Source organism: Onychomys torridus, chromosome 21 (assembly GCF_903995425.1).
Source record: "Onychomys torridus chromosome 21, mOncTor1.1, whole genome shotgun sequence".
Classification (NCBI taxonomy): Eukaryota; Metazoa; Chordata; class Mammalia; order Rodentia; family Cricetidae; genus Onychomys; species Onychomys torridus.
Genome location: NC_050463.1, coordinates 32,213,420 through 33,227,378, shown reverse-complemented (window position 1 = coordinate 33,227,378; position 1,013,959 = coordinate 32,213,420). Strand labels below are relative to the sequence as shown.

Genomic DNA, 1,013,959 nt, shown 5'->3' with positions numbered 1-1,013,959 from the left:
GGGGGCTCTACCATCCTGGAAGAAGGCCCTCCCTCTCACTCTAGACCCCACTTGGTGCCCACCCCACACTGGGACATACAGCATATTGGCACAGACAGCGATGCTCGCGGTCAGTAGCATGGCGCCCGCCTCGATGTGGTAGTCACTGTGCAGCAGACGGTTGAAGGCCAGGTACAGCAGGACGCCAGTGACCATCCAGAGGGAGATCACAGAGGCCAAAGCCCCCAGAGTCTCTGCAGGGGGAGACAAGCTGTCAGGTCAGGGCCCTAAGGCACGGGCAGGGCTGGGGGGGGGGGGTGGGCACTGAGTCATGCGGGGGCTTTACCGGAGCGGAGCCAGCCAAAGGTCATGGTTCGGGTGGCTGGCCGAGTGGAGAGCCAAAGGGAGAAGAGGCTGGCTACCATGCTGCCTACATCTGCCAGCAAGTGAGCGGCATCGGTCATGATGGCCAGGCTGTGTGCCAGATACCCACCTAGGAAATGTGCAGTATGTGAGCATAGGTATGGAAAAGAAAGTGGGTGTGTGGGGTGTGTGTGTGTGTGTGGGGACACACATGGATACACACACCAAAAAGAGACCGGGGTTTTCTCGGGTGATAAGACTACAAGTATTTATTTTATTTTATTTTATTTATTTTTTTGGTTTTTCGAGACAAGGTTTCTTTGTGTAGCCCTGGCTGGCCTCGAACTCACAGAGATCCGCCTGCCTCTGCCTCACAAGTGCTGGGATTAAAGGCGTGCGCCACCACCCATCTAATTACAGGTAATTTTTTTTCTACTCTTTCCATAGTAATATATTTGATTTTCTGATGTGTTTTGTTTTTGTTTTTGTTTTTTCCTATTTTTTGGAGCAGAGGATCGAACCCAGGGCCTTGCGCTTGTTAGGCAACCACTGAGCTAAATCCCCAACAAGAGAATTGGGTTCTTAAAATGCCAGTTCACACAGAGCCTGGCCCACAAACGCCATGCTGGTTCATCCTGAAGCCCCCCACCCCGTGCCCCCCACCCCATGCTCAGTCCTTGCTAATCCCTCCCAGCCCTCTCTTCCCCTGCTTGCTTCTCCACCCAGGAAACCAGGGAGAGTGGCTAGAAGTACTGAATATGGCCTGGAGGGGTGTCCCCCAACTTACCAACCACCTCCCCAGCCATGAAGATCAAGCACACAGCACAGGCGGCATACAGTTGCCTCCGGGCCTGCAGCCTCTCAGGAGAGAGGCCTGACAGTGCCTGGGAGTTCTTATGGCAATGATGGTGGGCCATCCCCTCGAGCTTGGGCTCCTCAGGAAGGGGCTCCGAGGGCTCTGTAAAAAGACTGAGGCAGGCAGGAGACATGTTTACCCATGAGCTTGACCACAGAACTGACCTGGTCACTCCCTGGCTGACAGACCTGGTGCCTGCCTGAGCAGATGGGCCCATCTCTGCCCCTTTGCTAGACCCAATCATGCCTGAAGCTTTGCGCGCATGTGGGGGCTCAAATGAACACTCAAACCCAGGCTCTCTCTCCTTCCATACACAGGGCCATAGACTGCCATATCTGAAAAGTAAAGTCTAATGTTTTAACGGATGGATGTGAAATGTAAGGCTCAGAAGGGAGAGACCCGGTGGGAGCCGCACAGCTGGCAGGTGGTGGAGCTGGGACTAGATACTGACCAAATTCCTATACTACGAGAGGCACCCAGGAACGGAAAACCAACGGCCACTCTTCCTGAATGACGTGAGTTCTTGGTGAATGGAACAAATGTGGACTAGACACGATGATACACAGCAGAAGGCAGATGTTGCTGCTGGAGGAATTCTGGCGCTCTCAAATGAGTTCTAGTGGGGAGATCACAGAAACCACATGAGAAAGGCCTTGAAAAATGGGGGGGGGGGTTGACAGAGACAGTCAAAGCGCCAGAGGAACATTGAAAGAAAGTTGGTATGAGAGCATGATGGTACCCACAAACCCGCTTCATGCATCTCCCTCTTAGCTTTGCTCCAAGGCCTTGGCCCCCAAATCCTATCTGTCCTTTCCTCTCAAGCCAGGAGATACAAGTGAGGTGCTTTGAAAGGGGAGTGGAAACTGGCGTGTTGACTCAGGTCTGCAGTCCCAGCACATGGGAAGCTGAGGCAGGAGGATCAAGAGTTAAAGGTTAGCCCTGAACACAGACCAGGGGAGCAAGCAGGGCTGTCACAGGAGCGGGGGTTTCCTGCCAGCTACATCTGGGGCGGTAGTGACAGCAATGGACTGGGAGTCCAGCCCATGTCACCTGAAGCCCAGTATGCCCACACATCCCTTGACAACAGGGATGGGGCCTTACCCAGGGATGCCACAGGTAGGACTCCAACTGACTGTGATTTGGATCTGCTCTAGCCCAATTCTCATGGCCCCCACTGTCCTTCTGGCACCCCAGCAAGTTAAGGACAAATTAAAGGACCTGGACACAGAGGACAGTCCTGAAATACAGGAGTAACATTATCCCTGCGGGGAAATGATCTCAGCAGGAGAAGAGTGCTGAAGGGGTGAGCCGAGGTGGGGGGCATCCAGCAGTTATGGGGGAAACTCGGGAGTGGAAAGGTAGGTTTATTTCGTAAATGAAAAGCCCCTTCCTAGCCTGAGAATGAGTGTGCATAATTCTGGTGTCCCCAGAAGAGACAGGCAGGGAGATGACAGTGCCTTTGGAGACCCTCCCTGTGCATCGCATGAGGAATGGCAAGGGGTAGCCCACACAAGGCGCCCCAGACAAATGCATGACTTCTACCAGGAAGAGGCTGTGGGTGTGGGGGTGTTCCAAACAAATCACTTTGGGGCACAGGGGAGGGAGTGACTGACTTAAATGGGGATCAGAGGAAGACACACGCCATAGAAGATGCTGCTGACCGGTGGAATTATGACAAGGGAGGCAGCTTGGAGTGTAAGTGCGGTGCTCGGTGAAGGGCCGAGAAGGGGCTCGGGGAAGGGTCCACTGGTGGACCGTGCAAATATCTTCATGTTGAAATGACCTTGATGGTGGAGTGCGGGAAGGAGGGCATAGAAGAGTCTAGAATGGGTCTGCCCGGATGCTCTGCCAGGCACACTATCAGAGGAGGGTCAGGTAAACAGGCAGAGCCTCGGAAAATCCCGCAGGATCTGGTGACTAATGGTCATATGAGGATGAAAATGGTCTACGGGATGAAGATGCAATCTGAAGAGGAAACAGATGCTGGGCAGTTCCGAGTCTGTAGCCAGCCGCCTTCCTCGGGCTTGTAAGACGCAACACGACCAGCCATGGCTGTAGCCACCCATCAACAGGCTGCCCTTTTGTTTGGTATCAAGTGGGCACTAAAGGGGCCTCTCTGCTGGGCTGTGGAGGGTGGCTACATTTTGTCCAGGCCTGGAGGCCATTTCCCTCCCTGGCCTTCTGAAATCCCCCAACAAACAACAAAACGATACAGCGTGGGGCAAGCAGTGGGGCCTGGAGTATTCCTTAGGCAAGTAAGAGCGGCTGCTGCAAAGCCAAAGGGTATCGGAAGCGATGCCAGGGCCCCAGCTGGAGCCCCACAGCTGCCCACCACTGCGGTCCCCTGCAGAAAGAATCCTTCCTTCGTTCTGACCCCATGCCCCCACCCACTCAGGTTCAAGGCCCCCCTGCCAAGGAAAGAACTGGAAACACGCAGAAGATCACAACAGAGACAAAAGGAGAGGGCTGGGAAGACGTAGATGGAGGGAGATGGAAGAACAGAAAGCCAGAGACCCTGTCGAATTCCAGAGACAAACGGACGGTCAGACAAAATGGCTAGCGGAGGTGGCCAGGCAGGGCCTGTCGCGGTGGCCGCTCGAGATGGCAGGGCAGACGGAGCCGGCCGCGGCGGGCGGGCGGGCGGGCGCGGGAGGCCCGCAGGGCGCGGGGGAGGTTCTGCCGCCGCCCCCGGCCCGCTGTCCCGGCCGCTCGGCGCCTCATTTCACACCTCGCCGCCCCCGGCCCCGTCTGTGCGGAGCCGGGAATACCCCCCGCCGCCCAGCCCGCACCTGCTCCTTCCTCGCCGCCCCCTCGCTTCCTCGCGGCCGCCGGCTGAGCCCGAGCCGATCCCCGGAGCCGGGGCCCACCACTGGCCGCCGCTGGATGGGGCGCCCCGAGCCCGAGGCCTAAAGCCGGGGTTCCGAGGCCGGGAGGCAATGCGGACATCGCCGTAGCTGGCCCGCTCCCGTCCGACGGAGCGGCGGAGGCGGCGCAGGGGTCGGGCGGCTTGGGGCGCCGCGGCAGGGGACCTGCTGCACCGGGCCTCGGGAAAACGGGGTGTGGGACGGAGGCGAGGCGGGGACCGGGGCGGGCTGCGGCCGGCCGCTCCGGCTCGCCAAGCCTGGGGACCCCGGGGCGCTGGGGAGGCGGGCCGGGCCCGCGCTGGGGGAGACAACGGAAGGGACGGGTGGCATGAGTCCCGTGGCCCCGGGCTGAGCGCCAGCCCAGGTCTGTCCTACCTCTTCAGTCGCAGGCCGCCGCCGCCGCCGCCGCCGCCCGCGCTGCCACGGTCTCCCGCACTCACGAGGCGGGTGGTCTCCGAGCCTCCGGTGGCCGGAGAAGGCTCCATGTCCCCGCTGCCCCGGCCGTCTAGGCCGCACCGAGGGGGAGAGGCGGGGCCGGCCTTGTGCCAAATCCGAGCGGCCCGAGGACCACCCGGACTCCCCGCAGGGCCGTGGGGCCACCAGAGTGGAGGGAACTGCGGCGGCGACCGTGGCGCTCCCGGTCCCAACTGCAGAGCCCGCGGCAGCGGGAGCCCCGCCCCACGTGGGGCGAGCTCCCCAAACCCCGCCTCCAGGCTCCGGAGTCTCCCTCTCTCCTTCTCTCTCCCCGACACTTAAGACCCGCCTCCAGGACCCGCCCCTAAACCCAGAGACCCCATCCACCCCGTCCCCCCCCCCGCGCGCGCGCCAAATCGTGGGGTGGGGTGGGGGAGCCACCACGGTGCCCTGACCCTGGGGTTCTAGCGAGCCTCCGTCTCCCCAGCCCCGCCCTCCAGTTCCTGGCCTGGCTCTTCTCACCTAGGGACCCCTCTGGCACCAAACTTTTGGAAGGGACTCTACCCTATGCGTGAGGGCTTAGGGGCGTCGACCCACCACCCCATCACTTTGTGGCTCTGGCCCCCACGCGGAGGCAGAAACAGGTGCCAAATCGATCTGGAGAGAAACAGAGAGAATCTGGGGTGAGCGGTGACACATTCCCAAACAACTCCAAGGACTCCAGCCAGAAATCCCACTGTGGAGGCTCTGGAATAGGAATTCATGAGCAAAATCTGCTCCCAAGCACTGTACCGCTAATTACCATTTATTTTTATACGGCGACTTTCTGCTGTCCTTCAACCCATATATTATCCCCACTTTCCAGATAATGTAAACTAAGTCCTAGACCCACTGCAAGGTCATGTGACCTGGAACAAATGCCCCATCCTTTCCCATCTGGATTAGATACCGAGCCGCCGCCGGGCTAGCAACTGGCGAGAGTGGGTTCCGATCCCCTCACAGAGGCTGGGGCAGCCCGAGGTTCACTGTCACCTCTCAGGGTCACCAGCCACTGTTCACTGAGGGGGGCTGCTTGTTCAGCCTGTCAGCCCCGGACTCCTGCCTTGCCCACGTACTGTAACACCGACTGCTGTGCTCATTTGGGGGAAGACTGAGCCCAGGGAAAGGAGTGACTTACAGCCGTCGGCCAAAGCTCCAGTCGAAACTGCAAACGTTCAGTGCTCTCTACTCCTCACACCTGCCGCCACTGTGGAATGAAAAGAGGAGAGGAACTGGGTTGTGCATTCTCAGCTGTGGGGTCGTTAGCCCAGGCAATAAACCCACCGACCGCGTCCTTTGCAAAGAGCACAGCGAGCCTTCTGAATTCAAGGTCCTGGGGATTGACACCTGCCCTCAATATGCTTGTTCCAAACAACGAGATCGCGTGTGCATTTCCAAAAAGCAAACCAAACCAAACCAAAATGAAAGAAACCGTGGTGAGCACGCCAGGGTCTGGAAGTGAGGGGGTTAACCCGGGAGAGCTTCGCGGAGGAGGTGAGGCTTAAAACGGATTAGGCAAAACGGGCCGGGCAGCGGGCTGGCTGTTCCGGCGGGGGAGAGTGCGGCTAGGCTGGCGCCAGGTTTGCGGGGTGGCATGCGCAAAGGGATGGTAGTGAGTGGCGAAGCCGAGCAGAAAAGGGTCTGGTCTGCGCGCCTTTGGTGCGGGCCTCCTCCCACGCGCGCCCGAGGCCACTGTGGGACTTTCCTCTGCACCGGTGCCTGGGCCAAAGCGGGCTCTCGCCTCCCCATCTCCCCTACAGTCAGGAGGGCCTCAGCTCTCGGCTCAGGACAAACAGAGGGGAAGCCCCGGGCCAAGGTCACCTTGCTGGCCCATGTCAGAGCTAGGGTGGAAATCTTGTCCCTGTTCGCTAAGCCAGCGCCCGGGGCTCATGCTCAGCGCCGTCGGTTTTCTAAACTCTCTGCCTGCCCTGGTGTTCCCCTGATTCCAATTGCGCTGGTGCTGGGGGGTTGGAGGTGGGGGGTGGAGGGGCGGGCAAAGAGCCATCCTGCACTCCAGAGACCCGTGTCGCCCCCAGTGGCCAGGGCGAGCTCCAGAATGGGGAACCGGCTCCTAGGCACGCCTAGGCCGGTGACGACAACAGGGGACGTGACAACAATGGCTTCCTCTGGGATTTCCCTTCCTGGGCAGCCCGCAGCGCGCAGAGCATCCCCGACTGCCCAGGAGGGGGCGCGGATATTGGCACGTGCCCGACCCGCCACCGGGTGGGAAGCCGCAGGCCTGGGAGTGAAAGGAACGTCGGAGAGGATGGATGACAGCCTCTCTGTGTGTCTGGCTGCGGAACGCGCCGCCTCCAGAAGCCCAGAGTGCCGGCAGTGGGAAGACCAACAGTTGCCTACGTAAGGAAAGGTTGGCAGTAAACCCGGTGTTTATGCCTGCTTCTCCGGGAGTCACCAAGAGGCCCTACCGCAATTTTGCACAGGGTCCTTAGGAACGACAGACCTGGGGGAAATCGTGCTGCACCTGGAGAGGATGTGGGAAGGCCAGTCTAAGGCTGGTGTCCCTGATGGAACTGTCAATTTTACTCAACACAACATTTCCCACCACCACCTCCGCGCCACCCTTGCTAGGGATTGGTGCTGAAGGAGATAGACAAGGTTCCTCTCCTAATGATGTCTAGAATTCTTTTCTATGGTCCTTTGCTAAATCAGTGCGATATCGACTCATCCACATGTCCTACTACCTGGCTGTGCTTTGCCTCTAGCAATCTTCCCTAAGGTGACTCACTGGTCATCTCTTAGTCCCAAAGGCTTGTCCTGAGGGACGATTCAAGGCCAGATTCCAGAGGGCCTCTGCCTGGAAGAAGCTGCAGGGGTATCCAGGCTAAAAATCCACCCTGCACCAGCTCCCATTGGGAGAGGAGGCAATGAAGTCAGGATTAAAGCTGGGAGCAGGCAAATTGGCAATCTAAGCATGCTGTGCCCCAGCACCCCACTAGCGGCTGCCACATGGCTCTCAATTAAAGCCATTCCAAACAGAAGTGGGTTGTGAGAATGGCAGCCGGGCAGAGGAGGCGGGCTTCTAGTGGGTAATAAAGAGAAGGAGGAGAGCCTGCAGCTGAAATGTCTCCTCTGCCCCAGGGACTCTTCCCTGGCTCTTAACGAGGTCAGGTCTCACCCTCAACACTCTCCTGGCATGCTACTTTTTCTTCCTTACTGCCCACCCTGAACTGTAATTGTCATTGGACAACGGTTTGATTCTTCTTCACCTGGCTCCCAGGACATCATTCTCTTTTTACCTTTTTTTTTTTTTTTTTTTTTGTGGAGCTGAGGATCGAACCCAGAGCCTTGTGCTTGTTAGGCAAGCGCTCTACCACTGAGCTAAATCCCCAACCCCCAACAGAGTTTCTCTGTATAACAGTCCTGGCTGTCCTGGAACTCACTCTGTAGACCAGGCTGGCCTCGAAGTCACAGAGCTCCACCTGCTCCTGCCTCTGCCTCCTGAGTGCTGGGATTAAAGGAGTGTGTCACCACTGCCTGGCTAGTCATTTTCTCTCTTAGACTGAGTACAGGTCAAAATCCTTCGGCTGGCCTACAAGCCCCTACACTGATCTCATGTACCCACTCCCCTGCTCCACTTCCCCAACTGCTCTGGCCTTGTGTGAGTCCCACAAGGCTACAACACCCGTGCCACAGGGCATTTGCACCTGTCCGCATCTCTAACATTAGTGGGCGATGTCAGATGTGCCAATGACCTATTTCCTCCTCCCTTTCTATTGCAGCCATAGGGACTAGACCCAGGGCCTGTGCGTGCTGGAAAGTACTCTACCATCACTATGGAGCTACAAGACTGGCTGACCAGCCTACACCCTTTTACTTATTTTCCCCCCATTTTTGCCCATTGGAAGGTAAGCTCCAAGCTAGATGTGTGGCCTTTGCATGTCATCTTAGCACTCTGGAGGCTGAGGCAGGAGGATTAAGAATTTGAGGACAGCCTGGGCTACACAGTGAGTTCAAGGCCACACTGGGCTGCAGATAACAATCCTGTCTCATTTAAAAGTCAGACAAAACAGGACCAGAGTATTGGCTCAGCCGGTAAAAGTACTTGCTCCCAAACTGGACACCATGAATCCAATCCCTGACCTACATGGCCAAAGGAGAAAACCAAATGTTACCAGTTGTCCCCACCTCCACACCAACACAGAGGTGCACGCACACATGTACACACATGCACACATGTACACACGGGCACACATGTACACACACGCACACAGAGTAAATAAACATAAAAATGGCTTTTAGCTCCAGAAACCAAAGCAAAAGAAAAAGGTTTTTTTAGCTAGATATAGTGGCGCACACCTTTAATCCCAGCACTCTGGAGGCAGAGACAAGCAGATCTCTGTGAGTTTAAGACAAGCCTGGCCTATATAGTGAGTTCCAGGATAGCCAGGGTTATATAGTGAGATCCTGTTCCAAAAACTAAAACTAAAAAACAAAAGAAAACAAAACAAAACCCAGTGCTTTTTTGCCTTTAATCCCAGTACTTAGATGGATCTCTACAAGTTCAAAAACACAGTGAGACCTTGTTTAAAAAAATGGGGGCTGGGGTGATGAGGAGGTGGCCCCATGGTTAATGCTTGCTGCTCTTCCAGAGGACCTGAGTTCAGTCCAGCACCCACATCAGGCAGCTCACAGCTTCTGTAACTCTATTTCCAGTGGGTCTGGTACCTCCTTTTGGCCTCTTGGGACACTGTGTTCACTCATGTGCACATACCCACACAGATACACACACATATACATGAATAAAAATTTAAAGTAAATCTTAAAGAGTTAAACAAAATGCTTCAGAGAAGAACATGAGCTTTGGAGCATATATGTGTTTACACATATATGTTAAATGTGTATATTTATTTTTTGTGTGTATGTATGTGGACACACGTGTACCACTGTGCACAGGTGGAGGGTAGAGTGTGTATAGGAATCAGCTCTATCCTTTCTCCATGTGGGCGCCCAGAATTGAACCCAGGTCATCAGGCTTGGCACCTTAACCCACTGAGCCACCCTGAGGGGGCATAAGAGTTTTGTCTTTATCCCTGGCATCTAGACCAGCCAGACATAATAGCACTCAATAAATTTGTGTTAAAGGAGCTAATGGATGTCTCTCGAGGCTGAGACTAGTCAATGAGACAAGGACTTTGGGGGCTGGAGAGACGGTCCCTGGTGAGAACATCTATTGCTCTTGCAGAAGGCCAGAGCTTGATTCCCAACACCCATGTCAGGCTGCTCACAATCACCTGTAACTCCAGCTCCAGGGGGTCCAATGCCCTTTGTGGCATCCTCAGGCATCCATATACATGTAAAAAAAAAAATCGATCAAAAAGGACTTTGGAGGACTGAAGGGATGGTACAGTGGTTAAGAACACTTGTCACTCCTGCAGAGGACCCAGGTTTGATTCCCAGCACCCATGTAACGATTCACAACCATCTGTAACTCCAGTTTCTGGGGATCTATGCCCTCTCTGACCTCCCTGGGCATCAAGCACACATGTGGCACACATACGTACATGCAGGCAAAGCACTCACACATAAAAGAAAATGAATAAATCTTTTTTAAACATTTAAAAAACTTTGGCCACTTATCAATGTACCTAAGCTCCCAGGTATATCGGCAGTACTTAGTGGATACTTCTTGAATAAGTGAGTTGATGATAATTAAATAGACATCTTATAGGGTACATGGAACGAAGGCAGCAAACAGCTGAGGAACAGCTGGAATATGGTAGAGACTAGTCAGATGAGTGTGGGAGGGTTATGTTAGGGAAATGAAGACACTGAGTTTGGAGAGGGTAAGCTGGTCTTGAGGTGCAGAATTCACTGCCAGCCTGAAGCACTCTGGCAGGGGAGTAAGAAACGGGGTTCTACAGACCTGGGAGAAGGATGCATAAGTAGGTAGAAAGACACCAGGGACAATAAGCAAATCTCAGAGAAGAATCTTTGATATCTCTCTCTCTCTCTCTCTCTCTCTCTCTCTCTCTCTCTCAACAAGATGGAAAGCAACTTCTTTGTTTTTGAAGTCGGGAGGAGACAGGACCAAATCATTACAAGGATAGTAACAATAATAATTAAAAAATAATAAGCCGGGCGGTGGTGGCGCACGCCGTTAGTCCCAGCACTTGGGAGGCAGAGCCAGGCAGATCTCTGTGAGTTCCAGGCCAGCCTGGGCTACAGAATGAGATCCAGGACAGGCACCAAAACTACACAGAGAAACTTAGTCTCAGAAAAAAACGAACAAACAAAAAACCAACCAACCAACCAACAACAACAAGAATTCAGCCAAAACAACAACCCAAAGAGGTAGAAGCTGTCATCCCCTTGAGAAGAAGCAGGCATGCTGTTACCCATGCCTCAGATATACCATGGCTGGGGTCACAGAGGGCAGAGAGTTGAAGCGGTTACTCTGATGGGAAACCCTCTGCCTCCTAGCCTGAGATGTCTGGCTTTGGGAGGACAGAGAGACAAAGCTGAGCTGATGGGATTTCCTGTCCCCTGGAGTACACATGCCTTCTGGGAGTGAGAAGGGGAAGACAGACATCATCACCCACGAGAGAACAGGATTTTGTATTTTATTTGTGTGTGTGTGTGTGTGTGTGTGTGTGTGTGTGTGTGTGTGTACACACCACATGTATGCAGGTGGCCACGGAGGCCGGAAGAGGGTGTGAGAGTCTGTGGAGCTGGACTTACAAGGGGTCATGAATTTCCCAACAGAACTGCCGAGACTCAGGACTCTGGAAGAGCAGCACTCTTAAGCACTGAGCGTCTCTCTAGCCACTAGACGTTGAGTTTTTCATTGGGATATGTGGCAGCTATTCTCATTTGTCAACTTGATCACATCTAGAACTCACTAAAACCCAAGCTGCTGGGTACCCCACCTGTGAGGAATTTTTCTTTTTCTTTTCTTCTTCTTGGTTTTTATTTACTTATTTTTAATTTTCTTCCAGACAGAGGAGGAATTTTCCTTGATTGAATCATTTGAAGTGAGAAAGACCCACTCTAAATCTGGATCTCTTGAGATGGGAAGATCCGTCTTAAACCTGGACCAAACCTTTTAGTAGCTGCCTATAAGATGACATGGAAGACGGAAGCTCTTGCTCATTGCCTGCTTGCCCTCACTCTCTCTGGCAAGTCCACTCCTTCACTGGCATTAGAACCTATTTTTTGGGGATTCTGGTGTATACTGAAGACGAGCTGAGACGTCCAGCCTCCTGGTCTCAACTGGATTCTTAGACTGCATCTGGAGACAGCCAATGTTAGGATAGTGGTGAAGTAGAATAAAGTAGAAAAAACAATTACTGGATACTGATTAATTAGTGCTTCACTCTCAGCACTGCTTGGACTACCCATTCATCAAGCCTGGTTCACTTGGTACCTGAAACAGAATGGCCTGGAGGAACATCTGAAACAATGGGGGTTGCCCTTAGCAACCCAATGGCTGCCATTCTGTGAAATCTTGCTTGCTTGGCCACCCCACCTTGTGCTTTTAGAGTATAAAATGAGAATACAAACTGCACTGGGTATCAAAGATTTTGAGTATCTTGTTTGTTTGTTTTTCAAGACAGAGTTCTGTGTAACAGCCCTGGCTGGCCTCAAACTCACTCTGTAGCCCAGGCTGGCCTTGAACTTGAACTCACAGAGATCCAACTGCTTCTACCTCCTGAGTGCTGGGATTAAAGGAGTGCGCCACACTTCCCAGCTCTCAGAATCTGTCTACCCATGACATCTTTCTCTTTCTCTCTTTCTTTCTTTCTTTCTTTCTTTCTCTCTCTCTCTCTTTCTTTCTTTCTTTCTTCTCTCTGTCTCTCTCTCTCTTTCTTTCTTTTGTTTGTTTGAGACAGGGTTTCTCTGTGTAGTTTTGGCGCCTGTCCTGGATCTCGCTCTGTAGCCCAGGCTAGCCTCGAACTCACAGAGATCCTCCTGCCTTTGCCTCCCGAGTGCTGGGACTAAAGGTGTGCGCCACCACCGCCCAGCCAACATCTTTTTCTTCCAGATCTCATTGGTGTCCGAGTGCTTATTACAGAAACAGTTGGACCCAAACCTGTAAGCCGCTCAAAGATTTCTCACATATCAGTCTGTCTCTCTAGAGCAGCGTTTCACAACCTTCCCAGTGCTGCAGCCCTTAAATAGTTCCTCACGTTGTGCTGACCCTAACCATAAAATTATTTTCATTGCTACTTCATGACTGTCATTTTGCCACTGTTATGAATCACAGTGTAACTATTTGACATTTCCAATGGATTTAGCTGACCCCTGTGAAAAGGTCAGTCAACCCCCATCCCCAAAGGGGTCATGACCCACAGGTTGAGAACCACTGCTCTAGAGAAAGCATCCTGACTAACATAGGACAGAAACCATAATGGGCAGTCACCGCATAGCCCCGAACTTGGGGTCAGGAGACTGAGTTTGGACACCACTGGGTGACCCTCAGCAGCTCAGTCCTTCTCTTGGGGAAATAACTGCTTCAGTTAGGAAATGAGATGAACAGGTTGGGGTTAAATCTCTGTAGTCCTTTCCAGCTCTAAACTGTAATTCTAGAACCTGCTTGTTAGATGTGACAAATTATGATCTCTCTCTCTCTCCAATTACATATGTTCCAGAGCATGGTGTTGTAGGTATAAATATGCCAGTGTTTGCTGTCTTGTGTATGTGTGTATTCTAGCTCTATGACTAGTGGTTTTTTGTTTGTGGGTAAACAAGGGATGCTTCACGGTTCCTTCAGACAGGACCAAATGGCTGTGGGGATACAGTAAGCTCACTGACTCAAGGCATTATGGGAAGACAAAGAACCCAAGAAATTTTAACCTGTAATCATTAATTGACAAGGTTATTTTGTTGTTTCTTTTCTTCTTCTCCTCCTCCTCCTCCTCATTATTATTATTATTATTATTATCATCATCATCATCATCATTAATATTTAGGTTTTTCAAGACAGAGTTTCTCTGTGTATCCCTGGCTGTTCTGGAATTTGCTCTGTAGACCAGGCTGGCCTCAGAGATCTGCCTGCCTCTGCCTCAGAGGTGCTGGGATTAAAGGTATACATTACCATGCCTGGCTTCTAAAAAAAATTTTTTTTTTTTTGCAACTAGATTTAATTAAAGTTTTGGAATCAGTCCTTCGGGGTAGCTCAGGTTTTTATAGAAGAAGAAAAAGAAATTTAGAGGCAAAGGAATCTGTTCACACAGCTTGTTAAAATCAGAGCCAGAATGGAGATCCTGAGATCTAACGCCTGACTTGCACGCTCAACCTGCTACAGAGATGGGGTGAGGAAAAAAAACCTGCTCGTGAGAAACCATCAAAAGAGCTGTGTTTTCTGGAAAGCAGAGCCTAGAAGCCTCAGATCATAGCATGCCAGGCCCTCTGGCCTGCTCTATCCCAATGTTCTTCAGCTGCCTATCTGCAGCATCTTCTCATTCAGAGCAGGGCTTCACAGGAAGGAAAGGCTCTTTCAAGGGCAACAGACTGATGAACTTGAATGTCAGAGGGCATGATGGATAAGAAGTAACATTCTGGCCAGGCTGCGGTGGCACACGCTTTTGATCCCAGCACTAGGGAGGCAGAGCCAGGCGGATCTCTGTGAGTTTGAGGTCAGCCTGGTCTACAGAGCGAGATCCAGGACAGGCTCAAAAGCAACACAGAGGAACCCTGTCTATCTGTCATCTCCGTTCCTTTCTATGCATCTTTGTCTCTAGAACCATATGAGGGAAGATACTGTCTGTCATCTTGTCCAGTTCTCCAGCTCCTATCCCAGGGAATTTTTGCTGGCCAATCTCCAAGCTTCCATTCCACTGCAAGAGGGAGCCTTTAGCTTTAGCTCATTTAACAAATCATTAATTCACTTGCTGTGTGCCAGGCATAGCTGTAGGTGCCGGTGATACAAACCAACACGGTTCCTGCCCTGTGGGCACTGTCAACCGAGAAAGTCAGACATTAAAGAGATGGAAATAATGATGCATATACATGACCTGGCTGGTTTTGTGGGTCAGCTTGACACAAGCTAGAGTCATCAGAGGAAGGAGCCTCAGCTGAGGAGATGCCTCCTTGAGATCAGCTGTCAGGCATTCTCTCAATAAGTGATCAATGGGGGAGGGTCCAACCCATGGTGGGTGGTGCCATCGCTGGGCTGCTGGTCCTGGGTTCTATAAGAAAGCAGGCTGAGCAAGCCAGTGGGCAGCACCCTCCATGGCTTCTGCATCAGCTCCTGCCTCTGGGATCCTGCCCCGTTTGAGTTCCTGTCCTGCCTTCCCTCAGTGATGAACAGCAATGCTGAAGTGTAAGCCTAATAAAGCCTTTCCTCTCCAACTTGCCTTTTGGTCACGGTGTTTTGTTGCAGCGATAGAGACCCTGACTAAGACAATAAACAGATTATGGCGAAGGTTATGAAGTAAAGAGGGAGAAAAACCCAGTTTAACAGCCTGTCTGAGGAAGCTTGCACCTGAGACCTTTGGAGGATGAGATGTCAAGCATGGGAACCCTCCAGACAGAGGAAACATGGCATCTTCACAAAGAAGAGACAGGAAAGAACTGGAATAAATCCCAGAGCAATCAGGACCATGGTTCCCAATGATAACGGAGGAAGAGGCAGGGGCAGAGCCAGACTGGCCTGGGAAACTGAGGTAAGAAATCCATTGTAAGTTCACTCTGCTTCTAGTGCCTGGTGCCCCACCCCCCCCCCCACCCCCACCCCACACACCCCGTGCAGTGCAGGAATGATCTGGTTTGTTCCACTGGGTCTATGGCCCCTGGGTGCTGTTGAAATTGAGGTTAGAAAACCCAACGTGGCACAAACCACGAATGTGGTTGGCTTCGGCCTTTCCTGTTTGGTTGGGTAACCTCAAAACTCATGTGGCCCAATCCCACAGGCTTGGTGAGTGTGTTTTTTTACATATAGACTCAGTTTGCCTAGATGACTGGCATTTCAGGGGTGAGTATTGGCTTAGCACTTAAACCCTAGGAGAGACAGTAAACTGCAGCAACCGCCATAATAAAGACTAAAAGAGTGGCGGACAGGGATTACTGAAGAAAGCTCACTCAGTTACATGTTCCGGGAGGCACTGAGAGCTCTCCTCAGCATAGGAAGCCAACACCACAAACATTGCCTCCTGTGAGGGAGGACAAGAAGTCCCTCCAGCTAGACACAAGCGCCCCTTCCCATGTCTACAGTTGGGAGTGGAAAATGGTACCTTCGGAACCCCTCGGATAAGAAAGCTAATGACATGGACTGAGAGCTTCCAAAATAGTCCATTTGGGGCCAGCAAGATAACACAGTGGATCAAACATTGCCACAGCCAGGCAGCGGTTACGCACACCTTTCATCTAAGTGGAGGCAGGCGGAACTCTGTGGGTTCGAGGCCAGCCTGGTCTTAGAGCAAGTTCCGTGTCTCAAAAAAAAAAAAAAAAACCACAAAAAAAAAAAAACCTAAAAACTAAAAAACAAAACAAAATACTTACTACAAAAAAAAAAATGCCCGATGTGCTGAGTTTAATCCTGGAACCTACGTAAAGGTACACAGACATACGTGCAGGCAAAGCACCCATACACACAAAATAAATAAATCTTTTTTTTTTTTAAATCTGTTTCTCTGTTTCTTCTCTCTCTCTCTCTCTCTCTCTCTCTCTCTCTCTCTCTCTCTCTCTCTCTCTCTCTCTCTCTCTCTCCCTCCCTCCCTCCCTCCCTTTCTCTTCCAATAAAGCTCTAAAAGAAAAAGAAAAAAAAGCGGAGTTGGAAAAATATGTATATTCAGGGTCAGTCAGATGGCTGACTGGCTGAAGGTGCCTGTCACCAAGCATGGTCACCTGGGTTCAATCCCTGGGACCTGCCTAGCAGAAGGAGGGCACTGACTCTCACAAGCCAGTCACTGCGGGCACCCACACAACGTGCCTGTTCCCACACGCGCACACCCCACCTAAACGTTTAAATTTTTTTTCCCTTTCAGCTAGCTCCATTTCCACTATGCTGTCCTCAGACGAAAACCAGAAGTCTGTTCAAGGCCGCTTGGAAGCCTTTTCATGAAAAGGGTTAATATACTGCCCAGTCTAGATGATACCATGACACTGCGGTATCTCCTTATCCCGGAAGCGCGGTAGCGAGGGGCTTTCGGGCAGGATCGTTTTTAAGGGAGGTGCCCACGATCTGTTTCAGTTGGACGGGGGTAGGTGCCTTGATGAGGCTCCCGGGGGGCGGAGGCCTGATTCTTCCCCAGATTTGACATTTGAGGTGAGTCTCAACGTTCGTGGGCAAGCTTCTCGAGGGAAGGGGAATCAAACGGACTCCCGAGGACAACCCCTGCCATACCTCTCATCCGCCGGGTCACCAAGCCCACCCTGGTTTTTCCCTGAGGGAGCTGAAGAGCCATGACGGTGATCGGGGTGATCATGGACTCTCCCTGGAGAAGAGGGATGATGTGGAAGGCTGTGCCTCTGCCCTGGGGGCTGGAAGTAACTGCCCAGCCCGGGGCCTGAGGGTCAGGCTTCTGGTGCGAAATAAGTCCCAGGCCCGGGTTCGAGCCCTCCACCGGGTTCTGCTGCGCGGCACCAAAAAACGACTCCGCTGCGCCTACAGAAGTGCGCGAGCGCAATTGGCCCCAGCACCAGCGGCAAAAAAAAAATGGAGCTTGGCACCCCCCAGGACCAAGGAAACTTGCGTGAGGTCTACCTGGCTTAATAGACCAATTCCGAGGTAAAGAGCCAGGTGGGGGAGTCGAACAACCGAGGTTGTCTCAACACACCCGGAGTGCCCATGTGGTTGCCCCGGTTCCTCCTGGGGCCCAGGGGCCTCCCAGGCCTCAGTCCCACTCCTCTGGGACCTGATCCCACCGAGTGTAATCCCCTGCAGCGGCTCCTGTAGGCTTCTGTCTGTCCGGGGAGTCCTCCGGCCCTCACCGCTGTGGGCTCTGAGGGGTAGAGGTGAGATGGTTAGGGGCTGAGGGGAAAGCAAGTCTTTGGCCTCGGGCCCTGCTGGGGTCCTGAATCTGCACCCCACCGCTCTCCCGCCCCCACCTCACCCCCACAGGTGGGCTTTGGTCTGGCTGGTGCTTCTCCCCCGGCTGCTGTGACTTTTCTCGATTTCTGATCACCCCCTATTGAATGGCTGGGTTACCCTGGTCTTTCAAACCCAGCCACCAGCTTGGGCAGGTGTAAGGCTGTTTGTTCACTTCAGGTAAAGGAGCTTCGGACAAAATCAGCCTTTTTGTCATCTTAGACCTACCTCCTCTAGCCTGTGAGGTCCATGGAGGACACCGGGGAATGTGAGGGGGGATGTAGCCTCTTTCACATGTGTGTTCTTCTGCATCCTTTCGATTCCAAGTCACAGGAGCCACAGACTACTGGCTTGTATTTTTGTCCTCTTGGCCCAGAGCATGCCTCACGAAGATGACACAGCCCGGCGACTATCCCAGACTGGAACCAGCCTCTATGCAGTATTAGAACTAAAGAAAGGTGCCCAGCCTGAAGAGATCAAAAGAGCCTACAGGTTCAGACTCACCTTTATTCAACCCTGGCATTTCTCCCCAACCCCTTGACCATTATTGGACCCTCTTTTTTTTTTTTAATCCTAAGAAGCTTTTATTTGGCCAAAGGTGGCCACCCCTTCTTCACTGACACTGGAAGAAATGTAGACCTTGCCTCCATCCCTTGTACCTACCTCATCTCCTGTACCCCTTGCATCATCTAAAGACCTAGCTCTGCCATCCATCCTAACTCTCTCACCCCAGTCACTCCTACCCTCCCCCACTGTCCTTTGGGTATTGCCTGGATAGGAAACTGGCCTTGAAATATCATCCAGACAAGAATCCAGGGGACACTCAAGCAGGAGAATTCTTCAAAGAGATCAACACAGCCCATGCTGTACTCAGTGACCCTACCAAGAAGAAAATCTACGACCAACATGGCTCATTAGGAATATACCTGCTTGATCATTTTGGTGAAGAAGGCGTCAAATACTATTTTATAGCAAACAGTTGTTGGTTCAAGGTACACCATTCTTCCTATCCCCTCAAAAAGGAAGGAAAGAGTAGGAGGGGGACTAGAGAGATGGCTCACAGTTGTGTTTTGGTTGTTTTTACTCTTTGGGGAGGCCTGTCACCCAGCTCTCAAATAAATACATGGAGGCTTATTCTTTCTTATAAATGCCCAGCCTTAGCTTGGCTTGTTTCTTGCCAGCTTTTCTTAAATTATCCCATCTATCTTTTGCCTCTGGCTTTTACCTTTTTCTATTTCTGTTTATCTTACTTTCTTACTCTGTTGCTGGCTGTGTAGCTGGGTGGGTGGCCCCTGATATCCTCCTCTTCTTGTTCCTTGATCCCTCCTTCCAGATTTCCCTCCTCTTTATTCTCTCTGCCTGGCAGCCCCGCCTCTCCTTTCTCCAGCCTTGCTATTGGCCATTCAGCTCTCTATTAGACCAATCAGGTGTTTCAGACAGGCACAGTAACACAGCTTCACAGAGTTAAACAAATGCAACATAAAAGGCAACACATCTTTGCATCACTAAAACAAATGTTCCACAGCATCAACACATGTAACACACCTTAAAATAATATTCCACAACACAGTTGGAAGCATTTTATGCTCTTTTAGAGGACCTGGGTTTGATTCCCAGCACTCGTGGTGGCTCACATTCCATAACTCCCGGGATCCAGAGCCATTGTCTGGCCTCTGCAGGCACCAGGCAAGCACATGGTGCACAGACATACACGAAGACAGAACACCCACACATAAAATAAGATCAAGCCAGCTGTGGTAGCACACACTTCCGAGCCCAGCCCTTGGGAGGCACTGGGTAGCCTGGGCTACACAGTAAGATCCTGACTGTGTCAATAGAGGAAGGAAGGGAGGGCTGCCTTCTTCTCAAGACACATGCTTCCGTTGTGTGAGGATGGAGGGGACCTGCATGGAATTGCAAAAGGAGCCGGGAGACCACGGCCTCTCTCCTGTCTCGTAGACACTCATCATCCTTTGCTGCCTTCTGACTTGCTGCTGCTGCTGCTGCTGCTGCTGCTTTTGCTGTGGGGCTCTTAGTCCACCTCCCGAGGAAGTTACCAAGAAGCAGCAGAAGAATGTCTATTCCCAGCCAAAGAGATCAGGTAGGGAGCAGGGGCAGGGATTAGGGGAAGGCGTAGCAGAGCCCTGAAATGTGACTGTTTCAAGTCTCGCAGCGGGGTCAAGAGAGACTGAGAAGGCAGCCGGTGTCCCTGACACTTGCAGATTGACAGTGGAACTGGGGGAAACAGGCCTTGGAAAGGAAAGAGTTTGAAGACAAGTTCGCAGATGTGGTTTTTATTGCAACTAGAAGGATGAGCTAGGGATGGGGCACTTGCCTAGCGCGGGGAAGGCCCTGGCTTCCATCTCCAGCCTTGGGGGTGGGGGGAATACATTGTTTGAGGTGGTCCCCACCCCCGAGAGTTAAAAGTCTAAAATGGTACGTTGGCTGAAGTTCACACCTTGCCACCTGGTGATTGCCAACGAGGAACTGCGAGGTTACTTTGCTCATCTGTACACTAAAGAGATGGAGGCGGTTGTTACTACAGATGTGCAAGCGTGTTATAATTCCACCCCAGGAGCACCCCAGAAAGTTGAGATGGAAGATGAAGACAGTGAGGATTAGTAAGGACATGGAAAGACCAGTGAGGTATGTAAATGGAGAAGCAGCAGTGCTTGCAGGATTCGAGAAGCCGGAGTGAGATGGCTCAGTCGGTAAAGGCGATGGCCACCAAGCCTGACTACCTGACTTTCACCTCTGGGACCCACGTGGTGGAAAGTAAAGACCGGCCTTTACAGAGTGTCCTCTGATCTCTGCACACATGCCATGGCGCAAGAGCCTACCCTCGTATACACACACACACACACACACATATATATATACATGTGTTATATATATACTTAAGGCATATATAGTACTTCAGATGGGTCATTATTGGGAAGTCTCCTCATAGCATCAACCACAGCTACTTACACTCTTACACAGAGGCAGTGTGCTTTCAATTACCGGTGGTTATTCCTAATAAGGTTCCAACTGCAACTGTTTGTACCATCAGGTGCTAACACAGTGACAGTCACCTGTCACGCAGCCCACCGGACACATTGAAGAGAGAAGCAAGTAGCCCCGTCCTGACTTTGATCCTGCCTTGACTCCTGTTCTTAAAAACAATCCCTGCTTCAGAAGCGATATGACAACATCCATCCTAGAAAGGGCAGCATCTCCGCCCTGGGTATGCCACTGAGCCTGTCCACACAGAACCTTCCACTGATCTTCTGTTTGCCTCTAGCTCCCTTCCCATCTTTATCCACGTGAGGTCTCAGGCCGTGGCAACAGGCGTTTCCTGAGATCTTTTTCCAGTACGTGCCTGGGTACTTGCCCAGGTAGGTCCCTGAGCACTTGCTGATGAACTTTACCAAGACCCTGATCACTAAGCAAGGTGGCTCCTGTCCCAAGAGCTGGGGGGCCAGTTAGTCCTCCTTTGTTGCAACTTTGTGTACCAGGAACCTCTAGCACCAGTGTGTGATTGTGGTCCATGACTACATTAGTGAAGCAATATACCTTTGGGAGGCTGGTCTCACCGTCTTCTGGTACCACCACCACTGGCATTGACACCTATTCTAAGCCAGCTTGGGAAAGGTGTGAGTGCATTCGAGGTTTGTGGGTTCCCCCTGGACGTCAGCCCCATCCCCACAGCCGTTCTCAGCCGTGGTCCAGGCACCAGTGCCTGCTACCTCCATTCTTCATGACACCTCATGCAGGCCGACCCCCATGTATTTGTTCTTAACACAGGGCCATGAAATGTACTGGGGACAGACTGTACTGGAAGACTTCACTGCAGCCTTGGTGTGTGGTGGGCTTGGCATCCTCTCTGTATCCTCTTTACCATTTCTGCACTCGTGTGGGGTCGGGGCCTAGGGACCCTCAAACCTTCCAGCCCTCATTGGAAGAAGGGCTGAAGAATGTCAATAATAAAAAAAAAAGATCTGTCCAATTCCAGTGTATGTTGGACCTCAATAATAAACAAAAGATCTGTCCAATTCCAGTGTATGTTGGACCTCAAAAAGACAAGTTGTGTGTGGGGTAGAGAAAAAAGACCAACTACTGTTGCTCACGTCCGGGATGAGGCTGGCATGGTCATTTGCTCACTGTGGAGTTGGGGGTCAAAGATGCCTAATGGTGGTGACTTTGTCAGTACCCTAAGATTTCTCTGCAGACTAGTTCACTGGCATTCCAAATTACTGCGGCATGTGGATTCTTGCTAGACACATCTGTTTCTCACAACTTTTCCCCTTTTTTATTTATGTGTGTTTGTGTGTGCATCTGCATGCATGTGTCTGTGTGAATGTTCTGCACATGTGTGCCTGTGGAGGCCAGAAGAGTTGGGCTGACAGATGGTTGTGAGTGTTGGGATCTGAACTCCAGTCCAACCACTGGGATTTCCCCAGTCCACACTTGTCTCAGTTTCTAACCAAATTTAGCATCCTTGAAATGGTTTCACTAGTGTAGTCGTGGACCAGAATCACGCACTCTCATGTCCTAACCCTAAGGCAGGCCTGGGCCTGGCACAGCGGCCATCTCTCACCTCTTCAATGGCTCTCCATGGGTGACATAGTTCAGTTAGTATAGAGCTTAGCACACATGAGACCCTGAGTTGACCCCGGCACCTCATAAACTTGGAATGGTGGTGCTCTTCCCTAATCTCAGCACTTTGGATGTACAGGCAAGAGTGTCAGGAGTTTAAGGTCATCATTGATGACAGGGAATTTGAGGCTAGCCTAGTGTACATGAGGGCCTGTCTTTAACAAGGGAGAGGGAGATGTGTGGCTAGATTGCTCAGTAGGTAAAGGTATTGACCAAGTCTAATGACCTGAGTTCACTTTCTTGAACCCACACACTGGAGAAAAAGACCTGACTCCTCTCATTTGACCTGTGACCTCCACATATGCCCCATATCATATCCACCCCCCCCCAAAGTAAATAAATGTTTTTTAAGGCTGAGCAAGAACAAATATAGGCCAGACATATAGGACCAGAAGTTCTCTCTCTAGGGTCTGGTGTTCCACCTTTGACTCCTGAGTCTCTAGAAGGAGCACCAGGGTCACTGCTAAGCCACAGAGGAAGAGACGACACTGTCTGTACATCTGCCCAGACCTCCCCTCCCACCCTGAGCCATGTGTGGTGTCTCTCCCGCATGCTGGTTTAGAGACTAGATCACTATCTGGAAGGAGGTCTCAAGCCAGAACACGAAGAGCAGGGTTTGCAGGGACCTTCCTAGTGACAAGCGAGCCCCACGCCTTCACTGACCCACCCTCCCTGAAAGCAGTGACCCCCTGCTCTTCTTGCTCGAGAAATCCACCGGTTCCTGAGTGAGTCAGGGTCACTCAGTCCGGGACAGCTGTGGCTCGCCTTACAGGAGCTAAATCGGGAGCTGGAATGTCACACAGATGCTCCCCACCCCCACAGTAATATTAACCTCTCTAGGGAGGAAGGGACACACAGTGCTGCCCCATGAGAGAACAAGAGGGTGGTTTGGGGGAACGAGAGAATTTCACAGGGGGAGCTAAAGTTCAAGTGTCTGGAGAGGGTTCTGAGCAAGGAGTGCAGACGAAGAGTCTGGAAAGAGCCAGGGGTGAGAGGAGCTAGCTGTTAGAGGAACAGACAGGAAGCACCACTCTCTCAAGAGCGAGCAGCATCAGGGATCCTCAGACTCCACAGACAGCCTAAAGTTCCCGAGGAAGGGTGCACCGGGCAGCGAGAGGAGGCCAGGAACAGGGCCAGGGCCACAGCCACGGCCGGCACCAGAGCGCCGAGGGATGAACTTCACCGTGGGTTTCAAGCCGCTGCTTGGGGATGCGCACAACATGGACAATCTGGAGAAGCAGCTCATCTGCCCCATCTGCCTGGAGATGTTCTCCAAGCCCGTGGTGATCCTGCCCTGCCAGCACAACCTGTGCCGCAAGTGTGCCAACGACGTCTTCCAGGTGGGTGGGCTCGGGGACAGGTGGGTTAGGTCAAGGAGTGGGCGGGTGTGGGAGAGCCCCCCCACCCCCACCCCGTGGGAGGTGCTGAAACTGCCCTGACTGGAGTTGGGGTCCGAGGATCCCAGAGTGAGCATGAGTCAGCAGTTGCCCTGAGGCTGGAGCACAGCCTGTGTCCACAGCAGCTAGGAAGCGTGATCCCAGGGGGACAAGCAAAAGCTGGCATGGAAGAGAGCTCTTGCCTGGGCTCGTGGGAGCTTTGTACTAGGTTTTGTCTACTTGGAGGCTTTGAGTTTTTCCTTTTTTTTTTTTTAGATCAATGAAATATTGAGGTACTGAAAAATAATAGGACAGTTAGTGGGTGAAGGTACTTGCTACCAAACCTGACAACCTAAATTTGATCCCCAAAACATAACATGGTGAAGTATGGGACTTCTGGAAGTTTTCCTCTGACCTCCACTTACATGCACACACACACACACACACACACACCCTTTAAAATAATAACTGGGTATGAGTGGTATACACCTATAATTCCAGCACTTGGGAGAATTGTCATTATTTTGTTTTGTTTTTGAGACAGGGTCTGTCTATGTAGTCCTGCCTGTCCTGGATCTTGCTCTGTAGACCAGGCTGTCCTCGAATTCACAGAGATCCTCCTGCCTCTGCCTCCTGAGTGCTGGGATTAGAGAGACATCACCACCGTGCTTGGCGATCGATCAATTGTCACGATTTTTAGGCTAACCTGGTTTACAGAGTGAATTCTGGACCAACTTGGGCTACATAACAAGACTCTTTCTCAAACAGAAAACAAGAAAAAAATCTAAAATTAAAAATTGATGCCGGGCGGTGGTGGTGGCAGCGGCACACGCCTTTAATCCCAGCACTTGGGAGGCAGAGCCAGGCGGATCTCTGTCTACAGAGTGAGATCTAGTACAGGCACCAAAACTACACAGAGAAACCCTGTCTTGAAAACAACAAAAACGGTTGATGGTAAAACCATGAGAAGCCTACTGTGCCAACAGAGCTGAGTGAGACAGAGCTCCTCCTCTGTTCATGAGGGAGCTGGTTGGACACAGCAGGCCAGGGAAGCAGGAATTCTCCCCAGTTTCACACCTGTGAGCCTTCCTGACCTGGTAAAGAGGCCCATGGCCTGATATTCAGGTGACTGACAGAAGGCTGAAGCAAAATTGTACTTCCCAGAAATGCCTGTGTATCTGTGCTCAGGAGCCAAGTGCAACTAAGTGAAGTCACTGATACCATTCTGTCGACACATTTCAAAAATAAAAACAGAAGAGCTGGGCACGGTGATGCATGGCTGCTTGCTGTCCCAGCCCTGGGGACGTGGTAGCAGGAGAATGAGTTTAGAGTTTAAGGCTGGCTTGGGTGATATGAGACCCTGTCTAACCAACTAAATAAATGCATGCCCCAGAAGTCTTTACACATTCATAGGCTCGCTCGCTTTCTTGCTGCATCATTCATGGAAGTTCAGGTAGGCTGTGGTACTGGGTCAGAGGTCAGGGAGAGTACAGAGACGGGACACATGAGACCTCGCAGATGAAGTAAAACTGAATACGTCAGAGCTGGCTGGCTCAGTGTACAAATCCATGGCAGGAACATCAGGAATACCGTTCTGACCAGGAGCCAGGCTCTATGACAGGTCTGTGGTTACAGGGCCTGGGAGGAGCACCACAAGCTAGAGGCTAGCCTGGTCTATGTAACCACAAGCTAGAGGCTAGCCTGGTCTATGTAGCCACAAACTAGAGGCTAGCCTGGTCTATGTAACCACAAACTAGAGGCTAGCCTGGTCTATGTAGCCACAAACTAGAGGCTAGCCTGGTCTATGTAGCCACAAACTAGAGGCTAGCCTGGTCTATGGAACAAATATACCCATATAGCCAGGGGCTAGATATAGCAAGACCCTGTCTCAAAAAGAAAAAAAAAAGTGTCTGGGGCTGGAGAGATGGCTCAGCGGCTAAGAGTACTTGTTACCCTCCCAAACAACTCAGGTTCAGTTCCCGCATCCACAAGGTGGCTCACGCCCATCTGTAGCTCTAGTTCCAGGAGATCTGAGGCTCCCCTTCTGAACCCTCCCTGCATGGGCACCATGCATGCATGCGGGCAGGCAAAATACATGCACATAAAATAAATCTTTAAAAATTGAAATAATTATTCCTACTATGAGGAGAAGGGTTGAGCAGAGATTTTTCACAGCCCTTCCCCCCATCTCTCTTTGGTGCTGTGCTTAACCCAAGGCATTGTGTGTGTTAAACATGCATCCTACCAATGATCTACCCCACAAGCCCCAACACAAGCTGTTTTTTAAAATATTTGTTGGGCACTGGTGGCACACACCTTCAATCCCAGCACTTGGGAGGCAGAGGCAGGCGGATCTCTGTGAGTTCGAGGCCAGCCTGGGCTACCAAGTGAGTTCCAGGAAAAAGGCCCAAAGCTACACAGAGAAACCCTGTCTTGAAAAAAAAAATGTTATTGTGTGTGTGTGTGTGTGTGTGTGTGTGTGTGTGACCATATGTGTGTGCATACGGGTGCCCACAGAAGCCAGAAGAGGGTGTCAGATCCCCTGGAGCTGGAGCTGCAGTGTTTGTGATGTGGGAGCTGAGGACCAAACTCTGCTGCTCAGAAAGAGCACGTGTTCGAAAGGGCTGGGCTGTCTCTGCAGCCTCGACATAAGCCGGTCTTAGCTTCGTTGAGAATGGGCTTTTAGGCTCCTTGGTGTAGCAGGCTTTCTCGGACCATCAGCCCCAAATCGTGACACAGATATTTATGAATTATAAATGTTTGGCCTTATCTTAGGCTTGCTCCACCAGCTCTTATAACTTAATTTAACCTGTTTCTCTTCATCTACATTCCGCCTTGGGGCTTCTTACCTTCTTTCCTTCTGGATGTCCCACTTTTCCCGTTGCTTCTATGGCTGGCTGGCTGGCAACTGCCTAGCTGGCTAGCCCTGGGCATCTCCCTCGTTCTCTCTGGAGCCTAGATTCCTCCTACTTGTTCTCTCAGCCGCCAGCCCCACCTATCCCTCTCCTGCCTAGCTATTGGCCGTTCAGCTTTTTATTAGACCAGTCAGGTGCCTCAGTCAGGCAAGCTGAGACAACACATCTTTACATAGTTAAACAAATGTAGCATAAAGAAATGTAACACACCTTTACATAAAGTAATTTCCCACAACACCTTGAGATAGTTGTTTGAAGGCAATGAATGAGCTAAGTTAGGCCATCACAGCACATCTACATTCCCTGTCTTCTACCCTCTCCACTGGGTAGCCAACACCCCAAAATCTCTCCTGCCACTGTCCCCTTGAGTCCTGCTCAGATTTCCCTTTATTCTGGGTATCCAAACCCGCCATTATTTGGCTGTAGAGACCTGGATTTCCCTGTCTAGGGGCCTAGACTGCATGTTGTCCTGATGCAGTCTCAAACCAACAAATAAAACCAAAAATCTTTGTCAAACTGTGGTGGTACACCCCTGTAATCCTGGAAGCAGGAGGACTGTCACGAGTTTGAGGCCAGCCTGGGCTACTCAGCCAGTTCTGTGGTGTGTGACTATGCCTTTTCTACCATCTTGGCTTTTCCCCTGCTCTGAAAAACTGACACCTTTTAAGCTGAAATATCCAGAAAGGACATCTTTTCCATGTATTTATACAGAAACATCTACTGCTTTCTTCCGTGTGTGTGTGTGTGTGTGTGTGTGTGTGTGTGTGTGTGTGTGTCCCTTCCTCCCTCCCCCTCTCCCTCTCTCTGCACATCGCCATGGCACATGTGTGGAGTAGGATTTCTCCATCCACAACAGTCAGGCTTGACAGGCAACTTTACCCACTGAGCCGTCTCTGGCCCTGAGGTATCCCATTATTAGAACTTAAAATATGTGAGGTCAAAGAAATGTTGGAATGCTAAGGAAAGTATTTGGTAAAAAGTAGCCCAGGGGCCGAGTGTGGTGGCACATACCTTTAACACCTGCACTCAAAAGTCAGAGTCAGGTGGATCTCTCCTGAGTTCGAGGCCAGCCTAGTCCATACAGTGAGCTCCAGGCCAGCCAAGGTTATATAGTGAGACCCTGTCTAAAAGACAAACAAATGGGAGAATGTTGGTTTGTAAATGGTAAGGTGTGTAGCACAGAGACTAGGAATAGCCATATAGAGAGACTGCAGAGTGAGTGTATGACCTTCCTTCTTCAAGGCAGAATTCCTGAAGCTCAAGAATATATATCTCAGCCCAGAGAGATCTAGGAAGGTTTGGGGACACACCCTGTGCAAAAGCAGATTCAATGGCACACCTGTTGGTACAGCTCAGGAGGCTGAGATGAGTGGGTCACTTGAGCCCCTGAGTTTTGAGATAGCCCAGGCTAGTCTGCCAAGATCCTGTCTCCAAAAGTGAAAAGTTGGGGATGTTCTCAGTGCTTCCTGGTATTCACAGAGCTTACTCTCACACCTGTAATCCCATACTCAGGAGGTGGAGGCATGGTCAGTTTGAGGCTAGCCTGGGCTACATGCGACCTTGTCTCAAGAACAAACAAGACCCAAGCCTGTGTAGATTACTTGAGAAGTAACATGACCGGCAGGGCTCTGAGATGGTTCTGTAGGTCTGGTGCAGAGCGCTCAGCTCTGCTCAGGGAACAGAGTGGACAACTCAGTCCTCGATGCTTTATTTGGGAAGGCCTGGGGGAGGCTGACCCAGTTACCCAGCTGCACCCATGTCTATACATCACAGCTCCATCTGAAAGATGAGCATACTTCGCTTTTCACACACTGCCTCCACATTTTGACAACTCCAGGCATAATCACAGTGTCTGTTTTCTAAGTATGGCGACAAGAATAGGACTTTCAGTTCCTCCATCTTCAAATCACTAAGGAAGAAAACCTTCAGAACATTGCCTAGAAAGTTAACAGTTATAAACACGACAACAGTATATCACATTTAAATTTTTATGTGTACATTTTTTTCAAACACCTTAGACGTTCATAGCATGAAAAAAAAATGAATCTGCTACTAACTTCAGACCTTTAATTCCCTTTACCAAATACAAATGATTACCAGCTTCCCTGAGAATCTTTCTAGAAATTTCCATGCTTAGGTACATGTTTGCACGGATAGACACACTTACAGTAGAACAACCACCTTTGTTCAAGTTTTTGTTTTTTTGAGACAGAGTTTCTCTGTGTAGCACTGGCTATCCAGGAACTAGCTCTGCAGACCCGGCTGGCCTTGAACTCAGAGGGATCCACCTGCCTCTGCCTCCCTAGTGCTGGGATTAAAGACTTGGACCACCACCACCCGTTTTTTTTTTTTTTGTTTGTTTTTGTTTTTGTTTAAATTTGTTCCTTATTCACACGTAGAAGAATGTCTTCTGTTTTGTTATTGCTGTATTTTAGCTTGTATTACGTATTCTTTTGGTTGGGGCACGTGTGTAGAAGTCAGAGGACAACACTTCTTTATGATGTCAGTTTTCTCCTACCCTTCCTCAGGTTCTGGGAATCAAACTAGAGCCACAAGGGTTATGAAGCAAACGACTTTGCCCTCTGGTCCTGCTGGTTCCATTTTGAGACAAGGTCTTACGATGTAGCCCAGGCTGACCTTGAATTCAAGATCCTAACTTAGCCTCCCAAGTGCCTAATCACAGATGTGAGTCACCACACCCAGCCTCGTTTTCTGTTTCAAATACCATCACGGTGTCCATTATTATGACCAGGCCGCAGTTTATTTAATCCACCTGCTAAAATGTTTATCTGCATCCGGCAGTTGTTCAGTGTTTGCTGGGGGACTGTGGCTGTGGTGTTAGCCTGGGGCCACAGTTCAGGTGATAAAGTGCTCACTTAGTACACACAGAGCTCCAGGCTTAATCCCTAACACCACATAAAACTTGTGTGGTGGTACACATCTATAATCCCAACACACAGGAGACAGAAGCAGGAGGATCCGAAGTTCAAGGTCATTTTCAGCCACACAGTGATTTGGATGAGAGCCTGGGCTACATGAGACACTTTTGTTTCAAAAGAAATTACTGATCAAGATTAAGGACTTGAGAAAACCATCTATAATCTAATCCTGATTCCCGAACACAATTATCATTTTTGCCTAATTTATCATTGTTTGAAATAGAGGTTTTTTTTTTTTTGTTTTTTTTTTTTTGGGGGGGAGCTGAGGATTGAACCCCAGGCCTTGCATTTGCTAAGCAAGCACTCTACCACTGAGCTAAATTCCCAAACCCGAGATAGAATCTTACAGTAGCATTAGCTAACCTAGTACTCACTATGTAGATGAAGCTGGTCTTGAACTGATGACACTTTTCCTGTCTCAGTTTCCCCATATTGGGATTACAGGTGTTTACATGATGCCCAGTTTATGTTGACATGTTACTTGATTACCTTCAAGCCCTTGTCTCATTATTTCACTTAGTTGCTGTCATAATTCTATTTAAAGCTATAATCCTTTTTCTCTGATATGAAACAGAAAACTTCAAAATATGACATAAGCCCCCTCTAATCCTCCCCTTCCCCACACTTGCACCCACTCAGCTACCAAAAATTTGGAGGAGCGCAAAGCTGTTGGTGTGGGAATCTGACATAAACATCTTCCCATGTGTTTCTTTCTGTATTTGTAAACTCTAATCACGTCCAAACCACTTTAAAGTCTTTGGTGTATTTTTGTATCGGCCTCCGCTCTGCTGTGGGCACTTGTTTCTGAGAAGCAACCTGTTGTCATTTAGTAGACAACCAGAAGGTACTGGAAGGAGGTTGCTGGATGAGCCATCTTCTTGGAGGAAGTCCAGCCAGGGAGGGCTTTACAGAGGGAACTGTCAAACGCGGAGGCCTTCTGGACTGATGGAGAGTGCTCGGCTGCTGTGCATTGCAGAAACCAGGCAGGGCGGTGGGTGGTTTGTGTCTCAATCCCAGCACTTGAGATGTGGAGGCAGGGGGATGAGAAATGTCACAAGTCACCCTTAGCTCTACATAGTGAGTTCAAGGCCAGCCTGGGCTATGTCAGTGTGTGTGTGTGTGTGTGTGTGTGTGTGTGTGTGTGTGTGTGTGAGAGAGAGAGAGAGAGAGAGAGAGTGGGGGGGGGAGAGAGAGGGAGAGGGAGAGGGAGGGAGGAAGGGAAGGAGAGAGAGAGGGAAGGAGAGAGGGGAGAGAGAGAGGGAAGGAGAGAGGGGAGGGAGAGAGAAGACAGATTTCTCTAGTGAAAAGGAGTCTGGGAAAGATGAGTTTAGCACAGACCGCCACTGAAAGTCCCAGCAGCCTGCTGTATTTTGGGTTTTTGAGGCAGTGTTTTGCTATGTATTTCTGGCTGGGTTTGCCTGATATGTTCTATATAGCTGAGGCTGGTCTAGAACTCACTGCAATCCTCCTGCCTCAGCCTCCTAAGTGCTGTGCCTCAACCCCTGGCTGGACATTGGGGCTTCTCCAGCCCACCTTGACCAAGTCTCCTTTTTGAGAATCTCATCTGTTAAAATGCTGAGTCACAGTGACCTTGCTTGGGTTTGGGATTTTAATTCCCCAGGGAACAGAACCCTCCACGGCCGAGTCCTCCTACCATCTCACTATTTTCTCACATCTTTAGAAGTGTGTGTGTGTGTGTGTGTGTGTGTGTGTGTGTGTGTGTGTGTGTGCATGTTGTGCTGGTGTGTGCCCATGCATGCTCATACAGAGCACAGAGGTTGCCATCACATGTCCTCCATCTGTGGCTCTCCATCCCTGCCCAGCACTGGGGTTACATATCCAGTACCATGGTTATCTTTTACGTGGTTACTGAGGATCTGAACTCATGTCCTCATGCTTGAGTGGCAAGCTATTTATCTGGGGACTTAGCTCCTTAGTCCCAAGGGCTGTTTGAACTAATACGAACATCTCTTGTAATTTTAATAATCTGCTTTCAAAAAATTCAAAAAAATAAGCCCGGCAGTGGTGGCCCATACATTTAACTTCAGCATTCAAGAGGGAGAGCCAGGCAGGATCTCTGAGTTCAAGGCCTGCCTGGTCTACAGAGTGAGTGCCAGGACAGCCTAGGATACACAAAGAGAAACCCTGTTTTGAACTCTCCCCACCAAATATTTTAAATGACTATGGATGATCGTCTGTCTCTGTCTCTGTCTCTGTGTCTGTCTCTGTGTCTGTCTCTGTGTCTGTCTCTGTGTCTGTCTCTGTGTCTGTCTCTGTGTCTGTCTCTGTGTCTGTCTCTGTCTCTCTCTGTCTCTGTGTGTGTCTCTGTGTCTCTCTGTCTCTGTCTCACACACACACACACACACACACACACACACACACACACATACACTCATGTACCCCAGGCTAGCCTCAAACTTGCTATGCAGCTGAGTCTGGCTTTGAACTCTTGACTCTCCTTCCTTCATCTCCCAGATTTGAATTACAAGCATGAGTTACCATGCTTGGTGTGGATGATCACTTTTAAGGCCTTCCTATTCTACATCCTCACTCGACCCATTCCTCTCTGCCTCTGCGTCCCTGCTTCAACAGAGGGGCTTGTTTCTCAGCAGTCCCCAGACTCTCAGCCAGCATTTTTAGCTTGTGGTAAAACCTGGATTCTTCTTTAGCTGAGCCACTTCTCATCAGATGTCTTCTGCCCATTGTGTTCCTGTACTTCCTCCAGTGTGACTTAGGGTCTGGCTCACAAAATCCAAGGCCATTAGGTCAGAGGTGGTAGCCTCCAATGATGTGCCTCACACCCATGTCCCATATTAACATTCCCTGGATAGCCAGGGCAGAGGACAAACACTGAGATATGTACACACGTGCCAGAGTGACCTCATTTACAGAGCCTCTCTAGATAGATCACAGAGGGACTAGAAGGCATCGTGCAGCCCTCTAGAGAAAGGTTCTGAAAGACCAAGTTCTGAGCATGGTTGTTGCACCAAAGTCATAAAGCCTAGAATTGAACTCCCTTTATTTGTTTGACACAGGGTCTCCTGTGTTTCAGGATGACCTTGAACACAATATGTAGCCGAGGATGAACATCTCATCCTTTTGCCTCCACCTCCCAAGGGCTGGTACAGGCACCCGCCTGCCACCACACCCAATGCATACGATGCTGGGGATCAAACCTTCCAACTTGGTTTATTTCCACCTCCACAGTGAAAACCAGAACAGTTACTTCATGCCTCGTGGCTCTGGGCAGTCATGTGCTTTACCATAGAGACTAAGATGGCAGGTGTCTCCTTCATGTTCATGTAGAGCTTTATAGTGGACTGGCATCTTCACAAACATGACTCCGCAGAGCGGGGGCGTGGCTGTCCCACGAGAAGAACACTGACTACAGGTTACAGTCACACAAGATACAGGGTAGGGACATCCACCAAGGTGTTTCCTAGAGCGGTGGAATTCCCTCCACACGGCACATGCTTGGCACATGAAGTTGTGCTTTATGGGGCTGACTCCAGGCATGACATTTAAGGGAAGGATAAGACAGTCATGGTACATGACAGAGCCCATCAGCTTCCTGAAGTAGCAAGAAAAACAGAAGAGCACATCTGGCTAACTGAATGTTAATTAGGTGGAGGGTCTTTAGCCCAGAATAGACATAGCCATTTTTTTTGAAGACTTCTTAAGGTTTCCACCAATACCCTAGAATCTAAAATTCCTATTTGTGAGGAGAAAATTTAGAGACCTACACTCAGGGCAGAATAATTTCTTTTTCTTTTCTTTCTTTCTTTCTTTTCTTTTTTTTTTTTTTTTTGTTGTTTTTTTCAAGACAGGGTTTCTCTGTGTAGCTTTGCGCCTTTCCTGGAACTCACTTGGTAGCCTCGGCTGGCCTTGAACTCACCGAGACCCGCCTGGCTCTGCCTCCCAAGTGCTGGGATTAAAGGCATGTGCCACCACCGGCTGAATAATTTATTTTTTGTCCTATGGTTCCAACTGTAAAGCCCATGAACCCTTCTGTCCTTGATCTTAAATAAGAGATCAAGAAGCAATTCAATGTTTTTTGTTTGTTTTTGAGAGAGAGTCTTGTCACATAGCCTTGCCTGGCTTGGAATTCACTCTGTAGCCCAGGTTGGCCTCAGACTCACAGAGATCCTCCTGCCTCTGACTCCAAAGTGCTGGGATTTACTAGGTTTTGTTTTGTTTTTTGGAGATAGGGTTTACTCTGTGTAGTTTTGGTGCCTGTCCTGGATCTCGCTCTGTAGACCAGGCTGGCCTCAAACTAGAGATCTGCCCAGCTCTGCCTCCTGAGTGCTGGGATTTAAAGGCGTGCGCCATCACACTAGCTATGGTTCCATCTAAAAATCAATGTTGTGTCAGGTGAGGTGCTCTACACTTTTGATCCCTAGCATAGGGGTGGCAGAGGCAGGTGGATCTGTGAGTTTGAGGCTAGCCTGGTCTACAGAGTGAGTCTCAGCACAGCCTAGGTTACATAGAGCAACCCCATCTCAAAATCACCCAAACAAACAAATCATGAAATCAGCAGAGGGTCTAATAACATGATGAGAAGTGATCCCAAGGGTGATGTGATATGAAAACAACTATTTCTTTGGGTGAAGCCACGGGTGCTGTGTAAACTACTGTGGTTTGTGGCATGCCTTTGTTGTTCAGACCTTGGGTTCCTCTAGAGGTCAGTGAAAGTGAAGGTGCCATCATGCCCCATCTGAGTTCAGACTCCCTGAACTCTCTTCATGGGTCTTGCTGGGTCTGTGACCCTTGGGTCAGTCCTCCTACGCTGGAGATGCGGCATCTTCCCAGGCACCCAAGCCTGCAGCCTCAGAATCTCCCCACCTTTCTCCTCTCCCCATGCCCAAGACACTAGTCAGTCCAAATCCCACCTCTCGGTCACGACTGTCTTCAGAATTGCGGCCACCAGCATCCCGTGACCTGGCATTGACTGTAGCACTTACTTCCTATCTGGCCCTTGCCTTTAGCCTCTCCCTTCTGTCTGTCCGTCTGTCCATCTGTCCATGTTAATGCTGTAAGTTCAAATCTACTCCCCTGTCTACTCCCAGTTTAGAAACCCAGCCTACAAAATCAAGTTTAGATCCTCAGATTTAAAAGCCTTCTAGGATGAGACCCGCCTTTCCAGCTTCTCCCCGCCCCCATCACCTCCCAATTTAAAATAAGCTCCCATCACCCCAACTACTCCTTCCTGGCTCCCTCTACCCTGACTCCAAGCCTTACTCAAGTGGCAGCTTCCATATCAGGCCCTGAAAAGGTCAGTTCTCTGCCGGCCTCTCAAACCTTTTGTTGGTTTTATTATGGCACTCCGGCGCCCCCTTTTGTTCTGTTTGATCCATTTTTCCAAACTCCGGAGTTCTTGTAAGAACTTTGGAAATTATATAAAGAAGTTGAGTGTGGTGGCACACACCAGTAATCCCAGCACGTGGGAGTTGGAGGCAGGAGGATCAGAATTCAGGGTCATCTTCAGCTACACACCAGAGTTTGAGGCCGGTCTGGGTTACTCAGTCTTTAAAAAAAGAAAGAAAAAAAAAAGAAAAAGGAAAACTAGTTGCTGTGGCAACCTTTAACCTCAGAGAAAAAAGAAAAAGAAAAAGACAGGCAGAGGTGGTGCACACCTTTTATCTCAGCACTCTGGAAACAGAGCCAGGGGGATCTCAGTGAGTTTGAGGGTAGCCTGGTCTACTGAGTGAGTTCCAGGACAACCAGGGCTGCACAGAGAAACCCTGTCTCAGGAAAAGAGAGAGAGAGAGAGACAGAGAGACAGAGACAGAGGCAGGGAGAGACAGGGAGAGACAGAGGGAGGAAGGGAAGGAAGGGAGGAGAGGGAGAGCAAAGGCAGGAAGTACTGTCACCCAGATTGCATTGATGTTGCCTGGGGAATACTGGGGGGATTACAAGGTAGTGCCACCATGCCCAGCTCTTTCAAGGGGTCTGGGTTTTAAACTCAGGTCCTCATGCTTGTGAGACAAGCATTTTACTAACTGGGCTATCTCAGAGCACACACACACACACACACACACACACACACACACACACACACACACCTTTTTCAGGTCTCTTATAGTCCAGGCTGACCTTGAACTCCTGATCCTCCTGCCTCACAAATCAGGTGTGCCGCAACATGCCCAGGTTTCTCTACTGTCTTCACCAAAAGCTCTTGAGGATTAGATTAGATTCAACATCTGGGAAGCCTATAGTGCCTGTACTTGGCCACAGCAGGCCCTCAGAACCTAGGTAGACTGCCAACAGTGAGTCTCCTGTCTTTGAATGTCGAGAAGAAGGACATGGGGGAGGGGGTAGCGAGCTTTTTTTGTTGGCTGCCCCTGGAACATAGCTGCTCTGTGCTCTCAGGAAACACCTCCTAGAAGATTTTCTTTCGGTGATGCCGGTCTCTTCCTAATCATGGCTAATTTCTTAGCTCCAGCCGACCAGCATCAAGTACCCCAGCAAAACAAGTTTTGCTTTAGTAGTTCTGGAGTCTTGTCAATCACAGCTGGTCCTTCAGCCCCAGTTAACCAGAACCACAGGATCGTAATTCAAAATAACAAAAGGCCCCAGGAGAGTCTTTAAACTTCCCAAGCCAGGCCTCCATCTTCTGCACCGCCCTCAACACTCTTACCTCAGAGCATCTCACTGACCTCTCAACACTCAAAGGTTCTTCTAGTCCAGAGTTTCAAAGTCCTTCCACAGTCCTCCCCAAAACATGGTCAGGTCTGTCGCAGCCATACCTCACTGTGCTGGTACCAACCTGTCTTAGGGTTTCTGTCGCTGCAACAAAACGCCATCGCCTAAAGCAAGTTGGGGAGGAAAGGGTTTATTTGGCTTGTGCTTCCACATTGCTGTTCGAAGGAAGTCAGGACAGGAACTCAAGCAGGACAGGAACCTGGAGGCAGGAGCTGATGCAGATGGAGGAGTGCTGCTTACTGGCTTGCTCCCCATGGCTTGCTCAGCCTGCTTTTTCTTATAGAACCCAGGACCACCAGCCCAGGGATGGCACCATTTTCAATGGGCCCAGCCCTCCCCCATGGATCACTAAATGAGAAAATGCCTGACAGCTGGATCTCAAGGAGGCATCTCCTCAGCTGAGGCTCCTTCCTCTGATGACTCTAACTTGTGTCAAGTTGACACACAAAACCAGCCAGCACAACTGAACAGAACACTGTATACATAATAAATAAATAAATCTTAAAAAAAAATCACACACACACCCCCAAAAAAGAAAAGAAATTCTGTTGTCTTGTTACCTGTCCTCACAGGCCTCTAACCCTCTGTGGCAATCCCGGGGCTCCACAACTGTGTCTTCAGGAGGTCGGTTCCGCTGCCCGTCCTGCAGGCATGAGGTTGTCCTGGACCGGCATGGGGTCTACGGCCTGCAGAGAAACCTGCTAGTGGAGAACATTATTGACATCTACAAGCAAGAATCCTCCCGGTGAGATGCCTGGCTGCTGGCCTCTCGGAGGGAAGAGCCTGCACCATCAGGGATAGAGGGGTTGTCTTAGTCAGGGTACCATTGCTGTGATGAAACACCGTGACCAGAAACAACGTGGGAAGGAAGCCATTTATTAGGCTTCCGCTTCCGCATCATAATCTCTTACTGAAGGCAGTCAGGACAGGAACTCACACAGGGCAGGAACCTGGAGGCAGGAGCTGATGCAGAGGCCATGGAGGGTGATGCTTACTGGCTTGCTTCTCATGGCTTGCTCAGCCAGCTTTCTTATAGAACCCAGGACCACCAGCCCAGGGATGGCACTACCCACAATGGGCTGGACCTTCCCCCATCAATCACTATTTAAGAAAATGCCCTGCAGGCCTGCCTACAGCCCCATTTTACAAAAACATTATTTTCTTTTCTCTTTTTTTAAAAAAAATCTTACTTAATTGCCGGGCAGTGGTGGCGCACGCCTTTAATCCCAGCACTCGGGAGGCAGAGCCAGGTGGATCTCTGTGAGTTCGAGGCCAGCCTGGACTACCAAGTGAGTTCCAGGAAAGGCGCAAAGCTACAGAGAGACCCTGTCTTGAAAACAAAACAAAACAAAAAAATCTTACTGAATTAACATTTGTTTCATTTATTTTACATACCAACCACAGTACCCCTCCCTCCCCTCCTCCTGTTCCCTCTCCTACCCCCTCTGTCCCCCATCTCTGACTCCCATCTACCCCCCTCCCCATCCATTCCTCTGGCTCCATTCAGAAAGGGACAGACCTCCATGCTTGAACAAAGCATGGGACAGACATCGAGTTGAGGTAGGACCAATCTCCACTGGACTACCTCACCCAGCCTTTATGCTGGGAAACACAAGGTTCCCTCCTCACTGATGACTTTAGCTGGCATCAGGTTGACATAAAATTATCCAGTGTGGGGGAGGGGCACACACAATGGGGAAGGGAGTGGACCCCGGGAGGAGGGGATTGGCTTCCTCCCCAGGGAGGCCTGACTTTGCTTCTGGAGCCAGTGTTCAGTCTTATTCCTTCGTGGTCTGCGACCAAAGTCCACCGCAGTGTCCTAGACCTCACCAGCTCCCATGACTTCCTGTGGGACATCTTTGCCCCCCCACCCCAGTGGTCCAGCCTTCCCTGGAGCATCCCTTCTTCCGGTGTAAGCTGCTCACCACTAGTCACCACAGCCTGGTGCCTTGACTGCTGCTACCTTGTCCTCAGGCCACTGCACTCCAAGGCTGAACAGCACCTCATGTGTGAGGAACACGAGGACGAGAAGATCAACATCTACTGCCTGAGCTGCGAGGTGCCCACCTGCTCTCTTTGCAAGGTCTTCGGTGCCCACAAGGACTGCGAGGTGGCCCCGCTGCCCACCATTTACAAACGCCAGAAGGTATCCCGTCAGGGAGGGATTCGGGAAGGGGAGGGTAGTTCTCACTTGACTTAGGTAAGGCGTAGCAGATCGGGGGCCAACACCCTGGGTTGGTTCTTGACTCTGCACACATCCTTGGGGAAGTTACCTGACCTCTCTGTCCCCTCTGTCCCCGGCTTTCTTCACCTGTCGGACAAGGTGGAGGTGGTGGCTGCTGTCACCACGGCATTAGACAACACATGGCGGCAGCAGCTTCACCACAGCGGCTGAGACCCCTTGAGGGTCTTTCGTCACGCAGCTTCTCCATGTGCTGCCGTTTTAAGATCAGATTGGTTGGGACATGACAAGAAAGGGGGGTCCTAGGAGGGGTGAGGAGGACAGGGTCAGAGAGCCTCTGCACACAGCTTAGATATTTCTCTGACAACGGGGGACAGCTGGCTAGAGAGAGGCAGCTAAACCACAGAACCTGCGAAGGTGTGTGGGTAGGGGTGCATCTAAGACTCCCAGACCTCGGCTCATGTCGGAATCCCTGGATAGTAAAGCAAGCAATGGTGTCTCCTGACTTTTGACAGAAACAAACGCAAATTCTAAGCTGCAGGAAAATCCCTTCAATGTAGACCTGTAGGCTGACCTTGGATTGCTATCAACAGAACAGTCATCCACAGCTGAAGATGTACAGAGTGCAGTTAGCAGGAACAATCACAGTTTAGATCCTTGGGGAATTCAGATGTTGGAACTATTGAAGGACAGAAACTCACTATGTACAAAGTGTTTTTCGAAGATGGAGTAATGCCAGGCATGGTTGAGCACTCTGAAGTTCTAGCACTCAGGATCCTGAAGCAGGAGGATCGCTAGTATGAGGCCAGCCTAGGCTACATAAGGAGTTCCAAGCTGGCCTGGGCTGTTATATAAGGAGACCCTGTTTTAAAGAAAAATAGAGATGAAATAAAACTAAAAGTAGGATTGGAAATATAGTGCACTTGCCTAGCACAAGACCCTGGGGAGATTCCCAGAACTGAAAACATATGAAAAATGGCCATGCAGCAGTCTGCTGTGATGGTGTGGACTGTCATCTCAGCTACTAGGGAGGCTGGGGCTGGAGGGTAACAAGTTCAAAGCCAGTTTAGACAATACAGAGAGACCCCATCCAAGAAAAACCAAACCAAAACCAGACAGAGAAACAGACTCGTCAAAGAACCAAGCAGAGCTTTTAGAAATTAATAACTGTTGAAAAACCATCAAGTGATGGATTTCTCAGAAGAAACAATTACTGAACACAGAAGAGCGCCAACAACCAACAGACCCAGAATGCACCGGGGAGTGGGAGGTTGAGGATGGGAAGGTCTAACATAAGTCCTACTTGACTCCCGGAATCACAAGAATAGAAGGAAGAAATGCTGTCTGAATGGGTAGCCCTAAGGATTTTCCAGAACCCGTGGAAGACGATACTACTGATAAATCACCTAGGCCGAGTCTGGTGCATAGTGGGTGATTAGAGAATGTCACTTCCCTTCACATTTGGGGGTGGAGGGTTCCTAAGAATCCACAGGATGTGTTCCCATGCTTTTTGAAGTATCCCAAGCCTTCTAGATCTTTGTAGATGTCCCTGAATGGGCGAGGTGGGGACAGTCCCGGTGGGATGAGAGGGCAGCGGAAGCAGGCTGGGGCTTCCAGCTCTAACAGCTGGCCCATGTGTGTGTGACAGAGTGAGCTGAGTGACGGCATCGCCATGCTGGTGGCAGGCAATGACCGTGTGCAAGCTGTGATCACGCAGATGGAGGAGGTGTGCCAGACCATTGAGGTGAGCATGGGCTGGGAGGACAAAGGGACGGAACCGTCAATAGTCTGTCTGGAGACCCTGACATTCAAAGAGAACTGTTTCTCTTTGACTTCTGGCCAGACTGCCCAGAAAGTTTCTCGACTCTAGATCGTGGTGGGTTGTTTTTAGCCAGGTCGCTCCCAGCACTCACCCACCTGCTCTGCAATGCTGGTCAAGCTACTGGAATCTTCTCTGCTTTGGTTTTGTTTATTTTTGACTATATAAAACAGTGATGACCAGAGGGGTGGATGTAGGATAATCCAAGTTCCAGGCCAGCCTAGGCAACTTATGGAGAGCCCACCACTAAAAAATCTAAATAAATAAATAAGCAAGCAGAGACAATCATGCCAGCACTCTGGAGGCTGAGGCAGGAGGATTTCTCATTTAAGGCCCATTGGACTCATCTCAAAAATAAATGAGTGGGGCTGGAGAGATGACCCGGGGTTAAGAGAAGGTACTGCTATTGTGGAGGACCAGAGTTCAATTCCCAGCATCCACATTGCCTGGCTCAAAACTGCCTGTAACTCCAGCTCCAGGGGAATTCACTTCCTCTGGCCTCCATGGGCACCCACACACCAAGTACATATACTTGAATTGAAAATAATATAAATAAAATTGTAGAAATAGCCAGGCGGTGGTGGCGCACGCCTTTAATCCCAGCACTCGGGAGGCAGAGGCAGGCGGATCTCTGTGAGCTCGAGGCCAGCCTGGGCTACAGAGTGAGTTCCAGGACAGGCGCAAAGCTACACGGAGAAACCCTGTCTCGAAAAACCAAAAAACAAAATGACAACAACAAAAAAGAAATTAAAGCCAAGCCAGGGCCAGTGACATACATGGCCCCCAGGAGCAACTTCGAAATGTGTTGTCCTCCTTGTTAATTGAAAAAGATCTGAGCTGAATTCTGTGCTTCTAACTCAAGGTGTGACCCTAGACACACCTTCCTTCTTGGCTCCCCTTTGAGAAGGGGAGAGGGGTAAAATACCCCGCTCTGGCAGCGCTGGGGGCGCTCGGCCACCACCTCCTTCAGACTTGCTCTGACCCTTCAGGACAACAGCCGCAGGCAGAAGCAGCTGTTGAACCAGAGGTTCGAGACCCTGTGCGCGGTGCTGGAGGAGCGCAAGGGCGAGCTGCTGCTAGCGCTGGCCCGGGAGCAGGAGGAGAAGCTGCAGCGTGTGCGCGGCCTCATCCGTCAGTACGGAGACCACTTGGAGCTTTCCTCCAAGCTGGTGGAGTCGGCCATCCAGTCCATGGAGGAGCCGCAGATGGCTCTCTACCTCCAGGTGGGCAGAGAGGGAGGGCGGCAGGCACCCCGGGTGCCGGGAATCAGGGCCCGGGGAGCCGGGTCAAGTCTTCCCTGCGGCAATTTCTTGTCACCGTGACCTGGGAAAAGTCACCCTTCTCTCTCTCTCTCTGTCTCTGTCTCTCTCTCTCTCTCTGTCTCTCTCTGTTTCTGTCTCTCTCTCTCCGTCTCTCTCTCTCTCTCTCTCTCTCTGTCTCTCTCTGTCTCTCTGTTTCTGTCTCTCTCTGTCTCTCTGTTTCTGTCTCTCTCTCTGTCTCTCTGTGTCTCTCTGTGTCTCTCTGTGTCTCTCTGTGTCTCTCTGTCTCTGTCTCTGTCTCTCTGTCTCTCTCTCTCTCTCTCTCTCTCTCTGTCTTTCTCTTTCTCTCTCTCTCCTTAGCGAATTGGGATATACGCCCCCACCTTGTCACCTGGATAGTCACCCCCCCCTCTGTCTCTGTCTCTGTCTCTCTGTCTCTGTCTCTCTCTGTCTCTCTCTCTGTCTCTCTGTCTCTGTCTCTCTCTCTGTCTCTCTTTCTGTCTCTGTCTCTCTCTGTCTCTCTCTGTCTCTCTCTGTTTCTGTCTCTCTCTCTCCGTCTCTCTCTCTCTCTCTCTCTCTGTCTCTCTCTGTCTCTCTGTTTCTGTCTCTCTCTCTGTCTCTCTCTGTCTCTCTGTTTCTGTCTCTCTCTCTGTCTCTCTGTGTCTCTCTGTGTCTCTCTGTGTCTCTCTGTGTCTCTCTGTCTCTGTCTCTGTCTCTCTGTCTCTCTCTCTCTCTCTGTCTTTCTCTCTCTCTCTCCTTAACGAATTGGGATATACGCCCCCACCTTGTCACCTGGATAGTCACCCCCCTCTCTGTCTCTGTCTCTGTCTCTCTGTCTCTGTCTCTCTCTCTGTCTCTCTGTCTCTGTCTCTCTCTGTCTCTGTCTCTCTCTCTGTCTCTCTCTGTCTCTCTGTTTCTGTCTCTCTCTCTGTCTCTCTGTGTCTCTCTGTGTCTCTCTGTGTCTCTCTGTCTCTGTCTCTCTGTCTCTCTCTCTCTCTCTCTCTCTCTCTGTCTTTCTCTCTCTCTCTCCCTCCTTAACAAATTGGGGTATACGCCCCCACCTACCCCGCAGGACTGGTGAGAATCAGAAACGGGGCCTTTTGCCGGGGCTGGCCCAGCGCTCACCTTCTCCCCCCTTTTCTCCCCTGCAGCAGGCCAAGGAGCTGATCAACAAGTGAGTAGTCTGCGCGGTGGGAAAAGGAAGGGGCCCCGTGGATTCTTCCCTTCTGATCTGGGCATGGGCTTGGGCGAGCGGAGGAGTCAGTCCCCTGCTGAGCCCCGGTGGCCATCACAGGGTCGGGGCGATGTCGAAGGTGGAGCTGGCTGGACGGCCGGAGCCAGGCTATGAGAGCATGGAGCAATTCTCTGTGAGCGTGGAGCACGTGGCCGAAATGCTGCGGACCATCGACTTCCAGCCGGGTGAGGGAGCCGAGGGAGGGACTGTTTAGACCGGCCGAAAGCGCATGAGGGAGGGGATGCTCCAGCCGGAGGAGCAGGGGCTCCACTTCACCGGGCCTGCCTTCCCCCTAGGCGCCGCGGGAGAAGAAGAGGATGACGAGGTGGCTTTGGACGGGGACGAGAGCAACGCTGGGCTGGAGGAGGAGCGGCTGGACGGGCCAGAAGGTAGGACTCGGGCTTCGGGGTGAGACTGGTTAGCCGGCCTTGGGAGATTGCTTTTTCCAGCGGCACCAGGACTTGCTGGTAGCCCCGACTCGCTAAGTGTCACTCAACGGGAGCCGCAAAAGCGCGCCCTCTAGCGCGCGCGCGGAAAAGCGCACTCACTTCCCACAGTTGGTTCCGCGCGGGCTTTGGGGACTAGGTGGGAGTAGGGAACGCTGGCCGTCGGGGACTGGGGGGCTTGTTCTTCTGGATCACCCGCCCACCAAGCTGTCTTTCCCGGGAACAGGCCTGCACTGACCAGACCCTGATCCAGAGCGCGCGCCTGCAGCGGGAGGCAAGGGATGCTGAGCATCTCTGCTCGGAGACCACCGCGCCACCCAGCTCGGCGTCCCGCCCCCGGGAAGGGTCTCAATAAAGGACTCTTGCGTCCCACGTCCTCGGCTCCTTTCGCTGCCCACTCCTAGAAGCAACCTCGACACCATTCTGCCCTTTCACAACCCGAGATCGTTTGAAGGGGAGGAGGTGAAATAATAAGCCCCCTCCCCGTGGACAACTCCTTTACATTAGAGGTGGACCCCTGAGCCTGAGACCTCGGAAAGGCGTCTGGGGTGGGATCTCAGGACCTCTGAGTTCCGGGATTTGGACGTGCTGGGGGAGGGGCGATGAGCCCCCAGGGACTTAACTGACAGACAGCCTTCCTCTCCCACCCCACTTAGCATGCTGTGTCTCCTACTGGTCTGGGGAGCACCAATCCCCCCAAATTTCCCACCCTTCTATACTTGCCGGTGCGCCCCCCACCCCCACGACAAAAGATAGAGGCTAAGCTCTTGGGCAGTTTTATTATTTTTTTTTAAAAAAAATAGCCACGCAGAGTGCTCAGGGTGACTCTGGGCAGCGCTGCACCACGGGACTGAGCCAGCTTCGGTCGTGCGCGCTCCAGCCCCGCGGTAGGTAAGGGAAAGGGTCGAGCCTTTCGGGGTGTGTGGGGGGTGACCCCACACCGGGCGGATCACTTGCCCACCGAGTCGAGTATGATGCGGTTCTGCTCTGCGCGCTCGCGCTGACTCTGTGTCCGGGCCAGCTCCAGCAGGGTCCTCAGCAGGTGGAAAGTGAGGTCAATGGACAGCGGAGGGTCGTCCCGTCGCTGCCGCTCGCCCGCGGACCCCGATCCTCCGGCGAGGCGCGGGAAGCGCTCGGCTAAGAGCAAGAGGAGCGCGCGGGCGCCGCCGCCCTGATTCCGCGCCCCGGGGCTCCATCGCAGATTCGGATCCTGGACCCCGGTCGCCGCAGTCGCAGGGCTCCACTGGCTGCTCCCGGGGCGCAGCTGTGCCAGGAGCAGCAGAGCCACTAGGAGCGCAGCGCGTCCCCTCTGCCTCATGGTGCCACCTGCCCTGGACACACAGGGGCAGCAGAGGGTGAGGTGCGCTTGGAGCAGCCTCAGGTGACACGAGCCCCTTCGCGCGCACGCCCAGTGCCCCCGCTGGGACCCTCCAGCTGTTGCCTGGTGTCCACAGCCTGCCCACCAGCCCCAGCCGCTGCACCGGTCCAGTTCCCCCGCCCCTCTCCCTCCTTCCCTCCCGGCGGGTCGCATTGGGTGGGCTGAGTGCAGAGTCTTGGTGCTAAGGGAGTCTGGATCGTTGCTCCGAGCCACTCACAGGTTGTCGGAGTGTCTGCCCGGTGTAAGATGGAGCTCCAGTCTCTGTCCCCCGGGACGGGCTGAAGACGCCTTGGGGAGCACGGGGTCTGTCCCGGGACCGCCGCCAGCCTTATATAGCACCAGGACAGCTCCGACTGACGTCAGCGAAGAACACGAACTGATTGTAGAAGCAATGACAGCGGCAGCTTCGAGTCCAGCAGCTTCCAGCCCCCAGAGGGGCGCGCATCCTGACAATAGGCTCCGTGTCCCTGGAGCTAGTTTTGGAAGCACCCTGGCTGTAGAGGAGGGAGAAGCCGGCTGAGGCATAAAGATTGCTCTTTCCGGATGCAGAGTTCTTCCCTCACACAGAATAGAGTGTGTCTCCAGAACAGGCTAGTCCGAGGTTTTCCCTTCTCCAGGAACAAGAAGTGGGCAGGACCGTGGAGCTGTCCGTGGTACTGAATTTATCCGCAGCCGAGAATCTAGCCAGAAGCTCTGGGGAGAGTGCTGTGCTGCTTAGACACAGTCCCCAGGCCGGCTACCGGGTCCCCAAACTGAGATCAGGGATGCTCTGCCAGCAGGGACTCGACCGACACAGTGCCACCCAAAGGCCCGCCGCCTCAATTGGTCTGTCAGGATTCTTGACCATCTTACAGAGGCAGAATCTAAAATCTACAGGTGTCAGATTGTGAATGACAGAACAGGGTGTTTGGCTGTCAGAACTTAACGCACCAATCTATCCTGAGTTTGACAAAGTTAGCTTTTTTCCTGGGAGCCACAGAAACAGTGCTATTATACCTTTTTTACCTTCTAGTTAAGATCACTAGGTAGGAAGTGAGATTTGGGCCCAAATCTCTGCTTTGCCATCAACTCATGGTGTGATTGGGTTCCTCACTTCTGGAACCGTTAGTGTCTATCTTTGTAGATGAAGGCCAGGCTTGATCAGACTCTGCTTCTTTCCAGTTATAGACATGTCTGTAGTCTTCCGAAGGGTTTTATCCATGACTTCTGCAGACTCCAGATAATAATGTATTTGTGCCAGGCGGTGCCTTTAATCCCAGCACTCGGGAGGCAGAGGCAGGTGGATCTCTGTGAGTTCGAGGCCAGCCTGGTCTACCAAGTGAGTTCCAGGACAGGCACAAAGCTACACAGAGAAACCCTGTCTCGAAAAACCAACAACAACAAAAAATGTATTTGTTCCTGTGCCCGTAAAGACACCAAGAGGGTCTCAAAGGGTACTAGGACCCAGAAAAGTTAGAATGACAGACGTTCTAGGCTAGGGATGTCACTCAGTGTTAAGAGTACCTGACTAGCATGCACAAAGCTGCGTTCAATCCTGAACACTGGACAGAAAGATGTACCTATAGGAAGTGGGGATGAGCCGGGCAGTGGTGGTGAACACCTTTAATCCCAGCACTCGGGAGGCAGAGACAGGTGGATCTCTATGACTTAGAGGCCAGCTTGGTCTACAGAAGAAGTTCCAGGACAGCCAGGGCTACACACTGAAATATTGTCTCAACAAACTAACTAACAACAAAGTGGGGATGAGTACTAATTGTTGGGCTATGGGTGTAAAGTTGGCAAGGTCATACAAGTATTTGTGGAATACATGCAATGTGGTAGGAATAAGCATAGTCATGCTATATAATAACCTTTTAGTCAATGATGACAACTTTTTTTTCCTTCTGAGACAGGGTTTCTCTGTGTAGCTTTGCACCTTTCCTGGAACTCACTTTGGAGACCAGGCTGGCCTCTAACTCACAGAGATCCGCCTGGCTCTGCCTCCCGAATGCTGGGATTAAAGGCAATGATGACAATTTTTACAATGGTGGCTTCATATAATTACAACAGAGCTGAAACATTGCTACCACCTAGCAACATTAGCTGTCATGACATTTTAGTTCATTATTCATGTATTTGGGATGATGCTGGTGGAGACAATCTATGCTGGCAGTAACATGGAAGTATAGCTTGTGCCATTATGTACAGTATGTGCAACTTAATGATAAATGAAATGTTGCTGATTTATGAATTTGCTATATCTATCATTACTTTAGAATGTTCTACATATGAAAAAAAAGCTCCCTGTAAAACAGTATGCCATGTCACAGTGGCAGCAGGAAGATACATCTCATGTTTTCTGCATCTCACTGCACTCAGAGGCCATGTTAAGCACCTGACTGTTGCTATCTGTGCAAGTACATTCTATGATGTGTACACAAGGACAACATTGTTAAAGGACATAATTATCACAGTGTGTGCCCATCAGTAAGTGCCAGAGTGAGAGACAATGGTTTTTTGTTTTTGTTTCTTTTTTTTAATTAAGAATTTTTTTCATTCATTTTACATACCAATCAAAGATCCCCCTCTTCTCTCCTCCAGGCCCCCAGCCTCCACTCACAATGCATCCCCACTCCCTCCCACAAGAAGGCAAGGCCTCCCATGTGAAGGCACATTCAGTAGAGGCAAGTCCAAGCCCTTCCCCTGACTCAAGGCTGCTCGGACTAGAGATGGATTCTGACCCTACCACCAGGGGGCCTCCCTCAAAGAGAGAGAAGAGGGATTCTATGAGCGAGTGCATTAGGATCATGATGGGGAAACATGCAAAGAAGACCAAACCAATCTAGAGGGAATTCATGAAAGTTGGATCAGTGGCTGTGGAGCCTGCATGGGACTGGACTAGGCCCCCTGCATGGTGAGAGAGACAATGTTTTAAAGGTCTTAGTGATTTCAAAAGCAGTTACATTTTTAGAGTGAAATGTGCCATTTCAGAGTGGTGATTCTATCCTGATCAGCAACTCCATACCATGGAAACAGACTGTTTTTGTAAGAAAGCCTTTATTTTATGCTTTGTTATGAGTAAGTAATTGGTGTGTATGTGCGTACAAGTGCAGGTACTTCAGAGACCAGAAGACATCAGATCTCCTGGGACTTGGGTCACAGGTGGTTGTGAGCCACCTAATGTGGCTGCTGGGAACCAAACTTGGGTCCTCTGTAGAGCAGTCTGTGCTCTGAATAGGTGAGCCACCTCTCCAGTCCTGGTGTACTCTCTTTGAGGATACTGTCCAAGCATTCCAGGGTGAGGGTGCATTAGTATAAGATGCAAGCCATGAAACCAGGCAGGCTTAGAGCTGATGTGCCTTCCAGGATAGGTAGGAGTTCCAGATGATGGCAACACACTGGACAACGGCCAACCTAGGGAACAGGACACTGGCATGAAGAGGAGAATGGGCAGGATAGGAAAAGGATTTAGTCAGAAGTTGCAGGTTCGGGCCTCCTTCCATTGAGCCCCATGGAGGAGGGACTGTATAGTTTGGACCAGGGGACTACCAGTCCTGCTCGGAGCTCTGCCTCTCAGATGAAGGCCTCAAAGCTTAAATAACCCCACAGCTCACTCCTTTACTTATTAGTTTTGCATGTGTGTGTACGCATGCACATGGAATCCAGAGGACAACTTTGGGTCCACCATGTGGGTTCCAAGGAATGAGCTCAGGTCATCAGGTTGGCAGGAAAGGATCTTACCCACTGAGTCATCTCACTGGTCCACAAATGACTCGTCATCTGTGCTCTAGCTAGACCTTTCCAAATATATCTGTACACCTTATACCAGCCAAGATTTCACTTCCAAAAATAATGCACTACCTGTCATATAAAGTAGCCACATTCATTCATTCATTCATATCTATACACATCTGTCTATCTATCTATCTATCTATCTATCTATCTATCTATCTATCTATCTATCTATGTGATTTATTTATTCAATCTCAGGCTCTCATATAGTCCAGGCTAGTCTAGACCAAAGACAGTCTTGAACTCCTGATCCTCCTGCCTCTAGCTCTTTAGTGTTCTGGTAATAAGTATGCACCCTCATGCCTGGCCTTTTCAAAAGAAATTTATGTGCATTGGTGTTTTGTCTGCATATGTCTGTGTGAGAGTGTCAGAACATGGAGTTATAGACAGTTGTGAGCTACCATGTGGGTGCTGGGAATTGAACCCAGGTCCTCTGGAAGAACAGTTGGTACTCTATTTTTTTTAAGATTCATTTGTTTATTTTTTAATTTTTTCTGTTTTTTTTGTTTTGTTTTGTTTTGTTTTTTTGTTTTTTTTAGAGCTGAGGACTGAACCCAGGGCCTTGTGCTTGCTAAGCAAGCGCTCTACCATTGAGCTAAATCCCCAACCCTTCATTTGTTTATTATATACACAACATTCTGCCTGCAGGTGAGAAGAGAGTGCCAGATCTCATTACAGATGGTTGTGAGCCACCATGTGGTTGCTGGGAATTGAACTGAGGTCCTCTGGAAGAGCAGCCAGTGCTCTTAACCGTGAGCCATCTCTCCAGCCCCCAGTTGGTACTCTTAATCTTAACCACTGAGCCATGCCTGGCCTTTTACAGAAGACTCAAGTCTGGTTCCCAACACCCACAACTGACAGCTCACAACGGTCTGTGACTCCAGCTCCAGGGAATCCAATGCTGTCTTCTGGTGTTTGTACACCAGAAGTGGGTTTTTGTCTGTTTGTTGTTTGAGGCACGGTCTCACTATGTAGCCTTGGTTAGCCTGGAAACTCACAATACAGATCAGGTTGGCCTTGAATTCATAGAAAGCCAACAACTGTCTTTACCTCTGAGTGCTGGAACTAAAAAGGCATGTGCCACCCAGCAAAAAAAAATTTAAATCTTAAAAATAAATAAATAAATAAAAATCTTAAAATTTGTACTTATTTCGGGTGGTGGTGGCGCATGCCTGTAATCCCAGCACTTGGGAGGCAGAGGCAGGCAGATCTCTGTGAGTTCAAAGCCAGCCTGGTCTACAGAGCTAGATCCAGGACAGGCTCCAAAACTACACAGAGAAATCTTGTCTCAAAAAAACAAAAAACAAACAAACAAAAATTGTGCTTATTTTTAATTTATGCTATTTTATCTATTTCAATATATTTTATTTTTAAAATGGTTTTTGAAGAGCTGGAGAGATGGCTCATTGATTGAGAGACTTATCACTCTTTCAGAGGACCTGGGTTTAGTTCTTGGCACGAACATGGTGGCTCACAATGGTCTGTAAATTCAGTTCCAGGGTATCTGATGCCCTCTTCTGACCTCCCCGGGGCACCAGGCATACATGGGGTACACTTATACTTATGCGGGCAAGATATTCATATACAAATAAGTAAAAGTCTTTTTGAGACAGGACCTAGTGTGTCTCAGGAGGGTCCTGGACTCCTAATCTGCTTCTATCTCCTAAGTGCTGAGATACCAGCATGAGTTACTATGACTGGCCTAGAAAGGCCTACTTTGAAATAACCTTGCTCAAGCGTGGCGATATGTCTGTAATACCAGCATTCAGGTGACTGAGGTAGGACTGTAAATTTGAGCTTATCCTGGCTATTAAAACCTTGCATGAAAAAATTCACTAACTTTGTAGGTATACCTAATTGTACTATACTGTATCTTTGCTCAGATATTAAATCTAATTCATCCATGCAATAAATAGACCCAGTTTGTACTCATTCTGAACTTACTAGGAGTGAATAAGAATAAATCTAGGCTCTTTTATCTACTTGAAAAAAAACAAACAAAAAAACCTTGGTTTAGTTTTTTTTTTTGTTTGTTTTGTTTTTGTTTTTCAAGACAGGGTTTCTCAGTAGCTTTGTGCCTTTCCTGGAACTCACTCTGTAGACCAGGCTGGCCTCGAACTTACAGAGATCCGCCTGGCTCTGCCTCCCGAGTGCTGGGATTGAAGGTGTGCGTCACCACCGCCCCGGCTTTTGTTTGTTTTTTTAAGACAGGGTCTCTCTATGTATCGGCTGTCCTGGATCTCACTCTGCCTTCCTTTTTGTTTTTTTTTGTTTTTGTTTTTTTGTTTTCTTTTGAGCTGAGGATTGAACCCAGGGCCTTGCGCTTGCTAGGCAAGCACTCTACCACTGAGCTAAATCCCCAACCTGGATCTCACTCTGTAGACCAGGCTGGCCTCAAACTCACAGAGATCCACCTGCCTCTGCCTCCCGAGTGCTGGGGTTAAAAGCATGTGCCAAGATGACCTTGTTTTAGTGCTACCGAAGACTGATGTTTAGGATTTAGCTCACAAGTCTGTATTCTTTTTAGTTAGGCTATTTGTGTAACTGTCAAGCACATTACCTCTGAACAGTTGCATAATTTCCTGTGTTCTCAAGATCCCTAATTTTTCCAGCCTCCTTTGAATGCCACTCTTAAATTTTTTAATTTTAGATTTACTTATTTTTATGTTATATTTATGGGCATTTTATCTGCATGTATGTGTGTACAGTGTCCATGGAGGCCAGAATAGGGTGTCGAATCCTCTGGAATTAGAGTTACATACAGTAGTGAGCCACCATGTGGGTGCTGGGAATTGAACCTGGGTCCTCTGAAAGAGCAGCAAATCTCTTAATCACTGAACCATCCCTCCAGAAATTCTTTTTATTTATTATTATTATCATCATTATCATCATCATCATCATTATTATTTTGGTTCTTTAAGACAGGGTTTCACTATGTAACCTCGGCTGTCCTGGAATTCACTCAAACTCAGAGATCCACCTGCCTCTGCCTCCCAAGAGCTGGGATTAAAGGTGTGTGCCACCGCCACCTGGCTTTTTTTTTTTTTAATTGCAGTTTAGCAACAAGCTTTATTACTAGGACAAAATAATCTCCAAGGTGAACTAATGAGATAATGCTCCTACTTAGCATCTGAGTCTACCTTTCTGTCTAACGTAGGCCTCCTTGTTCCACCTCCAGGCACTGTCCCTGCAGACGAGCCACCTAACACGGAACTCAGGTGGGATGGAAAAAGCATTGTGGGAGCCAAAGCCTTCCAGGGGAGCTGACAGGTCAGCCAGGGGCACTCTAAGATGGTCTCTATAAAGGATCAAAGGTTTTAAATGAAATGCTGGAGACCGTGAGGAGGCCGGACCAGGACACAGTGAGATGACTGATGTCCTAAAGTAAGCCAAGGATGAGATGTCTCCAACTGGGAAATGGAGATCTTCCTTCAAGGGTGGGGTAGGAAATCTGTCATACCTGTAATGCAGGGGGACCAGGTAGAAGTTGGCTAACTGCACAGCAGGCCAGAGCTATAAGGAGAAAATGTGAAGGTCAGTGGGTGCCCAGATTCCCCATCCAGCCTGGCCCCACTCCACACAAGAAAAGGCTGAAGGTGGGTGTTTCAAGGTACCCATGTGGGGAACGGGAGAGTGATCCTAATAGAGAGATTCCTATGCTATGAGGGCCCCAACCTCAGGGCACTTCTGGACTAAAGGACGCAGAACGGCTGGTGAGGGGTCAACTCTTACGTAGTAGTTGGTGATGAGAGCATCAGGGTAGTCCTGCAAAGACGGAGGAAACAGTTAACACTCACATATCGAAGTAGCTGCCACATGCCTGCATGAAATCACACACAGACACTGTTCCGAGAATACACTCCTGCCCCAATGCCCCTCAGCTCCTTTCCTCGAACCCTTAACATCATTTACACCGGCCTCCTCCCTTGGGGCAGCCAGCCTGCTAGCCAGAGAGCCACTTACCCGCTTTAGTTTGGCCCAATTGTCCTGGGCTGACATTCCGTTGAGTACCCCTACCAGGGGGAGGAAACAGCCTAGAAAACACGGGGCAAAGATGCCCTAGAGAAGAGGAACCAAGTGAGAGCTGAGTGCCAGAGCTCCAGCCAGGCTCTCCTCCCCGACTCCCACTTCCCTAGCTCACCTGATCTAACAACATCTTCTTCAGTGCGCCCACCTTGGTGGTGCCGGGGATAAGGCGGTCCAAAACCCTATACCAGCCTCCGACTACAGGGCCCTAGGATCAAAAAATAGGGCAGCAGGGTACAGTGACGGACCCTTGGCTTCTGTGGCACCAAGCTCCTCCCCAAGACAGCAGAAACCAAATCCAGAGGAAGGCAGACTCTAAGAGGAACAGAGGGCGCAGGCTGGCCTCGGTGTGAGTGACCGATGGGCACTCCAGGGTGGCAGAGAATGATTTCCACTGCCCAAGGCCCCGTGGTCCCACTGTAAAAGAACTTACCACAAAGCCACAGCCCATGGACACCATGGTCAGGGTCCGGCCTGTCTGGTGTTCCTGGAGACCCCGCCTCTCCACCAGCTGCTGTGAGATAATGTCACCTAGGCCCATCAGTGACCCTGTGCAGGGTACACAGGTGTTATCAGGACATCTCCCAAAAGGTAAGTCTGTTGACCAAATGAGGCTCGGCACTCTGAGACCTGGGACTTCGTTCTGGCAAATGGCTAGCCCCTTCTTGCTGCCTTGAAGCCCTCTCCTCAAGGACGGGGTGACATCTCTCATGTATCCTACCAAAAACTGGCAGGGCATGTCTGGCATCCCAGCACTTGGGAGGCAGAGGTAGGAATGTTATGAGTTTGAGGCCAGCCTGGGCTGCATAGGGAGTCCCAGGCCAGTCAAGGGTACACAGTGAGACCACATCTTAAAACAAACAAACCAGGAAGGAAGAGGGGGCAGAGAAAGAGAGAGAGGGAGGGGGGGCACACAGAAAAACTCAGGAGGTGAGCAGGCCAGGATCTGTGAACATACAGTTAAGTTGTAAGGGAACCAGGGCTGAAACCCAGATTGAAGAAAGGAAATCTAAATCTATGGCTAAGACCTGCAGAGACCAGAATTGAAAGGGCCTCCCAGAACATTCCATCTAAACTTTTATTCTAGAGGTGTGGGAATGAAGGTCCATGATTTCATATAGCTGGTAACAGAGAACCAGGTAGCTTGACTCCTAGACACCATTCTTTTGAGGACCCCCAAAGACTAACAGACTCTGTGTGGGAGAATAAAAAAAATAGTCTCTACTTCCTGCAAGCTCAAAGCTAGACTCTAACCAATGTCTTTTGCTTTGGTCTTAGGGGGTCTTTATTGACAGATAATAGTATGGATAACTTTCTAAAATGTGCTCAAACAGTGCCAGAGAAGACGTTGACTTGTTTTGATAATAAGAGCCTCCTCCCCAAGGCAGAGCCCTGGCCACCGATTACACACACAGGAAGACAAGCCCAGACTCTCCTTTCACACCGTGAGTTGGCTATTAGACTTAGAGCCATTTCCCCTCAGACCTCTGCCCCTGCTTCTCCTCCCCTAACTGCATAGACGCCCACTCCTAGAAGCCAAGACAGAATTGGAATCATCACTATTTAAAGCTTCCAGCTTGTCATGACGGCGTGATGATTTCTAATAAACAGTCACAGGGACGCTTGGGAGTGACCGGATGATCTCCAGCTCTCCCATCCACCTCACTGAGTAATGAGAGTCCCCTCTAGCCCCGGAGCCACCACTGTCCCCATGCCCTCAATTAGCACTGGGCAAACACATCCTTCAACCCCATTCCTTGGTCTAGAGCTGGCTCTGACGTCCATGCTGGCTGCACATACAGCTCTGTTCTCCCCCACAGCCTCTCCTACAGCACTTCCTCAGACCAACCTAGTCAGAGGCGGCTGGGGAAAGCTAGGAGCTAGAACTGGTGATGGGCAACCCTAGGTCACCCAGATGGCTGGCCATCAGGCAGTTCTTCCTCTGAGCATCCCATCAAGTCTGTGCTGCCTTTCCCACGCCCACCAATCACCCCCAAACAGTCAGGACTGGTCTTCCCAAGGGCAAGGTCAGAATTCCTAGAGGTTGGGGGTAGGTGGCCAGAGTAGACTCCTAGACATGTTTGTTGTCATCCCCACACATAACCAAGCCCCAAATAGGTGCTCAGGAAATGGTCAAACAAAAACCTACAGCCCCAAACAACCAGATTGCCTGGGGGAAAGGAACAAAGAACTCTAAGATCAACCTGAAGAATTGTGTCAGGCACCATGTGTTAGGGTGTTAGGGAACCCAGAGTGTGCTCCCTGTCAGTTACACTTCCCTCAGCCCCACTGCCTCCCAGTGTGTGGCCATCAGCTGTGTGCTCGGGGCTCTCTTCAGGACTATGCATAAAGGGGAAAAATGACCCTAAGAAGGCTGAAGGCATTTGGGAAATGAAGGAACAAACGTCCACTTTGATAAGATGGTGACAATTCACAAAGGACTCAATTAGTCCTCACAAAAGGCCTGGGAAGTAGGTAGCCACAGGTCCATCTAACTAAGGAGTCTTTGAAAGATGGAGTGACCTAGTAAGGAGCAGAGTTTGGATCAACTCAGGCCAGGGGAGCAAGGCCAGAGCATAGGCAGAAGCAGGCTCAGAGACCACAGGCTACCCTATCCAAGTAATGTCTAAAAGATCCACATAGGGAAGAAGTGTCCTGAGCAGGCACAGTGGCACATGCCTGTAACCTCAGCTCTTGGGAGGCAGAGGCACAAGGATTGTTTCAAGCTCAAAGAGAGCATGGTCTACATGATGAGTTCTAGGCCTGACAGGGCTATGTGGTAAGACCTTGTCTCAAGCAAAACCAAATAAAAAAAATAGAAAAACAAATCAGAGGCTGGAGAGATGGCTCGGTGGTTAGTTATTAGCATTTGTTGCTCTTGCAGAGGAGCTGGGTTTCATTCCCACATGGCAGCTGATGACCATTTGTTTTTGTTTTTTTTTTGAGCTGAGGATCGAACTCAAGGCCTTGTGCTTGTTAGGCAAGCACTCTATCACTGAGCTAAATCCCCAACCCATGACGACAAATTTCTAAGTCCAGTTTCAGATGATCTATTGGCCTCTTCTGGTCTCTAGGGACATTAGGCACAGTTTTGATGGACACACATACATGTAGGCGCATCCACACTTAGGAACACGAAAAAGCTTACTATGTACTCATGCACTTCTGTATTATCCCCAGACTATTCCCTCTGTTCCTTGTTACCCATAGGGAGGGCAGGCAGCAATATTCTGAGAAAATTGAGATGTGTGTATTTCCTCTCTTCATGACTTATCAATAGTTATACAAACTAAAGGCAGAACTGTAATGAAAACCAATTTCCCAATGCCATGGGCCTGGAAGCCTTCAGCCATTGAAAAAGGGCTGCCTATGGTGTCCTGGTGTCCACAAGAGTGAGTGGAAGTCCCCTCTCATAGGTTGTTTGGAGGGGTGAGTCCCTGGCATATTGATGATGGGTAGCCCATATGTGTTTGTACTTAGACCATCTGATTCCGGGGTGGCAGGGATGGGGAAGGACTCACCCTTTCGTTAAAGTGTGTCCATTATATGATGCATGTGGACTGCAGCTCCTGATTGCTTAGGGTACTTGGATAAACTTCCTTTGGGGAGGTGGAAGGAACCTGTACAGGACTCTCAGACAGTCATTGTATGGGGCTTGTGACTTCTTTCGCAGTAAGAGTAGGGAGCAAAGCTGGTGTGTGTGAGCACTGTCTGAGTATCCCTGAGCCTGATCCTTTGAGTCTAGGTCCCAGACTACAACTATTAAGTCTGAGGCTGAACTAGGTGACATGCCATCTTCAGAGCAATGAAGTGAGGAGGGACTCTGTAGGCCCACCCAGGTCTGTTCATTTCTGACATTAACAGTATCCTGAAGCTTGTCTTCTGTTCATAGGAGATTGTGGCCACTGGACCTGCAACAACTCCAGGAGAGCCGAAGACTTTGGTCCACGCCAAGAGCAAGGCCTGCATTCCTGGCCCAAGTGAGCCTTCATCAGGAAGGACTCAAACATCCAAACCCTTTCCTGCTGTCTCCAGCTCAGAACCCAAACACCCGATATCTGGTTAGCCGGGGTGGCATAGTGATCTGGCTCCTCTCTCCTTGGATTTCAGAGTCGGAGTGGGAAGTCTCAAAACACATCATGTCCAGAGTCCTGGTGGGCCAGGGTGAGAGGCTGCTGGGCAGTGGTGTCCCAAAACCAAGCTGGGCACAGAGCCTAGTGAGTAGACACTGGTTCTGAGTATGACATCATGCCTCTGGGCAGACGCCAGTTCTCATTCGTCACTCCCCACTGGGTGGGGGAGGATGTTTGGCTCTGGACACTAATCTACTTGAGACCATCCCCTGCCCATCAACGGAAAAGCCCCAACCTGCTCACCCTCTTCCAAGGCATGAGTAGAGCCAAATCTCCTGCTTCCCTTTGTTCCTACACTTGCTTTTGGAAAGAGTCTCATGTGCAAAAAATGAAGTGTTGACGGAAGATGAGATGCAGATGGGCAGGAAGTGGCTTCCTGGAATGAGAGGAAGCCTCCCTCTAAATATAGGAGGTGGGGTCTGCAGGGAAAGCTATTCCCGGCACTGAACCAGAAGTGCTGCTGACTAAGTAAGGGGCCTCCTCGCTGGTGCAGGAGCTTGACCTGAGCCAGATCCTGGGGCAGCTGAAGCTCCATTGAGAAGGGAAGCATATTCCCTGGCATGGGTCTAAGTGCTCAGCTCACTCCTGTCCACAAGTATCCTGTTGAAGAAAATGAGACAAAATGCCCAGTCCTGCGGCTTCTCATGGTTAAATTCAGCTGGGTTGATACTCAGTGTCCTGAGACCCCAGTAACTCAAGTACAGGGCTCGAGTACAGGAAGCAATGCCCAGATTCTAATGCCAGGTCTAGAACTGTGCGTGTGACACCTAAACACACGTCATACCCTGCTTATGCCTCTGTTTCCCTTTCTGCAGCACCAAGGTCCCTGAGACTCACATTCTGGCTTAATTCAGGTCCCAAGGAAATCTGCCTGCAGTTTAGCTGCTCGGGTGGCCTGCAGTAGATGGACCTGGGCCCTGGGCTCTGGGCCCACTGGAGACTGGAACAGCCCTCCAGAAAGGAAGGGGTGAAGCTGACTCAGACTGCAGAACACACAGTCAACCTTTCCCCCAGGCTGCCCTGGTCGTGACTCTGGCTTGGCCCAAAAGTGGTGCATTGGCCACTTCCGCTGAACCACTGCAGATCTTGATTCCCCTGCCTCCTGCTCTAGTCATGACTGCAGCTGAAACAGATGGCTTCCTTCAGGCCCATCATACCCAGGGTCTCACTGTTAATGTCTTTGGGACCCACCACACATGTGAAAAGGAAGTAGAGGAGCTGAGTGTTCCCTGGGGTAAAATGCTGACCAGTGTGGGAGGGAAGCCAGTGGATTAAGGCCTCTTCTCCAGAAATAACTATTCATCCCATAAGGCAATTCAATTTGCTTTTTAGTCAGTTCCAAGGTATGGAGCCCAAGAAGCCCTGAAGGGCAGCTGATTTAATAATGCACCTTCATACTCACTCTCTCTTTTGCCCTCAGGAGGGATTGCATTCTAACCTGTACATAAGCTTCAGGCTCTGCTGCTCGGAAGCCCAAGGCTAAAATAATTATCCATAAGCTGGGCATGGTGCACATCTATGATCTAGGCACTTAAAAGGCTGAAGTAGGACTGATGAGTTCAAGGCTAGCCTTAGCAACACAGTAAGTTTAAGGCAAGACTGAGCTTCACAGTGAGATTTTGTTGAAAATAAACAGCCTTGGGCTGGAGAGATGGTTCAGAGGTTAAGAGCACTGGTTGCTCTTCCAGAGATCATGAGTTCAATCCCCAGCAACCACATGGTGGCTCACAACCATCTAAAATGAGATCTGGTGCCCTGATCTCATATATGCAGGCATACATGTATGTATAACGAATAAATAAATAACCAGCCCTGGCAACACTTGGGAGGCAAAGACAGGTGGATCTCTGTGAGTCCCAGACCAGCCTGGTCTACACAGTGAGTTCCAGGACAACCAGGGCTACACAGTGAGACCCTGCCTCAAAATAAACAAACAAATAAATATATAAATGGGGAATAACTAAAAGATACTTTAACATGTTCAGATTTAGGGAAATTGGAACAAACCCAGCCCAAACCCCTCTATAAAAAGAGAGGAGTCTGCTATACATGGGGCTGCCAATAATCATAATAAGGGCCAGGTCCTTGAACCTTCAAGTTTACTGTATGTTAAAAAAAGTTCCGGGGTTGGGGATTTAGCTCAGTGGCAGATTGCTTGCCTAGCAAGTGTAAGGTCCTGGGTTCTATCCTCAGCTCAGAAAAAAAAAGTTCCAAGTTGGGCGGTGGTGGCGCACACCTGTAATCTCAGCACTCGGGAGGCAGAAGCAGGCGGATCTCTGTGAGTTCGAGGCCAGCCTGGTCTACAGAGTGAGTTCCAGGACAGGCACAAAACTACACAGAGAAAAACCTGTCTCAAAACAAACAAGTTCCAATCAGTTCCAGGAGAGAACTGATTTCATACATGTAACCCATGTGCTCAAACACACACACTATACATAATACAAAAAACAATAAAAGGCACAGGAGGACAGGCACATCGTCCAGAGAGCGCGTGCGTGCTAGCGTGTGTGAGAGGTGGTAGCTTCCATCTTCAGTACTGTGAGTAAACAAATAAATGACACTTTCTTAGCTGCTTCTCAGAGATAATTCCCCTAACTGACCTTTTAAGTTCTAATTGAGGAAACTGAGGCCCAGAAGTTTATTGACGTGGACTCTAATTAGGCAGCTACTAAGTGCTATGCTCTGAGATTCAGATCTTGGCCTTCTAGTTCCAAGTCTGAAATCTCTGTTGTGTTTCCCGGTGTGAGGGATCCCATGGGACCTCTGGAGCCACTGTGCTCAGAAAACAGTCCAAAATGGTGAGGTGAGCCAAGCCCACCCCTCTTATTTGTAGGTTGGTCCAAAGAGCCTGAGCAGTAAGGAAGGAAGTCTGGGAGAAATGTTAGCAGGCTACAGGGCCTCGGGACCAACAAGGATGCAGCAGTGTCAGGAGAAACAGACATATGAGGGGCTGGGGATTTAGCTCAGTGGTAGAGCGCTTGCCTAGCAAGCACAAGGCCCTGGGTTCGATCCCCAGCTCCAGAAAAAAAAAAAAAAAGACAGAAATAGACATATGAGGCCATGTAAAGAGCCTAGTACAGACACAGCAGATGCCCCAGTTAGCCCCACTTCTGCACCTGCACCCCTTGAAGCTTTAGTTCCTGTCTTTGTTGGCTACAGATCATCTAGGTAGGGAAACATGACTGTCCTTCCCTCTCTATTCTTGATGGCCGAAAGGGGGGACCTTTCTATCTGGCAGTCAGGGCCCCTGAGGGAATCTGAGGCTGGGCAAAGGGCCCAGAGTGTCAGTTCCCATCACAGCTACAGAGTCCAGTATGAGTCACCACACACGCAGCCAGGTGAGTCATGCGGGCTGGACACTCTGAGGACAAGAGGTGGATGGGCACAGGATGCTATCGAGGGGCTAGGGAGGAGTACAGGGGTCCACCTCCCGCCCAGTCATGTAGTGAGTGTAGTTTCTGATGCTCATGAAGGGCTATGCTGCTAACAGGACCGCCGAAGCCCACAGCCCTCCTTAGAATATGGGGTCTTTCTCCAAACACAGGCAAGGCATGTTTGTGACCCGATCCCCCGCTGCACTTCTCTGATGGTCAGAGGACTGATGATACTTCCCTGTCCTGGCCCCTCGTCCCAGCTAACCAGTGAAGGTGGGGACAGCTGCCACTTCATCACTTGGTGTGGAGTAAGAAGGCCCTGCTCAGTCCACTGTCTGATGACATGAATGAAGAAAAGCAAGACAATGACGTGGGCCAAGCTCAGCACAGTGCTCATCCAGGAGGCCGAGATGGGACTGCTGCAAGTTCAAGGTCGGCCTGGCTACATAGTGAATGCCAGGTCAGCCTGGGCTAGGGTGTGACTCTTGTCTTGAAATAAAAATGAAACAAAGAAGTGAAATATATGAACTGAGGAGAGGGACTCAAAGAGTCCGAAAGCTGAGTACTGACTCAGAAGCACTCAGTTTTAATACTATTTAAACTTCAGATACACGACTGCTTTGCACATTTCACAATAAAAAAATACTAAGGAAAATAAACTGGAGTAAGTTACTTCAGCACTTAGGAGTGCGATCGACTAACGTGGACTCCAGTAATCTAACTAACAGACCTTTGTGGGCCCCTATGACACAGTGTGTGTATGAATATGCTGGGCACACCATGCAATGTAAGAGGAAAACATTTAGCTTCTTAAAGTGGGCGGTTTCCTGGGGCAATGCTTTTAAGAATGGACTATTTATGCCAGGCAGTGGTAGCACACCCCTTTAGTCCCAATATTTGGGAGGGAGAGGCAAGTGGATCTCTAAGTTGAAGGCCAGCCTGATCTACAGAGTTCCAGGACAGCCAGGGTTACTCAGAGAAACCCCTGTCTTGAAAAACCAAAACCAAAAAAATAAAAAAAATTTTAAAAAAAGAAAAGAAAAGAAAGACTACTTAGGTACTTAGGTTTGTAGGGACTTTAAGGATTACTGGACAGAACCACGTGTCTCTCTCTCTTTTCACTTTTAAATTTTAAATTATGTGTGTGTGGAGTGGGTGTGCAAGTGAGTGTAGGTGCCCCAAGTGGCTGGAGGGGACAGATCTCCCTGGAGCTGGACGGAGTTACAGGTGGCTCTGAGCCACAGCAGGATGTGCTGATAAATTCTGCGCCATCTCTCTAGCGCCCTAGTGTGTTTATTTTAGGAATAGCTTTGGGACCTCGCCCTCCAAAACAGACTAATTCGAGGTGAGAGGAAGTCAACCCCTCCAGGGGGGCTAAAAGGAGGAAGTGGGTGCCGTAATGTGGGCCTCTTCCTCCTCAAATCCCAGAGACACTCACCAGCTGTCAGAACCTGGACTTTCCACGGATGTGCAGCCAGGGCCCTCTGGTATGCCCGCCAGAGTGCCATGCCTCCTGTCAAACAAGAGGACAAGTCACTCTCACTGGCCCTCCTCGCAGCAAAGAACACGCCCGCCGGTCTAACTCTACTTTCAGAACCCGCAAGCGACGGAGACCTCAGCAAGGCTGCTAACTGGGCGGTGTCCTGCCTCGCCACCTCTTTAGACAGCTGGAGAAGGGGCAGTCGGGCAACTTTAGAATTCCCGGAGGCTGCCCCTGCCACCCACCCGAACCCGGTCCTGAAGCGAGGCTGCCTGGGGCCTCCAGACCTGATCCGGGCACTCACGAGGTCAGGCTTACTCTGGCTCCATCCACAGTCTAGGTCCTCCCCCTACCCCAAGCAAACACGCTAAGTCCCCAAATCCAGACTCAGCTGGAACTAAACTGCATTCCGAGTGCAATTCCACACCGGAAATACACCATGATCTGGGGCTGGAGGTCACATGACTTGCAAGAGCTCGTAGCCCTCAGTGCTTCATACTGACGACCAAAAATCCTCCACTCACCTGAATGCTAGCAAAGCCTAGAACCCTCTCCCACGTGACAGGAGTTGGCCGAGACTTCCGTGCCGAGCCCCGCCCCTTCCGCCCGCACGCTGCTGTCGTTTGGACACTTGTAGTCCAGGAGGAATGACTGGGACCCTTGACACCCGTTGGAAGGTGGCTCAGCCGGCCACCCAGCGGGCAGCCCTTTTCGTAGACTACACCAAAGACCGGTGTGGGACCTGGTCTGTGCCTCCCTATACCTCGTCTGGTCCCGGGCTCCCAGGCTGTCAGAGGTCTGCACTGCCCCAGTCTCCCCGAGCTAGCTAGTCTGGACTCCCTTGTTTGAAAACTTCAATGTTGGACTCAGACTTGGTCTATTTTTGTGCTCCATACCAAAATGTTTTGTCTGAAATATCTTTTCCCACATGCAGGCGGTTTCCACAAGAACCACCCGCATAGCAGAACAGAGAGCCCAGTGCTAGCTCTCTAACAGGTGCTCAGCCTGTCATGAGTTTGTAAAATGATGGGCTTGCAGTGTGCCTCTCAGGACTCCCAAATTCTAGAGATAGGCAAGAGGGGACCCAATGGAGTTTTTTGTTTTAAATGTGTTTCTAGAGTTATTTTAAGCAAAGAGGCACACAACTGTATGAAAACCAGTTTAGGGAATCTAAGTCTCCTTCCAACCTTAACACCTTAAAAATGTATCCATTCTCACTCAGGTCTTTGAGAAAGCTCAACCTTTCTGTTCTCCATGTAGCTACTCCCAGCTCATTTACTCAATTTCTATCCGATTCCTGGAGGGTGGATCCTATTAGCTACTAGAGAATAAGGACTGAGTGCAATTCAGATTTCTGTGTACAGAACATGCTAAAGGAATTTACAGCAGATGCAGTAAGAGACCAAATGTGCAAGATTGAAGTGTTTTTGATCCAAATCTCAGTGCCAGTTTTTGGTAGTTATGTGACCTTATTCAGATTGCTTAACCTCTCAAAATTTAATGACTAAATAAAGGTCTATATCCCACAGAGCTCAGTAATGTATGAAAAGCACTCAAAACAGAGCAAATCTATCCATCCAGCCTTCTCCTCTGAAGCACATGGAGTCCCCGTCCTTGTCCACCCCCAACACTGAATAAATGCAAAAAGTTCCCTGGTGAAAACTGATCCGTTTTTGTTTTTTTTTGTTTGGAGGGGAGGGGATATGGGGGGTGGGACTGAATCAAGGGACTTGTACATGCTAAGCACACACTGTTCCACTGAGCTCTAAGCCCAGCCCTGAGATGGGACCTTGAAGGACGAACAGGGTTTAGGGGATGCTGAGAATTGACAACTGGAGAAGACAGCTAAGACACAGGGGAGAGCGAGCAGGAACAAGGGGTATAAAGCAGGTAACTGGGAAGGAAGGAAGAAAAGTGGGAAAAGCTTCACGGAAAAGGAAAAGGACAGGCAGGAAACATGGTCTACATTTCCTTCCGAGTTCAAGATGAGGGCTGACTCAACACAGGAGCAGGGCTCCCGGCACCAGCCTTTAGTGCCCACACCCCACCTCCTCCACCACTGAAGTAGGAAACATGGGTGTGCTGTGTCAAGGGGTTGCTCTGCAGGATGAGCCAGGCTTCTCTGCAATGGAAGGCACTTCTTTATTAGTTCAAAAGCAAGCCTGACACAGCCTGGGCTGGATCACAACAGAGTGGTACAATACTTGGCTCCGTCACCAACGTGGGCTGTGGTCCTTCTGCTGCATAAGGACCGGAGTTTCCTACAGGCCTGCTTCCTCTTCTGTACAGGAAGGGGACTGAACTACTGATGCTCTTCTGAGAGATTTTCTGGCATTTGACAAATCTTCTATACTACTCAGGCAGAAAGCTGTTCCCAGATATGACAGACCAGTGCTCTAAAGTCTAGATTTTGTTTCAGGCAATACTAATGTAGACTGCATCCCTTCCAAGAGGAAGCAGTGACCTGTTTGTTTCTATTTCCTAAGATGGTCTAACTACTTCCTCCCAAACCCCAGCCTGTACTGCGTGTCCCATGGCTGTGCTCTGGTGATCTCACATCACTGGGGCTGCCGGTGCTTTTGAGGCAGGATGGGTCATGTGAGGTGCAGCTACCCCCAAGAGGACTCTATCCAGATGACAATACATTATTGGGTTCTAAATACTTTCTATACAGAGTTTAAACATGTTTAATACGTCAACAATGTGACCATATCATGAAGATCAAAAATCATGACTTGTAAAAGAATGATTGAAATAACTAAAGATATTTAATCTAGAGAAAAAAAAGACTTGGGAAACACATGATAGCTACTGGTAAGTACTGAAAAGGGCGCTCACAGGGACGAATGATTAGATCTCCTAACACCCACTAGTAAATTAAGAGGTATACTCTTGACTTGATAGAAAGGAAGATTTTTTTTCTTACTTTTTGGTTTTATGAGATAGCCCAGACTGAATGCAAAATTGTGAACCTCCTGCCTCGGCCTCCCAAGTGCTGGGATTACAGGTGTGCACCATTATACCCAGCTTCAAAAATTTTAAAAACACTACTATCCAGGAGTGTTCAGTAGTGTCAAATGATCAATGATTGGGAATATTTCATAAGCAGGAGCAAGTAAGAGCTGGCTGCTGTCCTCCTGGTAGGGAGTTTAAGGTGTTCCTCAGTTAAAGTATTACGAGCAGCTTCAGTCCAATAAGTTACTGTCACCCCCATTGGGCCTGTGTGTTGGTTACTCTAAAGAGGAAGATTGGAAGGCAATAACATCAAATCCTGGAAATCCACAGGAGCCTTCATGAAGATATCCTTTCCGACTCTCCAAACACCCACTCACAAGTGGTCTCAAAAACACCCAGTACCTTTACTTAGCTTTACCTCCTTCACAATATGCTCAATATGAGCAATTTGACTCCCAAGCCTAGGTCAGGCCTGAGTGTTTCTTGTGAGCCACGGTTTTAGGCATAGGAATTGTTATGGAGGGGGAGCCCCCCTACCTGCAGGGAGCTGTGACCATAGAAGTCTGTGGAAGGAGAGGGATTTAAGGAATTCTGGGCAGGTAGGCCTAAAGATCTAGGCCTGGCACCATCACTGTCCAGGAAGGGCCCAGGTCCTATGCTCTGTGCATGGGAGCAATTTGATCTTGGCAGACTTCAATCCAAGAGTTCTGTGTGGACCAGACTAGGGATTGGGGGGAAGGCAATGGCTGGTTGGAGAGAAACCAGGCCCTTCCATTGAAAAGGATGTTTGGAACATAGCATTGAAGTGGGCTCGGCTTTCAAGCTGTACACGGTGAGCCAGTGGGGATGTGAGTCCACGGACAAAATGGATCCGAACCAGCCCTGACTGCCCCCCAGATACCAGCCATCCATAGGAGTCCAGGTTTGGGCTGAAACGTACCTGTGAAGAGAACAGGAAACCAAAAAGGGCCTCAGAGGTTGTATCTTAGGATAACCCCTAACTGTGTAAGCTTTAAAAACAGGTCACCACACCTTTAACCCCAGTACCCAGAAGGCAGAGGCAGATATATACCTATATCTCTGAGTCTGAGGCCAACTTGATCTACAAACTAAGCTCCAGGATAGCCAGGGCTACATACAGAGACCCTGTCTCAAAAACACCCAAAAACCAACCAACCAAATAGATAAAAATAAGTCACTATCAGGAGGACTAGAGCATGAAAGCCTGTCAATGAATGAGCTCTAGGACCCGGGACCCAGGAGAGGTTGTCAAGGCTCTTCTCCTGCAGCCATCTCTGCTGACTTTTAGTTGCTCATTCCACTGGTCACAGGCAGATGGAGGGTGGGAAAGATGCAAGACAAGGCTCTCACCTTGTGAATAGCTTCAAGTTGCAGCCTGTCCAGGCAAAGCTGAGAATGTCCCTCTCCTTCCTGCATGCGAAGCATGGGTTCTCTACGGAGCAGGTTGTGGAAGGAACTCTGGGGAACACAAGTGCAATTCCTTAGAAACTCTGCTGTCTAAGGTTTCTCTCTTCTAATGCCACACTGATTTGTAACCGCAACTTACCAGATCTGTATCTTGAAAGAGCAAGTAGTGGTGATTGATGGTCTCAGTGTACGTTCTCGCTTTGGGAGGATTGGGGGTCTCAGGGGAGGTCGAGGAGTCTTGGTCTTCGGGGCTATCCTGGTACGCTATCAGATCTGCTTTATATATAGGCTAGGAGAAGAGCACAAGATTAGCATCTTACATTTTAATTTTTTTATCTACAACTGCGTGCATTCACACATGCCGTGGGGTACACAGGGAGGTCAAAGAACAACTCTTGGGAGTCCATTTTCTCTTCTATCCAGTGGTCCCAGGGACTGAACTCAGCACACAGGCTTAGCAGCCAGTGTCTTTATATACTGACCTATCTCTCTAGCCTGAGATTAGATTTATTTTATTTATTCATTTATTTTGGTTTTTCAAGGCAGGGTTTCTCCATGTAGCCCTGGCTGTCCTAGAACTAGCTTTGTAGACTAGGCTGGCCTCTGCCTTCTGAGTGATGAGATTAAAGGCGTGTACCACAACCTGCGATTAGATTTTAAAATACTGAACACAAAAGCAAAAAGTAAACTGGCTTACTGTGACAAAGTCTCAAAAGTAGGGAGAATAAAAATACGCCGGGCAGTGGTGACGCACGTCATTAATCCCAGCACTCAGGAGGCAGAGGCAGTTGGATCTCTGCAAATTTGAGGCCAGCGTGGTCTACAAAGCGAGTTCCAGGCTAGGGCTGTCACAGAGAAACCCTGTCTTGAACAAACAAAAGAAAAAAACAAAGGAAAACCCCCAGGCTAGCACAGTGGCTGTGGGTAAAGGCTCTGGCAGCTAACTCTGGTACCCTGAGTTTAATCTCCAGGATCTAGAGGGTAGAGAGAGAGAACTGACTCTCAAAAGTTGCTCTCTGGCCACATATGCACCGTGGCATGCACACCACCTCCCATAGACACACAAAATAAATATAATGATAGTAACAATCCTTAAAAACATGCTCCATTCCAATAGGGTAGAGAAGACTATACCTAACTCCTTGCCACAGCAAGGACAGTATCAGAGCTTGGAGACCAAGCACTAGTTTGCATCTCACCAGGAGTAGACAAGGCAAGTAGAGTATGACCTAATGGATGGATGTCCGCACACTTACAAATCTCCTTTCTGCAGGTTTCTTGACATTGATTGGGTTTGATGCCATGTCAGGTAAAATGGCTGCGATGAGCTCCCCAGATATGTCTCCTGCAGCTACTGTCCCAAGCCAGTCTGACCCTGAAAGACTCTAATAGGAAGAGACGTGTTCATTTCACCCATCCACCATTCACTCCTGCGATAGTGACTTACAGCCTGAGGCCGACACACAGAAACAACTCATGTCTCTAACACTGGTTATCACATACAGCCCCTCCTCATGCCCTGAGTCGCTGTTTGCCCCCGACTACTGCAGTGAGCAAACGGCATCTCCTGCATACTAAAGCTCGGGGAAGGAGAGGCTCACCCAGACGGTGCCTTTTCGTGGAGCAGTAAAGTAGGCCTTAAAACCAAGGTAACCAGCATCGATGTAATGAATTCCACAGAGCCCATAACTACGAGAGAGAGAGAGAAAATAACCATCCCTCTTCTCAGACTGTTCTTTTCCTAGAGAATTCAAAACCACCCAGAACAAGCCCAACCCTCCTGTCCCCGGCATGTGTCCCAACCCCTAGGGCCTGTCCCACAACTCATATCCTCATCTTGCCGTACGAGGCATAGCAGTTGTCCTGAGCCACCGTGACACCATTGTAGGGAAGCAGCCAGGAAAGCTCTGTACTCAAGAAGCGCTTGATGCAGTTTATTGGCTCATAAGGTCGTCGAAGATCCCAGAATTTGATTTTCCGGTCACTCCCCGCAGAAACCAGGAAATGACTGCCAAGATGGGAGATCAAATCAGAGCCAGTGTGGAAGAGTCAGCCCACTGCAGTCTTCCCTCCCACAGACTTTTTAATTAAATTTTGTTAAAGTTTATTTTACATACCAACCAGTTTCCCCTCCCTGCTCTCCTCTTGTACCCTTCCCCCATCCACTCCTCAGAAGGGTAAGGCCTCCTTCCATGGGCATCAACAAAGCATGGCACACCATGCCCCCACCCCCCCACCCCCACCCCACATCAAGGGTGAGCGAGGCATCCCACCATAGGGAACAGGTTCCAAAAAGCCAGCTCACACACCAGGGACAGATCCTGGTCGCACTGCTAGGGGCCCCACAAACAGACCACAGTACACAACTGTCACCCACATGCAGGCAGCCTAGCATGGGTCCCCAGCCCTCTTATTCTGTACCTGTTAGCTTTGCACCACTGAATTGTACGAACAGCCTGGTCATGGGCTAGGAAACACTGGAAGGGGTATAGCTTTAAGGAGCCATCAGAGAGACGTATCCGTTGGAGGGGTGAATTAGTGGGAAGATTCCAGAAAACCACCATGCCTAAAGTAGGGACAGAATATGTAGGCATTGAAGCAGTGGTTCTCAACCTGTGGGGTCATGACCCCCATGACAAACCTCCAAAAACATTTGCGTTAGGATTCACAATGCAGGAAGATGACAGTTATGAAGTAGTAACAAAATAACCATGGCTGGGTCAGCACACTTGAGGAGCTGTTAAAGGGCTGCGGCTTTCTAACAAGGCTTTTGAGTCTGTGTCCTCATTTCTTTCTCTGGGACCCCAGACTGTGAGTTCTCCCTCCCAAGCTCAAAGACCCAACACGACATCAGCTGAATGTAACAGCTCAGTCCTGGGCCTGCACCACAAGTTTCAGTTTGAGTGTATATGACGGCTGCTAAATAAAAGGTTTTTAAAATTTTTAATTATGCATATGTGTATTTGTCTATGTGTGGGTATGGGCCTATGTGAGTGTATGGATGCCAGAAGAAAGTTTTGGATCTCCTAGAGCAGGAATTACAAGTGGCTGTGAGCTGCCCGATGTGGGTGCAAGAAATGAATTCAAGTCCTCTGCAAGAGCAGTACATGCTCTTAACTACGGAGCCATCTTCTGGGCCTCAAAGTAAGAGTTTCAAAATAGTGCATATCTGCTGCCAGCACGTGCTTATAACCTCCGTATTCGGGCTGAGGCAGGATGATCTGCCTGGGACACACCATGAGAGCCCTTTAGAACAGCAGTTGGCAACCAACAACCAACAACCCGACAGGCAGTGTTGCCTTTTGTGTTTGGTACTTGGGACTGAACTTGTCTCATGCATGTCAGGCAGGTGCTGCACTACATGGAACTGGAGTTCTATCCCACTGTCACTCTTTAGCATGCCGCCTAGGTTGGCCCAACTCCCAGCATCCTTCTGTCTCCATCTCTAATGTGTTGGGACAGTAGTTATCAGTCACAATCCTTGGCTTAGGCTGCCTGTTTGGTAAGTTATACTGAAACACCTTCACACCTATTCATTTATGCAACATCTGGAGTTGATTGCATATCCAAAAAGCAGAATTTAGCACCAACAATGGCAAATTAGCTCATAAAACCTAAAATCACTACTGTTTGGTTCATTACAAAAAATTTCTAGTTCTGCTCTACAAAATGCAGAGGAAAAGACAACAAATGTACATTCAGAAAACAACTTGACTTAAAACAAGGCTGGCAAAGGAGAGGTACTCAGAAATGTAACTCAGATGAAAATGAAAGATAAAGGGCATTAAAAACCTTATATACCTAATTTAGGGAGTGTAGCATTTATGAACCTTTTTCAAAGAACAAAACAAATACGGTAAATTGAGGGTAAACAATGAAAACAACCCAGCAATGGAGGCAGGAGACTGGGCTGAGAGACCTGGGAGACAGCCATTTGGTCACTCCAGCTACAGCAACTTATCTCACACATGCAAGGACTGACTTCAATCACAGGGACCGGGCGGGGGAGGGGTAACAACAGTAGTAAAGCAGGAAGACACAGATTCTGACAAAATTATAGTGACATTTCTTCTTTGTGTATCCTTTTTTACAATGCTTAAATTTTTATGAAGATTTGTTTTCTGTTTTGTTTTGTTTCTCTGTGTAGCTTTGCACCTTTCCTGGAACTCACTCTGGTCCAGGCTGGCCTCAAACTCACAGAGATCCACCTGCCTCTGCCTCCGGAGTGCTGGGATTAAATGTGTGCGCCACCCCCGCCTGGCTAAGATTTGTTTTATTTTATGCGTGTGAGTATTTTGCTTGCGTGTCTGTCTGTGCACCATGTGCATGTCTAGTGCCCAGAGACCAGAGGAAGGCTTTGGATCCCTGGAACTGGAGCTACAGATAGTTGTGAGCTGTCAGGTAGGTGCTAGAAACCAAACCCAGGTCCTCTCTCTGTAAGAGCAGCAAATGCATGTAACTGCTGAGCCATCTCTCCAGCTCTGCTTGAATATCTTCAACTATAATATAATACTATGCTTAACCAAAGAAGGATACAATCCAAACCCAAGCACATATAAAAAGCTTCAAGAGCAACAACAGGTCTTGATTTTTACCATTATAGTATCCTGCAGCCAGATGGTGGTGGGGCCTGGTAGGCATCCAAGCCAGGCTAAGGCACTGACCACATTCAGAGGGGTCTGAAGCTTGCACAGACCCCACCTGAAGGGTTGCCAAACACTGAACCTGTAAGGATAGAAGAGGTAAGATTAGGATTAGGGGTTCTTATCGTTTGAAATAAAACTCTAATCAGTTTTATTTTTAAGATTTATGTGTCATGGTGGTGGTGGTGGTGGTGGTGGTGGTGGTGGTGGTGGTGGTGTGTGTGTGTGTGTGTGTGTGTGTGTGTGTGTGTGTGTAGAAGCATGTGTACCACATAACTGTCTGGTCCCATGGAATTCAGAAGATTCGAGGTCAGATATCATGGAACCAGAGTTTGGATGGTTGTGAGCCACCATGTAGGTGCTGGGATTCAAACCTAGGTCCTCTGCAAGAGGAGAAATTGTCTCCAGCCCCTTAAATCAGTTCTTTTTTATTTTATTTTTTGTTTTGTTTTTTGAGACAGGGTTTCTCTGTATAGCCCTGGCTGTCTTGGAACTCACTCTGTAGCCCAGGCTGGCCTCAAACTCACAGAGATCCGCCTGCCTCTACCTCCGGAGTGCTGGGATTAAAGGCGTGCGCCACTGCCGCCCAGCTTGATCAGTTCTTAATCTAGACAAGGGATGCTTTTCAGAAGTGAAAGACTCACTGTGGAATCTGTAAAGTAAGGCTCTAGGCAGATGAAGCCCCCACTAAGAGAACAGGTTCCTCACTCACCTTGTAGATGGCAGGCTTCATAGCATCTGTGTGAGAAGAAAGACAAACAGCTGACGCTCTGGACCCCAGGACCGAGCTCCTCTTCGGGCCCTGCTGTTCCAGCAGGAGCTCTTGCCTGGGCCATGCTTTCCTTCCTTCTTTCTCACCTCTCCACCTGCCCCACTGTCTTCCCGACACGAGCTCTCCTTCTCTGAGAACCACTAACTCCTCCACACAGCCTTCTCTCCTTTCTGTGTCTAGACCTCTACTCATTTGCTCAGGACTTCGTTGTCATTATCCACTTGCTCTCTCCTTCCTGACTTGCTCCTCCATTTCTATGTAAACACACTCTACCAGCTCCTCTACAAGGGTGAATTAAACATGGGAAGTCAGGTGTGGTAGTGTAGACCTGTAATCCCAGAACATGGTAAGTGGAAGGAGGAGGAAGAGAAATTCAATTATCCTCAGCTATGCGGTAAGTTCAAGGCTAGCCTGGGCCACATGAGAGACACTGCTTCAGAAAACAAACTAAAAGAAACACACAAAACCTCCTTTTGGCCCATGGTCACCAGCCACCACACTCATTTATTTGCCTACCTTTATATCCAAATCTTTTATTTTTTTTCTTTATGTTTTTTCAGACAAGTCTATCTATAGAGCCCTACCTGTCCTAGAACTCACTCTTTAGACCAGGCTGGCCTTGAACTCACAAAGATCTACCTGCCTGCCTGTTATCAGGTTCCCTGTTATCTCCAAAGTTTCTGAAGAAATTATCTGTGAGGCTTGTCCAATCTTTAAGCTGCATGCAGCTAGAATAGCTAAGAATGTGGCTCAACATGAAATAGTAACTCTACTTAACACATTACCAGACTTTTCATTTCTTGGCAATTCAACTGTGGAAATGAACTCTGTAGGTGACATCATCCCACAATGTCAAAGGGCTGGACATGCCTGATTCCCTATTTCTGCCTCAACCTACTCCCCTACAGACTACCAAACACAGAACATCCTAGGGCTTACCCCCCGATTCCCTGAAATACTCAATACCGTTGGAGGGAAACAAGATCTGCCTTTCTAGACTCTTCTTAAAAGATCTGTCTAAACATAGGTGAGGAGGAGGGGCCGAGACCAGCATCAGGGAAAGATGGAAGCTAGAGAGGGTGAGTCCCACTGGTCAGCCTCAACCCTTAGCAACTCTTTACATTGTCAATTATGAGGGCACAGAACGTGAAGGGGGGTGACTAGTAAAATGCTGAAAGAGCCCAGTTAGTCTGGAAAAGAGTGTAAGCTCAAGAATGAACAACTGACGTCACAGTATCGTCACAAAAGCCTGACCGATATGCTTTTACGTTTGAGACTGTAGGTCCTGGGAGGCAGACAGGCCTGAGAGCTCCCCACCACTGCGTCTGTGTTACTTACCTGGAGGCTGCTGAGCCAGGAGGGCCTCAGGATGCGGCAGACTGAACAGCAGCACCTTCCCATCCGAGCAGGCCAGGGCCAAGAGACCCAGGCGAGGCAGGAGAGGAGCCTGGAGGGTGAGAGCAGATCTGCGCTGAGGTCTGCTGCTTTCAGGTGCCTCTCAGAACTCCTGAGGCATGGGATGCTAGGAAAGCCCACCCACCACACTCTAACCTTCCTTCCTCCAACCCTAAGAACACCCAGAGCTAGCCCGCAGTCCACTAGAAGTACCTTCCGAGGAGTTTCTGGATGTTCCCATGCCCCACTGGGGCAAAACTTGAGGTCCCAGATACAGCCACTGTCACAAGCAATCCCATAGACAAAGTGGGCCCTGTTGCCAGGACTGGAGAAAGAAACACGGGAGACAGTAGGTAGGAAGAGCCCAGGACTAACAGCACTCCGTCACTTCCCTGTCTTGTCTCAGCCCAATGCAAGCCCTTCCTTCCCGGCCTGTTTCTCCCTCACCCCTGCCTGTGCCAGTACCCCAGCCCCACCTCACCAGCTTTCCTGCTGCAATGTCCCAAGGCCCCAGAGCTGCAGCAGCCCAGGGCCTGAGTGAAGCTGGCTCAGTGGGTGTGTCTCATTCATGTCTGGGCTGGAGAAAAGGGCCACATACTGTGAGGCTGCTGACCCTTCAGGCACTGGGCACCAGTCCAGAGCCCAGAGTGGTCCTCCTGTGAAGAAGGACACATCCCAGCGTTCTGGATGTGCTGTGATCGAGCTAAATCTAGAGAAAGGTCAGAGAGTAACATAGATATTAGGAAACTAAGGACAAGATGGAAGTTCTCACTGGAACAGGTATGAAAATCAGTCTATGGCTGGAGCAGGCCTCTGCCACGATTCACATCTCCTTCCCTTCCCTCTCAGAAATGAACTCCAGCTCATCTTCGAAGATGAGAGGCTGTTGGTTCATGCTCAATGCGTGTCATCTTGTGAACTGGTCTTCTTCCCAAGTCCCGGCTTGCAGAGAAAGCTGGACACTGTCCGTTAGAGGGCAGGGCCAATCCGCTAACCCTCGCAGTGCTCCTTCTTCCTAGCCCTCTGACAAGCAGAGGGAAGGGCCGAGCGGCTCTCACCGGTTTATTCTGTAGATCGTGCCGTCCTCGGGAATCCCCTCACGGTGCACCGAGAACAGGGGGGACTTCTCCTCCTGGGGCAGGTAGGGGGCCGCTTCCCTGTGGGAAGAGAACACCAGCTCGACCCCGGAAGAGCTTCGCCACACAGAATTCCCACTGTGCACTCGATTCTTTGTCCCCAGTCTGTCCTCTCCTTCAAGGCTGCTTTGGTAGTTACATTGTCACTTGACAGGACCTACCATCGCCCACTGGGGGGCAAGCCTATGGGCACACTTTGAAGGGGTACCTAGATAAGTTGTCTCTGGGTAAGTTTGTGAGCAATTTTCTTTTTTTTCCTTTTTTCCTTTTTTTGGTTTTTCAAGACAGGGTTTCTCTGTGTAGCTTTGGTGCCTGTCCTGGACTAGCTCTGTAGACCAGGCTGGCCTCGAACTCACAGAGCTCCACCTGCCTCTGCCTCCCAAGTACTGGGATTACAGGCATGCGCCACCCCCCCACTCCCCCCCCCCCCCCCCCCCCCCCCCCGGCGTGAGCAACTTTCTTTTATTCGGTTAATTGAAATGGGACAATTCACCCTAAATGCCCATGGGTTTGGGTCCTGGACTACATACAATAGAAGCTAGCTGAGCACCAGCACCCACTGATCTCCACTTCCCAACTGCAGATAAAGAGCAACCAGCTGCCTCACGGTTCTGCCAAGACTTCCCACCATGACACACTGGCGCCTTTGACTGTGAGCCAAAATAAATGCTTTCTCCTTTAAGTTGCCTTTGCCAGAGTATTCCATCACAGCAATAGAAAAGTACATCAGCTTCAGAGATGTCAGTTCACTTACAGCTCAGATAACAACTGCCACTTCCAGGCTACTGGAATCCATTCAGCAAACTCCCAGAATGAATGCTGCTGTTCTCGGCTAGAGACAGAAGAACATTGATGGAAAAGGAGAGAACACTAGAACAGCACTGTCTAAGACCGTTTTCTGTGAGGGCTAGAGTCACCAGCACTTGAAATGTGCTCAAGAATTACAGAGAGAGCCGGGCAGTAGTGGCGCACGCCTTTAATCCCAGCACCTGGGAGGCAGAGGCAGGGGGATCTCTGTGAGTTCGAGGCCAGCCTGGTCTCCAAAGTGAGTTCCAGGAAAGGCACAAAGCTACACAGAGAAACCCTGTCTCAAAAAACAAACAACAAAAAAAGAAAAAAAGAATTACAGAGAGATCTTGCCCTTAACAGTGTCACTCAGTAATGAGCTAATGAACGACACCACACTCCACACATAAGCAGGCTCCTCCTCCACCCCCTTGCCCACAGGTGGTCCTTAGGCTCCTCCTCCACCCCCCTTGCCCGCAGCCCTCACTCACAGGTCCTTGGTGAGATGCAGGCACTTCCAAACAGGAGCCATGATGTAATTGGGTAAGCCATTGGGAGCCATGCCCCGGCAGTGCGGTTTCTGCTTCTGAGGATCAAATTGAAGAAAATCTAAACATTCTAGGTTGGAGAAAATCCCAGAAGATAGCTTTCTTTCTCAGTTTTTACCTTTCCTTGGTTTTTACACATCCTCCCAACTGCCCTACCAGCATCATCTCAACAGACATGTGGTGCAATGACTATCTATCAAAGCATTCTCTGTTCGCCTTTCTCCAGTCCTTCGGAGGACTGTCATACACTTCCTGAAACTCCTGCCCTGGGGGACACCAGCACTCCTTTAGTGACCCTCCCCCAGGTCAAGGAGGGCATTCTTTAGATACATAGTCCTGGAATCTCACCCATAGCCCAGGATGACCATTATCTTTAAGCCCAATTCTAAAGCTTACATCATAATAAACTTGGCTCAGTCACAACTTTTCTACAAGCTGTAGGCCTACAGAGCCACATTAAAGACTAAGGCAAAAAGAAAAATCAGAACTCAATTAAATTAATAAATAAATAAATAGGGGCTGGAGAGACGGCTCAGAGGTTAAGAGCACTGACCGCTCTTCCAGAGGTCCTGAGTTCAATTCCCAGCAACCACATGGTGGCTCACAACCATCTGTAATGAGATCTGGCGCCCTCTTCTGTATACATAATAAATAAATAAATTTAGAAAGAAAGAAAGAAAGAAAGAAAGAAAGAAAGAAAGAAAGAAAGAAAGAAAGAAATAGGGGCTAGAGAGATGGCTCAGCAGTTAAAAGCATTGGCTGCTCTTCTAGAGGAACCAGGTTCAATTCCCAGCACCCACATGCAACTCCTAACTGCCTATAACTCCAGTTTCAGGGGATCTGACACCTTCACAGAGACAAAACATGAAATAAAAATAAGTAAGTTATTAAAAAAAAAGGGGGGCGCTGGGGATTTAGCTCAGTGGTAGAGCACTTGCCTAGTAAGCACAAGGCCCTGGGTTCGATCCTCAGCTCAAAAAAGAAGGAGGAGAAAAAGAAAGAAAAGTTAAGTATGGTGGCTCACGCCTCTAACCCCAGCATTTAGGGGAGAAAAGAGACCCAATCTAAAAAAAAAAAAAAATACATCGGAGAGCGATAGTGATAGAGGGGGACATTCAAGTCTACCTCTAGCCTCCACACACATGTACACACATATGGGTAAGTACACACACTTACACACACGTGTACCTACCCAACAAAGCTCCTGTCTATGCTGGTTGTGGCGGTGCACACCTGTAAAGCTAGTGCTAACACAACTGTGGCCGGAGGGTCAGTGCTGAGACCAGTCTGAACTACTCAGAGGTAAAGCCCAGCTTGAAGCATAATAAGAACATGTCTAAAAATATTAAAAGTTGTAGGGCTGGCAAGATGGCTGAGCAGGCTGAGCTTGCTGCCACGTCTGACGACCTAAGTTAGATCCCTGGGCCACACAATGGTGGGAAGAGCAGACTCTCGAGTTGTCTACTCCATATTCACTCCAGCACACAAGTACCCAGACACTATTTGGATGACAGTCTTTATATATATATATATATTATATACACACATATATAATATATATATTATATACACAGACATATATACACTCTTTAATATTTTGGATTTGTTGCATTTTTATTTTCAAAAACTAAAACTGATCTCAAAGAATCACTTGATTACTGAGGGTCTTAGAGCTACCTTAACTGCACACTCAAGGCACACACTGGAGACCAGATAACTACACTGCGGGCTCGTGGCCACAGACACCTCCCACTCCACATCCTGACACCTACTGGCAGGATGCCCCACAGCCGGATCACCTCCCTGGTGGGTTCTCATCTCTGCTTTCCTCATTGGCTGACTAGGACTCTGTAACTTTCATCTGCATAAATGAAAGCTGTCTTCTGGGTGTCAACTGAAGCTTGTCCTACTTTCTACCCACGTTCTTTTTTGACTTAAAAAGATTCTGCAGCTTTAGCTGGAATGTTAAAAGCAGTCGGGCCTGGCGGCCCAGGCTGATAATCCTAACTGCTCAAGAGGCTGAGGCACTAGGATTGTGAGCCCAAGGCCTGCCTGGCTACAGAGTGAGGTTAGGGCCACCCTAGAAACTTCGTGAAACTGTGTCTCAAACTTTAAAATAGAAAAGTGAAAGATGTTAAAAAAAAAAAAAGAGCTGGGTATGTAGGTCAGCAAGAGCACTTCCTAACATGCATGAGGACTCAGGTTCAATCCTCAGGACCACAAGAAAAGAAAAAAATTCCAGACATGAATGGTAATGCTGCACAATAGTATAGATTTCTTTTTTTGGTATAATAAAGCCACAGAACTGCACATTTTTAAACGGTAAGCTTATGTTATGAATATTCACGACAGTCCAAACCAAACAAACCAGCACGTGTTGGCTGACCAGTGTAAATCCTGTCATCCTCTACCGATCCCCTATGACACTACTACCCAGACCCTGCTCTCTGCTGCAGTCCATGCCCCTCTGGGGACACACCACCCTGGAGAACTGCACCTGCCCTTCAAGGCCCAGCTCAAATGCCACCCCTCTGTAAAATGTGAGCAGTTAGTACCCTCCACCAATCTAAGTCATTTTGTAGCACTCAGTAGAGGCAGGATCCTTGTCCAGACGTGTGCTTTCTAGAAGAAAACACTCTGGAGTGAGCCATTTTATTCACGGTGTTCCTCCCCTATAACCTCTCCAATACATCACATTCCTGAAGTTTTCCCTTTTCTTGGTACTAGTTTTGGCTATGAGAGGTCAAAGTCATCCTTCTGGGTACTCAGGTGCTTCCTAAAATTCCCATCTTCCCACCCTTTTTCGTCAACTCAAGTTACCCCTGCAGCGGGTCCTCGTGGGGTGCTTCGGGGTGCAACAGGCTCAGGATCAGAGGAGTTCTCACTCGGGGCCTCACTTTCCTCCTCATCTTCACCCTCGACCTGAAGAACAAAGTCTTCATCCCGAGCACCTCCATCTTCGTCACCCTGAGAGGCTGCTGGCCGCGTCTTCTTCGGCTTCGTGGGGCTGCTCACCTTGGGACTCTTAGGGCCGGACAGCGGAGCAGGCAGGGCTGTTGAGAGCTCTTCAGCCAGTTCCTGGAGGTACAGCAGTGCCCTGTGGGACAAGGTGGAGTCAGAGCCATGCTCGCAAGCACTGAACGGAGCCCACATTTCCAGACTTATTGTTTTACTATCTCAGCAATGCTGTGAAGCAGATGCCAGTTTCCCCTTCCCTCCAATAGATACATAAAGAGAAGTCCAGGAGAATTAAGTGACCTGGCATAGGCAAGGCAGGTACCAAGGATCTGAGTCCCAGCTTTCTAACTCTAGGCCAATGCACTCTTTACTCTAACACACAGAACATAAAGGGCAGGGGAAGAAGGGGAGGCACAGAAACATTGAAATATATTGAGTGGTAAAAGCAATGAAGACCTGGGGGAAGTCTGTGAAAAATGTGATGGAGAGCCAGGTGTGGTGGCGCACGCCTGCAATCCCAGCACTCGGGAGGCTGAGGTGGGAGGATCGCAAGTTCGAGGCCAACCTGGGTTAGGCAGCGACACCCTGTCTCAAAACAAAAACAAAACAAACAAAAAATGTGATGGAGTATGAGGTACAGAAAGAAATCATTTAGATACAAAAGTTAGCAACACATACCCACCACAGTGGCTTTAAGAGCTACAGGGCTGACCCCACCCAGCACCCAGACACCACCCCTACTTACCTGATACCTCACCAGTCTTCCCATCTCTCCAACATCTGCCCCACCTTCCCCCCTCTACCACCACCCTCCACCAGGCTGTGTCCCACAATCCTTACACTTGCGCAGCCCTTCGGCGGGGTCGTTCCCCAGAAGGGGTCTCAAAGTCCTCAGGGGGCCTCTTTGGATGTGGAGACTCTGGCTGATCTAGGCCTTTGGACAACTTCAGAAGTAGCAGGTCTCCCTTGGACTTTTGACTTCGTTTCTTAGGCATAGGGGTGGACAGAGGGTTGGCCTGATCTAAGAGACCAGGAACCAGAGGGGTGGATGGAGGTTTACGTTGCTGAGGCCTTTTAGGGCCTCTTGGTGTCCTACCACCTCTCTTCCCGGGAGGCTTTGAAGCCCTAGGGTTTGAGATCTTGGACATCTCTGAAGAAAGATCTGTAGAGAAGAATATGGTCTATGAGATCGGATCAGAGCTCAAGGTTCTTTGGGGTACAGTATACAGTACCAAGTTCGTAAGAATCCATGAGCTCAACATGCTCTCTCTTTCATCTCAAGCTAAGTAAGCATGGAGAGACAAGAAGAGCTAGGGCAAAGCACATACCTTGCTGCTCCAACCTGGTGAGGCTTTCCTGCTCTGGAGGAAGCCTCCTCTTGTCAGAAGAATCCTCAAAGCCAGACAAAGGGGTAGGCAGTGGCATCTCAATGGAGGCCTCCACACTGGAGGCCTTGACATCCAGCTGGCTCAGGTCTTCTTGTCCAGGAGAGTCTACCACAATCATGTTCCCCACGGGGTCGGCCTCCCCCAGGGCAACATAGCCGACCCCGCAGGTATCCATCAGCACCCCCCCAAAATGGCTGCCCTGCACACAGAGATATAGCAATGAGTGGAACACTGAAGCTATTTGTAGAGGCTCAGAGTTTTCTCTTTTTCCCTTCATCCCACAACAAGAAACCCAAGCATCCTGATTGATCGTTCATTCATTTATTCATTCAAGTAACTACTGGGGTGGTAACATGGCTTAGTAGGTTAAGATGCTTGCTGCCAAGTCTGGAGACTTGAGTTCAATCCCCCTGGTCCACACAGCATGCTGCAAGGAGAAAACCAACTTCTACAAGGTGTGCTCCGACTTCGACATGCTCACGTGTACCCCCCCCTCATTCCCCCGCCCCACACCACGTTATTATGTCAGGAACTAGCAAACGATAAGACAAACAGGAGCTGAACATAGTAGTGCACACCTGTAATCCCAGCTCCCGGGAAGCTGAGGCAGGAGAGAGGCTGTGATTTTGAGACTAGCCTGGGCTACACACAAGCCCCTGTTTCAGAAAAGAAAACAAAAACAACAAAAAAAGACAAGCAAGATGCTACCTTCTTGAGATTTACATTCTCATGTAGCACAGTAAATAAGTAATCAGATAATAAGCTACTGTCTATTCACTGCTTACTACATACCAAACATAATACTAAATGCTTTATGAATATTTCTTAAACCTCATATATCTTCATAAGGATATGGAAGTGAATATACAATTAACTTAATTCTTACTAAAAAACAATAAGTCGAATCATACTCAGATCCCTCCCACAAGGGAAAAGGAGATAAACTTATGCGCCTCTAGGAAAGAATTGTAACTTCCTAAAAACAGACTAAACAACAGCTGCCAGGCAGGTGTGACGGTGTGGTGGCAAAGTCCTAGTTACTATGGAAACAGGAGCAAAAGGGTAATTGGAGCCCAGGAATTTGAGGCCAGCTTGGGGTATAATACAGCAAGCCTCTTACTAGTAAATATACAGGGTTGCCAGATACTATAAAACCTAGGCCAAGCTAAAGTAGGGTACTCAGAGGCAACCTCCAGTTCTGTGTATGTTAGTAAAGGAGCAGATTCCCTAGAGAATAAGAGCTGAGCTGGACTAAGTAGGGTAGCACACTTTGAAATCTTAGCACCTGGGAGTTCAAAGCTAGCCTGGACTACATGAGATCAGGAAGGAAGGAAGGCAGGGAGGAAGGAAGGAGGAAGGGGGGAGGGAGGGAGGGAGGGAGGAAGGGAGGGAGGGTAGAAACAAGAGTAAGAGTTTTCTAGAACCTAGCCATCGACGTTACATTTGAATTGGGGAGAGGGGTGCCTATTGGCTACAATACAATTAAAGACCATCCTATCACATTAAGAGAACTTTCTCATATCAAATAATGGACTAAAGTACCCCAAATCTTAATGAACCCAGAAAAATCAGATCTATAACCACAGACAAAGGGCTGGCAGAAGGGCTGACCACAAACCAAAACTTTGAGCAAATACAACTCCGTAAGGGTCCAGATTCTGGTCAGGACAACCCGTTTGCCTTTGACAAGGGGCAACTCCCAGGAGGGAACACTCCATAGACTGAGACATAACTAAAGATAAAGAACTCACCAAGCTCAATGGAAGAGTGTGCTCACATGAATTCTAAAAGAAATGCACAAGCTAAAGCCCCCACCTACCTCTCTTCTTGTAAGTAGCTCTAGTCCTATTGTAAATGGCAGCAATAAACCTCTACCCCAAGTGGTGAGGCTAAACGCAACCCCATATGCTAAAGATACTGTGTACGGTATCATTGCTCTTTGGTAAAGAGAAGACCTGCATCCCATTCAAAACCAGTAATAAGCAAAAAAGGATCCAATGTGGGGCCTATGCTCAGACAGGACAGGAAGAAAAAAAGTTGAAAAGTACCTTTCAAAAGAACTATTCCAGAAAACAGAAGGGAATTTTCAGCAAACACAAAAACTACAGGACCTAGGGAACAAGAGGAACAACGGCAAGGCAGTTTAAGTAGATTGCAGCCACAGGGAAGGAAGTAAGTGAAAACATAAATTCTTAGAGATTAATCTGCAGAAAGAAAAACAGCAAATTCAAACTATACTGCTAAAAAGTGAGACTAAGGGGCGAGTTTGAGAGAAGCCACAGGCCGCAAGGAGGAAAGGGGCCAGTGACAGAAAAATGACAGGACGGAGAAGCTGAGCGGCGGGCTAACAACTCAGGGGCTTTGCTGCCGTTTTAAAGACAGGGTTTCTCTGTGCTGCCCAGGCTGGCTTTGACCTGACAGAAATTTGCCTGCCTCTGCTGGGATTAGAAGTGTGCTCCACCTTCCTGGTTAAAGTACTTTATGGTTTAAAAAAGAAAGCAAGTGTGATGGCACACACTTGTAATCCTAGGAGGCGATGTGAAGAGGTCAGGAGTTCAAGACTAGCCTGTGTGAAACATAAGAGATCTTGTCTCACAAATAAAGAAGAAATGAGAAGAGAAAAAAACAAAACTTCAAAAAATTTAGTAGAAGAGGTTTGGGGGTGTTGGCACATGCCTTTAACCTCTGTGAGTTCAAGGCCAGCTTGGTCTACATCAACTTGCCTAGAACACAGTTAAGACTCTGTTTTAACCAAAACAAAAAGTTGTAATAGAAGAGGGGAGGAGTGGGTGGTTGGCGCCTGTAACCCAGCAGAAGGCAGCAGAGGCAAGAAGATGGAGACTTCCAGACAGCAGAGATACAGGAAGACCCCGTCTTCTCTCACACTCCCCCTCCTCCAAATACTGAAACAAGGAAGACCTCAATTTATAGATCAAGGCAGCTTGGGGGAGGGGTGTCCCCTGCTGGAGAGATGGCTCAGCAGTTAGGAGAACTTGCTGCTCCTGCAGAGGACCTGGATTTGGTTCCCAGCACCCACATAGTGGCTCACAATCAACCAGAACTACAGTGGTGCACAGACAGACATACATGCAGGCAAAATACCCATATTCATTAAATAAATAAATAAATAAATAAATAAATAAATAAATGGCTTATTGTGGGGGGGGGTCAATAAAGTTTTTTGTTTTTTTTTCCTGTTTGTTTTTCGAGACAGGGTTTGTCTGTGTAGTTTTGGTGCCTGTCCTGGAACTCACTCTGTAGACCAGGCTGGCCTCGAACTCACAGAGATCCGCCTGGCTCTGCCTCCTGAGTGCTGGGATTAAAGGTGTGCGTTGCCACCTGGCTTTCTTATTTCAAATTTAAAGGTTTCAGTTGGCCATGATGGTGAATTCTTGTAGTCTCAGCCCTTGGGAGTTGAAGCTAAAGGATCTGGAGTTCAATGCCAACCCCGAGTAAAGAACTGTCTAAAATAAAGGCCTTGCAAAATAAACAACAACAAAACAATATTCTGACTGTAGTGAAGACGAAAATCTATCTTGTTTGGGAGTTTGTAAGATTCTGCCTATCTGACTTACTACAGTATTCAAATTTGATTCATGGTAAATACATCTGTTAGCCCATAACTTTTTTCAGAGTGACTCAACACACACACACAAAATCCTTTTGAAGATTCACTTCTGGTGAAAGGCAGTGGCAGTGAGTGGTTTACTTTCTTTTTTTGTTTGTTTTTGTTTTCCAGACAGAGTTTTTCTGTGAGTCCCTGACTGTCTGGAACTAGTTCTATTGACCAGGCTGGTCTTGAACTCACAGAGTGCTGGAATTAAAGGCATCCGCCACCAATGCCAGCTGAGTGATGTCATTTCTACTTAAGAGTTTACAAATTTTGGATAGTAAAGGAAGAAGTTTAGTAAATTCTAATTAGAGTTTTACATCTCAAACGGTTTGATTCCCTTGCTGCTTCAGGTTGCTAACCTGACTACTTGGGCAAAAGAAAAACCAATTAGATAACACTACATCATAAACATGGGCTCACTTCACACACACTGGTTTAACACTGTTCCCCAAGGCATTCCTATCATCCAACTGGTGACTTATCAGATATTTTTACTGGCACAAAATGAACATTTTCATTTGGCTGTATTTTTATTTTAATTTGCACCGAAGCCTGCAACTCACATTTTCAGTTTATACTGCTAGAGACCAAGGAGTGTAAACTTGAAAAGTAAAACAACTTGAAACGATTATGAAAATGGCACAACAGTTGATAACGGTAAAAGGTAACGTTAGCGAAGGATTAGCTTATATAACAATACGCTCCCAAAGGCAAACATATCTGATCATATCCTAAACCTCTCCAGTAAAGTGAATTGCCTCCTGTGGGGGTGAAGTCGCCATCTCTGTCTTGCCCAGCCGACGGCCAACTTGCCGCGGAATAAAAAGACCAAACAAGGAAACATAACTGGCCCTTGGCTGCGCCAATGGGGTTGCAGCGCGCGGGGCACAACCCCCGGGGTTAGAGCCACTTGGAGGAAAAGGCTGAGACACACTAAGAGGGAACCGAGCACAAGGAGAGGGACAGACTGCCATCAGTCTAGACATCACCACCTGCCATTCCCCAATCCTGGCCGTGGGGGCAGCTTTCTCCACTAGCCTGTGCAGCAGGCGTGCCCCGATCTCCCTAAGCCTGAGGACAACTGCAGGTTCACCGAGTCCACGGGGAGCACCGCAAACAGCGCGGAAGCCTGGCCCCGGGTCCCTGCGTTACACACACCGCGTGGGGGAAGAGGGTAAGACAGGCTGGCAGAGATGGGGGATGCCCAGTGGCCACAGTGGGGACTGAGGCGGGAGCGCGACGGTTTTCTGGAGTCGCGCAAAGGCTGGGAGGCGCGCTGCCTTGCGCGGGGGTAAGAGCGGAATCGGGAGTCGGTTCCCAGTGCCTTAGCGCTACGGCGAAAGAAGGGGAGGAGTAATTCTGGGTCCCCCGCACACCCCGTTGCGGTACACTCACCCGCGCCAAAGTCCTTCCGGAAGTCCAAGTTCGAAGATGGCGCCGCCTGTCGGGTCGCGGTTTTATGACGAAATCTCGAGCGGCTCTCCCTTGCCCCGCCCCCGGCACAAGGTAAACGCCAGCTTGGGTCGGGAGTGCGTTCCCCGCCGAGTTTTCTATTAAACTCTGTGTTCCATAATGCAGCGCGGCGCGGCGCGGCGCGGCGCGGATCGGCGCTGAGCCCTCCGACGCCCGCGAGCTGGAGCTCGGCTTCCGCGGCCCTGGGACACTGCAGGGCCTTCTGGGAATTTCAGCAACCGGAAGGGGAGGTCGGCGCCTGCGCGGCACGGTGGCTTCCCCAAGCGGGCCTTGCTTTAAAAGCTTTGAGGTTGCTGTTGTCGCGCTGTGCCCGTCGCCCAGCGTTCGGGCCTGCAGTGCCACTCGGGCACGCGGGCCTGGTGGCGAACAGAGCCAGACCACACTGATTGCTAACTGCAACCCCGAGCTTCGACGGACTAGGAGACAAACCCTCGCCGCCGACTGCCAGAGAGGATCTACTGAATGAGCAAAAGACTGGAAGAAAATAGCAAGGAGGGTTTGGAAAGAGGCCGAGGAAGGGAAGAACCGGGGGCACGGGGGCGGGCTAGGCTAGCCTGGGTGATCGTCAGCCCTACCGCCAGGCCCCGCGCCACCCCGTCTCTGGGAGTGCCTGTGATGGAGCAAACAGATGCAGCAAGTTTGTCTGAGCCATTTCAAACCATATATATATCTATATTTTACAGGGCTGCCCACACCCAGGAGGAGGGAGAATAAAATGAACAGGAAAGGGTGGAACGAGCCAGCCTTTCCTTTTCCAAATAGTCGTGTCCATTAATTCCGTCGGTGAAACGTTGAGGAAAAGTGTAGAAGTCGGGCATAATGGCGCACACTTATAATGCCAGCATTTGGGAAGTGGGGGCAAGAGGATCAGCAGTTCAAGGTCAACCCCGACTACTTGGAAGTTGGAAGCAGCCTGGACTATATGAGACGTCTGAGAAAAAAAATGAAAATGAAAAAGAAGTAAGGGAAAAGCGGGGTATGTCCGCTCCCTCCAATAGTCCTTAAGTTCTCAAGGCTGAAGCAGGACGATCTCTTGAGTCCAGGACTTAAGGCCCTACTTGGGTAACCCAGACCCTTTAAAAAGAAAAAAAGTATGAAATTTAGGCAAAACCTATAGGAGGAAAGGAAGGAGAAAACCAGAACTGGTTTCTCATATCCCTTATGTCCAAAGGCAGCACTTTGAATGGATATCTTCCTCTAGGTATTGGCTCCTCAACATTGTAGAGGGAGTCACAGATGTACTTCTGTAATGAACAAAATATCTTAAAATCTTCCTGCCTCTGATTAAGTTCCCTTTGATTTTTATCATAAAATTAATGGCTTTATTTTTGAAAAAGATGCCCTGTAGCCCAAAGTTCAAGATACAACGTGTAGTTGGTTGTTTGGGTTTTTTGAGTGCTTACCACCTAGCTCCCAAATAAATCACACAGGGAGGCTTAGTCTTTCTTATAAATGCCTGACCTTAGCTTGGCTTGTTGCTAGCCAGCTTTTCTTAAATTGTTCCATCTACCTTTTGCCTCTGGACTTTTACCTTTCTCTATTTCTGTGTGTGTGTGTGTGTGTGTGTGTGTGTGTGTGTGTGTGTGTGTATATATATATATATATATTTTTTTTTTTTTTTGAGGTGAGGCTCAAACCCAGGGCCTTGCACTTGCTAGGCAAGCGCTCTACCACTGAACTAAATCCCCAATCCTTTTTTTTTTTTTTTTTTTTCATTTTATTTCTGTATATCTTACTTCCACTCTTACTCCATGGCTAGCTGGGTGGCTGGCCCATGGTGCCTTCCTCTCCTAGTTTTCTTGCTCCTTCTCCCATATTTCTCCCCCTATTTATCCTCTCTCCTGCCTTGCTATTGACCCTTCAGCTCTTTATTAGACCAATCAGGTGTTTTAGACAGGCAAAGTAACACAGCTTCACAAAGTTAAACAAATGCAACATAAAAGAATGCCACACATCTTTGCATCATTAAAACAAATACTCCACAGCATAAACAAATGTAATATATCTTAAAATAATATTCCAAAACACAAAGGCATCAAGTGAAGATTTTTCAAACTTCACTAACCCTGTGAGCAATTAATTCATTTCTCAATGTTGATATAACACATTTGATGTATTTATGCTCAAATTCCCTTCTTTCTCAATTCCATCCCTTACCCTAGGAGCTAATCATTGACCTACTTCAGCCTCCTAAGTATTCTCATTATAAGCACAAACCTCCATGCCTAGTTTGTCTTTTTGTTTATTTATTCTGTTTTTGCTTTTTGAGACGAGTTTTCCTCTGTGTAATGGTCCTGGCTGTCCTGGAACTTGCTTTGTAGACCAGGCTGGCATTGAAATCACTGAGATCCGCCTGCCTCTGCCTCCCAAGTGCTGGGACTAAAGGCGTGCACCACCACTGCCCGGATTGAGTTTGGTTTTTTTGTTTGTTTGTTTTGTTTTTTGATATTTTTGGCCAGCCCTGCTTTTTGAGCTATAACAATCAATTGTATGGATTTGTTTGGACTCTGATTCAAAGTAACCTACTGTAAAAAGCCAATTTTGAGACAACCATGAACATTTGATTATGAGTTAGATAATTCTAAAGAAACGTTATTATGTGTGAACTTCTGTTTTGTAGCTGAAGACCGAACCCAGGGCCTAGAACCTAAAAACTTCTGTATTTTTAAGAGACACAGGGTTGGGGATTTAGCTCAGTGGTAGAGTGCTCGCCTAGCAAGCACAAGGCCCTGGGTTCGATCCTCAGCTCTAAAAAAAGAGAGAGAGAGAGAGAGAGACATTGAAGTCTGCCAGCATGAAAATGATTGTCTGGGATTTGCTGTAACTTCAGCAAAGGAGAAGAGAAAGAAGAGCTGCCACCCTTGTGTACCCCCCCCCCAATTAAACGTAATAAAATCAAAAGTGTAAGTGAAACCCAACAACTTGGAGGTGTTGCTCAGACTACCCTGCTCAGCTGAAATCCATCCAGGAGAGAATTCAGAATCCTACAGTCTGCAATCTGAGGAAACAAGAGCAGCTGAGGAGTTGACAAAGGAGCAAAATGTGACCTGAGAACACAAAAGAAGGCACCGCCCAGCCACCGAACCAGATCACCAGAATAAGTATACATCTTAAGTAAGTTCCCATCTCCAGACTGGCACATCAGGTCTCTAGCTCCTAGTCCCTACCCATCAGAGTCCCAGCTACCAGGCAGTTACCTTTCCCTGCTCCCGCACCAAAACAAACAAACAAAACAAAACAAAACAGTAACAACAACAAAAAAACCTAAAAGTGTGGCATATTTCAGCACGTGGGAAGTGGCAGTGGGAGGAGCCGAAGGTCAAGGCCAACACCAGCTACACAGTTCAAGGCTGTGAGTCCTTGTGTCGAAGGATACAAAAAGCGGCAAGTTTTGATAACTGTTGCATCTAATGATGAGTATTCTCACACAATTCACTCTCCCTTTGTCCTATATGGAAATTAAAAAAAACAAACCAAAAACAACTGGGCAGTGGTGGTGCACGCCTTTAATCCCGGCACTCTGGGAGGCAGAGGCAGGTGGATCTCTGTGAGTTAGAGGCCCGCCTGGTCTACAGAGTGAGCTCCAGGACAGCCAGAGCTACACAGTGAGACCCCTGTCTCAAAGACAAACAAACATCTTTACAGACAACATAGATGATTTCCATTCCAAAGCTTATGGTAGCTTGACTCTCAATTCAGGTCCAGTTTACCTACCTTGGTAGCTTTATCTCTCAGTGTTAAGCTTCTGTCTTAGCATCAACAATACTTAAATCTGCAACTGGCCATTTCTGCTATGAACCATTTTTTTAAGACTTACTTATTCATTATATTTACAGCATTCTGTCTGGATGTTTGCCTGCAGGCCAGAAGAGGGCACCAGATCTCATTACAGGTGGTTGTGAGCCACCATGTGGTTGCTGGGAATTGAATACAGGACCTTTGGAAGAACAGTCAGTGCTCTTAACCTCTGAGCCATCTCTCCAGCCCAAGAACCATTTTTTCACATTAAGCTATATCCTTTGCTGATCTACCTCCCAATTCTTTTACTGAGTCCTTTTCCAAGGACTCCCATCAGGTGTTACCCAGTGAAGAGAACCATGCTAGCTTGACCCAGTCACCACATTCAAGGATCCTGTTTGTGTTGCCTTTGGCTCACAGTGAAGATAGTTTGTGTATCTTCCCATATTATCCACTAACCCGAAGACCATAAAGGCAGAGCCAGGCATTGTGGCTCATGCCTACCAATCCCCAGCACTTGGGAGGCGTGAATTAAGCCAACCCTTTTTGTTGTAGAATATTAAGAAGTGATAGATTTGTTTTAGTGTTGCATTATTTTGTTTTGTTTTGTTTTTCAAGACAGGAATTCTCTGTGTGGCTTTGCACCTTTCCTGGAACTTGCATTGGAGACCAGGCTGGCCTCGAACTCACAGAGATCCGCCTGCCTCTGCCTCCCGAGTGCTGGGATTACAGGCATGCGCCACTAATGCCTGGCTAGTGTTGCATTCTTTTATGTTGCATTTGTTTAACTCTGTGAAGCCGTGTTACCTTGCCTGTCAAAACACCTGGCTGGAGAGATGGCTCAGAGGTTAAGAGCACCAACTGCTCTTCCAGAGGTCCTGAGTTCAATTCCCAGCACCCACATGGTGGCTTACAGCCATCTGTAATAAGATCTGGCACCCTCTTCTGTATACATAATAAATAAAATAAATCTTAAAAAACAACAACAACAACAACACCTGATTGGTTAATAAAGAGCTGAATGGCCAAGGAGAAAGGATGGGCGGGGCTGGCAGGCAGAGAGAATAAAACAGGAAGAGAAATCTGGGAAGAGGAGGACTTCAGGAGCGAGCCAGCCACACAGCCACACAGCCAGACATGGAATGAGAAGGAAAGAAAAGAAATATAGAAATAGAGAAAGGAGGCCTGGAGAGATGGCTCAGCAGGATCCAGGTTCAAATCCCAGCACCCACATAGCAGCTCGCAACTGTCTGTAACTCCAAGATCTGACATCCTCACACAGACATACATGCAGGCAAAACACCAATGAACATAAATAAATGTTAAAAAGGAAAAGAGAGAAAGGTAAAAGTGTTATGAATTGACAAGCAGGAGGCCTTGGCGGGTTGGGCCAAAGTGCCCCTGTAGGTGAGGGAGACATGCCATGCAGACAAGTTGGCAGGCTGCAGACATAGAGCTGTGGAAAGTTACATCATGCAAATACATGTCCACATGGAAAGTTTATTAAGTGGGGAGGGATTTTTTCTTAAAGGGGACTTTATATAAGATGACCTCAGGACACTGGGCAGGTCCTCAAGGAGTGGTTCAGAATATACAAAAAGCCCAGAAGCAAAAGGTAGACGGGATAATTTAAGAAAAGCTGGCTAGAAACAAGCTAAGCTAAGGCCAGGCCATTATAAGTAATAATAAGACTCCATGTGAATTTATTTGGGAGCTTGGTGGTAGGCCCCCCAGAAAACCAAAAGAGTAAAACCAACAATTTTTTAAAAATTATTTTTATGTGTATGTATGCCTGAGTGAGTTTATTTTCCCACATGTGTGCAGGTGCCTGTGGGGGTCCAAGGGCATCAGATCCCCTGAAACTGCAAGTCGACACTTGTGAGCCACCATTCCCAGCAACATAGCCAACGATTCAAAAAGAGAAAACCAAGAACCCCCAATTGGCCGGGAACATGGCTGAGTCAGGCGAATGCTTGCCTGACATTCATGAAGCTCTGGGTCAGTCCACAGTATCTCATAAACTGGTGTTTGTACACATCTGTATCCCCAGGACTTGGGGGACTATGTAGCCCAGGCTGGCCTCAGACTCAGATCTACCTCTGCTTCCTGATTGATGGGATTAAAGGTGTCACTTCAGGTTCAAGGCCATCCTTGTCCACAACCCTAGGTTCCATAAAACCCTGCCTTGCCTAAAAAGCCAAAATCTTAAGGATTTGAGTTCAGACTGCTGTGACCATATCCTGATTCAAGTTCTGATGAACTGTGTTGGTTTTATTGTTGTTTTGTTTTTTGTTTTTGTTTTCCAGACAGGGTTTCTGTGTATCAGTCCTGGTTGTCCTGGAATTCGGATTTGTCCACCAGGGTGGTCTGGAACTCACAGAGATCCGCCTGCCTCTGCTTTTCAAGGGCTGGGATTAAAGGCGTGCGCCACCACCATCTGGCTGAACTGTGTTATTTTAAGTAAATGACTTTTCTATGTCTCAGCTGTGTTGCCTTGGCTAAGTAACTTAACCTCTCTGTGACTCCATTTCCTCATCTATAAGGTTCATAAAGATGTATTAACCTTTTTTGTTTTGTTTTGTTTTAGAGACAGGGTTTCTCTGCATAGCCTTGGCTGTCCTAGAACTTACTCTGTAGACGAGACTGGCCTCGAACTCAAAGATCAGCCTGCCTCTGCCTCTCCAGTGCTGGGTAAATGCATAGTGCAGGCTGGCCTTGAACTCATGATCCTAGCTCCACCTCCTGCAGCAAATCCTACCAGCGTCACCACCACAACTAGCCTATTAACAGTATAAAGGGCTGATCTGTTTCTGACAGATAGAAAGTACTCAAAATATGCCAATTTAGAGCTGGGAGTGGTGGTCACACCTTTAATCCCAGCACTTGGGAGGCAGAGGCAGGTGGATCTTTGTGAGTTTGAGGCCAGCCTGGTCTACAGAGCTAGTCCAGGACAGGCTCCAAAGCTTCAGAGAAACCCCTATCTTGAAAAAACAAACAAAAATTACATTTAGGTTTTTGTGACAGTTTCTCTATGTAGCCCTGGAACTTGCATTGTAGACCAGGCTGGTCTCAAACTCAGAGATCTTGCCTCTGCCTCCTGAATGCTGGGATTACAGGTGTGCCACCATGTAATCCAGCCATTATTTTATGTGTATGTTCATTGTGTTTGCGTGTATGTGCACCGCATGCATGCCTGGTGCCTGAGCTCACAAGAGGGCAATGAATATTCTGGAATTAGAGTTATAGATGGGTGTGAGGCAACATATGGGTGCTGGGAATTGAATGCAAGTGCCCTGGGAATTAGCCAATGAGCTACCTTCTCCTGCACCAGTAGTTGTGTCTGAAACTAGCTCTTACTCTGTAGCCCAGGCTGGCCTGTGACTCACTCTGTAGCCCAGGCTGGCCTTTAATCTTACAGAGACTGGCTACCCTAGCTGGGATGAAAGGAGAGCTCTGGGAGGGCCACCACGCCTGGCCTAGGCATATCTTTGATGCCTACACAAAACATCTTACTCCAAAGTCCTGGCCTGGAGCTAACCACCCAAGAAGGGTTTCCACAGACAGGTTCACAGTGGGTGATGAGGGGGCTGCAGAGTGTGGGCTCCTGACCTAGGAGGTAGAGATACTCTAAGAGACACAAAGACAGCAGAGTTGTGGGGGTAGGGAGTATGTTTTTATTGACCCTCGATCCCTTTCACTGATCACTGCTCTTGACTCGAAGGACAACAGGCACTGAACTACAAGGGATCATGCCCAATTCTGTGATCACCAGATCCACGAGTTCAGGGGGAGTCACATCATAGACCAGATTCAACAACCTGAGCGATGAGTGGTCCTGCCAGTGAGCCAGGGCCACCTGCTCTCCCCGCTTACACTGCAGGTCGTCAGGGTCGTCTGCAATGAGAAGCGGGCCGTTGACATCCTTTTAGAGAGGAAGTCGTGGTTTAATTACCCTTCCCCGTCAAGTCTTCCCAGGTCCCCGAAGCCTCAGCTCGGCTCTGCTCACCCAGCTCGTTAGAGACAAAGGCATCGGTCTGCACGCGCTCACAGAACTTGTATGTCTCACAGCAGACCAGTACTGGGACATTATGTGCTCGGGCTACGAGGGCTAGCTGTGCTGTTCCTACCCGTGACATCACAGAGCCGTTGGCCAGGAGTGCATGGGCTCCCAGCAGCACCTTAGAAACCTGTTTGTTTAGACAATGTGGAACGGGAAGAAAAAAAAAGTCATGTTCTATAAGTACGCAACGAGGTCCCCTGCTTCTGTCCAGCACAGCAACACTCAGCAACACACCATGTTGACTGCTCTTAGAAAACACCTGGCCATCTTGTATCATCTCAGAACAGGGAAACTGCCTGTTCCTTTTAGGGGCTGATACTTTAATATAATCTTCTTGTCATGACTAAACTGTGCTACCACATGTAGCAGTTGCTTTCTTCCTTTCTTTCGTTTTTTGTTTTTCAGACACGGTTTCACTGTGTAGCCCAGGCTGTCCTGGAACTTGTTCTGTAGACCAGGCTGGATTTGAACTCAGATCCACCTGCCTCTGCCTCCTGAGTGCTGGGATTACCAGGTTACAGGGTAACTGGTTGCTTCTTTTACTATTAAGGATAAAAGGTGTTGGGTGTGGTGGTTTATAGCTTTAATCCTAGTACTTGGGAGGCAAAGGCAAGCAGATCTCTGTGAGTCCAGGCCAGCCAGGACTACATGAGACCCTGTCTCCCCAAAATAAAAATAACCTCAAAGAAAAATTTTAATAATATACTAATATATCATTATTGTTATTATAAACAATATAGTAATAATATTATTATTATAAAGGTAAGGGCCAGTGAGGTGGCTCAGTGGGTGAAATCACTGCCAAGCTCGACAGTCTGAGTTCCACCCTCAAGATGTAAACGTGGAAATAAAGAACTGACTCTTCCCAAAGGCGTTCTCTGACTCCACATGGGAGCCAGGGCACACTGCCTTTGTCTACCCCACCCCTCACCCCGCTCACTTCCCTATACCTGCCACAGTGAATAAATAAATGTAAAACCAAAGAATAGAAGGTAAGATTATGCCTGTGTGACTAGACCCTTGCCCTTCACCTTTTTCTTGTGAGAGCCCTCACCTCTGGGAGCACATAGGAGGCCGCAGGGATCAGAAGGTAGGAGGAGGGGATCCCAGCACGGACCAGAGAACGGAGCATATGCCTTCCCTCCAGTCGGGGCCGACTGTCCACCACCACCACCCGAAACCGCTTGCCCTCCGCCCAAGCTTCCCGGAGAATTCGTGACACCAGAGATGAGCTAGATATGGATGGAGAAGAGATGTCAGAAAAGTGACTAACTGCTGGCCTGCCTGTTTGCAAAGGCAAGGGGCAGACTTTTCTCCTGACCGCCCCTCCCCAGTTTTCTCAGTCAGGCGTTGACCATACCATCCATATACCAGGATCACATCTCTATCACTGATCTTCTTAGAGGCAAATCGTGAGATTGCCTGAGCTGCAAGCACAATCTTCTCTTGCACATACCGATCAATGGCTTCTTTAAGTTCTGACTTGGCCTAAATGTTGAGAGAACATGGATATAACTCACACTCGGGTTGTCACGCTATATGTGCCAGGCATGGTGGCGCACACCTTTGACACCAGCACCCAGGAAGCAGGAGGATCTCTGAGTTAGGTCTATATAGCAAGCTCCAGGACAATCAAGACTACATAGACTGTCTCAAAACAAAACAAAACAAAAAATAAATAAATAAATAAAAAGCAAAAATCGGGTTGGGGATTTAGCTCAGTGGTAGAGCGTTTGCCTAGCAAGCGCAAGGCCCTGGGTTCAGTCCTCAGCTCAAAAAAAAAAAAAAAAAAAAAAAAAAATCATCATGCCATATGCTTGAATATAACAATGAGCCTGGACTGGGCCCCAAAACACCAAGAGCACAAGTCACTTCCCTAAGCAGTGACTAGTGACGGCAGAGTGGCGTGTCCACACATGTCTTCTGGGAGTTCAGAATGTGCTGCCTATCTTAACCACAGGCAGGTGTCTTTCCCATTCCCAGAATCCTTCATCACCTCCTCTTCCCGCTTGGAGCTGCTCATGCCAGTGATTTCCTTGTTAAGGAACTTGATGGCGTTGCACATGCTTGCCGACAGGGGGCGGCACTGGGTCAGGAAGCTGAAACAACAATATGGCTGTTTGTGCTAGGTTAGGACTTAAAGAGAGAACAGCAGGCTGAAAAGGGTGAAGGGCGTAAGAAAGGACCAAGTAAGGTGCAAAGGGACCTGAATAGCCATGCTCACCTGATGTAGGGTTTGAGTTTATTTACAAGATCCCTGGAGAGTTCCTCGTTGGGAGGTGTTGTGTAATCCTGAATCACCTATAGAATACACAATCAGATCAGCAAAATGCTCCCTAAATAAGGTCTCCAAAACGGGACAGAGGCAAGCTTCATTAGCAAAGCGTTCAGAACGTGAGAGTCATTCCTTCCTTGTCCCAGTGGCCTCTGTGGGGAGGCATGCTGGGATAGTCTTGCGGAGTGGGGCAGAGTCACAGAGAATACAGGACATACCTGCTGCAAGGCACGGAGCAGTGCGATACACCGGGCATTGGAGCCACTGAGGAGGCCCTGGGAATACTGCAGACCGAGTCGTACCATGGCTGGGTGGATCACAGAGGATGGGATGCTGACGGGATGGTGGTGTCACATACTTTTTAAGGGAACTTGAGTACCTCTTGCCCCATGCCCCTGATAAAAAGGAACTTCCTTCACTAGTACAGAGCCCACCCCTTGTCCTGCAGTTTTGCCTTGAGTTTACTCCACTCCGACACGCCACATCTCATCTCAAATTTCCAACCACTTTTAACACTGAGTTCCTCAATCTAGACTTAGAAGTTAGAACAATTTCCCTAAGATCCTACCTCATGTACTGCGTCAAGGAGTTTTGTCTGCTGTACTGGGGTAGGTGGGAGAAGAGACTGACTTTGGATCCATAATCCTTTCGTGTAGGAACCTTAACAAACCAAAGGAAAGTGATCAATAATTCAGAGTTCAAAACTTATGGGACAAAGCTGGAAAAAAAAGAAAGCCAACTCACTTCTCTGACCCCACCAGTCAGTGCGGTTCCAGACCTTTGATTGCCCAGGGCAATTCTCTAAGTACCAAACCTACTTCTTACCTGTTGTCGCTCTGGTTTTCTAATAAGCCTCCTCAGAAGTGTGGGGTCATCGACCTGGGCGTGCTCAGGGAGATGCTTCACTCCTGAAAGTTAATGAGATGTTTTCGAGACGCTCGGATGTCTCAACATGTGTTTTTGGTGCAGTATGGGGGCAGCAGGAAATTAGGAAGTTGGGAAGATGGAGCAGGGGGAGTCCACAGGAAAAATTTAAACTCTTGTTTAAATGGGAGCCAGGCGGTGGTGGTGAACGCCTGTAATCCCAGCACTCGGGAAGTAGAGGCAGGCGGATCTCTGTGAGTTTGAGGCCAGCCTGGTCTACAGAGTGAGATCCAGGACAGGCTCTGAAGCTACACAGAGAAACCCTGTCTCAAAAAAACAACAAACAAACAAACAAACAAACAAATGGGAAGCCACTTGGGCACAAGAATTTGGAGTCAGTGGAGTTTTAACACAAAGAGAAGATACCTGCGGTGGCTTCTCCAGCTGTGCTGGGGCAGGCCTGAGGAGGGGGTCCTCCTTGTTCCCCCTTTTTTGCCTGTTTCAGGGCCCGTTCTGCCTCCTGCTTGGCTCTCCTTTCTGCACGAAGTTGGGCCTTGCTCCGGCCAGCTGGAACTTTCTCCCCGGCAGGACCCGGCTCACTACCCGGTCCTGGGAGTTCTCTGGTTGGGGCTCCTAAAGACAGAGGGAAGAAGTGCCCAGGCCCGAGAGAGACTGGTGATCTCTCGGTTCCAACCAAAGTTTCCCTTTTCGTTTATCTAAACTATTTTTTGTCTTTATAGGTCACTGGCTGGCCTGGAATTCACTGTGTAGACCAGGCTGGCCCGGTTCGCCTCTGCCTTTGTCTCCCAAGTAACCTCTTCTGTCCTTGCTCGAATCAACTTTATTCTGTCTCCCCCCACGAAAGCCCTCAACCAGCATCCTACTCCAGTCCTTTAAAACCTCCGCGCACCTTGACATTGAGCTGCAGATACAGAAGAGCCAACGTCTGGGTCTGCCCCCCTTTCCTCCTTCCGTTTCTTCTTCTGCTGTTTCTTTTCTTTCCGAAGCTGAAGCTTTTCTTCTTGGGTCATCTCCCGCCCCGCTGCCTGGGACACAGACACCGTGACTGCTCTTCCCCAGGCGATTCGAAAAGCGTATCAACACTACTGGATGCGTACTAGGTTCCCGCAGGGTTAAGTCCCTGATCCTCTCTGACTTCTGTTACAAGTCTACACCTCATAAGGACAGAAACTTCTTCGGAGCCAGAGTCCCATGCTGTTAAGCTCTGTAAAAATCCCGGCTCTACTGAGAAATGAACTGAACGGGGACGGGAGATGGGGCCGAATGAAGAAGGTGACCCAGCTTTCCGCGCAGCGCTTGACAGGCGACTTGAGAGGTCTCCCTCACTTACCCCTGGCCGAGGAGACAGTTCTGCCGCCTTCATCTCGGATCTCGACTCTGCATCAGAAAACAGGGCACAGAGTGAACCAGAGAGGCTCCGGGAGGGCTTGGGGAGACCCGTCCGCGCAGCAGGCTGCTGGGTTGGCATGACCACAGACAGCTCGGCTGCCGGGCGCGAGGCGCTCGGGGATCCGCGTGGGGACGCCCTGCGCGGCAGGATCAAAGGACAGGCGGGGGAGGAAAAGGGTCAGCCACCCTTCTGGGAACAGCCGGCAAGCAGCACCGAGCTGCGCCCTGGATCCTGTAAACCAGAGCCCCGGCGACGCGCAGAAACCGGGAGGCAGGGCCCGGAGGCGCTCGGGGCTGGGCACCTGCGACCGAAGCTCATCTGCTCCTGTACCAGTTGGTGCATCCAGCCTTCCACTCACCTTCGCGAACGGCCACCGCCACCGCAGCCATGACTGTCGGCCCTAGGCTCCTCCCGCCGAGGTCACTCAGACGACAGCGCCACCTGGGCTGTAGGGTCCCCTGCCGCCGGCCAACGGAGTTAGCCCCGGGCGGACTACAACTTCCGGCGTGCACCGGGTCCCGCCCCGGACTACGGGTGGTGGTGAGGACCACGGGACGTTGGGCTGCCAATGAGGAGCGTCTCTGGCCCTCGACTACAGCTCCCAGCATGCCGAGGCGGCTGCTCGCAGAGCCGACGTCCGAACAGCCGTCCCACCTCGGAGTTCAGGCCCCCCAAAATGGCGAGCTGGGCTGCGGGGACGCGCTGAGTGGCGGAGTCGAGCGAACAGAGCCGCCACGGCCCTGGTAGTCCGGAGCTCTGCCTTAGGGGAACATGCACTTTTCCATTCCTGAAACCGAGTCCCGCAGCGGGGACAGCGGCGGCTCCGCCTACGTGGTGAGGAGCTGCTGGAGCTGGGCCGGGGCGGGGATAACGGGCCGGAGCCCTCGGAGCGGCCTCCAGCCTTCGAACCTCCCTGCAAGCCGTCTCCCGTCTCAGCTTCGTACAGAAGTCATCCCAAGCTCCAATAGGTTCTTTGGGCGATTGCTTCTCCCCGCCCCAACCCCCGGCCGGGCCGCCATCGGTGGTGGACATGACTGTCATCTCCGGGAAGGAGGCTGCCGCACAAGCGTCCGAGTTTCCCCTGAACTGGGCCTTCTGCTTGGAACTTGGCCCCGGGGGCGTGTGCGTGGGGGGTGGGGGGTGGGAGAACAGGCTAAATCCCGGGAAGTCTGGGCACGTTCCACGGACGGACCTGTCAAGCAACTTCCGGCCAGGTTTCTGGGGGCGGCGGGGGGCAAGAGGTGGTTCGGACTTGGACCCTGAGATGTTTGCCTGCTTTTGTGTCCTCAGGCCTATAACATTCACGTGAATGGAGTCCTGCACTGTCGGGTGCGCTACAGCCAGCTCCTGGGGCTGCACGAGCAGGTGGGAGGAAAGCCCCTCTCCAGATGCAGCTTCCAGCCCGCCCCCCTCCACCCCCATGCACATTAATCCCCTTTCATTGCATTCCCCTTTCATCACAACAGCCACGGTGGAAGGTGTGCCTTGTTATCGTGACATTTCCGGAACTCCCCAAGCAGCCTGTCTGTCTCTCACAGTACCTGCTCCTCCCTAGAATCACGTCCGCCTTTCCTTCTTTTCTGACCTAACTGCCTTTTCATCCTTTGCCCCTGCATGGACAAAACGCGAACCCTATTAGCTCAAGCATATTCCTTTCGTCACCTAAACTTCAACCTAGAAACTCGTTTCTAATACAAACCATTCACTGATTTCCTCGTTCGTTCTTGGCTCCTTTCAGTGTAGAACTGCTCCAATAGCCACGTATCTGTGATACAGTGTTTCTCTTCCTCACCAGATGGTGAGCTCTGTATTTAACTTTGTACAGAGCCCTGGTTCCACTGACGGCTCGTTGTCGATCCTGAGCAAGTTACCCCATTTCTGCAGGTCTCAGTTTCTCCCAATGGAAAATAGATTGTTTAATCAGCAAAGTCCCTTCAACCCACTGTCTGAGCATATTGTGACTTTATTAGTTGTGCATATGAGTGTTCCCTATAAATGTTTTCCTGTGAGGGTTCAGTGAACAGTCCCGCTGGATAAATCAGAGGGTTCCTGGACCCTGTGGAAACCCACCCTACAGTATGAAGGTGCTTATGCACATTAACACATGAAAGAATTTATACTCAAGATCCACGAGGTCCCGACTCTGCCCAAGTCATCTTTTTCTCAGATGACCACTGAGAGTAGTTAGGGGAACCCAGGAGGACGAGGTGAGTCTCATTTTCCACCTCTCAGTCCCTGTGTTTACGGGAAGAATTCTCTCTCTCTCCACATAGCTTCGGAAGGAGTATGGGGCCAACGTGCTTCCTGCCTTCCCCCCAAAGAAGCTTTTCTCTCTGACGCCTGCAGAGATAGAGCAGAGGCGAGAGCAGTTAGAGAAGTACATGCAAGCTGGTGAGTGGAAGGATGAACTCTAGGCTGTTGGAGGACCTCTGGGGACAGAGAAAGTCGGATGACCCTGTCATATGCCCCGTAATTACAGCGTTTGGAAAGCCTCCTGGCTCATGTTACCTAGTTAGCAGCGTGAATGGCCAGCATGGATTTGAAACTCCAGAGCAGTAAAAACCACCAGGAAATACTAGGATAACACCAGTTGTAAGGGTAATTTAGATCGGCGGGGAGAACTTGTATCTGCTGTGCTTTAGATTAACATCGTCGTTATCTCCCGAGTTCTGGAGACTGGACTCAACATAGATGGCAGCCAAGGGTGCAAACAGTGTGTGAGCTGAGGCCAGCCGGGGGATGTGGCAGGCCACCGTCAGCCTAGGAAATGGGGTGGGGGACCTACGAAAGAGGAGGACTCGGGGAGCCAAGAGTGAGCCCTGAGTTACTAGAATATCATTCTCTTGACCCCACAGTTCGGCAAGACCCATTGCTTGGGAGCAGCGAGACCTTTAATAGTTTTCTACGTCGGGCCCAACAGGTAACCCATATTTAAGAGAAAGACCTGATGGGGGAACCATGTAATTTTAATTACAGTTATTACGTGGCATTTTTTTTTTTTAATGGAACAAAGCTTCTGTTGCACCACGGAAGTTAAGGGAAGCCCAGCTTGAATTTCAGAATGATACCAGAGGGGTTAGGAAGTTAGAGTGCGTCTGAGCTGGACCCTAGATCTATATAACAGGGTGGTGCCTCCCGTCCTTATTTGTCCATACAGGAGACGCAGCAAGTCCCCACAGAGGAGGTTTCCTTGGAAGTCCTGCTCAGCAATGGACAGAAAGTTCTGGTCAATGTGCTGACTTCCGATCAGACCGAAGATGTCCTGGAGGTGAGGTGCATGTTGGGCACAGCCCCTCTGCCCGGTGGACACCAAGTCCTGCACTAGAACTGGCTGGTTGGATAAGCTGTACTTCCTGTTCCCAGGCTGTGGCTGCAAAGCTGGATCTTCCAGATGACTTGATCGGGTATTTTAGTCTCTTCCTTGTTCGAGAAAAAGAGGATGGAGCCTTTTCTTGTGAGTGCCTCTGGCCTTTACTGCTTCCGCCAGTGAGTTCCGTCTGCCTCTTGCCAGAACGGGACGGTTCCTCCGAGCACTTCCATTGGTTTCCCTTCCTCTTTGGTCTGACCACACTCTTCTTTTTTCGTCCCTAGTTGTACGGAAGCTGCAGGAGTTTGAGCTGCCTTACGTGTCTGTCACTAGTCTTCGGAGTCATGAGTACAAGATTGTGCTCAGAAAGAGGTCAGGGCTGGGCCTGAGTGGGAGAGGGCCTGGGTTGGATTGCTGGGCCACCACACGCTGAGGGAGCTTCATCTGGCCAAGGGAGGAATGCTGGATGTTTTCCTCCCACCTCCCACCCTTCTGCCGTTGGTCCACCATTAATTAGCCCATAGTTGGACTTGCTTCTGCTTGTCCATTTCCCATCCTACCTTTGCCTTAGCCCAGGTTAGCCCTATCATCACTCATTTCGGTCCCTTGGCCTCACAGTTATTGGGACTCTGCCTATGATGACGATGTCATGGAGAACCGGGTTGGCCTGAACCTGCTTTATGCTCAGGTGAGCTTGCAGCTACCTCTGAACCCTTGCCCTGGATACTCCACTTAACCAAGAAGACTCTTTCCATGTCTCTGGTTCTTGGGGAGGTGCCCGGAATCACACTATCTATCAGAGCCCCTGACACAGTCTGGCCTCTCTAAACTGATAAGGTCAAGGCCTCACTGCAGATGGCCCTCAAAGTGTGGTCAGGCTGACAGAGCTCGTTTTGATCACATCATTGGAACCACTAACTGGGAGCCCCAACCTCCCATTCCTTGTCTCCGCTGTCTGTAGACTGTGTCAGATATCGAGCATGGGTGGATCCTGGTCACCAAAGAGCAGCACCGGCAGCTCAAATCTCTGCAAGAGAAAGTCTCCAAGAAGGAGGTGAGCTTTTTGCCTTGTCTCCCTGCAAGGGTAAGTCTGAGCTACCCCGCTCTGTAACTGACCACACTTGGTGACTGTCTTTGCAGTTCTTGCGGCTGGCCCAGACTCTGCGGCACTATGGTTACCTGCGCTTCGATGCCTGCGTGGCTGACTTTCCAGAGAAGGACTGCCCTGTGGTGGTCAGCGCAGGCAACAGCGAGCTCAGTCTCCAGCTGCGGCTGCCTGGCCAGCAACTCCGCGAAGGCTCTTTCCGGGTCACCCGTATGCGATGCTGGCGGGTCACCTCCTCTGTGAGTTGTTCTCTAGTCTTTTGAGACAACGTCTAGTCATGTTCCTATTACTGACCTGGAACTATGTGGCTAAGGCATCCATGACCCTCCTGCCTCAGCTTCCCAAGGGCTTGGGTGAGCACTCCTGGCTTTCTGCTGTGAGTTGGGATGAGAAGGGAGACGTTCTGAGATGGGACCTGGCAAGCCTTGAGATCCCAGGCTGCAGAGATCCACAACTTGGCCACAATGAACTCAGCTCGAGCCCTGTTCCTCTTCTAGGTGCCGCTTCCCAGTGGAGGTACAAGCAGTCCAAGCCGGGGCCGGGGTGAGGTCCGTCTGGAACTGGCTTTTGAATACCTCATGAGCAAGGACCGTCTACAGTGGGTCACCATCACCAGCCCACAGGTGTGAGCTCGTAGGTCCCCAGGTCTAGGCTTCCAGGACTCCATGTGAGTGGGAGTCCTTGTATCAGGAGATCCGGCTAGGGATGACGTCTCCAATCAGACTGAGCGAGCTCTCTCCTTCCCCTCAGGCCATTATGATGAGCATCTGCTTACAGTCCATGGTGGATGAGCTGATGGTGAAGAAGTCTGGGGGCAGTATCAGGAAGGTAAACGGCGGCATCCAAGACCAGGCAGTTGCCTGGTTTTGTGCTCTCCTGTTGTCTTCAGGGAATAAGGTTTCTCTCGGGAGGGAGGCAAATGGCTGGGCTCTGAGGAGAGTGTTCCTGCCATTATTAGCGCTTCGGGTCTGTCCTCAGATGCTGCGTCGGCGAGTGGGGGGCACCCTGAGACGTTCAGACAGCCAGCAAGCAGTGAAGTCCCCACCATTGCTCGTAAGTGAATGTCAGTCAGTGCCTTGGCTCCCAGCCCTGCCTTGCCTCCGCTCCTCAATCTAACTCCTCTACCTCCTTGTTCTCAGGAGTCACCAGATGCCAGCCGGGAGTCCGTGGTCAAACTCTCAGTGAGTTCCGGGGTTGAGGTTTGACTACGGGGCTCACAGGGGGCTACTCTCTGACCTTCCTCCCCCCTCTGTTACAGAGTAAGCTGAGTGCTGTGAGCTTGCGGGGGATTGGCAGTCCCAGCACAGATGCCGGTGCCGTCCACGGCAATTTCGCCTTCGAGGGCATTGGAGATGAGGATCTGTAATGTCAGCTGACTGGATGTCTGCCCTCTGCCCCAGAGGAGAGTTACACAGACTTGCCCTGTGCCTATGCTCCCAAGTTAGGGGAGTCCTTTCCTAGTCCCTTCCCACTTCTCCCTTTTTTTGGTCCTCTTGGCCAGGGGTCTCCTAACCCACCTTCCCTTTCCTGGGCCGGCTACACAAAAGATCTGTTTCTCAAGAGCTGGCCCTTGATGCCAAATTAGCATTTAGTATTTTGCACAAAGTCCAAGGGACCATGGCTACCTGCCTTGGGGAGGAACTGTTGCTCCCTGTGGGCTGCTTCTGGCTTCTTAGGGCCAGGTCATGGGCAAAGGGTGGGCAGAGGTCTGTGAACGCTCTGACCAGCTCCCTGTCATTAAACTCAGCCTGACTGCTGCCTACCTCTGGTTCCCTCTCACTGCCCCCTATCTCAGCAAGGGCTGTGCTCAGGGTGAGGCTTGTTGCCACTGCCAATCCAGCACAGACATGGCTTTGTTAGTGTTTCCTTTATTATAAAGCACTGAAATAAGTTAAACAGGTGAGAGGCTGGGCGGTCCCCCAGCCAGTTCATCCATGGCCCCTGGGAGCAGTGGCGGTGAATCCAAGGGCCTGATCACTGAGCTCATTAAGAACATGAGCCAAGACCAGGCCCCCTGGTCCATATGGCCCCCTGCCCATGGGATTCAGGCCGGTCCGTATAGTGCCTAGGTTAGTCTGTGTGGAGCCCCTGGCCAGCGGGGGAGAAAGGGGAAGGTGATTTCTAGTCCATTTGTATAAAATGCAGGAGAGGCGGGGCTAATTCCTAGGGCCCCAGGTAAAAGAACCTAGTTCAAGGTGAGTCTGTATGGAGAGCCCTGCTACCAGTAGCACCGAGGGCTGCCGGACCCCGAGTGCTCAGAACCGAGGGTGGGCTATGAGGTGGGGCCCAGCCCTCGGGGGCAGAGAGACCAGGCCCTCCTGCCCCCCCATGGCCATGCACCTTCTGATGGCGCTTGTAATTGTCCCAGTGGCCTGTGGTGTAGGCGCAGGTGGCACAGCGGAAGGGCTTCTCGCCCGTATGGCGCAGCATGTGACGTTTGAGGTTCATACTCTGGTTGCAGCTGTAGTTGCAAAGGCTACACCGGAAAGGTTTGTCACCAGAGTGGATGCGGCCATGACGCTTGAGGTTGGCCAAGTTGCCACAGGCGTACGGACAGAGGGGGCACTTGTAGGGCTTTTCTCCTGTGTGGACACGCTGGTGCCGTTTCAGGTTATCCAGATGAGCAGAGGCATACGGACAGCGGGCACAGCGGAAGGGTTTCTCACCACTGTGAGTCTTCATGTGCCGAGCCAGGTGGTTGGGATAGTGAGTGGCAAAGGGGCAGAGGCTACAGGCGAAGCCTTTGTCACTGGGGCCCTGGGGTCCCCCGCTGGCACCTCCTCCAGCCTCTCCTCGCATGCAGCGCCCACACATGGCAGTTCCCAACCGGCTCCCCTCACCCTCCTCCAGTTCTTGACCACAACCCCGACAGGTCCAAGGGAACAGCAGCTCCGGCAGAGGTTCTGATCCAGTCCCACACAAACCCTCCCCTTCACCCCGCAGCTGCCCACAGTCTGGCAGGAAACTGGCACCACCCGGTGGCACATGGAGGCTCAGGTCTGGAAGGAGCAGAGCATCTGTGGGGACAATGAGACAGGGGCTGTTAATCCCAGTATCTCACTCCCCACCCACGCCCCGGGATCTCCGGTGGTCTGCCTTTTTTTTTTTTTTTACCTTCCGCTCGCCGGGGCATTGTCCCCTCCTGCTCGGCGGGACTGGGAGGCCGGGCTGGTCGTGGAGCACAGCATCGGAAGCCACAGGTCGGGCAGGGAGGAGTGGGAGGCCCTGTGTGGGTGCGCTGATGCCGCCTCAGGTTGCCCAGGCTGCTGCAGGCAAAGGGGCAGTGGGGACAGCGGTAGGGCTTCTCGCCAGTATGGGTGCGGGTGTGTCGCGTCAGGTTGACGAGCTGGGCTGAGGCGTAGGGGCAGCGGCCGCAGCGGAAGGGCTTCTCCCCGCTGTGCGTCTGCATGTGCCGCTTCAGGTGACTCGAGTAGTGGGACACGAAGGCGCAGAGGCGGCATGAGTACAGCAGCCGTGGGGGCGCCGGGGGCCCCCCACCCGGCCCTCCTGCCCCGCAGCACGGCCCCTCACCTGTCGGCCCCCCACACAGCTGACAGGCTGGGCCTGGCCTCTCACCCCTGGCCTCCCCGGGACCCCTGGCTGGCTCCTCCACTTCGCTCTCCGCACTCAGTGCCCGGCCGCCCCCAGACTCGTCGTCGCTCAGCCCGTAGGGAAGTCCAGGTCTGGCCCCCTGAGAGTCTCCTGGGGAGACAGAAATAAGGGCGAAAAGCCATGGTTCAAGACCAAGTTCCAAATTCTCGTTCCTGGCCCCACTTATCAGCGCCCCCCTCGTTTGAAAAACAAAACAAGACCCTTTAGATCTCTCCCAGGAACCTGGGTCTCCCCACAGTGACTTCAGAACTTTCTGCCCACCTCTCAGCCTAACGACTGACAGGGCCGACCTACACCATTTCCACACCATTTCCACACCATTTCCGCCGAATGGGAAAGATCAAGGGCTTCAAGAGGGGTGTAGACTGATGTGAAGGTTAGATCTTGATAAGAAAAGTATAAATACAAAAGACCCTGAGATCTTTTTAGTAAGCACTGGTTTTTGTGTAAGACCGGTTACAAAATGAAACCCATCTCAAGCACGATTAGGAGAGAGTGGCAACAATGTAATGCAACTTAACACAGAAAGGGCAGGTCCTTTTCCCTTCCACGAACCTCTTGAGGTACACACACCAGGCATGGGCTAGGGGCAAGGTTACTAAAGGGCATCGACCCATGTATCCGTGCCACCCCAGCCATGCTGCTGGAGGACCCCTAAAGCAAACCAAGTAATCAAGTGGAGAGCCAAGCCGGTCCCAGGCTGCAGCAGGAAGTGGTGTTTTGGTCACTGACACTGGCTTCTAAAAGGCTCAAGTCACCACCAATAGCCACTAATCCTTAACCACGACCCCTAAACACACCTTCGGAGTCTCTCTCAAAACCCATGAGCTGGTCGTTGTGGCCGTCACCTTCCTCCTCCTCTTCTTCCTCCTCAAACTCCAGATCTTGGCCTAGTAGCAAATCACTCTCCAACACCAGGGCCCCGGGTCCTTCGTCGAAGGAATCTTCAGTGTCCACTAGAGAGAGGAGGGTGCTTGTGGAACCTCCCTCCCGAGCCGTGCCCAGAATCCCAAGCAGGGAGCGAGCCATTGTGAGCTGCACTTCCCGCACTCGGTGACCCTCTGGGTTCCCTGAATACTTGGTGGGTAGCTAAGAGCCCAGATCACCCGCCCCCAAACCTCAGGAGTACCCCTCCACCCTGACCTGAGCCCACTGGACTGACCCCACCCCGGTTCCTCCCCGCTCAAGGCCCCTGACCCCTGACCTTTGACCCCCTCGCATTTCACGGGCTGCGGGTGGCTTTGCTTCCTCCGGGGCATCGTGACCGGCTCCAGCCCGACGCGCCTCCGGCCCGAGGCCGCCCGGCCCCGCCCCTCCCAGCTGGGCCCCGCCGCCGGCCCTCGCTCTCAGGGTCCTCCAGCCGCCCCCATACACCGGTGCGGGCCCTGGGCAGCCCCCGGCCCTGGCCCCGGAGCCCAGCTCAGGTCGCTCCCGTCGCCGCCGCCGCTTCCATTCATGGAGCCCCCTATCCCCCTCCGGAGACCAGCTGGTACCTCCGTACCCGCTTCCGCTTCCGCCGCCGCACAGCCGCACGGGACGCGTAGTCTGTGGGATGCACAGCGGGAGCGCGGCCGCGGCGTGACCGGGAAGTGATTGTGCCGCTCCGCTAGCCGACCAATCGGAGGCTGCAGGAGGAAACGGGCCGGCCAGCCGGGCAGGAGGTGCCCTGCCCCCTCTGCGTACGCACCAGGAAGCCGAGCCGAGCGCGAGAGGCGCCAGGACGGCCTCCAGCCGGCAGCCCGCTCAGTTAACCACTAGCTCCCGCTCCCCACTGCTGCCCCCGCCAAAGCGGGCACTGACTCGCAGGAACACACCACCAGCTCCCGAAGTGCTCCCCCGTAGGGCCCGGTTTGGGGTCAAGGTAGGAGAGTAAAAAAGGACACTGTGGGCACGATTAGGTTTTGTTTGGCCTTTAGTCTGAAAAAGTGTTGCTCGAAAGTGTACAACAGAGAGCAGGTGCAAGCGGCCAGGGGTCACAGAGCCGCCAATAAAAAAGAATGTCCTTAAATAAAGTGTTCACAGAGTAAAAATCAGAACTACTAGTCCTTCCCTCCAACACAACAGAGCACAGGCACAGACCCGACCGTCGATGAGCAAAGAGGAGACTGGAGAGGACAGCAGAGGCTCCCAGGCTGCCAGAGGGAGAGTCCTCTTTGGAAGGGGCTGAGGAAAGCCACCCAGCTCCCCCGCACACCTCATACCCACTGCTAAGGCTAAAAGAAAAAAGACAAAATTCAGTCTCGGGTCCAAGGGCTGAGAACACAGTCCAGGTGGGCAGGTCAGTCCCGCTTGGCCTTCTTCCTGTCGCTGCTGCCCTTCTCTTCCGCCCCCTCCGCCGCCCAGAGCGCATCCTCCAGTTTCCTCTTGCCGCTCTCGGGCTGCAGCTCTACTGTGTTTCGGGGCTTGAAGCAAATGATGATGCACGTCATGTTGTCACACCCTGTACCGTCCCCAGAAGTGTCTGGCGCCAGGCACTGATCCAGCAGCTACAAAAAGGTTGAGGCAGTTTAGCCACGGGGTTTGAACACCGTCCTGGGAACCTAGAGCACAAGAAGGCTTGGCCTTGCTAACACAGGGTTGCAGAAGGGAAGGAATGGATGGATGGGCAGCAGGCAACACAAAACCCACGCTTGGGAACTTCGGATGCCTAAGCTACATCGGGGCATGAGGAAAGATGCAACTTTTTAATCAGGGTCTTCCAGTGTGTCTGGGGGTGACTAATACTACTCCCAGCCTCAGGTGGGTCTCAGCTCCAGTGGAGAGAAGAACGTTGCGGCTGTGTAGACTAGGTGCCCTCCTCCAGCTTCAGACTCACCTCTTCCACAATGGACGACAGTAACCGAAGCTCCCCATTTTCATCACGTTGGCTGATTTTTGATTGAATAAAGTCTACAACCTCCTGGCTGCTCATCACATTCCTGGGGTCAAAAAATGACAGAATCCTTAGTCCCACCAAGACAGCAGAGAGTCATGTAGGCAGCAGTACTGACGCAGGCCAATGTCACCTCCTGAAGCAAGGCTCCTCAGCTCTGCCCTAGGCTTTAATTCACCGAGAAGCCAACCTTGAAGCTACTTCTACCGTAGCTCCAGGCCTTACAGAAGTGCATTTCAGGGTATTCACCAGTGCTCACCAGATGCCATCGCAAGCAATGACCATGAATTCATGGTCATCAGTGAGAGTCAGCACCTTGATGTCAGGAAGGGCAGAAATCATCTGTTCCTCGGGTGGCAAGTTTTTGTTCCTCTTGTAGAAGTGGTCTCCTGAAAGGTAAGAGCGGTCAGCAGTTTGAATACTTTCCAGATGTGTATCAGAGGCAGTCCCATGACTTCGTGGAATGAAGAACTCAACTCTAACTTTTCTAGTTTCAGATCTGCTATTAAATCTGCCTTTTTTATAACCAGGACACAGTGAGAACTATAACTTCACTACTTCACAAAGATTTTTAACATTATTCCGAAAGCCACGGGGCTTAGAATATTAAACTTTGCTACTAGGTAATCTGGGACAGAGGACAAGATTGCAAGATCTCCCTAAGGCCATTTCTTGGTCCTTACCGATGGCCCTGGAGAGGTTGAGGCCTCCGTTGACCCGTCCGTCCATGGTGACCTTGCCACCGGCGTTCTTGATGCGTGCCAGCTCCACCTCATCCTCTGGCTTGTGGTCGTAAGACATATCTAAGGCTTTGCCGGCTTCTGACACCACACAGCGAGAATCCCCAGCATTGGCCACAATCAGCTGCTTCCCCCGGATCAGAGCCACCACCGCTGTGGTGCCACTGTCAGAGCCAGGCTGAAGAGGAAGAGAGGGAGCCTTGTGGGAGTGTCGTCCAGGCTAGAGAACTTTAATAAATGGGAAGGGCCGTCTGGAAACAGCGGCATGCTCCCTCGCGGGTTTTTGTTTTTTCTTTTTAATTTTTTTATTTTCTGGAGCTGAGGATTGAACCCAGGGCCTTGTGCTTGCCAGGCAAGTGCTCTACCACTGAGCTAAATCCCCAACCCTCTCCTTTGCCTTTTAAAAGGCAACTCTATCCAGATTGCCCTTGCAGTTCCCAATGTAGAATTAATACTCCTGATCATGAATTAAAGACCAAAAAATATCAAGGGATTTATTTCTTAAAATCAGGAGATTCACACTTGTTTCTTGTTCTTTCCAAAATCCCTTATCTCCTTCTCCACACACCTCTTCTTTGCCTTCCATTCCAGGTACCATCATCTCTTCTTCTTCTTCTTCGTCATCCTCTTCGGCCTCCTCGGTGTCGTCCTCCTCTTCCTCGTTCTCTGCCTCCTCACTGCTGTAGCCATCCTCTTCCTCACTGCATTCCTACCAGGAGAGTCCAAGCTATTGAGACTGGAGCACTGAGATACCCTCTGCCCACCTTCTTCAGCAGAGACTCAAAATACAGACCCTGACAATAGTCAAAGATACAACTAATAGGTCATGAAAATCTGGGGCAGGGGAGAAGCTAGGATAAGCATGACAAACTGACATTCTGAACTGGACACAGATGTCATCAGCAAAAAAAGCCCTGGGGAGGGTCAAAGCAGCCAGTCAAAACACCTTATGGAGAACAAATTGTTCTCTATACCCAAAGAATAAAAACTGCCTTCCTGCTCTCTCTCTAGGAGACAGATCCCGAGAGGTCAGAACTAAACCACTCTACTGTGCCAGAGAGCTGGCTCTGGGTAAAGCTAGTAACCTAGGCTCACTCCTCACAACTCCCATGGGAGAAGAAAGCCAACCTTCAAGTTGTCCTATAACCTCCACAAGCATACACTTGCACTTGGGTACACACATGTATACAACACAAAATTAAATAAATACTTTATTTTTAAATCTTCTGAATATAAATCAACAAAAGAAAAGGTAAGGGGTTAAAGGTATAAGACTGCACTCAGAGGCAACTTAGAATGCAGTGGGTCTTGGGGGAGGATGTTAAAGAACAGGAAGAAGGGGTCGGAAAGACCCAGAGGGTAAATTAGGTGCTTGCTGGCAAGCCTGATCACCCGATATTGTGATCAATATCAGTATTATCCCCCAGGACTTACATGACAGAAATAGAGAACTGACTCATGCACGTTATATATCCTCTGACCTCAACAAACAAGTTATGGAACAACCCCCCCCAATACAGTAAAAACGTTCAAAGAGTGCAGAAGCTAGGCACAGCCCCACACGCCTCCCAGCGACTTCAGTACCCGCCTGCCCTCACAAGCCTTTACCTCACTGTCGTCCTCTTCCTCCTCCGCCTCATCTGATTCATCCTCACTGTCCTCAAAGAACTTGGACTTAGCAACTCGAGGCAGCTTGTCAGAGGCTGAAGAGCAGGAAGGTCCAGCCTCACCAGTAGCAGTACCAGGCTCCCCAACTTGGCCTGCCTCAGTCCCATGTTCCGAGTTGGAGGAAAGGCCTGTGTGGCCTTTGGCTGTGGGGCCATTTTCCTGGGAAGGAGGTTCCCTAGCGGGGTCCTCGGGTCCAGCCTCCCCGTTGAGGCCCTGAGGCCCTGGTTCGTCACCTGTCCCAGGTCCAGATTTGGTGTGGGGAGGGCCCTTCTGACAGTTCTGCCCGTATCGCGTCAGCAGCTCTTCAATAGTCATGGTGGCCTCCTCATGGAGCAGTGTGGCTTCTTCATTGTCCACTGCAGGGAGGAGACCAGATCAGAGCCCCAGGCCACTCCTCAGGACGGTCCCTTTCACTAGTCAACACTTCCTGTCACCTGGGATGCACTCCCAATTACCTCCGGAGTCTAAGGCTCCACTCACTGATCAACGCTCAGAAAAACGGTCCACGAATTCTCCTCAATAGCATGCTGGGCTTTCTTGGTCCAAGGACACCAGTTATACTTCCCCACTGTACCTTTCATTTGTATTAAGTTGAAAACTTAACTCTGGCTGAGGACCCAGAAAGCCCGAGTACTAGATTAAAGGAAGGGCTAAGTTACAATATCTGGCTATCAAGGCTAATAACTGCCCCAGTCTTAGGGAAAAAAAAGGTCAGAGCGCGCACACACACACACACACACACACACACACACACATTTGAATGAACCAGGAAAAACACATCAAAATATCAAAACATAATATATGCAAAAATGCTTAGAGCTCTGCACTAGACAAAGGTTAATTCTCTTTGTTATAAACACATATAATGTAGAACACCATATAGGGCTCTTAATGTGAGAATTTCCTAGGTCCTTAGGAAGACGACATTTCTTGGGACTGATAACAAATTGTTCATTTCTTTCTAATTCAGGATGCCACACTCACCATCATCTTCATCTGCTACTTTTTCTTTATCATCCTCATCTTCAGTGGGTCTCCCTGCAATCTGTGCCAATTCCTTAATGACTTCCTCTGTGGTTAACTTGGCATCAATAGCCAAGAAGGCATCTTCTAAAGCCTGAATACAAGCAAAGCAGTGTAAGATAACCACATGGGTACAAGTCAGCTGCCTAATATACACAATTGTAGGTACACAGTTGGGATGCAAATTCACGAGTAGTCAATCACACTAAGACACACACAAATAGATAAAATGGTTTAGAAACCCAAGAATATGGGAAGAAGCTTATTTTGGTCACTGGACTCTTTAGAAGAAGACAAAGGTTGGAAAACTAGGGAGAACCCTCCAAGAATTAATGTGGAGAATTAACAGTGCAGGAAGACAGACCTTCTGTAGCTTGCCTTCCTTGTAGGCCTTCTGATCTTTGATAATATCAGGAAGATATTTGGCACAATACAAGGCAACTTCCTCCCCTAGAAGAAAGGTCTTATTAACAAAACCGCTTCCCACATGCAAGGACACAGGTGATAAACACTTTAGCAAACCTGAGACCTAGCTGTAAAACAATGGCAAAGTCTGACTCTGAAAACACATTTCAATATCACTTCTCTGAGGAATATATTAACATATCCCTTGAGTTTTTCTTACCTATTATACTTAGATCAACCCTGGAAAGTAAAAGAACAAAGGATCCTTTCTCTTGCCCGTTAAAGTCTGGGGTTGGGGTCTCAGACTGTTACCAATATGATCTGCAAAAATTACCTCCATGTCCATCATAGACAGAAAACATGGCTGTCTCATTGTCCAGCTCAGGAATACAGTTGTGAGCATCCTAGAAGAAGAAAGAACATAATCAACATGTCTCAAGTTCAAACATTACTTCTCCTATATTTCAGGTCACAAGGTACTTTCATATCTTCATAGCACCATCCTCTGGCTGGCCAAACATGGACTAGAAATGAGAAAAGGGAGGTTGATAAAAGAATACAGGAGAGGAAGGCAAAGAAGGGGTCAAGAAGGAGTAAGAAGAGCAGACTCCGACCTCCACCCCTCTAATATAGCATCCTCTTCTCTAGGAGATCCTGGTCCACCAGAGAAGAATATTTGGTTATTAGCTGTTGACCTTCCAGCTATAGCATCAGAATACAGGCACTGTGAAGTTACTTTTGGGCTCATGTGATGGCTCAGAGCATAAAGGTGCTTGCTGCCAAGCCTGTCTACTTCAGCTTGATCACCAGGACCCACATGCATGGTGGAAGGAAAGAACAAATTCCCAGGAGTTGTTCTCTGACCACACATGTTATCATGGCACAGGAACACCTTCCCTCCAAACTAAACAATACGCGAGCTTTAAAAATGCAGTTACCTGTGGAGGCATTCTGAGTAACCAGTGGCATTCAAGGAAGAAAAGGCGGAAGAGAGTAAATAACAAGAAGACCTCACACTCCTGAGAACCAGGGGACTCTGCAGAAGACTGCAGCAGCACTGGACAACACTGTGCTAACACGCTTTGAAAAAGAGCCACTGTAGCATCTTAACAAATTCTTCCCAAAGCTTAACTCAAGAAGTCCTCAGCTTAAAGGATTTACAAAGGAATTCTCTTCACAGCAAATTAAGTTATTAAAAACACCATATATAGTACTTGCTAATTAGAATTTACAGCTCCATCAGGCTCCCTACCTCCTACCACCAGGTGGAATTTAAACACCACTCCATTCCAATGAACTGAATCTGAAGTGGAGCTGGAAAAGGCCCTGGCCACACTACCATTTCTTCATTAAAAGGACAAGCTTGATCAAATTCTTCTAACAAATTTCTATGTATGCCTCAAACTAATGTTCCAGGCAGGGCAAAGTTCAAGCAAGGCTGTCAGTCAGTCTGTGGTAAGAGTGTGTTGCAGCTTATTGTATAATAACCTGAAAACAACCAAAACTTCCTTCAGCTACTCTCTTCAGACAGAAGGGATAAATGCTAATTAGCACAGTACTTACCTTGGGTGAGTTAATTCCTTTCTTTCTTTTTTTTTTTTTTTTTTTTTTTTTTTTTTTGGTGGGGGCATGTTCAAGACAGAGTTTCTCTGTGTAGCCCTGGCTGCCTTGGAACTCATTCTGTAGACCAGGCTGGCCTTGAACTGAGAGATCCCCCTGCCTCTGCCTCCTGAGTGTTGAGATTAAAGGTGTGCACCATCACCGCCAGGCAGGTGAGTTAATTTCAATCATATTTCTCCTTCCTCATTAAGGCATCAGCATTTAAAAATTTATATCAATATTGAAAAAATCTGAATGTAGTAAATTCTCTTATTGGAGCTGAACTAAAACTATGGCATTGTTCTTAGCTAAGAAAATGAAATATGGGTTGGGGATTTAGCTCAGTGGTAGAGCGCTTGCCATGACTCCACTATGGACCACAATAGCTAGCCTTCCTTCCATCTAAGCCAGTGTTGACCTTCTTAGACCTTCTCCTCTCCTCTCCCGACCACGCAAGAACATTCTCATTTGTACTTAGGACTGCTTATTGCCCGGCATCATCTCAACGTCAATGTTCCTAAGAATGCATTCACTAATCAAATATTTGAGAATCTGTTATGTGCCAGTGTGTGCTATATGCTTGGGCTAAATCAACCATCAAAAGGGAGACTAGGTCAAGTGATTCATGAAAATTTTCCAGTGAGACATAATACACAGGAAGCACTATTGAAATGGGGGAAATGGCCTTGTAAGATGGCTTGTGTTGGAACCCAGCACTTGGGGAGGGTAAAGAGGACTGCAGTAAGTTCAAGACCAGTCTGGACTAGAGTGAGACCCTGTCCCACATACTCTACACCTCAAAGGAGAACTAGTGTGAATTACAGAAAAGCAGCAAAAGTGAACTGAACACAGGGTAAGGGTGTGCACGCTAACCCCCAAGAGCTTCTACCTCAGGAGCACCACTAATCCCTGAGGAGCGGCTTTGACAAGAACAACTGTATCTTTTTAATGCTGGCTTTATAATCTGCTAATTTTATTTGTAGTTTTGTTACCATAAAATTTTTGTACACATTTGTTTTGTTTTGTTTTGAAGACAGGGTTTCTCTGTGTAGCCCTGGCTATCCTGGAATCCCCTCTAGAGACCAAACTGGCGTCTAACTCAGAGATCTGCCTGCCTCTGCCTCCCAAGTGCTGGGATAAGGCCGTGCCTCACCATGCCCAGATCTGTCTGTTCACATTTAAATAACATTAAAATCAGTTTAATGACACTGGAGTCAGTCTAAACACTAATGCTGAAACATCCTTTTGTACAAAATTAGAATTAGAAGGAAGTAGTAATATACAGTATCAATAAGAGTGAAGCAGAAACACATTCTTATAGCCCAAACAACCAGGTTATAAACTAGGTTTCCTGGAGAACAACTTGCTACCATGTATCAAAATTTGTAAATTGAGGGCTGGAGAGATCGAGTTAAAGCACACTTGCTGCTCTTACACAGTACCAGGGTTCATTTCCTAGTACCCGCTAAGATTCAAAATTACCTGTAACTCCAACTCCAGGGGATCCAATGCCTATTTCTGGCCTCCATAGGTACACTCACACACGACAAATACTCACACAGACATAGACATATATACATACATACAAATCTTTAAACATTTTTCTAAAGTGATCTATGAATTTGACAACTTTTTTTTTTTTTTTTTTTTTTTTTAAAGATAGGGTTTCTGTGTAGTTTTGGAGCCTGTCCTGGATCTCGCTCTGTACACCAGGCTGGCCTCGAACTCACAGAGATCCGCCTGCCTCTGCCTCCCAAAGGCATGCGCCACCGCCGCCTGGCCGACAATTGCTTGTTTGATGACAGTAATTAGACAAGGATAAGGATAAGGATATTATATGCTGAGTATGGTGGTATACGCCTATAATCCTAGCACCTGGGAGGCTAAAGTGGTAGGCTTGCCGTGAACTTGAGGCCAGTCAGGGATACATAGCAAGAAGTTCACAAGAGAAAACAAAACAACTTATTCTAGCAATACTGAGTAACAAAAGCAATTTTAAGCTGTGTTTGGGGGCATACACCTTTGATTCCAGCACTCAGGAAGTAGAGACAGGCAAATCACGGAAGGCCTGCCTGGTCTACACAGTGATACCCTGCTAAAAACAAAAGCAACTAAGTATCAACCACTTAAACTTCTACTAATGATTACAAATGCAACTTCTCCAATAGACTATAAATAGCTATTAGAAATGGTTAAGTACCAAGTCAGGCATTTTGGCTTACAACTGTAATTGCAGCACTATGGAGGCTGAGGCAGGAGGATCATTACTTTGAGACCAGCTTGTGCTATACAGTTAAACCTTCTCTCGATCAAAGTAAATAAAACAAATATTTAAGGCATGTTTGTGTACACAAAAATGATGAATATGTTAGAGAAATGGGTTCACAATATATTAAATGAATAAGAAGAAAAATGTTAAAGGTATATTTAGTGCCTGGAATTAATTAATTATTAAACTTATAAGTGAGGGGTGAAATAATATTTTTTTCTGTTTTTCAACATCTACTTAAATTTCTACAGAATATGGCCACCACCATGCCCAGTCCTATCTGTATACTTTAAATCACTTCTAGATCACTCACATTATTTAATTCAATGTAAATGCTATAAAAATAAGTATTCTTTTTTCCCCTTGTTTTGTTTGGTTTTTCTCCAATTCTATGCTGCATTTTTTTTTTTTTTAAGATTTATTTATTTATTATGTATACAGTGTTCTGCCTGCATGTGTCCCCGCAGGGCAGAAGATGGCACCAGATCTCATTACAGATAGTTGTGAGCCACCATGTGGTTGCTGGGAATTGAACTCAGGACCTTTGGAAGAACAAGCAGTGCTCTTAAACTCTGAGCCATCTCACAGGCAGCCCCTATGCTGTCTGTATTCTTTAAAGAATAACACCAAGAAGTATAAGGCTGGGCGGTGGTGGCGCTAGCCTTTAATCCCAGCACTCGGGAGGCAGAGCCAGGTGGATCTCTGTGAGTTTGAGGCCAGAGTGAGATACAGGACAGGCACCAAAACTACACAGAGAAACCCTGTCTCAAAAACAAACAAACAAAAAAACCCAAACAAACAAACAAAAAGAATTAAGTATATTTGGTTCAATTGGGTGAGGGTTAATACATTTTCAACATAGCCATGTTTTTTCCCCAGATTTTTTTATTTGCTCTGGTTTTTGTTTTGTTTTCATAGTTGGCTGGTTGGTTTTTCAAGACACTGTCTTTCCATATAGCCCTGGCTGTCTTCAAACTCAACAATTTGCCTCTGCCTCCCAAGTGCTGGGATTAAAGGCCAGCTTTGTTCTGTTTTTGAGACAGGGTCCCACTACATGGCTATCCTCAAACTCATGATTCTCCTGTCTCATCCCTGAAAGCACTGGATAATAGGATGAGTCACTATAGTTAACCTTTTCCAAATATTTCTGATATACAGTTGACAGGATTAGCTGATACAGAGGAAAGGGTGGACTATACTAAATGATCTTTTGGCAACTACCTTGTGTCAATTCTTACCCTCTTTTATAATATGGAATCACAATAGTTTAACCATTTTGTCAGAGGATAGTCACCAGGACGACACAAAACTGTAAACTGCCATTTGCTATACAGACATTCTGCTCTGAAATCTGGCTCTTGGTTCACACTTTTCTTAGAATGATCCCACATTACTTCCACTTTTTGGTGAGATTACAGATCTAACGATATTATTTGGAATTGTTCCACCTTCTCTAAGAACTTGAATTTCACTTACATCTTTACTCAGAACCTTTACCTTTGGAGTTTTTGTCCTTTTCTGAGCCACAGCCAAGTATTTCAACATCATCTCCTACAATCTAGAAAAACTCATCCAACCTTGTTTGACTGCCAACTGCTTTCTTTAGTCAGTCCTAAATCAGAAACACTAAGTACTGTTGGTCACAAAATGCATGAGATCATGTTGACTGTGGCCATACTTTCATTCAGCATTTTTGTATGTGTACTCTTGTGTGCCAGCTAGTCAAGTCTTCCCACACTGTTCAAGTTCTCAGTGTGTTCTCTCTCTCTCCTGAGTTCCCCCCTACCTTCATCTAAACTTTCCTTTACCTCTGGGTCTAGTCTAAACCTAGACTAACATTTTCTTCTTTAAGTCCTAATCTCAAATCCTTCTCTATCAACATCTTATTTACAGCAAAAATATATGAGAGCAATCCAAACAACTTTTTTTGCAGGCTTCATTCTCAGGTACTTCGAAGAATTAACTTGTACAAACCATATCACCGTTTCAGGTTTTCTTGAACTTAGTGAAGAACTATACTTCTGTACCTTCAACTGATTGTTCTTAGAGGCTGTCCATCCCACTTCAATACTCTTATAATAGGAACACAGACCTCTCCATTAAAAAATATAATGAGCTGGGCGGTGGTGGCACACGTCTTTACTCCCAGTACTCAGGAGGCAGAAGCAGGCAGATCTCTATGAGTTCAAGACCAGCTTGATCTACAAAGCAAGTTCCAGGACAGCCAGAGCTGTTATAGAGAGAAACCCTGTATTGAGGGAAGGAAGGAAGGAAGGAAGGGAGGAAGGAGATTGAACTGTTTTCCATCTTTTTAATATTGTATTTATTAGGTTTACTCAGTTTACTTTTTGTGTGGGCGTTTTGTGTGCATGTTTGATGTGCACCATGTGTATGCTTGATGCTCACAGAGGGCAGAAGGGGCATTTGATCCCCTGAACGAGGGTTACAGACAGTTGCAAATCATGTGAGTACTGGGAATCAAATTCAGGTCCTTTGCCAGAGCAACAAGTGCCCTTAATCACTAAGATTATTTCTTTGGTTTTACTTCTTTCTGTGGAATTTTAACTTCCCCAGCCAACACCCAGTAGCGGTCCATCCTTAAATTCCTAGCTGTCAGTCATCTATTAGAGGACTGCTGAGTTATTCTTGGTAGCTTTCATCACATTGTTCCTGCCTTGCTTGAAAGCAGTCACCCCTACCCATGTGTATAAACGAATCTCCTAATTCTAATGCCATTCTCCAATGACTCCACTCTTCACAGATACTCTTCCACTACCCAGCAAAGCACATATGTACTCAGTCTTTTCTCCTCGCCTTCTTCTTAATACTACCTCCCCTACTTATTCCTCTGTCAGGTAGACTCTACATCTTAATGACTCTAAGACACCTTTCCCAACTATACCAATGCTCGAAACTTACAGTAGTTCTTGCCTTTACTAATAATCAGGCACAGAATAGACACTACCTCACATTGTCATCCAATGTTCCAAGGGAGAAAGGAGTCCTATGTCCAAAGCCAGATTTTAAACCAGTATGCAAAAGCAAAGCCTGTTTTAAATTGTTTTACTACTCTGGGATCTAATGCAGATCCTCCATGTCCACTTATAGGATGGTGCTATGATTTAGATATGGTTTGCTGTCTAGAGATGTGTATGCTCTATAGAGGCCAGGCCCCCAGTGTAGTAGTGTTGAGTTAGTAATGGTACCCAGAATCAGGTAGAGGCTCCAGCCTTATGGAAGAGTAAAGTTGGTTTGCAGGAATGATTCAAGTCTGGTAGAGTATATTACTCCCACAAGACTGCTTATCATGAAGAGAGCCGGAATTATCCCAGGTCTCTTGCTTCCTAAGTCTTAACTACAAATGATCTCTTCTACAGGTTCTCCTAAGATCTGCCACAAGGTTCTCACCAGAGTGGAGCAGATTCTAGCATCATGCTTGAACGTCCAAATTGTGAACTAAAATTTTTCTTTACAAAGGATATAGTTTCCATGGGTGTTGGTGGTGCACCCACCCATCACTCAGGAGGCAGAAGCAGCTGGATCTATGAGTTGGAGGCCAGCCTAGTCTACAGAGTGAGTTCCAGAACAGCCAGGGTTACACAAAGAAACCCTGCAGGGGGCAGGAGGGTAGGATAGGACAGATCTTCTCTCTCACTTGCAACATGAAACCCAGAAATGTATTATTGTGATGTCTAGAAGAGATGATTCAGAATACACACAACATGAGTCACCAGAGAGTAAGGCCTTGGTCTTCCTAAGTCATATATTCCACAGCCCTTTTGACCTTCTAAGCAATGTATGCATCCATATTAATAAAGGGCTAGGGGGCTGGAGAGATGGCTCAGTGGTTAAGAGCACTGTCTACTCTTCCAGAGGCCCTGAGTTCAGTTCCCAGCAACCACATGGTGGCTCACATCCATCCATAATTCGATCCGGTGCCCTCTTCTGGCCTATAAACATACATGCAGACAGAATACTATATATACAATAAATATTTTTTTTAAAATAAAGGGTTAGGGGTTAGTTAATACACACACACACACACACACATTCATCTAAATCCCTTCACTGATTCCAATCTCCTGATAGCTATCCTGTCTCTAAATCAACCATTGAGATTTATGAGACAGACAGACAGACAGACAGACACACACACACACACACACACACATCTAAATCATTGTAAGTCAAGATAAAAGATTCAATGGCAGTTAGGAAGGGAATTATCTTCTAATTTTAAAAGCCAGTTATGGTGGTATATGCCTATAATTCCAGCACATGGGAAGTAAAAGCTGGAGGATCAAGAATTTGAGACCAGTCTATATATACCAGACCCTGTTTCAAATAACCAAATAAAAGGGCCACTGAGATGGCTCAGCAGGTAAAGGTGTTTGCCACCAAGTCGGATGCCCTGATAATCGGTTCATGGGTCCCACATGGAGGAAGGAGAAAACTAACATCCACAAGTTATACTCAGACCCTCACGTGTACCCTGTGGCATGTGCATGGCTCTCAATATACACACATTAAGAAATACGAAGTAAATCTAATAATAAACCAACAGCCCTAAAAGATAACATAGTATCATACAACTTTAAAAATTAGGTATATTCAGCCTGGAAAGATGGCTCAGTTGGTAAAATGATACCATGCAACTCAGTTCTGATTTCCATCACCCACATAAAAGCCAGCCAGTACAGGGCTACATAGTGAGAACCTGTCTCAGAAAACAAAGCAGCTGGGCAGCAACACCTATCTGTGATCTCAGCCCTGGGTGTATGGGGATGGGAGGCTGAGATAGGTAGATCCCTGGAGCTCACGAGCCTGCCAGTCTAGTCGATTGGCTGATCTCAGGGTTCAGTGAGCAACGTCTCAAAAAATAAGATGGCAAGGAGATTCAAGGAGACATAGGAAACTATCTGATGCCAATTTGTCTGCTACTCAAACACGTGCACCCATGCGCACAACCACATTGAATAGGGAGATCCATCTCTCTCTCTCTCTCTCTCTCTCTCTCTCTCTCACACACACACACACACACACACACACACACACACACACACACGTATTTGATGAAAAATAAAAATTAAACCAGGCATGGTGGTACACATCTGTAATCCTAACACTGGGAAGGCAGAGGCACAAAGATTATGGCAAGTACAAGAACCTGATACAAGTAGATAATTTGAGGCACCTAGGGCTACATAATGAGACAGTGCCTCAATTTCCCTACCATTAAAAAAAAAAAAAAAAGGTCATACAGAGTATAAAATAGTGGTTTCTAGGGACTGAGGAACTATCTTCTGAGTACAGAGTTCCAGTTTTCCAAAATAAAGAGTTCTGAAAATGCATAATGTGAATATACTGAATATTGCAAAATGCATTCTCCTTTTCTTTTTGAAATAGGGTTTTGTGTAGCATGGACAATCCTTGAATTCCTGCCCTGACTTCTCAAGTGCTGGGATTACAGACATACAATATCACATTTAGCTTTAAATTGTACACGTGAATAACATGTAAATTTCCTTGTGTATTTTACACAATTAAAACACTTAGCCAGAGCCTAGTGGTGGTGTCTTGTGCCTTTAATCCCAGTACTTGGAAGCAGAGGCAGGTGGATCTCACTGAGTTAGAGGCCAGCCTGGTCTACAGAGTGAGTTCCAGGGCAGCCAGGGCTACACAGAGACAACCTGTCTCAAAAAACCAAATACCACCACCACCACCACACTTAGCCAGACGTGATGGCATACACCTATTTTAATCCCAGTATATGGGAGGAGGCATGAGGACTGCTGTGAGTTAGAGGCCAATTTGGGCTAACCAGTGAGTACAGTCTCAAAAGGATCTGGAAACAAACAAACAGCACAACTTCTTACACCAAAAGTCCAACCTAAGATGGCTTCATTGGTGAATTTTACCAAACAGAAATATTAGTATAGGCCGGGGTAGTGGTGGTGGTGGCACATGCTTTGAATTCCAGTACTTGGGAGGCGGAAGCAGTTCAGGACCTCTGAGTTCAAATCCAGTCTGATCTACAGAGTGAGGTCCAAGATAGCCAGGGCTACACAGAGAAACCCTGTCTCTCCCCCACACTCCCCAAAAAAGCAGTTGAGCAGTTGATAGGGATGGAGAAATGACTCAGCCATTAAGAGCACTTACTACTCTATTGGGACCAGAGTTCAAATCCTAGAACACATATTAGGCAGCTCACAAATTCCTGAAACTTTACCTCTATGTGATTCTTTCTTTTTTAATAAATTTAACTTATTTTATGTGCATTGCTGTGAAGGTGTCAGATCCCCTGGAACTGGAGCTATAGTCAGTTGTGAGCTGCTATGTGGGTGCTGGGAATTGAACCTGGGTCTCTGGAAGAACAGCCAGTGTTCTTAACTGAACCATCCCTCCAGCCCCGCTCCAAGCAATTCTACACCCCCTCCTGGACTCTGTGGGCACCTGCGCGCACACACACAGCATACATACCAACATAAACAAACAAACAAACAAACAAAGACATTATTTGACAAAACTTAAAAGTCCATTCATGACAGAAAACCTCAACCAAACTAGAAAGGAAGAAACCTCCTTACCCTGGTAAGGGCTTATCTATAAGGGATGGGGATAGAGCTCAGTGGTAGTATTCTCACAATATACTTCTGTGACCTCAAGGTTTTTCCTCACATGTCAAATAAATAGTCCTAAAGCAGTAGACATTCCTTCAACTCCTTCCCAAGGTTCAATTAGTTTGCTAGTGCAAACCACAAAATTCAGGGAAACATTTAGTGAGTGCAGGACTGGGCGTTGCTGAACCATCTCAACAGACTGAGTGAGAGGCTCGCTTTCTTGCCCTCTGGTGATCTCCACACATTCAGCTACTTTAAGTTCCCTGGACTCGTTTGGTGTTACACAGGCACTGATTAATCAAATCATTGGCCACTGGTCATTAACCCAGCATCCTCTCTACCATCCTCGGAAGTTAAGGATGTGTGCTGAAAGCCCCAACTATCTACCATACCTCAGTTTTTCTTGTGACAATCCCTCATTCCTAAAGATACATAGGACCTATCAGCTATCGCCCAGGTCATTAGCATACAAGAAACTACTTTGATGAGTCCAAGGATTTTACTAGACTAGATACAAAGGGCAAATATACATTTCCTAATATCACTCCTAGCAATTCCATTCTTAGATATATTTCCACACAAAAAGTTGTACACGCATCATTATTCACAATAGGCAACTGTGCAAATCTAAACATCTATCAGCAATAAAGAAACAAAATGAAGGGGAAATATTACTGAGCTATTAAAAAATAAAGGAGTAGGGGGCTGGAGAGATGGATCAGTGGTTAAGAGCTGGCTATTCTTCCAGAGATCCTGAGTTCAATTCCCAGCAACCAGATGGCAGCTCACAACCATCTGTAATGAGATCTGGCGCCCTCTTCTGGCCTGTAGGTATACAGACAGAACACTACATACATAATAAATAAATAAATCTAAGGGGAAAGTAAAAGGACCAAGTCACAATACATTAATAACATTTAAAAATATACATGGAGGGTTGGGGGTTTAGCTCAGTGGTAGAGCACTTGGAAGCGCAAGGCTCTGGGTTTGATCCTCAGCTCCAAAAAAAAAAAAGGAAAGAAAGAAAAAGAAAAATATACATGGGAGTTGGAGGAGACAGCTCACTGGTTAAGAGCATTTGTTATTCTTGCAGAAGACTAAGATTTGGGTTCCAGCACCAACATGGCGGCTCATAACTATTTGTATCTCCAGTTCCAGAGTATCCAACACCCTCTTCTGACTTCTATGAAAACCAGATAAGACACATGGTGCACATACAAATACATATGCAAAACACTCATACACATAAAAATAAAAATTATAAGTCTTTTTAAAAAATTAATTTAGGGCCAGCAAGATGACTTAGCCAAGCCTGACAATCTGAATTTGATCCCTGGGATCAACATCACAGAAAGACAGAACTACTTCTTGCAAATGTCCTCTGATGTCCAGACTAGCACTGTGGCACAGGCATGTAGACACATACATACATGAATAAAGAGATGTAATAAAAAACATGAAAAAGTTACACCAGGTAAAAGCATCCTGATGCTAAAGGTAACATACTGGCCACCAACTCACAGTCCTCTGTTTCCTCTGGTAAATGGCACTTTCTTCTCTTGCAGATTCCCCTGAGCCAGAGACCAACTCCATCAGTATTCTAAGATGACAGGGCTCAGTTGTCCCGTTTTTAAATAAAACTGATAAACTCACAGGGCTGGCAAGATGGCTCAGTGACTAAAAGCATTTGCTGCTCTTCCAGAGGACCCCAGTATAATGATACCCAGCATTCACATGGGAGCTCCCAACCATCTGGAACTTCAGTTCCAGAAGATCTGATACCCTCTTCTGATCTCCATGGGCACCATGTATGCAGGCTTATACACAGTATACAAACATGCATTTGAGCAAAAAACCTATACACATAAAATAAAAACTGAGCCAAGCGGTGGTGGTGCACACCTGTAATCCCAGCACTCGGAAGGCAGAGCCAGGCGGATCTCTGTGAGTTCGAGGCCAGCCTGGTCTACAGAGCTAGTCCAGGACAGGCTCCAAAGCTACAGAGAAACCCAATCTTGAAAAACCTAAATAAATAAATTAATTAATTAAATAAAAATAAAAACTGATTAACTCAAAGAAAAAAAGGTCAACTCAATTCACATAAAATGTTCAGAAGAGGCAAACCAACAGAAACAATATAAATTAATGTAAGATAAGGTGACATCATGTAGTGGTGGTGTACAATTTTAATCGCAGCATTTGGGAGGTAGAGGTAGGTGGATCTGAGTTCATGGCCAGCCTGGTCTACAGAGTGAATTCCAGTACAGTCAGGGCTACACAAAGAAACTCTGTCGCGAAAAGCAAAAAAAAAAAAAAAAAAAAAAGAAGTCTGACTTAGGTCCTAGACAACCTGAGGGTTGTTACCCCTTCAAGAAACCTTTATCTCCAAAAATGTTACAGTTTGTAACAGTAGCAAAATTATAGTTATGAAGTAGCAATGAAAATAATTTTATGGTTGTGGTAGCATTAGGAGAGTTGTCTAGACAAAGAAATTTTGATCTGGTTCAGTAAATTGAAGGTGCTTTAAAATATGTGTAATAAATGCTCCTTAACCGGAGATTCTCCCTGAAACAGAACTCCATGGCATGCTTGTGACATCCCATCCATCTTCTCCATCAAGAAGACTAAGGCTTTACATAGTTGTACTCGACTATCTCAGCACCTGTGAGGGGTTCAAGGTCATCTTCAGCTACACATAAAATTTAAGCCTACATGAGACCATCCTAAAACAGTCATGCAAGTCTCTTAAGACTTTTCTATTCATCATTACATTCAATTCTAGATGTTCTCTAAAATTCTTTTTTAAAGATATATTGCTGTGGAATAATCCTTCTGTACGCTGTGAATATGTATTACTCCCATTGGTTAATAAAAAAACTGACAGGCCAGGCTGGAGATGGCTCAGAGGTTAAGAGCACTGACTGCTCTTCCAGAGGTCCCGAGTTCAATTCTCAGCAACCACATGGTGGCTCACAACCAACTGTAATGAGATCTGGCCTCTTCTGGTCTGCAGGCATATATGAAGACAGAACACTGTATACATAAATAAATAAATCTTAAAAAAAAGAAAAAAAAAAAAAAAGCTGACAGGCCGGTAGCCAGACAGGAAGTATAGGTGGAACATGCAGACACAGAGGACTCTGGGAGGAGGAAGGAAGGGCAGAGCCAAGAGATGAGCCAGAGCTGAGCAAGCAGGACATGTAAAACATGAGGTAACAAGGCATAAGCCATGTGGCAAAGCATAAATAGAAATGTGTTAATTTAAGTGTAAGAGTTATCTAGAAACAAGCCTGAGCTATTGACTGAACATTTACAATTAATATAAGCCTCTGTATGGTAGCTTGGAAGTGGCTCCCGGGATGGGAAAACTTCCTACATATGGTGTTCCAACATGGCACAACTACATCCACATAAAACCTAAGAGAACTTGGAGCTCATTGGTTAATTAAAAAGCTGACAGGCCAGCAGCCAGACAGGAAGTTTAGGAGGGACATGCAGACACAAAGGACTCTGGGAGGAAGAAGGGCAGAGTCAGATGCCAGCCAGCCACTGAGCAAGAAGGACATGTATTTATAAGTAATAGTAAGCCTCTGAGTGGTTACTTGGGAATTGATGAGTGGTAGAAAAACATCTGATTACAACATATACATATTTTTATTTTGCCTGAATGTCTATCTGTACATTATACGTGTACCTGGTACCCCAGGAGGCTTGGAAAAGGTGTTAGATCTCCTGGAACTGAAGTTACAAGTGTCTGTAGGCCACCACATGGGTGCTGGGAACAAAACCAGGGTCCTCTGGACAAGCATCAAGTGCTCTTACCTGCTATCAACCTCTTCAGATCTTTGATAATTTTTTATGACTACTACTCAAAATTAGACTCAAAACATATCAATACTAAATAGGACGTGGCAATGTATACCTGTAATCCTAACAGTCAGGAGACAGAGACGGGAGGATACCAGCAATTCCAGAACTGACAGGGCTATATAGTAAGATCCTATCTTCTCCCCTCAGTTCCCCCAAAAGGCTGCAGAGGTGACAGTAGGTAAAGGCACTTGCCACCAAGTCTGGCAACCTGGGCTTAGTCTCTAGGACCAACAGGGAGAAGTAGAGATGAAATGTCCACAAGCTGTCCTTTGAACTTCACATGTGTGCTATGGCACACGCATACATCAACACAAAAAATAAATGTAAAACAACTTAAGACACTGACATCGCTTTTTAACAAGGGGAAATCATTTATTGAATTTTGTAAAATCCTAACTCTCTATAGAAAACTGTTCTACTTCTTTCAGAGGAGCCTCAAATTCCCTTTTCCTTTTTAGCAATACATTGCCTTTAGGCTGGACTTCTCATCAGCAACCAAAGCCTCACAATGTTCTATGTCTCTCAGAACCCCTTCTAATCTTGACCCACAGCACACAGCTCAACCAGCTGGATTTTCCCTCCAACCATGAAGAAGGGAACATTGCGATGGTATTTCGACACACATGACCCCCCCTCAAAAAAAGAAAATTCTGGTTCCACACCAAGAGGTTAGAAAGAGGCAGTAAGTATAAAATGTCAGCTTTTGATGACCACCATCCACCTTTGCTTCAAGAGAGGGAGTAAAACAAGTCTAAGGCTAAAATCTATTTGTCAGAATTTTAGCAACCCATATAAGGTATACAATTAACCTTACCTGAACTCAGTCATTAGAACCAAGCCAACAAAGTAAACGGGCTTCATTAATAGGTGGAATCAAGCCATTCCTTAGGAAAAGAGGGACAAAGATATACCATAACCCTTCCCCATCTTTCTGGACCATTGAGCTATATATACTGCTAGGTCAAGAGCTTATTTTCTGAAAAGATTCATTTAAGAGACTAGAAACCATAGTATCTTAGTTCTTTTCTTTTTTCTTTTTTTAAAGATTTATTTATTTATTATGTATACAATGTTCTGTCTGCACATATCCCCGCAGGCCAGAAGAGGGCACCAGTTCTCATTACAAATGGTTGGGAGCCACCATGTGGTTGCTGGGAATTGAACTCAGGACCTTTGGAAGAGCAGTCAGTGCTCTAAACCTCTGAGCCATCTCTCCAGCCCTTAGTTCTTTTCTTACAATAGCAAAGACACTATATAATACCCAGAGGGAGGAAACAAACCTAGAAAGAAAAATATCTATGAAGCAGAAAAGAATCTGAACTAGCTGGGTGGTGGTAGTACTGGCCTTTAATCCCAGCACTCGGGAGGCAGTCAGGCGGATCTCTGTGAGTTCCAGGCCAGCCTGGTCTACAGAGTGAGATCCAGGACAGGCACCAAAACTACACAGGGAAACCCTGTCTCAAGGGGGAAAAAAAAAACTGATCTAGTACTCCAAGAAGATAAGTAACTCAAACAAGAAGAAATTCAGGAATAGCACAGCAGGAAGGCTTTAATGCTCAAGTAGATTGCCTCTTAAAATAAAGATTAGGATCTCAAGAACAGTGGAGCAAAATTTTTCACACCAAACAGCCCTAAACTAAAAATGAAGTAGTTCTCTAATCACTAGTGGACAAAGCAAAAAACAAAGGGAAAAGCTTAGCAGATAAGAAAAAACACAGAATTCCTGGGTTTGAAAACACCCGAACAACTCAATTCACAAAAATCTAGAAAGAGTTCCCCATAAAGTGGGAAAAAACTCTTTCATTCCACAGCAGTGGAAATCAGGGGTGAGAATCTTGAAAAGCCTGAGATAAACAGTCACTAAAGAAAACACGACAGTCTAACCCAAACACCAGGCAGACTAACACAATGTCCCCTCCATTTTGAGAGAATGAACGAATGAATGAATCAATGAGAGAATGAGGTATCTATCAGCAGAGGCCAGGAGAGGACACTGGGTTTGTGGAGCTGGAAGATAGAGGTGTTTGGGAGCCGTTTGACATAGGTGCTGAGAATCAAACTCTGGTCTTCTGCAAGAACAGCAGCCACTGAGCCATCCCCAAGGCTTTCCTCCTGAAGGAAAGGAAAACACTCCGGTGTCTCTAACTACAGCCAGTTAGTTGTGCAGTGTCACCGAGACATATGAAAGCTGTGCTTTAGTCTGCCGCCTTCTGTCTCCAACAACTTAATCCACACTGATTCTTTCTATCTAGATACAAGTGTGCTAACCTTTTCCGCCTCAATTCCCAAGCTGTCAAATATGGGCACTAAGCCAGATGAGACGGATGGACAGGACCCTCTCCTCTTTCTAGCTCAAACTGTTTATCTAGATGCTATAGATAATGCTAGAACCATTATCAAAGGCTGCTGAGAGAATAAACTTTGAGTCTGAGAACAAATCATTTACGTTCACACTGTCATTCCAGAGCTAACCACAGGGAGGAGCGAGGGATTTGAGAAAAATCCCCAAGGGAGACAGTATTTGGCTGCTACCTGAAGCCCACCTACTAAGTGGATAAACCCTCAATTCCAGATATAATTAGAGCATTTACCTAGTCCCTCTACCTAAAGCTCGCAAAATTTCTCAAAGACATTTATTGTCCATCTTTCCCATTTCCATCCTACCACCCAGTTTTTCCTGTTCATTGTAGTCTCCCATCCATTTGCTCAACGCTGTCAACGGTTGTTTTCCCTTGCATCCAAAGTGGATTTGTCTTTTTTTTTTTCTAAGTTACCCATAGATTGTGACGGGAAAAAAAAAATGTGCTGAAATGACTGAAAATCGAGTAAACTAAATTATAAGCACAGGCGAATGACAACTTACTAAGTTTTAAAGAAATCCAGTGAGGAAAAAAAAAATTGTAAGCATCATTTTTTTTTTTTTAAAGCAAGCCTAGTGACGGACACAATTCTTTCCCTAAAGGTCGTAAAAGGTTTCGGAAACAATACAAACGAGTGACAATTCGCGAAGGTCAAGCAGAGCCTCCGAAATGAACACGAGGTGTCTGGAGGCTGAAGCAGCGAAGGGGTAAAGCATGGGAAACACATTATTCGCCCGGGCTCCTTTTTTTCCCCCCCGCCATCAAGTTTCCAGCCCCAAGAGGCCTGCCACATCACACATTTGAAGAATAAAAAGCGAACCGGCCATTCACATCTATTCCGCCAAGAAGCCTCTCGGCTCTGACAACTACCACCCCACGCCGCCTGGGGAGCCTGGAGGGCCGGGCTGGCAGCAGAGGATGGCGCGAAGGCACCGGGAGACCGCGGACAGTGGGCGGAAGGTGCCTCTCCCCACATGGCAGGGCTCTCGGCGCCCCCCGGCCATCGCGCCGCGGCCCCCAAGCCCAAGCAGCTCCCTCTCCGCCCGGATCCCGCGCTCGCCGCCGCCTCCCGCACCGCGGCCGCAGCCTCCGGCCAGGGGACCCTTGCCCGCGGAGCACCCCCTCCCCTCCCCCGCTCCCTTTCTCTTGTCAGGCTCTTTGCCGTGCAGTGGCCGGCCTCTGGGGCCCTGTCGCCTCACCTCCATGGAGACGCGCCAGCCTTGCATGGCGGAGAAGCCGTAGGGCAGCGGGAGGCGCGGGGCGCCAACCCCGTCCCCGGAGCACTTCACCGTGTTGGGCTGGGAGAGGTAGGCACCCATGGCGGCGGCGGCGGCGGCGGCTGGCTGGCCGGCGGCCTGTGGGGCAGGCGAGCGGGACGCGACCCTTGCCGGCGCCGGAGCCGGGGCCCCGGGGGCGCGCGTGGCAGGGAGCGGGCCCGGCTGCGCAGCCGACGCAAGGTGCCGGCGAAAGGCGCGAGGCCGGCCAGGAGGCGGTAACGGGACGGGGAGCGGGGAAGAGAGCGGAAGCGGAAACGCGCGGCTCCAGACCCCGCCCCGCTGGCGCCGGAGAGCCGCGGCGGGCGGTCATTTCCTTAGCAACTCGCCCCGCCCACGGGGGGCAACGGCCCGCCCAACCGCCGCTCCCGCGAGACTCGTCGCCACGCCCACCAACGGCCGCGGCCCCAGGGAGCGGCGGGGACGTGCGGCCATCTCCCTGCTGACCCTGCTCTGCTCCGCGCCTCCGTCCCCGGCATTTCTTTTTTTTTTTTTTTTTTTTGCCCGAAGTCTCCTTTGTGTGGGGCCCGGAGCTTCCGTTCGTGTCCTGCGGTGTCGTCAGCCCCGTCCCTCCCTCTCTTCCCTCCACACGCCCTCTGCTGAGTCCGACGAACCCCGCCGGGGTTCGGTTCAATTAAAGATGACGAGCGTTTGAGCTGCGCGCTGTCCGCGGTGTTTAGCCGGGGCTCTGCGGGGGGAGAAACCGAATGATGGGAGTTGATGCAGGGTGGAGACGCTGGGTGAGCCGAGCGAGAGCATGCAAGGCTGGAGGGCCGAGGAAAGGGTAAACTGCAGTGGGGAGGCTCATTGAGGAAGCCGGTTGGCTAAGTGGGAACAGATCTCGCCGTGGCCATGAAAGCATCCGGAGGGGGTGATGCGGACGTCATTGTACCGGTGCAGCCTGTTTCTGCGGAGGTTAGTCTGATCCTGGACGCGGCAGGGGGAGTCTGGGTCCTGTGGCTGCTGATAGAAGGCCCTTCACCCGAACGGGCTGGGGCTGGGACGGGGAGGCTGGCCACGGGCAGCGGGAACAGAGGCACAAAGACCATCCGGATTTATTTGGTAGGCAGATAGGATGTAAGGGAAAGGAGAAATCCCCCAACGTAGAGGAAAATCAACTCATTGAACACACCGAACCGGGGGCTGAAGGGACGGCTCAGAGGTTACCAGCACTGGCGGTTCTTCCCTATCAGCCGGGTGCTAATTCCATTCCTGCACCCGCCTGGCAGTTGAGTTGCAGGGGATCGGACGCCCTCTTCTGGCAGCCGGCATGCAAGTGGTGCACAGACGTACACTCAGGCAAAACACACATCAATTTTAAATTAAAAACAAAAAGCCCAGCAAGATGGCTCTTAGCAGTTATCCCAGCACTTGAGAGGCTTCGGCAAGAAGATCACAAATTCCAGGTTTCAGGCCAGCCTGGGCTACAGAGTGAGACTCTCAATAAGCAAATCCCAGAATTAGTTATGGCTCTCCAGTCCAAAATTAATCATAAGGAATCACTAGAATTGGCCGGGCGGTGGTAGCGCACGCCATTAATCCCAGCACTCGGGAGGCAGAGTCAGAGGCAGGTGGATCTCTGTGAGTTCGAGGCCTGCCTGGTCTACAGAGGGAGTTCCAGGAAAGGCACAAAACTACACAGAGAAACCCTGTCTCGAAACAACCCCCCCCCAAAAAAAAAGGAAATCACTAGAATTGGTCCCCTCCACAACTCTTTCCATGAAAGGGTTCTAGAATGTCTCTCTGTCCCTTCATTTCCCCGATAACTCATTGGTTCAGCATTTAGCCTTGTGCCTCCAAAGCCATGCTTTCTCTTCCTGTGTTTTCACCCACAAAATACACCTTTCCACCCACCCTACGTGGCCAGAGTATACTTCTTCAGGTTCTCTAATATCTCTTACATTAGTTTGGATCCCCATATATCCCTCCTGTGACCCCATTGGCCCCAGCACACTATAGCCGGGTGGTGGTGCACACCTTTAATGCCAGCAGAGAGGCAGAGGCAGGCAGATCTCTGAGTTCTAGGCCAGCCTGGTCTACACAGTGAGTTCCAGGACAACCAAGGCTACACAGAGAAACCCTGTCTGAAAAAAAAAAAAATCAAAAATTTCAGTGTGTTGTTGAATTCATACATAGCACCAAAGCTTTGGCCTCAGGTGCATCAATAGAAGATGGTGCAGTTTGGATATGTGCACTAGTTGGGGAGAAACTGTCCCATTTAAGGTGATAGTTCCATATAAAAATAGTAAAAATTCCAGCCATGAGATTTGAATGAGGCTTTCAGGTTGTCATGACCCTCAGACCTCTGAAAAGTCAATACTGGGGACAATGAAATTACTCTGCTGTTATTGTTGCTGTTTGTTCTTAGGTTTTGTTTTGTTCCCTAAAATGTCACCCCGTAAAGAGAGCAGTGTGGCTTGTAGCTAGCCTTGGAAGGTACAGACAGGAGGGTCAGGAGCTCAAGGTCATCCTTGGCTGCATAGCAAGTTCCGGTCTTGCCTGGGCTACATGAGACCCTGTATGAAAATAATAAAATACAAAACAAGAAGATCAAAGACATGTGAAAGCGTGGTTTTGTCATGTACTACCTACAGTTTCTTTTACAAGTTACTTCTTCAGGTTGATTTCTTCAGCTGTAAGAGACAGGACATTTGATCTTCAAGATTGGCTTTAAAATAAAAAAGCTGAATATACCCCAGTACACCAGAAGTGGAGGTAGAAAGGTTGCAGGGCCAGCTTGGGTTACTTACATAGGACTTGCAGAGTTCTAGATCAAGCCTGAGCTACACAGTAAGACTGTCTCAAAATCAAGACCAAACCCTAAGAGTAGAGTATCAACTTCTCTGCACAAATATTAACAATAACCAAAAAACCCTACATCTATTAAGTATCCCTATAAATGCTAAGTATGGAATTTAAAAATCCCATTAAATTATGCATTATGCCTACAAAAATTGGATAGCCTGAAAAAAAATGGGAGAAAGGCAAAGCAAATGTGGCTAATAAATTAATGATGGGAGGAACAATGAGGCCCTGGGAAGACAAAGTCACAGAGAGGAAATAGACACACGAAGGGGTACCAGTAAACTGGGGGACAGTGAGGATATTATCTGTTCCCTACCATTAATTCCCATTCCTCCCTAACCAGAATAATACACTTCTAAGGACTAACACATTAGGCTTACACATTCATTGTCTCTCTTTTGACTCCTACTGTTTTTTATTTCTATTTTGCTTTGAGAGTCTCTCGTATCCCGGGCTGGCCTTGAATGCTCTTTAGAACAGAGATGACCTTGAATTTCTGATCCTCCTTTCTGTGTTTCCCAAGTGCTGGGATCACTGATTTGAATCACCAACCCCGTCTTCGACTCTAAAGAAAGTGTAAACTGCAAAAGCCTGGCTCATCAAACATAGTGATAGAACCAGTTCAAGTGTGTGGACTTGAGGGGCTGGCCTAAAAAGGTAGTCTCAATGGTATGCAGCATAAATGTTCAATAGCAAAGGATTAAGAAGACATGGGAGCAGCAAAGAATAAAGACATGGGATTGGGTGGTTGTGAATAAAAATAACTGTGGGGAAGCACTGAGCAAGCAGTTCCTACAACAGATCCCAGGATCACTAGGTTGCTTAGATTTACTTGTGGCATTTTTCCCCCCAGATTGGTCGAATACTAAGGAAAACTAATCCTTTTTTTTTTTTTTTCAAATTTTGTTTGTTGTTTTGTTTTTCGAGACAGGGTTCCTCTGTGTAGATTTAGTGCCTGTCCTGGCTCTCACTCTGTAGACCAGGCTGGCTTCGAACTCACAGAGATCCACCTGGCTCTGCCTCCCAAGTGCTAAGATTAAAGGCGTACACCACCACTGCCCAGCTATAATCATTGTATTAGTAAAAAACAAAACCAAAAAACCAAAAAAAAAAAACAAAAACAAAAACAAAAAACCCAGAGCCCAGCGGTGGTGGCACACGCCTTTAATCCCAGCACATGGGAGGCAGAGACAAGTGGATCTCTGAGAGATCAAGGCCAGCCTGGTTTACAGCGTGAGTTCCAGGGCAGGCTCCAAAGCTACAGAGAAACCCTATTTCGGAAAACAAACATAAAAATTCTAAAGGTGCCTTAGAAATCCAAGACCTTCAAAAGGCAACAGACTGCAGATTGAGAAAACAGTTTGAATAGGAAAGATGTTAAGGGAATGCAGAGTAGGAAAACGGTGAGCATTGGCAAGCAGGTCTTCTCAACCCTTCATCTTTCAGGCTTCTCTCGGGGCTCTGAAGAATTCTGGTTGTTGACCCTTTTTGTGTATTTCATGGCTGAAGACACAGCAGTACTCATAAAGTGTTCCTGTGGAAACCTAGCAATGTTGTGTCCAGTTTTGGGGATTGAACTGACTGCTATACATGCAAAGCACATGACCTGTCACTGATCATGTTAAACATGATCTTAAAAAAAAATACCTGCTTCTCGAGAGAATAGCAGTTTTGATAGTATGTTCCTTCCTGGAGCGAATAAAACTGATAAATCAATAAGATCGATCCAGGGAGGAACTTCTCAGTGACAAGATATCAGTAGCGTGTTTCCATGAGATGTACAAAGCCTTGGCAAACAAACCTGGGCATGGTGGTGAAGGCCGACCATCCCAGCACTAAGAAGCTGGAAACAGGGTGACCAGAACGTTAGGGTCCGCCTCAGCCACCTACAACAAGTCGAGTCTGAAATACATGCCATCCTGTCTCAGGAAAGGATTTGGGCCTGAGGGGAACAGTCAGTAAAGCGCTTGCCTCACAAGCATCAGGCCCTAAGTACAGATAGGTAGACTCTCCATAAATAAAAACCAGACACAGTGGTGGGAGTGTCCGATCCCAGCCATGGTGGGATGGGAGGTGGAAAGAGCCTGGAGGCTGGTTGACTAGCTGACCTAGCCTACTTGGTGTCTGAAGAATGACACGTGAGGTTGTCCCTGACCTCCACGCATGTAAACACACACACACACACACACACACACACACACACACACACACACACACAGAGAGAGAGAGAGACAGACAGACAGACAGACAGACAGATAGACAGAGACAGAGAGACAGAGAGAAAGCCAGAGATAGAGAGACAGACAGGTTTAGAGCTAAGAAGGAATGCAAAATTTTGACGTTAGTAGAAGGGCAAGGCAAGAGTCTGTGTCTGAGGCTCTGGGCTAGGTCTATCTTCCTCTTTGTACTCATAAGTTTATATACATACTTCAAATTTCCATGTATTACGATGTTTCAGCAGCTGCAAAGACTGTTGAGATAGGCAGCCCCACCCAGGACTAGCCAGTTGTTAGAGATAGCAAAGGACTCAGTCCAGAGCATGCCCTTTCAGATCCAAATTGACCCATCGGGAGCTGAACCTCTTCTACCAGTTCCTTACAGGGTAGGAGGCAATTACTTCTCCTCCCTTGCCATCCCAGACGCCAAGGGACCACCCCCGAAGCTAGAGCCTCTCCTACAAACCCTGCCTGCCTTGTCTTTCCCCTGGAACTCCAGTAAAGCTTTAGGGCTATACTTTGTGTTGCTACAGTTCTCTCATCTGCCCCGAACGGGTACTTCCTTGCCCCATGAGACCGCAAGGCCAGCAGGACCGCTCTCCAGAACCCGTGAGTACAAAATGGTCTGATTTTCTTTTTCTTTGTTGTTGTTGTTTACAGGTCTCATCGAGCCCTTGCTGTAGGACTTACCACAAAGCTTAGACTGGTCTTTCAAGCCTGGTCCTCCTTCCTCTACCTCCCAAGAGCTATGGTCACCAGTGTGCACCACCACCTTTAGTATAGACTTTTGTTTTCTCATGCCTCATTCATCTTGGTCTCTTACAGCTGCACCTGGCTTACCAACCCAACCTAAAAACACAGGACAGGACAGATACCCAAAGTGAAACTATTTGTTTGTTTGTTTTTATTTGTGTGTGTGTGTGTGTGTGTGTGTGTGTGTGTGTGTGTGTGTGTGTGTGTTTTGAGACAGGGTCTCTACACAGCCCTGGCTAGCCTGGAACTCACTATGGAGATCAGGCTAGCCTCAAATTCACAGAGATACCCCTGCCTCTATCTCCCAGGTGCTGGGATTAAAAATATATGCCGTATGCCACCATCCCCGGCCTGTTTTGGCTTTGAGACATAGTCTTGTCATGGAACCCAGACTGGCTTCAAACTCTCAAACCTCCTGCCTCAGCCTCACAAGTGTGAGAAGTACAAGCAAGTGCCACCAAACTCAGTTTCCCAACATGAAACTTTCAAGCCAGAGAGGTATTTTATTCAAAGTTGTATTTTTCTGTTTCTAGAAGGTGAGCTATCCATCTTGATGTGATCTGATTTTACATAACGCAATCACTGCTAAAATGGGTCCTCTACACATTCATGCAGGAGGTACATGTGTCCTAAAGAAAACATAAAATGACCACTTATCAAAATTCAAATGTATTTCCTTGAAATGCTGAGGCTTTTCTATTGATTCGTAGTAGAAAAGATGCCTGTAGCAAGACTGTACCCCTGAAAGAGGAAAAGATAATTTTCTCCCTCCCAAATAAGAATAGACATGGAAGTATCTTGTAAAATCTGTATTTTTTTTTCCTTAGGTGATCTATGGATGTTTTGTCCAAGGGTTTGCTCACAGGAGATCCCAAACCTGGATGACACTGAAAGGGTAGGAACCTCATCCTCACACTTCCTTCAGAAAGCCAGAGAGGCCCGAACCCTGCTATCTCACAGATTGTACTATTGAAAGGCAGACCCTCCAAATTCTGGATATTGATGGACACTCCTGATACGGATTTGCAGGAGGCAAGTGTTTCTTTCCCTCCAAGGAAAAGTACACTTCTTCTGGAGACATTCCTGAGTGGAAATAAGCAGAAAAGGGGAAAGATCTTTCAATACCTTTGCCTGCCCTTGGCATTAGGATTTTAAGGTATGGCACAGTTTGAAGATTGCTGGGGTGGGGTGGGGGAGCCTGCAATATTAGGAATCCAAGCGGCCACTTCTAGTGGCTGCTGTGTCTTGTTAAACTGAAGAGGCTGGACAAAGGTTGTATCCTTGAGAGTAAGAAGGTGGGAGCTCCGTGGTGGAGTGTGTGTGTGATTAACATATTCAACGCCCCAATTCAATCTCTCGTACCCCACCCACAAACAAAGAAATGTATGTCCATTGGGATGAGGCACGTGAAGAGTTTGGAAGAAGGGATGTGAGGGCCCAGGACAGAGCAGTGGTCTAGACCAAGAATGGATGCAAAAATGAGAGTAACATCCAGAGGGGATGCAGTTAACCAGTCTTTAGGAGAACCCATGAAAACCCTGGTAAGTGCACTCCTTCACCACGCTCACTACTGAGAATGGAGGGCTCTTTTACTGAGTCTGATGGACTGACCCAAGAGGACCAGGTCCATGGTGTGTTTCTTAGAAAAGGCCTGTTGCTATTTGTGCTCACCACTTGGGCAAAATATCTTAAAACGGAGGCTCATGGTCACAGTAACAAAGGACCTCACAAACCAATAGCCCGGCCCTACGTTTTACACATTTATTTAACTTAATGTATTGTTATTAGTGAGCGGGCCCTTTCGGGACTTCGCTCTTCCTGCCACCTTGTTGAGGCAGGGTCTTGACCTTGCAGGCAATCCTCCAGTCTCTACTTTCCAAGTCATCACAGGAGTGCTGGGATTGTACCTGGCTTCTGATGTGGGTTCCAGGGGATGAATTCAGGTCCTAGGCTTATGCTAAAAGTTCTCACTGCCGCTGAGACAGCGTGCCAGCTCTGGTGCTATTTCAGTATGAAGTAATAGCAGCAGTGATAGGAAAGCTGTCAGCTGGCATCCTGTGCCATCTGCCAAGATGGCTTCCTCACCACTGCTGCAGATGCCTGTCTCCTGGCTGGCTTGCCACTGCTGTATTTTTAACTTAACTGGATCGTATTTTTAATTACTATAGTTCTATTTGTTCATTTTGGGAACCATGCTGGTTGTCAACTCATGAGCCTCTTGCCAAGGGCTAAGACTACAGGTGTGTACCGCCAGACTGAATCATACTTTAGAAATTATTTTATCCAATGTGCAAACTGGACTTTCAGAAAATCCAAACTGAAAATTTCTTTCTTTTAATAAGTGAAATGGAGCCAGGCGTGGTGACGTACGCCTTTAATCCCAGCACTTGAGAGGCAGAGGCAGGTGGATCTCTGTGAGTTCGAGGCCAGCCTGGGCTACAGAATGAGATCCAGGACAGGCACCAAAATGACACGGAGAAACCTTGTCTCGAAAAACAAAAAAAAAAAAAAAAAAAAGCAAAATGGGTGTTTTAATGTTTGTGTTGATTACTGGCCTATTCCAGCCCATTCCTGCCATCTTACTGTTTTTTTTCTTCTTACAATTTTTTTTCTTTTCCTCCCTTCTCATTTCTTGCCTTCCGTTGGAGTGGATCAATGTTTCCTGAATTCCCCATTTGCTTTCCTTTGCCAGTTGGAGCTTTGGGTTTCTGTATGGTAGTCATTGTCCTTAATGTCTTGACATTTAAACCTACTATAAATATTTATTATAAAATCTAAAACTGGGCATGGTAACTCACACTTGTAATCTCAGCACTAGGGAGGCTGAGGCAGGGGGATCATCATGAGTTTGAGGCCAGCCTGGGCTACATAGTGAATTATAGACCATCATGAGCTATAGAGTGAGATTCTTTCTCAACAAACAAACAACAGAAAGGGCTGGTGATTGGTAGATTGCTTGCCTAGCATGCTCAAAGCCCAGGGTTTGATCTTCAGCACCACAGGGTGCTTGGCAATGTTTTCAAGCCAAGCGCTCTGGAGCTGGAAACAAGAGGATTGGAAGTTCAAAGTCACCCTCAGCCACACACCTAAGTTTCAAGCCAGCTCTGGATACATGAGCCTCAAAACAGAAAGGGGGCTGGGGAGATGGCTCTGTGAGAAGGGCTTGAGTTCTGATTCCCAGAATCCACCTCAAAAACCATGTGAGGTCACATGGACCTGTATCCCCAGCACCGGGACTGGGCAGAGATGGGAGGATCATTAGTGCTTTCTGGCTGCTAGTCTAGCTAGAAAATAGTGAGCTACATGTTTAGGGAGAGACCCCGTCTCAAAGGAATAAGGCAGGGAGCAATAGAGGACACCTGACATCTTCCTTAGCTTCGGTACAGGTGTGCACACACCACAAATAATAAACTCGGGTTATTTAGCATTTCTAACCTCATTTTTAGAAAGATAGAAGCAAGTTTTAACTACCTAGTGAGCACCACCAATGTTATGATGATCTACAGTTGCAGTTTCAACTTATTCTTTAAATTTTTTAAAAATATGTGTGTGTGTGTGTGTGTGTGTGTGTGTGTGTGTGTGCATGCGTGCATCACAAGTGTGGAAGTCAAAGGACAATGTAAGGGAGTCCGTTCTCTCCCCTTACTGAACAGCTGGGGCCTGGAAGGAGCTCAGGTCATTACGCTTGATGGCAAGAGCCTTAGCCTGCTGAGCCATCCTGCAGGCTCCTCAACTCACTCTTTTTTGAAAAAAAAAAAAAAAAAATTACTGTGGTAAAGTACACATAGCATATGTACATCTTAGTCATTTGAGCTCACAGCTCAGACACAAAAGGTACACCTCACAGCGTAATCGGCCATCGCTGCCATCCATCCTAATGTATTTGTCATCTCAAGCTGAATTCTCTACTCAGAACTTTTGTTTCTTCCACTTTAAAACTATTCCTACTAGCCAGGCATAGTGGCGCATGCCTCTAATCCCAGCACTCGGGAGGCAGACTCAGGCAGATCTCTGTGAGTTCAAGGCCAGCCTGGTCTACAGAGCGAGATCCAGGACAGCCAGGGCGGTTACACAAAGAAAGTCTGTCTCGAAAAACCAAAAATGAAAACAAAAAACAAAACAAAACAAAACAACCAAATAACCCTACTACTACCATGTGGTTTCTGTTATTTTTGATTCACTTTTCTCTTTTGTAGTGCCAGGGACTGAGCCCAGGGCGTTGCCTCATGGGGACTGAGCAAATACTCTGCTATTAAACTACTTTCCAGTTCAGTGTATTTTCAGTCTCTGTGCATTTGACAACTCTGGGTTCCTCATGTAAGTGGAATTATATAGAGTTTATCCTTCTGTGTCTACCTAATGTCACTTAACATATACCTCCAGGAGAATTTCATTCCTTTTTTAAGGCTGAAATTTTTTATTTTTTTTTTGTTTGTTTTTCTTTTTTTAAAGATGTATTTATTTATTGTACACAGTATTCTATTTGCATGTATGTCTGCAGGTCAGAAGAGGGCACCAGATCTCATTATAGATGGTTGTGAGCTGCCATGTGGTTGCTGGGAATTGAACTCAGGACTTTGGAAGAGCAGTTGGTGCTCTTAACCTCTGAGCCATCTCTCTAGCCCCTGTTTGTTTTTCAAAACAAGGTTTCTCTGTGTAAGAACCCTGGCTATTCTGGAACTCATTCTGTAGACCAGGCTGGCTGGGATTAAAGGTGTGTACCACCACCACCACCACCACCACCACCACCACCACCACCACCACCACCACCACCACCAGGCTAGGCTGAATAACATTCTAATGTGAGCTCTCTCTGTCTCCCTTTTCCTCCCTCTCCCCCCCTCTCCCTTCCTTCCTTCCTCCCTTGTGTTTACACATCTACTTATATATATTTTGTTTATCTTTTTTGTTTTGTTTAGTTTTGAGAGTGTTGGGATGTGGCCCAGGATGGCCTTCAGTTCACTATGTGGCCTCTCTCTTGTAATATTTCTGCCTCAGCCTCCAAAGTACTATGATTTCAGGTATGAACTATCATGCTTGGCTCTGTTTATCCATTAATACCACATTTTGTCTGTCGAGTCATTTAAAAAGAATTTTGCACACGTATAGTATGCACGCATGTGTGTTTGCATGTGTATGGGTACACTTGTATGTGTAGATGTACATGCATGTGTGTGTACATGTGAAGGCCAGAGGTTCATGTAGGGAGTCTTCCTCTATCACTCTCCACCTGTATTTTGAGGCAGGGTCTCTCACTTGGGCCTAGAGCTCACCCATTTGACTAGTCTAGCTAGCCAGTTTGCTTTGGAGAGCTCCTGTCTCTACCTCCAGAGCTCAGGGATGGCAGGTGGACCACTGCACCTGCCAGCATTCACATAAGAGTCTTGGCATCTGAACTGTGGTCCTCACACTTGTGTGCAAAGGCTTTACCCATGGGCCATCTCCCTACCCCTACCTACTCACCTTGCAATGGTCATTTGGGATATTTGTACTTTGGACCATTATGAATAATGCTAGTGGTGTACAGTTTGAGTTCCTGCTTTCAAGTTGTTTGAGGTACATACTAGAGTAGAAATACCTAGATCATATATTAACCCTGTGTTTAATTTTTGTAAGAACTTGCTTTTCAAGTCAGGCATGGCGGTCCACACCTTTAATCCCAGCACTCAGGAGGATGAGGCAGGCAGATTTCTGTGACTTCAAGGCCAGCCAGGGCTAAATAATGAGACACTGCCTCAAAACAAAAAAGAACTTGTTTTTCCCATGTTTATGATCTATATTTGCTAATGTAGTTTATCAGCCTCTATACTCACACTCCTTTTTAAGAAAGATTTTTATTTATTATTTTTAACTATGTGTACGCGTAGGCAGTTTTTCTGTGTCCTGGGAGTCACTCCTAAATAACCACACAGAGACTTATTTTTTTTCATTCAATAACTATATTTATAATATTCATTAATTATATTAATTGTACTGATTTATTACATTTATGATACTTTTTTGCATTATGAATTTTCTCTTTTCTTATTTTTTTACAGTGTAACAAAATTAACTTTAATTTTTTTTCAATTATAACCGTTTTTAAGTTCATGATTCAATGGCATGAATTACATTAAGATAGTAATCATACTCATGATATTCATTAATTACATTTACAATATTAATTACATTTGTGGTATTCATTGATTATATTCTCAGTATTCATTCAATAAATGTATTTATGATATTCATTAATTACATAAATTGTATTGATTTATTACATTCATGACATTATGTCCTGATACTCCTGTCCATTTGTGGGGCTTTTCCATCACACAAAACAGAGATCCTGTACTTAGGAAATCATTGCTCTATATTTCTTTCTTCTCCATCTTGAGATAACATCTAATCCTTCTGTCTCTAGGAATTTGTATGTTCTATAGTAATATAATTCTATAGTATTTGTCCTTTTTTTGAATGTAAAAACATTTTATGTACAACTGCAGGAGAAATAATACACAGGTAGCTTGAACATAAAAAAAGGTTATAATTAAAAATCCAGGGCTATTTGAAACAGGAAAATACTTTCTCTGTAGAAAATAGTAAAAATGATAACATTTCCCAATAAGCCCTTTTAAGCCAAATAATAGCTGAATTATACATATAAATATTGATTAGATTCTGGGATACAGGAGAACCCTATCTTCATCTGTTCAGAGAGCTATGTTTTACTTAAGTTGTGTAAGTGAGATTCCTATTCATCTTCCCCTTCACTGTTTGATTAACAGCAGACATTTTTCTATAGGCTAGTCCATAATCTGAAAAGATTTTAGCCTCCCCTCCTGAAAGTACAGCCAGAATATTCTTTCATCAGCTTGATACAGTACAAATTCTTATCCCAATAGTGAAATGTTTCACTAAAGCTTGCCCAGTGATTGGGCAAACACAGACTTATTATTAATTATAAATGTTTGGCTGCTAGCTTAGGCTTGTCTCCAACCATCTCTTAGCACTTAAATTAATCCATTTCTGTCCAACTATGTGCTCGTTTACCTCGTCTATGAATTTCCCATGTTGCTTCTTCCAAGACTTGGCCAATCAGCTTTTTTTTTGGTTTTTCGAGACAGGGTTTCTCTGTAGCTTTGGAGGCTGTCCTGGAACTCGCTTTGTAGACCAGGCTGGCCTCGAACTCACAGAGATCCACCTGCCTCTGCCTCCTGAGTGCTGATATTACAGGCGTGCACCACCGCTGCCCTGCTGCCAATCAGCTTTTTATTAACATTGAGAGCAACACATTTTCACAGTGTACAGAAAGATTACTCCACAGCATGTATGTATGTATATCTGTGTATGAGGTATGTGTACAAGAGTGCAGGTACCCATGGAGGCCAGAGGCGTCGGATCCCTATGGAGCCAAAGTTACAGGTTGCTGTGAGTCATCTGATGTGGCAAAAGCAATAACATACTCTCAACTGCCAAGTCAGCTCTCTAGCCCCCACTTACACTTGTTTTTAATTTTACATCTTCGTTCACACCTTCTTTTTTTGGAGCTGAGGATCAAACCCAGGGCCTTGCACTTGCTAGGCAAGTGCTCTACCACTGAGCTAAATCTCCAACCCCCATTCACACCTTCTAATTGATTTCTTTTGTTGGGTGGGGCAAGTTGGTGTTTTGAGCCAGAGGCTCCTGTATCTCAGGCTAGTCTAGCACTTGCTATGTAGCCAAGGATGAGCTTGAACTTCTGATCCTCCTGTTCTGACATGCTGGGGTTACATGAGAGCACCCACATGCCTGGTTTATGTGCTGCTAGGGACTGAACCTAGGGCTTTGTGTATGCTGAGAAAGCACTCTGCTGAGTTATATCCCCAGCCCCCTAGTCACCTCTTAAAGGTCCCTCATAGTCCCACCTCTTTTTCTTTACATTTTATTTATTTATTCTGGTGTGTGTGTGTGTGTGTGTGTGTGTGTTGGGGGGGGTGCATGCACACCCCCACATGCATTCACACATGTGCCACGGTATGTGTGTGGAAATCAGGACAACTTGTGGACTGTGGTCTCTTTTTCTACCATTTGGGGCCTGGTGATTGAATTCAGGTTGTCAGACTTGATGGCAAGTGCCTTTACCCACTGAGCCATTTTGCTGTCCAGAAAATGCAGTTAATACACTTACCTACCAAACACAATGTGTGGTGGGGTACCAGTTGCCTGTCCAGTGATTACATGTCTCTGTAGGGAAGATGGCTCACTAGTGACACTTAGCATTCTGAGTATCATGCAACATTTTTCTTTCCCAGGAAAGATCACAGTTCAAAACTTAAAGTATGTCATAGTTGGAATATGAAGTCTTTCCCATGGACTTTGGAGCCTGTCCTGGAACTTACAGTATAGACTAGGCTGGCCTCAAAATCACAGAGATCCACCTGGCTCTGCCTCCCAAGTGCTGGAATTAAAGGCGTGTGCCACCACTGAATGGCCAGGCTTATATTTTGACCACTTAATCTCCAGCTTGTGGCACTATTACTCTCCTCTGTGTGTGTGTGTGTGTGTGTGTGTGTGTGTGTGTGTGTGTGTGTGTGTAGGCTGGGAGTTAGGAGCTGTTCACCTTGTTGTTGTTGTTGTTGTTGTTTTTTGAGACAAGATCTCTCATTGTGCCATCACACTTGGCTTTTGTTTGTTTGTTTGTTTGTTTGTTTGTTTTACATGGGGTTCTGGAGATCAAACTCGGGTCCTCAGAGGTAAGAATAAATGTTAAGAGAAGAAATTCCAGCACAATTCTTTACAGATCTTGACAGACAATTCTCAACTTCATATGAAAAACAAAACAAAGCAAAACAAAACAAAAAGCCAGAAAAACAAAATAAAACAAAACAAACATGTTACTAAAACAATCCTGAACAATAAAAGAACTTCAGGAGGTCTCGCCATCCCTGATTTCAAGTTGTAGTACAGAGCTATAGTAATCAAAACCTCATGGTATTGTCATAAAAAACAGACACATTGATCAATGGAATAGAACTGAAGACCCTGACATAAATCCACACACATATGAATACCTGGTTTTTGATTAAGAAGCCAGAAATAACACACTGGAAAAATGACTGCATCTTCAACAAATGGTGCTGGTCAAACTGGGTGTTGGCATGTAGAAGAATGCAAACAGATCTATACTTATCATCCTGCACAAACTCAAATCCAAGTGGATCAAAGACCTTAACATAAAACCAGATATATTGAACCTGATGGAAGAGAAAGTGGGAAGTAGCCTTGAACTAACTGGCACAAGAGAAGACTTCTTAAACAGAACACCATTAACACAGGCTCTAAGATCAACAGTTAACAAATGGGACCTCATGGAAGTTTCTAGAAGGCAAAGGACACCATCAATTGGACAAAGAGGCAGCCTACAGAATGGGAAAGGATTTTTTTTTTTTTTTTTACCAACTAACATCCTAGAGGACTCATATCCAAAATATATAAAGAACTCAAGAAACTAGATATTTAAAAAATCTAATTTAAAGATGGAGTACAGATCTAAACAGAGAATTCTCAATAGAAGAACTCAAATGGATGAGAAACACTTAAAAAAATATGTTCACTGGGCAGTGGTGGCACAAGGGAGGCAGAGGCAGGCAGATCTCTGTGAGTTCGAGGCTAGCCTGGTCTATAGAGCTAGTCCTGAATAGCCAGGGCTACACAAAGAAGCCTTGTCTCAAAAACAAAAACAAAAAAGCAAAAACAAAAAATGTTCAACATCCTTAGCAATCAGGAAAATGCAAATCAAAACTACTTTGAGAGTTCATCTTAAGTGTGTTAGAATGGTTAACAAGGGACACTCGTGTTGGTCAGGATATGGAGCAAGGGGGACACTCCTCCATTGCTGGTGGGAGTACAAACTTGTACAGCCACTATGGAAATTAGTATGGAAGTTTCCCAGAAAGTTGGGAATTGATCTACCTCAGGATCCAGGTATACCATTCTTGGGCTTATGCACAAAAGACACTCCATCCTACCACAAAGACACTTGCTCAACCATATTCATTGTGACTTTATTCATAATAGCCAGAAACTGGAAACAATCTAAAAGTCCCTCAACAGAAGAATGGATAAAGAAAATGTGATACATTTACACAATGGAGTATTACCCAGTTATTAAAAAATGACATCATGAAATTTGCAGGCAAATGGGTGGAACTAGAAAAAAATCATCCTGAATGAGGTAACCCAGATCCAGAAAGACAAATATGGCATGTACTCATTTGTAAGTGAATATTAGCCATTAAGTAAATGATAACCAAGCTACAATCCATAGACCCAGAGATGTTAGGTAAAGAGGAAGGTTTGTTTTATTTTTGAGGGGGGACACATGGATCTCCCTGAGAGGGGAAACAGAACAGATTTTTATGAGCAAAAAGTCCACTAGGAACTGGTAGGGATGAGAGGGAATATCAGGTTGGGGGTAGATGAGGTGGAGGGAGCGAGTGCAGGTAGAGATGGCTGGAACGGGGTTTGGGGGGCAGTGTGGAGACCTAGTGCAGGGGAAACTGCCTGGAATCTATGAAGGGGATCCTAATGAGGGGTACGGAGTCTCAACTGTCCGACTTTTGTTGGGTTGCATCCAATTGAGTTGTTGACCTAGGGGGTCCCATGGAAATCCCCAAACAACCCAGGCTGTTGCTAAGACAAAGGATCGCTCTCTGCAAACTGACAGTTGGGGCTCCATTGTTGAGGACAACACCCACACAACTCATTGAATATGGAGAAGTCAAACAGGTGCCTACATGGAGCCTTCACCCTACATCCTAGTCTCTTTGGTGTGGGAATGTACTCTGCAGAGAAATGTGGACACCAACCCAGCCACAAAACCCTTAACTTACAATCTGTCCTGCCTACAAAATATGCTAGGGCAATAGTGGCACAGAACTTGTGGGAGTAGCCAACCAATGTCTGGTTTGACCTAAGACCTACTCCCCAAGAAGGAACCCACACCCAACACTGCTTGAACCCAAGAACCCGAGACTTACCAAGAATGATGGCACAAGCTTTTTTTTTTTTTTTTTTTTTTTTTTTTTGAGACAGGGTTTCTCTGTGTAGCTTTGCGCCTTTCTTGGAACTTGCTTTGGAGACCAGGCTGGCCTTGAACTCACAGAGATACGCCTGGTTCTGCCTCCCGAGTGCTGGGATTAAAGGCATGTGCCATCACCAGGTGGTGATGGCACAAGCTTTTAAACCCAGCATTCGGGAGGTAGAGGCAGACTGATCTCTAAGTTTGAGGCTAACCTGGTCTACAGAGTGAGTTCCAGAGTTCCAAGATAGCCAGGGCTACATAGAGAAACTCAGTCTTGAAAAACAAAAACAAGCCGGGCAGAGCTACAGAGCAAGTTCCAGGAAAGGCTCCAAAGCTACATAGAGAAAAATCCTGCCTCGAAAAACCGAAAAAAAAGTATCAATGAAATCATTCCACTCCTAATAATATTCTGCTGTACTCATAGATCACTGCCTTATTCAGTCATCATCTGAGAGGCTTCCTCTGGCAGCAGGGAACAGATGCAGAGACCCACAGCAGAGAGAGTAAAAATGAGAGATCTCCATGAAATCCTTCCCCTGAGAACTCAGGGAATCCTGAGGAGGTTTTAAGAGTCAGAGGGAATGGAGGATATCCAGAGAACAAGGCCCCCTGAATCAACTAAGCAAGGTGCATATGAACTCACAGGGACTGAAGCAGAAAGTACAGGCCCTACGTGGGTCTGCACCAGGTCCTCTGCATAGATATTCTAGCTATCAGCTTAGTGTTTTCGTGGGGCTCCTGACTGTGAGAACGAGTGGGTCTCTGACTCCTGTGCCTGCTCTTGGGGCTCTTTTCCTCCTGTTAGGTTGCTGTGTCCAACTTCTATATGACAGTTTCTGCTTTACTATACTTTGTTTTGTTATATTTGGTTATTTAACCATTTTCATATATTTTGATCATATTCTTTCCTCTCCTCCAACTCCTCCCAGATGCTGTCTGCCTCCCTACCCACCCAATAGGAGTGGATTTTCAGAACACACTCTCTCTCTCTCTCTCTCTCTCTCTCTCTCTCTCTCTCTCTCTCTCTCTCACAGACACACACACACACACACTCACATGATAAGTATATAAGGTGCCAGATACCTTGATTGTGGCAATCAATATATACATAACATATATCAGAACATCAAGTTGAGGCTGGAGTGGGCTAGTATGCCAGCAACTGGGACACTGAAGTGTGATAATGTTAAGTCCCGCCTTGGCATGGTGACATCTTTCATCCTAGCTCTTGGGAGGAATAGGCAGGCAGATCACTGGGTCCCAGAACAGCCTGGTCTACATAGTAACTACTGAGCCAGCCAGGACTACATAGTGAGACTCTTGTCTAAAAAAGAAAAAGAAACAAACAAGTGTGTTGTACACATAACATTTTTCTTTTTTCCTGGGAATGCAACCCAGGGTTTTGAGCATGCTAGGAAAACACGTTACCTCTGAGCCACTCTGCAACCTCAAATCACTCAGAAAAGTATTCATTTGGTTTGTTGTTTTTTCCGAGACAAGGTTTCTCTAGCTTTGGAGGCTGTCCTGGAACTAGCTCTGTAGCCCAGGCTGGCCTCGAACTCACAGAGATCCACCTGCCTCTGCCTCCCGAGTGCTGGGACTAAAGGTGTGCACCACCTCCGCCCGGCAGAAAGAACACTGTCTTAATAAAGCTTCTATATAAAAATCTAACATATCAATTTAATACCTGATTTTCCCCAAAATAATCATCTCATGAACAGGCAAGATACAACAGAATATTATCTGCAAACTAATATTTATAATAGCTAATGTTGGAAATCACTCCATTGTCCGATGGTAGTTATTAATTAAATATGGGTATATTTGGGAAATGTAATGCTTTATTGTGTAGGGACTAGAGAGAGAATTCAGTAAGACTTCATCCTGCCCCAGGGTGTGGTGGTACCGGTGGAGGCCAAAAGAGGGCGCCAGATTTTCTCAAACTGGAGTTACAGACACCTGTGAGTTGCCACTTAGGTGCTAGCAACCAAACCAGGGTTATCTGCAAGAGCAGAAAGTGCTCCTGACTGCTGAGCCCACTCTCCAAGTCAACTTCTGAGGTTTTACGGTAAGCATTTATTACTTTTATAAGCAGGATGTATCTATTACTTTTGTAAGCAGGAAACATCAGTGAAGTGGTATACATGTAGGCAGCAGTTGACCATCTTCAGTATGAATGAGAGAATGATGGAAAGTGAGGTTGCTGGAAGATCTGCTCTGCATATTTGGAATAGCTAGTTGAAATGCAAAGGCCGGTGGTGCTGACATAAAATAATGGGGAACTAAAGTAGCATGAACAGATATTTAATGAATGCTCGCCACGGTTCAGGAGTTCCAATTGCCTTGGTGCCCACAAGGAGAAAAGGTTAATCCGCAGAGGATGAGCATCCTTCCCCTTGAGACTAAAACAAACTTCAAAACTGTGCATTTTAGGTGCATGCATATTTTAACCCCAAAGAAGTTTGCTAGTACACATCAGAATTTTATTTTGAGAGAGGGTCTCATTATTGCCCTGGCTGACCTTAAAACTCATGACATTAATTTACTGAATGATGGGATTATAGGTATATATACCACTATGCTGGGTGAAAAAAAAAAGCTTGGTTTTTGAGACAGGGTCTTACTATGTAGCTCTGATCAGCCTCAAACTCACAGAGATTCACCTTACATGCCTGTTGAAAATTTAGTTTTTCGGGTTTTGTTTTGTTTGTCAAGACAGGGTTTATCTGTGTAGCCCTAGCTGTCCTGGAGGATCTTTCTGCCTTCTGAGTGCTAGGATTAAAAGTGCAAACCACCACACCACCGCCCAGAGAAAATTTAGTTTTTTGTTCTTTATTTTTTCTATAGTCAATTTGATACAGTACAATTCTTTTTTTTTTTTTTTTTTTCCTTCGAGACAGGGTTTCCCTGTGTAGCTTTGCGCCTTTCCTGGAACTCATTCTGTAGCCCAGGCTGGCCTCGAACTCAGAGATCCGCCTGCCTCTGCCTCCCAAGTGCTGGGATTAAAGGTGTGTGCCACCACCGCCTGGCTCAGTACAAAATCTTATCCTAATAGTGAAATGTTTCACTGATGCTTGCCCAGTGATTGAGTAAACCCAAAACTTATTATTATAAGCCACAGTCATCCTAGGGTTCCCCCTGCTATGTAGCCTCCCTGGTTCTGTGGGTTGCAGTCTGATTGTTCTTTGCTTTATATCCAGTATCCACTTATGAGTGAGTACATACCATGTTTGTCCTTCTGGGTCTGGGTTACCTCACTCAGGATGATACTTTCTAGTTCCATCCATTTGCCTGCAAATTTCATGATGTCATTGTTTTTCTCTGCTGAGTAGTACTCCATTGTGTATATGTACCACATTTTCTTAATTAATTCTTCAGTTGATGGGCATCTAGGTTGTTTCCAGGTTCTGGCTATTATGAATAATGCTGCTATGAACATAGTTGAACATGTATCTTTGTGGTATGATTGAGCATTCCTTGGGTATATGCCCAAGAGTAGTATGGCTGGGTCTTGAGGTAGACTGATTCCCAATTTTCTGAGAAACTGCCATACTGATTTGCACAGTGGTTGTACAAGTTTGCACTCCCACCAACAGTGGAGGAGTGTTCCCTTTGCTCTGCTACTACTACGGCCCAGAAAAAACTTAGCTTTTAAAACAAGTCTTTTAGCTGGGCATGGGCGGGGGGGGGGGGGGGGTGGGGGTGGTGCACACCTTTAATCCCAGCACTTGGGAGGCAGAGCCAGGCCGATCTCTGAGTTCCAGGCCAGCTTGGCCTCCAGAGACAACCAGAGCTACACAAAGAAACCCTGTCTTGAAAAACAAACAAAATGAGTTTCTCCAGGATTTCTTTTTTTTTCCCTCCCTCTTTTTTTTTTTCCCTCCAGTCTCCAGGATTTCTTAAATGACCCCATGAAGTAGAATTAAATAGTACGTTGAAGGCAGGTGAAATTGGTGATTATGACATTCTCAGGTCAGATGGTTGCTCCTTCTCCCTTGATAATACATGTATAATGGCAGAATGAATTTCCATCCCTTACATTCTTGCCGTTAGTCTTCCAAGATGAACGGCTCACCCAGAGTCTATTGTACTTTACACTAACTCGAAGCCAATCTAAATCCTTTCCAAATACCTTTTCAAGGGCAGTTTTGATGAATCTTCTTACTTCAGATTCTTCATTGGGCTCGCATCAACTTAAATTTGGGTAACTTTTTTTGTGTCATTTTCGCATGCGTTAACTATCACTGGATAATTTCCATGAGTTCTTTATGAGGGTCAAATCGGGTGTGTTTGGGTAAACAGTGTTATGCAAATCAGCAACTATTAATTTTCACGTTAAACGATCAAAACAACAAAAAGCTTTCTGGAAAAAAAACCAAAACAAAACTGGTGCCCGGAGCACCGTCTCCTTCCCAAACGGGAAATGTGGGCGGGTTCGTCCCTGGGACTGAGGCTGCGTCTCTCGTTCCTTTTGTCTTTCCGGACGATCAGGACTGTCATGGCGCTTTCAAGGAGAGAGAGGGAGAAGGCCTTTGCCTTCGTCCGGCAGAATTACTCGGGGCACCTCGGCAGGGCGGAGGGTGGACCGCGAGACCAGGAGACAACGCTGGCGAGCTGTCTGCCGGAGCCCCGCCAGGGGGAGGAGACCCGGCGGGAGGCCGCCCGGAGAGCGCCCGTCTGCGGGAACCGCCCCCCGCCGGCCTGTCCAATGGAAACCTGGCGGCGGTGCGGCACCGCCCATCTGTTGGTCCGGGACGCCGCGAGGGCGGGGCCCGCAGTTCGGTTGCGCTGCGGAGCGCAGCTGTGAGGGAGTCGCTGGCGATCGGAGGCCCCGGAACCCGAGCTGGAGCTGAAGCGCAGGCTGCGGGCGCCGAGTCGGGAGGTGAGCGCCGGAGAAGGAGGCCCTGGAGGGAGGGGCTCGCGGAAGGGCGCCGGGATCGCCCCGAGCCCGCGGGGCCGGCGGGACACGGCCGGCGGGTGCTGTCGGGCGGCCCTGCTCCCTCCGGGAGTCAGGCCCGACCCGGCCCGGGCCGTCGCAGCTGATGGGGCCACCTCGGCCCCCAGGGCGCCGCCCGCCTTCCTTGGTGTGTCCGGCGTGGCCGCGGCGGCCCGGAATTCTGCGGGCGCGGGTCGGGGGGGCCCCGGCGTTCTCTTGGAACTCTGGCCGCGAGAGGCGGGGCCGGCGGCGCGGGCGCGGGCGGGGCGGGGCGGGGGCCCGGGCCCCGGGGCCTGCGGCAGGAAGCGCGGCGTCCCCGGGCCCGGCCTGCTCTGCTCGCGGGGCGGCGGGGCGGCGCGCCGAGCGCGGGGGCGTGGCCTGCGGCCTGACGGCGCGGCGGGGCCGGCCTTTGATGAGGTGGCTGCGGTGCAGCGGGCTCCGGGCTGGGGCGGGGGGGGGGGGTGGGGGCACTCGGCGCCCGCCGCCGCTTCCTTCCCGATTCTGGCCGGGCGACCTGTTGGAGTGTTGAGACGCTGAGGGCCTCGTGTCCCTTCGCCCGCTTCCTTTCCGACTGTGCACGTGTGCTGCTGACCTCCGAGCGGCCTGCGGCTGCGAGCTTATGTGGGGTGACGCGCAAGTGGGCTCTCCACTCCTCGCGGAAGCCCGGCGAGCGACTTTGCAAGATAACAAGACGATGCCCCGGGGGGGAACATGTGCTATGCGCCCTCGGGGGTAGCTAGAGGCTGCGGCGGTGAGCCGGCCCTCGCCGACGTCGGGGAGCCTTTCCAAAGCGTGTGATCCCTGGTCAACCTGCCAGCAGCCCCGAGGCGGAACCCCCAGGGGTGCCGAAGTTTCTGCATCCCGAGTGGGAGATCTTTAGGCACTGCTCTCATTTTTACCCACCAGGACGGGACTGGGGAGGGAAGACACAGGCGTGTACCTTCCGGGACATTTGTCTCTAACTGATGACAGCCTTCTCTTCGAGGGACCTAACTGCGAAGTGGCTGTGTCCTTGGTCCAGTAGGTTTGGATTCCATAGGCCACAGCTTCCTACATCGACATTCTACTCGTATCTTCTGTTGTAATGTCGCTAGAAGTTTAATTTAGCGGTTCAGATTTTAGGCACATCGCGTGAACGTAGCTGCTGGAGGAACTAACTGAAACAGACTGCTATTTCCTTAGCCTAACTCATCTTTTCTGTTAGACTACTAAGACGTGCACATAACTTTCTTGGCAGACTAAGGAGAATTTCTAGGGTAGGCAAGGATTTTTCTTTTCTTTTCCTTTTTTCTTTTTTCTTTTTTCTTTTTTTTCTCAAGACAGGGTTTCTCTGTGTAGCTTTGCGCCTGTCCTGGAACTCTTTGTAGACCATGCTGTCCTCGAACCCACAGAGATCCGCCTGCCTCTGCCTTCCAAGTGCTGGGATTAAAAGCATGCACCACCACCGCCCGGCCTGCAAGGACTTTTCTTAGAAATTAAATCGGGGAAATATTCTACCAGATTTTTTTTTTCCCCCTGTGGTGTGGTGTTGCTCTTTGAGTTTACTGGAACGTTGTTTATCTCTTGATTCGGGTAAAACAGTATAGACTGGGGAGAGATGTGCAGAAAGGGGCGTCGGATTGGTGTCGATTGCAGGTTTCTAGAATTTTGAACTAACTTTGGAGTGCAGGTTTACATTCAGGGTGTCACCTTCCTACTAGACAGCACTCACCCCCTTGAGCCTAAGCACACACAGGTTGCAGTTCCTTTACAGCCTTTGTTTGTTTGGTTGCCCATTTATTTTTTGCATGCGTTAATGAAAAATTTCGCATTTTCTTCAAGCAACTCTGCCCTGGTAGAAATGTTACTGTTGAACATTTTCCCCATGAAAGCTATAGCTTGCATTATTTGTACCTGAAGGAAGTAACCGGTGTCAGATGTAGTGCTTCAGAGAATGGAAAAGTCACAGCCTTTGAGCAATGTGAATGAAAGGAAAGTTGGAAACTTAAAGTCTTTGATTTTTTTTTTCTAATTTGTGCTAATTAAGTGCAGGCATTTCATTTAATTCACTGATGTATTTCAAGCACCCACCCAGTGTGTGACCTACTAACCTACAAATGTTCTGAAGGTTTCAGTGAGTAAATGAAAAGAAATGCTGTTAAACAATACCGTTTGCCACAGTCACACATCATAAGGAAGGTGAGGCTATTAGGGATGGAAGTCACCAATCCTGCCAGTCACCTGGCCCAAAGGCAGCTTCAATCTGTGTGGGAAGGATGGCTAATGTCACAGTTGGTTCTAGTAGGATAAATCAGTTGGGCATTTCAGCTCGTTGGCGAAGGATGGTATAGTCCTATAGAGTTGTCTCAGTGGAAGACATTTCAATAGAGTCTGGAGTCATCTGTTCTAAGTAATGCCTGTGTACCCTAGTTTTTGAGCACAGTGGAAATTGAGGCACATATGGAGAGTCAGTGGGGAACATATTAATTGCATCACTATTTGCTGAGAAGGAATGGGGAACCCGATTTGATTGTCTATTTTGGTTTGACCAAAGTGGGTTGTCATTAGCCTTGTGTTTGGCATCTCTGGGTGGTCTTTAGCTGAGGTAACTAACTCCTCTTCTCCAGAAGCAGGAGAGTCATTCACATTTCAGTAGTATCAGGTGAGAGTAATTCTGATTTTAGATTTAAAGGAAACAAGGGGAATGTATTTTTGAATCTGGAGATGAAGTTAATTAAGACCATTGAAGTTTTTTTTCTTTTTGGTTTTTAGAGACAGGGTTTCTCAGTGTAGGCTTGGCTGTCCTGGAACTCACTCTGTAGCCCAGGCTGGCCTTGAACTCACAGAGATCTGCCTGACTCTGCTTCCTGGGTGCTGGAATTAAAGACATGCGCCGCCACCACCACCGCCTGGCAAGACTGTTCAAGTTTTATAGATGTATTTTTGACCTCCGGCTCATGTGTTTGCCCAACCAGTGCAGGCCCGAGTGTTCATCCCAGCATGTCGGAAGGGGAGTCCCAGACGGTAGTCAGCAGCGGCTCAGACCCAAAGGTAGAATCCTCTTCCTCAGCTCCTGGCCTGACTTCAGTGTCACCTCCTGTGACCTCTACGACCTCAGCTGCTTCCCCCGAGGAGGAAGAAGAAAGCGAGGATGAGTCTGAGATCTTGGAAGAGTCTCCCTGTGGACGCTGGCAGAAGAGGAGAGAAGAGGTGAGTGATGGAGCTCTGGGGAGAGTCGGCTGTAAAAGTGAGACCGAGTGTAGCTGTCCGGAAGAGCAGACGATTGGGTAGGGCAGAGCTGGAAGATGTCATGTGGAGTACTGAAATGATGGCAGGTTCGTGAGGTGACTTCATCCTCTTGAATTGCTTCTCAGGTGAATCAGCGTAATGTACCAGGTATTGACAGTGCATACCTGGCCATGGATACGGAGGAGGGTGTGGAGGTTGTGTGGAATGAGGTACAGTTCTCGGAACGCAAGAACTACAAACTGCAGGAGGTAGGTGATGAGGCCTGGGGCATTCGAACCTATTTAAACAGCTGGTGTTGGTGGGGGGACTGGGAGGAGAACTTCGTGGTTGGATCATCTGTGGGGAGGGGTAGGGAATGGCTTTCATAGTGTTACAGTGATTTGTGAACTGTTTTCTCCGTCTCCCTTGCCAGGAAAAGGTCCGTGCAGTGTTTGATAATCTGATTCAGTTGGAACATCTTAACATTGTTAAGTTTCACAAGTATTGGGCTGATGTTAAAGAGAACAAGGCTAGGGTAAGACTTTTTGCCTACTGTTTCCTGAACCCTCTGCCAGACAGCAGCTGCATTTACTGTCCTCCTCACATTCAGAGGTTGAAAGAGGTGATTCTGAGACAAGAACTGAAATGCGCAGCCGCAGCAGGGACAGCAGGGCTTCACCTGCCGTCTACAGCGTCTCCCAGCTCAAGATGGGAGGAATCAGTGAACATTTGCTTGCTTAGCCTAACAAAGTGATATTAAAGAAAAGGAAAGTTGGGGGCTGGAGAGATGGCTCAGTGCTTAAGAGCACTGACTGCTCTTCTAGAGGACCTGGGTTCAGTGCCCAGCGCCCACATGGCGGCTCACAACAGTCTGCAACTCCAGTTCCAGGGGACCCTCATACAGACATACATTGCAGGCAAAACACCAGTGCACATAAAGTAAACTATTAAAAGAAAAGGAAAGTTTAACAAACACAGTTTAATATGTATTTGGTGTAAATGTCACCAGGTGAGAGATAATGTCTAGATTATAGCCATAACAGGAAGTGCTTTGCTTCCCTAGGTGATTTTCATCACAGAGTACATGTCATCTGGAAGCCTTAAACAGTTTCTGAAGAAGACCAAAAAGAACCACAAGACCATGAATGAAAAGGTATGGAGCGAGGCTAGACAGTTTTAGTGGAAGCAGAGGAAGGAGTGTGACCTACATAGTCTCAGGACAGCTAGGCAATATAGTGAGACCCTGGAGGAGGGTGGGTAGAGAGGGGAGAAGTGGGGGGGGGGGATGTTACCTGCTGATCCTTGGACTAAACTCTTTTCCAGGCTTGGAAACGCTGGTGCACACAGATTTTGTCTGCCCTAAGGTAAGTAATATCTGGTTAGTTTTTTTACCCCAGTGTCTCCTGGTTTATTTCCTTAAACAGACTGCAAGGCACTACTCTGCTTTTCTATTCTGCCTCTCCCCAATTTCTTTGAGTCGTGTGCTGACGGGATCAGCTCCCCTTATGGGGTCCTCCTAATATCCTAACCGCTGCAGTGACCTGCCTCCTCCTCCTAGTGTTCATCCTAAGTAAGGCACCTGGCATGAGAGTACAGGGATTATCATTATGGTGTCCAGGAGGAGACCTGGCCCTTGCTCCTCTTAACCCTTGGTCCCCCTGCCCCTAATTTCCTAGTGGCCCTCTAACAGCCCAGTGCCCCCACAGCTACCTGCACTCCTGTGACCCTCCCATCATCCATGGGAACCTGACCTGTGACACCATCTTCATCCAGCACAACGGACTCATCAAGATTGGCTCTGGTGAGGGAGGGAGAGATTCTGGGCAGGGGAGCCTCGGGAATTTGGGAACCATGGGGGTAAGGTAAAAGGCATGGGGAGACCAGCGAATTTTGAGGTGTGGGCTGGTGATAGAGAGAGGCTTTTAGTAGAGAGAATTCATAGGGAGAGACCGGTGAGTGGAAATGGGGTAGGGTATACAATCTTGTACTTCTTGGCGAGAAACTTGGACTAATGAAGAGAAATTGATAGGCGGCTGGGAAAGGGCAAGAGATGGATCTGAGGTCTGACTTGAGCCCTTGGGCCAAACTCTACCAAAGAGGTTCCAGACTGTGCCTGCTGTGAGTGCTTCCATTTGCCGTGTATCTGTGTGCAGTGACATTTCGTGTGCCGTGTCTGTGTGGTGTTCCATTTGTCTGGGGCTTGGCTGCTCCATCGCTCACAACTTTTCTCTGTTTTCCTCCCTCCCGCTTACGGGCTGCTCTGTTCCCAACAGTCTTTCATAGGATTTTTGCTAATGGTGAGAGCTCCCTCTGCCCCACCTGGGGCTGTCTGTGCTCCTGCTGCTCCCTCTGCGGCTGCCCAGTGCATGCAGTCCTGGGAGCGAGGCCTGTTCCCCGCTCCCCTGCCTAGTTCTGCCTGCCAAGCTTCTGCCCCGCCAGCCCTCCGCCTGCTTGTCCCTTTGTGACCTGCTTGTTTCCCGTGGATTCTGCCTGGCTGGACACTTCCTCTTAGACTCCCCCCATCATCCGGCTGGCTCCCTAAATCATACTGTGCTCCTAGATTCTCTGTGGTGTGTAGTCATTGTTACCATCAGAGTGAGTCCAGCCTGGCCCTGGTTCCTCGTTCAGTCCTGTGGTAGGTGATGTTGAGGAATAAGGTTTTGGACAAGAGTCTGACGTTTTGGTGGATTAAAAGTGAAACTGGTTTCAGGGTATTGGTTCACTTTTGAGGTGTTTTTTTGTTTCAGTCAGCACAGACGGGTAAGGAAGAGGCTAGCTCCTTGGTTGTATGTTAAAGCTGCTTTGCCTTTATCCGGGTTCATGAGGTCTCCAGTTGTCCCATAGTAGGAAAGGCCGCCTGTGTTTTTATGTTCATTGCAAGGCGAATGAATCAAATACAACCTAGCATTTTCATGGGCCTATGAATTTGATAGACGGGACTTTGGAAAGATGAGCAGGTCATAAATGAAAGCTTTTCCTTTGACTGTGTTACTTGATGAGCCTAAAGCCTCAGGGTCTGTCTGTACAGTGTGTAGACTTCGTTGTTCCTGAGTTAGGGACCTTGGGCTGCAGAAAGGGGACACAGGTGGTGTTTGTATGTAGTCTATGGCTCAGAATTGGAATAGTGGTAGGTTTGTGTCCATTGAGTATTAGAAAGGACACTTCAGGAGAAACATGGCTTTTGCAGCCTCTCTCTAGAGTAAGATCATGCTTTAGTGGTGGTCAGATTGTGGGTGTCTCCCTACTCCCTAGTGGCTCCTGACACTATCAACAATCATGTGAAGACTTGCCGGGAAGAGCAGAAGAACCTGCACTTCTTTGCACCAGAGTATGGAGGTGAGAAACCTTGCCTCTCTGCCCTGGTCTCAGACCCCGCTTTAAAAAAAAAAAACTTTCAGTCCCTCAGACTGTGCCCCTCCACCCACTCCCTCCCTGATAGAGCCACCCCTGAGATACAGGGGTATTACAACCCAAACTTCATCTCTCTGTACTTGCATACATTTTAGAAGTATGCTGGCCACTTCTCACTAAGACGTGTGTTCTCTTTAGAAGTCACGAATGTGACAACAGCGGTGGACATCTACTCCTTTGGCATGTGTGCACTGGAGGTGAGAGGCTTGTGGGAAGTGCTGGGAGGGATTGTGGGAACATGGGTTTGGTTCTTAGACCTCATGTTCCCTTTGGGTTCCTCCTGTGCAGATGGCTGTGCTGGAGATTCAGGGCAATGGAGAGTCCTCCTATGTGCCACAGGAAGCTATCAGCAGTGCCATCCAGCTCCTGGAAGACTCACTACAGAGGGTAAGCTCTGTCATTGGGATCAGTTCTGTCCTTAGTGGGTTTTCAAATGCTTTCAGGCTTGTTGTACCTCTTGGGAATATGTTCTAAGAGAAAAAGAAGCCAGGTGGTGGTGGTGCACGCCTTTAATCCTAGCACTCAGGATGCAGAGCCAGGCAGATCTTTGTGAGTTCGAGGCCAGCCTGGTCTACAGAGAAACCCTGTCTTGAAAAAACCAAAAAAAAAAAAAAAAAAAAAAAAAAAAAAGTGTTTCCTAGTTAAGTGTATCTACATAGAGGTGAGCTGATTTGATGGTTACCTCAGTCAGTTGCTATACGCTCTTACACAATAATCTTGGCATTCTAAAGTAAATTTAAATATCAAACCAGTCATTTTGGATTTTATATTTAATGAGCTAAGATTTAAAGGATGAAGGAATTACGAATCAGTATGTAGATTAACTATAGTGAATCAGGACAGTCTGAACAAGAACAGTTAATTCAGGTCAGGCATAGAGGCATACACTTTATAATCCCAGCACTTGGGAGGTGGAGGTAGGAAGATCAGGAGTTCAAGGCCAGCCTGGGCTACATTACAGCCTGCCTCAAAAACAAAAAAACAGCCAAGGCGGTGGTGCACACCTTTAATCCCAGCACTTGGGATGCAGAGGCAGGTGGATCTCTGTGAGTTTGAGACCAGCCTGGGAACAAAAGGAGTTCTAGGACAGCCAGAACTACACACAGAGAATCCCTGTCTCCAAAAACCAAACCAAAACCAAGGAAGGAACAGTTAACAGAGATAATAACGGGGAGCAAGAAAGAAGCATCGGTCCAGTGGAAGAGAACAGAGTGGGATCAGGTTCCAGTTCACATTAGGATGGGACAGTTGGGTAAAAGATCAGGTCTGTGACTTCATTGGCCTTTAAAACTGAAAGTAAGAAAGCATGTTGCCATGGAATTTGATCAAAGGCAGAAAAGGGGGTGGATTGGTTAGAGAAAGCACGAAAAAGGGCTGGAGAGATGGCTCAGGTTCAGAGAGCATGGGAAATAGAGTGGATAAAGGAGGTTGTGATAATAGTCTAGTGAGACAAAAAATATGGTGAATATTACTGAGTTTAATAGTTTGCCAACTTTGGGAAGGGAAAAACTAAGTTTGGCAAAGATCCAAAAACAAGTTGGCCATGAATGAGCTAATATAATAAAACAAAATATAATTTTTAAAAAAAAAGGAAATACCAAGACTCCACATTAAAGAAAAAGTACTGTGCTTGGAGAGTAGCAAAGTAGTGACCAAGCCAGGCGTGGCGGTCACGCCTGTAATCCCAGCACTCCAAAGGCTGAGGCAGGAGAATTGTGAGTTCAAAGCTAGCCTGAGTTATATAGTGAGTTCCAGACCAGCTTAAGCCACTTAATGAGACCATGTCCCCGAAAAATAAAAGTCTAAAATGAAAAACAAACCAGAAAGATAGTGAATGATCATTGTTTTTCATTACCATATATATATATATATATTTAAAGCTCTTTCAGGAAATAGGTCAATGTTTCCCCAACAGTGTTGACTTCCAGGCATGTACGAGACCTCTTGCTAGGTCTACTGAAAGTTACAGAGTGTGAGAGGCTTGTCAGATGCCTGTTCCAGTTTCTTGTTCCCTCACAGGAGTTTATTCAAAAGTGCCTGCAGTCTGAGCCTGCCCGCAGACCGACAGCCAGAGAGCTTCTCTTCCATCCAGCTCTGTTTGAAGTGCCCTCACTCAAACTGCTCGCCGCCCACTGTATTGTGGGACACCAACGTGAGTTCCCCGGACCCTACTAGAAATTGGTACTGGGACTGCATCCCTGCTAAACAGATTACTGGGATTTTCTTCCAACCTGGGGCTTCTATCCCTGGCATGGCGTCTTTATTCTGTTACCAAAGGGATTCTTTTCTGCTCCTGTGCCTCTAAGCCTTGAGTAAGCAATTCTGTCTTTGTATAATGTTCCACCCCATTATACCCACCAGACATGATCCCAGAGAACGCTCTGGAGGAGATCACCAAAAACATGGATACCAGTGCTGTACTAGCTGAAATCCCTGCTGGGCCAGGACGAGACTCAGTTCAGACTTTGTAAGTAACCAGCTGAGAGGGTCCGAAGGGATAGATTGCTCACTCTCCCTCTGAGGCTGTGTAGAATACAGTGCTCATGCCGTTTCCTCCTTTCAGGTACTCTCAGTCACCGGCCCTGGAGTTAGACAAATTCCTTGAAGATGTCAGGTGAGAGGAGATGGTGGACTTGTATGAGGAAGCAGGGGCAGGGGCCTGAGACCTTGAGTTTATGTGACTCACATCATCTCCCCCAGGAATGGGATCTACCCTCTGACAGCCTTTGGCCTACCTCGGCCTCAGCAGCCACAGCAGGAGGAGGTGACGTCACCTGTCGTGCCCCCGTCTGTCAAAACTCCAACTCCTGAGCCAGCTGAGGTGGAGACACGCAAGGTGGGGACCCTGGGGAGACTGTGTCTTGGCCATGGGGGCAGAGACATTCAACTAAGGCACTGCCCTGTATGGCCACCATGTTCTTGTGTGGGCTGCAAAGGCTTCCTGGAATTGCTGTTCCTGACTGCTCTCTAGTGGCCGGCCTCTCTCTGTTCCAGGTGGTGCTGATGCAGTGTAACATTGAGTCAGTGGAGGAGGGGGTCAGACACCATGTAAGTCGGGGCTGGGGGGGCTGCGGGGGGCTGCGGGGCCGCAGGGGAGAGGAGCCTTATTCTCCTCTGATTGTCCAACTGTCCTCTAGCTAACACTTCTGCTGAAGCTGGAGGACAAGCTGAACCGGCACCTGAGCTGTGACCTGATGCCAAGTGAGGCCCCCTTTCTTTTGGAGGCGGGAGGGAGGCCCTGTCCTTTGAGGGGACGTGTCAGGGAGACAGGAAGGGGTTCACAGAGCGTGACTGGTGGGCTGAGGAGGGCTCCGAGGGCTCCCGGTCCTCCCGCCGTGCTCATCCACCCCTCCCGTCTTGCTGTCAGATGAGAACATCCCGGACCTGGCGGCTGAGCTGGTGCAGCTAGGCTTCATTAGTGAGGTGAGTGAGGAGCCTGCCCTCTGCGCCCTGGGCCTCCCTGCCCTCTCTCAGCCCCGTCTCACTGAGCTGCTTCCTCAGGCCGATCAGAGCCGCCTGACCTCTCTGCTCGAGGAGACCCTCAACAAGTTCAATTTTGCCAGGAACAGCACCCTCAACCCAGCCGCGGTCACCGTCTCCTCATAGAGCTCTCTTGAGCAGACCCCTGCGTGTGGCTGCCCCTTCTCCCCAGTCAGTATTACCCCGTGAAGCCCCTTCTCCCCCTTATTGTTCAGGAGGGCTTAGGGGCGCCCTGGTTGAGCATCATCCAGCCCCTCGCCCTCTCCTCCCCTCTGCACTTTGTTTACTTGTTTTGCACAGACGTGGGCCTGGGCCTTCTCAGCAGCCACCTTGTAGCTGGGGCTAGTGGCTGACCTGCTGGCCCCTGCCCTGCCTGTGTGGACAGGAGGCCCACGGGCACTGGGGGAGCTGACTTCTACAATCCCGCTGGGGCGGATGGGCGGGACAGAAAGGTGGTGCTGCAGGGGTGGCCCCGGGGGCCATTCGAATCGCCTCAGTTGCTGCTGTAATAAAGTCTACTTTTTGCTAAAAGCGTGCTTGGTGTTTGGCGGCTCATTGGGTGGCACGGCCGCCCGGCTGGGGGCGGGGCGGGGCCTCGGCGGGCGGGGCGGGCTCAGGTGGGGCGGCCCTGGGGGCGGGGCCTCGGCGGGCGGGGCGGGCTCAGGTGGAGCTGCCTTGCGGCGGCGCGGAAGCTGGACTCCAGGTTGGCGGCCGGGCCAGGTAGGGCGGCCGGGTGGTGGCGGGGGCAGAGCGGCCCGCGATGAGGTGCTGCCGCCTCTGCGTCTTCGGTAAGTTGCACGACCCCACTCACCTGTAGCTGCTCGGGCCCCAGGCGCCGGGGCTGGCCCGGGCCCCGCCCTGCACGGCTAACACCTGCCCCTCCCCCTACGTCTCAGACGCCGCCCGCGGGCCCAGGCGGCTGATGCGCGTGGGCCTCGCGCTGCTCCTGGTGGGCCACGTGAACCTTCTGGTGGGAGCTGTGCTGCACGGTACTGTCCTGCGGCACGTGGCCAACCCCCGTGGCGCCGTCACTCCGGAGTACACCACGGCCAATGTCATCTCCGTGGGTTCGGGGCTGCTGGTGAGCGTGGCGGGCGGATGGACCGGCAGGCGGGTGGAATGGGCGCAGAGAGACAGTGAACCGTCGGCTCGTTGCTTCCGCAGAGCGTTTCCGTGGGACTTGTGGCCCTCGTGGCATCCAGGAACCTTCTTCGCCCACGACTGGTGAGAGGGGTGGAGGTGTCCCAGCTCTGCCTCAAATAGAGAAACTCGTGCCTCCGTCCCTGGCAAACGTGAGCGGGCTGTTCACCCGGGTCTTCTACCCCACTAGCACTGGGCCCTTCTGGGGCTGGCCCTAGTGAACCTGCTTTTGTCTGCTGCCTGCTCCATGGGCCTCCTCCTGGCCGTGTCGCTCACGATTGCCAATGGCGGCCGCCGCCTTATTGCTGACTGCCACCCAGGACTGCTGGATCCTTCCATACCTCTGGACCAGGGGCCTGGACACACCGACTGCCCCTTTGATCCCACCAGGATTTATGTGAGCTTATTCTTGTTCCCAAACTTTGGCGGTCCTCACCTTGGCCCTGTGTGCTCTCCTGCCCCACTCCAAGCCTAGCCTAGCCCTCTGTTCCTTTTTGGTTTTAGGACACAGCCTTGGCTCTCTGGATCCCCTCTCTGTTCATGTCTGCAGCCGAGGCTGCGCTGTCTGGTTACTGCTGTGTCGCCGCACTCACCCTACGGGGAATCGGGCCCTGCAGGAAGGAAGGGTTGCAGGAACAGGTAAGGAAGTGGAACTGGAAGGGTTGTGTAGAAAGGAGCCGTGTGCCATTGAAGGCCCAGTTACTGAATCCACCCTCTCCTGCAGCTGGAGGAACTGACAGAGCTTGAACCTCCTGAGTGTAGAAGGCAGGAAAACGTGAGGCTACTCCACCATCATCAGGATTCCCAGGCTTCCCAGAGAACCTGGGTTTAGGACAGGTAAGAGGCCCGGGGTGGGATGCATTCTTGGGACTGGGGCCAGTTTTTGCTACGTTGATTGCTCTCTGATTCAGGTCGGCTCTTTCTTTATCGGGCAGGTGCTCTTCTGAGGCGCAATCCACAGGTGTTTTCTACTACACCAGGGGCCCTGACCCTAGGGTGATATAAATAATTGTAATAAAAGAACTTGTTTTTTGTCTTCTGCCTGGTTACAATTACTTTTAGAGCATAGGGCGCTGAGCTGTGCTGGGGAGATGTAGATCAAAGAATACAGCAGTCTCAACTACTTACAGAACTTTAATGAGGGGCAGAGCTAAATCCCTGCTGCACCCGTCACTGAAAAGAAAAGCTGGTGCTGGGGAGGCCGCCACACCACTGGCTGATGAATTTGAGCACATCCTGGCACACTGGGCTGTGGGAGGTCTGTGAGCAAAGGGAGACCGTGAGCAGACTCCCCAGAGCCAGCGTAGGAGCCACTAGCTCCCGGGTGTTAGGAGGAGCAGGCTCTGTGCCTGCCTTGTGGACAATCTTGCTTGTTGTGCTGCCACCCTGCACCCCACTCCGCCACCCTGCACCCCACTCTGCCACCCTGCACCCCACTCCCAGCTGGTCTCTTTGCCCTCCTCCTTAAGACCGGCTCCCCCTCTAACCTTGATGGCCATAAGAAACTTGTTCCAGTTGTCTTTGTTAGCAGCCTTCCCTGGCCGCTTGAATTCAATTTTGTTCCTCAGAATGGGGTAACCTGTGGTGGAAGGTAAGATGATGGAGCTGGGTTGGGGGGGGCGGTGCCCGCCTTTAATCCCAGCACTCGGGAGGCAGAGCCAGGTGGATCTCTGTGAGTTCGAGGCCAGCCTGGGCTACAGAGTGAGATCCAGGACAGCTAGGGCTGTTAACACAGAGAGACCCTGTCTCAAAAATCAGTTAAAAAAAAAAGGTGCTGGCGTCTGCAAGAGAATGAGAAGGGTAAACAGGGGCCTGGGAGTAGAGAGGGATGGGTGGATGGTCCTGTCACTGAAGTGCATTTTCAGGCTGGCCTCGCACTCACTGAGATCCGCCTGCCTCTGCCTCCCCAGTGCTGGGATCACAGGCCACCACGGCCTGGATGAAATGCATTTTCGAAGCTGTTGCTTTTCCCTCCTTTTTGCTTGGATGGGATATGGGGTGATGTGGGGTTCAGTACCTGTAATGAGGCAGGGCAGTGCTCGAACTCCAGTGCTCGCTGCTACTAGGGAAGCCTCATAGACACCACGCTCATCCCGGGGCAGAACCTGTTCCAGCCGCTGATCCATTGAGACTGTGAGCACCCAGTCTCGAACCTCTTCTCTCTGGGCCTCCTGGGAAAGATACTTGGTAGCACCAGCTCCCATGGGGCTGGGGTGCTTGGCAGTGGTGACGACAGGGCCTTCCTGAGCCTGGCCATACATCAGCTTTAGCTACAGTAGTCCACCTTGGATCTGAGGGACATCCTCACTACTTTCCCTGAGCGATAGTGAAGGCTGACGTCACTGACAGTCAGCAACCCAAAGCCATCTTTCTTCCCTTCTCAGTGCCAGCCTGCTGGTGCCTCCTCACCGGCACGTGTTGCTTGGCCGGGAGTGGCACCTCAAAGGGGATGTCTGTGTCCTGGAAATCCGAGTGGTCAAGGGCGTCCAGAGTCCCTTCTTCGATTGCCTGGGGCAGAACAGTCAACCAGGAGATAGCCAGGCATGACCAGGGACAGGCAAGGCATCCCCATCTCTAGACAGTTTCCTACTTACGTCAGTCAGATCCAAAAATCGGTTGAGGAAAATGAAAGCCATGTTTTCCCAGCCAACTTCCTAGAAGAGAAAAGTTGCAAGTGGGTATGAGGTTGAGTACCTTGGGGGTCAGGGGGGCTGCTCCAGGAAGAGGCCGACTGTCCTCAACATCAGCCCCTCCGCTCAGCTTTGCTCAGCCTTGCCTGGGGCGGTCTCCATCTTCCACTTTAGACTTCCTCCTTTCTTCGGCCCCACCCTTCCCTCGTCCCAGCTCACCTTGGCAGCCGTGCCTGCTTCATAAAAGGCCTTGTCTGCGGGTAACAGCTGGGTGTGGCGCAAGAGCGAAACAGAAAGCCTGGCAGCTACGGTTTCCTGTGGATTAAAGGCAAGCTTGACCGTCCTGGTCCTTCGGTGGTTGAGCTACCAGACCAGTGAGCCTGTAACCAAGACAGCCATGGAGCTGGGAAACCAGCAAGCAGTTCTGAACCCCTCTGGATCTCAGGCTATCCCGGCCGGCCTTAGTTCTTTGCATCAGTATAACATAACCAACTCAGGTTATGTATAGGGTTCTTTTACTTCTAGGAGTTGACCGAGTACATGAAATGTATGCATAGTTATTACCAAATAAGTCAAAAGTGTACTTCCAGGAGGCACATAAAAACTATCATATCTGGTCTGGAGAGGTGGCTCAGCCGTTAAGAGCACTGGCTACTTTTCCAGAGGTCCTGAGTTCAATTCCCAGCACCCACATGGTGGCTCACAACCATCTGTAATGAGATCTGGTGCCCTCTTCTGGCCTGCAGGCACACATGCAGACAGAACACTGTATACATAATAAATCTTTAAAAAAAAAAAAAGCTTTGGCTGTGTGGTGGTGGTGCACGCCTGTAATCACAACACTCAGGAGGCAGAGGCAGGTGGATCTCTGAGTTCGAGGCCAGCCTGGTCTACAAAGCGAGTTCCAGGACAGGCTCCAAAGCTACAGAGAAACCCTGTCTGGGGGGGAGGGACACCAAAACAAAACAAAAAAAGCTTTAAAAAAAAGTCTATCATATGTGAGCGTTTCAACATAATGAGACTGGTAGAACTGTGGGCACAGAGCCCTACGGTCAGAACGGTATAGGAAAAAACCTCATCTCAGCAAGTGTTAAGGACAGGTTAGAAAGGAGACGGGCAAAGGAACCATGGCGGTCGAGGAGCCTAAGCTCGAAGATCCAGAACTTGGATTTGTTTGGCTTCCTAGGCCTGCGGGCTCTGCATTGGATCTCTCCGGTTGCATCTTACCAGCTGCTTGATGCTCTGGGCTGCAGACCGTGTAGCGTAGTAATGAGCAATCAGCAGCATCACCTCAAACTCCTCATGAGCGGCGGAGTTTGCTTCGCTGGACTTCACCAGGTTCTCACACTAGAAGAGGGGGAGAGAGCACAGCCAGTCTCGGGGGTGGGGGACAAGGAGGGCTGTGGAGTGGTCACTGCTGGCCATTTGCCCTGGTAAGGGAAAGGCCTGTGTCCACGTGGGAGACCAGGACAGAGGGACTTCTTGTTTCACCGTTGACCCTTACCAGGTTGAAGAGGACATCCCGGAGGTCAGCCCAGCTATGGTAGGCCTCGGCATTGTTGGTCCCAGGAGAGCTAACCATGTCAGTGAAGATCCTTTTGTAGATGTTGAAGTTCTAGAAGTTGAGGGGAAGGAGACCCGAGTGAGGGAGCTGTGTGTGGAGGAGCTAAGAGACTGATGTGGGAAGAGGAGGCATAGGGGAAAAGAAAAACCATTTTGGCAGGAGGACCAGGATTTCGAGGTCATCCTAGGCTCCGTTGTGAGTTCCAGGCTGTCCTGGCCTGCAGAAGGTCCTGACTCAAAACAGACAAAACTCAACAAAAAACCATCATATTAACTGGTGTTGAGTGAGTGTGGGCGAATATATAAATGTAATAGTCTAGAAAACTCTGATTCTCCATAGAACAGTGTCAGTTCTAGAGGAAGTCAGTGAAGACCCTGCAGGGTGTCCATGATTCCCTCTTGGACAGACAGGGCCATGTATGTTTACTAAGGACATGGGCAACTGCGTGGTTTCTTCAAAGGATAAATCCTCCAGAGAGTCTGCGTTTCAGCACAGGACTCAGACAGCTGAAGGGACGGCCGCTTTAGAGGAGGAAGAATGATGTCCTTAGTGGAAACGTTCATCCCAGAAGGCGGCGGGTACCTGTGGGTTAGCAGGGGCTCCGTGTTGCACATAGAGGGCCAGGGCCTGGGTATAGCCACCTTCTCGGATCAGATGAGTTGCATACAAAGCCACGTACTTGTGCAGGATCTTGTAGTTCTGTTTGGGAGTGGAGGAACAGCATGGACAGCCAGCAGTGACCAGAGTCCATGGGTTGGTTCAGGAGGTAAAGGGCACGGGCGACTCTGATCAGAGTGTCAGAGGACGGAAGCCCCCTGCCGTGCTCAGTAGGGCCTCGGCAGATTGGGCATTGGTGGGGTTAAGGGTGGGGTGCTCAGAAGCAGGTAGATTGGAGAGGAGATGGGTGGGGGGAGGGCAGCCGTACCTGCTTGGTAGCTGTTTCAATGCACTTGTCCCACTGACCCTGCTCCACGTACAGGTCCAAAGCGGCCACCACGTCCACGCCCACCAGCTGTGGAGCAATTAAATGGGAGGGTCTCTAGAACCTCTTCAGGAATTGGGCTTTTACTCTTGTTTGGGTGGTGCTGGGGACTGAACCCAGGGCCTTATCCATGCTAGGCAAGAGCTCAAGCACCTAGTTAGCCCCTCTGGCTTCTCCCTGCATTCTGCCTCCTGACACTTGAGAGCCTTACCGAATCCACTTTGCCCTGGTTCTTAAGGAATTCCTTATAGTGCTGGTCCACATAGTCTTCATACCTGGGAAGATGTAGAGATTGCCAACTCCGTGGTCCCGTGACACCACACCCTCCCTCTAAGAACGTCTCCGGTGTTTACAAAGAAACTAAAAAGACAGACTCTAGCCCTTACCGGGGGTCTAACTCTTTGGCCACGCGTTTGGCCTTGTTCCACTCTTCCCCCTCAATGAAAGCATCGATTGCTTCTTTGACAAGGTCCAGGTTCAGATAGAGTTCTGCAGCCTGCACGGTGGGAAAGCAGAGTGAAACCTCTTCCCATCTGACCCGACACGGCCTCCCACTTGGTGAACACTCTCTCCCCAGAACACCACCGCACCTGCCAGAGGGGTCCGCCCAACACACACGGGGGTCCCTACCCCACCCAGGTACATGGGATTGTTGCCCCCAGCACCGTACTCACGGCGCTGTGCTTTCCGATTCCGATGAGCTGGGGACCTACAGCCCGAACTACTTCCAGACTGCGCTGCGGAGGCAGGAACTTGATGGACAGCTCAGCCGCCTGAGTGGTCGGACACAAGGTGGACGGGTAGAAGTCGGCCCGACGAGGGCTTCTGGGCCTCCTGTCTTCCTCCTCCAGCTTCCACCTTTGTGGTGAGCCTTCCTCACCTCCCACCCTCCCAGGCTAAGCCTGGCCCGCGGGTCTTCTGGCTGACCACCAGGGAACCTGTCTCCTGTCCCCACTCGGCTCACTGCAGCTCTGCCCACTTCATTCGCTGTATGAGCTCACTGCATTTTCTTTGTCACAGATAGGATCTTAGCATAGTGTAGTGAAGACGAAATGAGAATTGAGGGAACGCTGTGGCTATTTGTGAGCCTCAGACTATTCATGTTCACTGGACTTTGAAGACAGTACAAAAGAATGACAAATACCAGTAATATTAAGTCCAATGATTATTATGGTGAAATGTCAATAATTTAAAGATTTTGCATATTTTATGTTATGTGTATGGGTATTTTGCCTGCATCTTTTTCTGTGTCTGGTGCCTGTGGAGGCTAGAAGAGGGTGTTGGACTCTCCAAAGCTGGAGTTCTAGATGGTTGTGAGCTGCCATGTGGGTGATGGGAACATAACCTGGGTCGTCTGGAAGAACAGCAACTGCTCTTAACCACTGAGCCATCTCTCCAGTCCAAAATGTCAACATCTAAATGTTCGGTTAAGTATATTCCAATTATTTTTAATTCTCTTTTTAAACCTTACTCAAAAAGAGGCATTGAAAACTGAAATGACACACTTGTAGCTTGTCTAGTGCCCCAGCGACAGTGCTGGTCCGGATGATTGACAGCTCTGTTGAACTGTTTCCACTGGGGTGCCAACATCCTCACTTATTTCAATTTCCATGTGACCCAATTTAGCTACCGTATAGACTTTCCCTGCTCTCTCCTTGCCTGCCAAATCCTTTAAGCAAGGCTCAAAGCATGCTTTCCCCCATCCAGAGAGCCATCCTGTGACCAACCTGAAGATACAGCCCCGCACAGACTTTAGTGAACAGCGTACCCTTGTACCAGGTGCTTAGTGCTTGATTAGCGCCTGCTCAGACCTCACAACCAAACATCTGCCCCTCGACTTCCTTTATTCCACCTTCCGGGACCTATTCAGTGACCCCAGAACTTAGGGCACCTTACATGGCATCAACACAACAGTATTTAGAGAGCCAGTTACCCCTCAGCCCCAGGGCTCCCAATCCTGCTTTCCCTGTACCCATGTACACCTCTCAACTACACACGCATGCCTCATCACAAAGATAATGAATGGGGTTGGCTTATCGGGTAGTTTTGTGTGATGACTGGAAGACACGGGATGTGGGCACTGTTCAAACAGTACTCTGGGTGTTTCTGTAGGATGTACTTGGATGAGGTTAACGTTTAAATTGTACAGCAGATTGGCCTTCCTAATGTAGATGGGATTCATCCAATCAGCTGAAAGCTTGGACTGAACAAAAAGGCTTACTTTACCCTGAGTAAAGGAAAACTCTCCCTGCCCAAATGTTGTCTGAACTGGGGGGGACACTGGCTTTTTCCTGCCCTCACTCTGGAACTGAAATGCTGGCTCTTCCTGGGTCTCCAGCCTGCCAGTCTGCAGACAGGAACCACTTTCTCTCCTGGCCTTCCTGCTTGCCAGTCTCCATGCAGACCTTGGGACTTGCCCACTTTGATAACTGTGTGAGCCAGCTTCTTATCTCGGTCAGATACATGCGCCTATCAGTTTTGTTCCTCTGACTAATAGTTTGTCTTTGGCTTGGGGAGGAGTGTTGGTTGGCTCGGTCTGCTGGAGGGGAGCTGTTGGGCGGAGGTGCAGAAGGAGGAGCCATGCTGTTGGCATGGCCTTCAGCTAAGCCCCTGGGTCTGGAGTTGCCCTTCTGGCTCCCATTTGAGTCCTCCTTCCTTCCTCAGAGAACTCTGGACTGCTGCAGCCCACAGAGAGCTCAGGTGTCTCTGAACTCCACCTCATACACCTCAGTCTTTCACTCCGAGCTGGTATAATTAAGTCCCCTAACTTCGGGCTGACTGGGGTGTCTGTCTTACATCTCTTACGGTCTTCAGATGTTGTGGCACTCAGTAGACATCTGTTACTCGACATAACAGGAGGGTCAAGATGAAGGCCTGTGAAAGCCGCTGAGTGGGAATGGACCTCTGGGAATCAGGACCAGGAATGTCTGGAGCCTCACCTTCATCCAGCACTTCTCCATCAGGCCGCTGCTGCCTGCCTCTCGAACTTTGAGGTAGCAGTCCACGGCACGGCCATACTCGCCAGCCTGTTCCCACTGCCGTGCCTGCTCCACAAGTCCCTCCACACCTCTGTGGGGTGAGAGTGTTTAGTGGTCAGGATTGGGGAGGGGTAGTGTGGGCCGGTGTGTGCATACCTTGAGTCCCATCTCCACCAGGTCCTGCCAGGACGCATGGCTTCTTACCTTCCCCCCTTCTTGGTGGCTTCCCGCTCATACTCTTCCTGAAGGGCCTCTAGCTGGCCAGGCACATAGTCCTTGCAGATGCGCAGAGCGTCGCTCCAGAGTCCAGCCTCCTGCTCAGGTTTGCAGGTGTCAGAAGGGCAGAGCTGGGGGCTCTGAGGCTTCCTACTGCTACACAGGCCCCTCTGGCCTGGGTCCTGACTTGTTAGACTCCTCCCCTCCCTTCTCTGGCCTGTCCTTTCTCTCTCTTGCCTTCTGCAGCACCAGGGGTCAGTGTGGCTCTGTGGTCTCTCACTGTCCCATCCTTCCTTTGTGGCCCAAATAGAGTGACTCACCTTATAATAATTGAGAGCCAGGCCTGGTCTCTGGGCCCGAAGCAGCAACCCTTCTGCCTTCTGGAAGTCCTTCTCCTCTAGGGCCCCACGAGCCTGACCTACAAGGACCTCAGCAACACTGTCAGGGTCGTGGGCCTCAGCCACGCGCTGAGCTGCCTCCCAGTCCTGGTTGTGGACAAACCTGCCCGAGATGGGGGACATGGGAGACAGACAGTCGTCTAACTTGTAAGGTTTGAAAGTAAAGATGACCAGGAGAGATCCTGGGGCAGTGACTTTGTCCTATCCCAGGGCAGGATAAAGAATCTGCAGTGCGGGGCTGGGGAGACGGCTTAGTGGGTAAGGTGCTCGCCACAAAAACCCAATGACCCGAGTTCAAATCCTGGAACCCGCATGGTAGGAGGAGAAAACTATCGCCTGCAAGGTGTCTTTTGACCCCCACACCTGTGTGGTACATGCATTTCCAGACCCAGAAGTAAACAGAAAAAGGAAGGGTGTGAGGAAACTCACATGAGGACAGCCTCTTTGGGTTTGCCAGCTCTGATGAACTCGGCTTCAGCCTCTTCAAATTTGCCCTGGACAGAGAGACAGTCACACGGGGTGAGGAGGAGCCTGGTATCACAGGCAACTAGACAGGACTGCAAGGGTCACAGTGGTTAGGGGTATGGGGGAACAAAATGACATCCATACCTCATCCTCCAGGTACATGGCGTACCGGAGATGAATCTCCGGGGTTTTGTGTTTAAGGGCTAGCCGAGAGAGTTCAAAGGCAAATTCAAAGGAGCTGAAATGGAAGACGTAGACAGTTTGTATGTAATGCTTACAGAAGGTGAGAAATGGAGAACAGACAAGCATGGGGAAGATAGGGCAGGTTTAAAGGTAACAGAAGTGACAGGACAATCCCCAGCCTTGCTGAAGCCAGCAAGAGGGCTCCCGCAGCCCCCCCACCCCCCAGCCCTACCGAGTCCCAGCCTGGGACTCTGCTCCCAGCTTGTGACATTTGTTAAGAAATGCAGACATCTGCCCTGATCAGTTGTGTGTGCTGTGGTAGACGACCCCCTCCCACGGTCACACAGGCAATCCTAATTAAACACAGTGGGTCACAGACAGACAGACAAAGACACCCCAGTAGGAGGGAGGCAGACTAGCTGGGAGCCAGCAGACGGGGGTGATGAGACAGGGTGATGGGCATGGGGTGACTACAATGCATTGTAGGTACTTAGGAAACTGTCTAAAAAGATAAAAGAGAAAAATACACATTTTTCATTTAACAGAACTACACTCTGATAACCCAGAAATGTTACTTAGTATAGTTCTAGCTTTTCTTGCTGTTCCTGCCCCACCCTTCTCTTTAGAACCACTGATAAAACATCTCTCTTCTGAAGACTTCTCTCTCTCTCTCCCTCCTCTCTCAACAAGGTTTCACTATGTGACCTTGGCTGGCTGGCCTGAGACTCTATGTAGACCAGGCCAGCCTTGAACTCACAGAGCTCTACTTGCCTCGGTCTCCCAGGCAGTGTAACTAAAAGTGTGCATTATTATGCCTAGCCAATTTTTCACTCGTTTTTGTTGAAACATGGTATCGTATAGCTGAGCGTAGGCCGGCCTCAAACTCACTATGTGTTGGAGCTGGTCTTGAACCTCTGCTCCTTCTGCCTCCACCCCCGAATGGCAGGATTACACATGGCAGCGCCATGCCTGGCTCACGTCTTTACTTTTGCCTCAGCTTTTGGAATTCTTTTTCAGTGGCATGTCCGATGTCTTTCTCTATGTGCGGGCTGCAGTCAGGGGAGAGGAGGCTTCCCCCAGACCCACCAGTTGTCTGCAGCATGGTCAATGGCGGCCTCCAGAAGCCCCAGCTTGTTAAGCAGTCTGACGGCAGCCTCTCCTCCCAGGCTCTTCGCCCACAGATAGGCCACGTGTTTGTGGGCGTTGGCTCCTCCGTGGGCTTTGGCCACCTGTAAAGCAAACTTGCAGGAGCGCTGCCCACTGCAGAGCTGCCCCCTTGTTGTCTCTGGCCTCCTGCCTCAGCTGCAATGACAAGGCAGCACGGAAGAGGGCCAGGTTCCAGGTCTCTTAACAGAGGTCACAGTGTTTAGGGACAGAGAATGGACTTCAGGAAAGCCAGAAACCCTTAAAATTGTAAGTAAAATGTTGTATATACAGGCGTGGCTGTGCTTCTGACAACAATACTCAGGTCTTTGTGACATTCATCAAAATCAGTCATGCGAGAACAGAAAAGAGGGTTACATGGACTCCTTACCCGATAGGCCTCCTCCCACAGCCCACTGGACCGGTACATGTTCACAGTGGCCTTCCATTCCTGGGCCTCAAGGTAGTGATACTCGGCCTCTTGCAGCCGGCCTTCGGCCTCCAGCTCCTGTAGGGGAGTTCGTCAGGATGGAAGGGGTGCTGGGAACTGGCTGGGAGGGCTGGGCAGGGATGGAAGGGCTCACCTTGCCCAGGTGGAGGTGTGTGTCACTGAGCAGATCTGGGTGGTGCTTCCCTACCAGGCGGATCATGTCGTCATACAGCTTGTGCTTTTTGAACATGGTGATGGCAAGATCGGGCTCCTCCACCGTCACATACAGCCTGAGGACAGGGGATGCAGCTGGAGCCTCCTACAGCTAGATCCCTGCTGCCACTGCTTCTGGGAGGAGGCGGCCACGCATCCTCAGACCCATCCCTCCTCCACGCTCCTCACCTTTCAGCCTCCCGGTACTTGCCCTGCTTCTCCATCTCCTGGGCCTGCGTGATGTACAGCACTGACACGTCTTCTGGCCGCATGCACTTCATTGCCAGCTGTGGACATGGAAGCCGGGGGCTTCGGTGCCAGGCCACAAGGAGGCTCATCTGCTCTTGAGCTCTGAGTTCTCCCCCAACACTGACTGGCATTTAGTTATTGCCACTCTACTGGTCAGTTCAGGCCATGCCAGGTCTGCCAGGAGCCTGTGAAGAGCTATACTCTGCTGAGGCATGAGAGACTGTGGTATGTAGCACACACTGCATTACTACACGTCTACTTGCTCTACGGAACTCTGTGATGTAGGGAGAGGACAGTCATCAAGAGACCAGGGGCTGTGGAGTGCTAGTTCCGAATGCCTGGCTCCCACGTCTGTCAGCTGTCTTTAGAACTGCAGGCTTAGGGACAGGGACCTCTGATTTTTCCCCCCCATTGCTAGGGATCCAAGCTGTCCATGCTGTATTTTAGCAATCTTTCTTCGCCTTCAGGGAACCAGTAAAGGAGAGGGATCAGAGGTAAAGGAGCGAGGCAACATGGCCACTAATGCAGAGTTCTGTCCTCACAGACACTGCTCCTTCTCTACCTTGTGGGCTTGCTCCCAGCGGCCAGCCTGCGTGTACATGTCTATAGCATCTTTGGTCCGGTCTCCTTTGGTGTAGAGCTCCTCAGCAATCTAAAATCGAAAGGATGTCAACGGGGGGATAGCGGAGAGCCTGGCACACCACTTTGTAGTAATACTGAAGAAAAGAAGAGAGCAAGGAGAATGTGCCTCTAGGAAGAAGCGAGATTGAAGCGGAGCAGAGACAATCGTGTGTGTGTGTGTGTGTGTGTGTGTGTGTGTGTGTGTGTGTGTGTGATGCACGTGTGTGAAGTATGGGCATGTATGTGTGTGTGATGCATGTGTGTGGTGTACGCACGTGTGTTGTATATGTGCATGTGTTAGGCACACACATAAACATGAAACAAGAGGTGAGAGTGTCTGTCTTGTTTCTTTGAGGCAGGGTCTCTCTCTCTCTAAAGCTGGACCATGTGATGTTTAGCTAGGCTGGTGGCCAGCAAGCCCCAGGCAGGGAATCCTCTTGTCTTCACCCCCCACAGCTCTGGGGCTCCAGGTATGTGTAGGACCACGTGGGTGCTGGTATCTGAACGTAGGTTCTCTCCGTGGTATAGCAAGTGAGACCTTGACCACTGAGCCATCTATTCACATTTCTGCCCTGCAGGACAATCTACTCTAGCTATGCTGAAGTCATTCATGAAGAATCACTTGAGCTGGCACAGGAAGAGAGCTGGAGCTCACTCTGTCTGGGGAATGAGGCAGCATCTGGGTCATGCTGGGACGGTAGAGAAGTGAGCCTCCTCATTCATAGTGACGTTGTCTGAGCCCCAGCTAGAACAGCTTGGTGAGCTGCCCCACATCTTGATCTAGGGGACGTCCTTACTACCCTGCACTGCATTGCCTCAATGCTGCAGAAGGGGACTTCTTACCTCATACTCCTGCAGAGATGCATAGTGCTGGGCCACCCGAGGGTAGTATTTAGATGCAGTGTTCCGATCCTGGAGGTCTAATATATAAATTGCCTTCTTCCACTGGCGGGCACCCAGGGCAGCCTCGATGGCTTTAATGGAGCACCTGGCAGAGTCAGGCAGAACATTCACTATGTGAGGTGGGAGGAGGAGGAAAGGAGTGGGGACCCTACACACATTCTAGCCCACATTTTGAGATCTCTCCCTTTAGGCTGCAGCTGCCATCCCCTTCACCACAGTTTCTCACTTCATGCCCAAATCCCTGTGCCCTGTGCCCCCATACCTGGCTTCAATGTAGTGGTTGATGGCCGCGTCCAGCTGCTTCTGCTGCACCAAGTAGTCCCCCCAGGCCTCCTCCAGCCTCACAACCTCCACGGGGAAGGCCAGCCGAGCCAGCTCAACCGCTACCAGGGAAGCAAGAGGCACTTGGCTCAGAGTTCCAGGGATGGGACCCAGGGAAACAGGGCAGGGAGATGAAGTTTGGAAGAACAGGGGAGAAGCGGAAGAATTGAAGCCAGTCAACCGGAAGGGATGCCCCCAAGGAGGTGCTGGGGTACTGGATGGGCAGGAGTGTACAATGGCAAAAGACAGCTTAGGAGCAGCTCGTACCTTTCATGAACGCATTGCCTTTACAGTAGCACTCAAGGGCCCGCTGTGGGTTTCGGATCTTCTCAAAGAGATCACCTGCCTGTCAACACATACAAGACTACAGTGAGAGAAGCCCACTGAACTTCCCTAAGAAGGAACGCTGGCAGTCAGGGAGAGCTGTGTGGCCTCAAGGGCCAAGCAAAGGCAGTCCACATACCCTTTCATAGAGCTCCCCCTTGATGAGGGCCGTGGTGATGTGGTCCACCAGCTCCGTGTTGGCCAGAAGCTCCTCACGGGTCAGCACCAGGCGCGCAGCTTTGGCAGGGAGCCCTGCTTTGAGGTAGAGGCTGATGGCTGCCAGCCCATCCCCTTGACTCTCCTGCAGCTCACCTGCTCGTTCCTCTTGCTGTGTGTCCATTAACCACTGATAGTAATCCCTGCGCAGCTTCTCCAAGGCTGGGTGTCCCTGGGTGTGCACAGAGGGAGCGAGGAATGCCATATCTCTCCTGCTCCTGTGTGACAGTGTGGCTCCTCCCAGGGCACCAGTATGTTAATTCCTCACCATATCAGCCAGCCCCAACCCCATTCCAGATCCTATGGCTTCCTTGGAAAGGTTTCTCAAATTGGTGACAGCAAACTGTGAAAACAGAAACAATACCTTGGCCTCAGCCACAGCGATGCACTCGTCCCAACGATGCAGCTCCTGGTACATGTCCATGGCCTCCTCAACAGCATTCTAAGGGTACCACATGGAAGAAAGAACACACCAGGAAGGCAGGGGGTCAGTAAGTCCTGCTCAGCATGACTAAGATGCCAGGCACAAACTGTTCTCTGTGTGTGCACTGAAATCTGAACTGAGTGCCTTGCACATGTTAAGCCCATGCTCAACCACTGAGCTATGCACCTGGCTCCAAGGATGGATTTACTATCAACTACAAGAAGCTTAAGATTCTGGGCTCCTTGTTTGCACAAGTACCCAAGGCAATTTATCTTAAAGAAGGCTCCTCAGACTGTATAAGTTTTGGGCTCCACAAAAACTTGGATCTGCCGGGTAGCAGTGGTGCATACCTTTAATCCCAGCACTTGGGAGGTAGAGGCAGGCGGATCTCTGTGAGTTCCAGGCCAGCCTGGTCTACAGAGTGAGTTCCAGGACAGGCTCCAAAGCTACACAGAGAAACCTTATCTCAAAAAACCAAAAACCAAACCAAAACAAAACAAAAAAAACACTAAACAACAACAACAAAACTTGGATCTACCCTGTGCACAAGAATTGCAAAGACTTATAAATAAACAAATAAATAAAATAAAATGTTGCAAAGGCAGGTTCTGGAGTAGAGAGGAGCTAAGACACTGTTTTTGGGAGGAAGAAGAAATTAAAGACCAAAGGTGAATGCTTGCCTAGATAAAGACTAACTAACACAGAGGAGGAACCTAAGGAAGGCATGGGGTGAATGCCCCAAACCTGAAAGTTCTCTCCAAACTTTTGGAAGATGGTCTTTCATTTTTTCTCTCTTCCCCAAATCCTCTCTTCCATTCTGTCCCTCTGCTCCCATTACCTGTTCCAAGAAGATCATCTCTGCCAGTTTGTAGTTCTTTTCCAGCATGGCTAGCCGCGCTCGGACCTGATAGAAGTCGGTTCCTTCTCCTCCCTACAGGGAAAAGGAGGTTTGGCCATTCAGCGCAGGCAGACACAGTGTGGCCGGGAGGTTAACAGATGGGAGAAGCTAGCCATCTTTAAGGGACTCAGAAGCCTGAGGTTTCACAGGCAATTCCAAAGTGGTCCAACTTTAGGGATGAGGGCTGGGCAGGGTAGAAGCTAGAGAGGCTGGAAAACTAGGAATCACAAACCAAAACTAACAGAAACTTCAGCTTGGGAGACTGAATGAGTCAAGAGGATGATACTTGCATATTCCCTGGACACCTGATCTGCGATCTCATTGGTCTCATGCAGGAATCGAGCTTTCGCCACGTGACCCAGAGCAGAAAAGCACCTGTAGCACGGAGGCAATAATACCAAGAGTTACATTACTACAGGACTGTCATTGAGTCACTGGTTCAACACACATGGAGTGGCATCTAGTGTGTGCCCCGCACTGCGGTCACAGAAAGCCCACGAGGAACAAGAGGATGAAAGCCTTGCTCTTGGGATTTTCCATTCCTGTGGAGACAGACAGAAGGAGAGGATGAGAAGTAAAAGGAGCGTGGTGATACTGTCATCAGTGGCTGAGGAGGCCAATACAATTGCCTGGGACCTGACTACAAGAAGCAGCTAGTCACTGGCCAGGCAAAAATATGCTTGTGGCTACAAAGTGGCAAATCTGTTAAGGGGTAACCAAGAATTCTGTCATTGGATTTCAGGCCTGCCCCACAGGAGGGAATTCACATCTGGTGCTGTAAAACTGGTCCAAAATCCATGACTGGGGAATCACAGGCCTGGTCAGGAAGCAACCGCTGTTATTTTTTTGCTAAATGTACATGATGTGCCTGTCAGGTTGCCTTTTAAGTAATTACGTTTTGCCCATGGACCAGTGCTGTCTGTGGTCAGTGTTGGTCAGGGGAGCTTCTGTGTGCAGTGGGCACATGTAACTGCCGGGACATAACTGGTCAGGGTGATGACAATAAGTGACTGTTGAGTGCTCTGCCATACACGGGACGTACGTAAGGCATGGAAGGCTCAGGGAACGTCATGGAAGAGGGGGTGGGAAGAACGTAAGAAAGAAAGGGTGGGATGCTGTCTTCCAGGCATGACATGACTATGCCATGTGGGGACCAATATATCCTGTTATGGGGATAGAGACACTCACGGGGTCCCACCCTCCCTCAGGAGCTATGTGCAGTGAATGGTTGGTGTGGGAGGGAGAGACACTTTCTTTAGTGGTGTGGCCACTGGTAAGGTGCCCACGCTCCTGCAAACAACCCCTCACCCAGAATCCTGTAAACAACTCTAAAGAAACTCACTGAATCATTAAAAGCAAAAGGTACGAGGGGAGATAGCTGGGAAGACAGGGACCAGAGAAGGGACAAGAGAGGGTAATGGGTAAATATAAAAATACATTACAACACCATAAGGAAACCCATTAGTATGTATGGTTAATATCTGCTAGCAGAAAAATTTTAAGAGAGTTAGTCATGGCAAGATGGGGCAGAGGGAATGGCTATGCCACACTCCCAGCAAGGATGCGTAGGGCATGCTCAGAGCCAAAGGGTGCAATGTGGTAGAAACTGATGGGTAACTAGCTGACCAGAGCAGGGAAGACGCAGACGTAAACACTTGCAGGGCTACTGGCCACAGCAAGCGGTCTAGCTTTTACATGGAGTAGAACAGTAAACTATTGGAAAATTCTAGGCAAAAACCAATTTTACAGCATAATGGGTTTTTGTTTTATTGACAGGGTCTCACATAGGCCAGGCTGGTCTTGAACTCATTATATGGTCAAGGAACTTCTGATCCTCCTGTCTCCACCTCCCAAATGCTGAAATTCCAGGCATGTGCTATGATGCCTGGTATACGTGGTGCTGGAGACCTAAGCCAGGGCTCACACATGCTAGGCAAGCACTCTATCAACTGAGCTCCTGCCCCAGCCCTCTAACAGATGGTTTTTTAAAATTTAGTTAGTATTTGTTTGTGTATGTGTATTGCATATGTGTGGATGCAGGCATGCTATGTTGTGCATGTGGGGGTCACAGACTAACATAGAGGAGTTGGTCCCCTCCTTCAACTATGGGTTCTGGGGATTGAACCCTGGTCAACAGGCTTGTGCAGCAAAACCTGCTAACCACTGAGCCACCTTGCTGGTGCTACAGTTGATGGTTTTAGAAAAGTATTTGCTGGGCGGTGGTGGCAAACGCATTTAATCCCAGCATGCGGGAGGCAGAGCCAGTGGATCTTTGTGAGTTCGAGGTCAGCCTGGGCTACAGAGTGAGATCCAGGGCAGGCTCCAAAGCTACACAGAGAAACCCTGTCTCAGAAAAACATATATATATATATATATAGTGTATGGGTGTTTTATCTGCATGTGGTCTGTATACCATGTGCATGCGTGATGTTCCCTGAGGCCAGAAGAGGTCATTGGATCCCATGGATCTGGAGTGACAGAACTGTAAACTGCTGTGTGGTTGCTGGGAATCAGACTCTGAACCTCCGGAAGAGCAACAAGTGCTCTGAACTGCTGAGCCATCTCCAGCCCTATGGTGATATTTTATTTGTACTGAAATGTGATTTTATTGGTATGTTAATAAATAAAGTTGCCTGGGGGTCAGAGCTAATAGCCAGCCATAGCAGAAGCTTTGCGGTGGTGGCACACACCTTTAATCCAGTACACATGACAGGCAGATCTCTGTGCATTCAAGGACACAGCCAGCATGGAGACACACGCCTTTAATCTCAATACCAACCATACAAGACCTGGAGGTCTGTACAGTCAGGCAGTGGTGAGGAGGTCATGTGGTTGGGTTTACAACCAATGAGAAGGCAGAACAGAAAGTCTATAAAAAAGACACACAGGAAGTTAGCTCTCTTGCGGAGGGAAGGACAGCAGCGGCAGTGAAGGGTAAGGTTTTCAGCTCTTAGCTATTACTCTGACCTCTCGGGCTTTCATCTGTGCACTGGCTCTGTGTTTCTTAATGTAACAAGATGGTTACATCTACACAGCCCTGACTGAAAACAAAAAAGGACAGGTGTAGTGGCACATTTTTTTTGTTTGTTTGTTTTGTTTTTCGAGACAGGGTTTCTCTGTGTAGCTTTGCGCCTGTCCTGGATCTCACTCTGTAGCCCAGGCTGGCCTCAAACTCACAGAGATCCACCTGGCTCTGCCTCCCGAGTGCTGGGGTTAAAGGCGTGTGCCACCCCCGCCCGGCTGGCACATGTTTTTAACCTCAGCACTGGGAAGTGAAGCATGTAACTGAGTCCCTGCTGTGTGGTGAACAGATTGTGCAGCACAAGGCTAATATCAGTGAGGCTAACGAAGAGGCTTTCGTGTGACTGAGGGTAGGAGTCGGTGGTGGTCTGCACTAGTGGTAGTATGGCTAGGCCAGATATCAGACGTGGAATGTGTGTGGAAGACTAAGCCCGAGGCTGGGATGGAGCTCAGCTGGTAGAGCACTTGTCTAGTGCTCACTGAGCCCTGGGTTCGATCCCCACCACTGTATAAACTAGGCGAGGCAGTGCAAGCCTGTCATCTTTGCACAGAGAGGTAGAGGCAGGAGGATTGGAATTCCGAGATCATCCTTGGCTACAAATGAAATTTGAGGCCAGTCTGGGCTATACAAGACTTTGCTTAAAAACAAATCGGGCTGGAACAATGGCTTAGCAGTTAAAGCATTGGTTGCCCCTGTAGAAGACTAGAGTTTAACGCCCAGCACCTACAGGTGGTTCACAACCATCTGTAACTCCAGTTTCAGGGGAGCTGATGCCCTCGTCTGGCCTCCATGGGTGCCTGGCACACATGGTGCCCAGATATATATGCAAGCAAAACAGGCATATACATAAAAGTAAAATAAATACACCTTAAGTAAAAAGTAGATAGATATATTGATGGACGGACGGACAGACAGAGCATACATACATACACACACACGTAGGCAGGTAGGTGGATAAGATGGAGGCTTTAGGACTTGCTGATGGTCGACATCGGCCAAGGGAGGAGGGTAGATATGAAAAAGCTCAAGGACGCTTCCCAGGAGCAGCTGGTGTTGACTGAGCACTTCCATCATGAGCCTCTGCACAGCCCCCGCTCCTCACCACCATTCCTACCATCACCACCGCCACCAACGCTCCTCACCATCATTCCTACCATCACCGCCATCGCTCCTCACCACCATTCCTACCATCACCGCCACCACCAACGCTCCTCACCACCATTCCTACCATCACCACCAACGCTCCTCACCACCATTCCTACCATCACCACCAACGCTCCTCACCACCATTCCTACCATCACCACCAACGCTCCTCACCACCATTCCTACCATCACCGCCACCACCAACGCTCCTCACCATCATTCCTACCATCACCGCCATCGCTCCTCACCACCATTCCTACCATCACCGCCACCACCAACGCTCCTCACCGCCATTCCTACCATCACCACCAACGCTCCTCACCACCATTCCTACCATCACCACCAACGCTCCTCACCACCATTCCTACCACCACCGCCATCACCAACGCTCCTCACCACCATTCCTACCATCACCACCACCACCAACGCTCCTCACCACCATTCCTACCATCACCACCAACGCTCCTCACCACCATTCCTACCATCACCGCCACCACCAACGCTCCTCACCACCATTCCTACCATCACCACCAACGCTCCTCACCACCATTCCTACCATCACCGCCACCACCACCAACGCTCCTCACCGCCATTCCTACCATCACCACATCACTCTTGTTTGTAACATGTGTGGTCAACACTATCATGAGTGTCCCGTTTTTTATGGAGAAAACCAAAGCCCCGGGTCGGCAAGGGTGAGCAACCTCCCTCAGTTTGTACATTTGGAGAGCTGACCAAGGTTTGAACTGAAGGAATCTGAGATCCCAACTGTGTCTGTTACCTCTGTACCACACCCAGGACAGACACAGAAGGCATGTTAAAAACTTGTGGGCAGGCTGGAGAGGTGGCTTAGTGGTTAAGAGTGCACTGCTCTTGCAGAGGACCTGAGTTCAACTCCCCGTACCTACTACATAAGGAGACGCAGGACTGCCTGGAGCTCTAGCTCCAGGGGATCCTACACCTCTGGCCTCTGCAGGAACCACACTTACGTGGAGATATCCACACACAGACGCACACATACACATTGTGGTGGTCTGGATGAGAATGCCTCCCGCAGGCTCAGATGTTTGAAGACTTGGTCCCCAGTTGGTGGAATGTTTGGGAAGGATCAGGAGGTGTGGCCTAACAAGGAGTGGCTGTGTCACTAGGGGTGGGCTCTGAAGTTTCAAAAGCTTTCTGCCATCTCCAATGCTGTCTGTTTGCTGGTTCCAAGACACGACTCTCAGCTGTCCAGGCCACTGTGCTTCCCCTAAACCATCGTAGACTCTAACCCCATGGAACTGTACGCCCATTTTGTGCTTTCTTTTGTAGGCTGCTTTGGTTATGGTGTCTTATCACAACAGTAGTAAAGTGACTGATACACACCCACTTAAAAATAACTAAATCTTAAAAAATTAAAAACTTGAAGAAAATCTCTTGGGCTGGGATTGCTGCTCCGTGGCAAAGGGCTTGCCTGGTAAGCATATAGTCCTGGCTAGATTTTCCACATCATAAAACAGAAGAAAACGAATATGTGAACAGCAACAGTGCAAATAAGAAACAAAGTCTTAAGGGAGACGCTCACAAAGAAGGGGAAGCAAAACTGTGAGGGCGTATTCGGAGCCAGAGGGGTGGCTCTGCAGTTAGGAGCGTGCACTGCTCTTTAGAGACTGGAGTTTGAGTCCAGCACCTCCAGCAAGGTGGCTCACAGCTGCCCGAAACTCCAGCGCCAGGGGACGGGACACTACTCTCTCTGACCTGGGCGGGCACCTGCGCACATACCACACACTGACATTCTTATACACAGAATTTAAAACTATTTTTTAAAAGATATATTCTTCAAATGTAAGATGGGAGGGAGTTTGGAGTAAGTGCACCAGGGAGGGCTCAGACTGTTGGTGGTGTGTGTGTGTGTGTGTGTGTGTGTGTGTGTGTGTGTAGAAGCAGTGCCTCCACACAGGACAGGAGCAACCCAGAGGTGAGCCCCACTCCCTGGCCCCTGGTTCCCCGCGGCTCTCACCTCTCGGCAGTGTGGAGCTGCTTTGCCTCCAGGGCCAGTTTGCTCAAGGTTTTCCACATTGCCTCTGTTTCTGGGGTCATCTCCAGGGTCTCCAAGAAGGCCGTCGCCCTGGAGGGGGAGGGAAACAGAGCACAGGAGTCAAGTAGGGTCTGGAGAGGCTGAGGGACGCTGGCGCTGGGGCATGAGGAGGGAGGAGAAAGGCCAGAAGTATTTGCCCGTTTTATCTAGGCTCCTCCCATGACTGCAGGGCCCCAGGGAGCGATGGCAGCTAGGGGGTCACTGCAGGTGTCCCTAGACACCGCCACACTGGTTGTGCGCGTGCAGCCTCTCACCGGGCGTAGTTGCCGTCATCGATGGCTGTTCCAAACTCAATAAGGCCCTCGTCCAGGGTGTAGGCAACTGTGGTCACACCTTCGGTCACCATCACTTCGGTTTTCCCTCCGCCTCGCTCCAGACCTACAACGTCACCCTGCACAGGCCCCCCCACCGCCCAACGCCAGGTCAGCGCTTCTGCCCATGGAGCCGCAGAGCCGGCCTGCCCCCACCAAACCCAGGGTTCACCCCCAGGGAAGTACAGTGGTCTTGTTTCTTATCGCTGTTTCTCTCAGGCTGATAAAAATGCCCGAGCTGTGGCAATAAACAGAGGTCAGCTCCAGTGCCTGGAGGGATACCAACAAAGAGCGGCATCCAGTTCTTCAGTAGTATTACCAAGACACGTGTGTGTGTGTGTGTGTGTGTGTGTGTGTGTGTGTGTGTGTGCGTGTGTGTGTGTGTACACCTGTAATGTCTGTACTTGTGTGTCTGCTTGTAGACATGTGGGAAGGCCAGAAGACAAGCTCAGGTGTCGTTCCTGGAGGCTACCACCTTCTCTTTCATAAGCTAGGATCTCGGCTTGGCCCTGGGACTTACCAAGTAAGCAGTGCTGAGCCCCAGGGGTCTGCCTGTCTCTGCCTCTCCAGCTCTGGGATTGTAAGTGTGTACCGTCAGGCCTCCCAACTCCTTTTTTTTTTTTTTTTTTTTTTTTTTTTTTTTTTTTGGAGACAGGGTTTCTCTGTGTAGCCCTGGCTGTCCTGGAACTCACTCTGTAGCCCAGGCTGACCTCGAACTCACAGAGATCCGCCTGCCTCTGCCTCCCGAGTGCTGGGATTAAAGGCGTGCGCCACCAGCGCCCGGCAATTTTAGATTTCTAAAAAGTTTAGATATTAAAGACAGCAGTTATAGATTATGCACTGTAATAAAATTACACAGGACTTATTTAAAGATATAAAGATGACATGGAAAATGAAGTAAGGAAAGACTATGGCGTGGCCGGGCATACTAGAAAAACGCAATCGAAATTTTATGAAGTGAAACCTGTGACATTGAACATGGACAAGTTCCCCGCCCAAATTTAACTCTGGGGTGGGGGGATATCTGAAGACGTTCTCCAGAATGTTCAGGGGGCAAGAAGGAGGAACAGAGAAGACGCTGAAAAGGCAAACGAGACAGAACAAGACATGTAGCATTTGCTTTGTTAGAATTCCTGGGAGAAGGGCGGCTGAGAAGTCCCCAAGACTGAGGAAGATATGTGTGTTCGTAACTAAGGGAAACACAACAGACGCTGAGCGGAATAACATTCCAATCCATATATAAAGGCTGGGTACAGCTCAGTACTAGCACCCACATTAGACAGCTCACAGCAGCCTGTAACTCCAGCTCCCGGGGATCTGGTGCCCTCTTCTGGCCTCAGCAGGCGCCTGCACTCATTTGCACACAACATGCAAGTTAATTATCGGGATAACATGTTACAAAAAGCTAAAGCCAGGTGGTCTGTAATCCCAGCACTCGGGAGGCAGAGCCAGGTGGATCTCTGTGAGTTCGAGGCCAGCCTGGGCTACCAAGTGAGTTCCAGGAAAAGGCGCAAAGCTACATGGGAGAAACCCTGTCTCGAAAAACCAAAACAAAAAACTAACAAACAAAAAACCCAAAAAGCTAAGAAGAGTTAGGTGTCAGTCAGATACTGAGTCCAAAGGTGTTTTTAGAACAAAAGCTAAACAGAACCACTTTCGGATCGTCAAAAACCAAGAGATTATAATCTTCCACTAAAGGACATTCACCACAGGAATTTCTAAATGATAGTCTCCAGGAAGAAAAGTCCCGAGGGGAGACATCGCAGGCAGACAGAGAAAGAAATCGCCGGAAGCAAGTCTAAACTCCACACAAGATGATGATGTCATGAGCCATGTGTGGCGGCCCATGCTTGTGATACTAGCACTTGGGAAGGCAGAGGCAGGAGGGTCCAGGCCATTCAGGAAGGAGGGAGAGAAGGAATGAGAAAATGAAAATGAATGATGACTATTGGAGGAGGAGGAAAAGCTGAGCCAGGCTTGGTGGCACAGGTCTGTAATTCCAGCCCTCAGGTACTTAAGAGGTGAAGACAGGACTATAGAAAGCTCAAGACTAGCATGGGCTATGTAACCCGACTATATACCAAATGACTTTTGAGCTGGAGAGATGGCTCAGTGGTTGGCTCTTACAGAGGATTTGGGATTGGTTCCCAGCACCCACATAGCAGTTCCATGGAACCTGATACTCTCTTCTAGTCTCCATAGGCACCAGGCTTGCATGTGGTACACAGACATAAATGTAGGCAAAACAAACACATAACATAAAAATAAATATTTTCTAAAAAAGAACCCCCCAAAACCAAAAACCAAAAAAAAGAACCCAACAAAAAACAAACAAACAAACCAAAAAACCCATCGAAACTAAAGGTCTACTGGAAACCCATTGCATGTAGTTTAAAGTGCGTGGTAAATACTTGTATAGTGTGCCTGAAGCATGCTGGGTCTGATCCCAGCACAGAAGCAACAATGAAGACCGGAACTAGGAGCTGGAGAGAAGGCTCAGCAGGCAGAGGCACTCACTGGCCTGTATTCAATCCCAGGACCCACATGGTGGAGGGAGAGGACCGCCTCCCACAAGCTGTCCTCTGACCTCCACATATATGCCATGGTATTTGTGAATGTGTGCATATACCTACACACAACATAAATAAATGTAATTTGAAAATCTAAAGGTAGCATTAAAATACTGGACCACCAAAGGAAAAGGGCGGTAATCAAAGTCAGAGTCTTTCAAGGTCCTTATGAGATGGTTACATGCTGGCTAACTTGAGCCTTCAAGTGCCTGTTAAGGTTTCAAGGATATCTCGAACAGATTTTGGTGTGTGTGTGTGTGTGTGTGTGTGTGTGTGTGTGTGTGAGAGAGAGAGAGAGAGAGAGAGAGAGAGAGAGAGAGAGAGAGAACAGTGGAGAGTGTTTTATGTGTAATTTGAGAAAGGAGAGATTCCAAATGGCCTATAACAGTGAGCCAGCACAAGGATGAAGGCATGGAACCATCCCTCCTACTGGGGTCTATCTTCTAGACTAGAAAGAACTCCCTATGGTGACTCCACACAGTCCCAGGGCCACTGGAACCCACGTGGGCTCATCTCTGGGAATGTAATACGAGGTCAGGAAACCCAGGCCAGGACAATCCGGGGCCAGGCCACTATGGGGAGGGAGTGAAAGCTCTGCTTGCCAGTTTCATCATGGAGATTATGGGTGGTGGGCAGAGAAAATCAAGCAGCCTTCACAGACTCCTCCACGGGGCTCTGACTAATTAGATGAACACATCTGGGGTCTCCTGGTGTCAACATACCCTGATGGAGGACATGGTGACTCTCTCAGGTGCCTCAATGTTGTACCATACACACAGGCTGTTGCGGTTCTGAGCTACCAGCACATCACTCCCGGGAACCCACTGCACGTAGGAGCAGAAGTTGAGGATCATTGTCTTAGAGCAGCTTTCAATATCATACAGATGCAGCTGGAGGAGGAGACAGCACAGTTAGGAGGCGGTGTGGTGATGTCATCGATTCTGTCCATTCCCCTGTGGTAAACGACCCACCAGTTAGTGATATACTGAGGTGCCACCCTCGAGTCGATGCTAAGTTGGTATATCCTGACTCTGGTCAAGTATGAGATGACCAAGCAAGCTAACACCTTCATTCAAGGTGTGGTTAGGTGAAGGCCAGACTTTCGTTCTTAGAGTAACCCTGGGCCAGATTAACAGGCAAGGCTCCCAAATAAAACTAAATGAGCCGAAGGTCTGCAATGCAGTGTGGCTCTCACCGAAATGACCAATCGAAAGAGAGGCCCCCTCTGGTGATGCCACACTGAGAAGAGAATATGGAAGTGCGGGGAGGGGCTACTCAAGCCAGTGCCACACCTTCAGCGAAGTGTGGCTGAGGCACACTGGTGGAGTGGGACTGGGCCCAGGTCAGCCAGACCCGAGGAGAGGGCACAGCTTCGTGAGGACAGATTGGTGAGCAGTCAGAGAAGCCAACTCTGGAGCGCCCTCCCTGACTCTGTCCCCGTCAGAAGACAATCTCCTGCAGGGTACCTCAGACAGGCTGTGACAGGGTACAGACTACTCTTTGTCCCCTTCTGCTATGCCCATGGCATCTGGAACCAAGGACTCATTTCCTGCCTTGCCCCCACAGTCCCTGATAACAGTTTCTGTCATGCCCTTTATGGACCAGCCCAGGCCTGAGGTCCTCCTAATCCCTCTCACACGAAGTTTCCGGTCCCTGAAGAGAAGCTTGTGTCCAGTCTCATTAAGTTCCAGCCAATCCACACGGCTCTCGTGACTGATCGTACCAATGTTGTAGCCGCCAATCAGATCCACTGCAAAGAAGAGAGGGTAAGAAGGGTGATCCCAGCCATGTCTAGGGCTGCACTTATCTGTAGAATGCTGGCCTTATAATCATGTTAGGCTTTAAGAACATTTTATTGGGCTGGAGAGATGGCTCAGAGGTTAAGAGCACTGACTGCTTTTCCAAAGGTCCTGAGTTCAATTCCCAGCAACGACATGGTGGCTTACAACCATCTGTAATGAGATCTGGTGTCCTCTTCTGGCTACAGTCATACATGCTGTATACATAATAAATAAATAAGTTTTTTTTTTTTTTTTTAAAAAAAAATTGGGGTACCAACAGGGAATGCAAATGATAAATACTGCACAATTTTTCTAGGATGCTTAAAAAACTGGTTTTCGTCAAGCATGGTGGTACATGCCTTTAATCCCAGCACTCAGGAGGCAGAGGCAAGTGGATCTCTGTGAGTTCAAGGCCAGCCTGCTCTACAGAGAGAGTTCCAGGACAGCCAAGAACAGCTAAGGCTACACAGAGAAACCCTGTCAAGGAACTTGTCTGGAATTATAGATGTTTTACTTTGACTTTGTAGGCAATTAAAAGATCTAATGGAGAAATGGTGGTACACTGCAATAACCCCCAGCCTTCAGAAATCTGAGGCAGAGAGAGTGGGAGTGGGCGGCCAGGCCCTTCTATGTCGGCCAGCTCCTGCTACCTAGTTTGACCCTGTCTTGAATAAACAAATAAAAAAGGGTGAGTGTGTCACTGGGTACCAGAGAAAGCTGATGAATGAAATGACCTTGGTGACGTCACACTGGCTCCAAGGAGTGCACAAGCTGAGACGGACAGAAGGGAGCCTCTGAGCAAAGCCAGGCTCAGTGCAGCTGAGTGGCTCACACCCACAGTTCGAGCACAGGGCAGAAAGGCCGAGTCAGGAAGATGGCCAACTGGAGACCAGCCAGTACACAGGCTGGTAACTTGGAGACATAGAAATTATGACAGCAGGCATGGTGACTCCTATCTACAATCCCAGTACTCAAGGGTAAAGCCAATCTGGGTAACTGGAGACCCTGTCTCCAAACACTGAAAAAGAAAACAGCAACCAAAATCGAGCCAGAGCAAGCCATGTTAGAGCTGCAAGGATTCCTGGGAACACTGAAATTGTATGCAAAATTTGACGTTCATGCATTTTTTTCTGGAAAATGTCTATACTTTTCATTACATGAAAAGGAACTGGTGACTCAGAAAATTGAAGAACTATGTCATTTTACATATATTGAAAATGCCCCCTGAGGAGTGAATGGCCTTGTCTGAAGTCTCATAGTTTACCATTGCCACTAGAAACTTAGGCCTCCTGGCCTACATATCATTCCCACTGCAGATACCTGCATTTCTGAGCTCAGATGTAAAATGTAATATTCATGAAACTATCTTAAGAAGAGGCCCATATGTATATGAAAGTTTGATTTATGACAGGGATGGCATAACAAACTAGTGGGATTTCAATAAATGGTTAAACAGATGGAGAAAATAAAGTTAAAAACCCTACCCACATCACATACAAAAATAAATTCCAGGTGGAAAGCAAGATTTAAGAATGTTGAAATATGGGAGGGAGTAAGGGGAAAAGTTGTTAGATGAGACCTCAAAAATCAGCAATTATTTTTACTATGATTTTGGCACTTCTGGTGATTGAACGCAGGCCTGCCATGCAGTCTACCACCAAGTTATATCCCTAGACTCAAATTTTTTTTAACTAAAAATCTATTGGTTACATTTTTATTTGTTTGTTTTTATTTTGCAAGGAGCACATGTGGATGTCAGCAGACAACTTACAGGAGTCAGTTCCCTCTTGAAGGAACTGACGTCAAGTCATCAGGCAGGGTGGCAAGTACCTTTAGATGCTGAGTCATCTCATTAGCCCCCTAAATTAATTTTTTTTTTTTTTTACCTTTCTAGAGCTTTATTGAGAGAGAGAGGGAGAGAGGGAGAAAGAGGGAGAGAGGAAGAAAGAGAGGGGAGAGAGGGAGAGAGGAGGAGAGAGAAAGAAAAAGAGAAAGAGAGAGACCGCGGAGAGAAGAGAGAAGGGCCCTAAATTAATTTTTAAAGTGCTTGCTGCAGGGCTGGAGTTTGATCCCTTAGAGCCACATGGTGGAAGGAAAGGACCCACTGCGCCTCAGGTTGTCTTTTGACTCCCAACTGAATGCCATGGCACATATGTCCCCAAACCAGTTCCGTGACATAAATAAGTATAACCAATTCTTTAAATGTCTCAATAATAAAGATACCTAAAAGAGAGAAAAGTCAAGCCACACAGAGTGGGAAAAAAAACTACAATGTAAGTACCCATCAGAGGCTACATACATACGCAAAAAATTTCCCATCTTCAACAAAACACTTGGCTTTCACAATGCATTTGGGATAAGAACTGGCAGGTCACAGAAGGGGAAATCCAAGTGATTAATAATAAATGCAATAGCATTTCACACACGCCAGGCATTTCAGGTCCTGGAGAGGATGTGGAAGAGGAGGAATTCTAACTGGGAGAGGAACTGAGGTTGGTCAACCTCTCTGGAGAGCAACGGGAAACACTTAGTGAAGTTGAAGACACAGCCCCTCTGTGATTCAGCAGTTCTGCCCTGAGCACAGACCTCAGCAAGAAGCATTGCTATGATTAAAAAACAAAACAAAACAAACAATGAAAACCCCCAAACAACTAGGGGTTAGAGAGATGGCTCAGTGGTTAAAAGTATTGACTGCAGGGTTGGGGATTTAGCTCAGTGGTAGAGCAATTGCCTAGCAAGCACAAGGCCCTGGGTTCGATCCTCAGCTCAAAAAAAAAAAAAAAAAAAAATTACTGGCTGCTCTTCCAGAAGGCCCAGGTTCAATTCCCAGCAACCACAGGGCAGCTCACACTTACCTATAAGTCAAGTTCCAGGGGTCCCAATGCCCTCTTCTGACCTCCAAGGGCATAAAGCATGTACATGGTACACAGACATACATGCAGGCAAAATAGCCATACACATAAAATAAATAAACCTTAAAAAAAATTAACACTCAGCAGGGTGTGATAGCACACACCTTTTGTCCCAGTACTTAGGAGGCAGAGGAAGTAGTCTCTGAATTCAAAGCCAGCCTGGTCTATAGAGTGAGTTCCAGGACAGCCAGGGCTACACAGAGAAACCCTGTCTCAAAAAAAAATAAAACAAAACAACTAAAAAGAAAAAAAAAAATTAACACTCTAAATGCCCATGAGTAAGAGATGAGGGAAAAGACCCAATGTAAATGCATCGAAATGTTAGGACTCCACAGACCTAGGCATGGGTAAGCACATATTAACGACATGCCATGACGATCAGCAGCTCGTTTATTAAACGAGTGTGGCAGGCAGGGGTCTAAGTGCTCCCTCTCTGGGAGTGAAGAAACGAAGAAAGACTAACTATGGGAGGCTCACACTGTAGCAAGTACAGCCAGGGAGCTGGTGCCAGAGTCCCATTGGCACAGCTATGCTGTGTATGCACGCCCGTCTCTACACTTTCTGGAGGATACTACGCTATTCTCCATCCTTTCTTCCATGCTTGTAGCATTTGGTGATACAAATTACAAAGTTAATATTTATAAATGAAACACTTTTGAAATGCAAATTAAGTTTCTATTGTTATTAGTTACTAATAAAAGATATAAAAATACAGCCCTTCCAGTTCTAAAGAGTCTATGATTTGATGATGCCTACACAGGAAAATTCCTAAATTTGCTGATAATTCTTCTCTACTGTTCACTACTTGCTGACCCTATGATATATAATTAGAGAACATGGAAATTAAATATATAGGCCTAGCTGATAGGCCTGTGCATTTATATATCCATAGCTAGATGCTTACATAAAGACATACCCACAGGGACTTAAATATTTCCTATAACTACTGTAAAAATGAGGTTATGTGTACCTGGTACCTTTCAGATTCCTGGACTTGTCAGTGAATGTGATCCTATGATACTGAAGTGCAATACAGGTATCTGTTTCCGTATTAAAGTGATAAGAGCATCTTACCTATAGCAATAGTCTTAATATCAACAAGATAAGCCAATTTCTTGTTATCTTCCATTCCTCGCTGGCACCTCTCATTGATACGGACGCTGCGACAAGAACAAGCCGAGGTAAGATGGACTCAGCCTGGGGGCTTCTGGACGGTTCTGAAGCACCACGCGGGATGACATTTTTAGACTGATCTGGGGGCATACAGTTCAGAGGTTCAAAAGGAGTCCTTCTGGATTGCAAGGGTTCAGAGAACCTTGTGAGGTTACCTGATGAGGTGAGGGTTCATGAATTCAGTGCGCACCGAACCCAAGGAGTCATTACTCCCATACTCTACCAGGGTCAGCTCGCCGGCATTGAAGATCATGCACACCTGGGGAGGACCGGGAAGGAGGCGTGGAGAAGAATGGAGGAAGGGGCACTGCGGTTCAGGACGGCTTCTCCCTCACCTCTCCCTTTGCCGGCAGTCTCCCCATGCCCTGCCACCCACCCCTCTGACTAGGAGCCGGAATGAGGCTTAGGAAATGGTGGGGGGAGTCAAGTTCTACTCACATTCTCATTTTCAAAGAAGTACTTTTCATTGCCACCAGATCCCTGCCAGGCTATCTGCAGAGTGAGGAGAAAGCATCAGAGGCAGTGTGGACAAGTGCCCAGGACAAGGCTGGAAGGATGTCAGTGGGGAGGAAGAGGGACGGCGGTCCAGAAGGCGCTGACGTTACACAAAAGATGCGCTCATCAGATTCTTGCCCTGGTCCCCACATTTCTGAGAGATGGCGGCAAAAAAAAAACCAGTCCAGCTATGGAAAGTGATACTCCAGGAGTCTATACCTCTCACTATCGAAACGAGGTCACCAGCATCAGAACGGTTTCCTTTGGGGATCCTACCCCTTGGGGCCCCCGTGTCTCCAGAATTAGCAAGCCAAGACATCCCATTACCCACCTTACCATTCTCGGTTCCTACCTCGCTGAGGCGGTTAGTGTTCAAGTCTCCGAGCAGCAGCGTGTCTGACGTGTGAGCTACCAAGTACCGTTCCTTGCCCAGGATCTTCACCTCCTCTACCTCATAGCCATAGTGGGACTTGAGCACCACCCTGGTCCCTGAAGACAGGTTCTTCACTATCACCTGGTAAGGGACAAGGCCAAGATTAGATTCTCTTTCTTTTTCTTCCTCTTCTACTTCTGATTTTTTTTTTTTTTTTTTGAGACATGTAGCCCTGGTTGGCCTGGAACTTGCTATGTAGTTCAGGCTGGCCTCAAACTCACTGGCCACATGCCAGAACCCAGTATCTCTCTCTCTCTCTTTTTTTTTTTTTTTTTTTTTTTAAGATTTTTAATTATGTATGTAGGTGTGTACAAGGGTGAGTGCAGAAGAGGGTACTGGATCCCCTAGGGCTGAAGGTACATGTGATTGTTGTGAACCACTTAACACGGGTGCTGGGAACTGAACTCATGTCCTCTTCGAGAAGAATAAGAGCCATATCTCTGGCCCTGGTACAGTGTCTTCCAGATAAATCACCTCCGTATTCTGAGTCCTTAGCAGCACTAACAACAGCAGAGAAAGGATAAATGTTTCTGGAGCGAACGGAAAGATAAGGAACACACCAATAACGGATGCAGGGAAGGACAGGGGGAGAGTGAAAGTTTGTCTCTAAGACGACAGAGTCCTGGAGCTTTCTGGTACCTTGTGATCCTGCTCATCGACTCCTCTAGTGGGCAGTGCTGGGGAGACAGCTTTACACGGGACTCTTGAGCCTGGTGCTTAAACCTTTTCTTACAATGGGCCAGAACAACTCTACGCCAGGAAGTCACCCTGACACTTTCTGTTCCCTAGGCCAGCTCTGCCAGGGGCGATGAAGGTTGAATTTGCCTGTGGCTGTGGCCAGCAGGTGGGGAAATGTTACAAGGACGGGTGGGCCATGAGCGATCTCAGCATGCCAGGCCATCGGCTGCTCACCTGGCTGGGTCCCACATACGTCAGCTCGAACTTGTTCTTGTAAATACTCCTCCGGAGGCAACAGTCAAACTGCTCCACCCCGCCACAGAGTGTGCCCTGAGAGAGAAAGGACGGTGTGGAAGGCGGGGCACGGGTGTGCTGGCACAGGACGGTGTCTAGATACACCCTCGGGACCTCAATCCTCAGGCTCACAGTGGCCAGGCTTTGGACATATCCGAAGAGGACTTACAGGCATCACATGTGGATTGGATAATGAGGGAGAAATCGGGGTCCCCTGGACAAGTGTGTCCCTTGAGGTCTCCAGGAAAGTGTAAGTCTCCCTTTCCTGCCTTTAACAGCAGCTTTTTAGGTTGAAGTCACAAGGCAGCTGAAGCAGCTCTTGTGTCACAGTGGTGCCTTGGCACAGGGAGCATTTTAGTCGAGTTTGGAGACAATCGCCACTACAGAAAGGAGCGAGAACAACACACCGCACAGAGTCGTGAGCCGTCCCGCTTCCAGGCCAAGGCAGTGACGGTGTATAAGTTGGCAATCTCCTTGGGCTTGGCCTCTTCCCAGATGCTTCTTCGAGGACTCCAGTTGAACACCCGGAGTCTAGAGAGGTAAAGAGTGAAAATAAGCTGGTAATGAAAGGGAACCGACTCACTCCATAAGAAGGGGAAGCAGACGCAAAAGGGGTGAGCAAGGCAGCCCAGCGGGGAGGGTAGAACGGTGCAGAGGAAGTCAAGGCAAAGGGAACGGGGCAAGAAGATGGATGCCAGGTGTGGTGGCATACACCTGTAATGCCAGCACTCGGGAGGCAGAGGCAGGAGGATCACTGCAAGTTTGAGGCCAACCTGGTCTACCGAGTGAGTTCCAGGCTAGATGGGCCACAGAATGAGAGCCTGTCTCAAAAATCAAAGACAACACAAAGGCCGGAAGAAGAGAAAGCAGGACAGCAGGACAAGTGAGACAAACAGACTGCCAGGAGAGGGAAGGAGGAAAAACAAAGTGTAGCAGGTGAAGAAGAAAGGCACGTAATAAGACACACAGGACTGAAAGGCCACAAAGGCAGACAGACAGGGAAGAGGGGACCTGACCCCAGCTGCTTAGCTGCTGCTTTGTTATTCATTCATTCATTCATTCATTCATTCATTCATTCACCCAACAGTGGCTATACGTTACATGCCAGATGCCAATGCAGGCACTGGAGAGAAAAAGATGGCTACTCAGAGTTCTTCTGAAGAACCCCTCAAAACAGAAGCAGTGGGGTGAACTCAAGTCTGAAATGGGGACACGGAGGATGTGATGGATTCTGCTGTGGGATCCCAGGCTGTGGCAGCAGCACAGTGCATTTTTAAGCCGCCAGCATGCCAACGGACGGCAATCTGAGAATCCCTTTGCACATGGCTTCTGTCCATGCTTCTGCTGTGATTCAGGACAACTTGGCTAGTGCAGAGAGTCCACAGAGAAAGATGGTGCAGCTGGACGGGGGACCTACCTGTCATAACTGCCCAGCACGACAGACTGGCCTCCAGGACTTGCTGCGGCTGTGGTGAATTCCCGTTCCTGAGGGTCACGGCTATAGTCGAAAGTCTGCAGCACGTGGCCTTCCTTCCCATAGGCCACGATCCTCCGATCACAGCCCGCAGCCACAATGCTGTTGGTTGCCCAGGCCAAGGCATAGGGTGGGCATGGATGGCTAACCAGCTTCCCCTGAGACAGAACATTTCAATTGTACTTTGCAGATGCCACCCTAGAAACTCCTCAACCTCCCAGCTGATCCACACACTCTTGACCATCTCACCCTGAAAAAAAAAAAAAAAAAAAAAAAAAATCTTCCTGCCAACATTTCCCAACACACGCTAATTCTGAAGACTTCACAAATTGTCCTTGGGCCATGAGCACACACATGCCATATGTATATACTTGTTGACCTTGTACCCACAGTGGTGTTGGAGATCTCTGGTATGTACCAGTAAAGCCACCCAAAGGGAGCCAACACACAGTAACCTATACTGTCTAGGTCCAAGATAGCACATGGCTTCAAGGAGGGCTAAATACAATTAATTACACAGTTAACTCACAATGTAAACAGTTCAATAGTACTGAAATATACAGAGCAAAACATAAACACTTCCCTTTATGTCTATCTTTCTTTTTCCAAGAAAATAGTTACCTCTTTCATATTTTATTGATTTGTGTGTGTGTGTGTGTGTGTGTGTGTGTGTGTGTGTGCATTTGCATGTGTGTGCACATCTGTGCTTGTGTACACATGGTTGAAGGGCACAGGATATCTTGCAGAAGTCACATCTGTCCTTGCACCTCGTGGGTCCTGACAGGTTTGGCATCGGGCAGCTTTACCTGCTCAGCCAGCTTGCTGGCCTGTTAACTAACTTCCTTCGGATGTCTGTGTGTTACGTAAACATGTATATATATACACACACGCATTTGTGTATATGTGTCTATTTACATAAGTGGAAATCATTTTCACTTTCTGCCCCCCAGAGTCTTTCTCCCCCTCTCTCAAGGTCCCTTCCACCCACTCCTCCCTATAAATAGTGAGCTCTAGCCTCCTGAACGCAGAGCTCTGTGGCGGCACCCAAATGCTTCTCTCCAAGATCGCACTCTCCCAGCCTCCTCCCCCAATACCTCAGCCTCTCCCCCTACCCCGCCCCGGAGGGCTCCTGGAATGTCCACCCCACCCCAGAGTTTTTGTGGTGCACACCTGTGACTCTCCAGAGCCTTCATCGTCGAAGAAATACCTGACGATGGTGCCGTCTGCGTGGCCCGAGAGGATCCCTTTCCCAGAGCAACTGAAGGGCAAAGGTGGAGAGGTGGACACAGAGGGAGAGACTCCACACTCACACCCACCCACACACCCACACCCACATACCCACACCCACACACCCACACACACACACACACACTCGCGCACACACACGCCATGAAAGACCCCTTTCTGTCAAATGCAGCTTTTCCCTGACATTCCCAAGTCTTATTTTTAATACTCACTTGGTTGTCAGCGCCACCACGTAAGAGTCTGTCCCGTAGATGGTAGACGACTTGTTAGTTTTAGTGTTTGCTAAGCGAACCTGAAACACAAAGAACATGCAGAAGTCTGGCTAGGCTACTGTCAATTTCGCCTGGGGGACTGAGATGAAGTCCGCACTTGAGCTCCAGGGGAAAAGAGGAACCATATTCTCCCCCACCTCCCCAGGACCATTATCCCCCCCACATACACACACACCTACTCTGGGTTTCCTCCCCATCCTTTACCTTGCCTTCAGCCAGTCCAAAGACAATAATGTACTCTGCAGGCCACTGCAGACAAGTTACGGCACTCTATGAAAAAGGGTGACAGGTAACCCCGCCTGTGTGGATTCGCACATGGATAACAACCTGACACCCACCACACCACCACACCCCGCCACCCTAGTCTTCTATGGGGGAGCAGGAGAGGAGGGCACACAACAAGGCTCCTCTGTAGGTGACAATGAGCAGCCAGTCAACACCATCCCTCAGCAGGTCAAATCAGGGCTAGACATTGGAAGAAGCAAGTCCAGTGACATTTCCAAGCAGATAAACAGGTGTTTGCTCATCTGTGAACTTTACCGTCTGGATGAACTTGTTGCAGATCACCTTCTTGTCACCCCTGTCAAACAAAGACAAGGACGCATACTTAAAAATCACGTCCGCAGATAAACTGCCCGACCTGATGGGGATGAAAAGCGGCAAGACCGGAAACCTTTCCTGGCCGGCTAGCGCTTCCTGTCCCTCTGTGGGAGGTCTGATGGAGATGTGAGTGAGTGCCCAAGAAGCCCTGGAGCTACATCAAAGACACAGTGTCGCACTGGCTGTCGGGACCCTTCCGCTGGCCTTATACTCATCCCTCCAGAGACAGGACTGCAGGACACACAGGGCAGGCACAGGATGGCCACCACAGCATCAGGCTCTAGGGTGTTCCTTCCACGCCTGACCCCCATCCCTATCCCAGCAAAGCATTTCTCATGCCCAACTCTTCTTCTGTGGGCCACAACCCACCTCCCCCCTCATCCTCACCAATCTTCTCCAATCTTGTAGACATAGATGATGTTGTCAGTCTGTCCTATGGCAATTTTAGTGGAATCAGGAGAGAAAGCCATGCCTTTTACCATGTAGCTCTTCCTGCCGTACTAGGGGTAAAAACAAAAATAATGAGTATAAATGAAAGAGGAAAGAAAACACACACATGTCCCAAAAGACCAGGAGGTTTATACTGAGAAAAAGCGTAGACCATTTCCCATGTCTGCGGCTGGAAGGCAGATTACCAAGTTGTCTAGGATAACATGTTAGAGCACACATGAGTTCACTCCACCTTCATGTCGGCTGGCTTGGTGGAGAACTTGTCTCTCCGCTCCCCATGTTCATCATACAGCAGTACCACGCGGTCCACCGTGCAGACAGCAAATTTAGCATTGTTCTGGGACCAGGCCATGCAGGTCACCTTTGCAGCTCCATCCTGCAGAGGCAAAGGGGTAGTATAGCCAGTGCTGGTTTGCGGGGCACAAAGTATCTCCAGGCTCCTCAGTCTTAGTGTGGCTTTGCTCTACATCTCAAAACTAAACAAAATACGACAGAGTGCTTGGACACTTGAATTGTAAGAACAATAGTTTCCAGAGCCTCGTGTGGCCTAGACTGGCTTCAAATTCACTCTATGGCACGGATGACTTGAACTTCTGATCCTCCTGAGTGCTAGGATTCAACGCATGCTCCATCATGTCTAGTTTTTGCCATGCTGGGGATAGGACCCAGGGCTTCATTCAGGGTAAGCAAACACTGTCCCTATCAAGGCCTCTCCTCAGCCCCTAATGTGCTTTCTGAGACTCATGGTATAAATAATGCATCAACTGTTCCAAAAGCAATGGCCTGCTTGTTCCCTCATCTTTCAGGTCTGCTACTGGGGGAAAAAAATCAATTATTATGATAAAGTTTAGTCTTTATAGCTACTCATTCAATTAATGTTTTCAAGCACTTTACCCAGAAAGGCACTTGGCCAGGAGCTGACAGAGAGACAAAGACGAAGCACAGATCCAGCCCCAGAACCTAATTGGATGCTACAAAATTGGAAATGCCCCATAAGAATAATATGTCCTGAGTGCAGGAATAATTTAGAGAAGCTCAGGACAATTTTATGCTTAAATGGTCAAAATTAAACTTTGAAGAATGGACTCCAGTGAATGGCAAATTACTTCAGATGTAATGAGCAGCATGAACGGACTCAAGCTCTGGCCGAGGACCAGCAATTTAAGGAAGCTGAGGCTTTGCAAACGAGAGAGGAGGTAGGGCAGGAAGCACAGACTGGGCTAGCTCAGGAAGGGCTTTGGAGGCAAGCTAATCATCTGGATTTATTGGGTAGGAGCAGGAGAGACAGGGGACGATTGGAGACCAGGAGTAACATAATTAGAAAATTATAAACAATGTCACTGTCCCCTGCTAACTGCCCGCTTTGTCAGTCTCGAGTTAAAAGTGACCACTGCAAAAACTGAGATACGGCCCAGTCAATGGAGTATTTGCCTTGCACTCACCAGTCCCCAAGTTTGATCCTTGGCACCTCAGAAGAGTAAGTTAAGAAATGAAAAGAATGTGGGAATGACAGGTATGGTGGCTCACCCCTGGGAGGTGGATCAGATATTCAAAATCCTCCTCAGCTACACAGCAAGTTTGAAGCCTGCCGGGCTATAGGAGAGCTGTCCTTTTAAAAAAAAAAAAAAAAAGTAAAAAAGAGAACAGGGTGTGGTGGCACATACCTTTAATCCCAGCACTTGGGAGGCAGAGGCAGGCGGATCTCTGTGAGTTCGAGGCCAGCCTGGGCTACAGAGTGAGTTCTAGGACAGGCTCCAAAGCTACACAGAGAAACCTTGTCTTGAAAAACCAAAATAAATAAATAAAAAGAAAAAAGAAAGTAAGTGATCACCCACAGTGAATTATTCTGTCTGTCTGTCCCTCACTGTACCAGCTGTGGTCCTCTAAGGCTCTACCACTAAAGGTTTTCGTTCTTGAGATGAAATTTAGCTCCTGCTCCAAATGTTTGATTAACCATTTGGGGCTACTAGAGGTCTGGCTTAAAACACTTTTACTTTCTACATCTAACCCAAATGCTTCCAGCGCCAGAAGGGGAAGGGGTCATTGCACCAAAATCCTCAAACCACAGCCAGAAAAATAGCCAGCCGCACCATCACCATGGTCATGATCCAACCATTCACTACCGTAGATTAGAAGTGAGTGCAGGCACTTCACCAACTTTGGCTGATCACCCTCCTTCATGGCTGAGTCCATCCTGGGCATCTGGCCCAGCTGCACCATGACATCATCTTTTTTTTAGGGACCAAGGGGTTCTATTTCCAATTTTTCCATTAGGGTATTTTGAAATTACAGATTACAGCACCAGTTTACTGAGCAAGGAGTACAACTTTTTATTGTTCTACCACGGAGCCAGGGCTGCATCCCCTACAACTCTCCTGTCTTCTAATGTACTTCTCTGCTTTCCACACACCCTGCAAACATCTCAAGTCCCATAATTGATGGATTCTCCTTTCTCTGTATTAAGTGCCTGTCTGTCTTGACAACTGAGTGGAACAGGGTGACAGACATTTTCATAAATGCTTTATACCCTGTAAGTACCTGACCTCAGATCTCTGAGGTAGAAGCTATTATTATTATTCCCATTTTACATATGGGAAACTGAGGCACTGAAAATTAAAAAAGTAAATTACATATATAGTTTTTTGATGACAGATGGAATATTTGAAACCACGTATGTTTGATTCCAAAAACTATAACTGTAATGTCTTTAATTATGCTGCTGTAGTATATGTATTAGTAACTTAATTTCACCATATGCTCTTATTTATTGTCATCATTATCATTATTATTTTGGCTTTTTTTTTTTTGAGACAGGGGCTCTCTATGGAACTCAATTTGTGAGACCAGACAGGGATTGAATTCACAGATAGCCGCCTGCCTCCAGGCATGAGGCATCATGCCTAGCTATTCTTTTTAAAAATTTTTTATTAATTAAATTTATTCATTTATTTTACATCCTGACTGCAGTTCCCCTGCCCCCCCCCCTCCGATCCCTTCCTCCTACTTCCCCCACCCCCGCCCCCAATCCTCTGCTCCTGTTTCTGTTCAGAAAGGGACAGGCCTCTCATGGGAGTCAACAAAGCATGGCACATCAAGTTGAGGTAGGACTACACCCGACTTCTTGAGGAGACTCTAAAAGCCACACATTTTATTCTTAGTTGTAAAAAGAAGGTCTTGCTGTGTATTCAGGCTGGCTTTGAGCATATAGCAAGCCCCCTTCCTGCCTCAGTCTCACAAATTCTGAGATTATAGGCACACAGCACCATGATCGGATAAGGGATTTCCTTTTGTAGGGCTAGGGACAAATGCAGGGTCACACATGCCAAGCATATGCTCTACCACTATGCAACATCCTCTGCAAATAGCATACTCTTTCCGTATGTAGGTGTGTGGATGTTGGGGGTTCTATGTGCCTGTTTGTGTGTGCACGTAGAGGCCAGAGGTCAGGATCAAGTGTCTTCCTTAATTGCACCCCACCTTATTTTTTGAGACAGGATCTCTCACGGAACCTGGAGCTCATAAATTTGACAAGGCTGGCTGGTCAATGAGCTCTCGGGACCCACCTGACTCTGCCTCCCCAGTACTGAGATTACAGGTGTGTGCCTGGCATTTAAGTGGATGCTGGAGATCTGAATTCAGTGTCTCCTGCTTATGAAGAGCCATCTCCCCCACAGCCAACCTTATGTGTGCTGCGTTAGCCTGTCTTTTCCGTTTGGATGCCTTTCCCTGTGGTCTATCAGTCTTCACACAGCTTTTCAGTTTACAATGCTGTCTAAAACTTTTTCCTTACATCTCCACTCACAGGGCAGCAAAGGGATGTCCAGGAAGAGCCCCGGTGAGGACCTGGTGTTGATAGTGTAGCAAAGACCAGGGGCCTCGAACCAGACCAATAATTCTTTGCAATGAACGCCTGTGTGGCAAGACGTATGGATAAAGGTGTTTACTGCCCGGCAGTGGTGGCGCACGCCTTTAATCCCAGCACTCGGGAGGCAGAGCCAGGCGGATCTCTGTGAGTTCGAGGCCAGCCTGGGCTACAGAGTGAGTTCCAGGACAGGCTCCAAAAAGCTACACAGAGAAATCCTGTCTTGTAAAACAAACAAACAAACAAAAAAAACAAAAAAAAAGAAAAAAAAAGAAAAAAAGAAAAAAGGTGTTTACTTCGTGACTCACTGTGTCACACTGTAGCTTCCATGAGAAGATTTTGCCTTTCTTCCTTTTTCTTTTTTATCTTAAACTTTATCTTGTTTTATTTTATGGGGGGGGTAGGTTGCAGGGCAGAGGGCAGATGTGAGGGGACAGGAGATGGGTGTGATCGGGATCTATGATGTGAAAGACACAAAGAATCAATAAAAAAAAAAGGCTAAGATTTTTTTCCTTACATTTATTTATTGTGTATGGTGGGGTGGTGCGTGTGTGGTGGGGGTGGTGGGGGTGTGTGGTGGGGTGGTGGGGGTGTGTGGTGGGGGTGGTGGGGGTGGTGGGGGTGTGTGGTGGGGGTGCATGTGGACGACTTGCATGAGTTGGTTCTTTCCACCGTGTGGGTCTCAGGGATCAAACTCAGGCAGTCAGGCTAAGTGGGGTAAGTGCCTTTATCCACTGAGCCTTCTCACTGGCCCAATTATTATTTTTTTCTTTTTTCAAGATAAAGAGTCTCATGCAGCCCAGGATGGCCTTGAGCTCTCTTAAGTAGCCAAGAATGACCTTGCACTCCTAATCCTCCTGCCTCCACTTCCCAACTGCTGGGATTTCTGGCCTTCAGCACCACCAAACCAGTTTATGGTGCGTGTGTGTGTGTGTGTGTGTGTGTGTGTGTGTGTGTGTGTGTAAAACATCATTTAACTCTCTCCTAAGTCTCTTAGAAGAAGCTAGTGATAGTGTGTGTGTATATGTGTGTGTGTGTGTGTGTGTGTAAAACATCATTTAACTCTCTCCTAAGTCTCTTAGAAGAAGCTAGTGATAGAAAGACCAGGTAAGATGAGGCTTAAAGCCAGAGATACCATTTGGACAACAAATCAGTGCGAGACCTGAACTCCGTTCCCTTCACTCCCAAACCTATGCTGACTTCCTTTCTGTTCCTGGGCTCCTCCCCTAGGGCCCAGCCTCTTCTGAATCTGAGATACACTTCCACAACCCAAACGAAGGTTCAGCCTGAGACTCATTTCATCCTGTGCAGATGCAGATGCATGATCCTTGTCTATACGTGCGCCTCTCCTTCACAGCCTGTGACGTAACTCCATCCCTCGGAGCCTAAGCTTGGGGCCTGACCCTCAGCTCATGTGCGTGATGCCATGAAAGTCGTTCGCGATGCCTGTCGCCTACCGAAAGAGCTTTTGCAATCTCCTGCACACAGTAGGCACTCCACATAAACTTCTGCTCCCCCGTTTGTTGGTTTGGTTTTTTTTTGGAACGCCCGGCGGCCGGGGCGGGGGAGAGGCACGCGATTCCTCACCTGAGGGCTCAGCAGGGTCCTCAGGTGCTTCAACTGCATGACGCACACGGGTCTCGGAGGCTCGCTGACCGAGACAACTCCCGCGGTTACCCGGACAACCCGCCAAGCGGCGGCGGCGGCAGCGGCGGCGCTAGCCGCTGACGCACAGGCGACGTGGCGCAACACACGTCATGAGGTCACGCAGCGGGTCCGCGGCGCCGCCGGCAGGCACGTGCGCAGGCGCAGTGAGTCCTAGGGCGGGACCACAAGAAGAGGGGGGGTGGTCGAATTCTCTCCTCGACCAATCCCGTAACGGTATGCAAACCCGCGGCCAAGCCCCACCCACAAGTCTTCCTCTCTCTCCCCTCCCCACCCCCTGCTCCCGGCGTCACTTTAACCCTGGTGTCTCTCACTGCTGTGTCCGGCCAAGTGCGCTTTCAGGTGCTTAAACTCTGGAGAAGAGCAAAGCAGGTGCTACGAGAGGCGAAAGCCCATTCGCAGGACTGCAGCCTCCGCCCGCCCCCGCCACAAGTTCTGTGGCTTTGCCCGAGGCCACCCAGTGCCGATGGGGCACAGTGAATGCTCCAGGAGAGAACCTGTTTGCAGTGGGCAGAGGTACAGTCCCGTTTCACACAACAGGAGGGGGTCACGCACCGAAGTTAAAACAGCTAGTAAACGGTGGAACCGAGACTCAACCCAGAGCTGATAACCTTTTCGTTCCCGCCAGACCATTCGATTCAAGTCTTCTTAACCCATTGTCTCTGTGTTCAACTTCTCGATCTGGGGTCTGAGGGCTGTGTTGGAAGCATTGGCTAGGGAAAGGCCAGGCACCCTGTTTGGTCATTGGGTAAACGGTGAGTTCAAAGCTGCTTACTGGTGTCTTTAGGGGGTCAGTGCAGGGGACAGACCGAGCTTGAATGCCCTCCTAGCTTAGAGCTAGGGGTTGAGGATCGGTGAAGAAAAGATACTATCGTCTTTATTTTGTTTGACTGGGATCCTTTCAAGAATTTTCGTTCTAATTTCTTGTAGCGTATCAGAGAGAGCGAATGGCAAGCAGGAAAGGAGCTACCCGTAGGCCCTCTCTAAACGGTCCCAGGTTGACAAGACCTGGACCCCCCTAAAAGCAGAGCATGTGCTCTCCAGACAGAAGCTGGGTTCCCAAAGCCTTCCATGCACAGCGGTTGCCAACGGCAGCGAATGTTTCTCTCCCCATCACCTACCTCCCGCTTGAAAAATTAAGAACGGGTAGAGGGCAGTTCCCAAAAATTTTCACAGGTAACACAAATAGGTCCCGGAACCCAAATTATAACTTTTTTCGATAGGGGCATCCAAACCCCTTTCTTTTATTTCTAGAATCCTCTGGATATGTTACAGAGTATAAATATAAACTCCTTTATGGGTTACAATTATTATTAAGTTTGAGTGAACAGAGACATAGATGAGAGAGGGAACCAAGAGGCACTGGTGTGCACAGGGTGAGAATACATGGCACCAAAGGACAGTCCGTGGTAGCTGCTCTTGTTAGCCCCCAAGACACTGCTCAGTCCTTCTGACCATTTTTCCCAGAGTGAACGGTGGAATAAAAAGGATGGAGAGAGGGGATTAGTTATATAACTCAGTGGTAGAGCATTTGCCTAGTATGCCCAAGGTCCTGGACAAAGGTTTAAAAAAGAAAAATCTACTGGCCCTTTTATGTGACATGGCCTGGTTTCCACTGGTGCAAAAACTTCTGTGTCTTCTCATCCGCCTTCCCCCGTTCAACAGAGCCAAAGAAAGGAGGCTTCTAGCTTTCTGTACCTTTCCTCCTTGTCCTTTCTCCGCCCATCTTAGACGAGAACACTGAGACAAACATCTTATGGGTCTGTTCCTTAAGTTGGTGGTGGCGTGAGGGGCCCTTGGAGAGCTGACAGGGTGTAGAGACGTCTTCAGCATACCATACCGTATACCTTACAGCCAGTTCCAGTTTGTCCAAGAACCTTTATTGGAAAAATGTCCCAGGGGTGAGATCACCCGCAGCTGGAGGGGCTGCCAGGTGAGGGGGGAGCACCTGAGGCTCCGTGGAAGACATTGGAGTAGTATAGTGTGACATCTGCCTCTAGGCCCAGATGCTTCCTCTTCCTCCCTGGAGGAGGGCAATACAGACAGAAACACCCCTCTCTCAGGCCCAGAGGCAAGCTTGTAGGGGCAGCTAGTGGATGCCAAGAGTCCTGATGCACGTGAAATGGGCCCCTATTTGGGACCTAGTGGGATAGGGTTGAATAAATGACTCTCCCCTGGACCTGGGGGATAGAAGATGTTTCACTGATATCCATTCCCAGGTCCAGGGATTACAGATTCTAACAGACCTACCTTCTGGCCCTGCTCACAGTGGAAAGAGGATGGGTACCAGCCTGGGATTCTGGGAGTGCATTGCCATGTGGGAGTCTGAAGCAGATCAGCATCTTAGGCTTTCCCTGACCCCCCCACCCCCCCACATTATTAGTGCATCTCTCTTCTGGTTCTGGTTCTTGGTTCACCCAGTTCACTCAAACGTCGATGGTGTTGATGGATGGAGACTTTTTCTGTGAAAGAAAATCACCCAAATCTCAAATTCCAGAAAAGGACCGGTGCCACACCTGCCTTCTGGACCCCTCCCTCCCAGACATTCCTTTCCCACCCCACCGCCCTTTTCTACCTATTCCGCCCTTCCCTGAATACTCCACATCACCTGTCTTGTCCCCACTGGCCTTCCCTGAGGACTCTGTTCGGGCCCCTTCCCCTTCTCCTTGGGGTTGTTGTTGGAGTCATTGTCCTTGATGATGTCGTACTGACGGCAGAAGAGCCCGATTACAGCTGAAACACAACAGGACCATCTGAGCCGTGCAGGGTCTTGACCTCTCCAGTCACAGCCTGGAGGGTACAGAGATAGCCGCACAACTCCTAGGAAATCCTTCAATCCCTGGTGCCCGTGCAACCCTGGCCTTGCAAACCTGTCCTGATTACCTCCCTCCACTGCCCGTTCTCTCCCTTTTCTCCTGACAGGTAGACAACCTTCACCACTCCCCACTATCACAGACCCAAGTCCCTGGTTCCCCATCCAGGACTCACCAGCCCACATGAGCAATACCACCACAATGATGACCACTTCCCCTGTCTGCAGTGGCCGCTCTCCATCCAGACCCTCCACTGTAATGTCACCTAGGAAGAGAGCCATCCTCTGCGTTACAAAGGACCCACTGGAGAGCTCTGTTCCGTACAGAAGGGAGACGTTGGGGGTTAGAGTCAGCGGGGTCCATCGCTGCGCTGAACCTGGAGTTGTGGGCTAGGCCCTCTCAGGAAGAAGCCCTTGGTGGGCAGTGTTTAGACATCGAAGGGTGATCATAGAACTTGCTCCGTGCAGGCTGTGGCAGATGCGATTTGAGTCTGGGCGAAAGGAAGCTTAAAGGCCCTTCCCCCAAAAGGATTCATTAGCAGCGTCTCTATAGCTGGTCCCCTGCCCACCTGTTTTTCTTCCCTTCCCTGGCAGTAGAAAGAATTAAATCATTCTATTCATCTGAGCTCGACTGTTGTTAGCAAGTGAACGGGAGGTTAAAAGCCAGGTAAAAAGCCTGAGAACCTACTAACACAGGCTCTCACCTGGGCTGGAGCTGTTGGAGGGCAGCCTGTCAGAACCCTTGAGAGTACGGAAGTGCACACGGGGCCCAGGGGGACTCTCTCCCCGGAGGCCGATGCTCCTGACCTGCACCGTATAGTCACTGTCTTCGGCCAGGCCCCAAAGAGCACAGGCCCTGGTGGTGGTGTTCACCTCCCTGATTACACGCTGCCCAGGGCCGTTCTGTCGCTGCAAGGAGATGCAGAGAAAGGAGAGCAACCTAGCCCCAGTCCCTGACCATCAATCAGGCTTAACTCGGGGACTTGGTAACATCCAAGCACTCCAAAGGAGTAGTGTGGAGGTGACTGGCGGGGTGTTCAGAGATCCAAGGGCACAGGTTGGGGAAACAGGGTGATTCATACTTGCTGGGAAATGGAGTAGCCAATGACGATGTTGCCTTCTGGGACGTCCCAGGACACAGTGGCCGAGTTGGCTCTGAGGTGAGTGACCGTCACATTCACAGGAGAGGGAGGTCGGTCTGGTGGGGGGGGGGGTGCCAGGGTGTTGACAGGTTAAGAGGTTTCACCTCCACACTAGCTCTGACGGACCCCCACTGCGGGCGTCCTCTTCACTCACCTGCTCGTACAAAGCCCAGGTCACAGCTGACCAGCAGGAGGACCGTGGGACTCAGATACGGGGAAAGGGGCATCAAAGAAGCCATGGTTTCCACCGAGTTCGCCCAGGGGCCCGGAGGCATCCGCTTGACATCCAGGCGGGGATCCTGGAGGAGGCACGAGTCGAGGGGATCAGGAGCTGCCCAGAACGCAAGCGGGATGCAGCAGCTCTCCCAGGCTTCCCACAGCTCACAAAGCCCATTTGCCCCGCGGCTTTCCCGCCTCCGCATAACCCCGGTGCCCACCCCAGCCCCCACCCGCGCAGTCGGATCAGCCCACACCCACCTCCCGGGTCCTCGTGGTCCGTCAGGCCTCGGGGGGCTGTTCGGTGCCCAGGGGGCGGCCCATCGCCGAACTGGCGCTGGCCCTACCCCATCCCGACCCGGGCCCGCCGAGGCGGGCAGCGCCGGGCGAGCTGCGGGCAGAGAGGGCAGAGGCGGAGTGGCCGCGGGCCGCGGGTCTGCGGGGGCCCCCAGCGTTCCCAAGGGCCGCGCGACGTCTGTCTCGGAGCAGGGGGCGTTGCCGGCGGCGAGGCCTGGCAGCTGGCCTGCGTCCCCGGTGCAGAGGACAGTGCGGCGGCCGAAACTGGCCCCCTGCAGCGGGATGTGATCGTCCCGGCCAGCCAGCCAGCCAGCCAGCCAGCCAGCCAGCCAGCCGCCGCCTTCTGCAGAGCTGGCCCCGCGCGCTCCGCTGCAGCCGGGCTGGGACGCGCGGGCCCGCCCCGCCCCGCTGGGGTTCTCGCCGCCGTCATCCTCCCCCCCCCCCCCTCCAGCCTGGTTCTCTCGGGGCTCCTCCCACGACCCTCCCAATGGCGGCCTGCTGGGCCCCTCTCCCTTCCTCCTCTCTCCTAGTAGATGCACTGACTAGGGTACCCGGACAGGCGCAGGTGCCAGGGTCTCGGGCACCTGAGAGAGCCCCTCCTTCCCGGCATGACATTAGCCAAGTTGGGAGGAGGCATTCCATCTCCGAATGCAGGAGGGGAGCTAAGAGGAGAGGAGACCGAGAGGTGGAGATGATAGTTGTTTTAACAGTCTCTGGGAGGCTGCGTCAGCCTTTTAAGTCGCTTTCCCATTCATGATCTGATTTGATTCCGTTCTCTTTTTCATTCATTCTTTCATTTATTCAGCAAATATTTACTGATCATCTTCTGTGTGCCTGGCTTTATAAGAGCTGGAGACGACTTCAAAAGAATGCTGGGAGACTAGGAACTATTAAAAAGCACCTCTCTCTCTCTCTCTCTCTCTCTCTCTCTCTCTCTCTCGTGTGTGTGTGTGTGTGTGTGTGTGTGTGTGTGTGTGTGTCTAACTCATTCGTTTTAGAGAAATCCATTAACCTGCGCCTCAGGTTTCCCACCTGTGAAGCATAGAAACCTGGAACAGTTGTTAGATTGTCAAATGGAACACACTGGACAAGGTTCTTTAGAAACCTTCTGCTACTGTATGGAAGAGAGTTATTAATTTGCACCAACTTATTAGTTGTTGCAAAGTTCATTCAGGAAACATGGAAGTCCTTAAATGATTCCACATTTTAGCTGAGTGTGAACTCTGTGGGATACTAAATAACAGACCACTTCTCTGAGCCTGTTTCCTCACCTAAAAGGCAGGCTGTCAACAATGACTTCTAAGTGTCTGGGGATCCAGTGACACCTGCCATCTATAGGAGAAAGACACCGGCTGTATTTAGGGCAGGTTCTTCTTCGGTCCTCATTCTTCTGACGGTATTTCTATTTCTGTGACTTCTCTGTGATATCCAGTTCGGTGCAGGTACACCCAGGGCCCAGCAGCTTCTGATGCTTTTCTTTCTGAGAGGAGAGGATTAAATGGGCCAGTGGGGCAGGGAAAGACTGCAGGCTGACATGTGATCAAGCCATGGCCCAGGTCCTCCCACTCCTCCGACCCTATCTCTGGCTTTCAGAGGCATTTGGGCCCCGGAGCTCTCTTGTGCAGGGATTCTTTCTGGCCTGGGTGGTGTTCTGCATGTCCAGGCTCCCAGCCTTCCAGAGCACACTGTGCCTGAAGGGCAAGAGCAAGACCCTCTCCTCTTCTTCAAGAGTAAAGCAGAGGCAGGCAAGACAGAGGCTATGGGAAGAGGACCCCCAGGAGCGCCCATGGAGGGCTGGGAAGCTAGTGACAGGAAAGGGTGGGGAAGAGGGGGGTGTAGGGGTGGGGTTTAGTGACACAGGGTTAATCATCTCCATGGCTCTCAGGTAAGACCCTGCCAGCTGGAAGCAAAGTTATTGTCACCAGAAAGTTTTGTGTGACTGCAGAGGCAGGCAGGACAGAGTGTCCACAGTGTGGGACCGTGTCAGGCACAAAACAACATCAGCATGTGATCGAGACCCCTGAGCCTGGCGAATGGGAGGTGAGGTCCTTTCTCAATTTCAGCCTTCTACCCTGATTCCTAGAATAGTTTTAAACTTGGACTGGCCTCAACCCTAAGCTTCTGTTCCCTGCCTCCTCTTCTTCCTCCTCCTCTTCTTTTTTTTTGGCTTTTGAGACAGGGTCTAGCCCAGGCTGGCCTCAAACCTGCTGCCTATCTGAGGAAAGCCTTGAACTCCTGACCCCTGCTGCCACTTTCCAGATGCTGGGATTGAAGGCACGCACCCATCATAGGCATCCTTTTTTCTTGTCTTCTCTTGTGATCTTCTGTCCCTAATAGACTCAGAACATCACATGAAGACTAAGTTCTTGTTATTTGACTCTCTCTGTGTGTGTGTGTGTGTGTGTGTGTGTGTGTGTGTGTGTGTGTACACACAAGTGAAGTATGTGCCTGCTTCCACTCCCACGTCCAGTCCAGCAGGCAGAAAACAGACTTTGGCTTCCTGTTCCTGCCCTTGTACCCACTTCTGTCTAGTTGTCAGGATAGGAAGCAGCTGTGCCAATCACAGAGAAGTCCAACCCACTGACCTGGAACTCGGACAAAGCAGATGCGGAGAAACTTGTTCAACTGCTGGGTGGGGCAGTGTGATGCTGAGATCTTCCAGGAGCAGGGGCAAATCATGCCCACCTACCAGGTGACCCAGAGTCAAACCTCGGACACTGCAAAAGAGATGTCAAGCCAACCACATCTCAACCTCTACCCTCCCAGACTATGACTCCTGATTTTGGAAATCCTGAGCCCTCTCCTCCATCCCAAGCCACCATCCTCCGTTTTTTGCCCTTTCCCTTCACTCCCCCTTTTTCCATGTATTTATGTATATGGTGGGGGGATTTATTCCAAGGGGAAATGTATGGATGTCAGAGGACAACTCTTGGGAATCAGTCTGTTCTGTCATCTTGAGGGTCCCAGGGATCGAACTCAGATCATCAGGCTTGGTGGCAATCCCCTTACCCACTGAGCCATCTCACCGCCTCCCTCCTATCCTCTGTTTCTTCCTGCCGATGCCTGTCCACGCTCCACAGCGGCTGCACAGCGAGGCAGTTCTGACCACCATGCTGCAAGTGGGCTGGGAAAGTCCAGGAAGTCCTGAAGGTGTGAGCTTTCTATCTGCGTCTCATCCAAACACTTTTGTTCCCTATAACGTCCTCTTTCTTGGGTCTCCATTTCTTATTTTTATAAATCTTAACTCTTTATTATCTTGGTCTTCCCTTTGGATATTTATTGTAATCTTGGTCATCATAATAGTTATAATTATTAGATGAATTATAATTTATCGTCAGCAGTACATTTTCTAATTTTGTTTTGGTTTTGGTTTTGGTTTTGGTTTCTCAAGACAAAGTTTCTCCATGTAGTCCTGGCTGTCCCGGAACTCATTCTGTAGACCAGGCTAGCCTCGAACTCACAGAGATCTGCCTGCCTCTGCCTCCCGAGTGCTGGGATTAAAGGCGTGCACTACCACTGCCCAACATACATTTTCTTTTAAAAATTATTATTATTATTATTATTATTATTATTATTATTATTATTATTATTATCATGTATGGCTGTTTTGTCTGCATGTATGTCTGTGTACTATGTGAGTACCTGGTGCCCATGGAGAGCAGAAGAAGGTGTTGGATCATCAGGAACTGGAGTTACAGATGGTTGTGAGCTGCCGTGTGGGTGTGGACAATCAAACCTGGCTCCTCAGGAAGGATAGCCAGTGTCTTCATGGCTGAGCCACCTCTCTGGGCCCAGCCATGCACTTTCACACTCAATACCTTCACAGAAACCTGTGAAGTTGGTATTATTGTCTTTTTTTTTTTCTCTTTCCAGACCAGAAAACATAGAAAGGGGGATCCCAGTAGCTTGCTCGAATGTACCCAGCTAATAATTGCTGGATGCTTCTGCTTTGAGTATTTATTTTTATTTAATTGACAAAGCTGCTCCCGAGTCCCTGCTGGAATAAGTGGGAATTTTAATGAATAGCTCAGTCAGGGAGGAGAGCCAGGAGGACTTCTGTCTCCAAATCATTGTTCTTGTTTGCTGCCTAGGTTCTGCTCAATTTTATGATGAGGGGAAGAATAAGTGATTCTAAGTCTTCCTCTGTTACTGACAAAGGGAAAAAAAAAAGTATGCTTCTCCCCTGTGCTGGGCCTGGGCTGCTCTCCTTCCTCAGGAGCCTGACGGAGGCCTGGTCATGCTGAGTGGGGGAGGAACCTCTGGCCGGATGGCATTCCTCATGTCTGTGAGTGCCCTCATTCCCTGTTTTCTCTCTTCCTTCTGGGGAAGTCACCCAGAACCACAAAGCTCGCCAGAGGTAAATTCTCCCAATGGACATCTTCTCTCCCCACCTCCTTTCCAAAAGCTGGAGCCCAGGATAGAGTCTGATTTCTCTGACCCCACTAGAGTGCCACCTTCCTCTTGTTACTCCCGCCACATCTCCACATCTCATGTATTGCTAACCAATCATCCCCAAGTTGCATCTTTAAGTGGGAGATTACAAATAAGTCAGGGTTAACTATTGGTCTAAAAGACCATTCTGCATCCTCAGTCCTCTAGAAGTTGAGAATCCACAATACATTGTCTTTATCATTCCCTCTTCGTACCCTCTCCTCCTGGACAGGTCTCTTTTAACCAGTTGATGACAGGTCTAGGCCAAAAGCTTCTTTACACATACCTCATTGCAGGAGGTGACAGGTAAGTTACCTTGCCCTGTGCATGTGGCCCGAATTTTTTTTTAATTAATTAATTTATTTATTATGTATACAGAAGAGGGTGCCAGATCTCATTACAGATGGTTGTGAGCCACCATGTGGGTGCTGGGGCCTGAATTCAGGACCTCTGGAAGAGCAGTCCTTGCTCTTAACCTCTGAGCCATCTCTCCAGCCCCTTTGTTTTTTTTTGTTTTTTTTTTAAACTGAATTTGAATGACTTTAGTCAAAGATTATATTGAGCCTCAGTCTCCACCATTCCGCATTGCCTTATATCTGGCCCTTCACAGACTTTTATTGCCTACCTGGCCTTGTAGGTATTTGAGTTTTTTCAATAACTGTGTGGTATATCTGCCTCAGTCCCCGCTAAATAGGAGGTGCCCATTCAATGACGGCTTCCCTCCACTCTGTTCTTTCAATGTGCCCTTTCCTAATAAACTATAGGTTTCTGTACAATCAGCCAGTGCCACCGGCCTGATTTGAGTGTGCACCCTTAGGCCTGTCGTGGCCTCTCGGGAACAGACAGAAGATAGCGCCCTTCACGGGACAAGGAGCTGAAGAGGGTCTGTGCTTTCCTATACTACTCAACCAGAGACACCTGTAGGTCCCTTTTCATAGGGCTAGAAAAGCGCCAACCCCAGCCAAGGCCTGGCCCCTCCTCAGGCACCGACTTTCTCACACAGTAGATTTGTACCCTGGAGACCTCCCTATCACCCGGACTCGGTCCTCCTCCAGGAGATCTTCCTGCTCCCAGGCACCCTCACTCACACCCCCTCCACTCCTAGGTGGCTGCTGGGAAGAAGAGAGTGGTTGTCAAAGGCATTTCTGTGGGACTCTTGGTAAGTGTGAGGGCAGGCTGATGGGGCCATTTGACAGAGGAAGGGGGTGGGGCTAGAACAGCATGGAAGGTCGATTGATAAGCTGGGTGCTAGGAAAGAGAAAACCAACACAAGGACTTTTAAGTTTCACCAACTTCGATCTGTTGGTTTTTTTTTTGTTTTTTTTTTATAGATATGAAAAGAGGGGGAGGCAATTCCATCCCAGAATAACTGTGCATTGATTCATCAACAGCCAAGATGGACAGACTAGTCTGGCAAACTATGCTGGCAGTCCGTGTAGCCAGCTGCTTGAACTTGTGGACCGTTTTTCAGGCATGCAGACTTCCTGTTTACTTATCTTCATGGCCTCTTTTGTGCTAGGCTTAAGTGGTTGGACAGAGATCATAGGGCCCACAAAGCCTGCAGTATCTACTCTCTGGCTCTTCGCAGAAGAGTCTGGCCCCTGGCTTCCATCCCCACCGGCAACAGCAGCATCCATGGGGACTTGTTAGAAATACTGGATCTCAGGCTCCAGCTCGGGTCAATCTGCGTTTTAACAAGATTCTCAGGATGTTTGTATGAGAACCACTGGATGAGGTTTCCTGTCAACCCACAGCAGTCTTGATTCTAAGAGTTGAGGGTGCAGAGCGCTAGATCTCATCAGTTGTATGATGAGGAAGAAGAGGACAGTGTCCTCAAGGAGGTCATTTCAATTACAGTTGTGATCGGCAGTTTCCCAGCTTCACCATTTTTTGGAGGATTTCTGTGGAGGAACTTAAGAAAAATGCAGCACTAGCTGGGTGATTCTTGCCTGTAATCCGAGCACTCAGGAGGGAGAGGCAGAAGGATGGTTGTGTGTTCAAGGCCAGCATCAACTATACAAGGAAATCATAGCTCAGAGAAAAAGTAGATCTGGCCGGCGGTGGTGGCACGCACCTTTAATCCCAGCACTTGGGAGGCAGAGCCAGGCAGATCTCTGTGAGTTTGGGGCCAGCCTGGTCTACAGAGTGAGTTCCAGGACAGTCACCAAAATTACGCACAGAGAAACCTTGTCTCAAAAAAACTAAAAAAAAAAAAAAAAAAGGGCTGAGAGATGGCTCAGAGGTTAAGAGCACTGACTGCTCTTCCTGAGGTCCTGAGTTCAATTCCCAGCACCCACATGGTGGCTCACAACCATCTGTAATGAGATCTGGCGCCCTCTTCTGTGTACATAATAAATAAATAAATCTTAAAAAAAAAAACAAAAAACAAAATCAAAACCCAAAAAGAAAAAAGACAAAGTAGATCTGCTACTTTTGGGGTACTTATAAAAAGCAGGTTCCCCCACATAAAATTTGGGCTCAAGTCTTAACTTGACTCCAGCATCTGTACTTCTAGCAAGCATGCCGGGGCAGGTTCCATGGGGACCCTGGGACACACTGAGTAGCCTCTTTAATGTGTCTTCCTCTCTTGCTCCCTTTGTGGCAGGCCAGATGGACTACTGCATGGATAACACAGCTGTCTTCTTGCCAGTCCTGGTTGGCTTCAATCCGGTGAGCATGGCCAGGTGAGGCTTCTGTTAGGACTGGCCAGGCCTTGGGGGAGCCTGGGAAAGGGGCATGTCAAGGTCCACAGTATGATCAGCAGGAGGCGGCAGATGGCTCTACAGTCTTGCTTGCCAAGTCTTAGAATGTCAAAGTAAATATGGAGTGGCCCCGAAGCTTTTGAAGTTTTTGTTGGTCGCTTCATTTCCAATGGTCTCCTTGTTTCAGAAAGGGTGGAAGGCAGTTTACAAAAGCCACATAAGCTAGGTGGTGGTGGTGGTGGTGGTGGTGGTGGCACACGCCTTTAATCCCAGCACTTGGGAGGCAGAGGCAGGCAGATCTGTGAGTTCGAGACCAGGCTGGTTTACAGAGTGAGTTCCAGGACAGCCAGGGCTACACAGAGAAACTCTGTCTTGAAAAAACAAGCAAACAAACAAAAACAAAACAAAAAAACAAAAGGTACATAAAACAAATTCAAAGCAGGAATTGAAGAAGTAAAAAGGTAAGAACTAGAAGGGAAAAGCAGGGTCAGGAAAGGGTATACCCCAAAGGTCTACGCTTTTATCTGGGGTGACCCCCACGCATCTTCTCAGAGTAGCAGTGGTCCCAAGTGGCCACCCATTCCTCTTTCCATCTCCTTTATTTCACGCTCTTTCTTTCATGATCCCAGGAGCCCTTTGGCTCCTCGTTGGCTGCTCACATCCGCCCCTCCTCCCCTCTCGAAGCCCGGTGCTACAGAACCACCTTCTTTGGAGGGAGAGGGACAAGGTCTTGCTGCTATGTAGCCCAAGCTTCCCTATCCAAACGGCCCCTTGGTCTGATCTAACACTCCATGTCGCTGGCTAAGACTGTGCAGGTGTTGTTCTTTATCCATTCTGGGTAAGGCCATGAAATGTCTGTTTTGTTAAAGCATCCTTGGTGATTCTAATGCAGAGCCAAGTTGGGGGAACCCTGCTAAATAAACCATTGGGTCAGATCACCCTATGGTACTGAGGGCTTCCTGTCCATGAGGGATTGCAGTGAGAGAGCCTGGTTCTTTTGGAAGTTCTCCTCCAAGTCCCAGCTTCCAGGCTTGTAGTGTAACTCATACTAAGGTGTAAATGAGTCTGTGATACTCTTAACCCTGATCCTTTTCTCGTGGAGGACGCTTCTTCACCCAAAATATATCTGCAGCAGCGGGTGCTAATTTCAGGCCCTGTGACTAAGTGAAATGAAGAATTTCAAACAATGTAGGCGTGGAGACCTTCCAGTTGTTCCTTAAAGCGGTGGCTCCCTGTCTTGGCTCATCTTCAGAACTGTCTCTATAAAAACATGGTTTAGGGCTCTGTGCACGCCCTAACTTCAGGGTAGGTGTGGTATCCAGAACTGGATGGTTACTGCAGAACAGAGGCCCTCCCCCTGGGGGTTGTTGATGTTCAACGAAGTCTGGGAATCCTAATTTTTACTGCACAATGTTGGTGCTTTTTCTGTTCCCTCCTCAGGTCTCCCCTCCCTCAGGTCTCTAGAAAATGCTAGAAATTAACTTGGGGACAGTGATAGAAGGCCCTTTACACAATGGAGATGAAATAGGTGAAACTTGTCTGCCTCAGGATTCACACAGAATATATATATATAGTTCAAGCCAGGTGGCGGCACACACCTTTAATCCCAGCACTTGGGAGGCAGAGGCAGGTGGATCTCTGTGAGTTCAAGACCAGCCTGGTCTACAGAGCGAGTTCCAGGACAGGCTCCAAAGTACACAGAGAAACCTTGTCTCAAAAAACCAAAAAAAGTTCAAGAAGGGGCTGGTGTGGGCCTATAATCCCAGTGCTGGGGAAGCAGAGGCAGGAGGATCCCTGGGCATGCTGGCCAGTCAGTCTAGGTTTAGTGTCTCAAAAAATAAGATGGAGATTAATTATAGAAGATAGCTGGGGTCGGCCTCTGACCTCCACACACAAGTGCATATGGAGCCATACACACGTGCACACACACACATGAACACATACACCACATAAACAGACACACATAGACACACATACACACACACACACACAAATCAAAGAAGCAGTTCAAAAAATATGCAATCTTGCTGGGGATGTGATGATAAGGGACAGTTAGGGATGTCGTGTGCAGGGATAGCTCAGTCTTTAAGGTCCTGCCATACTGAGAAATTCACAAATTATCCCCCACTTCAGAAAACCCTAGTTTTTTTGATGTTCCAGTTTGAGGCTGAGCACATAGACTGTACCAGCTCTCTTGTCTCATTAATGCATTGCTTTGTTCCTGATTAATTGATTGTGGAATATTCACTAACAGATGCTACAGTTAACAGCATAACTTTATACCTCACTAGGGACCAACATTCTCCCTCAGGTAGTAAGGGTTCATTCCTTGGAGAGATTTTTCAGATGTATTTCCAAGAAAGGGAAGGGTCTCAAAGGAGTCTAAGATGGAATATGAGGTGGTAATTTTTTTTAAAGATTGATTTATTTTGTGTACAGTGCTCTGTCTGCATGTGTGCCTACAGGCTAGAAGAGGGCACCAGATCTCATTATAGATGATTGTGAGCCACCATGTGGATGCTGGGAATTGAACTCAGGACCTCTGGAAGAGCAGCCAGTGCTCTTAACCTCTGAGCCATCTCTCCAGCCCAAGGTGGTAGTTTTGAATTTGGCTTCCAGCTAGAACTTGAAACTTGAACGTTGGCTTTGTTGCTGGCTTGTTGTTGTTGTTAACCCAATCCTTGGGGTTCGGGGACACACTACCCCATGCGCTCCAGAGCATGTTTCCCTGTGAAGTAGTTGACCTCTGGCCCCACTGTCTCACGGATCCTCTCTACCAGCTGAGGCCTCCCTTCAGAATCTCATAGGCAGTCCTTTTCTTACTTGTTTTTCTGGACCTCAGAAATGACCCCATTGAACACTGGAGATCGACATTCCAGCAAGCAGCCGAGCGGATGCAGAAGATGCAAGAGAAACAGGAAGCTTTTGTGCTCAATCCTGCCGTTGGGGTAGGGCCCGGCTTTCTTTCCTCTATGCACCTCTTCAGGCATGTGGGAATGGCTTGCTACTTACTGGGAACCTTGGATCTTATAGTCCCTGTTCATAAATCCCCAAGGCATTTCACGTCAATGCACATGGTTTCAATGGAGTCCTATTTTCTCTTTACCTCAAGATGCTTTTTTAAAAATCTTTCTTTCAACCCTGCTTATCGTTATCAGTAACCAGTAGGCACTTCTAGGATTTAGAATAGTCGAGAAGAGCTAGAACAGTTTAGAGAGTCTAGAACAGTCGAGAAGAGCCAGGACAGTTTAGAGAGTCTAGAACAGTCGAGAAGAGCCAGGACAGTTTAGGGAGTCTAGAACAGTCGAGAAGAGCCAGGACAGTTTAGGGAGTCTAGAACAGTCGAGAAGAGCCAGGACAGTTTAGAGAGTCTAGAACAGTCGAGAAGAGCCAGGACAGTTTACAGAGTCTAGAACAGTCGAGAAGAGCCAGGACAGTTTAGGGAGTCTAGAACAGTCGAGAAGAGCCCTTTGCCTTCTATGCATAGACAGCCTTCACCAACCAACCACTGCTAAGTCTCATTCAGTCTCTTTTACAGCTTCAAGTGTCATATATGGCTTTAAAAACCAGGATGTAGTTTCATTCTTTGTTTTTGTTTTTTGTTTTTTTTTCCAGATGGGGTTTCTCTGGGTAGCTCTGGCTGTCCTGGATCTCACTCTGTAGACCAGGCTGGCCTCGAACTCACAGAGATCCACCTGCCTCTGCCTCCCAGGTGTTGGGATTAAAGGCGTGCGCCACCACTGCCCGGCTCCGACTTTTTTAACTAAACCTTTTGCTCCCTATCTCCCTTTGTCAGTGGTGGGCACACCTGAGACCTTCCTTTTGATCTTCACGTGAGATAGGAAGGGAAATTCCATGGTGTACATAGCTTGTTCGTCTCTCCCGTTTGTTTGTTTGTTTGTTTGTTTGTTTTTTGTCTCATCCTCACTTTACTCATTGGTTTTCTGGTTTTGTTGTTGTTGTTGTTGTTGATGTTCTTGTTTTTTGTTTTGTTTTTTCAAGACAGGGTTTCTCTGAGTAGCTTTACACCTTTCCTGGAACTCACTTTGTAGACCAGGCTGGCCTCGAACTCACAGAGATCCGCCTGGCTCTGCCTCCTGAGTGCTGAGGTTATAGGTGTGTGCCACCACCGCCTGGCCTGCTTTTTTTTTTTTTTTTTTTCCTTTAAACATTTATTTTAAAATTTATTTTTAGGTTTGTGTGTGTGTGTGTGTGTGTAGGTGACCATGGAGGCCAGAAGAGGGAATCAGTTCCCTTGGAGCCTCATACAGGCAGTAGTGAGCTTCCCAGTGTGCCGGGAACTGAACTCAGGTCCTCTGCAAGAACAGTAAGCACTGGTAACCACTGGGCCATCCTTCCAGCCCTTAGTCTTCTGCCTTTTTTTTTTTTTTTTCAGAGCTGAGGACCGAACCCAGGGCCTTGTGCTTGCTAGGCAAGCACTCTACCACTGAGCTAAATCCCCAACCCCAGTCCTCTGGTCATGCCATTCTCTTTGCTGTGATCTTTGTGATGTACGGTGTTGCAAATCTTTCCCATCGGGTGCCTGCTCCATGTGTCTGTCCAAAGCATGGGGAACTTGGCACTGGGGAATGGCAAACTGCTGTAAGACACATTGGGAAGGTTCTCAGGAAGAAAAGTATTCTCTGAAAATGCTGGACCCAGCCGACAAGAGACACACTCACTGTGGCTTCCTCCCGAGAGTCCTGGATCCACCATAGAGACGGCCAGAAGTGGTCCTTTCCTTCTTGTCTCCTTCTGTTAAGCACTCTCCAGCACCCGTTCTCATAAAACAGTCAAGGCCACCAGGAAAAGATGGGCTCAGGGATCACTGATCAGAGTGAACATCTAGTGGGGACCACCAACCACACGCATGCCCAGGGGTCACCAATCTCATTCCATGTCAGTGGTCACCAACACCACTCCGTGCTCAGGGGTCATGAACTGGAGAACTGGTAGAACCCTGGCTTGTTCTCTTTCTCCCAGTTCCTCTTAGTGTCTTTGCCTCCTTAGCCCGAGGGGCTCAGTGGCTCCTCCCAGATGACAGGTGCCACCAAGATCCTGCTGGAAACTCTGCTACTTGCGGCCCATAAGACTGTGGACCAGGGTGTTGCGGTCTCTCAAAGGTATGGAGGAAACAGACAAGTTGGGGATCAGATCCATGCAGTGGTGATGTGGGGGAGGAGGTGGGAGGTTCGGAATCCAGAGGCCAGCTCCCAAGATGCATGCAGGCTAGAAGCCACTCTGCTATGACATCTTTCCCTGACCAGAGTCTCTGGCCCAGGTTCAGAATGTTCAAGCCCACCCTCTTCTTGGCTTTGTTTTTTCCACTTCAGCTCTTTTTTTAAAATAGGATCCTTTCTGCTCTCATCAAAGGGGATCTTTCTCCCTCCTTCTTCCCCCAGCTTCCCTCCAGCAGGGATTAGCAAAACTCTTTTGAAAAATGGGAATTGTGTCTTCCCTTAGGTGTGGGTAGGGATACCTAGGTCTTTTTGGGGGGATACCAGGCCCACTCTGGGAGCTAATGAATTTTCTTCCAGATGCCTTCTGGAAATCCTGAGGACGTTTGAGTGGGCTCATCCGGTGACCTACAGTCAGAATTCCAAAATTGCCACCCTGATGAAACAAGTCAGCACCAGGTGTGTGGCTGTGTGTTTGTAGAGGACATCTTGAGATCAGGGCACAGTCTGCGAGATGTAACAAGAGTGATGGGTCCACGTGTTGGAAGGCCTTGGGTGTTTCCTCTTGGTTTATTCATGGTGATCATGTGTGTCCTGGCCTCTGACTCATTCTCAGCCTGGAGAAGAAAGGCGAGTATACCTAATTGGCTGGCAGACCCTTGGCATCGTTGCCATCATGGATGGAGTGGAGTGCATCCACACCTTGGGTGCTGGTAGGCCCTAATCCTGATGCTTTTCAAAGTATCCCAGCCAACTGGTCTGCTATCAAAGTGTTTTCCTGCAGACCCCTGAGGTTCTCCTGTGCCTGTTCTGTTCTCCATAAAGAGACATTTCAGTCAAATGCTTTTTCTATTTGAGGCACCAAATTCCACCTCGTCCTTGACCTCTCAGCTCCCACCTCAGTGCTTTGACTATAGTTTCCCACCAGATTACCGCTCACCCTGCATCCCACTTTCCCACCCCATGTCAGCCCTTACAGTAGAGCCTTCCTATTTTCTAAAGCCTGCCATTCTTTTCTCTCTGATCTTAAATGTCCCAGATTTCCAAGACGTCCGTGGCTTTCTCATTGGTGATCACAATGACATGTTTAACCAGGTTGGAAGAGGACAGGACTTGGGAAGTTTTTGGAACTAACTGGTGTGCAGAGGGCAGTAGAGGAGTGGAGCCTGGGGGTAAGGGAGGATGAGGGGATAGATAGTCCCTGAGAACGAATGTAGGTATAGGTCAAAGGTCATAGAGCCTCAAAGCAGTGAGTATGGAAGGCTCTGGATTGACCCTCTACCACTTGGCTTTAGTTCACCTTTGGTAAAATGCTACCATTTTGAACACTGATTTTTCTTTTCAAGTGAAGTCATTAGATGTCCCCTAATGTCCCCTTCAGTCAAGTCTGTGCTCTTGAGTGCCCTGGTGGGAGGAACCCTCCTATCTTCTTCTGTCCCAGGGTGCCCAGTTCACCTTCTCCCAGGATGACTTCCTGACTTCCATCTTGCCATCTCTCATGGAAACTGGCACTGTGGTCTTCATTTTTACCCTGATGGTGAGAGGGAAGATGGGAATAGTGGGGTTGGAAGCGACGGTGGTTTAGAGGAGCAGCCATTTTGAGTGTCAGGGTGCCTTGTCAGAGGAGGATGCCTTAGTTAGGGATTCTATTGTTGTGATTAAACACAGTGACCAAATGCAACTTGGGTAGGGAAGGGTTTTCTCTTTTTTTAACCTTACAGTTTATAAGTCTATCACTGAGGGACTTCAGGGTGGGAACCTAGAGACAGGAACCAGAGCAGAAGCCAAGGATGAATGCTAATTTTTTTTTTTTTTTTTTTTGCCAGAGCTGGGGACTGAACCCAGGGCCTTGTGCTTGCTAGGCAAGCGCTCTACCACTGAGCTAAATCCCCAACCCCGAATGCTACTTTCTGTCTTGCTCCTCATAACTTGCCCAATCTGCTTTCTTCTGGCACTCAGGACCACCAGCCCAGGGTTAGCACCGTCCATAGTGAGCTGGACCCATCAAGAATCAAGAAAATGCACCACAGGTTTGCCCACAGGCCAATCTGGTGGGGACATTTTCTCAATAGAATTCCCTTTTCCCACATGGTTCTGGCTTGGGTCAGGTTGACACAAAACTATCCAACACAGAGGGACAGAGTGAGTGTCCCGGCAGGACCCCAGGGTGGTAGGAAGAACAGCTTCATAGCCCAGCCTTTTAACTCTGGTGCCTTCTGTCCCATCCAGATATCCTCACAGAGGTCCAGGCGTTGGTGGAGCAGGTGAGAGAGAAGACCACAAGCATCCAGGCCCTGGTGCACGGGACAGTCCTGGCCAGTGAGTGTCCAGCAATGGGGAGAAGATCTGGGAGTGGTCCAGCCAGGCCTTCTGGAACACACCACCCATTTATCTCTCCCTCCGCAGGCCCCTCTAAAGAGGATCTTTCCCTCCATCGTCGGCATCACGTGGCCGCTTCTTTTCTTTGATTACGAAGGGAGCTACATCCAGGCAGGTGGGGATGAGACCGCAATGCCAGCAGAAGTGGGGTCCAGAAAACCCCCAAGGCTAGACGGGAAAGAGGCTAAATATCCGTTTGTCTTCTTTCCTCCCCAAGCCGGGCAAACTCTTACATTATCTAGTCTCTAAACAGAGTTGCCAAGGCAACAGAGTTCAGTTCTTCTAGGAGTATACAGAAAGGGTGAGACAGGCCACCAGTCACCACAGGCTCATTTGTTCTCTGGGACAGGTTGGTTGTTGATGTTGAAGTCATTACCACCACCCAAAAGCGTTTTTTTTGCACAGCACACTATGTGGAACATAACACAGGTATGACCCCATGGAGTCCTTGTGTAGTCGTGAAATGACAATCCAGGAGACACACTGGGATATGAACCTGGGTCCTCTGGAAGAGCAGTCAGTGCTCTTAACTGATGAGCCATCTCTCCAGCCCCTTTATTTTTTTGTTTTTGTTTTTGTTTTTTGTTTTTTTGGCGAGACAGGGTTCCTATGTGTAGTTTTGTTGCCTGTCCAGGCTGGCCTTGGACTCACAGAGATCCAACTGGCTCTGCCTCCCAAGTGCTGGGATCAAAGGCATGCACCACCACAGCCCGGCTGGTCTTCATTTTTAATATGACACATTTTACCCTACTTACCAACCCTTTGCCACATTTACTTCATCTATTTCTTTTCCCTAGCTCATCTGAAAGACAAGTGAAGCCACATTATACTTCAGTGTGCCAGGCAGAGTGGCATACGCCTGTAACCCTAGCATTTGGGGGGGGGGGCAGAATCAGAATCAGGAAGAGATCAAGGCCATCCCCAGCTACATAAGAAGTTTGAGGTCAGCCGGGCGGTGGTGGCCCATGCCTTTAATCCCAGCACTCAGGAGGCAGAGCCAGGAGGATCTCTGTGAGTTTGAGGCCAGCCTGGTCTCCAAAGCGAGTTCCAGGAAAGGTGTAAAGCTACACAGAGAAACCCTGTCTCGAAAAACCAAAAAAAAAAAAAGAAGTTTGAGGTCACCCTGAGTTACATGAAACCTTGTCTCAAAACAAAAAAACCCCCAAACTTCACACCAGTCACTTGAGAATACATCCATTCCGGGCAAGGGCATTTGCTGCTGAAAGTATGATATAATTACCCACTCTGAGAATGACAGTTCATCTGGTACCATTACCTAAATTCAGATTTCCTGAGATATCCCTGGGAAGTTGTTATTCTCCAGATCTAGAGTCCGATCAAGGATAATCTACTGACTTTAATCAGTAGGTCTCTTTGCCTTCCCTTAACAATCTTTAGTCTTTTGTTTTATTTTCTTTTTCTTTCTTGTCTCTCATTGACATTGCTATTTTTAGAAGTCTAGGCAAATCTGTTTCCAGAATGTACTTCACATTTCCAAAATGTACAAACAACTTCTGTATTGTTGCTCCATCATATTCAGGTTTCTGTTTTGTTTTTGTTCTTGCTTTTTTTTTTTCCTTTTGGAGGAGACTAGCACATCACATCAGAAGTCAGCTGGCATCTGTCTCTTCCTTGGCGAGGCTGTGGTGACTTACTCAGTGACGGTGACGGCTGCTATGTTCCTTTGCATTCTGTCACCCAGCTGGCCTGACCCACTGTGTTCGAATCTGCTGCTGATTTCTCCTTGACTCAGTTATTCCCGTGGTGACTCTCAACTGGTGATTTTCTATTTCTAGCCTCTTCCTCTTATCTATATTCATTAATTGGCTTCCTTCTCCCAGGAACTTCCTATTCATGCCCCGCCCCATCTGTATTTGTTTAATGTCATTATGGACTCATGAATTTTCTGTTGTTAAATGTTTAGTTGTTTTTTGTTTTGTTTTGTTTTGTTTTTTAAGACAGGCTTTCTATGTAGCCAAACCTAGACTAGAACTCATTATATATCCCAGACTGGCCTTGAACTCATGACCCTCCTACCTCAACCTCCTGACTGCTAGGATGATAGACATCCACCACCATGCATGACTTAGATGTATTTTAATATATTCTATTCTATTTTATTTTATTTTTTTTATATGTATGTGTCTGTGCCTGCTTGTCTGTATGTGTGCCATGTGTGTGCAATGCCATGGGACAGAAGAGGGCATCAGATCTCCTGGAACTCAAGTTACAGTGACTTGTGAACTTCCCAGTGTGGGTGCTGGGAATAGAGCTCGATCCAAAGCAAGAGCGGCAAGTGCTCTTCATATGGGCCATCTCTCCAGCTCCTTAGTGCTTTCTCTCTCTCTCTCTCTCTCTCTCTCTCTCTCTCTCTCTCTCTCTGTGTGTGTGTGTGTGTGTGTGTGTGTGTGTGTGAGTGTGTGTGTCTCAATCTCTCTGTCTCTCTCATTTTGTAAGACAAGATTTATATGTGTAACAGCCCAGGCTGTCCTGGAACTCACTTTGTAGATCAGGCTGGCCTCGGACTCACAGAGATCTGCCTATCTCTGTCTCTTGAGCACTGGGATTAAAGGTGTGTACCATGCATGGCTTCCCTTACTACATTCTCTTAATACTTGTTTTTCATTTTAATCCTCAGTACGAAAGCTTGTTCAAGATGACTTCCTCAGGCCTATTCATAGCCATATTTAAACACACTTTGCATGTTTCTTTTTGAAAAAACAAAATGGAAAACAAACCAAATTAAAAAAAAAACTCTCTTATTTCTAGGCAAAGGGTGACATACATTTTACATCTCATGTGCTTTGATTAACTTTTCTGAATGTTACTCAGTGGCAGTATACAGATCTCTTCTTCACTTATAGCTGTGCATGTACATGTATGATAATTGACCTGACCCATCCCTTATTTGGGGCATCAGCTTGTTTTCAACATTTTGCTATTGCCAGTAACGAAGCAATGATTGTGCACGTATCTAAGTGTTTCTTTGAGATAAATATCTAGAAATGTTAGATAGCTGTCAAAGGTTACATGCAAATAGAATTTTGTTCGATGTTGTAAGCTTTTCTTCCATAGGCTTTGTGCTGCTCACTTTTCGCAGTTGGAGCTTATATTAATGCAGGCTCCATACAGCCTCCCAGAGAGTTTTGTCAGGCTTCATTCAATTTCTGTGTAATTTTCATTTTTATTATATTATTTATTGACATTTTGAAGTAGGTGGATGGTACCCAGGGCCTGACACAAGCTAGGCCAGTGCTCTGCAACTGAGCCACACCCTGCCTGTATCTCTAGGATGTCAGAGGTGGAGCATCTTCCCTCTGCTCCCCTTTATTCTCCTCCACACCCTCCCCACTCTCTTTTGCTCTCTTACCCCACTTTTCATTTGTCCTGGACCCCCCCTCCATGTAAATCGACTAGCCTCAAGTCCATGATGATCCCTTCCTGCCTGCTTCAGCATGCTGGGATTACAGAGGGCCACCACCGTGCCCAGCCTTTACTTCTTTTTTTTCTAACAGGCTTTTAAAACTTTTCTGACTCCCTTGGCCTTGAGTTCTTTATAAAGCCATTAGTGTTCTATTTCTGATACATGTTGTAAATATTTTCTCTTGGCTGTAGTCTGCAAAGAGTCTGCTTCAGTTTTTCTGAGGTTGGATGTGTCAATCTTGCTATTACCATGTGGGGCTTGGAGCCCAGAAAGCTCCTCCCATACCCAGGCTGGTAGGGCACCTCTGTGTGTCTTCTTGCAGTTCTTAGGACTTTTGTTTATTCTTGTGGAAGCAGTAAGGCATGAACTCATTTATATCTACCCAAGCGATTACCCAATTGTCTTACTTTTCTGTTGCTGTGACTAGGCACCATGACCAAGGCAACTTACAAGAGAAAGCATTTAATTTGGAGGCCCTGCTCACAGTTTCAGAGGGCGAGTCTGTGGCCATTAGAGCAGGGAGCATGGCAGCAGGCAGGTGGGCATGGCGTTGGAGCAGAAGCTGAGAACTTACAACTTGAGACACTAAGCAGGAAACAGAGAGCGTTAACTGGGAATGGTGTGGGCTTTTGAAACCTCAAAGTCTACCCCCAGTGATACACCTCCTCCAACAAGGCCACACCTCCTAATTCTTTCCAAAGGGTTCCACTAACTGTGGAAGAAGCATTCAAATATGAGCCTGTTGGGGCCATTCTCGTCCAAACTACCACACCAACTGTCTCAGTTTAATTGTTAAGCACAGCTTCTCTTGAGTGATGCAGGATGTTACATGTGCCATATATTCAAGTTCCATGTGCACTGGTCCAATAACAATGCAGTGAGTTTGCATGTGTTTTTACAATGTTAGAAGCATTCTGGATTTTCTATTTGTTCCACTGGCCTGTCGGTTGACGCCCTGGTGCCATGAGGTCAATGACAGAGGATTTGTGGCATGTTTAATATTTGGAAGTATTATCCCCCTTCATTAAATATTAAGGACATTCCTAGCTATAATTGCACATTTATTTTTCCATTTGAACTTTAAAGTCAATCATGTAAATTTTAAGATAACTTTGTTAGTGATACTTAATGGGATAGACGGCTAACAATAGAACTCAGATTGAACTGGCTTCTTTCCCACAGGCAGTGTGATAAATGGTATACAGCATCTGTCTCAGGCTTTCTATTGCTGTGATAAAACATCATGACCAAAAGTCGCATGGGAAGAGAAGGCTTTATTCCATTTAGTAACTGTCAAGTCAAATGCTGCCTTCACTGAGGGACGTCAAGGCACAGCCAAAGCAGAAGCAGAAGCCACAGGAGGCGCTGCTCACTGGCTTGCTCTCATGGCCTGCTCAGCTGGCTTTCAGTCCCCATCATTTGTTGTGCAATACCGACAAACAGAACAGCTTTAAAAAGTGAACAGGACAGTTCCTAGTCCACGCTCTTCCAAGGGTTTATGTGACAGTCTCATACTGTCAGAAGGACAGAGACGCTGGAGCAGAATTAGACTCCACCTTAGCAAGACTGTAGCTCGTGGGTTAAGTCCCAGTACTTAGCTCCTCCTACATTTATGGGATCTATGGATTTAGGGATCCTTCAAGGGTCAAATAAAGCATCTGGAGGCTGGAGAGATGCCCTAGCAGCTAAGAGGGAAGCGACACCAGCCCACTCGAGCATGTGGCTCTGGCAGGCCCTGCCCTTCCCCCCATTCTCTCTGCCTTGCTAAAAACTGTTAGATTACATTCCTAAAGCAAAACCATGAAGGCCTTTTCTTTATTTGGACACTTCCCTATGCCATACTCCCTGAGGATGAGTACCAAAGTCCAGCGACCAAAAGCTCTCTTTGGTTCACCTAATTAACATGCCCAATCAAAATATCCCACTACCACCTAGCCCATTCTAACACAGACCTTCCCTTCTCCTCTTCTTAAAAATTATACCTGCAAGGTCGTTTGCTGCTGGTTTCTGCCTGAGTCAGAAAGTAGCCACTTTACCAACCCCCCACCACAGCTAATAAAGAATCTCTAGGGCTAGGCGGTGGTGGCTCACGCCCTTGATCCCAGCACTTGGGAGGCAGAGGCAGGAGGATCTCTGTTTGTTCGAGGCCAGCCTGGTCTACAGAGTGAGATCCAGGACAGGCACCAAACCTACACAGAGAAACCCTGTCCCTAAACAACCAAACAAACACCCCCCCCCAAAAAAAAACAAACTCCAAAAGAATCACTCTGTGAAAAAAGGTCTTTGGGTGTGGTTTGTGCCTAATTGGGGGTCCCGGAAACCCCCCACTGTTTGATCTCTTTCAAAGAGCACTTGTTGCTCTTCCAAGGGACCAGGTTCAATTCCCAGCACCCACACAGCAGCTAATAACTGTCAGTAACTCTAGTTCCAGATGCCCTCTGCTGGCCTCCGAGTTCACTGAACACATGTGGTACACAGACACATGCCAGCAAAACACCCATACATGTTAAAAATACAAGTAAATAAATCTTTTTAAAAATGAAGTAGAATGTTACACCTGAAAATTGCGAGGAGAAAGGCCAAACTCACCATCGCCTCATTAAAGCAAACTTTAATAAATATTGACAAGAAAGATGGACGCTGGCCAGGTCGATACCCGGGATTCCCAGGTTGATCAGGTAGGTTGATCAGGTGCTTATAAAGGCAAAACCCACAAGGCTACTACTTACTTCCTGCCTTCATCCAATCAGGGGCAAGCATACATCCTGAGTACATCTTGCCCATGTACCTCCTGCCTACCTTGCGATCAAGCACATCCTGTGTAGTTGGGGCAACCAGTTTTGTTTACTGAAAACTCTTGGCTTGTTATCTGACATGAACAACAGCCCCCAGTGATCCAGGAAGTTATCTGTCCTTGGGCAAGTGGAGCTTACAGGTTAACTTTGGCCCTCACGATCCTAGAATTAAAAGTAAAGAAGACTGTTAAAGCTTGTTCTCATCAAAGGGTCTGCGTCTCGGTATCTGGTTTCTTAGCACAGGTTTTCTGTGTTATCATATGGCTCTCTCACCCTGCTGCTCTCCCAGTGTCTTAACTTCTGGCGTTCCCGTGTGTTTGCATTTTAGAAGTTCCAGCATGAGCTAAGTACCAAGTGGGTGTTGAATACAGTGAGTACCGGGGCTCACGTGTTGCTGGGGAAGCTCCTGCAGAACCACATGCTGGACCTCCGCATCGTCAACTCCAAGCTCTTTTGGTGGGCACTGGCCATGTTGCAGGTGGGAGCTTAATGAGAGGGCCCCAACCTAGATTGCCACATAAGGTGTGTTTTTACAAAGTCGGGGAGGGGTATAGGGTTAAGAGCTAGTTTTTCACAGGTGTATCTTTCTCGGGCATATCCTCCGGTCTGTATTGCATGGGCACAAAGGTACATAAGTGTGAAACGACATTCTTTAAGTTTCAAGGGTGCAAGAGAAACCCAACTTGTACCCAAGCAGCGGTGGCACACGCCTTTAATCCCAGCACTCGTGAGGCAGAGGCAGGCGGATCTCTGTGAGTTTGAGACCAGCCTGGGCTACAGAGTGAGTTCCAGGACAACCAGGACTGTCACACAGAGAAACCTTGTCTCAGAAAAAGAACTAACAAACCAACTCTATTGTTCTAAGCCAAAGCCAGTGAGTTTTTCTGTAACAGGACGGATGAATGCTCTTGTGACAGGACCTAGAAACTTCCGTCTCCAGCTCTGTTTTCCTCTGAGTTGTTCTCGATCTCAGGTCTATTCTCTTCACTAGGGGCCACAATCCTGACAATCAGTGGGAAGGAGTCTTTCTGATCCTCCTGACTTCACCAGTGCCTGGTGGAGGGCTCTTATTGGCTTGTCTTGGGTCATGTGCACAACTTTGAACCAATCGCTGTCCTCCAGGAAGAATGGGCTCCCTGCTCATCTGCTTTGGGTACTTACAAGACACTGGTGGGGCAGGATGGGAGATGAGCCTGATTATATCTTACGCCTCAGAATGGGGATCACCGGTTATCCAGGAAAAGAAAGGGGCCAGTCCCAGAAAGGAGAGCGAATGGATGCTGACCAGGGAGCATGATGGGCGGCCTTGAAGGTTGCCACCTTCGGATCACAGTTCTAAATCTCACCAATTTCCCATTCGTGATGGGCCAACGATAGTTCACCACCAACTCCTTTAACTCAGTTTTTCTTTATACCTCGTGATCATGGGATTGTCGGAGGGGACAAATTCTCCAGTGTCTTCTGCCAATCTTCAGGAGCTCAACACCCTTACCCTCACCCCCCACACTGACCCCACCTTCTCAAATCTCTTCCTTTCTCCTTGGCATCTGACACGGACCTTACTTCTTTTACAACGGTTCTCAGGACAGTCCAAGGCTTGCTGCATCGAGAGCCGCCTCCAAGCAATCCATTTTCCCTAAGCACTGTCGGATGATGTCCGGGCTGCTCCCATCTCCGGCCAGGTCCAGGTTGCCCACGAGAAGGAAAAGGTATCTTCCCCCCTTGCCGGCCATTCAACCAACACTTTCTGAGGATCTTAAACATCTTGGGGACTTGGTGTGACACTGGATTCACAAAGCTCAGAGATCCGTGCCACATGGAGCTCCCATTTGGAGGGGTAGGTGGATGGGGTAGGGGTGGGGTGGGGAGGCGTGACTGTGCCAGAAACTTCAGAGGCAAAAAAGATACCAACAAAGGGGTTTCTGTTCTGCCTTGGAGGGGCATCAAGAAGGACTGAGAGGCTTTTGCACAGGACTTCTTTCTAGTCTTGGTAACAGCTTCCTATTCTTGCAGCCACCTTACCTCCTGTGCCCGATTCTCTGCCTCTCCCAGGGTTCTTTCTCACAGAACCCATTCTCCAGCCGCCCTGCCCCTTCCCACAGCTGATCCCCACAGCCTTGCTGAGTCTGTTACTTCCGTGCTCCACCACGGAGGCTAAGGCAAGTCTGATGCAGCTCCTTCCGTCCGTGACGCTGTCAGGAGCGCCCTCTCTGGGCCGGGTCAGAAACCCACCACCGGAGCCCTTGGAGACCCCACAGCCTGTAGTGCAGTGAACTGATGTTTCTGGGACCACGAAGGAGGCAGAGCCGAGGTCCACTCCCACGAGGACTTGTGCCAACAATACACGTGGTGGTGGGACAAATCCAGTTGCGGGGAGGGGGGAGGGGGGAGCACTAACAGCCCAGGATCAGGGAAGAGTCCTGCTCAGCCAGTTCATTTCCACTGGCATCTTCTGATCTCAGAAATAAAACTAATGTCTTGCTTTGGAAACTAACCTTGTAAAAAGTCAGTTATCAGAAACAAGGAAAATGGGGGCACCAGGTAATGTCGGGCAAGAGAGAAGATACTGTTCACTAGAGAAAGAAAATCCCAATGAGACAAGATCCTTGTGACTAGAATGAATGCCACATCCACTTAGAGACCAGTGAGCAGAGGGCTTTGACTGCACACTCTCCTTGTGTTTGAAGAAAGAGCAAAGGAACTCTGGATGTGCTGGGGACCCTTTGGTTGTGGGATCCAAAGAACACTAGAAACTTTCTGCACAGCCTTAGACTTCAGTTACCATGGGTTTTCATAAATAAAGGCACCTGGATTGAGTACCTGCAGCCAAGACTCTTACGATAGAGATCTGGCTCCCCCTTGTGGCAGAGAAATGGCCAATTAATTGATACCCCAGGAGCAGGGCGGTGGTGGCTCATGCAGAGCCAGGTGCATCTCTGTGAGTTCGAGGCCAGCCTGGGCTACCAAGTGAGTTCCAGGAAAGGTGCAAAGGTACACAGAGAAACCCTGTCTCGAAACCCCCCCCCAAAAAAAAAAGAGGGAGACACCCCAGGAGCTTCCCTATAGAGAGTGTTAAGGAACCTTCATTACCAGTCTTATTTTGGGACATTAGAGGGGAAGTCAAGAATCAAGGAATGTTTTGGAACAAATGAGGTTAAAACGAGGCAAATAAAACCTGAGAATGATTAAAGGCTTACAGTGGTTCTGTGGAGTGAACAACAGGGGTTAGGTCCTAGTTAGGGGATTCTGGGCTCTAGGCAGAGCTAAAATAGTTGAGAAATTTGTTAGAATTGGGTAAGGCACGGTGGTGCATGACTGTAATCCCTTCATTTGCGAGGATGCAGTAGGAGATCATGAATTGGAGGCTACATGTCAAGAGCTCTCTCTCTGCCTCCCAAAGAATTATCCAGAGAGGAATGGTCTACAACTTGCCTCCAAATAGCTAGCACTCTTTGGAGAAAGCAGACATCTGAGGAGATGAAAACAGCTAGAGCAGGCAGCCATGATGCCGAAATGTTCACGGGGGTGGGGAGGGGTGGGGTGGGGGAGTGGGCAGTGGGGGCTGACCACTGGGTTGAAGAAGATAGAGACACATGGTCTCTTGGGTACCCATTTGCTGGATCAAAACCAGGAGGGTTTAGGGTAGGAGACAGTTGGATACTGAACACATTGGAGTCTAATATACTGAAAATGGAGCTCACGACCGTTCTTCTAGGTCAGCTAGCTGTTATTTTCACCACTTGGGTGGAACTGGGATTAGACAGGCTAGCATGGGTCTTGAATATGTTAAAGAGTCAGTAAAAACCGGGCAGCCTTTAATCCCAGCACTCAAGAGGCAGAGTCAGGCAGATCTCTGGAGTTTGAGAAGAGCCTGGTCTACACAGAGAGTTACAGAACAGCCAGAGCTGTTACACAGAGAAACCCTGTCTCAAACAACAACAAAAACAAAAACAACAACAAAAATCAAAATGAGAAAACAAACAGAAACAAAGCAAAAAGAGTGGGGTTTGGGAGATGGCTCAGTGGTTAAGATCACTGGCTGCTCTTGCAGAGGACCTGGGTTGAGTACCAGCACCTACATGGTGGCTCACAACTGTCTGTAACTCCAGTTTCAGGGGATCTGATGCTCTCTTCTGACTCTCTTGGGCACACAAGTGGTACACAGACATTCATGCAGACAAAATATCTATACACATAAAATAACTTTTAAAAAGATGCTAAGGATAGAGGAGAAAGGGTAAATGGGGTTTAGTTACTACTATTACAGCTCTGTTTACTACGAAATAAAAAAGTGTATTAAAAAATAGAATTCCTACCAGACAGTGGTGGTGCATGCTTTTAATCCCAGATCTTGGGATGCAGAGGCAGGTGGACCACTGAGTTCCAAGTCAGTCTACAGAGTGAGTTCCAGGATGGCCAGGGCTATGCAGAGAAACTTTGTGTCAAAAAAACAAAACAAGCTGGGTGGTGGTGGTGGCACACACCTTTAATCCCAGCACTCGGGAGGCAGAGGCAGGTGGATCTCTGTGAGTTCAAGGCCAGCCTGGGCTACCAAGTGAGTTCCAGGAAAGGTGCAAAGGTACACAGAGAAACCCTGTCTCGAAACCCCCCCCCCAAAAGAGAGAGACACCCCAGGAGCTCCCCTATAGAGAGTGTTAAGGAACCTTCATTACCAGTCTTATTTTGGGACATTAGAGGGGAAGTCAAGAATCAAGGAAAGTTTTGGAACAAATGAGGTTAAAACGAGGCAAATGAGACCTGAGAATGTTTTGAAGGCTTACAGTGGTTCTGTGGAGTGAACAACAGGGGATTAGGTCCTAGTTAGGGGATTCTGGGCTCTAGGCAGAGCTAAAATAGTTGAGAAATTTGTTAGAATTGGGTAAGGCACAGTGGTGCATGACTGTAATCCCTTCATTTGCGAGGATGCAGTAGGAGATCGTGAATTGGAGGCTACATGTCAAGAGCTCTCTCTCTGCCTCCCAAAGAATTATCCAGAGAGGAATGGTCTACAACTTGCCTCCAAATAGCTAGCACTCTTTGGAGAAAGCAGACATCTGAGGAGATGAAAACAGCTAGAGCAGGCAGCCATGATGCCGAAATGTTCACGGGGGGGGGGGGGGGGGGGGTGGGGGTGGGTGGGGAGGGCTGGGGTGGGGGAGTGGGCAGTGGGGGCTGACCACTGGGTTGAAGAAGAGACACATGGTCTCTTGGGTACCCATTTGCTGGATCAAAACCAGGAGGATTTAGGGTAGGAGACAGTTGGATACTGAACACATTGGAGTCTAATATACTGAAAATGGAGCTCACGACCATTCTTCCAGGTCAGCTAGCTGTTATTTTCACCACTTAGGTGGAACTGGGTTTAGACAGGCTAGCATGGGTCTTGAATATGTTAAAGAGTCTGTAAGGTTGAAGAAGGGAATTTGAACCAGGTAGGGGATGAAAGTACCAACCTGGTTCTGTATATGGGCTCAACAAACACAACATGCCCAGTATCCCATGTAAACTCAAGGCAGGGTTTACACTTTGAATTAGTTTCTAGGTTGTGAGGACAGACATATATGTAGTGTTGCATAGAGAAGCTAGATGGTGTAAAGCATTCCCTTCATGGGAGAGGGAAGAACTGGGTCTCTTTAGTTGGTGACAGGGCTACAGACTGAGAGAAAGACACAGGAAGGTGAATTCTATTTTATAGGGTCCCCAAACTCCAGAACGATGGTATATACTGAAGACAAACAGGCAGAAGAGCTTCTAACAGCTAAAGCTGGAAAAATTGAGCAACAAAATGAATAACAACAGTATTGAGCCGTAACACAAGGTACAAAAGAATATATACACGAGTCCATACTAATAAATGTAAGTGAATCAAATATGGTGAGAGGGAGACAAATCTTTCTTACTCAAAAATTTCAAATAATACGTGTTATGTTACAGTATTCCTCCAGGAGATGGAACTTGACCACCCCAGCCCCCGTACCTCCGGTAGGAGTTAGATTTATAGATTGGCCACTTCCGGAAGCAAAGTATGAACAAAAGAAAATAACTTCAAGTAGAGAAATATGTCATGCACTCCCCTACAAAGTACTTGAGACTAGCTAGCATCACAAGTTGATAATGGGTCCCTCTTGGTATGCTGGAATAGGGAGAACGTGCCAATGCTGTGTATTTTACATTCCCACCCCACCATACACACATAATTGCAGTCTAAGCATAAAGAGAACATCACAGAGACTCAAATTCAGGGACTTTTTTTTTCTTTTCAAGTATATTTTTTAGATTTAGATCTTTCTATGTGTACAAGTATTTTGTCTGTATGTGTGTGTTTGTGTACCACACTCCTGCCTGGTGCCCAAGGAGGTCAGAAGAGGGCATCAGAATCCCTGGTACTGGAGTTAGAGACGGTGAGCTGCAGAGAACTGAGCCTCGGTCCTCTGCAAGAGCAAGAGCTCACAACCATCTATAATGAGATCTGGTGCTCACTTCTGGCATGCAGGCAAAACACTGTATACATATTAAATAAATAAATCTTAAGAAAAAACAGACAAATAATAAATGAAATTTGTAAAAAGGCATTTAGTAGGTGTAGCTTAATAGTAGGATGCTTGGCCAGCATGTATGAGACCATGGGTTTAAAACTCTCAGCACTGGGGGGAAAGCTATTTACAAAAGGCATATATATGGTTTACTATGCTGCCTTCTATTCCTTTAGCACAGCTTCTTAACTGTGACACAGTGACATGAAATCAGCCACAGACACTAGGCAAGTGGACCAAATGGACCTATGGACTCTGTATTTATATCACTTGTACAGTGTGTCTTGTTTTTGAGCACATGCAGACTGTTTTAACTCTTCTAACTTTTCTATGTAATGCTGTGGATTAAACTCAACTGCATGCATGCTAGGGACTTGTACTACTGATGAGCTGTGTGAGGAGGCCTAATTTAACATTAGTGCAGCCATGAGAGGCTGCAGACTAACAATACTGGGACAAGGCCTCACCAATTCAATAACCAGGAAAAACCACAAACTGTACCCTGCGGGGACCAATCAGAATTAAGACAAACAAGTACTAAGTGCTCTAGAACATAAAGGACAGCTTACATCACTTGTATATAGATTGCTGATTTCCTTGCAGCAACACCAGTACCAATCACTGTTTGACAAAATTTGTTACCTCACTCATGGCCAACCCCCATCCTAATCCGGAATTCCCCTACACCCCATCCTTTACTCCTTAAAAATCCTGCCATAATGCAGCTCAGTCCTCTCCCTGATCCAACCACTGTGTTGGAATGGATGGGAAGCTCAAGCTTGAGCTTGCAATAAAGGCTCTTTGCTTTCGCATATGAACTCGAACTCCTGATGGTCTCTGGGGGCTCATGACTCAGGCAGAACACTGTGCATCCCCAGGAAGGTGGTTAAATGTCAAAGACACAAAGAATATCTTTTCTGGACATACTGGGCCACTTGATCAAGAAAAGAACTTTATTTTGGCTGTGAATTGAAGCCGTGTTGACAGGTCACATCTGCTGACAGACCCTTTGCTGGTAAGAGTCCAGATGTGGAACAGGGAGGAAGTCACATGGCAAGCGACAGGGAGTTTATCTGTATGGATTTCCATTGCTATCTCTTCTTCTAAGGCTACCAGCCTTCAACCACGGGGGCTTTGCTTGCATAATTTTCTGCCTAATCGCCCCTGAAAGGCCCCACTTTTAAACACTGTAGTTGAAGTCAGGCTAGTGGTGCTCATGTGTCCTCCTAGCATTTGGATGGTGGAGGCAATAGGATTAAGAAGTTCAAGACCAGCTTTGGCTACATAGCAAATTCAAGGCCATACTGGGCTACATGAGACCTGCCTCGAAAATATGAAATAAAATGATAAACACTGTAGTTCAATTAAGTTCCTACTCTCCTGATGCTTCACCATGGGATGAAATTTCACCCCATGAACCCTGAAGGGACACACTGACATCATTTCTAAATGACAGGGCCTATAAAGGTCCTTGTCAGGGCTGGAGGCAGCACAATCTTGAAAGATTTGTGTTAAAGTGCACATAAATGTTTTAAGAACCCGAAGGGATATCTCATTCCTAATTCTTCACCGGGACTCCAGGCTGGTATACAGCTAGCACATGCCACATAGCATGCACTCAATGTACAAGTCAGAGTTCTTTATAATTAAAATCCTTGTAAAATTGCATAGTTCTTTGTAAAGCACGCACACCGTATTTATTTAACTATTTCTTTTTTAGTGGGCTTCCCAAGAATATTAATTACACTGACCCTATAGACAGAAAATAACTGTGGTGGGGTGGGGAGGGGGTGGGGGGTGAGACTTTGTCTTCTGAAATGGTGCCTACCAGTCAGTGGTTCATTAGTGTTCCTATATGAAAAGAATGATTTCTCTCTCTCTCTCTCTCTCTCTCTCTCTCTCTCTCTCTCTCTCTCTCTCTCTTTTGAGCTAAGGATAGAACCCGGGGCCTTGCACTTGCTAGGCAAGTGCTCTACCACTGAGCTAAATGCCCAACCCTAAAAGAATAATTTTTATCACATGAATTGATCACATCAATGTTGTTGGCACTGTGTTGACTTGATGAGATGGTGTGGTCATACATGACTACTCTAAATTTGGCAGTAAGACTGTAGATCCTCTAAGGCCACTACTTAGTGTGATGTGTATCAGTTCAACAGCAACCTGTGAACTTAGAAAACCAGGCACCTCAAAGTCCCTGAGAGTTCCCACTTCAATGATCCCAACTCTCTTAGATTCCACTTGACTCTGGGTTCTAAACCTGCAGTTTGAAATTTATAGCCATAGACCCAATCCAAATTTATGACCGTGACCAGCTCAAAAGAAAATGTGAGTCAGAACAGGTCATTTTGGAAGACTTTTGAAACTTTACATCACTACTCCTTCATTAGTGACGAGTTTGTCTAGCTGGACCCTAGAAGATTCATAGATGGATTCTTCTCTGACCTTTGGCTGTTAGAGCTCAGAGCCAAGGTCAGCCACAGGGAAGGGCATCAGCTGGGACCTGAGTGTGCACTGGCTTTACCTGGCACTGTCTATTGTGATGTCATGGAATCTCAGTCTAGAGACAGAAACTGTAGTTGAGAGGGGCACAGGCTTGAGAAATGTCCCTAATATGGGGGCTGGCTTTCCCGCTGCCGACACATCTCAGCCTTATGCTACTTGGTTTCTTGGTTTATGGAGTATGGGTGTTGTTTTCTAGGTATCAGAGCCAGACACAGGTGGCAGCCAAGACAGAGGTACGTGACAGCCACTCTCTTGAAACGCCCTTCTCTCCATGCTGGAACTCTCTAGGTTGTCTAAATGCCTGTCCTCTGGGCCTTAGGAAGAACTGAATGGAGGGGAGAGGGGGCTTGGGACAGCATGGATAGATGGCTTCCTCTTTTTTTTTTTCTTCCTTGTTTTGATTTTCAGAGACAAGATTCCTCTGTGTATCCCTGGCTCTCCTTGGTCACTCTGTAGACCAAGCTGGTCTTGAACTCACAGAGATCTGCCTGCCTCTGCCTCCCAAGTGCTGGGATTAAGGGCATGAGCCACCGCTACCCAGCTTGTTTTTCTCTTAATTAGCTTTAAGAAGTCCTAGGATGGGCATGGTGGTGAACAGCTTTAACCCCAACACATTTTGTCGATCAAATACCCATGCTGGGTGGCCATGCACATATAGGCAACACTAATTGGACTTAGTGGGTTATAAAAAAGAAGAGCATGAAGTTGGAAGGTGGATACATTATGGGGTATATATGGGGAAGTTGGAGTGGGGAGGGGTGGGTATGATTATATTTTATTGTACATATGTATATAATATTCTTAGATTAGGAATAATTATAACACCCCTCCATGTTGTCAGTTGACACACTGCTGCCTCTTGTACTTCATGTAAGTGAGTTGAGATTTATCCAGAACTCCTGTAGAAATGCATTTGCCAGGGGAGCAGGGTTGGAATTGTATGACCTTCAAGTGGGTTTAATGCCGATCTTTCTAGATTGAGTAAGGTCTCACAGGCATGGCTTCTCACTCTCTAAGGACTGGGTTCGCTGCCACAGGAGTCGGGACCCCTTTTGTCTTTCACACACATCCATTTGCTCCTCTGCCCCTGTCTGCTGTGAGTTGAAGCTACGTAAAGACGTCATGCTAAGCTAAGGACATGCTAGCACTAGGCTCTTAGACATCCTCATGCACAGCTAAGGACATGCTAGCACTAGGCTCTTAGACATCCTCATGCACAACTAAGGACATGCTAGCACTAGGCTCTTAGACATCCTCATGCAAAGCTTAGGACATGCTAGCACGAGGCTCTTAGACATCCTCATGCATAGCTAAGGACATGCTAGCACTAGGCTCTTAGACATCCAGAACCATGAAGCCAACTAAACCCCTCTCCCTCATAAATGAGCTGATCATAAGTATTCTATTTCAGCAGCTCAACATGAACTAGAACCATGAGGAAGTTGGTTCTAAGATTTATCAGAATTCGTTTTCTAGTGGGGAGAGGTGACATAGTTCATAAGTTATGATAATCATCAGAGGGCATATAATGTGTGATTTGGCATGGCATGGCATTTTATTTTTTAGTTATCTATCACCATCATCTCTATCTGTCTATCTATCTAACATCATCATCTCTATCTTTCTGTCTATTGTCTGTCTATCTATCATCTGTCTATCTATATCTATCTATCTATCTATCTATCTATCTATCATCTATATCTACCTATTTACTTATTCTTAGTGCTAAGGATCAAATCCAGGGTCTGTGCTCTTGGCAAGCAGTCCACCACTGAACTACATCTTCAAGCTTGGTGTAATATTGTAAATAACATTGTAAATACTGTTTTCTTCCTTTTTTATTTTTTTGGTTTTTTTGAGACAGGGTTTTCCTGTGTAGCCCTGGCTGCCCTGGATCCCACTTTGTAGACAAGGCTGACCTTGAACTCACAGAGATCCACTTGCCTCTGCCTCCCAAGGGCTGGGATTAAAGATGTGTACTACCACCACCCCTTGTAAGTGCCATTTTATATAAATGATGCAGAAACCTGAGAATACAACAGATTTTTGTATCACTTTGACTGTATTCTCCTGTAGAATATTCTCTAAATCATGTCATGTGTAAATAACAATAGTTTCATTACCTCTCTTTTCCAATCTTATGTTTTGGTTCTCCTTGACTTCATTTATGATCATGACTTCCAGTACAATATTCAGTAGCAATGTGTTGTGGGCATCTGTCTCTTTATTAAGTCAAAGAAATTTTTCAATAATTCACGAGTTATGTATAATGTTTGTTTGTTTGTTTGTTTGTTTTGAGCTGAGGATCCAACCCAGGGCCTTGCGCTTGCTAGGCAAGCACTCTACCACTGAGCTAAATCCCCAACCCCCAGTTATGTATAATGCTTTCTGTGGTTTTTCAAATATTCTCTTCCAAATTAAGGAACTTTTAGCAAGAATTGGTGTTAATTAAAAAAAGAAACATCTTCTAAAATTTTAAATTAAATCTCTTTATACTGGGTGATAAATATTAAGTATATTTCCTGCCTCTATTTAGATGGTCATATATTTTTTCTTGTTCATTCAATCAATGTACTGAGTTGCATGAGAATGTAAGATAATAAACCAGCTGTGAATTCCTAGGATACATATAACACATTTGTAATGTTGGTTTCAATACTTTAAGTAGATTTATTAGATTCAGTTTGCTGATATTTTGTTTGGGATTTATGCATCTATGCATAAATATATTGACTGGTCAGGTCTTAATTAGATGATTGTTCCAGCTTCCTCAATTAAAAATAGAAGCAAATCCAAATTTCCATCTCATTAATGTAACAGACACCCTCAACACTCATTGAATTGCAAGGGTTTTTGGAGTTCTGTACTAAGAGTCTGGAACAAAGACCAGGTTGTTATTTATCACACACACAACACACAACACACAACACACATATACATACCACACACAACACATGCACACACCACAAACAAACACACACACACACACACACACACACACACACACACACACACACAAACAGACACACAGACACACACACAAAAGGAGGAGATACTGAAGTTAAGAAACAGGCTCTCATAGCTCCTCTGAAATTCATAGACACAGTTGGGTTAGAGTTAACGTCATTGTCCCAAGCCCAAACTCTGCATGACAGGACAGGCTTAGAGAAATGGGTATAATTTTGTGTGCTTCAGTCTCGTGGAAGGATTCTTTCCTCTTCAGGGAGATGTGGTCTCTGCTCTTAAATCCTTCAGCTGATTGGGTGATGCCCACTCACAGTATGGAAGGCAATCTGCTTTAAAGTATACTGATTTTAAATGTTAATCACATGTAAAATTACTGTCAAAGAAATGTTCTAGACTAATATATGGCCAAAGAACTGGGCTCCATAGCCTAGCCAAGTTGGCATAAATTAACCATTACACTCCTTTCTCTTGCTTAGATTTATTATTATTATTTTTAAAAAGGGGTGTGTGTGTGTGTGTGTGTGTGTGTGTGTGTGTGTGTAAAATTGAGTGTTCATGTAATTGTGAGTGTGAGCAGAAGCCAGAGGTGCTGGATCCCCCTGGAGCAGGAGTTATAGGGGATTGTGATGCGTCTGATATGGATGCTAGGAATCAAACTTGGGTCCTCTGCAAGAGCAGTATGTGCTGTTGTTAACCACTGAACCATCTCCCCAAGCTTAATTCTTCGCCTCTTAGTTATCTGGAAAGAGTTTCATAACTTAAATAGTTCTTACATTTAGGCTTTTACTCCAACTCAAGTTCATTTTTAAATATGATATGAAGTAAAAGGCCCAGCTTCATTTCTTTACATGTGGTTATCCAGTTGCCTCAGCACCATTGGCTGAAAATTATTCTTTTTGCATTGAATGGTCATAGTGCCTATGTAGAGAATCAGTTGACTTTTAATATTAGATTCCTTTGATCTTAAAAGTCTACTTTTTAAAATAATTTTTGTTTTTTGTTTTGTTGGGTCAGGGTTTCTCTGTGTTAATATTCATGGCTGTCGTCATCATGTTCCAAGTGGTGTATGCTTCCATCCAGAGCCAGGATGTCATTTGAGTCCAAGCTCCTGCTGAGGGCAATGTCTGGGTCTCTGGTTCTCCTGTAGCAGGGCTCTGTGTGGATTCCTGTGTCATGTGTCACCATAGGAACCATTTGTCATGAAATCAGAAGGCCATACTGAGCCATCCCTGCCCTTGGCTAGCCTCAAGATATCTGCTCCTGCCCCTCATTGGGCATTGGAAGAGAGCTGGCCCCCACCTTTGCACTCTGGGGAGATGGCCACACCCCACACCATGGGCAAGGGAGGATTTACCCTGATGACTTGGGCATAAGAGAGTTGGCTCTAACCGCTCTTTGCCTAAGGGAAGAAACCCCAGTTCCCTAGACTGACCAGCTCAACAACCATGCAGACCTACAGCCAGGCCTGGGGTTGGCCCACTCTAATACTCTAACATGGAATCATCTGGGACCTACTGGAGCTCCTGAAGGGATTGGTTATGTGGAACAATACCCTGAGAATCTCCATGACTTGGGGCATCTGCTGAATATCCAAGAGGAGTTTCTGTGAGGATCCAGGGATAAAGTTATACCAGAAACAAGAGACCTTGAATAAAACTCATTGCAATGGTCATTTGCAAGTAAAGCTGATTGTCCAAAAGGGTATAGTGTGTGAACACCAAGGATATCAATGCCACCAGGCCAAATGAAGAGGTGTTGGAAAGGTGGGGAAGATAGACAAATTGTGGTGTGGTTTGTTTGTTTGGTTGGTTTGGTTTGGTTTTTTTAAATAATTTTCTTTTGGTTGGGGGTGCTGCAGGGATGAAGTGAGGATATGGCTGGACTGGAAGTTGAGTGGAATTGGTGTGCATGATGAGAAATTCCCAAGGATTCAATAAGGAAGTTATGTTATATTAACAAAAACAGAAATACTGGAGAGAAACCCTATGAATATAAGCAATGTGATAAAACTTTTGCATGTCACAGTTATCCTCAAAGTCATGGAAGAATTCATGTTGGAGAGTAACTCTATGAATGTAATCAGTGTTGTAAAGTCTTTGTCCATCACCTTAGTCTTTGAAACCCTGAAAGAAATAATCCAAAAGTAAATCCTGCACCTAGTAATTAATTTAAGCCTTTGTATATCACAGTAGAATTTGATCATACTAAAGAACTCTAACGATAAAAAAAAATATTCGTGGCTGTCCTAGAACTCACTATATAGACCAGGTTGGACTCAAACTCACAGAGATCCACCTGCCTCTGCCTCCCGAGTGCTGGGATTAAAGGCATGCACCAACACCACCACCCGGCATGAGTACTGTAGTTTTATACACTGTTTTTCTTTTTCTTTTTCTGGTTTTTCAGAACAGGGTTTCTCTGTGTAGCCCTGACTATCCTGGAACTCACTCTGTAGACCAGGCTGATCTCAAACTTACAGAGATCCACCTGTCTCTGCCTCCAGAGTGCTGGGATTAAGGTGTGTACCCCCACCAAGCAGCTCTGTACAAAGTTTTAAGATCAGAAAGTATGGGTCTTCTGACTGTTCTTATTTATTTATTTTTATCTATCTATGTATCTATGTATCTATCTATCCATCCATCCATCCATCCATCCATCCATCCATCTATCTATCTATCTATCTATCTATCTATCTATCATGCATAAAATGTTCTCTTTTCATGTATCCCTGCCTGCCAGAATAGGGAACCAGATTGATATATATATATGTGTATATATCAATGATTATATGTATGTATGTATGTATGTATCTATCTATCATTATAGATGGTTATGAGCCACCAAGTGGTTGCTGAGAACTCAGCTGAGGACCTCTTAACTGCTGAGCTATCTCTCTAGCCCTGACTGTTCTTTTTCAAGATTGTTTTGGCTCCTGAGGGATCTCTGTAATTCCATAGGGATTTTTAGGACACAGTTTTCATTTATGCAAAAAAGGCCATTGGGGCTTGGGTAGGGATTACATAGCATCCCTAAAGAATCTATAGATTGTGTTGGTAATGTCATTTTACTATCAAACCTTCTGATCATGAACAAAGGATGTCTTCTTTATATTTACTCTCTACAACAACGTTTTGTAGTTTCCCATCTTGTGACGTAGCCAACTCCCAAACACCCATCTACTAATAACACTACCTTGGGGGTTAGGATTTCAACATCTCAAGTTGGAGGATAACAATGGACGCAATGTATGTCGGGGGAAATTCCCAGGTATTTCTACTTTGTTGAGTGTCTTAAAAAACAAAACAAAACAAAAAACCAACATGAGTACATGTTTGGTTTTTTTCTGTGCCATTGCTATGACCATGACAATTCTCCACTTTGTGTTATTAGTATGGAATACTGTATTGGTCATTGTGCTATGTTTACATAGTCCTGCATAATTTAATCATCATTTCACTGTGTGTATCTACTGTATCTGGTACTGTTACATTGCACAGAGTCCCCTCATTCCCCACTCTCCTTCACTGTCTCCCCACAGTGTCATTAACTCCTCTAGTCATTTCTACTTTCATGGCATGTTTACATCTGTGAGGTTATGTACTCTATGAAATTAGGAACCAAAAAGGAGAAAAATCATTTGATGTTGGTCTTTCTGAGGCTGGCTCAGCTGCTTTATAGGAGTCCCAGTTGCATCCCGTTTCCTGAAAAAACTATGTAACCTTGTTCTTTGTGAAAGAAAAAATATCCATTGGGTATACTCACACATTTAACATCCATTCCTCCACTCTTGCATACATAGGTTGGTTCCATAACTCAGTTATTATGGATAGTGCTGCAGGAAACACTGATGGGCACGTTTCTCTGTCACATTAAACCTCCATACATTCTTTGGATAAACTCCAAATACTCAGATTCATCATCATTCTGTAAGTTCTGGTCAGGGCAGAAGGTATTCTAGGTCATGTTTATGAACACATTTCTGCACTCTATCTCACATTTTTGAGTAGTTCCACTAAGGACAAGTCTAGATATGCATTCGTTTTCCTATAGCACATGCAAGAATTTATCCTGTTGTTTTCTCATGCCCAGTATTTCTAACAACACGGCAGTTCTTCCCCTTACTGCTCATGTGGATATGCTAACCCTTGTATTCGGGGGGCCAGGTATTTAGAATCTTCTTCTGTTTTCAGCATTTTTGAATCTCCTTAATTCAGCTGTTTTTCGGCTTCTGCTGTCCTAACACTTACATATCAATGCTTCTCAGTTCTCACGAGTTTCTAGTTATTAAGTCAAAGAACAGAATGCTTTGAAGCAGTTTTTCGGGATGAGGAGATCTGTCAGTCAGTAAAGTACTTGCTTTGCAAGCCCGAGCACCTGACTTCTATCCCTAGAATTATGTAAGAGATCTGTGCTCAGTGGCACACACACTCTTGTAATACCAGCACTGGGGGTGGGGGGTAGAAATAGGGGTATCCTTGGGGCTCCCTGCCTGGATAGTTCGGACTTCTTGACAAGCTTCAGGCCAATGAGAGACCTTGTCTCAAAATTCAAGGTGGATGGCACCTGAGGAATGACGCCTGAGGCTGACTTCTGGCCTGCCTCCGTGTGCACAAGCCACATAAGCAGGCACACCCCTGCACACTTGTGTACCCACATGCAAATGCATATGCACACACAAACATACATACAAACAAAGCAGGTTTTAGACTCTTGGAAAATGAAGCTGAGAGTACAGGGTTTCTATATTCTTCAGTGTTGATAATCCTCAAGTAATGTCTTGCTACACTCTCGCTGCCCTTGCCTTCTGGGCTCTTCTTACGGTAGCTCCTGTGTTTCTTGGATCGATTCTATCCCTGCTGCATGCACATAGGTACCTTCTTCAGATCCTTCATCACATGGAAATTTCAATTGAATAGGAGAGATTTTTTCATATATATTTCATATACATCACTGGTATTAAAGGCATTCACCACCCAAGTTCAGATGTTTTGTTTTGAGATGGGATTTCATTCTGTAGCCCAGGCTAGCGGGAAACTTACTAGACATCCTAAGATGGCCTCTAACTCATGGTAATTCTTTTATGTCAGCCTCCAGTGTGGAGAGTTTACAGGCATGAGCCACCATAGCCTGGCTTTACAGTCGGTTTGGAAGCCTAGGAATTCACTCAAAGCGTTTCATCTGCCTTTAATGATGGCACCATCAATCCAGAAACAATTTAAAATTCATGGTTTGAGGGTGTTTGGAGGACCACTCCGTTCATGTGAACACGATGCTATCTCCAGTTTTCTATGAGACACACTTGCAGGCATGCCTGTGAGGGAGTTTATGCATGGGCTGTGGTCTCGAATAAAATCGAGGAAGTGAGCTGAGTGAATACCACCAGTCATCTCTCTCTGACTGTGACTAGAATATGAGCAGCTAATGCCTGCCTTCTCCACCATGATGCTCTGCACCCTCAGACTGTGGGCCAAACTAAACTGTTCCTTCCTCAGCCTGCTTTTGGGACAGCAATACAAGTAACTGATGTAGACTGTGGACCACACAAGTGGCCTGTGGCTAAAGGTTTCTGGGGACTCCATTTCAGGCCTTATACTTTTCAGTGTGAAGCCAAGTTTGCTGGCAGTCCCCAGGTCCTAGGAATAAGTGGTAAACCTGTCACTTAGAACTTGTAAATGAGCATGTGAGGGTGTTTTCTGCTGGATTAAAATGATATTAATTGGTGAGACTGCTTAGTGGTTAAGAGCACTTGCTGCTCTTGCAGAGGACCCAGGTTCAATTCCCAGAATCTACACGGTGCGTCACAACCATCTGCAACTCTAGTTCCAGGGGATCTGACACCATCTTCTGGACTCAGAGGGGCACCAGGCATACGTGTGGTTCACTTTCATACAAGTAAACATTCATATGCATAGAAATGAATAATGTTATCAACAAATACCTATTTATGAAACATAATAAGTTTTGCTTCATGCATTGCATAATTAAATCAAGCTAGTTAATACATTTTCACTTCAGACTTTTTTTCATGCGTATGATGAGAAATTTAAGATCTATTTTAGCAATTACAGTTTTTAAAAACTTTTGTTTAATTAGTTCATTGTCCAAGGTGGCAGGGATTTTTTTTTTTTTTTTTTGAGCTGAGGATCGAACCCAGGGCCTTGCGCTTGCTAGGCAAGCACTCTACCACTGAGCTAAATCCCCAACCAATTTTTTAATGTATTTATTTTCTCTGTTCCAGTCTTTCACGTTTGAATTCTGTAAAATTCACATTCCTAGCCAGGAGTGGGAGGATGGGGTGGTAAAGAGGTGGTGCACGCCTTTAATCCCAGCACTAAGGAAGCAGAGGTAGGCAGATCTCTGAGTCTGAGGCCATCCTGGTCTACAGAGTTAGTTCCAGGGTAGTCAGATCTACACAGAGAGACCCTCCTGTCTTGAAAAATGAAAAACAACAACAAAAAAAATCCACATTTTTCTTACTTGGATTCTTTCATAAAAATTGAGATTTTTAAAGATTTTATGTATATGAGGATTTTGCCTACAAGTAAGTGTACATGTATACTACATGTTGCATGGTACTTCCAGGGGTCATAAGAGATCAGATCCTCTGAAACTGGAGTTAGTTATAAGCCACCTTGTGGGTGCTGGGAACCGAACCTAGGTCCTCTGTAAGAGGAGCCAGTGCTCTTATCGGTTGAACCGTCTCTCCAGGCCCTCAACATTTGAATTCTCAACCCACTTAGGGTCCGTCTCTGAATTCCATGTTGAGAAATGACCCACTTTTATTTTTCTCATTGTTTGCCACAGTCGTAGTTTCTGCTCTGTGGCTGTGACAGGATGCCCTAACAACAGGGCCTTAACAGGGGGAAGGGTTCACTTCAGCTCACCATCACCCAAGGTTATGGTCCATTGGTCCATCGTGGTAGAGGAAGTCACAGGTGCAGGGGCTTAGGCTCGTGAGTCCCGTTGCATCTGCAGTAAAGGAGTGGAGATGAGTAATGAGTCCAAACTGTAGCTCACTTCTCTTTCCCCACTGACACAGTCTAGGACCCCAGTCAGAGAATGGCATCCCCCAGGTATGCTTATCAAGAAGGTTCTCCATGGGCATGCTCAGAGGCACAGCGCCACATGATTCTAGATTTTGGCATGTTGACAGCACTTAGCACAAATACGGAATCATTTCTTGTCACTATGTGGAGCTCTCTTCAATTAAGCTGCCTTATGTAAGTGAATCTATTTCAGAGCTGGGTTTGAGGTTTTTTGTTTGTTTGTTTTGAGACAGGTTTCTCTATAGAGCCCTGGCTGCCTTGGAACTCACTATTTAGACAAGGCTGGCCTCAAACGCACAGAAATCCTTCTGCCTCTGCCTCTGTCTCCTGATTACTTCAGAACTTTTTTGTTTTTAAATCCCACCTGCCTGCTCCTGTTCTTATGAACTTGTTTTGTGGTATGTCTGAATTTTTGGTCCAGTAAATTGCTCCCTTACACTTCTGTTTGTGGTTACTTTAGGCAATTAGCAGACCTTACTTTTCATTTATTTGTTAATTAATTAATAAATTTATATTCATGGTAATCATTAATTACATTCATTATATTGATTACATTCGTGGTATTCAATAACTGTATTTGTGATATTCATTAATTACATTAATTGTATTCATTCATGCCGGGTGGTGGTGGCACATGCCTTTAATCCCAGCACTTGGGAGGCAGAGTTAGGCGGATCTCTGTTAGTTTTGAGGCCAACCTGGCTACTAAGTGAGTTCCAGGAAAGGCACAAAGCTACACAGAGAAACCCTGTCTCAAAAAACTAAAAAAGGAAAAAAATTGTATTCATTCATTACATTCATGATATTATGTCCTGATATTCCTGTCCCTTTGTGGGGCTTTTCCATCACACAAAACAGAGATTCTGTACTTAGGAAATAATCATTTGTCTATATTCCATTCTCCATCTTGAGATAACATCTAATCTCTCTGTCTCTATGAATTTGTATATTCTATGTATTTCATGTAATACAATTCTATAGTATTTGTCCATTTTTTGGATGTCAAAACATTTTAAGTACACCTGCAGGAGAAATAATACACAGATAGCTTGAACATCAAAACAGGTTATACAATTCAAGTCCAGAGTATTTTAAACAAGTCAGTTTTTTTAATCTACCATAGTGGGCACAGGGATTGAACATAGGTTGCCAACGCTTGGCCACCGGTGCCTTCAGTCACTGAGCCATTTTGCTGGCTCCCACATGGCATCTTTCCTGTGTAGTTGGCTGTTTTCCTTACTAATGCAAGTCTCTACAACACAGGACTCATATGTACCTCTAGAGTCTCAGGACTACACACAATAGTCTAGGACTTAGGTTTTTTAAACACTTACTAATTTGCATGTGGGTGCATGCATGGACAGATGGCATGCACGTGGAGGTGAGCATAACTTGGGCAAATTGCTTTTCTCCTTTTACTATGTGGGCTCCAGAGATGGGACTCATGTCATCGGAATTGGTGTCAAACACCTGTGCCCACAGAGCCATCTTGCTGGTCTCTTAGGATATTTAATCCATTATTCACAAATAAATAAATGAGATGGTAATTAATGGTATGGTTGTGGACCACAACTGTGTTGATATCTGGTATAAAACATATCGATATCCCCTAGATAAGATGAAATGTGCTGTCAATAAAATCCCCAAACTAGAACGAAAACCTGACTTGGTTTCTCTTTGTGTGTTTCTCTAGGCTTCCAAGAAACAAAACAGATCTCTAAAACAGATCCGGAAACTCACAGGTCAGAATGACTCTATCCTTATCAGCTCAACGCTGATGACTGATGAACTGTGGACCTGCTTTAGGACTCTTTCCACTTGAAGTGGAAGAAAGCTGAAAAAGAGGGTGTGCCTGGAGAGTACGCCCATCTCTCTGACATCTTTCCTTCCAAAGTCAGTCAGACAGCTCCATCCTCCATTGTCTCCTTTCCTCAGGCTTCTCTGTCCTACATCTTCATGTAAAGCCCAAAGTATGGGAGAGGAGAATGGACAAAGATCAACTACCAAGAGTTTGGTGCAGGAGGTCCATTACCTTTACTCCTCTACCACAGATGTGGATGTGGGATAGACATCTTTGAAGGGAAAGATGTATCAGGATCTCTGTGTTCGCCCAGTGCTAGGTTCCCATTCTGGGGCTTCTCATGGGTGACTTCTAGTACATGACGAAGACAGGATGGTAAGCTGAAAAAGCAAAGCAAAGGGTTGGAAGCACAAAGCCATGGGTTCCAGTTCCATCCTCAGCTCTGCTAAAAAAAAAAAAAAAAAAAAAAAAAAAAAAAGCAAAGCAAAGCAAAGCAAAGCAAAGCAAAGCAAAACTGGATAGCTGGGCTGTACCACTCATCAGCTTCACAAGGGGTGTGACTTCATCTTTGCTCCCCTAACTGTTAACTGAAGGGGGTTCTATTAGATGACATCAGCAGGCACTATGCTAACAGTTTCTTTGCTTCTGTTACAGTGTCACACTTGGAAGAAACAGAGATGAATGTCAGTGCATCTGATCTGACACGGTGAGCAGAATCTGTCTACAGACTGTCCTGTGACAAATACCTTTGCTGACTAGTTTCCTGTCAACTTGATACAAGCTGCCATCATTTTGGAAGAGGGAACCTTAATTGCTTCCCACCCCCCTACCCCAGATTGCCTTTGGGCAAGCCTGTGGTATATTGTCTTTCTTATTTTTCTTTTCTTTCTTTCTTTTTTTTCAAGACAGAGTTTCTCTATGTAGCCCTGGCTGTCCTGGAACTCTCTCTGGAGACCAGGCTGGCCTTGAACTCAGAGATCCTCTTGGCTCTGCCTCCCGAGTGCTGGGATTAAAGGCATGTGCCACCACGCCTGGATGCATTTTCTTAATTGATGATTGATGAGGGAAGGTCCAGCTCACTGTGGGTGGTACCATGCATGAGCCAGTGGTCTCAGGTGGTACAAGAAGGCAGGGTGAGCAAACCATGAAAGCAAGCCAGTAAGCAGCTCCACGGCCTCTGCATCAGCTCCTGCCTCTTGGATCCATCTTGCCCTGAGTTCCTACCCTGACTTCCCTCAGCAATGGAATAGGTCCTGAGTGTTGTAAGCTGAAACAAACCCTGTCCCCTGCAACTTGTTTATGTTCATTGGGGTTCACTACAGGAATAGAAATCCTTCTGTGATACCATCTTCATTGTAAACGCTGTACGTAAAATACCTGGCACTCTGACTTCACTTACTCTGAGAGCAATTGCCTCCTTCCTAAATTAACTTTCTATTCCTACTGTAAAGTCACTTCAGTTCCACTGACATACTCTGCTGTGTCCAGTATTTCAGGACTTCCTACCGATTGGACCCAGGAATACGTATTCTGGTCAATAGACAGGAGTCTTCGACAGATCTTCCAACATCTGGATAATGCAAGGTCAGGAAACAGTTACTAGGCAGGAGAGAGAGAGAGAGAGAGAGAGAGAGAGAGAGAGAGAGAGAGAGAGAGAGAGAGAGGAGAGAGAGAGAGGAGAGAGAGAGAGGAGAGAGAGAGAGGAAAGAAGGAAAGGAAAAAGTTAGTTTGAGGAGCAGTGGAGAACTATTTTTTGAGCTTTATTCATTTTATGTTTTATGTGTATGGATATTTTTCCACAGGTAAGTATGTGCACCACATACATGCCTGGTGCTCACAGAGAGCAAAAGAGGTCATATGATCCCGTGGTAGTGGAGTTACAGATGTTTGTGGCCTACCATGTGGGTGTTGGGACTCAAACTTGGGTCCTCTGGAAGAGAAGTCACTCAGTCACTGCTCTTAACTGCTGAGCTCTCTCTCTAGGCCCCACTGTGTGTGTGTGTGTGTGTGTGTGTATGTGTGTATAATGTTATTCATTGGTATTTTTGTGCATGTGGGCACATGGGCACCACATCTCTCCTTCCAACATGTGAGTCTTAGGGATCAAACTCAGGTCATGCCAAGCACAGGTGTGTGTGTGTGTGTGTGTGTGTGTGTGTGTGTGTGTGTGTGTTGTGTAAAACTTGGGTGTCATTTCTGGGGAGCCATCCACCTTGTTTTGTGAGATCAAGTCACTCCCTGGGACTCATTACTTATTCCTGGCTGTCCAGTGAGGCCCAGGGCATCTACTTGTCTCTGCTTGCCCAGTACTGGGGCACTATGTTCTTTTATTTTCCTGTGGGTTCTAGGGATGGAACTCAGTTTCTCTATTTGTACAGCATATACTTAACTGACAGACTTGTCTACTTTGCTCTTGGTGGAGGAATTCTGTACATAAATGATGTTTGTGAATGCAACCCCTCTTTTCCCTCATCTCTCCTTAAGACCAAAAATACTTTGGATTTGAAATAACCACTGTCTTCCTTCTCTCTAATTTCCCCCTACTGATTCCAAAGAAAATGAAAACATTTCTCTTTGTTTCTCAGATCAACACTTATGGAGCTGAATGTTTCAGAATCCCAAGATGTGACTTCTTCCTCTGTCTCTGACATTGTGGTTCAGGAGGCTGTCCTACCCAGCTGTTCATGTAAAAAGGGAAAGCCTTCTACTGACTACAGCATGTCCTCTGCATCATCCAATAACAGCTCGAGCCTGTCTTATCTTCCAACGTTTCCTGAAGGAACATCTTGGCAATTCCAGAGCGATAGTGTACCTGTTTGCTCCCCAAAGGAACCATCTATGCCCAGGAGCCATGGCACATCCCTGCCTACTTCTCAGCTGACAGATCCTGAGAAATCAGATCTTTCTCTGAATTTGGCAGTTCTTCCTCCCTTCCTTCCCCTCCAGCTCTCTCCTTTGATCAGAGGAGAACTGGAAAGACATATGTCTCAGCAGGTTTCTACTTTGCAGCAAGAAGTGGTGCCTCTGCCTGTGAAGAAATCCTGGGACATACTCAATCATTTGATGGATGTACAAGGAGTCCCTGAAGAAGAGCTCCCGAAAACTCAGTTACCTATGCTCATTCCTCAGAGTGCGGAGCAAAATACCAGCACAACTCCAGATCCTCCACCATTGCATCTTCACATGAACGTTGGGGTGAATTCTGAAGTCCATAGGACGGAAGCAGTCATGTCACAACCATTTCCCTCAAACAGGGATGAGCACCAAGAACTTAGACATAATCCTTTGGTTATATCAACGGGCCCTCCATCTCCCAGAAATTTAGGGGTTAACATAATTCAGGAAGAAAAGGCTTTAGTGAAAAAGGATTCAAAGCATGTGTTAGAGCTGAATATAGAGCAGAGGGTCATAGAAAAAAAGATACAGACACATGAGGCGCAACTAACTAATGTGGAGCTGACACCCAAGATACCATGTTGTGCCACAGACAGTATAAAGGTAGTCACTCCATTGGCCTTGCTTCAGGTTATGGACTTAATGGGAATAATCCCAGAATCACAGTCAGAGGTGATAGACTCTGAGGGGTTTTCCACACAGCTGCCAGATCAAGCAGAAACCGTGAGTATAACCCCTCAGCCAATGAATCAAGTAATTGAACCAATAAAAGTAACCCGTCCTCAGCATCAAACCACGGAATTAAAAAGCATGGCCTCAAGACTGAGTCAAGTCACAGATAGCCAGGAGGTAACTCCTGTGGCATTGTTTCACGCCATGGATTCCATGGGGATGATTGACAAATTAAGTCCACATGTCATAGAACCAGTAGGAATAGCCCCAAAGCCACAATGCCAAGTCATGGAATCAGTGAAGACAGACACACTGCATAACTATCAAACCTTAAGACCAGGGAGTATGAGTCTAGGGCCACAGCAGACAGTTGTGGAAGCTGTGGAAATGATTCCCCAGCCTCAGCATGAAGACATGGGAACACTGACCATGACCTTGGGTTCACAGAATCAAGCCACAAAACACATCAGGATTACTCCCAGTCCAGTACATCAAAATGCAATGGAAATTAGCTCAAGTGCACTGCCTGAAGCCATTGAAGATACAAAAGCCACGGATTTCATGCAGATAACTCCACTAAGACAGCTACACGTTACAAAATCTAGGGCTTTGATCCGAGGCTCACAGTCTCCAGCTGAAAATTTGACCCCAGTGTCGGCTCAACCAGATGTTCCAACTACTACTGACCCAGTAGGAACTGTAGAATCTAGACGCGTACCCCCACAGCCACCATCTAAAGTCCTGGAACCATCAGGAATGACTGATGACCTACTACCGCCATGTCAATCCCTGCATGCTCCAAAGGTGAGCCAGCTAGTCCAGGCATCTCCCACAAGAACGATCACACCACTACAGCTTGTAGAGCCTCAAGTCAAAGAGTCTCTGCAATTGCCATCTGGGTTACAGGGTCAAGTTGGAGACTCCGTGGGGACTATGCCACCACCTCAAGGCACAGAGTGTGTGTCACTGACTCCAGGACTGTCTCATCAGGTCATAGACCCTTCGGAGTTCACCCCATGGCACCAAGGCTTAAACTGTTCAGATGTGAGCCCAAGACAAAGTCACAACATGACAGAAACTCTGGGGTTGAACTGTCCACAAGTGAAGGATCCTGTAGAGATGCCACAGACACATCATCAAATAATGGAATCCACGAGAACAATCCCAGCAGCACCAGGTCACGGTACAGGACCTATAGGAAGGGGCCAAAAGCATCAAGTTCCAGATGCTGAAGTAGTGCCAGTCATACCACTGCTTCAGGAAATGGAATATTTGGGGCGGAGCACAATCCCAGAGCCTAAGGTCATGGATTCAACAGACTTACCCCCAACACTACAGAATGTAAAATCTGAGCACCTAATCCCAGATCCAAGTTTGCAAAGTATGAAATCTGTGGACATGACCACAGATTTAGTCCCAGAAATGGAAAAATATGGATCACCAATCTCAACAGTGGTATGTATAGATGTGGCCCCAGAACTGCATCAGCAGAATACACAATATGAGGAATTAACCCCCATACCACAACTGAAAAGTGAGACATCTGTGCCATCAGACCCCGAGTCTCGGTTTCAAGATGTGAAATCTGGTCAACTGACAGTTGAGCCACAATCCCAAAACCAAAAGTCTGCAGGGTTGGCCCCAAGTCCACAGCTGCAAAGAAATAAATCAGTGCATTTGATACCTGATTCTCAGTCTCAAGATATGGAAGAAGCTCTTTCAGCCCTATCACAGGAGTTACAAGGAGATATAAAAATGGTGGAGTTGACTCTAAGACGATCACTTGAAGATATGAAATCTATGAACTTGGCCCCAGAACCATGTTCACAAAGCACTGGCTCTGGTAAGATAGTACCTGTACCATTGCTTGAGGATACAAAGACTCCATTGGTAGAAGGTAGGAGTCTAATTCCTGAGGCACTGGTAGAGAGTATGGAAGTTGGTGAACTGATCCCAAGCACACACTTTAATAAAACAAAATCTTTAGAAGCGAGCCCCAAACCAAGTTATCATTTCCTAGAACCTGAAGGACTGACCCTACAGCATCCAGCCTCAGAAGCAAGAGTGACCTCTGAACGTTGCTGTCAGGTGGAAGAATGTGCTCCATTGCCAAAATCATCATTAGGCATGACTCCAGCACCACTGAGCCAGACCTCAGAATCTGTGGAGACCTTACCACCACTCCAAGATACCCTTGATACTGGGACCCAGGTGGTACAAGAGATGGAAGAGACTCCAGAATCAGGAAATGCAATTAAAGATACTCTGGATTTGCTACTAGAATCAGAAGTGCAAAATATGAACTCAGGAGTGGTGGCCCCAGAGCCACAGCCCCCAGATGTGAAGTTTGTTCAGGTGACTCTAGACCCGTGTTCAGATGTTACTAACCCAGCGGAAATAACTCAGAAATCAGAATATGAAGACACAGAGACCTTCAGATTGACATTCTCTAAAGCTGATGATACCCAGGGGACCACTGTAGACCTACATTCAGAAGTAAGATCTGTGGAATTTAGTCTAGAACCAGGAGTGCAAGGTGAGAAATCAGAGTCCTTTGCCCCAAATTTGAAATCTGCAGAAGTGATCCCTGAACCACCTGTGCAAGTTGTAGAACCTACAGAACTAACTACAGGACCCAAACCACATATTAAAGATGTGATCCCAGGGCCACAGCTCCACCAAGTAAAGTCTAAGCAAATGGATAGAAAATCACAGTTGCAAAATGAGAACTCTGCAAATGTAATACAATCATCTGTAGATCCTGAAAAGACAAAACCAGAGCCACATCTACAAAGTTTATCACCAAAGGAACTGATTGAGGGGACACAGCCCCCAAATGTGAAATCTGTGGATTTAAATCTAGGCCCACAGCAGTTAAGTGTCAAATTGGAATTGATTCCAGGGCCAAAATTGCAAAGTGTCCAATTTCCAATGTTATATCAAGGGCTACTTCTTCAAGGGGAAAACGCATGTTCCCTGGGGCCAGAAACCAGATCATCAGATTTTATCCTAGGGCCAAAGCTTCTAGAACCACAACCACAACCACAACCTGCAAAGTCGGTGGACGTAAAGGTAAGACCATGCTTGCAACATGTGAGATTCTCTGATCCCATCCCAGAGCCTAAGCACCGGGGTTTCAAATGTGGAAAGTTCATGCCAGGTATTTAGCTTCAAGATAGGAAGCTTCAGGAATTGATGCCAGAGTTGTTTTTGCCATTAAGCCAAGAGACACAGGTTGAAGATAACAAGCTTGTGCTGCCTCCAGAAGTATCAAAGTTTTGCAGCATGAAACACTCAGTCCTGGCCTCTGAACTACAATATCCAAGCATGATAGCTAAGCAGGTCAATCCAGGACTGTGGCACCAAGATACCAAATTTTCTGAGTTGGCTTCTAGGTGGAAATATCAAGGAATCAAATTTGGGGAGCAAACTCCAGGATCATTGTCTCATGGAATGAGTCCTATGGCTCCAGAGTTAGGGATACATGATCCCAAATCAGCAAAGGTGACTCCAGGGCTACAAGATACAAGGCAGGTGAGTTTTAACTCAGGGCCATGGCTGCAAGATGTCAAATTTTTTGATGGAATTCCAGGAACTCAACCTCAAGGTGTAATGACTTCAGAGTTAAACCCAGGGCCAAAGTTAGAGTGTGTAAAAATATTTGAGTTGACCACACAGCCAGAGAGGCAAGGGGTGAAGCCAGAGTTAATAGTACAAGAGCCACTCTTTCAAGATATAAAATATGTCACAGGGAATCAAGTACCAAAATTTGAAGGCAAAATGTCTTATAACCCAGCATCTGAGCCACAGATACCAAAAGCAGAATCAAAGACATTGACTCCTGGGAAACACTTAGCTGGGGCAGATCATTCTGAGTTGATCAGAAGAGCACAGGCACAAGGTGTAGAATCTTCTAAATTGATCCACAGACAGCATTCGGGACATATAGAACCTACAGAGAAGACCACAGCCTCAAAGCAAGAAGAGTTAACACCAGGGCCACATTTGAAAGACATGAAGTCTATGAAGTTAAGGTCAAAGTCAGAGCTGGGGAAAGTCAAATCTATGCTGCCAACTCTGGAGATACAAGCAGGAGATAAGGAACGTGAGGAGCTGCCTCTGGGCTCCAACTTGAAAGGTTTAAAATCCAAGTTACCCCCTTCAGGACCACAGTTAGAAGACAGGAAATCTGTAGTCTTAACTCTAGGACAATGTCTAGAGAGGATAAAATCTACAGTGATATCCCCAAGTAGTTCCCAGTCAGATGGTATGAAATCTGTGAAGTTGATCCCAGGTTCAAGAATTCAAGATTTGAAAACTGTGGGGCTGGTTGAACCAAAGAAGCAAGGGGAGAGTCTCGTGACTTTTGTACCAGGGATGCTGTTTCAAGATAAGCCTATGGAGGTGTTGCAAGGGCCTCATCAACAAAATGTAAAGCCCAAGGACCTGACTTCATGGCCACAAACAAAAGATAGCAAACATGTGATTATCTCATGTCTGAAGCAGCAAAGTCTAAAACCTGTGAATAAAGCGCAAACACAAGGGATCCAAGGAGTAAAATTCATGGATTTAGTCTCAACACAACAGTATCAAGGGAGGGCACCCACGGATTTAACTCTTGAGCCCGGACAGGATGAGCACATAAGCTCAGCAGAGTGGAAAGGTGGGATGTTCGGCCAGCTGAACAAACAGTTGGAGTCGGAAGATATGTTGTCTATGGGGTCCGATCAAGAACCCAAACCTGCAGGTAGAAAACCCATAGAGTTCATCTCTAAAGTACAATGTAAAGATACACCCTCATTTGAATTGGCTCCTGAACCAGTTGTTCATAACGTAGAAGCTCAAGAGGTCCAATATGGGCCCCAGGTGCCAAGTATGAAACCTTGTCCAGTGACTCCAGAATCACAGGTGCACCAAGTGAAAGCCTTGGAGCCAATGTTAGAGCCACCAATTCAGGATGGGAAAACTATGGCTCTAAATACAGAACCACAAAGTGCAAGTACAAAATTTGTTCAGTGGATACCAGTATCTGAGTTTCAAAGGGAGCAATGTATAGGGTCAAACATTAGGTTACCATCTCAAAGTGCCAGCCCTACAGAATTGAAGCCGTCTACACAACAGAGAGGTGTGAGTTCATCTCAATTGACGGTCAGGTCAAAAATTCAAGGAGAAAAATCCAGAGAGTTTCATCTTGAGTCACAGTTACAGCAAGTAAAAACCTCTCCGTTAGCAGTAGGGCTGCAGAAAAGAAAAACTTTTAACTTAACTTCGGAGCCACAGCCTCAAGGGATCAAAGCTGATCAGCTAAACAAAGAGACACAGGTAGAAAGTGTAAGATCCATCCAGTGGATACCAAGACCTGAATTCCACGGAGTGACATTTTTAAGAGTAAACAGTGGGTCACCATGTCCAGGTGTCAACTCTAAGGAATGCAAACCATCCACACAGCTGGGAGGTATGAAGACATCAGAGATGGCCCTAGGGCCAAAACCTCAAGGGAAAAAATCTGTGGATTTTAACCTTGGGCCACAAGCACAGTGTGTGAAGACCCCTGAGTTGTCCCCAGGACCAGAGCTACAAGAAGGGGAAAACATCACATCAACCTCAGAGCTACAGTCTCAGTGTGTGAAAAGTGTGGCATTACATCAGGGACCACAGCCTGAAAATACAAAATCTGTTCTTTGGATTCCACTGTCTGACTATCAAGTTAAGAAATCTACACTGAATCTTAGGTTACCACCTCAAGATGTCACAACTAAAGAGTTAAAACCTTCAGTACAACTAGATGTGAAGACATCTGGTGAGTCACAAGGTAAACAACCTTCAGGGTCAACCCAGGAACATCAGTCTCATAGGTCCAAAACTATTGATTTTAAATCTGAGCAACCATTTAGAAATATGAAAGCATGTGACCCAACCTTAAGGTCAAAGATCAATAATATAGGGTCATCCCCAGGAACACAGCCTCGAGCTGTGACACCTTCAGTGTTTAAACAAGAGTCACAGTCCTCAGAAGTGAAATATGGAGCAATAAGCCAAAGGTCACAATCTCAAAACAATGTAGAGTTGAAATGTGGAAAATCTTCTGAGTTGGCACTTCAGACAAAGCCTCGAGGTATGAAATCTGAGAACAGCTCTGGGCCCCAGTGGCAACGTGCAAAACGCTCTGGCTTGACACCTGAAACAGAGTCCCAAAATATGAAATGTACTAAGTTAAGTCCCAGCTCACAGTTGAAAGGTAAACCATTTATTGAGTTCGCAACAGGTAACAAAACTCGACGTGTCAAACTATGCTGTAAACCTGGGCCACAGTGGCAAGGTATAAAATCTAACTCATTTCTGAGGACAAAGCCTCAAGAAATGGAAATGGAAGACTGGGAATCAGGCCCACAGTTACAAGATCTGAAATCTTCAAGGACGATCATGGGTATAAAGGTCCATGATGCCATATCTGTGGACTTTGGTCCTGGACCACACTTACAATGTATGACATCTGAAGTCATTACAGGGAAGAGGTCTCATGGTATGAAATCTGTAGAAATCAAACCTAGTTCAAAGTTACAATGTAAGAAACATGATTTCTCCCCGAGGAAGATGTTCTTAGGTACAAAATCTGTAGAGCTGGACTCAGGCCCCCCTTTACAAGATTTGAAATATCCTGAGCTGATCATGGGTATGAAACTTCAAGGTGTGAACTCTATGGGACAACATGTTACAAGTATAAAATCTTCTGAGGTGGTAACACAGATAAAATCCCAAGGTGTAAAAGCGGTGGACCTCAATTCTGGACCACAGACACAAAATAAAAAGCCGTCTGAGTTGGCTCAAGGGAAAAGGCTCCTAGCTAAGGAGTCTGTAGAGTTTAATCAAGGTCCAAAGTTACAAGGTGTGACAGTGGAGTCCAAGCCCCCAAATTGGGACTCTGGGAAGTTAAACTCAGACCCTCAGTTACACGATAAGACAAAGCTTCAATATGGAAGATCTAGGGAGTTCAGTCCTGGCCTATGCTCACAGGGTATGAAGTCTTCCAAAGTGATTTCAGAGGACAGACTTCAAAAAGAGAAACCCATGGGCTTTGTAGATCAGCCCCTGTGGCAAGATGTAAAATCTTTAAATTGGATATACGGTAAGGCACTTGACAGGGAACCTTTGCGGTTGGAAACCGCTCATTCACAGGACAGGAAATTAACTATGTTCACACCAGAATTACATCTTCAAGGTATGAAACCTGAGTTGGTCAACTGTGGATCAAAGTTGAAAGGTGTGAAGTCTGAGTCCACATATGTCCAGACAATGAAGGATACAGGGATCAATCATGGTGCTGAATCACAGTTTGTGGGATTCTCTAAGCAGGCCTCGGACTCAAAGGTTTGTAGCATGGTGCCTTCTGAACTCAATGCCAGAAACCAGAAGCAAGATCAGAAGTCTCATAAGTTAAGTCAAAAGCAACTACTTCAAAACATAAAACCGATAGCTTTCAGTCAGGAGCCACATTTGCAACAAATCAAGTCATCAGAATTATGTACAAAGCTTCAAGACCTGGAATCTATGGAATTCAACTCAGAACAACAGTTGCAAGATGTGATGTCCTCTGAGTTGGGCCTGGGAACAAGTCCTCAGTCTTTAGAGTTCAACCCTGGGCCACAGTTGCAAGAGATAAAACCTTCCGAGGGGTGCACAGAAACCAAGCTGCCAAATGAGCCATCTCCGGAATTCAAGCATAAGCCTAGACTGCAAGGTTGGGCGTCCTGTGACCCAAGTGCAGGGCCACAGATTCACTGTCAAAATATGGCATCCAACACCGGAAAACAAAATGTAGAATTATCTGAGTTGCACCCTGGTCCAGATCTTCAAAATACAAGATCTAAGGTGTTTTGCCTGGGGCAGCTCTTGGAAGATGTGAATTCTGCATGCTCTCCCAATGCAAATTCTCAACATATAAACTCCAGTAGGTGTAAACATGGGCCATATTTGCAAGATATAAATTCCTCTGCATGCATTCCAGAGCCAGACCCTCAATGTACAAAGTCTGTGTGCAATCCTGGGCCACATTTGCATGGAATGAGTTCTTCTGCATGCATTTTAGGACCAAAATTGCAATGTGTAGATTCTACTGGGTGCATCAATGAACCAAACTGGCAAGATGTGAATTCTTCTATATGCACCCCAGGGCCAAGTCCTCAGTGTGTGAATTCTTCTGTATGCACCCCAGGGCCAAGTCCTCATTGTATGAATTCTTCTGTATGCACCCCAGGACCAAGTCCTCAGTGTGTGAATTCCGCATGCACCCCAGGACCAAGTCCTCAGTGTGTGAATTCTTCTATATGCACCCCAGGGCCAAATTTTCAGTGTGTGAATTCTTCTGTAATCACCCCAGGGCCAAGTCCTCCATGTGTAAATTCTACTGAGTGTCATCATGAAGCACATTTGCAAGGTGTGAATCAATGGACATCAATTCTAGGGCCACACATTCAGTGTGTAGATCCTACTGGGTTCAATCCTAAATCACATTTGCAAGATGTTAATCCTTCCTCACACACTCCAGGGCAAAACCCTCAGTGTGAACATTCCAATAGGTGTAGTCTTGAGCCACTTCCTGATATTACTCATGGTACAACATTTCCAGCACCACAAATTATGTGTGTAAATCCTGTTTGGTGCAATACCAAAATACATTTGCAAGATGTGGATTCTCCTGCCTGTACTCAAAGACAAGAGTCACAGTCTGTAAATTCTACCGGATACAACCCTGGGCAACATTTACAAGCTCCAAAACTTAAAGGTATGAAGTTTTCTGAGTTGAACCCAGGAACAGGAATTCAAAGAGAGATGTCTGTAAAAGTTAACCAGGGACGACACTTGCAGGATTTGAAGCTTGAATCAACTCCAGGGTCATCTCACTTAATGGAAGGGACAAAGTTTCAAGAATTCCCATTTTCGAAGAACCAACTTGGGTCGTGCCAGCAAACTACACAACCTACGTTTACTTTGAGGCCTCCAACAAATGGTGTGAAATCCGTGGGAGTTTCACTAACCCCACTGCCTGAAGATAGAATGTCTCCAGAGATGAGCAAACAGCCATTGCTTTGTTTTACAAATTCTGTAAAACTGACACCTGGCTGCAGTGTGCAGGACTTGAGAAGTAAGGAATTTTCACTAGAACCTTGTTTTGAAAAAGTTAAATCTGTGAAGTTGAAGCCAGGTTCACTGTCTCAAAGTGTGAACCCTTTAGAGTTCGCTCCATGCCACGGTTCTCAAAGTACTAAGACTTCCTTTGCACCGGAGCCATGTTTTCATGAAAGAAAGCCTATGCAGCTGAGACTAGGCTCCCAACAGCAAAGCATGGATTGCCAACAGGTTCTTTTAGATGAGAAACCAATGGTATCAACACCAGAGTCCACAGGGAACTACTTAGCCGGACCAGCACTGACTAGTGTCAAATCTTCAAATTGGATTCCGAAATCACAACAACAATGTATGAAAAGTGTAAACCATGTGACATTGTCATCAGTGTCTCTGCCACAAACTGGAACCTCTGTGGGGCTGTCACCAAGACCATTCCTTCAAAATGTGACACCTGGGAACCAAAATCCTCAAACATGTGATCAAATCATAGAATCCTCTCAAGTGATAAACAGACCAGGGCACCGGTTGGCAGATTATGCTGAGAAGATGAGTCACCAAGTCTCTAAATTGGTGGATTTTATTTCACTACCAGTTTATCAAGATGCGGGATCTTCAGAAATGACAAAAGGGTTGGGACATAAAAGCCCAGAAACAATAGAGAAATCTGTGAGGTTGACCCGCAAACCAACAGATAAAGTCATAGACTCGTTAGGGATGCCTCAGCAGCTAGATCTTCAAGGACCAGAATCTGTTGATCTGACTCCCACACTAAGTGATCCAGATTCAAAGTCCTCAGAACTAACCCCACAGAAAAGCTACTGGAGCCCAGAAACTCTGCAGTTGCTGTCTTGTTCGTGGCCTCAATTTAAAGATTACAAGGAGTTACCAACAGAACAAGCCACAGAGTCTGATAGAATGACCCTCGACCTTAAGAATCATGTTGCAGAAGTAAGGATGCTAACTTGTGAGATAAGACCAGAGAAAGAATTTCTTAGTGTGACTTCAAAACCAGTAAATAGAGAGCCTGGACATGTAGAAAAATCTCCAAGGCCATGTCCTCAAGATCTGGGACCTGTGGTGGTGTGCTCTGGGAAAAGACCCCAAAGGGAACAATTTGTAGCATCGCCACCAAGCCCATCCTATCATGTTCCAGATTCTGTTTCAGGGATAACAACAGGGCAAGGACCTCAGATTCCTGAATCTGTAAGTTTGACCTCTAAGCCATGGCTGAAAATAGAAGAGTTTTTAGAGTTGTCAACCCATCAAACTAGTCAAGTTGTGGAAGATACAGACTGTGAGGAGCTCACTTTTGAGTCATGGCAGCCAGGGGAGGTAGCAGGTAGGCTAACAAAGCCCCAGGATGCAAGCATGGGAACTTTAAACATAACTCCAATTGAATCACTGGATCAAATGATAAACTTTATAACCATCAGTCCAAAGCCACTAGGTCAAGTGACAGATTCCGCAAAGACACGGCTTCACGTGTCTCAGTCAGCTGCTCTCCCCAAGGTTTCCGAATCTGTGGAAGTTATCCCTGGACCTCCGTTTCAAGTTATAGAATCTGTGGTGATACCAGAGCCAACCTCTCAAGGGTCAAAACAGGCTGATTTGACTCCCAAACTGCACGATGTGATAATGTCAGAATTTGCCTCAAGCCTTTGGTTACAAAATGTGCAATCTAAGAAACTAATCTCAGCACCAACACATCAAATTTTAGAAACAATACAGTTGTCGGGCTTTCAAGTTGTAAAGACTATATTGGTTCCCAAACCACTGCTTCTGATGGTAAAATCTGAAGAGCTGGCTCCAGGACCAAATCCTCAGGCTATAGAACCAATAGGAGTTGCCACAAAACCTAGCATTAAAGTAATGGATGGTTTGAATTTATTCCCAAGACCACATCTTCAAGACACAGTAAAGCCTATGGAACGAACTCCAAGGGCAACTATTCAAGAGAATTTTGCAGAAGTAATCTTACAGGAAACATCTCCACTTGAGGAACCTCCAGTATTAACTCACCAGCAAAGGCTTCAGGCTGAAAAACCTCCAGGGATCAAAACAGAATCTCCTAAAGTAATGGAAATTGAGGATTTGAACCAAAGACCGGTGTGTGAGGATAGATACACAGAAATGATAACATCAGAAAAGTTACAAACACAGAATTACTTCTCTAGGTTCATACACAGCCCTTCAATCCCATTTATTTCAAGTTCTGTCAAAACAACTGACTTAGGACCCCTTCAAGGTTCTGGAATGCAGGAGGTATCAAGAGCCTTGGCGATGAAGAATTTTGCTGTTGGTATTTTGCCGTCACCAGAGTCCTATACAGACACTATTATGTTCCATTCATCAGCCCTTCCCTTGGTTCTTCCCTCTGATATTGGGAACACTGTGGGAACCCTATATCCTGACATCTGGGAAGTGGATGTCCTATCCAAGGAAGCAACCGAAAAGAAACAAATGGAGGAATTTGTGGATTCTTTCCAGAGCTATTCTCCGTATCCACTGAGATTACTACCCTCAGAGTTTCAGGCAGGATTAGGGGCTCGAAGGAATTCTTTCCGATCTTTCCTGGGCAGACAACAGAATGTCTGGGAAAGTCATGTCTGTAGGCAGCGACTCCCTAGGAAATATCTCTCCAATATGCTGATGCTGGGAAATGTTCTGGGAACCACTATGGAAAGGAAGCTTTGTTCTGAGCCGTTTTTAACAGAAGGAGCCACAATGGATATCTGTCAATTTATTCAAAATTTATTTGGGGTTCCAGCTGAACTGATGGCATTTTCCCAGAGCCTACTAGAGAGGGGTCCTAGGACATTTTCACAGACTTCCATGGTCAAAAACTATATTCAGAGACATATTTTATGCCATGATCACGAGAAAAGAATGCCCTTAAAGATGTGGACACGTGGATCCACATCTTCCATAATACAGCAATACTCTGGTACTAGATTGGGGGTAAAGAAAACAAGCTCAAAACTCGGTGACATATTCCAGGAAGTCACTCAGAACGTGTCTGTCTCCTGTTCAAGGGCCCAGTTTCCTGCCTTAATGAAGCCGGAGTCTTCTCTCGAGATACTTTACAACAGGGAAGACCCTGTTTCCAGTGACCAGAGTGAATACTCAAGGAGTGATTCACCAACAAGGACTTTTGACTCTCACCATTCCCTCAAGGCAAGTTGTCTTTCCCAGGCCAAGAGGGATATCTCGGAACAGCTCCATCTGCTAAAAGATCTACAGCTAAAAGTAGCAGCAAAACTCTTAGAGAGTCAAGTACCGCACAATGTCCCTCCACCTTTCTCGTCAGGTCTCGTCCTGAAATATCCCATCTGCTTGCAGTGTGGCCGATGTTCAGGGATTAACTGCTGTCATAAGTTACAGTCTGCTTTTGGTCCATATCTTCTTGTCTACCCACAGATCCACCTTTTAAGTACCCCTGAAGGCCATGGTGAGATTCGGTTGCATCTTGGATTTAGACTGAAAACTAGGAAAAGACCTCAAGTCTCAAAGCATCGTGGAAGAAAAAGAGCGGATACACGGAAGAGCAATACATCACCATCACGAAGGAAAGCTAAACTCTATCCTCCAGCTTCCAAGAGTCCAACTACTCCAAGAGATTTCCAGTCCCGATCTTCCCAGGCTCCGGCTTCTGTAAAAGTGCACATTAGAAAAAAGCAATGGAGCAGCCATGGTGTGGTAAGCAAGACAGACTCCAAAGACTCTGAGCACCATGAATTTTGTCAGCTTCACTCTGTATCAGAGAGTGGCTTTGAAAGTAATCAGGATGAAAAATGGGCTAAATCAAGCCTCAAAAATACCTTTGGCTTAAAATATTCTAAGAAGGAAACCACTAACGAATTTAAAACACAAAACACAAAGTTCTACAAAGATAATGGAACCCCAGAAGAGAGTCCTTTTAGAATTATGTGTCCATCAAGAAGCAAGACTGTTGAAACCAATCAAACAAGCTCTGTTTCTTCAAAGACACAAACTAAGAAATCCTCCCATCCCAAGGTCTACCAGCTGCTTTTCCAGGGCCTAAGTCAGGCATTGCAAAGAGCACACAGATTTGTGGCATATAGTGGACAGAAGCCCGAGGACTGGACAAGGTCAGGCAATTTGTGGTCAACCAAATACTTGCACACCAAACAAAAAGCCAAGAATTATTTCACAGGAGATAGCCAAGGGCCCATCACAACAGTTGCCCAGCAGAGGCCAGCAAGTCTGAACTTTAATCCTGAGGACAGATTACAAGGAATAGGTGACCAATGTAGACAAACTCAACAGCCAAAACAAGTGAGCTCTCTCCAACCCAGACCTTTGCAATTGGAGACCACGGCTTCTGAGAGAGATGCCACTATCCAAGTTACTTCAATCATCCAACCTTTGAGTATAGTTCAAAATGTCAATGGCAGAGCAGAGAAAAACTATGGTGATGAAATCCCCTGTCCGGAGTCTAAGACCTGTTCTCAAGCAGGAGCCAAATTTCAGGCCCAAGAGAGAATGGAACCTGACTCCCATTGGAAGAGATCCCTGCAGAGTCACTTTATAGAGAAACACATAGCCAAGAAAGAAGAACATGGCTTCTCCAGGGACCGGGCCCTCCATAATAAGCCTTTCGAAAGGACCAATCACATACTTTGAGAGAGAACACATGGAAGTCTTACTGAGAGGAGATACCACAGTCCATCTCAGAGAAGACATAGCAGCCCCTCTGGCAGAACCTTTAGACATCTCTCTGAGAAGGAGTCAGCGCAGTCCCTCCCAGAGACAGGATAGTAATCCCTCTATGAAAACCCTTCAAAGTCTCTCTGCCAGGAGCCATTTAAGTCTCTTTAAGGTGAGAGGTTACAGTCCCTTATGGAGGAGCCCACCCACTCCTGGGAGACACCCTCTGAGTCCGTCTAGGAGGTCTCTTAGTCCTAGAGAGAGAAAAAGACAAGAAGGAAGAGGACACAGTCCCACACAAAGGAGCCATCTCAGTCCCATCCAGAGGTCACAGTGCAGTCCTTCAGAAAGGAGCCTTGGTAGTCTCTCTGAGAGCAACCTTGTTAGTCCCTTTGGCAGGAAAAGGCATAATTTTTATGGGAGAGTCCACCACCGTCCCTCAGATTCCAGGCTCTACAGGACTTCTTCCAGACTCCACCAGAGTCATCCTGAGAGAACTCTCTACAGTCCCTCTGAGAACAGACACAGTTATCCTGAGAGGAGCAGGCAAGGTCACAACGAGGGACCCCAACACAGTACCAAGGAGAGGCTCAGGGGTAAGGAGAAGCCCAGGGTTAGCTTGTTTATGAACACTTCAAGACTTATAAACTAGGGACTTATGCCTCCTAGGGACCACACCAAAAAATCCAAAAGCTGGACAAGTTTGGAGACATGAAGTTAGTAGATAAGGAGAGACCTGCCCCTGTTAATAATAGCCTGCAAATCTTCATCTAGGTGCTGCCCCTTCCTGCTCAGCCACTGCCTGCACCCTCAGCAGTGAAAGAGCTATCTGGAGGGGAGTGAGAATGGATCTGTAATTTACGATCAATAAAGGGGCAATAATCGAACTCTATCTGCATCCATAAGATCACTGGTGGGGTGGGTGGCACTAGGTATGCAAAAGGCCGGAACTCAAGGGTTGGGGTTCAGGGGAGACCCCTTACTTAAATCTCCAGACTCCGCCTACTCGCTCCAATCCTCCTGCGGATGGCCTCCCTAATCCTCCAGTCGCCAAGGGGGCTTGGTCTCCAAGGAAGCAGGAGACGAGTTGTCACGTGACACCCCCCCCCCAGCCCCCTCGGAAGCTGCTAGGCGGAAGTAGATTTTCAGAACAGGGCCAGTCTCCGCCGAGACCACATCCGGGAGAGGCGAGGAGAGCGGAAGTGGCGTTGGTCTGGCCGGAGCCCCTGGGTGAAATTGTTAGGCGTGGAGGGGGAGTGATGTCTTCCAGACTCGGTGCAGTCACCGCCGTGAGTTTCTTGGTGTGACTATTATACTTTAGAGATAGAACTGTCGAGCCGAGAACACGAGGGCCCTTGCTTTCGTCCCAAACTCGGAGTTGGTTTTACCAGAGCCCACCGTAGGCCCCACCCTTTTATACCAGAGCCACTTGCCCCCCTTTTCTCTCCCACTTTGATTTTTGCCTGTTCCCCGTATCCTCAGACTCAGTTCCTCGACGGATTGTAATTAGTTTATCTTCCTTCAGCATCCCCAGCGCCTCCCGTTTCCTTATTTTTCGCCCCCGTCTCCTTTTTCCATCCTTCCTCTAGGATAGGGCTTTGAGAATGGGCAAAGACGAAAGCTCCGGTATTGTCAGCCCGCCTTCACACTGTAGAAAAATAGGATGGCACACGTTTCCTAAGAAGTGTCACCCACCTTCCTTCCATTGGAAGTAGTTGCCCGCCAGAGCTTCCCGTCTAGGCACAAGGGGGAGTCATCTCTTTGTGGATGAGGTTCAAAGGTCCCTGGCACTCACTCGTGTGCTTGTGATTTGCTAGACCCCAGGACCCACAGCCTTTAAGCCACAGAGGAGCACCCGGATCGTGGGAGCTAAGAAGTAAGTGAGGTTTTCTGGGGACATTTTTGAAATTGTGTAGACAGTGCTGATAAAGATGTTCTGTGTCTGCACTTGGGAGCGTCACAGCCACCAGCCAGGTATCGTTTTTTTCTGGGCGCTTGAGAGATGTGGCTAGTGCAACTGAAAAACCGAATTATAAATTTAATTTCATTTAAATTGACTTAAATTTCAGTAGCCGTACGTAGCTAGTGGCTCCTGGTTTGGACAGTGCAGGTATAATCCTAGTGTGGGGAAGGAAAACCTGGCTTGCAATAAAAATGCACACTATAGTAAAAATGGAATCCAGTTAGTGGTAGTCCTGCAAACCCCCCTCCCTCCACATCAGATATGTGCTCAATTAATTTGATGAACTTGGGAAGGAAAAGAAAAATATTTGTAAGGAACCTTTATGTTTTCAAGCTACTCAATTGTGGCACCGATTTATTGTTTTGTGTAGTGAATGTACTGTTTTTCCATGGCTAATACAAAAGAAAGGATTCCTGTTCACCTCAGACTTCCCTGATGAATTCATTCATTTAGATAACATTTCTTAAATGTACGCTCTGTGGTAGCTGTGTAGTAGGTTGGGCATACAGGCTTGGGCAACAGAATGAGACAGGCAAGCACGGCAACACAGTCCAGTGTACTAGGAAAAAATACAGTTTTGAGGTAGGGTCTCACTATCTGGAAACTCACTGTGAAGCCTGGGCTGGCCTCTAACTTGCAACTGTCCTGCATCTACCTCCTGAGTGCTGGGATTGCATGCCTGTGTCACCACACACTTGGTTTTTGTTTGAGACAGGGTTTCACTCTATGGCTTATGCTGATTAGAACTGACTGTGTAGCCCAGAATAGGCCACTTGTAGATTGAGGTTTGAAAGTCAAAGAATAATGTCTTTAGCTAGCTAGGAGACTCAACCCTCCTGTCCCAAGAGAAGAGCATTTGAACAGGTAAAAGAAGTTGATACTAACTAGTTCTGTATCATTGGCGTGGAGGATGGCGGTGGGTGGAGGGTATTACAGGGACATCCTTTAGAGAAGTTAGCAGGAGCCATGTCATGGGGCATTATGGCATGCTAAGGTGTTGGAATTGTAATTATCCTGTAGGGGAAAGGTCACTTTTGAAGAGATGGATTGAGAGGTGAGTGGAGATTGGTACCAAGACAATTATAATAACCTAAGAAAGAAAATGAAGCATGGTGCATGATAGATTAGGGATGTGTATGATGGTTGGAGGGGAGAGGCAAGAGGGCAGAACATAGGGTGTCTACAGGTTTCTGTCTTTGGCAACAGTTGGCTTTGGATTCATAAACTAAACAATTTTTGAACAAGAGGTAACATTAGCAAAATGAATGGATTTGGACTTCATTTGAAGAGTTGATCTAAAGTGCAGACTTGAGAATTATCTTCTGTAAAAGAAATTGGAAACATGTTATTTTCCTCCCCAAGATGAGTGTATTCATAAGCTCGTCTAGGGATTATGGTAAAAGCAGTGTTTCTTAGTGTGTATGTACCTTAGTTTGCCTGGAGAAACTTGTTAACTAATATGAAGGCAAATGGCCCACCCATCTCTTAACTAGGACTGGACTCATTGGGAGTACTTAAAAACCTTTACAGATTTATGCATTTATTTGATATGTTTATTGTTTTGCTCACATGGATGTCTGTGCACCACAGACCTGTGGAGGTAAGGTCATAGGATCTCCTGAAACTGGAGTTATGGATGATTGTGAATCACCATATAGGACTGAGAATCAAATCTGGGTCCTCTGCACCACAAGTGCTCTTAACCACAGAGCCCTGGCAATACTCAGTCTTCGAGATTGCAAAGTTTGAGAGCTGATGGTCTGGAGTGAGACCTGAAGAGACATGAAGGCATGGGGGAATACCAGTCTTTAAGATAAATAGACTACCGAAAGATTACAGACGATGCTGAGGTGAATCAAAATGCTTTTTTTAAAAAATGAAAGCTAAATATTCGTACCTAAAAGAATAGGCTAGCGGCTCTTAAAAATGCTTACTCCAAAAAGAGTCGAAAATAGGCTAACTTTATCATTTGTGTGATTAGGAGCTGAGACTTGTTACACCAGTGATAAATTATAAAGTCACTAATCACGATAGGCATTGCATCATAACAAAGCATTTTCTTGGTATAGGGTTGTCATTTGTGAAAGTTTGACATAAGTATCATTTTTAATAAATAAAACTGCCTTGGGACGTGTTTCTGTTGAGTATTTTAAAAACAAGAAAGACAGTAACCTAGGGGAGAGCGTTTCTTAGCCATCTTGACTTAATCCACCATATATTAAGCATGCTGATCCTGTGAACTACTGATTTTTCCATGCTTATGCTTATTCATGAGATAGAAGATGGAGGTTTCTGGGTCCCCCATTGACAGTAAAACAATTCTCCATGAGACTTTTCTAACAGGAATCACATGGGATTTGTCTCTTAATGGTCTGTTGGTGATGAGAAGTCTTTACTGAATAGAGATTGCTCCTATTGTTAGGAATGCTGAGTTTCACTCCTAGACATCTGTCAGTACCCATTATTAAGGTATAATTGACATACAGTAGATGCATTTGCTTCATATGTATACTATGAACAATTTTGAAAGGAATTGAATTGATAAGAACAAATCTATAAAACAGCAATCACAAAGACAGACATTTAGTCTACCCCCCCCCCCCCGTTTTTCTATGTTTATGTTTAATTTTATGTGTGTGTTTTGCTTGCTCATATGTCTGTACCACGTGTGTGCCTGGTGCCTGCCAAGGCCAGAAGAGGGCATTGGATCCCTGGAACTGGAGTTACAGACAGTTGGGAGCTGACATGTGGGTGCTGGGAATTGAACCTGGGTCCTCTGGAAGAGCAGCCAATGCTCTTAACTGCTAAGACGTCTCCCCATTTTTTCTTTTTTGAGACAGGTTTTTTTCCTGTGTGGCCCTGGTCATCCTGGAACTCACTCTGTAGACCAGGCTGACCTCCAACTCACAGAGATCCACCTGCCTCTGTCTCCCAAGCACTTGGTGTTAAAGGCGTGTGCCACCACCACCTGGTTTTGGTTTTTTTGGTTTTTTTTTTTTAATTATTTTTATTATTTTAAATTACGTTGATGCATTTGTATCTGTGTAGGTGTTAAGCATGAATGTTGTGTCCACAGAGGCCAGGAGGGTTGGATCTCCTGGAGCTGGAGTTACAGGCAGTTGTGAGCCTCCCGGCTTGTGTGCTGGAAACTGAACTTGGGGCCTCTTGTAGAGCAACAAATGCCCTGAACTGCTGAGCCATCTTTCCAGCACCTCCCAAAAGTCTCTTGTGTTCTTTTGCAGTTTGTTACTCCTTCACTCTTGTCCAAAGGCCACTGGTTTGCAGCCTGTGGGCCCTGGCCCTTTCTGGAGTCACATCTCAGTTATCCTACATATCAGATACTTACACTACGATTCCTAACCGTGGCAAAATGACAGTCATGAAGTAGCAATGAAAATCATTTTATGGTTGGGGGTCAGCACAACGTGAGGAACTCTATTAAGGATCGCAGCCTTAGGAAGGCTGAGCACCCCTGCTCTAGACACTAATAACTCTAACTGTACAGTGGTTTACATGTTCTACAATTTTACATAAGTCGCATCTCACTCCCCTGTCTTTGAAAAATGCTGTTTCTTAATAGAACAATAATTTTGATGTGTAAATAGTTATGCATTGCCAAGTAGAATTCCATTACAGGTACATCACGATTTGTATAGCTATCTACCTTTATGGAAATTTGGGTTGTTGGGTTATGTTTCATGTGAGGAATTACAGTAAAGTTGTCTGAGATTCATGTGTCAATCTTGTGTAGACAAGTGTTTTCATTTCAGTTGGTAAATATCTAAAATAGCATTTACCATCCTATTGATTAGGTCATATGACAGCCTTGTGTTTAGTTTTTGTTATTTAAAAATTATTTCCATACCATATATTTTGATCATACTTTCCCCTTCCCAACTCCTACCAGACCCTTCCCTCTTCCATCCCCACCCAACTTCATGTTCTTTCTTTCTCTTCCGCTCTCTCAAAACAAAATAAGAAAATAGGAAAAACAAAAAGAACATGACTTGGCTTCCAGTGTAGTACACATGTGTATGTATGTGTGTCTGTATGTGTGCGTGTGTATGTATGTGTGTGTATAGATCTATATCTGTCTTTGTTAATAGTTGCATAGGGGTGCTCCTGTGGTTCACTTTTATTATAAGTAACATGGGGCATCTTGCTCAGTATGCTTACTGACCACTTTATCGTTTTCTGTAAAGAATCTATTTATGTTCTTCATTTTTAGGTTTTTTTTTTTTCTCCCTTTTGGTATCCCTCTCATTTTGAGAGTTAGAGATCAGACTCAGGCCTGAAGTATTCTTGGTAAGTGTTCCATCACTCTACTACATCCTAGGCCTAATTAAAAAAAAAAAATCAAGATGTCTTATTTCTGATTTGTAGTGTATTTCTTGCCGGCTGTGATTTATTCTCTCTCTCTCTCTCTCTCTCTCTTTTAAGACGCCCTTGCTATCTTAGAACTCAAGATGTAGACCAGGCTGGCTTCAAATTCACAGAGATCCATCTGCCTCTGCCTCTGCCTCTGCCTCCCAAGTGCTATGATTAAAGGCGTGCAACACCATGCTTGGCTTTTTCATATTCCCAATGATGGTGTGTTTTGAAGAACAAAAGTTTAAAATTCATCATTAAAAATGATTCCATGTGTTGGAGTGGTAAGATGGTTCAGCATGTCTCTTACCTGTTACCACCAAGCCTGACAACCTGAGTTCCAACCCCAGGACCTACATGGAAGAAAGAGAATGGGTTCCTGAAAGGTGACCTCTGACCTTCAAAACACACATGCCTCTCCCCAAATAAATACAAAAATGTAACTTTTAAAAATTGGAGAAGGCCTTTTTAAAATTAATTTTTGGACTGCAAAATTTATTTTTTAAAGAAAAATGATAAAAGATAAAAACTAAAACATTGGAATGGGACAAAAAAAGAAAAAGAGCCCAAGAGAAGGCACGAGAAACAGACCCACTTGTTCACACACTCGGGAAGCCCATAAAAGCACTCAACTGGAAGCCGTAATGTGTACACAGAGGACCTGGGTAGACTCTTGCAGGCCCTGCGCATGCTGCTTCAGTCTCTGAGTTCATAGGAGCATTGCTCATGTTATTCAGAGGGCCTTGTTTTCTTCGTATCCATCATCCCCTCTGGCTCTTAGACTCTTTCTGCCTCCTCTTCAAGGTTCCGAGTCCTGAGAGGAGGGATTCATGTAGCCATCTCCTTTAGGGCTGAGTGTTCCAAGGTCTCACTGCATAATGTCTGGCTGTGGGTCTCTGAATGTGTTCCCGTCTGGTGCAGGAGGAAACGTCTCTGCTGATGGTTGAGCAAGGCACTGATCTATGAGTATAGCAGAATGCCATTAGGAGTCATTATTTTATTGTTTTTCCTTTTTTTAGAACAGTAGTATTGGTTTTCCCCTAGGTTCCTGGGCTCTCTTGTCTCAGGTCCTTGGTCACCTAAGCAGTGTCGGATATGGGTTCCATCTTGTGGAATAGGCCTTAGGTCAAATCAGCTACTGGTTGGTCACTTCCACAAGCTTTGTGCCACCATTGTAGTACTTGTATACCTTACAGACAGGACTCACTGTCAGTCAGAGGGTGTGAGGCTGGCTTGGTGTTTATGTTCCTCTTTTGAGAGTGCAGAGGACCTTCCTGTACCAAAGATGCTAGAACAGAGGGGTGAAGGCTCTCGCAGCTCAACTTCTCCATGTTCAATACATTGTGGAGATCTTGCCTTCAGCTTGTAGAGAGAAATCTATAGTCGTGGCAACAGCCTGGATTTTTGGGGGATTCCCATGGGATCCCTTTGGTCAACAACTCAATTACATGTAACTCAATCACGCGACTAGAAGCTTCATTTGGTGACATACGGCCAGTTGGGACTGTGTCTCCTATTATTTGGCAGTTTCAGTTAGATGGCCTTCATATATATATATATAATTTTAGGAAGCTTTTACTGTATTGGGTTTCCAGACTATCCCTCAAATGGTTCTTAAATTAGTTCTCTCTCCCTGGTCCCCCTCCTCCCCATTTGATTCCCCCATTCAAGCTTCTTGACTCCACCCATCCATAACTACTTTACTTTCCTAGCGAGATCTGTCTGTCCTCTCTAGTCCCTTACTCAATACCTAACTTCTGTGGTTCTACAGTTTGTAGCTTGCTTAACAGCTAATGTCCACATGTAAATGAATACATACCAAATTTCTCATTCTGGGTCTAGGATACCTCACTGAGGATGACATTTTTCTAGTTCCATTCATTTACTTGTGAATTTCATGATTTCATTTTTATTTATTTATTTTAGTGGCTGAGTAATACTCCACTATGTAAATGTACCATTCTTTATCCATGCTTCTGTTGAGGGACATGTAGCTTGTTTCTGACTTCTGGCTGTTGTGACTAGAGCAGCAGTGAACATGGTTGAGCAGATGTCTCTAGGGTAGGGTGAAGCATCCTTTGGGGATATGTCCAGGAGTGGTGTAGCTGGATCGTGAGGTAGATTGATCCCCATCTTCCTGAGGTACTTACTGCCACACTGATTTCCATAGTGGCCCTACAAGTTTGCACTCCCACCAGCCATGCATGAGTGTTCCTCTTAGTCCACATCCTTGCCAGCCTGGCCTGTCAGTTGTTTGATTGAGCTCAGACATTCTAACAGGTGTAAGATGGAGTCAGAGTCATTTTGATTTGAATTTCCCTGATGGCTCAAGATGTGGAACATTTCTTTAAATGTTTCTCAGCTGTTTGAGATTCCTCTTTTGAGAATTCTCTGTTTAGATCTGTACACTATTTTTAAATTGGATTATTTGGTGTTTAATATCTAGTTTCTTGAATTCTTTATATATTTTGGTTAATAGCCCTCTATCAGATGTGTTGTTGTAAAAATCTTTTCCATTCTTTAGGCTGCTGCTTTGTCCAAATGACAGTGGCCTTTGCTGTTCCAAATGACAGTGGCCTTTACTGTGGCAGACCTTTACAGTTTCATGAGGTCCCAATTTTAATTGTTGTTCTTAGTGCATGCACTATCGGTGTTCTGTTCAGGAAGTTGTCTCTTGTGTCAACGAGTTCAAGGCTATTCCCCACTTTCTCTTGTATTAGGTTCAGTGTACCTGGTTTTATGTTGAGGTCTTTGCTCCATTTGGAGTTGAGTTTTGTGCAGGGTGATAAATATGGAATATAGTTGGATTGTTCTACATGCAGCCATCCAGTTTGACAAGCACCATTTATTGAAGATGCTGTCTGTTTTCCCAGTGTGTATTTCTGGCGTCTTCATCAAAAATCAGACCTCCATAGGTGTGTGTATTTGTGTTTGGGTCTTCAATTAGATTCCATTTATCAACGTCTGTTTTTGTTATCATGCTGTTTTTATTTCTATAGTTCTATAGACTTAAAATTGGGGGTGCTGATACCTCCAGCAGTTCTTTTATTATTCAGGATTGTTTTACTACTCTAGGGTTTGTGTGTGTGTGTGTGTGTGTGTGTGTGTGTGTGTGTGTGTATTTCCATATGAAGCTGAGAATTGTGCTTTCAAAATCTGTGAAGAATTGTATTAGAATTTTGAATCTGTAGATTGCTTTTGGTAGGGTGGCCATTTTTACTCTGTTAATCCTACTGATACATGAGCATGGGATTCATGCTGATATCTTCTTCAGTGTCTTAAAGGTTTTTATCATGCAAGTCTTTCACTTGTGTGGTTAGAGTTACCCCCAAGATATTTTATATTATTTGAGGCTATTGTGAAAGGTGTTGTTTCAGTCTGTTGGACGTTTGTATATAGAATGACTACTGATTTTTGTGGTTAATTTTGTATCTAGCTACTGTGCTGAAAGTGTTTGTCAGCTGTAGGAGCTTCCTGGTGGAATATTTAGGTTCACTGATATATACTCTCACATCATCTGCAAATAACAATACTTTGACTGCTTCTTTTCCAATTTGTATCCCCTTGATCTCTTTCTGTTGTCTTATTGCTCCAGTGAGACCTCAAGTATTATATTGAATAAGTGTGGAGAGAGTGGACAACCTTGTCTTGTTCCTGATTTTAGTGAAATTACTTTGAGTTTCTGCCCATTTAAGTTGATGTTGGCTCTAAAGTTGCTGTAAACTGCCTTTATTGTGCTGAGGTATGTCTCTTGTATCCCTCATCTCTCCAGGACTTTTATCATGAAGGGTGTTGTATTTTGTGAAAGGCCTTTCCTGCATTTAATGAGATGATCATGTGTTTTTTTTCTTTCAGTTTGTTTATATGGTGGCTTACATTTATTAATTTATATTTGTTGAATCATTGCTGCATCTCTGGGATGAAGCCTACTTGTTCATGGTGAATGATCTTTTTGATGTATTCATTTCTGTTTACAAGTATTTTTTTTTCCCCGCTTTCCTTCTGCTTCTAGATTTCTCCTCTTTTTATCCTCTCTCCTGCCAGCCCCACCTATCCTTTCTCCTGCCTCGCTATTGGCCATTTAGTTTTGTTTTTTTGGTTTTTTTTAAGGATTTATTTATTTATTTATTATGCATACAGTGTTCTGTCTGTATGTATCCCTGCATGCCAGAAGAGAGTGCCAGATCTCATTACAGATGGTTGTGAGCCACCATGTGGTTGCTGGGAATTGAACTCAGGACCTCTGGAAGAGCAGTTGGTGCTCTTAACCTCTGAGCCATCTCTCCAGCCCTGTTTACAAGTATTTTATTAAATATTTTTGCATCATGTTCATAAGGGAAATTGGTCTGTAATTCTCTTTTTGTGTTGGGTCTTTATGTGGTTTGAATCAGGATAACTACGGCCTTGTGAAATGAATTGGGCAATGTTCCTTTTGTTTCTATTTTTTAATAATTTGAGGAATATTAACTCTTCTTTGAAAATCTGATAGAATTCTTTTGGTTGGGAGTCTTTTAATTACTGCTTTTATTTCATTAGGGTTTATAAGTCTGCTTAAATTCTTATCTGATCTTGATTTAACTTTGGTAAGTGGTAGTATTGAGAAAATTGTCCATTTCTTTAAGATTTTCCAGTTTGGTGGAGTACAGGTTTTTAAAGTATGTCTATATGATTCTCTGAATTTCTTCGGGGTCTGTTGTTATGTCTCCTTTTTCATTTCTAATTTTGTTAATTTGGATATTCTCTCTGCCTTTTAGTTAATTTGGATAAAGGTTTGTCAATCTTAGTGATTTTTCTCAAAGAACTAACTCTTTGTTTCATTAATTCTTTGTATTGTTTTTGTTTCTGTTTTATTGATTTCAGCCTTGAGTTCGATTATTTCTTATTGTCTACTCCTTTTGGATGTGATTTCTTCTTTTTGTTGTAGAGCTTTTAGGCTTAATGTTAAGTTACTAGTATGAGATCCCTACATTTTTTTTTAAATTTTATCTAGGCACTTGTGCTATACTTACCTCTCAGAACTGCCTTCATTGTGTACCATAACTTTGGGGATGTTGTGTATTCATTTTCATTTTCATTGTATTCTAGAAAGTCTTTAATTTCTTTCTTAATTTCTGTCCTGACCCATTTTTCATTCAGTAGTGAGTTGTTCAGTTTCCATGAGTTTTAAAGCTTTCTGTTGTTTCTGTTGATATCCAGCTCTACTCTGTGGTGGTCAGAAAGGATACAAGAGGTTATCTCAGGCATCTTGTATCTGTTGAGACTTACTTTGTGCCCAAGTATGTAGTCAGTTTTGGAGAAAGTTACATGAGGTGCTGAGAAGAAGGTATGTTCTTTTGTGTCTGGACAAAATGTTCTGTGAATAAACATATGTTAGGTACATTCATTTATAACGTTCCTTGGCTCCAGCATTTCTCTTTAGTTTTTGACTGGATGACCTGTCTGTTGTTGAGAGTAGGGTACTGAAGTCTCCTTCCATCAGTGTGTGAATGGCAATATGTGATTTAAGCTATAGTAATATTTATTTTGGGTGCTCTTGCACATGGTGCATAGTTGTTAAGAATTTTAATGTCCTTTGAATTTTTCCTTTGATGAGTATGTGGTATCCTTCTTTATCTCTTCTGAATAGTTTTAGTTTGAAGTCTGTTTGTCAGATATTAAAATAGCTACCTCAGCTTGCTTCTTAGGTCCATTTGCTTGTAATATCCTTTTCTATCATTTTATCCTGAGGTGATGTCTGTCCTTGATCTTAAGGTGTGTTTCTTGGATGCAGCAGAAAGATGGATCCTGTTTTCTTATCCATTCTATTAGTCTGTATCTTTCTATTGGGGAATTGAGACCATTGATGTTGACAGATATCAATGAGCAGTGTTTGTTGATTCCTGTTGTTTTGTTTGGTGTGTGTGTGTGTGTGTGTGTGTGTGTGTGTGTGTGTGTGTTTTCCTTCTTTTGATTTGCTTGTTTGGGATTATTCCTTGTGTTTTCTCAGGTTGGAGTTTTCCTTCTAGCACCCACTGTAAGGCTGGATTTGTAGACAGATAGTTCTTAAATTTGGTTTTATCATGGAATGTCTTATTTCCTCCATCTATTGTGTTTGAAAGTTGTTGGATATAGTAGTCTGGACTGATATCTGTGGTCTCTTACAGTCTGTAGACCATCTGCCTAGGTCCTTCTGGCTTTTAGAGTCTCCACTGAGAAGTCAGTTGTTATTCTACTAGGTCTGCCTTTATATGTCTTTTTTCCCTTGCAGATTTTGATATTCTTTCTTTATTCTGTATGTTCAGTGTTTTGATTGTTATGTGCTCGGGAGACTTTCTTTTGGTCCACTCTACTTGGTGTTCTGTATGCTTCTTATACCCTTGATAGTTAGGGAAATTTTCTTTTATGGTTTTGTTGAAAATATTTTCTGTGCCTTTGACTTAGGTTTCTTCTCCTTCTATTCCTATTATTCTTAAATGTAGTCTTTTGATAGTGTTCTGGATTTCCCGGATGTTTTGTGGCGGCATGTCTTTAAATTTAACATTTTCTTTGACTGAGGTATCCATTTATACCGTCACGTCTTCAGTGCCTGAGACTCTCTTCCACCTCTTATATTCTATTGGTGAAGCTTGCCTCTGAGTTTCCTGAATTTTTTTTTTTTTTTTTTTGAGCTGAGGATTGAACCCAGGGCCTTGTGCTTGCTAGGCAAGTGCTCTACCACTGAGCTAGATCCCCAACCAAGTTCCCGAATTTTTAATTTCCAGATTTTCCACAGTTTAGATTTCGTTGATTCTATTTCCACTTTCAGGTCTTGAACTGTTTTATTTGTTTCTTTCCACTGTTTGTGTTTTCATAGATTTCTTTAAGGGAGACACTTGTTTCCTCTTCAAAGACCTCTATCATGTTTTAAGGTCTTTTTCTTGTGTTTCAGCTATTTTGCAATCCTCAGGGCCTGCTTTGGTAGGCTTGCTGGACTCTGGTGAAGACATATTGTCCTGGCTGTTTGATTGTGTTTTTAGACTGGTGTCTAGGCATCTGGGCTGGGGAAGATTATAATTCTAGGTGCTAATAGCTGCTCTTATCTTTGTTGGGTGGGTGTTTTGTTCCTTGCTTTCTGTTGCCCTCTCTGGTTCTTAGGAGTGTGGTGGCTGTGTAGGAAATTCTCCTGGGATCCTGCTAGATGTGGCCACCAGGGTTCTAGGTTAAATATGTTTCTAGGAGCCGGGCAGTGGTGGCACACGCCTGTAATCCCAGCACTCAGGAAGCAGAGGCAGGTGGATCTCTGTGAGTTCGAGGCCAGCCTGGTCTACAGAGCTAGTCCAGGACAAGCTCCAAAGCTACAAAGAAACCCTGTCTTGAAAAACAAAAGCAAAAACAAACAACAACAACAACAAAATGTTTCTATTGGGAACTGGCTCTTAGGAATGAGGGTGGGCAGGTGGGGGCTGAGGAGGTCCACAGGAGGGAGGAAAGCAGGGTGTTCCACCAGGATCTGCTGAGTTCCCTGGGAATGGGTGGGGGCATAGAGTGAGGAGGGGTTGCAGCAGGCATTCTGCTACAAAGCTGGGGATGAAACTGGGGGATTGGACTTGGAAGTAAGAAGGAGAGGTGAGAACCTGTATTCAGCCTGCCTTCTCTGGCCAGAGTGGCCTGCAGGTTTGTTGGAGTTAGGGACTGGGATAAAGCAGTGAATGGGGGGGGGGGTTAGGAGGGAAAGATCTGTGTGATCCACTGGAGATAGGGACAGTGGGGGTGGGGGGAATGATACTACAGCAGGTGGTTGTTACAAGCTGGGAATAAGACAGGGATTGGTTTTGGTGGAGCTGAGGGAGAGATGAGGATCTGCCATCAGCTGCCTGTTTCCCTGGTTGGAGTTTGGAGGCCTTTGTAAAAATATCCAACTGGGCTGGAGAGATGGCTCAGAGGTTAAAAGCACTGGCTGCTCTTCCAGAGGTCCTGAGTTCAATTCCCAGCAACCACATGGTGGCTCACAACCATCTGTAATAAGATCTGGTGCCCTCTTCAGGCCTGCAGTCACACATGCTGTATACATAATAAATAAATAAATCTTAAAAAAAAAATATCCAACTGTGTTTCTTTGCATGTGTGTTGAATGAGTGCAGGTGTCTGTGTCTGTATGTATCTATGGAAGCTAAAGGTCCAAGGCAGGTCCCCTCCTTTAGTGCTGTCCACTTTAGTTTTTGAGACAGGGTCTCTCACTGAGCCTAGAGCTCACTGAGGTTTAGACGGTCCGGCCAGTGAACTCTTAGGAACCAGTTGACTTCTGCAGGGTTAGAGTAATGGTACATACCTCCACAGCTGGCTTTTATGTGTGTGCTGGGATCTATGTGTGTGCTGGGATTTGAACTCAGGTCCTCATGCTTGTATAGCACTTTAGCCACTAAGCCAGCTTCCGAGACTGCATCTGTGTTTCTTACTTTTAAGGATCCTATTTAAGCCTGTGGGTGTGAGTCGGTGCCACACGCCTTTAATCTCAGCAGAGACAGGCAGATCTCTCTGAGTTCCAGGCCAGGTGAATCTCTATGAGTTCCAGGCCAGCCTGGTCTACAGAGTGAGTTCCAGGATAGTCAGGACTACACAGAGAAACCCTGTCTCGAAAAACAAACAAACAAAAAACAAAACAAGAAACCTTTGTCTCCCATGCTTGCAAAGATTTTTCTTCTTTCATCTAGAGGTGTTTTGTTATTGTTGTTGTTTGTTTTTTGGGTGGGGGTGGAGGTTGAGATAGATTTGGTCAGGAACTTGCTATGTAGACCCGGCTACCCTCAAACTCATAGAGATTAGACTCAGGGTCTTGTGCATGCTAAGGAAGCACTGGGCTGTATCCTTAGCCAAGGTTCTTAATTTAACTTCTCATTTCAAAGAATCAAGAGTTTTTCTCCTAGTTTGGGCATTAAATTTTTTTCCTTCTTTGGTTAAGTTTGCTTTTCTTTTTAAGATATCTTTAACTGAAACCTTTTGTCTGTGATTTGGGGTCATCCTGAAGTGAGCAGTTAAGAGTCTTGCGTTCCCTCCCAAGTGCTATGTTATTTGTAACCACAGCCAAGGATAAACACATCTGTTTTTTTCTTTTTTCTTTTTCCCCAGACGGAGTTTCTCTGTGTAGTTTTGGTGCCTGTCCTGGATCTTGCTCTGTAGACTAGGCTGGCCTCGAACTCACAGAGATCAGCCTGCCTCTGCCTCCTAAGTGCTGGGATTAAAGTCGTGCATCACTGCTGCCCCACCAATAAATGCATCTTAGTTGCTCACAATACAACATTTCCAGTTTCCTTTATGGTATCATTTTCACCTGCAAATTATTTAGGAGCAGGTTATTAAATTCCTAAATGCTTGAATATTTTTGTGTTTTGTTTTAGAATAGTCTACTACTCTTGTTTTCTAAATTGATTCTGATATGGTCAAAAAACACAGGGTGATTTTCCTGCCTTCAGTAAAAATGTAAGTTTGAGACCCAAAATGTTCTACCATGACCATTTTTTCCCCCAGTTTTTCAAGACAGGATTTCTCTGTATAATACTGGCTGTCCCGGAAGTTTCTCTGTAGACCAGGCTGGGCTTGAACTCACAGAGATCCACCTGCCTCTACCTCCCGAGTGCTGGGATTAAAGGAGTGTGCCACCACCGCCCGGCGACTATAATTTTTTAAATTTATGGAATTGTCTTCTTTTCTCTAATTCTGTCAGTTTTCAGTATGTGTATTTTGAGACTATAATTAGATGTTGCAACAGATTATTATGTCTTCTGAATAATTTGACATTTTGTCATTAGGAAGCTTGTCTTTTTATATCTGGCAATACTCTTTGTCCCTAAGTCTGTTTTATCTGAAATTAAAATAGCTATCACATGTTTGCCGATTACATAGTACAATTGCATTGATTCACTATTTTAAGATTTATTGTATTTAATTATGTGTACATGTGTGCTGTGTATTAGTATGTGCATGTGAGTACAGGTACCTGCGAAGAGCAGAGGCATCAGATCCTCAAGAGCTGGTGGTTGTGAGCCACCTGATGTGGGTACTGGGAACCAAACTCGGTCCTCTAGAAGGCAGTGCATACTTTTAAATCCTGAGCTGTCTCTCCAGCCCCTATTTAATTTTGACCTATGTATTTATATTTATAGGTCACAGGCCATAGGTAGCATATGCAAGTAGACTATCTTTGTAGTGCATCTGTTGGAGTATTTAGCCCAAAAGCATTTGAATCAGTATCAACGGGGTTGGATTTGGGTCACCTTTCTATTCTTCGTTCCCTGTCCTATGCTTTGTTCTTGTTCTTCTTTTGGGTCATTGAATGCTTAGGGCCCCATTCACAGTGACTGCTGTTGGTGGCTGGAGAGAGATGATTCAGTGGTTAAGAGTGTGTACTGCTGTTGTGGAGGACTGGAGTTCAATTCCCAGCACCCACATCCGGTGGCTCTACTGCCTCTAACTCCAGCCCCGGGGGAATCCAGTGCCTCTGGCTTTCACAGGCACATTGCATTCTCATGTACATCCCACACAGAGGAGCACACCCATACATACACAATTGAAAATAAATAAAATTAGTAAGAATCTTTACATTTTCTACGGTATTAGGAGTTTGGCTGAGGCTCTACATTAAAAGTTGAATTCATTGTTTCCTCTAGGTATTATAACTCATGTACATCCTTTCCCAGTCTATTTAGATTAATATCTGCTCCCCTTTGCTTAAATGTAGAAACCTCCCAAATGCGTAGATGCCTTCCATCACCTGCCATCTGGCTCTTAACGTTGTAGCCTTTGGATGTATTGTCTGTACAATCTTCAGAAAACTTACCAAACAATGTTAACATTTTGCTTTAAATGATTTTTTTTAGAAATGTTACCGAAGCTATTTGTACAAGCACACATTCTCTGCCTCTCTGAGATGGTTTGCTTATTAGTCTACCCGGCCTTGAACTTTCCATCCCCCTGCCTCAGTCTTCCTAGTGATGGGAATACAAGATGTATACCATCATGTCTGTCTGTTGATTCTTTGTTCTTTTTTTCTCTTCTTCTTTTTTTTTCCCAGACAGGGTCTCACCTTGTAGCCCACGGTGGACTTGAACTTGAGGCAATTCTCCTGCCACCCTAAGTACTGGGGTTATAGGTGTGAGCTACCACGCCTGGCTGTCTGCCGCCTCTTCCTTCTCCCTTAACGACTCTTATTTTATTTAATTCATCTAGGGCCATCAAGATAGCCCAGTGGACAAAAGCCAAGCCTGTAGATATGAGTTCAGTTCCTGGGATCCATATGGTGGGAGGAGAGAACCAACTTTATACATTCACAGTTAGCTTTCTCCTTTTTTTGTTGTCCAGGACCCAAGCCCAAGAAATAGTGTCCCCTTCTAGGGTGGGTCTTCCTGTCTCAATTAACCCAGTGAAGAGAACTACTCACAGGCCTGCCCAGAGGCTAACCCTGTGTCAACTTGAAACCCAAACACATCACATTTATTTTTTATTACATCTTTATTTTGTATGTATATGTGTATGCATGTGTGGGGGTCAAGGTACATATGTGGAGGTCAGAGGACAGCTTGTAAGAGTCAGTTTTCTCTACCATGTGGATCCTGAAATCAAACTCAGATAGTCAGGGTTGACAGTAGGCACCTTTACCTGCTGAGCCGTCTTGCTGGCCCCCAAACACATCAATTTATTCTACACCCTTCTGCTCTTTGTCTCCATAGGTTAATGGCTAACTCACAATGCAAACATGTATTCAGTCCAACTTCAAAAGTGTTCATGGTCTAACAATTCCAATACAATTTAAAACTTCTCAGTCTCTTCTGTCATTGCCGGCAGTATGATTAAAAACAATTACATACTTAAAACAAAGCTGCACAAAGTAAACATTCCTAGTCCAAAGAGAAGACTAGTACCATAGACCAAGATAAGACTGGAATCCAGCAGGACAAACACCAAATCCTGCAGCTCTGTGTCCAGCATCTGGGGCTCTTGATGGAATCATCTGGGTTCCAGAGGGCTTGAGTGACCTCGTCCCTCCAGGTCTGCCATCTGTATTATACACAGCCTTTAACTGGAGCAAGCTCCATGCTGGGCCTCTGGCTTTCCTCATGGGAAGTCCTGTGGTCCTGGCATCTTCAGCATCCTGTGGTCTCCATTACTTCACTTTCACACAGAGGCTTCTCAGGGCCTCTTTTCAGGAAGTCTGACCCTACCTACCACTTATTTAACTTAATCAATGTAATCCCTCACAGGTGTGCCCTCACAGGAGGTCCTGTTAAGTTGACAGTATTACCTATCACATGTAACATGAATTGCTAAGTGCTCTTATTAATAAAACACCCAGAGCCAGATTATTAGGGTGAAAGCTGAAAGATCAGAGGAATAAACAAGCCAGCCACAAGTTCTTACCACTAGGAAATCCTCAGCCCAAGAGAGCTACTTCCTTCATGTATATTCACTCCTTATATACTTTTCTGTGCCCTGTCATTGTACTTCCTCTCTCCACGCAGCTACATCACTTCCTCTTTCTGCCCATCTCTATCACTTTCTGTCTGTCTATACAGACCTCTACAGTTAACTACTGCTGGGCTTAAAGGCATGTGCTACCATACCTGGCTCTGTTCCTAGTGTGGCCTTGAACTCCGAGATCAGGATGAATCTCTGCCTCCTGAATGCTAGGATTTAAGGTGTGTGCTACCATTGCCTGACCTATGTTTAATATAGCGGCTGGCTTTGTCCTCAGATCCTCAGGCAAGTTTTATTTGTTAGACCTCAAATAAAATATCACAACATTTCCCCTTTTCCTTTTCCTAAAATAAAAAAGTTATAGCTAATATAAAAAAAAACTATATACAATAAATACAATAATTATATGTAATATATAGGCAATAAATACATCAACAATGTCTAGTCCAGTTGCATTTGACAAATTAAGCAAAAATATTCCATTATCTATCCTATTTTGGTGAGTCCAAAATGTACCTAATTCACTTTCTATCCTAACTTGTATTACCAACCAAAAACTATCTTTTGATGTCTTTCAAACACACTTTACACTTCTTTAGTTTCTTTTCTCAATTTGTTAACAAGGAAAACTATAACTATCTAATCTTAAACTCTCTCAGAGACATGAGAAGGAAATAATAGTTACCTAGTTCAACAGGAAGTGCAAACAAGTGGCTTCCAAAAATGTGAGGAGTGACAGAAACAGCTGACTGCCTGGACAGTCACCTGAGGTTCCTCTGCAACGTTGGGGCATCCATCTTTGGCCTACAAGCCTAGCATATCTGACAGACTCATCTGTGAAGCAGGATTTTCTAAAGGGCTGTCCTACCTTGTCTTGACAAGGATCAGCAATCCTTCCTTTTGTGTCCTGCTTGTCCATTTTGGACAGCATACTGTCAGCAGTTGAGGCAAGGGCCCTTTCTTGTCCAGTGGCTAACTTTTGCCACAGTGAAAGGACTCTATAAGGAGTTTCTTTCTTTCTTTTTTTTTTTAAAGATTGATTTATTATGTATACAGTGTTTTGTTTGCATGTATCCCTGCAGGCCAGAAGAGGGCGCCAGATCTCATTAAGATGGTTGTGAGCCACCATATGGGTGCTGGGAATTAAACTCAGGACCTCCGGAGGAACAGCCAGTATTCTTAACCTCTGAGCCATCTCTCCAGCCCCTATAAGGAGTTTTTTCAATGCCCATCATCTTCTCTGAAGTAGATTGGTGCTACCAGGAGCAGACATGTCTTACTGTCAAAAAAAAAGTATAGAGATGACTAGCCAAACTAGTGGAAATGCACGAACTGTGGACCAATAGCTGAGGAACCCCCATGGTACTAGACTAGGCCCTCTGGATAGGTGAGACAGTTGTTTAGCTTGAACTGTTTGGAGGGTCTCCTGGCAGTGTGATCAGGACCGTCCCTAGTGCATGAGCCAGCTTTTTGGAACCTAGTGCTATGATGAGACACTGTGCAGCCTTGGTGCAGGGAGGAAGGGCTTGGACCTGCCTCAACTGAATGTACCAGGCTTTGCTGACTCCCTATGGGAGATGTTGTCTTGGAGGAGGTGGGAATAGAGGGTAGGTTGAGGGGGAGGGCTTGGGCATGGGATAAGGGAAGAGAGGGAAATCTGTGGTTGAAATGTAGAATGAATAGTAGAAAAGTCTCTTAATAATAATTAAAAAAAGAAAAATCTGTGTTATTAAAACATCTTAAATGTCATATTCTGTAGATCTCTGAAGTGTTTGAAGATAACCTGTATACCTAAGATACATTTTTTGCTTGACCTTGAAAACATGCCTAATATGACTACAAGTTCAATTGTAATGACTACTAACTTTCATTTCTTTATATCCTTACAGTTACTAATAATAACTTTCAAGGATTAACAATTTGCATTACATTGCTAAATGAACTGTTTAAGTATAATACCTTGGACAAGATTAGAAATATATGTATAATATTTTCTAACAAAATAATCTCAAATTTGTATCAATATATATAATTTGTATACAATATACAAAAATCCAATCCAATGTAAAATATTTAAAACTAGTAGTTGCCTTTTAAAAGTAGGTTCAATAATCTACTTTTTTATTTTAACATGTCTGCATCCTCTCTTTATTTTCAGAGTAGATTCAATAATCTACCTCTTATCTATGTCCTCTTTTTCTTTTTCTTTCTTTCTTTCTTTTTTTTTTTGCAAACAAAAATCCTGAATCTAATCTCCTTGTTTTAGCTTTTTTTCCCTGACAATTATCAATTAACAACTTGTAACCAACCATCCCAAGCAATGACAATTATTCATAACCCATTGAATGACCAAAAACCACCTGCCCCACTTCTTAGGAATATGGGCCTCGTATTCTTAAAATTACTTCCTGTTGTCTGGGGATGAAGGCATCTGTAAGGGATCCTGAAAAGGAAAAAATTGGGTTAATTGTCAAGTCCTGGGAGAGGCAGCTACATTATTTGTTGTCCATTCTCTGCATAATGGGAAAGTGCAGGGCTTGTCTCAAGTCCTTGCTCAAGTAGTCTTTGAGACTGAATTATTTCAGCTAGCCACTTTGAAATTTTCCTGAGTAGTTTGTAGTACAAAGCCAATTTTGGGATGGTGTTTGTCAGCTTAGTAGTATTATCATCATCCTGATGGAATTGTTGTGGGGCCCCATCATCTTTTTGGAGACTTCAAAGTCTCTGTTAGGTGTGATCATGGTTCCCTGCAGAAAACTGACTCAAATCTGAAATCAAGTACAGGAAGCTAGCTAGGTAAAGCCTTTTTTCTAGTATTAATTAGTATTCTATATGACCATTAATATCATGACAAAAGTTTAAATGTATATATTAATCTTATAAATTTTGATATAAAATTCATACCTTATGAAAAGTTTTAAAGAGTCAAAATAGAACCAAATAATTATGAGATTAGTGGCAATAGAATAGTTCCTTAGTTTTAGTTTTTCTTCTGTCCCATATCAGGTGGCTCTTCTGATATGATACAGAGGTTTTGGATTTTCCTTTTAACAAGCTTTCTTGGGTTTAGAGAAGGAGAGAGCCATGCTCCAATTCCAAAGCCAGCTTTATACTTTAATTGTGTTATGTATCTGTAGAGAACAGCAGAAGCAAACATTTAGGAAGACTTAATGAAATTTTATCCTGTTTTAGATAGGTAATATACCAATAGGCCAATTTACTCTTTTTCTTGGGAATGATTTGTCCTTTCTCTTCAGATATCTTATTTGTCCAGTGTTCTTCAGATTCCTTAGCCTTCATTTTACTGAAAGACAAAAACAAAGACCTTTTCCCAGCCCTAACTTTCGGGAGGTTCCCTTTTGGCAAGCTATATCTGATTCAATGAAAAGCATTTGTTAGTGGTATAAGTTAGTTTAAATTGGCGGGTGGTGGTGGCACACACCTTTAATCCCAGCACTTGGGAGGCTGAGCCAGGCAGATCTCTGTGAGTTCGAGGCCAGCCTGGGCTACAAAGCGAGTTCCAGGAAAGGCACAAAGCTCCACAGGGAAACCCTGTCTCAAAAAACCAAAACAAAAACAAAAACAAAAACAAAAAAGTTTAAATTGAATGGTCATACTGGTTGATGAACTATCACCTCTTCTTTTGTTTTTTTTTTGTTTTTGTTTTGTTTGTTTGTTTGTTTGTTTCGAGACAGGATTTCTCTACGTTGTTTTGGTGCCTGTCCTGGATCTCATTCTGTAGCCCAGGCTGGCCTCGAACTCACAGAGATCCACCTGGCTCTACCTCCCAAGTGCTGTCACCACTGCCCGGCACTCACCTCTTCTAATTAAGAGGTCTCTCTCTCTCTCTCTCTTGTTCAAATTGAACCTTTATCAATTTTGATGCTATCTATGGCTTTTCTTCTCCTGTAAAAAAAAAAGCAAAATGTTGTCCCCAATGTAATACATATCCTGGTTTCCATTCTGAGGTCAGCACATCCTTGAAGTATATAGGCTGATTTAATTCTGTAGTTTTTTCTATTATTCAATGTCTTTCTGCAGCTGTTATTTCTTTCTCATTAACACCGAGAAAATTCAAAGTTAATAAAGCATTATGCAGTCTATTCTGGGGGGTTTTGTTATCCCTTTCTGTTTATTTAGCATATCCTTTAGAGTTCTATTTGATCTTTCTATGACTGCCTGGCCTGTAGGATTCTGTGGTATACCTGTAATGTACTTTATATTGTAATAAAGCAAAAAAACTGTTTCATTTTACCAGAGACATATGCTGGAGCATTGTCAGTTTTAATTTGTACAGGTATACCCATGATGGCCATAATTTCTAGCAAATGCGTGATTACAGAATCAGCTTTTTCAGAACTCAAAGCAGTTGCCCACTGATATTCTGAATAAGTGTCAATGGTGTGGTATACATATTTGAGTTTTCCAAATTCTGCAAAATGAAACACATCTGTCTGCCAATTTCATTCCTCTGAGTACCCTTTGGGTTACATCCTGCTGATAGTGGAGTCTGATTGTAAAAAGAACAAGTAGGACATTTCCTTATAATTTCCTTGGCTTGTGTCCAGGTTATGGAAAAATCCTTTTTTAAACCCTTATATTGACATGATGTTTTTAATGAAATTCTGAGGCCTCCAGCACATTTCCTATCGATAATTTATCAATCTTGTCATTACCTTGTGCTAGAGAGGCTGGCAGACCCGTATGGGATGTAACTTATATATAAGGGACGTTTCCTATTCCTGATTATATCTTGTAACTGAATAAATAACAAAGTTAATTTTGACTCATCAGGGATAAATTCTGCAGTCTCAATATGTAAGATCACTCTTTCAATATACTGAAAGTCAATAACTATGTTGAGAGGTTTTGTAAAATCCATTAATACCATCAGAATAGCATATAATTCCAATTTTTGAACCAAATTATAAGGACTTTGAACCACTTTACTTAAATTTTCTGATTTGTAACCTGCCTTTCCTTGTTTGTTTGTGTTGATATAAAATGTAGGGGCTCCAGATATTGGTGTTTCCTGTACAATACGAGGCAAGAGCCAGTTAGCTCTCTTTTTTATAAGTTTAATTCTATCGCTTTGGGGATATTTGTTGTTAATCTCTTAAAAAATTACTGCAAGCTCTTTGCCAAGGCTCACTTTCTGCTCATAATTTGTCAATTTCATCATTAGTTAAAGGTACTACGATTTCTGCTGGGTCTATTCCTGCTAATTGACAAAGTCTCAGTTTTCCTTTTAAAATCATGTCAGAGATCTTTTCCACATAAGTTTTTAATTTTTTACTCTCTTTATTTGTAGAAATATCCATTCCAATATAATATCTTCCCTCTGCATTAAAATTCCAGTAGGAGAACACTTAGAGGGTAAAAGCAACCAGAATGCAATCAAGCTTTGGATCCACACGATCCACATGTGCATCCTGTATTTTCTTCTCCACCAAGGCTGATTCTCTCTCAGCTTCAGCTGATAATTCTCTTGGATTATTTAAGTCCTTATCACCCTCTAAGATTTTGAACAAATTACTCAGTTCATCATTTTTTACCCCAATAGCAGTCCATAGACTCAAAATGCCTCCGAATAATCTTTGAAAGTCTTTAAGAGTCTGTAGTCGATCTCTTCTGATTTACACCTTTTGGAGTCTAATTTTTTGTAGACCTATTTTATATCCTAAATAATTAATAGAATCTCCTCTTTGTATTTTTTCAGGAGCAATTTGTAATCCCCAACAAGGCAAAAATTTTCTTTACTACATCAAACATTCGAAAGTATCTGCATTTGAACCAGCTAGTAAAATATCATCCATGTAATGATACATTATAGGTTTAGTAAATTGTTTATGAATTACTTCCAACGGCTGTTGTTTAAAATATTGACTTAGGATTGGGCTGTTTAACATTCCTGTGTGAGAACCTTCCATTGATATCTCTTGACTGGCTGGGAATTATAAGTAGGTACCGTGGAGGCAAATTTTTCTCTGTCTTTTTCTTGTAAGGGTATTGAGAAGAAAGAGTCTTTTAAATCAATAACCATAAGAGGCCGTCCTTTAGGTAATAGAAAAGGCAAAGGAATTCCAGATTGTAGAGAAGCCATTGGCTGAATTATCTTGTTAATAGCGCTTAGATGTTACCATTCTTCACTTACCAGATTTCTTTCTTTCTTTCTTTTTTTTTTTTTATAACAAATATAGGAAAATTCCAACGGCTGGTTGACTCTTCAATATGCTGAGCATTTAACTGCTCTTGTACCAGCTGTTCTAAGACCTGTAGTTTCTCTGTTGTTAAAGGCCATTGCTGAACCCATATAGACTTGTCTGTTAGTCATTTTAAAGGTAGGGCTGTTGGTGTCTTTGAAAGATCAACAGCTGTTGTACCCTGCTCTTGTACAATCTGGATGGTCAGTGACTGTTAATTATAATACCTTCTAATATTTTTTTCAGAAATGTGTTAGTTTATGGTTTGTGTCTGAGACTGGAGGAATGTTAAGCTGGGTATTCCATTGTTGTAATAAATCAGGATCCCAAAGATTCATAGCTATATTAGCCACATACGGCTTTAATTTTCCTCTGTCCTCTGGCCCTACACATTCAACCCATCTTTCACTCTGTTTCACTTGAGATAATGTTCCAATCCTTAACAGCTGAACATGTACCTCCTGAAGAGGTCAATTTGGATGCCAAGATTCTGGTGCAATTATTGTAATGTCTACACCTGTGTCTAAAAGACCTTCAATGAGAATGACATTTATTCATATTTTTAATTTTGGTCTTTGTTCATTTATAGAAGTTTGCCAAAAAAATTTGCCTTAGGGTTTCTCCTGAACTTTCGTTCTCTCTTCTGTATCTGTTCTATCACCCTGAGGAGTATGGGTTTTTTTTTATAGTAGGCATTTGGTTATTTAATTGCTCTGAGAAGGGGTTTCTCCTATGATGGCAGGAAAGGAATGAATTGGATTTGCCATGGGGACCTGCAAGAGGCCCCTCATGGAGTTTCCTGATGGCAAAGGAAAAGTATTACCTTGTCTGCCCCTTGTTGATCTACATTTGTTAGTCCAGTGTTTACCTTTACCACACCTTCTACATAATCCAGAAGGCAGGGCGTTCTGTTGCCATTGTTCCTTGAAAAAACATAGTCCCTTTTTAGGTGACCTTGTTTACCACAATTAAAGCATTGGACATTATTATTTTTCTTCAAACCTCTGGAAGTCACCTCTCCTATCCAAGTATCATCATGGTCATTTCTCACAGAGCAGATCTACTGAAGACAGATCTTAGTTTTTCTTCATCTGAATAAATATCACTGTAGGAACTTCTCACTGAAGCTAGAATTCTGAGTTGACAAATCTCCTTCAGGACTTTAAAAACAGCATTGCATGGCCCTGATTTCCTTGGTTTCTCTTCAGCATCCATGATCCTGTGAGTCACTGTCCCTATAATGTAAAACACTACCTTTCTGGAGCTACGCTCTGCTTGCTTGCTTGCTTGCTTGCTTGCTTCCTTCCTTCCTTCCTTCCTTCCTTCCTTCCTTCCTTCCTTCCTTCCTCTCTACCTTCCTTTCTTTCTTTTAAAGACTGTCTTTAATAGTTTCATTAAGATGTACATAGTTATGTCTTTCTTTGAGTGATCTGTTAAGCTTCTTAAATCTTTCAATTTATTTTGTCACCAACTTTAGGGGGGGTTTAACCAATTTTTATTTTTTCCAAATGTGTTTGTGTGTGTGTGTGTGTGTTTGTGTGTGTGTGTGTGTGTGTGTGTGTGTGTGTGTCTTTGTGGGTACAGGAGTGTGTGTGTAAGCCAGAGGCTGATGTTGATTCTTCCTCAATCACTCTCCACCTTATTTTAAAAAAAATGTTGCATGCTAGTGGTGGTGCACACCTTTAATCCCAACACTCGGTGAGTTTGAGGCCAGCTTGGTTTACAGAAGGAATTCTGGGACAGTCAGGACTACACAGAGAAACCTAGTCTTGAGTGGGGCAGGGGAGACACAGCGGGAGGAGGTCTGGAGAGAAGACTGAGCTGTTAAAAGCACTTGTTGCTCTTAGCAGAGGACCTGGGTTCAATTCCCGGCGCCCCAGGGTGGCTCACAGCCATCTGTAACTCCAGTTGCAGGGGATCTGAAGCCCTCTTCTGACTCATATAGGTACCATGAATACACTGGTGCACATACATGCATGCAGGCAAAACAGTCAGACATACAAAATAAAAACCTAGAAAATTTGTTGACCTTTTTATTTATTATATTGGGGTGCTCATTTATGGCACTTGTGCAGATGTTGGAGCAAAACTTGCAGGAGTTGGTTCCTTTTGCTGCTCAAGTCTTGGGGATCAGACTCAGGCAATCGGGCTTGGAGGCAAGCCCCTCTACCTTCTGAGCCCTCTCATGGACTATTTCCCAGGCTGACTGAGAAATCTGAATCCAGCTATTGACCCAGCTTCTCTGGGTAGCTTCACTAAGACAAGACAGTGTTGTTTTTAAGCTGTGAAAGCTAAGAGTTATCTTGCATGCGTAGGCCAGCGCCCCATATCAGTGCTGGGAAGGGAGGCTGAGGGGGAGGGTGGCTCACACCAGAAACCACAGACTGTTCTTTTCCTCTGTGCTCAGAAGCCTTTTGATTATGGTCCTTCCAGACAGGGCAGATGGGATACATGTGGCTATGTATCCAAGGAGCATGTGATCAGTCACGCTGCACCCTATCACTTTGCCTGCTTTCTTTTCTCAGAGTATTCTGGGAAGGCACGCCTTCCTGGGCTGCAGAGGGGTCATTTGTGTTGTCTGCTTACTCCGACTGCACTGAGTGTAAGAAGTGTGTATGCCGTGTTAAATTGACTTGGAGTTGTTAAGTATTATAACCAGGGTTGTGTTTTGGTGTGTGCGTGTTTTCTTTTCCTTTTTTGGTTTTTTGAGACAGGGTTTCTCTGTGGAGCTTTGGAGCCTGTCCTGGAACTCACTCTGTAGCCCAGGCTGATCTTGAACTCATAGAGATGCGCCTGCCTCTGCCCCCCCCCCCGAGTGCTGGGATTAAAGGTGTGCACCATCACCGCCCAGCTTTTTTTTTTTTTTTTTTTTTGGTAAACAAAACCAAACCAATCTTAATAGTTTTGTACAAGTTATTAACCTGGTTGTAATTTTACAATATAAGAAGAATTAATAGGCGATCTCTCCAGCCTCCTCTGTGGTACATACTTTCTGTCTTGTGTCAGCAGCAGGACCCAGTGCTCCATAAAGGATAATAGCTTCCAGTACACTATCCCTCATGATGACTCCTTAAGTGGCTCGTCCTCCGCCTCCTCATGTGAACCAGTGAGTGATTTCCCAGCATCCTTCCGAAAGTCCACCTACTGGATGAAGATGAGACGGACCAAGCCTGCTGCCTCCTCACAGGTGGAAGGTATCCATTTCAGAGTCTCGGTTCTAAGACGGGAACGTGTTGCGGAATTGTGTCCACACCACGTGGTTGTTCGGCATTAGTGATTAGACACAGTTTTGTTTGAGACAGGCTTTTACTGTGTGGCTCCAGCTGGCTTCAGGTTTAGTGTTGAGCTCAAGCTAGCATCAATCTTAGGATACTTCTGCATCAGCTTCCAGAGTGTTGGATTTATGCTGCAACCAACTTGATTAGACCAATGTTAAGGAGTTAGTCTGCCATGTGCTGTTAACTTCATGACCATCCTTTGTCAATGGAGTGAGTTTCTACCAATCCTACTTCCTGGTAGCCTTCCTCTTCATGGGATTTGACCTTCTTTTTCTCCTTCTTCTGTTGCCCTCTGCTTTTGGGAATGTGGGAGCTGAGCAATAGATTATCATGGTACTGTATGCTAGAGGGTCACAGTCAGTGATTCATAGGGTCTTTATTGAGCTCTGCTTCTGTAGTTCTAAGTCACAGTCAAGAGCGACGTAATAGGCCATTAAGCCAAGGAAGAGCGGATGGTTTCTGAGGAAAGACAGTCTAAAAGGAATAGGGAGCCTCTGTTGCACCAGGTTTCCCCAGGCTGTTCTGTGAGGCTGTTTCCTGGTGCCCCATGCCTTTGGTGCTATTGTGGTAAGTTTTTGGAGGCCGGCCCAGGAGTTCACTGACAGACTTTTGTTGTGCGATGTGTCAGGTGCAGGTGCACAGGAAAAGGAGAAGGCCAAAGGAAAAAGGAAAATCAAGCAGGAAGAAGATGAAGACTACCGTGAGCTTCCTCAGAAGAAGCACAAGCTTTATGGTAGGGGGCCCCTGCGCTGTCTGTCCTTCTATGGGACACCGAGCTGTCTGTCCTTCTACGGGACACCGAGCATCGTCCCTTAAGGCCTGAGGGAGAACGCCTTTGTTTGGGGGCTTGATTGGCCTTGGAGTCCCTAGAATTGGAGTGAGGGAATGGCCTTCACCTGCCTTCCTGTACTGTTCCACTCAGTTTCGAGGGAGGGGGACCTAGTCTGCTGAAGAGAAGGGGAAGCGGTTTGTCAAGTCGACATGTCAGACTTCAGATTTCTGAGTTTCTGTCTTATGTCAGGGAGGAAGCAGCGGCCGAAAGCCCAGCCTCACCCAAAACCCCAGGCTCGTCGGGTCCGGAAGGAACCACCAGTTTACGCGGCAGGTATGGTTTCTCTTTGGATGTGTGTTGTTTCTGTGAGGAATGATGTGCCAGAGGAGGCTCTCACTTCTCCCTCCCTCCGTCCTTCTCCTTCTGTCTGTGTGAGGAATTGAACCCAGCACTTCATCTGTGCTAGGCGTACACTCTACCACGCCTCACTGCAGTTCTCTGAAGCAGCAGCTGCTGGTTTGGGGGTCATGCAGACTTTTAAGTTTTGGCATATTATGCCTTCTGCCCTTTCTCAGTCTATTTCCCTTGTACAGCCCTGGTTTCCTTGTATGTAAGTAGACAAAAAGCATGAGAATTCTAAAATTTAAATGACATAAAAAACATTTAGCACGGTCTCAGGCACTTAGGGGAACCATCTCAGACATGTTTTACATGTCTCATTATCTTTTTCTTAAATCAGTCTGAAAAGTGGTGTCCAGTTGTGTGTGTCTCCAGGCTTTGGAGTGAGCCTCAGATGGGTTTTTATCATGGGGAACTGGGTAGAAGTTTCTGGAACTCTACAGTGAACGGAAACAAGTTATGTGTAGACATTAAATACCTCAAGACAAGCCATTTTATAGTACGTTTCCTCAATTGTAGCCTTAAGCTTTCTGTTTCTGGAGAATGCTACAGATCACAGTGTCCTGTTCTTTCCTTTGCAGGCAGTATGGAGGAAAAATGGTACTTAGAAATCATGGATAAAGGCAGTGTGTCCTGTCCTACCTGCCAGGCGGTGGGAAGGAAGACTATAGAGGGTCTGAAGAAGCACATGGAAAACTGCAAACAGGTTAGCTGTTTTGTGCATTTCCTGACTGTTGGGATGGCTTTGTTGTTGTTTGTTGTTTGTTTTTTTACCTAAACTGTAGACTTCTGGTAGTGTGTATGCAGTCTGTTATAGTTAACTAAGGGGCAGCATTGTGCCATAGAGAAAACACAGATTTTGCATGTTTGTTTAATTGTATTACTCGTTGCTGTTTTAATGTGCGGACCTCAGTTTCCTCTCATCGAGTGCAGAAGGGATGACAACAGCCTTGATGGGTTTGTTGTTTTGTGCCCCTGTGACCAGATGCCTGACTAAACAGTTAGAGGGGAGAGTTTGCTTTGGCTCATGGTCTGAGAGAGGGCATAAGGCATACGCCCGATGGTGGCCGGGAAGGTGTGACGGCTGCAGAGACTCATCTGTAGGTGCCAGGAACTTGTGTTTTCCCGTGGCAGTTGAATCAGGACGAAAAAACAGGAGGAAGCAGGCAACTCCTAAGCCACCCTCCTCCAGCCAGACCCCACCTCCTGAACCACCACCACCACCACCACCACCACCACCACCACCACCCCCCGCCCCAGCAATGGCACCAGCTGGGGATCAGGTGTTCCACACATGGGCCTATGGGCAACATCAGATTCAACCCATAACGTGGGATGAGAAAGAAGTGACAGAGGCTGCCTGGCCCCACTGGTGGCGTTTCGTGACCTTCCGTGTCTCCCCTGGGCATCTGGCACTGACCTTTTCTAACTTTTCTCCCTTCAGGAAATGTTCACCTGCCATCATTGCGGGAAACAGCTTCATTCCCTGGCAGGGATGAAGTACCACGTCATGGCCAATCATAACAGCTTGGTAAGAGTTTCCTGTGTTCTTTGTGAGCCTGTGTGATGGTCGTATACACACGCACACACGCATACATACATATACATACATATATATATATATATATACACATATACACACATGTATACATATATACACACACATACATATATATATGTACATATGCCTGCATGTATACATATCTATACGCATGCATACGTTCATATACATACACATAAATATTTGTTTTAAGTTTCTTAAGTTTAATTTTTTTGAAATACAAGGTATGGAAGAAAGGAATCTTTATCCACCGCTGGTGGTAATATAAATCAATGTAAGCCGGGCGGTGGTGGCACACGTCTTTAATCCCAGCACTCGGGAGGCAGAGGCAGGCAGATCTTTGTGAGTTCGAGGCCAGCCTGGGCTACAGAGTGAGTTCCAGGAAAGGTACAAAGCTACACAGAGAAACTGTCTCGAAAAACAAAACAAAACAAACAAACAAAAAACAAAACAAAACAAAATAAATAAGTAAATTGATGTAGCCACCATGTGAGTGAATATGGAGGTCCCTCAAACAGCCCAGAATAGAACTACTTATGGTCACTTCCACCATACCTGTGCATAGACCTAAAGGACTGTAAGACACCATACCACAGATACTTCACACCCATCTTTATTGCTGTGTAATTCATGAACACCAAGAAACTGATGTGGAACACCTCCCTCACTCCCTCCCTCCCTCCCTCCCTCCCTCCCTCCCTCCCTCCCTCCCCTCTTCGTTCCTCAGGTAGCACCCTATAGTTAGTCTGGCTTGGAACTCACAAATCCACCAATTTGCAGCAGTCCTTCTGCCTCAGTTTCCCTATAGGCATGGTCCTGGTTTAGTTGGTGTTTGTTTTGTTTTGAGACAGGATCTAATGTACCCCTGGCTGGCCTCTAATGGGATAAATCCATGGAGTCTATTTGATGGTCAGAGGAATGTTTTCGGGGGTTAACTCACAACCAGAATTAAGGAGTTGGTCGTGGAATCCTGGAGGGGTAGGTCAGGGTCCAACACGGTTCTCAGGAGAGCTCTGCCTTGATCTGCACCAGCATCCAAGACAACGAGGTAGCGAAGAGAAGAGAGCACATGTATGTACGTGCATCCCAGGTCTTAAGGATCCCTGGTGGCCATGTTCAAGGGGCAGACACCTAGCAGATACCTGCTGCCTCACTCGGGGTGGTGCTTCAGGGCAAGGCACCAACAACCACCCACTACATTTCCTCCTTTTGTCTAAGGAAGAAAGTTCTGACCTAACACAAAACTATATACAATAGGAATAATATCAAGGAGAAATAAAGGGTGATGACATAAACAAATGGAACTACAACCAACAAGAACAACATCAAACAGGAGACACATATTAACATCCAGAGAAGTCTGGAGCATAGGTAAATAGCACATTACAGAGATCATTCCAAAAGCTGTCCTGTCCTGAAGAACCTGAATGCAATACCTAATATGTTCTTGCTAAGATACAAGAAGATTTAACTGTAACTGTTAGTCTTCAGTCTCATCAAAGACCTGAGAAGGAATATAATAATACCTGAGAAAAACGGGAGATGGACACAAGCAACTTTCGGAAATCTTTCAAGAATAGACAGAGACAGCTGACAGCCCGGACAGTCATCTAATGTTTCTTAGCACCATTGGGGCATCCAAACTGGCTACAGGCCTAGAATATCTGACAGACCATTTTCAGAAGCAAGAACTTTGAAAGACCATCTTAGCCTGTCTTGGCAGAGTTCAGTAGTCGCTTTCCTTGTGTCCTGCTCATTCAGAAGGGACAGCATTCGTACTGTCAGCAGTCGAGGCAAGGGCAGGTCTTTGCCCAGCAGGACATTTTGTGCCAAGAAGACAAACTTCCAAACAGGAATGTCTGGAAGCCCAACATTCTCTCGGGATTAGATCAGTCCTGCCAGGAGCAATTGTGTCTCACATCAACAGAATTCTAAGTTATTTAAATGCATATTCTCTAGGTCTATGAAGTGTTTGAAGATTACCTGTCTATCTGACCTATGCATCTGTAAATCTGGACAACCTAACTAACAGCTATAGAGATGACAAGCATGGGTGACTATATATCTGTAAGTCTTACCTACTTGAATAACCTAATGACTAAGGCTTCATATAAACAAAATAAACAGTCTGTAAACAAATGTACAGTAAAAGGACAATGACCTCAAAATTGTGACAATACACAAAATATCTTAAACAGAGGTAGAAATGTATAGTGCAGGGGGCTGGAGAGATGGCTCAGTGGTTAAGAGCATTGGCTGCTCTTCCAGAAGACCTGAGTTCAATTCCCAGCAACCACATGGTGGCTCACAACCACCTATAATGAGAGCTGGTGCCCTCTTCTGGCCTATAGTCATAAATGCTGTATACATAATAAATAAATAAATCTTAAACAAAAAAGAAATGTATAGTGCAATATACAATATGACAACAATCCTAAATATGTATCAGTATATTAAATATCCTAAACAGGTAGAACATAATACAGTATGACAAATATAATTTTATATTTGTATCATTATACAAAATATTTCAAATAAGAGTAGAAATATATGTACATTACAATAAATATAGTTCTGTATGTATCAATATACAAATTTTCTTAAATAAGAATATAAAAAATAGTTTACATTTGTATCAATATACAAGAATACATAACAGCGCAAATTATCTAAGGCTGATATTTTACTAAATTAGTTTACTAGTATATACAATAATCTACCTTAATATCCTATACCTATCAATTCCCTTTTTTCTTTTTTTAATGAGAATACTGAGTCTAATATTTTCTTCCACCCCCAACCCTAGAACCATCATCCACAACCCTGAGAAACATGAGACCTTAGGGAGAAAGGGCGCCATTTTCTTAGAACTGCTCCCTGCTGTTCAGGGGGTGACAGTATCTCTGTGGGGTCCTATAAGAAAGCTTAGATAGGTCTCAGTTGGACTAATTAGATTCTGTAGCTAGTCTCAGAGTAATGGGTAAGGTTGTCTGAGATTCTGGCTAGAAGTGTAGTGTGATGGACCATCTCACCTTGGAACTGTTCTGGAGAGTTTTCAGTCCAAGATTGATGATTGGCTGATGTTCATGGGTGTCATGGCATCATTCTGGACTGGGTAGAGTCATTGTTGTGGACCCCCATCTTCCTTCTTCAGACTTCAGAGATTGCTATTGGAAAGACTTATTTTTTACTGTGGAAAACTTGAACATTTTTGATATCAAGATGGAAAGTTTTGGATTTATTCAGGATAGAGAAAGATATCTTTGAAAGCAAGGACAAGCATGGAAAGAAATGGAATCTAGACAACAATGGTCCCTAAATGATTGATTTTCTTCTGTTTCATACCAGGCAGCTCTTCCAATATGAAACAGAATCTCCTGATTTTTCTTTTAGCAATATGTTCAGAGAAGGGGAGAGAGCCACATTCTAACTCCAAAGCCAGCTTGATTTATAATTGAATTGGGATCACAACTTTTCTAGAGTTACAGAGATATAGATGTTAGGCAGTGAGATATTACCCTGTGTAGGTTGGTACCAAGAGATTTTTTTTTTTTCTGCTGCTGTAGACACCTGGATATCCACAGCCTTATGACTTCTGGAAGATGGGTATTCCTATTATCCTTTAAAGACAGAAAACAGAACCCTGCCCCAACCTTTGTTGAGGTTTTCTTACAACTTGTAGAGATGTAACATTAGTGGATAAGCTTTTACTTCTTCTCATCAAGGGGTTTCTCTGGTTCGAATCAATTTTTTATTAATTTTGTTGGTATCTATAGCTTTTCTTCTCCTGCAGAAACAAAAGCAAAACCTCTTTCCCAACATAGGACGTATCTTGGTTTCCATTCTGAGGACAACACATCTTTGAAATAAACCAGTTGGTTTAGCTCAGGAGTTTTTTCTGTTGTCCAATGTCTCTCCACAGCTTTTGTCCCTTTCTCATCAGCATTGAGAAAATTCAAGGCTAATAGTGCATTATGCAGTCTATTTCTAGGGGTCATTATTACCTTTTCCTGTTTATTTAGGGTCTCCTTTCAAAGTTTGGTTAACTCTTTCTATGACTGCTTGGCCTGTAGGATTGTGTGGTATATCTGTAATATGCTTTATATTGTAATATGAAAAAAAAAAAACCCTGTCTCATTTTATTTTATTTATTTATTTAATTTGGTTTTTCGAGACAGGGTTTCTCTGTGTAGCTTTGAGCCTTTCCTAGAACTCACTTGGTAGTCCAGGCTGGCCTCGAAACTCACAGAGATCCACCTGGCTCTGCCTCCCAAGTGCTGGGATTAAAGGCGTGCGTTACCACCACCACCACCCGGTTTGAAACTGTCTCATTTTATTTGAGACATATGCTGGGGCATTGTCAGTCTTAATTTGTACAGGTATTCCCATAATGGCCATAACTTCTAATAGGTGTGTAATCACAGAATCAGCCTTTTCAGTACTCATAGGAGTTGCCCATTGAAATCTTGAATAGGTGTCAATGGTATGGTGTACATATTTTAGTCTTCCAAATTCTGTGAAATGGAACACATCCAGCTGCCGAATTTCATTGCTTCATATACCTTTTGGATTGCTTCCTGCAGGTAATGGAGTTTGGTTATAGAAGGAATAAGTACAACTTTTTTTTTTTTAACAATTTCCTTGGCTTATTGCCAAGTGATGGAGAAATCCTTTTTCAAACCCTCGTTATTCCTGGGCAGTGGTGGTGCACGCCTTTAATCCCAGCACTCGGGAGGCAGAGGCATGCGGAGAGTTCAAGGCCAGCCTGGTCTACAGAGCTTTGTACCAGGAAAAATGCAAAGCTACACAGAGAAACCCTGTCTGGAAAAAACCAAAAGAAGAAGAAGAAGAAGAAGAAGAAGAGGAGGAGGAGGAGGAGGAGGAGGAGGAGGAGGAGGAGGAGGACGGAGGGAGGGAGGGAAGGAAGGAAGGAAGGAAGGAAGGAAGGAAGGAAAGGAAGGAAGGAAGAAAAAGAAAGAAAACAAAAAACACTTGTTATTTCAGGGTGTTTCTTATGTAATTCTGAGGTTTCTAGCACAGTACCTATTAGTAACTGATCAATCTCATCATTACCTGTGCTATAATGACCTGGCAGACCCATATGGGATCTGATGTATGTTTTTATATATATAATGTTCCCTATTTCTGATAATTTCCTGCAATTGTATAAATAGTGAAGTTAATTCTGTATTATCAGGAATAAATTCAGCAGTGTCAATATGTAAAGCATATTGAGAGTCATTGACGATACTGAGGGGTTTCATGAAGTCCGTTAGTACTGTAAGAATGGCATACAGTTCTGCCTTTTGTACAGAATTATTTGGGCTTTGAACCACTTTACTTAAGTCTCCTGATTTGTATCCTGCTTTCCCTGATTTATTTGCATCAGTATAGAATGTGGGGACTCCAGAAATTGGCTTTTGCTGTACAATGTAAGGAAGGACCCACTCAGTTCTTTTTATGAATTCTATTCTCTTGCTTTGGGGATAACAGTTATTAATCTCTCCCCCCAAAAATTACTGCAGGCTCTTTGTCAGTATTCATTATCTTTCCATAAAGAGGAAATCTCCTCATTAGTTAAAGGTACTACAATTTCTGCTGGGTCCATGCCTGTCAGCTGACAAAGTCTTAATTTTCCTTTTAGAATCAAATCAGAGATTATTTCTACATAAAATTTTAATTTCTTACTCGGTTTACATGGTAGAAATATCCATTCCAATATAATATCTTCCCTCTGCATCAAGTCCCTGTGGGGAGTGTCTGGAGGGGAGTGTGATCAGAACGCAGTTAAGTTCTGGATCCACAGGATCCACGTGTGCCTCTCATATTGTCTTTTCTACTACCAATTTCCTCTTGGCTCCATCTGATAATTCACTTGGACTATTTAAGCCCTTGTCCCCTTTTAAGGTATTGGCCAAATTTACTAGACCATCTTTAGGTATTCTAGTGATGTTCTGTAAGTTAGAATTGCTTCCTAACAATTTTTGAAAATCATTAAGAGTCTGCAGTTGATATCTCCTGAGTTGTACCTTTTGGAAATCTAGCTGATATCTAAGTAATTAATAGAATGTCCTGTTTGTATCCTTTCTGAAGCAATTTGTAGTCTCCAGTGAGGCAAACTTTTCTTTACTTCTTCAAACATGCTCTCTAAGGTACCTGACTTTGGATCAACTAATAAGATATCTATATAATGATAAATTATAGATTGTGGAAATTTCACATGAATTATTACAATGGTTTTTGCACAAAATATTGGCACAGAGTATGGCTATTTAACATTCCCTGTGGGAGGATCTTCCATTGATATCTCTTGACTGACTGGGAATTATTATAATTAGGTACTGTGAAGCCAAATTTTTCTCTAACTTTTCTTGTAAAGGTATGGTAAAGAAACAGTCTTTTGCCAGGTGGTGGTGGCACATGCCTTTAATCCCAGTACTCAGGAGGCAGAGGCAGGCAGATCTCTGTGAGTTCGAGGCCAGCCTGGTCTACAGAGTGAGATCCAGGAAAGGCACAAAGCTACACAGAGAAACCCTGTCTCAAAAAAACCAAAAAAAGAAAGGAAGAAAAAGAAAAGAAACAGTCTTTTGGGGTAGAAGAGAGGGCAAGGGCATCTCATTCTGTAGGGACCCCATAGGCTGAATTACTTTATGAATGGCTCTCAAATCAGTCAGCATCCTGCAATTACCAGACTTTTTTTTTTTTCTCATAACAAATACAGGAGAATTCCGAGGGCTGGTAGATTCTTCAGTGTGTTGAGCATTTAACTGCTCTTGAACCAGCTGTTGTGAGCTTGTAGTTTCTCATTTTGTCAGAGGCCATTGTCCCACCTAGACAGGTTTATCGGTTAGCCATTTTAAAGGTAGGGCCGTTGGTACTTCTGAGAGTTCAACAGCAGTTGTGCTCTGTTTATGTACAGCATTAATGGTTGGTGGCTGTTTGTTATAATATTTTAATGTTCTTTCTAGACACATGAATTGGTCTGTATTCCATTTCTGAGATTGTAGGAAATTTAATCTGGGTATTCCACTGCTATAACAGATCTCAGCCCCAAAGATTCACTGCTACATTTGCCACATATGGCTTCAGCTTTCCTCTCTGTCCTTCTGGACCTATGCATTCAACCCATCTAGAACTTTGTTTTACCTGAGATAGGGTTCAACCCCTAGAAATTGGATGTTTATTTCGGGATACCTTGATTTTGGTGTAATTATAGTCACATCTACACCTATGTCTACCAGGCCCTCCAGAACAACTCCATTAATTCATACTCTAAGCTTTGGTCTTTGTTTATTTATGGAAGTCTGCCAAAATATTCATTTTATGGTGTTTTTTGGAACTTTTGATTCATCTCTCAGAGCAGTTCTATCATCCAGTGCAGTATTATTCTTTACATTAGACACTGGGTTCTTTAATTGTCCTGGAGAGTAATTTCCTCCACAGTGGCTGGAAATGTTTGGACTGTGTTCAGGTTGGGGGCCTGCAAGAGGCCCCCCAAGGCATTTCCCACCAGTGAAGGTTGCCTTACATATCTATTGTTGATCTACATTCATTGGTCAGTGTTAGCCTTTGCCACACCTTCTGCATAATCCAGAAGGTTGGGTTCTCCCATTTGGGTTATTTCTAGGAGAACCCTGTGTACAATTTCTTCTCATATGACCTATTGTACCACAGTTAAAACATTTGGTACCTCGAGGCCTCCTTCCACCTCTGGAAATTGCCTCTCATACAAGTCTCACTACCATAGTTAAGAGACTCAACAATGTTTATATATTGAATCCATTCCTCCAAAGGTGTTGACCTGACCTTTAATGGTATAAGTATTCTTTTGCATTCTGCACTAGAGTTGTTAAACGCCAAGGTCAGTTAATACTTATCTTAGTTCTTTATCTGACACTGCCTTTTTTATAGCTGTGGTCAGCCTTTGTTAAAAAAAAAAAATCAGTAAACAGTTCTGTGGGCCTTGGAAATTTTTTGTGTATAGCTCAGTTGGTTTTCCTGATTCTGGAATTTTTCCCCAAGCATTTAGAGCTATGGTGTGGCATAGGGATAATGTATGCTCATCAAAAGTAGCTTGTACATTTCTATCAATGAAATGCCCCTCACCAATAATTTGATCTTGGAAGATCTCAAAACCTCTGGTCTTACCTTGCCGTTCCAGGATCCTAGCTTCCTCTCTCAACCAGCTTTTCCCTTATAACTGCTGTCTATATTTTAGAACAGCTGAGATTAACTGATTCCAATCATCTGGTATGATTCTATTTGGAAGACCACATATTTAACACCTGTTTTACATATGTTGAGTGTGTACCATAGGTGGCCAGCGCTTCCTTAACGTTTTCTAAATCTCTCATAGGAATAGGTTGTAACATATATTCCACATATGGCTCAGGATGTCTATCATCTGCTGGCTTCTTATGGATTGTAACAGGATAAGCCATTGTATATGTGCTATCTGGCAATGTTATGACTTGTATGGCCTTGCCTTTCTGCCTATTGTCATTTGTCATTTTTACTGAGAGATTCTTCCAGAACTTGCAGCTGAGTAACTATGGTCTGTTGCAGCATTTGAACCTCCTCTGTTGTAAAGGATTCTAGAGATTCCACGGAATCATGCAATCTTTTATGTTCTTATGTTTTATGTGATTCCATAGACCTTAGTTTATCAGTGAGCGATAATCTTTCTTCCCTATAAATTATCAGAGTAGGGTGGGTTGGGGGGTGAAGGCTGGGGGCGGGAAGAAGGAGGAGGGAGGAATCTGTAGTTGGTATGTAAAATGAATAGAAAATTTCTTGATAATAATAATGAATATTATCTGAGTAGTGGTAACATTGCTCTGGAGAGTCATTGTTTTATCCATTAAGTATTCATACTTATTATCAATAGAATCAAATCTGGTTGTACATTTATTATTAATGGACTGAAGTTCTTGTAGTAAATTGGCAGATGCCAAAGAAAGAATCCTTTTACTTAAGTCCTTCATTACTATCTTGTAAAGCTTATATCAGTCCCATTAATGCCTTATTTTTGTTATCATTATTAAGCCAATTCTCCAGTTATAGGATATGAATTATTATGCTAAACACCATAATAGTGAATACTAGATACATCTCAGGAAGTTTGTATATGTCCTGTAAAAATTCATTCACCATACAAGCAAAAAAATTTTTTTAATTTTTGTGATATAACATTTTCCACAATTTTTTGAGAACTATTCAAAATTTGTAAAGAAAGTTTTATTAATTTGTTTAGTTACTAATCAGTTTTAAGGTGTAAAATCATCAAGTACTTTTACCTTGGACGAAATCCTTGATTGCTGGTGTTTCAGTTCTTGAGGTGGTTTTTTTTGGTGTAGTAACGCTGGTCAGCCAGAAAGTGTCGCACTGAAGCCGGTGCTGCCGAAGACCCTGACCTGTTTTGCCCTTGAAGACCTATTGAACAAGTTTAGCGATTTCCAGCGGTAGCTGCGGGCAGGGCAGGAATGGGGAAGTCGGGTGGGCGGGCAGCCACCTCTTCTCACGCTCCCACACACTAAGTGTACTCAGAGGCTATACAGGACCCGGCTTGTGGGGAGGAACGCAAGGTGCAGCTAGTAACTCAAAATAGGGAACTGATGCCCACGACTGGGCCAAATGGGTAAGCGCTGAGTCCCCAGGAGCAGCGGGGAGTTTAAAAGAGACAAGGAAGCGTGGGAAGTGTGCCACTGCAGCCACGGAGGCTGAGAGCAGCGGCCACCCGGGCATTTGGAGTTTGCCCCACATGAGCACCAAATAATGGGAGAAATCCAGTCTATTTGATGGTCAGAGGAGTTGGTCTCGGAATCCTGGAGGGGTGGGGCACGGTCCAGTGGGGTTCTCAGGAAAGCTCTGCCTTGATCTGCACCAGCATCCAAGACCACGAGGTAGCGAAGAGAAGAGAGCACACGAATGTACGTGCATCCCAGGTCTTAAGGATCCCTGGCGGCCATGCTCAAGAAGCAACAGGTACCTAGCAGCTACCTGTTGCCTCACTCGGGGTGGTGCTTCAAGGCAAGACACCAACAGCCACCCACTACAGGCCTCCAACTCCCAGTGTTGCTGAGAATGACCTTGAACTCCTGACCCTACTATCTCTACCTCTCAAACGCTGGTATTGCCATCACACCTAGCTGCATGTGAGCATTTCAGATATTCAGGTGACATGTCAGTATGTCCAATGCAATGATCATCAGGGAAATGAATATTAAAACTTTGGCAAGAAGGGAAGAAAATCTTCAAAAGTTTCATAGTGCACAGGGACAACAGCCTGGCCCCCCAGAGAGCTTGTGGGCAGTTTTCCATTGAAGGAAATGCACTCATAAGCAACAACTCCACTTCTAGACTAGAAACCCACAGATGACAGGATGAGGCTGTGGGGACATTAACAGTAGTTTGGGGTCAGCTCAGTGAAAGAGGCCTATCTCTAGCAATTTAGAGGGACAGAGCGTATAAGACACAGAAATTGCTCAACAGGAAGGCCTCGCTGGGATCTACAAGATCCCCTGAAGGGTCAGAAACATCCTGGGTTGAGGAGGCTCACTGGTTAAGAGTATGGAGTGTTCTTGCAGAAGACCTGAGTTCTGTTCCCAGCACCCACATTGGGCAGCTCACAACTGTCTTACTCCAGTTCTCGGGTGATATGACACCTCTGACATCCACAGATACTGTCACTACGTTTACATACTCCCACACAAATATATGCACATAATCAAAAATAAAATAAATCACCCGGTGTTGTGGTACACGCCTTTAATCCCAGCACTTGGGGGCAGAGACAGGTGGATCTGTGTGAAATCAAGGTCAGTTTAGTCTACAGAGCAAGTTCCAGGACAGCCAGGGGTACACAGAGAAACCCTGTCTCAAAAAACAAACAAATGAGTAGTGAATAGATAAATGATTAAAATAAATCTTTAAAAAAGAAAACAAAAGAATTATCCTAAGCATGGTTTTTCCATGTCTGCAATGCCACCTTCATCTGATGTCAAGCGAGAGACCAGGAATCTCTGGAAGGCTGAGAAGAGCTCTGTGGGACCTGGGGAGGATGCAGTATCTGCTGGAAGGCTGGGCATACTGGAGACCTAAGGCCAGGCTGCCACTATGCAACTGGGAAGTCCTCCTGGGTGCTGAAGCCCAGGATACAGTAAGAGAAGCTGGCCTCTGTGGGTCCAATTCTCAGGGTAGAGCACACCACCACTGGGGACTTCTCTGATGCAGAGAAGCATCTTGTAGGTTTTCAGCCGGATAGTGAGGAGAATTTACAGCCCAGCTCCTGTGGCTGCATTCAGACCATTTGTTGCTGCTGCAGCAGAGTATATGCAGGCTGCTGCATGTACTCAGTATATGCACACCTGGTGCTTCCTCGGGTTGCTTGGGAGCCAGGATCACACAAGCCTTATAGCCAGGGCAGCGGTCCGTCCTGAAATATTTCCCCACTTGATGCTGCCGATCCTTGCTATGAAGATGCAGGGACAAGGAGTTCAGTAAATCACTAGCTTCCTCCATCTTGGCTGGCCTGCTGTTGTGATGTTTTGTGTGTTTCTTAGTGAGTATAGACAGCTCAATGAAGCTGGATCTGGCTCTTGTACCTCATAATAGAGGAGATAAGACTTCATTGCTGGAATTGCATAGGATGAAATCTTTGCACTGGACCACAGGTGTTTAGGTTCATCCTCTACTGGGAGGTAGAGATGAGAACTTGTGTGTCCATGGTACTTACTTCCTGCCATCTGGAAGTTGGGGTGCTGTTATGTTTTTGTTCCGTAAATCATGTTTAATCTTTTTTTTTTTTTCCAGCCAATTTTGAAGGCAGGAGATGAAGTAGATGAGCCAAGCGAGAGGGAGCGGCTGCGAACAGTTCTAAAGAGAATGGGAAAGCTCAGGTGCATGCGTGAGGTAAGAGCAGGGGCAGCAGACCCTTCTGTGTCTGTCTGTTGTTCTTTCCCATCTGTCCTCTTCCCTTGCAGAATTCCTCCTCTGCCATCCGATGGCGTCGGGGTGGTACCTACTTTCCCAGATCTCTTGTAGTCATTGATAGTTCTTTATTTTTTCTCCTCTCCACAAGTATATTCCCCCTCTTCCCCCTCATCCTCCTTGGTTGAAAGGGCTGCTGCTGCTTCCTCTTCTTCCTCGTTTTCTTCCTCTTCCTTTTCTTCTTCAGTTACTTTTATGTGCATTGTTTTTTTTGTTTTGTTTTGTTTTTTGTTTGTTTTTGTTTTGTCTTGTTTTTTTTTTTTTTTTTTTTGCCTGCAGGTATGTCTATGTGAGGGTGTCAGATCTGGGAGTTACAGATCTGTGAGCTAGCTGCATGTGGGTCCTGGGAATTGAACCCGGGTCCTCTGGAAGAGCAGTCAGTGGCCTTAACCATTTAGCCACCTCTCCAGCCCCCCAGAGGGGCTTCTTTACTACTCTTCCTTTAGGGTGATGAAGATGATTCCCATGAGCCCATACTCTGATGAACTGGGTGTGGCTGGGTAGTTGATACTGGGGTGGGACTGGGTCACAATCCAAGAAGGAAGCTCTGACACAGAGTAGGTGGGTGGTTATACTTTCTCAATGATCACTGCACTGATTGACAATATGGCTCATAGACAGGGTTGCCTACTAGAAGGAGGGTTGTACCGATGGGAACTGCAGGTGAGCGTCTTGTAGTCTCACTGTCTTTTTGTGGTTTGTGGTGCGTGATGACTTCTGAGAAATTTAGGGATTATGTGAAACATGTATGAATCTAACATAGGCTTCTTCCCTGTGCTCAGAGTTGCTCCAGTACCTTCACCAGCATCATGGGATATCTGTACCATGTTAAAAAATGTGGCAAAGAGGCAGCAGAGCTGGAGAAGTTGACCCTGAAATGTCACCACTGTGGAAAACCGTACAGGTCAAAGGCTGGGCTTGCGTATCACATGAGGTCAGAGCACGGGCCTGTGAGTATTGATTCTTTTCAAGACATTGAGGATGTGTGCTATGCCTGGCACTCCCCCTTGTGTCTTCTGTGGATCCTGCTTCCTCATTTGTGTCCTGTTTACTCTTTGAAGGCTTTTGTTGTCTCTTCGTGGAGGGGCGGGAGAGCCAGTTACCAAGGCAACTTACAAGCAAGTGTTTAATTGGGCTCATGGTTCCGGAGGGTCAGAGTTCATCATGGTAGGGCAGCTGAGAGCTCACATCTTGATCTACAAGTAGCAGGCAGAGAGAGAGAGAGTACACTGGGAATGGCAAGAATCCTTTCAGATTTCAAAGCCCACCCCAGTGACACACCTCCTCCAACAAGGCCACACCTCGTAATCCTTTCCAAACAGTTCCATCAACTGGGAACCAAGTGTTCAAACATCAGAGATCATGGGGGTCATTCTCATCCAAACCACCACAACATATATGTGTTTGCCTGTGTATAGGCACACATGTATTTGCAGGTGCACATGTATGTATGTGTGCTTGTGTGAAGGTCTTAAGTCAACCTTGATGACTGTCTTCCTTCATCAAGTATTTATTTATCGAGGTAGGTTCTCTTGCTAAATGAGCCCAGAGCTCAGCAGTTCTGGATAGTCTAGCTAGTCCTTGTCTCTGCCTCCTAAGTGCTGGGGTTACCAGTGGCTGCTGTGCCTACCCAGCTTTTCTGGGGTGCTAGGGGTACAAACTCCAATCCTCATGCTTGCATGACAAGAACTTTATCCGTCAACCATCTCCCCAAACCCTACTTATTGTATTTATTTTATTATATATTATTTTTTATTATGCATGAATATTTTCCCTGCATGTGTGTCTATGCACCCTGCACATGCCTAGTGCCCATGAAAGTCAGAAGAGGGCGTCATACCCCTGGAACTGGAGTTACAGATGATTGTGAGCCACCATGTGGGCGCTGGGAACCAAATCCAGGTCCTATGCAAGAAACAAATGCTTTTAACTGCTGAGCTGTCTCTCCAACCCCCATTACTATATTTTTAAAACTAAAACATTCCCTCCTATTTAGATTTTTTTTTTTTGTAGGAATGTCTCTGTTCTTCATTTTTTCTTTTTGTCTTGACTCCGTTTTTATATTACATTTTCACATTTGTCTGTGTGCTTGTGCATGTGTGTACATGTACATATTTGTGTGCAGGTGCATGTGGGTGTGAGGATATGAAGGCCAGAGGGCAACCTCAGATGTCATTTCTCGGTAGCTGTCCCCCTGTTTTATTGAGACATTGGCCTAGGGTCTGCCGGTCTGCTAGGCTTGCCAGCCAGCCAGAAAGCCCCGGAGGTCCTCCAGTCTGGCTCCTCCAGTGGTGTGATTATGATGAGGATGGGCGTGCACCACCACAGCTGTCTTTTTAATGTGGCTTTGGGGGACAACCTTAACAGACTGAGTTATCTCCTCCTCTGCCTTACCCTTTGTGTGTGGCAGGGGAATATGTGTGTGGATGTGTTTGTGTGTGTACACATACATGTGTAGGTGTGCATGCACATGTGTGAATATGCATGTTGAAGTCAGAGGTCTGCGTTGAGTATCTTCCTCAGTTTCGCTCCACCTTATTTTAAAGGTGGAGTCTCGCAAAGACTCTGGGACTTGCCCTGTTAGCTAGACTGGCTGGCCAGTGAACTCCGAGGCTCTGCCTGTCTTTACCCCAGTGTGCTAGTGTCATAGACTTTATCCTGCCAAGAAGAGCATCATGTGTAATCCCTGGCTGTGACTGAAGCCCCTCTGTTTGCACTGCTCACTCTTGCAGGTCTTCTTCCCAGAATCAGGACAGACAGACTGTTTGAAGGAGATGAGTCTGGAAGCAAAGGGTGGAGGCCGAGTTCAGCGGCGTTCTGCCAAGATAGCTGTGTACCATCTGCAGGAGCTGGCCTCTGCTGAGCTGACCAAGGAATGGCCAAAGAGGAAGGTGCTCCAGGACCTGGTACCCGATGATCGGAAGGTAAAGTCACGTGTCGCTGCTACTCGATATTTTATAGATGTTTCCCTGTATGGATTTGTGTGGCATTCTCTCAAGCTTAGATTGAAGGCCATGTGGTTTCCATGGAAATACCACCTGGGCAATGTTGGACCTTCTTGATGCATCAAGTCAGAAAGTACATGGTACTGATATGATCAGCAACAAGTTACTGTGATGCTAACTGATCAGTTGGTAAGGGTGTGTCTTCTACGTAACTCTGATAAAAATTACACTGGTCCCTTAATTAGTGCATAGTTGGAGTAGAGGCCAAGCCTGCACAAAGATCTTCTACTGTCTTATACTCTACCCACTTTAGTCAGCATTTATTGATGAACCTTTCCTGCAGCAAGTGTAACTATGATGCTACTTAATGACCCACTTTCACTTATTTCATAGATTTTGTAGTTATTCATTGAAACTGTACTGTGAGAAAAATTTATTACTATCAGCAAAACCTTCCCTCGTGATTCATGAGGAATTAGTTATAGAAAAACCTCACAAATGATGGTATTCTATGGACGATCAAACATCTTATAGATGCTCAAACACCTTATACCAGATGGTATGGTATTTGCCTAGAATCTGTGCACACTTCCTGTCTACTTTAAATCGTTTCTAGATTAACTAGCTGATACTAAGTAAATGGTTTTTTGTTGGTTTTTTTTTTGTTGTTGTTGTTGGGTTTTGTTTTTTTGTTTTTCTTCGAGACAGGGTTTCTCTGTGTAGCTTTGCGCCTTTCCTGGATCTCGCTTTGTAGACCAGGCTGGCCTCAAACTCACAGAGATCCGCCTGCCTCTGCCTCCCAAGTGCTGGGATTAAAAGCGTTCCCCACCAACGCCCGGCCTAAGTAAATATTTTACAAGTGTTATTGAACCATGTGTGGTGGTGGACTGAGCACTGGGGAGACAAAGGGGGAGAGCATGCATGTTAAAGACCAGCCTTGGCTACATAGTAAGACCCTGTGCTAGAAAAAGTGATTGTTATACTGTATTAGTTAGGAAACAGTGACAAGAATAGTGTCTGGAAATTACATCACACACACACACACACACACACACACACACACACACACACACGTTCTTTACATAGTTTTAAAATTCTGTTTTATTTCTGGGGAGGGGTGTATACAGGTGTCAGAGGACAACATGAAGAAGGGCCGTTCTTTCCTTCCATCACGTGAATCCTGTGGATTAAGCTCAGGTTGTCAGGAAAGTGCCTTTCCTTAGCCATCTGGCCAGCCCCACACACAATCTTCATGAGTTGAAGTTGGTTGACTCAGCAAATGTGGAGTCTTTAGCTCTGGATAGAGACTTGCTCTATTAGATACTTATTTTATGCTATAGGTTCTAAATCATTACTAGTAGTGTTTAGGTTTCTGCTCCAATTGACCCAGATTGGAGTATCAGGTATATCAAGTAGACTCCTGAGTCTTCTGATGTGCCTAAACACTTCTTTACTTTTAAAAAACATGTTTATTATTGGGTGTGGTGGTGCACACCTTTAATCCCAGTGCTCTGGAGGCAGAGGCAAGTGGATATCTGAGTTTGAAGCCAGGCTGGTCTACAGTGAGTTCCAGGATAGCCAGGGCTACACAGAGAAACCCTGTATTAATAAACAAAAAACAGGGCTGGAGAGATGGCTCAGAGGTTAAGAGCACCGACTGCTCTTCCAGAGGTCCTGAGTTCAATTCCCAGCAACCACATGGTGGCTCACAACCATCTGTAATGTGATCTGGTGCCCTCTTCTGGCCTGCAAGCATACATGCAGACAGAACATTGTATACATAATAAATAAATGAATGAATGAATGAATGAATGAATGAATAAAAAAAAAACAAAAACCAACAAAACAAAAACTTATTTATGTGTATGAGTGTTTGTCTACATGTATATACATGCATTGCATGCATGCCTGGTATCTACAGGGGTCAGAAAACATCAGATCCCCTAAGATTTGAGTTAACAGATGATTGTAAATTGTATGTGCTGGGAACTGAACCCAAGTCCTCTGGAAAAGCAGCCAGTGCTCTTAACTTCTGAGCCATCTCTCCAACCCCCACACTTGTTTTGTTTTGTTCTGTTTTAACACCATAAGATACTGAAAGATTAGCTTGTGTTTTCCCTGTCCCACTCCTGAAATTAACCATTTGTATAAGCTATGCTGGTTCCTATTAAGAGAATGTATTTAGACTATACAGTAGAAGATAGGAGTGTTGTGTTCATTCCTACTTGGCTTTCATTGCTTCTGGGTCCTGCCAGTGCAGAGCTATGCTGTATATATGTAGGTATCCATGTGCCCATATTTAATCATATATAGATATACACACACACACACACACACACACACACACACACAGAGAGAGAGAGAGAGAGAGAGAGAGGCGGTGGAGGGGGTTGAGAGAGAGGTTGAGATTATGAGTTACTTTTCTGTAGCTGTAATATAACACCATGACTAAGGTAACTTAAAGAAGAAGTAGTTTCTTTGGGGCTTACAGTTCCAAAGGGTAGGAGTCCTCACTATCGTGGCATGGCGGATCAGGGAGGCATGGCGTCAGGAACAGCTGGAGTGATTTCAAAGAACCATTCTCATGCAAATCACCACTGTGTTTGTGTATGTGATGTTGCCATGGCGCTAAGGCAAACTTACACAAACAGTTACATTGAGAAGGGCAATGCCACTTGCTGAATTATTCTATTTGCATTTTCCTTTTTAATTTATTCATTTTTATTTTATGTACATTGGTGTTTTACCTGCAGGTATGTCTGTATGAGGGCATTAGATCCCCTGGAAAAGGAGTTATAGACAGTTGTATGTAGCACAAATCTTAAAAGTTCTTATTAATAAAAACAAACTTGGAGCCAGGTACTGGGGTCAATGCTGGAAGATCAGAGAAGCAGAACAAGCCACAGCTTCCTCACCTCGACAATTCCTCAGCTGATTCTGTTTCCTCAGACTGGAAGCCTCTGAGTCCTCATCCGGAATGGATCTCAGCTGTACTGTGCTGCTAAAAGCTTAAATGCTTAACCAGCTTAGTTCCTGGTTTTCACACCTTATAAACTTTTCTGCTTTCTGCCATCACTTCCTGGAATTGAAGGCGTGAGTCACCATGCCTGGCTGTTTCCAGTGTGGCTTTGAACTCACAGAAATCCAGGTGGATCTCTGCCTCTGGAATGCTAGGATTAAAGGCATGTGTGCCACCATTTTCTGACCTCAGATAAGTTTATTAGGATGTACAGTATATTGGGGGAGACAATATATCCCCACATTTCCCATTCTTTGTCTAAAATAAAAGAAGGTTACAGTCAAGAATTATATTAACAATGTCTAGTCCATTATCATTAGAAAGATTCAGACAAAAAACTCCATTATATATATTAACAATGTCCAGTCCAGTAACGTTTGATAACCTCAGACAAAAAATTTCATTACTTATCCTGTTTAAAACAAGTAGTTCCTTTTTAAAAGTAGATTCAGTAATTGACCTTTTTATCTTATCATATCCATATTCTCTTTTTTCTCTTTATAATAGATTCAATAATCTACCTTTTGTCATTTTTATATCTTCCCCTTTTTCTTTTTAGAGTAGATTCAATGATCTACCCATTTATCCTATTATTTCTTTATCTTTTTTCTCAGAGTAGATTCAATGATCTACCTCATATCTATATTCTCTTTGTTTTTTTTTAAACAAAAACTCTGAATCTAATCTACTTGTTTAGCTTTTTTCCTAATCATTAACAATTAACAACTTGTAACCAGCCATCATAAACAATGACAATTATCCATAAGTCATTGAATGACCAAAAAACTAACCACGCCAGTTGTGAGCTGCCATGTGGGTACTGGGAATTGAACCCTGGTCCTATGGACGAGCAGTCAGAAGTGATAGCTCTGTAGCTAAGGACATGTGCTGCTCTTGAAGAAGACCCCTGTTTTGTTCCTGGCACCCACATTTGGCAGCTCACAGCAGCCTGTAACTGCAGCTCCAGCAGCCCCATAGCCTTTCCCTGGCCTCTGCATTCATGTTCACATACCCACACACAGGCATGCGTGGTGGAAATAACTATCCGTTTCTTACCATAGGCACGAAGTTTGGGGGTGATACAATTGGGGATTGCATTCTCGAAATGTTTCTTGTCTTCTAGTTAAAATATACTCGCCCTGGGTTACCTACATTCAGCCAGGAAGTACTGCACAAGTGGAAGACAGATATCAAGAAGTATCATCGCATCCAGTGTCCTAACCAGGTGATTCTTCCTCTTTCATTATGTCCATAAATGCTTCTGGATAATCTGCTGCTTTAGTTACTGATGGATTCGTGATGAAGTCCTTGAACTGTAGTGGATATGTGCAACAATTAATTAGTTTGTTCAGATTTGGGGACCTCCATAGTTCTGTTGAGATCATCAGGACAGCCCTGCTGCTATATGCAGCATCATTTGAGATCACTCATGGGGGCCATGACCTGGAATGTCCCATGCAGCTGCATTCAGCTGAGCAGATGGCTCTCCATATGGCGACTCTCTCTTCGGTAGGGAATGTAAATGACTAACTTCAGACACAGAAGTAAAAGATGCAGGTCTTTGAAGGTCCCACTGCATAATTTGTGCAGCCTCACTTCCATAGCATCCTATTAGTCAAAGGTATCACAGGCATGTTAGTTCCCTTTCTGTTGCTGTGACACCGTGGCCAAAGCAGCTCACAGGAGGAAGTCTGTTTGGGCTCATGGTTTAAAGGGACAAGAGTCCATCACAGTGGGGAAGCATAGCAGCATAGACGCGGGTGGCAGGTGTGGTGGCAGGAACAGAAAGCTGAAAGTCCATATCCTCAAAAGCAAGCTTAAAGCAGAGTGCAGACAGAAGATTGAGTGGGACTAATGCTTAAATCCCACCCCCAGTGATGTACTTCCTCCCGTAAGGCTCCACTTCGCCAACAGTACCACCAAGTGAGACCACGGTCAAATGGGAGCTGTGGTGGTTTGAATGGGAGTACCCCTTACAGGCTCATATATTTGAATGCTTAGTTCCTAGTTGGCAGAACTATTTGGGAAGGATTAGGAGCTGCGGCTTTGTTGGAGGAGGTGTGTCTCTGGGGACAGGCAGGCTTGGAGGTTTCAAAAGTCCAGGCCATTCCCAGCTAGCTTCAGCTCTGCTTCCAACTTGTGGGTAATGTAAGCTCTCAGCTACTGCTCCAGCCCCAGGCTTGCCTGCCTGTTGCCATCCTTCCTACCATGATGGTCATGGACTAACCCTCTGAAACTGTAAGCAATTCCTCAATTAAATGCTTTCTTTTATAAGTTGCCTTAGTCAATGGTATCTCTTCATGGCAATCGAGGTAACTAAGACAGAAGTCTGTGGGGCAATACTCCTTAATTCAGACCATCACAGTAGGGTTAACCCAGACTCAGGAAATGTAACAGAAACTTTGGGTATGCTGTTAAATGTCCGAGAGAGGACCAGGGAAAGGAACGGCTCAAGCTTACTTGCTCACCCTCCTTAGCGGCTTCCCTTTGGGTTTCCTTCTTGCCGCTGTCCGCTCGTGTGTGGTTTTAGTGTTCGGTTTGTGGCACTGGTGACTGATGTGGAACTGGCCAGTGTAAATGCCCGAATTGCTCAGAGGGGGTCCTGGGTGGTACGGCACTCACCCGTCACTTCTCTTTTGCAGGGATGTGAGGCTGTCTACAGCAGTGTCTCTGGCCTCAAAGCTCACCTGGGCTCTTGCACACTGGTTTGTAACATTTTCAACTTACTATCTTAATGTGTCCTCTCCAGTAGTCTGGCGTGGAAGAGAACTCTGTCTAGGTGAACAGCTAGTCATTCTGTTGGTCACCATCTCCAGAGGCTGCCTTTCGGGCTCAGTATCATGGATATTCTTGGTCTCATATTAGATGGAATAGCAGGGGTGCATCTAGGATGCAGGAAAGGTTGGCAAAGTCATGCCATGCTCATGTAGGGAACGGAAGAAAACCCTATGAATTTGGAATCGCAACCAGAGACTGCCTCCTCCCTGGCCTCACACACTGGGCTTCCCTTGCCTTATTTTGCCATAATTTTCCTGAAAACTTGTTTGGACTGGTGAAGATTCTCCAAACCCATCTAGACTCTACTGGCCCCATGGGATGGGAGGCAGGACAGGGACTCAGGCAAACAACCACTCTTCTCTCTGAATCGTTTCCACAGTGACCTAGGTGTCCACTTTCCAGTCCCATTAAAGTATCTCCTCACACAACATGAGCAGCACTGAACTGTGCGGCTTCAGGAGGGCAGAGGGATCTCAGTTCAAGGCCCTGAGGGAGTTGTGGGCATGTCAGCCAGATCTGTGTAGCAGTGCGTAGGAGAGTGTTATTTTGACCCTAGTTTTTGAGTCCTTAGGCTAGGTACTATGGATGGTATTCGTCTTATTTGGGATTTCCAAAGCACAGCTTCCGCCATGGTTCACAGGGGGAAGGACAGAGCCTAATGCCTCTGGTGAACTTGGGGAGTTTGATTATTGGTGGAGAGGAATCAAGGAAAGCCAAATATGAAGCAAAAAGGAGCCAAGAAGGTAGAAACAGTGGCCTGGAACATATCGGAAGCAGGAGAATGCCAGTTGTGTCGCAGGGCAGTGGGTGTCAGTGTAGAACGGCATCAGGACAGGTGTGTAGTGGTGAGAGTTTGTCTCAGCTGGTTTTCATAAACTATATCGCCATTTTGGACCATTCCCTATGGTTTCTGATTAAGAAGACCCCCCATTTCATCTCTCACAATCCCTGCACAGCACCCAGGTATGTTTTCCTGAATTTACCCCTAATTCTCTCTTCTTTCTGTCTTGGAAACAGGGCACCTTTGTGGCTGGAAAATACAAGTGTCTTCTGTGTCAGAAAGAATTTGTGTCAGAGAGTGGCGTCAAGTATCACATCAACTCTGTCCATGCTGAGGTGCGGGCTCCGCTTCCCCTAATGTCCGTGTAACCCTGTGTGCCCCGTCTGCAAGCTGAGGTGTGGCCTCCGCTTCCCCTGGGTCTGTGTAACCCTGTGTGCCCTGTCTGCAAGCTGAGGTGCGGGCTCCACTTTCCCCTAATGTCTGTGTAACCCTGTGTGCCCCGTCTTCAAGCTGAGGTGCGGGCTCCGCTTTCCCTGGGTCTGTGTAGCCCTGTGTGTCCTGTCTGCAAGCTGAGGTGTGGGCTCCGCTTCCCCCTAATGTTTGTGTAACCCTGTGTGTCCCATCTGCAAGCTGAGGTGTGGGCTTCACTTCCCCCTAATGTCCGTGTAACCCTGTGTGTCCCGTCTGCAAGCTGAGGTGCAGGCTCCGCTTCCCCCTAATGTCTGTGTAGCCCTGTGTGTCCTGTCTTCAAGCTGAGGTGCGGGCTCCGCTTCCCCCTAATGTCTGTGTAACCCTGTGTGTCCCGTCTGCAAGCTGAGGTGTGGGCTCCACTTCCCCCTAATGTCCGTGTAACCCTGTGTGTCCCGTCTGCAAGCTGAGGTGCAGGCTCCGCTTCCCCCTAATGTCTGTGTAGCCCTGTGTGTCCTGTCTTCAAGCTGAGGTGCGGGCTCCGCTTCCCCCTAATGTCTGTGTAACCCTGTGTGTCCCGTCTGCAAGCTGAGGTGCGGGCTCCGCTTCCCCTGGGTCTGTGTAACCCTGTGTGTCCCGTCTTTCAAGCTGTAAGGAGTGGACCTTGTCCCTGGCTTCATGTACTAGGACTAGCAAAGTAATTGAGGTTGAGAACTTGCCAGAGTTAAAATGCTCTCAGAAATTAGAAGGGTGTAAATGTATTTTTCTTTGAAGATATTTGAGCCCACTATGGCTGGACATCTTTGAGCCCCTATAATTCTCTTAACTGTGATTAAATGAAGCAAATTGGAAGCCAGGTTGGACTTACATGTTGGATCTTGTTTTATAGCATTTTCTTCTTTTTAAAAATTTTTATTTTATGTGCGTTGGTGTTTTTGCCTGCAAGTATGACTGTGTGAGGGTGTCAGATCCTCTGGAACTGGAGTTACAGACAGTTGTGAGCTGTCATGGGGGTGTTGGGAATTGAACCTGGGTCCTCTGGAAGAGCAGCTAGTGCTCTTAACCACTGTGCCATCTCTCCAGCCCCATTTTACAGCATTTTCTTCTGATAAAAATTCAGATGTTCTAATGTTTTCTAATAATCTTGGAGTATTATTATTATTATTATTAATTCTATGCACGTGGTTGTTTTGCCTTCATGTTTTGTCTGTACCGTGTGGTGCCTGGTTCCCTTGGTGGCCAGAAGAGGCCCGCAGCTCCCCGGAACCTGAGTTACAGGTGATTGTGACTCACCATGTGGGTGCTGGGTCCTCTGCAAGAGCAGCCAGTGTTCCTAACCACTGAGCAATCTCTCCAGCCCACCAACAACTAGTTTTGGATGCTCTATATATTACTGCATAATACAACTGAATCAGAGATGCGTTCATCCTGGCCTCATCAGGCCCTGTCTGAGAAAAGAAATAAATAGTAGTGGGGTATTGACATGTTCTGCTACCAAGTCCCTGTGTGTGTTTCCACTGAAAGCGTATCAGTTTGGACTCCGCTGTTTCAAGAGCTCATTAGGCACAGGTGGCCAGTGACTGTCACTGCTCATCCTGTGGTTGGGAGGCTTCGCTTTGCCCATTTGGGACTGTGCTGATCTGTCCTGAGGTAGTGCTCCTCTTCCCTAGCTATTTCCAGTGAGTTGATAGTCTCACCTGGGAGACTTAATTGGATTACTTAGATTCAGGCTTATGCATTTCCAGAAGAATATAATAAATTTCCTCTACCCCATGATTTTCATGTTTTGGGTTGGTTTTTTGTTTGTTGGTTGGTTTTGGTTTTGGTTTTGGTTGTTGTTTTGGTTTGGTTTTGGTTTTTGGATGTTTTGTTTTGGTTTGGTTTTGGTTTTTTGTTTTTGAGACAAGGTTTCTCTGTGTAGCTTTGGTTCCTGTCCTGGATCTCACTCTGTAGCCCAGGCTGGCCTCGAACTCACAGAGATCCTCCTGGCTCTGCCTCTCGAGTGCTGGGATTAAAAGTGTGCACCACCACTCCGTGATTTTCTAAATGAGGCTCAAAGAGATGATGAAGTGCCTTACAGGAAGCCAGAGGAGAGGAGAACTGCACTCCGTATCTGATGGGAAATTCACACTCCTGTCACTCTAGTGCCGTGACATGAGCGTCCCTGTGAGCCAGCGCTTCCATCCCAGGGTGTTACACAGCAGGAGGTGACAGATGACATGACACCCACTTCATGATCACAACCTTTTCCTTTCCTTTTACTGTGTAAAATTGTGTGCCTGCCCGGATGTGTCCACCTTGTGCTGGTGCCTGCCACTGTCAGGTCCCCTGGAGCTGTAGTTACCGGTGGTCGTGGCATGTCCGTTGTTAGGCTGGGAACAGAACCGGGGTCTTCTGGTGCTCTTAATTGCTGGGCCATCTCTCCAGCCCAGGTTTTGGATTTTTGAGACAAGGTCTTACTTAATGCAGCCAGGCTGCACGCACGCAGAGTTCCTGTGTGTCCAGAAATGATCCTAAGTGCTAAGAGTCCAGACGTGGTGGATCACGTATTAAATTACCCAGAATCATGCATTCATCACACAGTACTCACTGAAGAGAACGGATGCATATTGGATTTCTCCAGTTTAAAACGGAGCTCTAAGGTCCCGTGTGCCCCCCTCATTCCTATGTCTACCTAACACTACCGTCTCTCCGTTCTTCCTCTCCCTTCCTGTTTCCTTCATGGTGTTTCTAAGTGTTCCCCGTTTCGGCTTTGCCCTTTTAGGATTGGTTCATTGTAAACCCGACCACCACCAAGAGCTTCGAGAAGCTGATGAAGATAAAGCAGCGGCAGCAGGAAGAGGAGAAGCAGCGGCAGCAGCGTGGCAGCCGGCGCTCTCTGAGACGGCGGCAGCAGCAGCCTCGCCCCGAGCCTCCCGAGAGCCAGCCGGAGCCGAGGGCAGGGAAGGGGCAGGGCGGCAACGAGGAACTGGTGCTGTCCGCTTTATGTAAGGGATCAGAGCAGGAGCCGGTGCCAGCACAGTCCCAGAAAGCAGAGCCCGCCAAGACCACTCACAAACGAGGGAGGAAGTAGGCGCTGGTCTTGCTCCTAGGAGAGTGGGTGTGATGCTGTTGTCATGGAGACGTGCAGGGGAGGCCTGAGTCCTGGGGCTGGGTGAAGATGCTGTCAGATGTTGCTGTTGGGCCATGGCTCTCAGCTCCTCTGTGTACATTTCACGGTCTTCCTGACTAGTCCACTCCCCCCCACCCCCTAGTAAATTCATATTCCCATTAGAGTCCCTTTGCTTTTTCTGTTGTCCAAAGAGGTCCCCCTGGAAAAGCATCTGCAGGCCCCCAGGCCCTGCGCAAGGTGAAGAGACCTTTGGCTGGCTTTCTCTCTTCTTTCCTGCCTGGGTTATGAATGTTCTTGGAGTCTTTGTTGACTTAGTGGTGACTCCATCATCTAGCTCATAAAACGGAGCCAAACTAAATTTTTTTAAAGCCGTGACGGGTTTTATCTTTCTGCATTTGTGACATAGAGGACTAGAAAGGAGAGCCGCCGCTTCTGTTATAGTGTGACCCCCGGGCCCCGGGAAGCAGAATCTGTTGGGGGATATTTGTCTGTAATTTGATTTTACTGTTGAGGAAAGAAAATGATTTAGCATGAGAAAGCTAGACACTCCCTATGCTTGGAGCAGGGACTAAGTGGACCCACAGGCATGAAAACACAGCCTTCGGAGTCTGCCCCAACACTAAGGTGAGAAGGAAGGGCAGGGGCCAGTAAACGCTGCCTCACTTGCCTGGGTTGCCAGGTTCAGTGGCCCGGAAGCTCGACTTCGCTCCTTGGTTTTAAGGGTTGGGAAATGACTCAGTCCCCGCTGGGGTGACTCGGTGCCCTGGCCTCTGGAAGCCCACTGGGGTTGCAAAGCTCTCCCTCTCCCTGCACTTACCTCGTTAGGCCACACCCACGTATGTCCTCCGCCAGGGCATCGGCTGCCTCTGTCCCGGGTGTTCTGAGAATACTGTCCTACTGTTTTGTATATGGAGTTCTATCCACTTTATATCGTGAGCTTTGGACACCAGATGTAGATACTTCTCTGGAGCCGGAAAGAATGGTCTCTCTGTACCTCATGCCTGTCTGGTGGTGTTGCGTGGGCTCTCTCCCTGTGAGGGTGGGTATCTTTGGAACATGGGTTAGAGTATGTAGCCTTGTTGTCGTGTTCCTGGTTCCTCTTCCTCCTCCTGTGTAAATACTGTTCTCCTCTATTCCTGCCTGTTGTGGGCATACGCCACTCACAACGTTAACCTTGATGTGGACAAATACTACCTTTTCAAACTCGGAAAGGCTGTTGGCCACCCTCAAGTCTCTGTTCTCTGTGCTCCTCTAAATAGCTTTATCATGTGTGCTTTGTGAAGACCACTTTTCAATAACGGGGCATTAAAACTTGAATTGGGCACTGCCAGAAGGGGTCGTTTTGAAACAAGTTGAGGAAGTGGTGTCTTTGTGCTGTTTTTATTCCTGCTTACACCCGTGAAGCTCCTGTAGTAGGTGAGGGTTGTCGAGGAGGAGAAATGAGAAGCTGTGGTAAGTTCTGCTGACAAGGACTTGGATAATATTTGACAATGGCAAATAAAATGACTCACTTAGAAAGTTTGTGGCTCTGTCTGCTGCCTCTCTGCTGTCAAACTCCTTGCTGACACCACATGGGACTCAGAAGATGGCTGAGACCTGGGGGTGGAGTTCCAAGTTATTCCATAATTCCTTAGCTCCTGAAATCTGCTGTTCACAACGATGGCAGCAAAGGGGAGTGGGTGCAGGGGACATGGCCTGTTTCCTGTGAGCCTCCTGTAGCAGGCCAGGAATCAACAAGACTGGAATAGCCTGGCCACTGTAGTCAGCTTTTAAAACTCATTAGAATAATACAAACAAGGGCATCAGTATGTGGTACTTATAGGATGTTGAGCAATGTGAACTGTGTGTGTGTGTGTGTGTGTGTGTGTGTGTGTGTAATGGAAACTGGTACAATTACTTTGAAAATGATTTGGCAATATCTAATAAAGCTGAACGTGTACCAGAAGAATACGATCTAGTCCCAGGTATGTGCAGATGGACTCCTCTTGCCCACCTGTGTGGGAGAGTTGTATCAGAACGACAAGATGCGAGAGAGTGTGGTTAGAATTCAGAGCTGTCCAACATGCTGATCAGGTACTATACCACCTGTCCACCAAAATCTCTTCTCATCTTCTAAAACCACAGGCAGTAGGAAACATCACTAGACTGTTTCTTGTTGCCTCCTCTGCCGTCTACGTGGTAAATGAGTGGCCAGCTAATGTCTCTCTGTTGGAATCTGTAGAAGGAACATGTGTGCTTTGAAGACTATGTAAGTGAGGGATAAAGCGCTGTGGTTAATGGGTGACTAGCGCGTACATGGGCCTGTTTGGTCCCTAGCATCAGGGAGAAAGTTCTCATCTACAGTCACTCCTCCCTGCTTCCTGGTGCCAAGACGCGGGCTTTTCTGGTCTGTCACACCCTGCATAGACCAATACCTCTAAGAGTGTGACTAGAATTCCTCTTTTAAAGGGAAAGAAAGTGTACCACGCACTTCTTCCTACTTTGCCAGTTAGATGCAATTGAGATGATGCCTCACAGGATAGAAGTGTGCAAGATGGAAGGTAGTGGACTGAGTCAGCCCTTGAAGGAGAGCCATATGCCAAGCAAGAACTTCTGAGACTATTATGTGTTTTTACTTCTTCTCCCACCCCCCCCCCCCCCCCCCCCCCCCCGAGCTGAGGACCAAATCCAGGGCCTTGTGCTTGCTAGGCAAGCGTTCTACCATTGAGCTAAATCCCCAACCCCTTATATCTTTTTTAAAAGCCTACTCTGATATATTATCTTTTCCATCTGGAAGGATGGATAAAGTGGGATAGCCACACGGTGGGATACTGGCCTAGTTTGGTTCGGGTTGTTCTGATAAACACCATAAGCAAAAGCAGTTTGAGGAGGAAAAGGTTTATTGTATTCTACAGCTTACTGAAGGGAAGCAGGGACAGGAGTTTAAGACAGGAACCAGGAGGCAGGAACTGAATCATGGAGGAGTTCTGCTTCTGGTTTATTCATCATGTTTGCTCAGCTTGGTTTTTGCTGTAATCCAGGCACCACCCACAGTGAGTCAGACCCTCACACATCAGTCATCCATTAAGAAAATGCCCCCAAGACATGCCTAGAGGCCAGTCTGATGGAAGTATTTTCTCATTTGAGGTTCCCTCTTCCCAGACGCCCCAAGCTTGTATCAAGTTGACAAAAACCTAACCAGCACAAATAGTAATTGTGTGTGTGTGTGTGTGTGTATTACTAAGTCTCCATCAGACATGCAAGCAGAAAATAAAGTCATTACCAAAAAAAAAAAAAAAAAAACCAAAAACCCAACATTCCTATACAACTCAGGATTTCTTCTATTAACAGCAAGTGACATTTCTAGTCCTATTAAAAGAGACACATGGATGGACAAGTGGTGGTAGCATACAACTTTAATCCCAGGACTTGGGAGGAAGAGGTAGGCTGATCTCTTGAGTTTGAGCCCAGCCTGGCCTACAAGAGTGAGTTACAGAACAGCTGGGGCTATATAGAGAAACCCTGTTTCAAAAAGCTGAAAGAGAGAGAGAGAGAGAGAAAGATGGATTCTGGCATGGTGATCCATATAATATAGATAATATGGATTGAGTGTGTGTGTGTTTGAGTGACACAGTGTACATGTGGGAGTCAGAAGACAACTCATGGGAATCAGTTCTCATCTTACACCACGTGGATTCCAGGGATCAAACTCAGGTCATCTCATGAAGAAGATTCAAGAACACTCCCCAGGGCCTTGGTGATGATTTTCCCAGAGCTGACCAGGTGAATACTTCAGTCTGTCCGGGTGTGTCAATCAAGACATATTTGGCTCCAGAAAACCACTAGAGAAGTGTTATACTTGTGCAGTGCTGAAAGATGGTCCATCAGAGTATACTAAATGCCAATCAAGACTGCAATACCATCCAGATACCCCAATTCCCATGTATGTTTTGTTTTGGTTTTTTTGTTTTTCGAGACAGGGTTTCTCTGTATAGCTTTGCGCCTTTCCTGGAACTCACTTGGTAGCCCAGGCTGGCCTTGAACTCACAGAGATCCGCCTGGCTCTGCCTCCCGAGTACTGGGATTAAAGGTGTGCACCACCACTGCCTGGCAACTCACGTATGTTTTCTAAAGCCACCATGTGGGTTCTGAGAACTGAACCCAGGTCCTTACAAGAGCAGCAAATACTTTCTGCCACTGATCCATCACCTCTCCAGCCTTTCATTCACTTGGCTTCTTTTTAGACAAGGTCTCCTGTATCCTAGGCTGCCCTTTGACTCGCTGTGTAGAAAGGGATGCCCTTGAACTGCTGGTCCTCCTATGTCCACCTCCAGAGTGTTAAGATTACAGTGTGTGCTGTCGCACCAAGCTTTGCTTGGTGCTGGACATTGAATGCAGGGCTCCTTGTACACCAGGTAAGCACTCTGACAACTGAGCTAATCTCAGCCCCTCTCATGCACAGAATTTCTTAAAATATTATTTATTTGTCTATCCATCTGTTTGGTGTGTGTGTGTGTGTGTGTGTGTGTGTGTTCCTGCTCCCATGCCCTCTTCTGGTCCCCTGAATATCCTGTGGTACGCCTATGTTCTAGGCCTATGCTCAACATTCAACTCTCAGCTCAGAAGCTTGATTGCCCACCAAACAGCGCTTTCTTCACTCTTAATCTCCTCCTTACCTGCTTTCTGTGTGAGTACAGGTGTTTCTTCTAGCCCTGTAGCCCAGGCTGGCCTCGAACTCACAGAGATCCACCTGCCTCTGCCTCCTGAGTGCTGGGATTAACGGTGTGCACCACCACTGCCTGGTGCTTTGTGATATTAGAACACTAACTTCGTAACAAGAAGACAAGAGGATCCTTCAGTTTTGCTCTTTGTTCATTTCCAGAATGCGGTAGGTCCTACTTCAGCAATGTTTCACTGCTAACTTATGACAACTTTCTCTGTATTCAAGGCAAGAGTTAGTTACTCTTTTTTTTTTTTTTTTAATGTGGAGCTGAGGACTGAACCCAGGGCCTTGCGCTTGCTAGGCAAGCGCTCTACCACTGAGCTAAATCCGAACCCCTAGTTACTCTTTTTTAAAAAGATTTATTTATTTATTATGTGTACAGTGTTCTGTCTGCATGTGTGCCTGCATGCCAGAAGAGGGCGCCAGATCTCACTATAGATGGTTGTAAACTGCCATGTGGGTGCTGGGAATTGAACTCGGGACCTCCGGAAGAGCAACCAGTGCTCTTAACCTGAGCCATCTCTCCAGCTCCGAGTTACTTATTCTTAAACCTTGGCTTTTAAAAATCTGTCTTTTTTTGCCAAGCGGTGGTAACGCATGCCTTTAATCCCAGTACTCGGGAGGCAGAGGCAGGAGGATCTCTGTGAGTTCGAGGCCAGCCTAGTCTAGAGAGTGAGTTCCAGGACAGGCTCCAAAACTACACAGAGAAACCCTGTCTCAAAAAAACAAAAAAGCATCTGTCTGTTTCATCTTCAAGACAGTGTACAACATGGAGAGTTACACCAGCTGTGCACTGGGGATATGCAGAAGACAACTCTAACTGACCCAAGCTAGGATCCTAGGTTTCCCAGAAGAAGGAACTGGAGTGGAAGTCCAGTTGCCCAGAAGCCAACCCTCTAGACTCTCTACCACCTCAGAGACTCCCTTTCAGCTCTGACCACCTTCCTGCCACAGGCTACCTCTCACCAGTCCCCTACCATGTCTCCCCAAAGTAGTCATTTCTAGAGAGGTGATTCTTCTGGGCTCCTGCCATTCCCACTAGCAACAGGCATGCAGTGGGCTGATGTCCCATGAGGTCTCAGACTCAGCGGAAGTTGCAGTCTAGCCCCTCACCATAGAGACACCAAATCACTAGAGAGACTTCTGTGACATTCCATGAGATCATCGTGCAGGGAACATTTGACCCCAATCTGAGGAACAGGGGACAGTGGTAGGCCAGTGAGGCGTCTATGGGTTTCACCCTGCTGGGGCTAACTGGTGATAGTGCCTGAGGAAATGGAAGGGTTAGACAACTGAGAAGGTGTGTAGGGCACTTCAACAGGGTTGGCGGTAGTTCACTAGTTCGTGGGAGGGGCAAGGAGAGAGAGAAGAAATGGAATCACAAGGGAAGGGCAATCGAATTTCGAAATTCAGAAGCCCTAGATCTGCAGACAGATCCAGTCAATCTGTTAGGACTGATTTGGTAGGTGAGACTAAGATATCATGGGATGTCAGTGCTAACCATGCAAAGTCCTATCATGTTGTCCCCAGAGTAAAGACACCTCTTGAAAATTGTGCTTGCAGAAGGCAGATACCTAGCACTAGTTCTTGGGCGGATACCTCCAATAAACTCCAAACTTACCCTGTTAAACGCCGGAATTTTGGAACCAGGTAAGCACTGAGGATGAGGAGGGAGACTGATGTGAGAGGAAAATCTAAGCTTGGCAACAATGATGGAAGAGGGAGGACCTGGGAGATGGTCCAGTGGCTCAGGTATCTGCCACATGGCAAGAGGACCTGAATTCAGATCACCAAAACCCCACATGCTTGTAACTCCTAAGGTTGGGATGGGGGCGTGGAAATAGGCGGATCCCAAGTGTTTATTGGCCAGCCAGAGAGCCTAGCTTAATCAGTGAACATCAGGCTTGGTGAAAGACCCTGTCTTAGTTAGGTTTCTATTGTTCTGATAAAACTCATAACTAAGGTGAGGCGGTGGTGGCGCACGCCTTTAATCCCAGCACTTGGGAGGCAGATGCAGGCGGATCTCTGGGAGTTCAAGGCTTGAAAGTCTGCAAAGTGTTCCAGGGCAGCCAGGGCTGTTGTGTAGAGAAACCCTGTCTCAGGGAAAAAAAAAAAAAAAAAAAAAAGTGGGGGGGGGGGGGGATGCATATTACAATAATACAATGGTCTGGGTTAGTTTGGGGTTCTTGTTCTCTCAACTGTGTCTAAGAACAGATAAAGGAAGGTTTCTTTTATTCTTCCTCCAGGTTTGTCCAGAGTCCCAGAGGCTCTCCCCAACCATCAATGTATCTTACCATTCTAAATGAATTTTTCAAGCCAGAGAGGCTAACAAAATTGGAGAACAAGGTAAAACGTCGGACAATCGAGGCACTGGAGAATCTGAGCAAGAGCATCGAAGAGGCCCGGCTTCAGCAGGAACTGCTGCTGCAAGACAGCAAGCTACTGCAACAGGAGACATTCTACCTAGAGACTGAGAACAACTACTTCCTGAGATTCCTAAAAAAACGAAATGATCTGTGTAAGAAGAAACACCAGGACCTGTGGAATTGGTATTTCCGGGAATGCGGGGAGATGAGACTCAGGAGACAAGAACTGGCATCCATGTTTGCCCAACAAAATGCAGACCTTCAAATGCAGCTCTTGCAGGGGAAAAGCACTCAGTTCCAGCTGAAGCAGCAGGTTCAGTCACTGCAGCATATTAACTCAGTCAAGAAGAGCCAGGAGATGAAAATCCAGGCGTTACAGGAGGAGCTGGAGAACATGAAAGAGGAGACTGCTAAAAAGGACCAAGAGGCATTCTTCCAGTTCCTGCAGCAAAAGATACCCCTAGACAGACAGATGCAGGAACTGAAATGCCTGCAGCTGGGACAGGGCAGCACCAAGGAGGCTAAGAGTAAGGCCCGGGCCTTGGCGTCGACAGCCAAGAAGGTGAATTCTGAGATGTGCGCTCGTGTCTGCAGAGAGAACCAGGGGTTACAGGAGGAATTCATGAAGCAAGTCCAGGAGTATCACAAGCTAGAGTCTCTAAAGAGGCAGTTAGAGGACTGGAAAGAGACGCTGAAGGAAGAACAGTGGTACCAAGAAGCCTTAGTTAGGGGGAGACACCAGCTGAAGGCAGACAGAGAGAGAAGTCATAATGGTGACCCTTTCCCCAAAGAACAGGGTGCCCCGAGGCCACACTGAACCACATCCTTTATGCACCAAGTCAAGAATAGATCCGAGGTAATTTATTTATTAGAAATAAGAATTGGAAATAAACAACTAGGCTCTGTTACTGTCTTGGCCTACTGGTGAGGCTGTTGAATTGCCAGTGACACTGGATTTTCCCAGCTTGGAAAATCACTTTGAGAATGTGTGTGTGTGTGTGTGTGTGTGTGATTCTTACATGTTCCCATGGAGGACCACTGGACAATGTGAGATCATTTTCATAAATTAGGATTCATAGTGCAATAAATCACTCTTCTAGCCTCAGTCTGTGGTAATGCTAAAAATTACAACTACCTTAGTGAACATTCTCCTTTACGGAGGAAACGAAACTGGGGGATGTTAAAGGAAGCTAGACCTGAATATTCAAACCTATTGAGCAAATTGGGGAAGGAGATCTCCCAGGAAGAGACAGGTCCTGAATGCAAAGGCCCTAAAATCAGAGAGAGGTGAGTCATAAACACACACACACACACACACACACACACACACACACACAAACAACAACAAAAAAAACCCAACCAAACTGGGCGGTAGTAGCGCATGCCTGTAATCCCAGCACTTGGGAAGCAGAGACAGGTGGATCTCTGTGAGTTTGAGGCCAGCCTGGTCTACAGAGCTAGTCCAGGACAGGCTCCAAAGCTACAGAGAAACCCTGCCTCAAAAAAACAAAACCAAACAAACAAACCCCCCCCTCCCAAAAAAAAAAAAAAAAACAGAACTGTGCATATAACAAAAAAAAGTATTGCCAGTGAGATGGCTCGGATGGTAAGGGTGTGGGCAGCCAAAGCTGAATATGATCCCCAAAACCCAGGGTAGAGGAAGCAATAGACTCGTCAAGTAGACCTCTCACCTCCATATGGGCACCATGGTACACATGACCCCCCCCCCACACACACACACACTCTTAAGTATTGCTGGTGAATGATCAGGTAATTTAGGTAAAGGAGGGTGCTGTGGACCCTGTAAAGATTGTACACTGTAAAGATTTGTCACTCGAATTGGTGTAATAAAACACTGATTGGTCAGTATAGGTGGGGTGACCAAACTAAGGATGATGGGAAGAGGAAGGGCGGAGTCGCCAGCCAGAGGCAGAGGAAGCAAGATGAGAGTATCGTATTGAGAAAAGGTACCAACCCACGTGGCTAAACATAGATAAGAATTACGGGTTAATTTAAGCGTAAGAGCAAGCTAGTAATAAGCCTGAGCTACCAGCAGAGCATTTAAAATTAGTATAAGCTTCTGTGTGGTAATTTTGGAAGCAGCTTATTTGGGAATTGCTGGCAAGACAGAAACTTCTACCCACGGGTGGGGAAGGTGATGCTGCTAAGAGGTACGGACAGAGAGGCAGGAGACAAGCTTCCAGAGCTGAACACACAGTGGGACTCTTTGCTCCAAACGAGAAGTGACTAGGGGGTGAGAGAGGGTTAAGAGTAGGTGTGCAGCAAGGAAAATATCTAAAGCATCGCCTTTAAAAAAGAGATAGGGGGCTGGGGAGATGGCTCAGAGGTTAAGAGCACTGACAGTTCTTCCAGAGGTCCTGAGTTCAATTCCCGGCAACCACATGGTGGCTTCCAACCATCTGTAATGAGATCTGGCGCCCTCTTCTGGATACATAATAAATACTATAATAAAATAAATTTTTTAAAAATTATTTTTTAAAAGAAAGAGAGAGAGAGAAGAAAGAAAGAAAGAGAGAGAGGGAGAGGGAGAGGGAGAGGGAGAGGGAGAAGGAGAAAGGAGATAGAAGGAGATAGGTGCCAGGCAGTGGTGGCGAACGCCTTTAATCCCAGCACTTGGGAGGCAGAGACAGGTGGCTTTTTGTGAGTTTGAGGCCAGCCTGGTCTACAAAGCAAGTTCCAGGACAGCCAGGGCTGTTAACACAGAGAAACTCTGTCTGGAAAAAAAAAAAAAAAGAAAAAGAAAAAAGGAAGAAAGCGGTAGGAAAGACGTATTATTCTTTCTGTTACAGATTTTCTTTCTTTTCTCTTTCCCTCTCCCCCCCCCCCCCCCCCCCGCCCCCAGACAGGATCTCACTTGATAGCTAAGGCTGCCCTGGAATTCAGTATGTAGCCATTATGTGGCCTTGAACTCATGGCAAATCCACCTGTGTCCGCCTTCTGGGTGCTACAGTTACATGCATGAGCCACTGCACCCAGCTGTTATACATTTTAAAAGTTAGTTTCTGAAGTATATAAAGCTACAACTCCTGATCCTTGTTCAGAAATATGATGCAAGCTGTGTGCTGGATAATTAATATCAGCTACGCGAGAGGCTGAGGATGGATGACTGCAAGTTCAAGACCACTTTGGGAAACATTCTCAGCTTCTGTCTCAACAACCAAAAAAGAAGGGCTATAAATCAGCGGCTGGAGTGTTTGTGTAGCAAGGGGAAAGCTCCTAGGTACAGTCCTTAGTACTGAAAAATAAACAAAAATTCAGTTGACTTCCCTCTGGAGTCTATCCTGTTTGGTGTCACTATATAATCATATATTTATATAGTATACATTATATAAATGGTACATTTGATGTGTTCTACAAGTTGCTTTTCCTGGACACCAGTATTTTTCAGATTTATTCATATTTATTAGGAGAAACCCTTATTAAATTTATAGCTTATATAACCCAGTGTGTGACTACATTACTATTTATTCTTCCTTCTGGACAAATAAAGCTGTATACTAGAGCTGTTTATTTATTTGTTTGTTTGTTTATTTAATTTTGGCACAGGGTTTCTCTGTGTAACAGCCCTGGCCATCCTGGAACTCTCTCTGTAGACCAGGCTGACCTCGAACTCAGAGAGATCCCCCTGCCTCTGCCTCTTGAGTGCTGGGATTAAAGGCGTGCGCCGCCACTGCCCGACTTAGAGCTGGTGTTAAGAGATGAGTGTGTAATGTATCAGCAGATGCTTTTCTTGCCCCGCTGATGGTTTCCGATCGGTGTTTCTGGTGATTAGGTGGGTCTCCTTCACGAGATCACACGGGGAAGCAACCATCTTCCATTTTTGTGCACTCTTCTCCTGCAGGGCCATCTGATCTGGCCAAGGGAGGGAGGAAGAAAACACAGTGTACGTTTACAAGGCTAGAAGCCGCGCGTCGCTTTTACTAAGGTTCTACACGGAAGGCCACTGCTGGCTCCGCGTTTGCTGCTGGGAGAAAGGCAGCAAGTGGGGAACCGGGCGCGCACTTTGGTCTCGCAAGTCTCTGGTTTTCGAAGGTCAGGGAGGGTTTTGGAGCACAGGCAGTCTTCACTGATGAGTTTTCCTAGCATCTATACTTCGTAACTTCTGCCATTCTTGGGTACCTTTCTTGCTACACCTGGGCAAGGGAAGTTTCTCTGCATAGTTATTAGGGAAGGGAAATGTAGAGTGACTAAACATTTTGCCTGACTGCTGACAGCAGCAGCGCATGCGCAGTCATGTGACTCCAGATAGGAACAATAACATCCCACCCTTTTTGTTATTATTCAAAGTCAAGGGTTAGAGGTGGTGGGTGAAAGGGAATGGGAGCACTGTGTACTCTCAGAACCGCTTCCAGCTGATGTGGTGGGCATCGGTTAATTTGGGGGGTGGGGGTGGTGAGGGGCTTTTTTTTTTTTTTTTTTTTTTTTTTTTTTGAGGTAGCTGGACTTTCTGAGGTAGCTGATTATCTTTGCTGTTGTTTGGAGCCCTGTGGAATCATCCAGCGCTGCTTGGATCTGACAGCTTGGACCCAACAAGCTGAGGTGGATCTGACCTGTCCAGGTGGGGCCAAGCCGACTCTCTGGAGCTCAGAAGAATTTTTAAGTTTACAAAGGAGACAAATTTTAGACATATTAAGAAGCAACTATGCCTGGCGGTTCTGGCGCGCGCCTTTAATCCCAGCACTTGGGAGGCAGAGGCAGGTGGATCTCTGTGAGTTCGAGGCCAGCCTGGGCTACAGAGTGAGTTCCAGGAAAGGAGCAAAGCTACACAGAGAAACCCTGTCTCGAAAAACAAACAAACAGACAAAAAAGAAGCAACTAGGAGCTGGGTGGTGGTGGCATATGCTTTTAATTTCAGCACCTGAGAAGCAGAGGCAGGTGGATCTCTGTGAGTTTGAGGTCAACCTGGTCTACAGAGTGAGTCCAAGGTAGGTTCCAAAGCTACACAGAGAATCTCTGTCTTGAACAAAAAAATCAAAAGGAATTTATAATCCTGAGCTGATAGCTATGATGTTATAGTGTTTAGTAGTCTGCTATCAGAATTTTATTGGTTAGTGTTAACATTATGGAGTCGTATATTTAGTGAGAGAGAGAGAGAGAGAGAGAGAGAGGAGAGAGAAATCTGGAACATGCTTTATTTTTTCTATTACTATCAATTAGGCTTCCTGTCTTCACCTGAGACAAACCTTAAGGCACCTATTTCCTTTCATTATCTTGGTATCACTTCAGCATCCAAGAGACACAGGTGATTGATTGCTGAGGGCATTTAACAGCAGTAAACTATTATATTAAAGTCTGTTTTTGCACAGAGTCCATACCCTTTTGAGTCTGAGGGTGTGAATCCCTCTGAAGTATTACTGTTTCTTACTGTCTGGGTATATTTGATGGTCTTTGTGCCTCCAGCTCTATGGCTGATGGTGGTCCTGTAAATTAGCTGAGTAGTTAATTAGAGATTTGATTATGTTATTAGAGTCACAGAGGGAAACTGATGAAGCAGAATATGGTTGGTAGAGACAGGAGAACGCAGAGTGGGAATCAGGAAGAAAAACATATGGCGTTCCCAATCCAGTGGGATTGAGTTCGGTTGTGAGATGAAACCTTATTCTTATGGAATTGGAGACAAGGCAGTTGATCTCGGTGTCCTCTGGAACTTAAGAGGGCAGGGCCCTGTTTGTGTCACTGTGTATGAGGAAGAATTCCCCTGGGATGGGGGTGGAGTAAGAGGCTAGGAGGAGGAGAGGAGCTTCTGGTGAGTCTGGGGTCAGGCGAATGGAGGGAGCAAATAAAATGGAAGCTCCTACCTTGGCTAAAACAATCTCTTCCCATTAGGGGCACAGAGCATGTTGGCATGACCAAAAATTTGTGGGTGAGAGGGATACCCCTGAAAATACAATTAAGTGGTGGGGCCTGATGAGGTAGATAATTCTGTCTCCCTACCCCAACCTCAGGGAGACAAGAAGGAGAGGAGGGGCCCCAAAACTCCCTCAGGACTGAGTAAGTGACCCTGGTGTCCACGAGGAAGGAAATGGATCACAAGGAAAGAAATGGATCACCCCGATACTGTAATGGCTCCCTGTGGGAGAGGACAGTTGTCGGGGCCAGAGCCTGGGCACCTACAATCATTCATGGCCAAGCCTAGAAGGTTGGCTGGAGGGTGGTCTGCATTTGATGTCCCCATGCCATGAGGTGCATGGGGGCAGTCAACTGACCAATGTCCCTCTTGGTGGCACTTTGGATATGGCCCTGGTGTCCCACATGGAGCAGGAAAAGTATGAGCCCAGTGGCCTTCTCAACCACACTTAAAACAAGGACCTGGGGGCCCTCGGGTGACCAGTCAGATGGCCTTGGCCAGCATTTGGTATTCCTGTTTACAGGCTTTCTCATCTCTCCCATGGTACACCTTAAAAGCCAGCGTTAAGACTTCTGCCTGTGGGGTCATGGCCCTCTCTCCAGATGCTTGTTTAGCCCTAATGTCAGGGAAGCTCTGCAAAAAGAAATGGGTCATAAGGAGCTGTCTGCCCTCTGGGCTCTCAGGATCTAGATTAGTATACTTGTAAGAGGGCCTTTGTAAGTCCTTTTAGAAACTGAGACAGATTCTCTTGTCTGTCCTGAACTATGTCTTGAAGCTTTTCATAGTTTACTGGTTTGAGGGCAGCCTTACAAAGACCTGCTAGGAGGCAGGTGGTAAACTGATCCCTAGCTAGGGAGCCACCTGGGGTGTTATAATTTCCACCATGGATCCTGATCAGGACTGCATCAGCTCCGGAAGGATGTGCTGCAAGGGGCAGGTCAGAATACCAACATTGGTTTCTAAGGGGCGGGTCAGAATACCAACACAGTCCTTTATTGGCTTTTTGAGGTCTCTTATATGGAGAAAGGTTAAGGTTAATAGAAAACAACTGTACGCATGTTAACAGAGGTGGGATAACTGGCTGCTAGAAAAAAATACAATGAAAGGTAAGAATAAAAGCAAGAACATACATCATGTGGAAGGAGAGTCCCATATTATGGGATGGTGGTCATGGGTATAGATCAAAGTGTCTTGAAAACATATTTTGTAAGGCAAAGGGCAGTCATACATCATGGGATCATGAGTTCAGTGCAGGCTGGAAAACATGGAAACAGAAACCTATTCTTGGAAGGTACAGGGGCTTAAAGTGGCTTCTGGTTCTAGCTTCATACTGTACTGTACATTTCAAACCTGTGCGCTGCCAGGCAGTGGGGGCGGTGCAAGCCTGTAATCCCAGCACTCAGGAGGCAGAGGCAGGCAGATCTCTAAGTTTTAGGCCAGCCTGGTCTACAGAGTGAGTTCCAGGACAGCCAGGACTAAACAGAGAAACGCTGTCTTGAAAAACCAAATACACAAAAGAAAAAACTTCAACCCCCAGTGACACAAGGCTATGCATCCCAATCCTTCTAATCCCATCCAAAAGTTCCAGTCCCTGGTGACTAAGCGTTCAGATACAAGAGTCTTTAAGGGGTTGTGGTGGGGACATTCTTACTCTAACCACCACAGAGGTCAAGGCAGGAACTCAGAGCAGAAATCATGGAGCGATGCTGTTTGCTCATGCTCAGCTAGCTTGCTTTTTGTTTTGTTTTGTTTTGGTTTGGTTTGGTTTTTCGAGACAGGGTTTCTCTGTAGCTTTGGAGCCTGTCCTGGACTAGCTCTGTAGACCAGGCTGGCCTCGAACTCACAGAGATCCGCCTGCCTCTGCCTCCCGAGTGCTGGGATTAAAGGTGTGCACCACCACCGCCCGGCTTTTCAGCTAGCTTGCTTTTATAACCTAGAACCCTAGGACCACCTGCCCAGGGATGGCACTCCAACATCAATTAAAAATCCAGACAATCTTCCATAGGTATAGTCACAAGCCAATCTGATCTGGGCAACCCCTCAACTGAGACTCTTCCCACAGGTGACTCTTGGTTGTATCAAGTTGATACTGCAGTCTAACCAGGACAGAATCATACTTGAGAGTTCATATTAATACCAACACTTTGCATGTATCCAGCACCGCCTTCTGGTTGGTCGTGTCCCAGTGAATTTTTAGAGAGCAGCGTGGTCTGGATAATCTATGTTGTGTCCTTAGACCTCTTTCCGTGGGGAGGAAAAGAGAAAGGGGTGTTTCAAGGGCAGGGGGCAGGATACGGTTCAGGTACCACGTCTCCCTCACCTCGAATTACCCATCATGACCATCAGGTCTTGGGAGCTAATCTGCTATGGACACCACTGCATTTGGGACTTACTTCCATCTCTCGCCACCTTTTGTTTGTCGTTCAGGCCTTGAACTTGACCATCTTCTGCCTCAGTTTTCTGAGTGCTAGGAGTACAGGTGTTATACAGAGGGACTTTAAATACTAAATTATCTCCAGGTTTGAGCTCCTTTTGTTACCCCAATATATTAAAAAAAGTACAAAGAACCTGCTTTTATTTCCAATATAATGGGTGGGATTTCCCATGTGCTTGGAATATGATTAATAAGTCATCTACACTGAAACAGTACAGATTTCAAAACTTGGCTTTTTTTTTTCCCAAGACATGGTTTCTCTGTGTATCCCTGGCTGTCCGGGAACTCTCTCTGTAGACCAAGCTGGTCTTGAACTCACAGAGATCTGCTTGTCTCTGCCTCCAAAGTGCTGGGATTCAAGGAGTGTGCCACCATTGCCCAGTTTTGTTTTGTCTTGTTTTGTTTTTCTTTCAATAAGTGGGAGGACTCCAGTTTGTAGAAAAGTATGAAAGAGATCAAAGGTCACTAGAGAATCTCATCATACAAAGCTTCAACTTGCCATTTTGCTGATGCCATAGCCAAGAGATGGGTCAGTAAATAAAGCTGCTCACAGCCAAGCCTGCCCACCTGAGTGCCATCCCTGGAACCCACATGGTGGGGATGATAGCTCCCACAAGTTGTCTTCTAACTTAGACAAAACTATGGCACGCATGGCCACATACGTGCACACTCGCACACATCACTGTAATTACAGAGACCCCAGATTTAAATGTCACCACAGCTAAGCTGACTGAACTGTATGCCTACTGCCAGCAAAAGAATTTTCCCATCAAGTTACCTATATCACCACTAGAAAGTAACCACAAGCCGGACCATGCTGCCCGAAGAGGGCCTCAGTCAGGTCACGTCAATCACTGTCCATCTAAGATTTTGAGACAAGGTTGCTCGCTAACCCTGGAGCTCACTAATTTGGCTAAGCTAGCTGGCCAGTGAACTCCAGGGTTCCTCCCATCTCTGGCTCCCAAGCACTGGGATCAGTAGGCACATGACACCATGCTTGGGCTTTTATGTGAGTGTTGGGGATGGAGCTCTGGTCCTTACCCTTGTGCAGCAAGCACTTTACCAACTGAGTCATCTCCTCATTATATGATTATATGATATATATGATATATATATATACATATATATATTCTCCTATGTTATTAGATAATATGTATCATTATATGATTTTATATATATATTCTCCTTTTTGCTTTTCAATATTTTTATCCACTCTGCAAGAATGTCAACAAAACCAAGGCTACCCCTGACCTACAGCCCTAGCCCTTTACCTCCCTCTTTTTTTCCTTTTTTCTTTCTTTCTTTCTTTCTTTTTTAAACTACCTCTCTTTTAAACGGGACTTTTTTTTTTTTCTTTTTTGTTTTTTCGAGACAGGGTTTCTCTGTAGCTTTGCGCCTTTCCTGGAACTCGCTTTGTAGACCAGGCTGGCCCCGAACTCACAGAGATCCGCCTGCCTCTGCCTCCCGAGTGCTGGGACTAAAGGCATGTGCCACCACTGCCCGGCTTAAAGGGGGCTTTTAAAAGAGTTTTACTTTGGTTCACTTGGACCTTTGATTTTTTTTTTTTTTTCCTAGTCTTTTCCTCTTCCCTTGGACAAATGGACATACAGATGGGCAACTAAAACATTTTTGGTCACAGTCTCTTGTCATACGGGCTTTCCCTCGTGAGATTCATCCTACTGGCCTCTCCTCATATGCCTCACTATTAATTACTCAGCTACACTTGGGCCACAAACACCCCTTTGTTCTTTGATCCCCTTTGCATTAGGTGTGGACTCTGCCTCAACTTTCTTCTTCAGTTATTGGAAGGACAGTATTGGTTCTCTCTTTCAGTGTTAGAATCATAGATCATTTTGGGAAGATTTGGCAAAAAGTTTCCTATCCAAACTCAGGATAAACTTGTAATGTTGTTCACATCTCCTGGCTGCTGGGTCGATGTCTTATCATTTATTTATTTTTATTTTATGTGTATGGATGTTGTACCTGCATTTGTGCACCATGGTATGTGCCTGGTTCCTTCAGAGGCCAGAAGAGGGTGCCAGAACCCCTGGAACTTGACTTAACGGACATTTGTGAGCCGCTCTGTAGGTCCTGGGAACTGAATCTGGGTCTTCTACAAGAGCCACAAGTGCTCTTAATCACTGAGCCATCTCTCCAGCTCCTGCTCAATAGGTTTTGGTAGATCTTAGTGGATGGATTTTTTTTTCCCATATGTCTGTGAGTTGCCTTTATTGCCAGGTAGTGGTTAGTAAGAAGTCTTTTCTCGATTTGAGTTTTTGTTTAGTTTTGTTTTTTCCCCTATGCATGTGTCCACTACCATTGAAATTGTCTAAAATGTTTAATCTCGTTTCAGATACTTATCGATCATAATTAAGAGCTTCTAGCCTAACTTTTTTGTTTGTTTAAGACAGGGTCTCCCTATGTAGTCCTGGCTGTCCTGGAACTCACTTTGTAGACCAGGCTGGTCTCAGACTCACAGACATCTGCTTGATTCTGCCTCTTGAGTGCTGGGATTAAAAGTGTGCATCATCACACCTAGGAGCTCAACATTCTTCATAGGATGCTTGGTGATATTTTTAGTCAGGAAAGACGCCATTATAAGTGGAGAAAGGTATAAGGAAATGCTGGTAAGAAGCCTAAGTCAGTTTTGGTGGTACTTCTGCAACCTAGCAATCAGGAGGCTGAGGCAGGAGAACTGCTCAGAGTTTGAGGATAGCTTGGACTCCATGGAAAGTTCAAAGCCAGTCCAGACAACTGAGACCATGCCTCAAGAAGTAAAATAAAACTGGGCGGTGGTGGGCACACCTTTAATCCCAGCCCTCAGGAGGCAGAGGCAGGCGGATCTCTGTGAGTTCGAGGCCAGCCTGGTCTATAGAGCGAGATCCAGGACAGGCACCAAAACTATATGGAGAAACCCTGTCTTGAAAAAACAAAACGAAACAAAGAAGTAAAATAAACCGTGATCTCTCTTTTCCCCTCAGATATCCGTGACACGGTGAAGTACAAAGAAGTCATGAAACAGTATCCTTTTCTTCATCTGCTGTGGGATGGACTCGTCCCTGGAGAATTGCTCCCCACCTTGACGGACTGGTTTGCCTGTCAAATTGTGAAGTACACAAGTCGAAAACTTCCTTTTAAGTAATCGTATTAAAAAGATGTAAGAGGACTAAGATGAACGTAGGGAGAGTGGAGGTTTCCAGCCATCCTACCTGCCGTTTGATTTCAGTTTTCTCGACAGGCTCAGATTACAGTGCTGTAATCAGAGAGCAGAAGATGCGGGGCCAGCTGTTAACTGCCCGGGTCCAGCGAAGTGATGTTGCCTTGGGTGAGACAGTCACTGATAACTAGGAATTCAACCAGGAAACTCAGAAAAATGGGTTGAGGCGGAGTAATTCTTATGGATTGATTTCAGCATGGCATGTGGCTCTCTGTAAGCACTTGTAGATTGCTTGGTTAGTCAGGATCAGAGTAAAGAGTGTCACATGAAGTCCTGGTGGGGCTGGAACTCACTGTTCCTCGGCTGGCCTGAAATCCACAGAGATCTGCCTGCCCCTGCCTCCTGAATGCTGGGATTAAAGGTGTGGGCTCCCACATCTGGCTGCATAGATGATTTTAATGACGGATGCCAGCAGCCTGCCACTGTTGACACGTCTGTGTATTCGCTACGTTTCGGCCATTCCGTTGTCTTTATCTTGTGTGACCCTCCCTAAAATGCTAGATGAACAAGGAGGCCCTTGCTAGTAAATGGTTCTTGTAATGTCAAGCTTGTGTGGTTGTCAAGACTGGGTTGCCAGTATCCATTAATTGAACACTAATACTGTTACATACAGAACGTAATGTTAATACTGAACATAATGCTGTTGGATGAATGACAGTCTCGCTATGAACTATATAATCTCATATGTGCAACTTAAATCCTTAACTGAACGCTCAGATATGGACTTGGGCCAAACGGTGGCATAGTGACCTCACTCAATCTCTTTGCTACCAGATTTGATCAGGTAAGGCTTTGTTTACATTTATAGGCATGGCACTATAAAAATCGGGCTCTCAGTGTGCTCCTGCTCGATCACATTAATAAAGAAGAGCAGCAAAAATGGAGAAATACCAAAAATAAGCAGGCATTTTGGTAGATAGAAATAACCTGAGTGCGGTGGGACACTTCACATTTAATGTTTGTGAGAGAACAAAACAGAAATCCAAGAGACCCGGCTTCTTTCTCTGGCCTGTTGCCGGCTTATGGTATTACTGAGGTACAGGGCCCTGCGATTAGCCACAGTGAGGGAGGTAAAATAAAGACCCTTTTTCCTTGTAAGGAGTATTTGCCATCCTTTAGATTTTCCCCGTCACTTACCCCCATGAGAGTGGCTTATAATCATTACGTTTTACTCTGGTTCTGCTACTTGAGACATTAACCTTTGACCAAAACTGAATTCCCAGCTCAGGAGCACGAAGCAGGAGAATCACACAGGGCTGAGGGCCACCGTATGCCTGACCCTGGCTCTTTAAAGCAAACAGATGTGGCCAGTGTGTTAGGGACGGTGTTGTCCCAGTGACAGGCCAGGTCTGGCGTGTAGTCTAGCTAGGTTGCAAGGCTGTTGCTGTGGCTCTACTTCTCTGCATGGAGGAGGCCATTGCTTGGTGTCCTCGGGTTATGCTTTGTGATGGTGCATTTAACACATGCCACCCTCGGGGTGACCTCTGGTGTCGTGTTGGAATCAGATGGTGTTACGATTGACATCGTTTTCTTCTAGGTGATGAAATTTATCGAGAAGGCCCAGAACACATTCAGGTAGGTGGTTTGAGTTGACTGCCTGTCACTGATACAGTTCTAGACTTTTGAGAGGATTTGGTGACCTTTGAACCCTGAAGCTGTGTTAACTGAGACGAGTCATTAGAAATGAAAAGAAAGAAAGGTGGACAATAATATCGTTAAGATGACATAATGCGGAGGATCACTCCCAATTATTTTGGCCCCTCCCCACATCCCCAATACTTCTCTTCCTTTTTCTGTGACTTTTGGAGAAACACTTACTCTTTTCTCCTTTCTCAGATTAAGGGAGGAAGACTTTTGTTCTTTGTTTGAGAGAGCACGGTCGACCATGATGGGGAAGACATCATTTCTCACCATTAACTGTTACTAAAGTTTTGATAGGTTTACTTTTTCTTTTCTTTCTTTTTTATTTTTTTGTAGTTTTCTGATCAGATTTTAAAGCTATAAAACAGGGGAAGACATCTGTATTATCTAAGTCACAACATCCTAAAACAAAATACTACTGCCAGCAGATCCATTGTATGTATTTCTGTTGAAATTCAGTAGAGAAACTCAGTCTTGAAAAACAAAAAACAAACACAAATTAAAAGTATGTGCCAGCGCGATGGCTCAGTAGGTGCAGGCACCTGCAGCCAAGCCTGGTGGCCTCAGTCTGACCCCAGGGACCCTATGGTGGGAGCAGAGAACTCCCACAAGTTCACCTCTGGCCGCCACATGTCTCCTCTGTACTTTCACATGTAAACTAAATGTAATAAAAAGGTTATCTTAAAAAAATACATAATACTTGAAACATAAAACTGTCATTCTCAGTCCTAGTAACAGTTACTGTTATTTGGTGATTGGCATTTCACTTATTTCTATGCATAAAATATTACAAAGATGGGATTATAATCGAGGTAGATTTTTGTTTTTATTAGAAAAAATAGCAAGGTCTGGAGAGATGGCTCAGCTGTTAAAAGCTGGGCTCACAATCAGAAATACAAAAACAACAACAACAACAACAAAACAGGTTTTGTTTTGGTTTGGTTTGGTTTGGTTTTGAGACAGTGTTTCTCTATGTAGCCCTGGCTGTCCTGGAACTCACTCTGTAGCCCAGGCTGGCCTGGAACTCAGAGATCCACCTGCCTCTGCCTCCTGAGTGCTGGGATTAACTACCACCTCCAGACCAAAAAAGGTTCTTTGAGATCACATTCTGTAGTTTTCTTTCTTAAAATGTATTTTGTTAGATTTACATACTGGTGCATGGATCATGATTGTTTAATCTCACACATCTCACCTACACACTCATTAACAACAGTCACTCCTTAATTCCCCTTCTCTGTTTTTCTTGTGCCTGCCCTGTATTTATTTGCTAACTTTCTTATTAGTTTATATTCATGGGGATTGTACTCAGGGTGTCAAACATCCTAAGCCCATGCACAGCCTGTGTTTGACCCTGACTTACATCCCTATCCCCAAGTTTGCCTGTTTGTAAAAGTGTATTTATTAAGATACAGTTTACATGACATCCAGGTGTACAAATCACTGCCTTCTCATACGTCCACAGAGTTGTACACAGGGTTGTGTAACTGTCACTGTGGACAATTTTAGAATGTTGTATAGGCAGTAGTATTCCCTCACTCCCCCACTCCTCCATTTCTTCTCCTTCCCTCCATGCCTCCTTAAGAAACAAGATGCTTCCCAAGAGAGCTGCATTCTGGTCTTGCTAATGTCTCATTCGTAGCCAAGGGTTTCTGTAATTACACCGTTTCCTCTCTAATTAGTTACTGCAGATTTTGCCATGATGTTTCTTCTCATTAGCATGCATACTGGACCTGGAGCAAGCTCTTGGGAATTCGCAGTTGTAGGGCAGGGTGGGACTGTGGTGGACAGTGTGCAGAGGTTATTGCAGTCTTGGGTCAGCAGACAGTGAGCATTCTCTGTGATGGAATATCTTCAGAATTGCCCAAGTATAACACCCCCTAATGGTCTCCTTGACCCAGATATGTTTTGATTGACACACCTGGACAGATTGAAGTGTTCACCTGGTCAGCTTCTGGGACCATCATCACCGAGGCCCTGGTGAGTGTTCTGGGTCTTGTTCCTGAGAGCATCTGGAGGGTCAGCTCAGCCTCTGTCTACTGCCTGGGCTGAAGATGAGAGGGAGAGGGAGGCTCTGCACACCCTGTCAACAGTGCTGCTCTCCTGCCATCAAGGGAGAAGAGTATGGGAGCAAGTGATGAGCCCCGCGATTCAGACTTTACTTACTCTGTGGTTCTAGGCTTCCTCATTTCCAACAGTGGTCATCTATGTGATGGACACATCCCGAAGTACTAACCCGGTGACCTTCATGTCCAATATGCTGTATGCATGCAGGTAACTGGTGGTTGGTAGGCATGGTGTTCTGCCAGCTGTGAGGCTGCTTTCTCTTTCTCCTGTCTATCTGTCTGTCTGTCTATCTATCGATCTATCTATTGGTGTTTTGAGACAGAGTTTCTCTGTGTAACAGCCCTACCTGTCCTGGATCTCACTCTGTAGACCAGGCTGGCTTCAAACTCACAGAGATCCACCTGCCTCTGTCTCCTGAGTGCTGGGATTAAAAGCATGTGCTGCCACCACCCGGCTCTCCTTTTTATTTTTTAAAGACATTTACTTACTTATTTGTATATATGGGGGCCTGTATGATTGTATGTGTACCACGTGTGCACAGGAGCTTGTAGAGGCTAGAAGAGGATGTCAGATCTCTTCAAACTGGAGTTACAGGTGGTTGTGAACCACCATTAGGTGCTGGGAACTGAACCTGGGTCCTCTGTATAAGCAGTAAGTGCTCTTAACTGCTGAGCCATATCTTCAGCTTTATTTTATCTGACTTTATCCCCCTTTTGGTTTTGAGTCCTGGTTATATATCCCTGGATTTGTGATATCTGTATTTACAAATTGTCCTGAGTCAGGAGAAGGCTAGTAAAGAGAGACATGTACTATTGGCATTTTACTTTTATTTTATGTGCATTGGTGCTTTGCCTGCAGGTCAGCTCTTCGAGTTACAGACAGTTGTTAGCTGCAATGTAGGTGCTGGGATTTGAACCCGGGTCCTTTGGGAGAGCAGTCGGTGCCCTTAACCACTGAGCCATCTTTTACTATTGGCATTTTTTCTCAGCATCTTCCTCCCTTGCCTTTCAGGGAAATAGGTGGTGGTTATTCCCAGCTGCGTGAGATCCAAGTCAGGATAGAATCAGTTCTCTGGTATTAATGGTGCTTAGGTTTTGTATAAGTAATATAAAAATGTAACATGAGGAGACACTAGGAATAAAATGTTTTGTCCAAACCAGATGTGGTGGTACATTCCTATAATCCCAGGTCAGGAGGGGAAGCAGGGCAAATTCCAGGTCAGTATAGAGTGTGGAGTAAGACCCTGCCATAATATTAAGAACAGTAATAACAGAAAGATGGTAGCTACAATCCCAACATGCACTAGTTTCTCCCAGATGTTGCACTGGGAGAGGAAAAGATGCTTCATGTTGACTGTGAATTCAGACTGAAGTTGAAGGCGAGTGCCCTGGAGACTGACAGGAGCCATCACCAGTATGCTGGGTCTCGGAGTAAATGCCATATTGGATGCAAGACGTCCTGACAGAGGAAATAGCACTGCTCCGCCCTTATGTTAAGGGGTAAACACATCTCCTTGATTATCCTGAGTGTAGAGTCATTTCACAGTGCATTCATAGCTCAGAATGTCAGAGGACCAGGAATGTAGCTCTCAGCAGGAGAGGGTGTGCCTCTTACTTTCCGGGCCTGCCTCAGCCATCAGGACTGCTGACATTAATGAAGGGTAAGGGAAGATCAACTTAAAACAGTTCATGATGCACGCCTTAAGTGTTTATAATTTTATCTTGTGCATCTACCTCAGGAAATGTGGGGAATTTTCAACCTGCAGAACAATGTTTCTGGAGGCTGAAGCAAGAGAATTGCCATAAATTCAAGCCCATCTTGGATTGTGGGCTAAGAAGTTCTAGGCTAATGCAGGCTACAGAGTGAGACCCTGTCTTAAAGACAGCAAAAATTTTATACATTTACATGGCATTTGTATGGATTAAAGGAGATAATGTATATACATGTAAAGTGCCTACCAGGGTAACCGTCCTATTTTGGGTATTCAGTAAATGCTCATTCCTTCCACTTGGGTAACAAAAGAGAATTGTTTGATAAAATATTAAAAAGGACACTATCAACACATGGCATGGGGCTGGGGGTCAGTTGCTGGCTTGATGTTGGTGGTCATTTTCCTTTGGCAGAGGAGACTCAGTACCACTTACAATTGAGGTTTTCCTGTTCTCTTTACTTAGTGCCAAGAGCTTCAATGCCTTTAGTTATTTTTAGAAATAAACTCTCACTATCTGTCCAGACTGGCCTTGAACTCATGAACTTCCTGCCTCTGCCTTCTGAGTGCTGGAATTACAAGCATGTGACATTATGCCTGGCCTTAAATGCTTTTAATAATGCTGGCTCCATCTTTGATTTTTTTTTTTTTTTTTTCCAGCATCTTGTACAAAACCAAGCTGCCTTTCATTGTGGTCATGAACAAAGTAAGTGGTGCTTCCTGTGGGGTGTCAGCATGTTTTTAACCCAGAGCCGTGACTGATGTTAGAAGTCTGGACAGGTGTGAAGAGTGACGTCAGTGCTGTCAGTAGATGAAGATTTTACTATGGAGGCCGGGTGGCGGTCGTGCACGCTTTTAATCCCAAGTCTTGGGAGGCAGAAGCAGGCAGATCTCTGAGTTCGAGGCCAGCCTCGTCTACAGAGTGAGATCCAGGACAGTCAGGGCTACACAGAAAAACTCTATCTCAAAAAAAAAAAAAAAAAAAAGATTTTACTACAGAAAGTCAGAGGGATATCAGGATAGTGGGTGCTGACTCTCACCCAGTGGTTGTAGGGCGGACAGACTAACCCATCAGCCAGAGTGATTCAGTCGTCCCTCAGCCTCAGGGATTCTGTGTCAGTAGAGGAGCAGCGGTCTACTGGGGATGCTGATCAGAGGCAAGGCAGATTTCCTCAGGGTTTGTTGCAGTGGAGCTGGGAACGGGAGGGAGCCAGCGAAGGAAACTCTGTGGATGATGAGCTCTTGGCGGTCACCATGATTCTTGATGTGGTTTAGTTGTGTTCTTGATTCGGGCTGCTGACGACTGCCTTCTCTCTGGCACAGACCGACATCATCGACCACAGCTTTGCAGTGGAGTGGATGCAGGACTTTGAGGCTTTCCAAGATGCCTTGAACCAAGAGACTACCTACGTCAGTAACCTGACTCGCTCCATGAGCCTGGTGTTGGATGAGTTTTACAGCTCCCTCCGGGTAAATTTATTTATCTCCCGATGGAGCAGCGGTTGCTTCAGATAGTGTCTTACCGTAGCCTTAACTGGCTTTGAGGCAGCACTGGAAGGAAATGCTTTACCTTCTGTCAAGTGGCCTCTGCTGCCTGGCTTAGTAAAGGTGGCTCACGGGCTGGGATGCAGCTCAGTAGCAGAGTCCTTGTCTAGCACGCAGACTCACGCTTTCTCTTGGCAGGTGGTGGGCGTCTCTGCGGTGGTGGGCACCGGCTTCGATGACCTCTGTGCTCAAGTGGCTGGCGCTGCCGAAGAGTATGAAAGGTAAGGGTGAAGGAAGGGCTGGCTGTGTTCTTCAGCACCGACCACCCTCCCGCGCTGGCCGTGCGCGCAGGAGAGGCGGCTCCGTCTTCTGTGGAAGGTGTATTGCCATGCAGTGTGTCTGAGACCTGGCCACGCTCGGGAGTAGCAAGTGCCCCTTCCCTTCTTTGAAAAGGTGGACGTAGAAAGCGCTCACTGGTCTGAGCTCCTTGGTAGATACTACAAGTTTTGTGGGCAACTTCTCACGTCTGTCGGTGTAGGACGAAAGACCTGTGGATAGTTGAGAAACGAGATCGGGCATGGTGTGGACTTGGCACTGAGGTGGCTGGATTACTTGAAGAAGTATATGCTAAGTCCTATCACAGCTCTTGACACCTCATGGATTCACTTCAGTGCTGACAGCGGGGTCCCATTCACCTAAAGGAGAGTCAGCGTCTGCGACACCGGGACCTTGACCTCACGGGCTGCTTGTTAGCATGCTGCTTCGGCTTCCTGGTTTGACCCTAAGGGCGACATGGTGGTTGCCAGGCAACATTATTTTCCCACTCACGAACCGTCAAGGGTTTCGGTGTATGTTTCCCAGGCTCAGGATGTGATCCATTCTGTTGTCACTCAGGTCCATCACTTCCTTATGCACTGGGCTTCCTGAGCAACAGCCCATCTCCTCACCTGTTTCCTCACACCAGTGACAGCCCCTCAGTCCCTCAGCTGGGGTGTCTTCATTGTTAGATTTTACAGCTGCTGTCAGGCATTGTTGAATTCTACAGGGCGGACGCAGGGATGCGGAGGGTGTGCAGGGGGCTCCAGTGAGGTCAGGGCTCCGTTGCTGGCAGTTTTAAGCAAACAAGGGATAGGTTGGCGTGGGTGGTGTAGGTTTTTCGGGAGAGGAACTGAAATGGCATTTCTTTCTCCAGGGAATATCGGCCTGAATACGAGCGCCTGAAGAAATCACTGGTAAGAGAGTCCTTCTGACCCACACATGGCACAGGCCTGCGGTCCCAGCCAGTCACCAGAGACTGGTAGGGGACTCGAGTGGAGGAGTTGGGGACCAGCTGCTGTAATCTGCACTCAGGCAGGAGCGATGAGAAGGAGAGAAGATTTGGAGACAGGTTGCTCTGTCAGCCCCGGCTGTCCTGCCCTGTCACTCTGTAGCCCAGGCTGGCCTCGAACTCAGAGATCCACCTGCCTCTGCCTCCCAAGTGCTGGGATTAAAGGCATGTGCCACCACTGCTTGGCTTGTATTTTAATTTTTTCTCTGGCTTTATTGAGATATAATTGACTAATGGAATTTCAGTGTTTCTTTGAAATTCTTGCATTTTTTTTTTAAGATTTATTTATTTCTTATGTATACAGAAGAGGGCACCAGATCTCATATAGATGGTTGTGAGCCACCATATGGGTGCTGGGAATTGAACTCAGGATCTGGAAGAGAAGTCGGTGCTCTTAACCTCTGAGCCGTCTCTCCAGCCCTTTTTTTTTGTTTCTTATTTTTGATAGTGCTCTACACACTGAGCTGTGTGCCCAGCCCTGTTTGGTTCTGAGTTGAGGTCTCACTGTACCCCAGGCTGGTCTAAAACTCTGGGGCTCTAGTGATCTCTTACCTCATCACCTGAGCAGGTAGGACTGCAGGCCTGTGACACCACATCCCATCTCAGACCCTTGTTCATTGACATTGGTAAGGCTGTGTGTAATTGTCTGTATGCAGAAAGGCCTCCCTAGCAACCTTTATTTTCTTTGTATGTGAATATTTATCTTTTTTCTTTTGCCTCATCCTTCTGAGTGCTGGGATTACAGTCTGAGGACCATACAGGCTTTGTATCTGAATTTTTAAAATATCAAGAGTTTTGCTGAAATATTTACCAAGACCTTTTTTATGCCCTACGTCAGCCAGTCTCTGAGGTCAGCTTTAAGGCTTGTAGGATTTTGAAGACTAGAGGGTGTCACACAGCTCTTGTCCCAACTGCTAACCTGAAGTCTCCCATTGTCAGAGCCTGCATTGGGTCCTTTCTCCGAGGGCCTTGCAAGCCACTTGAGGGTTCTTTGGTCATGGTTTTGGGTGTAAGCCCCGAAGCTCTAAATTAGTTCGTTCAGCACATGGCTCTGCTGTCACTGGGGCCCCCATGACTCACTGGTCTTGTCTCCATGTCTGTCATCCTTTACCAGCCTCTAGTACTTTATAATTCCTAATCTCTTCTTAAAAGGGTGGCATCTTGGCATTGGGGACCCAGCTCAGTTGGTTGAGAGTCTTTTTAGCATGTATAAAACCTTGGGCTTGCCGGGTAGTGGTGGTGCAGGCCTTTAATCCCAGCACTCGGGAGGCAGAGGCAGGCGGATCTCTGTGAGTTTGAGGCCAGCCTGGGCTTCAGAGTGAGATCCAGGAAAAAGGCGCAAAGCTACACAGAGAAACCTTGTCTTGAAAAAACAAAAAAACAAAAAACAAAACAAAACACCTTGGGCTTGTTCTGAGGTGGTGGACCCTAATAGCATCATCCGTGGTGACTTAGAGAATTTGGGGGTGGCCTACACTACATGAGACCACCACTTTAAAAAAAAAAAAAAAAGCTGGCATCTAATTTATGCATCTTTATTACTTTGCTTTCTTTGTTCTGGAGATTGAAACCCGTGCTTCACGTCTGCTGAGCACCTAGCTTCTCACTTATAATCCCTGCCCCAGAGATCTCCTTTAAAAAAATGCAGTCTTTTAAGTGTATTTGTGTCGGGGGAGTACGTGCGGAGGTCAAAGGACAGCTTGTGGGAGTCAGTTCTCTCCTATCGCGTGGGGGCCCGCAGATTCAGGTCGTCCCTCGTGGCCCCAAGTGCTTACACCACTGAACCGTCTCACCAGCCCGGGATCTCCTGGTTTAACCTGAGGACATTCCCTCCGTCTGTAGGCGAGTGCGCAGAGTGATCAGCAGAAGGAGCAGCTGGAGCGTCTTCGGAAGGACATGGGCTCTGTAGCCCTGGACACAGGGACCGGCAAAGGTATAGAAGGGCGCTTGGTGATGGCAGAGAATAGGGGTGGAGCACCCAGCAGCAGTCCGAGTGTAAACGAGCAAGAGAAAGGATGGGGCCACGGGAGACGGAGCTGCATAAGTGACCCGGGACAGAAAGTACCTGAGGGTGGTGCGCACCTTACACTGCGCTGAGGTCCTTTTGGAAGTTTTGTACTTTGACAAAGTGCTCTTGCTGGGTTTTTGTTTTTTTAAACAGTGTGTTACAACTGAATTTTAGATATTATTTAAAACCCATGCAATGCCGGGCGGTGGTGGCGCACACCTTTAAACCCAGCACTCGGGAGGCAGAGGCAGGCGGATCTTTGTGAGTTCGAGGCCAGCCTGGTCTACCAAGCGAGATCCAGGGAAGGAAGGCGCAAAGCTACTCAGAGAAACCCTGTCTTGAAAAACCAAAAAAAACCACCCACGCAAATATGATGATCTTTTATTTTGAATCCTTCTGTGTCTACTTCCTAAAAGTAAAGGTATTATTTTATAAAACCTCAGTACAGCCAGGTGGTGGTGGTGGTGGTGGTGCTGCGCACCTTTAATCCTGGCACTCGGGACAAAATGAGAAAACCTCAGTACAGTGAGGAAAAATGAGGAGATCAGCATGGAGACACTATTGTCTAATACATTGCCTTACTTAGGTGCAGCCTTTTCCCTTCAGAGCAGACTTAGCTCATCAGGGCTGGGATGGAGAGCCCCTATCCACTGCGCATTCAGCTGGCCCTGGACTTCTGTTTATTCTGCTGGTTTCTTTCCTTACATGCCTGCACGTTTTCATTACGAAATGCTTGGGTGTCTGCTCAGGCTGGTCTCCCTGGTAGTGTTTCTCTCCCTGCTAGTGACACCTTTGCTTTTCCACATGCACTTCCGCATCCGCTTCTCGGCTTCCTAGAGGGCTTTGGCATTTGTATTGAGGTTGCCTTGTGCTGCTTGCATAGCTCAGGAAGAACCCACCTGGCTGATCTCGCACCTTCCTCCTCAAGAGCAGGAAGAATTTTTGTATTTGGAAGGTCTTGTGTCTTTCTGGAATGTTATCCTGAGTATGATTTGATCTTCCTTATTAAGTGTCGTTATTGTTTTAAACTGCTTGGTCTTCTAACGGGGTGGTGTGTGTGTGTGTTCTGTTTCTGTCTTTGATCCTGCGGCCTCACTCTTGGCTCTTCCTTCCTCTGCCCCCTTTCTTTTCTTCTGTCTGTTCTTCTTATCACTGACCCTCAGAGGGGGTGTCTAGGATACGCTCATGTTAAACACCCCTGGGGCTGCAGAGATGGCTCGTCAGTTAAGAGCCCTTGTTGCTCTTGCAGAGAACCAGGATTTAATTCCCAGCACTCCCCGTGATGGCTCATAACTACCCACTCCAGTTTCAGGGGAGCCAGCACTCTCTTTTGACATCCACAGGCATCAGGCTTACATGTGGTTCATAAATATACATGTAGGCAAAACACTCATACACATAAAAGTAATAATTCTAAAATATATATACATACCCGAGAGACAAGAAGATGGACTGTCCACAAAAAGCAGGGTGGAAATTTGTTGCAACTCAGGGGGACCCAGAAACCAAATAGACGGACTTTATTTTTTAATATATAATAAGTTCCATTTTATTTATATATTTATTGTAGCAATAAATTATATTCTTTAGGTTTTTTTCTTCATATAGCAACAATTTTTTCTTGGAGTACCTATTTCAAAGAAAGAAGCTTCTGTTGTGCCCTTCATTCACTTGTTTTCAGCAGAGGACAGCAAGCTGGGAACCTGCCTGGGTAGCCAGTGACATGAGTGCTCCTGGGCCGTTCCTGGCACCTCCCCATCTCGTGTGGTATACACCGAGGTCCTCCAGAGTCACAAATCCAGAGCTAAATCTCCTGCTGCTGCATCCAGATGGAAAGGGAAGGAGAGTCCATGGGTAATTTGAGAAAGTCTCTCGTATATTTGGGTTATTCTTGGTTGGGTGTAGAAGGACACACACTGTCAGCATATTCTGTCATCATTGTTCTGTAGGTCACAGATCTCTTTGTTCTCCCCTGAGACATGGTTTTACTATGTAGCTCTGGCTGTCGGGGAACTTGTTGTGTAGCCCAGGCTGGCCTCGAACTCACAGAGATCCACCTGCCTCTGCTCCCCAAGTGCTGGGATTAGAGGTGTGCGCCACCATGCCTGGCTGGCCACTGAGACCAGCCTGTCTTACACCCCTCCCTAGCTGCACTCCACAGCCTGACAGTCTCTGGAACAGTGGTCAGTGGTCACAGCCTCACTGAGTCCTGGGCCAGGAATTTCTGGATCAGACTTTCTTCCCATTCTTAGGGCTTAGTCCTTATCCACTGAGTAGGGAATTTTACCTCTAGTAGTGTATTTGTGCCGGGAGCCATCCCTGGCGGTAGACAGGTCCCTGCAGAGGATGTAAGGAGTTGGCAAGGGAGGGAGGTAAGCCAGGCCGTGGTGGTGGTGAGAATCTTGCAGCTATAAATAAATAAAGAGTGTTTGCTCCTTTATTTATATAGAATTTAGTAAGCAGGGATAGATTCATCTTGTTCCAAAACATAGATCATATCATTTTTGTCTTTGGACATGGGTTTCACTTCCTTTTGCTCATCTTTTAGTCATCATTAATAAACAAGACAGAACAGAGGTATCATTTCCAATCATTTTTCCTCAAGTTTTAACATCATCGATAAGCAGATATCTTTTATAGCCATTTTTACTCATTAACCCCATAACCCAATTTTTAAGAATCTAAAGGCGTATGACAGCCTGTTTTCAGGCTGGTTATCTGGTTGCTTCAAGGATGCCTGGGCATATTGCCGTGTCCCAAGCAGTGTATTATTAACTCTCAGTGGTCAGAGTGCCCAAGAAAAGTCCTCAGGCTAAAGCTACTGCAGTTATTATTTAAATTTTGGCATAATACAACGTTTATATTTTATATCTTTATAGAATTTTCTGTGTCTAATCCTGGCGTTCTTCTGTACTTGGTCAAATGACACCGCAGTGGCCCTGCATGAGCTAACTTCTCTAAGAAAGGGAGGTCCTGGCATCTCGTTCCCTTATCATCTTTCCACTCCATTCTGTGCTCATCAACCTAAGTTTCTGTGTGGGGCAGAGGCGACTTCAGCTAGTCTAACTTTGTTGCTGTATGTGCCACGTAATTGCCTGAGTGTACAGTGGGAAGAGGCTTGCAGTCTGACCTGTGGCCAGCTCCTCTAGCCCACCGGATCTTGTTCACCTTTAAAGTTTGTCTTGAATATATTGTGCCTAAGTAAGTACAGGGACAGATGTTTCAAGAATGTCTCAGCCTCATAAAGAGACCTCTGGCTTCTCCCCCCCCCCCCCCTCCAGAGCTGAGGACCGAACCCAGGGTCTTGGATCTTGAGTTTGCTAGGCAAGCGCTCCTACCACTGAGCTAAATCCCCAACCCCAAAAGATTTATTTATTTATTATGTATACAATGTTCTGCCTGCATATATGTCTGCAGGCCAGAAGAGGGCACCAGATCTCATTACAGATGGTTGTGAGCCACCATGTGGTTGCTGGGAATTGAACTTAGGACCTTTGGAAGAGCAGTCAGTGCTCTTAACCACTGAGCCATCTCTCCAGCCCCTGGTGTGTGTGTGTGTGTGTGTGTGTCCGTGTGTGTGTCCTCTGCCTTCTTTATGTGTGTCACAACCTCCAAGGCATAACAAGACCTTCAAGTAGATAAGGATATCTCCCCTAAAAGTGGGAGGGGTTGTATGTTCAGGACTTTCCTGGGGAACCTTAGAAGCAGCATTCCTGGGAGAAGGCATAAATGATTCATAAGGAATTTTCCATCAATCCAGTATCCCCAAATTATACAAATATTAAAAGTCCTCTAAGTATGTGACAGGTGGAGATGAAAACCAAAGGTGGCATGGCAGCCATCCTGTGGCTCCGCTCTGCTGGATCTCTGTCAGCTAGTGGGGCTGGCCTATGACTTATGCTGTTCCCATCAGATATGGCTGTGCCATATTTGATTTGTTTTGGGTTTTTTTACCCCCCTTCCATTGCTTGAAGGTTGCCATGCAGCTCTATTCCATATCATTTCACCCTGTATTTTCTTCAGACCTCCCCTGAACCTGAATCTCAACCAGAAGCTTCTACAGTCTTTAAACTGTTGCCAGTTTGCAACCTTGTATTTCTTTATCCTTCACTGGAAAAGACAGCCCCTTCTAGTCTGTGAGCTAGTGAGGCCGCGTGCTGGTGTTTCAGGGGTACGTTTCTTGTGTTTTCCTCAGTGAGATAAGGGGCTCATGAAGTCTTGTGAACTAAGCCCTGGTAGAAATGACCGGTGGAAGACTCACTCTCCTCCTTCTGTTTGCCAACGGACAGTCATAATTACCCAGAAGCAGCAATTGAAGACGCATCTGTACTGACAAGTGTTTTAACCCTAGACAGTGTCTCTCCTGTGCTGGACCCTTCTGACTTGATCCTGACTCGAGGAACCTTGGATGAAGAGGATGAGGAGGCTGAGAGTGACACGGATGACATTGACCACAGAGGTGAGAGGTCGCTGATGGAGACGGCAGTGGCAACTTTCTTTTTTAAAGATTTATTTATTTATTCATTCATTCATTCATTTATTATGTATACCGTATTCTGCCTGCATATATGCTTGCAGGCCAGAAGAGGGCACCAGATCTCATTACAGATGGCTGTGAGCCACCATGTGGGTGCTGGGAATTGAACTCAGGACCTCTGGAAGAGCAGCCAGTGCTCTTAACCTCTGAGCCATCTCTCCAGCCCGGCAGCTTGGGGCTGACACTGTTGAGACTTTGAAGATTGGAGTATATGGTCAATGGCAGGAAAGAGGATGCTAAACCATACAGTGCCAGCAAATCCCTGTATGTTCTACATATGTACAGTTATGCTCCATGTTCTACTGTGTTCCCTTGCTGTGACACAATAGCCGACAGAAAGCAGCTAGTGTTGAAAGGGTTTAGGTCATAATTCCAGGTTCCGTCATTATGGAGAAGTCAAGTCAGGGACTTACCTCACATCCACAGTCAAGAGCTGAGAGCAATGCATCCGTACAGCCTCACTGTCCGTATGCCCTCAGCTTGATTTTCCACTCAAGACAGTTCAGGGCCCCTGTCTAGGGAATGGTCTACACACAGTGGGCAGACCAAAACCCCAGTACCAGGCCTTTTATGTCTGTAACTTCTGACTCATCTGCAGATGCCACCGTTTCTGCTACTGCTGTATTGGTTAATTGGCGATAAGGATGGACTCCAGGGCCTCTTGCTTGCTAAAAGCATGTGCCACTGAGCTACATCCTGAGTCGTTAATGTTGGTTTTTAAAAAGATGTATTTTTACCTTATGTATGTGAATGTATTGCCTGCATTTCTATGTGTGCACTGTGTGAATGCTTGGTCCCTGCAGAGGTCAGAAGTCCCCTGGAACTGAAGTTACAGTGCTGGGCACAAAGCTGGGTCCTATGCAAAAGCAACCAATGCTCTTAACCACTGAACCACCTCTCCAGCCCAAGTGCTTCGTTTTGGATCTTTAACAGTCGAATATGGCGGTTCCCTACTTATTCCTAGCTCTTGGGTGGCCGAGACAGTGGCTAAGTCTACTCTAGATGATTTTCTGTCTCTTGTCTCCCTGAATAGACCTCCTTTTAGTTATTTATGAAGGTGATGTTCTCTTTACTTAGCTGCTGCACACTTTGGCAACTTGATAAATAAGGTATGCTTCTAGAAGCCGTTTCATTCATTAATGGAGGTGTGAGTACTTAATGCCATAAAAGTAGTTTCAGCCAGGTGTGGTGGCGTAGCATATGCCTGGAACCCAATGGTGGAGACTGAGGCAGGGAGGGGGACTTTGGGTTCCAGGCCAGCTTGGAATCTGTAGTGAGTCCCTGTCTTGAAAAAGTGAAAAATAATTTTCAAGTGTGGTTTCTGACGGGTGGGTGACAGGGCTGACTTGCTTGTCGTACCCCAAGGGTTTTTAAAGGAGCACCCTTTTCTCCTGCAGTTACAGAGGAAAGCCGTGAAGAGCCAGCGTTCCAGAACTTCATGCAAGAATCAATGGCACAACATTGGAAGAGAAACAAGTAGCCCATCCCACTTGTTCCCGAGTCTGACGTGCTGGGTCTTCACAGAGAGGTCCTTCCTGGGAGTCAGGGCTGCAGGCAGGAGCAGTTTCTCCAGGATAGTGACTTCTTTGAGGGATGAAGTCAGGGTTGAAGGTGGAGCTGGCAGGTGGGTGCCCATCCTTGGGAACTTCTCCTGGTATTTATACAAGGAAGTGTATTCTCACTGCTTTGGAAGCTGATAACTGTTGAGCCTAAAATTTGGAGTTGTATCGTTTGAACTCCCGTACTTTGGCTGCTGATGGGACGGGTCTGAAGACAACTTTGGATCTTGACCAGGCTGGACCATGGACTGTGCTTTTGCCCCTGCTCCTCAAGTTGCTGTTCTTAAACAGGATGGGAGGGGACAACCTCGAACAGAGGGGCAGTGCAGTGCCCTTGGTAGCCAGAGCTGGTATGAGATGTGCTCACACGAGGTAATATTATCGAGTCCTGTTTGAAGGGTGACTTGGATAAAGTTTTTAACTTTGTGGTAAACCTGTCTGTCATGATTTCAAGTTAGAAATTACGTGATCACTAATAGATTCACCACTGTTAGTTAGAGCCAAGTTTTAAAGGCAGGTCTGGCAGGATGTAATATGAAGTTTAGTTTCCTGTGTGCATGTACCTAACCAGGTCCAAAGCCATGTCCTATTTATATTGTCCTTAGAACAATGTAAAGCATCGTGACCACAGGATTTGGCTAGGTATCTATTCAATAACACATAACCAGAAGGGTTTGCCCTGGTTCTCAGAGTGTAATCTCTGGACCGGAAGTAAGATCATCAGCCAGGAAAGTTTTACTGATTTATCTCCAAATCGGCTTCACCAGAAATGGGGTGGGGGCTCAGCAGACTGTTCAGTAAACCCTCCAGGTGACTGGGGTGTGTTAGACTTTCAGAACACTGTTGCAACTCAGCCTATGACTTAATCCCAGGCCATATGAATCAGCTACCAGTCCTCATAACTTGCCTTTTCAAAGTATCCTTGTCTTTCTTGACTTGGTGCCTGTTCTCCACTATTATTTCAAGGCTACATAGAATTTTATTTTACTATTAATTATTCAATATTCCATACCTAGTGGGAAACTCTGATCTTTTTTTTTTTTTTTTTCTTTTTTTCCGGAGCTGAGGACCAAACCCAGGGCCTTGTGCTTGCTAGGCAAGCACTCTACCACTGGGCTAAGTCCCCAACCCTTTGATCTTTTTTTAAAGCTAAAACCTTTCTGTCCAATGTCATGCCGTTGTGGCATACGTCTTTAATCCCAGCATTTGGGAGGCAGAGACAGGTGGGCTTCTGTGAGTTCAAGACCTGTCAGGGCTACCTAGTGAGACCATGTCTTAAAAAGAGAAAGAAAAAGAGGACCTTTCTTGTATCCCAGACCACCTCTGCCTCCTGAATGCGTCTGTAGGGTTGGGCTGCTTTACTTGCTTGACCTATTTAAGGGGAAACTATTTGCAAAGCAATACTCTGAACATATTCAGCTCTTCTCCGTGGTGCCTCCTCTGAACTATTTCTTAAAATGTTACTTGTCTCTCCTGCTGTCAGCTCTGTAAGGGTCTTGTCTTTACACCACTTGTATGAGATTTAGTATATGGATGTGCTTAATGAATGTTTCCCAAGTAAGTGAACTAAACACTGTACATACAGTGCCTCTTGGCCACTTCATTCACGAAGATGAAGATCAAAACGGGAGATTTGAAGAGTGTTGAGGATTAGTTTGTAATTCATAAATATTTTAAAATAAATTATAACTTCAGGAGGCCAGTCTAAGGTACATGATTTGGCTGTCTTTAAAACTCTGAAAGTGGGGTGGCGAGATGGTTTTAGTGGGCTAAAGGCACTGGCATGCCAACCTGAAGCCATGTGTTGGGTCCCTGGAGCCTGCGTGAAGGTGGAAGGAGAGAACTGACTGCACAGTTGTCTCTGGCGTCTGCATACGTGACCCCACCCACATGCGCTAGCACACATGCATAGTAAACCCCTAACCTTGGTTTGGCATTTGAGGATAGGGAACATGCCTATCCTTTGGCCTAAACTTGTTTGAGATAGAGCTATGCTCGGCCTCCATCAGAGCTTATGGCAGTGGGCATCAGTTAATGCAGACACCCGTAACTGGCCAAAGTGTGGAGGTGAGGTGCTAATTAGGACACATCTGTATCTCACACACACACACAAAATCTATGTTCAGGGACCGTCATAGAAAGAGGGTGAGAAGAATTTAAGAACCAGAGGATGGGAGATGGACAGCAAAGAGATACCTTCTGGAGATGATGTAGCCATTGTACTCATGGCCTCACCGTAGCGCTGGGTACTTGCACAGGATAGGCCCACCAACATTTCATGGTGATGAGAGAGGGCACCCTTGAGGCCTCACCCCTCCGAGGGCCCGTTAGCAAAGACCGGTTGTTGAGGGAGGGGTGTGCTTTCCCTCAGTGAGGTAGCTGCTGCTAAGTTGCTTTTGTTTGAGTAAGTTCTCACCCACATTCGAGGTGACTCTGATAAACTGGGTCACACACACAAGAAAGGAAGGGGAGTGGGGCGGAGCTTGTTCTGAAGAAGGGAAACATGTATGTGTGTGAAATAGAGAATTTTAAAAAGAATTGGGATAACTCAAATGACTTGTTTCAAAAATTATTTGTGTGTGTGCGTGTGCGTGCACGCCCTGGCATGCACCATGGCATGTGTGTAGACCAAAGGACAACTTGGAGGGGTTAGTTCTCTCCAGGCACCATGTGGATCCTGGGGATCACAAACCCAAGTTTCAAGTGCCTTTCCCCACTGAGCCATCTCTCTGGCTCCTCAGATGTCTTCAAGAAAACAACAACAAACAACCAAGAACTACCTGGAACAAACCAAATGCTGCCCATTGAGCAACTGGAGCAGGTCCTGTTTGCATCCTTCACAAAGGAGGAAATGAGCAGCTGGAGATGTGCAAGGTAGAAAGACTTGAAAGTCTGTCAGCAGAAAGCATACTGAGAGTAAAAAGGATGAGGCTGGATGGAATAATCTAGAAAAGGAAGAATTGTGGGAAAGCGCTGTTTGCATAATGGCCGTCACCACCGGGCTCTCATTTTGTAAGCAGCTTGAGTGGCAAAGAGTTTCGAAACACGACTGATGTTATGCTTAGCTATTTCCTGTATTACTGCTGGATTTCCAATGAGTTGACCCAGAATAAAGGAATGAGAACCCGACATCTATAAAGGCAGTATAGTGATGCGAAGGAATGCACCCAAGCTTTGACAGGACATCTCAGCTTCGCACCTCTGCAGGGAACAAACATCAGAGTGTCGTGATTCTTTCCAACTGTGCCAGAGAGATGGCCGAGAGGAGCTAAGAACGTGTGTCCCACGGGAAGGTAACAGCCGGGAGAGTGCTTTGGTCTGACTACGGCCAGCATCAGTCGGTCTGTGAACAGTGGCTCTGTTGTTCTGAAAAAGTACAAAAACGGTGCCAACGTGAAATGTAACCAGGCTAAGACCTTTTCTCTGAAATCAGGCAAGCCCACTGTATTTAAGAATAAGAACCCAATCACTATTATGGAAACAATCTAAACCCCGGGGTTCTCTGCTGGTGATGCAGGTCTGGACCAGAAGTGCCCTGCAGTTAAATCTTCCTCATCTTCTTGCAGCGCTGGTTGAAAACGGGGGAGGATCCCATGAGGCTATCCGTGGAGTGGGAGCCATAGCTGCTGTCCGAGTCCTCGGGGCTCTGAGGGATTCCAGCTTCACTCATGCCTGACATTGGTTCCTCAAAGACGTCGCTGCCCAACACCCCATGCCCAGACACATTGCCTTCTTCACTTTCCTGAGGCTCCATTTTCACATGAGCCAGGTTCCAAAGAGGAGAAGCATTTACTTCTGCACCTAGAACGAAGGGGAAGAGTATGAATCCGTGGGGGGCCAAACAACGAGTCCCCATCCAGGGCTGACGAGTGTCCTTTACGCTGTCTTCATTGCTGTCCCACACGTGGACTGAGGATGTCCATGGTTCAAATCGTCACCCCCAAATTACCAGCTTCCTCTCCACTTCCCTTCACCTTACTCACCTCCATTTTCCCTACACCAGGAAAGTAAAGCTGGGTGGAAAGATTATGTTCAAAGGTAGACACAGTTCCAGGCCTTGCTCAGGTAGTTTATCCTGTCTGTGTGTGTGTGTGTGTGTGTGTGTGTGGTGTGTGATATACAAATAAACCTGCAGGTACGTGTGCATACCTACATGCATGCAGAAGCCGCAGAAGGATGCTGGAATCTTCTCTTGTTGCTTACTGCCTTGACCTGGAAACACTGTTTTACGAGGCTGGCTGGTAAACTTTTAGATCACTTGTCTCCATTCCCAATGGCAGGATTAGAGGCACACACAGCCACCTACTCCTTTTGCATGGGTCCTAGGGATTCAAACTCAGGCCCTCATGCTCGCTCAGTCAGTCCTCTTACCCACTGAGCTCTCTTTCCTTCCTTTTATGGGGCTGTCTTATTCTCCTGCCTTTTATTTGAGACTCTCTGGACCTCTCCTGCATTTTGAAGACTCTGTTCACTGCATGATGCTGACATCAGTTTCCTGCTTGTTTCTCCTGACAAGGGACATGGTCCTTGATGCTCCTCCCTCTCTGTATTCTGGTAATACAGCTCTGTTGTTAACTGATACTTCTTCCTTGACCAAAAGCCTCTTTTCAGCTTGTCTGACACTGGCCTAATTTTCTTTGGGTCACATTTGAGGATTTGATATTTAAATTTCTCATGCATTTATGTTTGTAAACAAGTAAGTATCCAAACTAATTTGCAACATAACTGACTTGGGTAGTGAAGCAGGCAGCGTGTGGTGTGGCCCAGTCATCCCAGCCCGAGGGAGGCTGAGGCAGGGGGACTGGAATCTCAGACCCACCTAGACTGTATGGCAAGACCCCGTCTCAATAACCAAACAAACAAATACAAATGTAACTGCCTAAAACTAAAATGAGCCAGTGGTCCAGGTTCCCAATGTCATCACAGCTATAACCTACAAGAGAACAACGTATTCAAACAGGGTAGACCAGTCTCGTCCCTTTCGTCTGCAGTTGCTTGGATGTCTCTGGAGGAAACACAGCTACTTGCAGCAGAGCATATTGAAAAGGGCCACCACAGCTGTTGGTCCCAGCAACATTGCTCCTGCCCATGCCTGCTTCTCCCCACTTAGAGTACGATTCTAAAATGTCTAAGCGCTAAGATGGACAGAACTAGAACCTGAATGCACTTTGTGCTTACCTGAAGCCTGTGGCGAAGCCTCCACCTCCAGGTTGGATGGGAAGCGCTCACTCTGAGCTCCGAGGACCCCGATGGGTAAGGACTGGTCTCCAGAGGCAAGGTCAGCTTCCAGCTCCTCACTGACAGGGAACGTGATGTCACTCACAGGTTCCTCCTTGATCTTCACAGGTTTAGTATCTTCCGTGGCCTTCTCGGGATTGACAATCCTTTCATACTCTTCAGAGAGCTGCTTACTAATCTGTTGGCAAGCAAGGGTTAATTTTCCAAGGCTATTTTAGAATTAGATTGGATAGTCAGCTTGTGGTAACCCAAGGAGAACCCAGCAGAGTACCGGTTAACAGATGAGTTGTACTTTTATTTTTTCTTTCTTTTTGGTGTGTGTGCATGTATATGTACATGTGTGGATATGCACATGTCTATGCATGTATGTGTGTGCGTGTGCACTTAAGTGCATGTGTGTGGAGGCCACAGAGTCATCACGGCTGCCTTTCTCAGGTGCTTCCACCTTGTGAGAGAGCGAACTCCAGGAATCCCCGTCTCCATCTCCATCCCCGTCTCCATCTCCATCCCCCATCTCACCACTGCTGGGATGTCAGGTGTGCGCCACCACACCTGGCTTCTTTCATGGGCTCGGGGGTCTGAAACAGGTCCTCATGCTTTTGAGGCAAACACTTAACCGAGCCAGCCTGAAAGATGAACTGTAAAACTTCTCCTGCCAGGGCTGGGCGTGCAGGCCAGTGGGAGAGCGCGTGCTTCGGGTATGCAAGGCCACGCATGCATCCGCAGCACCTCTAAGCAACAAGGACCCACACTGCCAATGGGAGGAAGTTGCTGAAGGGTTAGGTCCAAGGTGACAACAGAGGCATGCAAAGAAAATGTGTCAGAAAATGTCTTGATCACTAATTAAAAGTTACATAAGGCAAATATGCCCAAGCGGGGAGAGGAAAGCCAGCCTGCAAGTGGAATCCTGTCTCACAGGACAGAAACCTCCCAGACATCTGGCCTATAGACCCTACAGGCCAACACTGAGTGAAGCAAGCAATCTGGATCCTAAGCAGTCTCCGTTAGAAGCTGAGGGTTCCTGGTCACTCTTAAGTGGACAAACTGCCTAAGGCTCAGGGACTAGAGAAGTGTTTGTGCTCTAACCCTAATCTGTCAGGCGCCCTTCCAGGACCTCCTTCAGTTCTGATTAGTTTTCCAACACTCAGTGTTATCTGAAACGGTTGTGGCCATTACATGCTTGCCTGGTTTTGCTTCTCATGACACTGCAAGCTCAAAAGACTTTACTCACCTTGTAAACTAAGATCTCCCACAATGCCTGATTCACAATAAGTCACAATAAATACTTGTTGACTAAAAAGAATGCTAAAGCACAGTGTCTGAGGCTCCAGATACCTGTGTATTTATTTCTTCCAGAGGACGAAACAGTGAATGAACTGTCCACTGACTGAAAGAGCCCTGACATTTCACTGGGCCAGTGTGAGGACACAGAAACAACAGGCCACGAGAAAAATGGGTCAAATCCACTCTGCTGCAAGTCCCTGTGCACTGCGCTCTGGAACATGTGCTGTAGACTCTGCTGGACACCCCCAGACTATGGCATCTTTGCCCACATCTCCCAGGTCACCTCACCTGTAGCATGTAAGTGTGATAGTCCTTGATGCGATGCTGCCAGAACTTCTGGAGGGAGAGCACGCTGCCAATCCCTACTTCATGGAACACCTGCTCCATTACATCAGGGAAAGGGGACTGTCCCAGCAGGGCCTCCCGGTCTACGGCAAAGCGCAGCAACTTGGTGAACTTAAGGCAGTACTCGTGGGCTACGTCAGTCAGGGTCTCCAGGACGCTTTCATTAGCACACTCAAAGCCTGCGTGGGCCAGGATTGTGGCCACTGCTTGGTAGAGGAGCTGCCGGCAGGAGTGCCAGCTGAGTTCAGTCACAGGCTCTCCTCTTCCCCTGAAAGAGGGGGCACGCCGGTGTTATTTGTGTTCTTGCCAAGGGGTGACCAACCTGTCTCCCTGAGAGTTTTACAATTCCACCTTTCCAGGGAAACAGTCACCTTCTCCTGCAATCTCCCCAGCTACTGCCTTGTATTTGAAGGCAGGGTCTCCTTGGCCTGGAGCTCACCAAGTAGGCTCACTGATTGGCTAGAGAGCCTCAGGGATGTTTATCTGTCTTCCCAGTGCTGAAATCATAAACGTGAGCCCCATGCCTGGCTTTTTGACATGGGTTCTGGTTACTAAGCCATTGCCCCGGCCCCTAGGCATGATCACCATTCTTGTTAACAATTGAAATAGAAACCCTCCACCCTCCCCCCAAAAAACTACAAAACTGTAGTAATACCATGAATTTAATGTGATGAACAACAATATTTTGTTGAATGAAACTATATTACCCTCAAAAATGTGAATATAGTGCTGATTGTTATAGGATGTTTTTCTTCTTTTTCCTTATTGCTAGGCCACTGCTCTACCACTGAGTGATATCCTCAGCCTTCTTTCTACCTTTTATGTACTGTATTATTTCACTTCTAGTAAAATGAATGGTATGAGTAGGCACTCAATAAATGCCTATTGTATTCAAAAAGTTAAAAAAATACAGACTCTAGAGTCTGAAGATTTGGAGTAACATGAGACATTCTACTAATGATGTGAGCGATGTCGGCCATGTCAATCCCTCTCACCCCAGTTTCCTCGTGCAGAAGTGGAAATGCTCCTACAAGTTAACAGGGTCACTGGGGAGGTCACTTAAGAAAAAGATAACATAGGAGGCACAGTCAGGCCGAGCTCTTTGAGTTCCAGGCCAGCCTGGTCTACAGAGCGAGAGCCAGGACAGGCACCAAAACCACATGGAGAAACCCTGTCCCAAAAAAACAAACAACAAAAAAAGAAAAGAAAAAGACAACGTAGCAATGCTTTGTCTTACCGGTAAAAGTCGCTCTCTGGGTCACTGTGCCGGATCTGGAACGGCGCATTGGGATTTTTACACTCCAAAGGCTGGAGGTCATCAGGGAGAGGAGGTGAGCTGGGGCAGGAGGGAAGAGGCTCATTCTCTTCAGCCTTTACACCTTCCGTCTGCTGCTGATTCTGGGTCTGAGCTGTGGCAATAAGGCTGCGAAGACGTCGGTTATGCTGGATCAACTGAATGGTGTGGATGGTGAGGCTGCACGGCTCTGAGGGGATGTCCAGCATAGTGGGGGGTTTGGGCTTGTTGGCTGAGGGTTGGTGCAGGGGTGGGTCATGGACTTCCACCAGGCGGAACTCCCGTGGGAGCAGATCAAAGGAACTTCTGTTGGTCTGTCCTGATGGGATTGGTATCTCTCCCCAGTATCTCAACATTTTGGAGCAAGCAGAGAAGAGCTCTCAGGTTTAATGTAGATGAGACCCTACAAGTAATATGTTTAAGTCTCTGGCAATTGTAGATCATAGGCTTCTGCAGTGAAAAATACGAAGTCCAGGCAGTTCTTACATAAAATGTAAGATAAGATCACTTTGAGAAAGGTGTCAGTAAAACTCTAGGACAAAGGATGTTCTCCTTGAAGAAATTAAGAGAAAAATAATTGTCAGATGTCAATCACACGATGACAATTCCTCTTGGACTGAAGGACAAAAGAACAACTGAAGTCATTAGTAAATGAACAGCAACCATGGTGTCTGGGACCTTAACATATACACTTCCTATTTCCCTCACTAATTCATTACCAGAATTCCCATCATGCCTAAATCTAAACACTTTACAAAGCATGACATTTTTTTTTCCGTTTTTCAAGACAGGGTTTCTCAGTGTAGTTTTGGTGCCTGTCCTGGATCTCTGTAGACCAGGCTGGCCTTAAAACTCACAGAGATCCGCCTGGCTTTGCCTCCCGAGTGCTGGGATTAAAGGCGTGTGCCACCACCGCCTGGCTACAAAGCATGAAGTTTCAATGGGAGGCCTAGAGTATTACCACAGTATTTTGACACAACTGTGCTAGATTAATAGAAAAAAAGAGAGTAGCATTAAAAATACTGTCAGCCAGCCAGATGTGGTAGCACACACCTTCAATCCCAGCACTCTGGAGGCAGAGGTAGGCAGATCTCTGAGTTCGAGGTCTGCAGAGTGAGATCCAGGACAGCCAGAGCTACACAGAGAAACACTGTCTTGGAAATAAGCAAAAAATACTAGCAGGTGCTTCTTATCCTATGCCGTGCCTGAGCATATTTGAATTTATTCTTGTAGAAACATTCATGAGCGTTTACTCTAGCCTTATGCTTTCAAATTCAGACATACAGATGAAAGAATATACCAGAGGTTTCTTTGTGTACGCATGCACATGGAGGCCAGAGATGAACCTTGGGTGTCTTTCTTCGGGTGTCCTCGATCTTGCTTTTTGAGACAGGACCTCTCACTGGAACCTAGGGCTGGCTGCTCATTCCAGACTACTGACCTCCAGAGATCCGCCCGTTTCTGCCTCCCCAGAACAAAGTTCATAAACACATGCAGCTACACCTGGGTTTTTCATATGGGTTTGGGGGCTCAAACTCAGGTCCTCATACTTGCAATGGCAAGTACATTACAGACCGAGCTGTCTCCCCAGACTGAAGCTAGGAGACTTCAGCCGTCTAACTGGTATCCCTCCCTCTAGTCTTTCTCAGAATATTTTACAATGTTGCTGGACTCCCCACCCCCCCTTCCTCTTTTTTCATGGTACTGAAGACTGAACACAGGCTAGGCTACTGTTTTATCCCTGAACCACACCTCCAGCCTGTTTTTTGTTTTGCCTCTTTGTCTCAGACAAACTCCTGCTGAATGCATCTCTCGGAAAAAGTCAGAATTCTGTGGCTTACCATTCATTGAAACTTACAATCGGTCTTCAATTTGCTTCTCCTGATTCATTGCCTGTATGTCTCTTCAGGTTCTGGTATCGACTGAATACCAGACATTGTGTGAAGGTGCAAGCTCTTTGTCCTGAGGTGAGAGACACAGAAACAAAGTATTTCAGTATAGGAGCATGCGGTAACTACTAAAGGTGTGGACCCAGTGCCCTGCAGGCAAACAGAAGGGATTCCTGGATTAAATGACCTTAGTTCTAACAATATCATATGACTCAGTTTTTCTTGGTAAAAAAAAAAAATATATATATGATATATATATATATCATATATATATATATTTACATTTACTTACTTTTTGTGTGTGTTGGGGGGGTGTATGTAGAAGTCAGAGGACAAATTGTGAGAGTTGGTTCTCTCCTTCCACCATGTGGGTTCCAGGGATTGAACGCAGGCTGTCAGGCTGGCCCCTCAGTTTATTTCCTTTGCTAAGATTTTTATTTTTATTCTTTATTGTTTTGATTTTTCAAGCCTTTTTGGTTGTTTTGTTGTTATTGTTGGTTTTGGAGACAGGGTTTCTCTGTAGTTTTGGAGGCTGTCCTGGAACCCTCTCTGTAGACCAGGCTGGCCTCGAACTCACAGAGATCCCCCTGCTGGGATTAAAAATGTGTGCCACAGCTGCCTGGTGCTTAGATTTTACGTTCATTGTTTTGTACATATGTGTGTGTCCCATGTGTATGCAGGTGCCCAAGGAGGCCTGAAGAGGGCATGAGATCCCTGTGGAGCTGGAGTTACAGGCTGCCCTGATGTGGGTGCTGGGAACACAACTCAGGTCCTCTGAAAGAGCAGCCTATGCTGTTAACCACTGAGCCATCTCTCCAGCCCCACTGCTCAGCTTCTTGAGAACGACAGACATTTTCGTAATTGGCTCTCTGAGTAGGGTCCTCTGTCAGGAATCCTCTGCCACCCTCTACATCTTTATCAAACTTGAATTTGTTCTTTAATATAACTAAAATCATTATCCCCCAACATTTCCCCAATACATTCTTTCTTTGTATTCTCACATCGATCTGCATTTATCCCTGGATTTAACTTTAATTGACTTAATCAGCTGCATTCGCCCACTTGTTATGGCTGCCATCTTGGTATAGTGTCCAGGCATCTGTTAAAAGAGTTACAATATGAACTATTGTCTAGTTCAATTTTCCAACACTCCTGTGAAAAACGGAACACTACTATTTCCAGTTTTCCAGACGTGGAAGCTGTGGCCCGGTGTCGTGCCAATGTCATAAATGCGAAGGATGAAAGAGAAAATAGGTTTCCGATGTCCATGTTTGTAAAGCCACTGAACATGCTGCCTCAATGATTCGTTCTGTGAATAAGGAACGGACTAACTAACAAGAAATCGCCCTCTTCCCTAACTTCACAAAAGCAATAAACGGGGTATCAAGCCTACGCCCGGGAGGTGCAGGGTAGGGGCTCCGTGATCACGACCAGCAAGGCTCAGGCGCCAACCACAGGATCCTGGGAAGTCTGGTTCCCAGGACAGCAGTAAAATGGGGAACTCTGGACCTGAGGCACACAATAAGGCTCAAATACTCACCGCCGTCTTCCGGGAGCGGTCTACGCGGCTGTCTGACTCCGACAGGTCCGAGGCGACGACCAGATCAAGCCTAAGAGGCTAGTTTATTGATTAATGGCCCTAGGCCGCCGGAAGCGCTTCTTTTCAATCGCCCTCTGCCACAGGAAGTTATTACCAGCCGGTTGCAACGCCTAAAGATATCCGCATTCTGCACAACACCACGATAGCTCCCCGGACGCCTCCCGGTATTGTTACTCCCTAGGGCTATTCACATCTTTACAACTCGGTGAATCTTGAGAGAGGAACTCCAATATTGACGTCCAGAAGAGCGGCAGGGAGCTGGGAGGGAGAGACGCGCGCGGGAACGTGGAGAGCGAGCGGCTGGGGTTTCTGAGGGACACATTTTGAGGTTGCACCCGGCTGAGGATGGCTGATCCTACCTCTCAGCCAGAACCGCCAGCACCTCAGGAAGTCAGTAGCGAGTTTAAGAAGCCGGTTTTGCCGGTGTCTCCGGCTGTGCGGAGCAAGGCGCCAGCCTCCAGTCCCCCCACCCCTGAGGATGTGGAGAAGCAATGTCCCACGGTGCTGCTGGACCCCGGCTGTAGGGAGCCTGAGGTCCCATCGCCGACTCGGCCGGACAGCGGGGAGACTGGGAGTCCGCCGGAGGAGCAGCTCCGATCCCCGCGGGTAGCTGCTGCTTCCGGCGTTCCGGCCCGGGCTCCGCCATACCAAGAGCCCTCGTGGGGCAGCCCAGCCACGGCCCCCTACAGCCTCGAAACCCTGAAGGGCGGCACCATCCTTGGCACCCGCACCTTGAAAGGGACGAGCTGCTGCCTTTTCGGGAGGCTTGCTAGCTGTGACGTGTGCCTGGAGCATCCTTCCGTGTCCCGGTACCATGCGGTGCTACAGCACCGGGGGTCTGATCCCGACGGAGAATCTGACAGTCCTGGGCAGGGCTTCTACCTCTATGATCTGGGAAGTACCCATGGTACTTTCCTCAACAAAACTCGCATCCCGCCCCGCACGTACTGTAGAGTCCACGTTGGGCACGTTTTCCGCTTTGGAGGCAGCACCCGGCTGTTTATCCTTCAGGTAAGTAGAAAAATCTAAAGAAAGAATCTTGGGACTTCACTGTGCTGGAATTCTGAGTTTCTTTAAGGTTTAGTTGAGAAAAAAAAAAAAAAAGATTCTCCCACTCACCAGTGACAGGAGCATTAGGGGCCAGTCTGGACCCCACAGGTCTGTGTACATTGCTGTATCTTGGAAAATACTTTCTCCATCCCTGAATTCATCATATATGTATATATTCCCCCCCCCCCCCCCCCCGTGATTCATTAGGGACCAGAGGAAGACCGAGAGGCAGAATCTGAGCTAACAGTAACACAGTTGAAGGAACTGCGCAAACAGCAACAGCTGTTACTGGAGAAGATGATGTTGGGGGAAGACTCTGATGGAGAGGAGGAAACAGATACCACGGAAGGGAAGAGAAAGGCCCAAGATGATGAGATGGGTTGCACGTGGGGAATGGGTAAGGAATTGCAAACTCAGATTCTGAGTTCCTTGCTCATGGCGCCTTTAAATGCTTTTGATCAGATAGCACTTCATGGCTCTTGGATACACATGTAGGGCAAGCATAATTTGCAAATAAAGTAACCCAGGTTCATTAACTTTAGTGATATAAAGAAATTGAATTGTGAGCACTATACATACTCTTCCTCACCATATAAGTTACTTATTGCTTTCATCATTTAAACACACACACACAGAGTGCTAAATAATTATCACTGGAGGGCATGGAAAATTTAATTCATTCCTTTGGCTAAGAAATCAGCATTTGGGCCGGGCAGTGGTGGTGCACGCCTTTAATCCCAGCACTCAAGAGGCAGAGCCAGAGTTCGAGGCCAGCCTGGGCTACAGAGCTAGTCCAGGAAAGGCTCCAAAGCTACAGAGAAGCCCAGTCTTGAAAAACCAAAATAAATAAATAAATGAAATCAGCATTTGATATTTCATCTTTCATGCTATGTTCACAAAGTACAAAAAATTCAAGAGACAATCAGATATATCCACAAACACCAGACCTTTTGGAGGATGGATACTCAGGTCTATAAAAAAGATAGAAGTCAAAGGCTAACAGGGCATTGTGACCCACATCTTTAAACCCAGCACTCTGGAGGCAGAGGCAGGGTGGATCTTTGCCAGTTCAAGGCCAGCCTGATCTACATATCCAGTTTCAGGACAGCCAGAGCTACATTATAGAGAGACCCTGTCTCAAAAACCAAAAAAGAAAGCAGTTGTGGCCTGATGAGATTGCCCAGCAGGTAAAGGTGTCTGCTGCCAATTGTGATGACCCAAGTTTGATCCCTGGGACCCACATGGTGGAAAGAGAGAATGGATTCCCACAAGTTGTCCTTTGACCTCCATGTGCACTGTGGCACTTGTATATGTGTGTGACCTGTATATGTAAATACAAGGACAGAATAAATACAGAATTACTATGCAAAGTGTCAAGAATAAGCCAGAAACCATTAGCCTGCTAAGGTTAGTGCCAGACAAGGAAGCAGTCACTAGGAACTTAGACCTGTGCTAGTCAGTATGGTAGCTGTTAGCTATGTGTCACATTGGCTCATCCAAACCAGCATGTCTTCTAGGTGCAGACAATCCACAGGATTTCAAAGACAGTGGAAATAATAAAATACTTGTTATCATATTCTTGTATTGATTATTATGGTGGAATGACCTTTTAAAAGTAGCTAACAGCAAATTCAAAATTACCCTCATAACATTCACATTTCTGTTGGACAATACTAATTTAGGTCTTTTGGGAATGATAAATTCATTTATTTAATTTTTGTGTGTTTGTGTTGGAGGGCATGGCGTGCATGTGGAGGTCGGAGGACAACTTGAAGGAGTTGGTTCTCTTTCTACTTTGTGGGTCTCCAGGGTCCAAAGCAGTTGTCAGGCCTGGCAGCGGGAACCTTTACCTGCTATCCCGCTTTACACATTTTTTTTTCTTTCTTCACGAGACAGGGTTTCCCTGTGTAGCTTTGCGCCTTTCCTGGATCTCTCTCTGTAGACCAGGCTGTCCTCGAACTCACAGAGATCTGCCTGCCTCTGCCTCCCAAGTGCTGGGATTAAAGGTGTGCGCCACCACCGCCCAGCCACTTTACACATTTTAAGGGTTGGAGAGATGGCTCAGCGGTTAAGAGCTGCTCTTCCAGAGGTCCTGAGTTCAATTCCCAGCAACCACATGGTGGCTCACTTTACACATTTTTAAACCTCAGTTTCAAGCTGGAAGTTGAAGGAAAGGAAAAGTAGCCGTAATAAAGCTGCACATTGGCATCAGGTTTGGTTCTGTCTGTTTGGCAGACAGGAGAATTAAGAAGTTATTTTGGAATCAGTGAGTAAGACCTGAATAGGAGAGAAAGAGACCCATACGCTAAAGAGCTCAGTGCTTTTTCAAAGTGTAGTAGGTAAATGTTGTCTTTAAAGTGATGAATAGGGAAAAAATGCTGTGGAAACAAGTCTTGTTTGTTACATAATTTAGAAAACTAAAAGATGTTCATGATCTGTGATTGTTCCATCCCATGCTCTCAAATATCTTTCTTTGAATCACTTTCAAATATAGATAAATAAGTGTGTGTGCACATGTGTTTCTTGAAGCATTTTCTTTATGCAGTCAGGTGATCCTGGAACTTGTGATCCTCCTGCCTCAGCCTCCTGAATACTGGTTACAGGTGTGTGACGCTGTGCCAGCTCTTCTAATTATATCGTTACTCAGTCTGGAAGGATCATGGCTGTCATTCATGTCTCCTCATATTTGTTCTTTCTTGTGCCCTGCAGGCGAGGATGCTGTAGAGGATGAGGCTGAAGAGAACCCCATTGCCTTGGAGTTTCAGCAGGACCGGGAGGCATTTTATATAAAGGATCCAAAGAAGGCTCTCCAAGGCTTCTTTGACAGAGAAGGTATGTAAGTAAATGCGCTCCTGGCCCCAACAGTGAAGTGCGTTCACTGCAGTGCTGCTTCCTAAAGCTTTTAGCCTCACACTTGTAAGCAGTTTATTTTGTCTGTTGTCTTCCTTGTTTGGGTCTTGCCCTGTGACCAGTTTCTTTGGCTCTGTCTATTTGTATTTTCTGTGGGATGCTGAGGCTCAAACCCTGCGTATGTGCTAGGAAACTGCTCTCTCTACCACTGAGTTGTGCCACCAGCCCCAGGTTTATTTCAAATATAATAAAACTCTTGTCTATCTTTCTCTTCATCTTAAAGAAATACTTCTCAAAATACACATTCTTCTCAAAAGACCTTGGCCTTAGTGGTCGGGAAATGAAGCAAAGCCTTAGAATTACTGTTTCTAATCTACATAGTCTTTTTTTTTTTTTTTTTTGCCGGAGCTGAGAACCAAACACACGGCCTTGAGCTTGCTAGGCAAGCGCTGTACCACTGAGCTAAATCCCCAACCCCCATAGTCTTTTATAATCAGTACTTTTTAATGTGTATGTGTTCCGGAAAACCTGAGGTGTCCTCCTCAGAAGCACCATCTACCTCCTTGGAAACAGGGTTCTCTGTCCTTGAGCTCGCTAATCACACTAGACTGACTGACCTCTGACCCCCAGGGATCCTTTCATCTCTGCCTCTCCAGGGCTGGGACTACAAGCATGTACCACCATGCCCAGCTTTTTCACCTGGCTTCTGGGGCATTGAACTCAGGTCCTATGCTCTCTAGGGAAGTGCTTTTCCAACTGAGCCATCCCCTCAGCCCCTGGTCTTTTCAGTTCTTAGTGCTGATTTTAACTTCATATGATAAGAAAAGTTCTCAGGGAGAATTGTTTCAGTAGATATACTTTGAGAGAACACTGATGCATATTTACATGTGTATTCGTGTTTTATGGAGATATTTAAACATTCATAGTTAGTCACATTGGTTCCAAGACCCTTCCCTGAAGATACCAAGATCTGAAGATGCTTAAAATTTTTCAAGACGGGTTTCTCTTTGTAGCCCTGGCTGTCATGGAACTCTGTAAACCAGGCTGGCCTCAAACTCACAGAGATCTGCCTGCCTCTGCCTCCTCCTGAGTGCTGGGATTAAAGGCATGTACCACCATTGCTGGCTTCTTTTCTTTTCTTAAAAATTTTATGTGCATTGGTGTTTTGGCTGCATGTATGCCTGTGTGAGGGTGTCTGATCCCCTACAATTGGAGTTACAGACAGATGTGAACTATCATTCGGGTGTTGGGCATTGAACCCAGGTCCTCTGGAAGAGCAGTCAGTGCTCTTAACTGCTAAGCCATCTCTCCAGGCCCTAGACAGTTTTTTTTCAATCTGCAATTGGTTGGTTACCAATAAGGAAAAAATCCAGTCTGTGTCTGTGTGTGCGTAGATATGCACACATATGTAACTGGAAATATATATGAACTAATTGCTTTCGACACATAATATTTATGCTTCTAGTCAGGCATGGTGGTTGATGCTTGCTGTCCCATCACTTTAGGAAGTGGCGGCAAGAAGATCAGGAGTTCAAGGTCGTGGTTGTCTACATAGGTTCAAGGCCAGCCTAGACTACATGACACTCTGTCTCCAGCAGCAACAAAATGTGTATTTATGTTTTTAAACACCACCTGTACCTATGAAAGAATGAAAATTCGGGCTGGGGAGCAGGCTCAATCCTGCAGCAGGTGTCTGCTGCACAAGTGGAGGACCTGCCTTTGGATTCCTACTACCACATTAAAAAGCTGGACCTGGGGAGTCATATGTGTCTGTGAGCCCAGTGCTGGGGAGTCAGAGAGACAGGTGGTCAGCCAGCCTGGCTGGATTGATGGGCTCCTGGTTCAGTGAGAGAACCTAAGGTGGAGGACTGAGGAAGACCCCCAGTCTGCACGCACACACACACACACACACACACACACACACACACACACACACAAAATTGCATAAATAAAAGTATGTATGGAGAGACGATTGGTTTGAGTGTTTTGTTCTGACTGTTCTGGGCTCAAATCCAGAGCCTCATGCTAGGCAAGCATTCTGTCACTCAGCCACAACCCGAATCCCACCCCCACCCGCTCTGTAGACCCACCTGCTCCGTAGACCAGGCAGGCCTTGTAGCTATGACCTTCTTGTCTCAGTTTCTGAACACCTAGTCTTACAAGCCTACACAACCAGCATTGTGTTTTGTGGTCCTGAGGTTGAACGTAGGACCTTTATATATGTCAAGCAAGCACAGTGCCACTGAGGTGTACCCCTCGGGTTTTTGTTGTTGTTGTTGTTTTTATTTTATATCCATTGGTGTTTTACCATGGGTTTCAGGTCCCCTGGGACTGGAATTACAGACAGTTGTGAGCTGCCATATGGGTACTGGGAATCGAACCTGAGTCCTCTCGAAGAGCAGTCAGTGCTCTTACCACTGAGCCATCTCTCCAGCCCTTGTTGTTGTTGTTGTTGTTTAAATAAAGGATAGGATCTCACTTCATTTCCCAGGTTAGCCTCAAACTCTCAATGTAACTCAGGTTAGCCTTGAACTGCAGTGATCTTCCTACATCTCCTTCCTGACTGCAGGGATTATAAGCATGAGCTACTACACTTGACTGCAGCCCTCTTTTTTAGTTGTGTGGGTTTTTGTTTTATTTTTGAGACAGGGTTCACTAAGTTTCGTTGGCTGACCTTGAATAAATAATAAATCCAACGAACCAATCTTGCCACCAGGCCCTGCTGAGTTGACTGTTCTGATTTGAAATTGTCTTCTTTCATGTCACATTCATTCTAGTTTTACTTCCAGGTGATGATCCCTAGCAATAAATGACATGTATTGACCTTTAGTGCTCATTGAAATATTAAATCTTGGTGTCTTTAACTTTTGTTCTCTTATGTATCAGCTAGTCATTTTTAGATCTTACTAACTGTTCTTCTTTCTACAGGAGAAGAATTAGAATATGAATTTGATGAGCAGGGGCATAGCACTTGGCTCTGCAGAGTGAGGTATGTTCTTTTTTGTTTACTTTTTTTTTGAGACAGGGTCTTGTTTTGTGAGAATCCTTTCTTCTCCCTACTAAATACTGAGCTCCTGGGTTCTTTTCTTGTTAGTGCCTATAACTGGAAGTGGCCACTTTCAGGTTAACATATGGTTGCAGAGACTATCCCCAAGAGGAACTTGACTCTGCATTTAGACTCTTACCAAGTTTGTGCCTTTCTAGTTTAGTATCACTGGGAGCTGGGTGAAATGAATAAATGTGGAAGGAAATGGTTTGAAGTCCAGCCCTGGCAAGATAGCATGAAATTCCCTGAGGGACTGAAAGGCCATCTGAGGAAACAGGGCATCATGACAGTTGTCTTCATGGGAGTCAGGGCTTACTGCTGAGCTGTTACTCCCTGTGAACCCCTGCAGATTACCTGTAGATGACTCAACTGGGAAGCAGCTGGTGGCTGAGGCCATTCACTCAGGAAAGAAAAAAGAAGCGATGATACAGTGCTCACTGGAAGCTTGTCGCATCCTTGATACATTGGGATTGCTGCGGCAGGAAGCAGGTAGTTTTGAAAATCTTTCTTTCTTTTAAAAATCCAAGAAGGAAAATGTAATGCAAAGGGTAGCCTAATCTCTCTACATGGATAATGTGTACATTGTACAGAATTTTCTGAAGTGGAGAGAAAAGTCCTCTCTCTCAATAACCTAAGACATTTGTTTATATTGTCTTAGACATTCTGGTACATAGGTGAATATACATTAAAAAAAACTAAATCTGGGTTGGGGTTTAACTAATCCTGGTTAAAAAGCTAAGTCAGGTGGTGGTGGCACACAACTTTAGTCCCAACACTCGGGAGCAGAGGCAGGCAGATCTCTGTGAATTCAATGCCAACTTAGTCTACAAAGTAAGTTCCAGGACAGTTAGAGTTACATGAAAAAACCCTGTCTTGAAAACAAAACAAACAACAACAACAACAACAACAACAACAAAAGAAAGAAAGAAAGAAAGAAAGAAAGAAAGAAAGAAAGAAAGAAAGAAAGAGGGAGGGAGGGAGGGAGGGAGGGAGGGAGGGGGAAAGAAAAGAAAGAAAGAAAAGAAAAGAAGAGAAATAACAAGAGAAAACCTGGCTCTTGGGAACATGGTCACATATGTCTGTAATATGCAAGGCAGACACAGGAGGAGGGTTGCAATTCAAGGCCATCCTGGTCCATGTGTGAGTTTCAGGCCAGTTCCATATTCCTTGGTTTATTTCTATGTTTATGATCTTTTTCTAATTATCTTCTTACTTTTTTTAAATAGATAAATACCTTAATATATATATGTATATTAACATGTATATATACATATATACACACACACATATATATATTTACACATACACACACACACACACACACACACACACACACACACACACACCCTTTTTTTCTAGTTTCTCAAACAGGTTTTCTCTGTATACCCACCATGGCTGTCCTAGAACTCGCTTTGTAGACCAGGCTTGCCTCGAACTCATAGAGATCCATCTGCCTCTGCCTCTGAGAGCTGAGATTATAGGTGTGCACCACCACCACCCAGTTCTTTTTTTTTTTTTTTTTTAAGTGATTTTTATTTATTTCATTTAATTTTTATGTGTGTTGGTATTGGGCCTGCATGTGTGAGGATCTGCTGGAATTTGAGTTACAGACAGATGTGAGCCTTCATATGAGGGCTGGGAATTGAACCAGGTCCTTTTTTTGGGGGGGGGGGGGGCTGAGGATCGAACCCAGGGCCTTGTGCTTGCCAGGCAAGTGCTCTACCACTGAGCTAAATCCCCAACCTGAACCAGGGCCTTTGGAAGAGTAACTAGTGCTCTTAACCACTAAGCTGTCTTTCCAGCCTCATCTTCTTACTGTTTTATTGATTGACTTTTTTGTTTGTTTTACTTACTTATTTTTGTTATTTTCAAGACAGAGTTTCTCTGTGTAGCCCTGGCTGTCTTGGAACTCTATCTGTAGACCAGGCTGGCTTTGAACACACAGAGATCTGCCTACCTCTGCCTCCCAAGTGCTGGGATCAAAGGTGTGCACCACCATGCCCAGCTTTGTTTTAACTTTTTATTGTTGTAAAATATATGTAACCTAAAACATACTATAATTTAGTGATATGGAGTTTACTTATGTACTCACCACTGCCCAGCCCAGAACTTTTCATTATTCCTGGTGCAGCTGAATCCTGTGAACATGAACTCATTCTCCTTCCTCCCCAGCCCATGGGGGGGACTCCACTCTGTTTCTATCTCTGTGGTTTGATGACTTTATAAGGCATGTGGAGGTCAGAGGTTGGTGTTGGGTATCCTCTTCAGTCACTCCTCATCTTTTATACTGAGCTAGAATCTCCTGCTGAACACTGTGTCCTGAGCTCGTTTAGCTGGCCAGCTAACTCTGGGGATCCCTTGTCTCTCAGTCTTGTGTGTTGGGGGTGCAGGTGCCCTGCCACACCTGCCCAGCATTTGCACGGGCACTGGGGATCTGAATGCTGGTTCTCCCTTTGTGAGGCAAGTATTTGATCTGCTAAGTCATCTTCTCAGCATAGAATCTGACTACTTTAGGTACCTCATGTAAGTGGCATGATAAATATCTGTTGTGTCCGGCTTATTTCCCCTTTCCTGTCTCCTCCTCCTTCCCCTCCTCCTCCTCTTCTTCTTTTGAGACAAGGTCTTATGTATCCCAGGCTGGCCTCAAATTTGCTATGTAGCCAAGGATAGCCTTGAACTTCTAACCCTCCTGCCTCTAACTCCCCAGTGCTGAGGTCACAGGTGGTCTCCCTTGCACCTAGTTGGGTGCTGCTGGAGATCAGACCCAGGGCCTTGTGCATACTAAGTATGAACTCTGCCAACTGAGCTGCATACCCAGCCTCCCCGTCCCTCCCTCCCATTCTCCTGTCTCTCTGAAAACCACACACAAAATGTTCATTATGAGTCGTTTCATTTTTAGTATCCCGGAAAAGGAAAGCCAAGAACTGGGAAGATGAAGATTTTTATGATAGTGACGACGATACGTTCCTTGACCGGACTGGCCTGGTCGAGAAGAAGCGTTTGAACCGGATGAAGAAGGCTGGGAAGATTGACGAGAAGCCGGAAACTTTTGAATCCCTGGTAAGTTGTTTGTAGAAGCAGCTATTTTTATGGCCAGTATAACTTTTAAAAACAACAGCATGGAAATCTAGTACTGAGTATGCTACTTTTGTGATCTCTAAATTTATTGGTAACAAATAACCACTAATTCCATTCAAGTTGGTGGAAAAAAGAGTTTATTCACTAATGCACTTTACTGTAGTTTTGTGTTGATCCATTAGTGAACATTCTTTGGATAGGGTGTGACTTCCCAAAAAGCAAAGAAAAAGTTCCAGATCTGGGTGTCCACAGTGTAACTGATGTTAAGCTCTGGCATGTAAGAGAAGTCAGAAGAATAGTACTGTTTTAGTCTGGAATGGCGTAGCCTTCATGAAATTGCCTTAAGGTCACATGGATTTCACACTTTATTTAGCAGTATTCCTAACTTAAAACATTATCCGACATCTACCTCTTGTTCATTGATAAAAACAAATTTCTTAAATGTTTTCTTTTAAAGTTTCAGTAACTCATTCTATTTGATTCTTTAATTCTAAAATTGGTTCAGCTAGAATAAAGTAAACAAATGAAATAGCAACTATCAGGAGTCAATTTAGGTGGACTTCTGAATTAGTTATCTTAGAGCTTGTAATAATAATGACAATAGGAAGGTGATAAGAAGGAAAACATTTGCTAACTCTGTTGATTTGGGCATTTAGGTTGCAAAGTTAAATGATGCTGAAAGGGAACTCTCTGAAATTTCTGAAAGGCTCAAGTCATCAAGCAAAGGTAAGACTGTCAGCCAGTAATTACTGAGCACCTATCATACAAGTATATGCTGCATCATGTTAGGTACTGGGATACACTGGAAGATTCAGGTTTTGGAGACATTTTTACGGAGCAATATAGCTTTTTATTTTATGTGTGTTTCTATGAGTGAGTTTTGCCTGTATACATGTCTGTGAACGAACCACATGTGTGTCTGGTACTCATGGAGGGCAGAAGAGGGTGCTGGGTCCCCTGGAACTGGAGTTACAGACAGGTGTGAGCTGGAACTGAACCCAGGTCCTCTGCAAGAGCAGCCAGTGCTCGTAACTGCTGAGCCATCTCTCCAGCCTCACAGTGTAACATTGTAAAGCTAGAAAGATGTTAAAAAGATTGCTTGGTTTAATCTCTTTTTATTTAATAGTTGAAGGGACTGTAGCCTAAATTACCTCACAAGGTCTCACACAGCTATAACTTGTTGGCTCATGCGTAATATCAATGATATTTTCTGTTCAGCTTTATATTTGTGACCTCTTTGTGGATAATATTCAAGCCATCTTTCTAAACATGTATATTCCTCTTTGGGCAGCTCTATCAGAATCATCATCTCAGGATTCTTTAGATGCATTCATGTCAGAAATGAAATCAGGGAGCACATTAGATGGTGTGTCCCGGAAGAAACTTCACCTGAGGACTTTTGAACTAAGGAAAGAACAACAGAGGCTTAAAGGGTTAATAAAACTTGTAAAGCCAGCAGAGATCCCAGAACTAAAAAAGTAAGTAGTTCTAACTGGAAAAAAAAAATGTGGGGCTGGAGAGATGGCTCAGCGGTTAAGGGCACTGACTGTTCTTCCAGAGGACCTGGGTTCAATTCCCAGTACCACATGACAGCTCACAACTGTCTATAACTCCAAGATCTGACACTCTCACACAGACACATGTGCAGACAACACCAATGCACATAAAATAAAAATAAATTATATTTTTAAAAAAACATTAAAAAATTGTTTTTGAGACAGTATCTCATGTAGCCCACCCTGGCCTCAAAGAGGTTGTTGTAGCGTAGATGACCTTGACGTTCCGTCTTTATTTTTACACTTACTGTGTATATGTGGCTGTGCAGACGCTGCAGATGTCAGGAGTCTGCTCTCACTGCTTGGTTCTCTTTCCATCATCTGGGTTCCGGGATTCAGCTCAGAATATCAACATGGTGATGAACATCTTTACCCACTGAGCCATCTCTCCAGCCTAACACTGAACTCTTAAAGAAAATTTCAGTCATGTTTTTATTAATTCTTTGAGAATTTCATATATTTTCTTGATCATATTTAACCCCACTCTTCCCCCTAACTCTATCAGATTTACCCAGAGCAGTGTGTGTATAATTAAAATATAATTACATCCTGCCTCTATTTCCCAATGCTGGAATCAGAAGTATGTGCCACCACATCAAGTCTTCTTTATCTTTGTATTTAATAATTACAGAATTATTTTGTTTTGCAGAGTGTGTGTGCTTTTGTGCATGTACACTAAGGGTCAAACATGATAAGTTTGTATAGTAAGCATGTGCTATACCCCGGTGCAGATAACCTTTAACAACAGAAGGACTGTTTGTGAAATTTAGATTGCTGGATGATTTTCCATGGATATTATATGGATTTCTGGTTCATTGGAATGCTGTGAGGTTTTTAAAATTAATCTTACTGTTGAGCAAATTTAAAAAACAACATGCACAAAAGATTCATTCCTCTAATATTTAAAAACCTATGCAAAGTAATAGATAATCAGCCACACAAAATATAAGAGGCCAAAGGAGATCAATGGACAGGCCACAGGAGATGAAATATGCACACGTGCACACACACAAAGACCTGGTAGTGCACGCCTGTAATCCCAGTGTTTGAGAGGTAGAGGAAGAAGTGTCAGCAAGTTGAAAAAGAGCTTGATCTACACTTGGCAGTGTGTGTGTGTGTGTGTGTTTTGAATCCTAGCACTTAGGAGGCAGAGACAGGCAGATCTGAGTTTCAGACTAGCCAAGGCTACATAGTGATACCCTGTCTCAAACAAAAAAAAAAAAAGCAAAAAACAACCCTCAGCATAACCAAAACAAAAAAGAAGAGGAAGAAGAGAAAACAAAACAAAAAAAACCAAAAACATTTAGGGCTAGGGCTATAGCTCAATGGTAGAGTGCCTGCCCAACATGTGTAGGGTCTGGGTTCAATTCCCAATACTGAATTAAAAAAAAAAAAAAAAAAAAAAAAAAAGAAATGTAAATTTATTTATTTAGTTTTTTTGTTTTGTTTTGTTTTGAGACAAGGTGTCACTAAGTAGCCTTGACTGGACTGGAACTCACTCTATAAACTCTATAAAAGACTAGCTTCAGACTAACAGAAATCTGTCTGCCTCTGTGTCCTGAGTGCAGTGCTGGCCATCACACCTGGCCCATTTCTAGAATCTTGTCTTTTACATACTTAGAAAATGATGAATATATATTATAATGTTGTTTACAATAGCAAAATATGAACAATCGGGTAATGATTACCAAGGGCTGGATTAAATATATATTATACAATAGAATACCCTGTAACTATTAGGATAAAGAAGCAATTATTTATGTAAAATGTGGAATTGTTATCAAAATATACTAAGTAGTAAAAGATATTAGGTAATAGAAGAGTGTGCGCAATGTCTGTGTGAAGGGAATATGTGTAGGTAAGGAGTTGAAAAAGAGAAAAGGAGAATCTCCCCCAAGTAGCCATAGTGGTTTAGGTCTAAAATTATGGTTGTGTGATGGCAGTTTTAGCTTTAACTAACAAGTAACTAGAAAACCATATACAGTTTTATTGCAGGCTGGGCGTGGTGCCCCACACCTGTAATCCTAGCATGAGGAGAGCTGAGCAGGAGGTCTCTAGTCTGAGGCCACCTGCTTGAACTCAGCAGAACAGTGCGTTCCAAGCTAGTCTGGACTGTGGGGTGAGACCCTGTTTTAAGACCCGACAGCTAGGGGTGGTGGTGGTTCATGCCTATAATCTCAGCACTTGAACGGTTGAGAAGTGGGGACTGCTACAAGTCAGCCTATGTAGCAAGTACCAAGTCAAACCAGGGCTGCAGAGACAGCTCAGTGGTGAAGAGCACTGGCTGTTCTTCCAGAGGACCTGGGTTCAATTCCCAACATCCACATGGCAGCTCCCAGCTGTCTGTAACTCCAGTTCCAGGGGACCCGACACCCATGGCAAAACACCAATGCATGCAAAAAAATATAAATAAATAAATAGATAGATAGATAGATAGATAGATAGATAAATGAATAAATAAATAAATAAATAGCCAAAAACGGTGGGCTGGAGAGATGGCTCAGAGGTTAAGAACACCGACTGTTCTCCCAGAGATTCTGAGTTCAATTACCAGCAACCACATGGTGGCTCACAACCATCTGTAATGAGATCTGGCCCCCTCTTCTATGTATATAATAAATAAATAAATATTTTTTTAAAAAAGCCAAAACCAAACAACCAACCACACAAACAAAAAAAAAAACAAAACTGTATTTCGATTAAAATGGCTAATGCTAACGAAAATCTCTGCTCTTAAAAAAAAAAAAAAAAAAACCAAAAAAATAAAAAACAAAGCCGAGCGTGGCTATGTGAAAATTCACATTGGATCCCCTGCACATTGGAGAGGCGCTGTGTCAGAGTAGCCCAGTTCTCATGGCCAGTGTAGAAAGGAGAGTGGAGGTGGGAAGGAAGGAAGGAAGGAAGGGTACCAGCAGTCAGACCTGACGCGTGGGAGAAACAAGGGACTGGAGAGGGCCACAGGAGGTTGACATCTTTCTCCTTTTTCCTTTGGTCATAAACCCAGGGTTAAAGCAGCCGAGCTAGCTGGCCGAGGGTCATGAGTGACACCTTCTAACAGTTCTCGTAGTTTAGATTGAATTTATAATAGTCCTGCGTGATCTCCTCAGAGCGGTAGATCTTAAAGGGTTTTAAAGATACAGGTAAAAAGCTATGAGCACAGATAATCTGTATCTATCTATCATCAATCTATAGCTATCTATAATCATTCTGTCTGTCTGTCTGCTTACCTACCTGCCTACCTACTCCCCCCACCCACCCACTATGTATTTGAGACAAGGTATTCTATTATGTTGCCCCAGTTGTCCTGAAACTTGTAGTCCAGGCTGACACTGAGCTCACAGAGAGCCACCTGCCTCTGTCTCCTGTATGCCGGGTTAAATGCATGAGCCACCACACCAAGCACCTTAGAACCAGCGGACAGCTTTTTAAGTACTCTCCAAAAAAATATTTATTTTTGTTTGATGTGTATGGGTACTTAGCTGCATGTATGTGCACCACATGTGTGCAGTGCCCGTGAAGGCCAGAAGAGGGAGTCAGATCCTCTGGAACCAGAGTTGTAGCTGGTTCAGCCGTTTGTGAACTACCATGTGAATTCTGGGGATTGAACCTGGGTCCGCTGGAAGATCAACCGTGTTCTTAATTGCTGAGCCAGCTCTCCAGCCCTTAAGTACTTAAAAAAAAAAAAAAAAAAAAAAAAAAAGCAATGTAAGTCCTTCTTTAAAAGGGGAGGATGTGTAATCTCTAGGGAGTTGGTTTTGTGAATCTACTTCCATCTGTAGAAGGAGATTATAAACTAGATTTTGACACTCCCCTGCCTTAGCTAATGTTTATGAGTGGAGTGTGTGTGTATGAGAGAGAGAGAGAGATTCCATTTTTATTTCTTTTTTTGAAGGGGGATAAATTTTTATTTTATATATAGCTATTTTACCTTCATGTACATCTATGCACCACTTATGTGCCTGGGCCCATGGAGGCCAGAAGATCTTCCGGTAATAGAGTTACAGACGGTTGTACGTTCTGGGAATTGAACCCTGGGTCCCCTGGAAGAGCAGTCAGTGCTCTTAACTCCAGCCCCAAGATCCCATTTTCAGTGTGACAATACTTTCTGTATTTTTATTGACAAGTGTTGAAAATGTAGAGTGTGTTGATACAAAAATAGGTCTGGTGAGTACATTGCAGGTGGACATTTGTGCAGGACATTTCTTGTTTTATTTAAATGTGTACTATTCAGTATAATACCCTATAATATTAAGCATTATATACTATTAAAATTTCTCAGTTTTGAAAATTCAAGTGCTCAGTGGCCAAATGTGGCGATATCTAATCAAATGGATAACAATATAAAATATCCATTTTTCCCGTCATTGCAGAAAGTTTCATTGTACAGTGCTGTTTTAGGTTGTCAGTGAATGTGTGTTATGCCCCTCATCCCTCTGTATGAACCTGTAACTCTTATGTAAGAACATCTAGATGTTAAAGATGGGTTGTGCTTTTATTTTCCTTCACCAGTGACCTCTACTGGCGTCACCATTGATAAGTGCAAAGCCGTGTGGCATGTTGGGAACTCCTGGGCTGAGGGGTAGCCTCGTCTTGCCTTTACTACCTGTGTCTCACAGTCCTCAATAGGCTGCGGCCTCTTTCTCTTTTTATGTCCAGATACTCACCTGTGGTCACTTCCGTTTGTTCTGAAGTGTACTGTCAGTTTCATGGTATTTTAAAAACATCTTATTTCTTAGTATTTCATGCGTGTGTGTTACTGGCTGAGGGGCAGTACACGTGTGTGGCGGTCAGAGGTTAACTTTGTGGAGTCAGTTCTCTCCTTCCACCTTTATGTGGGCAGGCTAAGGGGCTGAACTTAGGTTGCCAAGCTTGATTGACCATCTCCCCGGCCCAGTTTCATGCATGTTGTTAAAACCTTGGATGTCGCTAGAATAGGTATTTATAATTGTTCTTCTTCCTAGGACGGAACTTCAGGCTGCAAATACTGAAAACAAAGCTAAGAAACTTGTATTACCTCTCTTTGGTGCCATGAAAGGAGGAAGCAAGTTCAAGTTAAAAACTGGAACAGTAGGGGTAAGTTGTGAGGTGGAGTGTGTTGAACTCTTAGCCCTTGAGCCGTCCCTGGGCGAGACTTTGTCTTATCCCCTGGTTATGTGGGAAAGGACTGCCGGTTCAGCATGAGCATCATTCTGCCCAAGTACCCAGTACCAAGTAAAGTGAAGCCTGGTCGTGTGCAAGACTGCAGCCCCAGCACTGAGGGCCGCTGAGGCAGGAGGATGGCTGGGCTTGCTGACGGACAAGTCTTGCTGGGCTGCAGGTTCAGTGACAGACGCTACCTTACGGGAATGGGGTGGAGAGTGATGGAGGACATCTGATGTCCTCTTCTGGCTGAAGTGTGTACACAGGCATGCACACGTACACAAAAGAATTGACTAATCCATGCCATTCGACGTGAAAATAACTTCTTTTCTTTTCTTTTCTTGTTTTTTGGAGACATGGTTCCACCATGTAGTCTTGACTACCCTGCAGCTAGTTCACTAGTTTCTAAGGAATGGTATATTTAGGAATGAAGTGCCTATGTTGATTTTCCCCCAATACTATTGTTTACTGCTGTAATATTTTCTTCCTCATTTAAAAAAAAAAAAGGTTTTTTGAGAATTTGTGCATTGTACTTTGATTATTTATATTCACTCCCCTTCTCCAACTTCTCCAAGATCCATGGTCCCCTTCCTACTCACCTAACTTGGTAGCCTCTTTTTCTTTTTCTTTCTTTTTTGATTTTTCAAGATAGAGTTTCTGGCTGGCCTGGAACCAGCTCTGTAGACTAGACTGGCCTCTTGAGTGCTGGGATTGAAGGTGTGCACCGCCGCCACCCAGCACCTTCTTTCTTTAACCCATTGAACCCAGTCTGTGCTGTCTTAGACGTGTGTCCTACTGGAGCCCACGTGATCGACCAGAGGCTGTACTCTCAGAGAAAACTGAGAGCTCTCCCTGCCTCTGTGATTTGCTCCTCAGCCAGGGCGAGAACTCTGTCCCCTCCTCCCTTTTTCACGCTGGGGCTTCTGTCTGGCTTGCACTTGTGGAGGTCTCGTGTGTGTGCTACAACCACTGTGAGTTCATACACGTGACTGCCCTGCTAGGTCCAGAAAACACTGCTCCTTAGAGCCGTCTGCTGCCTCTGACCCTGGCAGTCTTTCTGACCCCTTGGGCAGTTTAATATTTAATTACCCGGTAACCCTGTGGAGCACTGAAGACTGGACCTAGGGCCTTGCATCTGCTGCATACCCAGGGCTGTGTTGAGCAAGTTTTGTATATTCTCCAGTCTAGTGATCTCTGGCCCTAGAACTTGCTGGAAACGGGTACTAAGATCCACAGATGGACAACATTCCCTGCGGAGGTCAGGCTTCTAGCGACTTTGGTGGGGTTGATTAATGTAAAGTTTGCATCGGATACATTTAACCTAACCTCCTAGAAGAGCTTTGTCTCTTTTTACCATCTGCGGAACTGCTTCCTCGGTGATGGTTTCATTTCCCTTGTAGAAGTTGCCGCCCAAGCGTCCAGAACTCCCCCCAGCGTTAATGAAAATGAAGGATGAACCTGAAGTCGAAGAGGAGGAGGAAGAGGAGGAAGAGGAGGAGAAAGCAAAGGAGGAGCAGGAAGAACAAACGGAGGATGGAAGCAGCAGGCTGCCTCAAGAGACAGAGATGGAGCTGGAGAGAGCAGTGCCGGACCCGTGGGCTCGCACAGATCCCTCTGGCTCCAGGGAGACAGAAAGCCACGGTAGTGCCTTGCTTTTCCCTGTGCTCACTAGTGGACCAGTTGTGTTCATTAAAGCAAAGCCAGTGTTGTGTTTGTTGTTACAGAGGATCAAGGTATATGTGTATGTGAAAATCGCAGGTTGGGTTTTCTCGTTCTAGCAAGCCTGAGTCCGTTGGACAACTCTTGGTACCTCTGTTGCACTGTTAGGTCCCTGCCAGGTTGGACCTTGTCTGGGTTCACGCCTGTCACGGCTGGATAGCACTATGAATTTCCTTCCCTTGTCAGTGTGCATAGTCCTTTCTGGGGTGTGGAAGCAGACTGTGGGAGCTAGGCTTCCAGGTCGACAGCTCCAGTCTCTGAGTCTTGTGTCCTAGGTATGCAGTGTCTTTTTTTTTTTTTTCGAGACAGGGTTTCTCTGTGTAGCTTTGCGCCTTTCCTGGAACTCCCTCTGTAGACCAGGCTGGCCTTGAACTCACAGAGATCCACCTGCCTCTGCCTCCCAAGTGCTGTGATTAAAGGTGTGAGCCACCATGCCCGGCTAATATGCGGTGCCTTTAGCAACAGGGACTTAGCATCAGTTCTGGGAGGCAGTAAAGAGCAAAGTAATAGCTCATATTGTTCGAGGAGTCATTGAACTAACCTGACCAACCACCTGGATAATGGTTTCTGGTGCCTAGTGCTGAGATATTTGTGAGGTAGGCTATGGTCTTCTGGGAATTGTTGTCAGCACAGGTGAAGTAACTTTATTTAAGAGCTCAGGTTTTGGGTTGGGGATTTAGTTCAGTGGTAGAGCACTTGCCTAGCAAGTGCAAGGCCCTGGGTTCAACCTCAGCTCAAAAAAAAAAAAAAAGAGCTCAGGTTTTAAAACTTGGTTTAAAAACCTTAAAGATTAAGTAATTAGTAAATCTGTGGTTGATAGGGATTGTTCTAAGTTTTTTGTTCTCTGTCTTCTTATTTTTTTACATAGAATCATATTACCTGCTATTCCATAGCCTCTTTTTTCCTATGTCCTAAAAATACTATTATTTTTTAGTTTTTAAAGTTACATTTATTTGTCTATATGTATGCGAGTATGTGAATGCATGCATGGCACACATGTGGAGGTCAGAGAACTGTGGGAGCTGGTCCTCTCTTTCCACCACGTGGATAGTGGGGAATCAGGCTTGGTAGTGATAAGGAATAATAAAAGTATTGTTTTTATTTATTTGTTTGTTTGTTTGTTTGTTTATTTTATAGAACAATAAACACCTTTATTATGAATGAGTGATGCTTTATTTGCCTTTCCGGGCTTTGATCTTCCTCAGATAGAACTCCAGCTCCTTGCCTTCTAGCACATAGCCATCTGCTCTGCCACACTGGCCTGGTCTTGAGGCAATACAGGCAAGAAGCTTGCCCTGCTGGAACTGCTCCTCCAGAAGACTGCTGATTTTAGTGTTCTTTTTCCTTTCATCATATTTCTTTTGGATTTTCTTTGACCATTTTTGTTTAATATTTCTTCCTCCTCAGGAGTCAGCTTGGCCCCCTTCTTGCGGCCCAGGGGCAGCACATAGTGAGACTCATACCACTGTTGGTATGGTGTGCTGTCAATAAGCACAATGCAGTTCTTCACCAGGGTCTTGGTGCGGACCAGCTCGTTACTGGATGCATTGTAGACAACATCAATGATCCTTGTTTTCCGAGTACAACACTCAGAGCCCCAGGAAAAGTTCCCCACATCCAGTCTTAGGGCACGGTACTTCTTATTGCCTCCTCGGACTCGGACTGTGTGTATATGACGAGGGCCAGTCTTCGTGTTGGCAGCAGCCGGCCCAGCCCATACTTCCGCTTCTTGTGGTCGGGCTTTCTCGCCTGTGCCAGTTGTCTCGAGAGATGCCCATCGCTCAGCGCTGGCTGGAAAGAGGAAGCGCAAAGCTTCACGGTCCGGCTTCTAAAACGCTCAAAAGTATTATTTTTAAAATGTGGTTTTCTTTTACTAAAGGTCTTAGTGGTCCAGTACATGTATGCATCATGATTTGATTACCTTTTACTTTTTAAACATGTAAAATATTGAATCATTTTTAAATTTAATTGAAAATGTAGAATTACCTTTATTGTGTGTGCTCTGGTGTACCTATGGAGAGTATGACTTTCAGAGGTCAGTCCTCTCTTCTGCCAAGTGCGTCCTGGGACCGAACTCAGGCTTGTCAAGTTTGGTAGTAAGTGTCTTTACCTGCTGAGCCGTCTCATTGGCCCTATTCATTTTTACAATTATAAAAATGTCAATAATAAAACTTGATACTTAATTCTGGCATACATTTAAATATATATACTTCTAGAACTTAAATTTGGAAGTTGAGAGGGACGTATATACATTTTAACGTCTTTTGTTGTAAGTCATTTGAAGTGGAACTTGGGTGGTTCTGTAGACTTCTGGAGGCTCGTTTATCGAAGACTGTAAGGCTAACTGTGTCTGCTGGTTGTCTGACCGAATGACCATCTCAGTATGTAGCTGCTCTCCTTGTTTTTGATTGTTTGGACTCTACTGTGAATTAAATAACAACAATATATCCTGGCACTGTTTTTTATAGAAACCATGTCTCAACTCAGCCAAGCGGAACAGAGTAAAGATCATCAGGAGATGGGCAAAATAGCTTCGTCATGTGAGGACCCCTCAGGTGAGTGGTGTAGCAGACACCGTTGCTGCTCTGCACACAGGTTTTGTGAACAGGGAGGTGGCAGCAGCTGTCTTGGGAGGCAAGACGGAAAGTGGCCTTACAAACCAGGCTACAGCCAGGGCCCTAGACAAGAAGAGAATGCATAGAGGGTTTGTGTGGTGCCATCTCCTTTGCCTAATTTTTTACTCCTAGACTACTTCCGGGGGCTCCCTGTCTGTCCCACAAAGCAGTCAATGCCTCATGCTTCTCTGAGCAGATAGAAGAAGCCCTCTGGTATTACCTCTCTAGTCCAGGATGTCCCACCAGGGAAGTGAATCAAAGCTGTCGTGACACATCAGTTCATAGATTGGCTTACTCTCTTCCTGACTGCTTTTCTCTGGCTTTGCCTCTTACAGTTAAACTGTGATAGTAAAAGCAGCCTCGTGTTTGAGCGTACGTACAGCCTAGCTTTGGTATTTAAAAACTGAAAGATATTAGTGGAAGGAAACTTCTCATTGTGCATGTGTGTGTGTGTGTGTGTGTGTGTGTGTGTGTAGAACAAAGACTTACTCTATTTTTAAAATTGTGTGTGTGTGTGTCTGTGTGTCTGTGTGTCTGTGTGGGGGTATGTGTATGTGAGTGCTGCTGTTCTCGCAGGCCAGAGGTGCCAGATCCCTCTGGAGCTGGTTACAGATGGTTGTGAGGCACCTGATATGGGTGCTGAGAACCAAAGTCGGGCCCATGTAAGGTTAATATATGCCTTTAACTGCTGAGCCGTCTCTCCAGCCCCTGTATATGTTTGTGTGTGTCTGTGATTGTATGCCCCGTGTATACAGGTACCTGCGGGGACCAGAAGGTGGCATTGGATCCCCTTGTTGCTAGACTGTGGGTGCTGTGAGCTGCTTGACAAGTGTTGGGAGCCAAACTCAGCCCTCTGGAAGAGCAGCAAGCACTCTCAACTGCATTTTTAAAAAGATTTCTTTATTTATTATGTATACAGTGTTCTGTCTGCATGTATCTCTGCAGGCCAGAAGAGGGCGCCAGATCTCATTACAGATGGTTGTGAGCCACCATGTGGTTGCTGGGAATTGAACTCAGGACCTCTGGAAGAGCAGCCGGTGCTCTTAACCTCTGAGCCATCTCTCCAGCCCCTTAACTGTATTTTTAAAAGAGATTTATTTTTAGGGGTGTGTGTGTGTGTGTGTGTGCATGCATGTGGGTATGTGCACATGAGTGCCAGTGCCGAGGGATTCCAGAGGCGTTGGATCCTCTGGAGCTGGAGTTACAGGTAGTTGGGAGCTGCCAGTGTGGCTCCTCTGCGGGAGCTCTTAGCCAGCGCGCCAGCTCTCTGAGGCTCGGTATGCAGCCTCTAGTTACCGACATGCCAGCTGCTGAGGTGTCCACGACTTCACTTTCGGCACCGTCGGGGTTCTCTCTGCAGCACTTTTACTTCCTCTGACAGCAGCTGTTTCCACTTTCCCCTTTAAAGTAGCACCAGAGAATGACTGTGGAAGGACCAGAGATGAGCTGAAGACAAAGAAAGCCCCCGGTCCCGGCAAAGTGAGTACTCGTGGTCTGTGGCTCTCGGGTGCCTGGAGTCTCCAGCAGCCTTCGCTCCTTGTAGAAATCTGGACCCTGCTTAATTCTCATTTTTTAAATTCTTCATCTACCCTGCTCATCTACGCTACAAGCTACCTCTTACTAATTTATGAATGCTTTTATATCTTAGTATGCAATGCAAAGAAGTAACATGTTGTCTCCCTCCTTTTATGACACAAAAGTAGAATTGATATTCTCCATTCTAGTCTTAATTTTAAACCTGTCGTGGGAATCGTATTAATATATCCAGAGCTTCCTACTGTGTGGATGAGCCCTCTTAGCTAGCTCCTTAGAGAGGGACAGTTGGGTTGTTTCTGGTCTTTACTGTACCAGGCTATAGTGAGTCATCTTAGGGATGTATATTTGTAGCTGTGGTGAGCTACTAGAAGTGGATTGTTAGATTATGTCAGGGGTCCCTGGGATCGTCTGGGATCAGCAACAGGGAAAGGCAGCTGGGCAAACGTGGGGTTAGCCAGGTGCAAGGCCCACAGAGTCTTCTTCCTCCAGCCGTACGAGACGTGCTTAACCACCCTGGCAACTAGCTATGGCACGGCCCATGTTGCTAAGGGGAGGAGCTCATGTAAGGACTCCGGATAAGGGTGCTTAGAGAGGGTGTGTCTGTCAGGTAAGGCATTCCCTGCCTGCGAGTGTTCCATACTGGCAGGAAGAAAGCATAACCACATTGGGTGTACAGCAGAGGCACAGTGAGCCCCCATACCTGTTAGAGCACAAGTCACTCTCTCAGACCAGGGCCGTAGACTCCAGCAAAGGCCAGCCCTGTCCAGTCTTACAGAGGATAGCGGTCAGGCTTGTCCTGCGCATGCTCTCCCGCACCAGTGTGTGTGTGTGTGTGTGTGTGTGTGTGTGCGCTTTGCTGTTATTACTGTTCATTTTTTAAAACATTTATTTATTATGTATACAGTGTTCTGTCTACACATATCCCCACAGACCAGAAGAGGGCACCAGATCTCAATACAGATGGTTGTGAGCCACCATGTGGTTGCTGGGAATTGAACTCAGGACCTCGGGAAGAGCAGTCGGTGCTCTAAACCTCTGAGCCATCTCTCCGGCCCCCATTTTTGTTGTTCTGAGACAGGAACTTGTGTGGTAGTGCAGAAGTGCCTCAACTCGCCCCTCCTGCTTCAGCTGGCCAGATGTTAGCACCATTTAAAGAATTTTTTTTTTTTTTGGTTTTTGAGACAGGGTCTCTCTGTGTAGCTTTGCGCCTTTCCTGGAACTCACTCTGTAGCCCAGGCTGGCCTTGAACTCACAGAGATCCGCCTGGCTCTGCCTTCCGAGTGCTGGGATTACAGGCGCGCGCCACCACCGCCCGGCTCATTTAAAGAATCTTATACTGGGGCTGCAGAGCTAGTGTAGCTGGTGAGGTGCTTGCAGGCAAGTGTGAGGATGGGGGCTTTGGATCTTCAGCACGTCTTCAGTCCCAGTGCTGAGGAGGCAGACAGGCCAACCAGCCTCGCCACATCAGTGGATCAGCCATCAGAAGACTATGGAGGTAGCTTAGAAAGACCCTTGCTGCCAAGCCTGCCGACTTGAGTTTGATGTGGTGAAAGGAGAGAATTGAATCTGACAAGTTGACCTCTGACCTCCACATGTGCCCCAGGGCATGCACACTCAAAAGCACAAATAGATTTGTTTGTTTGTTTAAAAATAGATAAGATTTTATAAGTTAAAAAAAACAAACAAAAAATGGGTGTGGTGGTACAGGCCTTTAATCCCAGCAAAGGCAGGGGTAGGCTCATCTCTGAATTTGAGTCCAGCCTGGTCCAAAGATCAAGTTCCAGAACAGCCAGGGCTACACAGAGAACCCTGCCTCAAAAAACCAAAAGTAGATAGATGGATGGATGGATGGATGGACGGACAGACGGACAGATAGATAGATTGGCAGATCGATAAACAAATAAATGAATAGTTAGTGGGACAGGTGTGGTGGCACATGTCTTTAGTCCCAGCACTTGGGATGCAGAGGCAGACGGATCTCTGTGACTTTGAAGCCAGTCTGGTCTATGTAATGTGTTCAGGCTGGCTGGAGCTTCATCATGAGACTGTCTCAAAAGTAAAAGTGGAGGTTGGGGATTTAGCTCAGTGGTAGAGCACTTGCCTAGCAAGCTCGAGGCCCTGGGTTCGATCCTCGGCTGAAAAAGAAAGAAAAGAAAAAGTAAAAGTGGAGAGCGATTGAGGAAGACCGTCAACAGTGCCTCTGGTTTTATGAAAAAAGTCAAGATTCAGAGAGAGAACGTGCCCTCTATTAGTTACCAGTGTCGGGATCGTTCATGGAAACTGTTCTCTCAGCTCTGTTTAGTGACAGGCGTAAAGATAACTCTTACAGCTGGAAGTCTTTAGGGTCAGACATGGTAGGACAGACCTGTACTCCTAGGTGGGATGGTCACAGATTCCAGGGGACCCTGAGCTGCTCAGTGAGACTCCGACCTAATGAACAACTCGTTTGAGTAAAATAGTCTATTTCTTCCTTGCAGTTCCCACCCATACTGTCTTCCAAATACCCCGAAGATGATCCAGACTACTGTGTGTGGGTTCCACCTGAAGGTACAGTTTTTATTTTTCTTTTCCTTCAAGATGTATGTATATAAGCCAGGCGGTGGTGGCGCGCGCCTTTAATCCCAGCACTTGGGAGGCAGAGGCAGGTGGATCTCTGTAAGTTCAAGGCCAGCCTGGTCTACAGAATGAGACCCAGGACAGGCGCCAAAGCTACACTGTAGCTAGAGTTTTTCTGGTCTTGTCTGGCCCATGGTCAGTACAAATCTCTCTCACCTGCCAGTCCCACAGCCGCTCAGACCCAACCACATAAACACACAGAGACTTACATTACTTACAAACTGTATGGCCGTAGCAGGCTTCTTGCTATCTGTTCTTATGTCTTAAATTAACCCATTTCTATTAGTCTATAAGTTGCCACGTGGCTCGTGGTTTACCGGTACCTTACATCTCGCTTGTCATGGCGGCGGCTGGCAGTGTCTCTCACTCAGCCTTCCTGTTCCCAGAATTCTCTTCTCTGCTTGTCCCGCCTATACTTCCTGCCTGGCTACTGGCCAATCAGCATTTTATTTATACAGAGCAATAGCCACAGCACTACACAGAGAAACCCTGTTTCGGGGGGAAAAAAAAGATGTGTGTATGTGTATGTCAGTGCCTACATGTATGTATGTATGTATGTAAGTGTACAGCATGTGAGCCTGTTATCCATGGAAGCCAGAAGAGGGCATTGGATGCCCTGGAACTGGAGTTATTATTGGTGGTTGTGAGCAGCCATGTAGACGCTGTAGACTGAACTCAAGTCCTCTGCAAAAGCAGCAAGTGCTCTTAACCTCTGGGTCATCTCTGTGGCCCGTTTATATTTTTAAATAGGCTGTATACTTAAAGTTACAAAAGTATAGAGTAAGTCTCCTTTTGATGGAATTAAAGATATAGAGACACATCAGCTGAATAGAGTTTGTGCGTCCTGTGTAGATCCTTACTTAAACAACCTCTAAAAAATTATTATAGTCTAGTGTGTAGATCAGTCGGTAAAGTGCTTGCCTAGGATTTGTGGAGCCCTGGGTGTAATCCCTAATAGTGCATAAGCCAGGTGTGGCAGTGCAGGCCTGTAATCCAGCACTTGGGAGTGGACACAGTAGGATCAGAAGTTCAAGGCCATTTTTTACTACATAGCAAGGTTGAGGCCAGCCTGGGCTACATGAGACCCTGCTTCAAAAGTAAATAAATAGATAAATAAAAAAGTAAAAATAATTTCTGTGAAGTAATGAGACAGCCACACACATTTGAACACTGAGTATTTGCTGATAGGAATTGCTGTTGACTCTTTAAAGGTCCTGAATGGTGTTGAAGGATGGTTTCGGAAAATGCCCTTATATTCTAGACAGGTTCACAGATGTAATGACATCTGATATTACCTTTAAATGCTGATAGTGGGGGATAGGAGACGTTTGGGCAGAGGCAGTAGATAAAGCAGGATTGGCTACGTATTATTAATTATTAAAGCTAGATGAGGGATGCATGGGTTCTTTATAGTTTTCTGTTTTGCAAGAATTTCAAATGTTATTAACTGAAAGACAAAAACCATTAGATCCTGCCTCATTTACTCATTTTTTTCATCTAAAGATAATGAAATAGTATCAGTTTCTTACTAATTCTTACGCATTATATAAAATGCCTATTCAAAAGATAAGATATATTTCAGCACCTTTTTCCGCACAAGTGGAGGCTTTTCTACCCATTATTTGTACTTAGCACTACTCAGAGATCCACTGCTGTTTATAGATTTCTTGTTTCTCATTTAATTGTCATCATAGTTACTGATTTTTGGTTTTTACTTTTTTATTGTGTGTGCGTGCGCATGTGCGTGAGTGCGTGCGTACATGATGTGCATTTGGAACTCAGAGGACAGCTTGCAAGCGTCACCTCTGCCCTCCACAGTGCAGGTCCTGGGGCTGCTGGACTTGGCAGCAAGTGACTTTACTTACTCAACCATCTCACTGTTTTTCTTAAATGTATATTTGATTTTTATTAATTTTGGTTGTGTGTATATAATGCACAAGGATGATAGGGATGAGGAGTATGTGTTCCATAATGCACATTTGGAGATTGAGATTGGAGGATTAGGAATCCACAGCCAGCCTGGTCACACAGGTATATGCCACTGTGTCTGGCTAAGTGGTACTATAGTTCTTTTTTATGACAGACTTTGTTATTTAAATAGTTCTCTCATTGGATATTTGCTGTGTTTCTAGTCTTTTGCTATTTATTACAAACAAGTCTCTAATGAGTAATCATTAGATGAATTAGTCAGTTTCAGAAAGACAAACATTGCATGTCTTCTCTCATTTGTGGGTCTTAGATTTTTCATGGACACATAGAATCACACATGTACACATGACACAAAATGAGAAGTGAAACTGTCCAGAGGAACAGAGGGACTAATGGAGGGGAGGGAGGGGAGGAAGGGGAGGGTAGTGGGGTTCAGGGGGGTGTGCTCAAGTGCAGATATACTCACGTGGAAAACCACATGTAATAAAATAAAACACTAGGAAGAAAATTAATAAACACAGAAATTGAAAAGATAAAGGTTACTGGACAAACTAAGTAAATAAAATGTATATGATATAGAGATACATCTGTAGGTAAAACAATGAGGTTAATGTCCTGGGTCAGAGGTGTGCCCAGAATTCCAGCCTGATGATATTATACCAGTTTTGTGCTAGTACGTGCACACATTGGAAGAGATGATTGTTTTCCCCGCAGGCCCATCGCATGTTGGTTTTTTGGTGGATGGTGTTTCTAAGATACTAGTATCTATTACAACTTTAGTTCCTAGAAATATTTGCTTTTTATCCACTAACAAATGTTGAAATAGAAGTAAAAAGAAGCCAGGTAGTGGTGGTGCACGCCTTTAATCCCAGCACTCGGGAGACAGAGCCAGGGGGATCTCTGAGTTCGAGGCCAGCCTGGGCTACCAAGTGAGTTCCAGGACAGGCACAAAACTACACAGAGAAACCCTGTCTCAAAAAAACAAAAACAAAAAAAAAAAAAAAGAAAAAAAGAAGAAGAAGAAGTAAAAAGAAACCATATCCTGAAATAAATGCCAAAAAGTAAATTTCCTGAGCCAAGTATTGTGGCACACGCCATTAATCCCAGCATTTGGGAAGCAGAGGCAGGCAGAGATCTGTGAGTTCGAGGCCAGCCTGATCTACAGAGCAAGTTCCAGGACAGCCAGGGCTACACAGAGATAAAAGAAAGAAAGAAAAACATTTTAAAGTAAATTTTCTGTTCAAAAGAAACTGCCTTGTTTGTTTTGCTTTTGACCTCTGGATGTCTGGATAGTTTCCTCTTGACTTTGGAAAAGCCAATCCATCTCTTCTTTTATGTTTGATGCAGGTCAGAGCGGGGACGGCAGAACCCATCTGAATGACAAGTATGGCTATTGACTGGTTCCCAGTCTCTCAGGAAGAGCTCGTGGACAAGCACAGGGTGTTTGGGGTGATGCAGCCAGTCATGCCAGGGACGTTCATTGGACCGTTCGTGAGATGGGGTGACCGCCCTTTTCCCCTGTAGCCATTGGATTCTCCTGAACTGTGCTGTGTATATTTAAGTGTGTGTGTATATATGTAAAAAGGAACAGTGGACACTGAAAACTAGTAAAATAAGAGACATGACCCTACTGTAACGTGAGAGGGTGATGATTTCCCTAATGTTGATTTAAGGTCATAGCTTCCAGTGTAATTAAGGGCCTGTGCCTTCAAGCGGGTGACCCTGGGATTAAGAGTCCCATGCTCTACCGACTGAGCTAGCTGTGCGAGAAATCCACGGGAGTTAGGATATAAATTGAGGAAATGTACTCACGAATACAGAACCGAGTAAACAGCTGAAGTCTTCCTCTGTTCTGACCACTAGCAAATCCACCTGGAGGTCAGATCACACCAAGGAGCAGGAAGAAGTACCACCTCCTCCAGGCTGTATAGCCCAAGGTCATAGGTGGAGCAAATACCACTCCAGAAGAATAAGAGGTAGTTTATTTGTAGTCAAATGTCAGTGATCTTAGCTGAGGGACTTGGGTTCAGGTTGCCCCAAAGGGACATAGAAGTGGGTCCACCATGGAAGTGACTATATGAGCTTTCATTAGTATAAACAGAGAAGGTCATAAATCAGTGCATATATTAAATACACCGGTGGAGACTACAGGTAGGTGAATTACAGCAAAGTGGGGAAATTCTACCACCGGTTCAGGCACTAACATAACATTCTTCACTTTGGGGTTGCTAGAAGCTGGTGGTCTACCAACAGTACACTCCAGAGATTGGTTTGTCAGAGGATACAGGATCAGACATGGAGATGGACAATAGATGTCTATTAAGGTGATAAAAATAACCCAAGATAATTTGTTTCTGGTTCTTCAGCGTTCTGACTTTTTACCATCACACAATTCTAATAAGGCAGTCGGTCGGTTACCTGGTAGAATATTCAGCTTGGGTATATAGCTTTTTTCCTGGGAACTTCTGATAACGCTTCTGTTGGCCAGCCATTACATTTTGGGCATACAAAGGCTAGATATTTTCTAGCACCGTGGTCTAACCAACTGAGTCAACTGGTCAACCCAAATGTTGTTTTGTATCTATCTCAGGGTTAGCAAGGCCCATTCCAGAGACATGATAAAGATGAGTCTGAGCAGGCAAGAAGGCATTCTTCAGAGAGAGAAATAGCCACTAAAGAAAAGGCCCTGGACCATATTAATACTGTTAGCCATCATGATCTGGGTCTTTCCATTTTACCATCTCCATCTCGTGTTTACACAAAGGTGAGAGGAATGTTGTACCTGCAATTAAAATAAGAGCATAGAATGACCCAAAGAAGCAAAGGTACATTGGGCGTGATGGCACAAGCCATCGATTTCCAGCTGTTGAGAGGCAAAGGCAAGCAGGTCTCTGTGAGTTCTCGGCCAGCCTGGTCTACATAGTGATATGTATTCAAAGCTACATAGAGAGACCTTGTCTCAAAATCAAAAAGGAGGAATAATAGTAAGGTTGCAGATGAAGGAAATGGACATTTTAACCAGCAAAAAAACCTCTCTGGGTAGAGCCCTTGCCTAGCAAGCGCAAGGCCCTGGGTTCAATCCTCAGCTCAAAAAAAAAAAAAAAAAAACAAAAAAAACAAAAAACAAAAAACAAAAAAACCAAAAACCTCTCTGTCATCCTATTCTTCAGCTAGACTGAATGTGGTTTCATTTTTTTTGTTATTATATTTGTGTTTTAATTTTACACATCAGCCATGGGTTCCCCTGTCCTCCCCCCTCCCGCCCCCACCCCTCTGTTCCCATCTCCTCCAGGGCCAAGACTCCCCTGGGGATTCATTTAAACTTGGTGGATTCAGTACAGGCAGGTCCAGTCCCCTCCTTCCAGGCTGAGCAAAGTGTCCCTGTGTAAGCCCAAGGTTCCAAAGAGCCAGCTCATGCACCAAGGATAGGTCCCGGTCCCACAGCCTGGGTACCTACCAAACAGATCAAGCTATGAGGCAAATGATTTCATTTCTAGTTCATGAGGTTTTAATGTTTATGTTTGAAATAATTTATTCTTGCTTTTTTGAGACAGGGTTTCTCAGTGTAAAAATTCTAGCTGTTCTGAACTTGCTTTGTAGACCAGGCTGAAAACTACCTGCATCTGCCTCCTGAGTGCTGGGATTAAAAGCATGTGCCACCACACCTGGCTTATTTTTTCTTTTTCTTTTTCTTTTCTTTCTTTCTTTTTTTTTTTTAAAGATTTATTTATTATGTATACAGAAGAGGGCACCAGATCTCATTACAGATGGTTGTGAGCCACCATATGGTTGCTGGGAATTGAACTCAGGACCTCTGGAAGAGCAGTCGGTGCTCTTAACCTCTGAGCCATCTCTTCAGCCCCTATTCTTGCTTTTTAAAAGCTAGTTTTTCTTCTTGATTCTCCAACTGTAAACCTTGTGTAGCGTGGCTTTTTCTACTTGTAGGAAGAGTTGGTCTTTACAGTCTAAGTTATTATAACTCTTCTTTGTAATTAGTAATGCCTCTTGGTATTACACAGCATTCCAGTTTAAGGAAATAAATAGTCAGTCACATCACGAAAGTGTGGTCATGATATAGTATCGTGACAGGAGAAGAAACAGGAGGCTAGACTTGTGAGAAACCAGGATCCCACAGCTTTCGTGAGTCTCACTAAATCCCATTCATTACTTCACAACCAGAAAGGACATGTGACTCCATTGAGCTCATTTTGTAACATTACCAGTTTACTTGTCTTTGGCAAAATGTGAGTACTGTTTCGTGCTTTTCTCATCCTGGCTGACTGGAGCATGCGGTGCCTTGAAGTCTCATTTAATCTGGAAATATGGGATCTTGTCTATGATCTTTTTGTTTGTTTTGTTTTGTTTTTCAAGACAGGGTTTCTCTGTGCAGTTTTGGTGCCTGTCCTGGATCTCGCTCTGTAGACCAGGCTGGCCTCGAACTCACAGAGATCCTCCTGGTTCTGCCTCCCAAGTGCTGGGATTAAAGGTGTGCGCCACCACTGCCCAGCATGGCTATGATCTTTTTTAAGGTGTGCATTTAGCAAAGCCAGTCTTTCCTAAAATTCCTAGTCCAGTACTCATACACCCAGAGAGGTTTAATTTTGGCTTGAGCATTTGGCTGAATTTGATTAAAAACACCATGAATACTGTTACCCTTGAGGACTAGTTGTTTTGTGTAATTTGGACAAAAAGAATCCATCTAAAATCTTTCTAGTGTCCCTAATAAGAATCAACAATCTCAATGTTACTCCAAAGCCTTTCAGGCCTGATGGTACTATGTCTATCATCTGGAGTTTGAATCTATCAGGTTGCTCCTATAAACTGCAGTTTGAATGTTTGATAGATTTGGTTAGATCCCATTCTTTGTTATATCTGATGACCACATTTACAGGGTGGGTGGTTGTCAAGACTGGTTATGCAGAAATAAGAAATCTCGGTAGAGCTGTAACAGATAGACTTTTGAGACAGGGTTTCACTCTGTAGCCCTGGCTGGTTTGAACTTACTATATAGACCAGGCTGGCCTTGAACTCACAAAGATCCGCCTAAGGAGAGTATTGGGATTAAAAGTATGTGCCAACACACCTGGCCAGGTTGACCCTTCTTTAACATTTTTTTCTTTACGCTTATTTATTGTATGTATATGCCTGTGTCCTAGAGCATGAGTGTGGAGGTCAGAGGATAATTTATGGGAGTGGGTTCTGGGGATTGAACTCAGATTGCTAATCTTGGTGGCAAGAGCGCTCAGCTGTCTTGCTAGCCCCAAAGCGATTCTTTTATCTAGGAATTTATTGTATTTTATCGTTTCCAATATTGTGGCAATATAGTTATCCAGTTGTTTGGACCCAGTTACTGTTCTTTTTATTTTGTTTTGTTTTGTTTTTTTGAGACAGGGTTTCTCTGTGTAGCTTTGGTGCCTGTCTTGGATCTCACTCTGTAGACCAGGCTGGCCTAGAACTCACAGAGATCCACCTGCCGCTGCCTCCGGAGTGCTGGGATTAAAGGTGTGCGCCCCACCACCTGGCCCCAGTTACTGTTCTTAGTAGGGAGAATTTCCATTGCTTTGACTCTAGGGGTTATAGATCTATAATAAAATTACCCCCACAAGGAAACTCCCTTGGTAGAGTTAATACAGAGCTCTGGCAGTGTAAAGTCTGGATTTCTTCTTTATCCCAATTTACTAATAGTAAGGGAGTGGTGAAAAATTGAGTCATTCCTATCATGAAGATTTGGTTCAAGGAATGTAAGAAGTTTGGGTAAGCAAACATTTGGTACCAAAACATGCCTAATGATGAAGGCATGATATCACTAAAGTCATCAAGATCAGCATTATTCTTATCATTAAAAAAACAGGTAAACCCCACGTTTTTTCAGGCAAGTTTTAAAAGACACATTATTTTCAAGAAATCCGTCCTAAAAGATTAAGAATTAGGGCTGAGAGATGGATCTGTGGTTAGGAACATTTGCTGCATAATTGTGAGGACTGGAGTTTGGATCCCAGCACCCAGATAACAAGCCAGGCGCCCGAGTGAACGTAAAACACTGTCAGAGGCATTTGGATAAAACCTAATGTTTCCGGTGCCTCATCCAGTAAAGGATAAAGCATGAAGAAGCCTTTGTTCTCTAAGCCTTTTACCCCCTTAAAGCAAAGTCTCACTGGGTGCCCCTGGCAGGCTGGAACCAAGACCCACCTGCATTGGCCTCCTGGGTGCTGGGAGCAGCGATTAAAGGTGCATTATCACACCCGGCCGGCCTAAGCTTGGTTCTTGTTGTTGTTTGTTTTGTTTTTAGATTTAACACCTTATTGTTCAAAGAAGTGAGTTGGGTTTCACTCTTGCATCAGAGCGTCATTGAATTTTGACCTAAGAAAGTTAATAGTCTTTAATTATAGCAAAATCATTTAAGATTTATTTTTTACAAACCCTCCTATGACCTGGCAGGCCGTTTGCAACATACTTTCTGGTTTGGGCCTTATCTTTCCATTTCTATTCTAGAATAATCTTTTCCTTTCAGGACAAAAAAAAAAAAAAAAAATCTGTATTTTACGTTAAAACCTTTTTAAACTTAAAAAAAACCTTTAATTTTAAAAAAATTATACCTTTCTCATATTTGATGGTTCTTCTATTTTTCTTCTCACAGAATTTCTCAGCTTAGGTCATTTCCTTCACAAAAATAACTATATTTCAGTGAAAACCCAGGAAGCTGTATGTATACAGGAAAAGATGGACATTATACCTTAAATATCTAACAATAGTGACAGGCAAATTGTATTAATTTCCTGTTGATGTGTTTATTTTCTCTTACCAACAAATTTAAATGAAGATCTTATGAACTAGAAGGAATCTGTACTAAGTTTATAATGCATGAGCTCTTAAAGTCAGTTTTTAATCAAACTATTGGGGGGCTTATTTTGTAAACAAACCAAATAACATATTGCCACATCCAGTATGCTTCAAGATGAGGGAATGAAAAAGACAGACATACAGACGCAGGGAGATGCTGGGATCCGGTGGACTGGGTTCTGTTGGAGAAACCACAGCGCTCTGGAAGGTCAGAGTTTCTTATCTACAGTTGAACAGGGAGGTGGGGCTGTTGCAAACAGCTGATTTCAGGGGACAGGGCTACTAATCTTGGTAGACACAGTCTCTGTAGGGAAGCAGTCTTTGGGCCATAAAAGCCAGGAGGAAGAAGCTGTGGTGGACACTTTCTGTACGACTATCAATGTTCACACTTGGACCCCCAGAGTAAGGCTTTGCAATCCCTTTGAGCCTTATGCCTTGCCCATGTCAACAGCACACATTCATGCAGGACTTCACTAATTTTGGGCTTCCTCTGTTCCCCACAACATATGTCTAAAAGCAGTATACAGAAACATTGATAGTCTCAAGATGACATAACGTTCTCTAAATTTTAGAGTCTAAAGCTTAGTTATAATATAAAGCAGTAGACCATGGTGGTGCACACCTGTAATCCCAGCACTCGAAAGGCAGATGCAAGAGGATCCACCAGTTTCAAGGCCAGCCTGCTCTACATAGAGGCCCACAGCAGCCTGGGATACACAGTTGGAACCCTGTCTCAAAAACAAAACCCAAAGCAAAGACAGTAATAGTGGTGGTGTGGGTAGTCAGCCAACAGAAGTAGTGGGTCAGGAGGTGGTTAAAACCTGCAGTCCTGGCAACGAACCTTTTTACAGGTGAAGGTGTCGAGGATGAGTGTTAACTGCCTGTGCCTGTTGCCTCCAGAACAGAAAATTAAGGGTCTTCATTCAAACTGTTTGCAGAAGTGAAAGAAAATCTTAACAATCTGTGATGTCTGTGCTTTAACTAGGATGAGCTTGGGATAGTCATCTTGAGTAACCACATTTATATGTTAGTTTTCAAAAGAAGCCCCCCCCCAAAAAATCCCCAAATAGTTAGGCTGAGGGACAAAAAACAGAACCCTATATCTTGGAGTCATAAATAAGAATGTCAGATTATGGCCACAGGCTTATAGACATATGACAAAATGAGTCATAAACAGTTACATGAAATCAGTAATTATCATGAACACAAACAAGAAAACAATACACCCAAACATCATAAGATCCCATTAAATTAGAATGCACCCAGGAGAAAGAACCAAAGTAGCAAGCTTATAGCCATGTCCTTGAGATGTCAGAGGGGCCAGAGAAAGGCAGAAAGGTCAAAAGCTGAAACTCGCTCTACCACTGTAGGTGAAGAGCTCCCCTTGAGAGCAACGGAGGGGGCGCCCCCTCATGGAGAATTCTAATTAGGAAAACCCAGAGAACACTGGGCTTTACCTCAGCGGTGTTGGGATACTTTCCCCTCTGCTGTGGAACTGTTCTTCATGGGGCTTGCAGGAGAGGAGACTGGGAGAGGCATGTAAGGAGGAAGAGGCAGCGAGGGAGAGTACACGAGAGGAAAGGATCAGACAGTTAGTTCAGTTCTCAACCTCTAAGATCCTCTCAAACAGGAGCAAATAATGCAGCACAGGGGGTGAGTTAAAAGTCTGCACACATGAGACGGTGCTGCTCTGCTGAGCTGCGTGGCCAGCCCTAAAATTCTCATGAATTTCGGTAAGGTGAATTGCTAAACGGTCTTATTGATAAAAAAAAAAAAATCCCAAGCCAGATATTGGGGTGAAAAGAAAGATGACAGGAATAGAGCAAGCCACAGCCAACCTCACCTCACCAACCTTCACCCTCCAGAGAGAGCTACTTCCTGTATACTCATGCCTATATACCTTTCTGTGCCCTGCCATCTCACTTCCTCTCTCCGCCTGCTCTGTCACTTCCTGTCTGTCTGTCCTGACCTCCAGATCTCTATGGTTAACTAGCACTGGGATTAAAGGTGTGCACCACCATGCCTGGCTCTGTTCCCAGTGTGCTCGTGAACTCACAGAGATCCAGATGGATCTCTGCCTCCTGAATACAAGGATTAAAGGCGTGTGCTACCACTGCCTGACCTCTGTGTTTAATATAGTGGCTGGCTTTTTCTTTTGACTCCCAGATAAGCTTTATTGGAGTGTACAAATAAAATACCACCACAAATTTCCTCTTTTTTTTTTTTTTTTTTTTTTTTTTTGGTTTTTTTTCTAGACAGGGTTTCTCTGTAGCTTTGGAGCCTGTCCTGGACTAGCTCTGTAGACCAGGCTGGCCTCGAACTCACAGAGATCCACCTGCCTCTGCCTCCCGAGTGCTGGGATTACAGGCGTGCACCACCACTGCTTTAACATTTTTGATAGCATTTTTTAAATTGAAAATTTCATAATTTCTTTTATTATATCTATTTAAATTCCAGGTAGAGCAGGCTGTCCACTTACAATCTTTTGCTCGGCCACCTAGAACTTCCCGTTTAATAAGGAGAAAAATGGACAATTTAGATATGTCAAAAGTTACTCTGACCACCCCTTTTTAATCAAATACTTGCAAGTTACATTACCATGATTATCAAACATAAAACCAGCTGGAGCACCACATGGTGTTTTTCTCCAAACATTTTCTCCTCCTCAATTTCCCATCTTAATGTTTTTTTTTTCCCCCATGAAAGTTGCAGCCAACCTTCTAGGTTGGTGGAATTTGCATTTTGGATAGAATTTCCATGCTGTTTATGAGAGGAGCCCCTTGGATTCTTGTTCCTAAGTCAGTTCTCTCCTGCTATGCCTGGGGTCTACACTGCACATCTTCAGGATTGAGAGGGGGCTCAGGGCACTAGATGATCAGCCCTTATGTGTGTCTTCCGAGCTGAGCCAATAAGATTTTACAAACCAGAACTGGGGTGGGTTACCTTGGTCTTCCCTTGAGGTCGTCTGTCACACATCCTGGGGAGTTCCCCCTGCCATCCACACCCTTTGGCCTGACCTCTATCTTCATGTCTTTATGATCACACAGTCATAGAATTTCAAAAGTGAAAGGGGCTAGGTTGTAAAAAAACAAGAGAGGATACAGGAAAAACAAACAGAAAACAACAGAGACCAGGAATGACAGTGGGAGCAAAGGCCAAATGCTAACAAACAAATGTTCTCAGAACTGCTCAGTGCTCCATCCAAATGCTGGAAAAGGAGAGGATACACAACAACCAATTCAGAATAAACCAACGGGAAGGCCTATGCCCCAGAAAGAACTCACCAGCAAAGCAACCCAGACAACTTGACACAAAGAGCCCTTGTTGGAACCTAGCACTGACCTTGCTGATTTCACCAGTGAGAGTGGATTATCTTGTGGGCCTGGCTTAGTTAAGGTTTCTATTGCTGTGATGAAACGTCATGACCCTAAATAACTTGGGATGAAAAGGGTTTATTTCAGTTTACAGTTCATATTACAGCCCATCACTGAGGGAAGTCAGGGCAGGCAGGAGCTGGTGCAGAGACAATGTAGGATTGCTGCTTCCTGGCTTGGTTCTCATGGCTTGCCCAGCCTGCTTTCTTATAGAACCCAGGACCACCAGCCCAGGAGTGGTATTTCCCCCAGTGAACTAGTCCCTGCTACATCAATTATCAATCAAGAAAAAGCACTGCAGACTTACCTACAGGCAGATCTTTTTAAAAAAAATATTTATTTTATGTAATTTGTGTTTTGCCTGCATATTTATCTGTGTAAGGGCATGGGATCTCTGGAACTGGAGTTATACACTGTTGTGAGCTGCTGTATGGGTGCTGGGAATTGAACCCCAGTCCTCTTAACCCCTGAGCCATCTCTCCAGCCCCCACCTACAGGCACATCTTATGGAGGCAATTCTCAATAGAGAGTTCCTCTTCCCAAATGACTCTGGTTTGTGTCAAGTCGATATAAAACTGACCAGCACAGGACTCAGCATTGGGTGCCAAAACTATTGATGCAAAACATAGTCTCACCTCAAAGGAACTAAGAAATACTTTATTCTGAGCCAAACATGAATGACTGAGGCCCAGCAACATGGATTGAGGTTATGCCAAATGACGCTTCACCATGGAAGTGGCTTTATGAGTTTTTTCTACTTACAGAATGAAAGAAAGTCATAAATCAATGCATTTACCAAATTTATAGATGGGTGGATCAGGTTAAAGCAATTTGGTGAAAACTTGGTTATAAATTTTAGGTGCTATGATGACTTTTATAGCTTTGGGGCTGGTAATATGAAGATTAGGTCTTGATTATTAACTTTACAAGGTCTAGAATCACTGGAGGTTGGCCCCGAGGACATAGCGGGTTCTGAAACCTGGAAGTTCTCCAGCATCAAATTCCTTTAGGATTTAAAATTCCTCATCGTAGTTTCCTTGTACTGACTCCAGACATGCCTTTACACTCCCTGATTAGGTGTGCCTGTTAATCTAAACCCCGACGAGTTCAAAGCCAGCCAGGGCTACATCGTGAGACCCTCTCTCAGTAAGAGACCCTCTCTCAGTAACAAACATCCCCCCTCAAAGTCCTATTCTTTGAAAGTAGACTATTTTCTCAGCGCTCTTTGGGGCAAACGTGGTGTCATCTTGAACACAGATCTGGCCATGTGCAGGGATCCTGGACACCCACTGATAACAAGGAATGGGTGCACCTAGAGACGTATTTACTAAGAGGAAATTGCCAGCAGACAGTGCCTTATCCAAATTGGGATTGATAAAGTTGTCCCTATTTTCTCCACTGTTATTTTTAAAAATATTTTCCCTTTAAAGCAGGATGCAGTTCACAGTTCAGCGTTTCCTATGTCCCTGAGCTCACACATGCATGGCCTCCCTGTTGTCAACATCCCCCACTGGAGTAGCTCCACCCCATCCCATGAAGGAGCACCGGGTTCGAGAAGCTGACCTTAATCTGGGGTGTCAGTCTTCCACTGTCCCTGGAAAATGCTGATTTGGAGAGTCGGCTTTGGCTTCCTCAGTCAGGTTGGCCTTTTCACTCAAATCTCTGCCAAAGCCCACGCAGCAATGTTAGGGAGTGGCCACACGAGGGCAGTAGAGACCTACTCCTGTTTAGCTAACTTGCCGAGCGGACCAAGGTCAGGATCAGAAAAGCAGGATTCTGAAGGAGTCAAGGCAGCAAGTTGCTTCAGCTCAGCAGTGTCTTTCCAAGCCCAACACCTGGACACAGCATGCTAGCCAGGGACATTGCCGAGGTCCAAAGGCTGCTTCCCAGATCTCTTTCCGGCCTGTGGTTTCTCCTTGTTACAATGAGAACATTCTGTGGAAGAATTTGGGTCATCCCATAGTGCCGTTATAACTTTACGGTTTACAGAGGATTTTCACATCTCCCTTCCCCCAGATCTGTCACCTGTCATTCTCGAATGGCAGAAAGGGGATGATTGTCATTGTTGAAGGAAACAGACTGGAAATAAGTGACTTGTTCAAAGGCACTCTGAGTTTGCTTTGCTAAACCAGAAACCCTGTTTTGGCTAAGTTGGCTAGCCGTTGAGCTCTCTGGATCTGTCTGTTCCTGCTCCTAAAATGCTGGGGTTTACAGGCACATGCAGCTGTGCCCAGTTGGGGATTCAAACCTGGGTCCTCATGCTCATACAACAAGCCCTCTAAAATGCTGAGCCCCACCCACCCTCAGCCTCCCAGCTCCTGAAGTTAACTTTCAGTGTGGGTCCAGCTAAGAGCTCGCTCAGGTGGTGACATGCCAACCAGGCACGCACAGAGCCCCGAGGACATAGCGGTACACAATGAAATCTCAGCGCCCAGGACGTAGAGACAGGGGGATGTTGGGTTAATAGGGAGTTTGGTGCCAGCTTAGTGTATGTGAGACCCTGCCCCCTAAAAGGGAAAGAAAAACATTAAATAATGACACTGTTGTTGGTTTGCAGCAAGGCAGAGTGGGAAGCAGGTTCCCAATGTCAAGCTTAAGAAACTGGTAGCCGGGCAGTGGTGGCACACGCCTTTAATCCCAGCACTCGGGAGGCAGAGGCAGGTGGATCTCTGTGAGTTCGAGGCCACCCTGGTCTCCAAAGCGAGTTCCAGGAAAGGCGCAAAGCTACACAGAGAAACCCTGTCTTGAAAAACCAAAAAAAAAAAAAAAAAAAAAGGAACTGGTAAAGTGGGACTGTGCTGTGCAACTAAACTATTGACAAACTGATTACAAGTCTGAGTCTGCCTAAGCAACTTAACGCTGAACTGTGCACCTTCTATTCCTCCTCTGTGGGAGTGGGAAGGAATTCCTACCCGCCTCGAGTCAAATTCAAATGTTGTGGAAGTACACTGAAGCTTCAAATGCACTGTCAGTGTCTGTCTGTCTATCCGGGACCTTCCCTCTCTTGGCCATTCCTTGGAACCCCATTGCGGAGCCTAGTTCCGTTGTTGCTGCCCACATAGGGATTTGCCGTCCTGAAGTGGGGAGGAGGGAAGGGCCAGAGAATCCCTAGACTCATTCGGGGAACAAGTCCTAGCACATGTCACTGCTGGCTTTGTCATCCTGATTCAATGACCTCATAGGAGGAAGGGAGCGGCCTCGGGAGCTGTCCTCCAGATAGCTAAGGAGGCTCCTGACACACTGTTTTCATTGGCACCCAGGGCAGGTGCAGGGTCGGGGTTTGAAGTCTGAGCTAATCCTGGAAGAGAAGAACAGTGCCTCCCACAGCTAGCCGGGCTTGCTTCCAGACGAGCTTGATTGAGCTGCCCCAGAGGGTGCTGGTGTGGGCATTGGGGTCCGGAACACATTGCCCTGTCCCCACCTCCTCACCAGCCACTGTGCTCCCTGAGTGAATGCTAAGAGAGCATGGCATCAATTAGGCATCCAGGGCCCGGGGCTGGGACAGCTCCTAAATTGCTTCTTATGGACTACAGGCTGGGGTTGGCAGTGGCTGCAGTGATCCCAGGAGCCAGAGAGTGGCATCGGCCTCAAGCGCCTATCCAGAGGACCTGGATGTTGCCTAGTGTGCACCTGGCCTTTTAGGGAAATGAGTCCTGCACATGTCAAAGGCCAGCTGGGAGCGATCCGTTTCCTCTCACACAAGGGCTTTTCTTCCCCACCCTCTTAAAGATTTGTTTTCAGCTCTCCAGGGTATGTGGCTTTGCTTTTTATTTTTCTTTTTAGGCAGTCTTGCTACGTAGCTCAGGCTAGCCTTGACCTCTCAGTTTTCCTGACTTGGTCTTGAGTGCTGGGATTACGGTTATACCTGCCTAAATTAAAATTTAAATATTTTGTTGACCCCCCCAATTGAAAATATTAATTATTAATATCTAGGTGATCAAATATTTATATAGCTACAAATAAGTGTTTCAGACAAACTGAGATAACTAACACTACTATGTTAGTTATTATTATTTTGGTTTTGGTTTTGGTTTTGTTTTTTTCTGAGACAGGGTTTCTCCGTGTAGCTTTGGCACCTTTAGAACTCACTCTGTAGACCAGGCTGGCCTCGAACTCACAGAGATCCGCCTGGCTCTTACTCCCGAGTGCTGGGATTAAAGGCGTGCGCCACCACCTCCCGGCCTGCTATGTTAGTTATTATTAATAACCAGTCAAAAAGAGCAAAGAAATTCAGCCATTTAGCTGTCCTGTTAATCCTGGTTGGGCTTTGAAAAAAAAGTATTTTTTTAATAGCTGGCCAGCTATCAGGGAGACAGTAGGACTTAGAAGTGCCGAGCTGATAGCTGGACTTGAAAGGATAAAGCCAGAATTCACAAGCAGAGAGGGAAAGGAAGCTGCTGGCTGAGAGAGTGGTACGGTCCGGGTCCAGTTCTGACATCTCCATCCCGAGCCTGATCCATTAGATGGAGCTTAGATACAGGAGCTGAGAGCCAGGCTTTGGAATGGGACCAATGAGGGTGGAGATGAGAACCGGAAATCTTACGACTGAATGTTCCAGTCTTTCCACATCCTAGTCTGGAGAAATAGAGGCAGGAAATCCCATCGCCGTCCCCTTGGTTCCCATGGGCGAGAGAGGGAAAGAATACATCGAAGGATAAGCCAAAACTCTGCCCAGTGCTGGCCAGAAACCTGTCTCCCACCCTGGCAGCCCCACCCTTTAGCTCCAAGAGCGAATCATTTATTTTGTATGATTTTTCAAAATTGGCTCATCTCGTAAATGTTCCAGAGTCGGAACAGGCTGTGCCATGGCTGAAATAAAGCTGCAGAACAAATAAACAAGGCAGGCTGCGGAGCTGGGAAAAGCACAAAACAAGGACCCCATTGGACCCAAGGGGCCCAGCAAGGCTGCCCCGAATCTGGGCCTCTGCTAACAGAAGGGATGGAGGCTATGGGGGGCTTTCTTCCGGCTCTCTGCTCTGAGGGGGAAAGGCAGCGCTTTCTTTCTACAGCACTGTGAGGCTTAAGGGCTGGGAAGAGGGGCTGTCTTCGGACAGACGCTGGAACCAGAGCCCAGCCATTCACTGTTCACTCATCCAACAGTCTGCAAAGGCCCAATCCACACTGCATGCTGCGCTGGACCTACCCTCCGGCTCCTAAGGGCTAAGAGAAGTTTCCAGTTCCTTGTGTACACATATCACTTGCCCACGCCAGAGCTTCTGTTCCCGGCTGTTCTACCACCTAAGTAGCCAGCTCTCCCTCCTTCCTTTTCTTCCACTCTCTCTGGTCTGGTTAGCCATGGATTTCCATCTTCTGCATTCGAACCAGCATATACTTAAAGGGGACTGAATAATTCTCTGGCGGGTTTTGACACAGGCTGCTTCATTTAGTCCCTTCACCGCCCTAAGGGAGGCATTCTGTTAGTGGGTACAATTGGGTGAAGAACAGAGCCCTGGGAACTTGGCTTCCAACCTGTCTCACGTGAGGGCTCTGCTCCATTATCCGCAGGCAGGTGAGACTGTAAAGGGATTGGTTTCGTTTTGTCTTTTGGAACAAGGTCTCACGTTTCATGTAGTCTGGTCTGGCTTCGAGCTAGCAGGTGACCTTCAACTTCTGACCTTGCTGAGTCCACTTCCCAAGCGCTGGGATACAGGTGTGTTCCACTGTGACTGGATAATGTTCATTTGTTTTGTTTTGTTTTTCTTTTTCTTTTTCCTACTAGGCAACACTCTACCACTGAGCCCAGCCTTGGGCTTTGGTTTATTTATTTATCTTAAAATAATCTTAATTTGCCAAGCATGGTGGCACACACCTTTAATCCTAGCACTTGGGAGGCTGAGGCAGGAGAATCTTGGTGAGTTCGAGACCAGCCAGGTCTACAAAGCAAGTTCCAGGATAGCCAGGGCTGTTACACAGAGAAACCCTGTCTTAGAAAACCAAATAAAAACAATGATGATGATAATGATAATAATAATTTAATTTACATAAAAGCTTTGAGACTAATACACAAAGAGGTCCATGTACCCTTCCTTCATCAGGTTCCTCAAATGTTACCACTTTGCTCCAGTACTGTTCATATCCTCTTTCTATGTATAGTTGTACTCTTAGGACCCTTTGAAAATAAGTTGCAGGCGTTAAAAAAGTGACTCTATCTTTAAATACTTTGGGGGAAGTTCTCAGGAATACAGATGTTATTTTACATTAACCAGGAATAGCCACTTAATGTGGATATAATACATTGTTTAATAACCCATTTTAAAATGTATCCATTTCTCCCAATACCATTCTAAATAAGAAGCTTTTTTTGGTCTAGGATCCAATACCACACATCCAGAACACATACTCTGTTTAGTCTGATATCTCTTTAGTGTTTAGCTTAGGACGCTTTCTCAGCCATCTTGGTCTCTGGACACTAATAATCCTTAAGAGTCCAGGCCAGCTGTGGTAGTCTGCTCCTCAGTTTGGGTTGGGCTGACAAGGGCTGTGATTAGGAGCAGGAATCCCATAGGACGGTAGGAACAGCTCCATCCCCTGGTTAAGAGACTATCGTCCAGCTTCTCTGCTATAAAGTTTCTATCTTGTCCCCTTGCTGGGACTGGAGAGGGGCTGGGGAGATGTTCAGTAGCTAAGAGCACTTCCTGTCTTGCAAAAGGACCAGAGTTCAGTTCCCAGGAGATCTGACATGCTCTTTTGGCCTTCTCTGGAACCTGCACACGTGTTCACCTACACACATGCACATGCACACACATAAATAAAAATACATTTTAAAAAGGGTAAATGGGTGAATACACTTTAATTTTGTGGCTATTCCTTCTAAACCAAACTTTTGCAGGCATTTATGATTCTTTGAGGATTTTTTTTTTTTTTTTTTTTTGCATTTTATAAAAAAAAAATTTTTTTTTTTTTTGAGACAGGGTTCCTCTGTAGCTTTTGGAGCCTGTCTTGGACTAGCTCTGTAGCCCAGGCTGGCCTCGAACTCACAGAGATCCAGCTGCCTCTGCCTCCCGAGTGCTGGGATTAAAGGCGTGCTCTGCCGCCACCACCACCGCCCGGCTCTATTTAACTATTTTGTGAGGAGGTTGGAACACTTGGGCCACCGTGCACATGTAGAAGTCAGAGGACAGTTTGTGAGAATTATTTCCTTCAGCCATATGGGCCCCAGGGAACAGACTTGGGTAGTTTCTTCTTGGCAACAAATGCATTTACCTCCTGGGCCATCTTGCTGGCCCCATGGATGCTGCTTGATGGAACCAACTATTAGTATGACAGTTCAAAAGCGAAGTTATGATTCTGGTTTTCAGGCTGGTATCTAGTTCATGGTGATAGGTAAGGGTGAAAAGGAGAAGTAGAAAATTAAATTCTACAATAGCTGATTTCTAAAATGTCTATTGAAGTTTGAAACTACTAGTGTTGGTTTTCTTTTTTTTTTAAGATTTATTTATTTATTACGTACACAGTATGTATGCCTGCAGGCCAGAAGAGGGCATCAGATCTCATTATAGATGGTTGTGAGCCGCCATGTGGGTGCTGGGAATTGAACTCAGAATCTCTGGAAGAGCGGTCAGTGCTCTTAACCTCTGAGCCACCTCCCCAGCCCTAGTGTTGGTTTTCTAACCTCCCCAAGAAAAAGCTAGATAATTGCATGAGCTGCACATGATAAAACTGACTAATGGAACAGTGACTCCATTTTTCCAGCACTCACTACATCCCAGATGCCCCGATGCCACTGAGTGCTTGGCGTCCCTATTTCACTGAGTTCTGATGACAGCTCAATGGGGCCATATTGTTGCTTCCACTTTATAGACAAGAAAAGGAACATCCAGAGAGATTGCAATATTTGCCTAAAGCTGTATAGCTAGAAAACGGAAGCTTCTAGATTCAGACCAAAGAGCTGGCTAGCTCCTCGCCCTAGGATAGTTGTTTTATGGACAGCTAAGATGCCCTTGACTTACAGAGCCCACCGTACTCAGGGCAGCCATTGGTTGAGAGAAACTACAGCTTGCTCTGTGGCAGCCCACGGCAGCCCAGGTGGCAGAGCCATCTCCAGACATTGACTCATTAGTTCCTCTAGCTGGGTATGGCTACATCCCCTGTGCTTAGAAAGGCAGGAAACACGCTGGTATTTTAGAGTCTTTCAACAATGACCTTGATTGAGGGGATTTTCCAGTTGACCCTGGAGAATTCCAGTTAACCAAACCAAGCGTATTGTATGCTTGCTCTTTGGAAAGTGGTTCACCGGGTGTGTATGGTGATTCTCGTTAACCAGCCAGCTCAACTGAACAGGATTTCCCTATTAGGAGAAGCAAAGAACCACACGGCGACCAAATTGAACGGGCTTTTGGGATTTCGGGATCGTTTAATAGACTCCTTCGTCATATACGTGAGGGGGTGAGGTTTATTCCAGGTAGCACAGCTCCTATTTCTGGCGTAACCATAAGTACCAGCATAAAGTACTCTCTGCTGCATTGAGAACGATTACAGAGGAGGAACTCGGGGTGACCAGCAAGTTAAGTTTAGCCTGCAGCCATGTTTTGTTTGGCTTGTATATGACTTATGTAAACCTAAATTTGATATTTCTTAAAAAAAAAAACAAAAACAAAACAAAACCCGAGCGATCTGTTCATGCTGGGTTTGACATGAAGAGGACCTGAGTAGCAGGCATCCTTTATGTGAGACATCTGGGGTCTAAGTGCCACTCCTGCACTATGCCCCCAACTTGTCCTGCCTTATCCACTTACCCATTTCATGGCATGCCCGGTCGGTCCCACTGGGCATTGGAATTGGGGGTGTCTGCTTTTTGGTGAAAGCTATTTCTTTTTCTTTCTTTCTTTCTTTCTTTCTTTCTTTCTTTCTTTCTTTCTTTTTTTGGAGAGGTATTTCTTGATTAATTTTTGTAATGTAGCAAGGGGAGACCATTAGCCACTCTATTTTCCTGGAGATGGGCTCCTGATCCTCATTCAGTATCCCAGAAATAGCTAATCTTACATCACTTCCTTAATTTGGGCTCAGTTTACCCGTTTCATTCCATTTGCATGGCTAATACAGAATACCTTAGATTGAGTCATTTTTAAACAATAGCATCATATGTCTCAGAGTTCTAGAGACTAGGTTGTCTAAGCTCTGAAGACACCAGCAGATCCTTAGAGACAAACAGGCTCTCTGATGCCATTTTTCCAGTCCCATTCTTGAAAGAGACACCTTCATGACTTAGTCTGTCCCCAGAGTCTCTGCCTCCTGGTAGTACAATTAGAAGTTAGGCTAGCCAGGCACTCGGGAGCAGAGGCAGACAGATCTCTGAGTTTGAGGCCAGCTTGGTCTACAGAGTGAGTTCCAGGACAGCCAGGGCTACATAGTGAGACCTTTTCTCAAAAAACAAAACAGAAAAAGGAAATTGGGTTCTAATGTATGACTTTGTTTCTTTGTTTTGCCATAGCAATAGCCAGGACACAGTGGCTAACTTTAGTTTAAAACAAGAATTAAGGATGGCTTAAAGGTATTTGCCCCCAAGCCTGATGACCAGGCTCCTATCCCTGAGACTCACATGTGGGATGGAGAGAACCAGCTTCTGTAAACTGTTCTCTGATCTCTACATTCATGTCCTCTCCCCATACATGAATACACACACACACACACACACACACACACACACACACACACATACACACACACACTTAAATAAAAATTTAAGAAACAATATGTTTAATGGATGTTATCCATCATTGGATGTTGCCTCCTGAAAGGAAACAGACATGGTGCGTGTGATTCAAAAGCCAAAAGTCCCCTCCGGTGACCAAGGACATTTCAAAGATGGCTCCTCCTGCCCTCTCACCTCCTCCTGGGAGGAGCTTTGTCCTCATCCTGCCCATCATGAGAGAGAAGTCAGGGAAAACAAACAAAACCTGCTGAATTGAGTTTTGACCCCAGGTCTACCAGAGCCCAATGCTGTCCTGTCCTTTCCGCTGCCAGATACCAGCAGGACCCTGGCCATAAAGGAGAAGGGAGTCCCAGGGGGCTGCCGCCTCCAGGATGCAACTTACTTCTGTTTGAAATGTTTGCACATAGGGAGATTTAAAAAAAAACAACAACAGGGGTCGGGCGGTGGCGGCAGCGCACGCCTTTAATCCCAGCACTCGGGAGGCAGAGCCAGGCGGATCTCTGTGAGTTCGAGGCCAGCCTGGGCTACCAAGTGAGTTCCAGAAAAGGCGCAAAGCTACACAGAGAAACCCTGTCTCAAAAAAGAGAGAGAGAGAGAGAGAGAGAGAGAGAGAGAGAGAGAGAGAGAGAGAGAGAGAGAGAGAGAGAGAGAGAGAGAGAGAAGGGAGTCCCAGGGGGCTGCCGCCGCCCCCAGGATGCAGCTTACTTCCATTTGAAATGCTTGCACATAGGAAGACTTAAAAACAAAAACAAAAAACAGTAACACACACTGATTAAATATAATGAGGCCCATCAGAGGTAAGGAATAGGGAGTTTTGAGTCTGGTTAGGATGCAACTGGTCAAGGAGGGATGCTCCTATGCAGATCCAGGACCTACCAGTGGGGCTTTTAACCTGGAGGTCTCCAACTCCAGGAGATGGACAAAGAGTCTACCTGTGAGTTTGCTGTGGACATTTTCTGGGACGGTACATAGCCGTTATCAGTGTTATCAGTGCCTCTAAAAGGCCCTTGTCCAAGCGCACCTAAGCATCCACAGCCCTCCCATCCCCAGGCACCATTTATACCAAGTCCCTGTCATTCCCCCACCATCACCCCCAAATCCTTGCCTAGAAATCTGCTCTAGCTGGACTCCTTTTGCCCTACCGGGGGGGGGGGGAATCCTTCCTCCCGAATGCCTATTTTTAGGCAGGCCCTGCCAAGACTCCCTACAATGACTGGGTTGCTGCTGGGCCCGAGGGGTGCCCGCACCCCGGGAGGACAAGCAGCGTGCGGGAGGGGCCTGCGGGCACGAGCGGATGTCAGGGCTTACCTCAGAGCCCGAATTAGAAGCCTGAAAGAAAAAAAAAAAAAATCACAGCAGGAAATAATGTGGTGCCCAAAATAGAAACATCAACTGGGAGAGAGGCCGGGAGTAGGTGGCATTTGAGACTCCTGCGGAGCCCTCCCTAGAGGGCCCCCTGACAACCAGCAAGCCGGTTGGGTTGGCGTGAGATTGCAACCCAGCCCAAGAGGCCACAGACACACAGGCTGGATGTTCCAGGGGAGGGCGAAGGAGATTGGAGGGTCTCCTCTCCCCTCCCTTCGCGCCTCCCCCCCCCCCCATGCCCAGCTTTATTGTTCCCCTCTCTGTGTCTCCCCACCTTCCTCCTCTTTGTGATCAGACCCTCAACCTCTTCCCCACACAAAGCCTCCTGCGTCCTTCATCAGGCTCTCTAGGGCTCCCCCTGCCCCCACTCCCGTTCACATTTCCCCCGTCCCTCCCCACATCAAGTGCTTCGTTCACCCCCACCCCACTCCGGAGCCTGGTGCCCTTGGGTGCCTTCCTAGGTAACTAGCTCCAGCTAGCCGGCTAGCCGCAGTTTAACTCAAGGTCAGCCTCCCCTGCCTGACTGTATGGCTCGCTCTCCTTCACTGGGCACTCAGCACCCTCCCCACTTCTTGCTCTGGGGGGAAGCTGGAAACTTTGCAGGCAGTCCTGGGCTGGCTCTCCCTTCCCAGCTCAAGTCCTGGCAAACTGTGTGGTTTGCCAAACCAGGTCCCACTGTATAAAGATGGTGAGAGCCAGAACTTTAAAGCATTGCTCCCCTTAACCCTCAAGCCCCCTAATGTGGAAACTTCTGTGATCCTCTATACAGTGGAAACTCAGACACACACACACACACACACACACACACACAGTGAGGGGATGGTGGCACACACCTTTAATCTTGGCACTAGGCAGAGGCAGGTGGATCTCCAGAAGCCATCCTGGTCTACAAGGTGAGCTCCAGGCTAGCCAGGGCTACATAGTGAGACCCTATCTAGAAAAAAAAGAAAAAGAAAAAGAAAAAGAAAGGAGAGATAGAGATAGATAGATAGATAGATAGATAAGAAAAGAAAAAGATGGCTTAATGAACATGCTTATAGAGTAGAATGCCTGGGATTCAGGCTCAGGAAGTAGTCTTCCTCCTCCAACTGAACTTGAACAAACCTCTCAGCTTAGGCCTCTTCAACTTGAACCAAGCTTCTTGACTTAGTTTTCTGTTATCCAGTTTTCTTCGTTAAAAACTGATTCTATCTTGTTTCATTTATTTATCTATTTTTCTGAATCTAAGCACCGGACAGAATTCTATTACATATGTTGGGAAAATTTCAACTTTAAAAAACAAAAATTTCTCTGGACACAGTGTGGTGGCACTCACCTTTAATCCCAGCTCTCAGGAGGCAGAGGCAGTCGGATCTCTTGAGTTGGAGGCCAGCCTGATCTACAGAGTGAGTTCCAGGACAGTCAAGGCTATGTGAAGAGACCCAGTCTCAAGAAACAAGCAAACAAAACTTTCTAGCTAGGCATCATGGAGCATGCTTGTAACTCATTCCAGTACCCGGAAGCAGAGGCAAAGGCTAGCCACAAATTCAATGTTACCCTGGGTTATAGAGCAAGAACTTTTCTAAAACAGAAGTCTCAAACCAATCAAACATACAAGATGACAGCCACCAAAACAAACCAATAACAAATGACAGACAGAAAGGACAACAATCCCATGTTCTTGTTTTTGCTTATTTGAGTACCTACTTCCTCCCCACCAACAGTTGTTCTGGTGAAAACAACCAATTGGGGTTTGCTAGTCTCAGATGCTGTGTGTCCTCAGGACAGTCTGCAGAGCAATGGCACCCATCTATGCTGGCGTGGTCTGCCCACACACATGTCTGCAGAGGGATGGCATCCATCTATGCTGGCATGTACTGCCCACACATGTACACAATGCTGGTTCCTGAATGTCTTGGTGTTACTCTGGGGTTAATGGCTTACAATCTGTCAAATATGGAATATGTGGCTGATGTGGCACTACACAAGCTTTGTTCCCTGCAAGACTGTGTGCTGCTGGGATAACAGTGACTAAGATTGTGAGTAGGGAAGTAGGGCCTCTTGTAGTCGAACAGAAATGTCAGGATTAAAAGAAAAGTTTAACATTGACTGAAAGTGCGCATGTGTCCTAAATACAAGGTGCTGTGCTCCCTGTTTTATAGAAATTATCTTACATAAGTGATACAATAACCTGAGACATTAGTGTTATCACAGTTTAATAGAAAATTCAGCATCACATAAGGCTCAGAGCTAGGATTTGGAAGCCCACTACTTGCAAATGAAACTGGTTGTAATTTCTTTGCTCTAGATTAAATATATCTTGTCATTTTAAAAAACTATACTAAAGTAATACCTATTAACTATGAATAGCTAAAATGACTTAAAATTGAGGAGAAAAAAGAGAAGCCCTCCCCATAAACCTCTCCACTGACTTTGAACTAGTGTTCCCATCATATTCCCCAGGTGTATCTTCACAGACATCACGACACACTCATGGTTGTCACCATAATTCTGTGGAGGCGCTGATGGGTCAGAAGGTAGAAACATAAACATTTTGGTCACATATTGAAATTGAAGCTATTTCCTTGAAGCCTCGCTGGGCAATGAAAAGAAAAGCATTCAGTGAGAATGGGCTTCTGTTGTACAAGGGAGAGGTTGGTTAATACAGTCTTAAAGCAATTTGTGAACCTGTAAATGTCACCAGCTCCATCTGTACGTCTAGCCCAAAGAAAGAAACAAGTAAAAAGTGACATGTAGCATTTTAGAATCTGAGACTGGGGCATAAGCTAACTGGTCAACTAAGTCCTGAAAAAAATTAAGACTTTCTTTTGGCTGGAATAATACATAGCGTTCAAAATAACAAAGACTCTAATAACATGATGGAAATAGTTAGACAAATGCAAAAGTATGTGAAATTATTTATACTATCTGATTACAGTTGTGTAAAAGGAAGTTATGAAAAAACAATAGCAAATGACTTTAGTGGTTATGTTGGTATACTGAGATTAATGTATTTTTATGCACTCTTTCTGTAATATGCTTTATTTCTGGAGTAAATAGAATAGAAAATAGAAATTATCAAAGGATTAAACTTCCTTTTTTGAGGAGGACAACAGGCCTCACTATGTAGACCAGGCTATCCTCAAATTTGTGATGATCCTCCTGTTTCTGCCTCCAAAGCTCAGGGACCATAGGCATGAGCATCATACCAGGTCTGAGTTTTTTACTTCTAAAAAAAAGAAAAAAAAGTGTTTTGTTTTTGTTTTTTTTTAGATATATTTCAAGACAAGGTTTCACTATGTAGCTCTAGCTGGCTTGGAACTTTCTATACAGCCCAGGGAAACTTATAGAGATCTGCCTGCCTCCCAAGTGCTGGGATTAAAGGCCTGTACCACCACGTCTGGCATGATTGTATTGTTTTTATTTTATGTGCATGAGTGTTTGTCTGAATTGTCTGTGTGTGTGCAGTGCCTTTGGAAGCCAGAAGAGGGTGTCATATTCCCTAGGACTATAGTGACGGATGGTTGTTAGTGGCCATGTGAGTGATGAGAACTGATCCCTGGTCCCCTAGAAAAGCAGCCCATGCTTTTAACTGCCCAGCCATCTCTTTAGCGCCCAGTTTCTACTTCTGGAATGAAGTAGTTAGATAAGCCTTAGCTGACTTACAGGCCATCTGAGCTCTGTATTGTTTTCTTTTCTGATAGCCAAGTAACTTGGCTGTCACTTGACAAAACCCAAGCTGGGTGTGGTGACACACTTATAATCCAGCTACTCAGGAGGGAGATTTGGAGCTGAGCTGGGCAGCACAACGAGACAATACATCTTTTACAAACAGCCCCAACTCAGTAGTCACACTGAACATGGAAAAGACAGACTAGAACTTCTTCTGTACCCATTAGTTTAGGCTCTGTGTCTTCCTGTGATGTGGCTAGTTTCTGGAGTAAACATTGTATTTATTTATTTGTTTCGTTTGTTTGTTTTTCGAGACAGGGTTTCTCCGTGTAGTTTTGGCGCCTTTCCTGGAACTCACTCTGTAGACCAGGCTGGCCTCGAACTCACAGAGATTCCCCCTGCCTCTGCCTCCCGAGTGCTGGGATTAAAGGCGTGCGGCCGCCGCCACCCGGCCAACATTGTATTTAAGATTGGAGATAGATGGCAATCATTAAAGTACTGAACTTCCTCTCTTCTCTGTGACTTTATTTTTGATTATTAAAGAAAACGAGGACATGGCTGCTTCCGAGGTATGGCTGAGGAGAAGGGTTTTGTTGTAGATATGATGGAGAATACAGCCAGAGGCATCTGCAAGAGTCTGGACGAGGGAAAGAGAGTGGTGGACCACACATGACCCGCCCCTTGAACCAGGTCATGAGAAGTGGCAGTGAGTTGGAAAAAGAAAAGAGAGAAGAGAAGAGAGGGCAAGCCACCCAGGAGAGGAGCCAAGGGCCAGGAGGACCAGGAGAGTGTGTGACCCAAATAGCAGGTTTGTATAGGAATGGGGAACTGGGGAAGGAAATGAAAACCCCTGGGCTGGAGAGGTTTAGAGTGTGGTAGGGTGGGGTGGGGGGTGAGAAGTTCTGGGAAGAGCCACAGGTACGGAGTAAGACAAGTCCCGGATTCTTTGGGACCTGACAATTAATGAATCGGATACAGATCTCAGTATGTAGCCCTGTGTATCATTCCAAGAAAACCAAATGTTTGCGTCTGTATAGATAGAACCTTTCGGCTTGGTGTTCCATCTGCGAAATAGAAGAGTCTGGGCTTGGGAGTCCTGGGGTCCGGGGTGCTCCAGCCATCCCTACTTTGAGGGTGCATGTCTCAGCCTGGCTGTCTTGTGGGGTGTAGTGGGAGATGGAAGACTGAGGTGTGGATGGAGGTCTGGTTCCTCCTTGCCCATGGCTCTGCCATGGTAAAGCCAGGGTGGGAAGTCATCCTCTGCTGCTGGTAAGTCTCCTTAAAGGCCAGGGCTGGGATTTGAGCTCAGTGCCTGGACAGGGAATGAATGAATGAATGAATGAGTGGGGAGTGATTTAAGGGTGAGGGTGAGGGGGAGCTCATTATGTGGCAGATGCAGTAGTATTCACGGAACCTGTGAAATCAGTGAGGCGAGCAGTCACAAGAAGCATGGTATGAGGTCATCAGTCTGGAGGAGGGGTGTGTGTGTGGGGGGGGGCTAGACTGCTCCTGTGCTGGCACAACCTTCGTCAGAACCCTGAAAGGGGCTGAGTGGGCTGTGACTCAGCCCTCTGACTCACTCACTGTACTGTGGTCTCCATCCTCCGGGTACATCCTCTGGACCATTGAGTTCAGTCTCAGGCAGAGGAGGATGAAATCTGGGCCGGCACCTCAGAATGACTCATCTCCTTGAGCTGAAAGGAAGGGGTGAAAACCCAACTCTCCTGTACTCTCCTCACTCCCTGCCTCCCTGGGGCTTCTCATGCAGACTCAGACTTCCTGACTGAATAGGTTCTGACTAGTCAATTGATGGACACCCCCCCCCCCCCCCCCCCCCCCCCCCCCCCCCCCGCCCTCCCACACCCTCACCCATATCTCCCTGCTCAAACTGCATGGTTTCCCTTGTGTTTCATACTGTGGTCTCCTGAGCTTCTGGGATAAATTCCAGGTCAATTTCTAAAGAGCTTTACAAGACTCTCCAAGACCGATTGCCCCTCTAGTCACTCCTGTTCCCCAAACATTTTCAGTGTATCAGCTCCTCTCCATCCCTTGGCAAACCCTGGGAAGCAGGATGGGGCACGCACTATGCTACAGGTATATTAATTAACTGCTCCGGCCAGATGAGAGTTGACAGAAACAACTTAAGGTGGGGGAGAATTCTTTGCTCACGGTTTTAGAGAGTTCTGTCTCTGGTGGGTTGCCTGGCCCTCCAGACTTGGGTAGAATATCCTGGCAGTTGGAGCGTGTGACCGGCCACTTTGCTCACGGAGGGCAGGAAGCAGAGAAAACTATAGAAGATCAAACTCTAGGTATAATAACCTTCAAATACATGACCTGCTTCTTCCAACTGGGTTCCACTTAGCATTCCCGGCACCACCAGCTCAGAGTCAAGCATTTCATACGTGACCTGGTGGGGGACATGGCATGTTCAGGCTCTAACAGAGAGATGTAGAAGACGTAGATGCTCCTAGAGTTGGAAAAGGAAGTAGTAGATGAGTTCGTGAAGGGCATGGACCGGCAAAGGCAGTCCCGGCCAGGGGAACTGCCAGGCACTTGGTTGGTAGTGGCTGGGATAGCACTGTGATATGGTGGGGCAAGGAAGCTGGCATTGTAGACAGGGAAGTGGGGGAGAAATTGATTTCTTAGAGCAGTGGTTCTCAACCTTCCCAATGCTACGACCCTTTAGTACAGTTCCTCATGGGTGACACCCCCAATCGTAAAACTATTTTAGTCACTACTTCATAACTGTAATTTTATTACTATCATGACTTGTGAATACCCGATATGCAACCCTTGTGGGGGGTCACGACCCATAGGTTGAGAACCACTGCAGACATTAAGCTCTCAGGTGGCCCAGGATGGCTTCGAACTCACTGTGTAGCTGAGGATGGTTCTGAACTCTTGATCCTCTTGTCTCCACCTCCTAATTTCTGGGATTATATGTATATACCACCAAGTCCACCTCGGACAAATGCGCTGGCTGTTTTGGAAGAGAAAGAAAATGTCACTGAGGGTCCTAAATAGGGGATGCCAACAGAGGGACCTGGTCTGGAGATAGTATTGGAAGGAAGTGGAACTGGAGCTGCTGGGGGCCACTGAGGGCTTCTGAGGGCTGATGGAGGATGCTGGGCACTGAGGGGGACTTATGGGGACTGAAGGGGATGATGGGAGCTGAGCGGGGCTACTGGGTGCTTCTGGGGCTGCCTCCACAGACTAGATAAGACCATCCAGGGTCTTCCTATAGACAGCAGCAGAGGGAGAGGACCAGGCAACACCCAGAGATCTTCAGGAAGATGGGCAGGAAGGCTCCTGAACTTACATTCAGTCAGCAGATGAAAACGTGGGTCTCAGGCTATTATCCTGAATAAATGATACACACACATGCACACACACACACTCCACCACAAAGACAGCTGGGGCGCTAAGATGGGTGCCATCCACACACAGGTGTGTGGTGGGCTGAGGCGGTAGAGGAGAGAACTGAGAGGCCTGACCACCAGTGACCAAAGGCAGGTACAGCGCGAGCTCATGCCTCTCACAGGAGGCCGGCACCTTGTCACGTGTGCTGGTCTCATTTCTATGGTTGTGATAAAAACACCCCGACCAAATGCCACTTCGGAGAGAAAGGCTTTATTTTAGCCCACAGTTCCAGGTGACAGTCTGTCACTTCATGGAAGTTGAGCAGGGGAACTAGAGGCAGCTGGTCCCACCACATCCCTAGTGAGGAGGAGAGAGAGAGCATGGTGTTTGCCTACCACTATTCACTTCTCTTCTTGACTCTTCTATGGGTCAATCAATGAACAAATCAGGACAGTCCCCTACAGACCTAACCACAGGCCACCCTGATCCAGACAGTCCCCCACTGAAACTCTCTTCCCTGGTGAGTCTAGACTGTGTCCGATGGATAACTAATTTAAAATTAACTGTCACATGGTGTGAAAGCACCTTTCCACCCATGGCTTCTTTTGATGTGGACAAGGCCCTGTCAAGGGCACAGGTGACTTTCCTCAGAGGGTCCAAGGTGAAAAGACTGGAGGGGATTCTTGTTTCCTCCCTCTACCCAGCACTGGGCTGAGTGGGTTACTACCCAGGAACTGAAGATCAGGCCGGAGCAGGAAGCCAGGGAGGGGCCCGTTGGGAGAGTTCCCAGAACTCCCTGTGAGGTGTGGCTGCTGGCTCTGGGAAGGGGCGGGCTCCTTGAGTCCTTTAGCCACGGAGGGTTGTGGAAGAATTGGGGCTTTCAGGTACAGTAAAATAAATAAAAAATATAGACCATACTAAATCTGATTTAGAAAGACAGCATACACTTTTTCTGTAAGTACATTCCAAATATTCCATGGGTCACACCTAGTTAAGAGTGTTGATAGGGGCTGGAGAGGTGGCTCAGAGGTTAAGAGTACTTGTTGCCCTTGCAGAGGGCCAGAGTTCAGTTCCCAGAACCCACAGGGCCACTCACAACCATCTGAAATCCCAATTCTAGATCTGATGCCCTCTTCTGGCCTCTGCAGGCACCAGGCATGAATGTGGTGCACATACAAGTAAAGACACTCAAACACATAAAATAAATAAGTCTAAACAATTTTAATTGACACTTTCCTGAAATTCAGGTCTAATTGGGCTTCTATCTTTTCTTTGATCGATAAATTTGGCAGCATATAAGAGGTGACTCAGTCCCTTTGCAAACCAGAGCTTAGGGAAGTTCCTTCCCTTAGACAATTAAAAAAAAAAAAAAGCTTCTTCCAGAAACGGTGGAGCACTTGGGAGGTAGAGGCAGGCAGGTGTAGTGTTGCAAATTCTAGACCAGTCTGGTCTACATAGAAAGTTCCAGATTAGCCAGGACTGTTTAGTGAGACCGTGTCTCATTAACAAACAAAAGAACTGTCATCTAAATTTTGTACCTACCTGGGGACCTTATCTGGGACCCAGGGCTGTGTAAAAAGACAAGGCCTGTCCCTTGCTCAGTCCAGCAGTCCGAGCTACTGTGGCCTCTCACACACCAATGGCTCCACACCTGCATGGATGAAGAATTCCTGCCTTGGATCCCGTGACCTAAGGTAGAGGGGCCAGGCTCTCCTCCAACAAGCAGATTCTGCTAAGAAGCCACCCAGACCCTTTTTACTGCATACTGAACAGTCTGGGGGAGTAGGCTGCTCCTGGGTCTGAGAAGGAAAGGTCACAGAGCGTGGCTGTTTGTTCAGAAGCAGGTTTTTGTTTGTTTGTTTTGTTTTTTGAGACAGAGTTTCTCTGTGTAGCTTTGCACCTGGAACTCGCTCTGTCGCCCAGGCTGGCCTCGAACTCACAGAGATCCACCTGCCTCTGCCTCCCAAGTGCTGGGATTAAAGGCATGTGCCACCACCGCCAGGCCAGAAGCAGGTTTTAGTATCAGCCATAGAGTGCTTGTCTGGACTCTCAAGTTGAAGGAGTGTCACACATCTGCCTATTTTGTCTGGTGATTAGCTTCTGGGACTTTGCTCACCCCTGTCAGACATAAGGGACAGTGGAGGCTTCAAGCCCAGCTCAGAAGAAAATATGGAAGATGCCAGGATCGCTGTGATTCCGTGGGGGCAGCCTTCCATTTCCACTGTAGGGCGGGCCTGAAGACTGATACAGGCTGACGGTTGGGGAGATGGCTCAGCACTTAAAAGACCAGCTGCTCTCCCAGAGGTCCTGAGTGGGCCTCCCAGCACCCACGTGAGTGGCTCACAGTGAGTGGCCTGGAACTTCAGTTTCAGGGGATCCTATACCTCCTCTGCCCTCTGCAAGCACTTCATATGCAGACACATAGCATACGCACAGATCCAGAGTTCCGCCCTAGCCACAGGCACAAGACAGAAGGCCTTGGCACTCTTCTCTCTGGCACACTTCTCCCACCTGCCCTAAACGTAAAGTGGGCAGAGGAATCTTGATGAAGACCTAGGAGCAAGGGTACTGTTAGTGTTGTGGGGGTGGGGTGGGGAGACTTGGAGCAACAGAGAAGAGAGTTCCAATCCCAGGCAGCGCCCCCAGCTCCCCAGTGGGTACCTACCAAGGCCATTAGTGGGAGGCCTGAGAGCTAGATGGTCAACCACAGATGTTCTCTTTGAAGAAGGGAGGCAAGGAGGTGTGAGGCGGGGATTGCAGCTTTGGAGTAGTATGTATTCATTCTGCAGCTGTTTCCTGAGCATCCAATACCTGCCGGACACCATTTTAGATCCTGGGGAGGTGACAGTGAGTAAAACAGATGTCCCAGGGCAGATGCCTCAGCCAACCCGCTTGCTTGTGAGGTTTTTGTTCTTGTTTTTTGAGACAGGGTTTCTCTGTGTAGCTTTGCGCCTGTCCTGGATCTCACTCTGTAGCCCAGGCTGGCCTCGAACTCACAGAGATCCGCCTGCCTCTGCCTCCCGAGTGCTGGGATTAAAGGCGTGCGCCAACCACCGACGGGCTTGCTTGTGAGTTTTAACAGTCGTGACTCCAGCAGTGACTTCAACCCCATGACTACCATTTCCTCCTCTCAGGATTATCCAAAATGAACTAAGCTTACATCCGAGAAGGGTTATACACAGAAGCTCTAGTAGCATGCACTGTATCAACCAGAGCTGTCAGCAGAAGGCAGGGCCTGGTGTCACCAATGGGACAGGTGATGTTCCTAGGCATGAAAGTCAGTCTTCTGTTCTGGACTGGATGATACTTACACCTCATTTTCAGTCTTTGTTAATGCACTTAAACAATACATGTGGTGCTTCCAAAGAACCTGGATACCCTGTGTTTATGTGTTTAGACTTTGTCTCTGAGCAGCTACAACCTGCTATGCAGATTTGTAACAAAGTGAGTTTTGATAATATAATATAATATAATATAATATAATATAATATAATATAATATAATATAATATAATACAATACAATACAATACAATACAATACAATACAATATAATATAATATAATATAATATAATATAATATAATGATATAATATAATAATTGAAACCAAAAGAGGAGGTAAATTTCTCCAACACATTTTTCATCCCTGAATTTTTTTTTTAATTTTAGAGTTTTATTTATTATGTATACAGTGTTCTGTCTATATGTCGACTTGCAGGCTAGAAGAGGGCACCAGATCTCATTACAGATGGTTGTGAGCCACCATGTGGGTGCTGGGAATTGAACTCAGGACCTCTAGGAAGAGAAACCAGTGCTCTTAACCTCTGAGCCATTTCTCCAGCCCCCCTGAATTTTTTTTTTTTATCTTCTTCTCCCTTCTTTCTCAAAACAGGGACAGTGATTACTCCGAGGCCATCTCTGATGAGGCCTAGGCAGAGAATCCAGGTTGTAATGTCTTTGTCTCTCTGAGAAGAGTCCATGGAGGGATGGGGTAGCTGTCCTTCCCCTCTGTTCCCAGGGGCTTTGTCCCCTGCTCTGCTGTCTTCCTGTCTTCCTCAGAGAGCCTCTGGAGTAATGTGAACCCTAAACTTGGTGCCTGGGGCTAGGAGCATGTGACTGTGGAGAGTAGGTGAAAGGGGCCAGGAGGAAAGAGGAATAGAGACTCCATATGCATGCAGGGCAGGCCTGAGAAGTAGTGGGCATCTGTACATTTTAAGCAGGAATTCTGTCTTTTGGCTAAAAGTAACCAAAGGACAGATTTAACTAGCCTTATCCCAAGGGGAAGGTTTTGGCTCACACAAATTCTCTACAGAGCCTACAAAGAATAACCTGGCCTCAGGGAATGGATACCTTGAGGACACAGCTTGCCTCCTCTCAGCCCATTGGGTCAGCCACCAGCCCTCAGCATCCTGAGACCTTGCCTCCATTCCCACAGCCCCAGACCACAGAGAGACTCTTTACCAGCTCCAGGTGGGAGACCCAGCAGACTTCCAGAGTATTCAGCTCTGTTCCTCTCTAGTTCTGGTGAAGGAATGGGAAAGTACAGACCACAACGCCCTAACCAAAACCCAAGGGAGTATGATGGTCCCAACCACTTTGGAGGGAGACTTGCCAGTATCTGTTCAGATTTTAGACATCAGCACTATCAATCTCCTATAACTTCTCAAACTCTAGATCAGGGACTCACACATGGGCCCACAGGATGTTTCAGGGATTATTAGTTGTACCGTTACAGTGCAAAAGATTGAATGTCCCACTTCAATCACCGAATATTTTTGTACTCCAAAACTATGGCAAGTGTTCAAAAAGAAGGAAATATGTACTACCACAAATCCTCAAGACATCTTGGTAAACGAAAAAGCAATTTGCATGATGATATATACAATATGGTCTCACTCCGGCGTAAACAAAAACATTGAAATAATAAGGTATTTCTATATGCAGGCTTGTAACATATGTTTCTGAATATATGCAAATACATACAAAAAGGTCTGGATTCATGCTAAATTGTCTTGTTTATCTCCATGGAGTGAGACTAGAAGTTAGGATTGACAGAGATTGTCAGATTTTAAACTTTTTTCAGTGATAACATAGCCATGTGTAACATATTTGGAATTAATTTTTAAAATTAAAAGACAAAAAACACTCGGGTGGTGGTGGCACATGCCTTTAATCCCAGCTCTCGGGAGGCAGAGTCAGGCTGATCTCTGTGAGTTTGAGGCCAGCCTGGGCTACCAAGTCAGATCTCTCTTTCCACAGTAAGTGCCACGGGCAGGGGGTAGCAGGGAATCCAACCCGGGTCATCCGGCTTGGCACAGCGGCTGCTTGTACTGGCTGAGACATCTTGCTGGCCCCATGTTTTAAGAAGTCTGCCCCTTGCTAGGCATGATGGCGCACTGGGAAAGCAGAAGCAGGCGGATCTCTGGTGAGGTCCAGCCCAGCCTGCTCTACAGAGTGAGTTTCAGGACAGTCAACGCTACAAAGCGAGACCCTGTCTCAACCAACACGGAGAAACAAAACAAGGTGTCTTAGCCGCTGATACTGCTCTCTGTTCCAGCTTGCTGCAGCCATGGAGGCGTCAGCGAACCCCTAGAGAGCTGTGTTTCTAAGGAAGCTCACCACAGCAATGGCAGAGTCTCGGAGCCTTGGGGGTCCTGCCGCAGGGCACATGGGGCTTATCCAGGGCCCTGGGAAAGAAGGGGGGTGATCTGAGGTGAAGGGCAAAGAGAAGCTAGGGACTAGGAGACCAAGGATGGATAAAGTGGGGCGCAGGAGCGCGTAGCAGCAGTGTGAATGTTCTGGGGTGAAGGCCCTTGTTGCTCTGGAAAGAGAATGGATCCTGAGAAGCCCGCCTGCAGAGGAGGTGCATGGCCTGAACCCTGGAGAGTGAAAGGGGCAGAGGTGAAGAGGAGCAGAGAAGCCCCAAGGTGCGCGTGCACACGTGCGTGCGCACTTGCTGGGGATTGAACCTAGCAGCCCGTGCCCGGCAGGCACTCTACCAGCAGCCCTCGGCCTCTTGTTTTAGTTCCTGCTCCTATGCTAGCACCACTGACCACCAGAATTCAGGCTACATTCTTCAGGTTTGATGGATTTTCTGGTTGAAGAAACCTGAGAATTTTAATTGCTCAATCAAAGTGATGTAGTTGCTGAACTTTGGAATGGGTTTGGCGTGGCTGAGTTTCCCATCAGACCTAAGGGGAGGGAGCGGTGAGTGACTGACAGAGACCTTAAGAGGCCCAGCTCTGCAGCTCTGAACTGAGCGGACTCCAGGGTACATTGTTTTTTAAAGGCAGGGTCACATGTGGCCCAGACTGGCTTTGAACTCACTATGTACCCGAGAATGGCCTTGAACTCCTGATCCTCCTTCATCCCTTGGTGGAGTACAGGCTTAGAGAGTGTGTTCTTTGAAGATGCCTTCCCCTTTACTTCCTATCAACCCAAGGACCCTTTACCAGCCCTGTGGTCACCAGCCCATTTAATTCCCACAGCTGAGACTCTGCTCCCATCCACCCACCACGGTGGTCCTTTCTTCTTAGATAAACACTATTCATTCAGCAGATGTTTCCTTCCAGAGGTGCTGACTGCCATCTGGTTCTGCCCCTTCACCTCTCACCTCCTCCAGGAAGGCATCTTCTAGGGCTGGGGCCACACAGCTGCCTTCCCTCCTGAGAAGAAAACTGACCAGAACCTTTATCTTTAGGGAGGAAATGGGCCAGGATGACATTTGTATCCCTACCAGTATGCAAATCATCTGCTGAGACGAAACGATGTTTCATTTCAGGGGAACGCACTCTCTTTCCTGTATAATATTTCCGCTGACAGCGGGAACCAGTTGGGATGGTCAGGGTCAGAGTCCCTGTCCCGGGAGTTGGTAGTTTCCCCCACCCAGCCCCACCCCCGCCCCACGCCTCCCTGAGGAACAGGAGGGTGGTGCTGGAGGAATGAGACTTCCATTACAACAGCCTCCAAGCTTGGGCTGGAAACTGAACTGGCCCAGGGCACATTACCCCCACCCCCACCCCGACCTCCGACCCCCGACCCCAGCTGACCCCTGAAGGGATCCCTGCTGGAAAGCAGCCATGATGGTCTGAATGAGCATGGCCCCCATAGGCTCATATATTTGAATGCTCGGCATCTGGGAGTGAGAAGGATTAGAATTAGGAGGTGTGGTCTTGTTGGAGGAAGTAAGTGTGGAAGCGTGTTGCTGGGGGTGCGGGTGGGGGTTGGGGTGGGCATTGAGGTTTCAAAAGCTCATGCCAGACCCAACCTCTCTGTCTCTGCCTGTGGATCAGGATGCAGCTCTCAGCCACTTCTCCAGGACCATGGCTGTCACTATGCTCCCGCCGCCATGCCCCCATCACGATGATAACGGACTAATCCTCTGAAACTATAAGCAAGTCCCCAGCTGAATACTCTCTTTTACAAGAGATGCCTTGGTCATGGTCACAGGACAGTGAGGAGGACAGCATCCGAGATGACAGTAGTCCTGGCTTCTGGGACCTGCTCAGCCCCTTAGCCACAGTGTGACATGTCCTTTCCTTCCTTAGGTTTGGCTTTCCTGATCTGCAATGAGAGGGTTAAATTAAGTGTTTGCGACTTGGGACGTGTAGCCCCATCAATCATCACAGCATTGGTGCTCCTCCCCCCAGTTTTAGGCAAAATCCTCTGTGTGACTCAGGGGGGTGTACAACGCTATTATTGTTTTACAGAGGAATTTATTATCCCATCAGAAGTTTAGGTAACCTCTGTTGTCCCTTGAGCTGGGTGCATGGTAGATGGAAGCCCCAGGGTACCATTAAGCTGTCCTAGAATTCACTGTGTAGTACAGGCTGGCCTCAAACTCAGGGATCCTCCTGCCTCAGCCTCCCAAGTGTAGGGATTACAGGCATGTGTCACTACACCCCATGTCGTTCTAACGGTCTTATTGAGGTGTAAGTCACACACCATATAATTCACTCAAAGTAGACAGTTCATTGTCTTTTTTTTTTTCCTTTTGGTTTTTCGAGACAGGCTTTCTCTGTGTAGCTTTGCACCTTTCCTGGAACTCACTTGGTAGCCCAGGCTGGCCTCGAACTCACAGAGATCCACCTGGCTCTGCCTCCCGAGTGCTGGGATTAAAGGCGTGCACCACCGCCGCCCAACCATTCATTGTCTTTTAGTATTTAGACATATGCAGTCCTCGCCATAGCCACTGTTAGAACATGTTCATCACCTCAGAAACCGTACCCATTAGGTAGCACACCCCCAAGCCCACTCCCCTCTTCTGTAGATGTCCCTGGTCTGGAATGTGCGTGGAAAGCGGCTCTTCTGTCATCACTCATGACTCACTTTCCATTTTGCATACTGTTTCTATGATTCATCCAGACCATAGCATGTATCAGAGTTTCATTCTTTGTTATGGCTGAGAAATGATCTGTACGTGGACCCGTCACAGTTTAGTTACATCCATTCATCAGCTGATGAGTGTTTGGGTTGTCTCTATGTTTCGGCTACCATGAATGAACATTTGACACCAGTGTCTGTGTGGACCTAGGCTTTCATTTCTTTTGAGCATGTACCTAGGCATGGAGTTGCTAGCTCATACAGTAGCTGTGTAGTTAACCATTTGAGGAGTAGCAAAGCACAACTTAATTGTTTTTATTTCTGAACCATTTTGAATGTACGTTGCAGACATGCCCCTTTATCCCTAAGCAGTCCAGAGAAAACAAAAATAAAACCAAGGGCATGCCTCTCTGTAATCACATTTCAGCACTCAACTTCAGCACATTTCACGTCGATGCGTTTCTATTTGTTTTCCCACCCCTATATTTATTTATTTGTTTGGAGACAAGCTCTCACTCTAGCTGACTAGCCCGGAGCTCACTCTGCAGTCCTTACACTCCAGCCATCATCTTCCAACCTGGGCTTCCCAAGTATTGGCATTACATTCGAGCCCCGCTAATACATGTTACTATTCAAATACACCTATTATCAGGCTTAAATGTTACCGCTCACAACCCTCTCTTGTAAGTTCCCCTGCACTTCCTGGTCTTTCTGGTTTTGTGAGTGGGCCCTCAAGTCAAGCCCTTGCATGGTGAGGCCGAATCCTTCATCTGTGTGTGAAGAAGTGCTCTCTCAGGGGCCAAGGGGAGCCTCCTGAGACACCTCTGCAGACAGTTTCTGTGTAGTTTTGGCGCCTTTCCTGGAACTCACTCTGTAGACCAGGCTGGCCTCGAACTCACAGAGATCCACCTGGCTCTGCCTCTCGAGTGCTGGGATTAAAGGCATGCACCACAGATGCCCAGCTTTGCAGACAGTTTCTTACCTCCAGGATTCACTAGAGGTGCCTGAGCCAAGAGTGAGCTTCCCGGTGGGTTTTCACACCTTTTTCTAGGGACACCTAAGTGGCCTGAGCTAGGTGGCCTGGAGAATAGGAGGACAGGTCGCAAACAGGTGCAGCAGGCAAAAGGTTTCTTCCTTTGGGTCCAGAGAGGCCCTGGGGTCATCTGAACATGCCTAGGAGAGGCTGCAGCTGGGGGTGGCTTCAATCCGGGAAGGGCAGCGGGCAGGCTGCCGGAGGGGCAGGATCAGGAAGTTTTCAGCTTCTGGGAAGGACCCTGATGCAAGACCCATTGCGCTCATGGGGCCAACCCGCAGCTAGGGTCTGCTTCTTTGCCAGGCACCCTTGAAGGACTGTTCCAGGAAGCTGCACCTTCCTGGGAAGGCCACACCAACTGTCTAAGAGGCGTCTGACGCTCTGTCTCAGCTTTATGTAGGGCTGCCCTGAGGATGCTACCTAGCCTCCCAGGGGCCAGGTCCTTCTGCCTGCAGTGACAACATTTCATTGGTTCTTTGCATCGCATCCCTTTCTTCTAAGAGCTTCTGTGCCTCAGCCTTCTGGCTCCCTCCCTGGGAAGAGACTCTGTGGATCTACTAGGTGGTAGGCCTGTTCCCAGCTTGCTTCTGGTGACCGCAGGGTTGAGCTAACCCTGACTCACTGCAAAGTGTGAGGGATAAGGAGACAGACACAAAGTGTGGAGGTGAGGAGCCAGGAAGACGTACCCGAGACAAGCAGGAATGCAACAAGCATGGGTGTACCAAGAGACCTGTAGAAACATCAAAGTCCCCACCCCAGGAGAACTGCAGACCGGGTTTCCTTCTGTCCTCACAGGGTTCTGAAAATTAGGAAGTTCATGAGAGAATCCAGATTTCCAGGATGAGTGTGGTGGCAGACACCTGTATTCCCAGAACTGAGGATGAGACAAGAAGGTTGTGTAGTTGGGCTATGGAACAAGTTGCAAGCCAGACTGGGCTCTACAAGAAGACCTTAGCTCTCAAACAAACATAAACCAACCAACCGACCAGATTTCTTATTCTGGACAAATAAAAATCTCTGGTGACAGCAAGCCCGTGTTTCCCTTGCATCAGAAGCCGAGTTGGCAGGCCTCCACGGGCTTGGCAGTAGCCACAGTTTCTTGGCCCTCCTTATTTAAACTTTGCACTAGTTCAAGGCTACCTGTGACTGCCTGAATCCTCTCTGCTGCCCTGGGAGAGTGACATTAGCTCCATCTTGGGGAAAAATCAGGCAGAGAGGATAGTCATGAGGCCACAGCCAGGAAGAAGCAGACAGAGCTGGACTCCCTGATACCCCAGCTGTTGCAGCCCCTCTGCCTGTCTTGTGTTGGAGATCTGGTACTCCCTGGCCAGCTGAGTGAACTGCAGATAGACACACCAAATGACAAGGCCTTTGGGGACTTCGAGGCCATTGCAGAGTCCTGAGCCATGCTAAGCAGCTCTTTGCTAAGGCTCTGGAGGGGCTCTTTACCAAAACACAGGGAAGAGTAAAGTCACATGTCCCACAGCAAACTCAGCTAGGCAGGAAGACATGGGGCTCCTCCACAAGGGAGCACTGACCTCTGACCTCTCTGAGTGGTGTTCCCCTTTCCTGGCTTCCTTCTTGTCTCTGGCACTGATTTGCTTCATGTGGCTATAGTGGAAATCAGGAGTTGATGATCAGACCTCTGGCCCACACCTCACAGTTCATCCAGTCCATTCAGGCTTCCTTGAATGAAATCCCTGGTTGGCTGTACAGTTTCCTCAGTTTCTAGAAATGAATTGAAAAACAGCAACTCAGGGTCAAAGGGGTCAGAGAAAACTGAGGTAGCTGTTACAAACAGCTCCTTATTTTAAAAGATTTATTTAATAAAAAATGAGCAGGTTCTATTTATGTGTTTAGGAACACACACACACACACACACACACACACACACACACAGCAACAACAATTAATGAAAAAGAGGCCATGAATTTGAAACAAAGCAAGCAAGTTTAGGAGGGAGAAAGAGGAAGTAGGAAATTATGTAACTGTATTATAATCTCAAAAAATACAAATATGCAAAAAAGAGTTATCTATTTTTACTTCGTGGGGATGGATGTTTTGCCTGCATGTAAGTCTGTGCACCGCATACATGCAGTGCTCATGGAGGCCAGAAGAGGGCGTCCATGAATTGGAGTTACAAACCATAGTTGATTCTCTATGTGGGTTTTGGAAATCGAACCCAGGTCCTCTAAAAGAGCAGCCAGTGCTCTTAACCCCCAAGCCATCTTTCTAACCAATCTTTACAGTTTATAAAAGCTCTCATCTACGTGCAGTCCTTTGTGGCCGCAACCATACTAGCCACACAGAGCAGCAGTGTATTCCGGCTCATAGAGAGAAGGATACAGAATTCCACAAGTCAGCTCAGTCCTCTTCCTGCCTTGAGCAACTGCATGTTGTCTTTTGTTTTTCTTGAGACAGAGTTCATACAGCCCAGGCTAACCTTGAACTGTCTGTGTAGCTGAGAATGATTCTACACTTCTGATCCTCCCGCCTCTGCCTCCAGGGTGCTAGGGCATAGGTATACACTATCATGCTCTATTTATGCCATACTGAGGATCAAACCCAGGACTAGGTGAGCATTCTACCAACTGGGCTACAGCCCCTGTCATAGGGTTCCCGTAGCTGTGATGAAACACCACGACCAAAAAGCAAGTTGGGGAGGAAAGGGTTTATTGCCTTATCCTTCCAGATTATAGTCCATCACTGGAGGAAGTCAGAACAGGAAGTCAAGCAGGACAGGAACCTGGAGGCAGGAGCTGATGCAGAGGCCATGGAGGGATGCTGTTTACTGGCTTGCTCTTCATGGCTTGCTCAGCTTGCTTTCTTATAGAACCCAGGACCACCAGCCTAGAGATGGCACCACCCACCGTGGGCTGGGCCCTCCTCCATTGATCACTAACTGAGAAAACGCTTTACAGCTGGATCTTATGGGGGCATTTCCTCAACTGAGGCCCCTTCCTCTCTGCTGACTCTAGCTTGTGTCAAGCTATCACAGAACCAGCCAGGCTACCCCCAGTTCCACTTGTCTCTTTGTTTTTATTTCCTCATTGATTAGAAAGAATAGAAGACATGGAGGCTCATGCCTGTAATCCCAGCACACGGGGAGCTGAAGCCAGAGAATCACGTGAACTTCAAGGTTTGACTGTGTCTCAAAATCAATAAGGCCATAAAATAGTGAGATTATAATCTCTCCCAAGCAAGGCGACACTGTCTGGTGACTGCAGAGTTCTTGGGATTGTGTCATGGGTGGGACTCCTTAAATATATGTCATGAAATGACATGATTTATGGACTATCAGAAACCCTGGAAGATAGTAGGTGATTAATCAGTGCTTATCAGTCAAATCAACCGCTCACTGGCTGGTGATGGCTTCTGAGGGACACACACACAGGAAGAAGGAAGGAGTGCTGGTTCCCTGTGGCTTCTGCTGCCTTTCCTGCCCATTTTCTGTGTCTCGTGCCAAGTTGCCCTTTGTCCCAAGCCTTTGGACTTCCAGCCGGCTAGAGGCAACCAAGTTATCTGCAGATCGTGGAGCACTGGGCCTGGGCCCTGTAATGACCAGCCTTCTGCTTGCTTGAAGTTTCCGCTGGGAGGCTGGAAGGCTGGAAGCTGCAGCATCCAGATGGCTAATTGCTTTGTGCCTGTTCCTGCAAATCACAGTGATTCACTGTCCCTGCCGAAAACATGCTCTCTTTTCAAAGATTTAATGGTTTCCAAAATTAATTTAGCCTCATCTGCTATGCCCCTGCCCTTCTGCACTGCCTCCTCCCCCTAAGACCCTCTTCCCTTTCTCCCTGTCCTCCCCACAGGATGGAGCTTTCTGCCTCACAAAGCTTTCACTCTTCAGGGTCCTCCTTTTCAGGCTCTCCTGAGCGCCAACTGAGCTTGGAACTGTTGGGTGGTGGCCCAGGAGGGATGGGTTTGTGCAAGTGATTTTCCCCTCCGTCTTCCATGCTCAGCCACCCAACTCCATGCTGACTGACACCCCCAGATGTCAGAAGACTTCTGAGCAGTTTCCCATGTGCACTGATTTGTTTATAAAATTCTCAGAGGTTATCTGTGTTTTCAGACATGAGGGATGTGGTCAGTATGATGATCATGCTAATTGTCAGCTTGACAGGGTGTATAGAATCATCCAGAAAGACAAACATGTGGGTGTGTCCTTAACTGTGGTGAGAGGTCCACCAACAGAACCAGCCACGGTTCGCTGTCAGGACTAGATAAAAAGGAGAAAGGGAGCTGAGCCTATGATGCAATAGGACCAGCAGCCTCAGATTCCTGCTCTCAGGATTTCCTCACTGTGATGGCGCTGAGCACATGATGCAACATGACCAGCAGCCTCAGGCTCCTGCTCTCTGGATTTCTTCACTACTGTGATGGACTGTACCTCCAAACTGTGATTCAGAATAAAGCCATCTTTCTTAAGCAGCTCTCTGTCAGGCAGTTTATCACAGTAACAAGAGACGTGACCACCATAGGTACCATCTATTGATAGTCTTCACAATAACCGGAGTTTTAGTCCCCCCGCTTCTCTATGTCTCCATGTAAGTGTAGTACATGTTTAATTAAACAGTCAATGTTTATGTCGTCCTCACTCTGTGCATACCGTGACCACTACTGAAGAACAGTGTTTAATTACACTCCCTCCAACTACTATTACATTTCATTACCTCCCCTCCTGCAGCTAACAGTGTTCCTTTTGCTTAACTTTGGAAGTAGCCATTGCTAATGTTTCCCATGTGTGTCCATTTGCTATCTAGCCCAGTTTTTCCTGAATGTCCACACGTGTCATCAGGTGACCTGTCACCGCCCCGCCCCACCCACGTGCACAGCTGGAGGCCTCCTTCCGTGCCAGCTGTCATCTTGGTCCAAGTTGGATGGGTTCCTCGCTGCACCTGGGGCTCAGGTGGCCTCGCAGGACTGCGTGTCGTCACATTGGATTCCTCCTCAGATTTTTTAGAGTGCCCTTGTCTTTCCGTTCCTGGCTGAATGCTCCGTTTCACTGAATCATATCTTTTACTATCGTCCTATGAAAAGGTGTGTGGGAGGCAAACATGTTGAGTTCTTGCATATCTGAAAATATCCTTTTCCATGCTTAGCCTTTAGTTGGCTAAGTATAGAATGCTAGGATAAAAGTACTTCTCTCTCAGAACGTTGGGTACCTACCACCTTTCCCCCAGTGTCACGTGCTTCTGTTGAGAGGTCTGACGCCACCTATTGGTGAGATTATTAAGGCCATTCCACATAGTTCAAAGGGAGGTGTATTTTGTGGGGTAACTTACAAATGAAGGGATAGGTTGCAGGGTCTGGCAAAGGTATGGCGCAATCTGGCGGTGTTCTCTGGAGAACTCTGCTCGGTCTACCTGCAGTGTCCAGGGTCCCGGCACCAAGCGAGAGTGCTCTTCCCGATCCTGGGTCTTCCGCTTCCTCCTCCGCCCTGCCTTGTGGGCGTGACCATTACCGAAGCCTCAATGGGGGTTGGAACTTCCAGGCCAATGCTGGGATGGCTACCCACTCCAGCCACCTGCATGCTCGCTTACTCTTTCGTACAGGCCTTGGCTTTTTTTCCCTAGCTCAGGGGCTCTCAATCTTCCCCACGCTGCGACCCTTTAATACAGTTCCACATGTTGTGCTGACCCCTCAACCATAAAGTTATTTCATTGCTGCTTCATAACTGTCATTTTTCTGCTGTTGTGATTCACAGTGTAAACACCTGATAGGCGGGATATTCGATGTGTGACCCCGTGGAGGTCGCGACCCCACAGGTTGAGAACTGCCGCTCTAGAAACTCTCGACTTGCTCCATGACCCTGGCATTCTGAAGTTCATGATATCGCCTTGGCATTCTGCCCCATTCTGTGTGATGCCTAGTGGGCACCTTTAATTTGAAGAGTTATGACCTTCTCTTCTGGGAAACTTATTACATTATTGTTGTTTTAAGAGTGGGTGTCATTATATATAGCCCAGGCTGCCCTGGAATTTGCGATCCTCCCAGTTCAGCTCTCCCTCACTAGGGCCATAGCTGGGATACAGGAGTGTGCCACTGCCCCTGGCTCATTATTATATATAGAATTTTCTATCCTTGGGACTGAAGACATAGTTCAGCAGTCAAGAGCACTTGCTGCTCTTGTAGAGGACTGGAAGACTTCAAGTTCCCATCACTCGCATTGGGCAGCTCACAACCCCCTATAACTCCAGCCACAGGGGATCTGGTGCCCTCTTCTGGCCTCCAGGGGAACCACACTCATAAGCACATGCACACGCACATACACACACACACACACACACACACACACACACACACACACTAGGTTGTCTCTAAAATTTGTAAATAGAAGTTGGAGAGGTGGCTCGGAAGTTAGAGGGCTTGCTGCTTTTAGAGAGGACCAAGTTCAGTTCAGTCCCCAGCGCCCATGTCGGTCAGCTTACAGTGAAAACACCTGTCAGTCACTCCCAGTTAAGGGGATCCAGTGTCCTGTTGGCTTCTGCAGGTACCAAGACATGCACCTGGTGCACATATATGCTAACAGGCAAAGACTCAGAATAAAAATACTCTTTCTTTTTTAAAGGGAGGTCTTGCGAGGTAAATAGATACACATCCAATCGATATATGACCTCTCTCCAGACAAAATGTTTTCCTGGAGGTCTGCTGACAGGAAGTGCCCCTGCCCCAGGCACTCCCTGAGTGACCAACTCCTTTTTTGCCCAGATCTATGTAGCTGATCAGGAGGTGTTTGCCTTTGGTGGGAGAGAGAACTACTGTCCATGTTCTTCTTCTCCATGGACCGAGTTCTCAGAAGCCCCACGGGCTGGCGGGAGCTGGAGGGATACCTGTCAGGGTGCACTCTCATCTCGCTAGTCTCCTCAATGCCATGGCAACATGGTTATGCCTAGTGCTTCTACTCTTCACCAGTCCACCACTGTCTAGATCCAGCTCCCCGCCCCAGCTGAGGATCGAACCCAGGGCCTTGCCCTTGCTAGGCAAGCGCTCTACCACTGAGCTAAATCCCCAACTCCTAGATCCAGCTCTGATGGAGACTAGGCTAGGAGGGAAGAGAGCAGAGAAGCAGATGTAACTCAGTTAGTAGATTGAGTTCCTAGAATGTATACAGCCCTGGGTTTAATCTCAGCACTGTATAAACCAAGCACAATTGGCATATAGTTATAATCCTAGCACTTGGGAGTTTGTGACTAGCTTGGGTTACACAACAGCCTGTCTCAAAAAACAAAAAATATCCCAGCCCCTGCACCACTCCTAAAAAAGACTGGAATTGCAGCTCAATTGGTGGAAAGCTTGCCTAGCGCGCACAAAGCCGAGGGTGCAGTCCCCACACCCCATAATCCAGACATGTGCATATATGGTGGAGGCAGAAGGATCAGGAGTTTAAGGTCATCTTCAGCTATATAGTGAGTTTGACCCAGCCTGGGCTACATGAGACCCTGTCTCAAAAACTCAGATCAGACAAGCAGAAGAGAGGGTAAGAATGTTGATAACAGGGAGGCTGGAGAGATGGCTCCACTGGGAAGAGCACCCGCTGCCCTTGCAGAGGAACTGGTACCCAGTCAGTGGCTGACAACCATTCATAACTCCAGTTCCAATGGTTCCAATGCCACCAGACATACATACATAGTGCATACACATACATTCAGGGAAAATACTGATGCACATAAACCAAACCAAAATAGATATTTTGAGAAAGAATATTAATAATAGAGCTTATAGCTGGGCAGTGGTGGCACATGCCTTTAATCCCAGCACTTGGGAGGCAGAGACAGGCGGATCTCTGTGAGTTCGAGGCCAGCCTGGTCTACAGAGTGAGTTCCAGGAAAGGTATAAAACTACACAGAGAAACCCTGTCTCAAAAAACAAAACAAAACAAAACAACAACAACAACAACAAAATAATAGAGCTTGTAGCTGGCATGGTGGCACATGCCCCAAGTCCCAGCATTCAGGAGGCGGAAGCAAGGAACTTCATGGCAAGCTCAAGGCCAGCCTGGTATACATAACAAGTTCCAGGCCAACCAGGGAGACTTTGTCTCAATAAAATAACAACAACAACACTTACAATTAATGGTGGTAATAATAATTACAGTTGCAAAGGATTTTCACATTCTTGTTCTCATTTTCTCATTAAGTGCAATAACTCAAAAAAAGTATAAATTGATACTAGAGAGATGGCTCAGCAGTTAAGAACACTGGCTGCACTTCCAGAGGACCCAGGTTCAATTCCCAGCAACCACATGGCAGCTCACAGCTGTCTGTAACTCTCCAGGGGATCTGATTGATGCCCTCTTCTGACCTCTGTGGCACCAGGCTTGCACATGGTGCACAGACAGACAGGCAAGACATCAGTACACATAAAAAAATAAAAATGTAACTATTACGAAGTATTTATCAAGATCATTAGACCACTATAGGTATAGTCAGCTCTTGCAGATAATTAGAATGTAGCTACCCCCTGCTGCTTTGGAGAACCCGCTATGAGTGTCAAGCCAGGATTTATGAAAGGAAACAGGCCTTGTGGAGATGCGCGACTTCTGAGTGAGTGGAGTACACCATGGCTCTGGTGCCCAATGAACAGACCTAAGAAGGGGTATGTGGTGCTTCTGGGTACAGGCAAAGGAAGGACTCACAGAGGGGAGGCACCCTCCCTTCCATTGCGGACTCTGTCAAGTGACGAGAACAGCATCTTGGCTCATAGTTCTAGAAGTGAACTATTGGGTGGCCTGGGTGTTTGGGCCTCTGGAGAGAGCAGTGCATCACAGCAGGAGTGAGCAAGGGGAGCAAAGCAAGAAAGAACTTGTGGGGTCCCTTTTAGAGACATCCCCCATGGACTAAGGGCATCTCTCAAGGTGCTGCCTCCTACATATCACGGCCCCTTCCTTCCAATAGCAACACCCAGGAGAGGGGGCCTTTAGTATTGGGATCTTTGGGGTCTCTAAGTCATGGTTAAGGGACAGCAGTAGAGTTGTGCATAGAATTTCATGGATGAAAACATAAAAGGGCAATGAATAAGTTGATCTTTGTTTGAGTGAGTTGATATTCTGTTTGTTTGTTGAGACAGGGTCCCACGATGCACCCCTGGTCGGTCTGGCATTCATGGTAAACCACGCTGGCCTCAAACCTGAATTAACTCTCCTGCCACTGTTTCTGCCTCCCACGTGCTAGGCTTGCAGGAGTAAGTCACTACCACACTTGGCTAGTGATTTATCACCTGCCTGATTAATATGTAGAACTCCGAGGGACATCCCTGAAGTGGAATGTATGTGTACATTGTTACTGGCCTGCACAGGCTACTGAGTCTTTGAAATCAGCACACTGATTTTCTGTGTGTGGATGGGGTGGGGTGGGGTGGGGGACTTCTCCATACCCTTCAGTCAGGTGATTAGAGTGGGATGGGGTGCATAGCTCAGGCCTAACAAATCCCAAGAGAGACTTGCTCAAGGATAGATACATGACCCAATCTAGACCAGTAAGAGTTGGCTCTAAGCCGGGCGGTGGTGGCGCACGCCTGTAATCCCAGCACTCAGGAGGCAGAGGCAGGCGGATCTCTGTGAGTTCGAGACCAGCCTGGTCTACAGCAGAGTGAGACCCAGGACAGGCATCAAAGCTACATGGAGAAACCCTGCCTCAAAAACCAAAACAAAACAAAACAAAACAAAAAGAGTAAAAAGCGTTGGCTCTGGCACTGTTACTTGGAGTACTGGAGAACTATCTTTTCTATCAGGACTGGAAATAAATGTGGGTAGATGTTAATGTCTGTCTGTTTACTTGCTTGGCTGTATTTATGCAGTAAAACCGGAAGGCAGTGTCCGCCCAAAGTGACATCAATTCACTTAGGATGAAATCTGTGGATTTTACACACTAACATATTATTTATGTATTTTGTATAAAGCGGTTTATTTATTTCAAAATAGATTGTGCTATTATAAATATGACTTTAGAGATATTTAATATATCATGGCATATATTTTGATTGTAACATTATTATAAAATAATATTAGTGTAATTTCTAAAGTTATATTTTATTAATTTACTTGTTTGTTTGGTGTGTGTGTGTGTGTGTGTGTGTGTGTGTGTGTTCGTGTGTGTATGTGTGTGTAAAACCTGTAGAAGTTGGCTTTCTCCTACCAACTTGTGTATGTGTGTGGGTTCCAGGGATTGAACTTCAGCTGTCAGCCTTTGTGGCAAGTACTTTTACCTGCTGAGCCATCTCATCAGCCCAAAATACTAGTTTAAACTTTACACTAACTCATACCAAGAGACAGAAATGCTTCACCCCACACTCCAGCTGGGTTCTTGTCTGGATCCCAGCTCCAAGTCTGTCAGGATCTGCACTCTAATACGACATCTGGGTTCCTATTACGACTCTTCCCAGAGGAACTACTTTCCTTTGACTAGGGATGCGGTGCACCCGGTAGCATGCTTGCCTCTCATACACGAACCCTGGGTTCCATCTTCAGTACTATGTCAACCGGATGTGGTACTGTGAGCTCATGTACCAAGTAAATTTGAGTTTGAGGCAGGCCTGGGATATGTGAGGCTCTGTCTCAGAAAACAAGACGGCAACAATCAAAACAAAAGCAAAAAACAGCGTGTACACACACACACACACACACACACACACACACACACACACACACACAAAAAAAAAAAAAAAAAAAAAAAAAAACCCTTCTTACTCCCAGCACTCTAGACATGGAGACTGGGGGGATGGTGGGTTCAAGGCCAAACTGGGCTTCGTTATAGAGAAAAGCTTGACTCAAAGGGAAATTTTGCTTTTTTTTTTTTAAAGAAGCAGTTCAAAGTAGACGTAAGGGGTTGGACTGGTACTCACGTCCCTCATAGAAGTGGCAGGGGTTGGGGTGAGGAGGTGGAGGCTAGGGGGTGTGGGGGTGTGGGGTGGGGGGCGGTGAGGGTGGGGGCCCCTCTGCTGACATGGCGGGTCTTCCTCCAAGTGTTAGTCCAGAGGCACTGGAGTGACTGTTAATGTGACCCTGATTTTGTCGTCCTCTAGGGAGAGCTCAGTGGTCCTTGACTGACTTAGATGTCCTTGGTAGCCACACCAGCAGCCAAGAGCAGAAAGGGCGGAACGGTAGTATGGTTCACCAGCTGCCTACCTTTGGGCTCAGCAACTTCAGTTACCACATGGGCGCAGCCTGGCATGGCCCTTCTCTGGATTCCAGTTGCACGTTTGACATCACTCCTGGGAATTCATACACTGGCTGGGAGGCCCTCCAGCAGGCAGGGCCTTTCCTGCCGCTTCCCACTGCAGACTGGGTCCGTCCCTGAAGCAACAGTGACGGCCCCAAGCCATTGTCTCGCTTACATTGTTTCTTTCCCAGAAGAGGACGCTCTGGGCTTATCCTTGCATAACCCAAAGACCCATTAAAAACGTCCCCCCCTAAAAATAAAAGGGTCGTTCCCAGAAGAATACATCACTGCCACCTCCACCGGAGACAGAGAAAGCAGACTAAAAATCCCAGCCTCTTGCGTCTTATGATTGGAGTTTGTCCCCGGTGTTTGCATCAGCCATTTCAGAACTAGCAGAGGCCACTATGTGCACACCCCGTTATAAGCCTATCCGGAAAGCAAAGACGTGGAGTCTGGAAAGGAGGCCAGGGCCAGGCCGCAAGGACTTTATGGGAACGTTTCAGTAGGAGGCACAAGGTCAACAGAATTCGGTTTCCCCCAGCGCTGGGATCTTCCCTCTTGGAATCGGATGTGGAGACAGAGAGCCAAGTGTCAGCAGCTAGCTGCAGGCTCAGGCACCTGGGATGGCGGGTTGTCAGGCCTCTTCCAGCCTCAGAGCTCTGCACACGTCGGCGAGGTGTGGGTTTCCACCTGCCTCTCCCTGCATTGCATCAGCGGTGGAGGAATATCCTCCCACCCGCCGTGCTGCGCCCACAGGTCCTTCCCGCTCCCAGAACCTCTCAGCTCTTGATAACATCCTTTTGTTCTTGAATGATCCACACCCTTCGGGGGAGGGAAGAAGGAAATCTACAGGGAAAGTGCCGTGCCTCAAGATGCCAGGAAGAAGGGAGAGAAACTGAGCAGTTCTGCAAGTCCCTTCTTGGGGAGTTTGTTCCCTGGAAGTTCTCAGGCACTGGGCAGAGGGGAGCTTTTTGCCGGGAGTCATTAGGGACTGTTTTCCAAGGAATTCTCCCGTGAAGTGTTGGGTGTCTTCCAGTGGCTTCCCACCAGACTCACAATCAGACCCAAACACCTTAGCATGGCATCCAGGATTCTGTGAACCTTGCCCCCGGTCTTTGCCAATTCTCTTCCCACACTCAAGGAGCTCTGGTCACTTAGAGACACCTACTCTTACCCTGGAGGGCTCCGAAGTTCAGGCCTCTGTGACTGTTTTGCATACACTATTTGCTTCCTTCGGAATGCCTTTGACATTTCACTTTTTTTTAATTTCTAATTTTTAATCTTATGTGTGTGAATGCCTTGGCTGCATGTGTATCTGTGCACCGTGTGTGTGCCTGATGTCAGCAGAGGCAAGAAGAGGGCTTCTGGTCCCTCCAACCTAGAGTCAGAGACGTGAGCTATCATGTGGGTGCTGGGACCCGAACAGGCCAATGCGCTAACCTAACTGCTGAGCTGGCTCCAGTTCCTGGCTTTTTAAAGAACTCTGATTTATCTCTCACACTTTGCTTAAAAACTCAGATGTCTCTTTGCAACCTGGCTTGACTACCCAGACAAGGCTGGTTGCTCTGTGCTTGGAGGCACAGGGTTCCTCTCCTGGCTCATCACCTCTTAGGATAATTATTAGGATTTGCATGTTTATCGCCTTCCTAGCTGTTCCTTTAGGGCACCGACTGTCACTGAGCTCTGCAAACCCGGTCACAGACAGTGCCAAGCCCTGATGATTCCGCAAGTAATACTGTGGAAGGGTGAACACCATTTCTTCTGGGTTTGTGCTATTTTTGAATAGCATTAAGCGACCCTTTCTGTCTGCATGGATGGTCCCTGGAGCATGGTGACATCTCTTTAATGAAGTAACATTTATGTGAGTCTGTATACTCATCTAGTACAAGGATGGCATTTGCCATTTCTAGGGATTTTTACTTATGACTTACATATTAACTCTGTGTGTGTGTGTGTATGTGTATGTGTGTGTGTGTGCACAAACACTTTACCAACATAAAACGAGACTGATATGCTAAGATTACGTATTATATTCAAATATTCAAAGTCTCCAATGTTGGGACTTGAACCTGAGTCTTCTGGCTCCAAATCCATGTGCTCTTTTGTTGATACCAGAGATGCTCGGTCTTTGAAGCGCATTAGCACTCTGGGAACTTGGTAGCAATAAAAATGAAAAGTTTTTTGAGACAAGGTCTTATATAAATCAGGCTGGCCTTAAACTCACTCTGTAGCTGGGGATGACCTTGAACTTCTGATCCTCCTGTCTCTAGTTCCTGAGTGCTGAGATCACATCATGTCAGGTTTACATGGTACTTCGGATTGAATCCAGGGTTTCATGCATGCTAGTCAAACACTCTACAGAGCTGCATACATCCCAGACACCAAGATGCTTTTTAAAAGATGAGTCTAAGCTGGGTGGGCGGTGGTGGCACACACCTTTAGTCCCAGCATTCGGGAGGCAGAGGCAGGCAGATCTCTGTGAGTTCGAGGCCAGCCTGGTCTACAGAATGAGTTCCAGGACAGGCAGGGCTACACAGAGAAACCCTGTCTTGAACCCCTGACCCATAGCTGAATGTCATTCCAGCTCTCAGGAGGTTGAGAAAAGATGGCCTTGAGGTGCAGGCCAGCTTGAGCTACATAGCCAGACCCTGGCTCAAAGAATCAAAAGGAATAAATAAATTTTGAGATGCCACCCTAGACCCACCATGTGCAAAACTCCTGGCGCAGTGCCCAGAGGTCTGCGTTAACCAAACCAACAGGTAATTGTGTGTGGCAGGTTCAAGATTGAGAACTGTGGTTTATAGCACAGCTAGCTACTCTCATGGCTTGCTGAGAGCCAGGGGAGGGCGCTCCAGGGCAAACTTTCAGCCAAGGAACAGTCTGGCAATGAGAATGGGGATCTGTGGAAACAGGCTGGAAAGCCAGAAGCTGCCTATCCTGGATGCAGAGCAGCTGGAGGGAGTGGGGTGGGGGAGCCATGGGGCAGAATTGGCTTCTCGGTTTGAAGGGCATCATTTGTCAGGTAACCCATCTGGTCCTCAGTTTTCTCGTCTGCAAGGTGAGGATTCTTACTGAATATTCTCCACTCTGATTTTTCCTCTTAGATCCCCCCCCCCCCCCCCCCCCCGAGACAGGGTTTCTCTGTGTAGCTTTGCGCCTTTCCTGGATCTCACTCTGTAGACCAGGCTGGCCTCGAACTCACAGAGATCTGCCTGCCTCTGCCTCCTGAGTGCTGGGATTAAAGGCGTGCGCTACCCGACCAGCCCGGCTGGATTTTGTTATCAGCTCTCCTCAAGAAGAGTGTGCTGCTGTGTGAGCCAAAGAACAGACTTAAGACAGAATGTCAGTGTTGGTTTGCTTATTTGTGCATTTTCAGAAGAAGAGATCACACTGTAGTCCATGCTGGCCTCAGACTCTGGGTGTCTCTCTCCCACTGTAGCCCAGGCTGGCCTCAGACTCTCAGTATCTCTCTCCCACTGTAGCCCAGGCTGGCCTCAGACTCTCGGTGTCTCTCTTATCTCAGCTCCTTTGAGTGTAACGATTATTGGTGGGAGCCACCAGACACAGCATGTGACCGCTCATTTAAAATTGTTTTTAAAGTTTATTTTTATTTCTGTGTGTTTGCCTGCTTGTCTGTGCCACATGTGTACAGGTGCTCTTGGAGGCCAGAAGAGGGCGCTGGAGCCCCTTAACTGGAGTTACAGGTGAAGGGCCTGATGTGGATGCCAGGAAATGAACCCCAGTCTGTAAGAGCAGCAAGGGCTCCGAACTATTGACCCATCTCTGTCTCAGCCCCATGGCTACTCTTTCTGTTTGTTTGTTTGGTTGGTTGTTTTAAGGTTTGGTTTTTGTTTGAGACAGGATCTTACTATGTAGCCTGTAGAGACCCACCGAGGTTTCCTAGGGAGAACTTACTCAGGGTCCGAGAAGCTGAGCTTGCTTTACCCAGCAGGGCTGCATAAAAGGATGATTGGAGCATGGACGTGGTTACCAGGTGTTTGGAAGGGTCTCACACTTGGCTGTGTGGGGTGCTTTGATGGCAAAGGTCTTTTGTCCCACCCTAGGCATTGTTAAATATATATATTAAAAAAAAAAAAAAAAAAAAAAAAAAAAAAAAAAACCTTTTGAAGAGGGGCCAGTGAGTTTTGATCCAGGTCCTCCCAAAGCTGTCCTGTTTCTGTCTGTCTCCTCTTTGCTATCTTTCTACCTAAAAGTTTCTAATTCCTCTAGCCTCCTCATAAGAACCCTTGAAAAGGTGGGAGCTGGCCTCCCACAGTAGTCTTGGCTGGCTTTGAATTCCTTATGTAGACCAGGTTGTCCTCAAACTCACAGATGTCCCCCTGCCTCTGCCTCCCAATGCTGGGATTAAAGTGTGCACCACCACACCCTGCTTATGACTACTCATTTTTAACAGATCTTTTCTATTCTTGGAAACAGCTGAAAATGTGGAATCCTGGGGCCAGCCATCTTTTGCCTTCTCCCTCAGGGGTAGAATGTGAAATAAGCACACATAAGGAGTTGTTAGGCCAAAGTGGGAGATGATTTGATCATATTGGTTTGGATCTTCATCCACTGCCTCAGGCCCTTCACTAAACCTGATCCTGTCGTCCCCCACACCCCTAGGTCTACCTCTTGCTCACAGGACCACTTCCTCATTCTCTCTGAGCTCCTGCACATCCCTCGTTCCACAGTGCTGGCTTGCTTAACTCACATGCCCCTTTTTACATCCTTCTGGAGAAGGGTTGGGGTGTCAGGGTGGCTTACTGGGTTATCAGGGGCTTGTGGACTAGCGGGGAGCCTTTTGACACATTGAAGTCATCTCCTCCTGGCTTCACGTGAGCCCGTGGACTCTCCCTGGAGCCAACCCCACAATGGGGGTTGGGGGGACTGTGTCTACAGGGCACTGAGGAAATCTAGCATTCAGCCAACGGCTTGAAGCCTCAGGTCCACTTGTCTAAAAGGAAGGAAGAATGATGCCTCCCCCAATGAGACAACTATGAATATTCAAGAAGAACGGATGCATTGTTAAAGCAGAGCTGGGGTAAGGTGGCACGCGATGTGCTAGATAGTTTCAACACGCGGGGAATCACAAGTTCTAGGCTAAACTAGACTGTATAGACTCTGCCTCAGAAAGCCAACTCCTTCCCCAAACCCCAAATGTAGAGAAAGGAAGTTAGGAGAATTTGAATCATCAGCAAAAGAACCCGCTGGAGGGTTGGAGAGACGGCTCAGAGGTTAAGAGCACTGACTGCTCTTCCAGAGGTCCTGAGTTGAACTCCCAGCAACCACATGGTGGCTCACAACCATCTGTAATGAGATCGGGCGCCCTCTTCTGGTGTGCAGGTGTACCTGCACGCAGAACACTATATATGTGGTAAATTAAAAAAAAAAAAAAAAAGAACCTGCTTGAGCACTCAAGTCTGGAGAGGTTTTGAGCTCTTAAGAGGGGCTTGAAGAGCTCTGCCCCCTCCATATGTCTGACCCATATCACAATGCGCTTTCAGTACAAGAGTTCCAGAGTCTAGGAAAAGTTCAAACATGTCATACTTGAGGTACCATCTGTAGCCCTTGATCTCAAAAAAAGTGGTTCTTGCTGTTCTAGAACTTACTCTGTAGCCCAGGCTGGCCTCGAATTCAGAGACCCACCTGCCTCTGCCTCCCAAGTGCTGGGACTAAGGGTGTGCGCCACCACCACCTGGCCAGAACTGGTTCATAAACCAGGACCAGGGAAGATGAGGAGACGGGACCGCTCCTCATCAGGACAAGCTCACTGAGGCTGTGTTTCTTAGGAACGAGAGGCCTAAGGAAGCTGGGCACCTTTACACAGCTAGGACTCTGTGTCTTGGGTCTCACTCTGGGACTCCCTCAGCTCCCTGGACCTGATGATCTGCATAGAAATAATTCAGACATGGGCTGGTGAGAGAACTGATTCCGATAAGCTGTCCTCTAATCCCCACACATAAGCTGTGATAAGCAGGGGCATGTCCACACGTGTGATTTAAAAAATCAGACAAGAATTGCACAAGCCTAGGTCAAGAAGAGAGGATTACCACAGAGAAGATTAGAGTGTTCAAACGGACCATTGTGGGGGAAAACAGTCTCAAGGGGTGAGGCTGGACAATGGCCAGAGAGACCAGCCTACATTTTAGGTTGGCTTTATATTATTTCTTAAAGTTTCTGGAACAGATAGCTTCCTGAAGGGCATTTCCTTGTCTAGGAGATCGACAGGCCCATTTGGATGAACTCTGAAGGGACAATTAGTGTGTCTTTGCTCTTTACCAGCAAACCTCTGACTAGATAGTAATCATATGATCTTTCGGACTGTTCAGCATGCCATGTCTTCTTCACCCAGGCCTGTTCTTTTAACCTGTAATCAAAGTCCTGCATTTTTGGTTCCTGACTTTACAAGCTGCTGATTACGGCACAGGGGTCCATCCTTGACCTTCAAGCTAAAGCCTGACTCATAGCAACATATGTTAATGAAGAATGTGAGCTGGGTATGGCAGGGAACACCTGTGCCCCAGCACGTAGGAGGCTGAGACAGAAGGACCACTGTGTGATCAAGGCTAGCCTAGACTACAGATCGAGACTCTATCTCAGCAAACATTATCATCATCATCATCATAAAATAATAATAGTTTAAAAGTGAGAGAATTTGGGTAATGATAGCTAATATAGCCTTTGAGTCAAGTATATTGTTAGTAGTTCTTCTTCTTTTAATTAAGAAAAAGTTGCCAGGCAGTGAGTGGTAGCACACACCTTTGATCCCAGCACCTGGGAGGCAGAGGAAGGCAGATCTCTGAATTTGAGGCCAGCCTGGTCTACAGAGTGAGTTCCAGGACAGCCAGGGTTACATGAGGCTGGAGAGGTGGCTCAGCAGAGAAGAGCACTGGCTCCTCTTCCAGAAGACCTGGGTTTGAGTCTCAGCACCCACACGGGAGCTCACAGCTGTCTGTGAGTAACTCCAGCTCCAGGAGACTTGACACCCTTTTCTGGTCTCTATGGCCAGCAGGCACACACATGGTACATAGACATACATGTGGGTAAAACGCTCATACACATAAAGATAATTTAAAAAAGAAAAAGTCTTTGAAAGATTTTTTTTTAAACTTACGTGTATGTGTGTGTGTGTGTGTGTGTGTGTGTGTGTGTGTGCGCTTGTGTGAATTTTGGTACACTACCTTTGTGTCTATGGAGTCCAGAGGACATTGTGAGCTGCTTGATATGGGTGCTGCAAACCAAATCAAGACTTGCAGGAGCAGTAAGCATTGTTAACTACTGAACCACAAAATGTCACAGGCATGCACGTGGAGTCCAGAGGACAACTTGCTGGGGTCTGTTTTCTCCTTCCACCAAGCGGGTAACCGGGGTGGAGCAGCATCAGGACCGTGGGGAGGACCTTGGCAGTTGACATTTTTTCCTTCACAGATTTGAATTTAAAGAGACTGTTGGGTGGAGCCTGGCTGGAAGGGGAGAGACAGCCTCCCCTAGATTTCCAGCTGCCCTGAATAGTTGCCTCACAGGCTGTTACTTAACCCTCCTCACCACTTCCTGGGCTGGGGAAGGGAAGGGTAGATGTGTGGTAGCTGATGCAATGGGCTGACCAAAGCTGGTGTTGTTCTCTGAGGACAAAGAAGAGGCCAGCAGGGCTGGGCCACTCTGGGCTGCCGCTGCAAGGCTTTGCTCTCTGTAAGGTTTCCACCTTGTCCCCTTCCAATCTGTCTTTATTACTGAAATGGGGCTCCCCCTTCTGATTCTCCTAATTGCTAGATGACACTTGTCAGGACACCATCTCTTTGGAGGAAGCACCTTTGAAAGATTCAAATGGCTTAAATGCAGTCTGGTACACAGCTAGGAGGGAAAACCAGGGTCCTCCTCCAGCTAGCCATCTGAAACCTTTGCTAAGAGGGAGAAGAGGGATTCTCCTGCAGCTGGAGGCAAAACCTTTCTAAAGATGCCACTATGTCGGGGAATCGCTGGGTCAATCTAGTTTGGTGTGCAGTGAACTACGTGATTGCTTCCACGTCCCAGAGTCACTAATTAGCTCTAGACGAAAGGTTAATGAGATAAAACATCTATAAATCAGGTTGATGGCTGATGTAAGAAGAAGGCCCCCAACTCCTGCGCTATTGCGCTAACATCATAATTGTTCTATTTCAGGCTGTCCAGATGATTAAATTTGATGACACACTACTGTATGTGAACAAATGGATAATCATAAAAGCGAGTTCTTAAACTACGAGCTACCTTGCTCAAGGCTTCTTTCTAAATTTAGTTATTCAACCAAGGAGAAAATGAGACAATCAATTATTAACCAAATTAATCATCTCAGAGTGAACTGATTTGGGGAAAGATTTAGAAGTGTATTTTCCCTCTCAGAACATAATTCTATACGTTGCATTCAAAATATATATTCTAGGGGGCTGGAGAGATGGCTCAGAAGTTAAGAGCACTGACTGCTCTTCCAGAGGTTCTGAGTTCAATTCCCAGCAACCACATGGTGGCTCACAACCATCTGTAATGAGATCTGGTGCTCTCTTCTGGCCTGCAGTCATACATACTGTATACATAATGAATAAATAATTTAAAAAAGAACAAAATATATATTCTAGGGGCTGGTGATATGGCTCAGGGGATAAAGTGTTTATAGTCCAAGCTCAAGAAGCTGAGTCTGAATGCTCATTAATCATTAAAAAAAAATCAGGCATGGTGGCATACATTTGTAACCCTATCCCTGGGCATGGGGAAGACATGGGTAGATTCTTGGAACTTACTGGTCACCCAGAATCACTGTGTGCCACCACATCTGATCTCAGAATTTATTTTATGATCCATGGAAGTCAGAAGACAACTCTGTGGAGTTGGTTTTCTCCTTCTACCTTTACCTGGGTGGGTTCCAAGGATTGAGTTTAGGTCACCAGGCTCTTGTGGTAAGGGCCTTTACCCACTGAGCCATACAGCCAGGCCAGTATTTTTTTTTTTTCCTAACATAAAAATTTGAAAGAGTTACTGCGCTCTGGCTATCTAGGTTCTTGGGAGAAGAGAAAGTAACATAGAGTTCATTCCTACTGGCTAGATGGGGCCTTAAATAGAACTGGCATCCCCTGGGGTGTGTTTTGAGCCCTTTGGCTCTACCAAGGAAATTTTGGGATCCTTCGGGCTGGATCCTTTTCCTACTGGAAGAGCTCATGGGAAGCAGATCCTCCAATCGGCCTGTCCGGTTCTGAACACCCTGCTGTGTGAGTTCCCAGCAGACATGGCAGCTCCCTGTGGCTGCCGGTCAACAAAGCCAACTCTTTGTTACTCTTGCTGTGATGAAACACCATGACCAGGACAACTTGGGGACGAATGAGTTTATTTGGTTTACATTTCCACATCATCAAAGGAAGTCAGGACAGGAACTCAAGCAGGGCAGGAACCTGGAGGCAGGAGCTGATGCAGAGGTCATGGAGGGGTGCTGCTTACTGGCTTGTTCCTCATAGCTTGCTCAGCCTGCTTTCTTATGGAACCCAAGACTACCAGCCCTGGGATGGCTCCACCCACCATATGGTGGGCCCTCCTCTATCCATCACTAATTAAGAAAATGCCCTATAGCCTTAGTTTATTCATAGTTTCTTTATGTAGTCCTGGTTGTCCTGGATCTCCCTCTGTAGACCGGGCTGGCCTTGAACTCACAGAGATCCACCTGCCTCTGCCTCCCGAGTGCTGGGATTACAGGTGTGAGCCACTGGAGGCATTTTCTCAATTGAGGTTCTCTCCTTTCAGACTCCAGCTTGTGTGAAGGTGACATCAAACTAGCCAGGGCAGATGGAAGTAGATGTGGATTACTAATCCCTGTTTGGGTGAAGTTGTTGCAGGTCCTGTGGAGGGTGTTACCTGTCAGAGCGTCTTTCTGCCTGCAGCCGCGGGTTAGGGTTACGGTGGCTGCAGTCAAAGGCACCTGTTTTCATTATGGAGATGAGGTGGAGCTGTCTGTCCTTTCGGCCGAGCTGAAGCCAGAGCATCAGCCAGAGCATCAGCTGGAGCCGGAGCCGGAGCCAGAGCCAGAGGCAGACTGGCTTCCCTTGTGCTGTTCTTACTTCTGAGACTCAGCGAGTACAAAACTGTTAGAGGGACCAAGGCCAGAGGCCGAGGCAGTTACAGCTTTTCTTCTCCCCGCCGCCGCCCCTACGAGCCTCATGCTGGGCTCCCCCACATTTTGTGACTGGGTTAAAGGGGCGATCAGGGTGAAATGATGAAAGAAATGTATCAGGGAATTTTAATGTACGTAAGAGGCTGGGGAGCTCTTCTCTGCGCTGAGATGTCAGAAAAAGATGGCTACCTTTCCAAAATACTTCATTACTTCTAAGGCATTCGGAGCTAAACTTTATTATTATTATTATATCTGCATAATGTGTGTGTGTGTGTGTGTGTGTGTGTGTGTGTGTGTGTGTGTGTATAACGTGTGTGGCTTAAGTGCCACAATGCCTGTAGGCTGGTCTTGAACTTGCTAATTAGCCAAGACTCCTAGTCTTCTGGCCTCCACTTTCTAAATCCCAGGATTATAGGCGTATGCCACCATGGATGGCTAGCTTATTCCCAGACATGAAGGAAAACCTTCATATGGGAGGAAAAGAGGGTTTTTTCATGTTGCATTTCAACTAATTTCTCCAAGACAGGAAAGTGATTTGGACAGAAAAACCTAAGTCAATGAATGGCCTCCGGTGTGGTTTTCCGAACTTCCCTGATCTTGGAACAGGGCAGGACGTGCATGCAGTATCCTCAGGGGCCGGGCTTCAACTTCCCTGGATGTTACCATTAAGGGCAGAACCTAGGCCCTGGCAGCCATAACGAGCTAGGCTCAGCCACCTGTCCCCAGTCAGGCAAGTTATAGTGAAAGGCAGACAAAAAAAGAAATGTATTCAGTGTGGCCACATTGGGAAGAGCAGCAGAGGGGTCCAGAGCACCCTCCACTGGTCTGTCTTACGGGTCTGACGGGAAGTTAAGGTTTAAGAGGCCTGAAGGTGAAACTGTCCTTGTTAAGACGTGCCCCCCCCCCCCCCCCCTGTTGTCTCAGTTCCATTCTCTCCTGCAAGGTGGTCCAACAAATTGTGAGAACTCCATGAGATCTCTTTCCTGGAGATAAATTCCCCTTTGGCTGGCATGAGGCTTCAGCCTTTTCCTTCTCTCGGACTGAGACTCCCGGGGAAATTCCACTTTCTTGGGGTCCATTGTTTCAGTACTTTGGTGGCCACGGGGAGGGGTGCAAATGGTCTCTTTAAAGTATCGTCACCCCATCGGGATGGTTGCTAAGGTTTCTTTTGTGTTAATTCCACACAAACTCCAGGACTGGCAAGAGGAGACACTCAACTGTAATCCCCTTTCTTGGTTTAGTTTGAAGATGGGCTGGCTTGTCACACGCAAGAGGATTTTTGTGTGGGTTCTCCAAGTGCCAAAGTGCTGTTCTAATGTCTTTTGACTCACATCCAGCCAAGTGACTCAGTTCTGGCCTCACAGACCCTCCACAGGCTCTCCCTCCCTCAGGGGTGCAGGTGTGTCCCCATGTGGGGCGGAGGCCAGGAAACTAACCACAATCTCCTGGCTAGGAGAACAGGCTCCTGCCTTGCAGGCAAAACAAGGCAAAAAGCAGGCGGGCAGAATCCCAAACCACAGAAGCTCAAGTTAGGTCATTCCTGTGAACATGACAACTGGTTGTCTCTCTAGGTCAACAAAATGAAACCCAGACACATTTGAAAGTGGCTTTAAGAGACTCAGAATTTGCAGGAATATGTCAACCTGCCCCGGAATGCTCTTCCAAAACAATGAGACATTAATTGGCTGGCTCGTCTTTTTCAAGAAGCATCCCCCCCCACCTGGGGTGGGGGTGTCCATCCTGGGGGTCTATAGCAGAGAAGTTGAACACCAGGCAATTAAGTCACGTGTTCAGTGTGGGATTCATTCCCTATTTCCATGGACGGCACACTGGGCAGGAGCCATCTTCAAACTCCTTGGAGAAGCTGCAGAGACATTGTCAGAGTTGTGTCTCTGATTTCTGGGGCCACTTATAAATAAGGCCAGGGGTTATGTCAGCAAGAGGACTAAGTCATGGAAACTTGCTATTCCCTTTCAGATGGGGAATTGTGTGTGTGTGCCAGCATGCTGTGTGTGCACACGCAGAAGAGGACAGAGACAGATGTTGACAGTCTCCTTTAATTGCTCTCTATCCTATTCTTATTGCATCTATTGATTGATTTCTTGTGTGCATATGAGAGAGTATATGTGTGGACGCACAGACGCCACACTGCATGTGGAGGGCAGAGGACAGTTTGTGGGGACTGGTTCTTTCCTTCTGCACTGTGGGTCCTGGGGATCCATGTCAGGTCATCAGGTTTGGAGGAAAGCACCTTTGCCTGTTGAGACACCCTGCTAGCCCCCAAATACTTCATTTTATCTTAAATATGGACTTCAGCTCAGAGGCAGACACGTCCTTGGGAATGTACAGTCGTGTTACCTCTGTCCACTGTGGAAATGAGTGAGCAAGCTCTCACTGGGTGTGGTGGTCACACCTTTAATCCCAGCAGGGGGCGGGGGCAGAGGCAGGCGTATCTCTGTGAGTTCGAGGTCTGCCTGGTCTAGATAGGGAGTTGTAGGATAGCCAGGACTACGTAGAGAGCTGTCTCTCAAAACAAACAAACAAACAAAAACAAACAAACAAACAAACAAACCAAAACCATCAACAACAACAAGAAACCATTGAATCGAGTAGAAAATAAACCTAATATAATTAAGCCAATTGTGGTGGCACACGCCTTTTATCTCAGTGCTCGGGAGGCAGAGGCAGGCGGAGCTTTCTGAGTCCGCAGAGCAAGTTCTAGAATAGTGAGAGCTGTTACACAGAGAAACCCTGTCTCCTGAAAAACAAAAACAAAAAACAAACAAACAAACAAACAAGCAAGCATCCTCTGAGATGCCTGTGAGATGGCTCTGTGGGAAAACAAGCTCTTGCCCTGCAAGTCTAACAACCTGAGTTTGATCCCTGAAACCCACTTAGGGAAAAAAAAAAGCTTCATATGGTGGCATGGATCTTTTTGGTTTGGGTTTTGGTTTTCCAAGATGGTGACCTACAAGATGGGAGGTGGAGACAGGAGAATGGTCCAAAAACTCCAGAAGAGCTGTTCTCCCCCTGCCCAATGCCCCAAGCCTTTAATCCAGTTCTTCGTGTTGTGCTGACCAACAACCATAAAATGATTTCCATTGCTACTTTGTAACTGTAATTTTGCGACTGTTATGAGTAGTAATGTCAATATCTGTGTTTTCTGATGGTCTTAGGTAACCCCTGTGAAAGGGTTGTTCAACCCCCAAAGGGGTGGCGACCCACAGATTGAGAACTGCTGCTCCAGAGTCAGCTAGCCGTAATGGGAGGAACAGCTAAAAGGATCTTGCTTCAACAAGGAGGAAGCAGAGAATGACTCCCCAAAGTGTCCTCTGCACACCACAGCACAGGTCCACGTACGCACACTCTCACACGCGGTACACATGTGCGCACACCTAGATAAAACGGTCTCTCCGTGTGTGAGTATTAAACATTAGGATAAAGGAGCTGGTGTATTGAGTAGAGTGTGAGGAAAATGGGGTGTACCTCCCAACTTCTTCTGTCGGGGTTTCCTAGGAAGTCTTGACCATATTAGCATAAAGGAAACAGGGCAATCCTTTCTTTTCTTTCCACTTCAAAAATTGGTTATTGTTCCATTCCTTTGAGGATAGTTACTAACAAATACTGTTTGTTCTCTGTAAGAGTTAACATTTGTCCCAACATGGCATTTGGACTTAATCCAGAAGCCATTCAGGCTGTCTGAGAAATTTTGTACTGACATCTTTAAAAACAAAACAAAAACAAAAACAAACACAAACACTGTTTCTTGTATTCCAGGCTGGCCTTGAACTTTCTGTATGAAAAGTTGGCCTTGAACTTCTGGGCCTTTTGCCTTTTTTCCCTCGCCTCTTCACAGTTAGGATTACAAGTAGGTGCCACTGCTGTGGACTAATCCCTCTGTACACTGTGTGAATAGATGTCACTATGATTGGCTTAATAAACAAGCTGACTGGCCAATAGCTCGGCAGGATAAAGTTGGGTGGGAAAGCCAAACTGAGAACATGGGATGAGGAAGGGCAGAGTCAGAGGAGACACCATCCAGCCAGATGCAGAGGGAGCTGGAGATGAACGTGCTATGCTAATAAAGGTGTCGTCCAGCACTCAGGAGGCAGAGCCAGGTGGATCTCTGTGAGTTCGAAGCCAGCCTAGTCTACAGAGCAAGATCCAGGACAGGCACCAAAACTACACAGAGAAACCCTGTCTCGAAAAACAAAACAAAACCAATAAAGGTATTGTTATGTGGCAGATCGTAAATAAGAAATATGGGTAACTTAAAATGTAAGGGCTAGTTAGTAATAAGCCCAAGCTATTGACTGAGCATTTGTAATTAATATAAGCCTCAGTGTGTTTATTTGAGAACAGCTGCGGGACAGAAAAACTCTGCCTACATCCTGCCATGCCCAGTTTATGGGGGCGATTCTAGGTGAGTACTCGACCAAGTGAACTATGTCTCCAGGCCTTGATGTCTAATCTGAATGCAAAAAAGAAAGCAGTTTTAGCATGGAGGCCAAGTGTATTCTCTTCTACCTACCGTAAGCAATTCGAGGCAGCTCCTCAGAACCAATCTACAGATGAGATAAGTCAGTTCTGGACCTGGAGCTTTGGCTACACAACTTCCCACTGTTCACTGGCTTAGCCTCTGGCCCTTATGTCAGACCTTCCTGTTTGGCTGGTTTTTTTTTCGTGGCTACCCTTTTACCTCTACAAATAAGACAGTTTAATAGGCTCTTGCCCCACGTGGCTCTGAGTCCCGTTCTGTGCTGACATCAGGACCAGTCTTGCCTTAGTCAGGAGGCTAGAAAGACTTTCGCCTCAGAAGTTGACATCAAGTCTTTTTAACTTCTTGGTAGCTGGCCCCATAGCAGCCTCGAGTCCTGGAACTTAAAACTGACCCTTAACTTGTCTATTCACTTAATAAGTATTCATTGAATAACTGTTATATATCAGCCACTGTATTAGGCCCACAAATACAGCAGTACCTAAAATAGGGAGAACCGATCCCCCATCTTCTTCTTCTTCTTCTTCTTCTTCTTCTTCTTCTTCTTCTTCTTCTTCTTCTTCTTCTTCTTTTAAGATTTATTTATTTATTATGTATACAGCATGTATGACTGCAGGCCAGAAGGGGGCATCAGATCTCATTACAGATTGTGAGCCACCATGTGGGTGTTGGGAATTGAACTCAGGACCTCTGGAAGATCAGTCAGTGCTCTTAACCTCTGAGCCACCTCTCCAGCCCCCTCCCAGCCTTCTATTCTGTTCTGAGAGAGTGACTCTTGGTCAGCCTTTGTTATCAGGTCATTAAGTCACCCCTAGAACATCCCTCTTGAACTTCTTTCTTTCAGGTCACCTCGGGATCTTGTTAAGATGCAGATTGTGATTCAGGAAGTCAGCATGGGCCCTGCAATCTGCACTGCCAGCTAGCTCTCAAATGCTGCCCTGGCTGTGGCTGCTGGGGATTCTGGCTGGTTACAGCTGGAGTACACAGTCAGCAGCATCCACAGTATCTGAAACCCTGTTAGAGATGCAGAATCTCAGGCCTCACTGCAGCCCGTTGGCTCAGGATTGACCCTATCACCCAGATTCCTAGTGCTGAACATCCCTGATCTAGGATGACCATTTGCAAATCATATGCAGCACCTAAAGGACCTGGAAAGCATTATGAAGTGTCCCAGGACCCCATTCTCTACCCTGGGATGCATATTACCTGGTGATGGGGATCCTAGATGATTCAGCTAGGTACCAGGGTTGACAGCATCGGGGAGCATCTTATGAGGGTATTTTCCCAAGTTCATGGAACTTCACCATGGAGAAGGCTGCAGAATTCATCTGATGACTGTCAACTGGGGTCATGGGCTCCACTGACATACCACACAAATCCCACTGTAAACTGAGGCTGACTAAATTGGGTGTCCGCTTCTAATCCTAGCTCTGGGGGAAGTGGAGGCAGGAGAATCAGAAGTTCAGAGATCTCTTCAGGAAAGCAGTCGAGAGAGCCAAGAACTGGAGCCAGCTTCAATCCTCTCAGATTGAATTGGCACCTTGTGGCCAGATCAGTTCTAGGGGGAAAGAAGCAGGAACCATATATGATGCAGCAGATATGGTGACATACACTTGTAAACCCTGAGCTGGGGAGTCAGAGACAGGGGCATCCCTGGGGCTTGCTAGCCAGCCAATATAGCCTACTTGTCTAGCTCCAGATCAGAAAACAAAACAAACAAACGAAAGCCCCAAACCCTGTCAAACAGGGACCGTGAGAAGGCTCTGTAGGCAAAGGCATTTATAGTGCCAGTACTCCTGAGCACAGGTAGGAAGAGCTCTGTGAGTTCAAGGCCAGCCTAATCACTACATAGAAAGCTCCAAGCCAACCAAGGACACCTAGTGAGACCCTGTCTTTAAAAAAAAAATCAACCAATCAATCAATCAGTCAGTCAACAAATAAAAGTAAAGCCAATCAACCAACTAAACAACAAGAAACTAAAAGAAAGAAAACAACAACAATCAAAAACCCCGCTACACTTCCTGCCCCTCAGAAATGTGAGACCTCAGGAGTCACAGGGCTGGCGGGAAAAGGCAGAGTAAGTTCGCTTTGTGGGCAGCTCTTTCTCATCAGCTGCTTCTCCAGCAGCTGCCCGGTGGCCCAGCTTCCCACCCACTGTAGGAATGCCTGTCTTTGACCAGTTCCCACCCCTTGCTGGGTTCAGCCCATTTCCCCCTAAACCTCCACGCCCTACCTCAGCACCCACAGTTCTCTCCCATCCATCACCCACCAATCAGGCCAAATGTGTTGACTTTCCCAAGGCTGTTCCTATCAGAGCCTTCCTAGCTCTTCTTGTGGCAGGTGAAATATGTGGGTGAGAAGGGTGTTGTCTGCACGACCTCCAGGAATCTTCCTGGTAGCAACTGAACTTCCTGGTTTGGGTCTTGTGTCTTGGGCCTCTATTAAGTGTCCGAGAGCTTTCCAGAATGTAGGCGAGCACCTTTCTAGTGGCTTATAACTCAAGACTTCTTCATTTTTTTCCAAATTGGCCACTTTCTCTCCTCCTCTGCCTACCCAGGTAAGACTGGCTCATCATACAAAATGAATTAAATAGACACACCTGCAATTCCACGGCCTACTAGCTCATCTAGAGTTCACGGATCCCACTTTGGAGTTTCAATTTTGGCTGTACCTTAGAACCTTCTAGGGAGTTTTAAAAAACCAGGTGGGATTTTTGTGTGGCTTGAACTTGTACAGGTTTCATGCTTACTGCCACAGTCCATATCTATGAGAAGGGGACATAGGCATAAAGTCCCACCCCTAACCCAGAAGCTTTCTGCAGTTGATAGCTGCTGGGAAACAATCAATTTCTAGAGTGACACTGGGTATATCAACCACACTCTGAGACAGTCCTCCTGCTCAGGAGTATCTGGCCACCACAACCCAGACGCTATGGTTTTGTTTGGGGGTTTGTGAAAGGCCTGTGATTTAAAGACTGCAGAGAAGCCTACTAGCTACTTTGAGGGGACAGTGGGAACAAGTGTGTGGTGAGATGGGGCACAGAGGGGCAGGAAAAACTTTCTAATGGTATTGACCCATAGCAGACCTCAGTGAAGAGATGCGGGGCTGAATCATGATGGCGGGGTTAGATAATGGCTGGTGTTGACTACCAACCTGAGGACCCATTCCACACAGGCTGTACCCAGTGTACATTCCCAGCTTTCAGCATTACTTCCCAATGCATTCTTTGCTCTGATGCTAAGCTGTTGAGGCCGAAGACCTGATTTTGAAAATACTTGGGTCTCTCTGGAGGCAACTGAGCAGGTACCATCTCTTTGCAGGAAACTCAACTTCCTCCTGTGGCTTCCCTTCCACTAGCACCCATGTTCTGTGGTCTGTGGGATAGGTTAGGGAGCTCACATCATTGACCTTGTGGACAATAACAATAGCTCTAGGTCCCAAAGGAGTCAGGTAAGGGCATATGTGTGATAGTGGGCTGGATGGTGTGCAGTCAGGGCCCTCCCAGCATAGAGAGGAGGTCTGACTCCCAACACTAAGTGCTGGGAATAAAGTGTCCATCAACATGAAGCAGGTGCTTTGTTCAATCCAGGACCCAGTGTGGATTCTCACTTCCTCCACCTACTTCTCTGGGTTGAGATCCAGATAAACAGTGGTGTCTCAGAATCACACCTTTCCCTTCTGGGCTGTCAGAATGCTTTTATTGTTCCCCACTTTCTAAGGTGGAAAAGAAAGAGCAAATCACAAATTCCATCTGGATTAGTAATCATCTTAATCAACTCACCAGCTGCCAACAATGTGTTACGTGTAAATAACAGGTAAGTATAGCTGGTGGGAGAAGAAAGCCATTGTTTCCTTCATATTCCTTCAAGAATTCAGGACAGGGGCTGGAGAGATGGCTCAGCAGTTAAGAGCACTGACTGCTCTTCTAGAGGACCTGGGTTCAATTCCCAGCACCCACAAGATAGCTCACAACTGTCTGTAACTCCAGTTTTAGGTGACCTGACACCCATGGCAAAATACCAATGCACATAAAATAAAAAAGAGAATTCAAAACAGTTCATATGGTATCTCTTTTCTGTCTATGTGCTATATGTGTGTATACATGTGCACTGGTGCATGTGTGGAGGCCAGAGGTCAATGTCAGTTTCCTTCTTCTCCACCCTATCTATCTATCTATCTATCTATCTATCTATCTATCATTTGTCTGTCTGGCTATCTATCTTTCTATTTTAAGACAGGGTCTTTAGTGAACCTGGAACTCTGCTTTGACTAGACTAGCACTCAATAATGTCTATCATATTTGAAAATATAGCCTCTGGATTCTGAAGATTTGGGTTCAAGACCGAGACTTTCCACTCACAACTTGAGCAACCCTGGTCAAGTCAATCACTCTCATCTTTAGTTACCTCTCATGGAAGTGGAAATACTATTATAGGTTTAACAGGGTTATTGGGACGATCACTTAAGACGACAACAACAATGGGCTGGAGAGACGGCTCAGCTTACATGAGTACTTGTTGCTCTTGCAGAGGACCTGGGTTTGGTTCCCAGTACCCACATGGCGGCTCACAACCATCCTAACACTCCCACTCCGGGAGATCCTATGCCCTCTTCTGAACTCCTCAGCTACCAGGCACACAGGTGATGCACAAACATGCGTGCAAACAAAACACTTAGACACATAAAATTAAGTAACTCTAGGAACAAATTAGAAAAAATAAAATAGGGAGCATTATTACAAACACACAAAATCAAGCAAAGACAACAACAGCAAAAATAATAAAATCCTGATTATTAACTGGGGCATGAAGTAAACAGTGAGTTAAGGCTCCTTGCACAGCATAAACAAATTAATAACGGCCAAGTAGTAGACCAATGCCGAGTGGGAAAGGCACCGTTTTTGGAGCCAGGCAGATCTGAAGTCTGTGATATCAACTTTTGAATGGAGGAGGGTCCACCCCATAATACGACAAAACTCACTGCCTAGAAAGCAGAGTCGGAGAATTCAAGGACCGCCCCCCAAGAGGGCGTGGCTTCTAAGATCAACTTCCGGAGCCCTCTACCGGAACCGGCTCATGCCCCGGAAGCAGTTGTTCGGGCGAGCTCTTTTAGGCCGGCCTGGGCCAGCGTCCCGGGACCGGCGCCATGCTGCTTTCGGCCGTCTCTCGTAAGTTGGTCCGGGGCAGCGGCAGGGCCTGCGGCGTGGGGCCCAGGCGGTGACAGGCAGGTCGTGAGGTGGAGCCGGGCGGGGTGGAGGGCCCGGCGGGGAAGCTGCCACCCCTTCCGGGTCTGGCTGCAGGGTCGGGAGCCCCGCTGCTCCCGGTGGGATGGCCGGAGAATCACTCTCCCGGCGGCCGCGGTGCAGTACCCCGTCCTCCGGCTCCTCGCCGACTTCCGGGTTCGGTTTCGTTTTCACCTCACGTGACTTTTGCTGCGGGTTGCAAAGTTCACTTGTTAAAACGAGAGGCTTGTTGCAGCGCAAATATTTGCACCAGAGAAGGGTGGAAATAGAGCACAGATTACTTTAGAAAGATTTTAAGGCGCTGGTCAACTCCATGGATTGTCTTAAAAATAATGTTCACAGTTTTGTTGGTTTGATTACTCTCTGATATCCAGGAAAGTTAATTTAGGGTAAACGTGGCATATTTCCTAAGTGTTTTTGGGTTATTACTGATGTTTATAAGCACTGCGTAAAATAAATAATAAATGTATCCTTTTTTTTTTTCCCCTCTTCCAACCTTTACCCAAAAAAAAGTTGCCAAGAGCAAGTCAAAGTAAGTAAAAGTGTTGGTTTTATTTAAACTTTACTTATTTCTATTGGGGTTGGTAGTCTGGCCGCTGCCAGTGTATCTGTTTCTCAAACCAAGTTGATTTGGGGTTATTTATGTGGTTAATTATTTTGTTGGTGTGAATGCCTTGAAAAAATAAAACACAGCTGCATCTTGAGTTGATAAGTGATGCAATTGATATTTCTGCCCTAGGTTGCAGATGCATAAACTAAAAATGCATTTCATATACTTAAACCACAGAACATGTAGCTTAGCGACTCAGTACTTCATGATTGGCTGTTTCCTCTTCCAAGTTTGTGGCTGATAGGCAGTTGTGGTACCCACTACCCAGCATCTCCCAAGAGTACCCATTACTAGCCCAGGAAAAGAGCATAGGTGGAAATCTGGCCTCTTCCAAAGTGTCGCATTTACACTGAGGTAAAATTAAAAATCAATTTGAGGACTGTCCTGTTTCCCTCCTGTCCCACCGAGGAACTCCAGTGAGTAGTCATACCCTTTGTTTAAAGGGGCTTTGGCTTGCATCTCAGGATTTATCTTCTCGATTCCTTGTTTTGTTCCTAAACAAGCTGTCAGGCTGTTGCTGTTTGGATCACCACCAAAATTCTGTTTCCTCAGAGTGAGGACCAAGAAGCTCTTGCCTGGAGTCTTGGGTGAATCTCCAGATGAGCTCTGATTTGATTAAATCCTAGGGCCTGTTTTTAGTTTGGAAATCAGTCTAAGCACTAGAAAAATTGTATAGCTAAACACCAGATGAGTGTACTAGAGGGTAGAAACATGCCCTGCCTTTTTCTTTATCTGCCGGTTCATCTGTCCTGTAATTTTAGTCCTTAGAGGATGTAGACTTGGTTTTATGCTTCTTGTAGGGCTCATCACAGAGTAAGAACCCCATAGAGATTGTTTGAATCTTTATGAATGATTGAATAATTACGTAACCCCACCCCCATCCCCCAGTACTGGGGATTGAACCCAGGGCCAAGTGCATGTTCAGAACAGTGCCTCTGAAGACTATCACATTGTTTGTTGATGAATTGAGAAAAACAAGGAGGCCAGGTCTGTGGTGCAAACCAATAACCCTAACCACTCAGGAGCCTGGAACAAGTTCATAGTCAGCCTGGGCAACTCAGTCAGGCTGTCTGAAAACTTAGAAAAATAAACAAAGAGAGCTGGACAGAATTCAGTAGGAGAGGATTTGCCCAGCATGCATTTGGCCCTAGGTCTTAAATGCTTCAAATTTGTTTGGGAATGGCGTGAGAATGATGTCTTCTGTGGGGAAACAAAGATGGCACACATATGACAAAGTAACAGAACAAGTGTTCAAGGGCCTGGAGAGGCAAACCATAAGTTTTATGGTTTGGATGATGAATTTAAATGAATTATGAAGGTGCCCAGGGCTTGTGCATTAATGGTGTGACACTTTAGACCTCTTGATTTTGTCCCTTCCGGATTGTACTGCTAGTCACTTTGGAAGAGACTGGCTTTCTTGAGGCAACCATCTTAAGGCTGCCATAGGCCAGCTGTGACCACCTTGGATGTTCTTCTGCCTGGCTTCTGCTCCTCACAGGAGTGGCATCAGAGGCTCTTTCTCGGACTTGACTTGATTACCCCTGCTGTTTGGTGAGGTGGTTACCAGGTCCCTGTAAGTGACTACCTTGGGATTCAGAGCCATTGAAATTGCTTTATGGGAAATACAGACTGTGGTAGCGTGGACCCTTCTTAGGGCCGAGTAATATTCATAACTACTGTGACTCCACAAAATTCCCTGGTGTGCTGTGTGTTCGTGGTGGCCTAGTTAGTGTGTTTCCTCAGCTCATAACAGTACTTCTTGATCTTAGAACCATTCTGGTGAAACTGGTGAGCCAAGCTGGGACAGGTTTCTCCTTCAACCAGAAGAGAAGCCGACTCCGAGAAAAGCTGACTCTTCTGCATTATGATCCAATCGGTAAGACTCAGAGAAGTGACGTCACAGCGGGGAGTGATGATGTCACAAGCTTTCAGGGCCTTCGGACTCCTTTCCTGAATGACTGTCTTTGGTGATTTTGTGGCCTCTTTGGAATTGTGACATTCATTCTCTGGGTTTATTATGGTACTAGCTAGCTGCCATGCTGGGTTTGGGTACACCAGGACACAGTCTCTGCTCTTGGCATTTATAGTTGGTTTGGGAGGGAGAGGGAGCAAGTGACAGTGGGATAAATAAGTGCTGTGAGTGAGGTCACTGGGAGGTAGTAGGGTTTGGGCTGTTGGGAGATTATTTGAGCTGGGATAGTCAGGCAGAGTCCCTAGGAAGGGTTGGTTCGGTAAAGGTAGGAAATCAGCTGCGCAAAGAATAGGTAACAGCTGTCTGCAAAGGGGAGGCGTGGTCTGACGGGCAAGTTACAAGGTTCAGATGTGAACTAAAGGAGTAGAGAGTATCTGTTGGTACATTGGGGCAGGAGAGTTGATTTTCTATTGTGCTAGCTACCAAGAATGCCATTGTAAATGCTAGCTTTAAAAGAGACATGCTTGGGCTGATGAGATGGCTCCGCAGATCGAGGCCAATAAGCCTGGTGACCTGAGTTCCGTCACTGCAGCCCACAGAGTAGGAGGAGAGAATGTTCTCTGACCTACACACATCTGCCATGGCATACACGTGCCCTGCCCCCACATGCTTACAATAAATAAATGCAGTAAATTAAAAAGAGAGCCATGTTCCAAAGGCTAGATTGTCTCCTCACAAATCCAGCCACTGTTGGTGGAAGCCCACCCTTTTAGGGGCCCACACAGTGTTAATAAGTGTTTATTAAATGAGCTTCGGTGGTAGTTTAACTATGTGTTGGAATTTCATCCTTAGTGTGGAGGAGGTATTGGGATGTTAGGATTTGCCAGATAATTTTGTTTGATCTGAGGTAAGGACCTCTGATCACAAGTTCATATGTCAGTTTCCTGTACACAACCAGGTTTTATGTTCTGTTTTGTTCTTTTTGGTTTTTCATGACAGGGTTTCTCTGTGTAACAATTTTGGCTGGCTTTGTAGCCTAGGCTGGCCTTGAACTCACAGAGATCCGCCTGCCTCTGCCTCCCGTGTGCTGGGATTAAAGATGTGTGCCACCATGTCCAGCCACAACTAGGTTTTCTAATAGGCAATGTCTGACCCTTGGTAGCAAAGTGTCTTTTCTGGAGAAGGTAATGTCCTGGGGTAGCCGATGCCTGACTTCCTGTTCTTCTATGGGATACCCTGCAGATTTGCCATGATGAAGATGGGACCAGTTTGCTCAGGGTACCAGAGAATCTGGCCATTTCCCATCCTTTTATTGCAATGAGTAAAGTTGGTTGGCGGCTAATATTCTGTTAGTCTCTTATGAAGCAAATCAGGAATGAAATACAGGATTCCCAGTCAGTTGACCATTTCACAGAGTGCTTGAAGGCAACACCAGCTGCATCTGCCTCTTTTACACACACACACACACACACACACACACACACACACACACACACAGATTTGTGAGCGTGCCTGTATGTATGTATGTATGTATGTATGTATGTATGTATGTGCACCCTGTGTGTGCTTGTGTTGCCTATGGAGGTCAGAAAGGGCATCAGGTTCCCTGAAACTGGAGTTCCAGATGATTGTGGACCACCATGTGGGTACTGGGAAGTGAACCAGGGTCCCTTGACATCCCTGAGACATCTCCAGCCCCCACCTCTGTCTTTAGACTCCTTTGCTCATGTAAAATTAGATGCCAAGGAGGAAGGATTAAAGGCTGAGGCATAAGCGTATTAAACTTTGTTTATCATGAAGAGAAAGAAAACTTGTCAGTTTTAATTCTGTGGATCACTAAACAAGGCAATACAGACTTTAATTGGAACAGAATAGATTTAGGTTGGCTTTAGGGAAAGAACTTGACAGATTCATTCTTCTATGAATTAAACAGCAAATATTTTGACTGAAAATTACATTATGTTAGTGTTGTGGATAGCAGTGTGTCATTTCAACTCAACTCCCATGAGTGCTCACTGTTTGTCTCAGGGCTGGCGTTGTTTTTCACACCAGGGAGGAAGCTGGGAGGAGACGGGTTTGGTGCTTGCCCAGGGGATCGGGGCGGAGGAACACTGGAGCCATAATCTTTCCATCCTTCCCCAGAACCTGTGCGAGCTCCTTGGAGTCCGTGGTAGAACCCAGCCCCTCTGGCTGTTTCTGGTACATGGGGCCAATTTTATCTCCTAATTTTTTAAAAATATATTTTAACTGAAATCTAATTATATTGCTTCTCTCCTCCCTCCAGCCCTTCTCATTGAACCCCTCTGATGTTCCCTCCAAACTGATAGCCTTTTTCTTATTATTGCTATATGCGTATATATGTGTGTGTTTATATGTGCACATCAGGGCTGACTGCTGTTCACTGGACAATCACTAAGGGGCTCGTCCTTGGGAGAGACTAATTCTCCTAGCAGCCATTAGCTGTGTGTGGTTCTTTGTCTAGGGGTGGGACCCTGTGACATGTTCCCCTTCATGTTAACATGTCCATGATACTGCCATGTTCCAGTCTGGTGTACGCAGCCATTTCCAGGAGACACTGTTTCACCTCAGACTTCTTGGTGTTCTGGCTCTTACAGTCTCTCTGCCCTTCTTCCATGATGTCCCCCGAGCCACAGATCAGGAGCTCTGATGTAGGTGGATCTGTTGGGGATCTTTGTTGTGTCCATTTGTGGTTTTCTGTGATGGTCTCCATTTGTTCAAGAGAAGCCTCGTTGTAAGGGATGGTAGCTACACTCAGCAGGAAAGGTGGCTGTTTAAACTCAGGACCTTGGGGATATGTGTGGCTCAGGGGTTGAGTACCTGTTTTCTGTCTGCAAGGTCCTAAGTCAACCCCTAGCACTGCCCAGCAGCCACAGACCAACCAGATCAGAGGAGTTAGGACCTCTCCTGCTGTTGGCCAGCATTCAGAGCCTCACTGTTGTTGTTCCTTCCTCTTAGCTATTTTTATTGAATGTTATGGTTTCAGTACTGGCACACAGCAGTGCTGTCCTGTCCTGTGGCCCTGTGACCTGAGCCTCTGCGTCCAGGTGTCCCTGTGCTTGAGGGAGTAAGCTCTGACTTCTCCCTGAAGTCTGACTTTTTTCTCCTCTTTTTTTTTTTAAATTTTGAAACAAGGTCTCATTGTATGTCTGTGGCTGGCCTGGGACTTGGAGATCCTCCTGCCTCTGCCTCCCTCTGGGATCACAATGCCCAGCCTGTTTCTGTTTTTTAGGGGGTGGGTGGGGTGGGGTGGGGTAGGGTAGGGTAGGGTAGGGAGCATCATGTCCCATGTAGCCCATAGTTGGCCTTGAACTTCTCCTGTTTCTGTCAGCTGAGTGCTGGGATTATAGGCATTCACCACATTTGCTCTGATCTCCAGTTCTCCAGGTTCATAAGCATTACTGGGTTTTCACATGCTCATCACATTTAATACAGGGTACACTACTGTATTAAATTAGGGTCTCTATATAAACTGCACTGCTTGCCACTGCCCTGTGCACTGAACTCTTAATTAAAGGGATAAATACAGAGAATAAAGGAACTTTAATGTTTAAAGCCTTATTCTGTTTGTTGCTGTTTTTGAGACAGAGTCTCTGTGTATCACTCACTGGCAGGCCTGGAACCCACAGAGATCCGCTTCACCCACCCCCCACGCCCCCCACTGAGTGCTGGGATTACAGGTGTGTACACCTTGACCAGCTTAAGGCCTGTCTAATAATCACTGACTTCTGGACATGGCCATTTAATAACTCCTGATTGCTTCTCAGAGCGTGAAGGTATTCTCTCATGTTGTCAGTGATTTGAACTATGTGAAGTACCCCTTATATAATGTCTGTGTATTTTATTAATTTAGTGGTACATTTCTCTCAACTGGTTAGTGGTTCTTAAGTTCAGCTGCCTAGAGAATTAAAAAAAAATAGTTGAATTCCTGCTTCTGAACTGGAATTAGGCTAGAGGTGAGAAATGCAATATATTTAGATTTTTATTTCATTATTTTGTTTTTGTAAGAGTGATTTAGCTGCCTGTATGTCCATGTAACATGAGTGTACCTGGTGTTTGCAGAGGCTAGAGGAGGATGTCAGATGCCCTGGAGCTGGAGTTATGGATGGTTGTTAGCCAGCATGTAGGTGCTGGGAATTGAACCTGGGTCCTTTGGAAAGGCAACCAGTGTTCATAACCATTGAGCTTCTCTTGAGCCTGCAGCAATGTATTTTAATAAGCTCTCTAGCTAGTTCTTAATCATGGTTTAGAAATTTAATAAGGAATATATCCATTTTCATTGTAGAAGAAGAAAAAACAGAGCTGAAATGCCTGTATGGTCAGGATCAGTGAGGAGTTGTGAGGTCGCATGGTCCTTTGGCCTCCTGGGTTTCCTTTGGCTATCTTCCTTGTTTTTCTGGCAAAGGAGAGTCAGGTCAGGTAGTTAGGTGTGTGTGTGTGTGTGTGTGTGTGTGTGTGTGTGTGTGTGTGTGTATGGTAGGGTCGGCTGGAGGCAGATGGTGGCTTTAGGACACTGGGGCTCTGTGAAAGCCTCCCTCCTTCCCCAGCATCTAGCTCCAATCTCTCACTAAGGCAGGCAGGTAGTTACAGGTAGTTAGGTGTGTGTGTGTGTGTGTGTGTGTGTGTGTGTGTGTGTGTGTGTGTGTGTGTGTATGTATGTATGGTAGGGTCGGCTGGAGGCAGATGGTGGCTTTAGGACACTGGGGCTCTGTGAAAGCCTCCTTCCCCAGCATCTAGCTCCAGTCTCTCACTAAGGCAGGCAGGTAGCACTTTTGTTTTGGGGAACCACTCCGTAGTGAATTGCAGTATTGAGGTTTGGCTGTAGTGCCTGCTGCATTGTTGATCTGACAGTTCCTCTCGAGACAGTAGAGAGAGGGTTGTGGTATCTGCCCTCCCTCTGACTGCGTTCTGCTGTGGACTGCCAGCTCTCAGCCCCGGGCCCGGTCAGTTCTTGCTTACCCACTGAGCGTGGACCCTGAGTCGGGCTTGCCACGTTCGTCCGCAGTATCTGATGACTTCGAGGCCTGTTGAGGACAGTGCTCATTGGCTGGGGACCTTCCCTGGGCTCCTTCCCCGCTTCTGTCTGTCTTCTCTGGCCTCATCCTCATGTCAAAGGAATAGTAACATGGGCAAAGGGGAGGGCTGAGGCATGACGTGTCTGTTGATGGAGTGGTGGCGCTTCCTAGTTGTCTGCTACAACCCCTTCTTTTGCCTCACAGTGAACAAAAAAGTTCTCTTCGTGGAACAGAAAAAAATCCGCTCCCTCTAAGCAATGGATTGAGAGTGAATTTGATTCATAAACGGGAAGACAGAGGCCCTGGCTCAGAGACCTGCAGTGTGTACTGTGAAGAGGAGCCGCACAGCATGGACGCTGGTGAGGTGAAGGCCGTTGTGAAGGACAGTGCCGTGAAAGAGTTCTTCACAGAGACCAGATATTTCTGTCTGTAGTTTTTATAGGCATTAATAAAAAAAATGTCGAAATAGCCTGTGCTCTTGTGATAGTTTCCCCTGCTGTTTGAAACTTGAGAGACAAAACAAACAACTAACCACCTTACCAAGAAATAACTGTTGGCTCACACGAGAGAAGCCGTTTTCCACGGTGAGACTGGAGCAAGGGCTCCTAGGCTGCTCCTCGTGCCTCCACAGGACAGTGCTCCGGGCAGTGCTGGAGCGATTGCCCGGTGACGGCAGGACAGCAAGCGGCTGGAAGAAGGGAAGGAAACATCTGCTTTGGTTTGTGTTGGGTCGTTAGGAACACTGCCATTGGTCCATCTTCTCAAACAGCTACCAGAGCCGGAGACTGGTTGTTTATGGTTTGAGGTTTGAGAAAAGCTCTCACCAGGTAATTAGGCTGGCCTGGCTGTGCAGTCCAGAGTGGTCACAGGCTCTGAGGTCGGCAGTAGACTGGATTGTACCTTTCATTTACAAGAAGCTATGGTCATGTTCCATACGGCTGCTTCGGGCATGGTGTATTCCATGGCCAACTCTGATTGATGGCCCTTGTGTTCATCTATGACTGCTGTCTCGGCTCATCATCCCCTCTCCCACTCAGGCTGTTTCCCACCATTTTTCCAAACTCCCCAGCTTCCTCCATTTTGTTTTCACAGATTTTTGGCTTTGAAGAGAAAGATGTGCTGTTTCAGAATTGCTAATCCGTATCCTACTTCATTTAAATGCCTGAGAAAATGTAGTGTCTCCCTGGCCATAAGCATCAGGAACCAGTGCTGTCCCCAAATAGCAGGTGTGTGTCCCAAGGCCCAGTCTGTGATTTTGGAGGGAACCAAGCAGCTCTCAAAAATGTAAACATTTTTGGGAGTTGGGACCCAAGAACCAAACTCAGGTCATCAGGCGAGGTGGCAAGCACCTCCAACATGGAGCCATCTTGTTGTCCCTCCCCCCAGATTTCTTTCCTTTTTTTTTTTTTAAAGCTAGGGTCAGGTGTGATGTGTCCATTCTGTTATTCCTGCAGAATATTTATTTATCCATTTATTTATCTATCTATCTATCTATTTATTTATTATGGACACAGAAGAGAGTGCCAGATCTCATTACAGATGGCTGTGAGCCACCATGTGGTTGTTGGGAATTGAACTCAGGACCTCTGGAAGAGCAGTCGGTGCTCTTAACCTCTGAGCCATCTCTCCAGCCCAACAGGATTTCATGGAGTCTAGGTTGTATCAGATTTGCTGGTGCAGCTGAAGATATCTTGACCTACTGATCTGTCTCCACCTCCTAGGAACTGGGATTACAGGCATGTGCCCCACATCAGCTTAGGCAGTGATGAAGCCCAGTGCCTCATGCATTCTAGACAAGCACTCTACCAACTGAGCTACATCCCTAGGCGCCGCCCCCCCCCCCCAGCAAGTTTGACAACATAGGCTAAAGGGTATTAGCTATCTCTCCCAGAAGGTGCTTGGGAGAGACCGCTGCTATCTCGTTTCCCTTTGGAACATTCTTTGCCCTGGCTCTAAACACTGCTGCCCAGTGTGCATTCAACACTAGAATGTGCTGCTCCCTACATAGTGGTACTGTTTGTACGGATTCTGATGGTGGAACCTAATTCTAGTTGATGTGAATATGGAAAAGCAAAGCATTGCTCTGAGTCAAGGCTTGGTGACTTCATAAATGAACATAATATTGACAGGAAGGGCACTCTTCTAGTCATTGTGATCTAAGAAGGGCCACAACCACGTGCATTTTATTTCCAGATGACATGTATTTGGGGGCAGTAGCAGTCAAAACAGAGCAAGAGGAAGGTCTCTCTTGTATGGATAAGAGGACTGTGTTCCTGCAGCCTGGACGCTGACTGCGGCGATGAAATTTGATCTCTTGAGCATTTCTTCCAAGGATAGATTTGGGTAGTAGGCCATGTAGAAGGCCAGAGCCCCCACGAAACTGTCACCAGCACCCTGTAATGAAAGAAAGCACAGTGGGGAAGATGAGTGTGGTCAAGCTGTGGCTCAGTGGTAGAGTACCTGCCTGGTACTCGGGAGGCCCTGGGTTCAAGCCTCAGTACCCAAACCAACCCTTTTAATTTTAGAATGGCTTCAGAGTCCCCGAGAAGGAGCAAGGACTCTAGCCCCAGCTTCGCTAACATCCAGATGCGGCATGTTCACTGTAACTGTGGAAATGATGCTACATCAGTGACTGAATTCCTTACTTGATTTGGATTTTATTAGTTTCTGCTGTCCCCTTTTTCTGTCCCAGCATCCCATGCTGGGTGCCGTTTTACAGTCAGTTGTCACGTTTCCTTCGATGTCTGTAGGCTAAGACAGTATCTTGAGTGCTTTTGATGACAGTTTAGTGGTCAGCTGCTTTATGGAATGTGCCTCAGAGTAGATGGGATCTCACTGTGTAGCCCAGGCTAGCCTTAGCCTCTCCAGTGTGGGAGATTGCCTGGCTATGGGGTTTGCCTCTGAATTGTCGCATCAAAGCAAGGCTGTGTGCTGTGAGAGTCTCCTCGACCGTGTGGCTGAGTGGCTTGTGCCAGGTGTCTCTAACGTCGTTTTCCTCTTTCCATTTTATACTCTGTAAGCCAGTCACTAAGGATCCAGTCCTCCACCCCTCACTCCCCAGCAGGGTCTTACTGAGCTCAGGCTGGCTTCAGAGGCTCTTTAAGTAGGCAAGAATAACCCTGAACTCCTGATCCTCCGGCTTCACCCTCCTGTGTGCTGGGATTGTGGGCATGTACACCAGGTTCATGTGGTGCGAGGGACTGAACCCATAGCTTCATGCACTCCAGCAACCGAGCTACATCCTTAGCCAGACACTCTGTTCTTAAGTGGGTAGAGTTCCATTCTCAGCTTAAACTTGAGATCCCTGAGCACATACTATTGACATAAATGGTTTGGAGTTCCGCATTCAAGTTTGTCCCCTCCACCATTTATTTGATCATTTGTATCAGTACGAACTCATTCTTTGGGCTGTTATCTGGGATTGTTCTGTTGCCTATTCCTCCCGCACTGGCAGTTGGGTTTTCAGCTGCCTCCTGATCTCTTACGCCATCACCATCGTTTTCTTTTTCTTTTTTCTTTTGCTTGCTTGCTTTCTGGGACAAGATGCCCCAGGCTCATTTTGTATGTCCCCTTCTAACCCTAAAATTAGCCATTAAAAATGCATGCAAAGAGGTGAGAACCATTCAGAAACTGTTCTCAAACCAAATACAGGGAAAAGCATCTCTCCATTTCCAGGGTCTGTGCTGGAGAAGGGCACAGAGGAACCAAATGAATACCCTAACAAAGTCTGTTCATCAGGGGTACTTAGGCATGTACTCATGGAACTGATATGTTTAAAACAATTTTAAGTGTCATTACAGAATCTCAGTTTGGACATTCTGGTATCAGCTGCTCTCAGGGGTGTTTCCAGGGTCCGTCCTTCCTTCCCGTAGACCCCGTCTTCACAGTTCTTGGAAGCTCTTGTGGCTGCTGTAACCACTGCAAAGAGGGAGCCCTGGCCTGTACTTGTTGCTGTTGCAGCTGAAACATCCATTGAGCTGTGTGTCCAGCACAGTGGTAGACAGTAAGAAAAGAGGCATGGTGTGGAAGGACTTTAGTCCCAGGACTTAATCAGTAGGCAGAGGCAGAAACTACAATCCCGAGGCCAGCCTGGTCTACACAATAACTCAAGGCTAGCCAGGACTACATAGTGAGACCAGTCTAAAAGGGTGTGTGTGGGGTTGGGGTTTAGCTCAGTGGTAGAGCGCTTGCTAGAGGCCCTGGGTTTGATCCTCAGCTCCACATTTAAAAAAAAAAAAAAAGGGTGTGTGTGCAGAGCCCACTAAGCAGTAAACAGTATGGCGGAGTTTATAAATGGTGTGGGGTGTGTTTTGATGAGTGAGAGTCTGAGTGTGCAGCCCACAGCTGGTCTGGATCTTGCCAGGTAGTCCAGGCTAGCGTGGATTTGTGAACCTCCTGTCTCGGCCTTCTGAGTCCTGGCTGGGTTTACACACTTGTGCCACCATGCCAAGCTTAATTAGTGTAGCTCTGAAGAAAGGGTTTGAGAAAACCTCTGGGGTTTTTCTAGAAGCAGCTGCATTTCTAGGCAGAAGTCAGTCTTCGCAGAACAGAGTGGAGGAGGGAAGGGTGAGCTCGGGAGATGAGCAGAGTTATTTCACTCTGTCTACACAGCCAACATGGATTTTAGGAAACTTGCCACGGGGTCATAGTAACGTGGATGCGGTTCTCCTGTCTCCCTCTCCTCCCTCTCCCTCTCCTCCCTCTCCCCTCTCCTCCCTCTCCCCCCACCTCCCTTCCCCTCTTATTCTGAGCTCCTAGGTGTTTTTGCTAAGTTCAATTTTTTTTTCTAAAGGATGGAATGGAGGGAATGACATTATTCTTAGGTATCTTCGGCTTTCCAGCACAGCAGCCTGACATGAGAGGGGCTGAGACCAGAGGAACAGGGAGCTGAAGGGCACAGTGGCTTACACCTGTAATCCTAGCACTCCAGAGGCTGAGGCAGGACAATCACTGCAAGTTCAAGGCCAGCCTGGTCTACAAAGAGAGTTCCAATCTAGCCAGGCCCACCTAGTGAGATTGTATCTCAAAACCCAAACAACAAATAACAACAAAAGGAAACTCCTCCTTCTGCAATGTGATATATTAAAATGACTAGAAAATAGGAAAATTCTAATATGCCACGATTAATGATTGAAGAGATGAAAATGTTTACTATCTCAACTTGATTATTACATCCTATATGTATTAGGTACTATATTTCATAAACACCTAAAAAAAAGAATAAAAAAAGTGGAGCTGGAGAGATGGCTCAGTGGTTAAGAGTACTGGCTGTTCTTCAGGAGGACACAGGTTCAATTCCCAGCACCCACAGGGCAGCTCACAACTGTCTGGAACTCCAGTTCCACAGGATCAGACACCCCAACACTAATGCACATAAAGGAAAAGAGAATAGAAACATTGTATCGGTTGCTACAAACGTTCTATGGACACGGTTTGCATTGCTTTTTTCCTTATTCCGGAAGTCACTGGTGAAGCTGGGCACTGGAAGTCACTCAGGCAAAGGTTTGCACACCTTAGTTCCCACCCTTCCCCACACCATGCACTGTGCCCACAGACTGCAAAGGCACACTCTTCCTATGTTTCAAATTGGGGCTTTTCTACCAAGAACACCAGATATCCTCACTGCAGAATCCTTCCCAAATTTCAGTAAGAAATACAGCCACTCTGACACTGAGCACAAAAAAAGCCAAGGAGGTCCTTCTCTGTTGCTTTACAAGGTCAGCTTGCCATGCTTCCAAAGCAGCTGCGCCATCACAAGAAAAACAAAATCAAACAGAACAACAGCCACATGAATGTGGGTGTAAAAGTAGCAATTTTTAAGCAACTGGAATATAAATATATGAACATGCACATATGCACCACGGTCAAGTAGAAATTGTCCAAGGAATGAATGCAAGACTAGCCCGACACCCACTTTTAAAATCAATATCAATAATGCTTTTAAAAGCTTTCAGGAGCACAACGGAGCAGGCTTGCTCATCCGAGGGGCGTTTGCGACCAGCTTGAGGAAGAGCGGCGCTTCCCCTCATTCTGGGACCTGGCCTGGGGTTGGGGGTGTCCTTTTCCTCAGTGTTGTTCTGGATTGCACAGCCAGTGTGGAAAGGCAGGAAGAAGAACAGGTATGCAGATTGGACAGACGGGAAATGTTGTGAAGGCGGCAGAATGATTTATGTAGATAGTCTAAGAAAAACATCCTACAGGAAATTACAGGTTCAACAAGATTACCGGCTACGTAAAAGTGAATTGCATTTCTATAGTAACAATGAACAATGAGAAATCAAAAGGATCGGGCGAGGAATGTCGTTCATTCCGTTGGTCCAGTGCTTGCCTAGAATGCATGAAACCCTGGGCCCGATCCCCGGCACTGTCTAAACTGGATGTGGTGGCACAGGCCTGCAGTCCCAGCACCAAGGAGTGGAGGCGGGAGAGCCAGAAGTCCGAGATCATCGAAACTATGCAGTAAGTCATGTGTCAGTAACTTACTCTCAGACTGTTCATCTGAAACCAGACGCATTTGTCCGCGAGAGAGAGCGTTGATTGTGCATACGTGAAGACCTGAGTTCAAGTTTCTGGAACTTGAAAAGCTAGGTGTGCCCGTGTGTGTGCCCGTGTGCGTGCCCGTGACATGGCTGTTAGAGGAGTCGGTGGAGTCAGGAGGATCGCCACGGCTTGCTGGCTCCAGTCGAGTAAGATACTGTCTCCAGATGGGGAGTGATAGAAGAAAACACTGTTATGTCCTTCCCGGCCTCTGCCCACACACATGTCCTGCACACAGGCATGCAGCGTACACATGCGCAGGAGAGGGCAATGAAACGGACGTGACAGCATGTTATGATAGGTGAAATGAACAGTGTGTGGCAGAGCTACAGTTTGCACGGTTTCCTTATGAAATAAAAATTCAAGACGTAAAGAATTTTAAAAGTCAAATCAGTCGCCTTTTGTGAATTTGCAATTGTAACAACTTTTGCCTCTGAATGACTTCTCTCTTTTTAAGACATTTTATGCTGCAGGGAGGCTACCTGAAAAATAGGACCCTATACCGAATCCACCAGGTTTAAATGAATCCCCAGGGGAGTCTTGGCCCTGGAGGAGATGGGAATGGAGGGGAGCGGATGGGGGGGAAGGTGGGGGTGGGGGGTGGGGCGGGAGGGGGAGGACAGGAACCCATGGCTGATGTGTAAAATTAAAACACAAATATAATACATTTTTAAAAATATCTTTAAAAAAAGACATTTTAGCCGGGCGGTGGTGGCGCACGCCTTTAATCCCAGCACTCGGGAGGCAGAGGCGGGCTGATCTCTGTGAGTTCGAGGCCAGCCTGGGCTACCAAGTGAGTTCCAGGAAAGGTGCAAAGCTACAGAGAAACCCTGTCTCGAAAAACAAAAAACAAAAAAAAAAACAACAAAAAAAAAGAAAGACATTTTATGGATATCCACTATGAGTCGGTGTGAAATGAATCCAGAGAAACTCCCACTTGCGTGTGTGGATACTCCAGCTCACTGTAGCAGGCTCTTGCAACCCAGGCCAGGCACTTGGAAGTTGAGGGGACTGGGAGGAACACGGAATGGCTATGACAGTGACCACAGGGAAGCTGAGGCTCAAGATGTCAGCAGCAGAGCTAATGGGACCATGGCAGGACACTGATGCCTTATTTTGTTTTAACCAGGAACCTGGACTGAAGTAATCTCCAGCCCCACCCGGTTAAACAGTTTGGAGAGGCCAGAAATCACCTCCCGCCTTTCCCTGATGGTTTCTCAGTGGTAAAATACCAGAAAAGAAATACACACCTGTCTAGGGAGATGGCTGTTGGCAAAGTGCCTGCCTTGTGAACAGGAGGACCTAGTGAATCTAGAACCCCCGTGACAGCTGGGCATGGTGGTGGGCATTTGTAATTCTAGTACTAGAGAGATGGAGACAGGCAGACCCTGGAGCTTGCTGGCCAGCCTGCCTAACCTTGGTGAGCACAGGCTGGTAACAAGCCTATCTCAGAAATCAAGGTGGAGGCTACAGTGGTAACTCGGTAGGTAAGATGGTGTGCTGTGGAAGGCCCAAGGACCTGGGTTGAAATCCCAGGACACATGTAAAGTTGGGCATGGGTGCATGTTGGGGCACAGAGCCCCAACCCCCTGAAAGCCATATTCCACCCAAGGATGGAAAAGCATCAAGGGTATGGAGTGGAAGAGTGAGGATGTCCGGGTACAAACTGCTTGGTTTGCTCTGCCCAGTGGCAGGAGAGGCTGCAAAGTTGGATGCTTTGTATACAGCACATCCTCCCAACTTCATTTCACCTTCAGCTGACCTTCCCCAACAGAAGACAGAACAAAGAAGGAACCGAATCTCAGAGACCGTTGAGGCATCACTAGTCAATACTAGAGCCCCAGTAACCCCTCCAATCAGCTCATCCCATGCTCCCTACTCATTACATCCCGGGTGAAGTCTGGGCAGGAAGCAGGAAGGAAGGACATCACAGAGTTGAACCAGATCTCTCTTTTTAGTATCTGGGAACTCTGTGCTTCCCATAGGACCCGGAGTACACACAGCATGCTGTGCATTTTATTTAGAGGCCTACAGTCAGGACAACTTGAGACTCTTTGTGGGGGTCCACATCTTTGCTCCCCATGTCTCTTCCCCTGCTCTGCCCAGCACTTGGTACTGACCTGACCTAATGATTCTAGGTTCATCATGTTCTCCCTTGAAGATCTGGTCCAAGGTGGCTGGCTGGCCCTGGGCGGACCACACTGTGTTAGGTCAGGTTGCCATGGCTCAGAGCTGCCTGACACTCCCATTGTCGGGTCTATTTATACCACAAGGCTCTCAACTGCCAATCAATTACCAGGCTGTTGATTCACATCTTTAACTATTTTTATACATTGGTATGATTTTTTTTTTTTTTAACGGAAAGTGCTTTAAAAGTGGAAGCTGTATTCTATCACCATGATTTTCCTGTAAGTAAAGTACTTTCCAATCAATCATTCTTGGTATAATGGAAGAGATCTCATTGATAGAACTTGATGGTTTTAACCTTCTATTGAAAATTATTTTTATGTCAAAAGGGGGTGATGGCATAATTCACCTTCCTTCCGACAGTTACCCTCGTGGCTAGTACTGGTTGCCTTCTCAGAACACTTTCCCCACAAGGACCTGGGTGCTCACACAGAGTACATGTGGCGTTCTGAAATCCTTGCTTTCCCAAGGGCCATTACATCCCTGTGTTTTGAGATGTTCTGCTCCGGAGTATGTGTGGAGGCAGCTCATGTGTCAGAGTGGGAAGGACAGTGAAGATGTCCAGTGATGCACACCGAGGCCTCTGGAGGTGTGCTGGTTGGCTCCCGTCAAGTCGACAAGCCCAAGCCATCTGGGAAGAGGGGTTCTCAGTTGAGGAACTGCCTCTATTAGATGGGCCTGGGGGCAGGTCTGTGGGGGCAGGTTTTTGATTAATGAGTAAAGTGGGAGGTCTGAGCCCAGTGTGCTCGGTGCCAGCCCTGGACAGGCGGTCCTGAGGTGTATAAGAAAGCAGGCTGAGCACGCTGTGGAAAGTCAGTAAACAGCACTCCTCCATGGCCCCTGCTTCAGGTCCCTCCTCTAGGTTCCTGCTTTGAACTCCTGTCCGGACTTCCCTCAGTGATGGACTGTACCCTGTAAGCCAGATAAACCTAAACCCTAAGTGGCTTTTGGTCATGAGGCTATCACAGCAGCACAATGGGACAAGTGTTGTGGGGGTGGGTGGGGTTTGAGGGCTGGTGGTGTAGGGAGGGCGCTGGGACAGCTGTTCAGATGACCTCAAGGGCAGGACCCGAGAGGTCGGAATTTTTAAGGATAGTGCCAAGCTGCGTTGTGGGGAGTCCTCTGCTACTAGGCAGGAGACAGTGTTGCTGTGTGGAGGCTGGTCTCTCATTTCTTCTTTTCATCACCTCCCTGTGGCCCTTGTCTATGACCATGGCTCTGTGCCCTCACTGAACTGACCTAGTTCATAGGCAGTCTCTTAGGGCTGTCTGGTGAGAGAAGAAGCTTAAAGATGGTAGACTGTCACCCTAGCACGGCATCCTCACATGTTGGCCCACGTCTCTGCTGTCTGTAGTTGCTGGGTTTTTTTTTTTTCCCCCCTGAAGTTCTGTCCAGTTGGGTTTTTCTCTGGGCCTCTTGGCTGGTCTTGCTTGGACTGTTCACAAGGACCCCCATGGAGGAAGGCACAGTTCACACTGTGGTGTGCAACTTGCGTTGCATCTGAGTGCCCGTGGAAGGGGTGTGGGCTCATGCAGAGAGGCACCTTCAGATTTTCTCCAAGTTGGCATGCAGGCCAGCAGCAACCCTGTCGGGTCCTCAGGTTAAAGCTGAGGAAAACAGATTCTCCTTGGTTCAAGGCGCGTCAACAGCTTGCTGGTATTTCAAAGAAGAGGCTGTTTGTGAAGTCAAGGTCTGCAGCAAGGTCAGCGGCGTGTGTGGGACTCCAGCGACAACAGCATGCTGTACAGGACTGTCCTCTGAGCCAGACTGTCACCTCGGTGATCCCCCGGTGCTAGCTTGAAAAAGACCACTTGCTGCTGCTGGCTTCTGACTTTCCTCAGAGGAAGGGGAGCGGAGGGTCACAGACTGCTCCCCTGTGTTTCTTTAGCTGCCCCTCTATCTCCTGCATGCAGTTCTGCCCTAGCCGCACCTCAGTTTGTTGTGGAGGCCTTAGGGGGAGGGGTAGACATGGTTCAGTCTCCTCTAGGGAAGGGTTTTAGTGACAGGGCAGGTGGACAGGCTTTCCTGGGGAGACTGGCCTGTGGGAAGGGCTTGTGGTTTTTGTTTTTTTTTTTTTTTGTTTTTTTTTTGTAGTGATGAAGCATGTCAGGGACAAGAGTGAAGATCATGAGTCTCTAGTGATGTTCTGCATGGGGTGCTGTGTTGGCTACCTTTGCATGGCTGAGACCAAAATACCCACTAGAAACAACTCAAGGCGGGAGAGGTCCACTTTGCCTCGTCATTCCGCAGGTGGGGTGGGGTCCATCATGGCGGGAAGGCAGGGTGCCGTTCATGGTGGGAACCTGTGGCGGATACTCCTCACATCACAGCGATCACGAAGCCCAGAGCTGGCTTGACAGACCTCAAAGCCTCTGCCTAATAACTCTGAAAAAAAAAAAAAAAGAATGCCCCATCTTGGGGGAGTGTGTGTGTGTGTGTGTGTGTGTGTGTGTGTGTGTGTGCCATGAAACAGGCTTATGAAAGTCCAAGTTTGTCAAATTCCAGACGATAGAAAAATGGGTGAGCTGGAAGGAATGCTGGGTATTAAATGTGGTTGAGGAGAAAAAAAACAACCTAAGTGCTGAAAACCCCAAGGTAAAAACTTGCTGGGCAGCACAACAGAGCGCGGAAGATCTGGCAAGAGTGATGTCAGCCCTGAGGGTTCATCTGATAGGAATCTGGACCCACACTGCACGATTGAGGGGGCAATCTGCTGAGCCACTCGGACAGAGCCCCACATTCCTCCTTGATGTCCTCACACATTCCGCGCGACAAGAGCATCCCACTTTCTTTGCTTTTCCGAACCTCTCTCTCCCTCCACAGAGTATTCAGAGCTCACACAGCAGGCCGAATTCCTCAGTCTGCTTGTGGTTTTAGAGGCCAGCTAGGAGCAAATGGCTGAAACATGACGATGCACCATTTCTCCTTCAAGCATCTGGCCAGGGGCTCAGGAGAGAGCAAATGTAAACCATCCCGGGCCCTACTGCCTATCCCACGGTGCTGAAGCCCAGATTCGAGCCCTCTGGGTCAGCCCTCCTCTCTGTACTTGGTTTGGGATGGAACTGTCTCCCAGGGATCATTTTAGGGAGCTGCCCCAATTGCTGAATGACTGGCAGCCAGACCTGCTCTCCCTGGCCTAGGTGTCTACACGTGGGCTGCTGCCTCCTTCCCATGTCCAGGACCTGAGGCATGAGTAGCTGATTGGGCCTGCGACTCCTAAACCTCAGAGACACCATACAGAAGGACCTTTTAATCTTGGCTCAATCCTTTTTGTTAGCTCTGTCATCTTTTAGGAATGGTAAACAGATTGCCTTCTCATTTGTATTGAAGACCCTCTGACTGGGTGGTGGTGGCGCACGCCTTTAATCCCAGTACTTAGGAGGCAGAGTCAGGTGGATCTCTGTGAGTTCGAGGCCAGCCTGGTCTCCAAAGTGAGTTCCAGGAAAGGTGCAAAGCTACATAGAGAAACCCTGTCTTGAAAAACCAAAAAAAAAAAAAAAAAAAAAAAAAAAGACCCTCTGTCATCTGAATTAAAACTCACAGAACTGAGGCAATATTTTCTCAAGTGGAGCCATGTGCAAATGGCCTGGGGCCAGACATGTTCACTAATGTGTGCCTCCTTCACTAATGTACTAGTCATGTGATCTCTGGCGGGTTGTTCAGCTTTTTTGCATCTGTTGACCTACATGATAGGACTGTTGTGGCTACTAATTCAGACACTGTCAGAGGATCTGGGAGAGCCTGGCACAGAGTGGGTGTTCAACAGAGCGGGGCAGACTAGATGGCATCGTGTCAGAGGCCATAGTTTGCTCAAGGGTTTGTAGTGAAAACTCATGGCCTCGGTCAGTGAGGTCAGACAAGGGTTCCAGGGACCAAAGGGGTCACCATCACAGGGGCTCGATCTATAGAGTGTTAGAGCAAGAGGGTTGGCTTTTCAGTCCCAGCTCAGAGGAGAAGAAGAAGGGTGGCTGGGAAGGAGCAGAAGCCAGTGCCACGGAGTACCACGGAGTATCATGGAGTACCACTGAGTACCACGGAGAACTCGGTTATGCAGGCCAGGAGCTAAAGAGCTCCAGCAGCGGCCATCGGTATCTCCCGAGACCTTTGAACTTTGAGATGAGGTGCTCGATGAACCCTTCAGTGAGTGGATGAGATTGAAGTGATGGAGAGTAGAACGGCAGGAAGTCTCTGCAGTCGATGCAGAGGTGAGGAAGCCAGGCTTTCCTCCTGCTTTCACGTAGGGACAAGGAGCAGAGGCTGAATAATGAGAGGTTCTAGGAAGAGTCAGAGCTGGAGGGGTGGGCGGAGGTCAGCACGGGAAGGGGGCTTCCCGAGCAGGGACACGCTGGACCTCCACTGCATGGGAGCTTGGTGGAGCGCCCTGCCTTCCATGGCTGGCCAGAAGCTACCACTGCCAGGGAGAGAGCGGGAGCAGAGCAAGCTTGGAATGCTGGAAACTGAGGTCAGGGCTCATCCTGGTGGGCAGACACCATCAGGCCGCTGGGTCCCCTTCTCCACGTGACCGACCTCACCACTCACTGCCAGGAAGAGCAAGAAAGCTCTACTGAGGGTTTTTTCATACAGGGCATGTATTCCTGGCTGGGACTAGAACTCACAGATGTGTGAAAACCATAGCTATTACAATGGTTGGCAGCTCTTTAAAACGCTACAGCATATAAACGTTCACGAGTATATTTATCATTTTAATATTTCACGGGGAAAAAGGGTGAAGAGGGAATTTTTTTACCAGGTCTTTGGGGCAGGGTGATGATGAAGACAAGTCTGAGAAATGCTGAAGGAAAGCCTCTTGTCCTGAAGAGCAAGTGGTCTAGTCAGGGTCTTTGGGGCGTGGGTGACCCTAACAGGCAAACGTTCCACTGCAAGGCATGGTAGGCAACCTTTGGCAGACCCTCACTTTCTTCCCATTGAGCCAGAAGTTCTAACATGGTTACCAGTGAACCCTGGGAAGTCTCAAAGCCATGGTGTAAGGAATTGGGGAAGCGCATGGGACCAGGATGGATGGCGATATTCCCCAGGCAGAAAGAACAGTGCCACATCTGCTGCCTGTGCAGATGTGAGAGGGTGAGCTCGGCGGTGGACTGACCCTGAGGCAGGCTGTTTACGCAAGAGCTCAGCGCATGGCTCCACTGGAATCTCTCCCTCTCCTCTTAGCATGTTCACCTCAGGAGGATGAGATCACATCCTTCCTCACCTCAGACTTCCCGCCTTCCCAGACCATTTCAACTGATGAGCATCGCGACAGCCAGCCAGAAGCCAGATTTTGTCCCTATGTGTAAATGTAGCTGATCGCCACTCTAAGTAATCTGTAGGAAACATGATAAATTATTACATCACAGATGTCTATGTCTTTGCCACTTTATGATACATGTTAATGATTAGGCTGAGATAGTCCACTTAAAAATACTCTATGATTGAAAGATTGAACTATTCATGGCCTAATGTATTAGTCCAAATGATCAACATTTCACGTTCATCAAGCACTGAAACTTGTTCCTTGGTTTATATACTGTGCTAGTCATTTGATGTGTGTGTGTGTGTGTGTGTGTGTGTGTGTGTGTGTGTGTGTGTGTGTTGGGGATGGAACCCAGGGTTTCTACCACTGAGCTACAACGGCCTCCCACAGAAAAACAAACACAACAAATAAACAAACCACCTCTCCCCAAATGCCGGCTCTGGAGTTCATACAGCCACAATTCACCTGCTCTAAGAGTTCAATTCACATTCTTTAGTGTAGTCATGGGGTTGAGCAACCCACCCATCACCGCTGTCTAAGTCTCCAAGTTTTCATCCCCCGAAAAGAAACCGCATCGTTTACTGCCCTTGACCTCTCTACTCTCTGTCTCTACAGACTTGCTAAATACACACACACACACACACACACACACACACACACACTTTTCAGTAAAAGAATTTCATATTTTAATTCTATAGTTAACTGATAATTTATTATTTCATAGCTAGACAAATTTTTAACCATATTCCTTTCGGGGCATTTCGTATGAAAGTGAGGCCGCTGTTGATCCAGCGGGAACTAGTTTCGGAAACATCATTCCTCACGAACATTGCAGAAAAGGTTTTCTGTCCTTCTTCCTCAGATTGTCATCAAAAGCCTGTGAGGTTTTCAACTGAAGCTAGCGATGCTCCGGGGGTTTGCTGTGGTAAACTGCTGTGACCGCTAATCTGGGAAGTGAAAACCCACCCTACACTTTTCAACGTTAACTGGTCTGGTTGGTCAATCTTGGTTTCTGGAGATTCAGCTGGCTTGGGGGATTTTCTCTCTGATTTTCTGTGCTGCTTAATGGGTGGTGTCATGGTAAATGTTTAAGCTTCCTTCTTAAAGGCCTGAGATGCACAGGTCTGAGATGGAGGCTTCTGGTGTGGCGCTCATGTCTCATGAGAGCTCTGCTAATCACACGCTGTCCACCCACATAGACCAGCACTGAGCGTCCCAGGGAGGCCAGCAGAGGCAGCATGTCTGAGCAAGGGTTTATAGCCCCTTAGGTCTGAGTGAGCGCTAATCAGGAAATGGTTTTCCTTCACTGCAGATCAGCTTGTGAGACTAAATGACAGAACCTGAGACGAATCCAGCAGGTCACAGGCTGGACAAAAAAAAAAAAAAAAACGTGAACTGGGTCAGGGAAATGATAAACACAGGCCTTTCCGCTCCTGTCAAGGGCAATGCTCACAACCCTAGAATCCTGCCTGAAGAGAGGCAGGATTTTCACCTTCTTGTCTATTTACAGGGTATGTTTACAGATGCGATTCAAACATTCTCATTACAGTCCTGTGAGGCAGCCAGGCTTTCATTTTCCAGACAAGAACCCAAGCATAAGAGCTCAAGACAGTTAGGTGGCAGTTAGGATGCCTTTGGTTGGAGCTCAGTACCTGGAAAGGCTTTGGCCTTTGCTCATAAATACTTTAAAATAGCTTCAGAATATATGGCGTACCTCTGAATATCTTCAGTGGAAGCAAATGTACAGCTTCTAAACTAGGGGTTTTCAATACTGACCTCAGAATAGCCTGGAGGGCTTGTTAAAATGGGGAGGGCTGTGCTCCACCCTCAAACTTTCTGATCCATTAACCCTAAGGTGGGGCCTGGGGTTTGCAGTCCTCCCAAGTTCCCAGGGGGTACTGATCCTGTGGGCTGAGAAACACTCTGCCTAAGGAATTGACTTCTGGAAAGAGTGAATCATTTGAAAACCAAGGCTAGTCATTTAGGTCTGGGATCAAACTAGGAATTCTGCCATTTGGTCAAAAACAAAGAGAGGAAATGGAATAAAGGGCTCCAGACAGGTCTTTTTTATTTGTGCTGACTTTTTTGAGACAGAGTCTCCCCGTGTACCCTGGAACACAATACGTAGACCAGGCTGGCCTTGAACTTGCTGTGAACCTCCTGTCTCTGCACCCTGAAGGCCAGATGTGCTGTTGCACCTGGCTGGTTTGAGGGTGGTCATGTGGGCACCGAAGAGTTAGAGCGTGAGCGGGGACTCCTTGTCCAGCTCCACACTGTGAGACAGTCACTATCAACCTTTGCTCTTTTTCTCTTTCTTTTCAGCTTTGGAAAAAGAAAGCATGGAGGTGACATGTTGGATGGGTGTCAGGGAAGAGGTAAGAGTGACGCGGAGCAGGCAGGGGTCCTTTCTAAGGGTGTGGATTGGGAGGTGGAGGGAAAAAGTCTTCCTGATTTTTTGCTCTTGTGATCGGAATGGAACAGGTGAAAAGGTCACATTTTAGATCCCAGAGACAAACATGTAACATTTCACCCAGAGAAGAAGAAGAAGAAGAAGGGAAAAAATCCCAGTAGGAGAGGAAAAAGCCAAACACCATATGACATTAGTACATGATTAGAGCGTCGACCCTTTGTGTCACAGCAGGGGAAGGAGGCGGAGGAATGCCTAAATATTGGCTCTATTTTCATTTCAATTCTACATTACATTAAACTCTCCTTGTACTCCTCTCTATTTTACGGCGAATGCTGACACAAATTGGCATGCCTCCTCTTTGACATCGTACTCCTCTTGAATTATGTATTTCTATCTGGAGGGAGGTTTACGGGGCTAAAGCGTGCTTTCCTTCAGATGGGTGAGAACGGAGAAGGGTCAATGGGAGGTCAGGTGTAAAATCACAGCGAGGTGAGGCTGAGGTGGGTTTGGGCCAGCCTTTGAGGGCCCAAAGAGGCTGCAGGTGATAGTAAAGACGACACTGGTCTCTCTGCTCTGGCCACATCGCTTAAACTTCAACTAATACAAAGAAAAGGCCTCCCTGCCAGAGCCCCGGGGTTCTTCACTGTTGGTACCCTGCCTTTATTTGTAAGACAATAGCTGACCACAACAACTGCCTCACTGGGGTTTTGTGTAAGGTTGAGTCACAGCCTAAAGAAGCCCCTGCTGGACGCGCGTGTGTGAGAGCGTGTGTGTGTGTGTGTGTGTGTGTGTGTGTGTGTGTGTGTGTGTGTGTGTGTGTGTGGTGTCTCAGGTTTCCCACACGTGCATGCTGGGCTGTGGGGCTCAGGCTGCCCTCTGTCTGGTGACAGGTGGCTCCTGGAATGGCAGAGGCCATTTGCTGGCTCCATCTGGGCCTGCCTGTGGATCAGGGTTCTCTCCCAGCCTCATCCGTCAGTGATGGCCTCTCTATGGCCAGTCACACCAGTTCTGAGGTGGGACGTTTTGATGGGGTACCAAAGGATCGCATATAAAATGCAGACACCCCCACGAATGGACAAAGCAGACATCCATGACTGTACCCACTTTCCTTCATGTACCTCATTCTGTCTGCAGGCCAAACTCGAGCCCCATCCTTTAAGCCATGCTCAGCTATCCCTGAAACCCTTTCTCTAGTTTCGATTTCTACTCTATGCTGAGAGTGGAAATGGGTGTGTGTGTGTGTGTGTGTGTGTGTGTGTGTGTGTGTGTAGCTGTTTTACTTGTTCCTTGATAATAAAATAAGAACATTTCATGTTTTACTTACAACTGATTATGTTATGAAAGCTGTCAGGAACCATTATGACCTCAGCAGCTCTGCCACACTGGCTGAAATCGGCTGGGCCCCGCGGCCATGTCTTGGTGTCAGTCACCAGGACACCTCTCATTTGCCCAGGGCTGGCCAGACTGCAGAACATGTGAGGTCCACTGTCAGCCCTGAAGGGGAGGGGGGGGCATGGATTGCTGTAGCCTCCTCAGGTTCCGGGGTGCGGCCGGCTTGGGCTGTGCTCAGCAGAACCCACTGACCCTCCTTCAGGGCCTTCACTGCTCTGCAGTCTGGGAAGCCATGGAGGAAAATGGTTTAAGGAGCCTGAAAACTGGCCGAGACCCCCATCTGCCCAAAATGTCTGTGGTAGATTAACTCATTCTATAGTTGAGAAAAGAGAAAAGGAATCCTGAGAGCAAATGCAAAGTGGGAGGAGAAAGGCCCTATTCTTCCAGCGCTGCTAATGAAGACTTTGTATAGAAATAACTCTACATATTGGTGAATAAATGGCACTTAAAACCAAAGCGTCCGTTGGTGACTCATTGGCTTCTAAAGACTGGCCTGGCCTTCTGTGGCCAGCAATCTTTCTTCCTTGTGACTCCAGCATTCCTGACAGAAAACAGTTAATCCAGTATGTCTTGGACTCCTCCACAAGATTTACTGAGACATTCTCTGCCGAGTGCTCATCTCCAGCAGCTGCTTTCTTCTCTGGGTGAGCGGGGCTGGAAATAAGAGCATCGTTGTCTGGGAACTGCGAAATGGCACAGAGCCGCAGGCTTATCGCACAGCAGAGGCATCTGACGGCAGCCCGAGCACCCACCACAGGTGGCAACTCTGCCACATACGGAACTCGGAGTAATTGGTCATTGCACAATGTTGTAGCCGTGCCTTTCTGGGCTCGAGCTGTTAGGCCACAAAGTCAGCAGGCAGTTGCTGTTAGGAGAGGCCTTCTGGGTTATTTCTAATGCCTCTGCTTCCTCACGGTGCCTGCCTCACTCCTGGCTCGTAAGCCAGGCCCACACCGTGAGGATGAAGGGGGGAACTGAGCAAAATCGTCTGGAGACTCTTGACTATGCTGAGAGATTCCTTGCGAAGTGCTTGGCCCTTGGCCGGAATACCTGGTTCTGTCTACACAACCCAAACCCATCGTGCACTGAATGCCTCAGCAGCCCTGTCAGGAAGTGGAGTGGTTAGGTGGAGGCTGTTTCAGTCAGGAGTGAGCTGGTGTCTAAAGCATGCGTAACAGGCGAACTATGTGAGCTAGCATTGTGCTGTGAGGTATTTATGTGGAGGACAGTTATTATTTGTTATCTTAACTATTTATTTTATTAATTATTGTATTTACTACTAATAATTTAAATAGCCAGCTGGTATTTAAATGAAGGGTAGGTTTCTGCTCTCAGCACTTGTCTGCTGAACAGATCAACCACCAGAAGGCAGGTACGAATGCCCTTAAAGGACATGGAAGTCACTTGAGATAAATTTTTTTTTTTTTCCCCCAGAGCTGAGGATCAAACCCAGGGTCATGTGCTTGCTAGGCAAGCACTCTACCACTGAGCTAAGTCCCCAGCCCAGCGATTTAGATTTGTTTGTGTAGGTTACACTTCTACTCTCTGTGTAACCAGCTTCGGCCCTAAGGTGAATCAGAAGCCAAAACTGCTGTGGATATCACTCTGTGTAAATAAAGTTCTGATTGGCCAGTGGCCAGGCAGGAAGTATAGGCGGGACAAGAGAGTAGAGAATTCTGGGAAGTAGAAGACTGGAGAGAGACACTGCCAGCCGCCGCCATGAGAAGCAACATGTAAAGACACTGGTAAGCCACGAGCCACGTGGCAAAGTATAGACTAACAGAAATGGGTTAATTTAAGATAGAATAAGTAGATAACAAGAAGCCTGCCATAGCCATACAGTTTCTAAACAATGTAAGTCTCTGTGTGCTTTCTTGGTTGGGTCTGAGCGACTGTGGGACTGGCGGGTAAGAGAGATTTGTCCTGACTGGACCAGGCAGGAAAACTCTAACTACACAAAACTATTTTGAAAACCACCAAGACCAACAGAATGATGTTTGTTTTTCCCACAAAAGGACCATCTTCTTGTACATCTGCCATGTAAGAGGTAGTCCAGGCTGGCCCGTTAGCCCCAAGGAACTGCCTGTTTCTGCCTTCCTGGTACTAGGAATGCACACTTGGCTTTTCAAACATGTGTTGGGGGATTGCTTTATAGATTGAGAGATGGCAACCTTAGCATCCATTGTTGATTTCTTAATGACAGCCATTCTGATGGGGGTGGATGGGATTTCAATACAGGTTTGGTGTTTGGGTGGGGGGGCGGCTCAGGGTTTTATATAGCTCAGGCTGGCCTTGAACTCAGTCTGCAGCTGAGGATCCTCCTGCTTCTGCCCCCCAGTGCTGGGATCACAGGTCGACGACACCATACCTAAGTCTATGTAGTTTTGACTAGCATTTCCCTGCTTGACTTTAGTATTCCTGGGAGCTTCGGTTTAAATGCTTTTGTTTGGATAGAAGTCAGTTTCAGGCAGAGTGAGATGCTGAAACTAAACTTCAGAAATGAACCAGGGAAAATTAGTCACAAGTTTAGGGAATAGCAAGAAATCCTGTCCCTACTGAGACTTTTGGGACCTGGAGCCTGCCCTCTTTGTTCAGTTTGGACTTCAACATTTACATTAGCTGTGTGGTTCAAAACTCTGTAAGTTAAGAGAATCAGTACTCAGCTAGGGAGAGACCTAGGGTGAGAGCAGAGTTAAGAGAGTGGGGTGGGTGGGAAGGAGTTGGAGGGAAGAGACTGTGGGGTGGAAATGATATAAATACAGTACTCATGTATGACATTCTCAAATATTAAAAAAAAGCTACTTGAAGCTAAAAAGCAGAATGTTAAAACATTTTTAAAAAAGATTTATTTATTTATTATGGACACAGAAGAGGGCGCCAGATCTCATTGCAGATGGTTCTGAGCCATCATGTGGGTGCTGGGAATTGAATTCAGGACCTCTGGAAGAGCAGTTGGTGCTCTTAACCTCTGAGCCATCTCTCCAGCCCCGGAATGTTTAAAATTAATGAGGCTATGTATTGTTTGTTTGTTTTGTGTCTCTCTATGTAGTCTTGGCTGTCCTGGAATTTTCTGTGTAGAACAGGCTGGACTTGAACTCACAGAGATGCTCCTGCCTCTGCCTCTCAGCTGCTGGGATTAAAGGCATGTGCTACCGTGGTTGGCCTACACTATTTATTTTTTAAGTATCTCCCAGTGTTATTGAAATTATTTCCTAACTTTAGGAAGGAAGGGAGAGAGGGAAGACGTGCTAAAGTGATAAATATATGTATTTGATGCAAGATGCAGTCAGAACTGGTTCACATGATTAGTTAGAGAGCAGACTATGGGGAAGAAAAGGGCTTGCCGTCAGAAGCAGGACAAACTCCAGTGCTTTCCCTCAGTGGCTGAGAGTACAGAATTTTGTTTTGTTTATATATATATATATATTTTAATTTCAAGACCGGGTTCCTCTGTGTAGCCCTGGCCATCCTGGAACTCGCTCTGTAGACCAGGCTGACCTTGAACTCATAGAAATCCGCCTGTCTCTGTTTCCCCGAGTGCTGGGATTAAAGGTGTGTGCCATTACTGCCATGCAAAGTTTATATTCTTAAAAAAAAAAAAAAAAAAAAAAAAAGCTGCCAGAGCTAGTGGCGCACGCCTTTAATCCCAGCACTCAGGAGGTAGAGACAGGCGGATCTCTGAGTTCGAGGCCAGCCTGGTCTATATAGTGAGTTCCAGGACAGCCAGGGCTACACAGAGAAACCCTGTCTTGAAAACCAACCAGAAGGCTTTGTGTGTTGTTATTATTTTGGTGTTATGGCTGAACCCGAGGACTCATACTTGCTATTCTCTATCACTGGGCTACGTCCTTCCCTTATACCTCTGAAGGAATAGCACCAGGAAAAAGGAAATGACAGAGATGCTGTCAAGGGTTACTTCCTCTTCTGGGCATGGTGGCACACGCCTATGAGTTAAGTCCTTGAGAAGCCGATGCAAGAAGGTTGCAAGTTTGAGTTACACAGGAAATCCTGCCTTAAAAAAAAAAAAAAAAAGCCAAGTATAGTGAGTGGTGTAACAAGTTAGGAAGAGGCAGGCAGATAACTGTGAATTTGAGGCCAGCCTGGTCTACATAGCAAGTTCCAGAGCTACAGAGACAGCCAGAGCTATATAGTGAGACCCCAATTCAAAAAAAAAAAAAAAAAAAAAGTGGAGGCCCGCAAAGGTTTCCTAGTGAGATCTGAGCTTGCTTTACCCAGCAGAGCTGCATTAGGGTGTGGTTACCAGGTGTTTGGAAGGGTCTGCACTTGGATGTGTGGGTATGCTTTGATCTAGCAAGGGGGAGAGGTCTTTTGCCCTGGCCCTTGGCATTCCTTTTAAAAAGCCTTTTAGAAGAGACAGAAGGGGCCAGTGGATAAGGATCCAGGCCCTCTCGAGCTGTCCTGTGTTTCTCTCTTTCTTTCTCTCTCTCTCTCCCTCTCTCTCTCTCTTTCTGTCTCTCCTCTCTCCTTCTATCTAAATATTTCTCACTTCTCCCTTAAGAGTACCCTGGTGTAAAAGTGGAAGCGGACGGACGGACGGACACACACACACACACACACACACACACACACACACACACGACAATCTTCCCTTCATACCATTAGCAGTATATTTATATTTATACAGAGCACAGCCTATAGCGTGCACTCATTTTTCTACAAAGAGCAGGCACATGTCACATCTATGACCCACACAGCTGCTTTTCGATTCTCCTGCTCTCCTCCGTCAGCAGCAGTGGCCAAGGCAAGGCTCCAGCTTTCTGGGCTCTGTAGTTTGAATCTCTTCACAGTCTCAAGTGTCCTCAGGAAACCTCTCCACTCCGTGGGAGGCACTTAGAAGACCCACAGTATAGCCCTGGCAGGTGTGCCCTTTGATGCCAGTTCAGTTGCCAAGGAAAAGAAGCCAGGAGCAGACCACAGGTTCATTGGTTCATTGCCTATGTCACACCAATGACCAGGCTACTGAAGGGTGGGGGTGATGATAAGTAGACCTGAAGAGTAGGGTGCTAGGAGGAAAAGATGCCAGTCATCCAGGACTATGATCTGCCACTGCCATCCCACCCTGATGGAGGGATGAGCTCCTGCCCAGGCCCACAGGGCCCTCCAAACTGAGATTTAGATGTTTCTCTCTTGACTTTTGCTATGACCGAGATGACTGCTCCTCCATCCCATGCCACACTTCTCCGCCACACTTAGTCTTGAGCCATCTCTGAGAGAGGACTGCTCCTAGACCCCCTCCAGGAGCCTCTAAAGTATGGGGCACCGGGCACCTGGATGTATAGAGCCAGTCCTGCTGTGGAGCAGTGCATTGGGAAACATGGAAAAAATAGCCTCCCGCTTGGCCCCGGTTCAGTTCTTCAACACGAAGATGACATTTCTGGTAAGCAATTGCAATTAGATTTTTAGAGCCCTGGGTTTTCAACTGATCACATGCAGGATTAAGAAAGATAATTTCAAATATTGAGTTCCGCCTGATTAGCTAATAAATGAGCTGATCTGCTGATGTGAAAGTAATGTAATACAGCTAATACAGCCCTTCAGGGCATGACAGATGCCTTGTGTCCTGCCTGTCAGTTGCCGCAGCAATTACCCTGTCCTTTGTCCTTTCCTCACGGCCAGTGAGCCCCTTTTGTCTTTTTTCATCTTTCCTGTCAGCCTCTGTCAGCAGAAGTTTCAGAGAGTTTTAGCAATGTCATTCTTGGGGCAAGGAGGCCTACTTAAAATAATTAGATTTATTTATGTGTATTAATGTTTTGCCTGCATGTGTGCATGTGTGTATATACCGTGTGTGTGTGTGTGTGTGTGTGTGTGTGTGTGTGTGTGTGTGTGTGTGTGTGTGTGTGATGCCTCTGGAGGCCAGAGGGTGTTGGGTCCTCTGGAACTGGCGTTACAGTCAGTTTGGAGCCACCAGGTGGGTGCTGGGAATCCAATCCAGATCCCTCTGGAAGGGCAGCCAGCGCTGAGCTACTGAGTATCTTTCTAACTCCAAGGAGGGCTATTTTAAAGATCTAATTTTAACTATGTGTAGGGTGTGTGTGTGTGTGTGTGTGTGTAAGTATGGTGTGTGTTGCATGAAGAGGTGAGGTATCCCTTGGAGCTAAAGTTTCAGGTGGTTGTAAGCCACCATATATGGGAGCTGGGTTTTCTGGAAGAGTCAAAACTGTCCTTAGCCACTGAGCCACCATCCAGCCCCAGGAGGACACTTCAGAGCTAAGCTTCCTATATTTCACAGATGCCTTTCACTCTCCGTAACCTGGAATTTTTAGTTATGGTCTTTGTTAACTGGGGATATATTTTAAAAGGGAGCACTGTGTAATTCTTACATTTTCGAATAATTTCTGAGGAGCACCGTGCCTCTGACTTGGTCTTTCTCTAGACATTTTAAATGTAGAATGTGAGGGATATGAGGCCTGGAGAGTAGGCCCAGAGATGACAGCCGAGCGGAATGACACTCCAGCTAGTCACTCTCCGGAAGGAGCCAGAACTCTGTGGGGGTCTCCAAAGGGCTGCTGTGATATGCTGTGATTGAGACTGCTCACAAAGGACCCCTAAGCCGTGTCCTGAGCAGGGGAGCTGGCTAGTCAGGACAGTAGGAGTGGTTAGCTCACCTTAGCTACAAAGGCAGCTGGGAAATGTTAGAAAGAGGGTCACTGAGCTCAACAGTTCAGACTCCTACCAAAGAAGTTTAATGAAAAGAAAACTTGATTATAATCTGTAAGACAATGTGTATCTCCTCCAAGAATGGGCACTTAGGGACAAGAATGAATGGATGTGAATCCTGCCAGTCATTATTATCTAGAATGGCTCAATCCCACCATCCCACTTCTCACATAGTCCAGGCCCTGTGTGCAGAGGAAGCAGCTAGTTGGAATGGTGGTACCTGGGTTCTCCATACCAGTGGGCAAAGCATGATCCTGGTATTTTCTGTCTAGAAACTCCCAGTCTGCATAAGTAACCAGAAAAGACCGAGAGGGATGTACTAAAGATTGTTTGTGAGTGCTCACACGAGCCAGACATTATTCAGGGTCTACGGTGGGTTATTCCTTTCCATTGAGACTGCAGTGTAAGTACAAGAAAGTAAGGCCTTCTCAAGATCTGGCAATGTCTCAAGAGATGAGGAGTGATTATAGAAGTCTGTATCTTGACAAGTGGCAAGAGTGTCAAGTCACAGAGAGGTGGATGGTCACCCAAATCAAAAGGCAGAGTAGTGGGACAATACCAAACTTATTTGCTCAGAGCAGCCCTACTAGCTAATGGCTGAAGCAGGATTAGAACCAGCCATCATCAGCTCCAAGCCACTGGACTTATCATATGCAACCCTTGGCTTTTTACCGAAAAAGTGACTTGGCTCATCCTGCTGTGTGGTGATATTTTATTTGTGCACACAATAAAGCTTATCTGGGGACCAGAGGAAAAAAATCAGCCACTATATTAAACATAGGTCAGGCAGTGGTAGCACACGCCTTTAATCCTAGCATTTGGAGATCCATCCGGATCTTTGTGAGTTCAAGGCCACACTGGGAACAGAGCCAGGTGTGGTGGCACATGCCTTTAATCCCAGCGTTAGTTAACCACAGAGGGTTGGAGGTCTGTATAGACAGCCAGGAAATGATAGAGCTGGGAGGAAAGAGGAAGTGATGTAGCTGGGCAGAGAGAGGAAGTAAGATGGTAGGGCACAGAAAGGATATAAGGCATGAGTATACAGGAAGTAGCTCTCTTTGGCTGAGAATTTCCTAGAGGTAAGATGTGGCTGGTCTCTCGGCTTTCACCCCAATATCTGGCTCCAGTTTTAATTAATAAGACCTCTTAACAATTTGCCTTAAACTGTTGGTTTGTCGCTCATCATTTTCCCTTCAGGGGACACCTGATTTTTCTGGATTTATGTTAGGTCACTTCTGGGGACAGTCATTTGCTTCCTTGTATTAGTCTGCCAGGGGTGCCAAAACAAACCACAGACTGAGTGGCTTAAACAACAGAAACTTATTTCTCATAGTCCCCAAGGCTAGGGGGTATGAGATCAAGGTGTCACCAAGATGGCTTTTCTCTTGGCCTCGCAGGTGGCCACTATCTTGCTGGTGCTTATGGCACACTTTCTTTGTGTGCACGCAGAGTGAGCTCTCCCATGGTGCTGCTTCTGAGGACACTCAGCCTTTTGGAGCAGGAGCTCCGCCTGTGACCTCACTTAACCTTAATTGCCCCCAACATGGCTCTGTCTCTAAATATAACTGCATCGGAAGCATAGCTTCAACATGTGGACTTTGGTGGGGACACAATTCAGTCCTCATCATGGTGTCCCATATTCTACTCCCAAGAGTCTTTGCATTCAGGACCATTTTCCCCCACTTACCCCCTTCTTTGAAACAAAGTCTCATGGCCCCGGCTGTCCTGGAATTTGCTATGTAGACTAGGCTGGGCTCAAACTCACATTGATTGCCTGCCTCTGCCTCCTGAGTACGGGATTAAAGGTGGGTGCACCACCGTGCCCTGCTTCAGGACCGTTTTCAGTAGGAGGGCATGGCTGAAGACACACTAGGAGTGCGGATGTATGCCATCATGCTCAGCCTTTTATGGGGTGCTTGGCTTCCAAACTCGGGTGTTTTTGCTTGGATTTGAACAACAAGCACTTCACTGACCGAGACATTGCTCTAGCCTTGCCTGTTCCCCTTTACAAGTTCTCCTGGTTAGCCAGTTGCCAAATCCAAGACCCATGACAAAAGCAGTTAGGCTGACACCATGCCCTGTTGTGAGGAAGAAGGCAAAGAGCAAGCTGGTAAGAAGCAGACCCATCCAGAAGGGAACTTGAACATGAGTGATTTCTTTGAGGATGTGCAATGTATTTGATGAACAGAAGCAGCAAGCTTTGCAATGTACCCTGATAATTCCCAGGGGAACTATATCAGATAACATGTTGGAGGAAAATTATTTCTTCAAAAAGATTAAGAAAAACCTATCACAGTGTGCACTGGAATATCTAGACTGGACCCCCGAGGGTCCCAAGTAAGAAGGCACTACGGGTCTTGTGTGGCAAAGGGCATCATTCCAGAAGTCCTGTCAAGGGGTGGCTCGGGCTGGTTACATGGAGACTTGGAATGCTTGAGGGGTTAATTGTGAAGCCAAGAGCAAACTGACCATCAAGGGCTCCTCTGTGATGACGACACCCAGCAGCCTTGGAGCAGTGATGGGGCCTACCTTGATTGCTAGATGTGGCTGGCTCGCAAAAGCTCTTGGCTATGCTCCCAAAGAAATATTTATTTCAAATAATAAAGTAATACCCTAAAAACGCAGGTTTATGGACAAGATCTCAAATAATTCAGAATATCAAGTGGAAAGTGGAAATTACCACACCAATCCATTCCCTTCCAGAGCAGTGATTAGAACAGCGTGGCAAGCTTGCTCCTGACATAAAGTCTATATTTACATACTGAGAGCTGTGAGTTACTTTCCAATAACACAGTTTCTGCTTAACCTCCTCTACTGAGGAGGGCATGCCATCTTCTCAAATCTGAGCTAATATAAAGTTGAAATAAAGATCCTTGCAGAAATGTTTGTACGTGAGCATATCTGTAGACTCCTGGAAGGAGACTTCCTAGGCATAAGAGAAAGTGCATTTTAATTGGTACTCTTGGGTCACCCTCTGAAAATACACTGGGAGAATTAAAAGTTCCCATTAAAAGTATGACAGGATGTGCTGCTTTTGAGCTGCTGGAGTATGGACATTATCTATCTTTAATTTTTTTTTCCTGTTTTGTTTTTTTGAGACAGGGTTTCTCTGTGTAACAGCCCTGGCTGTTCTGGAACTCACTCTGTAGACCAGGCTGGCCTCGAACTCAGAGATCCGCCTGCCTCTGCCTCCCGAGCGCTGGGATTAAAGGCGTGCACCGTTGCCTCCTTTCAATCTTGCCAACCTTAGGGGCAGTGGTTCTCCGTGCTGTTTACTGGGCATATTTCTGGCATCCTGTGAGGCTGAGCATTCTCTGGTTTCTTTGTTGTCTTGTATTTCTTCGTGTGAGACCTGCCTATTGACATGACTCCAGAGGGACATTTTATGTGTTGGGACTGTGGAAGTATCCTCACCTGGCGGCAGAATCCCAGGCACCTGCCTTTCCTCCTTCTACCCATTTGGTGCCCTCCCCAGGCCCCATTGCACATTACGTATGTGCTCCTTTCATAAGCATAGGAGAGACAGAATAAACACTTAGTGGGACACAGGAGCTGCTGAAGGCACTGGACCCCGGGCCTCACCCATGCCATGCAAATCCTCTCAGCTGAGCTACATCCCAGCCCGAATGGGACTGTGACTATGGTCTCCACAGATTAAGTCTTCCAAGGTCAAAATCCGAAGGAAATAAAATCTCTTCTTGGAAAACCATGCTGACCCAGAGTTAAAGTAAGCCTTAATCACTCCATAGTTACCTCTTCAGTATCCAACGTTCTATTATTCCTTACCCACAGCGTCTTATTTTCCCAGCTCTTAAGTGCTCACCAGCGAAGGACACCCAAACATTCGGTTCCGTTTCTGGACAGAGATCTTCAAAGACTGCACAGAACCACACCACCACACACCCATACCTACTCCCCCCCATATCTGACACCCCCCCCCCAATGACACAATGACAGTACATGCTGATTGGGAAGCACGAGGGGCGGGGAGATAGATGAAGTCTGGGCAGTGGGCACGTTGATACTGCGGAGCTGTCAGTCTTCCCAGACTTCCCTATGGCTAGGAGCAAGTGGTGCCACAGAGCACCCAGCTGGGCGACACCTCTTACGGTGACCTACATTCATTGCTTCTAATTCCATCTGGCATTAGCTGTTGCACTTTGCACCCATCGTAGTGATGTGGCAGGAAGGAGGACACGACACGGTGCAGCGGGCAGGGTGGCGGAAAGGTCTACTAAGACGGGAGTAATGCCCCCTCAGATGCTGGTTCTCAGAGTGCACTGTCGGTCCTACAGTACCTAAGCCGTGGATGAATGGGAACCCGAGAACAGCCTGGACAGCGGAAGCCAGATGCCGGGGTGGGGGAGTACACCCACACGAAGCCGCCTGGAGGTATCTAGTAAGGGTCAGCAGTCACCCCTACTGAAGTGCCCCCTGGTAACGTTCACACAAACACTCTGTACTTCCTACTGGGGCGATCTCTAGAGCAAATTCTTAGGCCTTGTCATCGGGGGACATCCATGCAGGTGGGCAGATGTGATGGGAGCCTCATCAGCAATTCTGAATCCTACCAGACTCAGAACAGACAGAAGAAATGGCAGGAAAGAACAGGGGAGATGCATCCCCTTTGCTCCTGGCTTTGGTTTAGTCTTGACTTAGTTATCTGTCCTGGTTTAGGGTGTGTTATTGTAAAGCAAGTGATCCCAGAGGACATAGATTTAGCTGTCCCCTGCATTCTTGAAATGACAGTGTTAGGGTAGGTTCTAGGATTTAAGCATTTCCATAAAGAAAGGCAATCAGCACATAAGGACCTTAAGGAGCTTACAGGGCCGAATGACCACAATGTAATGGTGCATCTCATCACACTAGCATGAAAATCCCTAAGTATTGCTCTGTGTGTGTGTGTGTGTGTGTGTGTGTGTGTGTGTGTGTGTGTGTGTGAGAGAGAGAGAGAGAGAGAGAGAGAGAGAGAGAGAGAGAGAGAGAGAGAGAGAGAGAGATACAGAATGCACTTCCAATGACTCCTGAATAGAACACACTGAGTACTATCGCTCTGAGGCTGAGATGCAGAAAAGGGGAAAAGAGACACATCTGTCATGTCTTCCAAACTGAACAGAGGACATCTGCAGCTACTGCCACGCTCTCACGCCAGCACAATGGGAAGAACAGATGTAAAAATAGAAGTGATACATTCAACTATTAACGAGGCAAAACTGAATATAGCAGCATGCAGCAGCACTGACGTAGAGGCTGCCTTGAGTGGACAGCGTGCCAACCAATAACCGCTTCCCTCTACCCGTGTCGTGCCTGATGTCTGTGAGAGGATGAGAGGAGAGACCTGGGAACCAACGGCAGCCAGTCTTGTTCTGCTGACAGGAAGCGAAGGGGCTGTTGGCTCAGGGGAGAATCTCACCCCAGGAATCCCTCACCCCACCCGGGGGATTTACTTCATCTTCTTAAACTGGCCAAATAGTTGTGCGTGGTTCAGGCAAGAATATTGGTGGTGAGGTTGCTGGATGAGAAGAAAAAACAGCATAGAAAAGGCGAGGGAGTAGCTAGGGGGGTGGCTGAGTCAGTAAGCCCTTGCCAGGCACACAGCGTGTATCAATATTCCTTTTAGTGTTCTACTATACCCAGTTGTATGGACAGACTACAATTTGTTTGTCCACTTATCTGCTGGTGAACTCTGGGCATTTCCAAGTTTGGGGTGCCTGGGAAGAATACTACCTGGAATATCTGCATACATCTATTTTCATTTCTCTTGGGTAGCTACCTAGAAGTAGCATGGCTGGTCACTTGTGGACTCTGACTTTAACTTTCTGACGTACTTCCAGACTGTTCTCCAAAGTGAATGTTTTATCTCCAGCTCATGCCACTGATGTACAAGGTTCTAGCTTCTCCAGGCTTGACCACATGTATTTCTATTAGGGCTTGGTTATGGATATTCTAGTGGGTTTAAAGTAGTCTCATTGTGTTATTTTAAAATATCTATTTATTTATATTATGTATGAGGTGGGTTTTTTTTGCCTGCATGTATATATGTATGTGTATCATGTATGTGCCTAGGTGCCCACGGAGGCCAGATGGGGACATCAGACTCTTTGGTAACTGGAGTTATAGATGGTTGTGAGCTGCCATTTGGATGCTGGGAACAGAACCTGGATCCTTTACAAGAACAGCCAGTGCTCTTAACTGCTGAGCCATCCCTCCAGCCTTGTGGGTTTTTCTAAATCAAATCCATGCATTTATAGTCTAACAACAGGAAGCCTATGTGTCTATGCTCCATTCCTCTCTGCTCCATTTCTATAAGGGAAATACTTTAAATTCTTTCAGTTTAATTCCGTCATTTATCTTGAATTTCCGGTAACATATTTGTGCGTCATTTTTAAAATCCATTTCAGGTAATATTTCTTAACTTCCAAATATGGAAGATGAACATTTGGTATATGTGTACACAAATACACACCTACTTTATCTTTTCATTTTTACAATACAATCATAATCTCCATTCATTGTTAAATCAGTCATTTTGGACCTCTTACATGCAAGGCAAGCTAAATCCCCAGTCCCCTTCCTCAGTGTTTTATCCACTAATTACTAATTCATCTTCAAATTCTGCAAGGAAATTAAAAAAAAAAAACTGGATATATTCACACATCCTAGGTCTGTTACAATTTCCCTCTCTCTGTATCATCTTTGGTCTCTGTCTTTCATAGAGTCTTGCTATACAGGCCACGCTGCTCTCTAGCTCATGGTCTTCCTAATGCTGGGATATGTATTCTTTCTTTTTAAAAAATTCTTTCATTGGAATGTGATCAGAATCAAATTGATATTGAAGGAACAGAAAAAAATATCTAGACCTCAAACGAAAATATCAGAGTCAAAAATCCAGAGCCAGAAGGAAGCCTGTGATCACTTCTCTCTGAAGTGCCTTTCCTAGTCTGTTACCAGAGCGGCTTCATCTGGAGGTGAGGTGTTTGAGGCTCAGGAGTTTTCTCAGCTGCTTAAGTCATGGCCAGCGGCATGGAGACAGGCAGGGTCTCCAATCTCTTGAGCCGCAGAGCCTCTCCCTGCCCAGTTGACGAGGTGACTTCTACAGAGAAGAGGCCTTATATACTGACAGGGACATGAGGTTGGAGTCTTTATTCTTCAAACTATTCAGTTTTCCGAGACCCAACACTTAACAGGAAGTGCTAAGACTCCAAGTCAAAGACACAAAGTATCACCAAAATGTGAAAACCCTGAGCACACATTGCTGTGTTAATACTGTCAAGGTTTTGATTGGCAGGACCTAAGGAATCCAGTCTTCCAAACTCAAGTGATGGAGTCATTGCTACTCATTTGAGTCTCCCAACATAGTGCCGCCCCAAGGAGTGCCCTTGTGTGGTCCTGAGTGCGAGTTCCCTTTGGTGAACCAGTGTCGCTACCTGTTCGCTGAGGTGAGCTCTGTGTCCTTTGTCAGGATGGGGATGTGGTGAGGCACCTGGTGTGGGGACCGAGCATCTAGGGATCACTCTAGAAAGCCCATGACAAGGAGAACAGAGGTGACAGAGATCGAGTCAGAAGGCTCCAGAGTTCCATTTGTGGGCACCGGACATGTGCTTCTGCGCCCAACCCACCTCAGCTTTGACTGGCACACTGAGCCGAGGGGCCAAGCCACTTCCGTGTACCCCCAGAGGTCTGCCCTCTCCCAGACCAACCCCTTCATGTCACCTGCCAAGAGAAGAAGAAATTCCTCTCATTTTGACCCAAACTTGGAGCAACCTGAGTCTGATGGAGAAGTGATGAACCTTGCCAGGTTAGGGCCGGTCCTCCTTGACAGACAGAAAATGACGGAGTAGGAAGACAGCAGACCTAGCCCGGGTCCTCAGGAGCCGAGAAAGTGCACTCCGGGAGGCATCGGGCATCCGCTTCATTTGCAAGCCTTCTCGCTCACTGGTATACAGTTTTCCTTTCATGTCGGGAGGAGTGGAGGGGTGGGGACTAATACTGCAGTCCAGGTTGGCCTCGAACTGCTGACAGTCCTCCTGCATCAGCTACCAGAGAGCTGGCATATTTTGCAAAGCATGTTCATATTTCTACTTTCGCCAGGTTTCCTCTCAGGATTCATTTTGGTAAAATTAATTATGTTTTTAAGTTTTCTTAACACAAACAGACCAGAACGAATTTTTTAAACAAACACATGTAAATTTCTTATATATGAGGGTTTTTCTTTTTTTTGAACTGAGGATCGAACCCAGGGCCTTGCGCTTGCTAGGCAAGCGCTCTACCACTGAGCTACATCCCCAACCTCTAAATTTCTTATATATGAAAACTCTAAATTTTTCCTCTTTATCAATGCTGAGTTCTCATCCCTGAATTAAGCATATTTTTCTGGTCAGCTCTTTTGAAAAAAAATTTTTTTTGACAGGGTTTCTCTGTGTAGCTTTGGAGCCTGTCCTGGAACTCACTGTGTAGACCAGGCTGGCCTTGAACTCACAGAGATCCACCTGCCTCTGCCTGCCTCTGCTGGGATTAAAGGCGTGTGCCACCGCCCGGCTGGCTCTTCTGAATTCTAACACTAAACAATTTTTATTTCCTAGCTATGTAATCACGAACCGTTTTTCCAGCTTGTCACATTTCATATGATAGCTGTGACTTGTCTATTTCATGCACTTCCCTGAACACAGTGCCTTCTCGCAAAGGCACTGGGGTGGGACACATAAGCCCACTTTCTGGAAGGTAAAATGAGGACGACAACACACCTGCTTCACATCATTTTTGCAAGGATTTCATGAGATACACGCAGGAGACACAGAAGCCTGCGGTGTTAGCTGTCTTCATCTGTTGGCTGAAAGAAGGGTCTCTGTACTTGCACACCCATGTTTCTTGCTGCAGTATTCAAGACAGCCAGGTATAGAACAGATACTAGATGGAGGAAATGTGGTGTGTGCACACCGTGGAATATTACAGTGTCAGAAAGAAAGTTGAAGTCGTGACAGACAGCCGCAGGAAAATGGGTGGAACTGGAGATCACGATGTTAAGCAAAATAAGCCAGACTCCCAAAGACAAGAGCCGTGTTTTCTCTTAAATGCAGACCCCAGCTTTAAAACTCTGTGTATGCTATTTGCAAAAAACAAAACAAAACAAAACAAAAACCAAAAAAACCAAAAAAAAAAAACAAAAAAAAAAAACCAACAAACCCACTCTGTGTATGTGTGTGTAACTAGAAAGCAGACGATGAGGAGGAAGAGATGCTCGGGGAGGTGGGAAGTAGAGCAATAGAAAATGTGCAGTAAGAAAGCAAACCGAAGGAGGAACTGTGGAGAGGAAGAAGGCAGTGTGTGTGGGGAGAGTTCCTGAGGACCAAGTGTAACGCGACTGTGGGACACACGTGTGTGGAGATGGTGCAATGAACCTGTTACTCTGTATACACTAAAGACTAAACAACAGAAAAAAAGTAAAGAATGTCAACCAGGGAGCCTGTCCACCAGGGAGCCCTGTCCACCAGGGAGCCTTGTCCACCAGGGAGCCTTGTCCACCAGGGAGCCTGTCCACCGGGGAGCCCTGTCCACCGGGGAGCCCTGTCCACCGGGGAGCCCTGTCCACCAGGGAGCCTTGTCCACCAGGGAGCCTGTCCACCGGGGAGCCCTGTCCACCGGGGAGCCCTGTCCACCGGGGAGCATTGTCCACCAGGGAGCCTGTCCACCGGGGAGCCCTGTCCACCGGGGAGCCCTGTCCACCAGGGAGCCCTGTCCACATGTGAGCCTGTCCACCAGGGAGCCTGTCCACCAGGAAGCCTGTCCACCAGGGAGCCCTGTCCACCGGGGAGCCCTGTCCACCGGGGAGCCCTGTCCACCAGGGAGCCCTGTCCACCAGGGAGCCTGTCCACCAGGGAGCCCTGTCCACCAGGGAGCCTGTCCACCAGGGAGCCCTGTCCACCAGGGAGCCCTGTCCACCAGGGAGCCTGTCCACCAGGGAGCATTGTTCACCAGGGAGCCTGTCCACCCATGAGCCTGTCCACCAGGGAGCCTGTCCACATGTGAGCCTGTCCACCAGGGAGCATTGTTCACCAGGGAGCCCTGTCCACCCATGAGCCTGTCCACCAGGGAGCCCTGTCTACCCGTGAGCCTGTCCACCAGGGAGCCCTGTCCACCAGGGAGCCTGTCCACCAGGGAGCCTGTCCACCAGGGAGCCTGTCCGCCAGGGAGCCTGTCCACCAGGGAGTCCTGTCCACCAGGGAGCCCTGTCCACCAGGGAGCCCTGTCCACCAGGGAGCCTGTCCGCCAGGGAGCCTGTCCACCAGGGAGTCCTGTCCACCAGGGAGTCCTGTCCACCAGGGAGCCCTGTCCACCAGGGAGCCTGTCCACCAGGGAGCCTGTCCACCAGGGAGCCCTGTTCACTGGTGAGCCTTGCTCACTGGTTAGCCTTGTCATTGCCGCCACCAGAGGCCCCTAAGACAGCTGTTTACTGCTGCTGCTTTTGGCTCCAGCTTTCTTCCTCACATGTCCCTAGCATCCACAGCATGGCCGCACCTAATGGGTGGTCAGCAAATATTTATTACTGAATGAATGTATACAGGAAATACAGCAGTATTTTATGGATAGGGAAACTGAGGCTCAGAGAGGGTTGGTGACATGAAGTCTCCCAGTGACTTAGAGGGGACTAAGAGATGGCTCTCCTGCCTGGCTGTCTTCCATCACACCACTCCTCAGTCTTACCTCGTCATCTCAATCTTCAGACAGAATATCTTTATGATTAGGTGATTTTTCAAGTGCTAAAAATGATCTAGAGTAAAAAGGATTCTTCAAGTTTGAAACCTACCGTGGTGTCCACAGCCTTGACTGCTTCTGTGGGGATGTGCTTTGGTACAGGTTCCGCCTGTGACAGTGTCACACACCCTGAAGCCCCTAAGGTGATGACCACGACCTGGCAGCCCCGTTCGAGGAGAACCAGTGCAGCCTTCCCGGCCTCGGTTGGGTTGTTCACCACGAGGCCCGTTAAAATCTCGGCCTGGAATACACGAGGAAAGAGACCGTGGTGAGAATAAAGCAATGGAGCTCTACCGCGGATCTGTCCTTTTAGAAATGTGACTCCCCCGTTTTCCATAATGATCAGGGCAATGGGAACCCCGGAGGATACTGGTGCAGAAAGGAACTAATGTAAACCAGGCGGAAGCGTGCACCTTTAATTCCAGGGGATGCAGAGGCAGGCGGATCTCTGTGAGTTCGAGGCCAGCCTGGTCTACAGAGTGAGTTCTAGGATAGCCAGGTCTACATAATGAGACCCTGTCTCAAAAAAAAAAAAAAAAAAAAAAGAAAAGAAAAGAAAAATTAGCTAGTTACAATATTCTTGGAATGGGCATGGTGTGGTTTCATGCTTATCTCTGTATTTGGGAGGCCAAGATAGAAGGATATTAATGGCCACAGCGAGTTCAAGGCAGCCTGTATTACAAAGTCACAGATGATAATAAACAAAATCCACACAAAAACAAAAAACCCAACCCAAACCAAACATTCCCGGGGGTTGGACAGATGGCTTAGTGGTTAAGGGCACTTGTGCTGGCTGAGGTCTGGGGTTTAGTTCCCAGCATCCTCATGGTGGCTTGCAGTCCCCTGTAACTCCAGTTCCAGAGGATCCCACCCCCTCATCTGACCTTCACAGACACCAGAAGGTCTTCACATTTATGCAGATAAAACACTCAAATGCATAAAATAAACCTAAAAATATCTTTTAAATTCTTGGGACAAGTGGGGAAATTAGATTTGATTTGTATATCAGATGACAATACAAAATTAGTGATAATCTTACATGAGGCAAAAGCATTAGAGTCCTTAGGAGAGACACACTAAAATATTTAGGGGTACGGTACATTATCCATACCTCACTCTCAACAGAAACAAAGACTTGTTTTAACTTTTCAATAAAAAGTTTGTTTTTCAATAAAAACAATAAATGCACACTGGGGGTGGGAGAGTCAATACAGCAGTGTGGACAGTTCCCAGGACTCACCTGGTAGAAGGAGAATATTGACTCCCCTGAACCTTCTGTATATGTCATGGCATATGGGTATGCATGCACACACACATAGGATGCATAAAAATCTTTTAAAGTATACAACTAAATTATGCCTTTTCTGTATTACAGCAATCACATGGTATATATTCCTAAGAATGAGACTACATTTCACCATTACATGCTCTGAGCATGCCCAAATTAATTCTTTTGTGTATAAAAACCATCCTTCAAGTGTGTGCTCATTCCGAGTGTCTGTGATCCCAACAGCAAAGGTTTCCTGCACTTGGCCATCTATTTTCCTGTCTTCTCTATGTTTTCTTTCAGTCTGGATTGGTTGTACTCTGAGACCATCTTCCAATCTGTATTTATGTATTTACTTAGTTTTTATGTGTATGTGTGTGTGCGCCTGAGTATGTGTCTGTGTACCACATGTGTGCAGGAGCCTGAGAAGGCCAGATGAAGGCATTGAGTCCCCTGGATCTTGAGTTAAAGATGGTTGTGAGCTAACATGTGGGTGCTGAGAACAGAACCTGAGGACGTTATCTTATTTTTAATTATTTATTTTTATTTTATGTGCATTGATGTTTTGCATGCATGTATGTCTGTGTGAGGATGTTAGATCTCCTGGAGATAGAGTTATAGGCAGTTGTGAGCTGCCATGTGGGTACTGGAAATTGAACCCAGGTCCTCTGGAAGAACAGCCAGTGCTCTTAACTGCTGAGCCATCTCTTCAACTCCAAGGCCATTATCTCAAAGAATAAGTTTTGTATTAATCTGTTTTCCCAGGACCAGTTCTGTCTGCTAAATTCACTGATCTATTTTCAGAGACACTCGCTGGTATCTTCCAAAAAACTTTGAAATTGGGGCTGGAGAGATGGCTCAATAGTTAAGAGCAGTGGATGCTCTTCCAGAGGTCCTGAGTTCTATTCCCAGCACCCACATGGGGGCTCACATAGTGGGATCTGGTGCCCTCTTCTGACATAAAGTTGTACATGAAGAAAGAGCACATATACATAAAATAAATAAATCTTAAAAATATGTTTAAAAAAACCCTTTGAAATCTCTGTTAACAACCCCTCCGCCCGTGTGTGTGTGTGTGTGTGTGTGTGTGTGTGTGTGTGTGTGTGTGTGTTTGTGTGTGTGTAGAAGCCCAGGCTGTAAAGACAAGGCATGTGTAAGTATTCTAACCAACAGCCCCTATTATGTTATAGGCAACACTCGCACCAACTATCACACATATGAATGAAGAATCTCTCAGCCTTGGATATTTTCAACTCTTGCCACAGGCACTGCAGAGTACGGCCAAGCCATGCTGTTCCCCATGCATGGGAACTGGGGATGGCAGTGATTACTGTTGCTTTGGGGAGTTTATTATAAAGCAATAGGTAAGTATACAGACAGGGACAGAGCACATTAAGACAGATGCTGTGTCTTAATGAAGTTTGTAACTTAATGGAGAAGATACATCAGCTGAATAAACAATCTGGGCTGTGAAAATTGAAGCGTAAACACAGTGTCTTTTAAGTATCTACCAGGGAAATCGAAGCCAGTTTGGTGGTTAGAGTAATGTAACCTCTTATTGGGAAATGGTCACCATCTCCCACAATCCCTTTCTTCCAGCCCAATGCCTTGCCCTGGTGGTTGCTCAAAAGTGTTGCATAACCTACTGTGGTCTGTTAGAGTTAGTTTCCATGTAGCAGCCTTCTTTGTCCTGTGTGTCCTGACAGATGACATTTTCAGGAGAGCAGGTTAAGAGCGCCTAGACCTTCATTTGGCTTTAGAGCCAAAGGACCCTTTATCTCTCATCAATTCCTCCCTCTCTGTGCATGGTACATTTGCCAAAATGCGTAAGAGGTCCTGCATCTCAAAGATGAGAGACGGATCTGGTCTAAGGCAGTCTTTCTATAAAAATGGTGACTGATTGAGATCTCATCCCTGGTAGTCTTATAAAAGAGTAGATTGCATCACTATGCCAACAGGTATGTTGTGTGGTCGTGGACAGTATGGCCCTTGGATGAGACACTCCCTCCCTTAGACAGTGGCCTTGGTGGGAACCTCTCTCTTCCACCGCTGTCACTCGGTCTGTACACTAGAAGGTTGCCGCCACCAGGGAGTCGTGTACTAATGACAGCAGTCAGATAACATACAAAAGCTCCGTGAAATCTGATTTGCTGAAGAATGACAAATAGTTTCGTATGTTTGCTCACTGATTATTTGAGATCCAAATGTAACCGGACAGCCTGTATTTTTATTTGTTCAACTTGGCAACTTTAATATTAATTAATATTAATTTAATATTAGTCCAGAAAAATGTAGAATAATTAAAATGAAAATAATGTATCAATAGTGTGAGGCTGGGAGGGTGTTAAAATGGGCGGAGAATTAGTCAGGGTCAGATTAAGGGGCGTGTCTCGACGAAATCTTTTATGGCCTCCAAGGCTTTGTTAATTCCTGACCTCCACACCCCAATGAACTGAGAAATCTCTCTGTACTGAGTTTCCATGTGCTCAGACTGATGCAGTTGGTCCAGCTTCCTTTTCTTTCTTTCTTTTTTTTTTTTTTTTTGGTTTTTCCAGACAGGGTTTCTCTGTGTAGCTTTGCGCCTTTCCTGGAACTCACTCTGCATACCAGGCTGGCCTCGAACTCACAGAGATCCGCCTGCCTCTGCCTTCCGAGTGCTGGGTTTAAAGGCGTGCGCCACCGCCACCCAGCCCTGCCTCCTTGTTTTATCCAATTGCTGGAAAGCCCTTCATAGAAGAATCAAACGATTGTCTCCTACCTCACTTTCATTGCAGCAGAACACACTGGAGAGGGCGTAGAACTGGGGGTCCAGGTCAGCAATGGCGGGAGCCGGATTGAACAATGTTTTCACTGCGGAGGAATTGGAAAGGGGTGCAGTGGGTATCATTTCAAAATATTAATTTAGCCTTTTTATGTACCTTTAAGGTTAGAGGTATACTGTTGCAGTATCATGTTTTCAGAGCATTTAGACAAGGTGTACATACAGACATTAAGAGAAGTCTGCCATCATTTCTACACTCACCAGATGAAACATCTGTTAACCCACAGACACAGAAAGGTTCGAGATCTTAGTCTCCATGACAGCCCAGTGTCAATTCCTTCTGATTTCCAGTCCCTTCAGCTTCAAGGGCAAGCATCATATTTACAACTAACGTGCTTGTCCAGTTTGGGTGAGGGTAACAAGAACATCATAGGTCGGTGTGAAAGGGCATGTATGGATGCAGATGGAAAGGTGATCATTTCTGTAGGATAACAGAAGCACTTGTCTGTGAGCTGCTCCATAAAGTCATTTTTAAGGGAAGAAAAAAGAAAGGACAGGAAGGGAAGAGCAAAGAATTCGAAATTTTCCTAGTAGTGACAGCATGCAGGAAACTGAGGGGTCTGTATGTATTTTGTGTACCCATGCATGCCTCCACAGTAGACTAAAACACACACATACACACATGCACATACATACACACATACACACACAAACACACACACACAAACACACACACACAAACACACACATACACAAACACACATCCACACAAACACACACACACATACATACACACATACGCACTCAAACACACACACATACATACACACACAAACACACACATACATACACACGCACAAACACACACACAAACACACATACATACACACACAAACACACACATACATACACACACAAACACACACACACACACACACACATACATACACACACAAACACACACATACACACACACCCCACACACAAACACACACATACACACACACACACACACACCCCACTCTCCATTCTTGGCTTCAGGAGCAATCTGGGAACATGAGATTGAAAAAGCAGGGGATTTCATTCGCAGACTAGGTGCTAGCTCAGACCAGACAAGCACAAGAGAAGGGTGGGGATAGCAGAGAGAGGGGAGGATGTCATGGCCAGTATTTCAGGTAGAAAAGTAAAGCTTAGAGATGAGGCCAAATGCTGGACGGCATATTCATACCCTTGGACATGGTTAGGCTGGGTCCTAACCAAGAGTTCTTTGGCTTTCATTTTAGGGTTTTATCCTCTTTAAAATAGCAACATATCTAGACCATGGCTTTATCCATAGCAACACGTACCTCCAATGTATAATATCTTACAACAGTTTTTGGTGTGAAATTTTGCGAAGGCTTTAAAAGTTCCATTTGCAAGAAGCTCCCCCCCCCTTTTTTTTTCTGGAGCTGAGGACTGAACCCCTAGGGCCTTGCAATTGCTAGGCAAGCGCCCTACCACTGAGCTAAATCCCCAACCCCAGCTCCCATTTTTTTTTTTTTTTTTTGACAAAATGACTAGATTGGCAACTTTTCTTTATCAAACTGGATCCATCGATCCATGTGGTAAATAATCCCACCTATCTAGTTTGAAATTAAAACCCTTTAGCTGGCCGGGCAGTGGTGGTGCACACCTTTAAACCCAGCACTTTCGAGGCAGAGCCAGGCAGATCTCTGTGAGTTCAAGGCTACCCTGGTCTACAGAGCGAGATCCAGGACAGGCACCAAAACTACATAGAGAAACCCTGTCTCGAAAAAAAACAAAACAAAAAAACCAAAAAACAAAAACCCAACCTCCCCCAAAACAAACAAACCCACCAACTAACCCCCCCCAACCCTTTAGCTGCAGTTCTTAGAGACAGCTCCAGAACAATGGTTACCAGTTTGTTCACACAACAGCAGAGCCTATTCAGATATAGGATTCCTAGGCTCCATGTCCACTGAATCAGAATCTCTGGGGGTATGATCAGGGAATCCACACATTTACCAGTTCTCTAGGTGGCTCTCATGTAGCTAGCTTGGCAGCACACATCCCTGTTCTGGTAGAGATGGTCTACGGCAGCAATCTTGTGAGTGTGTTCAGCCTCTGTAACTTCCTAGATCTTACTAAACAGTGGTCTTGGCCAGTATAGGCTAACAGTATTGCCACATTTTTGTCATTTTAGACTTTACAGTGTCCTCCCATATAAATTCTGCTTTTTAAAAACATTTTTTTTTTTTTTTTGTACAGGACAATTGTGTTGCTTAAATTAGAAAATGCATGTAAAAGCCCCATGTACACTATAAACTGTTGTCCAAATATAAAGGATTATTACTGTTATTATACTGTCCTGTGCACACAGCTGACACCCCCGCCTGTCCACCCTCTTCTGCCTTCTGCTCCAGTGTTGAGCCCACCAACAATCTCTCAGTGGTTTCTCATGTCTTTTAGGGTTTAGAGATACCCATTATATAAGAAGGTCCAATGCGTCAAGCATTCAAATGTAGTGTGACTTTAGATTTTCTGAATAGTGTTGGGGTAGTCTGAATGAGCATGGCACCCATAGGCTCATAGGTTTGAATACTTGGTCTCCAGTTGATGGAACTATTTGGGAAGGATTAGGAGGTGTGTCACTGGGGGTGGGTTTTGAACTTTCAAAAGCTCTGTCATTCCCAGTTAGCGTTCTCTGCCTCGTGCCTGTCTTAAGAACTGAGCTCTCAGCTATTACTCCAAAACTATACCTGCCTGTCTGCTGATAAGATCTTTGCCATAATGGCCACAGACTTTAACCCATTGAAACTATAAGACCCAAATAAATTCTTTCTTTTATAAGTTGCTGTCTTAGTATTTTAGTATTTATTCTATTGCTGTGAAGAGACACCATGACAACTCTTTTTTGTTTTTAAGACAGGATTTCTCTGTGTAGTTTTGGTGCCTGTCCTGGATCTCGCTCTGTAGACCAGGCTGGCCTCAAACTCACAGAGATCCGCCTGGCTCTGCCTCCCGAGTGCTGGGATTAAAGGTGTGCACCACCACTGCCTGGCTTTTTTCGTTTGTTTGTTTGTTTATTTGTTTATAAAGTAAAAGTAAAGCATTTACTTAGAGTTTGCTTACAGCTTCAGAGGTTTAGTCCATTGTTATCACAGTGGTGAGTATGGTGCCATGTAGGCAGACAGGTGCTAGAGAAGTAAAGAATTCATCTAGATCTATAGGCAACAGGGAGAGCTACTGGTCCTGACTTGGGCCTCGGAAACCTCATAGCCAACCTTCAGTGATGCACTTCCTCCAACAAGGCCAGGTCTCCCAGTCCTTTCAAACACCACTCCCTGATAACTAGCATTGGAATCTATGACTCTAGGGGGCCATTCTCCTTTAAACCCCCACAGTCACTTTGTCACGATACCTTATCACAGTAACAGAAAAACAATCGGTACAGACACAGTGCGCTCCCCTCCTCCAACATCAACCTGAACACCATCGCTCAGCTAGAGTGAGCCTCCAGCCTGCACTCCTGAGCATTTGAGCACAGGTACCGCCTCCAGCCACCAGTAACCAAGACGCAGAAAGAAGCCATTCTGGTTCCTCCAAAGATCCAGGATCTAGCACATCCTTGTGTATACTCATCTTACAGAAGGTGACAGGCACACAAGTAAGAAATACGATGCTACTGCTGCTTATAGTACAAAAATAAAGGGGGTTCTACATATCTATCCGAGGAGTGGGTAAAAAAATAAAATAAAATAAAATACTGGAGTGGCTGGTCTAAGTAGATTGGCTGGTCCTCTTTCCTTGGTCTATCTGGTAAATACTCTAAAGCTGCTAAAATGAAGTCATCTATGCTTTGTCAGAGAAATATTCCTATACTTTATAACCGAAAAGAAGGCAGTCTTGCCCTTCCTTCTAAACTATAACAAAGCATAACTCTGTGTATATATGCTTGCAGAGAAGAGGACAGGCCTGAGGGGTTACTCACTGAACTCATAATGCTTAGTTGTAAAGACGGGGAATAAGTCTGACTGAAGATTCAGTGTTGTACTTCAGGGGATGACCCTGTTCTTGGAATACTCATCGGCTCTTCTACCAATGAAGAGATGACATGCGGTTTAGTAGTGAGGGATGGTGGAAAATGAGGTGGGTCTCACCAATTGTGGAAGCTGAATGATGATGTGGCATTATGTGGGTTACCAGCTATTCTCTCTGTCATATTATATTTGAAATTTTCTACAATGAGAAAACAAATGTTAGAGAAAATCACATTGTGTTCTAAGCATCAATGGCTGGAATGGGGAACTCTATAAATTAGTTACCATAAATATTGCATAAAATCAAGCAAATCTTCTTTGCCTGTGCTTCCCTGGGGGACAGCATTCTTTCCAGCCATCTCTGGTTACGTAAGCGTAGTGTCTGAAGTGTGGTTAACAGTGCCTAAGCTTAGGATAAAAGTGAAAAACGCTACAAGGAAATCACTCTGCTTGGCTTCTGCTGTTAAATAAACAGAAACCCCTCACCAGGGTGAAGAAACACGAGGAACCAGTAGACACAGGTAGTTAGAGAGAAGCACAAATGAATACCCAAGATGGAAAAGATGATGTCATCCTGGGACCAGGCAAAACCAGAGAACCACTTGGAGCTGCAGAGAGGAGGGCAGGACATGGCAGTAACCATCACTCATTACGGAGGGAGACGCACTGAACAACTAACTCCTGCTTATCCTAGCCACACACCCATGGTTGACACAGTGACGTTGACGAGGACGAGGTGGAGCCTTAGGGAAGCAGCTGGTAGGCCGGGAAATGGGGCAGAAGGTCTTAAGGCTGCCACTGAAGAGAGGATGGCTGGTTAACTAGCTCAGAGGAACAGGGGACTGAAGTCACCCCTAAGCACAGGAAGTATGAGGAGAGTGGTAGACCCCAACACTGGCTTGGCTGTCTCCCTACTAGAGGTTCTTTTTTGGGGACTTGAGCCATAAAATAGTTCCACGTTTGGCCCATATGTGGGGCAATGTTATTGCAAAAGTCTACATGGCCAGCCAAGAGGTTCGGTTTGCCAAATGGAAAAGGGCTAAAGTGGCATTAAAAGGCACTTTGTATCATGCCTAGGATTTAATCTTGGCGATCTTACAATCTCAATTATCTATAATTGTCCCTGTAATGTTCCATTGCTTTGAGATGAATATAAAGACCAGACCCAACACGAACAGTCTCACCACGGGCAGCTCCAGCATCAGCTCTCCAGCAGGTCTAACTGCACTGCGAGCCAGGGGGAACGGATTCTGCTCTTTCTGTGGTGTGACATCGTGAGTGCTGTGTCTAAGAGCTGTGCCTTTCATTTGGGTAAAACCAGGGAGAGCTTTGAGACAGTGTGTTCAAGATGGGACCTTCCCTCTGCGTCATAACAACTGTAGATCATCAGCTTATACCATGTGTAGGATTCAAATCGGCTACGTGTAAGGGGTGGAAAGGAGGTGTGATAACTCAGATGACGAAGAAGCACACCACTGCCTCACGGGCAACAGGTCACTAGGGTTGCCTGCTGGGCCCTGTGACCAGTCCAGGTTGACTCGGTGACCGTGAGAGTTCTCAGCCCATGCCTCCCATTGAACAGCAGAGACACAGCAGGCTGGAGGAAGCGGCTGACGGTCTTCACTGAGGTCCCCTATCTGCTCAGTGACTCACTCAGAAGTCAATGCCATTCTTCATGGCCACTGACCTAATGCTCTCTCGCCATTCTGACATTCTTGCCTCACTGGGGCTGAAGATGCCTTAACTCTCCTGCCCCCACCCCCACACACATATCCCCCCTCTCTCTCACTCCATCCCACTCCCACCTCACAGTGCAGAATCTAAGCTGCACCAGGCTGGTTTCTACCGAATAAGGCCAGCTGGCTGGTCTAGAGAAAGCTGCCTGCCCGAGGAGTTCTAGGCAGAGGGGAGTGGGTGCGCATCCCCACTGCTAAGATGCTCTAGGATGCCTTTGCTTCTGCAGCAGCAAAATCACTGAGTCCACATGCCGGCTGCTATTACAATGTGTGGACTTTACTGCTCTGGAGATGCTCTTCTCAAGGGCTGAGTCCCTCAACACCAGGACCACGTGGCAGTTTTTGAAGTGTGGTTTAGAGGACAGTAGGTTTTTGTTGTGGAGCCTGAAATCCTGTTGTCCATTCTTATTAGAAGTGGGAGGTTGGTCGAGCGGTGGTGGCGCACGCCTGTAATCCCAGCACTCGGGAGGCAGAGCCAGGCGGATCTCTGTGAGTTTGAGGCCAGCCTGGGCTACCAGGCCAGCCTGGGCTACCAAATGTGTTCCAGGAAAGGTGCAAAGCTACACAGAGAAACCCTGTCTCAAAAAACCAAAAGAAAAAAAAAAAAAGAAAAAGAAAAAAGAAAAAGAAGTGGGAAGTTGACTGAGCTAAGTATTGAACCCACCCGACTCTCAGCTCCTTTGTTCTCAATCTGAGAGAACGATGTAGCTGAAGATAACGAACTTTTGACCCTCCTGCCTCAGTCTCCCAAGTGTTTAGGAGTCCAAGCATGCACCACCACGCTCAGCTTGCAGGGTTTCCCATGATCAACTGTGTTAAAAAGAACTGTGTAAGTTATAAGCTGCAAACTATGTGTAAGCACAGGCTATTAGCATTTCCACTGAGCTAAATCCCCAACCCACTTCCAGTCTTATTAGAGTAGCTGCCTTAACTTGGTGTGGCTCTCCACAGATTCAGTTACCCATGGTCCATGTCAACGAGCCCAAAAATATTAAATGGAAAAATGCAGACGTCATAGTCATCAGTTACACATTTCCGAGCATCCTGAGCCTTGCAGTCAAACCTCGTGCCATCCTGACCCACCCCGAGATGTCAATCATCCTACCACCCTGTACATACAGCTTGCTGTCAGGAGCCTCATAGTTGGACTGTTCAAGTATCAAAGTGCTTATGTTCAAGGAACCCTTATTTTATTTAACAGTGGCTCCAGAGTACAAGAGTAGTGAGGCTGGAATTCTGGCATGCCGACATAGAGCTATACAGCTTCTACTGGTGAAAAGTCAAATGACTTAAGGAGGCAAGAAAAGGCTGTATACCGAGGATCTGTGCTAAGAACAAATAGACCCATAAAACTGGGAGAAAGGAAGGTAGACCAACAGTAGCTTTACATTGTATTTTAAGATGCAAACGTTATGGCCATACTATAAGATGAGAGCTCATTAAGAGTAACAGTAGGGGTTGGGGATTTAGCTCAGTGGTAGAGTGTTTGCCTAGCAAGCACAAGGCCCTGGGTTCGATCCTCAGCTCTGGCAAAAATAAAAATAAAAATAAATAAAATAAAAAGAGTAACAGTAAAGTAGTTCATCACCGTGGCAGGCATCCACAGGGAGTTCTGGACTGTACATGCTCCAGATCAGATGGGACTAATGTAGGAAAGATCATGCAGGATTACTGCTGAGGCACACTGGAGCTTTGTAAGAACAGGAAGTAGGAAACCAGGCATGGTGGTGAACACCTGTAACCCCTGCCATTGGAAGACAGAGGCAGGAAGATCAGTAATTCAAGGCCAACATAAGACCTTGTTTCAAAACATACAAACAAGCCAGGGTGGTGGCACATGCCTTTAATCCCAGCACTCAGGAGGCAGAGGCAGGCGGATCTCTATGAATTCGAGGCCTGGTCTACAGAGGGAGATCCAGGACAGACACCAAAACACCACAGAGAAACCCTGTCTTGAAAAACAAAAACCAAAAAACAAACAAACAAACAAACAAACAAACAAACAAAAAACCCAAAAAAAACATACAAACAAAAAGTTAAAGAAAGCTATGTGGTAGTTGCTTACCACCACCCACCCTCTTCTTGATTGCCACAAGACCCTCCTCAGCTTCTGAAGGGGAGGAGCTGAGTGGTAGGCGACAGAGGAAGCACTTCTGGACCCCACCCAAATGACGGCCTGAGGTCAGGCAGCCTACGTACCAGGGTGACTAGCTTTCCTTGTGGAAGGTTCGTGTCTCACCTGTGCTGGCTGTACCTTCCTGTCCTCCACAGGCTGGGCAGGCTGCAGGGAACTAGAGGAGGCCAGAGGTGGTCTCTGAGAGGCAAGGATAGCAGGAGAGAGAACTGCATAAGGATACACTGTACCGAGACAGGAGAGTATAGAGCACACAGTATTCACTCTACCTACTTAGAAAGAGTAGAAGGCACAGAATTGGGTTTTTGGTTTTTGAGACAGGACCTCATGTTAACCCAAGCTGATCTTGAATTTGCTATGTAGTTGAGGATGACCTGAATTTTAAAAAATATTTTAAGGGGTTGGGACTTTAGCTCAGTGGTGGAGTGCTTGCCTAGCAAGTGCAAGGCCCTGGGTTCGGTCCTCAGCTCCGAAAAAAGTTTTTTTTTCCTTAAAATCACATTTATTCATTTATTGTATGCACTCATGTGCGCACATGCACATTCCTACAAAGAGCACACGTGGCGGTCAGAGGACAACTTGGGAAATATATATATATTTCTTTCCTCTGCTGTGTGGGTCCTGGAGGTGGAACTTGGGTTGTAAGGCCCGGCCCTAAGTGAGCCGTCTCACTGACCTGCCCGGGACCTCCTTATCCTCCTGTGCCCACCTCCTGAATTCTGGGATGACAGGTGTGCACACCACACTCGGGGGTTCCAAGAGCGATCTGAGCATGCTAGCAAGCAGTCTACCAGCTTGGCTACCTCCATCTCCCGAGACTGCTCGCCATGAGCATTGGACTCATCTGTGACACTTTGAGAAAATGGAACCAAATGAATTTTGGCTCTGAATTCTTTCTGACAGCTTTGAGTCCATTAAAAATACAGTAAATGTCAGTGAGAATTTGCCACGGTATATTGTTTTGCCAAGAGGAAAATTTGTTAAATCAGTATAAACACTGTAAAATTCTCCACAAAATCATTCCAGGGATTTAGTTTCCTTTAAAGAAGAAACTGGATTGATTGAGTTATTGTGGGGAAGGGGTGTGTACATGTGCCATGGTGTACAGGGAGAGATCGGATGAGAGCTTGCAGGAGCTGGCTTTTCCTTCCATCCTGTAGTTCCCAGGTATTAATCTCATGCTGTCAGCCTTAGTGGCAAGTGTCTATACCCATTAAGCCATCTTGCCAGTCCTCAGTAACTTATTTTCCACTTATTGTCACATAGAACATGAAATGCTTTAGGAGAAATCATGTACATAAGACACACACACACACACACACACACACACACACACACACGCCATACACATACACTCTGTTCCCTATGGCCAAGTCACCCCGAAGGTGTCTGATATCCTCTGTATATACTATATCCTCTGTATACACTATATCCTCTGTATACACTATATCCTCTGTATGTACTATATCCTCTGTATACACTATATCCTCTGTATACACTATATCCTCTGTATGTACTATATCCTCTGTATACACTATATCCTCTGTATATACTATATCCTCTGTATACACTATATCCTCTGTATACACTATATCCTCTGTATACACTATATCCTCTGTATGTACTATATCCTCTGTATATACTATATCCTCTGTATACACTATATCCTCTGTATATACTATATCCTCTGTATACACTATATCCTCTGTATATACTATATCCTCTGTATACACTATATCCTCTGTATGTACTATATCCTCTGTATACACTATATCCTCTGTATACACTATATCCTCTGTATACACTATATCCTCTGTATACACTATATCCTCTGTATACACTATATCCTCTGTATACACTATATCCTCTGTATACACTATATCCTCTGTATACACTATATCCTCTGTATGTACTATATCCTCTGTATATACTATATCCTCTGTATATACTATATCCTCTGTATACACTATATCCTCTGTATATACTATATCCTCTGTATACACTATATCCTCTGTATACACTATATCCTCTGTATACACTATATCCCCTGTATGTACTATATCCTCTGTATACACTATATCCTCTGTATATACTATATCCTCTGTATATACTATATCCTCTGTATACACTATATCCTCTGTATATACTATATCCTCTGTATACACTATATCCTCTGTATACACTATATCCTCTGTATATACTATATCCTCTGTATACACTATATCCTCTGTATATACTATATCCTCTGTATATACTATATCCTCTGTATACACTATATCCTCTGTATATACTATATCCTCTGTATACACTATATCCTCTGTATATACTATATCCTCTGTATATACTATATCCTCTGTATGTACTATATCCTCTGTATATACTATACTACTGTTTTCATCTTCTTTATTTCACACCTTGCCTGGAAATTTTATTAGGGAAAGTCACTGCAGTTCTCTATTTTATTCTTACTATAAATCACATAATTATTGCCACTATATCAAACATAGGCCATTATCGTAACAGCGGCTACTTTTTGTCTTGAGCGAATGGTGATACATCAAGGTATTATCCTATTATTTTTTGAGATAGGGCGTGGCTCAAGCTGGCTTTAACTCCCCAGGTAGCCCAGGCTGGCCTTGACCGCATGGTCTTCCTGCCTCTACCTCTTGAGTGCTAGGATTTCAGGTGTGCAACACCACACTAAACTATTCCAATTCTAATTTAGAGAGAAAAGTGGGTAGGAGAGAAGAAAATTGGGACTTACTTATGAGTATGACATCATGCTTGGCATCATGCCTTATTTCATTCCAGTCATAGAAGAAGTCTACAGGACACATTTCCATCTGTATTTTACAGACAGGTTCAGAAAAATTAGCTAATTTTGCTAAGACCTCAAACTAACTAGAGGTGGAAATGGGATGCTTTCTCTCCTAGGCAATGGAGGAAAAAAAAGAAACTACTTGAGTTAAAAAGTTATGTTCTCGCATTATTTGTTGGGAGGTCAAAAGAGGGAGAATAGAGAAACCCAGGCTTGCTAACTTCTGAGGTGGGCCTCGTCCGTCATACAGCACTGAGTAATTGGGTCAGCTTGAACATTTTCAAAGTTGAAGTAAAACAAAAGAGTCAGATAATAGACACTACAACATAGCACCCATTACATACAAATAATCTCTTGTATATCGAAAAGATGATAGAATTTTAGAAAAAGGAGAAAGAATGAATCTTTGCTTTTGTGGCTTCCTTCCTTCCTCCCTCCCTCCCTCCCTCCCTCCCTCCCTCCCTCCCTCCCTCCCTCCCTTCCTTCCTCCCTTTCTTCTTTCTTTCTTTGTTTTTTTGAGACAGGGTCTCAATCTGTAGCCCTGACTGTCCTGGAGCCCATTCTGTAGCCCAGGCTGGTCTTGTACTCACAGAGATCCACCCGCCTCTGCCTCCAGAGTGCTGGGGATAAAGGTGTGCACCACCGCTGCCGCCTGGCTAAGAATGAATCTTTGACTCCTGGAAATAATCATGAGAATGCCCTGGGCAGTGACAGGTGACCGCAGGCAGTGAGCGACATCTTTGCACTTTGCCTGTAGTTATCTGCCCCAGTCTTCAGTGGCTCCAGTTACTCCTTAGGTCGTTTCTGCTAACTAGACTCCAGATTTTATATTTAGGGATATCGGATATGCTACTCATGTTGTTTTTATGCTATTTGTGAGTTTTTTTTTCTAACATTATCAAGAACTACAAGCCGGTGATTCTCACAGATGGAGGAACGAATATTTTACTACAAAGTAATGCTTTCCTCATCTTGAAAGGTTAACTTGAATTAAGACGGTGATAAAAGCTCTCACAGACAAATCTGTAAGATTACCTCCACTGCTGCGGGCCATTGTCAGAGCTCCCAGAGACGTCGCTGGGCTTATTTCGAGTTGGCAGATCAGCACTTTGGCTCTGCTAATGACGCTGGCTGCCTTCTCCAAGTCTTCAGTATTCAAAAGCAGGTTTGCTCCAGCCACTATGACGATGATATTCTGGCCTACAAAGAAATTCTACGTATTTATTCCAAACCAAACCAAGCCAAGCGGTGATATGCTGCACCGCAGAGCAGTCCTTTGAAGGCATTATACGGAATGTGTTAGAAGAATTAATCTTAACATTTCCAGGACATTCGGGATTTAGTTATTGTGTTCCAAATGTACTTTTTGGCAATATTTCCGTGAGATTCATGATATTCGGCTCATTTTTTTTTTTTTTAAAGGAGATAGGATCTTGCTACGTTTCTCAGGCTGGCCTTGAACTCCTTCTGCTTCACCTTCCCAAGTAGGTGGGACTGTGGGTACATACCACACTATGCCTGACTTACTACGAGAACTTAATTATTTTACGTGTATTTATTTTGTGAACGTGTGTGCATGCAAGTGGGTGTGGATGCACGTATACCATTGGTATGCATGTGGAGGTCATAGGATTCAGGTGGGTTTCAGGAACGGAACTCACGTCTCCAGGGATCTGCCTGCTGAGCTATCTTTCTGGCCCAACGATCACTTTGAACAAAATCTTAAGCTCATTTTCCTTACTGGTATTCTTATATACAAAGAGTAATAGTTGAGAGATGATACATGACCCACTTCTTTTATGTGAAACGACTAATACATGCATATGGTAAAGATTGTGACTTCTATATGATGGGTATCATATAGATGACTATAGATAGGTAGGAACAGCCCTGCAGAATGCTCAAAACAAATGCTCTGCTCTATATCAGAAGTTCATGTGTGTGCCGTGTTTTTCCCAAAAGTGATTGTTACTCCAAATACATTTTTTTTTTACATCTAAAACACAGAAAATATATGAGACATGTAATCTCTAACTTTATTTGGCCCGTACTATACAGATCAAACAAAGAAACACAACCAAGGATCTGATACACCCTCAGCACCTGAACCTACTCTCTATAATCCTTATATATACTGACATAGGAGGGGGTGGTGATGTTCCTTATCTGCAGAGGAATGGTGTGTGTGTGTGTGTGTGTGTGTGTGTGTGTGCGCGCGCACACACACAATCACAAAGAAAAAACTTAGATGTTGTTCTTCACCAGCTACCTTTAAAAAAAAAACAAAAACTTTTCTTTTGAGACAAGGTCTTTTACTGGCCAGGATTTCTGTCAAGTAGACTGAAGCAGTTAGCCAGTGAGCCCCAGGTATCTTCCTGCTTCTGCTACCCCAGAGCCGGGATTGCAAGCATGTGTCCTCATAAATTCTTCTTCTTCAACATGGGTTCTGGGAATTGAACTCAGGTCTTCTAAAGTCCTGTGGTGACTGAACTCTCTCTCTAGCACTTGTAAGAGGTGTGCTGTCCAGCATTAGATTCACAGTAGTACATGTGGTACCGACACGACATATTGCTAGTCTGAACTGAGTGAGATGCATGAACTTTAAGTAGAAAATACACAGTGGCTTCCAATTTAGTGCAAAGAACAGGAAGTAACATATCTCACTATTTGTAAATGTTTATCTATCTGTGTGTCTGTCTATCTATTTATCTATTTATTTATCTATCTATCTATCTATCTATCATCTATCAATCTATTATCTATCATCAATCAATCTATCTATCAATCAATCTATCAATCTATCTATCAATCTATCTATCAATCTATCATCTATCTATCTATCAATCATCTATCAATCAATCAATCATCTATCAATCTATCTATTATCTATCATCAATCAATCTATCTATCAATCAATCTATCATCTATCTATTATCTATCATCCATCTATCTATCTATCTATCTATCTATCTATCTATCTATCTATCAGTGTGTGTTGGGGTATGTGTGTGCTATAGCACACATGTGGAGGTTACTTGTGGGAGTTACCTTTCTCCTTCTACCACATGGGTCTAGGGATCCAGTTCCTGTTGGCAGGCTTGGCAGCAGGAATCTTTACCTGCTGAGCCATCTCTCTGGCCCTACTAATTTTGTAAAAACACACTGAAAAGTTTTCATTTTCAAATAAATTTAACTACACGTTGAAATGATAATATTTTGGATATATTAGGTTAACATATGTTGTCAAAATTAAATTAACCTATTTCCATTTTTCTTTTAAAAACATGGTTCCTGGACAATTTAGAAACTGCACGTGGCTTGCATTTTATTTCTATTGGGCAGCACAGCTCCAAAGGAATGAGTCGCTGCAGGCACTTTTCAGTGCTTCGGGCTGCTTGTGCAGATCTTGTAGAGACAGGGCCTAAAATGACCTCTCCACACAGAACAAATCTTAGCCTCTCGTCTTACCACATGTGTGTTTATTGGCCACGAGGAAAACTTAATAAAGTGGGGATGGTTCTGCACACACTCAACCTCAGTCCTGGAAAAATGCAAAGAGCCCACTTGCTGAAAGACCCCATCTCTCCTTCCTTCCCCTGGCGGTGACCTCATCCTCCCTGCTGGAGTCGACTGTAGCATAACGTAACTCGCCTTTCTAGACGGGCTGACAGACAAGACCGAGAGCAAAACTGACCACAGACAAAGACACGTGACTGGCTCAATCATGCCTTACATTTAACTTGCCAGAATAACACTCATCACTTTGTCTGGCACTCTTGCCCCCTCATTTGAAGGAGTGGATGGTTGCATTTCTCTATATTTATCATTATTTTTAGACAGTTTCATGCTGTAGCCTAGGCTGGCCTTGAGCTCCCTGTAATCCTCTAGTGTGAGCCTTTGAGTGCTGGGATAACACTGGTGTTACCATGTCCTGCACAGTCAGGATATTACCTTACTATCAACCAGGCCTACCATGATAGCATTCAATATAGAATGTCAACTTTTACATTGAAAATGAAGATTTGGGTTCACAGGAAAGGAATAAAGAAAGACTGAAGTCATTCCTAGAACACAACACAAGTTTGAAGATCAGAAATGACCTGCTTTTGCCCAACACCCATTATGGATGGCAGAGCTTCATGCAATAAATGCACTTTCTATGGTCAGAATGAAAACTTAACCCAGTGTCCTTGCTACGGCGACTTTAGGATTGCTGAGGTTGGGATTAAAATGTGTTGTCACCGATGCCAAAGAGTCACGTAGCAGGAGGACACTATACGGGGCTGGAGATGTGATTCAAGTTGGTAGAATGCCTGCCTAGCATGCACAAAACCTAGGTGTGGTCCTTAGCACTGCATGAACTGGGCCTGGTAGAGCATGCCTGTGATCCCAGTACCTGAAGGATGTAGGCAAGAGGATCAGAATTTCAAGGTCAGCCTGGAATACGTGGCGCCTTAATCTCAAAGCAAGCAAACAAGCAAACAAACAAGCAAGCAAACTAACTACCCCCAGAAGAAACAAACGAACTGCCTGAAATCCCAGCACTCAGAAGGCTGGACAGGATGTCAATGAGTTCAAAGCTAGCCTAGGCTACAATTAACTCCTCCCTGCTTGAAAAGTATACATGTAGTCAGTATATTAAGTGGAAAGTTATTAAATATTATGTGGAAATAATGAATGAATGATCCCTGAAATGAAAAACTTAACGTGTTTCAAATTGCATGCCTTTTTGCATGGCATGATGGAATTTCATGCCATCTAATTCTGTCTCACATGGGAGTCATCTCTTCCTCCAATGTGCCATGCAGACACTGCCTGTGTATTGACTACCTACCAGGTAGTCAGTCACCTACATAGCCATCCTGATTGTCAGATGGACTGTTTAGATACTGCGGTTCCTGTGTCATTTGAGTCTCTACACAGTAGCTACTGCAGTTCTTATATTATTTGAGTCTCTACACAGTAGCTACTGCAGTTCTTGTATTATTTGAATCTCTATATAGTAGCTACTGTAGTTCTTATTTATTTATTATTTGACTCTGTACACAGTAGCACAGTTCTACAGCAGAATGCCCATGTCACTCATCTCACTTGATCTCATCATGTAAGTGCCATGTCATCTCACATCATCACAGGAAAGCTGGGTGCAGTACAGTAAGATCTTTTGAGATAGATTGCAGCGACGTAGCATTTATTATATTATATCATTATAAACATTCTACTTTATGATTACTACTCTAAGTCTCTTACATTCTCTATTACGAACTAAACTTTATCCTGGGGATATACATACAAGAAAAAAAACATATAGAGAGATCATGACTATTGAGTCTTAAAATGTATTCTTCTACAGCAGTGGTTCTCAACCTGTGGGTCACAACCCCTGTGGGGTCACATATCAGATATTTACATTGCAATTCATAACAGTGGCAAAATTACAGTTATGAGGTAGCAATGAAATAACTGTATGGTTGGGGGTCACCACAACATGAGGAGCTGTATTAAAAGGTCCCAGCATTAGAAGGGTGAGAACCACTGCCCTATGGATAAGGGAGAACCACTGTAGAAATCATAGACATTGTAACAGATCCCAACACAGCCCACAATGTCCTAGGTTCTGTCCAACATACCCCAGGGGTGCCTGGTTTTCCAAATATTGACCTTAATTTAAAATAAAAAACTCAATGTAGATATTTTTACACTTGGAACAGTTGGTAGATTATGAAATCTCAACTTGAAAGTCGTTACTGTTTTTTGTTTGTTTGTTTGATACAGGGTCTCACTATGTAACTCTGGCTGGCCTTGAACTCACAGAGATCAGCCACCACGCCCAGCTATAGTTACTGTTTTTTTTTTTTTTTTTTTGAAACAGGGTTTTTCTTTGTAGCTTTGGTGCCTTTCCTGGAACTCACTCTGTAGCCTAGGCTGGCCTCAAACTCACAGAGATCGGCCTGGCTCTGCCTCCTGAGTGCTGAGATTAAAGGCGTGTGCCACCACCACCCGGCAGTTACAGTTTTTTTTAAAAATTTGAATGTTTTAACTATGGTAAAGCCTTATGGTTGAACTGTGTACAATGACTTTTGAGGTTTGATTGCGGCTTAAAGAGTAGGCAAAATTGAATATTAATGATAAGTTAAAAGCAATTACTTGCTGCCATTTGCTCAGCAAATAATCTATAAATGATTCATCAAACTTTGTTTTGCAACCATTTACATTTACTGACTTAGTAGAAATGACAGGGAAGTACTCGGCTATTTTGAGATACACATAGCAGTTCTGAGCTCCCCTGAAGGGTAAAGGGGCCATGACAGGATATAGATATTTGGAAGCATCTTCATATATGCTTCATATATATTAGATGGAATCTTTTCAAATGATCAAGGCAGGGAATATAATTTTATTTGGATTGGAAGAACCACACCTCAGGTCATGAAGCAGTGGGCATGGGAAGAGGCCAGAAGGACCAGAGTACAATCCTGGCTTCCACTCTCGTTCTGCAAATGAGCTGTCTGTTTCAGGCACGACACTGGCATGTGCAGCACATACCTTCATCGTTGACAATTATAGAAGCAGCTCCTGTGGCAGCATCTCTGGTCTGATACGTAAATTCTACAAGAAAAAGAAATCCACAATCATGTAATACAGCCTGGCATGGATAATTTATCTGAACAATCTCAATGTGACACTAATTCTTGGAAACACTTTTTAACCTTTAACCATCTGGAATGAGTTAAAAAAATAAGTAATTAGTGCTAATTTATACCCATCACCTATACAATGAGGAAACCCGGCATCTTTACAGTTAGTGAAAACTTTCCTTTGCATTAGCAACGACCCATCAAACTACCCACACTTACTGCTCCTTAGAATTATTCACAGTTGTATACATATGCATTTTTTAGAACAACATATTTCTTTTCTTTGCTGTAAAAAAACATGACAGACTTGAGATAAAAAACAAAAGGTTAAACATCTAAAATGAACTTGTTTGCTTTTCTTCCTTCTCATAAGCTTTGTATTTCACCCCGAACTGTGGTCTGGCATGGACGCAAATGTTCACCAGGCAGTCTCTGAGAGCAGCAGAGAGCTCTGAACCCGAGGCAGAAGACCTGCATTCTAGCCCTGACCGGCTGTGTACTCTCACTCTTGGAAAAACCCCAGAGCCTCGCTGGCCTTTGATTTTTCTTCTGTGACGTCCTTCAGCTATGTCATTCAGTGACTTCTCTTAAAACATCCTTTATTGAATATAGCACCTGTTTTTCCTTGTCACCTGCCTCATGGCCACTGAACGAAGATCTGTAATCTCCTATGATTTCATTCCCATCTGGAGGAATGAACTTGAAGGAGTTAAACGAAGCGGTGCATAAGGTCTCTCTCGCCATCAGGGGAGGACCTAATAACTATACTTAGCTTTTAGTTTTCCCCATAACAAGATCACAGAAGAAAGTTATAAATAATAAGCCAGGTGTGGTGGCACATGTCTGTAATCTTTGCACTCAGGATGTTGAAGCAGGAGGACTGCCTTGAGTTTGAGGCCAGTATAGGTTACAAAGTGAATACCAGGTCAGGGCATACCAAGGTTATATAGCAAGACCCTGTCTCAAAAAAGTAAAAAAAAAACAAAAAAACAAAATAAAGTAAAATCCTTAAAGAAAGCTATAAACATGGGACTGGAGAGATAGCTCAGAGAGTAAGAAAGTTATTAACTTTAAAAAAGATGAAATTTTACCTGTAGAAATATGATTTTGTTTTAAGTTTTCTATGTAATCATTGCCAAAAGAATCTTTGCCAACCTGTACCAAAGAAATGATGAGCATTAGATCTTTTACATTTAGTAAAATGTTACAATGTAGATTTTAGAATATTTAGCATTTTAAAAGGGCATATCTGCATGGTACTTCATAAGTACTAGCTAATTAATCTTAATGTAAGATGCTCGACTTGATTTCAGCCCAAAGGATGTTCTGTTCTGTAACCTGTTTTACTTACATCTCATCTAACTCATGAAACATGTATGTCTGTGTACCACCTGTGTGCCTGGTGCCCAAGGAGACCAGAAGAAGGCTTCTGATCTCTTAGGATTGGAGTTACAAATGGCTGCCCTGTGGGTGTGGAGAATTGAACTTGGGTCCTCTGAGAGAGCATCCATCTGAGACCTGAGCATCTCTCTGGCCCAGTATCAGTTTATTGAAGGCAAAATTGCACAGGAGTTGCACACACAATACAGGCAATCTGTTTTTATTTTTATTTTTTTGAAATTTGTCCTTCATAAATCTTCACCTCCAAGCCTTGTGTACCTCTACCATTCATTTATATTTCTGGACTTACTTTTACAAAGGTTAAGATCTCGTGCTAATGTGCATGGGAAAAGCCCACAGGGCCTCAATCCTACACAAAGAACTACAGGCTACTATTGAGAATGGGAGAAGTAGTCTTTCCCAGGGAAGAGCACACCAACTGGTTATCTAATACCAAGTGGTCAGCCCTGAAAACATGATGTATACACAGGGGACAGTGTACAAATTGAGCAGATTGTATTTATGAATTTATGAACATGTATACACACATACATGTATGTAACAACAATGAAAAAAGGCCATGAATTTCAAAGAGAACAAGGAAGGGTTTATGGGAAGGTTTAGAGAGAGGAAAGGGAATATAATTATATTATAATCTCAACAAATTAAAGAAATAGTTAAGGGGGCTGGAGAGATGGCTCAGAGGTTAAGAGCACTGACAGCTCTTCCAGAGGTCCTGAGTTCAATTCCCAGCAACCACATGGTGGCTCACAACCATCTATAATGAGATCTGGTGCCCTCTTCTGGCCTGCAGGAATATATGCAGACAGAACATTGTATACATAATAACTAAATAAATCTTATAAAAAAAAAAAGAAATAGTTAAAATAAGCTTGTGATCTTTGCAAGGAGGAGCAAGCTGAGCACTCCACAGGAGGAAGGAGAGATTCAAGGGCTTCCTGGGTTACCTACTGAGACCTACTTGCTCCCCTCTCCCCTCCAGTGTTACGGGAAGCATACACTTCCTAATCCTTTCTGTTTGTTTCTGGCTCAAATGGAAGTTATTAGGAATTGTTAAAGTCACAGTAGAGCCTTAGAAAAGGTTTTTGTTTTATTTCTTGTGACTGAGGACTAAATGAATGTACCCTGAAAATCACAGTGAGTAATACAGATGGAATCCTCACACGGGAGCCAGTTAGAAGATACTGATGGGCCTAATAAAGACAAAGGAATATCAGGAGGCTTCTGTTTCCCACTCACACTTTGGCCATCAAATTGACAAGAAAAATGTAAATGTAAGCATCTTGGCCAGGAGGCAAATGGTGCATATGGGAGTCAGAGAACTTGGAGTCTTCCTTCAGTTCTGCCATTATCAAGCTAATTAAAATTCTTTGCATTTTGCCTCAAATTGTTCCATCTGAGCCAGGCTGGAGGGTGGAACTGGTGTGAGTTCTCCTTGGCAGGCAGGGCACCAATGGTTCTCAACAGTGGCTGCACATTAACATATCCAAGAACATTAAACATCATCCTGATGCTCTGGTCACACTCACAGTTAAACCCCACTCTGTGGGTGGAGCTGTATGGGGAGGTGACTGCAGTGTGTGGTCCAGGCAGAAGACTGGCGGGGTTTCAGGATGAAAGGGCTGGGAGGGTACTGTAAAGCCTTGTGTGTGTCGAAGAGATGAGAACGAGAGGGGGAGATGAGAGCACAGTCCCGGGCATACTCTGTCCAGTAGGCAATCAAGGGGCCTAATCATCCCTTATGCCCTATGTAATCCGCGTGTGGTCACTGTGTGGTCACGTATCTGCGTGCAGCGTGATCACACAATCTATGCCCATGTGTGACATAGCTATGTGAGCCGATATGCGCATGTGCGGGGGGGGGGGGGGGGGGGAGCATAAAAAGCGGGTCGCAGACTCCTCCCCTTTCTTCTTCTCCTTCCTCTTCTTCCTCTCTCCCCCTGTACAATCTCCATAGGCCTAAGCACATTGCCTTCTGCTTCTTCTCTTAGTAAACTCTTAGAGTGGGTTTTGTTGTGCCTTGTGGCTTTTCTCACACAGTAAGCAGTGCTGCTTAATGAATAACATTGTGTGGCATAAAACTAGCAGGGAGATCAGTTGAGTGGAGATGGGGAAGCATGGCCTGCAGAATGTGTTAGGTCACCAGGCTGGACCCAGCCTTGGGATGAAGATACAGTAGAGCAGCAGAGGTTTCTCTGGCTTGTGTTTTCTGGAGCCTACTCAGGTAGAAGTCCTGTAGGTCGGCCCCTTTGTCTTTTTATTTCTGTCTCTCTAAAACTCACATTTGGCCAAAATAATTAGATTTCACTTTTGGAGTTTGAGTTGAAAGTCATTTCTAACCTGACCTCATCCCTCGACTGTGTTAGCACACAACGTGCGTACAATGTGCCCCTGTTTACTTCCTTGCCTTCACTGAGAACTTAGGTGTCCAGTCTTCTCTCCCCCACCTACTCAAACTGTACCTGTTTTTCAAGCACCGACTTAGTCTGCCTTCCTTCTTTGGGCTCTCATCAGCCCTCTCATTTCCAGAACTCCTACACAGCGTTCCTGATCACTGTCATAATTCAGTACCATCTTATACCGTTTGCAACTCCATACTTGTCCACAGGGGCTTCCTGAAACTTGGGAGATGCTAGCTCGAAATATAGTGGCCCTTCCCAAAGTCCTGCACATGGAAGGCGTCCCATCAGTATCACATCATCTCAGTGACCCTACAGTTCATTTTCTTAGACCTATCTTATTCCTAAAGGGATGTGACCCCGGCACAGGAGTATTCTGTTGTGGCTGCAGACAAGGCTGGGTACTGACAAGGGCTTATAACAGGTCTGCTGTCCTGAAGGCACTGTTCTTGCAATTGTACGTAATTGGAGGAAGTCTCTGTGCAGCCTGTTCCAGCTGGAAGGAGGCAGTTAAGGGCAGCTTCAACAAATTTAAGCCAGGACAATTCACAGACCTCACGATCTTGCATAGAAAGGGTCTTCTGGTTATGAAGGTGTTCTCATACACTGCTGTTCAAGCTCTCTTATATGAGGCCCCCCCCTACTTAGGGTTTTCCTTGTTTACATACAGTGTGGGTCAACAATTTGTAAAGCACAAAAACAATGCAATAAAATCAAAAAAGGTTTCATAAGATACAAAGCCTCACTTATTATTGCTGTTAAAAAAAATCTAGCTTACGTTGCTATAAACCATTCTGTTTACTTCTGGTTTCTTTATTGTCTAGACCAGGGGCAGACTGAGCAGAGTACTGGCCTGAGGAGCAGGCTTTTGAGTCACACTGTCCTAACTTACTGTGTGTGCCCTTTGTCACTGGACTTCTGGCCTGACCTTCCTGAAGGGCACCAGGTGCTGTCCGCATTAGAAGGGAGACAGTTTTACATTTGTAGGAAGCAAAACCATACTAATTCTTCAGGTCACCCTAGTGTGCTGGTTCCTGGCTTGGTCACTGGCATCCATGTCTGTTCCTGGTTTCCTTTCCTGCACAGAAAGCAGCTCTGGGCTCACACTGGGCCCCTGCATCCTGAACTCTTTATTTAACATGGTTCTTGTTGTCCATGTTTGATGTTTCTTCTTCCTCATCCTTTGTGTGCATATGTGTTTGAGTGTGTGTGAGGGTACAAGCATGTATGTATGTGTGTGTGTGTGTGCATGTGAAGGCCAGAGGTCAACTTTAGGTGTCTTCCCTTTGGGACACTATCCATTTTTGGATAGTTGTTTGAGGCAGTGTCTTTTACTGGCCTGGAACTTTCCAGCTTGCTGGGCTGGCTGGCTAGTGAGCCCCACGGCTCCTTCTGTCTTGGCCTTGGCCTTTCCAGTGCTGGGACTGTACACGAGAATGCCTGTTGTTTTTTTTGTTTTTAATAAACACGGGCTCTATGTATTGAGATCAGATCCTCGTGCTTGTCACACAGTACCACAGCTCGTCTCTTGCTGTTTTTTGAGTCAGGGTCTCAGTACGCAGGCTAGGGCAGGGTGTTCCTTCTGCAATAGCCTCCAGAGTGCTGGGACTATAGGCATTCGCCAGGGTTTGATGCTTAGAAAGAACTTTTTACCTTTAAATATTTGACTTCAATGGAATAGAAGTAGAGGAAACATTTACACAAACCAGGCTAAGTCTATGAGAGAGCTCCCAGCAGGCTCTTTGCTTTGGGATGAAGACTTTCAATTTCAAAAACACCATCTCCAGTTATCACTGGACTTTAGCATTAGCACACGACTCAGCTGAATACCAGATCCATGATTCTTAACTGCTTAGAGCACCTCATTATCTGCTTGTCACTCTATAAATACTGATGTAACTCTTGCTTAATGTCTTTGTCACAGTTATCTTAACAAATAATTCTCCTTCCTGGTTTTCCCTGTGCCACCAACCTTCCCAGCAGAGCCTGGCATCTAGTATGTAGTGCAGTAGTACATAAATTAACATGGCTTAGAGAATGGCAGGGGATTCTCTACCGGCTTTTCTTCTGCTCCATCTGTTCATTTTTATCTTGATTAATGTAATGATTTGGGTTTTGATTTGGAACTTGTCATCTTTCAAAAACTACTAGAAAACAAGTGTGCTAATTTGCCTAACAAAAATATACTGCAGGCGGCATGTGCGGGTGCACACCTGTAACCCCAGCTTTAGAGAGTCGAAGGCAAGAAGAACGAAGGGCTTTCTATACCATACAACAAGTTCAAGGCCAGCGGGGGCTATGCGAAACCCTGTTTCACACAGCCAAAAAGGAAAAACAATGCGACACAATACTACACAACGGAAAACTATAATGATAATGGATAATGGATAGCTTTCCCTATAAAAGTCTATTCATACCAGCATTTGGGAGGCAGAGGCAGGTGGATCTCTCAGAGTTCGAGGCCAGCCAGAGGCAGGTGGATCTCTCAGAGTTCGAGGCCAGCCTGGTCTACAGAGTGAGTTCCAGGACAGCCAGGGCTACACAGAGAAACCCTGTCTTAAAAGACCCCCCCCCCAAAAAAAAAGAATTCTAATTCTACCTATGATCCCAGTAGTCAGGGGACTGAGGCAGGAGGATTATGATTTGGAGTCTAATATGGGCTATACAGAGAAACCCTTTATTAATTAATTAATAAAAAGGCTTCATGCTGGTGAAATTCAGAGGCAGAAGGCATTCTTTGTGTTTGTAAGACACATTCCTCCCCAACACCAAAAAAATAAAGCTAAGTGAGTAAATAAATAAAACAAGAGGACAAAGAATATCGCAGTTTTCTTAATTTTTTAAAACATATTCTTATTTTTAATTTTATTTTTATGTGCATGGGTGTTTGACCTGCATGTCTTTGTGAGGGAGTTGGATCGCCCGGGGCTGGAGTTACAGACAGTTATGAGCTACGTGGATGCTGGGAATTGAACCTGGGTCCTCTTGAAGAGCAGCCAATGCTCTTAACCACTAAGCCATCTCTTCAGCCCCCTTAATTTACGCCTTTAAATAAATCCCTGCCTTAGGGTCCCAAGGCACAAAGGTAAAATTACCCTGGGTGGGATTTGCTTAAAACCGGTTTTCTCATGTTTCAGTGTGTAAACACCTAGACTAAATTGTGTGGAGCAGACACGGAACAGTAAAAAGAGCACAGAAGATGATCCAGGAGCGCTCAGGTGCTGGCACGAGCCACAGCCCACCGAGCAGAGAGAAACAGACAGCCCTCTGCTTCAACCACCCCCAGCTCCCTGCCCGCTCCTCTCGCTTCCCGCACGGTTTCATGGTTCACGTCCCAAGTTCAGTCCTACAACTCAAAGATTTCTGTTTTGTTTTTCTATCCTTACCTCCAATTCTACAGCCCTAAATAAAAGCAATCACAAAGTCTTAGAGTGGGATGAGGTCAGGGCACATGCAGTCTAGACTTTGGTGGCCATATGAATAGTTTCCAGAAAGCTTCCAAGAGGGGAGGTGCTCCATGTCTTACATTCCCAGGCCCAGAAAACTCCCCTTATCCCAGGGCGGCCACTTTGGATGCCTGGCTTCCCATACCAATTCTATGTCCAGCTTTTTCCAGCCCGGAAATCATATGTCCTGCCCAGTTCCTGAGCCCCCTTTTGGGAGCATCACTGGGTCATTACCTAGGTCTCATCTCTAATCAAGCATGGGATAAGTCAGGTGTGAAGTTTCTGTCGGCCTTCTTTCACAGTGCCATCATTTCTAGAATATAATTATTTCTTGATTATCTATGTTACTGTTTTAAATCCTTAGGGACCAATCTTACCAATAGAAGGGTTCTTATTTGGAATTTTGTGTTTCCTGTGATGTTTCTGACCAAATAGCCATGAGAATGATATGCAGGTCATAAATCAGAAATGAAGCCAGAGTTCATTAGCAGATGAAGTGATAATTGTATAGCTTACACATCACTTAAAATCTCCCGTGGAGAGGAGAGTGACGTGTGAAAGTGGAAATGACATTTCTGCAGGTTTTTTTTTTTTTTTTTTTTTTTTGTAAAATCTACATAGTTCACAAGATAGCTTTTCTAAGTTTATGTGTGTATGTGTGTGTGTGTGTGTGTGTGTGTGTGTGTGTGTGTGTGCTTTTCTTATCATCTGCTGTGCAGATTGAAACCCAGCTTTTCCCTGTACTTAAACTCCCATAATTTTATCTTCTTCTAATAGCAATGTTACCACCTTCAAATGACATGAAAGATCTAAAAGTTGAAACTCTCGACAGCCAAATACAATTCTTCTCAAATTATTTCAGTAGGATTCCTGAATGTTACATACCTTTTCTCTGTGTCACTGAAAACAGAAGTATGTAAGGTATTTATTACATGCGGTCATTAAAACCCACATTCCACCGCCATTACGCTATGGCGGTAGCCGACGGCTTAGTGAGGAGTGACTATGTTTCCAGGAGCTGCGTTGCTGCACTGATGCCTGTTGACGACAGAATGACTCAGGCCGTTTAGAAGGTGGACTGTCGACACCCAGGGCACAGGTTCATTCCCCTCACGTTGCACACTCTGGTTATAAGCTCACTGTATTGAGGGAAGGCAGCGCCAAGCTATCTGAGGACTGCACTTCCCAGAGGAGTCACTCAAAGCATCCGAGGGTCCAGTCACTTGTACTCAGATTTTCATGACCAAACTTTCAAAAGAATTAAAAACCGGCGCTGAAACAGTGCATGTGTGTGCCAGCATGGCCATGGGCTATCCTGAAACAGTCAGAAAGTGGAAGCAGTCCAGGAGTTTATCAGTGCCCTCACGGGAGGATAAGTAAGTGATGGTGTAGTTGGCCATTATACAGGATGTAATACTGATACTTGCTATGAAATGGAAAAACCTCAAAAACAATGAAAGAAGCCAGAAGCCAAAGATATATATTGCACAGCCCATTTATATAAAGTACCAAAATAGATAGGTTCATAGAGACGGAATGTAGATTGGTGGTTCCAGGGTTCCAGGTGGAGGAGGAAATGGGTAGAAACCATTTGGACGGGAGGTTTTCCTTTAGAATGATGATGTCCTGTAACTGGCTAGTACTGGTAGTTGCAAAACACTACAGATTACTACGTATTACTGAACTTCAGTATTTCTTTAGACAGGGCCTCATAATGTAATTACCCTTCAGCTTCATGAGTAGCTAGTACCGCGGGCCTGCACCGCTATCCCCAGTGAAGTGTTCACTGTGGATAATGGTGAAGGATAACAGAAACGATGAGCTTGAACCAGCTCTACCTGCCCCCCCCCCCCACCCCCCTGTGTTTCACACTCACCTTGCAGACTATGGACGTCTTTGCTCCAAGCCGAGCAGCTTGGACACACTGGTTGGCACCTTTTCCTCCAAAGCCAATGAAAAACTTATGTCCGTGGATGGTTTCTCCAGTTTTCGGCAAGCGAGGAGTAAGACTATTATAATTTAAAGAGAGGAAAACAAAGCATGTTGGTAACTGTAATCAGTGTACATGCCTTAGAAGCCCTGAAAGGTTATCCAATGAGGTTCTGATGACTCTTAAGCAAACCGAACTGCCAGGAAGACGGTCCTTCCTTTCAGTTTGCATCGTAACAGACCGAGCCCATCTCTTGGAGAGAATCCCTCTCTTCTCCATAGCCACCGCTGTAGCCACACTGCAAATGGCAGCTGGTGTCTGTACTGCATTGGGATTATTCCCGGGGTTGTTCCCTGGCCCACCCCAGAGCGTTATTCACAGTGGGACGCAGCAGGCGGGATGCAGGAAAGTGTATGAGCTTCTCTGGCACTTTAAGCAGAGGGTATGATTCTAGTGAGTGGTCAAGTATAGGACCTACAGGCAAGAGGGGAGCAACAACTCCCTGTACCTAAACAATCTGATTTTTATACTTGAGGATGGGGTGGGAGCAGACTTGGATTGTCCGTCCTGCATACCATGCCATTTCATGCATGATGTCAAAAAGAACACATACTTAATGTAGCCTGAAGGACCAAATTTAGGCTTTAACTTTTATTATGGTACATATCAATGATATAATAGTAGACCCCCCTTACCCTATTCACTCATCACTCAGATTCAATTATCATCAGCTCCTAGCTGACCACCATAACCAAGAAGCTAAACATGATCTTCATCATAACCTAAAAGCTAAACACCATCTTCATTATAACCAAGAAGCTAAGCCCAGTCTTCACCATAACCAAGAGCCAAACCCAGTATTCACCATAACCAAGAGCCAAACCCAGTATTCACCATAACTGGGAAGCTAAGCATGATCTTGACCATGATGGTATGGCCAGTGGTGACAGTATTATCTGAGGCAAAAATCACATATTTGTTCCAGCTGAATATTTTCATGACTTTAAAGGCAAGATTTGAAGAAACAACATTTCTGAAGGATGGAGAGAAATGACTGATTTTTCCAAATGGGAGGAATTTCAAACACAGGGACAAGCAAAATGAGATCTGGCTGCCTGGCCACAAAGAAAGGGCCAAGGATGGTGGATGGGACCAAAGAAGGAAATCCACTTTTTATGGGAAAGAAAGCCCGTGTAAGCTCACACTGGAAAGTCAGCTGGGAATCTATGCTGGTTCAGGAGACTATAGGTTTGCATTCGTTAATAGGCTGTGATATGTTTGAAATGAGCACCATATTATATAGAATAGAGTTACAGAACAATGCCAATTCCTCCAGGCCACTAACAGCTTGTCTGCAGTGGGATGACAAGAACTAATTCCAGGAAGCACAGTTGTTTCAATAAAGACCAAGATCAACCTGTGAGCCCCTCTATGTGCTTCTAAAACCATCAATAAATTGTCGAGACTATTCCATTCCCTGGCACCGAACTGTCAAACACGGTTGAGATACAAGAGACTCACCAATAATTTGAAAACATCCCACTCCTCCTCTTTTCAATGCTATTTTTATCTAGGCTCCTACATGCATTTATAGTACTGATGAAAAAAATATACATCTAAAAGGTTCACTTCTGAAAAAGGTACTCAATCAAGAGAAAAATGGTTTTAATGTAATGTTATTATCCTGTCAGTTAATTTAGCGGTGACAGCGATGATGGGATTTTGATTTGCATCAGAAATCTTAAACATTTTAGGATTCTGTTATGAGCAGCAGCGGTGAGTAATCCATGTGACGGAGTAGTGATGTGAATTCCTGGCTTATTGACTCTCGTACAAACGACTCTCGTAAAACCTTAAAAAGAAGAATATCTAACATGGTTAAAACAGGAATAATAACTTCCTTAGCAAGACTATGGCTCCAAGAAACTTAGGACTTCCGCTCTGTTTATATTTAGATCTGGGTCAGGGGTCACTGCTTTGAATCAAGTGTCTCTTTTGCCATCAGCTGTGGGAAATCATTAGACCTATACTGCCAGGTTATTATGGGATGTGTATGTATGAGGGTGTGGGAAACCACGACAGAATATATGTGCACTTGATGTGGGAGCAGGTGGCTAGATTTAGAATAATTTCTTTAAAAATTAAGCTTTATTTTCACGTGTATCCATGTTTTGCCTGTATATATGTCTGTGCACCATGTACATGCAGTGCCTGTGAAGGCCAGAAGAGGCATCAGTTCCCCTGGACAGTTGTGAGCTGTCATGAGGGTGCTGAGAATTGAACCCCGGCCCTCTGGAGGAGTGCTCTTTACCACTGAAACATCTCTCCAGCCTTGGAGTCATCTCTAAACAAACAATATTAACACAAGGCAGTAGACATTAGCAAGTGTGGAATCGGTTTATCAATCACTGAAACTTTGTGATTTCGGCCTTTTCCTGGTTTCTTTTTTCTTCCTTCTCCACCTTCCCTATCCCCCGGCATTTGCTTTCTCCACTTGCTAATGTTCCCTGCACGGGACAGAGAGCAGCTCTGCTGTGTCCTCCATTGCACCCCAAGTGCCTGCCATTTAACAGAGGGGTAAGAGATGCTCACTTTGTCTCTTAGCATCCATTTTGCTTCTGAATTGGGAAGGTGAAGGTGCTAATTATGGGATGGAAGAGGAAACTAGCAGCTATGGCTACACAACCATCTAACAACAATTCCATCTTCTGCCATGTCTTGCCCATTACACTCCAAATTTTAGGGGGGTTCTTTTCTTTCTCTTTCCCCACACCTCCCCTCCCTTAAAGACAGTCTCCTTGAGCCCAGGCTGGCCTTGAACTCCTGGGCTTCCTGCCTCTATTTCCCAATTGCTAGAGTCACAGGCATGTGCCTCTATGCCTGGCTTAGAATTTTTCTTTCTCCCTCTTCTTCTCTTCTCTTCTCTTCTCTTCTCTTCTCTTCTCTTCTCTTCTCTTCTCTTCTCTTCTCTTCTCTTCTCTCCTCTCCTCTCTTCTCCCCTCCCCAGCCCTCCCCTCCTCTTCTCTCCCCCTCCCTCCCTCTCCTCTCATTTTGAAATGATTTACTTTCATTTTTAAAATTTATCTGTGTATATGATGGTGCCCTCAGAGGCCAAAAGAGGCTGTCAGATCCCCCACAGCTAGAGTTACAGGTGGTTGTGAGCTGCCAGATGTGAGTGTCAGGACAGACTCCGGCCCTCTGAAAGGGCCAATTCTTCAGCCTCCATAATTCCTCTTCTCTAAGCAAGAATTGTAACAATAGAACATATAATTGCTTACTCATTCATGCAACAATTCAGTAAGTGTTGATTTAGTGTTTCCTGATGTACTTTCTATAGGGCACTATCATCTTGCTGATGAGGGGATAAAGTCCAGCCTGAAACAAGTGATAAATGAGTAACACTCATGTTACAGATCAAGGATCATATGATCTGATTCCTATCTTTTCCAAAGGCTAGAGATGTAGCTCAGTGAGAGAGCACTTTCCTAGCATGTGTGAGACCCTGGGTTCAATCCCTAGAACTTAAAGAGAAAAAGATTATGTGTGCAGGTATGTACTGCTTAATGGCAAGTATACATTCTGGGAAATGAGTAGTTTTGTAGTTTGTCAAATGTCCAAGTATACTAACCAAGATGGCTGTGCCACTGGGTGAGTGATGGAGCAACTTATGAGCCTAGCATCACATACACAGTCCATGGTGGACAGCAACATCTTTATGCATGCCCTATGTGGTTGTGTAGGCTGCACATGTATGTGGGGGAGACACACACACAGAAAATGAGCGTATGGTGGGCACCCACAGAGAAGGGTGGGGAGCAGACATTCCACGTTCTACTGGCTTCTGTTTTCAGTATGGGTTGAGCACAAGAACTCACACGGGCTAGGCGAGTGTTCGTCCAGATTCATCCTCGGTAGTCTGAGCTTGAGCGTTCTTCAGGTAGTCCTTGAGTTCTGCTTTCGCCACCCACGTAGCTGGGGTTATAGGCTGAACCATCAGGCCTGGCCTTCCTGTCTTATGTTAGATACTTACGGACCTAAGTATATACAGCAAGACTCTATGACTGGCTCAGGGCACACCTCTTGTCACTACTTCAGATTCATTTGTCCTTCTGCCTTGTTTTCCAGCTTCCTGTTCTTTGTGGCTAACAACTGGCTTCTTGCAGATATAGACTAATGGCGCCTTGCCTGGTGCCGCGTTATCTTCCTCCTGAGAGCTTCTCCATTTCTTTGCTATGACCCTTCAGGACAGCCCATGGAGGTCGGAGGACTGCTTGCAGGAGTCAGTTCTCTCTTTCCAGTATGTGGGTCCTGAGGATCGAATCCGGGGAGTCGGGGTTGGCAGCCGCTATCTCACACCCACCATGATCTTGGTATGGGCTCTGTCTTCCCTGCTGTGACTCTCTTGCCCTGCCCTTGCGTCCTCCATTGAGGGGGACCCTGCAGGTGTCCAGGCAGGGAAGCAAACTGCAGAGAAGTGAGTGTGAAAACTTGGTTCAGATCGACCTCGTCAGCCTGGATAGGACTCGGGGAGTCTGACGCCAAGCGGATCCCTGCCAGCGTACTGAAAATACGGTGCAGTTTGGGAAAAGGTTTTCGGGCAACAATCATTCCAATCGAAGTGTACAATAAATCTTAATGAAGGTGTGACTACTTAGAAACTCCTTACAAAGTACATGTAACCATGAGGGTGGGTTCTCCAGCTAAAAGGCCTAGAATTTAATGTGATCTCTGACTGAGATAGCATAGAGGTCAGCAGGCCATATGTGACATTCTCCTAAGGATGGGCTCTATTAACTGGGAGCTAAGGATAACCGTCTAGGGAGGGAAGAGTCTGGATAAACATCTTGGGTGAGGTCTGCCTCTAGAGTACAAGATGGGTGAGGTCTGTGTCTATAGCACACAGTGGGTGAGGTCTGTCTCTATAGCACATAGTGGGTGAGGTCTGTCTCTATAGCACACAGTGGGTGAGGTCTGTCTGTACAGCACACAGTGGGTGAGGTCTGTCTGTACAGCACACAGTGGGTGAGGTCTGTCTGTACAGCACATAGTGGGTGTGGAAGTCACCAGGTTGTTAACAGTATCCACTCCCAGCCTTCTGGACAGGAAACAGGTAATTCCTCCTATGAGGAGAGGTCCCTATGTGATTAATATTCCTGGTTCCCCAGTGCTCTGCGGGCACAAGGACCTTTGTACCCCCTACCCACCCCTCCATCATATTGCTGAATGGAGTATGAGGTTTTTTGTTTTGTTTTTTTTCTTCCAGACAGGGTTTCTCTGTGTACTCCTGGCTGTCCTGGAACTCACTCTGTAGAACAGGCTGGCCTTGAACTCACAGAGATCTGCCTGGCTCTGCCTCCCGAGTGCTGGGATTAAAGGTGAGCACCACCACCACCTGGCTGAGTATGTGTTCTTAAACCTTTGTTTTGTTCTCTGCTCCTGTTTAATCTAGGATAAGATAGTTTGCTGTGTAAAGAGAATGAGGAGAAACTGGAACGTTAGTTACAAGCAGGAGTAATCTTGAACATAAATCCTACTTTACTTTAAATAGCCTTTAAAGGCTTCCCTGACTTTACCCCTCATTCATCAGGAAGTTATGCTCAGGTTTAAGAAAGTACCCGCAGAAGGCGCCATCCCCTGGACACAGGATGTCTCCATCCCCTGGACATGGGATGCCTCCACTGACTTTTCTTGTGACAGAACTGCTGCTGAAAGCAGCCTGGGGAAGCTGGTGTGATGGGGAGGGGAAGTTCATCATGATAGGGAAGATCTGGCTCATGGATGGGCAGATCAGGAAGCCGAGGAAGGACGAGCTGCAGCACGCAGCTGGCTTTCTCCTTTTCTTAGCCTGGGACCCCAGCCCATGGGACAGTGTAGCCTATATTCAGGGCGGGTCTACTTCCTTCAGTCAATTAATCCTTCCTGGAAACACCCTCACAAATGCACCCAAAGGTGCGTTATACCAATGCCCTAGGCTTTTCTTAACCCGGTCAAGCTGACAATGAAGATTAGTCTTCACAGAAGCATTACACGGCTTCCCCTTAATTCAAACACAAGGCTTAGCGAAATGCCAAAGTCAGACAAATTAAAATGCTCAAATTGGGGGTGGTGAGTGTGTGTGTGGGCAGGGCAGGGGGAGGGGGAGAAGACCAAGGAAAAGAGAAACAAGGTTGCTATCATTTAAAGGTTAAAATAGTATAAACTTTTGATTGAAAACCCAACAGACAAAACCATGCCTAAGACATATTTAAACGGAGAACAAATTCATGGCTTGCACAATGTTGCAGTTTTGAATTGGACAGAAAGGAACACTGTACACATGCTCACAGACAGCCCCGCAGCCGTCCCTGCCACGAGAAGCCGTGTGGTTAGATATGGTGTTTGAAGCAGGAGGCCTGACCCACTTACTGATTTCATTATCTTGACAGCTCTCCCCTCTTTGAACCAGCTTCTGCTCTTGCAAAACAGTTTAATAATACTTGTCAACTCCTGAAATGCCAGGGTTTTCTGCTCAGAGTGAATTCACTGACAGGTGTTACCAGAACAACCTATCAATTGCTTTTAACTTCTTGACAATGAGGTGGCTGTTACCGGTTCTCAAGAGAGAATTTCAACCACAGGAAGGGATGACCGGGTGATAGGGAGATTGCAAGTCTTCCAACCAAAGAAGTCACGCTGATACCTGCTTTGGCAAAAATCAAGAAACACGTTGCTTTTTGGCTTTTGCACTGACCCTTCCTTCTGGTTGCAAGCTTTTGGCATATATAATACGCTCCTATTATAAGAGACTGTATATTAGTTAATACCTAATTAAAATTCATACTAATTATTCCTGCTGCCTGTATTTTTCAACCATTTCTGTTCTCCTCAGCATTTGTGTATGTCACATTTAAAAGGTTAAGTGTAATTTCAAAATCAAGTTGTCACTTGCGAAAACATGAGTGAACTTAGAGGGTATTGTGTTAAGTGAAACAAGCCCGGAATAGAGCGATAAACACCACGTGATCTCATTTATTTGTGGAGCCTACAAAAGTTGAACTCATAGAAGTAGAGTGGAAAGGAAGTAACCAGAGGCCAGAGGGTGAGGTAGGAGAGGGAACTGGCTACAAAGTCTCAACTGGATAGGAGGAATAACTGCCAGGATTCCGTGGGTAACACCGTGATGACAGTGAAAAGTAATATACCGTATACTCTAAAATAGATGTTGAATATTCTTCACCACAAAACAATGAATGTTTGAGGTAACTACAAAATGAACACATGTACTGGAATATTACACTGCAATGCATAAATATATATATTTGTTAATGATTTAACAATCAAACCAATAAAATGCATTTCTCTCTCTGTAAAATGATCTTAATCTACTAATTAAAATTGCATTCTGCCAGGCATGGTGGTGCATGCCTTTAATCTCAACACTCAGAAGGCAGAGGCAGGTGGATCTTTGTGAGTTTGAGGCCAGCATGGTCTACATAGTGAGTTCCAGGACAGCCAGTTACATAGAGAGATGCTGCTGTCTCACTCCCCCCAAAAACAATAACAAAAAAGCATACTTTCTAATCTAAACTTGCAGACATATATATGATTATTAAATAAATAAAACATCAATTATGCTTTAAGTGGTTAGCTGCTTTTGACAAGGGTCTGTATAACCTTTATCTTTTCCAAACTATGATGTCATTTTGTCTTAAGATGTAGGTAGGTGGGAGTGCAAACTTGTACAACCACTGTGGACATCAGTATGGCATTTTCTCAGAAAATTGGGAATCGATCTACCTCAAGACCCAGCCATACAACTCTTGGGCATATACCCAAGGAATGCTCAATCATACCACAAAGATACATGCTCAACTATGTTCATAGCAGCATTATTCATAATAGCCAGAATCTGGATGCCCGTCAACTGAAGAATGGATTAAGAAAATGTACATATACACAATGGAGTACTACTCAGCAGAGAAAACAATGACATCATGAAATTTGCAGGCAAATGGATGGAACTAGAAAATATCATCCTGAGTGAGGTAACCCAGACTCAGAAGGACAAACATGGTATGTACTCACTTGTAAGTGGATACTAGATATAAAGCAAAGGACAATCAGACTGCAATCCACAGATCCATGGAGGCTACTTAGCAGGGGGGACCCTAGGATGACTGTGGCTTGTAAATTTTGGTTTTGCCTAATCACTGGGCAAGCTTTAGGGAAACATTTCACTATTAGGATAATAATTTGTACTGTATCAGGCTGATGAAAGAATATTATGGCTGTACTTTCAGGAGGGGAGGCTAAAATCTTTTTAGGTTATGCATTAGCCTATAGAAAAATGTCTGCCGTAAATCAAACAGTGAAGGGAAGATGAATAGGAATCTCACTTACACAACTTAAGTAAAACATAGCTCTCTGAACAGATGAAGATGGGTTTCTTCTGTATTCCTGAATCTAATCAATAGTTATATGTATAATTCAGCTATTATTTGGCTTAAAAGGGCTTATTGGGAAATGTGATCATTTTTACTATTTTCTACAGAGAAAATATTTTTCCACTTTCAAATAACCCTGGACTTTTGAATTATAACCTGTTTTTATGTCCAAGCTATCTGTGTATTATTTCTCCTGCAGTTATAGATAAAATGTTTTTACATTAAAAAGGACAAATACTCTAGAACTGTATTACATGGAATATATAGAATATACAAATTCATAGAGACAGAGAGATTAGACGTTATCTCAAGATGGAGAAGAAAGGAATATAGAGCAATGATTTTCTAAGTACAGAATCTCTGTTTTGTGTGATGGAAAAGCCCCACAAACAGACAGTAGTATCAGGACATAATATCATGAATGTAATAAATCAATATAATTAATGTAATTAATGAATATCATAAATATAGTTATAGAATGAATACTGCGAATATAATCAATGAATACCACAAATGTAATTAATATCATGAGTGTAATTAATGAATATCATGAGTATAATTAAAAAAAATGGAGATTATAATGCTTGGGAAAAAAAAAAGATGTAGGTAGCTACCTCAAGTTCAGAGTAGATAAAGTCCAGGCAGAGGTGGCCACTTTTAGTGTCATGTACTGGACATCAATCTATTTATTTGGTTATATGTGAAAAAGCTAGGTGCAGAAAGATAATAAAGACGCTTAGTTTGAGTTTTTTACTGTTGTGAAGAGACACCGTGACTGCCGTGACTCTTATCAAGAATATATTTAATTGAGGGAGCTTGTTTACCGTTTGAGAAATTCAGTCCATTAGCATCATGACAGGGAATGTGGTGGCATGCAGGCAGATGTGGTGCTGGAGCTGAGGGTGTTACATCTTGCAGGCAACAGCAGGTCAATGGACAGTCATACTGAGGGAAGCCTGAGCAAAAGAGACCTCAAAGCCCGCCCCTACAGTGACACACTTTGGGCCACAAAGGGAAAGGCACTATTAGGAGGTGTGGCCTTGTTGGACCTTTGGGGGCCATTTTCTTTCAAACCCTCACAGATGAGTACAGGTGTTACGGTATTCTCCCAGATCATCCCTTGACAAACCTTATTTCACTCATAAGTCTCTGGTCACAAGTTAACCTCCTCATGTTACCTTACAATTGGATGGGCGTGGTGGCCCATCATACTTTAAAATCTGGGATCACATTGCCTCCTTTGTCCAATTATAATTTCTATTAAGTATTATTCATCCTGTCAAGAAACACTACATTTCTGGATCAGATGTCTTCTTTACATTTTTCCCTTTATGTTTTTGAGACAGGGCCTCACTATGTAGCCTTGGCTGACCAGGAACGCACTGTGTAGATCAAGCTGGCCTTGAACTTGCAACAGTGCTCCTGTATCTGTTTCCTGAGTGCTGACTGGGATTACAGATGTGTGCTATGGTGATAGTCCCAGAGATACTTGGACATGGTGGCCCTCCTTTACTCATGGGGAATAAGTTTGTTTTCTTAAAGACTTATTTTTAGTTTTAATTATGTGTATGTGTGTGTGTTTGTGTGTGGCCACGTGAGTGCCGGTGCCCACAGAGGCCAGAGGATTTTGGATTGCCCTAGAGCTAGAGTTACAGGAGGTTGTAAGCCGCCTCGGGTGGGTGCTGGGCACTGAACACAGGTCATCTGTAAGGGCACTATTCCCTCTTAACCACTGAGCCATCTCCAGAAGTAAGTCCTAACAGACCCCTACCCGACCAGATGTATGCATCCATGAATAGTACCGGGCTTGACACACACATACCATGCTTTTCCTATAAGGGTTACCTATAGTAACGTTTGACTTATAAATTATGCACAGTAAGAGACTAACAATTAACAATGCTGATATAGAAGAATCATAACAAAATTCTGCAATAAAATTGCCCGTTACCACCATTTTTGCATTTTGGTGCATAAAGGTTAGCTGAACACAAGTACTTTTATGCAGTGATAGTCAGTTTGCTAAACAAGAATGATACTAAATGACTAGTGGCCAAGTGATGTATATATAATGAATATGATGGTCAAAGGAGTGATTCATATATATATACATATATATATATGTATATATATATGAATATGAATAATTTCATGTTTTAAACAAATCCTTACCACGTAGCTCAAGGCCTGGCTTTCAACTTATTGTGTGACTTAGGCTTGCTCAGAACTTGTAACCCTCCCACCTCTATTTACTGAGTGTTGGGATTATGCTTTGTGCTAACATATCTGGCCTCTGATTCTTAATTATGAAGATATAGAAGTCTATGGTCAATAGTCTGTTTTCCAAGCACTTAAATGTTTCTTTTCAGGAGCTGGCAGGATGGCTTAGTGGTAAGAGCACTCATTCTGCAGGCACGAAGATGAGGACCTGAGTTTGAATACTCAGCACTCATGTACAAAATCAGTTTGCCTGTGCCTGTGACCCCAGCATTGGGGTGTGGGGGCACACAGGGAGACCTGGAGAGCCTGCTGGCCAGCCAGCCTAGCTGAAAAGGTGAACTTGCAGTTCAATGAAGGCGCCTGTCTCAAGGCAGTATGATGGAGGGCAGCAGAGGGAGACATCTTACCTGGCTTCTGAACGCCCACACCCAGGCTCATACACCTGAACACACATGTACACCATAAACCCCCCCTCCCACCCACATACACACCTCAAGTTTCATTTCATTGTCTTTTACCTGGCATTGTTCTTGACAGGAATTTGGAAGTAAGCATTTGTTCTTTTTTTGTGTCATGTGTATTTTTCCTCTGGTGCTTTAAGAGTTTCTGTTTGCAGGCTGGGCGGTGGTGGCTCATGCCTTTAATCCTAGAACTTGGGAGGCAGAGCCAGGGGGATCTCTGTGAGTTTGAGGCCAGCCTGGTCTAGAGAGCGAGATCCAGGACAGGCATCAAAACTACACAGAGAAACCCTGTCTTGAAAAACAAACAAACCAAAAAAAAAAAAAAAAAAAAAAAAAGAGTTTCTGTTTGTAATGGGTTTGTACTGAATTTCATTAGAATGTGCTTTGACATTCTACTTATTTGAATTTATCCTGGTTAGAATTATTTTCTCAATAAAAATATCTTGGCTTTATAAAATTTGGGAAAATTTTAGCTATTATTCAAGTATTTTCTGCATCTTTTTTTAAAAGACTGTAATCACACTTTAGACTTTTGTCTCAGGTTTATACTTTCCTTTGAATTGCTGAGCAGATTTATGACTCTTTTAACATGTGTCGATTCCAATATTGCTATTATTATTGTCTTTCGAGTCCTTTTTTCCTCTCTTGGTTATGGATCACATTTATCTGATTCTTCAAAAGTTTAAGGATTTTGGTTTAGATGCTGAATTTTGCAGGTATTACAGTTTATCTTAATTAACTTCATTTTTTTTATTCCCCAAAGGGCATGACCTTGTTTTGCAGTTACGCAAATTGTGGACTAGTACGATCCTTTAGGGGTTGCTATGGGGATCTGTTAGCATGGGTTTAAAACAGTCCTTGCTGGAGGGTGTGGATTTACCCCTCAATTTACTAGGTTGTTCAGAGGTGCTTCTGGATGGCTGGATTTCAGCCACCACCCACTGCTGTATAACTTCTGGAAAACAATCAACTTGCAGCTCTCCAGGAGTTGCGGGCTTTGTGGAGTTTCTCTCTATCCACATCCATTTAGCATCTGCAGTAGAGCCCTTGGGACTTTAAGGAGAGACGTCAACTATCCTTGATTGGCCCCTTCCTTCCCACAAATTCTAGCTTCCTCAGTCTCCCCAAGCTAGGAGCTGTGTCTGTACCTCTTGAAATGATTATATTATGGAGTCCTTGAGCTTTCTCTCTGTGCTGGGCTCAGGAAGATGCTCCCAGGACTAACCTGTTTGTCTCCTTTTCTCAAGCTGCCTGTTCTCCCTATCTGAGGGAGTTGCTTTCTACTTAACGGATGTTGAGAGGATAAGTTGGGTGGTAGTTATTACAAAAGGGTGAGGAGTATTTGGGGTGAATAGTTTCCACCATAAAGTAAACTTAGAGAAAGCTGGGATGGCAGAGGACCCTGTATGTAACCAGCAATACAATGGCAGGACTGCAGGGAAGGTCTGCAGTGTAGAAATCCAAGGAGAGGCAAGGCAGTTAGGAAGATTTCAGGATGGAACAGTAGTTATGAGATGGGGCCTTTGAATCTCAGTTCAGAAGTAATGATCATCTGGGTGGTGGTGGCCTTTAATCCCAGCACTCGGGAGGCAGAGGTAGGTGGATCTCTGTGAGTTCAAGGCCGGCCTGGGCTATAGGGCGAGATCTGGGACAGGTACACAGAGAAACCCTGTCTTGAAAAATCAAAACCAAACTCAACCAAACCAAACCAAACCAAACCAAAAACCCAGAATAATGGGGACAAGGACATACTGATTTTACTTCTCTAAGGTGGCATGAAAGATTTGACTATATAGTGTGCTGGGAGAGGCATGTAGCTCAAATATTAACATTATCTAAAAATAAAAATACTCCCCAATATCAACAATTTCTCTCTCTCTCTCTCTCTCTCTCTCTCACACACACACACACACACACACACACACACACACACACACTGTGCACAGTGTGTGTGTGTGTGTGTGTGTGTGTGTGTGTGTGTGTGTGTATTATCTCCCTCAACCCCTTAATTTCACCCAAGAACAGTCCTGGAGAAATAATAGAAACTTAAATATGAAGGTGTGGAATGGACCAATTTTGTAACTCAAGGCTGTAAGAAGAGGGCACAGGAAATAAATGTGCATTTGGGAGTTAGGAAGTAAGGATCCAACAATTATAAATGGCAAAAGGTTTCCATGAGGATCCTGCACAATAAGAAGCTCGGGTGCAGAGGACCAGAAAGGAAATTGTATTTCATAACAGGCCAAGTTAATGATTTTCCTTTTAAATTCACTGAGGACAAGAAAAATTGATTTATATATAGTTTATATAACTATATATATTATATATAACAATTTGTATATTGTTTTATATATATGACTTTATTGGGTATATCCTCAAAGAATCAAGTCAACTCACCATTGAGATATCTGAAATAGACATACTTACTGCTGTGCTATTTACAATAGCCAAGTGAGGGTGTCAGTCTAGGTGCCTGTCAGTGGGAGAATGGATAAATACAATGTGACATATATACACAAGGAAGTTTTGCTCGACCCCAAAGAATGAAATGATGCAATTTTCAGGAAAATTAATGGGGCTGGAAACTGTCATGTTGAGTGAGATAAGACAACCTCACAAAGTCAAGCATCCTTTGTTTTCTTTCCTAGTAGAATTGAGGTGGGCCATGAAGGTAAGCAAGCAGGAGACTGATGGGTGGGGATGGAGGACAAGGATGGTAAGTGATGGGTAAACGTGATCAAAGCACATTATATGCATGTATGGAAAGGTCACAATGAAACCTAGCGATATATACAATTAACAGACACTAAGAGCTAACAAAAAAAGACAGTGACAGATAACTACAGAACCAATGCTTTATTTTCTATTTTGCCAATTAATTACAGTAAAAATTTAAATTCCAAAATGACTTCTGTCACCATATTATAATTATCTGGGCTACATCTTCCTGCCATCTGCTGGTGTAGTTTAAAGCAATAAAAATGGATTTTAATTTCATCCTTAACAAAATATAATTAGGAGGATAAATCATGAGGGGGAAAATCATGTATTTTAGAATTAATTATTAAATTTTCATTTATCTACTATTTCTGGTTTTGGGAGATCATGCTTCCCATTATTATAAGTAATCAACAACTGATTATATTATATTTGAAGTTAATAATATATTTGTAAGCAGGTTGGGTAGGCATAATAAATAATCAAGAACTGATTATATTTAAAATTGACATTAAATATTTATAAGGTAGAGTGGATATGCATTATCATCACCTCTGTTTTGGGGAGAAAGTTAAGACTTCAGAAAAGTACTTGCTTCTCACAAATCTCGTAGCTGCTGCAAGGGGCTGAACTAAATTTAACTCAGGTCTTCCAATGCTACCGTCTTTATGCTGTTGTACTCTGACAGCATTCGAAAAAATTGTGACCATTATAGTAGCTATTCCAAGTACAGACAGATGTCTAAGTAGCAATTGCAGCTGAACACTGAAAGAGGTTCAGTAGAGACCTGTAGTTTATCCCATCTCACTGCTTCTGTGACTTTCTAAGTTCACGTCCCAGAGGCAGCCTCCACTCCGGTCTCCGAGTAGTGCTTATCCCTAGAACTTTATTTGTATTTTAAATCTTTTGCACAGTCTGTTGCCTCTGCCTGAAAGTTCCTCCCCTAGCTTCCTTACTTAGCTAAGTCATCCACATCCTTTAAAATTCAGCTCGGGCTGGCCTCCCCCAGGGATTCTAATGCAGCAGTCCAGGGTGGCTTAGGGACCTTGCCTCTGATCTAGTCATCTATGACGTTTCTTTCATGTCATGTGTGCCATACCCACTGCTGTATCACCACCAGCTATGGCTGCACCTATGCACACGCTGCCTTAATAAACCTTAATAAACTTGCTGAAGTAATACACCAGTGCCAGATACTATTTCTTGACTGCTTATCACATAAGTACTGCACCAAACACTTTTTATTTATCAATTCAAATAGTCATTACAAAAAATGCCATGAAAAACTGTTTTCTTCTTCTTTGACTATAAGGAGAATTAAAATCATACGCATTGAAAAAACATACCCATGTTTGCTTAAAAGATGGCAAAACTAGGATTTATCCACTTATTTAAAAATTCCTGAGACAGGGTCTCATGTAGTCTAGGCAGGCCTCAAACTCCCTATGTGGCCAAGGATGATTCTCCATTCCGGATTCTTTGGCCACTGCCTCCCAAGGGCTGGGGTAACAAGCATGTGCCACCATGCCTAGCTCAGAGTCAGGATGTTTACAGAGTCACTTTTTGATAAAATACAATCTAGTAGAAGAGAGCATTTAAATTCATGTGAAATATGAACACAGTTAACTTAAGCTTAATATTCTATGATATTCCACAAAAGAATGACTTAGTTGTGCTGTATAAACTTAATAATTTTGACAAACAATATTCTACAGAGAAGCGAACGTAAAAATGTTTGAAATGAATCTGACATTAAATATTTAATATGGGTGGGTTAGGTACCTTGCCATCTTTTAATGTTTCTACAGAGCAATTTATGTAAAAATGTCCAAAGTGAATGTACATCATAACATAATAAATGTGGACTGATTGTATGTGTTAGTACAAAGGGAAAATCATAGTATTTAAAAAATTCACAAAAGACTAAACTCTGGGTATGTGTTGTTTATGGAACACATTTAATGCTTAAAGGTTGGAAAAGATATACTAGGCAAATATCAATTACAGTAACTCTGAATAGCCTTATTAACATCAGCGAAACAAGAAAGAAAATAGCAGAAAAAGAGATGATAATAATTCCGGATTGAATATAGTAATAAAATAGCATCAAATATATGTATTATAAAACAAAAATAAACATAGCTGTAGTTAGAAAGACAAGTCTATCACATATATGTATAAATAGTTTTAACATAATTCTTTAAATTTTTATTAATCAATTAATTATTTTTTTCCCAGCCTGATCAGTTTCCCCTCCCTCCCTCCCTCCTTCCTCTCCTTCCAGCCTCCCCTTAGTTCTCAAGTATTTAAAGTACTAGGCACATGAAGTCACCTTGGAATGGAGAACTTGTATAAAACCAGCTTCATCCTTTTCAGGTAAGGGAGCCTCTTCCTTATAAACTGTCCAGTTTTAGGTGTCCTATTATAGCATTATGGTATATATGACATACATCATATATAACAAAATGAGTGAAGACGTGATGGGCAAGCTTGTATCCCTTTACTCCAGCCATGCCGACCAGGTAGCTGTCCTGAGCAAGGCGCTGTGATACCCTGAGGACAAACAATCTACTTCTTTTATTATCCTTATTTTAGCTAAGATAAACTGTCTATTTTCTTTTGGCTTTAACATAAAATCCAAGACATATTTATCTCTGAAAAGGGTCTCACCATGTAGCTCTGCTCATTTAGACCTCACAGAGACCTGTCTGTCTCTGCCTCCCAAGCGCTGGGATTAAAGGCTTGCACTACCAAGGCTAAATTTTATTTTTTAACGTTTTTGATTAGCATTTCTTGCAGCCTCGATTGTTCTCTAACTTGCCTTATACCTGATACTGACCTTGAACTCCTGTCTCCAGCCCTCACGTGTTGACATTACCACCACTTAAGGGTATGAACCATCAAAGATGGTCCTAGTGGACTTAAACACCAATATTCTATAAGATCTTTGGTTGAAAACACAGATAATTGAAAATCATACCTTTATTTATCACTTAAAAATGAAGACTCTTAATCAGAAACCCTTCCCCCAAATATTATGGTTCTGACCAATGGTAAAAATCCACTATAAAATATATGTCCATATATGTAAATATATGTAAAATACAATTTGCAGCTGGGTATGGTAGCATAGTCCTAACTAGTTGGGAGTCTGAGGAAGGGGCATCACTTGAACCTTTGAGTCTGAAGCCAGCCTGGGCAATATAATAAGACCTGTCTCAAATAAACACACACACACACATACACACACACACACACACACACACACACACACACACACACACACACGAAATTTATAGAGGGTACTTAAGAAACCACTGCACAAATTTCTTTGTGCAATATTACAGAATTGTATTTCAAGATTTTGTTTCCGAGCACAAAAGGAAAAGCCAGTACCTAAGATGTGATGTATTTGGAAAACAAACCAAAACCCAAACTATAACAAAATATCCCAAACAGAAAACCCAGACCAAACAAAACCAAACAAAACCAAGTTTTATTTAGCCAACAAGCCAACCATATACAAAGTGATTTGTAGTTGGCTCTGCAGCAGTAGAAGACATGTTTCAAGTCCAGCTTGTCACAGAGTGACTGTGGAATTAGGCATGGATATTGAAAGGTTTGAATGCTCATGTGAAGATTTACGATCTCGAAAAAGGTTCTTGCAAATCTATCATGGACTCTTATATAATACAAAGAAAGTTTGTCTTCTAAGGCCATAAAAGTGGGAATTAAAATTATATTCAAGCCGGGCGGTGGTGGCACACGCCTTTAATCCCAGCACTTGGGAGGCAGAGCCAGGTGGATCTCTGTGAGTTCAAGGCCAGCCTGGTCTACAGAGTGAGTTCCAGGACAGTTAGAGCTGTTACACAGAGAAACTCTGTCTCTAAAAAGCAAACAAAACCCTCCAAAAACAACAACACCAACACACCCACACACCCACCACACACACACCCACACCCCCCCCACCTCCCCACACCCACCCACCCACACACACACACACACCCCACACACCACACCCCCCCCCACACCTACACACACACACATACCCACACCCACCCACACACACACCCACCCACTCACACACCCACCCACACACACCCGCACACACACACACACGCACACACACACACACACGCACACACACACATATTCCATAAGGTATTGCTGATCGAGTATGGCCAAGCCTGGAAGAACTGCAGTGCAATCATCTCAGACCATTTTGGGACCCTCCTCTTCAGCATCCACCTCCTTTTGGAAGCTTTCTCTACGCTTCCAGAGAACTTGTAGGTACCTGCTCCAGAGCATGGATCATGCTTTACTAACTGCAATCTTGCCAGTGTCTAGCATAGTTTTCATTGTCTTACTATCAAATAATTATCAAAATGTTAGAGCAGAATTCACTGGCGGTCACCTTTGTCCTCCCCAGAACACAGAGGAGCTAGCGAGGGATGATGATGGATACCTTAGTATCAGTAATCTCCCCCACCAGGCCTTGAATTCCCAACATAACCGAGGCTGGCCTTAGACTGACTCTCCTGCCAGATCGAAGGTGTGTGCTATCACACTCTGTTTCTTTCTTGTCATTTGGAGTTTACTTTTTTAAGCATCTCTTTTCACTGGAGGTATCAAAATTAGCAAATTTCTCATGGATGATTTCCTTTGGCATTACAGAATACAAGTGACAGAAACATATATAAAAATACTGATTTTAAAATATGACGTACAACTTAAAAGCGAACTTTTAAAACTAAAAGTGCAGAAATCATGAAGAATGGCATTATACTCCTCAAATATGGGAGACTGTCAAATAATTTTGGACTAATGTTCCCGTGATTTTTACTTTACTGAAAATGTGTCCTAAAAGAGATATTCTGATCTAAATACGAAAATATACTTTAGGCCAACCAAGGCTACAAAAGTGGCATCAAAGGAAATTTCTGTTAGCATCCCCTCACTTTCCTAGAAGCCTTTTATTAGGCTGGCTGTTACAGCACCCGGAGGCAGCCTGGGAATGATGCTTTGTAAGTTTGCCTGCATACATGTATGCGCACCCAGCGTATGCCTGGTCCCTGGAGGTCAGAAGAGGGCGTTGGACTCCCTGGAGCTGGAGTTATAGGCAGTTGTGAGCCACCCACTGTGGGTGCTGGGAACTGATTCCGGGTCCTCTGAAAGAACAAGTGCTCTTAATTGCTGAGCCATCTTTTTATCTTTTTAGCCCATTTTTTCCTTTCTTTCTTTCTTTTTTTTTTTTTTTTTGGAGCTGAGGATCGAACCTGGAGCCTTGCGCTTGCCAGGCAAGTGCTCTACCACTGAGCTAAGTCTCCAACCCCCTTAGCCCAACTAAGAACGATGGCTTAGTTCTCAAAAGATTTGAAGTAGATACTGGAATAAAGGAAGCAGTAAATCTAGATTACTTAAAAAATAAATAAGAAAAAATATTAGCTCATTTTTTAAGAAAATATTTTTTCTTATTTATTTTTTAAGTAATCTAGATTTACTGCTTCCTTTATTCCAGTATCTACTTCAAATCTTTTGAGAACTAAGCCATCATTTCCTGATTTGCTAAGGATAAAGTTACACGTTTGAGTGAACTCGAGCCTTTTTCTGAAGCTGTCCCTTCCCAGTGTGGAAAAAGACAACACAGGTGTTAGCCAACATCACGGTCAATCACATTGGAAACGTGGATCGGACTTGTCTCAGAGCAAGTTTTGGGGCTGCGGGGAGGCGGAACAGGAGGCGGTAAGAATCCTCGAGATACGGAAGTACTCCTGGAGTTCAGAGCTCAGAGATCTCACCGTGCCTCACAGCTTTAACTATCATTTATACACCGATGACACATTTATAGATCTGTATATCCAGACTGGACTTCTCTGAATGCCACACTCCCGTATCTGCCCTTTTGACCCTGTCAATCTAATGGGTCAGCGGTCTGACCGGTACTCCAACCCTCCCCCGTCAACCCTGAACTTGATACAGTCTTCCCCATCTGGGCAAAGGGCAATTTCCCCTGCCAGCTGCAGAGCCACACAACTTGGGGTTATCTGGCCTGATGCCCCAGGAAGTCCTTTTAGTTGTGCTTTTTATCCATCCAGAGGATGATCCCATGTTCTTTATTGTCCCCTCCCCCATCTTTTTCCTTTAGAAACACCCACTCCTTATTAACCATCCAGGACCTTTGCGCATTCCCCTTGCCTGCAGTGTTCTGTTCTGCCAACAGTTAATGTGTTCTCCCTTCTTTCCTGTAGGAACTTATGCAAAATCACACTCCTCAGTGAGGCTTTCTTCGGCTGAGGATCTAAACTTAGTCTTCCCGTCTCCCTTTGTGATTTTCTTCAGGAGCATTGAACCTAGCACATTATGGGATCTGCTTATTTTCACCACCTCCTTCTGTAGCTTTGTAAAGCAGCCATATTTGCCTGTGTGTCTTTTCTACACAGGGTAGACACTGGTCCGTAGTGTAAAGAGTTAAAGTATGACTAGAGAAAGTGTGTAAACTGAACACACAAAAATTACCATGTATTTTCATGGAACTTTGGCTTTATCTCTCCTAAGAACAGGCTTGAGTTCCCCTTTCTTTGTAACATGAACTCTTATTTAAAGACAGGGTTTCACGCAGTTCATGACTGGCCTTCAACTCCACTGCAGCTGAGGATGACCTTGAAGTCATGATTCTCTGGCTGCCACTTCCCAAGTGCTGGATTACAGGCATGTGCCATCATGCCTGACACAACGTGAAACCTTAGCCATGAGTGTTCAAGAGAAAGGATAATGATAAATGAAGACGGGTATTAAACAATGACAGCTGGATGAGCTAATGAGTTTTAAAAATTATTACTACACAGAGCTTACTCCACAGAGAGAACTAAAATTAAAGATAAAAAAAATGCTCATTGATTGAATTAGCAGTGTTTGGCACACAGTAATATATAAAGTAAGCTGGTCTTGGAAGCCTTCCAGAAAGGCTTAGTTAGGGAAGCAGTTTTACTTCTAAAGTGATTATTCTATAGTATGGGCATGATGTTTGAGCCGGCTACAGTTAAATGCAAGCAAGAAAGGAGAGTAATGAAGATACTATTTTTAGTTCCGAGGATCTTTAGTTGGTATTGCTTATCAGTGTCCACGATATACCGTGAATACAGAGACTATAAATTTCCACACAGACTCTACAACAAGGCAGGATGATAGGGAGGAAAGGGACTCCGGAAGACCTGGGCTCCAGCCTTCACTGTGCCTCTAACTGTGTGATTAGGGGTGAGTTGTTTAAGTTCTTGGTCGCCTCATCTGTAAATGTAAGGATGGACTGGAAAGATCCAAGGGTTCCCTAAGTGACAGTGTATGACTGTTTGATGCCCATATTACAGTGTGGGCAAAATGTTCTCAAAGGATATTCATATTCTCCTCTCGGCAACTTGCAACTATATTGTCTACAGCAAGGGAAAAGTAAGGTAGTGAATAAGCTAATAAGAAACTATAAAGTAAGGAGATTATCTTGAGTTATCTGGCTGGGGTCAATGTAATCACAAGGGTTTTTTATTTATTACTATTTTTACGTGGTTTGGTGTTTGACCTACTGTCTTTGTGAGGGGGTTGGATCCACTAGAACTTGACTTATGGTCAGTTTTGAGTTGCCATGTTGGTCCTGGGAATTGAACCCGGATCTTCTGGAAGAACAGCCACAGTCAATGCTCTTAACCACTGAGCCATCTCTTCAGTGCACATACAGTAAGAGTCAGATTGATGTCATGTGAGGAAGACTCAACCAACCATCTTTGGCTATGAAGATGAAGGGGCCCTGACCAAACCAGGATAGAGAAGTTACGAAGTGGAAAAAAAAAAGTCTTCCCTGTATCCCTCAGGAAGGAAGCCCACCCTAGTGACTCCTTGATTTTAGTCCAGTGAGTGCTAAGCCAGGCTTATGACCTCCAGAGCTACAATAATATTAAGTCAATTATATCTGTGGCAAATTATTTCAGCAGCAAGAGGAAAGTAATACACCCACAACACATCTGTAATGAACAGAGCCAGACCCAATTTTATTCAGGGTTCTGAATAAAAATCAGGTATTTTGTAGGAATTAAGAGGAGTAAAAAAAAAAAAAAAACAGATCATAAAAACTTTTTACAGGGGCTGGAGAGATGGCTCAGTGGTTAAGAGCACTGGCTGCTCTTCCAGAGGTCCTTAGTTCAATTCCCAGGGACCACATGGTGGCTCACAACCATCCGTAATGAGATCTGGTTCCCTCTTCTGGCCTGCAAGTATGCATGTAGACAGCACACTGTATACATAATAAAAATAAATAAAATTAATCTTTAAAAAAAAAACTCTTTACAAAAATCTGTGGAAATTAGTAGTCTGGGGAATAGTTTTTATTAGTTATTCACATGAAAAATAGAAACTCAGATATTTTATAAAGAAAATGGCAAGGGAAATTAGGGCATTTATACATAAGTTTCTAGGCCCCGGCTTACTTATCTATAAACCGAGGGGCTGGGACCAATAGCCCCTATACTTTCTCTCTTTCTGAATAAGGTTTTAAAATCCTGACATCATAAACCTAGCCTTCACACCCCGTGTCTAAGGAGTAATCAGATGGTACTAAGCTATTTGCAATATTTGCTGATCAAGCTTCACAGAAGGTACTGGACTGAGCCTGGGCTTTGCACATGCACAACTGAGTAACAACCCTTCAACTTGGTATGATTTTGATGGAACCATTTCTAAAGCTAAGCATACTCCCCATTTTTATATAAAACGAATACCACATTTTATCTTTTGAAGAACCGTCACTAGGATTATCAGTTACTTATGATGGGCTCCAAGAGGACGACCCTCTCTACACACAGGGGTCATAGACAGAGGTCTGTCTGCAGGTTTTCTGTAGGACTTGAGAGATAGGAATGATTGTTCACATTTCTAAAAGGTTGCTGAAAAAATGTGACGTAGACCATGCATCACTTCCAAACTTTTTTTTTTTTGAGCTGAGGATCGAACCCAGGGCCTTGTGCTTGCACTTCCAAACTTAAACATTTACTGTCTGGAGCTTTACAGGAAGGTGTGCTGACTTCTCTAGAAAAAGGTGCATAAGCCTCCTCACCAAGTATCTCAAACCATATTGTCTGTCACCAAAAAAAAAAAAAAAAAAAAAAAAAATCATGTCTGTCTTGGCATAACTTATGACAAGGTAGCAGCTCAAATATTTCTGAAAAGAAACATTTGAAATTTAGGGACAGACTTGGTGGCGTAAGCCTGTCATTCCCGTTAAAACAGGATAGCATGGTCAAGGCCTGCCTGAGTCACATAGTCCAAGTTTAGCATGGGGAACGTAGTGAGATTCTGTCTCAGAATAATAAAAGGTTTGGAGTGTAGTTCAGTGGTAAAGTGCTCACTTGGCATGCAAGGGACCTGGGTTCAATTCCAGTACCACACATACAAAAGTATGCAAATTTAAATTATTTGAAGTTCTCTTGCTATTGCTACCCTTTAAAAAGTGATTTTTAAAATTTTAATTCTGTGTGCATGTGTAGGTTTGGGCACAGGAATGCAGAGCCCTTAGAGGTTAGGAGGTGTGGGATGCCCTGGAGCTGGGTTACTGGTGGCTGTGATCCAGTGCTCTGACAGGTTGAGCCACACCGTCTGGGGTTTCCTTCAGTCACCCTTACCTCTACCAGTCTCCTTTGTAGTTCCATCTTTTGATGTTGAGTTTGGTAATTTGACAACAGATATTTACCTATCCATCTATCCTATATGTCTATCGTGTGTGTAAGTGTGCAGAGCACTTCCAGATTTACTTTTTGTCTTTCCACCATAGTGGGCTCCAGGACTGAACTCAGATCATCAGGCTTAGGACAACCACCTTTACCTGGGAAGTCAATTGTGCTCAATCTTTCTAATGCTATGACCCTTTAATACAGTTCCTCATGTTATGGTGACCTCCAACCATAAAATTATTTTTGTTACAATTTCACAACTGTAATTTGCTACTGTTATGGATCATAATGTAAATATCTGATATGTGGACCCCCAAAGGGTCGCTTCCCACAGGTTGAGAATAACTTCCCTGGATAACAATTTGTAAATATTTTATTAAGAAATTTTTTATTCATTTTACATATCAATCACAGATCCCCCTCTTCCCTAAGTGATTTCTTTTCTTTTCTTTCTTTCTTTTTTTTTTTTTTTTAAGACAGGGTTCCCTGTGTAGCTTTAGCTGTCCTGGATCTCACTCTGTAGCCCAGGCTGTCCTTGAACTCACAGAGATCCACCTTCCTCTGCCTCTTGAGTGCTGGGATTAAAGGTGTTGGTGAACCACCGCCCAATCTGTAAATGTTTTTTTTTTTTTTTTTTTTTTAAATCAAGATTAAGTTCTATATATGAAGACCCTGGAGCTATTTTTAAAGTAGAGAGAGGTAGTTTGGTGCAACTACTTGGTTACTTTGGCTACACCAAGGCCTTATTTCAAGATTTTCTGTTATCGTTTGGAAAAAGGTTTAGGGACAGATGTGGCCTTCGTTATAATAGACTTAATCATTTAAAAAATGATATTAAGTTGCATTATATTAGAAATGTGATCATTAACAAACAGAATCGGAGTGGTATGAATCTTTTTAGAATATCTGAATTATTTTTTTTACAACATACATACTTTTATGCTTAAAAAACCGTTTTCTTAAATAAAAAAGACAAATCAGAGGGATCTCTCCTACAGTCTCTCTGATTAACTCAACTATTTTCATTTAGCATATTTTCTTCACCATTTGATCAGTTTTTTAGTGATTATAATTTTTATGTTTGGGTTTTTTTTGTTTGTTTGTTTGTTTGTTTGTTTTGGACTCACACTTGGGTTTACTACCTAAAAGTAAACATAAAACTGTAAACCCGAGACACTGCAGGAATGCCAACAATCGACAGGGGGAAAAGGTGTGTGTGTCTTTTTTTTGCCAGGACGCCTTATCTCACACGTGTTCAAGCGAGTAATACCCAGTTGGGTCTGGTTGACGAAACACGTCTTGTGCTCACAACAACCCTGTAGGGTAGGTACACTCTCGGAGGTGACCAGGGGCCAGGTGTTTAGGGGAGGGGTGGGTGTCTTCTCGGTATCAGAGCTTTCATTCAGCGGCGCCCAGTCCCTTCCACAGACTCGAATCCTGCCTTTTGCACGTGAGAAACCAAACGCTCCCCGCACAGCTCCACGGTGGGTGCCCACAGACCCGAGGCCCGGGCACCCCACAGGGTAGCTCGCCCTCCCGAGACCCGGCGCTGCGGCCCCGCACTAACCTGACCAGGTCGGTCATGCAGGAACCCACCACCACCACGGCGGCCGCCTCCTCCTCCTGCCAGGGCCTCGCGGGCTCCCCCGACGCCGCCATCCCTAAGCCTGGGCTCTAGCTCACCCGGGACGCTGCCCTTTGCCCTTTGCCTGAACCCGTAACCAGGGACGCCGCTCCTTCCTCCCTAACGACGCGGGCGTGCTCCACGCCTGTTTGGGTCGCCCACCCTAATGCCCGTGAAACCTACGGGGCCTCCGGCCGGTCCCGATTCTCCTAGGACCCATGTCCCCGCCCCGCCTCACGCCACGGGGCCCAGCCGCCACGGCGAGCGTCGTCCGGGCTCCCCAGGCTCGAGGCGGGAGCCGCGGGGAACCTTCAGGCACTACCCGGCCGCCTTCCTTCGCTTCCGGCTGGGCTCGGCGCGGGGACGCGCACGCCCGGCCGGCTCCGGAGGTGTGTGTGTGTGTGTGGTGGTGGGGGGGGGGAGAGGCGGGACGTCCGGGGGGAGCGCGCACGCATCCGGCCCGCGGTTCGCGCGCAGGTCGGTGCGTCGGTCGGGGGCGCGCTCGGGTCACCTGTACCCCGTCTAGTCGCCGGTTACTGATCGGACTAAGTTCCAGGTACCTGGACCCGGGCTGGTGCGGGGAGGTTGGATCTCAGTCGCACAGGTGGCGCAGAGAGCCATGTTTGAATCTGGCCAGAGAGCTAGCCTCTTCCTCCAGAGAAGGCCCGCGTTCCAAAGATGCCCCGCTCGCCCCCCAGCACGCGGATCCCCTCAAGAACGAGCCCCCAAGACCCGAGGCTTCTCTCTCTCCCCACATATCTTGCTCACTCATGGTCCCTGATGAAGCCCGCTTCTATTGCGCCTAATAGGGGTGGGGGGAACCATACACTTTGGGAGAGAGGGTCGGATCCCTTTATGTTGTCCTCAGAATGGGTGGCCATTCTTTGGATCTGAACCGGTTCGCTCTCCCCATCCCTCCCCGATGCTGCCCCCGTGGAGAAATTGCTCCCCCGCCGTCACTTCCTTCGTGCGCCATATGACGTGAACGTGATGCAGCAGGAGGCCACCCCTTTCCGTTCCATGACGTCAACGGGGCACATGTTTCCGTGTTTGTCATCCTCCTAATTGCAAGAGCCTGGTCGGTGCTTTATACGTCTTTGTATTCCCCAGATAGCCAGCCCACCAAAAGACCTCATGTGACCCTACCTTGCGGCAGCAGATTTCTATAAAAATTATATATTTGCATTTTCCTCCTGCAATACGTCAAAATCAGGAAATACAAATTGCAAAAAACAAGCGTTCAAGAAAGGCTGGTCACCAAAAATTCCTGCCCCTCTGGGTTCCGTTATAATGGTGCCATGTGTAAAAAAAAAAAAAAAGGGTATGTGTGTGTCTGTGTGTGTGTGGTTTGTTTCCAATCCATATCCCTGCATATTGTACCAAAGGACCATTATTTTTTGTTTTTTGTTTTTCAAATTCCTGATTTGAGAGTCAGTATAGGTTTTTTTTTTTTTTCCTCTTTGTTAGGGAATTCAGCCTTCACAACTGAGACATTTTAAAGTTGCACAAAACCGTGCACTGTCAAAAAATTGTATCATGCCTGCTCTAGAAATAAAGACAGAAATCCGTTCCCTCAGGTGTGATCCTGAAGTCTTGCTGAAGTGGAATGGGTTGTCATCATCACTCGTGTGGCTTGGCATCTGGAGAAGGCTTGTTTCCTTTGGCATTTCAACTAGTGAATCATTCAGGCTAGCATCAACACTGGGTCAGCAGTAGCCTCGCCGATTTCTAGTTGTAAAGCCATTAGTGTGTATGAATTCATAACCGTGTCTTCCTATTTAACAAGGAGTATGCTTTAAAAATTCACCTTGCTGCTTTCTTTAGTGGCCAATGGAATTCATGCTTGAGAGGAGAATTAGGAACAGTGGCCTTTGAGAGAGGTCTGGATTTGGATTCTAATCCTTCTGTTTGCTCTGTGTGGGACATGAGGTAACTTGGTCTCACTGGCCTTCAGGTTTTGTATTCATAAAAAGGAAACACTAGTCATTAAGAAACTCCTGTGGGGGGAGTGGGTAGCTGTAGAGAGAGAGAGGTGAGAAATAGAGAGCTCCTGTGTGAGGGTTAGAATGTGCCAATTTTGTTTCTCTTTCTTGATGAAATAGTAGGTAGTGTGAGGAAAAAAAAATCATGACAAAAATCAGTTGTTGTCATGAGAGATCTTTCTGTGTGTGCCGACCAGATGACTATTTCTGTTTTGCCTGTGATGTAAATGAGCATCCCCCTTCAGGAACTGTGACGTTGGTGGGTAGAAATCAGGTCGGAGTACTGCAGAATTTAGAAAGAGGAATCTTCAAGGAGATCGTGTCAGTTAGTATGTTATTCAAAGAACAGTTATCCTTCTGGTCTGGAAAATGGGGTTGGAAACCTGTCTTACACAGGTTGTGGATGGCAGCACTGTATATAAAAGTGTCTTATAAGTGAGGCGATGCTATAAAATGTTACATTCTTTATGATAGACAGTTTACTCTTGCCTTGTGATGGCGTATTAGAATGGTATGGGGAAGTCATCTACTAAGGAGTCAGAAGAGAATCATTTGGAGACTAAAGTATATAGTATAAAGCTTGACCACTTCAGAAATATTTCTGGGTGGCATCATGGGGTCACCATGGTATTTTTTTTTGAAAGCTCTCTATAGTCATTTCTGGATTACTATCTAAAATGATAATACAAGTATTGAGTTTTGCAGAGCCTGTAAGTCCGTGTGTGCCGTAGTGTGTAGACACTAGAACCAGAGCAGCAGGCACTCATAATTGTAACTGGGTGGAAATTAATTAGCTTTCAATGTGGGATTAACCTTTCAGTTTGAGAAAGACAATGATCATTTGAATTGACTTATTCACCTCTAAAGTAGCAGCTTTCATTTAGAAGTCTATTAGGAATTCGTTCTCTCTCTCCTCCAGCTCCATGAATATCCAAGTAGTGTGGATGTGATTTATTGCTTTTGTATTATCAAGGGTAGAGACATCTTAGTGCCTGAAAATCAAAGACTGAAAACACTCAATTAGTTTTTGTTGCTTAGGATCTCGACAGGACTATGTTTTTATAATTTAAGTGTTAAGTACATATTTTTTTTTTTTTTGCTTCATTTGTTCTTCAGATTCTGCTGGATTCATTCCCCTGTCATGTGCGTGTATGTGTATGTACATGGTATATATCATGGTATATATGTGTGTGTATAGAATGCATATGTCTGTGCATATCCATTTGCCTTGGTGTGCATTCGTGGTGGACAGAGGTCAGTGTTGAGTGTGTTCCTCTCTCATTCTTTACCATAGGTTTTGAAACTGTCTCTCACTGACCTTGGAGTCCACCATTTTGGCTAGACTGGCTTGCCTGTGAGCCCTAGTGATCTGCCATGCTGCAACCCCCAGTGCTGGGGTTACACATGTGTATCACAGGGCCTGGCTTTTTTTTTTTTTTTTTTTTTTTTGTGAGCTGAGGATCGAACCCAGGGCCTTGTGCTTGCTAGGCAAGCGCTCTACCACTGAGCTAAATCCCCAACTCTGAGGGCCTGGCTTTTTATGTGGTTGCTGGGGGTCTGAACTCATGCATGTTCTCATGGAACTGTTTTCTCAGGTGCCTCCCACCCCACCAGTTTTTGAGGGTATATTCTCTCCATCCCTAAATATTTATCCAGCTTTGCTCCCTTTATTCATTTATTTAAAATTTATTTTGATTAAATCTATTATTTGAGGCCATATTCTGAGCATAGGTCTCAAGTATGGACCTGGCCAGTATCCATGGTCCTGACCAGTAGTTAATAAAGCTTGCTTCAAATTTGGCTAAAAAAAAAAAATCTATTATTTGAACTTATCACTTAATTTATTTACTATTAAAATGTTACTGAATACTAAGTGTATGTTAAATGCATTTGTTTCATGTGAGAATTTCAAGTTGTAGTCTTTCTTGGGGAGAGTTCATGTAAACAATTAATTATAGTCCACCATGGAAAGACTTATTAAGAAAGGGCTGTCAGCCATAAATGATTCCTAGTAAGTAACAATTGGTTGTGTTTGCTTTAGAGTTTTGTACTTTGTCGCCAGTCAAGCTCTTTGTCCTCATGGGGACACGGGTGGATGGGGTTCCTGACTCAGTGATGTGTGTTTTGTGTGTTACGGGGATGGGACTGTTAGGGAAGGCTTCTCCATTGAGAACCAAATAAGAGCGGTTGTGACATGAGCCATGCCCTTTAGGGTATTGCTCTAGTGGAGGATGGTTTTCGGAAAGGAGGAGGGGATTGTGCTTCAGGGTTCCTTTCATTCCTGAAAAGCACAGAACTGCCCATGCCCTGAATATCTGAGCAGCAGGGATCTGGCTGACTGAGGGTGGAGGTGTTACCAGGTCACAGAGCACTTGCTCATACGAGAGAAATTCTGAGCACCGTGTTAGCTTCCAGGAAGCTTGTTACATCTTTATCTCTATATTGTATCTGGTAAACTGATCACCTTCCTTCCTTTCTACTTTCAGTGGTGACTCATAAATCCAGTTAAAATGTCTCCAGAAATTGCCTTGAACCGAATTTCTCCAATGCTGTCCCCATTCATATCTAGTGTGGTCCGAAATGGAAAGGTGGGACTGGATGCTACAAACTGTTTGAGAATAACAGACTTGAAGTCTGGGTATGTATCAGAGCTAACACAACTTTTCTTTTGTAGTAAACTTCTTACCAGATTCATGAAAATTGACCATCCCTGGTAGCTTTCAAGTTATGATCTCACTAACGGCTGATTCAGTTGAGTTTAAAAAAAAAAAAATATGTGTGTGTGTGTGTGTGTGTGTGTGTGTGTGTGTGCGCGCTTTCGCGCGCTGAGGATTGAACTCAGGGTCTCACACATGCTAGAGAAGAACTTGACCACAGAGTTACATGCTAGTCCCCAATTCATTTGGTTTTGTTTAATTCTTGACATTTCATGCTTTGTGTTTTATAAGTGGGCGTAAGGGCCATTTATTTCTACTGGGAATGTTCATGTATTTTTTTCTGGCTTATCTCTTTGGGTTTTAGCACGTGGGTTTTTCCTTCACTGGCTTGCTTTCTCGTTTACTGCAATCTGACATGCACTGTAAGAACTGGGTTTAGAGATGCTGGGCCTGACATCATTTGATAATCTCCCTTAATACAAAAATTACAATAGCTAGTCAGAATGAGTCATGCTTCACAATGGGGACGAAGCATTCAGTTTCACACCTGGATATGTTGTATTAAAAAAATACAAAACAAAAAACCCCAAACAAAACAAAACAAATTTAAGAAAAAAAAAAAAAGAAAAAAGAAGTGGAAAAACCTGCTACACATTTCATCTGAAATTAAATTAGATCTACAGAAAAGATTGAAAAGTACTATAGGAAATTGCAGTAGTAATCTTGTTTGTCAATTTGACAGACCTAGGAAGAGGGACCCTCAGCTGAAGAATTGCCTCTGTAAGACTGACCTGTGGGCATGTCTGTAGGGCATTTTCAGGATTGCTAAATGATGGAGGAAGAACTCTTAGTCCATTGTGGGCAGTACCATCTTTGGGTGCGTCAGCCTGGGCTGTAGAAGAAGTACGGCTGAGTGGTATCCCGAGGAAGCAAGGCAGTAGCCAGCATTGCTCCAAGGTCTGTGTCTCGGTCCTTACCTCTGGGTTCCTGCTTGAGTTCCTGCTCTGGCTTCTCTCAGTGACGGACCAGAGCCTGTAAGATGTAATAAACCCTTCCCTTAATTTGTTTTGGTCAGGGTTTTATCAGAGCATCAGAGAAGCAAAGTAGGACAGAAATTCACATAGTTTTACCACTACTGATCATTTTACAGTTCTTATTTGAGATGAGCTCTTCCTCTTTCATGGCCCAGGATTAATCCAGAATACAAACTGGATTTAATTGTCAAGTGTTCTCCATTTCCCTAGCCTGTCTTTAGTCTTTCTTTGCCATGAATGACCTTGGCATTCTTCAAGAATATTGACTAGATACTTGGTGATATGTCCCTCCATATGTTTGTGATATGTCCCTCTATATGATGTTTTCTTACATCCCAGTCAGAACGATATCCCCTTCCCCAAGAGCACTACAGCACTGTGGTTCCACCTCAGTTCATTGGTGCATGTCTATATGATGTTCATGTCTTTTTGTTTGATCCTCCTGCCTCAGCCTCCTGAGTAGCTGGGATAGCAGACACCACACCCACTCAGCCATGTAGCCGGGACCTCAACACTGCAGCACTGCTAACCTGTGCTTGACACATTGGGTATAGTCTACGCATTTTCAGTACACGATCTTTCCAGTTTCTGATGTCTTTAGTGGGGTGTAACCTCTTAGTAAGCCAGGGAGTAAATGTCTGTTGTTATTTGTTCCCAGCTTTTGTCTGTCAAGTGGCTTTGTGATGTTTTGACATATCCCCATTTTTTTTCCTCACTCAAAATGTTGCTTTTTTTTTTTTTTTTTCCATATGTAAGAGCAAGTGAACAAGGTTTTATTGAGAAGTGCAGTAACGGCCTCAGAGAGGAGAGGGCAGGAGATGGGTGGTCCAAGATGTTGCATTCTTGGTTCTCTCTTAGTTATCCTTATTCGGTTCTTTTACCTTAACATTTTTTTTTTTAACACTGTATCTATTTCTATTTCATCTGTCGATGTGTATGAACATGCATGTACCCCAGTGCATGTGTGGAAGTCAGAGGACAACCTGGGTCCTACGGATTGATCTCAGGTTGTCAGACTTGGGTGGCAAGTGCCTTTTGGCCTGCTGAACCGTTTCATTTCTTTCTTTTAGATCTGTAGTGCTCAGGGTTATGGGCTGTAATTGGGATCCATATTTCTAATTTCTGTTTACTCCTCCGTGTAGGGCACAGTACACACCCAAAGTATCGTCTGAGGAGACGTTTTGGAGGTTATAAGAATTGTCTTGTTAGTAATTGTAGCTAGCTACCCTTGATGAGATTCTATTGAAGTACCCATCTTCCATATTTGACTGATAGGCTGAATAGATAGGCAAGAGCCAAATCAAAGCAAGATTCTTTTTTTTTTTTTAACGTGGTAATTGCTCCTTGCTTCCCGTATGGACTTTAGATTTGTCTGTATCCTTTAGGATCCTATGTACTCTTAAGCTCTATCGCTCAGCCGTCAGTCTCTTAAGGATAGAGATCTTACTGAACCTATTTCTGTGAGATTACCATGGTGCCTCCATGTATAATGTGGGAAACGGGCTGAATGAGTGGGTGGATGGGATAGGTGTTTCACAGACAGGTTACTTAGTTTCAGGGTCAGAGTAGTTTTGTTCTTGTGGCTTGGAAGGCTTATAATTGTCTTGCTAACATATTTAATTCTATTCCACATCATACTAAAAATTGACATTCTCTGACAAGCTGATGCTTTTGAAATTATAGCAGAAATACATTACAGCATTAGATGTATTCTTTACAAAAAGTTTGCATTTATTTATATGTTTTTAGATTTATTTATTTATTTCGTTTTATGTGTATGAGCATTTTGCCTGAATGTATGTATGGGCACCATGTGCATTCCTGGTGCCTGTGGAGGTTGGAAGAAGGTGTCGGATCTGTGGAACTGGAGTTAACATATGGTTGTGAACCACAGTGTGGTGCTGGGAACCAACCCTGGGTTCTCTACAAGAGCAGCAAGTGTTCTTAACCACTGAGCCATCTCACCAGCCCTGGATTTATTCTTTTAGGTAGAATGTACACTGAGAACCAAAGGGGCCACTGTTAATTACAGGTCCCATGAGCTTTCTAAAGGTTTACTGATTCTCTGCTGTGTGGTGACTTGATCACAGGCTTGTGCTATTTGCAGGATGCCCGTACTTTGTCATTTTTAGTGGGTTTTGTAATCTTGATGATGTCTAAGTGTCTGATCAGCACTCTGTAATGATGCCTGGTGAGTGTAACGGGGAAGGCAGAGCAGCTCACTGCAACCTGTGGCAGCTGAGCCTTAGTATCCTTTTTTGGTATCTTGCAGTGACTCAACCTCACTGGCACATGGCTGTGTTTGGGGCATCTGCTGTGACATCTCATCCACCCACAGCTACCTGTTGCATTTTTTGGGCGCATGTTCTGAATTTCGTTACTTAGTTAAAAATAGATACTCAGTGTAAGTACTTGATTACCGAAGAGGGTAATTTTAAAAGATGAGTGGTGTGCGTTCTTATGATTGAGCTCAGTTGGGCTGTGTCTGTCTCTAGCGTTCTTTCTTCGTCTGTCTGGAAGGAAGCTGCTGTTCTGGGAGGCAAAAGATTAATTTAAAGAGGGCAGTTTTAATGCTTTATATGTAGATGTTCACTCAGCTCTTCATAGTGCTTCCTTTTCTCTTTTCATGGTATTCTTTCTCCCTGAGCATGTCTTCTCTCTCTCTCTCTCTCTCTCTCTCTCTCTCCATACACACACATATATGTATGTATATATATATCCATAATGATACATATAATGTAATATTATATATAATTTTTTTGAGATAGGTTCTTTCTATATAGCCCCTCTTGAAGCTCACTATGGCCTCGAACTCAGAGATCCATCTGCCTCTGCCTCCCTAGGGCTGGGATTCATGTGCTACCATGCCTGGCCATACTTTATATATTTACTGTGCATAAGTATATCTCCAAACAGTATTTTATTTTGCCTGTATAAAAAGTGTTTTCAAGTGATATACTCTATATATTCATGTGAAATTTGCTCGTTTTGCTATTTTTCCTTTTTTTCTATTAAAATGTTTTTTTTTTTGAGACCTGGTGTTACTATATTGTCTAGGCTGACCTTGAACTCACAATTCTGCTTCAGCCTCCTAAGTTCTGGTTTTACCTTGGCTGGTTTATCTAGTTTTAAGCTGGTAAGATTTGTGTTTATAACCATCATTCTTTCATTTGAACTGGTATCTCATAGCTCATTGTGTGAATACGTCCCCCATTTTAAATTAATATCTTTTATTTATTCCTCGACAGTTTCATGTATGTATACAATGCATCTTTATCATGCACATCCATCACTCCCTTATTCCCTTCCCCACAAACACTCCTCAACATGTCTCTCCCACTCTCCCAACATGCTCTCAGCTTGTAATTCATTATTAAATATTTCTTTTCTGACAAAAAGTACCACAGTGAACAAGAAGATGCATATAAGAACATTGTCTCAGGCAGAATTTCTCAACCTGGGCATGTTTATCTATTAGTTTTGTAAAAGCAAGAGAATGAGTCATAGCAACATTCAAGAAGGGGAAAAAACCAGAGTGGAAACTCTAAGAATATGTCCTGCGTAGTAAGGATAAAGAGTATTTTGTGAATTTTCAGTAAACTAAGTAAAAGTGTTCTGGGTGGGTCATAAAGAAAAATAACTGTGATGATGAAAACAGACTACTAGCTGCTCCTTGATGGTCTGTTCCTCGGAATGCCATTACTCACTCTTAGACTGTCTGAAGCTTTTTTGTTTTTTGCTGTAGCCACATAGTATCTGTTTCCCTTTACCAGAAAGGTGGCAGAGTTCCGCAGCCTCACTATTGCCTGGTGTACTAGTTCATTTTCTGTTGCTGTGTTCAGATACCTTGACTGAGGCAGCTTAGAGGAGAAAGGGTTTATTTCGATTTAGTGTTCCAGAAGGATGGAGGAGGTCATGGGGGTAAGACATGGCGACAGGCAGGGAAGGTCTGGTGGTGGGAGGAAGCTGGCTGGTCACATTTTATCAGCTCTCAAGAAACAGAACAAAGATAGGAGCAGGCTATAAAATGTCAGCCTGCCTCCAGCAGCATACTTTGTTCAGCAAGGGTTCTGCACCTAAAAGTGCCATAGTCTTCCCAAACAGTCCTACCAGCAGGGACCAAACCCTCCAACACACGAGCCTACAGGGAACATTTCACATTCAGACCGTGACAGTGTTGTCAGACCTAGGTTTTTGTCAAGCCAATCAGCGTGAAATAATATTCCATATGGTTTTAGCTTATATATCACTGATCTCCGTGATAGTATATATAGAAAGTGTTTTCTCTGTGATTGTCTCTGTGACAATCTTTTTATATGCCCACTGGCAATTCAATTGCTACTTTTGGAGATAGTCTTTACTCATTTTTTAAGTGAACTGTTTCTTTATTTGTATAGATTTGAAAGCATTATTCATGTATTTTATATTTTAGACTTTAATCTTTTGGCAATTGCATGTATTAGAAATTCCTGCATGCAGTCTGTGGCTTGGATTTTTTTCTTTGGTGCTACTGATATCCAGGAGTTTTAGCTTTAATGAGCTCAGATTAATTAATACTTTCATTTTGAAGAGGAGCACAGAGAAGAAAAAGACGATGCATAGAGAAAGAGAGGAGATGCAGAGTCTGACGACAGTCTGGTCTTTTTAGTGGTCGTACATCCTTCCTTAGAGTTAACAATTTTTACTTTTCCCGATATTTAAATAGAAATTAGTCGTCCCCCCCCCCCCCCCCGATGCAGAACGAGGTACAGACATAGATCTCCTTCCGTCCGTCTGGAGGGTTGGCTGGGTCAGCATCGTTCTTTGCGTGTTGTCCTGCAGTGTCATCTCACTGATGTCCCACGTGGACTCTAGGCTTTCTCATCGGCAACGCCCCTCACTGTCTGTGTGTCATCTGAGGCAGCCATATCTGTTAGAGCGTTAAAAGGTGCTAGTGTAGCAGAACAAATTCTCCCCCATCTACCTTGTTCTAAGGCTTTAAAATGGCCCTGTTGAATCACAAATCCTACATACTTTGAGAAAGTCACCTCATTTAGTAGTGTACTGTTCCGTTAGGGAGCCTCCTCTGATCCAGTTAACAGAACCTCCTCTTTTCAATTCATCATGAAAAGGAAATAACGGAAGAGTGCCGTAGTGAGGGATCGATTGAAAATGGATGCTCAGGAAAACTCTCTCTGAGGTGATATTTAAATTGAGTCACGAAAGATACGTCTAATTCAGTGTGAAAGTCAGGGGAGCTGATGGAAAAGGTACGCATGTGCAAAGGTAGGAAGAAGCTTTGAGTTCTGGGGTCGGTAGGACCACCGTGGTCAGAATAGAGATGTGAGGCAGAGAGGAGATTCTTGCGGTGCCCGAGGGCCTAGGTTCGAAGCTGTTTTATTCTAGCTGAAATGAGAAGCTACTAAAGGATTCTAGGTAGTGTGAAGTAATCTTACTCGATTTAACAATAAAATAATTGGTGTATATGGAAACTGTCTTGTGCACAGCATGGCATCTTGTTAACAGGCAGGACGTAGACTAGGTAGAGATGATGGCATCTTAGAGTGTGGAGGTGGCAGTGAGGACAGAAAGCCATGAGGTTACTGAGCTGCTGAGGAGGAGGAATAGTGAGGACATTGAATGTGGGTTTGAGGGGAGTCAAGGATGGCCGCCTCTGTCTTAGCTTGAGGTCATTCATGTCATTTACTGAGATGGGGAAGGGCCAGTGCAAGAATTGCTTCCCTCTAGATTGCTTCGTTTCTGGATCTGCCATATTGCTGCTATTTTGGGTCTTTTCTTCGCCCTCTTCCTGTCTTGAGCCGCGTACCTTGCTCTCTCGTTTGGTTCTCTTTCTTTATTGGAGGTTATAGCATCCTAACAAAGGGAGAGGGGAGATCAATTGTAGTGTTCTTGAAAACCTAAAAGTGTTTTTATTCTTGTTTTAAGCTTGATCAATTATTTGGGGGCTGGTACAGAAGTCTAAATTACAAATTATTTTCCTTTTGAAATTTGGAGGCTTGGTTCTGTACTTTTGAAGAGACCCAATACATATACTGTCATAATGTCATGGAGACAGTGTTCTGTCTTCCTTCATTTTGGTGAAATTCTTCTGTACTGTGCATTATCTCTCCACTCTCATGTGAATAACTTTTTTCAACTTGTTGACTATTGGTAGTCCATATTTATTAAAGAATATGATTCTAAAACACATGTTTGAAGCTCTTTGAGCATGGATAAGTTAACTATTGAGTTCTACTGCAGTGTTACCAGGCAACAGTTGGCCAATGTATAGGGTAATTACTAGATTTATTATTTGAAGGTCTTTCTCTAGGTTATAAAATAAACCCATGTGGATGTATGCTTTACTCATCAGCAAAATTCCAATTTGTTGACCAAACAGTATGCACGCTTTAAGGCTTTTGATATCCTTATCCAGTAGTATATTACACATTAGTAAGCACTTACATACACACATTTCAGAAAGTAAATTATAAAGTTGCTCTTTTTTTCTTTTTGATTTTTTCTTTCTTTTCTTTCTTTCTTTCTTTCTTTCTTTCTTTCTTTCTTTCTTTCTTTCTTTCTTTCTTTCTTTCTTTTTTTTTTTTTTTATGCCGCAGCTGAGGACCGAACCCAGGGCCTTGTGCTTGCTAGGCAAGTGCTCTATCACTGAGCTAAATCCCCAACCCTTGATTTTTTAATATATAATTTTTTATTAAAAAAATATTTTCTTTCCTTTCACATGACAACCCCTGTTTCCCCTCCTTCCTCTTCTCCTGCTCCCCCCACCTACCCCCCATCCCACCCATACCCCCTCCTCATAGAGAGTAAGGCCTCCCTTGGGTAGTCAACACAGGCTGTTATATCATGTTGGGGCCAGACCTAGCCCCTCCCTCCTGCATCAAGGCTGAGTAAGGCATTGCACCATAGGGAATGGGGTATAAAAAGCCAGTTTGTGTACCCGGGTGAGTCCTGGTCCCATTGCTAGGGGACCCACAAACACATCAAGCCATGCAAAGCTAGTCTACAGAATGGGAAAAGATCTTTACCATCCCCACATCAGATAGAGGGTTGATCTCTAAAATATAAAGAACTCAAGAAACTAGACAGCAAAATATCAAATGATCCAATTAAAAAAATGGGCTACAGAGCTAAACAGAGAATTCTCAACAGAAGAATCTCAAATGGCCAAAAAACATTTAAGGAAATGTTCAATATCCTTAGCCATCAGGGAAATGCAAATCAAAACAACTCTGAGATACCATCTTAAGCCTGCTAGAATGGATACGATAAAAAAAACAGATGATAGCCTATGTTGGAGAAGATGTGGAGAAAGGGGAACACTCCTCCACTGCTGGTGGGAATGCAATCTTGTACAGCCATTTTGGAAATCTTTTTGATTTTTTTTGAGACAGGATTTCTCTGTGTAGCCCTGGATGTCCTGGAACTCTCTCTGTAGACCAGGCTGGCCTTGAACTCACAGAGATCTGCCTGCCTCTGCCACTGAGTGCTGGGATTAAAGGCGGCGGCGGCCGCCGCCACCACCACCACCACCATGCAGCTAAAGCTGCTCTTCTAATAGCAGTATGTGAAGCTGTCAAGGGGTATTCTGTTTACTTCATGTATGTGTGTGCAGGCAGGGGCCAGAAGAGGGTGTCACACCCCCCTCCCAACTGGAGTTGCAGGTGGTTGTGAGCACTCTGATGTAAGTGTTAGAAACTTAACCCCAGGTTGTCTGCAAGCGCAGTGCACGTTCTTCACTGCTGAGCCTCCTCTGCAGCCCATTTCTTTCCTTCTTTAGTGTAGGAGTTTTTATGACTTGGATTTTACTAACAGAATATGAGAAGTGATACCGGACCTGTGAGTCTTGGCCTTAAGAGCCTGGCAGTTCTATTTCTACCTTCTTTGGATACCATGATTGACATGTTCATGGGGCTTCTTGCGAGAGAATGACCTTTTGATTCCAGCTGCACTTAGCCCCATAGCTAACCTTCATCCAGGGCCTGTTTAGACAGTATGCAGACTGGAGGAGGGAGTTTTATCCAGGAATGGTAGGTAAAAGTGGGGTTGAGCTCTGCTAGCGTGGGCACTGGGTGTGGTAGGAGTTCATCTAGTACTCGGTGCTTAGCTGTGTTCTCCAAACAGCTGGACACTTGAGTGTGGTGCTGATGTTTTGCTGGCTTGACTGAGTGCCTGTTAGGAAGATGTTCTTCAGGTATTTCTAACCAGAAGAAACACAGGCTCCGCATTTCTCATGCTCTTCTCTTCCCTTACATTTTTATCCCAGTAACTGTCTATCTAGCTCTACTCTGACTATACTTGTATGACAGAGTAATACATGTAATTTTAACTAAGCCATTTATGGAGCTTTTAATACTTACAGGTACTGCCATAGCCAGGAATGATGTACTTTTGTAAACTCAGCTCTAAGGGAGGCAGGAGGATCTCAAGTTCAAGGCCTGGCTTGGCTACAGAGATAGTTCAAGCTCATCGTGGGCAGCTTAGTGGGATCACGTTTCAGAATAAGAAGTGTGAAGAGGCCTGTGAGCTAGCTCAGAGGTCAGATACAGCCTAAACAAAAACCCAAATCAAACAAGCGCCTTTCCGACCACATGTGGTTTTTAATTTCTATTTTATACTTAGGATTTTAAGTGGTAGTGTTGGCCCTGATCCAGTAGACCCCGAAATCACTCACTTGGGAACTTTGGGGACTCCAGAATCTAGAGTGGTCCAACCTTGAGAAATGTGGGTTGGATTTTATGTGATGTAAAACTCAGACTTTTCATGTCCTGCAATGATTTCATTTCAGGAAGATTTCAAAATATTTTTTATGGAGGTTGGGATGGGGAAAGAGAGAGAGGGAAGAGATGAGTTTAATGTGGAAAGAAAAGAGGACAGAAGGTTCTAGTCAAAACCTGACTCAGCTTCACATTGTTCAAGGAACTGACAACAAAATTGTTCCATTGTTGGCTTCTATACTTTTCATTCTGCATGACTTAGACTTAAAACTGTTTATTTATTTTTATTTTAAGTATTTGGCTGCATGTATGTAAAGTACACCATGGAGTCTAGCAGAAGTTTCATTTCCCCTGGAGCTGGAGTTGTGGATGGTTGTCAGCCTCCATGTAGGAGCCAAACCTGGGTCCCCTGAAAGGGCAGATAACCACTGGGTCATCTCTCCAGCCCTTTATTTTGCACAAAAAAGAAAAAAAAATAAAGATTTAGTTATGTGTTGGCCTATGTGTCTGGGGGAGTTATGGACACATGAGTGCAATTGTCCTTGTCTTAGTTAGGGTTTCTATTGCTGTGAAGAGACACCATGACCATGGCAACTCTTACAAAGGAAAATATTTAATTGTGATAGCTTGCCTACAGTTCAGAGGTTTAATCCATTATTGTTGTGGCAGGAAGCAAGGCAGCATGCAGGCAGACACAGTGCTAGTCACTGGGTGTGGCTTGAGCATGTATGAGACCTCAAAGCCCACCTCCACAGTGACACACTTCCTCCAATAATGCCACACCCACTCCAACAAAACACCACCTAATAGTGCCACTCCCAATGAGGTTTTGGGGGCCAGTTACATTCAAACTACCACACTCTTGGAGGCCAGAAGAGGGTGTCAGATCCCTTAAAGCTGGAGTAATTGTGGTTGTGAGCTGACAGACGTGGGAGCTGGGAACCAGACTTAGGTCTGCTATGAGAGCTGTATGTGCTCTTAACTACTGAACCATCTCTTCAGTTCTCATTCTGTACAATTTTAAGATAGTATTTTGTGAATAGTTTTTATTTTGTTTGATTCTGCATTTAGAAGGTAAGTGAGAGCATTTTGGTTGGCTCATGTTTATATGGCTGTAACTGTGTTTTAAGGTTCCAAATTAGTTACTCTGTGCTATCACTTTACATGTTAAAGGGGGCCTTCTACTTGTGTAGACAGGTGGAGTACCATCCCCTTTACATTCATTTATTTATTTCGTGTGTATAAGTATGATGGTCAAAGAACAACTTTCAAGATTCTCCTTCAGCCATGTGGGTGATGGGTTTTGAACTTAGGTTGTCAGGCTTGGTGGCAAGTGCCTTTACCCACTGAACCATCTTGCTGGCCCTAGATCAGCTCCCCATTTTAGCTTCCATTTTGCTGAATAATCTTGACTTTTGTGCCATGCTGCTTGAGAAATGATTTTATAACCTTCCTTCTCAGGGCCACATTTCCTGAGTAACTTGGTTATCTTTCTTATGGCAAGTCCTGAAAGTCAAGTTTATCAGCTGCCCTTGCTGCCCTTGACTTTCTGTTTTCTCAAAAGCTTTTTATCTCAGCCTGTGCTCTTGCCAGTTTCTGGACAGCAAGTCTTGAATCAAGTTGATGTTTGGAGGACATTTTTATCTTCTTTTAAATCCTCAATGATTTTTTTTTTTTTTTAGTGGTTGAGTTAATTATTAATATACTGGTACAATTTTTATCTTTGTACATACTTTTTAATGTGTCAAAATAGGTTTATCATAAAATTTATCATTTTATAATGTACAGTTCTATGGCATTAAGTACACTCAAATGTGTGGTATATGCCGATGTTACACATGCCATATTTTTAAGTCTTGCAAACTTAAATCGTACTAGTGAAACTAACTTCTTAGTCTTCCCTTCATACCTGCTGGCCACTGACATTTTGCATTGTCTCTATGAGTTTAACTATATAGATAGTAAGAGAAATCATGGGGTATTTATCCATTTGTGACTAGCTTATTTCACTTTGTGTAGTATATTCAAGGTTAATCCATGTTGTAGCATGTGTCAGAATGTTCTTTCCTTTTAATGCTGAGTAATAATATTCCATTGCGCCTGTGTGTGTGTGTGTGTGTGTGTGTGTGTGTGTGTGCGCGTGCGTGCACACATAGATGTGTCACACTGTGTACTTTTGCAGTGATGTCTATTGCATTTATCATTTGGCTGTTGTGCGTAATGCTGCTGTTAGTAAAGATATCTAACTATCCGAGTTTGTTTCCCAGGACTTGCTGGATGGTATGGCAAGTCTGTGCTTCGTTTTGATGACTCACCGTATAATTTTTTACAGTATGGGCTATGGAAAAGTAACATGGGACACTCATTTGCAGTATTGATAATGTCATTTGATGCACAGAATTCGTACCTTGTTGAAGTCTTAGTACTTAGTCTATGTCCTTCACCTTGTTAAATTAACCTCTGAGAGCTTGAAATCACCTCTCCAGCCTCCTTCACCTGTATTGTTGTCTTTCTATCTATTTTTTTCCTTAACAGCTAGAAAAGGGGCTTGGGGAATGGCTCACTTGGTAACAGACTTGCCACACAGGCATGAGAATACAAGTTAGATTCCCTAGCACCCACATAAAAACTAGGCATGGGAGCACACGTCTGTAACCCCAGAGCTTGCTGGGAGGCTTGGAGGGAGCCGAGATAGGCAGATGTCTGGAGCTTATTGGCAAGTCAGCCTAACCAAATTGATGAGCTCCAGTTTTTGCAAGAGACTGTGTCTCCAAAAACAAGGTGGAGAGCCATAGAAGAAGACACATGACATTGTCCTGTGGCCTTCATGTATGCGCATATGTGTACATAAACCTGTACACGCACAGTCACACATGTATAAACTCACTTGAATTCATAACACACATACACACACACACACACAACTGAAAAAAATTGTGTTGAAACTGAGCCAGATTTTCATATTCCTGGCATCCTCTTCCAGGAGAGAGGAAAACCATCCACTGATGCACCTGCTTCCTCCAGAGTAGCAGCCTTTTAATCTCGAGTTAGTGATTATATTGTTATGTTAGTGATTCGATTGTTACGATTATGGAGGTAGGGTGTAGATCATGCCAAGTCATTGGTTAACTTGAGCAACGCTGGGCCTAGCAGTAAGGACAATAATGTAGCTGTCGTGAATAATGCTGTCTTTGTAAGGCCAGTGCTTTGATGACTGTTGTATTCTTTACATAGGCTTTCCTTATCTACAGTTTCACTTTCCACAGTTTCAGTTATTTGCAGCCACCCACAATCCCAAAATGCTGCTATTTCTTGGGACTCCAAAGAGAAAGTTCCCATGGCTTTTATGATTGTATATAGTTACAGATGTTCTGTCTCATTCTTGTTCATGGTTAGTCTCTTACAATGTCTACTTTGTAAACTGAACTTTATTATAGGTATGGGGTTGTAGGAAAAAATATAATATCCATAGGGTTTAGTAGCGTTGAGTTATTGCTGAAGATCCCACATACTTGGGTTACAGGACATAGGGAAATCAAGTTGGTACTGACCAGGAAGCTTCCCCTGCTGGCTTCACTTTATAGGATAGAAGGTGCTGTGGAGGCTGCAGGGGAAAAAGTCATCAGCAATCTTCCTCAGCCTTGAAGCTGAGGGGTACAGTAATGACTGGAGTGACAAGACAAGCCTGTGGGCACAATAGTGGCATGATGTCATGGGACTATGTCTTCTTTTTCTTTTTTTTGAAGCTGAGGATCGAACCCAGGGCCTTGCGCTTGCTAGGCAAGTGCTCTACCACTGAGCTAAATCCCCAACCCCGGGACTATGTCTTCTGATTGGGTGTAAGACCCTCTCTACACAAGGTAATGCGTGCCTGGGACTGTAAATCTTACCATGTGGCTGGGGAGCTCCCCTTGCCCAGGGGTGGACCTAATACTGTTATTCTGCTAAATGAACATGGCATTACATGGCCCTCTAGATTCCTGTCACTGTACCTAGAGATCAGTGCAGCTCTTAGTCCGTGTCAGAGAAGTTTCTTTGCAGCGGATGGTGGTTAATACAGAAATGAGTATGTGTTAGTGGAGGACTCAGCCACAAATGGAGTACCTCTGTTTCCCTCCCCCAGCAAGGCTTGGGGACCTGGAAAGGAGGGCAGAAAGATGGTTAGAGCTAGAAGTCAGGGAGGAGCAGAGCAAAACAGTGTTTTCTGGGCACTGGGGACCTCTGTATGTAGGAACGCATGGCCGCTGTGGTTGCTTTTACAAGACCAGCAAGATATCCTGCCAGTAAACATTCTAGCATGGAGAAGGAGGAGCTCCTGAGCCCCCTCCCCTAACTGAGGACCCATTGACACTGGATGGCTTCTGCGGGAGACAGAGTTTTTGTTAAGGCCAACCATCCTTCAGTGGATGACCCCACATCTGTGAATAGACAGGCAGCACAAATAGACTCAGAGGGTTTAAACAAAGATGATAGGAGTCAGGAGTGGGGCCAGAGTGGGGAGAGTTAGTGGGAAGAGTGGGGAGTGAATATAATCAAAATACATTGTATGAAATTCTCAAAGTATTAATAAAGATATTCTATTAAAGACCCAAGTAATAAAGAAATCATGTCCAGGGTTGCAGGCATCCACTGGGGCAGGTATGTCTTGGAATGTATCTTCAGGATGAGCTTTATTTACTTAGTTTTCTTCATGTTTTCACCCAGCTGCCTGTCTTCTTAGGGGATGTTGAGAGAATGTCACTGCGTAGTCCAGGTCGGTCTCCCAAGAGCTGAGATTACAGACATGTGCTACCACACCCTCTGTTGATGTTGTTTTTTGTTGAAGACTTTTAGCTCCCCAGGACAATGTCTGTTTGGTCCCACACTGTACACCCTGTTCCTGGCACGGAGTAGTTACTCAGTAAGTAGTTGTTAATGCAATAGGAAACTGTTCTGACTGAAGTGCATTTAGACCTAGCTTTTGTGTGCGCTATCTAGGTTTCCAAAGGGTTAAGATAGCTGTGTAGATTGTGACTGAAGGACAAGAAGCCAGAGCCAGTCTATAGAATAACAGACCTTTGTAGGAAGGTCCTCTCATGCATATGTGCATAGGTCCATATGTACACATGTATGTCTGAGTGCACGGAGAAAGGTTCAGAAAGATACTTATCAAATTCAGGTTAGGTCAGGAAAGTAAGAGACCATGAACACTGAGGGGCTAACCAGGAGTTTCATCTCTATGACACAGCTGTTTACAGGGAAGACAGTTTACTTGTACAGTTTGTAGAAAAAAGTGAAATGCTTAAACCAAGTTTCTGCTGTAGATTCGGAAGACAGTAGAAGAGGAAGTCTGTGTTGGTGTCAGGGAGGCAGACAGAATCTGGACAGAAGAAATAGACTTGGGGAGGACCGAGGCTCACAGGAAAGCATCGTTGGCTTTGGGCACTGGGAACTGTGCAGGAGCACAAAATCTGTGTTAAAGAAATGATGGAATTTGAGGTGCATCCCCATCAAGAGCGTTGATTTTACTGTGAATTGACAGTGGATACTGACCAGGGCCGCCAGTGGATTCAGAGAGCTAAGTTGACTTAATGTCGTGTGTGTGTGTGTGTGTGTGTGTGTGTGTGTGTGTGTGTGTGTGTGTTTTCCAAAGAGAGAATTTAGTGCATGAGTAGTGTAAATCTCTTTTCCTTAGGCTGAGTTTTTGCTCCTAGTAAATCTGTGTAGAATCTTAATCCCTCTCTTTAAAAATTTAAACACACGGAGACAGAAGTCTCCAAGAGGTTATGAAATTCTCTGAAGGTTACTTAGCTGATAAGTGGCGGAGGCCTGGACTAGAGCCCAGGTCTTCTCTACTAAAGGCTATGTCCTTTTTTTCCCCAAGGAAAGAGTGGCCAGGAAATCACTTGCTGTGGTACCCTGTCCAATGGGTTCTAGCCATCTCCTTCTATGAGGGTGTTTTGGTATGGACACTTAAAGAAAACCTAGTAACTGGTTAAAATTCAAAGTCTAAGAGATCAAGACTCACTAGGTACTAGGAATGACTTCAGAACAGGCTGGAGAGATGGCTCAGTGGGTTAAGGTACTGGCCACCAAGCCTGAGGACATGAGTTTGATTCCCAGGACCTACCTGATGGAAGGAGAGAACTGACCCCCTCAAGTTGTCCTCTGACCTCTACACATGCACTGTGGTGTGTGTGCCCCCTAAAATAAAATAAATGTAAGAAAGAAATGCCTCAGAAAAAGTCTCTGGCTAAAAATGTTTTTAGGCAATAATTTACTGCATTTGGGCCAAATCTCAGCAATAGGTAATTTGACAAGAATTTGTAGGCGTCTAAAAGTTAAGTAGTGTGGGGGAAGAAATTTAATTTTATTGTTGGGACTAAGGTAGAAATCAAATACATTTAGTTCTTTTTTATATGCTGTTGTTTTCCTTTTCGACCCCAATTATCATTTTTACTATACAAGTTATTAAATAGTCGAAAGATATCACAAGTCTTCACTAAAGTGTGATGTAGTTGTTAGCATCGCAGAATTATTCCTTACAACATAGCATTGTGTGAGCTGGTTTAGTGGTGGTGGGTTGTCAGCACTATCTAAGAACACAGCACTGCATATTTTCTTTTTCCTTAGTATTCATTATATTTTTATGAAATAAAAAGACCTTTTGGAATTATCATTGACAAGTTTTTAATACATCTATTTATTATGCATATCTTCGTACATACTTGTATAAGAAACTAAAGGAATTTGTAAATCAGGAAAGTTGTGTAGTTCAAGTGGAAAATTGTAAGTATAGCTAGATTATCAGAACTGAAGGAATAACAGGTTTTTGAGCATTAGTTCAGGATGTCACAGGACAATGCTTTATTATTATTGTTTTTGTTTTTCTTTTTTCTTTTCTTTTTTTTTTTTTTTTTTTTTTTTGGAGCTGTTCTCAGACCAAACCAAATCCCAGCATGGAGAGGGGAGGGGGCCCAGAGTCCCCCCTGGCTGAGGAGCGTTTGGCAGTTGATAGCTGCTGGGAAGGGAGGGGCAGTTCTCTTGCAGAGTGTGGCCCCTGGGGAGCTGACCACACTCCAGTGGGAGTCCACACATTCAAGCATATATGGGCAGCACCCGCTGGACTTGGTGGGTGTAAAAACCACCTTAACCAGGTCACAAAGTTGTGTGGATAGGGAAGGGCAGGTGGGTCTGGGAACAATTAAGAGGAGGAGGTAGATATGATCAAAACAGATTGCACAAAATTCTCAAAGGACTAAGAAAAATTTAAAAAAGATGTAGCAGCATGGAATTTAAACTAAGCTGTGCTAGCTTTAGAATGTTTCATGACTTGTATTTCCATGAGTGGTGCCAGCGTTCATGCTGCAAGGCTAGGCGACTCCTCAAACAGGGCCACCGGCTTCTCAGGAGGAGCCTTTCAAGGTGGCCTATGTGGCCAGAGGGGTGCTGCATCTCCGGTCCCAACAGTCAGAGAATGGGTGCGCTAAGTCTTAGGCAGTGGGCTGTATCCATGCTGCTGCCAGCCTAGCAGAGCTCAGAGTGCTGGGAAATAAAGGGGTAGTGTGTGTGGCCCTTGTGAAAGCCAGTTGTGTAGAGCTGGGGACATCAAAGAGGAGCAGTTTATCTTGATGGCCTGCAACCTCCAGCATTTAAAGAATCGTCAGTGAAATGTTTCTCAGAGGGTCTTTGATGAAAGAGCCGAGTTGAAAAATTACCCAGTTTCTTACTTTGTAGTATATCATAACGATGAATTATTAGGAAAACGAAGTGAAAGAAATGAGAACCACCAGACTTGTCTATGTTTTTCTTTTCTTTATTGGATCCATCAGACTTAACATTGTTTTTACACACTGCCTCGAAGTTTTAACATTCTTACCCGAGTTTCTGTGGATTAGTAGCAGTTTATATACAAGAGCTGCTGTGTGGGTTTCAACTTGAACAGTACTGATGTAGAAAGCTTTCGCCGTTCTGACAGCCCAGAAGTTGGCCTTGGAGCATTTGTCTTAGAGACAGAACTAGATAACGCAGTTACTAGAACAGAGACAAAACTGCATGATGCAATAGCTCGAAGCGGACATGGTAGCCGATGTATGAAGACTTCTCAGAATTCCAGTAGTTGGATGAGTGAAAACACAGGAGAACATCATGACTTTGTGCATCTGGGTTACACTAAGAAACAGCTTTTGCTGCTGCTTTGTTTGTTTGTATGGACATAGTATCTTATTGCGGCTCAGCTTGGCCTCAAACTTGCTATGTGGATGGAGATGACCATTGAACACTTAAAAAAAAATATTTATTTTACTTTATATGTCTGGGTGTTTTGCCTGCATGAAGTCTGTGCACCATGTGTGTGCCTGGTGCATGAGGAGGCCATCAAAGGGCATCAGATCCCTTGGAACTGGGGTTACAGACAGTTGTGAGCCACCATGTGGGTGCTGGGAATTGAAACTCAGACCTCTGCAAAAGCAGCTGGTGCTTTTACCCACTGGGCCGTCTCTCCAGCTCTCCAGCCCCTGACCTTGAACTCTTGACCCTCTAGCCTAACTTCCCAAATGCTGGCTTTATAAGGATGCATGGATTTTGAGTAAAGAGAATGTTTTCAATTCAGTCTTTCATAAACACTTATTGAACTGTCTGTATTCGTTCAGATTTCCTCTTTATAAGAATACCATAAAGATGGATGGCACACTTAGAAGACTGAGGAAGGATGGTCTCAGGTTTGGACCATCCTGGACTACCAAATAAGATCCTGTCTCAATAAGCCAAAAAGCCAATAAATAAATAAATAGACAGATTGGTAGATAGACAGATAGGTAGATAGACAGATAGATGATAGGTAGATACAGACAGACAGATAGATAGATGATGGGTAGATACACACATAGGTAGATAGACGATTGGTAGATAGATAGATAGATAGATAGATAGATAGATAGATAGATGATAGGTAGTTCATCATGGTAGACAGACAGATAGATAGATAGATGATAGCTAGATAGATTGATGATTGGTAGATAGATAGATTATAGGTAGATAGACAGAAGACAGATAGATGATAGGTAGATACACAGATAGGTAGATAGATGATTGGTAGATAGATAGAGGATAGGTAGGTCAATGACAGTAGACAGACAGGTAGATAGATTGATGATTGATGATAGATAGATGATAGGTGATAGGTAGACAGACAGATAGGTAGATAGATGATAGGTAGATAGATAGATGATAGATAGATGGACAGGTAGATGATAGGTAGATAGAAAGGAAGAAAGAAAGATAGATGGAGAGATAGATAGCATATATTGAGTTCCTGGTAAGTGTGAGGCACTGTGGAAATAATCAGCATAAATAAAGCATATGGCTTGAAAATTAATAAGGGAAGCAGATCAAAGCTTTGCTAGTTTAGTTCCCACAAGTAAGCTCCCAGAGCAAGGTAAATATTCTCCATAGGTAAATACTTGCCCATAAGGACAGGAATTCAAAGATTGTGTATATGATATGAAAGAAAAAGCCCCAGAGTACAGGGTGGGCATCCACTTAGGACCTGTTTTGGGTAAAGGGATGAAAATGATCTAAAATGGCCAAAAGAATATTTTTATTAAAAATGGCTTATTGTATAATTTTTACACCATTATATTGCACACTAGATGTAGACAAATCGCATGTAAGCTGACGTTGGCCTTTATAACATTTTTGTGTGTGAGAGTTACCAGCAGTTGCTCTGTGACATTTGTGTGCCTTGTTTCAGTGAGCACGTGCCGTCCACCTCTGGCTTGTTCCAGGAGAGGATCTCCACAGTCCTTGTCAACTGTGTACCAGCATGGCTGCTGGACAGAACTCCAGCCATGCAGTGAACTCTGTCTCCTGTGCACTGTTCTGCTTCAGGACAGTCACAGGGAGGTGGTCCACATTCCCTTCTTTCCAGATTCAACTCACTCTGAGAGGCCATCTTCTCCGAGAGCCTTCCTTGATTACTCGGCTGCAAACAGCATCTCTGCTCTCTGAAATCTAATTCTGCTTACATTCTTTCACCACTAATTTGGCAATTAATCATGTTAATTGCTTTATGCCTTGCATCTATTGTTGTCTGGACTTGTTATTTAAGTTGTCTTGACTTTACCGTTGTGATGTTTGTCTTCTGATTCTAGCCCGATTCTTGAGAGGAGGAGACGCCTTTCTATAACTCTCTGAACAGTGATCTCTGCACTTTGCTGAGAACCCACCCTGCCTTTGTTGTTAGTTTCAACGGCTATGGCACAGACTTTCCACGGGATAATTTATTAACAGCACAAGTGTGTGTCTCAGAATTCGGGAGGCGGGGGAGCCTAAGGTCATGATGCCTGCAGATTTAGTAGCTCTTGAAGGTCCATTCTGCATAGATGCCCTCTGTGTATTCTCTCATGGTACAGGACAAAGAGACAGACGGGCTTCGTCAGGTCTCTTTCACAAAGGCCTGGCCCCATTCACAGTGACCTATTTAGCTTTTGTCTCTTAATGTCAATATGTTGGGATTAGATTTCATCATGAATTTTGGAGGATATAGCATAATCCAAACAATTTGGTTAGGAATCTCGATACATGCATTTTATTTAATTATTATAAATAACATGAAATCTGAATTAAAATGGCATAAAATGAAATAAGCAATACTTATAATTTATATTATTTATAGTAATGGTATTCTTACCAGTCATATTTGGAAAAGACATCTAAAAAATTATGGGGATACTAATGGAAGATATGCCAAATTGGCAGCATATGTTGTACCCTAGGATAGTTTCCAGTGTATTCAGTATTACGTGAAAGGTTTTGTTGAAAGTTGCCTGTGCTTATGTTATTAGCATCATGTCCATTATCATGGGAAACGCCAGCATAAGGCATTCGGCATTGTGAGATGCTCTTCCTTCTCCTAGGACTCTTGAAGAACTGGGTGGGAACCAGCTGTGAACATCAGTGTCAACCTGTATTTCATGGAGTAAGGACGAATTTACGTATTGAACCCTTTTCTCCCCCGCCCCAAGATTTTCTTTCTATGGGTTTTCTGACATGCTCACTTGAACACAGACTGCTTATTTCTAGCATTTTCTGTACCTGTCACAGAATGCTCAACAAATAGTTGTGAATTTTATTTGGAAAAAAATTAATGTGTCTCTGATCTCAAATTTCTTGAAAACTTTCTAATTTTATAAGTTAAAAAGAATTCTAATGCAGAAGAATGGAACACAAGAGTAGGTTGTTTAAAAAATGATTTACTATCATTGAAGAAGACAATGTGAACTTGTGTGTGTGTGGTTGCTGTGCTAATATAATGACCAAAGAAAGTCCAGCTCAAGGGGTGGATGATGTGTGAAATGTATCTATATTCAGTAGATATTGAAACATAACCATCTTGACCACCTAGATCAAGAAATAAAGTGTTGGGGAATGGGAGATGGCTCAGTGGGTAAGAGCTTGCTTGAAAGCATGAGGACCTAAGTTTGGATCCCAGCACTCAGGAAGAGTTTGGGCACTACCTCACATGTGCCTGTAACCCAGTGTTGTCAGTAACCATACTGGCTGGCCAGAGAAAGAAGGATGATTGGGGTTTGCTGGCCATCAGCTTAATCCAGGTTCAGTGAAAGACCCTGTCTCAAAGGAATAAGGTGGAAAGTAACAGAGCAGGACACTGGCCTCTAGCCTCTGTACTCCCATACATACACATCACATGCCTGTGTGCGCACACACACACGGAAATAAAATATCAGCATCCTAGGAGTCCTCTGTGTGCTTCTTCTCCCTTGCCCTTTCTTTTCCCATAGTTAAACCATTTTGATTTTCTTCATAGTACTTTTCTTTTGTTACTTAGCACATACAATATTACCTTTTATGATTTTGAATTTTAAATAATGGAATCATAACAGTATACATTCTTTCATTCCGTGAAAGTCATTTTTCATTGCTATACACTGTTTCTGCTTTTTATTATATCTTAATTTATCTATCCTGCAATGGACATGATGTGTCTGAAATTGCATTTAAATTATTTAGTTTGGGGCCATTTAAAGAATGCTGCTGACATGTTTTCTCATTACGAGTCTTTTAATTCATACACACGATTCCTCTCTCTGCTTTATTTTCCTTTTAATACACTAATAGGTTTCTGCATAAAGATCTTAACACGTATGTTGTGATATTTATATCCATACTCGATCATCTGATATTTATTTATTATTTTTGTGCCGTGTTGGGATTGAACTTAAGCTGTTGTACACACTAGGTAAACACTCTGCCCAACATGTTACCGCTTTTGGTGGCATCTTCCTGGAAGTTCGATTCTTTTGATTGTTGAGGGTGTAAAGAAATAAATTGATTTTCCTTATGTCTTTATCTCTCAACTTTGCTCAGCTCATGTTAATTCCAAGAGTGCATCTGAAGAATTAAAAAGATTCTGCAAGCAGGTATTACCTCCAGATAACAAAGTTTTAGTTTTTCTTTTCTAGCCCTGGGCTCTCTTCCTTTGCCATGTTCTCTGACCCCTAGTACAGTGGAGAATGCAGTGGTGAGAGCTGACATCTGTGTCTCCTGGTCTCAGAGGGGAAAATATTTTGTTATTAAGTTGGATGTTAGTGTAGATTTGCTTTTTGTAGGGGCCTCTTTATGAAATTAAAGTTATTCCTTTTCATTTTTAGTTTATAGAGGAATTTGAAAATCACGACTGTTTGATTTTATCAGTTACTCTGTACTTATTGAGATTACTCACTTTTCCCTTTATTGTGTCAATGGAGGGGATCACCTGTGCCTATTAGAAAAGGATTAGCGGTCAGTGAGTTTAGCATCTCTCCAAAGAAATGAAAGATGAAAGGTCTTTCCTTCCTTGTTACCTTTTTTTTTTTTTTTTTTTTGAGACAGGGTTTCTGTGCACTCCTGGTTGTCCTGGAACTTGATGGGTAGATCAGACTGGCCTTGAACTACCTGAGACAGAGATCCACTTGCCTCTGCCTCCGAGTGCTGGGATTAAAGCCACATGCCTCCATGCACTTCCTTGTTAAAGATTAAAAGTAGTGTTTGAGCCCATCATTCCTATTAGAATCACATTGCAATTTAAATCTAACTTTTGCCAGAGGAATACCTACCAACATTCTATATTCCATATTCTAAGGTAGAGTTGAGGTTTATCATTTATAAATGGAGATACTACATAGAAGCTGGGAATAACAGTTAATGCCACACAAATTGGCAAACATGTTTTCTTGAATATTTTCATTTTGTGATGCTTATAAAAACCGTCTGGGATGAGTCACTTATTTTGGTAATGGTTATTTGGAATTCTATTCTAGGAATTAAATGTATAATTTTCTAGTAGGTTCTAAAACTACCTTTTAGATTTTAGTGATACAGAGATACACATGTGGCATGTCAAGAAAATCATGTTACTTAGTGGATAGTCCCATTTCCCTGGAGAACAGTGTAAGAGACTTACTATAGAATATTGTTGCTACTTTCTTCTTACCAGTTTTAATTCATATGTTTCCTTTGAGGGGAGTGTAAGACTTCACTTGTGCAGTGTGATTTAGTTGGCTCTATGTGCAATAATTGCATTAAAGGGCTGTGTCCTGGAATTGGTTTGAATGCCTTTGCATTTTGTAGATTATTTAGGTAGATGTTAAGATTCAGCCAGTCTGGATGCCATGATCATTTTGAAACTGATTTAGTCTGAGTAAAGTTATTGATGTTTGATTTAATCCTGAAAAAACCAGAAGCACTTCATTCTATAAAATGAAAAATGTGGTGAATATTATATCAGCTAACAGTTACTCACTGCAGCAGCGTGTGACTAGAGTCATTTACAGGCAGTTACTGGTCTTGGAACCTATTTTATTTCACCGTCACCTGTTACTTAAGGTTGCCAAAGCTGAAGGCTTCCGTCTTAGCGGATGTCAAGTGTTGTTGGTGGAGCACAAACATCATTATCACGAAAACAGGAAGCTATGTAGGAGAACGTCCAAGTGGTGAATTAATAGTCAGGGTGAAGGAAGCTGACACACTCCCAGGGAAGGAACCTGAAATCATCTTCTTTTGAGACGGCTTAAAGAACAGAAGTGGCCAGACTCACGACTTTTTTTCAGACTTTATTGAATTAAGTAGGTTTAGCTGTAAGCCAGAAATCATGTTTTCGTGTATTTTACATTGTCTTAAAATGTGGATGTTCTAAAGATTGTGAGATGCCTGCATGGAACTTGATTAATCTCCATTAGTGTCACCATTTTTGGCTTTTCATCAATAATCTGCTAAATGAATCAAGAGTATCAGCATTGTAGATCTCAAGAATCCAATGTTGGTTGGGGATTTAGCTTAGTGGTAGAGCGCTTGCCTAGCAAGCACAAGGCACTGGGTTCGATCCTCAGTTAAAAAAAAAAAAAGAATCCAGTGTCAAGGACTTGATTCTTCTGTCATTAGTTGATGTGTGCACAGACAGTTCTTCTACAAATTTATAATTTTCATTAATGCCCATTGCAGAACTTTCATTAATTATTTGGTTAGCATACAAAGTAATGGATTTTTTTGTACTATTGTCATACATATATATTTTTTAACTGAAAAATTGCATTTGTGTGTGTGTTTGTGTGCATACATGTGTATATGTGTGGGTGTGTCACAGGACGACTTTCGAGGGATAGATGTCTACAGTGTTCAGTTAGGCCGGCAGGCTTTGCGTAAGGGCCTTTACATCTGAGCTATCTTGCCAGCCCTTGTGCATATGTACTTTTCATCTCTTTTGTCCTCTCCCTCTGCTTGCTGATCAAAGCCTCTTTCTGGTAATCAAGGTTTGTTCTGCATCACTGGTACTTCGTTAATCAAATATTACTTGTTAAAATTGTCCACTTTACCAGGCCTTGTTCTCCTTCCTCAAGCCAAGGCCCTGTCCATTCCCAGTTCCTCCCCCATCCTCCCACCCCACCCAAGGCACTCAGCCTCACGTTAGGACTTATCCCTGGCTCCCCACCCATCAGGGTGACATGTGAGGTTCACCCCAGTCTGTCTCCTGTGGTGGGTGTGGCAATAGCTGTAGGATTTGTGCCCAGCCCTCCCCATCCAGGACTCCTGCCCAGGGAAGAGGCCACTGGTGGGCATTTGATGTTCAGCAATAAAGAAAGGTTTTATCCTGTGAAGTATTTCAAAAAAAATTGTCTGGGATTGGGGACTTAGCTCAGTGGTAGAGTGCTTGCCTAGCAAGCACAAGGCACTGGGTTTGGTCCTCAGCTCTGGAAAATAAAACATTAAAAAAAAAATTGTCCACTTTATAGTTTTTTCACTAATTCTAGTGGTCATCACTTTAATCAATTGAGAGATGGTTTAGTGTTGTGATTTATAAAGAGGGCTCTGTAGTCAGACATCTTGGGTCTGGATGGTAGCTCTCTCATTTCCTAGCAAGTTATTTACATATTGTCCAGGGGTTCACTCACTTCTTCTGTAAATGGAAATGATAATTGTGCCCAAATTAGAAGGTTGATGTGATGGAACTAGTTTAATTCCAGAACTTAGAATAATAGTTGCCACTTATGAATGCCCAATGAATGTTAGAAACATATTAAGCTGTGATTTAAAGTTTAAATTCCGAGCTTAGTGTTTGACCCTTCTAAGGGAGGGTCTTCCACAGTAATCACACATTTCTCTCCTCAAGATGGGATAAGAGCATCTCCCAGTGCTGGCCAGTCAGCAGGTGTTTTTTTTTTTTTTTAAGATTTATTTATTTATGTATATGGATGCTCTATCTGCATGCATGCCCATACTCCAGAAGAAGGCGTCAGATCTCATTACAGATGGTTGTGAGCCACCCTGTGGTTGCTGGGAATTGAACTCAAGACCTCTGGAAGAACAGCCTGTGCTCTTAACTGCTGAGCCATCTTTCCAGCCCCGATTCAGCAGTTTTTCATGAACAAACACAAGGCTTGACAGGCTGGCCCGTCCGACCTTCCTTCCTTCCTTTTCTTTTTTGGTGTTTTGAGACAGGGTTTCTCTGTGTAGCTTTGCGCCTTTCCTGGAACTCACTCTGTAGACCAGGCTGGCCTCGAACTCACAGAGATCCACCTGCCTCTGCCTCCCGAGTGCTGGGATTAAAGGTATGTGCCACCACCGCCTGGCCCCTTCCTTCCTTTTTTAAGACAGAGTCTCTCTATGTAGCCCTCACCATCCTGTCTATGTTGATCACCCTGGCTTCAAACACACAGAAATCTGCCTGTCTCTGCCCCCCAAATACTCAGGTCAAAGGCATGCACCACCATGCCTGGCTCATTCAGCAAATCCTTATCTGCATGCATGCTGGTTGAAATGCCAGCCTATTGCACACAGTGCTCTTCCTGGATGATTTCTGACCCCAGTGCACTCTCTGAGTATCCGTGAGACCTATATATATCAGTGACAATTTTTGAGTTATTATTAGTATATATAAAGATTTCATCTGTTTTTTTTTTTAAATGTGTGTAACAGTTACCAGCACCAAAGTCCTCCAGTTGGATTGAGAAAATAAGCCACAGTTAGAAAACAGATCCAGAGCCATTCTAGGAGTCCTGTGATTAGATGAGCATGTGAGGGTGAGGGTGCATGAAGTGTAGGCTGAACATTTCTTGTGTAAATTGTTAACTGCGAAAGTTTCCGAAATAAAGCAATAGAAAAGTAGAAACAGTGGTAGACAAAAACTGCCTCTTTGATGTTATCAAGGGTTCTCACTTGAGGGCGGGCGGGTGGCAAAGTAAAGGTGCTTGCTATCAAACTTGACGGAGGAGTCTAATTCCTGGGCCTCCCATGTTCGAAGGAGAGAATCGACTCCCACAAGTTGTTCTCTGACCTCTACATGTGTGCCATGATACCTGAGTGCATGTGCATGACTGCGCGCGCGCGCGCGCGCGCGCACACACACACACACACACACACACACACACACACACGCACACTGTAATTTTAGGTTAAAAAAAAAACAAAACGGATTCCTGTTTGTAATTACTACTTTCAGATTTATAGACTCATCTCCCTTTCCTAGTTTTCCCATGTTAAACTTTGAAACAGCTCATTTCGAGTAGGAAATTTCTTAATAAAGAAAAATGAAAAGAAAAAAGAAAAACCAATAATAATAATAATAATAATAATAATAATAATAATAATACCCAGCTCATTTCCAGTTTTTGGAGGTGAGGTGAAATGTGTAAAAGATACTTTTTTTTACAGCACAGGTCTTCATCCAAACACGTTTTCTTTTGCCATAGCTGTATTTATCCAGTGCCCAATTCAGTACATCTGTTGTCATCTAGAGGAGGGTTACTGAGCAGAGCTCTGCTCATTAGGAACACCAGGCAAATGGACAGCCAAAGTCTACAGTCTGTTGGTATTTCAGTTCCGGTGAGGATGAAACGGTAATCAGCAAGTCAGAGACAAGTACAGGGAGACAAAGCATCCTTAGTGATGTGAAGGAAAAAAGCCAGGGTGTTGAGATAAAGCGGGTGCTGCTCCACACTGGAAAATCAAGGGAGACCTCTGGAAATCAGTCTGAGTAGCATGGAGGGCCAAGCGAAGTCCTGGGATACAAAGTCCTGGGATGTGTAGTCCAGGCAGCGAGCAGCCCATGCAAAGACACAAAAGCAAGAATAGGCTGGTACACCTAAGGAGGATGCCTGGGCCATGCAGATGGCCACAGCAGAGAGGACAAGAACAGCAAAGGACGGTAATCAGTAAGCAAGAGACAGCTAGTTCAGGGGTCTGCAAGTGGTGAGAGTTGAGTTGGTTTTTCCACCAGGCACAAAGGAGGATTTTAATCACAAGAGTCCTGTTATTGAACCAACCCCATGGTTCTAAAAGATTGCTGCCTCTACAGTTTAGAACAAATAATGTGGGAAATAAACCGACCCGGAATCCACCTGGAGTTCCTCCATTGACCTCCTATGAGTATTTTATTCAGTTTAAGAGGTCAGGGCAGTGTTAATGCAGTTGAAGCTCTGACTTGTAAGGTCCTAAGACACCTTACATAATTAATACGCAGGAAGAGCAGAGGCCGTTGTCAAACCTTGTGAAGTCATGGATTTCCAAACTCCCCAGTGTGGAGACTGGCTGACTGGCTCCTTCCCATCTTTTGCATTTGCATCTTCTCTGAAATCAAGTACCATGTTCTGTGCTTTCCTGCAGATGAATGGTATGGTGTGCCAGATCGAGAGAAAGCACCGTACCTTTGAAGAAAGAAAGAAAACCATCTGCCACTAGAGAAAGGCCAAAAGTGGGCTCTTTTTTGTATGAACAGAGTGAAAGCTAAGAATCTATGTTTAAAATATGACCATAAAATGTCTCTGCGTTTACAGTTCTTGGCACCAAGGACTGGAGACCTGTTTTGGATGATATACATGATTTTAAAAGTCAAGATAGCCTTCTTTTCGAGAGGTACTTGAAGTACTTGGTGTTTGTTGTTAGAAAGCATAGAAGTTTATTGTGAGATCTGTAATTTGTCTCAGAGTAAGGCTCGTTTATTGTCTTAGACTTCATGACCAGTAAAGGCTTTCCTTTTCTCCTTTAAGCCTTTTACGTATTAAAAATTACTTTTTATTTACTTTATTAAGTGTCATGAATATGTGGGCATTTCAATTTTGTTCTTAAAAATCTTTTTCCCCCCTCTGGATTTCTTAAGCTGTACATCATTGACTCCTGGACCCAACTGTGACCGCTTCAAACTACACATACCGTATGCTGGAGAGACATTAAAATGTGAGTAAACGATGGTCATTTTAATGAAAATGTAGATCCAGAGTTAATTATTGGAGGTTGTGGTTTAGTTTTTATTTCCGGCTGTTCAGAGCGATTTCTGATACTGCCCACTAGCAGTTACTGTTTTGTTATCTGCCATCCGGTCCTGGTTGTGTTCAAAGTGAGGCCGCCGGCCGGGATTATGGCGCAGTGGAACAGGCCCACGTAGAAACTCTTAATATAGAGGCAAACACAACAGTGCTTATGTATTTCCTTCTTCTTGGAGGGAGCTCTAAGAAAATACCTCAATAAAGAGGCTCATTGCTTTGTGCCTGCAAGATGGTTCCATGGGTAAAGGTGCCTCCCATCAATCCTGACCACCAGAGTTCGATTCTTGCAGGTGGTCTTCTGATTTACACATGTGTGCCGGGCACACCGCACAACCCTCCTAAACCTCCCCACCCCCATCCAAACCTGTTTGTCGTAATTCTTTCTCTGAGACTCGGCATGGACTGTGTGTGCCAACATGCTATGGCCTTTATAGCAAGGGTTAGAGATGATAGTGTAAACCAGGAAAGCAGTCTAAGTGTGGCAGCTTGGGATGCCCTGTCTCTTGAGGAAACTGCTTCTATTGACTCAGAAGGTAGAAGTCAGAAATTTTACATGATTTTTAAATGAAAATCAGTTTTAGATGTTGGCTGTTTTTCCAAAATTAAGGACATACTGGTATTCAGGTTAAACTGAACACGTGGAAAGAGTGGCCTGAGTTTCTGGACTGTGTTTCCAGCGTTGTCTGGATGGTGCACAAGGTGCATCCCTGGGATTCAGGGCAGCATCTGCAGCATCTGTCTCTGCTGCGGTAGCCCCCCTCTGTCACCGGCACAGTACTGAAGCTCTCCCCTACTGGGAAGGTGATAATAGCTCTGCTTTGTTTCTGTCAGTGACTGCACAGGCATCTTCTCTCCGAAGCCTATTCTTGTGAACTGGGTATTCAAATCTATCTGTTCTTAACAGAAGAGGAATAAAAAATGTGGGTATTAGTGATTGGACGGATGGGCCATCAAGTGCTTTCAAGGTAAAGGGACCGGACCACACTAAAAAAAGCTGAGCAGGGACCCATTTATAACCCCAGCACTGGAGACAGAGCCGAGTAGATCCCTGGGGCTTCTGGTCAGTCAGCTTAGCTTACTTGGCAAGTACCAGGCCAGTGAGGGACCTAGTCTCGGAAACAAAGTGGATGGCGCCTGAGCAGTGACACCTGAAGTCGTCCTCTGGCCCCCACGTGCACTTGTGTGTTTGCACTTACACACACACACACGGGATGGGATGGGTGGATAAACTGTTTTTTGGACTATTGACTGTGTGTTCTATCCTTATTATCCAGGAGGTACCACATCTCAGTTTTCTCTAGAATTGCTTTGTATTAATTTACCGAAAGCAACATTAAATGTTTCTCTTAGGACAAGGTGACATTCCCCCCCCCCTCCCCAAGACAGGGTTTCTCTGTGTAGTCCTGGCTGTCCGGGAACTCGCTCTGTAGACCAGGCTAGTCTTGAACTCACAGAGATCCACCTGGCTCTGCCTCCCACGTGCTAGGATTAAAGGCATGCACCCTGCTACAAGGTAACCTGTTAACCTTGCATTATTAGATCATTCTCAGGAAACCACAAAAGCACAAGAAAATTTTGCCTGTGTGAAGTAGCGACAGGACTAGATTGCTGCTTTTTTTTTTTCCCCAGAAGGAAATTATTAACTAAATTTAAAAGAAATGATCCAAGTAAGTCACTCAGGTGAATGTAATGGAGAGGAGTAAGGAAGCATTGGTCTTCTGCTCCACATCTCCCCTCCCACTCCCGACTCTGAGGCAACCATCAGAATGTTAAGAAACGGTTTCAGTTTAGTTCTGAGGACCCCATCTCTCTCAGTAATACGCCTTTGCCTGTTTCCTCACTGGCCAGCCTTCGATGCTATCTTTTGACTTCCTGCCTTGATAGAGAGGCATCAGCCTATTTTCACGGCCCTTATCTCTCTCTTCCTCTTTAATGTAAGTACATCACCATTATTGGTTCCTGTGTCATTTACCTCGTAGCTTAAAACTTTGGAACTTGGTACTTCTTTCTCATTCTAGGGATCAACCTCAGGGTCTTAGGAAGGCTAGAGGACAGCTTTTCCGCAGGTCAGCATCCATAGCACCCCCCCCCCCATTTTCTTCACCCCTCAGGGTCACTTTAAACACTGCATCATACAATTAAATGAACAGCCCCCAAAATTCTTGCTAAGTGCGTGACTCAGCCTTGCTATCAGCTAGGATGATCTCTGTGCCGTAGTGATGAATGCCTCGTTGATCTGGATCCCCATGAACCACAGATAATGTCTTTTGCCTTCACACTTCCCAGGATAAGAATATTAGTCTCCGCTTCTTTCTCTTTTCCTGCACTGCTTTCTCTTGTTTTCTTTTTTTTTCCTTTGCATTTTCAAGATTAAGTTGTTGTCTATAATTGTCTCCAGGGCATTATTCACAGATTGCACAATGGCTCTGTGGGCCTGCTCTGTAACAAAAACAACCTGCATTTGTTATCTTTAGATTTTACCTTGTTTTGTAGGCCTATCTATTAGAGATTCTATATATGACTGGATGATTTCTTAGGAAACTTGCCTAGGTCACTGGAACCCAGGCTCAAATAACCTCAGATAGCCCAGGCAGGCTTTGTTCCTCTCTCGTCTCTTCTGCCTTTCCTACATCTCTGGCCAATATTTTTATTACCTCCATTTCAATTAGGTGTCTTACTGAAGAGCTCTTTCTTCCTCTGTTCCTCTTTCAGATTTCTTCTTATGTTATGAGTGCAGTATCTGTTACAGTCTTTCAAAGAACAAAAATTAGAGATAAAAAAAATGCTTTTGGGACCAGTGAGATGATTCAGCAGGTAAAGAAAGATGCTTGCTGACAATCCCCAGGACCTACTTGGTGGAAGCTGAGAGCTCTTCTGATTTTCTTTCTGTTTCTGTGATAAAACACTCTGACCAAAAGCCCTCCTGGATCAGTCAGTAATCCAGACTGCCTGTAGGGCAGTCTGTTCTAGGCAATTCCTCAATCAAGGCTTTCCTCTCCAGTGACTTGAAGCTGCATTTCAAACTAAGCAGGGGGTTGGAGAGTTGGCTCAGCAGTTAAGAACACAAATCGTTCTTGTAGAGGGCCTGAGTTTAGTCCCTAGAACCAATGTCAGGTAGCTCACAACCATCTGTCCAGCTCTGTAAGATCTGGTTCTTTACACTGTCTGTCCAGCTCTGTAAGATCTGGTTCTTTACACTGTCTGTCCAGCTCTGTAAGATCTGGTTCTTTACACTGTCTGTCCAGCTCTGTAAGATCTGGTTCTTTACACTGTCTGTCCAGCTCTGTAAGATCTGGTTCTTTACAACTGTCTGTCCAGCTCTGTAAGATCTGGTTCTTTACACTGTCTGTCCAGCTCTGTAAGATCTGGTTCTTTACAACTGTCTGTCCAGCTCTGTAAGATCTGGTTTCCTTTGGACCGTGAAGGCACCTGCACACATGTACATATACTTACACATATGTATAATTGCAATTTAAAATAAGATAAATCTTTAGAACAAGATGAAACAACAACAACAAAAAGCCCCCAGCTACTCAGTTCAAGAACCGACTCCCACAGGATGTCCTCAGATCTCCAAATGCATGCCACATGCACACACAATCACACACACACACACACAGAAAAATAAATGTAACGAAAGTAAAAAATATTTTTTTTTCTTGCTTTTTGCTTTTTGTGACAGGATTTCTCTGTGCTGTAGTTCTGACTGTCCTGGATCTCGCTCTTTAGACCAGGCTGGCATTGAACTCACAGAGATCCGCCTGCCTCTGCCTCCTGAGTGCTGAGATTGAAACAAATATTTTTAAGATGTTTTCTTTTTACCACCATTATTTTGATATCTGCAGGGAGCATATTTTATGTCATCATGTCTTTTCCTGTTATTCTAGAGCAGTGGCTCTCATAAAGCTGTGACCCTTTAGTACAGTTCCTCATGTTGTGCTGACCCCAACATAAAGTTATTTTGTTGGTACTTCATAACTGTCATTTTGCTACTGTTATGCGTTGTAATGTAAATATCTGTGTTTTCCAATGCTCTTAGGCAACTCCTGTGAAACCATCATTCAGCCCTCACAGATTGAGAATCACTGTTCTGTAGACTTTCCTCAAATAAAAACTGTCATGTATATCTAAGGTAGTAGAAAAAATACCGTGTAGAGCTTCTGGATAGTTGAGCAGGACTCAAAGTGTGGGGGACCCCCGAGGGTCCTATTTTGAAGTTTAGCTATCCCCAAATAGTTTTTTCAAAAGTGAACTTCCTGTATGTTTTCTTTTTTTTCCGGGGAGTACACACTTGGCCATCGTCAGGCAGGAAGGTGAGTGGACTGTTCTCCGAGGGACTTCTATTTAATCTCCCTGTTCATGGCCCTGCGTCTCATTCTCTCATCCCCGCACACTGGATGTCTGGAAGGACGACAGCTCCTTCCCATCAGTCAGTGTTCTCAGATTCCTGCGAGAGGCAGCGAGGGAGCGCTCTGTCCTGTGAGGGGCAGGGAGGGAGCACTCTGTCCTGTGAGGGGCAGGGAGGGAGCACTCTGTCCTGTGAGGGGCAGGGAGGGAGCACTCTGTCCTGTGAGGGGCAGCGAGGGAGCGCTCTGTCCTGTGAGGGGCAGGGAGGGAGCACTCTGTCCTGTGAGGGGCAGGGAGGGAGCACTCTGTCCTGTGAGGGGCAGGGAGGGAGCACTCTGTCCTGTGAGGGGCAGGGAGGGAGCACTCTGTCCTGTGAGGGGCAGGGAGGGAGCGCTCTGTCCTGTGAGGGGCAGAGAGCACTCTGTCCTGTGAGAGGCAGGGAGGGAGCACTCTGTCCTGTGAGGGGCAGGGAGGGAGCACTCTGTCCTGTGAGGGGCAGGGAGCGCTCTGTCCTGTCAAGCACAGTTTCTGTCTGTAGTCTGTCTTCCAGAAACTTGTTGGGATCTCTGCTGCTGATTGCTATTGCCTTCTCTTCAGCTGTTCCTTTCTCTTGTTTTGTATTTTCTATCTTTTTTTTTTTTTTAAAAAAAACTATTAATGGAGGGTGGTTAGAAAGAAGAATAAATATATAGTCAGCCTATAGTGTTTTTAGGTGTGTGAATTTATGTTATACTATGATATATTTCCTCCTTACTGTAAGATTTTCACATGAAACCTGGTATTTGTCATATATTAGATGTATTCTATCAAACTATTGTTTGATGTCATTATACACTAAAAGCTTATTTAGCCTATAGTATTCTCTGTAATAAACGAGTAGGTGACTGTTGGATTAATCTTAATACTAAGATCCTAGCCATAAGCAGCCCACAGCCAAAAAATGGGAAAACATTATTGGTCATGAAAACTTATTTCTGTAAGTTCATTGAATTAGAGGGATGAACTTTTTTCTCTCTGAAATTTGTGTGTGTGTGTGTGTGTGTGTGTGTGCGCGCGCGCGCGCGCGCGTGCTTCATGTGTATGTACGTGTTCGATTGTGTATGCATATGGAGATCAGAAGTTGGTATCAGGTTCCTCAGTCACTCTTTACCTTGGCTTGTTTGTTTGATTTTTTTTTTGAGACAGGATCTCACTCTGGCTGTTCTGGGACTCACTATGTACACCAGGCCTGCCTTGAACTCATAGAGATCTGCCTGCCTCTGCCTCTGCCTCTGCCTCTGAGTGTTGGAACTAAAGGCATGTGCCACCATGCCTGGTTACCTTTGTTCTTTGAGACAAGGTTTTCCACTGCAGGTAGAGCTCACTGATTTGGTCAAGCTAGCTAGCAGTGAGTCTGGTGATCTGCATGTCTGCCTTCCCAGCTCTGAGATCACGGATGTATACTGTTGCACCTGGCTTCTTATGTGGCTTCTGGGGGTTTACACTCAGTCTTCCTGTTTGAGTGGCAAGCACTTCATTGACTGGGCCATTTCCCAAGCTTCTTCTTTCCGAAACTGTTGACTTTCTGTTGAAAACCTTCAGAAGGATGTTGGCGAAATGCTTATGCTTAGTGTTAGAACCAGGGTATGGCAGCAGGTACTGGGCTAGCAGATTTCCGTAGAAGCCTTGAGGAAGATGGAATTATGAATTAGTTCCTTCTAGACTTTAGAAAGGCAGAGGGTTTAAGGTGTCATCTTGTCTCTTCCTTAAAAACCTATTCTAATTCTCAATTTGTACCCCATGGAGTAGCCTACTACTTCAGTCTAGAGGTCCAGACAAAAGCCTCTGTAAGTTTAGAGATGGGAATTCTTTTTCCTTATTTTTATTTTTAAGATTAATTTTTGATATGTCTCTGTGTGGGTGTATACCTATGAGTATAGGTGCTCTCAGGGGCCAGATGTATCACATTCCCCCTGGGGCTGAGTTATAGGTGCTTGGGAGCTGTCTGGCATGGGTGCCCAACTCGGATCCTCTGCAAGAGCTGTGTGCATTCTTTACTGCTGTACAATCTCTCTAGCCCTGGGAAGTTATTTTTCTAAGATCTGGTGAAGATGTAGTGGACATCAAAAATAAACGAAATCAACTACATAAATTATGGTGGATAAGCCTTACCTTAGTTTAGAAAATCAAAACCAGCAAACCCTTTGAACATGTAGTCAATCCTTGAATAAAGAATGGTTTGAGCCATCATTACTGATCAAGATTGATACATGGGTCGATACATGAGGTCCTTCATAGTGCTCAGATATGTGTTGGTCACAGTGTTAGAGAGAATACGGTATTCTGTTCCTTGTGTCTGCCTTGTACCAGCAGACACTTGGTCTCTACAGGTTATTTATTATACAAGGAATTGCTTATCGGAGCATTGCTGCTTTTCCCACTTGCAAACATAATTTGTTTCTGTCAGTGCTTCCAAGAACAAGGTTTTTTGTTTTGTGTGATATTTAGGCCATGGCCATTAAGCTTCCTTTCTTTGTAACTTAACTGAAAACTTGCCAAATTTATTCTGTTTATAATATTTCAAAAAATTAAATTACTTGTATGTGTGTGTGCATTTGTGTGTGTGTGTGTGTGTGTGTGTGTGTGTGTGTCCATAGACTTGCACTTGCTACATACAGTGTGCATGTGGAGGTCAGAGCACAGACAACCTTCGGGTGTTGTCCTTGCCTTCCATCGAGTTGGGCCTGAGGATCGAACCTGGGTCCTCAGGCTCAGTGACTTTCACCACTGTATGCTTTCTTGGTAGACCATCTGCTACAAGCTCTCACAAACCCTTCCAGGTTTGGGTTGTGGTGTGCTGATGGCGGTAGCAATGTGGACCAGTTAGAGCTTTCATTAATGTCAATAGTTATGGCAGTTCCACTCTGTGAGTAACTTGAAAATCATGGAAGGGGATTTCTGGGGTTCATCTGTTACGAAGAACGAGCCATTTGTGGTAGCCATGCATTTTTAAAGAATCAGTTCTTCCCTCTTAGAGTAAGATTTTGCTGGCTTATTCTTGCTTTTTCTCTCTTTCTCCACTCCCTTCCTCTATTTTAGGCTTTATTATTTCTCATACTTTTCTTTTTTGTTTCTTTTTGAGACAAGATCTCACTTTGCAGCCTATACTGTCCTGAAACTCACTATGTAGCCCAGGCTAGTCTTAAGCTTTCAGTGATCTCTCTACCTTTGCCTCCTGAGTGATAGGGTTCCAGGTATGAGCCACCCACCTTAGCTTCTTTTAACTTTTTAAGTCATTTTTTATTTTGCCTAACATCTTTTTGCAAGGATGAAGACTTAGCATATGTTCCTACTTGTGCACTTTGTAACTTTATTACAGCCAAGAGATGTATTGTCATAGTGGTTAATTATTACAAGATTTGTCATTAAATTCAACTTTTTGCAGCCTTATATAATATTTATCTTTAGATGAACAAATACTATTCTCATAAACTAACTCTTCAATAAGCTTAGTTTGCTCAAGTAAACATAGATATTTGTGAGTTTCTATAGTTTTACAGTCGTTGGAAAGCAGCTATGACCATAAACATAGAAGCTCTTTGCTTTTGTAAAAAATTACTTTATGTGTATGGGTATTTTGTCTGCATGTGTGTCTATGCACCACGTGCATGCGTGTCTAGTGCCTGTCGAGCCCAGAAGTGGGCTTTGGATCCCATGGCACTGGAGCCACTATGTAGCCCCTGGGAATTGAACATGGGTCCTCTGGAAGAGCATCTAGTCTCTTAACCCTGAGTGTCTTCCCAGCCTGAAGCTCTTTGCTTTGAAAGAATTAAACCTAAAATGAAACTTAAGTTTATGGTAAGAGAAAAGTGAATAAGAGTAGATTTAGATTACACTGTATGGTAAGTAGTAGGTAAATCTTTTCTTTCTCATCCCCTTCCCCCAGCAAAGGGTAATGGTGAACTTAGTGCTTTTTCAGACTTAAAACATTTGTATAAATAACTTTCTTAAAGTTTTACATTCATGCCCAGGTTGTTCATGTAGATCTCATCCATTTCTCTGTCATTGGGCGATCCTGTGTCTTTCTTAGGGTCCTGTTTTCTAGGTAGCCTCCCTGGAGTTGTGTAGCAGTCTAGTCATCTTTGTTTTACATCTAGTATCCTCCTATGAGTGAGTACATACCATGTTTGTCTTTCTGAGTCTGGGTTACCTCACTCAGGATGATTTTTTTTTTTCTAGATCCATCCATTTGCCTGCAAACCTCATGACGTCATTGTTTTTCTCTGTTGAGTAGTACTCCATTGTATATATGTACTACATTTTCTTTATCCATTCTAAAGTTGAAGGGCATCTAGGTTGTTTCCAGGTTCTGGCTATTACAAACAATGCTGATATGAACATACCTGAGCAAATGCCCTTGTGGTATGATTGAGCATTCCTTGGGTATATGCCCAAAAGTGGTATAGCTAGATCTTGGGGAAAATGGTTTCCCAATTTTCTAGGAAGCACCATATTCATTTCCAAAGTGGCTGTACAAGCTTGCATTCCCACCAGCAGTGGAGGAGAGTTTCCCTTGCTCCACATCCTCTCCAGCATAAGCTGTCTTCAGTGTTTTTGATCTTAGCCATTCTGACAGGTGTAAGGTGGTATCTCAGAGTTGTTTTGATTTGCATTTCCGGGATAATTAGGGATGTTGAGCAATTCCTTAAATGTCTTTCAGCCATTTGAGCTTCCTCTGTAGAGAATTCTCTGTTTAGTTCTATAGCCCATTTCTTAATTGGACTGTTGGGCATTTTGATGTCTAATTTCTGGAGTTCTTTATATGTTCTGGATATCAGCCCTCTGTCAGATGTGGGGTTGGTGAAGATCTTTTCCCATTCTGTAGGCTGTTGCTTTGTCTTGTTGACCGTGTCCTTTGCTCTACAAAAGCTTCTCAGTTTCAACAGGTCCCATTGATTGATAGTTTCTCTCAGTGTCTGTGCTACTGGTGTTATATTTAGGAAGTGATCTCCTATGCCAGTGCGTTCAAGACTACTTTCCTACTTTCTCTTCTATCAGGTTCAGAGTAACTGGATTTATGTTGAGGTCTTTGATCCACTTGGACTTAACTTTTGTGGACAGATATGGATCTATTTGCAGCCTTCTACATGTGATGTGAGTTGGGGCAATGAAGGGCAAGGTTCGAGGGAAAGAGAGCTTAGGGGAGCAGGAGATCCCAGCTGGATCATGAACATAGAGGGAGAACAAGGAATAACAGACGATGATAAATGAAGACCACATGAGAACAGAAGAAGCAAAGTGCTAGAGAGGTCCCCAGAAATCCACAAAGATACCTCCACTGTAGATTACTGGCAATGGTTGAGAGAAAGCCCGAACTGACCTAGTCTGGTGATCGGATAGCCAAACACCCTAACTGTTGTGCTAGAATTCTCATCCAATAACTGATGGAAATGGATGCAGCCTTGGCCAGGCCCCAGGTGGAGCTCCAGGAGTCCAATTGGGGAGGAAGAGGAGGGATTGTATGAGCAAGAATTGTTGAGACCCAGATTGGAAAAAGCACAGGGACAAATAGCCAAACTAATGGAAACACATGAACTTTAAACCAAAAGCTGAGGAGCCCCCCCAACTGGATCAGGCCCTCTGGATAAGTGAGACAATTGAATAGCTTGAACTGTTTGGGAGGCATCCAAGCTGTGGGACCAGGACCTGTCCTTGGTGCATGAGCTGGCTGTTTAGAACCTTGGGCTTACACAGGGACACTTTGCTCAGCCTGGAAGGAGGAGACTGGACCTGCCTATACTGAATCTACCAGGTTGAGCTGAATCCCCAGGGGAGTCTTTGCCCTGGAGGAGATGGGAATGGAGGGTGGGCTGTGGGGAAGGCAGGGGTGGGGGCGGGAGTGGGGAGGACAGGGGAATCCATGGCTGATGTGTAAAATTAAATTAAATTATTAAAAGTTTTACATTAAATTTTATTGAAAACTTGTTGTATGCCCTTTAAAATATAATTTTAGCCAAGGCTAATTCAAAGTATTTAGGGTTTATAGTAATTTATTTTGTTAGTTTAAACTCAGTGAACAGAGCCTGCTTTGTTTAATCAATTGTACCTTCAGCTCCCTGCACAGTAGAGATGTTCTCTTACACTATGGAAGGAATAGGTAGAATGCATGCATGGGTACATGAATCTGGGAATCTTAATGCTCAGATGTGTGTTGGTCATAGTGTTAGAGAGAATACGGTATTCTGTTCCATGTGTCTGCCTTGTACCAGCAGACACTTGGTCTCTACAGGTTATTTATTATACAAGGAATTGTTAATTGGAGCCCTGCCCCTAACAATTCAGAAAACAGGAAGGCATGCACAGTACTTTGAAGACTGGGAGTCTGAATCCATTTTGTATTTATTTATTTCATTTTACTCTGTCGCCTGAAATCAGATTAATGAAAATAGGATGCAACTAAAATTTGTATGTCAGAATATTCTATGTATTAGCAAACAGTACTTAGAGAAATCGGTTTCACCCGTTGAACAAAGGGAACTTTGTGCAGTTGATGTGATAGGGTTAATGAAAGGCAAAGGAGGATTGCACATCTCGGTGGCCTCATGAACTGATTCCTGAAGAAGTCCTCACACTCACAATTCAGTACCTGAAATAAAGGGATGGCAGAGGATCGCAGCATGTTAGGGAAGATGTTATTGTTTCTGCAGTTCTTTCAATGTGAGGAACAAGTGCTGGCTGGGGGAAGCGTTGCCAGTTTGTGTAAGCAATTATTGAAAGTTGTCCAAGGACAGCGATATTAATTAAAGAGAAGCCCTTGAACTTGACAGTTGTAGATGACACAGATCATACTTGCACAGGAGTGGAAATGTGCTTCTTGAGGATGTGAGGAAAGTGTGTATTGAAGTCTGAAAACCCTACTGAAGCGGTAGAAGTTTCTCAGCTACAGGATAAGCCAAAGATGGGCCAGGGATTTGTTAGGAACATAGGTTTATACCCAGAGACATCACAGTCATTCTGCATAGCATTTAGTTCTAGAAGTAATTATTGGATTATTTGAGGGAGAGAGGTAGGGAGGGAGGGACAGCAAAGGAGATAGAATGAGAGGATGTATGTGGATACCCACACTGTTTATATAGAAGTATGCTTTTGCTCACGTATTATTTCCAGTCTCTGACATTTAGAGAAGCTTAATAAGTGTTTGTGGAATGAACCAATTATATTTTTTCTCTGGATCTAGTGATGATGAGGTTTGATGAGCAAGTGACAGATCTTAATTCTGCAAGCTCTTTGAATCGTATTGTTTATGCCACTATGAAGAGAAATCATTCAAATATTGTAAGTTATATTGGGCAAGTCTGTGGCTAGGGAATCAGTTTGTTAATATGGGTTTCAAATTTGAAATTATCTTTTGTTTGGAAATTTTGTATTTCATCCCAACAATTTATGTTAATCAGGGACTGTTTGGTTATAAGAAATCCATTGGAACCAAAATAAATGAAAGGATTTGTTTATTTGTCTTTATAAGGAATCAAGTGAATTTTATGGTGCCCAAGGGCAGGGAGGAGGGCAAGGCCTTAGTGGGACTGGAAAAAGGCACTGGAGTGCTGGTAGACACCGTAGCAGCCAGCTGTCATCTGCATCCTTGGATTTAAGGTGTTCTTATGGCACTTCATTAACTTTATTCTTTTCCCAAGTGTTTCTAAACAGTGGCTAGAAATGACTTTCTAAGCTTCCTATAGATGACTTGATTCTATTAGAGAGGAAGTCATTGGCTCTACATTCTTAGGAATGTAGGTCTGGTTGGGAGCTTTGGCTGAGTGTTTGAATGTCCACTTTTATATCTATCTATCTATCTATCTATCTATCTATCTATCTATCTATCTATCTATCTATCTTTCTTTCTTTCTTTCTTTAGTTTTTTGAGACAAGGTTTCTCCGTGTAGTTTTGGCGCCTGTCCTGGATCTTGCTCTGTAGACCACGCTGGCCTTGAACTCACAGAGATCCACCTGCCTCTGCCTCCCGAGTGCTGGGATTAAAAGCATGTACCACTGCCGCCCGGCTGAATCTCCACTTTTGATATACACATGGCCAGAGGGCTCTAGGTTATGTATACTCAGTTTGGTTACTAGAGGCTAGGTTCTAGTTTTTTTTTTTTTTTTCCTGGGGTGTGTGTGTGTGTGTGTGTGTGTGTGTGTGTGTGTGTGTGTGTGTGTGTGTTGCATGCCCTTGAGTGTGTAGGTGTGCAGGTACCTATGCATGTAGCCAGAGGAGGACTTCTGGAGTCTTTCTCTAGCACTCTTTGCTTTACTCCCTTGAGACAGGATCTATCACAGCACCAGAAACTCACCATTATCTTTCCTATTATAGGCATGCTTAGCCATGCTAGGCTTTTTACCTGGGTGCTGGGGATTTGAACTCATGTGTTTATGCTTTCAGAGCAAATATGTTTACTCAGGAGCTGTCTCTCTACCCTCTGGAAGACAGTGTGAGCACACAGGTAAGCATGGTCTGGGGCAGGTACCCAGAGAGGTCCATTACTCTCTTTCTGATGAAACTGTAGACATGCTCACTTTGTGTCTAACAGTGGAGCAATACTGTTGTTTATCATTTGAGAGGAATGATGAATATTTATTAAAGCCATTTGCAACACAGTAGAGAAGTTGTGCCAGACAATGATCTCCAAAGGGTTTGAAGTTGAAATACTTTCCCTTCAGAGGAAAAAGCCAGGAAGAACACATGGATTATGATTTGGATAATACATTCTCCCCCATGTGCTCAGAAGTGCAGTGTAAAATTCACTGTTCATTTCTAAGGATTCAGGACTGCATTACTAAATTTAAATATATAATTTTTGGAGAATTATCCAAATAAAATGAAACCAGCTTCAGAACTGTTGTTTAAATTGAATGCACTATTCAATTAAACAGTGGCCAGATACACCGATATTTTTATAGAAAAGTTACAAATACTGTACCAGAAATTCTGCTTCATTGAATCTTCTTAAGATTCAGCTTCAGTTTTTGATCCATACCTTCTTAATGATTTGGCTGCTCCCTCCCTCTATCTGTCTGTCTGTCTCTGTGTGTGTGTATCTATCTATCTATCTATCTATCTATCTATCTATCTATCTATCTATCTATCTATCTATCTATCTATCTATCTATCTACACACTCACACACCTCTATGCATTTTAACCCTGCTTTAGTATCTCAGACCCATTACATGGTCCTCATTGTAGCCAGTCAGTGTTATAAGAGCAGAGTGTGTATCTTTTTCTGGTTACTGCTCTCCAAAGTCTTGCTCAGAAGCACAGTGTAGCAGCATTGAGCGTCTTGGCTCTGATGGATACCACACGGAAACAGACCACCCGGTTGATGATCTCTGAAGGATCCAGTTATCAGTGTTGTAAGCAGATTAGTGTGTCAGCTGAAAAAGATGTTGATGCCCTTGATTTAGTATCATCTACAGGAATTGTTTGCTTTGTTATTGTGCTCTAAGTTCTTTAGAACATTTGTTTTTGCACATCTATGTGTATGATGTCTGTGTGGAGTCACTGACATGTCATAAGGCATGGGAGGAGACTAGAGAACAACTTTCTGGAGTGGGCTCTTTTCACTTGTATTTGTGTTCCAGGGGTTGATTCAGGTCACCAAACCACTTTGGTGACAGGTGCCTTTACCACTGTGCCATTTTACCAGCCCCATACCACTGACCTTGGTCCAAGTGATTCCCAAAGCTGGCGGTTGTGGCTACAGCTATTGACATTTATTTTTTAATTTTTAAAAAATTGACTCAGGGTCTGTCTAAGTAGTTCAGGCCAGCTTTAAACTAACTCTGTAGCCTGGACAGATGTTGAACTCGCCACTCTACCTCAGCATGCCTAGTAGCCAGGACCACAGGCCTGCACTGCTTCGTTCAGGTGCTGCTGTTGATGACACAACCGTTCATGAAATTTATGAAAAATTTCTTGTGCTGCTTAAAATAAAACCTGTTTAGAAAATGTTAACTGAGTAATCTTTTTTTTTTTTTTTTTTTAAATCCCCTTGCACGCCTCCCCTTTAGTATTTAGTGGACCGAATCCTAAGGCCTGACCTTCAAGGCCAGCCATAGCCTGACATTCTAGCCTTCCATTCTTCTCCAGTTGGAGCTCAGCTAAGGAAATGCAAGACTGGTTTGCTCATTGTGGCTCTCAGAATTCTCGAGGTCCCTGCTTATACTGTTGTTCACCCGGGTTTGGCTTTTGTGGAGCGAACCAGGCTGGCAGCAAACAGCCCATCGTGGGACACCCATGCCCGCTTCCATGTGCACTTACACATGTGCCCCTGCAGTGGACATGTAGGTCCTTTCGTCCCCAGGGCCCTTGTGAAGGAATAGGACTTAACTCTTCCCACTGTGGCTTGCAGTACTTGAGCTAAGTAAAAAGTCGGACACTGTGTCTTGGGATGTCACATTCTGTAGCACGCTGAGGGCATTGTAGTTTTCCTTGGTGGCATGGTCCATTTTACTTTTATTTTTATCTTTAAAAAAAAAGATTCATTGACTTAAAGATTATTATTATCCTGCACTCGGTATTTTTAGAGGCTAATTAGGGAGGCAGGCCACCTTTGATTTAATGAATGGTCTAAAGTGCTCACTGAAAAGCAGGGAGAAGTGCTAATTTGGGGGGGTTAGACAGTCTTGCTCCCTTAGATTTTCAGGATTCTTTTGTCCTGGTGTTTCAGAGTATTTCATTTCTCAGGCTTTATGGACTATTAGAGCTATCTTAAGAAGAGCAGCTAATACTGTTAACTTTGTAAAACTGCTTTAGTTATAACTGATAGTCCATATATGCAATCTGGCTATGATGCTGATTATAATTTAATAAAAAGCAACTGGCAGACATAATTTCTAAACTATAAAATAATTTCATTTATACAAAGCAGGCTTATTATACAGAATTTCCCTTGACACAATTCTGATGTAGGAATTTATATACCGCTATTTTAAGTCAATTTATTGTGTTATCATTTACGCTAATAAAAATGTATACATTTTAAGTGTAATACTGCATGTATTTTGGCGGTTCTAGATGTCTGTAAGGAATACCTGAGTCCAGATGTAGAGCCTTCCATTCCTTAAAGGCCAGCCTGCTCCACTGCCCTCCCTTAGTACTGAACCTCTTTTCTCTGAAAGTGTGAGACTGTTTTGCCCCCTCCCGAGTTTCACAGAAGTGGAATTGTGTGCTGTGTGTTCCTGGGTGGATAGGCCGCTAGCCTCCTTCTCAGAGCATGGTGTTTTGGAACTTCATCCATACTACTGAGGATTGGTGTGCTCTTGCTTACTCTGTGGCTGTAGTGCCAGTGGACGCACAGTCCTCCTTCCTCAGCCCCCTGGTGATGGGATTTGCGGGCCTGCGCCACAGAACCTTACTTTATTTCTGAATAGTGCAACACTGTGTGAATAGAATCCCTTCAAAAAGTTCATTTGTGAAAGAATACTTGGGCCACCTCCAGATTTTTGGCTGATATGAATTACATTTCGAATTCTTACATTTTTGTAGATATCTTTTGTGGATATAATTTTTGTGCTTTTCTTGGGTGAATCCTGTGTTGTGGGCTAAGCATAGATTAAACTTTGTAAGTATGTGGTAAGCTGTTCTCTGAAGTAGATGTACCATTTTTACAGTTCAGATAACAATTGTGAGTGTTCTAATTATTCCATGTTCTGGTATTGTTGACCCATTTTGAGCTAATTTTGGTCGTGTATTTATTGTTTAACCACTTAAGTAGTTTCCACTTATGGATTTTCTCTTGTGTACTCTCCTGAGCCAATGCAACATTCTTTTAATTCCTGTAGCTTTATTGGAAGTGTTTAAATGTGAGCATGTGTGCCCTCCAGTATCTTTCCCACAACTGTTGGGGCTGTTCTAGGTTATTTGTATTTTAGGATCAGCTTTGCATGGTACCAAAGTCCTATTGGGATCTCATTGAATCCAGGGCCCAATCTGTGGAGAAGTAGATGTAGGGGTGTGCAGCCAGCAAAATCTATGTAGAGATTCCCATGAATGAAAACCATTTTGTCCTACACATTTGGATAATGGATGCTCAGTCTGTATGTATGTATACATTTCTCTGGCCAGCCGTCCTCAACTTTGTCCTTCTTGTTACATACCTCTGTCTTTGGCTGTAACAGTGACTTTAGTAAAGTGTTCACATCTTTTCCTTAATTTTAAAAAACTTTTTCTTCCGATTTCATTTTGGGAATTCATTTGCTTTAGACATAAGCTCTTCATAAGATGTATATTTTCTCCCTAACTATCATCATCTTGACAAATCTTTGTCTAACCCAGTGTCACAAAGATTTTTGTTCCATGTTTTATTCTTATTTTTATTGATTGACTTCCATGTTTTTATGTGGTATGCATGTTTTACATGTGTGTGAATATGTGTGTACACGTTTGTACATGCATGTGGGTACCTGGGATGGATACCAGGAATCATCCTCGACCACTTTTCCACCTTATTCATTCAGACATGTGTCTCAGTCAAACCCAGAGCTCACCGTTGTGGCTAGACTTTCGAGGTCTGGGGAATCCCATCTCCACCTTCTGAGGCCACCACACCACCTGACATGTCCATAGGTTTTGGAGATCCAAACTCCAGCTGTCATGCTTATGCAGGACGCACCGTGCCCACTGAGCCATCCTCCCAGCCCTACACTTCAGGTTTTCTACTTCTGCCTGTCACCCATTTTGAGTCAATATTTGTTTATATTTATTCCTCTAACTTTGAAAATACCTGTCAGATTTGTAGTAGTAATGTGACCTCTGAGTTTCCTTGTTGAGTATTTATCTCCTCCCCGCCTCCCCCACCAGTCTGCTTAGTGGTTTATCAGTGTAATGTTCTCCAAGAGCCAGCTTCCGGGCTCGTCTGCCTTTATAGGGATTGTTTCCTGTCTTTCCTTCCGGTCTTCAGTTTTCTTTTTTTTTCACATTGAACTCTGTCTTTTCCTTTTCTCCTATCTAATTGAAGTGGAAAGTGAGGTCCCTGATTTGATAGCTTCATGGTGTCTGGTCTGAGCATCGAGTGCTGCGGTTCTCCATCACAAGCGTTTTCTGCTGCATTCTGAAACCCGGGCTGTTCTGTGCTCAGTTTTTCCTGACGTTTTCCAGTCTTCCTCGAGATTTCCCTTTCACATGTAGGCTATTTAGAAATATCTCATTTAATTTTTAGAATTCTTTGGACTTTTGTTACCTTTTATTGACTATGGATTTAATTTAATTGTGGTTAGAGAATATTATTTAAAAGACTTAAATCACTTTAAGTTTACTGAAACTTGTTTGACAGCCCAGGATATGAATGATCTTAGCAGGTGTTGTGTGTGCACTGAAAAAGATGTATGCTCTTATGTTATTTGCTGGCATGCCCTGTAAATAACAGCTAAGTCAAATTGGTTGGTAGGTTGTTCAGATGTAGCATACTGCTTTGTATTGCTATCTACTTGTTGTCACTATGGGTGTTTAGAAAGGGTCACTAAGTTCTTTGAGTGTGATTGTGAGTTTGTGTAAGAGTGTGCCATATTGTATTCATTTATGTTGTTATAGCAGTTGTTGATAGGCTGTAGAAACTGCAGACTGCAGTTTTAGATCTACCTGGTTTTACTGCTTTGTCAGCTTTTGCTTCATTCATGTAGAAGCTGTGTTACTAGATCAAAACAAAGTGTAAGATTGTACTACACACCTTGCTCTTAGGATATTGTTTGTTCCAAAAATCTACTTTAATTGATATTAACATACCATGGTACATCTTTTCTTATTCTTTTATTTTTAACTTGTTTGGGTCTTTACATTTAGGGTGAATTTTATATGGCAGCATATAACTGGATCTTGCTTTTAATTTCAACAATCTTGGCTTCTTAATTGAGATTTTGGATCATTTACATTTAATGTGATTATTGGTGTATTGGACTGATCAGTGCGTAAGTATACCTGTCATCTTATGGTACATAATTAATATTAATGACTAACGTGTATAGTAGTTTTCTTTGGATTTCAGGCCTATTTTCCTTTCTGCAAGATTATGGCACTGAGAAAAGTGTCCTTGTGTCTGAAAGGAAAGGACTTTACAAATATACCTCTTCAGAATAGTACAGAAGATAGTTTAACATTCCATTCTGACTTCAGAATGAAGAGTGTTCAGAAAACTAGGTCCTTACTGGAAGTGTTCATGGGACCTGAATATGTTTCTTTGTAGTCTTTCTCTGTATTTTTCTGGTCCTTAAAGACAGAATGACCTTACATGTAGGAGATTTCAAATCGAAGTTGGTATAAGACCTTATAGACCATTTTATGGCCACTCCAGATGACCCAGTTACTCTAGATCAGGTCAGATTTCACAGCAGCCTTTACATGGTATGATCTAATCCCCCTGATCACTGGATCATTGGTCTGTCTTGGGGCAACATACCTGAGATGACATGTAGCCAAAAGTTTCTCCGTCCTACTTGGCCTGTGTTCTTGATGAATTTCTTCCACCCGTGGTCCCGCAGCCGCTTATAAAATAATCATTCAGAGGGTTAATATTAATTACAAACTGTATGGTCTATGACCCAAGCTTCTTGCTAGCTGGCTTGTATAACTTAATTCAACCCATTTCTATTAATCTATGTATCACCACCTGTTCCACGGCTTTACCTGTGTCCTATTACACTTTGTTCCTTGGACAGCGGGTTGGCCTCTCCCCGACTCCGCCCTTTTTTTCTTGGTATCTCCACTTGGGTTTCCCACCTGCCTCTAAGCTGCCTTGCCATAGGCCAAAGCTGCTTTATTTATTAGCCAATGGGAGCAACACATATATTCACAACATATAGGAAAACATCCCACAGCAGTGACATATTTCATCCTCCTGAGAAATATATCCCATTTCTTAGTTCCTAGCATATGACATTCATATTAACTTGTGTACACTGATAATTAATGTCTATCCCTGTCTGTATATAGGTATTTATTTTTGTGCCATGTATGACTCTTCTGTATCTTAAAATTATAAAAGACTTTTGTGTGATATAAACAGCCCAATCTTTCATAGTAGAGTTTTAAAAAATGCTGTTCCCAGACTGCTGTCAAAACTCCAACTTAGTGAAATCCCTTTTCACATTCCAGATTTAAGCAAGATGATCATCTTTGGATTCTTTAGCCAGTTCTATATCAGGATATGAAAAACAAAAAAGAAAAAACAACACCCCAGCGACTTTACCCTTGATATTTACATGTTGATACCGTGCTTGTTAATATCATTAGGAACACACCCTCCTCACCCAAATCCTTGTCCTGTCTTTGACTATGTGTTGTCTCGTAGAAGGAAGGGAACAAAACATCTTGGTAGGACTGTATTTTCAGTGATGGATAATTACATCCATTAAAAAAAAAACTTAGCCAAAAGTATGGCAAAATCAGAGAATGATGCAAGAGGGTTTAAGTTCTATAGAGCTATAAAGATGTGGGATTTCTGATGAAGATGAAGGATATCGAATTTGTGAGGGGAATAAAGAGGCAGATGAGAGAGAGAGTTGTGGACAGAGAGACCTCATTTGAGGAAAAGGAAATGATTAAAGTTTTAAAATATATTCTGAATAACGTCTGTACTCCTCCCCTTCCTTGGGCCTTAGAGATTGGAGTCATCCCCCTTACTGTTCCTCAGTGGCAAGCTCCTCTTTGATAATGGTTGCAGTTAGTGCACAGAGAAGTTGCAAACCCTTTCTCATTAGCTCTTCCTTTGTACTTATGCCTAACCCTCTCCATCTGGAGAGATGCCAGTTTGCCACTAAATTTAAATAAATAAGAACATGTCTCATCAATAGGGGTGGCAAATTTAGCCCCTCTTTAGAGCACTGAGCAATTTATGACCATATGTTAAATACCATAAAACAGCTTTAAAGATTTGGTCCCTGGCCATTGCCAGATTGCACCGTAGGAGTACAGCAGCGCCGGCAAGGGACTGGGAATGTTTCCTCCGGCCCTTGGAGGCCTCAGCAACTCACTGATGTCACAGCCAAAGGGGCCTGTTTTCAAACATTCCCTTTATAAAGGTGAGATCCCACCAGATCCCACTTGGCATTTGGAGGCAGAGAAAGCAAGGCTTCTTTTTGATTCTTAAGGGTCAGAATTAGTCTGGAAGTGTTGTGTGGGAGAATGAGCATCTTGGCAGCAGTGAGTGGTTCTAGAAGGCAAGGCTAGGAATAGGTAGTAGATGTCCTACTCACTCTTTTTCTTGGAGCATGAACTGGACTTTTATATGGTACCAGTCAACCAAATACCACATTTCTTAATCATTTTCTTCTTGCCAACTTTCATGGAATTAATATTAATGCTCAAACAATTTCAAAATTTCATACTAAAGAGCTGCCAGCTGTAAGGATTCCTTTTCTTCCAGGAGCGTGACTCATTATTTGGTGAACTCCAAATATTAGTTTTTCTTTCTACCAGCATCACTGCCTGTGACTCACACATGGCATATCGCGGGCTCACGGTCGAGAGCATGAAGGTGTGGGCCAGCCAATGTGATTTTTGGTCAGGTGGTTCTGAATGATCTCCGATGGGCTCTTCACACAGTGAGTGAGGAGATCAGAGGAAGCAGGGGCAGGGCCAGTAAGTGAAGCTAGGCATGGCAAAGCTTTGTGTGGCGTTTTCCCGACACATCTCTTGGGAAGATAACTCTTGTTCCAGAGAAAGATGATGAAATTTGGTTGTCAAGGGTCCAGGACTCCCAGCCTTCTTGAATGTGGAGGTGCCAGCGCTAGGGCTGGTTTCCTGTCAGTTCCTGTGTGGTTTGGGCTCCTTCCTCTCTGCACAGATCATTGTATTTGGTCATCCATCATAGCTGCTGTTCTGTAAAGTTTTGGCAATATGAGGCAGCTGGCCGACTTCTCTAGGAAGTGCAGTTGGGAAGCTCCTGTTGTATTCTTCCTGAGGCCAGGAAACACACTATTGTTTCTTGTTGTTGTGGTCTTCCTTTGAAAGAACAAATTACTTCAAACTTTGGCAAATTGTAAAGGCTCTGGGTAGCGTTTTGAAAGAACTCTGTGCATATTGTTGGTCTAGGGCAAAAATGCAAGTGATCTTTCACATCACCTGTAAATCTTGTCCTGTTTTCCCATGATATAGACTGTGTGGCCATGAAGAGCGGAAGTACCCTTCTCCCGTGCGCATGCCGTCCTTAGAGAGACAACAGGATTTTTTGCTTTGTTTTGTTCTGGCCTTTGATTTTAAACTTTAGTCTAATTAATTAGGCCATATTGTTGCCTACTTAATTCTTCTCTGCTTCTCTTAACACTAGGATCTTTCTGTTCCCATTACCAGCATCTGTTAAGTCTTTTCACCTGAGTGAATAACTTGAGTGTTTGCATCACATTTACAAACTGTATGGAACACGGAAGTAATTAAAATGCCTTCTTCACCCTTTAATAGGATAAAAAAAAAGCATCACTTTAGTCATTTCTAGGTATCATGCCGCAGTAGATGAGAATTAGAAACGGGAGTGTTCATCTTCCTGTGAGTTGGAAGCTATATTTTGGCAATTTGATTTCTTTCTGTAGAACAGGAATTGCCTTTTTAGCCCAGTTCACCAAAGAGAAGAACGTGTTTAATAAAGAGGATACCAGCTCATGAGTGAGTTGCTTTAGAGTAGTTTAAGTAGCATCCTTGGTAATCTGTCATGGCCCAGCCCCTCTTCTCTTCCTTTCTACGAGAAGCCTGTCTTCAGTAGGGGTCAGTACATCTGAATTGTAGCTCTTGTCTTAGATCATGGCTCCTAACACAAATGAAGGGAAAGGAAGGGTCCATTCTGCTCCTCCATAGGGGGAAGAACAACCCCACACTAATCTTGCTGAAGGCAGATTTTATGTTCAATTTATGGACATCAGACAGCATTGTAGAAACAGCCCAAATCTAGATAGTTCTCTTGGGATGGCATGTAGGGAAGACATTTATATTCAAGATTTGGAGGAATTTGATGCATGAGTTATTTCTGATAAGCCAATTCTGTAGTCACAGGAATAATATATTGCTAAACTTTGACACAAGAACACTGATTGCTAAGGTCGGTTGAGGTGTGTGCCATATGTAATAGACAACCAGATACTGTTTGTTCAGTGAGCGAAGCACCAAACAGCATGTCTTATATCGAAGAAAGCCTTAATGGGAAGGGCACTCATTTTGAGACCTTGCATCATGAAGAAGAAGTTTCTAAGGCTTTGAAAAGGAACAACCTAGTTTCTGTGTTGAAAAAAGTGATGAAGGTTATATAATGAATGAATCTATGAGGTTGACATGCTTAAGAGTTAGAAAAACTTGGAAAAGGAATCACTTGAACTAGGATACTATAGAAGCATTTTTACTTTGTAAAGAACAATTCTCAGAAGGCTAATCTCGCATTATAAAAAGATTAATATAGTATACTGGGAAGAGAATGACAAATTGGATTATTCTGAGGGCAGCAGGGTTTTGACTCTGTCCTTGGGGTGGATCTGATGAGCAGCTCATGAATGATTAGTTAAGCATAAAATGTGTTGTTGCTTACAGTATGCCTAAAATCTGTCATGGTTAAGGAATGAATGTTACTCAATGTTGAAAGGAGTTTGGTCTTAATGCAGACAAATTGCACCTTTGTTTTTGTCAGCTAATTAAATAAATTCCTTATTTCCTTGTTTCTTCTTTTTCTGTTTTTGTAAGCATTGTCTCAACTGACTGTGTTGTTTGGGGAGGATTGTAGAAGGGTTTTGGAGCCTTGGTCTAGAAGGGCTCTTGAGTGTTCAGAGCTTACTGGGCTGTCCTGTGGGAACTTGACATCAAACTGGTGTAGCAGAGCTTGACAAAAAATGTCTGAGAGTCTCCCATACGGTCATGGGTCTGAAGACATGAAGGGGTCATGGAGAGCTGCCGAGGCCTAATGCTGTGAGCAGCCAGGAGAGACCACTGGTGGAGATGCAGCCTCAGTTATAGTAGAGATCTCAGCATATTGGAGATGCCAACATAGTGGGATGACCACTAAGGACAGTGGCAGGTGTTGAGTGGGGTGTGGGGGGCCATGGCACCGCCACTTTCCCCCAGAGCACTCTTGAGTAGGAGCCAGGGAATATGAGATCGAAGTAAAGAGGGAGAGAAACGGATAGAAAATACAGGCTAGCCTCAGGAGGGCCTGGATCCTAATCCATCGGGCCCTGACTGTCCCTGCCATAGGGTTTTTAAAGGAATGCCAAGGGGTGGAGGAAAAGACCTCCTCACAACACAGCCTAGTGCAGACCATCTCAGATACCTGGTACTCAGGCCCGTGGTCCAATCATACTCTTTATGCAGACCTGCTGGGTAAAGCTACTAGGAAACCTAAATGGGCTCCAGCAGAGGGGCCAGCCTGAGCCTATGAGACACTGTGTGTGTGTGTGTGTGTGTGTGTGTGTGTGTGTGTGTGTGTGTGTGTGTGTGCATATGTGTGTGCATATGTGTGTGCATATGTGTGTGTGGTAGATGGCAGAGCCAGATAATTGGAGTTGCCCAAGCCACTTGGAGCCAGAAGATCATGAGTGCATTGTGGATGCCAGACATCAAGCTACAGAATTTGATTTCTATTGCTGGATGCTGGGTTTTGGTTTGGTCTGATTGTAATTGTGTCCTGGTTCCTCCCTTTTCACTAAGAATATATGTAACTTATTTGGGGTTTTATAGATGCCTACAGTTCAGAGATTAGCTGATGGAAATGGGTTGCTGGAAGGTGAGTCTTGAGAGTTTGTAGCCTGGCTTGGTTTCACCCATGTTCTCTGCTTGCTATTGAGCGCCATGTGAGAAACTAGTGCCCAAACTCCTTCCGCCATGGACTCCCATGTTCCCATTGCTATGTATTCCCTACTTTAATGGATACAGCCTTAAACCATAACCCTGCACAAATTGTTCCTTCTGTCAGGTAGTAGGTCGTAGTGATGAGGAAAGTAGCTTAGCAGACACACTATCCCAGCTGTGGAACTGCCTACTGTGGACCACTCCAGCAGCCATTTTGAAATAGGATTGAGCTTGGCTTTAGACAGGAAGTCATCAGTGAAGCAGAAAACTGTGGGTGGCCGTTTTGTCCAGGGATGGCTACAGTCACTCCTCTCCCATGTCCTTGTTACTTTCCTTTCAAGGGTTATTGTTTTCGTTCCCTTCTCTTGAGTCATGGTGGCTCCTGCCTCTCGGCCAATCAAGTATGTTGCAGATGGTGCTGGATGGCTTGGTCATTGCAGCTTTCATCCTGCCAGCAGGGGTGCTCATGCTTGAAGCACTTCACCACAGTGTGAGAAATTTGACCACCTTGAGGTAGCTGGGCCGACTGGTAGCCAAACCACATGAAGAGGCCTTGCAGTTGGCGCTGTCCCAGCCTGAGCACCGGATACGTGAGTGAAACCATACTGGACCCTGCAGAGAAGCTGAACTCCACCAGCTGAGCATCCTTGAGTGATCTCAGTGCCATGAGGAACTACTTGAGGGGAGGGGACTACTATCTATCTATCTACCTACCTACCTACCTACCGTCTGTCTATCTGTCTATCTACCTACCTACCATCTGTCTGTCTATCTATCTATCTACCTACTTACCTACCTATTATCTGTCTATCCATTCATCCGTCCATCCATCCATCCATCCATCCATCCATCATCCATCCATCATCCACCCACCCATCTATCTATCCATCCACCCATCCATCCATCCATCCACCCATCCATCCATCCATCCACCCATCATCCATCCATCCACCCATCCACCCATCCACCCATCTTCTATTGCATTGGAGTGTCCTTGGAGACACGCATTTCACTCCATCCTCCACCCTGATCTCGCAGCACGTGTGCAGAGCTCGCCCCTACAGACCCTTCCCGACTGCTGACTTCGGACTTGGGTCATTTTCCTGGCTGAGGCACGGCCGCTTGCTCGTTCTTCTTTGTTGTCATCGATCTGAACTGGAATTATTAGAAAAGCTGCCATGGAAATGCTGTCGCTTTGACAGTTTCTTTTCCGCTGCTTTCCACCCCAGACTTCCTGTGAACGTTGGCGAGAGTCTTTGCCTTTTTACTTGAGCAGTAGATTATTTATACTTTTGTATTTGTTGTTTTTCAAAAGCATTTCCTTATATCTATTTTTGAAGGATTTTAAATTTTCATTGCTGTTTTCAGCATCCAAATTTTTCATTCATTTCAATTAATGTTTTCCCATGTCATCCTCTGTATTTCTGAATTTGCTTTTGTGTATTATTACGCTCATTGTTTAGGTCTGTTACGTGTGAATGGAAAGCATCCTTCCTACCATTAAAAGACATGTCTTTCCTGTGGTAACTGGGCAATTCAGAGTTGTTTGACAGTAGGCAGTGTTAGTCAGTTTTTTTTTTTCTTCATAAATTCCACAGACAAGTGTCTGGTTTTCACCATGTTTATGGAAGTGTGTGGACTTTTGCATGCTCTTTTGGGCATTGTTTTGAGGGAGTTAAGCACAGGGCCAGTCCATGATTATCCTCTGTGTGCAAGTTTGACTCTGCTGTTGGTGCTCTGGCTGACGCCTGTGTGTGGAGTCAGCAAAAGACTCATTGTGAAACACTGAACTTAGAATTGAAGAAAGATTGGTGTGGTTTTTCTCCCCCCATTTAGCATTCTGTGGTTATTTCTCCTGATCTTTTTGGCAAGTGTTTTTTGTGTGTGTCAAACTATGCCACATCAGCCTTCAGTTTCTGCTTTGTGTAATTCAGCTAGGGGAGAATTTATAATCAAATTGTATTCTCTGTTTTCTCAAGTAGATTTACTTGTACCATCTCATTTCAATCTCCAGCAGCTTTCACAGGGCTGGCTCTCCTGTTTTGTATGTGAGAGGGATCCTAGAGCCTGAGTGACGAGGCTCAGGTCACATGGCTGGTCAGTCAGGGACCCCGCACTCAAATCTACAACTTCTCCATGTAGTACTTTTAGCACTGTAGCATGCTCAGAAGTAAGTTCTGTCAGTATTACTACACACTACCAGTCCGCTTCTCTGTCGAAGTAGGAAAGAACAAATCACCATAGAGTCAGCTGCTGCCCGTGGTGAGAGAGCTGTGAAGCGGTGAGAACCAGCAGTGGCCTGCGTGACTAGGAGGCAAACACAACGTTGACTGCTGATGTTCTGTGCTGTACAACAGCTGGGGAAGGGGGTGGTCAGCCAGCTGCCAGCTGCCTGGGGAAGTGTTTTCAATCTGACAAATCCCAGAGGAAATTAGCTTCTAAAGAGAAATGGTTTACTCGGGCTCTTGGTGTCGGAGGTTCTGATCCATTCTCCTTATTTGGTTGGCCTGTGGTAAGGCAATTGGATGGTGGTGGAAGCGTGTACCAGAGCAAAAGCACTCACCTCAGACAGAAGGCAAAGGAGAGGAAGAGGAAGGGGATGGTGTCCAGTCCCTTAAATAGCATGTCCCCAATGACCTGTAGACCTTCCACGAGCTCCCATCTTTGAAAAATTTTCACCATCTCTATCTAAATAGTGCCAGATTGGATCCAAACCATAGCCAGAAGTTAACTGAAAAATGTCTCTTAAATGTGTAGACATCTCTTAGACATGGGGACTAGCTTGTGGTTGGTTCTTTTGTTTATGGGATAGAAATCACAAGCAGAAGATAATGAAAATAGGATGATGAGTTAGACTGTTTCAGAGAGATGAAGGCTGTTTCTTTAAGATGTGGAGAAAAACAGTCTGTTGGGGAATATTATTTAAGGTGTGTTACTTTTGTTTCTGTTGCATTTGTTTAACTCTGTGAAGCTGTGTTACTGTGTCTGCCTAAACACCTGATGGTCTAATAAAGAACTGAACAACCAATGGTGAGGCAGGAGAAAGGAAAGGCAGGGCTGGCAGGCAGAGAGAATATACAGAAGGAGAAATCTGGGGGAAAAAGAGAAGGAGCAAGAGAGGAAGGAAGAGGACATGAGGGGCAGCTAGGCATGGAGTAAGAAGGAAAGAAAAGGTATATAGGAATAGAGGAAGGTAAGAGCCCCCGGGGCCAAAGATAGACGGAATAAGTTAAGAAAAGCTGGCAAGAAACAAGCCAAGCTAAGGCTGGATATTTATAAGTAGAAATAAGCCTCTGTGTGTGATTTATTTGGGAGCTGAGTGGCAGGCCTCTCAAAAGAGAGAAAACAAAACAACAACAGTCCTGTTGTTGTTGTTGAGGGTGGGATGTTGGGATTGAATCCAGAGCTATGCATGTTAGGCAAATGTTTCTCTCTCTCTCTCTCTCTCTCTCTCTCTCTCTCTCTCTCAGCTTTGATATTATTTAGTTTGTAATGTATATCATTAACATACTGTGATAACAGGTAACATAACATGATACTTGAAGAATACACTTTGGAAAAAGCTGAGGGATCAATGTAACAACAAGAACAAAGATTGCATTTAGAATTCGTTTCACTCTTGTTGCCTTTACTCCAGCATTGATGTTTAACTGTGACCAGCAGTCTGATCATATGCTCTACAACAGAAGTTGATCATCTTCATCTTCCACCGAGAAAGGCATGCTTTTTCTTTCTTTTTAGAAAGGGACTGAAATACTTTTAGAGTCACTTTCATGTATTTACTTATTTTAAACCTAACAGATGTTTTCCCCCAGTAACAATTCTGCTTATTTTCTAAAAAGTTGATTCTTTTACTTTAAGTGATACGGTCATTATTATTCACAGGAAAAATAACACTGTGACCCATGTTATTATGTTGGGGTTCCAGTGTCCCCTGTTTTGTAGTATTTTTAATATTTTATGTCATTCTGAAAGAAAGCTAATTGTTGTTGTTTATTTGCTTTAAAATGTTACTAATTTTGAAAGACAACCGGTTTGGTTTACTTTAGTCTAATACAAAACCCGGAAAGCCGCTTATGATGTCAAGTTCAGATTTTCAAATCCAGATCTCATTAGCCAGTCAGCTGTAGGCATTCATTGAAACCTTATTCTGTTGCCAAAAACAAAACAGAAGAATGAAGGTCTTTAAAGGGAACCCAAGTCATTTTGACTTGTGAAGTCAGGAGACCCTTGAGTTGGGCCCCATGGGCTTGAGAAAAGAGAAGACAGTTTAACAACTGCTGACCTGATAGAGGCCGTATCTGATCTTTGCATTCACCCAGAGCTGCTCTTGGAGCCAGGTGTCATTGGCATGCAATGGCAGAAACACGCACATGTGTAGATGTAACCATCTTGTTAAATAAGAAACACAGCCAATCGCAGAGTTAAAAGCCAAGAGGTCAGAGCAATAGCTACTGCACACATGTATGTAAGCAAGGCATTGGGACACATGCCTGTAGTACCAGCACTTGGGAGGAAGAGGCAGGAAGATCAGGAGTTCAAGTCCATCTCAACTATACAGTGAGTTCAGAGCCAGCCTGGGCTACCTGAGACCTTGTCCAAAAAGAAAGAAATAAAATAAGCCATAGATGTAATCAAAGGTGGACATGTCTTGGGAGGCCCCCCCAAACTGGGTTAGAAAGAATAGGGATTGGGGGGCAAGACTAAGGCGGCTTGTTCCCCAGCTTTGTAGTTAAAACACATGTTAGCATCTCAGAACCAGACAAACCTGAAGTGGGCAAGACAGTATGGCTCTCTCTCAGGGAAAGCTGGCGCTATGGTATGTGTGTAAATTTCTCTGTACACTAACTAGTGTGGCTCACTGCTCTGCAAAGCTGTCCCGGTACTCTGTATAATGTTAGGAAAATAACTTCCTCTCAACCTAATTTCTCACTGTGTTCATGTGACTATTAGTCACTTGTATTAATCTTCTGAAATGTTATTTAGCAGCTCACACCAGCAGAACAGTACCGTCAGTTTGTAGCAGATGGTTTTAGTCTACAGGCTTTTAAGTGCTGTATATAACCTCCTCTTGGCCCCCTCTCCATAAGCATTATGCATGCTATATCCAAATAATTACCTTTTCATATATGTTTATGTATATGTACAAAGGCATTTAAAAACACTGAAGAATTATATAAAATTATAAACCACATGAGTAGAACCATAAAGACTTCCTAAATGTAAGTATGAGAAAATGCATGCAGAGTGAGCCCAGTAGAGTACAGAGCCCATGGGATATAGAATTTTAATTTTAGTTTGTATTTCCTACTCAGAGGCAAAGTATTTTCAGAATTATGGACCCTGCCTACTGCACTGAATTTAAACGAAGGGCTGGAGAGAAGGTTCAAATGGCTCACGTGCTGCTTTTGCACAGGACCCGGGTTCAGTTCCCAGCGTCCATATGGTAACTTACGGTTGGTAACGCCGGTTGCAGGGGATCTAGCACCCTCTTCCGACCAGGCATACACATGCTGCACAGATACACACGCAGGCAAAACATTCACATACATACAATACATTCTATAATTAAAAATGTAAATGGAAATGCTCCTTTTGGATACACATAGAAAAAGTAAGCAAAACAGTTTGTAATACATTCCAGTTTTTAATATAGCAAAACCACTTTCAAGGCAATATTATTAAATGATCTGCCATATACATATGCATATATGATCTATAGATCATATACACCACACACACACACACACACCCAACCACTCTCTAGGGCAGCAAGCACTCACACCAGGCCATTAAATTCACTGTAGCATAGCAGACTTTCTTGGACTGCCAGCCCCCAAATCATGACACAGGGACTTATTATTAATTATGAATGCTCAGTCTTATCTTATGCTTGTCCCATTAGCTCTTATAACTTAACCTGTTTCTCTTCATCTATGCTTTGCTTCAGGGCTTCTTACCTTCTTTCATTCTGTATGTCCTACTTCCATGCTTCCTCTGTGTCTGTCTGTCTGTCTGTCTGGATGGCCCCGGGTGTCTCCCTTTCTTTCTCCGTCATTCTCTTCTCTCTTGAGCCTAGATTCTTCCTCCTACTTATTCTCTGCCTGGTAGCCCCGCCTATCCTTCCTCTGCCTAGCTATTGGTCATTCAGTGTTTTCTTAGCCCGTAGGTGCCGCAGGCAGGCAAAGCAACACATCTTTTCATCATTAAACAAATGCAGACTAAACAGTGTACCACACCTTTACATAGTTAAAGTAATATTCCACAACATAAACCAATGTACCACACCTTTACTCAGTTAAAGTCTATTCCGCAGCACTGTAGCTTTCTTGACTTCTGTAGCCTCTCTGACTGTTTCTCGTGCTTCACTCATGGAACTCATGCTTCCGGAAGGCAGGATGGCTAATGCTCTGTCAGGAGAGCTCAGGGCCATGCAGCACAACAGGAATCCTCTCCTCTGCATGTGCTAGAAGGGAAAGACAAGAGAAGAACTTGTCCATGCCGAACATACTGTACACTTACTCAGTGTATCACCGTGTTAGTTAGCATTCTGTTGCTGTGAGAAAACACCATGACTAAAGGCAAGTCGGAGAGGAAAGTGTTCTTACAACTCTCAGGTCACGTTCTGTCACTGGGGGAAAGCAGAGTAGGAGCTCAAACATGGCAGGAACTGGGGGAACGCTGCTTCCCGGCTTACTCAGATCACTTTCTTCTACAGTTCAGAAATACCACCCAGAATACTCACTGTGGCCTGGGCCCTCTCACACCGGTCCTTAATCAAGAAAATGCTCTACTGGTAATCTAATGGAGGCATTTTCCCAGTTGAGATTTCTTTTCCCAGATAACTCTAGCTTATGTCAAGTTGATGAGAAAACTAACCAGGCCATTTAGCTACTTGGTATCATCATTGTTGTTGGGGCTTTCTGTGGCTTTCATTGAAATATAGGCTAAGCATCCCAACCCTATAGGGTTGCAGGGAAGAGAGGCTCCATAGCCAAATGCCACAATCAAGTCCACCAGCCCAGTGACATGTAGCATGACAAAGCTCTCGTTCACTCTGGCCTTGGCCTTGAGTTTGGCCAGGAGGTCAGTCATGCACTGTTTCTTGTACATGAACCAGTCAAACCTCTCCGTCATGGCTACAGATACAGAACATAATATTAAATGCTCTGTGTGTGTGTGTGTGTGTGTAAATGTGTAAGATGTGTGATGTGTGTTTTCTTTTGGGTGTGTGTATGTGGATGAACATGCATGTGAAGACCAGAGGTCATTGTCAGGCGCCCTCTTCAGTCACTATCTATCTTAAATAACATTTTATTTATTTTGCGTATGTGGGTGGGGGTGTATGGAGGTCACAGGACAATCTGTGGGAGTCAGCTCTGTTCCCACTACATAGGTTTTGAACTCAGGTTGTTAGGCTTGCTTGCTGATCTCAGTGGCTCTCCCACCTTCATTTTTGAGACAGAGTCTCTCCCTGGCTCTTGTTGCTCATTGATTAGGTTAGTCTGTTTGGCAACAGACACCAAGAATCTCCTGTCTCCCTCTCCCTCCCAAGTGCTCGGGTTACACATGGATTCTGAACTCAGGTCTCATGCTGAGCCACATCCCTAGTCCACTGTATACTTTTTTAATTTTCGAGACAGGGTTTCCCTATGTAGCTCTGGCTGTCTAGTCTCTCAATTAGACTGGCCTTGAACTCAGAGATCCATCTTAAGTGCTGGGATTAAAGGCACATGCCACCACCACCCAGCCTTTGTACACTTTTAAGACTAGCTTGTGACCAGCTTTCTAACCCCTGACTCTACTGGGTGGGTCAGATCTATGATTCAGTTCTCATTACCTGGCCTCATATATATCTTTACTTTTTAAATTCTATTTTTGGTTTGTAAATTAGAAAACAATTTTGAAATACTTTCTCAAATAATTTTGGTAGTTCTTATAACTTGAGGAAGATGAAAGAAGGAAGCTTAAAGATGAAGATAAGTCACAACTCAAGATGATAAAGGAGATGAGATTCATGTCACTAAACTCTGACCATTCTTGAAAAACTAAATTCACTTAAAAATGTACTTAAAGCCAGACATGGTGGCACACTCCCAAGATACTTGGAAGGTGGAGGCAGGAGGATTACAAGTTTGTGGAAAGATCTGGCTGCTTAGCAGGTTCTAGACCAACTTAGGATAGATAACAAGATCCTATCTCAAAGAGCAGGACAAAATAAAAATGACAGCAGAAAAAAATAGACTTACAGTTTTGGTAGAGATGAAATTATCAAAGATTTTAACTGTAATGTACACTTAAAAAGGCACAGTTTTATGCTATAAAGCAGATAACATAAAAAAAAACAAGTTAAAATAGAATATTTTCTTCTCAACTTACTGCTCTTTAACATTTCTTGAGAGAATTGGACTTGCTAGAATGTACATGATCCTAATAATTAGCTCAGTGAGAGACTTTTAGTGTTTAGAACTAACACCTTTTGACATCGTCTAATTTACTGTAGACGATAGAAGTTCTTACTAGTGCCCTGGTGAGTGACAGAAGCTGCTGTCACTTAGAGGGACTTTACTCTACAGTTCTCATTCAAACAATGTATCTATCTCTTTTGTCCTGAGGACAGGGCAATTGTATTTCCTCATCTACATGACAGTTTATGTGCTGAAAGGAACATTCCCCAGAATGCTTGGCTAAATTTGTTGCCTGTACCACACTTCCTTCGATAGTAGTGGTCTTTTTAACAAATGGGATTTCTAGAATTACTGCAGTAATTGTCAGCATTAAGGAAAGTATGCATAATAGCAGCCCTTCCATGAAAGAGGCCACGGCTGCATTACTTAAGGAAAATGGAAGAGTATTATATTCTGAAGATCACTATTATTATTGTATGGATACCAGGTAAGACTCAAAAGTTGATGACACAACTTTCATATATATATATATATATATATATATATATATATATATATATATATATATATATCTCGAGTAGATTTTTCGTAAGTCAAACAGTCATGGAAAATTTCTAATGGCATGGTTTTTATTGTTTGCTCAACGTTTTGCCGAATGACTTAAATGTACTTGATCCAGTATGGAAACTCAGCTTTAGAGAGACAGTTACCATGATGCATTTCAACTTGTCCTAATAGTTTAGCATGTTAGATTAGAAACAATGCATGTAATAAATGTGAAGTCTCTCATTTAATTTTCATGTTTAGTTTTTTTAAAGATTTATTTATTATTATGTGTAGCATGAATCTTAAAAGTCTTAATAAAATCAAACCTGAGGCCAGTTATTGGGGTGAATGCTGGAAGATCAGAGAAGCAGAACAAGCCACAGTTTCCTCATCTTGCCAGTTCCTCAGCTGGTCTTGTTTCCTCAGACTGCAAGCTTCTGTGTCCTCATCCCAATGGCTCTCAGCTGAACTGCTGCTCCAAAGCCTAAAAGCTTAACCAGCCAAATGTTTAACTAGCTCTGGTGCCTGGTTTTCACGGCTTATATATCTTTCTATTCTCTGCCATCACTCCCTGGGATTAAAGATGTGAGTCATCATGCCTGGCTGTTTCCAATGTGGCCTTGAACTCACAGAGATCCACCTGGCTCTGCTTCCCGAGTGCTTGGATTAAAGGCGTGCGCCACCACTGCCTATCCTCATGTTTAATATTGTGGCCGTCCTGTTCTCTGACCCCAGATAAGTTTATTTCAGGGAACACACAATATTTCGGGGAACACAATACCACCACAGTTATGTATACAGCATGTATGACCAACCAGAAGAGGGCACGAGACCTTATTAAAGATGGTTGTGAGCCACCATGTGGGTGCTGGGAATTGAACTCAGGACCTCTGGAAGAGCAGTCAGTGCTCTTAACCTCTGAGCCATCTCGCCAGCCCCCATGTTTAGTTCTTTGATAAAGGAAAACAGTTATTAAGAAGATCAGGGAGAGATGGAACGGTCCAGTGTGAGATGAGACTTCTGGAAACACTTCTTGTGGTGGATTAATGGAAACGTTGGGTCCCTGGTGCTACACAACCAAAACAGGGTACCATGGTCGCATTGTGAAAATTAACAAGCATTCTTAAGTCTTTAATTAGTAGTGTTAAAAATGCTCTGGTTGGTGTGTGCGCGCGCGTGCGCACACACACACACACACACACACACACACACACACGTATACACAAATGCGTGCATCTATACACATACGTAGTATGATGTCTGCTTTATAGCTTTTGTATACTGGCAGTGTGTGTTGCAGTATGTTTACGGTCGGCTCATCCCTCTTTCTGCCTTTTCTTCCTCCCCCTCCCCTTCCCTGCCCTTTCAGCCTTCCTCCTGACTTCACTCCTCCTCTTCCCCACTCTGTTCTTTTCCCGTCGTTTCTCAGTTTATTAATAAAGATCCTGGGTCATTTGCCCTGTACTTTCCTATAGGCTGAACATGGATCACTTTATTCTGTGTCATTTAAATACATCTTTGCTTTTGCATATTCCGTATGAATTGGTGATTTTCTGTAGACGTTTGTTCAAGTTCAGGTTTGTTCTTCTGGCAAGAATATTTCTTAAGGTAGCGTGTCTTCATATTAGGAGCTCTGTAATGTCTCGTTGTTTCTGTTTATTAGTGCAGAGGAGTAAATTGAGCCTTTTTGTATACTGAAACACTCTACCACTGTGCAAGCCTGTCTGTTACATATAGCCTTTAATGGTTTTTGTTTAGATCACTAATTTGTTACAAATTACAAAATGCACTGGGTGGTAGGACCTGTTATCCCCGAACTTGGGAAGCTGAGGCAGGAGAATTAGGAGTTTGAGGCTAGTCTAGGCTACATAGTAAGTCTCCAGTCTCAAAGAAGAAAGAAGCTTAGAAATAGTGACATGCTACTACCATCTCTTAGTAACTTACTGGTTGGACTATTTTTCTGAATATAAGGGTTTCCTGTAAGAGTGTGAATTGTTGAGACCAAGATTGGAGAGGCACAGGGAAAAATAGCCAAAATAATAGAAACACATGAATTATGAACTGGATCAGGCCCTCTGGATAAGTGAGACAATTGAATAGCTTGAACTGTTTGGGAGGCATCCAGGCTGTGGGACCAGGACCTGTCCTTAGTGCATGAGCTGGCTGTTTGGAACCTTGGGCTTACACAGGGACACTTTGCTCAGCCTGGAAGGAGGGGACTGGACCTGCCTGTACTGAATCCACCAGGTTTAAATGAATCCCCAGGGGAGTCTTGGCCCTGGAGGAGATGGGAATGGAGGGGAGGGGCTGGGGGAAAGGTGGGGGGGGGGGCGGGAGCTGGGAGGACAGGGGAACCCATGTAAAATTGTGTAAAATTAAAACACAAATATAATAATAAAAAAAAAGAAAAGAAAAAAAAATAGTGACATGCTACTACCATCTCTTAGTAACTTACTGGTTGGACTATTTTTCTGAATATAAGGGTTTCCTGATCAAGTAGTTGGTAATTGTGAGTTTAACTGCTTTAAAAAGGATAGGAGCCGGGTGGTAGTGGCGCACGCCTTTAATCCCAGCACTCGGGAGGCAGAGCCAGGTGGATCTCTGTGAGTTCGAGGCCAGCCTGGGCTACCAAGTGAGTTCCAGGAAAGGCACAAAGCTACACAGAGAAACCCTGTCTCGGGGGAAAAAAAAGATAGGAAAAATGCTTGATATTTCTCTTACTAACTGATTTTCCTCTCTAGTCTGCCAGGCCTAGAATGGCTGAGCAGCTCCTGGATGAATTCTTTGTGCCCAGTTCTCCAGACCTGTGTTTGTTTAGAGGTTTACTTGTCCTTGGCAGTCTGCCAGGCCTAAAATGGCCGAGCCACTAACTGATTTTCAAAATGAACCTTCTAAATCTAAATAATGATTTTTAAAAGTATCATTAATTCATGACTTTTAAAATTATTTGCTTTGTTTTTGTCCAACACTTTCATTATTGTTATTAATGCTTAAATTGACCCACCTTGTTGAGGTGACTCCCAACACTTTTGTTGGTTTTTGGCTTTGCTTTCTGGCATGATTAGGTGTCTCAGGCTCATCTTGTTCTTTTTAGTCTGGGCCTCAGCCTAGCATTTCTCCCCATTCCTCACAAGTTTAAACTCTTAGAGGAGAATTACTGCACTTTGCAAACACGTCTGGCTGTCTTTAGTGAGTTGCTGCGCCAGGCTCTCCCAGGTCTCAGGCGATGCCTTTGGTGTGATTTTGTCTGCCGGGCAGATTTAATAGCATAAGCTCTTTTTTGTTTGAGATTTCTGTTTGGTTGGTTTTTGGTTCCTTCCTTTACTTGCCTCTGGGCAAGGCACATTGCCTTCTTTAGTAGATGTGGGCCAGAAACGGAAGCGTTGAGTCCTTTATACCGTGTGCTGCTTCCTGTGGGGACACTGAGTGAGCAAATGAAGCAGAGGGGGATTGTGAAAACTTGCAGAGGGCTGTGGTGAGATATTAAACCTCCCATGTCTAAGAGGAACAGATATTTCTTTATCAAGCGGCCAGACTTCCTGCCTGAGATTGGATTCTAGAAACAGGAGACCCCAGACAAGGATTTGGGTATATGTAATTTGTTTGGGAGGTGATTTCTGGAAGCGTGGAGAAGTCCTGGTGCTCTAGTTGCTTCCTGTCTGTGATAAACACCATGACTGAGAGCATCTCAGGGGAGGAAAGGTGTTTTATTTGGTTTACAGTTCATCACGAGGGAAATCAGGACAGGAACTATAGCAGGAACTGAGAAGAGATCCTGAAGGAGCCTGCTGACTGGCTCACTCACTGCCTTATGCTTTAGGTCATTTTCCTGTGCAGGCCAGGAGCATCTGCCTAGGGGATGGTGCTGCAACAGTGGGCCAGGACCCTCTACAGCAATATCAATCAAGACAGTCTCGTAGACATGGCTGTAGGCCAGTCTGATGTGGGTCATTCCTCAGCTGAGGTTCAACTTCCCTCAGTTGCATGAAATTGACAGTAGAAACTACCAGCACACTGGTAGAAAGAGAGAAAGGAGAGGAGGAGGCGCCACTACAGGATGCTTTAGTGAATAGCTTGTTGATGTGGGTAAGTGAGGTTAAACCCCATTGGTCACCCCCGGAGCTGTGTAGGGCTTCCCTGGTGGTGTCCTAGGGTGGAGCAAAGAAGTTGTTCATGTGTCCGTTCTTAGGGCCTTCACGGTCAGACAACCAGTCTCTCCTTTTTGGTACTAGCTGTGTTCTAAGCCAGAGCATGCCCTTTTGCAGGCTGATGGAGGTGCTTAAGCTGACTGATGCTACCTCGTAGCAGCTGCTCTTTCTTAAATGGAGGGGAGAGTTCAGGTAGAGAAGGACGTGCTTTTGCTCCCGAGGGACCATTTCGCAATGTCAGCTTTGGTTATTATAAGTGAGGGATGAGAAGTGTTCCCGGTCAGCATGTGGTGGGAGGAGCCAGGGGTGCTGCTAAATGTATCCCAACATATAGAGCAAGCTTATGCATCAGAGAAGTATCTAGTCCCCAAATGTCAACAGTGATGTGACTGAGAAGCAATGGCGATAGGTCCAGAGAGCTTGTGAGGGTCAGATAACACTGGGTAGAGTGTTCACCCTGTTCTCTCTCTCTCTCTCTCTCTCTCTCTCTCTCTCTCTCACACACACACACACACACACACACACACACACACACACACACACACACACACACACACACACACACACACACACACTTCTGTATTTAAATCTGGACTCTGCATGTAGGAGAGAACATGCAATATTTACTCATGAATCTGGCTTATTTCACTTAACAGAATGGCCTGTAATTCCATCCAATTTCCCGAAACTGTTACAGTTTCATCTTTCTTTACAGCTGAATACAATTCCATTGTGCATATGTACCACATTTTCCCTGTCCATTCATCTGTCCTTGGACATCCAGACTGGCTCCTTTTCTTGGCTCTTGTCAGTAGTATAGGAGAAACATGGATGTGCAGGTACCCCTGTGGTGTGCTGACAGGTCTGCCAGGTGTGTTAGAGTTGTATGGTATGGCAGTCCTAGTTTTCGTCTTTTGAGGGCCGTCTACCTGGTTTCCAGAGTGATAGCTTCAGGTGATGTTCCCCCGGCAGTGTCCAAGGGTCCATTTCCCTGCATCCTCAGCAGCATGTCTTGCCCTTTGTTTCCTTGATGAGAGCCATTCTGACTGGGGCAGGATGGTATCTCACAGCACTGCGAATTTGCATTTCTCTGTTTTTAAAAACGAAATCTACCTATAAAAATCCTGGAACAATTATACAACGAATCTCCTTAAGTCTTTTATGTAATTTATTGGTTGTTAACGTTTTTTTCCATTAAAAATCTCTCTGTTCACAGATATGTATTTATATACAGATATGAATATATAGTTATATCTATCTGTGTTTTTTTCACAGAACTCTTTTAAAGTAATCTGAAAATATGTTCATATTTCACCCCTAAATAGTTAAGTCTATATTTCCCAAAGAAAGAACAGATTTTATCCTGAAAAATCTCAGTGCCAGCATCATCAAAAAGAAATTTCAAATGGTTGCAGTGGTCTTTCTTTCTTCTTCTCTTTTCTTTTTGATTTTATTGAGGTGGGTGTCTCACCATATACTCTAGACTGGCATCTAATTCCAGAACTTCCTGCCTCAGCTTCCTCTGTGTTGGGACCACGTCTGGCCCAATAGTCTTCTATTCTTCCTCAGTGTTCCCCAGCATCCTGTTAGCTCCCCTGTCTGAGAGCTAGTTCATGATCAAACAGTACCTACTGGATATACCATTAACAGTCTTTCATCTAGGGCAGTTCTTGTCTCTTAAATTTGTGTTTTGTTCCTTACAACGTTAGCAGGTTTAGAGAGCCTGGACTTGGAGCTTTCTGGACTCTGAGTTTGGTCTGGGGGCGTTTCTCCACAGGGTTGTTAGGTGATCTAGTTGGTGGGTCATCCTCAGTGCCGTTGTCACGAGGCCCATCACGCCCTTCCCATTATCTGTGCTGCTGGTGGACCTCAAGCTTCCAGTTAGATGGCCTCTCCCAGAGGTTTCTAATACACAAGATACTTCCCCCTTTACAGCTGGTTAGGAATTTGCACAGTGACTTTGAGACTATGGAATTCTCCAGTGACATCTCGTTGGGTGGGTATGCATGGATGATCCCATCCTGCATTATTTATTCCTGCCTGCTTATAGCTGTTTTTTAAAAATATTTTGTATCTTAAGATCAAATCTCCTAGATTGCAAGGTTTATTGGGACCGTTATGGTATGGGTTTGAAGCACTCCCTAAAAGGTTCATATATTGAAGGTTTGGTCCCCAACTCGTGGTGCCATTGAGAAGAGACTGGATCATCAATGGGTTAATATGTTGATGAGGTAATAGCCAAAGGGGCTATCAGGAGCTGGGGCCTCCCTGGAGGCTGTGGGACACTGGGAGGCATGACTGTGAAGGGCATATCTTTTCCTTTGGACCTTTTCTTCTGGCTCTCTGTGGTTCCTGGTTGTCACAGGTGAGTGGCTTTCTTCCACTATGCCACTCCCCCATGTCTCTGTCTGTCTTGCTGCAGCCCAAAGCAGTGGACCCACTGAGCATGGACTGAGGCCATTGAGAGCATGCGGCTAACATTATCTATCCGTCCTGATGCTGATTGCCCAGATATTTTTGTCACAGGAAAAGAAGGCTACTAATACAAGGACAGACTTTCTGAACTCTCTAGTGTCATTGACACTACTTACCATAGTATATATGCTTCATATTTTTTGAGCAATTGAGTAGACTGGTAAATGAATACTGTCTTTAAGAGATGAGCAAAACCCCCTATATCCTGTTAGTTTAATCCAGATCTTTCTATTTACATGTTCCTTTCATCCAGCTTCTTCAGGCATAGAGTACTTGATTACCATTTGTCCCCCCAATTGCCTCCCATTTCAAAGCTGTTTGCAGAGTCTACCAAATGACATCGTCTCTTTTTCTTCCTTGTAAATGCAAAGCTGCTTAGTATGATTTTGCCTTTCCCTATATCTGATCCATAATAGATGATTAGCCAGACAAGGTTCCAATACTCAGGAAGCTTGGGTAGGGAGGTCTGGACATTGATGCCATTCTAAATTGCATAGTGAGAGCCTGTCTGAATAAATATAATAAAATAAAGCCAATCTTTGAATTTCTCTCCTAGTGATGTTTACCTTATAGAAAGTGAAATATAAGTGTGGGGTAGTCTAAGTTACACTAGGTCAAGGGTCTGTGAGAGTGTGTGTAAAAGTCAAGTTCATCTTGCACACACAAGGTCCTGACCCTGACCCTCCGCATTGCATAGGAAAGATGATAACAGCAACAGCACATTTGCTACAGTTTCCTTTCCCCAGATTCTTACTCTTCCATGACAGCGATCATTACCGATTTGTTTTAAAAATAATATTTAATTCCTAACTACTTTTTAAAACTACAGCCATCACAGAAGATTGAGACAGTTTCTTTTATGTTTTTAATGAGGTCAGTTGCATCTCAGTCATTAAAGAAGAATTGGTAATAAATTGCACTAATGAAACAGCTTGTGAATATGCATTAGGAGATTACAAAGACTAAAGCTTTCTGGAGTAGAATATTCATCGCTTAATAAAGTAATGCTAATTTATAGCAGTTGGCTTAAAATATTGTTATTTTATGCCTTGAAATAAGTATACAAAGATATGGGTTAAAAGTTCACTTGTAACTTTAAAGTTTAGTATCTGGAGACAGGTCATTCTACTCCGTTCCTAATTAGGCTGAGTGTCTTAGAATCAGTGACATAGTAGAATTTCTCACATACACCTAAGGATCTTGGAGCTTAGTTTTCTGAAAGCTGCCCTTTCGTCTCTTCCGGTACTGGGCCTGATACACGTTAGATGTGCACTTTGCCACTGAGCTGCGTCCTTAGTCTTGTTTTTGAGACAGCATCTTGCTAAGTTGTCAGGCTGCCCTTGAACTCATGATCCTCCTGCCTCTCCCTCCTAGCTGTTTGGAGTTGCAGGCATGTACCACAAACCCTGGCTCTGTAAACTGTTTTACTGTAAACGACTGAAATGTCTGGATGGAGATGTGGTAGACATGGTCACATGATTTAGGGGCTGCCATGTAGAATGTTGCTAGCAGCATATTTAGCATTAGTGTAGAAAGTTAAGGAGAAAAAGGATTTGTAGGTATGTTTCTCTCTCTCTTCATCTCTCCAAGGTCTCACTCCAGCCTGAACTGGCTTAAGATTCGAAACAATTCTCCTGCCTCAGCTTCCCCAGGGCTAGCATTACAGGCAAACAGCACCAGATCCTTTCTTTTTCAATTCAAGAAAGAACCTTCCCTAGCTACTAATAACTGCCCAGGAACAGAACATGCTGCCTGATGGAGTGAGCACATTTCCCTGGAATTGGTCATGGAGACCTGGGTGGCCTTTCTCTTGGATATTCTTTCATTTCCTTTATTCTCTTCCTCTCTAGTCAGTGCAAGCTTGGTACTGTCTAGATAATCACCACTAGCCACATAAGGCAGTGGACTCTGACATGTGACTAATCTGAATTGAAATGTAATCTGTGAAATACATGAAGTGCTACTATTAAAAAGAACATCAGGGCTGGGTGGTGGTGGCACACACCTTTAATCTCAGCACTCAGGAGGCAGAGCCAGGCGGATCTCTGTGAGCTTGAGGCCAGCCTAGGGTACCAAGTGAGTTCCAGGAAAAGGCGCAAAGCTACACAGAGAAACCCTGTCTCAAAAAAAAAAAAAAAAAAAAAAAAAAAAAAAAAAGAACGTCAGTTATCATACAACTTTTATATTGATTACCAGTTGAAACTGTTTCATTTTGTATTTTGACTAAAAATATTAGTTTATTTTATTTATAAATTTAACCGTTGGGAGTAATTGTTTGTTCAAGTTAGGAGAGAGTAAACACCCTCTGCCTCATTTTTCTCTCCATTTGCAACTGAAACACCCAGAATACAGCAAGAGGCTGAGCATCCTAAAGATGAAAAAGCTGTTGACATGTGCAGTGGTTTGCCCCAACCTTGCATGTCTTAAAGCTCATTGAAAGACACGCATGGGAAAGGCTGCTCTAACTCTATTTGTCTGATGTCCTTGGGAGAGCAATGCAAACGGGACAGAGAGGGGGCAGAGGCTGTTGTGGATGTGGGGAAGGAAGTCCAGCCACAAAGGATAGAGAGTAAGGCTGTTTGGAGGATGACAGAATTCTTCTGTGCCCTCGCGTTGGCGATACTGTACTGAGGTCCATGTGTGAGATGCAGCCTGTGTAGCATTAGAAAAGCACAGTTTATTAAATATAAAATGAAAAACAAGTTCAAAATCAATCTTACTAGTTTCCCTTTTACTCTTTGGTGAGACTGCTAATGAATCTAAACCTGGTGGCTTGCATTAGGATTTGGACCATGCGGTGCTCCAGGTAGTGGAGATGCCAGGTCTTGAGAGAAGGATTTGCTGGGAAGAGGTCCTGTAAGGAAGCAAGGTCGTGGAGATAGCCTCAGGCTAGTTGCTCCTGCTTTCATTATTTTTTTCTACAAACGTATTTTGAGAGACCAATACATGAAGGTTATGCACTTCTCAGATGAAATTCCTTACAGTCCGTTTTCCTTCATAGTAGAAAAGAAACCGTCTTTCCGGAGAAAACCTGCCCTGTACAATAAAATCATGAGCACATTAATCATTACTGGACAATAATATCTTTCAATTTGTGGGCAAGGTGGTACTTGACAAGTTGTTTTTGTTTTTGTTTTTTGAGACAGGGTTTCTCTGTGTAGTTTTGGTGCCTGTCCTGGATCTCGCTCTGTAGACCAGGCTGGCCTCGAACTCACAGATCCGCCTGGCTCTGCCTCCTGAGTGCTGGGATTAAAGGTGTTCGCCGCCGCCGCCGCCACCGCCACCGCCGCCCGGCCGTACTTGACAAGTTGTTCAACAAACTTCTGATGAAATCACAATTATTCATTGGGCATTACTGTTTGAATGATACCCCCACCCCCAGGAGACCTTGTAGATCTGTGAATATAATGTCCTGGTTGTGTTTTTCTTTGTCAGATTAACACAGCTAGAGTTACCTGGGAAGAGGAACCTCTATTAGAAGCCTTGTCTGCAGACAAGTCTGTGAGGCATGTTTTTTGATTTCCAGTTGATAGAGGAGGGCCTAGCCTACTGGGGGTAGTGGCACCCCTGAGGAATGGTTCCGGGTAGTGTAAGAAAACAAGCTGAGCAAGCCTTGAGGAGCAAGCCAGTAAACAGCACGACTATGGCCTCTGCTTCAGTTCTTGCCTCCAAGTTTCTGCCTTGTTGTGTCCTGATGATGGACGGTAATCCATAAGCCAAATAAAGCTGTTTCTGCACATTGCTTTTGGTCATAGTGTTTTCCACAACAGTAGAAACCTAAATATGATGGGTAGTTTCCAGTAGTATGCCCGGCCAATCTGTTGCTGATTGAGTTAGGAGTGCTAACCCCAAAGGGGTATCTAGGCTACTCTATCTATAGGGTAGGTCTAATGAAACTGAAACATAATAAGGATCAATTTAAAACCCTGGAATAGATTTAGAAACTCAGCTGTCCCAATTATGTAGGTTAGTAGTAGTATGTAAGGAAAGTCCGAGGTTTTAGTTGGTAGAAAGCATAATACTGCCAAAAACCTATTTCAGTTTGCTGTGGTGGTCTCTAGCCCTACAAGGCTGGTATCTGTATTGAAGGCATGGCTTTTCTCCTGTTTAGTTCTGGGTACTCTCCTTGCAGAGGGTGATGGGCACATGCAGAGACAGGGTGCATTTGCTTCCTTTGAAGTTAGCTGAAGACCAGGGAGAGGAGAACCGCATAGCTTGGCCAAGAGGTGGAGAGAGAAGTCACAAGAACTGCCTTCAAGTAATGTAAAGATTTGGGGGGGGGGAAGTGGTGGTGGCGTGGTGGTTAGATTTCAGCATAAGGAAACATCTTGTAGTTGGAGCTAATTCTGAGAAATGAGCCACCTCTCTTGTCTTCTGTAAGACTCTGCCGCTTAAGCCTGACTTCCATTTTGAAAATCTCCTTCCCTCTGATGTTTTCTGGCCTGACGCCCCCTCCTCATACTTGGCATTATAGTAGCTAAGCATTTAATAGAGCAGTGTATAAGAATAATTTGAATTATTTATTTGATGCTGTGCTTGCTTACAGTCATTCTTACTGGGGAGTAGCCAGAGTGGCATGGCCATATTTCACTGGGAGGAAGGAGTCCTTGAACAGGTTCTGTTTTTTTCTGTTGGGAATGGGATTAGAACATAGGGTCTGCTTGGCAGCTCTGGGATGCCCCCCTAACACGTGGAAAACTGCCTTGTACCTGGATTTCTGTGCATTCCCAGATGTGTTACATTGGGAAGCAGTTTTGATGTGCATCTGGGAAGAAATTTCTGCGGCACTGCTTCTACTATGATAGACCCGCACATTTCAGAGGGTAATATCAAACAAGCCTTGAAACTGCTTTTGTTTTTAGGTGGCTGTAATGTTTCTCAATTCTAGGGGTTTCATTGCTCTCCTTCTCTTTTAACCTCACCCCATTTCACCTCAGATCCCACTTCTATTTCTGTTCTCCTGCCTACTCTTCCTTTTTATGACAGGTTGAAGTAAGCAGTACCCAAGTCACCTGTGCTCAGTGCTCACTTCCTCTCCTCCAGGGTGAGATAAAGGAGACGCCGTGTTATTGCCTTTCCCATGATTTGTGTATAGCTTTTGTCCCTACCACGTCCGCCTCGGGGTCAGGTGCGGTGCCTCCCTTCCTGTATAACTCCCCAGGTGTCCAGTGAGAGCATTTGCACCACCTGGGGCGGTTTTAATAAGCGTTCTTGACGGATTTACCGACTGCGGGAAACAGTGTCGCACACTCCTTCAAGGAGCTACTGAGCTTGGAGGCAAAGGTTTCAGAAGATCTTTGAGGCTGGAAGCACAACTCTGAGAAATTCAGAACAGTGTGAGATCTCAAAAAGTGTGTAAATGGCCTTATTTGATTTAAAAATAGTTATACAATATTTTTTTTGCTGTATTAATATAGCAAATGCCACATCTCTATTTCATCTTTCTCAGAAGGTCCTTTCAATTAGGGTATAATAATTTGGTGTACAGTATTCTTTTGAAAAAAAAAACTTTACTATGAATTTAGATGTTTTTGGTTGCCTTAAATATATAAAAAAAAGCTAACCTTTAATGACACATTTTAAGCATTCTTTAGTACTCTCTTTTAATAGAACACATTTAAGAAAGTTCTTAAAAAGTGAAAATATTTATGAGTGTTCATATTACAAAGATCTTCTTTACTTTCAAAAAGGGACCATTGTAGAATTCCTTAAGTAAAGAACTCTTAAAATTGCATTTTCAACATGATTTTATTTACAAAACATAGATTTACCCACAACTACTCAGTAAACACTTCATAATTTATTTGTGTTTAAGATCACATTTCTTGCAAGTGAGGCAATGTTTTTGGATTAGATTTAAAACACAACTTTATTGAATATAATTCACATACCGTGCAGCCCACCCTTTAAAGTGTGTGACCCAGTGGTTTTCAGTGTCGTCCCAAAAGTGTGCCTCCGTCACCACTGCTCTCCCTTCCTGTCACTGGAAAAGGAAACTGAAATGTTAGCGGCCACTCTTTCTCCACCCCCAGGCAAGTTACCTCTGTCTTTACATTTGCATGTTTTGAACATTTCATATAAATGGAGCCATAGAGTAATAATACAAGTGACCCTCCCCCCACGGTTTTTACAGCTTCGCATTAATGATTTCAAAGTTTCCCCTACTTTGTAGCATGTATAATAATAAGTATATTCCTCTGTCTCTTCCTGTTTCTTTTTCTCTGTCCCCTTGCTTTACATTGTACTCACCCCTTCTTCAGTTGATGGACACTCGTTGTCTATACTTTGGGCTCCTGTGAGCTATGCTGGTAGGAGCGTTCATGTGCACGCTTTGGGGTGAACTTGGTTTTAGTTCTCTTGGGATGGCCAAGAGAGGAACTGCCGAGTCCAGTGGGTCACTCCATCTTCACCTTTCTGAGGACCTGCCAGGGCATTCGGCTGCATCAGTTTGCATCCCGCTAGCTATGCTACAGGGTGTCAGCTCCTCTGCTGCTTCCGCATTACTTGTTATTGTCTGTCTTTGTTATTATGGGCTTCCTAGTGAGCTGTGACACCATATCTCATTCTGAGTTTAATTATACCTCTCCCTGGTGTCTCATTGAACATCTATGGGCTTTTTGGCCACTTGTAAGTAGAGAAAATCTCATAACAGTCTTTCCCCATTTAAAATTTGGGCTGGCTTTTTATTTCTGAGTTGCTAGTTTTCTTTATATAGTCTGCATGTTTTTATTTTATTTTTTATATTTTTATTTTATGGTTAATTTAATTTTACATATCAGCCATGGATTCCCCTGTCCTCCCTCTTTCTTCTCCCACCTGCCCCCCCCCCCCCCCCCCATTCCCACCTCCTCCAAGGCAAGGTCTCCCCTAGGGATTCAGCTCAGCCTGGTAGATTTAGTTGAGGCAGGTCCAGTACCTTCCTCCCTACTCCAAGGCTGAGCAAAATGTCTCAGCATAGGCCCTGGGTTCCAAAAAGCCAGCTCATGCACCAAGGACAGGTCCCCGTCCCACTGCCTGGGGGCCTCCTAAATAGGTCAAGCTAATCAACTGTCTCACTTATCCAGAGGGCCTGATCCAGTTCCATGGAGGATCCTCAGCTATTGGTTCACAGTTCATGTGTTTCCACTAGTTTGGCTATTTGTCCCTGAGCTTTTTCCAATCATGGTCTCACTCATATCTCTTACTCATATAATCCCTCTTCTCTCTCTCCGTTTGGACTCCTGGAGCTCCACCTGGGGCATGACGGTGGATTTCTGCATCTGCTTCCATCAGTCACTGGATGAGAGTTCTATCACAACAGTTAGGGTGTTTGGCCATCTGATCACCAGAGTAGGTCAGCTCAGGCTTTCTCTCGACCATTGCCAGTAGTCTATTGTGAAGGTATCTTTGTGGATCTCTGGGGACCTCTCTAGCACTCTGCTTCTTCCTATTCCCATTTATCGTGCTATCTCTGGTTGCTAGTCTGCATACTCTGTATATACTCTGTATATTGCTTATCAGATCTATTGTTTGCCAAATTTTCTTCCATTTTATGGGCTTTTTACTTTCTGGGTAATATGCCCTGTAGGATAATAGCTTTTAGTTTTGATGAGGTGTGATTTAAGATAATTTTGTTGGTGGTGTTGCTTGATTTGCTGTTGGGTGGAAGAAACAGAGTTTGCAGAGAGTCAGAATCAACAAGATGTCCAGATTCACAGAGAGGATTTCTTAGGAGAACCGACCCAAGTGAGTACGAAGGTTGGCAAGTTCTCCAACAGACTGTCTATTCACCGTGGCTGCAGGATGCTGGCCTGTAGCATGGCCCAGGCCCATTTAGAAAGCCCCAGAAGTGGAGATGCTAATGATGCAACTCTCAGGGTTAGGCCAAAGGCCAGAGACCCCAGAGGATGCTGTTGTAAGTCTTGCTAGATCCTCACTTAGTCTACTCAGATGAACATGTCAGTCTCCTGTGGACAAATACTCGTAGAAATACCAGAACTCATACTTCAACAGTTTTCCAGCTATTCCTCCAGGTGAGCCTAAAATTAACCACTAAAGAATTGACTGCCTGATTCCGTGCTTTGAAGATTCATTCTCAAGCTTCCTAAAATATATATTTTTCACTTTTTGTTGTTACCTTTAGGACTTTGATCCATTTTTGTGTTAGTTTTTCTATATTATGTAAAGTAGGGGCCCACTTGATACATTGGCTGTCTAGTTGTTTCCCCAATATTTGTTGAAAAGGTACTTTAAAAATGATTTTATTTGTATTGTTACTTATGTGTATAGGTGTTGATCTGCCATTTGTGTGTGGATTCCAGCCTAGGTCCCCTGAATCTAGAGTTACAGATGCTTCTGCCCACTGTGGATATTGGCAACTGAACCTGGTCCTCTGGAAGAGCAGTGCATGCTTTTCTGTCTTAAACAAGTTTCTTTTTCAGTGCTTGAGATAAAATTGAGAACTTCCTATACTAGGCAAGTGGCTAGCACTCTACCACTGAGTGCCCCTATCTCCTAAATACATTCTTGTCTTTCGGGTTGGATGGGGTAATATCTTATTATGGAGCTTGGGCCTGACTAGAGGTTGCTGTGTATCTTAGTGTGGTGGTTTGAAAGAAAAGGACCCCCAAAGGGAGTGACACTGTTAGGAGTTGTGGCATTGTGGGAGGAAGTATGTCACTGTGGAAGAGGGCTTTGAGGTCTCATTTATGACTAAGCCACGCCCAGTGAGACAGTTCACTTCCTGTTGCTTTTGGATCAAGATGGAGAATTTTCCGACCCCATGTCTGCCTGCACACCGCCATACTCCCCGCCACCGTGCTCCCCACCATGATGATAATGGACTAAACCTCTGAAACTGTAAGCCACCACATCAATGAAATGTTTTCCTTTATAAGAGTGTTGTGGTCATGGTGTCTTTTCACAGCATTAGAAACCCTAACTAAGACACCTAGGCAGACCTCAAGTCACAATCCTCCTGCTTCAGACTCCCAAGTATGGTTATTGTTGTGTTCTACACCCAGCTTAACATTTTTTTTTTTTTTTTAATTCTGACTTTTGAGACAAGATCATGCTATGTAGCCCAAGTTAGCTTCAAAAATGATGTTAGTTCATGCTGGTCCCCAGCCCAGCATCCTCCTGCCTGGCTTCCAAAGGGCCAGGATTACAGGTGTGGGTCACAGTATCCAGGTTCTAGATTTAAGGTTTAAGTGTCTGTTTTCTTATTGTTAAATACAGTCACAGAACTCGTTCACTGTGTGAAAGACTTGATACCATGAAGCAGAAGTGTCTGCTTGTCTCTTCTTCCTGTCCACTGGCAACGCCATTCTGCTTCCCATGAGGCATAACAGTATTTGTCTTTTAATTTACTTAACTTGCTAGAGTGTCTTGAAGGTTCATCCATGGCGTAGTATATGTCAGAATTTACTTTCTTTTAAGGCTGAATAATGGCCCATTGTATGACATATTTTTATTCACTCATCTGTTGATGGGCACTTGGGCTGCTTCCATTCTGTCTGTTGTGAATCATGCTGCCACGAACAAATAAATCTTTGAGCCCTTATTTTTAATTTGGAGGGTGTTATATGCCCAGAAGTGGAATTGTTGGATCATATGGTAATCTATTTTTAATTTTTAAAGGAGCTACCATTCTGCAGTTTCCCATGGCAGTAACATTATTTTATACTCCTACGAACACTGCGTAGGGTTTGGGTTTCTCTGCATCTTCCCCTACACTTGTTTCGTGTGTGTGTGTGTGTGTGTGTGTGTGTGTGTGTGTGTGTGTGTGTGTGTTTTGCTTTTTTTTTTTTTTTAATAGTTGCTATCCTAATGGATACAAGAAAGCAAAAATAACTTTGTGTGTGTGTGTGTGGGGTATTGAATTGTTTTGCAGCTCTGTGAAGAGTCAATTGACCTTAAGAGTGAAAATATTTATTTCTTTATTAAAGATATGGTGTCATGTAGCCAAAACTAGCTTAAACTTGCTATGTGGCTGGAATTGCCTTGAACTCCCAATCTTCTTTCCTCTGTTTCTCAAGTGCTGGTAGATAACCATGTGCCACCACGCCTGCAGAACACTGACTTACAGTCTGAATTCTAGTGGCTGATGTCTCTTGATGCCCAGGATTGCACTCCCCAGTTGCCGTGACCTTGTAACAGCTTTGGGAATCAAGAAAGGATTCCTTCCATTCTTTTCTGTCTCTCCCTCACTTTGTAGATTCTCTTTGGCTACCTGGAAGTCTTGCATTTCTATATGACTTTTAGAATTGGCCTTTCAATTTCTGCAGAGACTCTGTCAGGGATTTTGTGTGAAAGCTGCAATCAGCCTGCATAGTATTGCCCCTTAGCAACATTAAGTGTTCTGAGATGTGAAGACATTGTTCCTTTACTTAGACCTTTTGCCATTTCCTTGAACAGTGCATTATGGTTTCCAGTGTATAAATGTCATCCTTAAATCTATTCCCAAGCAGACTTTTTGATGCTGCTGTAAATGGGAATGTTTTCTTCAATGATTTGAGTTGTTCCTTGCTAGTATACAGAAATGGAGCCCCCCCCCCCATTTTCTCTTGTGTCTGGAAATCTCTCTGAAATGGATTATTAGTCCATATAGTATTTTTATGGATTTGCTATTTGCTAAGACGTACCATATGCTGGATTATATCATATATGGGGAGAGATCTTTTGGCTCCTTTTTTTTTTTTTTTTTTTCTTTGCTTTTTCTCCCAATGTAGATGCTGTTCTTCTCCCTTTTCTGCCCTGACTAGAGCATCTAGCACAACACCGAAATAGAACCAACAATTCTGGGCAAGTGGTTTTCCACTGAACCCTGTTGCTCTAACCTTTTTTGTTGGAATTTAGCATGTTGGTTTCTGAGCATCAATTCCCAATACGTTCTAGCTTGGCTTTCCCCAAAAGGTCTGATGCTCTATTAACTTAATGAAAAACATTATAAAAATGATTAAGTAAGCAGCCTGAGAGCCACATTTCTAATGCATAGTGTGCTTTTCTTAAGGATTCATGCTTGCTGGTATATGTGGATAGGATAAATAATGAGGACATTCATACTGCCTCTTCTAGAGATTCTTGTCCATGCTTGGACCTAGCACTTTTGAAGTTTATGAGTCATAGGTGTACTTGGCAGTTGGAATAGTGGTAACGAAGGTTTATAAAGGAGGTGGTGGTTGTATTACTTTTGATAGTTTGATTCCACATCCACCTCCTGGAGGTGCATTTTCTTCCTTAAGCTTGGTCCCTCCTGGAAGCTCTGGAGGTCACTCTGTTGTGCTTTAGTAGCTACTGTAGATTTTCTCAGTACTTAGCTATCCATTCTGAGAAGAGAGGCCCCTCTTCATATTCTGAGCATTTCTGAAATAGATTCTCTGTGAGCTGCACTTTGCCTTCTGAGAGACATGAAATGAGCATAGGAACACATTCATCCTCTGGACGCTTGTGATGTATGTAGGAAGGTCAAGTGCGTGCACTTACCATCTACTATGCCTCCCTCCCTCCCTCCCTCCCTCCCTCCCTCCCTCCCTCTCTTCCTTCCCTCTTTCCTTGGTTAACATTTTAAAAGTTGAAAATAGTTTTTTTCCCATATAATATATTCTGATTAGGGTTTCCCCTCTCCCAACTCTTCCCAGCTACTTCCTACCTCCCCACCCACCCCAGTCCACACACTTTCATGCTCTCTCTCATTAGAAAACACATGAGCACCTAAAAAAGAGATAAAATGAAAACAAACAAGCTTGAATAGGCCAAAACAAACAACAAACAAGGGAAAAAAAGAGCCAATGTGGGAAAAAAAAACCCACAAGAAACACGTATAGGCACAGAGACACATTCACACAGAGAATTCCACAGAGACACGGCGTTAGAAACCATAATATATCAAGCAAAAGACCTGTAGGGGAAAATGCCTAGACAAAGCAGTGTGAGACAAGAAAACCATTGAGTTTGTCTTGTGTTGATCATCTCCTGCTGGGCATGGAGTCTGCCCATAAGTGTGTATCCCCAGAGACTCCACTGGAGAAAACTCTGTGTGTGTGTGTGTGTGTGTGTGTGTGTGTGTGTGTGTGTGTGTGTGTCTGTCTGTCTGTCTGTCTGTCTTTCAGTTGGAGATAAAGCTTTTAGGTTAGAGGTGAGGCCTGTGTCCACTTCCCCTCTCAGCACCAAGATTCCATCCGGCTTAGACCCGTATAGACTATGTGTATACTCCCACAGTCTGTGAGTTCGTATGGACATCAGTCCTCCTGTGTCTGGAAGGTTCTGTGTTGTTCTTATTTTTAGCACTAAATGGGAACCCTTTGAGGATGACTATTTTTGAACTAAGAGAGTGTATCATGGTGCCTCATATGTAGCTCCTGCTTATTATAATTTTAAAAATTAATAGAGCCATAAAATAGAATAAGACTATAGTCAATTACTCAAGCAGTGTTGTAGCCAAGCAGTACGGATGAATTTCAGAAGTAGCAGTGATCAATATTTTGTGGATTTATGAGGAGAGGCACTGTGCATGAGAAGGTAATTTGAGTGGACTTGCAAGCAGTGTCTAAGCTGAGCAAGAGGGGGCCATTTGACCTGGGTGCCGTTGTATTTGGAAGGCATTGAGTTGGTCACAATGGCCAGAGTAGATGGTTTGCATTGGCTTGTAGACTGGCAGACGGGGGAAGTAGGGAGGAACTTCACATCGTGGAGCCTTAAGTACCAGTTTGTAAGGTTTGCTTCTGTCATATCGAGCATGAGAGAATTACTGAAGTTTTCCGAGTTGCCAGTTTTCAGGCAATACAGTACTTCAGTAAACTTTACTTGTGGATTAGTGTATATTGTGGGCCAGAGGGCAGCTGGTACTAGGCTACCATCTTTTGAGGGTATGATTTTGTTAATTTTGGTGTTTCAGTTTTTATTAGCAGAATTCTTTGGTTTTAGTGCCGAGTGTAGTCGCTAGAGCAAAGCCCAGTTCGTTATTCAGTGAAAGTGTGAATGTGTGGACAGGCTGATCTGGGCTTGGACAGAGCTGTGAGCAGCAGGGACAGTCCATGGTAGGGTCATTTGGAGGAACTATTGAGACGGCTTGTGTTCTAGAGTATGAGAGCATGGACCATCACAATCACATCTTTATGCTCGCTGAGCCTGATGTGAAATGCCTAGTGCATACAGATGTAAGGCTCAATTTAGAACTGAAGCCAGAATGTTCATTTTGGGTAGCATTATGTAAATCTTATCCTTTGAACAGTGGAAGTGAGTGGACTGACAACTGTGTTGTGTATGTGTACAGAAATAAGTACACCATGAAATACAGCCCAGTGTGTGTTAGATTGCTAACCAATCTGCCGATTAGTATTAGCAGAAAGATGAGGACTGAAGTTTGGGGTGACTAGAGAGAACACGGGAGCTGAATAAGGAGACAGAAAGAAACAGACAGGTTGACTTTACAACACTGTGTGCTCTGGAGACTCCGAATCCTGTTTCATGTTTAAGAACATCACCACTATCAACATAATACTTCTCTATGGCTTGTTGAGAGCCTACTGAATGCCAGACATGATGCTGAGTACGTTGCCTCCTCTGCTTCACACAGTAGGTCTGTTATGTCTGTACCACTGCACTACCGAACCAGTGAATCACTGAATCACAGTACCACTGCACCATCATATCACTGCACCATTGCACCACCTAACCACAGTACCACTGCACCACTGTACCATCATACCACTGCACCATTGCACCACCACACCACAGTACCACTGCACCACTGTACCATCATACCACTGCACCATTGCACCACCACACCACAGTACCCACCACCTAACCACAGTACCACTGCACCACTGTACCATCATACCACTGCATCATTGCACCATCTAACCACAGTACCACTGCACCACAGTACTACTAGGCCACTGAACCACCGTACCACTGTACCACCGCACCACAGTACCACTGTACCACTGTACCACTGTACCACCGCACCACCGCACCACAGTACCACTGCACCATCATACCACTGCACCATTGCGCCACCTAACCACAGTACCACTGCACCACCGCACCACAGTACCACTGCACCACTGCACCATCATACCACTGTACCATTGCACCACCTTACCACAGTACCCACCACCTAACCACAGTACCACTGCACCACTGCACCATCATACCACTGCATCATTGCACCACCTAACCACAGTACCACAGTACCACCGCACCACCACACCACAGTACCACTGCGCCACTGAACCACTGCACCACAGTACCACCGCACCACAGTACCACCACACCACAGTACCACTGTGCCACTGAACCACTGTACCACTGTACCACCATACTACTGTACCATTGCACCACTGCACCACAGTACCACTGCACCACTGCACCACAGTACCACCACACCACAGTACCACTGTGCCACTGAACCACTGTACCACTGTACCACCATACTACTGTACCATTGCACCACTGCACCACAGTACCACTGTACCACCACACCACCTCGCCACCACACCACTGTACCACCATATCATTGTATCACCGTACCACTCGTTTATTGATAGAGAAACAGAAGGGTAAGTGGTCAAAGCCTTCCAAAGGTCTCTGAGTTAATAGTGATTAGGACACCCTGAAAATATAACTAGGCCTATTTGACTTCAAGCCAGATGTTCTTTCCATTATTTCAAAGGTATGTGTGTTTAATTTCTACAAGGCAAAGACTGTGTTTCTACAGAATCAGTTTTCAGTAAAGCCTTCTTAATTAGCAGGCAGTGATTGGACAGTTGTGTTTCCTGTAAAAAATAATCAGCATGTGTGTTGCATGGGGCTGCTTCTACTTTCCCACTAGGGTATTTATATTCATAGTGTATTGCACGTTTTTGATTGCTTATTGTGGGTGGTAATTTCAAAGAGGATATCACTTCTTTTATCTGAAGAATTAATCATTCAGAAAGTACTTTTCAGATTTGTTTCTTAAACTAAATATAAGTTTCTTCAAGTTTTTCTGATGCATTCTTCAGATTCTTTGTCTATTTGCAAGGGAATAAGAAGAGCCTGTCACTTTTCTACATTTCAGGGGACATCATTTTCAACGCTCAGTACCCAGAGCTGCCCCCTGATTTCATCTTTGGAGAGGATGCTGAGTTCCTGCCAGACCCCTCTGCTCTACACGTGAGTACTGTAGGCCCACTTTCCTGGTCCTTGTTGAAAAGAAAACAAAATAGGCATCTGATAATTGAAATCCAGCTCTTCATGTGTATTGGAGAAGAGAGGTTTTTCATCATAGTTTTACTTTGGGACCTTTTCAGATTATCCCAACAGTATTGGATGAAGTAATTTTTCTTCAACTTAAAGCCACATTGAAGACATTTTCTTTGTTTCAATACAACAGTTCATGCCTGCAGTCAGTTTTCCAGTGTTTACTAACACTTCAACAAAATGCTGGTTAGAAGAGTCTTTTTTGGCTTGTTAGAAGGCTTTTCTTTCTTTTTTCTTCTCTTTCCTTTTTTGTGGAAGTAAAAGTGGCAAACTGGGACATTCACATCTGTAATCTTAGTGTCACCACAGGGAAAGATGAGATTGAATGTTTTGTATTAAGCCAGACCCAAACCTTGTAATCAAAATACAACATTTCTGGAATTAAAGCAAGAAGACTTACCATTAGGGGAACGGGGTCATGGTACCTGCCAGAGCATACACGGTTTATTTAACAGTTGGGTTTTCTGCATGACTGATGAAGAATGGGCGCCATTTTGTTTAAATATTTCTTTCTTTCATTTTCCAAATTCAAGTCCTGCTGTAATAGCTGTACTCTTCAAAGAGGATTAATTGTTGATTAAAACTATTTTCTTAGTTTGTTTTCTGGATTTTATTTTTTGGTTCATTCAAACTGTATATCTGATGGTTTAATGACTTACTTTGGAAGTCCCCCACTCCTCCATCTCCCATTTAGAGTCTAGTGTTGTGGTTTGAAAGAAAATGGCCCCCAAAGGGAGTGTCACTGTGAGGAGTTATGGCCTTGTTGGAATAGGTGTGGTCTTGTTGGAGGAAGTATGTCACTATGGAGGCGGGCTTTGAGGTCCCATATGTCTCAAGTCACACCCAGTGAGACAGTCTACTTCCTGTTTCCTGCACATTAACATGTAGCAGCTACCTTTCCAGTACCATGGCTGCCTGCATGCCACCATGTACTGCCATGATGATAATGGACTGCACCTCTGAACTGTGAGCCACTACTGCACCACAATGAGATGTTGTCCTTTATAACAGTTGCTGTGGTCATGGTGTCTCTTCACTGCACTAGAAACCCTAACTAAGACAGTGAGGTACTAGCTGAAGCCTAAAGAATTACATTAAATTTCACACAGTGGTGAGCATACTGTTGGCAAGAGTGGCATGGTTTTGTTGAAAGGTTTTTAATAATGGTACATAAACTTTTGTTTGATTAAAAAAACTTTTCTAGTTAAATGCTGCCTCCTCAGAAGCCACAGGGTTGGCATCTACCCCATATTAAAATTGAGAGGCCCACCTGCAGTCGATGTGATCTAAGCATCACTGTAGAGTCCCTCCCTGTCTGAAATCTGCCCAGTGGAGGGAGACGTACACCAGATGCCAAAGAAACACTCTAAGTGTCCTAGAATTTACAGTAGGTGTTCAGAGAAAACTGTGTAGAGGTGATGTTTGTCCTCGGCCTTCAAAAGTGAAGGGAGAGAAGGAAGTATGAGAGAATTCAAGTAGGTGCATGACTGAAGTAAATTTGAAGCTGTGGGTCATATGATGTGTTGCGGAAAAGGGCACTGATAGATTTGCTGAGGTGTACGTTCACATAAAACAGAGCCACAAAGCTTAGGTGCATTTGGTGGTGTCCTGGGGTTTCTATTGTGATAAAACAGCATGACTAAAAGCAACTTGGGGAGGAAAGGGTGTATTTTACCTTATAACCATCATCCAGGGAATGGAGTGAGGACCCCAGGCAGGAACTTGGAGGCAGAAACTAATGAGGGCTATGAAGGAGTGCTGCCTGTTGGACTTGCTCATGACCCGCTCAACTTGCTCTTCAACACACCCCAGGCTATCTCCCCATTGGATGGCGCCACCCGCAGTGGTCTGGGCCCTCCCACATCAGTCACTAATCAAGCAAGTGGCTTGCCTATGGGCCAGGCTTCTGGAGACATTCTCTCAGCTGAGAGTCCTTCCACCCTGATGACTCTAGCTTGTGTCCAGTTGACATAAAAGTAGCCAGCACAGGGACATTGGTGGGGTGCATCAAGTGCTGGCCAAGAGCCACTGAAGGAAGGACAGACAACAACTACCTGATGGAAATGCGTTTCAAGACCAGACTGAGCAGTGTTGAAATAAAATCTACGGCAGAGAGAAAGCATAAGTTAACACGAGAGAGATCACTGGGATGTAGAGGATAAGGAAGAGTATTTGCAGCCTGTTTTTGGAATTGACTTTAAAATTTACAGTGTATATCTTCAGTATTGGCAAGCTCAGTGAATGGAGAATTTAAGAGCTAGAAAGGGCCCTAAGATTCATCATACTCCACTCTTCTATTTTAGTACTGAAGGAACTCTAGTAGTAGATTTATAGAATTCTGTAGCAGAGCTGATATGGTAATTCCACTCTTCTGAGTGAAGTTCTCATAGATGCTTTTGAGAAATAAGCTGAAAAAGAACAGTGTGTGTGTGTGTGTGTGCGTGTGCGTGCGTGCGTGCGTGCGTGCGTGCGTGCGTGTGTGTGTGTGTGTGTGTAACTAACAGTGTACTGGATCCAAGAGGAAGATTGCAAATTCAGGGGAGCATTTTCTCCCTAGTGATAATTGATGGAGAGCCTCAGGAAGGCTTACTTCATGGACCAGTGAGTGGGTCAGACAAGCCAGCGAAGCAATCACAGCACACTTGTGAAGGTGCACACTTGATACCTGGCTTGTTGACACACCAGGGCAGGCTAAACTGTAACCCTGATCCCCAGCAGCCACTTCTCTAGGCACATCCCGCCCCCAGGGACTTGTCACTCAGGGTTAATAGGTTAGCATTTAGTTTTGTGTTCAACCCAGACTTCCCTCCTATTCTCTTGAAGGACTAGCTGAGCTGACTTGTCTACATGTTTAACGAAAGGGAATTTCATCTTATTACCTGTGGGGTGGGAAACAGTCCCAACTTCTCAAGATTTTCTACCAGAAGTACCAAGTATACAAGGGGAGTTTGCACTCTTACAATCTTGGACCATAGTCCAAAGTATGTCCTTTGGCAAGGATGAAATTTGCTTGAAGTGATTGGGCTTCATCATTAAAATTCATGAAAATAATGGCGTCTGATTCTGTGATACATATGTATTTTTAATGTAAAAACATATTAAATTATAATGGTTAAGAAAAAACTCTCCAATATGGTCCAGCTTGAGAAACATAGTTTTAGAGAAATTTATTCTATTTAAACTGACTCTTCTCCAACAAATGAGGTGGCTTAAATGAGGGACATGGGTGCAGGAAAGAGACATCAGCTGAAGCCTCCGCTTCTGAGCTCACACTCTTCGTGGAAAGAATCAGTGTGTGTAAAATGTTAGGATCTATACTAGGGCCAGCAGCATCTAGGATGCCCCAGAATCATGAAGACACTGAATAAAGGCCTTAGTGGCCCCCGTGGTTCCAAGTCTGGTACGTGTTAGATTAATTCGGAAACATGTCACGATTCTAGCTCCTTCACTAGACCCAGAATAGGTACTCTGGAGAACCCAAGGACTGTCAGTCTTCTGGGCTATTTATATATAGTAGTCTGAACTGTGCTGGGAACCTTTGATTGAATCATCTAGTCACATCTATAACACAGTCCTTTGCCTTTGCTCAACATTGCTCTACTGAGGTGCTGTTTTCTATTTAGGGGATAGCATACGTACATACATATGTATATAATTTTTAAAAACAACTTTATGACACATAATTGGTGTGCCACACGATTCACCTATTTAAAGTACTAATTCAGTGGTTTTTCATATATTTGTTGAATTGTGCAACTGTCACCACAGATTAAAGCATCTTATCATCGTACTGCAGAGAAATGCCAAACCTATCAGCTGTTACTGTCCCAACCGGCCTGCCCCGGGCAAACACTAATTTGAATTCTGTTTTTATGGGATTGCTTATTTTGAACATTTCATGTAAATAGAAGTAATTTCAGCCAGGAGGTGGTGGTGCATGCTTTTAATCCCAGCACTTGGGAGGTAGAGGTAGGTGGACCTCTGAGTTCAAGGCCAGCCTGGGCTACAGAGTGAGTTCCAGGACAGTCAGGGCTGCACAGAGAAACCCTGTCTGGAAAAGACACACATGTAGTCCTTTCTGACTACTTTCATTAGGCACACTTATTTTTCATTGTCCAATAATATTCAATTATATGTATATATCACATTTTATTTATTCCTTTGCCAGTTGTTGACCATTAGGGTTGTTTCCATGTTTTGGTTGTTGCAAGTTCTGAAATTGTATGGGCATCCTTTTGTTTTTCTTGGCTATATCCCTAGGAGTAGAATTATAGGACCAAATAGTAACTCTGTATATAACTTTTTTTTTTCCCCTGAGACAGGGTTTCTCTGTGTATCTTTGTGCCTTTCCTGGAACTCACTTGGTAGACCAGGCTGGCCTCGAACTCACAGAGATCCTATTTGTACATTGATTTTTTTCTTTTTTTTTTTTCTCCATATATTTTTGGTATTAGTTCTTCATCCTATACACGATTGGCCAGATTTTTTCCCCCATTCTGTGGATTGTCTTTTTGCTTCCTAGGTACTGTTGTGTGTGTGTGTGCTTGCCCATGTGTGGCCTTTACATAGGTGCTAAGGACCCGAACTCATATATTCCCATGTATCTGAGTTCATGCACCTTACCCCCTGACCATCTTGATAGGTACTGTTCTTTAAAGAGAATTTTTTTTTTTTTTTTTTTTTTTTGAGCTGAGGATCGAACTCAGGGCCTTGTGCTTGCTAGGCAAGCGCTCTACCACTGAGCTAAATCCCCAACCCTAGAATTTTTTTGTTTGTTTTTATTTCGAGACAAGGTTTCTCTGTTTGGAGCCTGTCCTGGATCTCACTCTGTAGGCCAGGCTGGCCTTGAACTCACAGAAATCTGCCTGACTCTGCCTTCCCAGTGCTGGGATTCCAGGCGTGCGCCACCACCACCCGGCTAAAGAGAAGTTTTAAACTTTGATGAATTTAAATTGATCTATTTTTCTCTTGTTGCCACTGCTTTTGATTTTATAATCAAACCATTGCCTAATTCAATATTACACAGATTTAATCTAATACGCTTATATATTTTGTTGTCATATCTTAGGTATTTGACCCATTTTGGGTCCATTTTTGTGTATGGTATGGGGTTGATACCCAGCTTTATTTTTAAGTGGATGTTTAGATATGCTGGCACTGTTCATTGGAAAGCATGTGTTTCCCTCTTTGATTCTTGTTGGTATTTTATTATCCCTAAGTTGGTAATAGAGATGAGGGAGTATTTTGGGTTCTTACGTTCATTTCATTGGTCAGTCTGTGTGTTTATTGATTCTGTAATCAGTGTGGAAACTGGGGAATGGGCTTTTCCATCATTGTTCTTTGCAGGACGGCCTTGACTGTTGTGGGTCCCTTGTATTGCCGTATACGTTTTAGGTCAGCTCGTGAATGTCTGCACAGAGTTGGGGTTTTGATAGGGATTGTACTGACTTGCAGGTGAATCTGGGCATTCTTGCCTCTCGCTGGTGTCAGGTGTTGGTAACGGGAGCACTGGAATGTCCTTTACTCATACTCTCTTGAACTCTCTTCTCTGGTGGTTGTCTTTTGGGGCGTGGGGGTTTTATTCGTGTGCTCTGGGTACTCTTTTTGGTGCTGCTGTACATGAAATTGTTTCTTACTTTAGTTTCCAGTTCCATATTGTGGCAATGTAGAAACACAATTGATTTTTTAAAATATTGGTCATATACTGTGACATCTACAGTGTAATCTTAGTGTAAGATTTCTTTTCTACCAAGCAAATTTTTCTTTTCACATTTTTAAAACATTTTTCTGCCTTTTTGAGGCAGACCAATATGTTGGGGAAGCTGGCTCAGTGCATATTGTGAGGCCTTGAGATGTGATTATAAAGTGGTAACACTGCTTTTCCTTTCGCCTCAAAATGAAGCTTAAAACATTTCCCAAGACAGAACTGGAAACAGCAGAGTAATGGATTCAAGATTATAATGGAAAGTTGCATTTGAAATTAACACTCAAATTCTAGTAAAATTGCCTCATGGTTTTATATTGTCTAAGCTAATAATTTGTTCATCAACCCATTTAGTTAGCATTAATTAAAAATTATGATACAGAGCTCCAGGCGATTGACCTGAGGCCTGGGCTTTAGGTGTGTTCCCTGGGTAGTGGGGTAGATAGACCCCAATCTTTATTTTTTTGCTTAGGGAAACTATCAAAATAAAACAAACAGTACATTGTAGTGGGGAGAGTTTAGATGGCTTGGGGGTTGGTCATGGAAACTTTTTCATGCCGTGGAAGTTTAGAGATATCTTTTCAGGGGCTCTTTGCATTGATCGGGGCTAGGGGGGCTCTTACTGAGCGCCTTTTCCTGTTTGCTCTTTTGTTTTGTACCTTACCCAGAGCATTTGCTGACCCAGAGACAGCTCTGTACTGCAGGCTGCTTTGCTGGTGGTCATTTTGTTCTCATGTTCCATTCTGCTGGTCCTGGCCACGTGTCACAGCATGTGTAAAGCATGGCTCTTTGGTGGCTGCACTTACCAAAAAAGCTTATAAATTAACAATGGCAAATTAATGAACTTCCTACCTACTGGTAGCTTTTGATTTTGCATGTGTTCAAAAGTGCTATATAATATGGACTTGAACTCAAAGAGGCGAGTTTTAGGGAGGTAAGATATAGATAGATACAGGAAAAGAGTACACTGAGGTATTATATAAAGGTTGGAATAATTGTTATAAAGGAGTTCTATGGGATAGTTAAATAGGAGATTTATACACACATATAATGTATGTATACACACATATATGAGAAGAAAAGATGTTCAATAAAAAGGCAGAGGCTCCATTATAATGAGAAGGAATATTCTCATAGGTTGGAATTCACGGGCTGAGACGAAGTGATGGCAGATATATGTGGCTGTCACCCAGTACTTCCCTAATCTCTCACCCTTCCACACTGTGCTTTACTGACTGCTGGCCCTCTAGCTGCAGAGGCCTCCTCACACCCTCAACACACTACATCTTAGGACCTCTTCATTTGCCACACGCCATTTTCATTTCATTTCTCCCTGAACTCTGTCTCCCAGGCACCTGAGTGGCTTGCCCCTCCTTCCTTCAGATACCATATTAAAAATGTCTTCTGTGATTTCTCTACTCAGAGCTGTAACAGAGTCTCTGACCTGTACCATACTCTTTCTTTATTTCACTTACTACCGTAGAGTAATTTTTAGTTGCTTATTTGGTGTCTGTCTTTCCTAGGGTGACCGGCTTCCCTGATTTGCCTGGTAATTGTGAGATGTAAGACTTTTATTGTTAAACGGTACCGTCCTGCGACGGTTGGGGTAGAGGATTGTGCATGTGTCTCTCCCAGCGTGGAAGGAAACATTAGCAGAGACTAGATTGGTTTGGTTCTGCTAGAGATGCATAGGACATGCTTATTAGAGGAATAGCTTTCCTTTGAGGGTATGTAGTCATATTTGCTGATTTCTAAAACTAGGATGTAGACTTTTGATATAATTATAAAATATTAGGAAAAAATTGTAGTGTTAGAAAAATTTGGAGGGCAGAAATCAGTTACCAGAACTCCTAAAGTAATGCTTTTCAGCCCAGTCTTGCAACACTCTGTGGTATGCTCCGCTGCCTCCAAGGCTGTTTTGAAATTCTTTTCCCCAAAGTAATAATGATAATTCATTTTAATTCAAAATGAGGTTGCCTAAAGGAGGGAAGTTGGATCATAAATCTGAATGTGAGGAGCACGTGGCAGTTCTAGGAGGGTGAGAGAGCAGTGCTGTGACTTCCTGGTGTGAAGACGAGGTGACTTAGTGCCAGGGACAAGCTTTTCAGGGTTGTGAGGCTAGAGCCGCTGATGTTAGTGTCCACTGACTGCTTGAATCCTCCATTGGCGGTTCTGCTCACAGGTTCAGCCATCTTGCTTGTCCTCCTTGGCTTCTCCCAGTGCTGTCCACAAAATGACACTCTTTGAATGGATTCCTATAAAGTAGTTACCTGCCCCCGGGTGCTTGAAATACATGTCACAAATGTACGGAGCTGAAATGGACTGCATGCCATACTACCGAAAAATGCCACTCAGTTGCGTAGAAAACCTGCATGCTGCCAAGAACCTGGACCTCTATTAACATGGAAGACTCATGTTTCACAGCTTTATTTCCTCCTGTTTCATGTGCCGTTTGAGACTTGGAAAGGATTCATCTCTGGCCCTCAAGCTGGGCATGTGCTTAAGACAGGTAAGTAAGAGATTTGCATGGTCGGGGGGCGAGTGTAGGGAGGGAGGTGTAGGCATGGCTACCGTGAGAACCAAGACAAGGACCTCTTACAAATCTGCACATGCATGGTAAGCCTTAGGGCCTTAGAGACACATCAGCTGAGTGTCTGTTTATTTGTACTGTTTTTAGTGCTAGGGAACTGAACCCAGGGCTGTGTGCTGGCTAGGCAAGCATTGTACTCCTGAGCTGAATCCCTAACCCCTCATCTGAGTGCTCATAAGACTAATGTAACCCTTAGTGATGACTAACACACAGAGAGGAGAACACAAGTCCAAAGTGTGAAGCATGGTGAGTTTCCAAAAACGGAACTAGGATCCAGATGAGGAAATAGAACATTCCCCACTGCCTTCCATCTCGTAGGCCCACCCACCTAAGAGAGAACACTGTACTGGCTTATAGCATTTTATTAATTTCACCCCCTTTGACTGCCATATGAGTCAAATCAAATGATTTTGTTTGATCATGTCTGGCTTCTTTCTCTTCTCCCATGCAGTTTTCTTTCCCGTTGTTGTCCTGACTGTTCATGCTCATCAATGGTCGTATTCCCTTGTATTAACACACCTCAGTTTCTTTATCTCTTCTGGTGATAGGCATTTGGGCTGACTTCACCTCTCATCTACTGCTGTGGAGAACGGCACTGCTGTGGATGCTCTGCCTTTCTCAGTAACAGCGATGTGGATTCCGGATGGTACCTAACGAAGTGTGGACTTGCTTGGCCCTAAGTAAGGGATAGATCCGTTAGTGATTTCTCAGCTTCCCTAGTCTGTCAGTCAGGGTCTAGTCAGGTGACAGAAATCGCACTAGTAATTGAAGGGGGGATGGTGGCCCACGGGTCTTTCAGGGACTGACAGCAGAAATGAGGTGGGTGCATGAGACAGGCTGGGCAGTGGGCACCACAGGGTGACGTGACCACCGTGGGAGCCAGGTGGAGAGTCCGTTGGCTCCCCACTCTACTGGGCCTCGCACTCTTCCTTGTCACTGTGTTGACAGGCCGGCCATTGCCTGAGCTAGCGAAGGAGAGCTGCCTTGCTTTACACAAGAGTGGGTAGAGGAGGTGAGCGGTGAAGAATGAGTGAGCACATTTAGATGATGCCCAGCTTATCTCCCGGTTTATTCGTTGGTTTCCTTAAACTGGTGTAGCGACTTCTGCATTGTGAGAACAACATTCTTTAGTCTGATCCTTTTCTTTCTTAAAGATGGGGAAATAAGTCATTTTTATTCTAGCTAATGTTGTAACGAAAAGCATACCTAAACAGAACCCAGTGAGCAAAGCCTCATCTTGGACCCTTCTCTAGGCATGAAGCCAGGGAAGCCAGGGCACTCAGAGCCTTGCTGAGATGCTTCTGTCCACCCTCAGTGTTCCTGGACACTCCTGAGTGTGAGTCACAGCTTGCCTTCAGTTCTCCCATTTCATCCTTTGCCACAACGTTTAGTTCTCTGGTGAATTTATCTTTCTTCCATGTGTACAGAGTCTTCTTCATTTTCTCACTCATGTTTCTTTTCAAGTCCTTGTGAGCTAATTCTAATATCTGAGATATCCTTGAGTATATGTTTTGCCTCCTTTCCCCCTTATCAGTCACATGGTTCTGTGTTTGGTAGCTCCTGTAGTTGACTTGAACACCAGATATTCAAGTTACAAAATGGCGGCAGCTCCAGAGGATGCCATTTTGGGAGGGAGGGAGGGAGGGAGGGAGGGAGGGAGGGAGAGAGAGAGAGAGAGAGAGAGAGAGAGAGAGAGAGAGAGAGAGAGAGAGACTGAGACACACAGAGAGACAGTGAGACACACACATACACAGACAGAGACAGAGATAAAATTGTCCTCGCTGCTAGGCATCTGATCATTTCAATCCAGAGCCTTTGCTGAGTGAGGGTGGTTTATAGTTGAGGCAGGGCAACTTCTGTTTGTGAAGTAGCCTGCTCAGGTCAGTCCTGAAGCCTGAGGTGATCAGTCTTTTGAGACAGTTCTACATGCCTTGCTGCCTATGTATTTTTAAATCAATTTTTATTAACCATTTATACACACAAGCCGTATAGCTCTTTACCCCCAGGGGACCCACATTTTAAATTTTGTCTTGCATAACTGCAGATTGCTCTGCTTCACAGACGAGTTTTCTTAAATTTCAACAGTGTTGAGCTGTACCACAAGTCATCAAAGTCTCGAGGGGAACTCCCTGCTTATTTGAGGTCTCTTCACTCTCTGCCAGACATTGTTCTGGTTTCCCCGAGTCACTGCAGCAGCACTTGGCTGGCAGTGCCTGGATCCCAGTCTACCTGAGGGCCAATTTGCACATGTCTCTGGTTGAGGTGGCTGTAGCAGTCAGCTCTTCTATGAGGTCCTCTGTCTCACCAGCTTTCGCCTCTACAGAGAGCGGATGGCTCCAGAGAAGTATCTCGGCTGTATCTAAGCTTCAGGTTGTCCTTGTTCAGATTGCCAGTCTGTGCAAAGCCACCACAGCCCACGAGGAAGCATGTCAGTTTTATTTTAGAACATGTCATTTTACTTCGAAAATGTCATTTTTATCCTTTACTTTCAAAGTAAATGTATAAATGTATAAAGACTTTAGTTGACTATGAGTGCCACCCACCCCGTTGGTAAGAACACAGAATTAGAGCTGAGGCAATGGCTCAGTCTGTAAAGTATGTGTCTTCAAAGCACAGGACCTGAGTTCAGGTCCCTGGAACCCAAGTAAGAAGTGAGGTACAGTGGTTGGACTTCTTACACCAAAGATGCTGAGATCGGAGATGGAGACAGATGTACCTGTGGAGCTTGCTAGCCAGCTAGCTTACTATGCTCAGTAAAGCTTGAGGATATGAGAGGACCTTTCTCAGAGAAAAAGTAGATGATGCTTGAAGAAAGACACCAGAGGTTGCCCTCTGATTGCCACATGCCTATATCTGTACCTGCACCCCCCCCCCATCATGAGCATGTACACGCATCCATACAGAGAAAAAAGAATACAGAGTTAACTATAATTTATTAGATAAGATGCTAATCAAAGTGTTGGCCAAGCATTGGAAAAATAAAAAAGGTTCCATAGCAGCGTACTTCTTTTATTATAGAAATCTTGATACTTAAGTCCCAGTGGATTTTCCTGGTGTCAAGTAAGGACTCTGTTTAGAGAGGGCAGCTCTGCTTCTTCTGAGTTGAGTGCAATTTGTAATAATGGATCTGTCAGTAAAAGACCAAAGTGAGTGTGAAAAAATGACTAGACATTCTGATGGGAAACTGGTTTATATGCTGATGTGACAAAAAGTACTCATATTTGTGAAGTTCTTCTGTCCATGAAGGTCTGTGAGTTCTTCTGTCCATGAAGGTCTATGAGCTCTTCTGTCCATGAAGGTCTATGAGTTCTTCTGTCCATGAAGGTCTATGAGCTCTTCTGTCCATGAAGGTCTGTGAGTTCTTCTGTCCATGAAGGTCTATGAGCTCTTGTGTCCATGAAGGTCTATGAGTTCTTGTGTCCATGAAGGTCTGTGAGTTCTTCTGTCCATGAAGGTCTATGAGTTCTTGTGTCCATGAAGGTCTATGAGTTCTTGTGTCCATGAAGGTCTATGAGTTCTTGTGTCCATGAAGGTCTATGAGTTCTTGTGTCCATGAAGGTCTATGAGTTCTTGTGTCCATGAAGGTCTATGAGTTCTTGTGTCCATGAAGGTCTATGAGCTCTTGTGTCCATGAAGGTCTATGAGCTCTTGTATCCATGAAGGTCTATGAGTTCTTCTGTCCATGAAGGTCTGTGATACTTGTATCTGTGAAGGTCTATGAGTACTTGTATCTGTGAAGGTCTGTGATACTTGTGTCTGTGAAGGTCTGTGATACTTGTGTCTGTGAAGGTCTGTGATACTTGTGTCTGTGAAGGTCTGTGATACTTGTGTCTGTGAAGGTCTGTGAGTACTTGTGTCTGTGAAGGTCTGTGATACTTGTATCTGTGAAGGTCTATGAGTAGTTGTGTCTATGCAGGTCTATGAGTACTTTTGTCTGTCTATTTTAACTCATTAGCTGTAGATAACCTTTATGAGGTGGGAAAAAAGTTGGTGTCTTTTTTTTTTCTCCTTCTTAAAATGTCCTCCCTAAGGAAGATAGTGAAGGGCTCTTGGTTTAAAAACTATGATTTATTATTTTATCTGTTTCTCCAAAACTGTTGGTATCACAGCCATTTGTGGATTAGGGACTGTTAATATGCACACACACACACACACACACACACACACACACACACACACACAATTTTGAAAGCATGTGTTGTAAACACGACTTTTAAATATAGTTGTAGAGAAACAGAGTGTCTTGGAAGTATAAACAAGGTACCTTAAAAATGCTGCTTCACATAAAACAAATGGAAAAAGGCAAACTAAGTTATTTTTTGAAATCCAATGGCAAATAAAACATTTAGCAGATGTTGTCAGTTTTGATTTACTTGACTGAATTTGTAAAAATGTTTTTGGGAAAATGAGTTACTGAGTTGGGAATAAATCATTGCCGTTCATGAATACTCTTCCAAAGGAGGCTCAGTGAACAGTCCTGAGGGTTGGCCACATCCTTCTTGGCTGTGTCTCTTTGTGTCCTCTGTCACCTCCTGTCTCCTCCACAACTCCTCTCAAGAGTTTGATGTTTACAGTATGATAATGCATTATTATTTATTATTATTATTATTATGATGATGATGATGATGATGATGATGTTTGTTTTGAGACAGGGTCTCTGTATAGCTCTGGCTGTCCTGGAACTGAGACCAGGCTGGCCTTGAACTCATAGAGGTCTTCCTGTCTCTACCTTCCAAGTACTGTGATTAAAGTTGTACCCCACCACTCCTGGATATGTATTTGTATTATTAATGACATGTAAAATTCATATAAGTGTCATGACATACAAACCCCTCAGTGATCCCAAACAATGGAGAGCTGAGTCTTGACATTTTAGAATTTGTTTTTTTCTTGGTGTTTTCTCTGTCTATGCCATATGCACATACATCCTTTAAATTCTTCCATACTTTTTCATTTGCAAACTTTGCATACTTTACATATCGTTAAGCATTTCTCCTAGGAAAGTTATCTTAGTGAGGGTTTATTTTGCTCATAGTTCATCCTCAAAAGCAGCGAGGGCAGGAATTTAAGCAGGGCAGGAACCTGGAGGCAAGAGCTGATGCAGAGACCATAGAAGGTTACTGCTTACTGCCTTGCTCCTCATGGCTTGCTCAGCCTTCTTTCTTATAGAACCCAGGACCACCACCAAGTGATGGCCCCGCCCACATCCACTGGACTTTCCCCATCAATCACTAGTTAAGAAAATGCCTTACATCAGATCTTTGGAGGCGTTTCTCAATTGAAGTTTCCTCCTCTCTGATGACTGTACTTGTATCAAGTTGACATAAAACCAGCCGGTATAACAGTATAACTATCTGGAATAATTTGATCTGCTTCTGATTGTTAGTGGCTCCCCAGGAAAATAAGGGTTTCACTCCTTTCTCTAGTGGACTTAACCCAAGTCCTGGAGCACTTTTTTGCCTGTCAACACCAAGAGCTCCCTTTTCTTTAAGTTTGTTACTCTAAGAAAACAATGAGTCCTTTAACACTCTGTAGTAAAACGGTGGGGGAGCTCTGTAACACAGGACAACCACAGGATATCCAAGAGGAGCCCCAGTGAAAGTCCATTACCTGTGGTGTAGCAAAAGCTGGACATCACCAGCCAGACCAATGACTTGTGGCAATGAACACTCGCAAGTAAAGATGAATGGACTAAAGGGTAAACTGTGTGACTCAGTGGGCCACACTACAGCCTCCATCACCAGATTCTCCTCCTCCTCCTCCTCCTCCTCCTCCTCCTCCTCCTCCTCCTCCTCCTTCTACTCCTCTTCCTCCTTCTTCTCCTCCTCCTCTTCCTCCTCCTCCTTTTTGATTTTGTTTGGCTTGGTTTTTCTTTTAAATTTGGTTTTGATTGGTGGGGGAGGGTTGTAAGGACATAGAGCAAATGTGAGGAGGTGGAGGGGTTCAGAATGCATGATGTGAAACCCACAAAGAATCAATGAAAGTACACAAAACAAAACAGTAAGCTCATAATTCTCATTTTCTTGTCATGAATAAATAACTACTGGTTGGTTATGGCTAATGACTTCCTAAAAAGTCACATATGAATTCATCATTTTAATTGTCATGTCTGTCGACTGGGATTGGTCCTATTTCTCTTAAGAAGTAGATAGAGTTTTAATAGAACAGTATCAGAGTTGATCATGACTACTGTATGTCACATTGAGATGAGAAATCACATTTCAGTGGGACTATTTTTAAATAGGAAAGTCTTGGAGCTAGAGAGATGGCTCACTGGTTAAGAGTGTTTCCTGTTTAATCGGAGGACCTGGGTTGGGTTCCCAGCACCCACATGGTAACTCACAACTGCCTGTAACTCCATTTTCAGAGGATCCAAGGTTCTCTGCTGGCATCCTTAGGTTCCTGCATGCACGGATGCACACACATGCATGCAGGCTCCCACACACATACATACATTAAGAAAATGCTTATAAAGATAAAATAGGAGCAGTTTGGTTTAAATGGTAAAAACTGGTGTAGCAAGTTGCAGTGTATTGTGTGGTGGTAGTTGAGTTTACATACCTGAGTAGCATTACTCTTCTAGTAATTGTTTACCAGTTTGTCTTCTCTATAACTTCAAGGGCACTTGGGAGGCAGAGCCTATGACCTTCCTAGTCCTAGGCTCTCCTAGCACTTACTATTACCTAACAAGTATACACAAAAGGGTTTTTTTTTTTCTGTTCATTTGTTTTTGTATGCAATGGACAGATACTAGGTTAATGCTATAGGCATTCTGATAAATTAGTGATAGCTGAGTCTAGACTGATATGATTGTCAAGCAAGGCTTAGAAGATTGAGGGGGTTGATAGCGCTGTGGGCAGGGGGACAAGCTTCAGAGAAACATCACATTGCAAGAGTGACATATTAGAAGTGTCCATCAAACCAGCTTGCTCTAAATAAAGTTTTCACAGGAAGACAGTTACAGAGTTAGGTTGTGGCAAAAACCCACGAGACATTTAGACCCCAGCTCCTTAAACTGTGCGTCACACTCACCATCAACCACATACTGATTCCGAGCTGGCCGCTGCAGTCAGGACTTCACTGCAGACTTGGTTCTCACTGTGCGGCAGGAGTACTCCTCACTCGAGTGTGTTCGCATGCTTGGCAGTGTCAAAGCCTGCCTGAGACCTCTTGTTGCAGAGTGGTATGAGTCAGATCCCGTGTCTTTATAATCGTTGAAATACAGGAAAGATTTTTGTTTTCTAATGTCATTTCTCACCATGTCAATATCAAATTGTGTGTCTTTATATTGTGTTAGAACGTTGATGGGAAACAAAATAAAAAACAAACTTCTCTGAGTTGTTGACATTCAGAAGTCACTGAATGAATTTTGGCTAAGAATTAGGACAGAATTTCAACAATTTCTGAGATGGCCCTAAACTTCCTCCTGCCCTTTTTGTGCTATATAATTATATGCAGTGGCATTCCCAGCTTTGGCAATTACAAATTGTCAAAGTATCGATCAGCTCTGAAGAGCATTGAAGAGTTTTCTACATCCTCAGCATCACTCAGCCAAGATTCAATTTTTATGTAAAAGTAAACAAATACACCCATTCATTAGTGTCAGCTTTGCTTTCATCTGAAGTAAATTGTAAAATTCATTTCATAAATTTTATAAAACTATATGTATACCAAAGGTTTGTTTAAGTCATTTTCTTCACGAGTTATTATGAGTAAAATTTTGATCTGTAGACCTATTTTGTATTCATGTATACTGGGGATCCCATTAAAAATTTCTCAGGCAAGAAAAAGGTCACAAGTGGAAAAAAGGTTAAGAACCCTGGTTTAGACTATAATGTTAAGCTAACTGGTATTCATTGCTACTTTATTTAAAAGGTATTTGTTTTATTTGTTGTTATTTTGTGTTCCTGTGGAGGGGTGGTGCACATGCCACAGTGCATGTGTGGAGGCCAGTGATATCATGGTGGAGTTGTTTTTTTCTACCTTTGTGTGGGTTTCTCTGGAGCCGAAACTTAGGTAGCTAGGTCTATGCAGCAACTTAACTGAGGCTTTTCAACTGAGCTGTGATTTAAGAAACTACCACAGATTTGGAATCCTGCCCCCCACCCCACTGTAGTTTATCTCCAGATTCAAGCTTTTGTGAGATGTAAATATTCTAAGAATTTTACTTTTTCCAAGATTACTATATTGAAGATTTTTTAAAAAATATTAATTAAAGTGTTCGGCCATTAGCTCAAGCCTACCACTGACTAACTCTTACACTTAAACTCAGCCCATTTCTGTTCACCTATGTTTCGCCACGTGTTCCGTGGCTTTACCTGTTGTCTTTACATGTTGCTCCCTGGACGGCGGGCTGGCGTCTTCTCAGAATTGTTTTTGATGAGTTTACTTTTAAGCCACTTGTTAAATATATTTTAGTAGTAGTAATGAACTTCATGTGAATACATTAATTTTGCAGAGGGATCAAATTTTTATGTAATTTTAAAGACGACTGTGCTGGTGGCCACTGATTCTATTACCTTGGCGTTTCTGAATTAGTTATTCCTCGGATTGTAAGGCTGGTTCTATAACTAGCTTGCTTTGTATGCTTTTGGCTTTTAGTGTCATATGGGAGAAAGATTTTTTCATTTTTTTAAAAATAAGCATTTGGTTTTAGGTGAACAGAATTACTACAAAGATACTAGAGAGAGCTCCGGTGTACCCCACATGTTGCCCTTATTCCTGATATCTTACAGTGCTATAGTATATTTGTGACAAATTGTGAATCAATATTGATACACTATTATTAACTGGAGCCTGGACTGTGATCTTTATCCATTTCCTTATGTTCACTTTTGATTGTGGGTTCATGTTCCACATTCTATTTAGTCCTCACTCCTGTTTAGGCCCCTCCTCGTTCTGACAAAGTTTTGTAACTTTTCCTTGTTCTTTTGTTTTGAGCTGAGGATGGAACCCAGGGGGCAAGCGCTCTGCCACTGAGCTAAATCCTCAACCCCCTTTTCCTTGTTCTTGTTGGCCTTGGTAGTTCTGAGGAGTAGCTGGTCTGCTGTTTAAACAACTGACCTTCAGTTGGGATTTATCTGGTGTTTTCTCACGGTGAGGCTCTGGTCCTGGGCTTTTGGCTGTAAGACTTCAATGATACAGCATCTTAGTTACTCCTCTGCTGTGAAAAACAACACCATGACCAAAAGCCACTTTAGGGAAGCGAAGGCAGGAACTCACGCAGGACAAGAACCTGGAGGCAGGAGCTGATGCAGAGGCCGTGGAGGGGTGCTGCTTACTGGCTTGCTCCTCATGGCTTGCTCAACCTGCTTTCTTTCTTTCTTTTTATCTTTTTGAACTTTTATTGATCTTTGTGGATTTCACAGCATGCATTCTGATCCCACTTATCTCCTGTCCCCTTGTATCTGCTCTCTGCCCTTGCAACCTCCCCACAAAACAAAACCAAATGTAAAAGAGAAATAAAAAAACAGACAAGATGAAGAAACGAAACAAAACAGAAACAAGAACAAATGGGGGGTGGGGGAGAGAGAGAGAGAGAGAGAGAGAGAGAGAGAGAGAGAGAGAGAGAGGGATCGATCTTGTAGAAGCTCTAGTGTGGCCCTTTGACAAACAGAATTTACCCTTTAGTCCATTCATCATTACTTGCAATCAGCCAGCTTTCTTATAGAGCCCAGGACCTCCAGCCCAGGGAAGCATCACCCACCATGGACTGGGCCCTCCCCCATCAATCATCAATTAAGAAAATGCCCAATAGGCTCGCCTACAGCCTGATCTTATGGAGATGTATTTTCAACCGAGGCTCCCTCCTCTCAGATGACTCCAGCTTGTGTCAATAGCTGGCACATTCAGTGACACTTTTGTCACATGATATCAAGAATACATACACTTTTGATGTGACTTTTTGTTGTTGATCTTAACTTTGGCCACTTGATTCAAAATACTTCTAGATTCCATATTTCATTGCTGCAGTGTTTTGTAAGAGTCTCAGTGTGCACAACTCACACTTCAGTAGAGAGTAAGGTGCAGTCTTGTGCAGGGCAGACTATGTATGTAAATCAGTTAGCATTCACATGTGTGGGGTATTTGTTCTCCTTAGCTCTTTATTCACTTTTTAAATTATCATTATGTATATCTGTTAGTTTTTGTCAACTTGACACAAGCTAGAGTCACCTAGGAAGAGGTGACGTCAGTTGAGGAATTGCTCCCATCAGATTGGCCTTTAGGTCTGTCTGTCTATCTGTCTGTCTGTCTCTCCTCTCATATATTACATCCCATTTGCAGTTTCCCCTCCCTCCACTCCTCCTAGTCCCCTTATTCACCCAGATCCACTCCTCCTCTCTTTTCCTTCAGAAAAGAGCAGGCTTCCCAGGGACATCAACTGAACACGGCACAGGATACAATAAGACTAGGCACAAACCCTCATGTCAGGGCTGGGAGAGGCAACCCTGTCTGAGAAAAAGGGTCCCAAGAGCAGGTAGAAGAGCCAGAGACAACCCCACTCCCACTGTTAGGAGTCCTATAGGAACACCAAACTACACAACCGTGACACATATGCAGGGGACCTAGATCAGGCCCATACAGGCTTCCCGGTTGTTGCTTCAGTCTCTGTGAGACCCTGTGAGCCCTGCTTGGTTGACTCTGTGGGCTGTGTTATTATGGTGTCCTCAACCCCTCTGGCTTCTATAATCCTTTCTCCCCATCTTCCATGGGGTTCCCCGAGCTCTGCACCTAATGTTTAGCCGTGGATCTTTGCATCTGCACCCATCAGTTGCTGGATCAAGACTCTGTTGATGATTAGACTAGGCTCTTCTTTGTGAGTATAGCAGAATATCATTAGGAATCATTTCATTGGCTTTTTCATTTTTATTTTTGCCAGTTGTGTTTGGTTCTATCCTAGGTCCCTGGGCTATCCAGCCTCTGGTTCCTGGTCATCTAAGCAGTGTAAGACATGGTCTCCCTCTTGTAGTGTAGGCCACAAAGTGGACCAGTCACTGGTTGGCCACTCCCACAAGTTCTGTGCCACCTTTGCCCCAGCACATCTTGCAGGCAGGACAAAATTGTATGTTTAAGGTTTTGTGCCTGGGTTGATGTCTCAGGCACACCACTGGAAGCCTTGCCTGGTTACAGAAGATGGCTAGTTCGGGCTCCATATCCCCCATTACTAGGAGTCTTCACTAGGGTCCTCATAGATTCCAGGGAGTTTCCATTGCACTAGGTTTCCACATCACCCTCAGAATCCCTCCCTCCCTAGTTTCAGTCATTTCTCCCAGGACTCTCTCCAACCCCCAACTCTGCCTGATCCCCACCTGCCCTCAGTCCACCATGAAGTCTGTTCTCTTTCCCCTTCCCAGGGAGATCCATGCATCCCCCTTGAGCCTGCGTTGTTCCTTAGCCCCTCTGGGTCTGTGGATTATAGCACAGTTATCCTTTATTTCACAGCTAATATCCACTTATAAGTGAGGGCATCCCATGTTTGTCTTTCTGGGTTTGGGTTATCTCACTCAGGGTGATTTTTTTTTCTAATACTGTCCATTTGCCTGCAAATTTCATGATGTATAAATGTACCACCTTTTCTTTATCCATTCTTTGTTTGAGGCACATGTAGGTTGTTTTCAGTTTATGGCTATTATGAATAAAGCTCTTATGAACTCTTTACTCTGAGGTAATGTCTGTCTTTGATGTTGAGGTGTGTTTCTTGTATGTAGCAGAAAGATGGATACTGCTTTCACATCCATTCTGTTATTCTGTGTCTTTTTATTGGGGAATTGGGTCCATTGATATTGAGAGACACTAATGACAAATGATTGATAATTACTGTTATTTTGTTGTTGTTGTTGTTGGTGGTGGTGGTGTGTGTGTGTGTGTGTGTGTGTGTGTGTGTGTGTGTGTGTGTGTCTTCTTTTGGTTTTGCTGGTATGAGATTATTTATTTCTTGTGTTTCCATGGGTATAGTTCACCTCCTTGGGTTGGAGTTTTCTTTCTAGTATCTTCTCTAGGGCTGGATTTGTAGATAGATGTTGTTTAAATTTGACTTTATTGTGGAATATCTTGTTTTCTCCATCTATGGTGATTGAAGGTTTTACTGGGTATAGTAGTTTGGGCTGGATCTGTAGTCTCTTAGAATTAATGAGAATGATTGATTTGGGTGGGCCCAGCCTACTGTGGTTGGAGTCACCCCAGGGCACGTGGTCCTGGCAGCTGAAGGCCTTTAAGTTCTCTGGAGTGTTGCTGGTATTGAGTGACATTGGAAGGCTGAAGAAGCAAAGACTCCAATGATGGGCATACTTAGAAGATGTGAGGCAGGCACATTCAGGTTGCTCCCCCCCCCCACCCCATCCCTTTATTCTGGACCATTTGCTGCCCCCTTTAGGGCAGGTTTTCTGCTCATGGCCGATGTTCTCTGGGAATATTCCCAGAGCCACACAAAGAGCTGTGACTTTTAGGGGACTCTCAGTCCAGTCAGATTGGCAGTCACCACGGGCAGCAATCACACGTGAGCCTCAGTGGTTTCAGAATGCCAATTCTAGTATATGACCAGCGTTGAGAACGGTGAGTAGTGAACTGGAATACTGGGTGACACAGACCTATACGGCATTCTCAACTCTGCTGCACCAGGTAGATTATGATGGATATGGAACTTCATTGTTACACTTTTGAAAATGATAAACTGAATGGCATTAGTACCCGTCCCACAAGGCTATGGTGAGGAATGGATAAAGCAACTATTTCGCTGGGCAGTGGTGGCACATGCCTTTAATCCCAGCACTTGGGAGGCAGAGGCAGGCGGATCTCTGTGAGTTCGAGGCCAGCCTGGGCTACCAAGTGAGTTCCAGGAAAGGCGCAAAGCTACACAGAGAAACCCTGCCTTGAAAAACAAGCAAACAAACAAACAAACAAAAAACCAAAAAACCAAAACCAAAAACAAAACAAAACAAAGCAGCAATTTCGTTGTAAAAACAGAAACAAAATGGGCACGGAGGCAAAAATGATCCAGGGCAGCATGGAAGTGACTAGCAGCTGGCTGTGTTTTCAGAAAAGTCCTGTTGTAATTGAAGTTGTTTTGATTTTTGATACTACGTTTAAAGTATTGAGAGAAGTAAGCTTTTGTAGTTACTAAGTCTTTGTGTTTGTTGACCAGTTTGCTGTACTTGGGTTAGCTTCAGGGAGAGAGAACACATGAAAAAAGAAAAAAAAAAGAGTATTATAAAAATTGAACCTGGATATAATGTATGCTTTCTCTAACATTTTTAAAAGCAAAAAACCTTAGCTATTATAAAAACATTTTTTCAGAGGAATTATCTGCATCCGGCTGAGAATTTGATGCCAAACTGCAGCCCCCACACAAGCGTTGGCAAGCCAAGAAGATATTGAAACCTGCAAAGTGAAGTGGTGGCTCAGCCCTTCCACTGGTCTGATGTAACCCTTTAGCTGCAGCGTGGATTGGAGCCCGGTACTGACAGTGACTCAGTAGACCTTGTATATGGTTTTCAAGTTGTCACGGTTATGAAAATTCCAAAGAATTATAATAATAGTATAAGCAAAACATTCAACACATTTAATACATATTCTTGAATGTGGTTCAAGAACATTCAGGAAGAAGCCAGATTGAGAAGTAGAAGTCTGGATTATTATAGAATTTTTCAAAGAGGGGCAGCTAATTACTTGAAGTCTCTGTAAAGTGGACTCTCTAGGCTGAATGTTGGCCTATAATTTCAGCTATTTAGGAGACCGAGGCTTACAGTTCAAGGGCTGTCGGGGCTACAGAGTGAATCCAAGGCAAACTGGACTCATTCAATAAGAGCCCGTCTCTTGTCTCCGAAAAATGAAGTCTCTTGGACATCTAAAATCATTTGTTTGTTCAGCCATAAGTGGAGCATCTGTATTACACCCCTCCCATCAAGGCTCTGGAACAATTGCAGAAGAGGAGGCAGAAAGAGTGTAAGGGGCAGAGGTCAGAGGTCAGGGATCGCAGCAGTGTCTTCTTCTGACGAGAGAGGAGCCACTGCTCTCACTACTCACAGCCTCCCTTGTCATCTACACAAGATCAAGCCAGTAGTGTTCCCATGTGGAGTGTAGCCGAGTGCAGTTGAGAGCTTCTCAGAAGACGAAGGATGTAGTCCTGGTAGGTCCCCTGTGCGCCGGGCCCATCACCCTAAGTATAAGGGCAGCACAAATTGGACCCAATGGGATATGAAAAACAAACAAACAAAAAACGACAGGAAGTTTGAAGGGGTGGAGATCAGAAATCAAATGAGTTAGGAGTTAAGGGGTGTCAGCTTGATCAAAATACATTGTATGTATGAGATTCTTAAAGAGTTAATACAAAAGGGGTTGGGGATTTAGCTCAGTGGTAGAGCGCTTTCCTAGCAAGTGCAAGGCCCTGGGTTTGGTCCTCAGCTCCCGCAAAAGAGTTAATACAAACATTGCATTTAAATGGAAATAATTGGTAAGAGTAGTGATTGTTATAACATAATTTGCATGCTTAAAGTCATGATTTTTTGTTGTTGTTTGTTTTTGTTTTTGTTTTTTGTTTTTTTCGAGACAGGGTTTTTTCTATGTAGACCTGGCTGTCCTGGAACTCTCTCTGTTGACCAGACGGTCCTTGAACTCAGAGATCTGCCTGCCTCTGTCTCCTGAATGCTGAGATTAAAGGTGTGTGGTACCACTGCCTGGCTAAAGGCATGTTTCAGAAACATTTAATTTTGCCTGGCGGCAGTGGCACACGCCTTTAATCCCAGCACTCGGGAAGCAGAGCCAGGCAGATCTCTGTGAGTTTGAGGCCAGGCTGGTCTACAGAGCAAGATCCAGGACAGGCACCAAAACTACACAGAGAAACTGTCTTGAAAAACAAACAAAAAACAAAACAAAACAAAAAACCATGAAGCTTATCTTGACTAACTCCTTTGGCAATTGTGTTTTTAAAAAGTAAGATTTATTCCAGTGAGTTTAATTACTATTTAAAACTAATTTATTATTAAAACTTAAAAGTTAACCATTTTTTTCTTTTGTCTTTCATCCCATTCCCATTCCTCTAAACTCATTAAAATCTGCTCAGCTTGAATTACAAGCGTTTTATTGTAACAGAAAGATAAAATGGCTGCTACAGACATTGACTTTTGGATTGCTGAGGAGCAAGAGTTCAGAAACATGACTTACATGAAGCCTTGTCTCAAAACCACAGTGCAGAAGCAAAACAAACATACAAATAAATCAAGTCCTTGCCTATAAAAACAGAGACATTTCATTTGAGGTGTCAGCCATCAACCCAGTGCCTGATTTCCTAAAGCAAGCCTGGAACACATCTCCGTCTCTCTCCCTCCTTCTCCTCCCTCCTTCTCCTCCCTCCTTCTCCTCCCTCCTTCTCCTTAGCAGTTTTAGGAGCCTTTTGTTTATAGCAATTAAAATGAAAGCTACACTCTTATGCTCTTTCACAGTGTGCTTTAGGAAAGTTTGCTGTTCTGAGGAAACAATGCCCGAGGAAATGTTTAGTGAAGGGACTCCAGCCAGCCGAGCAGGGCAGACATGGCTCCAGGTGCAAGTAAATGTCCTTTGTGCTGAGAACTTGGCCTTGAGGGGCCTTGTGCTGAATACTCCCTTCGTTTACATTTGTAGTTCAGGACTAATGAAGGTTTGACAAGTTAAGAGTACTTTAATCAGATTAAAGAATGAAGGTTAGTAACAGCCTTTAACCCTTTAGCCTCACATCGCGTTTGTAAATGTTCAGTTAGGCCCGTCTTGACGTCAAAGCACAGTGTGTAGAAACTAAAGCAAAACAGAAACTGATTTTACCTCTCCAGTGTCTTCTTATGAGGAGACTTTGTCTTTTGTAGATTTTAGCATGCATATAAGTAGAAAGCCTTGTGTCGTGAAACCCCATGGCCCTGTCACCTGCCGACTTCTGTCACCACACAAGGCTTCTGTTTGTCTATCTTCCTATCCACTTGTTGCTTGGCAGATTATTTTAATCAAATCTCAAACATGCCATTTCATTTATATTTCATTATGGTACTTAAAAAAATATCATTTTGAAATTATAACCCCAAACAATACTCTCTTATCTGAAATACATTATCTCTTTAAATAACTTGTCATTGCTCAGATTTCTAATTGTGTGAACCAAGATCTATACACTGTGATTAATACCCTTTTTAGTATTTAAAAAAAATTTTTTTTTTCAGAGCTGAAGATTGAACCCAGGGCCTTGCGCTCTACCACTGAGCTAAATTCCCACCCCCCTTTCTTTTTCAAAGATTTATTTATTTATTATGTATACAGAAGAGGGTGTGAGATCTCATTACAGATGGCTGTGAGCCACCATGTGGTTGCTGGGAATTGAACTCAGGACCTCTGGAAGAGCAGTCGGTGCTCTTAACCTCTGAGCCATTTCTCCAGCCCTCTAGTATTTTTTTAACTTAGGTTTTTTTCTTAATTTTTTTCTCTTTGCTATTTGTAGTTTAAGAAACAAGATAATTCATCCTATAAAATTGCAACAGAGTGAATTTTTGCTAACCATGTCCTTCACAGTATAATTTAGCACATTCGTTCATTTCTCTGAATGCATATGTCTTAATTTTCTATCTTATGGTTCATAATCATAAGCAAAAAATAACCCCCTCCCTCCCCTTACTAGAGATTTGACTTATGTAAAATGGCTATTGTAAGAGATACATGACATGGATGTATCTTAGTTTTTATTTAGGCAATTGTGTATAATATATGATATAGATTAGAAATTTGCAATACTACTTCTTTTGTAGCAAACTAAGATATGTGTGCATGTGTGTCATCGAAGAAAAGAATTACCAGAAGCAGCAGAAGGATTATGAAAGTACAGTATCCTTACCATTTATTATAACAGTTCTTTTTACTTAAACCCCATGACCTCACTATTTAAAAAATGTATCTGTATCACATAGTCTTATAATAATGACCTTCGTCCATCAAGAAACATGAATTATATGAAATACAGTTCACATTCTACAGCAACTAGATAATCAACAGGCTGGCAGTTGAAGGATTGAAGAATTAGATACTGTGATGGAAAATGTATGTTATGCTTAATCTGCAGTCCTTGTTAATAATGTATATAATAGATTCATATTATTAATGAGAGACATAAAATTACAAGTTTTATTATATTAAGAGTAAATAGGAAATAAGGTTAGCCCAATTAATAAAATATTTAGACTCATAAAAATTTACTATAGAAGTTATATATGGATCACCATGTTTTAAACATAATTGAATTTTGATAACACACCCCTTACCCTAAAATAGAACCTAATTTAATCTTTCTTTGATGATTCAGAAGGACTTAAAGGACTGTGCAAAGCATGAGAATTATTTTTAACCGACCTCATTATCCTGTAGCTGCAAAGAAGAGTTAGTTGATACTGAGTTCCAGAGCAATGCTAGGTCTCAGAGAACTGTGTCTCAATTAAGAAATAGTAGTCACAGAAAAACCACATCAGTGGATTGATTCTAGGAACCATTATGGAACTGTACATTTATGCGTGAGTACATAGATAGATGTATGTTTACCTGGGTACACTGATATACATAGTACCGTTAAATAAATAATGTATATTGTTAAACACATGTACATATATATTGACTTGTGGCATGTGCAGCCTTTACCACTAACTAAGGAAGCTGCAACTGGAAGGAATTTCATCAAATTTACCAGGAGGAAATTGGCTCCAAGACTTAATGATTTTGGCTGGAGAAGACAGAGATCCTGGCACAGAGTACTCTCTATTTCCTTGTGAGAGCTCCAAGATGAAGAATAAGCTACATAGAGGCAGATGCTTGGGAGTTTTCTGGAAGCACAATTAGAAGGTTTAGGAAAAACAGGAAGACCAACATCTCATGCAGTTTTTTTGAACTGGAAAATGTGCTGTTTTGTACCCTTCTATTGAGCCATGATATTTCATTTTATTTTCTTATTTTTTTGCATTCTTATTTTATTTTTGTGCTAGCCTTGGAAAAGAAATTATATCTTCAAATGCTTGAAAGATACTGTTTTGAAGATGGCCTAAATTTTTAATGATTGATGACTATAATTAGTCATATTGCAATATTATATTTTCAAAAATTACTGTCCTGTATTCTTTTGTCAGCGTCTGCTTATGGCCACTGGATAAACTTGGCTCAAATGATTCAGTATCTCTACTGACCCTGGAAATGTATTATATTATAGCTTCTAATAAATTGTTGTGATCATTTCTTGAAAATAAGTGTGTAAGTTGTAAAAGCCAGGCTATTTAACACAGAGATGAGTAAGATACTGTCTCTGTTTTCAGATACTTTTAAAAATAGCCTCACTGAAGGAAAGTGGTGTTTAGTAACTGCTACCCAGACAGTCAGTCACTTAGTGTGAACATTACTGGCTTTATTGAACAGAAAGCTTTCTGTTTCACTGTTAATAACAAAGAAAGTCTAAGTATTCTTTCTGTTGTATTCTACAAACATAAAACTAATAAACACCCACTGCCCGTAACATAAATGAAGGAACCATGGCAGGAACTAAGTCATCCCTTTAGGAAATGTCCTAAAACCTTATCCACAGGGGTTGTAAACTCAGACCTCAGAAGGGGCCAGTCAAGTCACACAGATGAGGGAAGAAGGTGATATGGCAGCTGTGAGAATTAGTGGCGACTGTGACCTGCCGAAGTGTGTCTGCCGTGTCTAAAGATCTTCAAATAAAAGTTCTGTGTGGGTCAAAGAAGGCATGTCTGCAGGCTACAGCTGCCAATTTATAAATGCTCCGTGATTCCTTAATATTATTTGAGCCATGACAAAAATATCTGAGTAAAAAGGTGATATTTAAAATTAAATGCAAATAAATATGAACAATTTAAGAATGATCACACCATCATTGGTGTTTTTCCCCCTGGGGCATAGATGGTATTAAATCCTGAATGCTGGGGTCCCAGGAGAGGCCTGGAAGACATTCCAGGTCTAGGCAGAAGATAAGGAGAGGTGCCAAGTTGAGCAAAATAAAGAGCTATGGGAGAGGCAGGAACCAGCAAGAGTAAGGAGGGCTCCCCCTTCCCCAGGACAGGGTCTCATGTAGACCATGCTGGCCTTGATCTTGTTAGAGGGTGAGGTTGACCTTCAACTGACTTCCTGCTTCTGCCTCCCAATTACTAAGATTGTAAATATACACTACCATGTCTGGCTTCTCCATTGTTGAAATATATCATGCCCACTTCCCTCCCTTCCCTTAGGTTTAGGTAGCCCTGGACTCCAGGAGTTAATACTTTTTAGAAGTCTTTGATTGTAAAAGACATTATCTATAGACAAATTCTCTTACTTCCTGAGAAACACGTGGGACAAGTAGTAGAAAAGTCTAGAAGGGAGAGTCGAGCCATCATGACATCAGTGGAGCTTATATGAGGGTCTAAGGAATCGCTGTAAAATAGTTGAGCCTTTAATAAGATAATTTGTTACAAAGATGATTAAAATTTCTACCTTGCTATTAAATGCCTGACTATGGCTCAGAAACACAGAATAGATTCTGTATGCCCAAAGTGTAGGTATCATCCTGGGCTCATTGAACCCATGTCCTAATGGTAGGACCTGTGAGCCCACCTTTGAAAGATACTTGCACATTGTTCTGAAGACCCCTGAGGCTATCTCACTTGTCTCCAGAGATCAGGTAGTTTTGGTTAGTGAAGACTGATGGGATACCCTTGACCACTGAATTCTTCCCCTTCCACCGTACTTGTGATTACCAGCATCTAGCATGGTCGTTATACCTGGCAGAGATTTTTTTTTTTTTTTAAGAGAAGTGGTGGTTGTTGAGAAAAGGAACCCCATCCTGTTTTTGGTGGTAGATCAATGGCAATAGACATTGGTAGCTTGGAATGGGAAAGCCTGGCTAAGATTTCTGAAGCACTTAATTGGACTGTGTAAATGTGTAATGATTCATGACAGCATTGGACAAATGCTTTTCTTTGGTTGATTGTGAGGGTCACCACAGCTTTGAAAGAACTGGTAAGGTATGGGTTTGGGACCTGGTGAGGGGTGACTAGTCTGAAGAAGTGACAGTCCATTAAACAGTGTTCACCATGCATTGCTAAGATGATAGATGGTCTCAGTGCAGTCACCGCGGCTGCTTTGTGGGGCCCATTTCAAGTCTCTGGGGAGAGATTGTTTGCAGAAGATATAAAGGTTTTCTGCTCCAAGGCACACATTCCCAGCTTGGCATGTAGCCAGCATTCATGTGATAACCACAAGACAGCTTGTACGTGCTGAATGTGTTCCAGTCAAGTAGAGCAAAGGTAAAAATATCTCCTGGGTACAGGACCATGAAATCAGTGAAGACCTCTCTAAGCTTTGTGCTCAAAAAGGGCTAGGTGCAGTTGTTATATATGGCCCCATGTTACATGTCAGTAATCAAAGTGTCCTTACCTGGTCTCAACCAGTTCATTCTTTATATTCTTTAGTGTGTCTCTTGGCTGCTTTGGAAGTCTTGCTGTATAACCCACTGAAACAAATACCTTCTTGGTGTTTGAAGAGCTCCAGGATGGGGAACATCTTAGCTACCGATTTCAATATATTTTAATTTAAATTCACTAAGTGAGTCATACTTTATAAAAGTGTAGCCTTGTTTTCCTTCTTTCCTTTTTTGTTTATTTTTCCCGTAACAGAAATGATTAGAATCTTTGGAGGGTTAGTGAAAATACATTAATCCTTTTTGGAGATTTGCTGCCCTGAGAATGGAAGAACATCCTCAGATTTTATCTCTGGCAGAAACCATGAGTTCCTTCATAATGTGACCCTGTACTTTAGGGTTAAAGGCTTTCCAACAATTACATGGCTCGGGAAGAGTTTCTAACCTCTCCCTGTGCCCCAGAGAAGGCAAAATAGCAGTATCGGATTTGTGTATCTCTTTTTCCCCTCCTGTTCTTCTTCCTCCTGTTATTTCTGCTCCTCTTCGTTTCAGGTAATAGAAACCTGATCCAAATTGTCTTCAAACAGTAAAGTTCATTGGCTCATAGGATTCTAAAAGGCCACAGTTGGACTTAAGATAATGTTGAGTCTGTGGCTGAAATAACGTCACTGAAGTTCTAGTTTCCTTCTATTCCATTTCTTCTTTGCTTCGCATGATGTTGACCTTTATTCCCCGTAATTCTTCAGTGGCCCTGCTTCTGTGAGTACAGCACAGTCACGCCAGTTCATACTGTATCCCCACCATGGGAAGAAAGCATGCCTTCCTTCCTCAGTACGTCAGCTCACATTACCACTTATCTTACTTAGTTTGACTGGAGCTGAATTAGTCATTGAGACTTGGTTCATAGGAAATACTTGGGTTGGGGAGCCAATATCTATAGAATTTTATCTGATAGCTCTTAGTCCAGGCCCCTGGCTGAGAATGGGGAGGGGTGGTTTCTTTTCCTTCCTTCCTTCCTTCTTTCCTTCTTTCCTTCTTTCCTTCTTTCCTTCTTTCCTTCTTTCCTTCCTTCCTTCCTTCCTTCCTTCCTTCCTTCCTTCCTTCCCTTCCTTCCCTTCCTTCCTACCCTTCCTTTCCTCCTTCCTTTCCTTCCTTCCTTCCTTCCTTCCTTTAAAAAAAGATTTATTTATTTTTTATGTATACAGAAGAGGGCACCAGATCTCTTTACAGATGGTTGTGAGTCACCATGTAGTTGCTGGGAATTGAACTCAGGCCCTCTGGAAGAGCAGTCAGTGATCTTAACCTCTGAGCCATCTCTCCAGCCCCGGGGGTGGTTTCTTAAGGAACTTTGGGTGAGTATTAGCAGAAGGAGAGAGAATCGATGTTGGACATCAAACAGTGGGTGGAAATTTACTGCATGTCTGTGTCATGGTCATTATGTGGACCAAGGTCTAAGGTTTAGAGTTTTTTTATTAATAATTTGATGTGTATGTGTATGTGTATGCTTGAGTGTATGTGTGTACATCACATGCATACATGAGTTTTGCATCATATGCATGTGCATGCTAGAGTTTTAAAGAAAAAACTAAAGACAATGAAAGCTCTTAGAACTTACGCAGTATTTGTGTCTCCTCCTTTACTTAACTACCTGCTTTGTATGCCCTCTCCCTCTGGCTCCTCTAGCTGCCTGTTCCTGTTATGACATTAAGAGCCCCAATCACTTCCTTTTAGGTAGTTCTCCCTGTCCATACACACACAGTGTGTGTGACCAGGTCACTGTTGACTGGGACAGTCTGTATGTGGGATTTGAATTAAGAGAGGGGTCTGGCAAGTGCTTTAGGTCTGGACTGAAGTCCAAGATGCCCAACCGAGGTGAGAACAACCAGAAGTCATTCTAGCCCAGGGGACGGGTCTAACTAGCAGTGTCATTTAGGGCAGAGGATGGAAGGCAGGTGTTGGCCTGCAGATGTTTCCTAGTTAAAAATAACAAGCTGGTTGAGGCTGTTGCTTTCTGTCTTGTTCTGTGTGAAGTATTGTTGCAGAGTCTCCGTGAAAGAGACAGAAAGACACACTCTGTCATGACACTCTTGACATCAGAGAACAGTTAGGAACCTTCTCACTTGTAAAGCACTTATTGCCCCACAGGGTCAACTAAGCTTGAAAGATCTTTCATTGTGATTGAAATAATTTCCTCCACATTGGAAACTGGCAATTAAAATCGGGAATTTTTAGCTTCCTAAGTCTGAGAGGATCATGAAGGCTTTTCATAATGAAAAGTGAAACACAAAGTGTTTGCTTTAACTGAACGATTGCAGTTAATTTCTTGTAAAGAAACACAGAAGCACACATTAATTTAAAATAAGCTCACACTGTTGTTTCTTGTAGTACAGCCAGGAAAAGCAGTAACAAGCTGTCTCCTTGAGAATCTCATCCCTGGATGGTATTCGAGCAACCTGGAAGATTCAGTGCGTCCCCAGGAAGAACACTCCGAGTCAAGCTGCAGTCACATTTCTGCTTCTCTTTCTGCCCTGGCAGCCTTGCCACCAGGTCTGAGCGGCACGGGCGGGGCAGTGTGTGACGTCAGCAGCACCTGTGCCGCAGGCCCAGCCAGTCTGCGCTGGAAAATGAGTGGTTGTTTTTTTTCTTCATGTTGAGGATTCGTTAGTCAAATTTTACATTGGTGTTTTGTCTGATATTAAACTTAATACCAACATTAATTTATATTTTCTCTGAGAAACAGGTATAAAATGAGTGTTTTGGTCTTGACCTGTTCTCATACTTAAAAGATAGGACGTTGAAATTGTGTGGGAAAAGGTGACATCTGTAGAAGAGACGGGCTTCTTTCTTGTTCAGTTGGTACTGTAGAAGAGACGGGCTTCTTTCTTGTTCAGTTGGTACTGTAGAAGAGACGGGCTTCTTTCTTGTTCAGTTGGTACTGTAGAAGAGACGGGCTTCTGTCTTGTTCAGTCGGTACTGGAGGGTGGTGGTAGTGCGTTGGTGTTGTGCTCTTTCACATGACGAAAGGATGGTGCACCCTCTCGGTGGTTAGAACATCCATAGAAGAAGGATGCTGATAGGCCTTTTCCTTGGAGGGCGGACTTGCCTTTCCCTTCATTCCTGGGCCATTTGAGAGTGCTTCTCACAGAGAGGGAGCCTGGATCAAGAGGTGCTCTCAGAACTTCTCCCCCACTACCCTGTTACCCTTGATTCTCCCTGGGATCAAGAGGTGCTCTCAGAACCTCTTCCCCCTACCCTGTTACCCTTGATTCTTCCTATTTACCACCAAAAGAAATGCAACCTAGAAGTGAGCTACGTGGTCCTAGAGACTCAGTTGAACTGGGGATCCCTGTGGGGTTGTCCCCTTCTTTTACGAGCAACTGAAAGGTGGTCTGTACAGCAACTTCTGATGGGTGAGGAGGGACCATACAGGTTTTGAACTTTCTAAGTGGAGCCACAGCTACAATTTTGGTGTACTTTCTCATATTTTAGAATTAATGCTTGCTTGCTTGCTTATAGAAGAAATTAGGTAGTGTTCCAGCACTATTGGTTCTGATATCCTAGCCCAAAATTGGGATGAGAGAGAAACTCTGGAGTGACACACCACTACATCATCTTTGAAGGTACTCTAGAGTCCTCCTGGTACTTGGAAGTTTCACTTAACCAGATAGCTGGATAAGCCTGCTAGGAGACTGCATTCCAAGTTCAGACTTATGCTTTCTTCTGTTTGTGTCTTTTATGAGATTTGTTAGTAGTATCACGAAATCACAGGAAAAGTTACTTCTCATTATTAAGATGTTTGTATATTTTCCCCATGACATTGTCTTCTGGCTGCATGTCGCTAGGAAATTGGAGTCAAGATCATATTACACTGGGAGCCAGAAGATTTTGCTGACTACTGTTTTACCGTAGGGCCAGGCAGTGGGCTGATGAGTACCATCTTGCAAATCATTAAAATAAATTCCTTTTAGGGTCTGGGGAGTTAGGTCACTGGTTAAGATCACTTGTTGCTCTTGCAGAGAACTCAAGTTCTGTTCGCAGCATCCAACATGGTGGCTCACAACCAGCTGCAATTCTGGTCCCAGGGGGTCCATGCCCTCTCCTGACCCCCACAGGCATCAGGCACCCCCATGAAGCAAAAAAAAAAAAAACATGCATACAAATCACTTATATGATACATAAACTTAATTAATTTTATCAATAAAATCTAGGAGTTGGACACAGACTCGGGGAGGTTGGTTCTTGGTGAGAAGCAGATCGGAACCTTGGAGAGCTCTGGACATGCTGGCTTAGAAGGTCCAGGGTGCTTCCTTCTCACACTGGTCATGGCTGGGTAGTGGCCATTGAACACAGGCCATGAGCCACCTTCTCCTAGTGCACATCCCATTTACCTGCTTCTCTTCTTCCTGAGTGTTCGAGCCTAACCTCCCTACTTTCTAAGACTACTTTTTATTATTGCACATTAATCCCTCAAATGACTTTTTATTGGTATCTACATAACTGTTTGTTTACATCTTAGAGATTTGTATATTTTTCTAATTAGCTCCACCTGGGCTTTGAAAGACTGTAGTTAACAACTTCAAATGTCACGACAACAGTCTTGAACCTCTGACACAACAAGCCCCGCCCACCAGAGAGTTAGTAGAATGTTTGAAAATAAAGCCACTAGGTGCATGGAACTACTGCCCTGTTTAATTTCTTGCCTTGCCAATGCTTGTCGTTGTGAGTGTGCTACAAGAGTACCCGGTGCTCTCTCCCCTTCTAAGTACTTCCTTTTGTTCTTAAGAGTAAAGACCCCAAATATTAACTGTCAGTCAACACCGTCACCAACCCGGCATGTGATCACAGTGTTGTGGTCTGTGTTTGTTTGGTTTTTTGCTAGCTGCAGGACTATGTAAATATTTCAAGAGTTGTTATGTGAACAGGGAGTAGACGTGTGTGTGTGTGTGTGTGTGTGTGTGTGTGTAGACTCAAAGCTTCTTTCTCAGTGTTCCTTCTTGTCATCTGCACCATATTCATGTTGCATTAGCTTTAAGAAAGTAGGAGCTTGTTGCATTTGAAGGAATTATGAAGAGATGTCTAAGATCATTTCATTTCTTTATATTGAGGAATTATTTGTATGTTAAGGTATGATAGAGATTTCATTGCTGACATGTGACATGGTTCTGTTACAAAGAAGCTCATAGCGATTTTAGTTTTATTGCTATTTGTATGTATCCCCAAGCTGACATTTAAACAATTCCTGCTTGTTCAGTTCCTGTTCTATTAGAAATGAAAATGTCATCGCTCGTTTCCAAAGACCACTGAGGCCACTACATGTCACTAGAGCATATGGCACTAACATTCCCAAAGTGAGTCTTGGAATTGAAGGAATAACAAGTTCAATGTTAGTGCTAAATGTTACATATTTAGGGTTAAGTGATACTACCTGTTTTTCTCCAAAACCCGCTAAGTTTCAAGTGTTTGGAAGAGATAACTGAAGTCTGATTTTAGAAACTACAAATGACAGAAAGGATGGGTTTCTCAGGGTTGAGATTGAAAGCAGTTTGATATGTGGCATGCTCACGTCCTGGGTTCAGTCCCCAGTACCATGCACAGATGACGTGAAATATCATATCCTGTTTTTTTATTTTTATTTTTATTTTTCCATTATGACATGTGTTAAATGCATTTCTACATTTCAAATACATTCAAACGTATGCATACATACATGGAAATTTTGGGGAATAGGGTAATCAGGAAAAAAAACAACAACTCTGAAATGGCTTTCCATTATAGAAATCAGTTGATAACTTTTTTCTGTGCATATATCATTTTTATGTGGAATATTTACATTCCGTCATGTTAAAGCACCCATTAAGTGATACCTTCACTCTAAACTAGTTAATTGGCTAGTTTAAGATATAAGCATTATTTCTCATAATTTTGGCTCAACTCTCTTGTGTGGGATGATATATGAGGGGCAAGATAAGTCAGCGTGTCACATGGAAAGAAGAAACAACTTGTAGAGCTGTGCCTGTGTCCTCAAGTGATCTGGGGCTAGTTGTGCCCTGCAAACAGGAAACTCAGAATGGGCAAAGCCATGTGATCTGCAGGGTACCCAAGGCAGGTCAGACTGTTGTCCACAGGAGTGAGTCCCTGTGTGGGTAAGGGTGCCTGCCGTCTTTGGGTAGGGTGCATGGTTGTCCAGGCTGGGAGGCAGACTTGCTGTCATTGTGTCTGACATCATGGCATGCCCATGTTTTCAAGCCACACCTCTCTGACTGCTAACACGTTTGCATCCGTTTCATGTGTTGTTCCTTGGTTTTGATCTCCTTCTGTGCGAGAATGTTAGGCAGAATTGGTAGCAAGTTTTAGGCCATTTCCTTGCTGTATTTCTAGTATTTTCTACTATACATCATTCTCTTACTGACAAATTTTACCACAGAATTATTTTTGTGAAAGAGAATTCCTCTGAGGTGTCATTCCTCCTTATTATTAGGCAGGTGATGACTGCACATCTCACGTGTTAATTTTTTTCCTATTTAATCTCCTCAGAGGCACGGACTAGTGGTAATTGTTTCTCAACTCTCCCTATTTTCTCCTGTCAGAATTTGCTTCAGTATGGTGAATATATGGTTTGAGGAAGGCCTGAGTAGCGGTGAGCTAGGCCTCTGACGCTGCTGTGACTCATTACTTGTTCACCGCAGGAAGCACAGATAGAGAGCTGAGGATTGATGGGCGCTCTGTGGGGCTGCTGATTGCAGTGGAGTGTACTCTGAGAAAAGAAACACGGGCAGGTTGGGGTGACTTAAGCTGGAGTGTCCCTCCTAGCGGACAGCTGGCCAGGGTAGCTAGAGTAGGGACAGGGGATTACCATTCCGGTGACATGGTCTGAGACACTGCTTCGCTAATACTTTAGTGAACTAATCTGGGGACAGGGAGCCGGTGGAGGGAGTGGGGGGTGGGGGGGTGGGGGGAAACAGGGAGGCACTTCTGCATTTTATACAGTCTCACTTGCTCTCTGCACTCGAATATCAGCAGTTACCCAACCCCACCAGTCTCTGAAAAGAACTGCCCCGACCTTGCCCCATCTCCACCCTTGCCCTGCCCCCACCCCACCCATACCCCATCCCGGCCCCACCCCACTCCAGCCCCGCCCACCCCAGTCCCAACTGTGTCACAGAGATTAGTGAGGATGAGTTAAGTTCCTCTGCCGAACTGTTAGTCAACTCTTGGGTGTCTCCTTTGACTAGAGCTGATCATTTTCTTCAGCTGTATCTTGTATTCTTCATTTTGGGATCCATTGTAAGGTTCTCTTGTTAGGATGTTACGTGACCCGTGCCCCTGGTTCATGGCCATCTCCATTTCAGATGTATTCCTTGGTTCATTAACAAAAATAAAGTAGAACAGAACTTTGTGATTAGAGACACAGCTATTTTTTCCTTTTTTGTATAGTCTTGAAATGTATACCAGTGCCTCCTTCCCAGACCAAAGTTTGGGCATTCTGCTGTATTTACTACTCAAGAGAATTAGAAAGCCCAGTGTCGTGTATTCTAGACATTTTTGTTTGTTTGTTTGTTTGTTTGTTTGTTTGTTTTCGAGATAGGGTTTCTTTGTACTGCAGTTCTGGCTGCCCTGGAACTCACTCTGTAGCTCAGGCTGGCCTCCAACTCTCAGAGATCCACCTGCCTCTGTCTCCTGAGTGCTGTGATTAAAATCGTTTGTCACCACTGCTCTGCCTTTTAAAATACATCTTAATCTTCAGGAGATTTAGTCTTAGGAGGTGACTAAAACTGTCTAAATTTTCTATGTTCTCCTCTTCTAGACAAAGTGATTCCAACATGGCTCATTTAGCAAAATTGGTCATGTAGCCATAGGAGACAAATCTGTATCTAGTGTAGCATGTCTAAACCTGCACTGATGGGCATGGTTTCCAGTGAAGTGTGTTCGAATGGTCAAGGTCAGAGGCATTTCCAGGTATTGGGAGGCTGTGTTTTAGCAGGAAGGACGTGTTGGTTGGCTTGTCTATACTGTGCGTTTAACACTATTAGGTTGAATGACTTAAAATAAATTCAAATTAGTCAGATGTTTGCCAGATAACATGTTTTTATAATCTTTCTTATTGTGTGGATATGGGCTCGAAGCTTTCTAAACACTGAAGAGAAAGGTAAGGTTTAAAAAGAAGAAACTGAGGTGACTAAAGCTTTTCCTTTTGCTTTAGTATTGTAGGCAGCCTGGGGAGGTATACTTGACCAAAAGGGAGAGCATCATCATCTTTCCTATTTATAAGTGTTGAGTGAGCTCTGAAGGAAACACACAGTGAGCTCTGGAATGGTCCATTTTCAGTTTGGTCTGTGCTTGTTCATCCTGTTAATATTCTGAATGAGGTTTTGAGTAGCTCCAAGGAATCTCGGGGCTGTCAATGTCAAGAGCTTTGCCATGCAGGACTCTGTGTTCTGACCACATCCTTTTCTCTCCTTGCCTACATTCCTGTAGGATGCTAAAGCGCTTGCTCCTTCCTCTTTCTGCGAGTGTCTGCTTAGCCCAACCCCTCCTCTCAGTGAAGGAATGCCTCATCCCTTCCCCACTCCTACCTACTCCCTGTACATCGGTCTACTCAATAGAGCAAGGTACCATTGGCCACGGGTGTCTCTGGGAAATCATTTCCAAGAGATGCCATGGATCCCCAAATTTGCAGCTGCTCAATTCTTCATATTAAATGATAAATGGTGTTTGTAGTAATCTATGTACATCATCTGTGACTTGCTTAGGATGCCTATAATGTAAATACTGTGTAAATAACTATTTCTCTTGTTTAGAGAATAATGGACAAGGAAAAATATCAGTTCAGTACAAATGTATTGTTTTCTAAGTGATTTTAATCTGCAGTTGGTCGAATCCATGAATGTTGAAACCATGGGTGCCGAGGGCATTGGCCTCCTTTTTGTGAATGCATTCCTTAATGCTTGTTCATTCTTTTTAGGTAGGGACTATGTTTAGGATGTCTTTCAAAGAATGTAGTGTAGTGTGATGGTTCTACAGTGGGTCTGCAGATCCCTGGAGCCCCTCCAGACATCTGTGGCTATTTTCAGGACCATATGAAGATGCTACCCATGTCTCTTTTTATTGTGCTGATGTTTTCACTTACTCTGCAGAAGTGTTGGTGAGCACCATTGATACCTTAGTTTTAGTCAAAGAAGGCCATGGCTTCAGCTATACAGGTCGTTGGGCAGTCGCCATAGTCCTCCCTGCTACACAGTCTCAGATTGACAAAGGACTTGGCTTACTTTCTTCACTGTCTAGACCAATGGCTGATACATAACAGGAGACAACACAGTCAGCACATACCGTGGAAAGAAGGAATGATCTTACCAGCGCTTCCTCCACTCCCTCCATCCCCCCCCCCCCCCCAAAATGTTGCATTTCCTAGATGTATTTTCCCTTGTATCTTCTCCATTCCTATCCTTTCCCAGATCGGGTCCATACTATTATGTTTATATTTCTGTGAAATACTGTTCTTTGCAGAGCATTTATTTACATCTGGTGTTATAGATGCAGATGGGCTGTGGATGTCAAATTAAATTACTTTTGCATAGAATGCTGAGTTTAGCATAGAATGCTTGTTAAAAGAATAAAGAACAATTCAGTATTTCAGGGTCACAATCAATCTTTGAGGTGAATTCACTTTCTCAGCGTCAGCACTACCTGGTTTGTTCTTCCTTAGCACCCCAGCTCTGAGTGCCCAGCCCAGCAGGAACAGTCTCGCTCGAAGGCTTTTCTTGCTGCCTTCCTCTGCCTCGATGTGCAGTTGTGACCAGGGGTTTGTATGCAATTGTGTCTCACTGGTCCTCGTTTCTGACTCCGCAGAACCTGGCCTCCTGGAACCCTTCAAACCCCGAGTGCCTCCTGCTCGTGGTGAAGGAGCTGGTGCAGCAATACCACCAGTTTCAATGCAGCCGCCTCCGAGAGAGCTCGCGCCTCATGTTTGAGTACCAGACGCTCCTGGAAGAGCCTCAGTATGGAGAGAACATGGAAATTTATGCTGGGAAGAAAAACAACTGGGTGAGTGCTGAGAGACAGGGACGTTACTTTGTATGGGATTAGAGACAGGCACCTTAGGATGTCCCGGTAGAGTGAGCTCTAAGCATTTCCTCAGGTACAGATGGCTTGGGTCACCTGGGTGCTTTGTCAGGATGTAGAGGTTGAGAAGGACTTAATGGCTACCGGGCTTATTGTTGTTAAGAATGTCACAGGAGAAGTGTTGATTTCATCTGCAGTCTGCTATGTTCAGAAGGCAGGGTGAGGACCTGACGACTGCCCCCCCCTACACCTCCATGCAGGTTCTGATGTGGGTAGCCGGTAGGCCACAGGTTCAGACACCGACAAACTCCACCTTCTTCCAGTGCCCCAGTCAGATAAGAGAGGTCGGCTGTTCTGGATACAGCTGGTTATATGGAGCCTTCGTGTGCATACCCTCAGACCCTTTTCTTAAAGACAAGTTCTCATTATAGAGCTCAGAGGGGCCTAGGACTTGCTGCACAGCCCAGGTTGGTGTCAGACTCACAGTCCTTCCATCCCTCCTGCCTGAGTGCTGGGGTCACAGGGGTGGCCACCATGTCCAGCTCTAGCTGCTGCTTGTAATTTCTTTGCATTGTGTGATCATTTTGAGATGCAAAGTAGATTATAACCCTCCTCTGCCCAGAAACTTCAAATAACCACACCTCCCCAAGGTGAAAGCTGTAGTCACTCTGTCCACTGGTAGCATGGACTCTGGACGCTGGAAGGCCTCCTTCCTTCCCTCAGGATCTGCTTACTTCCGCTTCTACTTCTGCCCTACTGGGCTCCACTGGTGCTTCACATAGGTTTCCCCTCCGGCGATGGTAAATACCCTTCCCGCTTCCAGTTTCTGCTAATGATTTTCAACCATGTCAGGCCCCAGTTTTTTAAATTGAGTTTTTGAGATATGTTCTATAAAGTTTACACGTTTTAATTGTATACTTATATGACTATCAGTCAGCTGGCTGATTTCCACAGCCACCATCATGACCCAGAATGTTCTGTTGCCCTCCAGTAAGGTCCTGGTTTGCTTGTTAGTCTTTTCCCTACCATAGCCTAGGGAATCTCGAAATTTCTTTCTGTTTTTAAAGATTTTCTTCTGAACACTTCAGATGACCATGACACATCCCTAATGTTTTGTGGCTTGATTCTTTCACTTAGTAGAATGTATCTCAGGTCTGTCCATGTTGTACATGTCCCAGTCCTTCATTTTCTTTTATGGCTGAATAATATTCCTTTGGACAGACATACTACATCTTGTTTTTCTAGTCACTAATTCATGACATTTCAATGGTTTTACCTTTTAACTTGTATGAATTGTGTGGTTGTAAACATTCATATATAAGCCTTTATTAAACTTGTTCTTAAAATTCACTTCTGTTTCTCTTCTCCAACATTATTTTGCTCTATTTTTAAAGGTATCTTTTGAATAGATCATTTATATGTTAGTGTGTAAGACATTCACTCCAGCACTCAGTGTCTGGACACATGTTGACTGTCACAGCTTTTGTCTATTAGGCATCTGGATAGAGCTGCATCGCAGGCCCCTTCTAGCTGCACCAAAGTGTTGGCCAGCACTTTGTCTCCTCAGCATCCCACTGCAAAGAGTTTCCTTGAAGCCTGTTTGTGTGGCTGATGGGAAGGTGCTGTTTTCTGTGGGCTGCTCATCTGAGGGCCTCAGTTGGTGCTAGCTGGTCCCTGGAAGCTGCCTCCCATTCCCTGCCTTTTCTTCTATAGGGCTTCTCCACAGTGGGCCTCCTAAGGTGACAGGGGCCTTAACCCCAGCAAGCAAGCAAGAGAGATGGAGGGAATGTGTAAGCAAGAAGCTGATTACAACCTAATCTCCCAGATGATACCCATCCCTCTTCTTATTGTCTGTTAGATCCACACAAAGGAGGAGCTCTAATACCTGTAAGTGTGAATGCCAGGATGGCTGTGTACCACTTTGGGAAGCCTGCCATACTTGATGTTTGCTTGTCTTTTCCTATTGGGATGTCAAGTTTCAGGGCAGGGATCGACAAACCCCACACCGGGAACAGTGCTGGCTGCATCATTGTTGTTCTGTGAGTGTTTGTTGAATAGATGAGTGAACAAACTCTAGTGACACATACAGCGTGTTTAGGTATTCTTCTCTTGCTAATTTTATTATATTCCATAATTCCATAATTCCTATAAATGGATGTTTCCTGTCCTGACCACCTGGTCCCAAATAACTGACTCAGAGGCTGAATGTGAATTGTAAATGCTTGGTTAGATAGCTCAGGCTTGTTACTAGTTAACTCTTACTCTTAAATTAACCCATAATTCTTATCTATGTTTAGCCACATCTTGGTACCTTTTCTCAATATGACATTCTCATCTTGCTTCCCTGTGTTTGCATGAGACTCTTGAACTCTACCTTTCTCCTTCCCATCATCCTTAGTTTGGTTGCCCCACCTATACTTCCTGCCTAGTTACTTGTCAATCAGCATTTTATTAAACCAATTTCAGTGACAAATCTTAACAGTGTACAAGAGGATTATTCCATAGTATTTCCCCCATTTTGTCTAATTAAAAGGAAAGTTTTAACTTTAACATAGTAAAATTATATACAACAAAAACAGCTATGAAGTAAGAATTACAGTTACAATATCCAGTCTACTTGTATTTGGCAAAATTAGAGAAAATACCTTATCTATCTTATCTTTGTAGTCCAAAGTTTTGTAACTAATTTATCTTTTATCATAACTAAAGAAAACTATAACTATCTAGCCTCCAACTCCATCAACCACCCCAGAAGGGTGAAATGTTACCTAATGATAGGAACCTCAAACTGCCTGGACTGTCACCCAAAGTTCCTCTGTAATATTGGGGCATCCAACTCTGGCCTACAGGCCTAACATATCTGACAGACTTCCTGTGAATCAGGGAATTTTGAAGGACTGTCCTACCTTTTCTTGGAAAGTTTGGCAGTCACGTTTCTTGCATCCTACTGGTCCAGTTTGAACAATAACTGTTAGCAATTGAGGCAAGGGTACTTTCTTTGCCTGCATGTCTAGCTTTTGCAATAAAGAAAACAATGGAAATTTTAAATGCTATATTCTGTAGGTCTTTAAAGTGTTTGACAATTGCCTATCTATATGAAATATATCTCTTCATGACCTTGAAAACATACCTAACATAACTATGTTTACTGTTATAAATAACTATTAATCTGTATTTTTTAATTATATATTACATTTTAAATGAGCTGTATAAACATAATACCCTAAACAAGAGTAGAAATATACATTATAACAAAATTAACTTTAAATTTGTATCAATAAACTAAAATCCATACCAATGTAAAATATGTAAGATTAATAGTATTTTTTGATAATAGTAGACTCAGTAATCTACCCTTTTATCCTTTCATTTCTGCACCCCCCTTTTCTTTTCAGAACAAGATCCCTGAATCTAATCTCCTTTCTTTAGTTTCTTTCCTGACCATTACTAACAACAGCTTGTAACCAACCCTCCTAAATGATAATAAATATCCATAACCCATTTTTTGAAAATGTGGGCATAGTTTTCTAGACTACTTCCTATTGTTTGACGGTGCTGGTAATCTTTGGGGGACCCTGAGGAAATTTAGGATTATGGTCAATTCCTGACTGGAGTATTCTGTGAGGCTGGATCATCTCAGCCGGCAGCCTTGAAGCTGTTCTGGATGCAGAACACAGAAGAAACTGCAACAGAGGCACTCTGAAACAGTGGATCATCTGGGTCATCCATTCCCATTGGAGATTTTTCAGGAGGTCTTCATCAAGCAAACCTGATTTTTCTTAACTCAGAATGAATCCAGAGCCTCTCATTTCCTGTTGGGGTGGGGGGAAGCATAACCTCTCTCCCAAAGTAACATATTTTTTTACTTAAATTTTGATGTCATGGTATTTTTAAAATGTATAGATTAGCTTAATCTAGCAGCTTTCATCATCAAATGTTTCTTAGCAGTTATCATTTGTCAGTAGTCAAAAAATTAAAGACAACACAATAACATACAGTATCCAGACTGTGAATTTTCATCTTTAAGTGGCTTATTGTGATTTTTATTACTCTATTCCTTTTTAAGGACTTTATTTATTTTAAAACTATATATATATTTTAATTTATTTATTTTTATTTTATTTGCATTGGTGTTTTGCTGCATGTATGACTATGTGAGGATGTCAGATCTTGAGTTACACACAGTTGTGAGCTGCCATGTGGGTGCTGGGACTTGAACCCAGGTCCTCTAGAAGAGCAGTCAGTGTTCTTAACCACTGAGCCATCTTTCCAGCCCCCAAAACTATATATTTTTAATCTGTGACTGTAAATATTTTTTTCTTGCTCTCAAGGCTACGTACATTTTTTAATACATTGTGACCCATTTAGCTGTGTTTTCCATCAGAATCTGTTGTTACTGTGCATCTTCAGCCCTTTTTGTCTGCATGAGTAAAAACCCTAAACCCGTCATGTAGCATGTTGGCAGAGCTCTCAAGCCTGCAGGCAGCAGCTGGGAGAAGCTTCTTTGTACTGTGGCCTGTGTGAGAGACTATGAGAACCCCCCACCTCCCAAGCTGTTTAGCTCATGGCCATGGCCAGGGGATGTGTTTTTGTACTGTGGCCTGCATGAACTCCTCCAGCCTTTTAAAGTTGTTTTTAGGCTTTATGTGAATGTACGTCCACCATGGGTCCACGGGTTGAGCACTATATGTAAATGGAGTTTTCCTGTCCCGACCACTCGGTCCCAAATAACTGACTCAGAGGCTGAATGTGAATTTAAATACTCAGTTGATAGCTCAGGCTTGTTACTGGCTAGCTCTTACACTTAAATTGACCCATAATTCTTCTCTGTGTTTAGCCACATGCCTTAGTACCGTTCCTCAGTATGGCCTTCTCATCTTGCTTCTCTGTGTTTGCTGGTGACTTTCTTGAACTCCGCCCTTCTGCTTCCCATCATCCTTAGTTTGGTTGCCCTGCCTATACTTCCTGCCTGGATACTGGTCAATCAGTGCTTTATTAAACCATTTTGAGTGACAAATCTTTATAGTGCACAAGATGATTATTCCACAGCACTTTCTTTTCTTAAGTTCAATATGATCTCCCTTGGAGTCTTTAACTTTTATTAAGGGATGTGATTTCCAAAGTCATACGAATGAGCAATATATTTTTAAACATTTCAAACAAGTCTTCCTGTTTGAACATATTTAACTATTCAAAGTTCTTTGTTACTAAAAAGTCCACTTAATTGTCCTCTCAGAAAAGGATGTTAGGTTTCATCCATCTTGCCCGTGCAGTGTGTGTGTGTGTGTGTGTGTGTGTGTGTGTGTGTGTGTGTGTGTGTATGTGTGTGTGTACGTGTGTGTGTACGTGTGTGTGTACACATCTAGAGGCTAGAGGACAACTTTGGGTGGTTTTTTTTTTTTTTTATGCTATCTACTTTTTTTTGGATACAGTCTCTCTTATTGGCCAGGAATTCACCAAATAGGCTAGACCAGCTGCCTAGTGAGCTTCTGGGATAGATATGCTTGTCTCTGCCTCTCAGCAGTGGGATTACAAACATCCATCTATGTGCCACTTTTTTTTTTTTTTTGTCTTTGTTTTTACCTTGGTTAACATGGGACTCTGCAAGATAGAAAAGAGCTTGATTCTGAGCCAAAATGTTTCAAATCAGGAACTATGTTAGCTTGTTATTGCTGCTATAAACTTACTGTGATCTAGGGAGCTTAAGACAACCTAGCCATGCTTCCTTACAGTCCCAGGGGTCAGGTCAGCACTGAGAATCCGTTTGTCTGCTCTAAGATCAAGGGATGGACAGCAGTGTGACTGGAGGAGTCTCTCAGGGGAGAGCTGGCAAGGCTTCACTTGTGGACATGATCTTTGAGAAATCATAGGATTTCTCATGTCATTTCTCAGTTCAAATCACGGGATTTCACAGATGAATTGGACTCCTTTTTCCTATCCCCTACTTTTCTTTGTATATGTATGTGTGTGTGGTATGTATGTAGGGATGCATATGTACATGTGTACACATTCATGAGGAGGACAAAGATTGCTTGATGTTGGTGTCTCCCCCTTGTCTATCAAGGCATGGTTACTTGGTAAAATGTCCATGTCAGCTGGTCAAAGTGGCAAGTTTACTCTGTGGACTTCCTGTCTCCACACCCTCCAGCATCTTGAGGAGTATCACGAGGCCTTTCCTTCAACTCTGTCCTGTTCAGGAATTTATTAGAAACCTGAATGAGGTCATACAAGGTGTGCATTTCTGTTTGCTGAAAACATGGAGCTTGATCCATGGTGTCTTGAGGCGGAGTTCCACTCTCTTTACTGCCCAGTAAGGGCCTCTATTCTTAGCTTCTGTTTCCCTTTGCTTCAAAATAGATAGAAATAGCTGGGTGGTGGTGGTGCACACCTTTAACCCCAGCACTCGGGAGGCAGAGGCAGGCTGATCTCTGTGAGTTCCAGACCAGCCTATTCTACAGAGTGAGTTCCAGGACAGGCACCAAAACTACACAGAGAAACCCTGTCTCGGAAAAACAAAACAAAACAAAACTAAACAAAGCAAGCAAACAAACAAACAAAGCAAAAAACCAGAAATAAATTATGTCTGTTGGGGGGCTGGAGAGATGGCTCAGAGGTTAAGGGCACTGGCTGCTCTTCCAGAGGTCCTGAGTCCAATTCCCAGCAACCACATGGTGGCTCACAACCATCTGTAATGAGATCTGGCGCCCTCTTCTGTGTATATAATAAATAAATAAATCTTAAAAAAAAAAAAAGCGATGGGGATTTAGCTCAGTGGTAGAGCGCTTGTCTAGCAACCGAAAGGCCCTGGGTTCGGTCCTCAGCTACAGAAAAAAAAAAAAAAAAAGCAAAACCCATCTCCTGAGCCGGGCGGTGGTGGCACACACCTTTAATCCCAGCTGGGAGGCAGAGCCAGGTGGATCTCTGTGAGTTCGAGGCCAGCCTGGGCTACCAAGTCAGTTCCAGGAAAGGCACAAAGCTACACAGAGAAACCCTACCCTGTTCCCCCAAAACAAACAAACAAAACAAAACAAAATAAAAAATTATGTCTGTTGAACACAACTTGGAGGTCAGTATTACATCTTAAGAATACCTTTAAGTATGATATTCTAATAAGACTAAATTGGCTGTCTTTTTTTTTTTATTTTTTTTTACATATTCTGTATGTTTATTTTGTTGCCAAAGAACAGTGTCCACAACCTCCAGATTAGTCAGTTGTCAGTCTTAAGACTGACACATTGTCCGCTGCCACATTGTCGCAGATGGCGTTAGAGTCACCTTTTCCACTTCTTTATATGCTCTGAGTGGCACTACTCAGTCTCAGATGAAAGCTTCTTCGTGGACAAGGACACAGTCCCTAAGACAGGAAGGAGGATTCCCTGAGGCGGGACGGCCTGCCTGGAATCCATTCAGCACAAGATGTCTGCCTGTCACTTCCCCAAGATGAAGGAAACTGTGGGACAGCTGCTGTGAAGGAGAAAAGCCCAGGCCCAGGAAATTGCCCAATTCGGAGACTTGTCAGCTGGAGCCATTGCCAATACCTTCTCACTTAAAAAGAGGAGGACATATTCATGCACATACTCATGGCTGATGCTAGGGACAGCGCCATTAAGGCAGTCAACAGGGAGACTAACATTGTCACAGTCATAGGTCAGGTAATCTTGTGTCTATCCAAGAGGAGGCCTTGTATATGCTTGAGCAGTGATTGTGTGTGTATGTGTGAATATGAATGTGTGTGCGCGTGCACACCGGAGTTTTCCTCTTCATAGTGTGTCTGTAATTCCAGTTACACGAAGACGTGTTTTAACTGCCCTTTGCTCAGTTTCACAAAGGAAGGCTAGTTTACGAACCATAGGGGAGTCAGTGTCAGCCAACAACAGGATTCCTGAGCCTTAGTTCCCAGGATGCATTGCTTTAGAGATAAGTGCTGAGTTTCCTGTGCCCTCGTGTCCTGTTTCTGTGGGCCTGGGCTTGAACGTGGGGCCTGGGCATTCTAGGCAATCTTTTGGCTGTTGAGCTGCGTCTCCAGCCCAGGTTCTAAGACGTGTGCAGTGGGCGCTGGATCCAGCAGCACACCTACTAAAATTGGAACTGGAGAGAAGATGAGCGTGGCTCCTCTACAAGGATGGCATGTGAATTCACGAAGCATTCCGTGCTTTTAAAGGTCACAGTGAAACCCATTCGTTTGTATAATTAATATGAGCTGATAAAATATTTTTTAGAAGGAAGGTGTGGTAGGCTTGGAAGCTAGAAACCACAAATAACTTTTTCTTTCCCAGCAGAGAGCATTCCTTTCCTATCACAAGTCCCTTTCATGCTGACTTTGTTTTGTACCTTAGCCCATTGCAGAGAAACTCAAATTCATATTGGTTTTTAATTGTGACGTCAATGTGTCAATCAGCCCCTTGCCGACAAACACACATGTATGTCAGTTCTGGGAGCAACATTTTGAGAAAGGATAAAGCAGGGACCATTGGAGAGGTGTTTTTTTTTTTTTTTTTTTTTTCAAGTTTGGTCTAAAATAGTTGGTAGTATAAAAATATATTGTGTAAACCAAGAGGGCGAAAAGCTAAAATGTAGTATGTGGACTAAAATAGCTTGTAGTTCACGTGAGTCCAAGTGCTAAATATGTAATTATTTTTGTTACCACATATGGACAAGAATTCTTATAATTTTTAAAATCCCACATTTTTCTTCACTTGGTTTAAAAAGTACATCTATGTGTGTGTACATACACACACAAGCCATCAGATTTAACAAATTAAAGACTTTGAAATTTCCATTTCAACTAGGGACTAACATTCAGCACTAGCTGATAAGATGTCTACTTATTGCTAGGTAGTTTGTTTGCCTTTATAAACTGAAAGTGAAGGATAAAGAGGTTGAATCGGATTTATCATTTCTGCAACTCTCGCAGTGTCTTGGAGGAATCCCATGGCACCTTTGAAAGTCCTGTCCCCAGATGACTTAATGAGATTTCCTCATGCTTGCAGTGGTCACTTTTGTGTGCATTTGTGGCTTCTGTGAATGAGTATTCTATATCCCTGAGGGACTAGAAATTGTTCACACCGAGGCGTTTCCGTGGACCATGCTTATGTGCGCCTGCAGCCCTGACATCTGGCTCTTCCCTGCACACAGCCGTCCACTCTTGCTCTTCTGGACACTTTGCTCCCCTGCTCCCTTGTCCCTTTGTCACCTTACACTGGAAAGGCCTTAAATCTCCACAGTTTTGAGGACTTTAAACAAGAAACGTCGTGATCCATCTGTGTCTGCAAGGTGTTGGTAAGAAAATGCCCTGCAGCTGAAATGCAGCTGAAAAGCTACGAACCAGTCAGGGACAATGACAGTGGCTAGCCTAGAGGTCATGTGGCTTCCCCCAGGTGGTAGCAGGTGTCAGAGGACGTGAGGAGTGTGTGTGCTCTGTCAGCAGTATGTGTTTCCACTGACTGAGGGAAGAGGGAAAAGTACACGTTAGGGTGGTTGTGGAATTTTTTTTTTTTTTTTGGTCTGAAAGGATAGTACAATTTCTCTTTATTGCAATGAGGAATAAATATCAAGGAAAGAACACAAAATCGGGAATTTTCATGGTATTGGAGAAATAAATTTGAATTAGGAAAATGTCTGGAGTGGAGCTAGGGCATTTGGGAGCCATTGGTGTATAAATATTATTTAAGGTCATGAGCTTGTATGAGGTCTCTGGTGAGTGTAGCAAAGCCAAGAGGTCTTGGAGTTAAGCCCAGGCATACTTCATCGTTTCCAGGTTGAGGAGATTAGCCATGAGGCCAGGCAGAGTGGCAAAGACCCTGGAAGCTAAGTGAGTTATGTTCTAAGAAACGAGTGATCCGCCCTGCGAGGGTGCTGCTGACATGGCGCTGAGACAGACAGAAGTGACCACGGGATTTGGCAATGCGCAGGTCATTGGAGATCTTGCGAGAGCTGTTTTGGTGGAATGATGGGGAAGAAGGCTTGACTAGAGAGAAAAACAAGAGGAAATACCTCAAATCTACTCCTGACCTCCTCGGGAGGAGGATTTTGTAATGTAGAACAAAGAGTAAGATGGGAGCTTATCAAGGGAGTGAGGTAAAAGAAGCCTTCTTGAAGACGATGCTTGCATGTTGATAGAGTGAGCAGAGAGGGAACTGATGGGCTAGGAGAAAGAGTGGAGGGTCAGTTGGGAGCATGGGTTCTTGGCTGAGCACTGTGCACAGTACCGGGGGAGACTTGCTGTTTTGTTTCTGCACTCAGTGGTCTAGTAGCCTTCTTATAAAACCCCATTTAACACTGTAGAATTAGATGTTAGCATAGACTCCCTTCTTTCAAAGTATGATCCCCTCCCTGACAGTTCCAATATGTCTTGATCTAAAGAGCCACTGTTCAGCAGGGCATGTTAGCTCTAGAGTCTTCTAGGAGCTAAACACCAGAAGTCTTAGGCTGCAGTAGAAGAGAAGCTATGTTAGGATCTCACCACCCTTCCTTCAGCAACCCCCTTGAGGTGTTGTTAGCAGATCATTGTGTGGCCCTTAAGTGTGTGCCCCAGTGCTGGGCTGTGAGTAGCTGCTTAGGTTTGAGAATCAGGCCATGTCTCACCTTTTCCATTCCTGGTGTGCAGGGTTTTTGTCTCTCGCTTACCTCAGCCTTGTCTTGGGGGTACTCCTCATTTCTCCCCTTTCTGTCACGAGGTTGGCCTTGTGATGGTGGAGACATGCTCCATCCTTAGCCAGAGACTGATGCAAGTTAGATGTCCTAAGTGGTGAGGAGAGCGCTGAGCCAGGCAGAGACTTTTAACACTGCTAGCTTCTGAGCTGAGCTTTGTGATGTGTGTCTCCATTTCTCAAGTCTCAAGTCGGAGCTTGGGGAGGGCCAGAAGCCCGAAGGCAGTTGTTAGGGTTTGTGGAAGGGAGTGGTGCCTCTTGTGGAGCTGTCTGTGAAAGGTGTGCTGGGCTTGTGTGGGCCTCATCCATTTGTCCCTAAAATTTACTTGTGGGTGCTTTCTGTGCCGAAAGCGATGATTTGGGAGTTTATGTGGTTGAATTTTTGAAGGATTGGAAGGCAGAAAAGACACTGGGAGCTCAGAGGTCATCACGATATGGAAGGATAGAGAGATATTCTTTTTAATATTTATTCTTTGAGAACTTCGTATAGTGTGTTTTGATCATATTCACCCCCAGCCCCTCCCAGACTCACCCCCACTTCCCTAACCCCCCCAGTTCTGATCAAGTCTGGTTTGTGGTACCCACATGTTCTTGGATGTGTAACCTTCTCCTGGAGGGTGGGAGACTTCCCAGGAGCTACATGTAAGGAAAGCTGACTCTTCCTCTCCCTATAGCTCGTTCAGTTCAATAGCTGCCGCACTAAATGTGGGACTCCACGCGCCCCCCCACACCCCCATGTTGGGATGTGGTCTGGCTTGAGCTGCCACAGGTCTCGTGCGCGCTGTCACATCGGCTGTCAGTTCAGATGTGCAGCTGCCCCGTTGTGTCCAGAGGACACCGTTTCCTTGAAGTCATCCACCACCTCAGGGGTTTACGCTCTTTCTCCTGGTCTTCTGCAATCATCCATGCGCCCTAGGAGGAGGGGATTATGGTACAGATGTCCTACTTAGGGCTGGGCATTCTAATCTTTTATTCTCTGTACCTTGACCAGTTGTGGGACTCTCTGTTACCGTTTTTTATAAATACAAGCTTCTCCGATGAGAGACGAGAGATGCATTCATCTGCGTTCCTAAGCCAAGTGGGTGGGCTAGAGCGAGAACCATTCTCCAAGTAGTGTTTGGTCATCTGTGTTTTTGTTGTTGTTGTTTCTTTGTTTTGTCCAACATGTCATATTGGAAGTCATTGTGTCGAAATCCCCAGCCACACTTCATGCTCCCAGTGAGAGAGCGTGGAGGACTCAGGACCCCACCAGCCCAATCAGTAGTTTTGCTGTGTTTGCACAGGGGCCTTGGAACCCCTAGGTCTCTGAATAGGCAACTCAGAAAAAAGGCTTGCCTAGCATGCATGAGGCCCTGGGTTTGTTCCCTGGCAATACAAACATATACACACACATGCGCACATACACACAAATATACTCACAGAGCATTTAATAACTACAGTTATTATTTATAGCTTGTTTTAAACCTCTAATTCTATGTACCTTTCTTACATAGATTGTAGAGGAAATTGCTGAAAACATTAGCTGATAATAGTATTAATGAACTTTCAAGAGATTAGAAACTTATCTGGGTTTACATTGATGTCTAGTTTTCTATGGGTGAGTTTGGTCTTTGTATGGACTTCCACACTACTATAACTGGTGTCTACACCATGATGGTAAGTTATGGAATCAGTGAGGTGATATGTGTGCTTAGGAAAGCAAATCTGAGGGGTAGACTGGTCTGTTTCAGTTTTTTGAAAAATAATATTCATGTATTCTTTTCACAGTTTTAAAAAATGCAATACTACTTTAAAATTTGATCATGCATTAAAATGTAGATTTTTGACGTTAAAACTGTGCTCTTTTAATAGTTTTAAGAATTATTTTAATCCTCTTCTACTTTCTCAGCCTTATTTTTCTGCCCTATGTTAGGAAACCCTCGTCACAATTGTCTGCATATTCAAATAGTGGAGTTTTTTTTTTTTTCTTGGTTGTAATTGTTACTTCTTCTCAACCTGTTTTTAATCTTTTTTTTTCCCTTCCTACAGACTGGTGAATTTTCAGCTCGTTTCCTATTGAAGTTACCAGTAGATTTCAGCAACATTCCCACATACCTTCTCAAGGTAAAAATCTACAATTATCAGTAAGAGAATACATCAAACTCCAATCATTTAGCTCAGTATTTGTATAACTGGTTTGTTCACATTTTGTTCTGATGATGAAGTCTAATAAGATGCTTACTGCAGGACAATTTATTGGAATTCCATTTCCTTTGCTAAAGCACTAACCTTAAAATTGTTTAGGCATGAGTTTTTTTTTGGTTTTTTTTTTTTTTTGTGTGTGTGTGTGTGTATGTGTGCAAGGTGATTATATATACATTAGTAGTATAAATAAATTACTCTCAGGAAAATAATTTTTATTTAGTAATCTTACTGGGATGAAAGACTCAGAAACTTGTCCAAGGCATTCTGCTTGTTAAACATGCTCACTAAAGGGCATTTCACGTTCTCTCTGGCACCTTCGAAGTTGGGCTGTCCCAGAGATTCCTAATCCAGCTAGACCAGTGTATGTGTCTAAAGCAGGAGAGAGGCCTCGGGAACAACTGTCTGGGTAGGGTTGTCTGTCCCGCAGAGAAGATAAGGCCAAGACAGAGGCCCAGGTTCAGCTCCGATGTGGATTTGGGTGGTAATGTAAGATTTGGCCGGCTGCCCTCAGCTCTTGATTCAACCTGTGCTGATTTCATTTCAGTCTAATCTTAGCGAACGTTGGCCTTCTTCATTTGATGTTTTCAGAGAGCCGGCTGTATTTGTAACAGCTGAGGGAAGGCACAGGACCCATGCACAAGTCTCCCCACACGTTACAGAAATCGCTAATAACCGCCAGGACTCTTGAGAATGATTGGAAGTTCGTTTTGGTAGAATATAGACTGAACAATACAAGACTGGGGAGCTGAGGTAGTGGTGACACAAGACTTTAATCCTAGCACATAGAAACATAGGAGGCAGGCAGGCAGATCTCTGTGAGTTCAAGGTCAGCCTGATCTATACAGTGAATTCCAGAACAAGCAGGGCTACGTAGCAAGTTTCAGGTCAGCCAAAGGCTGTGTAGGGAGCTGTCACAAACAAACAAACAACTAGGGAACATTTTGTTGTTATTGCTTTTTTCTTTATAGTATTTTATTTCCTTTTCTCTTTTCTTTTTGTGATTATAATTGATTATAATGTGATTACAATATTTTTCCCTTCCCATTTCTTCCTCCAAACCCTCTCATATAACCCTCTCCACTCTCCTTCAAATTTATTGTCTTTTTAAAAATAATTGTTACTGTATGCATATATATACAAACCTATATATTCCTAAATGTAACCTGTCTAATCCCTATAATGCTACTTGTATGTATGTATGTATGTATGTATGTATGTATGTATGTATGTAAGTATGTATGTATGTATGTATTCTCAGGGCTGACCATTTGGCACTAGACAGTCAATGAATGTCCTCTTCTCTGGAGAAGGCCACCTCTCCTGCTCCCAGCTTTCCTCAATTGCCTGTAGCTTTTTGTGTAGTGTTGAGGGGGACCTCATGAGATTTTTCTTCTGGTAGTACAAGAAGCTACACCCCAAAAGTCTTTTCTGATTTGTTTGTTTGTTTGTTTTGTTTTTCAAGACAGGGTTTCTCTGTGTAGCTTTGCGCCTTTCCTGGAACTCACTTGGTAGTCCAGGCTGGCCTCGAACTTGCAGAGATCCACCTGGCTCTGCCTCCCGACTGCTGGGATTAAAGGCGTGTGCCACCACCGCCTGGCCTCTTTTCTGATTTTTGAGATGGGGTCTCATTGCATAACACTGGCTGGTCTGGAACTCAATATGTATAGATCGGGCTAGCTTTGAACTCAGATAAATCTACCTGTCTTTGCCTCTCGCATGCTGGGATTAAATGTGTATGTTACCACACCTAAATTCTCATTCCCTCCAAGAGGGACACTTATTTTCCTTTCCTCTAAATAAATATAGGATTTTTCTTTGGTGGCTCATCAGCTTTTTAGTTTGCTCTCTGTACCCAGTTCAGAATTTCAGATGAGACTGGAGGCCAGTGGTTTGTCCATTTCTCTAGAACCTTTGGTGGGGTCTGGCCCTATTAGATTCATGATTACCATGTGTAATTAATTTGCTTCCAGAAATCATTGGACTCTGTTATTACAGCAGGAAGTCTCCTTAGGGACCTCTGAAGTGTGTCCTGCAGTGACCCCCTTCATTTATTCCAGTCAGAACTCCCGTCAGCTCATTTAAAATGAAACCCAGCAGTGTATACGAGTCCGTTATCCATATAATCATACTGCTCCGCATTTAGTCCGTGTGGGTTTGCTCTGATTTGCTGGGCCTTGTACTTTGAAGTGTCTTCTCGACTGACGTCCCTGCTGTCTGTGCTTGTGTCCATGAAGGCGCAGTTCATAGCCGGTGTCCTCCTCCGCAGTAGTAAGTGCCTATATTTCTGTGTTTTCCATTTTGACAGTCACTTACACGTTGCTTCCGGTTTCCTCACCAGGCAGACAAGAGAAAGGTGGAACGCATTAGTCCAAATGGTCAAGTGTTTGGTTTCTCCTCAAGTTCCTCTGCAGTAATTTGTGTGCTATAGACAAAACACCTGCGAGTCCACACTGGCGTCCTTTTGGATGTTCAGTTTGTACAAAATAGCAAAACAAGAACACAACAGGAAAAACTTGTGCAACTCAAAACCGCAGCAAAACAGTGAAATGAAAGCCCACGTACAGCAGACAAGCAAACAAACAAGGCCAGTCCCAGACACAGTGCAGAGTACGTGTGGGGGTTTAAGATCTGTTGTATCACAGTCGTGGGACATTTGGCTGTGCTCTATTAAAAAAAGATTTGTTTAGTTCATGAGTAAAAATATGCCGGCACACCACATGTGTGCCTGGTGCCCATAGAGGTCAGAAGAGGGCATTGGACCCCCTGGAACTGGAGTTATGGATGGGCGTGGCCCACCATGTGAATGCTGGGAACCAAACCAAAGTCGTCTTCAAGAGAAGCACGTGCTCTCATCAGCTGAGTCAGCTCTCCAGCCCCTTCTGTGCTCTTTGGAGAATATATATTCATTAGGAACTCCTTGACATGCTACTTGTATTTGGATATGCCCCACTGTCTTAGAGTTTCTATTGCTGTGAAAAGACACTATGACCATGACCACTCTTATAAAGGAAAGCATTTAATTGGGACTGGCTTACAGTTTCAGAGGTTTAGTCCATTATCATCATGGCGAGAAGCATGGCAGCCTGTAGGCAGACATGGTGCTGGAGAAAGAGCTGAGAGTTCTACATCTTGATCCACAGGCAATAGGAAGTGAACTGTGTTCTGTACTGGGCATGACTTGAGCATATAAGACCTCTAAGACTGCCTCCACAGTGGCATACTTCCTTCAACAAGGCCACACCTACTCCAACAGAGCCACATCTCCTAATAGTGCTACTCCCTATAGGCCAAGCATTCAAACACATGAGTCTGTGTGGGCCATACTATTCAAACCACCACACTCAATTTCTAGGACTGTAACTGTTTCTGTCAGTATAAAAATAAAGTTAACTCCTTCATCTCCTAGGGTTAGGGTATAGTTTGTCACAATCAGAGCAGTTCACCCCCCTTGGCCTTACAGTTGGCTGGTGAGGTAGAACTTGTAAATACTGAGACTGTGTGATGTTTGCCATAACACCCTGCTGATTTGCTGCAGTGAGGTTCATTACAGTGTGGTAACTCATCATCTACTCTTAAGTTCTTATTACTGGTGATACCAAGTGTCCCTACTAATGGATTCTTTGATGTTAGGATGAGCAATTAAGAAATATTCAATGATAAGATTTTACTTTATAAGAAGATAAGGTTCTTAAAATGAAGCCTAACTTCAGGGCCTGAATTTTACTTTTGGCTGTGCTAAATCAAAGGCTTAGATAGAAAAATTACTTATATAAAATTCAGTCAGTAGAAACATAATTTTCCAGTCACTGCTCTTCATTGTCGGGTGGTAGAAATTTGGCACAAACTCGTGGAAACAAAAGGGAAAATGTAAGATTATTCTGTTTCTGTAGTACATCATATAGCAGGAAATTAACCCTGTGTCATAGGCTTCAGATCAAGTAGACTGATCTTTCCAAGTATGATCCTTTTGGGCTCAATTCCATACCCCACCTGATGTATTTGTGGGGAGAAATTGTGGTTCATAGACTAGCTGGGAGAGTCAAAGTATAATTATTCATCACAATACTTAAGCGAAGTATTTTGTAATTATATGAGTTGACCATGCTGAGCCATAGGTTCTGTGTCCAAATCTATGAATTTAGCCAAGCAAAGATGGACTATTTGGGGAAAAAGTCACCTCCACTGAATGTGTACAGGTGGGTGTTTTGGGGGGAGGCGGATATAGTAATTATCCCATAATATGATACAGCAATTATTTGCAAAACAGTTCCATGGTACTAGATATTTGAAGTCTGTGGAGGATGCACATAGGTTATATGCTAACACTATCATTTTCTATCAAGAACCTAAGCACCAGGCAGATTGTGGCATCCTTGAGGAGTCCTGGAACCAGTCCCCAGAGATAGCCGGGATGACTGGTCTCTTTCTCATAGGAGAGAGCTAATCATTAGAAGACACTGCTCTTAATTTTGTTAGAGTGAAAACTGGCTTCTACCTCCCCATCTTTATTCTTTGTTCTGTGAAATACTAAACCCAACAGTATAATACTAAGAACATGCTATCTTTTTTCTTTTGTTTTCCTAAAAAACATACTCTGTGATGAGAGAAAAGAAAACACTTCTAATTTTTAACTAAAGTTTTTATCATCTGAAAAAGAAATACTAAAAAACTACAAATACAATAATTTAGAAGGAGGTTAGAAGGTTGTTGACATGTCTGAATATTTGAATTGGTTTCTTAAATCAAGGAGCCATAAACAGTCTGTCCTGAGATTAAAGTCTTCTTGGTGGGAATCTTTTAGTAATACTGTATAGGAAATACATAGGAACTGGCAAATGTCACTGGACTGGAGGGTTAAGTAGCAATTATTTCCTGCTGGCAGTGTGTCTTACCCTTCTCCAGCTGTGATGAAACACCAACAACAAAAGCAGTTTTAGGAGGAAAGGGTTTATTCAGCTTACCGTGTCCTGAGTCATAGTTTGTTGAGGTCAGAACTCAAACAGGGCAAGAACCTGGAGCAGGAGCTGATGCAGAGGCCATGGAGGAGTGCTGCTTACTGCCTTGCTCTCATGGCTTGCTCAGCCTGCTTTCTTAAAGAACCCAGGACCACTATGTCAGGGTTAGCCCCACCAACAATGGGCTGGGCCCTCTCCCATCAATCACTAATTAAGAAAATGCCTTACAGGCTTGTCTGCTTACAACTCAATCTTCTGGAAACAGTTTCTCAACTGAGACTCCCTCTCTGATAACTCTAGCTTATGTCAAGTTGACATGAAACCAGCTAGCTCATAATACATATGATCAATACAACCTTGCACAAAATATCAGCAGCAACTTTTCCTCAGCTAAGAAAATGTCACATTGTTCATGCAGTCCACTTAGCCCCGGAGTGTCCCTCCACAGGATATGGTCAGGCTGTAGCCCAGACCAGGCCAGAAGCAGAGCCAAAATCGTTACTGAAGTACGTTGACTTCTGGATTCTGCGGCAATCTCACTGGCTTCATTTTATGTGACACAGTGAGACTATTCATCCCAATGGAATGCTTGTTGAAATCTTGTTCCCCTATGGAATCTGAATCCTGACACTATGAAAATGAATTGTGGGTGAAAAAGCCAAGTCATTCGTCTGTCAGGAGACAGCATGGTCATCTTTCTTCTGAAGCCACCCACTGTGACTGTCTGATCAGTCAGGGTGCACAGTGAGAGACAGTTCACTCTGCCAAGTAGAGACAGAAAGCAGAAATGAAGGTGAAGCCTATTGAGATATGTGTAGGAGCCCTAGACGGGCAGAGAGTTCCAGTGAATTCCCAGATTGTTCGTACACAGCGGTTCAAGCGGCTCACTAACGGAGAAGGGCAGTACTGCAGAGGCCCTGCTGCTATGATGGTCTGGGTGATGCAGGAGCAGCTTCCTCAGCCTGACTGTGCTTAGTAGGTTAAGCTCTTGCCACCAGCCTGCTCTCAGTCCAACCTGGCTCAGCAGATGCTCGCGGAGCCAGAAAGGTACTGTGAAAAGTGGCTCTGGCTTGATGTCGTGGAATAGGACATGGTGAGAACCGTAACGAGCCTGCAAGCCTGTGCTTCATCTAGCGCAGCAGCTGCTGTTCAGCTCGAGCTGCTTCCCCGTGACAGTAGGGCCTGGTGTGCCAGATATGCAGATGTTTGTAGACGGAGCCCAGAAGCTCAGGCTTTTAAGTTTGGGAATATGAAAAATGCCTGCCTTTTAAGTGATGGCAAAGATAAGTATTTTCACTCTTATTTATATATTCTGTGTATGCGTGCATGTGTGCATGCATGTGTGTGTGTGCGCGTGCATGTGTGCTTGTGTATATGCATGTGCGTCTTTGTGTTCATGTCAAGGCATATGTGTGGAGGTCAGAGTACAACTTGCAGAAGTCATTCTCTCCTAATATGTGGGTTCCTGGGATTGAACTCAGGTCATTAGGCTTGTTGGCAAGCGCCTTCAACCACTGTGCCATCTCACTAGTCTGATAAATATTTCTAAAAACCATGGGTAGGCCAGGTGGCGGTGAAACATGCCTTTAATCCCAGCACTCGGGAAGTAGAGGCAGGTGGATATCTGTGAGTTCAAGGCCTGCCTGGGCTACAGAGGGAATTCCAGGAAAGGTGCCAGAACTACACAGAGAAACCCTGTCTCAAAGAACAAATAAACAAGCAAAACCATGGTTAGGCCAAAACAAGAGTATCTCTTCATGTTGATCAGGACCCATGGACTATGATAGCCTAGGGGCAATGGAAAGCTGTTTTTCCCTTCCCATGATTTCTGTGTTCGGTTTGTTATTAAGGGTGACATTACTGTGATGTAATGGCCCAAAGATGAGGACCTTTGGACTAGTCAGTATCACAGTCTGTCCCACAGTGTCCCATGCTGCCATAACCTCTGCAGTGGAACCCCCCAATGGGTATCGTTTGGGTTTGGCGTGCATTCTCTGCAGAATACCTCAGTCTTGATTTAGACTCAAAAGGCTCTAGGTTTAGGCATATCCATACACTAAAAGGTCAAGCGTTAATCATTGTCCTCAAGTACCTCATAATATAGTTATACAGTTATACATAATATCCAGTTAACAAACATTAATTGGAAATAATCAAGTACCAACTGGGATCCTACATATATATTTGGCTTTTAAAATGCAATCATGTCATGGAAACAGCACAGAGAAGCCCATTAATCTGTAAATTAATATTGGTTGACAATGATAATAAAAATTGGAAAAAGGTAGAGATTGTTATGCATAGGAATGGTTAGGAAAACTTAGGACCAGGGGCTTGAGAAGAGGCAAGGGACACCTCAGTGCAGGAAGGTTTATCCAGTCGGTGCATGACTGTGGGGCCACACTTAATTTGGGGAGATCGTAGTAATCTAGGCTCTAAGAGAAATTCTTAAAAGACTAGTGAGGAGTAATGCCAGGAAGATGCGTGATAAATATCCTGATGGTGGACTTCAGACCTCCTTGTAAAGGTCTTCCCCCTACCCTGAGTTAGCCTGGAGCAGCTTCGGGTTTGATTTCTTTGGCCCCTCCCTCCCGTGTCTGGGCTGGTCCCTCTTCAGTGGCATTGCTAGTCCCATCTATTTCAACTCCTCCTGAAGACAGCGGTGGCTCCTTGTTGGATGCTCCTTCTAGAATCTGCTCTCTTGCGCGGGGCTGTTTTCATGGCTCCTTGACGTGAGCTTTGAATCTCAAACAGACAGCTTTCCTCACCCTGCTGCCCTGGCTGTGAGCAGTGGGGCCACTGGTGGATGTTCTCGTCCCAGCCCAGGAGTCTGTTCACTTTCAACGTTTTCCTGAGGAGTCTGCTGAACTAATTTAAGAATGGTGAGAACCTCAGCGTGATTCAAGTTTTAATACGGTTCCTCATGTGATGACCCCCACCACAAAGTTGTTTTCATTGTTACTTCATAACTGTAATTTTGCTACTGTTATCAACTGTAAATATCTGATACGCAGGATACCAGATACAAAACCCCTGTGAGAGGGTCATGACGCACAGGTTGAGAACCACTGCCCTAAGCGGTCACTGTGGAGAAGAGGGATAATGAATCCAAAGCAGGCATTTTGAAAGAGGAAATTCAGCCTGAAACAGTAAGCACGCAAAGGTCTGAGCTTGGGAGATGCAGCCGAGAACTCTGTATAGGTAGAAGGACAAAGCGCCCAGAACTAGGAGCTAAAGTTTATAACTCTCTGTGAAGAAAGGATGGCCAGCTGCTGTGGAATGAACAGCTGGTGAATGGAAAGACAAGACACACCTAACTTAGCCAGGAGCCCAGGGATGGAGAGAGCACGGTGGCCAGGGCAGAGGCTTGGTGTTAGTGAGGGTGTGCCTGCTTAGGAAACACTCTCAGTGGGCATTTTAACAAAGCCCATTGTGGGAATGAGATGGAAGCCAGAGCTGGAGACCAAGTGAAGTGACCTGGCTTCAGTGAGACAGTAGCCCCCGTGCAGAAGAATCCCAGAGAAGGCTTTGGTTTGGGGGCCTGAGTAGATAACGCGTATTTGTTTAGCATCCTTGATTGCGAGAGTCCTTAGGAAAAACACATTGTTTCTGTGGGCAGTTCTGCTTTCTCTGTCCAGCTGAAGTGTCATGACTGTGAGTCAGCAGCAAAGACAAACGATTCCACAATGAGGGCTTGGGTCCCTTTTCACGACCCTGCAAGTTTCCGAGTGTTGCTAAGATTTCCCCTGCCTCAGTTCTCCCCTCTGAGACTTTGAGCCTGAGTTGTGAAGCTTGGCGAAGGCTGTGCATCCTGTGGATTCTGTAGCTTCTATCCGGAGATCTAACGTGAAGGCTTTTCTCTAAAGGAATTGTTGAAATCCATGGTGCATGTGAATATGCCAGCCTTCCTGCTAGCCTGCCTTTGAAAGCTTTGAAGCTGTGTTAGTGGAAACACCCTTTTCTTTCACAGATTTAGGAAAACTAGATGACGGCATGTTTGCAAGTGTCTGTGTGACAATCACATCTTGTGCCCTGCTCTCAGGAATTAGGCTTTAGTAAGTTGCTAGAGCTTTGAAACTTCTCATTCTCTGGCCTTTCCTTAGGCTTGGTGGAGGGGTTTGCATTTTGTGCATTCTCGAGGAGAATGGGGCTGCTCGATGCCCCTGGGATTTGGGAGGAGGGGTATGAATTCCTGCATTGTCCTTCACAACTCAGAACTGCTTGAAAGACCATTTAGCATTACCAAGTTTCCAGAGAGAAAAGGAGTGATTTCTCCCAAATATTCCCTTTATTTAAAACCTAGAAGCTTGTTGGGGTGGTGCTACTGATTATAATTTCTTCCTAGTATCAAATTGCAGCCCCCCAAAACCCTCTCATCCTCCTAAGTGTCTGTAAACTTAATGGCAGACCTCACAGCTTTTCCCCGTGTACCATACAGGTAAATAATGGATGCCTCCGAATCTGAGAACTTTTACTTTGTTTGGATCTAATAAAGTCACACGTAATAAGTAGCCTTTAGAAAGACTGCTTTAACTCATTCTTGTGTAGTCTGGCTTTCAAGCAAAGCGGTTGTCTGGCCTTGACAGGGAATAATGAATTCACAGAGAGCGCTCCTCTTCTTATCTCAAGGGAAATAGTTTCTGTCTGATCAAATAGGAGGGTGCATGCTTTTCTAAAAGCAGGAATGTGTACCCAGGAGAAAGCGCTGTGGAAGAAGCATGCTGTTTATTCCAGTAACAAGCCTGACTTATCCTCGCTAACTTTGAGCCAAAATCTGCATTTGGGACTCAATCTCGCAGGAACAGTGAGATGGGCTGAACATTCACTCTGCTGGGAAATGTCAGCTGTCTCTTCATTAAGTATGGGACCGTGACTTTTAGTTCACTGTCCTTATCACACCTCTCTTCTCTGGAGCGAGGAGTGAGGCTTGGAGAAGAAACCTCTCTAGCTGAGGGCCAGCCATCTCTAAAGGGCACGATAGTAAAATTTTCGGCTGATGTGCCATATGGTTTCTGTCACAACTACTCTGCTGTCGTGGTATGAAAGCAGTTACATGCAATATGTAAATGAGTGAGTATGGCTGGGGTCCAATAAAACTTCATTTTCAAAAGCAGGCCTCGGCTTGGATCTGCCATGGGCAGTAGTTTGCTCGTCCTTCTAGACTGTGAAAAGGAGTATTTCTTTACAAAGGTGTCTGGTACATCGTGGAAGGGCAATAAATGGATCCGAGTTGAGGAGTGTGGGTGGTTGAGGCATCAGTCTATCTCAAAGAGACCCCTGAGAGCTATCTAGACCCATCTATGCTTGAACCAGGTCTGCTATGGCCTTGATCTTGGATTGCCTGGCCTCTGAGATCCTAAGAAATACCTGCTTGGTTGAAGCTACTAGTTATGTAGTATTTTGTTACAGCAATCAGAACTGATTAAGATACTAGACATACCACACAGGTTTATTGGGAATGTCAAGGAAGTAAGACAGGTCAGCATTTAACAACTTTTCTTATAAATCTGACTTTGAATATCTTAGAAAGGCCCATGTATTAAATGTTTAGGGTCCAGATCCCAAAAGGTGGTTCTAGCAGGAACTCCTTAGGACATTAAAAGCACGTCCTGGGAGGGGACTGTGGACCATGCTCTTTTCCTCATCTTCTTTGTTTTGCTTCTTGTTTGTGAGGTGAGTAGTTGCATTATACAGTGTGCTCTTAGCATGATATATTGTCTTGTTACAGGCCAAAAGTAGTGGGAGAATTGATTATGGATTGAGATCTCCAAAATCATAAACCCAAGTTAATATTTTCTCTTTATCTGATACAGTCCACTGTGGCTGAGGAAATGTGTCAGGAAGCAAGGGGTGGCCTTGTCTCACAGTCTGATACAGTCCACTGTGGCTGAGGAAATGTGTCAGGAAGCAAGGGGTGGCCTTGTCTCACAGTCTGATACAGTCCACTGTGGCCGAGGAAGTGTGACAGCAGGGCCGTGAGGCAGCTGGCCACATCACATTTGCAGTCAGGAAGCAGAGAGCAATGGCTGCTGATGCTCAGCTCCCTTTCTTCTTTTTAGTCAATCCTGGACCCTGGCACATATAATAGAGTGGCCCAAAATCATTTGGGGTGGGTATTGCCACCTTAGTTACTATAATCCAGAAAAATTCCCATAGCTGTACCCAGAAGTTTCTCTCCTAAATGTTTCTAGTTCCTATCAAATTGGCAACCATTATTAACTCCCTGTCTCAGTTAGGGTTTCTACTGCGTTGATAAACCACCATGACTGCAAGCAGTGTGGGGAGGGAAGGGTTTATTTCATCTTACAATTGTATTAAGTCAGGGAAGGAATTCAAGGCGGAAGCTGATGCATGAGCCATGGGAACACTGCTTTTCATGGCTTGTTCAGCCTGCTTTCTTATAGTGCCCAGAACCACCAGCCAGGGACGGCGCTGCCCACACTGAGTTGCACCCTTCCACATCAGTCACCAACCAAGAAGATGCCCCACAAGGCTTGCCCACAGGCCAGATTGGTTGGGGCATTTTCTCAGTTGAGGTTCTCTCTTCCCAAGTGACTTGTGCCAGGTTGACATGAACTAGCCAGCACACCACCATCCTCAGGTATTTTGTTACAGTGATAGGAAATTAACTAATGCGACTTTTGAGCTTGGAGGAAATACAGAGTAGAAATGGTTTGGGTATTACTTAGTTATCTAATAAGTTTCCGTGTGTTAAATTTATTACTTATTCAAAGTATTACTCTGAAGAAAATACTTCCTTTAAATTGACATAAAATTATGTTACTTCATTTTTCTCTCTTAATTTTCTTCCGCCCCAGTGCAGAACTCAGTAACTCACCCCAACTATCTAGACGTGGCTTATTGAAATGTGACAACCGTGCGTTTTTGTGTGGAAACTGAAGAATCCTCACAAGCTGTGAATTTTCCTCATTGTGATTTCCTTCCATTGGTCTGCAGTTTAATTTTCCCTTTTTAATAGTTGGCTTGGGTTTTGTTTTTAAAGCTATAGTCATAGAACGTACCATATCTCAAATGGCGATCGGTCATCGTCGTCCCCTTACCACCCCTACCCCCCGTCTGCAGTCCTGTCTCATAGAGAATGCTAATCTTCCAAGGCAGTTTGTTCTGCTACCTCACATGTTTTAGTAACACAAATTAGTCCGTACATAATCGGTAAACAGTGGAAGCATGCCAGCATAATGCAAACGTTGCTATGGTTTGTAGATGATTTTTTGGTACATTAGCATTTTGACCACTAATTAATAACAACAGAGTGCAGAATGTACCAATGTGAGTGCCATGTGAGCAGTACACTAAAGCATTGTGGTTTGCACACTGTGTCCTTCAACTCCATATCCCTCTGCTTGGCACATATTCTTATTTAAATGCTTCTTGTTTGCCTTCTTCCCATCTCTGTGGAAAGGGAACAACCACACAATGAGCCAGAGTTTCTCTTTAGGGCATCATTGTGTGTTGTCCACATCTGTTTCTCCAAGTGATTTCTGATGACCATTTCCTTCTACTTTCCCCCAGAACCCTGCAATTTCAGTTTTTCTTGATAGTCTAGCAGTTACCTTTATACACAAAAGTATAACACCGTGGAGAGAAACTAAAGCAGAGCTGAACAGATGTTTATGGGTCAGAAGACTCAATGTTGTAAGACGTCATCAGTTCCCCCTGTTAGGTAGATCTAACACAATCCTAGCAAGTCAGAATCTTAGCAGGCAGTTTTTGAAGAAATTGGCAACCAGATTCTGAAGTTTATTCCAAAATATCAATGACCCGGAATAGTTTACACAACTCTGAAAAGAAAGGCCCCATTGGAAGGCTCACACCCTGACTGAAGACTTGTTCTGCTCTGTGTAAAGAGATGGCGAAGGGGAGACTGCTGGGGGGGGGGAGCCCTCCAAGGGTGGGCAGGGGATGAGGAAGGACACGGGACCCATAGGAACAAAGCATGACTGTGTATGCCAATGCTGTATGGAACCGGTACCGGTGGGCTAGCTTTAAAGGTAAAGAAGAAATAATGGAGAGTATTGAAGTACTGGTGAACAAACGGGCTAGCTTTAAAGGTGAAGAAGAAATAATGGAGAGTATTGAAGTACTGGTGAACAAACAGGCTAGCTTTAAAGGTGAAGAAGAAATAATGGAGAGTATTGAAGTACTGGTGAACAAACAGGCTAGCTTTAAAGGTGAAGAAGAAATAATGGAGAGTATTGAAGTACTGGTGAACAAACAGGCTAGCTTTAAAGGTGAAGAAGAAATAATGGAGAGTATTGAAGTACTGGTGAACAAACAGACAACCTGGGCTGCAGTATTCTGCTACAGCAAGAAACAGAGTAAGGAAATACAACATTCCTCTGGAGCAAGTCACCGAAATCCTAATAGTAAACTATACAGAGACAATGACACAGTCATCTGTTGATCTGTTGTTACAGATTAAGGCTTTATTCATACATATATCGGCTTATGCCATATTTTGACCTGGAGGCCACAGAACGCCTACTTGCTGTTGCTATTGTGTGTCCACCTTTTCCTGTGGTAGGGGCTGAGTTCTGGGTCAGGTTTTCAGTTTTCCTCTTAGCATAGTAGCACAAAGATTTGATGAGTAGATTTTTTTTTTTTTGCATTCTCTATTCCAAGTCCTTGATTATATATTTCAACAAAGGCTTGCAGCACATATCAGGTGGCATCCACACGTGGCTTTCCTGCAACTTTTATATTGTCAACATTCTGATGCCCTCCTGGTAATTGCATTTTTCCATTTTATCAGTAAGGACATCTTCATATACTTCTGAAATGCCTAGCAAGAGTGATAATACCCTGACTACAACATTTCCCATATTTGATTACTTAGTAAGGGTTGGTTTGCCATTAAAAAAAAAAAAAAAAAAGACTTAATACCAACCTGTAGTAATCCAGATGACCAATATAAAGAAATGGGACAAAATGAAATACTAATAATAGACCTATATTTACCACTGATTTTTGACAAAGTGCAAAGTTAGTTCAGAGGTGAAAAAATAATCTTTTGAATAAAATGATGCTGGAACAATCAAATATCTATAAAATAATAATGATAAGGAACTTGAATCTAAGACTTTAAATCTTCTAGAACAGTGGTTCTCAACCTTCCTAACGCTGTGACCCTTAAATACAGTTCCTCATGTTGTGCTGACTGACCCCCAGCCATAAAATTATTTCATTGCTACTTCATAACTGTCATTTTTCTACTGTTGTGAATCATATGGTAAATATCTGATATGCAGGATATCTGATAGGCAACCCCACTGGGTTTGTGGCTCACATATTGAGAACCACTGTTCTAGAAGAAAACACAATAAAACTCCATAAGGCTTATGTTTTCTTTTAAAGTCAGTTTAAATTTTTAATATATGTCAAAAAGTGAGTTATTAGTAGGCAGGAGTGATGGCACCTCTCAGCACTTGGGAGGTAGAGGCAGGTACATTCTGTGATTTCCAGGACAGGTCTTCATAGTGAGTTCTAGACCTGTCAGGGTTACTAAGTGAGACCCTGTCTAAAAACAATCAATCAATCAATCAAACAAACAAACAAACAAATAAAAAGCCACCATGAAACAAAACCAAAAAAAGTATATAGCAACCCAGATGACACCTAAATAAGAACTCTTTGGGCTTTTCAATCCATGTGAAGGCGACCTCTGAGCAGTTTGAGAACCATGCTATAGACTTTTCCCTGTGTATTTTAGTGGACTCAGTGCAAGATCTAAATATTTCCAGGCTTGTTACATGCTTAATGATGATAGTACTTGGGCCAGAAGGTTTCAGTGTTGCTAACTTGTGCCAACGTAGAGTAGAGCTGGTGTCTTCATGAATTACTCTATGAAATCAGTCCCACTCATGAGCAGCCAGTCTCCAGGGCTTAGCAGAAGTAGCCTTGGATTAAGCACATTGGATTGAATATTCAAGTGTAGAAATCTGGAGTGCTTATCTCTTGGGTATCTGGTGCCTGCTGTTCTGAGTCATGACTCAGAACAGTCTCTCCATTCAAGGGCATGTGGATTACTGTCACTGCCAGCATTTAGAGGGGGACTTTGGTCAGTCTCGCCACTGTTAGACGGAGCCATGCCGCATGTCCCTGTGGCCCGTTCGTATCCAGCTGCCTTGTGTCTCTCCTCCCTTCCCCGTCTGCTAGTGTCTCATGTCCCAGGTTGGAGAGGAGACATGTGTAGAAGAGTGTTCGCTCACATGCGTGAGGCCGTGGGATGAACCCAGAACTGGAAAACAGGCAGACAGACAGACATTGCTGCTCGTACTTTATGCCCATGCATTCTCTCCCATTCCTACAGCTCTCGTAGGACTGACCAGTTAAGTTGCCTTAACATCTAGCAGAGGTTACGTGATCCCAGCCTGATCAGTCAGAGGTTAGGTGATCCCAGCCTGATCAGTCGGCGGTTAGGTGACTTCAGTGGGACCAGTCAGAAGTCTCTAGTACATTTGGAAACTAAAGCAGGAAGGGCGAAAAATCTTTTTCTCCACTAAGATGATTTTATGCTAGAGAAATTCGGTGTAGGACTGTACACAGCTATGTTCCTTATATAGGAACAACATCTCAACACACCGTATAGTAGAATAAAATACAAGCCGCTGAATGTGCTTCAACAGTTTCAAGTGGCCACATGAAAAAAGTCGCAAGGAAACAACTGAGCTCGTTTTACTGTTTTATTTAGTGTATTATATACTTTTGAAATGCATGCACTAAAAATAGCAATAATGTGCCTATATAGGTTTTTTATAGTCAGTTTTTGAAATGTTTTGCCACCCCTCTGTTCAGTGGGGTCACAAGTGCTCAGTAGGCACACTGGCGTGGTGGCTTCCCTATGAGACAGCATATGCTCTGAGGGAATGAAGGCAGCCTTCGTGATGAGAAGCAGAGGTGAGAGGCTGCTGTGAGGAGACGTAGTACTGTCAGTGGTGAGGCTTTGGTTTTTACTGTTTAATGTTTGAGGAGTTCTGTTGGGTCTCATTCCCAACCAGGCTTTATTTTGGAGTCTTTGACATAATTTCAGTTTTGTATTAAGTGACCATTTTCTTTTTTGTGAGGGTTATTTGGGTTCCTGTCAGTTTCAGACAGACACATCTTGGCTCATATAGTAAAGCACTGTTGCCCTCCTATGTCTTAAGATAAATAAGCTCAGCAAACGTGTTAACGAGGATGGTTACTCAAGATTATCCTGTCTGTATACCATAAGCATGAAATGCCATGGATTCCAACCCAAAGTTGGTCTTATTCAGTCCATGCGCTCTCTCCCATCGATGTTTGCCTTGGAAGCTCCCTGTAGAAAAGGCTTCTTGGCATGGAGGAGTGGAAACCAGTTCCTAGCATTGTTACATACTCATTGCCCAACAGTTCTTCCAGCTTCAGACACAATGAGATGATGAGAACACTTACTTCAGGACAGGAATTTTGTGGTCGGGATCCAAGAGTAGTGTCATAAACATGTTTCACCCCTGCTCATTCTGAGTGAGTTCAGTAGGTCACTTGTCAGTGAGTGGAACCCAGGTCAGTACTCCGCATCTGTGGTTAGGTGCAATGTTGTCTTGTAGACAAGGTGGAGTCACCCAGAGCTGTTTTATTTGAAGTGCGTTATAGCCTGCCCAAGAAACTTTACTAACACTTCCTAACAGTTGTATCACGGAAGAGCAAGACTCACAAGCCTCGTTAAGACTGCGCAAGATCTGTTTTTCAAGCTGAATGGCATTAGGCAAGGACGTATAATAATTTTAGAATGATTCAGTCTTGTTACCATGCCTGATGTTGCAAACCTGGGTACCAGCACGAGGTTACTGTTTACCATTTTTTAGAACCATCCTTTGAAGGACTCCAGTGCTCGGGCATGGAGCTGACCATTGATCCATAGAACAAGACCCATATGCTTGTAAGTTATCACAGACGAGGCTGACATTTATGTTAGGGCACGCAGGCAATCTATAATTGCGGTTAAACAATTGGTACTTGGTGGCATAAAGCTAAAAGTTCAGCTTAATTTATTTACTTCATTAGCACACTAGCAAAAGTTTCATTATTTAGATGATAACATCGCGTATTAAGGCAGTTTAATCTCACTAGGCAGTATGACATAAAACCATGTAAAACGAAGACCTAAAAAGCATAAATGCTGACTTGTTTGTAAGTGCTCCTGCCACAGTCACACTTTCTCACTTGGAGATTGTATCCTGCATTTTAATTAATTTTTAGAAGGATACTAGATTCATATTGAGCGTTCCATTCACGACGGTCCTACCGCTCTGGTTCTCCCCCACAGGTGTTAGCAGCTGGCAGCCATAGCAACCCCACTCCTAAGAGGCTGGCTATGAGAGCTCTTCCCACTGCTTCTCCAGCTTTACCCCTTTGTTTTCTTAAGTCTGAATAGTCCACCTGGACACCACACAGGGCTGCAGCAGCTGACCAAAGTCCTTGACTTGGGTGGATCTTTCCAAGGCTGTTTGTCTTTTACTAATTCACTCGGCTGTTTTTTATATATATATTCTATTTCCATTTCATTTTGTAATAAAAAGGTAAGATAGTTTTTTTTTTTTTTTTTTTTTAATTTTGAGACTCTGTAACCCTGGCTGGCCTAGAAGCCACTATTTAGACCAGGTTGACCTTGAACTTAGAGATCCAACTGTACCTTTGCCTTCAGAGTGCTGAGAAAGGTGTGTTCCCCCATGCCCAGCTGTAAAATGGTTTATTTTTTAAAAAAGCAATACAATATTGAACATATAGGTTTTTAAGGAATAAATATGTGTGTGTGTGTGTGTGTGTGTGTGTGTGTGTGTGTGTGTGTGTGTGTGTAATCTCTATTTGCTCTGTCTAGTTCTGCCTGAGATGCCTAGTGCCATGAAATCTCCATCTTTGGAAAGGAATTTACCCATCTATTTAATAATTAAACTGTGATATGCATTAGGGATTGTACCTTAGGACACGTGCATGTGTACACACACACACACACACACACACATACACACACACACACACACACACAGAGTAGATAAGTAAGCACCAGACACTGTGATTTACAAGTTCATGGACATCACCTTGTCCCTTCAGCCACTTATGTCAGTTTCATATTCTAGGCAAATACAACAGTTAGTCTGGACGTACCCTTTACATTTTCTTCATTTTTATCTCTCTCAGTTTGGAAACTCCATATTATGGTTTGTACCTGGTTCACATTTTTCTTCTTGTCAGATATGGCTGACATACTGGCTACCTCCAGGAAGAATGGAGGTGGAATGGGAGTGAGGAAGTCTGTGAAGTCATTGGGCTCTAGTTCTGTTGAAGGAAACATAATGGTTGAATGTGAAGTGGCAAACTGAAAGAGTTTAGGGTTGATTGACTGTACAGTAAGAGATCATGTGAAGTTTTAGAATGGAGCCTTACATTTCAATGGGGAGGCTGTGTGCAGTGAAGAGCATAGACTAGAGGAGACTGCAGAAGGCCAGGAGGGAAGTGATACACTGTTGGCTACTCATCATTGGCTCTTCATAGGCACACGGTGTTTTTAGGAGTTTAAGCTCATTGTGGCAGATTTGGGTGGAATCCCCTTTGCACTTGCATCCTAAACACATCATGGCCATCTCTTGACATTTCAAGAGCCATTAGAAACAAAATCTCTGACGGTTCAAGGCTCTTATGTAAAATGGAGTATCAGTTTCACATAACTTAAGTCCATTTTTCTCTTGATAAATCATCTCTTGATTATTTAGAATTTCTATTGCTATGTAAATATATAAATGTATTACATTGCTTAAGGAATAATGGCATGAGAAGTCTCCATATTCAGTTCAGGTTCAGTTTTTAAAAAATATTTTAACCCTCAGTTAGTTGAGTTGAATCATCAGATTCAGAACTCTTAGAAGCAGAGGGTTGACTGAATATATTCAGAAACCTTTTCTTTTAGAAAGACAAATGTATGTCTGCATACACACACACACACACACACACACATACACACACACACACATACACACACACATGACTTAATGAAAATACAGGTGAGTTCTTAGATTGTTTGAGTGGACCCTACTTTTTCTATGGTTCCTGTTTTTTAAAGAAAAATTATGGTTCTCAATTATAGTAATTAAAATCCTAAATGTAAGGGAAACATAAAAATCTTCTAGAACTCATTTATTTTTACTTAATGCATATATTTTGCTTAGTGGGATGAGACTAGCCTAATAAAGACTAGAAACAGACTTCTGATTATGTAATACCCTGCAATTATTTTTATGAGTATTGCGTTCCAATCTTCTTATGTAATATTTACAATGTACATATGTAGCAAGGGCACATAATACAAGTTCTAACAACCTCAACCATAAATCAGAACCAAGTCACGCAATGTAACATTTGTGAACTACTTTGGCTGATGCAAACAACCTTTGTTAGGAATACACAAAATTCTGAGATTACAACATTGGGGTAGATATTAGTTTTTAAATTCTAAAACCTAATTACTTCCACCCAGTAACTAAAGATTCGGTTAAGACAGTTTGATCTAGTTGTGAACATACTGAACAACTTTTACATTTTGAAAAGAAGGTTTTAAATATTGTACGAGTGTGATGTGAATCTCAGCAGATTATAGCTACAAAAGATGCATGATTCAGCCTGCAAACATAACCTATGGAAACTCATCGACTCTGCAGCCTGAGCCCTGCCAGATGACAGATCTAAGGAGAACCTGTCAGTAAGAGGGAGAACGCTTGAAGGAAGAGAGTCTTGTTGACTTGCAGCATATGGCCCCGATGCTGACATAGCTTAGAGCTTTTAGTGAATAGCAACTCAAAATAGCGAGGTTGATAAAAAATCTAAAAAAATGCGTCCACGAATTTAAGATGCTCTGCTCTAATTATTTCACTTTTCACTCAGAAGATGCTCTAATGGAGAGCAAATGTCTACGTGTCTGCTTTTTGACAATCTCCACCCCTAGATGTTGGGGTGTCCTTGAACCTAGGCCCGTTTACATGCTTGACAAACACTCTACCATTGAACCACATCTCCAGCCTTGAAAGGTACATTTTTACTACATTTTCACTTTCAGGATAACAGAGGTGCCTTACAAGCTGAAGATAACAATAATCCATGAACTTCTGATATGTTTCCAGGTGACTTTGGAATGCCATGGGTCAAAAAATTATAAGAAGTTAAGCATAGAGGTCCAGGCCCAGAAGGAATGGGTTTATATAGGTTCTCTAGAGAGCTCAGAATTCTATTAAGATTGTTCAGCTACCATGGGAATTATGCCGATTTAGAGCAAGGTTGGTCAACAGAAAGACGGACTGCCTGGTAATTGCCACCTGGATAATGATGTCGCTCAGTGAGTCACCGTTCCAGCTACGCTGTGTCTACTTGTGTGTCTTAGGTCCCTCAGCAGAAACAAACAACAAAACAACAAAAGACTCCAGGCTCTAGTCTGGTGGTGGAGTGGAACGCACCTTTAATTTCAGCACTCTGGAGGCAGAGGCAGGAGGACCTCTGAGGTTGAGGCCAGCCTGGTCTACAGAGTGAGTTCAAGGACAGCCAGGGCTACACAGAGAAACCAACAAAGAACTGAGGTTCTAACTACTAATTTTTTAAAGGTAGCTCGGAAGATGAACTGACTTAGGACATATAAGTAAATAATTAACTCAGTGACATTCCTAGGAACCCTTCATAGGAATTTCCCTGTTACTATGATTGTTATAAAATTCATTCTTAAGATAAATATTTACTAATTACACTGACAAATTACTGTGACTTAATAGCAAAGCCAAGCCTAGCTGTTACATGAATTAAACTTAGGCCTGCTCTTTGACACAGCACCAAGTAGCTTCACTGTTAAATCCACTCAGTGCAGATTTTTTCCACTCTAGTTTTCCTTGCTTACCATCAGAGCAAACCATTGTTTCATAGAGAAAGCTTATTGACTTCATTTTCAAGTTACACTTACAAGTAATGAACTGTTGCTTTTTGTAAGCTATCCTTTAAAAAAAGCTTGCAGTCACATGGCCCTGGGTGAGAGGTCAGGCTTCTAGTCAGGACAGCTGTGTTCCAACTGCATCTCTACCAATTACTGTGCCATCTTAGCAAGTCACTGTGACCCAGTAAGCCTGAAGTTCTTCATTATAAGTGGAACAATAATATTTTCCCTGAATGCCCCCTTGCTGGAGAGTTCTCTTGCTGACTTCACGCACCCAGTTAGCTCATTCCCATCTTCATTTTCCTTCTCCACCAAGTAAACCAGTCAGGAGGAGACTGGAATTATTTTCCTCACCCCAGTGTGTATCCTCACCCACGTTGAAGCCTTTCAGACTGTTTTATATTGATAAATGCTTGATTCTTTTGTTCACTCTGGGTTTTCAAGATCATAAATTGATCTAACATGCATCAGAGTTAATTGATTAGTTTTTTCATATATTTAAATTTATTTTGGATTTATGACTTTAAACATACTTGGTGGATTTCTAGTTATAATTTATTAAAATATAAAATACAAATTAAAATTTGTATTGTTTTGTATTTGGCCAGCTCTAGTCCTGAAGTTGGCTCTTAAGTCAGTCAATTGGTTGGTCCTTCCTTCTCCCTTCCTTTCTCCCTCCCTCCTTCCTTCCCTCCCCCCTCCTCCCTCCCTTCCTTCTTTTTTTCTTGTTTTGATGTGTATCTTCCTATGTGTGGGGGCACACATGTGTTTATGGGTACACATGCACATATGCTTAAATAATTATGGGATTTAAAAATACATACAAAGAGCAGAAAGACTATTGTATCATCTTGTAACCCATTAACCTAGTTAAAGTAATTATCACATGCCTAATCTATTTTACCTCTCTTTTCCCCTCTTTATCCTACAGATTGGATTAATTTGCATCAAAGCCCATGAATGATACAATTTCACCTTGACGTACTTTAGCTGGTGTTCAGTTTTTCGTTCCTTTTACCTCTGAGGTTGAGTCTATGATGAGGGACCTGCTCTGCCACTAAGCATGTGGGACAGAAGCTCTTGGCATTTTCTTTCCATCCCTTGAGTAAGGGCTAGTCTAAAAACTCCTCAAGATTTTCTGCATTTTGAATTTTTTAAAAACCAAAATATTAATCTTTTAATTTTTTTATATACATGGTCATTATAAAATGAAAAACCCTAATATAAATGTCTGTAAACAGAAAATGGCAAACAACTCCACCTCCTCCAGTGTCCATTACTAATCATATGGTATGAAGTCAGACTTTCCTGGTGAGTTTCTAGTCGGTTCAGTTAAACCGAGATTGTGGACATCCTTCATTCTTTAAAAATAAAATAGCCATAAAATTATATAGAGGATCTTGGATTCCATTCAATAAATTGCCATAATTTAATTAATGAGTCGTAGTGCTGGATATTGAGGTGATCCCTTTCTGTGGACTTTTTTGGTCTGTTTCTTTCCCCCTGATCTCTGTGTCCTTGTTATTGGAGCAGAGGGAGGTGAAGAGTACAACATATTTAGATGAGGAAGTAGTCATCTAAGCATAGAAGGATTGTTGGCAGGTTCACAACACCAACACTCACCATTGGTTTAATGAACTTAGATTTTTCAAACCTTTCTTTAGGATGTACATAGTAAACTTCATTTCTATTTCTAGTGTACATATAACCTAGCATTCCAGACTTCTGCCAACATTTCTGGCGGAGAGGGGTGGAGGGTTTGTAAAAAGGTGGTAATATTTGGAGGAGCTTCCCTGGGTTGTGTCCATTGCAGTCACTGTCTTTTCAGTTCAGGGATTCTTGGGAATACGCCACATTGAACTGTGAAGATTTCTCAGGTTGCTGAGTCTTAAGCCAGGGTTTCCTGTGCGCATGCATGCACGCACGCGCTCACACACACATTTATAGACAAATAATAGACTCACATACTGTGCATATGTGTTTCTGGGCCTCAGATCTTGGCATTTTTTTCATAAAAAGCAAGCCTTCTACTACTAAACTATACCCCCCAGCCACATACCCCATTTTTTTCATACAAAGTATGAAAAGATGTACAAATATAATCAGTGCAAGTACTAGTGAGTAAACCCTTAGCCTTTGTCCCAACTAAAGCCAGGCCTAGCAGAATATTCTAGGACACACAGTTGTCTGGATGGGGCTGCAGCTCTATTTAAAATCATAGAGACGACAGCTATTTTATTTTGTTTTGTTTTAAAATGCAAATTAACTAGGCCTTCAGGCTTCTAACAAGGTAATATAGAGCTGCACAACTTTGGGGCCCCACTGTGGGAGCAAACATTAGTTCCCCAGCACATTATGGCATTCTCTTCAAGGCAAGGGAAATTTGTATTTAGGGAAGAAAAGATGAAAGTCAAATTTAACTTTCAAAGTTAAAGTTCAAATTATAGCCATTCTAAAAACAATGCCTCTGCCCCCCACCGTGTGTGTGTGTGTGTGTGTGTGTGTGTGTGTGTGTGTGTGTGTGTGTGTGTGTAAGGACAGAATTGTGGGTATGGTTTGCTTTTGTACAATATATGTGCATTGCAGTAGATATGGAAAATATTCTTAACTAATCTAAATGTAGTATGCAATACTTTCTTTGTATATTTTAGAAGATATTGTAAGTAGACAGTTGGTAGTTCAAATTCAGTGCTTGTAAGAATTCATGATTCTTGAAATGATTACAGTTATTTGCACGTTGTTTGAATGATATGTAAATGTCCACACCATCTTGTATATTTTTTCATCCATTACATACTTTTCTTTATATTTGCTATATTATATATTGTGGATGGTTAGGCACATTTCTGAAGTAAGAAAAAAATTACCCATATTTTTGTCAACAATAATCTGTTTTAGTAATTTAACATTTAGTTCGACTGAGATCTTTTCACATCACATCAGGTGACTGACTATATAACATCTTTATTGTCTTTTAAAGTGTATGTGTATATTATTTATTAATGAATGCAAATTTATTAAGGAAAAGTGAGAAAGAACTCTTGAGAATCAGGGATTTCCAGGAAGGAATCACCAATTTTAACAGAAACTTTTATCTTTTTTCCTCTCTTTTTCTCTCTTTTTTGCTGTTGATTTTATATGAAGGGATGACTGTCCCATGCACTCATGAGGGACAGACTCCAGGCTTTGTATATTTATACATTATCAAAACCTAACTTGGGTGATCAACAAGCTTTTATCAGCTTGACATATTCTTTCATTAATTGGAAATTGGCAGTAGAAGTGAGTATGTGACTTATGAATATCTCCCCTGATGGTATTTTCATTCATTGTAAGAGACTAAGGAGATATTTCAGCCTTTAGATATTAAACACTAAAACCACAGAGAGCTTTGTCTGCTTATTGACAATAGAATGAACCAATGATTACTGGGGAAGGAGAGACTGATTCTGAGATACATGAATGATTGTTAGTATAGAGTACAAGCTGCTGTGTTCAATGGCACCTTACAGAATATTTTAGTAACTCTTGTCCTCTTTAAGGACTAAAGTCTTAAGCGGAATGCTCATCTTTGTTTCTATATGTTTTATGAATTCAAAATATTTTTATAGAGCATACAAGATGCTATTAAAATTGTACTAGCTTTGGTTTTTTATTCTCTAGTATAATTATCCTTGATTACAGACTTCAGAGAGGCAGTATAGAAGGAGCTGTTTATTTTACACACAAAAAAATTCATTTGACATTTGAGAATTTATAGTCTAAAAATAAAGTTTCCCTGTCTGTCTTTGTTTCTTTCTGTGTCTTCATGTGTCTGTGCCTGTCTCTTTGTGTGTGTGTACACGTGTGACGTGTGTGTGCATATGAGTGCCTGTGGAGGCCAGAAGAGGGCGTTGGGTCCCCTGAACTGGAGTTACAGGTGATAGTGAGCCCCACCCAACGTGAGTCCTGAATTTATAGCTTTGACCCTCTGCAAATACAGCAAACGCTTTGGGCTGGGCAGCCACCTCTCCTGCCCAAGGCTATCTTTTCAAGATAATTTTAACCTAAATAAATGTTACTTCAGTAAAAGAATGAGATTTCTTTTTTTGGGGGGTGGGGTGGGGAGGCCTGTTTTTGAAGCATAAATCTTCCACATGGGTTTTTTTAAGCACCCAAACTATCTAGCATTAATAGATTACTAGGTCATTTCTCTAGCGTTTATTTACTAAACTCTCCCAACCTCACTCCAGAGATTTCACCCAGTAGATACAATGAAAAACACCTTTCCTTAATTTTCTGGTGTGCTACTGTGTTGGTAAGACAGGCCAATGTTGAGTTCAGTTTTCATGAAATCTGTTACACACCGAGAGAAAGTAATGTTCTTGGAGAAGAATCAAGAGTGGCTATTAGGTTCCTAGCTTGAGTGACCAGCTAGATGGTGATGCCTTTTGCTATGACATGAGGGTGAACATTGGTTTAGAGACAAGTTTGGGATGAGGTGAGCAGGTCCAGGGTTGGGCCAAAAGTTATGGTTTCTCTGTATTCATTTAGAATGGGTTTTTACATATGTACATGGACAGGTCTAGTCGATGGGACATATTCAGTATGGAGTTCAAGAGAAAGATTGTGGTGGAACTATAAATTAGAAGCATTAGCATGAAAAAATTACAGAGATGCCCAACATCACCACGGGGGGAGGTGTGTAAAGAGGAGCTCCAATTCTAAGGACTATTTAGGAGTCAAATATAAGAGAAACAGTACAGCAGATACTTGAAAGAGTGCTTGGTACAATGGTAGAAAACACAAGTGACAGTAGCGTCGTCCGTCCGTCCGTCCATCCATCCATCCATCCATCCATCCATCCATCCATCCATCAAGAGAAGAGGTGTTCTGGGAGACATGCTCACCTCAACCTGATGCTGCTGAGCACAGACAGGAAGGGAAGCAGAATAGTAAACATATGGTAGCTGGATCTTCATTCATTCATTCATTCATTCATTCATTCATTCAGTAGTCATTAAGAAATCATTCTTAGTTGCTTTTAACTTCTTTTCATGTCAATTAAACAGAAATGCATTTTTCAAATAAGTTGTGGAATATTGATCTCATTTCCTCTAGCAAGTTACGTTCTATATTTAATATAGTGAAATTTGCAGAGGAAAAAGATGTCAACAAGAATAATTTATTTAAAAAAAATAACATCAAATGTGCCAGTTTCTTCAAAATAGAAATGTCAGGGTGATGGATACTTGGCTAGGATGACAGGAAAGGGCTCCCCAGACGCAGCTTACGTATTTAGAGGTGCACACTAGGTAGGTTGGTACTCATGGCAGTGTCTCGACTGTTTCACCCCGGGGGCAGGGATCAAAAACAAACTCTGGAACACATTTCTAGAGAAAATCTTTGGAATTCGATGACTCCAATGATGATTTATTCATTTTGTTTTTATTTTAATATAAGTGAACAAGAGTTATAGAGGTAAAATTAAAGCTCTTCTTTCATTAGGACATGTAGCTTACTATAGAGAAATTTTATGCTCAATGAATTTCATTGTTTTAAATGTTATTATGTAAACAAACATTACAATATTGATGAAGTGTGACTGTCGAATAGTTTTTAAATAAACTTTGAGCTTGAAGCCTTCCATTTTTTCTTCTTTTATGTGTGTACATGTTCATGTGTGGGTGTGCATAAATGAGTGTGTGAGCCAATGTGTATGGAGGCTAGAGGTCAGCATCAGCTCTTCACCTTTTTGAGATGGGTCTCTTGCCAAACCTAGAATGTGCTGATTCAGCTATTCTGGCTAGCTGGCGTGCCCCCGAGGACTCCTGTCTCTGCCTTCCCAGTTCTGGTGTGGCGGTCACTCACTGGCACACCTGGCTCTTTGCTCTGGGGGCTGGGCATCTGAACTCAGGCCCTCACATGCTCACAGCAAACACTTCCTCAACTGAGACATCTCCCCAGCCTCTCCATACTTCTTTTCATGGGAAATTCCAAGTCTAATTACATTGTTGGGAGCGAGAGGGCTTATTAAAGAATATCATTCTCTGTAAATATAAGCACTACCTTTAATTTGAAGTAAGTGTGGGTTGATCCCATTTTATTGATTGAAAACATGTTGAGGCCATTAGAAGATAAAATGTTTATGTTTTCACTGGACCTCTTTTGAAGAAGGCAGAATTTTGTTACTTTTATTGCTAACATTAGTATTTAAAGTTATTTTATATGACTCATGTTATCTAGAAATCAGTTACAAATCTTGGCTCATAGTTAACTATCAGATGTATTTCTATATATTTGATATTCTTTATTTCACATAGTGAATTCTTAAATGGTATGGCTCATTATTTAAGAAACCTTTTGTCCCCAAGCCCTCCCAGGTTGGGGAAAATAGAAACTCCTTATATAAAATTCATAATTGTTTATAAATGCAGATTTGGGGATTAGATTTTTCTAAGTAGTTAAATTGGATGGCCTTTGGCACATTTGATATAACATAGGGAAGTTAAGCATTTTTCATTGCTCCAGCCATGTCTGTAATTCCAGAAACGAGCAGTTATGATCTGTAAAGGTTCAGCCTTAAAATTTTATGATACTCATTTTAAAAATTATGGTACTGGGGGAGATGGTTCAGTGGCCTTTGGCTGATTCCCGGTACTTGTCCACATGGCAGCTCACAACTGTCTGTAACCCCATTTTCAGGGGATCTGATGCTCTCTGTGGGTACCAGACATATATGCTGGAAAAACACCATACACAGAAAATAAAATAAACAAAAACAATGGCAGCACCTAGCAGTTGAGGGAAAGTATTAATGACCTGTGTATCATTAAATGATGACACCAGTTAGACTCTGCATGAAGTGGAAGGCTCTTCTAGATCCCATGCCTTAAGGAAAGGTCTTAGTTATAATGAGATAGAGGAAAAAGTCCTGCCTTAGAGGAAGTACCAGTCAGATGATGGCTTTGTGTGATAATGGCCATTGAACAGCATGCAATTCACCTAATTGAAATGTAAGAAACCAATTTGTGCCCTAGGTTGTAAGTGTTCGTGGACCGTACTGTTAAGGGTGTGGTTTATATATTTGAAGTGAAAAGAAAATTGTTTTTTTTTTTTTTTTTTTAAAAAAAACACTTAAAATTACCTTCTCATTCTTATTTTAGGTAGCCACCTGCAAGCACATTAACTTTATCATTTCCATGGACTCCTTGTTTGACTACTCAGTGACTTGATTCAGTAAACATCTGTCAGGTGGTCTTCCCTGGAGATGTATGCTGAGATCACACAAGGCATTTTTCCTCTTCAAACGGTGCAGTTAGGAAAGGGTTGTGTGGATTTTGTGAGCACAATGGTCTAAGAACATGAAGAACCTTCATCTGGATCTTTTATAACCATAAAAGGCAATGTGTCATGCTTTCCTGTTTTGCATGGATGGGGAGGGAGTAAAAAACACCAAAAGAATTTTTATTGCATAGAAATATTTCCTTCCTCGCATTTGGTGAAGCAATAATGAGCCCGTGAAGCGGCCTTCCTATAGCAGGGGACAGGAGGCAGGGAAATGTAGTTGGAAGTCTTAAAGTCTCACACAGGCTGGTCACAGAGCTCCTGCTTCTGTGGGGTCTCACTTGTGTGTGTATGTGTGTGTGTGTGTGTGTGTGAGAGAGAGAGAGAGAGAGAGAGAGAGAGAGAGAGAGAGAGAGCGAGAGAGCGCAGAATACCTCATGGCCCTTCTCCTTACAGCCTCTGAGACAGGCAAAGTTACTTCTCTTCTCCAAGAGGAGCATCTCTAGGTCTGTGGTTCGAGACTGGTGCAGAGGTTTGTGTCACCTCATCTGATTCCTGATCCCTGGTGGAGACCAGACAGGTTTCCATCTGGAGAAGGTACTCTCAGAGAGTAATATTTCTCACCACCGCAGATTGTCTTGGTATATCAAGGATCTTAACATTGGAGCCCATTACCACCATAGAAGATTAATGTTCCCAAACTATCAGCCAAGGAAGACTTAAGTGCTGAGCACATCCCAATATCTCTAAGTCGCCTCCCTTCCCACTGGTGTAATTTGTCCTGGGCCTCTCTCACAGTTCTTTCTCAGCTTGGGCCTTCTGTCACGGCTTCTCTTTTTTAGCCCTGAAAGAGTGTAGACTGATCCTGGTGTGGTGGTGTACCCTGTAGTCCTAGCACTTGGGGATGGAGGCAGGAAGATCAAGAATCAAAATCCAGTCTGGGCTATAAGACATACTCTCTCTGTAGGTCTCTCTGTCTGTTTCTATTTACCCCTCCCTTGTGTGTATTTGTATGTATGTATGTTTAAGTTAAGTAGAACCCTTTTCATCTAAACTAGAAGTTATCCATGACTTTCTTTTTAGTCTGTTTCCGACCCCTTGTCTCCCAGAAGACCAAACCCAACCCATTGTCTAGCTAAGGAAATGACCTAGCAACCTAAAAAGCACAGGGATATCTTATCCAGTGTTCTAAAGATGTTTCTACTTGTAATGATCAATAGTAATAAAATGGATCCAACTTGAAGTGGTATGTATTCTTTGGAGGTGAGGAAACATTGAGACAAAATAATTAATGCCCAGGAGTTCCTGGTGTGATTTGTCATGTTGCTATGGAGGAAACCAAAACAGGCCATTCACTAAGTTGTCAGGAACCTGAAAGTCAAGCACAATAGCGTTTTTAGCACTTTGTATTTTTCACCTTGAAGTTGCAAGTGTGGCATTTCTAGGAAGACATAATTGCATTCTTATCATAATGCAAGTGAATGTGGGGCGGTTGTTCTCTGATGTGGTTGAAGGTTGACATCACATAGCTTTAAAAGAAATTCAAAGATACCTCCACTGTAGACTACTGGCAATGGTCGAGAGAAAGCCTGAACTGACCTACTCTGGTGATCGGATGGCCAAACACCCTAACTGTCGTGTTAGAAATCTCATCCAATGATTGAGGGAAGCGGATGCAAAGATCCATGGCCAGGCCCCAAGTGGAGCTCCTGGAGTCCAACTGGGGAGAAAGAGGAGGGATTGTATGAGCAAGAATTGTTGAGACCAAGATTGGAAAAAGCACAGGGACAAATAGCCAAACTAATGGAAACACATGAACTATGAACCAATAGCTGAGGAGCCCCCAACTGGATCAGTCCCTCTGGATAAGCAAGACAGTTGATTAGCTTGAACTGTTTGGGAGGCCCCCAGGCAGTGGGACTGGGACCTGTCCTTAGTGCATGAGCTGGCTGTTTGGAACTTGGGGCTTATGCAGAGACACTTTGCTCAGCCTGGGAGGAGGGGACTGGACCTACCTGGACTGAATCTACCAGATTGAGCTGAATCCCCATGGGAGTCTTTTCCCTGGAGGAGATGGGAATGGGGGATAGGCTGGAGGGGAGGGGGGAAGAGGGGAGGACAGGGGAATCCATGGCTGATATGTAAAATTAAATTAAATTATAAAATAAAAAATTCCAAGAAAAAAAAAGAAAGTCAAAAGTAAAGACAGGCATACTAGAAGAGGGAAGAGTTGATGTCATCTGAATTTTGTCAGTGGTTGAGAACATGAAAGATAACAGGTTACCCTGTACTTCCAGTCTCAGCAGACACTGACCCAGACACTGGGCAAGTTGCTGATTTCTGCCTTTCTGTCTTCTTTGAAATGAATGTAATACCTGGGTCATAGTGTATCTGTGAGGACAAATAAATCTCCAGAGGATAATAGTTGATGCACTTTACAGTGGTTATATTTTTTGACATTTTAGAATAAAGACTTTTAGGATACTTTATTGGTTAATTCTCTTCTTGAGTCAACACAATTGTAGTTAGAAATAGTGTGTGTGTTCTCCATTTGGAGACATTCTCATTCTCTCTCTCTCTGTCTCTCTCTCTGTCTCTCTGTCTCTCTCTCTCTGTCTCTCTGTCTCTCTGTCTCTCTCTCTCTCTCTCTCTCTCTCTGTCTGTCTCTCTCTCCTTCTCCTTGATTCCCTCTGCTCCTTTTGTAGAGACTCTTGTCCTAGGTAGAAGTTGGCCTCCTCCTTCCATTTTTCCTGACTGACTGAAAATATGAAAACACAGTTACATGACTACGCGCATCACTCTTTTCTAGTAATCGTTGCCGGTTCTGTCAACCCAGGACTTGTTTTCGTTTTTGTATGTAACCTCAGTAACTGGGTCCTGCTTTCTCCCTGTCGTCCGCCATCCTCCTCACTAGTTTTTGGCCATATGATGATGGCTCATCATTGTTCTTGACTGCTGGTTTCTCTTCACTGCCATCTCGGCTCTCTACCCCCCCCCCCATTTCTGCTCTACCTTGTACTTCAGCCCCCCCCCCCCCCAGTTTCTGAAGTCCCAGAACTCTCCTTCTCTCAGTCTTGTCGCATGGATCCTCTACCTCAGCCCCGCCTCCATCGCCTCCTAACATGCTCTGCCCTTTTCTGTAGTCTGATGGTAGACCATGAGAAGAACCCCCAGCACCATACTAATTTGGTCTCCTAAAAATTGTGGCTCTGATTCCATTTGGGACTTTTATTATGACCGGACTTATAAAACAAATTGATTCTTTAGCACATTCTTCAGTTACTGTTAAATCTTTTCCATTCTCCCTGTAGTTCCAGTTCTAACTGGAACTCACTGTCCCTTCTCTTGGGAGATTGTCTTCACCCTCACTGCACTGACATGATGGATGGATGCTCTTTGTGGCTGTGTGTACTCATTGTCCCTGCAAAGTTGATGAGCAGAATGTTGCTCAGTTGCATTGTGTCCATGAGGTCTGGTTTAACTTTAAAGGAACAAGACTCAGACCTGCCTTTATCCCAGTTTTAGAAGTTGCCATCTTTGAAATAAATGCAATCTTTTCCTTTGCCTGTCTGCATTTGATTATTCAGTGATCTGCATTTAATAAATGAGTATGGTGTATTATGAAGGTAGTGAGGAAAATTAGAAAAAGAACAGCAAAACCAACCTCACAGCCCATGCCCTGAACAGATAATGAAGGCAACAGAAGTACTTAAATTCAGTAAAACTTCCACGTATAGTTTAGGCTGCCCTGGAACTCACTGTGTAGACTAGACTGGTCTCAAACTTGTGACAGTTTTCTTGCCTCTGCCTCCTGAGTGCTGGCATTACACTGTCATCATGCCTGGCATAAAACTTCATTCTTATGCACTTGTTCCTAACCATGAATTTGGTTGCATTAATGGTACCCTGCTTTTTCTTGTAAGATGTGACATGTGGATAACATGAGTTTGCTTCCAAGCTATTGTCACCATTTATGCACATAGGTAACAGACACACAATAGCAACTCTGCAGAACGGTTGCACTTTTGTAAAGGATATGTAAAGGCAAAAAAATATTGGGGTAGTGATTTCAGAGGACTGTCAGAACCAGCCTTGGAAGGGGGGAGATGCTGCTTTGGTGAGCTAGAGTGCAAAAGACGTCTCAGAGATGTGAGTAGCAATTTCTGCTAGAACAGCCTTTGAGAGGGCCTTGACTGATGTGTGTTGAGGACAGATAGGTTATTTCTCTGAGGGAAAATGTAATGACAGCCATTCTTAAAAATAGAATTTGCTTGTCATTTTGTGTGTGTGTGTGTGTGTGTGTGTGTGTGTGTGTGTGTGTGTGTGTGGAATTATATTTTGTTTGTTTGTTTTTTAAGCTAGGATCTTATTATGTAGCCCAAGCTGGCTTGAATTATATTTGAAATAGAATCTGTCACGCATTTCTTTTCGTTCTTTCTGGAGTTGTGGAATAGAGTAAGTCAATGTGGAAGGCAATGTTTCTCACCCAAGTGTGCCCTGGTGTCTTAATTTTGGGTAGTTTCCTGTGGAGGGAGTGCTGATGCCTTGTCGGGGGCCCATGCACATTGATGCCCTTTGCTAGGCAAGGTAGTCCTCCAGGGTTGATCCACTGAAGGAATTCAGGGAGTCATGCAGTGGACCCAGACAGATAAGAGGCAGTAGTTTAGAGGCCATAGTGGAAGAGCATTCATCCTTGCTAGAGTCTCTCAGGAGACCATCTCAAGAGATGAACTCAAGGTAACACAAAGTGTCCCCAGTTTTTGACACTCTCCCAGTCTTGCCTAAATAATTTATCTTAAAGACAGCAAGTGTATCCAGACACTCCCAGTTTCATTTTATATAGCATTCTATTAGCAGCAAGTGAAACTAATTTCTTTATTGGGGCTTGAAAACCCCAGACAGAAGATGGCCCTTGGAGAATGAACCTTAAAGCAGAGAAACAGTAACAGGGAAGCACTAGCAATCTAACTATACAACTGTAGATTTTTCTATTTTGCACATTTCCTAACTTGAATCCTCTCTAAAGTGCCATTTTTGTGTCAAATGTGACATAGGTGATGCCATCAAGAACACATTTCCGTGTGGGAGGACAGCATATTACTTGTGTTTTGTTAACAAATACATGGATGTAAATTGTCTTAAGGTGCATCTTAAGCTTTATTGGGCAATGAGATAAATAGCTTGCCCCTGTTAATGGTTAACTCCAGTAACAGTAAATCTTTTAAGTCCACAGAAACATGAAGTCATTGCATAATGAGCAGTTCATTATAAATGTATTCTCCAGAAGTGATTTATGCATCTGACTTTTATGGCACTGAATTTCAAAACCTCATAAAAAGTCACTTTAGAGAAATGTCATGCTGACCTGTGTGCGAGGGATAAAATCTGTCTGTGTGATCACTCCCATTCCAACTTGAGTTTTAGTTACAGATATATTTGAATACTTGTGCTTTGCTGATAGCAAGCGCTTGTTAACTCCGTGACTATGTAACACACATGCGACTTATGTATTAATGACCTTTCTGAGATTTAAGATTTTTTCCCCCACGTGACATAGTTTATTTCTTCTGTGTCATTGATCCTTCTTATTGTGCAATTGCAAAAACTTTAGTGTGTCTAGGCCATTGTCTCACGAGAGTTACAAACTTATATTTACTTTAAAACCTCATAGCAAAGCCTCTTTAATATATGGCTGTTTTAATATTTTGGCATCTCCTACATGTCGACTTATCACAGAAGATTTTGTCTTTATTTTACTTTAAATGAAGTACTGTTTTCAGAGATGATTTCCTTAAATCCATCTGCACTGAAAGAATGTAATTAATCTGACATTTTGTAAAGGTTTCATTGAATTATATTCTTGTCTTATGCTGTACAGGGGTAAGTACTTATAAGTGTTCAGCTAAGATTAGCTTTAGGATGTGTTAAGGAAAAAGATAACAGTACATATTTTATGATCAATATATTTTAATTAGTCAATTTTCAGATGAACTTGTCCATCTGTAACTTATAGTCAGGATATGCCCAAGTACAAAAAATATAATTCAGAGCTTAGATGAATAGAAGAAAGAATTTCGAATGTGTCTGTGAGAAGCTCATAGCCAAGAACATGTTGGCGTGTATGTGACCTAGTGTGTCAACACATTCCTCAGTCCTCAGGGCCAAGGGAAGCTTGACTTGGACTGAAAAAAACAAATAATTCCTTTTTTAAGCTTTCTCTTTCTGACTAAAGTAATTTTGTTATCATTTGTTTATTAGCCACCAGGAGTTAATTTAGTCTCCAAAGTAAACATGTCTCCTTCTTGGGAGAATTTACAGTTTTTACTCTACAGATGGCCAAGTTCATGTGTAAATACTTGTTGAGGGCATGTAGGCACCTGTTTCAAGGTCTGAAACTTTTATTAAGTCTACTATGGCAGATAGTTACTCTGTGGGCTGATTGAAGTGTGCATTTGCCCAAAGGACAGGAGTGTGTTCAAATTTGCTTTCAAGGGCTTTATCTCTTTTCGAGCCCCATGATTCTGGTACTGTATACCTGCTATAAAACTTCACTTAAAAACAGCAATGGAGAGACTTACTTCAGATGCATTTTCCCTTCCTCCGAGTTAATCATTTCAGAAGTTCTTGGGGCCAGCATGAGATGCCCCCATAAATCTCCAGCACTCTTCTTGACTTCAGTGTGTTTCCTTGACTTGTTTCTCAGGGTGTCGTTTATCTTCAAAAACTATCCGTGGCATAGACTCATTTGCTTTCTAACAGGAAACAAAGAAATGTTTGCCTTTGGTGGGTTTGCCTCTCATTTGCCTCCATATTTTAGCGACTTTCCGATCTCTTCTTGTGCCAAGAATACAAAAATAATTTTCAAAATATTTTTTAAAAGCGTGTTTATGATGTAAGTGTGAGTGCATGCCACTGTGGAAGCCAAAGGCCAGCCTCGGGGGTCCGTTCTCATCTTCTGCCTTGTTTGAGACATACCCCACCTTTTTGTTGTTCATCACTACATACAGTAGGCTAGCTGTCCCCTGGGGGCTCTCCTGCCTCTGCCCCCATCTCCATGTTGGAATGCTGGGGTTACAGCATGTTCCACCACGCCCCGCTTCACATGGGTTCTGGGGATTTGAACTCGGATCCTCATACTTGCATAGTACACATTTTACCCAGTAAGTAATTTCTCCAGCCCCCAAAATAATTCTCATACCAACTTAAGCAAATTTATTAATAGAGAACTACCTTGATGATGGAGATTTTAACCATGAAAAGACCAGGCAACGAGCTGCCTTGTTCATTAAGAACTTCTCAAATGTCAGTCAGTAGGTCTTTTCTGGTGAAGTTTTTGATAAATATCTGGTATCATGCCAGTGGTTGGAGTTAAGTTCCATCTTTAAAACACACCACCAATACCCCTCCCCCCCCCCCACACACATGCACAAGCACAGAAGTAAGGATTGGGGGCAGAAGAGAGAGGGGGAGGAGGGCAAACTGTTTTCATAAACTCACCAGAGGACTACGGTTACATAACATTTGGTCATTCCCAAATCTGGATCAGGACAGAGACTTTCAGTGAAGCTCAAAACGAGCATTTGTTCACCTGAGGCAGAAGTTTCTAGATGTTTTTTTTTTTTTTTCTTTTTGCTTTTTTGAGACAGGGTTTCTCTGTGTAGCCCTGGCTGTACCGCAACTCTCTTTGTAGACCAGGCTGGCCTCGAACTCACAGAGATCTGCCTGTCCCCTTCTCCCAAGTGCTGGAATTAAAGGCGTGCACCACCATGCTTGGCATCTTTCAGGAAGACCAAGCTAGAGGTTTTGGTGAATTACTTAAAGTGAAGGGTGTGGAAAGAATGACGTTTCTAGACCTGCAGACACAGGGGCGACTTTACAAATCATCGCCATCCCTGTTCTCAGCGCTGCCTGTGATGTCACCGTCCACAGAGTCCAGTGTCAGGGCTCTTGACATGAGAGGCATTTGCAGTGTGAGGTTTTGCCTCTTGTCAGTAACGCTTTCCGAAGTTAATCTGTTATCTTAAACAGAGGATTCTATCACAACGTACTGTTAACTGGAAATAACCTCTGACCAGAAAGAATATGCCGTAGGAATCTGGGCATTTTGTGTATGCATGCATACAGACAGCGGAAGAAAGTATGACTCATAGTTAAGCCGTAGATTGTGGGCGATGTTTTCTATTTGTATTTTCTACATTGCTGAGAAAAAAAAAAGTATTTAAGAGAATTCTCAGAAAACAGAACTGTAGCATCAGGAAGGAAAAAGTGCCCCCCTTTTTGGCTGCTCCATGTCATGTAGGTGTTTCGGATCCTCCCTGATTACACTCCTGAATACTCTCCTGCCTCCTGACGCAGCTCTTCACACCAACACTTTGTGATAGTCTTTCGACTCCCTGTGAGCATGCCCTGCTAACCTCAGGCCTCACTGTGGCCCCCCTTTTCGCCTGTGGGTATGGTTAAGGTGGCCCTTGGGGTTCTGTTCTCTTCTGGTCTCCCAGGCAAGGAAGCTTTTGTGGGACAAGGTGGAAGTTTAATCCCCAGGAAATTCTGAGGTGCTCTCAGTCACTGGTACTCAATTCTGAGGAACTTGAAAAACTCCACTGTGTTGTTACACCCAGACCAGTTCAATTCTAGTCTCTGGGGACAGGCCCCAACAGCTGTAGTCCTTCAAGTTCTGTAGACATTTCAGTATACTGCTGAGGTTGGAGGACCTTATGCGAAAGGAAATACCTGTTTTTATACCTAAGGAACCCCTTGGAGCTTCAGGGACAACCTGGAAAAGTAATAGCTCCACCCACTATTATTTTGGTACTCATCTTGTGGGGATTGGGGTGTATGGCCATGTTTACCTTCTGCGCAAGGCACATGTGTGGGCATGCGCACATGTGCACACACACACCTGCCTTGCTGTGACAGTTTTGAATGCTCAGAGGAAAGGCATCTCCTCCTGTTTCAGATGGTATTCTAATGCCTTGAACAGTGCCTGTCCCAGGAACCGATCAGGGAATAAAATTCCTGTGTTCATGTTGTTTCCATCTCTTTTATTGGAATGGACAAATGACTGTTAAGTGATCATGCCATTATTTTACATTTCTTGATTTTTGAAATTTAATTTTTAAATTGGTACATTAAAAAAAATTTATGTATTATTGGGGTACTATTTGGAGTCCTGTATATATATTCTGTATTATTTATATCAGAGTGAACATATGGAACTCCTTAAATACCTATATCATTAAAACTTTAACAATAATTTCTTCCAGCTTTTTGAGGTATAAAGTCAATTATTGCTATATTTGGTCAGTCTCCTGGGCAATAATAGCCCACCAGAATGTCTTCCTCCTATCAGACTTTAATTTGAATCTCTTATTGGCCACTTTTCTTTATTTTTCCACACTCTACCAGACCTGGATGACTCTGATTCAGTGAAGGAAGACAGCATTGCCTGCACAGGGTTATGGTGGCTGAGATCAACCCAAAATCCCCAGCTACCATGTCTAGAAATAATAAATGCCCTCAACAAAAGTTACTTCACTTGGTGTGAGATTCATCCTTCCGTTGAAGGAGTATGGCCTGGCTCCCTCTTCTATGCAGGCCACTCTTCCAGATGCTGGGCGTCCTCCAGGGAACTTTAACAGGTTCTCTGATATTGCTGAGTAGTTTTAAAATTGAACTTTAGGTCCCGGTTTTCATTCTTTTCTTGGTAATCTTATTTTGATCTGAGTTCAAACGATGGGTTTCTAGGTATTACAATAGACAATGAAAGCTGTAATTACCTTTGAAGTTCTGATAAACAACTTGATGATGAAAAATAGTTATTTTTATTATCTTCATTTTGTAGATGAGGGAGCACTTTTAATACACATTTAATAGCTTGCTCAGCCTTATAAAGTAGTGCTAACCTAGCTGGGATTCAGTCACGGTCCTCTGGCTTCAAATCTTATGAACAAGAAGGCTTACTCTTTCATTCATTACCTAATGGCAGAGTGGGTTCAACATTGTTTTTAATGCAGTAAAGGTAGATACTGTTAAGAAGTTAGTCTCAATAAATTGCCCTCCGTGATGTTCATGCCCACTTTGAAATTGCCTAGCAGTTATGAAGGTTAAACTCTGGTATTTACCTCTGAGGGAGGGAGAAGGGAGAGAGAAAGGGAGAGATTAAGCTTTTTTGTTAACATTATTTTCAGGAAGAATTGGGGATTTGGATTCAGACAGTGTGTTCTTATCCTCAGTTGAGTTGGCAGGGCCATTGTTGAAGTACATTGGGTTGGACTTCAAAGTCTCTGGGGTTCAGATCGCCTTAGAATACTTTTTACCTGTCACAACTCCTTAGCTTGCTAACACATAGGTGAAAGGTAGTAATCACGAAATAGCCAAGTGACAGCATGCTGATGTGTGGCCAGTGACCGTGGGTCTTTGAGAAGAGTAAAGGACCTCTTGTGGTCTCTGTTCTAGCTGCTGTCTTTATGGGCTACCATCCTTTTTGCTTTAGAATATTTCCTGTTAGCCTGGAAATGGGTGCTGTGTTCTAGCTCAGCTCACGCCACATGAGCTGTTATTCTTCAAGACTTCTGTTCTTTAAGCAATGATGTCATGGGACTTCTGCACAAATTTGTGCGCACATTGTATGTATAGCTACCAACAAATGGCCCATCACTAGGGCCATTTTGTTGTCTGGATTAAAGGACAAAGGTCCACTCCCAAACCTGCCATTGCTGTTAGTGTAAAGTTGAACAAGTTATGTAACTTTCTTATCCTGTTTTCTTACCATGAAAACAATGACCATATTATTTTCTTTATGTTTTCCTGAGTCGTGGAAGAATTTTATGTGAAATTTGAAAACCACTCTTTTAGCTCCCAAGTAATACATCAACAGTGGGAATCATTGTTTTTCTGTTTACCATTATGGTAATGTCATTTTCCTGGCTCCTGAACTTTGATAATGAATTTTTCTTCTTGTTATACTACCTTTAGAAGTTGAATTTTAAATTTCAGATACAAAAGATAGAAGAGTGGTTATTTTTCCACACTAGCTTTAATACTCACTAGATGCTCTTGTTTTCTTGTCTTAAAACAGTTAAAATGGGGCCTTATGCAAGTTGAGACCCTACCTTTGATTTAAAATGATGTGAAAACAATATTGGATACTTTAATATCCTTAACCAAATGAATAGGCAATATCTAGATATTTCTGGCTCAGGTTTCAAAGTATTTTGTGTTGTGTTGTATAAGAAATAACAGAAAAAATTTGGGGTTGATGAGGATAGAGTAGACTAGAAAATTACAAGCTGTTCTATCCATAAATATAAAACCTTTAACAGAATATTAGCCATAAAGTGAAAATTATATTTAAAACATAATACCACATCATCCTCAAGTGAACTTTCCTGCAGGAATATAATTTGTTTAACACCGAAAAATCAATACACTTAATTAGCCACATTAATGAATTAAAGGGAAAAAATCATATGATAATCTCAAGGGGAAACAGGAAAACATTAGCTAAAGTTTATAATTACAAATGTCTAGCAAACTGTGAGTAGACAGGAGCATCCCCATTGTGGTTAAGGATCTCATGTTTAATTAAGAATTGTCAACATGTTCTCACTGAGGTCCGAGAAATATAGATGTCTGCTTTAAGCACTTCTAGACCTGACCATGATATCTGTTGTCTCCCTTATTGCCAGAGTTGACTCCAGCGATCTGTTAGCTAGGGTGTGTCACTTCTTTTCACATTGTTCCCTGTGTGTTCACCCCAAAGCTGCATCCTCAGTGAGGAAGACCTTCCTTGTTAGAGGAGGTTTGTTCTTGGGTCAAGGGTGTATGAGTACCTGTGTTCTCCTGCTAAAACCTCCCCGAAGGTCTCAAGGTCTTGCAACATTGTATTGGGTGTGCTAACCCATGCAATGGGCAAGAAAAAGAAAATGTGAAAAGAGCCATGTATTTGGAAAGAAAGAAATGAAACTATATTTATTTCTAAAGACTATAATTGTATATGTAGAAGCATCTACTTAATTTACAAAAAGGATATCAAACCAAACATTAGTGTTAAGTAATTTATTGTATTTCATTGTATTAACAGAAAAGGTGGAAAACGGCCTATATGCTAACAGAAAAGCAATACCTTAAAATAGCATAACTATATAAATTACTTGGGAATATATTTATTTACAGTTATAGAGAATCTTTACATGGAAATCTACAAATGACATCTAAGAAAAATATTGGAGATATTTGAATAGTCTATACTTATTTCCATTACATAGTTGGTGGCTCTGTACCTCCAAATCCATTGTGGTCATCCATATTCCTGCCAGAATAGCCCATTAAGCTTTGCTTACAGCATTCTAGAGCTTTCCAGATTCTAAACATTTCCCTTCTACAAAACAGACCCAAAAGGTCTGTTAACCACATAGTCAAATTTATCACAGGAATAAGCCACTCCTTGGTACCTATATTTTTTCTGCATTGGTTAACATTTCTCATCACAATGACCAAATATCTCAGAAGATGAAACTTACAATGAAGAGCTGTATTTGGCTCATATTTTTGAGAGGGTGAAGTCTACCATAGCACCAGAGGAGAAAAGTAATCATCAGTATTTCCCAGCTATAAACCCTGTGCCCTATAGGAAAGACCCATCTGCAAGATGTCCGGTGCAGTAATGGTACAAATGTTACGGGAGTAACCAACCAATTTGAATTGCATGAAGGTCTACTCCATGAGCTAGAACACATGCCTGACTGTGCTAATGTGGCCAAGAACCTGAGTTAGATAGGCCACGGGACTAGCGGAAAACCTAGTACTAGTATTCTGCTAAAAGAACGGAGGAATAAAATGACCCCTAATGACATCGATCAGAGCTTCGTTCAGTCCTCATCCAAGAATGTACTTCTTGCAGTACATGGTAATTAATTAATAAAGGGATGTACAATTGTGTATGAGTGTTTTTCCTTCCTGTAAATCTGTGTACCATGTGTGTGCCTGGCATCCAAGGAAGCCAGAGAGGACATCAGATTTTCTATAATTAGAGTTACAGAGCTGCCATATGGGTCCTGGGAATTGAACCCAGGTCATGTGGGAGAGCAGCTAGTCTCTTAACTGCTGAGCCAGTCCTCTAAGCTGGTAATATGTCAGCTTTCTCAGGCATTCTCATAACATTCACTATTTAACAAGCCTTCCTTCTCCCTTCTTCCCTTTCTCTTCTCATTTCTGATAGTGATGCTTTGAATATACTGTAGATGTTTTTAATTATTTCTTTGGAGAGAGAGGCGTGTGTGTGTGTGTGTGTGTGTGTGTGTGTGTGTGTGTGTGTGTGTTTCCAGGCAGCATTCATGAAAGATTAGCCTCACTTCCTAACAATGTGAAAATGTATTTCTGTGTTCAATCAGTACCCTTGTTTTCTGTGGCCTTGTCAGGAGAAAAACCCTGTCTTGGAAAATAAGCGGATACTGAGTGGGCTGGTCAATCCAGGAAGGTTGTAGTACCAGATATTGGCAAGAGATTCAAGTTAACCAGAGAGAGAGCTTGGTTACAGTAATTGGCTAAGAACATGGTAAGAGCCAGGTGGGGCAGTAATTGTGGGGTAACTGTGATGCCTGACAGCAGAGGACCCAGGGACAGGAAAATAAAACCCAGATTCATTTACTGGAATATGTAGAGAGTACATTTTTTGACCAGAAATAACCAGGCAAGACCCAGAAAGCATAACCATTTTCAAAATCTGGGACTGGATGGGAGGTGCCCTGGATTATGGGACTATGAAGCAAAGCATGTGTCCTGTAACCTAGGTCTGGTTGGCTTTTTGTCCTGTTTGTAATGTTTTCTAAGTTAATAGCTCTAAGCAATCATTAATTGTTTCCAGGCCTTATAGGAAGTGTATCTTTCCGGTTCATCTCTTAGGAGTCTTTTGAGTATAGGTAGTATTTAGTTCTTTTCAGTTACACACCATGGGTCAGAACTTGGTGTCATAGAATATTTATCACCCTGAGTCCTCTACACTCTTAGTCTATTTTGATGTTTAATATTATATTTGATCTGTGTGAGGGTACAGAAATTTTATTTAGAGTGGCATTTGAAAATATGCGTGATACATTTTTCTTTGTGGGACTTATAATTCACCTCTCTTGCAGCTGGCTAGAGTATCCTGGTTCCTTTCTCCTCCATACATTTCCACTCTTCAGCCTGCACATGCGGCATGAGCTGAAAGAGTTACTTACTTGGCTCTTTCCCTCTGTTCCCTTTCCATTTGCTCCCTAGCCCTGCCTTCATTTCTAAAGGCTTCTGGTTTGTCACAGCCCACCTTTCCCATTTATTTCTGAATGCTGGTTTTTCTTCTATTTTATCTAATACCATATCTTTTTATAGGAATAATTTTTCCTGTAAACATTTTTCAAACTTGATAGTTTGAAACCACTGTTACAACTTCACTGTTTTTTCCTTTGGTAGTCTTGACTCTTTTTCCAACACTCATTTAATACCAATATCAACTTCTGTAAAATCAGTGTTTTATTAAATCTACATAATGATTTAGGGAATGTTGTCATTTGTACTATATTTAGCTTCCCCAGCATGGAACAAATTACATTTCTCCATTTATCCATCTTTCTTTAATTCTGCTGTTAGACTTTATGTCATCTTTGAGTAAGCTTCTAATTTTCTGATTTAAATTAATGCCCACTTATTGGATTTTTGTCAGTATTATGGATGGTCCCTCATCTACTCCATTTTCTTATTGTAGCCCATAGTATGCAGGCTTAGAATGGTTTCAAGCAGGCTTTTATCCTGCAACTTGGTGCAATCATTTGCTAACACTAGTTATTTCAAGTTGATTTTATTGACTTCTACAATCATATGACTGTAACTTCCTGATATAGAACTGTGCGGTATAAAACATGCTTCTTCTTTCCCTCTTGCTTAATCAGCTCTTGGCCTTTGGCTAAGATCGAGTGTAGTATCTTTCTATGTTTATACTTTTAAATCTTTCTCCTTTTTAATGATTAATTGCCCATTCAACCATGTAACTACCCTTGCTTTCCAAAGAACCAAGAAATAAAGGAGTCAGATTACCCTGTGGAAAGTGCAGACAGCACATAAGTGGATTAAGGTATAAGCATGTGATACTCTCTTTGGGGAATGAAATGGATCCCAGGTGAACAGTCAAGCCTGTTTGAATGTGTCCATGTATCTGAAGAAGTAATATATAAACTCAAAGCTGGGGAGTGGTTAGGGGGAAGAATGTAATAGAATTAAAAGTTTAACATTATCCAAATGTAAGATTGCTTCACCAGTGAGCTTTGGATATTCTGTAGTGGAAACGGATGGAGCAGGACACAATGGCAGACTGAACACACTCTCACTACTCCCGTTTCCCCACTGGGTTATTCCTAGGTGAGACTAGTGTGTCGTGTCTATTAAAATGCAGGTCTCTGTCTCCTCTTCTTTGACCCCGGCTCAGTCAGAACCCACATACGGGGTTTCTCTGCTTTATAAAAAGACAGTGCAGTGATGTTAAGGGCTCATATTATTTCATTCTTGTAACTGTACTTTACCATGCAAAGGCAGTGGGCTGAGTTGTTATGGTAGAAAATGCATTTCCAATGTGAACATTGAGCATTTTAGTACTCAATTAATTTTTTAGAGTAAGTTAATGAGTTGGCTTTCTGGTTGTACCATATCACCTCACCCACCCACGGGCCATGGCTTCCTGTTCATGTCTCCCTAAAGCCTCTTGGAGAGACCCTGATGACCATGTTGTAGTATGTGTGCTTCCTCAGGAGACCAAATGATGCTTTAGTTTTCTTCGCACTTTCATTGAAATCAAGATGCCATTCCTAAGCTTTTTTTCTTATGTGATTAATTGTATTGTTTTCCTTGTGTCTGTTCATGCAGTCCAAGAATAAACTTTGATCACGTTGGAAAATTATTTTAGCATAGGTTTTCATTGTACTTATTGAAGTTTTTGTTATTAGTCACAGAAGTTGGGCGTATCTTATCTATTTCTGGAAAATAAAAACTATATTTGCCTGATGAAGTAGATTGAAAAAAGAACATTCTTACCTATTTTTGGAAAGCTTGAAGACATACATTTTTTTAAGAAACTCATTGCCTACTGAGAGCTTTTTAAAAGAGTTCAATGCTAATACTTGTATTGTTATGTCATTCACTGAAGTTTGTGATAGCTTTTATACTTTCTAATCTCATTTCCACTTATTACTAAACTTACTGGTACTAGATTTATAATGACCTAATTATTTTAGAATCATATTTTCTAACTTAAAGTATTAATTTAGTTTATTTTTATTCATGCATGTATTTTACTTGGTTGTCTGATCTTAATTACTTACTTTGCCCTTTTAAAATTTTATTTTTTAGGGGGTTGGGGACTTAGCTCAGTGGTAGAGTGCTTGCCTAGCAAGCACAAGGCCCTGGGTTTGATCCTCAGCTCCACCAAAAAATAAATAAATTAATTAAAATAAATTAAAATAAATAAATAATTTTTTAAAAGATTTATTTATTTTCATTTTATGTGTAGGAGTGTTTTTCAAACATATATGTATGTGTAGCACACATGTGCCTAGTGTCCTCAGAGGCCATTGTGAGCCATAGTGGGTGCTGAGAACTGAACTCAGATCCTCTACAAGATTAGCCTTTTCTAACTTTAGTTGGGTGTGTTGATTCATGGCTCTGACCCTTGAGGAATGCCATGGAACTCAATCCAGGGGAACATGCACAGACCTGGCCAGCAGATAGTAGGTCCCCAGAAGGCAGTGACTGAACTGCTTCTTACTTCTCCTGGGCAGGAGCGACCAGATAAGGAACAGGCTCTGTGCAGACAGGCCGGGTTTTTCCAACAGAATTCACACTCACAGTAGGAAATAGCCAGGCATCATTTGTTTAGTGTCCACATCAGGGAACAGGTGAGTCAGATAGACTAGCAGGAGCTTGGGTAACAGTGACAATGATGGTAGCCACGGCAGGGAACCAGGTTTTCAATAACTGTCCAGCAAGGTAGACTTCCATAGCAGGGAAGCAGTAGAGCCATGATTCTCCCTGGTCTGACCCCAAAGACTTCCGTCTTCCAACTGTAGCACATCGCCAACACGCGTGGACACCTTCACACATGAGCCAAGCAATTGACACAGCAGGCTTATGACCTCTGGACCTGTGACAGAGGTCATCCGTTTTTCAGGTCAGGTTTACCATACCTCATGTTGACATGAACTGGCAGATAGATGTCGCAGATAGAGTGAACACTTTTTTTCTGTCACCGAGACAATTATAATTCTAACGCGTTCTGTGTCACTCTCTGTACCTGTGCTACAAGTACTGGGGGTGAGTTTATAGAGCCAAGTGAGGCTGATAGAGGACCATCACACCTTGCCAGTGTCTGTCCTTCTGCCTGGGCTGACTGTGGAACCTGCAGACCTCCCACCCAGCATGGCCCAGCTAGTAAACCACCGCCTGTACAGGCAAGCTACACAATTTTAGGCGGGGATAATTATTGTTTTTAGCCTGATGTTAGCTTCATAGAAGTTATATTATTGGTGCACATTTTATACTGTTTATAATATATTGGTACAGTGATCCCTGGATGTAAATTAAATATATAGATACATTGATATAAAACTCAATACTTCTTACTGATGCCTAAGGTTTTAAATGTTCAGGCTTAAGTATTCTAAGGCAATAGACCCCCAAACCTGTATGAGCAGTTCAGTGTCCAGGATTTCCTTACCCCCAGAGGAAGGATTCATGGATGTCCTCCCTCTCCCTCCCTTTCCCCTCCCCCCTTTTTTCTTCTTATTTTTTTTTTTAACCTTGAACTTCTAAGTTAAGGTATAGTCTTGAAAATTTCATTACTTTGTAATTGCTGGGGGAAAAATCTTGATGCGCATTGTTGCAAATAGATTATCAGAAACAAGGCAATGACTCCAGCAATATTCTGAAGGTTATTCATGAAGTGGCTTGCTTTTTTATGGTTTGTCATTCTTGGTAGAAAGGCAAGCTCTCAGGGGCAGCCCCTTGCCTGGCTCTTTCTCCGCTTAGCCCTAGAACAGTTCCTGACACATAGAAGCACCCAGGAAGCAGTTGTCAGAAGACTGGGTGAACTGCAGCCTTCCCAGTTGTGATGATGGGTGCCCCTTCTCCCCTCATGACCCAAAGAAAGAATGCTTCTGTTGTCCTGGTAAAAATGTGGGATCTGGCAAGCTATTGAGTACACCACTGAGCTGGCTTGCTTTCTCATATGTCCATTAATTCTTATTTTCTTAGATAATAGAAGCTGGAAGGTTATGTCATGATCCCCTTTATCCCTTTTTTTTTTTTTTTTTTTTCATTCCAGGTTCCTGTGTCTTTAAGAAAAGGGCTAAGTAACTTGGTCACTCTCCAGGTCCAAGAGGAAATGGACTGTAGCAGTTGTGCCTTTGTGCAGCAGATGTTTTGGTTGGAAGGGCTATCAGCCGTCTGAGTCATAATAAATCCTCAATTCCAGTAAATTCCCAGTGTTCAGTTACAGTAGGTAGGATGCAGGAAAACAGTGTCTTCCACTTCGGGATCTTTGAACTTGCTTCACATATTACCGCTGTTCCCGGTGCATTACACTGAGCGAGAGGGTGAAACACAGGGTAGGTCAGAGCAGTTCCAGGAATAGACACAGTCAGTTGGTGTTTGTGTGAGAGACCATTGGAGGGAAACCAAAGCCACTGGCCTCCTTGACCTAGTACTAGCAGCAAGAAGCACACCCTGCCAGGCTTTCCTATAGCTTCCTGCATTAATATTCCTCTTGAATTCGGCTAATTTGAATAGCTAATAATAATTTGAATAATCGAGTTGTTCTTATTTCCACGTATTGTGTACATTCTACAGTTTTTTGCTTTTGTTTTGGGGATATTTTTCCCCCATAGAACTTTGAAAATAATTATATGGTTCTTATATCATGTCTTACAGTTTACACTATTGCTTTTTGGGAAAGTTTGCTCAGTGTATGTATACTTCTCAAAATCCCAGTAAGGTTTTTACAGCCAGTGTTTCTGATAGACAAACAGGAATTATAGAAGGAATGCTAAACGTGCCCTCTTTATATCATGAGCACGGTGGAGAGGATTACTGATTCAGTGGAGTGGCATCTCAATCTGCTCCCTCTGCTCTTGTCTAGCATCTGGGTTTTCACATCATCACTGAGATGGGAAGAATGTCAGAATCTTCACAGATATAAAAGTTCAAAACCCCATTGCTTCTTCAGTACTGTTTCTTCTGGTCCAGGACCTGGCTGTGATTTCTGAGAGCTTCCTAGGAGATCTATTTCCAAGTGAAACATAGGAGTCAGAAGGTCACCATTCTCGAGCTCCTAATAGCATGATCTTTGGCTTTTCTTATCTAACATCAAATTATTTGTAAGTAGTTATATTTAGCACTAGGCTCCTCCTATGTAATTTGTTTTTTTCTATTTTTCAATGATCAACTGGATTATGGATCATAGACTCCACAAACTCACTGAACACAGGACATTAAGAAAGCATTTTTCCTTTTGCATTCTAAGACACATTTGCAGAGCTTCAGCATTCAGGGACCTTTCTCCAGTGGAAGGCTAAACCGTAGAAGAAACATGACCCTGGGTTTATCTAGTGTTGAGAAGGTCCTGGTGAGAGGGGCGCAGCATTAGGAAGAGAAGACAGAGGCAGTTGCTTCTCTGAGAGCGCCTTCCCTTGTGTTTGACTCTGCCCCAGTGAGCAGCACGATGCCTTGTACCCAGCGAGGTCCTGGATTGTGGTGAGGAAAGCATGGGCTATGATCTAGACGATGGGATCTGCCCCTAAATGCCTGTTTATCCTAGTTGAAGACTGCGCATTTTGTGCGGTATCTTTGAGGAAGGTTTCATTTCTCAATTGAGTTTCACCAGGCAGGTGAGAAGAGTACCTATCTAAACAAATTGCTGGTGATTATGTCGAGCCATGATACCTAGCACCCAGACAGCAATGAGCCTTATGAAGCAACACCCACAAGATGCATCACTAACAGACTTGACTGTTTGGGATCTGAAATCTGGACTCTGTGATCAGAGAGAGGCCATGTACCCTAGTAGATTGCTGTGATGAAACTTGATAAGATTCCCAGTTGGAGGAAAACAGCAATATTTGAGAGAATTAGTAAGCCCTTATCATGATCTGATAGCTATCCAAATTTTGTTATGCAATTGAATATAAATGTTCTGTACATTTGTAAAGCATATTAATGTGTTTCTATGTTTTTGTTTACTTGGTTTTTTTTTTTTTTTAAAGACAGGGTCTTGTTACATGTCACAAGCTGGTCTATTCATCATCTTCCTGTCTCAGCCTTCCAAATGCTGGAAGATCAGGGCTGTGCCCCACTGCCTGGCCCCGAGTTTCTGTTTTAAAAATTCATCATCTTCTCTGTTCTCCTAGTGCATTTATATTTTTTACTTTTACTCTTATTAAGTTAAAGCTGTATCAAATTTACAACAAAATATAGACAGTATAAGCATATCTGTCCTTTAGCCTTTTGAAAATAAGTGTTTGCTGTGATGGACACAAACTCCATACGCTTTGATATGTACTCCTACAAGTGACAAGCCCTCCCAGTAACTGTATGTGCAGTTCCGGAAGTTAACATTGCTACATTACTACTGTCTGGGTCTAAGATCCATTCACCTTTCACCATTCACGTCACCAGTGAGTTCTTGGTAGCAGAATAATTCACTGTGGAATCGTGTGTCATCTTCAGCGCTGTGTCCCTTCAGTCTGTAATAGAACTTCAGTTTTTCTTGGGCACTCACAACATTTTAAAATATATGGGTCATTTGTTCGGTTGTCTCCTAGTTTGGGTTTGTCTGATGTTCTATCATAACTGGATTTCATGTATGCATCAAGGGCAGGCTATCACAGAAATTAGCTGCATTTTCTTTCGCCTCTTCTCAAATGCCTTACCCTTTCTGTTTGCCTTTTGACTTAGGTGCTCATCACTTGTTTGGGGGCTCTCTACCATAATTTGAATTTTAAGTGTCCCTCAAAGGCCTATGAGGAAAGACTTGGTCCACGATCCACAGTACTCTCAGAAGGTAGTGGAACCTCTAGGAGGTAGGGTTATTGTGACCCCAGTTCCTCTTCTGTTCTTCCCGCTGCTTCCCTCTCTCCCCTCCTCTTGGCTCTTCCTGCCCCTCCTCAGCTATCAACAGATCTTTTTCCTCACGTGCTCCTGACATGATACTATGATCCGGACTCAACTTGTTCCCTCTTCCTTGTTCCCTCCCTCAGGTTGTTTTCTTATCGCAATAGAAAGTTGACTAGTGTGATATCGAGCATGCTTTTTACTATAAACTCACTTTACCTACTCTTTATTTGTATCTATTTTGTTCTAAGGCCTTTTGTATTCCTTCTTTATCTATCTGTATTGATAGCCATATACATACTGATGCTTCTAATTCCAGTTCAACACACAAGCCACATTCTATCTTTTTCTCTGAAATTGTTAAATGTGATTCTCATGATCTTAGTGTGTTATTATAATAATTGTGTGTGGGTTTTGTTTATTTATTTTAATTATATATCCCTTGGTATTGAACCAATCTTCCATTATTGTTTCTTCTGCCCCCTTCCCTGGGTGGACATGTCCCTCATTTTGCTCGAACTTTGACATGCTGTACCAAGTTAACTTTTATTCAAATTACCTTTTGTTGCTGTGACAAAGCAACTTGGAATGGAAAGAGTTTATTTCATCTTAAACTTTACTGTCCATCATCAAGGTAAACCAAAGCAGAAACTCCAAGCAGGAACCTGAAAGTGGGCACTGAAGCAGACTATGAAGGAGTGCTGCTTATTGGCTTGCTCTCCATGGCTTGCTCAGCCTGCTTGCTTATATGATCTAGGACCACCTGCCCGCAGTATAGTAATGACCACCTTGGGCTGCAAATTTCCTCGTCAATCATATATCAAGACCAGTGCTCCCCAGACACTCCCACCGGCCAGTCTGATCTAGGCAATTGCTCAGGTGAGGCTCCCCTTCCTAGGTGACTCTAATTTGTGTTGACAAAACCAACCAGCATACGTTTCTGTGCAGACCTCCTCACTGCTCTTCTTCCAGCCCGGGTTCGGTCATGCTGTCCTCACTCCAGCCTTCTGAAGCTCTTTGGATACGGTAGGTCGTCTGCTCTTCTCGCTATCTGTCTTACCATTCCTGTCACGTCATCCTTAAAAACAAAAAACAACAAAACAAAACAAAACAAAACAAAACAAAACAAGAAAACGAGCTCCTTAACTAAGATGCATCAAGGTTGTTGATGGTCAGCTTCTTGTTTAGCTTCATCTTTTATCAGTTTCGTCTTTGTTCTTGCCAGTATCCAGTGCTTCAGCTTACCAAAATGGTACCATGCCAGCGCCATGTGCCTTTACCCTCAGCATCCTTCTTTCTGCTTCCCTGCCCTTTTCACTCCTTACAGCACTGCATCCCCTCCTCTTTGAACTCCTTCTGGAGCAGCCATCTTTGCCCCCTATTGAGTACCCCTACTTCGCACTTGCATTGGGGTGTACCTCTCTTAGAACACACATTTATTACAAGCATTAGTTTACTTATTTGCTTTGCTGCCTGTGACAGTGTGTCTAGCCATGGGGAAAGCCTGTAATGTTTTCTTGAGATCTGGGGAAAGTTCCTTTTGTCCTTGTTTGTTGTTGATTATCATTTTGACAAGTTTTGTTTCTCAACCTAGTTTTTGATAGCTGGTCTGGATTGCTATGAATGTTTTCTTGTATCCTTACCCATATATGTTTAAGTAACAGAGACAAGGAACTCAACTTAAGGGCTTACCCTCTTCTGCTGTCTTAATTGCATTCTTTGATATCTATTTAGTAGAAACTTTCTTTTTCCAGCAACTCAAATCCACACTCTGGCGTGAATTAGAAATGTTAAGCTGTTAATAGCTTCCCTGGAGAATTCCGACTTGAAAGCATGCTTTGCTACTTCCATCATCCGTTATGCATCGTGAAATGTCACAATTTCTCTTCAGAATTTCTTTATAAGCACAAAGCTGCAAATGTTCATCAATTGATCTATCTCAAACCACTATTAGTTTAGAAACGAGAGGCACATTCTTCAATAAGCCAGGCCAATGAGAACTCCTAACTCAATTTATACTTCTAAATAGAGCATCAGCACTTCTATAATTAGTAAAGTTTTAGCAAATCCACCTACTCAAGATCCATGCTAAGTCCAACATTTATAGTGGTTCATTTATGGAGCTATTAATATCATGTCTTTCCTCATAGGAATATTTCTACTCTTCATAATTCACTGCACAGACACTTTTGCTCCATTCTTCCTCTTTTGGATCCTGCATTTCCTCTTTGATTCACACAGGCCCAGTACGTGACAAAGAGTTTTCAAAGCAAATTTGGATCTAGAAGAATCATGTAAGGAATTGCAGCAGGAGTCAGCAGCCCTGAATTTGGGTTTCTGCCCCATGACTCACTAGATCTGTGCATAGCATAAATCCTTTTCCTTACCTCAGTGTCTCTGCAAATCTGGGTTAGAATCGATGCTTACAAGTTTTCCATTTTTAATGTAAAACAGATAGACTAAAAATAGGTCCAGGTGAAGCGATAAACTTGTGAGATGTCTAGACTCGCTAGTTCTCCTTGGAATACAGGGTGTAAACCTCTAAGACTGTTTTTCCTTTAACATTTTCTGAGTTTGTTTTTAATGGGCTCCCATCAACAATAAGTAAGGTTTCTATTTTTTTCACATCCTTGCCAATATTTCCTATTTTTGGCCTTCCCTTTTAAATATGGTAGTCATCCTCATGGCTAGATGGCATCTCACTGTAGTTTGGGTTAGTAGCAACAACTTTTGTGTGTTTACTGGTCATTTGTATATCTTATTTGAAGAAATATCTACTCAGATTCTCTGCACATTTTAAAATCAGATTGTTTATCTTCTTGTTGACTTTTAGGAGTTCTATGTATTCTGGATATTAATTTATTATAAAAATATGATTTATAGACTTGGTGAGGTAGTGCATGCCTTTATTCCCAGCACTTGGAAGATGGAAGCAAGAAGATCTCTGAGTTCAAGGCCAGCCTGGTCTACAGAGTGAGATATTTTCTCTCATCTGATAGCTTGCCTTTCTACTCTGTCAATACTGGATTTTGAAGTCTAATTTTTTTTCATAATGTCTGATTTGTCAGTTATTTCTTTAATTGTCTATGTACTTATTTACTAATCCTAAACTCCACGAGTCTAAATTTTGTGTGGTCTCCTAGCCCAGTGAGATATCATTCCTACTTTTTTCTCTTAAGTCATAGTGATAGCTCACCCTATTAATTTTCAGTTTCTTGTTTGTGTTCACCTCTGTTTTCTTTTCTTTAGTTACCAGACCTCCAAGCCAGCACTTCTGAGACTTTACTGTGCACACAAATGCCCTAGTCAGTGCTCAGTCTTAGTGGCAAGGCTCTGAGCTTTGCCAGCCACCATGTAGACTTCACTACATACACTGTTCACAAAAGTTACACCACATCCCCATTTCCAGCTGCCCTCGTTCCTCTGTCTCTAGGTGTTTTGAATTCAAGAGCCTGAAATATGGAATAGGTAGAGTGGTCTTCACCAGAAAACAGTCACTGCTTATAATTTCCTTCAGACTGGGAAGGCCAGAGCTCTGTTCGCCTTTTAAATATTTTGAAAGTTGTCTTCTTGGAATGCATGTTACTCTACTTCTTTCTCTCTCTCTCTCTCTCTCTCTCTCTCTCTCTCTCTCTCTCTCTCTCTCTCTCTCAGAGCTTAATAAGAGTAGAGGTTGGACAGGAAAAGAGCTGGAGGAGTTGATTACAAGCCCCTAGAAATTGAGTGAATTCTTTAGCCTCTTCTCTTAGAGCTTTTGACCATTTATCATGTTGTCCTATCATTGTAAGAATTCTTGCCAAAAGAGAACTACTTTTTTCATATTCATGTGTTTTATCTGTGTTTTTTTTTTTTAGAGAAAACTGTTGTCATGTTTTTGTCTTTATTATGTTTATCACAGTGTGTCTGTCACATTGTTCTAAGTCATAAATGAGCAAAGCCATGGGGACACCACATAGTGTGTTGTTTAGAAGCTTGTTAGTTTTAAGAAGTTAGGTTATGATTAGAAATGTCAAACTAAAGATTGCTCTGGCCTTTCCGCACTCAGAAGTTTGCTCATTCAGTTGTATAACCTCCTGTTTCTCCTTATTCCTAGGGATAATCTGAACCAAGACCAAAGTTATCCCAATTGATTTATGTTAGAAGGCCAAGTTAATAATTACCATCCATCTCTGCTGATTTTAGTAGAGAAGTCTGCTTGTGAAGTCCATTTTTGGTTTAGTTGTTTGTGAGCAAGTATACGTAGTCATTCAGACATTTGCCATCAAATACTTACTGGGAGTCTATTTTTGTGGAGCACACCATACTAGGCAGTGGGAATACAAAATTGAATGAAACATGGTCACTGTTTTTAGAGAATCCAGTCAGTCAAATGGCAGGAGCACATATCCAAATAACTTTCAAGACAAAAGAAGTTTGACTGTGTGAAGAGAGCAGCCAAATAGCTGGCCTAGTGCAGAGAGAGGAAAGACATTACCTCAGGTAACAGTACTGGGAGTCTCAAGAAGATGAATCGGACTGCAAAGATTCGGCCCAGCTGGAAACTGAGGGCAGAGGGAAGGGAAAGGCAATCAGCATCCCATGTCAGCGTGGGATGTGGGGGCCTGCCACAGTTAGGGGTAGTGAAGAATTAGATGAGAAAGAAAGCTCAACGGAGCTTGAATGTTGGGGCATTGTAGACAAGGAAGAGCCAGAGCAGTGGTTCTCACCCTTCCTCATGCCGCGACCCTTTAATACAGTTCCTCACGTTGGGGTGACCCCCGACCATGAAATTGTTTTTGTTGCTGCTTCATAACTAATTTGGATACTTTCATGATATGTAATGTAACTATTTCTGGAGATTAAGGTTTGGTAAAGGGGTCGTGTCCCACAGGTTGAGAACCACCAGGCTAGAGACAGGCACAGTACTACCTGCTTCTCAGAACCCATTTCTACTCAGGACCCTTTTCTGTAATCAGTGCCAGAGCCTTTGTAGCTCAAGCCTTTCATTCTCTCCCCCTCTCCCCCCATAGCTCCAGGATGCTGTTTCTGTTCTATAAATAATATCAATATGCAAATCCAAAGATCAGTGGTCACTAGTGGTCACATAGTTAGGGGGAGTGGAGAATTAGCTTAGAAAGACAGCAGGCTCCACTCTGTCTTTTGACACCTGGGGCTTGTCTCAGCCTCCATTTACTAAAGGTGTAGTGCTAAGTCACTGAAATAACTTGGAAATCAGTCTGGCCTAATTGCTGTGGGCACCAGACAGTCCAAGCCACGAGAGCTGCTGGGTGTAGTGAGTAGTTTTCACTTCTAGGGTCTCTCCCTTTCTGTCTTCATGCCCAGAATGGCTAAGAACAGTCTCGAAGTGCCAGAACTCAGAGCAGCATGGAGCAGAGAGGAGAGAGGAGAGTTGTAATCCCAGGAAGAGTGGTCTGGGAGAGGAAGTGGTAGCAGACCAGCTCTCGAAAGAGTAAGAGAAGCGAAACTCGCATTTGTTGAATACGTGCTTCCTGACGGGTTCTGGACTTGGCACTTTCACATTCGTTTGCAAAGCTGTGCAAGCCTGTTGCTTTCCGTAATACCCACATTTGGCATGTCATATGGAAAAAAAAAAACAAAAACATGTAATCTCTTTGCAATTTTTTTCTATAGTTAAAAGTTCACCATATTTGGGCAGTTCTCAAGTTGCAGGACAGACTTGTAAAAAATGTCATGGATTCAAAAAGCATACTGCTTTGAACATTCCACTTTTAGTGTAGATATTTCATTCTTTCTCTGAGGAGGAACACGGGGTACAAAGGGGTTCTGGGACCCAGAATGGGTTGGCGTGCTATTTCAAGTCCATCAAGATGGGAGGCAGCAAATCCAGAGACAGCCGAGCTTCAGCCAAAGGCTGCACTGTTTCAGGAGACCGTCTAAAAGGCTTTCTCCTGATGTGTATACCATGTACCCCATCCTCACCTAAGAACCTCTGGGGCTCTGATCAAGGGCCCAGCATTACATAGCCCCTAATAAATATTCCAGCGACACAGAGATAAGCTTCTTTCTCTCTCTTTAGCACTTCTGTAAATTTGCCATGGAGTCCTCTATATCAGTCAGTTCCATCTTTTTTTTTTTTTAAATGTGGGTTATAAGCAAAGAAAACCACTTCAAACCAGCTTAGGCATCTAGGGCAATTTATTAGCTTTCTAAAGCCAGGAGCAGGCTGAGTAGCCAAACCACAGCAATTGAAGGGGCACAGCTACATGGACCCAAGGGAACAAAGGACCAAATGTTGCCCAAACTGGCCTCTCTGAGTGAGTTGGCATCATTGTCCTCCATTGCAGCCTGGCCTTGTTCATGGGTGGGAAACATCGCTACTGCTGACCCTTTCTGCTTCTTTAGAGTGGCTGGCCTGTACTCAGTTAGAAATCTTGAAGAAAGGACCAGCTTTGCCCTAGACCGCCCAGACCTAAGAAGTAAGATATAAGAAGATAGTGTGCTGTGGGGTATTCCCCATCCTTGTTCCTCTAAGGATTGGGCTTGGGAGAGGCATGCAGAAGAGCGATGTCTCTCAAGAGAAGAGAAAGGTAAGGCAGGCACATCCTAGTAACTACCATATTAACCGACCCTTGAAGTCTGTGTCTTTCTGTCCCTTACAGAGCAGTGCATAAAGGATTTAAGTTAAAAAAAAAAATCTGCCTTTTTTAAGTTATAGCAGCATGGTAGTTAGTGTTCACATCTGTTCTGTATTGACCTAAGTAAAGTTGCACTGTCCCATTCAGTTGCTTTATTTGGTTCTTGGATGGAAGTCAGGTTCAAGGTTTGTATTGGTATACCTACATAAACCAGAATTCAGAAGTCTCCAAAATGCAGGTCAATATAACTTGTTGAATGGTTGCAGGAACTGATGCTTTAAACAAACCCAGGGTTCTTGTCAGAGTCATTAAGAGTAGAGCTATTGGAGAGTAGGGGGAAGCCAGTGTTTCATATTCTTACTCAAAAAGCTTTGATGAGTAGACAAGTTGGCAGAAGCAAGAAACACCCTTGGCTGCCAGCGAGAACCCAAGCTGTGGCAAAGGCTACCCCCAGCCAGCCTCTTCCAGCCCCTTGGAGAATGGGGTGCACTGCACAGCTGTGAGAGCAGCTCTGGACTGCCCAGAGAAGAGTTGGGTGGCTCTCAGGGATGTGTGTAATTACTGATGTAATTGACCAAGAAAGTCTTCATCATCGTTATTTTCAAAGAGCCGCCCCTCCCCCAGCTTCTATGACCAACATGTGTTTTGGTTTAGCTTTCTAAACAGCGGCTCTCCCCAGCACACTAAGGGAAAGCGCAACTTCACGAGCAGATTCCTGCCCAAAAGAAAGCTGTGTAATGCTTTGTTTGGGAGAAGAGTCCAGATTCCAGATGCACATTTGGTAAAGCCTCCACCCATACTGGATCTTGACTTCTGGGAGTAACAGACTCAGTGTGTCACACTTGGAAGGCACAGGCAGGTAGCAACAGGTCATTCTCCGAAGGGTTGGCTGTTTCAGGAACATTGCTGGTCGCTCTCTGACCTGACAGTTAGCACTTCTTATTTTCACCAAGTAGAGTGTGCCTAACTGAGTTAGTGAAGCAAGGCTGACATTCTGCTGTTAGAACTTGATAACACTAGTCAGTGCCCCCAGAGAAGCCATCCTGTTTTCCTGAGTCCCTGTAGAGGTCAAATGAATACATTTTATTTGGCAGTGTGGCCTCTGTAGCCTTTATATTTATATTGTTATGACTTAATTTCTTTCTCTCTCCTTTCCAAAAATAAGAAGTAAATACACAGTGCTTACTTATTTCTATCTGTTTTGAATACCCACAGAATGCCTGTTTCAGGCAGGGCCGCCTGCTCGGGGTAACAAGGAACTAAGAAATGGGTACTCATGATCTTTGGAACAAACAGTGTTGAGACACTAAATGAGAAACAACAAAATGCATGGTAACTCTCTGCTACCTTCCCTTCACATAGATTTCCAGGGTTTTACGCTCTTCTTTGATCTTTTTCATGCTCAATAGTTGGGTGGGGGTTGTGACATCATTTCTCAGTCTACATTCTTAGTCAACAAGTTCAAAATTCATGTGCACCATTTAATCTCTTTGAGCCTCAATTTCATCTCCAAGTGAGAGTACTGAGACCTACCTTATGAGATTGCTAAAGCACTGATAAAATGACAGTTGACTAAGGACACTGAATGAATTAGTATTAGACATGACAAGGTAGAAGATCTGTCTTATTATATTTGGGATATGAAGTTCCCCCAAAGGCGTTCATGGACTGAACGCTTCCTTGCCTACTCACTTTGGTAACTTATGGCACCTTTAGGAGGTGACAGCGGCAGAAATAGATGACTGGGAATGTGTCTTTGAAGGCCATCCTTGGTCCTCGTGCCTGCCTCTGTCTCCCCATCCCTCCAGCCTCCCACCATGAAGGACTGCTTCACTACAGGCTCAGAAACACAGAGCCATGTGACTGTAGCCTGAAATCTCTGAACCCTTCAACCAAAGCAAGTCTTTCATCTCCTAAGTTGTTCCCGCCAGCAGTTCTGTTTAGTGATGAATGCTCACTAACAGATTTCTACTCTGTCCTCAAGAAATTCACAGTCTCCTTGGAATACAAAGCCCCATCACATAGTATGGGGAATTCATGAAGCAACGTGGTGCAAGGAACCCAGGGAGGCCATGGATCAGAATACAGTTGAAAACAGTTTAATAGAACAGGCAAATCGCAACTTGATAGAATTAAAGATATTAAAAACATACCAGCCAAGAAAAGAAAGAAATGTCCTGTGTAGATAGATAGGTGGGTGTAACATGCTTGCTGAGCAAGGCAAAGGACCTGAGTTCAAATCGCCATTACCCCTTTATATCAGGATATGGTTATGGCTGTGCCCGTGTATATAACACCAACATGGGGTGGGCTGGGTGATGGGGAAGAGAGGAGAGTCCCTAAGTCTTTCTGGTCACCAGCTAAGCTCCAGGTTCAGCAAGACCCTGTCTCAAAGTAATAGGGTTGGAGGGTAATGAGTAGTACATCTGATATCCTTCTCTAAGCATGTACAGTCAGGTATACATGCCCTCACATATACGCACATATAACACACACACACACACACACACACACACACACACACACACGAGAGAGAGAGAGAGAGAGAGAGAGAGAGAGAGAGAGAGAGAGAGCGCTTTTTGATAAAAAAAGGAATGTTGTATAGAGGTATTAAATAAGGTCTAGAAAAAAGTAAATGGAGGGTGGTCCAATGTGTCTGGGTTAGGCAGGGGAATGTACCCATTTCTACTTGGCAAAATTAGTCAAAAGTGACTCTACCTCTGTCTCTTTCTCTCTCTGTCCCCCCTTCTCATTTTGAACAATAATCCAGCATATGGTGGAGATGAGTTGTCACTGAGCCTGTAGAATTCTTAACCCAGTGAGTGCTTCAGCACTCGGCTGTGTGGAAAGGAAGCTCAAGATCGGGAAGCTCAAGATGTAGGAGCAAGGCACAGAGGGGCTCAGCTCTGTCTCTTTGATGCATCTTTCTCATCTTCCTTTTGGGTTTGTTTGCACTTTCTCTGGCACCTGCATATTTCCTAGCATTTGAATGAAGAGAAAGGGACCTAAATTCAGAAATATCTATTGCATCATGGGACAGAATAGCCAAGGTCTTACTATCTTACTATGTACATCCTTCTTCTTCTTCTTCTTCTTCTTCTTCTTCTTCTTCTTCTTCTTCTTCTTCTTCTTCTTCTTCTTCTTCTTCTTCTTCCTTCCCTTCCTTCCTTCCTCCTTCCTCCTTCCTCCTTCCTTCTCCTCCTCCTCCTCCTCCTCCTCCTCCTCCTCCTCCTCCTCCTCCTCCTCCTCCTTCTCCTCCTCCTTTCTCTGTGTAGTTTTGCACCTTTCCTGGAACTCACTTGTTAGCCCAGGCTGGCCTCGAACTCACAGAGATCCACCTGCCTCTGCCTCCCAAGTGCTGGGATTAAAGGTGTGCACCACCACTGCCCAGCTTCTTTTCCTTTCCTTAAATATATTCTTTCTGCTTATACTTAATCATATTCGTACCATATTCACTGACATGCCTTAATGCCTGTAGACTCCAAAGTCAGGTCTTGATCAGGATTCCTTAGTGAGTCAGAAGGATCTTTTATTCTAAATCTCTGACTTAAGTAATGGAGGCCACCTCCAGTTCTCTGTATTAAACTTTCCTTCTCTCCTCCTTATCCCCTTACTCTGCTTTATTTTTCCTGTGTAATGTTTGTAACATACTATGTATTTTATGCATTTATAAGAAAATCTTACTCTCTCCTGCCTAGAAAAAAAAAAAAACAACAACCCTGATTTGAAAAGTCTAAATTTTGTAAACTGAGGGTGCTGAATCTACATTAAATTCTGGAGTATCTGACATGCAAACCTCTCAGGATGTCTCTGAACACGATTTTGTTTTAGAAATGCTTTGTGTTTGTAGCTTGTCAAAAACTTCACAGTTTCTGTATAAACAATATTCAGCCCTCATTTTGTCGTCGTTCTAGGAATCAGGGTCAGTCTCTAGTCTAGGTTAGCACCTCTTCAGATGTAATTCAGATGGTGCAAACCAGATTTCTGACATACTATGTAATAGCTTTATTATAGTCTCTTATGCTCGCGACTGGTTTTGCCAGTAATGCTTATGGATTGGTTGTAAGCACTTCTGAATTGAGAAATGCAGTGGCTTTTTTTTTTCAGTCCTCCCATGTGATCCATACATTTTTGGTTCAGCTAATGTCTGTCAGCAATTAGTTAATTGGTAGTTTGTACCCATAGTGACACTAATGTTCTCAACATATAGGGACTTGTTTAATGGCTTCTGTCTTAAAAAGATTAGCATATCAAAGGAGTACCACATAATGATAAATTATACTTGTATTTACTTTATTTCCAGAGTTAATTGTTATTTTTTTCTATAGTCTTTTGATATTTGGAGAGAGCCTCAATTGAGAATAATCATGCAAGTGAATCATGACCTAAAATGAAAGGTTGACTCATTATATTAGATGTAGCCTTGACTGGTACCATTTTTCAAATTTGAGTTTTCTTTAATAAAATATAAATGATTATAGTTTAAGACACTTGAGATAAACACTGAAGATCTTCCTAATTAAAGAGACTTCCTAGTTTTTATACACTGTACCTGGAACGCCAGGAGGTTTCAAATCAGAAAAACCAGTGTTTAGTTTCATTTATTTGCTTGTTCTGTTATCCTGCATTGATTGTGTTTCTCAACCAGTTCCCTGTGTATGCGGTATATTCCATAACTGGGTTGCAAAAGCTTTTAGACTCTTACGAATTCGCCTATTGTAAATATTCATCATAAAAATCAGGAACCCCTTCCGTGATAGTCCAAAGGCCGAGCCAGTAGCACGTTTGGGAGGGAGAAGGCAACATTCTGTAGTTTTAGCAGATTTGGCCTCTTTTTCTCCCGTTTTAGCCTGTGGTAGTTTCAGATGGCGCAGATAGAAGCCCTGAAACTGTATATTTGTACATTTTCAAATGTCCTTACCCATTCTAACCACCCCTGTTCTGCAAAGGCTGCCATCAGTGGTTACAGTGATCCTCTGTAATGCTAGCTTTTGAGAACCTGGGTATAAGAGCCTCTTTTCCGATTTCCCGGATGGGAGGGTGCACATGTACAAGCCTGTTAGAATTGCAGAAATTGGAAGCAGCGCTGTGTGGATTTGTATGTTTGGAACTCTTTGGGCTTATCTAAGCACCCCAAACCAAACCTAGCTATCCATTAGGAGTCGGATGCCAATTTGAGGAGAGTCTTCCCAAGAGGAGTCAAACACTGCAGTAGTTCAGAAGATAAATTAGAAACAACCGGACCAGTGTCTCAGGCACTTTTTCTGCAGACCATCAGAATAAGGGTTGACCCTGCAAACCAGAGTCATTCTTTGGAAGGATTGTCTTCAGGCATTTGTGTTCTTTACTTGAATGATAGTGAAAAGGAAAATTTAAAAGGTGGTAAGAGAAATAAGTAGAAATAAATTATCCATAGGCATATGGAATGAAGCTGCCAGTGGTAAATGACCTTGGTGGGCCCTGGGGTTTTTGCATTGTGTTTTTGCAGGGTTTGTGATTTGTAATCACAGCTTCCAGCCTTGACTTCTCACAGTAGAACTCCAGAGCTGACACGGACAGTTAGTTTGCTTTCTTTCCTGTTACCTTCCTTATGTCCACCAGTCTATAGATGATGGCCCCTCCACACTTGGATCACAGAGTGAAGCCGTGTGGATGGATGGCATGTCTCTCATCTAGGATATTCTCTAAGTGTTAGAGTCATAGAATTAGGTAGCGTCTCTTTGTTGAGTACTCTAAGTATTTTTTTCTCAGTTTTATCCTTCGTTTTATAGAAAAGAGGATTCTCTGTGGAGTATTTTACCTCCTGCAAAAGAACAAGGAGACATAAGAAAGTGTGGACTCCCAACCTAGGCTCTGCTGGGAAAACCGCCAGTCCCTGTAGACCTGTCAGGGAGGCACCAGGGCCAGTGCTTGGTCTCCAGACTCCGCAGCCGATTGATAGCGCCTGCAGAAAAGCAGCTTCCCGAAGTTAGGCAGCAGCACTTCCTATGCGCTAGTCTTTGGGCCGGGGCAGTCAGCAAACATGGCGGCTTGGACTGCCATGCCCTGGGCTACGGTCATCCTCTCACCGCTTCCTGTCGCTCCTGCCTTCTCCCCCAGTTTGCATAAAGCAAGCAGAGAGCCATGTTTCCTCGTGTCCCGATACCCAAAATATATTCTAGAGGAATTACAGACCTATCTGAAAAAAAATACAGCATTAAGTGAAAAACTACAGCGTCAGTAATATAATCTGTTATTGACTAGACTTGATTTCATTTGTAACACTATCTAAATTTCCTGTGACATTACGAGAGCCTCAAAATAAATGCCTACAGTTAGAATGAGAGAAAATACTTATATGTTGTAGGAGAGGGTTAATAAAATTATTAGCCAACATAAAAGATCTGAGTATCTTAAAGACAAGTCAACAGTGGACCTATCAGTTATACAGAAGAAATGTAGATGTCCAAGAAACAAGTGAAAAGTTGCTTCAGCTCAACACTGATTCTAATTTGAGATGCTGTCTCCAGCTATGAAACTGCCAATATTAATTTAAAAAGCATGAGAGAGTGGTGGCAGTGTTACCAAGTGACTGAGAAGAAGGAAACAGGCCCTCTCACCATTCCAGATATGCATTGGCCCAAATCTGCATTTCCGAAAATTGCTTGGCTAAAAGTCCATTAGATTCTACTGAATTGTAAGGTGTTTGTGACCTTTAAACTTATTTACCTATTAAGAATTAGGCATCTCACTACTAAAGACTGTATATACACGTATACAAGATACATCAAAGCATTATCAAGTGGCTAAGACTTGCAGGCGGCCTGAAGGTCTGTTCCTAGGGAAATGGTTAAATAGAAGATAATATACATGCTGGCAAATAGTATGTGGCTATTAAAAAAGCAATTAGTACAGTGATATGCGTAATAGGGTCCCATTTTAGGAAAAACAAAACAGGAGGTTAAAGAGGTGTGTGTGTGTGTGTGTGTGTGTGTGTGTGTGTGTGTGTGTGTGTGTGTATGTGTGTATGTGTGTGTGTGTGTGTGTGTGTGTGTGTTTATGAGTTCCAGGAAAGCTGACTGAGGCAACACTGTTGATATTGATTACTTTTAAGAATAAGTAGTAAGGTAAGAATGGAAGAACTAATTTGAAAATAAATTTCTATATGGTTGGGCTTGTTTAAAGAAAAAAAAGCCTAGTTTTTATAGTGTAAAACCAAACAAACAAACAAAAAACTATTTAAGAACTTAAAAAGAAAAGGATGTAAATGGAAGGGCCAAAAGCCTGAGACAGAAAATTAGAACCATGTTTTTCCGAGCAGGGGAGCTGAAGACAAGCTCTCACTGTGTACGGAGGTGGCTTGGGAAGCTGATCCATGGAACCAGCAATCCTAGGTTAGATGAGTGGGTTTGGGCAGGGAAGCTGATCCATGGAACCAGCAATCCTAGGTTAGATGAATGGGCTCGGAGAGGGCTTTTTCAACCCTTTCCATTCATGGGCCCTTTTTACCTGATAACTTTTTGTACAACCCTGTTTATAAAGCTATATAAAATATGTATACATATCAAATATTTGTTGATAAATATCTTAAGGAAATAAGTTTTAAAGGAAGGTTTCAGTAGACATGTACTTTTACCATGTACTTAAATTGAAAGTAAATTTGCACCCTGGTGAGATGATGCATTTCCTTCTTTCAATATTCGTCTTGGGCGAATATTGAATTGATGGGCATTTTGATTCTAGCACTGTCAATGTTGAGGAGATGTCTTTGTATAATACAAGGTACAAAATGGCAGAAAATTGTTTAGGGCTGATTCATAATTGTTGAAAATTCTGTCCTAACCTCAAACCAGAATTGATTGAGGCCTTAAAAAAAAAACAAAAAAACAAAAAAACAAAAACCAAAAAAACCTCAAGTCAGCAATTCAAACAATTATTAAAATCAAACATTATAACTCAGTAGAAACCTAAAATATACTGATTTGTCACTTGCTGAGGAATGTTGTAGAAATGTCTTTGTATTTGTAATTAAATCATTGTGTTTGTATAAAACCGCCATAGTTTGTGACATAACAGTGTCTCGAGTCTGAGCCCAGGTGTTTCAGGACACACTCCTGTATGTATGGTGTGATGAGATGCATAATACAAGGTGTGCAAGTTGTGCATTGGGATTTAGCTATCGTGAGGCCTTAGGAGACTTCATGGACAAGCTGTGCTTGAACCACCTTGGATGAACTTTGCCCTTGACTTTGAATTAAACTTTACTTATTGCATGTTCAGACACTTTTTCCTTTTGTCAAGATGTTTGTGCCTCCCTCAATTAGTTAAGCTGAGCCTACCTAGAGTCGGGCATGATTTTCCTCCTTGTCCGCTTTTATCTATATTTTATCTAGAGCAGGCCATTTGGCTCAGCAGAAAGGTCTGGGTCCACTAAGACCATCCATTTTACAGCTCTTCTTCTAGGTTTCACGGACTGCAAGTGCTCCAAAGGCCTGTGATCCCAGACACTGAGAGCCATGTACTCCCCAGCTCCGTCACATCTTTGGTGTTTGAACTCAGTGGGAGCTGTGGAGGCTTGCTTCCTGGTTATGGTGTGGGCTCATGCTGTAGCTGATGTAGGAGAGAAAGGTTGCTGCCTCTGTGAGGCAGAGGTGTTTGTGGGGGTGGGTAATGTGCGGTTCCCTTTAAATTACATCACCTGATCTTCTTCCGTCTTATTTGGAATTTGCAACATTTTTGTATAGCCCCCATTCTAACCTTGGAAGGATAGGACTGGTCCTTTGAACAGCTTTGAGATCAAGTCCTTAGTGATCCAGAAGTGAGACATAAGTGTGGGTTGTTTGTTGGTGTTCCTCCCTAACCCTTGCTTCTTATTTGCTCCTAATTTTTATTTTTAAACCACGGGAGAGGCTTGATGATCCTTGTCCCTGTGTATACATGTCACATGTACACAGTAAGAAACCGGGCAAGGACACTGAAGATGTCCAGGCTGAGCAGTATGTGTGTTGACCAGTTTCCCAGGATGCAGGAAAGGAAGGGAGTGGGGTTTGGACAGATGGAAGCCTGTGCCTGAGGCTCTCAGTGGTCACACACAGTTCAAGCCTAGGCTGGGACCCCCCCCCCCCCTTGTTTGTCTGAGCCCCCTGCCCTCAGGACCTGCAAACTGATTGAAAATTTCAGGTCAGGTTTTATCATTCCCAACATGAGAATGACATCCAGGGCTAGTGTTTTAGGTTTTGTACTTGACTTAGAGACACTGCCAGATTACTAGGGTTGCAGAAATGTGGTGTGTCAGATTAAAGTCAATATTGACAGAGTTAAACTGATTCAGCACTTTATTCCAAACTCTGGCAGACAGCTTGGTACTTGGCAATAATCATAAAGCACATGCACATAGTTAAAAGTTCCCAATTTTGATTCAGTACACTTCATCTGTGCGTCATCAATACTCCATTGAATTAGTTTAGATATTCGGTTGTCAGTCTGGTATTCAATACTTATTAATTCAGGTTGCCATTAACCCCAAGATGTCCTCGGATGGATTGATCAGCAATTATAATTCTTAGATTAATAGGGAGTTTGTCTTAAAATAGTCTCACAACTGGACATATATGATAAATACGTGTTGCAGTTTCCAAGTAAATCATCTGTGATCACTTTGCTAAAGTAGATGAGCACCTGCCCCCACCCAGCCTCGTGTTTATATAGTGGCTGGCATACTTTATACTTCACGGGAACATATTTCCTCTGGATTTTTACTATTTAATAACTTAGAGCATACGATAAAGGTTGGTGTAATGAGGTTATTGGGCCCATATTTGAACATTTTGCTGGGTTTTTAAGATATAAATTATGTTTTTAGCGGTATGTTTACTGAATGTGGTAACTGTGCTTCTGTCTAATTTGTATCCATTCCCCTGCTGCACTGAGTCTATGGGAACAAGTGAAATAGCTGAAGGCCATGTGCCTTATTGCGGTAGGCTTCGGTCAAGAAGTTTCCTGGGCACCACTCTTGAGGAGTGAGGCAAGGGTATGCTGGACCATTTGGTTGAACGTAGGCAACTCACAACCACGGCTTCGTGTCAGTAGGCTGTGAGCTCATCACTGATAAGATTCCGGAGTAAGCTGGGCATGATGCTACAGGCTGTATCCTGACTTTCGGGAGGCAGGAAGATCTTGAGTTGGAGGCCATAATGGGACCCTGTCTCAAAAGACCCAAAGTGTGCAGAGAACAGGTGCTCATGCTGTTTTTCACTTCCTTTCTAAGGATGTAAATGAAGACCCTGGAGAAGATGTGGCCCTCCTTTCTGTCAGTTTTGAGGATACGGAAGCCACCCAAGTGTACCCCAAGTTGTACTTGTCACCCCGAATTGAGCAGTAAGTGTCAGTGTTGTTGACATGATGAGCCAGATGCTTCTACTTAGTAAGCCATGTTTCTGCCTCTTCCTTTTATGCAGTGTGGACTCTTAAACTTTTTTTTTTGTTGTTGTTTTCTTTTCTTAGAAGTTGGTTTATTGAGGGATTTTGGTTTTTTTAAAGATGTTTTTCTTTTGTGGACACAAGTCCACACACCTGAGTGTAATTGCACCACTTGCATGGATGTACCAACAAAGGCCAGAAGAGGCCATCAGGTCCTCTAGACCTGGAGTTACAGGCAGTTGGAAGCTGCACCATGTGGGTACTGGGATTTGAACCAGGTCCTCTGCAAGAGTACCCAATGCTCTTAACTGCTGAGCCATCTCTCCAGCTCTGGGGTGAAGGTTTTAGTGGTACAGTACATGCAGATAGTACTTACAAGTGTAATCTTTTAGTGAATCTTATTCATGCAACTTAAGGTCTCTTTATTGTGCGTCTGAGTTTTTTAGAGAATTGTAGGTATAACAAGTCCAAATTGTTACTCTCCTGGGGTATCTCCAGGGGATTGTAAGTAGTAGTTGTAGCCTGTAGAGGACTGCTGAATAATGTCCGAGCTAACTTATATATTTGAAACTGTCAGAGTTATTTGTGAAGATATAACCAGTTTCTTTAAGATATTAAGCAAAAAGTTAATCAGAAACTGATAAAGGCAATATTAAAAGTAGGTATTTTAAAATGATGATGTTTGAGTTCTTTCTTTGTTTAAATAGCTCTGTATGGTTTTATGCAATGTCCAGTCACACAGTAAAAACAGTTGGCTATCACACTTGTGTCTACCCAAGTAACTTTTCTCACTAGTGATGAATTTCATGAAGTCTCACATCACAATGTACTTATTGTTGGCCAAATGCTTTAATAGTTTACCCCACTTCAAAGGATGCTGAGGTTCATTGAAAAGGGATCATGAGCAGATTTGGTTGGGAACTTCTGACAAGACATGTTTTTCATCAAGAGAGAAATTTGTACAGGGTCTCACTGAAATGCATTATTAACGTTCTCTGCAGGCCATTTAGTCAGGCTTGGCAGATTTCTGTCGGTGAGTAGATGTGGTTGTCATCCGACATTAATAGACTGAGCCGTTTCCATGCTCTCTGACCTCAGTGGCTCTAAGTTATGAGTCATGGGCACCCCGTCTTACAAATTAATATGATGCTCAAATGTGGGAGACTGTGAAAATCAGTAATGTACAGGCATTCTCTTGTTTACTTATATATCTCTAATAACAGCTAGAGTGGGATTTTACAGTAGCAAGACTGTATTCTGCCCTGCCTAGTGCATGAATTTTCAACTTAAAATATTGACCCATGTTAATTAAAGGCCATAACTGGAGGCAACAATGAGGTCTAAAAGGGAGAGGTTCCAGAGCCAAACAGAGCTGCATGCACCCCGATTCTGGCCCATAGCAACTAGTGAGGTATCAATGCCTGGAATCCTATTTCTCCATAAAATAGAAGTACTGGTGCCTATTAATAATGTTATTTTTAGTATTGTACTAAGTACTGTTTATAGAGCATGAGGTAGAGAGACCGTACTGGGGCAGCCCTCACCAAATAGTAGCTGTTAGTGTTGCCGATTTGATGAGAGTTCATGGCGAGTGAGTGGGTAGGTGAGAGGGAGGAGTCGGAGGAGAAACAAAAGGATGATATGACGTGAGCACGCACTTGTTACGGACACTCAATAGAACTTAGTGAGTTAAATCCAGATGTTTTGGTGGTGAGAAAGTTAGAGAGAAACATCCCAAGATGTCTGGGAAATGAGTGTGCTAGTTACCCATAGGTGGGTAGTTGCCCTCTCAAAGGAGTGTTGTTTGTCGGTTACGGGGGTGGAGTGTAGGGTCTCACACATGTTATGCAAGTGTTCTGCTGTTGAGCTGTATCTCCAGTCCAGTGCTTACTGGTTAGTTAGAAATCATTTCTAACTAAATTCCCCAGGCTGCTCTTAATGTAGCCCAAGCTGACCTCGCCTTGGAAATCCTCACTCCTGAGCTGCTGGGATTGCCAGCCTGTGCCACTAAGTCTAACGTGAAAGATTCTTGTTCTCCTGAACTGAAGCCAGGTTATTTCTTTGAAGTAACTGTGCCTAGTTTGCAAAGATGCTTGCTAATAAAATATCCTTATTCTAAAAGCCTAAGATGTGGAGTGACCAGTTGAGTAGGGAAAGGCGTACTTTAAGTCACTTCTCCTACTTCTAAAACCCAGCTCTTAGGCTGGGTGCGGTGGCGCTCGGCTTTAATCCCAGCACCGTGGAGGCAGAGGCAGGCGGATGTTCGTGAGTTCGAGGCCAGCCTGGTCTATAGAGTGAGTTCCAGGACAGCCAGAACTACATAGGGAGGCCCATCTCAAATGAGAAAAAAACAAAAACAAAAACCTAAAGCCAAACAAACAGAAGCCCAGCTCTCAGTGTCCCTCCTCGTGTGGAGGACTATAGCCTGTCGTTTCCACTGCTTTCCTGCCGATCCCCTCCGTCTGTCTTTTCAGCTGAAATGTCCTCAGTCCGTCACTCTTGCTGCTGTACCTTTGCTATCCAAAGCTGTTCCTTCTTTCCACACTGTAGTAGTCTCCCCATCCTGGGCAAATGCACATGTTCTAGGCGTTGTTCAAATGCCCTCACTACCAGCACTGCCTCGGAGCGGTCTACCCTTCCCATCACACTGCATCTGTCTTCATCCTACCATCTACCTACCTGTGATGTGCATTTCTTTAATCCTGTGCTAAGCTGCACACTCCTCAGATGGATGAACAAGTGTGCCATCCCATAGTGCCTTGCACAGCAATGGCTTAATTGTGACAGTCTTGTAAGTTAGTATGTAATTCTCACCCCCAACTTGGGATGGCTGTACTGAAAGCTTTGACATTTTTCTTGGTTAATACAAATTCACCTAATGCAGCTGTATTTCTAATGCTAAGCAAACAGCCAGACCTCACTATTGCTTCAAGTAGAGGTTTTCAACGTGAGATTTTAGAGAAGGGTTAAAATGGAGAATGGTAAAGTTGAGGGATGGCTCTGTGAGGACTTACACATGTGCTAAATTGATTTCAGTCTTTCCCTAACCCCTTATCTGTGGTCACATGTCCTGGGGATCTCATTTACTCACAATCCACTGAAGTCTGGAACATTAAGCAGAAAGGTTTAGAGAGAAACAATCCGTAAGTTTTAATTTGTGCATCATCTTGAGAAGCCGTATGAAGTCTTGTGTGGCCCTGCTCCATCTCGCCTAGGATATAAGAGTTGCCTGTTGTCCAGCTTTTCCGTGCGGTACACGCTCCCTACCTGTTAGTCATTAGCAGATTTCCTATCGGATGAAAAATTTCAACTTGTGAGCTGGGCATGGTGGCTGGGCACAGTGGCTGGGCACAGTGGCTGGGGACAGTGGCTGGGCACAGTGGCTGGGCACGCGGGATGTAGAGGCGGGAGGAGGAGCCCTCTAAGTTTGAAGCCGTTCAGTTCGCTCAGTCCTCTAGTAAGCAAATCTTGTTTCTATGAAATTGTGAAGGAGGGAAACCCGTGCTAGTTTTCTCCTGCACATTGGACTGTAGAAGTTGCTCTCGCTCTGTTTTGTTGTGACTATTGTTAATGTCACACTTCATATTTATAAATTGAACTTTGTATAGTTAAGTATGTATATAGCGAAACCCAGGATATCTGCAATTCAGTACTGTCTGTAGTTTAAGGCATCTGCTGAGAGTCCTGCAGCATATCCCTCATAGATAAAAGGGACTGTTGTACTAGCTAATTCTTGCAGAGTTCAGAGCACAAAAGAGGAATAATGTCATTTCAGGAGGATTCATGTTATTTCATGGGATAAGTTTTCAGACCTGAGTGAAGGGGGATTATCTTGGACATTGTGTTAAGCTTTCATTTGCTCCCCATGTTTTGTGTTACCCAGCCAATTCTCAGCTATGGGAAAGGCATTCCCAACTAGACTTGCCTGGCTGTTGCCTTAGCTGAGGGTCTGTTCCTTTTGGTTTCTGCTGTGATGCTTTCTGAGAAGTCCCAAGCCTCGTGCAGGATATCTCACAAACAGAAGCTCCAGGAGACCAAAAACCTGTTTTACATTATTTTAAAATGGTCAAAAGAAGTCTAGCTTCTCCACCTCCCAGTACATGGGCAAAGGGAAATTCCAGGCCTGTCTGGCTATTATCACTCTGCCCCAGCTTGTCTGTGCGGTAGGCAAGGATTAATACTAGTCCCAGAAATAGAAATAGAAAAATACTACTAAGGTTGTTGTCATCACATGAAGGCAAAGGGATCAATTTGTTATACTCTAAAGATTTTAACAATATGAGTACCAAATGTCTCCAAATTAGACAGTCCCCGCAGAAAGGAACATCTGTCAGATACATTGGTCAAAAACTCCCAAGTGCATACTGATTTTATGATGCTCTGAAATTTATGTTTTTCCAGGACCTGGGAATAGTTGCCTGGTGCCTTTGACAGCCCTGTTGCACATGGCTTGCCTGCCCTCATGGTGCAGAGATGTCTATTGTCTTCAAGCCTCCCTCTGTGCATGCATTTAGCTTAAAGAATAAACACTTCTAAGAAGAACGTTGTGTTCTTCATGCATGAGGGACATTTTATGAAGTCAACATATTTCATGTATTCTGTACATTTGTTTTCTAAGGAATCAAAACCAGTCCTTTGATTTAGACCTTAAGTTTGGCTCATTGAGAGAATGAGGCCAGTTATGCACAAAGATGGATGCAGGCGAGGACAGTGAGGAGGAGGATTAGCTAGTGGTCAGCAATGCAGAATATTAGATTTGGGTTGCATATTAGAAAAGGGAGAACTCATTTCTGAACCAGTTGCCTTGCTTTTTCCTGGCAGAAGAGCTGTGAATGTTAAGGTTACATCATCAGAGCTGGCACTAAATGTGCCATACCTTCCCCTCGCTCCCAGACTGTTGGCAGTTCCCTCCGTGAAAGCAGAGGTGAAATGGGCATCGGAGACAGCCTAGTGCTCCTCTCAGAAAGGTGTGGGCCGCTTGCCTGGCTCCAGCCCGGGTCTGGGAGGGGTTTGAAGAAAACCAGCTCCGTCCCTCCCTGGGCTGTTCCCACTCTGCATAAAAGGAGGACTTCAGCCCCTGAGGCAGACCAGGTGGCATCTTTCACAAGTACAGAATTTGTTTTTAGAAACTTTATGTTGTTAAGTTACAGCCCGCCTTGGAAATAAGTACGCGGAACTTACCAGCTCAGAAATGTCCATGTCTAGCAAGGCCTGTGTGCCTGCCTGCACACATGCATGTGGTCATTCTTCAGCAGGAGCAGCCCTGCAAGAACTGAGCAAGTGCAAGGCCCTTTGCTGGTGTGCCAGAGGCTGTCAGGATCAATGTCATGTGGCCCTGTGCCCTAGTTTGCTTAGAGTACAGTAAGAGGCATAAAAACAACCACAAGTTGCAACTTGTGGTTAGTGAAGAAGACACAGTGAGACTTGGCGCCAGCAGCCCTCTGCTCCTCCACTGTGGGTGACAAGCCTGGCCAAGTGACTCCGAGCCCCATTCCTTCTTCTGAAAAGGGGGCAAACGCAGCTTCAATTGTGTCTACTCCAGTGAGACGATAGGAAAGGGCCTTGTGTAGTGCCCAGCCCACGGTCAAGGCTCAGTTAGTGTTTTGGGGGTTGTAGAAATAACTTGAAAACTTAGCAACATTGTAAGAGGTCGGAGGAGATTGCATTTCTATCCAGCTTGATGAAGGAAACACTGAAAGGCTTTTTTTTTTTAGTATTTTGTTTATTTATTTTTATCTTATGTGCACATTTGTCTCCGTGAGGGTGTCAGATCCCCTGGAGCTATAGAGCTGGCATGTGGGTGCTGGGAATCGAACCCGGGTCCTCCGGGAGAGCAGTCAGTGCTCTTAACCTCTGAGCCATCTCTCCAGCCCCTACTGGGAGGCTTTTGAAGGCCTAGCTTTTCTAATGCCGTATGACTTCTCTAGAAATTCAATAAGCAACGGTGACAATATATGTGTTTAGTGCTTTCAGATGTTCAAGTTGCCATTCATTTTGCTCTACCATATGATGTCCGTAATGGTGTTCCTGGCATGTGTTCTCTGTGGAGCTTTCCTCCCCTGGAACCTGGTGTTCATAGGCCCTTCCTGCTCTCCTTCACTGGCGGTTTCATTTGTCAGCTCATTAAATTGTACTAAATTGCGTTTCCATGCCTCTACGCTTAATCATTTTTTAACTTTTATTTTGAGTGTGTGTGTTAAGGCAGGTGTGTGCATGTCACAGCATACACATGGAAGTCAGAGGTCAGCTCTAGGGAGAAGGTTGTTCCCTGCCACCTTAGAGGGCCTGAGGCTCAAACCCAGGTTATCAGGCCTGTGGACAAGCGCCTCTGCCAGCTGAGCTGTCTCACCAGCCCCTTAGGTCAGTTTCTTTCTTCTTAAATCTCTTCTTTGAGGGTTTTATTTTACTTTTACTTTATGTGTATGAGTGTTTTGTTTGAATGTATGCCTGTGCACCATATGTGTGCAGTGCCTTCAGATGCCAGAAGAGGAGGTTATTGCTTCTGAAATTGGAGTTGAGATAGTTGCAAGCCACCACCACATGGGTGCTGGGAAGTAAACCTCTGCATAGCAGCCAGTGCTCTTAACGCTGAGCCATCTCCCCTGTCTCTCCCCGTACCCAGATCATCTTCACGGTATTCATTGTGGATGACTTCCTGCTCTTCATCTCTGATTTTCCCCTAGCTTAGAAAACTGCTTTCCTGGCCACCTGATGGACATTGGTGTTCCTATTCCATTGTCACCTCAAATTCACATGTGTAAATTATCAAAATGTCAGGAACCAAGCTTATCATCTTGAGCAAGGCGGCATTTTCCCTTACCCTGCTTCACTTCATCGTCCTCTGCTTCTCCTGGGTGCTCAGGTTCACATCTCCCAGGCATCTCCACACTCTCTTCCTTCGTGAAGCAGCCAGTGTCTAATGCTGGACTCCACTCTCCGGTGCCTTCCACTCTGTCGTTCCTCCCTTTAGCTGGTTCTGTCCTGTCGCCACACCCTTGATGGACTCTTGACTCTTTGTTCTCTTCCTGTTTGACTGCCAGTTAACTCCCAGTTTTAGATTTCAATTTATTTCCCTTTGGCACAGAGCTGTCGCTGTCTGAAGCTCCACTCACATAACGTCCTTGCTCAACATTCCTCAAGTGATTCAGCTAGCCGTCTGGCAGTCAAACAATTATGTGTGTCTGTTCCACTCACCTTTCCACCCCCATCTAGACATTTCACATAGACTGCTATTTAGCCAAATGTTTTATCGTTTCCTTCAACAGACTTAGTGTTTTTTCCACATCTGTACTTTTGCTCAGCCTGGTCCTTGTTCCAGAGCATTACATTTGGTTCTTCCCTCCTACAGGGTCTGGGGAAGACAAGCCCATTTCTTGCCAAGCTGACCCTACCCTAGCTACACTATCTACTAATGTAACTTTCCACAAGGGCAGGAATTGATTATCTCTGTGCCTAGCAAGGGAAATGGTCTCCATTGTTGCTTTTCATTTTCACTGTATACCTTTTGGCCAGCAGCTAGCTTCCCTGGAGGTTGAACCTTTTAGCCAGCAGCTAGCTTCCCTGGAGGTTGTACCCAGTAGTCAGCAGCTAGCTTCCCTGGAGGCTGTACCCAGTAGCCAGCAGCTAGCATCCCTGGAGGTTGAACCTTTTGGCCAGCAGCTAGCTTCCTTGGTGGTTGCTTGGCCATGCTTCTGGGAGGTTGAACTTTACTTTGTAGGAGTGCTGTCTCACCTGAGCCTTGCAGGTGGTGAATGTGCTCTTGGTCTTAGGAACTTTGAACTTAAAGGCTCTTATCTCCTCCAACTGTGGACTCTCCTACCTCCTTTTCCCCACTGTACCTGGCAACAGACACGATCTTTTAGGACATATGGATGGGTTCTAATCCAGAGGCTGGGGTCCACTGAAATTTGACTCAGGGACTGATGAAAAGGGTATAGGGACCTGAAAAGTAAAGTGATGCTGTTTGAAATTATAGGCAAGAGTACTGCATTCAAATAAAATATAATTTAACTCAATAAGAAGATTCACTGTATTGTGATTTTACTCAAATGTTCCCACTCAATTAATACCTGTCATGGTGGAACATATCATTTTAGATGTTCCAAGATTTTTGTTTTTGAGACCTGACCTTGTGTACCCCAAGTAGCCTTGAATTCACCAGGTAGTCAAGGAGGACCTTGACCCCTGGTCCTCTACTTCTTCCACCTCCCGAGTGTTGGGATAGGGGAGTGTGATACCTTGGAGTGGGTGTGACCACCTTGAGTGCCTTTTCAAATGTGTAACTTTGAAAATGTGTGACCAAGTAGATTGACTGGTAAATATATATATATCTTTGAAAAAAAAACTACCTTTTGCCAGTTGTCTCAAGAAGGGAGGCCCCGTATCACTAGAGGTAACTTTGGGTTGAGTTTAAGCACCAACACAGCATAGTAAACATGACTTAATTTAGCCATACTCGTGTTTACATGAGTCACTCAAATAATCCTATAATAAATATTGTGCTCCTGGAGAGGCTTTTTTCTTTTGATAAATATACAGTCCAGTGTATGCTAAGACAACCAGCTGTCAGGGGAGATGTGTATTTTCTTTTGGTGGAAAGAGCTGTCTTAGCCTCTAGGGACTTAAGATGTTCCTTTTACTGGTCTGGGAGCAGGGCCAGATGGGTTCTTCGTGACTTAGAATGGAATTCTGAACAGTTCAGCTAGTTTTCATTAGTGAGTTTGGCCCTTTGTCTAGCCTGCACCTCCCTGCACACCAAGAAACACTGCAAACAGACTTCTATGAGAAGATCAATCAGCCCCTAAATGTCATCTGTTTGGCAACTTTCTGGTGGGCACCTTCCACCTCCCCAGCCTCAGAAGTCAGTGCTAGCTCCGTGGTTTTGCTGAGGTCTGTTTTAGGCACAAAATGTGTGTTTACAAGTAAGACGTGTGCAGGTCCGTGAGAACTCAGATCTCGTCAGTACGTTCAGCCTTGGGTTGATTTTCTGCCCTCGGTCACTTCTGTGCCTTATTTTTCTGTTGTATAAGGACTATCCTCCACTGGAAGACACACCACATCCTCATTCAAAAGACTAAGCCTCACATCTTCTGCCGAGCATCTCTAGGATGTGGACCAGCATTTTTCTTGTAGGGAAGATGAGACATTGGTGATTTTCAATTTAACACTATTTTTCACTAGCAAAGCTGTGAGCATCGGTCATTTCTGTTTGATGTAGTTACTGTTCATTTATATGCACAAGTAGGAAACGCCTTCTCACCAGAGAGTCTGAGATCTCTAGTGAAGTTAACAAAGACACTGGGCAGTTTTATAGGGAGAACCAGAGAAGTTAGAGTGTAATTGAGGAGGTGTCCTCAAGTGTCCCTGAACGGATGGAAGATAGCAGCCCTTAGCTGGCAAAGTAGGATGCCTCTCAAAGAGTCTAAATTGAAGAAGTCTACAGCCCGACTGCCAACACCGGAGGTCGAATGTGTACAGAGTTGGACTGGTTAAAGATCAGATCGCCGCAGACCTCTTTGAAGATCTCATGAGGGCCCAGGATGTTACTCTAGAAAATGTGTAGAAACACGGGTTTAAATATAGTTTTGAGAGCAACAGACTCCCCTGTCGCCAATTTATGTACCTCGTTAACATGCAAATTATGGGGAGGTGAATATGATCAAAGTATATTATAGACGTGTATGGAAATGTCACAACAAAACCCATTACATTGCACAATTAATATGTGCTAATAAACTATAAAACAATGTAAGAATAAAAACTTAACAAGTTAGATTGTTTTAAGGGAGAATTATCGTCTAACACTGTCCATCCCCCCTTCCCCAGCTCTGCTCTTCTCCACTGTTTGCTCTCATTAGTGGTTTGCTACCCTTCCAGTGGTTTCCCATCTAAACATCTGCTGCTTGATTTGGCCTCCTTGCTGTCCCCTCACGGTCTTCCACCCCTCTCCAGCCCCATGAGACCTCCTTGGTGCTGACTTTTTCCACATTAGGTTTCCCAGAGCAGGACTCCATCCCTGTCACTCTCTCCTGCCCCCCGTTGTGCCTCTTTGCCAAACACACCAGTCTAGGACACGCTGGATCATCATGTCTGAGAACTTACATGTAGCCCTCAGAACCATGTGTTCAGACGCCTGAACCAGAGATGGTCAGAGCAGGGGCGGCTACTCCTAAGGACTTCCTGAACTCAGGGGAACAGGGCTATTGCTTTCAAAGATTTTCCCCAGCAGGGTCGGGTGTTTTAGCAGAAGGGCTCTGAGTTACCTACTTGGCCGCCTCACTAGACCTGTGTGCATGGTGTCCTCTTCAGTGCCCCCACGGGCGGGCTGGCTGGCCTTGTGGATGTGCCAAATGACATTCAAGTGCCACCCTAATCCTACAGCTATGCAGACTTTCCTGCCCTTTGTTCCTTGTGCCTTTGGATTAAACTACCCTTGGAGAGCGCCATGCTCTCCTTAGACTGGGTACTGGTTTCCTAGTATTTTCAAGCTAGTTGCTATTCTCGACAGAGTGGTCCTCGAAAGACACAAACCTCATCCCATCATTCACTCAGGTCAAAACAGGGCTCGTTATTTCCCCTCAGTGCTCTCGCCTGCATCTCTGATACTTCCTCCAACCCTGCTTCCATCCAGTCCATCACTTGATGTGAGCCTTTCTTCGTGCTGTCTTCGTCTGGACTCCACCAAGCCTTTAGTCACCCCTGGCTTGTTTCAATTACTCATCCCCTTTCATCTTGGCCGTCAGATCCATGCGAGGAGTTGTAAGCAATGTATGAAATGGGTGACTTAAAATTGTGAAGCAGGTGGTCATCAGGGCTGTGAGCAGGCTATTGCAGTCCCTTTTTGAGTGGGAGCATGGAAGGAGAGCTTGACTACAAAGAGGTGGAACATTTTAGGGTGACAGAGTTGTTCTGTGTCACACCTGTGGTAGATGTCCAATTCTCTATTTATTATAGCCCATAGGATTACACACTACAAAGAGTGCATTGTACTGTTGGCAAAAGATCATTTCTAAAATGTTTCACAGACCCCTAGAAATGAAAGAAACAGTTTAGTATTTCTTATTAATAAGTTGTGAATTCATATTTTTTTTTTTCTTGAGTTAGGGTCTCACCATGTAACCCAGGCTGATCTTGATCTCTCAGTGATCCTGATTTGAGTTTTGTTTTTTTTTGGTTTTACTTTTGAATTTTGTTTTTGAAGGGAGGTTGCAAGGGCAGAGGGCAGAAGAGAGGGGATGAGGAGGTGAGTGGGATTGGGATGCACAATGTGAGATCCACAAAGAATCAACAAAGAGTTTAAAAAACAAAAAAATAAAGATTGATTGACTTGGTGTCGGGTTATGGCCTCTCTTCCTAACTGGCAAAAGACCACTTCTTGGCTATGTCCTCACATGGCAGAGAGGTGCTAACATGTCTTCATTTTCTTAGAAGGACACTCATCCCATCACAGTAACCATACACTTACGACCTTATCTAAACTCTTTACCTTCCAAAGCACCCAGTCTCCTAAAACTGTCACACTGGAGGAAGGGCTTCACTATATCACTTTAGGTGACAAGAGACTGGAGAGAGGGCCCAGCAATTAACAATACTTGTTCCTTTTGCAGAAGACCCAGGGTTGGTTCCCAGCATCTACCACAGCCACTAGTGTTCATGTGTGTCACATATATTGTGTCTCCACACAGCATTTGGTCAGTTCTTACATGATAATTAGCACACAGCAAGCACAGTAGAACACATCTTCTATCATTCTTTGGCCCCATAGTGTTATGAAATAAATAGATTTGGAACACTTGCTGTAAAGGGTATGTACTGAGTGATTATTTTTTCCAAGAACCCTTTATTCAGATGTATTACTATTTGCTTAAGTAAAAGAACATTTTAACTTCCTTCCAAATAGCTCACATAATTACTATGTTAGGAAGCTCTTTTTTTCTATTGTTTTGTCTCATAGTTGGATGACAGATTCATACGGAGGTCTGTCACTCTTTCTCACCTTCCCACTCGACATAAACACCTAATATAGTTCAGACCATACATGGAAAGAAATGCTTAAGAGGGAGCAAGGCCCCAACACTTGGGAATGCTTGAGCTTTGGCTCCGACTTCCATGAAGCTTTATGGCTCAGCTCTCTTCTCCTTTCCAGGCACTTGGTTCACAGAAGCACCATTATTTTCTCTCACCAGTGGGTTTCTGTGTACATGGTAATGAAGAAAGTGTCATCTACTTAGTTTTTAGAATAGAATGTGAGCACTGATATAGAAATATATATTAGGTGGGTTTTAAAGTTGTTCCTCTCCTGCCTAAAAAGTGCACTGACTATATTATCCTCAGCACATTTTCAAAGGATAATTATTTAGTAGCTAAGTAATGCCCTGGTTCCTGATTACAACCGTTTCTGTGAGTGGGTAGTGACTAAGACTCCTACTATGTAAAATTTGTGTGTGAAGTGAAGTTCCTTTTACTGCTGCTGGAGGAGCAAAGGTCTAACATCGGTGTTGTCAGATTGTACTGTGTGGGTTTTATTAGAGAGCATGTAATTTGATCCGGGTATGTCTGATTTTGATTCCCATAATAAAGGGCTAAAGGGCTAATGATTATATTGGAGTTTTCTACACTTATTAAAATTCAGACACACTGTCTTTTACCAGCAGCACTAATGACTTAGTGAATGGAAGGCCTTTGATTCAAAACAAATGATGAGCCAACATGTAGTGAACAGGGCCATCCAAGAGAGCAAATGATTCCGTCTGCAAACATCATCTTTTATAGACATTTCAACAACATAGAGGACATCCTTGGAAAAGCTTGAGATCGCCTGTGCCCAGGTGAAGCTGTTCTACACTATTAACTTGGAGATAGATATATCAGTGGAAAAATTATTTCACTGACAGTCTCTTTTTTTCCTATATGCAAAGAATTTTTCCCTCCTTTTAATCCCTCTCTCCCTACTCCACCCCAATCTTTAAAAAGTATGACGTAAGGGTGGGTTGTTTTGTCCCAAGTTTTCATCCTGGAGCAGATTTTTACAGCCATGTTTCTCTGAGGAAAGGAGTTTATGACCACATGCTGAAAGAACTTATATGTCCTTATTCCTTATTCTGACCCAGTACTTTTTCCTAACTTGAATTTTGTCTGAATTTAGCATGACCCATTTAATATGTTTTAAAACTAAGAAAGATGTTTTGAAATCTTTTAAAGCTTTATGACTTAAGTCATATAATATTTTGTCTCAAAGCCAAATCCATTGAAAGTTTTAGATTTTTCAGTTCTTAGATTTAAGAAAACCTCTCAGAATATTTATATGTAGATATTAGTTATTCTGTGGCCACCCTTCATTGTGACCATTCTGTTAGGGTTATCTACCAGGAACTATTCACTTAATTTTTTTCTAACTCTTTAAAATTTTATTTGTGTGTGCATGCATGCATGTGTGTACACGTGTGCTACAGCACAGGTGTCAAGGCCAGAGGACAGACTCGGTTTGCAAGACTCGGTTCTCTCTTTCCACCATGTAGATCTCATGGGTCGAACCCAGGTTGTCAGGCTTGACAGAAAGTGTCTTTACCCACTGGACCATCTCACTGGCCCTCCAGCTTCTTTTGTGGAGAAGAAATAAATTTGTAAGGAGCACAGGTGCTAACCGGTTGGGAATATTTCAGTATGTAAACAACCTAGGTGTCTATGCATTTCGAGTCATCAATGGCTACCATACTGATTGGTAGAAGCCCTGTTGTGTATATAATACATGGTATTTTTGTGTGAAGCTGCTGAACATTCAGTTACTGAAGCACCGTAGTCCCTACACAGGTTCTCAGCCTCTGTACTGTTGACAGTGTGGGTTGAATCACTGTTCTTGTTTAGGAGGAAGGGTTGTCTCTTCTATTCATTGAAAGGCAGTCAGCAGCATCCTTGGCCCCTCCACACTGGATGTCAGCAGCACCTGCCAGCCTTGGCAGTCAACAATATCCATATTATTCCCTTTGCAGAAGGACAGTGGAGAAAGGAATGGGCAGTGGGAGGAACGTCTTCAACCAGGTATCAGTGTACTATCATCAGTCTTTAGGAAGCTCCCAGGGCCTATTTTTATCTGTGCTAAACTTTCACAAACCCTTCACTCAGGCATTGATCTCTTTTCATCTAAGTAAAGACAGTCACGCCTACACAACGCACAGTGATTTGAAGTGAAAGCCTTGCACCCCTAATACCCTCCAGTTATCCTGTATCCAGCTCCCTGTAACTCTAGGCCCTAGGTGCTCAGACATGCCTTTGTGTGTGCAGCCGTCTGTCTCCCCACTTCCTGCTCTCCCTCGCTCTCAGGAGGGAGGGCCACAGCTCATGAGGTGCTGTCCTTTGACAGTGTGCTTCTCGATTTCAGTTACCATCTTTTTGTCACTTTTCATCACTGCTGACTCTTCCCAAGGCAGTTCTCTGTTTTCTCACGGATGTAGCTAATCAGAGAGCGTTTTGCACGTTCATGGGTTTCAGCTCCTTTTGATAGCTTTATCAGAAGGGTTCTCCAGCAACTTATTTTGAAAGATTTTGTCTTGAAGATCAACAAGGCAAGAAGTCCAATTTCTCTTTTCCTCAAATTCTCAGTCTTTAGAGGCTTTACTCACTGCCGTCTCCGGAAGTCCTTTCTATCCCAGAGAGTTATTGGTGCCGGAAGTAGAGCTCAGTGCTGAGAGAACCCGCCTAGCATACCGGAAATGAGAGTTTATGTTATTTACTTATTTAAGTTTACATCTTTGTGACCAAATGTCCTCATTAAAGTGGTTAAAAACAAAATTTAGGTTTTTTTCTTGTCCCCCCCCCCCGAATCATTTTTTTTTAAAGAAATACACATAGAAACACGTTAAATTTTTAAATTTAGCCCCATTGGGAAGTGTTCACGGCAGTGTGTTGCATTTCTCAACATGGGTGCTGTATTCATTTTGGCTTGTGGTTCTATATTGTGTAGGGCAGGACATCTCATGTCACTGGCCTTGCCTGCTGAATGTGTCTCCATACATGTATTTTTTTTTTTTTTTGAGCTGAGGATCGAACCCAGGGCCTTGTGCTTGCTAGGCAAGCACTCTGCCACTGAGCTAAATCCCCAACCGCTCCGTGCATTTTTAGATGACCCACAGAGGGCTCTTGTCAGCTCACTTGAGATGGGCTCCAGGTGGGAAACAACCTTGTTCGGTTGTTTGAGAAGCTTGTTTCTCTTCCTGGAAGAGGTTTCTAGGGGGTCGCAGAAATGTTCTAATCTTCCTCTGCTTGACTGGCCCATTACTTTCAGAGTGAGTTTTCATCGTGGAGGGTTGTGTGAAGCAGAATCATGAGCTGGCCCTGGCATACTCTAGACTTGGCTTTCCTGTTCCCAGTGTCTGAATAGGCTCCCTAGAGGTATCTGTTTACCAAGACTTGTTTTTATGCTTACTAATTTTCTTAAGTGTAGAAAGCCCCTCTGCTAATAAGCTACATTCCAAATTGTATGTGTAGGTTGCTTATTTGGACTCTGGAACATGCTTTGCCATGGAAACCATTTAGTACATAGTTAGGTTACCAAGGGAACTGGATGTACTAAAGGAGTCCATCAAGCCATAGTGCCTACTTAATTACTTTTTGAGAGACAGAATCCAACCCTTTTTTCTTTCTTTCTGCTTGGTGGCTACTAGCTAGACAGCTCATCTTGTTAGGGACTGAGCCAGCCATGAGCCAGTTAGAACAGAATAGACCCACTCAGTTCACACAGTGCAAGTCCTTATAGCAGGAGGTCTCCAAAGTGGAGTTGAATCTCTTGTATAAAGTAGAAATGTAGGGCAATCAATAGCCTAGCTGTCACTCACTGCTGAATTGTTACCAGAGTGCCCAGTGACTTCCCTCCTAATTTTTGGTAATTGCCCACCTCTCCAAGCCAGGGAAACTGGTGCTGGGGTAAGCATAGGGCAGATGAAGTGGTCTGCTTTTATGTTCTGTTTTCCAAGTTCCTTTGCCATAAGTGATTGGCTCTCTGTAGTCTGGGTGAACCTCATGTCACCCAAGGGCTAACAGCAAGACATTTTCCTGGTGCTGAATGTGTCACTCTCGTAGGGAAGAATACGAGGAAACCAGGGTCATCGAATTGCTGTGAAGACAAGGGACAGCAGTGGCCGCACCACAGTTGTGGTGGCTCTCCTGAGTTTATTTTGAAATGAAGCTGAGTAGTTCTTGAATGTTTGCTGTGCATGTTTATTTCCAGAGCCTGCCTGTTCCTGTGGCATGCTGGGATGTATGATATGCTGAGCATCCGCTGCGTGGTTCTCAGCTCTTGTGTTTATCGTTGGATCACTCACTTACCATCTTCATTAAGAGTCATGGTCCCCCCTCCCGCCTAATCACCCTGGGACTTCCTTATTTCAGCCTGCTATTTCCTCTTTGTATGTAGCTTAGTGGTAATAATTTCACTTCACCTTTGTGGAGTGCTTGCTATTTTATTTACAAAATGCGTGCTCAGTGATTATCTTTGCAAGCTGGGTAATATAGGCTTTGGCATCCCTGTCTCCCAGGGTGAAAATTAATATGCAGGTACTCCAAAGGATTTGCTCACTCTCCTGGCTAGCCTGAAGACCTGGAGAGAGAGCATGGGGCTTCCAGAGTCGGATTTCTCATGATGTCTTTATGCCCCATGGCACATACATGGTCATTTCCCTTGGTTTTCTTACTCCTTAGTGGGTGGTATTGGTTCCCTGTAGATTCTAAACTCAGTGATAAACTCATCGAGGAGAGATCTAGGCTTTCTTCTCTGGCTCTTTCTGTCAGTGTTCTGGGCTCTTGGGCCGTGGCACATTTCTCTCTCCTCAGCAAATTGACACCTCACAACAAGCCCCTGCTGCAGCCCGTTTATTAGTGAATTGGTACCTTTACGTATTTTATAAAGTGGATGAATGCCTTTGGGTATTCATCTTGACGGTTAATCATCGTATTTTGTTTTATATAGTATCTTTTCATCCCAAGCATCTATTATCTGCCATTATACAGGGGAGGCTGGTTACTTGTCTAAAACATTAAACAGAGAAGGGACAATAGGGACAGATATCTTTGAGAAGCTCATGTAAACCAGACACTGTCCTAGATGTTTTACACATGTGATCTCATTTCATCCTTGTGAAGAAGCATCTGAAGTAGGTGGTGTGCTGTGGTTCACAAGTGAAGAGGCCATGGTTCAGACAGGCCGAGTAAATTCCAGTGCACGTGGAAAGTGGAGGGAGACTGGACTCAAGCCTGCCCTGAGTCTAAGCTTCCGTTCTGGGAACTCTGTGCTTTTCAGAGCTCACTCTGACAAGCAGAAGGACTGGCCTTGCCCATAGTGATGGAGGGGAGATGCGGTCATCTCTTTTCCCTGGCAGCATCCCGGAGTGAGCCCAATCCTCTCAGGCCTTTCCTTCAAGATCGTGTTCTGATTGACAGAGGTGTGTACGTGTTCCACACTCACATTTCTCAACAGTTCTTTGGAAGTGAGCTATAACTAATTATTAATACTGAGGATAAACTTGAGAACAAGTATTCTTTAGAGAAAGATAATTAGAAACAGGGTTTGGTCCCTTTCTTGACAGACTACAGTTCATTTGCATTAGTTGCCTAATCAGCCTCTGGGTCCCCCCCCCCCCCCGAAAAGAAACTTGAGTTCAAACCCTCTCTGGGAAAGAGTTACCAGGCTCTCCTTGGGGTCCTAGCCCTTCTCTCTTTTGTTGGCTGTACTTTCCACAGGGGTTTTGACCATGTTTTTGTTGTTATGCATATTGAGCCTTCCCTAGAGAACGAGAGGTTTGAATGATGTAGTGACCAGGCTACACAACACAACAAATAAGTCACCCAGGGTGGTACGTTTTCCCAAGACACAGAGGTTCTAGCAGTCTGCACATAACACCCTTCCCATGTGCAGAAGACCAACCTGAGACTTAATAACCCACCTGGGTAAACAATTTAGGGCGAAGAGCCCTGTGTCCCTAAGGGCTTTGACCACAGACCTGGGTGCCCTGGAACTGGCACACTGTAGGGCTGTGGACCATTTTTGCCACAGTCAAAGCACTCAGATGGAGCTACTCATTTCTGCCCGGGGGCCCTCAGCACTAGCTTTGATCTGTCTCTCGGTAACTGCCCCCCAACCTGCTCTCCCCACTCCCTGCCCCCATGCCGTAGGAGGGGAAGAGGTCACTCATGTTCAAAGACTTCCTCCTCTCCCCTCGGTTCTTGGCTTTCCTTGGTTGGGGCCTGTGGAGGGGAGATGACAGGAGGTGCCAGGGTGACTGAAGACACAGGGAAGAATGGCAGGTTCCCAGAAGCAGAGGAGCCTCGCATGGCTGGAGCTGCTCCCCAACTCCGCACTCAGAGTGTTGCATCACCAGCAGCATTGGTGTCAGAGTCTGTGTGTACCGGTGTGACACCAGAAGACCCAAACCACCATTGTCCTCACTAGCAAATCTCCCTGGCAGAGCTAAGAAAGGGGAGCCTCCTGAAGAGGTGTGATGTGAGCAGTCGCCGAAGGATGGTCACCAGCTACCAGGCAGTCAGCGACAGATTCACTTCTCTTGCCTGCTGTCTACACCAAGCTTTGGCATCAAGTTTTACAGTAACTTTTACGTGTTAGCCCTTGCCAGGAGCTCAGTCTTTAATTTGGTTGGGGCCTGGGAGTGGGAGGACAGTTGGGTTCTGCACAGCCATCTTTTTTTTCCATTCATCTCCATCTCTCCTGTCCCCATTTGTCTCCACAATAAAGCCTGTCAGCAATCACTTGAGCAGTTTGCTGGGTTATTCTTAGTGGGTAACACTTTGATACATTAACACCTGGCAGCATTTCACTTGAAGTTGTGGAGGGTTTTTACTGTGACTTTAGCATTTAAGAATGCAAAAACTCGTTCAGATTTTGGATCCCATTTCTTGGATGCTCCTCTTCACAGAGGCCTATTCACAAAATGTCCCCCCAGACTCGTATGCTTTTTATTGAGCATTCTATCGGTTGGTTGGTTGTCAAGCCTGTTTTCTGAGGTGCTAGTTGGTGTATTTGAAAATTTAGTGACCAGTATGGACTAACCACCTGTGCTGGCTAAGACTTCTGGGGACATCTCAGCATAGCATTTCTGAAACAGCTTCTTCAAGCCAGCTTGGTTTGGGTCAAGACTTTGGAATTGATGTTCCAAACTATAGCCTCTCAAGTTGCTATTTAATCGAGTCTATGGTTAAAGCTAATTAATATATCCCAGCTGGTGTGCCTGTCTTTGAGACCTCTTCAACACATTGAACATGCTGAATCATGGCCTTGGGCACTCCTTAATAGTGCAGTTTCTTTGAACCCATCATCTCAGACTTCCCAAGTTAGAATGGGGGTGGGGAGACTCAGAAATGGACATTTTCACAAACTTCATAGGCAGTTGAATGTTCCCTAAACATTGCAAACTCTTGGCTTTAAGTCTGCTCATTACTCATTTATTTTGGAGTTATTACCTAATTTTCTCCTAGACACACATGATGGGGCCTTTCTGCAGCTCTGCTCTTGATTTGAATCCTGGGAATTCTTCTAGGAAGGCATTGAGCCACACTTTCCCTGGGATTCAGCAGTCCCAGAGAAAGCCAGACTCGAACAACATCACCAGAGCCCGAGTTACTGGCCCCCCTGATGACTGCTGGGTGTGGCTTTCCACAGATATGCTAGGGCAGTGGACCCACACGTGACACTTGGAAATCACCTTCCTAGGTCATAGATGACTACTTAGTACATTAGACACCAGAATATAGCTAGTCTAAGCTCTGGAGCCTTATAATAATAGTAATTAAGATAATGATACTTTGTACCACTCAAGTGTCTTTAAACTGAGGGCCTTAAAGTGCCATATTAAACAAAGTATGCAACACCTTGGCAAGAGAGGTCAACGCTAAGTTCCTCCCTTTTCCGGATTTAAAGCCAAAGAGGACCATGAAGCCTTAGCTTAGACACTTCTTTCGGATGATGACACAGTTAACTTGGAAGAGGAAGATCTTTCTTGTGACTTAGGTCAGGGGCTGGGGATGAAAGGGTGGCAGTCCTCTCGGTGTCGCAAAGTCCGTCTTGAGGGACAACACCATACTTTACTGCCCTCGTTAACGCTTTTCATAGAGAGAGGCGTTTGGCTGGAAGACACCATCGTTTCTCCTGCTAACATTTCTTCGTGCTAAACCTCATATTCTTCTGGCTCCTTCATTTATTTTCCTTCTTTTGGCCCCCTTTACCCATTCGTACATTAGTCTAGATCAGTGGTTCTCAACCTATGGGTCGTGACTCCTTGGGATCCTTACACAGGAGTCACTCAAGACCATCAGAAAACATAGATATTTACATTACAGTTCACAACAATAGCAAATTTACAGTTGGAAGTAGCAACAAAAATAATTTTATGGTTAGGGGTCACCACAACACGAGGAACTGTATTAAAGGAAGGTTGAGAACCACTGTTCTAGATTCAGAGGGTGTTCAAATCAACAACTGCAGACTTCTTAAAGACTTGTGCTCAGAGCCCTTTATTTCACAGGTAAACACTTGAGAGTATTCAATAGATTTGTTTAAGTGCAGATGGCCCAGAAAGTGTGAGTGTGCAGGGCATGCCGACAGTGGGACTTTCAAAGTCCTGTCTCAGAAGAGCATAGAAAATGAGGCCCTTCACAAACCCCTTTGGTTATCACCCCATTCTTCTTCCTGTTTTTCTTTTATGTTCCCTTTTGAGATCTTGACTTTGGACCCACCGATGTTTCCTTGTTATTTCTGTTAGATCTTCCGCCATTGCCTTATCTGTAGTCTTCCTATCACCCCCCCTCTTTCTCTCTCTCTCTCTCACACACACACACACACACACACACTCACACACAGAGAGAGAGAGAGTGTGTAAATGAAAAAGTTTTTGAAAAAGAAAGAAAAGGTGCTTGGATACTTCTGGAGCATTTGACTGGTCGCTGGTGTCCCAGCTGTGCCAGCATCTGTCTAAGTGGGTAGTCCTATATGGTCACCAGCGTCTGTGCAAGTAGCATGGCTTTGGAGTGTCACTTAGAGGACCCTTTGCTTACAGATAGAAATGAAGATGCCAGATTAAGAATCTGAAGAGAAGTAGACATGATGGCCCATGTAAGCCCAGTACTTGGGAGGTGGAGACAGGAGGATCAAAAATTCAAGTTCATCCTTGGCAGCCTAGTGAGTTTGAGGCCAGCAGGGCTACTGAAGACCCAGTCTCAAGAACAGCCACCTGTTTCAGAGACTAGGGCAGTATATCTGTCTGTCCGTCCATCCATCCATCCATCCATCCATCCATCCATCTGAAGAGTTGATGGAGCAGCTATCTCCTTAGGGAGCACATGTACTTTAATGTAAAAGTTGGTAGGCATGGCAGAGGTCCATTGTTGCCCTTTCCCTTTGTACTAAGATGGCTAAGCTAAAGGTACGAAGACAATATATAGAAACATGCTTGGTGGGTAAAGGGAAGGGCTCATACAAAAGCCTTGTGTTAACAGTTCTTATTCAGAACAACTTCATCCTGTGGGTCTTCACTGGGGAAATATAATCAAATATTTGTGTGCAAAGGGTCAGGTTCTGGAGATACTGGGCTGGAGGGGAGATGGGAGAAAGGGCCCATTTCATCCTTCCCTACTCCATAGAAAATGAATACAAGGACAGGAGGTTTCCCACACCAACCACCTGGGGGGGCCGTCAGCTACAGGCAGCTCAGTTGTTGATTCACAGAGCTTCCTTCTTCCATCACAGGCTGGGGGGAAGTGTGGAATGAACTGGTTTTTATGTTGGTTATTCATAGCATGAAGTGCTTGTATTTTAGGCAAAATATCTCTGTTATAATAGGTCGTTTGTTTGTTTGTTTGTTTGTTTGTTTGTTTGTTTTCCGAGACAGGGTCTCTCTGTGTAGCTTTGAGCCTTTCCTGGAACTGACTTGGTAGCCCAGGCTGGCCTTGAACTCACAGAGATCCGCCTGGCTCTGCCTCCCAAGTGCTGGGATTAAAGGCGTGCACCACCACTGCCCGACTAATAGGTCATTTTATTATGCTAAACATAACTCTTCTGAGAAGAAAATAGAAGATTGGGTTATTTGCTAATAAAACAATCCCAGTTATTAACAATGCTTTGTGTTCCTCCCCCAGTACTCATTCAAATGTCACCTCCTCTATGGAGCATTTCTTGTATAATACTTGTCTATCTGTCCATCAGGCAAGGATAGAAATGCCCCTTTTCTGTGCTTCTATGTGCCTATGGCTGCACAATAGCGGTCGATATCCTACTGAGTTAAAATTACTTTTCTGCGTATGCATCCCTGCCATTGATTGGGAGGTTCTTGAGACCACATATTATTTACATGTCTCTACCTACTGCTAACAGCAAAACCTGGTGGGTGTTAGTCACAAGTTGTAAGTACTTGTGAATTGTAGTTTTTCATAGAGTATTTAAAGAATATTATTAATAGTTCCTGTGTAGTCTTCCCCTAGAATATAAACAATGATAGCAGTTTTCAAATAAAAGAATTCACTTTAGAAGCCTTTTAGAAAGGGGTATTTACCTGAAGAAGAAAGGACTGTGCTGTTCATTGCAAGGACTATGTGAGGTTTCTCCTACTGTAGATCTGTCCCCAGTGCCACAGATATGTGGAGCTTTGTACGGAAGTTTTAATTTTGTGATTTATTTGAAATATGATTTTATTGTCTGACTTGAAAAATTAGACCTTTTATCTTCAGTGACTTACTTTAAATCGCCTAGTGACATCTTTGTATACCAGGTCAAATTTCTTTCTGTATTATATACTATTTAACTAGAACTTTATGGAAAAATATGATTCATTTAATTCCATTGATAGGACTCTCTTTCATAGCCAATATTATTTTAATTGAATTGGTGTGTTTTCTCTCTCTCTCTCTCTCTCTCTCTCTCTCTCTTTCTCTTTGTGTGTGTGTGTGTGTGTGTGTGTGTGTGTGTGTGTGTGTGTGTGTGTGTTTTCCAAGACAGGGTTTCTCTGTGTAGTCCTGGAACTCCCTCTGTAGACCAGGCTGGCCTCGAACTCAGAGATCCACCTACCTCTGTCTCCCAAGTGCTGGGATTGAAGATGTGCACCACCACTGCCTGACTTTTAAATTGGTTCTCAATAGAAACAAGTATATTGCTCTACAATTTTTAGACTTCTGTGAAAATGAAAATAACATTTACTTGAAGAAAATGTAAGTCTTTTTTCCTTATAAAACAATATCCTAGTTATTTCCCTATGTGTGGAAATTTTTGGTCTTCCTAATCTTGACTGGAAAAGTTTCTTCTCAGCAACTAAGAAAACTATTTCATCATCTTCAGCAAACATTTATCAAGTGTCTCATATGGGAAGGTCATATTACCAGTCCCATGGAAAAACCCCGTGTATCCAAAGGTGAGACTCATGCCTCACTCTGGAAAAGAGCCTTGATCCCTGAACTCAAGAGGAAGGGAATATGAGTTTCTAGAGACCCTATTTTTAAAATGCAGACATCTATTTTGTTTTATGCTGCCTGGAAAACTTGGTTTATTTTTAGCCTATTGCATGTGAACCTGTGGATGAAAGGCAGACTGCCGTGGATAGATGTACTTTGATAGTAGTAAAAGCAGCTTTGCTAAAGGCAGAAGTCAAATGCATTAGCTAAGATTCCCCATCATGTCCCCTTATCATGAATGTACCCAAATTCAAATCCATTCTTTCTGTTCAACAGACTATTTAGGGACATGACCTGTGGAGTCAAAAAGGCCCAGGTTCTAATCCCAGATATGTCACCTATTGATGAGATAGTCATGAATAGTGTGTCCAGCCATTCAAGTTACTTTTCTTCCCTGTCAGAAATGTCCTGAGAATAATGTGAAAACAAACCAGAAAGATAACTGTTACAACCATAGCAACAAGTTAGCATCTTCTCATATCAGTGACCAGAAGATCACCCCCCCAAAAAAAATTTTCTTCCAAAACAGGAATTAAAACAATGGACAGACCTAGAATGATGTCCACCCTCGCCGAAGGATCCACAATTTTGAAGTAAGAACAACAAAATCTCTACATCATGATTAATCATAAAAGTAGTAAACTTTTGGAAATAAGTGCCACATGAAGAGGTTCACCAGGAAGAGGGAAGGGAAACAGAAACAGGGGATGGAAGGGCTGGGGCGCACACTGTTCTCCCGACATGGCTGGTGCTCCATGTCTCATGCTGGTCCTAACAGGTAGTTTGGGTCCTGGATCTCTGTACTTTTGTCACTGTTGAGTGTTCCTCTCAGTGGACTGGCATCAGTGTAAACTTACATTGTAGTCCTCATTTCTTGGAACAGTCTGTTCTCTGTCCCAGTTACTTAGGAGTTGTGATTTGTTTGTTTGTTTGTTTGTGTGTTTATGAGATTGGGTCTCACTGGCCTCACTCTTGTCTTCCTGCCTTCACCTCCCAAGGCCTGGGATTGCAGGAATGCACTACCCTACCCAACCCAGAAGTCACATTCTTACTCTTGGGATATTATTATAGAAGATAATGTAATATGGCTTGAGACTCTTGTGCACTCATGAATTCTCCTTGCCAAATGCAGCCTTTGCCTACCTTATTGATAGTTTTTATTGCATAATTTACATTTCAGTTTTTATTCCATGGGGTTGTAGAAGGATTTTTAAATTAAAAAACAATTTATAGTTGGCAGGGCTGTAAATTTGTGTTCATTCTCATTATAAGTTTTTGCCCTTTCTCTGTTTAAGGGTATCACTGGCGTTGAAGTTGTCTGGTAGTCTCAGTTCTGCTTTGGTTTATGCCTTATGATTTTACTGGTATGGAAAGTATTTTGTGGCACTTAAAACATCAACAGGGTTCTCTTTTCACTCAAATGGTTTGGAAAGAAAACATTTGAGCTGAAATCCCTACATTCTGAGAGAATTCCTTTAGGTCAAGGCCTTCAGGAGTTTATTTTTTAAAGACAAATCTATAATCCATTGAACCAGCACTATTAATTGCCTATCCCATGCAGGATACTCTGCTGACACTGGCTAGGACTTAGAGAATAAACCAAAGAAGTCCAGGCTCAAGAAGAGTCCAGAGCTCAACTCCATGAGCTCTGTCCTGGAGGTGTGACTCCAAAGTGTAGGAGCCGGGCACAGAGAGCCAGGAGATCCATCTGCTAGAGGTCCCAAGAAGGACTCAAGAAAGGAAGGCCTCTGCATGGAACTTGAAGGACAACTAATCTTTTTTCCAAGAGGAGAATATGAGTGTGAGCATGCTAGACAGAAGGGTCATCATATGGACTAGGTATTGCAGCAGAGGGGTCCCTAACACGTTCAAGATTCTCTGTGTAGAAGATTATGGATATTTAATCATGAGTGGTCTCAGCCACAGTTTAAGCACCCGAACTCAGTGAGGTTAAAGGTCATCATTTAGAAGGGCTTCACGACCCAAGAAAAATGCTTAAAATGGCTGCCTGTTCGAATGTTCTTTTTTTGGCTAGCCCTATGCACAGAGGTTAGCCAATATTTGCACCCTGGATTTCGCCACTAGCTAATGCCACCCCGGGTCTCTCAGTCACTGGTCCCACTGCCTTGGCATCTTTGTCACACTGTGGAGTGCATTTTCCAGTGCTCCCAGCCATGTGTGTTGGGCTGCAGAGGCTTCCCTTCAGGACACCTGCTGGTGGGCATCTCTGTACAGTCACCATCCCCATAAGGTGTGGTGCACAGCACCATTGGTGTGCATCCTGGATAATCCTCCATGATTCCTAATCAAAGTTAAACCCATAAGAAGTACTTTCCAAATATTTGGTGGCTCTTTGGAGGGCACAACCTGGCATCTGGCACATGCAAATCACACACACACACACACACACACACACACACACACACACACACACATTTATTAAGTGGAAATGGGAAGAAGTGCACATTGTTTCATTTTTCTTTTATATTTTTAGACATGGGTAGATGGCATGCAGTAATGAATCAGGGAGTGTGGGCAAATGAGCAAAGGGCGGGCTGCTTTGATGGGTAGTTGTATAAAGTAGAGAGAGACGCTGGTGAATAGGAGAGTTGGGAATGTACAGGCACTGTGGTCTGCATGTGAGTTGTCGGCATACAGTACGAGGATCTACTTTTCACATTAAAAAAAGATTTAACATCATTTAGTCAGATTTCTACAGGATACTGCAAAGTTAAACTGTGACGTTCTCTATGAACTTACTAATGCTCAATGATGTTGATCCCAGGATTTTTAGCTGTGCACAGCCAGCTTTCCAACAGATTCCTTCCAGAGGGCGGGCACATAACTGAGAAATTGTTTAACCCAGCCAGACATCTTCAGGGAATTACGGGAGGCAGTGTTCTTTTTAAGTGGCTTATACGGCATGTGAAGAATGCCCTTGTGCGCAGAGAGCACATGGCCAACCATTTACCCTTTGAGGGGGAGGAATACTGGTTGGCGCTTTCTTATTTCGAATTGATGGGACATCAGGACTTCTCTGTGGCCCCTAGGATTCCTTGGGCATTTAGGGGTCTAGGTCCTGGAGACCCAGTGTTCCATTCAGAGCTTGAGCCACTCCCCAGTACAAAAGACTCTGGAGCTTGGAATTGGAAACATAGGCAAAAGCTGGGCCGGGGAGAAATTAGATACAGGCCTCAAAGAAATTCCACTTTTATTTTTCCCATTACCAGAGTCTTTGGTTTGGCCCAACTTACCCAATTGTCCCAAAAATTCTTCGTTTTTTCCTCTGGAGTGGTCAGAACCTCGACTTTCACCTTTCAAGCAAAGGTTAGGCAAAGCTCTGGTAGAACTGTGCATGACCTTGCCCTGGAACTCCTGAGCAGTGCCAAGGCCTGGGCATCCCAGAGCAACATAGCACAGGTAGTGGGTGTGCCCTTCCTAACACTTGTCCACTCCAGTTTGCAAGTGTCCGCCTTGCACAGCGCTTACTTAATGCCAAGTGGGCACAGCTGCAGCTCACTTAACTGTGTGTTTATCAAATGAAGCTCTGGTTGCATTTTGTAATCGGAGTAAACTGAGGGATGAAATCTTTATTTGATTTGGAGCCAGAGATGGAGCTGTTAGGTTTGGGACTAAACATATGGACAGCTTTTGTACGGTTTCAATTTCTTTTTTAAAATTTATTTCGGGGGGGGGGGAGTGTGTGTGTATGTGTGTGTGAGAGAGGGAGAGAGGAGTGTGTGTGTGTGTGTGTGTGTGTGTGTCTGGGTATGTGAGTGCAGGTGTCCATGGAGGCCAGAGGGGCATTGGATCCCTTGGAGCTGGAGTTACAGGCAGATGTGAGCTGCCTGATGTGAGAGCCGGATTCCAAACACAGGTCCTCTGAAAGAGAATACACTTACTTACTGAGCCATCTCTCCTGCCCTGTACATACATGCTTTCAGTTTCCAATGTAATATGCTAGATTATATTGTTGCACCTCATTTAGTATAAATTTAATTACTGCAACTGTCTCTTTAGCCAGTTGCTAATTCCTAGAATAAAGGCCAATGGCTTCAAATGAAGCCTTTTGATTTGTGTGGCCAGGCACCTACGAGTCGTAATTATTGACATAGGAATTCTTTAGAAACTTGTAATGTACTTTGACCCTTGTGGTGCTCCCCGAAAAGGTGGCTAGGTCACGGGCAGGAGAATATTGTGTTTGGTCTCTGAACCTTGTGCTTCATACCTGGGTAGTACAGGTAAGTAAAGGACACTTGCTCAATTTCTGCAGACGGACACCTGGGAGAAACTCGATCTTGCATGAATGAGGGAAGCCCTGACTCCACGGTCACACAGATGTGGGTTTGAATGCCACCTCTAGTACTTAGGAGCACAGTGATCCTGGGCAGGTTCCTTAATCTCGATCAGCCTCAGCTTCCACACCTCTAGAGTGCTTGTGACGGTCGGTCGTTAAGCAGCAGCCGGTGAATGCTAACAGCTCTTGCTAGCTTGGGCAACTGTCCCAGGCCCCTTGCACAGCGCTCTTCTGCAGGTTAGCTTTATTTTAGTTCCCCAGGCAGGAGCTAGGTAGCTCCTTTCCTTGCACAGCTATCACCATGTAGTTTGAACATTTGATTTTTTTTTTTTAAGCATCTCGACTGAATATGACACTGCATTGGTGACATTTTGATAGCTGTCATTGCATGGTTTGGTTCCAACATCTTTCAGCACATTCAGAAGCATCAACCTTTCCATGTTGGGGCTTCTCCAGCAGCAATTATAGCCACAAGTGAAGAAAAGCTATGCATGTGCCCCGAAAATATCATTGAGATTTGTGTCATAGGCCTCTGGTGACAAAGACTTATTTAACTGCTAGATGTCAGCTCTCCGCACTCCCTTCAGACAAAATTAAACCATGGAGTAACCCTTCAATCCGTAAGTGTACAAAAATGGCTTTCAGTAATATTTCTATAGAAAATCAAATCAGGTAGCAAATCCCTGTACTTCTAACATGGTATTGTGAGTTCGTGGACAGGGAGACTTGGGGCAGACGAACATTGGAGTCGGCGTTTTGAGCTAGCCTGTGGCTCTTTGCTCTCTCCCAACACTTCTCCAGCCTACTGCTCCTCTGTTTTCCCCATGACCTTCCTCTGAGTGTGAACTTCTGTGATCCAGTGGGCCGTCCATCCAACTCAGCAGGTGGGCCAAGATAGGTTTATAATTAGCTCTCTTAACGGCCCCAACTGGCTGCTCTTCAAATAATTTGGATAAGCGTGTCCTCTTGTGTTGTAGGGGTTATGCCAGTAGCCAGCTCTCCTAGGAGGCGCTGGAGATCTAGAGAGCTGCAGGCCTGCGGAGGGGAAGATCTGTCATTTTCCTGAACTTGAGGCTTGTCACAGAAAATGTCTATCTAAAACACATCACTTTGACATAGATGACCGTGGTTCCCCAGTTCCAGGACATCAAGACTTTGTGTTATGCACTTAGGACTGGAAACAAAGTTCTGGAAGAGAAATATAAGGCAGTCACCTGAGCCTGATATTTACCAAATGCCAAGGTCAGATGTTAACACTCCTTGAATGATGAAAAACCATGTGCATTGGGCCTTGGGGAAGGGAGGCTAATCAGAAAATAGAGCAAGGGAAGCCCTGAGCCAACCAGAGAAGGGTCAACAGGGAGGCAGAGTCCGCTGCAATACATGTTCTCTGAAGACTGAAGCGGGTATTGAAGGAGCTGGACTGGAGGAGCTGGGCCAGAGGTCTCAGAAACAGTCCTGTGTGGCCAAGGCTCCAAGGTGACATGACAGAATGTTGTGGGAATAAGAACTGAGGCTATAGCCTCTCAAAAGGTCACAGCCCATTGGAATGGCTAGATTGTTACAACCCTGTACCTCGTCTCCACTGGGGAGGTAGGAATAACGGGTGGTACGCCAAACTGGAGGAGTTTCCCAGAGAGTTCTTTTCTTACCACAATGCCAGGGCACACCTGGCCCAAGAGAGCCGACTCCTTCCATTTGTTATACTTAATCTCTGGATCCCAAGGGTCGTAGGACAGATGGGGACTCTGCAAGCAAGCAGATGCAGTAGTGGTAGAAATATATGCAAACAAAGCCAGGCGGTTCCACACGTATACTTGGTATTTGTTTTGTTTTGTTTTTTCTGTGTGGTTGCTGGTACATCAAATTCAAAGCAGAGAAAGTTGCCCCCATACCCTTGCTGGAGTGAGTGGGTGTGCTCTGGCCTGCTCCGGGCCACTTTCTGAGCTGTCTGGGCCAGAGAAGCACAAATAGAAACCTCGGGCACATGAGGACACTCACAGGCCGCAGAGCCCGTGACGGGTTCTGTCAAGTTCCAGTGAACAGATGTTTATCCCACGGTATTCCTCTTCTTGGGGTTTGTCCAGTGCATTAAGGGAAAAGCAGAAAGGGAGAAAAAGAAACCTTAAACTGTTTACACTAATTATCCCCCTTTGCTGCCTTGGCTCGCTTTGTTTCGCTCCTTCCTTTTCCCCATACATTAAGAACTCTTCGTGGGAGGAAATTCTGCCCAGCTGCTTCCTGGAACAGACCCTTCCATAGCTTAAACTGGGAACCCTTTGTTCTTGGAGCCGAGAGGAGCTCCACTTGCCTTGTCTCGTGTGTGGTGGCGCATCTTCCCACAAGTTTCTAGGCTTTTTCAACCCATTTCCTCCTTACCCCAAAGATACTCTGCTTCCATGACTTTCCTTCAAGTAAACAACTCCAGATCCCACCGCCGTTTCGCTTCCCCCTGCGGCGGAGGCGGCATTTGATGTAGCCGTCGGCTCCGAAGCATGTGGTTAAGTTTGGTGAGTGCCTTGCCACCGTCCTAGCTATGAAACAACAAGCCAGATCCTTTCTTCTTTCACTGTTTTTTTTTTTTTTCATGTTTTCACTTATCTTTTCATTTCCTTTGTTCAAGAAGTGTACATATATATTTAACTCCCGCTATGGACCAGGTACTGCTCTGGGTACAAAGGAGTCAGCAGTAAGTAAAACCAGACGTGGTCTTGGCCTTCAAGGAATTCTCATTGTTGTGAGGGAGAAAGGCATATAAAGAATTAATTACAGTTCAAGGTGATACACGCTATAATAGTAGGGTGTTCAACGTTCTTTGAGGGATGGCAAGGGAATAATTGACTCTGCCTCAGGCATCAAAAATGACTTCCCAGAGTACTTGACATGTGTGTACTCTAGACATAGAACAGCATATATGGAAGACTGTGTTTGCAAAATGGTAACTAGGTCAGAGGAGGCAGTAACTAGGGTATGAGAGATGAAGGCGATAAGCTGGGAGCACAAGGTGGGCAGCAGCCCGGAGGGTATATCTCACAGAGAAGAGAAGAGAAGAGAAGAGAAGAGAAGAGAAGAGAAGAGAAGAGAAGAGAAGAGAAGAGAAGAGCAGTGACAGCGTTTAAACAGAAAGCCACACATTCAATGTTGTGGACTTAGATGTAGCTGCTTAAAATCGTACTCTGCGGTCCCTCCCCCAGGACCTCCGAAAGTCCTAGAGATGAGTCCTTTCAAGTGGTTGTTAAGCTAGAATCAAGTTGTTACGGTATGCTTTAACCAGTAGGACTGGGGTCCTTACCAGAAGAGGAAGTTGAGAGGCAAAGGGAGAAGACTGTGGACACATCTACAGAGGCACTCATCAGCCAGTCTTGGATGTCAGACTTCCACCTCGGAAACTGTAGAAAATACAGTTCTGTTGTTCAGGCAGCCCAGTCTGTGTGCACTCAGTTATAGGAGCTCTGCCGAGTGGATACACTCGGGATTGTGTGGCGGATGCTGGCTTATTAGCATGGACAATAGTGAGGTAGAGGAAGCAGGAACAGGGAGCTGTGGCAGAGGTCTAGGTTGCTGCGGGACTGTGCCAGTGAGTTGCCCTTTTAACCAAAGTAATGAATACGATAGAGGGTCCATCTCTGGGAGAGTGGAGCCGAGTGGTACCCCACACAGCACGTTTAGATTTAGATCTGCCTGTTTCTGTTTGTACCTTGGGTGGCTGAGCTGTTTGAGCGGTATGAAAGTGAACTTCCTTGCCTGCTGGCCCTGCTTGAGTTCTGCAGCAGGAGAGATGTCTTCCCACTGGCCCATTCCTGCTCCCCATTAGCAGGCGTGGCCGTAGCTGCATCCTTACCCCTCTGGCTGCAGCTCCACTGGGAGTCATCTCCCGCAGCTGTAGATCTCTCTAGTTCAAGTCCTGGGCTAAACAATGCCAGGCCTGGGTGCTTCTCTGCCTCTCGTTTCTTTAACCTTGTTTCCAGCTACGGAAAAAGTTCCTTCAGTCGCTCTGTTCAGTCTGCCCTTTGAATCCGCCATCCCTTTCTGTCCCTGACTTCAAAGTGTCTCCTTCCAGGAGGGCATTTATCACGACACTCGGAAAGAGTCTGAGGCTGCAGGTAGATTTAGGATCATGTAGGTTCATTTGCATCCATTAATTGCCAATCATGTAGCATGAGAAGGGAAAAGGGTCATAGTTAGAATGCTTGAAAAAATTAACTTTTCAGGAATTTTTTTAATAGCAAAGTTGAATTTTACTGATATAGTCTTCAGTTTGGTTATATGAATAGACTCAAATGAATTAATTCAGACTGACTCTTCCTCCTAGTTACATAGGAACTGAAGTTTGCATTCATGGTGGCATATACCTGTAATTTGAAACCAAGAGGCTGAGGCAGGAGGATCGTGAGTTCTAGCTTCCAGCCTAGCTTAAAAACTGAGAGGGCAGGGGAGAGCGTTCTTGACTTCGATTTTTTCATAAAGAGGGGACTTGATAACCAGTGAACAGCAGATCAGTTTATAGAGGGTAAGTAGCATAATAAAAGATAACATTTTAAAATTTCCTTAGGGACCTCAGAAATAAATATTATTAACAACCCTGTATGTCTAATTACAATTTGCTTTTAAAAATACTTCTTTTTTTTTTTTTTTTTTTTTTTTTGGTTTTTCAAGACAGGGTTTCTCTGTGTAGTTTTGCGCCTTTCCTGTATCTCATTCTGTATACCAGGCTGGCCTCGAACTCACAGAGATCCGCCTGGCTCTATCTCCCAAGTGCTGGGATTAAAAGCGTGCGCCACCACCACCCGGCTAAAAAATACTTCTTAATGAAATTTACTAAGTCGTTTTGGATGGCACCCGTTGGTGGCCAAGACTTGCTTACGCTATATACCAAAACAATAAAGCCTACGCTACCTATTAAATTGACATAGTTGTAATGGTTATATGATCATTTTTCCTGTGCTATCATTAATCTGTATCACAGGAGCCATTTTCTTCCTTATTGATGATGAAGCTGGCACTTAGAGAAGTCAGCCATTTTCTCTAGATCACACAGCTGGTAAATGTCAGAGTCAAATTCTTGTGTTTATCTGAACAAGTGAGGGGTTTCACTAATACTTAGACTTCCTTGGACCCCACCCAAAAGCCCTTTGTTTCAGAACTCAAGGAGGCCAACACAAGGCACTTCTGCTGAAAAGGGGTTACTGTGGTCAAGGCTTAGAAGATGCCTTTCCCAAAGGTCTTGGCAAGCACTTGAACCTGGTATTTGAACGACCAGAATTGGCTGTGTAGGGCATATCATGGGTATCCTTTCTATTCTTTAACTAATAGGGATGATGTAATGAGCTAAATATTTTAGCCAGAAACTAATTTGCTTAGGTGACCATCCCTTGTTGGTCAGCATCACATAATTAGAGTACATTTGGTGTTTTATTCCTTTGCCAAGCGGTAGCCTTAATGCTTCAGGGAGTTTGCATGTGGCTTGTTGTGGTGTCATGGGAGGTCACATGGCCTGCCTTCTGTGATCAGCATCATGCCTGGTCACTATGCAGTCTCCCCTTCTCATTTAGTCTTAATTCTACCCCATTTTGAGGTTCAGAAGGGTAAGGAACATTCAAAAAGGAAATGTACACGACCTAAACAGATCCTCAGTACTGTTTCATTCAGTACATTATTCCAGAAAACAGGAAGCTGAGTTCTGAACGTGTTTCTAATCTCTGGGAACCTCCATTCTCAATGCTTCATGGCTCCCAGTTAAACTTTCAGAAGCTGGGGAGAGGGAGTAGCATCTTCAATGATTTCCCCTCACATTCCATCTGGGCACAGATGCGGTAACCTTTCCAAAGGTCCACCATAGAGGGCCCAGGTCAGCCAACACGCCAGACTTTCACTTCCTCCTCAGCTTTCTCCAGCTGCATCCCAGGAGGCCCTTTCTTCCTTCTGAGCAGCTGAGTGAAGGACAGAGGCCAGCCCCAGTCTCTGGACTTGTGATCTCACTGCCCACTGAAGACCGGCTTAGTCACACTGCATTTCTTTCTCATTCCCCTTTGGACTGTGGGTACTTTTAAAGGTGCTTTCCTGAACCATGATAATGAGAATTTATTTCAGAATTTATTTCAAGCTGTGCTAACAAAGGGAGACTGCAATGTAGTTCTCTAATTAGTATTGAGGTGTCTTTGATTAAAAGGGGGAAATAGCTTTCTTTTTAAAGCCATTTTCTCTTTTGTCTAAGTCTAACAAATATTGATGACATTGTTTCTTGTTTGACTCTTCTGGATAACTTGACAAAATCTGTAACAAACTTTTAGAAGGTGCATTCTTTCTATTCGGACCCGTTGATCTAATTCTAACCTGGGCAGGGGATTTTAGCCGACAAGAATGTAAGTCATCTGTCCTTATGTACTGTCTGACCTGTTCATTGAAATAATGCAATTATCCAGTAGTAAGACTCTAGATGGACATGACATGGCAGTGTAGAATCCTCTCAGCGCTAAGAACAATAAACCATGGCCTAGAAACATATTTATAATTGAAGGCCTCCCCAAAAATCTCAGTATAATTTTAAGACTTAATAACCTCAGAAGTATAAATATTTCAGAGTTTCAAACACACTTTAGACATTTAATTATTTAATTTCCTTTTATAATTAGTATTTTCATTTTGCAAATTTTGGTTGAATTTTAATTTTGTTCTTCTCTAATGGACAAGTATCAGAGACTTGAAACAAAAGTTAAAACTGAAAATTTGACTACCTTGGATTTTATAAGTGGTGTGTATTTTATAATTTTAAGCACAGAAATCACAAAACAAAAGAGAACTCTGGCATAGCTCGGTGGTAGAGTGCTTGCCTAGTACCTATAGGGCCGTAAGTTAAATCCACAGCACTTAAAAGAGGGGAAATCTGGAGGGATGGCTCAGTTAAGGGCCTACTACACACAAGGATGTGAATTCAGGTTCTCAGAAGCCAAGTATGGTGACACACCTTGAAATCTTGGTGTTGGTGTTAGGGCACACTTAGATAGAACACTGACGTCCGTTGGCCAGCCATTGTAGCCAATTCTGAGTTCAGATTTCGTGAGAGATCCTGACTCAAAAACAAAAGATGAAGATCTGCCAAGGAAGACAGCCAACACCATCCTCTGACTACACACACACACACACACACACACACACACACACACACACACCAACAATGCACCCTCCTACACACAGATAGGAAAAGGTGATGACCTGTAAGGGGGATTTTTAAAACAGCATGTACTGAATATACATATCTACATTAGAAGTGAAAAGGAAAGACTGAATATCAAAATTACTAGTGCTTTTCCAAGGGGCGATGGGGTTATGAAGTGTTTAAATTTCTCTCTTTGCTTTTTCTCCACAAGCATTTTATGCAGTGAACATACACTATCTATTTATTAAAAGCATTAAATACTTTAAGGCATAAGGCCAATATTTTGACTTACTCTGATGCCCAAAGTATCACAATTACTGTGTATAAAAAAGCTAGAATTATTAACTCCCAACCACCAGTTGCCATTAAAGTAATGAATTTAGCTACTTATGCAGAAAATCAAGAACAATTATGATATAAGAAACATTACTTCCTAAAATAACTAAAGGCTGTGCACCATGTCTTTCAGTTTGATTGATGATATAACATTTTTAAGATTATTTTTAGGTGTTTACAAACTAGAATACAATCAAATGAGGTATGAAAGGACTTTTAATTATTATTAGCTTTGAATCTTTTCATTCTTAAATATTAAGTAAAGGTTCATGAGTAGAAGCTAAAGAGGAAAAGATTTTAACTTTGCAAAATATGCATTTCTCTCTCATGCTTTTAAACAGTTTGTTTGTTTGTTTGTTTGTTTGTTTGTTTGTTTGTGACAGGTCTCAAGGAGCCCAGACTGGCCTTAAATTCCTCATTTTCCAGCCTCCACCTCCCAAATATTGAAATTACAGACTCTTGCCAATATACCTAACTGAAATACGTTTTAAAGTAAAGAATACCAAACAGGTTAATAGATATACACATTAAAAATATTTTTAGAGTAAGAAACAGGACATAAAAGGGTAGACACTGTAAAGTATACTTCCTCCAGTTCGCCCCACAAAGGCAACCTTCTAATATTGAGCATGACAGATTTGTGCCTCCTACCCCGTTACTGGTAGAGTAGTGTGCGGTGAGTAGAAACAGCGCAAAAAGCCTGCCCCTCCCCCAACTGTACGGCTTAGAGGTTGTTCCATTTTAACCCACGTAGCTCCATTGGACATAAACTGGCAGCACATTGGTTTCATCAGATCCTTATTGTTGCCCACGGATTTTCTTTCAGTCTCACCGAGCTAACAATGACTCTTTGTACATGTGCTGAGGACCACGATAGTACGAGTCACACCTGTGAGCTGATGAGACGTGATGATGGGATTGTCATGTTCTACCAGTGCTTAGCAATGTTCTGAGAGCTTTCCCGTGTATTACGTACTCGACTTATTCTTTGGAATAACCTACCTTCTTCTGAAATGGTCGTTTCTTTATAGCTGAGGTGGACAACTCTTTTGTGCCTATGTGAAGTTCTCATTGGTGATCATAGATTGGCTCTCCTAAGTGTATTCAGTAGTTGGGACATTCAGTGATATGTCAGGGAAGGCCGGAGATTGGATCTTATTGCCTTCAGCCTTTAAAATTAATTTTTCTCTATGCAGCTAGCCTGTTTGATTTATTTGTGTGTGTGTAACCTTAGAACAAAGATGTTTTAAAGTTTTTATTTTCTTTTATGTGTAGATGTTTTGACTGAATATATGTCAGGGTACCTGTGAGTGCCTGGTGACTGTGGAGACCAGAAGAGGGTATTAGATCCCCTGAAAGTGGAATTAAAAATGGTTGTGAGCTATCCTGTATGTGCTGGAAATCAAACTCTGGACCTCTGGAAGAGCAGCCAGTGCTCTTAACCACCGAACCATCTCTCCAGCCCCAACAAAGACCTTTCTTGAAGTGTTATATGCCACTCAAAGTTTTTAATTCAGGGACATTATTAAAGGAGAACAGAGGAGAGGAACTTAGGAAATTTAACCCAGCTAAACATTACCCACCTCTTCTGTGTTTTGTTTGATAGTGGAGGATGTGTGTACATGATCTAGTCTATAAATCTAAATAGATTGAGAAACTAATTTTGGTTTGATCTAATAGCACAGTCAGATTAGCACACTCACTCACAGCTTTGAAGGGCAGCATGTACAATAATATACATAGTTTTGCCCTCTCTTTTTAATTCTTTCTCATCAAGAAGGTGAGAGCAAGTTCTTACAAGAGTTTGAGGCATTCTTCTGAGCGGCCACAGAGGAGGAAGGTGCTGCCTTGTCTCCTCCACATGTGTGGAGAGCACTGTGAAACCAGGGCCAGCAGGCCAGAGTGTGGAACTCTGCCCAGGCACGTCTGCTTTCCCCGTTCTCCCCAAGCTGCCCTCTCTCTCAGCTTGTACTTCCCTATAAGGAAAACCTTGTTCCCGAGTAGGATGTATGCGTTAGCCTTCTGGAGGTTGCCCTAATACACCTCACCATTCACTTTTGACAAGAGCTTAATTGACCAGAAATGGACAACTGCTCTATAAATAAATGACTCTGTTTACCTTTTCTCCCTTTGGTGCCTAAAACTCACTGTGAAGCTCCAGCCTGTAGGCTTTACAAAGCTTTGCCTTAGGACTAGGTAGGTTTCCAGATCCCCGGATCCAGATAGCCTTGGGGAGAGAGGGAAGAGATTTTTTTTTTAATTGGGTACTTGGGATGCCTTGGGGTTTAGAGCACTAAAAGTGTGTTTGCAGTCATTGAAAGCAGCCGTGGTGACACAGCACCATTCCAGTGATCTGACTGTCATTATATACAGCTGGGAATGAGACTTCTGGCTCACAGAGTGTGTGACTCTACTGTACACAGCTTCACGCTGGAACTGCGGTATCCTTGACTCTCCTTCCCAGACTGCTTTTAGACTTGTACTTGGGGCTAGGCCTGGATGTCAGGGTGATGTGATACTACCCTCTCTGATTTGTTGGGGCATCATTTGACAAGGGACTGCTAAGAAATCGGTGACAGTCCTGTACTGCCAATGAAAATCTCTGACAGCTTTATGCATTCTATAGTACAGGCTGGTACATGACCTTTGGGTTTGAAAGCCTTGGAGACAATCCAGAAGTTTAAAAAGAAGAAGAAGAAGACATGATTGAGAAATAGGCTTTATAAAAGTCAAGAGAATTAAGAGGATGAAGAGAAAGATTAACCATAAATTCCCTGCTCTTACACAGGTATTCAAGTGGAGAAAAAACGTTGGGGCACATGATCCCCGCTTTAGAGTAGAGTGGTAACTTCCATCCGCTTTATCTATGAAGTACATTTCTCCAAGGAAGTTTAATTTTCCTGGCAGTCTTCATAATACAGGCAGAAGTGTGGTTTTCTGTAGGAGCGGATTCCAAGCCTCTCTGAAGATTACTTGTCATCCATTAAACAAAGGTAGATGTAGCACTAAAGAGAGCAAAAGCCCTCACGGAGATTGCACCCTAGCTTACAGAAGCAGGCAGGAAAATAAACCAACATTATGGAGGGGGAGATGAGAGAAGAAAGAGGTGAGGGTACAGAGTAAGGAAAACTTCATGACGTGTGAGCAGAAGGAAGGTGTCTCGGTGAACATGGCTGCAGCGAGTGGATACTACTGAGAGCTGCCAAGGATACACGCGGATCCCAATGTGGCTGGCATGGTAGGGAGGTGGATGGGGGAATAGTGCTGCTGATCCTGTCACGTCTGTGGCTCCCTAAGGACACTGACTTTTACTCTGAGGGCTCTGAGTTGAGTGCCATCAGAGTGTCTTGGAAGAAGAATGGTGTGATGTGTCATTTACGAGACTTTTCTGACTACTATTATGAGAATTGATGAGAAGGTCAAGAGTAGAACCAGGAGACCAGCTAGTGGACTGCTACAAAAGTCCCAGGAAGTAGTGTTGGGAGCTTTGAGCAGGTAGTAGACTTAGAGGTTGTGAATATCATCACGTTTCTAGACCTGTTAAGGCTATTGAGGATCTGCCAGTAGACCCGGACAGAGGGAAGAATTAAAGTCATACCAAGGTTATGCTTGTTTGGTTTTCTTCAACTAGAAGAATGAATTCACTGAAATAAAAAAGATAGTGGAAATCTTAGGGTTGCTGTTGCTGTGATCAGACACATGACCAAAGCAACTTGGGAAGGAAAGGGTTTATTCAGTGTACACTTCCACAGCACAGTTTATCATGAAAGGAAGTCAAGACAGGAACTCACACAGGGCCGGAACCTGGAGCAAGAGCTGATAGAGAGGCCATGGAGGAGTGCTGCTTACTGACTTGCTTCTCGTGGTTTTGCTCAGCCTGCTTAGTTAGAGAACCCAGGACCACCAGCCCAGGTATGGCACCACCCACAATGGGCTGGGTCCTCCTCCATCAATTACTAATTAAGAAAATGCCCTGCAGGCTTGCTACAGCCCAATCTTCTGAAGGCATTTTCTCAACTGAAGCTCCCTCTTCTCTGATGACTCTAGCTTATGTCAAGTTGACGTAAAACTAGCCAGCACAGTGGGGAAAGTAGGTTTGGAGGTGTAGGATTGGGAGTTGGGTCTTGAATGCTTTGATATTAGATATTAGACTTCCAAGTGGGTGTGTACTGAAGGCAGTTGGATATGTGGGTTGGTGCTCAGAGGAGAGGTTTGACTGGGTGATGTCCTGTTGGAAGAAGTTGGTAGATGGGGGCATTTAAAGTTTGAAACCCCATTGAGCTCATGTAGCAAGGATATGTAGGTACAGAAGACAGAATCTGGAGCCTAGAGATCTAAGTTTAGTCAACCCTAGGCAAAGGTCAATGACTAATTCAATGACAGCAAAATTTTCTCTGATGGGCTGTATCATAAGCATTCTGTACTTTAAAGGCCAGCTTTTCAATCCTGCCAGTGTAGTGCAAAAACAAACATAATTCATAAGCTAATAGATATGACTGGTCAAAAAAATGCAGCCACTTGGATATTGCACGTAGACAACAATTTGTCAGCCTTTAGTACATCCTAGGATGTGTGTGTGTGTGTGTGTGTGTGTGTGTGTGTGTGTGTGTGTGTGATTTGTTTGTTTGTTTTCCTGTAGCACTGGATATTAAGCTGCTCACAAGCTAAGTAAACACACTAGCAATGAACTACATCTCTACCTCATTTTTTGCTTTTTTGCACTAAGTTACCCAAGCCTAGAACTCAGTCTGTCGCCAGGCTGGTTTGGAACTGGGGATTACAGGCCTTTATCCTCAACTCAGCATCCAGCACCTGTCTTGGTACCAGTATCTTCCCTCCTCTGTTCCTTCTTACTCTGTTCATCCTGGGAGGCTCCTTTGTTTAAATAGGTGAAGCAAGCACTATAGTCAGGCTGTGATGTTACACTTTCCTATTAGTGTTCTCCTTGGTCCTGCAGGAAAACAAACAAACAAACCTAAATTTCAAGATTTTAAGTTCTAAAGCGTTCTGTAGGGTTTCTAAAGATTTATTTTTAATACTTTTTAATTATATGTATATGTGTGTAGGTATGTGCGTGTGAGCACAGGCCTGTAGAGTCTAGAGGAGGACATTGGATCCCTTAGAGTTGGATCACAACAGATGAGGTGCCTGGTGTGGGTGCTGGGAACTGAACTTGAACTTGAGTCCTTCACAAGAGCAATAATCACTCGTTATCACTGAGCAATCTTTAACCCCTGGTTTTTGTTTTATAATTTACTTGGATGAAGAGATTTGCAACAACAACAGAAAATCAAATATGAAAAAATGCATAATAATAAATTACAGAAAAACAGCTTTGCATGAGCATGAGGAGAGATTTAGCTTGCTTATAACTAATAATTTTCTGATGGTAAAGACTGTTGTTGAATGACTTACATGAGGTAACTACTTTAAAAGATTTTGGCTTTGATTGTAAAGGTAATGACCTGGAGCTAATAAGTAGAGACCGTTCTAACTGCCCAAAGAACTTGAATAATAGTCAGTGATGGACAGAGTCCTCTCTACAGTTGTGTCTCATGTCAGTTTTGAGAAATTGGTCCTCTAAAGGAATTCAGGTTATCTTGATAAACTAGTTCTATATGAGACACAGCCATAGCTGAGTTTATTGCTCTGTACTGTTTGTCTAGCTAGAATCTGCCTGTCAGCGCTTAGCCAGAGTCGCTCTCCATGAACTGACCAGTCTCAATGACTTTGAAGACCATCTGTGCTGGTCTGCTTGTCTGTGTGTGCTCCAACCCTAAAGGATCCATACATTAGGAACTTCTGGAGAAAGAACACTGTTATCCTGCTTTGTTTCACACAACAGACACCCTACCTAATTCACCACACAGACGCATGCACACACCCATGCACCCCCACCAACAGTTACGGGTTTTCTAGAAAAGTCAAGTATGAGTTATTTGGGATTCAACAAGATTGATACCTAGGAAATTCTCTCTGTCCCTTCCTCCTCTCAAATTGTATAGGCATGTGTCATAGGTGATGACTCCTGCTTGGGCACACATGTTCTCTTTCTATGAGAGGATATTGTAGGGTCTCTGTGGAAACATTTCCAAGACACCAAGAAAAGTTGGCTGGCTCTGTTCCATGGACTGGGGCTGCTCTCCGGGGATTCTGAGGATTTCTATTAAATGCACGCCAGCATCTCAGCTTCACACACAGCACTGCCGAGCTGAAATGTCACTAGGATGGCCCTGCAGAGGGGGGAACTGTAGAACAGAAGTCTCCCTGTTTCCAGAGCTGCTTCGCCCGTAAATGGTAGTGGTGGGGTCAGCAGCAGAGGATTTGGAGTATGTCTGTGGAGTTCTGAGTTTCCAGCCTTCAAGTACAAAGGCCCAGAGATGGAGTTGGGGGATCTGCTATGGAGTTATTGGAAAGACTTTGAAAAGTCATATGTATACCTGCTGTTGTTTGTAGACTAAATAATGTCTAACATCAATGAATGTTGACTCTGCTGTGATTAGTACATCAGAATTATATTTTCAACTATCACTGCATCCACATTCCTTTTTGTCATCATATTTTTCTGGCTGCACGGATTCTTCAAGTATCACTACTGTCGGTGATTGGTCTCATAGAGGTCTTGATGTGCTAAAGTTGCTAATGCTAAGAAAAGGCTGGGACGCATTTATCTAGTCCAGTCCTTTCCCTTGCTTTGAACACTAGGAGACTAAAATCTGGACCAGTTAGCCTTCTGTTGTAGGATTATAAAGGCTTCCAGTAACAAGTAGGAGTTATCTCCTGGTTCTTTTGGCTACAAAAGAGAATGGTCATTCCTTCCTCCATCCCTCCCTTCATCCCTCCACCCCTTCCTCCCTTCCTCTCTACCTTCCTTAAGTATGTCAGATACCTAATAAACTCAAACTCCATATAAATTAGGAAAATTGACAAAATATGTTTCCCCTTCTATGATGCAGATCACATAATAAAGAGAAAGGCAGTAAGGAAGCCATAGCTGTGCAGTCTGGCCAGTGATGCTGCCCCGGCTGCTTTATAGAAGTTGGAGCATTCCAACTCAGCATCTACATTACAGTTCAGCAGACAGCAGCCGAACGGGCCTGACAGGTGCTTGCTCCGTTATAACTCTTACCACACAGCTCTTCGCACGCATACACTGACAGAGTAGCCAAGCAGCATCTCGTGTTACTTTGGGATAGAAGCTGCTGTACAAAAATGAAGCGCATTGGCTCGTCTGTGGGAGCCGAGGGCAGACACCAACATCTGTTGACCAAATGGTGGAAGCGCATGCTTCCGCTTGTTTACATCTGTGTGCATGCTTCTCTTTTCCATGGGACTGGGGTTTTGTTCTATTTTGTTTTAAGAAAGTATTTGTTTCTCTTCGACGATTTCATGATAGAGAGCCACAGTGTAGTTATTTGCTCACAGCTACAGTCCTGACTCTTTCCTTCCTGCTCACATTCACACAAAACCCACTCCTCATCTGCTGGGCAAAGTTTGCATTTGGGCATAGGTGACCAGTGCACGCTTACTCAGATGCATCAGTAGCACTCTTACCACAGTGAGCCTCCTCAAAACGAAACCAAGCTCTCAAACAGAACCAGAGTTGTGGCCATTATGGCCTCAGAAGCCAGGACTCCCTTCTCTTGTTTGGTTTTGTTGATGTGAAACAATGTATAATGTCTTACATACAGGAACTATTTAAGATGAAATGGATCATTGGATATAGTGCACATACTACTTATTGAGATGGTTTTAGTTAAGTCTCTTGTCTTCATAAGGCTTTATCTCAATGACTTTCTTTCTTGGTTCACAATGAAATGGAATTGATTTGCACCTCCACTGCCCTTGGAGCTGTAGGCTACTCTGCTATGTTTATTGGGGCCAAAAAGAACAATTAAGGGCCTTTAAATTAGGAACAGCCATAATCTTATGGGTCTTTTAAGAGGTTAAAAATAATATAAAGGCAGGTGTACACACTGCTTGTCAGCTAAAAAGATACACCCTGTTCAGAGAAATGTAAGTTTATTAAAACTGTGTCTTATCAGAGCATATTTCTATCAGAACACTCTGGAGATAAATTCATCTGCCTGCAGACAGAGCCATACACCTAAACCCCAGGTGGGTGTTTGTGTTTGGGTCTGTTTCTAGGTGGAATGAGCTCCTGTTCTCTCCTACCACAGGATTGTGCAACACTCATGCACACCTGTGTTTTGATCTTTGAAATCTGTCGTGGTAACATATTAAGCAACTTTAAATAGCTCTGTGGATGATCCAGATTGCACGTCTGCCAGAAACATCATCGGGCTTGGTTTGGGAGCTGGCTTGGGTTCCTGTGATACTAAACTTTGTCATTTTGAAAATATATTAGTTCTCAGATTTCAGTCTTTCTCTGCTTCTTTGGTCTGCATTATTATCAGTGTGTGAGTAATCCTCTGGCAGAGCTTAGTGCATGAGGTCTCCCCAGTTATTACTGAAGGAAAGTGAGACAAGCTACCTAGAAAGTAAAGCCAGTTACCTGAATTGCCATGTTTCTTTTATTTGACACACAATTGGAAGCATTTTTTTGACCTTCAGACAATTTTTTGTGTTTTTTTTTAAATATGAATGTCTAAGGTACAACTAGAAAGATTGGTTTTAAGAATAATATCACTAATTTTATCCTTTAAAACCTTTTGAAAGCCCAACTTATAAAGTATCAAGGTAGGACCAGTGAAGACAAAGATAAAGAAGAATGGAAGATTTGAACACATAGCTCCTTGTTTTAAGCGACAGTGACTCATGCATGCAAATTCATGTATTTCTGTCACCTGTGACCTTAGCTTACCGCCATGTTTTCCGGGTGGAATATTGATGTTGTAAGTTTTTCCTAATGTATATTTTTAGCTTAACTTTTTAATGAACACATTCAAAAGCCATTAAGGGAGGGCAGTATAATGAATCTTAGGTGCGCATCACAGTACTTCTTTGTCCTATGGTCATTTTCTGCTGTGGTGCCGGGGACCGAACATGCGGACTTGAGTGTGCTAGGCAAACAAGCTCTGTGCCATAGAGCGCTATACCTACCCCTGCAGTCAGCCGTACACTCATTCATTTCCTAGTCCCCGTCCCCCCCTGCATGATTGTGAGGCAAGTCTGTAAATACATAGTAAGACTTTTTATGGGGATATTTTAGTGTTTATAGCTGTCACATACATAGGGAACAAAGGCAAGATGAGAAGCACATTCTAGAGAAGAAACAGGGAAGAAGAGAAGCAACATGAAGCAAATGGAACAAGTACTAGAAAAGGGTGGTAGCCTGTCACACTCTCTCCAGTGTTTGATGCCACACGGGGCACGCTGAGTAAATAGGTTTTGGACAACTACGTCACTGGCAGCTGTCTCTGAGAGCCTTGGTGGTTGGCTCTTTTCTACCAGGTGGACTTCCCATTCTCTTATCTCTGCACCCCAGTCTGAATTTTGATTGTGGGGACAAGAGGGAAAATACCTCTCATTTCAGCCTTTGGAGACTAGCTACTCGGCAAAGCATCTTGAAGGCAAGAACCATGTCTTGCCCAGTTCCTGGCCCATGTGAACAGTGAGTGAACCCTTCTACCTGGAAAGCTCTCTCACTTCAGTAAGTGGACTGCACAGTTTAGACCTGAAATGTCTCCCAAAGACCATGTATTAAAGGACTGGCTTCCAGTTTGGCATTATTGGGAGGTGGCACAACTTTTAAGACTTGCCGTCTAGTGGGAGGAAGTTAGGTCATTGGGAACCCATCCTTAAAGGGCCCCAGATCCCTTGGGATCTTCCTCCAGTACATACTCCCTTCATGGTATACTGTCTCGCCATTGGCCCCTGGCAGGCGTAGAGGAGCTGTAGGGCTCCTGTCCAGTTCCCCACCACTGTGCTCTGAAAACAGAAGGCACAGCACCCATTCATCTGATCCTTTGTACTGTAATCATTCAGTAGAAAATTTGCCTACCCACATTTGTCTATCTGTCTGAACTCTCATAAACTATCTTGGCAATGGCCTCGGGCTTTTGCCCACAGAATTGAAGCACTCCCATTCATAAAGTAGTCAATTACTATTCTTCTATTTCAGAACCTTTGGAAATATTTGTAATGTAAAAGTATATACTATTTTCTCCCTAACTCAGGCAGTATGTCTGAACCTTTGGGGTTGAACATTAGAGTTCTTTGATACTGGAAATAAAACACAAGCCCATCACCAATTTTTCACGTTGTTGAAGCTATAAGATCATCAGGCTATAAGATCAACATGACCAACTTGAAACTGCTTCTTAAGCTGTCCTACAGTGGCCGCTCTGCATTTTCCCCATTTGCTGATCCATTGCTAATGACTCCTCCCTCCACTTTCAAGAGACTCCAAATAGAAGCCACTGTTGCCAGTGTTCCACCCTGTAGTCGTTTTGAATTAGGCAGTTGTCCTTCAGTGTGGGTGCTGCCGTGACTGTCAGCTGGTAGCTTACCCAGTCTCTTATGTCTGTGGCTTTTAATGGGGCCTAAAATTATTCTCTCATGGAAAAAGTGAGGAAAAGTTGAGGCTGGTGTAATATAGTAATAGAAATTGAAAACAGACTAGATCCTGAATATCTTATATTCGAGTTGGATATTTTAATTTCTGGACTATGTAGACCAAAATACATGCCACTGAATGATCCACACTGAAGTCCCTGCCTTGTGTTTTATTCCTGATACCTCTTATACTGTGGTGCAGGAAACTATATTGCAAAGTCTTATAAACATATTGAATATATGCTAAAATTATACCAAAAAGTGAATAGGGTCAGAATCCATAATGGAACTAAAATCACTAGAAATAATTCATGAATACCCACGGGTGGAATTTGGTCTGCATCTTGTAAACAGCTGCCTGTATCTTGTAAACAGATTCAATCAGATGCTAACGGGTATTTGTTAGAGTTACACAGGCCAGAAACTGAAATGGAAAGTGGACAGAAGCCATCTTAGAACATCTCCAAGCACAGGCACTGGGGCCCTTTGGGTTCTTCCATTGTCTCTTCAGTGTTTTCATCCATGGATGTGCCCTGGGACAAGAAAGCAAAGTTATACACATGGTTCTTTGAAACTCCATGCTGCAGTTAAACACAACAGATAGTTACTTAATGCGTTTTCTTCATTTGCTTCATTATAAGTTAGTGTTAAACATAGAATAGAATTTTGGACACAGTTCGGTTGACTTAACTTTAGGAGTAACTTACTTCTCTGTTTCTCAATACCCCGAGCACCATGGATTTAGAAGTGAGCAGAAACTGTAGTTTTTAATCTCACGGGGACCCCACTTTAGATGGCCAGGCAAGACATGAATGAGAGGGAAGAGCCCAGCAGCACATGCTCTAAGGTGTTGAGTTGTGTAGTGTAGTTAGATCAAACAGCGCTGAGTGTCACTAGTGATGAGAACAAGAGAGGAGGAGCCATTGGCCTGGGCTCATGGTCACGAGATGCTTGTTGAACACACAAGTGGAAGATTGTAGGTAGACCAGAAGAACATGTTTGTGCCCTTTCTGTGGGGGAAGTGGGATTTTTGTTAAGTATGACTTAAGTAACGTGAAAAATGAAGTGGAGTATCGGGGGTAAATTTGCAAGATAGACAAAACCTATACCCAAGGAAATGTAAAGGAAAAATAGGGATAAATAAATATATAAATAAATAGGTGAAGCAGCATGTCATTTGTGGGCCAGAAAGCTCAATATCTCAGGACATCATCTCTTCTCAAACCAATCCTTCATCTAAAAGCTCAAGAAACCAGGCATCTCAGCAGACTGGGGGCCTGGACACTGGTTCTAAAATGTGTGTATGCAAATGCTCATGGTCCAGGGGCTTCATGCAACTTTAAAAGAGCTGAAGGAAGGACTTGCACTATCCATGCCAGGACTTTTCTGAAGTGTACCATCATCAAAGCAGTGTGAAAATGGGCAGAGAGAGATAATACATAAATAAAACTAATTAATGAGTCCAGAAGTATACAGACTATCCATGGACAGTGTGTGTGTGTGTGTGTGTGTGTGTGTGTGTGTGTGTGTGTGTGTGCGCGCGCGCGCGCGCGCGCGCACGCGCGCGCGCCAAGATAACTCAATAGGGAAAGAATAATTATTTTTTATTTTTACAAATGATGCTGGAACAGCTAGATAGTCATAACCAAAAAGTTAAACCTTATCTCTTTATCTGTACCATATACAACTCAAGCTCAAAATGGATTATAGTCCTAAACCTAAGAGCTAAAATTCAAGAACATTGTCTGTTCAGCCTGCTATAACAAACTGCTCTAGACTGTGCAAATTATAAACAACAGGAATTTGTTTTTCATATCTCGAGAAGGATGGAAAGTCCTTGATTAAAGATTCAAGCAGATTGGGTATCTGGCAAGGGCCTGCTTCCTCTGCAGATGATCGTCTTTACAGTGTGACCTCACTTGACAGAAGAAACTACCTAGTTCTTTGTGGCCCCAGTCCCATGAGAACAGAGTCCTCCTAATGGCCCCACTCTGGAATACCATTGCTGTAGAGATTAGGATCTCAGAGTAAGAATTTGGAGATACTCAAACATTTGGGCCATAACAAATGTCTAGGGAAAATCGGCAGAAAAATAATCTTCATGAATTTAGCAAAGACTTATGAAGCATCATATGCAAAATAATATGAAATATGAAAAAAAGATGAGTTAGTTGTCTTACCAAAATCAAGATATTTGTCATTCAAAGGCAGTGTTAAGGAAAGTAAACAGCAAGAAAACAGACTGGGGAGACAAAAATTACAAAGAACATGAACTGTCTGGCTATATCTATCTATCTGCCTGCCTGCCTGCCTGCCTGCCCGCCCGCCTGCCCGCCCGCCTGCCTGCCTGCCTACCCACCCACCAAAGAACTTTTGTCCAGGAAATATAAAGAACCTTTACAGCATATGCATTAAATGACAATTACTTTAATAAAATTAAGGTCAAAGATTTGAATGTTACTGTGATCACCAGGGAAATGCAAATTAAAACCACAAAGAGATAACACTGTGTATCCAGTAGAATTGCTAAAACTACAAACTGACCAAAATAAATATTGACAAGGATATAGAAATAGAACTCTCACTTAGAGTTGTTCATGTGTTTGGAGGACATGAATGAATGAATGAAGCTTGCAATTCTTATAGAGCTAAATGCATACCTGCCATGTAGCTGTTCTCCTATTAACTTAGTCAAGAGAAATGGCAGCATATGTCCTCATAGAAGTAGACTCTAGATAAGTGCTCATCACAGACTTATTTATAACAGCCAAAAGGTTTCTAAAACCTCCCAAGTAACCATCAGCAGGGTGTGGCTAAACATATTGTAGAATAGCCAAACAATGGACTGTGCCATTCTGTAAAAAACGAATGGATTATTGATATGCACACGCAAGCGGGGTAATCTTAAAATAACTATGCTGACTGAAAGAAACTAGACCAACAACAACAACAAAAAAGTTGCATGATTCCATTTGTATAAAATTCTAGAGAATGCAAACCAAACCATGCTGACAGAAAGCAGAGCCATGGGGATGGGAGCAGTGCAGTTGTGGGAGAGACAGATGACAAAGAGAAGGGGAAAATTCGGGGGACGCTGAGTATGTTCATTATCCTGATTGTGGTTTCCTGGATGTAAACAAATGTCAAAAGTCGTTAAAATTATGCGTTTTAAAAATGCACAGTTTACTTTCCATCAGTTGTTCCTCGGTGCTGTACAAAAAAGGGAAAACGTGCTTGTCTAAATGATCATTTCCATTTGCATAATGACAGGATTCAGAGGCATATTTCCAGTGAGGCCATTGTCCTGTTGTAGGAGACCACACATTGTAGCAGGTAGAGAAGCCAGGGTAGCCATCCCTTTGGTTCTTGCTTAAAGGGACTGAGGCCTTAGCTCTTGTTTTCTCCTAAGTTTGCATTCCTTTGGAGAAAATTGCTCTTAAGCAATAGTTCTGTTTCTGTTCTCTCTGGAGAGCGAATTGGGCACTTTATAAAATTAAATTTTGATTAGATTTTCATTTGCCTGAGATAGAGCCTAGTACTTCTGCTCTCTTGAGTCCCTGCTCCCCTGGTGGTGGGCAAGGTGATGAGTTTTTATGCTATGCTAAGGGGGCCCAAGCTCAGCCCTCACAGGCTGGAGGCCTCTTCAAGGGCTCCGACTCAGCCACTTAGAATGAACATGTAACCTTGCCAGGCCATGAGTCCCTGAGCCTCAGTTTGCTCATGGGTAAAATGAGAATAATATCCAAATGTGGTGGTGTGCACTTTTAGTCCCAGAGCTTAGAAGGCATGGGCAGGTAGTTCTCTGTGAGTTCAAGGCCAGCCTGGTCACATAACAGAGTTCCAGGCCAGCCAAGGCTACACAGTGAGTCTGGTGGTGAGGAGGGTTGAGGGGGAAATATATGAATTATTTTCTCTGCCTTCCAGCATTGACACAGGAGTCACATGGCTTCTCCATAAAAGCTGTCAAGTGGCCTGCAAACACAGGGTGTTACCTCTGTCTTCACCCTGCTCAAGAGCTCAGGGTCTGCTCATCCATTGTTCAAGGAAAGCCAAAGATGTGTAATCTTTGTAATTTACAAGAAGGAAAACAAGGCTGTGTTGTGATGTAACTTCTATGTAGAAACAGGTGACGTCACTAAAACCCACGGCACCGTCCAGAACACTCCACCCTGCTCCTTCAGAAGCAGTTTCCTCCTCTGGCCTCTTTTTTCTTTCCTCCTTTGCTTCCTCATTTTACTTCATTCATTTCATCAACAGGTATTGCTTAGCACTTGCCAGGTGTCGGGGCCTTTAAGGCAAGAGAAATAGAAGGAGGAAGATGACAGATGAGTCACTACCACCTAAAAGCCAACATTCCAGTGGGGGTGGGGTACAGTGCCACAGGTCCCCCAAGAGGATCATGCAAAGGGGTACTGGACACAGATTTGAGGAATCAGAGACGAGAGAGCCAGAGAACTAGCCTCAGGAAGAACTTCAGTGAGCAGTCCCATGAGGAAGTCACTAGGGGCGGATGCTGCTGGAGCCCTGTGAGCTTGGGTAATTGCATCCCAGAGCCAGGTGGAGCTTAAGCAGAAGTCCGTAGCTTTCACATGCCAAGTCCTGATCTCCATCATGCAGTTCTCAGAGGTCCTCAGAAATGGCTTTTGGTGGATTAAGATGACCATTGACCTCTCTCTAGGCAAGACTTTCTTGAATAGAACTTCGTTTAAGATGACCCCATTGACTTGGTTTGCATTGTTTTCTACCAAGAACACAGAAGCCTTTCCAGATAGACAGGACTGTTAGGATCCTGGCCAGCCAAACCGTAATTCCCAGGGTCTCCCTCACAATTTGTTGTTTTAAAGGGGATCCTGGGAATGAGAAGTACCAAGCTCTAACAAAGACCAGCATGATTCAAACCCGGAGGGATTCACAGGCCATAGTGCTGCTCTTTCTGCTGTTGGTTGTTTTGTTTTTAGACAGTGTCTCATTACATTGCCCAAACTGCCCTGAGTATGTAGGCTCAAGCAAGTTCTCTACCACTGAGCTATACCTCAGCCTCTTGACTTCATTTCAACAGTAGGATAATCCATCTCTGTTTCCCTTCCCCCAGTTGCTGTGTTGGCATTTAAAAGTAAATAAATAAAACCTTTGGAAAAGGCATGTTAACTTTTCTAAGCCACAGGAATACTGTTTAGAATGTGTCTGTGGTTTCTGCTTGGGTTGGCCTTGCCATTGTCTTTCTTTCTCCAGCTTTCTCTTCCATTACTATACTTCGTAGATTCCTTGGTCTCATAAATACTAATAGCAGAAAATATTTACAGCATTTCCCTAGTAGGATAGCTTGTTGTTTGTTTCTCTATTCACATTTCAGTTTAAAAAGAAAGAAGTACTAGAAGTTGAGAATTCTAAGGAATCAAGGGTGTGGGCATCTGAAACAGACTCAGTTTAACAACTAAGAGTAATCCCATCGTTGGGGATTGGGGAGGGCAGTGGGTGTTGTCCATCAGGAAAGCCAGGATCATTGGATGCACCAGTCAGTGTTGAACAAATTATCAGTGTTCTAATATGATATGCTATATATGTATGTGTGTACAGACTATGTGTAAATATCATTACAGTTCAGATAAAGGCAGCCTAGGACCATAAAAGGAACTGTCGCTGCATGTAGTCTCAACCTATTTGATACAAATTTAGCGTATTTAAAAAAAAATAAAATAAGGAAAATTCAAATCTGCCTAATGACCAAAGTAGCCTTAGGCAAGTCAAATGTACTCATAAGACGTTAGTTCAAAGACACAGAAAAAAGTGTCCCATGCAGTATTGCAAAAGCATTTGATCCTGCTGTTAGTGCCTAGCAGGTTAGGTGCTGTTGTGCTGTGAGTGGCCCCACCTCACCAGACACCACCTTCTACCACGTAAATATTTGGGGGTTCTCACGTGGTCTATAATGAATCCAACGTTTAACACATCTTGACAAAATCTATTTAACGTGTTTCCTTTAGAACACATTAAATTGTCCGTTTAGAACAAGGGACTCCGGTTACAGTACCCACTTTGCCATTTACATGACCTAGCTGTGAAGTTATCATTGATTGGCTCCTTCGTAATCTCAGGTTTTCAATCTCTGAATCAGTATACCAGTTTACCATGAAAATTAGTGCTGGGAGGCCAGGAGTCTGTACTTCATACTTCTGGGAAACAGCATTTTATAAAGAGAAGGCATTATTGGAGTCACCACGACACTTGGTGCAAAGCACAGCATGAGTGGTTGCTGATGGAAGTCCTTGACCCACACAGCTTAGAATATGTAGTTCACAGAAGTAAAGGAGAGTGTGTGTGAAAGCACAAAACAGAGGGACTTGCTGCTTTGCAAGTGCTCTTTCTTGAAACATGAGTTTCTCTCTGAAAAGTACCAAAACTCCTCTAAGAAGACAGGCATGGCACAGTGATTTCCAGTAGTCCCTCTGCGCTTATCTCAGAGTCCTATGCTGGTAGTGTTCAGATGAGAGGCAAAAGTCAGGGGAAAGGGGTTTAAGAAGAGACAGCATTTGGGGAACTTTATGAACTGTACTCTCATACCAAACATCTTAGAAATAAGATAAAAGTTAAAATGGAAAAGAAAATGACATCATCTCCGAAGTCATATATAAATAGAAATCCAAGAGTCGGCTGTCAATAGAGGTGGCCTTCAGAAATCCTAAAGCCTTCAGCTGAAGTTATGATAGCTTTGGATGTAGGGGACTGGAGCCAATTCTAAGGTCGACCTCTAAAGCAGGGACTGCAACAAGAAGGTTTCATATACAGTTGAGACCGTTGCAACACCTTCCAGAAAACCAGTGCAGAAAGCAGTCTGTACTGTAAAGGGATCGGCAAGGGACAATGCTTACCTTGACCTTGGTATTGGGTAGGAAGCAAAGTTGTTTAGGAATTCAGACCCACAGGCATCTCTCAAGCAAGCCCGCATTTCCTCTCTTTTAGAATGGCCTGAAAACTTTCAGCCAAGGAATTTTAACATGGCTTTGGCTTATTAGTAGAGGTTCCTTTTGGCTCCTTAGACAGTACAGCTCACTTCTTCCCATCCTTGCCTTTGGCACCAGTGACTAAGAAGAGAGAAGCCGGAGGCAAGGGGTCTCTGAACTTCAGATATTAAAGTTATAATTGATTGACTTCTTTTTTTATAATAGCAATCTACCTCACTCTGTTAAGTGAGCATAGACCACATGATGTAAATAGCTTTGGACTTAGCCTGTAGTAAATAAGAAGAAAATGAAGAGAAATGGCCTAACTGTATCAAAACTCTATTCTAAACAAATCATAATAGACCTGAAGTAGACCAGGAATGAGTCTAGAACAGTGGTTCTCAACCTTCCTAATGCTGCGACCCTTTCATACAGCTCCTCATGGTGTGCTGACCCCCAACCATACAATTACTCTCATGGCTACTTCATAACTGTCATTTTGCTACTGTTATGAATCATAATTGTCTTAGTTAGGGTTTCTATTGCTGCAACAAAACATCATGACCAAAAACCAAGTTGGCTTGCACTTCCATATTGCTTTTCATCACTAAATTAAATCAGGACAGGAACTAACACAGGACAGGAGCTGATGCAGAGGCCATGGGGGATGCTGCTTACTGGATTGCTCTACGTGGCTTGCTCAGCCTGCTTTCTTATAGAGCCCAGGACCAGCAGCCCAGGGATGGCCCCACCACCCACAACGGGCTGGGTCCTCCCCCATCAGTCACTAATTAAAAATGCTTTACAGCTGGATATTAGGGAGGCATTTCCTCAACTGAGGCTCCCTCCTTTCAGATAACTCTAGTTTGTCTGTCAAGTTGACATAAGACCAGCCAGCGCAATAATATAAATATCTGATATGCAGGATATCTGATATGCCACCCCTGCGAAAGGGTGGGTTGACTTTGAAAGGGGTCACGACCTACAGATTGAAAACCACTAGAGGGTGTTAGGAATTATAAGGCGTTCGGACTCAGCCAGCTCTGCCCAGGCTCTGCCGTTGTGTCAATCCTAGACAAGGTTCATTGCACAGGTCTTATGTCTAGAAGGAAGAGTGGGGTTAACAGTGTGCTGATTTGGGCAGCAAGACAGATGGACAGGAGCATTTCGACCAAAGCAGCATAACCACCAAGCAACCATAAAACAAGACAGCCAGTTGTCCTTGGGGTCCTCACAGGGCCCCTCTCCATCTCTGCCATACTCACATGTAATTGTTAAAATGGAGGACTCACGTTTGTTAATGTGCATTTGTGTTCCCATTACCATGGTTCTGTCCCAGCATCCCTTTATGTGTCTTGTTTATGCATGCCTTGGATCCAGCCTAATAATGCAGTGCTAATCCCATCGCTGGGTCGGCATTAAGGGCAAACAATTGGTTTTAGAAGCACTGTGCCAGTTAGTGTAATCCCAGAAGCAAGGTGGCATGCGTTGCATTGCATGAGATGACTTCTTGGCTGCTACAGCCTCTGCTCTTTCATTCTGTGCTTGGAGCGAGTTGCATGTTTTATGTTCATATTCTTGGCTAGGCTGGCACAGGTAAATGCCACCCAGCTCTTCCTGTTCTCAGCCTATATTTGCAGTTCAGGCAGCTGTGGGTTTTTCTGGCAGATGATAATCCTTGTTTCTAAACTTTAAAAATGTGCAAGTGAATTTGTTCATGACTACACACCCAGCCCATAGAATCATGCTTGGTTGAATAGTAAGTCCTTAATGTGTGGTTTTGAGTGCATGAATGTTTTGTGTAGAGTAGCCATTGGGTCACAACCTCTATGGGGGGTGGTCAAATGGCCCTTTCACAGGGGTCACCTAAAACCATCAGAAAACACAGATATTCACTTTAAAATTCATAACAGTAGCAAAGTTACAGTTATGAGGTAGCAACAAAAATCATGTTCTGATTGGGGGTCCCCACAACTTGGGGAACTGTATTAAAGGGTCACAGTGTTAGGAAGGTTGAGAACCACTGGGGTAAAGTGTAGCCTGGAAGATGGAACAGTCTGAGTCTTAGATGGGGGCTGTAAAGTTAGTCTGGTGGTAGTGTCTTGAGCTGAAGTTGAAGATGCCTTCAGGTGTTGTGCTGGCCCACTCATTGTCAAGAAAGAAGGTAAGGAATTAAAACCAGGTCCATTAGCTGGGCCAAGGGCTTCTGGGAGGTCAGTGAGCACCTACTGGAAGGTTGAAGAGCCTGTAGACCACTTCGTTTCCGGAAATAATTTGGAAACCACTGTTAGCAAGTATGCAACAAAATACCCTGGACAATCAGACCTGTGCAATATTCCTTGTCTAGGGTTAACACAAGGCAGAGCCTGAGCTGAGCTGGCCAATTCCTAACATCCTGTAATTTTGTAAAGTCTCTGTTCATGGTGCATGTGTTTAAATGAACTATTAAATGTAGTTAGGGTATGCATCTTCTTACCCAGATGTGTGAAATGTGCTTTTTAGGAAAATGGACTTCACATTTTCATTCTTGTTTTCCTTAACATTGACTTTCCAGAATGGCCTTTCCTATTTCCTGACCTCCTACATCTAGGTGTCTCTAGTACCCAATAATAACAATAACAACAACAATAATAAAAGGTTTAAAAGGCTAATTGTTAGAAATATAGTATCATCTGTCAATGCTAGCTCTTTCCTGCACCCGTGCTAATAAAGTAGTCAATCATTTCAGAGGGAAGGCATGACCAGGAGCTGTCCACTGTACCCGCCCCGTGAATGTCAATTAAGCAGGAGGATAAAGTTCGTGTTAAGAGGCAGCCTGGGAGTTGGCTGGAACAATTAATCAGCCCCGTCATCTATAAATAATTGTTTAAATGACTTCCTCTTCTTGCTCACTTGACTGAAACAGCCAATCAGATGCCAGCAGTAGATAGCATCATCAGTCTTTCCAAAAATAGACTTGGTTCAGTGTTTATCTTCTGTTATCTAGAACTCTAGGCTGTTTACAAGATTGCTGGGCTTTGTGTTTTGTTTTTTTACTAATAGCAGAGAAAGAGATAGGAGTAGATTTCAATACTAACCAAGTAGCTATGTCCTTTGTTCCATTTAAAAAGGCAGTATGATATTATTTCATTTTGTATTAAAGTGCCTTTTAAAAAACAGATTTAATAATAAAGAAACTCTAATATGCAGCATGAAATGGCTTGTGCTATTTGCAAGGCGAATATTAATTTCATACTCCTTGGTTCTAATAATGATGGTTTTATGCAAGAATGACCATATTCTCATTTGTCTGCATCCTTGCACGCAGTCTCATATCTATATTCCTTTTCCTATGTATGAAGAATCCAGGGACATGGCAAGCAGGATGCTATTTGGGAGAAGCCAGTGCTCTCTTGGGGTGATGGAGGGCTGGCTCGTGTGTGTCTTGGTGCAGGAAGCTTCTTGTGTGGGGGTTTGGTTACTGAAGAAAACCACTGATTTTTGAATAACAGCTCTTGTGTTTGGTTTGGGCAGCAGTGGAGGACTCATCTAAGGAGAAGGAAAACAATCAAACTTGTTCTAGCTTGGCCAAACTTGTCATAGTTGACTCTATTGGGGATTTTGTCTCCCTTTTGTAACCTCAACTAAGCCAACACAGCTTCTCTCTAGAGGTTTCTTGACTCTTGAGTGAGATTCACAGAGACAGGGTTCAAAGAAACAAACGATCTGCAGTATACCAGCCCCGGGCTGCAAAGTGAGGATGAAGCTTCCAGCGAGACCAGGGAAGATTCGGAGAGGCCAGGCCACAGGCTGGAGATGCAGCCTGCATGGGCAAAGGTCAGTGTGTAGTAGTAGGTATGGCCTGGTAGGAGGGTGTGGGCTTCTTCCATTTGGAAAGTCGGGTGGGTGAGCTGATGGCTTGGCCTGAGACATCCTCTGCCAGAAGAAATGAAGCTTTCAGAACTGGGGTGTTTGGTGGTCTCTGAAGATCCATGGCTGATTGACTTCACGCCTCCTCTTCACTAAGCTGGGAAAGCTCCACTGACTGGGAGCCAGTCCTGGGAAGGTGGAGTGGTTCACTGCTTTTCTCTGGGGTGAAGTTTGTGACCAGGGATGCCTGCCTCTGCCAGGATCCTCAGCTCTGATGCATGATCTCCCTCCCTGCCTCCCCCTTCTCTTGTTCCCTCCCCCGACCTGTTCCATCCTTTCTCTGAATTTCACAGTGTCACTTTCTCTCTGAGGTCTCCATCAAGGACTACTTACGTTCTTAAAAATGTTGAGTAAGAAGTTTCCACAATATATATATATATATATATATATATATATATATATATATATATATATATATATATATATATATATATATATATATATACACTTTACTTCCAGCATCTAGTGGCTTCAAAGAACACTGGGTGAATTGTATTTTCTAAGACTAAGATAATGTTGCTTTTAGTTTCTATAACTTAGTTGAAGTTTTTGTTAATACAGTATATGCAGCTGCAAATGAGATTCTCTAGCCTGTCAGTAATGCGTCTTTAAATGAGAAAAAATAATAAACCTACGGTTACAGAAAATCTGAATCTTCATCCTTTATTTTCTTGGAACTTAGCCCATCCATCTACCCCACCCCCCCCCCCCAAAAAAGCAAACACCACCAGTGCCACACCCTAACTACATGCCCTGTGTACTTCAGTCCCAGCCTCCTCCCGGTTGCCTAGGACAGAGCATCAGCATGAAGTCTTGTCCCTGAATATCACCTTAAACACTCCCACAGAAATAATAGTCTCCATTGATGAATCACGTGGGAGTCATCCTGTGTGTTAGACTAATCACGCGCTAAAATAATGGCCAGTGACTCAAGGTGACCTTCCTTGGGAGTGTGAATTTGATGTGACTTGTAAGACTCTGCGGGCCTGTTCTACCAGGGCTGCCTTGTATTTTAGGATCTGTGTTTCAAATTTCAAAACATGTATCATGTTGGATGTGGAGGTACACACTTGTAATGCCAGCTTCCAGGAGGTGGAAGTGAAAATATTTTGACTTCAAGACCAGCCTGGGCTACATAGCAAGTTTGAGACCAGTCTGGAGTGAGACCCTACCCCAACCCCACAAGCAAACAAAACAGAAACTTAGCAGTGAACTGATTTCTATGAGAAAAAGGGCTCATCCTACCACTGCTGGGCTCTTTTCTTTGTTTCTTCTTTGTTTTTGTTTTAGTTTGCATGTGTATGAGAGCAGGCACCTGCCACCATACATGTGTGGAGGTCAGAGTGTCCTTAGGTGGTGTTCTCACTTTCCATCTTGTCTGAGACAGGGTCTTTTGCAGTTTCCCACTGCTGGGATTGCAGGCATGCACAGCTGCAGCTCCTTGATGCAGCCAACACTTTACCTACTAAGCCATCCCCCAAACCAAGAGGGTATTGGTCTTCTCCTTCCTAGCAGTTAAAAAGCCCAGTTCAGCTCACTATCACCCATGGCCTGTTTTATTCCATTTATCTATATACATCAATCAAGAGAGGTTATTTTCAATAATATAATGGATACATTTGAACTAATTCCTGCAAATTATTTCTACATTTTACGTGGATGTGGGCATCTCTGGAAGCAGGGTAGGGTCATTCATACTTCTGGTTACTGGATGTGTTTATCTTCACTGACATCTATACCCCCTACCTTTTTTAGGCCTTTTTCTTTTTACTTCTTCCATCCTTCATCTCCCAGGAACACAATCTTTGGTTTGTATTATCTGCCCTTAAAGATAGAGCTGCCACACAATGCTTTCGTCTCCTGGGTGGTGGTAGCTAAGGCCCCTGTCCACCCTACTTCATGTCTCCTGTCCATCCTACTTCGTGGCTTTGGACTGTTAAGAGTTCTCCTTTCACGGTGAGCTTGTTGAACCTGACATGGGTTGCATGGCTGGAGGCGGCTGCATTCTCCCTTCCATTCCCATGGTACGATGTAGACAAGTGTCTCAGCTGGTATGGTGAGCACTCTATAGCACAGCCCTTCCAGTAAGGCCATGCCAGTTTGCAAGGTCACCGGCCATGCTTGAGGATGCGCCCCACTCTGCTTGAGTGCAGTTTCTAGGTTTGGCCCATCTTCATGATTTTGCATTGATTTGTGTTTCTCTGGTTATTGGCAGGTTGTTCGTCAGTCATTTGGTCTTACCCGCTTAAGTCTCTCTTTTTGCAGATTTTCTGGCCCTGTCTTCTACTCATTTTTACATTGTCTCCTGACCTGTTTCCTGGAGCATCTTGCATGTGCTATACTGCTCCTATTTAAATCTTGGCTGTTGTTTTTCCCTGTAAACTCCCTCTCTGTTCATTCTGTCTGTCCTATCCATCTGTAAGCAGAAAGTATTATTATTTTACATAAATCTTTTCACTTTCTGTAAAAAAAAAAATGTAATTTAGGGTTTGCCTTGAGCTAGGAGTTAACAGTAGAAGATATAAAAATGGAACTCTTAGGCCAAGACCGTAGAGATTTCTAGCCTGCTCTCTGAATGAGAAAAAGGGCAGAATGCATTTCTTAAGAACTTTTAGGGGACGCTTAGTGATGAGCACAACAGCCTGGACAGGATCATCATCATTCATTCAGAATGACTCTTTAGAATACCTTTTTAAAAAATCATCCTCAAAACAGGATCATTTCAGTGCTGTAATGAGTGCAGATCAATCAGTTATTGGATCCTCACCCATTGATAAACTCTTTTGTGGGTATATGGGGCAAAATTGGGGATTGAACATAGACTCTCACATATATGAGACAAGTCTCTACCGCTGAGCTGGGTGCCTAGCTTTTTTATTTTATTTTGTCTTGTGTTTCTTGGTTTTTGTTTGTTGGTTGGTTTTTTAGACAGAGCTCTCGCTCTGTAGCTGAGGCTGGTCTTGAACTTGTGATTCTTCTGCCTGAGCCTTCTGAGTAGCTAGCAATTACTGGTGTCTACTACCGTGCCTATAATGTATGACAGTAAATGTCTTGTATAGTATAACAATAGTAGTGACTGTATTTTGTCATTGCAGCAGACCTTTACCGAGCTCTTACTGTCTTGCTCTAAGAGCTGTACATTCACCGTCTTATTCAGTTCATGTTTCAGCTTGACGAAGCAAGCTTGACAGAAGTCATACTTGGACGTTACCAAACCCTGTTTCCATATTCCTCATCCTGAGAATACAGAGCATTGCCCTTTCGGCCCCTGGAGTTGCCTGGGTCATATCTGTAGCCAGTCAATCAATGATACAAGAGTAGAGTCAACTGATGCTTTGAGGTCGGGTTGGTTGGTGCTGGATCTTTTCATTGGCAATGCTGGCTCAGTTGCTGCACCATTGAAGGCAACACCAGACAGTCGTTTTTACATCCGGCTTTGCATGAACTTTTGCTGTACTGGGAAACCTAGGTTGGGGGGGGGGGGGTTCCTATCACCAGCATCACCTAACCTAGCCTAAGGAGGTCCTCTTATAACCCCTGGTTTACAAACAGAGACAGCACAGAGATTACTTGCTGTAGCTCCCTCCAGTGAAAGCCCACCATTTTAGATTCAGCCTGACTCTTTCTGTAGAGGAGGGAATGAATTCTTAACTTTAAACTGAGGTAGGCCCCATGCCCTTTATAGACTATGAATTGAAGTTCAGGTAACATGGCAGTGAGCAACCATGGTCCAGCATGTATGGCACATGCTCTCTAGAGTCCAGTTATTGACAAGGTTGCCAGTTGTAACCTAGAAGGTATATCATACCCTCAGGAAGTTGGGATGCCAGCCTGTGAGGTTCAGCGGGAAGTAAAAAGCCAGGAGACTCTCAACAGGGAGATGACATCTTCAGGGCTGTGGGCTAATACTGTCACAGGGAGGCACGTGCAGTTCCAGGCTGTGAGAACCTTTGGTAACGGAGGGTATCCACATCTTTTCTGAGCCTTAAGTCTGCTGAGTTTTTGAAATTGATGGTGACAGTGAGTGTGACCCTGACTGATGTGGCGAGTGCCCTGGGCGCCCACCAGTGCTCTCCCTACTCAGCTGTCTTCTCGCCCAGCCAGGTGCTCTTTGGCATCTGTTTCAGTCCTGATGAAGGGCATCTTTCGGTCATCTTGCTTTCAGAGTTGTCAAAACACACACACACACACACACACACACACACACACACACACACACACACACACTGCTAGTTTCTTTTAGGCCACTCTTAACTAACTGCAAACATACCATTGTTCTTTATTCTTACCCTGCTGTTCGCCTCCACTCTTGCGACACTCCCAGACACTGTTTCCAGCTGTTTCCACAGCCACCCCCACGGCGACTGACTGCTACCTCTAGGAAGGATGGGGAGGAAGGGCAGCTAACGTGCCTTGAGTGCTGGCATGTGCCAAGCCCTGGGTTCAGTGATTTACATGCATGGTTTCTTTTCAGCTTCAAGTGGTCCCTGGGAAGTGGGTGCTGTGCGTTCTCACTGAGTGGCAGACCAGAGATTGAAGCATCTTTCAGACTCTGAGCACTTACCACTGTACCACTTTCCTCCCCGAACACCTAAGGGTGAATTGGCTCCAAAAATAAAACTCTTTCCCTATTAACACTTCAAATAAAACATGGACAACAGAAATGCTTGAAACAGCATACTTGAACAAGGACTGCCATCAGTGTCACACCTTGTCACTTGATAGCTACCCAGAGAGTACACAAAGATCCTTGAAAAGAAAAGTCAAGTATAAGGATGTGTGTAAAAGATGGAGATTTTTGTGACATTCCTAGTTACTTCCAAGGAATTTTAAGTTTGGTGGCATAGGCTGTGAACCAGGTCAAATTGAACTTCTGTTTCCTTAACACAAACCTGTCTTGTCTACTGCTAACTACTGTTACATGTCTCTGCTTTGGGATGCTGGTTTCTGCTCGGTCTGTTTCATTTCTTCACAAATGGAACTAAGAAAGAGAATGTGTTTTTGCAGAGCATAGCATCGTTCTGTCAAAAAGTCTGAGTGAGGAGGGGTAGTGTGCTAAAGGCCCCGTGTGCATGTGTGTACACATGGGATTTGACAAACCTTCCCAAATGGACAGGGGCCTCAAGGCTGACCAGTGGAGACTGGGAGCTAGTAGCCACTTAACCCAGCACGCACAGAGTCGCTGCCCAGTGATCTGATCATAAGCTGCATGGCTCTTTCTCCTGGTGAACTCTTGACACCTTTCTTCTGGGAACCTGGAGGTCAAGGCAGGTGCTTCTGGCTTAGCTCTGCCTCCGCAGGCGCTTGTTCTCAGTCTCTCATCTCACCCTGGCTCCAGTTGTCCAGAGCGTACAGTGTCACCAGATTAGGTCCAAGGAGCCTTAAAAAACATTTCACAGTGTTGCATCGTGATAGACTTGGCCAGCTCAGTTGTCCACAGTGGCTGTCACTGTCTACAGCTGCAGTTGAGAGATCCCTTAGTGGCTAACATCTAAGGAGGTGGGTGTTGGTTACCACAGCAGGAAGTCAACAGTCACATTGCTCCCAGTCTCCCCATCTTTCCTTCCAGGTGGGGGTGGAGCCGGGTGATGACTGCCATGTTTATCTCTGAGGTGATGTTGTTTTCTGGAGTTGCAGTGTTGGGTGGAGAAGGCTCTGCTTACCAATAGCAATCTGCTAGAGTTGCTGGCCTACAAACTGGAAGTGAGGACCCTACCAGTACTAGGGACTTCGGACTTCAGCCTGGTCTTTAGATTCTCTCAAGAAAGTGCAACCTGGGGACACAGAGTTACCTTGAAAGGGGATAATAATGATCTTTAAGTTCTCGTTGCTTTGCTTTGCTTTGCTTTGTTTGTTTTCTGGATAGGGTTTCTCCTTGTAGTTTTGGAGCCTGTCCTGGATCTCACTCTGTAGACCAGGCTGGCCTCAAACTCACAGAGATCTGCCTGCCTCTGCCTCCCGAGTGCTGGGGTTAAAGGCATTTGCCACCGTTGCCTGGCTAATTTTTAAGTTTTGAGACACTGAAGTAGAAGCATTGCTAACTGATAGAGAAGGCTGGGCAGGTGAGCAGACAGTGAGGTAAATGCTGAGAGCATGCTGCTGTCACGTGACTTGATCATTTGTCCCCCGCCCCCGCTTCCCCCCATGTCTTCACTGAAGAGCTACTTAGTGCTCTTGGTTCCTCAGGCTCTCTTGAAGACTCTTCCTCCTAGACATTTGGCCAACTGTTAGGGTTTCTTGATACCTGGAGGCAGTGGTTTTATAATCCAGGTATGTAATCCAGCCTCAGGGGCTGAAATCATTTTACCTGCAATGGAAATTATAGAGCATATTTCTCTACTATTTTTGAAATAAAATTTTTTAGTAAAATAATTTCAAACTTTAAGGCAATATGTGTGTATGTATGTATGTATACGTGCGTGTGTGCATTGTGTTTAGATAAAGAGAGAAGTCATAAATCAAAGGCTGCAAACACCTATGTATAATCGGACCCTCACTGTAGTATCTAAAAGAGGAACTCTGTACTTTCCTCACATTTCCTTCCTTAAAAGTGGTGACCCTGGGCTCAAGGGCACTATGGCTTTCCTTAAGTCCTTCCAGCTCTTCAGTATTTAATTTGATGAACAACAACAGCAGAAGTGACTTCCCTGGGTCTTCTCACTATTTTCCCATCTTTTATTAATTAGATGTATAATGTCCATTATGTGTCAGATTAGAGCCCAGTGCTATAGCTAACTGCAAAGATATAAAAACATGTTTTTGGCTGGGTGGTAGTGGCACATGCCTTTAATCCCAGCACTTGGGAGGCAGAGGCAGGCGGATCTTTGTGAGTTCGAGGCCAGCCTGGTCTACAGAGCAAGATCCAGGAAAGGCACAAACCTACACAGAGAAACCCTGTCTTGAAAAACCTAAATTAAATAAATAAATAAATAAATAAATAAATAAATAAATAAATAAATAACATGTTTTTGTCCTTGAGCTGTTCATAGTCTATGGAGGGAGAATAATATAGTGTTATAAATGCCAGCAACTGAACTACAGAGCAAGATCCAGGAAAGGGACAAACCTACACAGAGAAACCCTGTCTTGAAAAACCTAAATTAAATAAATAAATAAATAAATAAATAAATAAATAAATAAATAACATGTTTTTGTCCTTGAGCTGTTCATAGTCTATGGAGGGAGAATAATATAGTGTTATAAATGCCAGCAACTGAAAGTGCTGTGTTTGACTTAGGAACCCAGCATACTCAAAGAATAGGAAAGAATGCTGATAACTTCCTGGTATGCTGGGGTTGGGGGTTTCTCACCAAGGTATGATGATAGTTGAGCTGGGTATTAAAGAAGACCTTAGAAATTAGCTTTCTAATACTATGTTTACGAAAATATTCTTTGTCAAACTAGTGTCTCTAGTGATACCCTTTACTTTGGCTTCTTAAAAACCTTAAATTCGTTCTTTGAGAGTTTTGTCTGTGTTTTTATCATATTCTCCCCACCCCTTTCCCAACTCTTTGAAAATCCACACCTTTCTCTGTCTACCCAACTTTATGTCCTTTTTTATTTTTTCATTATTCAACCCCTCAAGACCAATTTGTGCTGCCCAAATATTCTTGAGTTGGTGGTCTACCACTGGAATGGTTGACTGAAACAGGGTTTACCCTCTCAGGGAAAATTGTCTCTCTCCTAGCAACTAACCATTGGCAGTGGCTCCTTAGCTAAGGGTGGAATTATTTGCTCAGTTACCCTTTCCATGATGGTATTTGGTCTGACTTGGGCTGGCAGGCACAGCTTTTGTGCGTGCTATTGTAACTGATGTGAGTTGTTATGTACAGTTGTGTCTAGAAGACAATGTTTCTTTGTCTTCCACCATCCCTTGCTCTACTCGTTCCATTCCCTATTCCACGGTGATCCCTGAGCCTCGAGAGGGAGGGTGAGGTATATACATTCCCTTTGAGGTTGGGACTCACAAGTCCCTTATTCTCTGCATCTGGGCCATTAGTGGGTCTCTGTGCTGGTCACCATCTACTGCAAATAGCAGTGTCTCAGATGAGGATTGAGAGATGCATTGATTTATGGGTATGATGCTAAGTCATAGGAACTGGCTTAATATTATGTCCATTTAGCAGAATAACAGTATGTCATCAAGTTTGCAATTACTATTAGGGGTAGAGAGGAGAGGGTGGGTCTGGGAGGAGTTGGGGGAGTGGGTATGAATTGGTCAAAATGTGTTGTATGAACTTCTCAAAGAATTAATAAAGTACTTTCAAATTAATTAATAATTAGTAATGAAGAGTTTAGGGCCTGCCAAGTTGCAACAGTGCTGGCAGGAGATAGGAAATTCGAGTAAAGAGAAAGATGCCAAGAGTATTATTTTCTGTTTGGCCTTTGAGAAAGAGATGTAAAATGCAGGAGGAAAGAAAAACCAGAGCAGTTAAGCTCCTCCTCACAGTTCTGGCTGAGAAGTTCCTGGATTAGGTGCTCCACCAGGCAGAAGTACACCATCAAAGCTTAGTCATACATCTTCTTCCCTTAGAAGCAAATCTCCAAGAGATGGGGGACCAGGGGTGCTTTCTCGGTGTGATTTTTATTAAAATAATAATCACATTTGTTATGAACAACACAAATGAAGCATTTGAAACCTAGGGGCTGGGGAAATGGTTCCGTACACAAGCAGGAGGACCCGAGTTTGGATCACCACCAGCCACTTTAAAAGATGTGCAGTACAGTAGCCGGCACATGTCCGTAATCCAGCACCATGGAGGCAGAGATGGGCAGATAGCCAAGACTTACTGGCTAGCAGCTAGTCTAGCCAAAACAGTGAGCCCCCAGCTGCAGCTCCCCTGTCTCAAGAAAAGAAGGTGGGTAGCAACTGAGGAAGACCTCTCAGGTCAACCTCCGGCCTCCACACACTTATACACACACATGCATCTGCGCCCACACACATGGCCATTCACCCACACAAACATGTGTACATGTGTACGCCACACCTACATAGAAAAAAGAGAATATGAGGGGCTGGAGGGGTGGCTCAGCAGTTACGAGCACTCGCTGCTCTTCCAGAGGTCATCAGCTTGGTTCCCAGCAGTCACATCTGACTGTCACTCTGGTCCAGGGGATCTGGTCCCTCCTTACAGCCTCTAAGACTCTCTGCACACGTGTAGCACAAGTGCACACACATAAATACAAATGAAAATACATCTTTAAAATTTGATACTAGGCTGTGAAGTTAGTTAACTTTCAGTTGCCTAGGGAGTCCACGTATTTTAAATATGATTTCCAATGCAGCCTGTTATCATTTGTTCCTCCAACTCTTACATATACTTTTCTAAAATACATATTAAGAATATTCTCTGAGCAAATAATAGCCAAAATCTTAATAGAGAAGACACAAAATTCCATCCTGATTTCATGTTGGTCCAGAAAAGATAGTCGTTAGGTAGTTTTGGGAAACTCCAGGAGCTCATCTGTGTTTGCATTTTCCAAGTAAGGAAGTTTTCAAGTATGTAAAAAACACAATGTAAGTGATCCCAGAATCTTCCCTGTTTAAACAGATTTGGTCTTATTTGCCCATTCATCTTTTCTTTCTCCTTTCCTGTATTTTCCTTCTCTTCCCTTCCCTTTCCTCTCCTTTGGAGGAGGGCTTATAGCGTATTAAAACCAGCCACAACATTGCTGTTTCACTTGAAATATTTTCATATGTATCTTTAAAAAGGAGACAGAGAGAGGCAGAGACAGTGTGTGTGTGTGTGTGTGTGTGTGTGTGTGTGTGTGTGTGTGTTTGCATGCGCGTGAGTGCGCGTGCACACAGCAAATCATAGCCTACGGCGAGAAGATGATTCCAAGTTCAAAGCCACCTGGAAGACAGAGCGAGTCCCAAGCTTGCTCTGACTGCAGAGTGAGGTCACCCCCACACACACCCTCGTCACACATGTGACGATTACCTATACTTCTTTAATGCTGTTGAAATACTGCCGACTAGACTCTCCTATTTCTTTTTATGGTTGATTTGTTCAGACTAGCATTTAGTCTACAGCATTTGGTTATTTCTTCCCAAAGGTCTTTTAATAAAGAATTGCCTTTTCTTCCTCCAAGATTGACCTGATGAGGAAACCAGACCAGTGTTCTTGTAAACTGTCCCTTGTCCTGGAGGTATCTGTGTGGTATTGATCCTACGTATGCCTCTCTCTGTTTTCTGGTATTTCTTTCAGAGTGGCATAGCTTGAAGTTTTGGTTTTCTAAGCTTTTTACTAACATATAACTGTACATATAAGGATTTCATTGGGCCATTTTCAGATACATTTGTGATGCTTTCACACTCCCCCATTGTCCTTTCTTGTTCCTGCTGATTTCCTGCCTCTTCCCAACTAGTCGGTCTTTGCACTCTGTGTGTGTGTGTGTGTGTCCCTGTGTGTGTGTGTGTGTGTGTCCCTGTGTGTGTGCATGTGTGTGTGTCCCTGTGTGTGTGCATGTGTGTGTGCATGTGCGTGTGCATGTGTGTGTGTCCCTGTGTGTGTGCGTGTGTGTGTGTGTCCCTGTGTGTGTGCGTGTGTGTGTGTCCCTGTGTGTGTGCGTGTGTGTGTGTGTCCCTGTGTGTGTGTGCGTGTGTGTTCCTGTGTGTGTGTCCCTGTGTGTGTGTCCCTGTGTGTGTGCGTGTGTGTGTGTGTCCCTGTGTGTGTGCGTGTGTCCTTGTGTGTGTGTGTCCCTGTGTGTGTGCATGTGTGTGTTCCTGTGTGTGTGTCCCTGTGTGTGTGTCCCTGTGTGTATGCGTGTGTGTGTGTGTCCCTGTGTGTGTGCATGTGTGTGTCCCTGTGTGTGTGTGTCCCTGTGTGTGTGTGTCCCTGTGTGTGTGTTCATGGGTTTACATGTGTGAGTGTGTGTCCCAGTATGCATGTGTGAGTGTCCCAGTATGTGTGTGTGTGTGTGCGTGTGTGCGTGTGTCCCTGTGTGTGTGCGTGTGTGTGTGTCCCTGTGTGTGTGTCCCTGTGTGTGTGCGTGTGTGTGTGTGTCCCTGTGTGTGTGTTCCTGTGTGTGTGTCCCTGTGTGTGTGTCCCTGTGTGTATGCGTGTGTGTGTGTCCCTGTGTGTGTGCGTGTGTCCTTGTGTGTGTGTGTCCCTGTGTGTGTGCATGTGTGTGTCCCTGTGTGTGTGTCCCTGTGTGTGTGTCCCTGTGTGTATGCGTGTGTGTGTGTGTCCCTGTGTGTGTGCATGTGTGTGTTCCTGTGTGTGTGTCCCTGTGTGTGTGTGTCCCTGTGTGTGTGTGTCCCTGTGTGTGTGTGTCCCTGTGTGTGTGTTCATGGGTTTACATGTGTGTGTGTGTGCTTATGTCTGTGAATGTGTGTCCCAGTATGCATGTGTGAGTGTCCCAGTATGTGTGTGTGTGTGTGTGTGTGTGTGTGTGTGTGTGTGTGTGCATGTGTGTGTCCCAATGAGGTTCATCAGGGTAACTTATATGAGCATGGGACAGGACTTATTTACAAGAGCTTGGGCACCTTACCAGTGACTTACCACTAAAGATGATTCTCCCTCCCTATCATCCAGCCTGTAAATCCTGGGGGCGGGGAGCTGGGGGGAAGGTGGGGATCTGTGAACAAACACCTAGACCTCCCCAGACCCCCGCAGTGTTGACTGGCCCAATATTGTGCAGGTAATTACAGCTTCTTTGAATTCAAACGTGTCATGTGGCCTGAGGTTTTTACAGATCATTTCAGTTCCATCTTTCAAAAAGGATCAAAATTTCTTCCATTTCAGTCATGTGATTTCTTTTGTCTGTTTCTTCAGCAAACATTTGAGTGTCTCTTCTGTTCAGGCACAGTCCTATATTAGTTATAACTATAAAGCTGTATTAGTTATGATTTCCACTTGTTCTGTGAAAGTGACTGCTTCTTTTTTAATATAAACTCTAAAAAAAGATTTATTTATTTATTTATCTGTTTATTTATTTATTTGTTTGTTTTTTATTATGTATACAGTGTCCTGTCTGCACATATCCCTGCAGGCCAGAAGAAGGCACCAGACTTCATTACAGATGGTTGTGAGCCACCATGTGGTTGCTGGGAATTGAACTCAGGACCTTTGGAAGAACAAGCAGTGCTCTTAATCTCTGAGCCATCTCTCCAGCCACCTTAATATAAACTTTTAATGCATAGTACATTCCCGTGGTCCACATTAAAAATTTCTGTCTTTGAAAAATTCCAAAATGGAGTCTTCCAGGTTTTTTATTTTAATTAATTATTTTTATTATTATTGTGAGTGCCTGCACACATGTGTAGCTAGAGTTTTCCTGGTCTTGCCTGGCCCACGGTCAGGACAAATCTCTCTCACCTGCCAGTCCCACAGCCGCTCAGACCCAACCAAGTAAACACACAGAGACTTATATTGCTTACAAACTGTATGGCCACAGCCGGCTACTTGTTATCTAGTTCTTATATCTTAAATGAACCCATTTCTATTAATCTATAAGTTGCCACGTGGCTTGTGGATTACTGGTACCTTACTTCTCACTTTCCATGGCGGCGGCTGGCAGCGTCTCTCTGTTTGTATGGGTGCACATGCCATGGTGTGTGGGATGGGGGGGGGGGGTCAGAAGACAACTCTATGAAATTCATTTTCTCCTACTTTTGCACAGGTTCCAGGGATCAAAATTAACTAACAGGCTTGTGTGGCCTTTAACCACAGAGATATTTCTCCAGCCCCGAATAAGTATTATTTTTAATTTCATATATCCTTTGGAGATGTCTGCCACATTTACGTGATAGCATGTGTCAGTTCTAAAAGTACAAGTGTTTGAAGCATTCTTTCTTTTCCTTGCTGGTTTTGTTTGTTTTGCTTTGTTCTGTGATGATCAAAGCTGGCCTTCTCTCATAGGTATTTCCTCTTTTTCCTCTCTCTCCTGTTTTCTTTTTTCAACTTTGTAGTGTTTCTGGTTCCCCTAATTGTGTTTTAGACTGACCTCTCTTTCATTTGTTTTATGTCTCAAGATGCCTGTTTTAGTTAAGAGTTTCTGGTGCTGTGAGAAAACAATCAATCGGGCCAGAAGCGACTTAGGGAGGAAAAAGTTCCCGTCAGCTCACACTCCGCGCACGTCATCACTGAGGGAACTCAGGATAGGGAGATTGGAGCAGGAGCCGATGCAGGGGCCATGGAGGGGTGCTGCTTACTGCCTTGCTCCCCATGGCTTGCTCAGCCTGCTTTCTTACAGCACTCAGGACCAGGGGTGGCCCCACCCACCATGGGCTGGGCCCTGCCCCATCCATCACTAACTAAGACAATGCCCTCCAAGCCTGCCTGCAGCCCGATCTTATGGAAGCGTTTTCTCTCAGATTGCTCTAGCTTGTGTCACGTTGACATGAAATTAGGGAACACAATGCCTTAGGACAGTGTTTATTCTACTCCTGGGCCGAAAATGTCCACGGTCATGGCTGAGAGACACTTGAACCCAAGGTAGTCATAGTGGTGGTAGGAAGAGCATTAGGTAGGCATTAGTGACATGAATCACTAAAAAGCTTGGATGGTGATAGAATTCCTCGATAGCTTCTCTAACCTTTTTAGTCCTCTCCTCACTTTCTTCTAATTAAACTTTATTTTTATGCAATTGCTCTTTTGAAATATTTTATTTCCTTCACTTTCTCAATGAAAATTTACAGCATTTCTACCACTTTATGGGTTTTTCAATTGTTCTTCGGGGTTAGCCCCAGAATCTAACCTCATTTACGACATTATTTCTAAGAGCAAGTGCTTTTCCCCCAAACCCTCCCAAGCAGGCTCTTTTGAGGGACCCGCTCTGTGGGTGAACTGGACGCTCCCTGTACTGTGTTCCAACCTTAGAGAGCTGCAGTTCTTGCAGGTGGGCCAGAGAACCAGCTCAGCCTGCAAGTGCAGCCTCGCATCTTCTCCTGGGAAAGGAGGCATCTAATTAGAGTCGCCATGCCAACGTGGTTTTCCTACAGTGTAGCAGACCTATTGATCTGGAGTTCAGGTTGATGGAACGTGTGTGAGCATTAGTGACAGGGTACATCATCCAATAGCGTAGAGTCTGGGCCCTGCTTCCTCAGAGCTTTCCTAACGTGTATTAGTAAAAGCTAGTGCTTTTTAGTAAACGTTGAGCCATTTTCTGATACATTTGTGATGCTTTCACATACCCCATTGTCCCTTCTTGTCCCTGCTGATTTCCTTCCTCTTCCCAACTGGTCTTCTAAAAGATTTATTAAGCACTTGTTCTGTGGAGAGCTTTTCCAAGTCCATGAATGGCCAGAGTAAGAAACACTAAAGCCTCTCATAGACGGAATACAATCCAAGTTTCTTTCCTTCGTTTTTCTAACCTGGACTCTGCCAGTGTGATTGACCCTGTCTCCTCCCACTTCGCCTCATACCCACCACTTGGGCCACAGTGTGCCTCTAACACTCTGTTGCTGTCTCCTCCCTCGGAGCATTTCCTGTCCCCTCTGCCAGAAATCCTTTACCCTGTTACTTATGTAGTTGACACCATTTTATCACTGGGTGTTGATTTAAAGGCCCTTCCTCAGAGGCACTCATCTTGATTGTCTTAAAGGTAACGTCTACCATTTGGACATGCATAAGCCATACATTTTGACACTGTGGTAATTAGTTTTGTAATTTTATTACTATATTATCTTGTATTAGAATATAAATTCTATGAGAGCAAAAAACTGATTTGTTTACTACCAGATCTGTAGTAAAGAAACATTTGTTGACTGACTGACTGAATGCGTAGTGATTGCATTTTATGGTATCAAGAATGGCTTCATGGACAGGCCTTTTGAAATAGGCCTGACTGAGATCTTGGCTACTCAGGAGGCTGAAGTAGGGGGGTTTCAAGTTCAAAGTCTGCCTGGACTACAGAAGGAGTCCAAGGCCAGCCGCAACAACTTAGTAAGACCCTGTCTCAAAATAAAGAGTCAAGGGGACTGGAGATTCGGCTCAGTGGTCATGTTCTTGTCTAACATGCACACAGCCCTCTGTTTACAGATTCCCAGCGCTGCAAAGAACAAAGGAAGGAGGGAGGGAGATGAAGGCGTCATGACGTCACACCTATTTGAGTAGTTTGGATGAGGTATAATTTTATATGTGTGTGTATACATGTGTGTATGTAAAAATATATCAGTATATATCAGACTGGCCACAGGCACTTTATATGTGAAGATAAATTGATGTTAACAGGTGATAGTAGTCAATATCATTAGTTGAGCAAGGGCATTTCTGAGCATCCACCTGAACTGTAGGGAGGGTACCAGTTGGAAAGTGAGTGTGCAGGGGCTGAATAGGTGGATTCAGAATGTAAAGGAAGCAGTTTAAGTTTTTATGAGGTGGTTTTTTTTTTTTTTTTTTTTGAGAGAGGGTCTTGTGTAGCTCAGGCTGACCTTGAACCTATGACCCTCCTGCCTCAGCCTTCTGAGTACTGGCTATCTAGAAGCTGATCCAATTAAAGAAAATAAACAGTAGACCTAAAGTTTTTTTTTTTTTTTTTAAAGGCAAAACTAAAAAGTCTTAACTTGTTGAAACAATTTGCTGTTTGAAGTCATAGTCTTAGGCAGGGCAAGGATGGAGAGTAGGGTGGGTGTGCCTGTTCAGGTTGGGTGACTATTGGTGAAATTATTAAGGCCACTCCACGTAGTTAAAAGGGAGGTTTATTTTGTGGGGTACTTACAAATGAAGGGGTAGGTTACAGGGTCTGGCAAGGGTATAGCGCAGTCCGGCGGTGTTCTCTGGAGAACTCTGCTCGGTCTACCTCCAGCGTCCAGAGTCCGGGAACCAAGAGAGAGACCTCTTCCCGATCCTTGGTCTTCGGCTTCCTCCTCCGCCCCGCCTTGTGGGCGTGACCATTACCAAAGCCTCAGTGGGGGTTGGAACTTCCAGGCCAATGCTGGGATGGCTATCCACTACAGGTGACAGATAGACTGGAGGCCTATAGACTACCGTATTTTACCATACTTTCCCTTTGGCCAAACAGGGTTTTTGTTTGTTTGTTTGTTTGTTTTGCCAGAGCTCAGGATCGAACCCAGGGCCTTGCACATGCTAGGCAAGTGCTCTACCACTGAGCTAAATCCCCAAGCCAAACCGGTTTTTAAAAGGTAATTAGAGGTATGGTTTTTTTGGTTGTTGTTTTGTTTTGTTTTGTTTTTCAAGACAGGTTTCTCTGGGTAGCTTTGCACCTTTCCTGGATCTCGCTTTGTAGCCCAGGCTGGCCTCGAACACACAGAGATCTGCCTGCCTCTGCCTCACGAGTGCTGGGATTAAAGGTACGCCACCACCGCCCGGTTTAAGGGTATGTTTTTTTAACTGTTTGGCAGTAAAATAAACTTATTTTGATGTTTTTGGTAGTTTTTCTTTCTTGTAAAGGAAGCAAAAAACCACGGAAGTCTTCAAACCTGTGCTAACTGAAATTAAATAATAACTGAAATTAAAAAACAGTGTGAGGAACTTGCTAAACACCTTACCTGAATCTGCCATTTTCCACAGTAGCATGGGGAGGTGTGTTGTTGTTATTCCCATTTCACAGACGAGCAAGATGTGGCTTAGGAAACTCTTCAAGCTACTTGTTCCAAGCTCAGTATAGTAAATGACGAAAATTAGAATTTCAGTCCAAGCAGACAGTTCAACTCTAAAGCAAGGGCTGTTCGCTGCCTAACTCTTCTGGCTCAGTCACATTAAGTTTTGAGAAATACTTTATTTCATATCATGTCAACCATTCTTTAATTTGGGATGTTGGTTTTCTTACTACAGTCAGGTACTTGCTGTTCAATCTAGAGATATTTATTGCTTGCCTACTATGTAGGAAGTCTTAGGATATTCATCGAAAAGACACAGCTATTATGTTGCATTGAGAGAAGATTCAACTCGCTGAACTCATACCTTATTTGCTTGTAATTCTCTATGTGACATCCAACAATGCATTGCTATAAGCCTAAGAACTACAAGGATAATTTATAGAACTTGCATGTTAATATTCAAAGTTAAAAGGCTAGAGTGTACCTACAGACTTCAGCTGTCTGTACCTGCTGGGTTTGCCTTATTTCCTTTGTGTATTTACATTTGCAAAATATACTGGTATTTTTCTGAGCAATCTGAGAGTAAGTCAGGGACATAGTCCACTTCCCCCATAGAATGCTTCTGATTGTACTTCCTCAGAGCATGAACGCTGTCTTACATACTGTTGTGCAGTTATGACCGGAAGCAAGTCACTGATACAGGACCATTATCTAACCCACAATCCATATTCTAATTTTGTCAGTTAATCCCATAACATCCCCTTAGCTATTTCTGCCCTGATTCAGAATCCAGCCCAGTATCACATATTGCCATCAATGTCGCATCTCTGAATATTTTTTCCCTGTCTGGAACAGTTGCTAAGTCCTTATCTTTCTTGACTTTGGTGTTTGCAGAGAACATAGGCCAGTTGTTTTGTTCTTCACTCAACTTCATTTGCTACTTCCTCATGAGTAAACTTGTGTTAGAAGTCTTTGGCAACGATGGCACAGATATGGCATTGCACTCTGAATGCGTTCTTGTCAAAGGCATGTGATGCCAGGTTGTCTCAGCCTTGGCACTGCTGCCTTCTGCCGCTGTCCATGAGGTGTCCTCACTCTGATGTTATCAATTAGCAACTTGTGAAAAAATGTATTGACACTCTGAATAATATCCTTACCACACTTTCACCCACTAGTTTGAACATCCATCATAACTTTTTAGTGTCATCTTTTTTTCTTTTTTAAAATTATATTTGTGTTTTAATTTTACGTATCAGCCATGGGTTCCCCCTGTCCTCCCCCCTCCCGCCCCCACTCCCAGTTTTTCCCCATCCCCTCCCCTCCATTCCCATCTCCTCCGTCATCTTTTAATTCTCATTTATTAACTGGCTTTCCCACTCCAAAGAATTTTCTTCATTTATTAATTTACCAACATGTACATTAGTATTAGAAAAAATACACTAATTCCTTTTTATTTGATGAGACATGAGCTGTTTCTATCATTACTTATTTTGCTAGCTGAAGACAGATAGCCCTCGGTTTATAATGCTTTCTTCCAAAAATTGTGTTTGGAGTGCTACATTAAATTTTTATAGCTGCTACTTGGGTGGTGGTGATGCACACCTTTAATCCCAGCACTCAGGAGGCAGAGGCAGGTGAATCTCTGAGTTCAAGGCCAGCCTGGTCTACAGAGTGAGTTCCAGGACAGCCAGGGCTACACAGAGAAACCCTGTCTCGAAAAGAAACAAACAACATCAAAAAATTTATGGCTGCTCTAACAAGTTACCAAACATTTATCAGCTTAAAATAGCCCAGATTTATTGTCTTAGAGTCCTAAAGTTCAAGGCCTCATTGAGTCACTAGGAGCCAATCACAGGTGTCCAGGGGCTATACGATTTCCTGGAGACTGGGGTAGAAAATCTTTTTCCTGGTTCATTCAGGCTCCTGCAAGAATTTAGGCTCTCTCCCTTATGTGATTGATATCAGTGTCCTAAACTGGAAGTCAATTGGGCTTCTAGAGCTTCCCTAGCACATAGCTTTCTTCCTCCTTCAAGGTCAAGAGTGGTTGGTGCAGTTCTATACATGCTTCAGATCTTCTGTAATTCCTCACTCACATCTCCCTACTCTTCTGTTTTTCTTTTCCTTTTAAAGATTCCCGTGATTTAATTGTGCCGACCACACACACCAGGGTAATGTCCATTGTCATGGTCTTTACCTTTTTTAAAATTTAATTTTTGAAGCTGCGTCTCACTGTGTGGCCCTAGATGGCCTGGAACTCATTAGACCAGGCTAGCTTCTACCTCACAGAGCACTGCCTGTCTCTGCCTCTTGAGTGCTGGGGTTAACATCATGTGCCACCACGAGCCTTTAGCTTGCATCACATCTCACCAGAATCCCTTTTGCAATGGAGGGTGATTGCCTTAGGCATTTCTGTTGCTGTGAGAAAACATGACAAAAAGCAACTTGGAAGAAAGAGTTTGTGTCAGCTTACACTTTCACAGCAGTCCATCCTTGAGGAAAGGCAGGGCAGGAACCAGGAAACAGGAGCTGATGCAGAGGCCATGGAGGAATGCTGCTCACTGGCTTGCTCCTCATGGCTTGCTCAGCCTGCTTCCTTTCAGCACTCAGGACCACCAGTCCAGAGACGGAACACACATAACGGGCTAGGCCCTCCTCCATCAGTCACTAATTAAGAAAACGCCCCACAGATTTGCCTACATCCCTGACTTATGGAGGCACTTTCTCGACTGAGGCCCCTCCTCTCTGATGGCTCTAGCTTGTGTCAAGTTGACATAAAACCAGCAGCACAGTGATATTAGGACAGGGCCATCTTTGGGGAATCTTCCTACCTACCCCAAATGACTACCCTCTTCCAAGCTTCTGCCAGGCGTTTACTTTCAAGTTCTTCAAAGAAAACGTCAGGCAGGAAACTGGAGAGATGGCTCAATAAAGCTCTTGCCTCTCAGGGTTGAAGACCTGAGAGTTTGGATCCCCAGAACCCAGGTACATCCCAGGTGTGCATGCCAGCCTGTAACGACAGCACTCTGAAGGCAGAGACAGAGAACCCCCTATAAACTCACTGTATGTGTAAGCTTTGGTTCAACTGAGAGACCCTGCCTCAACAAAGAAGGACGGAGAGCGATCATGGAAGACTCTTCAGGCATATACACAGACATGTGCACACACGTGCACCCACACACCTGCATACACACACACACACATCAATATGAGAAAAATGACAGATTACAAGGAGACCGTTCATTGAGGGACTTTTTTGGGTTCAGTTGAGAGAACGAGGCTTGTAGAGAAGGGGATCAAAAGAATCTAGAGGGGTACCAGCGCCTCTATCACAGTGCTTGAAGGGTTGAGAAAAGTTGAGATGCTAAGCAAACATCTGGGCTCTGCTACTGAAGTGTCTCTGATGCAAAATCAAAGTAGTGCTGCAGTCTTGCAGGACTTCAGGAAAGTCACACTGGATGGAGTTGCAGCTCAACATTCCTGTCCTGAGCTTAGCCCTCAGCCTTCCCAGTACCTGCACCTGCTTTTACAGTGTGCTTACATGATCAGCGAGTCACTTTCTACATCCTTTGCCGGGAACAATTGTCCGCTAAGGTTGTCTCTTTCTGTTGTTGGAGGATTTCTTTTCTTTTTTTTTATTATTATATTTGTGTTTTAATTTTATACATCAGCCATGGGTTCCCCTGTCCTCCCCCCTCCCCCGCTTTCCCACCTTCCTCCCAGCCCCTCCCCTCCATTCCCATCTCCTCCAGGGCCAAGACTCCCCTGGGGATTCATTTAAACCTGGTGGATTCAGTACAGGCAGGTCCAGTCCCCTCCTTCCAGGCTGAGCATGTGTCCCTGTGTAAGCCCAAGGTTCCAAACAGCCAGCTCATGCACTAAGGACAGGTCCGGGTCCCACAGCCTGGATGCCTCCCAAACTGTTCAAGCCATTCAATTGTCTCACTTATCCAGAGGGCCTGATCCAGCTGGGGGCTCCACAGCCCTTGGTTCACAATTCATGTGCTTCCATTGGTCCGGCTATCTGTCCCTGTGCTTTCTCCAATCTTGGGCTCAACACCGCTAGGCTTTCTTCAGAGAGGCACAGTCTTGCTCTCTGAATCCAAGCATCAGCATCGTCTCGCCAGCCTGTCCATCCACTGCTTTAAACTACAAGAGGTGCTCAGATTCAAAGACAGGTGAGAGAGACTGCTGGTCGCACTCTGTTGTGAGGACGAGCTAAGTGATTGTCAACCCAGCTGCTCTGTGGGAGGTGGGCTAAGGTGTGTGCATGCAGGAATCAGAATCAGGTGGCCTGGTGCAAAGTGGGACTCACATTTCCTGGAGTTCTTTTGAGTCACGTCAGCCATACTGTTGCCAACCTCGCAGAGATTTTACAAGGGCTGAATCAAGATTCTAAGCTCTCAATCCAATGCCTGGCTCATGACGATGTTCGTAGGCAGTAGCTACTGCTGCAGCTCTTCTAAATGGTAGATTGCAGACCAATAGTTTACAGGTCCACAGTCCTGGTATGTGAAAACTGTAGAACACCCCCAGCCCTCCACACACAAAGGTGGTGTATACCAATAGTGATTTCCAGTGCCGGTGAACAAGGTTAAGATAAAATGTGATAATTCCCCTCTGTTTGGAGTTCCTCTCTTAACACAGAGCCCCTTTCCTGATCATCACCACACAAACAGGCAGGCACTGCCCTCTGAATTTCTCCACTTGGGACCTTGGCTTCCTCCCAGTCATGCTTGGGGGCCATGGCCATCCACTTCTGTAACCTCCCTGCTCCTGCTTTTCTGCTTCGAGTGATACCTCTTCCTCTTCCTCAAGACAACAGAGCCTCTCAAATTTTAGCCCCAACAAAAGGGGAAACATAATTTATTGATAAAGGAGAAGTATGTAGACTTAGTGTTTTTACAAAAATTCTGTTAAATGAGTTTGGTGTATTTCTAATTAATTTTTTGTTCCTCTAATTTAGCCACAAAAATCTATGCTATAGTACATATGATCTTGCCATTTGCTGTGTTCTCTTAGTAATATATCCTGGCCATTTTTCTAAACTAGGGTCTGTAGGTCATACCCATTCACTATGTCCGGAGGCTCCCCAGTTTTGCACAGATGGCTGTTAACAGAACCGAGCCCCCACTGTTCTATTAGTAAGTGAACTATCTAGTGAGGTGAAACGCCAGTGACAGGAGCCCCTGGAATACACCTTTGGGGTTAAAACACTGGCTTCATTTAGCATCCTCAGTCCGTCACCACTCCAAATTCCCACCTGCCCCTTTTCTCCTCTACTTCCTCTCTGCAGCCTGTTCCCAAAATGTCTCCTTCTGCTTGCCATTGGCGTTGGAGGGATGGTGGTTCTCAACAGAGAGGTGGGCAAGCGGGTGTGCTGCCATCCGGTGTCTGTGTCCTGCTTGGACAGTATGACAGCGTCTTATACTCACCTTACAGGCATTTGATGGCTACCAGCTACCCCCAGGTCTGGGCACCTCAGCAGCACAATGCAGGCAAGGGGGTCTAAGCAAGCACCTACCTGCAGCCTAGTCCTCTGGCTCCGTCCTCCCTCCCTCCATCACTCAGCTGTTGACATGACCGTGGTCTGTCCCACTGGGCAGCTACAAGGAGCTGGGGGGGGGGGGAGAGTAAAGGGCTTGAATCAGGGTGGGAAGGTCAATGGGCAAATAGAATTACATGGGTGATTAGGCTCTCGAAGGTAGATCTGGAAGGCTGGACATCCCCCATATTGGGAGACCATCAGTTGCATTTAGCTGAGAATGCTGGGTAGATGTCTTTGCCTTCTGTGTGCTTGACAGGGTTCCTTGTGCCAGGGCGGCCCATTGCACAGTTGGTCCTGTGGGTCTGCAGCAGAACCAGCCACAGGATCTTGTTAGTTTTCAAAAGACGCGTGTCTCCTTCAGCTCCAAGAGAGTCTGTGGAAGACATGCACATTGCCTGCATGTGCTATGTGGGAACAGAAGAAAAGGGAGATCACTGCCTGGTACTGCAGACAGCTTCCACATTCTACAGATGATGTTCGAGAACGGGCTAATTCTAACATTAGCCAAAATGGCATGTAAGCCAGACCAAAACAACAGCAAAAATACCGACATTTCTTTTATGAAGCGCTTAATTGCCCATGTTAGTCACAAAGATAAAATCACTACAAGTGCTCCGCCTCTGAGTGCTGTTTTCCATGATGATGAGCACGAGCCGGCTGTCATTAACCATCAGCCATGGCACTGTATCCTAAAGACATTGAATGTGACTTCTGAACATTCTGGTTGGGATCGTGGCATCTTATTGTTGTCCCTGAATGGTTTACTTGTTGGACACATGTTTTTAATTCACTAGCAGTCAGTTGATACAGGCCCATTTGCGATAACTCCAGATGTTGTAAGGGTCACGGAGCCAGACCTGCCCGCGCTGCTGCTTTGTTTCCTTACAAAGCCGAGAATGGAAGCTGGGGCCTTGTTCATACTAGCTAGGCAAGTGTCTTCCCACTTGTCTGGGTCTCTGGCAGTGTCTAAAATGCGTGTGAGCACACTGCCTCTGTGCTCTTCTGTGCCTTATTGGATTTAGGACTTCCACTTCTGGTGCACAGCGTCCCTCTAGGGAAGGACTGGAAGACGGTGGGAGTCTAGCTCAGTAGTAGACTGCCTGCTAGGGCCAGTGATGGTGAATTAAAAAACGTGACCCAGCGGGTTCAGTCCCCAGCACCAGTACAAAAATAAATAAGAAATATGCCTGCGGGCTGGTCGGGAGACTGCCTGAGGCCTCTGTGGATAGCCCAGAGCTCACACCAACTTGGAAGGTTTGGCCAGAATGCCATAAGGAAACAAATCCTCCCATGCTACATACAAGCCCAGCCTCAAGTTAACAGTAAGACCAACATTTTGTTGCTTCATTTTCCTATTAAGTTTTGGGTTGCTGATTGAAGCAGAATTCCAATGTTTTGACACACCACCACATTGTTAACACGATAGGGAGGGTTTGATTATGGGAGAACAAGCCCCGAAAATGGTGATCTCGATCTCTCTCTCTGTCTCTCTCTCTCTGTCTCTCTCTCTGTCTCTCTCTCTCTCTCTGTCTCTCTCTCTCTCTCTCTCTCTCTCTCTCTCTCTCTCTCTCTCTCACACACACACACACACACACACACACACACACACACACACACACACACACACACATGCACACCCTGAGGCCTCCCTTGCTTCTCAAGGCACTGTGTGGTTGCATTCCTCCATTTGATGTGGTTCTCCCTCCGGTGCCAAACGGGGCGATGTGGGAAAATGATGACAGAGCAGAAAGAGAGAGTGGCAGTGACCTGCTTAGTAACGAGAGAAAGAAAACAGATCTCGGGAGTCGAAGCCAAAAATACCTGCTTCTCCGCACAGTAAGGAGAAAGAAACATGGAGTTCTTTCTGTGACGGGGAAAAACGAGGCTCTGCCAGCAGCTGGTGCCGTGTAGACCAAGCAAGGGCAAGCCAGGAGAGCCAGGAAAGCCAGGGCCTGGTGTAGGTGAGAAGGCAGCTGCCTGAGAAAGGGTGTGGGTTCCTCAGGTTGGGGGGGGCGGTGACCGGGGAAGAGAGATGAGGAGCCAAGGCTTCCTTCCAGCCTAGACACGGAACACGCTTTCAACATTTTGTCATTTCGACACTGTGCAGTGTTGGAGGCCTAAAGAAGCGTCACAGTTTAAAAGAAGCAAAAGATGGCCACGCAGGAGCAGGTTCTATTTATTTACAACTGTAAGGCTGGACGGCTTTTCTATTGTGTGGTTTGGGACGAGCCAAAGTGACATTTTCTGAGTTTTAAAATTATCTCTTTTTGCACTGTGAAAAGAGCATATATGATTCATCTTAATATTTCTGAGGATCAGTCACCAGCTAACAGCCAGTATTTTGGGTGGGAGGCAGCCTTTTGTAGGCAGCTTTTTCACCTAACATAGAAGTAAAAAACGCCAGAATATGCCTGAAGCTCCGTTTGGAATCATATAAATAGCTCGCTCTTGCACAGTTACCATCTAGTGCTATCGTAGGAACTCCCACGGTTCATGAACTAGCTCGTGTGTACCTCGCCCATGCCTAAAGAGGCTTGCTCTGCACGGGCACTAAGTAAGGCAGCAGAGTTCCGAGGAGGCCCGGCACAGGGGCCTGCACTTTGTTTCTGCCAACAGCCCCACCTTGGGCCTCTTGCCTATGTTTCTTCCTGGATGTTTCTGGGTTTTTTTGGTTTTTTGGTTTTTGGGTTTTTTTTTTTTTTTTTTTTTTTTTTTTTTTTTTTTTTTTTGCCAGCCTCTGTAGAACCATCAGCTCATCCTAAATCAAGAGTCAGCAAGCTGTGGCCCACTGGGCAAATCCAGCCAGCAGCTGGTTATGTGTGGCCCACCAGCTAAGAATGGTTTTTACGTTTTTCCATAGTTAGAAAAACATTTAAAGAATGGTGTTTTATAACTTGTGCAAACTGTATGGAATTCAAATTTCTGTAGCCATAAATAAAATTGCATTGGAACATAGCCATGAACATTCATTTACATATCTTCTAAAGCAGCAAAAGCAATATTTATTAACCGACTCTACCAAAAACGTTTGCTGACCCCTAAACTCTTAAATATCTTCCTTCCCAGCTGGGAGGCAGAGGCAGATGGATCTCTGTGAGTTCGAGGCCAGCCTGGGCTACAGAGCGAGATCCAGGACAGCCAGGGCTGCACAGAGAAAACCGTGTCTTGGAAAACAACAACTTCCTCCCCTGGAAACTGTCTCAGAAAAAGAATAGGGACAGCTCTTACCTTTGAATGTCCCTCTGGGAAGCCAGTGCCAGCTTTCACTCTCGTCTTGGACTTTCATACAGGTTGAGTCCCCTAGAAGTGCTTCAGGTTTTTTCAGATTTTGGAATATTTCCAAAATACGCATAAATATCTATCTTCAAGATGGGACCCAAGTCTAACAAGAAATTTATTTCTATTTCATAAGTACCTTATATACATAGTCTGAAATTAACTCGTATAATAGTTTTGGTGTACCTGTGTGTGTGTGTGTGTGTGTGTGTGTGTGTGTGTGTGTGTGTGTGTGTTATATATGTGTGGGGTGTGCAGGGTATGCGGGTCTGTGCATACTTACATGTGTGTATAATCTACGAGTAGTAGGAGACCAGAAGAGAATGCCTCCCTTAATCTCTTGAAACAGGGACTCTCTCTCTACCTGGGTCTAAACTGGTGGCCAACAAGCCCCAGCGATCCTCCTGCCTCTGCCCCCACAGCATTTGGGTTACAGGCATGTGCAGCCATACCCAGTTTTGTTATGTTCAAGCTCGAGATTTTTTGTTTGTTTGTTTTTTGTTTTTCCGAGACAGGCTTTCTGTGTGTGGCTTTGGGCCTTTCCTACTCACTCTGTAGACCAGGCTGGCCTTGAACACACAGAGATCCACCTGCTTCTGCCTCCCAAGTGCTGGGATTAAAGGCGTGCACCACCACTGCTCAGCGCAAGCTCGAGATTTGAACTAGGGTGTTCATACTTGCCCAGCAAAGCACTCTTACACCGCTGAGCTGTCTCCTCTGTCCTGGGCCTGTGTTTTAACTGTAACCTGTCCTGTAAGATTGGGTATGAAAATTTTCCCTGTGATACCAGTTGGCACTTAAAAACTTCCCGTTCTGGAGCATTTGGGATTTCAGTTTTTCAGATTAAGAATGTTCGTCTTGTACTACAAATATTTATTGGAAACCTAATATAGCTTATCATTATTCTTGTTTCTGGGGTTATCCACATAAACAAAATCAGCAAAGTTCCCCCTTCTAAAAGAGTTTACATTCTAATAAGTGGTGGTCAGGAAAGTCAGTGATGAATTAGTATAGCCAACGGGGTGTCTTTTAGGAGTACGGGCCTTAGGAAGCATAACAGAAAAGGGCACAACCAGAGGTAGAAATGGCCAGCTACATACAGGAAGGTTCATGGGGAAGATGGCATTGGGTTAAGACCTGAAAAAGGTGAGGGAGAAAAGCCCAAAAGTGCCTGGGAAGAGAAGAGTGGGAACAGCCCTAGATGGGCGGTGAGCCAGGTGGGCGATGGTGAAGACTTGATCCCGGCTCATTCAGTATGGCCTGTGAGAGAAGAGGCAAGGGGTGGGGGCAGCGGCTCAGGCTTTTCGTTGAGGAACTAAAAGGCAAGAGTTGTCATTCCTACAGTGGGATGTATGCAGGAACAGTTCATCGATTAGGTAGGGTTTGCTGTGAACTGTTTGTTGGAAGTGTATTATTGGGTCCTGATTATAATACCAGTCTGATCTAGAGTTATCCTTTTGGAAGTTGTCAGAATAAAGGTGAAAGTTAAGTAGTAAGGTTGCCTGTGAATCATTCGAGAAGCCCTTAGTTCTTTATCTCCAGGATCTCTCTCACTCTGCGACTAAACATAGCTTTTCTTAACCTCATTTTGTTTCTGATTTACCATATGTGGGCATCCGGATCTGCCACGCCCCTCTTGCTTCCTCTCTAGGCACAGTCCTCTACTGAGTAGGTAGCCTGGCCAGTCTTGAGGAGTTATGCCTCTCAGTGGGCCAGAAAGCTGTTAGGTATGGCCCAAGACACATGATCTGCTGTCTACAATGAACCCCTTGCTTTTGATCCTTGTTGGTTAGATTTTTTGTGTTTGTTTGTTTGTTTGTTTTAATGTCTGTGTGTGTGTGTGTGTGTGTGTGTGTGTGTGTGTGTGTGTGGTACTTGGGAGTAAGTATATGTAACCATGTACATTCAGATGCCCATTGGGGCTAGAAGAGGGTATCAAAGCCCCTAGAACTGAAGTTACAGGGGGTTGTGAGCTATCCAGTGTGGGCTCTGGAAACCAAGCCTGGGTCCTCTGTAAGACCAGCTTAACTGCCGAGACATCTCTGGGTCCTTCTCTGCCTTGGTTTTTGTTGGTGGTGGTATTTGTTTGGCTCTGACTTTGGTTTGGGTTTGTGGGGCAGAGTCAGTATGTCAGTATGTGGTTTGGGCAGGCCTGAGACTCATTGTATAATCCGGTCCTAACTGAAGCTCATGGCGGTTCCTCTCAAACGCTCCCGATGGCTTCTGGGCTGGGAGGCAGATTTGCTCTCTCCTCCTCTGCCCGTGTCCAGTGTCTGAACACAGTCAGAGTGAAGAAGGCCAGCTGCAGCAGGTGTGTACTGTACTGCCTGAGTGGACTGGTAAAGTGCCAGCGCCCAAACCTCGTCTCAGACCTGCTGGACCTCATGCATTCATTGCCTTCTAGGGTGGGGCCTGGCTTTGTGAATCTTTAACAAGCTCCCCAGATTCTTCTTAAACAAACATGGAAACTCCTCGTGCAGAGAAACTTTGCAAACCCAGTTTCGTTTCCAGTTTGGGTAGGTTCTCTCCTCTCCAACTTTGTCAGTTTTCTCCTCTCTGGTGCTGTTGGAGCACTCACCTACTGTGTAAAGCTAATGTAAGAAATCAAGCAAGGAGAGCCATGGCAACAAGTTGTAAAGTGAGGAGTGCCAGCTCCTGAGCCAGTCTCATCTTCTGGTGTCTTTTCATTTGGGTATCAGTCTCATCTTCTGGTGTCTTTTCATTTGGGTATGCAAGCCAGGCTCCAGCTACCTCCACACTAGCCATTGGAGCACAGGGCCATTGTGTGTGCATGCCATTCATGTGGAGGAGCCGTTAGCAAAACACCACTGAACAGGAAGCAGATAGATTCCCTCTCCTCTGAGGCAGAAGCTTTGCCTCTTACTCTCTGCATCTGCCTTTGGATGACCTTAACACCTATGTTTTTGCGAGGCAAGGAGTTGTTGGGAAAGATAAATTAGGTTTGAGTAACTATTGAATGCATCCAGTAAAAATGTTTCAAAGGTATGGGAAAAGTAACCTGGCTCCACTCAATACAAGGGCATGAAGCCATTCTGGGGCAATGCAGATTTGTAAATGTATAACAAATAGAAGGTGAGTTCACTCATACCTGACCAGTGGTATTTGAAAGTAGCTTTACTTTAAAGGATTGTGATGAAATTAGCTACAGTTCATCGGCCAGGAATAGGGCTTAAGCAAGAGGGAAAAACTTTTCTCAGCCTTCCCATGGTATGTCTCTAGTGGCCAGCTATCTTCTAAGTAGTTTCTACCAAGTCTTAACTAGGACATCTACCAAGCCCGTTATTTTTGGGGGGGGCCTTCCTTAAAATGTGTTTCCACATGCTAACAGAATCCTGATGGTGGACATCTGTTAAGATGACTGCCCCTTACAGGCTTTTCTGAAATGTTTAACAAACTTAAGAAAGCACGTTACTGAACAAAGGCTTGGTTAGAGCTCATGTTGTTAGACTCTGTTTGTAATTAAAATATTCCCATCTTCTGTATCCTTTAAATGTAAATTTTTCTTGCTTGCATTCCCCTGGAAAGGGTCAGGGCCTCTGATCTACATGGTTCTCTTTGGTTCCCAAGAGTTTTTCTCTAGAATGAGAAAGACTCTTTTTTGCTTCAGATCTGGTACTTGGTTAAGTTTAGTAAGATTTCCTGGAAAAAGCCTCAAGGGCTTGGTCATGACCTGACACACTCAAGCCACATGTAGAAGTAGAGATCGGGTCTGTGTGTTGGGGGATTTTGAAGTGCCAGAAGTAGTCACCAAAAACCTGGGAGTAGAGCAGATTTACCTCCGAGACCTGGAGTTGGCTGTGTCTGCCATCACCACCTTGTGTGCCTTAGTGGGATTATGTAGCTTATTCACCTTCCAGCCTTCTCATCTGAAAGATGGAATAACCCTTCTTGTATTAGGTACGTTTTGGTCCCTGGAACAAAAGCAGGTTCAGGAAGGAAGCGTTTGCTTTGGCTTACAGTCCATTGTGGCAAGGAAGGGATACAGGAGCAGGAGATGCTGGTTAAATTGTGTCCACAGTCAGGAACTAGAGTTTGTGCTTAGATCTGTTTCCTTTCTATCCAGTCCAGGACTCCAGCACATGGAATGGTACTGCCCACATTAGAATGTCTCTTCCCACCTCAAGTATTCTAATCTAGATAACCCCTCAGAGATATACCCAGAGATTTGTTTCCATAGCAATTCTAAATCCCATCAGATTAACAATCAAGATTATCCATCACCCCACTCCTGATGGAGAGCATAATGCAGACATAGTTAGTACTCAGTAAGTGGAGTTGGTCTGCCTTCTGTCCCACGGGGAATTCATTTGCAGACGAAATCCCTTTGTTTATTTATTTATTTATTTGTTTGTTTGTTTGCTTGTGTGTTTGTTTGTTTTTGCCATTGGAGTTCTTTTCATGCATGCTTTCCCTAAGCAGAGAACAGCCAATTGACAGTACCCACAAAGTATGTCTTTATCTTCTTTAATCGTCCTTTTAATAATGTCATAAACATCTAAGAAATTGTTTCGGTTCAGTTTCAGCTTCTTCAGACTTTGCTCCAAAGAGGAACATTTTCCGGTGCCTAATCATCTTTGTCATTATCTCAGAACATTTCCATTTTTATGTTTCTCTAAAATTGAGAAACAAGAAATAGAATACAGTATTACAAGCAAGCAATGGAGTGTGTTTAGCTTTACTACAAGTATGTGCAGACAGACCTGCACGGATGTCACTGGGAGCCTCCTACCCCAATGTGGCTTCCCAGATGTCCCTTACTGGTGATTTTGAGTACTCCATTTAATCTGTCTTTTATTTTCTTCTTCTCTCATGCACATTGGGATCTTTCCATGTCACATTATACCCCAATTTCGCTCAACTGAGGATCAAGAGTCTTTTGATATGGCTCAAAATTAAAATGAAGTCACAAAGTGATTTAAGCGCTAACAACAGGTCTAGAAAGTGTGTGTATAAGTTGATATATGTGTGTATTGTATATATGGATTTTTTTAAGCCCACTAGGTTAGCTGTGACATGTGTATCTTAAACTAAGAAGGAGTAAGGTGATAAATTTGATGGTTAGTTTAGGTGAGGAACAGACTTTTTTTAAGGGGGTGTTCTTGAAGACCAAGTCATGCACTGTAGCCCAGGTTTTCCCAGAACTCACTACATATCCCAGCTAACCTCAAACTCATACAGATTCTCCTGCCTCAGCCTTCTAAGTCCTGAGATTACAGAGTGCATTACCAACCCCAGTTTAGGGAATAATCTTTTTTCCCCCTGAGACAGGGTTTCTCTTTGTAGCCCTGGCTGTCCTGGAACTCTCTTGTAGATCAGGCTGGCCTCAACCTCACAGAGATTCACCTACCTCTGTCTCCAGAGTGCTGGGATTAAATAGGGAATAATCTTTAAAGCATTCAGTATTGGAGCCAGAGAGATGGCTCAGCACTTGCCGCTCTTCTTAAGGACCTAGGTTCAATTCCCAGCAGCCACATGGCAGCTCACAACCATCTGTAACTCCAGTTCCAGGGGATCCTAAGCCCTCTTCAAGCACCTAGCATGCACTTCATACACAGACAGACATGCAGACAAAACACCCATACAAAAGGCAGACGAGTCTTCCTATGAAAGAATTCCTAGTGAAACAGAAAGAATTTGGAACCAGAAAGACAGGCTCTTGCATTGTAGCTGGTCTTTTTGGATAAGATCCTGAAACTTTGAACCTCCTTTTTCTCACCTGTGAGTGGATCTAGTTAAGTCTGGTTGGCAGGGTTGTTATGGAATTTAGATATTATGGAATGCCTGGCCAAAGTAGGTACTCATTAAACATCAGTGACTTGTAAGGACTGTCCTGGCCTGCCTCCAGGAAATACACTCCGGTACCATGGAGTGCCCTGGCATTCCTTCTGCCTCATGGGGACTTGCTGTGATGTCCTGGTCATATATTTATTTTGGAAAATGACACCTTTAAACTGTTAAGCAGACTGTTGATCTTTGTTGACAGTAACCCTTTGTCTTTCCTTTAGCTTGGAGCTAGAGGCAACCTGTCTCCTGGATATGGTGCTGAAAATTCCCGTTTCCATGTGTTACCCTCCCACACTCCTCACAACTGTCCTGTGGAGGAGGCAGCCTGGACAGCTCCCTGTCCCTCGGAACCTAAGTCAAGAGCATTATCAGAGCACAGGGTCTGTCCCAGGTGTCCCTGAAAGTGTCTTGTCTTTACTCCTGGTCATGAATACTCAGCCCAGAGCCATTCTAGTATTTGGGGGGGGGGGGGATGTTTGGTGCTGTTTGACTATGAGTATAACCCTGTTGTTAATCTAATCCTCCTATTGCCTTGAGAGATCATCTGTTTTAAGAGCGGCACTGTCTCTGTCGTACTGATGAGATGCTTGAGTCGAGAGACCTCTGTAGGGAGGAGAGCGGTGAGTGTGTATCCCTCACCTCTCCGGTTCCCTCCATCTAAAAGATGCTTTCTTCATTTCACTGGGAGTTGCTGTTCTTCAGGAATCAGTGTCAGACCCCATTGTCCTAAGTCAGGCTTTCAGACAGGCTGGCTCCCTGCCTTCTGTTGGCACACTGCAGCCAGCCAGTCAAGTCAGCAGCAGTAGAGACGTTCTGACTCAGGTTCACCAAAGACCCTGTCAGCTTCATTTACATGGAAATATATTAATCTTCATCAGAAGCAGTTGCTCTGATCATCTTTTAGAGCTCAGGAGATGGCTGGAATTGCCTTTTGTTCTAGTCAACTAACTGCCGGATGAAAAGATTTTCCACCTCTGACTTTCACATTTGTACAAGCCAATTTAGTTTCAGCTCCACAAATTAGCACCTAACTTCAAGTTTCATTTTAATCCATGAAAAATGACTCCATGCTTCTGCATCCAAACATCCCTCTCACCCCTCTCCCAGATTCAGCCCGAGGCCCTGCCACACCCACAACACTTCCTCACCTTCTCACCCATCTCTCAGGGCTCCACTGTAGAGATCAGAAGGGGCAGCAGCTTGCCCAGCTCAGCCCACAGCAGCCACTTCCAGGCTTAGCCCTGCCTTCTTCCCACCAGCCCCATGTCCCTGGCAGTATCTGAGCAAGTCCTGGAATCTCTGCTGCACAGAGTGTTTTCCATATGTTCAGCCCATTATTATTATTGTTGTTGTTGTTGTTAGTTCATCAGTAGCAAATAATGGGAGCTCACAAGCCATTACTTGTACCTTCCACCCTTTTAAAATATAATGGTGTTTTTATTTCATGGCCTCAGTCTTTGTTTATTCTCACGATTGGGACAGCATTCAGGCTCTAACCAGCCTGTTAAATATTTACCCATGAGGTGGGTATTGTCGTATGAATCAGCAGCACTTATCGGTGTATGACACTGGATCTTGGGTCATGTACCCTAACACGCTAATTAACTCCTGAGTTAAACTCGAGGTGAAGGTAGCATCTTTTGTTTTGTTTTATTCCAAGACAGGGTTTCTCTGTGTAACAGCCCTGGCTGTCCTGGAACTCACTCTGTAGACCAGGCTGGCCTCGAACTCACAGAGATCCGCCTGCCTCTGCCTCCCGAGTGCTGGGATTAAAGGCGTGGGCCACCACCGCCCGTCATAAGCATCCTTTTAAAATGAGCCCGGTTATGTCTCTTTCATAACACCTGATAGACTTCAGCTAGCTGAGCACAGCAGGCTAAGTGGTTCAGAGGTGGATACCAAAAGCGGTCAGTTCATTGCCTCCAGGATCAGGCCAGTCTGACTGCTGAGGGCATGTGGGTGAGTGCTGAAGTATGAACACCAAGAGGACCGCTGGCCCACCTGCTCCTCGGACGAGCGAGCGCAATGGGAGATGAGCCCTACGGCATCTGCTTTAGCGATCATCGGGAGTGCCTCGGGAGCTTTCTCCTCATCCACATCCTGACCTGAGGGCTTGAGGGAGCCACGCCAGCTGTTCTTACCACCCCTGTAGCCTTTTGTGATTAAATTCGCTCTCCTCTCAGGGAGCCAAGTATGTCAGCAAAACTATCAGGGGTGCTAGTGACAGGCACATAGACCTGCCGTCTAGTCTTGGTTGACCACTGACTAGTTGTAATTTCAGTAATTTCCCTCTAGGCCTTGCTCTCTTCGCCTGGAAAGTTACTTGTCTGAGTTGTAGGGAAGGCTAAATTAGACAGTGCAGCTGAATAGCAACAATATCGGTTCTTGATAAGCAGAGGAATGGGCCTGGCCACAAGACTCTAGATTTCTTCATACCTCTGTTTCTATTCACCATCATAAACAGCTCTTGTGTGTGGCTGTTTTTCAGAATGACACAACTCAATCAGAGAGAGAGACAGAGAGAGAACAGGAATGTGAGAGAGATCAAGATAGATGGAGAAGAGAGGAGAGAGATTGGGAGGGTGGCCTGAAGACCGTTTTCCTTTTATACAATTTAACAAATGCTTAAAGATCTATCCTATAATGTTTTATACAAGCCAAAAGCCACTGCAGTCAATCAATTCCAGGAAACTGCCCAAACTAGTTTACTTATTTTGGAATTTTTGTAATACCAACAATTATTTCTCTAAGTAAGCTGTGAGTAGCCTGGATCTTGGTATTTACTTTAGTTTTCTACATTGTATATATATTTAACCAGTAATCACAAGTTCAATCCTAAATATTGAACTCTTGATTTTTGTCCTCTAGAATTTTCTTCCTGATTGGCTTTCTAACCTAATGGAATCATTAGGACCTGGTGGAGAGTGTGCCTTGTGGGTTAGAAGCAAGGACAGAAAGCTGGCCCCCAGTTCACAGGGTGTTACTTACCCCGGTATCCATGCTAAGAGCGGTGAGCGAAGCCCTGGCCCTCCTGGTACTGGACAGTTGCGGAACATAGATGACCTGCAGTGGGTACCAGGGCACAGGCTGCTATCAGTTCTCAGTCCTCATCTGAGTCAACAAAGTGAGGGCTGAGTATCTCCACTCCATCTCCCACCTCCTCACATCACCTGCCTTTTGTGTGTTGAGATTTCTCATCCCCAAAAGCAAACATAAAATTCATATTTACCAGGAAAATGAATTTCAGAAATCTGCAGTCAGTAGAGTAGGGATTTGGAGTTCAGTGTGTTCTCTGTGTCATGGCCCTAGACTGAGTCACCCTGCCCTCCACTCTCTAGAAAGGAGCTTGCAGGTAGTTACTGTGACATTCATTCACAACATTGGAGCTGGGACTCGTACAATAAATGATCACAGCATTAAGGGCCTGGGGTATTTTGTTTTATTCCCCAGCATATTACAGGGGGAGTTTAAGGACAGTGTAGAAATATATACATTAAAATAAAATGAAAAAAATGGCAGCAGGAAAGATTGAGGGTGGTAAATAAAAGCCGCGTTGTACATTTCTGAACTGTTTCTTTCTATCAATGCACTTCATTTCTGTGGAAAGAGTTTCACCCGTGGGAAAGTTCTGGCGCCTGTTTCAGAATCAGCGATCGGCTCAGCGATTATCGATTGGCTCAGCCTGTTTGTCCCCATCTCTTTGTCTTGGGTGTCTTTTAGAACGCACAGGTCAAAGCTGATGAGCTCTAGAACTCGCTGTCACTTCCCCCGTAGCTCAGGCCAGGGGTTTGATGAACAACTTCTCTTTGTCCAGCACCAAATTGGCACAACGTGGAGTATGAAAGTGAGACATGCCCCTGAGCCAGTTAGAAGTGGCAGAGATATACTGCTGTGTGAGATATCATCTGCAGGATGTTCAGTTGTGTAATCTGTTAGTGCAACAAAATGAATTAAAATACAGATGTTTAATGCTCATATTCCCAACCTCATTAGCCCAAGTCAGCTGGCGGCCAGACCGTGATGAGATGCCACGTCTGCTTGGGGTATCGTGCCCTACGTCACCTTGGCTCTAAGGCAAGCTCCTTGTGCTCATGTCTTTTCAGTGCCCTCGGAGGCTCCTCGGCTCTTCATATCCCTGCCTTTCCAGGAGGAGGATGTCTCATTGATTATGTGCCTCAGGTGTGCCACCTGCTCACCAACAAGGTAAAAGCAAGTCCCCTGACCCTCTGTCTTGTGAGAGTTCCTCCTCCAGAATGTGCCTACAGCTGTCAAATCATGGTTCCCGCAACTCACTCACCCGCCCCTGTGCCTTCAGCCTCTGCCTTGCCTACTCTGAAGGACAGCTCATCTCTTCCTCCTTCTCCTTTCCCTTTTCTGCGGACCCGGCTTTCACCGCTTGTCTTATCTACATCTCTTTCCTTTATTATGGCTGTTTCCGTCAACTCTTAGTAGGCCCGTATCACCTACATTTTTGGTGCATCTTGTGTCTTCTTAGGGTTTTACGTTTGCAAACCCCCTTCTCCCCGGTCATCTGGTGTACACACATGTCCACGGCCAGCCCATGGCAGGAGGATTCTTTACGCCGGCCCTCATTTCCTTCTGCTTCCTTATCTCACCCATTAACTGTCTGTCCTTCATTCTTGTCGTGCCTGGGAGCAGTTGACCAAAGGTTTTGTTTCTCCAAGGGCAAGAATCTGGGTCAGCTGGTCTTCTCCCCACCAGATCGGATTAGCTGAAGTTTCCCCTTAGCTGTATTCAGAAGCATATAGCTGAGTTTATTGTAATGGTAGTAGTCAACCATTTCCCAAAAGTGTGAGCATATACTTGTTAATGTCTAGCCAATATATTTAGCTGAAAACTAGAGATATTCACACACTAGTAGTCCTGGCTCTTTCCCATCCCACATGGACCGTGACTCAGTTGGCTTAATTGCCAAAGTGCTATTTTCTTTGCTCCTGTTGACTCCTTCATATTGGCTGGGAAAATAGATCTTTTGTTTATCTCTCTCATTCAGAAGATAGTTCATCTCTCTATAGGACATATTTTTTAAAGGACGGTAATATTTCAGAGGCTTCAGTGTTAATTTTTAAATGTCAGGGAAACTGAAATCTGGCGAGGCTACGGCACGTGGGATGGCCCAGATTCCAAGGCACTTAGTTTCACTGAGTGGTGGCTTCTGCTGAGACAAAGTCCCCCCTCTCTTCACTGTTCCCCTCCGAGCCAGAGTAGAGGGCAGGACTCTTATTTACATTCTGGGGCTTTGCACTGCCTTCAAATCTGTGCCCCAGAATTCCAGAGAAAAATGTAAATTGTGTCTTCTAGAACTGAGAAGAAAAGCCTTTTTAAAGCTCCCCAGTTGAGATTAATTTCTAGTCATACATTTTCCTCAAAAAAAAAAAAAAAAATTAGAATATCGTTTTCTTAGAAATATAAGAATCAGTGTTTTTCTTATCTGGTTCCCTTTCATTAATTTTACTTGTCTTTAAAATTGGTGTTCTTCTGTTTGTTCTAAACGAGGACAGCATGGGCTGCTTTTAGGAGCAGTCTCTTCAAATGAGTTTCCATAATTACATCGGAATCTATCTTTATAGCCAGTTTTGTTGTGGGTTTCTGTTAAAATGCTTTTCTGTTTTTAAAATCAAGTACACAGAACTGTTTTCATCCTTTTTTTAAACAAAGCCACTTAAGCAAACTTATCATCTGTTTTTCTTTTCTGAAAATAACATCTGATCTTGCATTAAGCCTGCAAAGTAAGCCTTGTTTTTGTAAATTGACATGAACCGCTATTATATAAATAGAATTGTTTTACTTTTTGAAGGTAGAGCTTGGCTATCAGGAACACTTGTGTCAAGGTTATGCCAAGTACTTTATCTTGAGCTCTCCTTAGCCATGGGAATACAGTGTGGCTATGGCCAATAAAAACAGGTTGGTTTTTTTTTTGGGGGGGGGGGCTCATTATTTCTTTCAGCCACAATGAGACCATTATAAAGAATGTGTTTTTATGGTAGAAGCTATTGTATAAATAACTTACTTTCGGCTACCTAACATAACAACTTAACTTTTTTTTGTAGAAATTGTCATTTTTATGCTAACCAGGATATACAAAAATGCAAAATAAAATCACCCATTGTAATACTTCTCATTTGAATATTAAGATTTTTGAAGAAATTAGGCATTCTCTTACCTTTTTAATTTTATCTTACCCTTTCAATAGAGTTCGAGATAACCAAAAAGCCCCCACTTGATGAAATCGCTTTATAAAGAATGTCTGCTGATAAATACAAAAGGAATAATAGAACTTTTTTAGCTCACCATTTCTCAACCCCAAATGAAATAATTCAGAGAAGAATCTCCCAATTGATATTGAACCCATTAAGTGAATGACTGATGGGGAACCAAGTCTTCCCATGCTTTGAGAGATACATTAGCAGAATGCTCGCCCTGAGTAGTGGGGTGTGTGTCTTTGTGTCTATACTATGACATACACTCACTATAGCAAGGAAAAGCGTCCCTCTACAATGGAGTGATTTTTCCAAATGATGAAGCCAGTATCACCTAGGAAGCTTTCTTGCCAAAACCCTTTAATCCAGTCTAATCAGACCTTTAGCTCTAGCTTCTAATGTATAGGAAAATACAGACAATAAAGGAAACAGAAAACTGAGACAATCTATAAGACCATTAACCCAATCTCTTTGAAAGGCAATTCCTTTTATGCCTGTTTGTGTGGACACACATATGTACACACACAAAAGATACACATGCTGTTATTATGTGATTAAAATATTTTAAAAATATAAACAGCATATCCAACCCCAATTATTATACAATTTGGGGAACAGCGTTTTGGAGGCCATGAAGAAAAGCTGAACATGGACAGGGTAGCCTATGACATCAGAATGCTCATTAAACACCGTGTTTGTGGCTTCCTAAGGAGAATGTCAGATTCTTTTGGAGTTGCATATTAAAAGAAGTATTTGGGGTGAACCGTCAGGATGTTTCTAATTTCCTTTGAAATGTTTCAGGAAGATTGATTGATAGGTTGATAGATAGGTAGGTAGACAGCTGGATGAAGCAGCTAGGCAAAATACTCACCGTTGGTGAATATAGGGTGGGAATGTGAGTGTTCCTTTCCCTGTTGCTTCTGCTTCTCCCGATCTTTCCAGTGTTTTATAATAGAACGTTTTAAATCTTTCTGTACTAATTCTCGGCTTTGGATTCCCATTCCAGGTACAGTACGTGATTCAAGGGTATCACAAAAGAAGAGAGTACATCGCTGCTTTCCTCAGTCACTTTGGCACGTAAGTTCTGCCTTGTCTACACCATGCACCAGCAGTGCACTTGGTCCTCACAGGTGGGGCCTTCTCTGTGACATTCTGGCTTTGGTGCTCACCCTAAAGCTGCCAGGCTGCCTTAGCTTTTAGCATCCTTTAACAAACAATAGAACCAAGTATGTTCCGAACATAAGTATGCCTCTGCCAAACACAGCCATCACGGTGGTGTTCTCTGCAGCCATCATGGGTGGAAAGCCTGTTTCTTGGGGAGCATTGCACTGCACCTTCACCCCCATTGTCTTCTAGTTGTCTGGAGGGGACCAACGGGGCCTTTTTTCCATGCTTTTTTAAAATTAATTGCTAAGTTAGCATGTAAGTAATGGGTTTCATTCTGGCATTTCCATACGCACATCATCCTCCTTTGTTCTTACCTTTCTTCTAAATACCCTCTCCATATCCCCTGTGTCTCTTGCTGACCCTTCTTCCTCCCAAATAGTCTCCCCTTTACTTTCCTGTCTCATAGATTCCGTACGCTCAGCCTTCCTCATACGCTCCCCCTTCTTAGGCTGCTCTTTCTACTTCATGACCTACACACACATATTTGAAAGTAGATTCCACATATATGAGAAAACATGTGGTATTTATCTTGTCTGAGTCTGCTGTATTTCGCTTAACATAATGATTTCCAGTTCTGTCCATTTTCCTACACGTGCCATAAAGAAGAATGAAATCCATTGTCTATGTGTACCACATTTTGGTTGTCCATTCAGCTGGTGATGGACATCAAGGATGGTTCAGTCAGGCACTTTAGAAGCACATTTTATCGCAGGTAGCCCTGAGTCTTGGAAGCTTAGTGTTCCAGTGATGTCTTACTAGAAGAGGGGCCAGCAAGGCAGGAATCGTATTTCCCCCGGATCTGGGTCTCCTGACAGGACCCTACCACCCGCAGTGCCTCACAGATTCGGGAAGGACACCTAACTTTACACCTAACAGTGATGAGTTATACTGCAGAGGGGTGAGAGATGGCCCAGGAGGCAGATGGGGAGCGTCTGACCAGAGGCAGAGCATGGAGTACTCTTCCCACTGCTGGCCTGTGCCTTTGCCCGTCCCTCTGGATGCCAGAAGCGATGGAGTTTGCAGCCCTGTTTCTTCTAAGTACTGTCAGGGGCCCTATAAGCTTCCCCTGGGGCTTAGCACAGTCAGGGCACCACTGTGTTTTCTTCACAGCCTTTAAAGGTGGAGCCCCCTGCCCGGTGTCTGTGCTGGAGATTTCAGGGCTCTGCTTCTTAGTTCAGAGATGACTGGAAAATAATCAAAATACATAAACAGAAGCACAAATTTAAGTAAATAAAAATTGCTTACCCAGTAAGCAAGTAAGGGCAGAGAAAGTAAGAGTAAAGCGTGCGCACCATAGCACAGTTAAGAGCAAAGTCTGACTCCCGGGACACCGCCAGGCAATTCTCTTGTTAACTATTACGACATTTTTCATGATGCTACACAGAGTGTCAATACCGAGCAACATGGCTGTCTTTCACATAAGTCTATCACAGCCAAAATTATCTTCAGCTTTACTGATGAACATTTTGAAAGAGAACTTTTTATACAATAGTGGTAATAGACATTATTGCTCTAAATCTTGAGTAGATTATCTTTAGCATATATGATTGAAAATGAAGAAACGAGTCCAGTCATCTTCAGAATGGGAGATACACACCCCAAGGGTTGCACACATTCACTGGAGTATAAGAGAAATAGGAAAAAGAATTTCTATTTGCTTTTCAATGTCATTCTTTTTTATAAATACTTTGCATAATATAGTATAGTTACTAAATTACAAATGATTACCACTGTATTACCATATTGTATGGTTAGGCACAAAAGGCTTTATATTATGTTTTTGCCTATGAGGTATGGGGGCTAAAGAGTTCCGACCCCATGGTTATAATATTGAGCTAATTGTCCATTCATAAGGCAGCATTGTTGGCTTAAATCAGATCCTTGAGCAAGTCACCTGGTCCTTGGGATCTTAGTTCCTGTATGTTTCCCAGAATGTCCCAATATTAAACTGGGAAACATCATTATCGTTGATCAGTCAGGGAGGAGGGATCTCTTCAGAGACTTCAGGAGTACACGCTTAGTATTGTCATACTTTGGTGACAACATCCTTTACCACTCCGTTCTTGTGGGAAATGGATGAAGTGAGCCGACCAGGTTCTGCCAGACCCCTCAGCAAGTCAGGAACGGTTGTCCCTTGACACCCTGTTAGAACTTGGCCACTGACGTCGCTGCTTTGTTGGGAAGACAGAGCCAGGGTACCAATGCAAGAATTCCAGTACAATCCCAAATTAGATCGCCAGTGTCACCTCTTTTTAGCCCCTGCGTAAAGTGAGACTTAAGCTCACTGTCCAGGTAGTCAGGTGACATTTGGTATTGCAATGTCACCTGTGACCTGGTTTCATTTTAAATTTTGTTTCATTTTGAGACAGGGTCCTACTTTGTATGCCAGCCTGGAACTAGAGATGCAGACCAAGTGGCCTTGAACTCACAGAGATCCAAAGGTCCACCTTCCCCTGTCTCCCAAGTGCCGGGATAAAAGGCATGAGACGTCATGCCCAGCTGACTGGTTTCTTAGATTGTCTCTTTACTCATAACTGATGGCTGATGTTTCCATTTTGTGGTTTATGTTTATCGGTTTTTTTTTTTCCACAATCCTCTTAAAATGTTACCAATAGCATAATTTCCTGCTGGATGAGGAAGCTAAGTCTCCACAGGTTAAGAGATTTGAGAGGGGTCATGAGCTGTAGCAAATGGCAAGGTTGTGACCCGAACCTCGGTACTCTCCTTCCAAACCCTAGCCCCTTCTTGACGCACGCATGGCTTACGTCTATCTGGGCTTCAGTTGCCTTTGAAATAGTCTCAACTTAGTCCTGTTGCTGTTGAACCTTATTTTCATGAGGGTTTGTGTGTTTTCTTACTTAGAGGTGTCGTGGAATACGATGCAGAAGGCTTCACAAAACTTACTCTGCTGCTGATGTGGAAAGATTTTTGTTTTCTTGTGCACAGTGAGTATACTTTTGCTATGCGTCTCTGCTTAGAGATAGTCTACTGTAATAATCAGGGTGAAAACCTTTGGTGTTCTGACATGGCCCTTTCTATTTGAACATGTGTATATTTATATTAAGGCCATAACAAGAAATTTCATCCAAAAAAAAACATTGTTTCTTGCCACTAGGGTGATGTTTCCCCACAGAAGACATCTGATAATGTCTGAAAACATTTCTTACTGTCACAAGTGGATGAGGGGTTTAGCGATCAACTAAACATCCTAATGTCCATCTGTCCCAGGACAGCCCCTCACAACAGAAAATGACTGAGTACAAAATGTCACTATTGTCAGGACACAGCAGCCCCACCCCAGACAGGCTTCTGTTTCAGTACCCCATGTCAGGTCTCCAGACTTCTAGGATTCCAGCAAGCGGGCTTGCTTTGATCTTCTGGTCATTAGTGAGTGGAAGTCTTTGACTGTGGCTAATCAAAATGGCATAGAATATAAAGGAGGAGTGTTCTGCGCATCCCCGCCAGCCCTTCTTGGTGGCTTTCCACATTGAGGTCACATGCAGATGACTATTCCATAGTCGGTCAGTAGTGGGTCATTGCCCACTGGTCCAGCTTTCCCCTGTAGGTGGTTGACATTGTATTTCTTTGCTGTAGAGGGGCCAGTGGCCTGTGGCATCAGCTTTGAGCTGCAAGTCAACTGAGCCCATCATTCCCTGGCAATTTGGTGTATAATATTTCTGCTTAAGTCAATGACCAAGGAGTTCCAGCTTTTCCAGCCTGAGGTAGGACAAAAGCCAGCAAAGGGGTTGAGCTGGCTTCATTCAGAGGCAGAACTTCCTTGTCTCTCATTAGACCATGCTGGGAAGGGGTTCTTTGGCCCTGTATAGCCATGGTGTCAGACAATGTGCAGATATTGACCTTGGGGTTTTTTGAGCCCCTGACTGTCCATAAGATGGGAAGAAAGCCTCCCCGTCAAGCCTGATGCTGACACCCCTCACAGAGACTGTGGAGAGCGGGCTATGCATTTGAGAATGGATCTTCTTCCTTCTCTGTGTTACCCAGCCGTCCCAACCTGCATGGTGCTTCACACTGTGGTCCTGCTTGGGAGCTCATTCTACATTAGGGCAATTTTTTCAAGTATTAAATCTGGAAAAGGCATTTTTTTTAATGTGTGCAGATAAACAGAATTGGAGAGAGAGCTCCAGCTTGGGAGTGCTTCAACTACACCTTGTTCAAATCACTAGGTCAAGCTTCCTTCTGCTTTGGTTTTTTTGAATGTGCATGGTGGAGGGGAAACTTCACCGTATGGAATTTAGCCCACAGTAAAAAGTACACTAGGAAAGGAAGCCTCAAAATTACACTTTTCTTACCTGATACCCAGATCCCGATTGCAGCTTCAGTTGACTTGGAAGCATTGCCTGATGTGACTGCCCCAGCCTAACTCATCCACGGGAGTCTGCACCTCGCCTCCTGTGGTGGTGGTAGCAGTGGTTGTCAGATGCTGCCAGAGTGACTGAGGACAGACAACCCAGTGGTAGATTGAAGGAATACCTCAACAGCTCCTTCATCTTGTAGTGTCCTAGCAGTGCAAATCTTTTTCCAGAAACTTACTCCTGTTTCCTAGTCATAGTTTTTTTCAGTTGGTGGTAAACCATATCAGACACAAAGGAAAAAGCGCATTCTTAACATTCTTTAGTCCTAATCTTTTTTTTCAGCATGCCACTAAAAAATGGCATGTATTCGTCCGCTTTCTGTTGCTGTAACAATATGTCCGAGGCTAGGTACTTTATAAAGAAAAGAGGTTTGTATAACTCATAGTTTCGCAAGTCCAGCGTCTTGAGATTTATTCCAGGCCCCTCGGCTGGGTCACAATATGGCAGCAAAATAGAAAAGGAACCTGCTTACATTCAGAGGCCCCATGTATGTGTGATTTAGCTTCAAAATGATTCATTCCCATGAGAATGGTACCAATCCCTCCCAACACAGAACCCAATGCTCTAGCCACTTTTCTGTAGGCCTGACCTCAAAGATTATACACCCTGGGGAACCAGACATCCAGCACAGGACTCCTAGAGGGACAAACCATGTCAAGCCCTAATGGTTACTGGGGGGAAATCATCTCTTGCGGTGATACTCAGTCTGGAAGAACACTTGCATGTGGCTCCTGCTAACTCTGTCAGTACCTTCAGCGTTCGGAGTACTTACTCCTGCTTTTGAATTTCCTGCAGAATATCGTCTCCCTGGCATTGCGTGTCCAGTATTTCTTATGACTCTCCACCTATCTCAGCTCTTCTGAGTAGGACATCCAAAATTGTGTCCCCACCACATTTCCCCTTAGTTGTGAACTGCCTTCTTCACAGACAGACTCCTCCGGCACTCCTTGGAATGGCTGCATTAAAACCTGGGGTTTCATTGGCTTTTTTCCAATGTGTTCCCCCCAACTCATTCCTTTCCTCCCCAGACTGTTCATTCCTTGTCTCTTAGGGTCACGGCCCACACACTGTTGGCTCCTCTGGAAGATCCTAAGGACAGTCTGTAAATGAAGGGCCTTTGCTGCTGTCCTCTGCTCCATCCCTAACTCACAGCCTGCTTTTGAGCACATCATTTGCATCCTTTTGCCTCCTTCTTATCTAAGACATAGGGCCTGCTGCAGCACAGTGGAGCTTAGTTAGATAATGTGTTTTCCTCAGTCATACGGTTGCGCATCTGACACTTACCTTTCTTTGGAAGCATCTGCTTGCTTGGTTACAACGCCCAGGGGACCATTTGTTCCTCTTTTTCTTCTATAAAGATGGGGGGTGACTCTGGGGTAGCAGGGACTTGACAAAGAACACTGCAGTGAATTATTCTGGGATCTGAACATGTGAAAGAGGAGGAAGGAAGTGCCTCCAGATAGAGCCAGTCTCCCGTGGGCGGGCGGCTCCACAGCTTCGCTGAGGTTCAAGACCTGGCAGGACACGAGCTAGCTCTCTGTCCCACTCTCGGTCCTTGCGTTCTCCCAGCCCAGCAAGCCGGTGTCGTTGGGGCAGCTGCTGGTGCTAACTTGGGGGTGCCAGAGGAAAGGCACCTCTCTCTTGCACCAGATGGTGCTGACCTTGGACTGTTGCAAGAATGCCTTTAGAAGAGATGCTGTCCACATTCCTGGCTCCCCAGACAGTGCTGCAGCACCCTGGTATTCTTGTACTTCTGAGTATGGCTGCGCAGCATCCTAGCCCCTTACTCATCCTTGATCAGTGTCTAGAGTCACACCACATCAGGAGAAACTGCTTCCTCCTTCCAGAACTTGTTAGGGAGGTTTCTTGGCCACTATTTGGGCCTTGAAGTTCTTAAAGTGGTTGGACAGGTCCATCTGTGTCTGCTAGGTTAATCTTACTCTGGAGGTAGATGGTACCCACAAGCCAGCAGTTTGTCAGAATGCTGATTTTGAGAGAGCCACGTAGCAAGGCCCAGCAATGGCACAGAGTACAAGCAGCCCTGAAGAAGTGACTCCCCCTGCCCCTTTATGGGCCCCAGAAAGCAGCAAGCACCAGCATGTGGCCCATGTGGCAGAGTTGAGATCCAGGACCTAAAGGCAGAAGCGGGTGGAACCCATGACTGTGACAAGCTGCCTTTCCCTGGAATCTACAAACCCCTGTTGATCTGGCCTGGACAATGTGCTGAATCTCCCTAGCAGATGCCTGTGAGCCCCAATCTGTCCATTTTTCTCTTCTCTTTCTCCATAGTTCATGAGGTTAGCTATGACTGTATTTTCTCTGTGTTCAATACTATGGTAGGTATTCTTGGGATAGAAGTAAGTATCTCAGGCTTGATCTTAGGGTGCACACAGTAGTATAGCAGAGAAGTTAGAATGCTACAGCCGGGCTGGAGAGATGGCTCAGCGGTTAAGAGCACTGGCTGCTCTTCCAGAGGACCTGAGTTCAATTCCCAGCAACCACATGGTGGCTCACAACCATCCTCTCTGGCCTGCATGCAGACAGAGCACTTATACCCGCCCCCCCCCCAAAAAAAGCATAAATAGAATGCTATAGCCTACAGGGCACAGCCTATTTCTGTAGTGGGTAGCCATCCCAGCCTTGGCCTGGAAGTTCCAACCCCCATTGAGGCTTCGGTAATGGTCACGCCCACAAGGCGGGGCTGAGAGAGGACGCTGAAGACCCAGGATGGAGAGGAGAGGTCTCTCTTGGTTCCAGGACCCTGGATGGTGGAGGTAGACTGAGCAGAGTTCTCCAGAGAACACCACCGGACTGCGCCATACCTTTGCCAGACCCTGCAACCTATCCCTTCATTTGTAAGTTACCCCACAAAATAAACCTCCCTTTTAACTATGTGGAGTGGCCTTAATAATTTCACCAATATGTTTCCATGTAGTGGATAAGCAGAGAAGAGTGCTCATGTTTTCACAAAGTTGTTAGGAAGAAGAAGAGAGAAGGGAAAGAGTGTGCAATGGAGATGATGCACGGTCTACAGGGCCTAAAATCTTTACCATTTGACCCTTTTCAGGGGCAGTGTGCCAGCCCCAGTCCAGTTGATAAAATCAGGTAAAGGTGAAACGCACCTGTATGCTGCTTTACCACAGTATTCTGACTCACCTTTTGTATGTCAGTGATGACGAAAATAAGGTAATGCTTGTAAGGCTTACATGAGTGCATCCGTTTCAGATGGGCACCCGTACTGTGATGGCACAGAGTTGGGTCTTCAGACGCAGTCTTTCAGTACGGTTAGAGTGATCTCTCCTAGACGTGACATTTCACCCAAGACATGAGTGGGCAGATCATTGAAAAGCCAAGGAAAAAGCGCTCTGGGAAAGGAAACTCTGCAGGAACCCCCACCCCCACCCCACCCCACCCCCGCAGCCAAGAACTTGAACCTCTAGGCTGGGGTACAATGGGGGATGCATTTGGGGCTTCTTTTTGTGGTTGCTGTTGCTTAGATACTTTCTTAGTAGTTTGTTGTCAAGGTTTCCATGTGCATCTTTGGCTTGACACGGTCTACTTCAGATTAATAATGACTGGATGCTAGTAGATGTGGCCGCTTTGTTTCCCCCACATTGTTCGTGCTAGTAATTGTCCCGCCTGTCATAAATGTTAACTGTAAGTACAACATTGTAGATGGCTGTGGTTGCTGTATCAGTGTCATTGTGAAAGGGTCCTCTTGGACATGGTTGTGTCCTCTCATGGGACTTGGGCTGCTCTGACTCCCTGGCAATTGTCATGGGAGATACAGGTAGGTAGCAGGTTCATTGGGTGTAAAGAATGATGAGTTTTTTGCTCTGGTTCCTCCCTTCCTCCCTCCCTCCCTTCCTCCCTCCCTCTCTCTTTTCCTCCCTCCCTCCTTTCTTAATGATAAGGCTCGTCAGCTGTCTTCTCTGTGTGTCTGTATTTCCCACTCATACATCCATTCTTCTTTCTTCCTTCTGTGGCTCCCAAGCTTATATTAAGAACAGAAGTCAGTCATATTGTTTTTCAAAGGGTTCATTCTCTAGCAGTGCTTAATATTTATGAAGCCAGAGAAAATTGGCAACTTCACACTAATTCTGCTACTCATTGAAACAGTTCTTTCCTTAACTGAGGCCAATAACTTAGAAATCAAGAGAGCTTTTGAAAACTTAGTAAGGGCCAGAGGCTTGTGATTGCTGCAAATGCCCCCTCCAAGCTCCGATTATGTCAAGCTGCATGAGTCCTAGGAGAAGCCAGGAAGTTACTTGAATGGGGTCACACTGTCACCAAGAGTCAAGCCGTCCTCTCGGTGGCCACTCTGCCCTGAGCATAGTGCTGTCTGTGGCATCATCTAGCAGGCAGCAAAAAAAAGTTGGCTACCAGGAAGTTCAGGAAACCCCAAACTGTGACGTTCCTCAGAAATGAGTTTCTTCTTTGTATCCAGAAAAGTCTATTTGTTTTACGTATGTTAATGAATATATTTGAACAAATCAGAGTTGGTAAAATGACTGAAGCTAGGAAACCACAGTGGTGTATATCAGAAATGGCCCGGAACCAAAACTCTTAAGCCATAGTGTTATTGTAGGGTTGTCATGTCTACCTCTTATCTGAGAGAGTCTTTATTTAATATAATCATTTTTAGTATCCATAAATATCAGAGCAACAGGAGTTGATTAGTAGTAAGAAGCGGAACTGTTCCTTCTATTGTTCAAACTGATAAAGAATGTGGAGAGCAGCAACAGAAATCTCTCTAATGTCTCCTTGTTTTAATCAGGAGAACTCCTGGGTCCTTTCAGTTCTTTGATTGATTTTTTTACCCAGGACGTTTGTGAAGCTGACAGTGGGCCCAGGCCGTCTTCATCTTTCGATTACACATACCACACGCCTTCCTCATAAGGGTCTTGGCTCAGAGTTCTGGCCCCTTAGCAACCACCATCAATAGTTCGACTCAAACTGAAACTTGTGTCTTCTTCAGAGTTCACTTTCAAAAGCCTATCTGCACCTTCTGACAGTAGGCTGAAAATTTCATTCATGAATCTTCCTTGGCCATATTCTCTTCGTTGCGAGTCCTCGGACTCACATGACACCTTTCTTAGAGACCAAAGGGCCTGTCTAGTGGGGAGGGAGCTATGGATCAGACCCGAGTCAATGCAGGCAGCCTTTTTCTCTTTACCCTCTTGTGCCCATGGCACAATTCTCCTTCATGGTAATAACTGGAATAAAGTAATTTCAAAAGTGAGTTGTTCTGATCAAAGTTCCTGAAAAGTCTCAGTGAGTTTTGACTCCAGAATGTACTCAGCTCCTTTCTAATTAACAAATTGTAACCAAAGACGGCCTTCTACTCAATGGAAGAAGGAAAGCCACTTACAGGGTACCTTTACAGTATTGAGCTAGTTGTATAGTTAACATTAAGAACTACCTACATTGGTGACTTAGAGGGATTTTTTTGGTGCAAAACTGCAGCTGTTGACAGTAATTAATAATCAACATTGTTGACAGAAACTCCAGGTATATTGGCCCCAGACACTGAGCAGTGCTTTGCATATCTTATGATCCTTCAGCCTCCCAGCACCCTTCTATGGGCAATTACTAGTTTACCCCGAGTAGCAAAAGACAAAACTGTGGCATAGCAAGATTCTAGGATTTCAGTCTCAAAACTGAGCCATGACTACATTATGACACTGCGCCAGATAATCCATTGGTAGTGTCCCCAGGGATGTGCGACAACTTTCAAACTCCTTCAGGATTTCATGGCAAACCTGCAAGTCCCAGCAGTAGGAACAGAATGTCAGTGTCAAGCCCTGCAAGTGGCTGCTTCCTGCCATCTCTGAAGAATGTGAGTGGACCTCTACAGAGTGGACACTCCCAGCTGAAGGCATCAGGCATGAAAGCCAGAGTTGTTCCTTAATGGTGGCAGGTTGTCCAGCTATAATCTCTTCCACAGGAACATAAATATGCAACCTTGAGATAAAAATTCACTCTGACCACTAAAAGAGCAAAGTGCTTGGTTTGATGAAAGAATTAACAAGCAACAGATTATCAGAAACTCAGCTTAGACAGTGACCGTGGCTAGTAATGGTTTCTCATACAGAGCCCAAAGGGGCTTGTAAGATCCAATGCCCATCCAAGCCCGGGAGGTGATGAAGATATGGGAGTCATCCTGGTCCTGGACAGGAGGAGTTAAACCAAAGCAAAGAGCATGCCCCTTTACACACTCACCATTGTTTTATTAACTAAGTACAGTGCAAACAGTTCTGTCCGTAGATCTACCATGAGTGCCTATGACTCTACAAACAAGAACATTGGCCCAATGAGATGGCTCAGCAGATAAAAAGGCCCTTTGCCACCAATCCTGACCACCTGAATTTGATCTCCACGTGGTGGAAAGAAAGAACTGATTCCCAAAGGTTTTCCTCTTAACCTCCTTGTGTGCACGCCCCGCTCCCCACAATATACATGTAATCACAAATTAAAAAACAAAAAACAAAAAACAAAAAACAAAAAAAAAACCACTGCCAGCCCTAGTGGTATCAGCTTATAGTCCAGCTACTTTGAGGGGCTGAAGCAGGAAAGATCCACAGTGCATACCAAGGATCCAGGACAGAGTGCATTCAAGGTCAGCCTGGACAGTGACTTAGTGAGGCCCTGTCTCAATTTGCTTTTAGAATTTTCTGGACTATTTTGAAGCAAGTGTAAAACCTCTCTTTTCATCTGTAAAAACTTTCATATGTATCTGTTTATGTCTCTAACAGTAATGATTTCTAAAGACAGTAAATGCACCACACACTCTATATCTAATTCTTTAACGTCAGATAATTTCCAGTCTGCCTTTGAGCTTTCCTGTTTGTCTCAAGCATACTTTTTTTTAGAAAGGTTGATTTTTGTGTGCAAATGCGTGTGTGCCCACACGCATTTATGTTCACTGTATTCATGCCAGGGACCACAGAGTTCAGAAGGTGTTGGATCCCCTGGAACTGCAGTTCCTGAAGTTTTAAGCTGCCTGATGTAAGTGCTAATAATTAATCCCAGCACTCGGAAGGCAGAGCCAGGCGGATCTCTGTGAGTTCGAGGCCAGCCTGGGCTACCAAGTGAGTTCCAGGAAAGGCGCAAAGCTACACAGGGAAACCCTGTCTCAAAAAAACTAAAAAAAAAAAAAAAGAATTGAACCCAGGTCCACTGAGCCATCTTTCCAACCCCTCAAATGTATTATCATTACAGTTAGCTTGTTCAGACCAGGATCCAAAATAGTCTGGGTCCCTGAATCTCAGAAGCATCAGGGAAGAAGAGCTGTGGCCTCAAGTAATAGACGTCACTATCCATTTTCCTTTCCGTCCCCCCCCCCTCGGTTTTTCGAGACAGGGTTTCTCTGTGTAGCTTTGCGCCTTTCCTGGAACTCACTTGGTAGACCAGGCTGGCCTCGAACTTACAGAGATTTTCCCCCCGCCCCAGTGCTGGGTTTAAAGGCGTGCGCCGCCACCGCCCCTATTTTCCTTTTCAAAGTGTGGTTAATAAACTTAGATAAGAAACTGTCAAGAACATCACCTCACCCATAAAAGAGGCAAAATCTTACATGATAGAGTACCTGACCATCCAGAGAGTTTTTGATTACCATGTTTAGAATATGAGCCATTAATCTTTATTCCAGTTTTGAATAGAATTCTTAGTAGCTAGAAAGCATGAGAATTTACAATATTTGCTTTGTAATGGAACTATGCAGGATATAATGTTTTATTGGTTTTTTGGTAGGGAGTATGTTTTTGGTGTCTGTACTGTGTATCGGTGTTTCATTCTTGTTTGTTACTGAGTACTATTCCACCCCAGATAATGAATCTTGTTTCTTTGCAATATCTGGTGATTAAGAACAGTGCCCCTTGGATATAATTTAAGGGAAAGTCTTTGTTTTGACATACACTTTTAGTTGTTTGGTTAACTCTGGGAGTGGGGATGCTGAGTCATCCAGTAAGTGTATGTTTAACTCAGTCATTCAACCACCATTCTATCGTCTTCCTAGTAGTATGTGAGTGAGTTCTTCCATATCACTTCCAGCTTTGGCTACTCTCGGTCGTTAATTTTAGCCACAGTAGGGTATGTGACACTGTCCTGTGGTTTTGTTTGTGTTCCCTGGTGTCCAGTGCCATTGAACAGCTCTTTGTGTGCCAACCGTCCCAGTGAGTTCATTCATGAAATGGGAAGTATCAGTTGAAATCTTTCCTCAGTTTGTAATTGGCATGGTAATACCTTATTTTTCAGTTTTTGAGTCATGCATCCCTCACCCCATCTTAGGAATCAAGCACAAAGCCTCAAGCCTGTTGGGCAAATGCTCTACCAGGGTGCCTTCTCCCTAGCCCGACATAGGAATTCTTAATAAACATGGATAGCATCCATTGTCAGCAGTGTGTATTGTAAACTTACCAAAACTGTTTTGCTTAACTGCATCTTTCCAAAAACTAAGTTTACAATTTTTATGAGATCTCTTTTTTTATCATGCCTTAATTTTATAGAGAGAATTTTTTTTGCAGTCTGCTTAAGAAAGTCTTGCCTAATCCAATTTGAAACTTTCTAAATTTAATTAATTAATTTTCTTTTTGAGACAGTCTCTCTGTGAGGTCCAGACTGCTCCTGGCGTGGCTTTGAGTAGCAAGATGGTAGGTGGGGACCTCACCATAATTAAGTTGTTTTAATTCATAAATGTAGGTCTGTATTCTGCTTCAATTTTATGTATGGTGTGAGGTGAGGGACATAGTTCTAGTTTCGTCATATTTAATATCACTAATTCAAAAACATCTGTTGAAAAGACTAAATTTCCCCCACTGAATTGCTTTAGCATCTTTGTAAAGACCATAGATGGTGGTTGACCTCTGACTCTCAACCTGAATACATCAAGAACTTCCAAGGACACCAGGGAGCCACATCTTTGGGTGTATCTGAGGGGACAATTCAAGATATAAATAACAGGGAGAGGAAGGTTCCCCGCAGACTGTAGACAGTACGTCCCATTGCATGTGGTCTTGGACTGAATAAAAGCCAAGAAGAAAGCCAGCCAATCAGCAGCTTTCCCCTCGCTGCTCTGGTCTGCACAGATCTAAACAAGAAACCTCATGGTCCAGCCGCTATTTCTTCCCCGGCATGATGGACTTGAACGTGACCCCAAATCCATCCTTCTCCCTTACGCTGCTTCTTATCCAGTATTTGGTCCCTGAGCAAATGTAAATACAGATCTGGTCTAGCCCAGTGATCTGTGTGCTCATGTCCTCACTTGATAGTAAGTCTTGAGAGCAAGTAATGCCAGTCATTTATTTATTTAGATTTATTTTGCTTTAATTATGTGTATGTATGTGCATTTGTGTGTGTGTACGTCCACATAAGTGCACGTGCCCACAGAGGAAGAAGAGGGTTTCAGGTTTCCTAGAGCTGAAGTTACAGCTCATTTTGTGCCACCAACATGGAGGCTGGCAGTCCAGCTGGGGCCCTCTGCCAGCAGGTGCTCTTAACCTCGGAGGCATCTCTCCAGCCCCTGTTTATTTTGAAGACAAGGTCTCCCTGTATAGTGCAGGCTTACAGCCCTCCTGTCTCCGCCTCCAAACTCCTGGGATTGTTACAGATGTGTGCCACCACTCCTGGCAATTTTATATTTCTGTCTTCAGAATTATTTAGACTGTGTACTTCCTTCGCCTTTCCATTCATGTTCATCTTAGTATAAATGAATCGGTTTCTGCACAACAAACATGACTGGAATGCTGTTGAATTCATTCCTCTTTGGAAGAGAATCACTATCTTAGAAATTCTAAGTTTTATAATAAGTTCATGAACGTGCTTTACATTTCTATTTATTGTAGTTGTTTTCAATTTCCCATAGCAGTGTTTTATAGTTTTCAGTATACAAGGCTTGCACATTTTTTTGTTAAACTAATTCCTAAGTATGTTATTAACCATTACGAATGGAGTTTTTAAGTTTTCATTTTCTAGTTGTTCGTTGTTAATATATAGAAATACAAAGCAAGGCATGGTGGTGCACAGCTTTAATCCAGACACTAGGGAGGCTGAAGCAAGAGACTTGAGTTTAAGATCAGCCTGGGCGACACAGTGAGTTCCAGGTTAGCCTATTCTAAATAACATGAGCTCTGGGGGAGGACCGTTATTTTTGCTTTTGATCTTTAATAGATTCCTTGGGATTTACATGTATATATATGATAATGTTATCAAAAAATATAGACGTGGGGATATCAGTTAGAGTGCTTACCTACTGTGTAGAGGGCCTGAGTTCAGCTCCAGCACTGAGATGGACTGAGAGGAACAGTCTCTCTTCTTCCTTCCTGTGTGCCTACTCTTCTTCCATGCCTTCTCCTGTCCCCTCCCTTTCTTCCTCCTTCCCTGAGGCCCCAGACCTGACCCTCACATGGGTCTGCACCTCCTTCCCCGAGTTCCCAGACCTGACTCACACAGGGGTCTGCACCTCCTTCCCCGAGTTCCCAGACCTGACCCACACAGGGGTCTGCACCTCCTTCCCCGAGGCCCCAGACCTGACCCACACAGGGGTCTGCGCACTGCACATTTGTCCTGCTTGTGGTTCATGCACTGTGGAGACACAGGCTGCCAGCATGTTTGGTGTCTTCTCTGAAATGGCTCACATTCTTGGAGCAAATGAACATAAAGCCACACAAATGTGGTAGTGCACACCTGTGATGCCCACACTTGGGAGGCCCAGGGACAAGAATCACAAGTGTACAAAGAGACTCAGTCTCAAAAGCCAAACAAATACAGCCTAACAATGATAGAGTCTTTAAAGTGTCATGCTAGGTATTATGGGAACAGGTATTATGGGAACACAGGGTGGGGACACCCAACTTATGAGAGCAGGAAAGTTGGAAGAACACTTTAGGCCGAAGGATTAGCGTAAACAAAGATACCGAGAGAAGAAATGGCCAAGAGTTTGTGAGGAACTGTAAGTGACTCCAGTTTCTCAAGTGCCTGGTGGATCCCAGGGAGTGGCGAGAGATTCCACTAAAAAGGTCATCCGAGGCCAGAACACAGACAGTAAGTACTGCATACCAGTCTAATGTTTGACTTTATCCCAAGAAGAGAAGGAAGAGGGCTCAGTAGGAGGAGGAATGTATTTGCTTTTAACAATTAGATTAGTCTGGTATTGTAGAAGATGGTATGGAATGAAAAGCAACAGGCCTGAGGAGGGAGTTCAGCAGATGATGAAATCTGCACCAGAGCAATCTTTACCAAGGGTGGATGGAGAGAAAAAGATTTAAAGAAAACTTTCTTTCACAAGTACAGCGCGGTGGTTGACTCTGTGTAGAAGATGTATGTAAGGGTATAACAATGTTTCTGGACTGGGAACATGACTCAGCTGGTAAAGTGTAGGTTGTGCAAACATGAAAACCTGAGTTTGGATCCTCAGCACCTACATAAAAAGCTAGGTACAGTCAAATATGTCAGTGAGCCTAGTGAGTGTGGGGCAGGGATGGACAGGGCAGTTCCCTGAAGCTCAGGGGCTGACCAGTTTAGCCAGTTGGTGAGCTCTGGATTCAGCAAGAGATCCTGCCTCAAAAGATAAGATGGGGAATGATTAGGGAGACACTTAATGATGCTGCTCTCTGGCCTCCTCACACATGCATATCTAAACACAAAGGATGAAGGCATTTCCAGACTGCTTCTTTAGGCATCTAGGCAGCAGATGCCATCAGTTAAAGCAAGGTTTTGTTCAGAGAAGTAGACTGGAGATGATGAGGCTAGATTGGGAGATACTGTACTTAATGAAGAGCCTGTGGGCATCCAGATGAAGAAACAATGGGCCAACATTCACATGGAACAGTGTCCGTTTCAAGCCAGAAACCCCTGGTCTTCCCCAGACCAGATGGTTCTGCACTATTTGACTTGATATATGGGTTTGTCTGTCCTCTGACTTTGTATTGATGGGAACTGGTTTAGAGCTCATTCTTCTTCTTCTTCTTCTTCTTCTTCTTCTTCTTCTTCTTCTTCTTCTTCTTCTTCTTCTTCTTTTTAATTTATTCCATGTAAATTAGTGTTTTGACTGCATTTATATCTGTGTAAGGGTGTTGGGTCCCCTGGACTGGAGTTACAGACAGTTGTGAGCTGCTATGTGGGTCCTGGGAATTGAACCTGGGTCCTCTGGAAGAGCAGGCATTGCTCTTAATCACTGAACCATCTTCTGTCTAGCTGGAATTCATAAAACAGTGTCACATGCTTTTTCTCTCAAAGTGGTCTGATTCTTGAGGTGCTCTAACTTAGGATGTATGTACTAAAGACTTCTTGAGGTGCTCTAACTTAGGATGTATGTACTAAAGACTTCTTGAGGTGCTCTAACTTAGGATGTACTAAAGAGTCTTTAGGAGAGACTTCTGGACTAAGAATGACCTCTGGTTAAATACAATCCTTTGCCCTCCAACGGGAGGAGTGTGAGGAGACAGTCAAAACACAGTTCATCTCACACAGGACAAATACAGTGTGATTCCACCTGGATGAGTTGTCAGATTCATAGGGACAGAAAGACAAGCAGCGGTTGCCAGGATCTGGGCCCTCAGGAAGCTGTATTTATAATATGGAAACGGAGTGATGGAAACCATCCTGGAGATGGATAGTGATCATGGTCGGACAGCAGTGTAAATACACTTCACGCTGCTGGCTGAAAAGCTGAACTTTATTACACTTTGCCATAACTTTAAAAAAACGGAGACAACCGAAAGCCACAACCTGAAAATGAAGCAGCGTTTCCCGAGTGCCAGCCGGTGTTTTCTCCACCCAGTACACCCCACCCTGAGGCCACTAGGAGAGGTGACAGAGTGCTACAAGGTTGGAACAGTACCGTTTGTTGAGCGTCATTCTATTCAGAGCGCTGTGCGGAGGATCTTACACCTGTAACTCAGTACCATTTTCTCAGCAGCCCCTGCGATTAGGTTACTTTCCCCACTTCGCAGGAAGAGGAAGCAGAAGCACCCGCTAGCCCTTTGGCCTGCAGTTGCAGGAAATAACATGTACACCAAGACCTGCTTGCAGATCCCCTGTTCCCCGCTCTTCACCAAGGCTTCCTTTCTTGGCACTCATGGAAATAGCTTGAGTGCACAGTCAGTGGCCTCACCGGCCTCACCCATTTCCCCTAATATGCCGTAAGATAATATCATTTTCTGGGTAGGTGCCATGATTTCAGAGAGATTGGCGAGCACCGTGCTCCACTGCCTCTTCTACAGCAGTTAGAGGGCCCCAGCTAGGTGTGTGAATCTCCACCTCAGTGGACATGGTGGGCAGGGATCCTAACTTCTTGTTTCTTCCTGAAAATGGGGTGCTTTGGGATTCTCCAGCGATCCCTCTGGTTCTCCAGCTCTGAGAATGTCCCTTTGTGCTGTGAGCCTTTTGAACTCTCCTAATGTTGAAAAGGCAGATTAAGGCTTTCTGGTCTCTAGGGAAACAATAGTCCCTGCTCTTGATCAGCAAACTTTACATGAAGGTGAGCCTAGGAAAGATAATTACTAAAAGAATCTATCAAGTGTGGTTGGGCCAAGGAACAAACACCTTCACCATATACAACACTAACCCCCTGGCTGGCGCTGAAAGCGTCGTCTCTTCTCAGCTGTTTCTCAAGAAAGCTCCAAGTTCAGTTCATGTATTGTTACAGTTAGTCTTTCAAATGTGATGTGGAGGCTGAGGTGGCTCTCTTATATACATACCCCCAGAGGGAGTGGATTTGACTCCGTGGACATTTAGGCATTAAGCTGGCCTTGCTAAATGAACACTGAAAAGCTAGGGTGATGATGACAGCCCTCTTCTAGAAGTGCTCAGAAGTAGGCTCATGATTCTGTGTGGCATTCTCAGTGAATGGTGTCCTTTTAATCTTGGCTATGCTAATAGTCCTTATTTTTATTTGGATGTATGCTTAGAAACCTCACACCGCTTATAAACTGTATCCTGTGGCAGACATTAAAAGAATTTGCAGAATATATCCTTAAGCTCATGTTTGATGGAGAGCTCAGAGTTTTGCTCTCAACAAAAGCCTCTCCAAATTCCAAAGGCTTTGTTTTGTGTTTGAAGAACAGAGGAACCCCAAACCCTTAGTTCTGGGCTCTGCCACAGCCTGTTGATGAGAAGGTAGAACTTTTGGTGTCACGGTACTTAGCACTGTGTTTACCAGATGGCAGCATGCTCAGTTGGCCTCTCACCAAAGGGATATAGTACTTCAAGGAGTTCCTTCTGGGAGGTGATCAGCCCAAGACTCCAGGCTCAGTAGACTCCATGGGAAATAAACAGGAAGAGACCATACATCCCAGTGTTCAAAGAGAGTTTACTCCAGTACCATTCATTGTAGCCATCCTTCGCGGGGACTGTAGAAAACTTGATTTCAGCTTTTCAAGTTTGATTTGGGGCGTCCCCCTCTGGGTAATAGAGGAAGGGTACATAAGTACATGTGTGCATGAGTGTAAAGACCAGAGGACAAACTCAGCCATGAGCTCTCAGTAGATTCTGTTCACCTGTTTTGGAGACAAGGTTTCTCTTTGATCTTGTGCTCACTAATAAGGCTAGGGTAGCTGGCCAGCAAACCCCGGGGATCCACCTGTATCTGCCTCTTGAGGGTTGGGGTTACAAATGTATACCACACCCATCTTTCTTGGTGGGTACTGGGGTTCGAACTCAGATCCTCAAGCTTGAATGCCAAGCCCTACAGACTGAGCTATCTTACTAGTCCCTCAAGTTTGATTTAACAACTACAAAGTCCTTTGAAACAATGCAGATGAAACTTTGATATTTGAGAGATACCAATGTTGTTTTTATGCGACAAATTACCTAAGGATGCAGTGGTTGGTGTGGAGGTGGCTTTATTGTGACATTTCTGTATTCATCATAGAATTGTTCATAGTCTGTAAACTTCTTGAGATCACTGCTTCTTCGCCCATTTCTCCCAATGGGAATATCTTGAATAACTGTAGGAATATCAACAAGCGGGACATTGAGGGAGACACTTCCAAGAGACAGAACTCCACTGTTCCCCACCCCATGCCATTTTATCCTCACAGCTCCCTCTCCATGAATGCATGAGGCAGCGCCTTCCCCCAGTTTCCTGTCCTCCACTCCCTGCAGCCTCCTACACCCCCAACTTGGCCCTCTGCTTCAGGCAGGATATAGGGCAGTAGAGGGATCAGGTCAGGGAGTTCCCTCATCCCTTCCACACAGTCCCCCAGCCACAGTTCGGGTACATAGCTCCACCTCACTGCAAGGAGGCTGGGCCAGCTAGACGTAGTAGAGCAAGCTTACGATCCTGGCACTTAGGGGGTTGAGACAGGACGATCAAGAGTTCAAGGCCCGCCTGATCTGTATGAGTTCCTAACTCACAGAACAACAAAGAAATTGTCAAGTGTGCCTGACTGTGCCCAGGAAGCCAAGGAAAGATGCACATGGTCTGGAAGAATCATGAGAAACCCCCAGTGTTCGCTGGAGGGAATGGATGTTGGGAATGGAGAAATAGTGCTGATTAATTGTGAAAGTGGTAATTTACACACCATGGTGATGAAATCTTAGAATCCTAGTGTTAAAAAGCAAGTTATAAGAGACATGCAGTATAATAGGATTTTCATATAAAAAAGTAAAAAAAAAAAAAACAACAAAAAAAAAAAACGTCAAACCCAGGGATACATAATTCTTCATTGAAGCCATATTTTTAATAAGGAAAGAGTGACTACAGGCATTTTAAGATAGACTATATTTGGGAGAGGCAAGGAAGCAAGGGTCTAGATGTGTATTTGTTCTCAGAGAAAGCCGTTTCAGACAGACTGGGGGCAGGTTTTCTTGATTTTGTTGTTGTTTGTTTTATGAAGCAGGGCATCACTGTGTAGCCATAGCTAGCCTAGAACTCACTAAGTAGACCAGGCTGGCCTCTGCCTCCTGAGTACTGGGATTAATGGTGTGTCCCACCATGTGTTTTTGAATGGATTTATTTATTTTATTGTCTGTGCATGAGTGCTTTGTGTATTTGTGTATGCACCATGAATATGCCTGGTGCCCAAGAAAGCCAGAAGAGGGAGTTTGATCTTCTGAACTGGGGTTGTGGATGGTTGTTAGCTGCTGTATGGATTCTAGGACCCAAACCTAAGGCCCTCTGCAAGAGTAGCAAGTGTTCTGAGACACTGAGGCAGTCTCCAACCTCAGAATCTATGCTTTTAGCATGTTTTAGAACTTAACATGTGTTACATTGCAAATTCAATTTCTGTGTACATGTTCTTGTATATGTGTGTGTGCACATACATGTGTACACATTCATGTGGGAGCCAGAGATAACACTGGATGCCTTCCTCACTTTCTGACCACCTTATTTTTTTGAGACAGTCTCTCACCAAACCTGACCCTCAGGCTCGAGTTCCTCCTGTCTCTGACTCCCCAGTGCTGGGGTTACAGACACAGGTCACCACACCCACCTTTTGAAATGGGATTTGAACTCAGGTCCTCAAGCTTACATGCCAAACAGTTTACTGTTTGAGCTATCTTCCCAGAGCCTGTATAATAAATTTTAATAGTGAATGAAACACTATAATTAGTCATGATTAAAATACATCTCTATTAGCTGTAAGAATACAAAAAAAGGGCTGATTCATCATTTGATAGGTGATTCTTATTCATTGATTTTTCTAATGCTTATTTATTTGGGTTGGTCTCTCTCTGTGTCTCTGTCTCTCTCTCTCTGTCTCTGTCTCTGTCTCTCTCTGTCTCTCTCTGTCTCTGTCTCTCTCTGTCTGTGTGTGTGTGTGTGTGTGTGTGTGTGTGTGTGTGTGTACATACTTGCATGTACGAGCTTGCATAAGAACATAGACACATGTTTAGGGGTACCCTTGGAGGCCACAAGAAGTTATAACTCTGGTCCTCTGTAAGAGGACTCTTAACCATTGACCATCTCTCTAGCCTTGTTTCAGTTTTTGTTTCTGTTGAGACCAAGTATCTTGTAGCCCAGGCTGGGCTCCAACTTGCCTTGTAGCCAAGGTTGACTTGAACTCTTGACCCTCCTGCGTCAGCCTCTCAGATGCTGGGATTACAGCCATGCACTGCCACACAAGGCTTCATAATGCTCTTGAAGTGACTCCCTTTGGGGTCAGTCTACCAAATATCACAAATGGTGATCTTTGTTTTGTTTTTGTTTTTTGTTTTTTGTTTTTTGTTTTTTGTTTTTTGTTTTTTATCAGCCTCAGTGCCTAGACCATAATCTCACCTGGCATGGTAGTTGTTTTGCAGTTCACATAATTTATCTATTGACTCAGCTGTCATTGGGAGTTCAACGTGTAGTATCTTTCCACCTACTGTGGAGATTATTTCCCTGCAGAGAAATTCTGCAGAAACTGTATCACCATTCCTTCTGACGAAAGGCGGACTTTACATAATCTAACTTGAGTAAATATCATTTATTTAAAAGGATCTTGGCCAGGCATGTTGGCACATGTGTGCAATTCCAGCACTTGGGAGTCTGGAGCAGAGGAACCTTAAGTTCAAGGCCACCTTGGGCTCCGTACGTTATTGTGATCCTGACTCAAAGTCTTGTACCTGCAGAGATGCCAACCAGAGCAGGCCAAAGGCTGCCCTAATCCCAAACAGAAGTCATTGCTCTAAAGCTGTCCACAGAGGTTGCATGCCCAGCTTCCGGCAGGCCAAACTGCATCTTAAACACATCACATCTCTCTTCAAATGGAAGGCCTAAAGGACCCACCACTGAACAAGCTGCCAGCCCAGCCTATTGCCCCTCTGGCTGCTAGCAAACTCCCTGTAAATAATCTATCCAGAACAGCTCTGTGTTGACTTTCCTCTCTTCTCTGCTCTCCACCGTCCCTTGTCTTCAAGTGTCCACCCTCTGCAGGGGATTCTGTGCTCTCTGTACCCATAATGAGTCAGCATATGGATGCGCACCCACATTTCCAGGGAAATGGACTGAGGTTATCAAAAGGCCCAATCTATCCAACCAGAGATAAAAATCAAGGGATTTTTATGGCAACCCAGAGAGTCAGCTCAGCAAGTTCGCTCTGGAACATACAGTCCCGGTCCTTTGGGAAATACCTAGCTGAGGAGTGACTTTTGGTCTCGCGGGTATAATACTGGCTGCCATGCAGACAGCAGACCCTTTGTAGAAGGAAAACAGACCCGGTCAGAGCTGGGTGGTGACGAGATAAAGGCAGGCCACTCCTGTTTGAGTGTTTGTCATTTTGGTGGGGATTTTGTTTAACAAGTTCCTACCTTATCTGTCTTTTCAGATTTATAGCTCCAGGGCCCATAAAAGGGAGGCCACAGATATGAACATGGGCTGTGGAGAGAGTGAAAATAAACCCAGGCTCTTCAATAAAAATGATCCCCGATAGTTGGGATTTTTCCTTTCTTTTACAGCAAAGATCAGTTTCAGAGGCTCCAGTAGTATTTAATAACACTAGGCTTACTCTTTATGTTATAAATGCTAGAAGGGGATAGCCTTGGTGTTTCTTTTAGCAAGCTTGTTATTTTCCATTAACTCTATATTGAAAAACTGTTAGAGATACTATTATAACTCAATTCAAAATTAGATTATTGAGTAGTTGGGCCAGGTAGTTTATTTGGTATATGAATAAAAAATAATCCCCACCTCAGAAAATCATTATGTTTTACCACCCAAGAAAAGAATATTTAAATTGTTTCTTTTAAAAAAAAATGGCCATATTCAGGGCAAGGGTTTTATTGTGGCAGCAGCAGCTGTGTGCACTCTCTGTGGCTTTTATGCTTTGGAGAGGGTTGTCCTGTACATAAGCCAGAAGGACCTTAGTCTGAACCAAGAGCTGACCTGCTGTTCACCTGCATGCCATTGGGTTCCTTCAGTCTGTTGGCATTGTCTTCTGCTCCCGTGGAGGAGAATGAGTCTTCACTGTATTCTAAATCACACTAATAGCTGTCACTTATGAAACACGGCAAGATAAAAACCATAATTGCCATTTTACAACTCAAAAGGTAGAAATCAGAGCTTAGTGGCATGTCTAAGATCCCACAGGTGATAAGTGCAGAACTGGGTTTAAGCAAAGTGCTGAGTGTCCAAACTCAAACCCAGCTCCTTCTCTTCTGCCTCCCTTTATCTGATGCACACAGTGATGAAACACCATCACTGGTCCTTTAGATATGATCTTGCTCTGCTTCCCTGAGATTTGAGTCAGGACTGCTAAGGATGCGGGTACATGAAGTTAGCATATACAGATTGTGTGCCAGAGCCTTTGGGACGAAAGGAGAATATGGAGTATCTTGGTGTTCCTTTGGCACAGCTAGGTCTCGTAGAATGTTTGACATGTTTGTAGTTGGAGATGAGAGGAGACAGCTACTGCATACACATGGACATCTTTAGCAGGTAAAAGTCTGAGAATTTGTACCCATCGTCCCGAGGAGATTTTGGTAAATATAAGGTGCTTTAATGCACTTGATTTGGTTGGGCCTGGAGCTGAACCAGAGCCAACACCTGCCTACTAGCAGGGCAACTTCCTGCTGCATTAGGGAAGTTGTTCCTTTAACGTCTCCACCCAATTATTGAACCAACATGACCTCTTCTCCTCATGGTACAGGCCCTGCGAAGGATGACAGCCGGTCCAGCTGCAGTAACGTGACTTGATCATCGTTGCCGAATACTATTTGCTTGGTTTGTTTTCTGGTTTTTTTGTTTGTTTGTTTTTAATTTTGGAGATATCAGTTTATTAACCCACTGGGAAGGACACAAGTCCACATGCCCTTCACTGTGAGTGTTCCTTAGACATGTCAAGCCAGAGACAATCCCTTGGTTTTGTAAAGGATTTTAGATAAATACAGAGGCATCATCTGTCACCAGCACACTCCCATGGAGCTATTAGATGAAAGGGAAATCCACACCGGTTAGCTACAGGAGGCAACACTGAGCAGCTTTGCATATGGAGTTAAAATAAGAGGCTAAAAGTGGGGCCTGGGGTTTCACTGGATGGGTGTACACATGCTGAAGCCCAGCAGTTACCCTTAGCTGTAACACTTAGGCTAATCAGTACCAGTTCCCTGTCTTGTGCGAGCCTTCTGTCAGCTCTTGGCACTTGGTGGAGTTTTCTACACCTACTTCCTGCTTTCAGGGACATGAACTTTCTGTAGATGCAGAGAGAAAGAAATACAGATGTGATAGGTGCAGATGTGATAGGTGCAATGGCTTCTTCAGAGAGGAGGAGCGGGAATGCTATTTTGTCTGAGAGAGAATTTGGAAAATTCTTTTGAGGAAGCATCCCAGAGGCATGGTTTGAAATTCCAGCTGGATAGGCTGCGTAGTAGGACCCTGTCTCAAAACAAAACAAAGACTCCACTGGAGGGTCGCTGCTTCATGCCCTGATGAGCAAGAGACAAAGAAGTATTTACAGCATTTAGACCAGTGTGTTCCCAGGAACAGCTGTAGGGGTCTGTGACCACACTGTGCCCAAAACCTAATTCAAAAGTCTATGAAAAATCAAGTCCGTGATAAAGCTATAAAAGCCAAATGAAACATCAGACTTTTTCTTAGAGGTTTAGACATCGGGCTTAGTGATCTCATGAGAAAATAGGCATGGAGTCAGGATCCACTAAAGTTTGTAGCTTGGAGAAGGAAAATAGAGTGAACGTGAAGTAATAAAAAGTGCAACTTACCATGTAGATGAAGACTCCGAAATAAGAGGAAGGCACTTGGCTCAGGTCAAGGATCAAAGCCTCAAGTTAGGTCAGAACAGTCTAAAGAAGGTGTGGCCTTTGGTCCAAAGGGCAGTGCTGGAGACAGAAAGCTAAGAATTGGATAGAGGTCATTTTTTAAAGGTGTGTGTGTGTGTGTGTGTGTGTGTGTGTGTGTGTGTGTGTGAGAGAGAGAGAGAGAGAGAGAGAGAGAGAGAGAGAGAGAGAGAGAGAGAGAGAGAGGAGAGAGAGGAGACCAGAAGAGGGCGCTTCAGATTCCCTTGGAGCTAGAGTTGCAGGGGGTTGGTAACCACCTGATCACCTAATGGAGGTGCTGGGAACCGAGCTCTGGTCCTCTAAAAGAGAGTAAACTTTCTTAACTGCTGGCCATCTCTTCAGCAGCAGGACAGAAATTCTTCATGGCTGACTGAAGTAAGCAAATAGTGAAGGGAGCCTCTCATGTGAAGCGTGCCAGGTGATCCAGGATGGTGCTGTTTTCTGTCTAGCATGGATGTCTGTGAAGCCGGCAGTCATGTGGGAATCAGGAATCTTCCTTCCACCTGAGGAAGCAGAGAGCCATGAGAGAGGAGAGGCGGGACATATGGCAAAGGGCGGCGGGCTCAACAGCATCTGGCTTCATGTAGACCAAGGCGAGCACAGTGCCCTTGTCACAGGAAGTCTCCTCTTTGCAGGAAGCCACCTTCACAGCCATAGTGCTCTTAGCCAGTCTTCTAGAAAGCCATACAATTGCTTTGCTCTGGGCGCTGAGAAAAGATAGGGCTAGCAGAGGCACACAGAGCTGATAGGACATGCCGGTGGAGGAGCTGTCCTACGCAGTCTCTTAACTGAATGTGCTCCGGGCAGCTTTACTGGTTCCAGCACTGGGGCAGCACGCTGCTCCCCTGCTCTCATCACTGTCTACTCCTGCAGTGCGGCATAACCTAGCGCTTCCCGCCCCAGCTAGGAAAAAAGAGCCTCGGAGTCTGCAAATACTGACCCTCCCACTGCAGACCGCCCTGCACCCTGTCTCTCCCCAAGAGACCAGGGAGGATCAGTTGGCAAACGTGTGGGTTGCAGAACCAGCTTCCAACACAAGTCGATGCACAGCTAGTTTGAGAGCTGTACAGATGGTAGAAAAAGCACCCATCCCACCACCAGAAAACTGGGTTAGGTTCTCACCCTCGCCACACAGTGGCCTCCAGACTTGGTATCTTCATCTGTGAAATGGAATTGCTCCTTTTCCTGCCTGCCTTCCAGGGCCTCTATGAGGATTAATCACATGAATGCAAATTAGGTTCTGTTCTTTAGCAATGCAAGGCGTTAGTTGCTTGTGCGTTTGCCGCTCCCTTGGCTGCCTCCCTGGTTATACCAGGTCAAGTCAGGTCACCTAGCTTCTGGAGTATTTCACTGGCCAGCTCCTGTGCCCAGATACCATATCCAACCAATAGAGACATGGCTTTGCTATCCCATGGCTTCTCTCCCACTCACAGGAACCTGTTTGCTGACCCTCCTTTCTGTCTGTCACTCCTTGGCCTCATCTCTCTCATACCATTTCTAAAAACCTGGCTGCTGTTCTGCTGTCTGATCTGAACATCTTCTACCTGCTCTGAAGAGCACGAGGTGACATGTTAACATGTTGTTATCCTGTGAACTTGCCTCCTTAGGTACTTTGCTCCCTGAGGTCCAAGCCTACGTCTGAATCACATTCTAAGGCATCGTTAGGTCCAGAGCCTCCCACAGTGGCGGGTCCTGAGCAGAAGCACAGCAGCCACTGGGTAGTAGGGGCCCCTTGTACTTGGACAGACAGGCTCCTTTTTCCTCGTCACAGCCTGAGAGGTAGATGGCACTCCCATTTTGCAATGAGAAGAGGAACTTGCAGGGTCTACATGTCATCTAACTTGTGGGAATGCAAAGGTAGCCAGGGTCTCTGTGTCCTGGAAGGGATCCAGAGTACATGGGATCCCAAGGGGAGGCATGACCGTGGAGCAGCCTGTGGTAGTGCACAGGCCCTCCTGGGACTCAGGCTAAGGCTAGTTAGCAAAGTCCTCACAGGAAACACTAGACCAAACAGGAAGCAGTAGGCATGATGGGGGGGGGGGAGCTCAGCTCCTCCTGGGGATGAGGAGCAGGATCCAGGTGATCCAACTGACCTATTTAGTACAAGTCAAGGGGAGGGGTGTCAGGAAGGATTGGGGTGACTCAGCCTCTGCCTGCCTGGAGCCATCAATGGGCTTTGTAGCCTTATTTCCTGGAGAATTTTTCAGATCAATCAGTGATTTCATCGTTCTCTCCTTAAGCATCCTCGGAGACTGGTCACATGACTGTCTGGCTGAGGACAAGAGGTCTGCTCTCTGACAGGAGAGGCTGGGACATGGTGGCAAGTTTCTAGGCCTAGTGGAAGTGGGGATGCTCTTCCTTCCTGGTCTGAGCAAAGCCAGAGTGTAGGTGCATGGTGCTTAATGTTTCAGTGTCTTTGCCTCATTTGTGAAGACACTCCCTGGAGGGAGCCAGCTCTTGCTCCTGGTTGAATTCTTTGTCCTTTTTGTCTCACCAGGATAGGCCTAGGGTGGGGCTGATAAAGAGCTGGCAATGCCAATCTCACCAAGCCAGCTGGAAGCCAGTGGTCAGGCCTGGGGGTTGGGACGTAGCACAGAGAATGGGCAGAGTGCCAAAGCTTAGTGGTATGTCTCCAGATTTCAGGGTGTGGCACAGGATTGGCTTCTGAGAAATCAAAGATAAACATTCAGTACATACGAATTTATTGACGTGCCTACATTGTTTGTCAAAAAAAGTCATAAATTTACAGTCCAGGCTTTTTAAGAAGATAGAAGTACTGAGAGGGAACACTCTTCCCATCATCAGTTTGTTCTCCAAAGAAAAGCCTCTGGTTATTCTTCAGCCTAAAATACTAAAGTTCTAGCTCTCACCATGCTGTCAGGAGTAACTTTCCTTACTCATTTACTTACTTATACTTACTTTGTTTGGGGGTTTTTGTTTGTTTGTTTGTTTGTCTACTTACTTAGTTAGTAACAGGATATCTAGCCCTTGCTGGCCTCAAACTCACTGTGTAGCCTAGGATGACCTTGAACTTCGGATCAAACCACCACACCCAAGTTTATGCAGTGCTGAGCATGGAACCCAGGGTCTTGTAAATGCTAAGCAAGCTCTCTGCCAGCTGAACTACATCCCAACCCTAGGGATATCTTTCAATGAGTTCCTTCCCCCAAGCCCTATCCACAGTCCTGAACATATCAGACCTGAGGAGTACATCATATTTTCTTCAACACTTACCCTGACATCTTCTTCCTTCCTCCTTTCCCCCGGTCTACTAAATCCTTATAGGAGCTTGGGGCAGAAGAAGAAAAGAAAAATGGGGGCCAATATGACAATAAGATTTGTACCTTCACAAGTAAATATTACAATTTAGCTGGCTAACTGCTTGTGGAAGCTTGTTAGGTCAAAGTGACTCACTTGCGTAGATGAGGTTATTTTTAGAGCTGTAATTTGTACTGTTTAGAAAAGAATAAAGAGATGGTAAAAGGCGAGATAGCTCATTAGAGTTTACAGAGCTCATGAACCCAGCATCCATGCAAAAGATGATTCAGCAAGGGGTCGGTTGGTACTTTCTCTCAGAATTTTACAGACGTGAGTCATCCACTTGAGTCTGCAGACACAGCATCAAGGTACCCATGACTCAGCTCCCGTTTAGACAGAGCACTAGAATTCAATTCTGATCGGCTTTGGTAGTTAAGTAGAGAGGAAATGACATAGCAAAGCAAACCGGGCCTTTGTACCATGCAGCCATCCAGTGTTTGAGCAAGGGCTCCTTGATCTTCATCTCTGTCTTTCAAAGAATCTATTTATGATCCATGCTGGGCAATGTCTTTTCCTTCTGCTGCAGCACACTGCAATACCACCTCCTCACACTGGCTCCTCTGACCCAGGGACTCAATCAACCTCAGTAGAAGCTCAGTCTCACCCTTGCTCCATTCACATGTCCAGCCTGAAAAGGCCCACTTCCTTTAAACAGGATGTGTGGGCTGGGGGGCGGGGGTGTGTGTGTGAAAATCTCAGCCTAAAATATTAGTTCTCAAAGCTGGAAGAAAAAGTTTCCAAAGGCTTCTCCATTCCACATTTTACTTCTGCTCAGAGGTTACAAGAAATAAAACAATATTTAACAGAGTCTCATGTACCCCAGAAGGGCTTTGAATTTGCTGTATAGCCCAACTTGAAGTCTTGATTCCTTTGCCTTTACCCCCTAAGTTCAGGTATGAGCAGCACATGCCACCACACCTGGCTTTAGAGTGTTTTCCCATGCTTTAAAACAAAAACAAAACCAAAAAATCACGAGTACCCATGCACATAAGATTTCTCTTTATAGATAAGCAGCCTTGGTCAAGGCAAGTGCACATGTGTCCAACAGGCCTCCACTCTGTTCTCTGATTATCACTGAGCTTTGCTGGTCCAGTGGCCCTCAAGGGATAGCCTCACACACTGAGCTTCCTGTTGTCGTTGACACATAAATAACGCAGTTTATTTGGAGATAAGAGTGTAACCTGACCATTCATATGTACAGAAAGTGGACTTTTCAGTTTGCAGACCTGTCATTTGACTGTTCGTAGCCAACGATGTGTTTATCAAGGAAATATCAGCATGATTGCAACAGCAAATACTTGAGAAAGCCCTAGCATCCCCCCTGTGTCTGCCCATCCCCAGCCACTTTTGGCCATTTCTGACACTTAGCAATTGCCTCTGTGACCATCAGTCTGCCTAGCTCCAAACTTGCTGTATCAGTAGGTAGTGCTGTTACCCAGGACAGCAGATCGTGCATAGGCTAAGGTCCTATCGTCAAGAGAAGCCCTATGTATGTTTACGTCCACTCAACAAATATTGAGACAAATACTGTGAACCCAGCCCTGGACTAGGCCCAGAGCTACAGAAGTGGCTAGGTGGGCAGCATTTGTCCCTGGGTGGGAGAGTCAGACATGCAAGTATGCAGATGCATTTGTGGGCTGCTGTAACACAGGCATGCCAAGCCTCTTCTGAAAGCCTTAGAGCAAGGCCCTGAGCTCACATTTCCTGTGTAGATTAAAGTAGGTGAGGGGGAAGGATGCCCCAGAGAGAGTAGCACAGCATGCTCAGGACTGGTGTAGTATATTCTGATAGTGGAAATAATTCATAAAAATGACTTTTCAGGATACATGAGCGAAGAGAGTCCTGGGCAAATGAAAGAGAAAGGGAACTTGCCTGATTAGGAAGAACCGTGTGCGTCACTTGTTGGAAATAGGTCATCTTCCTGATGGAAAGGCCTGGAGGAATGTTAAACATGGATGTGGCGTTATGTCTGACTCCCAAGTATGATGGCAGAGGGGAGGGGAATGCCAGTAGGAAGAGAAACCGGGTGCAGAACCCCGACTTTGGTAACTAGTTCAGGCAAGAGACTGAGGTACTAATACTGTGGGAGTCGGGAGAGGAAAGGACGGGTTCTAGAAATACATCAGCAGAGACTCGGGACGTCGTGAGCACTCAGACTTGGAGGGCGAAGGAGAGGGAGGACTCGCAGATGGCTGTGTAATTCTGGCTAGATGAGAGAGACTGGAGACTGAAGCAGAGGACCAGAAGTCGGGAGAATGCCAATGAGTGTGCGTGTGTTGAGTCTGGGATGTTTGTGTAAGAAGTGCAGATGTTCAGCAAGTAGTGAAAAATAGATGGGACGACGCTTTGTAACCCACGTAGTGATGGCGGTTGAAGGCTTGGGGCTAGTGGTATGGCCAACGGCTGAGGAAGGGCAAGCGAAGATTACCCCTGGAAGATGCTAAGCGGCAGAGGGGTAAGGTGAACCAGGAGAGGGACATCCGGAAGGGTGGGGCAGGATTGGGAAGGACAGGGAAAAGCATCACTATGGTGATGGTGGTGGGGGCTTGTGGGTGGAGTGAGGACCGCCCATGCATGCCGATAGACAGAAGTCAAGTGTGAGCAGGTTCTAGGATTTGTTGAAAGTCCTCTTTTATGAGTGGAGAGCATTAAGGAAGAGGGAATAGGTGGTCGCTGGTAGAGGTGACGGCCAAGGAGGCAAGTTTGGACAATGAAATTGTCATCCAGCAGAAGGAGGAAGAACGTGTTCTCAGCACAGAGTGTAGCTGCTCCTGAGAACAGGGGGGAGTGAAACGTAACTAGCACCACCACAGGCCTGCCCCCCACCCCCCGCTACCTGGGCACCACTGAGCAGGGGTTTCCCCCTCTGTCAAGTGGAGAAGGCCACTTGAGAGGCATAGAGTAGAGTCATCTTTGGACCTGAGATTTGGTCAGAGCGGACCGTGAGCCCCTCCATCTACACTTTGTCTTCTAAGTAAAGGGAGCACATTAGAGGACAGAGGAGCTCTAGCTGGTCCCTCTCTCTGCCTCAGAAGCCTGGAGCATTTAGTGTGCTCCCGTTAGGAGTCCTCACCCTGTGTCATGATTGTCCCTGACTCCTGGCGGCCAGCTCAAGCAACTTACTTCCTGCTTTCCCTTGAATCCCCTGCCCATAGCCCAGAGTTAGACAGGCAGGCAGGCAACTTGGGCTTTTAAATAAACCACAGGCTCCTCCTATCTAAATAGGCTTATAGAATGTATCGATCGGGTCTCACAGAAACTACAACTAGGTATGGTTTTTTGTTTTGTATTCATGTTTGCTTAGTTGGTTGCTTGCTTGCTTTCTGAGATAGTTTCATGTAGCATAGGCTGGCCTAGAACTGACTGTGTAGCCCAGGCTGACCTTAAATTCCTGACCCTTCAGCCTACACCTCCTAAGTGCTGGAATTACAGGCCTGCACCCCAGACTTGGCTAAAACTGAGTTTTAAAGAGTTGAAATCCCAAAGTTCATTTTGTGCTGGCTGAAAAGCCTTGGTCACATTCTCAGAGCTGCAGGCCAGCAGCTCTTTAGTTTATACAAATATTAAACTACACTGGCATCAAATTCACACAGATGTTTAGATGCTGGGGGTGCAATGTGCACTTTCTGAACCTGTGAGTCGTGACCCTTTGGGGGTGGAAGGACCCTTTCACAGAGGTCGCCTAAGACCGTCAGGAAACACAGATATTTACATTATGATTCATAGCAGTTGCGAAATTACAGTTGTGAAATAGTAATGAAAATAATTTTATGGTTGGGGTCACTGCAACACGAGGAACTGTATTAAAGGGTAGCAGCCTTAGGAAGGTTGAGAACCCCTGCTCTAGAGCCAGGGCTCAACACCCCTCTCCTCCTGACTCATTCCAGCGCCTGCTCCTGCACTACTTTGCAGATGTCTGATTTTTCTGTGAACTAAGCTTGAGGAATGACTTAGCAAGCCAAACAAAGAGCCAAACCTGTTTTTCCATGAGCCGATTAATAATAAATCTAAAAGGAGGCATTTGGCCTCTGGCATCCGCGATCTTCATCGTAGTGTGTGTTGGTGAGGGGTCGGGGCAGAGTGGGGCAGGAGTGCCGTGCCGCTGGAAGAGCAGTGTCGGGCACACTGAGGAGGAGGGCTTAGCTGTTGAGTCTGCCGTCGAGACTGTTGGAGATAGGACCAGGTCCACGTTAAAGGCCTTGGAAATTTGAGTTTCTTTTCTATTTCTAATCTGATTCTTTTTCACTAACCCTTAAAATACTCCATATACTTGAACTTCGCTTTCTGAATCCAGACCTCTTTGGCCTTCCAAGGCAAAGTTTAGCCTGAGCTTGATGGGTTATAGGCTAGCAGAAGACTCACCAAGCCTCACAGAGCTGCCCTTAGCTGCATACAAGTATTGTTTTTATCACAGAGACTGTAGCTCGCACCGTGGGCCAGAACAAGGGGTAGGGCGGTCATTAAGTTGACATCTGTGTATAGGTCAAATAAAAAACCAGCTCCCAGGAGCAAAGAAAGCTTATTGATCTATTCCATATGAACATTGATTAGTATGTTGTTTGGAGCCGACTTGAATGGTGGGTGTGGGAGGCCTTGGCAGTTGCTCTGGCAAAAACCTGCAAGTATGTTCAAAAGTATATCCAGCTGTCTAATGTAGGCTGATAGTGGTGTTTGTGAATGTACGTCCTCATTTCTCTGATCCAGGGTGGAAGAAGGTGTTCTTGCAGGCAATCCTCGGTAGGGCGGAAATGGCAGAGTGAAGGGGGCCAGAGATGACCAGGTTTTGTGTTTGGCGGAATCTTAGATTGAGTCTGATGTTCAGTGAACTTAGAACAGACAGGAAGAACTCTTTCCCCACAGATGCCGGAACGCTCCGATGGCATCAGGACCATTAGATTTCACATCTAAAGGCTAGAACCCAAGGTAGTGCTGCCTGATTGAAATGCGGTACTATCTGTTCCCGAGGTAGTGTTCTGTGAGTGGGGTTGTGTGCCAAGCTGGAAGGCTATATTTAAGCATAGAGCCTGTATTGCGACATTCTCCAGGCCTCTGGAATTAGCAGGCTGGAGCGTAGGTGAGAAGTCAGAAAGGAGGTGGACATTTAGAAGTTGTTGGAGGGTCTTCATTGATGGATGGACTTCCTGGAAGAGGAATTATTGGACCTCACAGAGTTAACAAGTCCCTCGACTGAACTTGTAGTGAGTCGATGGAGGGATGAGGGCGTTAAAATGTGGAAAGGAAGAGGAGTAACGGGTCAGTGGTAGTACGGAAACCATGGGAGAACAGGGGTGAGCGGCGGTGTCAGGTGCCATTAAAGCTCCGTAGGTCGGGCCATAAAGTGTTTTCCCCATCAAAAGGAGCAAGCAAGGAAATTGAAACATCAAAAACAAAAATTCAAGCCTAAGATCATTGTACCCTTGAGCTTAATTTGTCTGAAAGACAAGCACATCATCTCCCTCTTCTCTGTCCATTCTGACAAAATGCCAACCCAGACTCTTAGGTTTTTCTCCATGCAGGGCCAGCAAATGCTTGCCTGTAACCACCCCTGACTGAGATATTAACCCAATCAAACTGCCCAAGTGGCATCAGAAGCGAGCAGCAGGTCAGATTGGTAGAGCCTGTGCTGGAAGGCATGTAGGCTGCAGACCCAGAAGGCTGATGTCTGCTGGTCATCTTGCCTTCACTCTCTCAGCTGGTTCTCTGGCTGGCCCCAGAGGCAGGCTGACTCTCAAGTAGAAAGGAGGAGAGAGAGGATCCCAGGGCAGAAAGCATGCAGTACATTGCAGGCATTCACTTGGTGTTGATGGCCTGCATTTTCTTAGTGCTTTAAAAAAGTATGTATTAGAACAAACAGAACAAAAGCCTATCATACCATATGTCTGTTCTAAGGGATTTTCAGATTTGGGTTCATGGAGAATCCAGTCATGCTGTGAAAACAGCCATTGTATTGTGGCAGCTTCATTTCTCAGGGAGGCTTATGTGTGGTCAGTGGCCTGCCACAGTGGGTCTCAGGAAAGGACTCTGGCATCTTCTCTGTAGCTGCTCAGGCAGTTGAGGCAGGCCACCTTCTACAGCACAAACTTTCCACTTGTCATTTGGGTGGTAACTGCCGAGCTCTTGCCGACCTGCCATTGAGTATATGTCCTCTGATGTGACAAGACAGAGAAACCTCTGAGGAAAATGAGACCCTGTCAAAAGACGGTGAAGAGGGAGAGATAAAGAGATGTATGTCCCCACGTCTGTGTTATTTACTCGAAGGGCCCCAGCCTGACTAAATCAGCCTAGTGGGGTTACTTCCCAAATCCTTAGCAGTCCAGGCGCTCTTCAACTGAACTCCAGGACAATAACCTAATTCTTCAGAGCCAGGGGTTAGGGGTTGCGAGCCAAGAACAGCACTCTCCGGCACTAGACTAGAGGCTAACACACCTTACTGGCCATGCCGTGACTAAAGGGCCTACTATCCGAATTTGATTTATAATTCTGAATTGAATCATCTAGGGTTACGAGAGAAGTAAGTGTGAAGTTACTTATATTTTTATCAGGGACAACACCAAACACGCACGCGCACGCGCACGCACACCCGCACACGGTTGTGGGACTTGAAGCAAACCCTCGGTTACCAGGATGGTTTGCTGGGGGCAAATGTGCCTTTCTGGAAGGTGACACCCACCGAGCCAAGGCCCCGATGGAGAGGACCTTCTTCTTCAGATCTGACATGCAAGTCGAGCTGTGTGTGGAAGCCCCGAGCTTGCCTCAACAGGATGACCTTATGTTGACAGAGTTTATTCTCCTTCGTTAAAGATGAGAATAAAGAGACAGCTCAAAAAATCGCATTTTAGGAGCAGCCATATGTTATCTAAAGTGAAATTCTAATTGGGGTTTCTATCAGAGAAGAACATTAATTCATTTCCATCCTCCTGCCGAATTACATAGAAATAATGACCAAAGGAGCTGGCCAAAATAACAAAGTACCATTAAGACAGTCTCCAGCCCTGAATAACTCACATAGGTAATCCTTCGAGGTGCAAAGACTGATTCTATTCCTGCAGACTCTTTGTTTTCCTCAAGATCAAGACTACCCACTGACAAACAAAGGGAAGGCTTTTCCTCACAGGAGACACTCTGAGCGTGGGGAGAATGTTGCATTGTGAAAGCTCAGAGAGTCTGGCCGAGCGCTCATCAAGCTTCTGCCCGCTCGGCTGCCTTCTGGTTTGGGAAGTTTCTGCTGCATGGCACCATTTGGCCGGAGATCATCTGGACCTATAAGTTTTTTTATTTGAATGGAGAAAATTATAGGATTTTTTTTTTTTTAATGAAGATTTCTGAGGGCTCCTGAATTATCCTCAAATAAACATGGGCACAAACTGAGTTGAAAGCTTAATTGGGGAAAATAATAGTGAAGGTTACTCTTGTTATGTGGGCTGTGTTTTCTGTCAAGTTAGAAAAAAACGTACTGATTTTGATTTACTTTTTTAATTATTTCTAGAGAAAAATGAATAATAATAATGATAACTGATGAATGTTTTCTGTGTGCCAAACATTCTATATACATACTCATTAGATCATGAAATCATCCAGAGTCTTGCAAGGTAGATATTTTCCCATTTTAAAGATGAGGAAACTCACACTCAGAGAATTTGGTGAATTGCCTGAGGTCACCCAGGTTGTAATTGGCAGAGCAGGAATCAAGGCCAGATCTGTCACATTCCAAAGACAGTATCCAGTATACCATCCTGTTCTCACATTCCTGAACCTTAACATCCCTTTTCATCCAGTCCTTGCTATGTACCAGTAAAGGCAGCAAAGGTACCCAGGGCTTTATTTTCACCCCTCAGGCTGGAATTTTTCCAGATTTATGGTGTGGGAAAAGAGGTTCCGAAAGGTCAGTTAATGTGCTACTGCTGCTTAACTGCTAATGGAATCCAGGTCACCCTCCGCAGAACACACTCCTTTGGAGCATCCCCCTCCTTTCAGAAAGGCCCCTCCAGTAACAACTCGGAATGTAACTGATTTGTTAGTTTTCCTCTCCAAAGCGGTCTCCACCCCGAAGAATTCATACCGAGCTGGCTACTGCCTCACTTACTGTAGTGAGTGGCATGGGAGATGTCCTCTGCATAGAAAATGTCCACAGTCCCGTGTTCTATGTTCAAAGCGCTCCACATTTTATCACCGCCCCTCCACCCAGTGTTCTAACCCACCACACACCTGTAATACATCTGCCATGGTCCCCAGTCCCTGGCCTTCCTGCTCCTGTCCCTCCCTTGCCAGCACAACCCTGTCCCTCTAACAGGCTCCTAGAAACCTGACTGTCCTCCCATCACCCTCCCTGCCCAAAGCCGGCTTAGCTAATGTTCCTTCTAGAAGCCCCTGGGCAGTGTGCCTTTCTACCAGTGACACCGGTAGGACCACTTCTGCTGACCCCCTCACTCCTCCCAGCCTCCGGTGGTGGAGCTCACACGTGAGCTGGGACAGTGAGGAGGAAGACCTGGCTTAATCAGGATGGCTTCCCTCAAGCCGCCTCATGGGAGATGCTTGGGGAATGGTCCTCACTGGCTACATGTTGCCTTCTCTATTCTATAAAGGTTATAACTACATCACTAAAAAGAAAAAAAAAAAACTAGCTGAGCGGCGGTGGCACACTCCTTTAATCCGAGCACTCAGGAGGCAGAGGCAGGTGGATCTCTGAGTTCAAGGCCATCCTGGGCTACAGAGTTCCAAGCAGCCAGGGCTACACAGAGAAACCCTGTCTAGAAAAACAGAACAAAACAAAATACTAGTTTAGCTTGAGGAATTTTATTCTCTTCATAAATCCTCATTAGTCATCCTTCAAATGGGGCCATCACAATGTTTATGAATTTGTATGTAGCTAGTCCAAGTTTTTAAGCCTGTAATATAAGCTGGCCAATGTCAGTCCCTCTTTTGAACCAGAAACATTGCATTGGTCCTCTTCCTTCTAATCAGCTACATTTAGTACCTTGTCCATGAATACTTTTAAATTAAAAGCTTATGATGTTTTAGAGACTTTGCCCAGCCTTTAAGTGCCAGGGATTTTTGCATTTGAATATATTTTAATTTATTTAAGGATTCTTTTAATCAAATGCTTCCCTAATTTAGCCAGCTTTCTTTTTTAATACTCCCAAGCCAGGAATTTGTTTATTGTGACTAAATTCTTTTTTTAAGTAGAACTTAAAACAGTACTAAATGCTATTTATGGCACGCTCTCTTGCTGTATTTCTTTCTGCATCTCCAAAGAGTGTGCTGCTTTCCTCCATGTCTAGCACAGTTAACATCTCCTCGCCGTGGTGTTGTGTGCCATTCAATCACTGCGTGTACCCTGACCACCTCTGCGTGGCCAGCCCTGAGTGGGGCGAGCACTACAGTCAGCACCCTAGCAGCCCAGCTGAGAAAAGTAGGGACCCCAGAAGATGGAGGCAACGGGACTTGGCGCAGTGTCTTGGGGGGAAGCAGAAAGATGGTGGAAATGGGGGTGTCAGAGCATCAGGGAAGCCAGGGTCCCGGCGGATGTGGCCCCCACATGGCACTGCCAGCGGAAGAGGCAAATTTCAGCACCCAGCCAGCCTCTGCAAAGCATGGGTCCTCAGTTCTAGCATGGCGCCTGGACCAGGGAACGCGGTCACTGTGGGAGTGATACCTGAAAGGAGACAGGTGAGCAGTCGGTACCAGGAAGGGTTCCCAGTTCAGGACTCTTGGTCCCAGCCTCAGCTGCTGGTGTTCTCTAATCCTCCCGAGAGCCTGGATGAGGGAGCCCTGCTTGGGAGCGCAGGTTGGAAGCATGGCGGGTTCTAGAACCGAGACCATTTCTTGACACCCTGAGGCTGGATGAGAGTGAAACTAGGTAGATTGTGAAGAACAAGAGAGCCTGTGAAGGAAGAGCCGCCTGGCCTGTGAGCCGCCTGGGGTCAGAGCTGCTTCCCTCCCTCAGCTTTCCATCTGTGAGCAGAAAGGGCAGGAAAGTGGTGAACAGAAGCAGGACGGAGGAAATAGAACAAGTTAGGGCTTCTCTGGCCAAAGGGTAGAAACCTGTTCTCCCCCTGCAGCTAGCTGTGGGCGTCTGATTGACTTCTCTTTCTATAGACTGTCCCCAGACTCCAATTCTGATTCATAGTTAACCTTCTCCAAGCAGCTTGAAGTCCATCTCCCCTGCAGAACTCTGACCTCAGGCGGGGTTCCCCTCTGCCACCCTGTGTGCCTCATGTGAGTTCAGGGGTTCCTTCCCTTCCTCAGATCTTTGCAGACCCTGGGCACGCGCATGGGCACCCTCATTCTTCCCCATAGTCTCCCAGCTTCAGGCTTGGTTTATTTCCTGAACACTGTTGAACTTTGCTAAGCCTTTGGCTTTATACAAACCTACTTGTACTCTTTAAAGAGTAGGAAAAGCTGGCAGGAAGAGTGCCAGCTCCTTTGAAGGCCTGTGTTGCCTGTCCCAGCAGCAGCTGCTAACCTGAACATTATGTTAACTGTTCCTGTAGTTACCATATCAACTTTGTATCCATAAACACTATAATACTCATATCAACACAATATGCAATATATCATTTTTTACAGATTTTGAACTTCGTATAAGTGGAATTATACTGATTGTTTTCTGCTTCTGTGAATGTTGATAGCCTAGCCCGTGGTACAAATCAGTGGCAGAGTACATGCTGATCATGAGTAAGACCCTGGGCTCAATCCTTAGTACCAAGAAAAAAGTGAATTTCTTGCTCCTTAAAGCTTTTTACAAATTACTATGTAGCATTTGTACTTATATGAAGAGTATAGAAACATATACACATGTACCATCTTAGTTAAAAATTGATATATTGTGGTAATTGCTTCTGGATTTTTAAAAGAAATAGCACAGTGATTGTCCCCCATCACCCCACATCTCTCACGGTCTCCTTAACTCCCCACAGTAATCACTACCCTTAACCTAGTGCTTGTCTGTTTTGTGCATATGTGTATGCTTTGCACCATAAGTCACTCATAAGCAGCGAGTGTGTGCATGTTTGAATTTCCTAAGTATGTATTAACATGTTCATGTTTAGCTTGCTTTGCTCACTGAGTATTGTCTCTGAACTTTGTTCGTTCACATATGAAGCCCATGTTCACCTCTTTTAAACTGCTGTCCAGTACTCTGTGGAAAGATTACACCACTGTATTTATCCAGTCTCCTGTTGGTCTACATTTAAGATGGTATCATCATCATCATCATCAATGATGCTATGCCAAGCAGACACCTATCAGATTCTAATGCAGTTTCTTAGGTGGACTTGCTGAGTTGTGGAGTGTGTATATCTTCTTTCGTTATGCTGGAGGCTTTATATTCCAGCATTAGTGAGTGGAAACTTGGTGCTCCATGCCTTGGACAAGTGCTGGGTATTGTCTGATTTTATGTGAACCCGGTAGTTCTTTTCATTCAATAAGCAAGTATTGTGTATCTCTCATCTGTCACCCAGCTGTGCTAGTGCTAAGAACATAAAATAACTAATCCTCAGTCCCTATCCTAAAGGATCCTCCAGACATCCGTAGTAATTTCTGCCTGAGGAGGCATCAAAATGTCTAGGGTGTCCACAGTGTCAGGTTCCATAGTGTGTCATTGTTGACTTACAGTTGGAAATTTCTGTTCTATGGGAAGAGAAGTTCAGTATTCATAGAACCACTCTAAGTTGGCTTAAGTGGGCAGGTGAGAGGACCTTGGCTCTTCATGGCTACCTACCTGAGTAGACAGCAGCAGAGCTCCTGTTTCCTCCATCTCTGCCCAGTGATAGGTACTAGCCCCACCTTACCTGTGTACAGAAGGAAAGAACTGATCCTAGGACTGAGTTGGCTTTGGAAGAGGGTTGGCTAGAAAACAGAACCATAAAGAAAGGAGAGAGTCTGTAGTAACGGGTGAATATTGGCTCACACCCAGTGGCCCTGGAGACCTCAGCATGTCACATTGCTCTTCACAGCAGTTTGGGGAGCAGGGCCACGAGGTAGCAAGCATTTGTGAAATAGCAGCAAGGTCTTCCTTAACCCCTGAGGCATTTTGTATAATGTTTTTTAGAGTGTTCCATAATAACAAGACTAAATTTATTTCGGTGTATTTGTTGAGATGTGAAGATGTTTACAACGTTGAGAACTATTTCCATCAAGATAATTAAAATGTAAACATCTGAAGGCTTACACTATAATCATGAGAAATTCCAATAGTGTGGAACACTATAAAGCTAGATGAAAAAAATAGGGAAAAAATGGAGTAAGGGTGAGGAATAACCATTTATTTACTACGTGCCTGGTTTTTGTTTAGCCCTTTCAACACTCACAGTGAGGTAATATTTACTACTCCTACTTTGCAAATGAGAAGTGACATTTTGCCTGTGACATCTCTAATAAATTGTGGGCCATTTTTATCTGATAGCAAGAGAGTATAAGTCTGTCTCTTTTCAAAATGGGATATGCAGCCCCTTTCAGCAAGCTTTGCATTTCCGTTTGGTAATATTCAAACCACAAAGGTAACCTGTTTACACCATCAAATCACCACCACACACACACACACACACACACACACACAGAGTGAACATTTAAAATCAGTAAAAAGTACAGCTGGGTTAACAAAATCTAACTACTAACTTCCCTTGTCACTTAAAGGCAGTGATAACCAGGGAGACGCCTTAAAGAGGGCTAACTGCTTCTGTATTTCTCCGAAACGAGCAGTGTGGTTAGATCCTGTTTAGCATTCCAGGGATTGGAGTCCATGTGTCTCAAAGGTTTTGTACTTGTTAACAAGATGGAGGTGGATGGTAACTCCATGGCAGTCTTTCCACATTGGCTGGAGAAGAGCCTGAGAATGAGACATGCACACACTGCGGTTAAGAGTCAACTTCAAACCGGGTGTGATAGCTAGCGTACTCTTGTGTTCCTAGCACTGGGGACACAGAAGAAGAGTTCAAGGTCAGCCTGGGCTACATGGCCGGTAGAAGTGCACAGTGAGACTGTCATCATTGGAGGGTTAACACGGGGTTAAAACTAGCTCGTAAAGCCACTTCAAGGAACTGAGAGCCCAGCACTGAGAACCGCACCCTAACCACCGGTAACTGGGGCTGTAAGGACCTTCCCTACTAATCCGAGAACATGGGGGCAAGCAGGGGAATATAGCTTGTAAGGCCTGAAGAAATGAAATAATGGCTTGTGAATAATGATGAAAATATTTGATGATGTGACTCCCAGGGAAGCAATTATGGTTAACCCCTCATTTGTTTGGCATTTTCAAGGATTGAACTGTCCCACAAAACCAAATTTTCCAGACAGCTAAAACTTTCCTATTTATGCCTCTTGAATGTTTTTGCCATCCTTGATGAAGATGTTTCAGAAGTATTATTCGGTTTTCCTTCCTTCTTGAAGAGAGAAGCTATAAGAAACAATGTTTCCTTGGATCGCCTTGACTCTAAATATGAGAAAACCAGATCAAGTGAGGTTAAAATAGTAAAGACTTGTAGTCACCTCAGAAAACAAGAAACCCCAGAGATGAAAAAGTCAGTGGCTCAATGATGCCAAGCTGACCTCCTCACAGACACTGGCCTCAGAACTTCTTCACAGGGTAGGATTCAAAGCTAGAATGAAATGGAGGCTTCTGTCTCCACATGTCTCTAACCAGAGAGGAAAATATTTCTCAGAAAAGCCCTCGCCACCTTCCTGTCAGATCCCGCTGGCAACAGTGAGTCACATTTCCATGCTTTGGGGGAGGAGAATGCTTGTCTAACGTGTGTGAGGCTTGGGTTCTAATCCCCAGCACCACCAATCACATGTCTTGGCTTCTGGGAGTCTAAGAGAATCAAGCTCTTGCACACTGGGTAAAAGAAGGGAGCTCTGCTCAAGGGGGGGAAAGTAGAGAAAGGCCGTGAGGTAGGAGGCAACCAAGGGTGGTTGACCTTCGTCAAGACTCGGTGACAGTGTCCCTCACTGATAGTCTGAGGGATGACTTGGAGGTAATGGCGTTCTTTGCTCCTCCACTAAGTGGCCTCAGACTAGGATCTTCCCTTCCTAACTGCTTTCATTTATTAGTTGGTTTTGTTGTTGTTGTTGGGGTTTTTGTTTGTTTGTTTTTTGATTTTTTTTTGGGGGGGGGGGTTCTCTGCATATCTTTGCGCCTTTCCTGGAACTCACTCTGTAGCCCAGGCTGGCCTCGAAATCACAGAGATCCGCCTGGCTCTGCCTCCCAAGTGCTGGGATCAAAGGCGTGCGCCACCACCGCCCGGCTCCTGTATTATTATTTATACTGTCCTTTTCCCCAAGCCAGACTGCAATCACCAATACCTGCTGCTAAAGTGCTCTTACTGTCTTGCTGTCGTTCTGACGTCTTATTTCTAAGGATGAAGATTCCTGTCACCAAAGTTGTTAGAACTATGCCTAAAATCCTGAGTCAGTCAGGCCGCCCTAGCTTTGAATCCAGTGCATAGGGTGGAGTTTCTTTTCACTGTCCTAGAGCCGTTGTTCCGGGGTGGGTCTATTTGACGAAATGAGATCTTCCCATCGAGCTTTGCATCTGAGATACCCCTCTCCTGGAGTCTTCTTAGGTGAAATGATGAGTATTTGGAGACAGGCAAGCCAGGCTGCTAAGGAAGGCGAGCGTGGTCGCACACTGCGGCTTAGAGTGGTGTAAAGAGAGGCAGCATGCTTTACCTGCATTCAGATTCCTTTCCTGCTGCCGCCTGGTTGGTCCATTAACTCCGTGGCAGTGACCACCCGAACCTATCACACAGCAGCTGTCTGGACTGCGGCTTCATCACTCCTGTCCTCTCTCCAGTGGCCCGAGAATGGCCCGGTGTGCTTAGTAGAGAAGTGTTGGGTGTGGTTTGTTTGAACAGGCGCTAAAGAAAGAACCTTTAGAGTTGTTCAGATGTGCTGAGCTGGTGAAGGCCATCCCTCCTATCACAGAAAGCTGATGCAAACTCCCAGGAAGAAGGAACCAGGGAGCAGTTGTCCAAATAATACTGATGTAAGTAGAGAATGATGTTGCTCTGGGCGTCAGCCATGTGCCAGCACCTCCAAGAAGGCAAACGGTTAAAGCGTTCTATTTGCTGCTGCCCAGCTATGAGACGAAATTGCTTAGATCTATGAGGTTCCCTCAGAACAAGTTAGCTGTTGGAAGTCATCATTATTGCCATCAGTTAACCGTTAAGTAAAAGTTAAGTGACAGAAACATTTGGAGATAAGGAAAAGAGGTTTTTGTTTTTGCTAACTTCTGACTAATTTGTACCATTCAGATCTTATAAGAAAATGCAAAGTGTGTCTGAGCTATTTCAGCTATGACATCATTTTAGGCATCAAGTAGTTTTTAGAGAAGCCACCCTTCTAACTACAGACTACTTTAAATAGGATATAACTATTAAAGCAATCTATAGCTTTAAATGTTTATGTTCTCATATATGAATTACCATATAGACTAACTATTTTAGCTCTGAAATCCTTTGATAGTTCCTGTTCATCTAGTAATCCAGTTGCTGTATGCACACAGAAGTGTTCAGACCTGACCACTGGCTACAGCGACACACTGTTAGACAAATCTCCATAGAGAAAGAAACATGTAATAAATGCTTGGGGGGTGGGGGCGGTCATAGTGTCCACCAGCACTTGGTACTTAAATAATAACAAAAATTAGAGCTGGGCAGTTGTGGCACACGCCATTAATCCCAGCACTTGGGAGGCAATTCAGGCGGATCTCTGAGTTGAAGGCCAACCTGGGCTACAGAGTGAGATCTAGGAAAGGCACAAAGCTACACAGAGAAACCCTGTCTCGGAAAACCAAAACACAAAAATTAGGGATCTTACTTTTGTAAGTGAGTAAATATTTATGGTTTTATTGTTTTTGCTACTAATGAACATCTGAGTTAAAGAAGATAGTTCAAAACTAGGTAAAAAGTATTTCTCAACATATCAAAAAACTAAATCCAGCGATTCATTTCTTCTACAAAACAATGGAAACAAAGTAGAAGGCATTACAGCCAGATGCAGTGACGCACTTCTGGAGTCTGGGGCCAAAGGATGGCGTATGCCCAGGAGATTGGCACCAGCCAAAGCACTATCCCCAGTCCTGGAAAGGTTGACCTTTCAGGGAAACTAGGAAAATGGCTTAGTCTGTAAAGTACTTGCAAGAAGACCCGAGTTGGAGCCATATAAAAAGTTGAGCATGGTGGCATGTGCTTAGAATCCCAGCACTGAGGAGGCAGAGACATGAGGCGTCTCAGGGCCTACTGGCCAACTAGTCTAGTCTAACTGGTGAGTTCCAGGCCACTTGAGAGACCCTTTCTCAAAAGAGGTAGATGGTGTTCCTAAGAATGACACCTGAAGTTGTCTTTTGACCTCCACAAGCACTGACACACGCACACACGTGCACACACATGGATGCACGCACACACACATGCATACATGCACACATGCACACTAAAAACTTCTTTGTTTTTAGAAAAACGTATTCTAAAGCTCCCAAAAGCTAGTAGCTTCATAACTTATAGTAGTATCTACACTGCTTCTGATGCTGAGTGGTGGCTGTTTTTTAATGGTTGCACTGAATTCTATTACTTGAAATTATTGTTTTTCATAGGTAAGATAGCATATTTAATACTTTTCGATTATTAATAATTGGTTTAGAACTTAATCTGAATATTGTTTTCTATTTGAAAAACCCAAATGAAATATATCGATTGCAATTGAAATCAAAGGAAAGTCTACACGAACAGGCATTTATTTCTAAAAACTTAATCAGAGGAAATTAAATGAGTATCAGAAAGGATACAAGAAGGTTAGAAAGCAGTATTTGTCCAGAGTGACTGAAAATGTTACAGGACCAAGCTTTGTTACATGAACCAAAGGGGTTTTCTGAGTTGAGATATTTGTCTTTCCAGACTTCCATTGTTCTGCATGTTATAAAAGCTCTGCTTTGACAAAAATAGACATGTTTGGAGACTGGCTTATTGTGACACAGAGAAATGTGACTAAAAAGTGGACATTCTCAATCTTGCCCCTTCTCTTGGGTTGCGCTGTGAGTCACCAGTAGAAATTCCCTGTGTCTCTGAGTCAGGCATCAGTTGAGTGGCCTCAGAAGTCTGAGGGTCCTCCCAGTGGCTGGGTTTTTACTGGGGTTTGTTGTTGTTGTTGTTGTTGTTGCTGCTGCTGCTGTTATTGATGGTTTTTTGTTTTTGTGGGTTTTTTTGTTTTTGTCTCACCCTGAACCTAACATTTCCTTCGAGAACTCAGCATTACCAACCCCGAGGGAGCGATAAATACCACACCGTCCAGTCCATGTTCCTTTAATATATGTATCTTGTACAGTTAAAGTTTTCATCCTTGTTCCTTCTTACAGTGGAGCCTGGGGATTACCACATTGTAATTTCAGCACAATTATAAGCAGCTTCTTTGAGCTTTCTTCAGTGCAGTGTGGGGGCAGTGTCAGGGGAGCCAAAGATTTGAACCGTGGCCCCAGCTTTGTCTCCTGTTGCCGCCTGTCTGTGAAAGAGTGATCAACTCCATGCACTTTCTAGTTTACTCACTTGTTCAAGCTAGTGTCCCCTTCGTGAAGTTTTAAAGTACCGCGGTCTTTCTCGGCAAAGCTAGAAAATTCTATACATAGTGTTATTGCATTTGTTAATGTGCCTCTTCTCTGTCCTAGAAGTGGTGAGGTTTACACAAATATTGTCTACCTCAAAGAATGTTAAAACCGTCTGTTTCCGGGGATGGTTCACCTCCACTAAAACTAAAAAGGGATCTTATTCTTAAAAGTTGACTTAACCCCGAAATGAAGTGATAAAGCATAGAATACACATTAGCAGGAGGTGTAGACTGAGCCCTGCTGCACCAGCAGCCCCAGTCTGTGTTCAGATTTGTCCCTGTTCTGGCCCATGAAGGAGCTCCCTCTGATTTAGGAGATATAAATACATGTGGTAACATGTGGGGAAAATGGAAAATGCTGAGTGTGGAGATCCGCTGCTTGATTGGAAGCAGAATGATAATTTTATTTTTCTGGCAGTCTAGTTGGCTCGTCCTATAAAGTAGAGAGATTATTGGAGGCCTTCTTTGTCCCTTTTCCAAGTTGGTTCTTGAAAACTATCCTCTATCCTGCCCTCCCCATCAAATTACAGATGAGGAAGACACTGTCCCACCCTTGAGGAGCTATGGCAAAATCGAAACTTAACACAGCTCTATGGCTGCCTCTGCAGGGCCAGGCCATCCGACGGTGTGGGATGCCATCCTGGGGATGCCTTCCACATGCATTCTGTGATGGCCTTCCAGCGCTTTCGCAGCATGCTTCAGGCTGATGACACTGGACTTCGTGTATGATCTGCCTCCAACTAGACTTTACACTCCTGGAGACAGGGACGATGCCCTGCATCCTTGGTCTCTCCCTCCATAGCTTTGACCCAAACCTCAAGCAGTATTTTTGTTTCCAACCTTCATGTACCCAACATTCCAATTTAGCCAAAAAAAAAAAATGTTTCTTAACTTTGAACTGTTTAACTTAACTTTGAACTGTTTAACTTAACTTCCTTTTCCTTTTTCTGTGTTTCCAGTTGACCTGCCCCTGTTTTTTCCTCGCGATCAGCCAACACTCACCTTTCAGTCCGTCTACCATTTCACCAACAGTGGACAACTTTACTCCCAAGCACAAAAGAATTACCCATACAGCCCCAGATGGGATGGGAATGAAATGGCCAAGAGAGCAAAGTAAGTGGATCCAACGTTCTTTCTTCAGAGATCCGTGTGTGTATACAGTCCAGGGTCGACTAGACACTGCTCACTAGGCTAACTCCTGCCCAGGGCTTGTTTTCTAAGGTGTGATTAAAACACAGCAATCCCCACTTCTTCACTTGTCCATGCTGCCTTCATGCCACGGTGGCAGAGTTAGTAGTCACAAGAGAGAATATCAGAAGTCAGAATTGTCTCCAGCTTTAGACTGAAAAAGAATTCTCTTCTGTCACCTCCTCACAGGGAAGCTGACTTGGGTCTGATGTCCCCTCGTCCTGTTTCTGTTGAAACTAAGACTGGCCATGAGTGGCTTTTCTTGGTAAATTGATTGTAGGATATATAAGAACTCTACCTTTCTATTTGGATTAGAGAAATACTAAATAGCAAGTTGAGTTGCAGATAAATAATGTCAATAATAAAAACATTGGCAGCTACTGGTATATGTTTAAAAAGGTAGATTTCAAATGTTGATAAACAGTCAAGTCATCAGTATATGGATTCAGTAGCTACTTTTTCATGGGAGGCTGCATCTCTTGAATTGTATCACATTTCTCCTGAGTGTTGCATGGGTGTGTCTTGTTTACATACTCAGATACACAGACTCCTTGGGTCTGTCTGCTAACACCACTATGCAAGCAGCGGCTCAGTAGAGGCTGAGGTCAGCTGGCCTTCACAGTTGGTGGGGACGGCAGTCATTTCAGTCATAAGGATTCAGTTGATCTGGAAACATGCTGATTGCTTTTGGGAGATAAGACTTAGTTGTCTACAACAGCAGTCTGTAGACCGTTGCCTCCTAGACTGAAGAAGCAATGGATTGAAATGGTAGTTCCCCAAAAATAAATCATGGCTTCCTAGACTGAAGAAGCAATGGATTGAAATGGTAGTTCCCAAAAAATAAATCATGGTGTGACGTGTGGTTGGTACTTTATCACTCCTATGCACACACCAGTGATCCCAGCTGAAGGATGTACCGAGCCAAAGAATCATAGAAATGAAGACTGTCTAGTACGCATCTTCTTATTTGCTCATCCAGTATTTATCAAGCATCTACCATGATCCAGGAACTGTGTGCTGTGCTGAGGATAGCATGATAAGCCAACTGCAAACTATCCATGGCCTCCTGGAGCCCAGCAAGGAGATGAATCATACCAAATTTCTGACAGTTTTCAAGTACCTGCTAACAAAAGCTGGCCTTCCAGGCCTAGAGACTTGTTGATTATGAAGACTCCTTGTTCTTACCTCCCATGTTCTGATACAGATTGCCTTCCTGGGGGAACCTCCTATCATTTCCCATCGTCTCTCTAGTACAACCTTCATGCATGGTAGGCTCAGGGTTCTACTCTGAGTGCCCTTCTCCAGCACTCCAGCCACCGAAAATCCTATGTGCAACCCAGAGTTGTAATCTGCAACTTGTGTGCCTTCTTCCCTTTCTGTCCAGCATACTGACGTCTGAAATTCTATTTAGGGAAGAAACGAACATATATAAATGTAACCAGTAACAACTATTAATACCTGTGTTGAAGTGCAGTGGAACAAAGATAGAAAGCAAGGTTTCTGTTTGAAGTCTTGGAGTTGATTACTTGTCTGGTCTTTCCCTGTATATACAGGATCTGCCCTTCGAAGATGGGCCATTATTTGTGGTATGAGCTCCAGAGTCGGAACCAGACATGTCTTTGTGGTTTCCATGGCAAAGCTGTCTTGGTGTGCGTGTGTGTACTTCTTAAGCCGGCATTTTAGCATGTAGGAATTGAATCTTTAAGGAGCTGTAGACCACGAGCCTGTGATTTCAGTGTAGGAATATCGTAAGTGAAGCCTGTTTGTCTTAACAGATTGGTTCAGACTTTCAAGACACATTTGCTTTATGTTAACACCGGTCTAAAGAAAACATCTGAAGTCCTATTAAAGAAATCTGCCTTCTACTTCAGTGAAGATGAATCCATTTTAGATGTAATAAGAGAGACAGCCAGCAGCTTGTGCTAGCTAGAAGAAATCATTTAAAGGCCCCGTTCTTTAACTGAACTGAGTAATTGCACGGGGGCTGTATCAAAGGCCAGGTAATGGGTAAACGTAAGCAAGACAGTCCTGTGGTACTGTCTGAAAACTGGTGGGAAGGCATGGAGGAAAATGTCAAACAAGAAGAAAGGCCGGCTGAAACATTCCTTGCATGCCCCGTTTCTGTATCCTGTGAAGATACTGTACACAGTACGTAAAAGGCTATAATTCACTTGGGGAGCTCTGCCCACGACATAAACACTCTCATGGTTTAGAACAGCCCCAAAGCCCTTTGAGTGAAATCAGCTGTTTACACTGCCTGTTAAGAGCCTGCTCTAAGCATGTGCATTAAGAAAGGACAGATACTTCCTGGCACTGAAAAGCCAGGGCTTTTCCTACCACAGTGCTTCTTGCTGATGTCAGTCCAGCCACTTCTGCCCTCAACAAGTACAATACCCCAAAGTGAGTGGGCACAGGCTCGGGGTTATGCATGCCCCAGTTCCGACCACAGAGTTTAATCCTATAAGCTCTGTAGCCTCGGGCGGACTGCATGATCTCTCTGAACTTCATCTCTGAAGACAGGGCTGTACTCCCCTCTGCTAAATGGGCTTGCTAGGAAGGGACAGTCAGTGAGGTAGCACACTGAACAGTGGAAGTGTCCCTTCTGCTCGTCTCTCGGTGCCTGTGCTCACAGCTCGGGTCCCCTCCTCCTCCAGCCTTCTTCCATATGGGTTTCCTCATAGACTCAACTCCCAGGCAGCCCTCCACCACCTTCTCTCCAGGCCTCTACTCTGCTCACATGTTTCTCTAGAATCTCTTTTATGCTATTTTTAATTTTTACATCTTTATATATGTCTCTTTCCATAACCAAATGGTGAGATCTTTAAAGGCAAAAGCTTGCCGTAATTATCTTTTTATTGTAGTATAATTTACAATGCTGTGGACAGATTTTCATGTAAAGACTGTCTCCAACTTATAATGGCTCAGTTTATAATTTTTGAACCAAGTAGTGGTCTGAAAGTAACATGCATCTAGTAGAATCCATATTTGATTTTGAAGTTGTGATATTTTTCTGGGCTAGTCTTATTTAGTACAGTGCTCTATGCTGTTCCAGAAAACAGTGGCCAACCACAGCTCCTAGGGAGGAAAAACAATAGTCTACGGTGTGACGATTTTACTTATGTCTTCTTAATGTATTGGTCCTTCTGCCATTACAGAATGCCTGTATCTGGTAAGGCTTTTTAACTAGAAGTCTTCCCTAATGTTAAAATAGTTGTACCAGATTGTTTTTCTACATATTTTGTATGCTGTCTTCCTTCATCCCTTTTTGTTTTATTTCATCTCTATATATCTGTATGTCCTGAAACCTTTTATAGATTTTGATTTTTTTAATCTATTCTGATGGTCTATGTCCTTTAATAGAATTATTTGGTTTGTTTATACTTGATATAACAAATGAGCTCATTAAGCTTAAGTCCTATTTCCCCTGTTCTTAGTTCCTCTTCTTGTGTTCTTTTGATATATTGAAGTATTCTTTTCTTTTCTCTTTCTCTCCCTTATATCATTTGTTGGCTTCTTAACTATCTCTTCATATATTTTGATTACATATGCAGTAAATATAACCTTTACTTTGACACGTGAATTAATATTAATAATAGCTATTATTAATATTACAGTGTTTCATACCTAATGTAAAAATCCTAAATCTAAAACAAGATAAGCCTCTTCATACCCTCAGTTAGCCTTTGTACTATGATAGCTATATGTTTTGGTTTTGCATGTGAATTCCACAATAAGTTGACTTTTAACAGTCAAATAGCTTTAAAATTTTTTTCTAGCCAAAGGAAATCTACAGCCAGAGCTTGTAGATACAGGTAATAGGGAATCATTTCCTTGCCAAAGGGAATAGGGAATCATTTCCTTGCCAAAGGGGGAAATTTTTTTTTATAGGATCTCACTGTCTAGCCTTAGCTGTCCTGGAACTCTGTATGTAGACCAGACTGACCTCAAACTCGGGGACCCACCTGCCTCTGCCCCTCTATTTGCTGGGATTAAAGGGGTGAGTCACCCCACCCAAAAGAAACTTATTTTTAAAACCTTTTTGAGAAACACCATCAGAAAGCTCATATCCACTGTATAGGCCAAGAACATTGAGACTTAGAGTCTTTGACAAACGACATTCAGGTGCTTCTGCTTTCCCAGTAGACCTAACTGGTGACAGTGAATCCTCTCTCTTATAGGATCACCCCTGCAGCAGCCCTGCAGAAATTCTTCTGTCCCTTCATGTAGATAAAGAAGATTTCCCAAGGGGACATAGCTAGCTTCTTGTACAGCAAGGGCTCAGCAACTTGAGCTCTGGCCTCACTGTGCATTCACAGACAGATGGATGGACACAGTCCCCACTCCCTTCACTGTTAGCCTAAGTCCCCTTTCACGGGGCACTGGCATCTCAGTGGCACGCTGCAGAGAGGAAATGTATGTGGCACTTGAAGGGCAATGACCCCGAAGTCCTGGCAGCTGGCTCAGCCCTGTTTCTACCATTCATTGGCTGTGCGACTGTGGGGAAATGCATAATCTTCCTGAGTCTTTGACTCCTTGTCTATAAACTGGTAAAGACTTGCTTCAAGGGTCACTGCATGTCACATAGGGCTTATGGGTCTCTACGTTGCTGTCTAACAGGTTACCACAAACTTCCCATCAAGCACCACAGGTTTTTACACTGCACTTTCGATGGGCTAGGAGGCCCACATACCATGCATGGGTCCAGACAGCTGCAATTAAGATTTAGGCTAAGACTTCCCTACGTTGATTCGGGATGTTGGCAGAGTTCTGTTCCCTGGGGTAGTTGGACTCAGGTCCCTGTGTCCTTATTAGATGTCACCTCGAGATCACCCTCAGTAATTAGAAGCTGGCTTCCTTCCCTGCTTTATAGCCTCTCCATTTCTAAGCCCACAGCAGTACAACAAATCCTCCTCGTATTTCCAGTCTCTGCCTTGTGTCCCTGAGCTCCACACCCAGATTTAAAGGGCCCATTCCACTGAGTCAGTCAGTCCCCCTTTCGTCAAGCCATTGGTACTGTAGAAGACAGCCTAATTGCCGGAATGGGACCCTCTGCTTTCAGTACCTCAGCTGTTACAGGGAGTGTAGACTCTTAGAACTCTACCTGCTCTTCAGGTAATGTATTGGATGTCTGACTGACTCTGATGTGTGGTGAGCATGCAGTAGATGTTAGCTGTCAGTGTGCTTCCTTACCAAGTACAGATTTTCATAGAAACAGGTAATGGCATCAACACTGAGGCATACCACAGTCAAAAGCTCCAAACCCCAGCGACCTGACCAGAGATCTAAAATCTTAGGCTCCTGACTCCTAAGGATTTCTATCTCACCCTCAGTTGCTTAATCTGTATGAAATAACCACTTTAAAAGACAAAAGGCAAAATAAGATACCTTAGTATCGTGAAGGTAACTTATACATATCTAGAAGATTGGAGGGGGCAACCTTTTTACAGTCCCATCTGGTCAGTGAGACCTACACATAGATGGCATGAGTGTTCCTGAATTCCATTGTGTACAGCATCAGGTCGGACCTAGCAGAGGCCTGAGGAGCTTAGAATAAGGCTGAACCCCCAAAGCAACTACTTCAATGGTTTGTCACACAAAAATCCATAACATAAAAGGAATCACTAAAGATAGTTCAAAAATAACTCTTTAGACAACACACAGGAATAATCCATCATGTGCCTCCCCAAACCATTTTCCATTTCCCCTCCTGTCCCAAGGTCAGAAAGAGTTTTCTTACCCTCCCAGAGCAGTCCATGGTTTCCCATGTGTTATCTTTTCCCTGTACTCTCTTACCCTTTGACATCCAGTTGTCTGTGCAGAAGAACTTTGTCTTTAGCAAATCTTTTTCTAATTGTGTATTACAGATTATTTCAATGGCTTTTCATTGTTGCTACTCTAATATTCTCAAATAGACTATGGATTGTTTGGTTGGGCTTTTTTTCCTTCAAAGTTCTTATTACCGAATTCTCTAATCCAGTCTCATGCATTAGTCCTTTAAATAAAACATCTAAATATAGATCGCCCCCTCTTGATTCAAGAGATGGAGATAGATGTGGCATCAGAATTTGCACCCCCTTCTCCAGCCCTCTCCATGACGTCTGTAGTTGTTCTGGGACTCTGGACTACAATATGGACATCCTGGTTCCAGTTGGCCCCTCACAGCATGGTGGTGAGAGGTCTGTGGCCTGAGACTCCTCAGAGGCTGGGGCATGGCATCCAAGTGGTTCCTGTGGGAGCTCGTTTGTGTGTTTATTTCCCCAGGAGTCAACCACTCCTCCTGGCTGGCTGTTGTTAGCTCCTGGGGTACCTGCTGATGCCTTATTTCTGTGGAGCTTGAGCCGTGGTCAGCCCTGTTCCCACCAGTCCCCATGCCTAGTAAGCTGGCAGCTGGGGACCCACTACCTCTGTGCTTCTCATTCTCCTCATCTTGGCAAAGTTCTGGGGAACCCTGGTGGGGACCAGATGACTGTCTCCAGGCCCATGACTTACTTCATCTTATCCCTTCCCTTCATGTCTGTATTCCTGGGACTCTCACCTGACATCTAGAGATGCAGAGTCAATCAGGAAGGGAGGAGATGTGACAAGCTTTGCTTAATCACTTTCCAAGTCCCCTGGATAAAGGGGACAAAGGGCAAAGAGGGATAAGAGGAATCATTGGCTGAAGGCAGAGTAGCCCAGGCTAGACTCCAAGGAAGCTCTGTCCCAGGGGCCCGTGGGACAGACACACAGCTCAGCTACTGCGCTGATTCATGGACATTCTCCCTTGTCCCTTGCTTTGTCCAGTTTCCTAGGACCGGTTCCCTTTAAAAACTCCCAACCTTATCTCAACTGAACTCCCCTTGAGAGCAAAGGGAATTTTCCAAGCCTTGGGCTGTCTGAGCACCCTGAGAGGATAGCAGAGGACCCAGCACTAGTGTGCTGACAGGCCTTGGGAAGGCTGCAGTCGCCACGGCCTGCCATCCCTGCCTGCCTGGGGTTCTCTGTGACCGAGTTCCCGCATCCCTCCAAGCTTTCCCTCACTGGGTGTAGAAACTTAGAAGCTGTGGAGAGAAAAGCAAATAAACAGCATGGAGCCATGGCTCCGCAGAGAATCGGTTTGAAGAGTATCTTCAAGGGACATGCTTTGTTTTTCCTGACAGAAGACGGAGCAACAGGGACGGGAGGGATCCAGTTCTGCCTGACAACAGGCATCCTCTCCAAATTGCGTAGGTCAGAAAGAGCGTGTTATTTATTAGAGCCCGACATCTGTTGCTGTGATATGATAAGCTCCATTAAAAAGCCTGGCCATCAGTCACTGCTTATACAGCTTCATCCCAGGAGCCTCTCGGCGTCTTGGGAGCCTGCACAGCCCTGACTGTACCAGGCACCAGCCTTTGCAGCCTTGCCCTGCCTCCCCTCTCCCTGGGAATGCCAAGTAGAGCCAATCCCCTCAGCAGGACCCCTCAGCCCACCTTTTCTCAGGCCTTCTTTCTGCTCCACAGAGGGCTGGTTTTGAGCTCTCTGTCCATACTGCTTTCTCAGTAGAAAACAGGGTGTGGGCTTGAATTTCAACCTCAGTTGCACAAGCCAAAAGAAGCTGGCCTAGGTTGGGCTTATCAGGGGAGAGCTGGGGGATGGAGGGTCTGGGAGATCTCCACATCTTTGCTGGAGAAAACCACTTGTTACTCCATTGTGAGGACTACTGAGTACTCAGGCATGCGTTCTAATTATACCACCCCCTGCCTTGGGGAAAAGTGTTTTCCATCACTAGGTACGGTTGTCTTAATTACTTGTGAGTTATAGTCAATTTTTTTTTGTCCTTACTTGGAAAAATATACAGAAAGGATAAGGTAGAGAGGGTCTGGTTTGAGGTTTTTAATAACACACTGAAGAGGAATGTACGTTTATTAATAGGATCAGAGTTCCCTTTGAACTGCTGAAAGAAGACATGTATAGGAAAACAAAGAAAAGGCAAAGAATACTGGCTATGAGCTCGGAGACCTGGATCTCATCCAGGCACCACTCTTAATTTCTTGAGTGATCTTGGGAAGGGCATGTCATTTTTCTGGGCCTTGGTACCCTCATCTGAAAGCAGCAGGCGAGTACCTACCTGTTATCCATGAACTCTGATAGATTTGTGGGAATTTGAAGTGAAAGGTGTGTTTAAGATAGCTTGTCATAGTTTTTTATCCGTATTGAAAAACATCCATCCCTGTTACCAGAGGTCAGACACAAATTGAATTCTTACTAAACAGAATCAAGGACACTGTGTACGTGATGCCGTTTGTACAGCCTGCATCTGATATTTATAGAACACTTCAGCTGTGGAATGTGCACACAGATGCCCCGAACACACGCCCTGTAAAATAATTCTAGATGCAGTACATTTTCAGATGTCAAGTTCAAACAGCTTCCTGGGAATTAGGCTTGACTGTTCAGATGTGTGTCTTGGTTTCTGACAGGTGCCACCAGGGCTGCTCGGGGCTGTCATGTGTGATGTGGAGTCCAGCCAAGGCAAGAGGGCCCGGGATCTTGTTTCTATCACTTCTCATTAAGGCAGGCATTCTAGAGAGAAAAAAAAGAGGAAGCATCACAGGATGATCAGAGGATAATTAGGACCATTCATCCCGCGCAGATTATGGTGACAAGCAGAGGCCTTGATTCTGTGGGAACAAGAGTCTCTCTTGTCTGTTATCAGATCATTGGGCACAAGGACCACGGGTGAAAATGAACTAGAGCGTGCCTGCTCAAGCAGAGCTGGTAGAAAGAAGCAAAAATAGTCTCGAGGTAGATAGGTCTCTTGTGATCCACAGTGATCCCCAAAACTCCATAGCCATCGGCAGCGCTAGCCTGAGTGACCATGCAAGGGGGTAGACTTGACAGTGAGGCCAGGCTCACAATGTCGGGCACAGGAAAAGCTTTAACCAGCAGCTAGTCCAGCCAGCTGGAACCGTGCTAAACTTGAGCCATTGTGGTCACAGTGAAATGAAATGAATGACATGGAGTTGACATTCTGTGCATCAGTTTCATTTCCTGGAAGAATTTGGTCAAGATGCACAGTTCAGAGATTAGAACCCTGCATCCCTGAAACTGGTCCAAGATAACACCTAAGCTGCTTCTGATCTGCCTCTCCCATGCCTCATGTGGGCCTCCTCCCTGAGGGGAGCAGCACATTGGAGTGGGGGGTTGGGGTGAGGAGGCTTGCATGTCCCCGCTACCCACCCATGAAGTGACTTGGAATAACCTTCTGCTTCAGCTCACCCAGGAGGCTGAAGGCCTTTATAGCCACAGGATGAGCCCAGGATATTCTCGCAGAAACAACTTTCTGAGAGTCTAAAGGACTTTTAAGGAAGGGTAAACTACCCGCATAGCTAAACTTTTTATTGGGGTTTATAAATGAGAGAAAAGAGTAAGGGACATTACAGGGACAGGCTACAAGCAACCTGGCCCTTCACAGGAACCCCCAAATGAGCAGGGGATGGGTGCATAGAGAGAAGTGGGCAGAAAATTCCCCTGACTCCTATCCTCCAGACACTTAGTCATGCCCAGTGGAAAAAGAAGGCGGGAAAGCAGAAGTCAGATCTAGAGGTTCCTAGGTAAACTTTATCCAAAGTCACTTCTGAGGGGAAAATGGTAATTCATTGCTTTGTGTCCCGTGGAGGTCAGTGCTAGGCTGCCCAGCAGAGAGAAACAGGACATAGCAGTTACGGTAAGGATTGCCAATCCATTCAGCAAAGACCTAGGAAGTCACGACATACAGAACATGTGCCGAGCCCTGGGGACTCCAGCATGTGTACACACACACACACACACACACACACACACACACACACACACACACAGCATTGCTGCTCTCTGAGTAAAACTCAGAACCCATATACCCATATTTCAGAGAACCCCAACTAGCGTGGCCAGTCACTAATGGCCAAACACTAAGGTCTTCCAGGGATTTAACTGCACAACGTACAGCGTACAAGTCAGAATGTAAGTGTTGATAGGGAGGTGATCATAGTACCTGGCGTAGTGCTGGCTAATGGTAGCTGCTGTTATTAACTGAGACATTCGATCCTTTTTCTGTGTGCAGTAAGGTTTCCCTGAAGGCTTACATACTGATGCACAGGCCTACCTTAATGTAGGTAAGTAAATCCTACTAGATCCTTCATAACCTTGGAAATGGAAATAAAGGCAGTAAAAGCATCATGTCTTCACGTCAAGCTCTAGAGTGGACCCTTTGACCCTTTCATGTCCAAACCTACTCTGGTTCTCTAGTGTTCAGTTGCCAGGTGAAGGACTGGGGAGATGGCCAGAAAGTGCCAGCTTTGCAGGTTGTCAGAGTTTGATCCCCAGAACCCACATTTAAAAAGCCAGTTGCAGTGGCACATGCTTGTAGCACTAGAGAGGCAGAGACTGGTAGATCCCTGAGACTCGCTGGCTGGTCACCCTTCTTGGTAAGTTCCAGGCCAATGAGACCCTATCTCAAAAAAAAAAAAAAAGGTAGCCAACACTGAGGAACGACACCCCTGGCTGGCCTCCAGTCTTCACGGGCCCACACACACACATGAACCCACACATACACATTCACACAAAAATAGAGCTGCCAGATGGAGCAGTTCAAAAGGCAGGGTGCCCAGTAAAGCTTGATAAGTCACAAATAAGTTCATAAAAGTGTCTCTCTCCCTTGCAGAACATATTTACACTAAAAAGTCAAATGTTGTTTATCTAGAGTTGGACTGTCATGGGGTCTCCTGTGTTGGTGGGCAGTCCAGGCAGAAGTGGTCAGCCAGAGCAGTCTGCGTTTCTAAAAGCAGGATTTGCTCTTCCGGTCTTTCAGGTAATAAAAGCCCCACCCAGTGGACCTTGGGCAGAGACAGCAGTGCTGATGGTCCCCACTGTGTGGGAGTGGGGATGGATGTGAAGCAGGAGGAATGTCCTGTGCTGGTCTGCACATCTCTCCAGGCTCTTTGTGGACCTGAACACACAGTTCAGACCTTCACGTCTCTAGCGTGAAAGTCGGGTGGAGGATTTTTCTCCTCAGAACATTCTTGCAGACAGTTAGCAGAACAAGCCTCTGTGGTCTAGCAACTTATCCCACAGGGTCAGAGTGGAGTGAGCACCCTCTTCCTGGATTTGAGACAGCCCCCACCAAAGCTAATGGACTCACTGAGCACTGCTCCGGGACTCTGAGACAATGAGAGGACAATTCAGAAGGGAGGTGCTCTGCCCCATCAACAGCTCCTCTGGCTTCTGTTTGCGGCCCCTAGTGATTATTCAGGCGATCTGAGAATCCCCAGGACCCTTGTGTCTGAATGGTTTCTGTGGCTTGTATGATAAGCCGTCCCCAGGCTCCGTCTGGTGCACTGTCCTTTGAGACACCACACTCAGAGAAGGATTTTGCACTTCTCTCCTGAAGACAGTTGTTAAGCCCTAACAGACGGTGCTGGTAGGAACTGGTGGCATTTCCTAAGACCAGGCTGATCCTGGCCTGCCCGGTTCATACTTCCTTGCTGCCTTCCCTGCCCCACCCTGACCAAGTGTTCTGTGGTTGGGATGGAAAACTCCACCGTAGAGAAGATAGTCCTTAACCTCAGATTCAGGGAAGACTGTCCACGTAACCTGAGGTGAGAATCAAAACAGAACAGGGCGGAGGTCTGAGCAGAGGCGTACCCTTGGGTTTAAGAGTGACTTTGACCTCTTATTCCTCCTGGACTAGAATGATTATCCAGCTGCCAGAGCGTTCTTAGAGGAATCGCTCCATTAAATGGTGTCACTGGCAAGGTGCTGTTACCCCTAAGACCAGTTTTCTCGGAATGTTCTGGAAGCAAACTTGACCATGCAGGCAGAGCCAGCCCACGTGGAAGCCCTGAGCGTGATCATGGGATCTTCCACTCTTTTCTGTTTCTTGTTCTTGCCTCAACCTGTCATGAGACCAAGAAAACTTGTTTTGAAAATGCTTGACAGCCAAAACAACCTGTTCTCAGCCTGGACAAGAGGGCCTGTCCTCTCTGACCGTTTCTGTGCTGTTGGGTGCCGGACTCACTGCTGACTGGAAAAAAACGAATTTGCTGCTTTCTTCTCATACCGTTCACAGACAAACAGCGCAGCTTTCCAGTTCCTCTTGGCCGCTTTTCCCGGCCCTTCTCCTGAGACGCTTTGAGATTGAGTCTCCCTGAGAAATGACCACGAGCAGCATACACTAGGCAGCCCATAGCCCCTGCTTCCATCCCTGCAAGTGGCTGTCCCAGCTTCGACAGATTGTAGCCACACAGAGATGTTGAACCTGTGATTTTCCACTCTGTTCTTGGTCCCTTCTGATAATCTCCAGTTATCCAGGTGGCCATTTTCTCTTCAACTTGGGCAGCTCTTGGGCCTGCTCTGACCTCCACACAAGGCCTTGCAAACTCAGTCTTGGACAGCCACGTACTTCCCTGAAGGAGTCACCTCACCTCGCCTCCTCTATACAGAGAAGGTGCAGACTAGAGAAGGACGCAGTGGACAGTCAGAGGCCCATACTGCCAGCACCTGTTCTTAGGAATAAAGTTTTATTGGAACACAGCTACCCCCATCCATTTGCATCTTGTCTAAAGCCATGATCAGTACAGAGCAGACTTGAACTGTGACAGAGTATATGACCTAACAAGCTGAAAATATTTAGTGTCTGGCTTTTTACAGAATATGTGCTGACCTTTAAACTGGAGGAGATCTGAAGTCTTAACAAGGCTTCTGGCCCCCAAAGTAACCGATGAAGAGCTGACTAGGAAAAGGGTCCCGTACTTCCTCCCCATAGTTGGCAATACAGGACATGCTCTGCATTGTTGAACTGCACAAAGGGTAGGGAGCTTATTCTGCTGTGTTTTTACAAAGTTTATTTTGCTACACGTCTGTATTTGTTCATTGGTCTGGTGGCTCTGGCACCCATGGTGTCTACCAGTTTTAGGCAGGGTAGGGAGGTTGGGGGACCTTCCTTGGCCACGTGGAACTGACTGTATTCAGTGGCTTGGTTCAAGGTGGGACACCCATTTGTCCCCACACGGAAATGCTGATTTGAATACTGACTCATCCGCTTGGTAAACATGGTGGGTAAGGGAACCGCATGCTGTCTTCAAGAGCCCAGATGCCTGCCCAACCCTCTCCACCCCTGCTCTGTTTGAATTTGCCTTGTCTCCCAGTCTGAGCAGCGGGATGGGGAAGATAGCCAAAGGTGGTGAGGTGACTGGGGAGCCCTGGCAAGAAGACCAGCAAGGGGTCGGAAGGGGCTCTAACATGTGAACTAGGAAGCACCTAATCTTTTTCACCTTCTCTCGCTCAAAGCCAACGCAAACAAGGTTGTCATTTCTAGAATTTATTTCCCGGTAAATCTGCTTCTTGTGCCTCTGTTCTATACCAGCTTTTTAATGACCAAAACTTGAAATGGTCCATCCTCTCTAGGAGAGGCTGCCTCTGCCCACTTTGGCCTGCTACAGTTTCACTGAGATCTTGGAATCAAGCTGCTCCTTTGCTCTGGTGCTGTGGCTGGGGGTGAACACACAGCTGAGCAAGCTGAGCACAGGCTTTGGATCAGTCCCCACTTTCTGCCACGGCAGCACCAGTTGCTGTACTCACAGATGCAGGAGCAGCTCCTGACACCCACCCCGTGTGTCTACAGTCCCATAATATGACCCTCACTGACAGTACGTGGCCTTGCCTTTGAGATCACAGCTAACAGGCCTGGTCACTGGTAACATCCTTTCATTCCTGACCCCCACCCACCCAAAGCAAGACTGCAATAAGAACATGGCTCCCAGGTTTAGGGATGGAGGTTGGGTGTTCTGTGGCTGGGAGCAGAGACATGGTTCTCTTGTTCAGGCCTCTTTAGTTCAGGTCCTCATGATGGCCCTTCCTTGCCACCTTCTGACCTAAAACTAGCTCAGCTTGAGGAATGCACATGGTTTTCCTCTTTGTACTATCTCAAGGCAGCATCTAACAGCATCAAGAAGTGTGCTCTGAGGCCCAAAGTGGATGGGCTCCTCCTGGCTGGAGCTGACCTCATTCCTGAGGCATTGGGTTACATGCATCCTACTGGGACACCAGCCACCCCCACACAGTGTGCTGTCAGAACTGTTTGTAGAAGGCTGTGGTGAGCTCCCTATGGACCCTGCATTGTGGTCACATCTGATTCCACTCCTCAGTTCAGGCTGGGAATTATCATTGGACAAGTATGTGAACGAATGTCTGAAAGATTTCCATCTTCCACTTCTCAGCCTGCATCTGACATGGGCTCCCAGAGGCTAGAGGAGGAGGAAGAAAGAGAGGCTGGGTGCTGTCCTTATTCTCAGTTTGAAAAGACTGTAGAAGGAGAAGGAATGTCATTCATCACTGTCTTGAGCCCTTAACATGTATAGAGTACCCTACTAAGGAACAACCATGTCCTGTGGATACAGCACTTCCTTCTTCGTGGCCTTGATGGGGTTGTGAAGATGAAAGGCAGACATGCTCCTCAGCACCATCCACCCCATGGGGACATAGCAAGGTGGGCAAATGTGCTCAGTATGGGACTGGCCATGTTTGGTAGCATGTGGCCTGTGACTGTGCCCAGGGCCTGAGGTTGTAAATGCACTCCTTCCAGCCACCAGGCTCCTGATGTTGCTGAAGGAGGCTGTGGTGGCCGTGCACAGGGTTGAGCAGCACCCGAGGGTCCTATCATGTAGAACGCGGTACACCACAGACCATGGTATTCCTGTCCCATGTCTGAGCTTCATTGGCCACAGAAGGCACCAAAGACCCTCCCAGACTAGTCATGTGCTGTTGGCAGGGCACTTGCCTACATACAGGTCCCTGCCTGACAGTGGCCAGTTCTGGCCTCACTCCAAGCCTGTTTGTCCATGGATATTGTGGCGTAGAGTATAACAGGATCTATTTATTGTAGGGGTGAGTAACAGGATCAATTCTTTACATTCTGTTATTTGATTACAATGAAGTTATTTTTAAAAGCACATTATAGATTGCAAAATACCAAGTGCCAAGTTAGTTCACTCACTTAACCAGCCAACACTGGAAACTTACATGGTACCAGGCACCAGTTAGACCAGTGGGTCCGGCTCTCCCTGGATGGTTTCAAGGAGGGAGAAGACTCATTTGGTAAAGTGCTTGCCTCGCAAGCCTGAAGATCTAAGTTTGAGGCTTAGCACCCACATAAAAAGCCAAGCACGGTGATGTGCACTTAAAATCCCAGTACTGGAGAGGCAGAGACAGGGGATCCCTGGGACCAGTGATCAGAACCTAATGACAATCCTCAGGCACCAGTGAGAGACCCTGAATCAAGAGGCAAGGTGGACAACTCCTGAAGAAGGACATCTGAAAGTTGACTGCTAGCCTTCAGACACATGCACGCACACACACACACACGCACACACACACACACACACACACACAGATTCAGGTCACAGAGTGAGGGTGAAAAGAAAACCAAGGTGGCTGGAGTTCTTCTGTGGCTGGCGGTGTGGTTTTATCACCTAAGCAGAGGAACGCGTGGAGACCCAAGCACTTCCCCAAACGCACAGAGAGAAGGTGATAGGCCCGTATCAGGACTGCGTTCTGATGCTAACGCTCAGGTTCTTCCCTGACTGCAGCACAGTTGCAGGGTGTTTCCCTGGCCATAGAAGAACCAGGAAGCTCCATCTCCAGTCCCTGTCCTTTCCCAGTCTTGTCCCAATGAACGGCCAGACCAAGCCGAGGCCAGAATGATCCTCTGGCTCTAGGAATCATGCAAAGGCAAAAGAGAAAGTGTCTGTACCCCCACAAGCCAAGCCTCAAACTAACTGGGGAGCAGTTTTTAGGAAAACAGCATTGGATGCATGCCCAAAATTCCTTCCATGGTAGGCCACTGTGACAAAACTCTCACTCAAACAAGGGACTCATGGTAGAAGAGGGTGTGTGCCCTCTCGGACAGTCAACAGAGCAGCAGGATCCAGAAATCACTTGAGAGGGGTGGTATCGTCTCCAGGAGAGCTAGCTTCTTGAAAGATCAACTTTGCAGAGGCTTCCATGTGCACCTCTGCCTCTCACCAGGTCCGGGTGCCTCTCTTGTCTTTGTATTGGTTCCCAGATCACCGTGATGCACCCTTTTCTAAGTGCAATACCAAACATGTATTCCAATGAAGTGGAGCGGATGGACAGAATGAGAGAGAAGCATAAAGAGCAAAAAACTAAAGAGATTACTGTTTGTCAGGATCCTCTACAGAAACTAGAATTCATGGGAATTGACCGTTTTTGCATAAAGAACAGAACCATAGGTTGGTGGCGCACGCCTTTGATCCCAGTACTTATGAGCCAGAGGCAGGCAGATCTCTGTGAGTTCAAGGCCAGTGTAGTTTAAATAGTAAATTCGCTACATAATGAGACCCTGTCTTAAAAAAAAAAAAAAAATTGTGGGAAAGGCAGGAGAGCTGGCTCAGCAGTTCAGAGCACTGGCTGCTCTTCCAGAGGACCCAGGTTCAATTCCCAGCACCCACATGGCGGCTGACAACCGTCTCTAACTCCAGTTCCAGGAGATCCAATGTCTTCTGTATGTATTCTGTATGCCACCAGTCATGCATGTAGTACAGAGACACAAATGCAAGCAAAATACCCATGCCCATAAAGTAATTAAATAACATGTTAAAACCTAAAGAGAGTAGGAGGAGAAGTGTACAACTCTGTGGTCGAGCTCTTGCTTAGTGAGTGTCGAGCCCTTGGGTCAGTCCCCAGCACTAAAATAGAAAAATAATAGATTCTTAAGAAGAGAGCACATCCACTCTGTCAGCCATTAAAGGGGAATTCGGGGCTTTTCTGTGTCACTGAGATGATGCATCCACCTGCCCCAAGATAAGCCCAGAAAGCACTAGAGTTGGCCTCCAGCGATGCAGCAAAGTAGTCTGAAGAGCTGCATCTGTAACTTGGCAGACTGCAATACCAAAGCCAGAAACACTCAGGAGACTCCCCGTAACACTCACAGAGGCAGGACCCGGTGGTACAGCTTTTGGCCACCCAACCACTGTGTGCATGACCCGCAAAACTCAGGCCTACCACAGAAATGGACAAGTTCTATGCAAGTATTGAGCTGTCTGTCCCAGAAGGCACCCAAGAGTGTCAGCCCTCACCAGTGCCATTAGGGCAAGCCCTGCCTCAAACAGCTGCTCAGATCTCTCCCAGCGCCGGTTCTCCAGCGCCAGGTTGGTGTTCAGCCGTCAGCCAAGGCAGGATAGCTGGGGGATGGTGGACACGGGAAACGCCATTGCAGAGCCTGATGCTAACTTTGGCCTCCAGAGATTGGGGATTGGGTTTCTAAGAGGCAAAAAGGCCTCCCAACATGCTTCAGGGTACAGCAAAGTATCCTGTACCTGTGAAATACAGGGTCTTCTACCTAGCTGGCTCCCAGACTTGCGAATGAAAATTAATTATTGTTTGTGATACGCTTTAAGATCCCCAATGAAAGGCCTTGTATAAATGCAAATTATTATTATTATTATTGTTATTATTGTTATTAAAGATGCTAGACGTCTGGCCTGCTCCATAATGCCCTGGCATAGCTCTGAGCAGAAAAGAAAGTTTTCTCACTGGCAGTAAATGAGCGAGCCAAGGAGGACTCGGGCCAAGAGTAAAAGCAAAGCACCGAGCTCCCTTCCAGGGCTAGCATACAGCCCTCTGACCCGGAGTCAAATGTCTATGTGTTCCCTAAGGGCCAGGGCCCTGCTCGCATGCATTTCTTTACCCCTACAGGAACCAGCCAGCTCCAGGCCATGAGCTCATTGAGTGTGTGAATATCCAGTTGTCTGTTCATTTGAAGGATGGAAGGATATTGTCCATCATTCTTAGGATCCTAGGTCAAATCTGGAGATGCAGAGGAGCTATATAGAAGCTTCAGACAGCCAGGCAGCGGTGGTGGCAGTGCACACCTTTAATCCCAGCACTCAGGAGGCAGAGGCAGGCGGATCTCTATGAGTTCGAGGCCAGCCTGGTCTACAGAGTGAGGTCCAGGACAGTCAAGGCTACACAGAGAAACCCTGTCTTAAAATACCAAAAAGAAGAAGAGGAGGAGGAAGAAGAGGGGAGAAGAAGGAGAAGAAGGAGAAGAAGAAGCTGCCTCAGGCATATGCAGTGCCTCTGATAATGCTTATTAAGACTTGGAGGGAACCCCTCTAGCAAAGCACAAGGAGAAGTCATTTATTAAATTACTGCTTCCCACTTGAGAAACTACCTATGAGTTACGTGGGTGGGTTGGCACTAAAGCAATAGTAATAACAAACAGTGACAGATAATAATAGACCTGACCTAGCAGTTGCCTTAGAAACCACCCCTTCATTTTACACATGAGGCTTCTGGGACCCAGAGAGGTAAGGTGGCTTATCCAAGGTCACACAGCAAGTAAACAGCTGGAATGTCTCGAGCATCCCCAGGCTCGGTTCCCACATCCATTGCATTTGGATCTAAGGCATCCCATTTTATAGCTCTCGGCAACAACTCTAGAGAGTTTTCAGCTTCCTGATGACATCCATGGTGAAGAAAGCTTCTGGGTACCCTTTGTTCTTCTGGGACTCATTATTTAGGGAACATTCATGGCACCTCCAATGTCACTTGGGTGAACTACATATACCTTTCCTGGAGTCCTTTCCTTCCTTCCAAGCAAGCCTCAGGTTTCATGAAGGTTCACTAAACTTCAAAGAACCAAATGGGCAAGCAAGATGATTAGGTTCATCTCTCTTGTGCCTTGTTATCACAGTCATAATTCTACTGAGAGATTACCCAGGGCAGGGGTACCAGTACCCCTAGAGGTCCATCTGAGCATCTATGGAAGGAATGCAGGGGCAATGAAAATTGGCCATGAGTAGTTCTTGAAATTCATTACTGGGTAGTTGGCTAGTCTAATAAAAGTTTAGGTGAATGAGAAGAACATTCAGCTAAAATGATATTTGGTGTGGGGAGAGCCAAATCAAGCAATTTTATCTCTTATTCCCCTATAGATAAGGAAATGAAAGAATCATTCATTTGGTAGAGCCAGGGATGGAGCCCACTTCTCACCTCAATGGCTAGTGTTCACTCTACTGGAAACTATGGCAGGGTGGGAAGGAAAGAGTGTATCCTTCGGAGTCAGCAGCCCTGGAATCCTGATAGCATAACCTCCTGTTAGTGTGTGACCCTAGAAAAGCCACTGGGTATCTCTGCGTCATTGGCTTCTCGTTAGTCAAAATGAAGACACCAACCGGATAGTGGGGCCGTTCGGAATCAATGGAAATCAACAGAGATGAATACACGCAATATGGGGTCTAGCATGTAGCAGCCGCTTTCCTTCCCTTATACTCATGGCTTCTAGATTTTTTTTTTTTTAACCACAATCCACAGCAAGATATTCATTTTACATCCTAATTCAGTGTATATATTCAGAAGTTTCACAAAATAGTATTTCCCCTGGCCCCATGTGACCCTCTCTGATTTTACGTATTTTAATATGGGTTGGGACCCACTGAATGGATTTCACAGCCCAGTATTTGAATGGGCCCACTTCATGAATGGATGTCGTTTGTCCACATTGTACATAAGCCCCTTCTGTCTTTCCTTGTTCTTGTCTGTAACTGACACCCAGGGCCAAAGAGCTGTGAGCACTTGCCAGGAGGGCACTGCAGGCCCCTGAGCTGCTGTGGGGTGAGCCCTGTGGATGCCCCTCCTCCTCTGTTTGCTCCCTGACCTCTCTAGTGCCCCTGTCATGAGTGGAGAGGATGGAGAAGGCCCTCAGTCTGCCCCAAGAGCTACCTGTATGCACCTAGCCTGGAGGACAAAGACCCAGAGCACTGGGTGACCAAAAGCTATGCCCAAAAACCAATGAGTGTTTCCCCAGGCAGCTGTGGAAGTCATGGGCTGCAGCCCCTAGACACTGAGGTCTAGCATTCACCCCCAAAGGCCTTATTTACTACCTGGTAAGCGATACATCATAGCCCCCCGAGAAACTCAACAGGGAAATAAGTGTTTTAAGCCTCCAAAGATTTGATGTCCTAAGGGTGATCTTGGTCCTTGGGCCTATAACTAGACCCTGGGTCTAGCCTAATGATGCTGTATGGAAACCCTGAGGCACACCCCACCCCCATGTGTTAAAGCCTAGACCCCATACCTCCTTTGGGTTTTCCCCTTTTCCTTACTAAGCAGTGGAAAGCCATCTGTGACCATAAAGGTGACTCATCACCATCAGATAGGCAGTCACTTCCCCCTAGCAGGTGAGCTGACAAGTATCCCTTCTTGTGGCCAGGGCTACAGTCAGATCCCTGCACCCTCCACGGGCCTTCCCATTGCCGTCACATCCTCACCTCCACTCGATTCCTGCTTGCCCTGGGCAGAGTAACTGGAGGATCTTCTGTGTGAGCATAACAGGCAGAAGGAGATGATCAGACCAGATGAACGCAGGGCTGGGCTCTGCTCGGGCATCCACGCTCCCTGCAGCATCCTATTCCTCAGTTCCTAACACCTACTACCTGCTGCTGCTCAGCCAGTTCATCCCAGTCCTTCTCAGTGGCCCCGTGAGCGCATAACCCCCCAGGCTTTCATCAGTGGCTTACAATCGATGTATGCAGCGTCGGCCAGAGAGGAAACACGTGAAATGACTTGCTTGCCAGCTTTTAGACTGCCAGGCGTCCTCAGAGCAGATTTCATTCATTACGAATTATTGGAATTCGCCCGTAATGGGGCCTGTGGAAGGCAAGCACCAGACACTGAGGATGGGCCATCCTAATCTCAACCTTTGCGAGGCTTCAAGAAAAAATCCTGTGTGGACATACCATGATTCCACATCATAGCAAGGGGCCATTGCAACCCAACCTGCCCCTGTTTGCTCTTCTCTGTAACAATTGTGTGTACTCCTTCTGTTATAAAATTATATTGTTCTGAAGCACTCCCCATATCTGAGGAATCTATGTTGAGCTGCTGTGTGCATAATACTCAACGGGAAACTGGGGGTGCCAAGGTGGATGCATATGAGCTGGGATCTTCCCTCAAAGGGGAATGGGAAACCGCCTGGCATATGATAGAGGCATCCACTCAGATGGAAGGCCAGCAGAGCAAACCAGCCCTGTGGCTGAAGAGGCTTGAGGCTGTTGGAACCCTCTCCCTCCCGCTCCTTAACCAGCCAGCCCTGTGCTAGCTGCCTCTGCCTTCTTATGCACTGTACTGGGGCATCGGGAGGGAACCAGAGACACTTGCATATGGGGAGTAAAAACTGGCCCCCAAAATTACAGTAACTGGTTACAAGCTGCCCTGACCCCAAAGGAACTGACCAGGCTCCAGAAGACCCACTCGGAGGGCTTCAGAAGGGCAAAGAACTGCTAGGTAATCCTGACCACTTTAGAATTTTTAAACACCCTATGATTTGGCAGGAACCAGATTCCATCCCAGGTCTTTGATGTGTAGAAGTGGTCTCTGAAGTCCTTCTACAACAGCTTTTGATTGAATTTAGCAATGCCTAGACCACAACCTCAGCCTTCTCATAGGTGAGGAGGCAAGCTGCCTAACACACAGTCTAGACACAAGCCTAAACAGCCCCAACCAAGTCAGGTCATGCTGGCCTGAGATTGGTGTGCAGAGCGCCATGGAATCCAGCCTAAGGAAGACAGGGGCCTGTGTCTGAAGCTGTCAGCATGTGACATTGTGTTCTCAGCTTGATATCAGGACTTTGTATCTCTGGTATGCTAATTCCTCATTTTATAAGCTCAGGCACCCCCACCCCAAGCCTCACCCTGAAAACAAACCAGAACTGCTCAAGGACTGGCATGTGTAGCAGGACTGTCCACGAACCATTATAAACACGTGTATGTTCGTAAAGGCCATACCAGAGAGCCAGGCCACCATCGCCCAGGGTACAACAGCCAGCCAGACTCGCACTGGCAGTCACTGACTTGCCATGGCACCCAGAGTTAGAGGGGCAGTTGCTGCCCGGGCTTTGGAAGGTTTGGGGTGAAGGGAATCGGAATGGAAGCAGGTCTCTTTGTAGAGATCTATTATAAGCCTGGCCTCTTGACATGAGGCAAGAACCCAGGATGAGTCAGTATTTACAGTGGCGGTCCAGGACAATGAGGACAAGGCAAGACCAAAGACCACGAGGCATGATTAGCAGGACTTGTCTTACACTATTTACAGGACTGCTTTGATTTTCATACCACAATCGGTTTTCATGGTCCTGATGAAAAACATGTGCCGTTGAAGTCACAGCTGCTGCAAAATTCAACTGGAAAAGGCAGTGAGGACTATTGGGTGTTTCGAATTTGCCTCCACTTTCAAAAATGACCTCTGGCTCGATTTACATGTTCTGGATTTGCTGACAGCAAGGGTCATCTCTCTGAAGCACTTCTCCTAGCCCACCCTACCCCAGCCCACCACCACGCTGGCCTGGCTCAAACAAGACATCACAGGGCTCATCTTACAGTTGCCCAAGGAAAAGCATTTTCTAATCCAAGTCCTGTTTTGGAAGAAGGCAAATGTTTAGGCTTTTGCAAAATAAAAAGATCTGTCAGAGGACCAGACCCAGTGACTCTGCCCTTGTCTTGGGCAGCTGGCCATATGACTCTTAAAGCCTCCCCAGTCAACAGCTGCAGCCTCCCAAAGTCACAAACCCAGCAGGTTTGAGAGATGATTGAGGACCTTTGGCTGTAGAGCTTACCCTCAGATGCCACCAGTATGCCACCAAGCAGATCAGGAATGAATCTCAAAGGATGGGAGACCGTGGCTGCATGTCCAGTGTAAGAAGAGCCATCTCACTGTCCTGGCTGCCAGTTCTGTCTGATATGTGGGAAAGGAGGGCTTAGTTAAGAAGCCACAGGGAAGGTAAACTGAGGACACAGACCCTCAGACCTCTATCCCTCTCTCTGTAGAAGGCATCCCTTTTCCACAGTCCCACACAATGCTTATGGCTGTTTCCAGAAATTCTGAACCTCTCCCTCACTGCTTAGACCCAGCCTTGTCTCCATGGTAACAGTTGGCATCATTGATCATCCATTAGGCCACTTCCAATGTCGAGTGCTTACATGGACCATCTCATGTAAGAACCTTCTAAGGTAGCCACATAATCATTCCCACATTATAGATGAAGAAACCAAAGCTAACGTCACTGGCCCAAGGGATCCAGCTAGTCAGGCACATGAACAGGCCTGAAGCTGAGGTCCGGCTGGCTTCAGAACCCACTCTACCTGACCTGTCATCCACACCCTGCAGCAGCATACCTTAATCAGTAGGCCAAGCTCTCAGCTGCATCCAGAGAAAAGTGTATCAGCCCCAGGTCCAAGGCCAAGAGGAGAAGGGCTGCTAAGTAAGGGCTGCATCTCCTGGCTCCTTGCCCTGTTCCACACAGACCTGACCTAGTCACAGCCTGGGATCCCTTCTCTGCATTTTGCTTCCTGGGACTCTTGGGTTGTACTGGGTTTTCTGAAACCTTGAACAATGGGGCTTCAATCAGACAAGAGTGTCAGAACCTTACTCCACCCTAAAACATAATGGACTCTGAACTGGTTCGAAACTAAGACTTGTAGCATGAATAGAGTGAGGAACTTGGCTGACTCCAGGCATCTGTCTCCTGCCCCCACTCCTGCCCCTGGCCAGCTACTGCTCAGGCAAGGAATCACCACATCACACACTCGGGAAGCTTCCTGGACACTTTGCCTTTGGTAACAGATGTAGATACCTAGTGCCATTAGCATGCCATGCCCTGGGCCGCTCTTGGTTTCCTAAGCTGATAAAAAGTGATATCATTGGAAACAGTGCTCTAAAAACATCTATAAATGGGTGGGCGCCGATTGTCATTTCCCCCTTCCTGCGCCTGCCTCCCTCCCTCCCTCCCTCCCTCCCTTAACTGACTTAATGAGGATCCAAGCTGAGACGCTGAGATCGCTGCAAACAGCTGGTAGCATCATGCCTTTAAATAGCCCTCGCCACACTTTCCCCCTTGGAGGCACAGTTCACCCTGGCAGGGAAAGCCCGGGACACACAGGAAACTTCAGAGTTTTCTGGAAAGGCAAGAGCTGTGAGACCGGCCCTGGGAGGATGGCAGGGGACTCCTTGGCGGCGGCCAGGCTCAGGCCATTGCCTGGCGCAGCCAGCACCATCCACTCACCAGTCACATTGGTACCCTGCTGGAGCCCAGCCGCAGCCTCTTCCCTGCCATGTGGCCAGAGTGACCCTGCCCACAGTGACCTTGGAGCAAGGGCTACAGAGGCTGGTGGCAGCCTGTGCACTCTGCTCCTCAGACTAAGGGAGTCAGCTCTCCCCAGCTACATATCTTGACGGTTGGGAAAATAGAAGCCACTGGAACGTGTAAGGAATGAACACCCGTCATGTCTGGCCGGCAGCCACGGTTGCCACACTGTCCTTTGGGAGCCTCACACCAGGGCTTCTCTTGGTCCATCCAGCTTTGTTTGAGGTCAGAGACTCCTCCTGCCGCCTCACAGTCCTTTCTTATGTGTTAAGAATGTTTGGTCTGGGGCTGGAGAGATGGCCTAGTGGTTAAGAGCACCGACTGCTCTTCCAGAGGACCCAGGTTCAATTCCCAGCACCCACATGGCAGCTCATATCTGTAAGTAGTTCCAGGGGACCTGACACCCATGGCAAAACACCAGTGCACATAAAATAAAAATTAATGATTTTGAAAGAAGACTGTTTGGTCTGGTGCAGCTGTGCACACATGCTTCAAAGTCAAGTGTCAGAGAATAACAGCGATTTAGCCGCAGTGGTGCTGTATCTGGTTGTTGGTACAGATGGAAATTTAAGAATGGACCAATCTTCTCTGTCAGTGCCTAAACACTACATTTACTTGTGGAGTATTGTTCTCTCAGCTGCCTTCTTTAACAGTTAGCAATGCATGTGCTTAAACCAGTCCTTGCCTACCAGTGGCCGCCATGAGCTCTGTTCATTAAAGCCACCGTGGACAACATGCTGAACCAGATCTAAGCCAGTGAGTCCCATTTTACAGGGGACAGCAATGTGTCTGTGTGCAAAAGATAGTCATCTGGTGGCCAAGAGACTAAGAAATCAAGAACATCTAACTTAAATGGGAATAAAGGGAGGAAATGGCATGTGTGAGAAAGCAGAAGTAGTCGAGTGATAGAGGCTAGGGGCAGATACAAAGACTTGGGGCTCATCTACTAAAGTATGGGTGGGCTTAGGGGAGTCTGTGTCATCCCTTAGTTGCATAAGATACATGTAATAGGAACAGAAGGGCATGCCTGCGCTCTTTTCATTGTTGTTGTTTATTCAGAGCTGAGGACCGAACCCAGGGCCTTGCGCTTGCTAGGCAAGCACTCTACCACTGAACTAAATCCCCAACCCCGCCTGCACTCTTTTTAAGGAGAGGGTCCTTTGTTTTCTTTAATTTTCAAAGGAACACATACCTCAAAAAAAAAAAAAAAGTGGAAGAGTACATTTGCTAAAAAACAAAACAAGTGGGAACCAGATAGTGGGAACCACTGGGAGTCAGGAGCGAGTTTGAGAACATTAAGGTCGTGGTCAGGGTGGTGACAGAGACAATCCATCATCTCTCTCTGCAACAGAAAGGCATGGCTGGCTTGTGTCCTAAGGGAGGTGGACTTCTGCAGCAGTTCTGTTGAAAGGTAGCAAGGTTGGAACAGGGGTGTCACCAAGAACGAAGTCTTGAGGGTGGATTCCCTGCAAGGATTTAGGGAGCTCTGTTAACAGAAGGGCAAGTTGGCCAGAGCGTCTTCTAGGTCAGAATGTCCTGCAGGTGGTTGGGACTGTGGGACTGGAAATTTGGGAGGGGAGAAAGGGTGGGGAGCAGGCTAGAGAGTGCTGAGGGTGATGCAAGCCTTCCAACAGCCATGAACTTGCTCTACATGAGGAGAGAGGAGAGCAGGGAGAGACAGGCTATGAGAAAAGTGTGTCTGGGAGAGAAAGACAAGAGATCTGAGGTGCTTAAAGTGTCACAGAATTGTGATCAGAGACAGAGAGAGAGAGCACTTCCAGAGAGGAGACTAGCTTCTAATGCTGCAGGGATGCTGAGTGGGTATTGAAAGGACCGGTCAGCACCGAACACACCAAGACCAAGTTCTCAGCACAGAGGAGATGTATTTGACCCAGAGGGACAAGGGACCGCCTCTCGATAGAGAGGAGAGGGGTGTGGCCCATGGGCAAATAGCAGTTTATAAAGGTAAAGGGGACACGCTGTGTTAGGATGAGGTGTTTAATTTTGATTGGACAGGTTAATTAGGGCACCCAAAAGGGGGCTTTTGATTGGTGGACTTCGGTGGTCAGCTTCAGGAGGAGGAAGTGACCAAATAAGGGAACTGGACCTTGGAGGCTAGCTTTAGGAATGTAATCTAATGGTTTTTTAGCAAGGTGGAGAAGAATAAAGGGCAAAACCTATTGGGTGCCGTGTTTCCCATGCTCAGGCCTGCTAGAACCCTTCTGGTACCAGGACTGAGAAGCCCAGACATTCAGAGCAACCTAATTAGAAGGATTTGGTGGAGTTGGTGGAGGAGGAGGGCGGTGTATCACCAATAACTGCATTCACTCTGGTTTAGAGAGGACCTCCCCAGGGCCTGTTGGGTGGAGGGGCACTCATTATGCCCCAGGACTCCGCAGCTCCTTCTGCTCTCTCTCTCTGGTGGCTTCTGCTGCCCTTACCCTCAGGACTCAGGCAGATGCACATCAGCCTCTCAGGCAGCTCCTCCACATTTAACTTGGCTCCCCTCCCCTCCAAAGAGCTGGAGCCTGGAAGTCAGGCTTATTGGAACCAGATCTTTAATAAGATAGGCTGTTCTTGGGTTGCTCTTGTGGGAAAGTGAGATTTCTGGGTGAGCCCCGTCTGGATGCCTAAGGGTGACGGCGATTACATGGGAGTGGGTCAGGGACCAGGAGGCAAGCCTGGGTAATGAAAGGCCCTTTCCTCCCTTTCTCTCCACCTCCATTTCCAGCAGGCCTCTGCTCCTGCTGTCCTTTGCTGATACCACCCACCCCAGCCTTTCAGTGACTGCCTGATAGGGTCCACAGTGCCACCCGAGATGTACCTACCACCCGCCTCAGTGTTGATTCGGTGTCTGCCTCCTCCTCCTCCTCCAAACTGAGATCTACATGGCAGGCCCCCACTGGGTCACCCCACCAGTGCCTGTCACAGAGTAGGCTCAGCACATTCCATCTCCTGGTGTGGAACATAGCTTTCTCTCTGCAGAGCAGAAATCTGGGTGTCTGGGTTGACCATGGTGGCTCATATCTATAACCCCAGCGCTGGGTAAACTGAGACAGGAGTTAGAGGCCAGCCTGGGGTACCTAGTGGAGTCTAGGCTTGCCCCAGCTATGTAGCAAGGGCCGGGCTAGGCTGGCTACTGAGGAACACCTTGTCTAAATAGAAAAAAATCAGGTATCCAGAAGACCATGTGTTCTCTCCCAGATTCAGTCTTTAGAAGATTCTCCCCAAACCCAGCCAGGAAACTAGACTACACATGTGTTTTGGAAATAAATTCAGACCATAACTCTCTTAGGAATCCTTATTAGACTTTTATAGTTATGAAGTCACAGGTCCAATTTGGGAGACTATGACCCCAATGGTATCTTTGATCATAGAAGTGACTGGGTGTCAAAACTGTGGCTCTCTGTCCTATAGCTTGGCTCAAACCCTGTCTTTCTCCTAGGAATGGGCAGTAGATTCTCAGGGTGAGCATCTCATAAACTTGGCAGGCAGGAAGGTCAACATACATGCTCTTTAAATTCCCATGAGAGGTAGCATATGAGTGAACTGCATGTACCTCCCTTGGAACAAGCCAGAGGGCTTTGCCTCCAAGAGGAGGAGAGTCCAACCCAGGACGCATGAGCAATAAATAACAACTGTTCTGAGTTAGGTCGAAAGCTCTGGGTCGCATTTTTCTTTTTGTTCAAGCTGTTTGTGCTAACCACAGTTTTTCTCCTCTCTTTCCCACCAGGGCTTATTTCAAAACCTTTGTCCCCCAGTTCCAGGAGGCCGCGTTTGCCAATGGAAAGCTCTAGGAAACACCAGCGTTGAGAGGCAGCCGACCAGACTGCTCAGTCCACATGCGTGTCAGCACACAGGCCGCTTCCTGGAAGCCACTCGGAATGTCTTCATGGCAGCCTGCCTGCTCACACAGCAGCTCTGCCTGCCCAACACAGCCCTGCTCTGCTGGAGCCCAAACTGGAGCCGGCTGGAAGTACCCTGCATCCTAACACCCATCACTGCTGCTTGCTCCCTCCATCTTCTTTATATTTCTTTGCTGGAAGAAATAAACTCCTTCACATTGCAGAAATTTTCCAGGGAAAATAAAATGTCCTGAATGCACACACCCTTCTTTCAAGTCTTTGTCCTAAAGGACTTTTAAAGGTTAAAGTTTGGTTGAACACCCTTGGCTTCTCCCTACCCCCACTGAAAGTAGTGTTGAGTTTGTGTGCATGATGTACACCCTAACATTCACAGTTCCAGTTGGGGAAGCCTTATACTGACAAAGAGGTGGCCAAATGGTTCTGAATCTATGGGGTTCAGTTGCCCACTCCACAGGCCCAGAGCCAGCGCTCAGTAATTCTTGGGTCCCAGCACTATGCCAGCCCCTGGCTCCTGTGTGGGTTCTAGCCTTCCCTGTCTCTCCAGGCTCATGGGAGCCCCTTGGGCTGTTGTAGCCTTCTGTGGATTATTCATGGGAGACAAAGGCTGGGGGTCCAGGGCTGTCCCTGGTATGTGTCAGACATCTTAGGCTGGGCAGCTCTGCGGCCAAGCAGGATCACAGCTGGGGAAGCCAGATGTGTGGTACATGCTCATCATCCCAGCTCTCGGGAGAATGGAGCAGGAGGGTTGCAAGTTGGCGGCTAGTCTGGGTTACATAGCAGCGCCGTTTCAGAAGCCATTGTGTCACACACACACACCCCCCGCACCCCCGACCCCATCCTCAACGGCTCCCATCAGTGCACAGAGAGCAGAATGGTGACCAGGAGGCTCTAGAAACTCCCAGCAAAGCAGCAGTGGTGTGGGGAGGAGCAGCTAGGCCACAGAGCAGCATGCAGCTTCCCAGCCCTCACTGGCATGCTGCAGTCAGCTTGACCACTTGACAAGGCCTGCACTCACAGTTCACTGTAGCATGCTCCTACCCTGAAGGCAACTTCTCAGGGCATGGAAGGGTCCTGGGCAAGAGAACCAAGAGTTGAGTGGCCGGCCCGGCTGCCTCCTGCAGGGTACATAGAGTGCCCTCGTTCCTGCATGGCTCTTAGAGCCAGGTTTTACCACGTGAGCCCAGAAAGGAAGGAGCTCTGGGCCCTGTTGTACCAGTAAGGGGTTACCTTTCTTCCCTGTATCCCCCCCGGCACCAGGAATCAAGAGGCTGGAGAGGAGGTGGAGTGGATGTCCTTGCTGGGCTGTCAACTGGGGAGCTGCCCCTCTTGACACAGGGGTACTTTGCTCGTTGCCCTTGGGAATTCCCAGGGCAGAGTGATCCTGTGTCCACATCTAACTCTGCCATTAACTGGCTGTGTGACTCAAGTCAGTGCCTTGTTTCTGTAATACTAGAGTGGGGCTAAACCAGATGGTGGCCTCAGCTCACCAGAATCTCCCAGGGAGCTTTTCAGGAACTCCTGAACTTGTCCCCACTATCGGACTGTGAGCAGACTCATACGCACAAAGTGTGGGCACCTAGAGTTTACTGGAACTCCCCAGGGAGTCTGTTGGGTGGTTCCCTCTCCTCAGGGCAGATGTGTGCTGAGCTCCAAGACCTCCCTCTAAAGTGGTTCTCAACCTTCCCAACGCTGTGACCCTTTAATACAGTTCCTCATGCTGTGCTGCCCCCAACCATAAAATTATTCTCATTGCTACTTCATGACTGTCAATTTGCCACGGTTAGGAATCATAAATATCTGTGTTTTCCCATGGTCTTAGGTGACCCCTGTGAAAGAATCCTTCAACCCCAAGGGGTCGAGACCAACAGGTTAAAAAAACACTGCCCTAAGGCTCTGTGATAGGGTCATTTAGGACTATTTTAGCTACCTTGTAACCAAGGAAGGGCATGCATCGGACTTTACTGCCCACTGAGTCAAGAGCTGATGGAGCCAGGATTCCTTGGGACCTGGCAGGCATGGCCACGGGATGGGGTGTATATCCAGAGACTGGACCTCTACACTTCAAATAACAGAATCTGCAGCCTGTGCCGGCAATACAGTCTGCAACTGTCCCCAGCTAGCCCTTGTCTGTCTCTAGGGTTAGCATGCCCAGGCTAGCCCGATGATTAATGACAGCCTCGCAGCTGAGTGAGGCAGACACAGTCTGTCTAGGAAACACTGTCAGAGAGCGAGCTCAGAGCAGCTTCACAGCAGACCCGTGATGTAAACGGGTAGCTGGGGTCAAGTCCTGACCCACGGATGAGGAAACAAGACCAGAGGTTGAACGAATTGCCCATCAACACTAGCCAGACAAGACTGAGGCCAGATCAGAACCCGGCATACACGATGACTCTCCCATGGCTGTGTAGCTCGAGTCCCCTCCCCTAATCCTTCCCTCCCTAAATCCTCCAGCCCAGTGATTCTCAGCCTTCCTGACACCACAACCCTTTAACACAGTTCCCTCATGCTGTGGTGACCCCCAACCATAAAATTATTTCCGTTGCTACTTCGTGACTGTCATTTTGCCACTGTTACGAATCATAATGTAAATCTCTGTGTTTTCCAGTGGTCTCAGGTGATCCCCCTACAGGGGTCGGGACCCACAGATTGAGAATCACTGCTCTAGCCCTTCTCAGGGCCTCTGGGTAGGGCAGAATTGCATACAACTGGGTTGGGGGAGTGGCCTCTGGATACTCAGGTGATGGTCCCATGGCACTCCCAGCCCCTTCCTTCCAGGTGGGAACATCAGCCACCAACAAGGCCACCTGTGATGATCTTTGGGGAGCAGGCAGAGCTGAAGATGGCGGCAGACAGCCGTTGGTCTAGGGGACACAGTCAGGCTCTCTTGTCTTTCCCAGGAAAGGGTGATGTACTACGTGTAGGTTTGCAGGGATGGAGACTGTGTTCACCAAGACGTTCAGCTCTCTTACTCCAGGAGGAGTTTGGACTGATTTTCTTCAGGGGAAATGAAAAACAGACAATGGGGCCAGGGAGATGGCCTGGCAGGTAGAAAGCTCCATAGCCTAAGTTCAGTCCTCAGAACCCACCTAAGAAGCTGAAAGTCGTGGTTTGCGTCTGTAAATTACAACGCTCCTGTGATGAGATGGGAGATGGAGACAGAATGGGTCAGAAGGCCTCAAACGCAGCAAAGGATCAGAAGCAAGAAAAACCTTGCATCCAAACAAGGTGGGAGGAGATAGCCAGGCCCTAGGAAGTGGTCCTCTGACCTCCTGACCTCCACACATGCTCCATGGTAAGGTGTTCTTTCTCCCTCTCCCACTCTCCCCCTACCCCCCTGAAACACACACACACACACACACACACACACACACACACACACACACACACTTGAAAAAATATTGATGGGGAAAAAAAAACAGAAATTGGCCATCACTGCTTCATATGGATTCAAGCACCAGGCTGTGTGATTTGCATCCCAGTGGAATGAGGGTCCTTGCATATTTTGACAATTTGTCTGTGGCTTTACCATCAGGAAGCATGCATTGTGCCTGCTCACAGAGTGCAGCTGAGGACTAATTAGCAAATGGTTATAAAATGCTTTCAAGAAGCCAAGTGCCATAGAGGAGAGCGCATTATTACTACCTTGTAAATCCCACCTCCAGCTTACTCAGCCCTTGTAATTTAAGGCAAGCCAAACTGCCGCCATCTTTGCTGGGCCCACTCCAGAAGATTATCACAGGTGGGTTTTTGTTGACAGATGTTTCCTCTTGAAAGGAGGGGACTGGAAGGGCCATGGGATCCTCACCTGAGTATCCAGAGGCCATGCCTCCAAACCAGTTGTATACAATTCTTCCCTAATTGCACTTGGCCCTGCAGCCTCTGAGAAGGGCTGGAGGATTTAGGGAGGGAAGGATTAGGGGAGGGGACTAGCCACACAGCCATGAAGGAGTCATCCTGCATGCTGGGCGCAGACATTGCATTGAGACTGCCCTAAGGTCACGCATGCTCCTTCGCCCATTACTTGGTAAGTAAGCCAGATAAACCCATCTGTTTCCTGGAGTGAACAGGGTTTGCTGGACCACACCCTGGCTTGACCTTAGGAGGAGGGAGTAGATAATAGACGTTTATGTCTCCCCAAGGAAAGGATTTGCAGCAAAAAGCGTGTTTACTGATACTACCCCAAAAGAAGAGATAATAAAAGCCCCGCTGCCCACAGCCTGATGAAGCCCATTTCCTGAGACAAATTGCAAACACTGTGAGCTTCTGGTTAAGAGAGATTTAACATTCAAATCCTGGGTCTGCTCACTTAGCAACTGATAAATATCTAACAACCAACTCACTTGTGATTTAAAGAAACAAAAACAAAAACACAGGGATCCTGAGTAGTATGGACTGCTTGCCAGTTCCCAAGTGGAAATAACCCCACCAGAATGAGCCACCCACATGAAGTCACTCAATGCAGAATCGCAGGCCCTTCGATGGGAGCTCAGCTGGGGAAGCCAGCTCCAGCAGCTCTGCTGCTTAGCCTGCAATTCCTTACCCTCACCTTTCCAAGTGGAAATAGTCACCTAGCAGGGAAGAGACACCAGGCGCCGAGTGGGAGCTTTTGATAAACAGCAGCCAGTATTCCTACAGATGGGAGAAAGGGTTTTCTGTTGTTGACCTTGGCCTTTTTCTAGAACGTCAGAATACCCCTGTTAAAAAGTCCTGCCCATGAATGTGGCCTTTGGAAGGGTCACCCCATCTGGATTACCAGGAAGACAAAATGAGTCATCTTATTGCTTAAGGAATGAGAGTCCTTTGTGGGAGCCCCCCTCCCATATTCTCTTTCTCTCATACACACACACACACACACACACACACACACACACACACACACACACACACACACACACACGTCTTGTTTAACTCTGCACTCCTGGGCTGCACGTCCCAGTGACCCACTTCTTCCCTGGCCCCTGCTTTCCCAGGGCAAAGCAATCAGAACAACACAGTTCTCCCTCTCTCTGACTCAGTTTCAGTTCCCCGACTCTTGTTCCAAGAGCATGTGGGACTGCTGCTTGCGTGGGATTGGAAATTGAAGCAGCCCCCAACCCACTCCAGTCCCGAGAACACGGGAAAGTTAGAACAGTGTCTAATGGTGAGTTGGCACGTTGCTATTAATAGCATCAAAATTGATTCATTGTAACTTTTACAAATGAAAACAAGAATTAGCGCCTTCCGTTTACCTGTCTACAACACTTGGGAATATTGCCAAGAGAGTAAGGAGAGTTAGGTGCCAACCTGAAATGGAGGTGGGGAGGGTCCACAGGCACATACACTGCTTCATTGCTCGGAACTACTAAATACTGTAGGTATCAAAACACTAAGGGTGGGATTTAGCTCAGCAGTAAAGAGCTTACCTAGCCTAGCAAGGACCTGTACTCCACCCCCATCGTTGTAAGAATCAGATCAAATCCATAACATCCAAGATCTTCCATAACTCGCCAAAGACGTGAAGCCACTCACTCAACTTTCTCTCCCTATCTCTCCCCTCCTGCCCCGTCTTCTTTCCCTTTTCCTTATAGCATAAGGAATTGATACAGTTCCCTGTTTCGCTGAGCTTCCAGGATCTGAGAGACTCTTTGATCAATTTGTTTTACACCCCACCCCCAATGTTAACATTCATACAATCACAAGCAGCTTTAAGAAATGACCTAACGAGCCTGGCAGTGGTGGCACACGCCTTTAATCCCAGCACTCAGGAGGCAGATCTTTGTGAGTTCGAAGCCAGCCTGGTCTACAGAGCGAGATCCAGGACAGGCTCCAAACCCTGTCTCGAAAAAACAAAAACAAAAAACAAAAACTCCAAACAGTGGCTTCATAGGATTCCATCACCAGTGACGACATAACCATCTTAGTTTTCATAATCCTCTGCTGTGATGCCCACACAGCCACAAAATCACCCAACACTACATTTCTCAGAGCAGTCAACAGCCTTAAGTGACTCATGGCTACAAGTGGTTTTTGATATTTCTCCCACAAGAGGGGCTTGCTGTGATAGGTCCTGGGCTGAAAGCACGTGAGGCTGGAGTCAGGCCCTGCCTCTGGAGTCAGGCTGACCACAGTGGATTCTGAAGGAAAGAACTTTGAAGCTGGCTGTGGTAACACGTGCCTATCATTCTTGCACTTAGGAAGTAGAGACAGAAGGATCAGGAGTTCAAGGTCATCATCCTCAGCTACACAGTGAGTTTGACAGCCTGGGCTACATGAAACCCTATCTCCAGGAACCACAACAAACCAGAAAGTACTTGAGGGCAATCTTTGTATATGTGTGTAGGATATCTGCATGACTATATAAATGTTCATCATACCAGCTTCTTCTGAGATGATAAGCTATAACAGCCTGAGAATGAAGCAAACTATAACTTCAAAGTTGATGCCATATTTGCAGGTCCAAGTCCTTTACTATCTGGGGGGAAAAAAAAACCAGGATGAAAATTGTTAACAATGTCACAACTACCAAGGAAATTGACCCAGGGGTTCCCAAAGGCCTCCAGGTCCGTGGAATGGTTCCAGGTTAAATAGGAAGTAATCCCAATAGTTTGAATGAACATCTTCCTTCTCTAGGGTTCTGGACTTTGCTCCTGCAATATTCTCTCTTCCCTTTAAAAGAACCACACTTGACAAGTGTGGGAAGTCAGGCTTGGGGTCACGACAAGCCTTGATAATCATGGCAATAAAAGTAGTTCTAGAAAGGACCAAGGTTCATCCAGTGTGACCCTTCCTGCTCTGGGCATCTGCCTTTGCAGGACTTCGAGATGGAGCCCTACAGAAAGACACCCCTAGCCCTTCAACAGCATACCTCCCCTTCCCTTGGCATCTCATGAAATAGGCCTGCCATAGAAATCTCCTCCTTCCAAAGACTCTTTGGAACGTGTCTCTGGTCACCTTGGGAACTGCCTGAGAAAATGAGTCCCTTTCAATTCTGGGATCTCACTTCTGTCCCCACGGGGAACTGTCCTGCTCCTGAGTGACCTTTGGCAAACAGAGTAGAGCAAGGTACCACCTAGAAATGAGGGGCCAGGGTGCATGGGTGTTGATGGTAACCGCTGCCCCCTCCTCTCAGTGCATCATATTCCACGACCTGCGCCACAGAGTTCACATCTGCCACCTTCTTGGTCTCTTGACCTTTCTGAGACCCTTGTTAGGACAGTCCTGCAGAGAGCCAAAGGAAGGCATTGGAGAAACTCCTGGAAAAGTCAAGAGCCATTTGGATGTCGAAGTGTCTGCAGAATGCTAGTTACCCAGGGTCAACCTGGGAGGGGACAGTGAGAGGACATGAGTTCAGACAGGTTTGTGTGGAAGGTCTGCCTGGGATTTGATCCCATGTTTGGTGTGTGAGCACGGGTCAGCCTCACACTGGAGGGCCTTTAGTGTGAGGGGCCCTAGGGAGAGGCCTTGCCTACGGATGCATCCATGTTTAGCTGGGACTTGGAGGACTCTGTCCTACTCATACAGCCTCAGTGTCCTTCCCAGCCTGGAGTATATTCCGGGTGGGAGGAAATCTCACCTTGCCCCCTATACCAGCGGCTCTCATGGCGTGGGCTGTGCATTACACAACCCAAATGGCTGCCTGCCTGTCTCTCCTGATTTCCCCCTCCCCTCCCTGCCCGTCACCCAGACTGCCCCTGGGGCACCTGCCTCACCTCCTCTCACCCCAGCCACGCAGACCCAGCAGTACCCCCAGTCTCACCCACTACCAGAGCCACATATAGAACTCACTCCAGACTGGAGCCTAGCAACCGCCGTATTAATGCTCCAGGCTAATTAGCTTGTCAGCGTTGAGGCCCGTGGGCTCTGGAGCCAGCCAGCCTGAGTCAAGTCCTGGCTCCACCACTTACTAAGTGCATGAACTTGAGCAAGCCACTTGACCTCTGTTTCCTCCTCTGCAGAATGGGACTCCGCCGCAATCTGATGGGGTCAAGCAGAAGAACTCAGTGAGTCAGGACATGTCCCGTGCCTGACACATAGTACACCCATCCATTCTTGGTATCCATAGAGACCAATTCCACTTCCCCACCCCAAATCTACAGATGCTTACATCCCCTGTATAAAACACAACAGTATTTGTATACGGCTCCTGAACATCCTATCAGACACTTTAACCACCCTGGAATTATTTATGATACCCAATACAGTATAAGTACAATATAGTTGTTATACTGAATTGTGTAGGGAATAATAACAAGAAAAAAATCTGTGCATGTCCAGTATAGATGCAAAGTCTTTCGTTTTGTTTTTTCAAGGCAGGGTTTCTCTGTGTAGTTTTGGTGCCTGTCCTACATTTGAGAGGCAGAGGCAGGCAGATCCCTTTGTGTTCGAGGCCTGCCTGGTCTACAGAGTGAGTTCCAGGACAGCCAGGGCTACACAGAGAAACTCTGTCTTAAAACAAAACAGAAAAATATTTCCACTGCACACTGGACACCCTATAGCCCCCTGAAGCTGACATGTTTCCCACCCAGCTGTGAGCTTGAGGTCAACAAGTATACCCCAGCTTGGGGAACGCCAGGCTCAGGAGCCCAGCATGGGGAGCACCAGGCTCAGGAGCCCAGCATGGGGAGCACCAGGCTCAGGAGCCCAGCATGGGGAGCACCAGGCTCAGGAGCCCAGCATGGGGAGCACCAGGGTCGGGAGTAGGTTTCCAAGACTGGTCCGGGAATGGCTGCTGCTGAGATTCCTTCACTGATGGGTGGTGGCCAGGCTTGGAGATACCATACAAAAGGGAACATCAGGCCATCCTGAAGCTGAAAGAGCTTGGCAGAGATGGGCCTGTATGAGCAGGATGGGAGCTCAGAGGCCTGGGCTCTAGCTGAGCAAAATCTCACCAACCCAAGCAGCAGTCTATGCATCCCGGTGGGCTCACTGGGCACTTTCAGTACACTGGAGGGCTGGGGGGTGCTTCAGGGCAGAAGCAAGAATTGAAGTCTGGTTGGGCATTAGACATGCTCATGTGGAGTGCCCACGCTGGGGTGACACTGGGATTGTCTGAATGGTAAGATCACCCACCCCTGTCACCAGAGGGCCAGGCAGGTGAGGCAGGGACGTGCCTCTGCCACTGACCATGGCTTAGGAAGCAAGACCATAGCCTCATGAGAGAACAACAGATTTTCACTGTCTGTTTAGAGTTGTAGCCAGTGGTGGAGGACGGAGGAGACTTCCTGGAGGAGGAGGCCAGCTGGACAATTCAGTTCCAAGTCCCTTGGCTTTGAAGATCTTTTCTCCTTTTGCTTCATTTGGTGATCAGGCCTCCTGCTGAGGAGCGTAGGGCGTGTTCTCCTGCATTTGGTTACCGAGTGCCCACGAGGTGCCGGGTACTGTTCTAGACTCCGGAGACATAGTTTCTCTTCCCCAAAACAGCTCTGTTCTTGGCCCCAGTGTGAGCCTGCCGACGGCCTCTCCACACAGCGGAGGTGTGTCTTCTTTGTGGAGTTTGTCCCTGCCTCCAGGGGCAGCAGGCAAGGGGTGGGGTGGTAGGAAGATGGTCCCGGCCGGCTGGCTGCGCTCTGGGCTGGGGTGGGAGTCCGTCACCTGTAAGCACAGCCAGCTACACAGGGTGACAAATAGAGTGAGCAGACACAGTCTGGGGACACTGGCCCGCGCCGCTGTGTGAAAATGGTGCAGACTTCTTCCTGCTTCCAGGCCAGAGCCCGGGCCTGATAGCTGTGCCCGAAAGAGATGGTAAAAAATACCACAGAGTGCAAAGGAAACAGGGTGACACCCATCCTGCCCTGCCCAACCCTAGGATGCAGCACAGAGAGCCAAGGTCAGGCTAACTCCACTTCTATCCGGTCCTGGAGGCTGGGTGCCCCTGAAGGGTCCACCCTGAGTCCCACCTGGAAGCTCTGCCACCAGGTCCAAGATGGGGACAGCTGAACAGATGTTACCCCAGCAACATGCTTCCCATGTCACTCCATCAGAACATGGTATTGGAGTCTTTCTTCCTTTTAAAAGAAGAGGGGAGACATCACCCACACTCCCCTGCTCCTGACATGGCCATGTTCACTGTGTAGGTGTGCAATAGTGTTCAACAAACATTTTGTATCTCTTCTATGACTGGACTCGATATCCTAACAGAGACCTGAGGAATGCAGGGGCTCCCTTCCAGTTATTTTTCTTGTTTGTTTTGAAAACAACACTATCCAATTTTAGATCCTGTTTTGTTTATCACTTAATGTTACCGAATTCATTTTGACCGTCTTCCTACCATCTATACACACACACAACACACACATACACATGCATATACACACACATGCATATACACACATATACACATACATACACACACATATACAAATACACACACTCACACACACAACACACATGCATACACACACATATACACATACATACACACACATACACATGCATATACACACACATGCATATACACACATATACACATACATACACACACATATACAAATACACACACTCACACACACAACACACATGCATACACACACATATACACATACATACACACACATATACAAATACACACACTCACACACACAACACACATGCATACACATGCATATACACACATATACACAGATAAATACACACACACACACACACACACACACACACACACACACACACCCCTTTGGAGTAGCTACCTAAGAGTTGACATTCTGTTTCCCTTACTTTTAGGACATTTGAATTACTTCTTGATTTCTGTATTAGAAATACATTCTCTAAAGAACGACTTCTAATTAACTACAGGCAGGTACTTGGACCAGGCTGAAATTGGACAATTGTGTGACAGATCACAGGAGGCATGAGTGCACTGGCAGGGCCAACCAGGCCGCAGAGACTCAGGAGCAGGGGAACATATGAGATCACACTAGAATATTCTGGTGGGGGGCAGTGGGAGGAACTCGGAGTAGGTAGCTTCAGTGAGACCAAGAGATTTATTTGTACTATGTTCAAAGTGTGGGTGATGATGCCTTTTCCCAGACAAGCTAAGACAGAGGACACAGGTTGCCCTGTGATGAGCAAGGGGTGTCAGGACTAAAGAGACATGAAGGAAGGTGGCCAGCAGGATGGTGGAGGGCAGCTAGCAGGGTGGAGGCTGGCAGCTAATGAGATTATCACCTTTTGAGGGGCAGAGGGTGTGGGCCTTGGAGCAGAGACAGGAAGAGATGGAAGTGAGAACCTTCTAGAAACCCTTCAAGAACCGAGAGTGGTGGGCACGGTGCACGGAGGAGCAGCCAAGGGGCTCATAGCCAGACTACACTCTTGGAGGGCACAGCGAGGTGATGGGGTAGGAGATAGGGTGCTAAGGCCTCCCACAATTCACCACCTGCTTTGAGATCCCTGGGGCTGGAGGGGAGCCTGGAGACTTGCCACAGCCACCAGGCTGGAGCCCGCAGTAGCATCCAGAAGCCTGGATCGGCACACATGTGTAGGTGGGAAGAGCAGAATTCTCCCTCCACCTCAGAGCCTGGGGCAAAGTGGGGATGCCCTCCCCTGCCAGCCAGAGTATCTGGGAGACCTGAGGCCTAAGCAAAACCCAGACTCACTGGCTAGACAGAAGGCCATGGACAGTCAGATGATGACTGAGGTCCGAGTACCCGTACCTGCCTGGTAAACCAGAGTGATGACAGGAGATAAGGGCTCCACCAGGCCTGGCATCTGATGATCACCCAGAGGATTGGAACAGCTGTTACACTCCTTGATGCAACCAAAAAGCCCTCAGCCTGCCCCAACTCTAGCCCAGCCATACCAGAGGTATGTCGGGGAAAGCTCATGGTCTCAGTGAGTCACCTGGCGGCCTCAACACCTCCATCTAATGGACCAGTACACTACTGAGATCACCGTGTGCATCCTGGGAAGGCCCCAGGTACCAACTTCTGTGAGCTTTTGTGTTTTACCGGACCAAGGGGATGGGGCCTTCATGCTCCCCTCTAGAATACTTGCTGTGCATTGAGCAAACGCTCTAAGAGGCCTCAGACCTCTGGCCTGCCATACAGAAAAGCAGCGATGTTCCATGAGAGTTGTGGGAGAGGATCCTGTCGGTAGAGGCAGAAAGGGCTGTTGAGAAAGAGCCCCACCAGAATTCAGCCCTTGACATCAGAGGGAGCCATACCTATCCAGCCACTATAGCCCAAGTCCCTCAGCCCAACTTGGTGTCATGATAAACCTGGTGACCTTCTTGGCATGCTGTGTGAACATTCCATGCCAAGGCCCGGAGCCCAGAGAGGCCTCTCACACATCGTTGAGGGCCAGAGGACTGATCTGGCTCTGTCTGGCGGGCTTCACAGACTAGGGTAAGACTGTCTGCTAACGTTCTCATGCTGGTGCCCAGCCCTCCTTCACGGGTGCCATAACCATGGCCATGGCAGAGGTGAGATCTTCTGTTCTTGTCAAGGACTGGCCAAGGGAAGGCCTTGATGTGGAATTATCCTACTCCAAAGTTGTGCCTGCCTCCTGTACCATCTTGGCCAACCCAGAAAGCCTACAGAGGAGTGGGGGGGGGGGTGGGTATTGCTAGGAGCGATTCAGGCTGGGACAAGTATCCCTGTTAGCTTCCTATGGCTGGACAACCCCAAGGCACCATTCATTCATGGTTGTTCCCAGCACTCCTTTTGGGCCCAAGTTGCCGCCACCTCCTCCCCCCCCCCCCCCCCCCACCCCCCTCCTCCACTACAGACTCAGAGCCTCTCTGGGGTTGCCCTTCGGGCCAACCAGGGCTGAGGCTGGAGCCTTGTGTTTGGTTGTGCCTTTCTCCCAGGGGCTCAAAGCACTTTTATAAGCATCCATAGCCTTCATCCACCCCAGCTGTTGACTTGTTTGCTCTTTGTATTCTATTATTATATTCTATTAGGTGTTGTGTTTAATCCTCAGGCACCCAGCAAGGGGAATTCCCCCACGCCAGACGTGGAGGAGGCAAGGAGGCAAGCCCCGCCAGCCAGCCAGCCAGCCAGCGGCTGGGACTCCAGGCAGGGCAAAGTCCCACAACTACAATTGTGCTCAGCCCTGCTTCTCCCACAGCTGCCTTCAAGCGGGGACAGTACAACCAGAGAACGTGTCCCTGGGAAGCCGCCCCTTTTGGGGGTTAACTAGCAAAAGAAAGGTAAGAGGAAACCCGGGCAAGTCCCTTCACTTCCAAGTGTGATGAAAACACATGACCAAGTCCTGAGCTGCCCAGAGTCCGCAGGGGTGCTTTGTAAAGGCTAGTACTTTGTCTAGACCTATAGATCATTCTCTATAGCATCGTGGGGTGGATGAGATACCCCCCGAGATGTCCAGCCCAGGCTTCGGATGCTAGGATGAGGAAAACTGGTTTCTGCCTCTCACTCAGCCCTGAGCCTGAGCCCAAAAGGGCAGAGTGGAGAGCAGGGGAGACAAATGGGTCACAAACCTTGGCCCAGGGTCTCGCAGGGGCCTAAGTAGAAAGAGGTCTTCGGGAGCCCCCGCCAGGGGAAGCCTAGGTTACCTCAGCCTCTTCACCTCCAGAATGCCCACATTGAAAAGGCCAGCTCAAGCTCCAACAGTGTCCACCAGCCAGCAGGGCCACACTGCAAGGCTGTCTCCTTCACCAACACAGTGCCAGTTGCCCAGAGAAGTGGTCCTTTGTCAACACCCAAAATTGCCTCCTGCTTGCTCTGCCTGTGGGAAGACCACCCCTCTCCACAGGGGCCAAGCCTGACCCTCTAGCAGGAGAGACGCCCCCTTGTTCCTAAACATGTAATGTTAATGGCAACACGATGCCCTCAGTCTCTCTTCTACAATTCCAAACACCTCCAGGCCCTGAAAACACCAAGTTTTCCTCATAACTTACTTAGCAAAAACCAGCCTAAGCATACATGAGACTACCTGTAGACTCCCCTCCCCCCCATTTTGGGTAAATAGTCCCATGTGTTTGGTTATGGCATTGTCCCAACCTTGCTGAATTATATATGACATTAGAATATGTATCATATTATTTTTCTGAAAGTCCAGAAACAGGGCTTCTGTAACACGTAGTCAGGTTTCTGTTGAGCTCTGGCAAATCTACCTTGACCAGTCCTGAGCATTGGCCCCGCCGTACACTAGATGCTATGCTAAGCTCTCAGCAGGCTTCAGTTGATCTCCACAGCACTGGGTGTTTCCACGGTGTCAATGAAGAAACTGAGGAACCTTATGGGAGTCACATTAGCTAACTAAGAGATATTGCCGGATTTGAATCCAGGTCGCTGGGGACTTCTGGAGCCATTATATCTATCTGCTGCTACCTACTGGGAGCAGCTGGAGACCCCCCGAAGCAGCCCAGAGTGCCAGCCTGCTCAGGTTGCGCTTGTCCAGCCCACCCCGGAAGGAGCTGAGCACAGAAGTTCCCATGGAAAGTTTTGAGATTTTGAGTACTGAAACCAGATAACTCCTCATAAACACAGCCCACCGTAAACACAGCAGCACTGGGTCTGGGTGTGTACTGCACCATCCCTCCTGTTCCCAGCCTGTTCCAGGGAGGGAACCGCCCCAGGCTGAAGACAGGCCAGTGGGACAGGAACTCATGAGCTTTGGACACCAGACAGGCAGAGCTGGGTGGTTCGAAGGCACAAGAAAGAGGCAGTTCTGTCCCGGGGGAGGAATGTCCCCAACACTCTTCCTGGTATCATTTGTTTTCGAGTTTCTGACTGAGCAGAGAACTTGGAGAGAGTGTTCCCCTACCGCCACATTTTCCAGTTATTTCTCTGTTCCTTCATTTTCGTTTGTTTCCTCCACAATTCCCCACACACAGTCCTGCAGCAAACACATAGTATCTTATGAGCCGGACTGAACCACCTCACTAATCACCCCGACCTAGATATCATGTGCGCTGCTGTTCCTGGAAGGAAGAGACCATCAGGGAAGCCTGAGCCTGGACTGATTTCTACATGATATTGAGAAGTTAGGAGCTAGAGATAAGACTCAGTGACCAAGTGCTTGCTGGGCAAGAGAGAGTACCTGGGCCCCGATTCCCTGCATGCATAAAAAGGCTGGTTGCACCGGGTGGCGGTGGTGCATGCCTTTAATCCCAGCACTCAGGAGGCAGAGGCAGGTGGATTTCTTGTGAGTTCAAAGCCAGCCTGGTCTACAGAGAGAGATCCAGGACAGGCACCAAAACTACACAGAGAAACCCTGTCTGGGAAAACCAAACCAAACCAACACAAAACCAAAAACAACAACAACAAAAGTCTGGGTGCGGTGGCACACATCTGTAACCCCAGTGCCAGGACACGGGTCGAGCAGATCCCAGGGATTCATTGACTGCTCAACCTAGCCCAAATGCTAGTTCATTTTTCAAGTTCAGTGAGAGACCCTGCGTCCAAAGAGTAAGACAGAGCTATTGCTTGTCTATGGATGAGGATCCTTGAAGTCAACCTCTAGCCTCCATGTGTACCTGCACAGGTGAGCACACTTGCATATGCACACCACATGCATGCACACACAAGAGAAAGTGTCGTTGAATTAATAGCAGTTGCCAAGACCTGATGCTGTCATTTCGTGGGTTTTTCTTTTTTTAATCATCTGCTTGGAGATAAAGGCCAAGGCAATTGTGCATAAAGTAATACTGGATCTGGGGCTGTTTTAAAATAACAAAACAGTGAAATGGGAGTAAGAGGGGCCAGGATGTTCTGAGGAAGTTTTAAGGTGATTGGTGGGCCCACGGGGGTCCCGACACTGCCTTTTTCTCCTTGTCTGTTTGAACCTTTCACAGTATCCATTGCAAGATAATGTGTAGCCTGAGTTTCCCAAGGATCCATGTAGCTTTCTTCACCCCCTCCTTAGAAGTCCCTAAGTCCAGGGATACCCTGGATATGGAGATGACTGCATAGGTCCCCGGAGCCTCAGGCCAAGACAGCCCATGCCAAGCAGCAATGCCCCCCCCCAGCTGGCCCAAGAGAATACTCCCCATGCCTCCTCATCCCCATACCCACTCACTGGTCCCATGTCTTCTCCTCCAAAATCTCTTTCACATCCACCTACCTTAACCTCATCTTCTCTCTCGAACATTCGTCTAAGCTGCCATCCTCTTTTTCCACCTGGTGGCCATCCAGTCTACCCGACTCCCCTTCTGTCCATCTCACGCTACCTATTCTCCTCCAGTCCACACCAGCTCCTGAAGGTGAGAATGCTGTGGATATCAAATGGCTAGTTGGTGCTCAGAGCTGGCGAACTGAACACACCGGGTTCCTGCCCTCAGCCTGACACTGAAGCCAGACGCAGGGACGGCCCTGCCAGACATTGTGCTTATGGACAATGCAGGGATGTTCATTCCATCTGGGTGTTGGTGACCGGCCCTAACCATCCTGGTGATCTAGAAAGGTCACTGTGGCTGTAGAGGCTGCTTTAAACAAGGATGTGCCGGTGCCTGTGAAGGCCATGTCTCTGTCACCAATTCCAGTCCTTTGTAGAGAAGACAATGGTGACCTGGGGGCAGAGGGAGCTTGGTTCCTCTCCAGTTCCAGAGGTTGGGGCTGCAGCTGGATGCCTGGGCACCTAGACAGCAAAATGAATGTCAGCCTGCTTCCTCCAGAGGAATCTCCCGAACTGATCAGTTACCCTGGCTTGGGACAGGGCATAACTAGAAAGGACCCAAGAGGCAAGCCTGTTTCTCCTGAGTCCCAAGTCCCAGTCCAGGCCTAGGTAAGTGGAAAAGCATTCCTATTTAATACTTAAATCTTCACCCACTGTTTAATGAAGAAAAAGGCTTTTCCGGGCCCCCTCCCCAGCCCCTTAGCTGCCACACACAGCTTGAACAGGTCCCACAGGGCCTTGAAAACCCAGCAATTTGATTTTCCCAGGCCCCTCCCACCCCAAGCAGGGCCCAGAAGGCAGCTTCTCAGTCACGAATCGGCCTGTGCGGCCAGCTCCAAGCCTGGGCCTCTTGCCAGGGGTGTGAGGAGGGAAAGCTAGGCTTCTGCCCTGCCCTCTGTGCCTCTGGCTCAGACCTCACTGGCCTTGCCAATGTCTCTTCCTCACCTCCAAGTCACCCATGTGTCTCACGGTCCAGCTCAGGGCCCCCGCCTGCCTTCACTGAGAGGCCCTAATCACGGAGTCGATTAGATGACCCCCAACTTCTGATGATGGAGGTACAGAAGACTGGCTGATGAGACAGTAGCCAGAGACAGGGCAGAGAGCTGTTGGGGACATGTGTAGGCAGCAGGGACCACTTCTGAATGGCTCCTGACATCCAGCAATGGCTTGGGACAGTACCTTGGGAGTCTGGCCCTATAAACTAGTCAACAATATGGATGGGCCTGCTCCAGCTGAGTTCTAGAATCTGGGCCAAGGATGGAGCCGCCCTGCCTGGTTTCCTCCCAGGCTGTCCTGGAGACCACCCACGTGGACTATCTACTTGGGTTAAGCTAAATTTGCTGTCTCCAAGCTGGGCAGGTCTTCCGCTCTGGACTGCTAAGCCCCCGCAGCTGACCATGGCACACACCAGGGCCACAGGGAGAGAGGTGTGAGCAGGGACAGGAGACCATACTGAGGCAGCTCCCGCCTGGACTGGCTCCTGAGAATGATAACCCTGCCTGAACTGAAGGCCAGAGGACTGTTGCCTAGCGCCGCTTTGGCCTGCTCTGACGTTGGCCTCTGCCTGGCTCTTCTTCCCGTCGGTACCCAGTTGTTCCACTCATCAGCACCAAGAGTTCCGCTCAAGCTGGCCCCATGCCTTCCCCCTCTTCCTGCTTCCCACCTTCTGTTCCACCCAGGTCCTCTCCAGAGCCCTGGCTCTCCTGCAGTCCATCTTTTACACATGGAGACATCTTTGTGGAAAAGGCATCCTCTTGCCCCAGGTTCATTGTGGTCAGGACCACAGGACCAGATTGCAATCCTAGTTGGATGACCTCTGACAACTGAAGCCTCATTAAAGAGGAGTCATAAAGGCCAGGCGGCGGTGGCGCACGCCTTTAATCCCAGCACTCCGGAGGCAGAGGCAGGCGGATCTCTGTGAGTTCGAGGCCAGCCTGGGCTACAGAGTGAGTTCCAGGACAGGCACCAAAACTACACAGAGAAACCCTGTCTCAAAAAACCAAAAACAAAAACAAAAACAAAAGTAATATAATAAAGGCCAATTAATGGGCTGTTTAGCAAGACTTGCTTAGTCTGGGGCTGGTCACACTGGGACAGTCAGTAAGCATAGTGATCATGAAATGATGTGATTATGGCAGTGGCCGTTGCTCCTGTCATTACCCATGAAAGAAACGTTCTTTGAGGACTGGGTCAATCTTCTATCCACCCCTACAGTCTCCTAACGCCCTGTGTGAACTGCATAGGAAAGAGGTCCAGTGAGAAACTGGTTCACATGGACCGAGGTGGGTCTCCCCCAGCCCTCCCCACCTCACCCCGGGGAGGGCAAAAGAGCCCTGTCTCCCCTAGCTGTGGACAAATCAGCCTTGAGACCATCCAGTGATCCAGCCTTTCTTTGGTTACTTTGTGTTCACAAACAGGAGCTACCCCTGTCCCCGCCCCCCCCCCCGCCTCCATCACTTCCCCCGCCCCCATCTGCTAACGGACCCACCCCTTCCCTGCTTGGCAGAAAAGGAAACTTGGTAAAGAGAGGCTGAGAGGGGCACTCTGTCCAGACTTTGGTTATTGTCCTCTTTCTGTAGAAGGTGACCCAAAGCCCAGGACCCTGCCCCCAGAACCCTGGTGGCCAACGGAAGCCCTTGGGGACTTCAGGTCCAGATTCTGCGTGCTCAGGCTCCCAAATTTCCTCGTGAATATCAGGAACCCCCATGCTTAGAGCATCCTACTGCCAAATTCTATAGACCAGGTAACCTTCCCTTCAGGCATTGCAGGTCACCTGCATCTCGGCCAGTGTGAGGAACCTTTTCCGCCTCTCACAGCCCCGGATGCCCTCCCTGAACCTTCCACCCTGAGTCAGAGAAGACATTATTTCCCCCAGGCCAGCTGAAACTTTGAGCTCTTTGGCCTCTTCTGGTTTATCTGGGGGAAGAGAAATGACGTCATGAGGTAAACCACAAGGCTGGGTGCCCCATGAGCTTTGCTTTTCAGCAAAAGACACTTGTGCGTGCGGAAGGCACAGGGAGTCGGGGGCATTCTGGTTAGAGATGGGCAGGGACGGCAGCAGGATTTTTTAACGTGGAATTCCAAGAAGGAAGGGCTCCCCAGAGATGTTGGAAGTAGAGGCCAGGCAGGGTAGACGAATGGGTGGTGATGTGGAAACCTTGGTTTTTCTATGTGGTGTGGGTCAACTGCTAAGCAGGGCCAGCTTGTGGCTGGCTGCTCACAGGGTCCCAAGTTGACCTCTGTGGAACCGAAGATCATATTTACTGTGGCATATAAGAAGCTGGACAACTGGTGCTGTGAATGTCTCTGCCACCTCCTTTCCATGACCTCCTGAGATGGGACTCTCTGAAGCAGGCATTCCCCACGTACAAATGAGCAGCAGGGAGCTGGTGACTCCCTGGCCAGGCCTTTCACCTCTAAATACAAAACTTACCTGGCAGCAGGCTGGCAGTGTCCACTTGAGTCCTGGGTAACAGACTCCCACCTCGAGCCCCAGCTCCCATCTGCTACCTGCCCCCTAGAGAGGCCCGCTGCCCTTGGCAAGCCTACGCCTTTTCACCCTTCCCTCTGCCTCCTGGGTGGGTTAGTTCCTCTTGTTATTTTTTTCCCCTTTCTAAGACAAATAGCCCATGAGAAAGGGAGCTCAAACCTATCAACATCAGAGCCCAGACCGTCTAGACCTCATACCCCCAGTCCTGCGCTTTACTGAGAGCTGGAGCCACAGAAGGGCAAGGATGCAGCTAGGACCACGTGGTTAGCAAGGGAGTAGCAGGCAGGGCTCTGCCCTGCCCATCAATGTTGGCATCTTCAGGTCCATCTTCTTAGTCCCAGGTGCTAGCAGCATGATAGCGTAGACTGGTCTGAGATCAAAGTGCCACATCTGAAGTGGTTTGTTTTTTTCCTGGAATAACCTTGAGGTAGCACAGGACATCATGGGGTGAGAGACCTAGCCAACGTGGCCGATATCAGCAGACTCCAGCCCAGTGGCTCTCAACCTGTGGGTCGTGACACCTTTGGGAGTCAAATGGCCCTTTCACAGGGGTCGCCTAAGACCATCAGAAACAGATTTATATTATAATTCATAACAGTAGCAAATTACAGTTGTAAAGTAGCAACTAGAATAATTTTATAGTTGGGGGTCACCACAACATGAGGAACTATATTGAAAGGTTACAGCATTAGGAAGGTTAGGAACCACTGGTCTTGAGATAACCCATTGATCACATGCATGGTTCATGTTACTAGTTACTCCTTAAAGTTCCTATCTCTTACTGTCTTCTAATGTGATTTCAATTTCATTATGAGTCTGAGATGAACAGACCACATTTAAACAACAGCACAATCCTACTGAAGTCTCCATCAGTCATGTCAAAGAAACAGCCAACTTTGAGCAGAGGCAAAGCTGGAGCTGAGGAACATTGTAAGGGGTGAGATGGAGCTGGGGAATGTGCCTCAAAGCCAGAGGCCACAGTAGGCAGTTGGGAAGACACAAACTTTGTCATTTTCCCAAGACCCGCTCAATACCTTGGACATGAGAATTAGTCATAAGCAACTGCCTGACCCCAAGTCCGTGGTTCAGTGAGTTGATGTCCCAATGGTGGTTCGCTGACTTGTGGCCCAGGATGACACAGAGTCCCCAGGGAAAAGCTAGAGAGCCTACTGGACCAGCTTGGTGGTCTACCATTCTCTTTCTGCTGCTTAGAATTGGACACACCCTTTCGCCTGGCTGCTGGGTCTTCAGAGCAAGGGTAATGGGAAGGGCTGACAGAGGCGGAGTTCTGATGGGGCCTGGGATTCTCTCCTGCTTTTCTGGCTTCTGCATCCTTGGCTGCAAAATGGAAAGTCAGCTGGCCTCTGGGCAAGTTCCCAGCTGAGAACTAGGCTCTGCCTCAGCTGCTCTTGGGAAGGTCAAGGTGATTTAAGGCAAGCATAGGGATGAGGCCCGCACCCACACTTTACTCCAACATCTTCTAGACTAAGCTTGGAGCCTGCTCACCCTGACTTCCCATCTTCCCAGGGCTCCCTGGGACCAGACAGCCAGAACCTCAGACAGAGCTCAGTCTCTTACCTTTTGCTTCATCTGAAAGGAGAGGCAGGGGCTGTCTAAGCTGAAAGGCCTCCCAAATCTGATTTCAGCAGCCATTCCTTATAAGCAGTGAGTGAGGCCAAGAGAGGACAAAGGGTTTATCCAAGGTCACAAGGCAAGCCAGACACCGGGACTCTTCCCACCACATCAGCTGCTTCATGTTTGTACCTGAGTAAAACACTCTCACAGGAGAGCTGGAAGCAGCCGGGCTGGGGAGGATGTCTTCCTCACCACCTCCATCAACGTTAACGCCATCATCACCGGGGCAGCCTGACCCTTCAGCACTGGTGCAGTGCCATGGATGTGTCCTTGCTTCCCCATTCATTCATTCATTCATTCACCCATTCATTCATTCTCTCATTCATTCGTTCCTTCTCAGAGGCTTCCAGGGAGAAGCCGGCTGCCTGGCTCTCTTGCCAACCAGTTGCATGACCTTGAGTGAGCTGCTCTCCATCTCTCTCAGCTCCTTGGCTGTGTGGAAAGGACACCAAGGTGTTCCTTGGGGTGCTGTTAGGAGGCTTAAGTCTGGTCACTCCTGTGAAATGCTCAGAACAGAGCTTCCCACCTATCATTCATTCACGTACTCTGCTCGGCCTGTTTTCCAAGAGATTTGAGATATTTCAGGTTGGGAGCCCAGGAAAGAGTGCACGAGCCTGGGACTGAAGAGGAGAGTGTGGGGCTGAGCACACTGCCACATGTCAGCCCTGAAGGTGAAGGCCATTGGTAGCAAGTGTTTCTCGTCAAAGGAGGTACGCCAGCTGATGCAGAGGGAGCTGCTTCTTCTGGTAACCTACCAACAACCAGAGCAGTGGGCACCCAGGAGCAGGGGAGGGGCTAGGGTGGTCACTGAGAGTTCCCAGAGCTGCCCCATAGTCTTCTCATGTGGGCTTCCCCTTCTCTCAAACACCCCAAACGCTGAGAGGAGAAGCGGAGTGGGCTGCTCCACGCTGGGTCACTTGAAGGATGAGGGGACCCAGTACGGAATATCTCATTTCATCTCCTCCAGGCCCCCTGAGGAGTGGCAGACCTCTCAGTGTGGCCTGAAACCTTCCTGTAGACAGATGTCACCTGAGAATCGAGCCCCACATATAAATGCAGTAGATGCACATGCACACAGCGCAACACACCCATCCTACAAAATTCTGTGTCTATTGCAGAAAATGTGTGCCGGGCGGCCCCCAATTCTTCGGCTCCTCTTAGCTCAGGGATTCCATCCAGGGCTCTGATGGGAGTTACCTTCCCACTCAGCAACTCTTTCCCAGACCCTAGCCATGATTCTAGGGATGTCTGCTCCAGCAGTCTATAGCTTTCTGCCATTAGTCTTCATGTAGGGGGAAGTGTTTTCCTGCTTGCATTCATTGGTGTGGACAGTGGTGAGGGGCATCTCCTGAGGTCACCTCCCATATAGTCCCCAAGAATAGCTATGCCTCAACTCTCTCTTCCTTATTCCCTGAGTATGTCACTTGAGAATGGGACCAAGTAGGATGTGATGACTTGTCATACCAATGTTGGCACATACGTGAGTCATGAGAATAGTGTGCCGAAAGGTATTTTTGAGGTACAGCGTAAGACAGTGGTTCTCAACCTTCTAATGTCATGACCCTTTAATACAGTTCTTCATGTTGCGGTGGGCCCTAACCATAAATTTATTTTATTGCTACTTCATAACTGTATTTTTGCAACTTTGATACATTTTAATATAAATACCTGACCTGTGATGCCCAAAGGGGTCATGACTCACAGGTTAAGAACCACTGATATAAGACATGCATGTATGGGAAGTCCCAGATGTTCCTTGGACAGATCCTAGAAAGCCAGCATCCCTGGGTTGGGCACTAACGTAAGACAGTTCCATTTGGTTTGAGGGTTGGTCTTGGCTGGTGGGTGGAGCATGTCCAGTTCTCTCCAGGCTCTCTGTACCTGTCACCTCTTAGCTGATTGCATTAGCCTTCTCCCCCACCCATGCCTCTGGCCCTCTAGTGACCCCGCACACTATTCTTCAGCTGTTTCCCAGATGACACGCTAACAATGCTTTCGAGACAGATAAGCAGTGAAGTCTCTCCTGGGTCAGAGTGTCACTGACTCTTAATGGCCACGGGAAAAAGAAGATGCTTGGACCTTGAAGGGCAGCCTCACTTTCTCCTCCCTCAAGGGAACCCTTGACTTCCAGCCAAAGGACGTGGGCCTTTCAGGTTCCAGGCCCCTGCTTTCAGACCTTGTCCTCCCTCTCCTACCCCCGAGACATAGCCCAACACCTCCATGTGTCCCGCTTCTCCTCAAGGCTTGCCTGACTATGGCATTGCAGGAGGTGGATAGCATTCCCAGAATGCTTTGCATTCATGTGCTAGGAAAACAGCCTTGGGAACCAGATGGGTAAGTTGCATGGAGCTAAAAGGGACTAGGCCCTAAGTGAATGCCCCAAGTCTATAAAAGAGAATTTTAGGCACAAGGGCAAGGGAGACAGCTCTATGAGGATGGAGTGGAGGCTGAGTTGATGCATGTGTTGGCCAGGCACTCACAAAGTGCTGGCCCCAGCCAGAAGCTAGGGGAGAATAGGGTGTTCAGAGCCTCCAGACGGAACCAGCTTACCAAAGCTCATGGGAGACGCGGGTTCCTGATGCTGTAACACTGGATTCCCTGGCAGCTTTATTAGGCTCGTTAGTTACCCAGACCAACCAAGTCTCTACTTTTCCTTAAGCTGTTTTTTTTGTTTGTTTGTTTGTTTGTTTTTAACCAGGGTCCTTTCTGTGCAACTGGAAGAGGACATTATGATAATGGATATAAAGTGTATTGCTCAGTACCTGACTGGCAAGGAGCCATCTCTAAATGGCAGTTATCATTATTGCTGTTTTGTTCCAGTTCTAGAGCAGGGTCCCTGTCACAGGCTGGGTTCCTCCGGGAGTTGACTCTCAGAGGGAGAGGCTTAGGTTGAACCTCTGTGGACAGGGACAAAGGGGTGCTGATCTGGGATTGGGCCCATTGGGAATTCTGCTGCTAGAATTGCGCTGTACAGTCTTGCCATATTGGGCCAAGATTGCTGGGCCTTTCTGTGCTCACTGCCTTCAGCCCTTGAACCTGCACTGCCTGAGAAGAAATGATGTCCCAGGAGAGGCTCCTCCCTACAGCTAAGGCCATTCCTGAAGGGGCAGACAGCCGAACAGACACACTTGCAGTTACTGTGGCAACACGTCCAGAGGATGACTCAGGAGTGTGGCAGCCCCTGTCACACCCATGCATTAAACATGTAGTGTGAGCTGGCGGTGGCGGCGCACGCCTTTAATCCCAGCACTCGGGAGGCAGAGGCAGGCGGATCTCTGTGAGTTCGAGGCCAGCCTGGGCTACCAAGTGAGTTCCAGGAAAGGCGCAAAGCTACACAGAGAAACCCTGTCTCGAAAAACAAAAAACAAAAAAACAAAAAACAAACAAAAAAAACCCAACAACAACAACAAAAACAAAACAAAACAAAAAACCAAAAACATGTAGTGTGAAAACATTCATCATTCATTCAAAACCTAGAGTTGATGGTGGCAGAGTCTTGTGGCCCAGGTGGTCTGAGTTAAGGGAGCCTTTCAGATGCAATGCCCTAGTGGTGAATAGGGGATGGGGTCAGCAGAAGAAAACACCCCAGTGGGTCTGGACAGGACGTAGTCATGTGAGGTGTCATCAGGCGTGGTGGCTTGGCCTTGCCCAAGACTTGCACAGAGGAGGCTCCTCGGTTGTCTGAATGAGCTTGCAGGTAAGCAGGGCACTGCCCACGGCCATTTCAGCTGCTGCTTCCCTTCATAAAGGCAAGCTCCTGGGGCTCGGCCTTTGGGGGGTGGAGTCTCCCGATTGGCTAATCCTTCAGAGTCTCCTTTTTTTCTTTTTTCTTTCCAGTGCTTTTTTCCTAGGGCTAATCTTCCTCTCGCCCTGGTGTCCCCACATCCCAGGCAGGAATAAAAGCCTCTCGTACACACTCCACACACTTTCGACTACACTAACCCTAGCCAGGACAGCCGCGGACCTGGCCCTGTCTCAAAGCCAGGCCTGCCTGCCTTATCGGGTTAGAGAGAGGAAGTTGGTTGTCCCAAACAACAGTAGGTGGTTGAGCCAGGAAGTGGGACCTACTCCCCCCACACACTGCCCCCTTGACCTTCTCTGGGCACAGTGCAAACCCCTAAGGAAGCCATGCTTCTTTATCTAAGGAGCGCTTGGCTTCACACACAGCGTTTTCCCCAACACAGAACCCCAGAGACAAAGGCTGCCAGAGATTCAGGGAGGCGGACAACTTGGCATGAATGAAGTAGCCCTGTGTCTGAGGCCACTTGGTCCTATCTTGTCCTCCTTCTCCAGCCACAGGCAATTAAAAAAACAAACAAACAAACAAACAAAACAAACAAAGATAAACACCGGAGTCCCCGAGGTGTGGCAGTACATCAGTAATTTTTCCATGGGGGTCAAGTCCGGCTTGGCTGCCCTATCTTTTCTATCAATCGTGGCCCCTCAAATTGCTTTCTTCCCTGGGTTTATGTGGCGCCCCTCAAGAGCTAGCTTATTGTATCTGGTTTCTAAATGGTCTGAGAGCGCCCGAGGCTTCCTTCCCCCAAGTGGACCCTACGCTTCCTAAGGGCAGGTTGCTAGGAGCAGTGCTGAGCTGAGAAGGAGGGTCCGGTCACTCGTGCGCCTTTGTTTCCGGTGACCAGCCTGCCGGTGAAGGCGAGTGGGTTCCATGGAGACCATTCCGCTTTGGAAGTATCTGGAAGGGATGGATGTTGCCGAGAAGGATTTAAAGGAAGAGCTGTGCGTGGAGCCAGACGCCTGTCTGATGAAGGGGCTTTACAGGGAAGAGAAGAGAAAGAAGCCAGCGGAGGCTGGGGCTCTCTTGCTGTGGAGAAGGGGAAAGGGAGTAGCAAACACAAACTCCTTAACCAAAATGTGCCCTGTGCCGTGCCGTCCTCTCCATACCTGCTGCAGTGAGGACCTTCACCCAGTCCTCCCTCCAGGAAGGGGACAGAGAAGACACAGTTGCCATGGCTAGGTTATGAGCTAGCCCAGAAGGGAAAAGGCAGATCTAACACCTGGAAGTTGATGGAGGGTTAGAATTTAAACTCCTCCTTCTCTTCCCCCCAATCCAGGGCTCTGCAGCTCCCCTGAGGAGCCGGAGCCGGTGGGGCGGGGATCCGGTATGCCTCTGCTCCCGGTGCTCCACACTGGACTTGCCTTGACCTTGGTCAACTGGGAGAGCTAGGTAGCGCCTGGTCATACCTCATACCTCCATTTTCTGACTGACCCCTTTTCTTGTCACTGACCCTATTTCCCCCCAAGGGACTCAGAGCCCCATAAAGGGTCACGCACGAGGCCCCCAATCGTTTAGTGGTCAGGTGTTCCAGGGTCTAGTCTGCACCTCCCCAATGCAACCACCTCTTCTTACATTATATGACATTCTGACTCGGCCTGGCCTCACCCCAAACCTAGGGGGTGCTGGGTTCCAACACTGATTATTTGTGAATTGTATGGGAGGAGTGTTGAGCAAAAGCACCAGGCTCCAGAGACCTGGGTTCCAATCCTGCTCTGGTACTTACCACCTCCCTTATGGTAGGAAGGCTAAAGACTCGTAACTTCTGGTTCCTTGTCTGTAAAGTGGGTGTTGACCTAGACACTGAGATAATGGCAATATCACAGTCAGTGTCGCCTGTGTCCAGAGTCCTAGAGCCGCGGCCTCTGCCTGGCAACTCTCTCTGCTGTGGGCAACCCCGCCCTTCCTGCTCCCCGCTCTGTCCCTCCTCAGTTCAGCGATAGGCTGCTTTTAGGACAAGCATCCAAATTCAGCCTGGCTTTTTCCCATAAGCACTGTCCCTGGAGGAGTGATGGCCTACCCACAAACGGGGGAGCCCCTGCAGAGACCCTGGAAAGGCCAGTGACCAGGGAGCCCTTTGGGACTAGGACCATGCCCGGAAATGGGTTGGATGGAGGCCTGTGGCAGTGGCTGGCTGTTGCTTAGTTCCCAGTTTAAATGGGGAACTGCCGAGGCTACCCACTTAACCACAAACAAGGGCCCCAGCCTTTCAGTTTGCCTCTGCCTCTGAACTCCAGTGTCTGGACTGTATTCCTGGACTTGCTGGTATGGGTGGGAAACCCTGCTCCCTGTCCCTCTCCTGCTTGCTCCTCTGTCTGGGCCATGAAGATCCAGTTCCTAGCTGGTGTCAGCTCTGCCTGTTTCTGCCCCTTGGATCTGTTCAGCCCCTGAGCAGTTGTTATCAGCCCTGTGGCATTCAGTGTTCCCAGACTCCAGGCACTGGTGGAGTTCGCCATGATCGTATAATTATCGACCCATTTCATAGATGAGGCCCAGGTTTACCCAAGGCCAGGCAGCTGATTGGTGAGCCGTTGAGATTTTAGCAGGGATCTGGCTGCCCTCAAAGGCTATTTTGAAGAACTTGGAAAGGCGAAAAGGAGAGAGGAGAAAGGAAAAAATAGAGTGGGTTCTGCCCATGTGCAGAATGTAGCAATTGCTGCCTAGAACTGTCATTTAGCTCTGCTGGAGGTACATTTAATTGCTTCCTACAGATAATAACAAAACCTTGTGCAAACGCTGGGCTGGGCTTGTTCTATGCCAGGGACTAGCACTTCACATCTCTCGCTGGTCCCAGGGTTGGAGTCAGCAGCTCTGTCCTCTCTCAGAAGTTCCCTGAGCACTGGTCCCCATCATCCCATACTGGCCTCCAAACATGCCTCCTCTTGCCTTAGCATTGACACAGACATCTTCTCTGCCTCAAGCTCTGGAGACCTTTGACCCCAGCAGGCTACTGATCCTTCAGCATCCTGACCTGCAGTTTTGCGGCCTCTTCAATCTCACCTGAAATCACCTCTCCTTCAGCAAGTTGTACCCCGGGGCAGGGACCTTAACCTCCCCTTGGAGAGTTCCTTTCTTAAAATCCCCTCAGATTACACTTTCCCTCCATCCACCTGGCCCCAATTCCTCATCGGAAATCCTTCCTTCCTTGTTTGTTCATTTTTATAAAGTCCAAACTGGGTATGGCAACTCACACCTGTAATTCTAGCACTTGGGAGGCTGAGGCAGGGGATTACTGTGAGATCTAGGCCAGCCTGGGCTAAGGTGAGACCCTGAATCAAAATAATAATAATTATCACCTGCAAAAGTCCAACATATATACCCACATTTCTTACTTACACACACAGACACACACACACATACACACACACACACACACACACACACACACACGTGCACGCATGCACACATGTACATGGGCCTGGGGACATGGCTAGTGAGTAAGAGTATTTGTGGGGTGAGCACAAGGACCCAAGTTCCAACCCTGGCACCCATGTAAAAAGCTGGGCATAGTTGCATGCCCACACACCTGTCCCCAGGGCTGTGGGAGTCCAGACTGGAAGGTTGCTGGGGCTTGCTGGCTGCCAGCCAAGCTCTACTTTCAGTAAGAAACTCTATCCAAAAAGAGTGAGATGGACTTGTTACCTGATGCCCTCCTCTGTCCTCTATGCGCAGGACACACATGCACACATACTAATGATGATACATAAGACTGTAAACAATAATGATACATAAGATTGAAATTGGATGCTGCTCCAGCAGAATTAAAAAAAATATCCATGTCAAACCAATAGACAGCATCCCATGAGATGCTGAAATACTAGGACCTTGTCAGGCATGAGAAAATGCCAAGGGGGCTGGAGAGATGGCTCAGCAGTTAAGAGAACTGGCTGCTCTTCCAAAGGACCCAGGTTCAATTCCCAGCACCCACGTGGCAGCTCACAGCTGTTGGTAACTGAGTTCTGGGATCCAACATCCTCACACAGTCATTCATTCAGGCAGGCAAAACACCAATGCACATTTAAAAAAATTAAAAGAAGATGCCAGAATCTTCTTTTTACTCTCACTTTGCATTACAGAATTCCAGAACTGTTGGCTGGTGGCAGGAGCCAAGAGACAATGACACCCGAGGAAAATCAAGGTCACCAGGTGTCCAGATCACAGTTTGTGTGTGCCGGGCATTCTCTGCAAAAGGCGCAGGGGTTCCTTGGAGAAGGCAGATGCCGGGCTAACACAGGAATGTTCTCAGAAGAGACTGAACATCTGTGTGTGTCATGTACGGCAGGTCAAGCCTACAATAGGAACTGAGGAACAGGAAGCTGAGGCAGGAGGATTGCCATGAGCTCGAAGCTAGCTTTAACCTACATAGTGAGTTCAGGCTAGCCTTCGAGAGAGGAAGGAGGAAGGAAGAGAGGGAGAGAGGGAGGGGAAACACCTTAACCTCCTTTTGTGCCAGACAATGAGGAAATGCTCAAAGATTTGACGTCAAAATGATCACAAGTCAGTCTGATGGGGTTCCCACTGGCTAAATCTAGGACAATTTGGGTATCAGCACAACTATTTGTGCTGATAAACTATAACATTTTGGTTGAAATAGGAATTCGTGGGTCTATGCGTTTCTTATAGTAGGATGCCAGCAGATGGATGGATGGATGGATGGATGGATGATGGGTGGATGGATGCATGGATGGATGCATGGATGGATGGAGAGTAAATGATAGATGTGGATGATCTTCATTTGGTAACTATCGTGGTGGATGATGAAGGCTGAAATCATCAAAGGATGCTAAGGTTGGTGGGTGGAGATTTGGTGAGGGACAGAGTATTGGTGCTGACTTGCAGTTTCTCCTGACCACACAGTTATCAAATTCAAAGCAAAACACAGTAAGTGTGTGATGGGGAAGCCTGGCAGGTACCAGCTTGACCCAGTGACAGGATGAGCCTCATTGTTAGAGCTCTGACGTGCCTATGAGAAGCATAGTGTCTTTGCAGAGTCTTCTTGCCAAGAGTGAGTGGCCGAGAGTAGACACTACAACACCAGTTAGAGAACATCCAGCAAAATGATGCTCCGTACTTTTTGCTGCTATCACCAGGCACGTGACCCATTCCTGTAATCTCAGCACTTGGAAGGCAGAGGCAGGAGGGTCCCTGAAAGAATGAGATCAGCTTGGGGCAACATGGCAAGTTTCAGACTAGTCAGGACTTCGTAGTAAGACCCTGACTCAGAAAGACAAAAAGAAAAAATGACTGTCAGGGTGACCGTGACAGGGAAAGACTAAGATCTGTCTCAGATTGAAGGGAGCTGACAAGGCATGACAGCTAAATGCAACTCGCAACCCTGACGTGGCTCCTGAACCAGAAACACAGAGGGGTCATCGCTAGGAAAGTAGAAGGTATTTGCATGAGGTCCGCGAATGGGATGACAATGTTAAAGTTGATTTTGATTTCCTAATTTGGAGTGTTGAATTAGAGGTCATGAGAAGAGGGTGGTTTCTGGAGGAAACAGAAACTGGATTATTTAGGGCAGTGGTTCTCAACCTGTGGGTTGTGACCCCTTAGAGGAAGAGGGTTGAACAACCTTTTCATGGGGTTGCATATTGGATATCCTGCATATGAGAGAGCAAAATTCCAGTTCTGAAGTAGCAACAAAAATAATTTTAATAGTTGGGAGTCACCACAATATGAAGAACTGTATTAAAGGGTCGCAGCGTTAGGAAGGTTGAGAATCATTTAGAGGTCATAAGATATCATGTCTACCAAGTCATCCTGAATTCTCAAATGGCTCAGAATAAAATAATACGTTCTCTCTCTCTCTCTCTCTCTCTCTCTCTCTCTCTCTCTTTCCCTCTCCCTCCTTACCTCCCTCTCTCCCTTTCTCTGATTTTCTACTTGTCCATATCTTCTACCTTTCCCTCTCTCTCTATATATATAATCTATCTATATATATTCTATACATATATAGTCTATACACACACACATACATATACCCCTTGTATTCCTCAACCAGGACATACTCATCTTATGCACATTTTCTTCATAAGTTGCTTTCCTCTTCTCAAAGAAACTTTCCTGGGGCTGAAGAGATGGCTCAGCAGTTAAGAGCCCTGGATGCTCCCCCAGAGCACCCAGCACCCATCCCTAGCACCCACATTGTGGCTTACAACTCTCTGTAACTCCAGTTCCAGGGCATCTGACACCCTCTTTTGACCTCCAAGGTCACTAGGCATGTGTGTGGTACACAAACACACATGCAGACAAAATACCCATAAAATAAATGTAAAAATTAAGATATAATGTAAACAAGAAAGAAAGAAACTTTCAAAAAATCTGTAAAAAAATAGTAGGAGAGAACACAGTCCCTCTTTTCCCCATTTATATGAGGATGCTGTTGGAAGTAAAGATTTCAGAGGATTTGGCGGGAGGTGGGGGTACCGAGAGAGATCTGTGCAGGGATCACCCTGGGGAGCGAGTCACCTTCAGTAGGTTCTCTCTTTGGAAAAATGTGTCTCAGGAGATAACAGTGCTCTGGAGCTACCATAAAACACAATTGACTTTCCACTTCCTGGAATTTGATGAGCTCGTTGTTGGCACATTGGTAGCTTGAAAGCGATCATGGGAAAAGGACACCATGGAAACTGCCAAATGCTAGAGACCAGGTGACTGTGGTGTGCGTATGATTGTTGTTTTCATTCTGAAAGCTGGCTAAATAAACTCACTAGCATGCCACTGACCATCAGTGTCCCCCACCAAGCACTCTGGTATCTATCTAGAGCAGCGGATCTCATCCTGTGGGTTGCTACCCCTTTGGGGTCGCATATCGGATATTTACGTTACAATTTGTAACAGTAGCAAAATTACAGTTATGAAGAAACAACAAAATAATTTTAGGGTCAGCACAACATGAGGAACTGTACTAAAGGGTCGCAGCATTAGGAAGGTTGAGAACCACTGCTCTGGAGAGTAGGCTGAGAATGGAATGTCTGGAATGGTCTAACAAGACCTGGTAGGAACTCATGCTCTGAGGCCGGATCTGCTCTTGAATATGCGTGCAACTGACCACCATAAGGCACTAAATTTACTTCCTGGAGTTAGGATTGTACTTCACTGTGTAAGTAAGTGCAACCTGTCTTCAAATACTGACTCTGGGATGCTTTTCTTTTTTTTCCAAAAAACAATCCGTGTCCACATACCACAGTACCACAGAGCCAACCACAGACATCAGGAACCCCCAATGGTCTCCAAGAAGTAAGAGGCTTCTCCAGAGCGGGTAGACCAGGCTCTTGCTTGTGCACTCAGCCTCCAATGGGGGCCTGGACCCTGGCCCCTTTCTCATGGATCCTGTAACCACATGTCCCTTTCCTGACTCTGATGCCCTTGTAGAGACTGCCTGGAAGGCAGGCCTTGGATCACCCACATTTGAATCTCATCCCACAGAAAGGTGACCAGCAGAGTTTGAGGAGGGATGAAGAAATGGGGGTGTCTGCTCTCACCCTCCTCCCATGTCTCCCAGTGAAGGATTTTCCTGCCCAGCTGGCTTAGACACGGGCCACCCCGAGCTCTCTCTGGGGGAAAGTCCAACAGGAAAAAAGGAACCAGAGACACAAGGAAAAAAGGCTCCTATTCCGTGCCTCTCCACAGCCCTGTGATCGTGGACCCTGGTGACAGGTTTGAGGGAGATGGTTTAAGCACAGCCCAAGCAGTGTGGGTACAAGGGCCACGGCCGCAGAACGTTCTAGGAACACTAGGACGTCTCTTGGCCCTCTTGTGACTTAACTTCTGTCTGTGCCTTAATTTTCCCATATGTGAAATGGGGCTAATCATCCTCAAAACACCCCTGCAAGGTACTAATTACTGTCTGTAAAAGGCTTTGAGATCCTTGGATAGAATATAACAGTACTAATAGTGCATAATAACCCTCTGTCCGCCCCCCAGCCCTTTCATCCATGGATCTCAAAGCCTTTTACAGACCTTAATTAATTCTCACAACACCCAAAGGCAGGAGGCTGATGGTCATTAGTTCCATTTTACTGGTAGGGAAACTGAGGGAAACCAGGAGGCTGGCTTGAGGCCACACAATAAGCTGGTAGCCGAGGAGGGTTAGAACTCACGGCCCCTGGCCCCTGAGATGGGCTCAGACAACAGGACTCCTGCCTTGCCCAGCAGTGAACATGGAGACTGAGGGCCTGGGACACTGCGAGAGCCACACTGGGCCCTAAGGAAACTTGGGATCTTAGGCGGTAGTTCACAGACTAAGTTTGTTAGTCTGGCCTGGCAGTTTGAGGAGAAAAGTAACATTTAGAGGGCATCTAGTGTGTCCTGATCCCTAAGAGGGATGATTTATTCATTTTTCTTATTGGTCATTTGGTCTAAATCCCACCTGTAAAGATCAGCGTGTGGTCCCGTTTCACAGATGTGGAGCCTGGCTTGTGGAAGATATCACCTCTCAGGCTCACCTGCTGTATGGATCAAGACGCTTGCTTCTGCCTGCATGGCCGATAGCCATCCAGGCAATGGGAGGGGAGTATCATCAGTCGTTATTTTAAAGAGAGAGAAACTGAGGTACACAGAAGAGAATCAGTTTCCTTGATGGTGGGACTGTGGACAAGCCACCGTTTCTCAGTCACCAACCTCTCCCTTCCCTGGCCCCTGACTCCCTCCCAGTCACAGGTGAGGCCACATGAGATCATGTCAGGAAGGGCTTTGAAGTGCCCAGAGGCTGCATCTCTGGTCCTCCCCGGGGAAGATGAAGAGCCTTATCCTGGGTTCTGTGTCATCTCATGGGGAAGTTCTCAGAATATCAGAAGCCACAGGGTCATCTGGGGACACATCATGGGCTTACCCCCAAGCTTTGGGGACAGTTTCCTGTGTCATGCCCATGGCCTGTCGAGGACAGAGGGGTGAGTGAGTGTTGTATCACCTCCCCTAACCACCTGACTGCTCCTCTTTCTGGGGCTTAGTTTTCCAAGAAGGTTGACGTGGGAGACGTCTGAAGTCTCTAGGACTCTGCTGATCCCCAGTCCCTTAAAATAGGACCACATACTGCAGCGGATTGTGCTAATCATGACCCATCCCTCCCCTACAAGCTTAAACAGTCTGTCAGAAAGGAGATTCATCCCAGTGACAGCGGTGACAGACCTTGGGGACTAGGCAGGCTATCAGAAGCCTGGCTCTAGGCCCTGGCAATCTCCTCACCAGGTTGTGTGGTCTGGACAAGGCTCCTTGCCTCTATGTTCCTGTTAGTAAAAACTGCTGTGCGCAGCCGAGCGGTGGTGGCGCATGCCTATAATCCCAGCACTCGGGAGGCAGAGGCAGGCGGATCTCTGTGAGTTCGAGGCCAGCCTGGTCTACAGAGCGAGTCCAGGACAGGCTCCAAAGCTAAAGAGAAACCCTGTCTGGAAAACAAAACAAAACAAAACAAACAAAAAAATTGCTGTGGGGAAACACAGGCGTAGTGACTCCCATGGGAGGCTTTTGAACCCCAAGGAGAGGAGTCCAGAGGTGGCAAGATCAGGGTGTCCTGATGAGGGGTGAGTGGGGAATCTTTTGGAGGGAAATGCTTAAAGATCTAGTTTTGCTTACGGCTTGCTCAGCCTTGTCCAAGATTTTAATTATTTGCATAGGCAAATTCTAATATCATCTCTGTCAATCTCCCTTCAAACCTGTAAGAGAGATCCCAACTTACAGGTAAGGCCACTGAGGCTAGGAAGTAGGAATAAGCTGTTGAAGGGTTAACAGGTTCTAATGGACTAACCCAGGCTTCCAAACCAAACACCCTCTCCCCCTCAGGTGTTTTCTAGAAAGTTCTGGGCTGCAGAATCCATTCTCAGATCAGATTGCACAGCATCCTTGCTGGGCTTTTTACACCCTCTTGAGGGCTCAAGGGAGGGGTCCAAAGTTCCTTGGGGTGGAAACCTGTTCCCATAGGACTCTGGGGACGGTGAGGCCAGGGTGTGGCCAGCAGTGGGTGGGTGGTGGTGGTGAAGGCTGTTGCTGGCTGGCTGGGCAAGGCAGGACAGGGCGGGGCGGGGCAGGGCACTGGAGAGCAGGGTGACCAGGTCAGCCCGACCTGGAATAATGGAGTAGGAGCAAGCAAGCAAGGTTGGTGGAGACAGAGGTGGGGAGGCTCCTGGGTGCTTACGAGCCCTCAGCCAGGGAGGCCAAGGGGGCTCCCTTGGCGCAGCCATGCCCAGCAGCTTCCAGAAGGCATGTTCTTTCCCTCTCCCAGCAGATCATCTCTGGAGAAGCCTGCTCAGACCTGCCTTCCCCACAAAGCACGGTAGCAACTCCCTGGGGCAGAAAGTGTCTCTCCTGAAAGCAAGACAGGAGTTTAATTAAGCCCTAAACACGCACAGTTGAGCCTGAAATTAGGGTGGTGAAGGGAGGTGGAGAAGGCAGCTGAGGACAGGGGGGGGGGCTTCAGCTCAAGCCTGCCCAGCCGAACAAAACAACCTTGCAAGCGAGCATCTCCCGAGCAGAAGCAAGCCTGGTTACAAAACATTTCTGACCTAGAACGAGGGTGGGGGTGCGGGGGGGGGTGCGGGTGTGTGTGTGTGTGTGTGTGTGTGTGTGTGTGTGTGTGTGTGTGCGCGCTTGGGTTGCCTGCCCCTCTCAACCTTGGGCGTGATTACTAGGGTTTGCGAGGACTTTGGGGAGTGGGAAAAGGTAAACCAGAAGCCAAAAGCGGTCACCCCCTGAAAGTAGCTTGCAGGGAAGCAGGGGGCTGTGATTGACATTGGGCCGCAGCAGCCTCGGGAGCCCTCCCCACCCTGAGGGAGGGGAGGGGGGGGAAGGACGCCCATGGCGCTAAGCTCTGGATAATCCAGTCAGACTGCACACACAGGTGTGCCCAGGTTGGAACTCCTGCCCAGAGCATCCATCTTTCAGGGGGGCAAAGCTCATTCTGTGTGTGCCGCCCCCCCCCACCCCAGGAAGGGGAGCACCCAGTTCCTGGCTTTTAGGGACCAAGTGACAAGACCTGCTTTGCCAACAGCTGCAGACATTTGGGTCACCCGCAGCTTTGAGAGCTCGGATGGCTTCACCCCTCTCAGTCCCGTCCCGAGGTCTCCCAGGTCTCCGCAAGCTGTGGCTGAGACGTTCAAACCGCAGCCTACTCCTTTGCCTGGTAATTGATCCTGCTTTGCCCTGCAACTTGGGTTTGGTCTTAATTTGCCAGGGACTAAAGGCAAGAAGAGGCGGGCAGGCGGGCATGTTATCGCTTGTCTCCGGGCAGAGAGGCTGTTGTGACAGAGCTCCTGGGTGCGTGTAACAACAGCGCATGCGTGCCGGGGACAGGCTAGTTGGGGGGTGGGGGTGGGGGGGGGGGGGGGGGGGGGGGGGGGGGGAGTTATCTCCAGGCTGATTTCTGTCGCTGAGGCAAAGTTCCAGGACAAATTGAACGTCCCAGGCATGGTGTGGAATTCAGCAATCCCCTGGTGTCAACTAAGCCGGAGGCTGCTGTCCCTGGTCTAGTTCCCTACCGGGTGCTGAAGGCCACCTGCATGGCAGGCCACTGAGAGGAGATAACCCAATACCCTACAGGCCCAGAAGTGGCTTGGAAGGCCTTCAAGGGACTAACTTTGACAGCCGCCAGCTTTCTCTTCCTGTCTTGTGGCTAGCACTCATGGCTGGCTTCCTCTTCCCCGGACAGATAGGAAATCCTACCGCTTCCGCCTTACCACATCACCAATATCCTCCAGGGGTGCTGGCGGTGTGCTGGTGTCGGAAGGACCCCAAGCATCATTCAGAGTTGCCTCTCTCTCCTGCACTTTGTCTCCCCTCAACAGCATCCCTCGTCCCAAACCAAGAAGTGTATGTCATGGCTCTGGGAGCCACCTTCATCCGCTGGTCCTAGCTTTGACCTTCAGAACACTGAGGGGCTTTTCCTTGTTTCTGAAGCTCCTTGGGTTGTCGCCAGCATCCTGGCTAGTGGCTGCAGCAGTCTCTTCTTCCAGTGTTACAGTGCTTACTTCTCTGCACGTGTAACTGCTCCCTACCCTGGGTCTTCTAAAGACGCTTACCCTTGAATTTAGGGTCCACTCAGACGAGCACTCATTTCAAGAGTCTTTCAGTCATTACATCTGTAGAGCCTCATTTTTCCGTAAGATAGTCACCGGTTCTGGGGACGTGACTGTGAACGTAGCCCTGATGAGGACTTTCCTTTTGACCTGTCACCCTGCCCCACTGTTCAGTCAACCTTGGCGTGGAACCCTCAATGGAAGGGGGGCTCACTTCTCAACCAGGTGGCTGCATCCACCTCCAAAGAGGTCTGATGACAGTTCTTGATTAGGAGGAGTTGAAATAATTCTATGCAACAGGAATCTCCTGGCCTTTAGAACATATATGTGTAAATAAATTGCCTCTCAATTCCCACATCCTTTGTCCCCCATCACAATGAAAAAAAAAAAAACAAAACAAAACAAAACAAACAAAAAAAAATCAGGAAGAGGATTAGCAGTTTTGTATATTTTTTTTTAATAGTCTTTCCATATAACCCAAGCTGGCCACAGACTCTCAACCCTCCTACCTTGGTCTTTGGGGTGTGAGGATTACAGATTCCCACCATCAGGCATATATGCTTTTATTCCTATTTGTATACACACACACACACACACACACACACACACACACACACACACACCCATGAAGACCAGAGTACAACTTTCAGGAGTGGGCTCTCTCCTTCCACCATGTAGGTATTACAGGGCATCCACTTTGGCGGCAGGTGCCTTTAAATGTCAAGCCATTTTGCTGCACAGCACCTTTATCTACTATGGTTTTTTTTGTTTTTTGTTTTTTTAACTTAGTTTTGATGTTAAGAAAAGAACAACCCCGGACTCCCTGGTGACTCTGTCTCTAGGATACCCTGCCTCAGTTTCCTTTCCCAACACCAGAGGGCAAGCTGACTCACTGTTTCATGGGATGTTTTTGAGTCACAAATCCCAGAGGTTGTCAGATCCCACTGGAATATTGAGAAGTCTTGAGTGAAGAAATTCTATTCACATCACATTGTCCAAACTTACTACAAACAAACAAACAAAAACCAGAGTCCTTTTATCAGCTACCATCTTCCTTTAGCACCAGGCAAAACTTCTTCAACACAGTGGGAAATGCCAACCTGCGAGATTTCCAGAGGACTCTTTGAGGTCTCACAGTGAAATAGTATAGTTCATAGTTTTTGACTCTCTCCCCCAGCACGGTCAGTAAGCATCTTGCTAGAGGAAAGGAACCCCTCAGAGGATGGACTTCAAGAGTCTAGGAGTAAGAGGATCCCCCCCCCCCTTTGGTTTTTCAAGACAGGGTTTCTCTGTGTAACAGTCCTGACTGTCCTGGAACTCTCTCTGTAGACCAGGTTGGCCTCGAACTCACAGAGATCCACCTGCCTCTGCCTCCCGAGTGCTGGGATTAAAGCGGTGCACCACCACCGCCCGGCTGAGTAAGAGGTTCTTTATGAACAACAACGTGAGGTGAGCCACAGACTCCTCCTATGGCTGAGGCCTCTCCAACCCCTGCCTGCTTCTGAGAAGAGAGGAGAGGAAGGAACTTTTCCTGTGGTCCTGTCCCCAGGGATCCAGACCTCCAGCCACCTCAGACTCAATGCTGCCTGCCTAGCTCCCCTTCCTTAGCCCACAGCCTCTGGGCCTCAGCTCTCTGGAAACTTTTAAAGGGCGCATTGAAAGACCTCACCTACATCCTGGGTTTGTTTTTGTGTTTTTTGTTTGTTTGTTTGTTGTTGTTTTTTCTGGAAGAAAAAAAAATCTGAATAAATCGCAGAAGTTGGATCTTGTGAAAACGGGATCAGGAAGGGAGGGAGGAGAGAGAAGGGTTTGTCCTGAGGGAAAGGGGAGAGGCCTGGGATGACTCACACACACAGGCAAGGTGGGGGTAGGGGCTCCGACCTGGGGCCACAGAGCGGGCTGGAGACTGTGAAAGGAGAGTGTTACACTAGGGAAAGTGTGACCCTAAAAGGTCAATGAATTTGTCCCCTCTGACCCCATACACACACCTCTCAGTGAGATTACATCTGGAACACCTGGGCTCTTGCCCTCTGCTCTGTTTATTTAGCCCGAGAGTAGCTATTTTGGAGTACCCGTACTGGACAACTTCTGCCAAAGCATGGCTCACATTGCTTTTTTATTATTCCTTTAGTGAGTTTGGGTTTTTCCGAGACAGGGTTTCTCTGTGTAGCCCCGGCTGTCCTGGAACTCACTCTGTAGGCCAGGCTGGCCTCAAACTCTCAGAGATCCACCTGCCTGTGCCTCTCGAGTTCAGGGATTAAAGGCGTGCACCGCCGCCGCCTCCACTGCCGCCGCCGCTGCCACCACTAGGCTCACATTGCCTTTAAATATAACTTTGGCTTTGTTTGTTGAGTAACTGCCTATTGGGCACCACGTTAGCGACCCCCACACGTCTATCATTTAATTCTTACCACCTCCAACATTTTACAGAAGACGGTCAGCACTGGTATAGAATATGGCAAAAATAGTTTGCCCAAGGCCCATACCAGGGCTTCTGCTGTTAGCTTTCACCTCTGTGTCTGGTGGGGTGGGAGCTCTTCCTAGGTCTGACCCGAACCTTTCTTACCCTCGATTGACCTGGAGGTGATGAAAGCCATTTAAGAAGGATGAATCTGCTCTCAATGTGTCTGGAGAGACATCATCTAGCCTCTGGTCCAGGTGGTAGCCTTCCAGTTCCTCGGGTGGGGAGATGTTTGCTTTCTGTTAAGAAAAAGAAATAATTGCGATAATAAATAAATGCCCCACCCAGTGCAGCCATGGCTGGCCCTAACAATAAGGCTCTGTGTTTGCTCGGCTGTTATATCCATTGGCGGTAGGCGCTGTGCAGGAGTCCCTTGGCACATCAACTGGGGGTGGGGAGCAGGCACACTTGGGGCGGGGGGGGGGGGGGGGGACAGTCCAGCCATTCTATGTGCTTCCAGGTACCCCAGCCAGAGAGAGGGAAATGTGTAAGGACCGTGAGCTTGGAAAGAGTGTCCTATACTTGGTGTCAAGAACCTGGTGTCTGCTGCAGCTCTGCCTCTGCCCCTCTGGGTGACGATTAAAGAAGCTTTTAGACACTTGTCAGAGTTGAAGGCCAGTGCTCCCTGCCCCACTGCCAGCCTTCAGTTCTCAGATGTGTCTAATAGTGTGTGTGTGTGTGTGTGTGTGTGTGTGTGTGTGTGTGTGTGTAGGGGGGGAGGGTGCTCAAAGGAGCTCTAGGGTTCCTTCCAGCTCTGACACTGCTGGATCTTGTAGACAGGGCTCTTCCTGAATGTGCTCATACTCCTAGTGTCCCCGGGGCAATGGAAGGCTCAGGGGTGCAGGAATCCCATGTCTTTCTTGGAAGATGACTGGGTGTGTCTTCCCGCCGATTCCCTCCGTTTCTCCCACTTCCTCTAGCTGTCCTGTATATGGAATTTCCCAGTTTATAAGCCATTTTTAGACATGTTATCCCATTTGGGCCTTATGAGATAGGCAGGGGCAGAATGCAATACTGTGAGCATCAATCGCACGCCAAGTCCTTCCCAGGCTGCTTTGCAACGCTTCCCCACAGACCCTTTGGGGAATAAGTTGGAGTATAAATAAATGGACAGAGAATGATAAATTCAACAAATATACGCACACATAACCCTTGTAGTGGCTCAAAGATCCTTTATTACATGCTATTTATTTGTTTTAGGTGTACGTGTATGTATGTGGGCGTATGCTCAAACAGAGGTCAGAGGACAACCCAAGGGAGCTGGTTTCTCCCACCCACTTGGTAGGAATCGAACTCAGGTCATCAGGTTTGGTGGCTTTTATTTGCTGAGGCATCTTGCCATTCTGACCTAAGATCCTGATGTTACTATCACCGAACATCACAAGGGAGGGAAGGGGGATGTGGAGAGGTCAGGGAACTGCCAGACTTACTTTGCTATGGGGTAACAGGTCAGGCTTCTAACCCACAGCTCTTCGAGCTAAATCACTAGCCCTTTCTGCATCCTTAGGCAGATACAGAATCAGACCCCCTACACACACACACACACACACACACACACACACACACACACCCCTCTACACACACACACACACACCCCTACACACACACACATACACACACACACACCTACACACACACACACACACACACACACTCACTCACTCACTTTGCAGGCAAATGGCTGAGAGGGAAGAGCACACCAAGCTTTTGCCCACAAGCTGAAGGCTGTCTCTAAAAACACCACAGCTTTGTCAAAAGCAAAGCCAGTGGACTCCCTCCCTCCCTCCCTCCTTCCATCTTTGCTACTTTCTTTCCAGGACCCTCCCTCTCAAGAGCTCATGTGTCCCCAACAGGAAACCACAGGATGTGCTATTGGTGGAGCTAACACAGCCTTGCTCCCCAGGCTCTTTTCCCCGGGCACCTGTCATGTCCCATGGGGCAGTGCGTGTGCCAAGTGACCCACGGCAGCTGGTCCACACCACGTCAGGAGGGAGTGTGCTGATGCTCAGAGGGAATTAGCAGGGATTCTGACAGAATTTGGCTCCCTCCTTGGGTGGCATGCTTGGGCTGCCTGGCTGAGTCTAATCGACCTTGCACCTTGCATCTGAACCTACCCCAGACAGTTGGAGTGGTCAGTGAACTTGGCCCCAGAAGCCCCTTTTCCTTGACATTTGCCCTTGTCCTCCTGTTCTCTGTCCTGTGGCAAGGGTGATCAGCTTGAAGCTAGATGCTTCCATGTGGCCCATTATATGTGCCCCTTGGTCCATGAAAGGCCATTCTCAAAACTGATTAGAATACTTAGGATTAATGCCTCTTCCAAGTGCATCTTCTTCATACCCTAGCCATGGAGGATCCCTGATTGCTTCAGTCTCCCAACCCTCATCTCTGTGTGCAATGGTAGTTTGGGGGTACATTTACTGAAGCATACACACTACACATGGCACACAAGTCCTGTGCACAGCAACATGTTTCACAACACACCTATACACATCTTACCCAGTCAGGAAACAGATGGACCCAAGCCAACACAGAGCCCTCAGGCTCCTCCATCTTGGCCCAACCCTGATCCCACAAGGCCAAACACATTCTGAAGTCTAACATCGAGATTATAGATTCACTTTGCCTTCAGAACAGGATTTATGGAATGGGGTGGTATGTAGTATGCTGTGTCTGGATTCTTCTGCTCAACGTTCTATTTGTTAATTAGCTACGGATCTATGTATAGTATAAAACATATACATACAGAATATGCATGCATACAGGAACATACAGAAATATTTCCTTCCTTTTTAGCTGAAATATTTTAAAGCAAACTCAAAAGCAGGGGCCAGGAATGTGGCTCAGTGCTTAACATGCACAAAAAAACGTATTTAATCCTTAGCACAGAAACCCCTCAAATTTTAGGCCAGTCATCCCATGTTCTTCAGTATGTATCTCTAAATACTATTACTTTATATAATGCAATCCATGTCCTTATCTCACCTAACAAAATTGAGGATAATTCTGGGCAGCATCTAATATCCAAACTGTGTGGACACTTTACAAACTGTGTACTTACAAAGGGGATTCAGGCCTACTGTTGAAGCTCTGTTACCCCCCCATCCCCCACCCCATTTCCCACTCCACCCCTGTTCCTCCTGCCTCCCATCCTCCCTCCCTCTCAAGCTGGACGCTTCTAAATGCACTGGCCTTACCTTTGCCTTTCCATGCAAACTGTCTGGGTGAGTATCCCATGGTACACTCCCATGGGGTGGGACACTCCTCAGTCTTTTGAGGGACAGCTGTCTTAGACTCCTATTTGTTTCTGGCCTTTAGAGTCTACCATGCTGCCAGAACCTCTTTCTCAACATTTGCCCCAAACTTGCCGTGGCTTGGGGGCCTCTTGCTGAGGTTAAATCAACTTCCCCCAATCCCGGCACTCATTCTAGCCTAAGCTGGCCCACAAAGTCATTCCCAACAAGCCATGTTCTTCTGGAAGGTATCTGGAGACACCTCAGGACCATGCTCTCCCTACTCCGCCCACCACAGACTATTCTTCCGGTATCCGTCAGTCCATCAGCCCTTACCCCTGGACCCCAGGCTTCTCTGGACCTAGATCCTTCCAAATTCTGTCTGTCCTAGACTTTCTTCTATCAGGTTCCTGAGGCCAAGTTCGCGGCTACACGGGTAGATACGCTTCAACTTTCTGCAGTAACCAGAGAAAGCGGTGTGGTCCTGCTGGCTTACTTTTAAAGCTGAGACTGTTTCCCATACATGTGCCAAATTCTCCGAAGAATGACAGTATCTTCCCTATCTTTGTGTTTCTAGAAATGTCTGGTGAACAGTAGGTGCTTCCGGTGGGTGCTCTTTGTGTATTCACAGGGAAGCATTCAGGACCATTTTAGTTGTGAGTGATACTCCTCTCCGAGTGATTTGAGCAGAAAAGGGAGGTTTTTGTTGTAGAATTTACAAGTTCAGGGAGACACTGGCAGGTGGTGGAATACTGTTACCAGACTCCGATCTACCCCTCCAGTCTGCTTCCCGCTAGGTGGCTAGCCTGGCCCAGAGAGGTAGCAAAAAGATTGCTAATTTTAAAGGGATTTTAGCCAATGTCTCCGGTCTGACTATCATGTAGCAATCTTGGACCATCCCTTTAACCCTGTCACAGTCAATAACTGCAGCCTGAGATGTTCTGTTAGCCAGATCTGTATCATGTGCCCAGCATTCACTCTAGAGCTCAAGGGTCAGCCATGGCACATGAGGTGGGGAGCTGGAAATTTCCTAAAAGGAGATTGATGCAGTCACTACAGGAAGGAGAGGGACGGTGGGCCAGGCAAAGGAAGCAGGCTCAACCCAGCTGGATGGAGTCCCGAGGTCGGCTATGGGGGCTCTTGCTCTGACTGTCGACTTCTCATGGTGTGGCCTTGAATTTATGAGTTGCCTTACCTAAATCCCAACTATATTTATTTATTGAGTACATTTGTGTGTAGGTGCCACATTCACATGTGGTCATGTGTGGAGGTCAGAGGACACCTTGTAGATGTTGCCTTTCTCCTACTGTGTGGGACCCTGAGCTCAAACTCAGGTTGTCAGATTTGGTGGCAAGCCCCTTTACCTCTCTATGGCCCCTGGACCTCAGTTTCTTCATCTGGAAAAACAGGGGATGCTCCTAGGTTTTTGTCAACACGACACAAAGTATAGTCACCTGGGAAAAAGGAAACCCCAAATGAACAATCACCTTCGTCAGACTGGCCCGTGGGGCATTTTCTTGACTGATGATTGATGTGGGAGGGCCCAGGCCACTGTGGGAGGTGCTGTCTCTAGGTGGATGGGCCTGGACTACATAAGAAAACAAGCTGATTAAGCATGGAGAGCAAGGTAGTTAACAGCATTCTGCCATGGTCCCTGCCTTGAGATGGACTGTAACCTGTAAGGCGTACAAACCCTTCCCTCCCAAGTTGATTTTGGTTGTGGTGTTTATTCTAGGAACAGAATAGCAAAATAGAATACGTGGCCGTAAAGTGGGCCATCTACCATCTAGACTATTAAAGGATAAAGTCCTGTTCTAGACCAGACTGTAGGTGCAGAATGTCTCGTACAGAATACTTCAGTGCTATTCTAAAGTAATAGTTCTTTAAAAATACACCTTAAGAATTCTTTGAGAACTCCTTACAGCATATTTTGGTAATTATTCACCCATGCAACAGTTCTTAACCATCATCCATGCCAAGACTCGCGGGCCAGAAGTCAGGATTGACATCCACCTTGATTGCTTTGTAGCTCTGAAAACTTTGCCAAAGTTGACTGATCCTGATCCACCTTCCCCACTGTTGAACGGGCATAGTAAGATGGGGCTGCCTTAAGGTTCCTGGGAATATATTAGTGTGACCCAGTTAAAATAATAACTGGTGCAAGTATGTCCTGTGAACGGTTTATAGATGTTCCCATTATTATTGCTGTGTGACTCCACTGTGGCTATTTTCCTACATTTTTCTCAGACTGCACAGTGCCTGCATTCAGGGCACATCCAGGCTCTCCGCTTTCCCAGAGAGTGCAGGACAGATCCTGCCCATCAGGCTGACAGGTGGCTATAGAGCCCCTGGAGAGTCCTGGGCCCAAACCAAACGAGAAGTGGTTAGAACCCACAGCCAGCTGCTTGTCGGGAGAAGCTCACAGGTGTGACTGAAGAGCCTTCCCTCGGTATTCTGGGGGCTCATAGCAAGTGAGTTAGAAGAGTAGGTTTCCAGTGAAATGCCTGTAAGGAGCCTGGTCCAGATGGAGGGGAGAGTTTTACTCCCTAAGGGGCTTCTCTGCCTCCCCTGCTCTGAGACAGAACAAAATCAGGCCAGCCTCTCGGTGCAGAGATACATACACATATCAAGACCCTTGGCCAGGTCACAATGAAATGTGCACTCGGCTATCCGCTTTCCAATTTCTGCCAAACCCTCTATCAACTCTCCTTGCATGGATTTGAGAATAAATGGAGAGGCACAGAATTTGGTCATTTCCCCCTCAGGACTCGACAAACATTCTACCAGGGGTGATTTCTGTTCTGAGTCAGAGATGTTTCAGAATGATAGCACTGGCATCCATCTCTGGAATGTATCCAGCTTTCACACACACACACACACACACACACACACACACACACACACACACACACATTGCAGGAAGGTTCTCCTTCCTGATTCCAGGGCAGAACTCCTACTTAGCCTCTGGGGTCTGCACTGGGGGTGGGAGTGGGCGCAGAAGGGCATTATTTGTACATAATTTCTAAAATTTCTTGCCCAAATTTTAATTTACAGTCATGTAATACCTTGCAATGGCAACACTTTCTGAGAGATGTGTCATTTTGCCATTATGTGAACATTGTAGAGTATACTGCCCCAAAGTCAGACAGTCATGATGTCCCCCAGACACTTGTTGGCCAAAGTATGGTTACTTGGTATAGGGCTTTAACTCTATATGAGGGTTGAGGCCACAGAGGGCTTTGTTTATTGCTGAGTTTTGTTTGTTTGTTTGTTTTTGGTTTTGGTTTCTCGAGACAGGGTTTCTCAGCAGGTTTGGAGGCTGTCCTGGAACTCGGTTTGTAGACCAGGCTGGCCTCCAACTCACAGAGATCCACCTGCCTCTGCCTCCCAGGTGCTGGGATTACAGGCTTGTGCCACTGCCGCCGCCGCTGCCGCCGCCACTGCCACCACCCGGCTATTGCTGAATTTTATTGAGGGTAATACAGTCCAGCAGAGTGAATAGAATTCTGCAACCTTAGGGTACAGTCCATGAGTTGTTTGATGTATATACACACAGGTACCTCTACCATCTACTAGATGTACATTTTATTTTCCATTTTGTGTGTATGAGTGTTTTGTCTGCATCTATGTCTGTGAACCACACATGTGTGCAGTGCCCTGGGAGACCAGAAGAGCATGTTGGATCCTGTGGGACTGGGGTTACAGTTTTGAGCTGCCCTGGGGCTGGAGAGATGGTTCAGTGGTTAACAGCATAGGCTGCTCTTCCAGAGGACCCAGTGCAGTCCTCAGAACCCATATGGTAGAACATTTTATTATGTATGACTTGTCTCCTCCCCGCCTTGCGGGGAGGCTCACGTAGCCCAGGCTGGTCTTCAACTCACTATGTAGATAAAGGATGACCCTGAACTCCTGATCTTCCTGCTTTCTCCTGAGATTATAGGTGTATGCCACCAAGCTGGTTATGGTCTTCATAGCTTATGATTATTGTAGATCTCCAGTATATGTTGGGAGAAGTGTATGTGTTCTATTTCAGAATACATATGCTGTAAGTGCCCTTTGGTCCTCAAGAAAGTGGTGTATGGCCTCAAAAAGAAAAGCCATCTAGGTCACTCAGCACCCCACTCTCACACCCTTGTGGGTCCCTTTGGAGCAATAGCAGTTCTGAGCCTTTCCTTGAATCCCACACCTGACAGACACAAACACACCCCTTCAGGATTAGTGACTCTGGACAGTTTAAGGGGGGCATTTCTCCCTGCCTCCCTGCCACTCTAGTGGTAGTCTGTTTTCAGCTGTTGCCAGATACTAGATATATCAAGTTCCCTGTTTCTTCAGCCCCCCCCCACCCTGAAACACTCTCCCCACCTCCCACCCCTTCCCGAGAAGCTTCACCACAGTGACCTTTTCCTTTGAACCATTTGAGCTGAAACCTGCTTGCTGATGGCCCCCTGACAAATTTATAGGTAGGTGCTTAGAAAACTCAAGCACTTTTATAATAAACAGGTTGTCCTGGATGTTTTTGTTTTTGGTTGTTCTTTGTTTTTGTTTTTTGGGCAACCTGACCGAAGCTGGAGCTATTTGGGAAGAGGATCCTCAATTGAGAAAATGTCACCATCAGATTGCCTGGAGGCAAGTCTGTCATACATTCTTTGGATTAAAGATTGATGTGGAAGGGCCCAGCTTACTGGGGGTCATGCCACGGGGGCGGGAGGGGGGCAGGTGTCCTGAACCATATAGGAAAGCAGACTAAGGAAGGAATAAGCCAGTAAGCAGCAATCTTCCACAGCCTCTGCTTCAGTTCCTGCCTCTAGGTTCCTGCCTCGAGTTCCTGCTGGGACCACTAAGCAAAATTAAAACCTTTCCTCCCCAAGCTGTTTCTGGTTGTGGTGTTTTATCACAGCGTAGGAATCCTAACCAAGGCTCGGGCTTCAAATTTAAATGAGTTCAGGAATGTCAAGACAGCATCCAAATGCACTGTTTACTATAAGGTTATGATTGCAGATTCCTCCCGGCAGTGTGGGAGGGTAGGTTTCTCCCTGAGGAGTAGAATCTGGAGACTGTCAAGGTTGGCAGAATCTTGGGTTTAAGGTCATGTGAGTCGGCTTTGCGTTCAGCGGCAAACATCCACAGGCTGGACCATACTGAGGAGGCTGCTTTGTCGTTTTTATTCTTTGGCTTTGCTTCAACAATCCCGGGTCTGGCCAACGGCTGTAGGGATGCTGTAAGACAAGTGAAGCCATACGTGAGAAAGGTCTTCCAAAAGTGCTCAGTGCTCTGATGGGTGGGCCAGTGTGACAACCATTTTAAGAATCAACGCGTCTTTCAAGAGCAGCCTGGGCTGGACAGGAAAACAAGGAAACTGGCAGGGGATGGGGGGGAGGGGGGGGAGGAGGGTCCAGACACCCAGAAAGGCAATGAAGAATCAGCCTGGACTATTTTTTTTTTCCTTCCATCTTCTCTTACTCCACATATTTACTCAGAAGAGAAAGAAAGATCACTTTTAAGTGTCAGTTAAAGCCAGAAACAAATGAAGTCCAGGCTTAGAAAGACATTCCTGTAGGAGGCAGGTAATGCGGGGGCAGAGGGACCGGACAGAATCTGTCAGATTCAGGCTGTACTCCCAACTCATTACTGCACACTGACCAGTTCCCGTGGACGAGTTACTTAACGTTCCTTTCTTGAGCTGGGAATGAGAGCCACCTCAAATGTTTGTTGTGAGGATTACAAGGGACAATGTCTGTTTTCTTTGAGATTTGAGACACTGGGGCTTAATCCCTGGCTTTAGCATCTTACTCCAGGCCCTTTCTAACTGCGTGCCCCCGGGATGTCTTCTCACGTAGGCGCCGCAGAACTGGGTTTAGATAAGGCAAAATTCAAGCATCCCCTGCACTAAGGGAGGCCAATCCTGGGGCAGCACTGGGGCGCAGCTCTGCCTCCGGTGCCACAGGACTGAAAGGTGGGCTAGACAGTGGAACACAGGTCTCCAGGCAGGCACGGGGAAACCAGCACACGTTCGGGAGCGGGGCCAGGCAGGGATCAAAGCTCTCACAGGCAGGCCGGGGCGCACCAAAGGGAGGCCGGCCGACTTGCATCAGCACAGATTCCGTGATGCTCTGCAGACGTCTGGGGGCTGCTGGGCTTTACGGGAAGCCACAAGAAAGGAAAGGACCGGGGAAGCGGGTCCGGGCGGGGGCGGGCGAGGGCGCGAGGTTGCGCTGGCCCGAAGGCGCGCTCCCGGCGGCGCCTGCTGGTGGCTGGGCGCGCCCAGGACGGCGGAGGCCTTGCAGGGAGCTCCCATTCTCCTTCCCCCTCCTTTCCCCCCCTTGCGTTACTGGAAGGACTGTGTGGGAGAGACCCAGAAGCACACGATTATTGAGTGCGGGCTGGGGGAGGGCTGGACAGCCGGTGCAGCTCAAAGGAAAACCAAAAGTGCGTCTATTCGTGCTGCTGTGACACGCGGTTCCTCGGGGAGGCCCCTACGCACCCCGGCCGCGCCCCCAGTTTGCTCAATCTCCCCCCCCCCCCCCGCGCCAAGATTTCTCTAGGGCGATCGAGGGCCCGCGCGGCACAGGGCGAGGCGAGTGGGAAAGTGTCACGATTTTTTCTGTGCCCTGCCCCCGTCCCCACCCCCAGTTTTCTGGGGTTTGCTGCCACTGCTGGGGCAGGGCTGATCCGTTTTGCGTCAAAGGACTGCATTTACTCAGTCCTGCTGAGAGAGGCGCGTAAACACTCAGGCAGGCCAGGACGCAGGGATGAAGGGAAAAGGAAAAAAAAAAAAAAAAGAAAGCTAGGCACCCACGGTTGGTGCGTGCGTGTACGCCTGCCCCACACCCTATGCGCGGGCCTGCAGAGCTGCACTCTGCTGGGAGAGCAGCTGCAGATATGCGAGGAGTCTGGCCACCGCGGCTCACCACGCGCGCAAGTCCTTGGGGATGGAGCTCAGGACAGAATGTGTTTTATAACTGTAAACAATGACCCCGAGTATTGTTTGGGATTACCGTATCTTGGGGCCCTTGGGGCGGCCAGATGCCGCCAGCCGTCCCGGAAACGCCAGAGCTTTATATAGAGCCCCGGGAAAGCTTCGAGTTCCCGGCTCTTATTTTTCTTTCCTTAGTAACGCCCCCACTTCACAGATAAGGAAACTGAGGACTGGGATGTGATTTAGCAGATGCGTAGCGCTTCGAAGTCCTCAGTGAACCCCGCAACAGCTCATCTTCCTATTCACTCCTCAAAAAGATCTTTAGGATACAGATGTGCTGCTTAAGGATGCTTAAAAACTGGGCGTATGTTTCACGCTTGGAATCCCAGCACTAGGGAGGCGGAGATTTACCTAAGGCAGATACCGAGTTCGGGGACAGCCTGTGCTACCTGAGACCCTGCCTCATAAGAAAGTTCCTCAACTCCTGGTATAACGCTTATCTGTACACACTGTACCTTCTCTGAGGAGAATTGGAGATCCGGAGCAGACAAGAGCTTTAGAAGATCGTCTGATCCAAACCTTTCATTATAGAGAAGGAAATTGAGACTCTAGACTCGCCCAAGATCTCACAGCTCGTAAATAGCACGGCCAAGCGTTCATACTCCAAGGCCTGCGCTCTTTACCCTGCGCACCGCCCCACCCAGCAAGGCGGGAAGAGCCCGGAGTCCGGCCACGCGTGCCCTGAACTTTGCTCCAAAACAGCTCAAGGCAACTTGGGGCACACCTCTCGGCCCCCAGTTTTTCTGATTTTTGTTTGTTTGAACAGCTTGGTTTGCTTTTAAGGCCTGGTTACTACTATTAGATACGTCTTAATTGTCCAGCACAGAGGACTCCCGAAAATGTCTCGCTAGCTAATTTCATCTTCAATACTACGTCTAGCAAATTAGTTTGGAAGGCCAAAACAAAACATCCCTCCCCTTCAAAAAAAAAACAAAAACAAAAACAAAACAAAAAAACAAAAACAAAACACAAAACCCTCAAAAAACAAAACAAACAAAAAAACACCAAGCACACAGACACACGTATAAAAGGGAAGCAGTGGGCAGCCAGGCTCCGAGGGGGAAATGGGCAGGCCAGCCCCGCCTGGCGGCGCCGTGCCGCACCCCGCCAAGACCGGCCGCAGGGTGGCTCGGGTGCCCGGTGCGCCCAGGACGCCCGCTGCACCGGGCGGCGCCGTCGAGGGTGCGGACGACTGAGCACGGCCGCGCCCTCCCCGCGAGCGGCTCTGCGCGCCGGGCTCTCGGCCTCGCGGTGGCGCCGCACTGAGCCACCCGTCTCGTCTTCAGGGCTGCGATTGTTTTCTAAAACCCGGAGCCCGAGCCCGCGCGGCCGCTTTCGGGGCCCCGCCCCGCGCCCCTTCCTTTTGGGGTGGAGATGGGGTTGGAGGGGAGGGGGGAGGCCGCGGCGCGCTCGGGAGCAGGCAAGGGAATCCCTCTCCTTCCACGTCACCCGAAAGCGAGGAAACCCGCACTCGCGTCCTCTAACGCAAATGACCATCTTTGGCAACGTGCGCCAATGGAACAGACCAAGGGCGCTGCGCCCCGGGGGGGTGGTGGAGGAGATCGGCACGAACCCGAGCGGCCTCGGCGCCCCCATAGTGCGAGGGCCGCGCGCTCCCACCCTCACCACCGCCCGCCTTCCTCGCGCGGGGTGTGCGGCTGGCGTCAGCGCGACCGCGAGCAGGGCCGGGAGGGGAGCGCCGCGCCCGCCTCCTCCCCTCCCGCGCCTCTTCCTCCTCCTCCTCCTCCCCCGCCGCCGCCGCCGCCGGCGCGAGCGCTCCTCCCAGCAAGGTGGAGTCTAAGCGTTGACGTGAGTAGGTCCACATGGTGCGGGGCTGTGGAGAATAAAGAGTGTGGAGTTGAACTCGTGCCATTGTAGTGACTCATCTCGGGCAGAGCGCAGGGGCTCGGAGCGAGACAGCGAGCAGCGCTCGGCAGGGACAGAGAGAGGGAGAGAGAGAGAGAGCGCGCGAGAGAAAGAGGGGGAGAGAGAGAGAGAGAGGAGAGGGAGGGCGAAGCGAGGCGAGACGTGCGAGGCCGGCCCGTCCCGGAGCGGACGCGGGGTGCAGGTCACTGCGGCGCCGAGCCACGTCCCTCGCAGCACCGCTCAGCCTGGAACCCCACGGGCACTGTCCCGCCGGCGCGATCGGGGCCGCTGGACCGGCGCTTGCTGCCTTGTCCTAAGTCAAGTGTCCGAGTCGCCGGGAAACTCAGGCGGCGAGTTGGCCACAGGAAGTTTATTCTCGGGCTCCTTTTCTAAAAGGAGGAAACAGAAGTTTCTCCCAACCGGCAGCTTTTCTTTTTCGCCTCTTCGGCGCCCTGTGAGATTGGAGAGGGAGTCCCCCAGAGCTGCCAAGCGACACCCGCTGGGCTCCTAGTCTTTTTTTTTTGTGTGTGCGTTGCCCATTTTTTTTTCTCCAGCCCCTGGGTCCCGGCGGAGCTCCGGCTGCGCGCGGGGGCGGAAGGGCGCGCGCAGGGGAGGGACCGAGGGACGCGCCGACTTTTTTAGAGGGAGGGACCCGGTGGACAACCGGTTCCGCGTGAAGTGCACAATACGGTGAAGTAGGTGAAGTAAGGGCTCGTTCACAGCGGCGCCAGATGTTAATGCGCCTGGCCCACAAGCCAACTTTCCTCCTTCAGAATTAAAAGGGACCGTGAGCCACTGTGTGACTCACACCCAGTTAGCTCCCCTCCCGCCAGGTGTGTGAGACGCTTGTGGTAGGTCACCTGAGGACACTGTCGATCTCTCTCTTTTTCATGTGTGGTTTGGGACCGTCCCTCAGGCCAGCCTGCGGACTTCTGTCCCTCACACCCTTTTTTCCCCCTCATAGGAAACGGAGGAGCTGGAAGAGGAGAAGTCCGGTCTGCAGAAAGAGATCGCTGAGCTACAGAAGGAGAAGGAAAAGCTGGAGTTCATGTTGGTGGCGCATGGCCCTGTGTGCAAGATCAGCCCCGAGGAGCGCCGATCGCCCCCAACCTCCGGGCTGCAGTCCATCCGTGGTACGGGCGCCGTGGTGGTGAAGCAGGAACCGCTAGAAGAGGAGAGCCCCTCTTCCTCAGTGGTAGGGATGGACAAGACCCAGCGCTCTGTCATCAAGCCCATCAGCATTGCTGGGGGTGGTTTCTATGGGGAAGAGCCTCTGCACACTCCCATCGTGGTGACCTCCACACCTGCCATTACTCCAGGCACGTCAAACCTTGTCTTCACCTACCCCAGTGTCCTGGAGCAGGAGTCTCCTGCATCCCCCTCGGAGTCCTGCTCCAAGGCTCACCGCAGAAGCAGTAGCAGTGGGGACCAGTCATCAGACTCCTTGAACTCCCCCACACTGCTGGCCCTGTAACCCTGTGCTCCTCTGGCCGGCTCTGGAGAAGTCGTCATCATCATCATCATCTCCTCCTCCTTCTCCTCTTCCTCCTCCTCCTTGTCACCCTTCCCGGAGACCAGTACCTTTGAGCACTCCAGGGCCATGAGGGCAATAGGGGGACCTTGGCTCTGGGGACCCAGTGGGACTTAGTGGCAAGCGAGGCACTGGTTGATCTCTTGGAAGCCCTGGGACCCCCCCTTTCCCTCATTCATCTTGCAAGCAAATCCTCTTTCTTGAGAAGCCGGGAGGAGAACTTGGTTTGGTGGACTCGGACATCTTCTCCTGCTTCTGCAGCATCTGGAGCTGGCCCGGATGGTTCCTGTCCCTTTGTGACTCTGTTGTCCCTGGACTGACGGTGTCCCTTTCCTGCCCCACCAAGCATGCTCAGTGCCTTTTGGTGTCCCCTGCTTCCCCCAGTCCCAGCTTCACTCCCACTGGGTTTTTATGAGATTTGCCATGACATTTCATCTGGGTGGTCCGGATATTAAAGCGCTGTTATTTCTGGAGCTGGGGGAGCAGGTGACTCTTCCACTGGGGTGGATGTGTCCCCAAGGGGCAGTCAAAGTGCAATATTATTGAACCTTCCCTCCCCACACACCCCAGCGCGCTGACATCACAGACCACCGGCGGCCTCCCTGAGTTCCACAGGTGAGGCTGGCACCGCTGGGATGCACCAAGGACCTTTCCTCCCCAGCCTTGGAGAGGTCCATCTCTTGGAGGATCGGCTTGGCCGGAAGACGGGGTGTAAGTGTGACAATCAGGGCACAGGTTGGGTTTGCCCAACGCCTAATTACCAAGCCAGGATTAGTGCCAACAAAGTCCCGGGGCTGTCCTAGTGAGCTGCCCTTCACCTGATGTCTTGAACAGAGCTTCTCTTGTAATTATTGCCTTGCCGTTCTGACCCTGGACCCTTCTCTCCAGACCAGGGAGGTACCCCTTCCCAGGAACCGTACATCACTCCAAAGCCCTGCTGGGTTCTGCCCTTTCCCATCTCTCAGGGTGACACCACACTCTTTGAGTGTGGGCCTGGACCCTCTCCCAAGTTTGGCCTGATGATTTCGCTTCAAACCTCAGGTGGAAGAGCTGGGGAGAGATCTGGGGTTGTGGTAGGAATAGTTTTGGCCGGAGCAGCAGCCCCAGGTACCTAGCCTTCCCTGGCTACTCTCCTGTCAGTGAGGGTACAGGACTTGCAGAGCAGAAACGAAGTGCGGTGCGCGGCGATCGGGGGGGTCAACTTCCCGAGTCTCGCCGCCTCCCTGTCTGCCTCGGTTAGGGGACAGCCCCGGAGCGAAGAGCCCAGCCCCGCGGCGGGGCCGGTGGACCAGCGAGCGCGCAGCAGACTGTGCGCGGCCGCGGCGAGGGCGGGGAAGAAAACCACCCTGTTTCCTCTCCGGCCCCCACCGCGGATCATGTACCAGGATTATCCCGGGAACTTTGACACCTCGTCCCGGGGCAGCAGCGGCTCTCCTGCGCACGCCGAGTCCTACTCCAGCGGTGGCGGCGGCCAGCAGGTACGTGCGGGCCTGGGTGCACCTGGCGGCGCGGGCTGACTCCTGTCCTCTGCTCGCTCCCACCGCCTCCACCCCCAGCCTCCGTCCGTCTTTACCCTTTCTTGACTGGACTAGAAAAATGCTTTAGGGGCCACCGTTGTTAAGTTGTGGGGTTTTGTTCTGTTCCGCCCCACCCACCCCACCACTTTTTTTTTTTAAACAAGCGGAGAGTGGGCTCGCTTCTCACTCTGGGCTTCTCTTACTTTATTTTCCAGAAAAGCTTCTGGAATTCCAGGTCCCCTCCTGGAAAGCCTGTTGCCTGCTTCCGAGCGCTCTCCCCTCCCCTTCTACCTTCCCCTTTCTCGGTGGAAGAGGCAAGAAAATCTTTGCACCCCTTAAGCCCCTCCCAACCGTCAAAGACCCTACAGCGAAGGCCTTCTAGCCCTTCCTACTCTTCTCGTTTTCCTTCAGTCTTAGCTGTTTTCTGAGAAGGGCTGGGGGCTCAGAAATATGGTTGGGCTGCCTCTAGTGATCCGGAGGGAGGGCTAGGCTTGCCTCTGGGAATCAGGTGCGAAGGTCAGGAAGGAAGAAGCTGGCTTTGATTGGCTCCTGACACCTCTTGTGCGCCCCCCCCCAGCTTCCGGTGAGGGTTGGGCAGGAGCAAGTACTGTCCCGGAGAGCGGACCCCTGAGGGGCTTGGGGGTACCTGAGGCGAAGAAGCTGACGGGGAGTAAGAGACGTCGCTTGGGCTCCCGAGTGGTTTTAGAAGTAGTAAAACAACTTTCTAAAGCAGGCAGACTGGTTTCCATTGGGGGGGGGTTGTGCCTGTAATCTGTGTGTCTATAGGTACCAAACAGGCACTGGGGTGGTGTTGCTGCTGGTGGGGTACCTGACTTGTGTAGCGACACACACACACACACACACACACACACACACACACACACACACAGGCTTGCGAGGAAACTGTTAAGAACTCACAAGGTCCTCTGCCACCTGAAGCCCACCCGAGTTCCTAGGAGCTCCTAGGCAAGTTGGTGGCAGCGTGAGTTACTCTCTCCTAAGACCATGGCTATGATGATGGCCTTGTCTTTGGCCTCCAGCCGTCAACCCGATAGGAGGGGTGTGTGTGTGTGTGTGTGTGTGTGTGTGTGTGTGTGTGTGTGTGTGTTGCTTCCAGGAAGAGATGGACTGAGCTGGGAAATATAATAAAACCATGTCTTTCTTTGTAATCTGAAAAAGAGGGGGCACCTCTCTTCAAGTGGTGTCCCATGCCTGGTGAGCCCCTCCAAATGGCTTTTCTGTGTCTTCTCGCTAACCCCTCGGTACTTGCTAAGCACTCACTGTAGAGAGCCTAGTCTACGCATGGAGGGTGCAGTCAACGGACCCTTACTACCAAGTGAGGAATTTTAAATCTCATCTGAAAAGTCATTGATTATGTTCGCATCCCAGCCCAGTGGGTGATTTGTGTTGAACCCAAACATCGAATGGGTTCGAACCAATGTGTTGAGTCATTTATACCTGCCCCCCTTTCCAATTCAACAACCCCCACCCCACATCCCTCTCTTTCCGCAGTCAGCATAGACGCTTTGGATTCTTTCTTTTCTTTCACTAATGAGATTGAGACAGTGACCATTGACACCGTGCGGTGATCTCCCTGTGTGGCGCTTCGCTGGGACGCTGGGGCCTGGGTGGGAAGTCAGACCGGACATCAGTGCCCCAGTTGAATAATCTGTGTCACTAGGGCTCTGAGCCCAGGATATGAGCAGAGGCAATTCCTTATTTTTGGAAGCCAATCAGACAGGAAACCAACGCGAGGCCGAAGGAAGAGCGCCCCGTCCAGCCGTGTGTAATGGGGCCTCATTACCGCAGCAAAAAGCAGCTGTTGGCTAATTCCTAGCATGCTGTGACACATGAGGGTTTTGCAATTAGCAACAACCAATGCATGGGATTCTCAGGTCCGTCTGCCCATTCTGCTCAAGTAGCATGAGCAAGAAGTCTCTCAACCGATCAGGATTGGCAAGGTACCGCCACTTCTGCCAAGTTTTAGCAAGGTCCCTTTCACTCCTTGCTGGGTGGGAGATGAGGAGCTGGGAAGTGGGGGGGGGGGTTATCCCCTCCCTGCTCTGACTTTCTACCAAAAAAAATTAAAAAATGACTCTGTGGTCCCAATGATAGGCCTCGGCTTTTGTTACTTTCCAAGTCTGTGCTACCACCCCACCCCGATCTGGGCTCAAGGTAACTTTATTACATACCAGATAAAGTCTGTAATCAACTATTCTCCCAGCCTCCTTCATGGGGAAGTTTTTCCGGCAGTTAGTGACTGGGCCTTCTTCCTTTATGACATTATAATGGACCAATCACTGTGAGATATTCCTGGTTTTCCCTTGAGCAAGTGGATACGATTTTTTTCCTGGTCTCTTTGTTTGTGGGGTCCTGTATCCCCCATATACTTGCTGTTTAACCAGCTCCAACATTCCCCCAGCCCCCACCCCCAGCCCCCTACTCCCATCTAGCTGCCTAAGGCCTGAGTTCCACTGACTTGTGGGGTGGGAGGCAGACAGCTCTTTGTGCAGACCTCTGCTTGTGTATATGGCAGGAACTTGAAACACGGAAAATATTTCCTGTTGCAGCTATAATCTCAATCTCAAAGGCTAATCACTGAGATTTAGTTTTCCTGGGGAGAGTTGTCTATACCTCCTCCTCCTGGAGCTGGCTTTGTTACTCTTTTCTTTCTCCTGGCTTTCCTGGGATAACACCTCCAGATATATGGTGTGCCTTGCTCCTTGGCTGTTACGGTTTCAGAGCTCTGGCATTACGCAATCCAGCCAGTTACACAAACAGAGGTCATTTCATAACTTGTTTTCATCAGCCAGGCCCCCCCTGTAAATGAAACAAAACAAAAACAGGACCCGGAACTTTTCCAAGGCTGCTATCTGTTTCTACATGACTTTTGAGGATAAGTCAAGGATATTTCATTTTGGAATCAAGGAACATCAGGCCTGCTTTTTTTTTTATTTCCCCTTCTGCCACATTCTCCCAACAGGGGCGTGCGCATGCATGCATGCATACACACACACGCACACGCACACACACAAAATTCCCCAGAGTAAACTTTTGCCAACTGTACCAGGCTGGGACATTCCTTGCATCAAACAACTTTTACCAGAAATGACTGTGATTTCCCAAGTCAGCCTCAACCGTACCTCTCTAGTGCCCCCTACAGGATATTTTGGGAAGCACGGTCCCAGGAATGTATTTTTCCAGTCTCAGGGTGTTAAAACTTGGTTAGTTTTCCAAATTCTTAGAATTTTTCTTTTTATTTAAGGCAAATAAATGCCATATATTTAGCAGTAGCTAACTATAAACAGCTTGAATTAAAAGTGAGTATCTTTTTAAGAAGAAAACATATTTTGTTGTTTCAAATAAAGCCTGGTTGAGAAGGGGCGCTTTTCTCTGTTCACTGGGGTGCCCTCCACAATGTTGTTTAATTGACGTGTTTGTGTGTGGACATGCAGGGAGAGTGGGAGATGCAAATGAAGGTCCTCTGCTTTTTCTCTTTTTTCTTTTTTGTCTTTCCTTGACCGGACAGATGTTGTAGATTCGGGATCAAACAGGATTTATCCCAGGAATGTGTCTGTCCCGTTGACTCCTGGTGGTGTTGGTATGCTTCCTCTTTCCGTCACTATCGGGGTGAAATAGCAGTCATCACTGTCTGAGTGGCAGCTCAAGTTTCCTTTCCAAAACCCCAAGTGCATTTCCATTATTGTTTCTGCCTGCCTGCGTATTCATAGCGAATATAAAATTTGAGAGCTTGTGTGTGGTGTGTGTATGTGTGTGTGTGTGTGTGTGTGTGTGGTGTGTGTGTATGTGTGTGGGGTGTGTGTGTGTGTGTGTGGTGTGTGTGGTGTGTGTGTATGTGTGTGGTGTGGATGTGTGTGAGTGTGGTGTGAGTGTGGTGTGTGTGTGGGGTGTGTGGTGTGGTGTGTGTGTGTGTGTGGTGTGTGTGTATGTGTGTGTGTGTGTGATGTGTGGTGTATGTGGTGTGTGTGTATGTGTGTGTGTGATGTGAGTGGTGTGTGTGTGTGTGTGTGTGGTGTGTGTGGATGTGTGTGGTGTGTGAGTGTGGTGTGTGTGTGTGATGTGAGTGGTGTGTGTGTGTATGTGTGTGTGTGTGTGATGTGTGGTGTGTGTGTGGTCTGGTGTGTGGTGTGTGGTGTGTGTGTGTGTATGTGTGGTATGTGGTGTGTGTGTGATGTGAGTGGTGTGTGTGTGTATGTGTGGTGTGTGTGTATGTGTGTGTGTGTGATGTGTGGTGTGTGTGTGTATGTGTGGTGTGTGTGTGTGTGTGTGTGTGTGTGTGTGTGTGTGTGTGTGATGTGTGGTGTGTGTGTGGTCTGGTGTGGTGTGTGTGTGTGTGTGTGTGTGTGTGTGTGTTACTGAAAACACACCAGAGCCCTCCTCACCGAAGTCTCCTCCATCCCTGCTGCTTTTGGGGACCGCCTGCTTAACTGGATGCTGAGGCTGCTGGACTCAGAGGCTTTGCAACAACTGCTCTTTTGGAATTGTTTTGAATGTATTTAGGAAATTCTCCCAGCTAACAGATCTTCCCTTGAAAGGTGAATTTGCTATTTGAAAATTACCAAAAGGTCTTTGGAATTCAGTTTTATGTATAAAGTCTGAAAGGACAGGCTGGGGTCCAGCACAGAGTGCCACCCCAAGTCCTGTGGGTCTCTGTCTTCCAAGTCCACAAGCTCTCCAGTTCAAAGCCCACAAAAAACAGTCCCTTGCTGACACAGCATCTCTGCCATAGATGCCTTGGACATTTTTTCTTTGTTAAACAGAAATAAAGATACTGGTTTTGAGAATGAAGGAAACCAACTTTCTGGTTTATGTGTTGAAAGGGAAAAAATATGCCTTCATTGCTGGGTGGATATGTCTCATCTCTATCATATGTAGGCAGAGGCAGGCGGATCTCTGAGTTCAAGGGCAGCCTGGTCGCAACCCTGGTCCTATTGACTGCAGAGGGTACAGGACCAGTTGATATTAGGAAAGGGTTCCTGAGTGAATTCTCCAGTGTTCAAGAGTGGGACTTTTATCAGAAAGAGCAAAGGATCCAGGAAATCAAGGAATAACTCCGCAGCAACCTCTACCCATTTTTTTCTCTCTACTTTTTGCTTTCCTTCACCCTGGCCATGAGGTGCCACAGGCGAGGGTGGTTCTCTCAAGTGAAGCTGGTGAAGAGACTGGTGGGGGACAGGTCACCTGTGACAGGTCTGTAAAGTGTACAGGTTTGGAAATTGTGAGTTATTAGCAGCAATTTCCACTGTGACATAAATGGCATTTCCTCAGAGAAGAAAGGTCAGAGGTCAAGGTGATGGCCAGTGTAGCTGCTGTGTCCAGGCTTTGGAAGGCACCCTGTGCTCAGTGAATGAACACAGCGCTAGCCTGATATTGGGGTTGGGCCTCAGAAGGTTGATATGAATAAGTGTGGACTAGAACATTCGGCATTCCCTACTCTCTCTAAAGCTAGTATTCTGGGATATTGGAGATTTCCTCTTCTTTTGTTGAGCGTGTAGGAATGAGAAAGACCAATTCCATCCTGCCTGTCTTCCTGATGGAGCAGGTTACAGGGTCCACAGGTTCATGCCTTGCATGATTGGGGTCCTGATAAGGATCAATCCAAGAAGGGCCTGACCAGGAGGGTGGGCCAAGAACTTCAAGCTTGACTTCTATCTAAATACCATGTCTGCCTGGCTCAGGACCCTGGGGGGGGGGGGGGCTCCATCTACGCTTATGGGCTTATGGGGATGGTGGTCCAAGCTCTTGTTCTGAGACTCTTTAGCAAAAGACAAAGTGTGACTCTTTTCTGAACCCAAGATCCTGTTGTTGTGTTCCAATGGGCTATTATTCTCCAAGTCAGCAGCGGCTGGGCTGGGAGAGCGAGGCACCTTGAGTTGATCTCTGACTGACAGCACACATAACCACTGAGCCCCCCACTGTACCCTAAGCACAGAGTGCTGCTGAGTGACCCTGAAGTCCCCAGGGCCCCGAAGACTCACAATAAAGCTTGTAAGGGCTTGAACTTTGGCTCAGGGTCTGGAGATCCAATCCGAGGAGTGAGGTCCATCCCCTTGGCTTCCTGGCTTAGAGGGGTATCTCTGTCTGTTTTTGTTTGTGGGTTACTTCTTTTCTCTCTTTTTGTTTCCCTCCAACCTGAGCCTGGAGGCCGAACTGTGTCTGCAAGTGACATTTAATGGAGCCCAGAAATGCCTGCTTGGTTGTATGTTCTCTATGGACGATCCCCTGCTAGAGTGGTGGCGTAGAGGGATGGGTGATACAGATATGGCCCAGAAAGCATCGAAGTAGTTGCTGTCTGGCTCCTTAGAGTGGATCTTGCCAGATTCAGCTCTAGGAGCTCTCTGGGGGTTGTTCATCCACAAGTTGACAGTGAGACACAATTTTTTTTTTTTTAAGTACTTGGATGCTCTATCAGGCTGGGATGCCATATAGCCACCCAGTATCTTCAGGCCTGTCCCCAAAGGAAGAGCTTTCCAGGGGCTTATAGAGCCCCAGGAGAACTTGGTCCCTGGCTACTTCTTCCATTCATCCTGTGACTGCCAGCCTGTACCTGGGCGCTGTCACAGGATTGCCCTGATTCCTGGGCTGGGAAAGCTGTCTTGGTTTCTTTACTGGGAACCATGGCTCCATGCCCCCTTTACAGGACATTCGGGTCGTTCTTGGTCTGTTAGCAAAGGAGACTATCGGGCTGACGTCTGAGACCACAGACTTCCAGCCTCATCGCCTCTCTCTTACCCCCGTGTCACTTTCTGAATAACATGTTTGGAGTTGAGACAAAAACATCTGCCGGATCTAATTGAAACTTTTGTGCCTCTCTCTTGGAGAGCTCCATTCTCTCTTCGGTCTCTAGAGCTAATGCTCCGACCTAGTGCGTCTACTCTAAAGATCCTATCTAAAACCATGTTATTTGAACCATGGCTGGCGTGGAACTCTTGAGTTTTGACGGGGAAGAGACAGCCTCATGGACCTCTGCCTTTGTCAACCCAAGTTCACATGGGCCGGCCATGATTTAATCCCATGACCTACTTGCATGCATGCGGAGTACACAGGATCCAGGCGCCACGTGGGAAGCCTGCATGGTCCATTAGGACTGAAAGTGACGGGGGGCAGGGGTTGGCTGGGTGGACAGGGAGATGAGAGGAGAGAGGAGTTTTGTTCAGAATAACTTTGCTATGCTCTTTCCCGTGTGCCCTGGCTCTAACTCTGCCATTCTGGTCTCCCAGAGCCTCCGGGAGGTGGCTTCCTGGCCTCAGAGTACTCCTAGAAACAGAAGACAGCCAAGAGTATCAGGAGCTGGGTAAATACCCAGGGGTGACCTCAGTTGAGAAGCATTTATCATCTCAAGCCAAGTGGGAGCTCTCTCCCTTTTGTGCTCATGGGTGTTTCTGAAACGAAGCTGCTTTTTTGTTCTTTTATTTCCCAAAGCCCCTTTCTGCCCTGTTTTCCATAACATGGATCCCAACACAGGTCACGGGCCTGTGGCTTGGTACACCAGTTGGACACTCCTGAGAAACCCCCAAGTCTGTCTCTCAGTTCAGATTTCAAGCTGTGTCAGCATTAGTGTTAAGAAGGCACAGCCAGCTAACCTGGGCCGCAGAAGCCTCTGGGGCTATTTTTCCCTTTTGACCTGCTTGCCTCGTCCTACAAAACTCCATGGCTTTTCCAAAGACAGAGATGTCTTGAGGGTGGGAGGGGGGAGGCTGATTATCCATCCCTAAACTGTGGGAGTAACCTCAGTTTGCTTCCTTCCGGCTCGCTGTACAAGTTCACTCACATACATGTCACTTACACACATCTGTCTGCCCACGCTCCGGAGTCAGGAGCCCGGCTTGCTGTCCTGCCTCCAGTTCAGGGAGCAGCTTGCAGTGGGGGTGCTTTGTGCTCAGGCAAGGTGTCAGATCTCGTGTGTGTCCTCCGCTGGGGTGGACTTGGGCTGGGACTGTGAGCAGCTCCGGGCTGGCACAGGGCGGGCACTCCTCCATCGGCTAGCGTGAAACCCAGTCCTCATGCCAACCCCAGCCTCTGGGAGAGCAGTCTTCCTCTCTGTCTAGCTATCTAGGGACAGCTGTGGCACAGGAATGGGTGGAGCCCAGGTGAGGGAAGCTAATCCCAAGCAGCTTTACGGAGGTCATATTACAGTGAGTCTGCCTGTGGTGGTCAGTCATGGGCGCATTTCAAAGCTTTGGGGAGAGAGAACCCAAGTCTGCCTCCACTTGACTCCAGGTGTGGAGGAGGGAGAGACTATGTGAATTCATTCTTCCCATTTTCCTGAGAGAGCAAACCAAGTCCCTTGAGATGTTATCATGTGTCTTTTTCACGGTGACTTCCTTCCCCGAGCAGAAGATATTCATGTGGCCTCTTTAGGGAGGAAAGAAATAAGCACCTACTACGTCCCAGGCACTACGAGGCACTTTTATATTTATCTTCTTTTAAGATGGAATTAAGGGTTCATCCCTTTCTAGAAGGTCCCAAGTAATGGCTAAACAAAACGAAACAAAACTTGGAGATGAGAGGGCTTTCTTCAAAAGGTGGGAGTGCCTTTAGTCTGGTGGTTCTCCAAGATTCACCCCCGGGCAGCATCTGTCCACCCCAGGCTCCTCCCCCTCAGACTCCCCTGGCCTGGCCTGTGCTCCTCAGGTGACTGAAGGGGCAGCCTGAGTTCTCATAGAGTTTGTGGACCAATAGGATGTGTAGTGTGTGTGACTTTCTCTTTTTTTTAAACGTAAGTAAGGGAGCCTCGCCACATTCTGCTTGGGGCATCTTGACATTCATCTTCAAGCTAGCATCTCACTATTTATTGACAGGGGCGTGTGAGTGAGTGTGTGTGTGTGTGTGTGTGTGTGTGTGTGTGTGTGTGTGTATTCATATCCCCATGTGTGTGAGCGTGCGCTTCTATCTTCCTGCGCTTTTTTTTTTTTTTAAGAAGGAAATCAATCTTCCCACTGCTAAGTGGTGTCTTCTCATGCTTCTGGTGTTTTGGGCCTGGCCACGCCTCACCACATGTAGATAACGATCCAGTGCCGGCAACCTGTTCGGGAGGAGCTGGGTCAAATTTTGACAGAGGGTTTGGGAAGGGAAAGAGGGGAGAAGAAATCGACATTTATTTTATTATTTATTTTAAATGTTTACATCTTCTGTGTGTGTTCCAAGCCTGAATAGAAACTGATAGCATTAAAGTACCCTCCCCCACCCCACCCCTTTTTCTAACTTAGGATAATGATGCTTTATTTTGTTTGTTTGTTTCTAAAGTGACTTGTGGACTTGTGCTGTATAAACTGTATTAAAAGGTTCTGTTTATAAAGACTGTCATTCCTCTGGGGACAGTGGCTGCTAAGGAATCTAACATTGTAAGAAAACACAATGAAAGACCCTGGCCCTGTCTCTCAAAACTTAACTTTCTCTGTATGATTAAAAAAAAATATTCCATTCATTTTACTTCGTGGTTACTTGATTTTGAGGGAGAAAATATTCAACTTTGTATAAAGACTAGGTATCAGGGTTTCTTTTGCAGTGGGAGGTGTATATATCGTATTTGGGTATATAGTGGAGACTCAAGCTTTGTGCTTCTGTATTTGGGATATGTCAACGACGTGACGTGAAATCCACTATAGACCCTGGAGGCAAATGAGTTGTACAAGGTTTTATGGCTCCGTGGGGGAATTTTAATGATTAAGTCATGGTGAAAGGGCCCTATGGGAGGGCCTCTCTAGTCAGACTCTCTTGGCAGGACCATATGCTCACAAATCTGTGTATAGTTTTAAAAATTGAGGAGTATCCCTGCTCGGAAGCATCTCTGGTGGTGTGTGTTGTGTTCTGTGTACTGTATGTGACACAAGCCTACAGTATTTGCACTAAGAAAAGCTTGTTGGGAGAAGCTTGCTGCTATGGAGGAAAGAGCATATTGAAACTTATTTCCCCCTGGGGTTTATTTTTGTTTTATGTTTCTGTTGTTGTTGTTCACTTTCCCACTTTCCATTGAGTAGCATTTTGTAGAATAAAATGAATTAAGATCAAAGAGCCTGTGGTGGTTGCCTTTTTTCCCCCTCATTTCTTCCCATCTGCCCAGCCACTTCCCTTTTTCTTCTATTCATCTGTCCTTGGCTTCTCATGGATGAAGTTGGGGGGAAGGGGCTCACCTCAACCTTGGGCTGCAGGGAGAGTACTTCCTGCCCCTTCCCATATTTGCCTTTCCCATCTCACCCCCAACCTTTCCCATCCTGTGTCAGGGCCCAGTTCTCAGCCAGCTGCCAATGCCTGCCAACCTGTGATGCAGCAAAAGGTTGACTCTGGAAGCCCAGAAATCGTTAAAGGACCAATTAAATGTATTCTATGGTTGTCACAGTCAGACAGATCAAAGGCAGGAAGGAGCCCTGAAAACAATCAAGACACGCAAATACATGGAGTGGGGCATCTCTAGACTTCTTTGGAAAGTCACAGCTTGCCAAGTCGGGAGTGTTCAGCAGTGACAATACAGCCTCGTTCTGTAGATGAGGAAATCCGAGTGACCAAGAAGCATCCCTTCTCTCCATCTCTGGCCCCAGAGGCAAACCCATCATCAGTTAATGTCTGCAGTACATGACAATGGACTATCTGTTAGTAAAATAGCCACCCCCCATGATGCCATTTGCCCTGGTGGGCCCCAGGCAGTCTCAGTATGTAGGCCTCATTCTTTGGAGGACCCAGGAGATTTGGACTGGGGGACAGAGGCACCCTGAATCCTATGCTTGCTTCTAGTAACTGATGGAGAAAGCCATGGAACCTCTCTCTGAGCCTCAGTTTCCTTCCTGTGGAGGCAGTGGAGAATGATAGTAGGGAAGAGATACCTGCATTGGAGGGCTTAGACAAGGTAACATAGCCCGCCACTTCCTTTGCAGTGGGCCCATGGTGTAGAGGCTGGAATAAGGTGGCCAGGGAGTCTCACTTCTGGGCCTCATTGTGATCTCTTCTGCTTGGATGGACAGGGAAACAAATTCAGATGATCCTGGGGTGTTTCAATGATACTGTACTTTCTTGAGTAACTCATGCTTCCTTGTGGGGGTAAATATGAAGGGAACAGCTGTACAGGGTTCTCTAGGCTCTGAGGATGATGCTATCCACAGAGAGGCATTGTGATGATGTTTCTGAGCTTGCCTCTCACGCCTGGCTACCTCCATACATTCTCCATCTTCCAGTGACACGGCACAATCCCCACCTCTTTACCCATATGGCAATTAGAGAAGTTGATGATTGACAGGCGCTTATTAGATGGAGTCTTATGCTTCTTTGTACAGCTATAAATGTTTTAACATCCAGACAGGCATTCAGGCTTCTTATTGGAAAAGAGAAAGAAAGAAACCAGCAACCAGGGTGGCCCCACTGGCTTCTCAAATCTAAGAGCATGTATTAGGGGAGTTTGGGAGTCACCTTATGTAAGTCTCCATTGAGCTGGTCCAAGCCGCTCCCATAACTTGACTCTGTTATTCTGTTTCCAACACAGACTTTTAACATGAGAGAGGTAGACGGCATTTAGACTTCCAAGGGGTTCAGCAGGGGGCATCGTCAGAAAGGATTCCTTGGCGAAGGGGTCAAGAGACAATCCTTTGTGCTAGACCTGGAGTTCCACTGATGACTACAGCTTTGTTTCTAGGCTTTCTTTATTAAGTAGCTCTCCAGTGTAAAAGGAGTTTTCCAGCCCTCAGAGCCATGAGACCACATATGTGAAGGCCTTTGAAGAGGAAGCGCTACAATCAGGAAGAAATCAAGTCGTTATAAAATTGACGGATGCAACTTGATTACAGTACAGCCATTGGGCCCTGGGCTTAACCGCCAGGTCTGAATTGAAGGGTGTGTTTTTCCGTGAGGCTGTTATGTGTTTAATGGGTGGATAGGATATGTGTCTGTGGATAGCTCCATCCCTGCTGCTCCTGGGGCCCCACCAGAACCCGCATGGACAGTCCTACTACACAAGAGAACTGAGAGCCTCTGGGCTGTGCCCAGGGTCCAAGTCGTGGCTCTTGAATCTGCCCTTGCCTTTGCAGACAATTATGTCCCTTCCTGGTGAGACAAGGGACCATGTCACTAGGAGTGATGAGCTGCTAATACTCATCTACTCAGCCTTCTATTTTTATTTTTATTTTTAATTAATTAATTAATTTTATTTTCGAGACAGGGTTTCTCTGTGTAGCTTTCTCTCTGTGTAGCTTTGCGCCTTTTCTGGAACTCACTCTGGAGACCAAGCTGGCCTCGAACTCACAGAGATCTGCCTGCCTCTGCCTCCCGAGAGCAGGGATTGAAGGCGTGCACCGCGGCCGCCGCTGCCACTGCCCGCCTGCTCTGCCTTCTTTGTCATCAGAAACTGCTGTGGCTGCCTAGTAGGCAGGGCGAAGAGCCTTCGTGGACCGAGGCCACAGTGAAGCTCATCATGGTCTGTGAGTTCTTGTCTCTGGAAAATTCTACTCGAGTGAAGGGGGACATGCTTCAGGCCCCACCTCTAGAACAAGAAGACCCAAGTCCTTGTGGAAGCCAGAGGAGGTAACCAAGCCATGCTGGCAAACAATAGTGTTCGCTCTGTGAACACCAGGAGGGCATGATCCTGTGCACACAAGGCTTTTATCCCCTGTACAACAGAAGAGTCGGAATCATGGTGGGAACTGGAGATCCTGTGCCCCTCTGGAATAGTCCAGCCTTGTCTATTTGGAATGTGTTATTAGATGCTAAGTCCATTTTTTTTTTTAAATTAAGTTTTAACACATTTAATGTAGAACTACCCATTTCCAAGTGAACAGTTCCATGGCATTTACACTACGGGTAAACACTGCCCTTATCTTGTTCCAAAACATCCTCATCACCATGAAAGAAACCTGGTTCATTAAGTAGTCACCTCCTGTCCCCGTCCCTGGCAACCACCAGCCTGCTGTCTGTCTCTGTGGTTTATTTTTAGGTAACATTTCTGAGGATTCCAACAATTCCATTTTCCACACTGGAGGGAAAAAACCCAGCATGTTGCAAATAAACTAAAATAACTATTGGTTTATTATTTATAGACACAGCCCCCCCCCCCCCCCGCCTTTGGCCTCATACCTTTCCATATGCCTTCACATACACAGTCTCATTCAGCCGAGGAGACACATGTTGCTGAGTGTGTTTCAAAACACCAGCTCCGAGAGGAATTCCTTTGCCCTTACGCAGTGGCCTGTCTAACACCCTGGCAAACACAATCACTACCTTCATTCAGTGTACAGAGCAGGCATTGGTCTCCCAAATATAGATGGAACAAACCTGTAACCACAGCTGTTGTTCACTGGCGAAAACAGATACGTCTTCGTGTAAACGCAAGAGGACCGAGTTTTAAAGATTAGTATGCCAACAAGAGGGTACGCCTCTTGTTCTGACAGGTATCAGGGAGAAAAGTTGTCCCATTCATTCAGCAGTATCCTTGTGTCCTTACTATGTGCCTCCCAAATACCACAAAGTGGACACTTTGAGACACAGCTGGATAAGACACTGTTTGGATACATGTTATACAAAGTGTCTCTGTTTTGTAGTTCAGTGTTTTCAACAGGAAAACTACAAGTTGCCCTCAAGGAAGTTACAGTGGGACATGGAACGTGACCCGTGGCGGGTGGGGGAGGGTACAGAGAAGACACTACTGAGGAACGGGGTGGGACAAAGGTAACCGGGACAATCACTGGTAGATGGAGCAGAGAGCAAGCGTGCCTCGCAGCCAGCAACGGCTGAGCAGAAGACATGGAGGGGAAAGGCCAGGGTGCCTGGATGTCGAGAGCGTGCGCCGATTTAAGGGAAGATAGAGCCTAATAAGCTGTGATCTTAAGGGCTTTGAATGGCAGGCGTCTGTCATACAGTGAGTGTCTGTCTGTGTCACAAAGCCTTTGCACCAAGAATGTACAATAGACCAGGGAGCCCTTGTATCCCCACCTCTGCCTCTGCCTTCATGGGGTAGGGGTACAAGAAAGGACCAGTCCACTAAAAAGAGAAGAGGCATAAGGTGCCATGAGTGCAGGTACCATTGGGGACTTTCCTAAGTCTGGGGGGAAGGGGTGGGGTCACATCCCAGAACCGGTGGTATTTAAACTGAAATCCCCAAAGTAAGTGGAAATTAAGAGTTAATTTCTAGGTATTTAGCTTTGAAGGTGCCCGGCTAACTAGGTGTGGGTGTGCTGGTTAGGATTGTTGTCAATTTGACCCAGACTAGAGTCACCTGGGAAGAGGGTGCCTCAATTAAAGAACTGCCACATCAGCCTGGCCTGCAGGCATGCCTGTGTGCCATTTTCTTGATTTCTGATTGATGCGCCGGTGGGGGAGGGCTGAGCTCACTCTGGGTGGTACCACACCTAGCCAGGTGGTCCTAGGTTATAAAAGAAAGCAAGCTGAGCAAGCCAGGGTGAGGTGGCCAGTAAGATGCCTTCATCCGTGGTCTCTGCCTCAGTTCCTGCCTTGGCGGTCCTCAATGGTGGATTGTGAGCTGGGGAATGTAAGTAAAACAACCCCGATCCCTTCCCAAGTGGCTTTTGGTCATGGCAGTTATCACAGCAACAGATCCAAACTCGGCTAGAGGAGGTGAAGCAGTGTCAGTCATATTTAGAAGATGAAGGGAGCCCAAAAGCAGGACAGCTGGGAAAGGAACAGCCTCAGAGAGTCGGAGCCATGGAGTTGGGCGGCAATGTGCTTCTGGGGAGGCTGAATCCCAGACCCCCAGTTCCAGGAAGAGAAACTGGGAGGAATCCGAGTGGGAAGGAGACCGGGGTCCCAAGTTTGGGTTTAGACACACTCATTTGAAGCGCTTGGGGATTGGCAGAGTCCCCTAGACCATGACGGCGCAAAGGCAGCCGGGAAGCCTAAGATGAGGCGCTTCCTTCCAGGGAAAAGTGTGGGACCTCACAGCTCCCCGTCACCATCCGCTCACTTCCATGCCCCCCTGGACCTCACTGTGGGTGCTTTCCTGGCCAGGTCTGTTCTGGTTCCCCAGAAGGGCTACCCAGTGCTCTCCTGCCTTCTCAAACTGTCCCCAGCCTCCTCACTCTGCAGATGAGGTCATTTCCCACTTCGCAGGAAAGCAGGGGAGCTCTTCAATTTCCCCTCCTTGACTTCACAAACTCATCGGCTCCTCTCCCTCCTGGTCCCTAAGCCTCACTCTTTTGTCAGAGCTGGGACCCTCTCTGGGGAGTTTCCTTTCCTTGTTCTTGGACTGAACTCTGGTTTTCCAAAGGCCCTTTCCCATCAGGAGTAGAGAGGATCACGTGTGACCCCATCTTTAAGAAGACAAAGCCCTCCCCAGCACCAACTAGAACATGCCCTAGCTCAGGCTCACCACCAAGTCTTAAGAGTTAATCTCCCCTTTGATGCCCACTTCCTTACCTCCCACTTCTCTCCACCCACTCGAGTCTAACTTCCGCCTCCGTTGCCAGACACTGGACTTTCTTGTGATGAAATGCTATAGCTACATCTGACCCTGAGTGCTCTTAACCAGGACACTGTGTGTTGTCCCAGCTATGCCTGTGATATGTGCTTCTCTCTGGCTTCCGTCTTCCAAGCCTTGGCTCCTACTATACCCTCAGTCCCCACGTCAATGGATCCCAACACCACACCACGTCTGCTTCAAGTAGAGATGTCTTGTCTATTACCACCTTCCCAGCATGAGCCCTGTCATCTCTGTCTGCAATAATAGCCTTCTCCAAGTCCCCACTGCACAGCCCAGCCCCCACTCCACACAGCCCAGTCACAAACTGACTCTGGGGCCCTATGGTCTGTTTCCTAGGCCGACAAGTTCCAGGACCTTCACTGTAAACTACCGATGTGAGGCTCTTGCTCAAAGCCTGTAGTGGAGGGACATTGCTAGGATTAGATACAGCTGTGCCCGATGCAGACTCCAAAGAAGCAGACACTTGACCATATAAGGTTTTTTATTCTCTAATCTAGAGCCTCAGGTTGAAGACAGAAAGTCTTCCTTCTCAGAAAGAACTCCGGTTCTTTTGGCTGTGTCTCTGGGCTTTTCCTTCTGGGAGAGTCTTCCTGGCCCCCCTATCTTCCCTGCCATCCCTGAAGTTGGCATTGGTGAATGGCTTCCCCAGGGACATCAGGGTGTACAAGGTCTACATCCCACCGTGGGGGCTTAGCTAAGGGGCTATTCAGTCCATGGCAGGTCACAGTCATTGCTCTCTTAGTTTCTGAATTCTTAAAAAGGCCGTTCTAGTCAGGGTTACTATTGCTGTGAGGAAACACCATGACCAAAGTTAACTTGGGGAAGAGAGGGTTGATTTGGCTTATGCTTCATCATTGAAGGACGTCAGGACAGGAATTCAAGCAGGGCAGGAGCTGACGCAGAGGCCATGGAGGAGTGCTGCTCAGTGGCTTGTTCCTTCTGGTTTGTCCAGCCTGCTTTCTTATAGAACCCAGGACCACTGGGCTTCACACATCAATCATTAAGAAAATGCCCTACTGGCTGGCCAACAGCCCGATCTTAGGGTGGCATTTTTTCCACTGAGGCCCCCTCCTCTCTGATGACTCTTGAGTTGACAGAAGACTAGTCAGCACAAAGGCTTAGCAGGCTTTCACTCTGTCTGCCGTGGTCGCTTCCTCTTGCAAATACCACAGCGAAAGATCTAGTATAGACTTTGGAATGAGTATTCCCAGACGGCTCCTCCCAGGGCCCTGGAAGCACTGTCCCTCCCTCCTCTAATGAACCTTGGATGTTTGGGACTTACCTGGAAGATGACCAGTGATAGAGTACATCTGACTTCCTCCTTGTTTCTGTGCCATCTCCTCCCAGCATCCTTTGGACCAAAGGTCAGGGGTTTTCCTCTGTTGTTTTTTTTTTTAATGGAAGATTACAAATCCATAGTTTTATTGATGCAAAAACTGACAGTGTGATATATTGTTTGCATGCTAACAAAAATTCCAAAGAACCCCAACACATACCTGAAAAGATTGTACAAGGCTGGCCAAAGCTCAGTCAATGGAGGCTTGATGACGTGATCCCTTGATCCTACAAGTTGGACCTCACTCACTTCTGAGAGTTGTCCTCTGACCTCCATATGCATACGAGGCATGTCAGTGCTTACACACACACACACTTCAAGCTGTTTTGCTCTTGATATGTTTGTCCCCTCAGGACTTGTTTGCTCTTAGCTCCCCTCCCTTTTTTTAAAGTTAATTTTTTAAAAATAAAACTAAGAATTAAAATATAAATATATCATTTTTCATCTCCCCTTTCCTCCCCCCAACCCTTCCAGTGTGCCCACCTCCTACCCCCTCTCCCTCTAGAAATCATGGCCTTTGTTTTCTAATTGTTATTGTTACACACACACACACACACACACACACACACACACACACACACGTCTAATATAACCTGCTCAGTCTGTTTACTGTTTCTTGTATGACTGTAATTTCAGGGCTGGCCACTTGGTATTGGATAACTGATTCGGGGGCTCATCCCTGGAGAACGCTTTCTTTCTCCTCAGCATTCCTTAGCTGCCTGTAGCTCTTTGTCCGTGGGTGGGGCCTATAGATTGACCCCTTCCTTGTTGGGGTGTCTAATGGTCTTGTACTTCCTCAGATCCTTCTTAGGCATCCATGTCGTCAAGGTATCATGGGTGAAGCTTCTCTGTCATTTCGAGGCGATACAATCTCACGGAAGATTTCCTGGTCCTTGAGATCTTCCATGGTGTTTCTTGAGCTTTAGGTGCAGGAGCTGGGTTATAGGTATAGCAGTCAGGGTCGATTATTCTTTGCATTTGGACCAGCTGTGGCTTCTGTAGTGGTCTCTCTCCGGCTCTTGCCACGAGCAGTATCTCTGATGAGGGATAAGTGCTACATGTATTTGTGGGTATAAGGAGAAACGTTTAGGATCAGGCAAATGGTTTAGTAAAATGCTAGGTATCTTTTTTTTTTTTTTTCTCTGTTTCTCAGACACGTGAATGTTTGAACTGACCAGGGGGAAGGTTACATGTTCTGAATCCAAAAGAGAAATGTAGTTAATCCCATTTGTCACAACAGGATCCTGTTTACATAATGAAGGACTTCCTATTTTGCTGAGGGTAAGTCCAGAATGTGTAAGAGGGTCTGTCTGTCCATCCTGCTCCCCCCTCACCCCCTGCAGGTCTCACTAGGTTCTGCTGATCCAAGTCCTGGCCTCACACACTTTTCACAATGGCCACACTGGACTTTTTCAGTCCCAACAGCAGAGTTCTGCTTAGCACTTTCTTAAATGCTGGAGTGTGATCTGGAAACCTCTTTGCCTGTCTCTATCATCATCATCATCATCATCTTTTATTGACACAGTCGTGCTATGTAGCACAGGCTATCCTCAAACTTTTGATCCTCTTGAGATCCTCCTGCCTCAGCATCCCAAGTGCTGGGATTAAAAGTGTGCACTATCACACCCAGCTTTCCTTTTTAAACAATTTTTTTTCTAGTGGGTATGTGTGTATGGTGTGTATAGCTTTGAGCATGTGTGTTTGCACATGTGTATGGTGATTTGGAGTTGACATCAAGTGTCATCCTGAATTGCTTCTTACTTTATCTCCTGAGGCAGGTTCTCTCACTGAGCCTAGCTAGTCTGGCTAACTAGCTTCCTAGAACCAGGAGTCCCTGTTTCTGCCTCACACTCTGGAATTACAGGTGAGACACCATGCTTGCTTGGCTCTGGGTTCTGAGAACCCATGTTGTGTTGCTCATAGGGATATGTGTGTAGGGCTGGCCATTTGGACTTGGATAACC

The 1,013,959-nt window shown here is 45.6% G+C and overlaps 21 protein-coding genes, 1 long non-coding RNA gene, 2 other non-coding genes and 1 pseudogene across 47 annotated transcripts in view; 12 read left to right on the top strand and 13 right to left on the bottom strand.

Moving 5' to 3' along the window:
- Slc30a3 (solute carrier family 30 member 3) overlaps positions 1-4,787 on the bottom strand; it is a 6,536-nt gene extending 1,749 nt beyond the window's left edge. Inside the window, exons 1-4 of the mRNA XM_036170515.1 lie at positions 4,438-4,787; positions 1,130-1,311; positions 326-472; positions 7-233 (exon numbers count right to left, since the gene is read on the bottom strand). Coding sequence (XP_036026408.1) covers positions 7-233; positions 326-472; positions 1,130-1,311; positions 4,438-4,547 — 666 coding nt within the window. The 5' untranslated portion in view covers positions 4,548-4,787. The remainder of the gene's footprint in view (positions 1-6; positions 234-325; positions 473-1,129; positions 1,312-4,437) is intronic.
- An 18,210-nt stretch (positions 4,788-22,997) lies between these two features.
- Positions 22,998-43,362, top strand: Trim54 (tripartite motif containing 54). Its single transcript, XM_036171180.1, has 9 exons — positions 22,998-23,481; positions 36,646-36,818; positions 38,048-38,219; positions 39,904-39,999; positions 41,064-41,297; positions 42,485-42,507; positions 42,628-42,752; positions 42,864-42,956; positions 43,240-43,362. The coding sequence occupies exons 1-9, from the start codon at positions 23,314-23,316 to the stop codon at positions 43,248-43,250; spliced, it is 1,095 nt and encodes a 364-aa protein (XP_036027073.1). The 5' UTR covers positions 22,998-23,313; the 3' UTR covers positions 43,251-43,362.
- Positions 43,363-43,773: 411 nt separating this feature from the next.
- Positions 43,774-44,703, bottom strand: Ucn (urocortin). Of its 2 annotated transcripts, none has more exons than XM_036170361.1 (2): positions 44,609-44,703; positions 43,774-44,344 (listed from the first exon to the last, which is right to left on the bottom strand). In XM_036170361.1, exon 2 carries the CDS (start codon positions 44,329-44,331, stop codon positions 43,963-43,965), a length of 369 nt encoding a protein of 122 aa, XP_036026254.1. In that variant the 5' UTR covers positions 44,332-44,344; positions 44,609-44,703; the 3' UTR covers positions 43,774-43,962. The 2 variants fall into 2 exon arrangements, with proteins under 2 accessions (XP_036026254.1, XP_036026255.1); XM_036170362.1 differs by having other exon boundaries at positions 43,774-44,339.
- Positions 44,704-47,580: 2,877 nt separating this feature from the next.
- Mpv17 (mitochondrial inner membrane protein MPV17) lies at positions 47,581-61,752 on the bottom strand. Of its 5 annotated transcripts, none has more exons than XM_036171371.1 (8): positions 61,700-61,752; positions 61,134-61,208; positions 52,622-52,737; positions 52,304-52,396; positions 52,126-52,221; positions 51,895-51,927; positions 51,623-51,675; positions 47,581-47,784 (listed from the first exon to the last, which is right to left on the bottom strand). In XM_036171371.1, exons 2-8 carry the CDS (start codon positions 61,201-61,203, stop codon positions 47,715-47,717), a joined length of 531 nt encoding a protein of 176 aa, XP_036027264.1. In that variant the 5' UTR covers positions 61,204-61,208; positions 61,700-61,752; the 3' UTR covers positions 47,581-47,714. The 5 variants fall into 5 exon arrangements, with proteins under 5 accessions (XP_036027264.1, XP_036027267.1, XP_036027266.1 ...); XM_036171374.1 differs by having other exon boundaries at positions 61,134-61,205; positions 61,700-61,743; XM_036171373.1 differs by lacking the exon at positions 61,700-61,752 and adding an exon at positions 61,614-61,671.
- Positions 59,271-59,345, top strand: Trnaa-agc. Its single transcript has one exon. It is a non-coding gene; the product is annotated as a tRNA-Ala (tRNA).
- Positions 61,753-63,923: 2,171 nt separating the features above from the next.
- Positions 63,924-84,471, bottom strand: Gtf3c2 (general transcription factor IIIC subunit 2). 5 transcript variants are annotated; one of them, XM_036170766.1, is made up of 21 exons: positions 84,193-84,471; positions 81,233-81,295; positions 79,125-79,383; positions 78,637-78,958; positions 78,253-78,381; positions 77,659-77,935; positions 74,782-74,876; positions 74,259-74,336; positions 73,427-73,525; positions 72,850-73,077; positions 72,582-72,693; positions 72,312-72,420; positions 70,914-70,939; positions 70,154-70,283; positions 67,980-68,124; positions 67,405-67,566; positions 67,160-67,247; positions 66,815-66,943; positions 65,698-65,847; positions 65,502-65,609; positions 63,924-65,070 (listed from the first exon to the last, which is right to left on the bottom strand). In XM_036170766.1, the coding sequence occupies exons 3-21, from the start codon at positions 79,357-79,359 to the stop codon at positions 64,852-64,854; spliced, it is 2,841 nt and encodes a 946-aa protein (XP_036026659.1). In that variant the 5' UTR covers positions 79,360-79,383; positions 81,233-81,295; positions 84,193-84,471; the 3' UTR covers positions 63,924-64,851. The 5 variants fall into 5 exon arrangements, with proteins under 5 accessions (XP_036026659.1, XP_036026660.1, XP_036026661.1 ...); XM_036170767.1 differs by lacking the exon at positions 81,233-81,295; XM_036170768.1 differs by lacking the exons at positions 81,233-81,295; positions 84,193-84,471 and adding an exon at positions 79,763-79,786.
- Positions 84,472-91,662: 7,191 nt separating this feature from the next.
- Positions 91,663-97,127, bottom strand: Eif2b4 (eukaryotic translation initiation factor 2B subunit delta). Of its 4 annotated transcripts, none has more exons than XM_036170572.1 (13): positions 96,977-97,127; positions 96,559-96,605; positions 96,118-96,253; positions 95,634-95,840; positions 95,169-95,251; positions 94,912-95,003; positions 94,562-94,676; positions 94,293-94,369; positions 94,065-94,167; positions 93,429-93,556; positions 93,123-93,300; positions 92,015-92,195; positions 91,663-91,902 (listed from the first exon to the last, which is right to left on the bottom strand). In XM_036170572.1, exons 1-13 carry the CDS (start codon positions 97,005-97,007, stop codon positions 91,703-91,705), a joined length of 1,578 nt encoding a protein of 525 aa, XP_036026465.1. In that variant the 5' UTR covers positions 97,008-97,127; the 3' UTR covers positions 91,663-91,702. The 4 variants fall into 4 exon arrangements, with proteins under 4 accessions (XP_036026465.1, XP_036026466.1, XP_036026464.1 ...); XM_036170573.1 differs by having other exon boundaries at positions 96,118-96,249; positions 96,977-96,986; XM_036170571.1 differs by lacking the exon at positions 96,977-97,127 and having other exon boundaries at positions 96,559-96,723.
- Positions 97,128-97,244: 117 nt separating this feature from the next.
- Snx17 (sorting nexin 17) lies at positions 97,245-102,792 on the top strand. The gene is made up of 15 exons (XM_036170577.1): positions 97,245-97,452; positions 97,909-97,983; positions 98,892-99,009; positions 99,474-99,538; positions 99,776-99,886; positions 99,982-100,072; positions 100,210-100,297; positions 100,544-100,613; positions 100,887-100,979; positions 101,066-101,269; positions 101,528-101,653; positions 101,781-101,858; positions 102,009-102,083; positions 102,170-102,211; positions 102,289-102,792. Exons 1-15 carry the CDS (start codon positions 97,390-97,392, stop codon positions 102,394-102,396), a joined length of 1,407 nt encoding a protein of 468 aa, XP_036026470.1. The 5' UTR covers positions 97,245-97,389; the 3' UTR covers positions 102,397-102,792.
- A 92-nt stretch (positions 102,793-102,884) lies between these two features.
- Znf513 (zinc finger protein 513) lies at positions 102,885-106,163 on the bottom strand. The gene is made up of 4 exons (XM_036170576.1): positions 105,847-106,163; positions 105,443-105,598; positions 104,145-104,732; positions 102,885-104,047 (listed from the first exon to the last, which is right to left on the bottom strand). The coding sequence occupies exons 1-4, from the start codon at positions 105,899-105,901 to the stop codon at positions 103,221-103,223; spliced, it is 1,626 nt and encodes a 541-aa protein (XP_036026469.1). The 5' UTR covers positions 105,902-106,163; the 3' UTR covers positions 102,885-103,220.
- A 373-nt stretch (positions 106,164-106,536) lies between these two features.
- Ppm1g (protein phosphatase, Mg2+/Mn2+ dependent 1G) lies at positions 106,537-129,613 on the bottom strand. The gene is made up of 10 exons (XM_036171175.1): positions 129,268-129,613; positions 111,685-111,754; positions 111,310-111,395; positions 110,907-111,039; positions 109,863-110,278; positions 108,823-108,963; positions 108,198-108,432; positions 107,774-107,903; positions 107,458-107,560; positions 106,537-107,128 (listed from the first exon to the last, which is right to left on the bottom strand). Exons 1-10 carry the CDS (start codon positions 129,385-129,387, stop codon positions 106,922-106,924), a joined length of 1,641 nt encoding a protein of 546 aa, XP_036027068.1. The 5' UTR covers positions 129,388-129,613; the 3' UTR covers positions 106,537-106,921.
- A 21,299-nt stretch (positions 129,614-150,912) lies between these two features.
- On the top strand, positions 150,913-161,725 carry Nrbp1 (nuclear receptor binding protein 1). Of its 3 annotated transcripts, none has more exons than XM_036170717.1 (19): positions 150,913-151,042; positions 154,056-154,285; positions 154,450-154,572; positions 154,737-154,838; positions 155,367-155,456; positions 155,627-155,667; positions 156,010-156,104; positions 156,577-156,600; positions 157,556-157,639; positions 157,853-157,911; positions 158,003-158,101; positions 159,734-159,866; positions 160,076-160,181; positions 160,278-160,328; positions 160,415-160,550; positions 160,709-160,762; positions 160,852-160,915; positions 161,082-161,137; positions 161,216-161,725. In XM_036170717.1, the coding sequence occupies exons 2-19, from the start codon at positions 154,076-154,078 to the stop codon at positions 161,318-161,320; spliced, it is 1,632 nt and encodes a 543-aa protein (XP_036026610.1). In that variant the 5' UTR covers positions 150,913-151,042; positions 154,056-154,075; the 3' UTR covers positions 161,321-161,725. The 3 variants fall into 3 exon arrangements, with proteins under 3 accessions (XP_036026610.1, XP_036026608.1, XP_036026609.1); XM_036170715.1 differs by having other exon boundaries at positions 150,979-151,042; positions 154,051-154,285; XM_036170716.1 differs by lacking the exon at positions 156,577-156,600 and having other exon boundaries at positions 150,979-151,042; positions 154,051-154,285.
- Positions 159,454-204,037, bottom strand: Ift172 (intraflagellar transport 172). Of its 4 annotated transcripts, none has more exons than XM_036170712.1 (49): positions 203,873-204,037; positions 198,656-198,799; positions 198,361-198,473; positions 197,914-197,953; positions 197,578-197,643; positions 197,314-197,393; positions 197,027-197,114; positions 195,800-196,014; positions 194,790-194,913; positions 194,323-194,418; positions 193,330-193,491; positions 192,921-192,974; positions 192,638-192,741; positions 192,384-192,469; positions 188,254-188,366; positions 187,339-187,506; positions 183,990-184,126; positions 183,658-183,765; positions 177,783-177,867; positions 177,433-177,525; positions 176,535-176,612; positions 176,094-176,342; positions 175,898-175,976; positions 175,572-175,692; positions 175,250-175,394; positions 174,348-174,437; positions 173,726-173,823; positions 173,478-173,613; positions 173,285-173,401; positions 172,837-172,979; positions 171,712-171,805; positions 171,532-171,596; positions 171,025-171,205; positions 170,693-170,802; positions 170,450-170,579; positions 168,185-168,283; positions 167,897-168,006; positions 167,722-167,785; positions 167,454-167,540; positions 167,111-167,227; positions 166,469-166,579; positions 166,192-166,311; positions 165,184-165,279; positions 164,929-164,988; positions 164,744-164,842; positions 164,352-164,505; positions 163,822-163,913; positions 163,463-163,594; positions 159,454-163,325 (listed from the first exon to the last, which is right to left on the bottom strand). In XM_036170712.1, exons 1-48 carry the CDS (start codon positions 203,909-203,911, stop codon positions 163,505-163,507), a joined length of 5,250 nt encoding a protein of 1,749 aa, XP_036026605.1. In that variant the 5' UTR covers positions 203,912-204,037; the 3' UTR covers positions 159,454-163,325; positions 163,463-163,504. The 4 variants fall into 4 exon arrangements, with proteins under 4 accessions (XP_036026605.1, XP_036026606.1, XP_036026607.1 ...); XM_036170713.1 differs by having other exon boundaries at positions 159,457-162,477; XM_036170714.1 differs by lacking the exon at positions 159,454-163,325 and adding an exon at positions 199,951-200,032 and having other exon boundaries at positions 163,451-163,594.
- Krtcap3 (keratinocyte associated protein 3) lies at positions 161,828-163,373 on the top strand. 2 transcript variants are annotated; one of them, XM_036170718.1, is made up of 7 exons: positions 161,828-161,982; positions 162,091-162,275; positions 162,359-162,418; positions 162,525-162,731; positions 162,839-162,973; positions 163,059-163,171; positions 163,270-163,373. In XM_036170718.1, the coding sequence occupies exons 1-6, from the start codon at positions 161,955-161,957 to the stop codon at positions 163,164-163,166; spliced, it is 723 nt and encodes a 240-aa protein (XP_036026611.1). In that variant the 5' UTR covers positions 161,828-161,954; the 3' UTR covers positions 163,167-163,171; positions 163,270-163,373. The 2 variants fall into 2 exon arrangements, with proteins under 2 accessions (XP_036026611.1, XP_036026612.1); XM_036170719.1 differs by having other exon boundaries at positions 163,246-163,373.
- Positions 204,038-205,958: 1,921 nt separating the features above from the next.
- Fndc4 (fibronectin type III domain containing 4) lies at positions 205,959-208,822 on the bottom strand. The gene is made up of 7 exons (XM_036171376.1): positions 208,382-208,822; positions 208,059-208,203; positions 207,845-207,960; positions 207,467-207,671; positions 206,939-207,028; positions 206,559-206,683; positions 205,959-206,412 (listed from the first exon to the last, which is right to left on the bottom strand). The coding sequence occupies exons 2-7, from the start codon at positions 208,177-208,179 to the stop codon at positions 206,377-206,379; spliced, it is 693 nt and encodes a 230-aa protein (XP_036027269.1). The 5' UTR covers positions 208,180-208,203; positions 208,382-208,822; the 3' UTR covers positions 205,959-206,376.
- Positions 208,823-248,025: 39,203 nt separating this feature from the next.
- On the bottom strand, positions 248,026-268,608 carry LOC118571771. Its single transcript, XR_004943396.1, has 3 exons — positions 268,522-268,608; positions 250,409-250,557; positions 248,026-248,299 (listed from the first exon to the last, which is right to left on the bottom strand). It is a non-coding gene; the product is annotated as an uncharacterized LOC118571771 (long non-coding RNA).
- Positions 268,609-268,705: 97 nt separating this feature from the next.
- On the top strand, positions 268,706-325,060 carry Znf512 (zinc finger protein 512). Of its 2 annotated transcripts, none has more exons than XM_036171172.1 (14): positions 268,706-268,827; positions 269,356-269,414; positions 295,508-295,692; positions 296,405-296,509; positions 296,798-296,881; positions 297,529-297,653; positions 298,392-298,478; positions 310,320-310,418; positions 311,279-311,446; positions 313,229-313,420; positions 317,584-317,685; positions 319,103-319,165; positions 320,256-320,354; positions 323,192-325,060. In XM_036171172.1, exons 1-14 carry the CDS (start codon positions 268,798-268,800, stop codon positions 323,498-323,500), a joined length of 1,707 nt encoding a protein of 568 aa, XP_036027065.1. In that variant the 5' UTR covers positions 268,706-268,797; the 3' UTR covers positions 323,501-325,060. The 2 variants fall into 2 exon arrangements, with proteins under 2 accessions (XP_036027065.1, XP_036027064.1); XM_036171171.1 differs by having other exon boundaries at positions 295,505-295,692.
- A 3,341-nt stretch (positions 325,061-328,401) lies between these two features.
- On the top strand, positions 328,402-331,424 carry Ccdc121 (coiled-coil domain containing 121). The gene is made up of 3 exons (XM_036170514.1): positions 328,402-328,406; positions 329,583-329,865; positions 330,462-331,424. The coding sequence occupies exons 1-3, from the start codon at positions 328,402-328,404 to the stop codon at positions 331,422-331,424; spliced, it is 1,251 nt and encodes a 416-aa protein (XP_036026407.1).
- A 10,463-nt stretch (positions 331,425-341,887) lies between these two features.
- Positions 341,888-358,889, top strand: Gpn1 (GPN-loop GTPase 1). The gene is made up of 12 exons (XM_036171082.1): positions 341,888-341,931; positions 342,845-342,911; positions 343,665-343,702; positions 345,667-345,745; positions 345,945-346,039; positions 348,201-348,246; positions 348,864-349,010; positions 349,224-349,306; positions 350,218-350,257; positions 352,195-352,285; positions 356,712-356,819; positions 358,295-358,889. Exons 1-12 carry the CDS (start codon positions 341,924-341,926, stop codon positions 358,375-358,377), a joined length of 885 nt encoding a protein of 294 aa, XP_036026975.1. The 5' UTR covers positions 341,888-341,923; the 3' UTR covers positions 358,378-358,889.
- Positions 358,890-361,511: 2,622 nt separating this feature from the next.
- Positions 361,512-370,663, bottom strand: Supt7l (SPT7 like, STAGA complex subunit gamma). 2 transcript variants are annotated; one of them, XM_036170724.1, is made up of 6 exons: positions 370,047-370,663; positions 368,459-368,579; positions 366,561-367,169; positions 365,267-365,591; positions 363,635-363,872; positions 361,512-362,257 (listed from the first exon to the last, which is right to left on the bottom strand). In XM_036170724.1, exons 3-6 carry the CDS (start codon positions 366,971-366,973, stop codon positions 361,998-362,000), a joined length of 1,236 nt encoding a protein of 411 aa, XP_036026617.1. In that variant the 5' UTR covers positions 366,974-367,169; positions 368,459-368,579; positions 370,047-370,663; the 3' UTR covers positions 361,512-361,997. The 2 variants fall into 2 exon arrangements, with proteins under 2 accessions (XP_036026617.1, XP_036026618.1); XM_036170725.1 differs by having other exon boundaries at positions 368,476-368,579.
- On the top strand, positions 370,235-398,870 carry LOC118571616 (solute carrier family 4 member 1 adaptor protein). 2 transcript variants are annotated; one of them, XM_036170723.1, is made up of 14 exons: positions 370,235-371,117; positions 371,364-371,553; positions 373,866-373,988; positions 376,935-376,995; positions 377,402-377,541; positions 379,952-380,112; positions 380,787-380,856; positions 381,422-381,608; positions 386,648-386,759; positions 388,226-388,466; positions 391,013-391,099; positions 392,571-392,638; positions 395,173-395,242; positions 398,588-398,870. In XM_036170723.1, exons 1-14 carry the CDS (start codon positions 370,452-370,454, stop codon positions 398,635-398,637), a joined length of 2,226 nt encoding a protein of 741 aa, XP_036026616.1. In that variant the 5' UTR covers positions 370,235-370,451; the 3' UTR covers positions 398,638-398,870. The 2 variants fall into 2 exon arrangements, with proteins under 2 accessions (XP_036026616.1, XP_036026615.1); XM_036170722.1 differs by having other exon boundaries at positions 370,236-371,117; positions 392,568-392,638.
- LOC118571618 lies at positions 389,680-390,357 on the bottom strand (annotated as a pseudogene).
- Positions 398,871-465,687: 66,817 nt separating the features above from the next.
- Positions 465,688-473,890, top strand: Mrpl33 (mitochondrial ribosomal protein L33). The gene is made up of 4 exons (XM_036170244.1): positions 465,688-465,792; positions 466,381-466,399; positions 468,247-468,353; positions 473,627-473,890. Exons 1-4 carry the CDS (start codon positions 465,771-465,773, stop codon positions 473,674-473,676), a joined length of 198 nt encoding a protein of 65 aa, XP_036026137.1. The 5' UTR covers positions 465,688-465,770; the 3' UTR covers positions 473,677-473,890.
- Positions 473,891-475,599: 1,709 nt separating this feature from the next.
- Positions 475,600-564,732, bottom strand: Rbks (ribokinase). Of its 3 annotated transcripts, none has more exons than XM_036171184.1 (8): positions 564,302-564,732; positions 539,149-539,281; positions 531,118-531,181; positions 529,935-529,997; positions 524,424-524,588; positions 512,658-512,749; positions 508,685-508,873; positions 475,600-475,816 (listed from the first exon to the last, which is right to left on the bottom strand). In XM_036171184.1, the coding sequence occupies exons 1-8, from the start codon at positions 564,391-564,393 to the stop codon at positions 475,643-475,645; spliced, it is 972 nt and encodes a 323-aa protein (XP_036027077.1). In that variant the 5' UTR covers positions 564,394-564,732; the 3' UTR covers positions 475,600-475,642. The 3 variants fall into 3 exon arrangements, with proteins under 3 accessions (XP_036027077.1, XP_036027079.1, XP_036027078.1); XM_036171186.1 differs by lacking the exon at positions 475,600-475,816 and adding an exon at positions 483,695-483,973; XM_036171185.1 differs by lacking the exon at positions 475,600-475,816 and adding an exon at positions 488,134-488,766.
- Positions 564,733-564,810: 78 nt separating this feature from the next.
- Positions 564,811-940,903, top strand: Babam2 (BRISC and BRCA1 A complex member 2). Its single transcript, XM_036170890.1, has 12 exons — positions 564,811-564,914; positions 568,827-568,978; positions 597,374-597,450; positions 652,292-652,386; positions 691,015-691,209; positions 703,905-703,979; positions 770,196-770,305; positions 862,177-862,276; positions 865,301-865,371; positions 868,324-868,406; positions 912,410-912,563; positions 940,529-940,903. Exons 2-12 carry the CDS (start codon positions 568,851-568,853, stop codon positions 940,590-940,592), a joined length of 1,152 nt encoding a protein of 383 aa, XP_036026783.1. The 5' UTR covers positions 564,811-564,914; positions 568,827-568,850; the 3' UTR covers positions 940,593-940,903.
- Positions 699,280-699,384, top strand: LOC118572080. The gene has a single exon (XR_004943452.1). It is a non-coding gene; the product is annotated as a U6 spliceosomal RNA (small nuclear RNA).
- Positions 940,904-1,013,959: the final 73,056 nt, after the last annotated feature.

Bases quoted from the DNA above. Each gene is read 5' to 3' on its own strand.
- Ift172 (XM_036170712.1), bottom strand. From the start codon at position 203,911: ATGCAGTTGAAGCACCTGAGGACCCTGCTGAGCCCTCAG. The intron at 197,954-198,360 runs GTGAGGATGAGG...TTTGTTTGACAG, and splicing joins TACAAGATTGGAGAAGATTG to GGGTGACAAGAAGGTGATCT. The intron at 188,367-192,383 runs GTAAGATGCTCT...TCTTCTTTGCAG, and splicing joins TATTAAGACTATTGCTATAG to TGGATCTGATTGGCGGCTAC.
- Znf513 (XM_036170576.1), bottom strand. From the start codon at position 105,901: ATGCCCCGGAGGAAGCAAAGCCACCCGCAGCCCGTGAAATGCGAGGGG. The intron at 105,599-105,846 runs GTCAGGGGTCAG...TCCTCTCTCTAG, and splicing joins GAAATGCGAGGGGGTCAAAG to TGGACACTGAAGATTCCTTC. The intron at 104,733-105,442 runs GTGTGTTTAGGG...CTGTCTCCCCAG, and splicing joins TTTTGAGAGAGACTCCGAAG to GAGACTCTCAGGGGGCCAGA.
- Babam2 (XM_036170890.1), top strand. From the start codon at position 568,851: ATGTCTCCAGAAATTGCCTTGAACCGAATTTCTCCAATGCTGTCCCCA. The intron at 652,387-691,014 runs GTGAGTACTGTA...CTGACTCCGCAG, and splicing joins CAGACCCCTCTGCTCTACAC to AACCTGGCCTCCTGGAACCC. The intron at 862,277-865,300 runs GTAAAAGCAAGT...TTCCCATTCCAG, and splicing joins GCCACCTGCTCACCAACAAG to GTACAGTACGTGATTCAAGG.
- Ppm1g (XM_036171175.1), bottom strand. From the start codon at position 129,387: ATGGGTGCCTACCTCTCCCAGCCCAACACGGTGAAGTGCTCCGGGGAC. The intron at 107,904-108,197 runs GTAAGGACCAAG...CTTACCTTTCAG, and splicing joins CAACCTCTCCAGGGCCATCG to GAGACCACTTCTACAAGAGG. The intron at 107,561-107,773 runs GTGAGCACTGGT...TTTTGACCCCAG, and splicing joins ATTGCTTGCGATGGCATCTG to GAATGTGATGAGCAGCCAGG.
- Rbks (XM_036171184.1), bottom strand. From the start codon at position 564,393: ATGGCGGCGTCGGGGGAGCCCGCGAGGCCCTGGCAGGAGGAGGAGGCG. The intron at 508,874-512,657 runs GTAGGAGACAAT...CGTGTATTCCAG, and splicing joins TCTGCTGCAATGAAAGTGAG to GCCGAGATTTTAACGGGCCT. The intron at 475,817-508,684 runs GTAGGTTTCAAA...CTTTCATTACAG, and splicing joins TCAAGGCTGTGGACACCACG to GGTGCTGGTGACAGTTTCGT.
- Mpv17 (XM_036171371.1), bottom strand. From the start codon at position 61,203: ATGGCACTCTGGCGGGCATACCAGAGGGCCCTGGCTGCACATCCGTGG. The intron at 52,738-61,133 runs GTGAGTGTCTCT...TACCCTGCACAG, and splicing joins AGTCCAGGTTCTGACAGCTG to GGTCACTGATGGGCCTAGGT. The intron at 51,676-51,894 runs GTAAGAGTTGAC...TTCTCCTTATAG, and splicing joins CTCTCATCACCAACTACTAC to CTCTGGCCTGCTGTGCAGTT.
- Trim54 (XM_036171180.1), top strand. From the start codon at position 23,314: ATGAACTTCACCGTGGGTTTCAAGCCGCTGCTTGGGGATGCGCACAAC. The intron at 40,000-41,063 runs GTGAGCATGGGC...CTGACCCTTCAG, and splicing joins AGGTGTGCCAGACCATTGAG to GACAACAGCCGCAGGCAGAA. The intron at 42,753-42,863 runs GTGAGGGAGCCG...CCTTCCCCCTAG, and splicing joins GACCATCGACTTCCAGCCGG to GCGCCGCGGGAGAAGAAGAG.
- Ucn (XM_036170361.1), bottom strand. From the start codon at position 44,331: ATGAGGCAGAGGGGACGCGCTGCGCTCCTAGTGGCTCTGCTGCTCCTG.
- Snx17 (XM_036170577.1), top strand. From the start codon at position 97,390: ATGCACTTTTCCATTCCTGAAACCGAGTCCCGCAGCGGGGACAGCGGC. The intron at 100,298-100,543 runs GTCAGGGCTGGG...TTGGCCTCACAG, and splicing joins AAGATTGTGCTCAGAAAGAG to TTATTGGGACTCTGCCTATG. The intron at 102,084-102,169 runs GTAAGTGAATGT...CCTTGTTCTCAG, and splicing joins TGAAGTCCCCACCATTGCTC to GAGTCACCAGATGCCAGCCG.
- Nrbp1 (XM_036170717.1), top strand. From the start codon at position 154,076: ATGTCGGAAGGGGAGTCCCAGACGGTAGTCAGCAGCGGCTCAGACCCA. The intron at 157,640-157,852 runs GTGAGAAACCTT...TGTTCTCTTTAG, and splicing joins CTTTGCACCAGAGTATGGAG to AAGTCACGAATGTGACAACA. The intron at 160,329-160,414 runs GTGAGAGGAGAT...CATCTCCCCCAG, and splicing joins AAATTCCTTGAAGATGTCAG to GAATGGGATCTACCCTCTGA.
- LOC118571616 (XM_036170722.1), top strand. From the start codon at position 370,452: ATGGCTGATCCTACCTCTCAGCCAGAACCGCCAGCACCTCAGGAAGTC. The intron at 371,554-373,865 runs GTAAGGAATTGC...TGTGCCCTGCAG, and splicing joins GGGTTGCACGTGGGGAATGG to GCGAGGATGCTGTAGAGGAT. The intron at 386,760-388,225 runs GTAAGTTGTGAG...TTTCCCTTGTAG, and splicing joins TAAAAACTGGAACAGTAGGG to AAGTTGCCGCCCAAGCGTCC.
- Ccdc121 (XM_036170514.1), top strand. The intron at 329,866-330,461 runs GTTAAACGCCGG...GAACAGATAAAG, and splicing joins ATAAACTCCAAACTTACCCT to GAAGGTTTCTTTTATTCTTC.
- Gtf3c2 (XM_036170765.1), bottom strand. From the start codon at position 79,461: ATGAAGGGAAAAAGAGAAAACTCTGAGCCTCTACAAATAGCTTCAGTG. The intron at 73,078-73,426 runs GTGAGAGCCGCT...ACCTTTCTCTAG, and splicing joins ACGATCTACAGAATAAACCG to ATTTAGCTCGATCACAGCAC. The intron at 65,848-66,814 runs GTAAGTGTGCGG...CTCTTCTCCTAG, and splicing joins AACCTGCAGAAAGGAGATTT to CCTATATATAAAGCAGATCT.
- Znf512 (XM_036171171.1), top strand. From the start codon at position 268,798: ATGTCTTCCAGACTCGGTGCAGTCACCGCC. The intron at 298,479-310,319 runs GTAAGAGTTTCC...TTTTTTTTCCAG, and splicing joins TGGCCAATCATAACAGCTTG to CCAATTTTGAAGGCAGGAGA. The intron at 319,166-320,255 runs GTTTGTAACATT...TCTTGGAAACAG, and splicing joins ACCTGGGCTCTTGCACACTG to GGCACCTTTGTGGCTGGAAA.
- Gpn1 (XM_036171082.1), top strand. The intron at 346,040-348,200 runs GTAACTGGTGGT...TTTTTTTTCCAG, and splicing joins AATATGCTGTATGCATGCAG to CATCTTGTACAAAACCAAGC. The intron at 349,011-349,223 runs GTAAATTTATTT...TTCTCTTGGCAG, and splicing joins AGTTTTACAGCTCCCTCCGG to GTGGTGGGCGTCTCTGCGGT.
- Mrpl33 (XM_036170244.1), top strand. From the start codon at position 465,771: ATGCTGCTTTCGGCCGTCTCTC. The intron at 468,354-473,626 runs GTAAGACTCAGA...TTTGCCTCACAG, and splicing joins TCTGCATTATGATCCAATCG to TGAACAAAAAAGTTCTCTTC.
- Eif2b4 (XM_036170571.1), bottom strand. From the start codon at position 96,696: ATGCCAACCCAGCAGCCTGCTGCGCGGACGGGTCTCCCCAAGCCCTCC. The intron at 96,254-96,558 runs GTAAGTGAGGGA...TCTGTGTCCCAG, and splicing joins AACTGTCTCCTCGGCCAGGG to GCAGCGGGGCGGGAGATGAC. The intron at 94,677-94,911 runs GTAGGATCTTAG...CCATCCCGTCAG, and splicing joins TCCTTGACGCAGTACATGAG to CATCCCATCCTCTGTGATCC.
- Supt7l (XM_036170724.1), bottom strand. From the start codon at position 366,973: ATGTTGAGATACTGGGGAGAGATACCAATCCCATCAGGACAGACCAAC. The intron at 365,592-366,560 runs GTAAGACAAAGC...CCCCTCTTTCAG, and splicing joins CCAGAGAGCGACTTTTACCG to GGGAAGAGGAGAGCCTGTGA. The intron at 362,258-363,634 runs GTAAGCACAAAG...CCTTCGTTCTAG, and splicing joins GGCTTCGCCACAGGCTTCAG to GTGCAGAAGTAAATGCTTCT.
- Fndc4 (XM_036171376.1), bottom strand. From the start codon at position 208,179: ATGCCTCCGGGCCCCTGGGCGAACTCGGTGGAAACCATGGCTTCTTTG. The intron at 206,684-206,938 runs GTGAGTCCTGGA...GTTGTGTTTCAG, and splicing joins GGTATTGCTCATGTGGGCTG to CTGTAATCGGGCTCTTCTGC. The intron at 206,413-206,558 runs GTGATGTGGAGT...TTTCTTTCACAG, and splicing joins GGCCAGTGGGGACAAGACAG to AAAAAGTCTCCATCCATCAA.
- Krtcap3 (XM_036170718.1), top strand. From the start codon at position 161,955: ATGAGGTGCTGCCGCCTCTGCGTCTTCG. The intron at 162,419-162,524 runs GTGAGAGGGGTG...CTACCCCACTAG, and splicing joins ACCTTCTTCGCCCACGACTG to CACTGGGCCCTTCTGGGGCT. The intron at 162,732-162,838 runs GTGAGCTTATTC...TTTTGGTTTTAG, and splicing joins TTGATCCCACCAGGATTTAT to GACACAGCCTTGGCTCTCTG.